General features: G+C 39.5%; 3 protein-coding genes, 1 non-coding gene and 2 pseudogenes across 4 annotated transcripts; 3 read left to right on the plus strand and 3 right to left on the minus strand.

Annotated features, from left to right (window-relative positions):
• Positions 1-206,748: 206,748 nt before the first annotated feature.
• On the plus strand, positions 206,749-207,902 carry LOC127121176 (transcription factor MYB90). The gene is made up of 3 exons (XM_051051756.1): positions 206,749-206,930; positions 207,083-207,212; positions 207,404-207,902. The coding sequence occupies exons 1-3, from the start codon at positions 206,753-206,755 to the stop codon at positions 207,900-207,902; spliced, it is 807 nt and encodes a 268-aa protein (XP_050907713.1). The 5' UTR covers positions 206,749-206,752.
• A 584,902-nt stretch (positions 207,903-792,804) lies between these two features.
• Positions 792,805-792,904, plus strand: LOC127124303 (uncharacterized; annotated as a pseudogene).
• A 9,123-nt stretch (positions 792,905-802,027) lies between these two features.
• LOC127121177 (transcription factor MYB1) lies at positions 802,028-803,250 on the plus strand. The gene is made up of 3 exons (XM_051051757.1): positions 802,028-802,310; positions 802,462-802,591; positions 802,670-803,250. Exons 1-3 carry the CDS (start codon positions 802,187-802,189, stop codon positions 803,115-803,117), a joined length of 702 nt encoding a protein of 233 aa, XP_050907714.1. The 5' UTR covers positions 802,028-802,186; the 3' UTR covers positions 803,118-803,250.
• Positions 803,251-832,225: 28,975 nt separating this feature from the next.
• On the minus strand, positions 832,226-833,757 carry LOC127122096 (protein EMBRYONIC FLOWER 1). The gene has a single exon (XM_051052501.1). It carries the CDS (start codon positions 833,755-833,757, stop codon positions 832,375-832,377), a length of 1,383 nt encoding a protein of 460 aa, XP_050908458.1. The 3' UTR covers positions 832,226-832,374.
• Positions 833,758-851,332: 17,575 nt separating this feature from the next.
• Positions 851,333-852,715, minus strand: LOC127122097 (protein EMBRYONIC FLOWER 1-like; annotated as a pseudogene).
• Positions 852,716-998,018: 145,303 nt separating this feature from the next.
• LOC127124694 (small nucleolar RNA R71) lies at positions 998,019-998,125 on the minus strand. Its single transcript, XR_007804155.1, has one exon. It is a non-coding gene; the product is annotated as a small nucleolar RNA R71 (small nucleolar RNA).
• Positions 998,126-1,153,433: the final 155,308 nt, after the last annotated feature.

Genomic DNA, 1,153,433 nt, shown 5'->3' on the forward strand with positions numbered 1-1,153,433 from the left:
CATCAGCAATTAGGTCAAAGATGGTCAACAGTCAGTCAAAGCAATGGATGGTGGCCATTCTTGCAGAATTTGGGCACCATGATCATTAATCAAAGGTTCATACATCTTATGACATCATTTGAAGTCAAGTTATCAAGGAATTAGGGTTTGGAAATCATCAGAAGAAGTTCAATCAGTCCAAAACCCTAGAAAAGTCAAACTTGGTCAACAGTTGATTTAATCAGAGATTTGATGAATAGAATTGATTTGAAAGAGTTCATTCATTCTTGTATAAGCCTCATATATCATGTTCAACCTCATCATGGAAGAAAATCAAGTCAATCAGAAAATTTTCCAGAAATAGCAAGTGGACCTGTAATTTCAACTGCCAAAAATGGAAACTTCTTGATCTTAAACTTGCATCATGATACAAGCTTCAAATGAATTTTTGCCCAACATGAAAGTTGAAGATCTTGTCTTCCCATTTTCAAAAAGTCCAAGAACTCTCAAATCCCATGTGTGGTTGTCAAGATATGATCAAATCATTTTCACCAATTTTTGAACTTCAACAAGCCATAACTCTCAAACCATAAGGCCAAATTTGGTGGGGTTTTTTCCTACAAACCACATTTTTCATCCTCTTTCCAAAAATATAAATTTCATTCACTAAAACTTTACCATTCAAAATGGCATTTTTTTGACCTTTTTCATTAAAAATCAAAGTTTGACCAAACTTTGACTTTTTGATTTATAGACTTTTTGAACAATTGACCAATTGGGAAATGTTTTGAGTCATATTTGAAACATGTTCCAATTCCAAAACCATCATCATATCACTATTTTACCACATTTTGGACCAAAAGTGCAAAGTTGTTAAAGTGAGCAAAATGACTTCATTTGAACAAACCAAGTGAACAATCCAAGTACAACCACAAGACAGCATTTGGTAAGGTCCTTCTGCAGAATACTCAAGCCCAGCTCGTGTAGAATACACCTCCTTTGTTCACTTATGCCAATTAGCAAAATTTGCAATTTGCTCCATTCAAGCTAAAACAACTTAGCACATGTTTAAGTGAGGATTAACAGGTCATATTTAAGCTTCCTTCTGTCCAAACAAACCCTAGTTTTTACAGCCTACACACAGAAAACACACTCTCACTCTCTTCTTGCAAATTGGCAATTGGAAAAATTCTGAGCAAACCATCACAAACCACAAGAAACCCTTGTTTCCTCCATCAATTGAACAACATTTTGGGCCTATTTGAATCACTACTTCACATCTGGAAAGCTTCATCTCCCTGCTGCTACTTCAAACCCCTTCCAATGGCAAAGTTCGAGTCAGTTGGTTTCCAGCTAATTTGAGCAAAGGACCTTCAAGAATCCATCAGCATTGACCTTAATCTACCTCTGTTTGCATTTGAATCCACCGATACACCACTGCACATCAGTTTTTCTCCAAACAAGTGAGTTTTTTCGATTACCTTATTTTGACAAATAATGATATGCTTTAAGTAGGCTTTGCTTCACTGATTCTAAAGAGCTATAGCTTGCTTGAATTGATGAAATATTGCATGAGATATTTGAAATTTGAGTTTTGTGTATAAGTGAAGTCTTGCTCGATTTGCCATGTTTGATTTGATTCTGGGAAGTTTGATGTTGTATTCTTGTTATTTGATGCTTAATGATGCTGTGACCGTGCTTATTTTGAACTTCTGGGTGACTTGATTTTGTTCACGTTGGAATGATAATGTTGGGTACCCTGTTTGTCCATGCTGCTGTTTAAATTCCTGCCCAGAATTTTCCTGTGGTCGATGCTCGTTTTGTTGTGATTGTTGTTGCATGATGATGATATTTCATGGCCCTGGTTATTGCTAGTTGCTATGCTCGTGTGCTGTTGTTTTAATATTGAGCTGGGATAATGAATGTTGTTGATGCCAAACCCTAGTTCCCTGCACGAGTTTTCCAGAAAATTGGATGGTGATTGGTTGTTTTTGCCTTTGCTACTGTTTCATTAGGGGCGGGCCAATCAGAACATTTCCTGGCCGCCCCTGAAACTGTGTCGTTTTGAGTAAGTGGCTTCAATGTTACATCTTTGCCACGCCATTGACTTATGTTGACCACTTTGCCTTGCCTTTGTTCATGTTTCACCAATTATTTCCTCCAATTTCCACAATTTATTTCTCATTCAATTTTCATCAAAAAATTATGAAATTTTTTACACATGATCACAAATGAGTCTAGAATTTTATTGTGATTTTTAATTAATTTTCCATGGTCTGGATTTTAAATGATAAATATTTTCTTGACATGCATGCAAAATTGGTACATCTTACCATTTCTTTTGTGAAATACTCATGTCATATCCAATGAGCTTGAAATTTTTTGTGGTGAAACTAGACACATTGACCTTCATTTCCATATAAAGTTTGTGCATTTATCATTTGTGGATTGAGAGTTAGGATTTTTTGAAGTTATGTGTTGAATTTGGTGCTATACCATGATCATGCATTTTCTCTAATTTTGTTCACATGCTTCCTCTTACCCAAATCACTTGAAATTTTGCATGATTGACCTATCATATGTCTAGTTCATGTATGAATTTTCTTGGAATTAATCTTGCTGTTTTCCATTTGATTGAGAATTTTCTTCCATACTTGGTCATTTGTTGACTTTTTGTGCTATGCCTTGCCAAATCTTTTGTGAAATTCTCAAATCTTATTGTATGATCATGAAATTTCATATGTGATAACTAGACATCTCAAGCTTTGCATTGGTGTTAATCTCATTCATTTCTCTTCTGTTTTCAAATTGATATGATTTTTTGAAGTTGACCTATGCTTGTTGACTTTCACCTTGCTTACTTGAATTTGGTTTGACTTCATGATTTTACTTGACTGCCTTCCTCTCATCCAAATGCCATGAAATTTGACATGTATACCATGTTAGATGTTAGGATTGAGTGTGATTTATTTCATAATTTTTGAAAATGGTTGAGTTGACTATTGAATGAAGTCTTTGCTGTTGACTTTTGTATGCTTCTCTTGCCATGCTTTGCATCCTTTTGCATATGAAATGACCATGATGCATGATATAATTATGAATCCAGTTGAGAATGCTTCTTGAATGTTTAGACTTGGTTTGGGTTGACTTTTTCTTGCTGCCTTGACCTTTTTCTCTCATCTTTGACCCTAGGCTAGTCCTAGTGGTCTTATAAGCTTATATTGAGTTCATCTGTTTCAGGTTGAGCACCAATGCCCCAAAGGCCTTTCAATTTTGATTGAGTTGGTTTGTTTATCATGTGCTAACATTTGTTTTGTAGGTGACTCATATGCTTGAGTCTTTGTGCCTTGCACAATTGGTCCCTCTGTGGCTGACTATTGGGTTATTTCCTTTTGATTTTGACTGTTGAGCTGTTTACTAACTAGTTTGACTTTTTCAGGTACTTTAGTTGCCTAAGTTCTTTGAACTTGCTTGCTTTGCTTTTTAAGCATTTGCTTTGAGGTATAATTACTTCTTCTTCATGTAGTCTGGAGACCCGGTCTGTTATTTGACCGGGCAAACTGTCTGAAGTCCTCCTTAAGAGGCAATGCCTGTGTTTGTTTATATTTGTCCCAAACAGGAAAAGTCCTTCAAGTAAGGCAATTGGTGGAAGGTAGGGATAAGCAATCTATCCCCCACTATTCAGTGTGTCCTCTCTTTGCTCCCATTACATGGTTGAAGCAATGAGATAAATACCCAAGATCTATAGAGTCAATAATGTGGAGAGAGTTCCTACTTTCTGAACTCCCACACTTTCTGATATGCTCTCTCTTATCTGAGATTGAAGCAATGACGCACACCCCTCATCTCCTTTTCATCTGCTTCACCTGAGCCCCTCAATGGCCAGGTTAAGAGCGACACTTACCTATTACAGTGGACTGTTAAAGTCAAACCCTCTTGTGTGAGCCCCCATTGTTTGGCTATAGAGTGTGTTGTTTGCTATTCATTGATTGATTGATTGCTTCATATGCACTTGTTTGCTTGTATGCTATGCATTTATCATCATCATCAATTGCCATTAATGCATGATCATCTCATTTGCTTTTTGTGATGCTATCATTGTTGTTTGCCCATTGAGGTCAATTGTAAGTCCATTGCTTTGGCATTTGTTCCTATGACATGGAAGGATAGAGTGTAAGACCTCATTGGTCACTCATATCTTCTGTTTTATCTGTTTGTATGTGAGGATACAGTTGTAAGTCCCTGTAAGTTGGCATCTGTTATCCTGTGATCATAATTTGATCTGTTTGATGTTGTATGTGAGGTTGCAGTTATAAGTCCCTGTAAGTTGGCATCTGCTTTCCTGTGATCATAGTTTGTTCATCTGTTTGCGTGAGAGGTTGCAATTATAAGTCCCTGTAAGTTGGCATTTGCATACCTGTGATCATATTGTTGCTTTTGTTCTTGTATGTGAGGATCCATTGTAAGTCCCAGTAATGTGGCATTGGATTTCCTAGGACCATACTGTGGAGTTAACCTAAGTCCAGATAGATTGGCAGCTGACTTCCACATTTCATTCTTGTTTTCTTCTGAGGAGATTAGTGTAAGTCCATTGAGTGGCATCTGATATCCTGTTCTGTTTTAGGAGACTGGTGTAAATCCATCTATTGGTATCCGGTATCCGCTTTTTATTTCTTTGCCTGTGGAGATTAGTGTAAGACCATTGAGTGGCATCTGACATCCCATTTTGTTTTAGGAGATTGGTATAAGACCATTGATTGGCATCCGATATCCGTCTTTCTTGCTTTGTTTATTATTATCCATTGCCATTCCAAAGGACACACTTGAATCATCTGCTATATGATTTCAAGAAGTGAACCTTCTAAGAAGTTTTACTATCCATCTTCATCCATTCATCATTCATTACGTCCTAGACTTTTTCACACTTTATCTTTTAAACTTGACATAAGTGTTGTGCAAACATCTTCATGTTTTTTCAAAACTAAAAACCTGGACTCAAGTCCTTGACTTTTTTCAAAACTCCATTTCATAATACTTCTTCTGAATCAATCTTAATCATACTTTGACTTCATTTTCATAATCACAATCAATTAACTTCACTCATTCACTTGTTTTGGCTTTGTCCATTAATCTTTTCATGCATTAGCCATAGGTTTCAATTATCTTTGTGGTTGATGTAAATCTTGCCTATCCTTAGTGAGTCGACAGTAAGACTTCCGTACTGAAAACAGGGCTAACCCCTCTAGTACGTCGAAGCTATCCTCGCATGGTGGATGTTGTTTTTGGTCGAGTGTTCTCCCATTGATAATGAAAAGCCTCAGTGCTTGTGTTTAAAACTGAATCCACCAACTTTTGGAAATCTTTTAGCCGAACTACGGCGTTCTGATCCTTACCTTTGATGGAAGGTACGTAGGCAACGGGTTCATCCGTTCGAACCCAATAACACAAAAATAAATAAAACCCAATAACCCAATAAAACTTGTATATTCTTTTCTCATCATCCCAATCATGTTTGCGCAATCTTTATGTCATAACAAATAACAATTTAGTACAACAAGTGTGAAAAGGGCTCCCTAGGAGTACCTAGGACGTAGTGGGTGCCTAACACCTTCCCATTGCGTAATTTACCCCTTACCCAGAATCTCTGATCTTTTTATTAGTTTTCTACGTGTAAAACTTCTTAGGCTTTTGTTCGCTTTTTAGCCAATCCTTTGGATAAATAAAAGTGCGGTGGCGACTCGAAATTGAATGTATCTCTTAGCTTATGATTTAACCAATAGATCATATAGCGACGAATACACCGCTACAATGCTTTATATGATGTATAATGAAGTATCCCTTGATATATTTTACCAAAGATTGAAGAAACTTGTTGAGGAAGTCACACAAGATACCCATATGAATTAGGGCTTCCAAGGAAAACAAACTTCAAACTCTTTGTGAATTCTTGATCAAAATGATAAATAAATATCATGGGGATTCATATATGATATTTAGAACCAATGTGAACCATTTCTTGATTGGTATTTTTCATTGAGGGTCTCAAACCCTAGTTGTGAGCTTGATGGGGGACATGTGGATGCACAAAATACCTATAAATGTAACAAAGCTATACATGGACATATTTTTGGTATTTAGGTTAGTAAATAAAGAAAAATAAAGTATGATAAAATAAAATGTGTTTGTTGATCTCTCCCAATGCAAACCCAATGAATGATGGGTAAGGAGGATGCCAAAGTGTGATCCCAAAGCCAATGCAACTGATGAGATAACATGAGGGATCTTAGGGTCAAAATTGGGGTCTTGCATAACTCATCAGTTTGTACATCATTGTTATTGGGACCCCACTTGCATTTAGATAAAGACACTTTGAAAGTAACATAATTAATCTCCAAAATATCCTCAATGAAACCATAGAATACGATGTTTGCCAAAATAAGATTCTTATCTTTCGAGCTAGAGAAATACATGGATTTGGCCTCGACCATAACCCCACTATTTTGAATTGTACGATGATTATATTTTTCTTTTGAGTAAAAAGAATAATTAGAAATGTCGCATCTCGTCTAAGTTATCATAGTAAATTTTGGCATGTAAGATAACCGTATAATTGTCTCGGATGCACAATCATCTTTAGAAATCCTCATATTAAACCAACTTATGAATGCCTTGTTATGTCGTGTCTACAACAAGTTGTCATTCATTCAGGGATATTTTTTCTTTATAACTTCTTTGTGAGCAGCTATGTAAGGTTTAACTATACTAAGATCATTCAATATATAGAAATGTGCTTGAAATACCACATCCCGATCCATTGACTTAACATTTAAACCTTCAGCACCTCTACCTTCAAATCTGTCAGGATCACGAGACTTTGGAATTCCAATAGAGTCTGCTTCTGTCAAATTGTTTGAACAAAACTCAAGAGCTTCTTCTATGATGTACCTTTCCGCGATCGAAGCATCCGACCGAATATGATTCTTCGTATATCCTTTAAATATATTCATGTATCGCTCTATAGAATATATCCACCTTAAATAAAATGGACCACAATATCTGATTTCTCTGACTAGGGGACCATAATGTCAAAATATGATGGAGAAAAATACATCTCCAATTCACACAATATTATTCCAGCCTTATCTTCTAATTCATATAATTTTCTGAAATCAAGAAAACTATTACATATAGCATTGAAGAATAAACAAAGTCTAGTTATAGTTACTCTTATATTTTTTGGGAGGATACCACAGATAGCCACTGGTAGAAGTTATTGCATCAAGACATGAAAATCATGAGACTTTAAGCCCATTAACTTGAGATCTTTCATTGATACAAGTTTCTTTATGTTTGAAGAGTAACCTTGGGGAACTTTGATATCATGCAAACAATCGCAAAAAAAAATTCTTTCCTTTTTAGATAGAGTGTGACATGCCGAAGGCAAATAAGATCTTTTTCCTCTATCTTATGGACTCAATTGTTGTCGTATACCCATCTCTACCATATTTAAATGTGAATTATTATTATCTTTAGTCTTTCTTGGAATATTTAAAAGTGTTCCTGTCAAACTATCACACACATTTTTCTCCACATGCATCATATCATGGTAATGTCTTACATCAAATTTAGACCAATATGGAAGATCAAAGAACACCAATATCTTTTTCCAGATATTTCTCTCAACGAGACCGGTTTTTTTCTTTCCAAAGACAACATTAAGGTGTTTTTGTCATTGATAAAATTCATGGCCAGTTAAAGGTTAATGAGCGCTTTCAAACTCTTTATCTCCATTAGAAGCCTTCTAAAATCTACGATATGGATGATTGGGTTTTAGAAATTATGATGTACATTTCATCATCACCTCATACACTTGTGTTTATGCAACTGATTGTGAAGTTTATGAAGTCACTCCAGATGCTCATGTTTCAAAAATGATTTGTTTCCTCTTAAGGATATGTCTGATTTATCAAAGATATCTAATCTTTGTTCTCAACAGGAGGTAGTTCGGAATCAACTTCTGATGTCAAACTACTCGGGAATTAGTGTAATTGAAATCTGATGAAATAAATATTCTTCTTCTTCTCAATGCAGATATTGAGTATGTATTCATGTTTTAAACGTGAATGAGACTTCATTCAATGTCTGGAAAAGAAGTCAATAGCTGACATTAGGAAACTACAAATTCTTCTAATGACCAACGTCAAGATATGCATTTTGTTTAACTTTGGAAGGCAACATGTCCTTAAGTTCCTCTTTTTTTTGCTTTGCTTAGGACTTGTATATACAAATTCTTAGGTAAGTTTGATGTATTATTAGCCTCTAATTGTATAACCAAAGCAGTTTTTGTGGTTAAATAGATGTATCAAATGAATCAAATGAAAAACAAATATCAAGTTAAGAGTATTGTATTTTGATTTCTTTTATGAATTATGAACTTTTTAAATCAGTTTGCAATACAGGAATTAACTAATGGTTAAAGATTGGTATGCTAATTAAAAAGGGAAAAGGAATTTATTGAACAAAAGGAAATATTACAAAAAGAAGTTTATAACATTAATCTTAATCATCCATAGGTCTACAATCATAGAAAGTTTCTCCAATCTAAACCCAATTTCTCTTCATCATCTGAATTAAAATGAAACACTTTTTTGGAATCTTCTCTTGGACTTCTTATAATCTTCCTTTGTGCCTCTTGTGTCTAAGGAAGAAAGATTGAAAGAATACCTTCAGAGTGTCTGATGTTCTGATATGAAGTTGCATCAAAGACTAGAAAAGCCTCTGAAACAAATGAAGTTGTGTACATATTAAAGCATATATGTGATTGAGTGAATACGAATTTGTGTTCTGGCATAAACATGGGTGTTCATTACGAAAATTCTAAAGATCAAACACCTTGTTGGTTTAAGTTTTTGATATGTAAAAATCTATAGGTCAAGCACTAATTAAGCATGTCATACCAAATCATAATTACTCTTTGAAAACTGAAACGGTATCATTTAACATAAGAAGTAAAAAATACCTTTCAGACTCTTCAAAAGAAATTTTACCTATTTTTAAAGTGTCCTTTTTGAAAAATGTGTTTATTTTGTTTATGTCTTCTCTTTCAGTTTCTTAAAGTTGTTTTAAATCACCTCATGTCTCTGAAAAGTTTTTAAATCTTTTTCTTTTGGTATCAAATTCACCCTTAATTGTTTTTGGTATCAACTTCTTTTAAAATTATGTGTTTTTTAATCTATTTTATTTTTTTCTCAATTTTATTGTTCTTATCTTTCTTTTGTCAAATCTTTTTGATAATGATAAAAGGCGGAGAAAATAAAGCATCAGAACTTGAACAAAGCAATTTCTATCAAAACAACTTCTTATTTATAAGCTTTATGTCATTTTTATTTTGTTGTAATTTATTCTATTGAGCTTAAAAGACTAATTTTGATTTAACAAAGACAAGGCTTTAAGTAAAAGCTTACAAACCTTTCCTTAATGAACTATCAAGACTAAAGGAAGAGCTTACAAACCTTGACCTAAGGTCTTCCAAACTTAGAGGGACCTTACAAACCTCAGACTATGATGTTATACTTTGTTGTTTAAAATATTCTGATTAAATTAACACAGATAATGAGTTAATAAGAGCTTACAAACCTCATCTTAATGGACTATCAGAATTAGTGGGAGCTTACAAACCTTACCTTAATGGACTGTCTAACTTAGGGGGAGCTTACGAATCTCAACCTCTGATGTTAGAGTGTGTTAATTAAATCATTAACTATTGTTCCATTTATTTGTCATCATAAAAAAGAGGGAGATTGTTAGAATAAGATTTATTCAAGCTGCTAAAAGGTTTTGATAATAATAAAGTATTTAAAAAAATAGTAGGGTTTACTAATGGTCAATCTATTGTGCTGGATCAAAAGACATTAACCTTGATTTAAATCAAGTTAATCACTCAGGAGAACCATTAAAGGAAGAAAACTTGTTCTGAATATGAAGGATCATAATCAAGCTTCCAGACTCTAATGAGTCTACTTAAATATTTTAGATGATGAACCTAAGATTACATTGAATACAAAGATCAACAAAGCTCTGAATATTGGAAGCGTTTGAAGAAACTAGTCGTTGTCACAAGGAATGTCCCTGAAACTTCTGAATGTTCTTAATCAACACTTATAAAGGATCTGCTTCAAGGGAATTTGTCTACATCTAGTCATAAATTCTGCAAGTGTTTATCCAGACTAGTTCTATCAAGACTCTGATGAAGACAAGCTCAGAACCTGTGAACTCTAGACTCTGAATTCTCACTCCAACCAGTTTCTGAAGATATACTTCAACTTTTGATCAAGATTTAACTAATTCTATAAAAAGCCTCTGAATCAAGAAGTTAAGTATAAGGATCGAAACGACTCTTAACAAGCTTCAACAAACGTCTAAAAGAAGATTTCATGTCTGAAGTTATCCAAAGAAGATGACGTGCCAACCGAATAATATTTTAAGTCTAATCAGCATTAAGTTATGTTGTCAGGATCTTATCTCTCCAACGACTCCGAACTCTACTCTTTTCTCCCTACGTCTTTATGCTAGCAGATTTTGGCTCACTCTATTATACAACGACTAAAGACTTTCAACGAATACTTATACCTTTGGTAGTTCCAATCTTCAACAAATATATTCTCAGAATCTATAAATAGATGAAGATTTAAAACATTCAGATTGTTGTTCTCACAAAGATGAATGTGAGTTGAAGAATATGTAACTGTGTTCACAAAGATGTGATATCAGTTTACAGTATTAGTTGAGAGAGCGGTTGTGTTTTATTCATAAAAAATAGATCAAAGAAACACACACTAAATAGGAAATATAACCATAAGGGTTAAGTGTATGAGAGTAGAGCGAAAATGATCAAAGAAGATCATCAGAATAGAATGAAACAAAAATAGAAAGTATGAACAAGGAGAGAATAAGAATGACCACTTCATTCTTCCACACTCATGAGCAAATAACTCACGTTCTGCTCAAGAGTGTAAACCTTTGTGTATCTTCTTATTCAAGAAGCACTCAAATGAACACAAGGTTAATGCCATACTCTTTGGTTAAACTATTCTAAAGACTCTAGCCGTTGTGCTCAAAGTAAATTTGTAATCGGATTAATTAGGAAAATAATTATCTTTCTATGTGATTGAGCAAAACTCCTTAATATGAGCTCAAGGTAGGAAAGTCCTGAATGAATTATTTAGGCATTGAAGTCTCATACTTGCGGGCAGAGCAAGAAGTCTCGAGATGGGTGCTTGAGTAGTGAAGTCTTATGCTTGTGGGAAGAGCAGGAAGTCTCGGTCAAGGTGACTGGGTGAAAAGTCTTAACATGAGCTTAAGGCCCGGAAGTCATGAACATTGTGTTTAGGAAAGGAAGTATCTATCATGAGTGATTGAGCGGGAAGTCTTGAGTTGTTGGCTTAAGAAATTGTAATAATCATAATTATAGTTAAAAGCTCTTGTGCTGCAAGAGGATTGAACTACTCTAGGTTTGAGAGGAACTGTGATATATTATGTGTTTATTTATTTACTTCTGCATTTATATTTTGTTGTGCAAATGATCTATGAAGTCAAACATAATTCTGATCTAGCCTCTTACTTGTATCAGAATCTAAGTGTGGAACCTTAGGTTCTGAAAAAGAGTTGGAGAAAAGGAAGTAAACGTCTCACTAATGATAAGCACTATGGTATCACACTATGAACGTGGTTTAGAATCTGATGATCTAGAATCAAAAGTGAAAAGAGATTTTTTAGTCATGCAAAATTCACCCCTCTTCTTGTGTATTTTTCCCACCTTCAGGTTAAGCCCGGAAACATGCTTATATAAGAAAATGAAGTTTTAGGCTGACTTTTAACCAAACAACAATCATCCTTGAAGAAGTTAGTCATCTCACCAAACAATGAAGATTCTTGAAGTGGTTATTCTACTCACAAACATATATTTTTAATAGGTTGTTCTTGAACCATGATGGAGTTTTGAGCTAGATATCCTCCGAAGCGAACCGACGTTTTACACGGGCTGATCACGAATTGAGTCAAGATTTTTATTAGGTTGATCTCGAACCTAATGGGCTTTTTCACAAGTTGAACTCATAAACAGGGTGAGATTTTACATCGGGATGATCTCAAAATGATAGAGCTTTTAACTAAGTTGAGATCTAAAATCGCTATGAATATTTTTCACTGGTTATTATTCAAGAATCCAAAAGAGAGATTTTATTCAATGGAGAAGCTCACAAACTAAATAGAGACTTATACTAATCCCCAAAAGACTAAAAAAGAGCTTTTTACAATGTTTTAACTCACGACTAAAATAATAACTTCCTAAGGAAGAATAATCTTTTCAAGAGAAACTACTCTTGGTAAATTTGAAATTAAGCCCTCACACAACACAATTTCCTCCCTAAACTCAAGAACGCTCTCAAAGCATTATGACAAAAATGTGCAAGAAAAGAACAAATGATTTAGAGAGATTTTGAGCGAGATAAAAGTTGAGTTTTTTCACGTTTTTTCGATGATTTAAAATGATAGAGAGACTCACCATTCTTAGGCCAAGAAACGGTATAAATTTGAAAACAATCCATAGACCAATTAATTTACCTAATCAATTAACTAATCATATGGAAAAGTAAATAATCAATTATTGTTGCCCAAAATGGAAGGTTTAGATAGAGAGTTGTTACCAATCATTAAGAGACTTCTAAAGTCGATTATTTTCACAACCTAATAGATTAGTTTCATCTAATCAATTTGGCTATAAATATAATCTATTAGAGAGTGTGAACTATTTTCGTAATCAAGTATATAGTCCCCTACTAAACTGGCTAGGGTTAATTTCTTTTTGGTAGTTTTAGTTAAAAAGTTAGTGGCTTATATATGTTTTAAGTGTGTGTGCGTGTGTGCACACACACGCACGTGTGTGTGATATAGCCATGCTACTTCTAGAAACTCCCTTGTGTCTTAACAAAGCACTGATTACTCAAGTAGATACAATCAAGGAAACTTTCACACTTCCCGTGTAACACCTAGATTTTATTAATTGCTTATTTATTTATTTTATTTTATTAATTAAATTATTTAAGTATTTATTTTGTTTGAATTATGACATGTTAGATCAGTGTCAGTGTTTGTGGTAGTTTTTTCTAATTTAATTAGTTTGATGGAAATTAAATTAGTTGAATTATTATAATTTGGGAGAATATGAGGAGTTGGGTAAAAAGTGGGAATAATAAAATAAGGTAGTTAGCAATGAAGATATTTTGGTCATTTGGTTCAAAAGTTAATTAAAAGGTATTATTAGAATATTATATATTCATAAATTAGAGAAATTAGGTTGAGAGAACTTTTTTGTCAGTACGTGAAAAAGAAGGTAATAAAGAAACAAGAGTGGAGAACTAGAGCTTGGAAGGAGAAACCATTGGAACTTATTTTTGCTGATTTTGTTGTAATTATAGGGTAATAGGAGATAGATTAATCAATTAAGGGTGCCTAAATTCTGATTTTGTTGTAATTATTTTTGCTAATTTTGTTGTGATATTGTGTTTGTTGATGCTATGATGTTTTATGTTCTAGAGTAAATTGATTCAATGATGAAATTGATGCGAAATTGGGTGTTTTTGGGTATGAACATGATTAAGTAATTCATGATGAAACTGATAGAGTTGTGTTGATTAGTGATTAATTGACATGTTTGAGAGGTATGTGATGAAGAAGGTGAGCAATACAGAGGAAACTGAGATTTTTGGAAAATTACATGATGTCAATCTATTGACACCATACGCCAATCGATTGCATGCCTTTATTTTTGGAAATTTTGCCTATGTCAATCGATTCACACAAGATGTCAATCGATTGCATGTGTGTATTTTTGGAAAAAATAAATAAATGATAATTGATTGTGATTGTAAATCAGTCGATTGCATCGAGTCTTGAAGCATGTCTTTGAAAAGGAAATGAGATAATAGAGTTGATGTCAATTGATTGACATTATGTGTAAATCGTTTGTGTTGAACAATTTTTGAAATTTTTTCTAAGTTAAACATGTTATATTCCCCTATGATTTTGACCATAACTTTGGTTTCGTAAGTCTAGACGGAGTGTTATTTGAAGTGTTAGAGAGAAAACACGCAGAGCTACCTCATGCTAGTGAATTGTGAGCTAATTGTTGTATAGAGGTATGTTAAATGTGCAAATATATGTTGGGTATCCTATGTATAATCGTGTGATGATTTACATGATTATTGATGATTAATGAAGAGAGTAGTTCGGAGTGAGAATAACTTGTATTGTATTGAATGCATGATGAATTAGAGTGAGAGTAGGGATGTAGTCCTTTCTTTGTTGTTGTGCGATCGTCTACAGTCAGAGTGGGTTGTGTTCATTGTTGTGTTGTTGTCATTGCATTGAGATGTGCCATGCATCATATGTTTTTATTGTTGTGAATGAGGCCTGTTTGTTAGTTCAGAGTAGGGATTAGTGACTTATCCTAATACTATTACAAATAACACGTCTCACATCAGTTACACATGTGAGGTAACGAAGGGCATCATCAAAAGTAACCACTTAACACCCCAGTTATAAAAAAATCGAGGGGCAAAGATATTTGCACATGGGTTCGAAACCTAGCATTTTTAATTTTATTATTTACAAAAACATCGCCTCATACCTCCATGTTTATCCATAAAACCGAGGGGTAACATAGATTGTTTTTTTAAATTAAAACTTGTTACATTATTTATACAGAATATTAATAATATAACTTATTTACAAATTACAATGTTTACCCATAATCTTATATTGTTTACACGGAATATTAAAATAAAAATTAATTAGTCCACGAAGATTATATGTTAGATCTTCGAATCCTTGATATTTTAGAAATATTAAATGATTGGTGTGGCTATATTCTTAATGGGTTTGCCTCGCATGAATTTGTTTCTGATATAAAACAAACAAAGGTTGATAAAAGAAGGGTTAATAAAAAAGATGTTGGATAAATAAATGATTTTTTCTCAAATAAATATTTAAGAACACAAACCTTAAACCCAAATATTATGTTGCTCTTGTAATCCATCCTAGCGATCTTTTCATGGGAAATGATCTTGCAAATCGTAAAGAGGTGGTTGCATATATGCTTTTATAATTGAAGTTTTTTATGTTTCACACGAATCACTAATGATAGTGTATTGAGTATTGATACTCATGAAAGAACGACAAATATTTGATCAACATAATCACTAATGGTGTTTTGTTAGGTAAAGTACTATAACCCTCGTTTTAATAGAAAACTGAGGGAAATAACCTTTATTTTTTTAAAATTTCACTGATTACAAAGAATAATACCAAAAATCTTATTATTTAACAGTAAATTATGATTATTTTATCTCTTGTTTATCATGGCAACCGATGAGATGGATCGTTTATTTCACAAATAAAAAATATAATAAAAAAGAAAGGTTCTTGGATTGTTGGTAATATGTGGTTTTCTCCTCTGTTATATGAAATAAACAAGGCAATATCTGATTTTCATACTTAAAAATAAAATAAAACATCGCGCGTAGGAATCATATCACTAGAATAGTAATGATCATCCCTATTCAAAATGTAACATATCTTTTTGATTTTTAAGGAGGCGTTTGGGCTTCTATGATTGTTTCACTTCCTCCTTTCCAATTTATTTATGCACTTTTCAAGGAGGTCTTATATATATACAACTATAAAACATACATTCCAAAACAAGTACATAGGTCACAAAAATAGAAAACCAATGCATATTATTAGTACAAATAACTTTTAATCCCTCTAGTAATAAGGATACAAAATAGAAAGTCCAACAACAAGGTAATCAAAATATTCACAAATGATTCAAATCAAGCATCACACAAACCTGTCCCAACCCAAAAATATTTGTCAAATGATTATTGCTCTGATACCATATTGTAACTACCCAAAGTTTGATCCAAGACATTACTTCATAATGTATATTTATGGTTAAAAATGTAATACTATTTTTTTTATATTGAATGCTCTAAAAATCATAATATTGATTTCAAATAAAACTTACTAATTTTATTTTCAAACGGAGTAAAAACCCACTCCATATTTCTAATCCGCATGAAACATTAATAAATGTCCAAATTTAAATATTTTGCGTTACTTTAAATAAAATTACAAATCCATTAAGAACTCGATTTTTAATTTCGTGATCATGTATGACATCACATCAAACTCATTTTTTATCTTCAAATATTGGTTTGTAATTGGCCAATCTTCCATCATCCATATCAAATAAAATAAAATAGAGAGAACGATATTATAAAAAAATCATACAAAACATTAAAGTTTAAGAGAAATATAATATGCCACACGAACAACTTCCAAACAAAATACATCCATACCAATGGGGAAAAATACAAGCCACACAGGAAACGAGCCACATAGCAAATCTCCACACGTACAACTTGTCACATAGGCAAAAGACACGTATTCCATGAAATGCACTAATATACCTTCCACAAATTTTTATTAAAGTACGTCATTTTAAAATTTATTTCACAAAATCTTACGTCTCCATAAAATTATCACAAACAAACAATACATTTTTAATACGTATTGAAATTTATCGAATAAGACTATAGTTTTATTCTACTTCTCTATAGAAAAAAATATGCATTATATCTTTTTTTTCTATAACACCTAACAATTAGCCTCGTTAATCAGTATGTGTAAATTCTCTTACCTTCGAAGTTTTTTCTTTCCATTCGCATTTAAAGATCACCCTGAGCAATATCATATTTTTCTCGTGCTTTCACAAATTAACTCGAGTGCACATGCATAATTTTCTCTCTTTTGGCTCCTTATGATTGAGTTGTTTTATTTTAAATAGTTTATGAATAAAGATTAAAAAAATGTGATATTATAAAAAAATCATAAATCTTCCATCTTACGTATCAAATTAAACAAAACACAAAGAACGATATTATAAAAAAATCATACAAAACATTAAAGCTTAAAAGAAATATAATCTGCCACACGAACAACTTCCACACAACATACATCCATACCAATGGAGAAAAATACAAGTCACATAGGAAACAAGCCACATAGGCAAACCTCAACACATACAACCTGTTACATAGGCAAAAGATACGTATGACACGAAATGCACTAATATGCCCTCCATAATTTTTTTTATAAAAGTACATCATTTTAAAATTAATTTCATAAAAGCTTACATCTCCCAATAAATTCGATTTCAATATTTTTCAAAAACTTTTACTAGAAAAATTCCCTTAATTCACATCATGACCACACATAATAATAAAAATATCATAAACAAAACAATACATTTTTAATATGTATTGAAATTTATCGAATAAAACTATAATTTTATTCTCTTTCTCTTTAGAAAAAAATATGCATTATATCTTTTTATTCTATAATACCTAACAATTAGCCTCGTTAATAAGCATGTGTAAGTTCTCCTATCTTTGAAGTTTTTTCTTTTCATTCGCATTTAAAGATCACCCTAAGCAATATCATATTTTTCTCGTGCTTTCACAAATTAATTCGAGTGCACACGCATAATTGTCTCTCCTTTAACTCCTTATGACTGAGTTGTCTTATTTTAAACAGTTTTTGAATAAAGATTCAAAAAATGTAATATTAAAATACACTAAAAATGTAAATTTAAAAATTAGGTAAAATAAAGTTACCTCAAAACATAAACTAAACTTGAAAAAAATATCGTTTATGTTCACTTAGTCGTTTTGGTGGTCGTCTCACGTGAATTAGAGTTACGGTGATAAGATACGAAAAAGATAACGAACGAGAAAAAGATATCTTAAACAATTTAAAATTATGTTTAAATAATAAAATGAATCTAAAAATTTAAATTAATAATTAATAAAAATTACATACTGAAATTTGAGACGAAATAGAGAAACTTTTATACATAATTGATTTGACATCGAGACAAAATTTTCAATACTTCTTGATAGCTACATGGTTTTTCTTCCTGTTTCTCTGTATTCTTTCCCTTAGAACTACATCGAGAACAAATTAATCTAGCATTAAATTTGGTTTTTCTTATATATTTTTTCCTTTTAATAGTTAACTAACAGACGTGATTGGCCCATTTGTTTACGAAGTCACACACCTTTTATTTATAATATAATATATTAAAATACTCATATTTAAATACTATCGTATTTAAAAATAATTTAAATAATGAAATAACAAATATTATAGTGATACTTAATATTTATTATTAAATTTCAACAAATAATTAAAATTAAAATCAATAATTAATATATATATATATATATATATATATATATATATATATATATATATATATATATATATATATATATAAAGATAATACTTTAGATGTAAAAAAACATTCTTGAATAAATAGTAAAACTTACTAAAAATATATATGTATTGTATATAAAAATATAGGAATATGTCACGTGCATTATCTTTGACTTTATCACACAAAAGCCTTGAGTTTGTATACATGAGACTTGAGATATATTTGTATTAGACACCATCATCTCAGATGTTTTAAGTCATTAGTGACAAAAGATTGTTTTGTTTTAATATATACATTTTTACACAAAATAATAAAGTAAATTGTTCAAACAAATCAACCAGACACCTCTCGGTTTCTTTTAAAAATCAAGGAGGAAAAACTTTTTTATTTTATTTTAATATTTACATTATTTACACAAAATAATAAAATAAATTGTTTAAACAAACCATGAGTTTGACAAAGGATTCTTGTAGAACAACATATCTTTCCAAATTTCGGATAAGTTATATGTTTCTAATAAGAGAAATTTATTTTTTATGTACTCGCAATCCATCCCAGAGAGATTTCATTATATCAAGAAAATACTTTTCATGGAAAATGCTTTCACAGAGAACGTTAAAGAGAAATGTTTAATTGTTTTTAGGAATATGTTTTTCAATATTTTCAACCGAGGAAAGCAATAAATTTCTCAATGTTTTCTTTGATTGACAACATAGGAAGTTTATTACAAAAATACAACAACAACATCAATATCATTATGTTGAAAGACAAAGACTTTGATCTAATGAAAACTATTTACAAACAAAAGCTGAAAGGTAACTTTGACATGCTTCATGGACCCATCTACACTAATCTCGTAATAGAGTTCTGGTTAAATGTCTTTGTTAGGCAATCTGGTTAGACAATACAGTCCAATGTACACGGGTTTCTTATCACCATTACGTCATCACTTATTTCTCATACAATAAAGTGTGAAGAGAAAGGTAGTCCAATGTATTCTCAACCAACATTCGCCTAATTTATGTCAACTACAGTAAGTTCACCAATCTTGCTACTCTCATCCCAATTGCCAAAGTTCGACATCAACTTCTAGTGTCAAATCTCCGTTCAAGATAGAAACAACTGGAAACGCTTAATTCAGATGACAAACATATTTTGTACTTCCTTATCCATAACGTCAAAATTAATCTTCCTCTTACTATTTCTACTTAATGGATATTGTTCTGACCTCTCGCGAGGAAATGACTTTCCTCTTACCATATGAAAGAGTTCTTTCTGAATTTTTCTCTCAGTTAGGGATAGTTAAAAGGGTAAAAAGAACATGATTAACTGTAGAACTTGAGTGGAGTCAGAAGTTTGAATATGTGGATTAGTTATTTGTTATCCTATTTTTTTTGTAATATGTAATTGATTATCAATGAAAAGTTTTCTTTCCTTTTCAATCGTATTATCGCCTAACTTTTTGTGATAGCTGTTAGATACCCAAAAGTGCTTATTTGAGCTATCAAATATGGGTATCTTTCACTCCATTTCCTTGCTAAAGTGTTCGAAACCACCTTTGTTTTAGATGAAATGCAATACAATGATAAACGATCTTGGTACCTTTGATTTGTGTGTTATTGTGCAGGAAGTAGGCATGAAACACAAGCTTATGAAGACACAAGAAATTTGGCAAAGGTATCAAATAAAACAAGCATTCATCAGCTTGCTCGCTAGGCGAGGGCTGTGGCGAAGGACTCGCTAAGCGAGCTTCCAGCGAAGTTTGTAGCGAACACGTCCAGACTTGGTGAAGAGCGCGGCCAGCACTCACTCGCTAGGCGAGCCATTAGCAAGCTCCCAACGAGCATTCCAGTAGGAAAACCTCTCAACCTCGCTGGAGAGAAGGTTGAAGCGTGGGCTTCGCTAGGCGAAGGTTCTGTTCGCTAAGCGAACATGACAGTCTGACAATGGTTGTTTCTCTGGGCGCAGGTGCCTCAGGTGCCTCATTTAGGGGCTCGCTAGGCGAGCCATTCTGCTCGCCTAGCAAGCATGACAGCTCAGTAGCAGCTCTATAAGTAGCAGAGGCTACTTTTTGGAACCATACCTTACCTTCCATACTTTTGTACTTTTTGGAGATATTTTACAGCATTGTTCTAAGGATCTTTTGTGACCTAGAAACCATTTTTCTTCATCTCTTAACAATCTTTCACAAAAAGAAGGTGGATTCCCATCCAATCTCGATTATTCGACTCGGATGTTAATCAACCTTCTTCCGAAACTTGTTGAACAAGCTACCATGAAAATGAGTAGCTAAGTCCTTCATTTTGTCAAGGTTAGATGTAGATGATCATTAGCTTTGTGTGTAAATGTAAGGATCTTCATTTGTAAACTCTTTAATGGTGATTATATGGTGAAAACTTTGTTCTCATTAAAAACTCTTTGTGTTGGTTTATGATCGAGAGATGTTTACCAACTCTTAACCTAGGTTTTCATCCAATCTTGTTTGTTAGCTAGAGATAGTAATGAATGATTTTGTTCACCATAAGGTTGAACCAAAAAGTTGTCATTTTGATAGATTGTGTTAGAGATAAACAATGGATCAAAATGGGAAAACTCACAATGTGTGTTAGAGATAAACACATTGGGAGGACTTTGTGAAATAGTTTATCATCTAAAGGAGTTTATAAGTTTTGTTGATCGAACATATACATGCAAAGTGATTGTCGAACCCTAACTTTGGCAATATTTCTCAAATATTCAAACCAAAACTTTTACCGCATTTTATTACACTTTTATGCAAGATACCGTGACAAATACTAAAACCCCATTGTTACCTTAAGCTAAGAATTAATACAACTGTCGAAAGGCGGTGATATCTCACAATCCCTGTGGATACGATAACAAAAACCCGACACTTAAAATTACACTCAACAAAATGGCGCCATTGCCGGGGATTGTGAATTGATATTGCGAGCATCGCAATGGTTGCTTAATTTTTAGCTTTCGAATTTTTGACTTGTGCTTGTAATTTGTTTGGTTTAGTGTGCAGCTTACGTTTTATGCGACGGCAAATCCCTAAGGACGAACTTCTTTTTGATCCTGAGATCGAGAGAACCGCAAGGAGGCTTAATAGCAAAACGAGACGAAGGAGGCAACAGACTAGACAACGTCAAGAACAAGGAGAAAGTTCTTCTACCACAAATCCACCACCATTCATACCTAACATGGAGCCACCACCACCACCGCCTATTTCTACTCCATGCATAAACAGTCCAAGAAACACTGCTCAGTTTGCTAACCACACGGGAAGGCAAGCTGAGATGAAAACGGGAACTCTCAATTTATTATATGGAAGTCCATTCACTGGAATGGACCATGAAGATCCTTTTGCTTTTCTCACAAAATTTTATGAGATAGCATTGGCGGCCGGAGTGGATCAGGCTCAGGAGCAACCGTTGTTCAGAAGATTATTTCCCCACTCTTTGCTCGGCAAAGCAAAAGATTGGTACTTAGATCAAACACCAACCGTCATGACAGACTGGAACGTGTTAGAAGAGAAGTTCATCGAAAGATTCTTCTCCTATAACCGGTTCATGGAATCCAAGACGGCCATCTCAGTGTTTGCACAAGGAATCAATGAATCCTTAAATGAAGCGTGGGAAAGATTCAAATCCATGCTTCGGAAGTGTAAAGGGCATGGATTTGATGAATTGACTCAAATCCATATTTTCAAAAATGGACTTCAACCAAATTGCAAAACATTGTTGGATGCTACCTCGGGTGGCTCTTTATTGTCTAAAAGTGCCGAAGAAGCTACAAATATCATAAATAGAATGGCTCTAAATGATCTTCAGAGTCAAAGTAGAGGAAACTCTTTGAAGAAGCCGGGAGTGCTTGAACTAGGGACGAACGATGCCATCCTTGCCCAAAACAAGCTCATCTCACAACAAGTGGAACTCTTAACGCAGCAAATAAAAGAGTTGAGAGAACCTTCTAAAGTTAAACAAATAGCTTGTTGTGAGCTTTGCAAAGGTGAGCATGACACCGAATTCTATCCACCTCCGGGGTTCGAAGATGTAAACTACATGGCAAACCAACGGGACTACCAACCGAGACAACAACAATAACAACCTTATCAGCCACACCCTCAAAATCAACAACAACATTTCCAAGGGAACCAAGGGTTCCAACCTAGGAGTAACTATTACCATAACCAAGGTTATGGAGGTGGTTCTTCTAGCCGTCAAAATCCTCCCCAAAATCCTTATCAATCTCAACAACCGCCGGTCGTAACTTCTAAGTTGGAAGAGACATTGACGCAATTCATGCAAATGTCAATGGCAAATCAAAAGAGCAACGACGCGGCTATAAAAAATCTCGAGACTCAAGTTGGGCAACTTGCTAAGCAACTCGCGGAACAACAACCTGGTCCTTCCTTTTCGGCAAACACGCAAACAAATCCTAAGGAACATTGTAAACCGATCATGACGAGAAGTGGGAGGGAGTTAATTAGTGAGAATAAAAAAAGAGATGAGAAAGAAAATGAGGAGGAAATATTGGAGGAAAATATTGATGGTAAAGTGGGGGAGTGGAGTGAGGAGGAAGAAGTTGAAAAGAACGAAAAGAATGGTGAAGTTGAAAAGAAAAAAAGTGTGGAGATTGAGAAAAATACGGTTGATGAAGTAAGGGGGGAGGAAGTGAAAAAGCCTAGATGGAGGAGTTCTAGAGTTGCAAAGGGAAAGGAGGTAGTGAGCACTACTCCAATCCAAAACCTTCCTTATCCTCATGCCCCGTCCAAAAGGGAGAATGAACGGCATTACGCCCAGTTCATGGATATTTTTAAACAACTACAAATCAACATTTCGTTTGCCGAAGCCTTGGAGCAAATGCCCAAGTATGCCAAATTCATGAAGGACATACTTACAAAAAAGCGGAGGTATACGGAACCGGAGACCATCGTCCTAGATGTGAGCTGTAGTGCCATTATTCAAAGGACGCATCCAAAAAAAGAGGTTGATCCGGGAAGAGTTACTTTGCCGGTTAAAATTGGTGATATCTATGTCGGGAAAGGACTAATTGACTTGGGGTCAAGCATTAATCTTATACCTTTGTCTATTATAAAGAGGCTTGGCAATATTGAAATTAAGTCCATCCGAATGACGTTGCAATTGGCGGATAAGTCGACTATCCATCCTCATGGCGTAGCCCAAGATGTTTTGGTTAAGGTCGACAAATTCTTTTTCCCGGTCGATTTTATTGTTATTGATATGGAGGAAGATGATGATGCTCCGCTCATCTTGGGCCGGCCATTCATGAAAACCGCGCAAATGATGATAGACGTTGATGACGGTTTAATGAAGGTGAGAGTCCAAAATGAGGAAGTAACATTCGATCTATTCGAAGCAATGAAGCATTCAAAAGATAGAAATTATAGCTTTCGCATCGATGTGATCGAAGAGGCAATTTTGGAGGTTTCGAAGCATATTCATGAGATATCTCCTATGGAGTTAGCTCTTGACGACTCATTGGAAGTTTTCACAGTTGAAGAAGAGCAAGCTCTTGAGGAATGCTTAAAGGAACTCGATAGTTTAGACGAACTACAACCGTGGGAAGTTGAGGAAGAAGACTTGAAGAAGGAGGTTACTGACGAAAAAGCGCCTATTGAATTGAAAATACTACCTTCTACTTTGAAGTATGTATTCCTAGATGAGACCGAAGCAAAGCCGGTCATCATAAGCAACCTTTTGACAAATGAGGAAGAAGCCCGTTTGATCAACGTGCTGAAAAAAAATCAAGAAGCCATGGGTTGGACTCTTTCCGATCTAAAAGGAATTAGTCCTTCCTATTGCATGCACAAGATTTTAATGGAAGAGGATTTTAAGCCTGTAGCTCAACCACAACGCCGCTTAAATCCTAGCATGAAGGAGGTTGTTCGAAAGGAAGTTGTAAAGCTGTTGGATGCGGGAATGATTTACCCGATCTCGGATAGTCCATGGGTTAGTCCGGTGCATGTGGTTCCGAAGAAGGATGGAATTACCGTGATCCGAAATGACAAGGATGAATTGATCCCTACTAAAGTTGCAACGGGGTGGCGAATGTGTATTGATTATCGACGGTTGAATACCGCAACTCGAAAGGATCATTTTCCACTCCCGTTCATGGATCAAATGCTCGAAAGACTCTCGGGGCAACAATACTATTGTTTCTTGGATGGCTATTCCGGGTATAACCAATTTGCGGTTGACCCGGCCGATCATGAAAAGACGGCTTTCACATGTCCGTTTGGAGTTTTCGCATACCGAAAAATGCCCTTTGGGTTGTGCAATGCGCCGGCGACTTTCCAACGATGTGTGCAAGCCATTTTTGCCGACCTTATAGAGAAAACAATGGAAGTCTTCATGGATGACTTCTCGGTATTTGGTGGGTCCTTTAGTCTATGCTTGGCAAACTTGAAAACGGTGCTGGAAAGATGTGTGAAGACCAATCTGGTGCTTAATTGGGAGAAGTGTCACTTCATGGTGACCGAGGGGATCGTGCTTGGCCATAAAGTCTCTTCAAGAGGGCTTGAAGTTGACCGAGCTATGGTTGAAGTGATTGAAAAGTTACCTCCTCCGGTGAATGTGAAGGGAATCTGAAGCTTTTTGGGGCACGCCGGGTTCTATCGGCGCTTTATCAAGGACTTCTCAAAGGTGGCTAAGCCTTTGAGCAATTTGCTAGCTAAGGACCAGGTATTTCTCTTAACCGATGAATGTTTTCAAGTTTTTGAAACATTGAAAGAAAAATTGGTGACCGCTCCAATTATAGTCGCTCCAAATTGGAATTTAAATTTTGAGCTAATGTGTGATGCAAGCGACTATGCAATTGGAGCGGTACTTGGCCAAAGAAAAGATAAAAAATTTCATGCGATACATTATGCAAGTAAAGTTCACAACGAGGCTCAAATAAACTATGCCACCACGGAAAAAGAATTACTTGCGATAGTGTATGCGCTTGAAAAGTTTAGGTCTTATCTTATAGGGTCTAAAGTCGTAGTGTATACCGACCACGCGGCGATTAAATATCTGCTCATCAAACCGGATTCGAAGCAAAGGTTCATCCGTTGGATCCTCTTGTTACAAGAATTTGATGTGGAAATCAAAGACAAGAAAGGATCAGAAAATTTGGTGGCGGATCATTTATCCCGTTTAGTTAATGTGGAGGTTACCACGTCAGAGAAGGAAATCGGGGAAGAATTTCCTGATGAAAAACTGTTTAAAGTTCAAGTTAGGTCGTGGTTTGCAGACTTTGCGAACCACAAGGCTAGTGGTTTTGTGCCTCCCGACCTAACTTCGAACCAAAAAAGGAAGTTTCTTTCGGATGCCAAGTATTATGTATGGGATGACCCGTACTTGTTTAAGTTGGGTAGTGATAACCTTTTAAGGAGATGTGTTACTGGCGATGAAGCGCAGAGCATCCTTTGGCATTGTCACAACTCGCCTTACAGCGGACACTATAATGGGGTGAGAATGGCCACTAAAATCCTTCAGTCGGGATTTTATTGGCCCACTATTTTCAAAAACGCACATACCCATGCGCAAAGTTGTGATAGTTGCCAGAGAAGCGGTGGGATTGGTAAGAGAGACGAGATGCCTCTCCAAAACATCCAAGAGGTCGAAGTATTTGATTGTTGGGGCATCGATTTTGTTGGACCATTCCCACCCTCTTATAGTAACGAGTATATGCTAGTCGCAGTTGATTACGTTTCTAAGTGGGTTGAGGCGATTGCCTCACCTCGGGCGGATGCGAAAACGGTGATAATTTTTTTGAAGAAAAACATATTTTCCCGTTTCGGAACCCCCCGAGTGTTGATAAGTGACGGAGGGTCACACTTTTGTAATGCACCGTTGGAAAGCATTTTAAAACATTACGGTGTATCACACAGAGTGGTAACTCCGTATCACCCACAGGCTAATGGGCAAGTTGAGGTCTCTAATCGTGAGATTAAGAGAATCCTCGAAAAAACTATGTCAAATTCGAAAAAAGAGTGGTCACAAAAATTGGATGAAGCGTTATGGGCATACCGTACCACCTTTAAAGCTCCAATTGGGCTCACTCCTTTTCAATTGGTGTTTGGTAAAACTTGCCATTTACCGGTTGAATTGGAGCACAAAGCCTTGTGGGCTCTGATATTCTTAAATTTTGAAAATGATTTGGCTGGTGAGAAAAGGAAGGTGCAACTGCTTGAGTTGGAAGAGATGCGCAATGCCGCATATCACTCAAGTTGGTTGTACAAAGAGAAGGTAAAAAAATACCATGACAAAAAGCTCCGAAAGAAAGAATTTGTGCCGGGACAGTTGGTCCTCTTGTTTAATTCCAGGTTGAAGTTATTCCCCGGAAAGTTGAAATCAAAATTGTCCGGGCCATTTCGGGTCAAAGAAGTTAAGGAGTACGGAGCTATTGTCATTGAGGACCTGGAAAAGAAGGACAGTTGGACCATTAATGGCCAACGTTTGAAGGTTTATCTTGGCAGTCATGTGGATCGCGAGAGCTATGTTATTCCTTTGGATGCTCCTCTGTGAGCATCGCACCGTCGAGCTTAGCCGACGTTAAACAAGCGCTTGTTGGGAGGCACCCGAACATTGTAAGTATTTACAGTTTTCCTGTTCTGTTGTAGTGGGATTCCAATTGTTAAAACCTTGCTGAATGTACCTGGAATGTTGTCTTTGAAAAGGCAAATGTTGTCATGCTCGCTTGATGCTCGCTAGGCGAAGCAATATCGAGCAGATTCGCTAGCTGCTTGCTAGGCGAAGCAGCAGCGAGCGCTGCGTGACAGCACTAATTTAAGTCTCAGCAGGCCACTCATTTTGGGCCCAAAAACAAATTTCTTTTTTTACAAACTCTGCTGAGGCAATTGAACCGAACACTCACCACACTCTCTCATTTTTCATCTCTCTCACAAACACTCAAACCCTAAACTAAAGGATTGAAAACCTCACTGCACTTCAAATTTAATCAATCCATTTTACTAAGGTTTGCCCTAATTCATTTCTTCATGTTTGAACTTTGTATATTTTTGATTTGCATATCATTTAGGGTGAATTTGAGGGAATGGGAACTTTAGGTTTTGCATGTGGGAATTTTAGGTTTTGCATTTGGGAATTTTAGGTTTTGCATGTGAGTTTGTAATTACATATAGCATAGAACATTTCCTTTCTTGATAGATCATTTTGTTCTTAAATTGGCACCATGAGAACGTGGGTTTTGGGAAAATTTCACTGAAAATACTGCAGAACCCAAAAACCCGTAAGGTTCGCTAGCAACTCGCTAGGAGAACCAGTAGCGAGCATTCGCTGCCACTTCGCTAGGCGAAGCAGCAGCGAGCATGGCAGTAGGTTGAATCATGTGTTGCTTTCTAATATGTTTTGTGTTGTGTTTGTTTCCTCTCTATGTTTTGCAGATGGAATCCAGATCCAGAGCTTCAAAGAAGAGAAAGGGCGGGAGCACTTCCCGTCCTGTACCAATCCAATTCGACACCAACAAGTTTGTCGGGCCGAAGCAAGCCGCAAGATACGTTGCTTTGGAAAAACGGAAAATTCTATCGGAGAAGAGATTCATCATCAACCCTGAAGGCACGAACCGAACATTCGCCGGGTTGATTGACACCAAAAAGTGGGATCGGTTAATTTCCCCCCTGGAGCATTATGATATCGCAACGGTGCGTGAGTTCTATGCAAACGCACTGCCGGATGATGACGAGCCATTTACATGGACGTCTAGAGTGTCCGGTCGTCCTGTTGCGTTTGATCGGGATGCTATTAACCGCGTCCTTGGTGAACCGCTCCAACTGGGAGCCAAGGAGAGAGACACCTACCACACAGAATTAAGGCTTCACCGGGATACGGATGCAAATTTTGCTGCCCTGCTTTTGAGAGGGAAATCGGTTGAGCTGAACCTATCTGGGGTTCCCATGAGATACCATAGGGAGGACATGACTCCCTTGGCTCAACTGATCCTGCTGTTGGTTCTTACAAACATCAAACCTAAGTCCCACACTTCTACCGTGCCGATCCCAGTGGCACACTGGGTACACTGTATCCTCACTAACGTCCAGATCGATGTGGCGAGGATTATTGCTTATAAGCTTAAATCCGTGATTGAAAGCGGGCTGAAAGCGGGGGCACGAGTGAATTGTCCCCTGGCTTTCCCTTGCCTAATCATGAGTTTGTGCCTGCAAGCGAGGGTGAGACTACCCTCTAGGGGTCAAGTAAGGATCCAGCCACCCATTGATGACCGTTACGTGGCCAAGTATTGCAGGGCGAAGAATGTTAGAGGTAGTTCAGCTGTTGAGGGTACCCGGGCTTCTGATGGTCCTGGTACTTCTACTCTCGGATCCGATCCTTACCAGCAAGTTGTCTGCAATTACAACTGGGACTGGATGGCGGCAACTCAGCGTGCCATGCTCGATATGAACGATTCTATGCAGCTGTTGCAGCTGCAGGGACGTGACCCTACCGGTGATCACTCATTGATGATGCGTGAGCAGTTTCTGCTTAACGCTAACTGGCCTGTGGACAGGCCTGTGTTTGGTGAGGGGGCGGGTGCTGGTGCTTCTTCTGGTGCTGCTGATGGAGATGATGATATTGATGATGAGGCTACCGGTTCTGAAGCCGGTAGTGATGAGGGTTCTGAGTCCTTGGAGGGCTAAGTTATTTCATTTTTAATTTTATGTTTTATTTCTATTGTATTTTCAGATTGGTGTATTTTGATTTTGGCTATGTACTTTTGGGGTGTTTTGTCCCCTATGAACAATTTTAAATTTTGAAGTTAATGTTATTATTTATGTTTTAAATTTTGTTTGTTTTAATAAATTTTTGGTTGGTTGAGTGGCAAACCTTCTAGATTGGTTGCTCCTCAAAGAAGTATCCAATGAAGGTGCATCCGAGCTTGGATGGCAATGATAAGAATAAACAAGTGAATAATGCTAATGTACATGGTTACCTCCGGCTAGAATTTTAGAATGCATTAAGAACTTTACTCTTTTTGGTAATTGAATATTGTCTTTTTGCAACATAATTGAATGAATGTTTCATCTCGGACTTAAAACCACAAATTGTGAGGAAACCTCCATTGTACACTTAAATGCTGGATTCTAATAAGTTTTGTTGATTCATTTGATTCATGCTTTGTCTTTTATTATTGTGAATATGTGGAAGCAATTAGAAATGATCAAGGCACTTGTTTTCTATCGAGCACAACTACATCCAAAAACAACTTACCTGTGAGCAGAGAGAGTATTCGTTAACCCCTTTGAGCTCAAACAGTTGAATCTCAGCTTGAAATAAAGCGAGATTTCAAAAAAAAAAATCTTGAAACCCGGAAACTTTTGATAATTGTTCTTTTATCGTAAAAAGTCATAGAGCATTCACTTAGGGTGAGTAAGAAATAAGTTGGGGAGAACGAAAATGAGAATCGGTAAGTGCCACAACTCTTGAAAAACCGAGCAAGCATATACAAATATATATATATATATATATATATATATATATATATATATATATATATATATATATATATATATATATATATATATATATATAACATAGAAAAGAGAAACATTTGTTTTGTAAATATGATGTGAAAGAAAAGAAAAAAAAAATATAGAGAAAATAAAAATGAATGCTTGCTTGGAAGGAAAATAGTGAAAAACAAAAATTGAGTTGGGAAATAAGAGTTGTGAAGGTTTCAAATGAGAAACAAATGGAACGAAGTTGAGATGTGTGAATAATGTACAGTGAATGTCTCTTTTGCATCGGCAATTTCGTTTTCAATGGCCTTAGAAATGACCCTTGTTTGTTAACCTAACCAAGCTTCAACCGAAAAGTCCTTAGTGATCTTCGTGCTTCCACATTACCATTTATAATTGTTAGACATTATATGAATCGAATTGATTTCTTCATTATTTGTTAGAGAGTGAGATTATTCCCGCGGTTGCAAACGCGTAAATTCTTCAATCCTTATTCGAAGAGGAGAGATAGGGTGATTCATTCAAAATAATATTGTTGTAGATAGATACATATTTCGCATTGCTGCTAAGTCTTAGTTCTTGTGTATTATTTTATTCGAACCGTTGGAAATTTGTATCTGCTGATTCGCTTGTGTTTGAGCCGTTTTATCCAACTTCGGAGAAACCTTTTTCTTAAAGCAAATCCTCTTGTCCTTCAAGAGGCATACTTTGCTTGAGGACAAGCAAGAATCTAGTTGGGGAGAGTTGTTAGATACCCAAAAGTGCTTATTTGAGCTATCAAATATGGGTATCTTTCACTCCATTTCCTTGCTAAAGTGTTCGAAACCACCTTTATTTTAGATGAAATGCAATACAATGATAAACGATCTTGGTACGTTTGATTTGTGTGTTATTGTGCAGGAAGTAGGCATGAAACACAAGCTTATGAAGACACAAGAAATTTGGCAAAGGGATCAAATAAAACAAGCATTCATCAGCTTGCTCGCTAGGCGAGGGCTGTGGCGAAGGACTCGCTAGGCGAGCTTCCAGCGAAGTTTGTAGCGAACACGTCGAGACTTGGTGAAAAGCGCAGCCAGCACTCACTCTCTAGGCGAGCCATTAGCGAGCTCCCAGAGAGCATTCCAGTAGCAAAACCTCTCAACCTCGCTGGAGCGAAGGTTGAAGCGTGGGCTTCGCTAGACGAAGGTTCTGTTCGCTCAGCGAACATGACAGTCTGGCAATGGTTGTTTCTCTGGGCGCAGGTGCCTCAGGTGCCTCATTTAGGGGCTCGCTAGGCGAGCCATTCTGCTCGCCTAGCGAGCATGACAGCTCAGTAGCAGCTCTATAAGTAGCAGAGGCTACTTTTTGGAACCATACCTTACTGTAGCGGTGTATTCGTTACTATATGATCTATTGATTAAATCATAAGCAAAGCATACAAAGATAGAGTCGCCACCGCACTTTTATTTATCCTAAGGACTGGCTAAAAAGCGAACAAAAGCCTAAGAAGTTTTACACATAGAAAACTAATGAAAAGATCAGAGATCGGGGTAAGGGGTAAATTACGCAATGGGAAGGTGTTAGGCACCCAAAACGTCCTAGGTACTCCTAGGGAGCCCTTTTCACACTTGTTGAATGAAAATTGTTATTTGTTTTGAAATATTTATTGTGCAAACATGAATGGGATGATGGGAAAAGAATGTACAAGTTAATTATTTTGGTGTTTGAACGGATGAACCCGTTGCCTACGTACCTTTCCATAAAAGGTAAAGGATCAAAACGCCGTAGTTCGGCTAAAAGATTTCTAAAAAATTAGTGAATTCAATTTTAAACACAAGCCCTAAGGTCTTACGTTACCCACGGGAGAAAACTCAACCTTATGAAACAACAAGTCCACCATGTGAGAAAAGCTTCAACTTGCTAGTGAGGGGTTAACCCTATAATAAGCAAGGAAGACTTACAATTCAATCAACTAAGGACAAATAGGTGAGGTTAACATCAACCAACTAGGATAAATCAATCCTATGGCTAATGTATGAAAACTTAACAAACATGGACAAAGCCACAAAATCATTGAATGGGTGAAGTTAATTGATTCACAAAAGGATGGTCAAAGTATGATTAAGATTCAATTCAAAAAGAAGTATTAACAAAAGTGGAGTTTGAAAATCAAGGACTTAAGGTCCAGGTTTCTAATTTGAAAAAGGCATGAAGATGTTTGCACAACATTTATTTCAAGTTTTTAAAAGCATGTGTGAAAAGATTTAGGACACAAAGGGATGAATGGATAATGGAGTGTAAAACTTCTTAGAAGGGTTCACCTCTTGAGATCATATAGAAGATGATTCAAGTGTGTCCTTAGGAATAAACAATGAGCAATAACAAATAAGCAAACAAAGTGATACCGGATGCCACTCAATGGTCTTACACCAATCTCACAAACAAAAGTGGATACCGGATACCAATAAATGGATTTACACCAATCTCCTAAAACAAACAGGGATATCAGATGCCACTCAATGGACTTACACTAATCTCCTAAAGCAAAACAAACAAAAGAGTGGATACCGGATGCCAATCAATGGGCTTATACCAATCTCCTAAGAAACAAACAAACAAGGATACCAGATGCCAATAAATGGTCTTACTCCAATCTCCTAAAGATGATCATAGGAATACAAATGCCAACAACATGGACTTACAATTGAATCCTCACATACAAAAAAACAAAAGCAAAACATGGATATCAGATGCCAATCTATCTGGACTTATTCTAATCTCCAGAGTATGGTCATAGGAATACAAATGCCAACATCATAGGGACTTACAATTGCATCCTCACATACAACAAACAAGATGCATCAAGAAAAGAGCAAAGAGGATATGAGTGACCAGTGAAATGGTCTTACACTCTATCCCTTCCATATCATGGGAACAAAAGCCAATCTACATGGACTTACAATTGCATCCTCCATGGGCAAACAAACATGGATCACAAAGATATGCAATAATGATCATGCAAGAATGAACAATCAATGATAATAAATGCACAATAGCAATCAAGCCAACATGTATAAATGGATCAAACAATCAATCAAACAAATTCAAGTAGCACACACTATAACCAAGCAATTAGGCTCAAGCAAAGGGTTAGACTTAAAAGTCAACTGGAATAGGGTGAATGGTGCTCTTAACCTTGACATTGAAGAGTCAAGGTGAAGCAGATGAAAGGATATGAGGGGTGTGCCTCATCACTCTTATCTCTGGTCAGAGAGAGTATTGAATATCAGAAGGTGTGGGAGTTCAGAAAGATGGAACTCTCTCCACAAGTTATTGACTCTATAGATCTTGGGTTAGGATCCACAATGCTACAAACATGTAATGTGAGCAAAGGGAAGACACACAGAATAGTAGGAGATAGGCTACATATCTCTTTTATCTACCAATTGCCTTATTCAAAGGACTTTTCCTGCTTGGGGACAAAAATAAACAAGCACAAACATTGCCTCTTAAGGAGGACTTCAGACAGGTGCCTGGCTAAATGACAAGCCAGGTCTTCCAGACTACATGGAGACAAGAGATTCTACCTCAATGCAAATGCTATCAAGCAAAGCAATGCAAGTTCTCAAAGAACTATTAGCAACTATGGTACCTGAAATCAATCAAATATAATGAGTAAACCAATCACTAAGTCAAAACAAACAGCATAAGAGCCAACAGACAACATAATCAATCACATGTGCAAAGCACAAAGCTCAAAGCAAGTGAGCTAAGCATCCTACAAAATAAAACAAGTTAGTTCATAACAAGCAAATAATCCAAACTCAATCAACTTGCATTAATCTCCTTAAAGCATTTGCTTCTTAACCTGAAAAGCAAACTCAAACATGAGAAACAAGACCACTAGGACAAGCCTAGGGTCAAAAGTAGGTGAAAAATTCAAAACAGCAAGTGAAAATTGATCAAAACCAAGATTAATCAAACAAGAATAGAATCCAATTGGTCTCACATCAAAACTATGCACCAAATCCATTTCATATACCAAACATGTCAAACTATGCACTTTGGAAACATATTGGAGCAAACAGAATGATCACAATCAAACCAATACCAAAACATTTCAATAAATTCCACAAAAATTCAAGTCTAAACAAAACACATTCAATGAGTAACATGTCAAATTTCATGCTATTTGGACAAGAGGAAATATGGAAATTAAAATCAGGAAGTCATGGTATGCAAGTACAACTTCAAACAAGGCCACAAATCATGTATCAACTTCAAATGAATGCCAAACAGAATTGGTACAAGATAAATGGACCACTCCAAAGCCAAAATGAAATTAAACATGTTAAGAATCAATCCACAAAATTTCAGCTTCATATGATAAGGCGTGAGAATTTCACAAGCCATGTAAGTTGATCACTCAAGAAAAGTCCAAAAATGACTAAACAGCAAATAAAATCCCAATCAAATAGGAAATTCATCTAACAAATCCACAAAAAATCATGCTCAAACTAGACATACAGAAGTAATGACATGCAAAAATCCTGAGCAATTGGCATAGCATAAGCATGGAAAATAAAATCAAGAACATGAACAACAATTAGTGAGCCACACTTGTAGCACTCATAAAGATCACATCATATCTCCTAATCCAAAAATGCAAATTTAGCAAACCATATACCAAAATGACCAGGAATGAGTCTAAATCATGCATATAAAATTTCAAGCATTTTGGAGCAAGCATCAAGATTTCATGAATGAAATGGCAAAACATAGGCACAAAGCATACATGATCAAAACCATTAGACCAAAATAAAAACCATCCGTGCACAACTTGTGTTATCATTCCTATAAAAACCTAGATGAAAAATGGAGATGAATGCAAAAATTCCCAGCCAATTTGGATCATCCATGAATTATTTATGATTTTTTGAAGATTGATGATAAAATGAAATAAACATTTAAGAATTAAAATGAAATAAAATGAGCGAATGGCATTTTTGTAATTCAGACGCTCACTAAATGAAACGCTGCGTTTCATTTAGTGAGGTGGCAGCGCACGAATGGCTCTAAGGCGCGGGAAACAACATTCAAATGCAAGGCAAAGCAAACACGGATCAAATCATGTTCTGGAGCGAAAATCATACAGCATTCATCATGTTCTTCATGTTCATCCATGGTCAAGAACAATTAGTCACAGAAATTGGCAAATCGCACATGGATCGAACCAGCGTTCAACAAGGATCAACAATATAATCATGATTTGTTCTAATTCTAAGCATGGCAAGAGATTCGATCAAAAGAAGTTTTGACAAGCAAACTTAAAATCCAGATTTCTCAATCAATACTCAACGAAAACGTACGATTCAAGTTGCAGTCTATTCTATGTTGCAAGATCTATCTAAACCACATGCCAATTTCAAGAATCGAAGGATTTGAAATCTCACCTATTGAAGATGCAGTTCGTGTTCTTGTGCTTTTCAAGACTCCAATTGTCAAAACAGATTGCCTATGATGCTTAGGAAGGCGAGTGGAAGTGGTAATTCAGCTCAGAAATGCTTGATGATGAAGAACTTTCAAAATGCCATGGATGCTCAAGATGCTAACAGTCACGATTCTTCAATGATCTTCCAATCTTTTCCTTCAACAGTTCCTCAATTTCACCTGCCAATGATGAACAACACAAGAACATGCACGAAGCACAGTGAAATTTGATGAATCAAAGTGAAAAAGTGTGAGAGAAAATTGAGAGAATTTGGAAATTTTTGCTTTTGGATCTGAGAAAATGATTGTTGATCCTGAGTTTCTGTTATGATTAAGCTCTTATACCCTCTGTTAATCCAACTACTAAACATGATTAGGCAAAATGGAAATGGATTAGCAAATGCACATGTTATGCAATTTGGCAAAATTGCCCTTTCTCACGTTGAACCAATGGAACAGTAAATTTTTGCTTGCAGCAAGTCACAAATCATGTTTAGAAGCAATTCCAATTGGTTTGGCATGAAAATTCCATGTACTTTTGAAAATCACTATTTTTCCCACCAAAATTTAAATGGTTCACTTGAAAAAGGCACTTTTTATGTGATGATTTTTGATGAAATGTAATGATGCATTGTGATAGTTCATGTCAAATATGGTTTGCTCAAAAAAGAATCCCCCAAATTGGCCAAATGGTTTGAAAGATATGCCTCCTTGAAGTTCCAAAATTCTTGAAAATGATTTGATCATAACTTGCCAACCACACATGGGAAATGAGTGTTCTTGGACTTTTTGGAAAGGTGAGAGCAAGATCTTCAACTTTCATGTTGGACAAAATTTCATTTGAAGCATTCTTGGACATGTAATTTTGAGGAGAATAACTTTCCATTTTGGGCAGGTTGAAATTACAGGTCATTTCTATTTTGGGAAACTTTTTGTCTGACTTCAAATTCTTCAATGATGATCTTTGAAATGTCAAATTAGACTTGTATGGACATGAATGAGGTCTTTCTAACCATCTCACACCTTCAAATCCCTGATTAAATGCACAGTTGACCACAATTGACTTTGCTAGAGTTTTGGTTGACTGAGCCATGTTCTGATGAATTCCAAGCCTCTACCACATGAGATCTTGATCCAAAATGATATCACAACTTATATGAATCTCTTATGAATGATCATGGTGCCCAAATTCTTCAAGAATGGCCACTATCTATTACTCCATGGCTGATTTTGACTGTCTTAACCTAGTTTGCTTCATCTGCAAGTAACATGGTTAGATGACAATATTTTTGTACTTTTGGTTAGTAAACATATGAAAAGCAATGATATACAAATGCAAGGCATGCTTGGTGATCAAGAACCCCACTCACAAAATAGCCCACCCACTAGGAGGGAAGCAAAGGTGCACCATGATCCTTGAGGCAATGATATGATATGGTATGATGCCATGAGGGATCTTAGGGACAAAATTGGGGTCTTACAGATGCCCCTATTTAAGGTCATTCTAGCCGGAGAAGTGAAGTTTAGAAATCTTCATCTCGACGCGGTAGAATGGGCTTAAATAACATTAATGAGACAAATTTTGGTCCCTAAGAGACCTCATGATGCAGATGTATGCATGCAAAAGACACAGACTCTGTGGAGAATATGGTTCACACAGAAGAAAAGATGATCCGTCGGAGTAACACACTCACCAGGAACAGAGACTCTAACAGGACTCTTATGGGGATAATAAAAGAAAAATGCGTGAGCAGGACACGACTTTGAGTTAGGGAAAACAAAACTGACACAGCGTGAACAAGACACGACTCTGATTAGGGAATAGCAACAATCAGACTGGAGACCTCACTGGGGAGGTGAAAGGACTCACACTGGGAAACAAAAGATTCCAAAGGACAAACCTCCATTGGAAAGACAACAAGCTGACTAAAACTATCCGCAAAGGATACTTCGGATAAAAATCCGGACTCGGACCAGGAAAAGATTCACGAAGAATTTCCCTGCCGGGAAAATGCATATACTAGGGAAAATGCCAATATAGCAACGGGTAAAATCACAACAATAAATCCACCAGGAAATGTCTAACAAAGAGACTATCCTGGGGAAAAGCAACAAGAATGAGGTGTTACCGGTATAAGGGTAACAAGCTCAGGAAGAATGGATATCTAAGACCGGTATAAGGGTGAGAGATATCAATCAACCAACATCTGAGAAGACCTGAAAAAGGTACATAAACTCAGGCAAATCTAACTCCACAGGGGACCAAGGTCATAATAGGGAGTAGAAAGGAAGGAACACCAGGGATACCGAGGTATATAATAGGTGACCGACCGAAATGTGAATTGGTATATATGCCAAAACACTCATCATCCGAAAGGAGGGCTTGAAAAAGCAAATCGACTTACAGGATGAACATTCGAATCCACACAGGGAAGACGAATCTTACTCGACTGGGGACACAAACCCAAAGAGTGCATGAGATATAATATCCATTACCGACAGACCGTGGATAAGAATACTCGCATGAGATATATTATCTATTACCATCAGAACGTAGATAATAAGCTCGCATGGTAAGAAACACCAGAGATACCGAGGTATATAATAGGTGATCTACCGAAAACGTGGATTGGTGTATATGCCAACACACATCATCCATAACACAAATTGGTTAAGGGATGGAATATTCGATTCTACAAAGAATACGAATCTTGCTCAGCTGGGGAAAATCAACAAAGGATTCCAACTAACGAGCGCACGAGATATATTATTCATTACCGGCAGACCGTGAATAATATACTCGAAAGGAAAAGACACCAGAGATACCGAAGTATATAATAGGTGACTAACCAAAAAAGAGACAATCAATACCAAGCATCCGGGTAAACGAAAGACAACTCAAAGGGATAAATTGCAAGCATCCGGCAATTACCCAACAACAAAGAAATATTCGACTCCACAAAGGGTAAAACGAATCTTACTCGACCAGAGAAACACAAAAGGCTTCGACTGAAGAGTGCATGAGATATATTATTCATTACCGGCAGACCGTGAATAATATACTCGCATGGAAGATTATCCACAACCGGTTACTGGGTTAACAAAGGATAAATCGACCGAAAAGAAAGGCATCAGGATACCACCACCGGGTATATAAAGATGACCAATCAAAGGGAGCAACAGACATTACCAAGCAAAAGGGTAAATGAAAGGAGATCCGATGGGGATAAATTGCAAGCATCCGGCAATTATCCACAGGAACTAGCTGGGGATGCATTGATAAACAATCAATGATCCGGGGAACAAATCACTAGCAAACGGTGAAAAGACCCACTGGCGACTTCAAAAGGGATAACATTGCAAGCATACGGCAATGATCCAGAAGATTTACTGGGGATTCAAGTGCTTACTCAAGAGCAACTACCCAGAAGAGAGGAGGAATATCAACATCGAACAACGAACGAAGATAACCACAAAGAGTAACCATCATCGGTTAGGATGAACAACAAGGTTAACTCTGTAAAAGGGAGAAATTAGGGTTTACATCCACTGGATACGGGGTAGAATACCAAAATCTGGCTGAGGAAACAAGAGGTTAACACTACCGACTATCGGGTAGAAACCAAAGACTCAACTTGGATAAAATTGCAAGCAACCGGCAATTATCCACCTGTACCACAAGGCACAAACTCCGATGGGGAGACAAAACCACAACATGGAATTTACAACTACCGAATACGGGATAGAAGACCACAAACTCAACTGGGGATAGAAATCACCACAGGGAGATACGCAAACTCTGTTAGGGATAAAACCACAACAACAGGAAATCCACCAACAACCAGAACGAACCACAAAGGTTACCTCTGCTAGGGGAAAAGAGATAGGACTTACAACTACCGAATACGAGGTAGTAGCCATACTCTGGTGGGGGATAAACACGAATCCACGTGGGGAAGGAAAGAAATCACCACTCCGCACGGGAAACAAAATAGGGTTTATAACAAACCACAAACTCTTGCCGAGGAATAATAGGTATATAACCACCAATTCCACCAAAAGGGCAAGGAACATAGGACTTACAACTACCGGTATAAGGGTGGAGGCCCGAAAACTCCGCTGGGGGACAACCCAATGGGAAGTACAAGACTGTTGACAAAACGCCAATTCGGGATTAATCCGAAAAGACAGACTGAATCAAGACACATCCTAATGAGGGTATAACTCAAATAGGAACATCCATCCCAATATATGTGTTGGGAGGAAACGGAAGAAACCGTCATCCACGAGGATATATCTCAGTGGGAAACTGCAGAAGGAGAGACAGACACTTTCTGCTTATGGGGCCGACTCTATATGGAGAGATTTATCACCCGGCATCTGCTTGGGAAGATCTATAAAGAGATCTATACCACCCATAGCAGGGAACAACAAACAGAAGATATATGGCAAACAATGCAACATGAATATCTGAATGTTTATGAATATGCATGAATATGCATAATTTATGTTTGATGAATGCTGACAAAACAAACATATCTAACACAACAGGCCCGGGAATCAAACGCCCGGTATTATACTTCCAGGGGAAAACCAACTGGAAAGCCAATCCGCTGGAGATCCACATGCTATACAACAAAGATCTGCGGGTACTGCTGGGGAAGCAGAGGCAAAAGAATCAGAGATATCGGGAAACACCAAATCTCTGAGTGATGGATCAGTTAAAGTCCCAACCAAGGCACAGAAAGTCACAACGGGAAAAACCGCCACCAAGACCAATCCGTTGGGGAACAAGAGAAAAACTCGAAAACATCTGCAGGGGATCTTAGTATCAACTGAGAAACAAAAGTCACTGCAACTCCAAACAACTCCGGGGAACAACCCACTGAAGGAGAACAATATCATCCAAGTAGAATTTAACTGCATAAGCAACTCTATCGGGGAAAATTGTCGACTACCCTCTTGGGGAACAACCCACTGAGAAGGAAAGATCTCACAAGTAGGTTCAACAACAAACCACTCTACTCGGGGAGAACACACATCTGACGGATCACATCAGTAAACTCTGCAATAAAAGTCACTCTACTGAGGATCAAAAAAGCAATCAGGAAATCAATCCAATCTCTGGATGAAAGAGCTATCAACCGACCATACTGGGGATTGAAGGAGGTTCAACAGGCAAAATTGCCACAACAACCTCCCTACAGACAATGCTGGGGGAAGTGGATGAAATATTAGGATATCCACCTAAACAATCGCTGAGTAGGAAAATAAATCCCGCTCTGCTGAGGAGAACAAACACTCTGATAGAAAGAAAGCAACGACTCTACTAACAACTGCACTGGGAGAGTGATAACAAATCTGCTCGCGACTGCGATGGGGATGTCAATAACTGCTCTGCTCGCGACTGTGCCAAGGAGACAAATAAAGTCTGGGGATAGCGACCCACTAACTGAGGAAAGTGACGGGGCACCAGGATGACAAATCATCAACCGCCGAATCTTCCACAAGGAAAGCACCCATGCTAGGGGAAGACTGCTGCTGGAGAAAACTGAATCTTCAACAACACTCTGCTTGTGATCATACTGGGGAACAACCCCAACAACAACTCTGCTTGAGGAACAACCCCAACAAAAATTTGGAGAAAGAGGATACAACCAAACCAGGAACATGAACCAGTGTCTTACCTGTTGGAGATCATGCGACCCTCGGGAGAGCACTGAGATATTCTTAAATATCCTTTCGACCTTGTGAATATTCACTTTGTTTAAAACAACAAATTTGAAAATTTTTGATTTGTTTAAAACAATGATATTTTATCAATTAAAACATGCAAAACATTTGTTGAATTGAAACAAATAAGAGTGCAAATAATTGGATAAAAAACACAAATTTATTTGATGGAATGGTAGCCTGCAAATGGCAAGACTCCATAGATTTGTGTACAAACTTGAAATCAGTGATATATATTGGAAGAGGGCTACATTGAACATAATGATCCTTTCTCTACCAGTTTGAATCTCGATGTATTCGAAGCTTCAGTTGACGATGATTCGAGAATCTTCTGACGAACGGACAGCTGGTGACCAGAAAGTCTTGTCAGGATGCAGTTACTTGCCAAATCCCTAATCTTTGCCTAGATTGCCCCAGGGTGAGGTACTCAATCTAGCGGGATGCAAATATACCTTTTTTTTTCAAGTCTCTAACTTTTGCCTGGATTACCCTTGCGGATTCTCCACCGAGACGCTCATTTTTGCCTAAGCCGCCCTTTCGGGTTTTCAACTTAGCGAGCTATTCTGTTTTTCATTTGCATATACTTTTTTTCTTTAGGCAAAGTATTTCTTGACTGCATCTGAATTCACAGGACGAGTGAAATGCTCCCCATCCATTGTTGTAAGCATCAAAGCACCGCCTGAAAAGGCTCTCTTAACAACATATGGACCCTCGTAGTTTGGAGTCCACTTGCCCATGGAATCGGGCGCGAAAGACAAGACTTTCTTGAGCACGAGGTCACCTTCTCGGAACACACGAGGCTTGACCTTCTTATCGAATGCTTTCTTCATTCTCTGCTGATATAACTGACCATGACACATGGCAGTCAATCGCTTCTCTTCAATCAAATTCAACTGGTCATAACGACTCTGAATCCACTCAGCATCAGTCAACTTGGCTTCCATCAAGACTCGCATTGATGGGATCTCCACCTCTACTGGGAGAACAACTTCCATGCCGTAAACAAGAGAAAAAGGGGTTGCCCCTGTTGAAGTGCGTACAGACGTACGATATCCATGCAAAGCAAATGGCAGCATCTCATGCCAATCTTTGTACGTGACAATCATCTTCTGGATAATTCTCTTGATATTCTTATTAGCAGCTTCAACAGCCCCATTCATCTTAGGCCTGTAAGGAGAGGAATTATGGTGTGCAATCTTGAACTCAGCGCACAACTCATACATCATTTTATTATTCAGATTAGATCCATTATCAGTAATGATCCTCTCTGGCACACCATAACGGCAAATCAGCTGGTTCTTGATGAACTTCACAACCACCTGTCTGGTCACATTCGCATACGAAGCGGCTTCAACCCATTTGGTGAAGTAATCGATTGCTACGAGAATAAACCGGTGTCCGTTGGACGCTTTCGGCTCAATCATGCCGATCATGTTAATTCCCCATATAGAGAAAGGCCATGGTGATGAAATCACATTCAGGAGTGTCGGAGGAATATGAATCTTATCCGCATAAATTTGACACTTGTGGCATTTCTTCACATATTTGCAGCAGTCAGACTCCATTGTCAGCCAATAGTAGCCTGCTCTCAACATCTTCTTAGCCATGGCATGTCCGTTGGAATGAGTACCAAATGAACCCTCATGGACCTCAGTCATCAATAGGTTTGCTTCGTGTCTATCCACGCATCTGAGCAAAACCATATCAAAATTTCTCTTATACAGCACTTCACCACTGAGGTAGAAACTGCCTGACAACCTTCTCAAAGTTTTCCTATCTTTCACAGATGCCCCAGGCGGGTAGACCTGGTTCTGGAGGAAATTCTTGATATCAAAATACCAAGGCTTGTCATCTTTCACTTCTTCAACTGCAAATATGTGAGCTGGTCTATCCAAGCGCATCACAACAATGTTGGGGACTTCGTTCCACCGTCTGACTACAATCATGGAAGCAAGCGTAGCCAGAGCATCTGCCATCCGATTATCCTCTCGAGGAATATGATGAAAATCAACTTCTGTAAAGAAAGTAGAAATCCGTCTGGCATAATCTCTGTACGGAATGAGACCTGGCTGATTCGTCTCCCATTCACCCTTAATCTGATTAACAACTAGGGCCGAATCACCATACACATCCAGATGCTTGATTCTCAAATCAATACATTCTTCAAGTCCCATAATACAGGCTTCGTACTCTGCCATATTATCCGTGCATTTGAAAGTTAGCCTGGATGTAAACGGAATATGAGCACCTTGAGGAGTAACAATCACTGCCCCAATTCCATTTCCATACTGATTTACAACGCCATCAAACACCATCGTCCATCTGGAACCAGGTTCCGGACCTTTATCAAGTGTAGGCTCATCACAATCTTTCATTTTCAAATACAGAATTTCCTCATCAGGGAAGACATACTGAACAGACTGTTGATCTTCAATCGGCTGGTGTGCTAAATGGTCAGCCAAGATACTACCTTTGATAGCTTTCTGAGCTCGATACTCAATATCATATTCAGACAACAGCATCTGCCAACGGGCAATCCTCCCAGTTAAAGCAGGCTTCTCGAAGATATACTTGATTGGATCCATTCTGGATATCAACCAAGTTGTATGATTTATCATGTACTGGCGCAAACGCTTAGCAGCCCAAGCCAAAGCACAGCACGTCTTCTCAAGCATAGAGTACCGAGACTCACAAGCAGTAAACTTCTTACTGAGGTAGTATATAGCAGATTCTTTCTTCCCTGATTCATCTTGTTGACCGAGTACACAACCCATTGAGTCTTCAAGAATAGTCAAATACATAATCAGAGGTCTTCCTTCCACAGGCGGAGATAAGATCGGAGGTTCGGACAGATACTCCTTGATACTGTCGAAAGCTTTCTGACAATCCTCGGTCCAATCATGAGACTGATCTTTCCGAAGGAGCTTGAATATCGGCGCACATGTGGCAGTCATGTGGGATATAAATCTGGAAATATAGTTCAAGCGGCCAAGAAAACCTCGGACTTGCTTCTCAGTTTTGGGTGCAGGCATCTCTTGTATTGCTTTGACCTTTGCAGGATCGACTTCAATACCTCTTTCGCTTACCACAAAACCCAACAACTTGCCGGAACGGACTCCAAATGTACATTTGTTCGGATTCAGGCGAAGTCTAAACTTCCTCAAACGCTGAAAAAGTTTCAACAAATGCTCAATATGCTCAACTTCCGTTCGGGACTTAGCAATCATATCATCAACATAGACCTCTATCTCCTTGTGCATCATATCATGAAACAAAGTAGTCATAGCTCGTTGATACGTGGCTCCGGCGTTCTTCTGACCGAAGGGCATCACTCGATAACAGAATGTTCCCCAAGGTGTGATGAATGTTGTCTTCTCCATATCCTCTGGTGCCATCTTGATTTGGTTATAACCGGAAAATCCGTCCATAAACGAAAAGACTTTGAATTTAGCTGTATTGTCTACCAACATATCAATGTGTGGTAGAGGGAAATCATCTTTCGGACTAGCTTTATTCAAATCTCTGTAATCAACGCACATACGGACTTTTCCGTCCTTCTTGGGAACAGGCACAATATTGGCCACCCATTGAGGATAGGTAGAAGTCACCAGAAACCCCGCATCAATTTGCTTCTGAACTTCCTCTTTGATCTTCACTGCCATATCTGGATGAGTTCTTCTGAGCTTCTGCTTCACAGGCACGCACTCAGGCTTCAAAGGTAGGAAATGTTGCACAATATCTGTATCTAAACCAGACATGTCTTCATATGACCAAGCAAAGATATCTGAATATTCTCGTAGCAAACTGATCAAATCTTCCTTGACAGACTCTTCAAGAAGTGCCCCAATCTTCACCATGTGAACACAATCCTCAGACCCCAAGTTGACTGTTTCCAAATCTTCAAGGTGCGGCTGAATGATCTTCTCCTCGTGCTCAAGGAGACGGGTAATCTCATCAGGAATCTCTTCAACATCATCTTCCTCTGCCTCGAATACAGGGAATTCAAAATTGGGAGATGGCGTTGGATCATTATGTTCAATGGGTTTTAAGATCAACCTGCATAATGATTTTGGTTAATGAAAAACTTTAGAAGTTAAGCAAGCAAACCATTATGCAGATGAAAAAGGATTGCTTTTATTCTTGTTTTTATGGGTTTTTTGTGATCACTGATTTCATGCAAAAGCAAAAAGTGAAAACAAATGGAAAAACAAATGTTTAACAATGCAATAGTTGAATGAAAATATCATTGTATATATGCTTTGCCAACAATGTCATCACTTCTCCTTTTGGCATGGGAGAAGGGTTTTAAACAAAGTGAACAATTACTCTGATCTATGGATGACTGTAGGAACATCTACAGCGACCCAATTGTGGCAGACACCACCAGGAATAACGAAGTTGTTCACATCCTCTGCATCCTCTTCCAAGATAGCAGCAGCTTCCTCTTCAGGTTGATCATCATGGATGAAACCTCCACTCGTGAACAAACCTTGCTCATTATATGCCCCAGAACAGTAGCCAATGCCAGCCAGGGATCTATTGTCTTCCAGCTCAATCACCTTCCCTAAACCAGCAACTGCACCACATTCAATGGCCAGTTTTGCATCACGGTAGGAAGCAAATGAAGGAGACTTCTTCTCAATCGGTTCATCAATAGACAACGCTTGGAAAGGAGTTCCAACTTCATCCTCAGCGTCAATATATGAGAAAGAAGATAGGTGGCTAACCAGGAGAGCCTTTTCTCCCCCTACCACAACCAGTTTCTTATTTCTGACAAATTTCAGCTTCTGGTGTAGGGTGGATGTCACGGCGTCAGCCTCGTGAATCCATGGTCTGCCTAAGAGACAGCTGTCGCATCACGCGAAAAACCGGCGGGAAAACAAGAACAACAGAGCCGCCACCGTGCGTTATTTATTCCAAAAGAGGGAAAGGAAACGCTCAGAGTAAACCTGGAAAAAGCATGGTCTCGCGACCAAAGAGAATGGGTTCGGGAGTCGGTTATGCAAAGGGAAGGTATTAGCACCCCTACGCATCCGTAGTACTCTACGGGATCCACGCACAAAAGGAAGGATAAATGGTTGCTAAAACGCTGCTCACACACACACACTGGCTGAAAGAGACACAAGAAACTGACTGAAACTGACTCGGCAGGATATCGCATCCTGGGCCTACTTAGTCTATCAGGCATAGACATCAGAGTCGAAGTAGTTCGGACTGGGGAAACGACACATGCTCGCTAGGATATCGCATCCTATGCATACGTATCTCCTTTGGACGAAGGAGAATCAGAGCATTCGTAGCTCGGCTGACACGCACACAAACAAACACTGGCAAAGGCAAACGTGGAGCCTGAATGCCAATTACTGGACTTACATCAGCATCCGAACCAAAACACACACAAAAGGGCAAACGTGGAGCCTGAATGCCAATCGCTGGGCTTACATCAACATCCGAACCAAACACACGCACACTGGAACCCAAATGCCACTCGATGGACTTACATCAGCTTCCAAGCACACAACAAGACGAAACAAAGACACAGGCGCCCTGAGAGATCTGCTCATCACCTGCCTACGTACCTCATCTGGTATGAGGATCAGGGCGACGTAGTTCCCCTACAGAGGGATAAAGGACTAGCCTAACCAGATAACAGAGGGAGACACAACTAGGGAGACTACGACTCGAGCCTAGATGTCATCATGCAAAATCAACCCTAAGTTAAGGTTTCTAGCTAACTGGCACAGGGAGCCAGCCTATCCTAATCATGACTTGCACAGGAAGCAAGCCACACACACACTTAACTTGCACAGGAAGCAAGCCAAGCAAAACCTAACTTGCACAAGAAGCAAGTCTAAACTAACCCTAACTTGCACAGGAAGCAAGTCAAACAAACATACAAGCACAAGTAGCACACACTATACACAAGCAAGGGGCTCAAACAAGGCTAGGTTTTAGTCGAGGGGTCATGTCAACCTCAACAAACAAACCTCTGGAACTGGGTGAATGTGCTCTTAACCTTGCCATTGAGGGGCTAAGGTGAAGCAGATGAAAGGAGATGAGGGGTGTGCCTCATTGCTCTTATCCCTGGCCAGGGAGAGCATTTGAATATCAGAAAGTGTGGGAGTTCAGAATGGGGAAACTCTATCCACAAGTGACTCTATGGATCTTGGGCTTTTACCCACTATGCATCAACACAGGTAGTGTGAGCAATGTGAGTGACACACAGACTAGCAGGGGATAGGTTGCTTATCCCTTGGTTCTACCAATTGCCTCTTCACTTAGAAGGACTTTTCATATGTACAGGGACAAAATTAAACATCCACAAACATTGCCTCTTAAGGAGGACTTCAGACAGTTGCCTGACCAAGTAACAGGCCAGGTCTTCCAGACTACATGAAGATTAGAAATATACCTCAATGCAAATTGCTTATACAAGCAAAGCAAAGCAAAAGTTCACAAGGAACTGAGCAACTAAAAGCACCTGAAATAGTCAAGCAGACATTAGTATACAACTTCAAACAAAGCAAAGAGAAACAGACATCATCAGTTAATCAGAAGCAAATGGATGTGCAAGACATAAGGCTTAAGGCATGTGAGCCAAGCCACCTACAAAACAAACAAGTTAGACAATGATATTTCAGCAAGCTCAATCAAAAAGAAATGGTCTCATTGGTCATTTGTTGGTCAACCTGAAAACATGAGCTCAAAGGTGAGTAACAGGACCACTAGGACAAGCCTAGGGTCAAAAATGAATGAAAAAGTCAAAACAGCAAGCAATGCCCAATCAAAATCAAGTTCAAACATTTAAGAAAACAAACCCAATTGGTTTCATGTTCATATCAATCACTATCATCATTTCATGAACAATTTAGGTCAAAACATGGCATTTAGAAGCTCATAGAAGTCAACAGCAAGACTTAACTCAAAAGCAATCTTAAACATTTCCAAAAATCACCAAATAAATCATGATCAATCACAACCCACAGCAAGGTAAGCATGTCAAATTTCATCTCATTTGGACAAGTGAAAGGCAGTCAATGAAAATCAGAAAGTCAAAGCAATTTTGAACATGCTCAAAGAAGTCAACCAAACATGCATCAACTTAGAAAAATCATAAATCAGAGATGGTGTATGATAAAAGAATGGGACTAAAACCATGGCAAAGATGAGGATGTCTAGTTATCTCATGTAAAATTTCATGTCCATCTAATAAAGTATGAGGATTTCACAAATGAAATGGGAACATGTGTCACAAAAAGTCAACATATGACTAAACAGGGGAGAAAATCTCAAACAATTAGGAAATGCCAAAAATAAATCCAAGAAAATTCACATGTAAACTAGACATCCAAGAGTACATTCATGCAAAAATTCAAACCAATTTGAGTTAAAGAAGCATGGTAATGAAAGTCATGAAGTTGGACATCAATGGTGTGACACAAATTGTCACACCCTAATTCAAAAAATCATATCTCACAAACCAGCAATGATAAATTCACAAACTGTACACCAAAATCACCATGAATGTGTCTAGTTTAAGCACAAAAAATTTGGGAGCCATTGGATAAAGTATCACCATTTCACAAATGTTTTGGCAAAGTGTACAAAATATGCATACATGTCACAAACCCTAATACCAATTAAAATCCATTGATCACAAAATTCTGGAAAAATTATGATAAAATACTAGAGGTCATGATGAAGACAATGCAAAAAATCCCATTCAAATTGGATCAAGCATGGTGGAGTTATGAATTTTGTAAGTTGGATGGATCAAAGTGAAATAATTGTGAAAAAACAACATTATTCAATGAGACATGGGGTCCGGGAGTGGCAAACTTGTAATTATTTGTGCCACTTACTGAAACACGGTCGTTTAAGCAAGGCAAACGAAATATTCTCATTGGTCCGTGCCCATGCAACAGTAGCGCCTTCATGCAAAAAACCCTAACCCAGAATCCGCAGGAAAAGTTGTAGCTAGCCTTATGAAGGCTGCAAGAAAATCCGCAGGAAAAGCTGTAGCTTCATGAACAGCATGAAGATCCTCATGATCTTCATGCGTGAAATTCCCAGAAAAAAACCAAACAGCCCAGAAGCATCATTCAAGCACATATTTATGAAGATCTAACAAAACTTAACACGAATCCACAAGCAATTCATCTCAAAACAACAATAAAATAAAGAATCGATTGAATCTTGCCAAGCACATGAAATTTCAAAACCCTCGTTCTCTCTCATTTTGGCACGGTTTCACTTGACTCAAAGCTCACGACACTCACAAGGAAAAGATCTACAAGATGCATCATGTAATTTCATCAAAGATTGAGTTCGAATCCTTACCAAATCTTGAAGGGCAGTGTGGAATGGTGGTTATTTAGCTGTTGTGAGTTGAAACAGATGCTTTAAAACCCTCCTAATGATGAATGGTGAAGATGATTTGGCTTGCAACAGCTTGAAAAGACTTCAACTACACTTTGCCATTGATGACACCTTGGAAAAACAGTCGGGCAAGAGGCTTCTACAGGTGGAGAAACAATGTTGGAATGAGCTCAAGATGTTGTTTGGATGATGAATCAACAAAGGCAAGGTCGGGTTATTTGGAGTTTTTTGGCAGATTTTGAAAAGTGATGAAAATGAGTTTTTTGAGAGCAAGTGTTTTTTCTGTGATATCTTGTGGCTGCTGCTAGGGTTTCCTCAGCAGAAAAAGAGATGAATATATATGTTGTTTACTGGTGCTAATGATGGTTAATGAAAAAGTGAAATTGTAGTTGGTAAAAAAAAAGTGTCCTTTTTTCCAATTTTCAAGCAAGTTGGTAATGTGTGTATGTACTGCACAAGAATGGGCCTCCAACAAGTTTTAAACAACATTTCAGAACACATTTGAATGGTAGAAATGGTTGGGAATGATTAATTTAAAACTTCACTTTTTCACCTCACTTAAAATTAATTCAAGTAGGTTCAAAAATGCCATTTTGATCCATGAGGTTTTGGTACATGAAAGTTACATTTTTGGAAAGAGGAGGTCAAATGTGACTTGTTGGAAAAAACCCCACCAAATTTGGCCAAATGGTTTGAGAGATATGGCCTTTTGAAGTTCAAAATTTCTGAAAATGATTTGATCATAACTTGCCAACCATACATGGGAATTGAGTGTTCTTGGACTTTTTGGAAATGGGAGAACAAGATCTTCAACTTTCATGTTGGGCAAAAATTCATTTGAAGCTTGTATCATGATGTAAGTTTGAGGATCAAGACTTTCCATTTTTGGCAGGTTTCAATTACAGGTCCAGTTTCCCTTTTTGGAAATTTCTGATCTGGCTTCAAATTCTTCCATGATGGTGTTTGACATGATATATGAGGCCTATTTGGACATGAATAAGCTCTCTCAAACCAAATCCAATCATCAAAACCATAAAATCAATCACAGTTGACCAAGTTTGACTTTTTAGGGTTTCTGACTGACTGTGCATTGAATGATGACTTCTGAACATCCAATCCTTGACCAAAACACTCCAAATGGATTCCCAAGTCATGTGAACATGTTGGACCAACCCTAGGGCCTTGTCTCAATGAAAAACACACTTGCTTGCTTGACTGACTGATCTCCTGATCAGTTTGACCTAATTTCTTGATGACTTGCACTTGGGGCAAAGGGGACAATGCAATGTTATGCAGTGGACCATGTTATGTCATGACCTAATAATGTGAATGTATGTGCAATGATAGGTGCAAATTTGAGGTGCTACAGCTGCCCCTATTCAATCAGCTGGGAACCCGAACGGATGAGAGCAACGGCTGTTAGACTTTCAGGGTAAACAGGGATTGAATACCAAGAACCGTAGAAATTTGCACTCTGCCGGATATGATACAAGAAGAACCACGTCATTTACCGATGACGCCTGCAATTGACAACTTCAGAAAGGCGAAACCATTTACCGATGGTTAAAAGCTGGTAACTTGATATTTACCGATATCAACTTCAGCAAGACCATTTACCGATGGTTGCTGGGAAACAACTCTGATGTAAAAGGAAGCAAGACCATTTACCAATGGTGGCTTCAGAGAAACTTGACATTTACCGATATCAACTTCAACTCGACCATTTACCGATGGCTACTGCAACTGGGGATCCGATATTTACCGATATCGAAGAAAACGGGGCCATTTACCGATGGCGGATAAAACTGGGCATTCAATATTTACCGATATCGAAGCATACGGGGCCATTTACCGATGGCGTCTCCACTTGGGGAGGAACAAAATCTTTGTGGTGTAATCAGACAAGACGTTTACCGACGACTTCTGGGGATCTTGATTTTATCAACAAGGAAACAAAGCATGACCAGACATTTACCGGTGACTGGGATGAGACTCGATGTTTACCGACATCGAAAGATGATGTTTACCGACATCCAAAAACGACCAGACATTTACCAATGACCGGGGGGAAATTTCACTGGGGAAAAAACAAGTATTTGCAACTGGAAACCAGATAGGACATTTACCGATGACACTACTAGGGATCTCTAGCTGGGGATTATCAGACATTTACCGATGACTGCAGAAAAGACTCGATGTTTACCGACATCGAAAGATGATGTTTATCGACATCAAAAAATGACCAGACATTTACCGATGACTGGGGAGAAAACCCGATGTTTACAGACACCGAAACAATGGTGTTTACCGACACCAAACAAAGAAACACACGCGGGTGCTAGTGTGACACTTACTGGTATCACAAGAACAACTTTTTAGATATGTCAAGGCAAGGTTGACCACTTGCTGGGGGTCTCACTGGGGAGAAACAAACTTTCTGTCACCAACGGGTGAGGTAATAAACCTTTGTGGGGATATCAAACCTGAATGCTGTCAAGAGCAACTGTAGCAGACTTGCTGTGCTGATGTTGAAGGAAATGATCCGCCTCTGCCGGGGATACGGTCTGGTGAGGTTAACACATGAATGCGTATGTTTGAATTTTTCTATGGCGTAATGTTCCATATTGAATGGGAATGCTACGCAGTTTGATGATGCAATGATCACTAAAAATGCAAAAATGCAAAAATGATGAAAAACTCCGGCTGGGGAGCCAAAACTGATCGGGTACTCCAACTCTGCGGGGAGACTCTGCAGGGAGAGCAACGACTTCTCACTCATGTTGGAGAATAGCACTGTTGCTGGGGAAAGGTAAACTCCGCTGGGGATATCCTTCAGTCCACAGATAGGATAAATGTTGGAGATAAATTTCAATGAACCTGCCTCACTCGGGGAGGAAATCGGCAAATACAGGCCTGTTGGGGATAGGCAATCCTTAGATCTGTTGGGGAATGGAAGGCATTATCCACAGACGTCTTTGCAGGGGAACATAGCTCTGATAGCTTCCAAACTTGCTTGGGGAAAATATCTGCTGAGGAAACATCCTCACAGACGCCAACCTGAAAAACAGCACAACAAAGTGCCCCCAGGGGATACATGGACAAGATACGCTCAAGTGTCCTCAACATTCAAAATGATTTTCAAATGTTTTGTCATCCTGCAAGCCATTGTTTAGCCTTCATGTTTTTATATGCAATGCTTATCAAAAATTCGGACATTTTTGCAAACAAAACAGTAAAAATAAAAACAAAAGAGCCATTTATCTGAATGACGATTTTTATTGATTGAAAATGTGCCTGAAGAGGCAAATACATAGGAAAGCAATTCCTAGAAAGAGGTAATTGCGCACAAAAGGAAAAAATCTATCCTAATGGCAATGTGAACACGGCATCCACTATTTCCCAATTCTGTTATAACTCACAGATCATCAGTTTTCCTCCCAACTCCTTGCTTTCTGAGAAGAATGACTGGACGGATCACATCTCTCGAGATGGCAGACGACAAAGCTCGATGAAGTACAGACAACTCAGACTGTAGTCTTCGCTTTAATCCCTCTTTTGGCTGGATCGCCCTTTCGGGTTTTCAATCCACCGGGATACCCATTTTTGCCTAAGCCGCCCTTGCGGGTTTTCGACTTACCGGGTGTACAAATTCTTTTCATTTTATCCCTAATTTTTGCCCGAACCTTTTCTTTCTGTTTTTTTTTTTTTTTTTTTTTGGTTCGCCGGGATGCCCTTTTTTGCCTGGACTCTTTTTTTTTCTTTTTGTCCAGCGGGTCAATTTATGCGAAGTATTTTTTGACTACATCTGAGTTAACAGGAGACGGAAAATCTTCACCATCCATAGTTGTAAGCATCAAGGCTCCACCGGAGAATACCTTTTTCACAACATATGGACCTTCATAATTAGGAGTCCACTTGCCCCTGTTATCTGCACCGGGAGGGAGGATCCTCTTCAAAACTAGATCACCGATCTGATAGCTTCGAGGACGCACTTTCTGATCAAAGGCTCGCTTCATCCTTCTCTGATACAACTGTCCATGACATACAGCTGCTAGCCGTCTCTCCTCGATAAGGCTCAACTCGTTAAACCTTGTTCGAATCCACTCGGCTTCGTCCAGCTTGACATCCAATAAAACTCTCAGAGAAGGAATCTCCACTTCAACAGGTAGGACAGCTTCCATACCATACACAAGGGAGTAAGGGGTTGCCCCGGTCGACGTACGTACTGAGGTACGGTACCCATGCAAAGCGAAAGGCAGCATCTCATGCCAATCCTTGTACGTAACGACCATCTTCTGCACAATCTTCTTGATATTCTTGTTTGCCGCTTCTACAGCACCATTCATCTTCGGTCTGTAAGGAGAAGAATTGTGATGTTCAATCTTGAAATCTTTACAAAGCTCTTTCATCATCTTGTTATTGAGATTCGAACCATTGTCAGTGATGATTCTCTCAGGAACTCCATAACGACATATGATTTCTTTCTTGATGAACCGGGTAACCACTTGTTTGGTAACGTTAGCATAGGAAGCTGCTTCCACCCATTTGGTGAAATAGTCAATCGCTACCAAATGAAGCGATGTCCATTCGAAGCAGTAGGCTCAATCTTCCCAATCATATCAATGCCCCACATGGCAAACGGCCAAGGCGAATTCATGACATTCAGAGGGCTTGGTGGTACATGCACCTTATCAGCATAGATTTGACACTTATGGCACTTCCGAGCATACTTGAAACAATCGGATTCCATAGTCATCCAGTAATAACCCGCTCTCAACAATTTCTTAGCCATTGCATGTCCGCCGGCATGAGTACCGAAGGAACCTTCATGAACTTCCTGCATTAACATGTCCGCCTCGGGTCTGTCCACGCATCTGAGCAAGACCATGTCAAAGTTTCTCTTATACAACACATCATCCTGATTCAAATAGAAGCTTCCAGCTAGCCTTCTCAGGGTTTTCTTGTCATTCTTCGACGCACCTTCAGGATACTCCTGAGTCTTGAGGAAGTTCTTGATGTCATAATACCACGGCTTCTCATCAATCACAACAGACTCGGCTGCAAACACATACGCAGGCCTCTCGAGTCGATTCACCGCAACATGTGGCACATGATTCCACCAATGAACTTTGATCATAGACGACAAAGTAGCCAAAGCATCAGCCATCTGATTCTCATCCCGGGGGACATGATACAACTTCACCTTCTTGAAGAACGTCAGTATTCTTCTGGTGTAATCTCTATACGGAATCAAATGCGGCTGATTCGTATTCCAATCTCCATTGACTTGATTGACCACTAGAGCGGAATCTCCATAAATGTCAAGCGTTTTGATCCTCAGATCAATGGCTTCTTCTATCCCCATGATACAAGCCTCATACTCAGCTTCGTTGTTGGTGACGTCAAACGTCAATCTGGCAGAAAAAGGTATATGAGCACCTTTAGGATTGATCAATACTGCCCCAACACCGTTACCGTTCATATTCACAGCCCCATCAAACATCAGTGTCCATTTGTCATCCGGATCCGGTCCTTCCTCGACAAGAGGCTCTTCGCAATCTTTCATCTTAAGATACATGATGTCTTCATCAGGGAATTCAAACATCATAGGCTGATAATCTTCAATCGGTTGCTCGGCGAGGTAGTCTGACAGAATACTACCTTTGATGGCCTTTTGTGACGTGTACTGAATATCATATTCTGTTAGAATCATCTGCCAACGAGCAACACGTCCGGTGAGAGCCGGTTTCTCAAAGATGTACTTCACTGGATCCATCTTAGAAATCAATAAGGTAGTATGGTTCAACATATACTGCCTCAGTCGGCGAGCAGCCCAGGCCAAAGCACAGCAAGTTTTCTCGAGCAGTGAATATCTTGTTTCACAGTCGGTAAACTTTTTGCTAAGGTAGTATATGGCATGCTCTTTTCGACCAGACTCGTCATGCTGTCCCAATACACACCCCATCGAGTTCTCAGTCACTGACAGGTACATTATCAGAGGTCTCCCTGGAACTGGAGGTATAAGGATTGGAGGTTCCTGTAAATACTCTTTAATCTTGTCAAAAGCTTTCTGACAATCATCATTCCACTTGATCGCTTGATTCTTTCTTAGCAATTTGAAAATTGGTTCGCACGTGGCTGTTAGATGAGATATGAACCTTGCAATGTAGTTCAACCTCCCTAAAAACCCACGAACCTGCTTTTCCGTTTTTGGTTCAGGCATCTCTTGAATAGCTTTGACTTTCGCTGGATCAACCTCAATCCCTTTTTCACTGACATTGAAGCCTAACAGCTTCCCTGATCTCACCCCAAACGTACACTTGTTCGGATTCAACCTCAGCTTGAACTTTCTCAACCGGTCAAACAGCTTCTGCAAATTAACCAGGTGCTCCTCTTCTGTCTGCGACTTCGCAATCATATCATCTACGTACACTTCAATTTCTTTGTGCATCATGTCATGAAAGAGAGTCGTCATTGCCCTCTGATAGGTAGCACCAGCATTTTTTAGCCCAAATGGCATCACCTTATAGCAGAACGTGCCCCAAGGTGTAATGAATGTCGTCTTTTCCATGTCCTCTGGCGCCATCTTGATCTGATTATATCCAGAGAAACCATCCATGAAAGAGAATACCGAGGATTGAGCCGTATTATCAACCAATACATCAATGTGAGGTAATGGGAAATCATCTTTCGGACTCGCTCTATTCAAATCCCGGTAATCGACACACATTCTGACTTTGCCATCCTTCTTCGGCACAGGAACGATGTTGGCCACCCATGGGGGATAACTTGTAACAGCCAAAAAACCCGCATCCCACTGCTTCTGAACCTCTTCCTTGATCTTAGTTGCCATATCAGGACTCGTTCTACGAAGCTTCTGCTTGACCGAAGGACATCCTTCTCTAAGAGGTAATCGATGCACCACAATGTCTGTATCTAAACCAGGCATATCTTGATATGACCAGGCGAATATCTCCACATATTCTCTCAGCATCTCAATCAGCCTCCTCTTGACAGAGTCCTCTAAAGCAGCCCCAATCTTGATTTCTCTTTTGGCGTCCTCAGTACCCAAATTAACAACCTCCAACTCCTCCTGATGAGGTTGGATGACCCTTTCCTCCTGCTTCAGCAATCTGACCAATTCTGCAGGGAGTTCACAGTCTTCCTCACTCTCCTCTTCAGCTTGGTAGATGGGATTGTCGAAATCATACTGAGCCATAACAGAACTGTTCATAGTGAATGCCATAAGATCGCTTCTGCATGTTTAATGCTTTGTTTTAGAAAAAGAGTTCAATAAAGTCACAAAAAACAAAAACATTGCCATTTTTATTGTTTTGAAAAAAAAGATGAAAACAAAAAATAGAAAGACAGGGATCACAAAGTTTGATTGCAAAAAATGTCCTTCATTAATGATAATCATTAAAACATGATGAGGCCCTACAATGAATCACTACGCCTTGGGCAGAACGTAGGATTTTCATGCAAAATGACAAAACAACAGAAAATTACTCTGTCAGAAGAGTAACTTGAACCACTTCTTCAGCCGTCCAGTTGTTGATAGACCCCCCTGGTGCACACGGGCGAACCCAGTTGTCCAAATCACAATCACTGTCACAGTCTTCACTACCGGTTGCAGAGACGTCGCCATGATTCATCAGCCCAGCGCTGGTAAAGGTACTCGGACCCGCTTGACCATTCTGCTCTGCTCGGAGAGGCTCGTAACCAACGCCAAATTTGTCTTCTTTAACAGGCAAGTCCACCATCTTGCCCCAGCCTTCAGCTTTGCCAGAATCAACAACCTCCTTAGCCTGCTTGTAAGAAGTAATTGAAGCACCTGGCTTCCTCTGCTCAGCGTACGCCACTTTCTCAAGAGCCACAGTCTCAAACGCCTGGCATAAGGTTTCGTGGATCTCGCCATCCACCTCAACATATTTGAACGAGGATAGATGACTCACCAGAATCTCTTCTTCACCGCACACGGTCACAATCTGACCGTTCCAGACATACTTGAGCTTTTGATGGAGAGTCGACGAGACTGCCCCTGCTGCATGAATCCATGGACGCCCCAATAAACAACTATAGGCGGGCTGGATGTCCATAACATAGAAGATGATATCGAATACCTCAGGACCTATCTTCACAGGCAAGGTAACTTCCCCACACACAGAACGTTTGGACCCGTCGAAAGCACGAACGATCAGGTCACTGGGAGTAAGCACAAACCCTTCCACGTCAATCTTCTTCAGAATCTGCTTAGGCAGCACATTCAGCGACGACCCGGTGTCTACCAATACGTGAGACAACACTGCCCCCTTGCACTCCATGGTGATGTGCAAGGCTTTGTTATGGTTTCGCCCTTCAGGCGTTAAGTCCAGGTTGGTGAATCCTACACCATGCCTGGTGCTCACATTGGCCATCACACCCTCCAGTTGATTGACAGAAATCTCCTGAGGCACGTAAGCCAGATTCAACATCTTCAGCAAGGCATTACGGTGTGCCTCAGAGCACAACAACAGTGAAAGTATAGAAATCTTGGACGGAGTTTGATTCAACTGATCTACAATCTTGTAGTCACTCTTCTTGATTATTTTCATAAACTCCTCCACGTCCTTCTCAAATGACCCCTCGGGCGCTTCCTTCTGGACAGGCTCTTCCTCAACCACAGCTTGCTTACCCTTTGCTTTGGCGAGAGCCTCAGCATTATTGTCCCTCAAAGGCTGCGGTGCGAACAGACGACCGCTTCTGGTAAAACCTCCTGGACCCCCTACATTATCCACAGCCGGACCAACAGTTGCAGGAACTCTATTCGGTAAACCAATTGTCACTGGAGTTTGATTCACTGGTCTCATCTGACTTTCAGCCCTTCTGTTACTGCGGTAAGCATTATCATACTTCCACGGCACGGCTCTACTATTCTCAACAGCCCTTCTTCCAGACGCGACGATAGTAGTTGGAGCACTGATGGTTACAGGCACGGAAATGGTAACTGGGGTACCATTTGCTGCAGGTGCACTAACGACCCTTTGTCCACGTTCTTCAGACGGTTTAAAGTAAATGGTGATAGTTGACACTGTTCCACGATCTTATACAACCCTACTGAATTGCAAACAACCCTCATCCATCATACCCTGGATATCGGCCCTTAACTGGTCGCAACCATTCTCAGATTTTGCACAGCCCAAACAATCCTCATCACAACCCGAGTAGACACCCCCATTCAGCAGACGGCCCTTCACAACTAGCAGAGAAGTCTGAACATCATCAACATTAACAACCAGATCTTCAGCTTCCTTCCCCTCAATATTGTTCACTCTATGCCCACCATGCTGAGGCATAGGGTTGTTTACGACGTTAGGCACTGGAGCGAAGTTGATCGCCTTGGCATCGATCAAATCTTGGACCTTGTGCTGGAGAGCCCGACACTTCTCAGTATGATGCCCTGGTGCCCCAGAGTGAAAGTCACAACGGACGTTGGCGTCGTACCCAGGAGGCAATACTGTAGGCGGAGCCATTGTAAGCAACTCAACCAACCCCAACCTGAGTAGTTCGGGCAACAGTTCGGCGTACGACATGGGTAGCGAATCAAAACGTCGATCAGGCATCCTTTGTCTGGGCTGATACGGACGTTGCTGTTGTTGTTGTTGCGGTTGTTGAACTCTTTGTTGTTGTTGTTGACGAGGTTGAGGTGCCGGAATGGTCACTGCAGTAACTTGACGGTATTCACCTCTGTTCTGATCTCTGCGGTGTTGAACAGCATTAGTTTCACCCTCTCTTCGACGAGGTGCCCCAGCAAATGGCTTCTTAGAAGAAGAGGAACCAGCATCTTGGATCTTCCCAGTTTTAATCAAGCTCTCAGTCCTCTCTCCACAAATGACAACATCAGAAAAACTACCGAATGGGCAGCTCCCCATCCGGTCCATAAACACACCTTGAAGAGTACCGATAAACATATCTGTCAACTCCCTCTCCAGCATAGGGGGTTGAACTCTAGCAGCCAGTTCACGCCACCTCTGGGCGTACTCCTTGAAGCTCTCTCCGGATTTCTGACATAGACTCTGCAGCTGAGTCCGGCTAGGCGCCATGTCCATGTTATGTTTATATTGCCTCAAGAAGGCCTCACCCAGATCCCTCCAGCATCGGATCGAATCTCTCTTTAATTCCATGTACCAGTCCAAAGAAGCCCCAGATAGACTATCTTGGAAAAAATACATCCACATCTTTTCATCATCGGTATACGCAGAGATTTTTCGATAATAAGCCTGCACATGGGTGCGAGGGCAAGAAGTACCGTTGTATTTATCGAAGGACGGTGCTTTGAACTTGTAAGGGATTCTCAAACCTTCCATCAACCCCATATTGGTAACATCAAAACCGAGAGAATTCTGACATTCCATAGCTCTAATTTTCTCAGCAAGGGCATCAACTTTACGATCCCTCTCATCAACCCTTCCCAGAACGTCTTCGTCTTCACTGAGCAGAGTGAACATATCCTCTTGTCTGTCAACAATCGGAACAGGATTACGGGCCGGGGCACGGACTGCTCTGGCATTAGCGGCATCTGGAGCAATAGGTTGACCGTTGATTCGAATACCCCCCAACTCATCACCTACAGCATAGTTGTTGATGGGTACAGCAGCAGCAACATTATTATCATTGACCGGGCCTCCCTCTGGCGGAGCATGGTTGACCGGTGGAATTGCAGCCTCTTGTCTCTGAACCATGGCTCGAAGCTCTTCCTGACCTTGTGCAACCCCTTGCATCATATTAATAAACTGGGCCATGTTAGCCTTCATCTCAGCCAACTCAGCTTGAACTTGATCCATACCTCTCTGTTGATTCAGTCTTGTTGAGTAGCGGTGCGGACGTTGATCAGCTATCCTGCCTAAAACAGGAACCAGAGTGAGAAGTCACGACCAAGAACACCTGTTATGCAAAATGATATGAGTATGGTGCTAATGATGCGTATGATGCACATGATATGTTCATTCCTCAGGCATTCAAAGAGCCTGAGTCATCCTCAAAAGATGGCAACCTGCAGCAAGAACAACACAGAAGCACAGAAACAACATACACAAGGGTGATGAGTACAAGATGAAACCAACAACCTCATCTATATGAGTAACATGATCATACAACAAAATCGACAAAGAAAATCCAAACAATCGGAGTACAACAATGAATCCCATCCAACAAGCCTGGAGGTGATTCTCAACATACATATCAAAGATACAAGCTAAGACAAACGGCCTCCCGGAATGAGAGTCTTCAAGTACTAACACTGGTCTATCAACAGGTCACATTCTGAACATTCTGGCAAAAGAGTGATCTTCTCCTTCAGTTGTCGTCTAAGCTCTACCACTTCTCCTTCAAGGTGGTTCTCTGATGCCTGTCTCAAGTCTACTTCCTTCTTCAACTGGATGTCTTTATCTCTGAGTTGCTTCTCCAAGTCTCTGATCTTCTTCTGATAGCTGGCCTCAACTCTCTGCAGCCTCAAGCACTCCCGGTGTTCTGCATCTAACATGCTCTCCATCTCCTCGTAGGATCTCTTCTTGCTTCTCAGTCTGCTAGCATCTTCTTCTCGCACTCCTCTGAGTTGATGAGCCAAGTTCAAACTATCAGCTTTGGCTTTGTACAGCTCCAATTGGGTATCTTGCTCCTTCTCTCTCAAACGGCGATTCTCCATCAGGGCTTGCTTGTAGTGCTCCGCAGGCACACTTTCAGCAAGGATCAAAGGTGGTTGCTCCTGCAACGGCTCCATCCTATCGTAGGGTAACAACAAAGTTTCTACTCTCTCCTTGACCCAATCAGTGTAATCAGGCATAGCAACAGCAAACTTCTTCCCTAAGACAGATCCATCCTTCACACCAATAGACTTCCAAGCTCTTCCTATCTGCTCCAATCTAGCCGGGTCACTCTGCTTCTCAAAATACACACTTTCAGCTACCTCAGCCTCTAGTGGTCTTCCCTTCATCACAAACCCCAACTGGCGAAGAGAAAGAACCGGGTTGTAATTGATGCAACCCCTAGTCCCTACGAGTGGCACATTACGGAATCCTCCACGGCTCATAATGACGTTACGCACATCCATCCGGTAAGATTGCCATCTGATATCATAGGAGGTAAGAGACATAACCCTCTGAGTCCACTTATGCGTGCTCTGAGCATCCACAAAAGGTCCGCTGACTGGCAGGAGAGACAAGAACCATCTGAGCAAAAGCGGGAGACAACACCTGATAGCCCCACCCTTACCATGCCTACTGTGAATAGCATAGTAAGTGTCAGCTAACAGAGTAGGAACTGGATTTCCTCCAATGAAAATACTGACTGCAGCATAGTCAACAAAATTGGGCATACTCGGAAACAGGACGATCCCATAGATCATGACGGCCAACTGAGCATGAAAGGCTTCCCAACTTCCCTTCTCCGCTTCTTCTCTAGCTACCCTCAATAAAAACTTCAAAGGCAATCCTACAACATCCCCACTGGACTTCCAACTATCACTGACTTCCTTGATACCCAAATGGAGAGCTCTGGCAACAACTCTGAAATCAACCTCCTTGGGCACATCCAAGAAAGGAACCTGATACCGGACCGGGACACTCAGCAGAATGGAGTACTCCTCAAGAGTAGGCGCCAACTGATAATCTTGAAAGGTGAAACAATGAAGCTCTGGGTCGTAGAACTGTAGAAGAGTCTGCAACGGTACCGGATCGACTACCATCTTCAACAGTGTCAGGATATCTCCATACTGGTCAACAAACCCCTTCTGGTTACCACTGGTCATAAGGTTGCTCAACTCAATCAGAGACGTCAAAGGTTCACGGTGAAAGCTGTAGGAACAAGTCTTCCGCTTCAACTCTGGGACTGTTGCCATCTCTATCAGTGAACAAGCTCTGGAATGTACCTGAGAAATGATATGCATGCAGGGATTAGTTTTTTTTTTTCCTTTTCTTTTTTTTCTTTTTTTTTTATTGCGTATTTTTTTTGAAAATAAACATGCTATGATGCAAATGATGCAGACACGACTGGTTGGTTGGGTCTCTCAGAACACAGGATCAAAACTTCGGCTTGAACTCGGAACCACAAATTCATCTGAAACCCAAAGTCATCTGAGACCCCAAAATTCTGAACCAATAGTCACCAACAGGATCACAAGTCACCAACAAGTCACCAACAAGTACCTGTACCTGTGATCATTCCCTCCCCACTCACGGGTGTCATCTAGGCCAGGGTAAGGTCGAGAGAAACGCAGCATAAATAACCTTTCGCAGAACATCATCATATACACACCCGAAGTATGTAACGATAATGTCCCACCAGGGTCTGAACTGCTCGTGATATCAATGTTCCGCTAAGTGGCGCAATACCACCCGCTTCCCATGAATCACTCTATTCCTAAGTATCCTAGATTTCACTCATGGCCTGGGTATTGGGCCTTTTACCTCATGTAACTCCCACCCCAACAGAGAGAGACAGACAACCAGCCAGCCAGGTGAACAGATGAATATGAATGCAAACATTAATGCAAACATAAATGCAAACAATAAATAAATGAATGCAATAAATAACAGCACAAAGCAACCAAAACCCTAACCTAGAGAGCGCTAGGAGAGACTCGCTCAGGGAAGATGGACCAGCACAGGTCAACTTCTAGAAATTTTCCCCAGCAGAGTCGCCAGCTGTCGCATCACGCGAAAAACCGGCGGGAAAACAAGAACAACAGAGCCGCCACCGTGCGTTATTTATTCCAAAAGAGGGAAAGGAAACGCTCAGAGTAAACCTGGAAAAAGCATGGTCTCGCGACCAAAGAGAATGGGTTCGGGAGTCGGTTATGCAAAGGGAAGGTATTAGCACCCCTACGCATCCGTAGTACTCTACGGGATCCACGCACAAAAGGAAGGATAAATGGTTGCTAAAACGCTGCTCACACACACACACTGGCTGAAAGAGACACAAGAAACTGACTGAAACTGACTCGGCAGGATATCGCATCCTGGGCCTACTTAGTCTATCAGGCATAGACATCAGAGTCGAAGTAGTTCGGACTGGGGAAACGACACATGCTCGCTAGGATATCGCTTCCTATGCATACGTATCTCCTTTGGACGAAGGAGAATCAGAGCATTCGTAGCTCGGCTGACACGCACACAAACAAACACTGGCAAAGGCAAACGTGGAGCCTGAATGCCAATTACTGGACTTACATCAGCATCCGAACCAAAACACACACAAAAGGGCAAACGTGGAGCCTGAATGCCAATCGCTGGGCTTACATCAGCATCCGAACCAAAACACACACAAAAGGGCAAACGTGGAGCCTGAATGCCAATCGCTGGGCTTACATCAGCATCCGAACCAAACACACGCACACTGGAACCCAAATGCCACTCGATGGACTTACATCAGCTTCCAAGCACACAACAAGACGAAACAAAGACACAGGCGCCCGGAGAGATCTGCTCATCTCCTGCCTACGTACCTCAGCTGGTATGAGGATCAGGGCGACGTAGTTCCCCTACAGAGGGATAAAGGACTAGCCTAACCAGATAACAGAGGGAGACACAACTAGGGAGACTACGACTCGAGCCTAGATGTCATCATGCAAAATCAACCCTAAGTTAAGGTTTCTAGCTAACTGGCACAGGGAGCCAGCCTATCCTAATCATGACTTGCACAGGAAGCAAGCCACACACACACTTAACTTGCACAGGAAGCAAGCCAAGCAAAACCTAACTTGCACAAGAAGCAAGTCTAAACTAACCCTAACTTGCACAGGAAGCAAGTCAAACAAACATACAAGCACAAGTAGCACACACTATACACAAGCAAGGGGCTCAAACAAGGCTAGGTTTTAGTCGAGGGGTCATGTCAACCTCAACAAACAAACCTCTGGAACTGGGTGAATGTGCTCTTAACCTTGCCATTGAGGGGCTAAGGTGAAGCAGATGAAAGGAGATGAGGGGTGTGCCTCATTACTCTTATCCCTGGCCAGGGAGAGCATTTGAATATCAGAAAGTGTGGGAGTTCAGAATGGGGGAACTCTATCCACAAGTGACTCTATGGATCTTGGGCTTTTACCCACTATGCATCAACACAGGTAGTGTGAGCAATGTGAGTGACACACAGACTAGCAGGGGATAGGTTGCTTATCCCTTGGTTCTGCCAATTGCCTCTTCACTTAGGAGGACTTTTCATATGTACAGGGACAAAATTAAACATCCACAAACATTGCCTCTTAAGGAGGACTTCAGACAGTTGCCTGACCAAGTAACAGGCCAGGTCTTCCAGACTACATGAAGATTAGAAATATACCTCAATGCAAATTGCTTATACAAGCAAAGCAAAGCAAAAGTTCACAAGGAACTGAGCAACTAAAAGCACCTGAAATAGTCAAGCAGACATTAGTATACAACTTCAAACAAAGCAAAGAGAAACAGACATCATCAGTTAATCAGAAGCAAATGGATGTGCAAGGCATAAGGCTTAAGGCATGTGAGCCAAGCCACCTACAAAACAAACAAGTTAGACAATGATATTTAAGCAAGCTCAATCAAAAAGAAATGGTCTCATTGGTCATTTGTTGGTCAACCTGAAAACATGAGCTCAAAGGTGAGTAACAGGACCACTAGGACAAGCCTAGGGTCAAAAATGAATGAAAAAGTCAAAACAGCAAGCAATGCCCAATCAAAATCAAGTTCAAACATTTAAGAAAACAAACCCAATTGGTTTCATGTTCATATCAATCACTATCATCATTTCATGAACAATTTAGGTCAAAACATGGCATTTAGAAGCTCATAGAAGTCAACAGCAAGACTTAACTCAAAAGCAATCTTAAACATTTCCAAAAACCACCAAATAAATCATGATCAATCACAACCCACAGCAAGGTAAGCATGTCAAATTTCATCTCATTTGGACAAGTGAAAGGCAGTCAACGAAAATCAGAAAGTCAAAGCAATTTTGAACATGCTCAAAGAAGTCAACCAAACATGCATCAACTTAGAAAAATCATAAATCAGAGATGGTGTATGATAAAAGAATGGGACTAAAACCATGGCAAAGATGAGGATGTCTAGTTATCTCATGTAAAATTTCATGTCCATCTAATAAAGTATGAGGATTTCACAAATGAAATGGGAACATGTGTCACAAAAAGTCAACATATGACTAAACAGGGGAGAAAATCTCAAACAATTAGGAAATGCCACAAATAAATCCAAGAAAATTCACATGTAAACTAGACATCCAAGAGTACATTCATGCAAAAATTCAAACCAATTTGAGTTAAAGAAGCATGGTAATGAAAGTCATGAAGTTGGACATCAATGGTGTGACACAAATTGTCACACCCTAATTCAAAAAATCATATCTCACAAACCAGCAATGATAAATTCACAAACTGTACACCAAAATCACCATGAATGTGTCTAGTTTAAGCACAAAAAATTTGGGAGCCATTGGATAAAGTATCACCATTTCACAAATGTTTTGGCAAAGTGTACAAAATATGCATACATGTCACAAACCCTAATACCAATTAAAATCCATTGATCACAAAATTCTGGAAAAATTATGATAAAATACTAGAGGTCATGATGAAGACAATGCAAAAAATTCCATTCAAATTGGATCAAGCATGGTGGAGTTATGAATTTTGTAAGTTGGATGGATCAAAGTGAAATAATTGTGAAAAAACAACATTATTCAATGAGACATGGGGTCCGGGAGTGGCAAACTTGTAATTATTTGTGCCACTTACTAAAACACGATCGTTTAAGCAAGGCAAACGAAATATTCTCATTGGTCCGTGCCCATGCAACAGTAGCGCCTTCATGCAAAAAACCCTAACCCAGAATCCGCAGGAAAAGTTGTAGCTAGCCTTATGAAGGCTGCAAGAAAATCCGCAGGAAAAGCTGTAGCTTCATGAACAGCATGAAGATCCTCATGATCTTCATGCGTGAAATTCCCAGAAAAAAACCAAACAGCCCAGAAGCATCATTCAAGCACATATTTATGAAGATCTAACAAAACTTAACACGAATCCACAAGCAATTCATCTCAAAACAACAATAAAATAAAGAATCGATTGAATCTTGCCAAGCACATGAAATTTCAAAACCCTCGTTCTCTCTCATTTTGGCACGGTTTCACTTGACTCAAAGCTCACGACACTCACAAGGAAAAGATCTACAAGATGCATCATGTAATTTCATCAAAGATTGAGTTCGAATCCTTACCAAATCTTGAAGGGCAGTGTGGAATGGTGGTTATTTAGCTGTTGTGAGTTGAAACAGATGCTTTAAAACCCTCCTAATGATGAATGGTGAAGATGATTTGGCTTGCAACAGCTTGAAAAGACTTCAACTACACTTTGCCATTGATGACACCTTGGAAAAACAGTCGGGCAAGAGGCTTCTACAGGTGGAGAAACAATGTTGGAATGAGCACAAGATGTTGTTTGGATGATGAATCAACAAAGGCAAGGTCGGGTTATTTGGAGTTTTTTGGCAGATTTTGAAAAGTGATGAAAATGAGTTTTTTGAGAGCAAGTGTTTTTCTGTGATATCTTGTGGCTGCTGCTAGGGTTTCCTCAGCAGAAAAAGAGATGAATATATATGTTGTTTACTGGTGCTAATGATGGTTAATGAAAAAGTGAAATTGTAGTTGGTAAAAAAAAAAGTGTCCTTTTTTCCAATTTTCAAGCAAGTTGGTAATGTGTGTATGTACTGCACAAGAATGGGCCTCCAACAAGTTTTAAACAACATTTCAGAACACATTTGAATGGTAGAAATGGTTGGGAATGATTAATTTAAAACTTCACTTTTTCACCTCACTTAAAATTAATTCAAGTAGGTTCAAAAATGCCATTTTGATCCATGAGGTTTTGGTACATGAAAGTTACATTTTTGGAAAGAGGAGGTCAAATGTGACTTGTTGGAAAAAACCCCACCAAATTTGGCCAAATGGTTTGAGAGATATGGCCTTTTGAAGTTCAAAAATTTCTGAAAATGATTTGATCATAACTTGCCAACCATACATGGGAATTGAGTGTTCTTGGACTTTTTGGAAATGGGAGAACAAGATCTTCAACTTTCATGTTGGGCAAAAATTCATTTGAAGCTTGTATCATGATGTAAGTTTGAGGATCAAGACTTTCCATTTTTGGCAGGTTTCAATTACAGGTCCAGTTTCCCTTTTTGGAAATTTCTGATCTGGCTTCAAATTCTTCCATGATGGTGTTTGACATGATATATGAGGCCTATTTGGACATGAATAAGCTCTCTCAAACCAAATCCAATCATCAAAACCATAAAATCAATCACAGTTGACCAAGTTTGACTTTTTAGGGTTTCTGACTGACTGTGCATTGAATGATGACTTCTGAACATCCAATCCTTGACCAAAACACTCCAAATGGATCCCCAAGTCATGTGAACATGTTGGACCAACCCTAGGGCCTTGTCTCAATGAAAAACACACTTGCTTGCTTGACTGACTGATCTCCTGATCAGTTTGACCTAATTTCTTGATGACTTGCACTTGGGGCAAAGGGGACAATGCAATGTTATGCAGTGGACCATGTTATGTCATGACCTAATAATGTGAATGTATGTGCAATGATAGGTGCAAATTTGAGGTGCTACAACAGCTATATGATGGGTGGATATCCATTACCTGGAAGGTAACCTGGAAATCACTTGGTCCTATCTTGATAGGGAGATCAACTTCCCCAATCACGGTCTTGCGCGACCCATCAAAAGCTTTCACAACGACCCCACTCTGTCTCATAGGAGGACCTTGATATGACGATCGAGAGAGTGTGGATTTTGGCAATACATTTAATGATGATCCAGTGTCCACCAGCACGTTGGACATGGCATCAGATTTGCAATTCATAGAGATATGTAGAGCCATGTTGTGGTCTCTTCCCTCCTCAGGGAGATCAGCGTCACTAAAACTCAAAGTGTTGCAAGCAGTGATATTTGCAACTATACTGTCGAACTGTTCAATGGTGACGTCATGATCAACATACGCCAGATCCAGGACTTTTTGCAGAGCCTCCCTATGGGGTTCTGAATGCAACAGCAGAGAAAGAACGGAAATCTTGGAGGGCGTTTGTAGAAGCTGGTCTACAACGTTGTACTCACTCTTTTTGATGAGCCTCAGCATCTCATCAGATTCTTCATTCATCATGCCACTCGGGCCAACTGAAGAAGCAGGAGTCTTTTGTACAGAGGAGGAGGGTTTGGCAACATCAAGTGCCAGATTCTGAATATTAACAGCGGTCCCAACCGGACGCTCAGCAGATTCAAAAGCAACAGGAGCCTTCGCAGGTGCAGAAAATACACGACCACTCCGGGTCAACCCGCTCACATCAGCGATGTTGGTTACAGCAGTTGAAGGCAAAGGCACTTCTACCCCATCTTGCACAGCAACAGGGTTATATCTGAATGGCACAGCTCGGTCAGAAGAGTAAGGCACAGGGCCTGCAGGCTTAATCACAAGGGAAGGAGAAACCTTCGGCTTGCTGCTATCATAGCGAATAACAACAGGCTCAGGTAACTTGAACACGGGGGATATAACATTCACTTCCGGTTCGTCTTCATCGACATTGCGATTCTGCAAAATCTCAATGGTACCCTCATCCAATAACTCTTGCAATTCGCGGCGGACCTGATTACAACCCAAACGATTCACAGAACAGATGCGGCACCTGTCGTGGTCATGCTCCATGTAGCTGTACTGACACAACAACCGATGTAATTCAACCAACGACCGTCGAATATGGCTTACATATTTGACCTTATACTTCCCAGGGCATCCCTGAACCATATTCACAAATTTCCCATGCGCAGGCAATGGGTTCTTGGTGACATTTGGGCCTGAATCTTCAAATCTCAAAATTCCACATCTCATGAGGTCCTGAACCTTAGTCTTGAGTGGATAACAGTTTTCAATATTATGGCCCGGAGCTCCGGAATGATAAACGCAGTGCTGGTCCGGTTTATACCACCATTGTGGATTTGCAGGAATAGCAGGAGGATCCCTGGGAGAAACCAATTTCCTTTCCAATAAGGAAGGATAAAGCTCTGCATATGACATCGGAATCGGATCGAAGCTGATCTTCTTCCTATCATAACCCAAGTTGGCTTGATTGGTTGTGCTTCCACGAGGCTGGTAGGCCTGTTGCTGTGGACGTTGTTGTTGATACTGAGGCTGTTGATATTGCTGTTGCTGAGCCTGCTGATTATCTCTGAATACAGGTGCTATATGAGCCACCTGGTGCTGATGACCGGCACGACGTGCGGGTTTCCTCTGAACAGGAGGTTTCCTTGGTTTGCCATCGGACTGCACAGCATGTGCTTCCCCATCTTTCTTCTTAGCAAATGCTCCATACCGCTTGCTAGAAGAGCCTTCATCTTTTGCCAAACGTCCTTCACAGACACCTTCTTCTAACCGCATCCCCATGTTCACCATCTCGATGAAATCAGAGGGAGCACTAGCGACCATCCGCTCATAATAAAAAGAACTAAGAGTCTTCAAGAAGATCTTAGTCATTTCTTTCTCCTCCAGCGGTGGAGTAATCTGAGCAGCCAGCTCTCGCCACCTCTGGGCGTACTCCTTGAAAGTCTCTTTGTCCTTCTGCGACATGGACCTGAGTTGATCTCATTCAGGCGCCATATCGACGTTATATTTGTATTGCTTGACGAAGGCTTCGCCAAGGTCGTTGAAGGATCGGATATTATCACTATCCAAGCTCATATACCATCTGAGTGCAGCACCGGACAAACTGTCTTGAAAATAATGAATCAGGAGTTGATCATTATCAGTTTGGGTAGACATCTTCCTGGCGTACATGACCAAGTGAGCAAGAGGACAGGTGTTCCCTTTGTATTTCTCAAAGTCAGGAACTTTGAATTTAATCGGTATCTTCACACCGGGAACAAGGCACAACTCGGAAGCAGACTTACCGAACAAATCTTTACCTCGAAGAGTTTTCAATTCCTTCCTCAGCTCAAGGAATTGGTCGTTCATGGCGTCCATCTTTTCATTGACATCCGGGCCCTCAGACGGCTCGGAATGATAGATGGTGTCGTCTACCCTTGGCATGGTATGCACGACAGGAGGAGCAGCAACAGGGACCGGGCTAGATGCCGGCATGTGAGCAAAAGTTGGAGCAGGCAGATCAGGCATGAAACCTGGAGGCATACCCCAAGGGAACCCGGCTGGCATAGCATTGGGCACATAATGAGCACTGACAGCAGGCACAGTCGAAGCGGCAACCTCTGAGATCACAGTCCTCTGGACAGGAGTTGCAGGCGGTTGAGCAGGTTGATTCTGAGCAGCAAGGAGTTGCTCCATCAAAGCGCCAAGTCTGGCGACCTCTTCTTTCAATTCACGGTTCTCTTGTTCTAGTTGATCCATTACTCTTGCAGAATTGGCTCGAGTATAATACCGGTGAGTCAGCTTGTCTTCAAAATAAATGAAGAACACAGAGTTAGGACAAGAAGACCAGAAACAAGGGTACCTGCTTATGCAAAATGATGCATGAAATGCTTGTGCAGATGCTTTGTTTTATTTTCAAGGAACCCCTTTAGGGTTTTATTTGCAATATTTTGATCATTTAAAGCATTTTTAAATTCATATGGAAAATATCTCATTCAATATATTTTGAACAAAGAAGTACAACATTTTTGATCAATACAAAGAGAAAAGGGAAACAACATCCTATGGATCCCTAGAAGCTCGGGATGATGGAAGACGAGAAGTACACAGCTTCTTGATCTCTCTCTCATAGGCTGCTTCCATGTTCGCTTTCTCTTTTGCAAGCCGGTCATACTTCCTCTTCCAGAACTTAGAAGACTGAGGAAGCAGAGAAGTCCAAGTGTCGTTCGGATCATCGATCACCTGATGCTCAAGGAACTCTATCAGAGCGTCTTTCTCCTTAATCTGCTGCAGCAATTCCTCTCTTTCACGGATCCAAGCACGCAAAAGGTCTTCTTCTCTCAGCTCCTTTACACGTTGGATAGGGAGGGTTGAAGGCCCAGCCACATCCAAAGGTGTAGGTCTCGGATGATCGTATGGCATCAAGTAAGTGGCAGCTCTCTGTCTGACCCAAGAGGTGTATGGCTCCAAAGCAATGCAGTTCTTCGGACCCAACTCATTCCTACTCTTCTTGTGAATACTGCGCCAAGCACGGACGAATCTGGCTTTCAGGCCTTGGGGATCTTTACCCTCCTGAAAGAACACACCTTCTAACAGAATGTTATGAGGTTTATCCTTTAGGGGGAACCCAAGCTGACGACGTGCAAGAATAGGGTTGTAGCTGATCCCACCACATGTACCAAGAAGAGGCACATTCGGGAATTCACCACAATAGTCAATGATCTGAACGGTATCATACACGCGATCATACAAAGAGATATCATCATTAGTGAGAGACATAAGCCTCTGGGACCACCGTAGACATCCCTTATTCTCCTTAAAAGCAACTGTCTACGGCAAGTGCGAAATAAACCACTTGTACAGCAGAGGTAGACAGCAGACAATAACTCCACCACCCTTTGCATTCCTTAGGTGCAAAGAGACATAAGCATCACCCAACAAAGTCGGAACAGGATTAAGAATTGAGAAGATCCTAATAGCATTCATGTCCACAAACTTGTCGAAGTTGGGAAACAACACTAAACCATAGATGAGTAATACAAACAGAGCCTCAAAGGCATCCTCACTCCTGGCCTTCCCATAAAAGGTATCTTGAGCGATGAGGAACTCGGAAGGAAAACCCTGAATTCCGCCTTTGGTAGTCAGATTAGCTCTAATCAGATCTTCATCTATGTGCAACAGACTTGCAATCTCTCGAGCAGATGGAATACTCTCTAGGCCACTGAACGGCACCTGATCCAGAATCGGAATCCCAATGAGGTGAGAATACTCCTCCAAGGTAGGCAGCAACTGGAAGTCCGGAAAAGAGAAGCAGTGATACAGAGGATCATAAAACTGAGCTAGAGTACTCATCAGTCCCTCATCAACCTGAGTAGTGAGCAGAGGCAGAAGCTTCCCATACCGAGCTTTGAAACCCAAGGGATCTAGTACATAGGATGTCAGATTCCTTAACTCTTTTACATCAGGTTGTCGGAAACTGTACTTCTTCGTATGTCTTTTTGGTCTTTCCAAGTCTGAAAATTTTGCAAATAAACCCTTTTAAGTTCCTTGAAAATTTTCTTTTTCTCTGATGACATGAAATGCAGATGAATGCATGAATGCATGAATGCAACAATCACACTCAAGGATCAAGCAAGTCACACCAAACAAAGGTCATGGGAAAGCGCATTGTATCCCTAATATCAATCATCCATTTTGGTGGATTTAGGTTTTCACCTTATCGACACCCAAGTTCCATTGATATTAACGATACATGAACCGACTCTGACATCTTTAATATCAACCATCCGTTTTGGTGGATTTAGGTTTTACACCTGATCAACACCCAGGTTCCATTGATATTAACGGTGTCTGAACGACTCAACCATGAATCACGGGTTTGCTGAGAGTCACGAGCATGGAGTCTCGGTTAAGAACCACCCAAAGGGAGTGTACTAGGGTTTAAACCTGCCAGACATGTTCTACCAGAGGTTCCCATAATCATCGTCCCATCTTTCGGATATTATCGGAGGAACGAATACTCGTATTCCAAAAATATTCTCAAGAGAAACTCTTATGAGTGTAGTATCGCGTAACAATCGCATCAGAACTTACATCTGAACGACCTCCGCACTACGTCCTAAAAATAGGCCAAGATGGGTTTGGTAAACTAAGGTCCTTGGCTTCTGCGGCACATGATTGAAAGAATAATGCCTAACCACAAATAACTTGTGTGACATTATTAATCCAACATGACCTCCACCATGTGAATGGACTCGCAAGTCAACTGGCTAAGGAATACTCCACACCAGTCAACAAGACTATGCCATTCTCCTATCCTAGAGTGCACTCGAGTTCGGGTATAGAACTCATCTCACAGAGATCACCAAAGCAAACATCAATTGTATATCAAGCAATTCAAACATTACAATCAATACAGTTATCCCAAATTGTACAAAAATATGTCATATAACAAATAACAATATATCACACAACAAGGGTGAAAAGTAGGCAATACCACCAAGGAAACATATTCCCCAGCAGAGTCGCCACTTTTCTGTAGCGGTGTATTCGTTACTATATGATCTATTTACTAAATCATAAGCAAAGCATACAAAGATAGAGTCGCCACCGCACTTTTATTTATCCTAAGGACTGGCTAAAAAGCGAACAAAAGCCTAAGAACTTTTACACATAGAAAACTAATGAAAAGATCAAAGATCGGGGTAAGGGGTAAATTACGCAATGGGAAGGTGTTAGGCACCCAAAACGTCCTAGGTACTCCTAGGGAGCCCTTTTCACACTTGTTGAATGAAAATTGTTATTTGTTTTGAAATATTTATTGTGCAAACATGAATGGGATGATGGGAAAAGAATGTACAAGTTAATTATTTTGGTGTTTGAACGGATGAACCCGTTGCCTACGTACCTTTCCATAAAAGGTAAAGGATCAAAACACCGTAGTTCGGCTAAAATATTTCCAAAAAATTAGTGAATTCAATTTTAAACACAAGCCCTAAGGTCTTACGTTACCCACGGGAGAAAACTCAACCTTATGAAACAACAAGTCCACCATGTGAGAAAAGCTTCAACTTGCTAGTGAGGGGTTAACCCTATAATAAGCAAGGAAGACTTACAATTCAATCAACTAAGGACAAATAGGTGAGGTTAACATCAACCAACTAGGATAAATCAAACCTATGGCTAATGTATGAAAACTTAAAAAACATGGACAAAGCCACAAAATCATTGAATGGGTGAAGTTAATTGATTCACAAAAGGATGGTCAAAGTATGATTAAGATTCAATTCAAAAAGAAGTATTAACAAAAGTGGAGTTTGAAAATCAAGGACTTAAGGTCCAGGTTTCTAATTTGAAAAAGGCATGAAGATGTTTGCACAACATTTATTTCAAGTTTTTAAAAGCATGTGTGAAAAGATTTAGGACACAAAGGGATGAATGGATAATGGAGTGTAAAACTTCTTAGAAGGGTTTACCTCTTGAGATCATATAGAAGATGATTCAAGTGTGTCCTTAGGAATAAACAATGAGCAATAACAAATAAGCAAACAAAGTGATACCGGATGCCACTCAATGGTCTTACACCAATCTCACAAACAAAAGCGGATACCGGATACCAATAAATGGATTTACACCAATCTCCTAAAACAAACAGGGATATCAGATGCCACTCAATGGACTTACACTAATCTCCTAAAGCAAAACAAACAAAAGAGTGGATACCGGATGCCAATCAATGGGCTTATACCAATCTCCTAAGAAACAAACAAACAAGGATACCAGATGCCAATAAATGGTCTTACTCCAATCTCCTAAAGATGATCATAGGAATACAAATGCCAACAACATGGACTTACAATTGAATCCTCACATACAACAAAACAAAAGCAAAACATGGATATCAGATGCCAATCTATCTGGACTTATTCTAATCTCCACAGTATGGTCATAGGAATACAAATGCCAACATCACAAGGACTTACAATTGCATCCTCACATACAACAAACAAGATGCATCAAGCAAAGAGCAAAGAGGATATGAGTGACCAATGAAATGGTCTTACACTCTATCCCTTCCATATCATGGGAACAAAAGCCAATCTACATGGACTTACAATTGCATCCTCCATGGGCAAACAAACATGGATCACAAAGATATGCAATAATGATCATGCAAGAATGAACAATCAATGATAATAAATGCACAATAGCAATCAAGCAAACATGTATAAATGGATCAAACAATCAATCAAACAAATTCAAGTAGCACACACTATAACCAAGCAATTAGGCTCAAGCAAAGGGTTAGACTTAAAAGTCAACTGGAATAGGGTGAATGGTGCTCTTAACCTTGACATTGAAGAGTCAAGGTGAAGCAGATGAAATGATATGAGGGGTGTGCCTCATCACTCTTATCTCTGGTCAGAGAGAGTATTGAATATCAGAAGGTGTGGGAGTTCAGAAAGATGGAACTCTCTCCACAAGTTATTGACTCTATAGATCTTGGGTTAGGATCCACAATGCTACAAACATGTAATGTGAGCAAAGGGAAGACACACAGAATAGTAGGATTTAGGCTACATATCTCTTTTATCTACCAATTGCCTTATTCAAAGGACTTTTCCTGCTTGGGGACAAAAATAAACAAGCACAAACATTGCCTCTTAAGGAGGACTTCAGACAGGTGCCTGGCTAAATAACAAGCCAGGTCTTCCAGACTACATGGAGACAAGAGATTCTACCTCAATGCAAATACTATCAAGCAAAGCAATGCAAGTTCTCAAAGAACTATTAGCAACTATGGTACCTGAAATCAATCAAATATAATCAGTAAACCAATCACTAAGTCAAAACAAACAGCATAAGAACCAACAGACAACATAATCAATCACATGTGCAAAGCACAAAGCTCAAAGCAAGTGAGCTAAGCATCATACAAAATAAAACAAGGTAGTTCATAACAAGCAAATAAACCAAACTCAATCAACTTGCATTAATCTCCTTAAAGCATTTGCTTCTTAACCTGAAAAACAAACTCAAACATGAGAAACAAGACCACTAGGACAAGCCTAGGGTCAAAAGTAGGTGAAAAATTCAAAACAGCAAGTGAAAATTGATCAAAACCAAGATTAATCAAACAAGAATAGAATCCAATTGGTCTCACATCAAAACTATGCACCAAATCCATTTCATATACCAAACATGTCAAACTATGCACTTTGGAAACATATTGGAGAAAACAGAATGATCACAATCAAACTAATACCAAAACATTTCAATAAATTCCACAAAAATTCAAGTCTAAACATAACACATTCAATGAGCAACATGTCAAATTTCATGCTATTTGGACAAGAGGAAATATGGAAATTAAAATCAGGAAGTCATGGTATGCAAGTACAACTTCAAACAAGGTCACAAATCATGTATCAACTTCAAATGAATGCTAAACAGAATTGGTACAAGATAAATGGACCACTCCAAATCCAAAATGAAATTAAACATGTTAAGAATCAATCCACAAAATTTCAGCTTCATATGATAAGGCATGAGAATTTCACAAGCCATGTAAGTTGATCACTCAAGAAAAGTCCAAAAATGACTAAACAGCAAATAAAATCCCAATCAAATAGGAAATGCATCTCAAAAATCCACAAAAAATCATGCTTAAAATAGACATACAGAAGTAATCACATGCAAAAATCCAGAGCAATTGGCATAGCATAAGCATGGAAAATAAAATCAAGAACATGAACAACAATTAGTGTGCCACACTTGTAACACTCATGAAGATCACATCATATCTCCTAATCCAGAAATGAAAAATTAGCAAACCATATACCAAAATGACCAGGAATGAGTCTAGATCATGCATATAAAATTTCAAGCATTTTGGAGCAAGCATCAAGATTTCATGAATGAAATGGCAAAACATAGGGACAAAGCATACATGATCAAAACCATTAGACCAAAATAAAAACCATCCGTGCACAACTTGTGTTATCATGCCTATAAAAACTAGATGAAAAATGGAGATGAATGCAAAAATTCCCAGCCAATTTGGATCATCCATGAATTATTTATGATTTTTTGAAGATTGATGATAAAATGAAATAAACATTTAAGAATTAAAATGAAATAAAATGAGCGAATCGCATTTTTGTAATTCAGACGCTCACTAAATGAAACGCTGCGTTTCATTTAGTGAGGTGGCAGCGCGCGAATGGCTCTAAGGCGCGGGAAACAACATTCAAACACAAGGCAAAGCAAACACGGATCAAATCATGTTCTGGAGCGAAAATCATACAGCATTCATCATGTTCTTCATGTTCATCCATGGTCAAGAACAATTAGTCACAGAAATTGGCAAATCGCACATGGATCGAACCAGCGTTCAACAAGGATCAACAATATAATCATGATTTGTTCTAATTCTAAGCATGGCAAGAGATTCGATCAAAAGAAGTTTTGACAAGCAAACTTAAAATCCAGATTTCTCAATCAATACTCAACGAAAACGCACGATTCAAGTTGCAGTCTATTCTATGTTGCAAGATCTATCTAAACCACATGCCAATTTCAAGAATCGAAGGATTTGAAATCTCACCTCTTGAAGATGCAGTTCGTGTTCTTGTGCTTTTCAAGACTCCAATTGTCAAAACAGATTGCCTATGATGCTTAGGAAGGCGAGTGGAAGTGGTAATTCAGCTCAGAAATGCTTGATGATGAAGAACTTTCAAAATGCCATGGATGCTCAAGATGCTAACAGTCACGATTCTTCAATGATCTTCCAATCTTTTCCTTCAACAGTTCCTCAATTTCACTTGCCAATGATGAACAACACAAGAACAAGCACGAAGCACAGTGAAATTTGATGAATCAAAGTGAAAAAGTGTGAGAGAAAATTGAGAGAATTTGGAAATTTTTGCTTTTGGATCTGAGAAAATGATTGTTGATCCTGAGTTTCTGTTATGATTAAGCTCTTATACCCTCTGTTAATCCAGCTACTAAACATGATTAGGCAAAATGGAAATGGATTAGCAAATGCACATGTTATGCAATTTGGCAAAATTGCCCTTTCTCACTTTGAACCAATGGAACAGTAAAAATTTTCTTGCAGCAAGTCACAAATCATGTTTAGAAGCAATTCCAATTGGTTTGGCATGAAAATTCCATGTACTTTTGAAAATCACTATTTTTCCCACCAAAATTTAAATGGTTCACTTGAAAAAGGAACTTTTTATGTGATGATTTTTGATGAAATGTAATGATGCATTTTGGTAGTTCATGTCAAATGTGGTTTGCTCAAAAAAGAATCCCCCAAATTGGCCAAATGGTTTGAAAGATATGCCTCCTTGAAGTTCCAAAATTCTTGAAAATGATTTGATCATAACTTGCCAACCACACATGGGAAATGAGTGTTCTTGGACTTTTTGGAAAGGTGAGAGCAAGATCTTCAACTTTCATGTTGGACAAAATTTCATTTGAAGCATTCTTGGACATGTAATTTTGAGGAGAATAACTTTCCATTTTGGGCAGGTTGAAATTACAGGTCATTTCTATTTTGGGAAACTTTTTGTCTGACTTCAAATTCTTCAATGATGATCTTTGAAATGTCAAATGATACTTGTATGGACATGAATGAGGTCTTTCTAACCATCTCACACCTTCAAATCCCTGATTAAATGCACAGTTGACCACAGTTGACTTTGCTAGGGTTTTGGTTGACTGAGTCATGTTCTGATGAATTCCAAGCCTCTACCACATGAGATCTTGATCCAAAATGATATCACAACTTATATGAATCTCTTATGAATGATCATGGTGCCCAAATTCTTCAAGAATGGCCACTATCTATTGCTCCATGGCTGATTTTGACTGTCTTAACCTAGTTTGCTTCATCTGCAAGTAACATGGTTAGATGACAATATTTTTGTACTTTTGGTTAGTAAACATATGAAAAGCAATGATATACAAATGCAAGACATGCTTGGTGATCAAGAACCCCACTCACAAAATAGCCCACCCACTAGGAGAGAAGCAAAGGTGCACCATGATCCTTGAGGCAATGATATGATATGGTATGATGCCATGAGGGATCTTAGGGACAAAATTGGGGTCTTACACTTACCTTCCATACTTTTGTACTTTTTGGAGATATTTTACAGCATTGTTCTAAGGATCTTTTGTGACCTAGAAACCATTTTTCTTCATCTCTTAACAATCTTTCACAAAAAGAAGGTGGATTCCCATCCAATCTCGATTATTCGACTCGGATGTTGATCAACCTTGTTCCGAAACTTGTTGAACAAGCTACCATGAAAATGAGTAGCTAAGTCCTTCATTTTGTCAAGGTTAGATGTAGATGATCATTAGCTTTGTGTGTAAATGTAAGGATCTTCATTTGTAAACTCTTTAATGGTGAATATATGGTGAAAACTTTGTTCTCATTAAAAACTCTTTGTGTTGGTTTATGATCGAGAGATGTTTACCAACTCTTAACCTAGGTTTTCATCCAATCTTGTTTGTTAGCTAGAGATAGTAATGAATGATTTTGTTCACCATAAGGTTGAACCAAAAAGTTGTCATTTTGATAGATTGTGTTAGAGATAAACAATGGATCAAAATGGGAAAACTCACAATGTGTGTTAAAGATAAACACATTGGGAGGACTTTGTGAAATAGTTTATCATCTAAAGGAGTTTATAAGTTTTGTTGATCGAACATATACATGCAAAGTGATCGTCGAACCCTAACTTTGGCAATATTTCTCAAATATTCAAACCAAAACTTTTACCGCATTTTATTACACTTTTATGCAAGATACCGTGACAAATACCAAAACCCCATGGTTACCTTAAGCTAAGAATTAATACAACTGTCGAAAGGCGGTGATATCTCACAATCCCTGTGGATACGATAACAAAAACCCGACACTTAAAATTACACTCAACAATAGCACAGATTTTGAGTTTTACTAATTAAATTAGAAAAAAATGAAGAGTTGAGTTATGAGTCCAGTTCAGAGTGGTGACTGTGACGAGCATGAATTGAGTCGATCGTTGAATTGCATTATATAATGATTATGCATATGAGATGATTGTGTACTGATGAATACTTTTGTATGATTGTGAGAGTTTGATTGTGATGTGGGTTGGATGTGAATACATGAATATGAGGTGCATGTATGATTTGTAGTACATAAATCTATCCTGATTGTTTATGCATCATTTATTATTTGAATATATTCTCACCCTTTTTTGTGTTGTGCGGTTGTGTTCTTCTAGAGTACAGATAATCAGGTACCTGAGTAGGAGCTTAAGGTTAAGGACGGTGTTGTGCCTCTTTAGTTGCTTGTTGATTGAGTCTTATATTGGGGTCTCTCTGATATGTAACACGAGGGGAACATGTTGTTCTTTATTTGTTTATGTTGCATATCTATATTTTCGATTTTATTCTATTAAGAAATAATTTTCAAACTAATATTATTGTTGAGGCTTTTTATGTCGAGTATTTTATAATTTTGTTGCTTAAGAAATGTTTTAAAATATTAAATTATGTGGTTCAAGTATGAGTAATTTGTATATTGAGTAACATTCTACTTCATAGAGTTATGCTTTATTAAATTAACGGTCGAGTCAGGAAGTAGGGTGTTACATCCTCTCTTTCACACACTATGAAACTTCAAGTCTTGGTATTGTAACGTCCTGGATTTTGATCCAGGACATTACTACGTAATGTAGATTTACTTTTAAAAATGTAAGACTATTTTTTAATGTTGAAATCTATAAAAGTTATAACATCAATTTCAAATGAAACTTACAGATATCAATTTCTAGCGGATTAAAAAATCACTCCTTATTTCTAATCCGGATCAAAATTAAATAAATGTTCAAATTTATATATTTAGTGTTATATTAAATTAAATTACAAATATAATAAAAACTTGATTTTTATTCTCGCGACAATATCTTCAATTCTGATTGGACATTGACCTGACACAAATATTTTCTGCAACTTGATGTTCGTTCGATTCATCTTCATCCAACACAGAAGTGTTATATATATATATATATATATATATATATATATATATATATATATATATATATATATATATATATATATATATATATATATATATATATATAAAGTTTATTGTATTTAATTTTATCTTAATAAATAGCCTAATGTTATTTATCCAATACTTCTGATTTTTTCCCCTTTTGGTATTTTCCCATCTAACCATCGAACCAACCCCCTCTTCAGTTGATCTAACGTGGTGATGTTCCAAAACAGCATCAGCAATTGAGGTTTGTCTCTCGCATAAATCACCTTACCGTATCGGCGACGAACACCAAACATGATAGCCAAATGATTATATGAGTTGTGAAACAATAGGTCACACAACGCATCTATTTATAAGACAAAAAAGGCATTTTATGAGGGAGTCGTCAATTGAGTTGGCGCCTCCATTAAAGTTTTAACAACAGTCACCATATGAACAACTTTCATGTTCATCAAAAATCCATTTGAAACTTGGAAGCTCATCATTCATTTCAAAACATTATAGGTCATTTTGACAGAAACCCTAATTTTAGGTCACGTTCGCTGGGACCTAACTCACTCATTTTTAATTATTTTGAGGTAGGATCAAGTGCATTGGAAAATTTGAGATGTCTACTTCAAATGTTATGTTGGACAAAATTTCATAACTCTAAAAGAAACACATGCAATAATGCAAGACATTATAGGTCAGATAACAATTCAAAAACTCAGAAGTCCAACTTCAACTGCCCATAACTTTCTCATAAAAAATCCAAATGATGCAAAATTTATGTCCAAATTCATTGTCTTGAAAAGATATACAACTGTCATGTTGGATGTTTTTTCATTTGAGGCTTTTTTAAGGGAGTCGCCAACTGAATTTGCGCCTCGTCTTAAAAATTACACATAGGCGCCAATTGGATTGGCTAGGGCAGGTGCCTTAGCCAATCTAATTGGCGCCTCCTTGCAATTTTTAAGAGGGGTCGCCAATCCAATTGGCGCCTCCTCCTAAAAATGGGGTATTTTGGGAATTTTGCTGAAAAGTGGGATATTTTGGGATTTTTTTCGAAAAAGTGGGTTATCTCGGTAAAAAAACCGTGAAAACAAGAATAGTCCACAGAGAAAACTAAGGTTTAGCCAAGGTTTAGTTAGGAGAAGGAATGTTAGTTCACTAAAAAAAATGTGCTTTGTTGTGGGGGTTATTAATGAATGCATTTGCATGGGTTTTTGACCCATATATATTTCATTAGGGTAAATACAATAGAGATTATTCAACCCATTTTAACATAAATATATATTTCAATAGGGTAAATACAATAGAGATTATTCAACCCGTTTTAACATAAATACCTCCTTTTTGTACTTATAGTTCTTGACTCACACACTTCTATGTTTGTCAAAGTAAACACATTTGTTGGCAAACACAATTTCGACATGTTAGTATCGCATCTGATGTATGCCTTGGTGCTTCATAAATCCAATGTCAAGCATCTTAACCAAAAATAAGGAGGAAGAAATTAATGTGAAAATGACATACTTGTGTGAAAGACCTGAATCATGGGCAAAAGTTTATTGTTCTCACTTCGGCTTCATCCTTGTTTCATTATGGCTTCCATTCTGAGACAAGGTGAAAAATCACTATAAAAAATTGTCTCTTGTCGCGTGATATTCACGTCACAACGTGAAAAATCATTTCACAATATGTTTTTTGCGACGTGAACTTTCACACGGCATAAGCACGGGTGATAACTCTGTTACCACGTGAAAATCAGATCGTAATTTTGCCATGTGAAAATCACTTCACAACACGTTTTGCAACTCTATTTGCTGGAATTCAGAGTAGCATGTATGACAGATAAGGAGACAGTGACTTGCGACGTGATTATCACGTGGCAAAATTGTGAAGTGAAAATCATTTCACAAAGTTGTGAAGTAATTATCACATGACAAAGTTGTGAAGTGAACATCACTTCACAAAGTTTTGAAGTGAAATATTAAGTTATCTATCAATACCTTTTGAGAAAAATAATATTGGGGGAAGAAATTTGAAGATGAAATATGTTGATGAAATAAATTGAAATGAATGAAGAAGAGGAAGGAATTGAGGGAAGAAGAGATGTACTACTAACTCTTGAATTTAAGCGTGGTTGAGAAAATGCAATTTATATAGTCAATTCAGCAAGTGAATTTCACGTCACAACTTGCGAAGTGAAATTCAGGTCGCAACTCCCCAACAATCAAATAAATATGTTAGTCAAACACTCCCCATCAAGTCAGCGTCCCTCCTATATATATATCATAGTTGGAACATATAACCGTAGTGAAATGTTAATTTTATTCACGCTTTAATTAAATTTTTGCTTATGAGTTTCGAACCCTTAACCTCTATATATCACAACGGTTATTTAATATAATCGTTGTGATAGATAGTGCGATATCTAGTATATATTAACGGTCAGACGCCCAAAATGAAAAAGAACGTACATACCACTCTAAGAAGTTGTTTAAGTGTTATTGACTTCTCATCCATGCTTAAGCAACTTCCACTACTACATAAAATGGCATTTTACATCGAGTGGAATAAACTTTTCATATCAGGTAGCTTTTCAAGATAATGTAAGGTGTTATGGTATGTCGTCACTTTTCATGTTGCCAACGTGAAAACAACTTATCACCTATGTCAACAGATGTAACCTTCACCCCATTTCTTTTCACATCGGTTCTGATGTTTAATAGAGGTTAAATCCCTTGGCCTTGAATCCGTTAATGTAGGTTGTCACATAATCTTATGGCACATATCACAAGTCTTATGTATTTTCTCCGTAATGCCATCAATTCACAAGGTTCAATTGCATCATATCATAATATTTTTAGTGACAAACATCGGATCATAGAATACACATAAAATAACATTTAGTGACAGATATTATATTATAGATTATATAGAAAATAAGACTTAGTGACAAGTAGTAGTAAAATCAATTTCACACCAAAAGACATTTAGTGACCGACAATAACAAAATAAGTTATAATAGTAAAGACAACTAACCTAAATGAAATTATAATGTTAATCCTACAAAAATAGTTTATAGATCATATATCATCATGAAAAAGTATCTTTAATTTAAAATAATGGTTATCACACATTATAAATACTATTTCATAAGTAATTATTTGTTAGATCAAATTACTTTTAATTTTCAATGAAAACACTTTTAGACTTATACGAAATACAAAAAATCACAAATTCATAAAAAAGACATTTATGTGATAAGGTTTAGATGTATGACTCATACCAACATTCACGTTTCTTATATTACAAGTATCAAACATATATTTTTTCCAATATTTATTCATTACATATATTCAACACCAAAATAAAGGACTTTAGAAACACGAATGTCAAGTAACTAATTTCATAACATAATATAATATAAAAATTCTTCTTTTTCTTCTAAAACATAGATACTACATAATATTGTGAAAACTTGAGTTTAAAATTTCAAATTATAGTAGATAGAATTTTTTCTTTTTCCATTTTAACAACAATATAAAAAAAACTACTATCACTCATCAAAATCAATAAACCAAAATTTCAAATTCCATAATTATTAACAACAAATATGCAATGTCAAATTGTTATATATATATATATATATATATATATATATATATATATATATATATATATATATAACATAAACTCCAAAACAAGTACACATCCACAATAAGAGTAGAGAAGATCCTAATAGCGTTCACATCCACAAACTTGTCGATGTTGGGGAATAGTACCAATCCATAGATGAGAATTACAAATATGGCTTCAAAGGCATCCTCACTCATGGCCTTCCCATACACGGTAGCTTGAGCAATGAGGAACTCAGAAGGGAGACCTTGAATTCCACCTTTGGTAGTCATATGAGCACCAACCAGAGATTCATCTATGTGCAACATGTCTGCTATCTCTTGAGAAGTCGGAATATTCTCCAAGCCACTTAACGGCAACTGGTCTAGAATAGGTATACCCACAAGGTAGGCATACTCCTCAAGTGTAGGTAAAAGCTGGAAGTCCGGAAACGTGAAACAGTGCTACAAGGGATCATAAAACTGCACCAATACACTCATCAACCCTTCGTCCACCTGAGTAGTCAGAAGAGGAAGAAGCTTCCCAAAACGAGCCTTGAAACCCAAGGGATATAGTACATAGGATGTTAAATTCCTTAACTCTTTCAAATCTGATTGTCTGAAACTGTACTTCTTTGTATTCCTTCTTTGTCTTTCCATGTCTGAAATTTTTTGCAAATAAACCCCTTAAGTTTCTTGAAAATTTTCTTCATTATTAATGATATGGATGCAGATGGGTGCATGAATGCATGAATGCAACAATCACACTCAAGGATCAAGCAAAGCACACCAAACAAAGGTCATGGGATGGATCATATCATCCTTAATATCAATCATCCATTTTGGCGGATTATGGTTTACACCTTATCAACACCCAAGTTCAATTGATATTAAGGATACATGAACGGATCAACCATGAATCAAGGGTTTGTTGCAAGTCACGGGCATGGAGTTTAGGTTAAGAACCACCCAAAGGGAATGCACTAGGGTTTAAACCTGCCAAACATGTTCTACAAGAGGTTCCCATAGTCATTATCCCATCTTTCGGATATTATCGGAGAAACGACTGCTCGTATTCCAAAAATATTCTCAAGAGAGACTCTTATGAGTGTAGTATCGCGTAACAATCGTATCAAATCTTACATTTGAACGACTTTCACACTACATCCTAGGAATAGGCCAAGATGGGCTTGGTAAACTAAGGTCCTTGGCTTCTAAGGTCTATATTGGAAGGAGTAATGTCTAACCACAATGTGACATTATTGATCCCAACATGACCTCCACCAAGTGAATGGACTTGCAAGTCAACTTGCTAAGGAATAACTCCACACAAGTCAACAAGACTATGCCATTCTCCTATCCTAAGTGCACTCGAGTTAGGGTATAGAACTCATCTCACAAAGATCACCAAGCATAGAAGGAATTAATATTCAAGCAATTCAATCATTACATACAATACAGTAATCCCAAATTGCACAAAAATACGTCACAAGATAATATACCATACAATACAACAAATATGAAATGTAGGCAAAACCCACTAGGCAAATAATGTAGAGTCCCCAGCAGAGTCGCCACTTTTCTGTAGCGGGGTATTCGTTACCGTTAGAGATATTGACTAAATCCAAGGTAAATCATACAAGTCGAGTCGCCACTGCACTTCTATTTATCCAAAGGAATGGTTAGAAAGCGAACAAAAACCTAAAAGTTTTAACAAAAACTAGTAAAAGAAACAGAGATCTGGGTAAGGGGGTTGGTTATGCAATGGGAAGGTGTTAGGCACCCCAAAACATCCTAGGTACTCCTAGGGAGCCCTTTTCACACTTGTTGTAAGGTTGGTATTTTGTGAAAATTTGTTTGTGCAAACATGATTGAAGAGATGAGAAGAGAATATACAAGTTTATTTACATTTTGTGTTTGGATGGATAAATCCATTGCCTACGTACCATCTTAAAAAAAGATTAGGATCAAAACCTCGTAGTTCGGGGTAAAAATCTCAAAACAAGTTGGTGAATTGATTGGTCCAAAAGCCTTAAGGTCTTTTGTTATCAAAGGGAGAAAACTCAACCAAACCACAAATCCACCATGCGAGGATAGCTTCAACATGCTAGTGAGGGGTTAACCCTATAATAAGCATGGAAGACTCATTGTCCATCACTAAGGATATGGGTGAGTATTAAATCTACCACAAGGATAACTCAAACCTAATATCTAAAGGTTATGAAAGATTTTGATTAGGAAAGTGGCCATTGGAACCACAAACGACATTTGAATGGGTTATATTTACCAATTAGAAGTATATACAAAATGGTCAAAGTTGATTTAAATATTCAATTCAAAATAAGTATTATGAAAAGAAAGTTTGAAAAATCAAAAGCATAAAGCTTAGGTTTCTAATGTTTAAAAACAAAGGTTAAATGTTTGCACAAAAAGGTTTTGGCTTGGGTTAGAGTGGAGAGAAGAAGAAGAAGGGCTAAGTCCTAAGTAAAGCAAAAAGGTGAGGGATAAAGAAACAAAACCACAATGGAGTTCCTCTTTTGAGATCATATTGATGATCCAAGTAGCTCCCATCCTTTGGAATAAGCAATCACAAAGCATAAGCAATCAAACAAGTCTCTTAAGAGATCCTCAATGTATCTTGTCTTTCACTTTGGATGAACATGACAATGGTTTCTCCAATTTGAGCTCTCATAGAATTTCCTAGCACAAAAACACACACATCAAACGTTCCATGAAGTAAATCAAGAATGGACAAGAGTGAGTTTAGAGATTTGGTCCTTCTAATCCATCTTCATCATTCGGGTCCATTTACTCCAATTTTTCATATGGAAAGTCCTAGATACTAAGTCCATTTCTCCATTCATTGCATAGGGAAAGTCCTAGAAACTAAGTCCATTTCTTTGCATTTGGTTCACAACAATCAAAACAAAACACAAGCACAATAATATATACACAATTATGTGCTCAAGTGAGCAAAAGGCAAATGGCATTAACATAAACATGTGCTCAAGTGAGCAAAGAGAAAAGCAAATGGATAATATGTGCAAGAATAGTAAATTGCATGAAAGTAAAGAGCAAAAAGTAAATGTTAATTGTCAATAGTTAGTGTTAGTAGTTAGTGTGCCATAAGGCAAATTTAGCTCTATGTTAAGCAATCGTAATTGGACTTATGTAGAAGTCACAACTATCTGAGGCCGGTCAATAATAATGTAGGAAACAACACAAGTTAGAAGTCTTGATTAGTGAACCAAGTTCCAACAACTTGCCATGGCAAAAAGAAAAAGAGAATTGATCTTGTATTGGTTTAAGCCCTTTGCATGATTTAGAAAACAACTTATCCTTAATGCAAAGCCATTCACTTGATCAATTGATCAAGATGAATTAGATTTGAATCAAGGAAGATTAAGTCTCCCTAATCAATGCTAACGTATCAACCTTCAACTCATTGATCAAAAATAAAGAAGAAGATGAAGAAGAAGATGAAGGATGGATAATGAAAATGGAAAGATCAAAATGCATAAAGTGAAATAAGATGTACCAATCCATATGTATTGACCAAATGACATTGAAAGTCAAAGTCAAACAATGAGAAATCAGAAATGAGATGAAGATTGGAGATCAAACAATAAGCAAAATATTTTTTGGCATTTTCAATATTAAAATAAACTTGAATTAAAAATAATGAAAAGGTCAAACTTCAAAATCACTTCAAATCAACCTTGAAAGGTCCAAGTAATTTATCCCAAGTTCAACAAGGTCAAACAAAGTTTGACAAAAAAATTCAGCATTTTTAAAAGTCAGAAACTATTTTTAATCAATTAAAAATGAATAAAAATAACCTAATTGAACTAAAATCTCAAATCAATTAAAAAATTGATGAGAATATTTTTCATAGATCCATCGTCATTCAAATAGGTTAGAAAAATATTTTTGTATTTTTTGAATATCAAAAACTATTTAAAATCAATTAAAAATAACCAGAAAAGAGAAAATTCACAAAAAATATCAAATGACAAAGTAAAAATATTAAAAATCAGAAATAGAAACTAGAAATTATTTGGAGACTAATGCAATTGGTCCCATAATTTTTGGATTAAAAATGAGAGAGATATTGATTTTTTGAAAATAATTAGAATTAAAAGAAATAAAGAAAATAGAAATCAGAAATTAAAAATGGCAAAAAAACGTGAGCCCTTGGATCTGAGCTCATTAATTGAGCTGGCAGATCCAAGCATCCAGAGGAGCGCGTCCAACATGTTCCACGGTCAATGCAACCACATGTGGTATTTAAATAAGTCATAAGTTTGGACAGCCAGGATTAGATCTGGAAATAGAAACGGACGGCCACAATTGGATTTGGAGACCGGACGGTGGCCAGCGCCACCGTCTTCTCTGGCTAGCTCCGGTGAGAGCTCAAATTTGCAGAAGAGCAAATGTGTGCCAAAACACGCGATCCCGGCATCAATCGAAAGAGGAAGTGATGTACATCACTCCTATACCATTCACTTCCATTCTAGATTCCTATAAATGGAGAAATTAGAGATGGAAGTATGATGGTGTTCATCATGAACTTCATGTTTTTGCAAAATTGAAAGCACAAATCAGATGCCTCTATTGAGAGGACTTCAGCCAAACCAAGGAACTCAAGAAATAAGCAAGGATCAAAGAGTTTCAAAGAGAAAAAAGTTCTGATATCCACCTTTGAAATGCAGGTATGGAGAGCACGATCCTTCACAACCAAAGCTTGCAATGAGATCTAGTGATGAAGAGGAAGCAAGGTTGAGGAATTATAGGTCTGAAAATCAACCAAGATAGTTGAAATTCAGATCTGAATTTTTTAGAAGAAAATTGAAACTCCTTTAGTGATGGCTAGGTTTTGATTCGTGCAGCATAACAGGTTGAATCAGGGATCAATTTTGAATGGAATAGGGTCTCTATTTATAGAGGGTGTGGCAAGGAAACGATGATCGAATCCGTGTGCATGAACATGGACAATCCTTGCATGGGCTTGCATGATAATGCACAAGGCCCAAAAACAATGCCAAATGCAAGCTGAGCTCAGTCTGGAATGAAATCGACGTGTAATTTGCTTTGAATTTGCTTGTGCATCAAGATTTCAACATGAATTCCACAATTGAACCTAAACATTCACCTCTTCGAAAATGCCAATTAGAAAATCCAAACATAAGCATGTGGGTAATGGTTGGAAAGGTCTTTGTATAAGTAACAAATGTTATGTTGGACAAAAACTCATTTGAAGTGTGGAAATTAGTGAATTTTGAGTTTAAAGTGTAATGTGTAAAACATGTCAAGGCAAGGTTTCCAAATTTGGCCAATGTTCAAGCCCTTCTGTTTTGATGATGCAAGCCTCAAATGAAACAATCTCCAACATCAATGTTTTAGATCTTTTCAAGACAATCAAAATGGACTTCAATTTTGCATCATTTGGAATTTTGATGAAAGAGTTATGGGCAGTTGAAGTTGGACTTTTTTGCCTTTCAATGCATTTGGTCCAAAAGGACCTATAATGTCTTGCATTCTCACATGTATTTCCTTTGATATTTTGAAAATTTGTTCAACATAACATTTGAAGTAGACATATTAAGCTTTCCAATGCATTTGATCCCACCTCAAAATCATAAACAATGAATGAGTTATGTCCTTGGGAAGTTGACCCAAAATTAGGGTTTCAGTCAAAATGACCTATAATGTCTTGGAATGGGAGATGACCTTCCAAGACATTTTTGTTTTTGGAACCATCTCCATTTGACTAACATATAAAAGGTTAGGTCTCAGTGCATTTCAAAATAGTCAGATGAATTGATTGATCAATTTCCCAAGGCCATGACTCATATATTGATGAATTGATGATTGAGGATACTCAAATAAGTTTAAATATGCATGAAATGATGAATTAAAGAACTTCCCTTAATTGTATTTGATCATGGGTTGAGGTTGCTTCAAGAGCAAGGCATTGTGGTGCACAGATGAACTAGGGTTTCTTTGGGGGACAAACCTCAAACCCTTTGACTTGCTTTGATCAGAATGATGAATTGAGATGCTAGGGAGGCATATTTGATGGATGAGAGCTTTGGGAACCATTACCATGCTTGCTATCATCTTCCCTTGGTCATATCTCTGCACAAATGATCTCCTTGAAGCTCTTGACCTGGTGATTGCTTAAGCTACAAACACAAGATGTTAGTGACATACTTTTGTGCTTTTGGTTAGTAAACAAAAATAAGAAAAGCAATAATATACAATTTAATCATGCTTGGTGATCCCAAACCACTCACAAGAGGTCCTACCCAAAGGCAAAGGGAACCAAGATGTTATGATCCTTGAGGCTATGCAAGTGCAATGTTATGATGCCATGAGGGATCTTAGGGAAAAAATTGGGGTCTTACAAATGGTACCACCACCCTTTGCATTCCTCATATGCAAAGAGAAATAAGTGTCACCCAACAGAGTTGGAACGGGATTAAGAGTAGAGAAAATCGTAATAGCGTTCACATCCACAAATATGTCGATGTTGGGGAATAACACTAGCCCATAGATGAGAAGTACAAATATGGCATCAAAGGCGTCCTTACTCATGGCCTTCTCATACAAAGTAACTTGAGCAATGAGGAACTCAGAAGGGAGACCTTGAATTCCACCTTTGGTAGTCATATGAGCACCAACCAGAGATTCATCTATAAGCAACATATTAGCAATCCCTTGAGAAGTAGGAACCCTCTCTAAGCCACTGAACGGCAACTGATCTAGGATAGGTATACCCACAAGATAGGCATACTCCTCAAGCGTAGGCAAAAGCTGAAAATCCGGAAATGTGAAGCAACGGTACAAGGGATCATAGGATTGCACCAATACACTCATCAGACCTTCGTCCACCTGAGTAGCCAAAATAGATAGAAGCTTCTCATGACGAGCCTTTAAATCCAAATGATCTAATACATAGGATGTCAAATTCCTTAGCTCTTTCAGGTCGGGTTGTCTGAAACTATACTTCTTTGTATTCCTTCTTTGTCTATCCATGTCTGAAAATTTGCAAATAGACCTCTTAAGTTCCTTGAAAATTTTCTCATTGTTGATGATATGGATGCAAATGGGTGCATGAATGCATGGATGCAACAATCACACTCAAGGATCAAGCAAAGCACACCACACAAAGGTCATGGGATGGATCAAGTCATCCTTAATATCAATCATCCATTTTGGTGGATTATGGTTTACACCTTATCAACACCCAAGTTCCATTGATATTAAGGATACACAAGAACGGATCAACCATGAATCAAGGGTTTGTTGCAAGTCACGAGCATGGAGTCTCGGTCAAGAACCACCCAAAGGGAGTGTACTGGGGTTTAAACCTGCCAAACATGCTCTACAAGAGGTTCCCATAGTCATCATCCCATCTTTCAGATATTATCGGATAAACGACTACTCGTATTCCAAAAATATTCTCAAGAAAGACTCTTATGAGTGTAGTATTGTGTAACAATCGTATAAAATCTTACACTTGAACGACCTTCGCACTACGTCCTAAAAATTTGCCAAGATGGGCTTGGTAAACTAAGGTCCTTGGCTTCTAAGGCCTATATTGGAAAGAGTAATGCCTAACCACGACTACTCGTGTGACATTATTGATCCTAACATAACCTCCACCAAGTGAATGGGCTTGCAAGTCAACTTGCTAAGGAATAACTCCACACAAGTCAACAAGACTATGTCATTCTCCTATCCTAAGTGCACTCGAGTTCGGGTATAGAACTCATCTCACAAAGATCACTAAGCATACAACGAATTAATATATCAAGCAATTCATACATTACATATAATACAGTAATCCCAAATTGCACAAAAATATGTCATAAAATAATATACAATACAATACAACAAAAAGTGAAAAGTAGGTAAAACCCACTAGGAAAATCTCCCAAGCAAAGTCGCCACTTTTCTGTAGCGGGGTATTCGTTACCTTTAGATTTATTGATTAAATCAAAAATAAATCATACAATTTGAGTCGCCACCGCACTTCTATTTATCCAAAGGAAAGGTTAGAAAGCGAACAAAAACCGAGAAGTTTTATCGAGTCAAAAACTAATAAAAATGTCAGAGATCGGGGTAAGGGGGTTGGTTATGCAATGGGAAGGTTTTAAGCACCCAAAACATCTTAGGGAGCCCTTTTCACAATTGTTGTAAGGTAGGTTGGTATTTTGTGATAATTATTTGTGCAAACATGATTGGGGAGATGAGAGAAGAATGTACAAATTATTTACAGTTTTATGTTTGAATGGATGAACCCATTGCCTACGAACCATCTTAAAAAATATTAGGATCAAAACCTCGTAGTTCGGGGTAAAAATCTCAAAACAAGTTGGTGAATTGATTGGTCCAAAAGCCTTAAGGTCTTTTGTTATCCAAGGGAGAAAACTCAACCTAAAACCACAAATCCACCATGTGAGGATAGCTTCAACATGATAGTGAGTGGTTAACCCTATAATAAGCATGGAAGACTCATTGTCCATCACTAAGGATATAGGTGAGTATTATATCTACCCAAGAACAACTCAAACCTAATAGTTAAAGGTTATGAAAACTTTTTGATAAGAAGTGGCCATTGAAACCACAAAAACATTTGAATGAGTTATATTTACCAATGAAACGTATTTACAAAATATGGTCAAAGTTGACTTAAGGATTCAATTCAAAATAAGTGTTATGTAAAGAAAGTTTGAAAATCAAAAGCATAATGCTTAGGTTTCGAATGTTTGAAAACAAATGTTAATGTTTGCATAAAAGTTTTGGCTTGGGTTAGAGTGGAGGGAAGAAGAAGAATGACTAAGTCCTAAACATACAAAAGATGAAGGAAAAGAAATAAGACCACAAAGGGAGTTCCCTTCTTGAGATCATATTGATGATCCAAGTAGCTCCCATCCTTTGTAATAAGCAAGCAAATAAGTGTATACTCAAGCAACCAATCAATCAAGCAAGCTCTTAGGAATCTTCCAATGGCTCTTGTATCTGTCACTTTAGATGGACATGACAATGGTTCTTCAATTTGGCTCAAATAGGAATCCCTAGCACAAAAGCACACACATCAAAAAGTTCCATAATGTAAACCAAGAATGGACAAGATGAGTTTAGAGATTTGGTCCTTCTAATCCCTCTTCAACATTAAGGCCTTTTTACTCCATTTTTGCATAGGGAATGTCCTAGAATCTAAGTCCTTTTGTCCATTTGCATTTGGGTCACAACAATCAAAACAAAATACAAGCACAATAGTATATACACAATTATGTGCTCATGTGAGCAAAAGGCGAATTTCATTAACATAAACATGTTCTCAAATGAGCAAAGGGCAAAAGAAAATGAATAATATGTACAAGAATGGTAAATTGCATAAATGTAAAGTGCAAGAATTAAATGTTAATGGTTAATGGTTAGTGTTAGTGTGTCATAAGGCAATTTAGCGCTATGTTAAGCAATCGTAAGTTGACTAATGTAGTAGTCACACCTATCTGAGGTCGGTCAATAAAATGTAGGCAACAACACAAGTTAGAGATCTTGATTAGTGAATCAAGCTCCTACAACTTGCCATGCCAAAAGAAGATGAGAAGTGATCTTGTATTGATTTAGGTTCTTTGCTTGATTAGGAAGCAACCTATGCTTAATCCAAAGCCATTCACTTGATCTATGATCAAGATGAATTAGATTTGAATCAAGGAAGGTTAAACCTCCCATACATCAAGGCTAACCGCCAATCTTTAACTCATTGATCAAAAAAAGAAAAAGAAGAAGAAGAAGAAGATGAATAAGAAAGAACATTAATGGAAATCCAAGTGAAGTAATCAACATACATTGACCAAAGATAGATGGAATAAAGGTCAAACATTAGTAAACAGAAGCAAAATGAAGCTTAGAAGTCAAGAAACATATAAAATATTTTTGGTATTTTTCAAAATTAAAATAATACTTGAATTAAAATAAACAATTAAAGGTCAAACTTCAAATCCATTTCAAATCAACTTTGAAAAGTTCAAATGGATCATCCTAAGTTCAACAAGGTCAAACAAAGTTTGACAAAAAATTTCAGCATTTTTAGAAACCAAAAACTATTTTTAATCAATTAAAAATGCATAAAAATAACCTAATTGAATTAAAATCTCAAATAAATCTCAAATCAATTAATAAATTGATGAGAATATTTTTCATAGATCCATCATCATTCAAAGAGGTTAAGACAATATTTTTGTATTTTTTGAATATCAAAAACTATTTAAAATAAATTAAAAATAACCAGAAAAGAGAAAATTCATAAAAAAAATATCAAATGATAAAATAAAAAATATTAAAAATCATTTTTAGAAACTAGAAATTAAAAGAGAAATAATGTAATTGGACTCACATTTTTTGGACCAATAATGAATGAGATATGATTTTTTGAAATGAAATGGAATAAAAGAAATAAAATAAAAATAAAAAATCAGAAATTAAAAATGGGAAAAAGCGTGAGGCGTTGGATCAAGCTCATTAATTGAGCTGGCGCATCAGACGGATCATGAGCGTGCGTCCATCATACACTCAAGTCAAAACGAAACATAAACATTTAAATAAAGTCATAACAAAGGAAGGTCCAAATTAGATCTGGAAACAAGATCCAACGGCCATGGCTTGATCTGGAGTTGGGACGGTGGTGTACACCACCGTCTTCTCCGGCGAGACCTCCGGTTCCGGTGAGAGTTGCAGACATGGCAACCTCCATCAAATGCCACGATCTATATAGCAATAGAAAGTTGGGGTGATGTACATCACCCCTGTGCCATCTATTTTCGCTCTAGAATTCCATGGTAAAAGAAATCAGAGGTTGAAAATTATGATGTTCAACTGAAACTTAATGGTTTTTTAAAATTCAAAGCACAAATCAAATGCCTCTGATGAGAGGACTTCAGCCAACCCAATAAATGCAAGAAACAAGCTACAAACAAGGTATTTCGAAGAAAATAAGTTTGGATATCCACCTCTGAAATGTGGATCTTGAGAGCACGGTTCTTCAAAGTTATTGCTTGCAGTATGATCTCAGGATGAAGATGAAACAAGGTTAAGGAACTATGAGTCTGAAAATCAATCAATGAAATTGAAATTCAGATCTGAAAATTTGAAGAGAAAGAGAGAGTTCCTTTAAGTGAGGCTATGGAGGGATTCTTGCAGCATAATAGGCGCCTTCAGGTTGTGAAATTATGAAGCCTTGTGCACTTATTTATAGCAAATGGAGAAGGTATGCATGAGCAATGCATGTGCATGAATGGAAAGGGCCTCCATGCATGGGCCTGTACAGGAGCATGGAGGGCCCAATTCCAATTGGAAATGAATGCTTAACATCAGCAAATATGTTTTGGACATGTAGATAAGGTGTATTGAGCTTGTGCAATGTGTTTTCAACTTGTGTCCAAAAATGCACCAAAATGTTCTTCTCTTCGAAAATGATATTTCCAAAAATAAAACATAGCCTTATGGGTAATGGTTGGAAAGCTCTTGACATGAGGATCAATTGTTATGTTTAACAAAACTTCATTTGGAATTGGGAAATTGGTGAAAATTGATCATAAAGTGCAAGGTGCAAAACATGTGATGTGAAAATTTCCAAAATGGGCCAACTTCAAGCCCTTTTGTCTCAATGATACAAGCTCCAAATGACAAAACCTTCAACATAAAAGTTGTATATGTCTTCAAGGCAATCAATTTGGACTCAAATTTTGCATCATTTGGATTTTTGATGAGAAAGTAATGGGCACTTGAAGTTGGACTTTTTCACATTTCAATGCTTATGGTCGAAAGTGACCTATAATGTTTTGCATTATCACATGTATTTATATTAGGATTATAAAAATTTGTTCAACATAACAAATTAAGTAGACACCTTAAAATTTCCAATTCATTTGATCCCACCTAAAAATCATGAAAAATGAATGAGTTATGTTCTTGGAAAGTTAACCCAAAATTAGGGTTACAGTCAAAGTGACCTATAATGTTTTGAAATGGATGATGACCTTAAAAGCTTCAAATCAATTTTTGATGAACATTAAAGTTGTTCATATGGTTCTTAATAACAGTTTTGTTCTTGGGGTCATCTTCATTTGACAAAGAAATCAAAAGTTAGGTCTTAGTGTACTTCAAAATACTCAGATGAATTGACTGATCAACTTCTCAAGTCCATGCCTCAAATCTTGATGAATTGATGATTGAGGACACTCAAATAAGCTCAAATATGCATGAAATGATGAATGGAAGAACTTCCCTTGATTGTATTTGACCATGGGTTGAGGTTGCTTCATGAGCAAGGCACAGTTGATGCACAGATGAATTAGGGTTTCCTTGGGAAACAAGCCTCAAGCCCTTTGGTTTGCTTTGATCAAAATGATGAACTGAGATACTTGGGATGCATATATGATGGATGAGAGCCTTTTGAACCATTGTCATGCTTGCTTTCAACTTCATCTGGCCATATTAATGAGCATAGAGTCTTCTAGGAGCCTTGGATCTTATGATTGCTCAAGCTACAAAACAAGCAAAGTTAGTGACATATTTTTGTGCTTTTGGTTAGTAAACAAAATAAGAAAAGCAATAATATACAATTCAAGCATGCTTGGTGATCACAAACCAACTCACAAAAGATTCCACCCTAGGGTTAGGAGCCAAGATGCTATGATCCTTGAGGCAAGATGCAAATGCAATGTTATAATGCCATGAGGGATCTTAGGGTCAAAATTAGGGTCTTATAATATTCACGCCACAATGTGAAAAATCGATTCTCAACACGTTTTTTGCTACGTGAACTTTCATGCGACAGGAGCATGGGTCGCAACTCTGTTGCCACATGAAAATCAAGTCAAAATTTTGCCACGTAAAAATCATTTCACAATATATTTTGCAGCTTTATCTGCTGTAATTCAGAGTAGCAAGAATGACAAATAAGGGGACAGTGACTTGCGACGTGATTATCACGTGACAGAATTATGAAGTGAAAATGACTTCGCAAAATTGTGAAGTAATTATCACGTGACAACGTTGTGAAGTGAACATCACTTCACAAAGTTGTGAAGTGAAAAATTAAATTATCTATCAATACCTTTTGAGAAAAGTAATATTGGGGGAAGAAATTTGAAGATGAAATGAAGTGAAAAAATAAATTATCTATCAATACCTTTTGAAAAAAGTAATATTGGGGGAAGAAATTTGAAGATGAAATATGTTGATGAAATGAATTGAGATGAATGAAGAAGAGGAAGGAATTGAGGGAAGAAGAGATGTACTGCTGACTCTTGAATCTACGTGTGAGAGAGAAAATGCAATTTATATAGCGAATTCAGCCAAGTGAATTTAATGTCGCAACTTGTGAAGTGAAATTCACGTCGTAACTCCTCAATGGTCAAATAAATATGTCAGTCAAACGTCCCACATCAAGTCAGCGCCCCTCCTTTATTTTTGTTTGTTTTTTAATTTCAAGTTGCGATGTAATTTTCACGTCACAAGTAAAATTTTGAAATTTTCAAATCTCTCCCCACATGCTACCTGTGCAGGTCTGACTTCATTCACTTAATTTATTTTACTTTTAAAGTTGTGACGTGATTACCACGTCGCAATATTTTATTTAAAATTTATTTTTATCTTTCCCATGTGTTAATTTGTACAGGTCTGACTTCTTTTACTTTTTTGTTTTATTTTTAAAGTTGCAACGTGATTAACACGTAATAATATTTTATTTAAAAAAAAATTATGCCTTTCTCATATGCATGCATGAGTCTCAATTTTTTAATATTAAAAACATGTAGCCACGTGATATTCACGTCGTAACTCCATTTTCCTCCACAAGATTTTTACCTCACTATATCACGTGGTTGGAGATAGTTTTTCTTGTAGTGTATAAGATGCATCCAATTCAAAAATCAGTGAAACCTCTAAGTTATTTTTCATAAATAATTCTATTTTTGATATTATTATCTTTTAAATAATTTTGAATGGTTGTATATGTTTATTGATGACTAAGAAAAAACAAGCAATCCATATATTAATTGATGGTAAGGAAAATGACGTAATCCATATATTATATAATAACCATATATATATATATATATATATATATATATATATATATATATATAGAATATATATATAAATATATATATATATATATATATATATAGATATATATATATAATATATATATATATATATATATTATATATATAATATATATTATATTATATATATATATATATATATATATATATAATATATATATATATATATAGATATATATAATATCTATATATTATATATATATATATATATATATATATATATATATTATATAATATATAATATATATATAATATATATTCATACCCTTGACATATTAATTTTATTCACGTTTTAATTAAATTGTTGTTAATGAGAATCAAACCCTCCATATATTTTATAATAACCAAATATAATTATTGTGATAGAGTGTGCTATCTAGGATATCCTAACGGTCATACGCCCAAAATGAAAAAGAACGTGTATACAACTCTAAGAAGTTGTCTAAGGGTTACTAACATCTCATCCATACTTAAGCAATATCCACTACTACATAAATGGTATTTTATTTCGAGTGGAATAAACTTTTCATATCAGGTAGCTTTTCAAGGTAATGTAAGGTGTTATGGTATGTCATCACTTTTTATGTTGCTGAAGTGAAAACAGCTTATCAGCTAGGTCAACAGATGTAACCTTGCACCCATTTCTTTTCACATCGGTTTTGACGTCTAATAGAAGTGAAATCCCTTGGACTTGAATCCATTAATGTAGGTTGCCACGTAGTCTTTTGGACACATAACACGTCCTATGTATTTTCTTAGTAATGCCATCAATCCACAATACTCACTTTTTTCTTTCTTAAACACACTTAATGCCTTCAATTCACAAGGTTCAATTGCATCATATCATAATATTTTTAGTGACAAACAATGGATGATAGAATACTCATAAAATAACATTTAATGACAGATAATATATTATAAATTCTATAGCAAATAAAACTTAGTGACAAATAATAGTAAAACCAATTTCACACAAAAAAAAATTTAGTGACAGACAATAGTAAAACAAATCATAATAGTAAAGACAATCTAAGCTAAATGAAATTATTATGTTAATCATAAAAAAAATAGTTTATAGATGCATATATCATGGTGAAAAAATATCTTTAATTTCAAATAATAGTTACCACACATTATAAATACTATTCCACAATTGTTTGTTTGTTAGATCATATTACTTTTAACTTTCAATGAAAACACTTTTAGACTTATATGAAATACAAAAAATCACAAATTCATAAAAAAAGACATTTATGTAATAAGTTTTAGATGTATGACTCATACTAACATTCACGTTTCTTATATTACAAGTATCAATATATTTTTCACAATATTTATTCATTAAATATATTTAACACCAGAATAAAAGGCTTTTAAAAACACGAATATCGAGTAAATAATTTCATAACATAAAATAATATTAAAAATCTTCTTCTTCTAATAACATAGATACTATAATATTGTGAAAACTTGAGTTTAAAATTACAAATTATAGTAGATAAAAAAGTTTCTTTCTCCATTATAACAACACTATAAAAAAAATACTATCACTCATCAAAACAAATAAACCAAAATTTCAAATTCCATAATTATTAACAACAAATATTAAATTCCAAATTCTTATATATATATATATATATATATATATATATATAATATATATATATATATATATATATATATATATATATATATATATTATATATATATATATATATATTATATATATATATATATATATATATATATATATATAAAACAAGTACATAGGCCACAAAAATAAAAAACGAATGCATATTATTAGTAAAAAACTTTTAATCTCTCTAGAAATAAGGATAAAAAAATAGTAAGTCCAACAACAAGGAAATCAAAATATTCACACATGATTCAAATTAAGTATTACACAAAGATGTCCCAACCCAAAAACACATGTCAGATAATTATTGCTATGATACTATATTGTAACTCCTCATATTTTGATCCAAGACATTACTTCATAATACATATTTATCATTAAAAAGGTAATACTATTTTTTTTATATTGAAGGCTCTAAAAATCATAATTTTGATTTCAAATAAAACTTACTAATTTTATTTTCTAACGGAGTAAAAACCCACTCCATATTTCTAATCCGCATGAAACATAAATAAATGTCCAAATTTAAATATTTTGCGTTACTTTAAATAAAATTGAAAATCCATTATGAACTCGATTTTTATTTTCGCGATCATGTATGACATCACATCAAAGTCACTTTTTATCTTCAAATGTTGGTTTGTAATGGGCCAATTTTCCATCATCCAAATCAAATTAAAAAAAAACACAAAGAACGATATTATAAAAAAATCATACAAAACATAAAAGTTTAAGAGAAATATAACCTGACACACAAACAACTTCTACACAAAATACACTCATACCAATGGAAAAAAATACAAGCCACATAGGCAAGCTTCCACACATACAACCTGCCACATAGGCAAAAGATGTGTATCTCATGAAATGCACTAATATACCTTTAATATTTTTCACAAAATCTTCCATGTCTAAACAAATTCAATTTCAATATATTTCTAAAACTTTTAACTAGAAAAATTCCTTTAATTCACATCATGACCACTTATAATAATAAAATTATCACAAACAAAATAATAGATTTTTAATAAGTATTAAAATTTATCAAATAAAACTATATTTTTATTCTCTTTCTCTTTAAAAAAAATATGTATTATATCTTTTTATTGTATAATACCTAAAAATTAGCTTCGTTAAACAATATGGGTAAGTTCTCTTACCTTTGATGTTTTTTCTCTCCATTCGCATTTAAAGATCACCATGAGCAATATCATATCTTTCTTGTGCTTTCATAAATTAATTCGAGTGCATATGTATAATTTTCTCTCCCTTGACTCCTTATTATTGAGTTGTTTTATTCTAAACAATTTATGAATAAAGTTTAAAAAAATATAATATTAAAATACTCTAAAAATGAAAATTTAAAAATTAGATAAAATAAAGTTACCTCAAAACATAAACTAAACTTCAAGAAAATATCGTTTATGTTCACTTAGTCGTTTTGATGTTCGTCTCACGCGAATTAGAGTTATGGTGATGAAGATACGAATAAAATAACGATGTTAATCTAACGAGAAAAACACCTAGAACGCGTTAAAAATATGTCTAAATAATAAAATTAATCTAAAATTTTAAATTAATAATTAATAAATATTATATAATGAAATTTAAGACGAAATGGAGAAACTTTTATATTTTTTCCTTTTATTAGTTAATTAACAGAGTTGGTTGGCCCATTTGTTTACTAAGTCACACTCCTTTTATATATATATATATTATATATATATATATATATATATATATATATATATATATATATATATATATATTATATTTATATATATATATAATATATATATATATATATATATATATTTATATCTTATATATATTAATATATATATATATATATATATATATATATATATATATTATATATATATATATATATAGATATATATATTACTTTAGATGTAAAAAAAATTGTTAAATAAATAGTAAAACTTACTAAAAAGATATATGTGTTGTATATAAAAATATAGGAATGTCACATGCATTATCTTTGACTTTATCACACAAAAACCTTGGGTTGTATAGATGAGACTTGAGATACATTTGTATTAGACACCATCATCTGAGATGTTTTAAGTCACTAGTGACAAGATTTTCTTTTTTAATATTTACATTTTTATACAAAATAATAAAATAAATTATTCAAATAAATCAACCACACACTTCTCGATTTCTGTTAAAAATCAAGGGAAAAAAACTCTTATTTATTTATTTATTTTAATATTTATATTATTTACATAAAATAATAAAATAAATTGTTCAAACAAATCATGAGTTTAATAGAGGATTCTTGGAGAATAATATATCTTTCCAAATTTCTGATAACGTATATGTTTCAAATAAGATAAATTTATTTTTTATGTACTCGCAATCCATCTGTGAAAGATTTTATTATCTAAAGCAAATGTTTTTAATGGAAAATGCTTTCACATGACAGAGGACGTGAAAGAGAAATGCATAATTGTTTTTAGGAATAAATTTCTCCATATTGTCAATCGAGGAAAGTAATAAATTTCTCAATGTTTTCTTTGATTGACAACATAAGAAATTTATTATAAAAATATAACAAAAACATCAACATTATTATATGAGATAGATTGAAAGGGCAGAAAAATCTTAGACTAAAATCTGTTTATCGAGTGTTTTTATAGTAAAATATGATTATTAAATACCTCGATTAAATAGAAAACCGAAGGGTTAGAACATTTTGTTTACACCTATAAACAAATAAAGTCATAAACGCGTTAGCGGAGAATCGAAATTTGTACTGAGTTGTTTTTTCACCTCAATGTTATGAAAAACCGAGGGAATGCAAGATTTTTTTTTGTTAAATAATAAAAAATAGTGTGCCTTGATATTATACCTCGGTTTTCTATTATTCGAGGTGAAAATTTTGTCCTGAAAAACGTTATTTGTTGTCAAGATCTTTATCATCGAACCTTATATGAATTTATTCTTCGATACTTAAGTTTTCTTTGTTATATTCTCGATGTGTTATATGGTTCATAATATCATAACCTACACACTTTTGTCATATTGGATCAAACTTGTTAAGACATTCCTTAGTATTTAGAATATACCAAATACATACAAATTGATGGAAATATGGAATTTTTTAGTTTTCTTCGTTTCCACTTTTCATAATGAGTCTTGACTTTTAAAAAATTCATTTTTAGTGATTGATATAGTGACTAAAAAAGTTCGGTCAATCTAGCCACCGAATTACACACCAAAATTTTACATCCATGAGTGAAGTTTTATATGTCACTAAATCAATCACACAAAAAAATTAACTACTTATTTAACGAATGTAATTTTGTAATTGTGTATTGAGACTCCAAAAAGTGTTTTTATATAAAATTTAGGGAAATTATACTGACCTCCCCTAAGGTCTGTTAAAATGACATGATAACCCCTAGTTTTAAAATAGATACTAACCTCCCTTAAGTTTAGACATACCAACAAAATATTTCAATGACATAAAAAAAATATAGGTAAATGTCATCTTTACCTATAGGTTATAGCCGTCACTAAAAAGTAAAGGAGGTGTCAATGTTGTTTAAATTAATCTCGTACGAGGTTAATGCATAGTTTAAAGATAGAGGTGGTATGAGTGTAATTTCCCTTAAAATTAATTTATAAAAAAATCAACTATCAAAATTTCTATCATTACTAATTATTAAATTTTCCTCTATATTTTAATCCTCAAGTTACTATTTCCCTATCCATTTTTTTTCTATTTTTAATGATTTTTATTCCCTCATAATCTATAATTTCAGTCAGAATTTTACCTTTTTAAAAATCAACTATGTAATGTTTTTTTTCTTCAATTTTTTACCATTCACAAATTTTTGTGTGTTACAATAATCAAACAAAAGACAATATTTAAATAAAACTTTTAAGATATTGTTTTGTGAAAAACAATATTATAGTACGATTAGGAATAAATTTCTCATTGATGTCAACTAAAGAAAGCAACATATTATAAAATGATTTCTTTGATTGACATTATTGAGAACTTATTCTAAAATATAACAATATTTTCATTTACCATTCAACATTACCGATAGGTGGAAACAACAACAACTACAACAATAACAACAACGACGACGACGACAACAACAACAACAATGATACCAAAAATAACAACGACACCACCACTACCAACAACAACAACAATGACACCAACAACAATAACATTGATAACAAAAACAACGAAAACAACAACAACAACACAATAACAACAACAATAACAAAAATAACAACAACAACAACAACAACAATGACACCTACAAAAGAAAAACAACAACGATACCAATAACAAAAACAACAATAGAACCACCAACAAAAATACCATTACGTAAGACAGTTTGCAAGAACAGAAAAATGATTTGTTAAAAGTTGGTGTTTGAAGAATAACAACACGGAAGAAAATATATTTTCAATCTCGCAATCCATCCAAAAGAATGATGTTTACGAGTATGGAATAGTTGTATATATGAGTTAGGTTTAGCATAAAACTTAGAATAATATGGGAATCATACCCCTCAGTTATTAGGAAAATCGATGGAATAAATTATTTAATAATTTAATAATAAATAAATAAAAAAAGAAGCATGATTATGAAGCATGATTATGAAATATTTTGCCGTTCGATTTTGAAAAAAAACCTTGAATCTTAGATGGTATTTTTTTGAAAAAATAATAACGCAGCGCATCCAAGAATTATGCCTCAATTTTTTGTTGGATAAGGTGAAAGTATTGACATAAAATATATTATTTATAACAATAGTAATTTGTAACAAAAATTTTTAAATTGTGTCACCGTAAAACATGAACCCTTTTTGTGAAGGGCGCAGGTTGGATTCCTCGATCCAATTTTTAATATGGATTTAGAGAAAGAAGAACAGCCATGCTATGTTGACACCATTTTCCTACACCGTATGCCATCTACACCGTATGTATGCACTTGTTTTAGTTTGACACAGATTTCAAAATGAGATAAAAAAATATTAAAAAATGATGAGCATGTATTTATGGTAGAAATTACGGTGTAAGTGGATTTTTTTTTAAAATAACCATGTTTTAAAAAAAAAATACGAAAATAACCAACTTTTCAATTTTTTTTCCAAAATAACCATGTTTGGGGGAGGAGGCGCCAGATGCATTAGCGCACATGCATTGGGTTGGCGCCTGCATGGGCGTGTGTGTTTTGAAAATAAAATTTATTTTTGCAACCAACAAGAATTGAACACACAACCTTTGGATCAATAGTGAAAGACATTAAATTGCACCAAAGACCTTTCATGTTAATTTATTTCATCATATATTTAATGAGCCATTGTTCAGTTGTATTTTTTAAATTGTATTAAAATAAAACACAAAATAATTTTATTAATAAAACACAAAATACATTATATATTAGTAATGTATTTTGAATACATTATAAAATAGGAGTAACATATTTTGGCGCCTGCAGCCAACAATTATTTTGTATTAATATAAAAAATATATTATTCTTTTTTCATTTTATTAAATTTTATCTCTATTATTTAATTTTTAAAAATATTATATATTAATATATTATTTTAAATTTAATGAGCCATTGTTCAATTGTTTATATAATGTATTTTGTGTTTTATTTTAATACAATTTAAAAAATACAATTGAACAATGGCTCATTAAAAATATGATGAAATAAATTAACATGAAGGATCTTTGGTGCAATGGTAATGTCTTTCACTATTGATCCAAAGGTTGTTTGTTCGATTCTTGTTGGTTGCAAAAATAAATTTTATTTTCAAAACACACACGCCATGCAGGTGCCAACTGTTATGGCGCCTCCTCCTCTTGGAGGGCCATGCAGGTGCCACATGTATTGGCGCCTCTTCATGAGGCCCAATGCAAGTGCGCCAATGCACGACATGCCCAAACACAGAAGACCCTCTGTTCAGAGGAATCCTGCACGACATGCCAGTCATCAGCACCAGGTGGCTCACGTAGCACCCGTTTTCAAGGACAATACTCCTCAGCATCAGCAACAATATCAACAACCGCAGTACCAACAACAACAATCTCGTCCACAGCAACAGGCTTACCAGCCTCGTGGGAGTACGAGTAATCAAGCAAACATGGGTTATGAAAGGAAGAAGATCAGTTTTGATCCGATTCCTATGTCGTACTCGTATTTTTTTTTTTAAATATGGTTATTTTAAAAAAAATCGTGTAAGTGTACAATTTGGTGTAATAGTATCATTTCTCAAAGAAGAATTCAAAATACCAATTGAAAACGGTCTCAAATTCATTTATTTATCATCATATTGATGACTTCATCATCATTTTCGATTCCATTACACGACATAATTATGCCGACAACTGCACGAACACATTCTACATAACAGTTAGAATTGACCAAAGTATCATTAGAAAATATTTTGAAATAAAACATACTACTCCGGCCTGATTTATAAGCAAAAAAGACAAGTTTTACGCTTATTAAGAAATATGCTTAAGTGCATTTAAATTTCTTGATTTTATGTGAGAGAGACAACACAATTACGAGTATACCCTCAATTAAATTGTCTTCTAGTAACAATAAAGTAATTAATGCAAGGATACTTTTGGAATAAAGACATTAAATGCACCTAGATTTGTTGACATTTGCTTATATTTAAGGCCAAAAAAATTAGAAGACTTTTGCTTATAAATAAGGCCGGAGGGAGTACATACTAGTATAATAGACTGGTCCATGTGTGCGTGATTGTCAAACATGTAATCAATGATATTTGTTTTTTCACCGTATCCAAAAATGACAAAGCATATATTGTGAAGAAAATGTATCCCCGACACAAACAATCGACTCTCATAAGCCACCATTCACGTTCATCCATGACTATATACTAATTAAGTCCCACATAACATCACATCATATATATACAAACAAACAATCGACTTTATTATTGCCTATTATTGGTCACTTTCAGGGGAGTTTTCATATAATTTATTACTATTATTTTACTACATATAGTAGAAGTCAAAGAAAAGATGCATGCATGTGCATGAACTTCATTATGTGAATAATATACATACTACTCCGGCCTGATTTATAAGCAAAAAAGACAAGTTTTACGCTTATTAAGAAATATGCTTAAGTGCATTTAAATTTCTTGATTTTATGTGAGAGAGACAACACAATTACGAGTATACCCTCAATTAAATTGTCTTCTAGTAACAATAAAGTAATTAATGCAAGGATACTTTTGGAATAAAGACATTAAATGCACCTAGATTTGTTGACATTTGCTTATATTTAAGGCCAAAAAAATTAGAAGACTTTTGCTTATAAATAAGGCCGGAGGGAGTATATGTTAAGAGCTTCCGGTTGCGGAGCAATTTGATACGTGCTACTGATATACTTTCATCTCCTAGTGAAAATAAAAGAGTAAAAACAAACATAGAGTAAATAAAAAAGAGGGAATTGCCCATTTACAAATAAAGGGTGTGTTGTGTGAATACTAAACACACATGCATCCTAACAGATATCGGGTTGATTTGTTTCGTTCCTCAAAACATTTCAACGTGTTTTTATAGATCAGAATTGAATGGAATGTTTTAGCTAAAATTTTAATAACTTAAAATAAAAATAAATGTCCATTTTTCTGTTTTTGAATAAATCTAATTGGATATTTGATCAAAAACCACTACTAAAAAAACATATACCGACAGTATTCCCAAATTTTAAAGCTGAATATTTCTGAATTATATCATACTAGAAACATCAATACAACCATTTTAAAATTTAATTAGACCAAAATTTGTATTACATCAATGACACAATTCCATTAGGAACCAAATTTTTTACATTACATCAAAATCAAAATGACACAAAACAACCTATATTGTACACATCATTACAATAAATAATACTATCTTGTTGTCTTGGTGTCTTGTCTCTTGGTGTCTTGACTTTAAATACCTATATTTTAAATAATAATAGTTGTTAAAAAATAACATCATTAGTAATTATAACATACAACAAATTATGAATGAGGAATATAAAATACTTACTTTTTAAATTTTCCATTTGCCTTCTTGATGATCGTTATGAATAACATGTACATCATCTCTATCAACTTCTTCATTGAAATAGGAACATGTGTTGCATAAGAAGGAGTGAAAGGAACATCAAAACTTTCATCACTACTAGAAGGTGTATGTTTTCCATTGAGAATAATTGATCATCTCCTCAAAAAGTCTGCAGAATTTGTCACATAAATAACTTATTTTGCTTGAGTAGACATGATGAATGATTCAGTGTTATAAGTTATTTTGCCAAGGTCAACCCGTGTGAATCATAACTCATCAGTTTGTACATCATTGTTATTGGGACCCCACTTGCATTTAAATAAAGACACTTTGAAAGTAACATAATCAATATCCAAAATTTCCTCAATGAAACCATAGAATGCAGTGGTCGCCAAAATAAGATTCTTATATTTTGAACTAGAGAAATACATGGATTTAGCCTCGACCATAATCCCACTATTTTGCATTGTACTATAATCATCTTTTACTTCTGATTAAATGGAATAATTAGAAATGTTGTATGCCGTCTAAGTTATCACAATAAATTTTGGCATGTACGATAACTATTTAATTGTCTCGGATGTACAATCATCATTAGAAATTCTCATATTAAACCAACTTATGAATTCTTTGTTATGTCTTGTTAACAACAACTTGTCATTCATTCCGGAATATTTTTTCTTTATAACTTCTTTGTGAGCAGCTATGTAAGGTTCAACCACACTAAGATCATTCAATATATAGAAATGTGCTTGAACTACTACATCCTGATCCATTGACTTAACATTTAAATCTTAAGTACCTCTACCTTCAAATCTGTCAGCATGTCGAGGTTTTAGGATTCCAATAGACTTTGTTTTCGATAAATAGTTTGATTAAAACTCAAGAGCGTCTTGTGTGATGTACCTTTCAACGATCGAAGCTTCCGGTCGGAGATAATTCTTCATATATCCTTTAAATATCTTCATTTATCACTCTATAGGAAACATCCACCTTAAATAAATTGGACCACAATATCTGATTTCTCTGACTTGATGATAAGGTAAGTGAACCATAATGTAAAAAATGATGGAGGAAAATACATCTCCAATCGACACAATATTATTGCAGCCTCATCTTCTAATTCATCTAATTTTTTCAAATCAGGAACTTTATTACATATAGAATTAAAGAATAAGCAAAATCTGGTTATATTTACTCTTACATTTTTTGGAAGGATGCCACGTATAGCCATCGGTAGAAGTTTTTGCATTAAGACATGACAATCATGAGATTTTAAGCCAATTAACTTGATATCTTTCATTGATACAAGTTTCTTGATGTTTGAAATAGTAACCTTGGGAAACTTTGATATCATGCAAATACTCGCAAAAACTTTCCTTTTCCTTTTTAGATAGAGTGTGACATGCCGGAGGAAAATAAGATCTTTTTCGTCTATCTTATAGAGCCAACTATTGTTGTACACCCATCTCCACCATATCGAAATGGATATTCTTATTATCTTTAGTCTTGCTTGAAATTTTTAAAAGTATTCCTATCAAACTATCACACACATTTTTCTCCACATGCATCACATCAAGACAATACCTTACATAAAGTCTAAACCAACATGGAAGATCAAAGAACACCAATATATTTTTCCAAATATTTCTCCCAACGGGATCATTTTTTTCTTTCCAAAGACAACATTAAGTTGTTCTTGTCATTGATAAACTTCATCGTGAGTTAATGGTTTAGGAGCGCTTTCAAACTCTTGCTCTCCATTAAAAGCCTTATGAAATCTACCATAAGGATTATTGGGTTTTAGAAATTTCTGATGCCCAAGGTAAACTGTCTTTTTTTCAAACTCAAGCTGGTGAAAACAGGTATCAATTAAACATATAGGACACACTTTTTTTCTTTTGACACTATATGCAGCCAAATTACCATATGCAGGATAGTCGTTGATTATGTAAAATAATATTGCACACTTCTTAAACTTTTCACCAGAATATGCATCATCAACGTCAACACCTTTATCCCATAAAAGTTTAAAATCCTTAATTAATAAACTTAGATAAACACCTATGTCTTTTCTAGGTTGTCCTTGTCTAGAAATCATCATACTTAACATCATGTACTTGCGCTTCATGCACAACCTAGGAGATAGATTGCAAATCATGAGAAGAACTTGCCACGAAGAATGGTTAGTGCTTGTTAGATGCCCAAAAGTGCTTAATTGAGCTATCATATGTGGGCATCTTTCACTCTTTTTCCTTGCTCTAATTGTCAAAACCACATTTGTTTTACATGGAATGCATTACATTGATAAACAAGCTTGGTGCCTTTGATTTGTGTGTTATTGTGCAGGAAAGACATGAACTAATTGAAAATGAAGACACAAGAAAATTGGCAAAGGAACCAAAGAATACAAGCATTTCATCAGCCTGCTCGCTAGGCGAGGCTGTGGCGAAGCATTGGTTCGCTAGGCGAGTTCCTGGCGAAAAGCTCCAGTAAATTGTCAAATTAATTCGCTAGGCGAGCTGAAGGCGAAGGTGGTAGCGAGTTCATTCTGTTTTGGTGAAAAACGCAGCCAGCACTCACTCGCTAGGCGAAGCTCTAGCGAGTCCCCAGCGAGCATTCCAGTAGCAAAACCTCTCAACCTCGCTGGGGCGAAGGTTGAAGCGTGTCCTTCGCTAGGCGAAGGTATGTTCGCTAGGCGAAGGTATGTTCGCTAGGCGAACATGACAGTTCAGCAGACCCTGTTTCTCTGGGCGCAGGTGCCTTATGTGCCCATATTAGACCCTCGCTAGGCGAGCCATTCTGCTCGCCTAGCGAGCATGACAGCCCAGCAGAGGTCTATAAGTAGCAGGTGCCACTTTTGAGCATCATACCTCATTGTTACCAACTTTTTCCATTTCTGTACTTTTTAGAGATATTTTTACAGCATTGTTTTGGGAGCTTTTATGCCCTAGTTTTTCATTTCTCTTCATCTAGCAACCATCTTCCACAAAAAGAAGGTGGATTCCCATCCAACTTTGATTATCCGACTTGGATGTTGATCAACCTTCTTTCCTTACTTGCCGACCAAGCTACCATGAAAATGAGTAGCTAAGTCATCCATTTGTCAAGGTTAGATGTAGGTGATTACTAGCTTTGTGTGTAAATGTAAGGATCCTCATATGTAAACTCTTTAACGGTAAATATATGATGAAAACTTTGTTTCTATTTAAAACTCTTTGTGTTGGCTTATGATCGAGAGATGTTTACCGACTCTTGACCTAGGTTTTCATCCAAACTTGTTTGTTAGCTAGAGATAGTAACGAATGATTTTGTTCACCATAAGGTTGAACCAAAAAGTTGTCGTTTTGATAGATTGTGTTCGAGAGAAACAATGGATCAAAATGACAAAACTCACAATATGTGTTCGAGAGAAACATATTGAGAGGACTTTGTGAAATGATTTATCATCTAAAGGAGTTTATAAGATTGTTGACCGAGCAAATACATGCAAAGTGATCATTGAAACCTAACTTTGACAATATTTCTCATTTAATCAAACCATAACCTTTACCGCAATTTATTACTTTTTATGCAAGATAACTTGATTAAAACCAAAACCCTATTGTTACATTAAGTTAAGATTAATACAACCATTGAACGGCAGTGATATCTTACAATCTCTGTGGATACGATAACAAAAACCCGACACGAAATATACATTTCAACAAAATGGCGCCGTTGCCGGGGATTGTAAATTGATATTGCGAGCATCGTAATGGTTGTTTAAGTTTTAGCTTGTGAATTTTTGACTTGTGCTTGTAATTTGTTTGGTTTAGTGTGCAGCTTACGTTTTATGCGAGGGCAAATCCCTGTGGACGAACTTCTTTTTGATCCTGAGATCGAGAGAACCGCAAGGAGGCTCAATAGCAAAACGAGACGAAGGAGGCAACAGGCTAGGCAACGCCAAGAGCAAGGAGAAAGTTCTTCAACCCCAAATCCACCACCATTCATACCAAACATGGAGCCACAACCACCACCACCTATTTCTACTCCATGTATCAATAGTCCAAGGAACACCGCTCAGTTTGCCAACCACACAGGAAGGCAAGCTGAGATGAAAACGGGAACTCTGAATTTATTATATGGGAGTCCATTCACCGGAATGGACCATGAAGACCCATTTGCTTTTCTCACAAAATTTTATGAGATAGCATTGGCTGCCGGAGTGGATCAGGCTCAGGAGCTTCCGTTGTTCAGACGATTATTTCCCCACGCTTTGCTCGGTAAAGCAAAGGATTGGTATCTTGATCAAACACCAGCCGTAATGACAGACTAGAACGTGTTAGAAGAGAAATTCATTGAAAGATTTTTCTCCCATAACCGATTCATGGAATCAAAGACGGCCATCTTGGTGTTTTCTCAAGGAACCAGTGAATCTTTAAATGAAGCGTGGGAGAGATTCAAGTCCATGCTTAGGAAATGTAAAGGGCATGGATTTGATGAATTGACTCAAATCCATATTGTCGCATCACGCGAAAAACCGGCGGGAAAAGAAAGAAACAACAGAGCCGCCACCGTGCGTTATTTATCCCAAAAGAGGGAAAGGAAACGCTCGAAGTAAACCTGGGAAAGAACATGGTCTCGCGACCAAAGAGGATGGGTTCGGGAGTCGGTTATGCGAAGGGAAGGTGTTAGGCACCCTACGCATCCGTAGTACTCTACGGGATCCACGCACAAAAGGAAGGAAAATTGGTTGCTAAACACTGCTCAAACACACACACACTGGCTGAAAGAGACAAAAGAAACTGACTGAAACCGACTCGGCAGGATGTCGCATCCTGGGCCTACTTAGTCTATCAGGCATAGACATCAGAGTCGAAGTAGTTCGGACTGGGGAAACGACACATGCTCGCTAGGATATCGCATCCTATGCATACGTATCTTCTCGGACGAGAGAAGAATCAGAGCATTCGTAGCTCGGCTGACGCGCACACAAACAAACAAGGCAAACGTGGAGCCCGACTGCCAATCACTGGACTTACATCAGCATCCGAACCAAACACACGCACACTGGAACCTAACTGCCACTCGATGGACTTACATCAGCTTCCAAGCACACAACAAGACAACAAGTTAATAGGGAGTCGGGGACTCGAGCCTATAACTGTCAGACAACACACACAAGAAAAGAAAAAGGGCGCCCGGAGAGATCAGCTCAATCTCCTGCCTACATACTTCATCTGGTATGAAGATCAGGGCGATGTAGTTCCCCTACGCAGGGACAAAGGACCTAGCCTAACCAGATAACAGAGGGAGACACAACTCTAGGGAGACTACGACTCGAGCCTAGATGTTGTCATGCAAAGTCAACCCTAAGTTAAGGTTTCTAGCTAAATGGCACGAGGGCCAACCTATCCTAGACACGGCTTGCACAGGAAGCAAGGGTCTCGATTGCAACTAGGGCAAGAGAAAGGGGAGGTCTCAATCGCAATGAGGGCGAGAGAAAGGATCGCAACGAGGGCGAAAGCAAGCAAGGGTTAGCTGTTAGTCGTTAGTCAAACTCGGCAAGACATCGCGTCTCGTGCCTACGTATCTCATCTGGACATGAGAATCAGAGTTGCCGTAGTTCGGCAGGAGGGAAAAAGACTCGATCGCAACGAGGGCGAGAGAAAGGGAAAGTCTCGATCGCAACGAGGGCGAGAGAAAGGAAAAGGCTCGATCGCAACGAGGGCGAGAGAAAGGATCGCAACGAGGGCGAGAGAAAGGATCGCAACGAGGGCGAAAGAAAGGATCGCAACGAGGGCGAAAGCAAGCAAGGCAAACAAACAAAAACACAGGTAGCACACACTATATGCATACAAGAGGCTCAAGCAAAAGGTTAGGCACTAGGGCCAACTGGAATAGGGTAAGTGTGCTCTTAACCTTGCCATTGAGAGGCTAAGGTGAAGCAGATGAAAGGATGAAGTGAGGATGAGACCTCACAGCTCTTATCCCTGGCCAGGGAGAGCTAATAGACAAATGAGCATGGGTCCAGAAAGTGGGAACCCTTCTATACTCGAAGACTCTGACACTGTACACTTTGTACAAGATCTTGGGTTTGTATCCCAATGCATCAACACACAGCAGTGTGAGCAGAGGGATGACACAACAAGAGTAGTGGGGGATAGATTGCATATCCCTACCTTCCACCAATTGCCTTACTTGAAGGACTTTTCCTGCTTGGGACAATTTTAAACACACACAAGCATGGCCTCTTAAGGAGGACTTCAGACAGTTTGCCCGGTCAAATAACAGACCGGGTCTCCAGACTACATGAAGTAAAAGAGATTATACCTCAAGCAAGTTGCTAAATAGCAAAGCAAAGCAAGTTCAGAGAACTTAAGCAACTAAAGTACCTGAAAAAGTCAACCCAATCAGTAAACAGTTCAACAGTTCAAACCAAAAGAAATGGATAAACAACAGTCAACCATAAACAGAGGTGCCAAGGCACAAAGCCAAACTCATATGAGTCACACCTACAAAACAAGGGTTAGCACAATATACAATCCAACTCAATCAAATTTGAATGATCTTTGAGGCATTGGTGCTTTAACCTGAAACAGGAACTCAATAGTAAGCACAAAAGACCACTAGGACTAGCCTAGGGTCAAAGATGAAAGAAAAAGTCAAGGCAGCAAGGAAAAAGTCAACCAAAGTCAAATTCAATCATTTAAGAAACATTCTCAATTGGTTCCACAATCATATCATGCATTATTATCATTTCATGAACATTTGAAGTCAAGGTAAGGCAAAGGAAAGCACACAAAAGTCAACAGAATGACTTGCATCAAAAGTCAACCCAAACATTTTCAAAAATCATCAAATAAATCACACTCAATCCTAACATCTAGCATGGTAGACATGTAAATTTCATGGCATTTGGATGAGAGGAAGGCAGTCAATTAAAATCATGAAGTCCACACAATTTCAAACATGCACAATGAAGGTCAACAAGCATGGGTCAACTTCAAAAAATCATATCAAATAGAAAACAGATGAGAAATGAATGAGATTAACACCAATGCAAAGCTTGAGAAGTCTAGTTATCACATATGAAATTTAATGATCATACAATATGGTGTGAGAATTTCCCAAATGATTTGGCAACATATAGCACAAAAAGTCAACCATGGACTAGGCAGGGAAGAAAATTCACAATCAAATGGAAAACAGCAAGATTAAATCCAAGAAAAATCATACACCAACTAGACATATAAAGGATCAATCATGCAAAATTTGGGGTCATTTGGATGTAGGGAAGCATGTGAACAAAATTAGAGAAAATGCATGATCATGGTATGACATCCAATGTGACACATAACTTCAGAAAATCATAACTCTCAATCCACACATGATAAATGCACAAACTTTATATGGAAATGAAGGTGAGCATGTCTAGTTTTACCACAAAAAATTTCAGGGGCAATGGATATGTCATGACAATTTCACAAAAGGAATGGCAAGAGGTATCAATGTTGCATACATGTTGGGAAAACAATTACCATTTAAAATCCAGCCAATGAAAAAATTATTAAAATTCATAATCAAATACTATACTCAATCATGAACATTATGGAAAAAATCTCATGATTTTTGGATGAAAATTTAGAAAGAAATGAATTAATGAAGATGAGTGATTAATTGAGCAAAACAAAGAACAAAAGCATGGCATAATGGTCAACATGGAAGTCAACAGTGGCATTTTTGAAATTCCGCATCTCACTAACTGAAACGGTGTCGTTTCAAGGGCGACCAGGAAATGTCCTGATTGGTCCGCCTCCAATGAAACAGTAACAATAGCAACAAAAGCCAATAGCATTCGAGGGTTCTGGGTTTTCAAAATGGACATTAGGGTTTTACAAAGTTACAGCATGCTTCATCATCTTCATCAATTCGAACCTTAGAAAATTTCCCAGAAATGAAACTCAGATACATGGAAATATTCAGTAAAGCATGGTGAGCAATAACCCATCATCAATTCTCAATAAATCAACACACACACTTGGAAACGAGCAGAAGAACAAACAATGTCAAATTTGGTTCATGAAGGAAAAATCCCAGAAATGGATAAACAACACACCAATAGAAGCATTAGGGCATGATGAAGACAAAACCAAGCATGGTTTTCATGGAGACATATTAATAGAGGAGAATCGAACAAAAAATATAAATGAACATCAAACCTATTTTTCAGATTTCTAACAACCCACTTAACCATTTCATATGAGACAAAGCTCATGGTAATCAGCGTGCTAGGCTCTACACTAATCATGGCATGGTTTTGAGAAATAAAAGATTCGAGCTCTTACTTGTTTTTGAAGATATGGAAGAAACAGCTAGTGTTTTGATGATGTAGCTCAATACAGAAACCCACAATGCTTGATAATGATGGATAGTTGGAGAAGCTCAGCTCAAAACCATCAAATCCAGCTCAGATTGAAATTCACCATGAATATAGCTTCATGTAGCAGTCACAAGAAACAAGGTTACAGCAAGAAAATAGGGCTGCAAACCCGTCCAAAATTGTTAGTAGATGATGAGAACACAAAGCCAACTCGAGGTTTTTTGAAGATTTTCTTGCAGATTGTGGAAAAATGCAGAAAAATCGATTTGAGAGAGTGAGAACTTTTTTGTGTGTTAGAGGCTGCTTCTAGGGTTTGAATCTGGCAGAAAATGAACTTTTATATTGCTGTTTAACATCTACTAACCAAATGGTAAGTTGGTTTAGTGTTAATAAGATGATTTGCAATTTTGCTAATGTTTGGTCAAGTGGAATTTGGAGGTGTAAACTGTACACGAAAATGGGCTTGGCAAGGCTGCAAAAGACCAACAATTTGCTGTTTGTGGTCTGCTTGTGAAATGCTAGCTTGCCTTGCTTGTTTGAAGTCATTTTGCACATTTGGTCAATTTTGCAATTTGGTCCATAATGGTGATGTAATGGTGAAATGAACATGGTTTAAGGCTTGGAACAAGTCACAAATATGATTTAACACATTTCCCAATTGGCCAAGTTAAGAAAAGTCAAAGAAACAAGAAAGTCAACTTTGGGTCAAACCTTGATTTTTAAAGGAATAGGTCCAAAAATGCCATTTTGATTGGCAAGGTTTTAGGACATGAAATTTATATTTTTGGAAAGAGGATGAAAAATGTGGTTTGTAGGAAAAAACCCCACCAAATTTGGCCTTATGGTTTGAGAGATATGCCTCTTTGAAGTTCACAAATTGATGAAAATGAATTGATCATATCTTGACAACCACACATAGGATTTGAGAGTTCTTGGACTTTTTGAAAATGGGAGAACAAGATCTTCAACTTTCATGTTGGGCAAAAATTCATTTGAAGCTTGTATCATGATGCAAGTTGAGGATCAAGAAGTTTCTATTTTTGGCAGTTGAAATTACAGGTCCACTTTCTATTTCTGGAAATTTTCTGATTGACTTGATTTTCTTCCATGATGTTGATTGCCATGACACATGAGGCCTATTAGGACATGAATAAGCTCCTTCAAACCATTTCCATCCATCAGAACCAAAGAATCAACCACAGTTGACCAACTTTGACTTTCTAGGGTTTTTGACTGACTGTGTACTTCTGATGAATTCCAAACCCTAGTTCCTTGAGACTTTGACTTCAAATGATGTCCCAAGATATATGAACTCTTGATTATTGATCATGGTGCCCAAATTCCACAAGAATGGCCACCATCCACTGCTTTGACTGACTGTTGACTTTCTAGGGTTTTTGCCTGGCTATGCATTGGCTGATGACCTCTGAACATCCAAACCTTGGCTTGAACACTTCAAATAGGCCTCCAAGTCATGTGAACTTGTTGGACAAACCCTAGGGCCTTTGCTCCTTGAGAAACACCTTTGCTTGATTGGTTGACTGATCTCCTGATCAGTTTGACCTAATTCTTGCTTGCTCTTGAGGCAACTGGGGACAATGCAATGCTATGCAATGTATCATGATATGCTATGACCTAATATGAGATGGTATGCACAATGATAGGTGCAAATTTGAGGTGCTACAGCTGCCCCTATTCAATCAGCTGGGAACCCGAACGGATGATAGTAGTGGCTGTCAGACTTTCAGGGTAAACAGGGATTGAATACAAAAGAACCGTAGAAATTTGCACCGACTGGATATAATACAAGAATGCCTGTCAGGATCGGCAAAGAAACAGTCTTGAAAGAACAATCCGTCTGGAACGGAAAAGAAATCGGTCTGAATACCGAAACAGAAACGTCGACCTGGATACCAAAATAAATGGCAACACAGGGATAACCAATGCCTGAGCGTCGTAAGTACATCGACCTGATCGTCGGAAACTTCTTCGGTCTGAACACCGGAAAAAACATAAGTACATCGACCTGATCGTCGGAAACTTCTTCGGTCTGAACACCGGAAAAAACATAAGTACATCGACCTGATCGTCGGAAACTTCTTCGGTCTGAACACCGGAAAAAACATAAGTACATCGACCTGATCGTCGGAAACTTCTTCGGTCTGAATACCGGAAAATTGGCCTTGTGCCATGAGTACATCGACCTGATCGTCGGAAACTCCTTCGGTCTGAATACCGGAAAATTGGCCTTGTGCCATGAGTACATCGACCTGATCGTCGGAAACTCCTTCGGTCTGAATACCGGAAAATTGGCCTTGTGCCATGAGTACATCGACCTGATCGTCGGAAACTTCTTCGGTCTGAACACCGGAAAAAACATAAGTACATCGACCTGATCGTCGGAAACTTCTTCGGTCTGAATACCGGAAAATTGGCCTTGTGCCATGAGTACATCGACCTGATCGTCGGAAACTCCTTCGGTCTGAATACCGGAAAATTGGCCTTGTGCCATGAGTACATCGACCTGATCGTCGGAAACTCCTTCGGTCTGAATACCGGAAAATTGGCCTTGTGCCATGAGTACATCGACCTGATCGTCGGAAACTCCTTCGGTCTGAATACCGGAAAATTGGCCTTGTGCCATGAGTACATCGACCTGATCGTCGGAAACTCCTTCGGTCTGAAATACCGGAAAAACAACATAAGACATATTATCTATAGCCTTCAAAACGTAGACAATACACTCGCATGGAAGATTATCCATAACCGGGTTGTAGGTTGGTTAAATGGATAAAAGACCGAACAGAAAGGCATCGGTACCAGGACTAGGTATGCAAAAGATGACCAATCAAAAGAGGACAAAGTTGCTAACTCGGAGCAAGTATCCAAAAAAGAAGGGGAAGACCCAATGGGGACAATACTGCTTGATTAAGGCAAGTATCCAGAGGGGAAAGAATATCAATATCACAAACCGGATACTGATAACTGCAAAGAGGGGATTACATCTACCGGTTTGTAGGCAGAAAACCACGGAAAAGTAACCAGTCATCATCGGGATGAGCACAAATGGTTAATTCCAACAAGGGGATGAAAGTGGGATTTTACAACTACCAGCTAGTGGGTAGAAAACCACAAAGGTAGGACTTACAACTACCGGTTTGTAGGTAGAGGCCAACAAACAATATCCGCCAGGGGATGAAAGTGGGATTTTACAACTACCGGCTAGTGGGTAGAAAACCACAAAGATAGGACTTACAACTACCGGTTTGTAGGTAGAGGCCAACAAACAATATCCGCCAGGGGATGAAAGTGGGATTTTACAACTACCGGCTAGTGGGTAGAAAACCACAAAGATAGGACTTACAACTACCGGTTTGTAGGTAGAGGCCAACAAACAATATCCGCCAGGGGATGAAAGTGGGATTTTACAACTACCGGCTAGTGGGTAGAAAACCACAAAGATAGGACTTACAACTACCGGTTTGTAGGTAGAGGCCAACAAATTCCGCTGAGGATAGAGATGAATGAGTGTCGGTTAGTGAGCAACTATTCATTTATGCCTCAGGGAAGTACAAGAGACAGTAGAAAGCCAATTTAGGATCGATCCAAAAAGGCAGACTGAAACAAGACTCATCCTAATGAGGAAAGAACTCAATAGGGAAAACCCATCCCGTGTAGGGAGGGAACGGAAGCAACCGTCATCCACGAGGATGTATCTCAGTGGGGAGTGCAGAAGGAAATGGTAGACACTTTCTGCTTAAGAGTTGGCTCTACATGGAGAGATCAGACACACCCATATTTGCTTGAGGAAAATCTACTGGAGAGATTTGTAATACCAAATAGCAGGAGACAACCATCAACAGATACACGGCAACAGCTGCATCATGAGTACCTGAATGCTATGATTATGCATGTATGCATTATGCATGATGAATGTATGATGAATGCTGACAAACAGACATGCTCAACACGCAGGTCCGGGAATCAACCGTCCGGAGAGAAAACCAAAGCCACCAGAGAGCAAAGAAAATCCACTGGGGACTGGGATATCAGGGAACACTTATCCTGCAGGGGAGGAAGGCCACCGGAGGCTTCCGGAGGGATCGTCGGTCACAACCGGAGAACAGAGTTCAACATACAGGCGGATGCGCCACAACAACTTGTGCTGGAAATCAGGGATACCAAGAAGCAACCAGATCTCTGATGAGAAATACAAAGGCATTGACAAAGCTCCTTGTGCAAACAACTCCACTGAGGGATCTATCTGAGAGAATGTCGGATTACTGGGATGTCAATCCTCCGGGTACTGAATCTTCAAAGAAAAACACCCGTGCTGGTGGAGAGGAAGACTGGCCTGCTGGAGAGGCGAAAGTTGAAGTCTTCAGTAAACGCTCTGCTTGAGGAGCTGCCCCACAAAAGTATTTCAACAGCAACCTTGCTGGGAATGCCCCACGGTAGGGCTCAAGCAGCACTCTACTGGGGATGCCCCACAATAGAGCTAACAGGGATTTGGAGGAAAAATCTGTACTGTCGGGAACATGAAGATGAACAACTTCAAACAACACTGCATCGGGCAACTTCACTGAGGAGAGACCATACGAGGTTCTGCAGGACAAAGATACAGTCATGCTCGAGATACGAACAATTGTCTTACCTGTTGGTAATCATACCACCCCCGGGAGAGCACTGTGGGTCTCCTAAGTATTCTTCCATCATTGTGAATGTTCACTTTGTTTAAGAACAATTTTGAAAGATTTGTTTATTTTGAAAACAATGATACTTTATCAATTAAACATGCAAAACATTTGTTGAGTTGAAACAAATAAGAGTGCAAATAATTGGATAAAAGCTCAAATTAATGTGATGGGATGGTAGTCTGCAAAGGGCGAGACTCCATAGATCTGTACAAGTTTGAAATCGGTGATGTATATTGGAGAGGGCTACATTGAACATAATGACCTTTCCTCTACCATTCTGAATTTTCGATGTATTCAAAACTTCAGTCGAAGACGAATCGAGAATCCCTGACGGATGACAGATGTAGAGCATAGTCTTGTCAAGATGCAGTTACTTGCCAAATCCCTAATTTTTGCCTAGATTGCCCCAGTGTGAGGTGATCAATCTAGCGGGATGCAAATTCTCTCTTTTTTCAATGTCTCTAACTTTTGCCTGGATCGCCCTTTCGGGTTTTCAATCTACCGAGACGCTCCTTTTTTGCCTAAGTCGCCCTTTGGGGTGTTCGACTTAGCGAGTTGTTTTGCTTTTTTCTTTTTCTTTGTTTTAGGCGAAGTATTTCTTGACTGCATCAGAATTCACGGGACGAGTGAACTTCTCCATCCATTGTCGTAAGTGTTAAAGCACTGCCTGAAGAGGCTTTCTTGAAAACGTATGGACGTTCTTAGCTTGGAGTTCACTTGCCCCTGGAATTGGGCACGAAAGACAAGACTTTCTTGAGCACAAGGTTCCTCGGAACACACGAGGCTTGATCTTCTTGTCGAATGCTTTTTTCACTCTCTGCTGATATGACTGACCATGACACATGGCAGTTGATCTCTTCTTTTCGATCGAATTCAGCATCAGCCAACTTGGGACTTTGAGGGTGCTATTTTTTTTGTTTCTTTCTTTCTTTTTCTTTCTTTTGATTTTGATTTCTTTTGATTTCTTTTGATTTGGTTTTGCACCCTCCTCCTTCTTTTTCTTTTTTACTCTCCTTTTTTTTTTTGATAATGCCCCAGTTGGCTGTTCTGCTGATTCTCGAGATGCAGCTGAGTGATCTTCTTTTCTTGCTCAAGAAGTCGGGAAATCTCGTCGGGAATCCCTTCAACATCATCTTCGTCCGCTTCGAATACAGGGAATTCAAAATTGGGAGATGACGTCCGATCATTATGTTCAATGGGTTTGAGAAACAACCTGCATAATGATTTAGAGATGAAAAGCTTTTTGAAAATCAAACAAGACAATTGTTATGCAGATGAAAAGATTGCTTTTATTCTTGTTTTTTAAGGTTTTTTTGTGATCACCAATTTCATGCAAAAAGCGAAAAGGGAAAACAATTGGAAAAACAAATGTTTAACATGAATTTATTTGAATGAAAATATCATTGCACAAAATGTTGCCAACAATGCCATCACTTCTCCTTTTGGCATGGGAGAAGGGTTTTTAAACAAAGTGATTGTTACTCTGACTTAAAAACAACTGTAGGAAAGCCCACGGTGACCCAATTGTGGCAGACACCACCAGGAATGATGAAATTGTTCACGTCCTCTGCGTCCTCTTCCAAGATAGCAGCATCCTCTTCTTCTTTAGGCTGATCATGATGGATGAATCCTCCACTTGCAAACAAACCTTGCTCCTTGCATGCCCCAGAACTGTAGCCAATGCCAGCCCGGGATCGGTTAACCAAGAATAAATCCATCAACAGTACAAAGTCTGGCAAATATCTCTCTGAGTTCACAATTCTCTTGCTCAGGATGATACATCAATCTGGCAGAGATGGCTCTGGTATAATGCCGGCAAAGTGCGTCTTCAAAATAAATGAAGATCGCAGGGTCAGACCACAGGACGGGAGACCGGAACAGAACCTGCTGATGCAAATGATGCATGAAGTGTTTATGCATATGCTTGTTTTTTATTTCAAAGGAACTCGAGGGTTTTATTTGCAAACTTTGAAATATTTAAACATTTTGATCATATACGAGAATATCTCATCAGATATATCAGGTGAAAATTTTTTCCGGTTTTTTCATGTTTTGAAAATTTTTACAAATAAACTCCTTTGAGTTCCTTGAAAATTTTCTTTTTTTCTGATGATATGGATGCAGATGAATGCATGAATGCACGAATGCAACAAACACACTTAAGGATCAAGCAAAGCATGCCAAACAAAGGTCGTGGGAAAGCTCTATGTATCCCTAATATCAATCATCCATTTTGGTGGATTTAGGTTTTCACCTTATCGACACCCAAGTTCCATTGATATTAACGGTACATGAACCAGCTCAAACATCCTTAATATCAACCAGCCGCTTTGGTGGATTTTAGGTTTTACCCCTGATCCGGGATCCATTGATATTAACAATGTTTGAACGACTCAACCACGAATCATGGGTTTGTTGAGAGTCACGAGCATGGAGTCTCAGTTAAGAACCACCCAAAGGGAGTGTACTAGGGTTTAGACCTGCCAGACATGTTCTATCAGAGGTTCCCATAATCATCGTTCCATCTCTCGAATATTATCGGAGGAACGAATACTCGTATTCCAAGAATATTCTCAAGAGAAACTCTTATGAGTGTAGTATCGCGTAACAGTCGTATCAGAACTGACATCTGAACGACCTCCGCACTACGGTCCTAAAAATAGGCCAAGATGGGTTTGGTAAACTAAGGTCCTTGGCTTCTGCGGCACATGATTGAAAGAATAATGCCTAACCACAAATAACTTGTGTGACATTATTAGTTCAACATGACCTCCACCAAGTGAATGGACTCGCAAGTCAACTGGCTAAGGACTACTCCACACCAGTCAACAAGACTATGCCATTCTCCTATCCTAGAGTGCACTCGAGTTCGGGTATAGAACTCATCTCAACTGACTCCCCCCCACAAAGAAAACCAGACAACCAGCCAGGCAGAATGAATAATGAATACGAATGCAAACATTAATGCACACAATCAATGCAATCAATAAATGAAATGAACAAATAATGAAAGCAATAAAATACACACAGCAATAGCAACCAAAACCCTAATCCTAGAGAGCGCTAGGAGAGACTCGCTCAGGGAAGATGGACCAGCGTAGGTCAACTTCTCTACGTTCCCCAGCAGAGTCGCCAGCTGTCGCATCACACGAAAAACCGGCGGGAAAAGAAAGAAACAACAGAGCCGCCACCGTGCGTTATTTATCCCAAAAGAGGGAAAGGAAACGCTCGAAGTAAACCTGGGAAAGAACATGGTCTCGCGACCAAAGAGGATGGGTTCGGGAGTCGGTTATGCGAAGGGAAGGTGTTAGGCACCCTACGCATCCGTAGTACTCTACGGGATCCACGCACAAAAGGAAGGAAAATTGGTTGCTAAACACTGCTCAAACACACACACACTGGCTGAAAGAGACAAAAGAAACTGACTGAAACCGACTCGGCAGGATGTCGCATCCTGGGCCTACTTAGTCTATCAGGCATAGACATCAGAGTCGAAGTAGTTCGGACTGGGGAAACGACACATGCTCGCTAGGATATCGCATCCTATGCATACGTATCTTCTCGGACGAGAGAAGAATCAGAGCATTCGTAGCTCGGCTGACGCGCACACAAACAAACAAGGCAAACGTGGAGCCCGACTGCCAATCACTGGACTTACATCAGCATCCGAACCAAACACACGCACACTGGAACCTAACTGCCACTCGATGGACTTACATCAGCTTCCAAGCACACAACAAGACAACAAGTTAATAGGGAGTCGGGGACTCGAGCCTATAACTGTCAGACAACACACACAAGAAAAGAAAAAGGGCGCCCGGAGAGATCAGCTCAATCTCCTGCCTACATACTTCATCTGGTATGAAGATCAGGGCGATGTAGTTCCCCTACGCAGGGACAAAGGACCTAGCCTAACCAGATAACAGAGGGAGACACAACTCTAGGGAGACTACGACTCGAGCCTAGATGTTGTCATGCAAAGTCAACCCTAAGTTAAGGTTTCTAGCTAAATGGCACGAGGGCCAACCTATCCTAGACACGGCTTGCACAGGAAGCAAGGGTCTCGATTGCAACTAGGGCAAGAGAAAGGGGAGGTCTCAATCGCAACGAGGGCGAGAGAAAGGATCGCAACGAGGGCGAAAGCAAGCAAGGGTTAGCTGTTAGTCGTTAGTCAAACTCGGCAAGACATCGCGTCTCGTGCCTACGTATCTCATCTGGACATGAGAATCAGAGTTGCCGTAGTTCGGCAGGAGGGAAAAAAGACTCGATCGCAACGAGGGCGAGAGAAAGGGAAAGTCTCGATCGCAACGAGGGCGAGAGAAAGGAAAAGGCTCGATCGCAACGAGGGCGAGAGAAAGGATCGCAACGAGGGCGAGAGAAAGGATCGCAACGAGGGCGAAAGAAAGGATCGCAACGAGGGCGAAAGCAAGCAAGGCAAACAAACAAAAACACAGGTAGCACACACTATATGCATACAAGAGGCTCAAGCAAAAGGTTAGGCACTAGGGCCAACTGGAATAGGGTAAGTGTGCTCTTAACCTTGCCATTGAGAGGCTAAGGTGAAGCAGATGAAAGGATGAAGTGAGGATGAGACCTCACAGCTCTTATCCCTGGCCAGGGAGAGCTAATAGACAAATGAGCATGGGTCCAGAAAGTGGGAACCCTTCTATACTCGAAGACTCTGACACTGTACACTTTGTACAAGATCTTGGGTTTGTATCCCAATGCATCAACACACAGCAGTGTGAGCAGAGGGATGACACAACAAGAGTAGTGGGGGATAGATTGCATATCCCTACCTTCCACCAATTGCCTTACTTGAAGGACTTTTCCTGCTTGGGACAATTTTAAACACACACAAGCATGGCCTCTTAAGGAGGACTTCAGACAGTTTGCCCGGTCAAATAACAGACCGGGTCTCCAGACTACATGAAGTAAAAGAGATTATACCTCAAGCAAGTTGCTAAATAGCAAAGCAAAGCAAGTTCAGAGAACTTAAGCAACTAAAGTACCTGAAAAAGTCAACCCAATCAGTAAACAGTTCAACAGTTCAAACCAAAAGAAATGGATAAACAACAGTCAACCATAAACAGAGGTGCCAAGGCACAAAGCCAAACTCATATGAGTCACACCTACAAAACAAGGGTTAGCACAATATACAATCCAACTCAATCAAATTTGAATGATCTTTGAGGCATTGGTGCTTTAACCTGAAACAGGAACTCAATAGTAAGCACAAAAGACCACTAGGACTAGCCTAGGGTCAAAGATGAAAGAAAAAGTCAAGGCAGCAAGGAAAAAGTCAACCAAAGTCAAATTCAATCATTTAAGAAACATTCTCAATTGGTTCCACAATCATATCATGCATTATTATCATTTCATGAACATTTGAAGTCAAGGTAAGGCAAAGGAAAGCACACAAAAGTCAACAGAATGACTTGCATCAAAAGTCAACTCAAACATTTTCAAAAATCATCAAATAAATCACACTCAATCCTAACATCTAGCATGGTAGACATGTAAAATTTCATGGCATTTGGATGAGAGGAAGGCAGTCAATTAAAATCATGAAGTCCACACAATTTCAAACATGCACAATGAAGGTCAACAAGCATGGGTCAACTTCAAAAAATCATATCAAATAGAAAACAGATGAGAAATGAATGAGATTAACACCAATGCAAAGCTTGAGAAGTCTAGTTATCACATATGAAATTTAATGATCATACAATATGGTGTGAGAATTTCCCAAATGATTTGGCAACATATAGCACAAAAAGTCAACCATGGACTAGGCAGGGAAGAAAATTCACAATCAAATGGAAAACAGCAAGATTAAATCCAAGAAAAATCATACACCAACTAGACATATAAAGGATCAATCATGCAAAATTTGGGGTCATTTGGATGTAGGGAAGCATGTGAACAAAATTAGAGAAAATGCATGATCATGGTATGACATCCAATGTGACACATAACTTCAGAAAATCATAACTCTCAATCCACACATGATAAATGCACAAACTTTATATGGAAATGAAGGTGAGCATGTCTAGTTTTACCACAAAAAATTTCAGGGGCAATGGATATGTCATGACAATTTCACAAAAGGAATGGCAAGAGGTATCAATGTTGCATACATGTTGGGAAAACAATTACCATTTAAAATCCAGCCAATGAAAAAATTATTAAAATTCATAATCAAATACTATACTCAATCATGAACATTATGGAAAAAATCTCATGATTTTTGGATGAAAATTTAGAAAGAAATGAATTAATGAAGATGAGTGATTAATTGAGCAAAACAAAGAACAAAAGCATGGCATAATGGTCAACATGGAAGTCAACAGTGGCATTTTTGAAATTCCGCATCTCACTAACTGAAACGGTGTCGTTTCAAGGGCGACCAGGAAATGTCCTGATTGGTCCGCCTCCAATGAAACAGTAACAATAGCAACAAAAGCCAATAGCATTCGAGGGTTCTGGGTTTTCAAAATGGACATTAGGGTTTTACAAAGTTACAGCATGCTTCATCATCTTCATCAATTCGAACCTTAGAAAATTTCCCAGAAATGAAACTCAGATACATGGAAATATTCAGTAAAGCATGGTGAGCAATAACCCATCATCAATTCTCAATAAATCAACACACACACTTGGAAACGAGCAGAAGAACAAACAATGTCAAATTTGGTTCATGAAGGAAAAATCCCAGAAATGGATAAACAACACACCAATAGAAGCATTAGGGCATGATGAAGACAAAACCAAGCATGGTTTTCATGGAGACATATTAATAGAGGAGAATCGAACAAAAAATATAAATGAACATCAAACCTATTTTTCAGATTTCTAACAACCCACTTAACCATTTCATATGAGACAAAGCTCATGGTAATCAGCGTGCTAGGCTCTACACTAATCATGGCATGGTTTTGAGAAATAAAAGATTCGAGCTCTTACTTGTTTTTGAAGATATGGAAGAAACAGCTAGTGTTTTGATGATGTAGCTCAATACAGAAACCCACAATGCTTGATAATGATGGATAGTTGGAGAAGCTCAGCTCAAAACCATCAAATCCAGCTCAGATTGAAATTCACCATGAATATAGCTTCATGTAGCAGTCACAAGAAACAAGGTTACAGCAAGAAAATAGGGCTGCAAACCCGTCCAAAATTGTTAGTAGATGATGAGAACACAAAGCCAACTCGAGGTTTTTTGAAGATTTTCTTGCAGATTGTGGAAAAATGCAGAAAAATCGATTTGAGAGAGTGAGAACTTTTTTGTGTGTTAGAGGCTGCTTCTAGGGTTTGAATCTGGCAGAAAATGAACTTTTATATTGCTGTTTAACATCTACTAACCAAATGGTAAGTTGGTTTAGTGTTAATAAGATGATTTGCAATTTTGCTAATGTTTGGTCAAGTGGAATTTGGAGGTGTAAACTGTACACGAAAATGGGCTTGGCAAGGCTGCAAAAGACCAACAATTTGCTGTTTGTGGTCTGCTTGTGAAATGCTAGCTTGCCTTGCTTGTTTGAAGTCATTTTGCACATTTGGTCAATTTTGCAATTTGGTCCATAATGGTGATGTAATGGTGAAATGAACATGGTTTAAGGCTTGGAACAAGTCACAAATATGATTTAACACATTTCCCAATTGGCCAAGTTAAGAAAAGTCAAAGAAACAAGAAAGTCAACTTTGGGTCAAACCTTGATTTTTAAAGGAATAGGTCCAAAAATGCCATTTTGATTGGCAAGGTTTTAGGACATGAAATTTATATTTTTGGAAAGAGGATGAAAAATGTGGTTTGTAGGAAAAAACCCCACCAAATTTGGCCTTATGGTTTGAGAGATATGCCTCTTTGAAGTTCACAAATTGATGAAAATGAATTGATCATATCTTGACAACCACACATAGGATTTGAGAGTTCTTGGACTTTTTGAAAATGGGAGAACAAGATCTTCAACTTTCATGTTGGGCAAAAATTCATTTGAAGCTTGTATCATGATGCAAGTTGAGGATCAAGAAGTTTCTATTTTTGGCAGTTGAAATTACAGGTCCACTTTCTATTTCTGGAAATTTTCTGATTGACTTGATTTTCTTCCATGATGTTGATTGCCATGACACATGAGGCCTATTAGGACATGAATAAGCTCCTTCAAACCATTTCCATCGATCAGAACCAAAGAATCAACCACAGTTGACCAACTTTGACTTTCTAGGGTTTTTGACTGACTGTGTACTTCTGATGAATTCCAAACCCTAGTTCCTTGAGACTTTGACTTCAAATGATGTCCCAAGATATATGAACTCTTGATTATTGATCATGGTGCCCAAATTCCACAAGAATGGCCACCATCCACTGCTTTGACTGACTGTTGACTTTCTAGGGTTTTTGCCTGGCTATGCATTGGCTGATGACCTCTGAACATCCAAACCTTGGCTTGAACACTTCAAATAGGCCTCCAAGTCATGTGAACTTGTTGGACAAACCCTAGGGCCTTTGCTCCTTGAGAAACACCTTTGCTTGATTGGTTGACTGATCTCCTGATCAGTTTGACCTAATTCTTGCTTGCTCTTGAGGCAACTGGGGACAATGCAATGCTATGCAATGTATCATGATATGCTATGACCTAATATGAGATGGTATGCACAATGATAGGTGCAAATTTGAGGTGCTACACATATCTTCAGAAATGGACTTCAACCAAACTGCAAGACGTTGTTGGATGCCACCTCGGGTGGCTCGTTGATGTCAAAAAGTGCCGAAGAAGCCACAAACATTATCAATCGAATGGCTTTAAATGATCTGCAAAGTCAAAGTCGTGGAAATTCTTTGAAGAAGGCGGGAGTGCTTGAGTTAGGGACGAATGATGCCATCCTTGCCCAAAACAAGCTCATCTCACAACAAGTGGAACTCTTAACGCAACAAATCAAAGAGTTAAGAGAACCGTCAAAAGCTAAACAAATAGCTTGTTGTGAACTTTGTAAAGGTGAACATGACACCGGATTTTGTCCACCTCCCGGTTTTGACGAAGTAAACTACATGGCCAATCAACGGGACTATCAACCGAGACAACAACAACCTTATCAACCGCACCCTCAACAACAACAACAACAACAACAATTCCAAGGGAACCAAGGGTTCCAACCTAGAAGCAACTATTATCATAACCAAGGTTATGGAGGTGGTTCTTCTAGCCGTCAAAACCCTCCCCAAAATCCGTATCAATCTCAACAACCGCCGGTAGTCAATTCTAAATTGGAAGAGACATTGACGCAATTCATGCAAATGTCAATGGCCAATCAAAAGAGTAATGACGCGGCCATAAAAAATCTTGAAACTCAAGTTGGGCAACTTGCCAAGCAACTCGCTGAACAACAAACCGGTCCTTCTTTTTCGGCTAATACGCAAACAAATCCTAAGGAGCATTGTAAGGCGATTATGACGAGAAGTGGGAGGGAGTTGGGTAGTGAGAATGAAAGAAGAGTTGAGAGTGAAAAAAGAGAGAAAGAGAAAGAAATTGAGGAGGAAATAGTGGAAGAAAATGTTGATGGTGAAGTAGGAGTGTGGAGTGATGAGGAAGTAGTTGAAAAGAACGAAAAGAATGGTGAAGTTGAAAAGAAAAAAAGTGTGGAGATTGAGAAAAATACAAGTGATGAAGTAGTGCTGGAGCCAGTAAAAAAACCTAGATGGAGGAGTTCTAGAGTTGCAAAGGGAAAGGAGGTAGTGAGCGCTACTCCAATCCAAAACCTTCCTTATCCTCATGCCCCGTCCAAAAGGGAGAATGAACGGCATTACGCCCGGTTCATGGATATTTTTAAACAATTGAAAGTGAACATTCCGTTTGCCGAAGCCTTGGAGCAAATGCCAAAGTATGCCAAATTCATGAAGGACATACTTACAAAAAAACGGAGGTACACGGAACCAGAGACAATCTTGCTTGATGCACGATGTAGTGCCATCATTCAGAAAACTCTCCCAAGAAAGGAATCCGATCCGGGACGAGTTGTTTTACCAATAACCATCGGAGACACCTACATGGGTAATGGGTTGATTGACTTGGGATCTAGCATCAATTTAATTCCCCTGTCCATTATCAAAAGATTGGGAAATGTTGATATCAAACCTGCGAAGATGACTTTGCAACTTGCTGATAAATCTACCACTGCACCATATGGAGTGGCTCAAGACATGCTAGTCAAAGTTGATAAATTCTTCTTCCCGGTTGATTTTATTATTATTGATATGGAAGAGGATGATGATGCTCCGCTCATCTTGGGCCGACCATTCATGAAGACCGCGAGAATGATGATAGATGTTGACTACGGTTTGATGAAGGTAAGGGTCCAAAATGAAGAGGTAGCCTTCCATCTTTTTGAAGCCAAAAAGCATCTCAATGATAAACATGATTCTTTCCGACTTGATGCCACAGACGAGAAACTTGTGGAAGTCGCAAACCAGGTTCATGTTTCGAATCCTTCCGAAAGATTTCTTATTGGAGTATACAAAGGTTCAACCAAAAATAAAGGAAAAGACATGGAAGCATTGTTGCATGAATTAGAAGCTTGTGGAGAACTTGTCTATCATAAAGAGAAAAGGGAAGGCGGGGATATGACTAGTATAGTGGAGGAGCCACAACTAGAGCCACATTTGAAATATGTGTACCTTGATGATAACTGTGCTAAACCCGTGATCATTAGCAACAATTTGTCCACAAACGAAGAGAATCAATTGATGCGGGTGCTAAAAAAGAAGGAGGTGGTCAAATTAGTGGAGGCCGGGATGAATTGTTCTATAGCCGACGGTGAATGGGTGAGCGTTGTGCAAATAGTTCCGAAAAAGGGTGGTATTAGATTTTATCAAAGGTTCATCAAGAACCTCTTGAAGACGACAAGGCCCTTGAGGAGGTTGCTCAACAAAAGGGATCCCGGAGGCTCAAACAACAAAGTAGAGCGTGGAAGCTGCACAATTCCGTTTGATGCTCCTCTGTGAGCATCGCACCGTCGAGCTTAGCCGACGTTAAACAAGCGCTAGTTGGGAGGCACCCCAACATTGTAAGTATTTACTGTTTTATGTTTTATGTTGTATTGAGTACACTGTGCTAAACCCATGCTGGATGACTTGCAAGTGCTGCATTTGCCAATGCACTTGCTGTCACGCTCGCTAGCAGCTCGCTAGGCGAAGCAGTAGCGAGCACGCTCGCTAGCTGCTCGCTAGGCGAGGCAGCAGCGAGCGCTGCAGTAATGACCCCTCCGGGAGCAAAGCATTGTTGGCGCGTGAGCAGTTTATGCTTAACGCTAACTGGCCTGTGGACAGGCCTGTCTATGGTGAGGGGGTGGGCGCTGATGCGCTGATGCTGATGATGATGATGTTGATGATGAGGCTACCGGTTCTGAGGCCGGTAGCGAGGAGGAGTCCTGAGCCCTTAGTGGGTTAAGTTTTTGTGTGTTTTCAGTTTTTATGTTATTTCTATTTGTATTTTCGGATTTTGTATCTTGATTTTGGTGTTGTACTATTGGGGTGTTTTGTCCCCCATGAACAAATTTATATTTTCAGTTAATGTTATTTAATTATGTTTTTAATTTTGTGTGTTTAATAAATTTTTGGTTGATTGAGTGGTAAACCCTTCTAGATTGGTTGCTCCTCAAGAAGTACCCAATGAAGGTGCATCCGAGCTTGGATGGCAATGATAAGAATAAACAAGTGAATGAAGCTAAGGTACATGGTTACCTTCGGCTAGAATTTTAGAATGCATTAGGAACTTTACTCTTTTTGGTAAATTGAATATTGTCTTTTTGCAACATAATTGAATGAATGCTTCATCTAGAACTTAAAACCACAAATTGTGAGGAAACCTCCATTGTACACTTAAATGCTGGATTCTAATAAGTTTTGTTGATTCATATGATTCATTCTTTGTCTTTTATTATTGTGAAATTGTGGAAGCAATTAGAAATGATCAAGGCACTTGTTTTCTTTCGAGCACAACTACATCCAAAAACAACTTACCTGTGAGCAGAGAGAGTATTTGTTAACCCCTTTGAGCCTAAACAGTTGAATCTCGGCTTGAAATAAAGCGAGATCTCAAAAATCTTTTTTTTTACAACCCGGAAAATCTTGATTATTGTTCTTTTGCCGTAAAAAGTTAAGAGCATTCACTTAGGGTGTGGAAGAAATAAGTTGGGGAGAACGAAAAAGAATTGGTAAGTACCACAACTCTTGAAAAAGAAAAGAAAAACCAAGCAAGCATAGAAAAATATATGTATAGAAAATATAGAAAAGAAACATCTGTTTTGTATATTTGATGTGAAAGAAAAGAACAAAAATAGAAAGAATGAAAATGAATGCTTGCTTGGAAGAAAAATAGTGAAAAATAAAAATTGAGTTGTGGAATAGGTGTTGTGAAGGTTTCAAATAAGAAACAAATGAAACAAAGTCGAGTAGTGTGAATAATACTGTGAATGTCTCTTTTGCATCGGCACTTTCGTTTCAATGGCCTTAGAAATGACCCTTGTTTGTTAACCTAACCAAGCTTCAACCGAAAAGCCCTTAGTGATCTTTATGCTTCCACAGTACCATTTTTAATTGTTAGACATTGTATGAATCTATTTGATTTCTTCATTATTTGTTAGAGAGTGAGATTAGTCCCGCGGTTGCAAACGCGCAAAATCTTCATTCCTTATTCGAAGAGGAGAGATAGGATGATTCATTCAGAATAGTATTGTTGTAGATAGATAAATATTTTGCATTGCTATTTAAGTTTTAGTTCTTATGTATTATTTTATTCGAACCGTTGGGAACTTGTATCTGCTGATTTCGCTTGTGTTTGAGCCGTTTATCCAACTTCGGAGAAACCATTCTCTTTAAGCAAATCCTCTTGTCCTTCAAGAGGCATACTTTGCTTGAGGACAAGCAAGAATCTAGTTGGGGAGAGTTGTTAGATGCCCAAAAGTGCTTAATTGAGCTATCATATGTGGGCATCTTTCACTCTTTTTCCTTGCTCTAATTGTCAAAACCATATTTGTTTTACATGGAATGCATTACATTGATAAACAAGCTTGGTGCCTTTGATTTGTGTGTTATTGTGCAGGAAAGACATGAACTAATTGAAAATGAAGACACAAGAAAATTGGCAAAGGAACCAAAGAATACAAGCATTTCATCAGCCTGCTCGCTAGGCGAGGCTGTGGCGAAGCATTGGTTCGCTAGGCGAGTTCCTGGCGAAAAGCTCCAGTAAATTGTCAAATTAATTCGCTAGGCGAGCTGAAGGCGAAGGTGGTAGCGAGTTCATTCTGTTTTGGTGAAAAACGCAGCCAGCACTCACTCGCTAGGCGAAGCTCTAGCGAGTCCCCAACGAGCATTCCAGTAGCAAAACCTCTCAACCTCGCTGGGGCGAAGGTTGAAGCGTGTCCTTCGCTAGGCGAAGGTATGTTCGCTAGGCGAACATGACAGTTCAGCAGACCCTGTTTCTCTGGGCGCAGGTGCCTTATGTGCCCATATTAGACCCTCGCTAGGCGAGCCATTCTGCTCGCCTAGCGAGCATGACAGCCCAGCAGAGGTCTATAAGTAGCAGGTGCCACTTTTGAGCACCATACCTCATTTTTACCAACTTTTTCCATTTCTGTACTTTTTAGAGATATTTTTACAGCATTGTTTTGGGAGCTTTTATGCCCTAGTTTTTCATTTCTCTTCATCTAGCAACCATCTTCCACAAAAAGAAGGTGGATTCCCATCCAACTTCGATTATCCGACTTGGATGTTGATCAACCTTCTTTCCTTACTTGCCGACCAAGCTACCATGAAAATGAGTAGCTAAGTCATCCATTTGTCAAGGTTAGATGTAGGTGATTACTAGCTTTGTGTGTAAATGTAAGGATCCTCATATGTAAACTCTTTAACGGTAAATATATGATGAAAACTTTGTTTCTATTTAAAACTCTTTGTGTTGGCTTATGATCGAGAGATGTTTACCGACTCTTGACCTAGGTTTTCATCCAAACTTGTTTGTTAGCTAGAGATAGTAACGAATGATTTTGTTCACCATAAGGTTGAACCAAAAAGTTGTCGTTTTGATAGATTGTGTTCGAGAGAAACAATGGATCAAAATGACAAAACTCACAATATGTGTTCGAGAGAAACATATTGAGAGGACTTTGTGAAATGATTTATCATCTAAAGGAGTTTATAAGATTGTTGACCGAGCAAATACATGCAAAGTGATCATTGAAACCTAACTTTGACAATATTTCTCATTTAATCAAACCATAACCTTTACCGCAATTTATTACTTTTTATGCAAGATAACTTGATTAAAACCAAAACCCTATTGTTACATTAAGTTAAGATTAATACAACCATTGAACGGCAGTGATATCTTACAATCTCTGTGGATACGATAACAAAAACCCGACACGAAATATACATTTCAACAGTGCTCAATTATGAAAGGGCTTCATTCCATCTGTGACAAGCTTAATCCTAAGGTTTCTTGGCTCCAGGACAAAATTCAAAAATATTGAATCAATTTTCTTCCATTGCAAAGAATCAGCTACATGGTGAATGTTTCCATCATATTTTCTTTCATATGCATTAGAAAAAAGTTTCTTTAACCTGGAAATTATGGGCAAGTTCCATAATACTTTTGCAAGAGGACGTTTCTTATTAACACTGTCATCGTCATCACAATTGTTGTTCTTCAACTTGTAGCGCGCCTCACCATATTCTGGACATTGATCAAAGTTTTCATACTGTTACATGTATAATATGCAATCATTAGAGCATGCATATATTTTGACACGCTCCAAACCCATTGGACACAACATCTTCTTGGCCTCATAACATCGATACGACAAATTGTTATCTCCTGGTAGTATTTGTTTCATCAAAATAAGCAAAAATGTGAAACTTTTATCCGACCACCCACCTTTTGCCTTCAGATTAAACAATTTTAACAACGCAGATAATCATGTAAATTTGGTGCATCCCATATATAAAGGCACATATTTTATGATACATAAAGTATCATAAATACGTGCTTTCATATAAGACGATTCTCCAATATCAAAAATGATATCTTCTAGTCGATCATCCATATCATCCTCATCTCCATTTATGACGTCTCATTTTGATTATTATCCATTTCTCCATGCCACGTCCATGTTGTATAATTTTGACATATTCCATCACAACATAGGTGATGTAATATTTCTTTCTTTTACCATTTTCTGATATTCGCACATACAACACAAGTGCAATAAAAGATACCATTACTGTTGAGAACATTTTTTCCGGAAAATTTAAGGAATTCAAGAATTCCTTTCTAATACACCATACCTAACCTACCGACATTCATCCAACAACGATCCATAAAAAATTATAAAATTTATATAAAAAACATAATGTGAATAGTAACCTAATGCTACACACTTAGCATCCTAATATGATTATATGTGTATGACAATGTATGAATAAAACATGAATATGGCAACAACAAAACATAAACATATTCAGAAGCGTCACAATATCTGAATAAAACATAAAAATATCCAACACAAAAAAGCTAAAGCATACTCACAAAATTTAAATAAAACATAAACATCGAAACATGAACAATACATACGACAGTGCCAATACACACAACATCCTAGCAAAAAACATTAACATTCAGAAGCGTAGGAGAGAGATAATGGTAAATAGTTCTTATGAAGAACATACACATTCAAAAACATCAGAGATACAGATTAGTAATGTGCCGTGATTCGAAGAGGATGATGATTTTCTTTACAAAAATGATATTCATTTCCAGAAATGAATGAAGACGATGAAGGTTTTGTTATCGGTGTCGTCTTATTAACCAGGGAACCCTTGTGCGTTATGAACGAAATGAAGTACACATTATGTTTTAATTTTGTGAGAAAACATTTCACAATGGTTTCTAGCTTCAACCGTAGTGAAATATGGAACATATAACCACGGTTGAACTAAACAACCATATTTGTTATACATTCAATTAAATAACAATAAATGTGAAGGGACACACGCTAATTTTTATTGAAAAAAAGGAAAAATGTTTAACCTGTGACTCGAAGCTTGTCATCCAAAATATATGACCACAGTTTTTTTAAGGAACCGTGATAAAACATTTCTTAATAAAACAAAAAAGAAACATGCGCGTACAAAATGTAATATGACAACAGTGGAAAAATGGTCGTTGTAATATCATATCTCCGAAGGTATATTTTCCAGTAGTGGACTATAATCGACGCACTAAATATTTAACTTAAAATAATATTTTAAATAGGTCATTTATCATTTTCTAAAAATCATTATCACTACCAGAAATTCACGATAATGTAACCAATCGACTAAGAAATGCCAAAGGGAGGCAAAATCAGAAGAGTCACCACCAAATTTTATTTGGGTTTCCTCTATTGAAGAGAAGAGGGGAAATAGACGATACAACCCTCGGGGAAAGAACACGGGAAGGATAAAATTATGGATAAAGAATTGGTCTCGCAACCGAGACTTGGGTTCGGAAGTCGGTTATGCAAGGGGAAAATATTAACATCCCTCACTTCCATGGGAACCATTTGGGTTGTTTATGTATGCGGGTATTTATCACGATTTATTGTTTTATTTTTAAAATTATGTAAGAAAAGTGTGTATAGAGAGTGATGGGACTCTGTTTTTTCTTACTTATTGTGCTCGCCAAGGATTATGGCCCTTGAGCCTACGTATCACTCATCGGGGATGAGGAATCAGAGCTCTGTAGTTTGGAGTAGAAAATGTTTGTGTGTTGGTTGATTTTACCTTTGAGAAAAGGGTTTTCGGGATGATGCCCTAAGGACAAAATTAGGTTTGATGGGTTCTGTTGATTTTACCTTGAGTAAGGACTTATGAAAAGAGTTTGTGATTAGATTGCATTAAAGTCTAGGGGTGAAGGTGAATATTCTAGACAATAATCCAAGCGTCTTGCATCAAAAATAATTAGATTGAGGATATAAATGCTCCATTCTCACTCATTGTCCACCACTTAAGGCTCATGACGCATAATACTAATCGTAGTTTAATTTTGTTTTGAATTTGATTATGAAAATTCCACTTGATGTTGGATCAAGGGTTTGTTTATTTGATTAACAAATTGGGTAATGCAACATGCATGCAAAGTAACTAACAAGAAAATAAAGGGTCTCATTGTAAGGTAGCCCAAGAGAATGCCTTGTGTGTACAAAACTGACCTAAGCTAAATAAAGGATAATGGTCTTACAAACATGTCCCCTTATGGTGGCTTCATGATGCCATTCTTACAACAAAAATGTAAGTACAAATGAAATCCAAAGTTCAAAAAGTATCACAAAAATAATGGAAAATGCTTCCTAGCAAAGTACTAGAATGAGATACCCTAAGTCCTAGTGGATTAAGTGAAATGGATTACTTTTTGTCTTATCATTTTATCATGTTTTTGTTGTTTTTAATGTTAGGATAACAATAAAGTAAAATGAAAATAATAAAATATGCATGCTGAGTTTATACAATGATAATGATGAGTACTTGAATGTAAATGACATAAAAGTAAATAACAAAATAAAAATGATAATAACAATAACAAAATATTAATGGTACTCGAAGATAGTAAAGATAGGTTAAGTTGGTATTATGAACAATCGACCTACACTTGAGGATTATCTATGCTTAGGTAAATAGATTCTAAATATGGCACATCGGGGGATAACTTATCACTGATGCAAAGTATGGAAGATGATCAAATGACCAACTTACCATAGATTTGTATCAATGAAAGTTGTACAACCCCAAGTCCATCTATCAATAGATTGACAAAAGGAAGACTGTGCAAAACTCAAAGTTGGAAGCATAATGATTGATTTAGTTATTAAGTTTAGCAAGTTATAAGATCAAGGTGTAATATTAACAAGGTGTGAGGGTTAGTGTATGATGTGAATAAGTAAGTCTAAGAGGTTAATGGATTAGTATAAACCAAAATAAGTGACAATATATCGGATGAAATCACAAGTTAACATATGTACAAGTAAGGCCTCATCTACATGTAAAATGACCTAAGTTGGTTGATGTAGGGGCAACCTATCGATAATTCAAAGTACCATGGACGAACATTTGATCATACATTAGTAGATTTGGAACAAGGAAGGTTCAATCAACCCTAACCAAACCAATATAATGACAAAAGGTAGATTTCATTAGGCTTAATTCAAGACCTCATTAGTCCCTCAAGAAATATCCAAATAACTTTAAACAAGACATAATTAAATTCAAGAGACAAAAATAATAGGGGTCTATATTGAACATTTTTTCAGAATAATGAAATTAACAAGAGTAAAAAATAAATTGAAAATGGGAATAAAAGGTAAAAATCAATAAATAAAACAAGTGAAAAGAGAAAAAAACAAAGGGATGCACACGTTGGGGATTGAAACCCTGACCTTGGGGACATGGGGGGATCAACCCCCTCTCCTACTGGGCCAAGTTCTCGGTGGTGTTTGCAAACATAGCGAAAAAAATAAATAATAAAAACAAAGTGAAAATGGGATGCACGCTCATAACAACCAATCAGAGTGTGACAACCATTATTTTTGAATTCGAATGCGCGCACCAAAGGTCATCTTTTTCCTCGAGACAACTGGAAATCAAACTCCAAAAAAACGTGTTTTGAATCAGATTCAAGCATGGAGATAGCTTGTATGATCAAAAACAAATCATCCTTCACACTCATGATCCATTGATTGGCTCTAAGTCTGGAGTATTTCATTATGACTCAGATGAATATAGTTGACCTAGTTTAAAAATTAAACTCTGAATATTGACTAATAAAAGTTACAAGTTTAGGGTTAATGATCAGAAGGAAGTTTTGAAGTGAATGGAAACTTGTTTGGATGATGGGGGTGAATGGAAATACCTGATCAGAATCGATCTTAGAGAGAAGTTCCGATGGTATAACTCAACTTAAGTGAGGCTTAGAGAGGATGAGTTAGGGCTTTGGAATGTTTGAATGGAGGTTAGTGAAGGTTTCTAAATGGTTGTTTTGGATTGAAGTGGTCTGAAACTCAAAAATGCAAATTCAACTTTTGAAGCTTCAGCTCGAATGTTCAGCAAGGGTTTGGTGGCTTTTCCAGCTTGTAGAATGAAGGGGAAACCTTCCTCTATTTATAGGTAAGGTTTTTGGATGGATTGGAGGGAAGGAAATGAGGTTTTGCTTCAGAATAGGGAGTGGCTCGAAGCATGCTTTGGATGGACTTTGGATGGACTTGATTTTTAACATACTAGGGTCTTGGTTTGGCCTACTATGGATTCCAATTTTTGCCAATTTGGGAACATTTTGATTTTGCACATGTGGTCGAGTTTTTCTTTGTGAGGACTTTTTGCTACCAAGTTGACTTCCTACCATACCACAATACCATATGCAACATGTTCAAGATACATTGGGATATGATTGAATTCGTCTGAAGAATTGGTAAATGGAAACACAAAATCTGCTTTGGCTTGGTCTGGTGTGCCAATCAGGATGATCATCAATGTTTGAACCAAGGCGAAATGAAATTGGCTCGTGCATTTTGTCCAAAACTTGTGCCAAGTGTTCCTTGCCATGTATTTGATAGAATGGAAAAAGAACCAGGTTAAAAAGGATTGCGGTTTCGAAATGGCGATGTACTAAACTAGTGGTCTTAGTCATGTTTTAGGGCATGATAAGCTTGTTTGACCAGCTTGGCCAATGACAAAATTTAGATGCTTCCTCAATGAATTAGTTCTTGGACCTTGAAACAAAGTTAAAGAGGAGCTGATTTAGGACATTTGGATCAAAGTGGAATTCAAAAATATTGAGAAATGAGAAAGTTATGGTCTTTGCAACTTCCCATAGGCCATTCTTGTCAAAATGTGACCAACCAACATGGTCTAAAAATGAGATTTTGTGATTTCTTGATTTCCAAGGAAAAATGGTGAATGTTTTGAGGACATGTGATCATATGATGATGTAAAATGAGGCTTGGGGTATTGTGGAGTGGAGTTAGGAGTACCTAGGACACTTTAGGTGTTGGTGTAAGCCCTAGAGGCCAATACTTTTGGTACTTGTATCGAATTATTTATTAATAATAAAAGGCATTTTCTTTATTAATGGTTGATTAATAAAGTCCCTAGAATAGATAGTCCGTTTAATGTATTAAGTGTGACTTAATCATGAGAACACATTAAACATAAGGACACTATTCTTAAAGTATCCGTAGTTGAGCTTTAATGTGAAGTGGGATAACATTAAAGCATTAAGACTATTATGTTTGTAGACTGATGATCACATCTCATGGATCATGGATAAAGAGTTATCAAGTCTTAAACGTAGGTATGAATATTAGGAGTAATATTTATACCGGATTGACCCGCTATGAGAATACTATATAGAAAGTTATGCAAAGTGTCATAAGTTATTCTCATGGTGATAATAGTGTATACCACTCTTCGACCTGAAACCACTATGGATCCTAGATGTAGAGTTGAGTGCTTTATTACTGATCCAACGTTATCCGCAACTGGATGACCATAAAGACAGTTGATGGGTACTCCACAAAGCATGCTGAGGGACATGAGTGTCCTAGATGGAATTTGCCAATCCTGCGTAACAGGATAAATGTCTATGGGCCCAATATTGAACTGGACAAGGGTGACACGGTCTATACCTTGTGTTCAATATAGACATAAGGGCAAAGGGGTAATTATACACATAATTATTATCACAGGAGGTTTTGTCAGATCACATGACATTTTCGTGACTTGGGTAGCAGTGATGTGTTGCTAGATACCGCTCACTGTTTATTATGTTAAATGCATGATTTAATATAATTGCCAACGCCGCGAAAACCTATAGGGTCACACACAAAGGACGGATTGATGAGAGATAGAATAATTAAGGAACACCGTAAGGTACGGTGCACTTAAGTGGGAGACGAAATATGGTAAGGTACCAAATACTTAAGTGATTTTGGCATATTATGAGATATGGTCCAAAATGCACTTAAGTGGGCTTTTTGGCTTGAAGCCCACACAAGTGGTTCTATAAATAGAACCCCTTGGGTAGAAGCATTGTGACTCCACTCCAGACAACACAACTGAAGAGTTGGAATTTCGTATCTCTCTCTCACTCAAAGCCTTCACTCACAAACAGCTAGCACTGCGATTGAAGGAATCCGTTCGTGTGGACTGAGTAGAGACGTTGTCATCGTTCAACGTTCGTGATCGCCCCGTGGATCTGTATCAAAGGTTGATCATTGTCAGAGATCTGCACCAAAGGTTTGAATCGTCACAAGAGGTAACGATTCTATCACTGATCATGCTCATTCGTAAGGATCATTAAAGGAGAAATTTTTTTATATTCCGCTGCGCCTTGGATGGAAATTCTCCTTCATTAGGTGCTAATACCTCCCCTCTGTGTAACCAACCCCCTTACCTGTGTTCTCTGAAATTTTATTAGTATTGATTTGAAAACTTCTTATCTTTGGATTTCCTTCGTACTTTTTTCCTTTTCCTTTGGAAACAATAAAAGTGCGATGGCGACTTTTGTTTTATTGATGTTGAGTTAACCAATAGCTCAGTGGTCATGAATTTACCGCTACACCATCTCTTTGTGTCTTCAAATCTAGTTTAAAAGTCTTTTCTTGTTGTTCAAAAATGTCTACAAAACCCTTCATAAGAGATGAAAATCTTTTGTTCGTTATCAATGAAAAGTTTGTTGGTTTCGATGAGTTGAAAGACAAAGATTTTGATCTAATGAAAACTATTTTCAAACAAAAGCTGAAAGGTTACTTTGACATGCTCCATTGACCCATTTATACTAATCACGTAACCGAGTTCTGGTTAAATTCCTCCGTTAGGCAACTTGCTTAGACAATAAAGTGTGAGGGGAAAAGTAGTTGTGTTGAACATTATAGATTTAATAATGTCTTCTCAATCCACCTTTACTTAATTTATGTCAACTACAATAAACTTACCAATCCTGCTACTCTCATCCCAATTGTAAAATTTCGGCATTAACTTCAAGTGTCAAATCTTCGTCCAAGAGAGAAACAACTATAAACGTTTATTTCAGATGACAAAATTAATATTCCTCTTACTATTTTTAACTTCTTAATGGAAATGGTTGTAACCTCTGGAGAGGACACAAATTTCCCCATACCATATGGAAGTGTTTTTGCTGGAGTTTCTCTCAGTTAGGTATAGTTAAAAGAGTAAAAAGAGCATGATTAACTGTTGAAGTTGAGTGGAGTCAGAAGTTCGAATATGTGAAATAGTTTTTTGTTGTCCTATTTTTTTTGTAATCTATAATTAATTATCAATTAAAATTTTTCTTTCCTTTTCAATCTTATTATTGCCTAATATTTTTTGTGATAACAAAGATTATGAGTTTTACTAGTTAACTTAGAAAAATGTGAAGAAAAAAATTAAAACAAAGAAAAAATGGAATCTAGAAAGGCGTCATGTGAGAAATACTAATTAAACAATTGAAAAAAACATAAAAATGAAGCAATCGGGATTCAAAGCGACCTCCCTAATATTTATATTCATGAGGTAATAAGTTATATAAAAAATAAAATAATGCCCCCTTATAGATATATTCCCCTGGTTTTATGGAAAACTGAGGTAGCAGGTTGTTAGGTTGACGCTACCAGGAACTATACTCTCGGTGTTTAGCGTGTTCGAGGTGAAAGCTTTGTCATAAAAAGTGTTATTTATAGTAGTGCAAGCTCAGAGTGGGGGCTCGAGATTCATACAAATTAGAACCCGATTCGTACGATGAACATTTTATTGAGTCGGTATCGCATGCATATAGATTTGAGTTGGGAGTCTAATTCAGAGCGGGGACTGAGACTAGGATGAGTTAAGTCGATGGTTGAATTACATTCTATAATGATTATGAAGATTAGATGCTTGTGTACTAATCAGTGCATTTTGATGCACATTCTTATATAATTGTACTTAGCCATTCCTTTAGTTTATTTTGCTTATTTTACAATTTTATTATGTTTTTATATTCAAGTTCATGTTTGCCTTTAATCTATTTTTGTTTGCTATTATTAGTTTTAGCGATTATTTTATATGTGTTCATTGTTCGGATCATAACTTGACCTACGAGATGATGTTTTCCATGTTCTGACATGTGTTAGAAATCTAAGAGAAAGAGCTATAACTTTTGTGTTGAAGCCAAAAGATGATTCAGAGTGAAGAAGTCTCAAATAATTTGTTGAAGCCAAAAGATGACCAGGGAACCCTTGTGCATTATGAACGAAATGGAGTACCTATTATGTTTTAATTTTGTGAGAAAACATTTCACAATGGTTTCTAGCTTCAACCGTAGTGAAATATGGAACATATAACCACGGTTGAACTAAACAACCATAGTTGTTATACATTCAATTAAATAACAATAAATGTGAAGGGACACACACTAATTTTTATTGAAAAAAAGGAAAAATGTTTAACCTGTGACTCGAAGCTTGTCATCCAAAATATATGACGACAATTTTTTTAAGGAACCGTGATAAAACATTTCTTAATAAAATAAAAAAGAAACACGCGCGTACAAAATGTAATATGACAACAGTGGAAAAATGGTCATTGTTATATCATATCTCTGAAGGTATATTTTCCAGTAGTGGACTATAATCGACGCACTAAACATTTAACTTAAAATAATATTTTAAATAGGTCATTTATCATTTTCTATAAATCATTGTCACTACCGGAAATTCACGATAATGTAACCAATCGACTAAAGAAATGCCAAAGGGAGGCAAAATCAGAAGAGTCACCACCAAATTTTATTTGGTTTTCCTCTATTGAAGAAAAGAGGGGAAATAGACGATACAACCCTCGGGGAAAGAACACGGGAAGGATAAAATTATGGATAAAGAATTGGTCTCGCAACCGAGACTTGGGTTCGGAAGTCGGTTATGCAAGGGGAAAATATTAACATCCCTCACTTCCATGGGAACCATTTGGGTTGTTTATGTATGCAGAGTGATGAGACTCTGGTTTTTCTTACTTATTGTGCTCGCCAAGGATTATGGCCCTTGAGCCTACGTATCACTCATCGGGGATGAGGAATCAGAGCTCTGTAGTTTGGAGTAGAAAATGTTTGTGTGTTGGTTGATTTTACCTTTGAGAAAAGGGTTTTCGGGATGATGCCCTAAGGACAAAATTAGGTTTGATGGGTTCTGTTGATTTTACCTTGAGTAAGGACTTATGAAAAGAGTTTGTGATTAGATTGCATTAAAGTCTAGGGGTGAAGGTGAATATTCTAGACAACAATCCAAGCGTCTTGCATCAAAAATAATTAGAGTGAGGATATAAATGCTCCATTCTCACTCATTGTCCACCACTTAAGGCTCATGACGCATAATACTAATCATAGTTTTATTTTGTTTTGAATTTGATTATGAAAATTCCACTTGATGTTGGATCAAGGGTTTGTTTATTTGATTAAGAATTTGGGTAATGCAACATGCATGCAAAGTAACTAACAAGAAAATAAAGGGTCTCATTGTAAGGTAGCCCAAGAGAAAGCCTTGTGTGTACAAAACTGACCTAAGCTAAATAAAGGATAATGGTCTTACAAACATGTCCCCTTATGGTGGCTCCATGATGCCATTCTTACAACAAAAATGTAAGTACAAATGAAATCCAAAGTTGACAAAGTATCACAAAAGTAATGGAAAATGCTTCCAAGCAAAGTACTAGAATGAGATACCCTAAGTCCTAGTGGATTAACTAAATTGGATTACTTTTTGTCTTATCATTTTATCATGTTTTTGTTGTTTTTAATGTTAGGATAACATTAAAGTAAAATGAAAATAATAAAATATGCATGCTGAGTTTATACAATGATAATGATGAGTACTTGAATGTAAATGACATAAAAGTAAATAACAAAATAAAAATGATAATAACAATAACAAAATATTAATGGTACTCGAAGATAGTAAAGTTAGGTTAAGTTGGTATTATGAACAATCGACCTACACTTGAGGATTATCTATGCTTAGGTAAATAGATTCAAAATATGGCACATCGGGGGATAACTTATCACTGACGCAAAGTATGGAAGATGATCAAATGACCAACTTACCATAGATTTGTATCAATGAAAGTTGTACAACCCCAAGTCCATCTATCAATAGATTGACAAAAGGAAGACTATGCAAAACTCAAAGTTGGAAGCATAATGATTGATTTAGTTATTAAGTTTAGCAAGTTATAAGATCAAGGTGTAATATTAACAAGGTGTGAGGGTTAGTGTATGATGTGAACAAGTAAGTCTAAGAGGTTAATGGGTTAGTATAAACTAAAATAAGTGACAATATATCGGATGAAATCACAAGTTAACATATGTACAAGTAAGGCCTCATCTACAAGTAAAATGACCTAAGTTGGTTGATGTAGGGGCAACCTATCCATAATTCAAAGTACCATGGATGAACATTTGATCATACATTATTAGATTTGAAATAAGGAAGGTTCAATCAACCCTAACCAAACCAATATCATGACAAAAGGTAGATTTCATTATGCTTACTTCAAGACCTCATAAGTCCCTCAAGAAATATCCAAATAACTTTAAACAAGACATAATTAAATTCTAGAGACAAAAATAATAGGTGTAGCGGTGTATTCATTACCTTTAGATTTATTGATTAAATCAAAAGCAAAGCATACAAAGATAGAGTCGCCACCGCACTTCTATTTATCCATAGGAATGGCTAGAAAGCGAACAAAAGCCTAAGAAGTTTTACAAAGAAAACTAATAAAAGGGGTACAGAGATCTGGGTAAGGGGGTAATTATGTTGTGGGAAGGTGTTAGGCACCCATAACATCCTAGGTACTCCTAGGGAACCCTTTTCACAGCTTGTTGCAAAAAGTATTGTTTATGAAAATATTTATTGTGCAAACATGAGGGAAGAGGTGAAAAAAGAATGTACAAGTTTATTATTTTTGTGTTTGGATGGATGAATCCATTGCCTACGTACCTTAAAAGGATCAAAACCTCGTAGTTCGGCTAAAAAATTTCCAAAAAGTGAGTGGATTGATTTTAAACAAAATCCTTAAGGTCTTTCATTATCAAAGGGAGAACACTCGACCTGAACCAAAAATCCACCATGTGAGGATGGCTTCAACATACTAGTGAGGGGTTAACCCTATAATAAGTATGGAAGTCTTACAATCAACTCACTAAGGATGCGGTGAGATTTACATCAACCACGAAGATAATTCAGATCTATGGCTAATGCATGAAAATTTGATTAAGAAATGGGCGCAGGGCCACAAAAACAATTGAGTGGGTTGAGTTAACCAATTAGAGTATTCACAAAATATGGTCAAAGTATGAGTTAGAGTTCATTTACAATGAGTATTAATGAAAAGAGTTTGAAAAGTCAAAGGCATATGGCCTAGGTTTCTAATTGGAAAAAGAATAAGAAGTTTGCACAATTTTGGTTTTTTGTTAAAGGATGAAAAAGAGATCAAGGTTAAGCACAAAAGGTAATGGATAAAGGACAAGGCCACAAATAGGAATTCCTTTCTCAAGATCATAGAAATGATCCAAGTAAGTTCCTTTGGAATTAGGCAACACAAAGCAACAAGCAAATAAACAGGGTCTCATAAGAGAACAACAAAAACTGGAAATGGAGGGCCAATCAATGGTCTTACATCCAACTCCAAAAACAAATGGGAAACATATAGCCCATCAATGGTCTTACATCTAACTCCACAAAAGAAACAGGAAACAGATAGCCAATCAATGGTCTTACATCTGACTACTCAAACAAAACAAACAACAAATGCAATAACATATGCAAATGCAAACCCAAGCAATCACATCAATCAATTATCACACTCTATACACAAGCAAGAGGCTCAGACAAAGTTGGGCTTTAGTCAAGGGGTCATATCAACCTCGACAAACAAGCCAAATCTGTAAGGGGTGTTAAGGCTCTTAACCACTGACATTGACCGTCAGGGTGAGTAGATGAAAGGTAATGAGGGTTAGACCTCATAGCTCTTAACCCTGGCCTGGGTGAGCTTGAATCAAAGAAGGTGTGGGGATCCATAATGAGGGACCCTATTCCACATGACTGACTCTATACAAGATCTTGGGTGTTTATTCAAAAGCTTCAGCACGTAGTGCGAGCATAATGAAAGACTCAACTGATTAACAGGGGATTGATTGCAAATCCCTTCTATCTGTCAATTGCCTCTTCACGTAGGAGGACTTAAGTCACATGCCTCGACAAGGAGGTCTTTAGCACGAAAGTAAACAATCACAAACATTGCCTCTTAAGGAGGACTTCAGCCAAATGCCTGCCAAAAGAAACGACAGGGCTTCCAGACTACATGGAGTTAGAGAGGTTACCTAAGTGGTATACCAACCACAAGCAAAGAAAAGCTTAATTAATGAGCTAAAATCGACTAATGTACCTGTATAAAAGCCAAACAATCAGTAGGATATTCAGACAAACAACCAACAGACAACAACAGTGGTTTCCAATATGTACACAAAGCAAGTCCTAAAAGGCAATCACTCAAGTGAGCTCACCACCAAAGGACCTACAACACAATCAAAGTTAGTTAACCAAAGTAACTTGCATCTCAAGTAATGAGATCACATCAACCATTTATAGCTAATTGCTTGAACCTGAAATACAAAGCTCAAAAGGTGAGTACAAACCACTAGTGCAAAGACTAGGGTCAAAGGCAAAGCAAAAAGTCAAAACAGAAGTTGATGTTCAACATGAAGCATATTTAATCAAGTAAGAACATGTCCTAAAAAGGATCAAATCCAAATCAATAAGCAAAGCCATCTAATGAACAAGATAAGGCAAAGGCAATCACAATGCACACAATTGGATATCAAACATAAAAAATCCACATTAAAACAGAAATGAGTCCAATGATCATGAAATTTTTTATGTGCACACAACATGTTAAACACAAGCATCATGCCAAAAATTGGAATCAGAAAAGCTCAATTGACATGTATATGAAAATGAACAAGAGAAACATCAAAATGTGTGACACACATTGTCACACCATACATCCATGTGTCCAAAACAGAGATGGAATATGCTAAAAATGCCAAACAAAAGCTCAAAAATCATGTAACATGTTAGGAATCAGCATATCAAATTTCAAAGCAATTGGACAAACAATAAGCATTTCACAAGTCAATTAGCACAATATGTCACATTTTGCATCATGTTCAAATAAGCCAGCATAATTAAAAATCCAGAAATGATAAATTCAATAAATGAACATCATAAAATAATAGACATCAAGATGAACATGTGAAAAAAAGAATGGATTAAATTGGATTCATATGCTATTTTTAGTAATTTTTTGAAATGCACGAACAAAATGAAATAATATTGAAAGTAATTGGAAATAATATTGAAACATGGAAAATCATCAATGTGCCTTCAACAAGGATCGAACCAAGGTCTGTTCAGTCAAAAAAGCGCTCAAACAAATAATTGGAAATCAGAAAGTATGCAAAGCCAGGTTCGAACCTGCGTTTCAGTGGTTGCAAGCGCATTTTAAATAAAACGCTGCGTTTGGCATGGCAAAGGAAATTCACATGAAATTGGAAAATAACATTCGGAGGGAATCGAACCCTGGAACGTAAGGTCCATGGCGCGCTACAGTCCAAACCCTAGCGAACGAACCAGATGACCGGAACAGTACTTCCGGTCATCTTCTCCGGCGACGCTCACTAAATTTTTTCCAGAATTATGCATATGATACATGGATCGAATCATCTCACTACCAGGAACATGGATCTATGATAAATTCAAGCTAAATCTCCATGAATAAGGCAAATCGAACAGAAACATAATGCACAACAAAATTTCAACTCAACATATCTCATTCAATGCCTAACCATTTCAAGATCTATTCATATCAGAATCATCAATGACAAAAACTCTACACATTCATGGCAATAAAATAGCAAATAGTGAGATTCGATTTCTAACCTTCTTGAAGAACAGTGAATTGATTTCGTGGATTCAAGTGCTCAGCAATGTCCAGATCTTCTCTATCAACCTTGTGGTGAAGCTCTATGCACAAATTGATGCTTGCCACGGCCTGGATCTAGCTCAGATTGAAGCTTCCATGTCCATCTTCATATGCTTGTGTAGCTTGATTCTTGGTCCAAACCTTCAAATCAAACCTTGATTCTTCATCAATCATCCATGCTGAACATGATTATGCAATAATATTGATGACTTATGTGGAGAAAATTCAAGTTTCAATTGAGAGAAAATTTTGGAGGGAAATGAGATTTTAGATCTAGAATGTGATTGTTCTCAAAATTCTGTTACAATTAAGCTTATATACCATGTGCTAATAAACATGCTAATCCCAATTTGCCTTGGCTAATGGAAAATTAAAGAGAAATGAAGTGTAATGCAAAATTGGTAAGTGCACCCTATGCATGGCAAAAATGGACGTGAACAGTGCCATGTGAGAGTTTAATTTCACTTAAAATTAGCTCATGAACATAATTGGATTGGAATTAAGCATGTATGATGCACCAAATTTGAATTAGGCATTTTCCCTCCAAAATACTCATGCATGGTGTCGCATTACGCGAAAAACCGGCGGGAAAAAAAAACAACAGAGCCGCCACCGTGCGTTATTTATCCCAAAGAGGGAAAGGAAACGCTCGAAGTAAACCTGGAAAAGACATGGTCTCGCGACCAAAGAGAATGGGATCGGGAGTCGGTTATGCGAAGGGAAGGTATTAGCACCCCTACGCATCTGTCGTACTCGACGGGATCCACGCACAAAAGGAAAGAATATGGTTGCTAAAACACTGCTCAAATAAACAAACACTGGCTGAATGAGACACAAGAACAAAAGAAACTGACTCGGCAGGATATCGCATCCTGGGCCTACGTAGTCTATCAGGCATAGACATCAGAGTCGACGTAGTTCGGATAGGGGGAACCGTGCTCGCTAGGATGTCGCATCCTATGCATACATATCTTCTCGGACTAGAGAGGAATCAGAGCACTCGTAGCTCGGCTAACGCACGCCAAACAAAACCACACAGGCAAACATGGAAACCGAATGCCAATCGCTGGACTTACATCAGACTCCGAACCAAACGAACACACACTGGAAACCAAATGCCAATCGCTGGACTTACATCGGACTCCAAGCACACAACAAGAGGGTACGGAATGCCAATCGCTGGGCTTACATCCATCTCCTAACGCACACAAAGACAAAACAAAAAGGGCGCCCGGAGAGATCAGGTCATCTCCTGCCTACGTACCTCATCTGGTATGAGGATCAGGGCGACGTAGTTCCCCTACGCAGGGACAAAGGACTAGCCTAACCAGATACAAAGGGACACACAACTAGGGAGACTACGACTCGAGCCTAGATGTTATCATGCATATCATCTCTAAGTTAAGGTTGCTATCTAACTTGCACAGGGAGCAAGCTATCCTAAGCAGCACAAGCACAACAAACAATCACACAAATAGCACACACTATATACACACAAAGTGGGCTCACACAAGGTCTAGGCTGTGAAACACAAGCCAACTGTAATCGGGTGATGTTAGCTCTTAACCCTAACATTGAGAGTTAGGGTGAAGCAGATGAAATGGGAAGTGAGGGGTGTGCCTCACAGCTCTTATCCCTGGTCTGGGAGAGCTTCAAACAGATAAAAGTGTGGGAGTTCAGAAAGTTGGAACTCCTCTCCGCACATGACTGACTCAACATAGATCTTGGGTTAATATCCGCAATGCATCAACCAATTTCATTTCACAAAGCACATAAGGCAAAGCATGCAAGTTCAAAGCTCATTGAAGCAAACAGAATGAACCAATCCACATCAACTCAAACATAATTCAATAAATCCCAAGAAAAATCATGGCTAAACAGAATTCATCACATGATCAACATACCAAAAATCAAGGCATTTGGACAAGTTTAAGCATGGCAAATAAATTCCATAAGGCAAGGCAAGCACAAACAAGCTCAATTAGGGCACAAATAGATGCATCAACTTAGCACAAGCCTAAAACAGAACCCAAACATGATAAATGCATCAAACCAAAGCCACAATAAACTTCAAAGTGTCTAGAATCAATGTGCAAAATTTCAAGTTCATATAATAAACATCAAAAGTCCACAAATGGCAAGCCAGAGAGAAAAAACTCAAACAAATCAGAAACCAATCCAAAAATTCCACAAAAACTCATGATCAATCCTAACATCCAGAAGTAGCATCATGCAAACAATCGCATCAATTGGCATTTAATTGGTATGGCAAAGAAAATCCACAAGTTGAGCAAGCAATGGTGTGACACACATTGTCACACCCACATTAAACAGATCATAACTCCACAACCAGAAATGAGAAAAATGCAAACTCTATACCAAAATGACCAGCAATATGTCTAGTTTAAGCATGCAAAATTTCACATTCATTGGATTAAAGACCAGCATTTCACAACATGATAACCAAGGCAAGGTCAAATAAGCATACATGATCACATAACCTAGCACCAAATAAAATCCAGCCATGCAAAAATTTGGAAATTATGATGATAAAAAACTATATGGAACAAGGAACAAATAGCAAAAAACCAGGTATTTTTTGGATCAATTTTCAATTTAATATGAATTTTTGAAGTTTGGAAAACAACATTAAAATAAAATGGACAACGCATATGGAAATTGGAGGGAAAGATTAAATGGATTTAAGTTTGAAAATATGCTGCAGGTGATACGCGTATGGTGCACAGTGATACGCATATGGCGCACCTGGTGCCCAGTGATACGCGTATGGCGCACAATGATACGCATATGGTGCACAGTGATACGCGTATGGTGCATAGTGATACGCGTATGGCCAGTGGTGGTTTCCACCATCTTCTTCGCGAAGACGGCGGAGCTACAGTGCATGCGTTCAGAAAATTTCCAGAATTTCGCCAAAAAATTATATCAACAGAAAGCTCTTCCAATGGAGATTACAGATCAATTAACATCTAATCCTAATTCATCAAGATCAAAGAGAAACGAGCAAAAACATTTTGACATGTCAAACTTTAATCAAGCATAACTCATTCATTTCTCATCCATTTCGCACGAATTTTATATCAGATTAATCAGCATGAAAAACTCTACCTAAACATGGCAATGGATTGAAGAATTAAGAGACTCGAGTTTTTACCTCTTGAAGAGCAGAACAATAAAACCAGCGATTCAAGCTCCTAAAGTGTCCAGATCCACTCCTATATTGATGACTTGAAGCTTTATGACGAAATTTGAGCTTGTAATGGCTTAGATCTTGATTAATTTTCCACTTCCATCTTCATGAATTTGCTTGGAGTGTGCTTGATTTTTGCTCGAATTCAAGGATCCAATGCTTGATTCTTCATCCACTACACTCAATAAACCAGAATATGGAAGAAAAATGCTATGCTATATGGAGAATTTTCAAGTTTTGATTGAGAGAAAAATTTGGAGGGAAAAAGTTTCAAGATCCAAAAATGGTGAAAAAGTGATTAACCTCCCAAATTCTGTTATGATTAGAGTATATATATGCTCTACTAATCACTCTCTAATCATGTTTAATCAAATGGTAATTGGAATTAGCAATTTGAGGTGCAAATGCAAAATTTGGATTTTCACCCTATGCATGAAAATGCATGGTGAATAGTGCACGAATTTCCACTTAATTTCCCTCAAAAATCTATTTTGGAGCCAATGGAAATGGTGTAATGTTTAAATAATGCACAAATTTTAAATTCCATATTTTCCCTCCAAAAAATCAAGTGAAATGCAAATGATTATGTGAAGACAATTGGCATAATGCAATGTATGTTTTGGAAACTAGAGGTCAAAATCAGAATTTTACAAAAAGAACCACTCAATTTGGAGTCATGGATCAAAAGTTATGCTCATTTGAAATCCCATGCATATTTGGCAATGATTTGATCATATCTCTTCAACCACACGTCATAAATCCAGGATCTTGGACTTTTTGGAAATGGGAGAGAGAGATCTTCAACTTTCATGTGGACAAAAATTCATTTGAAGCTTCTTTTGATGACGTAATATCAAGTTGAGTTTGAACCAAAAACTTTCCATTTTGGGAAACTTTCAATTATAAGTCACTTTCCATTTTGGGAAATTTTTTGACTTGACTTCAAATTCTTCAATGTGAGTGACACATCGCGCGAAAAACCGGCGGGAAAACAAGAACAACAGAGCCGCCACCGTGCGTTATTTATCCCAAAAGAGGGAAAGGAAACGCTCAGAGTAAACCTAGGAAAGAGCATGGTCTCGCGACCAAAGAGTATGGGTTCGGGAGTCGGTTATGCGAAGGGAAGGTATTAGCACCCCTACGCATCCGTAGTACTCTACGGGATCCACGCACAAAAGGAAAGAATATTGGTTGCTAAATACTGCTCAAATACTCACACACACTGACTGAAAGAGACACAAGAAACTGACTGAAACTGACTCGGCAGGATATCGTATCCTGGGCCTACTTAGTCTATCAGGCATAGACATCAGAGTCGAAGTAGTTCGGACTGGGGAAACGACACATGCTCGCTAGGATATCGCATCCTATGCATACGTATCTTCTCGGACGAGAGAAGAATCAGAGCATTCGTAGCTCGGCTGACACGCACACAAACAAACAAAGGCAAAGGCAAACGTGGAGCCTGAATGCCAATCACTGGGCTTACATCAGCATCCGAACCAAAACGCACTCAAGAAGGCAAACATGGAGCCTGAATGCCAATTGCTGGACTTACATCAGCATCCGAACCAAACACACGCACACTGGAACCCAAATGCCACTCGATGGACTTACATCAGCTTCCAAGCACACAACAACACAACAAGTTGATAGGGAGTCAGGGACTCGAGCCTATAACTGTCAAGCACACACTCAAACAGACAGACAACAAATTGCTAAGGAGTTAGGCACTCGAGCCTAGCAACTGTCAAACAACACACACAAAAAGAAAAAAGGGCGCCCGGAGAGATCAGCTCAATCTCCTGCCTACATACTTCATCTGGTGTGAAGATCAGGGCGATGTAGTTCCCCTACGCAGGGACAAGGATCTAGCCTAACCAGATAACAGAGGGAGACACAACTCTAGGGAGACTACGACTCGAGCCTAGATGTTGTCATGCAAAATCAACCCTAAGTTATGGTTTCTAGCTAAATGGCACGAGGGCCAACCTATCCTAAGCATGGCTCACACAGGAAGCAAGCCACACACACTTAACTTGCACAGGAAGCAAGCCAAGCAAAACCCAACTTGCACAGGAAGCAAGTCTAAACTAATCCTAACTTGCACAGGAAGCAAGTCAAACTATCCTAACTTGCACAGGAAGCAAGTCAAACAATCCTATCTTGTACGGGAAGCAAGTCAAACAATCCTACAAGCACAGATAGCACACGCTATACACAAACAAGTGGCTCAAACAAGGGTTAGGTTTTAGTCAAGGGGTCATATCAACCTCAACAAACAAACCTCTGGAATGGGGTGAGTGTTGCTCTTAACCTTGCCATCGAGGGGCTAAGGTGAAGCAGATGAAAGGATGAAGTGAGGATGAGACCTCACAGCTCTTATCCCTGGCCTGGGAGAGCTCAAGACAAGAATGTGTGGGTTCAGAAAGTGGGAACCCTTCTACACATTTAAAACTGACTCAACTGTACAATTGTACAAGATCTTGGGTTTGTATCTGCAATGCATCAACACAGTGGTGTGAGCAAAAGCAGATGACACACTGAATAGTGGGGGATAGATTGCATATCCCTACCTTCCACCAATTGCCTCTTCTCTTAGGAGGTCTTTGACTCTATGCAAGGACAAAATTAAACATCCACAAACATTGCCTCTTAAGGAGGACTTCAGACAGTTGCCTGGCCAAGTAACAGGCCAGGTCTTCCAGACTACATGAAGTAAAAGAGACATACCTCAATGCAAATTGCTTATACAAGCAAAGCAAAGCAAACAGTTCACAAGGAACTAAGCAACTAAAGCACCTGAAACAGTCAAGCAGATGTTAGTATGCAACTTCAAACAAAACAAACAGAAACAGACACCAACAGTCAATTAGAGGCACATGGATGTGCAAGGCACAAGGCTTAAGGCATGCGAGCCAAGCCACCTACAAAACAAACAAGTTAGTTATGATATTTAAGCAAGCTCAATCAAAAGGAGATGGTCTCATTGGTCATTTGATGGTCAACCTGAAAACATGAGCTCAAAGGTGAGTAGCAGGACCACTAGGACAAGCCTAGGGTCAAAAATGAATGGAAAAGTCAAAACAGCAAAGGATGAGTATCCAAACTCATGTTCAAACAATCAAGAAACAAAACCAATTGGGTTCACACTCATATCAATCACTATCATCATTTCATGAACCAATTAGGTCGAAACATGGCATTTAGAAGCTCACAGAAGTCAACAGCAAGACTTAACTCAAAAGCAATCTTAAACATTACCAAAAATCATCAAACAAATCATGATAAACCACAACCCATATCATGGTAAGCATGTCAAATTTCATCTCATTTGGACAAGTGGAAGGCAGTCAATGAAAATCAGAAAGTCAAAGCAATTTTGAACATGCTCAAGGAAGTCAACCAAACATGCATCAACTTAGAAAAATCATAAGTCAGAGATGGTGTATGATAAATGAATGGGATCAAAACCATGGCAAAGGTGAGGATGTCTAGTTATCTCATGTAAAATTTCATGTCCATCTAATAAAGTATGAGAATTTCACAAACGAAATGGGAACATGTGTCACACAAGGTCAACATTTGTCTAGGCAGGGAAGAAAAATCTCAAACAAATGGAAAATAGTTCAAATAAATCCAAGAAAATTCACATGTAAACTATACATACAAGAGTAGGTTCATGCAAAAAATCAAGTCATTTGGGGGTAAGGAAGCATGGCAATGAAAATCATGAAGTTGGACATTAATGGTGTGACACAAATTGTCACACCCTAATTCAAAAAATCATATCTCACAAACCACAAATGATAAATTCACAAACTCTACACCAAAATCACCATGAATGTGTCTAGTTTAAGCACAAAAAGTTTGGGAGCCATTGGATACATTCTCATCATTTCACAAATGTTTTGGCAAAGTGTACAAAAATTGGTCACATGTCACAAACCCTAGCCCCATTTAAAAACCATCCATCAAAAAATTCTGGAAAAATAATGATAAAAAAGTAGAGATCATGATGAACACAACACAAAAAATCCCATTAAATTTGGATTAAAAATGAACAAGTTATGATTTTTGTAAGTTAGGCATGGCAAATGAAACAAACATTACAAAACAAGATGATTAATGGAATAAATAAAGAAACAATGGGGGGGTCAACGCCCCGGTCAACGCGCCAACATGGCCAATAGCAGGACGGCATGGCAGCGTTTTTTTTTTAATATATATTTTAGAAGGCGTTAAATAAATGAATTGGCATTGCGCCCCAGTGGTAAAACACTTGGTATTTGAAGCAAAGGTCTGGGGTTCGAATCCCCCTCGCCCCAGGCCTTTTGGTATTTATTTGAAAACAAGGCAAGGCAATTGCTACAGTAAACACATTACAGTAAACATATTGCCCAGTATCATGTGGCAGAAGAAAAAAAAAAAGACACTTACAGTAACAACTTACAGTAACAATGTATCCATCAAACCCACGTTGAATTTTTTTTTTTTTTTCCAAATTCAAAAACAAAAACACCAAAATGTTCATCTAAATATGCACATTCATAATCCAACATCAATAATCATTAAACCATGCTAAACAAAGAATATTAAGCAAGAACAAGTTTAGACATCAAAGTTCATTTCACCATATCTCTCTAAATATTCAACCAATCATCACGATTCAAAGAGCAGAGTAACCAGCAAGGCACGCTCTACATAAAGCCTATCATTATTTCAAGAAATGAGATGTTCGAATCCTTACTTGTTTTTGAAGCAAGAAGTGAAACAGTTGTTATTTGGTGGTTTAAGCACAAAACAGTTGTGTTAGAACCCTCCCAATGATGAATGATGCAGATGCTTTGGCTCAGGAATGCGGGAAAATGCTTCAATCATGGACTGTCATGGATGATGTCTCTTATAGCAGCAGGCTTTTGCTTGGTTACAGCTTGGGTTTTGTGCTTGGAATGAGCTAAGTATGTTGTTTGGATGATGTTTAGGCAAGGCTTAGTCCCTTTGGAAGCTTTGGAAGATTTTGAGAAAATGGCCAAGAATGAGTTTTTAGCATGAGTGAAGTTCTGTGGTTTTTTTATCCAATATGGCTTGTGTGCCTGCTATTGGAGTTCAAAAATGACAGAAAATCTGCTGCATAAGGCCTGCTGTCATGGTACAAAGCAAGGTGTGGAGGTATGGAGGATATGGTTGTATTTGTCCTTTCATTTTCCAAATTTTAAGCAAGTTAGTATGGCCCTTGTTTTACTGGTTTTTTAAGCTGCAACATGTTCAATTGACAGCAAAATGGCCTTCTAATTTTCTGTTTTGAGAGTACAAGGCAAGGCATGGTGGATGGTATGGACAAGTATGGTGAAATTGTACTTTTCTTACAATTCAAGCAACCAAGCCATGGCCTCATGTACTGCATAATATGAGCTTGCAAACACATTCTAAATGATATTTCTAAGCTGTTCCAATTGGCCAAATGTTAAAAAAATGTTTATATCAAAAGTCAACTCTTGGTCAAACTTGCATTTAAATGAGAAAAGTCAAAATATGCCATTTTGATTGGTGAAGTTTTGGCTCATGAAATTTATATTTTTGGAAAGAGGGGATCAAATGTGACTTGTAGGAAAAAACCCCACCAAAATTGGCCAAACGGTTTGGGAGATATGGCCCTTTGAAGTTCAAGATTTTCTGAAATCGATTCGATCATAACTTGCCAACCACACATGGGAATTGAGAGTTCTAGGACTTTTTGGAAATGGGAGAACAAGATCTTCAACTTTCATGTTGGGCAAAAATTCATTTGAGGATTGTATCATGATGTAAGTTTGAGGATCAAAACTTTCCATTTTTGGTAAGTTTCAGTTACAGGCCCAGTTTCCATTTTGGGAAATTCTTGATCTGGCTTCAAATTCTTCCATGATGGTGTTTGGCATGATGTATGATGACTATTTGGACATGAATGAACTCTCACAAACCAATTCCAATCATCCAATCACTGATTAAATGGACAGTTGACCAACAGTTGACTTTTAGGGTTTCTGACTGATTGTGCATTGACTGATGACTTCCAAACCCTAATTCCTTGAGAACTTGACTTCAAATGATGTCCCAAGTTGTATGAACTCTTGATTATTGATCATGGTGCCCAAATTCCACAAGAATGGTCACCATCCACTGCTTTGACTGACTGTTGACTTTTTAGGGTTTTTGACTGTCTGTGTATGAACTGATGACCTCTGAGCCTTCAACCCTTGACCAAAATACTTCAAATGGACCCCCAAGTCATGTGAACTTGATGGACAAATCCTAGGGCCTTGGCTCCTTGAAAAACACACTTGCTTGCTTGACTGACTGATCTCCTGATCAGTTTGACCTAATTTCTTGCTTGCTTGCTCTTGAGGCAACTGGGGACAATGCAAATGTTATGCAATGGATCGTGATATGCTATGACCTAATATGAAAATGTATGCATAATGATAGGTGCAAATTTGAGGTGCTACAGCTGCCCCTATTCAATCAGCTGGGAACCCGAATGGATGATAGCAGCGACTGTCAGACTTTCAGGGTAAACAGGGATTGAATACCAAGAACCGTAGAATTTGCACCAACTGGATATGATACAAAAAGAACCACGTCATTTACCGATGACAACTGCATAACAGCTTCAGAAAGGCGAAACCATTTACCGATGGTCAGAAAGCTTGGAAACTTGATATTTACCGATATCAACTTCGGCACGACCATTTACCGATGGCGGCTGGGGAAAACAAACTTCTGAAAAGCAAAACCATTTACCGATGGTTAAAACTGGGACCTTGATATTTACCGATATCAACTTTAGCACGACCATTTACCGATGGCTGCTAGGAACAAAATTTGATGTAGAAAGGAAGCAAGACCATTTACCGATGGTGGCTTCAAAGAAACTTGACATTTACCGATGTCAACTTAGCAAGACCATTTACCGATGGCTGCTGTTACTGGGAGCTCGATATTTACCGATATCGAAGAAAACGGGGCCATTTACCGATGGCGTCTCCACTTGGGGAGGGACAAAATCTTTGTGGTAGAACCAGACAAGACGTTTACCGACGACTTCTGGGGGTCTTGATTTTATCAACAAGGAAACAAAGCATGACCAGACATTTATCGATGACTGGGTGAATACTCGATGTTTACTGACATCGAAAGATGATGTTTACCGACATCAAAAGAATGACCAGACATTTACCGATGACTGGGATGAGACTCGATGCTTACCGACATCGAAAGATGATGTTTACCGACATCAAAAGAATGACCAGACATTTACCGATGACTGGGAATGAGAAACTAATTGGGGAGATACAAATAAATATTCGCAACTGGAAACCAGATAGGACATTTACAGATGACTCTACTGGGGATTTCTAGCTGGGGATTTATCAGACATTTACCGATGACTGAAAGAAAGACTCGATGTTTACCGACACCGAAGCAATGGCGTTTACCGACACCAAAAAAATGACCAGACATTTACCGATGACTGGGTGGAGACTCGATGTTTACAGACATCGAAAGATGATGTTTACCGACATCAAAAATGACCAGACATTTACCGATGACTGGAGTGAGACTCGATGTTTACAGACACCGAAACAATGGTGTTTACCGACACCAAACAAAGATGGCCAGACATTTACTGATGACTGGAGAGAATACTCGATGTTTACAGACACCGAAACAATGGTGTTTACCGACACCAAACAAAGATGACCAGACATTTACTGATGACTGGGGTGGGACTCGATGTTTACCGACACCGAAACAATGGTGTTTACTGACACCAAAAATGATGACCAGACATTTACTGATGACTGGAGAATACTCGATGCTTACAGACACCGAAACAATGGTGTTTACCGACACCAAACAAAGATGACACATGTGGGTGCTGTCACGACACTTACTGGTATCACAAGAACGACTTTGGGATATGTCAAGGTAAGATTGGCCACTTACTGGGGGTCTCACTGGGGAGAAACAACTTTCGGTCATCAACGGGTGAGGAAATAAACCTCTGTGGGGATATCAATCCTGAGTGCTGTCAAGAGCAACTGTAGCAGACTTGCTGTGCTGATGTCGAAAGAAATGATCCGCCTCTGCCGGGGACACGGTCTGGTGAAGTTAACATATGAATGCATATGCTTGAATTTTTCTATGGCGTAATGCTCCATATTGAATGGGAATGTTACGTAATTTGAGGATGCAATGATTACCACATGCAAAATGCAAATGAACCCTGGCTAGGGAGCCGAAATGATCAGATACTCTGACTCTGTGGGGAGATTCCTCTTGGGGAAAGGTAAAGCGACTTCACACTCATGTTGGAAAATAGCACTGCTGCTGGGAAGGGTAAACTCCGCTGGGGGTATCCTTCAGTCCACAGATAGGATAAATGTTGGAGATAAATTTCAGTGAGCCTGCCCCACTCGGGGAGGAAATCGACAAATACAGGCCTGCTGGGGATAGGCAGTCCTTAGATCTGTTGGGGAATAGAAAACACTATCCACAGACGTCTTCGCAGGGAAACATAGCTCTGGTAGCTTCCAAACTTGCTTGGGGAAAAAAATCTACTGAGGAAAAGTCCTCACAGATGCCAATCTGAAACAAACGGCACAACAAAATGCCCCCAGGGGGTACATGGACAAGATACGCTCAAGTGTCCTCAACATTTCAAAATGATTTTCAAATGTTTCGTCATCCTGCGAGCTATTGTTTAGCCTTCATGTTTTTTATATGCAATGCTTATCAAAAATTCGGACATTTTGCAAACAAAACAGTAAAAAATAAAAACCAGAGAGCTATTTATCTGAATAACGACTTTTATTGATTGAAAATGGGCCTGAAGAGGCAAATACATTGGGAAGCAATTCCTAGAAAGAGGTAATTGCGCACAAAAGGAAAAATCTATCCTAATGGCAATGTGAACACGACATCCACTATTTCCCAATTCTGTTATAACTCACAGACCATCAGTTTTCCTCCCAACTCCTTGCTTTCTGAGAAGAATGACTGGACGGATCACATCTTTCGAGATGGAAGACGACAAAGCTTGATGAAGTACAGACAACTCAGACTGTAGTCTTCGCTTTAATCCCTAATTTTTGCCTGGATCGCCCTTTCGGGTTTTCAATCCACCGGGATACCCATTTTTGCCTAAGCCGCCCTTGCGGGTTTTCGACTTACCGGGTGTACAAATTTTTTCATTTTTATCCCTAATTTTTGCCCGAACCTTTTCTTTCTGTTTTTGGTTCGCCGGGATGCCCCTTTTTTGCCTGGACTCTTTTTCTTTTTTGTCCAGCGGGTCAATTTATGCGAAGTATTTTTTGACTACATCTGTGTTGACAGGAGACGGAAAATCTTCACCATCCATAGTTGTAAGCATCAAGGCTCCACCGGAGAAGACTTTCTTCACAACATACGGACCTTCGTAATTAGGAGTCCATTTGCCCCTGTTATCTGCACCGGGAGGGAGGATCCTCTTCAAAACTAGATCGCCAGTTTGAAAAGTCCGAGGACGCACTTTCTGATCAAAGGCTCGCTTCATCCTTCTCTGATACAACTGTCCATGACATACAGCTGCTAGCCGTCTTTCCTCGATAAGGTTCAACTCGTTAAACCTTGTTCGAATCCACTCGGCTTCGTCTAACTTGACATCCAATAAAACTCTCAGAGAAGGAATCTCCACTTCAACAGGTAGAACAGCTTCCATACCATACACAAGGGAGTAAGGGGTTGCCCCGGTCGACGTACGTACTGAGGTACGGTACCCATGCAAAGCGAAAGGCAGCATCTCATGCCAATCCTTGTATGTAACGACCATCTTCTGCACAATCTTCTTGATATTCTTGTTTGCCGCTTCTACAGCACCATTCATCTTCGGTCTGTAAGGAGAAGAATTGTGATGTTCAATCTTGAAATCTTTACAGAGCTCTTTCATCATCTTGTTATTGAGATTCGAACCATTGTCAGTGATGATTCTCTCAGGAACTCCATAACAACATATGATCTCTTTCTTGATGAACCGGGTAACCACTTGTTTGGTGACGTTAGCATAGGAAGCTGCTTCCACCCATTTGGTGAAGTAATCAATCGCGACCAAGATGAAGCGATGTCCATTCGAAGCAGTAGGCTCAATCTTCCCAATCATATCAATGCCCCACATGGCGAACGGCCAAGGCGAATTCATGATATTCAGAGGGCTTGGTGGTACGTGCACCTTATCAGCATAAATTTGACACTTATGGCACTTCCGAGCATACTTGAAACAATCGGATTCCATAGTCATCCAGTAATAACCCGCTCTCAACAATTTCTTAGCCATTGCATGTCCGCCGGCATGAGTACCGAAGGAACCTTCATGAACTTCCTGCATTAACATGTCTGCCTCGGGTCTGTCCACGCATCTGAGCAAGACCATGTCAAAGTTTCTCTTATACAACACATCATCCTGATTCAAATAGAAGCTTCCAGCTAGCCTTCTCAGGGTTTTCTTGTCATTCTTCGACGCACCTTCAGGATACTCCTGAGTCTTGAGGAAATTCTTGATGTCATAATACCATGGCTTCTCATCAATCACAACAGACTCGGCTGCAAACACATACGCAGGCCTCTCCAGTCGATTCACCGCAACATGTGGCACATGATTCCACCAATGAACTTTGATCATAGAGGACAAAGTAGCCAAGGCATCAGCCATTTGATTCTCATCCCGGGGGACATGATACAACTTCACCTTCTTGAAGAACGTCAGTATTCTTCTGGTGTAATCTCTATACGGAATCAAATGCGGCTGATTCGTATTCCAATCTCCATTGACTTGATTGACCACTAGAGCTGAATCTCCAAATATGTCAAGTGTTTTGATCCTCAGATCAATGGCTTCTTCTATTCCCATGATACAAGCCTCATACTCAGCTTCGTTGTTGGTGACGTCAAACGTCAGTCTGGCAGAAAAAGGTATATGAGCACCTTTAGGATTGATCAATACTGCCCCAACACCATTACCATTCATATTCACAGCCCCATCAAACATCAGTGTCCATTTGTCATCCGGGTCTGGTCCTTCCTCGACAAGAGGCTCTTCGCAATCTTTCATCTTAAGATACATGATGTCTTCATCAGGGAATTCAAACATCATAGGCTGATAATCTTCAATCGGTTGCTCGGCGAGGTAGTCTGACAGAATACTACCTTTGATGGCCTTCTGTGACGTGTACTGAATGTCATACTCTGTTAAAATCATCTGCCAACGGGCAACACGTCCGGTGAGAGCTGGCTTCTCAAAGATGTACTTCACTGGATCCATCTTAGAAATCAATAAGGTAGTATGGTTCAACATATACTGCCTCAGTCGGCGAGCAGCCCAGGCCAAAGCGCAGCAAGTTTTCTCGAGCAGTGAATATCTTGTTTCACAGTCGGTAAACTTTTTGCTAAGGTAGTATATGGCATGCTCTTTTCGACCAGACTCGTCATGCTGTCCCAGTACACACCCCATCGAGTTCTCAGTCACTGACAGGTACATTATCAGAGGTCTCCCTGGAACTGGAGGTATAAGGATTGGAGGTTTCTGTAAATACTCCTTAATCTTGTCAAAAGCTTTCTGACAATCATCATTCCACTTGATCGCTTGATTCTTTCTAAGCAGTTTGAAAATTGGTTCACATGTAGCAGTTAGATGAGATATGAACCTTGCAATGTAGTTCAATCTCCCTAAAAACCCACGGACTTGCTTCTCCGTTTTCGGTTCAGGCATCTCTTGAATAGCTTTGACTTTTGCTGGATCAACCTCAATCCCTTTTTCACTGACAATGAAGCCTAACAGCTTCCCTGATCTCACCCCAAACGTACACTTGTTCGGATTCAACCTCAGCTTGAACTTTCTCAACCGGTCAAACAACTTCTGCAAATTAACCAAGTGCTCCTCTTCTGTCTGCGACTTCGCAATCATGTCATCCACGTACACTTCAATTTCCTTGTGCATCATGTCGTGAAAGAGAGTCGTCATTGCCCTCTGATAGGTAGCACCAGCATTCTTCAGCCCAAATGGCATCACCTTATAGCAGAACGTGCCCCAAGGTGTAATGAATGTCGTCTTTTCCATGTCCTCAGGCGCCATCTTGATCTGATTATATCCGGAGAAACCATCCATGAAAGAGAATACCGAGGATTGAGCCGTATTATCAACCAATACATCAATGTGAGGTAATGGGAAATCATCTTTCGGACTCGCTCTATTCAAATCCCGGTAATCGACACACATTCTGACTTTACCATCCTTCTTCGGCACAGGAACGATGTTGGCCACCCATGGGGGATAACTTGTAACAGCCAAAAAACCTGCATCCCACTGCTTCTGAACCTCTTCCTTGATCTTAGTTGCCATGTCAGGACTCGTTCTACGAAGCTTCTGCTTGACCGAAGGACATCCTTCCCTAAGAGGTAACCGGTGCACCACAATGTCTGTATCCAAACCAGGCATGTCTTGATATGACCAAGCGAACACTTCCACATATTCTCTCAGCATCTCAATCAGTCTCCTCTTGACAGAGTCCTCTAAAGCAGCTCCAATCTTGACTTCCTTTTTTGCGTCCTCAGTACCCAAATTAATAGTTTCCAACTCCTCCTGATGAGGTTGGATGACCCTTTCCTCCTGCTTCAGTAGTCTGGCCAATTCTGCAGAGAGTTCACAGTCTTCCTCACTCTCCTCTTCAGCTTGGTAAATGGGATTGTCGAAATCATACTGAGCCATAACAGAACTGTTCATAGTGAATGCCATAAGATCGCTTCTGCATGTTTAATGCTTTGTTTTAGAAAAAGAGTTCAAAAAGTCACAAAAAACAAAAAAAACATTGCCATTTTTATTGTTTTTGAAAAAGAAAATGAAAACAAAAAATAGAAAGACAGGGATCACAAAGTTTGATTGCAAAAAATGTCCTTCATTAATGATAATCATTCAAAACATGACGAGGCCCTACAAAATGAATCACTACGCCTTGGGCAGAACGTAGGATTTTCATGCAAAATGACAAAACAACAGAAAATTACTCTGTCAGAAGAGTAACTTGAACCACTTCTTCAGCCGTCCAGTTGTTGATAGACCCCCCTGGTGCACACGGGCGAACCCAGTTGTCCAAGTCACAATCACTGTCACAGTCTTCAATACCGGTTGCGGAGACGTTACCATGATTCATCAGCCCAGCGCTGGTAAAGGTACTCGGACCCGCTTGACCATTCTGCTCTGCTCGGAGAGGCTCATAACCAACACCAAATTTGTCTTCTTTAACCGGCAAATCCACCATCTTGCCCCAGCCTTCAGCTTTGCCAGAATCAACAACCTCCTTAGCCTGCTTGTAAGAAGTGATTGAAGCACCTGGCTTCTGTAGCACCTCAAATTTGCACCTATCATTGTACATACATTTTCATATTAGGTCATAGCATATCATGGTCCATTGCATAGCATTTGCATAATCCTCTTTTGCCTCAAGTGCAAGCCAATCAAGGAATTAGGTCAAACTGATCAGGAGATAAGTCAGCCAAGCAAGCAAGCCCAATTCTCAAGGGAGCCAAGGCCCTAGGGTTTGTCCAACAAGTTCACATGACTTGGAGGTCCATTTGAAGTGTTCAAGTCAAGGGTTGAAGGCTCAGAGGTCATCAGTTCATACACAGACAGTCAATAGTCAGTCAAAGCAGTGGATGGTGGCCATTCTTGTGGGATTTGGGCACCATGATCAATAATCAAGAGTTCATATGTCTTGGGACATCATTTGAAGTCAAGTTCTCAAGGAATTAGGGTTTGGAAGTCATCAGTCAATGCACAATCAGGCAGAAACCCTAAAAGTCAACTGTTGGTCAACTGTTCATTTAATCAGTGATTTGTTGATGGAAAATGGTTTGAGAGAGCTTATTCATGTCCCAATAGGCCTAATATATCATGTCAAACACCATCATGGAAGAATTTGAAGCCAGATCAAAAATTTCCCAAAATGGAAACTGGACCTGTAACTGAAACTTACCAAAAATGGAAAGTCTTGATCCTCAAAATTATATCATGATACAAGCTTCAAATGAATTTTTGCCCAACATGAAAGTTGAAGATCTTGTTCTCCCATTTCCAAAAAGTCCAAGAACTCTCAATTCCCATGTGTGGTTGGCAAGTTATGATCGAATCGATTTCAGAAAATCTTGAACTTCAAAAGGCCATATCTCTCAAACCGTTTGGCCAATTTTGGTGGGGTTTTTTCCTACAAGTCACATTTGATCCCCTCTTTCCAAAAATATAAATTTCATGAGCCAAAACATTGCCAATCAAAATGGCATTTTTGAACCTAGCATATGTGAAATTCAAGTTTGACCAATGGTTGACTTTTTGAATTATGCATTTTTAACACTTGGGGCCAATTGGAACTTGCTTGGAATATTATTTGCAGCATGTACAAAGGCAAATTCATGCAAGTACCTACACCCATCACATAGCCATGCCTAATTGCTTGAAAATGGGAAGAAAAGTACAATTTGCAACCACCATATCCCACATATCCATGAGCCATGCCTTGTACCACAACATAGCAGGTTTTTCATCATTTTTTCTGTGATGTTACACACTACTAGCAGCCACAAGAACAGCAACAAAACCAACAGAACTTCACTCATTCTAAAAAACTGCACTTTTCACATTTTTACAAAATCTGTCCAAAACTTCAAAAGACAAAAGCCTTGCCTTGCTTGATAACAATACTTCCTCACCATTTTTTTCTGTCATAAAAAAACCAGTAGGAGCCACCATCCAACAGCAGAAAACCATTGTTCTCTCATTTCTCAAAAGCTTCATTTTGGCCATTTTTCAAAAGCAGTCCAAAAACTTCCAAAGAACTGAGCTTGGCCTTGCTTGATACAATATCTATTCATCATTTTGAACCTATTTCAATCACCATTTCTGAACTGTAAAGCCTCACAACACCGCTGCTACAAGAGACATCAGCCATGGCAGCATGCGTGTTCTTCCATTTCAAGCATCAGTGAGCAAAGTACTTCAAGCATCTATCATTTCAAAGCTTAAGGTTCATCTGTTCGTGCTTAAACCACCAAATAACAACTGTTTCACTTCTTGCTTCAAAAACAAGTAAGGATTCGAACATCTCATTTCTTGAAATAATGATAGGCTTTGTGTAGAGCTTGCCTTGCTGGTTACTCTGCTCTTTGAATCATGATGATTCAAAGAACTCTCAATTCCCATGTGTGGTTGGCAAGTTATGATCGAATCGATTTCAGAAAATCTTGAACTTCAAAAGGCCATATCTCTCAAACCGTTTGGCCAATTTTGGTGGGGTTTTTTCCTACAAGTCACATTTGATCCCCTCTTTCCAAAAATATAAATTTCATGAGCCAAAACATTGCCAATCAAAATGGCATTTTTGAACCTAGCATATGTGAAATTCAAGTTTGACCAATGGTTGACTTTTTGAATTATGCATTTTTAACACTTGGGGCCAATTGGAACTTGCTTGGAATATTATTTGCAGCATGTACAAAGGCAAATTCATGCAAGTACCTACACCCATCACATAGCCATGCCTAATTGCTTGAAAATGGGAAGAAAAGTACAATTTGCAACCACCATATCCCACATATCCATGAGCCATGCCTTGTACCACAACATAGCAGGTTTTTCATCATTTTTTCTGTGATGTTACACACTACTAGCAGCCACAAGAACAGCAACAAAACCAACAGAACTTCACTCATTCTAAAAAACTGCACTTTTCACATTTTTACAAAATCTGTCCAAAACTTCAAAAGACAAAAGCCTTGCCTTGCTTGATAACAATACTTCCTCACCATTTTTTTCTGTCATAAAAAAACCAGTAGGAGCCACCATCCAACAGCAGAAAACCATTGTTCTCTCATTTCTCAAAAGCTTCATTTTGGCCATTTTTCAAAAGCAGTCCAAAAACTTCCAAAGAACTGAGCTTGGCCTTGCTTGATACAATATCTATTCATCATTTTGAACCTATTTCAATCACCATTTCTGAACTGTAAAGCCTCACAACACCGCTGCTACAAGAGACATCAACCATGGCAGCATGCGTGTTCTTCCATTTCAAGCATCAGTGAGCAAAGTACTTCAAGCATCTATCATTTCAAAGCTTAAGGTTCATCTGTTCGTGCTTAAACCACCAAATAACAACTGTTTCACTTCTTGCTTCAAAAACAAGTAAGGATTCGAACATCTCATTTCTTGAAATAATGATAGGCTTTGTGTAGAGCTTGCCTTGCTGGTTACTCTGCTCTTTGAATCATGATGATTGGTTGAATATTTAGAGAGATATGGTGAAATGAACTTTGATGTCTAAACTTGTTCTTGCTTATTATTTTTTGTTTAGCATGGTTTAATGGTTATTGATGTTGGATTATGGATGTGCATGTTTAGATGAACATTTTGGTGTTTTTGTTTTTGAATTTGGAAAAAAAAAAATTTTACTGTAAGTATTTTTGAACATGTATATACTGGACATATTCTTTTTAAGATGAATACTGTAAGTATTTTTCTGCAACATGGTGCTGAGACTACTTTCATTTGCCACGTACATCCGCCTTGCCTTGTTTACAAATAAATGCCAAAAGGCCTGGGGCGAGGGGGATTCGAACCCCAGACCTTTGCTTCAAATACGAAGTGTTTTACCACTGGGGCGCAATGCCAATTCATTTATTTAACGCCTTCTAAAATATATATTAAAAAAGAGCGCTGCCATGCCGTCCTGCTATTGGCCATGTTGGCGCGTTGACCGGGGCGTTGACCCCCCCATTGTTTCTTTATTTATTCCATTAATCATTTTGTTTTGTAATGTTTGTTTCATTTGCCATGCCTAACTTACAAAAATCATAACTTGTTCATTTTTAATCCAAATTTAATGGGATTTTTTGTGTTGTGTTCATCATGATCTCTACTTTTTTATCATTATTTTTCCAGAATTTTTTGATGGATGGTTTTTAAATGGGGCTAGGGTTTGTGACATGTGACCAATTCTTGTACACTTTGCCAAATCAATTGTGAAATGATGAGAATGTATCCAATGGCTCCCAAATTTTTTGTGCTCAAACTAGACACATTCATGGTGATTTTGGTGTAAAGTTTGTGAATTTATCATTTGTGGTTTGTAAGTTATGATTTTTTGAATTAGGGTGTGACAATTTGTGTCACACCATTGATGTCCAACTTCATGATTTTCATTACCATGCTTCCTTACATCCAAATGACCCCAAATTTTGCATGAACCTACTCTTGTATGTCTAGTTTACATGTGAATTTTCTTGGAATTATTTGTGGCATTTCCTAATTGTTTGAGATTTTCTCCCCTGCCTAGTCAATTGTTGACCTTGTGTGACACTTGTTCCCATTTCATTTGTGAAATTCTCATACTTTATTAGATGGACATGAAATTTGACATGTGATAACTAGACATCCTCATCTTTGCCATGGTTTTAGTCCCATTCATTTATCATACACCATCTTTGACTTATGATTTTTCTAAGTTGATGCATGTTTGGTTGACTTCATTGAGCATGTTCAAAATTGCTTTGACTTTCTGATTTTCATTGACTGCCTTCCACTTGTCCAAATGAGATGAAATTTTACATGCATACCATGCTATGTGTTAGGTTTGATCATGATTTATTTGGTGATTTTTGGAAATGTCTAAGATTGCTTTTGATTCAAGTCTTGCTGTTGACTTCTATGAGCTTCTGTTTGCCATACTTTGACCTAAATGGTTCATGAAATGATGATGATGATTGATATGAATGTGAAACCAATTGGGTTTGTTTCTTAAATGTTTGAACTCGATTTTTATTGGGCATTGCTTGCTGTTTTGACTTTTTCATTCATGTTTGACCCTAGGCTGGCCCTAGTGGTCCTGTTACTCACCTTTGAGCTTGTGTTTTCAGGTTGACCATCAAATGGCCATTGAGACCAATTCTTTTGATTGAGCTTGCTTAAATATCATGACTAACTTGTTTGTTTTGTAGGTGGCTTGGCTCACATGCCTTAAGCCTTGTGCCTTGCACATCCATGTGCCTCTAATTGACTACTGGTGTCTGTTTCTGTTTGTTTTGTTTGAAGTTGCATACTAACATCTGCTTGACTGTTTCAGGTGCTTTTTAGTTGCTTAGTTCCTTGTGAACTTTTTGCTTTGCTTTGCTTGTATAAGCAATTTGCATTGAGGTATGTCTCTTCTTCTTCATGTAGTCTGGAAGACCTGGCCTGTTACTTGGCCAGGCAACTGTCTGAAGTCCTCCTTAAGAGGCAATGTTTGTGACTGTTTAATTTTGTCCTTGCATAGAGTCAAAGACCTCCTAAGTGAAGAGGCAATTGGTGGAAGGTAGGGATATGCAATCTATCCCCCACTATTCAGTGTGTCATCTGCTTTGCTCACACCACTGTGTTGATGCATTGCAGATACAAACCCAAGATCTTGTACGATTGTACAGTTGAGTCAGTTTTAAATGTGTAGAAGGGTTCCCACGTTCTGAACCCACACATTCTTGTCTTGAGCTCTCCCAGGCCAGGGATAAGAGCTGTGAAGTCTTATCTTCACTCACCTTTCATCTGCTTCACCTTAGCCCCTCAATGGCAAGGTTAAGAGCAACATTTACCCAGTTCCAGAGGTTTGTTTGTTGAGGTTGATATGACCCCTCGACTAAAACCTAACCCTTGTTTGAGCCACTTGCTTGTGTATAGTGTGTGCTATCTGTGCTTGTAGGATTGTTTGACTTGCTTCCTGTGCAAGTTAGGATTGTTTGACTTGCTTCCTGTGCAAGTTAGGATTAGTTTAGACTTGCTTCCTGTGCAAGTAGGTTTTGCTTGGCTTGCTTCCTGTGCAAGTTAAGTGTGTGTGTGGCTTGCTTCCTGTGCAAGTCATGTTTAGGATAGGCTGGCTCCCTGTGCCAGTTAGCTAGAAACCTTAACTTAGGGATGAATTTGCATGATAACATCTAGGCTCGAGTCGTAGTCTCCCTAGTGTTGTGTCTCCCTCTGTTATCTGGTTAGGCTAGATCCTTTATCCCTGCGTAGGGGAACTACATCGCCCTGATCTTCACACCAGATGAAGTATGTAGGCAGGAGATTGAGCTGATCTCTCCGGGCGCCCTTTTTCTTTTTGTGTATGTTTGACAGTTATAGGCTCGAGTCCCCGACTCCCTACTAACTTGTTTTGTTGTTGTGTGCTTGGAAGCTGATGTAAGTCCATCGAGTGGCATTTGGGTTCCAGTGTGTGTGTGTTTAGGTTCGGATGTCAATGTAAGTCCAGTGATTGGCATTTGGGCTCCACGTTTGCCTCTTTGCGTGTGTTTTAGGTTCGGATGCTGACATAAGCCCATTGATTGGCATTCGGGCTCCACGTTTGCCTTTGCCTGTGTTTGTTTGTGTGCGTGTCAGCCGAGCTACGAATGCTCTGATTCTTCTCTCGTCCGAGAAGATACGTATGCATAGGATGCGACATCCTAGCGAGCATGTGTCGTTTCCCCAGTCCGAACTACTCCGACTCTGATGTCTATGCCTGATAGACTAAGTAGACCCAGGATGCGACATCCTGCCGAGTCAGTTTCAGTGAGTTTTCTTTTGTCTCTTTTCAGCCAGTGTGTGTGAGTGTGAGCAGTGTTTAGCAACCAATTTTCCTTTCTTTTGTGCGTGGATCCCGTAGAGTACTACGGATGCGTAGGGGTGCTAATACCTTCCCTTCGCATAACCGACTCCCGAACCCATTCTCTTTGGTCGCGAGACCATGTTCTTTCCTAGGTTTACTCTGAGCGTTTCCTTTCCCTCTTTTGGGATAAATAACGCACGGTGGCGGCTCTGTTGTTCTTCTTTTCCCGCCGGTTTTTCGCGCGATGCGACAGCTGGCGACTCTGCTGGGGACTATAAAGAAGTTGACCTATGCTGGTCCATCTTCCCTGAGCGAGTCTCTCCTAGCGCTCTCTAGGTTAGGGCTTTGGTTGCTTTGTGCTGTTATTTATTGCATTCATTGTATATATGTGCATTTATTATTTGCATTTATTGTTTGCATTGATGTTTGCATTCATATTCATCTGTTCATCTGGCTGTGTTTCTCTGTTTGGGGTGGGAGTTACTCGAGGTAAAAGGCCCAATACCCAGGCTATGAGTGAAATCTAGGAAACCTAGGAATAGAGTGATTCATGGGAAGCGGGTGGTATGGCGCCACTTAGCGGAACATTGATATCACGAGCAGTTCAGACCCTGGTGGAATATTATCGGTGCATACATCGGGTGTGCACAGGATGATATTCTGCGAAAGGTTATTTATGCTGCGTTTCTCTCGACCTTACCCTGGCCTAGATGACACCCGTGAGTGGGGAGGGAATGATCATTTTAACAGGTACAGTTGGTGACTCTCGGTACAGATGGTGACTGTGAATTATGGACATCTATTTCTGGGACGCCGGAGTTCTGTCCGTGGTTTATCAGCGGGTTCCGTTTATTTCGGATCCCCGGGTTGAATTTGAGAGTACCTGTTCAGAGGAGCTGGCTGTCATCCGTTCAGTGGATGTTCCTGTGATGATAGTGATGTAATCTCCAGTTTCGTTTATTTCGGAACTCCCCAAGTCGGATTTATGGTGACTCGGTTCTCCAAATTTGGGTTCAGATGCCAGTTGATCAGATTGACTTTGGATTTCAGATGTTTGTGATCATAGTTCAAGCCGAAGCTTTGACCCTGTGCCTTGAGACGCACAGCCTGACCAGTCATGTTGCATCATTTGCATCATAGCATGTTTATTTTCAAAAAAAATAGTAATGCAGGAAAATAAAAAAAAAGTTAACTCGCATACGCATATCCTTTATCAGGATCATTCATATTAAAATAGCATCCGCATCATGCATATCATGCACATATCATCCTTGCATTGCAGACATGTTTGGGAGAGACTTCTCACCCTGGTTCCTGACTGAGACGGGATTGTTGATCATCGTCCGCACCGCAACCAGACTAAATCAATAGAGGAGTATGGACCAGGTTCAAGCTGAGCTAGCTGAGATGAGGGCGAACATGGCCCAGTTCATGACAATGATGCAAGGAGTTGCTCAGGGGCAAGAGGAGCTGCGTGCCTTAGCCCAGAGACTGGAAGCCGTGATTCCACCAGTCCACCGTGCTTCACCAGTGGGTGTACCCGTTCATGAGAATGCTGCTGTCACTATTCTCGTCAATGATTATGCCGTGGGTGATGAATTGAAGGGGATCAGAATTAGTGAACAGCCTCTTGCTGCAGAGACTGTTAATGTCAGAGCAACCCGCGCTCCGGTTCGCCATACTGGCTCTTCAAGTTCTTCCGGTTCTAAGAAGACATACTCTGGGGCACCCAAAGGGGGAGAGATTGAAACAAATGCTGTGCACCGTCGGAGGAGCGCAAACAGAGGACAGTATCGTCAAGTGGCCGCTGTGACTATTCCAGCAACTCAACAACAGCCGAGAAGATCAACTCAGCAATATCAGCGTCAACGACATCGTCCTCAGCAGCAGGCTTCCCAGCCTCACAATGGTAATCAAGCCAATACAAGTAATGAGAGGAAGAAGATCATTTTTGATCCAATCCCCATGTCCTACGCCGAACTGTATCCCTCTCTGTTAGAGCGGAACTTGATTACTCCCAGAGACCCGCCGCCCATACCCGTCAACCCTCGGTGGTGGTATAGGCCTGAACAGCATTGTGTGTATCACTCGGGTGCTCCTGGTCATGACGTGGATAGTCGTTTCCAGCTGAAGATGAAGGTTCAAGACCTTGTGAGATCAGGCATTCTGATCTTGGAGGATTTAGGTCCCCGTGATAATCAAGCTTGAAGATAGCAAGTCCTGGGCTGGCGCCGACTTTTCTTCTAGAGGTTTGTTCAAAAACAGAAGCTGCTGATGCAAAGGATACTGACAGTTGTCATCCTCGGTGGGATCTATCACAATCGGGTCACTGTGGGCTTTCCTACAGTTGTTCATAAGTCAGAGTAATAATCACTTTGTTTAAAAACCCTTCTCCCATGCCAAAAGGAGAAGTGATGACATTGTTGGCAACATTTTGTGCAATGATATTTTCATTCAAATAAATTCATGTTAAACATTTGTTTTCCATTTGTTTTCCCTTTTCGCTTTTTACATGAAATTGGTGATCACAAAAAACCCTAAAAAACAAGAATAAAAGCAATCTTTTCATCTGCATAACGATTGTCTTGTTTGATTTCCAAAAAGCTTTTATACTCAAAATCTTTATGCAGGTTGTTTCTTAGACCCATTGAACATAGTGATCAGACGTCATCTCCCAATTTTGAATTCCCTGTATTCGAAGCGGAAGAAGATGATGTTGAAAGGATTCCTGACGAGATTTCCCGACTTCTTGAGCAAGAAAAGAAGATCACTCAGCTGCATCTCGAGAATCAGCAGAACAGCCAACTGGGGCACGTATCAAAAAAGAGAGAAAAAGAAAAAAGAAAGAGGAGGGTGCAAAATCAAAAAAAAAAAGAAGTCAATCAAAATCAAAAGAAATCAAAAGAAAGAAAAAGAAAGAAAAAGAAAGAAATCAAAAGAAAACAAAAGAGAAATAGCACCCTCAAAGTCCCAAGTTGGCTGATGCTGAATTCGATCGAAAAGAAGAGATCAACTGCCATGTGTCATGGTCAGTTATATCAGCAGAGAGTGATGAAAGCATTCGACAAGAAGATCAAGCCTCGTGTGTTCCGAGGAACCTTGTGCTCAAGAAAGTCTTGTCTTTTGTACCCGATTCCAGGGGCAAGTGAACCCCCAAGCTATGAATGTCCATATGTTGTCAAAAGAGCCTCTTCAGGCAATGTTTTGACACTCACAACAATGGATGGAAAAGTTCACTCGTCCTGTGAATTCCGATGCAGTCAAGAAATACTTCGCCTAAAAAAAAAAAAAAAAGCGAAAGCTCGCTAAGTCGAACACCCCAAAGGGCGACTTAGGCAAAAAAGAGCGTCTCGGTGGATTGAAAACCCGAAAGGGCGATCCAGGCAAAAGTTAGAGACATTGAAAAAATTTTGCATCCCGCTAGATTGAACACCTCACACTGGGGCAATCTGGGCAAAAATTAGGGATTTGGCAAGTAACTGCATCTTGACAAGACTATGCTCTATATCTGTCATCCGTTAGGAATTCTCGATTCGTCGTCGACTGAAGCTCTGAATACATCGAAAATTCAGAATGGTAGAGGAAAGGTCATTATGTTCAATGTAGCCCTCTCCAATATATATCACCGATTTCAAACTTGCACAGATCTATGGAGTCTCGCCCTTTGCAGACTACCATTCCATCACATCAATTTGAGCTTTTCATCCAATTATTTGCACTCTTATTTGTTTCAACTCAACAAGCGTTTTGCATGTTTTAATTGATAAAGTATCATTGTTTTCAAAATACACAAATCTTTCAAAAAAATTGTTCTTAAACAAAGTGAACATTCACGATGATGGAAGGATACTTAGGAGATCCGCAGTGCTCTCCCGGGGGTGGTATGATCACCAACAGGTAAGACAATTGTTCGTATCTCGAGCGTGACTGTATCTTTGTCCTGCAGAACCTCGTATGGTCTCTCCTCAGTGAATTTGCTCAGTGCAGTGTTGGTTGAAGTTGTTTATCTTCATGTTCCCGGCAGTACAACATTCTTCCTCCAGGTCCCTGTTAGCCCTATTGTGGGGCATCTCCAATATAGGTTTGTTTGAGCCCTACCGTGGGGCATTCCCAGCAAGGTTGCTGTTGAAATATTTTTGTGGGGCAGTTCCCCAAGCAGAGTGTTTGCTGAAGACGTTAGCGTTCCTCTCTCCAGCAGAGCAGTCTTCTCCTCTCCCCGGCAGGCCTATGCTTGCAGATTTCCCCCAGTTGAGAATCCCCGCTGAGCGCCTGGCAGTTATTTCCCTCGGGAGCACCCCAGTGGAGTTTTTCTGTAGACCGTTGGTGTGTTCCCCAACAATTGGTTTTGTGATGCTATCATCTCCAGTGGGGCCGTGAGTGCTTATCCCAAGCAGGTTTGTGGGAATTCATCTCCAGTATGATATGACGTGTTATCATCCTCAACAGAGTTGTTACTCTCACCACTATGGTTGATCTCTCCACTAGGATCGTTCTCCTCAGCAGAATGGTGTGTTTTTTCCTCGGCAAGTTCCCCGAGTGGAGCGGGTCTCATGAAATACATCTCCAGCAGTGATTCTCTTACATATGGATTGGTTGGGTCGTCCCTAAGTAGAGTAGCATTTATTTCTCCAGCAGAGTTCATCCTACCAGTGGATTGGACGGGTTTCTGTAGTAGACTGATATCGGCATCCCCAGCGGAGTTGTGACTGTTTTCCAAGTCTGAAGCTGTCTTCCCAGCAGAGGTTGTGTTGATGGTTTTTCCCCAGCAAGGTTTGTCTTTCCCCAGCAGGATGGAAGTTGACCTGGTTATAGGATCCCCAGCACAGTTCCTGGAGTTCCCCGGTGTTGTCTCTAAAAGAGACGTGTGTTTATGCATTCATCATTTAGATAAGCATAGCATATCGCATCATTAGTACATAGCATTTCCATAATCATGGGGCATTGTGTAAAGCAAGAAAAAACTCATGCATCAACATTGCAAGCATATCCATTAGCCCTAGGCCGTGGCGACCAGCCGAGGTTGGGTTGTTGGAAAGAGTTTAGTATCGCGCCATTGGACCGGCTTCAGGATTGGTTTCATCAGCATGGTTGAGAGGTTGGTGTTTCCCCAACAAGCGATTCCTCAGTCGAATGGGTATCCCCAGCAGTGTTACTCCCCAATTGTTGGTAACTTGCCAGCTTGAGTTTTTTTTCCTTAAGCAGATATGGGTGTGTCTGATCTCTCCATGTAGAGTCTACCCCTTAAGCAGAAAGTGTCAATCTTTTCCTGCCATTTCCCCACTGAGATACATCCTCGTGGATGACGGTTGTTTCCGTTCCCTCCCTACACGGGATGGGTTTTCCCTATTGAGTTCTTTCCTCATTAGGACGAGTCCTGTTTCAGTCTGCCTTTTTGGATCGACCCTAAACTGGCCTCCTGTTGGCTATCTCCTGTGTTCCCCTGGGGCATAAATGAATAGTCGCTCACTAACTGGCATTCATTCATCTTATCCTCAGCGAGATTTGTGGGCATCTACCTACAAACCGGTAGTTGTAAGTCCTATCGTCGTGGTTTTCTACCTAGAAGCCGGTAGTTGTAAAATCCCACTTTCACCCCCTAGCAGAGGTAACCTTTGTGGTTCATTCTGTTTGTTGGCCTCTACCTACAACCCAGTAGTTGTAAGTCCAATCTTTGTGGTTTTCTACCTACTAGCTGGTAGTTGTAAAATCCCACGTTCTCCCCTTGATGGAGTTAACCCTTTGTGCTCATCCTATCGATGACTGGTTACTTTTCCGTGGTTTTCTACCTACTAACCGGTAGATGTAATCCCCTCTTTGCAGTTATCAGTATCCGGTTTGTGATATTGATATTCTTTCCCCTCTGGATACTTGCCTTGATCAAGCAGTATTGTCCTCATTGGGTCTCCCCTTTCTTTTTGGATACTTGCTCCGAGTAAGCAGCTTTATCCTCTTTTGATCGGTCATCTTTTGCATACCGAGTCTGGTACCCAGATGCCTTTCTTTTCGGTCGATTATTCATTTAACAACCTACAACCCGGTTATGGATAATCTTCCATGCGAGTGTATTATCTACGTTTTGACGGCTATAGATAATATGTCTTATGTTTTTCCGGTATTCAGACCGAAGGAGTTTCCGACGATCAGGTCGATGTACTCATGGCACAAGGCCAATTTTCCGGTATTCAGACCGAAGGAGTTTCCGACGATCAAGTCGATGTACTCATGGCACAAGGCCAATTTTCCGGTATTCAGACCGAAGGAGTTTCCGACGATCAGGTCGATGTACTCATGGCACAAGGCCAATTTTCCGGTATTCAGACCGAAGGAGTTTCCGACGATCAGGTCGATGTACTCATGGCACAAGGCCAATTTTCCGGTATTCAGACCGAAGGAGTTTCCGACGATCAGGTTGATGTACTCATGGCACAAGGCCAATTTTCCGGTATTCAGACCGAAGGAGTTTCCGACGATCAGGTCGATGTACTCATGGCACAAGGCCAATTTTCCGGTATTCAGACCGAAGAAGTATTCTCCTCTCCGTTGGTGTCGATAAACGTCGAGTTTTTCCCGATCATCCGTTGATGATTTGGTTGTGTCCTCCTTCCCAAGTGAAGTATTCTCCTCTCCGTTGGTGTCGATAAACGTCGAGTTTTTCCCAATCATCCATTGATGATTTGGTTGTGTTCCTTCCCAAGTGAAGTATTCTCCTCTCCGTTGGTGTCGATAAACGTCGAGTTTTTCCCGATCATCCGTTGATGATTTGGTTGTGTCCTCCTTCCCAAGTGAAGTATTCTCCTCTCCGTTGGTGTCGATAAACGTCGAGTTTTTCCCAATCATCCATTGATGATTTGGTTGTGTTCCTTCCCAAGTGAAGTATTCTCCTCTCCGTTGGTGTCGATAAACGTCGAGTTTTTCCCAATCATCCATTGATGATTTGGTTGTGTTCCTTCCCAAGTGAAGTATTCTCCTCTCCGTTGGTGTCGATAAACGTCGAGTTTTTCCCGATCATCTGTTGATGATTTGGTTGTGTTCACTCTCCCCAGTAGAGTTTCCTCCTCTCCGTTGGTGTCGATAAACGTCGAGTTTTTCCCGATCATCCGTTGATGATTTGGTTGTGTTCACTCTCCCCAGTAGAGTTTTCTCCTCTCCGTTGGTGTCGATAAACGTCGAGTTTTTCCTAGTCATCCGATGATGTCTAGTTGTACCCCTCTCCATGCAGAGTTACCTCTCCGTTGGTTTCGATAAACGTCGAGTTTTTCCCGATCATCCGTTGATGATTTGTTTGTGTCCTTCTTCCCTAGTGAAGTATTCCTCCTCTCCGTTGGTGTCGATAAACGTCGAGTTTTTCCTATTCGTCCTATGACGTCTAGTTGTACCTGTCCCCACGTGGATTTACCTCTCCGTTGGTCTTGGTAAACGTTGAGTTTTTCCCATTTCGTCCGTTGACGTATGGTTGTATCCCTGCCATTCATTCATTAATGTCTGGTTACCTCTCTGTTGGTCTTGGTAAACGTCGAGTTTTTCCTAGTTGTCCGTTGGCATCTAGCGGTGATTGTTGTTCCCATTCATCGTCGTTGCGATGTCTGGATGTGGCTGTGCCCTTGAAAAAAAACCAGAAAAATATACCCAGTAATAAATATCAAATCCCAGTGGACGTTTCCATTGGTGGATCCCTGTGTTGTGCAAATTCTACGGTTCTTGGTATTCAATCCCTGTTTACCCTGAAAGTCTGACAGCCGTTGCTCTCATCCATTCGGGTTCCCAGCTGATTGAATAGGGGCAGCTGTAGCACCTCAAATTTGCACCTATCATTGTACATACATTTTCATATTAGGTCATAGCATATCATGGTCCATTGCATAGCATTTGCATAATCCTCTTTTGCCTCAAGTGCAAGCCAATCAAGGAATTAGGTCAAACTGATCAGGAGATAAGTCAGCCAAGCAAGCAAGCCCAATTCTCAAGGGAGCCAAGGCCCTAGGGTTTGTCCAACAAGTTCACATGACTTGGAGGTCCATTTGAAGTGTTCAAGTCAAGGGTTGAAGGCTCAGAGGTCATCAGTTCATACACAGACAGTCAATAGTCAGTCAAAGCAGTGGATGGTGGCCATTCTTGTGGGATTTGGGCACCATGATCAATAATCAAGAGTTCATATGTCTTGGGACATCATTTGAAGTCAAGTTCTCAAGGAATTAGGGTTTGGAAGTCATCAGTCAATGCACAATCAGGCAGAAACCCTAAAAGTCAACTGTTGGTCAACTGTTCATTTAATCAGTGATTTGTTGATGGAAAATGGTTTGAGAGAGCTTATTCATGTCCCAATAGGCCTAATATATCATGTCAAACACCATCATGGAAGAATTTGAAGCCAGATCAAAAATTTCCCAAAATGGAAACTGGACCTGTAACTGAAACTTACCAAAAATGGAAAGTCTTGATCCTCAAAATTACATCATGATACAAGCTTCAAATGAATTTTTGCCCAACATGAAAGTTGAAGATCTTGTTCTCCCATTTCCAAAAAGTCCAAGAACTCTCAATTCCCATGTGTGGTTGGCAAGTTATGATCGAATCGATTTCAGAAAATCTTGAACTTCAAAAGGCCATATCTCTCAAACCGTTTGGCCAATTTTGGTGGGGGTTTTTTCCTACAAGTCACATTTGATCCCCTCTTTCCAAAAATATAAATTTCATGAGCCAAAACATTGCCAATCAAAATGGCATTTTTGAACCTAGCATATGTGAAATTCAAGTTTGACCAATGGTTGACTTTTTGAATTATGCATTTTTAACACTTGGGGCCAATTGGAACTTGCTTGGAATATTATTTGCAGCATGTACAAAGGCAAATTCGTGCAAGTACCTACACCCATCACATAGCCATGCCTAATTGCTTGAAAATGGGAAGAAAAGTACAATTTGCAACCACCATATCCCACATATCCATGAGCCATGCCTTGTACCACAACATAGCAGGTTTTTCATCATTTTTTCTGTGATGTTACACACTACTAGCAGCCACAAGAACAGCAACAAAACCAACAGAACTTCACTCATTCTAAAAAACTGCACTTTTCACATTTTTACAAAATCTGTCCAAAACTTCAAAAGACAAAAGCCTTGCCTTGCTTGATAACAATACTTCCTCACCATTTTTTTCTGTCATAAAAAAACCAGTAGGAGCCACCATCCAACAGCAGAAAACCATTGTTCTCTCATTTCTCAAAAGCTTCATTTTGGCCATTTTTCAAAAGCAGTCCAAAAACTTCCAAAGAACTGAGCTTGGCCTTGCTTGATACAATATCTATTCATCATTTTGAACCTATTTCAATCACCATTTCTGAACTGTAAAGCCTCACAACACCGCTGCTACAAGAGACATCAGCCATGGCAGCATGCGTGTTCTTCCATTTCAAGCATCAGTGAGCAAAGTACTTCAAGCATCTATCATTTCAAAGCTTAAGGTTCATCTGTTCGTGCTTAAACCACCAAATAACAACTGTTTCACTTCTTGCTTCAAAAACAAGTAAGGATTCGAACATCTCATTTCTTGAAATAATGATAGGCTTTGTGTAGAGCTTGCCTTGCTGGTTACTCTGCTCTTTGAATCATGATGATTGGTTGAATATTTAGAGAGATATGGTGAAATGAACTTTGATGTCTAAACTTGTTCTTGCTTATTATTTTTTGTTTAGCATGGTTTAATGGTTATTGATGTTGGATTATGGATGTGCATGTTTAGATGAACATTTTGGTGTTTTTGTTTTTGAATTTGGAAAAAAAAAAAAATTTACTGTAAGTATTTTTGAACATGTATATACTGGACATATTCTTTTTAAGATGAATACTGTAAGTATTTTTCTGCAACATGGTGCTGAGACTGCTTTCATTTGCCACGTACATCCGCCTTGCCTTGTTTACAAATAAATGCCAAAAGGCCTGGGGCGAGGGGGATTCGAACCCCAGACCTTTGCTTCAAATACGAAGTGTTTTACCACTGGGGCGCAATGCCAATTCATTTATTTAACGCCTTCTAAAATATATATTAAAAAAGAGCGCTGCCATGCCGTCCTGCTATTGGCCATGTTGGCGCGTTGACCGGGGCGTTGACCCCCCCATTGTTTCTTTATTTATTCCATTAATCATTTTGTTTTGTAATGTTTGTTTCATTTGCCATGCCTAACTTACAAAAATCATAACTTGTTCATTTTTAATCCAAATTTAATGGGATTTTTTGTGTTGTGTTCATCATGATCTCTACTTTTTTATCATTATTTTTCCAGAATTTTTTGATGGATGGTTTTTAAATGGGGCTAGGGTTTGTGACATGTGACCAATTCTTGTACACTTTGCCAAATCAATTGTGAAATGATGAGAATGTATCCAATGGCTCCCAAATTTTTTGTGCTCAAACTAGACACATTCATGGTGATTTTGGTGTAAAGTTTGTGAATTTATCATTTGTGGTTTGTAAGTTATGATTTTTTGAATTAGGGTGTGACAATTTGTGTCACACCATTGATGTCCAACTTCATGATTTTCATTACCATGCTTCCTTACATCCAAATGACCCCAAATTTTGCATGAACCTACTCTTGTATGTCTAGTTTACATGTGAATTTTCTTGGAATTATTTGTGGCATTTCCTAATTGTTTGAGATTTTCTCCCCTGCCTAGTCAATTGTTGACCTTGTGTGACACTTGTTCCCATTTCATTTGTGAAATTCTCATACTTTATTAGATGGACATGAAATTTGACATGTGATAACTAGACATCCTCATCTTTGCCATGGTTTTAGTCCCATTCATTTATCATACACCATCTTTGACTTATGATTTTTCTAAGTTGATGCATGTTTGGTTGACTTCATTGAGCATGTTCAAAATTGCTTTGACTTTCTGATTTTCATTGACTGCCTTCCACTTGTCCAAATGAGATGAAATTTTACATGCATACCATGCTATGTGTTAGGTTTGATCATGATTTATTTGGTGATTTTTGGAAATGTCTAAGATTGCTTTTGATTCAAGTCTTGCTGTTGACTTCTATGAGCTTCTGTTTGCCATACTTTGACCTAAATGGTTCATGAAATGATGATGATGATTGATATGAATGTGAAACCAATTGGGTTTGTTTCTTAAATGTTTGAACTCGATTTTTATTGGGCATTGCTTGCTGTTTTGACTTTTTCATTCATGTTTGACCCTAGGCTGGCCCTAGTGGTCCTGTTACTCACCTTTGAGCTTGTGTTTTCAGGTTGACCATCAAATGGCCATTGAGACCAATTCTTTTGATTGAGCTTGCTTAAATATCATGACTAACTTGTTTGTTTTGTAGGTGGCTTGGCTCACATGCCTTAAGCCTTGTGCCTTGCACATCCATGTGCCTCTAATTGACTACTGGTGTCTGTTTCTGTTTGTTTTGTTTGAAGTTGCATACTAACATCTGCTTGACTGTTTCAGGTGCTTTTTAGTTGCTTAGTTCCTTGTGAACTTTTTGCTTTGCTTTGCTTGTATAAGCAATTTGCATTGAGGTATGTCTCTTCTTCTTCATGTAGTCTGGAAGACCTGGCCTGTTACTTGGCCAGGCAACTGTCTGAAGTCCTCCTTAAGAGGCAATGTTTGTGACTGTTTAATTTTGTCCTTGCATAGAGTCAAAGACCTCCTAAGTGAAGAGGCAATTGGTGGAAGGTAGGGATATGCAATCTATCCCCCACTATTCAGTGTGTCATCTGCTTTGCTCACACCACTGTGTTGATGCATTGCAGATACAAACCCAAGATCTTGTACGATTGTACAGTTGAGTCAGTTTTAAATGTGTAGAAGGGTTCCCACGTTCTGAACCCACACATTCTTGTCTTGAGCTCTCCCAGGCCAGGGATAAGAGCTGTGAAGTCTTATCTTCACTCACCTTTCATCTGCTTCACCTTAGCCCCTCAATGGCAAGGTTAAGAGCAACATTTACCCAGTTCCAGAGGTTTGTTTGTTGAGGTTGATATGACCCCTCGACTAAAACCTAACCCTTGTTTGAGCCACTTGCTTGTGTATAGTGTGTGCTATCTGTGCTTGTAGGATTGTTTGACTTGCTTCCTGTGCAAGTTAGGATTGTTTGACTTGCTTCCTGTGCAAGTTAGGATTAGTTTAGACTTGCTTCCTGTGCAAGTAGGTTTTGCTTGGCTTGCTTCCTGTGCAAGTTAAGTGTGTGTGTGGCTTGCTTCCTGTGCAAGTCATGTTTAGGATAGGCTGGCTCCCTGTGCCAGTTAGCTAGAAACCTTAACTTAGGGATGAATTTGCATGATAACATCTAGGCTCGAGTCGTAGTCTCCCTAGTGTTGTGTCTCCCTCTGTTATCTGGTTAGGCTAGATCCTTTATCCCTGCGTAGGGGAACTACATCGCCCTGATCTTCACACCAGATGAAGTATGTAGGCAGGAGATTGAGCTGATCTCTCCGGGCGCCCTTTTTCTTTTTGTGTATGTTTGACAGTTATAGGCTCGAGTCCCCGACTCCCTACTAACTTGTTTTGTTGTTGTGTGCTTGGAAGCTGATGTAAGTCCATCGAGTGGCATTTGGGTTCCAGTGTGTGTGTGTTTAGGTTCGGATGTCAATGTAAGTCCAGTGATTGGCATTTGGGCTCCACGTTTGCCTCTTTGCGTGTGTTTTAGGTTCGGATGCTGACATAAGCCCATTGATTGGCATTCGGGCTCCACGTTTGCCTTTGCCTGTGTTTGTTTGTGTGCGTGTCAGCCGAGCTACGAATGCTCTGATTCTTCTCTCGTCCGAGAAGATACGTATGCATAGGATGCGACATCCTAGCGAGCATGTGTCGTTTCCCCAGTCCGAACTACTCCGACTCTGATGTCTATGCCTGATAGACTAAGTAGACCCAGGATGCGACATCCTGCCGAGTCAGTTTCAGTCAGTTTTCTTTTGTCTCTTTTCAGCCAGTGTGTGTGAGTGTGAGCAGTGTTTAGCAACCAATTTTCCTTTCTTTTGTGCGTGGATCCCGTAGAGTACTACGGATGCGTAGGGGTGCTAATACCTTCCCTTCGCATAACCGACTCCCGAACCCATTCTCTTTGGTCGCGAGACCATGTTCTTTCCTAGGTTTACTCTGAGCGTTTCCTTTCCCTCTTTTGGGATAAATAACGCACTGTGGCGGCTCTGTTGTTCTTCTTTTCCCGCCGGTTTTTCGCGCGATGCGACAGCTTCCTCTGCTCAGCGTACGCCACTTTCTCAAGAGCCACAGTTTCAAATGCCTGGCATAAGGTTTCGTGGATCTCGCCATCCACCTCAACATATTTGAACGAGGATAGATGACTCACCAGAATCTCTTCTTCACCGCATACAGTCACAATCTGACCGTTCCAGACATACTTGAGCTTTTGATGGAGAGTCGACGAGACTGCCCCTGCTGCATGAATCCAAGGACGCCCCAACAAACAACTATAGGCGGGCTGGATGTCCATAACATAGAAGATGATATCGAATACCTCAGGACCTATCTTCACAGGCAAGGTAACTTCCCCACACACAGAACGTTTGGAGCCGTCGAAAGCACGAACGATCAGGTCACTGGGAGTAAGCACAAACCCTTCCACATCAATCTTCTTCAGAATCTGCCTAGGCAACACATTCAGCGACGACCCGGTGTCTACCAATACGTGAGACAACACTGCCCCCTTGCACTCCATGGTGATGTGCAAGGCTTTGTTATGGTTTCGCCCTTCAGGTGGTAAGTCCAGGTTGGTGAAACCTACACCATGTCTGGTGCTCACATTGGCCATCACACCCTCTAGTTGATTGACAGAAATCTCCTGAGGCACGTAAGCCAGATTCAACATCTTCAGCAAGGCATTACGGTGTGCCTCAGAGCACATCAACAGTGAAAGTATAGAAATCTTGGACGGAGTCTGATTCAACTGGTCTACAATCTTGTAGTCACTCTTCTTGATTATTTTCATAAACTCCTCCACGTCTTTCTCAAATGATCCCTCAGGCGTTTCTTTCTGGACAGGTTCTTCCTCAACCACAGCTTGCTTACCCTTTGCTTTGGCGAGAGCTTCAGCATTATTGTCCCTCAAAGGCTGCGGTGCGAACAGACGACCGCTTCTGGTAAAACCTCCTGGACCCCCTACATTATCCACAGCCGGACCAACAGTTGCAGGAATTCTATTCGGTAAACCAATTGTTACTGGAGTTTGATTCACTGGTCTTGTCTGACTTTCAGTCCTTCTGTAATTGCGGTGAGCATTATCATACTTCCACGGCACGGCTTTACTATTCTCAACAGCCCTTCTTCCAGACGCAACGATAGTAGTTGGAACACTGATGGTTACAGGCACGGGAATGGTAACTGGGGTACCATTTGCTGCAGGTGCACTGACGACCCTTTGTCCACGTTCTTCAGACGGTTTAAAGTAAATGGTGATAGTTGACGCTGTTCCACGATCTTTTACAGCCCTACTGAATTGCAAACAACCCTCATCCATCATACTCTGGATACCGGCCCTTAACTGGTCGCAACCATTCTCAGATTCTGCACAGCCCAAACAATTCTCATCACAGCCCGGGTAGACACCCCCCTTCAGCAAACGGCCCTTCACAACTAGCAGAGAAGTTTGAATATCATCAATATTAACAACCAGATCTTCAGCTTCTTTCCCTTCAATATTGTTCACTCTGTGCCCACCGTGCTGAGGCATAGGGTTGTTTACGACATTAGGCACTGGAGCGAAGTTGATCGCCTTGGCATCGATCAAATCTTGAACCTTGTGCTGGAGAGCTCGACATTTCTCAGTATGATGTCCTGGTGCCCCAGAGTGAAAGTCACATCTAACATTAGCATCATAGCCAGGAGGCAGCACTGTTGGAGTGGCCATCGTACGCAACTCTACAAACCCTAACCGGAGTAGTTCGGGTAGTAGCTCTGCGTAAGACATGGGCAGAGGATCAAATCTTCTATCAGCCTGCAATTTCTGCCTAGGCTGGAAAGGACGTTGCTGTTGTTGTTGTTGTTGCGGTTGTTGAACTCTTTGTTGTTGTTGACGAGGTTGAGGTGTCGGAATGGTTACTGCAGCAGCTTGACGGTATTCACTTCTGTTCTGATCTCTGCGGTATTGAACAGCATTAGTTTCACCCTCTCTTCGACGAGGTGCCCCAACAAACGGCTTCCTAGAAGAAGAGGAACCAGCATCTTGGATCTTCCCAGTTTTAATCAAACTCTCAGTCCTCTCTCCACAAATGACAACATCAGAAAAACTACCGAATGGGCAGCTCCCCATCCGGTCCATAAATACACCTTGAAGAGTACCGATAAACATATCTGTCAACTCCCTCTCCAGCATAGGGGGTTGAACTCTAGCAGCCAGTTCACGCCACCTCTGAGCATACTCCTTGAAGCTCTCTCCAGATTTCTGACATAGACTCTGCAGCTGAGTCCGGCTAGGCGCCATGTCCATGTTATGTTTGTACTGCCTCAAGAAGGCTTCACCCAGATCTCTCCAGCATCGGATCGAATCTCTCTTCAATTCCATGTACCAGTCCAAAGAAGCCCCAGATAGACTATCTTGGAAAAAATACATCCACATCTTTTCATCATCGGTATACGCAGAGATTTTTCGATAATAAGCCTGCACATGGGTGCGAGGGCAAGAAGCACCGTTGTATTTGTCGAAGGACGGTGCTTTGAACTTGTGAGGGATTCTCAAACCTTCCACCAACCCCATATTGGTAACATCAAAACCGAGAGAATTCTGACATTCCATAGCACGGATCTTCTCAGCAAGAGCCTCAACTTTGCGGTCTCTCTCATTAACCCTTCCCAGAACGTCTTCGTCTTCACTGAGCAGAGAGAACATATCCTCTTGTCTGTCAACAATCGGAACAGGATTACGGGCCGGAGCGCAGACTACTCTGGCATTAGCGGCATCCGGAACAATAAGTTGACCGTTGATCCGAATTCCCCCCAACTCATCACCTACAGCATAGTTGTTGATGGGTACAGCAGCAGCAGCATTGTTATCATTGACCAGGCCTCCCTCTGGCGGAGCAGGGTTGACTGGTGGATTTGCAGCCTCTTGTCTCTGAACCATAGCTCGAAGTTCTTCTTGACCTTGTGCAACCCCTTGCATCATATTCATAAACTGAGCCATGCTAGCCTTCATCTCAGCCAACTCTGCTTGAAATTGATCCATACTTCTCTGTTGATTCAGTCTTGTTGAGTAGCGGTGCGGACGTTGATCAGCTATCCTGCCTAAAACAGGAACCAGAGTGAGAAGTCACGATCAAGAACACCTGTTATGCAAAATGATATGAGTATGATGCTAATGATGCGTATGATGCACATGATATGCTCATTTCTCATGCATTCAAAGAGCCTGACCCATCCTGAAAAGATGGCAACCTGCAGCAACAAGAGAACAAACAGATACAAGGAAATGCTGACATCCTTATATATACATAAGGATAAAAGGCATACAACCAATGTCAACAGAAAATCTGAATAAACAACGTACAAAGAAAAAGAATCCCATCCAACAAGCCTGGAGGTGATTCTCAACAAAAAGATCCAAGAGATGGCTTACACGCAAATGAATCCCATCCAACAAGCCTGGAGGTGATTCTCAACAAAATACAATCAGAGATACAAACTAAGACAGACGGTCTTCCGGAATGAGGGTCTTCAGGTAATGGCACTGGTCGATCAACAGTGAGCATTCTGAACAATCTGGTAAAGGAGTGATCTTCTCTTTCAACTGTCTTCTCAGCTCCAAGACTTCTCCTCCAAGGTGGTCCTCTGATGCCTGTCTCAAGTCTACTTCCTTCTTCAACTGGATGTCTTTATCTCTGAGTTGCTTCTCCAAGTCTCTGATCTTCTTCTGATAACTGGCCTCAGCCCTCTGCAGCCTCAAGCACTCCCGATGTTCTGCAGCTAACATGCTCTCCATCTCCTCGTAGGATCTCTTCTTGCTCCTTGCTCTGCTAGCATCTTCTCCTTGCACTTCCCTGAGTTGATGGGCCATGTGCAACCTATCAGCTTTGGCTTTGTACAACTCCATATGGGTGTCTTGCTCCTTCTCCCTCAACCGACGACTCTCCATCAGAGCTTGCTTATAGTGCTCAGTAGGCACACTATCAGCAAGAACCAAAGGTGGTTGCTCCTGCAACGGCTCCATCCTATCGTAGGGTAACAACAAAATTTCTACTCTCTTCTTGACCCAATCAGTGTAATCGGGCATAGCAATGACAAACTTCTTCCCCAAGACGGATCCATCTCTGACACCAATGGACTTCCAAGCTCTCCCAATCTGCTCCAACCTAACAGGGTCATCCTTCTTCTCAAAGTACACACTCTCAGCTATCTCAGCTTCACGTGGTCTTCTACTCATAACAAAACCTAACTGGCGAAGAGAAAGAACTGGATTATAATTTATACAACCCTTGGTCCCCACGAGTGGCACATTCCGGAATTCTCCACAACTCATAATAACATTCTTCACATTCATCCGGTAAGATTGCCATCTGATGTCATAAGAGGTGAGCGACATGACCCTCTGAGTCCACTTGAGAGTGCTCTGAGTATCCACAAAGGGTCCACTACCAGGCAGGAGTGACATGAACCATCTAAACAGGAGAGGTAGACAGCACCTGATGGCTCCACCCTTACCATGCCTACTGTGGATGGCATAGTAAGTATCAGCTAACAAGGTGGGGACTGGATTTCCTCTGATGAAAATGCTGATGGCAGCATGGTCAACAAAATTTGGCATACTGGGAAATAGGATGATTCCATATATCAAGGCGGCAAGCTGCGCGTGAAAAGCTTCCCAATTTCCCTTCTCTGCTTCATCTCTGGCTATTCTCAGAAGAAACTTCAACGGCAGACCCACAACTCCCCCACTGGGCTTCCAATTATCACAAACTTCCTTAACACTCAACCGGAGAGCTCTGGCAACAACCTTAAAGTCAACCTCCTTTGGTACGTCCAAGAAAGGAACCTGATGCTGAATCGGGATGCTCAACAATATAGAATACTCCTCGAGAGTAGGTGCTAACTGGTAATCTTGGAACGTGAAACATCTAAGCTCCGGGTCATAGAACTGAAGAAGTGTCTGCAACGGCACCGGGTCAACTACTGTCTTCAACACTGTCAGGATATCCCCATACTGATTCATGAAACCCCCCAGACGATCACTGGTCACAAGACTGCCCAACTCAATCAGAGGCGTCAAAGGCTCCTGGTGAAAAACGTAGATACAAGTCTTCCGCTTCAACTCTGGGACTGTTGCCATCTCTATCAGTGAACAAGCTCTGGAATGTACCTGAGAAATGATATGCATGCAGGGATTAGTTTTTTCTTTTTTTTCTTTTTTTTTTCATTTTTTTTTTTGCGTTTCTTTTTGAAAATAAATATGCTATGATGCACATGATGCAGACACAACTGGCTGGCGGTGCATCTCTGATCACAAAGTCGAAGCTTCGGTCTAAACTCAGAACCCAAATCCAACTTGAAAACCCAAGGTCAACTGAATATACTGTTGTCTGAACCCAAAGTCACCAACAGAACCATAAGTCACCGACAGTACCTGTAATGATGAACCCTTCCCCACTCACGGGTGTAGTCTAGGCCAGGGTAAGGTCAAGAGAAACGCAGGATAAACAACCCTTTCAAGAATATCATCCTGTGCACACCCGATGTATGCACCGATAATACCCCATCAGAGTCTGAACTGCTCGTGATATCAATGTTCCGCTAAGTGGCGTACACCACCCGCTTCCCATGAATCACTTTATTCCTAGGTTTCCTAGATTTCACTCATAGCCTGGGTATTGGGCCTTTTACCTCATAGAACTCCCACCCCAACAGAGAGAAACAGACAACCAGCCAGGTGAACAGATGAATATGAATGCAAACATAATTACAAACATAAATGCAAACAACAGACAATGAATGCAAACAGTAAATAATGGATGCAATAAATAAACACAGCACAAAGCAACCCAACCCTAACCTAGAGAGCGCTAGGAGAGACTCGCTTAGGGAAGACGGACCAGCACAGGTCAACTTCTCTATGTCCCCAGCAGAGTCGCCAGCTGACGCATCGCGCGAAAAACCGGCGGGAAAACAAGAACAACAGAGCCGCCACCGTGCGTTATTTATCCCAAAAGAGGGAAAGGAAACGCTCAGAGTAAACCTAGGAAAGAGCATGGTCTCGCGACCAAAGAGTATGGGTTCGGGAGTCGGTTATGCGAAGGGAAGGTATTAGCACCCCTACGCATCCGTAGTACTCTACGGGATCCACGCACAAAAGGAAAGAATATTGGTTGCTAAACACTGCTCAAATACTCACACACACTGACTGAAAGAGACACAAGAAACTGACTGAAACTGACTCGGCAGGATATCGTATCCTGGGCCTACTTAGTCTATCAGGCATAGACATCAGAGTCGAAGTAGTTCGGACTGGGGAAACGACACATGCTCGCTAGGATATCGCATCCTATGCATACGTATCTTCTCGGACGAGAGAAGAATCAGAGCATTCGTAGCTCGGCTGACACGCACACAAACAAACAAAGGCAAAGGCAAACGTGGAGCCTGAATGCCAATCACTGGGCTTACATCAGCATCCGAACCAAAACGCACTCAAGAAGGCAAACATGGAGCCTGAATGCCAATTGCTGGACTTACATCAGCATCCGAACCAAACACACGCACACTGGAACCCAAATGCCACTCGATGGACTTACATCAGCTTCCAAGCACACAACAACACAACAAGTTGATAGGGAGTCGGGGACTCGAGCCTATAACTGTCAAGCACACACTCAAACAGACAGACAACAAATTGCTAAGGAGTCAGGCACTCGAGCCTAGCAACTGTCAAACAACACACACAAAAAGAAAAAAGGGCGCCCGGAGAGATCAGCTCAATCTCCTGCCTACATACTTCATTTGGTGTGAAGATCAGGGCGATGTAGTTCCCCTACGCAGGGACAAGGATCTAGCCTAACCAGATAACAGAGGGAGACACAACTCTAGGGAGACTACGACTCGAGCCTAGATGTTGTCATGCAAAATCAACCCTAAGTTATGGTTTCTAGCTAAATGGCACGAGGGCCAACCTATCCTAAGCATGGCTCACACAGGAAGCAAGCCACACACACTTAACTTGCACAGGAAGCAAGCCAAGCAAAACCCAACTTGCACAGGAAGCAAGTCTAAACTAATCCTAACTTGCACAGGAAGCAAGTCAAACTATCCTAACTTGCACAGGAAGCAAGTCAAACAATCCTATCTTGTACGGGAAGCAAGTCAAACAATCCTACAAGCACAGATAGCACACGCTATACACAAACAAGTGGCTCAAACAAGGGTTAGGTTTTAGTCAAGGGGTCATATCAACCTCAACAAACAAACCTCTGGAATGGGGTGAGTGTTGCTCTTAACCTTGCCATCGAGGGGCTAAGGTGAAGCAGATGAAAGGATGAAGTGAGGATGAGACCTCACAGCTCTTATCCCTGGCCTGGGAGAGCTCAAGACAAGAATGTGTGGGTTCAGAAAGTGGGAACCCTTCTACACATTTAAAACTGACTCAACTGTACAATTGTACAAGATCTTGGGTTTGTATCTGCAATGCATCAACACAGTGGTGTGAGCAAAAGCAGATGACACACTGAATAGTGGGGGATAGATTGCATATCCCTACCTTCCACCAATTGCCTCTTCTCTTAGGAGGTCTTTGACTCTATGCAAGGACAAAATTAAACATCCACAAACATTGCCTCTTAAGGAGGACTTCAGACAGTTGCCTGGCCAAGTAACAGGCCAGGTCTTCCAGACTACATGAAGTAAAAGAGACATACCTCAATGCAAATTGCTTATACAAGCAAAGCAAAGCAAACAGTTCACAAGGAACTAAGCAACTAAAGCACCTGAAACAGTCAAGCAGATGTTAGTATGCAACTTCAAACAAAACAAACAGAAACAGACACCAACAGTCAATTAGAGGCACATGGATGTGCAAGGCACAAGGCTTAAGGCATGCGAGCCAAGCCACCTACAAAACAAACAAGTTAGTTATGATATTTAAGCAAGCTCAATCAAAAGGAGATGGTCTCATTGGTCATTTGATGGTCAACCTGAAAACATGAGCTCAAAGGTGAGTAGCAGGACCACTAGGACAAGCCTAGGGTCAAAAATGAATGGAAAAGTCAAAACAGCAAAGGATGAGTATCCAAACTCATGTTCAAACAATCAAGAAACAAAACCAATTGGGTTCACACTCATATCAATCACTATCATCATTTCATGAACCAATTAGGTCGAAACATGGCATTTAGAAGCTCACAGAAGTCAACAGCAAGACTTAACTCAAGAGCAATCTTAAACATTACCAAAAATCATCAAACAAATCATGATAAACCACAACCCATATCATGGTAAGCATGTCAAATTTCATCTCATTTGGACAAGTGGAAGGCAGTCAATGAAAATCAGAAAGTCAAAGCAATTTTGAACATGCTCAAGGAAGTCAACCAAACATGCATCAACTTAGAAAAATCATAAGTCAGAGATGGTGTATGATAAATGAATGGGATCAAAACCATGGCAAAGGTGAGGATGTCTAGTTATCTCATGTAAAATTTCATGTCCATCTAATAAAGTATGAGAATTTCACAAACGAAATGGGAACATGTGTCACACAAGGTCAACATTTGTCTAGGCAGGGAAGAAAAATCTCAAACAAATGGAAAATAGTTCAAATAAATCCAAGAAAATTCACATGTAAACTAGACATACAAGAGTAGGTTAATGCAAAAAATCAAGTCATTTGGGGGTAAGGAAGCATGGCAATGAAAATCATGAAGTTGGACATTAATGGTGTGACACAAATTGTCACACCCTAATTCAAAAAATCATATCTCACAAACCACAAATGATAAATTCACAAACTCTACACCAAAATCACCATGAATGTGTCTAGTTTAAGAACAAAAAATTTGGGAGCCATTGGATACATTCTCATCATTTCACAAATGTTTTGGCAAAGTGTACAAGAATTGGTCACATGTCACAAACCCTAGCCCCATTTAAAAACCATCCATCAAAAAATTCTGGAAAAATAATGATAAAAAAGTAGAGATCATGATGAACACAACACAAAAAATCCCATTAAATTTGGATTAAAAATGAACAAGTTATGATTTTTGTAAGTTAGGCATGGCAAATGAAACAAACATTACAAAACAAGATGATTAATGGAATAAATAAAGAAACAATGGGGGGGTCAACGCCCCGGTCAACGCGCCAACATGGCCAATAGCAGGACGGCATGGCAGCGTTTTTTTTTTAATATATATTTTAGAAGGCGTTAAATAAATGAATTGGCATTGCGCCCCAGTGGTAAAACACTTGGTATTTGAAGCAAAGGTCTGGGGTTCGAATCCCCCTCGCCCCAGGCCTTTTGGTATTTATTTGAAAACAAGGCAAGGCAATTGCTACAGAAAACACATTACAGTAAACATATTGCCCAGTATCATGTGGCAGAAGAAAAAAAAAAAGACACTTACAGTAACAATGTATCCATCAAACCCACGTTGAATTTTTTTTTTTTTTTCCAAATTCAAAAACAAAAACACCAAAATGTTCATCTAAACATGCACATTCATAATCCAACATCAATAATCATTAAACCATGCTAAACAAAGAATATTAAGCAAGAACAAGTTTAGACATCAAAGTTCATTTCACCATATCTCTCTAAATATTCAACCAATCATCACGATTCAAAGAGCAGAGTAACCAGCAAGGCACGCTCTACACAAAGCCTATCATTATTTCAAGAAATGAGATGTTCGAATCCTTACTTGTTTTTGAAGCAAGAAGTGAAACAGTTGTTATTTGGTGGTTTAAGCACAAAACAGTTGTGTTAGAACCCTCCCAATGATGAATGATGCAGATGCTTTGGCTCAGGAATGCGGGAAAATGCTTCAATCATGGACTGTCATGGATGATGTCTCTTATAGCAGCAGGCTTTTGCTTGGTTACAGCTTGGGTTTTGTGCTTGGAATGAGCTAAGTATGTTGTTTGGATGATGTTTAGGCAAGGCAAGGCTTAGTCCCTTTGGAAGCTTTGGAAGATTTTGAGAAAATGGCCAAGAATGAGTTTTTAGCATGAGTGAAGTTCTGTGGTTTTTTTATCCAATATGGCTTGTGTGCCTGCTATTGGAGTTCAAAAATGACAGAAAATCTGCTGCATAAGGCCTGCTGTCATGGTACAAAGCAAGGTGTGGAGGTATGGAGGATATGGTTGTATTTGTCCTTTCATTTTCCAAATTTTAAGCAAGTTAGTATGGCCCTTGTTTTACTGGTTTTTTAAGCTGCAACATGTTCAATTGACAGCAAAATGGCCTTCTAATTTTCTGTTTTGAGAGTACAAGGCAAGGCATGGTGGATGGTATGGACAAGTATGGTGAAATTGTACTTTTCTTACAATTCAAGCAACCAAGCCATGGCCTCATGTACTGCATAATATGAGCTTGCAAACACATTCTAAATGATATTTCTAAGCTGTTCCAATTGGCCAAATGTTAAAAAAATGTTTATATCAAAAAGTCAACTCTTGGTCAAACTTGCATTTAAATGAGAAAAGTCAAAATATGCCATTTTGATTGGTGAAGTTTTGGCTCATGAAATTTATATTTTTGGAAAGAGGGGATCAAATGTGACTTGTAGGAAAAAACCCCACCAAAATTGGCCAAACGGTTTGGGAGATATGGCCCTTTGAAGTTCAAGATTTTCTGAAATCGATTCGATCATAACTTGCCAACCACACATGGGAATTGAGAGTTCTAGGACTTTTTGGAAATGGGAGAACAATATCTTCAACTTTCATGTTGGGCAAAAATTCATTTGAGGATTGTATCATGATGTAAGTTTGAGGATCAAAACTTTCCATTTTTGGTAAGTTTCAGTTACAGGCCCAGTTTCCATTTTGGGAAATTCTTGATCTGGCTTCAAATTCTTCCATGATGGTGTTTGGCATGATGTATGATGACTATTTGGACATGAATGAACTCTCACAAACCAATTCCAATCATCCAATCACTGATTAAATGGACAGTTGACCAACAGTTGACTTTTAGGGTTTCTGACTGATTGTGCATTGACTGATGACTTCCAAACCCTAATTCCTTGAGAACTTGACTTCAAATGATGTCCCAAGTTGTATGAACTCTTGATTATTGATCATGGTGCCCAAATTCCACAAGAATGGTCACCATCCACTGCTTTGACTGACTGTTGACTTTCTAGGGTTTTTGACTGTCTGTGTATGAACTGATGACCTCTGAGCCTTCAACCCTTGACCAAAATACTTCAAATGGACCCCCAAGTCATGTGAACTTGATGGACAAATCCTAGGGCCTTGGCTCCTTGAAAAACACACTTGCTTGCTTGACTGACTGATCTCCTGATCAGTTTGACCTAATTTCTTGCTTGCTTGCTCTTGAGGCAACTGGGGACAATGCAAATGCTATGCAATGGATCGTGATATGCTATGACCTAATATGAAAATGTATGCATAATGATAGGTGCAAATTTGAGGTGCTACAGTGAGTGTTTGAAACGTCAAATGAGACTCGTTCGAACATGAATGAAGTATCTCTAATCACTTCCCACCTCCAAATCCACAGTTGACTTTGCAGTTGACTTTCTAGGGTTTCAGATGAATTGCATCTTGACTGATGAGCTTTGAGCCTTCAATCTTTGGCCAAACCACTTCAAAATGATCCCTAGGTCACATGAACTCATTGAACCAACCCTAGGGCTTTGCTTCCATGGAGAATGCACTTGCTTGCTTGCACAACTGAACCTCCTGACCAGTCTAGCTGATGACTTGGTGGACTATGCAGATGATAATGCAATGAGCTATGCAATGGACAATGCAATGTTAATGACCTAAAATGAAAATGTATGTACAAAATGGGAGGTGCAAATTTGAGGTGCTACACATGGACAAATGATAATGTGATGTTATTTCATGCAATGCAATGATAGATTTGGAAAATATTGGTCACAAGGAGCAATTTGCAAAAAGAGTGACTCAAATTGGAGTTTTGGATCAAAAGTTATGGCTTGTTGAACTTCCATGTACACATTGCAATCATTTGGCCATATCTTCTCAACCATTCATCAGATGCTCATGATCTTGGACTTTTTGGAAATGGGAGAGAAAGATCTTCAACTTTCATGTTGGGCAAAAATTCATTTGAAGCTTCTTTGATGTTAGAAAGTCAAGTTGAATGTGATCCAAAAACTTGCCATTTTTGGAAACTTGAAATTATAGGTCACTTTCCATTTTGGGAAACTTTTGCACTGGCTTCAAATTCTTCAATATAGATGTTTGACATGATGAATAAGCTTTGTTTGAACATGAATGGGATGAAGAAGCTCAATTCCCCAACTCATAGCCTCCAATTGACTTTCAGTTGACTTGTATTGGTCCTTAGATGACCTGAAAATATTCTGATGAAGTTGGGCCTTTGCCACTTGATGAATTGGCTTCAAAATGGAACCATAGCTCATATAAGCTCAATATAATGATCATGTGGTCTCACCTCAAGGAAAATATCATCAGCTCTTGCACAAGGGAAACTCTTGAATTGCCTTGACCTGTGCTTGTTTGATGCTACAAAATAAAATGTTAGATGACATATTTTTGGTGCTTTTTGGTTAGCAAACAAATGAGAAAAGCAATGATATACAATGCAAACATGCTTGGTGATCAAGAATCACTCTCAAAGAGATCCCACCCACAGGGAAAGGAAGCAAGATGCTCAATGATCCTTGAGGCTTATGCAATGCAATGCTTGATGCCATGAGGGATCTTAGGGTCAAAAATTGGGTCTTACAATAGGGGTCTATATTGAACATTTTTTCAGAATAATGAAATTAACAAGAGTAAAAAATAAATTGAAAATGGGAATAAATGGTAAAAATCAATAAATAAAACAAGTGAAAAGAGAAAAAACAAAGCGATGCACACGTTGGGGGTTGAAACCCTGACCTTGGGGTCATGGGGGGATCAACCCCCTCTCCTATTGGGCCAAGTTCTCGGTGGTGTTAGCAAACATAGCGAAAAAAATAAATAATAAAAACAAAGTGAAAATGGGATGCACGCTCATAACAACCAATCAGAGTGTGACAACCATTATTTTTGAATTCGAATGCGCGCATCAAAGGTCATCTTTTTCCTCGAGACAACTGGAAAAAAAACAAAAAAAAAACATGTTTTGAATCAGATTCAAGCATGGAGATAGCTTGTATGATCAAATACAAATCATCCTTCACACTCATGATCCATTGATTGGCTCTAAGTGTGGAGTATTTCACTATGACTCAGATGAAAATAGTTGACCTAGTTTAAAAATTAAACTCTGAATATTGACAAATAAAAGTTACAAGTTTAGGGTTAATGATCAGAAGGAAGTTTTGAAGTGAATGGAAACTTGTTTGGATGATGGGGGTGAATGGAACTACCTGATCAGAATCGATTTTAGAGAGAAGTTCTGATGGTATAACTCAACTTAAGTGAGGCTTAGAGAGGATGAGTTAGGGCTTTGGAATGTTTGAATGGAGGTTAGTGAAGGTTTCTGAATGGTTGTTTTGGATTGAAGTGGTCTAAAACTCAAAAATGCAAATTCAATTTTTGAAGCTTCAACTCGAATGTTTAGCAAGGGTTTGGTGGTTTTCCAGCTTGTAGAATGAAGGGGAAGCCTTCCTCTATTTATAGGTAAGGTGTCTGGATGGATTGGAGGGAAGGAAATGAGGTTTTGCTTCAGAATAGGGAGTGGCTCGAAGCATGCTTTGGATGGACTTTGGATGGACTTGATTTTTAGCATACTAGGGTCTTGGTTTGGCCTACTATGGATTCCAATTTTTGCCAATTTGGGAACATTTTGATTTTGCACATGTGGTCGAGTTTTTCTTTGTGAGGACTTTTTGCTACCAAGTTGACTTCCTACCATACCACAATACCATATGCAACATGTTCAAGGACCATTGGGATAAGATTGAATTCGTCTGAAGAATTGGTAAATGGAAACACAAAATCTGCTTTGGCTTGGTCTGATGTGCCAATCAGGATGATCATCAATGTTGGAACCAAGGCGAAATGAAATTGGCTCGTGCATTTTGTCCCAAACTTGTGCCAAGTGTTCCTTGCCATGTATTTGAAAAAATGAAAAAAGAACCAGGTTAAAAAGGATTGTGGTTTCGAAATGGCAATGTACTAAACTAGTGGTCTTAGTCATGTTTTAGGGCATGATAAGCTTGTTTGACCAGCTTGGCCAATGACAAAATTTAGATGCTTCCTCAATGAATTAGTTCTTGGACCTTGAAACAAAGTTAAAGAGGAGCTGATTTAGGACATTTGGATCAAAGTGGAATTCAAAAATATTGAGAAATGAGAAAGTTATGGTCTTTGGAACTTCCCATAGGCCATTCTTGTCAAAATGTGACCAACTAACATGGTCTAAAAATGAGATTTTGTGATTTCTTGATTTCCAAGGAAAAATGGTGGATGTTTTGAGGACATGTGATCATATGATGATGTAAAATGAGGCTTGGGGTATTGTGGAGTGGAGTTAGGATTACCTAGGACACTTTGGATGCTAATACCTCCCTTATGTGTAACCAACCCCCTTACCTGTGTTCTCTGACATTTTATTAGTATTGATTTGAAAACTTCTTATCTTTGGATTTTCTTCGTACTTTTTTCCTTTTCCTTTGGAAACAATAAAAGTGTGATGGCGACTTTTGTTTTATTGATGTTGAGTTAACCAATAGCTCAGTGGTCATGAATTTACCGCTACACCATCTCTTTGTGTCTTCAAATCTAGTTTAAAAGTCTTTTCTTGTTGTTCAAAAATGTCTACAAAACCCTTCATAAGAGATGAAAATCTTTTGTTCGTTATCAATGAAAAGTTTGTTGGTTTCGATGAGTTGAAAGACAAAGATTTTGATCTAATGAAAACTATTTTCAAACAAAAGATGAAAGGTTACTTTGACATGCTCCATTGACCCATTTATACTAATCACGTAACCGAGTTCTGGTTAAATTCCTCCATTAGGCAACTTGCTTAGACAATAAAGTGTGAGGGGAAAAGTAGTTGTGTTGAACATTATAGATTTAATAATGTCTTCTCAATCCACCTTCACTTAATTTATGTCAACTACAATAAACTTACCAATCCTGCTACTCTCATCCCAATTGTAAAATTTCAGCATTAACTTCTAGTGTCAAATCTTCGTCCAAGAGAGAAACAACTAGAAACGTTTATTTCAGATGACAAAATTAATATTTCTCTTACTATTTTTAACTTCTTAATGGAAATGGTTGTAACCTCTGGAGAGGACACAAATTTCCCCATACCATATGGAAGTGTTTTTGCTGGAGTTCTCTCTCAGTTAGGTATAGTTAAAAGAGTAAAAAGAGCATGATTAACTGTTGAAGTTGAGCGGAGTCAGAAGTTTGAATATGTGAAATAGTTTTTTGTTGTCCTATTTTTTTTGTAATCTATAATTAATTATCAATTAAATTTTTTCTTTCCTTTTCAATCTTATTATTGCCTAATATTTTTTGTGATAGCAAAGATAATGAGTTTTACTAGTTAACTTAGAAAAATGTGAAGAAAAAAATTAAAACAAAGAAAAAATGGAATCTAGAAAGGCGTCATGTGAGAAATACTAATTAAACAATTGAAAAAAAACATAAAAATGAAGCAATCGGGATTCAAAGCGACCTCCCTAATATTTATATTCATGAGGTAATAAGTTATATAAAAAATAAAATAATGCCCCCTTATAGATATATTCCCCTGGTTTTATGGAAAACTGAGGTAACAGGTTGTTAGGTTGACGCTACCAGGAACTATACTCTCGGTGTTTAGCATGTTCGAGGTGAAAGCTTTGTCATAAAAAGTGTTATTTATAGTAGTGCAAGCTCAGAGTGGGGGCTCGAGATTCATACAAATTAGAACCCAATTCGTACGATGAATCAATTATTGAGTCGGTATCGCATGCATATAGATTTGAGTTGGGAGTCTAATTCAGAGCAGGGACTGTGACTAGGATGAGTTAAGTCGATGGTTGAATTGCATTCTATAATGATTATGAAGATTAGATGCTTGTGTACTTATCAGTGCATTTTGATGCACATTCTTATATAATTGTACTTAGGCATTCCTTTAGTTTATTTTGCTTATTTTACTATTTTATTATGTTTTTATATTCAAGTTCATGTTTGCCTTTAATCTATTTTTGTTTGCTATTTTTAGTTTTAGAGATTATTTGATATATGTTCATTGTTCGGATCATAACTTGACCTACGAGATGATGTTTTGCACGTTCTGACATGCGTTGGAAATCTAAGAGAAAGAGCTATAACTTTTGTGTTGAATCCAAAAGATGATTCAGAGTGAAGAAGTCTCAAATAATTTGTTGAAGTTTCGTACTTTAGGAAATAATTTATTTTGGGCCATTTAATGGGCCAAATTTAGGTTTTTCGGCCCAGTTTGAATTATAAGTGAAACCCTTATTTTGTTTAAAAGGAAGTCGCGGTACTGTAGAAAACACACCTTATTCACGATGACTTTTTGTTTTGTGCGATCATGAAGAGGAACTAATCTTCTAGAGTCAATCTGTTGTAACCGAATTTCCAAGGCTTTGAGGTTTTTATCCTATCAATTTAATCTCGTTTCTCTTTCAATTCTATCCTATGAAAATTCATTTTCTTAATATGTATTTTATGGAATGGTTTTTATTAAATTCGTATGATTGCATTCCTAACTGTTAATCGTTATTTTCGTCGCTTTGTCGTTAAATTGCGTTTGTAAATCGTGTTTGCTTAATTCATGATTGTATTCATCCGTTTGCTTAATTCATAATATAGGAATATAAATATGTCATATATCTATTGTGCTTGTCAATCGAAATTGAATCGAATAAAGATCGAAGCCACTTAGGGAATTGGTAGGTAAAAACCAGTGATTAGCCGAAAACCGAAAACAATAGATTGACTTATTTTATAATCAATTATTTTAATCACTTTTTTTGCTTTGTTTTCTAAATCGATCACTGAAACCTAACCCCCATCCCCCCATTAAATCGATTTCATCAGGTTAACAATATTATAAGAATCCTTGTGATATGATACTCGAGTTATCGCTTCCGCTAAACTATAGTTTTCTAATTACTCGTTTTGACCCGTGCGCGAGACCAGATCATGTACTGATGAATACTTTTGTATGACTGTGAGAGTTTGATTGTGATGTGGGTGAGATGTGAATATATGATGTTTGAGGTGCATGTCTGATACATATATGATTTGTAGCCTGTGAATCTATCATGATTGTTTATGCACTATTTATTATTTGAATGTATTTTCAACTGACTTTTTTTGTGTTGTTGAGTTTGTGCTCCTCTAGAGTATAAATAATCAAGTATCTGAGTAAGAGTTTAAGGTTAAGGACGGTGTTGTGCCACTACAACAAACAAGACCTTAGACAGCGCTTTTTTTAGCCTTAGACAACGCTTTAAAGCGCTGTCTAAACCTCCGCTGCTAAAGGTTTAGACAGCGCTTTTTTTAAATCTTAAAAGCGCTGTCTAAGCCCCCCCCCCCCTTAGACAGCGCTTTGGCCAAAAGCGCTTTATAAGACCCTCTACCACACTACCATAAATATAACTCATCTACCACCTCCTATTACAAACTTGAGGAAAATAAGCCAGCATTCAATATTCATTCACCTCTGCCGACGCAGCAAAGATGAGAAAAGATACACTCTAAACGCCTTAGACCAACCAACAATTTTTCAATGAACCAAGTGCCAAGCCAATAATAAAATGTGCCTCAGAGCTAGACTCAAAAACACGGTCCCAAAACCGGAGCGCCAACATAACAACCCTGCAAACCCTCTACAAGTTGTCAACTCATAAACGGTCGAATATCATGCCTCACTGCACTGACAGGTTAGAGCTACACTAATGACAGCAAAAGCCAACAGGACCCTAATACAAGTCGGTTATACACCTCCAAAACTAAACTTTCTGCAGAACACACAGACCCAGAAATACAAACCAGAATGACATAATCAATCAAAAGACAACAGCCTGACATCATCGTAACAGCTGAAACCATAGGGGAAGCATTTGACTACAACTTAGCAACATTAACTAAAATACAACATTGCAGACTTGAAGAGATTATTATCCAAATCATTAGTTGAGCTTATTGGTTATTCAAAAGCCTAAGTATTGCTCCCCTGTTATCCCAAGTTCACATAACGTAATAGAAAAAATATATTTCCTTCACGATTTACACAAACAATAAAGTAGTTGTGATTCAGATTTCATGCATCTCTATATGTTAAACAATAAACCCTAAAGTTGAGTCAACAAGCCCAACTGTGACTCCCACAACACCAATTACTAGAAATCTTAAACCCTAAAAAATCAAAAATTCAAAGTAACATAGTTTCAATTTATGATGTGATTCCAACAATCATTAGTGAGAAAAATACAATAAAAAATTAAACCCTAGCAAGAAAGCAGTCAAGAGAGATGAGAAAAGGGTACAACAGAGGAGCCAAGAGTAAGTTACCGGTGCGAGCTTCGATAACCCCCGTTCATGAGTGACCGTCATGTTCTTTGTTAACCTTCGTTCTCGAGTGACCAGTGTGAAAAAGCTTACATAGGATATACAATCGGTAAGGACAAAGCTTACATGAGTGACCGTCATGTTCTCGTTCGCTGTTAGGGTTCGCTGGAGGGGTTTAATCGCAGGAGGGAAAACAAAAAGAACTGAGAACGAAAATAGAAGTCTGAAATTTAATTTTAATTAGACCTTAGACAGCGCTTTTGTGGAAAGCGCTTTCTAAGATAAGCCTTAGACAGCGCTTTCCAAAAGCGCTTTCTAAACCCCCACCTTAGACAGCGCTTTTGGTTTTAATTTTTTTTTTAATTGAAAGACTTTAAACAGCGCTTTCTCAAAAGCGCTGACTAAGGTCTATATTTAAAAGCGCTTTCTAAAAGCGCTGTCTAAGGGGGGGTCTTAGACAGCGCTTTCTAAAAGCGCTGTCTAAGACCCCCCCTTAGACAGCGCTTTCATTATTTTTTTAGAACATTTTCCGTGTTTTATTTTTATTTTAACCTTAGACAGCGCTTTCTTTTAAAAGCGCTGTCTAAGATGCGCTGTTAAAAAACCTTTTTGGCGTAGTGTGCCTCTTTAGTTGCTTGTTGATCGAGTCTTAAAGTGGAGTCACTCTGATATGTAACACGAGGGGAACAAGTTATTCTTTATTTGATTATGTTGCAATCTATCTTTTTTTATTTTATTCTATGATGAACCACTTTTCAAATTAATATTATTGCTGAGGTTTTTTATGCTGAGTGTTTTAAAATTTTGTTGCATAATAAATGGTTTAAAATTTTAAATTATGAATTTATTTGTATGTTGGGTAACATTCTACTTGATGGAGTTATGTTTTATTTAATTAATTGTTGAGTAGGAAAGTAAAGTGTTACATCATCTCTCTCACACTCTAAAGTTTTAAGTCTTGGCATTGTAACGTCCTGGATTTTGAATGTACGACTATTTTTAAATGTTGAAATTTATATAAGTTATAATTTCAATTTCAAATGAAACTTACTGATATTATTTTCTAGCAGAGTAAAAAATCACTCCTTATTTCTAATCTGCGTCAAAATTAAATAAATGCTCAATTTTATATATTTAATGTTACATTAAATTAAATTACATATATAATAAAAACTTGATTTTTATTCTTGTGACTATATCTTCAAATTCATTATACCTAAAATTTTCATTTATAATAGAGAAAAATAGAGACAAAATTAGATATCGAATTTAAAAAATTTGTGAGATAGAAATATCTAAGTAATGATGAATTTGAGTATTACGTGTAACAATGATAGTCGCATCTGAAAATGTGAACAGTTTTTGGATGAAAATGGAAGAAAATGATAAGTAGAGTCTCACTCTTTGTTTCTTGTACTCAAAATTTCCTTTAAAGTACATAGATAAGCTAGGGAGAAGCCTAATGCCTTTATTTTTTTGTGGACAACAAAGCAAAGTGTGTAGCTACCAAGTACATATGGAGAAAAGTAAGAGTAGAGGTGTGAGAAAAGGTGCATGGACATATGAAGAAGACAAGTTACTGAAAGCTTGTATTGAAATGTATGGTGTAGGAAAATGGCATTTAATTCCACAAAGAGCAGGTATACAATAATGTTGCTTATTATACTTTTGGGTTATGTGTATTTTTAGTTTAGTACATTTTCCTTTTCAGGAACAAAAACTATATAGTATTACTAAGTATAATCTTTTTATATATTATTATGATAAAATATTTATTACATGCATATGGCAGGATTGAATAGGTGCAGGAAAAGTTGTAGACTGAGATGGTTAAATTATTTAAACCCTGCTATCAATAGAGAGAGTTTTTCTGAGGATGAAGTTGATATGATCTTAAGGTTACACAAACTTCTAGGAAATAGGTATATAGCCATTTTCATGTCATTTAAATTTTTAAATAAGTTAGCAGTTTATGATGATTTATTAACTCATATAAATTTTAAATGTATTTTTTCTTATAAATTTTACTGTCAAAATAAAAATAAAAACAATATTCATAATATAAATACAGAATGCATAGTATTGATGTATTTCTTTATTCTTCTTTTCTTAGATGGTCATTAATTGCAGCAAGACTTCCTGATAGAACAGCTAATGATGTTAAGAATTATTGGCACACCCACCTGCGTAAGAAGATGATTTCAAAAAACTCAGATGAAAAGAAAGAAAAAGAGAATCTTAAGGAAACCATGAAAACTCATCAAGTTATTAAACCTCATCTTCGAACTTTTTCATCTCATTCACTTCGGTTGAATGAGAAACATAGTTTTGTGAAACCAATAGTGACGGTTTCAATTAAAGATGCTAGTGTTGCTAAAGATAGTAACATAGATAGTACCGTGCAACAAATTAATGGTGATGGAGATTGTGCTATGTGGTGGGAAAGTTTGTTGAATTTGAGCAATGACAAAATTGGCTCATGCTCTTTACTACAAGAGGGAAATTCTACTTTAGAGTTACCAAATGTTGACAACATTTTGATTGAAGGCTCCTATTCCAATGTCAATGATTTTCAATGGGATTCCATCCTTTGTAAGTTTGATTCTCTTTGAAATATTTTAAATTAGGATTTGAATCTCATTGTGTGTAGTTTCATAAGCAAGCAACATCTTAAATTTTAATGCAATTTTTGTCTTAGATTTAACGAAAATGTTGCTGCTGCATATGATTAGACATTTAATTTGTTTGAGAGACAAATTAATTGATCAATGATTTCCCTAGCATCCTTATCAGTCTTCATTCGCACCCAACCAAAGATACTGTCAAGTTTCTCAATACTTCTAATTTTTCCCCTTCTGGTATTTTCCCGTCTAACCATCGAACCAGCCCCCCTCTTCAGTTGATCTAACATGGTGATGTTCCAAAACAGCATCAGCAATTGAGGTTTGTCTCTCGCATAAATCACCTTACCGTATCGGCGACGAACACCAAACATGATAGCCAAATGATTATATGATTTGTGAAACAATAGGTCACACAACGCATCTATTTATAAGACAAAAAAGGCATTTTATGAGGGAGTCGCCAATTGAGTTGGCGCCTCCTCTTAAAACCTACACATAGGCGCCAATTGGATTGGCTAGGGCACCTGCCCTAGCCAATCCAATTGGCTCCTCCATTAAAGTTTTAACAACAGTCACCATATGAACAACTTTCATGTTCATCAAAAATCCATTTGAAACTTGGAAGCTCATCATTCATTTCAAAACATTATAGGTCATTTTGACAGAAACCCTAATTTTGGGTCACGTTCGCTGGGACCTAACTCACTCATTTTTAATTATTTTGAGGTGGGATCAAGTGCATTGGAAAATTTAAGATGTCTAATTCAAATGTTATGTTGGACAAAATTTCATAATTCTAAAAGAAACACATGCAATAATGCAAGACATTATAGGTCAGATAACAGTTCAAAAACTCAGAAGTCCAACTTCAACTGCCCATAACTTTCTCATAAAAAATCCAAATGATGAAAAATTTATGTCCAAATTCATTGTCTTGAAAAGATCTACAATTTTCATGTTGGATGTTTTTTCATTTGAGGCTTTTTTAAGGGAGTCGCCAATTGAATTGGCGCCTCCTCTTAAAAATTACACATAGGCGCCAATTGGATTGGCTAGGGCAGGTGCTCTAGCCAATTCAATTGACGCCTCCTTGCAATTTTTAATAGGGGTCGCCAATCCAATTGACGCCTCCTCCTAAAAATGGGGTATTTTGGGAATTTTGATGAAAAGTGGGGTAGTTTGGGAATTTCTTCAAAAAAGTGGGTTATCTCGGTAAAAAAACTGGGAAAACAAGAATAGTCCACAGAGAAAACTAAGGTTTAGCCAAGGTTCAGTTAGGAGAAGGAATGTTAGTTCACTAAAAAAATGTGCTTTGTTGTGGGGGTTATTAATGAATGCATTTGCATGGGTTTTTGACCCATATATATTTCATTAGGGTAAATACAATAGAGATTATTCAACCCATTTTAACATAAATATATATTTCAATAGGGTAAATACAATAGAGATTATTCAACCCATTTTAACATAAATACCTCCTTTTTGTACTTATAGTTCTTGACTCACACACTTCTATGTTTGTCAAAGTAAACACATTTGTTGGCAAACACAATTTCGACATGTTAGTATCGCATCTGATGTATGCCTTGGTGCTTCATAAATCCAATGTCAAGCATCTTAACCAAAAATAAGGAGGAAGAAATTAATGTGAAAACGACATACTTGTGTGAAAGACCTGAATCATGGGCAAAAGTTTATTGTTCTCACTTCGACTTCATCCTTGTTTCATTATGGCTTCCATTCTGAGACAAGGTGAAAAATCACTATAAAAAATTGTCTCTTGTCGCGTGATATTCACGTCACAACGTGAAAAATCATTTCACAATATGTTTTTTGCGACGTGAACTTTCACACGGCATAAGCACGGGTGATAACTCTGTTACCACGTGAAAATCAGATCGTAATTTTGCCATGTGAAAATCACTTCACAACACGTTTTGCAACTCTATCTGCTGGAATTCAGAGTAGCATGTATGACAGATAAGGAGACAGTGACTTGCGACGTGATTATCACGTGGCAAAATTATGAAGTGAAAATCATTTCACAAAGTTGTGAAGTAATTATCACATGACAAAGTTGTGAAGTGAACATCACTTCACAAAGTTTTGAAGTGAAAAATTAAGTTATCTATCAATACCTTTTGAGAAAAATAATATTGGGGGAAGAAATTTGAAGATGAAATATGTAAATGAAATAAATTGAAATGAATGAAGAAGAGGAAGGAATTGAGGGAAGAAGAGATGTACTACTAACTCTTGAATTTAAGCGTGGTTGAGAAAATGCAATTTATATAGTCAATTCAGCAAGTGAATTTCACGTCGCAACTTGCGAAGTGAAATTCAGGTCGCAACTCCCCAACGATCAAATAAATATGTTAGTCAAACACTCCCCATCAAGTCAGCGTCCCTCCTATATATATCATAGTTGGAATATATAACCGTAGTGAAATGTTAATTTTATCCACGCTTTAATTAAATTTTTGCTTATGAGTTTCGAACCCTTAATCTCTATATATCACAACGGTTATTTAATATAATCGTTGTGATAGATAGTGCGATATCTAGTATATATTAACGGTCAGACGCCCAAAATGAAAAAGAACGTACATACCACTCTAAGAAGTTGTTTAAGTGTTATTGACTTCTCATCCATGCTTAAGCAACTTCCACTACTACATAAAATGGTATTTTACATCGAGTGGAATAAACTTTTCATATCAGGTAACTTTTCAAGATAATGTAAGGTGTTATGGTATGTCGTCACTTTTCATGTTGCCAACGTGAAAACAACTTATCACCTATGTCAACAGATGTAACCTTCACCCCATTTCTTTTCACATCGGTTCTGATGTTTAATAGAGGTTAAATCCCTTGGCCTTGAATCCGTTAATGTAGGTTGTCACATAATCTTATGGCACATATCACAAGTCTTATGTATTTTCTCCGTAATGCCATCAATTCACAAGGTTCAATTGCATCATATCATAATATTTTTAGTGACAAACATCGGATCATAGAATACACATAAAATAACATTTAGTGACAGATATTATATTATAGATTATATAGAAAATAAGACTTAGTGACAAGTAGTAGTAAAATCAATTTCACACCAAAAGACATTTAGTGACCGACAATAACAAAATAAGTTATACCGACAATAACAAAATAAGTTATAATAGTAAAGACAACTAACCTAAATGAAATTATAATGTTAATCCTACAAAAATAGTTTATAGATCATATATCATCATGAAAAAGTATCTTTAATTTAAAATAATGGTTATCACACATTATAAATACTATTTCATAAGTAATTATTTGTTAGATCAAATTACTTTTAATTTTCAATGAAAACACTTTTAGACTTATACGAAATACAAAAAATCACAAATTCATAAAAAAGACATTTATGTGATAAGGTTTAGATGTATGACTCATACCAACATTCACGTTTCTTATATTACAAGTATCAAACATATATTTTTCCAATATTTATTCATTACATATATTCAACACCAAAATAAAGGACTTTAGAAACACGAATGTCAAGTAACTAATTTCATAACATAATATAATATAAAAATTCTTCTTTTTCTTCTAAAACATAGATACTACATAATATTGTGAAAACTTGAGTTTAAAATTTCAAATTATAGTAGATAGAATTTTTTCTTTTTCCATTTTAACAACAAATAAAAAAAACTACTATCACTCATCAAAATCAATAAACCAAAATTTCAAATTCCATAATTATTAACAACAAATATGCAATGTCAAATTGTTATATATATATATATATATTATATATATATATAATATATATATATATATATATATATATATATATATATATATATATATATATATATATATATATATATATATATATATATATATATATATATATAACATAAACTCCAAAACAAGTACACATGTCACAAAAATAGAAAACTAATGCATATTATTAGTACAAATAATTTTTAATCCCTCTAAAAATAAGGTTAAAAAACAACAAGTTCAACAACAAGGAAATCAAATATTCACACATGATTCAAATCAAGCATCCCACAAACTTGTCCTAATCCAAAAATATTTGTCAGATGATTATTGCTCTGATACCATATTGTAACTCCCCGAATTTTGATCCAAGACATTATTTCATAATGTATATTTATTGTTAAAAAGGTAATACTATTTTTTTTTATATTTGAGACTCTAAAATTCATAATATTGATATCAAATAAAACTTACTTATTTTATTTTCTAACGGAGTAAAAATCCACTCCATATTTCTAATCTGCCTGAAACATAAATAAATGCCCAAATTTAAATATTTTGTGTTACTTTAAATCCATTAAGAACTCAATTTTTATTCTCGCGATCATGTATGACATCACATCAAACTCACTTTTTATCTTTATATGTTGGTTTGTAATGGGCCAATCTTCCATCATCCAAATCAAATTAAACAAAATACAAAAAACGATATTATAAAAAAATCATACAAAACAAAAAAGTTTAAAAGAAATATAATTTGCCACATATACAACCTGCCACATAGGTAAAAGATGCGTATGCCATGAAATTCACTAATATACCTTTCATAAATTTTTATTAAAGTGCATCATTTTTAAATTTATTTCACAAAATCATCCATCTCCAAACAAATTCGATTTTAATATTTTTCAAAAAGAGTTTAATTGAAATACACCGACAGTGTAAAAGAATTTTACACCGTCAGTTAATCATAGACGTCAGATATTAAAAGAAGTTTGACTTTTGTTTTAAAAATCTATAAAGTAATACAAACGGATGATGGTGATGAATCGACGGTGTAAAACTTTTTACACTGACAGTGTATAGTAATTAATCTCTTTCAAAAACTTTTAACTAGAAAAAATCCTTTAATTCACATCATGACCACACATAATAATAAAAATATCACAAAAAAAATACATTTTTAATAAGTATTGAAATTTATCGAATAAAACTATATTTTCATTCTCTTGCTCTTTATAAAAAATATGTATTATATCTTTTTAGGGTAATGCTAACTGGTGCCCCAAGGGCACATGTTAAGAAATCCACAAATAAAAAATTTGTTTTGGAAAAATAAATAAAATTATTAATAATAAGTTTCTAATAAATTCAATACACATTTTCCAATAATTTATTTCTATATTCATCTCTTAACTTGTGTCATTGGGGCACAAGTTAACATTACCCTATAAATAAAAGGAGTTTGACTTCATAAACAAATGGGCCAACCACTTCTATTAATTAACTAATACAAGGAAAAAATATATAAGAAAAGTCCAATTTAAAGCTAGATTAGTTTAAGTTCTAAGGGAAAGAATATAGGTTTTCCCATTTCGTCACAAATTTCAGTATGTAGTTTTTATTAATTTTTAATTTAAATTTTTGATTCATGTTATTATTTACATATTTTTAACTTGTTTAAGAGATTTTTTTTTGTTCGATTAACATCGTTATTTTGTTCGTATCTTCATCACCGTAACTCTAATTCACGTGAGACGAACACCAAAACGACTAAGTGAACAAAAACGATATTTTTTTCATGTTTAGTTTATGTTTTGAGGAAACTTTATGTTACGTAATTTTTAAATTTACATTTTTAGAGTATTTTATTATTATATTTTTTTAATCTTTATTCATTAACTATTTAAAGTAAAGCAACTCAATGATAAGGAGTCAAAGGAGAGAAAATTATGCATGTGCACTCGAATTAATTTGTGAAAGCACGAGAAAAATATAATATTGCTCAGGGTGATCTTTAAATGCGAATGGAAAAAAAAACATCAAAGGTAAGAGAACTTACCCATACTGATTAACGAGGCGAATTGTTAGGTATGATAGAATAAAAAGATGGGTAATGTTAACTTTTGCCTCAAGGGCACAAGTTAAGAGATGAATATAGAAATAAATTCTTGGAAAATGTGTATTGAATTTATTAGAAACTTATCATTAATAATTTTATTTATTTTTCCAAAATAAATTTTCTATTTGTGGATTTCTTAACATGTGTCCTTGGAGCACAAGTTAACATTACCCTTATTTATAATATAATATTTATTTAAATAAAATACACTTCACATATTTATTTGACTCTTTTATATATATATATATATATATATATATATTATATATATATATATATATATATATATATATATATATATATATATATATATATATATATATATATATATATATATATATATACACACGCGCGATGTAAAAAAAATTCTTGAATAAATGGTACAACATACTAAAAAGATATATGTATTGTATATAAAAATATAGAAATGTCACGTGCATTATCTTTAACTTTATCGCACAAAAGCCTTGAGGTGTATAGAGGAGACTTGAGATATATTTATATTAGACACCATCATCTAAGATGTTTTAAGTCACTAATGACAAATGATTTTCTTTTTATATTTACATTTTTTATACAAAATAATAAAGTAAATAGTTCAAACAAATCAACCACACACCTCTCGATTTCTGTTAAAAATCAAGGGGAAAAAACTCTTTTATTTTATTTTAATATTTATATTATTTACACAGAATAAGAAAATAAATTATTCAAACAAATCATGATTTTGACAAAGGTTTCTTGGAGAATAATATATCTTTCCAAATTCTGATAAGTTATATGTTTCAAATAAGATAAATTTATTTTTGATGTACTTGTAATCCATCCGAGAGAGATTTCATTATCACAAACAAATGTTTTTTATGGAAAATGATTTCACATGACAGAGAACATGAATAAGAAATATATAATTGTTTTTAGGAATAAATTTTTCATTATTGTCAACCGAGGAAAACAATAAATTTCTCAATATTTTCTTTGATTGACAACATAAGAAGTTTATTAAAAAAATACAACAACAACAACATCACCATCATTATGTGAGATAAATTGTTAGGGAAGAAAAATCATAGGGTAAAATTTGTTTATCGAATGTTTTTATAGTAAAATATGATGATTAAATACCTCGATTAAATAGAAAACCGAAGGGTTAGAACATTTTGTTTACACCTATAAACAAATAATAAAAATCGAGTGCTTGTATTGAGTTGTTTTTTTACCTCAGTGCTACGAAAAACCCGGGGAATCCATGATTTTTTTATTTTGTCAAATAATAAAAAATAGTGCGTCTTGACTAGTCATAAAAAAACGTTATTTGTTTTCTTATAGCTTTAATGTGTCATTGTCAAGCTCTTTATCATCGAACATTTTATGAATTTATTCTTCAATAATTAAGTTTTCTTTCTTATATTCTGGATGCGTTATATGGTTCATAATATCCTAACCTACACACTATTGTGATATTGGATCAAACTTGTTAAGACATTCCTTAGTATTTAGAATATACCAAGTACATACAAATTGTTGGAAATATGGAATTTTGAGTTTTCTTCGTTTCCACGATCATAACGAGTCTTTACTATTAAAAAATTCGTTTTTAGTGATTGATATATTGACTAAAATAGTTCGGTCAATCTAACCACCGAAATAGCCACCAATATTTTACATCTATGAGTGAACTTTAATATGTCACTAAATCAATCATACAAAGTGACACAATACCCCCTAGTTTTAAAATAGACAATAACCTCCCTTAAGTTTAGATATACGAAGTGTTGATGTTGTTTAAATAAATCTCGTACGAGGTTAATGCATAATTTACAAATAGAGGTGGTGTGAGGCTTGTTTTAATAAACCTCAGGGAAATGTGAGTGTAATTTTCCATAAAATTAACTTATAAAAAAATCAACAATCGAAATTTCAGTCATTAAAATTATTTTTTTCCCTCTATATTTTAATCCTCAAGTCACTATTTCCGTCCCAATTTTTTTCCTATTTTTAAAGATTTTTATTCCCTAATAATTTATAATTTCAGTCAGGATTTTACCTTTTTATTGTCAATTTTTTTTAGTTTTTAAATAAATACGCTATAGATTTAAATAACAAAATTATGCAATTTTACTTATATATGTGCCTAAAAGTAAAAAAAATTCATTAAGCAATTTTTATGTGTATAATAAAAGTGAAAATTATTTTCATTACATCAATTAAACAACACAATTAGTAATTTTTTAAATATCATTTGAAATTTAAAAAAAAATATTTATATATATATATATATATATATATATATATATATATATATATATATATATATATATATATATATATATATATATATATATATATATATATATATATATATATATATATATGGAATGTTTTTTTTTCAATTTTTACCATTCACCAATTTTTTTGTTACAGTAATCAAATAAAAGATTATATTTTTTGAACAAAATTTTCAAGATATTATTTTATGAAAAACAATATTATAGTATAATTATGAATAAATTTCTCTTTGTTTTGAACGGAAGAAAACAACATATTATAAAATATTTTCTTTAATTGTCAATATTGAGATGTTATTTTAAAATATAACAATATTTTCATTTACCATTCAACTTTGAAAATAGATGGAAACAACAATAACAATAACGATCTCAAATTGATTTATTTATCACAATATTGATAACTTCATCATCATTTTCGATTCCATTACACGGACAGAATTATGCCAACAACGGCACGAACACTTTCTACATAACAGTTAGAAAAACCAAAGTATCATTAGAATATATTTTGAAATAAAACATACATACTAGTATATAATAGACTGGTCCATGTGTTCGTGATTTTCAAACATGTAATAAGTGATATTTGTTTTTTTCACCGTATCCAAAAATGACAAATCATATATTGTGAAGAAAATGTATCCCCGATCCAAACGATCCACTCTCACAAGCCACCATTCATGTTCATCCATGACTATATACTAAGTAAGTCCCACATAACATCACATCATATAGATACAAAGAAACAATCGACTTTATTATTGCCTATTATCAGTCACTTCTTAGGATTTTTCATATAATTTATTACTTATATTACCACTTGTAGTAAAAGTCAAAGAAAATATGCATGCGTCTCTGCATGAACTTCATTATGTGAATAATATACATACACGCTTCTGATTTATTTTCATCTCCTAGTGAAAATAAAAGAGTAAAAAGAAACATGGAAGTGAAAAAAGAGAGGGAATTACCATGTACAAATAAAGGGTGTGTTGTGTGAACTTGCTAACGTGTTTATAGATCAGATTTGAATTGAATGTTTTAGCTAAAATTTTAGTAACTTAAAAGTAATAATAAATGTCCACTTTTCAGTTTTGAAATAACTTTAACTGGATATTCAATCAAAGACCATTAATACGGATAACACATAGAATGACGGCTGCAAACACATAGAATGACGGTTGCACGTCCGTTGTTATTTAACGTGTGATTGTATATATGGTGGATTACACAACGAGCGACAACCTGTGATTAGAGGTTAGGTAACACACTACTTATAATAACAGTTTATTCAGGACGTAGAAGCTGAAGACCGTAGAACATTTAACCCAACTTGGCCTATTTAGGACGTAGTGCGGAGACTGTTCAGGTGTAGACTTGATAACAGTTGTTACGCGATACTACACTCAGACGAGTTTCTCTTGAGAATATTATGGGTTGATGAGTCAGTCATCCTAACCTATAATATCCGATTGATGGAATTAAGACTCTAGAAACTTTTTAGAACATGATCTACATATTTTTATCCTTTATACACTCCTTTGGGATGGTCCTTAATCTGACTCCATGCTCGTGACAATGACTTGATTCATCCCTTGACCTTTGTTTGTTTGCCTTGTGTGTGATATCTTATTTATTATTGTTGCTTTCATGCATTCATGTGCATCATAACATTCATCACACGAACAATAACTTCAAGGAACTGAGGTTTTATTTGCAAATATTTTCAGATCAACGATTATGGACGAAGGAACCCCAAGAAGTACAGTTTTAGATATCCTGATTTGAAAGAGTTAAGGAAGTTGTCATCCTTTGTATTAGATCCCTTGGACTTCAAGCACCGTCATGGGAAACTTTTATCTATGTTATCTGCTGATGTGGTTGTAGGACTCTTGAGTGTGTTTGTTCAGTTTTATGATACTCTCTACCGTTGTTTCACTTTTCCCGATTATCAGCTTATGCCTACGTTAGAGGAGTATGCCCATCTCTTAGGAATACATGTTTCTAACAAGGTTCCTTTTAGTGGATTGGAGGAGATTCCCATCTCTCGTATGATAGCTAAAGCTCTTCATCTGAAGAAGTCTGAGATTGAGGCTCATTGGGTTAAGAAAGGAGGAATGTTTGGGTTGACTTCTGAGTTCCTCATTGAGAAAGCTACTATCTTTGCTCAAGCCAGTAGTGTGGATGCTTTTGAAGCTATCTTTGTGTTGGTCATCTATGGTCTAGTTTTGTTCCCTAACATTGACGGTTTTGTCGATGTTAACACCATTAGAATCTTCTTGATTGGAAATCATGTGCCTACTCTGTTGGGTGATATGTACTTCCGTTTGCATCTAAGGAATTCTAAAGGTGGTGAGACTATTGGCTGTTGTGTTCCTCTTCTGTACAAGTGGTTTATTTCGCACTTGCCTCAAACACATGTTTTTATGGAAAACAAACAATGTCTACAGTGGTCTCAGAGACTTATGTCCCTCATTAATGATGATATTGTTTGGTACGATTCTGCATTGAGTAGCTTTGATATTATTGATAGTTGTGGTGTATTCTCCAATGTGCCTCTCATTGGTACACAAGACGAATCAACTACAACCTTGTTTAGGCTCGTCGTCAACTTAGGTTCCCCTTGAGAGACAAGTCTAATAACACTCAGTTAAAAGGTCTTTTCAATCAAGAGGGTAAAGATCCCCAACATTTGAAGCTTAAGATGGTGCATGCTTGGCATAATATGCATAGGAAAGGAAGATCCGAGCTTGGTCCACGTAATTGTGTAGCTTTGGAAGCTTACACTACTTGGATGAAGAAGAGAGCTTTGGAATTGAAGATGTCGTATGCATGTGAGAGACCTATGTCTATGGTTGTGGCTGAGCCATCAACTCTCCCTAACCAAGATGTAGAAAAGTTGGAAGACACACTCGCCAAGATGAAGCAAGAGAGAGATATGTGGGAAGAGAGGTTCCATGCTTTAAGCCGAAAGCATGAGGAGTTACAACTTGAGTCAAAGGACAAATACATGCTTATTGAACTTCTTGAAGACCGAGCATTGAAGAGACAGAGAGATCCAGAGGGTCCATTTTCCTTTGGTATGCCTCGGCCTTCCGGTGCTTGGAAGAAGATCGTTGATCAGCTTGTCCTTGAGAAAGCTCAGATGAAGACATCTTTCGAGTCCGAGATCCGACGCATCCGAAGGAAGTATGCACCAGCGGCCAGATCATCTGACACATTTGTTAGGGGATCCTTAGGATGATTAGTTTCCTTTTCTCTTTTATTTTGTACTTTGATTTCTGAAATTGGACTCAGTGTAATCCTTCCAAATTATATGAATAAAAGAGATTTTTATGGTCAATCAAATTGTTACTATTGTTATTATGTAAATATTTATAAATAGAACTTTGTATGTTCCTTGAAATAAAATAAACAAAAATATTTAATTTCATGCATCATTTGCATAACAGGTTTTCTTCTGCCAGATGTCTTATCAATTATTCTTCTGTGCTTCAGCCAAGCTGACTCACCGATATTATACTCGTGCCAATCAACCCAGAATTATGGAGCATTTGGAACAAGAGAACATAAAGTTGAAAGATGAGATTTACCGGCTAACTGCCATGATGGAGTCTGTTCTTGCTGCGCAGAATCAGTCTTCACCAACTCCTGCAACTCCTCCCCAGAGGATTGTCATTTCCGAGGTTGCTACCTTAACCATTCATGTCGCTGCTACTCAATCCGTTCCAACTATGCATGTTGGATTCCCATGGGGGATGCCATCAAATTTCACGCCTGAAGGGTTTGCACCAACCTTTGCTTCTATGCTAGCATCTAGCCCGGTCATGTCTGTACCACCTCCAATTGTTCATAACTTGCCTCGTGTTGAGGACACCATCTACCATTCTGAGCCGTCTGAGGACCCAAATGTTTATGAGAAAATGGATGAAATGAAGGATCAGTTCCTTGAGCTGCGAAAGGAATTGAAAACTTTGAGAGGAAAAGACCTGTTTGGTAAAAGTGCTACTGAACTTTGCTTAGTACCGAATGTGAAGATCCCGATAAAGTTCAAAGTCCCCAACTTTGAAAAGTATAAGGGAAATACTTGTCCACTAAGCCACCTTGTTATGTACGCCAGAAAAATGTTAACTCAAACTGATAATGATCAGTTATTGATTCACTACTTTAAAGACAGTTTGACTGGCACTGCTCTAAGATGGTATATGGGGATAGACAGTGTAAGTGTTTGTACGTTCAACGATTTGGGTGAAGCTTTTGTGAGGCCGTATAAGTATAATATGGATATGGCATCTGATAGAGACCAACTGAGGTCTATGTCGTAGAAGGATAAGGAGACGTTTAAAGAATATGCTCAAAGATGGAGAGAACTTGACGCACAAATTAATCCTCCATTGGAAGAAAAGGAGATGACAAATATTTTTTTGAGGACCCTGAGTTCGTTCTATTACGAGCGTATAATTTCCAGTGACCCTAGTGACTTTACCGAGATGGTAAACATGTGGATGAGGTTAGAGGAAGGAGTCTGTTAGGGACGTCTGTCTAAGGAAGAGGTGTCGTCCAGTAAGAAGTATGGAAGTGATTTTGCGAAAACGAAAGAAGGGGCGACCAATTCAGTATCCGTAGGGAGGAAGAGGAGGCCTCATGTCAGAAGAAATCCTCAACCGCGTAAGCATCAATATCAAGTTTCATCAGTAATCCCAGTGCTTTCAAACAATTCCAACAATCAATCAGTTCCAATTTAAACAACAACGTCAACAACAACCACAACAAAGAACCAACTACAACAATAACAACAATAATAATCAACAACAAAACCTTGAAAGGAAGAAGGTCTCTTTTGACCCTATTCCTATGTCATACGTTGAACTCTACCCATCTTTCGTTCTCAAGAATCTACTTCAACTAAGAAATCCACCTCAAATTCCCGAGCTACTTCCATAGTGGTATAAGCCTGAACTCCATCGTTCCTTTCATCAAGGAGCTTCCGGACATGATATTGAGAACTATTACCCGTTGTAGTATGTGGTACAGAAACTTGTGAAGAGTGGGATGATGTCTTTTGAGGACCGCACGTCGAATCTGAAATCCAATCTGTTTCCCGCCCATGGTAACTCTTCTGTCAACATGGTAGATGGTTGTCCTAGAGAATATAAGGTTTATGATGTTTGCCATATCAGACAGTCTTTGGTTGCAATTCATAGAGATATCTGTTTGGTCAGTGATTGTGAGCATGACCATGATGGTTGTGTGATATATGGAGAGAACCCTCGAGGATGTGCCATTGTCAAGAGGGACATTCAGAGATTGATGGTAAGGGGGTAGGTTACACAGAGGGAAGGTGTTAGCACCCAAAGTGTCCTAGGTACTCCTAGGGAACCCTTTTTTGTGTGCATATGTATTCTGTATAAAGTGATGTTTAGAATCAATTAGAATGGGGGGATGAGAAAAGAATTCATTAATTAAATTTTGTGTTTGACAAGACCTTCAGTCTTGTGCCTACGTACCAACATAAAAATGAGGGATCAAAACCTCGTAGTTTGGGGTACAAATTTCAAAATGATTGCATTGATTTTAACAAAATTTAAGTTTGAAAGGAACAAGGCCTAAAATAATTTGAATGGGTTAGTTCTTTTTGGCTTTTTGAAAGTTTAAGTCAAGTATTGTTAATTTCATTTACTAGTTTTATTTAAGAAAATAAGTTTGAAAAAGCAATGGCATAAGGCCAAAGTTTCACTTCAATTACTTGTAGGAAGGGAATGGAAAGGTTTAGAAGCAATGGACTCCTGGAGAATTGAACTCCAAAATAGTGGAGATTCAAGCTCAAATTCAAATGAATTTATCAGGGTTATCCTATGAGAGTGAAGGGTTTTCAGTGGGGATTCAAAGCTGGCGCAATGTGTGTGTTATTTCTGAGCAAATGCAGTTGTATTTATAGCCAAATCCATGTGATATTTGAACACTCTTTCCACTTTCCAAAATTGGCAAAATCATGATGGAATGGTGCATGGGAGCGCATAGGCCCATGGAATGATAGTTGAAAGTCCAAATTTGAAGTTCAGATGCTTTGAAGATTGATTGGATTGCAAGGCACATGTGCATTGTTGCTTGAAGTTGGGTCCATGCCAAATGATATCAGCCTGTTTAAGCCATGCGCAACCTATGCATTTCAAGTCCAAAATGAATCAATTTTAGCTCTTTGGAAAGGTGAGATCAAGAGGAACAAGTTTGATGTTGAACACTTTTTCATTTGGATCTTGGAACTTGGATAAGTTTGGAAAATTTTGGCATATCAAAATTTTTCTAAGGTGTAGATCTCTCAAAGACCTTAAAAATGGTCACAAATTTCATGTCATTTGTATTTGAAATGATAGAGTTATGCAGTTTTGAAGTTTGGAAAAATCACTTGGTCAATGGTATAAGTCAGAAGTGACCTATAATGTAGCCTCATATCACATGCTTAAAAAAGTTGAATTAGCTCCCACTCCAAACATAAAATTTGACGTATACACATTGAATTTGATTGTGAAACTTAGAAATATTTCAAAAAAATTGAGCAAGTTATGGCCTTTGGAAGTTGACTTTCAAATTAGGGTTTAGACAAAATGACCTATAATGTTTCAACATAGAAAATGATTTTCCAAGCAAAACTAGCTCTAGGTCTAAACATGAAAGTTGTTTGGAATGTCATTTAGAGTAAGTTTTCTCTTGGAATCATTTTCATATGATGAAAATTGTAAGAGATAGAGTCTAGGGAGACCCAGTTTTGATCAGATGAATCCATCTGGCCAACCACCATCAACCAACATGCTAACTTTCAATTCTTGTGACTTTATTGGCTCATGGTAGATCATATATGCATAAGATGATGAAATTTGAAGTGTCCCTTGAGAAATTGGACCAGTTAGTAAGATAGCTTGTTGGAGAAGTTACTCAAGATACCCAGTCAAACTAGGGTTTCCAAGGCAAATCACCCTCAAACTCTTGAAGCAAACTTGATAAATATAACATGTGGAGATCATTGGGACTCATATATGATGTTTATAACCATTCTTGCATCAATTCTTGGATGCGCTCTTTATTCATGAGGGTCTCAAACCCTAGATGTGATCAATGAATCAATGAGATCATGCCCTACCTACAAAATAGTTAGATAGATGCAAAGACATATTTTTGGCATTTTGGTTAGTGAAATGATATAATACAAGTATGATATAATCACAAAGTGCTTGGTGATCTCTCCCAAAACAAACCCAATGAAGGAGGGGTAAGGAGGATGCCAAGATATGATCCCAATGCTAATGCTTATGATAGAATGCATGAGGGATCTTAGGGTCAAAATTGGAGTCTTACAGTGATCTCTCCCAAAACAAACCTATTGAATAAAGGGGTAGGAGGATGCCAAGATATGATCCCAATGCTAATGCATATGATGAAATTACATGAGGAATCTTAGGGTCAAAATTGGGGTCTTACAGCTGCCCCTATTTAAGGACGTTCTAACTGAGGAGATGAAGGTTAGAATCTTCATATCGACTCAGTAGATTGGGCTTAAATAAGAACATAAAAACAAATTTTGTAGGAGCAAGTTCTCTGTGGGGAAATGTTTCCACAAAGGAGAAGAAATCAGAGAGACCGAATATCCGCAGGAGCATAATGCATTCAATAAGGAAAACTCGCCGGGGAGACAGAGACTCTGAGGTAGAAAGAGGTTATGCGTAGGCCAGGCTAGGGGACTAGAGGAATTCCATAAAAATGGAAAGACTCAGTCGGGGAAACAAAACGTCTGCAGGGGAAACAAGTAGATCGGGATAAAACTAACATACTTGAATCATGCAGGAAAAATGACTTCACTATGGTAATGCGCACTCAACTCAAGTGGGGGAAGACATAAACTTCAACACAGGAGAAGCATAAATCTATTATCCACTACCTGTTGTAGCGGTAAATTCATGATCATCAAGCTATGGATAAGATAGAGATCATATAACAAGATTCACCACCGCGCTTTTATTGTTTCCAAGGGAAAAGGGAAAAAGTACGAACAAAACCCAAAAAGTAAGAAGTTTTCAAATTTAAACTAATAAAATGTCATAGGTTACAGGTAAGGGGGTGGGTTACATAGAGGGAAGGTGTTAGCATCCAAAGTGTCCTAGGTACTCCTAGGGAGCCCTTTTTGTGTGCATATGTATTTTGTATAAAATGATATTTACAAACAAATAGAATGGGGGGATGAGAAAAGAATTCATTAATTATATTTTTGTGTTTGACAAGCCTTTCGGACTTGCGCCTACGTACGAACATAAAAATGAGGGATCAAAACCTCGTAGTTCGTGATATAAATTTCAAAGTGGATACATTGCTTTTAACAAGAATTAAGTTTGAAAGGCACAAAGGCCTAAAAATGGTTTGAATGAGTTAGTTCTTTTTGGACTTGTGAAAGTTTAAGTCAAGTATAGTTAAGTTTATTTACAAGTTTGATTTAAGAAGGAGAAGTTTGAAAATACAATAGCATAAGACCAAAGTTTCTACCTTTTTGCAAAGTGGTAAAAAATTTAGAACAAAACAAGTTGAATCAAAGAAGATTTTGAAAAAGGAGGGAGAGATTTTGAAATTAAAGAAATGGGGAGAATATGAAGGGACTAATCCTATGCACACAATTAAAAGTTAAGATTTGAAAAGCTCTGACCAAATGGGTAGCAATCCAATAGACAAGAATGTCAATAGAAACCCAAAATTCCCATGGACTTTTAGGGTCAAGCAACACACAAATGCACAATTATATTATCTTGAAGAGCAAAGGCATCAATTAAAGATAGCCACATCCAAGCTTTAGCCACTCCATGATCTTCTTCAAAATGATCCCATGTAACAGATGAATTCCACAAGTCACAGGTTCAAAATAAAAGCTTCACAATGATCATGTTACAGTTGAACTCAGAGGGATCTTGAATGATGTATCAGATGAAAATTCAAATTTCAAGCACTTTGTTTCTCAATAAGTTGGCTATGGCCAAGTCCTTTAGCATAGAAATGTTGCCTAAATTCTAAGTCCATTTGTCCAAGATCAAGCCAACAATCCACACAAAAGTTTTTTAGGGTTTTTTGTTGTTATTATGTACATTAATGGTTAAAGACCACACAAATAAGCAAAGTATATACAAACAAGAAATATCACACAATATGGTCCAAGTGGACAAAGTGAAAGTTGCATTAACATAAACAATTAGAATGATATGAACAATGGCAAATGAATAAAGGCTAGAACTAAATGATATTAAAGATAATGACTTGAAATTAAAAGTGAGTTGTTAATGGGTTAGAAGTTAGTATTATTTTGCTTTTGCTTTTCATTTTTTAGACATTCTTTGGAGAACACTCAACCCACTTATCACAAGCATGTATCCTTGAGCCAAGACATCTTCCAAAGAAAGGAAAAAAGGCCACGTTTCCATACAATACCATGAAAGAGGGGAGACTTACAATCTCACTAACTAGAATGCTATGCCTTTCGTGTCACAAATTTAGCATTATGTTAAGTGTCGCATTACGTGAAAAACCGGCGGGAAAAAGAAACAGAGCCGCCACCGTGCGTTATTTATCCCAAAGGAGGGAAAGGAAATGCTCGAAGTAAACCTAGAAAGGAAGGGTCTCACGACCAGAGATTGCTAGATACGGGAGTCGGTTATGCGAAGGGAAGGTATTAGCACCCCTACGCATCCATCGTACCCGATGGGATCCACGCTTAGAAAGAATAGAAGAAAGGTTGCTAAAGAAACTGCTCAAAACTGCACACGCACTGGAATACAACACAGATGAAAGACGGAAGAAGGGGAATCGGCAGGATGTCGCATCCTGGTCCTACGTAGTTTGTCAGACACAAACATTAGAGTCGACGTAGTTCGGGGAAGAGGGAACGTGCTCGCTAGGATATCACATCCTATGCATACGTATCTTCTCTAACTAGAGTAAGAATCAGAGCACTCGTAGCTCGGCTAACGCACGCCAAAACAAAACGCTAAACGGAGACGCTGACATGTCAAAGCAAACACACAACTGGAAATGGAATGCCAATCGCTGGGCTTACATCCAACTCCACAAAAGAAATAGGAAACAAATAGCCAATCAATGGTCTTACATCTATCTCCTAACACGCACAAACGTCCACAGGAAGCCGACTACCAATCGCTGGACTTACGTCAGAATCCAAACAAACAAACCAAACGGGAAACCGAATGCCAATCGCTGGACTTACATCAGACTCCAAGCACACACACAAGAGGGGTCTCGATTGCAACTTGGGCAAGAGAAAAGGAAGGTCTCAATTGCAACGAGGGCGAGAGAAAAGGATTACAGGTTAGTCGTTAGTCAAACTCGACAAGACATCGCATCTCGTACCTACGTATCTCATCTGAACATGAGAATCAGAGTTGTCGTAGTTCGGCTAAACTATTTATGTTTGTTTTGTGTTTTTTAAATGAACGACGTTACTACGCAATCTACCGGATGCTCGACCTTTGGAGACTTACTCACCTGTAGTAGAAAGAGTTAATGTGTCCTTAAGGGGAGATAATGTTTGTTTGTGTTTTAGGAAAGCTCACGCAAGAAAGGAAGTCCTAGACGAAGGAACCGTGCTACCTTAATTGACATGCAAACGAGAGACTATGCGAAGTCTAGCAATCCTATGGGATACAATCACACCACACACAAACACATAGCATAAAATAAACACACCAACAAGGGGCTCAAACATCTAGGGTAAGGCTTTAGTCAAGGGGTCATATCAACCTCGACAAACAAGCTGGCTGGAAGGGTATCTGAGGGCTCTTAACCACTGATATTGACCGTCAGGGTGAGCAGATGAAAGGTAATGAGGATAAGACCTCATAGCTCCTAACCCGGGCCTGGGTGAGCTTCAAACAATGAAGGTGTGGGAGTCCAGAATGGGGAACTCTACTCCACATGACTGACTCTATATACAAGGATCTTGGGTGTTTATTCAAAATGCATCAGCACGTAGTGCGAGCAAGATGAAAGACTCAACTGAATAGCAGGGGATGGATTGCACATCCCTTCTATCTTCCAATCGCCTCTTCACTTAGGAGGACTTGAAGTACAAGGGACAAAGATAAACAAGCACAAACATTGCCTCTTAAGGAGGGCTTCAGACAGGTGCCTGCCAAAGAAAACAGCAGGTCTTCCAGACTACATGGAGAATAGGATGGTTACCTAGGTGGTATGCCAACCACAAGCAAAGCAAAGCAACTCAAGCAATGAGTTAAAGCGGCTAAAGTATCTGTAATAAAAGCTAAACAATCAGTATAGTGTTCAGACGAACAACCAACAGTCAACAATCAGACAATCACACTAGGCACACAAGTCAAGCTTTATGACTTATGAATTCAAGTGATTCCACCACCCTCCATGAACCTACAACACAAAGGATTAGTGCACAAAATAAATTTCATCTCATGCATTGAGATCAACATCCATCATTGGATCTAATAGCTTGAACCTGAAATGCACAACTCAACAGATAAGTACAAACCACTAGCACTAAGGCTAGGGTCAAAGACAAAGTAAAAAGTCAAAACAGCAACCAATATTCAACATGAAGCATGTTTATTCAATCAATAACATGTCCTAAAAAGGACCAAGTCAAAAGCATTAAGCAAATCCATTTCATAAGCAAGCTATGGCAAAGACAATTTCAAAACACACAATTGGACATTAAGAATCAAAATTCCATATTAAAACAGAAATGAATCAAACAATTCTGGAAATTTTCATGTGCACACAACATGTCACATATAATCATCATGCCAAAAATTAGAATTAGAGGAGGTCATTTGATATGGCAATGAAAATGAACAAGTATGACATCCAATTGTGTGACACACATTGTCACACCATACAATCACATGCATAAAACAGAAATGAAAAATGATAAAAATGCACAATCAAGCCTCAAACATCAAGCAACATGTTGGGAATTATCATACAAAATTTCATGGCAATTGGATCATTATTGAGCATTTCACAATAGAAAGAATGAGGCAATGTTACAAAAGCATACATGTTCAATCAACCAATCACAATTCAAATTCCAGAGATGATAAAATCGTGAAACCACTACTAAAAAATAATAGACAAACACATGATCATGTTGCAAAAAATTTGGAATTAATTGGATATATTTTCAATTTTTAATGATTTTTTGAAGTTGAAAAAAAATGAAAAAAAATGTGACATATGTACATGATATTTGGAGGGAAAGAAGAAATGGAAATTAATTTGAAAACATGGCTTCAACAGGAATCGAAGCAGGTATGTGAAAAAAGAAAAGCGCTGAAGCCAAATGCCAGAGCCGGGGATCGAATGGAGGTAGCATAGTAAAACGTTGTAGTTTCACTAAATGACCTGGCGCTACAGTCACCAGTCAATGCCAAGCAAGCGCGGGTCAAAGAAACGGAAGCCAATGGAATGGACATGTAATGCTTGCGTGGACGTATGTGTGTACAAACCCTAGCCAGCCCACGAAATTGCAGACGGCGGCGCTTATGGAGGAAACCACCGTCTCCTACCTTGAAACGGTGGTGAACAGTAACATCTCATGATTTTTTTTCCAGAATTCACTAAAAATGATATCAATCGAAAGCTCTTGCTATGTAGGTTCCAAATCTAACAACATTTCATCCTAACAACTCATGAATCAGGAGAATCGATGAAAAACATTTTTGTATACAAAACTTTAAATCCATATATCACAGCCAATACTCAACCATTTCACATGAAATTTAGATAAGATTGATCAGCAAGCAAGGATCTACAAGATTATACACACAAAATAGAGAATTATGCTACTCGAAAATCTAACCTCTTGAAAAGCAGTCACTGAATTCTGGTGATTCAAGGCTTAACACGTGTGTAGATCCACTCCTGAGCACTTGTTATGAAGCTTTATGAATGAATTGAGGCTTGGAGAGGCTCAGATCTAGCTCAAACTTGAACTTCCATGTTTGTGTTCTTGAGCTTCATGTAATGGATTCTGGCTCAAATTCTTCAAATGAATGCTTGGATCTTCATCAACAACACTCAACTAACCAGAATATGCAAGAAAATCACTAGGTTGTGTGAAGAAAATTGAAGTTTCAAATTGGAGAAATTTTGGAGGGAAAAAAGTTTGAGATCTAGAAATGGTGAATCCTGAAAATTCTGTTATGATTAGCATTATATACCATGTTGTTAATCCATTTGCTAATCATGCTTAGGCTTGGTTAATGGAATTTTAAGAAGAAAAGAGGTGTGTGACCAAAATTGATTTTTCACCTCATGCATGGCAATCCCACGTGAACAGTAGCAAATGACCATGCAATTTCACTTAAAACCATCTTATGAACATGTTGGAATGATCAAAAGGCTCATGTGATGCACCAATTTTGAATTCATGATTTTCCCTCCAAAAATCACAAATATGCACCAATGATCATATGAACAAATTTCATGCAATGCAATGTTGGTTTTGGAAATTATAGGCCATGAGAAGAAATATGCAAAAAGAGGCACTCAAATTGGAGTTCTAGATCAAAAGTTATGGCTTGTTGAAGTTCCGTGCACACTTGGCAATGATTTGATCATATCTCCTCAACCATTCATCAAATGCTCATGATCTTGGACTTTTTGGAAAGGGGAGAGAAAGATATTCAACTTTCATATTGGACAGAATTTCATTTGAAGCTTCTTTGATGTTGGAAAGTCAAGTTGAATTTGGTCCAAAAACTTGCCATTTTTGGAAACTTGAAATTACAGGTCACTTTCCATTTTGGGCAACTTTTGATCTGGCTTCAAAATCTTCAAGGTATGAGTTTGACATGTTGAGTAAACCTCTTTGGGACATGAATGAAGTGTCTTAAACCATTTCTCCACCTCCTAGCCCTCAATTGACTTGCAGTTGACTTTTATGGGCCCTAGGTGACCTGAAACTGCATTGTTGACTTTGAGCCTCTAACACTTGGTCAAGTTGCTTCCAAATGAACCTTGGCTCATATAATCTCTCTAGAACAACCATGTGGCCTTCATCTCATGGAAATGCTTGGTCTCTTGCACTGATGGATCTCTTGATGCCAGTCTTGATTGATAAGATGCAATGCACTATGCCATGTTAATGTAATGTTAATGACCTAACAATGAAATGAATGTACAAATGGGGGGTGCAAATTTGAGGTGCTACAGCTGCCCCTATTCAGTCAACTAGGAAGCTGAACGGATGAGAGCAATGGCTGTCAGACATTCAAGGTAAACAAGGATTGAATACCAAAGAACCGTAGAAATTTACACTATACGGGGGATGAAGTAAAGAGACAACGACCCGACGTCAGCGGACGAATGGGAAAGATCTGAACAAGATGTCCCTGCCGGGAACATGCATGTATTGGGGAAGACGCCAACACAGCAACAATTGTCTAGAAAAGACTCTCTTGGGGAAGCAAGAAAGGTGTGAGGTGTTACCGGTTAGTAGGTAACAAGCTCGGGGAGAATGAATATCAAAGACCGGTGTACGGGTGAGAGATATCAATCCACCAACAAACATCTGAGGAAAACATGGAAAAGGCATATTTCGACTCAGGAAAATCTGACTCCACAGGGGACCAAGGTCGCAACAGGGAGCAGACAGGAAGGAACACCAAGGATACCGGGTTATAGGCATATAACAGGTGACCGACCAAGGCGTGAATTGGTTTGTGTCCCAAAACACTCATCATCCTGAAGAGAGCGAAAGCAAACTTGTTAAAGGTTGCACATTCGATTCCACAAGGAATACGAATCTTACTCGGTTGGGGAAACAAACAAAGGGTTCAACCAAAGAGTGCATGAGATATATTATCTATAGCCGTCAAAACGTAGATAATATACTCGAATGGAAGATCATCCATAACCGTGTTGTAGGTTGTCAAAGGATAAATCGACCGAAATCGTGAATTGGTATGTGTTCCAAAACACTCATCATCCTGAAGAGAGCGAAAGCAAACTTGTTAAAGGATGGATATTCGATTCCACAAGGAATACAAATCTTACTCAACTGGGAAGGACAAAACCTCGACTGAGGAGCGCATGAGATATATTATCTATAGCCGTCAAAACGTAGATAATATACTCGCATGGAAGATCATCCACAACCGGGTTGTAGGTTGACAAAGGATAAATCGACCGAAATCGTGAATTGGTGTATGTTCCAAAACACTCATCATCCTGAAGAGAGCGAAAGAAAACTTGTTAAAGGATGGATATTCGATTCCACAAGGAATACGAATCTTACTCAATTGGGAAGGACAAAACCTCGACTGAGGAGCGCATGAGATATATTATCTATAGCCGTCAAAACGTAGATAACATACTCGCCTGGAAGATTATCCATAATCGAGTTGTAGGTTGTCAAAGGATAAATCAACCGAAAAGAGAAACAATCGTTACCAACAACAACAAGGTAGACGAGAGATGACTCACTGGGGATAAATTGCGCGAACAAGGCAATTATCCAAACAACTGGGGTAGAATGAATATTCGATTCCGCAAAGGGACAACGAATCTTACTCGACTGGGGAAACACAGAGGGCTTTGACCGAAGAGTGCATGAGATGTATTATCTATAGCCGTCAAAACGTAGATAATACTCTCGCATGGAAGATTATCCATAACCGGGTTGTAGGTTGTCAAAGGATAAATCAACCGAAAAGAAAGGCATCGGGATACCAGACTAAGTATGTAAAGATGACCAATCAAAAGTGGAAACCACAAACATTACCGGCAAACGGTGAATGAAAGAGGACCCACTGAGGATAAAATGGCTTACTCGGAGCAATTATCCAAAAGGAAGGGGAAGACCCGCTGGGGATAATATTGCTTAATCGAAGCAAATATCCAAAAGGGAAAAGGACTATCAATACCGAAAACTGGATAATGATAACCGCAAAGAGGGGATTACATCTACCGGTTCGTAGGTAGAAAACCACGGAAAAGTAACCGTCATCGACTAGGATGAGCACAAGGGTTGACTCCACAAAGGGGAGAAAAGAGGGTTCACATCTACCGGTTAGTAGGTAGAAGCCAACAAATTCCGCTGAGGATAAGATGAATGAGTGTCGGTTAGTGAGAAACTATTCATTTATACCACATGGAAGCACAAGAGACAGCCGATAGGAAGCCAATTTAGGATCGATCCAACAAGGCAAACTGAATCAAGACTCATCCTAATGAGGAAATGAACTCAATAGGGAAAACCCATCCCGTTATGTGTGTAGGGAGGGAACGGAAACAACCGTCATCCACGAGGATATAACTCAGTGGGGAGTGCAGAAGGAAATGGTAGACACTTTCCTGCTTAAGGGGCTGACTCTATATGGAGAGATCAGACACACCAACATCTGCTTGGGGAGATCTACTAGGGAGATCTGTATCACCAATTAGCAGGAGAGAACAATCAACAGATATATGGCAAAAGATGCAACATGAATATCTGAATGTTATGATTATGCGTATATGCATTATGCATGATGAATGCTGACAAACAGACATGTCTAACACACATAGGTCCAGGAATCAACCACCCGTTACTACCCTTCCAGAGGGAAAGCCAAAAGATCACCCGAGAGCAAAAGAGATCTGCCGGAGACTGGGATATCAGGGGACAACACCATCCTGCAGGGGAGGAAGACCACAAGAGGCTTCCTGAGGGATCGTCAGTCATAACCGGAGAAAAGAGTTCATAGCACAGGCAGACACTACCACAACAGCAACTCATGCTGGGGGTCAAAGATACCAAGAAGCAACCAGATCTCTGGTGGGGATAGATAGGCATTGATAAAGTTCATCATGCCAACAACTCCGCTGGGGATCTATCCGAGGAAATGATGGAGTACTGAGATGTCTATCCACCGAATACCGAATCTTCAAAGAAAATCACCTATGCTTGGGAGAGGAGAAGACTACTCTGCTGGAGAGAAGAAAGCTGAAGTCTTCAACAAACACTCTGCTTGGGAACTGGCCCACAAAAGTGTTCAAACAACAACCTACTGGGGATGACCCACCATAGGGCTCAAACAACACTCTACTGGGGATGACCCATAATAGGGCTCAAACAACACTCTATTGGGGATGTACCATAGGGCTTGGAGGAAGAATGCTGCACTGCCGGGGAAATGAAGATGAACAACTTCGAACAACACTGCACTGAGCACCCTCGCTGAGGAGAAACCATGAAAGGTTCCACAGGAAAAAGATACAGTTATGTCAGAGATATGAACAAAAGTCTTACCCTGTTTGGAATCATACCACCCTTGGGAGAACACTGCAGATCTCCTAAGTATCCTTCCATCAACGTGAATGTTCACTTTGTTTAAGAACAATTTTGTGAAAGATGTGTTTATTTTGAAAACAATGATACTTTATCAATTAAGACATGCAAAACATTTGTTGAGTTGAAACAAATAAGAGTGCAAATAATTGGGTAAAAGCTCAAATTGATTTGATGGAATGGTAGTCTGCCAATGGCAAGACTCCATAGATCTGTACAAGTTTGAAATCGGTGATATATATTGGAAAGGGCTACATTGAATATAATGACCAGTTCTCTACCAATTCCGAATTTCGATGTATTCGAAGCTTCAGTCGACGACAAATCAAGAATTTTCTGGCGGATGACGGGTGTAGAACACAGTCTTGTCAGGATGCAGTTACTTGCCAAATCCCTAATTTTTACCTAGATTGCCCCAGTGTGAGGTACTCAATCTAGCGGGATGCAAATTCTTTTTGTCAATGTCTCTAACTTTTGCCTGGATCGCCCTTTCGGGTTTTCAATCCACCGAGACGCTCCTTTTTGCCTAAGTCGCCCTTTCGGGTGTTCAACTTAGCGAGCTATTCTGCTTTTTAGGAGAAGTATTTCTTGACTGCATCTGAATTCACAGGACGAGTTAAATCCTTCATGTCCATTGTTGTAAGTGTCAAAGCACCACCTGAAAAGGCTCTCTTGACAACATATGGACCTTCATAGTTTAGAGTCCACTTGCCCCTGGAATCGGGCGCGAAAGACAAGACTTTCTTAAGCACGAGGTCACCTTCTCGGAACACACGAGGCTTGACCTTCTTATCGAATGCTTTCTTCATTCTCTACTGATATAACTGATATGACATATGGCAGTTAATCTCTTCTTTTCGATCAGATTCACTTGGTCGTAACGACTCTGAATCCATTCAGCATCAGTCAACTAGGGATTTGAGGGTGCTATTTTTCTTTTGTTTCTGTCTTTCTTTTTTATTTCTTTTGATTTTGATTTTGCACCCTCCTCTTTTTTTTTATTACATTTGTAATGCCCCAGTTTGACTGTTTTGCTGATTCTCGAGATGCAGCTGAGTGATCTTCTTTTCTTGCTCAAGAAGTCAGGAAATCTCGTCAGGAATCCTTTCAACATCATCTTCCTCTGCTTCGAATACAGGGAATTCAAAATTGGGAGATGGCGTTGGATCATTGTGTTCAATGGCTTTAAAAATCAACCTGCATAATGATTTTGAATATAAAAGCTTTTTGGAAATCAAACAAGGCAATCATTATGCAGATGAAAAGATTGCTTTTATTCTTGTTTTTAGGATTTTTTGTGATCACCAATTTCATGCAAAAGCGAAAAGGGAAAACAAATGGAAAAACAAATGTTTTAACATGCTTTTATTGAATGAAAATAACATTACACAAATGTTGCCAACAATGTCATCACTTCTCCTTTTGGCATGGGAGAAGGGTTTTTAAACAAAGTGATTATTACGCTGACTTATGAATGACTGTAGGAACATCCACATCGACCCAATTGTTGCAGATCCCACCAGGGATGACAAAATGGTCAGAATCCTCTGTATCTTCTCCCCGAATAGCAGTAGCTTCTTCACTCTGATCGGCATGGACAACGCCTCCATTCTTGAACAACCCTTTTTTTGTTGAAGACCCCAGAAGAGAAGCCAACGCCAACCCGAGATTTGTTGCCTTCAAGCTCGATTACCATTGGGACCGACATCCTCAAAGCTCAGAATACCTGATCTCATAAGGTCTTGAAATTTATTCTTCAGCTGAAAGCAGTTGTCCACATCATGGCCAGGAGCACCCGAATGATACACACAATGCTGATCAGGCTTATACCACCACCGAGGGTTGACGGGTATAGCCGGTGGGTCTCTGGGAGTAATCAAGTTCCGCTCTATCAAAGAGGGATACAGTTCTGCGTATGACATAGGAATCAGATCAAAAGTGATCTTCTTCCTCTCATTAATCGTACTAGCTTGATTACCATTGCGAGGCTGGTCAGCCTGCTATTGAGGACGATGTTGTTGATGTTGATATTGCTGAGTTGGTCTTCTTTGCTGTTGTTGAGGTTGAGTTGCTGGAATAGTCACAACAGCAATTTGACGATATTGTCTTCTGTTCACATTCCTCCGATGGTGCACAGCATTTGTTCCACCCTCTCCCATTCCGAGTGTCCCAGAAAATGGTTTCTTAGAACTGGAAGAGCTTGAAGAGCCAGGATCTCGGATCTTTCCTGCTTTGATAAGACTCTCCATTCTTTCTCCACAGATTACAACATCTGAAAAGCTACCAAACAGGAAACTTCCCATACGGTCCATGAACACACCCTGCAGGGTTCCAATGAACATGTCAGTCAGCTCTCTCTCCAACATAGGAGGTTGCACTCTTGCGTCTAGTTCACGCCACCTCTGGGCGTACTCCTTGAAACTTTCACTAGACTTTTGGAATAGACTCTGCAGTTTGGTTCTGCTCGGAGCCATATCCATATTGTGCTTATACTGCCTCAAGAAGGCTTCACCCAAATCGCTCCAGCTTCTCACAGACTCTCTCTTTAACTCCATGTACCAGTCCAAGGAAGCTCCAGACAAGCTGTCCTGGAAAAAATACATCCACATCTTCTCATCATCTGTATATATGCAGAGATCTTTCTGTAATAAGCCTGCACGTGGGTGCGAGGACAAGAAGTGCCATTATATTTGTCAAAGGATGGCGCCTTGAATTTGTAAGGAATTCTCAGCCCCTCAACCAATCCCATGTTGGTTACATCAAATCCCAAAGAGTTTTGACACTCCATGGCCCGGATCTTCTCAGCTAGGGCATCAACTTTCCTATCCCTCTCTTTAGTTCTTACAACTTCATCATCCTCACTGAGGAGAGTAAACATGTCTTCTTGTCTGTCAACTAACGGAGCAGGATGGCGAACAGGAGCACGGGTTGCTCTAACATTAACAGTCTCTGCAGCAAGAGGTTGTCCATTGATCCTGATACCCCTCAGTTCATCACCCATAGCATAGTTGTTGACGGGAATAGTAGCAACAACAACATTGTCATTAACAGGGACCCCCTCTGGTGAGGCACGGTTGACCGGTGGAATCACAGCTTCCTGTCTCTGGGCTAAGGCACGCAGCTCCTCTTGCCCTTGCACGACCCCTTGCATCATGCTCATAAACTGGGCCATGTTAGCCCTCATTTCTACCAACTCAGCTTGAACTTGATCCATACTTCTTTGTTGATTCAGTCTTGTAGCGTAGCGGTGTGGACGACGATCAACAATCCTGCCTAAAACAGGAACCAGAATGAGAAGTCTTGCTCAAGAACACCTGTAATGCAAGAATGATATGTGTATGATGCGTATGATGCCTATGCTATGTTCATTTCTCAGGCATTCAAGATTCTCGTCCATCTTTTGAAAAATGGCAACCTGCAACATACACAGGACGATGAGCACAAGGTGAAACATCAACAATCTCATATATAAACATGAGCAACAAGGATCATACAAAGATAGTTCAAGCAAAGATCCAAATGATCAGAGTACAACAATGAATCCCATCCAACAATCCTGGAGGTGATCCTTAACATAAACAACAAATACAGTCTAAGAAAGTCCTCCAGGAATGAGAGTCTTCAGGTACTGGCACTGATCAATCAACCGGTCGCACTCTGAACAATCAGGTAAAGGAGTGAGCTTCTCCTTCAGTTGCTCCCTGAGTTCCACCACTTCTCCTCTGAGCTGGCTCTCTGACGCATGCCTTAGGTCCACCTCCTTCTTCAACTGAACATCTTTGTCTCTAAGCTGCTTTTCCAAGTCTCGTATCTTCTTTTGGTAATTAGCTTCCATTTTTTGCAACCTCAAGCACTCATGGTGTTCTTCATTCAACATTGTCTCTATCTCCTCATAGGACCTCTTCTTGCTCTTCAATCTGCTAGCATCTTCGCCTTGCACTCCTTTGAGCTTGTGAGCCAAGTTCAACTTATCAGCTTTAGCTTTGTAAAGCTCCATCTAGATATCTTGTTCCTTCTATTTCAACTGGCGATTCTCCATTAATGCTCGTTTGTAATATTCAGCAGGCACATTCTCAGAATGTATCAAAGGTGGTTGCTCTTGCAATGGTTCCATCCTATCATAGGGTAACAACAAAGTCCCAACTCTTTCCTTGACCCAATCAAGGTAAGCAGGCATATCAACTGCAAACTTCTTCCCCAGAACAGATCCATCTTTGACACCAATGCTCTTCCAAGCTCTTCCCACTTGTTCCAATCTAGCTGGGTCACTCCGCTTCTCAAAGTACACACTCTCAGCTATCTCAGCATCTAGTGGCCTTTCATTAATAACAAACCCCAACTGACGGAGAGAAAGAACTGGGTTGTAATTGATGCAACCCTTAGTCCCTATGAGTGGAACATTACGAAACTCTCCACAACTCATAATGACATTACGCACATTCAACCTATAAGCTTGCCACTTGATATCATAGGATGTGAGAGACAAGATCCTCTGAGTCCATTTATGAGTGCTCTGAGTATCCACAAAAGGTCCACTGGTTGGTAGGAAGGACAAGAACCATTTGAATAACAATGGGAGACAACACCTGATAGCTCCACCCTTAGCATGCCTGCTGTGTATAGCATAATAAGTGTCAGCCAACAAAGTAGGAACTGGGTTTCCTCCAATGAAAATAATGACTGCAGCAAGATCCACTAAATTAGGCATGCTAGGGAACAAGACAAATCCATAGATCATGATAGCCAACTGAGCGTTGAAAGCTTCCCAATTTCCTTTCTTTGCTTCTTCCTTAGCCATTCTCACCAAGAACTTCAAAGGCAAACCCACAACATCACCACTTGATTTCCAATTATCACTCACCTCCTTGATACTCAAATAAAGAGCCTTAGCAACAACCCTGAAATCCCCCTCCTTTGGTACATCCAGGAAGGGTACCTGGTATTTGATCGGGACATTCACCAAGATGGAATACTCTTCAAGAGTGGGTGCTAACTGATAATCCTGAAAAATGAAACAACAGAGCTCTGGATCATAGAACTGTAGGAGAGTCTGCAGAGGTACTGAGTCAACCACCATCTTCAACAGTGCCAGAATATCCCCATACTGAGCATCAAACACCTTCTGATTACCGCCGGTCACAAGATTGCTCAACTCTACCAAAGATGTCAATGGCTCACGGTGAAAACTGTAGGTGCAAGTCTTCCTCTTCAACTCTGGGATGGCTGCCATCTCTCACAGTGAACAGACTCCTGAATGAACCTGAGAAATGATATGCATGAGCAGATTAGCTTTTTTTTTCATTCTCTTTTTTTCATTTTTTTTACATTATTTTTTTGAAAATAAACATGATATGATGCAAATGATGCAACTATGACTGGTTGGCTGTGTATCACAAGGTACAGGTTCAAAACTTCGGCATCGGAACCGGAAACCACATGTCAAGGTCATCTGGAACCCAAGGTCATCTGGAACCCATACTTCAGAACCAAGTCACCAATAGGACCAAACAGAAGTCACCAACAGGATACGGTCACCAACAGATCAAGTCACCAACAGACCAAGTCACCAACAGTACCTGTAAATGATTCATTCCCGCCCCACTCATGGGTGCCATCTAGGCTAGTGTAAGGTTAAGAGAAACGCATGATAAACAACCCTTTCAAGAATATCATCATATATACACCAGATGTATGCAACGATAATACCCCATCAGGATCTGAACTGCTCGTGATACCATGTTCCGCTAAGTGGCGCCACACCACCCGCTTCCCATGAATCACTCTATTCCTAGGTGTCATAAAGTTCACTCATAGACGGGGTATTGGGGCTTTTACCTCTTGTAACTCCCACCCCACAGAGAAACAGATACACAACCAGCATAATGATAATATGATGCACACATAATGCACATATATACAATAACAGCATGATAAACAAAATGCAATAAATAAAGCAGTAGAAGCAACCAACACTATCCTAAAGAGCGCTAGGATTGACTCGCTTAGGGAAGACGGACCAGCAAGAGGTCAACTTCTCTTAAGTCCCCAGCAGAGTCGCCAGCTGTCGCATTACGCGAAAAACCGGTGGGAAAAAGAAACAGAGCCGTCACCGTGCGTTATTTATCCCAAAGGAGGGAAAGGAAACGCTTGAAGTAAACCTGGAAAGGAATGGTCTCACGACCAGAGATTGCTAGATACGGGAGTCGGTTATGCGAAGGGAAGGTATTAGCACCCCTACGCATCCATCGTACTCGATGGAATCCACGCTCAGAAAGAATAGAAGAAAGGTTGCTAAAGAAACTACTCAAAATTGCACACGCACTGGAATACAACACAGATGAAAGACGGAAGAAGGGGACTCGGCAGGATATCGCATCCTGGTCCTACGTAGTTTGTCAGACACAAACATCAGAGTTGACGTAGTTCGGGGAAGGGGGAACGTGCTCTCTAGGATATCGCATCCTATGCATACGTATCTTCTCTAACCAGAGTAAGAATCAGAGCACTCGTAGCTCGGCTAACGCACGCCAAAACAAAATGCTAAACGGAGACGCTGAGACGTCAAAGCAAACACACAACTGGAAATGGAATGCCAATCACTGGGCTTACATCCAACTCTACAAAAGAAATAGGAAACAAATAGCCAATCAATGGTCTTACATCTATCTCCTAACACACACAAACGCCCACAGGAAGCCGACTGCCAATCGCTGGACTTACATCAGACTCCAAACAAACAAACCAAATGGGAAACCGAATACCAATCGCTGGACTTACATCAGACTCCAAGCACACACACAAGAGGGGTCTCGATTGCAACTAGGGCAAGAGAAAAGGAAGGTCTTAATCGCAACGAGGGCGAGAGAAAAGGATTACAAGTTAGTCGTTAGTAAAACTCGACAAGACATCATATCTCGTGCCTACGTATCTCATCTAAACATGAGAATCAGAGTTGCCGTAGTTCGGCTAAACTATTTCTGTTTGTTTTGTGTTTTTTAAATGAACGACGTTACAACGCAATCTACCGGATACTCGACCTTTGGAGACTTACTCACCTGTAGTAGAAGGAGTTAACATGTCCTTAAGGGGAGATAATGTTTGTTTGTGTTTTAGGAAAGCTCACGCAAGAAAGTAAGTCCTAGACGAAGGAACCGTGCTACCTTAATTGACATGCAAACGAGAGACTATGCGAAGTCTAGCAATCCCATGGGATACAATCACACCACACACAAACACATAGCATAAAATAAACACACCAACAAGGGGCTCAAACATCAAGGGTAAGGCTTTAGTCAAGGGGTCATATCAACCTCGACAAACAAGTCGGCTGGAAGGGTATCTGAGGGCTCTTAACCACTGACATTGACCGTCAGGGTGAGCAGATGAAAGGTAATGAGGATAAGACCTCATAGCTCCTAACCCGGGCCTGGGTGAGCTTCAAACAATGAAGGTGTGGGAGTCCAGAATGGGGAACTCTACTCCACATGACTGACTCTATATACAAGGATCTTGGGTGTTTATTCAAAATGCATCAGCACGTAGTGCGAGCAAGATGAAAGACTCAATTGAATAGCAGGGGATGGATTGCACATCCCTTCTATCTGCCAATCGCCTCTTCACTTAGGAGGACTTGAAGTACAAGGAACAAAGATAAATAAGCACAAACATTGCCTCTTAAGGAGGGCTTCAGACAGGTGCCTGCCAAAGAAAATAGCAGGTCTTCCAGACTACATGGAGAATAAGATGGTTACCTAGGAGGTATGTCAACCACAAGCAAATCAAAGCAACTCAAGCAATGAGTTAAAGCGGCTAAAGTACCTGTAATAAAAGCTAAACAATCAGTATAGTGTCCAGACGAACAACCAACAGTCAACAATCAAACAATCACAATAGGCACACAAGTCAAGCTTTATGACTTATGAATTCAAGTGATTCCACCACCCTCCATGAACCTACAACATAAAGGATTAGTGCACAAAATAAATTGCATCTCATGCATTGAGATCAACATCCATCATTGGATCTAATAGCTTGAACCTGAAATGCACAACTCAACAGATAAGTACAAACCACTAGCACCAAGGCTAGGGTCAAAGACAAAGTAAAAAGTCAAAACAACAACCAATATTCAACATGAAGCATGTTTATTCAATCAATAACATGTCCTAAGAAGGACCAAGTCTAAAGAATTAAGCAAATCCATTTCATAAGCAAGTTATGGCAAAGACAATTTCAAAACACACAATTGGACATTAAGAATCAAAATTCCATATTAAAACATAAATGAATCAAACAATTCTAGAAATTTTCATGTGCATACAGCATGTCACATACAATCATCATGCCAAATATTAGAATCAGAGGAGGTCATTTGATATGGAAATGAAAATGAACAAGTATGACATCCAATTGTGTGACACACATTGTCACACCATACAATCACATGCATAAAACAGAAATGAAAAATGATAAAAATGCACAATCAAGCCTCAAACATCAAGCAACATGTTGGGAATTATCATACAAAATTTCATGGCAATTGGATCATGATTGAGCATTTCACAATAGAAAGAATGAGGCAATGTCACAAAAGCATACATGTTCAATCAACCAATCACAATTCAAATTCCAGAGATGATAAAATCATGAAACCACTACTAAAAAATAATAGACAAACACATGATCATGTTGCAAAAAATTTGGAATTAATTGGATATATTTTCAATTTTTAATGATTTTTTGAAGTTGAAAAAAAATGAAATAAAATGTGACATATATACATGATATTTGGAAGAAAAGAAGAAATGGAAATTAATTTGAAAACATGGATTCAGCAGGAATCGAAGCAGGTATGTGAAAAAAAGAAAAGCACTGAAGGCAAATGCCAGAGCCAGGGATCGAATGGAGGTAGCATAGTAAAATGTTGTAGCTTCACTAAATGACCTGGTGCTACAGTCACCAGTCAATGCCAAGCAAGCGCGGGGCAAAGAAACGGAAGCCAATGGAATGGACATGTAATGCTTGCATGGACGTATGTGTGTACAAGCCTTAACCAGCTCACGAAATCGCAGACGGCGGCGCTTATGGAGGAAACCACCGTCTCCTACCTTGAGACCCTGGTGAACAGTAACATCTCATGATTTTTTTTCCAGAATTCACTAAAAATGATATCAATCGAAAGCTCTTGCTATGTAGGTTCCAAATCTAACAACATTTCATCCTAATATCACAGCCAATACTCAACCATTTCACATGAAATTTAGATCAGATTGATCAGCAAGCAAGGATCTACAAGATTATACACACAAAACAGAGAATTATGCTACTCGAAAATCTGACCTCTTGAAGAGCAGTCACTGAATTCTGGTGATTCAAGGCTTGGCACGTGTGTCGATCCACTCCTAAGCACTTGTTATGACGCTTTATGAATGAATTGAGGCTTGGAGAGGCTCAGATCTAGCTCAAACTTGAACTTCCATGTTTGTGTTCTTGAGCTTCATGTAATGGATTATGGCTCGAATTCTTCAAATGAAAGCTTGGATCTTCATCAACAACACTCAACCAACCAGAATATGCAAGAAAATCACTAGCTTGTGTGAAGAAAATTGAAGTTTCAAATTGGAGAAATTTTGGAGGGAAAAAAGTTTGAGATCTAGAAATGGTGAATCCTGAAAATTCTGTTATGATTAGCATTGCATACCATGTTGTTAATCCATTTGCTAATCATGCTTAGGCTTGGTTAATGTAATTTTAAGAAGAAAAGAGGTGTGTGACCAAATTGATTTTTCACCTCATGCATGGCAATCCCACGTGAACAGTAGAAAATGGCCATGCAATTTCACTTAAAACCATCTTATGAACATGTTGGAATGATCAAAAGGCTCATGTGATGCACCAATTTTGAATTCATGATTTTCCCTCCAAAAATCACAAATATGCACCAATGATCATATGAACAAATTTCATGGAATGCAATGTTGGTTTTGGAAATTATAGGTCATGAGAAGAAATATGCAAAAACAGGCGCTCAAATTGGAGTTCTAGATCAAAAGTTATGGCTTGTTGAAGTTCCATGCACACTTGCCAATGATTTGATCATATCTCCTCAACCATTCATCAGATGCTCATGATCTTGGACTTTTTGGAAAGGGTAGAGAAAGATCTTCAACTTTCATGTTGGACAGAATTTCATTTGAATCTTCTTTGATGTTGGAAAGTCAAGTTGAATTTGGTCCAAAAACTTGCCATTTTTGGAAACTTGAAATTACAGGTCACTTCCATTTTGGGCAACTTTTGATCTGGCTTCAAAATCTTCAAGGTATGAGTTTGACATGTTGAATAAACCTCTTTAGGACATGAATGAAGTGTCTCAAACCATTTCTCCGCCTCTTAGCCCTCAGTTGACTTGCAGTTGACTTTTATGTGCCCTAGATGACTTGAAACTGCATTGTTGACTTTGAGCCTCTAACACTTGGTCAAGTTGCTTCAAAATGAACCTTGGCTCAGATAAGCTCTATAGAACAACCATGTGGCCTTCATCTCATGGAAATGCTTGGTCTCTTGCACTGATGGATCTCTTGATGTCAGTCTTGACTGATAAGACGCAATGCCCTATGCCATGTTAATGTAATATTAATGTAATGTTAATGACCTAACAATGAAATGAATGTACAAATGGGGGATGCAAATTTGAGGTGCTACATTAAGCAATCGTAATTGGACTTATGTAGAAGTCATAACTCTTTGAGGCCGGGTAATAGAATTTTGGTGTTAATGCATGTTAGAGACATAATATTATGGACTATGCTCATGAAACATACCACACACAAAAATAATATGCAAAATGTGTGGCCTAATCTCATCCATACTCATGTTAATTTTTCAATCTAGCTAGCTTTAGGACTTTGAGATATCATAGGCCAAATGAGATGAATGCATAAAGAAGGGGAATAAGTCGAAGAGGGAGGGGAATGAATCATAACTCAAATTGATCAAAGGAGGAATTTCACCAAATTAATATCATCCATTCATTTTGGGAGATGGAATGTGTAGAGAGAAATTAATGATCATCAAGCTATCGATAAGCTAGAGATCAAATAACAAGAGTCGCCACCGCACTTTTATTGTTTCCAAGGAAAAAGGGAAAAAGTACGAACAAAACCCAAAAGTAAGAAGTTTTCAAATCAAAACTAATAAAAAGTCAGAGATCACAGGTAAGGCGATTGGTTACACAGAGGGAAGGTGTTAGCACCCAAAGTATCCTAGGTACTCCTAGGGAGCCTTTTTTGTGTGCATATGTATTTTGTACAAAGTGATGTTTACAAAGCAATAGAATGAGGGGATGAGAAAAGAATTCATTAATTATATTTTTGTGTTTCACAAGACCTTCGGACTTTTGCCTACGTACCAACATAATAATGAGGGATCAAAACCTCGTAGTTCGTTATACAAATTTTAAAGTGGATGCACTAATTTTAATAAAAATTAAGTTTGAAAGGCACAAAGGCCTAAAAATGGTTTGAATGAGTTAGTTCTTTTTGGTTTTTTGAAAGTTAAAGTCAAGTATAGTTAAGTTTATTTACAAGTTTGATTTAAGAAGGAGAAGTTTGAAAATACAATGGCATAAGGCCAAAGTTTCTACCTTTTTGCAAAGCGGTAAAAAATTTAGAACAAAACAAGTTCAATCAAAGAAGATTTTGAAAAAGGAGGGAGAGATTTTGAAATTAAAGAAATGGGGAGAAGATGAAGGGACTAATCCTATGCACAAAATTAAAAGTTAAGATTTGAAAAGCTCTGACCAAATGGGTAGCAATCCAATAGACAAGAATGTCAATAGAAACCCAGAATTCCCATGGACTTTTAGGGTTAAGCAACACACAAATGCAAAATTATATTATCTTGAAGAGCAAAGGCATCAATTAAAGATAGCCACATCCAAGCTTTAGCCACTCCATGATCTTCTTCAAAATGATCCCATGTAACAGATGAATTCCACAAGTCACAGGTTCAAAATAATAGCTTCACAATGATCATGTTACAGTTGAACTCAGAGGGATCTTGAATGATGTATCAGATGAAGTTTCAAATTTCAAGCACTTTGTTTCTCAATAAGTTGGCAATGGCCAAGTCCTTTAGCATAGGAATGTTGCCTAAATTCTAAGTCCATTTGTCCAAGATCAAGCCAACAATCCACACAAAAGTTTTTTAGGGTTTTTTGTTGTTATTATGTACATTAATGGTTAATGACCACACAAATAAGCAAAGTATATACAAACAAGAAATATCACACAATATGGTCCAAGTGGACAAAGTGAAAGTTGCATTAACATAAACAATTAGAATGATATGAACAATGGCAAATGAATAAAGGCTAGAACTAAATGAAATTAAAGTAAATGGCTTGAAATTAAAAGTGAGATGTTAATGGGTTAGAAGTTAGTATTGTTTTGCTTTTCCTTTTCATTTTTTAGACATTCTTTGGAGAACAATCAACCCACTTATCACAAGCATGTATCCTTGAGCCAAGACATCTTCCAAAGGAAGGAAAAAAGGCCACGTTTCGATACAATACCATGAAAGAGGGGAGACTTACAATCTCACTAACTAGAAGGCTATGCCTTTCGTGTCACAAATTTAGCACTATGTTAAGCAATCGTAATTGGACTTATGTAGAAGTCATAACTCTTTGAGGACGGGCAATAGAATTTTGGTGTTAATACATGTTAGAGACATAATATTATGGACTATGCTCATGAAACATACCACGCACAAAAATAATATGCAAAATGTGTGGCCTAATCTCATCCATACTCATGTTAATTTTTCAATCTAACTAGCTTTAGGACTTTGAGATATCATAGGCCAATGAGATGAATGCATAAAGAAGGGGAATGAGTCAAAGAGGGAGGGGAATGAATCATAACTCAAATTGATCAAAGGAGGAATTTCACCAATTAATATCATCCATTCATTTTGGGAGATGGAATGTGTAGCGAGAAATTAATGATCATCAAGCTATTGACAAGCTAGAGATCAAATAACAAGAGTCGCCACCGCGCTTTTATTGTTTCCAAGGAAAAAAGGAAAAAGTACGAACAAAACCCAAAAGTAAGAAGTTTTCAAATCAAAACTAATAAAAAGTCAGAGATCACAGGTAAGGTGATTGGTTACACAGAGGGAAGGTGTTAGCATCCAAAGTATCCTAGGTACTCCTAGGGAGCCTTTTTTGTGTGCATATGTATTTTGTACAAAGTGATGTTTACAAAGCAATAGAATGAGGGGATGAGAAAAGAATTCATTAATTATATTTTTGTGTTTCACAAGACCTTCAGACTTGTGCCTACGTACCAACATAATAATGAGGGATCAAAACCTCGTAGTTCGTTATACAAATTTCAAAGTGGATGCATTAATTTTAATAAAAATTAAGTTTGAAAGGAACAAAGGCCTAAAAATGGTTTGAATGAGTTATTTCTTTTAGGTTTTTTGAAAGTTTAAGTCAAGTATAATTAAGTTTATTTACAAGTATAATTTAAGAAAAGAAGTTTTTAAAAATGCAATGGCATAAGGCCAAAGTTTCTATCTTTTTGCAAAAGTGGTCAAAGTTTAGAACAAAGTATAGTTCAGACAAAGAAGATTTTAAAAAGTGGAGGGAGAGATTTTGAAATTAAAGAAATGGGGAGGAGATGAAGAGACTATCCTATGTACAAAATTAAAAGTTTAGATTTGAAAAGATCTGACCAAATGGGTAGCAATCCAATAGACAAGAATGTAAATAGAAACCCAGATTTCCCTTGGACTTTTAGAATCAAGCAACACACAAATGCACAATTATATTATCTTGAAGAGAAAGGCATCAAATAAAGATGGCCACATCCAAGCTTATCCATTCCATGATCTTCTCCAACCAACAATGCTCACTACTGATCTAGTCGTAGCTAATGGGACCTCTTGACCATTCTTTATCATTGTAGCATTATACTGGTACGGTAAAGCCTTATCATATAAATACGGGACTGGGCCCTCTAACCGTATTACCAATGGCGATACTGATCTTTGACTGACATTATTATTGTTGTTGTTATCATATTGAATTACCAACCGCTCTTGTTGCTTGAATACGGGCACTATGACATTGATGTCGTCATCTACATGACGAGATTGGACAATTTGAATCATGCCTTCATCCATCAGATGTTGAATGTCCCTTTTCACTACATCACTCTCTCTTGGGTTCACACAACAAACAACACAACCATCATTATCATGTTCACAGTTACTCACCAAACAAATATCCTTGTGCATTTGCACCAAAGATCTTCTGATAAACCGGACGTCAAAAACCTTGAATTCTCCAGGACAACCGTCCATCATATTCACTGAAGAGTTCTCATGAGCGGGCAAAGGGATTACTTTTACATTTGGCGCGTGGTCCTCAAAGGACACCATACCACTCTTCATAAGCTTTTGAACCTCATATTTCAATGGATATCAGTTTCCAAAATCGTGTCCAGGTGCTCCTTGGTGAAAAGCACAACAAAGTTCAGGATTATACCACCAGGGAAGTGGTTCTGGGATCTGCGGTGGGTTCCTCGGTTGAATTAAGTTTTTTGAGAACTATCAAGGGATACAGCCCTGCATACGACATAGGAATCGGGTCGAAAGAGATCTTCTTCCTCTCAAAATTCTGCTGATGATGATTGTTGTTGGTATTATTGTTATTGTAGGTGTTCGTTCTTTGTTGCGGTTGTTGTTGTTGTTGATGTTGATGTTGTTATTGGTGCTGAATTGGTGTTGCTTGTTGATTAGAAAATACTGGAATTACTGATGACACTTGATGATGATGATGTTGAAGGGTTGGTGGATTTCTTCTGATCTGAGGCCTCCTCTGCCTCCCACTGATTACTGCGTTGGTCTCACTTTCCGTCTTCTTACCTAAGTTGCTACCATATCTCTTGCTTGTTGACGCCTCATCTCTTGACAACCGTCCTTCATAGACTCCTTCCTCAAGTCTCATCCCCATATTTACGATTTCGGTAAAATCACTGGGGGCACTAGCGATCATGCATTCATAATAAAATGAACTCAAGGTTTTCAAGAATATCTTTGGCATTTCTTTCTCCTCCAAAGGAGGAGTGATCTGGGTAGCCAACTCCCTTCATCTTTGCGCGTACTCTTTAAATGTCTCTTTGTCTTTCTGAGACATAAACCTCAACTGGTCTCTATCCGGAACCATGTCCACATTATACTTGTATTGCTTCACAAAAGCGTCTCCTAATTCGTTGAAAGTGCGAATGCTTGCACTATCCAACCCCATGTACCAACAGAGTGCAGCACCAGTCTGGCTATCCTGGAAGTAGTGAATAAGCAATTGATCATTATTTGTCTGAGTAGACATCTTGCGAGCATACATCACAAGATGACTAAGCGGAAAAGAGTTTCCCTTATACTTTTCAAAGTCAGGCACTTTGAACTTTACTGGGATCTTGACATTGGGCACCAAACACAACTCGGCAGCACTCTTCCCAAATAGATCTTTACCTCTCAGCGTCTTTAATTCCTAGCGTAGCTCAAGAAACGGATCTTTCATTTTGTCCATATTCTCATACACATCCAGACCCTCAGACGGCTCAGAATGATAGATGGTATCCTCTACGTGAGGAAAAGTGTGAACAACGGGAGGTGGCACGGACATGACCGGGCTAGATGCCGACATGGAAGCAAATGTAGGCGCAAAGCCTTCGGGCACAAAGTTGGGTGGCATTCCCCATGGGAATCCGGCAGGCAAGTTCGACACGAAGTGGGCAGTAGCAGCAGGCATGGTAGAGGTAGTCACCTCTGAAGTAACAGTCCTCGCGGGAGGAGTTGGAGAAGATTGACTCTGAGCAGCAATAACTGACTCCATCATGGTAGTCCGGCGGGCGATCTCGTCCTTCAGCTCTTTGTTCTCTTGCTCCAAATGTTCCATGACTTTTTGATGATTGGCTCGGGTATTGACCGGTGAGTCAGCTTGGGGGAAGCATAGAAGAAACACCAATAAGACATCTTGCGACAACCTGCTTATGCTAATGATGCATGAAATGCAATGCTTAATTGTTTATTTTTATTTTCAAGGAACTTACTATATCATTTGCAAATATATATATTTAAATAGCAATTGCAACAATTTGATATGACCAAAAATCTCTTTTTATTTATATAAATTAAAAGGATTACACTGAGTACAACTTTAGAAACCAAATAAAAAAGATACAAGAGAAAGAGAGACTAATCATCCTAAGGATCCCTAACAACAATGTCAGAAGATCTGGCTGAAGGCGCCTACTTCCTTCGAATGCGACGGATCGCGGTCTCAAAAGAAGCCTTCATATGAGTCTTCTCGAGGACAAGCTGATCCACAATCTTCTTCCAAGCAACGGAAGGCTGAGGCATGCTAGAAGATGAAACCTCTAGCTCTCTCTGTCGCTTCATCACTCGGTCTTCAAGTAGCTCAATAAGTGCATCTTTGTCCTTAGACTCCAACTGCAACTCTTCATACTTCTTGCTCAAAGCATGAAAACGGTCTTCCCACATATCCTTCTCTTGCTTCATCTTGGCGAGCACATCTTCCAACTCCTCTACATTTGGTTAGGGAGAGTTAATGGCTCAACCACAACCATAGACATAGGTCTTTCACAAGGATAAGGAATCTTCAACTCCATAGCTCTCTTCTTCACCCAAAGAGTGTAAGCTTCCAAAGCTACACAATTGCACGGACCAAGCTCGGATCTTCCTTTCCTATGCACAATCTTCTGCTTCAAATGCTGGGAATCTTTACCCTCTTGATAGAAAAGACCTTCTAACAACATGTTATTAGGTTTGTCTCTCAAGGGGAACCCAAGTTGACGACGAGCCAAAGCAGGGTTGTAGTTAATTCCTCCTTGTGTACCAATGAGAGGCACATTAGAGAATTCACCACAACTATCAATAATCTCCAAACTGCTCAAAGATGGTTCATACCAAACTATATCATCATTAGTGAGAGACATAAGTCTCTGATACCACCTTAGACTTTGTTTTTTCTCCACAAAAGCAGGTGTCAGAGGCAAGTGCGAAATAAACCACTTGTACAGAAGAGGAATGCAACAGATAATCGTTCCACCACCCTTAGAATTCCTTAGATGTAAAGAGAAATACATATCACCCAACAAAGTAGGCATATGATTCCCAATCAAGAAAAGTCTAATGGCGCTAACATCAACAAAACTGTAAATGTTAGGGAACAAAGCTAATCCACAGATGAGCAACACAAATATAACTTCAAAAACATCCATACTACCAGCTTGAGCAAAGGTAGTAGCTTCCTTGATGAGGAAAACAGATGGCAACCCAAAGAATCCTCCTTTATTCACCCAATGAGCCTCTATCTCAGACTTCTTCAAGTGAAGAGCTTCAGCAATAATACTAGATCAGGAATCTCCTCCAATCCATTAAAAAGCACTCTACTAGAAACAGGTATCCCCAAATGATGATAATACTCCTCCAAGGTAGGCACAAGCTGAAAATATGGGAAAGTGAAACAATGGTAGAGAGGATCATAGAACTACACTAGCACACTCAAAAGTCCTTCAACCACATCAGCAGACAAGATGGACAGAAGCTTCCCATGACGTTATTTGAAGTCCAAGGGATCTAATACAAAAAATGCTAGCTTCCTTAACTCTTTCAAATCTGGAAATCTGAAACTATACTTCTTAGTGTTCCTTCGTCCACAATCCATGGTCTGAAAATATTTGTAAATGACACCTTAGTTCCTTGAAATTTTCGTGTGATGAATGCATGAGTGCAACAATCACAAATAAGGGATCACACACAAGGTAAACAAAGGTAAAGGGGTGAATCAAATAATTGTCAAGATTAATCATCCATTTTGGTGGATTATGGTTTACACCTTATCAACACCCAAGTTCCATTGATATTGACAAGACATGATTGGATCAACCAAGAATCAAGGGTTTGTTGTAAGTCACGAGCATGGAGTCTGGGTAAGAACCATCCCGAAGGAGTGAACTAAGGAAAAAACCTGTAGATCATGTTCTAAAAAAAGTTCCCAGAGTCTTAATTCCATCTATCAGATAATATAGGTTAAGATGACTGATTCATCGACCGATAATATTCTCAAGAGAAACTCGTCTGAGTGTAGTATCGCGTAAAAAATGTTATCAAGTCTACACTTGAACAGTTTCCGCACTACGTCCTAAATAGGCCAATAGGGGGTAAATAATCTACGGTCCTCAGCTTCTCGGACCAAAATTAGAGATAGTAATGCCTAACCACAAATACTTGTGTGACATTTCCAAATCTAAAAGAGTCTCCATTGAGGAGATGAATCTCAAGCCAACTTGTTAAGGATTACTCCACACAAGTCGAACATGACTATACCATCCTCCTATCTTAATTGCACTCAAGTTCGGGTTAGAACTTATCTCACCACTCAGAGATCACCAATCACAACAAACAGATTATATCACACATACATATATACAAACATCACATATATACAAATATATACACACAAAAAGTAGGCTAAACCCACTGGAGACTACTCCCCAACAGAGTCGCCACTTAATTTTTGTAGCGGTAAATTCATGATCATCAAGCTATGGATAAGCTAGAGATTAAATAACAAGAGTCGCCACCGCGCTTTTATTGTTTCCAAAGGAAAAGGGAAAAAGTACGAACAAAACCCAAAAAGTAAGATGTTTTCAAATCAAAACTAATAAAATGTCAGATATTACAGGTAAGGGGGTTGGTTATACATAGGGAAGGTGTTAGCACCCAAAGTGTCATAGGTACTCCTAGGGAGTCCTTTTTGTGTGCATATGTATTTTGTACAAAATGATGTTTACAAACAAATAGAATGGGGATGAGAAAAGAATTCATTAATTATATTTTTGTGTTTGACAAGCCTTTCAGACTTGCGCCTACGTACCAACATAAAAATGACGGATCAAAACCTCGTAGTTCGTGATACAAATTTCAAAGTGGATGCATTGCTTTTAACAAGAATTAAGTTTGAAAGGCACAGAGGCCTAAAAATGGTTTGAATTATTTAGTTCTTTTTGGCTTTTTGAAAGTTTAAGTCAAATATAGTTAAGTTTATTTACAAGTTCGATTTAAGAAAAGAAGTTTTTAAAAATGCAATGGCATAAGGCCAAAGTTTCTATCTTTTTACAAAAGTGGTCAAAGTTTAGAACAAAAGATAGTTCACACAAAGAAGATTTTAAAAAATAGAGGGAGAGATTTTAAAATTAAAGAAATGGGGAGGAATCCAATAGACAAGAATGTCAATAGAAACCCAAAATTCCATTGGACTTTTAGAATCAAGCAACACACAAATGCACAATTATATTATCTTGAAGAGCAAGGCTTCAAATAAAGATGGCCACATCCAAGCTTATCCATTCCATGATTTTCTCCAAAATAGCCCATGTAACAGATGAATTCCACAAGTCATAGGTTCAAAATAAAAGCTTCACAATGATCATGTTGCAGATGAACTCAGAGGGATCTTGAATGATGTATTAGATGAAGTTTCAAATTGTAAGTACTTGGTTTCTCAATAAGTTGGCATTGGCCAAGTCTTTTAGCACAGGAAGGTTGCCTAAATTCTAAGTCCATTTGTCCAAGATCAAGCCAACATTCCACTCAAAAGTTTTTGTTAGGGTTTTTTGTTGTTATTATGTACATTAATGGTCAAAGACCACACAAACATGCAAAGTATACACAAACAAAATATATCACACAATATGGTCCAAATGGACAAAGTGAAAATTGAATTAACATAAACAATTAGAATTATATGAACAATGGAAAATGAAATAGAGTGCTAAAAGTAAATTGCATTAAAGTAAATGCTTGTAATTAAAAGTTAGTAGTTAATTGGTTAGAGGTTAATGTTGTTTTGCTTTTGCTTTTCATTTCAAGACATTCTTTGGAGAACACTCAACCCACTTATCACAAGCATGAATCCTTGAGCCAAAACATCTTCCAAAGGAAGGAAAGAAGGTCAAGTTTGCATACAATACCATGAAAGAGGGGAGACTTACAATCTCACTATCTATTATGCTTATGCCTTTTATGTCACAAATTTAGCGCTATGTTAAGCAATCGTAATTGGACTTATGTAGAAGTCACAACTATTTGAGTCCGGGCAATAGAGTTTTGGTGTTAATGCATGTTAGAGACATAGTATAATAAACTATGCTCATGAAACATACCACACATAAAAATAATATATAGAAGGTGTTGCCTAATCTCATCCATACTCAGGTCAATTTTTCAATCGACTAACATTAAGACTTTGAGATGTCATATGCCAAATGGAACGAATGAATGAAGAAGAGGAATGAGATGAAGAGGGAGGGGAATGGATCAAAACACAAATTGGTCAAAGGAAGACTTTTACCAAATTAATATCATCCATTCATTTTGGGAGATGGAATGTACATTCCATCAATCCCCTAAATCCAATGATATTAATTTGACAATGTCAAATCAACCTTGACCAAGGCCCAACAACAAGTGTTAAACATAAACAAGCCATCACAATTGGTCAAAAAAATTATTTGGCATTTTATTCAAAATAAAAATACTAAAACAGTGCATTTAAATTAAATATGGTTTGTCCGATTCCTAAAACCTCATCAAAACACCAAAGAAATGGTCATGAGATTTATCATAGGTCAAACAAGGTCAAAGGACCTTGGAGAAAAAATTTCAAAATTTTTGGACATTTAAAAATATTTTTAAACAATTAAAAACAAATGCAAAATCAATTAATTCATGAAAATTATTAATAATGATCCAAAAAATAATTTTAATTCAAAATATGAAACAGAAAAATATTTGAATTTTTTTGGTGAAAGTCCCATATTTTTTGGATCAATATTGAATTTAATATGAGTTATTGAAAATAATGCAATTAAAATCAAAATTAAAATATCACAAAAAACATGGACCACTTGATCTCCCTCATTAATTGAGGTGGCAAATCAAGTGTCCAGAAACGCGTGCTCCACCGTGCACTCAAGTCAGCGCGCCATAACATTTGTAATTAAAAGGAACGCTCAGGATTAAAACAAATGAGATGGATCCTATGGCTATGAGACATGCTAGCACATGGCCAAAGCTGTAGCTTCGGTCTTCTTCTCGGGTGGACCTCACCGGACTGGTTCACCATCAACCATCACCAAAATTAAAAACAAGGACATGATTTCAAAGTAAAAATGGCACTGAGCTCGAAACTGGCCTCAATCCACTCTAACTCCAAGTATATTGAGAGATACATGGAGTTGAAATTTGAGGTACATGAAATGAGTTGCTTCGATTTGGCCTTAAAGCAACTAAATTTTCTTGCCTACATTGGTAGGACTTCAGACAACCAAAGAATCAATGGAATTGAGCAAGAATTTGGGAGAATCGAAGAGTTCAAAATTTCTAGAAAATACCTTCAATGGAGGTCTGGATTCAACTGATCTTGATCTTACTTGTGCTTGATCTTACTCCACTTGCTTGCAGAAGAAGGCTTGTATGCTTAAAAGGCTGTGGATTCCTAGAGATTTGAATTTCAAAACAGTGGAAATTCAACCTCAAATTCAAATGAATTTCTCCGATTTATCATTTGCAAAGTGAGGGTTTGAGATGGGGGATCAAAGTTGGAGCGAATGCGTGTTTATTGCTGAGCATATGAGGCTCTATTTAAAGCTGAAACCATTGATATTTGCACACTTGAAATCACTTCCCAAATTTGGTCATTGATGATCTATGGGTGCATGGGCGCGCATAGGCCCAAAAAATCATTGCCATAAGTCCAAAAATGAATGTTAGATAGTCTGAATTCAACTTGGATTGCAAGGTAAGTGTGCATTTGGATTTGTAGTTCGATCCTTGCCAAGTGATGTCACCATGTTCATGCCATGCGCAACATATGCATTCCTTGTCCAAAATGAATGAATTTGAGCTCTTTGGAAAGGTGGGATCAAGAGGAACAACTTTCATGTTCAACACTTTTTAATTTGGAGCTTGGAACTTGGAGAAATTTGAGGTGGAATTTTGGAAATCTTTTGATATATCAATATTTTTCTAAGTGTCAAGCCATATGTCTCAATATTCCATCTTGCCTAACTTTTTTTATGAGCTTCAAATGAGAAAAGTGTCTTCATAAATGTTGTAGCTTTCTCAAAGAAATTCAAAATGGTCACTAATTTCATGTCATTTGGAATTGAAATGATAGAGTTATGCATTTTTGAAGTTTGGAAAAATCACTTGGTCAATGGTATAGGTCAAAAGTGACCTATAATGTAACCTCATATCACATGATCAAAAAAGTTGAATTAGATCCCAATCCAAACATAATAGTTGAAATATACACATTGAATTTGATTGTGAAACTTGGAAATCTTTCATCTCATACAAATTGAGCATGTTATGGCTTTGGGAAGTCGACTTCCAAATTAGGGTTAAGACAAAATGACCTATTATGTTTCAACATAGAAAATGATTTTCCAAGAAAAAATAACTCTAGGTCTCAACATGAAAGTTGTTTGGAATGTCATTTAGAATACGTTTTCTCTTGGAATCATTTTCATATGGTGAAAATTGTAGGAGATAGGGTCTAGGGAGACCCAGTTTTGATCAGATGAATTCATCTGGCCAACCACCATCAACCAACTTGCTAACTTCCAATTTTATTGACTTTCTTGGCTCATGGTAGATCATATATGCATAAGATGATGATTTTTGAAGTGTCCCATGAGAAATTTGATCAATTGGTGAGATAGCTTATTGAAGAAGTTACTCAAGATGCCCAGTCAAACTAGGGTTTCGAAGGCAAATCACCCTCAAACTCTCGAAGAAAAATTGATAAATATAACATGTAGAGAACATTGGGACTCATATATGATCTTCATAACCATTCTTGAATCAATTATTGGTTGTGCTCTTTGCTCATAAGGGTCTCAAACCCTATGTGTGAGCTTGATGAAAGAGGGGTAAGGAGGATGCGAAGGTATGATCCCGATGCTAATGCTTATGATGAAATTACATGAGGGATCTTAGGGTCAAAATTGGGGTCTTACAGAATGTACATTCCATCAATCCCCTAAATCCAATGATATTAACTTGACAAAGTCAAATCAACCTTGACCAAGGCCCAACAACTAGAGTCAAACACAAACAAGTCATCACAATTGGTCCACAAAATTATTTGGCATTTATTCAAATTAAAAATACTAAAATAAGGCATTTAAATTAAATATGGTTTGTCAAATTCCTAAAACCTCATCAAAACACCAAATAAATGGGCATGAGATTTATCATAGGTCAAACAACGTCAAAGGACCATGGAGAAAAAATATCAGAATTTTTAAAGACTTAAAAGTATTTTTAAACAATTAAAAACAAATGCAAAATCAATTAAATCATGAAAAATATTAATAATGATCCAAAAAATCATTTTAATTCAGAATATGAAAGAGGAAATTATTTGAATTTTTTTGGTGAAAATCTCATATTTTTTGGATCAATATTAAAACTAATATGAATTAATGAAAATAAAAAGAATAAAAGAAAATCAGAAAATAACAAAAAAACGCAGACAACTTGATCTCCCTCATTAATTGAGGTGGTAGATCAAGTAGTCCTAAACGCGCTTTCCACCGTGGACTTGAGTCAATGCGCCCCAGGAATGGTAATCAGAACCAACGCGTGAGATTAGATCATTTTAAATGGATCCTATGGTTGGAGATGTGCCAACACACGGCAGGAGCTGTAGCTCCGATCTTCTTCTCCGGTGGACCTCACCAGACTGATCCACCTTCAACCATCACCAAAATAAAAAAAGAGGACATGATCTGAAAAAAAAAATAGCGTAGAGCACAAGTCTGACCTTAATTTTAACTAACTCCACATACATAAAAAGATATAAGGAGTTGAATTTTGAGGTGTGGCAACTAAGTTGCTTCGATTTGACCTCTAAGCATCTCAATCTTCTTGCCTACATTGGTAGGACTTCAGACAACCAAATATCCAAGAGAATTGAGTGGAATTGAGAGAGAATCGAAGAGATGAAATTTTCTTGAAAATACCTTCAATGCAAGTCTGGATTCACTTGTTCTTGCTTTCGCTCGAGCTTGATCTTGCTCAGGATACTTGCAAATGTAGATTAGAATGCATAAAAGGTCTTGGATCCCTGGAGTTTTGAATCTCAAAACAATGAGATTCAAACTCATTTTCCAAAGGAAATTCTCAAGATTATCCTCTCAAATGGAAGGTTTTGGTGTTTGGGATCAAAGCTGGCGCGAAGGAGTCCTTAGTTCTGAGCATATGGAGCTTTATTTATAGCTGGATCATGTGATATTTGCACCTTCCAAATGAGTTTCCAAAATTGGCAATGAGTGATGCATGTGTGCATGGGTGTGTACAGGCCCGTGAGATCATTCCATTTAATCCACAATTGAGTGTGAGTAAGTCTGAAATCAACTTGGAATGCAAGGCAAATGTATATGGAAGCTTGAAGTTTGATCTTTTCCAATTGATGATGCAATGTTCCAGCCATGCGCAGCTCTAGCAAATCTTGTCTAAAATGGATGAAGTTGGACTTTTTGGAAAGGTTAGATCAAGAGGAATAACTTTCATGTTCAACACTTTTTAATTTTAAGCTTGAAACATGGAGAATTTTAAGGTGGAAATTTGGAAATTTCAACATGTTGAAAATATTTCTAAGTGTCAAGCCATATATCTCAATATTCCACCTTGCTTATCTCAATGTGAGCTTCAAATGAGAAAAGTGTCTTCATCAAAGTTGTATCTCTTTCCATGACCTTCAAAATGGATACAAATTGCATGTCATTTGGATTTAGAATGATAGAGTTATCCATTTTTGAAGTTTGGAAAAATCACTTGCTCAAAGGTATACGTAAAAAATGACCTATAATGTAACCTCATATCACATGCTCATAAAAGTTGAATTTTCTTTCACTTAAAACATCAAAGTTGAAGTAGATACCTTGAATTTGATTGTGAAACTTTAAAATCTTTCATATCATAAAAAATGAGCAAGTTATGGCCTTGGGAAGTTGACTTTCCAATTAGGGTTTAGACAAAATAACCTAAAATGTTTCAACATAGAAAATGATTTTCCAAGGAAAACTAGCTCTAGGTCACAACATGAAAGTTGTTTGGAATGTCATTTATAATTACTTTTATCTTGGAATGATTTTCATATGGTGATAATTGTAGGAGACAGGGTCTAGGGAGACCCAATTTTGATTAGATGAATTCATCTGGCCAACCACCATCAACCAACTTGCTAACTTTCAATTCTTTGGATCTTCTTGACTCATGGAAGATCATATATGCCTAAGGTGATGAATTTTGAAGTGTCCTTTAAGAAATTTGATCAATTGGTGAGATAGATTATTGGAGAAGTTACTCAAAATACCCAGTCAAACTAGGGTTTCCAAGGCAAATCACCCTCAAACTCTTGAAGAAAACTTGATCAATATGACATGTAGGAATCAATGGAACTCATATATGATGCTCGTAACCATATTTGGATTAATTCATGGTTTTGCTCTATGTCATGAGGGTCTCAAACCCTAGATATGAACTTGATAGATCAATGGAGATCATGCCCTACCTACAAAAGAGTTAGGCAAATACAAAGACATACTTCTGTATTTTGGTTAGTAAAATGTTAACATACAAGTATGTTACAATCACATGGTGCTTGTTGATCTCTCCCAAAATAAACCCAATGAAAGAGGGGTAAGGAGGATACCAAGGTATGATCCCAATTCTAATACTTATGATGAGATTGCATGAGGGATCTTAGGATCAAAATTGGGGTCTTATAGCTGCCCCTATTTAAGGACCTTATAACTGAGGAGGCGAAGGTTAAAATCTTCATGTCGACTTAGTAGAATGGGCTTAAATACCAACATATAGAAACAAATTTTGGTCCCTAAGAGACCTCATGATGCAAATGGTATGAATGCAAAAGTTAATGCTCTATGGATAAATATTGCCCCAAAGGAAGAGAAATCAGAGAGACCGAAAGTCCACCGGAGTATAATATATTCCGTAAGGAAAACTCACTGGGGAGACAAAGACTCTAGGGGATAAAGGAGTTATGCGTAGGCCAGGCTACGACTTAAAACTATTGGGGGACTCGAGGATTTCCATTCAAACATGGAAAGACTCAGTCAGGGAAACAACCAACATCTGCAAGGGATACGAGTAAGTCCGGATAAAATGAAATACTTGAATCATGCAGGAAAAGTGATTTCACCAAGGAAATGCGCACTCAAGTCGTCTGGGGAAGAAATTACTTCAACACAGGAGGAGCAGAAATCTATTATCCACTACATGTTTTTGGGTGAGGAGATAATAAAGATCTGACAGAGAGAATATCCGTCATCGGTTAGAATGAACATATCAAGGATGACTCGTGCAGAACCCACAAGAGGGAGTACTCATTACCGATTACTTGGTAAGAATAGCCTTGCTGGGGAGAACTGCAGAAAAATAGGATTTACAACTACCAGTTACTAGGAAAAAAGACCAAAGGATGAGAGTATCCGTCATTGGTTAGGATGAACATATCAAGGATAAACGCAACAGGGAAGAAAATTCGTCATCGGTTAAGATGAACATATCAAGGATAGACATGCCTGAGAATGTCATGGAGGATACCCGTCATCGGTTAAGATGAACATATCAAGGATAAACCAACTAAACAAAAAGTAGGAATTACATCTATCGAATGCTGGATAGAAGACCATCAATGAGAAAATTCGTCACTGGTTAGGATGAACATATCAAGGATAGACTCTGAGAGGAGAGAAAATAGGAATTACATATATCAGTTACTGGATAGAATACCATCAAAGATAAAATCCGTCACCGGTTAAGATGAACATATTAAGGATTAAATCTGCGAAGGGGACAAAAGAAAGATTTACAACTACCGGTTACTGGGTAGAAGATTGAAAAGAGAAGGAAACCCGTCATTGGTTAGGATGAACATATCAAGGATTAACTCTCTAGGGAACATGAATAAGGATTACAACTACCTTTTTACTGGGTAGAATACCAAAGGTGAGAGTATCCGTCATCGGTTAGGATGAACATATCAAGGATAAACTCAAGCAGGGGAGAGAAAGATATCTGTCACCGGTTAGGATGAACATATCAAGGATATACTTTCTGGTGAATAGATCCACCAGGGACTCTACTGAGGAGAAAAACAGGGGTACTTTTGTCGGGTCTTGGGCAAGAATTAACGAACTGAGAAGAACATTACATGTTACTGGGAAATAAACTCTCAAGAGACTCGAAGCATCAATCTAGGTAAAAGCTAGACAGAAACAATTAATCAAGACTCAACCCAATGAGGATATAATTCAAGGCGAGTGATTCCATCCAGATAAACAACTAGAAAGGAAACTGAAATAATAATCATCAACGAGGAAACAAACTCAGTGGGGAAGAGGAGAAAGGTTAAAGTCTTTCTGCCTAAGGGGCTGACGCTCTACAATTGAGGGAGGACAGACACCGAAATTTGTATGGGGATAAATTACCGCCATAATAGAGAATGAGAATCTCAAATCGACTAATTAAAGAAATATGTTGGTGCCAATATGAAATTATGAAATTATGTGTATATGTATATGTATATATATATATATATATATATATATATATATATATATATATATATATATATATTGATTATGCTGTAAAAACGATCACAAAGGATACAAAGGTGTCGCAAAGAAATTGAATCATCGGTACAATCCTCGGTCAATCCACAAAAAGAGGGAGACAACTACTGGAGAACAAAGAGATCAACAAACCAAAGGCCCAAATCTAGCCGAGGGAGGAGATCTGCTGAGGAGAGGCAAAGTTATCGTGTCTGCAAGGAATGTTAGGTCTACACCATATCAAATGGGAGACAACCATGCAGAAGATAAACACAAAATAGCTGCTCAGAAACCAGGAGGAAACTCTGAATGGGAGCAAGTCGGATGGCTATTGGTAGGGAAACCAATGCGATCTACTAGGGAAAATATCTTACTCTGTTGAATTTCAACCTTGTTAGGGAAATACAAAAACACTATCGGGGAATAACACGCCGCAAGGTACTGAATCAACCAACTCAGCTGGGAAAAAATATCGGAACTCCGCTAGGGAACAAACACTCTGCAGGGGAACCTGATTAACACATACAACTAGGGATACCCGAATGGTCAACTGCTTGGGGAACCTATAATGCTTAGCACTTAAGGACTTGCTGCTTTCTGAAGTGCTTTTGATATTTCCTTTTAATTGTTTGAAAGTTTCTTGTTTTTATATGCTTTAAGAAAAAGATTTTGATTAAAAAATTTTAAATTTTCAAAATGATCATAATAAAATTTAAACTATTGGCTGAAGTAAATAAGAGTAGAAACAATTGGACAAAAGCTCAACTTTATTTAATGGGATGGTAGTCTGTAAATGACAAGACTCCATAGATTTTTACAAAGTTGAAAATGGTAATTTACAGGGAAAAGGGCTACATTGAATACAAATGATCCTTAATCCTTCTACTAATCCTTTGATATCCACTGTGCTCTTGACCGCTGCCGGGATGATGAATCGACATCGACCCTTGTGCTCAAAGTTTTTCAAAATTTGCAGATCATTAGACTGCAGTTACTTGCCATAATCCCTAATTTTTGCATAAGTTGCCCTAAGGTGGGGTACTCAACTTATCGGGAAATTTATTCTATTTTTTTATGTCTCGAACTTTTGCCTGGACCGCCCTTTCGGGTTTTCAATCCACCAAGACGCTTTTTTTTGCTAAATCCGCCCTTTCAGGTTTTCAATTTAGCGAGTTATTCTTTTCTTTTTAGGCAAAGTATTTCTTGACTGCATCTGTGTTCACAGGACGGGTGAACTTTTCACCATCCATAGTTGTAAGAATCAATGCACCGCCTGAAAAGGCTCTTTTAACAACATATGAGCCTTCATAATTAGGAGTCCATTTTCCCCTAGAATCTGGTTTGAACGACAAGATCTTCTTGAGCACAAGGTCACCTTCTCTCAACACACGAGATATGACCTTCTTATCAAAAGCTTTTTTCATCCTCTATTGATATAACTGACCATGACACATGGCAGTCAATCTCTTCTCTTCAATCAAATTCAGCTGATCAAACCTAGTCTGACACCATTCAGCCTTAGTCAACTTGGCCTTCATGAGCACACGAAATGAAGGAATATCAACCTCTATGGGGAGCACTGCTTCCATACCATACACATGTGAGAAAGGGGTTTCCCCATTTAAAGTATGGACGAATGTATGATACCCATGCAAAGCAAATAGGAGCATCTCATGCCAATAATTGTACGTGACAACCATCTTCTGAATAATCATCTTAATGTTCTTATTGGAAGCTTCAACAACCCCATTCATCTTGGGTCTGTAGGGAGAAGAATTATGATGTTCAATCTTGAAGTCTTTGTAAAGAGCTTCCACCATATTGTTATTCAAGTTCAATCCATTATAAATAATGATCTTTCTTGGCAGACCATAACGACATATGATCTGATTCTTGATAAACCTTACAACAACTTGCTTGGTTACATTTACGTATGATGCCGCTTCAACCCATTTTGTGAAGTAGTCAATTGCCACCAAAACGAAATGATGTCCATTCGAAGCTTTGGGCTCAATCATCCCAATCATATCAATTCCCCACATGGAGAAACGTCATGGGGAAGAGATAACATTCAAAAGTGTCAGAGGAACATGAATCTTATCAGCATAAATTTGACACTTGTGACACTTCTTCACAAATTTGCAACAGTCAGATTCCATTGTCAGCCAATAGTAACCTGCTCGCAACATCTTCTTCGCCATTGCATGTCCATTAGAATGAGTACCAAAGGAACCTTCCTGCACCTCAGTCATCAATAAGTGTGCTTCGTGTCTATACACGCATATGAACAAAACCATTTAGAAGTTTCTCTTGTACAGTATATCACCATTCAAGTAGAAATTATCGGCTAATCTTCTCAAAGTCTTCTTATCATTTAAAGATGCCCCAGGCAGGTAAATTTGAATTTAGAGGAAACATTTGATGTCGTAATACCACGACTTCTCGTCTATGATCTCTTCAGCAACAAACACATGAGTTGGCCTATCAAGACGCATAATAGACAAATTGGGAACTTCATTCCAATACTTCACTAATATCATTGATGCTAACGTTGCAAGAGCATCTACCATCCGGTTCTCATCTCGAGGGATATGATGAAACTTAACTTTTGTAAAGAAAGTTGAAATCCTCCTCGCATAATCTCTATATGGTATTAAACCGGGTTGATTCGTCTCCCGTTCACCTTTGATTTGATTCAAAACCAAGGCTGAATCATCGAAGACATCCAAACACTTGATTTTGAGATTCATGGCCTCTTCAAGCCCCATAATGCAAGCTTCATATTCTGCCATGTTATTTGTACACTTGAAACTCAATCTAGATGTAAATGGTAGATGCGTGCCTTGAGGAGTGATGATCACTGCCCCAATGCCATTTCCATATTGATTAACAACTCCATCAAATACCTTGCCCCAACGGGAACCAGGTTCTGGCCCTTCTTCAAGCAATGGTTCATCATAATCTTTCATTTTCAAGTACAAAATCTATTCATCAAGAAAATCATATTGTACTGACTGGTAATCTTCAATTGGTTGGTGAGCCAAATGGTCATCCAAGATACTACCTTTGATCGCCTTCTGAGATCGGTATTCAATATCATACTCTGATAACAACATCTGCCAATGAGCGATTCTCCCAGTTAAAGCAGGCTTCTCAAATATATACTTGATTGGATCCATTTTGGATATCAACCAAGTGGTATGATTTAACCTATATTGGCATAGACTCTTAGCAGCCCAAGCCAATGCACAATAAGTCTTCTCAACCATAGAATACCGAGTCTCACAGTCGGTGAACTTCTTACTGAGGTAGTAGATCGCAAATTCTTTCTTTCTAGTCTCATCTTGTTGACCAAGGACACAAACCATACAATCTTAAAGCACAGTTAAATACATGATCAACTGTCTTCCTTCAACAGGTGGAGACATAATCGGAGGTTCAAGCAAATATTCCTTGATACTATCAAAAGCTTTCTGGCAGTCTTCAGTCCTATCACAGAATTGATCTTTCCGAAGAAGCTTGAATATAGGCGCACATGTGGCCTTCATGCTGGAAATGAATCTTGAAATATAATTCAAGCGACCGAGAAAACATCTGACTTGCTTCTTAGTTTTGGGAACATGCATCTCTTGTATTGCTTTGACCTTGCCAGGATCAACCTCAATAACCTTCTCGCTGACAACAAAGCCCAACAACTTACCAGAACGAACACCAAAAGTACATTTATTAGGATTCAAGCGGAGTTTATATTTCCTCAAACACTAGAATAACTTCAACAAATTCTCAACATGTTCCTCTTCATTAATTGACTTAGCAATCATGTCATCGACATACTTCAATCTCTTTATGCATCATATCATGAAAAAGGGTAGTCATTGCTCTTTGGTAAGTTGCACCAGCATGTTCCCCATGGTGTAATGAATGTGGTCTTCTCCATATCTTCGGGTGCCCTCTTGATCTGGTTATATTTGGAAAATCCATCCATAAACGAAAAGACTTTTAATTTAGCAGTATTGTCTACCAACATATCAATGTGAGGCAGAGGGAAATCATCTTTCGGACTGACTTTATTCAAATCTCTATAATCGACACACATGCGGACTTTGCTATCTTTCTTCGGCACATGCACAATATTGTCCACCCATTATGGATACTCAACAGTTATAAGGGACCATAATCTATCTGCTTTTGCACTCCCTCTTTGATCTTCACAGCCATATCAAGGTGCGTTCTTCTGAACTTCTGCTTGACTGGCAGGCGTTCTAGCTTCAACGGCAATCTATGCTCCACAATCCCAGAATCCAAACCAGGCATGTCTTGATAGGACCAAGCAAACACATATGAATAATCTCGCAGAAGATCAATCAACCCCTTCTTGACATCCGAACACATGCGAGACCCAATCTTGACTTCCTTCACATCATCCTCGAAACCCAAGTTGACAAGCTCAATCTGTTCTTCGAACGGCTCAATGGTTTTTTTCGTCTTGCTCAAGTAGACGATATAATTCATCACTCACTTCTACATCACTTTCCTCCTCGGCCTCAAACACAGGGAATTCAAAATTTGGAGAAGGAGAAGGATCATTGTATTCAATGGGGTTAGGAACCGACCTGCATAATGAATTGATATTTTGATTTTAGAGAGTGAATTTGTGACCAAATATTATGCATATGGACAATTACGTTATTTATTTATGTTTTTTGTGATTACCATTTTCAGAATAAAGCAAAAAATAAAAACAAGCATCATAGATGTGGATGAATATAATTAATTTTATTAATGATCAATTTGAAAATGCCCAAACAATGTTCACTTCTCCCTTAGACATAGGATAAGGATTTTAAAACATATAAAAGAAATTACTTAGATCGATGCAAAATAACAGGAACATCAACAATAGTCCAATTGTTGCAAGCCTTTCTATGCATCACAAAATTGGTACAATCTTCTTCTTCGTCATCCTCTAGCACACCAGCTAAGTGTTGTTCATTGCCATGAATGAACCATTCGCTACGGAAGCTAAGTTGCATATCTTCAGACCTTGCGGTTGATAAACCTTTCTGGAACCCCAAACCGGTTCTGCCTTTGTTGTCGGAGACCTCTACCATGCGCCCCCACTGATCAGCATTGCCTTCTTCCACAATCTTGTTAGCATCTTTCAATAAGGACATAGGTGCCCCAACTCTCTTTTCAGCAGCAATAGATAAGGCCTGGAATGGAGTTACAACCTCATCCTCAGCTTTAACATAAGAGAAAGATGACAAGTGGCTAACCAACAACGCTTTCTCCCCACCAACGAGCACGAGCTTGCCATTCTTCACAAATTTGAGCTTCTGGTGCAATGTGGAGGTAACAACTCCTGCCTTATGGATCCATGGCCTTCCCAACAAGGAACTGTAGGCCGGGTGGATATCCATTACTTGAAAAGTAATTTGGAAATCACTCAGCCCTATCTTAACTAGAAGGTCCACTTCACCAAAAACTGTTTTGCTCGAACCATCAAAGGTCTTGACGATTACACCACTATACCTCATAGGCGCTGTAGAAGATGAAACCTCTAGCTCTCTTTGTCTCTTCGTCACTCGGTCTTCAAGTAGCTCAATAAGTGCATCTTTGTCCTTAGACTCTAACTTCAACTCTTCATTCTTTTTGCTCAAAGCATGGAAACGCTCTTCCCACATATCTTTCTCTTGCTTCATCTTGATGAGCGCATCTTCCAACTCCTCTACATCTTGGTTAGGGAGAGTTAATGGCTCAACCACAACCATAGACATAGGTCTTTCAAAAGGATAAGGCATCTTCAACTCCAAAGCTCTCTTCTTCACCCAAAGAGTGTAAGCCTCCAAAGCTACACAATTGCACGAACCAAGCTCGAATCTTCCTTTCCTATGCACACTATACAAAGCATGCACCATCTTCTACTTCAAATGTTGGGGATCTTTACCCTCTTGATAGAAAAGACCTTCTAAAAAAGTGTTATTAGGTTTGTCTCTCAAGGGGAACCCAAGTTGACGACCAGCCAAAGCAGAGTTGTAGTTAATTCCTCCTTGTGTACCAATGAGAGGCACATTAGAGAATTTACCACAACAATCAATAATCTCCAAGCTTCTTAAAGACGGATCATACCAAACTATATCATCATTAGTGAGAGAAATAAGTCTATGAGACCACCTTAGACATTGTTTGTTGTCCACAAAAGCAGGTGTCTGAGGTAAGTGCAAAATAAACCACTTGTACAAAAGAGGAATGCAACATATGATAGTTTCACCACCCTTAGAATTCCTTAGATGCAAGCTGAAAATTTGGGAAAGTGAAGCAACCATAGAGAGGGTCATAGAACTGCACCAATAAACTCAAGACCCATTCAACCACATCAGCAGACAAGATGGACAAAAGCTTCCCATGACGTTGTTCGAAGTCCAAGGGATCTAATAAAAAATATGCTAGCTTCCTTAACTCTTTCAAATCTGGACATTTGAAACTGTACTTCTTAGTGTTCATTCGTCCATAATCCATGGTCTGAAAATATTTGTAAATGACACCTTAGTTCCTTGAAATTTTCGTGCGATGAATGCATGAATGCAACAATCATAAATAAGGGATCACACACAAGGAAAAAAAAGGTCAAGGGATGAATCAAATCATTGTCAAGATCAATCATCCATATTGGGGGATTATGGTTTACACCTTATCAACACCCAAGTTCCATTGATATTGACAAGACTTGATTGGATCAACCAAGAATAAAGGGTTTGTTGTAAGTCACGAGTATGGAGTTTGGGTAAGAACCATCCCAAAGGAGTGAACTAAGGATAAAACCTGTTGATCATGTTCTAAAAAAAGTTCCCAGAGTCTTAATTCCATCTATCGGATATTATAGGTTAAGATGACTGATTCATCAACCCATAATATTCTCAAGAGAAACTCGTCTGAGTGTAGTATCGTGTAACAACTGTTATCAAGTCTGCACTTGAACAGTTTCTGCACTACGTCCTAAAGAGGCTGAGAAGGGGTGAATGTTCTACGGTCCTTAGCTTCTCGGACCAAAATTAGAGATACTAATGCCTAACCACAAATACTTGTGTGATATTTCCAAATCTAAAAGAGTCTCCACTAAGCAGATGAATCTCAAGCCAACTTGTTAAGGACTACTCCACACAAGTCGAACATGACTATACCATCCTCCTATCTAATTGCACTCAAGTTCGGGTTAGAACTTATCTCACCACTCAGAGATCACAGGGCACAACAAGCAGATTATATCACACATACACATATACAAACATCACATATATACAAATATATACACACAAAAAGTAGGCTAAACCCACTGGAGACTACTCCCCAGAAGAGTCAACACTTAATTTCTGTAGCGGTAAATTATGATCATCAAGTTATGGATAAGCTAGAGATTAAATAACAAGAGTCTCCACCACACTTTTATTGTTTCCAAGGGAAAAGGGAAAAAGTACGAACAAAACCCAAAAAGTAAGAAGTTTTCAAATCAAAACTAATAAAATGTCAGAGATTACAGGTAAGGTAAGGGGGTTGGTTACACAGAGGGAAGGTGTTAGTATCCAAAGTGTTTTAGCTACTCCTAGGGGGCCTTTTTTGTGTTCATATGTATTTTGTACAAAATGATGTTTACAAATAAATAGAATGGGGGATGAGAAAATAATTCATTAATTATATTTTTGTGTTTGACAAGCCTTTCAGACTTGTGCCTACGTACCAACATAAAAATGAGGGATCAAAACCTCATAGTTCGTGATACAAATTTCAAAGTGGATGCATTACTTTTTACAAGAATTAAGTTTGAAAGGCACAAAGCCCTAATAATGATTTGAATGAGTTAGTTCTTTTTGGATTTTTGAAAGTTTAAGTCAAGTATAGTTAAGTTTATTTACAAGTTTGATTTAAGAAGGAGAAGTTTGAAAATAAAATGGCATAAGGCCAATGTTTCTACCTTTTTGCAAAGTGGTCAAAGTTTAGAACAAAAAAAGTTCAATCAAAGTGGTCAAAGTTTGAGAATGGAGGGAGAGATTTTGAAATTAAAGAAATGGGGAGGAGATGAAGAGACTATCCTATGTACAAAATTAAAAGTTTAGAGTTGAAAAGATCTGCCCAAATGGGTAGCAATCCAATAGACAAGAATGTCAATACAAACCTAGAATTCCCTTGGACTTTTAGAGTCAAGCAACACACAAATGCATAGTTATATTATCTTGAAGAGAAAAGGCACCAAATAAAGATAGTCACGTCCAAGCTTTAGCCACTCCATGATCTTTTTCAAAATTATCCCATGTAACAGCTTCACAATGATCATATTGCAGATGAACTCAGAGGGATCTTGAATGATGTATCAGATGAAGTTTCAAATTGCAAGCACTTGGTTTCTCAATAATTTGGCATTGGCCAAGTCCTTTAGCATATGAATGTTGCCTAAATTTTAAGTCCATTTGTCCAAGATCAAGCCAACAGTCCACACAATTTTTTTTTAGGGTTTTTTGTTTTTATTATGTACATTAACGGTCAAATACCACACAAACAAGCAAAGTATATACAAACAAGAAATATCACACAATATGGTCCAAGTGGACAAAGTGAAAATTGCATTAACATAAACAATTAGAATGATATGAACAATGGCAAATGAATAAATGTTAGAATTAAATGACATTAAAGTAAATGGCTTGAAATTAAAAGTGAGTTGTTAATGGGTTAGAAGTTAGTATTGTTTTGCTTTTACTTTTCATTTTTTAGACATTCTTTGACTCGACCCACTTCACAAGCATGGATCCTTAAGCCAAGGCATCTTCCAAAGGAAGGAAAAAGGCTAAGTTTCCACACAATACCAAGAAAGAGGGGAGACTTACAATCTCATTAACTAGAATGCTATGCCTTTTATGTCACAAATTTAGCGCTATGTTAAGCAATCGTAATTGGACTTATGTAGAAGGTGTGGCCTAAATTCAACCATACTCATGTTAATTTTTCAATCAAACTAGATTTAGGACTTTGAGATATCATAGGCCAAATGAGATGAATGCATAAAGAAGGGGATTGAGATGAAGAGGGAGGGGAATGGATCAAAACTCAAATTGATCAAAGGAAGACTTTCACCAAATTAATATCATCCATTCATTTTGGAAGATGGAATGTACATTCCATCAATCCCCTAAATCCAATGATATTAACTTGACAAAGTCAAATCAACCATGACCAAGGCCCAGACACAAACAAGTAATCACAATTGGTCCACAAAACAATTTGGCATTCATTCAAACTGAAAATACCAAAATAAGGCATTTAAATTAAATATGGTTTGTCAAATTCCTAAAACCTCCTCAAAAACTAAATAAATGGCCATGGGATTTATCATAGGTCAAACAATGTCAATGCACCTTGGAGAAAAAATTTCAGAATTTTTAAAGACTTAAAAGTATTTTTAAACAATTAAAAACAAATGCAAAATCAATTAAATCATGAAAAAAATTAATAATGATCCAAAAAATAATTTTAATTCAGAATATGAAAGAGGAAATTATTTGAAAATTTTTGGTGAAACTCTCATATTTTTTGGATAAATATTAAAATTAATATGAATTAATGAAAATAAAAGGAATCAAAGAAAATCAGAAAATAACAAAAAAACGTGGACCACTTGATCTCCCTCATTAATTGAGGTGGCATATCAAGTTGTCCTCAATGCACTTTCCACCGTGAACTTGTGTCAATGCGCCCCAGGAGTGGTAATCAGAACCAACGCGTGAGATTAGATCATTTTAAATGGATCCTATGGTTGGAGACGTGCCAACACACGACCAGAGTTGTAGCTCCGGTCTTCTTCTCCGGTGGACCTCACCGGACTGGTCCACCTTCAACCATCACCAAAATAAAAAAAAAAGGATATGATCTAAAAGAAAAAATGGCGTAGAGCACGAATCTGACCTCAATTTTAACTAACTCCACATACATAGAAAGATATGAGGAGTTGAAATTTGAGGTGTGTCAACTGAGTTGCTTCGATTTGACCTCTATGCACCTCAATCTTCTTGCCTACATTGGTATGACTTCATACAACCAAAGATCCAAGAGAATTGAGTGGAATTGAGAGAGAATCGAAGAGATGAAATTTTCTGGAAAATACCTTCAATGCAGGTCTGGATTCACTTATTCTTGCTTTGGCTCGTGTTTAATCTTCCTCAGGATGCTTGCAGAAGTAGATTACAATGCACAAAAGGTCTTGGATCCATGGAGTTTTGAATCTCAAAACAGTGATATTCAAACTCAATTTCCAAAGGAAATTCTCAGGATTATCCTCTCAAATGGAAGGGTTTGGTGTTTGGGATCAAAGCTAGCGCGAAGGAGTCCTTAATTCTGAGCATATGGAGCTCTATTTCTAGCTGGATCATGTGATATTTGCACATTTGTGGGAAATGTTAGATAAATGGGAACAACTTTCATGTTCAACACTTTTTCATTTGAAGCTTGGAACATGGATAATTTTGAGGTGGAAGTTTGGAAATTTCAACATGTTGAAATTTTTTCTAAGTGTCAAGCCATATATCTCAATATTCCACCTTGCTTAACTTTTTATATGAGCTTCAAATGAGAAACGTGTTTTTATCAAAGTTGTACCTCTTTCAAAGACCTTTAAAATGGTCACCAATTTCAAGTCATTTAGATTTAGAATGATAGAGTTATTCATTTTTGAAGTTTGGAAAAGTCACTTGCTCAAAGGTATAGGTCAAAAATGACCTATTATGTAACCTCATATCACATGCTCATAAAAGTTGAATTTTATTTCACTCCAAACATAAAAGCTGAAGTAGACACCTTGAATTTGATTGTGCAACTTGTAAATATTTCATCTCATAAAAAATGAGGAAGTTATGGCCTTGGGAAGTTGACTTTCCAATTAGGGTTTAGACAAACTGACCTATAATGTTTTAACATAGAAAATGATTTTCCAAGCAAAACTAGCTCTAGGTCTCAACATTAAAGTTGTTTGGAATGTCATTTAGAGTAATGTTTATCTTGGAATAATTTTCATATGGTGAACATTGTAGGAGATACGGTCTAGGGAGACCCAGTTTTGATGAGATGAATTCATCTGGCCAACCACCATCAACCAACTTTCTAACTTTCAATTCTTTGGACCTTATTGGCTTATGGTAGATCATATATGCATAATATAATGAATTTTGAAGTGTCCCTTGAGAAATTTGATCAATAGGTGAGATAGCTTGTTGGAGAAGTTACTCAAAATACCCAGTCAAACTAGGGTTTCCAAGGCAAATCACCCTCAAACTCTTGAAGAAAACTTGATCAATATGACATGTAGGAATCAATGGAACTCATATATGATTCTCATAACCATTCTTGGATAATTTCATGGTTGTTCTCTTTGTCGTGAGGGTCTCAAACCCTAGATATGAACTTGATAGATCAATGGAGATCATGCCCTACCTATAAAAGAGTTAGGCAAATACAAAGTCATATTTTTGTATTTTGGATAGTAAAATGATAACATACATGTATGATACAATCACATGGTGCTTGGTGATCTCTCCCAAAACAAACCTAATGAAAGAGGGGTAAGGAGGATGCCAAGGTATGGTCCCAATGCTAATGCTTATGATGAGATTGCATGAGGGATCTTAGGGGAAAAATTGGGGTCTTACACCTGTCACTAGTGTTAGACCCTAATTTTGACCCTAAGATCCCTCATGGCATCATATCATTGCTCAATGCATTGCCTCTAGGATCATAGCATGTGTGGCTCCTTAACCCTAGGGGTGGGACTCGTGTGAGTTCGTTTGAGACCACCAAGCATGCTTGTTGTAGCGGGGTATTCGTTACCATTAGAGATATTGAATAAATCCAAGGTAGATCATACAAGTCGAGTCTCTACCGCACTTCTATTTATCCAAAGGAATGGTTAGAAAGCGAACAAAAACCTAATAGTTTTAACAAAAACTAATAAAAGAACAGAGATCTAGGTAAGGGGGTTGGTTATGCAATGGGAAGGTGTTAGGCACCCATAACATCCTAGGTACTCCTAGGGAGCCCTTTTCATACTTGTTGTAATGGTTGTTGTCTTTGTGAAAATTTTGTTTGTGCAAACATGATTGAAGAGATGAGAAGAGAATGTACAAGTTATTTACATTTTGTGTTTGGATGGATAAACCCATTGCCTACGTACCATCTTATAAAAAGATTAGGATCAAAACCTCGTAGTTCGGGGTAAAAATCTCAAAATGAGTTGGTGAATTGGTTGGTCCAAAAGCCTTAAGGTCTTTTGTTATCAAAAGGGGAAAACTCAACCAAACCCCAAATCCACCATGTGAGGATAGCTTCAACATGCTAGTGAGGGGTTAACCCTATAATAAGCATGGAAGACTCATTGTCCATCACTAAGGATGAAGGTGAGTATTACATCTACCACAAAGATAACTCAAACCTAATAGCTAAAGGTTATGGAAAATTTGATTAAGAAAGTGGCCATTGGAACCATAAAAAGATATTTGAATGGGTTATATTTACCAATTGGGAGTATATACAAAAATTGTCAAAGTTGACATTAAAGATTCAATTCAAAATTAGTGTTATGAAAAGAAAGTTTGAAAATCAAAAGCATAAGGCTTAGGTTTCTAATGTTTGAAAACAAAGGTTAAATGTTTGCACAAAGAGTTTTGGCTTGGGTTAGAGTGGAGAGAAGAAGAAGAATGGCTAAGTCCTAAGTAAAACAAAAGGTGAAGGATAAAGAAACAAAACCATAGTGGAGTTCCTCTCTTGAGATCATATTGATGATCCAAGTAGCTCCCATCCTTTGGAATAGGCAATCACACAAAACATAAACAATCATCAAACAAGCCTCTTAAGAGATCCTCAATGTATCTGGTATCTTCCACTTCGGATGAACATGGCAATGACTCTTCAAATTTGAATCAAGGTGGAATCCCTAGCAAAAAAGCACGCACATCAAAGAGTTCCATGAAGTAAATCAAGAATGGACAAGAGTGAGTTTAGGGATTTGGTCCTTCTAACCCATCTTCATCATCAAGGTCCTTTTACTCCAATTTTGCACAAGGAAAGTCCTAGAATCTAAGTCCAATTCTCCATTTCTTTGCATAGGGAAAGTCCTAGAAACTAAGTCCATTCTTTGCATTTGGTCCACAACAATCAAAACAAAACACAAGCACAATAATATATACACAATTATGTGCTCAAGTGAGCAAAAGGCAAATGACATTAACATAAACATGTGCTCAAGTGAGCAAAGAGAAAAGTAAATGGATAATATGTGCAAGAATAATAAATTGCATAAAAGTAAATTGCATAAAGTAAATGTTAATTGTCAATAGTTAGTGTTAGTAGTTAGTGTGCCATAAGGAAAATTTAGCGCTATGTTAAGCAATCGTTATTGGACTTATATAGAAGTCACAACTATCTGAGGCCGGTCAATAATAATGTAGGCAACAACACTAGTTAGAAGAAAATGAGAATTAATCTTGTATTGGTTTAAGCCTTTTGTATGATTTAGAAAACAACCTATCCTTAATGCAAAACCATTCACTTGATCAATTGATCAAGATGAATTAGATTTGAATCAAGGAAGATTAAATCTCCCTAACCAATGCTAATTTATCAACCTTCAACTCATTGATCAAGAAGAAAAGAAGTAGAAGAAGAAGAAGGAGAAGATGGATAAGAGAAATGGAAATGGCAAAAATTAAAGTGCATTAAATGAAATACCATGTACCAATCCTCATATGTTGACTAATAACATTGAAAGTCAAGGTCAAACAATCAAAAACAGAAGTGAGATGAAGATTGGAAGTCAAGAACTGAATAAACTATTTTTGGCATTTTTTAATATTTAAAAATAAAGGAAAGGTCAAACTTCAAAATCACTTCAAATCAACCTTGAAAGGTCCAAGTAATTTATCCTAAGCTCAACAAGGTCAAACAAAGTTTGACAAAAAATTTCAGCATTTTTAAAAGTCAGAAACTATTTTTAATCAATTAAAAATGAATAAAAATAACCTAATTGAACTAAAATCTCAAATAAATCTCAAACCAATTTAAAATTTGATGAGAATATTTTTCCTAGATCCATCATCATTCAAATAGGTTAGGAAAATATTTTTGTATTTTTTGAATAACAAAAACTATTTAAAATGAATTAAAAATAACCAGAAAAGAGAAAATTCACAAAAAAATATCAAATGACAAAATAAAAAAAATAAAAAATCAGAAATAGAAACTAGAAATTATTTGGGAAATAATGCAATTGGTCCTATAATTTTTAGATTAAAAATGAAAGAGATATTGATTTTTGAAATAAAATGGTATTTAAGAAAATAAAAACAGAAATTAGAAATTGGAAAAAACGAGAGCCCTTGGATCTGAGCTCATTAATTGAGCTGGGAGATCCAAATATCCAGAGGCGCGCGCTCATGGTAAGCCACGGTCAATGCAATCACATGGAAACCAAAGAAAAGTCATAACAAGCAATGGTCAGGATTCGATCTGGGAAACACATCCAATGGCCAGAAAACAAACTGGCAACAGGCGGCCACCGGAGCCACCTTCTTCTCCGGTGAGCCTCCAGATACCGGTCAATTTTGCAGGTTTTCAAACCTTAATGAAAATGACGATCCTTATACCAAAATGAAGCTGGGGTGATGTACATCACCCGTGTAACCTTGAATCACACTCAAAATTCCTATAAATGGAGAAATCTGAGGTGGAAGATTCAGGTATGCAAAATGCAGATCAAGGAAAAGCAAAATTGAAGCTACCACTAGCTTGCCTCTTAAGTGAGGACTTCAGAAAACATTTTGGCCAAGCAAGTAGATCACAGAAAAGAGAGATTCGAAGAGAATACCAGTTGAAGAGTAAGCTTGATTTCTGGAGAATTGGACTTGATTCTTTGCTCGCTTTACCAAAACAGAAGTTCAATGAGATGAATGATGAAGGTTTAGAAGCATTAGATCTAAGAATTCAACCAGATGAAGTTGAATTTTAGATCTGAAAAAATTGAGAGAAATGAAATTGCTTCTTTAGTGATGGCTATGGAGAGAATTCTGCAGCATTTCAGGTTGAATCAGGTGCGTGAAATGAATGGAATGAGGTCTCTATTTATAGAGGAAGTGGCAAGGAGAATGTGATCAATCCGTCTGCATGGCATGTGGAGCTTCATTGCATGGGCTTGCATGATCATGCACAAGGCCCAAAAACAATGCCAAATGAATTCTGAGCATCAACCAAATGAAATTGGACGTGTGACTTGCAAGGCAATTGCTTATGTACCAAGATTTCAAGTGAATTCCTCATTTGTATCTAAACATTCATCTCTTCGAAAGTCCCAATGAACAAATCCAAACATGATCATGTGAGTAATGGTTGGAAAGGTCTTGATGTAAGGAACAATTGTTATGTTGGGCAAAAATCCATTTGGAGTCTGGAAATTAGTGAATTTTGAGTTTAAAGTGCAAGGTGCATGACATGTCAAGGCAAGGTTTCTAAAATTGGCCAATTTTCAAGCCCCTCTGTTTTGATGATGCAAGCCTCAAATGGAAAAACCTCCAACATAAAGTTGTAGATCTTTTCAAGACAATAAAAATGGACTTAAATTTGGCATCATTTGGATTTTTGATGAAAGAGTTATGGGCACTTGAAGTTGGACTTTTTTGACTTTTAATGCATTTGGTCAAAAAGGACCTATAATGTCTTGCATTATCACATGTATTTCCTTTGAGATTTTGGAATTTTGCTCAACATAACATTTGAAGTAAACATCTTAAGCTTTCCAATTCATTTTATCCCACCTCAAAATCGTAAAAAATGAATGAGTTGTGTCCTTGGGAAGTTGACCCACAATTAGGGTTTCAGTCAAAATGATCTATAATGTATTGGAATGGCAGATGGCTTTCCAAGCTTCAAATTAATTTTTGATGAACATGAAAGTTGTTCATATCGTCCATAAGAACATTTTTCATTTTGGAACCATCTCCATTTGACCAACACATAAAAGTTAGGTGTCAGTGCATTTCAAAATAGTCAGATGAATTAACTAATCAACTTCTCAAGTCCATGTCTCATATCTTGATGAATTGATGATTGAGGACACTCAAATAAGTTCAAATATGCATGAAATGATGAATTAAAGAACTTCCCTTAATTGTATTTGATCATGGGTTGAGGTTGCTTCATGAGTAAGGCATTGTGGTGCACAGATGAATTAGGGTTTCCTTGAAGAACAAGACCTCAAACCCTTTGACTTACTTTGATCAAAAATGATAAATTGAGATACTAGGGAGGCATATTTGATGGATGAGAGCTTTGGAGACCATTACCATGCTTGCTATCATCTCTTCTTGACCATGTCTTTGTACCAATGATCTCTTTGAAGCTTTGAACCTGGTGATTGCTTGAGTTACAAACAAAAGATGTTAGTGACATATTTTTGTGCTTTTGGTTAGTAAACAAAAATAAGAAAAGCAATAATCTACAATTCAAGCATGCTTGGTGATCTCAAACCACTCACAAGAGGTCCCACCCAAAGGCAAGGGGGACCAAGATGCTAATGATCCTTAAGACAATGTAAGTGCAATGTTATGATGCCATGAGGGATCTTAGGGACAAAATTAGCGTCTTACAGATGCCCTTATTTAAGGTCATTCTAGCCGGAGAAGTGAAGGTTAAAATCCTCGTCTCGATTGGGTAGAATGGGCTTAAATAATAACAAAGAGGCGAATTTGGTCCCTAAGAGACCTCATGATGCAGATGTATGCATGCAAGCGGTAATACTTTGTGGGGATATGCGTCCACAAAAGGAAAAAAAAGAAAACCCGGAGAGGCTAAAACTCCAAAGGAGTAATACACTTACTAGGGAGACAGAGACTCTGGGGGAGTAAAGGGTGAAAACGCGTGAGCAGGTCACGACTCAAAACTTGGGGAACAGAATTCCAATGGGATTAAATCCAATGGAAGGACTCGAGTTGACTCGAAGGTGCATGTGTTGGGGAATATGCCAACACAGCAACATTATCCACAATGGATACTTCGGATAAAAATTCGGACTCAGGTGAGGATAATCCACTAAGGGACCTCGCTGGGGATATCCTAAAAGGACTCTCCTGGGGAAACAGCGGGATGAGGTATTAAAGATTACTGGGTAATAAGCTCAAAGAGACGCGTGATCTGAACACCGGTATAAGGGTGAGAGAACAACATGCTCGGGAAGAATGAATATCTAAGACCGGTATAAGGGTCAGAGATATCAATCAACCAAATCATCTGAGGGAGACCTAGAAAGGTATATCTCAACTCAGGAAAATCTGACTCCACAGGGGACAAAAGTCATAATAGGGAGCAGAAGGAAGGAACACCAGGGATACTGGTTACTGGGCATATAATAGGTGACCAACCAAAGCATGAATTGGGGAATATTCCCAAGACACTCATCATCCAAAAAGAGAGCAAAAAGCAAACTCGATTAAGGGATGGATATTCGGTTCCAAAATAGGGATACGAATCTTACTCAACTGGGAAGAACAAAAAGCTTCGACCAAAGAGTGCATGAGATATATTATATATTACCGTCAAAACATAGATAATACACTCGCATGGAAGATTATCCACAACCGGTTACTGGGTTAATAAAGGATAAATCAACCGACAAAGAGAAAGGAATCGGGATACCAAAACCAGGTATATAAGGATGACCGATCAAGGGGAGCAACAAACATTACCGGCAACCGGTAAATGAAAGAGGGTTTGCTGGGGATAAATTGTCTAATCAGAGCAATTATCCAAGAGAAAGGAATATCATCACCGCATATTGGATAATGATAACCATCAAGGAGGGGATTACATCTACCGGATACTGTGTAGAAAACCACGGAAAAGTAACCGTCATCCACTCAGGATGAACAAAAAGGTTAACTCTGCAAAGAGGAGAAAGTAGGGTTTACAACTACCGGTATAAGGGTAGAAAACCACAGACTCCGCCGAGGATAAGATGAATGATTACCGATTACTGAGCAATTATTCATTTATACCACGGGGAAACACAGGAAATAGTCACAAGAGGCCAATTAGGATCAAACCAAAGAGGCAAACTGAATCAAGACTCGTCCTAGTGAGGATATAACTCAATATGGGAAACCATCCTAATATATGTGTTGGGAGGAAACGAAAACAACCGTCATCCACGAGGATATAACTCAGTGGGGAATGCGGAAGGAAAGATAAACACTTCCTGCTTAAGGGGCTGACTCTCTATATTGAGGGATCAGACGCCAACATCTGCTTCGGAAATGTATTACCAACTAGCAGAGGAATAAGAAACAAAGATATATGGCAAGAAATGCAATATGAATATCCAAATGTTCGAAAATATATGCACACATGCGTGGTTAATGTATGATGAATGCTGACAAACAGACATTTCTAACACAAACAGGCTTCACAGGAATACAACCATCCAGTACTACATCTCAAGAGAGAAAGCCAGATCACCAGAGAGTATCCAATCTGTCGAGAATCGAAGATACTAGGAAGCAAAGACCTCCGCAGGGGATGAATCATCAGTCACAGCTGGGGGAAGAGTTTATTGCACAGGTAGAATCTGTCACATAAGAAACTCTATTGGGGAATCTATCCGAGGGATAGAGGGATTCTGGGGATCAACCACCAAGTACCGTACCCACCAAGGAGATCACACCAAGCAGGAAAGGTTGCTACCCCGCTGAAGGGGAGAGTGGTGAACATCTCACCAAGCAGGAAAGCTACAAAAGGCTCCGGAAGAAGAAGATACAATCATGCCAGGAATATGGACAAATGTCCTACCCTGTTGGAGATCATACTATCCTTGGGAGAGCACTGAGGATCTCCTAAGTATCCTTTTTGTCATTGTGAATGTTCACCTTGTTTAAGAAAAAGTTATGAAAAATTCATTTTTTCAAAACAATGATATTTGCTCAATTTAAAACATGCGAAACATTTGTTGAATAGAAACAAATAAGAGTGCAAATAATTGGATAAAAAGCTCAAATTTTATTGATGGAATAGTAGTCTGTAAATGGCAAGACTCCATAGATCTTTACAAGTTTGAAATTGGTGATATATATTGGAAAAGGGCTACATTGAACATAATGACCATTTCTCCACCAATTCTGAATTCGATGTATTTGAAGCTTCGGTTGATGACGAATGAACAAGAAGCTCTGACGGATGATAATTATAGAACAAAGTCTTGTCAGGACGCAGTTACTTGCCAAATCCCTGATTTTTTCCTAGATTGCCCTAGGGTGAGGTACTCAATCTAGCGGGATACATATATTCCTTTTTTCATGTCTCTAACTTTTTCCTGGACCACCCTTTCGGGTTTTCAATCCACCGAGACGCTCATTTTTGCCTAAGCCGCCCTTTCGGGTTTTCAACTTAGCGAGCTATTCTGTTTTTATCTTTAGGCAAAGTATTTCTTGACTGCATCTGAATTCACAGGACGAGTGAAATCCTCCCCATCCATAGTTTTAAGTATCAAAGCACCGCCTGAAAAGGCTCTCTTAACAACATATGGACCTTCATAGTTTGGAGTCCACTTGCCCCTGGAATCGGGCGCGAAAGACAAGACTTTCTTGAGCACAAGGTCACCTTCTTGGAACATACGAGGCTTGACCTTCTTATCAAAGGCTTTCTTCATTCTTTGTTGATATAACTGACCATGGCACATGACAGTCAATCTCTTCTCTTCTATCAAGTTCAGTTGGTCATAACGACTCTGAACCCATTCAGCGTTAGTTAACTTGGCCTCCATCAAGACTCTCATTGATGGGATCTCCACCTCTACTGGGAGTACAACCTCCATGCCATAAACAAGAGAGAAAGGGGTTGCCCCTGTTGAGGTGCGGACAGACGTACGATATCCATGTAAAGCGAATGGCAGCATCTCATGCCAATCTTTATACGTGACAACCATCTTCTGGATAATCTTCTTGATATTCTTATTAGCCGCTTTGACAGCCCCATTTATCTTAGGTCTGTAAGGAGAAGAATTATGATGCGTGATCTTGAACTCAGTACAAAGCTCTTTCATCATTTTGTTGTTCAAGTTAGATCCATTATCAGTAATGATCTTATCTGGCACACCATAACGGCATATGAGTTGATTCTTGATAAACCTCACGACCACCTGTCGCATTACGCGAAAAACCGGCGGGAAAACGAAACAACAGATCCGCCATCGTGCGTTATTTATCCCAAAAGAGGGAAAGGAAACACTCGAAGTAAACCTGGAAAAGACATGGTCTCGCGACCAAAGAGAGATGGGATCGGGAGTCGGTTATGCGAAGGGAAGGTATTAGCACCCCTACGCATCCGTCGTACTCGACGGGATCCACGCACAAAAGAAAGGATAAGGTTGCTAAAAACTGCTCAAACACCATACAAGGCTGGAAGGAAACACGGAAAGACAAAAGAAACAGGACTCGGCAGGATATCACATCCTGGGCCTACGTAGCCTATCAAACACAAACATCAGAGTCGACGTAGTTCGGGACGGGGAAACGTGCTCGCTAGGATGTCGCATCCTATGCATACGTATCTTCTCTGACAGAAGAAGAATCAGAGCACTCGTAGCTCGGCTAAAGCACGCCAAACAAAACCACACAGGAAACCGACTGCCAATCGCTGGACTTACGTCAGACTCCACACAAACAGGCAAACATGGAAACCGAATCCCAATCGCTGGACTTACATCAGACTCCGAACCAATAAACACACACACAGGAAACCAACTGCCAAACGCTGGACTTATGTCAGACTCCAACACAACACAAAGGGGTTGAAAAAGAAAAGGGCGCCCGGAGAGATCTGCTCATCTCCTGCCTACGTACCTCATCTGGTATGAGGATCAGGGCGACGTAGTTCCCCTACACAGGGAAAAAGGACTAGCCTAACCAAATACAAAGGGAGACACCAACTACTAGGGAGACTACGACTCAAGCCTAGAAGTTATCATGCATACGATCCCTATGTTAAGGTTTCTATCTAACTTGCACAGGGAGCAAGCTATCCTAAACAGCACAGACATTCACAAGTACAAAAGAAGCACACACACTATATATAAACAGATGGGCTCATACAAGGCTAGGCTTTAGTCAAGGGGTCATGTCAACCTCGACAAACAAGCCACTGTAACAGGGTGGTGTTAGCTCTTAACCCTAACATTGAGAGTTAGGGTGAAGCAGATGAAATGGGAAGTGAGGATGAGACCTCACAACTCTTATCCCTGGCCTGGGAGAACTTCAGACAAATGAAAGTGTGGGAGTCCAGAATGTGGGACTCTACTCCACATATGACTGACACAACAAAGATCTTGGGCTATTATCCACAATGCATCAACACAAGGTGTGTGAGCAAAGTGAATGACACAACTGAATAGCAGGGGATGGATTGCACATCCTTTTTATCTGCCAATGCCTCTTCACTTAGGAGGTCTTTGATATGTACAGGGCACAAAGATAAACAAACACAAGCATTGCCTCTTAAGGAGGGCTTCAGACAGGTGCCTGCCCACATAACAGGATAGGTCTTCCAGACTACATGAAGTCAGAGAGTTATACCTAGGTTAAGCCACCCACAAGCTAGCAAATTAAGTTCAAAAGAACTCAAAGCAACTTAGGTACCTGAAAAAATCTAAACCAATCAGTTTACAATTCCAACAATCAGACAGACAATAGTCATCACACAATCAGACAGATAGTCAAAGCATCAGGCAACAATGTGCTAGGCACAAGCCATTAGGCAACTCGTTCTCAAAACCTACAAAACAACTCAACATTAGCCAACATCAAGCAACTAATCAATTCAAATGAGTGAACCATTTCCAACCATGGCAATGTGCACCTTAACCTGAAATCCACAATCCAAACAGTGAGTCCAAACCACTAGGTCAAAGCCTAGGGTCAAAAGAGGGTCAAACATTCAAAACAGAACATGAAACTTAACATGAATCAACTTTAATCACGTCTTGACACATTCCAAAAGGTCTCATATCAAATCATTAACCAAAAGCATTTCATGATCAATTGAAGTTCAAGGCAATTTTAAAGCTCAAATGTGACCAACCAGAATGAAAAATCTCAATTAAATCAGAAATGATCCAAATAATTCCAACAAAATTCATGAGCAATCAAAACATCTATAACGTGCATCATACAAAAAATCAGGGAAATTGGAGATCATTTGGCATGGCAAACACATCATATAAGTTGAACATCACAAGGTGTGACACAAATTGTCACACCAACTTAGCACATTCATAAAACAGAATTGACAATTGATAAAAATACCAAATCAACACCAAAATGTCAAGCAATGTGTCTAGTTATAGCATGCAAAATTTCACATTCATTGGATAAGAATCAAGCATTTTATGATCAAATGAACAAGGCAAGGTCAAATATGGACACATGTTCAAACTCCTTAGACAAAATATTTTTCCAGGCCAGGCACAACTTGCATTTTGATAATCATAAAAAACTAGATAGAATGAGGAACAGAATGCAAAAAATTGGGATGAATTTGGATAAGTTTTCAATTTTAAATGATTTTTTGAAGTTCATGGAAGAAATAAAAAATGAAATGGGAGGCATGGCATGAAATATGAAGGAACTAGTGAAAATGCAAGGCAATGTGAGAAATGCCATCAGCCAGGCTCGAATCGGTGCCAAATTCAAATCCAAATGCGCGCCACATGCCAAATGACGTCGTATCATTTTAAACCCTAAAACGCGCGTTGTGCATGGATATGAAATCCGCAGGTAATACGCCTGAACTTGCAACTGAATCCGCAGGAAACCTGGAAAATGCTATGAATCTTCATGAAGAACACAATGAAGATAATGAAGGTCTTCATCCAACTTTTTCCAGATTTTTCCAAAAAGTTCCAGAAATGAAAAATGAGAGCAGCATCGTGTAGGTCTTTCATCATACATCAATAATCCATAAACATTTCATCAAGAAACAAACAAACATGCACGGATCGAAGCAATCAAGAATCAACATCAAAACTTCAAACAAGCAGAACTTCGTGTACAAAGCATCATTTTACTCGATTCAAAGCTCAGATTTCTCAGCATACTTAGATCTATCATAATATGGCAAAGAAAATCAAAAATAAGGGTGTTGATTTGTAACCTCTTGAAGAGAAGATCTATTGAATCGCGTTATCCAGGCTTTGTGATGCTCCAAATCTCTTCTATGATGCTTGTATGGATGATTAATGGAAGGAATGAGCTTCAGTTGCGCATGAATCCAACAGAATTTCAAATCACCATTAATGCCCCAAGCTTTGAGTATGAACAACACAGCCACGAGTTCCTCTGAATTCTTGTCCAATTCTACTCAATTATGCTTCATGATGATGAATTAAGCAAGAGAAAGTGTTCTTGTTTGAAGAATTTTTGGAAAAAAGTGAGAGAAAAATTTGGAGAATTTGGTTGAATCTAGATCTGAAATGTTAATTGTGATCAAAACAGTTATGATTAAGCATATATACTCCATGCTAATCATGTTTAAGAAAGGTTTAGGGCAAATTCAAATGAGGTTAATCACTTTGTGGTGTAAATGCAAAAAATGAGTTTTCTACTTCATGCACCTTCATGCACGTGAACAGTGCATGTGCAAGGTCCAAAATGCCAAAAATAGAGTTCATGCACATATTGAAATTGGTTTGGTATGCATATGTTACACAAAAATGAGTTTATGCAATTTCTTCCCAAAATCTTCATGAATGAACCAATGCCATGCAAATGAGATTTTATGTCAAGTGATGGTATGCTTGGAAAATTCATGTTACAAGGATCAATATGCCAAAAGAACCACTCAAATTGGAGTTTTGGTTTGAAAGTTATGCTCATTTGAAGTTTGAAACACACTTTGCCATGATTGAACCATATCTCTTCAAACACACATGAGAAATTCATGATCTTGGACTTTTTGGAAATGGGAGAGAAAGATCTTCAACTTTCATGTTGGACACATTTTCATTTAAAGCTTTCTTGGTGATGTAATCTTGAGTTGAAGTTGGTCCAAAACCTTTCCATTTTTGGAAAGTTCAAATTATAGGTCACCTACTATTTTGGGAAAGTCTTGATCTGACCTCAAATTCTTTAATGTTGATGTTTGAAATTTCAAATTAGACTTATTCACACATGAATGAGGCATCTCTAACCACTTCCCACCTCCAAATCCACAGTTGAATTGACAATTGACTTTTGTTGACTTTTGAGGGTCTCAGATGATTTGCACATGGACTGATGAGTTTTGAACCTTCAATTCTTGGCCAAATCACTTCAAAATGATCCTTGAACCATATGAACTCATGGGAACCACCCTAGGGCTTTGATCTTATGGAAAAATGCACTTGTTGCGTTGCACAGTTCAATCTCCTGACCATTCTTGACTGATGACATGTAATGGACTATGCAATGACATTGCAATGTTATTGACCTAAAAATGAAATGTATATACAAATGGGAGGTGCAAATTTGAGGTGCTACAGCTGCCCCTATTCAATCAACTGGAACCTGAACGGATGAGAGCAATGGCTGTCAAACCTTCAAGGTACACAGGGATTGAATACCAAATAACCGTAGAAATTTGCACTCTGCGGGATATGAACAGGATGCTTGCAACAGTAACCAGACAAGACGTTTACCGACGACTCTACTGGGGATTTTGATTTTTATCAAAGGAAAAGTACAGCCAGACGTCAACGGGCGAATGGGAAAAACTCAACGTTTATCGACACCAATGGAGAGGTGACCAGACATTATCGAATGAATGGGAAAGACTCGACCAGACGTCAACGGACGAATGGGAGAAGCTCGACGTTTATCGACACCAACGGAGACGTGACCAGACATCAACGGATGACTGAGAAAGACTCTACCAGACGCCAACGGACGAATGGGAGAAGCTCGACGTTTATCGACACCAACGGAGAGGTGAACACTTCACTAGGGAAGGAAAACAAATACTTGCAACTGGAAACCAGATAAGACGTTTACCGACGACTCTACTGGGTATTTCTAGCTGGGGAACTACCAGACATTTACCGATGACTGGGATGAGACTCGATGTTTACCGACATCGAAAGATGATGTTTACCGACATCAAACAAAGACGACCAGACATTTACCGATGACTGGGATAAGACTTGATGTTTACCGACATCGAAAGATGATGTTTACCGACATCAAAGAAAAGTGACCAGGCACTTACTAATGACTGGGAAACAAGATATACAACCAGACGTCAACGGACGAATGGGAAAAACTCAATGTTTATCAACACTAACGGAGAGGTGACTTTACTGGGGAAAAATCTAAGCACAACCAAACGTCAACGGACGATTGGGAAAAACTCAACGTTTATCGACACCAACGGAGAGGTGAACAGACATCAACGGATGACCTGTGGGGGAGATACAACTAGACATCAACGGATGAATAGGAAAAACTCGACGTTTATCGACACCAACGGAGAGGTGACCAGACATCAACGGATGACCCGGGGAAAGAATAAATGTTACGCACATCGGAAGATGATGTTTACCGACATCAATAAAGGGCCGACCAGGCATTTACCGATGACTGGGGTGAGACGCGATGTTTACCGACACCGAAACAATGGTGTTTACCGACACCCAAGGAAGAACACACTCCGGTGTTGACAGGATACTTACCGGTATCACAAGGATGACATCTTCAATACGTCAAGAGAAGGCTAAACTCTTGTTGGGGGTCTCACTAGGGAGAATCAAGATTTCCTTTCACGGACGAGTGAGGAAATAAACCTCTCTGGGGAAATATCAATCCTGAATGCTGTCAGGAACAACTGTAGCAAATGTGCCGTACAGATGTTGAACAACGATCCGCCCCTGTCGGGGATATGGTCTGATTAGGTTTAACACATGAATGCATATGTTTGAATTTTTCTATGGCGTAATGCTCCATATCAAATGGAAATGCTACGCGTTTTGAGGATGCAATGATTACTACATGAAAAAATGCAAAATGATGAACCCCTGCTGGGAAGTAAACTGGTTGATTTTCCAACTCTGTGGGGATACTCTGTCTGAGGAATGCTCTGCGGGGGAGTAGCACCGACTTCTCACTCGTGCTGGAGAATAGCACTACTGCTGAGGAAAGAATTCCACTGGGTACACCCTTCACCGGATCCAATCCACTCGGGGACTCCGCTAGGGAAACAACCAATGGCGATTTACTGGGGACGACCCATCCACAAGTAGAATAAACTCTGCTGGAGATAATTTCCACCGAACCTGATCCACTCGGGGAACTCGCTGGGGAAAACCACAACAAAAACCTCTGCTCGGGAGACCTGCTAGGGGAAAACCTTCACAACCCTGATGGGAAAAAGCGGCATAACTCTGTTGGGGAAATAATGGACCAGACCATGCTGGGGATATACATTCACAACCCTACCGAGGAAAAGCGTTCACGACCACGCTGGGGATAAGCGTTCACGACCACGCTGGGGATAGATGTACTTCAAACCATACTGCTGGGGGGATACGATACTCCAATGACACTGCCGCTGGGGATACCACAACCTTCCAACTCGGTGGGAATTAACAATCTTCAGACTCAGTGGGGACCTGCCAACTTTCAGACTAGCTGGGGATAAACCCACTCTCAGGCCTGCTGGGGAATAAAAACTCCACAGACGTCTCTGCAGGGGAAAACATAGTTCTGATAGCCTTCAAACTTGCTTGGGGAAACAGTCACTTCCAAGCCTGCTGGGGAATCATCCTCAATCCGGCTGAGGAATTCCTGATCTTGAATATATGCTAGGGAAACAAGTCTCGAACTTGCTTCAACTGCTGAGGAAGATCTCCATCCCACACCATTGGACAGTGCTGTCAACATCCTTGCACAAACCGTGGCTTATCTGCTTCAGCCAGGAATCAAAAGGTAACAACCTGCAAAATAGCACGACATACATGCCCCAGGGGTTTGCATGGACAAGATACGCTCAAGTGTCCTCAACATTTAAAATGATTTTCAAACGTTTTATCTTTCTGCACGTTATTGTTTAGCCTTCATGTTTTTATATGCAATGTTTATCAAAAATTCGGACGTTTTTGCAAACAAAACAGTAAAATAAAAACAAGAGAGCAATTTATCTGAATAACGACTTTTTATCGATTGAAAATGGGCCTGAAAAGGCGAATACATCGGGAAGCAATTCCTAGAAAGAGGTAATTGCGCACAAAAGGAAAAATCTGTCCTAATGGCAATGTGAACACGGCATCCACTATTTCCCAATTCTGTTATAACTCACAGATCATCAGTTTTCCTCCCAACTTCCTTGCTTTCTGAGAAGAACGACTGGACCGATCATACCCTTCGAGATGGCAGACGATGAAGCGCGATGTAGTACAGATAACTCAGACTGTAGTCTTCGCTTTAATCCCTCTTTTGCCTGGATCGCCCTTTCGGGTTTTCAATCCACCGGGATACCCATTTTTGCCTAAGCCGCACTTGCGGGTTTTCGACTTACCGGGTGTACAATCTTTTCATTTTTATTCCTAACTTTTTCCCGAACCTTTTCTGTTTTTGTTTTGGTTCGCCGGGATGCCCATTTTTGCCTGGACTCTTTTATTCTTTTTGTCCAGCGGGTCAATTTATGTGAAGTATTTTTTGACTACATCTGAGTTAATAGGGGACGGAAAATCTTCACCATCCATAGTTGTAAGCATCAAGGCTCCACCGGAGAAAACCTTCTTAACAACATATGGACCTTCATAATTAGGAGTCCACTTGCCCCTGTTATCTGTACCAGGAGGAAGGATCCTCTTCAAAACTAAATCACCAGTTTGATAGCTTCAAAGACGAACTTTCTGATCAAAGGCTCTCTTCATCCTTCTCTGATACAACTGCCCATGGCATACAGCTGCTAACCGTCTCTCTTCGATAAGGCTCAACTCATTAAACCTTATTCGAATCCACTCGGCCTCGTCAAGCTTGACATCTAGCAAGACTCTCAGAGAAGGAATCTCCACTTCAACAGGTAGGACTGCTTCCATACCATACACAAGGGAGTAAGGGGTTGCCCCGGTCGACGTACGTACTGAAGTACGGTACCCATGCAAAGCGAAAGGCAACATCTCATGCCAATCCTTGTACGTAGCTGTCGCATTACGCGAAAAACCTGCGGGAAAAGAAAACAACAGAGCCGCCACCGTGCGTTATTTATCCCAAAAGAGGGAAAGGAAACGCTCGAAGTAAACCTGGAAAAGACATGGTCTTGCGACCAAAGAGAATGGGATCGGGAGTCGGTTATGCGAAGGGAAGGTATTAGCACCCCTACGCATCCGTCGTACTCGACGGGATCCACGCACTAAACGAAGGATAAAGGTTGCTAAACACTGCTCACAAACACAAACACTGGCTGAAAGAGACACAAGAAAACAAACGAAACTAACTCGGCAGGATATCGCATCCTGGGCCTACGTAGTCTATCAGGCATAGACATCAGAGTCGACGTAGTTCGGACCGGGGAAAACATGCTCGCTAGGATGTCGCATCATATGCATACGTATCTTCTCGGACTAAGAAGAATCAGAGCATTCGTAGCTCGGCTAACGCACGCAAACAAAACCACACAGGAAAACATGGAAACCGAATGCCAATCGCTGGACTTACATCAGACTCCGAACCAAACACACCCACACTGGAAACCAAATGCCAATCGCTGGACTTACATCGGACTCCAAGCACACAACAAAAGGATACGGAATGCCAATCGCTGGGCTTACATCCATCTCCTGACACACACAAAGGCAAAACAAAAAGGGCGCCCAGAGAGATCAGCTCATCTCCTGCCTACGTACCTCATCTAGTATGAGGATCAGGGCGACGTAGTTCCCCTACGCAGGGACAAAGGACTAGCCTAACCAGAGACAGAGGGAGACACAACTAGGGAGACTACAACTCGAGCCTAGATGTTATCATGCAAATCATCCCTAAGTTAAGGTTGCTATCTAACTTGCACAGGGAGCAAGCTATCCTAAACAGCACAAGCACAACAAACAATCACACAAATAGCACACACTATATACACACAAAGTGGGCTCACACAAGGGTTAGGCTGTGAAACACAAGCCAACTGTAATCGGGTGATGTTAGCTCTTAACCCTAACATTGAGAGTTAGGGTGAAGCAGATGAAATAGGAAGTGAGGGGTGTGCCTCACAGCTCTTATCCCTGGCCTGGGAGAGCTTTAGACAGATGAAAGTGTGGGTTCAGAAAGTGGGAACCCTTCTACACTCATGACTGACTCAACATAGATCTTGGGTTAATATCCACAATGCATCAACACCAGTTGTGTGAGCAAAGGGATGACTCAACTGAATAGCAGGATATGGATTGCACATCTTTTGTGTTCTACCAACTGCCTTATCAAAGGTCTTTTCCTGCTTGGGGACAAAAATAAACAATCACAAGCATTGCCTCTTAAGGAGGACTTCAGACAGGTGCCTGACCAAATAACAGGCCAGGTCTTCCAGGCTACATGAAGTTAGAGACATTATACCTCAATGCTCAAGCTATCAAGCAAAGCAAAAGCAAGTTCACAATGAAGTATAGCAACTAAGGTACCTGAAAACAATCCAACATAATCAGTACACAACTCAAAGAAAAGAAAGTCAACAAACAACAAACAGTCAACTGTACACAAGCAATGCATCAAGCAAAGCACAAGCTCAACTCAAAGGAGCTAATCCACCTACAAGACAAATTAATGTTAATCAACATCAATCAAATATCAATCCACATGAGAAAATGAATCAAACTCCTCAAGGCCATATGCTTCTTGTCCTGAAAACACAACTCAAACATAAGCACTAACCACTAGGACATGGCCTAGGGTCAGAGGGGGAGAAATAATTCAAAACAGAACATGAAAATTGGCATGAATCAAGCTTAATCAAATAAGAACAATGTCCAAGTGGTCTCATATCAATAGCATCAACCAATTTCATTTCACAAAGCAATCATGGCAAGACATGCAAGTTCAAAGCTCATTCAAGCAAACAGAATGAACCAATCCACATCAACTCAAACATGATTCAATAAATCTCAAGAAAAATCATGGCTAAACAGCATACATCACATGATCATCACACCAAAAACCAAGTCATTTGGACAAGTGGAAGCATGGCAAATAAATTCCCTAACGCAAGGCAAGGCAAAACAAGCTCAAAGGAAACACAATTTCATACATCAACTTCACACAAGCATAAAACAGAATCCACACATGATAAATGACTCAAACCAAAGCCATAGCAAACTTCAAAGTGTCTAGAATCAATGTGCAAAATTTCAAGTTCATAGGATAAACATCAAGCATTTCACAAATCATCTAAATTCATGACTATCAAAAAGTCCACAAATGACCAATCAGCAAAGAAAATCCCAAACAAATTGGAAATACATCCAAAAATTCCATAACAATTCACAAGCCATCCTAACATCTAGATGTAGCGTCATGCAATAATTCACATCATTTGGCATTCAATTGACATGGTAAAGAAAATCCACAAGTTGAGCAAGCAATGGTGTGACACACATTGTCACACCTACATTCAAATGATCATATCTCAACAACCAGAAATGCAAAAAACGCAAACTCAAAACCAAAATGACCAATAAGATGTCTATTTTCAGCATACAAAATTTCAAGAGTGTTGGAACAAATCTCATCATTTCATAATCAAAATGGCAAGGCATGTCAAGAAAACACATGTATGAACAATCCCTAAGCATAATTAAAATCCATGCGTGCACAATTTCTGGAAAAATCATCAAAAAACAGTAGACATCTTGAGGAACATCATGCAAAAAACCTCATCTCAATTGGATTAATATTCATGGACTTATGAATTTTGAATGAATGGGAAAAATAAAAAAAACACATGTGAAATGGCATGAACATACATATGGATGAATGAAATAAAATGCCAAGGCCTTATGTGAAAATGCTCCAGCTGAGGATCGAACTACGTTGCAATTTAAATCTGGCACCCTTAAGTGGAACTCTGCGTTTCACTTAAGTCTACGTGGCCATGAGAAGCGCGCTAGACCAATCACAATGCCACGCTGGGGACACGCTGTACCAGTGCATGGGCTTAAACACGAAACAACATGCAATACGCGCTAACACAAATCAAAAGCAAATCTGGAAAAGAAAAACCTAGGTGTTCATCATGTTCATGCGATTTTTCTAGGTCAAGAACAAACATCCACCAAAATTCAAATCCAGCATATCATTACACTCGTCTTTCAACATACAACGTCAATCTAAGCTCAACTTATCCTAACTCTCATTAACATGCACGGATCGAGCAAGAGAAGATTCACATGTCAATCTTAGATTCAACCTAACTCACTCATTTCTTGATGAAATTCAATGCCACAAAGCTCAATGCACTCAGTGTTCCAAGATCTACAACATGCATATCATAATTTCAAGAGTTATGAGGATCGATTCCTGACCTGAATTGAAGTGCAGAAGTGAATTTGCTTGTTTTAAGTCCTTCAACTGCCAGGAATAGAAGCTTGCTTTGACAGGTCCAAAATGTGCACGAAAATGATGAATTCTAGCTTCAATTCAACTCAGTTATCATTGTGGATGATGATTCAATCGAGGAAATAGCAAGGTTTGTGGAGAATTTTGATGAATCTTCAAGAAAAAGTGTGAGAGCACAACGAAGAAAAAGTTCAGATCTGGAAATTATGCCAAGTTAAACCAAATTTCTGTTATGATTATCTTTATATATTGTGTGCTAATGAGGTTTGTTAATTACAATTAACCAAAATGCCAAGGATTAGTGAAAATGATTGTTTATGCCAATTGTCCAATTCACCCTCATGTATGCCAAATTAATGTAACAGTGCACAAATCTGGTTTAATTCACTTTGAAATGTCATTTTTAGCCAAATGCAAGTGATACCATGTGTGGAAAATGCTTAATTTTTGAATTGGACTTTTTCCCTCCAAAATTTAAATCAAATTCAAATGAAAATGCCAAAATTTTGTAATGAAGATGCATGGTTTTTGATGTATGCTTTGGATAGCTCATGTCAAAATAGGAATGTTACAAAAAGAACCACATCAATTGGCCTTTTGGTGTGAAAGTTATCCCCTTTTGAACTTCAAATTTGCTTGGCAAGGATTGATCCATAATTTCTCAGCCACACATGGGAAATTCATGTTCTTGGACTTTTTGGAAAGGTGAGAGCAAGATCTTCAACTTTCATGTTGGATAAAAGTTCATTTGAAGCTTTCTTGAACATGTAATCTTGAGGAGAAAACCTTTCCATTTTTGGCAATTTCCAATTACAGGTCACTTACTATTTTTGGAAACTCTTCATATGACTTCAAATTCTTCAATGTTGATGTTTGCAATGTCAAATGAGACTTGTATGGACATGAATGAGGCCTCTCTAACCATCTCCCTGTAAAGACAAAGTGTCATACAACATACGATATCAAGTTTCGATGATGACAAAAGACCATCATGCACGTCTACGAACAAATGCAACACATTACCCACCATATCCTTTTTCACGTTATCCTAAAGCTACTACAATCATTAAAAACATATAGACAAAGTGTGATCATGACCAAATACATGAAAATCACTAATCACAGCTTTTTTGCAGATTTGAAGGCTTTGAGTCGACCATAGGGGTCAGCTCAAAGCTCACGGGTCGGCGCAAAGGCTCTGCCCAAACTGAAAGGAGTCAGCGCAAAAACCCCTTGCGTCGACGCATAGGGTCGACGCTTAACTCACGGGTCAGCGCAAAAATCCCTGCGTCGACGCATGCAGTCGGCGCGTGCCCCACGGGTCAGCGCACGCCGACCCTATGGTCGACCGTTCGCGCGCAAACTCAGCTTTCTGAGTTATTTCAAAGTTTAAAATTCTGTTATGTTTGTTTGGTTTTGTCTGTTACTATAAATAGAAGTCAAAACACTTCTATTAACCAACATTTGCTATTTTTGAGTACAAGTGTTCAAGGAAACAAGAAAGAGTGAAACAGTTGTCAAAGATTCATCATCTTCATCTTCAACAGTCCACAATACATCAACTGCACTCAATAACCTTTGATGCGATTTGTGATAGTTTGAAGGTGATAAGGTTCGAGGTAGCGATTGAAGAATCGAGTTCGAGTTGAAGTCTTGGCAGGTTCTTTCTTGAATAAAACCATTAGGGTTTTATCCTCCAATACCGGTTTGCGTTTGGGGGTTTTTGGACGGGTTGCTTCATTATCTTTCAGCTGAGCGAAGGTAACTGATAAGAGAAAGTCTTCATCAGTTTAGTAGCGGAGTCGGTGTTTGAGTAGTGAAGAATCCGGGTTTGATTCGTTCGTGTTCGTGATCAGCCGGGCCAAGGGGTTGAAGAACGGAAGGTTCATCAACGAGTGGCAGGAAACGGAGGTCAAGCATCAACAATCAAAGGTCTTGATTCATCTTGAATCAAGGGGCAAGGAGAAGAAGTATCATTCAACATATTGGAAATTCTGTTGTTTACATACTTTGCACTCCTTGTAAAAACGATTAAATCTCACAGGTGATATCTAATTAATCATCTCAATTCTATTTGTAGAATTGAGGGCAGACGTACCCCGAAGCGAGGACGGCGGGGGAACTGCCTCATCAAATCTCTGTCTCCTTTAATTTTCTGCATAATCTGTTTTTCTGCTTAAAATTTAAGTGATTTTAGTTTAAGCAATTTTAGCCAAACATTGATATAAGTTGAGTAAGTGTTTAAAACTGTTGTTGGAATACCAAGTACAATAACATACTGTACTAGGATAAATTGACTCACTTACTCAACTCAAATATCACTTGGAGTGTTTGTGCACACCAAGTGTTTGTAAAATTGCCTAAGCCAAAGTTGCCTTAAATCTGCACTGAGTTTTAATTTGGTATTTTGGTTCATTGGAACTAGGCTTGCTAGTAAGTGAACTCTATCATTGATTGTGCAACTAGTGTAGTGAATTGTATCTCGTTCTCTCTCTTATCCATTAGCTTAACGCATATCCGGTTTTCCAATAACGGTTCGTTTCTAGACTAAATTTTCCTCGGTCGCTTCCGCACCTAAAACATTTTTAAAACCAATTTTTCTTTTAAATTGGTAGCGCCGACTCAAGTTTTTTTTTAACTGGGATCTATTCAACCCCCCCCCCCCCTTCTAGATCCGTGCCATAGTCTAACAAGTGGTATCAGGAGCTCCGGTTCACTCCGTGCTTCAAAATACAACGTTGATAGAAAATGGCTAACGAACCTAAAGGGGCTTACAATAGAGCTCCCGTTTTCAATGGTGAAAATTATAGTTATTGGAAAGACTGTATGCGGGTGCACATAAATTCCATAGATAGAAAAATATGGAATGTTATTCTCAATGGTCCAATTGAAATAACCATGACCAATGAGAATAATGAAATAGTGCCTAAGCCTGAAGCACAATGGACCGATGATGATGAAAAGAAATACAACTATGATTGGAAAGCCAAAAACATCTTAATCTCCTCATTAGGGGTAGACGAATACTATCGTGTATCCCATTGTCCTACTGCTAAGGCCATGTGGGATTCACTTCAAATTGCCCATGAGGGGACAAACGATGTTAAATTGGCTAGAATCAATACACTAACGCAAGAGTTTGATCTCTTTTTCATGGAGCAAGGGGAAACCATTGCCGACATGCAAAAGAGATTCACTCATCTAATCAATCGATTACATTCACTAGGTAAACCTATTTCCAATGATGTTGCTACTAATAAAATCTTAAGATGTCTTAACAGGGATTGGCAGCCGAAAGTGACCGCCATCAAAGAGGCAAACGATCTTACCATATTGGACTTAACAACATTGTTCGGCAAACTACAAGAGCACGAACAAGTTCTATTAAGCTTGGAACAACATGAAAGGAAAGATAAGAAAGACAAAGCCAAGGTGAGCGAAAAGAAATCAATTGCTCTAAAGACTTCCTCCTCAAAGTCTCAAGCAAAAGAGCAAAGTGATTATTCAACGAGTGACGAAGAAGAAGAGGACAAGAGTGAAGATATGGGGCTGTTCGTCAAACGCTACAACCGTTACGTGAGAAAGAACGACATCCAACATTCCGAGAAGAACTTAGTTAACTTCCGGAAGCAATCTAGGTTCTCCAAAAATGATGACTCCAAAGGAAAAACAACTAGAGGGTCGTGCTACAAGTGTGGAAAGCCGGGTCACTACAAACCGGACTGTCCGATGAACAAAAAGACAAAAGAAAAAGATTCATACAAATCACATAAGAAACCATCAAAGCCAAGGAGGGCATACATTGCTTGGGAAAGCGATAGCGACTCCTCCGATGATGAAAGCTCCAGTGATGAAGATGAAAATGCAAATCTATGTCTCTCTGCTCATCAAAAGAATAAGAAGAAACAGGTACGACATGCTAAATATGAAAATTCCTCTAGTATGTCTCATCATGAATTACAAACTGTTTTTGAAACTTTACACTGTGAAGCAAAAGAGGCCTTTAAAAGGCTTGCCTCAAATAAGAATTTTTTTTCTCATTTAGAACAAAAAATTCAAGAATCCGAAAGGAAACTTGAGGCACTTAAAGCTTCTATAGTGGAAAGCACAAAAACTAGTTATGAGGACCTTAAAAGTAGAATGATGAACTTTGGGTGTGATACTTGTTACATTTGGCAAAGTGAAGTAAGGAACCTAAAAGCCAAACTTAACAAGGCTCTTGAGCCCAAGATTACTTTTGCTATTGATAAATCTAATTTTCGAACAAGTATGGTTAATCCATATCAAAAATACAAATATGTTATAAAGGATGAAGATAGCAAAAGTAATCAAAATGAAAAGTTCTCTTGTCTTTATTGTTGCAAGAAAGGTCATTCCATTGCTAAGTGTAGATTTAGGAGATTTTTGGTTCCTAAAGGCATTTATCAATGGGTGCCCAAATGCAACCATCTTGTTCCTCACCACTCAGGACCCAATAAGCCATTGGGTACCTTCTTTTGTTAATTATCTTATCACAGGTACAATGCCTCGAGACTACTGAGAGAAGATGGGTTCTCGATAGTGGATGCTCAAGGCATATGTCAGGACATATCTCTCTTCATTGACTTCGTGGCTAAGAAGAAGGGGTATGTAACTGATGGTGACAACAACCGAGGAGCAATACTTGGTAAAGGTAGTGTAGGTAATCCCTCTTCCACTACTATTTCTGACGTATTGCTTGTCGAAGGTCTTAAACATAACCTACTTAGCATCAGCCAGTTATGTGACAAAGGATTCAATGTATCGTTTTCAAAAGATTGTTGCAAAATTATGCATACTGATGATAAGAAGAGCATGTTTAATGGTCTTCGTGTGAACAATGTCTATATGCTTGACTTAAATGAAGTATCGTTAACAAATGACAAATGTCTTGTAACAATGAATGAAGATTCATGGTTATGGCATAGACGTTTAGCACATGTTAATTTCGATTTACTAAACAAAGTAGTCTCAAAAAATCTAGTCCTAGGTCTCCCCAAAATTAAGTTCACCAAGGATCACCTTTGTGATGCTTGTCAAAAGGGGAAGCAAACGAGGATCTCTTTTAAATCCAAAAATATCGTTTCAACAACGAGACCTCTCGAGCTTCTCCATATGGATTTATTTGGGCCATCTAGGATTAAGAGTCTAGGAGGAAACTATAACGGTTTCGTAATAGTGGACGACTTTTCTCGATTTTGTTGGACTATTTTCTTAGTAAGTAAGAGTGACACATTCGCCGCCTTTGAACGATTTGCTAAGCTTTCTCAAAATAAACTAAATGCAAACATTGTTGCAATTAGAAGCGATCATGGAGGTGAATTTGAAAATCACCTATTTGAAGAATATTGCGGTAACCATGGTATTGATCATAACTTCTCCGCTCCACGTACTCCTCAACAAAACGGGGTTGTGGAGCGTAAAAACCGAATTTTAGAAGAATTGGGAAGAACAATGATCAACGAAAGTGGATTACCGAAATATTTTTGGGCCGACGCCATTAGTACGGCTTGTTATGTTTTGAATAGGGTGCTCATTCGCCCTATTCTAAATAAAACACCGTATGAGCTTTTAAAAGGGCGAAAGCCAAATGTTTCTCACTTACATGTCTTTGGTTGCAAATGTTTTGTGTTGAACAATGGAAAGGAAAACTTAGGAAAATTCGATTCCAAGGCCGACGAAGGTATCTTCCTCGGATACTCTCAATCTAGCAAAGCATATAGAATTTACAACAAGCGATTACTTACAGTAGAAGAGTCTGTGCATGTTACCTTTGATGAATCCAATCCGAGAAACGTCGGAAAGGATAGTGTTTTTCATGGTGCAGGTACATCTACCAAAGACATACTCAATGATGGCGAGCCGGGGATTGATCAACCCGACACAATCAAAATTGAGGAGGACAAAGATGTACTCCATGATGAAACCAAGGTAGATCATCCGCCTTCGAACGATGATCTTCCACAAGCTTGGAAGTCTTCTAAAGACCATCCAATCGACAACATTATCGGAGATATCTCAAAGGGTGTAACAACTCGATCTAAGCTAAGTAATTTCTGTTATCACTTCGCTTTCGTTTCGCAGATGGAACCTAAAAACCCTAAAGAAGCCCTACTCGATGAACACTGGTTTTTATCAATGCAGGAGGAACTTAATCAGTTCACCAGAAATGAGGTTTGGGACCTTGTCCCTCCTCCGCGAGATCATCGAGTAATCGGCACCCGATGGGTGTTTAGGAACAAGCTGGACGAAAACGGGGTAATAACCCGTAATAAGGCGCGTTTAGTCGCGCAAGGGTATAACCAAGAGGAAGGCATCGACTATGAGGAAACTTATGCGCCGGTTGCCCGACTCGAGGCTATACGCCTTCTCCTTGCCTTCGCTTGTGCAAAGGATTTTAAGCTATTCCAAATGGATGTTAAGAGCGCTTTCCTTAACGGTCACATTAATGAAGAAGTTTATGTCGCACAACCTCCGGGTTTCGAATCCCATGAGTATCCTGATCATGTTTATAAACTGAAAAGGGCCTTGTATGGTCTCAAACAAGCTCCTAGAGCTTGGTATGAGAGACTAAGCAAGTTCCTACTAGATCAAGGTTACTCAAGAGGAAAGGTTGACACAACCCTCTTCATTAAACGTCAAGGAAAGCACTTGATACTAGTGCAAATTTATGTAGATGATATCATTTTTGGATCTACTAACATGAATCTTGTGAGAGAGTTTTCTGACCTTATGCAGGGCGAGTTCGAGATGAGTATGATGGGAGAGCTCACATACTTCCTCGGTCTGCAAATCAAACAGCTCAAAGAAGGATCTTTCGTGAGCCAGACAAAGTATTGTTTGGACCTTATCAAGAGATTTGACATGGCAAAAGCTAAGGCCATAGACACCCCCATGCCTACGTGTACCAACTTGAATAAAGATGAAGACGGTAAGGAAGTAGATGTGAAACGGTATAGAGCACATGCCTACTGTTCACTAAGTCACTCCGGCTTTAAGGTGATATTGTTCCTCTTCCTCTCTCTCTGCAAAATCTCATGATTACAATAATTCTATCTCAAAATGATACTGTTTATATATATACGCCTGATATATCTCTTTGGTTGTGTATTGCTGTATGTGGTGTTAATTATGCATCAAACTGGTCATTGCATGTGCTGAGTAGTGAAAATTGAAAATTTTTAACTGTATGAGTCGACCGCACCAGGGTTATGGTCGACGCATGATTAAATAACTTTTGCATTGTTTTAAAATCAAACAGTATGCGTCGACGCATACAGGGGTATGGTCGACGCATCGCTCACAGATTTCGTTTTTCTGCAAAAATTTTAAATCATCTCTCATGCATTCACATCATTAAATGTGCAATTACATTCCATTACCTTTCAAACTACCCACTACTTTGTAACTTGCATCTACCTAGTGGCTATTGCTCTTTGATCTTCCATCTTCCCAAAACCCTAACCTTTCCACTATAAATTGGGAAAAACCCTCTCTTGAAGAATCACTCTCAAAACCCTCATTAAACCTTCTCTATACATCCAAACACTCAGTCTCAAACCCACTCAAATGGCTTCCTCATCACGCAGACCCTCCGGCAAAAGACCCCGAGAATCATCCAGTGCATCTCTTCCCGTATCTGCTGTATCACTCGTTCCACCTGCTCGTGTCGAAATGTTCAACAAAGACATCAGTAAACGAGGAGTTGTGCAACAACATGCGTTCTACAGACTTGAAGCTGAACGCATGCACTTACCGAAAGTCCTGTCTCTGCTGCAGCATCAAGGTCTCATCAACTTCTTGGAGTGCAACTCTCAATACAGTGAAGACCTTGTCCGAGTATTCTACTCCGGTCTTCATGAGAACTTTCGCGGACACAAGCTCTCCTCCAAAGTTGGTTCTACAAAGGTATCAGTTAAATCAAATTTCTGGAACAAATATTTTGATTTGTCTGTGGATGATGCTGGAAATCCCCTGCCTGAGGTGATTGATTCTCATCACATAGATGGCTATGAGTTTAAGAGTGCATTAAATGACATGTTGGAACGGCCATATTCTGATGATTTTGTGCAGAGTGACTTGTTCCCACGAACCGTCACTGCCGGCAAACTGAATGCCGGGGAAAGGATTCTTCAGTGGGTTGTCTCACGCATCCTGCGGCCCAAGAAGGGCGGTCTCTCCAGAGTCGAACAGCCCGAAGTTCATTTGATTTACATTCTGAAAAATAAGATAAAGATCAACTGGCCATACTACATTGCTAGTAGAATGTATAATCTTCGGGATTCCGGACGAGGAACTGCTCTCGCCTACGGATCCTTCATCCAAGAAGTCCTTACAACAGCAAATGTTAGTCATCCGTCCTTCCCGTTAACATCAATCTCACCTGACAAAGAGTTTAGCACAAAAACCATGTCTATGATGGGATATATATGGTGCAAGGAGCGGAAGAAATATAAGTTTGTTAGAAGAGGATACGTTCCTCCAAGGGCTGACAGTGATGAAAGCGATGAACAGGACGATGAAGAAGAAGATGAAGAAGAAGAAGCAAGGCACGACAATGCTCACAATGGTGGAGACGACAGTCCTCCACCCGTTGGCACATACGACTACTCCGGCTCTGCTTGGGTACAGCAGCCGGATACATATGAAGAAGATGTTCCACGATGGGGTGGCTGGGGTGAATGGCAACATACGGGTTGGACAACTCAACGTGAATCTTACCAACCGTATCACCATGCTGAGGAAGAATTTCTTCCATCCCCTCCACATCAAGCTGATTCTTCAGAGCTGTTGGAGATGATGCAAAGCATGCAACTTGCCCAACAAACCTTCATGCAATCCCAAGATGACCGACTTGCTCAAATTAACAGTCAACTTCAAACCCAAAATGAGCGGCTCGACAATCTCTCCACAAGCCTAAATGATTGGTATGCAGATTTGGATCGGCAAGTCACCGGGAGTCTTAGGCATTTGGAAGGTGTTACTGATTACCTAGAAACTCTGGCTGACCCCAGCAGAAACCCAGGCGTATGCTACCATCCTGGACACCGTCACTTAAGACAATAGCCATTCATATGCACATTACATGTTGCCTGTTATTTCTGCATGTATTTTGTTGTTGCTTTGCCTGTTTATGCACCACAACTTCATTATGTATTTTCTCCTTCTTAATTAATGACTATTGTTAAGAAATGATATTTGTGTGATATTATTTCGTTGGTATCTATATTTCTACTACTGCCTGTGAATTTGTCGTTGCAATCTTGAATAATTACTCTGTCTCTCTTTTTGATGTTGTCAAAGGGGGAGAAAAATGCTGACATGCTGACAAACTAACAGTCTGACAAACTGCAAATGGCCTTATCTGACAAACTGCAAATGGCCTTAGATTACAAAAGAAAGGGGGAGTGTGCAAAATGTGTCAATACTGCATGATGTTCGTCACGCTGAGTTATACGGGTTGTCATCATCAAAAAGGGGGAGTATGTAAAGACAAAGTGTCATACAACATACGATATCAAGTTTCGATGATGACAAAAGACCATCATGCACGTCTACGAACAAATGCAACACATTACCCACCATATCCTTTTTCACGTTATCCTAAAGCTACTACAATCATTAAAAACATATAGACAAAGTGTGATCATGACCAAATACATGAAAATCACTAATCACAGCTTTTTTGCAGATTTGAAGGCTTTGAGTCGACCATAGGGGTCAGCTCAAAGCTCACGGGTCGGCACAAAGGCTCTGCCCAAACTGGAAGGAGTCAGCGCAAAAACCCCTTGCGTCGACGCATAGGGTCGACGCTTAACTCACGGGTCAGCGCAAAAATCCCTGCGTCGACGCATGCAGTCGGCGCGTGCCCCACGGGTCAGCGCACGCCGACCCTATGGTCGACCGTTCGCGCGCAAACTCAGCTTTCTGAGTTATTTCAAAGTTTAAAATTCTGTTATGTTTGTTTGGTTTTGTCTGTTACTATAAATAGAAGTCAAAACACTTCTATTAACCAACATTTGCTATTTTTGAGTACAAGTGTTCAAGGAAACAAGAAAGAGTGAAACAGTTGTCAAAGATTCATCATCTTCATCTTCAACAGTCCACAATACATCAACTGCACTCAATAACCTTTGATGCGATTTGTGATAGTTTAAAGGTGATAAGGTTCGAGGTAGCGATTGAAGAATCGAGTTCGAGTTGAAGTCTTGGCAGGTTCTTTCTTGAATAAAACCATTAGGGTTTTATCCTCCAATACCGGTTTGCGTTTGGGGGTTTTTGGACGGGTTGCTTCATTATCTTTCAGCTGAGCGAAGGTAACTGATAAGAGAAAGTCTTCATCAGTTTAGTAGCGGAGTCGGTGTTTGAGTAGTGAAGAATCCGGGTTTGATTCGTTCGTGTTCGTGATCAGCCGGGCCAAGGGGTTGAAGAACGGAAGGTTCATCAACGAGTGGCAGGAAACGGAGGTCAAGCATCAACAATCAAAGGTCTTGATTCATCTTGAATCAAGGGGCAAGGAGAAGAAGTATCATTCAACATATTGGAAATTCTGTTGTTTACATACTTTGCACTCCTTGTAAAAACGATTAAATCTCACAGGTGATATCTAATTAATCATCTCAATTCTATTTGTAGAATTGAGGGCAGACGTACCCCGAAGCGAGGACGGCGGGGGAACTGCCTCATCAAATCTCTGTCTCCTTTAATTTTCTGCATAATCTGTTTTTCTGCTTAAAATTTAAGTGATTTTAGTTTAAGCAATTTTAGCCAAACATTGATATAAGTTGAGTAAGTGTTTAAAACTGCTGTTGGAATACCAAGTACAATAACATACTGTACTAGGATAAATTGACTCACTTACTCAACTCAAATATCACTTGGAGTGTTTGTGCACACCAAGTGTTTGTAAAATTGCCTAAGCCAAAGTTGCCTTAAATCTGCACTGAGTTTTAATTTGGTATTTTGGTTCATTGGAACTAGGCTTGCTAGTAAGTGAACTCTATCATTGATTGTGCAACTAGTGTAGTGAATTGTATCTCGTTCTATCTCTTATCCATTAGCTTAACGCATATCCGGTTTTCCAATAACGGTTCGTTTCTAGACTAAATTTTCCTCGGTCGCTTCCGCACCTAAAACATTTTTAAAACCAATTTTTCTTTTAAATTGGTAGCGCCGACTCAAGTTTTTTTTTAACTGGGATCTATTCAACCCCCCCCCCCTTCTAGATCCGTGCCATAGTCTAACACTCCCACCTTCAAATCCATGATGTCATGCACAGTTGACTTTGGTTGACTTTCTAGGGTTTCAGATGCATTGTGCAATGACTGATGAGCTTTGAACATCCAACCTTTGGCCAAACCATTTCAAAATGATCCCTAGGTCATATGAACTTGTTGAACCAACCCTAGGGCTTGGCTTCCATAGGAAATGCACTTGCTTGCTTGCACAACTGGATCTCCTGACCAGTTGACTGATGACTTGCACTTGGGCAATGGACAATGCAATGCTATGCTGTGGACAATGTAATGTTAATGACCTAAGCATGAAAATGTATCTACAAAATGGGAGGTGCAAATTTGAGGTGCTACAGCTGCCCCTATTCAATCAACTGGGAACCCGAACGGATGAGAGCAACGGCTGTCAGACTTTTAGGGTAAATAGGGATTGAATACCAAGAACCGTAGAAATTTGGACTCTGCGGGGATCCACCAACGGAAACGTCCACTGGGATCTGATGCTTATTACTGGGATTTTTATTTTTTTCTTTTTCAGAGGTACAGCCATATCCAGACATCGGAAGACGATGAATGGGAATAGAAATCACAACTAGACGTCAACGGACGACTAGGAAAAACTCAACGTTTATCGAAACCAACGGAGAGGTAACCAGACATTAATGAATGATTGGGAAAGATACAACCATACGTCAACGGACGAATGGGACAAACTCATCGTTTACCAAAACCAACGGAGAGGTAACTCTACTGGGGACGACCAGGAAAAATTCGACGTTTACCAAGACCAACGGAGAGGTGACCAGACATCAATGGATGAATGGGAATACTCAACCAGACGTCAACGGACGAACGGGAGAAGCTCGACGTTTATCGACACCAACGGAGAAGGAGAAGCTCGACGTTTATCAACACCAACGGAGAAGGAGAAGCTCGACGTTTATCGACACCAACAGAGAAGGAGAATACTTCGCTCAGGAAGGGGTACAACAACCGAAAACCGAATAGGACGTCTACCGACGACTCTACTAGGGATTCTGGCTGGGAATCAACCAGATATTAACGAATGACTGGGGAACAGGATATACAATCAGACTTTAACGGACGACTGAGAAAAACTCAACGTTTATCGAAACCAACGGAGAGGTAAATCCACTAGGGAAGGGTACAACTAGACGTCACCGGACGAATAGGAAAAACTCATCGTTTATCGAAACCAACGGAGAGGTAAATTGGACATCAACAGATGGCCTGTGGGGAAGGATATCAACTAGACGTCAACGGACGAATAGGAAAAACTCGACGTTTATCGAAACCAACGGAGAGGTGACTCTTTGGGGAAAAGTGAACCCAACCAATCATCAACGGACAATTGGGAAAAACTCATCGTTTATCAAAACCAACGGGGAGGTAACTTCTGAGGGGAATCAACAGACATTAACAAATGATCTGTGGGGAATAAGCAACTATACGTCAACGGACGCATAGGAAAAGCTCAACGTTTATCGAAACCAACGGAGAGGTAAATCTTCTGGGGAAGAATAAGGGTATTACAAACATCGAAAGATGATGTTTACCGACATCAAAAGAAGACCAGACATTGACCGATGACTGGGTGAGACTCGATGTTTACCGACACCAAAAGATGGTGTTTACCGACACCAAAGAAAGACGACCAGACATTATCGAATGACTGGAGTGGGACTCGATGCTTACCAACACCGAAAGATGGTGTTTACCGACACCAAACAAATAACACACGCGGGTGCTGACATGACACTGACCAGTATCACAAGATGACATCTACATATGTCAGGGTAAGGCTAAACACTTGCTGGGGATCTCACTGGGAAGAATCAATCTTTCCTTTCACCAACGGATGAGGAAATAAACCTCTCTGGGGGGTATCAATCCTGAATGCAGTCAGGAGCAACTGTAGCAAACGTGTTGTACAGATGTTGAACAAAAATCCGCCTCTGCCGGGGATATGGTCTAATGATTAACACATGAATGCATATGTTTGAATTTTTCTATGGCATAATGCTCCATTTATGAATGGAAATGCTACTCCGCCGGGGACCACCCATCCAATCCACAGATAGGATAACTGCTGGAGATAAATTTCTTTGAACCCGCTCCACTCGGGGACTTGCTGAGGAAAATTATCAACACCCATCTCTGCTCGGGAGATCTGCTAGGGAAAGAAACTCTGTTGGGGATTAAACACCCCTCTGCTGAGGAAATGCAACTCTGGTGGGGAAAGCACATACCAGACCACATGCTGGGGAGAGACATCCACAACCCTGCAGGGGACAGGCGCTCACAACCATGCTGGGGATGGTGATACTTCAAACCAGACTGCTGGGGAATCAACTGCTGATACCTCCGCTGGGGATACAACATCCTTCCGACTCAGTGGGGATAACCAATCTTCAAACTCAGTTGGGAACTCAACAACTGGGGAAAACGGCAACTACAGGCCTGCTGGGGAAAGGAAATCCTTAGATCTGCTAGGGAAAAGAAGGCCCTATCCACAGACACCTCTGCAGGGGAACATAGCTCTGATAGCTTCCATACTTGCTCGGGGGAATATCTGCTGGGGAAACATCCTCACAGATAACGACCTGCAAAACAGCACAACAAATGCCCCAGGGGATACATGGACAAGATACGCTCAAGTGTCCTCAACATTCAAAATGATTTTCAAATGTTTTATCTTTCTGCAAGTTATTGTTTAGCCTTCATGTTTTTATATGCAATGTTTATCAAAAAACTCGGACGTTTTTTGCAAACAAAACAGTAAAATAAAAACAAGAGAGCTATTTATCTGAATAACGACTTTTATTGATTGAAAATGTGCCTGAAAAGGCGAATACATTGGGAAGCAATTCTTAGAAAGAGGTAATTGCGCATAAAAGGAAAAAATCTATCCTAATGGCAATGTGAACACGACATCCACTATTTCCCAATTCTATTATAACTCATAGATCATCAGTTTTCCTCGCAACTTCCTTGCTTTCTGAGAAGAATGACTGGACCGATCACATATTTCGAGATGGCAGACGACGAAGCGCGATAAAGTACAGATAACTCAGACTGTAGTCTTCGCTTTAATCCCTCTTTTGGCTGGATCGCCCTTTTAGGTTTTCAATCCATCGGGATACCCATTTTTGCCTAAGCCGCCCTTGCGGGTTTTCGACTTACCGGGTGTACAAATTCTTTTCATTTTATCCCTAATTTTTGCCCGAACCTTTTCTTTCTGTTTTTTGGTTCGCCGGGATGCCCCTTTTTTTCCTGGACTCTTTTATTCTTTTTGTCCAGCGGGTCAATTTACGCGAAGTATTTTTTGACTACATATGAGTTAACAGGGGACGGAAAATCTTCACCATCCATAGTTGTAAGCATCAAGGCTCCACCGGAGAAAACCTTCTTCACAACATATGGACCTTCGTAATTAGGAGTCCACTTGCCCCTGTTATCTGTACCGGGAGGAAGGATCCTCTTCAAAACTAGATCACCGATCTGATAGCTTCGAGGACGCACTTTCTGATCAAAGGCTCTCTTCATCCTTCTCTGATACAACTGCCCATGGCATACAACTGCTAGCCGTCTCTCTTCGATAAGGCTCATCTCGTTAAACCTCGTTCGAATCCACTCGACTTCGTCAAGCTTGACATCTAACAACACTCTCAGAGAAGGAATCTACATTTCAACAGGTAGGACTGCTTCCATACCATACACAAGGGAGTACGGGGTTGCCCCGGTCGACGTACGTACTGAGGTACGGTACCCATGCAAAGCGTAAGGCAGCATCTCATGCCAATCCTTGTACGTCACGACCATCTTCTGCACAATCTTCTTAATATTCTTGTTCGCCGCCTCTACAGCACCATTCATCTTCGGCCTGTAAGGAGAAGAATTGTGATGTTCAATCTTGAAATCTTTACAATGCTCTTTCATCATCTTGTTATTGAGATTCGAACCATTGTCAGTGATGATTCTCTCAGGAACTCCATAACGACAGATGATTTCCTTCTTGATGAACCGGGCAACCACTTGTTTGGTAACATTAGCATAAGAAGTTGCTTCCACCCATTTGGTGAAGTAGTCAATCGCAACCAGGATGAAGCGATATCCATTCGAAGCAGTAGGCTCGATCTTCCCAATCATATCAATGCCCCACATGGCAAATGGCCAAGGCGAGTTCATGACATTCAGAGGGCTTGGTGGTACATGCACCTTGTCAGCATAAATTTGACATTTATGGCACTTCCGAGCGTACTTGAAACAATCGGATTCCATAGTCATCCAGTAATAACCGGCTCTAAACAATTTCTTCGACATTGCATGACCACCAGCATGAGTACCAAACGAACCTTCATGCACTTCCTGCATCAACATGTTTGCTTCGTGTCTATCCACACATCTGAGCAAGACCATGTCAAAGTTTCTCTTATACAACACATCGTCCTGATTCAAGTAAAAGCTTCCAGCTAGCCTTCTCAGGGTTTTCTTGTCATTCTTTGACGCACCTTTAGGATACTCCTGAGTCTTGAGGAAGTTCTATATATCATAGTACCACAGCTTCTCATCAACAACAGACTCGGCTGCAAACACATACGTAGGCCTCTCGAGTCGATTCACTGCAACATGTGGCACATGATTCCACCAGTGAACTTTGATCATAGAAGACAAAGTAGCCAAAGCATCCTCCATTTGATTCTCATCCCGGGGGACATGATACAACTTCACCTTCTTGAAGAACGTCAGTATTCTTCTGGTGTAATCTCTATAAGGAATCAAATGCGGCTGATTTGTATTCCAATCTCCATTGACCTGGTTGATCACTAGAGCGGCTGATCAAATGCGGCTGATCAATGGCTTCTTATATCCCCATGATACAAGCCTCATACTCAACTTCGTTGTTGGTGATGTCAAAAGTCAATCTTGCAGAAAAAGGTATATGAGCCCCTTTTGGATTGATCAACACTGCACCAACACCGTTACCATTTACATTCACAACCCCATCGATCATCAATGTCCACTTGTCATCAGGATCCAGTCGTTCCTCGACAAGAGGTTCTTCACTATCTTTCATCTTTAGATACATGATGTCTTCATCAGGGAATTCAAACATCATCGGCTGATAATCATCAATCGGTTGCTCGGCGAGATAGTCTGACAGAATACTACCTTTGATGGCCTTCTGCGACGTGTACTGGATATCATACTCTGTTAAGATCATCTGCCAACGGGCAACACGTCCGGTGAGAGCCGGCTTCTCAAAGATGTACTTCACTGGATCCGTCTTAGAAATCAACAAGGTAGTATGGTTCAACATATACTGCCTCAGTCGACGAGCAGCCCAGGCCAAAGCACAGGAAGTTTTCTCAAGCTGCGAATATTTGATTTCACAGTCGGTAAACTTTTTGCTAAGGTAGTATATGGCATGCTCTTTTCGACCAGACTCGTCATGCTGTCCCAATACACACCCCATCGAGTTCTCAGTCACTGATAGGTACATTATTAGTGGTCTCCCAGGAACTGGAGGTATAAGGATTGGAGGTTTCTGTAAATACTCTTTTATCTTGTCAAAAGCTTTTTGACAATCATCATTCCACCTGATTGCTTGATTCTTTCTTAGCAATTTGAATATCGGTTCACACGTGGTAGTTAGGTGAGATACAAACCTTGCAATGTAGTTCAATCTCCCTAAAAACCCACGAACCTGCTTTTCTGTTTTCGGTTCAGGCATTTCCTGAATAGCTTTGAATTTCGCTGGATCAACCTCAATCCCTTTCTCACTGACAATGAAGCCTAACAGCTTCCCAGATCTCACACCAAACGTACACTTGTTCGGATTCAGCCTCAGTTTGAACTTTCTCAGCCGGTCAAACAACTTCTGCAAATTAACTAGGTGCTCCTCTTCTGTCTGCGACTTCGCAATCATATCATCCACGTACACTTCAATCTCTTTGTGCATCATGTCATGAAAGAGAGTCGTCATAGCCCTCTGATAGGTAGCACCGGCATTCTTCAGCCCAAATGGCATCACCTTATAGCAAAACGTGCCCCAAGGTGTAATGAATGTCGTCTTTTCCATGTCCTCTGGCGCCATTTTAATCTGATTATAGCCCGAGAAACCATCCATGAAAGAGAATACCGAGGGTTGAGCCGTATTATCAACCAATACATCAATGTGAGGTAATGGAAAATCATCTTTCGGACTCGCCCTGTTCAAATCTCAGTAATCGACACACATTCTGACTTTGCCATCCTTCTTCGGCACGGGAACGATGTTGGCCACCCACGGGGGATAAGTTGTCACTGACAAGAAACCCGCATCGAACTGCTTCTGAACCTCTTCCTTGATCTTTACAACCATATCAGGACTTGTTCTACGAAGCTTTTACTTGACCGAAGGGCAATCTTCTCTGAGAGGTAGTCTATGCACCATAATATCAGTATCCAACCCAGGCATATCTTGATAAGACCAGGCGAATATCTCCACATACTCTCTCAGCATCTCAATCAACTTGCACTTGACCTCTGTCTTCAAAGCAGCCCCGATCTTAATATCCTTTCTGGCGTCCTCACTACCAAGATTAACAATCTCCAACTCTTCCTGATGAGGTTGGATGACCCTTTCCTCTTGCTTCAACAATCTAACCAATTCTTTAGGGAGTTCACTGTCTTCCTCACTCTCCTCTTCAGCTTGGTAGATGGGATTATTGAAATCATACTGAGCCATAACAGAACTATTCATAGTAGATGCCGTGAGATCACTTCTGCATGTTTAATGCTTTGTTTTAGAAAAAAGAGTTCAAGAAAGTCACAAAAACAAAAACATTGCCATTTTATTTGTTTGAAAAATGAAAACAAAAATAGAAAGACAAGGATCACAAAATTGTTTGCAAAACGTCCTTTATTAATGATAATCATTTAAAACATGATGTGGCCCTACAATGAACCACTACGTCTTGGGCAGAACGTAGGGTTTTGTGCAGAATGAAAAAACAAAAGAAAATTACTCTGTTTGAAGAGTAACTTGGACTATATCCTCTGCTGTCCAATTGCTGATAATCTCCCCTGGCGCACGCGGGCGAACCCAGTTGTCGAGATCAACATCACTATCATCCTCTTCACTACTGACCGCAAAGACGTCACCGTGATTCATCAGCCCAGCGCTGGTAAAGGTACTCGGACCTGCTTGTACACCCTGCTCCGCTTGCAAAGGTTGATAGCCAATACCGAATTTATCCTCTTTGACCGGCAAATCCACCATCATGCCCCATCCTTCAGCCTTGCCAGAGTCAACAACCTCCTTGGCCTGCTTGTACGAAGCAATTGAACCACCCGGCTTCCTCTGATCGGCAAACGCCACCCTCTCGAGAGCCACAGTCTCGAATGCCTGGCATAAAGTTTCGTGGATCTCGCCATCCACCTCTACATATTTGAACGAGGATAGGTGGCTCACCAAGATATCTTCTTCGCCGCACACGGTCACAATCTGACCATTCCAGACATACTTGAGCTTTTGGTGGAGAGTTGACGAAATTGTCCCTACTGCATGGATCCACGGCCGTCCCAACAAACAACTGCTAGCGGGCTGAATGTCCATAACATAGAAGATAATGTTAAAGACATCTGGACCTATCTTCACAGGCAAGGTAACTTCCCCAAACACAGAACGTTTGGATCCGTCAAATGCTCGAACAATCTGGTCACTAGGAGTAAGCACAACCCCTTCAACAGCTATCTTCTTCAAAATCTGTTTGGGCAAGACATTCAGCGACGAGCCGGTATCTACCATCACGTGAGACAACACAGCACCCTTGCACTCCATGGTGATGTGCAAGGCCTTGTTATGATTACGACCCTCAGGCGTCAAGTCTAGGTCTGTGAACCCCAAACCATGCCTGGTGCTCACGTTGGCAATCACACCCTCCAGTTGGTTGACGGAAATCTCTTGAGGTACGTAAGGCATGTTCAGCATCTTCAGTAAGGCGTTACAATGTGCCTCAGAGCACAGCAGCAAAGAGAGAATTGAGATCTTAGACGGAGTCTGATTAAGCTGATCTACGATCTTGTAGTCACTTTTCTTTATGATTTTCATGAATTCCTCCACGTCCTTTTCAAATGAACCCTCAGGCACCTTCTTCTGAGCGGGTTCCTCATCAACCACAGCCTGTTTGCCCTTAGCCTTGGCGAGAGCCTCGGCATTGTTGTCTCTTAACGGTTGTGGAGCAAACAGACGTCCACTGCGAGTAAAGCCTCCTGGCCCACCAACATTGTCCACAACTGGACTTGCACTCACCACAGGAGCTCTGCTGGGTACACTGATCATCACCGGCGCTTGATTTGCTGGTCTGGTCTGCCTCTCAGCCCTTCTGTTACTACGGTAGGCGTTATCATATTTCCACGGAACAGCCCGGCTATCAACAACCCTTCTGACCGACGCAACAATAGTTGTTGGATTACTGGCAGTTACTGGCGCAGAGATGGTAACAGGAGTACCACTTGTTGTAGGCGCATTCACAATCCTCTGACCACGTCCTTCATACGGTTTGAAGTAGATAGTGACAGTTGACACTGACCCACGATCTCTAACAGCCCGACTGAAATGCAGACAGCCCTCATCCATCAAACCCTAGATACCGGCCCTTAACTGTTCACAACCATTCTCAGATTCTGCACAAGCGATACAATCCTGATCACAACCCGGGTAGACACCCCCATTCAGCAAACGGCCCTTTACCACTGACAGAGAAGTCTGAACATCATCAACACGAACCACCAGATCTTCAGCTTCTGCCCCTTCAATGCAGTTCACCCGGTGCGCACCATGCGGAGGCATAAGGTTATTTACAACATTCGGTACAGGAGCGAAATTGATAGTTTTGGCATCAATCAGGTCCTGGACTTTATGATGGAAAGCCCTGCAATTCTCTATGTGGTGTCCCGGCGCACCAGAATGAAAGTCACAACGCACATTGGCATCATACCCAGGTGGTATTTTTGTCAACGGCGCCATGGTCCTCAACTCGACAAACCCTAGTCTGAGCAACTCAGGCAGTAACTCAGCATAGGTCATCGGCAACGGGTCGAAACGTCTATCAGGCATCCGCTGCCTTGGTTGATACGGACGTTGCTGTTGTTGTTGTTGTTGCGGCATTTGTTGTTGAACCCTTTGTTGTTGCGGAGGTTGACGTTGTTGAGGTGCAGGAATGGTCACTGCAGCAACCTGACGGTACTGATTTCCGTTCTGATTTCTGCGGTGTTGAACAGCATTAGTCTCACCCTCTCTTCGGCGAAGTGCCCCAGCGAAAGGTTTCTTGGATGACGAGGAACCAGCATCTTGAATCTTACCAGCTTTGATCAAGCTCTCAGTCCTCTCTCCGCAAATGACAACATCAGAAAAACTACCGAATGGGCAGCTTCCCATCCGGTCCATGAATATTCCTTGCAGCGTACCAATAAACATGTCAGTCAACTCCCTCTCCAGCATAGGGGTTGAACTCTTGCAGCCAGTTCACGCCACCTCTGGGCGTACTCCTTGAAGCTTTCTCCTGATTTTTGACATAGACTCTACAGCTGAGTCCGGCTAGGCGCCATGTTCATGTTGTGCTTATATTGCCTCAAGAAGGCCTCTCCCAGATCCCTTCAGCATCGGATAGAATCTCTCTTTAACTCCATGTACCAATCCAAGGAAGCCCCAGATAGACTATCTTGGAAAAAATACATCCACATCTTTTCATCATCGGTATACGCAGAGATTTTCCGATAATAAGCCTGCACATGAGTGCGAGGGCAAGAGGTACCATTATACTTGTCAAAAGACGATGCTTTGAATTTGTATGGGATCCTCAACCCCTCTACCAGCCCCATGTTGGTTACGTCAAAACCCAGGGAATTCTGACATTCCAGGGCTCGGATCTTCTCAGCAAGGGCAACAACTTTCCGATCCCTATCCTCAACTCTTCCAGCAACTTCATCATCTTCACTCAGCAGTGTGAACATGTCCTCTTGTCTGTCAACAATAGGAGCAGGATGACGAACAAGAGCCCGGGTGGCTCTGGCATTGACAGTCTCTGCAGCAAGAGGCTGTCCGTTGATTCTTATCCCCCTCAACTCTTCACCCATAGCATAATCATCGGCGGGAGCAGCAACATTAGCATTATCCTGAACAGGCACACCCACCGGCGACGCGCGGTTGGACTGCGGAATACCGGTCTCTTGTCTCTGAACCAGGGCTCGAAGCTCTTCCTGACCTTGCGCAACCCCTTCCATCATTGTCATAAACTGGGCCATGTTTGCCCTCATCTCAGCCAACTCCGTCTGAACTTGATCCATACTTCTTTGTTAATTGAGTCTGGTTGAATACCGGTGCGGTCTCTGATCAGCTATCCTGCCTGACACAGGAACCAGAGTGAGAAGTCGCGAGCAAGAACACCTATTATGCAAAATGATATGAGTATGATGCTAATGCCTATGATGCACATGAGATTTTCATTTCTCGGGCATTTAAAGAACCTGATTCATCTTCAAAAGATGGCAACCTACAGCAAGAACAACACAGGAAACACAGAAACAACATACAAAAGGAGCAATGAGTACATAGTGAAACAACAATCTCATCTATAAATGAGCAACAGGACCATACAACAAAGATTCAAAGATCCCACAAAGTACAACAATGAATCCCACCCAACAGGCCTAGGGGTGATTCTCAACATAAACATCAGAAATACAAGCTAAGACAAACGACTTCCAGGAATGAGCGTCTTCAAGTAGTGACACTGGTCTATCAACAGGTCACACTCTGAACATTCTGGCAAGGGAGTGGTCTTCTCCTTCAGCTGTCTTCTAAGCTCTACAACTTCTGCTCCAAGTTGGTTTTCTGATGCAAGTCTTAGGTCGACTTCCTTCTTCAACTGGATATCTTTGTCTCTGAGTTGCTTCTCCAGGTCTCTGATCTTCTTGTGATAACTGGCCTCAGCTCTCTGCAGCCTCAAACACTCTCGGTGCTCTACATTCAGCAAGTTCTCCATCTCTTCATAAGATCTCTTCTTGCTCCTTACTCCACCAACATCTACACTCTGGATGTTTTTTAGTTGATGAGTCAGGTTCAACCTTTCTGCTTTGGCTTGATACAAATCCATCTGGGCATCTTGCTCTTTCTCCTTCAATCGGTGATTCTCCATAAAGGCTTGCTTGTACTGCTCAGCAGGTACACTCTCAGCAAGGATCAAAGGCGATTGCACTTGCAACGGATTCCTCCTATCATAGGGCAATATCAAAGTTGCCACTCTCTTCTTAACCCAATCAGTGTAATCAGGCATAGCAATGGCGAACTTCTTCCCTAAGACAGCTCCATCCTTAATGTCGCATTACGCGAAAAACCGGCGGGAAAACAGAATAACAGAGCCGCCACCCTGCGTTATTTATCCCAGAAGAGGGAAAGGAAATGCTCAGAGTAAACCTGGAAAAGACGTGGTCTCGCGACCAAAGAGAATGGGATCGGGAGTCGGTTATGCGAATGGAAGGTATTAGCACCCCTACGCATCCGTCGTACTCGACGGGATCCACGCACAATAAGAAGGAAAATGGTTGCTAAAAACACTTCTCACACACACACACACACTGGCTGAAAGAGACACAAGAAAACAAACAAGACAGACTCGACAGGATATCGCATCCTGGGCCTACTTAGTCTATCAGGCATAGACATCAGAGTCGAAGTAGTTCGGACTGGGGAAACGACACATGCTCGCTAGGATATCGCATCCTATGCATACGTATCTCCTTGGACGAAGGAGAATCAGAGCATTCGTAGCTCGGCTAACACGCACACAAACAAACACAGGCAAAGGCAAACGTGGAACCCGAATGCCAATCACTGGACTTACATCAGCATCCGAACCAAAACACACACGAGAAGGCAAACGTGGAGCCCGAATGCCAATCACTGGGCTTACATCAGCATCCGAACCAAAACACACACCAAGGAGGTTGAAACACAAAGGTTGAAAAAGAAAAAAGGCGCCCGGAGAGATCAGCTCATCTCCTGCCTACGTACCTTATCTGGTATGAGGATCAAGGCGACGTAGTTCCCCTACGAAGGGACACAGGACTAGCCTAACCAGATAACAGAGTGAGACACACCTAGGGAGACTACGACCCGAGCCTAGATGTTATCATGCAAATTCATCCCTAAGTTAAGGTTTCTAGCTAACTTGCACAGGAAGCAAGCCTATCCTAAACATGACTTGCACATGAAGCAAGCCAAACCAAACCTATCTTGCACAGGAAGCAAGCTAAAGCAAACCTATCTTGCACAGGAAGCAAGCTAAAGCAAACACACAAGCACAAATAGCACACACTATATGCAATCAAATGGGCTCAATCAAGGTTAGGTTTTAGTCGAGGGGTCATATCAACCTCAATAAACAAACCACTGTAACAAGGTAATGTTAGCTCTTAACCCTAACATTGAGAGTTAGGGTGAAGCTGATGAAAGGTGAGTGAAGATGAGACTTCACAGCTCTTATCCCTGGCCTGGGAGAGCTTAAGACAAGAATGTGTGGGTTCAGAAAGTGGGAACCCTTCTACACATATGACACTGACTCAATGTACAATGATCTTGGGTTAATATCTGCAATGCATCAACACAGTGGTGTGAGCAAAGCAGATGACACACAGAATAGCAGGGGATGGATTGCACATCCTTTATATCTGCCAATGCCTCTTCACATAGGAGGTCTTTGAGTATGTACAAGGACAAATGTAAACAAACACAAACATTGCCTCTTAAGGAGGACTTCAGACAGGTGCCTGGCCAAGTACAGGCGAGGTCTTCCAGACTACATGGAGTTAGGATATTATACCTCAATGCAAATGCTCTTAAGCAAAGCAAAGCAAGTTCTCAATAGAACTAAAGCAACTAATGTACCTGAAATCAATCAAATACAATCAGTACTCAGACAAACCAACATTAAACAGCATATGGTTAACAGTTAATTATACACAGTCAAACACAAGTCAATGCACAAAGGTGCAAGCTTTAAGGCACAAGACCAAGTTTTAAAACCTACAAAACAAACCAATGATTAGGCATAAACAATCAAGAAAGCAACTCCAAATGAGGCACACTATCAAGCATAAGCATTTGTGCTATTAACCTGAAACACAACTCAAAAGTGAGAGCACAAACCACTAGTCCAAGACTAAGGTCAAAATGAGATCAAATCATCAAAACAGAACATGAAACTTATCCAAAATCAAGATCAAACAATTAAAAATCAAAACCAATTGGTCCCATGTTCATATCATTCATCATTATCATTTCATGATCAAAATAGGTCAAAGCATGTCATATAGGAGCTCATAGAAGTCAACAGAATGATTCAACTCAAATCCAATCACAAACATTTCAAATAATCTTCAAATAATTCATGATCAATCATCATCCATAACATGATAAGCATACCAAATTTCAGCTCATTTGGATCAAGGTAAGTAGGTCAATGAAAATCAGAAAGTCAAAGCAAGCTCAAGCAAACTCATACAAAGCATCAAAACATGCACCAACTTTAATTAATCAAAAAACAGAAACAACATATGATAAATGAATGGTACTAAAACCATGACAAACTTTAAGATGTCTACAATTCACATATCAAATTTCAAGTCCATCCAATTAAGCATTAGAATTTCACAGATCAAATGAATTCATGTGTTACAAGAAGTTCACATTTGGTCAAACAGGGGAGAAATTATCAAACAAATAGGAAATAAATTCAAAAATTCCAGGAAAATTCACAAACACTCTCAACATGCACAAGTATCTTCATGCAAAAATCCAGACCATTTTGAGTTCAATAAGCATGGTAATTAAAATCATGAAGTTGGACATCAATGGTGTGACACAAATTGTCACACCCCTATTCAAAAAATCATATCTCATCAACCAGCAATGATAAAATTACAAACTCTATACCAAAATCACCAAGAACATGTCTAGTTTAAGCACAAAAAATTTGAGAGGCATTGGATTATGTATCATCATTTCACAAGAAAAATGGCAAGGCATACACAAAATGGACACACGTGAACAAACCCTAGCACATTTAAAAAACCACACGTGCAAAAAATCTGGAAAAATCATCATAATAAACTAGAGATCATGAGAAGCAATTCACAAAAAATCCCATGTAATTTGGATTAAAATTGAGTGACTTATGAATTTTCTAAGATTGCCATGCCAAATGAAATAAATATTGAAAAAGGAAATGATTTAATTAAATATTAAAACACGGCAGTGGCAATATGGTAAATACACGGCCACTTAAGTGAAACGCCGCGTTTCACTTAAGGGCGTGTCCTGCAGCGATTGGTCACATGGCCAATGAACGGGAAAATCATGCAAAATGAATTCCAAGCAGATTAAACACGATCCTGGGTTTGAAAAATTAGGGTTTAAGCAACAGTCAACATGTTCATCATCGTGATGAACATTTTTTCCAGATTTTGGAAAGGGATACACTAATCAACTCATCTCACAATGCTCATCACTAATCCAACCCTAGTTAACCCTAAATCGAACTAACATGGAAGAAATGAGCACAACAATATTTGACAACCAAACTTTAAATCAGTGTTTCTCTCTCAAATCTCAATGGTTTTTCACAATTCAAAGTTCATTGTACTCATGGCAAAAGGATCTACAAGAAGCATAGCACGATTTCACCATTGGCTAGGTTCGAAATTTTACCTGATTTGAAGAGCAGTATGGATTTCGTGGTTCTTTGGTCACAACAAGTTGAAACAGATGGAGCTTAATGATGCAGTTGATGGATGAAGGTGAAACTCCAGCTCAGCTGTGCTTGGTGATGCTCCAAATTTGAACTGCCATGGAAGGGATTTGATACAACAGTGCTGACTTTTTGCTCTACAGTGATGAATTAATGCTTGCCAAAGCTCCAAAAATGTTGGTAGATGATGGCACAATGGACAAGAACACGAGTCCTTTGGCAATTTGTTCAGAAAAAATCCAAGTGAAGAATTGAGAGTTTTTGAGAGAAAAGGTTTGAATCTGAGTTTTGTAAATTGTGGCTAGGGTTTTTCAGTCTGAAACAGGTCATATATACTCTGATTAACAATGCCTAAGCTTGGTTAATAAGATGGTAAATGAAATTAGCTTAAATGAAGGTGTTTTGGTCAATTGGTAAAATCACTCATGTTGCATGTGCATGGCATGCTACAGTGCGAAAATTGGGCTCAGCAAACTCCAAATGTGGTTTTTTATCAAGTGTAATTGGTAGAATGTGTGGAAAAGGCTTAAAATAAAAAGTCACTTTTTACCCCTCCCATTTTTAATTCAATGCACTTGAAAAAGGCCATTTTGATTGGATGATTTTTGGTGAAATGTAGTGAAGAATTTGGATAGAGCATATCAAATATGACTTGTAGCAAAAAACCTCACTCAATTTGGCCAAATGGTTTGAAAGTTATAGCCTTTTGAAGTTCAACATTTTCTGAAAATGATTTGATCATAACTTGCCAACCACAAATGAGAAATGAGTGTTCTTTGACTTTTTGGAAAGGTGAGAGAAAGATCTTCAACTTTCATGTTGGACAAAATTTCATTTGAAGCTTGTATGATGATGTATATTTGAGGAGAAAAACTTTCCATTTTTGGCAGTTTCCAATTACAGGTCACCTACTATTTTAGGAAACTTTTTGTCTGACTTTATTTTCTCCAATCTTGATCTTTGAAATGTCAAATGAGACTTGTATGGACATGAATGAACCCTTTCAAACCATCTCCCACCTTCAAATCCTTGAATTCAAGCACAGTTGACCACAGTTGACTATAGTTGACTGTCTAGGGTTTCTGGTGGATTGAACAATGACTGATGACTTCTGAGCACCCAATCCTTGACCAAAACACTTCAAAAGGACCCCTAGGTCATGCGAACATGTTGGACCAACCCTAAGGCCTTGTCTCAATGGAAATTGCACTTGCTTGCTTGACTGACTGATCTCCTGACTAGTTTGACCTAATTTGTCAGTTGAACTTGCACTTGGGCAAATGGACAATGCAATGCTATGCAGTGGACTATGTTATGTTAATGACCTAATATGAAAATGTATGTACAAAAGGTAGGTGCAAATTTGAGGTGCTACACTTAACACCAATGGACTTCCAAGCTCTTCCTATCTGCTCCAATCTAACAGGGTCGCTTCGCTTCTCAAAATACACACTCTCAGCTATCTCAGCTTCAAGTAGTCTTCCATTCATCACGAACCCTAACTGGCGAAGAGAAAGAACTGGGTTATAATTGATGCAACCCCTAGTCCCTACAAGTGGCACATTCCAGAACTCTCCACAACTCATAATAACATCACGCACATCCATCCGGTAAGATTGCCATCTGATGTCATATGAAGTAAGAGACATAACTCTCTGAGTCCACCTATGAGTAGTCTGAGTATCTACAAAAGGTCCACTGACTGGCAGTAGAGACATGAACCATCTGAAAAAAAGTGGGAGACAACACCTGATAGCTCCACCCTTACCATGCCTACTGTGGATAACATAGTAAGTGTCAGCTAACAGAGTAGGAACCGGGTTTCCTCCAAGAAAGATGATGACTGCAGCATAGTCCACAAAGTTGGGCATACTCGGAAACAAAACAATCCCATAGATCATGATGGCTAACTGAGCCTGAAAACCTTCCCAATTCCCCTTCTCTGCTTCTTCTCTAGCAACTCTCAACAGAAACTTCAAAGGCAACCTTACAACGTCCCCACTGGACTTCCAACTATCACTGACTTCCTTGATACCCAAATGGAGAGCCCTGGCAACAACTCTGAAATCAACCTCCTTGGGTACGTCCAAGAAAGGAACCTGATGCAAGATCGGAACATTCAGCAGAAAAGAGTACTCCTCGAGAGTGGGCGCCAACTGATAATCCTGAAAGGTAAAGCAACGAAGCTCCGGGTCGTAAAACTTAAGAAGAGTCTGCAAAGGCACTGGATCAACTACCATCTTCAACAGTGTCAGAATATCCCCATACTGATCAATGAACCCCTTCTGGTTACCACTGGTCACAAAGCTTCTCAACTCTATCAATGATGTCAACGGCTCACGGTGAAAGCTGTAGGAACAAGTCTTCCGCTTCGGCTCTGGGACTGTCGACATCTCTATCAGTGAACAGACTCTGGAATGTACCTGAGAAATGATATGCATGCAGAGATTAGTTTTTTCTTTTTTATTTTTTTCATTTTTTTCTTTTTTATTGCGTATCTTTTGAAAATAAACATGCTATGATGCAAATGATGCAGACAAGACTGGCAGGTTGTGCATCTCGGAACACAGGATCAAAGCTTCGGCTTGAACTCGGAACCACAATTCATCTGAAACCCAAAGTCATCTGATAAACTGTCATCTAAACCCAATATGAGGAACCAAGTCACCAACAGGATCGCAAGTCACCAACAAGTCACCGACAAGTCACCAACTGTACTTGTAATAATGATCATTCCCTCCCCACTCACGGGTGTCATCTAGGCCAGGGTAAGGTCGAGAGAAACGCAACATAAATAATCTTTCACAGAATATCATCATATACACACCCGAAGTATGTAACGATAATATCCCACCAGGGTCTGAACTGCTCGTGATATCAATGTTCCGCTAAGTGGCGCATACCACCCGCTTCCCATGAATCACTCTATTCCTAGGTTTCCTAGATTTCACTCATAGCCTGGGTATTGGGCCTTTTACCTCGAGTAACTCCCACCCCAAACAGAGAAACACAGCACAGCCAACACAGATGAATATGAATGAATGCAAACATTAATACACACATAAATGCAAACAATAAATGAATGAATGCAATAAATAAAGCAGCAAAAAGCAACCAAAACCCCAACCTAGAGAGCGCTAGGAGAGACTCGCTTAGGGAAGATGGACCAGCAAGAGGTCGACTTCTCTTATCCCCAGCAGAGTCGCCAGCTGTCGCATTACGCGAAAAACCGGCGGGAAAACAAAACAACAGAGCCGCCACCGTGCGTTATTTATCCCAAAAGAGGGAAAGGAAACGCTCGAAGTAAACCTTGAAAAGACATGGTCTCGCGACCAAAGAGAATGGGATCGGGAGTCGGTTATGCGAAGGGAAGGTATTAGCACCCCTATGCATCCGTCGTACTCGACAGGATCCACGCACTAAAGGAAGGATAAAGGTTGCTAAACACTGCTCACAAACACAAACACTGGCTGAAAGAGACACAAGAAAACAAACGAAACTAACTCGGCAGGATATCGCATCCTGGGCCTACGTAGTCTATCAGGCATAGACATCAGAGTCGACGTAGTTCGGACCGGGGAAAACATGCTCGCTAGGATGTCGCATCCTATGCATACGTATCTTCTCGGACTAAGAAGAATCAGAGCATTCGTAGCTCGGCTAACGCACGCAAACAAAACCACACAGGCAAACATGGAAACCGAATGCCAATCGCTGGACTTACATCAGACTCCGAACCAAACACACCCACACTGGAAACCAAATGCCAATTGCTGGACTTACATCGGACTCCAAGCACACAACAAAAGGATACGGAATGCCAATCGCTGGGCTTACATCCATCTCCTGACACACACAAAGGCAAAACAAAAAGGGCGCCCGGAGAGATCAGCTCATCTCCTGCCTACGTACCTCATCTGGTATGAGGATCAGGGCGACGTAGTTCCCCTACGCAGGGACAAAGGACTAGCCTAACCAGAGACAGAGGGAGACACGACTAGGGAGACTACGACTTGAGTCTAGATGTTATCATGCAAATCATCCCTAAGTTAAGGTTGCTATCTAACTTGCACAGGGAGCAAGCTATCCTAAACAGCACAGGCACAACAAACAATCACACAAATAGCACACACTATATACACACAAAGTGGGCTCACACAAGGGTTAGGCTGTGAAACACAAGCCAACTATAATCGGGTGATGTTAGCTCTTAACCCTAACATTGAGAGTTAGGGTGAAGCAGATGAAATAGGAAGTGAGGGGTGTGCCTCACAGCTCTTATCCCTGGCCTGGGAGAGCTTTAGACAGATGAAAGTGTGGGTTCAGAAAGTGGGAACCCTTCTACACTCATGACTGACTCAACATAGATCTTGGGTTAATATCCACAATGCATCAACACCAGTTGTGTGAGCAAAGGGATGACTCAACTGAATAGCAGGAGATGGATTGCACATCTCTTGTGTTCTGCCAACTGCCTTATCAAAGGTCTTTTCCTTCTTGGGGACAAAAATAAACAATCACAAGCATTGCCTCTTAAGGAGGACTTCAGACAGGTGCCTGACCAAATAACAGGCCAGGTCTTCCAGGCTACATGAAGTTAGAGACATTATACCTCAATGCTCAAGCTATCAAGCAAAGCAAAAGCAAGTTCACAAGGAACTATAGCAACTAAGGTACCTGAAAACAATCCAACATAATCAGTACATAACTAAAAAAAAAGAAAGTCAACAGACAGTCAACTGTACACAAGCAATGCATTAAGCAAAGCACAAGCTCAACTCAAAGGAGCTAATCCACCTACAAGACAACTTAATGTTAATCAACATCAATCAAATATCAATCCACATGAGCAAATGAATCAAACTCCTCAAGGCCATATGCTTCTTGTCCTGAAAACACAACTCAAACATAAGCACTAACCACTAGGACAAGGCCTATGGTCAAAGGGGGAGAAATAATTCAAAATAAAACATGAAAATTGGCATGAATCAAGCTTAATCAAATAATAACAATGTCCAAGTGGTCTCATATCAATAGCATCAACCAATTTCATTTCACAAAGAAATCATGGCAAGACATGCAAGTTCAAAGCTCATTGAAGCAAACAGAATGAACCAATCAACATCAACTCAAAAATGATTCAATAAATCTCAAGAAAAATCATGGATAAACAGCATACATCACATGGTCATCATACCAAAAACCAAGTCATTTGGACAAGTGGAAGCATGGAAAATAAATTCCCTAAGGCAAGGCAAGGCAAAATAAGCTCAAAGGAAACACAGTTTCATACATCAACTTCACACAAGCATAAAACAGAATCCACACATGATAAATGACTCAAACCAAAGCCATAGCAAACTTCAAAGTGTCTAAAATCAATGTGCAAAAGTTCAAGTTCATAGGGTAAACATCAAGCATTTCACAAATCATCTAAATTCATGACTATCAAAAAGTCCACAAATGACCAATCAGCAAAGAAAATCCCAAACAAATTGGAAATGCTGCCGACAATTCCATAAAGATTCACAAGCCATCCTAACATCCAAAAGTAGCATCATGCAAAAATTCACATCATTTGGCATTCAATTGGCATGGTAAAGAAAATCCACAAGTTGAGCAAGCAATGGTGTGACACACATTGTCACACCTACATTCAAATGATCACATCTCAACAACCAGAAATGCAAAAAACGCAAACTCTATACCAGAATGACCATTAATATGTATATTTTAAGCACACAAAATTTCAAGAGTGTTGGAACAAATCTCATGATTTCAGAATCAAAATGGCAAGGCATGTCAAGAAAACACATGTATGAACAATCCCTAAGCAAAATTAAAATCCATGCGTGCACAATTTATGGAAAAATCAACAAAAAATAGTAGACATCTTGAGGAACATCATGCAAAAAACCTCATCTCTATTGGATTAATATTCATGGACTTATGAATTTTGAATGAATGGGAAAAATTAAAAAAACACATGTGAAATGGCATGAATATACATATGGATGAATGAAATAAAATGCCAATGCCTTATGTGAAAATGCTCCAGCTGAGGATCGAACTACGTTGCAATTTAAATCTGGCTCCCTTAAGTGAAACTCTGCGTTTCACTTAAGTCTACGTGGCCATGAGAAGCGCGCTAGACCAATCACAATGCCACGCTGGGGACACGCTGTACCAGTGCATGGGCTTAAACACAAAACAACATGCAATACGCGCTAACACAAATCAAAAGCAAATCTGGAAAAGAAAAACCTAGGTGTTCATCATGTTCATACGATTTTTCCAGGTCAAGAACAAACATCCACCAAAATTCAAATCCAGCATATCATTACACTCGTCTTTCAACATACAACGTCAATCTAAGCTCAACTTATCCTAACTCTCATTAACATGCACGGATCGAGCAAGAGAAGATTCACATGTCAATCTTAGATTCAACCTAACTCACTCATTTCTTGATGAAATTCAATGCCACAAAGCTCAATGCACTCAGTGTTCCAAGATCTACAACATGCATATCATAATTTCAAGAGTTATGAGGATCGATTCCTGACCTGAATTGAAGTGCAGAAGTGAATTTGCTTGTTTTAAGTCCTTCAACTGCCATGAATAGAAGCTTGCTTTGACAGTTCCAAAATATGCACGAAAATGATGAATTCTAGCTTCAATCCAACTCAGTTATCATTGTGGATGATGATTCAATCGAGGAAATAGCAAGGTTTGTGGAGAATTTTGATGAATCTTCAAGAAAAATTGTGAGAGCACAATGAAGAAAAAGTTCAGATCTGGAAATTATGCCAAGTTAAACCAAATTTCTGTTATGATTATGTTTATATATGGTGTGCTAATGAGGTTTGTTAATCACAATTAACCAAAATGCCAAGGATTAGTGAAAATGATTGTTTATGCCAATTGTCCAATTCACCCTCATGTATGCTAAATCAATGTAACAGTGCACAAATCTGGTTTAATTCACTTTGAAATGTCATTTTTAGCCAAATGCAAGTGATACCATGTGTGGAAAATGCTTAATTTTTGAATTGGACTTTTCCCTCCAAAATTTAAATGAAATTCAAATGAAAATGCCAAAATTTTGTAATGGAGATGCATGGTTTTTGATGTACGCTTTGGATAGCTCATGTCAAAATAGGAATGTTACAAAAAGAACCACATCAATTGGCCTTTTCGTGTGAAAGTTATCCACTTTTGAACTTCAAATTTGCTTGGCAAGGATTGATCCATAATTTCTCAACCACACATGGGAAATTCATGTTCTTGGACTTTTTGGAAAGGTGAGAGCAAGATATTCAACTTTCTTGTTGGACAAAATTTCATTTGAAGCTTTCTTGAACATGTAATCTTGAGGAGAAAACCTTTCCATTTTTGGCAATTTCCAATTACAGGTCACTTACTATTTTTGGAAACTTTTCATCTGACTTCAAATTCTTCAATGTTGATGTTTGCAATGTCAAATGAGACTTGTATGGACATGAATGAGGCCTCTCTAACCATCTCCCACCTTCAAATCCATGATTTCATGCATAGTTGACTTTGGTTGACTTTCTAGGGTTTCAGATGCATTGTGCAATGACTGATGAGCTTTGAACATCCAACCTTTGGCCAAACCATTTCAAAATGATCCCTAGGTCATATGAACTTGTTGAACCAACCCTAGGGCTTGGCTTCCATAGGAAATGCACTTGCTTGCTTGCACAACTGGATCTCCTGACCAGTTGACTGATGACTTGCACTTGGGCAATGGACAATGCAATGCTATGCAGTGGACAATGTAATGTTAATGACCTAAGCATGAAAATGTATGTACAAAATAGGAGGTGCAAATTTGAGGTGCTACAGTAACGACCATCTTCTGCACAATCTTCTTGATATTCTTGTTTGCCGCCTCTACAGCATCATTCATCTTCGGTCTGTAAGGAGAAGAATTGTGATGTTCAATCTTGAAATCTCTGCAAAGCTCTTTCATCATCTTGTTATTGAGATTCGAACCATTATCGGTGATGATTCTCTCAGGAACCCCATAACGACAGATGATTTCCTTCTTAATGAACCGGGCAACCACTTGTTTGGTGACATCAGCATAGGAAGCTCCTTCCACCCACTTAGTGAAGTAGTCAATCGCAACCAAGATGAAGCGATGTCCATTAGAAGCAGTGGGCTCGTCTTCCCAATCATATCAATGCCCCACATCGCGAACGGCCAAGGCGAATTCATGACATTCAGAGGGCTAGGTGGCACATGCATCTTATTAGCATAAATCTGACATTTATGGCACTTCCGACCGTATTTGAAACAATCGGATTCCATAGTCATCCAGTAATAACCGGCTCTCAACAATTTCTTGGACATTGCATGACCACCAGCATGGGTACCAAAAGATCCTTCATGCACTTCCTGCATTAGCATGTCTGCTTCGTGTCTATCCACGCATCTGAGCAGAACCATGTCGAAGTTCCTCTTGTACAACACATCATCCTGATTCAAATAAAAGCTTCCAGCTAGCCTTCTCAGGGTTTTCTTGTCATTCTTTGACGCTCCTTCAGGATATTCCTGGCTCTTGAGGAAGTTCTTGATATCATAATACCACGGCTTCTCATCAGCAACAGACTCGGCTGCAAACACATACGCAGGCCTCTCGAGTCGATTCACCGCAACATGTGGCACATGATTCCACCAATGAACTTTGATCATAGAAGACAAAGTAGCCAAGGCATCATCCATCTGATTCTCATCTCTGGGGACATGATACAACTTCACCTTCTTGAAGAACGTCAGTATCCTTCTGGTGTAATCTCTGTAAGGAATCAAATGCGGTTGATTGGTATTCCAATCTCCATTGACCTGGTTGATCACTAGAGCGGAATCTCCATATATATCCAGAGTTTTGATCCTTAAATCAATGGCTTCTTCTATCCCCATGATACAAGCCTCATACTCAGCTTCATTGTTGGTCACGTCAAAAGTCAGTCTGGCAGAAAAAGGTATATGAGCACCTTTTGGATTGATGAGCACTGCCCCAACACCATTTCCATTCACATTCACAGCCCCATCAAACATCAATGTCCACTTGTCATCAGGATCCGGTCCTTCCTCGACAAGAGGCTCTTCACAATCTTTCATCTTCAGATACATGATGTCTTCATCAGGGAATTCAAACATCATAGGCTGATAATCATCAATCGGTTGCTCGGCCAGGTAGTGTGACAGAATACTACCTTTGATGGCCTTCTATGACGTATACTGGATATCATATTCTGTTAGAATCATCTGCCAACGGGCAACACGTCCGGTGAGAGCCGGCTTCTCAAAGATGTACTTCACTGGATCCATCTTAGAAATCAATAAGGTAGTATGGTTCAACATATACTACCTCAGTCGACGAGCAGCCCATGCCAAAGCATAGCAAGTTTTCTCAAGCTGTGAATATTTGATTTCACAGTCGGTAAACTTTTTGCTAAGGTAGTATATGGCATGCTCTTTTCGACCAGACTCGTCATGCTGTCCCAATACACACACCATCGAGTTCTCAGTCACTGACAGGTACATTATCAGAGGTCTCCCCGGAACTGGAGGTATAAGGATTGGAGGTTTCTGTAAATATTCTTTTATCTTGTCAAAAGCATTCTGACAGTCATCATTCCACCTGATTGCTTGATTCTTTCTTAGCAATTTGAATATCGGTTCACACGTGGCAATTAGGTGAGATACAAACCTTGCAATGTAGTTCAATCTCCCTAAAAACCCACGAACCTGCTTTTCTGTTTTCGGTTCAGGCATTTCTTGTATAGCTTTGACTTTTGCTGTATCAACCTCAATCCCCTTCTCACTGACAATGAAGCCCAACAGCTTCCCGGATCTCACACCAAACGTACACTTGTTCGGGTTCAGCCTCAGTTTGAACTTTCTCACCCGATCAAACAACTTTTGCAAATTAACCAGGTGCTCCTCTTCTATCTGCGACTTCGCAATCATATCATCCACGTACACTTCAATCTCCTTGTGCATCATGTCATGAAAGAGAGTCGTCATAGCCCTCTGATAGGTAGCACCGGCATTCTTCAACCCAAATGGGATCACCTTATAGCAGAACATGCCCCAAGGTGTAATGAATATCGTCTTTTCCATGTCCTCTGGCGCCATCTTGATCTGATTATAGCCTGAGAAACCGTCCATGAAAGAGAAAACCGAGGATTGAGCCGTGTTATCAACCAATACATCAATGTGAGGTAATGGGAAATCATCTTTCGGACTCGCTCTTTTCAAATCCTGGTAATCGACACGCATTCTGACTTTGCCGTCCTTCTTCGGCACGGGAACAATGTTGGCCATCCACGGGGGATAAGTAGTCACTAACAGAAAACCGGCATCCAACTGCTTTTGAACCTCTTCCTTGATCTTAACAGCCATATCAGGACTAGTTCTACGAAGCTTCTGCTTGACTGAAGGACAATATTCTCTGAGAGGCAACCTATGCACCACGATATCCCTATCCAACCCAGGCATATCTTGATACGACCAGGCGAATATCTCCACATACTCTCTCAGCATCTCAAACAACCTTCTCTTGACATCTTCCTTCAGAGCAGCCCCGATCTTGATCTCTCTTCTGGCGTCCTTAGTACCAAGATTAATAATCTCCAACTCCTCCTGATGAGGTTGGATGACCCTCTCCTCCTGCTTCAACAATCTGACCAATTCCTTAGGGAGTTCACAGTCTTCCTCACTCTCCTCTTCGGCTTGGTAGATGGGATTATTGAAATCATACTGAGCCATAACAGAACTGTTCATGGTGGATTTTGTGAGATCACTTCTGCATGTTTAATGCTTTGTTTTAGAAAAAAGAGTTCAAGAAAGTCACAAAAACAAAACATTGCCATTTTTACTTTTTTTTGAAAAATGAAAACAAAAATAGAAAGACAGGGATCACAAAATTGTTTGCAAAACATCCTTTATTAATGATATCATTGAAAAACATGATGAGGCCCTACAATGAACCACTACGCCTTGGGCAGAACGTAGGGTTTTGTGCAAAATGAAAAAAACAAAAGAAAATTACTCTGTTTGAAGAGTAACTTGGACAACATCTTCTGCTGTCCAATTGTTGATTGACTCCCCTGGTGCACACGGGCGAACCCAGTTGTCCAGATCACAATCACTGTCACCGTCTTCACTACCGGCTGCAAAGACATCACCGTGATTCATCAGCCCAGCGCTGGTAAAGGTACTCGGACCTGTTTGCACACCCTGCTCCGCCTGCAGAGGTTGATAACCAATTCCGAACTTATCTTCTTTGACAGGTGTAGCGGTGTATTCGTCGCTATATGATCTATCGATTAAATCATAAGCTAAGAGATACATTGAAATTTCGAGTCGCCACCGCACTTTTATTTATCCAAAGGACTGGCTAAAAAGCGAACAAAAGCCTAAGAAGTTTTACACGTAGAAAACTAATAAAAAGATCAGAGATTCTGGGTAAGGGGTAAATTACGCAATGGGAAGGTGTTAGGCACCCACTACGTCCTAGGTACTCCTAGGGAGCCCTTTTCACACTTGTTGTATTAAATTGTTATTTGTTATGACATAAGGATTGTGCAAACATGATTGGGATGATGAGAAAAGAATATACAAATTAGTTATTTTTGTGTTATTGGGTTTGAACGGATGAACCCGCTGCCTACGTACCTTCCATCAAAGGTAAGGATCAAAACGGCGTAGTTCGGCTAAAAGATTTCCAAAAGTTGGTGGATTCAGTTTTAAACAATAGCACTGAGGCTTTTCATTATCAATGGGAGAACACTCGACCAAAAACAACATCCACCATGCGAGGATAGCTTCGACGTACTATAGGGGTTAGCCCTGTTTTTTAGTACGGAAGTCTTACTGTCGACTCACTAAGGATAGGCAAGATTTACATCAACCACAAAGATAATTGAAGCCTATGGCTAATGCATGAAAAGATTAACAATGGACAAAGCCAAAACAAGTGAATGAGTGAAGTTAATTGATTGTGATTATGAAAATGAGGTCAAAGTATGATTAAGATTGATTCAAAGAAGTATTATGAAATGGAGTTTGAAAAAAGTTAAGGACTTGGGGTCCAGGTTTTTAGTTAGAAAATCATGGAGATGTTTGCACAATATCTATGTCAAGTTTGAAATCAAAGTGTGAAAAGGTTTAGGACATAATGAATGATGAATGGATGAAGATGGATCGTAAAACTTCTTAGAAGGTTCACTTCTTGAAATCATATGGGAGATGATTCAAGTGTGTCCTTTGGAATGGCAATGGATAATAACAAACAAACAAAGAGGAAAGCGGATATCGGATGCCAATCACTGGGCTTATACCAATCTCCTAAAATAAAACTGGATATCAGATGCCACTCAATGGTCTTACACTAATCTCCTAACAAAGAAAATAAAAGGCGGATACCGGATACCAATAGATGGATTTACACCAGTCTCCTAAAACGGAACAGGATATCAGAAGCCACTCAATGGTCTTACACTAATCTCCTAAAACAAAATGAAACTTGGATACCGGATGCCAATCTGTCTGGGCTTACACCAATATCCAACATATGATCATAGGAAAGCAAATGCCAACTTGCAGGGACTTACAGTTGCAACCTCACATAAACAAAGAAAAACAAAACATGGAAGTCAGATGCCAATCTGTCAGGGCTTACTCTAACTTCCACAGATGCTCATAGGAAAAACCAATGCCACATTACAGGGACTTACAATGGATCCTCACATACAAAAAGCAACAATATGATCATAGGAATGCAAATGCCAACTTACAAGGACTTACAGTTGCAACCTCACATACAATCAAATGCATCAAGCAAAGATAAGATGAGTGGCCAAGATGATGGTCTTATACTCACTTCCATATCATAGGAGCAATGGCCAATGAATGGTCTTACAATTGTCCTCAATGGGTAAACAGCAATGATAAGTCATAAAGACAAATGAAATGATTATGCATGATGAGCAATTAATGATGATGAGTGCACAAAGCATGAAAGCAAACATGTGTATATGAAGCAATCAATCAATCAATCAATATCAAACAGCACACTCTATAGTCAAACAAGGAGGCTCACACAAGAGGGTTAGGCACTGAGGCCAACTGGAATAGGGTCAAAGAGTTGCTCTTAACCTTGCCATTGAGAGGCTAAGGTGAAGCAGATGAAAAGGAGAATGAGGGGTGTGCCTCATTGCTTCTATCCCTGATCAGGGAGAGCATTTAAGAAAGTGTGGGAGCTCAGAAAGATGGAGCTCTTTCCACATTATTGACTCGATTGATCTTGGGTTTTTATCTCAATGCTTCAACCATGTAATGGGAGCAAGGAGAGGACACACTGAATAGTAGGGGATAGGCTACTTATCCCTTTGATCTACCAATTGCCTTACTTGAAGGACTTTTCCTGCTTGGGACAATTTTAAACACACACAAGCATTGCCTCTTAAGGAGGACTTCAGACAGTTTGCCCGGTCAAATAACAGACCGGGTCTCCAGACTACATGAAGAAGAAGTAATTATACCTCAAAGCAAATTGCTAAATAGCAAAGCAAAGCAAGTTCAAAGAACTTAAGCAACTAAAAAGGTACCTGAAAAAGTCAAACTAATCAGTAAACAGTTCAGCAGTTTAAATCAAAAGGAATGGATAAACAGTCCACCACAGAGGGACCAATGTGCAAAGCACAAGACTCAACTATATGAGTCACACCTACAAAACAAGGGTTAGCACGTGATATATATAATCCAACTCAATCAAATTTGAATGATCTTTGAGGCATTGGTGTTTAACCTGAAACATTAACTCAATTGTAAGCTCAAAAGACCACTAGGACTAGCCTAGGGTCAAAGATGAAAGAAAAGGTCAAAACAGCAAAGAAAAGTCAACCCAATTCATATTCAAACATTTAAGAAGCTACCTCAATTGGATTCACAATCAAATCATGCATCATTGTCATTTTATAAACCAAAGAAGTCAAACATGGCAAAATGAAGCACATAGAAGGTCAACAGCAAGACCAAGCTCAAAAGCAATCAAAAACAATTCCAAAAATCATGAAATAAATCATACTCAATCACAATCCATAACATAGCATGCATATAAAATTTCAGCTCAATTGGATCATGGGAAGATAGTCAAATAAAATCAGGAAGTCAACACATTTTCAAATGTGCACAAAGAAGTCAACAAAACATGTGTCATCTTCAAAAAATCATAACAAAATGAAAACAGATGAGAAATGGATGGGATTAACACCAGTGCAAAGCTCAAGATGTCTAGTATGCACATATGAAATTTCATGATCATACAATAAGGTATGAGAATTTCACAAAGGATGGCAACATGTATCACACAAAGTCAAAATTTGACTAGGCAGGGAAGAAAATTCACAAACAAATAGGAAATGGCTCAATTAATTCTAGGAAAAAATCACACATCAACTAGACATACAAGAGATGGCTCATGCAAAATTTCACATTAATTGAAGGCCAGGAAGCATGTGAACAAAAATCATGAAGTTGCATAACATTGGTGTGACACAAATTGTCACACCCTAGTTCAAAAATTCATATCTAGCAAACCAAAAATGATAAATGCACAATCTTTACATGGAAACAAAGATAAATGAGTCTAGTTTCACCACAAAAAATTTCAGGGGCAATGGATACATCCTCATCATTTCACAAAAGGAATGGCCAAAGGTATCAATTAGGCATACATGACAAGAAAACTCATACCATTTAAAATCCAGCCAACCAAAAATTAAATAAAAATCAAGATTAAATACTAGACATCTTCATGGACATGATGCAAAAATTGGCATGATTTTTGGAATTAAATTGAAAGAGAAATGAATTTTTGAAGTTGTGTAACAATTTGTAGCAAACATGAATACATCACATGGCATAGTGGTCAAACATGTGGTCAGCGCATGGCATTTCTGTAATTCAGCATGCCACTTATCAAAACGACTGTGTTTAAGCAGGGGAAATGAAATGTTCCCATTGGCTGATGGCCAATGGAACAGTACTCGGACAAATCAGGGCTCAAAACTCTGGGTTTTAAAACCCTTAGGGTTTATGCAGCAACAGCCATGGCATTCATGCGAGTTCATCATCATAAAACAATTCCAAGCAGAAAAACTCAAACATCATGGCATTAACACTTATGCAGCAGCATAACACCAACAAACAGGACAGGATTCATGTGGATTTCTGGGCAGGTTTTAGGGTTCAACACAACAGTGCATATGTTCATCACTTTCATATAATCAAAATTTCGAAATGCCCAGAATCAAAAAATGAGCATAGCAATAGCATCAGCACACATCAAGCATCACAAATATAGCATCCAATCTCACTAACTCATCCTAAGCAAGGCAAATCGAGTGAAAATAGGTTTGAACACACAAAATAAAATCCAGATTTCTCCATCATAACACAACCATTTCAAGCAAGGCATAGTTCATTGGAATCAGCATAATCAGAGCTACCTAAAACATATCATGGCATGGCAAATGATTGAAGTCGAAACCTTACTTGTTTTTGAAGAAGAATGTGAAACAGGGCTGCTTGGATGTTTCCAGTTCGAAACAGATCTTCCTTGTGCTTTATGCTGATGGATGATGAAGTTCTTTAAGCTCAAGAATGCTTGGACATAAGTAAATCACGATCTGCCATGGGAGGTATCTTGGAGAAACGGAACAAGAAGGGGCTGCACAGGTGGAGTTTGATGGTTCAAAGGAGCTCCAAATATTGTCCAGATGAAGGAATGATGAAGAAGGGCTCGGGGTTTTTGAAGTTTTGTGCAGAAATTCACAAAGTGTAAAAATGCAAGATGAGAGAAAATGAAGGTTTTTGGTCGTGTGGCTGCTGTCTCTAGGGTTGTAAATGAGCAGAAAATGGCTCTTATACTTCTGTTTAGCATGGCTTAATCAAATGCTAAGCTTGCTTATGCCAAATGAAACCAATTTACAATTTTGCTAAACTTGCATAAGTGAAAGTGGAGGGTGTATGCTTGCACGGTTTGGGCTTGATACAGGCTGTGAACAGACCTTTCCAATTTGCTGTTTTTGGTCTGCTCAAGGATTGCTAACATTGCCTTGTTTTAATGAAGCCATTTGCAAAATTTCAAGTTATGCACCTTATGCCAAAATGGTGATATGATGGTATCATGAGCATGAATTTGGACTTGGATCATGTTGCAAATACCATATGAAACAAATCCCAATTGGCCAAAGTGAGAAAAAAACAATAAATCAAAAAGTCAACTATTGGTCAAACTTGATTTTTAAATGAAACAAGTCAAAAAATGCCATTTTGATTGGCAAGGTTTTGGGGCATGAAACTTATATTTTTGGAAAGAGGAGGAAAAATGTGGTTTGTAGGAAAAAACCCCCACCAAATTTGGCCTTATGGTTCATGAGATATGGCTTGTTGAAGTTCACAAATTCTTGAAATTGAATTGATCATATCTTGCAAACCACATATGGGATTTGAGAGTTCTTGGACTTTTTGAAAATGGGAGAACAAGATCTTCAACTTTCATGTTGGGCAAAAATTCATTTGAAGCTTGTATCATGATGTAAGTTAAGGATCAAGAAGTTTCCATTTTTGGCAGTTGAAATTACAGGTCCACTTTCTATTTCTGGAAAATTTCTGATTTTACTTCAAATTCTTCCATGATGAGGTTTGGCATGATATATGAGGCTTATACAAGCATGAATGAGCTCCTTCAAATCCATTCCATCCATCAGATCACTGATTAAATGGCTGGTTGACCAAGTTTGACTTTTCTAGGGTTTTGCATGACTGGAGCATTTCTGATGAATTCCAAACCCTAATTCCTTGAGAACTTGATTCCAAATGATGTCATAAGATGTATGAACTCTTGATTATTGATCATGGTGTCCAAATTCTGCAAGAATGGCCACCATCCACTGCTTTGACTGACTGTTGACTGTCTTTGACCTAATTGCTGATGACTGCTTCAACTGCAAGCAACAAGGTTAGACTGACAATATTTTTGTACTTTTTGATTAATAAACATATGAAAAGCAAAGACATACAAATGCAAAGTATGCTTGGTGATCAAGAAACAACCCACAAGGCAACCTACCCACTAGGAGGGAAGCTAGGGCATGCAATGATCCTTGAGGCCATGATATGATATGATATGGGCCATGAGGGATCCTAGGGCCAAAGTTGGGGTCTTACAGATGCCCCTATTTAAGGTCATTCTAGCCGGAGAAGTGAAGTTTAGAAATCTTCATCTCGACGCGGTAGAATGGGCTTAAATAACAGTAATGAGACAAATTTTGGTCCCTAAGAGACCTCATGATGCAAATGTATGCATGCAAAAGACACAAATTCTGTGGGGAATATGATTCACACAGAAGAAAAGACGATCCATCGGAGTAATACACTCACCAGGAACAGAGACTCTAACAAGACTCTAGTTGGGAATAAACAAAACTGACACAACATGAACCAGACACGACTCTGATTAGGAAATAACAGAAAACAGACTGGAGACCTCACTGGGGAGTGAAGGACTCACACTGGGAAAAGAATTCCCAAAGGAAAATAAATCCATTGGAGAGACACAAACTGACTCCTGGGGAGAAGCAAAAGGAAACTTCACTGAGGAAGCACCAAACAAATGAGATGTTACCGGCATAAGGGTAACAAACTCAGGAAGGAACACCAAGGATACCGGGTTGTAGGTATGTAACAGGTGACCGACCAAAGACGTGAATTGGTGTGTGTTCCAAAACACTCATCATCCTGAAGAGAGCGAAAGCAAACTTGTTTATAGGATGGATATTTGATTCTGTAAAGAATGCAAATCTTACTCAGTTGGGGAAACAAACAAAGTGTTCGACAAGAGAGTGCATGAGATATATTATTCATAGCCGTCAAAACGTGAATAACGTACTCGCATGGAAAGTTATCCTGAACCGGGTTGTGGGTTGTTTATAGGATAAGATCCGGAATCGTGAATTGGTTTGTGTTCCAAAACACTCATCACCCTGAAGAAAGCTAGAACAGCAGACTTGTTTATAGGATGGATATTCAATTCCACAAGGAAAATGAATCTTACTCTGAGGGGAAAACAACAAAAGATTGACCCAAGAGTGAACGAGATATAATATCCATTACCGTCAGAACGTGGATAGAATACTCACAAAGGAAGATTATCCTGAACCGGGTTGTAGGTTGTTTATAGGATAAAATCCGAAATCGTGAATTGGTTTTCACTTCCAAAACACTCATCACCCTGAAGAAAGCTAGAACAGCAGACTTATTTATAGGATGGACATTCGATTCCACAAGGAATGCGAATCTTACTCGACTGGGGAAGATCAACAAAGGACTCCAACCAAAGAGCGCATGAGACATATTATTCATAGCCGTCAAAACGTGAATAATATACTCGAAAGGAAAATTATCCTGAACCGGTTACTGGGTTGTTTATAGGATAAGATCCGAAGACGTGAATTGGTTTTCACTTCCAAAACACTCATCATCCAAAACACGAATTGGTTAAAGGATGGATATTCGATTCTCCAAAGAATACGAATCTTGCTCAGTTGGGGAAAATCAACAAAGGATTCCAACTAAAGAGCGCATGAGATATATTATTCATAGCCGTCAAAACGTGAATAATAACCTCGCATGGAAGATTATCCTTAACCGGGTTGTAGGTTGTTTATAGGATAAAATCCGAAAAGAAAGGTATCGGGATACCAAACTAGGTATATAATGATGACCAATCGAAAGGGAGCAACAGACATTACCAACAAAAGGGTAAATGAAAGGCGATCTGCTGAGGATAATTTGCAAGCATCCGGCAATTATCGACAGGGACTAGCTGGGGATGCATTGGTATACAACCAATGATCCGGGGAACAAATCACTAGCATACGGTGAAAGGACCCACTGGGGATAAAATTGCTAGCATACGGCAATTATCCGCAAAAGACTTGCTAGGGATATAAGTGCTGATCTGAGCAACTTATCCAAGCAAAGGAAAATCAACACCAAAGACTAGATGAAGATAACCACAAAATTAGGGTTTACATCTACCGAACACGGGGTAGAAGACCGTAAAGATAGGACTTACGACTGCTGGCTAGTAGGCAGAGGGCCAAAAGGATGGTGGGGATAACCACAAAATTAGGGTTTACATCTACCGAATACGGGGTAGAAGACCAACAACTCCGCGTGGGGATAGAACAAATCACAAATCCGCACGGGAAACCAAAATAGGGTTTATAACAAACCACAAACTGCTGAAGAGCAGGAAAAATAGGATTTACAACTACCGGGTAGTAGGTAGAAAACCAACAACTCTGGCTGGAGAATAAAAGGTGTATAACCACAAATTCTGTTAAGAAAGCCAGGAAAGATAGGGCTTATAACTACCGGTTATGAGGGTAGAGGCCCAAAAACATTCCGCTGGGGAACAACCCACTGGGAAGCACAAGACATTTGACAAATAGCCGATTCGGGAACGATCCGAAAAGACAGACTGAATAAAGACACGTCCTAATGAGGATGTAACTCAAATAGGAAAATCCATCCCAAGAATGTGTTGGGAGGAAACGGAAGAAACCGTCATCCACGAGGATATATCTCAGTGGGGAACTGCAGAAGGAAAGACAACATTTTCTGCTTATGGGCTGACTCTATATGGAGAGATTTAAAACACCCGACATCTGCTTGGGGAGATCTGTAAAGAGATCTATATCACCATAGCAGGAGACACGACGAACAAAAGATATATGGCAAGAAATGCAACATGAATATCTGAATGTTTTATGAATATGCATGAATATGCGCGATTTATGTTTGATGAATGCTGACAAAACAGACAATTCTAACACAAACAGGTTCAGGAACCAAATGTCCGGTATTATACTTCCAGGGGAAAAACCAGCTGGAGAGCCAATCTGCGGAGATCCACATGCTGTAAAGCAAAGATCTGCGGGTACTGCTGAAGAAGCAGAGAATCAGAGATATCAGGAAACAACCCGAACAGGGTACAGAAAGTCACAACGGGCAAACAAGCCACCAAGACGAAACTGTAGGGGAACAAGAGAAATCCCAAAGTATATCTGCAGGGGATCCCAGTGTCAACTGAGAAACAAAAAGGTGCATTGCACAGGCACAAACTGCTGTAGAAGCAAATCCACATAACTCCGCTGGGGAATAACCTGCTGAGGGAGAATGATATCATCCAAATAGAGTCTATCTGCATAAGCAACTCTACTGAGGAAAACTGTCGGCTACTCTCTTGGGAACAAACCACTGAGGGAGGACAAATCAAACAAGTAGATTCTGCAACGAACCACTCCACTTGGGGAGAATACACAGCAAACTGATCACAACAAGTAGATTCTGCAATACAAGCCACTCTACTGAGGATCACCACTAGTCAGGAAATCAATCCGTTCACTGGAGGCTAGAACCATTATCCGACCCTACTGGGATTGAAGGAGTATCAACGGCGAAACTGCCACAACAAACATTCTGCAGACTAAGCTGAGGAAAAGATGGTTGCAATACTGGGATGTCAACCCAATCAACCACTGGATAGGAAGATAAATCCTGCTCTGCTGAAGAGACAAACTCTAATGGAGAGATAGCAACAAATCCACAGACGACTTCGCCGGGGAGAAGGTAAAGTACCGGGTATCAAACCACTGACTTACCGAGTCTTCAAAAGAAAACAAACGTGCTGAGGAAACAGACAAATCCTGCTGGCACACTGCATGGGGAAGAGTGATAACAACTCTGCTTGCGACCCTGGTGGGGATAGTAATGACAGTTCTACTCGCGACTCCGAGGGGAGTATCAATCAATCAGTTATACTCATGACTGCGCTGAGGAGACAAATAAAGTCTGGGGCATACGACCCACTGGAGAAAGTGACGGGGCACCAAGATGACAAACCATCAATCGCCGAAAACTCCACAATAAAACATCCATGCTGGGGGGAAAACTGCTGCTGGAGAACGAAGTCTTCAACAACACTCTGCTTGCGACTGTACTGGGAAACAACCTCAACAACAACTCTGTTTGAGGAACAACTCCAACAAAGATCTGAAGAAAGAAGATACCACCAAACCAGGAATATGAACAAATGTCTTACCTGTTGGGAATCATGCCACCCTCGGGAGAGCACTGAGATATTCTTGAGTATCCTTTCAATCTTGTGGATGTTCACTTTGTTTAAAACAACAATTTTGAAAAATTTGAATTGTTCAAAACAATGATATTTTATCAATTTAAAACATGCAAAACATTTGTTGAATTGAAACAAATAAGAGTGCAAATAAATTGGATAAAAAGCTCAAATTGATTTGATAGAATGGTAGTCTGCAAATGGCAAGACTCCATAGATCTATACAAATTTGAAATCAGCGATATATATTGGAAGAGGGCTACATTGAACATAATGATCTTTTCTCTACCAATTTGAATCTCGATGTATCCGAAGCTTCAGTTGACGACGAATCGAGAATCTTCTGACGAAATGACGACTGATGAACCAGAAAGTCTTGTCAGGATGCAGTTACTTGCCAAATCCCTAATTTTTGCCTAGATTGCCCCAGGGTGAGGTACTCAATCTAGCGGGATGCAAATATTTTCTTTTTTTCAAGTCTCTAATTTTTGCCTGGATTACCCTTGCGGGTTCTCCACCGAGACGCTCATTTTTGCCTAAGCCGCCCTTTCGGGTTTTCAACTTAGCGAGCTATTCTGTTTTTTCATTTGTTTTTTCATTTGCATATACTTTTTTTCTAGGCAAAGTATCTCTTGACTGCATCTGAATTCACAGGACGAGTGAAATCCTCCCCATCCATTGTTGTAAGCATCAAAGCACCGCCTGAAAAGGCTCTCTTAACAACATATGGACCCTCGTAGTTTGGAGTCCACTTGCCCCTGGAATCGGGCGCGAAAGACAAGACTTTCTTGAGCACGAGGTCACCTTCTCGGAACACACGAGGCTTGACCTTCTTATCGAATGCTTTCTTTATTCTTTGCTGATATAACTGACCATGGCACATGGCAGTTAAACGCTTCTCTTCAATTAAATTCAATTGGTCATAACGACTCTGAATCCATTCAGCATCAGTCAACTAGGGACTTGAGGGTTTACTTTTTCTTTTTTTCCCTTCGGAAAATTTTTTTGAAAAAAATTTTCCTGGTTTTTGATTTTTTTTATCTTTTTCACCCTCTTCTCTTTTTCTTTTTTTTTATTTCTTTTTTTTTTTTGTTTCTTTTTTTTTTTAATGCCCCAGTTTGACTGTTTTGCTGATTCTCATGATACAGCTGAATAAGCTTCCTTTGGTGCTCAAGAAGGCGGGTAATCTCGTCAGGAATCCCCTTCAACATCATCTTCCTCTGTCTCAGATACAAGGACTTCAAGATTGGGAGATGGCGTTGGATCATTATGTTCAATGGGTTTTAGGATCAACCTGCATAATGATTTTGGTTAAGAAAAACTTCAGAATTTAAGCAAGCAAATCATTATGCAGATGAAAAATGTTGCTTTTATTGCTTTTTGTTTTTGTTTTTATGGTTTTTTGTGATCACTGATTTCATAAAGAAAAGCAAAAAGTGAAAACAAAGGAAAAACAAATGTTTAACAATGCAAAAATTGAATGAAAACATCATTGTATATATGCTTTGCCAACAATGTCATCACTTCTCCTTTTGGCATGGGAGAAGGGTTTTAAACAAAATGAACAATTACTCTGATCTATGGATAACTGTAGGAATATCTACAGCGACCCAATTGTGGCAGACACCGCCAGGAATAACAAAATTGTTCAAGTCTTTTGCATCTTCTTCTTCAATGATAGCAGCAGCTTCCTCTTCAGGTTGATCAGCATGGATGAATCCTCCACTCATGAACAAACCTTGCTCATTGCATGCCCCAGAACCATAGCCAATGCCAGCCCGGGATCGGTTGTCTTCGAGTTCAAGCACTTTCCCTAATCCAGCAACTGCACCACATTCAATGGCCAGCTTCGCATCACGGTAGGAAGTGAATGAAGGAGACTTCTTCTCGATTGGTTCATCAATAGATAAAGCTTGGAATTGAGTTCCAACTTCATCCTCTGCGTCAATATACGAGAAAGAAGACAGATGGCTAACCAGGAGAGCCTTTTCTCCCCCTACTACAACCAATTTCTTGTTTTTGACGAACTTCAGCTTCTGGTGTAGGGTGGATGTCACGGCGCCAGCCTCGTGAATCCATGGTCTGCCTAAGAGACAGCTATATGACGGGTGGATATCCATTACTTGGAAAGTAACTTGGAAATCACTTGGTCCTATTTTGATTGGGAGATCAACTTCCCCAATCACGGTCTTGCGCGACCCATCAAATGCTTTCACAACAACCCCACTCTGCCTCATAGGAGGACCTTGGTATGACAAACGAGAGAGTGTGGATTTTGGCAATACATTTAAAGATGATCCGGTGTCCACCAACACATTGGACATTGCATCAGATTTGCAATTCATTGAGATGTGTAAAGCCATGTTGTGGTCTCTTCCCTCCTCAGGGAGATCAGCGTCACAAAAGCTCAAAGTGTTGCAAGCGGTAATGTTCGCAACAATGCTATCAAATTGTTCCAGGGTGACGTCGTGATCAACGTACGCCAAGTCCAAGACTTTCTACAGAGACTCCCGATGGGGTTCTGAGTTCAGCAATAGAGAAAGAATAGAAATCTTGGAGGGCGTGTGTAGAAGCTGGTCTACGATATTGTACTCACTCTTTCTGATGAGCCTCAGCATCTCATCAGATTCTTCATCAACAATGCCGCTCGGGCCAACTGAAGAAACAGGAGTCTTTTGTACGGACGAGGAGGGTTTAGCGACATCAAGTGCCGGATTCTGAACATTCACAGCGGTTCCCACAGGGCGCTCAACAGATTCGGAAACAGTAGCCTTAGCAGGCGCAGAAAATACACGACCGCTTCGGGTCAACCCACTAACATCAGCAACAGTGGTCACAGAAGTTGAAGGCAAAGGCACTTCGACTCCATCCTGGACAGCAACAGGATTATACCGGAATGGCACAGCTCGATTAGATGTATAAGGCACGGGGCCAGTAGGTTTAATAATCAAAGAAGGTGAAGTCTTCGACTTGTTACTATTATAACGAATAACAACTGGCTCAGGCAGCTTGAACACTGGAGATATGACATTCACTTCAGGTTCAACTGCATCAACATTGCGATTCTGGAGAATCTCAATGGTACCTTCATCTAACATCTTCCGAAGTTCACGGCGGACCTGGTCGCAACCCAAGCGATTGACCGAACAAACACGGCACTTGTCGTGGTTATGCTCCAAATAGCTGTACTGACACAGCATCTTATGTAAATCAACCAACGACTGCCTGATATGGCTGACGTACTTAACCTTGTACTTCCCAAGGTCTTCCTGAATCATGTTCACAGACTTCCCATGCGAAGGCAATGGGTTCCTGGTGACATTCGGGTTTGAGTCTTCAAAACTCAGAATTCCACTTCTCATAAGGTCTTGAACCTTATTCTTCAGCTGGAAACAATTTTCAATGTCATGGCCCGGAGCGCCAGAGTGATAGACACAGTGTAGGTCTGGCTTATACCACCACTGAGGGTTGACCGGTATAGCCGGAGGATCTCTCGGAGAAACCAACTTCCGCTCTATCAGAGAGGGATATAACTCCGCATACGACATAGGAATCGGATCAAAGTTGATCTTCTTCCTTTCATAACCCATGTTTGCTTGATTACTCGTACTCCCACGAGGCTGGTAAGCCTGTTGCTGCGGACGAGCTTGTTGTTGATACTGCGGTTGTGGATATTGTTGCTGATGCTGATACTGTTGAGGTTGATATTGCTGACGTTGAGGAGTGTTGTCCTTGAAAACAGGTGTTACGTGAGCCACCTGGTGCTGATGACTGGAATGTCGTGCAGGCTTCCTCTGAACAGAGGTTCTTCTATGTTTCGGCTGAGATTGCACAGCATGCGCTTCACCTTCTTTCCTCTTAAACGCTCCATATCGCTTAGAGGAAGAACCATCATCTTTAGCTAACCGTCCTTCGCGGACACCTTCTTCAAGACGCATCCCCATGTTCACCATCTCGGTGAAATCAGAGGGAGCGCTTGCCACCATTCGTTCATAATAAAATGAACCAAGAGTTTTCAGAAAAATCTTGGTCATCTCTTTCTCTTCCAACGGTGGAATGATTTGAGCTGCCAGCTCACGCCATCTCTGGGCGTACTCCTTGAACGACTCTTTGTCTTTCTGTGACATGGACCTGAGTTGATCTCTGTCAGGCGCCATATCAACATTGTACTTATATTGCTTGACGAAAGCTTCGCCAAGATCATTGAAAGACCGGATGTTGACGTTGTCCAGGCTCATGTACCATCTGAGCGCGGCACCAGACAGACTGTCTTGGAAATAATGGATCAAGAGTTGATCATTATCAGTCTGTGTTGACATCTTCCTGGCGTACATGACCAGGTGAGCAAGTGGACAGGTGTTCCCCTTATATTTTTCAAAGTCTGGGACCTTGAACTTGATCGGTATTTTCACACCGGGAACTAAACAAAGTTCGGCTGCTGACTTGCCGAAGAGATCTTTGCCACGAAGAGTCCTCAATTCCTTTCTCAGCTCAAGGAATTGATCGTTCATTGTGTCCATCTTTTCATGAACATCTGAGCCCTCAGAAGCCTCAGAGTGATAGATGGTGTCGTCTACCCTAGGCATGGTATGCACGACAGGAGGAACGGGAACAGGGACCGGGCTAGATGCCGGCATTTGAGCAAATGTAGGAGCTGGCAGATCAGGCATGAAGCCTGGAGGCATCCCCCAAGGAAAACCGGGAGGCATGGCATTAGGCTGATGGGCACTGACTGGCACTGTTGAAGTAGCCACTTCAGAAATAACCGTCCGCTGAACGGGAGTTGCTGGCTGTTGAGCAGGCTGGTTCTGAGCAGCAAGGAGTTGCTCCATCAAAGCGCCAAGTCTGGCGACCTCATCTCTCAGACTTTGGTTCTCTTGCTCCAACTGTTCCATGATTCTGGCAGAGTTGACTCTTGTATAATACCGGTGAGTCAGCTTGTCTTCAAAATAAATGAAGAACAGAGGTTAGAACCAGAAGACCAGAAACAAAGGGTACCTGCTTATGCAAGAATGATGCATGAAATGCTTGTGCAAATGCTTTGTTTTCAAGGAACCCTTAGGGTATTATTTGCAATATTTTGAATATTTAGACATTTTAATTGCTCATGGAAAATATTTCTTTCAAAATATTAAGACAAAGAAATACAGCATTTTTGATTCGTTACAAAGAGAAAAGGTAAATGACATCCTATGGATCCCTATTAGCCCGGGATGCTGGAGTACGAGAAGTGCACAACTTCTTGATCTCTCTCTCATAGGCAGTCTCCATATCAGCTTTCTCCTTTGCAAGTCGATCATACTTCCTCTTCCAGAATTTGGATGACTGAGGAAGCAGAGAAGTCCAAGCGTCGTTCGGGTCGTCGATCACTCGGTGCTCGAGAAATTCAATCATAGCATCCTTCTCCTTGAGTTGTTGCAGCAATTCCTCCCTTTCACGGATCCAGGCACGCGAAAGGTCTTCTTCTCTCAACTCCTCTACACGTTGGGTAGGAAGGGTTGAAGGCCCAGCCACATCCAACGGTGTAGGTCTCGGATGATCATATGGCATCAAGTAGGTGGCAGCTCTCTGTCTGACCCAAGAGGTGTATGGCTCCAAAGCAATGCAGTTCTTCGGACCCAATTCATTCCTACTTTTCTTATGAATACTGCGCCAAGCGCGGACAAATATGGCTTTCAGGCCTTGGGGATCTTTACCCTCCTGAAAGAACACACCTTCTGACAGAATGTTATTAGGTTTATCCTTTAGGGGGAACCCAAGCTGACGACGTGCGAGAATAGGATTGTAGGTAATCCCACCACATGTACCAAGAAGAGGCACATTCGGGAATTCACCACAATAATCAATGATCTGAACGGTATCATACACGCGATCATACCAGGTGATATCATCATTGGTGAGAGACATGAGTCTCTGAGACCACCGTAGACATCCCTTGTTCTCCTTGAAAGCAACTGTCTGCGGCAAGTGCGAAATAAACCACTTGTACAGCAGGGGTAAACAGCAGACAATGACTCCTCCATTCTTCATATTCCTTAGGTGCAAGGAGACATATGCATCGCCCAACAAAGTCGGAACTGGATTAAGAACTGAGAAGATCCTAATGGCGTTCATGTCCACGAACTTGTCGAAGTTGGGAAAAAGCACCAATCCATAGATGAGCAACACAAATAGAGCCTCAAAGGCATCCTCACTCATGGCCTTCCCATAAAAGGTAGCTTGGGCAATGAGGAACTCGGAAGGAAAACCTTGAATTCCGCCTTTGGTAGTCAGATTAGCTCTAATCAGATCTTCATCTATATGCAACAAGCTAGCAATCTCTCGAGCAGATGGAATACTCTCTAGGCCACTGAACGGCACTTGATCCAGAATAGGAATCCCAATGAGGTGAGAGTATTCTTCCAAAGTTGGCAACAACTGGAAGTCCGGAAATAAGAAGCAATGATGCAACGGATCGTAGAACTGAGCTAGAGTACTCATCAATCCTTCGTCAACCTGAGTGGTGAGCAGAGGCAGAAGCTTCCCATAGCGAGCTTTGAAACCCAAAGGATCTAATACATATGATGTCAGATTCCTTAACTCTTTTACATCAGGCTGCTTGAAGCTGTACTTCTTTGTATGCCTTTTTGGTCTTTCCATGTCTGAAAATTTTGCAAATAACCCTTTAAGTTCCTTGAAAATTTTCTTTTTTGATGACATGAATGCGGATGAATGCGTGAATGCATGAATGCAACAAACACACTCAAGGATCAAGCAAAGCACACCAAACAAAGGTCGTGGGAAAGCTCTATGTATCCCTAATATCAATCATCCATTTTGGTGGATTTAGGTTTTCACCTTATCGACACCCAAGTTCCATTGATATTAACGGTACGTGAACCGGTTCAAACATTCTTAATATCAACCAGCCGCTTTGATGGATTTTAGGTTTTACACCTGATCCGGGATCCATTGATATTAACAATGTTTGAACGACTCAACCACGAATCATGGGTTTGTTGAGAGTCACGAGCATGGAGTCTCGGTTAAGGACCACCCAAAGGGAGTGTACTAGGGTTTAAACCTGCCAGACATGTTCTATCAGAGGTTCCCATAATCATCGTTCCATCTTTCGAATATTATCGGAGGAACGAATACTCGTATTCCAAGAATATTCTCAAGAGAAACTCTTATGAGTGTAGTATCGCGTGACAATCGTATGAGAACTGACATCTGAACGACCTCCGCACTACGGTCCTAAAAATAGGCCAAGATGGGTTTGGTAAACTAAGGTCCTTGGCTTCTGCGGAACATGATTGAAAGAATAATGCCTATCCACAAATAACTTGTGTGACATTATTAGTTCAACATGACCTCCACCAAGTGAATGGACTCGCAAGTCAACTGGCTAAGGAATACTCCACACCAATCGACGAGACTATGCCATTCTCCTATCCTAGAGTGCACTCGAGTTCGGGTATAGAACTCATCTCACAGATCACCAAAGCAAACAGCAATTGTATATCAAGCAATTCACACATTACAATCAATACAGTGATCCCCAAATTGTACAAAAATATGTCACATAACAATATAGCACAACAAGGGTGAAAAGTAGGCAATACCACCAAGGATTGATATTCCCCAGCAGAGTCGCCACTTTTCTGTAGCGGTGTATTCGTCGCTATATGATCTATCGATTAAATCATAAGCTAAGAGATACATTGAAATTTCGAGTCGCCACCGCACTTTTATTTATCCAAAGGACTGGCTAAAAAGCGAACAAAAGCCTAAGAAGTTTTACACGTAGAAAACTAATAAAAAGATCAGAGATTCTGGGTAAGGGGTAAATTACGCAATGGGAAGGTGTTAGGCACCCACTACGTCCTAGGTACTCCTAGGGAGCCCTTTTCACACTTGTTGTATTAAATTGTTATTTGTTATGACATAAGGATTGTGCAAACATGATTGGGATGATGAGAAAAGAATATACAAATTAGTTATTTTTGTGTTATTGGGTTTGAACGGATGAACCCGCTGCCTACGTACCTTCCATCAAAGGTAAGGATCAAAACGGCGTAGTTCGGCTAAAAGATTTCCAAAAGTTGGTGGATTCAGTTTTAAACAATAGCACTGAGGCTTTTCATTATCAATGGGAGAACACTCGACCAAAAACAACATCCACCATGCGAGGATAGCTTCGACGTACTAGAGGGGTTAGCCCTGTTTTCAGTACGGAAGTCTTACTGTCGACTCACTAAGGATAGGCAAGATTTACATCAACCACAAAGATAATTGAAGCCTATGGCTAATGCATGAAAAGATTAACAATGGACAAAGCTAAAACAAGTGAATGAGTGAAGTTAATTGATTGTGATTATGAAAATGAGGTCAAAGTATGATTAAGATTGATTCAAAGAAGTATTATGAAATGGAGTTTGAAAAAAGTTAAGGACTTGGGGTCCAGGTTTTTAGTTAGAAAATCATGGAGATGTTTGCACAGTATCTATGTCAAGTTTGAAATCAAAGTGTGAAAAGGTTTAGGACATAATGAATGATGAATGGATGAAGATGGATCGTAAAACTTCTTAGAAGGTTCACTTCTTGAAATCATATGGGAGATGATTCAAGTGTGTCCTTTGGAATGGCAATGGATAATAACAAACAAACAAAGAGGAAAGCGGATATCGGATGCCAATCACTGGGCTTATACCAATCTCCTAAAATAAAACTGGATATCAGATGCCACTCAATGGTCTTACACTAATCTCCTAACAAAGAAAATAAAAGGCGGATACCGGATACCAATAGATGGATTTACACCAGTCTCCTAAAACGGAACAGGATATCAGAAGCCACTCAATGGTCTTACACTAATCTCCTAAAACAAAATGAAACTTGGATACCGGATGCCAATCTGTCTGGGCTTACACCAATATCCAACATATGATCATAGGAAAGCAAATGCCAACTTGCAGGGACTTACAGTTGCAACCTCACATAAACAAAGAAAAACAAAACATGGAAGTCAGATGCCAATCTGTCAGGGCTTACTCTAACTTCCACAGATGCTCATAGGAAAAACCAATGCCACATTACAGGGACTTACAATGGATCCTCACATACAAAAAGCAACAATATGATCATAGGAATGCAAATGCCAACTTACAGGGACTTACAGTTGCAACCTCACATACAATCAAATGCATCAAGCAAAGATAAGATGAGTGGCCAAGATGATGGTCTTATACTCACTTCCATATCATAGGAGCAATGGCCAATGAATGGTCTTACAATTGTCCTCAATGGGTAAACAGCAATGATAAGTCATAAAGACAAATGAAATGATTATGCATGATGAGCAATTAATGATGATGAGTGCACAAAGCATGAAAGCAAACATGTGTATATGAAGCAATCAATCAATCAATCAATATCAAACAGCACACTCTATAGCCAAACAAGGAGGCTCACACAAGAGGGTTAGGCACTGAGGCCAACTGGAATAGGGTCAAAGAGTTGCTCTTAACCTTGCCATTGAGAGGCTAAGGTGAAGCAGATGAAAGGAGAATGAGGGGTGTGCCTCATTGCTTCTATCCCTGATCAGGGAGAGCATTTAAGAAAGTGTGGGAGCTCAGAAAGATGGAGCTCTTTCCACATTATTGACTCGATTGATCTTGGGTTTTTATCTCAATGCTTCAACCATGTAATGGGAGCAAGGAGAGGACACACTGAATAGTAGGGGATAGGCTACTTATCCCTTTGATCTACCAATTGCCTTACTTGAAGGACTTTTCCTGCTTGGGACAATTTTAAACACACACAAGCATTGCCTCTTAAGGAGGACTTCAGACAGTTTGCCCGGTCAAATAACAGACCGGGTCTCCAGACTACATGAAGAAGAAGTAATTATACCTCAAAGCAAATTGCTAAATAGCAAAGCAAAGCAAGTTCAAAGAACTTAAGCAACTAAAAAGGTACCTGAAAAAGTCAAACTAATCAGTAAACAGTTCAGCAGTTTAAATCAAAAGGAATGGATAAACAGTCCACCATAGAGGGACCAATGTGCAAAGCACAAGACTCAACTATATGAGTCACACCTACAAAACAAGGGTTAGCACGTGATATATATAATCCAACTCAATCAAATTTGAATGATCTTTGAGGCATTGGTGTTTAACCTGAAACATTAACTCAATTGTAAGCTCAAAAGACCACTAGGACTAGCCTAGGGTCAAAGATGAAAGAAAAAGTCAAAACAGCAAAGAAAAGTCAACCCAATTCATATTCAAACATTTAAGAAGCTACCTCAATTGGATTCACAATCAAATCATGCATCATTGTCATTTTATAAACCAAAGAAGTCAAACATGGCAAAATGAAGCACATAGAAGGTCAACAGCAAGACCAAGCTCAAAAGCAATCAAAAACAATTCCAAAAATCATGAAATAAATCATACTCAATCACAATCCATAACATAGCATGCATATAAAATTTCAGCTCAATTGGATCATGGGAAGATAGTCAAATAAAATCAGGAAGTCAACATATTTTCAAATGTGCACAAAGAAGTCAACAAAACATGTGTCATCTTCAAAAAATCATAACAAAATGAAAACAGATGAGAAATGGATGGGATTAACACCAGTGCAAAGCTCAAGATGTCTAGTATGCACATATGAAATTTCATGATCATACAATAAGGTATGAGAATTTCACAAAGGATGGCAACATGTATCACACAAAGTCAAAATTTGACTAGGCAGGGAAGAAAATTCACAAACAAATAGGAAATGGCTCAATTAATTCTAGGAAAAAATCACACATCAACTAGACATACAAGAGATGGCTCATGCAAAATTTCACATTAATTGAAGGCCAGGAAGCATGTGAACAAAAATCATGAAGTTGCATAACATTGGTGTGACACAAATTGTCACACCCTAGTTCAAAAAATCATATCTAGCAAACCACAAATGATAAATGCACAATCTTTACATGGAAACAAAGATAAATGAGTCTAGTTTCACCACAAAACATTTCAGGGGCAATGGATACATCCTCATCATTTCACAAAAGGAATGGCCAAAGGTATCAATTAGGCATACATGACAAGAAAACTCATACCATTTAAAATCCAGCCAACCAAAAATTAAATAAAAATCAAGATTAAATACTAGACATCTTCATGGACATGATGCAAAAATTGGCATGATTTTTGGAATTAAATTGAAAGAGAAATGAATTTTTGAAGTTGTGTAACAATTTGTAGCAAACATGAATACATCACATGGCATAGTGGTCAAACATGTGGTCAGCGCATGGCATTTCTGTAATTCAGCATGCCACTTATCAAAACGACTGTGTTTAAGCAGGGGAAATGAAATGTTCCCATTGGCTGATGGCCAATGGAACAGTACTCGGACCAATCAGGGCTCAAAACTCTGGGTTTTAAAACCCTTAGGGTTTATGCAGCAACAGCCATGGCATTCATGCGAGTTCATCATCATAAAACAATTCCAAGCAGAAAAACTCAAACATCATGGCATTAACACTTATGCAGCAGCATAACACCAACAAACAGGACAGGATTCATGTGGATTTCTGGGCAGGTTTTAGGGTTCAACACAACAGTGCATATGTTCATCACTTTCATCTAATCAAAATTTCGAAATGCCCAGAATCAAAAAATGAGCATAGCAATAGCATCAGCACACATCAAGCATCACAAATATAGCATCCAATCTCACTAACTCATCCTAAGCAAGGCAAATCGAGTGAAAATAGGTTTGAACACACAAAATAAAATCCAGATTTCTCCATCATAACACAACCATTTCAAGCAAGGCATAGTTCATTGGAATCAGCATAATCAGAGCTACCGAAAACATATCATGGCATGGCAAATGATTGAAGTCGAAACCTTACTTGTTTTTGAAGAAGAATGTGAAACAGGGCTGCTTGGATGTTTCCAGTTCGAAACAGATCTTCCTTGTGCTTTATGCTGATGGATGATGAAGTTCTTTAAGCTCAAGAATGCTTGGACATAAGTAAATCACGATCTGCCATGGGAGGTATCTTGGAGAAACGGAACAAGAAGGGGCTGCACAGGTGGAGTTTGATGGTTCAAAGGAGCTCCAAATATTGTCCAGATGAAGGAATGATGAAGAAGGGCTCGGGGTTTTGAAGTTTTGTGCAGAAATTCACAAAGTGTAAAAATGCAAGATGAGAGAAAATGAAGGTTTTTGGTCGTGTGGCTGCTGTCTCTAGGGTTGTAAATGAGCAGAAAATGGCTCTTATACTTCTGTTTAGCATGGCTTAATCAAATGCTAAGCTTGCTTATGCCAAATGAAACCAATTTGCAATTTTGCTAAACTTGCATAAGTGAAAGTGGAGGGTGTATGCTTGCACGGTTTGGGCTTGATACAGGCTGTGAACAGACCTTTCCAATTTGCTGTTTTTGGTCTGCTCAAGGATTGCTAACATTGCCTTGTTTTAATGAAGCCATTTGCAAAATTTCAAGTTATGCACCTTATGCCAAAATGGTGATATGATGGTATCATGAGCATGAATTTGGACTTGGATCATGTTGCAAATACCATATGAAACAAATCCCAATTGGCCAAAGTGAGAAAAAAACAATAAATCAAAAAGTCAACTATTGGTCAAACTTGATTTTTAAATGAAACAAGTCAAAAAATGCCATTTTTATTGGCAAGGTTTTGGGGCATGAAACTTATATTTTTGGAAAGAGGAGGAAAAATGTGGTTTGTAGGAAAAAACCCCACCAAATTTGGCCTTATGGTTCATGAGATATGGCTTGTTGAAGTTCACAAATTCTTGAAATTGAATTGATCATATCTTGCAAACCACACATGGGATTTGAGAGTTCTTGGACTTTTTGAAAATGGAAGAACAAGATCTTCAACTTTCATGTTGGGCAAAAATTCATTTGAAGCTTGTATCATGATGTAAGTTGAGGATCAAGAAGTTTCCATTTTTGGCAGTTGAAATTACAGGTCCACTTTCTATTTCTGGAAAATTTCTGATTTTACTTCAAATTCTTCCATGATGAGGTTTGGCATGATATATGAGGCTTATACAAGCATGAATGAGCTCCTTCAAATCCATTCCATCCATCAGATCACTGATTAAATGGCTGGTTGACCAAGTTTGACTTTTCTAGGGTTTTGCATGACTGGAGCATTTCTGATGAATTCCAAACCCTAATTCCTTGAGAACTTGATTCCAAATGATGTCATAAGATGTATGAACTCTTGATTATTGATCATGGTGTCCAAATTCTGCAAGAATGGCCACCATCCACTGCTTTGACTGACTGTTGACTGTCTTTGACCTAATTGCTGATGACTGCTTCAACTGCAAGCAACAAGGTTAGACTGACAATATTTTTGTACTTTTTGATTAATAAACATATGAAAAGCAAAGACATACAAATGCAAAGTATGCTTGGTGATCAAGAAACAACCCACAAGGCAACCTACCCACTAGGAGGGAAGCTAGGGCATGCAATGATCCTTGAGGCCATGATATGATATGATATGGGCCATGAGGGATCCTAGGGCCAAAATTGGGGTCTTACAACAGGAAAATCCACCATCTTGCCCCAGCCTTCTGAATTACTAGAGTTGACAACCTTCATCGCTTGCTTGTACGATGCAATTGAGGCACTTGGCTTCTTCTGCTCAACAAAAGCCACCCTCTCAAGAACAACAGTCTCAAATGCCTGGCATAAAGTTTCATGGATCTCGCCATCCACCTCTACGTACTTGAAAGAGGATAGGTGACTCACAAGAATGTCTTCTTCACTACACACAATCACGATCTGACCATTCCAGACATACTTCAACTTCTGATGGAGAGTTGACGAAACTGCCCCAGCTGCGTGAATCCAAGGACGCCCCAATAAACAACTATATGCTGGCTGAATGTCCATCACATAGAAGATAATATCGAACACCTCCGGACCAATCTTCACCGGCAATATGACTTCACCAAAAACAAACCTTTTGGATCCATCAAATGCACGCACAATCAGATCACTCGGAGTGAGGATAACCCCTTCCACGACTATCTTACTCAGAATATTTTTGGGCAACACGTTCAACGAAGAGCCAGTGTCCACTAACACGTGCGACAACACTGCACCCTTACACTCCATAGTGATATGTAGGGCCTTGTTATGATTGCGACCTTCAGGCGTTAGGTCCAAATCTGTAAACCCCAAACCGTGCCTCGTGCTCACATTGGCAATGACACCCTCCAATTGATTGACAGAGATTTCCTGAGGCACGTAAGCCAGATTCAACATCTTCAACAAGGCATTACGGTGTGCCTCAGAGCATAACAACAGTGAGAGTATGGAAATTTTGGACGGAGTTTGGTTCAGCTAATCTACAATCTTGTAGTCACTCTTCTTGATTATCTTCATGAACTCCTCCACGTCTTTCTCAAACGAGCCTTCGGGCGCCTCCTTCTGAGCAGGCTCTTCATCAACCACAGCCTGTTTACCTCTAGCTTTGGCAAGAGCCTCAGCATTGTTATCTCTCAACGGTTGTGGAGCGAACAGACGACCGCTTCTGGTGAAACCTCTGGGTCCCCCAACATTATCCACAATAGGACCAACAGTCACAGGAGTTCTAGCTGGCACACCAATTGTCACAGGAGCATGACTAATTGGCCTGACCTGACCTTCAGCCCTTCGGTTACTACGGTAAGCGTTATCATACTTCCACGGCACGACCCTACTGTTCTCAACCGGCTTTCTTCCCGAAGCAACAATGGTAGTTGGAGCACTAACAGTTACAGGAGCGGAAATGGTAACAGGGGTACCAACAGTTGCAGGTGCACTGACAGTTCCTTGGCCACGTCCCTCAGACGGTTTGAAGTAAATAGTGAAGGTTGACACCACCCCACGATCTTTAACAGCCCGAGCAAATTGTAGACAGCCCTCATTAATCAAATTCTGAATACCAGCCCTCAACTGTATGCAACCATTTTCTGACCCTGCACAGTCTACACAGTCTTGATCACAACCCGGGTATACTCCCCCATTCAACAAACGATCCTTCACAACAACCAACGAAGTCTGAATCTCATCAACAATGACCACCAAGTCTTCAGCCTTACCGTCTTCCAAATTGTTCACTCTATGCGCACCATGCTGAGGCATAGGATTGTTTACAACATTTGGCACAGGAGCGAAATTGATTGTTTTAGCGTCAATTAAGTCCTGGACCTTATGATGAAAAGCCCGACAGTTCTCAATATGGTGCACCAGAGTGGAAATCACAACGCACGTTGGCATCATACCCAGATGGTATTTTTGTCAACGGAGCAATGGTACGCAACTCAACGAACCCCAGTCTGAGCAATTCGGGCAGCAGTTCAGCATATGTCATTGGCAATGGGTTAAAACATCGATCAGGCATCCTCTGTCTGGGCTGATACGGACGTTGTTGTTCTTGTTCTTGTTGTTGTTGTTGTTGTTGTTGTGGTTGTTGTGGTTGTTGTGGTTGTTGAACTCTCTGTTGTTGCTGTTGACGTGGTTGAGGTGCTAGGATGGTCACAGCAACAACCTGACGATATTGCCCTCTGTTTGCACTTCTCCTGTGTTGCACAACATTGGTTTCACCCTCTCTCCTACGAGGTGCCCCAGCAAACGGCTTCTTGGAAGATGAGGAACCAACATCCTGAATCTTCCCAGCTTTAATCAAGCTCTCTGTCCTTTCTCCACAAATCATCACATCTGAAAAACTACCGAATGGGCAGCTCCCCATCCGGTCCATGAATACACCATGTAATGTTTCGATGAATATATCAGTCAGTTCCCTCTCCAGCATAGGGGTTGTACTCTTGCGTCCAATTCACGCCACCTCTGGGCGTACTCTTTGAAACTCTCTCCATATTTTTTGACAAAGACTCTGCAACTGAGTCCGGCTCGACGCCATGTCCATATTATGCTTATACTTCCTCAAGAAGGCCTCACCCAGATCCCTCCAGCTTCGGATAGAATCTCTCTTCAACTCCATGTACCAATCCAAGGAAGCCCCAGACAAGCTATCCTGGAAAAAATACATCCACATTTTCTCGTCATCTGTGTAAGCAGAGATCTTCCTGTAGTACGCCTGCACGTGGGTGCAAGGACAAGAAGTACCGTTATATTTATCAAATGAGGGTGCTTTGAATTTGTAGGGAATCCTCATTCCTTCCACCAAGCCCATGTTTGTCACATCAAAACCTAGAGAGTTCTGACATTCCATAGCTCGGATTTTCTCAGCAAGGGCATCAACCTTCCGATCCCTCTCTTCCACTCTCCTAACATCACCGTCTTCATTGAGGAGTGTAAACATATCCTCCTGCCTGTCAACCAACGGAGCAGGATGGCGAATCGGAGCCCGGGTAGCTCTGGCATTAACAGTCTCTACAGCAAGAGGTTGTCCATTGATTCGAATTCCCCTCAACTTATCACCCACAACGTAGTCATTGGCGGGAGCAGCAGCGACAACATTATCATGAACCGGGACACCCATTGGTGAAGCACGGTTGGATGGCGGAATCACGGCTTCCTGTCTCTGGGCTAAGGCACGCAGCTCCTCTTGCCCTTGAACGACCCCTTGCATCATTGTCATGAATTGCGCCATGTTAGCCCTCATCTCAGCCAACTCTGCTTGAACCTGGTCCATGTTCCTCTGTTGATTTAGTCGGGTTGCGTAACGGTGCGGACGTCGATCAGCAATCCTGCCTGAACACAGGAACCAGAGTGAGAAGTCTCGATCAAGAACACCTGTTATGCAAAATGATATGTGTATGATGCTAATGATGCGTATGATGCACATGATATGTTCATTTCCAGGCATTCAAGAGCCCGATTCATCTTTCAAGAAATGGTAACCTGCGGCAAGAACAACACAGAAACAACATACACAAGATACTGAGCACAAGGTGAAACATCAACAACCTCATCTATAGACATGAGCAACAAGGATCATACAATAAAGATTCAAAGATCCCAATGATCAGAGTACAACAACGAATCCCGTCCAACAGGCCTGGAGGTGATTCTCAACATAAACAACAGAGGTACAAGCTAAGACAAATGTTCTCTCGGGATGAGAGTCTTCAGGCAGTGGCACTGGTCTATCAACAGGTCACACTCTGAACATTCTGGCAAGGGAGTGAGCTTCTCCTTTAATTGTCTTCTGAGCTCTACAACCTCTCCTCCAAGCTGGCTCTCTGATGCATGTCTCAAATCCATCTCCTTCTTCAATTGGATGTCTTTGTCTCTAAGTTGCTTCTCCAAGTCTCTTATCTTCTTCTGATAACTGGCTTCAGCTCTCTACAACATCAAGCATTCCCGGTGTTCTGCATTCAACAAGTTCTCCATCTCCTCATAGGACCTCTTCTTGCTCTTCAATCCAGCAACAACTTCTCCCTGTATGTCTCTGAGTTGATGAGCCAAGTTCAACTTATTAGCTTTGGCTTTGTAAAGCTCCATATGGGTATCTTACTCCTTCTCCTTCAACCGGCGATTCTCCATCAAGGCTTGCTTGTACTGCTCAGCAGGTACACTCTCAGCAAGGATCAAAGATGGTTGCTATTGCAAGGGCTTCATCCTATCGTAGGGCAATAACAACGTTTCCACTCTCTTCTTGACCCACTCAGTGTAGTCAGGCATAGCAATGCCAAACTTCTTCCCTAGAACAGCTCCATCCTTGACACCAATAGTCTTCCAAGCTCTTCCTACTTGTTCCAAACTAACAGGGTCACTTCGCTTCTCAAAATACACACTCTCAGCTATCTCAGCATCAAGTGGTCTTCCATTCATCACAAACCCCAACTGGCGAAGAGAAAGAACTGGATTGTAATTGATGCAACCCATAGTCCCTACAAGTGGCACATTACAGAACTCTCCACAACTCATAATGACATTACGCACATCCATCCGATAAGATTGCCATCTGATATCATAAGATGTAAGATACATAATCCTCTGAGTCCACTTATGAGTGCTCTGAGCATCCACAAAAGGTCCACTGACTGGCAGGAGAGACAAGAACCATCTGAGCAAAAGTGGGAGACAACATCTGATAGCTCCACCCTTACCGTGCCTGCTGTGAATAGCATAGTAAGTGTCAGCTAACAAGGTAGGAACCGGGTTTCCTCCAATGAAGATAGTGACTGCAGCATAGTCCACAAAGTTGGGCATACTCCGGAATAAGACAATCCCATAGATCAAAATAGCCAACTGAGCATGAAAAGCTTCCCAATTTCCCTTCTCTGCTTCTTCTTTAGCCATCCTTAACAGGAACTTCAAAGGCAAACCCACAACATCCCCACTGGATTTCCAATTATCACTGACTTCCTTGATACTCAAATGAAGGGCTCTGGAGACAACACTGAAATCAACCTCCTTAGGAACATCCAAGAAAGGAACCTGATACCGGATCGGGACATTCAGCAGAATAGAGTACTCCTCAAGGGTGGGCGCTAACTGATAGTCCTGAAAGGTGAAGCAATGAAGCTCTGGGTCGTAGAACTGTAGAAGAGTCTGCAACGGCACTGGATCTACCACCATCCTCAATAGTGTCAACAAATCCCCATACTGATCCACAAACACCTTCTGACCACCGCCGGTCACAAGGTTGCTCAACTCTATCAGAGACGTCAAAGGCTCACGGTGAAAACTGTAGGAACAAGTCTTCCGCTTCAACTCTGGAACGGTTGCCATCTCTCATAGTGACTAGACTCCTGAATGAACCTGAGAAAAAATATGCATGCAAAGGTTAGCTTTTTTCTTTTTCTTTTCTTTTCCTTTTTTATTACATATTTTTTGAAAATAAACATGCTATGATGCAAATGATGCAGACAAGACTGGCTGGCTGTGTATCTCGGAGCACAAGATCAAAGCTTTGGCTTGAACTCGGAACCACAAAGTCATCTGAGACCCAAAGTTGCATGAGACCCATATCAGAAGAACCAAGTCACCAACAGGACCACAAGTCACCAACAAGTCACCGACAAGTCACCAACTGTACCTGTAATAATGATCATTCCCTCCCCACTCACGGGTGTCATCTAGGCCAGGGTAAGGTCGAGAGAAACGCAGCATAAATAACCCTTTCATAGAATATCATCATATACACACCCGAAGTATGTAACGATAATACCCCATCAGAGTCTGAACTGCTCGTGATATCAAGTTCCGCTAAGTGGCGCAATACCACCCGCTTCCCAAGAATCACTCTATTCCTAGGTGTCCTAGATTTCACTCATAACCTGGGTATTGGGCCTTTTACCTCATGTAACTCCCACCCCAACAGAGAGACAAACACAGCACAGCCCAGATGAATAGATGACACATGCAAACATAAATGCAAATACAAACAAATAAATGCAATAAATGAAACAGCAAAGCAACCAAACCTTATCCTAGAGAGCGCAAGGAGAGACTCGCTTAGGGAAGATGGACCAGCAAGAGGTCAACTTCTCTAGGTCCCCAGCAGAGTCGCCAGTTGTCGCATTACGCGAAAAACCGGCGGGAAAACGAAACAACAGAGCCGCCACCGTGCGTTATTTATCCCAAAAGAGGGAAAGGAAACGCTCGAAGTAAACCTGGAAAAGACATGGTCTCGCGACCAAAGAGAGATGGGATCGGGAGTCGGTTATGCGAAGGGAAGGTATTAACACCCCTACGCATTCGTCGTACTCGACGGGATCCATGCACAAAAGAAAGGATAAGGTTGCTAAAAACTGCTCAAACACCACACAAGGCTGGAAGGAAACACGGAAAGACAAAAGAAACAGGACTCGGCAGGATATCACATCCTGGGCCTACGTAGCCTGTCAAATACAGACATCAGATTCGACGTAGTTCGGGACGGGGAAACATGCTCGCTAGGATATCGCATCCTATGCATACGTATCTTCTTTGACAGAAGAAGAATCAGAGCACTCGTAGCTCGGCTAACGCACGCCAAACAAAACCACACAGGAAACCGACTGCCAATCACTGGACTTACGTCAGACTCCACACAAATAGGCAAACATGGAAACCGAATGCCAATCGCTGAACTTACATCAGACTCCGAACCAACAAACACACACACAGGAAGCCAACTGCCAATCGCTGGACTTATGTCAGACTCCAACACAACACAAAGGGGTTGAAAAAGAAAAGGGCGCCCAAAGAGATCAGCTCATCTCCTGCCTACGTACCTCATCTGGTATGAGGATCAGGGCGACGTAGTTCCCCTACACAGGGAAAAAGGACTAGCCTAACCAGATACAAAGGGAGACACCAACTACTAGGGAGACTACGACTCGAGCCTAGAAGTTATCATGCATACGATCCCTATGTTAAGGATTCTATCTAAGTCGCACAGGGAGCAACCTATCCTAAACAGCACAGACACTCACAAGTACAAAACAAGCACACACACTATATACAAACAGTTGGGCTCATACAAGGCTAGGCTTTAGTCAAGGGGCCATGTCAACCTCGACAAACAAGCCACTGTAACAGGGTGGTGTTAGCTCTTAACCCTAACATTGAGAGTTAGGGTGAAGCAGATGAAATGGGAAGTGAGGATGAGACCTCACAGCTCTTATCCCTGGCCTGGGAGAGCTTCAGACAAATGAAAGTATGGGAGTCCAGAATGTGGGACTCTACTCCACATATGACTGACACAACAAAGATCTTGGGCTATTATCCACAATGCATCAACACAAGGTGTGTGAGCAAAGTGAATGACACAACTGAATAGCAGGGGATGGATTGCACATCCCTTTTATCTGCCAATGCCTCTTCACTTAGGAGGTCTTTGATATGTACAGGGCATAAAGATAAACAAACACAAGCATTACCTCTTAAGGAGGGCTTCAGACAGGTGCCTGCCTACATAACAGGACAGGTCCTCCAGACTACATGAAGTCAGAGAGTTATACCTAGGTTAAGCCACCCACAAGCTAGCAAATTAAGTTCGAAAGAACTCAAAGCAACTTAGGTACCTGAAAAAATCTAAACCAATCAGTTTACAATTCCAATAATCAGACAGACAACAGTCATCACACAATCAGACAGATAGTCAAAGCATCAGGCAACAATGTGCTAGGCACAAGCCATTAGGCAACTCGTTCTCAAAACCTACAAAACAACTCAACATTAGCCAACATCAAGCAACTAATCAATTCAAATGAGTGAACCATTTCCAACCATGGCAATGTGCACCTTAACCTGGAATCCACAATCCAAATAGTGAGTCCAAACCACTAGGTCAAAGCCTAGGGTCAAAAGAGGGTCAAACATTCAAAACAGAACATGAAACTTAACATGAATCAACTTCAATCACATCTTGACACATTCCAAAAGGTCTCATATCAATATCATTAACCAAAAGCATTTCATGATCAATTGAAGTTCAAGGCAATTTTAAAGCTCAAATGTGGCCAACCAGAATGAAAAATCTCAATTAAATCAGAAATGATCCAAATAATTCCAACAAAATTCATGAGCAATCACAACATCTATAACATGCATCATACAAAAAATCAGGGCAATTGGAGATCATTTGGCATGGCAAACACATCATATAAGTTGAACATCACAAGGTGTGACACAAATTGTCACACCAACTTAGCACATTCATAAAACAGAATTGACAATTGATAAAAATACCAAATCAACACCAAAATGTCAAGCAATGTGTCTAGTTATAGCATGCAAAATTTCATATTCATTGGATAAGAATCAAGCATTTTATGATCAAATGAACAAGGCAAGGTCAAATATGGACACATGTTCAAACTCCTTAGACAAAATATTTTCCAGGCCAGACACAACTTGCATTTTGATAATCATAAAAAACTAAATAGATGCGGAAGATAATGCAAAAAATTGGGATGAATTTGGATAAGTTTTCAATTTTAAATGATTTTTTGAAGTTCATGGAAGAAATAAAAAATGAAATGGGAGGCATGGCATGAAATATGAAGGAACTAGTGAAAATGCAAGGCAATGTGAGAAATGCCATCAGCCAGGCTCGAATCGGTGCCAAATTCAAATCCAAATGCGCGCCACATGCCAAACAACGTCGTATCATTTTAAACCCTAAAACGCGCGCTGTGCATGGATATGAAATTCGCAGGTAATACACATGAACTTGCAACTGAATCCGCAGGAAACCTGGAAAATGCTATGAATCTTCATGAAGAACACGATGAAGATCATGAAGATCTTCATCCAACTTTTTCCAGATTTTTCCAAAAAGTTCCAGAAATGAAAAATGAGAGCAGCATCGTGTAGGTCTTTCATCATACATCAATAATCCATAAACATTTCATCAAGAAACAAACAAACATGCACGGATCGAAGCAATCAAGAATCAACATCAAAACTTCAAACAAGCAGAACTCCATGTACAAAGCATCATTTTACTCGATTCAAAGCTCAGATTGCTCAGCATACTTAGATCTATCATAATATGGTAAAGAAAATCAAAAATAAGGGAGTTGATTTGTAACCTCTTGAAGAGCAGGTCTATTGAATCGTGTTATCCAGGCTTTGTGATGCTCCAAATCTCTTCTATGATGCTTGTATGGATGATTAATGGAAGGAATGAGCTTCAATTGCGCATGAATCCAACAGAATTTCAAATCACCATTAATGCTCCAAGCTTTGAGTATGAACAACACAGCCACGAGTTCCTCTGAATTCTTGTCCAATTCTACTCAATTATGCTTCATGATGATGAATTAAGCAAGAGAAAGTGTTCTTGTTTGAAGAATTTTTGGAAAAAAGTGAGAGAAAAATTTGGAGAATTTGGTTGAATCTAGATCTGAAATGTTAATTGTGATCAAAACAGTTATGATTAAGCATATATACTCCATGCTAATCATGTTTAAGAAAGGTTTAGGGCAAATGCAAATGAGGTTAATCACTTTGTGGTGTAAATGCAAAAAATGAGTTTTCTACTTCATGCACCTTCATGCACGTCAACAGTGCATGTGCAAGGTCCAAAATGCCAAAAATAGAGTTCATGCACATATTGAAATTGGTTTGGTATGCATATGTTACACAAAAATGAGTTTATGCAATTTCTTCCCCAAATCTTCATGAATGAACCTACGTCATGCAAATGATATTTTATGTCAAGTGATGGTATGCTTGGAAAATTCATGTTACAAGGATCAATAAGCCAAAAGAACCACTCAAATTGGAGTTTTGGTTTGAAAGTTATGCTCATTTGAAGTTTGAAACACACTTTGCCATGATTGAACCATATCTCTTCAACCACACATGAGAAATTCATGATCTTTGACTTTTTGGAAATGGGAGAGAAAGATCTTCAACTTTCATGTTGGACACATTTTCATTTAAAGCTTTCTTGGGGATGTAATCTTGAGTTGAAGTTGGTCCAAAACCTTTCCATTTTTGGAAAGTTCAAATTAAAGGTCACCTGCTATTTTGGGAAAGTCTTGATCTGAACTCAAATTCTTCAATGTTGATGTTTGAAATTTCAAATGAGACTTATTCACACATGAATGAGGCATCTCTAACCACTTTCCACCTCCAAATCCACAGTTGAACTGACAGTTGACTTTTGTTGACTTTTGAGGGTCTCAGATGATTTGCACATGGACTGATGAGTTTTGAACCTTCAATTCTTGGCCAAATCACTTCAAAATGATCCTTGAACCATATGAACTCATGGGAACCACCCTAGGGCTTTGATCTTATGGAAAAATGCACTTGTTGCCTTGCACAATTGAATCTCCTGACCAGTCTCGACTGATGACATGTAATGGACTATGCAATGACAATGCAATGTTATTGACCTAAAAATGAAATGTATATACAAATGGGAGGTGCAAATTTGAGGTGCTACACCACCTGCCTGGTCACATTTGCATATGATGCCGCTTCAACCCATTCGGTGAAGTAATCAATTTCTGCGAGAATAAATTTGTGTCCATTGGACGCTTTCGGTTCTATCATGCTGTAGCACCTCAAATTTGCACCTATCATTGTACATACATTCTCATATTAGGTCATAACATAACATGGTCCACTGCATAGCATTGCATTGTCCCTTTGCCTCAAGTGCAAGCCAGTCAGAAGAATTAGGTCAAACTGGTCAGGAGATCAGTCAGTCAATCAAGCAAGTACAATTTTCATTGAGCCAAGGCCCTAGGGTTGGTCCAACATGTTCACATGACTTGGGGATCCATTTGAAGTGTTTTGTTCAAGGATTGGATGTTCAGAAGTCATCAGTCAATGCACAGTCCATCAGAAACCCTAAAAAGTCAACCTTGGTCAACTGTGCCTGATTTTATGGTTTTGATGGTGGGATTTGGTTTGAGAGGGCTCATTCATGTCCATATAGGCCTCATATAACATGTCAAACATCATCATGGAAGAATTTGAAGCCAAACAAGAAATTTCCAAAAATAGAAACTTGACCTGTAATTAAAACTTGCCAAAAATGGAAACTTCTCCATCATTCACCAAAACATCATAGATCAAAATGGCATTTTTGAACTTACATGAATTAATTTCAAGTGAGGGTGAAATTTGACTTTTTGAAATAACCATTTTTAATCATTTTGGCCATTTGGAATAGTTCAGAAATTGCATTTTTGACATGTTACAAGGCCCAATTCGAGCTGCAGCCTCTTGCACCTCACCACTTAAGTAAAAATGCAAATTAGCAAAACTTCTCATTAAACCAAATTGTGATTAGCATTCACTTATGCAACCTTAAACAGAAGTATATAGGTTCATTTTCTGCCAAAAGCAACCCTAGCAGCCACTCTAAACCAACAGAAAACCTCTTGCTCTCAATTTTCATTCTCTTCCATTTTTGAATGTTCTGCTAAAAACTCAAAGGAGCTCGAGCTACACTTGTTTGATTCATCACACACAAACCATTTGGAGTCATTTGCAAGCTCTGAATCTCAACTGCAAAGCCTGTTTCACCACTGCTACATCAAGAATTCATCCATGGCAGTTCAAAGTATGGATCATTTCAAGCCTTGCTGAGCTAGGATCTTCAAGCATTCACCATTTGGAACTCAAAGCTTCACCTGTTTCAAGCCAAAACCACCAAATCATCACTGCTTCATCATTTTCTTCAAAATCAAGTAAGATTTCGAACCTCACCATTTGCTAAATCTTAACATGTTTTGGAAAGGTCTTTGCATGCTGAGTTCATTAGTGGTCATAGTTTTGAAAATGATGGTGTATTTTTGAAGTTATGTGGAAATGAATTTTGTTGTTCATTATGGTTTTTGTTCGATTCATGCTGGATAAGTTGACTTAGTGAAAATGGATGATGTATTCTTGATGTGTGATGTTTGCTGAGTCCAATGATGTGCTCAATTTGATTTTCTGGGCACAATTGTTTTTCACGAATTTGGGAGGATGAAGATGATACACTGTAGCAGTAAACCCTAATCTTCATGGCAATTCCCAGATTTTTTACGTGTGCATGACACTGTTTCATTGCCAGCCAATCACAACATTTTATTTTCGTTACCAATGCGCAGCGTTTTGATAAGTTGGCCAGGTTATTACGAGTTTGCCATTGCCGTGCCACTTGACCCATTAATTCATGTTATTTTTTGCAATTTTAATTTCATTTGATGCTCAAACTTGCAAAAATCATATCACATCCATTTTAAATCCAAAATTCATGGGATTTTTTGCATCATGTTCATCACAATCTCTAGTTTATTATCATATTTTTTCCTGATTTTTTGGATAAGTGGATTTTAATTGGTATTAGGGTTTTGTTCATGTGCTCATATTTTGTACCTTTTGCCAAAACATTTGTGAAATGATGATGCATTATCCATTGGCCTTGAAATATTTTATGCTTAAACTAGACACATTCATGGTGATTTTGGTATAGAGTTTAGGAATTTATCATCTCTGGTCATTGAGTTATGATTTTTTGAAGTAGGGTGTGACAATTTGTGTCACACCATTGATGTGCAATTTGATGATTTTCAATACCATGCCTCTTGACTTCAAATTGGATAGAATTTTTGCATGAATGTACTTGAGTATGTCTAGTTTACATGTGATTTTTCTTGGAATTGTTTGTGGCATTTCCTAATTGTTTGAGATTTTTGTCCCCTGTTTGGTCTTATGTTGACTTTTTGTGATACATGTTACCATTTCATTTGTGAAATTCTCATACTTTATTAGATGGACATGAAATTTGATATGTGATTACTAGACATCTTAAACTTTGCCATGGTTTTGATCCCATTCATTTCCCATATGCTATCACTGATTTATGATTTTTTCAAGTTGATGCATGTTTGGTTGACTGCTTTGAGCATGCTTAAAATTGCCTTGCCTTTCGAATTTTCATTGACCACCTTCTACTTGTCCAAATGAGTTGAAAGTTGACATGCTTACCATGCTGGGGATTATGTTTTACCATGATTTATTTGATGATTTTTGGAATTGTTTATGATTGGTTTTGATTCAAGTCTTGCTGTTGACTTCTATGAGCTCCCATATGCCATGCTTTGACTTCTTTTGCTTATAAAATGATGATGATGATTGATATGAATGTGAACCCAATTGATTTTGTTTCTTGATTGTTTGAATATGATTTTGATTGGATTTCATTTGCTTTTTTGACTTTCTTATCCTCTCTTGACCCTAGGCTTGTCCTAGTGGTCCTGTTGCTCACATTTGAGTTCATGTTTTCAGGTTAACCAACAAATACCCAATGAGATCAATTCAAATTGATTGAGTTTGCTTGTTTATCATGACTAATCCATTTGTTTTGTAGGTTGCTTGGCTCACATGCCTTGAGCCTTGTGCATTGCACACTTAGCCTGTTTGTGTTGACTGGTTGATATTTGTTTCCTTTTGCTTTAACTTTGAAGTTGTGTACTAATGTTGTCTGACTGGTTTCAGGTGCTTTTAGTTGCTCAGTTCCTTGTGAACTTTTTCTTTGCTTTGCTTGATAAGCAATTTGCATTGAGGTATACCTTTCTATCTTCATGTAGTCTGGAAGACCTGGCCTGTTACTTGGCCATGCAACTGTCTGAAGTCCTCCTTAAGAGGCAATGTTTTTGATTGTTTAAAATTGTCCTTGTACATATTCAAAGACCTCCTAAGTGAAGAGGCAATTGGCAGAACCCAAGGGATATGCAATCTATCCCCTGCTAGTTTGTGTGTCACTCACCTTGCTCACACTACCTGTGTTGATGCATAGGGAGTAAAAACCCAAGATCTATAGAGTCTAACTTGTGGAGAGAGTTCCCCCTTTCTGAACTCCCACACCTTCTGATATTCAAATGCTCTCCCTGGCCAGGGATAAGAGCAATGAGGCACACCCCTCATCTCCTTTCATCTGCTTCACCTTAGCCCCTCAATGGCAAGGTTAAGAGCACCATTACCCAGTTCCAGAGGTTTGTTTGTTGAGGTTGATATGACCCCTCGACTAAAACCTAACCTTGTTTGAGCCCATTGCTTGTATATAGTGTGTGCTACTTGTGATTGTGTGTTTGTTTGACTTGCTTCCTGTGCAAGTTAGGTTTAGTTTAGACTTGCTTCCTGTGTAAGTTAGGTGTGGCTTGCTTCCTGTGCAAGTCATGATTAGGATAGGCTGGCTCCCTGTGCCAGTTAGCTAAAAACCTTAACTTAGGGATGATTTTGCATGATAACATCTAGGCTCGAGTCGTAGTCTCCCTAGTTGTGTCTCCCTCTGTTATCTGGTTAGGCTAGTCCTGTATCCCTGCGTAGGGGAACTACGTCTCCCTGATCCTCATACCAGATGAGGTACGTAGGCAGGAGATGAGCTGATCTCTCCGGGCGCCCTTTTTCTTTTTTTGTGTGTGTTGTTTGACAGTTGCTAGGCTCGAGTGCCTGACTCCTTAGCAATTTGTTATCTGTTTGTTTGAGTGTGTGCTTGACAGTTATAGGCTCGAGTCCCCGACTCCCTATTAACTTGTTATGTTGTTGTGTGCTTGGAAGCTGATGTAAGACCATCGAGTGGCATTCGGGTTCCAGTGTGTGTGTGTTTGTTGGTTCGGATGCTGATGTAAGTCCAGTGATTGGCATTCGGGCTCCACGTTTGCCTTTGTCTGTGTTTGTTTGTGTGCGTGTCAGCCGAGCTACGAATGCTCTGATTCTCTTTCGTCCAAAGGAGATACGTATGCATAGGATGCGATATCCTAGCGAGCATGTGTCGTTTCCCCGGTCCGAACTACTTCGACTCTGATGTCTATGCCTGATAGACTAAGTAGGCCCAGGATGCGGTATCCTGCCGAGTCAGTTTCAATCTGTTTTCTTGTGTCTCTTTCAGCCAGTGTGTGTGTGTGTGAGCAGTGTTTTAGCAACCATTTATCCTTCCTTTTGTGCGTGGATCCCGTCGAGTACGACGGATGCGTAGGGGTGCTAATACCTTCCCTTCGCATAACCGACTCCCGAACCCATTCTCTTTGGTTGCGAGACCATGTTCTTTCCTAGGTTTACTTCGAGCGTTTCCTTTCCGTCTTTTGGGATAAATAACGCACGGTGGCGGCTCTGTTGTTTCTTTTTTTTCCCGCCGGTTTTTCGCGTAATGCGACAGCTGGCGACTCTGCTGGGGACATAGAGAAGTTGACCTGTGCTGGTCCATCTTCCCTAAGCGAGTCTCTCCTAGCGCTCTCTAGGTTAGGGTTTTGGTTGCTTTGTGCTGTGTTTATTTTATTGCATTCATTATTTACTGTTTGCATTCATTGTCTATTGTTTGCATTTATGTTTGTAATTATGTTTGCATTCATTCATTATTCATCTGCCTGGCTGGTTGTCTGTTTTTCTTTGTTGGGGTGGGAGTCACTTGAGGTAAAAGGTCCAATACCCAGACCATGAGTGAAATCTAGGATGATTAGGAATAGAGTGATTCATGGGAAGCGGGTGGTATTGCGCCACTTAGCGGAACATTGATATCACGAGCAGTTCAGACCCTGGTGGGGTATTGTCGTTACATACTTCGGGTGTGTATATGATGGTATCCTGCGAAAGGTTATTTATGCTGCGTTTCTCTCGAACTTACCCTGGCCTAGACTACACCCGTGAGTGGGGAAGGGTTGATTATTACAGGTACCGTTGGTGACTCTTGGTTCTGTTGGTGACTTTGGGTTCAGACAACAGTGTATTCAGTTGACTATGGGTTTCAAGTTGGATTTGGGTTCAGAGTTTAGACTGAAGCTTCGACCTTGTGATCAGAGATTGCACAACCAGCCAGTCCAGTCTGCATCATGTGCATCATAGCATATTTATTTTTCAAAAGAAACGCAATAAAAAAATTCTGAAAAAAATTGAAAAAAAAAAAAAAGAAAGAGAAAAGAAAAAAAAAGCTGATCTCTGCATGTATATCATTTCTCAGGTACATTCCAGAGTCTGGTCTACTGATAGAGATGGCAACAGTCCCAGAGCCGAAGCGGAAGACCTGTTCCTACAGCTTTCATCGTGAGCCGTTGACTTCATTGATCGAGTTGGGTAGTCTTGTGACTAGTGATCAGCTGAAGGGCTTTGTTGGACAGTATGGAGATATCCTGACAGTGTTGAAGACAGTAGTTGATCCGGTGCCTCTGCAGACACTTCTTCAGTTCTATGACCCGGATCTGAGAGGTTTCACATTCCAAGACTATCAGTTAGCGCCTACTCTCGAGGAGTATTCTATTCTGATGAACGTCCCGGTTCAGCATCAGATTCCCTTTTTGGACGTCCCAAAAGAGGTTGATTTCAGAGTTGTTGCCAGAGCTCTCCGGTTGAGTGTCAAGGAAGTATGTGATAATTGGAAGCCCAGTGGGGGAGTTGTGGGTCTGCCGTTGAAGTTTCTTTTAAGAGTGGCTAGAGATGAAGCAGAGAAGGGGAATTGGGAAGTTTTTCACGCCCAGCTTGCTGCCATGATCTATGGGGTCGTCTTGTTCCCAAGCATGCCCAATTTCATTGACCATGCTGCTATCAGTATTTTCATTGGAGGGAATTCAGTCCCCACCCTTTTAGTTGACACTTACTATGCCATCCACAGTAGGCATGGTAAGGGCGGAGCCATCAGGTGCTGTCTACCCCTCCTGTTCAGATGGTTTATGTCACTCCTGTCCGTCAGTGGACCCTTTGTGGATACCCAGAGCACTCTTAAGTGGACTCAAAGGGTCATGTCGATCACCTCCTACGACATCAGATGGCAGTCATACCGGATGGACGTACGGAATGTTGTTATGAGTTGTGGTGAATTCCGGAACGTGCCACTTGTGGGGACCAAGGGCTGTATAAACTATAATCCAGTTCTTTCTCTTCGTCAATTAGGGTTTGTTATGAGTAGAAGACCACTTGAAGCTGAGATAGTTGAGAGTGTGTATTTTGAGAAGAAAGATGACCCGGCTAGATTGGAGCAGATAGGAAGAGCTTGGAGATCTGTTGGAGTGAAGGATGGATCCATCTTAGGGAAGAAGTTTGCCATTGCAATGCCCGATTACACTGATTGGGTAAAGAAGAGAGTGGAAACTTTGCTGCTACCCTACGATAGGATGGAGCCGTTGCAGGAGCAACCACCTTTGGTTCTTGCTGATAGTGTGCCTGCTGAGCACTATAAGCAAGCTCTGATGGAAAGTCGCCATTTGAGGGAGAAGGAGCAGGACACCCAGATGGAGTTGTACAAAGCTAAAGCTGATAGGTTGCACTTGGCCCATCAACTCAGGGAAGTGCAAGGAGAGGATGCTAGCAGAGCAAGGAGCAAGAAGAGATCCTATGAGGAGATGGAGTCTATGCTGGATGAAGAACATAGGGAGTGTCTGAGACTGCAGAGAGCAGAAGCCAGCTACCAAAAGAAGATCAGAGACCTAGAGAAGCAACTCAAAGACAAAGACATCCAGTTGAAGAAGGAGATAGAGTTGAGACAGACATCAGAAGATTATCTTGGAGGAGAAGTCTTAGAGCTCAGAAGACAATTGAAAGAGAAGATCACCCCTCTACCCGAATGTTCAGAATGCACACTGTTGATAGACCAGTGCCATTACCTGAAGACCCTCATTCCGGAAGATCGTCTGTCTTAGCTCATATCTTTGTTGTATTTGTTGAGAATCACCTCCAGGCCTGTTGGATGGGATTCATTTGTTTGTACTCCGTCTTTTGGATCTTTGTTGTTGAGAATCACCTCCAGGCTTGTTGGATGGGATTCATTTCTTTGTACTCTGTTTATTCGAATATTCTGTTGACTTGGTTGTATTGATCTTATTTATAGATAAGGTTGTCAGTATTTCCCTGTTGTTCTCATTTTTCCTTGTATCCTGTATTGTTCTCTTGTTGCTGCAGGTTGCCATCTTTTGAGAATGGGTCAGGCTCTTTGAATGCTTGAGAAATGAGCATATCATGTGCATCATACACATCATTAACATCATACTCATCTCATTTGCATAACAGGTGTTCTTGTGCCGTCTTCTCACTTTGGTTCCTGTGTTCAGGCAGGATAGCTGATCAAAGACCGCACCGCTACTCAACGCGACTCAACCATCAACGGAATATGGATCAAGTACAAGCCGAGTTAGCTGAGATGAGGGCTAATATGGCCCAATTCATTCACATGATGCAAGGGGTTGCGCAAGGACAAGAAGAACTCCCTCGGTTTTGATGTTACAAACATGGGATTAGTTGAAGGTTTGAGAATCCCGCACAAATTCAAGGCGCCGTCATTTGATAAATACAACGGTACCTCCTGCCCTCGCACCCATGTGCAGGCGTACTACAGAAAGATATCCGCATACACTGAAGATGAGAAGATGTGGATGTACTTTTTCCAAGACAACCTATCTGGGGCGTCTTTGGATTGGTATATGGAGTTGAAACGGGATTCGATCAGATGTTGGAGGGACCTGGGTGAAGCTTTCCTGAGACAGTACAAGCATAACATGGACATGGCTCCGACCCGGACTCAGCTGCAGAGTCTGTGTCAGAAAAATAACGAGAGCTTTAAAGAGTATGCCCAAAGATGGCGCGAGCTGGCCGCGAGAGTTCAACCCCCTATGCTGGAAAGGGAGTTGACCGACATGTTTATCAGCACTCTTCAAGGTGTGTATATGGACCGGATGGGAAGCTGCCCATTCGGAAGTTTTTCTGATGTCGTCATCTGTGGCGAGAGAACCGAAAGTCTGATCAAGGCCGGTAGGATTCATGATGCGAGTTCTTCTTCGTCATCGAAGAAACCCTTCTCTAGGGCACCTCGCCGTAGAGAAGGAGAGACCAATGCTGTACAACACCGAGGGGGTGTATATAGAGGAAGTGTGAATAGAGAACCATATCGTCCGGTTGCTGCAGTGACCATTCCTGCACCACAACCTCGTCAACAACAACAACAACAAAGGGTTCAACAACAACAACAACAACAACAACAACAACAGCAACGTCCTTATCAGCCCAGACAGAGGTTGCAGCCTGACAGAAGGTTTGACCCGTTGCCAATGTCGTACGCTGAATTATTGCCCGAACTACTCCGGTTAGGGTTTGTCGAATTGCGTACCATGGCTACACCAACAGTATTGCCGCCTGGGTATGATGTGAACGTCCGTTGTGACTTTCATTCTGGGGCACCAGGCCACCACACTGAGAGATGCCGGGCTCTCCAGCACAAGGTACAAGACTTGATCGATGCCAAGGCGATCAACTTTGCTCCGGTACCGAATGTGGTGAACAATCCTATGCCTCAGCATGGTGGGCATAGGGTAAACAATGTTGAAGGGGGAGAAGCTGAAGATTTAGTTGTTGATGTTGAAGATGTTCAGACTTCTTTGCTGGTAGTCAAGAGCCGTCTGTTGAAGGGGGGTGTCTACCCGGGTTGTGATGAGGGTTGTGTGGGTTGTGATGAAGCTGTTAATGGTTGTGACCAGTTGAGGGCTGGTATTCAAAGATTAATTGATGAAGGCTGTCTCCAGTTCAGTCGGGTTGTCAAAGACAATGGGTCGGTATCTACTGTCACCATCTACTTTAAGCCGTCTGAAGGACGAGAACAAAGGGTTGTTGGTACATCAGCAGCAAGCAGTGCTCCAGTTACCATTCCCGCTCCGGTAACCATCAGTGCTCCAACTACTATCAGTGTGTCTGGCAGAAGACCGGTTGAAAATAGTAGGGCTGTTCCTTGGAGGTATGATAATGCCTATCGCAGTAATAGGAGGGCTGATAATCAGATGAGGCCAGCAGTTCAAGCGCCTGTGACGATCAGTGCACCGGTTAGAACTCCTGTGGTTGCAAGTCCTGTGGTGGACAATGTCGGTGGACCAGGAGGTTTTACCCGGAGTGGACGACTGTTTGCTCCTCAGCCATTGAGAGATGCTAATGCTGAGGCATCTGCTAGGGCTAAGGGCAAACAAGTTGTGGTTGACGAGGAACCGGCTCAGAAGGAGGCTGAGGGTTCTTTTGAAAAGGACGTCGAGGAATTCATGAAGATTATCAAGAAGAGTGACTACAAGATAGTAGATCAGCTCAACCAGACTCCGTCCAAGATTTCAATACTCTCTTTGCTGTTGTGCTCAGAAGCACACCGTGATGCCTTGCTGAAGACGTTAAACATGGCATACGTACCGCAAGAGATCTCCGTCAACCAACTGGAGGGTGTGCTAGCCAACGTGAGCACCAGGCATGGTGTAGGTTTCACTGACCTAGACTTGACGCCTGAGGGTCGTAATCATAACAAAGCCTTGCACATCACTATGGAGTGCAAGGGTGCTGTTCTATCTCACGTATTGGTAGACACCGGGTCATCCCTGAATGTCCTGCCTAAACAGATTTTGAAGAAGATTGTTGTTGAGGGAGTTGTGCTCACTCCCAGTGACCTTATTGTGCGTGCATTTGACGGATCCAAACGTTCTGTGTTTGGTGAAGTTACCTTGCCGGTAAAGATAGGTCCGGAGGTTTTTGATATAATCTTCTATGTGATGGACATTCAGCCCGCCTATAGCTGTTTGTTGGGGCGTCCATGGATTCACGCAGCTGGGGCAGTCTCGTCGACTCTCCACCAAAAACTCAAGTATGTCTGGAACGGTCAGATTGTGACCGTATGTGGCAAAGAAGAGATTCTGGTGAGCCACCTGTCCTCGTTCAAGTATGTCGAGGTAGATGGCGAGATCCATGAGACCTCGTGCCAGGCATTTGAGACCGTGGCGCTTGAGAGAGTAGCTTGTGCTGAACAGAGGAAGCCAGGTGCTTCGATTGCATCCTACAAGCAAGCCAAGGAGGTGGTTGACTCCGGCAAAGCTGAGGGCTGGGGCAAGATGGTTGACTTGCCTGTGAAGGAAAAAAAGTTTGGAATCGGTTATGAGCCTCTTCAGGCAGAGCAGAATGTGGGTCCGAGCACCTTTACCTGCGCCGGGATGATGAACCATGGAGATGTCTTTGCTACTGATGGTGAAGATGTTGGCAGTGATTGTGATGTAGACGTCTGGGTCCGCCCTTGTGCACCAGGGGAATCTATCAACAATCGGACAGCTGAAGAAGTGGTCCAAGTTACTCTTCTGACAGAGTAATTTTCCTTTGTTTTTTTTCATTTTGCATGAAAACCCTACGTTCTGCCCAAGGCGTAGTGGTTCATTGTAGGGCCTCATCATGTTTAAATGATTATCATAAATAAAGGACGTTTTGCAATCAAATTTTGAGATCTTTGTCTTTCTATTTTTGGTTTTTCACTTTTTTCAAAAATAATAAAAATGGCAATGTTTTTGTTTTTTGTGACTTTATTGAAATCTTTTTCTAAAATTAAAACATTAAACATGCAGAAGTGATATTTTGGCATCCACTGTGAACGACTCTGTTATGGCTCAGTATGATTTTGACAATCCCATCTACCAAGTTGAAGAGGAGAGTGAGGAAGACTGTGAACTCCCTGCAGAATTGGTCAGACTGCTGAAGCAAGAGGAAAGGGTCATCCAACCTCATCAGGAGGAGTTGGAGATTGTTAATCTGGGTACTGAGGACGCCAGAAGAGAAATCAAGATTGGGGCTGCTTTAGAGGACTCTGTCAAGAGGAGGCTGATTGAGATGCTAAGAGAATATGTGGAAATATTCGCCTGGACATATCAAGACATGCCTGGTTTGGATACAGACATTGTGGTGCATCGATTACCTCTTAGAGAAGAGTGTCCTTCGGTCAAGCAGAAGCTTCGCAGAACTAGTCCTGATATGGCTGTCAAGATCAAGGAAGAGGTTCAGAAGCAGTGGGATGCAGGGTTTCTGGCTGTTACCAGATATCCACCGTGGGTGGCCAACATTGTTCCTGTGCCAAAGAAGGATGGCAAAGTCAGAATGTGTGTCGACTACCGGGATTTGAACAGGGCGAGTCCGAAAGATGATTTCCCATTACCTCACATTGATGTATTGGTGGATAATACGGCTCAATCCTCGGTATTCTCTTTCATGGACGGTTTCTCAGGCTATAATCAGATCAAGATGGCGCCAGAGGACATGGAAAAGACGACATTCATTACACCTTGGGGCACATTCTGCTACAAAGTGATGCCATTCGGGCTGAAGAATGCCGGTGCTACCTATCAGAGGGCAATGACGACTCTCTTTCATGACATGATGCACAAAGAAATTGAAGTGTACGTGGATGACATGATTGCGAAGTCGCAGACAGAAGAGGAGCACCTGGTTAATTTGCAGAAGTTGTTTGACAGATTGGTCAAGTTCAAGCTGAGGTTAAATCCGAACAAGTGTACGTTTGGGGTGAGATCAGGGAAGCTGTTAGGCTTCATTGTCAGTGAGAAAGGGATTGAGGTTGATCCAGCTAAAGTCAAAGCTATTCAAGAGATGCCTGAACCGAAGACGAAAAAGCAAGTCCGTGGGTTTTTAGGGAGGTTGAACTACATTGCAAGGTTCATATCTCATCTAACTGCCACATGTGAACCAATTTTCAAATTGCTCAGAAAGAATCAGGCGATCAAATGGAATGATGATTGTCAGAAAGCTTTTGACAAGATCAAGGAGTATCTACAGAACCCTCCAATCCTGATTCATCCAGTTTCAGGGAGACCACTGATAATGTACCTGTCAGTTACCGAGACTTCAATGGGGTGTGTATTGGGGCAGCATGACGAGTCTGGTCGAAAAGAGCATGCCATATACTACCTAAGCAAAAAGTTTACCGACTGTGAAACAAGATATTCACTGCTCGAGAAAACTTGTTGTGCTTTGGCCTGGGCTGCTCGCCGACTAAGGCAGTATATGTTGAACCATACTACTCTATTGATTTCTAAGATGGATCCAGTGAAGTACATCTTTGAGAAGCCAGCTCTCACCGGACGTGTTGCTCGATGGAAGATGATCTTAACAGAGTATGACATTCAGTACACATCACAGAAGGCCATCAAGGGTAGCATTCTGTCAGACTATCTCGCTGAACAACCAATCGATGATTATCAGCCTATGATGTTTGAATTCCCTGATGAAGACATCATGTATCTAAAGATGAAAGATTGCGAAGAGCCGCTTGTTGAGGAAGGACCGGATCCTGATGACAAGTGGACACTGATGTTTGATGGGGCTGTGAATATGAACGGTAACGGTGTTGGGGCAGTACTGATCAATCCTAAAGGTGCTCATATACCTTTCTCTGCCAGATTGACATTCGACGTCACCAACAATGAAGCTGAGTATGAGGCTTGTATCATGGGGATAGAAGAAGCCATTGATCTGAGGATCAAAACTCTTGACATATTTGGAGATTCAGCTCTAGTGATCAATCAGGTCAATGGAGATTGGAATACGAACCAACCGCATCTGATTCCGTATAGAGATTACACCAGAAGAATATTGACGTTCTTCAAGACGGTGAAGTTGTATCATGTCCCCCGGGACGAGAATCAAATGGTTGATGCTCTGGCTACCTTATCCTCTATGATAAAGGTTCATTGGTGGAATCATGTGCCACATGTTGCGGTAAATCGACTCGAGAGGCCTGCGTATGTGTTTGCAGCCGAGTCTGTTGTTGTGATTGATGAGAAACCGTGGTACTATGACATCAAGAACTTCCTCAAGACTCAAGAGTATCCTGAAGGTGCGTCAAAGAATGACAAGAAGACCCTGAGAAGGCTAGCTGGAAGCTTTTATCTGAATCAGGATGATATGCTGTACAAAAGGAACTTTGACATGGTCTTGCTCAGATGGATGGATAGACACGAAGCAGACATGTTGATGCAAGAAGTGCACGAGGGTTCGTTTGGTACCCATGCTGGTGGTCATGCAATGTCCAAGAAATTGCTGAGAGCCGGATATTACTGGATGACTATGGAATCCGATTGTTTCAAGTACGCTCGGAAGTGCCATAAATGCCAGATCTATGCTGATAAGGTGCATGTACCACCAAGCCCGTTGAATGTCATGAACTCGCCTTGGCCGTTCGCCATGTGGGGCATCGACATGATTGGGAAGATTGAGCCTACTGCTTCTAACGGACATCGATTCATCTTGGTTGCGATCGATTACTTCACCAAGTGGGTGGAAGCAGCTTCTTTTGCCAGTGTTACCAAACAAGTGGTTGCCCGGTTCATCAAGAAAGAAATCATCTGTCGTTATGGAGTCCCTGAGAGAATCATCACTGACAATGGTTCAAATCTTAATAACAAGATGATGAAAGAGCTTTGCAAAGATTTCAAGATTGAACATCACAATTCTTCTCCTTACAGACCAAAGATGAATGGTGCTGTAGAGGCAGCTAACAAGAATATCAAGAAGATTGTGCAGAAGATGGTCGTTACGTACAAAGACTGGCACGAGATGTTGCCTTTCGCTTTGCATGGGTACCGTACCTCAGTACGTACGTCGACCGGGGCAACCCCTTACTCCCTTGTGTATGGTATGGAAGCAGTCCTACCTGTTGAAGTGGAGATCCCTTCTCTGAGGGTATTATTGGATGTTAAGCTGGACGAAGCCGAGTGGGTTCGTACAAGGTTTAATGAGTTGAGCCTTATTGAAGAAAGACGGTTAGCAGCTGTGTGCCATGGGCAGTTATATCAGAGAAGGATGAAGCGAGCCTTTGATCAGAAAGTGCGTCCTCGGACATTTCAAACTGGCGATCTAGTTTTGAAGAGGATCCTTCCTCCCGGTACAGATAACAGGGGCAAATGGACTCCTAATTACGAAGGTCCATATGTTGTGAAGAAGGTCTTCTCCGGTGGAGCCTTAATGCTTACAACAATGGATGGTGAAGATTTTCCTTCCCCTGTTAACTCAGATGTAGTCAAAAAATACTTCGCATAAATTGACCCGCTGGACAAAAAGAATAAAAGAGTCCAGGCAAAAATGGGCATCCCGGCGAACCAAAAAACAGAAAGAAAAGGTTCGGGCAAAAATTAGGGATAAAATAAAAAAAAAAAATGTACACCCGGTAAGTCGAAAACCCGCAAGGGCGGCTTAGGCAAAAATGGGTATCCCGGTGGATTGAAAACCCGAAAGGGCGATCCAGCCAAAAGAGGGATTAAAGCGAAGACTATAGTCTGAGTTATCTGTACTTCATCACACTTTGTCAGCTGCCATCTCGAAAAGTGTGATCGGTCCAGTCAGTCTTCTCAGAAAGCAAGGAATTGGGAGGAAATTGATGATCTATGGGTTATAACAGAGTTGGGAAACAGTGGATGCCGTGTTCACATTGCCATTAGGATAGTTTATTTTCCTTTTGTGCGTAATTACCTCTTCCTAGGAATTGCTTCCCCATGTATTTGCCTTTTCAGGCGCATTTTCAATCAATAAAAGTCGTTATTCAGATAAATTGCTCCCTTGTTTTTACTTTTACTGTTTTGTTTGCAAAAAACGTCCGAATTTTTGATAAAACATTGCATATAAAAACATGAAGGCTAAATAATAACGTGCAAAAGACTAAAGCATTGGAAAATCATTTTGAATGTTGAGGACGCTTGAGCGTATCTTGTCCATGTACCCCCTGGGGCATCTGTTATCCCGTTGTGCAGGTCGTCACCTGTGAGCATTCTCCAGCAGTTATTTCCCAGAACGGGGTTTTTTACCTAGCTATGGATTGGTTAAGTCTTCCCCAGCGAAGCAATCATTTCTCCAGCAGAGTTCATCCTACCAGTGGATTGGGCGAGTTTCCATAGCAGGTCGATACCTGCATCCCCAGCTGAGTTGTTTCTACTTGTGAATTATGTGGGTCGTCCCCGGCGGAGTAACAGTTATTTCCCAAAGCAGAGTTTATCGTATCTGAGGTCTGTATGAGACTTATCCCCAGAGAGTTGCCTGGTTTATCTTCCCCAGCGGAGCAGTTATTTCCACCAAGCGGAGTTTTATCCTACTTGTGGATTGAGTGGGATATCCCCGGCAATTTACTTTTGTCTGTAGCAAGTTGCTTCATTACTCCCCAGCGAGTTGACTTTCCTTCCCCTAGCAGATTTGTATTTTTGGTTCCCCAGCAGTTGTATTGTTTCCCCAGCGGAATTGTATTGAAGGTTTCTCAGCACAGTCGTCCTGTGTATTCCCCGGCGGAATTTTCATCATTTTGCATTTTGCATGTAATAATCATTGCATCCTCAAAACTGCGTAGCATTTCCATTCCATATGGAGCATTACGCCATAGAAAAATTCAAACATATGCATTCATGTGTTCGAAACCCCATCAGACCGTATCCCCTGCAGAGGCGGATCATTTTTGTTCAACATCAGCACAGCCTACTACAGTTGCTCCTGACAGTGCTCAGGATTGATATCCCCATAGAGGTTTATTTCCTCACCCGTTGGTGACAGAAAGTTTGTTTCTCCTCAGTGAGACTCCCCAGCAAGTGATCAGCCTTGCCTTGGCATATATAAGATGTCCTTCTTGTGATACCAGTAAGTGTCATGTCAGCACCCGCGTGTGTTTTCTTTGTTTGGTGTCGGTAAACACCATTGTTTCGGTGTCGGTAAACATCGAGTTTCACCCCAGTCATCTGTAAATGTCTGGTCATTTTTGGTGTCGGTAAACACCATTCTTTCGATGTCGGTAAACATCGAGTCTCACCCCAGTCATCGGTAAATGTCTGGTCATTTTTTGATGTCGGTAAACATCATCTTTCGATGTCGGTAAACATCGAGTCTTTCCCTCAGTCATCGGTAAATGTTTGATAATTCCCCAGCTAGAAATCCCCAGTAGAGTCATCTGTAAATGTCTTGTCTGGTTTCCGGTTGCGAATATTTGTTTTTCTCTCCCCAATAAATTTCTCATCCCCAGTCATCGGTAAATGTCTGGTCATTTCTTTTGATGTCGGTAAACATCATCTTTCGATGTCGGTAAACATCGAGGCTTATCCCAGTCATCGGTAAATGTCTGGTCATGCTTTGTTTCCCTGATTGATAAAATCAAGACCCCCAAAAGTCGTCGGTAAACGTCTTGTCTGGTTCCACCACAAAGATTTTGTTCCTCCCCAAGCAGAGATGCCATCGGTAAATGGCCCAGTTTTCTTCGATATCGGTAAATATCGAATTCCCAGTTGCAGCAGCCATCGGTAAATGGCCTTGTTGAAGTTGATATCGGTAAATATCAAGTTGCTCTGAAGCCACCATCGGTAAATGGTCTTGCTTCCCTCTTACATCAAAGTTGTTTTCCCAGCAGCCATCGGTAAATGGTCTCGCTGAAGTTGATATCGGTAAATATCAAGTTTTAACCATCGGTAAATGGTTTTGCTTTTCAGAAGTTGTCTTTCCCAGCAGCCATCGGTAAATGGTCTCGCTGAAGTTGATATCGGTAAATATCAAGTTTCCAGTTTCTAACCATCGGTAAATGGTTTTTGCTTTTCTGAAGTTGTCGTGCAGTTGTCATCGGTAAATGACGTGGTTCTTCTTGTATTATATCCAGTTGGTGCAAATTTCTACGGTTCTTTGGTATTCAATCCCTGTTTACCCTAAAAGTCTGTCAGCCTTTGCTATCATCCGTTCGGGTTCCCAGCTGATTGAATAGGGGCAGCTGTAGCACCTCAAATTTGCACCTATCATTGTACATATATTCTCATATTAGGTCATAACATAACATGGTCCACTGCATAGCATTGCATTGTCCCTTTGCCTCAAGTGCAAGCCAGTCAGAAGAATTAGGTCAAACTGGTCAGGAGATCAGTCAGTCAATCAAGCAAGTACAATTTTCATTGAGCCAAGGCCCTAGGGTTGGTCCAACATGTTCACATGACTTGGGGATCCATTTGAAGTGTTTTGTTCAAGGATTGGATGTTCAGAAGTCATCAGTCAATGCACAGTCCATCAGAAACCCTAAAAAGTCAACCTTGGTCAACTGTGCCTGATTTTATGGTTTTGATGGTGGGATTTGGTTTGAGAGGGCTCATTCATGTCCATATAGGCCTCATATAACATGTCAAACATCATCATGGAAGAATTTGAAGCCAAACAAGAAATTTCCAAAAATAGAAACTTGACCTGTAATTGAAACTTGCCAAAAATGGAAACTTCTTGATCCAAAACTTACATCATGATACAAGCTTCAAATGAATTTTTGCCCAACATGAAAGTTGAAGATCTCGTTCTCCCATTTCCAAAAAGTCGAAGAACACTCAATTCCCATGTATGGTTGGCAAGTTATGATCAATTCATTCTCAAACATTTTTGAACTTCAAAAGGCCATATCTCTCAAACCATTTGGCCAAATTGGGTGGGGTTTTTTGCAACAAGTCACATTTGATCTCCTCTTTCCAAAAATGTAACCATCATTCACCAAAACATCATACATCAAAATGGCATTTTTGAACTTACATGAATTAATTTCAAGTGAGGGTGAAATTTGACTTTTTGAAATAACCATTTTTAATCATTTTGGCCATTTGGAATAGTTCAGAAATTGAATTTTTGACATGTTACAAGGCCCAATTCGAGCTGCAGCCTCTTGCACCTCACCACTTAAGTAAAAATGCAAATTAGCAAAACTTCTCATTAAACCAAATTGTGATTAGCATTCACTTATGCAACCTTAAACAGAAGTATATAGGTTCATTTTCTGCCAAAAGCAACCCTAGCAGCCACTCTAAACCAACAGAAAACCTCTTGCTCTCAATTTTCATTCTCTTCCATTTTTGAATGTTCTGCTAAAAACTCAAAGGAGCTCGAGCTACACTTGTTTGATTCATCACACACAAACCATTTGAAGTCATTTGCAAGCTCTGAATCTCAACTGCAAAGCCTGTTTCACCACTGCTACATCAAGAATTCATCCATGGCAGTTCAAAGTATGGATCATTTCAAGCCTTGCTGAGCTAGGATCTTCAAGCATTCACCATTTGGAACTCAAAGCTTCACCTGTTTCAAGCCAAAACCACCAAATCATCACTGCTTCATCATTTTCTTCAAAATCAAGTAAGATTTCGAACCTCACCATTTGCTAAATCTTAACATGTTTTGGAAAGGTCTTTGCATGCTGAGTTCATTAGTGGTCATAGTTTTGAAAATGATGGTGTATTTTTGAAGTTATGTGGAAATGAATTTTGTTGTTCATTATCGTTTTTGTTCGATTCATGCTGGATAAGTTGATTTAGTGAAAATGGATTATGTATTCTTGATGTGTGATGTTTGCTGAGTCCAATGATGTGCTCAATTTGATTTTCTGGGCACAATTGTTTTTCACGAATTTGGGAGGATGAAGATGATACACTGTAGCAGTAAACCCTAATCTTCATGGCAATTCCCAGATTTTTTACGTGTGCATGACACTGTTTCATTGCCAGCCAATCACAACATTTTATTTTCGTTACCAATGCGCAACGTTTTGATAAGTTGGCCAGGTTATTACGAGTTTGCCATTGCCGTGCCACTTGACCCATTAATTCATGTTATTTTTTGCAATTTTAATTTCATTTGATGCTCAAACTTGCAAAAATCATATCACATCCATTTTAAATCCAAAATTCATGGGATTTTTTGCATCATGTTCATCACAATCTCTAGTTTATTATCATATTTTTTCCTGATTTTTTGGATAAATGGATTTTAATAGGTATTAGGGTTTTGTTCATGTGCTCATATTTTGTACCTTTTGCCAAAACATTTGTGAAATGATGATGCATTATCCATTGGCCTTGAAATTTTTTGTGCTTAAACTAGACACATTCATGGTGATTTTGGTATAGAGATTAGGAATTTATCATCTTTGGTCATTGAGTTATGATTTTTTGAAGTAGGGTGTGACAATTTGTGTCACACCATTGATGTGCAATTTGATGATTTTCAATACCATGCCTCTTGACCTCAAATTGGATTGAATTTTTGCATGAATGTACTTGAGTATGTCTAGTTTATATGTGATTTTTGTTGGAATTGTTTGTGGCATTTCCTAATTGTTTGAGATTTTTGTCCCCTGTTTGGTCTTATGTTGACTTTTTGTGATACATGTTACCATTTCATTTGTGAAATTCTCATACTTTATTAGATGGACATGAAATTTGATATGTGATTACTAGACATCTTAAAATTTGCCATGGTTTTGATCCCATTAATTTCTCATATGCTATCACTGATTTATGATTTTTTCAAGTTGATGCATGTTTGGTTGACTTCTTTGAGCATGCTTAAAATTGCCTTGCCTTTCTGATTTTCATTGACCACCTTCTACTTGTCCAAATGAGTTGAAACTTGACATGCTTACCATGCTGAGGATTATGTTTTACCATGATTTATTTGATGATTTTTGGAATTGTTTATGATTGGTTTTGATTCAAGTCTTGCTGTTGACCTCTATGAGCTCCCATATGCCATGCTTTGACTTCTTTTGCTTATAAAATGATGATGATGATTGATATGAATGTGAACCCAATTGATTTTGTTTCTTGATTGTTTGAATATGATTTTGATTGGATTTCATTTGCTGTTTTGACTTTCTTATCCTCTCTTGACCCTAGGCTTGTCCTAGTGGTCCTGTTGCTCACATTTGAGTTCATGTTTTCAGGTTAACCAACAAATACCCAATGAGATCAATTCAAATTGATTGAGTTTGCTTGTTTATCATGACTAATCCATTTGTTTTGTAGGTTGCTTGGCTCACATGCCTTAAGCCTTGTGCATTGCACACTTAGCCTGTTTGTGTTGACTGGTTGATATTTGTTTCCTTTTGCTTTAACTTTGAAGTTGTGTACTAATGTTGTCTGACTGGTTTCAGGTGCTTTTAGTTGCTCAGTTCCTTGTGAACTTTTGCTTTGCTTTGCTTGATAAGCAATTTGCATTGAGGTATACCTTTCTATCTTCATGTAGTCTGGAAGACCTGGCCTGTTACTTGGCCAGGCAACTGTCTGAAGTCCTCCTTAAGAGGCAATGTTTTTGATTGTTTAAAATTGTCCTTGTACATATTCAAAGACCTCCTAAGTGAAGAGGCAATTGGCAGAACCCAAGGGATATGCAATCTATCCCCTGCTAGTCTGTGTGTCACTCACCTTGCTCACACTACCTGTGTTGATGCATAGGGAGTAAAAACCCAAGATCTATAGAGTCTAACTTGTGGAGAGAGTTCCCCCTTTCTAAACTCCCACACCTTTTGATATTCAAATGCTATCCCTGGCCAGGGATAAGAGCAATGAGGCACACCCCTCATCTCCTTTCATCTGCTTCACCTTAGCCCCTCAATGGCAAGGTTAAGAGCACCATTACCCAGTTCCAGAGGTTTGTTTGTTGAGGTTGATATGACCCCTCGACTAAAACCTAACCTTGTTTGAGCCCATTGCTTGTATATAGTGTGTGCTACTTGTGATTGTGTGTTTGTTTGACTTGCTTCCTGTGTAAGTTAGGTTTAGTTTAGACTTGCTTCCTGTGTAAGTTAGGTGTGGCTTGCTTCCTGTGCAAGTCATGATTAGGATAGGCTGGCTCCCTGTGCCAGTTAGCTAGAAACCTTAACTTAGGGATGATTTTGCATGATAACATCTAGGCTCGAGTCGTAGTCTCCCTAGTTGTGTCTCCCTCTGTTATCTGGTTAGGCTAGTCCTGTATCCCTGCGTAGGGGAACTACGTCGCCCTGATCCTCATACCAGATGAGGTACGTAGGCAGGAGATGAGCTGATATCTCCGGGCGCCCTTTTTCTTTTTTTGTGTGTGTTGTTTGACAGTTGCTAGGCTCGAGTGCCTGACTCCTTAGCAATTTGTTGTCTGTTTGTTTGAGTGTGTGCTTGACAGTTATAGGCTCGAGTCCCCGGCTCCCTATTAACTTGTTATGTTGTTGTGTGCTTGGAAGCTGATGTAAGACCATCGAGTGGCATTCGGGTTCCAGTGTGTGTGTGTTTGTTGGTTCGGATGCTGATGTAAGTCCAGTGATTGGCATTCAGGCTCCACGTTTGCCTTTGTCTGTATTTGTTTGTGTGCGTGTCAGCCGAGCTACGAATGCTCTGATTCTCTTTCGTCCAAAGGAGATACGTATGCATAGGATGCGATATCCTAGCGAGCATGTGTCGTTTCCCCGGTCCGAACTACTTCGACTCTGATGTCTATGCCTGATAGACTAAGTAGGCCCAGGATGCGGTATCCTGCCGAGTCAGTTTCAATCTGTTTTCTTGTGTCTCTTTCAGCCAGTGTGTGTGTGTGTGAGCAGTGTTTTAGCAACCATTTATCCTTCCTTTTGTGCGTGGATCCCGTCGAGTACGACGGATGCGTAGGGGTGCTAATACCTTCCCTTCGCATAACCAACTCCCGAACCCATTCTCTTTGGTCGCGAGACCATGTTCTTTCCTAGGTTTACTTCGAGCGTTTCCTTTCCCTCTTTTGGGATAAATAACGCACGGTGGCGGCTCTGTTGTTTCTTTTTTTTCCCGCCGGTTTTTCGCGTAATACGACACATGCCAATCATGTCAATTCCCCACATGGAGAAGGGCCATGGTGATGAAATCACGTTCAGAAGTGTCGGAGGAATATGAATTTTATCTGCATAGATTTGACACTTATGGCATTTCTTCACATATTTGCAGCATTTAGACTCCATTGTCATCCAATAGTAGCCTGCTCTCAACATCTTCCTAGCCATGGCATGTCCATTGGAATGAGTACCAAATGAACCCTCATGGACCTCAGTCATTAGCAGGTCTGCTTCGTGTCTATCCATGCATCTGAGCAAAACCATGTCAAAATTTCTCTTATAAAGCACATTGCCATTGAGGTAGAAAGTTCCTGACAATCTCCTCAGAGTCTTCTTATCTTTCACAGATGCCCAAGGTGGGTAAACCTGGTTCTGAAGGAAACATTTGATGTCATAATACCACGGCTTATCATCTTTCACCTCTTCTACTGCAAATGTATGAGTTGGTCTGTCAAAGCGCATCACGGTGATATTGGGGACTTCATTCCAAAGTTTAACCACAATCATCGAAGCTAGCGTAGCAAGAGCATCTGCCATCCGATTCTCATCTCGAGGAATATGATGAAAGTCAACCTCAGTAGAGAACGTTGAAATCATCCTCGCATAATCTCTATATGGAATGAGACCAGGTTGATTCGTCTCCCATTCACCTTTAATCTGATTGACAATGAGGGCCGAATAACCATATACATCAAGATGCTTGATCCTTAGATCAATGCATTCCTCCAATCCCATAATACAGGCCTCATACTCAGCCATATTATTCGTGCATTTGAAAGTTAGCCTTGCTGTAAAAGGAATATGTGTGCCCTGAGGAGTAATAATCACTGCCCCAATACCATTTCCATACTGATTTACAGCGCCATCAAACACCATACTCCATCTGGAACCAGGCTCTGGCCCTTCGTCGAGTGTAGGCTCATCGCAATCTTTCATTTTCAAATACAGAATCTCCTCATCTGGGAAGTCATACTGGACTAACTGATAATCCTCGATCGGCTGGTGTGCCAAGTGGTCAGCCAAGATACTACCTTTAATAGCCTTTTGAGCTCGATAGTCAATATCATACTCAGACAACAACATCTGCAAACGGGCAATCCTCCCTGTTAAAGCAGGCTTCTCGAAGATGTATTTGATTGGATCCATTATGGATATCAACCAAGTTGTATGATTTATCATATACTGGTGTAAGCGCTTAGCAGCCCAAGCCAAAGCACAACATGTTTTCTCAAGCATCGAGTATCGAGACTCACAATCAGTGAACTTCTTGCTTAAGTAGTAAATAACATATTCCTTCTTTCCTGATTCTTCCTGCTGACCAAGGACACAACCCATCGAGTCTTCGAGAACAGTCAGATACATGATCAAAGGTCTTCCTTCCACGGGTGGAGACAGAATCGGAGGTTCACACAGATACTCTTTAATACTGTCGAAAGCTTTCTGGCAATCTTCGGTCCAATCGTGGGACTGATCTTTTCAAAGGAGCTTCAATATCGGTGCACATGTGGCAGTCATGTGGGATATGAATCTGGAAATATAATTCAAGCGGCCAAGAAAACCTCGGACTTGCTTCTCAGTTTTGGGCGCAGGCATCTCTTGTATTGCTTTAACTTTTGCAGAATCAACTTCAATACCTCTTTCATTGACGATAAAGCCCAATAACTTGCTGGAACGGACTCCAAATGTACACTTGTTGGGATTCAGACGAAGCTTGTACTTCCTCAAATGCTGAAAAAGCTTCAACATGTGCTCTACATGTTCAATTTCCGTTCTTGACTTTGCGATCATATCGTTAACATATACCTCGATCTCCTTGTGCATCATATCGTGAAACAAGGTGGTCATAACTCGTTGATATGTGGCTCCGACATTCTTCAAACCGAAGGGCATCACTCGATAACAGAATTTTCCCCTAGGGGTGATGAATGTGTAAGAACAAAAATAGTTCTACAACAGATTCCAGGATTTTGATGATAACAAAGGATGAACCCAAAAATGGCACTCTAACGAAATGTTTCTAAATGTGCAGGACTCTAAACAAGAAGAAAGGAATTTGATCGCTTCATCAGATACAGAATCAAATCAGATACAAATTACAAGAAGATCAGAAGCATCTGAAGTAAAAACGCGCTCTAAGAAGTTCTGACTCTGAGCAAAATAGCATATCAGAATATCAGAAGCATCTGAAGAAGAAGCGCGCTCTAGAAGCTCTGACTCTGAGCAGTAGCATATCAGATACCAGAAGCTCTCAACGTCATCTGAAGACAACACTGAAAATCTAAAGAAACAGGACTATCAAAAGCTCTGAAGTCACATCTCAAGCTCTCAGATTAACAGAGTAACATAGACTCTGATAATGGACTTCCATATCCAGAAAGAGTAACTGCAACTTAAACTTCAAAAAGAAAGAAATAATTTTTGGAAAGAAGTCATTCAGGGAGACAAACCTGTTTGGCAAGAAACAACCGAAGTTATGGCATTAAACTCTCATCAAGACTAATTATCTGCCATCACTACAACGGTCATGTTCACCTCTATATAAAGGACGGCGAACCACATTGAGAGATACATCTAAACGCACAGAAAATATTCTCTCTCTCTCTCAGTCTTTCACGAGCTTTTGCTCAGAACATGAAACTCCTACTTGCTCTTACTGCTGTAATACTTGCTTTATCCTAGAAGCACTCTAGATTACAAATTTTGTTTTTACCTAAATTGCTTTGTATTCCTCAAGTGACTCTGTGCAGTCTGTATACTTGAGAGGACTAAGAGATCTCTCTCTTAGACGTTGGTTGTAACAATCTTTCAAGATTAGTGGATTAAGTCCTTTTTGAAGGCGAAATCACCTTGGGCGGGTGGACTGGAGTAGCTTTGTGTAATAAGCGAACCAGTATAAAATCCTGTGTGTTCTGTTTCTGAAAAAGCGCTTATTTTCCAAAATAATTCAAACCCCCTTTCTTGTTTTTCTCACCTTCAATTGGTATCAGAGCTTCGGCTCTGTTATTGATTTTCTAATCAAACACTTAACAGTGTAGAGAGATCCAGGATGAGAAAAACTATAGCCCACACAAATGAAAGAGACAGTTACAATGCTAAGCCTCATGTCTTTGATGGAGAGAAATTCGATTACTGGAAAGATAGAATTGAAAGTTTCTTTCTAGGCTATGACGCTGATATCTGGGACATTGTCACAAATGGATACAAACCTCCAGTAACAGATGCTGGAGTTGAAGTTCCCAGAAGTAATATGTCATATGATCAGAAGCGAGAATTCAAGAATCATCACAAAGCCAGAACGATACTTCTCAATGCCATATCTTACAACGAGTATAAGAAAATTACCAATAGAGAAACAGCTAAAGACATACTCGATTCTCTGAGGATGACTCATGAAGGAAACTCTCAGGTCAAAGAAACAAAGGCTCTAGGTCTAATCCAGAAATATGAAGCCTTCAAAATGGAGGACGACGAAGCCATAGAGGTAATGTTTTCTAGATTCCAAACTCTTATTGCAGGTCTCAAAGTTCTAGACAAAGGATACACAACTACATACCATGTCAAAAAGATACTCAGAAGCCTGCCAAAGAAGTGGAGACCCATGGTCACTGCCTTAAAGCTTTCAAAGGATCTGAACAACATCAGTTTGGAAGAGCTTGTCAGTTCACTCAGAAGTCATGAGATAGAACTAGAGGAAGATGAGCCTCAGAAGAAGAACAAATCTGTAGCATTAAAGTCCAGATCTGAAAGGCGCAAATCAGACAGGAACAAAGCCTTCCAGGCCGAAACAGAAGATGCAGATGACTCTGAACAGGAGGATTCTGATGATGAAGAAAAATTATCCCTCCTGACCAGAAGAGTTAAACAACTCTGGAAAAAGAGGAACAACAACTTCAGAAGACCAAGACCCAGAGGGGATCGATCAGAATCAACCTCAAAAGGTAAAACTAACAAAGATGTTACTTGTTATGAATGTAAAGAAACAGGTCACTACAGGAATGAATGTCCCAAGCTAAAGAAAGACGGTTCCAGAAAAGAGAGCTTCAAGAAAAATCCCCTCATAACCAAGAAGGGATTAATGGCTACCTGGGATGATAGTGAATCTGACTCATCAGAATCTGACTCTGATGAACAGGCCAATGTGGCGTTCATGGCTACCACATCCATGAACACTTCAGATGAAGAATCTGAATCAGAAGAGGTATTTTCTGAACTCTCTCGATCTGACCTAGAATCATGCTTGTCTGAAACTCTTAGCTCATATCAGAAACTAAAACAAAAATTTAAAGCAATAAAAGGCTGTCTTGAAGAAAAATTTGAAGAATGTGGCAAACTTGAGATGACAATTCTAGCACTAAAAGATGAAAACAAAGTTTTAACATCACAAAAAGATGCAGCGAAGAAAAATTGTTTAAAACTAGAAGAAGCGTTATCTCAAGCTCCACAAACTTCAAACACGATAATTTATAAATACGAAAAAGCCTTTCAAAAGTTTCTGAAAAATGGGATAGGAAGGAGTGTAATGGCATCCATGATTTATGGAGTCAGTCAGAACAATAGAAGAGGAATTGGGTATGATCCTAAAGAAGATAAAACTTCTACTAGTGACCAACCTAAATCTCCATTTTCATATCACTATACACACACACAAGAGCAAAAATTTGACAATGCTAGAAAACCCAAAGTTTTCAGAAACTCTGGGAAAACTAATCATAAAGGACCCAAGAAACTCTGGGCACCAAAAGATAAGATTTTTTATGTTGCAGATATCTTATGCAGCAAAGTTCAAAGCCTGGAACTTAAAGATGCTGGATTCGTTGGTTTCGGAGGAGATCAGAAAGGAAGAATTAGAGGCTCTGGAACGATTGGTAATGGTACTCTTCCCTCTATATCTAATGTTCTTTACGTAGAAGGATTAATGCATAACCTGTTATCCATAAGTCAATTAAGTGATAAAGGTTATGATGTAATCTTTAATCAAAAAACATGTAAAGCCATAAATCAAAACAATGGTTCTGTCCTATTCACAGGCAAGAGGAAAAACAATATTTATAAAATTAATTTGTCTGATTTAAAAGAACAAAATGTGAAGTGTCTGATGTCCGTTCACGAAGAGCAATGGGTATGGCATAGACGCTTGGGCCACATTAGCATGAGGAAATTATCTCAGCTAAATAAACTCGAGTTAGTCAGAGGCCTACCCAAACTGAAGTTCTCTTTAGATGCTCTATGTGAAGCATGTTGGAAAGGAAAATTTTCAAAAACATCTTTCAAAAAGAAAATTATTGTTACTACCTCTAAGCCTCTGGAACTTCTTCACATTGATTTATTTGGTCCTATGAAAACAACATCAGTCAATGGAAAGAAGTATGGACTAGTCATTGTTGATGATTTCATTCGCTGGACATGGGTGAAATTCCTACAGCACAAGAGTGAGTCTCACTCTGTATTCACTAGTTTCTGTTCCAAAGTGCAAAAAGAACTGGACTCTAAAATTGTAAGAGTCAGAAGAGATCATGGTGGGGAATTTGAAAACAAATTCTTTGAGGAATTATTTGACTCTAATGGAATATCCCATGATTTCTCCTGCCTTAGAACTCCATAACAAAATGGAGTTGTAGAGAGGAAGAATACGTCACTCTAAGAGATGGCAAGAACTATGATCAATGAAACAAACGTGGCTAAGCACTTTTGGGCCGAAGCTGTAAATACAGCGTGTTATATTCAGAATAGAATCTCCATAAGACCTATTCTGGAAAAGACTCCCTATGAACTGTGTAAAGGAAGAAAACCAAACATTTCATATTTTCATCCCTTTGGATGCTCCTATTTTATTTTAAACACTAAAGAACATCTGGACAAGTTTGATTCCAAAGCACAAAAAGATATTATGTTAGGATACTCAGAACGCTCTAAAGGCTACAGAGTATACAATACAGAAACCAAAATTATGGAAGAATCAATTCATGTAAGATTTGACTATAAGCTTGACCCTGAAAAGTCAAAGCTAGTTGAGAATTTTGCAGATTTAGAAATCACTCTTGCAGGATCTGACAAAGCTCCAGAAGCAACTGCCATTCAGAATTCTGAGGAAATCAATCTTCCATCAATCCCCAAGAAAGCTAAAAGTCGCCTCAACATATCTGAAGAATTAATTCTGGGTAACAAGGACGAACCGGTCAGAACCAGATCTACCTTCAAGACCTCATAAGAAACTCCTCTGGGATTAGTGTCTCTGATCGAGCCTACTTCCTGTAATGAGGCACTTCAAGATAACGACTGGGTTCTAGCCATGCAAGAAGAGTTAGATCAATTCACAAAGAACGATGTCTGGGATCTTGTTCCCAAGCCCCGAGGCACTCACATTATCGGAACCAGATGGGTATTCAGAAACAAGCTGAATGAGAAAGGAGAAGTCGTCAGAAATAAAGCTCGACTGGTAGCTCAAGGTTACAGTCAACAAGAAGGTATTGACTACAATGAAACCTTTGCTCCAGTCACAAGGTTAGAATCTATACGTCTTCTTGTATCTTTTGCTATAAATCACTCTATCAATTTATATCAAATGGATGTCAAGAGTGCATTCCTTAATGGTTATATATCAGAAGAAGTGTATGTCAACCAACCTCCAGGTTTCGAAAATCCAAACTATCCAGAACATGTCTTTAAACTTAAAAAATCTTTATATGGACTTAAACAAGCTCCCAGAGCTTGGTATGAACGGTTAAGTAACTTTCTTCTGGAACATAATTTTATCAGAGGGAAAGTTGACTCCACACTCTTCTGTAAAAACCTTAACAATGATCTCATGATATGCCAGATATACGTTGATGATATTATTTTTGGTTCAGCTAACGCCTTTGTTTGTCAAGAATTATCTGAGTTAATGCAGGCTGAATTCGAAATGAGCTTAATGCAAGAACTAAAGTTCTTTCTGGGAATTCAAATTAACCAAACTTCAGAAGTCGCGTACGTTCATCAAAGCAAATACATAAAAGATGTTCTGAAGAAATTTGACATGGCTGAATGCAACTCTACAAAGACTCCCATGCATCCAACATGCATTCTTGAAAAGGAAGAAGTTAGTAAAAAGGTTTGTCAAAAGCTCTATCGTGGTATGATAGTCTCTCTACTCTATCTAACTGCTACTAGACCTGATATTCTTTTCAGTGTCTGTCTCTGTGCCAGATTTCAATCAGATCCTAGAGAAACTCACTTAACAGCAGTTAAGAGAATTTTCAAATATCTGAAAGGGACTCCTAACCTGGGCCTGATGTATGAGAAAACATCAGAGTATAGACTTTCTGGTTATTGTGATGCAGATTACGCAGGAGATAGACTGGAACGAAAAAACACATCTGAAAATTGTCAGCTCTTGGGGAACAATCTGATATCCTGGGCAAGCAAAAGACAATCAACTATCGCCTTGTCCATGGCAGAAGCAGAATACATCTCAGCATCACTGTGCACTACTTAGATGCTCTGGATGAAGAATCAACTAGAAGATCTGCAAATCTTCGAGAGTAACATTCCTATCTTTTGTGATAATACTGCTGCCATTTGTTTAAGTAAGAATCCCATTTTACACTCCAGAGCTAAGAACATTGAAAGAAAACATCATTTTATCAGAGACTATGTTCAGAAAGGAATAGTAACATTGAAGTTCATTGATACAGATCATCAATGGCAGATGTCTTTACTAAACCCTTAGCTGAAGATAAATTCCTCTTTATCTTAGAAAATCTGAACATTCAAAACTACCCTGAATAAAAATGTGCCTCTGAAGTTGTTAAAAGAGACTCTGACATAAACAAATGGATTCTGCCTCTGACTCAGATACCTCTACCTAGTTAGAAGTTATCTAAGTTAGAAATCTCCAGGAACCAATCGTTTGGTATTCCTGAAGATCAGATACATCAAAACACATGGAGTGACTTGCGTATAACCTTGGAACTTCTAGACAGCTGTCCAGCAGTAATCAAGGAACAGACTCTTGAGATCTCCTCGAGCAGTGTGCGAACTGTTGGGATTAGACATCATTTATGAGCTATAATCATTTCTCCCTCTAAACGTGCTAACTTGGTTTTTGTGCTGAAACTCTGATTTGTGTGTCATTTTGCATGCGCCCCTTGGGTATTTAAACACTTTCTTCTCACTTTGCACACATTTAACTCTCACTCACTTTCTCAACCCAAGTTCTCTCAGGCATTTCTGCAAACAGTTCATCTTCATCTCTGTTCTTCATCAACACCATGGATTCTCAACAACAATTTGTGTTCAACTACTCTCAGCAAATGGATTCCAGCAACCCAGCTCAAAGCACAAGCAACACTACTCCAACGGTTACAGGCGTAACTACAACACCAGTCTACAAGGAACCTCACATTCTCGACCGTGATCCCCATATTAATCTTGCAACACCTTTTGAAAAACTGGATGTGTTGTGTGAATCCCTCGTGGATTTTGATAACATGAGAAGAAATGGCGTAGACATCACTGAAGAACTTCCCAAACAAGGTTGGGGAAACTACTTTCAACGTCTCTACGGTCCAGTTTACCCAAATCTCATTAAGGAATTCTGGAGGTTTGCTGATGCTGACGATCATTTCATCGTTTCCTACGTTTTGGGCGTAAAAATTGTGATAACTGAAAAGTCAATAGCTGCCTTGCTGAACAGGAGAAATCTGGTGAAAGAAGAATTTACAACATCAATCCCAGGGAGAAATACATAGCTCAAGAAATCAACCCAACAATATTCAAACTAAACACAGAAGGCAACCCCTCAAAGAACTAGGAACTACATCAGAAGCTCCGGGTGTGGCTCAAAATCATTCTGGGTACAATCCATCATCGCCCAGCATCAAATTCATCAGATTACATCAACACAGACCAAAAATGCATTATGTACTGCATTCACAAAGGTTTGATGTTATGCCTCCCTGCACTTCTATTCAAATACCTCAGAGATTCTGTACGAGAAATCATAAATCATATGAAGCCAAGAACTTACATTCCTCTGGGAAGACTTATCTCAGATGTCCTGATAGAAAATGGTCTCGTGGACCATCTGGTAAAACACAGGCTCATGGAAGACATGGCAATAGAAACTGGAAGGCCTCTGAACTCCAGGAATCTAAAGAGCATGGGGATTCTGGAGAAGGTCAATGTTAAACCCACTCTGGACACCTCTTGGGAAGCCTTAAAAGATCAGAGGAAAATTCCCAATGCTCTATGTATGTTCTACAAGGAAGAACCCAAAGAGGCAATTCTCCACTGTCTCCAACGTCTTAAAGATGAAGGAGTGGATATCTAAGAATTCAGGTTGAGTGAACTGCCAGATTCAGCTCCAGACTTCGTGAGGTTTAAAAGAGGTCCATCTGAGAAGTCATCGAAGGCGAAGAAAGCGAAGCTAGGAGAATCCTCTGAATCAAGACCTCCAGCACCTCTGCATGAGTCTTCTAGTAAGTCTGCCTCTCCAGCTCCTTTTGTACAGCAAATTGCTTCTTCTATTCCTCTACCAACACCCCTCTACACCACATCTGAAACCCCTCCTTCAACGACCAGAACATCTCAACCACTACCAAAATTCAACCTTAACTCTAGCCCAAATCCCCAGAATCACCTCCCTACTTTGTCATTTCTTCTGACACAGAACCCTCTGACCCCGCTTCTCCCACTCTAGCCCAACTTCAGACTCTAATCCGTGATTCACAACCACCACAACAACCTCCACCTGAACCTGAAGTAACCTCACCACCCACAGAACAACCAACCTTAACTCAATCTGATATTCAACCCTCTGACCCCAACACCTCTGACATTACCCCTCCAAACACTTCCGTTGAACCTCAAACTCTCAATCTAAGCCCTCCAAACTCTCCACCTCAACCATCTGAACCAGAACATTCCCTGCCAACCCTAGAGAAAGCAATTATGCTGTTTGCAGGAGCATCAGTGGAAAAGGTCAAGTCTCTGACCATAAACTCTGGCATCAATGATGATCCATCCTCTGTGAGGACACACTGGAACAGAGTCATTGGCTGGATGACCTCTGAGGCCTTTAAGCTGAAGAATCTCTCTAAGCAAGTCAAAAATAACTTTATCAGAGACGCTGAGGCAAGACTACAGAAGCGTTTAGCCAGAGAAGCTGAGGAACAGGCCAGAACGGAAGAAGAAGAAAGAGCAAGACAAGAAGAAATCCAAAGGGTAAGGGAAGCTGAAGCCAAAGCTCTAGCTGATGCTGCTGCTACTGCTGCTGCTGCTGAAGCTGAAGCAAAGGCTACTGCTGAAGCTAAAACTAAAGCCACTGAAGAACATAATGCTCTGACTCAGGGGGAGTCCTCTACTTTTGCCCCCCTGGTTCTCAGGACTCTTGAGGAGCTCTAGAAAGAGCAGAAGGAAGTTCGAGCCAGATTGGATCAACAGGACACAGTCAACGCCAACATTCAGAATCTGCTGCACCAACTGCTTCAGAGAATGCCTCCTCCTCCCAACCCTTAGGTACCTAGGATGTTTTTTTCTTGCGTGTTTCTTTAACTGTTTTGTCTCCGACGTTTTGCTCTTATCTGGATATATATATATTTTTTCTTCCTGCTTATTTTTTTTTCGTTAAGTCTTTTTGATTCTGACAAAAAGGCGGAGAAATCAAACAGCTCTGATGAAAAATTGTCTAATTCCTTAAGCACTCTGCAAACATACTATTCTAAAATAAATCCATCTAACACTTGACTTAAGAAATTGCAGAAAAGGTATCTAGAAACTTCATTGCTTGGAAGCTCTGGTAAGAACTTCTGAATTCCCTAGCCTATCTCAGGGGGAGCTCTCTTCTATCTGATATGATAAACTCTTATATCTGATTGTTTCATCTGTCATTTGAGTTTGTTTTGTCATCATCAAAAAGGGGGAGATTGTAAGAACAAAAATAGTTCTACAACAGATTCCAGGATTTTTATGATAACAAAGGATGAACCCAAAAATGGCACTCTAACGAAACGTTTCTAAATGTGCAGGACTCTAAACAAGAAGAAAGCAATCTGATCGCTTCATCAGATACAGAATCAAATAAGATACAAATTACCAGAAGATCAGAAGCATCTGAAGTAGAAATGCGCTCTAAGAAGTTCTGACTATGAGCAAAATAGCATAATAGAATATCAGAAGCATCTGAAGAAGAAGCGCGCTCTAGAAGCTCTTACTCTGAGCTACAACATATCTGATACCAGAAGCTCTCAACGTCATCTGAAGACAACACTGAAAATCTAAAGAAACAGGACTATCAGAAGCTCTGAAGTCACATCTCAAGCTCTCAGATTAACAGAGTAACATAGACTCTGATAATGCACTTCCATATCCAGAAAGAGTAACGGCAACTTAAACTTCAAAGGGAAAGAAAGAATTTTTGGAAAGAAGTTATTCAGGGAGACAAACCTGTTTGGCAAGAAACAACCGAAGTTATGGCATTAAACTCTCATCAAGACTAATTATCTGCCATCACTACAACGGTCATGTTCGCCTCTATATAAAGGACGGCGAACCTCATTGAGAGATACATCTAAACGCACAGAAAATATTCTCTCTCTCTCTCTCAGTCTTTCACGAGCTTTTGCTCAGAACGTGAAACTCCTACTTGCTCTTACTGCTGTAATACTTGCTTTATCCTAGAATCACTCTAGATTACAAATTCTGTTTTTACCTAAATTGCTTTGTATTCCTCAAGTGACTCTGTGCAGTCTGTATACTTGAGAGGACTAAGAGATCTCTCTCTTAGACGTTGGTTGTAACAATCTTTCAAGATTAGTGGATTAAGTCCTTTTTGAAGGAGAAATCACCTTGGCCGGGTGGACTGGAGTAACTTTGTGTTATAAGCAAAACAATATAAAATCATGTGTGTTCTGTTTCTGAAAAAGTGCTTATTTTCCAAAACAATTCAAACCCCCTTTCTTGTTTTTCTCACCTTCAGAATGTTGTCTTCTCCATATCCTCGGGTGCCATCTTGATCTGGTTATATCCGGAAAATCCATCCATAAATGAGAAGACATTGAATTTAGCTGTATTATCTACCAACAAATCAATATGTTGTAGAGGAAAATCATCATTTGGACTGGCTTTATTCAAGTCTCTATAGTCCACACACATCCGGACTTTTCCATATTTCTTAGGAATGGGCACAATATTGGCCACCCATTAAGGATATGTAGAAGTCATCAAAAACCCCGCATCAATTTTCTTCTGAACTTCCTCTTTGATCTTCACTGCCATATTAGGATGAGTTCTTTTGAGCTTCTGGTTCACAGGCACGCACTCAGGCTTGAAAGGTAAGAAATGTTGCATAATATCAGTATCTAGGCCTGGCATGTCTTCATATGACCATGCAAAGATGTCGATATACTCTCGTAGCAATTCAATCAACCCCTTCTTAATAGATTCTTCCAGGAGTGCCCCAATCTTCATTTCTCGCACACAATCCTCAGACCCCAAGTTGACTGTTTCCAGATTCTCAAGATGCGGCTGAATGATCTTCTCTTCATGCTCAAGTAAACGGGTAATCTCGTCAGGAATCCCTTCAACATTATCTTCTTCTGCCTCAAATACAGGGAATTCAAAATTGGGAGATGGTGTTGGATCATTATGTTCAATGGGTTTTATCAACCTCAATAATGATTTTGGATATGAAAAGCTTTAGAATTCAAACATTTTTGGTGTTGAACACCCCAGAAGAAAAGCCTATGCCAGCCCGGGACTTGTTGTCTTCTAGCTCAAACATTTTTCCTAAACCAGCTGTTGCACCACACTCAATGGCCAACTTTGCATCTTTAGAGGAAGCAAATGACGGAGTTCTCTTCTCAATAGGATCAGTAATAGATAAAGCTTGGAAAGGAGTTCCAACTTCATCCTCAGCATCTATGTAGGAGAAGGAAGACAAATGGCTAACCAGGAAAGCTTTTTCTCCCCCTACTACCACAAGTTTCTTATTCTTCACAAATTTCAGTTTCTGGTGTAGGGTGGATGTCACGGTGCCTGCCTCGTGAATCCATGGTCTGCCTAAGAGACAACTATACGATGGGTGAATATCCATAACCTGGAAGGTAATCTAAAATCACTTGGTTCGATCCTGGCTGGGTGATCCATTTCCCCAATCACAATTTTTCGAGACCCATCGAAAGCCTTCACAACTACTCCATTCTACCTCATGGAAGGCCCTTGATATGACAGTTTCGAAAGAGTGGATTTTGGCAATACGTTCAACAATGACCTAGTGTCCACCAGCACATTGGACATGGCGTCGTCTATGCAACCCATAAATATGTGTAAAGCCAAGTTGTGGTCTCTTCCCTCCTCAGGGAGATCTGAGTCACAGAAACTCAAGTTGTTACAAGCAGTAATGTTTGCAACAATGCTATCGAATTGTTCTATCGTGACATCATGATCTACATATGCCACATCCAAAACCTTTTGTAGAGCCTCTCGGTGTGGTTCTGAATTCAAGAGCAAAGATAACACCGATATTTTGGATGGCGTTTGTAGAAGCTGGTCTACAACATTGTACTCGCTTCTCTTGATGAGCCTCAACATCTCATGATAGTCTTCTTTCACATTGCCGCTTGGGCCAACAGAAGTAGGAGTTATCAATGTAGAGGAGGACTTAACAACAAGTGCCGAATTCGGAGTGCTCCCCGCATTCCCAATCGGGCGCTCAACAGAATCAGCAATAGCCTGGGGCTTTGGCGGTGTAGAAATCACACGACCTTTGCGGGTCACACCGCTAACATTTGTAATGTTAACAACAGAGGAAGATGGCAAGGACGCCTCTTTCCCACCTTCTACCGCGACAACATTGTAGCGATAGGGAATTGCTTTTTCGGAAGAATATGGTACTGGTCCGGCTGACTTGATGGTCAAGGCAGGAGAAACCTTCTGCTTGCTACCATCATATTTGATGATAACAGGTTCGGGGATCCGAAACACTGGAGAAATCACATTGACCTCAGGCTCTTCTTCGTCAACATTCCTATTCTGAAGAATCTCAATGACTCCTTCATCCAGCATTTCTTGCACATCTTTGCGCACTTGGCGACAACCTCTCTGGTTGACAGAACAGACTCGGCATCGGTCGTGGTCATGCTCATAGTGACTATAATCACATAGCAAATGATGCATCTCGACCAGCGATTGTCGAATATGATTGATATATTTGACTTTGTACTTGCCAGGGCAACCCTGGACCATGTTGACAGACTTCCCATGCTCGGGCAATGGGTTCTTCTTTACATTAGGACCTACGTCCTCGAAACACAAAATGCCACACCTCACAAAGTCTTGAACCTTGGTCTTCAAAGGGTAACAATTCTCCATGTCGTGGCCGGGAGCACCTGAATGATAGACACAGTGTAACTCGAGCTTATACCACCACTGGGGGTTAGCAGGTATAGCTGGTGGGTCTCTCGAAGTAATCAACTTCGTCTCTATTAAAGAGGTTTATAATTCTGCATACGTCATTGGAATAGGATCGAAGGTGACCCTTTTCCTCTCGTAACTCGTGCTGATTTGATTACTATTTCGAGGCTGGTAGGCCTGCTGCTGCGGTCGGTGCTGCGGATGTTGATATTGCGGATGTGGTTGCTAATTGTTGCTATGTTAATGATACTGCTGATTATCTCTGAAAACAGGTGCTATATGAGCCACCTAGTGCTGGTTACTGGCGGGACGCATAATCTTCCTCCTCACAGAGGGTCTTCTGGGTTTCACATGGGAGGTCACAACATATGCCTCTCCATCTTTCTTCTTCGCAAACGCCCCATAACGTTTGGCAGAAGAGCCTTCTTCTCTGGTCAGACGTCCTTCTCTAACCCCTTCTTCTAAACGCATCCCCATATTCACCATCTCGGTGAAGTCAAAAGGAGCGTTAACGATCATCCGCTCATAATAAAAAGAACTTAAGGTCTTCAAAAAGATCTTTGTCATCTCTTTCTCTTCTAGCGGAGGCACGATCTGTGCTGCTAACTCTCGCCACCTCTGGGCGTACTCTTTAAACGTTTCCTTGTCCTTCTGGGACATGGCCCTCAATTGATCCCTATCGGTAGCCATATCCACATTATACTTGTATTGCTTGACGAAGGCCTCGCCAAGATCATTGAATGATCGGATGTTCGCACTGTCTAAACCCATATACCAACGCAGAGCGGCATCAGACAGACTGTCCTGAAAGTAATGGATGAGTAATTGGTCGGTGTCGGTCTGAGTCGACATCTTCCTGGCATACATGACCAGGTGGCTGAGAGGACAAGTATTTCCTTTGTATTTTTCAAAGTCAGGGACCTTAAATTTTACAGGGATCTTCACATTGGGAACCAAGCAGAGTTCGGCAGCAGACTTGCCGAAAAGATCTTTCCCTCTGAGAGTTTTCAATTCCTTGCGAAGCTCAAGAAATTGATCATTCATAGCGTTCATCTTCTCATAGACATCTGGGCCCTCAGACAGCTTAGAATGACAGATGGTGTCGTCTACTCTGGGCATAGTATGCACGACAGGAGGAGGAACAACAAGGACCGGGCTAGATGCCGACATAGAAGCAAATGTGGGAGCAGGACCCTCAGGCATGAAATTAGGAGGCATCCCCCACGGAAATCCGGTTGGCATGGCCGTTGGAGCAAAGTGCGCACTGGCTGCAGGCACCGTCGAGGAGACAATCTCAGAGATGACTGTCCTCTGGGGAGGAGTTGAAGGTGTTGGAGAAGACTGGCTATGAGCAGCCAAGAATGATTCCATCAAGGCACTTAATCTGGCCACTTCCTCTTTGAGTTCACGGTTCTCTTGTTCCATATGATCCATCAGTCTTGAAATGTTGGCTCTGGTGTAGTACCGGTGAGTCAGCTTGTCTTAAAAATAAATCAAGAACGCAGAGTTAGACCACAGCACAAGAAGCCGAGAACAAAACCTGCTTATGCACATGATGCATGCAATGCTCGTGCATATGATATTTTTTTTTATTTTCAAAGGAACTTTTAGGGTTTTATTTGAACATTTATCACATATGGAAATATCTCATCCAATAGTATCGGGGAAAAGAAGTACAGCATTGTCAATCATATACAAGAGAAAAGGAAAATAATCATCCTATGGATCCCTAAAAACAATCATCTAAGGCTCGGGACACAGGACGATAAGATGCACGAAGCCTCTTCACCTCCCTCTCGTAGGCTGCCTCCATATCTGCCTTCTCCTTGGTGAGTCGATCGTACTTCCTCTTCCAAAACTTGGAAGACTGAGGAAGTAGAGAAGTCCATGCATCATAAGGATCATCGATAACCTGATGTTCGAGGAACTCTATCAATGCATCTGTCTCCTTGATCTGCTGAAGCAACTCTTCTCGTTCACGGATCCAAGCACATGAACGGTCTTCGTCTCTCAACTCCTCTACTCCTTGGTTAGGGAGGGTTGAAGGCCTAGCCATAACCAAAGGTGCAGGTCTCAGATACTCGTATGGCATGAGATACTCAGACGCTCTCTTCCTAACCCAAGCGGTATAAGGCTCCATAGCAACATAATTCTTAGGACCCAACTCCTTTCTTCCTTTCCTATGAATCTTGCACCAAGCGTGGACCATTCTTCCCTTCAAGCCTTGGGGATCTTTACCCTCGAGGAAGAACACACCCTCTAACAGAATGTTATTAGGTTTATCCTTTAGGGGGAACCCAAGCTGACAACGTGCCAAAACAGGGTTGTAGTTAATCCCACCACCTGTACCAAGAAGAGGTACATTGGAGAATTCACCACAAGAGTCAATAACCTGCACACCATCATACACATGGTTGTACCAAGAGATATCATCATTAGTGAGAGACATAAGTCTCGTGGACCACCGTAGACATCCCTTTGAAGGTGAGAAAAACAAGAAAGGGGGGGTTTGAATTGTTTGAAAAATAAGCGCTTTTCAAAATGAAAATCACACAATGATTTTATACTGGTTCGCTTATAACACAAAGCTACTCCAGTCCACCCGGCCAAGGTGATTTCGCCTTCAACAAGGACTTAATCCACTAATCTTGAAAGATTACAAACAACACCTAAGAGAGAAGAAAATCTCTTAGTCTTCTCAAGTCTACAGACTACACAGAGTCACTTGAGGAAATCAAACAAATAAAAGATACAAGATATGTAATCTAAAGTGCTTCTAGGAAAGCAAGTATTACAAACTTAAGAACAGATTTTTCACTTAATAAGCAAAAGCTTAGTGAAATTCTTTGAGAGCAACGATGATTTTCTTGAGCGTGAAATAATTCAGTATAGTTTTGGCTAGTTGATTTCTTGTTTACTGAATGTTGATTGCATCTCTATTTATATATGAGTTGGAGTAGAGTTGAATCTGGTGGATATTAAACTGAGTTTACTCCATCACTTAAATAGCTTCTGCAGTTTAACTTTTCATCTTTGAAGTGACTACTTACCACAAGTAGTATCTTCTCTCTTGGAAGTGGAGATTAACGTCTCTTTCTCAATTAGGAAATCCATTTGAAAATCTTTACTTGTCTTCAACGTTACTCTTTCATGATTAGCAAATCCATAATCAGAGTATTTGTGTAACTGGAGAATCTTGGAATCTTGCTTCTGATGTTGATCCAAATAGATTCTTCAGAGGGCGTTGTTCAGAGTCAGAGCTTCTAGACTTTACTGCATGTTCAGATGCTTCTGATACTTGCAGTTTTGTCCAGAGTCAGAGCTTCTAGACTTTCTTGAACGAGATTCTACTTTAGATGCTTCTGATACTTGATAATTTGTATCTGATCTTGTTGTGCATCTGATGACATCATCAGATTTATTACTTCTTTCTTTAGAACCCTGCACACTTAGAAACTTTTCGTTAGGGTGCCATTTTTGGTTTCATCCTTTGTTATCATCAAAATCAAGGAATCTGTTGTAGAACAATTTTTGTTCTTACAATCTCCCCCTTTTTGATGATGACAAAACAACTTAAAATAGCAGATGAAACATGAAATAAATAAGATCAGATAGACAGAAGCTCCCCCTGAGTTAGTGCTAGGGAGTTCAGAAGTTCTTATCAGAGCTTTCCAAGTAATGAGATTTCTGAAAACTTTCTGCAATTTCTTAAATTTAAGGTTAGAGTTATTTAATCAGAGCTATTTTTATCAGAGCTATTTCTACAAATGTTGCAGAGTGCTTAAGGTTTTAGACAATTTTCATCAGAGCTATTTAATGATTTCTCCCCCTTTTTGTCAGAATCAAAAAGACATAGAAAATAAATGATTGAAGAGAAAAACAAAACATTGTATTAAAATATAACAGAAACGAAAACCAAGAGAACACAAGACATCAGAGTCAGCAAAACAAGAAAGCAAAAACAAGAAGGCAAGCAAAACATAAAATCCTAAGTGCCTAAGGGTTCTGAGGCAATTTCTGCAAGATCGTGGCAAGCATCTTCTGGATATTCTCATTGACCGTATCTTGCTTGTCCATTCTGTCTCGGAGGATATTCTGATCTTCCTTAAGGTCCTTCAGAGTCTGAAGGATCATGGGAACAGCAGTTGAAGACTCCCCCTGAGTCAGAGCCTGCTGAGCTTCAGCTTCTGCAGCAGCTTGAGCTTTTGCATCCGCCAGAGCCTTAGCTTCAGCTTCTTGTTGCCTTAGGATTTCTGCTTCTTTTGCCAGTCTTTCTTCCTCTAGTCTCTTTGCTTCTTCTTCAGCTTCCTTAGCCAACCTCTCTTCCTCAAGCCTTCTGGCTTCAGCCTCTCTAGCTAATCTCTCCTGGAGTCTTTCCTCAGCATCTCTGATGTAGCCATTTCTGACTTGTTCAAAGACACTCTTCAGCCTATAAGACTCAGAGGTCATCCAACCAATGACTCTGTTCTAGTGTGTCCTAACAGATTTAGGATCATCACTGACTTCAGAGTTGTTAGCCAGAGACTTGATCTTCTGGATTGAAGCTTCTGCTACCTGCCTGATGGCTTCCTCAAGGGTAGGTATGGTAAGTTCAGGTTCAGGTTCAGGTGAATGAGGTGGAGAGTTTGGAGGGCTAAGATTTAGAGTTTGAGGTTCAGATTCTGCTTCTGGTTGAAGTTCAGAATCTGCTTCTGGTTGAAGACTGGGGGATGAAGCATAAAGTGGATTTAGGTCTAATGGGTCAGAGTCTGGTCCAGGTACAACGGGAATAATTGGTGGAGTGATATTAGAGGTGAAGGGATCAGATGGTTGAGTTTTAGAGGGGAGAGTTGTTGTTTGTTGTGGTGGAAGTGAAGTTTGGAGTGGTGAGGTTACTTCAGATTGTGTTAGAGTTTGTTGTTGAGAGGCAAGTCTATGAGCATATAGAGTGGCTATTGTTGGGGAGTCAGGATCAAAAGGTTCTTGGTCAGAGGAAACAATAACATAAGGTGGTGATTCTGGTATAGAGGATGATGAAGAAGAAGAAGTGCTTTGGTGAGTTTGTGCAGGTATAGAGGGAGGAATGAAGGTTCTAGCTATGTTTAGAACTGGTGTAGGTTGGGAGGTTCTGGTGATTGAGGGTGGGATTTCAGAGGTAGTATATAAGGGAGGTGTTGTGAGAGGATGAGAAGAAGCCATCATAGGAACAGAAGTAACAAGAGGAGTAGACATACCAGAAGAAGAAGTTTGCAAAGGAGCAGGAGATTTGGTTCCAGAAGATTCTCCAAGTCTGGCTTTCTTTGCTTTCCTTGCCTCAGCAGCTATCTGTTTCTCAGAGACACCTCTCTTGTATCTGACTAGATCTTCTTCTGAGTCCAGACAGTCATCGATGCTGAAATCAGAGACATCAACACCTTCTTCCAGCAGACGATGAAGATAGAGGGCAACAGCGTCTCTGGGCTCATTCTTGAAGAATCTGGCCAGGCCATGAGGCATCTTCCTCTGATCTTTTAGAGATTCCCAGGATACATCCAGAGTGGGCTTGACTCTAATCTCTTTGATGATTCCCATGCTCTTGAGGTTTCTGGCATTCAGAGGCTTCCCTACATCAATTGCCAGATCATCCATACATCTGGTCTTTTCCAGAGCGTCTACCAGTCCATGCTCAATGAAGATGTCAGAGAGCAATCTACCCAGAGGAATGTAGGATCTGGGCTTCATGTTATTCCTGGTTTCTCTGACTGAATCCCTCAGATATCTGAACAGGAGAGTAGGGAGGTTGATCTTGATACCCTTCTGAATGCAGTACAGAATGCATTTCTGGTCTGCATTGATATAATCTGAAGAGTTAGAGGCTGGACGGTGATGGATTGTTCCCAGAATTATCTTCAGCCACACTCGGAGGTTCTGATGTAGCTCCTTGTTCTTAGAGGGGTTTCCTTCAACATTAGGTTTGAAGATAGTTGGGTTGATAACTTCAGTGATGCGCTTAGACCTGGGAGTAATGTTGTAAATCCTTTTTCCTCCACTTTCCTCCATATTCAGCAAGGAGGCTATTGACGCTTCAGTGATGACAATTTTTACCCCTAGAACAAAAGAGACAATGAATTGGTCATCTGCATCAGCATGTCTCCAGAATTCCTTGACCAGAAGAGGGTAGATTGGACCATAAAGCCGGTTGAAGTAGGTTTCCCATCCTTGTTGACGAAGTTCCTTGGTAAGATCAACGCCATTTCTACTTAGGTTGTCAAAATCAACCAAAGATTCACACAAAACATCCAAACCTTCAAAGGGAGTTGAAAGGTTTATGTGGCTTTCTCGGTCAAGAATGTGGGGTTCTTGATAAACAGGGGTTATGGTGACGCCTGTAACAGTTGGTGTTTGAGTGTTTGAGGTTTGGGGATTAGAACTGGATTCCATCTGTTGGGAGAAGTTAAAAACTTCTTGCTGTTGAGCATCCATGAAGAAGATTGATGAAGAAGGTGAAGAACTTGCAGAGAACTTGCAGAGAAGGGTTTAGGGTTTTAGAGTGAGTGAGAGTGATAAGTGTGTGAAATGTGAGAAAAGTGTTTATATACCCTAAGTAAAACACATGCAAAACGACACCTCAGAATGCGTTAAACACAATACTCAAAATAGCACGCTTGGGGGGAAAAATGATTACAGCTAATAAATGAATGTCTAATCCCACAGTTTGCACACTGCTCGAGGAAAACTCAAACGTCTGCCTTTTGAATTTCTTGACAGCTGTCTAGAAGTTCTAAGGTTTGACGCTCAGAGCTCCACGTGTTTAATGTATCTGATCTTCAGGAATACCAAGAGATTGGTTTCTGAAGATTTCTGATTCAGATATCTTCTAAACTTGTAGAAGTATCAGAGTCAGAGGCAGAAGTGTATTTGTTTTTATCAGAGTCTCATTTTACATGTTCAGAGCCAAATTTTACTCAGGACAATTTTTAATGTTCAGATTCTCTAATATAAAAAGAAATCTATCTTCAGCTAGAGGCTTAGTAAAGATATCTGCCCATTGATGTTCTGTATCAATGAACTTCAATGTTACTATCCCTTTCTGAACATAGTCTCTGATAAAATGATGTTTTATTTCTATGTGTTTGGCTCTGGAATGTAGAATAGGATTCTTACTTAAACAAATAGCAGCAGTATTATCACAAAAGATAGGAATGTTACTCTCAAATATCTGAAGATCTTCTAGCTGATGCTTCATCCAGAGCATCTGAGTTGTGCACAGTGATGCTGAGATGTATTCTGCTTCTACAGTTGATAGAGCGATAGTTGACTGTCTTTTGCTAGCCCAGGAGATTAGATTGTTTCCCAGAAGCTGGCAATTTCCAGATGTGCTTTTTCGTTCTATTCTATCTCCTGCATAATCTGCATCACAATAACCAGAAAGCCTATACTCTGATGTTTTCTCATACATCAGGCCCAGGTTAGGAGTTCCTTTCAGATACTTAAGAATTCTCTTAACAGCTGTTAAATGAGATTCTCTAGGATCTGATTGGAATCTGGCACAAAGACAGACGCTAAAGAGAATATCAGGACGAGTAGCAGTCAGATAGAGAAGAGAGCCTATCATACCTCGATAGAGCTTCTGACAAACCTTGTTGCTTACCTCTTCCTTTTCCAGAATGCAAGTTGGGTGCATAGGAGTTTTTGCAGAGTTGCATTCAGTCATGTCAAACTTCTTCAGAACGTCTTTAATGTATTTACTTTGATGGACGTACGTGACTTCTGGAGTTTGATTGATTTGAATTCCCAGAAAGAACTTTAGTTCTTGCATTAAACTCATTTCGAATTCTGCCTGCATTAACTTAGAAAATTCTTGGCAAACAGAGATATTAGCAGAACCAAAAATAATATCATCAACATAAATTTGGCATATCATGAGATCATTATTAAGGTTTTTACAGAAGAGTGTAGAATCAACTTTCCCTCTGATAAAATTTTGTTCCAGAAGAAAATTACTTAAGCGTTCATACCAAGCTCTGGGAGCTTGTTTAAGTCCATATAAGGATTTCTTAAGTTTGAAAACATGTTCTGGAAAGTTTGAATTTTCAAAACCTGGAGGTTGATTGACATACACTTCTTCTGAAATATAACCATTAAGAAATGCACTCTTGATATCCATTTGGTATAATTTGATAGAATGATTAATAGCAAAAGATACAAGAAGACGAATAGATTCTAACCTCGCGACTGGAGCAAAAGTTTCATTATAATCAATACCTTCTTGTTGACTATAACCTTGAGCTACCAGTCGTGCTTTGTTTCTGACAACTTCTCCCTTTTCGTTCAGCTTGTTTCTGAAAACCCATCTGGTTCCAATGACATGAGTGCCTCTGGGTTTAGGAACGAGATCCCAGACATCATTCTTGGAGAATTGATCTAACTCTTCTTGCATAGCTGCCACCCAATCGTTATCTTGAAGAGCTTCATCACAGGACGTAGGCTCAATCAGAGACACTAGTCCCAGAGGAATATCTTCAGAAGTTCTGAAGGTAGATCTGGTTCTAACAGGTTCATCTTTGTTTCCCAAAATCAAATCTTCAGATACGTTAATACGATTTTTAACTTTCCTTGGAATTTCTGGAGATTTAATTTCTTCAGAGTCTGGAGTGACAGTTGCTTCTGGAGTTTTCTCAGATTCTACCAGAGTGATCTCTAAATCTGCAAACTTTTCAACTAGCTTTGACTTTTCAGGGTCAAGCTTATCATCAAATCTAACATGAATTGATTCCTCCACAATTTTGGTTTCTGTGTTGTATACTCTGTAGCCTTTAGAGCGTTCTGAGTATCCTAACATAATACCTTTCTGTGCTTTGGAATCAAACTTGTTCAGATGTTCTTTAGTATTTAATATAAAACAAATGCATCCAAAAGGATGAAAATATGAAATGTTGGGTTTTCTTCCCTTACACAGTTCATAGGGAGTCTTTTCCAGAATAGGTCTAATAGAGATTCTATTCTGAATATAACACGCTGTATTTACAGCTTCTGCCCAAAAGTGCTTTGCTACATTTGTTTCATTGATCATGGTTCTGGCCATTTCTTGGAGTGTCCTATTCTTCCTCTCTACAACTCCATTTTCTTGTGGAGTTCTAGGGCAGGAGAAATCATGGGATATTCCATTAGAATCAAATAATTCTTCAAAATCTTTATTTTCAAATTCTCCACCATGATCACTTCTGACTCTAACAATTTTAGAGTCAAATTCTTTTTGCACTATAGAACAGAAACTGGTGAATACAGAGTGAGACTCACTCTTGTGCTTTAGGAATTTTACCCATGTCCAGCGGCTGTAATCATCAACGATTACTAGTCCATACTTCTTTCCATTGACTGATGTTGTTTTCACAGGACCAAATAAGTCAATGTGAAGAAGCTCCAGAGGCTTAGAGGTAGAAACAACATTTTTCCTTTTAAAAGATGTTTTTGAAAACTTTCCTTTCTGGCAAGCTTCACACAGAGCATCTGAAGAGAACTTCAATTTAGGCAGGCCTCTGACTAACTCAAGTTTAGTTAGCTGAGAAAGTTTTCTCATGCTAATGTGGCCTAAGCGTCTATGCCATACCCATTGCTCTTCGTGAACTGACATTAAACATTTAACATTTTGATCTTTTAAATCAGAAAGATTTATTTTATAAATGTTGTTTTTCCTCTTGCCTGTGAAAAGGACATAGCCATCGTTCTGACTAATGGCTTTACACATTTTTTGATTAAAGATTACATCATAACCGTTATCACTTAATTGACTTATGGATAACAAGTTATGCATTAATCCTTCTACATAAAGAACATCAGATATAGAGGGAAGAGTACCATTACCAATAGTTCCGGAGCCTCTGATCGTTCCTTTCTGATCTCCTCCGAAGCCTACAAATCCAGCGTCTTTAAGTTCCAGGCTTTGGAACATAGACTTTCTTCCCGTCATATGTCGCGAGCATCCAGAGTCCAGGTACCATGACTGGTGTCTGAACTTTGCTGCATAGGATATCTGCAACATAGATAATCTTATCTTTCGGTACCCAGAATCTCTTGGGTCCTTTTAGATTAGTTTTCCCAGAGTTTCTCACAACTTTGGGTCTTCTAGCATTTTTAAATTTGTGTTCTTGTGTGTGTGTGTAGTGGTATGAAAAAGGAGATTTAATTTGGTTACTGGTAGAGGTTTTATTCTCCTCAGAATCATACCCAATTCCCTTTTATTATTCTGACTTACTCCATAAATCATGGATGCCATAATACTCCTATCTATCCCATTCTTCAGAAATTGTTGAAAGGCTTCTTCATATTTATAAATAATTTCATTTGAAGTTTGTGGTGCTTGAGACAACGTTTCTTCTAATTCTAAGCTTTTTGTTTTAGCTCCATCTCTTTCTATCGTTAGAGATCTGATAGTATCATCTCGTGCTAGAATTGTTGTCTCAAGTCTACTACATACTTCAGATTTTGCTTTGAGAAGGCCTTTAATGTCTTTAACTTTTTGTTTTAATTTCTGAAGAGAGGTAAGAGTTTCTGATAAACATGATTCTAAGTCAGATCTAGAAAGTTCAGAAAATACCTCTTCAGATTCTTCATCTGAGCTGCTGGATGTGGTAGCCATAAGAGCTACGTTGGCCTGTTCATCAGAGTCAGATTCTGATGATTCGGATTCACTATCGTCCCAGGTGGCCATTAATCCCTTCTTTGTTCTGAAGGTATTTTTCTTGAAGCTTTCTTTCTTAGAGTTATCTTTCTTCAGCTTGGGGCATTCATTTCTGTAATGACCTGTTTCTTTACATTCAAAACAGGTAATATCTTTGTTAGGTTTACCTTTTGAAGTTGACTCTGATCGATCCCCTCTGGGTCTTGATCTTCTGAAGTTGTTGTTGTTCCTCTTTTTCCAGAGTTGCTTAACTCTTCTGGTTAGTAGGGACAGTTCTTCTTCATCATCAGAGTCTTCAGGTTCAGAGTCATCAGTGTCTGCAGTTTCTGCTTGAAGGGCTTTGGTTCTGTCTGACTTCCGTCTTTCAGGTCTGGACTTCAGCGCCACTGACTTGTTCTTTTTCTGAGGCTCATCCTCTTCTAGTTCTATCTCATGGCTTCTGAGAGAACTAACAAGTTCTTCAAGGCTGATATTGTTCAGATCCTTTGATAACTTCAGAGCAGTAACCATTGGTCTCCATTTCTTTGGCAGACTTCTGACAATCTTCTTAACATGATCTGCAGTCGTGTATCCTTTGTCTAGCACTTTAAGACCTGCAATAAGAGTTTGGAATCTGGAAAACATAGCTTCTATAGCTTCGTCATCTTCCATCTTGAAGGCTTCATATTTCTGGATCAGCGCCAGAGCCTTCGTCTCCTTGACTTGGGAGTTTCCTTCATGGGTCATCTTCAGAGAGTCAAGTATATCTTTAGCCGTCTCTCTGTTGGTGATCTTTTCGTATTCGTTGTATGATATAGCATTTAGAAGTATTGTTCTGGCCTTGTGGTGATTCTTGAAGACACGTTTCTGATCTTCTGACATCTTACTTCTGGGAACTTCAGCTCCATTTAAGATTGGAGGTTTGTATCCATCTGTGACAATGTCCCAGAGATCAGCATCATAACCCAGAAAGAAACTTTCGATTCTATCTTTCCAGTAATCAAATTTTTCTCCATCAAAAACAGGAGGCTTGGCATTGTAAGAATCTTTCTCATTTGAGTGGGCCATTGTTTTTCTCGTACTGGATCTCTCTACACGGTTAAGTGTTTGATTAGAAAATCAATAACAGAGCCGGAGCTCTGATACCAATTGAAGGTGAGAAAAACAAGAAAGGGGGGGTTTGAATTGTTTGAAAAATAAGCGCTTTTCAAAATGAAAATCACACAATGATTTTATACTGGTTCGCTTATAACACAAAGCTACTCCAGTCCACCCGGCCAAGGTGATTTCGCCTTCAACAAGGACTTAATCCACTAATCTTGAAAGATTACAAACAACACCTAAGAGAGAAGAAAATCTCTTAGTCTTCTCAAGTCTACAGACTACACAGAGTCACTTGAGGAAATCAAACAAATAAAAGATACAAGATATGTAATCTAAAGTGCTTCTAGGAAAGCAAGTATTACAAACTTAAGAACAGATTTTTCACTTAATAAGCAAAAGCTTAGTGAAATTCTTTGAGAGCAACGATGATTTTCTTGAGCGTGAAATAATTCAGTATAGTTTTGGCTAGTTGATTTCTTGTTTACTGAATGTTGATTGCATCTCTATTTATATATGAGTTGGAGTAGAGTTGAATCTGGTGGATATTAAACTGAGTTTACTCCATCACTTAAATAGCTTCTGCAGTTTAACTTTTCATCTTTGAAGTGACTACTTACCACAAGTAGTATCTTCTCTCTTGGAAGTGGAGATTAACGTCTCTTTCTCAATTAGGAAATCCATTTGAAAATCTTTACTTGTCTTCAACGTTACTCTTTCATGATTAGCAAATCCATAATCAGAGTATTTGTGTAACTGGAGAATCTTGGAATCTTGCTTCTGATGTTGATCCAAATAGATTCTTCAGAGGGCGTTGTTCAGAGTCAGAGCTTCTAGACTTTACTTCATGTTCAGATGCTTCTGATACTTGCAGTTTTGTCCAGAGTCAGAGCTTCTAGACTTTCTTGAACGAGATTCTACTTTAGATGCTTCTGATACTTGATAATTTGTATCTGATCTTGTTGTGCATCTGATGACATCATCAGATTTATTACTTCTTTCTTTAGAACCCTGCACACTTAGAAACTTTTCGTTAGGGTGCCATTTTTGGTTTCATCCTTTGTTATCATCAAAATCAAGGAATCTGTTGTAGAACAATTTTTGTTCTTACACCCTTGTTCTCCTTAAAGGCAACCGTCTGTGGCAAGTGCGAAATAAACCACTTGTACAACAGAGGCAAACAGCACACAATGGAACCACCACCCTTTGCATTCCTCATATGCAAAGAGAAATAGGTATCAGCCAACAGAGTCGGAACGGGATTAAGAGTAGCAAAAATCCTAATAGCGTTCACATCCACAAACTTGTCGATGTTGGGGAACAATACCAATCCATAAATGAGAAGTACAAATATGGCTTCAAATGCATCCTCACTCATGGCCTTCCCATATACAGTGGCTTGAGCAATGAGGAACTCAGAAGGAAGACCTTGAATTACACCTTTGGTAGTCATATGAGTACCAACCAGAGATTCATCTATGTTCAACATGTCAGCTATTTCTTGAGAAGTAGGAATACTCTCCAAGCCACTGAACGACAACTGGTCTAGAATAGGTATACCCACGAGATAGGCATACTCCTCAAGTGTAGGAAAAAGATGGAAATCCGGAAACGTGAAGCAACGGTACAAAGGATCATAAAACTGCACCAATACACTCATCAATCCTTCATCCACCTGAGTAGTCAGAAGAGGAAGAAGCTTCCCAAAACGAGCCTTGAAACCCAAAGGATCTAATACATAGGATGTCAGATTCCTTAACTCTTTCAAATCTGGTTGTCTGAAACTGTACTTCTTTGTATTCCTTCTTTGTCTTTCCATGTCTAAATTTTTTGCAAATAAACCCCCTTAAGTTCTTTGAAAATTTTCTTTATTATTGATGATATGGATGCAAATGAGTGCATGAATGCATGAATGCATGAATGCAACAATCACACTCAAGGATCAAGCAAAGCACACCAAACAAAGGTCATGGGATGGATCATGTTATCCTTAATATCAATCATCCATTTTGGAGGATTATGGTTTACACCTTATCAACACCCAAGTTCCATTGATATTGAGGATACATGAACGGATCAACCATGAATCAAGGGTTTGTTGCAAGTCACGAGCATGGAGTTTAGGTTAAGAACCACCCAAAGGGAATGTACTAGGGTTTAAACCTGCCAAACATGTTCTACGAGAGGTTCCCATAGTCATTGTCCCATCTTTCGAATATTATCAGAGAAACGACTACTCGTATTCCAAAAATATTCTCAAGAGAGAGTCTTATGAGTGTAGTATCGCGTAACAATCGTATCAAATCTTACATTTGAACGACTTTCGCACTACATCCTAAGAATAGGCCAAGATGGGCTTGGTAAACTAAGATACTTGGCTTCTAAGGTCTATATTGGAAAGAGTAATGTCTAACCACAAGTTACTTGTGTGACATTATTGATCCCAACATGACCTCCACCAAGTGAATGGACTTGCAAGTCAACTTGCTAAGAAATAACTCCACACAAGTCAACAAGACTACGCCATTCTCCTATCCTAAGTGCACTCGAGTCCGGGTATAGAACTCATCTCACAAAGATCACCAAGCATACAAGGAATTAATATCGAGTAAATCAATCATTACACACAATACAGTAATCCCAAATTGCACAAAAATATGTCACAAGACAATACAATACAGCAAGCATGAAAAGATGGCAAAACCCACTAGGCAAATGCTTCCCCAGCAGAGTCGCCACTTTTCTGTAGCGGGGTATTCGTTACCATTAGAGATATTGACTAAATCCAAGGTAAATCATACAAGTCGAGTCGCCACCGCACTTCTATTTATCCAAAGGAATGGTTAGAAAGCGAACAAAAACCTAATAGTTTTAACAAAAACTAATAAAAGAACAGAGATCTGGGTAAGGGGGTTGGTTATGCAATGAGAAGGTGTTAGGCACCCAAAACATCCTAGGTACTCCTAGGGAGCCCTTTTCATACTTATTGTAATGGTTGTTTTCTTTGCGAAAATTTTGTTTGTGCAAACATGATTGAAGAGATGAGAAGAGAATGTACAAATTATTTATATTTTGTGTTTGGATGGATAAACCCATTGCCTACGTACCATCTTATAAAAAGATTAGGATCAAAACCTCGTAGTTTGGGGTAAAAATCTCAAAATGACTTGGTGAATTGGTTGGTCCAAAAGCCTTAAGGTCTTTTGTTATCAAAGGGAGAAAACTCAACCAAACCACAAATCCACCATGTGAGGATAGCTTCAACATGCTAGTGAGGGGTTAACCCTATAATAAGCATGGAAGACTCATTGTCCATCACTAAGGATAAAGGTGAGTATTACATCTACCACAAAGATAACTCAAACCTAATTGCTAAAGGTTATGGAAAATTTGATTAAGAAAGTGGCCATTGGAACCCCAAAAAGATATTTGAATGGGTTATATTTACCAATTGGGAGTATATAAAAAAATGGTCAAAGTTGACATTAAAGATTCAATTCAAAATAAGTGTTATGAAAAGAAAGTTTGAAAATCAAAAGCATAAGGCTTAGGTTTCTAATGTTTGAAAACAAAGGTTAAATATTTGCACAAAGCGTTTTGGCTTGGGTTAGAGTGGAGAGAAGAAGAAGAAGGGCTAAGTCCTAAGCAAAACAAAAGGTGAAGGATAAAGAAACAAAACCACAATGGAGTTCCTCTCTTGAGATCATATTGATGATCCAAGTAGCTCCCATCCTTTGGAATATGCAATCACACAAAGCATAAAGAATCATCAAACAAGCCTCTTAAGAGATCCTCAATGTATCTGGTATCTTCCACTTTGGATGAACATGGCAATGGCTCTTCAAATTTGAATCAAGGTGGAATCCCTAGCACAAAAGCACACACATCAAAGAGTTCCATGAAGTAAATCAAGAATGGACAAGAGTGAGTTTAGGGATTTGGTCCTTCTAACCCATCTTCATCATCAAGGTCTTTTTACTCCAATTTTGCACAAGGAAAGTCCTAGAATCTAAGTCCAATTCTCCATTTCTTTGCATAGGGAAAGTCCTAGAAACTAAGTCCATTCTTTGCATTTGGTCCACAACAATCAAAACAAAACACAAGCATAATAATATATACACAATTATGTGCTCAAGTGAGCAAAAGGCAAGTGACATTAACATAAACATGTGCTCAAGTGAGCAAAGAGAAAAGTAAATGGATAATATGTGCAAGAATAGTAAATTGAATAAAAGTAAATTGCATAAAGTAAATGTTAATTGTCAATAGTTAGTGTTAGTAGTTAGTGTGCCATAAGGCAAATTTAGCGCTATGTTAAGCAATCGTAATTGGACTTATGTAGAAGTCACAATTATCTGAGGCCGGTCAATAATAATGTAGGCAACAACACAAGTTAGAAGTCTTGATTAGTGAACCAAGTTCCAACAACTTTCCATGCCAAAAAGAAAATGAGAATTGATCTTGTATTGGTTTAAGCCTTTTGCATGATTTAGAAAACAACCTATCCTTAATGCAAAACCATTCACTTGATCAATTGATCAAGATGAATTAGATTTGAATCAAGGAAGATTAAATCTCCCTAACCAATGCTAACTTATCAACCATCAACTCATTGATCAAGAAGAAAAGAAGTAGAAGAAGAAGAAGGAGAAGATGGATAAGAGAAATGGAAATGACAAAAATTAAAGTGCATTAAATGAAATACCATGTACCAATCCTCATATGTTGACCAATAACATTGAAAGTCAAGGTCAAACAATCAAAAACAGAAGTGAGATGAAGATTGGAAGTCAAGAACTGAATAAACTATTTTTGGCATTTTTTAATATTTAAAATTAAACTTGAATTAAAAATAAAGGAAAGGTCAAACTTCAAAATCACTTCAAATCAACCTTGAAAGGTCCAAGTAATTTATCCTAAGCTCAACAAGGTCAAACAATGTTTGACAAAAAAATTTAGCATTTTTAAAAGTCAGAAATTATTTTTAATCAATTAAAAATGAATAAAAATAACCTAATTGAACTAAAATCTCAAATAAATTTCAAACCAATTTAAAAATTGATGAGAATATTTTTCATAGATCCATCATCATTCAAATAGGTTAGGAAAATATTTTTGTATTTTTTGAATATCAAAAACTATTTAAAATGAATTAAAAATAACCAGAAAAGAGAAAATTCACAAAAAATATCAAATGACAAAATAAAAAAAAATTAAAAATCAGAAATAGAAATTAGAAATTATTTGGGAAATAATGCAATTGGTCCCATAATTTTTGGATTAAAAATGAAAGAGATATTGATTTTTGAAATAAAATGGAATTTAAGAAAATAAAAGCAGAAATTAGAAATTGGAAAAAACGAGAGCCCTTGAATTTGAGCTCGTTAATTGAGCTTGGAGATCCAAGGATCCAGAGGCGCGCACTCATGGTAAGCCACGGTCAATGCAATCACATGGAAAACAAAGAAAAGTCATAACAAGCAATGGTCTTCAAACCGAAGGGTATCACTCGATAATAGAATGTTCCCCAAGGTGTGATGAATGTTGTCTTCTCCATATCCTCGGGTGCCATTTTGATCTGGTTATAATTGGAAAATCCTTCCATAAATGAGAAGACATGGAATTTAGATGTATTGCCTACCAACATATCAGTCTGTGGTAGAGGAAAATCATCTTTCAGACTAACTTTATTCAAGTCACGGTAATCCACACACATTCGGACTTTTCCATCTTTCTTAGGCACGGGCACAATATTGGCCACCCATTGAGGATATGTAGAAGTCAACAGAAACCCCGCATCAATTTTCTTCTAATCTTCTTCTTTAATCTTCACTGCCATGTAAGGATGAGTTCTTCTCAGCTTCTGCTTCACAAGCACACACTCAGGCTTCAAAGGCAAGAAATGTTGCACAATATCAGTATCTAGACCAGGCATGTCTTCAAATGACCAGGCAAAGACGTCGACATATTCTCGTAGCAACTCAATCAACCCCTTCTTAACGGATTCTTCAAGGAGTGCCCCAATCTTCACCTCACAAACACAGTCTTCATAGCCCAGGTTGACTATTTCCAGATTCTCAAGATGTGGCTGAATGATCTTCTCTTCGTGCTCAAGCAGACGGGTAATCTCGTCAGGAATCTCTTCAACATCATCTTCTTCGGCCTCAAATACACGGAACTCAAAGTTGGGAGATGACGTTGGATCATTATGTTCAATGGGTTTGATCAACCTTCATAATGATTTTGAGTATAAAAGAGATTTTCGAATTCAAGCAAGGCAAATCATTATGCAGATGAAAAGATTGATTTTATTCTCTTTTTTAGGGTTTTATGGTGATCACCAATTTCATGAAAAAAGCAAAAAGGAAAAATAATTTGAAAAAACAAACACTTAACATGTAATTATTGAATGAAGATCATTGTATTAACTCAAATTGCCAACAATGTCATCACTTCTCCTTTTGGCATGGGAGAAGGGTTTTTAAACAAAATGAACACATTACATAGACTTGTGGATAACTGTTGGAACATCAACAACGACCCAATTATTGCAGACTCCACCAGGTATGACGAAGTTGCCCAGATCTTCCTCTTCATCATATTCAACAATGGCAGCAACCTTTTGATCTTCAATGGTGTGGATAAAACTACCACTATGGAACAACCCACTCTTATTGGAAATGCCTGAAGAATACCATATGCCAGCTCGGGATTTATTATCTCCCCGCTTGATCATTTGTCCTAACCCAGTAGTTGCACCATGTTCAATGGCTAACTTAGCATCATTGTAAGAAGCAAATGAAGAAGGTCATTTCCTTGAAGGCTCACTAATAGACAAAGCTTGGAACAGATTCCCAACCTCATCCTCAGCATCTATATACGAAAAGGAAGATAAATGGCTAACCAAGAGAGCCTTCTCTCCCCCTATCACCACCAATTTCTTGTTTTTGACAAACGTCAACTTCTGGTGTAGGTTGGATGTTACGGCGCCTGCCCCGTGAATCCATGGTCTGCCAAGCAAACAACTATATGATGGATGTATATCCATGTCCTGGAAAGTGATCTGGAAATCACTTTGCCTCATGGGAGGCCCCTAGTAAGAAAGTTTGGCCAGAGTGGATTTTGGCAACACATTAAGCGATGATCATGTGTCCACCACCACATTGGACAAGGCATCATCCTTGCAATTCATGGAAATGTGTAGAGCCAAATTGTGGTCTTTTTCCTCCTCGGGAAGATCAGCGTCACAGAAGCTCAAATTGTTACAAGCAGTTATGTTTGCAACAATGCTATCAAATAGTTCAATTGTGACATCGCGATCCACGTATGCCACGTCTAACACCCTCTACAAAGCTTCACGGTGCGACTCCGAATTCATCAACAAAGATAAGACATATATCTTTGATGGAATTTGTAGCAACTGATCAATAACGTTATATTCGATCCTTTTGATGAGCTTGAGCATCTCCTCATAGTCCTCTTTCAAAATGCCATGTTGGCCAACCAGGAAAGAAGTTTTTATGGATTTATTAACAACATGGTCAACAGCCTTCACAACAAGTGCCGACTTAAAAGAAGAAGTCCCCACAGGACCGGTAGGATCAACAACAACAGTTCTTCTCACGTAATCTTCGTGGGGTTTCGGCTGCGCCGAGGAAACACGACCACTACGGGTCAGACCACTAACATCTGAGATACTCATAATAGAGGTGGAGGGCAACGACACGTCCTTTCCATCTTCTAGCATTACTGTGTTGTACCTGTAAGGAACAACTTTATCTGAAGAATACGGGACCGGACCCGCTGGCTTGATTACAAAAGATGGAGAAACCTTCTTCTTGCTGCCATCATATTTGACGACAACAGGCTCTGGTATTCTGAAAACAGGGGATATAACATCCACTTCATCCTCATTTCGATTCTGAAGTATCTCGATCATTCCTTGATCCAGCATCTCTTGGATGTCCTTCTGTACTTCTCGGCATCCTCTCTCATTGATAGTGCACACCTGGCACCTGTCATGGTCATGCTCATAATGACTGTATCCACACAACATTCTATGCATCTCGACCAAAGATTTCCTGATATCATTGACATACATGACTTTATATTTGCCAGGGCAACCCTGGACCATGTTCACAGAAGCTTTCCCATGCTCAGGCAATGGGTTCTTCTTTGCGTTCGGACCTACGTCCTCGAAAAATAAAATCCCACTCCTAACAAGGTCTTGCACCTTGGTCTTCAAGGGATAGAAATTCTCCACATCATGTCCGGGTGCACCTGAATGATATACACAATGTAGTTCAGGCTTGTACCATCACTAAGGGTTGGTCGGCACAGCAGGAGGGTCTCGTGGAGTAATTAACTTTCTATCAATCAAATATGGATAGATTTCAGCATATGACATCGAAATTGGATCAAAAGTGACCCTCTTCCTCTTGTAGTTGGTGCTGGTGTTATTATTGTTTCGAGGCTGGTAGGCATGCTGTTGTGGATGATGGTGTTGTTGATATTGTTGATGTTATTGTTGTTGTTGATGCACTTCTCTAAAGGCATGTGCTATATGATCCACTTGGTGTTGGCTAACGGCAGGACGCACGTTCTTCCTCTTCACAGAGGGCCTTCGTTTAATATGGGAAGACACAACATGTGCCTCTCCCTCCTTCTTCTTTGCAAAGCCCCCATATCCCTTTGCCGAAGAGCCTTCATATCTAGTCAAACGTCCTTCACGGACTCCTTCCTCTAGCCTCATTCCCATATTCACCATTTCGGTGAAGTCCGAGGAAGCACTAGCTATCATTCTCTCATAATAGAAAGAACTCAAAGTCTTCAAAAAGATCTTTTTCATTTCTTTCTCTTCAAGGGGTGGCAGAATCTGAGCGGCCAACTCACGCCATCTCTGGGCGTACTATTTGAAAGTCTCCTTCTCTTTCTGGGACATCGCCCTCAGCTGGTCCCTATCAGGAGCCATATCCATATTATACTTGTATTGCTGGACGAAAGCTTCGCCAAGATCATTAAAGGAGCGGATGTTCGCGCTGTCCAGACCCATGTACCATCTGAATGCAGCACCGGACAAGCTGTCCTGGAATTAGTGGATAAGAAGTTGATCATTCTCGATTTACATTGACATCTTGGGAGCATACATCTGTTTACTGTGGAAATTGGTAAACAACCGATGGTCCTCCCTAGGCCTTAAGACTAAGGGTTACTTGCAGGATCGACCAATTGATCCTAGGACATGTGCTAGTGCAAGTGAGGCTTATCCAATTCGAAGGAATAACTTTGTGAGGAACGGCTCCTGACAAAGTATTGAACAAGCGCAGGTTTTTCCACACGAACGGTTTGAACGAATTAATAGCCTATGGGTGACTCGTGACCGACAGCGCTACAACATTCAAAAGATGTACATGACAAACACGCTTTTGGTGAACTCTATTATCGTAATAGACTCAGTGTCGACAGTGTAAACGACAACGTAAAGTGATAACTCAAAAGTAAACGAAATTAAAATAAAATGTTCAACGGGAACAATTGAAAAGTAAGGAAGTTGCATTAAAATAAATGTGGTGATTCACGTACATAACACTCTCAAAACTCTTGCTTCCTCGCGCTGGGAATGAGAAGTTTCTTAGAAGTGGTTTTTAGTACAAGGTGAACACCTCGAGCCCCTCGTGGGATATTCTATTTATACTAAACTAAAGAAACTGCTCATAGGCTAAAAACTCCTAAAAACTTGCAGATGTCATGCCACACGATTTGCAAACCGTTCTACCCACGTCTTGCAAACTGCTCCAGATTCTGGAGCTTTTATTCTTCTTGTAATTACTGGTCATTTTCCAATTTCAAATTTCTCCTGCCCAAACGTTTAGGGTGAGACTGTCTTTTAACCATTTGGCATGAAAGAAAATTCTTTAAGTCCCAAACATCATTTTAGTCGACAGAATGGCTTGTCGACCAAGCACGCTTCTCCTGTCGCCTTCATCCCTTGACTTATGTTTTTTCCACTCTTTCTCTTCTCAAGCATATCTTCAGCCTTTGATGGGGTATAATCCCCAAATTCACAGGACTCTATCACCAATTATTCTTTCAGCATGCCTTAGAGATTTCTCGTGGTAACAAAATGCCCCCGAGAGATGCCATTTTCGACTGTCGACGTTGGTGAGATGATGGCATCTTAGAGATGTCGACTTACCCCTTACTGCTTCCACTTCTACTTAGCGGGACCTCTGTTTGCCCCATGCTGATGATGTCATATAATCATGACGAATGTTTCCTTTTTCCCTCGAGAAGCACAAAATCACGTCCCCATCACTTCACGTCTTTATGAAGGAAACGTGTTTGCTGTCACGCCTGCCTTTTCTCCTCCACGTGTATGTAAATGTGGGAACGTGGGCATACGTGTCGAAGATGAAAGATCAAACGCTCACTCTTCTCTGCTCAGGGTTTAACCCCTATAAAACCCTCGTTCTTTCTTTTTCTTCCCTTTTTTCTCCCCTTTGCTTTATCATACAATCATCTCCTACACTCTGTGTAAAAACTCTTCTTCTCCAAAAACTTCCATTTTCTCCACGGCCAGCTCCAACAAACCCTCCGCTGCTAAACTCACACATCCTCTCACCATTGATGGTAAGGAATATGTTCCTGAGCCCCCATTTGCAGAAGAGAAGGCAAAAATCTGGCGTTCTCAGGTATTAATCCCTTTCTCTTTAGCTGACGAACCTTTAGCGTTCCTAGGTCCTCTTCCAGAAAATCGACGCCCAGAGATTACCAGAACAAATTCTTCTCTTTTCCCCTCCAGTCATATCTCTGAACCCTTGGTTTCCGCTCAAAAACCCTTTTCACTTCGCTAGGTCAATACGAACTTCAACATTTCTCCTCCCAAAAACTGTCCTAAGTTTTGTGCCTGTATGGATCGGTTAGAATAAGAGAAAATCGACCATTGGAAAAGGAAAGGCATCTACACCCTTCTACAGATTGCCCATTGTGGCCCTCCCCTGTCTTGTGGCATGTTATTAGCTTCCCTCCAATTTTGGGAGAGTTCGACCAACTCTTTCCATACAAAGTGTGGCATGATCACGCCGACACTCCTGGATATCGCTACCCTCACTAGCTTAAAACTGACTGGCGAAGTCTTCGACTGTGAAGCTGTAGCACCAATCTCTTTGTGGTTCGACGTACAAAAATTTCATTGATCACCATGCCACCTCCTTAGGCCCTGTGACCGACGAGGAATATGTGGCTTTCCTGACCCTCTGGCTATCTCGCTTTGTTTTCTGCTCTAGATCTATGCAGATAGCCAAGCACTTTGCTCTCCTGGAAACTCAACTGCACCAAGAGTGTGACATCGCCCTGGTCGTCTGCCAAATTAGACTCTTTGACCCAGAGAATTCAAGAATGAAAAATGTATTGGTCCATGGACCTTTTTGGTTCTTGCAACTGTGGCTCAATGCCACTTTCTCTAAAGATATAGCCCCCTACAGGATGAAGAGGGTTACGTGTCCCCCAGAGGAATGACACCTTATTTGGAAACGATTGAATCCTCTGATGCCCATCAACAAAAATTTCCCTGACCTCCAGGTGTTTCGCCTTTTGTTCAACATCAAGCTGACCTGTGCCAATTTTCAACCTTCTATGGCCCCTTTCAGTCGTCGAACTGAGGGTCCTGCATGGTTCACCAGGCCTTTTCCTCCGACTGAAGATGAGCATAGAGACGAAACCTTCCTCATTTGGAGACGTCTTTTGTTCCCTCGATTCCTGTCGGCTGAAACCTCTAGTAGCAATCCTGGCTTATTGGCTTATCAACCTAACTTGGTGGCCAGGCAATTTGGCCTTTGCCAATTCATTCCCAAGTCTTTGTTCTCTTCTCAAGAATTACTCACCGATATCCTTTGTGGTCAACCCTAGAGTGAGGTCCAGGAGGATCTTGAAACCATCTAGGAAAACCTACCACGACTCCACTCCATTGCCTTTCGACCAACTTTCTTCTACACCAAAGAATTCCATGATTGGTGGCAGTCGTATTTTACTATTTATGTTGGCGCTCCTGAGGCCAAACATTCTGAACTAACTCAAGCTCTTGTTTACTTGTAGGCGAAGTCGACCATCTGGGAGGTCGCGGTCGAACTAAAGGAGAAAGTAACTGACAGGCTCCCAAAACTTAAAATCCCTGGTTACGCAAAAGACAAGTATCTTTACGCCCTTCATTTTGGAAACCTCAAGTTCCCTCCTTTTCCATCTAGTCCATTGGGTTTGGCCTTTGGCCATTTGGTCCCGGAGTGGTTTTATTGTCCCATTTCGCACGTACAAAATGCCTATAAGAAGAAGGCCGACAGAATGGTCCCGACGAAGCATATTCTGCCTGATTACTCAGGGCCACTTCATATTAATCCTCAATATGTTAGCGTGTTCGAATCCACACAACTTGGTAACACTTTTCTGGAAAGTTAAAACTTCCTTTTAGTTGAATTTCGTTGCTCACTTGTGTTTCTTCTATTTATTTGCAGCGATCCCTTTAGACCCTATGGGACCTGCTCCTGCTAAAGAACCTACTCCTTCGACACAAGAGGCTCAGGTACGACTATGGCTGAATTGTCGTTTCTTTTAGCTTTTGTTTTTTATTCTTAGCCGTCATCTCCCTTTTTCCAGGCTACTTCTGAGAAATCCTCTGATGATGATGAGCGCCCTATTGCTCAAGTCTTGAAAAAACCCAGTTCTTCGGTATGCACCTATATGAAACAGTCTCATTTACTCTTGTGATTTTTTAAGGGAAACACCACGTGGTCTCTAATTTCTCACTTATGTGTAGGGTCAACCACGTTCGACAAACCCCACTATCTCCTCTCACTCCAAAAAATCCAAAAAACACAAATGCTCATCCGCCATAGGTGTAGCGATGTATTCGTTACCTTTAGATTTATTGACTAAATCAAAAGCAAAGCATACAAAGTAGAGTCGCCACCGCACTTCTATTTATCCAAAGGAATGTCTAGAAAGCGAACAAAAGCCTAAGAAGTTTTGCAAAGAAAACTAATAAAAGAAACAGAGATCTAGGTAAGGGGGTAATTATGTTGTGGGAAGGTGTTAGGCACCCACAACATCCTAGGTACTCATAGGGAGCCCTTTTCACAACTTGTTGCAAAGGTTATTGTTTATGAAAATATTTATTGTGCAAACGGGATTGAATAGGTGAGAAAAGAATGTACAAGTTAATTATTTTTGTGTTTGGATGGATGAATCTATTGCCTACGTACCTTCTTATAAAAAGAAAAGGATCAAAACCTCGTAGTTCGGCTAAAAGATTTCCAAAAAAGTGAGTGGATTGATTTTAAACAAAAGCCTTAAGGTCTTTCATTATCAAAGGGAGAAACCGCGACCTGAACCAACAATCCACCATGTGAGGATGGCTTCGACATACTAGTTAGGGGCTAACCCTATAATAAGTATGGAAGACTTACGATCGACTCACTAAGGATGCGGTGAGATTTACATGAACCACTAAGATAATTCATATATATGGCTAATGCATGAAAACTTGATTAAGAAATGGGCACAGGGATCATAAAAGACAATTGAGTGGGTTGAATTAACCAATTATGAGTAATCACAAAGTAAGGTCAAAGTATGAATTAGAGTTCATTTACAATGAGTATTAATGAAAAGAGTTTGAAAAATCAAAGGCATATGGCCTAGGTTTCTAATTTGAAAAACAAGTCAGATGTTTGCACAGTTTTTGGTTTGGGTTAAGGATGGAAAATGGATCATGGTTAATCATGCAAAAGGTAATGGATAAGGGACAAAGCCACAAACAGGAATTCCTTTCTCAAGATCATAAAAATGATCCAAGTAAGTTCCTTTGGAATTAGGCAACACAAGGTAGAAACAAATAAGCAAGTCTCAAAAGAGAACAACAAAAACTGGAAACGGAAGGCCAATAGATGGTCTTATATCCAACTCCAAAAATGAAACGGGAAACAGATAGCCAATCAATGGTCTTGCATCTAGCTCCAAAAAACAAAACAGGAAACAGATAGCCAATCAATGATCTTACATCTAACTCCACAAAAGAAAACAGGAAACAGATAGCCAATAAATGGTCTTACATCTGACTCCATAAAAGAAACAGGAAACAGATAGCCAATCAATGGTCTTACATCTGACTCCTCAAAACAAAACAAGTTACAAATGCAAAAACATATGCAAAAGCAAACAAACAAACAATCAATCAATCATCACACTCTATACACAAACAAGAGGCTCAGACAAGAGTTGGGCTTTAGTCAAGGGGTCATATCAACCTCGACAAACAAGCAAAAACTATAAGGGTGTTCTGATGCTCTTAACCACTAACATTGAGTGTTAGGGTGAAGTAGATGAAATGGGGAAATGAGGATTAGACCTCATGCTCTTAACCCTGGCCTGGGTGAGCTTGAATCAAAGAAAATGTGGGGGTCCAGAAAGGGGAACCCTATTCCACTTGACTGACTCTATATACAAAAATCTTGGGTTAGGTTCAAGAGCATCAGCACGTAGTGTGAGCATAATGAACGACTCAAATGATTAACAGGGGATTGATTGCTAATCCCTTCTATCTGTCAATTGCCTCTTCACTTAGGAGGACTTAACAAGTAACATGCCTCGACAAGGAGGTCTTTAGCACAAATATAAACATACACAGTCATTGCCTCTTAGGGAGGACTTCAGCCAAATGCCTTCCAAAAGAAACGACAGGGCTTCCAGACTACATGGAGAAAAGAGTGGTTACCTAGGTGGTAAACCAACCACAAACCAAAGCAAAGTTCAAGCAAGAGCTAAAAGCGACTAATGTACCTCTTTGAAGAGCATTGAGATGAAACAGTGTGTTCAAGGCCTCAAATGATCCAGATCCACTCCTTTCTTTATGTATTGAAGCTTTATGCACGAAATAGCAGCTGAATCCAGTTGAATGAAGCTTAATTTTCAAGATCCATCTTCATGAGTTTGTGCACGATCTGCTTGATTCCTGGCCAAATCCTTCAAACCAAACCTTGATTCTTCATCAATGATCCATGTTGAACATGATTATGAAATAATATTGATGAGTTATGTGAAGAAAATTCCAGTTTCAATTGAGAGAATTTTTGGAGGGAAATGAAATTTCAGATCTAGAATTTGTTCCCCCTTTTGATTGTGATTAGCAAATTGGATTTTATATGGTCCCTTAATCATGTTGTAATTAAGATTAAGCAATGGTTAATTGAAATTAAGAGAAAATGAGGTGCATGGAAAAATTGGTAAATACACCTATGCATGGAAAAAGTGCACATGAACAGTGCCAAGTGAGGGTTTAATTTCACTTAAAATCAGCTCATGAACATGATGAAATTGGAATTTTGCATGTATGATTCACCAATTTCAAATTATACATTTTCCCTCCAAAATGTACTTGAATGGACATTTGATCATGTGATCCTCTTTTATGCAAGGCAATGAATGATTTGGAAAATATTGCTCACAAGGAGCATTTTGCAAAAAGAGTGGTTCATTTTGGAGTTTTGGATCAAAAGTTAGGGCATGTTGAACCTCCATGTACACTTTGCAATCATTTGGCCATAATTTCTCAACCCTTCATCAGATGATCATGATCTTAGAATTTTTGGAAATGGGAGAGGAAGATCTTCAACTTTTATGTTGACCAAAAATTCATTTGAAGCTTCTTTGATGTTGGAAAGTCAAGTTGAATAAGGTCCAAAAACTTGCCATTTTTGGAAACTTGAAATTACAGGTCACTTTCCATTTTTGGAAACTTTTGCACTGGCTTCAAATTATTCAATATAGATGTTTGACATGATGAATAAGCCTTGTTTGAACATGAATGAGGTTGAAGAAATCCATTTCCCCAACTCATAGTCCTTAGTTGACTTTCAGTTGACTTGCATTGGTCCTCAGATGACCTGAAAATGTTCTGATGAACTTGGGCCTTTACCACTTAGTAAATTTGCTTCAAAATGAAACCCTAGCTCATATAAGCTCTTTAGAATGACCACATGATCTTCATCTCAAGGAAATATCCTCAACACTTGCACAAAGGATTCACTTGGTGTGCTTGACCTGTTGATTGCTTGATGCTACAAAACAAGAGGTTAATGACAATATTTTTGTACTTTTTGGTTAGTAAACAAATGAGAAAAGCAATGATATACAATGCAAACATGCTTGGTGATCAAGAATCACTCACAAGAGATCCCACCCACAGGTAAAGGAAGCAAGATTCTCAATGATCCTTGAGGCTTATGCAATGCAATGCTATGATGCCATGAGGGACCTTAGGGTCAAAAATTGGGATCTTACAGATGCCCCTATTTAAGCTCATTCTAGCCGGAGAAATGAAGGTTAAAATCTTCGTCTTGACGAGGTAGAATGGGCTTAAATAATAACAAAGAGACAAATTTTGGTCCCTCAGAGACCTCATGATGCAGATGTATGTATGCAAACAAATAAACTATGTGGGAATACGTCCACAAAGAAGAAAAGGAATCAGGAGAGATGACAATCCATCGGAGTATTTCACTCACTAGGAATAGAGACTCTAACGGGACTCACATGGGGATAAGAAGAAAGACAAAGCGTGAGCAAGTCACGACTCAAAGCTAGAGACTTTATTGGGGGGAATAAAAGAAATATAAGTGAGCAGGTCACGACTTGAAACTGGGAAAAGAATTCCAAAGGGAAGAAATCCAATGGAAAGACTCAAGCTGAGGAAAACTTCGGATAAAAATCCGGACTCGGGCTGGGGAAAAATCTGAACAGAATATCCCTTCCAGGGAAAATGCATGTATTGGGGAAAACGTCAACACAGCAAAACGAAACGCAATTGACCTCACCGGGGATGTCTAGAAAAGACTCTCCTGGGGAAGCAAAGGGGTGAGGTGTTTCTGGTTAGTAGGTAACAAACTCAAAGAGACATGTGATCTGAACACCGGTTAGTGGGTGAGAGAACAACAAGCTCGGGAAGAATGAATATCTAAGACCGGTGTACAGGTGAGAGATATCAATCAACCAAAAACATCTGAGGAAGACCTAAAAAAGGTATATTTCGACTCAGGAAAATCTGACTCCACAGGGGACCAAGGTCATAATAGGGAGCAGAAAGGAAGGAGCACCAGGGATACCGGCTACTGGGTATGTAATAGGTGACCGACCAAGGCGTGAATTGGTGTGTGTTCCAAGACACTCATCATCCTGAAGAGAGCTAGAAAAGCAATCTTGTTTAAAGGATGGACATTTGATTCTACAAGGAATACGAATCTTACTCGACTGGGGAAGGACAAAAGGCTTCAACTGAAGAGTGCATGAGATATATTATCTATTGCCGTCATAACATAGATAATATACTCGCATGGAATATTATCCATAACCGGGTTCTAGGTTGTTAAAGGATAAATCGACCGAAAAAATGAATTGGTGGTGTGTTCCAAAACACTCATCATCCTGGAAGAGAGCGAAAGCAAACTTGTTAAAGGATGGACATTATATTCCACAAGGAATACGAATCTTACTCGACTGAAGAAGGACAAAACTTCGAATGAAGAATGCATGAGATATATTATCTATTATCGTCAAAACATAGATAATATACTCGCTTGGAAGATTATCCATAACCGGGTTGTAGGTTGTTAAAGGATAGATCGACCGAAAAAATGAATTGGTGTGTGTTCCAAAACACTCATCATCCTGAAGAGAGCTGAAAGGAAACTTGTTAAAGGATGGACATTCGATTCCACAAGGAATACGAATCTTACTCGGTTGGGGAAACAACCAAAGGCTTCGACCAAAGAGTGCATGAGACATATTATCTATTGTCGTTAAAACGTAGATAACATACTCGCATGGAAGGTTATCCATAACCGGGTTGTAGGTTGATAATGGATAAATCGACCGAAATGAAAGGACATCGGGATAAGAGACTAGGTATATAATGATGACCAATTAAAAAAAGGGGACAACAAACATTACCGGCAAACGGTGAATGAAAGAGGACCCGCTGGGGATAAAATTGCTTACTCAGAGTAATTATCCGACGAAAGAGGGAATATCAAGACCGAATATTGGATAATGATAACCGTCAAAGAGGGGATTACATCTACCGGATACTGGGTAGAAACCCACAAAAAAGTAACCGTCATCAACTGGGATGAACACCAAGGGTTCACTCTGCAATAGAGGAGCAAATAGGGTTTACAACTACCGGTTAGTGGGTTGAATACCAACAAAACTCTGCTGAGGATAAAGGTGAGAAGATAGGATTTACGACTACCGGTTAGTAGGTAGAAAACCGCAGACTCCGATGGGGAGAAAAAGATGTAGGATTTACAACTACCGGTTAGTGGGTAGAAGACCACAAAATCCCGTCATCAACCAGGATGAACCACAAAGGTTACTTCTGCTTGGGGATGAAAGTAGGATTTATAACTACCGGTTAGTAGGTAGAATACCATAAAAATCCGCTGGAAAACAAAGGGTTTTCAACTACTGGTTAGTGGGTAGAGAACCGCAACAATAGAACTTATAACTACCGGTTAGTGGGTAGAAGGCCACAGTTTCCGCTGAGGATAAGATGAATGAGTGTCGGTTCGTGAGCAACTATTCATTTATACCACAGGGAGGCACAAGAGACAGTCACAAAGAGCCAATTTAGGATAGAACCAAAAAGGCAAAACTGAATCAAGACTCATCCTAATGAGGAAATAACTCAATAGGGAAACCCATCCCAATATATGTGTTATGAGAAAACGGAAATAACCGTCATCCACGAGGATATAACTCAGTGGGGAGTGCAAAGGAAAGGGTAAACACTTTCTGCTTAAGGGGCTGACTCTATATTGAGAGATCAAACACACCAACATCTGCTTGGGGAGATCTACTGGGGAGATCTATATCACCAATTAGCAGGAGACAACAATCAAAAGATATATGGCAAAAAATGCAACATGAAGATCTGAATGTTATAATTATGTGTATATGCATGATTTATGTATGATGAATGCTGACAAAATAGACATGTCTAACACGCATAGGTCCAGGAATCAACCACCCGGTACTACCCCTTAAAAGGGAAAGCCAAAATCACCAGAGAACAAAGAGAATCTGCTGGAGATTGGGGATGACAAAATCTCTACAGGGAGGAAGAACAATCAACCCAGCTGGGGAAACAGCCAAGGAGGACATATCTATCCCGGATCCGAGATATCCGAAAATCACAAAATCTTTGAGAGGATGAATCATAAGTCAATCTGGCTGGGGATAAAAGTCCAATGCATAGGCAGGAACTGCCATAAGAGCAACCTTGCTGAGGAATCAGGGATATCACAACTCCGCGGGGAGAATGAACAACCACTCCAGTTGAGGGAGAAATGCATTACACGGGTAAAAACTGCCACCAAAGCAATTCTACTGACGACTTCACTAAGGAAGAAACGAGAGGAAACTGGTGATCACACCAAGTACCAAGCCTGCTGAGGAAATTAAATCCTGCTGAGGAGGGAAAATTTCTGCTTTGGGGGGAGTGGTGATCATCCCAACGGACATACCACTCAGGGATGAACCAAACATAGATAAAGTTCATCACACAAACCCTGGTGGGGATCAGTGGTACCAGGAAACTACCATATCTCTGATGGGGATAAATCGGCATAGATAAAGCTCATCATGCCAACAACTCCGCTGGGGATCCTTCCGAGGAAACGAAGGAAATCTGGGGATCAACCACCAAACAATGAATCTTCCAGGGAAAATCACACCGATTGAGGAGAAAAGAATTCTGCTATGCTGGAGAAATGAAGGTTAAAAGCTTGAACGAGCGCTCTGTTTGGGAATTGCTCGTAACAGGGATCAGTAAATAGCACTTCATAGGGGATGAACCACAAAGGTGTTCAAACAACATTCTACTTGGGAATAAACCACAATAGGGCTAGGAGGAAGAATGTTGTGCTGTCGGAGAAATGATGATGAACAACTTCAACCAACACTCCACTGGGCGACCTCACTGGGGAATAACCATAGGAGGTTCAAATAGCACTCTACTGGGGATACACCACAATAGGGTTAGGAGGAAGAAGATACAGTAAATGCCAAGGATATGAACAAATGTCTTACCCTGTTGGAAATCATGCTACCCTTGGGAGAACACTGAGGATTTCTTGAGTATCCTTTTGTCATTGTGAATATTCACTTTGTTTAAAAACAAGTTATGAAAAATTCGTTTTTCAAAACAATGTCGTTTTATCAATTAAAACATGCAAAACATTTGTTGAATAGAAACAAATAAGAGTGCGAATAATTGGATAAAAGCTCAAATTTATTTGATGGAATGGTAGCCTGCAAATGGCAAGACTCCATATATTGGAAAAGGGCTACATTGAACATAATGACCATTTCTCCACCAATTTCGAATTCGATGTATTCGAAGCTTCAGTTGACGACGAATCAAGAATCACTGGCGGATGACAGATGTGGAACACAGTCTTGTCAGGATGTAGTTACTTGCCAAATCCCTAATTTTTGCCTAGATTGCCCCAGGGTGAGGTACTTAATCTAGCGGGATGCAAATATTCATTTTTTTCATGTCTCTAACTTTTGCTTGGATCGCCCTTTCGGGTCTTCAATCCACTGAGACGCTCATTTTTGCCTAGGCCGCCCTTTCGGGTTTTCAACTTAGGGAGCAATTCTTCTTTTTTTATTTTAGGCGAAGTATTTCTTGACTGCATCTGAATTCACAGGACGAGTGAAATCCTCCCTATCCATTGTTGTAAGCATCAATGCACCGCCTGAAAAGGCTCTCTTGACAACATATGGACCTTCGTAGTTTGGAGTCTACTTGCCCCTATAATCGGGCGCGAAAGACAAGACTTTCTTGAGCACAAGGTCACCTTCTCGGAATACTCGAGGCTTAACCTTCTTATCAAAGGCTTTCTTCATCCTTTGCTGATATAACTGACCATGACACATGGCAGTCAATCTCTTTTCTTCGATCAAATTCAGCTGGTCGTAACGACTCTGAACCCATTCAGCAATCAATCAACTTGGGGTTTGAGGGTGTCATTTTTCTTTTATTCCTTTTTTTTTTATTTTGATTTTTTTATTTTGATTTTATTTTTCACCCCCTTTTTTTTTATTACATTTGTAATGCCCCAATTTGACTGTTGCAGGATTCTCAAGATGCAGCTGAATGATCTGCTTTTCATTGCCTAAGTAGACGGGAAATCTCGTCAGGAATCCCTTCAACATCATCTTCCTCTGCTTCGAATACAGGGAATTCAAAATTGGGATATGGCGTTGGATCATTATGTTCAATGGGTTTGGAAATCAACCTGCATAATGATTTTGGATATGAAAAGCTTTTTAGAAATCAAACAAGTCAATCATTATGGAGATGAAAAGATTGATTTTATTTGTTTTTCAGGGTTTTTTGTGATCACCATTTTCATGCAAAAAGCGAAAAGGGAAAACAATTGGAAAAACAAATGTTTAACATGCGTTTATTGAATGAAAACATCATTGTGTTTATGATGCCAACAATGTCATCACTTCTCCTTTTGGCATGGGAGAAGGGTTTTTAAACAAAGTGATTATTACTTTGATTTATGGATAACTGTAGGAATATCCACAGCGACCCAATTGTGACAGATCCCTCCAGGGATGACAAAGTGATCAGAGTCCTCTCCATCCTCCTCTAGAATAGCAGCAACATCTTCGTCTTGATCGGTGTGGATGAAACCTCCACTCTTGAACAACCCTTTCTCGTTGAAGATCCCCGAAGAAAATCCAATGCCAGCCCGAGACTTATTGTCTCCAAGCTCAATCTTTTTTCCTAGACCAGCAATTGCACCACATTCGATGGCCAATTTCGCATCTCGATAGGAAGCAAATGAAGGAGTTCTCCTCTCAACAGGCTCAACTATAGATAAAGCTTGGAAAGGAGTTCCAACTTCATCCTCATCATCAATGTATGAGAAGGAGGACAAGTGGCTAACTAGGAGAGCCTCAGATAATCCATCAACCTTGCAGAATTGGCTCTGGTGTAGTACCGATGAGTCAGCGCATCTTCAAAATAAATGAAGAGCACGGGGTTAGACCACAAGACAAGAGACCGGAACAAAACCTGCTTATTCATATGATGCATGTAATTCTTGTGCATATGATTTGTTCTTTATTTCAAAGGAACTCGAGGGTTCTATTTGCAATTTTCTAAATATTTAGCATTTTATCACATATGAAAATATCTCATCAAATTTTGCAAATTTTGTCTTTCCATATATGAATTTTTTTGCAAAGAAACCCCTTAAGTTCCTTGAAAAAAAAATTCTCATTTTTTGATGATATGGATGCAAATGGATGCATGAATGCATGAATACAACAATCACACTCAAGGATCAAGCAAAGCACACCAGACAAAGGTCATGGGATGGTTCATATTATCCCTAATATCAATCGTCCATTTTGGTGGATTATGGTTTACACCTTATCAACACCCAAGTTCCATTGATATTAACGATATATGAACGATTCAACCATCCTTAATATCAATCATCCATTTTGGTGGATTATGGATTTCACCTTATCGACACCCAAGTTCCATTGATATTAACGATATATGAACCGGCTCAACCATCCTTAATATCAATCATCCATTTTGGTGGATTATGGTTTTCACCTTATCGACACCCAAGTTCCATTGATATTAACGGTAGTTGAACGGATCAACCATGAATCACGGGTTTGTTGTGAGTCACGAGCATGGAGTCTCGGTTAAGAACCACCCAAAGGGAGTGTACTATGGTTTAAACCTGCCGAACATGTTATACCAGAGGTTCCCATGGATATCATCCCATCTTTCGAATATTATCGGAGAAACGAATACTCGTATTCCAAAAATATTCTCAAGAGAGACTCTTATGAGTGTAGTATCGCATAACATTCGCATCAAATCTTACATTTGAACGACCTCCTCACTACATCCTAAAATAGGCCAAGATGGGCTTGGTAAACTACGGTCCTTGGCTTCTATGGTCTATATTGAAAGAATAATGTCTAACCACAAATTACTCGTGTGACATTATTGATCCAACATGACCTCCACCAAGTGAATTGACTCGCAAGTCAACTTGCTAAGGAATAACTCCACACAAGTCAACGAGACTACGCCATTCTCCTATCATAAGTGCACTCGAGTTCGGGTATAGAACTCATCTCACAGAGATCACCAAAGCATGCAAGCAATTGATATATCAAGCAAATCAATCATTACAAACAATACAGTAATCCCAAATTGCACAAAAATATGTCATAAACAATATATTACAACAAGTGTGAAAAGTTGGTAAACCCACTAGGATGCATTTTATCCCCAGCAGAGTCGCCACTTTTCTGTAGCGGTGTATTCGTTACCTTTAGATTTATTGACTAAATCAAAAGCAAAGCATACAAAGTAGAGTCGCCACCGCACTTCTATTTATCCAAAAGGAATGGCTAGAAAGCGAACAAAAGCCTAAGAATTTTTGCAAAGAAAACTAATAAAAGAAACAGAGATCTAGGTAAGGGGGTAATTATGTTGTGGGAAGGTGTTAGGCACCCACAACATCCTAGGTACTCCTAGGGAGCCCTTTTCACAACTTGTTGCAAAGGTTATTGTTTATGAAAATATTTATTGTGCAAACGTGATTGAAGAGGTGAGAAACGAATGTACAAGTTAATTATTTTTGTGTTTGGATGGATGAATCCATTGCCTACGTACCTTCTTATAAAAAGAAAAGGATCAAAACCTCGTAGTTCGGCTAAAAGATTTCCAAAAAAGTGAGTGGATTGATTTTAAACAAAACCCTTAAGGTCTTTCATTATCAAAGGGAGAAAACTCGACCTGAACCAACAATCCCCCATGTGAGGATGGCTTCGACATACTAGTGAGGGGTTAACCCTATAATAAGTATGGAAGACTTACGATCGACTCACTAAGGATGCGGTGAGATTTACATCAACCACTAAGATAATTTAGATCTATGGCTAATGCATGAAAACTTGATTAAGAAATGGGCACAGGGACCACAAAAGACAATTGAGTGGGTTGAATTAACCAATTATGAGTATTCACAAAGTAAGGTTAAAGTATTAATTAGAGTTCATTTACAATGAGTATTAATGAAAAGAGTTTGAAAAATCAAAGGCATATGGCCTAGGTTTCTAATTTGAAAAACAAGTCAGATGTTTGCACAATTTTTTGTTTGGGTTAAGGATGGAAAAGGGATCAAGGTTAATCATGCAAAAGGTAATGGATAAGGGATAAAGCCACAAACAGGAATTCCTTTCTCAAGATCATAAAAATGATCCAAGTAAGTTCCTTTGGAATTAGGGAACCCAAGGTAGAAACAAATAAGCAAGTCTCAAAAGAGAACAACAAAAAATGGAAACGGAAGGCCAATAGATGGTCTTATATCCAACTCCAAAAACGAAACGGGAAACAGACAGCCAATCAATGGTCTTACATCTAGCTCCACAAACAAAACAGGAAACAGATAACCAATCAATGGTCTTACATCTAACTCCACAAAAGAAAACAGGAAACAGATAGCCAATCAATGGTCTTACATCTGACTCCATAAAAGAAACAGGAAACAGATAGCCAATCAATGGTCTTACATCTGACTCCTCAAAACAAAACAAGTTACAAATGCAAAAACATATGGAAAAGCAAACAAACAAACAATCAATCAATCATCACACTCTATACACAAACAAGAGGCTCAGACAAGAGTTGGGCTTTAGTCAAGGGGTCATATCAACCTTGACAAACAAGCAAAAACTGTAAGGGTGTTCTGATGCTCTTAACCACTAACATTGAGAGTTAGGGTGAAGTAGATGAAATGGGGAAATGAGGATTAGACCTCATGCTCTTAACCCTGGCCTGGGTGAGCTTGAATTAAAGAAAACGTGGGGGTCCAGAAAGGGGAACCCTATTCCACTTGACTGACTCTATATACAAAGATCTTGGGTTAGGTTCAAGAGCATCAACACGTAGTGCGAGCATAATGAACGACTCAAACGATTGACAGGGGATTGATTTCTAATCCGTTCTATTTGTCAATTGCCTCTTCACTTAGGAGGACTTAACAAGTAACATGTCTCGACAAGGAGGTTTTTAGCACAAATTGTAGATGTTTAAATTTGCTGCATTGTATGGTAAAACACTAGCTGGATTCTAATGTCGTGACTGATGTCATGACATGCTGTGGAGATGTTTGTTTGACTGCATTGTATGTTAGAATATCTAGCTGTACTCTGATGTCTTGGCTGATGTCATGACATACTTGTGTAGTATACTGCAGGATTAGCTAATACAGGATTTATTTAATGTCAAACTGGATGTTTTGACATTCATCCCTGTCAGCAGGTACTAAGGAATAGAGCAGGTTGTGTTCTGTTAGAACTCAGTATTTATTTTCAGTCTGGTTATCAAGGAAATACCAGACCTGGCATAAGGCCTACTGTCTGAATGTCAAACTGGATGTTATGACATTCATCATTGACAACATATACTGAACAATAGGCATGGTGCTTTTCTGCTACACTTCAGTATGTATCTCAGTCTGTTCTTCAGGAGGATAACAAACCTGACATAAGGCTAATTGTGTAAATGTCAAATTGGATGTCTTGACATTTATTAATGTATGCTGATACTGAGGTATGGACAAATTGGTCCTGTACAGTTCAGCAAATTTGTACTGTCTAATTTCAGGAAAAACAGACTTAGCATATGGTCCGTGACTTGGATGCCAAACTGAATGTTGTGACATTCATTCCTGACAGCATATGCTATATTGTAGGTTGTTTAGTTTTTCTGTTTCATCATTTTTCTCAGGCTATTCTTCAGGGATTCAAAAGCTGAGAGAAAATCCAGGAAACCAACAACCAAGCTACAATTAATGAACCTAACAAATAGCCTATTTGTTAGTAACCTAGATGTGGAATTTAGGGGAACTCGCGTGACCTTAATTTCAGGAAAATACAAGTACAAGGCCCAAGTGCTGCAATATAAAAGGATGGCAATCCTTCATTCAGAACTGGGGATTTGAGGCGTGAAGATTTAGTGTGTCCATCATACTTCACTGCTGTATTTTTGTGTGTCTTGTAAAAGACGTATCTTGTAAGCCAAGTTATTATCACGTAGATGATTGCATTGGTATAGGGTGTTCATTGAGTTGTAAGTGTTGTGTCACTCTAAGCTTTTAAGCGTGAGTGCTGTGTATCTTGATTAAAGTTGTTAAGCACAATCAAGAGTTGTTTGAAGTGTGACTTCATAATTGTCTTTAATATTGATTAAAGGTAGTAATCACTGAGGTGATTGAGGGGGAGTGAGTAGGAACTCTGATCTTAGTGTAAGATTGAAATTGCATTGGGTAGGTATTAAGTGATAGGGTTAAACAGTTGGTTTAAGGTCTGAATTAATACTACTAATAGTGGATTTCCTCCCTGGCTTGGTAGCCCCCAGACGTAGGTCATGTTGGACCGAACTGGGTAAACAATTACTTGTGTTATATACTACACTTACATTTTAAGTTCTGCATAATTCTTGTCTGCGCATAATTGGATGTCATAACAACCCTTGTGACATCGGAAGTTTGTTAACTACAATTTCAATTGGCATCACAGCAGGCACCCTGCCTATTAATTTCTGGGTGAGATCTAGGGAAGTTACTTTCTAGTACCATGGACAAGGATATAGGACACTCAAATAGACCACCCATGCCGGATGGTTCTAACTATGATGACTGGAAGCCTCGTATGATAGCCTTCTTAAGGTCTCTAGACAGCAAAGTCTGGAGAGCTGTCAACAAAGGATGGGAACATCCAACGAAGACAGGTGAAGATGGAGTTAGTGTGCAGATTCTTGAAGAAGAGTGGGACAAAGAGCAAGAGGGATTAGCCCTTGGAAATTCTAAGGCCTTGAATGCATTGTTCAATGGAATCAGTAAGAACATCTTCAGACTGGTGCACCACTGTGAGCTGGCTAAGGAAGTTTGGGATACCCTCAAGATAACTCATGAAGGTACCTCCAAAGTGAAGATGTCCAAACTTCAGATGCTGACCACCAAGTTTGAAAATTTGAGGATGAAAGAGGATGAGACTATTCATGACTTTCACATGAATATTCTTGAGATTGCAAACACCTCTGGTGGCTTAGGGGAGAAAATGGCTGAAGAGAAACTTGTAAGAAAGATTCTCATGTCATTACCTAAGATATTTGCCATGAAGGTCACTGCAATAGAAGAGGCTCGAGATATATGCATCATGAAGGTGGATGAGCTCATTGGTTCTCTCCAAACCTTTGAAATGGACATGTGTGAGAATGTTGAAAAGAAGAACAAAAGCGTAGCTTTTGTATCAAATACTGAAGATGAGTCAGAAGCAGGATATACTGGAGGTGATGAAAGCATATCAGAAGCCATAGCCATGCTGGGGAGACAGTTCAACAAGTTCGTGAAGAAGATTGATCAAAGAGGTAGACCAAATGTCAAGAACATCTCGTCTGACATCAGGAAAAGATCAACTTCTGAAGAAAAGTTCAACCAAGGCAAGGGAATCCAATGTAATGGATGTGAAGGCTATGGACACATTAGAGCTGAATGTCCTACCTATCTCAAGATGCAAAAGAAGGGGCTAGCTGTCACATGGTCTGAGGGAGATTCTGAAAGTGAATCTGAAGGAGAATCGGCTAAACATGTCACTGCACTAACGAGTGTTTGTGCCACTGATTATGACTCAAGTGCAGATGAACTGACCTTTGATGAACTTGCTGCAGCTTATAAGAAGCTATATGTCACCAGTGCAGAAGTGCGTGTACAAGGAGAAAAGCAGAAGAAGCTCATCAAGGAGCTGGAAGATGAGAGACAGAAGCATCTGACAGTCATAGAGGGTCTAAATGGTGAGATGACCTTGCTGACCTCCAAGCTGGATCAAATGACTAAATCCATCAGGATGTTGAATAAAGGAACTGACACCTTGCAAGAGATCCTAAAGGTGGGACAGAAGTCTGGAACCATATCTGGTTTAGGATTTGTGAAAAAATCCTCAGCTGAACTCAAACGCCCAAAGGCTAAAGTTCAGAAATTCAAGCGGAGGTCACACCCAATGTCTCAACATCAGGGAACTAGGATGAATAATCATCAGAAGAGGAAATTCCAGAAATGGAGATGTCACTACTGTGGTAGGCTTGGCCATATAAAAGCCTTCTGCTACAGGCTTCATGGTTACCCTAACCAAGCCCCTCATGTCAGACCTAAGCATAAGACATATAGGCACTATGTCCCCATCAATAAGCGACAATGGTATGCTAGGTTAGCTCACACAGCTTTAAGGGCTTCTACTAGAGAAGACTGGTACTTTGATAGTGGAAGCTCAAGACAAATCACTGGTATGGAGAATATACTGGTGGATATACAACCGCACACTACCAGTTATGTGACCTTTGGTGATGGTGCTAAAGGAAAAATAAAAGGTGTGGGTAAGCTGGACTGCTCTAGAGTCCCAGAACTGAATAATGTACTGTTAGTAAAAGGACTGACGGCCAACCTCATCAGCATAAGCCAGCTATGTGATCAAGGATACTATGTTCAGTTCACTAAGGAGCTATGTGTTGTGACAAATGGAGATAATCAAGAAGTTATGAGAGGATCCATATCCAAATATAATTGTTATCCGTGGGAACCTAAGCTCTCAAACTTTTCCACAATGTGCTCCTCAACCAAGGAAGAACAGGAGGTGAAGCTGTGGCATATACGCCTTGGTCGTCTACACTTAAGGGGAATGAAAAAGATCATATCCAAGGAAGAAGTTAGAGGAATCCCAAAGCTGCTTATTGATGAAGGAAGAGTCTGTCGAGAATGCCAGGTGGGCAAGCAAACCAAGATGTCACATCCGAAGCTGGGACATCCTACAACTTCCAGAGTTCTGGGACTGTTGCACATGGACTTAATGGGACCTATGCAGGTTGAAAGTCTGGGTGGAAAGAGATATGCATACGCGGTGGTTGATGACCATTTCAGATACACGTGGATAAGCTTCACCAGAGAGAAGTCAGATACATTTGATGTCTTCAAAGACCTGTGCATCAGACTTCAAAGGGAAAAGGACAGTTGTGTTGTCCGAATTAGGAGTGATCATGGTACGGAGTTCAAAAATTCCTAGTTTGATGAGTTCTACTCGTCTGAAGGAATAAGTCATGAGTTTTCCTCTCCTATAACTCCTCAGCAAAATGGGATAGTTGAAAGGAAAAATAGAACTATTCAAGAATCTTCCAGGCTAATGATTCATGCAAAGAAGATTCCTTTGCACTTTTGGGACGAAGCGACGAATACAGCTTGCTATGTTCACAATAGAGTTACCTTGAGAAAAGGAACCTCCTCCAGTCTGTATGAAATATGGAAAGGAAGAAAGCCCACTGTGAAGTACTTTCATATCTTTGGAAATAAATGTTACATTCTCACAGATCGTGAACAGAGAAGGAAAATGGATCCCAAAAGTGATGAGGGCATATTCTTAGGATACTCAACCAACAGCAGAGCTTACAGAGTGTTCAACCATAGGACCAATGTCCTGATGGAATCCATAAATGTTATTATGGATGATAAAGTGGAAGGAATCGATGTCATAGAGGATGTTGGTACCTTCCTTGATACTTCAACAGACATTCCAGTCAAGTCTGAAGAAGTACAGGAACCTCCTCCTGAATGTGAGGTAGATGCACCCACCAAAATGCCATCTATCAGAATTCAGAAAGACCACCCTAAGGATCTTATCATAGGGGATCCAAATGGTGGTGTGACTACCAGGTCAAGGGGAAATAGCTCAAATTCCTGTTTTGTATCCAAGGTTGAACCAAAGAATGTGAAAGAAGCCCTGACTGACGAATATTGGATCAATGCCATGCAAGATGAATTGGAGCAATTTAAAAGGAATGAAGTATGAGAGCTAGTTCCACGACCTGAAGGGACTAACATCATTGGTACCAAGTGGATATACAAGAACAAGTCTGATGAGAAGGGAGTAATCACTAGGAATAAAGCAAGACTAGTGGCTCAAGGCTATACTGAAGTTGAAGGGGTTGATTTTGATGAGACGTTTGCACCTGTTGCTAGACTTGAGTCAATCAGATTGTTGTTAGGTGTGGCCTGCATTTTGAAGTTCAAATTGTTCCAAATGGATGTGAAGAGTGCATTCCTGAATGGCTACTTAAATGAGGAAGTGTATTTGGAACAACCTAAAGGTTTCTGTAATCCTAACTAACCTAAACATGTGTACAGGTTGAGGAAAGCCTTGTATGGATTAAAACAAGCACCTAGAGCTTGGTATGAAAGGTTGACTGAATTTCTGACCTCTCATGGGTTCAGAAAGGGTGGGATAGATAAGACCTTGTTTGTGAAGGATACAGATGGCAAAATCATGATTGCTCAAATCTATGTGGATGATATAGTTTTTGGTGGAATGTCGGAGCAAATGGTAAAACATTTTGTTCACCAAATGCAATCTGAGTTTGAAATGAGTCTGATTGGGGAACTGACTTATTTTCTTGGAATGCAAGTCAACCAAATGGAGGATTCTATGTTTCTCTCCCAAAGCAAGTATGCCAAAAACATAGTTAAGAAGTTTGGTATGGATAATGCTAGGCACAAGAGAACTCCTGCACCTACTCATCTAAAGTTAACCAAAGATGATGGAGGGTCCAGTGTTGATCAATGTTTGTATAGAAGCATGATAGGTAGTCTTCTATACCTAACTGCAAGTAGGCTTGACATTTCCTATGCAGTTGGAGTGTGTGCTAGATACCAAGCAGAGCCCAAAGTGAGCTACTTGAATCAAGTCAAGAGGATTCTCAAGTACATCAATGGGACTTGTGATTATGGGATGCTGTACTCACATGGTTTTGAGCCTGTCCTATCGGGGTATTGTGATGCTGATTGGGCTGGGAGTGCTGATGACAGAGAAAGCACATTAGGAGGATGTTTCTTCTTGGGAAACAATCTCATATCTTGGTTCAACAAGAAGCAGAACTATGTATCTCTGTCCACTACAGAGGCTGAATACATAGCGGCTGGAAGCAGTTGTTCCCAACTGGTGTGGATGAAACAGATGCTTACTGAGTACAATGTCTCTCAAAATGTCATGACATTGTTCTGTGATAATCTCAGTGCCATCAATATTTCCATGAATCCCATCCAACACAACAGGACCAAACATATTGACATTAGACATCACTTCATCAGAGATCTGGTGGAAGACAAAGTGATTACCTTGGAACATGTAGCCACTGAACTACAATTGGCTGACATATTTACAAAGGCTCTGGATGCTACTCAATTTGAAAACCTAAGAGGCAAACTGGGAATATGCCTCTCTGAGGACTTATAGCAACCAATGATGTTTGGGATGTATTATTTAATATCTCAACCTATTAAACAATTGGAAGTGTGCTCCGATTAGTCAATAGATCATAGCCATGTCACTGGAAACAAGTGTGGCAACAAGCGGGTAAGGAGATATCCTAACTTGAGGCAGCCTATGCACCTGCAGGAGTTCAAGGACAATGTTCATGCAGGAGTGGTTCTGGATGTCAGACACAAAGTCATGGCATCTGATATGGTGGTACCTACTATAAAGCAAGAGTGTGTGACTACTTGATCAAAGCTGTGAAGCAAGATCAAATGGGTGTTGACTTGGTTGAAACTGTGAAGTAAAACCAAGTCTGGAATTCTGTCATGTATGTGTAACTATGTTTATGTGGATCTGTAATTTAAAGTGTTGCTTTGGCAACATTTTTGACAAAAAGGGGGAGTAACAGGTGATACCCCAGGACAACAGATGGTTTTGCTTATTGCTAAACAGATATTTAGGACAGATATTCAAGATCCTCTAATCCAGAGGTTGTGCTGCAGCCGATGTTCCACTTATATGAGTGTGAGTGAGTGTATGTGTGCTGCAATTAGAAGTTTTTATTTAACTTCTGTATGTGTGCTGATATGTGAAGTTTTTATTTAACTTCCATTTGTGTGAGTGTGTTGCTACTCTGAGTGTATTAGCTAGGTTAATTTCCTGCTAGATGTGTGATTTCCGCTGCTATGGACTCTGTTGTGAGACCAAAGTATTTTAGCCAAAAACTTGCCAAAGGGGGAGTTTGTAGATGTTTAAATTGGCTGCATTGTATGGTAAAAGACTAGCTGGATTCTAATGTCATGACTGATGTCATGACATGCTGTGGAGATGTTCGTTTGACTGCATTGTATGTTAGATTATCTAGCTGTACTCTGATGTCTTGGCTGATGTCATGACATACTTGAGTAGTATACTGCAAGATTAGCTAATACAGGATTTATTGAATGTCAAACTGGATGTTATGACATTCATCCCTGTCAGCAGATACTGAGGAATAAAACAGGTTGTGTTCTGTTAGAACTCAGTATTTATTTTCAGTCTGGTTATCAAGGAAATACCAGACTTGGCATAAGGCCTACTATCTGAATGTCAAACTGGATGTTATGACATTCATCATTGATAGCATATACTGAACAATAGGCAGAGTGGTTTTCTGCTACACTTCAGTATGCATCTTAGTCTGTTCTTCAGGAGGATAACAGACCTGACATAAGGCTAATTATGTAAATGTCAAATTGGATGTCTTGACATTTATTAATGTACGCTGATACTGAGGTATGGACAAATTGGTCCTCTACAGTTCAGCAAATTTGTACTGTCTGTTTTCAGGAAAAACAGACTTAGCATATGGTCCGTGACTTGGATGTCAAACTGAATGTTGTGACATTCATTCCTGACAGCATATGTTATATTGTAGGTTGTTTAGTTTTTCTGTTTCATCATTTTTCTCAGGCTATTCTTCAGGGATTCAAAAGCTGAGAGAAAATCCAGGAAAGAAACAACCAAGCTACAATTAATGAACCTAACAAATAGCCTATTTGTTAGTAACCTAGATGTGGAATTTAGGGAACTCACGTTACCTTAATTTCAGGAAAATACAAGTACAAGGCCCAAGTGCTGCAATATAAAAGGATGGCAATCCTTCATTCAGAACTGGGGATTTGAGGCATGAAGATTTAGCGTGTCCATCATACTTCACTGCTGTATTTTTGTGTGTCTTGTATTAGACGTATCTTGTAAGCCAAGCTATTATCACGTAGATGATTGCATTGGTATAGGGTGTTCATTGAGTTGTAAGTGTTGTGTCACTCTAAGCTTTTAAGCGTGAGTGCTGTGTATCTTGATAAAAGTTGTTAAGCACAATCAAGAGTTGTTTGAAGTGTGACTTCATAATTGTCTTTCATATTGATTAAAGGTAGTAATCACTGAGGTGATTGAGGGGGAGTGAGTAGGAACTCTGATCTTAGTGTTAGATTGAAATTGCATTGGGTAGGTATTAAGTGATAGGGTTAAACAGTTGGTTTAAGGTCTGAATTAATACTACTAATAGTGGATTTCCTTCCTGGCTTGGTAGCCCCCAGACGTAGGTCATGTTGGACCGAACTGGGTACACAATTACTTGTGTTATTTACTGCACTTACATTTTAAGTTCTGCATAATTCTTGTCTGTGCAGAATTTGATGTCATAATAACCCTTGTGACATCGAAAGTTTGTTAACTAGAATTTCAATTGGCATCAGAGCAGGCACCCTTCCTATTAATTTCTGGGTGAGATCTAGGGAAGTTACTTTCTAGTACCATGGACAAGGATATAGGACACTCAAATAGACCACCCATACTGGATGGTTCTAACTATGATGATTGGAAGCCTCGTATGATAGCCTTCTTAAGGTCTCTAGACAGCAAAGTCTGGAGAGCTATCAACAAAGGATGGGAACATCCAACGAAGACATGTGAAGATGGAGTCAGTGTGCAGATTCCTGAAGAAGAGTGGGACAAAGAGCAAGAGGCATTAGCCCTTGGAAATTCTAAGGCCTTGAATGCATTGTTCAATGGAATCAGTAAGAACATCTTCAGACTGGTGCAGCACTGTGAGCTAGCTAAGGAAGTTTGGGATACCCTCAAGATAACTCATGAAGGTACCTCCAAAGTGAAGATGTCCAAACTTCAGATGCTGACCAGCAAGTTTGAAAATCTGAGGATGAAAGAGGATGAGACTATTCATGACTTTCACATGAATATTCTTGAGATTGCAAACACCTATGGTGGCTTAGGGGAGAAAATGGCTGAAGAGAAACTTGTAAGAAAGATTCTCAGGTCATTACCTAAGAGATTTGCCATGAAGGTCACTGCAATAGAAGAGGCTCAAGATATCTGCATCATGAAGGTGGATGAGCTCATTGGTTCTCTCCAAACCTTTGAAATGGGCATGTTTGAGAATGTTGAAAAGAAGAACAAAAGCATAGCTTTTGTATCAAATACTGAAGAGGAGTCAGAAGCAGGATATACTGGAGGTGATGAAAGCATATCAGAAGCCATAGCCATGCTGGGGAGATAGTTCAACAAGTTCGTGAAGAAGATTGATCAAAGAGGTAGACCAAATGTCAAGAACATCTCGTCTGACATCAGGAAAAGATCAACATCTGAAGAAAAGTTCAACCAAGGCAAGGGAATCCAATGTAATGGATGTGAAGGCTATGGACACATTAGAGCTGAATGTCCTACCTACCTCAAGATGCAAAAGAAGGGGCTAGCTGTCACATGGTCTGAGGGAGATTCTGAAAGTGAATCTGAAGGAGAATCTGCTAAACATGTCACTGCACTAACGAGTGTTTGTGCCACTGATGATGACTCAAGTGCAGATGAACTGACCTATGATGATTTTGCTGCAGCTTATAAGAAGCTATGTGTCACCAGTGTAGAAGTGCGTGTACAAGGAGAAAAGCAGAAGAAGCTCATCAAGGAGCTGGAAGATGAGAGACAGAAGCATATGACAGTCATAGAGGGTCTAAATGGTGGGATAACCTTGCTGACCTCCAAGCTGGATCAAATGACTAAATTCATCAGAATGTTGAATAAAGGAACTGACACCTTGGAAGAGATCCTAAAGGTGGGACAGAAGTCTGGAACCATATCTGGTTTAGGCTTTGTGAAAAAATCCTGAGCTGAACTCGAACGCCCAAAGGCTAAAGTTCAGAAATTCAAGCGGAGGTCACACCCAATGTCTCAACATCAGGGAACCAGGATGAATAATCATCAGAAGAGGAAATTCCAGAAATGGAGATGTCACCACTGTGGTAGGCTTGGCCATATAAAAGCCTTCTGCTACAGGCTTCATGATTACCCTAACCAAGTCCCTCATGTCAGACCTAAGCATAAGACATATAGGCACTATGTCCCCATCAATAAGCGACCATGGTATGCTAGGTTAGCTCACACAGCTCTAAGGGCATCTACTAGAGAAGACTGGTACTTTGACAGTGGCTGCTCAAGACATATGACTGGTATGGAGAATATATTGGTGGATATACAACCGCACACTACCAGTTATGTGACCTTTGGTGATGGTGCTAAAGGAAAAATAAAAGGTGTGGGTAAGCTTGACTGTTCTGGAGTCCCAGAACTAAATAATGTATTGTTAGTAAAAGGACTAACGGCCAACCTCATCAGCATAAGCCAGTTGTATGATCAAGGATATTGTGCTCAGTTCACTAAGGAGCTATGTGTTGTGACAAATGGAGATAATCAAGAAGTTATGAGAGGATCCAGATCCAAAGATAACTGTTATCCGTGGGAACCTAAGCTCTCAAACTTTTCCACAATGTGCTCCTCAACCAAGGAAGAACAGGAGGTGAAGCTGTGGCATAGACGCCTTGGTCCTCTACACTTAAGGGGAATGAAAAAGATCATATCCAAGGAAGTAGTTAGAGGAATCCCAAAGCTGCTTATTGATGAAGGAAGAGTCTGTAGAGAATGCCCGGTGGACAAGCAAACCAAGATGTCACATCCGAAGCTGGGACATCCTACAACTTCCAGAGTTCTGGAACTGTTGCACATGGACTTAATGGGACCTATGCAGGTTGAATGTCTGGGTGGAAAGAGATATGCATACGTGGAGGTTGATGACCATTCCAGATACACATGGATAAGCTTCATCAGAGAGAAGTCAGATACATTTGATGTCTTCAAAGACCTGTGCATTAGACTTCAAAGGGAAAAGGACAGTTGTGTTGTCCGAATTAGGAGATATCATGGTACGGAGTTCAAAAATTCCAAGTTTGATGAGTTCTGCTCATCTGAAGGAATAAGTCATGAGTTTTCCTCTCCAATAACTCCTCAGCAAAATGGGATAGTTGAAAGGAAAAACAGAACTATTCAAGAATCTGCCAGGCTAATGATTCATGCAAAGAAGATTCCTTTGCACTTTTGGGACGAAGCGATGAATACAGCTTGCTATGTTCACAATATAGTTACCTTGAGAAAAGGAACCTCCTCCACTCTGTATGAAATATGGAAAGGCAGAAAGCCCACTGTGAAGTACTTTCATATCTTTGGAAGTAAATGTTACATTCTCACAGATCGTGAACAGAGAAGGAAAATGGATCCCAAAAGTGATGAGGGCATATTCTTAGGATACTCAACCAACAGCAGAGCTTACAGAGTGTTCAACCATAGGACCAATGTCCTGATGGAATCCATAAATGTTATTATGGATGATAAAGTGGAAGGAATCGATGTCATAGAGGATGTTGGTACCTTCCTTGATACTTCAACAGACATTCCAGTCAAGTCTGAAGAAGTACAGGAACCTCCTCCTGAAGGTGAGGTAGATGCACCCACCAAAATGCCATCTATCAGAATTCTGAAAGACCACCCTAAGGATCTTATCATAGGGGATCCCAATAGTGGTGTGACTACCAGGTCAAGGGGAATTAGCTCAAATTCCTGTTTTGTATCCAAGGTTGAACCAAAGAATGTGAAAGAAGCCCTAACTGACGAATATTGGATCAATGCCATGCAAGATGAACTGGAGCAATTTAGAAGGAATGAAGTATGGGAGCTAGTTCCACGACCTGAAGGGACTAACATCATTGGTACCAAGTGGATATACAAAAACAAGTCTGATGAGAAAGGAGTAATCACTAGGAATAAAGCAAGACTAGTGGCTCAAGGATATACTCAAGTTGAAGGGGTTGATTTTGATGAGACGTTTGCACCTGTTGCTAGACTTGAGTCAATCAGATTGCTGTTAGGTGTGGCCTGCATTATGAAGTTCAAATTGTTCCAAATGGATGTGAAGAGTGCATTCCTGAATGGCTACTTACATGAGGAAGTCTATGTGAAACAACCTAAAGGGTTTTGTGATCCTAACCAACCTAAACATGTGTACAAGTTGAGGAAAGCCTTGTATGGAATAAAGAAAGCACCTAGAGCTTGGTATGAAAGGTTGACTGAATTTATGACCTCTCATGGATACGGAAAGGGTGGGATAGATAAGACCTTGTTTGTGAAGGATACATATGGCAAAATCATGATTGCTCAAATCTATGTGGATGAAATAGTTTTTGGTGGAATGTCAGAGCAAATGGTAAAACATTTTGTTCACCAAATGCAATCTGAGTTTGAAATGAGTCTGGTTGGGGAACTGACTTATTTTCTTGGAATGCAGGTCAACCAAATGGAGGATTCTATGTTTCTCTCCCAAAGCAAGTATGCCAAAAACATAGTTAAGAAGTTTGGTATGGATAATGCTAGGCACAAGAGAACTCCTGCACCTACTCACCTAAAGTTAACCAAAGATGATGGAGGGTCCAGTGTTGATCAATGTTTGTATAGAAGCATGATAGGTAGTCTTCTATACCTAACTGCAAGTAGGCCTGACATTTCCTATGCAGTTGGAGTGTGTGCTAGATACCAAGCAGAGCCCAAAGTGAGCCACTTGAATCAAGTCAAGAGGATTCTCAAGTACATCAATGGGACTTGTGATTATGGGATGTTGTACTCACATGGTTCTGAGCCTGTCCTATCGGGGTATTGTGATGCTGATTGGGTTGGGAGTGCTGATGACAGAAAAAGCACATCAGGAGGATGTTTCTTCTTGGGAAACAATCTCATATCTTGGTTCAGCAAGAAGCAGAAGTGTGTATCTCTGTCCACTGCAGAGGCTGAATACATAGCGGCTGGAAGAAGTTGTTCCCAACTGGTGTGGATGAAACAGATGCTTACTGAGTACAATGTATCTCAAAATGTCATGACATTGTTCTGTGATAATCTCAGTGCCATCAATATTTCCAAGAATCCCATCCAACACAACAGGACCAAACATATTGACATTAGACATCACATCATCAGAGATCTGGTGGAAGACAAAGTGATTACCTTGGAACATGTAGCCACTGAACTACAACTGGCTGACATATTTACAAAGGCTCTGGATGCTACTCAGTTTGAAAACCTAAGAGGCAAACTGGGAATATGCCTCTCTGAGGACTTATAGCAACCAATGATGTTTGGGATGTATTGTTTAATATCTCAACCTATTAAACAATTGGAAGTGTGCTCCGATTGGTCAACAGATCATATCCATGACACTAACAACAAGTGTGGCAACAAGCGGTTAAGGAGATATCCTAACTTGAGGCAGCCTATGCACCTGCAGGAGTTCAAGGACAATGTTCATGCAGGAGTGGTCTGGATGTCAGACACAAAGTCATGGCATCTGATATGGTGGTACCTTATGTAAAGCAAGAGTGTGTGACTACTTGATCAAAGTTGTGAAGAAAGATCAAGTGGGTGTTGACTTGGTTGAAACTGTGAAGTAAAACCAAGTCTGGAATTCTGTCATCTATGTGTAACTCTGTTTATGTGGATCTGTAATTTAAAGTGTTGCTTTGGCAACATTTTTGACAAAAAGGGGGAGTAACAGGTGATACCCCAGGACAACAGATGGTTTTTCTTATTACTAAATAGATATTCAGGACAGATATTCAAGATCCTCTAATCCAGAGGTTGTGCTGCAGCTGATGTTCCACTTATATGAGTGTGAGTGAGTGTATGTTTGCTGCAATTAGAAGTTTTTATTTAACATCTGTATGTGTGCTGATATGTGAAGTTTTTATTTAACTTCCATTTGTGTGACTGTGCTGCTACTCTGAGTGTATTAGCTAGGTTAATTTCCTTCTAGATGTGTGATTTCCGATCATATGGACTCTGTTGTGAGACCAAAGTGTTTTAGCCAAAAATTTGCCAAAGGGGGAGTTTGTAGAGGTTTAAATTGGCTGCATTGTATGGTAAAACACTAGCTGGATTCTAATGTCGTGACTGATGTCATGACATGCTGTGGAGATGTTTGTTTGACTGCATTGTATGTTAGAATATCTAGTTGTACTCTGATGTCTTGGCTGATGTCATGACATACTTGAGTAGTATACTGCAGGATTAGCTAATACAGGATTTATTGAATGTCAAACTGGATGTTATGACATTCATCCCTATCAGCAGATACTGAGGAATAGAACAGGTTGTGTTCTGTTAGAACTCAATATTTATTTTTCAGTCTGGTTATCAAGGAAATACCAGACCTGGCATAAGGCCTACTGTCTGAATGTCAAACTGGATGTTATGACATTCATCATTGACAGCATATACTGAACAATAGACAGATGGTTTTCTGCTACACTTCAGTATGTATCTCAGTCTATTCTTCAGGAGGATAACAGACCTGACATAAGGCTAATTGTGTAAATTTCAAATTGGATGTCTTGACATTTATTAATGTACGATGATACTGAGGTATGGACAAATTGGTCCTGTACAGTTCAGCAAATTTGTACTGTCTGTTTTCAGGAAAAACAGACTTAGCATATGGTCCGTGACTTGGATGTCAAACTGAATGTTCTGACATTCATTCCTGACAGCATATGCTATATTGTAGGTTGTTTAGTTTTTCTGTTTCAGCATTTTTCTTAGGCTATTCTTCAGGGATTCAAAAGCTGAAAGAAAATCCAGGAAACCAACAACCAAGCTACAATTAATGAACCTAACAAATAGCCTATTTGTTAGTAGCCTAGATGTGGAATTTAGGGGAACTCGCGTGACCTTAATTTCAGGAAAATACAAGTACAAGGCCCAAGTGCTGCAATATAAAAGGATGGCAATCCTTCATTCAGAATTGGGGATTTTAGGCGTGAAGATTTAGTGTTTCGATCATACTTCACTGCTGTATTTTTGTGTGTCTTGTATTAGACCTATGTTGTAAGCCAAGCTATTATCACGTAGATGATTGCATTGGTATAGGGTGTTCATTGAGTTGTAAGGGTTGTGTCACTCTAAGCTTTTAAGCGTGAGTGCTAAGTATCTTGATTAAAGCTGATAAGCATAATCAAGAGTTGTTTGAAGTGTGACTTCATAATTGTCTTTAATATTGATTAAAGGTAGTAATCACCGAGGTGATTGAGGGGGAGTGAGTAGGTACTCTGATCTTGGGTAGGTATTAAGTGATAGGGTTAAACAGTTCGTTTAAGGTCTGAATTAATACTACTAATAGTGGATTTCCTCCCTGGCTTGGTAACCCCTAGACGTAGGTCATGTTGGACCGAACTGGGTAAACAATTACTTGTGTTATTTACTGCACTCACATTTTAAGTTCTGCATAATTCTTGTCTGCTCAGAATTGGATGTCATAACAACCCTTGTGACATCGGAAGTCTGTTAACTAGAATTTCACAAATATAAACATACACAGTCATTGCCTCTTAGGGAGGACTTCAGCCAAATGCATGCCAAAAGAAACGACAGGGCTTCCAGACTACATGGAGAAAAGAGTGGTTACCTAGGTGGTAAACCAACGACAAACCAAAGCAAAGCTCAAGCAAGAGCTAAAAGCGACTAATGTACCTCTTTGAAGAGCAGTGAGATGAAACAGTGTGTTCAAGGCCTCAAATGATCCAGATCCACTCCTTTCCTTGTGTATTGAAGCTTTATGCACGAAATAGCAGCTGAATCCACTTGAATGAAGCTTAATTTTTAAGATCCATCTTCATGAGTTTGTGCACGATCTGCTTGATTCCTGGCCAAATCCTTCAAACCAAACCCTAATTCTTCATCTATGATCCATGCTTAACACGATTATGTAATAATATTGATGAGTTATGTGAATAAAATTCAAGTTTCAATTGAGAGAATTTTTGGAGGGAAATGAAATTTCAGATCTAGAATCTGTTCCCCCTTTTGATTGTGATTAGCAAATTGGCTTTTATATGATCCCTTAATCATGTTGTAATCAAGATTAAGCAATGGTTAATTGAAATTAAGAGAAACTGAGGTGCATGGCAAAATTGGTAAATACACCTATGCATGGCAAAAGTGCACGTGAACAGTGTCAGGTGAGGGTTTAATTTCACTTAAAATCAGCTCATGAACATGATGGAATTGGAATTTTGCATGTATGATTCACCAATTTCAAATTAGGCATTTTCCCTCCAAAATGTACTTGAATGGACATTTGATTATGTGATCCTCTTTTATGCAAGGCAATGAATGATTTGGAAAATATTGGTCACAAGGAGCATTTTGCAGAAAGAGTGGTTCATTTTGGAGTTTTGGATCAAAAGTTATGGCATGTTGAACCTCCATGTACACTTTGCAATCATTTGGCCGTAATTTCTCAAACATTTCTCAGATGATCATGATCTTGGACTTTTTCGAAATGGGAGAGGAAGATCTTCAACTTTCATGTTGACCAAAAATTCATTTGAAGCTTCTTTGACGTTGGAAAGTCAAGTTGAATGTGGTCCAAAATCTTGCCATTTTTGGAAACTTGAAATTACAGGTCACTTTCCATTTTTGGAAACTCTTGCACTGGCTTCAAATTCTTCAATATAGATGTTTGACATGATGAATAAGCCTTGTTTGAACATGAATGAGGTTGAAGAAATCCATTTCCCCAACTCATAGTCCTCAGTTGACTTGCATTGGTCCTCAGATCACCTGAAAATGTTCTGATGAACTTGGGCCTTTACCACTTAGTAAATTTGCTTCAAAATGAAACCCTAGCTCACATAAGCTCTTTAGAATGACCACATGATCTTCATCTCAAAGAAATACCCTCAACACTTGCACAAAGGATTCACTTGGTGTGCTTGACCTGTTGACTGCTTGATGCTACAAAACAAGAGGTTAATGACAATATTTTTGTACTTTTTGGTTAGTAAACAAATGAGAAAAGCAATGATATACAATGCAAACATGCTTGGTGATCAAGAATCACTCACAAGAGATCCCATCCACAGGTAAAGGAAGCAAGATGCTCAATGATCCTTGAGGCTTATGCAATGCAATGCTATGATGCCTTGAGGGATCTTAGGGTCAAAAATTTGGGTCTTACAATAGGCTCTGAGGTATTTCTTGTCGGCTTGTTTGATCTTCTGACTAGAATATCTGCTTATAACCTCTCTTAGTATCTTCATCCAACTTCCCAGCCATCTTCTCAGCACAAATCAAAAAGCCACCATGTCCACAAAAGGAAGAAGCATGACTCTCCCTCTAGGAGTGGCGAAGCTAAGAAAAAGAGGCACCATAAAGCGCTCACTCCAAAGGCGCCTGCTGTAGATGCCGACACCATTGTGGTCGACACATCCATTCTCGACAAGGTCCCTGATCCAGCCGTGGGGGTTTCACAGTCGACTAGCACCTCCCATGCTACTACCTTGGGGAAAGAAAATCAGGATGTCGTCTCCCCTGCGTCGACACAAGTAATTACTTGTTTTCCTGTCTACTCCCTTGGATTATTATACTTCTCTTACACACATCTTTTCCTTACAACAAGCTGATGTTTCTGCTGAGCTGTCTCAAACCGTCGTCGAGTACACTCCTTCGTCGTCGGTTTCTTCTCCAACTCACCAACTACAGTATGTCGACACCACTGGTGAGTTCATTGGCTTCCCTATCTAGATTAGTGATAGTGACTCTAACTCAGTCACTAGTCCTACAACGTATACAGATTCTAGTTTGACTAGTTCTAACTCTAGTCTTTCTTCAACTTCTTTGCCTTTGCAGGATCCAAGGGGACTAGTGGGTGTCGACACCAATAAGAAACCACCTTCTCAGACTACTCCTCGGTCAACTGCTTCTCCTTCTTCTCAGATTACTCCTTTGTCGGCCGCTTCTCCTTTGTCTTTCCTAGAGCTGGCGATAAAACCTTCTACTTTAGAAGCAATTTCTAGGCTCCGTAATCTGGTAAGATCGTGTGATGTGTCATCCGACTCTGAGCAGCTTCACTCTGGTAAAATGGGCTCTAAGGCGACGAAGACCAAAGCTTTAATAAATAAAGTCCGCTTTCACGCCTTGAATCCTGACCTCCCTTTTGTGCTCATGCATGAACCCGCTGTCAGTCAAGAGATCTTGCGCGTGCTTGCCCAACTTAATGAACTCAGCTCTCAGAATATGCCAAGCATACAACGGCCGCTTTAGAACAACTTCTAGTTCCCATGCTGCACCATCTCGGCAGCGTCAGGGAAACTGAACGCTAGATTGCTTCTATTGAGGCCTCTGTGAAGGAAAAGTGGGAGTTGGTGATGCACGCCAACGCGGAGGTCACCAAACTGTTGGGGACTAAGGAGGAGAAGAAAGAATTGATCTCCAAACAAACAAGGGCCACCGAGATACGCCAACAAATTGATGACCTTCGGCGTCAAATTGCCACTCTGGACAGTGAGTTGGAGTCAATTACCATGGAGGAGTCGTGCCTTATCGACGAAGTTCTAAAACCTGCCCAAGCCACTGTGGAGCAAACCACCAGTGATGCCTTAGCGGTCGCTGAAGAGCTTTCGATTGTTGAGGGGAAGCTTGAGCAGCTTAAAGCCCATGCCGACACCTTGGATCCTACGTCTTTACATTATAATTTTGAGCTTAAATCTTTTCAATCCAAGTTCGACCAACTTTGACCGTTTTTTGTGTAATATATAAACAATGGCTTCTTCCAGTTTAATGTTATCCTTCTTACTTTTAGCACTGTGTATTTATTTTCTGTGCCTTTTGTAGCTGGTTTCCAACATAGTTTTCTCCAACATAGTTCTTTCGATAGTCATTTGTTCAGCCAAAATCTTGACCTCTTGAAGGAGAGGCCTGTATTTTTTCAAGTACTTTCCATTCACCCTTAGAAAAGGCCTGCAAAACCTTAGAAAAGGCGTGCCATTTTGTTTACTCTGGAAATTGGTAAACAACCGCTGGTCCTCCCTAGGCCTTAAGACTAAGGGTTACTTGCAGGATCGAGCTGTTGATCCTAGGACATGTGCAAGTGCAAGTGAGGCTTATCCAATTCGATGGAATAACTTTGAGAGGAACGACTCCTGACAAAGTATTGAACAAGCATAGGTTGTTCCACACGAACGGTTTGAACGATGTTATAGCCTATGGGTGACTCGTGATCGACAATGCTACAACATTCAAAAGACGTACACGACGAACACGCTTTTGGTGAACTCTATTATTGTAATAGAATCAGTGTCGACAGCGTAAACGACAACATAAAGTGATAACTCAAAAGTAAACGAAATTAAAATAAAATGTTCAACGGGAACAATTGAAAAGTAAGGAAGTTGCATTGAAATAAATGTGGTGATTCTCGTACATAGCACTCTCGAAACTCTTGCTTTCTCGCACTGGGAATGAGAAGTTTCTTACAAGTGGTTTTTAGTACAAGGTGAACACCTCGAGCCCCTCGTGGGATATTCTATTTATACTAAACTAAAGAAACTGCCCATAGGCCAAAAACTCCTAAAAACTAGCAGATGTCATGCCACACGATTTGCAAACCGTTCTACCCACGTCTTGCAAACTGCTCCAGATTCTGGTGCTTTTATTATTCTTGTAACTACTGGTCATTTTCCAATTTCAAATTTCTCCCGCCCATAAGTTTAGGGCGACACTATCTTTTAAGCATTTGGCATGAAAGAAAATTCTTTAAGTCCCAAACTTCATTTTAATCGACGGAATGGCCTGTCGACCTAGCACGCTTCTCCTATCGGCTTCATCCCTTGACTTCTGTTTTTTCCACTCTGCTCGTCTAAAGCACATCTTCATCCTTTGATGGGGTATAATCCCCAAATTCACAGGACTCTATCACCAATTATGCTTTCAGCATGCCTTAGAGATTTCTCGTGGTAACAACATCACAAGATGGCTGAGACGGCATGCGTTTCCCTTATATTTATCAAAGTCAGGTACTTTGAACTTGATAGGGATTTTAACGTTGGGCACAAGGCACAACTCAGCAGCACTCTTACCGAAGAGGTCTTTACCCCTCGGAGTCTTTAGTTCCTTGCGCAACTCAAGGAATTGGTCGTTCATCGCGTCCATCTTCTCATAAACATCTGGGCCCTCAGATGGCTCAGAATGATAGATGGTGTCTTCAACTCTACGTAAAGTGTGCACAACGGGAGGTGGCACAGAAAGGACCGGGCTAGATGCCGGCAGAGAAGCGAGAGTCGACGCAAAACCCTAGGGCACAAAATTGGCGGGCACAAAATTGCAAATAGACCTCTTAAGTTCCTTGAAAATTTTCTCATTGTTGATGATATGGATGCACATGAATGCATGAATGCATGGATGCAACAATCACACTCAAGGATCAAGCAAGTCACACCACACAAAAGGTCACGGGATGGATCAAGTCATCCACAATATCAATCATCCATTTTGGTGGATTATGGTTTACACCTTATCAACACCCAAGTTCCATTGATATTGAGGATATACAAGAACAGATCAACCGCGAATCAAAGGTTTGTTGTGAGTCACGAGCATGGAGTCTCGGTTAAGAACCACCCAATGGGAGTGTACTATGGTTAAACCCGACGATCATGTTTTAAAAAAGGTTCCCATAGTCATCATCTCATATTTCGGATATTATCGGATAAAATGACTACTCGTATTCCAAAAATATTCTCAAGAGAGACTCTTATGAGTGTAGTATCGCGTAACAATCGTATCAAATCTTACACTCGAATGACCTTCGCACTACATCCTAAAATAGGCCAAGATGGGCTAGGTATCTAAGGTCCTTGGCTTCTAAGGTTTATATTGGAAAGAGTAATGCCTAACCCTGACTACTCGTGTGACATTATTGATCCCAACAAGACCTCCACCAAGTGAATGGGCTTGCAAGTAAACTTGCTTAGGAATAACTCCACACAAGTCAACAAGACTATGCCATTCTCCTATCATAAGTGCACTCGAGTTCGGGTAAATAACTCATCTCACAAGAGACCACCAAGCACACAAGCAAGTAGTATATCAAGCAAATCATACATTACAAACAATACAGTCATCCCCAGTTTGCACAAAAATATGTCATAACTAAATATAAACATACAATACAACAAAGACAAAAAGTAGGCTAAACCCACTAGGAATAGTTGGTCTAGTCCCCAGCAGAGTCGCCACTTTTCTGTAGCGGGGTATTCGTTACCTTTAGATTTTTTGACTAAATCAAAAGTAAGCATACAATTCGAGTCGCCACCGCACTTCTATTTATCCAAAGGAAAGGTTAGAAAGCGAACAAAAATCAAGTAAGAAGTTTTATCAAATCCAAAACTAATAAAAATGTCAGAGATCTGGGTAAGGGGGTTGGTTATGAAATGGGAAGGTTTTAAGCACCCAAAACATCCTTAGTACTCTAACGGAACCTCTTTTTGTAAATTGGTGTTGTAGGTTGGTATTTGTGAAAATATTTGTGCAAAAAAGATTGGGGAGATGAGAAAAGAATATACATATTTACAATTTTGTTTATTGAATGGATAAACCCATTGCCTACGTACCATCACAAAGGTAGGATCAAAACCTCATAGTTCGGGGTAGAAATATCAAAAGTTTGGTGAATTGATTTGGTCAAAAGCCTTAAGGTCTTTTGTTATCAAAGGGAGAAAACTCAACCTAAACCAACAATCCACCATGTGAGGAAGGCGTCAACATACTAGTGAGGGGTTATCCCTATAATAAGTATGGAAGACTTATAGTCCAATCACTAAGGATAAGGTGAGGTTTACATCAACCACTATGATAACTCAAACCTATGGCTAATGTTTATGAAAAGGTTTTAACAAGGGTGGCCATCGGAACCACAAAAACAACTTGAAGTGAGTTGTATTTACAAGTTAAGAGTATTTACAAAATGAAGTCAAAGTTGACTTAAGGTTCATTCACAATGAGTATTAATGAAAAGAGTTTGAAAAATCAAAGGCATAAGACCTAGGTTTATAGTTTGAAAAATATGTTGAAGTTTGCACAAAATGAGTTTGGCTTGGGTTAGTGTGGAGAGAAGAAGAGAAGGGAAAGTCCTAAAGCATGCAAAGACGAGAGAAGATATAAAACCCTTCGATTTCCTTTTCTTGAAATCATAGAGATGATTCAAGATGCTCCTTTCCTTTGGAATTAGCAAGCAACAAGCAATCAAAACAAATATACATTCAAGCTCCTAGGATCTCCATTTGGCTTGTCTCTCATAACTTGGATACTCATGAGAATGGTCCTTCTTACTATCTCAAGATGGAATCCCTATCACACAAGAACAAACAATCAAAAAGTCCACAACACAATAAGAGGAATGGGCAAAGAGTGAGTTTAGATTATGGGTCCTTTGAAGTCAACTTCAAGATTTTAGCATTCTAAAGGCATGAGGCCTAGTTGCTCTTCAACAAATTTAGTATTCTAAAGGCATGAGGCCTAGTTGCTCTTGAACTCCTTTAAGCATAGGTAAGGTCCTAATTCTAAGTCCTTTCTCCTTTTTGCATTGGGTTCACACAAACAAAGACAAAGCAATACAAATCAACAATATATTTATACATAATAATGAGCTCAAGTGAGCAAAAGGAAAATGACATAAACATAAAATATGAGCTCAAGTGAGCAAAGGGAAAAGCAATATGAATAAATGAGTAAGAAATAAAGTGCATTAAAGTAAATCGCAAGAAATAAAATGCTTGAATATAAAAGTTAGTAGTTAATGGCTATATTAGTGTGTCATAAGAAAATTTAGCGATATGTTAAGAAGTCGTAAGTGGACTAATGTAGTAGTCAAACCTATCTGAGGTCGGCCAATAAAACTATAGGCAAATAAACACAAGTTATAGATCATGACTAGTGAGCCAAGGTCCTACAACTTGCCCTGCCAAAAGAAAAGAGGAAAGGCCTTGTATGGATTTTAGGTGTTTTGCTTGACCAAGAAGCAACCTATCTTGGACACAAAGCAACTCACTTGATCTTTGATAAAGTTGAGTTTGATTTGGATCAAATAAGGTTAAGCCTCTCACATGTCAAGACTAACCACAAATCATTAACTCATTAGCCAAAATAAAAAGAAAAAGTGAGATGAAGATGAAATGGACAAAAGGAGAATCAAACATCAAATACAATTGATCAAAATAGAATCAAGTCATCATCAACAAATGTAAAATAGAAGAGAAATTTAGTTTAGAAGTCAACAAAGTCAAACATATTTTTTTGGTATTTTTGAAATTAAAATAAATGCAAAATTAAAATGGACAAAATATGGTCAAACCTCAAATTCAATTCAAATCAACTTCAACAAGTACATTTGAATTGTCATTGGTCTAACATGGTCAAACAAGGTTTGACAAATTTTCTCAACAATTTTTTAAAACAGAAACTATTTTAAAACAATTAAAAACAATGAAAAATAAGATAAATGAATTAAAATCTCAAATAAATCTCAAATCAATTAAGAAATTGATGAGACTATTTTTCATTGACTTATCATGATCCATATGTGTTAAGAAAATATTTTTGAAATTCTCAGATATGAAAAAGTATTTAAAATGAATTAAAAACTATTAAAAAGAAAATAATTCACAAAAAATATTAAATGAAGTCAAAAAAATCATTAAAAATCAGATTACGAAACTAGATTTTTCAAGTAAAAGTTGGCCATTGGTCTCATATTTTTGTGACTTCAAATAAAATAGTTATAAATTTTTGAAATAAAAGAAATTAAAAGAAATTAAAACAGAAATAATAAAATGTCAAAAATCCAGGGCGCTTGGATTTGCTTCATTAAATGATGTGGCCTTATCACACGGTTCAGAAGTGATGGTGTACCATGGTCCTTAGTCCAACACGCCACAAATGGAATTAAAAAATGTCAAACAAATAAAAGGCTGTGATTAAAACGTTGGAGCCAAATCTGAGGGACAGGACCCTCCCACGTGGGGTTGGTGGTGGAAACCACCATCTTCTCCGGTGGACCAACCAATCCTGGCCACCAGTTGCAGGTTTTTGAACCTTAACCAAAATACACGAGCCAGGTACCAAAATGAAGCTGGGGTGTTGGACATCACCCCTGTAACCTTGGATTGTCCTTAAGATTTCTATCAAGTGAGAAATTAGAGCTTGAAATTCAAGGTGTGTAAACTGAAATGCTTCAAATCATGAAATCAAGACCACCACTGGCCTGCCTCTTTCCCGAGGACTTCAAAAAATAGTTTAAACACAAGAAATTCACATCATGGAGCAAGCTTTAGATCAAAACAGTTTGGTGTTATACCTTTGAAGAGCATCTTTGATCAGCACGATTCCTTCAAACTTTTGCTTCCAAAATCGATCTCGAGATGTGATATGAATGCAAGGCTAAGGAATAAGAATTGAAGATCAACTGATTGTGTTGAAATTCAAGCTTGAATATGAGAAACCAAAATTGGAATTCCTTTGAGTAAGTTTAGGTTTTGATTTCAGCAGAGCTTCAGAGCACCATAAGGTTGAGAATTGAATGAGGGAGAACATGTATTTATAGCTGAGTTGCAAGCAAAGTGAGGAAATACTCGTGTGCATGATCATTGGGTCCTCCATGCATGGGCCTGTACAGGCGCATGTGAGGCCCAAACTTAGTTGGAAATGAATGCTGATATCATTTAAAGTTGAAATGGAAGTGCAAAAGGCCTGCTGTTAGCTTGTGCATGAAGATTCAATGTGAATTGCATAATTGGTCATAAATGTTCACCTCTTTGAAAGTCCCACATAGAAAATCCAAACATGGTGGTGTAAGTAATGGTTGGAAAGGTCTTGACATGAGGAACAAAAGCTATGTTGGGCAAAAATCCATTTGGAGTTTGGAAATTTGTGAAAACTGGCCTTGAAGCTTGAGGTACAAAACATGTCTAGATATCCTTTGAATTTTTTTCCCAAAAGTGACCAATTTCAAGGCCTTCTGTTTCAATGGTGCAAGGCTCAAATAACATACCTCCAACACCAAAGTTGTATATCTTTTCAATTTAATCAATTTGGACTTAAATTTTTCATCATTTGAATTTTTAATGAGAAAGTTATGGGCACTTGAAGTTGGACATTTTTCAAATTCAATGGTTTTGTTCCAAAGTGACCTATAATATTTTGTATTATCATATGTATTCTTTTTAAGATTATGAAATTTTTCCCGACATAACATTTTAATTATACATCTTAAGCTTTCCAATGCAATTGGTCTCACATCAAAATCATAAAAAATTAGGAAGTTAGGTCCTGGGGAAGTTGACCCAAAATTAGGGTTTCAGTCAAAATGACCTATAATGTTTTGAAATGAATGATGATCTTACAAGTTTCAAATGGATTATTTATGAACATGAAAGATGTTCATATAGTTCTTAATAAGATTATTTCTCTTGGGGTTATCTTCATTTGACAAACACATCAAAAGTTGTGTCTTAGTGGTCCTCAGATTGGTGAGATGACTTGACTGGTCAACTTCTCAAGTCCAAACTTCAAATCTTGATGAATGAATGATTGAGGATACTCACATAAGCTCCTATATGCATAAAATATTTAATGAAAGAACTTCCCTTGATTTAATTTGATCATAGGTTGAGGTTGCTTCATGAGCAAGGCACAGTCAATGTAAAGTTGAATTAGGGTTTCCTTGGGAAACAATCCTCAAACCCTTTGGTTTATCTTGATCAAATTGGCAAATTGAGATGCTCGGGAGACATATATGATGATTGGGAACCTTGTGAACCATTTTCATGCTTGTTCTCATCTTCATCTAGCCATTTCATTGAGCTTAGGAGCCTCCTGGGAGCATTGTGAAACACATGATCACTTGAGCTTCATAACAAAAAGAGTTAGTGAGATATTTTTGTGCTTTTGGTTAGTAATAAAATAAGAAAAGAAATAATATACAATACAAGCATGCTTTGTGGTCTCAAACCAACTCACAGAAGTCCCAACCCTAGGGTTAAGGAGCCACACATGATATGATCCTTGAAGCAATGCAATGAGCAATGATATAATGCCATGAGGGATCTTAGGGTCAAAATTAGGGTCTTACAGGGTAGTCTCTTCATCTTCTCCCCATTTCTTTAATTTCAAAATCTCTTTCTCTATTTTTCAAAATCTTCTTTGCGTGAACTACTTTTGTTCTAAACTTTGACAACTTTGCAAAAAGATAGAAACTTTGGCCTTATGCCATTGCATTTTCAAACTTCTTTTCTTAAATCAAACTTGTAAATAAACTTAACTATACTTGACTTAAACTTTAAAAAAGCCAAAAAGAACTAACTCATTCAAACCATTTTATGCCTTTGTGCCTTTCAAACTTAAATTTTGTTAAAAGTAATGCATCCACTTTGAAATTTGTATTACGAACTACGAGGTTTTGATCCCTCATTTTTGTGTTGGTACGTAGGCATAAGACCGAAGGTCTTGTCAAACACAAAAATATAATCAATGAATTCTTTTCTCATCCCCCCATTCTATTTGTTTGTAAACATCACTTTATACCAAGTACATATGCACACAAAAAGGGCTCCATAGGAGTACCTAGGACACTTTGGGTGCTAACACCTTCCCTCTGTGTAACCAACCCCCTTACCTGTAATCTCTGACATTTTATTAGTTTTTATTTGAAGACTTCTTACTTTTTGGGTTTTTTTCGTACTTTTTGTCTTTTCCTTTGGAAATAATAAAAGCGCGGTGGCGACTCTTGTTATTTGATCTCTAGCTTGTCAGTGCTTTATGATCATGAATTTACCGCTACAGTATGATTTAACATATATTGACGCAGACGCTTAGCAGCCCAAGCCAATGTGCAACAAGTCTTCTTTAGCACAAAATACCGAGTCTCAGAGTCGGTGAACTTCTTACTAAGGTAGTAACTTGCAAATTCTTTATTTCTAGTTTCATCTTGCTGACCAACAATACAACCCATACTATATTCAAGCACAGTCAAATACATGATCAACGATCTACCATCAACACGTGGAGACATGTTCGGAGGTTCAAGCAGATACTCTTTGATACTGTCAAAAGATTTATGGCAATCTCGGTCCAATCACAGGATTGATCTTTCCGAAGAAGCTTGAATATAGGCGCACATGTGGCAGTCATGTGTGAAATGAATCTTGAGATATAATTCAAGCGGCCGAGAAAACCTCTGACTTGCTTCTCAGTTTTGGGTGCAGGCATCTCTTGTATTGCTTTGACCTTGGCAGGATCAACTTCAATATCCTTCTCGCTTACAATAGAGCCCAACAACTTACCAAAACGAACACCAAAAGTACACTTATTGGGATTCAAGTGGAGGTTATAATTCCTCAAACGCTAGAATAACTTCAACAAATGCTCAACATGTTCCTCTTCATCAATAGATTTAGCAATCATATCATCAACATAGACTCAATCTCTTTATGCATCATATCATGAAAAAGAGTAGTCATTGCTCTTTGGTAGGTTGCAGCAGCATTCTTCAAACCGAAAGGCATCACTCTATAACAGAAGGTTCCCTAAGCTGTAATGAATATGGTCTTCTCCATATCTTCAGGTGCCATCTTGATTTGTTTATATCCGGAAAATCCATCCATAAACGAAAAGACTTTGAATTTAGCTGTATAGTCTACTAACATATCAATGTGTGGCAGAGGGAAATCATATTTTGGACTGGCTTTATTCAAATCTCTGTAATCAACGCACATACGGACTTTTCCATCTTTCTTCAAGACGGTCACAATATTGGTCACCCATTACGGATACTCAGCTATAACAAGGAAGCCAACATCAATCTGCTTATGCACTTCTTCCTTAATCTTCAATGCCATATCAGGATGAGTCCTTCTCAACATCTGCTTGATTGGCGAGCATTCTGGCTTCAACGACAATCTATGCTCCACTATCTCATAATCCAACCCAAGCATGTCTTAATAGGACTAAGCAAACACATCGGAATACTCTCGGTATTTTCTTGTGAGTTAGAAACAACTTCAGTAATTAAAAGAGAAAGAAATTGACTACTTTTATTTAAAAAGAATATCAAAGTAAACAAAACAAATAGTTCTAACAAAAAGAATATTATTTATATTTAAGAGCGAATTAAAAATGAATAACAGTCGGGAAAAAATTCGCTCGAAAAATTAAGTTGACGCACTAAAAATGATCAACACGAAATATACTTATTGAAAAAATACAGTGTTTCTTTTAATTTTGAAATAAATTTTGACTGATTAAAAGGCTCAGGCGGGTCAAAAGGTGACCGAAAAATTAGCCAAAAAGTAAATCGAGCATACCAGATTAAACTACGTGAATAATAGATTAATAAAATTGGTGTTTGCAAGTTTGATTTGGAAATTTTTAGTCCAATGATTTGACGGACCCTAGTCAATTTATTCAACTAGTTAGGCTGTAGATTCGAAAAAATTATTTCGGCTGACACTCTAGGCACTATGCGGAATGGTATGCATGGTATGCTATGTAGAGATGCAATAGCTATGATGAATGTATTGAATCAGCGATTCAGGGTCAAAATCGGGGTTTGACAGTTGCCCCTATTTAAGTATCGTCTACCAGAGAAATATGAAGTAGGACACCCTTCATATGATCATAGGAGGAGATACTTAAATACTAAGAATACCCGGTTTTGATCCTGAAATGAAAATGATATGATACGGTACGTTACTCTCTATTTTTATGAATTAATCTGTTAGGGATATGGTGAACCCTTAATAGGAGATGTTATGCCAGACAGACCAATCTATGGGGAAAACTGATGGCCTACAGGGAAACAGACAAATAGGGTAAAACCAACTCACTGGGGATAACAATCCTGCTGGAGAGTCAGACATACACTAGGGAGTAATCAAAGTGAAAGTTGATAAAGGACACCTGGAGTACAAGAGATTTTGACAGTAAGTTCACACATGACTTACTAACAACTCGAATATATTTTTTTTAGAAAATTCCCACAACAGGTTCATACATGACATGTCAACACTAGAATAATCAAAGAAAAGAGTTCTTCCAAAAATAAGTTTACACATCACCCGGTAATACTGGGATAAATGGTTCAGCAACAGGTTCATACATGACCTGACAATGCTGGGGAATATCAAAAATAATTCTGACAGCAAGTTCAAACATGACCTGGCAACATCAGAAAATTCAAAGAGAGTATATCACCAAGTTCCTACATGACCTGATGACAATTTAAACATTCTTGAAAAAATCTGGTGATTTCTCATAAGAAAAACATCCGATCAAAATTTCTGGAAATTACTGTCAAAGAAAGAGTCAAAATGACAACTTTCTAGGAAGTGTTAAGGCCAACAGGATAGAAAACTTCTCTATAGGTGCCAAATACAATTGGATTTAACCATAAACATATATCACAATCAACCTGTAACGGCTTTGTGCCAGTTACAACGGGACTTCAAGGGTACTGGTGAGACCACACTTAAAGATACCATTTACAGATGGATTTGACAAATGCTGGGGACAACCAGACTTTAAAAGGATACCACTTAAAACTGGATTTGATTGATGCTGGTGACAACCAGACTTTAAAAGGATACCAGTTACAACTAGATTTGACAGATGCTGGTAAAAACCAGACTTTAAATTGATACCAGTTACAACTGGATTTGATAGATACTGGTGACAACCAAACTTTAAAATGATACCAGTTACAACTGGATTTGACAGATACTGGTGAAAAACAGACTTTAAAATGAAACCAGTTACAACTGGATTTGACAGATGCTGGTGACAACCAGACTTTAAAGGGATACCACTTATAACTGGATTTGACAGATGCTAATGACAACCAGACTTTAAAAGGATACCAATTACAACTGGATTTGACAGATGCTGGTGACAACCAGACTTTAAAATGATACCAGTTACAACTGGATTTGACAGATGCTGGTGACAACCAGACTTTAAAAGGATACCAGTTACAACTAGATTTGACAGATGCTGGTGACAACCAGACTTTAAAAGGATACCAGTTACAACTGGATTTCACAGATGCTGGTGACAACCAGACTTTAAAAGGATCCTAGTTACAACTGGATTTGACAGATGCTGGTGACAACCAGACTTTAAAATGATACCAGTTACAACTGGATTTGATAGATACTGGTGACAACCAGACTTTAAAATGATACCAGTTACAACTGGATTTCACAGATACTGGTGACAACCAGACTTTAAAATGATACCAGTTACAACTGGATTTGACAGATGCTGGTGACAACCAGACTTTAAAATGACACCAGTTACAACTGGATTTGAAAGGTAATGCCAACAAAAATTGGACTTATAAACAAATTCCGGTTACAACCAGACTTTATAAAGATACCAGTTACAACTGGATTTGATCAAAGACGTTGGTCACAACTAGACTTAACAAACGACGCCAGTAACAACTGGTGTTAGAGGTCAAGGGATAAAAATGAACAATGAGACATGCGATTATGCAAATGAGCACGAAGCATACTTTGGGCTATGCATGATTTTGATTTTTCTTATATGCATGATATATGAATGATCATGATATGCAAACGTTGACAATTATGCGGACTGGAAATTTAGAGACGGCTTTAATGGAGATACTGAATCCTTAATATCAACAACTCAACCAAAGGAGTGACAATAGATGCATCAAAGGAGGATCTATCAAGCTGAACAAATACAACTGACCCAATAACCCTTTCAGAGAATGATAAATTTGTGCTCTATGGAGATATATGTAGATTATTCCAGGAAAGGTCTTGCAACTTGAAACTTGCGGGGAAAGACGAAAGATTTCCTTTTAATATTTTCCCAGGTCAAAATAAAATTGTGCTTCTCAATATGTTGAAATATTATTTTTAAGTTCAAAATTTCATTATTAACAAATAAATGACATTTTGCATAACAAAGAAAATCAGAGAAAAACAACAAATGATAGAATTTGATAGGCAAACTTGTATTTATTCAAGAATGGTAGCACATAAATGGTATAGCTTAATGGAACGTTAAAAATTTAGAAAATGGCAATGAGAAAAGGTTTACATTGAATCAAAATGACTACTACTATCCCTGATAACAATGACTCCATAAAACCTCGTTTCTGAAGGGAGCAGTTGGATCGATCTCCCACCTTTAGCTCTTCTGTGTTAATCAGTGACAACTGATGCAGTATATAGCTTTTGTCCCTAATTTTTTCCTGGATCTCCCTTTCGGGTTTTCAATCCATCGGGAAGCTCTTTTTTGCCTAAGTCTCCCTTTCAGGTTTTCAACTTAGCGAGTTACCATTTTTTTAATTATCCCTAACTTTTGCCTGGACCGCGCTTTCGGGTTTTCAGCCCATCGGGTTTTTGTTAGGCATAATATCTTTTGACTGCATCAAAATTCACAGGGTGAATGAGCTCTTCTACATCCATAGTTGTGAGAAATAGAGCACCTTCAGAAGTATGCTTTTTTTACAATGTACGGGCCTTCATAGTTGGGAGTCCATTTCCCACGCGAATCTTTGTGTACTCGCAGGATCTTCTTGAGCACGAGACCCCGTTCCTTGAACTCTCGGGGACGTACCTTCTTGTCAAAATCTTTCTTGATTCGTTGCTAGTATAATTGTCCATGGCAAAGAGCGGTCATATGCTTCTCATCAATGAGTTGAAGTATATCATAATTGTTATGGATCCATTCAGCTTCATCTAGCTTGGCCTCCATCAATATTCTTATTGAAGGTATCTCTACTTCGATTGGGAGAAATTCTTCCATCCCATAGACCAAGGAGAATAGGGTTTCCCCTGTTGAAGTGCGGATTGAGGTCCGGTATCCATGCAAAGCAAAGGGTAGCATCGCGTGCTAATCCTTATAAGTTTTCACCATCTTTTGTAGGATCTTCTTGATGTTTTTGTTGGCAGCTTCAACATCACCGTTCATATTTGAACGATATGGAGAAGAATTATGGTGGTCAATCTTGAAACTCACACATAGTTCTGTCATTGTATTGTTGTTCAAGTTTGAAAAGATGCACAAATGAAAAGTTTTTTTGTTTTTGAAAAGATTGTCATTTTCTTAAGAGAAAGCAAAATAAATGAATAATAAGAATTTAACAAAATGCCTTTCATTCATAGATAATGATTACTTGAAAATGAAAAGCGACCCTACAACATGATCCATTAGCCTTAGGCAGAGCAAAAGATTTGAAAGGAAAAAAACAACAATTATTTCTTTGACAAAGGAAAAATTTCGGCGATCTCAACCGCCTTCCAGTTGTTCAAAGTTGTCTCACACCGGTAAACCAAACATGGCTCATTTTCGTGTTCGGTGTTATCTCCAATTGCATTGATTTGATCTGCATGGATGAATCCTGTACTTAGGAATACTTCCTGGATGCTTTGGGTGTTGTCCTTTGTAGGGACTCGGGCTCCTTTCACAGCGGAAGGCACATATCCCAGACCAAAGTGATCATGCTTCTCACGAATATCAATAAACTGACCCCAACCTTCAGGGTTTCCTCCTTCAATACTAGACTTGGCGCTTTTCAGAGAAGAGAAAGATGAACAAGCTTTCCCAACAGGGTCCTTCATTTCCCCAAAAGTGGCATGGGCTATTTCAAGAGCTTGGAAAGAAGTTTCCAAAGCGTCCTCATCAGCCTCGATATATCTGAAGGATGAAAGATGACTAAACACAGAGTCCTCTTCCTCAGAAATGATGGTCAGTTGATTGTCCACCACAAACTTCATTTTCTGATGTAAAGTGGAGGTGACTGCCCCCGCATCATGGATCCAAGGACGCCCCAATAAGCAGCTATATGCTGGATTAATATCCATGACTTGGAAATTAATTCGAAATACACGAGGGCCAATCACAATGGCGAGTTCCACCTCTCGAATCACGGTTCTCCTGGAACCGTCAAAAGCTTTCACTACCAAGGCACTAGGTTTCATAGCTGGTCCTTGATAAGATAACTTGGCGAGTGTTCTCTTTGGCATAACATTCAGATAAGATCTGGTATCAACTAAAACTCTTGCCAAAGCTTCATCTTTGCATTTTACCGAGATATGGAGAGCACGATTGTGATTTTGTCCATCCTCAGGTAATTCCTCTCCACTGAAGCTCAAAGTATTGCAAGTTGTGATGTTCGCAACCACCCCTTTAAACTGGTATATTTTTATGCTTTGTGTTACATGAGCTTGGGCAAGCACCTTCAATAAAGCCTCCCTATGGGCTTGGGACTTCAATAGCGGAGACAGAATAGAGATCTTAGATGGTGTCTGATGCAGCTGATCCACCACTTTGTAAACCCTAATTTGGACAAGTATGCCCCTTGTATTTGTCAAAGTCTAGAGTTTTGAATTTGGCCATAATCACCAACCCATATACAAAGATGTGGTCTCCTTCTAAATCTCGGAACTTCATCTCAAGGAGTTGCATGTTCTCATTTACTTCTCTGAAATCTTCAAATCTTACTTCGTCACCAACAACGGTTGAGTCGACAGTCTAAGACATGTGATGTTGATCTTCAAAGTGTGGAATGTGCTTAGCATAGGCAGCTGGTTGAGCAACAGTATGGATAATTGGTCGTGCTTCGGGGTAAACTGGTAATGGTACAACTTGTTGGACATATTTCCCCATGTCGTGCACTACTTCCGGTCGAGGGAAAAAGTCGTAAGGTAGCCCATATGGAGGGAGGGTTGAGGGTAACGTCCTATGAAGTTGGACTTCAACTGCTGGGCCCGTGATCTCCGAAATTATGGTCGCTTGCAGAACATCAAACCTGAAAGTCAAAGCTTGTAGCATTTCTCTCATCTGGGACATACCCTCCTTGATTTCATCTAGCTCGACTCTAACTCGGGCGTTATCTTGCTCTTGTTAATCTATCCTTTGTCTTGCATGGGAGCGAGTATTGTATGGGTGTTGAAGATTCAGCGTGAAACTGATGAAAGAAAGGACGGAGTCAGACTCTATTTTGAAAATGTATGAATGCATGTATGGATGCATCTTGTTTGCAAAATTCTTAGTTAGTTTCAATCATTCATTTCAGAAATGCCACAACATTTGTTCGCAAATATTTAAAGTAATAAAGCAATAGAACATAATAAAATGAATCCCAAAAGCGATTTTTCATTAATTAGAACAAAGTTCAAATACAAACAAAGTGCTTATGGCTTATGAGCTTTCCGAACCGTAGCATGGTTGGTAGTCATCCCTTCCAATATCGCCTTACAAAATTTAATGAAATTAAAGACTTGATGTGGGGTGTTCTCTGGACACATGCACCAATCAGCTTCTTGAAGTTTCTCAGGTAGGTCTTGCATGACGGAATTTGCAAATCTAGACAGCCTCAGAAATTTTCCCTTCCACTCAGTGTAGAGTCCTTGGAGGTCTTGAATGATACGCAAGTCTTCAGCCTTGGTCACCTCTATGTCCCTACAGAGGTTTCTCCAATATCTGCACTCACCCAACAACATCAGATAGGCAACATCCTGATCCACACCTTCAAGTGCCTGGATTCTAGCATTGGCTTGTTCCAACTGATAGTTCAACAGTGTGCAAAATCTTTCCAACTCTTCAGTCCTCAGCTTCTCACGTTCCAAAGCGTCCTTGTATTTCTAAATGGTATTCTCAAGTTCACGAGTACGAATCTCAAAAATCAATCGTGCTTCCTGTAAGACCCTAATTTTGACCCTAAGATCCCTCATGGCATCATAACATTGCATTTGCATTGCCTCAAGGATCATAAGCATCTTGGTTCCCTTTGACTTTGGGTTGGGACCTCTTGTGAGTGGTTTAAGATCACCAAGCATGCTTGAATTGTATATCATTGCTTTTATCATTTTATTCTGAAATTCTGGTATCAGATATAAGATGTCGAAGGTAATGTAACGACACTAATATCTGTTTACACACAATGGATAAATATACATAATGGTAAAGCAAATAACACAAGTAATTGTTAACCCAGTTCGGTGCAACTCACCTACGTCTAGGGGCTACCAAGCCAGGAAGGAAATTCACTAAAATATAATTAGTTCAAAGACTCTCCGTACACTTCAACAAGTTACAGTCTTTCTCACCTAATCTATACCTGTGCAATTTCTACTTAAGCACTCTTAGATATGAGAACCCACTCACTTCCCTACAATCACACACCAGTGATTTTAAACAACAATCCCTTGTGAAAAGAAAATACTTTTCAATTACACACTCTTGATTTTACTTCACAGTTTCAATCAAGAAGACACACTCTTGATCTTGCTTCAAAGCTTTGATCAAGAAGACACACACTCTTGCTTAACAGCTTTAGAGTGACAAATTACAACCACAAATCAGTCCAATTCAATCATCAATAGATGACTTGAATGACCTATAAGTCTTACGACTAAACAGACACAAACCCTAGCTCTCTCTCTATATTTCGCTCAGTCTTGGTTGTGTGTTCAAACAGGTTTTCTAAGTCCCTTTTTATAGAAGCATTCAGCTGGGCTTGGACATCTTGAAAACCCTAAATCTATTTTCCAATCATATCTTTTTATAACAGCTGTATAGATCTCCTTGGAAAATAAGTAAATTTGGTTGTAATCCATGATTGAATGCGCCAGCTAGCCATATCTTCAATCATCCAACGATTGCCATTAATTGTGCAATCACAAAACACCAGACATTCATACTGAATGTTCTGTGTACAGGATGTCATGACATCTGGTCTGACATCCTGGAAAAATCCTGCATAATCCAATAATTCCTTTTATAACTTCCAGCAGGTACAACCATATCAGATGCCATGACATTGTGTATGTCATCTGAAATAATTCTGCATGAACATGTCTTTCATTTAAGATCCAGCAGGTACATCCAATATCAGAAGCCTTGTCATTGTATGTGGCATTCTGAAACAATCCTAGATGCACATGTTCTTGAACTCCAGCTGGTACATAGGATATCTCATGTTAAGACATCACACATGACATCTTGTGAACACTCTTTGTTTTACCAAAATTGCTGCCAACACTTAGAATCAACAAACTCCCCCTTTGGCAAATTTTTGCTAAAATATATATCTGACTTTTTTGTTCACAAGGTAAACTATCAGCAGTTAAACAACACAACAGTAGTTTAATTAGCAGCAGAAGCAAAACAATTACTAGTTATGGCTACTAGTAATACACACATGCATAAGGGTACTTCTCCTCCCCCTCAAACTGTGAAACAAACAGAATTACTAGTTATATATGCAAGTAGTAAGACACACAAATGCATAATGCACAAGGGTACTTCTTTTCCCCCTAAATCTGTGCATGCAACAACCATAACAGCTACTGAACTCCAGTACCTATACCAGCCAGAATGTTATACTGACATCTGCTACAACATCAATACCTGTGCACCATATCAGACATCCTCTTTGACATCTGTAAACAAACAAAATTGTATTCTGTTTTAGCACCTGTGCACTTCTTTCCATAATAGTTGTCCTTCTGTCCAGCCACATACAACTTCCACATCATCACTTCTCCCCCTTTTTAGTCAAAATTAACCAAAGGTGACCAATTAGACAAAATAAATGTCTATTAGCCTAGCAGAGAATGTTAGATCAGATGTTATAATATTAAGCATGTTAAAACAAAATATTCAGGATGTACACACCATCATTAAACACAGCTGTGATAGCTGGAATAATGAACAAATCCAAGGAACTCCTTAAGAGCCCGTCATATTACATAACAGGCATCAATGAGGACTGCCACAAAATACAAACATTTCAACAAAAACAATACATCCAAGTTTCCAAAACAGTCATAACAACATCCAGAACAACACACATGTCATCATAAAAGGGGGACCATCACCACAACTAAGTCTGAGGAGGTAGCATCTTCTTCACTTTCAGATTCAGAGCTGCCACTAGATTGATCTTGAGAATTAGACCTCTCACTTGAGGTATGGGCATCTGACTCCTTGGCTTCACCATCTTCCAAAAGGAAGGAAATGTTGTCCAAATGCACAACTGCAACCTTAGTTGGAGACTTTCTAACAGTTTGCTTTCTAGAAGGTGAGATGTCTGGGACATCGTCTTCGACATCATCTTCAGAATCAGAGCTTTTTCTGATTTTCCTCTTCTGAACCTCTACTTCACTCCATGATTTAGAAGAACCTACAGCAGTATCCTTCCTACTAGTTCTAGTTGTCAACATCTCAGCCACAGTCTTGCCTTTCTTGGTTTTCATTTTCTTTGTAATACTTGTTTTCAAGTGATGAACCGAGGTGTCATCTTCCTCTTCTGAACTCTCTTCCTCCAAATCAATTACTCTCTCAGAAGTGTCATGCTTCTTTCTTTGCCATTCTTTGACTTGACCAACAGTGATTATCCTACAAACTTCATTGTTTGTGGCTTCTAACTCAACAGCTCCTTCTGTTCCTCTCCCTAGGAACTTATTCATTATAGTTGAGGAGAACCTTACACACATTCTTCTTACAAAGACCTTGCAGAATTCTTTGTTATTCTTGTCAAAAATATCCTCTGGGATATTCACCACAATCTCCTCCACTAAACCTTCAAAACATTGGGGTAATGCACTAATTGTTTTCATCAAACCAGCAAACTTGATTAATTCCATAACCTCCTTCACTTCTACAGCAACTCTCCTATGTATAACAAATTTCCACTTTAATTTCTATAAATTCTCATGAATACAAATCCCCAATTTCCCTCTTAAACATTCAAATTGATTAGCATTCAAAGCTTTTCTAAATATGTCAGCTAATTGCATTTCAGTAGTAACATGCTTCAGTGCTATGATTTTCTCTTCCATATGTTCTCTAATAAAGTGATGACAAATATCAATGTGCTTTGTCTTGCTGTGCTGAACAAGATTTTTGGAAATAGTTGTAGCACTTAGGTTGTCACAGTATACTATCCTGACATCTTGTGTGACATTGGGTTCAATCACCGTTAGTTTCAACCAACCCTGTTGAGAACAGCTACTTCCAGCTGCTATGTATTCAACTTGATATATAGCACAAACACCATTTTCATCTTTGAATACTTTCGAATGTGTAGGAGCAGGAGTCCTTGCACTCTTCATGCCAATCTTGTTAGCATTGTTCTTGGCACATTTGCTTAGAGATAGAAAAATAGACTCTTCTATCTGCTTGACTTGTAGCCCAAGTCCAACAAAGCTCTTCCCAACTTCAGGATGCATTTGACGAGCAACATGTTCTACCATCTGATCTGACTTCCTACCAAACCCAATATTATCCATATCTGTTTGAGCCACCATGAGCTTTTCTCCTTGAGGTTTAAGACAACAATCTTTGAAGATTTCAACCACATCAGGTTTGTTTTTGGTCCAGATGTATCTGGAGAAATCATCCACCACTGCAAACTTCTTTCCACCAAGGCTTTCAACTTGCATGGGTTCCATCAACTTCATATGGGGGATTTTCAACCCTTTGGAAGTGATGTTAAGTCTGAGTTTCTGGTGTGACATCCTTGTCTGACATTTCCCACAGACTTTCAATTTCGGAGTTTCTCTAGCAGATATAATCAACTTCATCCCTTTCTCCTTGACTGAGGTACATTTTAAGGAGTAACTAATTTGAGAGTTCCATATGTAACAGTTGTCTTTGGTTCTGATTCCTTTCATGATTACTTCACTTTCTTTGTTGGTAATCAGACATTCAGTTTTAGTGAAGTTAACATTTAGACCTTGGTCACATAGTTGACTGACGCTTATTAGATTTGCAGTCAAGCCCTTAACCAGTAGGACCTTGTCAAGGTTAGGCACTCCAGAACAATCAAGCTTGCCTATCCCCTTGATTTCACCTTTTTCTCCATTACCAAAGGTTACATAGCTTATGGCATGAGAATGAAGTCCAGTTATCAGGTCTTTGTTTCCAGTCATGTGTCTGGAACATCCACTATCAAAATACCACTCTTCTTTGGCTGAGACTCTGAGGGGAATGTGAGTTATTAGACTTGTAACATTAGTCTTAGGAACCCATTGCTTCTTGTTGATAGGCCTGTGCTGTTTGGGTTTGGGTTGATAGTGAGTCTGTTGATGAACAGGGGTAGGGTAACCATACAGCTTATAGCAAAAGGGCCTTGAGTGTCCAAATTTTCCACAGTAATGACATCTCCCTCTTTGGTGTTTTCCTTTCTGCTGTTTTCTCTTCTGATGATGTTGATGAACAGGGGTAGGGTAACCATACAACTTATAGCAAAAGGGCCTTGAGTGTCCAAATTTCCCACAGTAATGACATCTCCATCTTTGGTGTTTGCCTTTCTGTTGTTTTCTCTTCTAGTGTAACTGCTTTCAGCCTTAGATTTATGGTACCCTATTCCATATTTGGCTCATGTGATTTGTCCAGTTTGGAGAATCTTGTCTAAGGAGTCAGATCCATGGTTTAGCATCCTTACATACTTGGTTATCTCTTCTAGTTTTGAGTTTAAGAGCATAGCTTCAGTTTTTAGCTTGGAGATGGTTTCCACATGTTTTGCCTTTTCATTCTCCAGCTGTACTATCTTCTGGATTTCACCTTGTTGACTTTCATCTAGCTTAACCTTCAGAGCCACAACTTCTATTTTCAATTTGGAGATGGTTTCTAATGCTTCAAAAGTCACTTCTTCATCACTTGAGTCCTCATCAGAACCCCATTTTCCTGTTAATGCAGTCACCAGATTTGCAGCCTATTCTGTATCACTCTCATCTGACCAGGTGGCAGCAAGACTCATCTTCTGCTTCTTGAGGTAGGTTCCACATTTAGTTCTAATGTGTCCATACCCATCATATTCATAACACTTTACTTCTTTTCCTTCTTTCGGCTTCTCATCAGACTTTACTCTTCTTCCATTGTTGATGTCAGGTGAGATGTTCTTGACATTTGTCTTGGATCTTACATCCATTTTCTTTAACAATCTGTTGAACTGTCTCCCCAACATTGCAACTTCATTGGCCCACTCTTCCTCCACATCTTGACTGTTTTCCTCTTTTGTGTTTGATATGAAGGCAATGCTTTTGGTTTTCTTTTCAATCCCATCTCATAGGTGTGGAGGGAACCAATTAGCTCATCTACCCTCATGCTGGAAATTTCTTGAGACTCTTCTATGGCAGTCACCTTCATTGCAAATCTCTTAGGGAGTGACCTGACTATTTTCCTTACCAGTTTTTCATCTGTCATCTTCTCTCCTAGGGCTCCTGAAGCATTAGCAATTTCAAGGATACTCATGTGAAATTCATGGATGTTTTCATCTTCTTTCATCCTTAAATTTTCAAACTTGGAGGTGAGCAGCTGAAGTCTTGACATCTTTACCCTAGAGGTGCCTTCATGAGTGGTCTTAAGAATGTCCTAAGCATCTTTGTCCACTTCACAGTTGTTTACCAGCCTGAAAATATTCTTGTCCACCCCATTGAATATTGCATTCAATGCTTTAGAGTTTCTAAGAGCAAGATCATCCTCCTCCTTGGACCATTGTTCTTCAGGCTTCTTCTTAGTGGTGGCTTCTCCTTCTTTAGTAATGACAGGATGCACCCAACCTGTTAACACAGCTTTCCAAGCCTTGTTGTCAAGGGATTTCAGAAACACTACCATTCAAGGTTTCCAATAGTCATAGTTAGAACCATCCAAAATCGGTGGCCTATGAACAGATCCTTCATCTCTACCCATTATACCAGAAAGTATTGTCCCTAGATCTTACCCAGAACCAAAGCAGGATGCCTGCTCTGATACCAATTGAAATTCTGGTATCAGATATAAGATGTCGAAGGTAATGTCATGACACTAATAATCGTTTACACACAATGGATAAATATACAGAATGGTAAAGCAAATAACACAAGTAATTGTTAACCCAGTTCGGTGCAAATCACCTACGTCTGGGGGCTACCAAGCCAGGAAGGAAATTCACTAAAATAGAATTAGTTCAAAGACTCTCTGTACACTTCAACAAGTTACAGTCTTTCTCACCTAATCTCTACCTATGCAATTTCTACCTAAGCACTCTTAGATATGAGAACCCACTCACTTCCCTACAATCACACACCAGTGATTTTAAACAACAATCCCTTGTGAAAAGAAAATACTTTTCAATTATACACTCTTGATTTTACTTCACAGTTTCAATCAAGAAGACACACTCTTGATCTTGCTTCAAAGCTTTGATCAAGAAGACACACACTCTTGCTTAACAGCTTTAAAGTGACAAATTACAACCACAAACCAGTACAACTCAATCATCAATGGATGACTTGAATGACCTACAAGTCTTACGACTAAATAGACACAAAGCCTAGCTCTCTCTCTATATTTCGCTCAGTCTTGGTTGTGTGTTCAAACAGGTTTTCTAAGTCCCTTTTTATAGAAGCATTCAGCTGGGCTTGGACATTTTGAAAACCCTAAATCTATTTTTCAATCATATCTTTTTATAACAGCTATATAGATCTCCTTGGAAAATAAGTAAATCTGGTTGTAATCCATGATTGAATGCGCCTGCTAGCCATATCTTCAATCATCCAAAGATTGCCATTAATTGTGGAATCACAAAACACCAGACATTCTTACTGAATGTTCTGTGTCTAGGATGTCATGACATCGGGTCTGACATCCTGGAAAAATCCTGCATAATCCTATAATTCCTTTTATAACTTCCAGCAGGTACATCCATATCAGATGCCATGACATTGTGTATGTCATCTGAAACAATCCTGCATGAACATGTCTTTCATTTAAGATCGAGCAGGTACATCCAATATCAGAAGCCTTGTCATTTTATGTGGCATTCTGAAACAATCCTGCATGCACATGTTCTTGAAATCCAGCAGGTACATAGGATATCTCATGTTAAGACATCACACATGACATCTTGTGAACACTCTCTGTTTTACCAAAATTTCTGCCAACACTTAGAATCAACATATTCACTAACCAAAAGCACAAAAATATGTCACTAACATCTTTTGTTTGTAGCTTGAGCAGTCACAAGATCCAAAGCTTCTAGGAGATCCTTTGTGGAATGATATGGTCAAGAGAAGATGAAAGCAAGTATGGAAATGGTTCCCAAAGCTCTCATCCATCAAACATGTCTCCCAAGTATCTCAATTCATCATTTTGATCAAAGCAAATCAAAGGGTTTGAGGCTTGTTTCCCAAGGAAACCCTAATTCATTTGTTCATCAACTGTGCCTTGCTCAATAAGCAACCCCAACCCATGGTCAAATACAATCAAGGAAAGTTATTTAATTCATAATTTCATTCATATTTGAACTTATTTGAGTGTCCTCATTCATCAATTCATCAAAATATCAGGTATGGACTTGAGAAGTTGATCAGTCAATTCATCTAACTATTTTGAAATGCACTGAGACCTAACTTTTTATGTGTTGGTCAAATGGAGAGGACCCCAAGAGAAAACATGTTCTTAAGAACCATATGAACAACTTTAGTGTTCATAAAAAATTGATTTCAAGCTTGGAAGGTCATCATCCATTCCTAGACATTATAGGTCATTTTGACTGAAACCCTAATTTTAGGTCAACTTCCCAAGGACATAACTCCTTCATTTTTCAGGATTTTGAGGTGGGATCAAATGCATTTGAAATCTTAGTGTGTCAAATTCAAATGTTATGTTGAACAAAATTGCAAAATCTCAAAAGAAATACACGTGACAATGCAAAACATTATAGGTCACTTTGGACCAAATACATTGAAATGTGGAAAAGTCCAACTTCAAGTGCCCATACCTTCTTCATCAAAAATCCAAATGATGCAAATTTTAAGTCCAAATTGATTTCCATGAAAAGGTCTACAACTTTCATGTTGAAGATTTTGTCATTTCGACCTTGCATCATTGAGACAGAAGGGCTTGAACTTTGGCCAATTTTGAAAATTCCACATATGCATGTTTTGCACCCTACACTTCAAATTCAATTTTCACTAATTTCCAAGGCCCAATTGGAGTTTTGATCAACATGACATTTGTTCCTTATGCAACAAGCTTTCCAACCGTTACTCATGAGGTAGTATTTCAAGTTTGGACATGGTATTTTTGAAGGCTTGAACATTATGGTGCATTTTGTGAAAATCATTTCAATTGCCATGCATGAGCTCATTATATCATTTTTGCACGTCCATTCCATCTAAGTATGATATAAGCATTCATTTCCAATCAGAATTGGGTCCTCCATGTGCCTGTACAAGCCCATGCATGGAGGCCCTCTTCTCCCATGCAGACGATTTTGTTCATGCTTGCAGCTCTCTTCACCTATAAATACAAGTGCTTGGCTTCATAATTTTTCAACCTAAAGGCGCCCCAATTGCTGCTGAACTCAAAACTCAACCCTCACACCAAAGGAACTCTCTCTTTTCTCTCAAATTTTCAGATCTAGAATTCAGTTTCCTCGACTGTTTTCTTAGATCTAAAAGTTGCTAGACCTCTTCACCTTGATCCATAGAGCTTTCTGTTTGCAAAAGAATCCAAGGATCTTGACTCAATTCCTCACAATTCAAAGGTTTTCCTCAACTGAGTTTTGCTTCAAAACAGCTTGTATATAGGGTCCATTTGCCTTGTTTTTGTGTGATATGAAGTCCTCTTCATAGAGGCAACATTATTGTGCTTTCAATTTTTGAAAATCATTGAGTTCACTTGAACACCACAAAACTTCCACCTCTGATTTCTCTCAATCTAGAGATCTAGAGTGGAATTGAGTGGCACAGGAGTGATGTACATCATTCCACCTTTCGTTTGGTACCTGGATCGCGCGTTTTGGTTCACATTTATTTCTATATAATTTTTGGACTTCGCCGGAGCTGGCCGGAGAAGACGGTGGCGCTGACCACCGTCTGGTCTCCAGATCAAATCAGGACCGTTCATTGCCTTGTCAAGATCTAATTTCAGCTTCTCCATTTTTATGACTTTATTTAATTCGTTGTGTTTCTCATTGACTTTGGACTATGGTACGTGTGCAGCTCATTGCCATTAGATCCTCCACGTCAATTAATGAGATCTCATCCAACGCACGTGGTTTTTTCTAATTTTTGATTTAATTCATTTTATTTCTTTTATTTCATTTTATTTCTAAAATTCATATCTCTTTCATTATTGATCCAAAAATTATGGGACTAATTGCATTATTTCTCTTTTAATTTCTAGTTTCTAAAAATGACTTTTAATATTTTTTATTTTATCATTTGCTATTTTTTAGTAATTTTCTCTTTTCTGGTTATTTTTAATTCATTTTAAATAGTTTTTGAGATCCAAAAAATACAAAAATATTTATCCAACCTCTTTGAATGATGATAGATATATGAAAAATATTCTCATCAATTTATTAATTCATTTGAGATTTATTTGAGATTTTAGTTCAGTTAGGTTATTTTTATGCATTTTTAATTGATTTAAAATAGTTTTTGACTTTTAAAAATGCTGAAATTTTTTGTCAAACTTTGTTTGACCTTGTTGAACTTGGGATAATTCACTTGGATTTTTCAAAGTTGATTTGAAGTGAGTTTGAAGTTTGATCTTTCTTTATTATTTTAAATATTAAAAAAATGCCAAAAATATTTTATTTGTTTCTTAACTTCTAATTCTTATTTTGCTTTTGTTTTCTATTGTTTGACCTTGATCTTCTCTATCTTTGGTCAATACTTGTTGATTAATACATTCCATTTTATTTAATGTCCTTTAATTCTTCAACTCCTTCTTCTTTTTCTTTTTTGATCAATGAGTTATAGATTGGTGGTTAACATTGATTATGGAAGTTTAATCTTCCTTGATTCAAATCTAATTCATCTTGATCATAGATCAAGTGAATGGCTTTGCATTAAGGATAAATTGCTTCCTAAATCATGCAAAGGACCTAAATCAATACAAGATCATTTTTCATCTTCTTTTTTGCATGGCAAGTTGTAGGAGCTTGATTCACTATTCAAGATCTCTAACTTGTGTTGTTGCCTACATTATTATTAACCGGCCTCAGATAGTTGTGACTTCTACATATGTCCAATTACGATTGCTTAACATAGCGCTAAATTTGCCTTATGGCACACTAACTACTAACACTAACCATTAACCATTAACATTTAATTCTTGCTCTTTACATTTATACAATTTACTATTCTAGTACATATTATTCATTTGCTTTTCCCCCTTTGCTCATTTGAGCATATGTTTATGTTAGTGCAATTTTCCTTTTGCTCACTTGAGCACATAATTGTGTATATATTATTGTGCTTGTGTCTTGTTTTGATTGTTGTGGACCAAATGCAAAGAAATGGACAAATGGACTTAGTTTCTAGGACATCCCCTATGCAAATTGGAGTAAAAGGATCTTATTGTTGAAGATGGATTAGAAGGACCAAATCTCTAAACTCACTCTTGTCCATTCTTAATTTGCTTCATAAAACTCTTTGATGTGTGTGCTTTTGTGCTAGGGAATCCTATGTGAGCTCAAATTGAAGAACCATTGCCATGTTCATCCAAAGTGAAAGATACAAGATACATTGGGGATCTTCTAAGAAGCTTGTTTGATTTTGTTGATTGCTTGAGCTTACTATTATTTTTCTTGCATATTCCAAAGGTTAAGAGCTACTTGGATCATCAATATGATTTCAAGAGAGGAACTCCGTTTGTGGTCTTGTTTCTTATCCCTCATCTCTTGTATGATTAGGACTCTAGCCATTCTTCTTCTTCCCTCCACTCTAACCTAAGCCAAAACTTTTGTGGAAACATTTAACACTTGTTTTCAGCATTAGAAACCTAAGCCTTATGCTTTTGATTTTCAAACTTCCTTTTCATAATACTAATTTTGAATTGAACTTTTAAATCCACTTTGACCATATTTTATAAATACTTTTCATTGGTAAATACCACTCATTCAAATACTCTTTTGTGGTTTCAATGGCCACTTTCTTAATCAAAACTTTTCATAACCTTTAGTTATTAGGTTTGAGTTATCCTTGAGGTAGATATAATACTCACCTATATCCTTAGTGATGGACAACGAGTCTTCCATGCTTATTATAGGGTTAACCCCTCACTAGCATGTTGAAGCTATCCTCACATGGTGGATTTGTGGTTTTGGGTTGAGTTTTCTCCCTTGGATAACAAAAGTCCTTAAGGCTTTTGGACCAATCAATTAACCAACTTGTTTTGAAATTTTTACCCCGAACTTTGAGGTTTTGATCCTAATTTTCTTTTACGATGGTACGTAGGCAATGGGTTTATCCACCAAAACACAAAATTGTAAATAACTTGTATATTCTCTTCTCATCTTGTCGCATCCTGCGAAAAAAACAACCGGCGGGCTAAACAAAAACAAACACAGAGCCGCCACTGCGCGTTATTTATCCCAAGATAGGGAAAGGAAACGCTCAGAGAAACCTGGGAAAAGCATGGTCTCGCGACCAAAGAGAAAGGGTAAGGGAGTCGGTTACGCAAGGGGAAGGTATTAGCACCCCTCACGTCCGTCGTACTCGACGGGATCCACGTTCTAAAAAAAAGAAAAGGTTGCTAAAACATCACACACACACACAGGGAACGCAGGTGGGGTTAAGAGAAGGGAGCTCGATAGGACATCGCATCCTATGCCTACATATCTCGTCTGGAACGAGAATCAGAGCTACTGTAGTTCGGCTCACGCACGCCAAACAAACAAACAAACAAACAGGCAAACTTGGAACCCGACAACCACTCGATGGCATTACGTCAGCTTCCGAACCAAAACCCAACACTGGAACCCAGATGCCACTTGATGGACTTACACCGGCTTCCAAGCACACAACAAACAAACAAACAAACAACAACTTGCTAAGGAGTCGGGAACTCGAGCCTAGCAATTGTCAAACAAACACACACAAAAGAAAAAAAGTGCCCGGAGAGGTCTCGCACGACCTCCTGCCTACATACCTCGTCTAGAACAAGGATCAGGGCGATGTAGTTCCCCTGAAAGGGAAAGAAAACTAGCCAGAAACAAAGGGGAGACACACTACCAGGGAGCTGTACTCGAGCCTAGTGTTATCATGCATCATTGCCCTATGTTCAGGTTTCTACCTACTTGCACAACCGTAAGCTAATCCTATCCAGGAAAACAAGCATGTAAGCATCAATCAATCCAAACAAACATGTCACACAAATATTCACAAAGCACACACTATAACCAATCAAGTGGGCTCAAACAATAGGTTTGACTGCCGAGGCAAGTCGTCTGTACATGGGTAGTGTTCGCTTTTAACCTTGCCATTGAGGGGCTAAGGTGAAGCAGATGAAAGGTGAGTGAAGATTAGACTTCACAGCTCTTATCCCTGGCCAGGGAGAGCTTCAGACAAAGGAGCGTGGGTTCAGAAAGATGGAACCCTTCTACGCTCAAAGACTCTGACTCAACCGTACCAATGTACAAGATCTTGGGTTTGTGCCCCAATGCATCAACACACAGCCGTGTGAGCAGAGGGACGACTCAACAGAATAGTGGGGGATAGATTGCATATCCCTTGGCTTCCACCAATTGCCTTAATCAAGGACTTCACCTGCTTGGGTACAAAAGTAAACAACCACAAACATTGCCTCTTAAGGAGGACTTCAGACATTTTCCCGGCCAAGTAACAGGCCCGGTATCCCAGACTACATGAAGTCAAGAGATTCTACCTCAATTGGTTTATACAACCAAGCAGCAGCAAGCAAGTTCTTAAAGAACTGTAAGCAACTAAATGTACCTGAAATCAATCAAGTATCATCAGTACTCAGACAGACAAACAATAAACAGCAAATGTTAATCAGTTAATATGTACAAACAACATAGGTTAATGCACACAAGTGCAAGCTATAAGCTCAAGCTCAAGCTTCACAACCTACAAAACAAAGTCAAATTAGTTCTCAACATCAAACAATCTCAATTTAATTAACTTGAAGCAATCTCCTTAAGCATTGTGCATTTCATCCTGAAAAGTCAAACCAAATGTGAGAAACAAGACCACTAGGCCAAGCCTAGGGTCCAAAAGTGATAAAAAAATCTAAACAGCAAGCAAAACCAATCCAAAATCCAATTCAAACAAATATAAAGCAAATGCAATTGGTCCCATGCTCATATCATTCACCATCATCATTTCATGCACAATTTGGTACAAACTAGGTCAAATACAACATCAAAAATTCAAACAGAATGACTTCAATCAAAAGAACACCAAAACAATTCCAAAAATCCTCAAATAATTCACACCTAAACAGGACACAATCAACAAGTAGCATGTCAATTTTCAGCTCAATTGGACAAAAGGAAGTAGGTCAATGAAAATCAAGAAATCCAGACACAATTATTCAAGCCAATTCAAGGCATTCAAACAAGCATTCACTTCAATAATTCATAAAACAGTGACAACATTTAAGAAATAAATGCGACCAAAACCATGATGTCCTACAATGTGTCTACAATGCTCATACCAAATTTCACATCCATCCAATACCATATGAGAATTTCACAAAAGAAATACAAACATGTGTCATACAAGGTTGCAAAATGAGCCAACAGTGAAGAAAATTATCAATCAAATAGAAAACTCCATCAAAAATTCCAGAAAAAATCACATGTTATCTTGACATATCAATGATCAATCATGCAAAAAATTAGCTCAATCAAACAATCCTAGGCCATGCAAATAAAATCAGAAAGTTGACCTAGCTTGGTGTGACACAAATTGTCACACCTCTATTCAAAAAATCATATCTCCATCACCAAGTATCCAAAAATCACAAACTTTACATGGAAATCTCCATCAACATGTCCAGAATAAGCACAAAAATTTTCATTCATTTCTTTACAAGTATTGGCATTTCATGTAAGTTTTGGCAAAGTGTATACAAATGTGAGATATTCCACAAACCCTAGGCATTTTAATTTTCTACACATGCAAAAAATCCACAAAAATAACCATAAAATTCTACACATTCTCATGAGCATGGCACAAAAAATTGCACCAAAATTGGACAAGAAACGAGTGAGATATGATTTTCCTAAGATCATGTAACAAAAATGAAATCAACATGAAAAAAGAAAATGAAATAATACATTAATTAAATAGGCAGTGGCACGCTTGTAATTTTGCTCAGCCTTGCCAAAACGACAGCGTACTCATTAATTCGCTGTCCGCGTGCTATTGGTTGGTATTGGTGGGAAACGCGTTTTTGAAATTGGCTAGACATGAAATGGATTAAACACGGGACTATTTCCAGAATTTCCCAAGAACATCATGAATGTTCTTCATCACGCCCAGAATTCGTCAAGAACACATGGCAACAAAAGTCAACAATCCACATATCACTAGAAAGCTCTTTCCAAGCACATCATGAATATCACATCCATTAATCCTAACTCTTCCTAATTTGACCGGATCGAGCCAAAACATAAACACACATCCAACTTCAAATCGAAATAACTCTCTCTATAGTCAATCAATTCACAAACCAAGCATGGCATAATGATCTATGATGAATGAACTTCAAAAAGCACATCTCAATTCAAAGAATAATGAGGTTCGAATTTTGGTACCTTGAATGGAGCAGTGATGAAATCGTGTATTTCCTCGTGCCAAAGTCCAAAATAGATTGAGATTGAGGTTGAGCAAAGTGAATGCAACTCGTAGCTTGATCCAAAACAGCTCCACGTGTGAGATATTTCAATTTGCCATTGTTGAACCTATGATGAACAGTCACGATTTCGAATCCTTTTTGCACCAAATCACCAAAACAGTTGAAGCTTATGGCTTATAGAAGATGAAGCAAAAGGAATTTTGCACTTTGATCAAGAATTGAAGAAGTTTGGATCAAGAGAAGATTGATGAAGATTGAAGAGTTTTTGCACTTTTGGAGGGAAAGTTAGTTATGGATCTTGAAAATTGCAATTGTGATTTGCATTCTGTTACAATTAGGTTTAAATACTCTTGCTTAATCATCCTCTTAATCACCAATTAGCCAAATGAAATGTAATTAGCATAATGTCCAATTTTAGTGAAAGCTCAAAAATGCCTTTGCCAAATATCACCATATGACAGCTCATGACAGTTGGAATCACTTCTAATTATCATTTGGAATGTGTTGGCTTTGATCCCATGTTGATTGACTTTGTAATTCTCATTTTCAATATGTTATGCCAAAAAATGCATTTTAAGTGAATGTTCAAAAGTAGCCTTGCCAAATATTGAACCTTGAACACTTATGACAGTTGAAATAAGTCACATTTGGCATTTTTGATGTGTTGCAAAAACTCCCATTCCAAAATTCCCGTTATTTCTCAAGTTGGACCATTTTGCCCTTGGATTTGAATTAGTGCACTTGAAAATTGACCTTTTGCATTGACCACTTTTGATGAATTTTGATTATGCACCATGAAAGTACATGTTAAATGGAGTTTGCTCATAAAAAGATCACTCAATTTGGACACTCCGTGTGAAAGTTATGCCACTTTGATTATAGGTCATTTTTGAAATTGAATGGACCATAACTTGTCAACCATACATGGGAATTTCAAGTTCTTGGACTTTTTGGAAAGGTGAGAACAAGATCTACAACTTTCATGTTGAACAAATTTTCATTTGAAGCTTCCTTGGACATGTAATTTTGAGGTCAAAAACTTTCCATTTTTGGAAACTTCCATTACAAGTCACTTTCTATTTTTGGCAATTTTTGTCCTGACTTTATTTTCTTCATTCTTGAGCTTTTACATGTCAAATAACACTTTTTTCAACATAAATGAAGTATATCCAACTCACTTCCCCCCTCCAAATCCATAAAATCAAGCACAGTTGACCACAGTTGACTTTTTCAACTGATAGATGAATTTGGCAATGCACTGATCCAATTGAGCCCCAACCTTCTGATGAAATGGCTCAAGGATGAAACCCTAGCCTCAATATGCTCCATATAATCATAAAATGATCCTCATAGCCATCATAGACCCCATCTCCTAACCATGCCCTGATTGGCCCAATGCAACTGATTAGGGTTGACCAGTGGTCAAAACCCTAATCTCAAGGAATCCTGATCAAACACTTGATGATGACAAACCATGATGATGATGATGAATCATTTTAAACAAGATGAAGACCAATCTCCTTTGAGAATCTCAAAACCCTAATTTGGACCTCCACATCCTCAAATGATCACATGACTTCTTCATCTTCTGATCAAGACTTGTGAGGATGACTTGCACAATGTAACCACATGATATGCAATATGCAATGCCTAATGACCTAAAAATGAAATGTAATATGTTAAGCTAGTCCCAAGAGAGGAGGGCAAATTTTGAGGTGTTACACATCTCTTCAATCATGTTTGCACAAATAAGCTTTCATAAAACACCAACCTTACAACAAATGTGAAAAGGGCTCCCTAGGAGTACCTAAGATGTTTTGGGTGCTTAAAACCTTCCCATTGCATAACCAACCCCCTTACCCCGATCTCTGACATTTTTACTAGTTTTTTATTCGATAAAACTTTTAGGTTTTTGTTCGCTTTCTAACCATTCCTTTGGATAAATAGAAGTGCGGTGGCGACTCTACTTGTATGGTTTACCTTAGATTTAGTCAATATCTCTAATGGTAACGAATACCCCGCTAGAGAAAAGTGGCGACTCTGCTGGGGACATTTGCCTAGTGGGTTTTGCCTACTTTTCATATTTGTTGTATTGTTGTGTATATTATTTTGTGACATATTTTTTGTGCAATTTGGGATTACTGTATTGTATGTAATGATTGAATTACTTGATATATTAATTCCTTGCATGCTTTGTGATCTTGGTGAGATGAGTTCTATACCCGAACTCGAGTGCACTTAGGATAGGAGAATGGCATAGTCTTGTTGACTTGTGTAGAGTTATTCCTTAGCAAGTCGACTTGCAAGTCCATTGACTTGGTAGAGGTCATGTTGGGATTAATAATGTCACACAAGTAGTTGTGGTTAGACATTACTCTTTCCAATATATACCTTAGAAGCCAAGGACCTTAGTTTACCAAACCCATCTTGGCCTATTTTTTAGGACGTAGTGCGAAAGTCGTTCAAGTGTAAGATTTGATACGATTGTTACGCGATACTACACTCATAAGAGTCTCTCTTGAGAATATTTTTGGAATACGAGTAGTCGTTTATCCGATAATATCTGAAAGATGGGATGACGACTATGGGAACCTCTTGTAGAACATATTTGGCAGGTTTAACCCCTAGTACACTCCATTTGGATGGTTCTTAACCGAGACTCCATGCTCGTGACTTGCAACAAACCCTTGATTCATGGTTTATCCGTTCTTGTATCCTTAATATCAATGGAACTTGGGTGTTGATAAGGTGTAAACCATAATCCACCAAAATGGATGATTGATATTAAGGATGACATGATCCATCCCATGACCTTTGTTTGGTGTGCTTTTCTTGATCCTTGAGTGTGATTGTTGCATTCATGCATTCATGCATCCATATCATCAATAATGAGAAAATTTTCAAGGAACTTAAGAGGTCTATTTGCAAATTTTCAGACATGGAAAGACAAAGATGGAATACAAAGAAGTACAGTTTCAGACAACCGGACTTGAAAGAGTTAAGGAATTTGACATCATATGTATTAGATCCCTTGGGTTTCAAGGCTCGTTTTGGGAAGCTTCTATCTGTTCTGACCACTCAAGTGGACGAAGGATTGATGAATGTATTGGTGCAGTTCTATGATCCCTTGTACCGTTGCTTCACATTTCCGAATTTTCAGCTTTTTCCCATGCTCGAGGAGTATGCCTATCTGGTGAGTATACCTATCCTAGACCAGTTTCCGTTCAGTGGCTTAGAGAATATTCCTACTTCTCAAGAGATAGATGATATGTTTCATTTAGATGAATCTCTAGTTTGTGCTTATATGACTACCAAAGGTGGAATTCAAGGTCTCCCTTCTGACTTCCTCATTGATCAAGCTACTATGTATGGGAAGGCCATGAGTGAGGACGCCTTTGAGGCCATATTTGTACTTCTCATCTATGGGCTAGTGTTATTCCCCAACATCGACAAGTTTGTGGATGTGAACGCTATTAGGATTTTGTCTACTCTTAATCCCGTTCCGACTCTGTTGGGTGACACTTACTTTTCTTTTCATATGAGGAATGCAAAGGGTGGTGGTACCGTTGTGTGTTGTTTGCCTCTGTTGTACAAGTGGTTTATTTCGCACTTGCCACAGACGGTCGCCTTTAAGGAGAACAAAGGATGTCTACGATGGTCTACGAGACTTATGTCTCTCACTAATGATGATATCTTTTGGTACAGCCGTGTATATGATGGTGTGCAGATTATCGACTCTTGTGGTGAATTCTCCAATGTACCTCTTCTTGGTACATGTGGTGGGATTAACTACAACCCTATTTTGGCACATCGTCAGTTTGGGTTCCCCCTAAAGGATAAACCCAATAACATTCTGTTAGAGGGAGTGTTCTTTCAGGAGGGTTAAGACCCCCTAGGCTTTAAGGGTAGAATGCTTCGCGCTTGGCGCAAGATCCATAGGAAAGGAAGGAAGGAGCTAGGGCCGAAGAACTGTATCGCTTTGGAGCCTTATACTTCTTGGGTTAGGAGGAGAGCTTCCGAGTACCTTATGCCTTACGAGTATCCAAGACCTACACCTTTGGTTGTGGTTGGGCCTTCAACCCTCCCTGACCAAGGAGTAGAGGAGTCGAGAGTCGAAGACCGTTCGCGTGCCTGGATCCGTGAACGAGAGGAGTTGCTTCAGCAGATAAGGGAGAAGGATGCTTTGATAGAGTTCCTTGAGCACCAGGTTATAGATGATCCTGATAGAGTTCCTCAGTTTTCCAAATTTTGGAAGAGGAAGTATGATCGACTTGCCAAACAGAAGGCAGACCTGGAGGCGGCCTATGAGAGAGAGGTGAAGAGGCTTCGTGTGTCTTATCTTCCAGTATCCAGAGCTTTAGATGATTTCTTCTAGGGTTCCATAGGATGATCATTTTCCTTCTCCCTTGTATTGTATTTGGTTACCAAGACTGTACTTCTTTGGTGTAAAAATATTTCCAACATATGTGATAAATGTTTAATATTTCCAATATTTTGCAAATAGGACTCTAAAGTTCCTCTGATATAAAAATTAAATCATATGCATTGCATGCATCATGTGCATAAGCAGGTTTTGCTCCAAGCTTCTTGTTCTATGGTCTAACTCTGTGTTCTTCATTTATTTTGAAGACAAGCTGACTCACCGGTACTACACCCGAACCAACGCATCAAGACTAATGGATAATTTGGAACAAGAGAACCGTGAGCTTAAGGAGGAAGTAGCCAGATAGACTGCCCTGATGGAGTCATTCATGGCTGCCTAGAGCCAATCGTCTCCAACGCCTTCAACTCCTCCCTAGAGGACAGTCATCTCCGAGGTTGTCTCTTGAACTGTGCCTGCGGCCAGCGCCTATTTTGCACCAACTGCTATGCCAGTCGGGTTTCCGTGGGGGATGCCTCCCAATTTCATGCCTGAGGGTCCTGCACCCACCTTTGCTTCTCTGCCAGCATCATGCCCGGTCCTTGTTGTTCCTCCTCCTGTCGTGCATACTATGCCCAGAGTAGACGACACCATCTATCATTCTGATCCGTCTGAGGGCCCATATGTCTATGAGAAGATGGATGCTATGAATGACCAATTTCTTGAGCTTCGCAAGGAATTGAAGACTCTTCGAGGAAAAGACCTTTTTGGCAAGTCTGCTGTTGAACTCTGCCTGGTTCTGAACGTGAATATCCCTGTAAAGTTCAAGGTCCTTGACTTTGAAAAGTACAAGGGAAATACTTTCCCTCTCACCCCCCTGGTCATGTACGCCAGGAAGATGTCGACTCAGACCGACAACGACCAGCTTCTCATTCACTACTTCAAGGACAGTTTGTCTGGTGCTGCCCTAAGATGGTATATGGGCTTGGACAGTGCGAGCATCCGATCCTTCAACGACCTTGGCGAGGCCTTCGTCAAGCAGTACAAGTACAACTTGGATATGGCTCCTGATAGGGATCAATTGAGAGCTATGTCTAGAAGGACAAGGAAACTTTCAAAGAATACGCCTAGAGGTGGCGAGAGTTAGCAGCACAGATTGTGCCCCCGCTGGAGGAGAAAGAGATGACCAAGATCTTTCTGAAGACGTTGAGTTCCTTTTATTACGAGCGGATGATTTCCAGCGCTCCTTCTGACTTGACCGAGATGGTGAATATGGGGATGCGACTGGAAGAGGGAGTCAGGGAAGGGCGCCTGACCAGAGAAGAAGGCTCTTTTGCCAAACGTTATGGGGCGTTTGCGAAGAAGAAAGATGGCGAGGCACATGTTGTGACCTCCCATATTAAACCAAGAAGACCCTCAGTGAGGAGGAAGACCGCGCGTCCTGCTGGTAACCAGCATCAGGTGGCTCATATAGCACCTATTTTCAGAGATAATCAGCAATATCATCATCACAATAATAATCAGCAACAACAACATCCGCAATATCAACAACAACAACACCGTCCGCAACAGCATGCCTACCAGCCTCAAAATAGTAATCAAGCCAGCACAAGCTACGAGAGGAAGAGGGTCACCTTCGATCCTATTCCTATGACATATGCAGAATTATATCCCTCCTAAATAGAGAGGAAGTTGATTACTCCATGAGACCCACCAGCTATACCTACCAACCCTCAGTGGTAGTATAAGCCCGAATTACACTATGTCTATCATTCCGGTGCTACCGGACATGACGTGGAAAACTTCTACCAACTGAAGACCAAGGTTCAAGACCTGTGAGATGTAGTATTTTGTGTTTCGAGGACGTAGGTCCTAATGTAAAGAAGAACCCACTTCCCGAGCATGGGAATTCTGTCAACATGGTCCAGGGCTGTCCTAGTAAATACAAGGTCAAATATGTAAGCCATATTCGACAATCTCTAGTCGAGATGCATAGACTGCTGTGTGAGTACAGTCATTACGGGCACGACCACGATAGATGTCGAGTTTGCTCAGTCAACCAAAGAGGATGTCGCCAAGTGCGCAAAGATGCTCAAGAAATGCTGGATGAAGGAGTCATTGAGATACTTCAAAACAGAAACATTGACGAAGATGCTAATGAAGTCAATGTAATTTCTCCGGTGTTTCGGAATCCTGAGCCTATTATTATCAAGTATGATGGTAGCAAGCAAAAGGCTTCTCTTCCTTTGACCATTAAACCAGATGGCCCTGTGCCATATTCTTCTAAGAAAGCAGTTCCCTATCGCTACAATGTTGTAGCATTAGAGAATTGGAAAGAGGTGCCCCTGCCCTCTGCATCTGTTATTAATATTGCCGATGTCAGCGGCCTGACCCGTAGCAGTCGTGTCTTCTAGGCTCCGCTGAAACCTCAATCTGATAATCGAAGGACTGATACTACTGATTATGCTGAACACCCGGTTGGGATTGCTGTGAATGTTGTGAATCCGGCACTTGTTGCCAAACCTACCTCTACGTTGAAAACTTCTATCTCTGTTGGTCAGAGTGGCAATACGAAAGAAGACTGTGATGAGATGTTGAGGCTCATCAAAAGAAGTTAGTACAACGTTGTAGATTAGCTTCTACAAACGCCATCCAAAATCTTTGTACTATCCTTGCTGATGAATTCAGAACCGCACCGAGAAGCTCTACAGAAGGTGCTGGATGTGGCGTATGTGGATCACGATGTCACGATTGAACAATTTGACAGCATTGTTGCAAACATCACCGCTTGTAACAATTTAAGTTTTTGTGATGCTGATCTCCCCGAGGAGGGAAGAGACCACAACTTGGCATTACACATATCTATGAGCTGCAAAGATGATGCCATATCCAATGTGCTGGTGGACACTGGGTCATCATTAAATGTGTTGCCAAAATCCACTATAGCTAGATTGTCATACCAGGGGCCTCCCATGAGGCAGAGTGGAGTGGTAGTGAAAGCTTTCGATGGGTCCCGCAAAACTGTGATTGGAGAGGTTGAACTCCTAGTCAAAATTGGACCATGTGATTTTCTGATAACCTTCCAGGTCATGGATATTCACCCGTCGTATAGTTGTCTTCTGGGCAGACCATGGATTCACGAGGTAGGCACCGTGACATCCACCCTCCACCAGAAACTAAAGTTTGTCAAGAATAAGAAGCTGGTGGTGGTAGGGGGAGAAAAGGCTCTCCTGGTTAGCCATTTATCTTCCTTCTCTTATATATACGCTGGGGATGAAGTTGGAACTCCTTTCCAAGCTTTATCTATTGCTGAGCCTTTTAAGAAAGGAACTTCTTCACTTGCTTCCTATAAAGATGCAAAGTTGGCCATCGAGCATGGAGCAACTGCCGGATTGGGGCAAATGATTAAGCTGGAAGACAACAAATCTCGGGCAGGCATATGGTATTCTTCCGGTGTCTTCAATAAGTAAGGGTTGTTCAAGGGTGGTGGATTCATCCACACCGGTCAAGATGAGGAGGCTGCTGCCATTTTGGAAGAGGATGAAGATGATTCTGGCAACTTCATCATCCCTAGAGGGGTCTGCAATAATTGGGTCGTTGTTGATGTTTCAGCAGTTATCCATAAGTCAAAGTAATGTTCATTGTGTTTGAAAACCCTCCTCCCATGCCAAAAGGAGGAGTGATGACATTGGTGGCTCATAAATATAACGATATTGTAATACCCCAATATTTACCCTTCATTTTTCCTGGAAGCATGGGATTATGTTTCACATTTCATTAGCATCATACTAGGTCATGCTCATTGCATACTGCATTAGTGACTTGGAAATCAGGTTTTGATTGATCACTCCTTAACAGAAGGAGCCCACACAAATCAAGATTGAAAATTGGACTTCATTCTCTAAGTATACAAGTCTCAAGGGTCTCAGGGGGCTCCAGGTGTCTTATTATGGTCCTCAATCCATCAGTGAAGGATTCAGAGCTATCATAGTGTTCATTTGGATTTAATCAGGAAATTAGGGTTTCATGGCTACCTGCAATAGCCAATGCTTGGTTGGAAGTATAGGAGCTTATCCATGTCATTATTGGAGAGGCATCTTGGCCTAGGAAGACTCACAACTATCTCAGAAAGATCCATTGGCAAGCAGTGCAATCAGTTCCCGATTAATTTTGCCCTAAAATTAGGGTTTGGTATAAAATCAATTTACTTTTGATTCTTTGGGTGAAAATCTTTTCCATGGCCCTCCAAATGTCCATAAGGGTCTACATACAAAAAATCAGCTTTTTATTTGAGCCAGAGGTGCTTCAATTGATCACTAGAATCGGGAATCAGACAGTTTGGGAAAAGTCAATTATGGGGCCGGAAAGTCAACTCCTGACTTTTTGAGAGTGGAATCTCAAAATCCATGCCTAGGGGAGCCTACATGTGAAATTTTATCAAGGTTGGATCATGGATTCATCATTTAATCAGGAATTGGAAAAGTTACTTAATTTGGAAATGGTTGACTTTCCATTTAGGGCAAGTTTTTATGATTTTTGCACTCACTTTAAGCCCATTTTCCATCAAGATAAGAGTTCCATTTGAATATTTCTCCAACATGAAAGTTGTTCCTCTTAATCCAAGCTTTCTAGAAATATAAATTTTGCTCCATTTGGATTAAAATTGAGAAAGTTATGCTTGATCAATGTAGGGCATGTTTTTAGGACACTTAGAAAAATTTCTATGTCTAGAAATCTTCAAGTTTTGTCAAAACTTCTTGGCCAGTTTTCTTTCACTTCAAGGAACCAATTGAAAATATTTTCTTCAAAACAATTATACCTTGCCATGTCCTCTTTCACCTCCTTTTAGAATCATCTCATTTGGATCCATGGTTTGAGAGATACATTCACTTAAAGTGGGCACCATGACTTGATTTTCTAGGCAGATTTTAGGCCTAACTTGCCCAACCAGTTTTGCAATGGTGTGACATGATCTTGAGGGCCATTTTTCACCTTCTTCCACTCATTATTTCCACTTATGCTCAACATGAAACATGCTATACTCCATGATATCTTGCTATTGTTTGCATTATTTCATCAATTGGTGGTTTGCTCATCAAGTTATATGGCCATAAAGTCACCACCTTGGATTGTTTCCTTGCCTGCCAAACCAGCTAGGCCATGCTGCACAAACCAAGCCAAATTTCTACTTTCCTCATTTGGCCATGCATTGTATTTCCACTCACGTAAGTTTTGCCCAAAATAACAAAAACTCTCACGTGCCCTTTTCCTTTTCTAACACCACCTCACCAAATACACATTTTATTCTCATGGACAGATCATTTGTAAGCCCATTAAGGGGCATTTGACCCACATATTTAAGAGCAAAAAAACCCTAAACCTGAAAGCAAGGCCATTGGAGTTTTCGAGCAAGGAAAAAGTTCATTGAAGTTAGTTGGTATTTCTCATCAAGTTCTTGAAGTGAGGCATCAAGGCAGCACCATTCTCTTCCATCCTCTCCACAACCAAGAAGCAGTGGACTAACTTCCACTAGGTAACCCTCTTATCCCTTCTCCATAGCCATTTTTTTAATGCATCCATGCTCATTCCTATGCTTGCTTCATGCCTGTTTACCATGATCACCATCATGCTCATTACCATGCTAATCATATGTTATGCTTGCTTCTGAAGTCCTCACTACGAGGCATTGTTCATGGTTGAGTGTGTGTTGTTATTTTTTGCTCATACTCGTGTCCATATTGACATCTTGTTGACAACTTTTCTCCATGATTAAGCTACTGTTTCACTTAAACAAAGATACCATGTTAATCCTTGCATTTCATACTTGAGATCTGGGCTTTATTTCGTGTATTTTGATGCACTATGGTGGTCGCATTTTGGTGTTGAAGTTTGAAGAAAACCACTGCATTTTCTGCGTTGTTACATGGCATGGCTAGGGTTTGGTTTAATGAAGAAGACGACCACGTGTCGTCTTGAGAACCATCGGATCCGTCGCGTATGTTTTAATCCTGGCCATCTATTTGTTTTTTGTCTTTTAGTCACTTAAGTAAACTTGACCAATTGATGTTATGTCACATGTTATTTTTAATAAAATGTGATTTAAGTGTCACACATAGTTTAAGTGGTGACTTGGGTCGTGGGCCTTCCACTGTTCGTTTTCCAAACCCACCTTTCCTGGCCCATCAGCACTAATACACTTCCATTTCCATTTTCTTTTTTAATTCACATTTATTTTCTGTTTTGATTTTTATTGATATAAAATATTTTCTTTGTCCATAAAATTATCCAAAAATATTTTCCATTTTTCTTGATGCCTTATTTTATTTTATTTTATTTTTATTTTTGCATTTATTTAATATTGATATTTTATTTTAATTATTCATTCCAAGTGGTCATTTTAGCATACATTTTTTTATTGATTTTATTTTTATAACTTAAAATTATTTTCAGCCTTTGAGTTTTGGGATGAAGGTTGACCACTGTCCCATGGTCAACGTGACCATTTCTTGGATTTTTATTTCACAATTTTCCATTTATTCTTGATTTATTTTTAACCTAGTCTTGTTGGTTGACTTTTGGTTTGACCTTTTTTTTATTTCAATTAATTTATGAACTAATTTTCATTATTTTTAAAATCTTTTTGGGGGATGATGATGCCCTGACCCCACCTTACTTAGTTTAATTTTTTATAATTTTCTTGATTAATTTGCTATTTATTTGTTATTTATTAAGTTGACACGAATTTTCAGTTGACTTCTTTATGATCGATGTTTGACTTAGGGATTGCTTATGGCAATGGAAGATATCTTTTGATCCTCCCTTGTTCATCTCATATTCCATGTATTAGAGGCCTTTTATCTTGATTTTATTTGGTCCTTACCTCATTTCTTGATTAAATTATTTCAGTGAACCCTTTTTGTGCATCTTTTCATCTGTCTGATTCATCTGACATTTGTCACACTTGTTTCTTTCATCCATGCTTACTATTATTTGATTGTTTAACATGTTCATACTTCACATGCCTTGTTTAATGCTCCATTACTTCATTCCTTTATTCTTGGATCTGATTATATACCTGCTTATTTATCTGATATGATTGGTAACTGATGCCTACTTGTATGATGATTGAGGCATATATTCTTCTTGTTTGATTGCCATGAACCATCCCCATTCATAACAAATGTACCCCTATCCCATAAAGTGTATAATATTTATTCTTTCATTCTTTATTCATTTGTTAATACAAGAATTAAAATGAACATCCGATAATTATTTCAAAGCAAGATCAAAAGCTCGATCTAACATCGAGTAATCATTTTCAAAACTTAACAGAACCATCACGTATTCATCCATCCTCCTGTAAGTCGATTGCTTCGTGCATCGCCATCTACCTGTAAGTCGATTGCTTCATGCATCGCCATCTACCCTTATTTGTGGTTCCTCTCCTTGCTCCATCCGTCGACTCTTGTTCCGTTTAGGTAGCACCCATTAGGTAGAACCCTTTGTATGATAACATAGGTAGAATTCCCTTATTATTTGCATGCTAACATTAGTTAGGTGTTCCCCTCTATAAATCCTAACACATAGGTCCACATTGCATGACAACTCTAGGGCAGAGCTTCCCCACTTTTTAGACCTTCCGTGCGTCTCCGATCTTGTGGCATGTGAGTCCGTTCTATTGCAAAGAGGTAACGACCTAAGACTCGATTCAGCGAGCTGCGACACCTATTGCTAGGATGTTGAACACATTGCCCACTTTCCTTTGACACAGCTGGTGTCCTCTTTTATAAGTCCATGTTCAGATGGCAATCCTTAACCCCTAGTTAGCCGAACTATGACAACTCTGATTCTCATGTTCAGATGAGATACGTAGGCACGAGATGCGATGTCTTGCCGAGTTTTGACTGACGACTAAAAACTAAGCCTTGCTTGCTTTTGCCCTTGCTGCGATTCTTTTCTCTCGCCCTCGTTGTGATCGAGACCTTCCCTTTCTCTTGCCCTAGTTGCAATCGAGACCCTTGTTCCCGTAGTTAGTTGAACTATGTTTTTCTCTGATTCTCATTCAAGATGAGATACGTAGGCATAAGACGCGATGTCTTATCGAGCACACTTCTCTTTAACCCATAAGTAGCCAAGCTACGAAGACTCTGATTCTCATACTCAGATGAGATACGTAGGCAGTGGATGCGACATCCTTGCAAGTCATTTTCTTTTGACCCTCTTTTAGTAGATAGTACTTTAGATATACCTACACCCTTTAAACTAGAACAACAAGAGTGGATCCCGTAGAGTACTACGGATGCGTAGGGGTGCTAATACCTTCCCTTCGCATAATCGACTCCCAAACCCTAGATTTGGTTGCGAGACCTTGTCTTTTCCTCTCTTCAGGTTTTCTTCGATCATTTCCTTTCCCTCCTTTGGGATAAATAACGAACGGTGGCTACTCTTCTGTTCTTTTCCTCGCCGGTTGTTTTTTTTCGCATGTTGCGACAGATATTTTCATTCAATAAACTCATGTTAAATGTTTGTTTTTCCAATTATTTTCACTTTTCGCTTTTGCATGAAATTGGTGATCATATAAAACTTTAAAAAATAAGAATAAAATCAATTTTTTCATCTGCATAATGATTTGCCTTGTTTGAATTCTAAAATCTTTTGTATCCAAAATCATTATGCAGGTTGATTAAACCCATTGAACATAATGATCCAACACCATCTCCCAACTTTTAGTTCCCTATATTTGAGGCGGAAGAAGATGATGTTGAAGAGATTCCTGATGAGATTACCCGTCTACTTGAGCATGAAGAGAAGATCATTCAGCCGCATCTTGAGAATCTGGAAACAATCAACTTGGGGTCTGAAGATTGTGTTAGAGAAATAAACATTGGGGCCCTCCTCGAAAAATCTGTTAAGTAGGGGTTGATTGAGTTGCTACAAGAATACGTCGACATCTTTGCCTGGTCGTATGAAGACATGCCTGGTCTGGATACATATATCGCGCAACATTTCCTGCCTTTGAAGCCTTAGTGCGTGCTTGTGAAGCAAAAGCTCAGAAGAACTCACCCTGATATGGCAGTGAAGATTAAAGAGGAAGTTCAGAAGAAAATCGATGCAGGGTTTCTGGTGACTTCTACATATCCTCAATGGGTGGCCAATATTCTGCCTGTGCCTAAGAAAGATGGAAAAGTCAGAATGTGTGTGGACTATAGAGACTTGAATAAAGCTAGTCCAAAAGATGATTTCCCTCTACCACATATTGATATGTTGGTAGATAATACAGCTAAATTAAATGTCTTCTCGTTTATGGACGGATTTTCCGGATATAATCAGATTAAGATGGCACCCGAGGATATGGAGAAGACAACATTCATCACACCTTAGGGAACATTTTGTTATCGAGGGATGCCCTTCGGTTTGAAGAACGCCGGAGCCACATATCAACGAGCTATGACTACCTTGTTTCATGATATGATGCACAAGGAGGTCGAGGTATATGTTGACGATATGATTGCAAAGTCAAGAACGGAAGTTGGCATGTAGAGCACTTGTTAAAGCTTTTTCAGCGTTTGAGGAAGTATAAGCTTCGTCTAAATCCTAACAAGTGTACATTTGGAGTCCGTTCGGGCAAGTTATTGGGCTTTATTGTCAGTGAAAGAGGTATTGAGGTTGATCCTGTAAAGGTCAAAGCAATACAACAGATGCCTGCGCCCAAAACTGAGAAGCACGTCCGAGGTTTTCTTGGCCGCTTGAACTATATCTCCAAATTTATGTCCCACATGATTGCCAATGTGCGCCGATATTCAAGCTCCTCCAAAAAGATCAATCTCATGATTGGACCGAGGATTGCCAAAAGGCCTTTGACAGTATTAAAGAGTATTTGTCTGAGCCTATGATTCTGTCTCCACCTGTGGAAGGGAGACCGTTGATTATGTATCTGACAGTTCTTGAAGATTCAATGGGTTGTGTCCTTGGTCAACAAGACGAGTCAGGGAAGAAAGAATATGATATCTACTACCTGAGTAAGAAGTTCACCGAGTGTGAGTCTCGATACTCGATGCTTGAGAAAACATGATGTGCTTTGGCTTGGGCTACTAAGCGCTTACGCCAGTATATGTTAAATCATACAACTTGGTTGATATCCAAAATGGATCCAATCAAGTATATCTTAGAGAAGCCTGCTTTAACTAGGAGAATTGCCCATTGGCAGATGTTGTTGTCTGAGTATGACATTGTGTATCGAGCTCAGAAGGCTATAAAAGGTAGTATCTTGGATGACCACTTGGCACATCAACCAATTGAAGATTATTAGTCGATTCTGTATAACTTCCCAGATGAGGAGATTCTGTATTTGAAAATGAAAGATTACGATGAGCCCACGCTCGATGAAGGGCGAGAGCCTGGTTCCCGATGGAGCATGGTGTTTGATGGCGCTATAAATCAATATGGAAATGGTATTGGGGCAGTGATTATTACTCCTTAGGGCACACATTTTCCTTTTACAGCAAGGCTAACTTTCAAATACACGAATAATATGGCTGAGTATAAGGCCTGTATTATGGGATTGGAAGAGTGTATTGATCTTAGGATCAAGCATCTTGATGTTTATGGTGATTCGGCCCTTGTTGTTAATCAAATTAAGGGTGAATGGGAGATGAATCGGTCTGGCCTCATCCCATATAGAGATTATGCAAGGAGGATTTCAACGTTCTTTACTGAATTTGACTTCCATCATATTCCTCGAGACGAGAATCTGATGGCAGATGATCTTGCTACACTTGCTTCAATGATCATGGTGAGACTTTGGAATGAAGTTCCCAATATCACTGGGATGCGTTTGGATAGACCAGCTCATGTATTTGTAGTAGATGAGGTGCAAGATGACAAGCCATGGTATTATGATATCAAGTGCTTTCTTTAAAGCCAGATTTACCAGCCTGGGGCATCCGTGAAAGATAGAAAGACTTTGAGGAGATTGTCAGGCAGTTTCTACCTTAATGGTGATGTGCTTTATAAGAGAAACTTTGACATGGTTCTGCTCAGATGCATGGATAGACACAAAGCATACTTGTTACTGACTGAGGTCCATGAGGGTTCATTTGGTACTCATTCCAATGGACATCCCATGGCTAGAAAGATGTTGAGAGAAGGCTACTATTGGCTGACAATGGAGTCTGACTGCTATAGATATGTGAAGAAATGCCATAAGTTCCAGATTTATGCGGATAAGATTCATATTCCTCCGACACTTCTGAATGTGATTTCCTCACCAAGGCCTTTCTCTATGTGGGAAATTGACATGATTGGCATGATAGAGCCAAAAACGTCCAACGGTCACAAATTCATTCTCGTGGTAATTGATTACTTCACCAAGTGGGTTGAAGCAGCGTCATATGCAAATGTGACCAGGCAGGTGGTTGTGAAGTTTATCAAGAATCAACTCATTTGTCGTTATGTTGTGCCGGATAAGATCATTACTGACAATGGATCTAACTGGAACAACAAGATGATGAAACAGTTGTGTAGCGAGTTCAAGATTGCACATCATAATTCTTCTCCTTATAGACCCAAGATGAATGGGGCTAATGAAGCTGCTAATAAGAATATCAAGAAAATATTCTAGAAGATGGTTGTTACATACAAAGATTCGCATGAGATGCTGCCATTTGCTTTGCACGGATATCGTACATCAGTCTGCACTTCAACAGGGGCAACCCCTTTCTCTCTTGTTTACGACATGGAGGTTGTACTCCTAGTAGAGGTGGAGATCCCATCAATGAGAGTCTTGATGGAAGCCAAGTTGACTGACACTGAATGGGTTCAAAGTGGTTATGACCAACTGAATTTGATAGAAGAGAAGAGATTGACTGCCATGTGCCATGGTCAGTTATATCAGCAAAGGATGAAGAAAGCCTTTGATAAGAAGGTCAAGCCTCATGTGTTCCGAGAAGGTGACCTTATGCTCAAGAAAGTCTTGTCTTTCGCGCCCGATTCAAGGGGCAAGTGGACTCCAAACTATGAAGGTCCATATGTTGTTAAGAGAGCCTTTTCAGGCGGTGCTTTAATACTTACAACTATGGATGGGGAGGATTTCACTCGTCCTGTGAATTCAGATGCAGTCAAGAAATACTTCGCCTAAAAATAAAAACAGAATAGCTCGCTAAGTTGAAAACCCGAAAGGGCGGCTTAGGCAAAAATGAGCGTCTCCGTGGATTGAAAACCCGAAAGTGTGATCCAGGCAAAAGTTAGAGACATAAAAATTAATATGTATCCCACTAGATTGAGTACCTCATCCTGGGTAAATCTAGGTAAAAATTAGGGATTTGGAAAGTAACTGCATCGTGACAAGACTTTGTTCTACAAACCATCATCTGTCAGAGAATCTCGTTCAACCATCGTCAACTTAAGCTTCAAATACATCGGATTCAGAGTTGGTAGAGAAATGGTCATTATGTTCAATGTAGCCCTTTTTCATTATATATCACCAATTTCAAATTTGTAAAGATCTATTGAGTCTTGCCATTCGTAGACTACCATCCCATCAAATAAATTTGAGCTTTTATCCAATTATTTGCACTCTTATTTGTTTCTACTCAACAAATGTTTTGCATGTCTTAATTGAGAAATATCGTTGTTTTAAAATAAATAAATTTTGCATAACTTGTTTTTAAACAAAGTGAACATTCACAATGACAAAAGGATGCTTAGGAGGTTTTCAGTGCTCTCCCAAAGATGGTATGATTCCAACTAGGTAAGACATTTGTTCACATTCCCAACATAATTGTATCCTCTTCCTTCAGAGCCCGTGTGTGGTTTCCTCCTGAGCAGAATGGTTGATGAATAGGTTTATCTTTCCTTCAGCGGAGTTGATCCTTCCTCCTCAGCAGATGTGATCTCTTTGGTAGTACAGTAATTGGTGGTGACCTTGGAGGCTTCTGATTGGTGTTTGTTCCCCATAGATATCCATCCTCCCCTTTGATAATTTCCCCAGAAGAGTTGCTTCTACATCGGATTTTTATCTATGCGATGATCCTGTCCCCAGCTAGAATGACTGATGTTCATTCCTCTGCAGAGGTCTTTGTTTCCTGGTATCTCTTGCCCCCATCAGATTGGATGTTCTCCAGTGAGCCTGGCTTTCCCTCTCGAGATGTAGTACCGGATGTTCGTTCATCATCTGGGACCGTGTTTGTGTTAGATATGTCTGTTTTGTCAGCATTCATCATACATAAACCACACATATTGTCGCAATAAATATTGCGAAACAAAACAACCAGCGAGAAAAGAAGACAGAAGAGTCTCCACCGTTCGTTATTTTATCCCAAAGGAGGGAAAGGAAACGATCGAAGAAAACCTGAAGAAAAAGGAAAAGACAAGGTCTCGCAACCAAATCTTGGGTTCGGGAGTCGATTATGCGAAGGGAAGGTATTAGCACCCCTATGCATCCATAGTACACTACGGGATCCACTCTTGTTGTTCTAGTCTAAAGGGTGTGTGTATATCTAAGGTACTATTTACTAAAAGAGAGGGTTAAAAAAATGACTCGCATGGATGTCGCATCCACTTTAAGTTATAGATAAAAGTGGATTCTGCTGAATAAATGATGGACTAGTCACCAGTGAGGGAAAAACGCAACCCCAGATTTTCTCCCGAGGCAACCTGGAAGGTGATATAGCCGAGAAACAAAATGTTGGACACAACTTGGAAACTCTAGACCGAAAGAGGGGAAGGTAAGCCCAAGCTGAAAAAGAAGTTGTCTGTCATAAAGAGTGGTTTGGAGCCTGTAAGCTTATCCAACATGGTGAGATTTCAACATAACCAAACACAAAAGAGCGGAATCAGGTATGACTTTATCTCTGATTTTAGTTGATTGGAAGCTATTTAGTCTGGATTTTGTCATAGAGACAAGAACTTTTTGATCGTAGAAGAAAAGAGATAGAAAGAATAAGCGAGCGTGCAAGGTGTTTAGAGGATAAGAGATCTTAAAGATCGGAAGAGATTGAAGATCAACCATCATCAACAACAAATTGTAATGTCTCTAATTTGTAATTTACTATCTTTGAATATTATGAGAAGCTAAACCCCCCAATGCTAGGGGGTGTCCCTAAATTGTTATTGTACGAATACTTTTTCTATGTTTTTATGATTATTGATGTTGTCTTTATTCAAATTATTACACAACGTTCTTAATGCTTTATTTTATCGGACAAATGCAATTATGATCTCTGGTTAAGGTTTAGGTCGGACAAACCGCCTTATCGCTTTTTATATAATAAAACTTCGGTTTAATCACTTAGGAATAAGGATCAAACCATAGTAGCCGTTAATTCTTGATCAATTACTTATTTCGTAACGTCAATTTAAATAACTAAGGAATTAGGATTGAAATTGACTGTTAATGGTTTTCGGCTAAGGAATTAGAGAAAACAATCCTTGAGAATCGGTTTTGAATAATTACAACGTAGATGTTATATAATATGAAAGAAGTGTATTACAAAGCAATTCACACATCTGGCCCTAGCATGCTTTCTCATATCGGTTAAACAGTTTTTATACGCTTAATATAATTATTTCTCGTTCTTATCATTTTTGAAAACACTCATCAAACCCCCTATGATCTTTTTTCAATAGAATTATTATAAAGATTGGTACTTATTACGCAGTCCTCGAGATCGATACTCGGGATAACTCCCATTTTATTACTACATTGGTGCAAATAGTACACTTGCTATTTTACGGATCACCTACATTGGTAGGACTTCAGATAACCAAGGATCCAAGAAAATTGATGAGAATTGAGAGAGAATCTAAGAGAAGAAAAATCTGGAAAAAATACCTTCAATGTTGTTTAAAACTAGATCTCTCTTGCTTGAATTCATGCTTAATCTTGCTTATGGAGCTTGTAGAAGTAGATTAAGAATGGTGCAAGGCTTGGGATCCTAGAGTTTTTAAATCTCCAAACAGTGAGATTCAAACTCAAATTTCAATTGAAATTTATCAGGTTTTCCTTTGAATGGTGAGGGTTACAATGGTTGGAGGAAATGCTGGAGCGCGAGGTCCTTCAAACTGAAGCATTGGACATGTGCAGGCCCATGAAGCATCTATTTATTGCAAATGGGTAAGTGTATTTGCACACTTCAAATTACTTCCAAATTTAGCAATGTGAGTGGCACACATGCATGGGCTTGTGCAGGCCCATGAAGCATCTCAATTAGATCCAAAATCAAATGAAATGAAGTATGAATGATGATTGCAATGCAAGGCAAAGATGTTTGGATGTTTGAAGGATGATTTTTGCCAACTGATACATCCCTGTTCAAGCTATGTGTAGACCCCTCAAACCTTATCCAAAATGCATGAATTTGGTCTCTTTGTAAAGGTTAGATCAAGAGGAACAACTCTCATGTTGAACACTTTTCCATTTGGAACTTGTATCATGATGAATTTTGAGGTGGCAGTTTGGAAATTTCAAAATGTCAAAATATTTTCTAAGTGTCAAGCCATATGTTCAATTATTCCACCTTGGCTAACTTTCCATGTGAGCTTCAAATGAGAGCAGTGTCTTAACCAAAGTTGTAGCTCTTTCAAACACATTCAAAATGGTCACAAATTTGACATCATTTGGATTTGGGATGAAGAGTTATACATTTTTGAAGTTGAGGAAAATCACTTGTTCAATGGTATTGGTCCAAAATGACCTATAATGTTTTCTCATAACACATGCTCATAATAGTTGAATTAGCTCTCACTCCAAACATCAAAGTTGAAATAGACACCTTGAATTCGATTTTGCAACTTGGAAATCTTTCATCCTATATAAATTGAGCAACTTATGGCCTTGGGAAGTTGACTTTCAAATTAGGGTTTAGACAAAATGACCTATAATGTTTGAACATGAAAAATGAGTTTCCATGAAAAATTAGGTCTATAATTAAACATGAAAGTTGTTTGGAATGTCATTTATAGTAAATTTTCTCTTGGAATCATTTTTATATGTTGAAAATTGTAGGAGATATGGTCTAGTGGAACCCAGTTTTGATCAGATGAATTCCTCTAGTCAACCACCATCAATCACCTTGCTAACTTGCAATTTTATTGACTTTTTAGACTCATGGGAGATCATATATGCATAAGATGATGAAATTTGAAGTGTCCCTTGAGATATTTGATCAATTGGTGAAGAATCTTGTTGAAGAAGTTACTCAAGATACCGAGATGAACTAGGGTTTCCAATGCAAACCAATTCCAAACCCTTGAAGAAATCTTGATCAAAATAATATGTAAAGATCATTTGGACTCATATATGATGCCTAGAACCATTATGGATCATTCCTTGGGTGTGCTTTTAGCTATGAGGGTCTTAAAACCTAGATGTGAACTTGATAGATCAAAGGTGATCATGCATTACCTACAAAAGAGTTAGACAAATGCAAAGATATAATTTTGGTATTTTGGTTAGTAAATGATAAAATACAAAGTATGATACAATCACATAGTGCTTGGTGATCTCTCCCAATACAAACCCAATAAATAAGGGGTAAAGAGGATGTCAAGGTATAATCCAAATGCTCATGGGATCCCCTAGCACAAAAGCACACACATCAAAGAATTCTATGAAGTAAATCAAGAATGGACAACAGTGAGTTTAGAGATTTGGTCCTTCTAATCCATTTTCAACATTAAGGTCCTTTTACTCCAATTTTGCATAGGGAATGTCCTAGAAACTAAGTCCATTTGTCCATTTATTTGCATTTGGTCCACAACAATCAAAACAAAACACAAGCACAATAACATATACACAATTATGTGCTCAAGTGAGCAAAAGGCAAATTGCATTAACATAAACATGTGCTCAAATGAGCAAAGGGGAAAAGCAAATGAATAATATGTACAAGAATAGTAAATTGCATAAATTTAAAGTGCAAGAAGTAAATGTTAATGGTTAATGGTTTGTGTTAATATTACAGTGCCATAAGGAAAATTTAGCGTTATGTTAAGCAATCGTAATTGGACTTATGTAGAAGTCACAACTATCTGAGGCTGGTCAATAATAATGTAGGAAACAACACAAGTTAGACGTCTTGATTAGTTAGTCAAACTCCAACAACTTGCCATGCCAAAAAGAAGATGAGAAATGATCTTCTATTGATTTAGGTTCTTTGCATGATGTAGGAAGCAATCTCTCCTTAATGAAAAGCCATTCACTTGATCCATAATCAAGATGAATTAGATTTGAATCAAGGAATATTAAACCTCCAAGTATCAATGCTAACCACCCATCTTTAACTCATTGATCAAAAAAGAAAAAAGAAGAAGAAGAAGAAGACGAAGAACATGAAGAATTAAAGTGCATTAATAGAAAAGATATGTATTAATCAACAAGCATAGACCAGAGATAGAGAAGATCAAGGTCAATCAATAGAAAACAGAAGCAAAATGAGAATTAGAAGTCAAGAAACAAATAATATATTTTTGGCATTTTTTCATATTAAAATAAAACTTGAATTAAAATAATAAAGAAAGGTCAAACTTCAAACTCACTTCAAATCAACTTTGAAAAGTCCAAGTGAATTATCCAAAGTTCAACAAGGTCAAACAAAGTTTGACAAAAAATTTCAGCATTTTTAGAAATCAGAAACTATTTTAAATCAATTAAAAATGCATAAAAATAACCTAATTGAACTAAAATCTCAAATAAATCTAAAATCAATTAATAAATTTAATGAGAATATTTTTCATAGATCTATCATCATTCAAAGAGGTTAGAAAAATATTTTTGTATTTTTTGAATATCAAAAACTATTTTAAATGAATTAAAAATAACAAGAAAAGAGAAAATTACTAAAAAATATCAAATGATAAAATAAAAAATATTAAAAATCATTTTTAGAAAGTAGAAATTAAAAGGAGAAGAATGAAATTGGTCCCATAATTTTTGGACCAAAAATGAAAGAGATATGGATTTTTGAAATAAAATGGAATTAAAATAATAAAAGGAAAATAAAATCATAAAATAGAAAAAGAGAAAAAGCGTGGAGCGTTGGATGATCCTTCATTAATTGATGTGGATCATCACACGGTCTAGAAGCGCGCGTTCACCATACTCCTTAGTCAAATGAGACACACTCAGCCTTTTATAAAGTCATAACAATGGATGCTCGAGATTCAATCTGGAAATGAAGATGTACGCTCCTGATTGAATTTGGAGACCAGACGGTGGCCAACACCACCGTCTTCTCCGGCCAACTTTCGGCCACATCAAAAATTGCAGAACTTAAAATGGAAACCAAAATGCACGATCTAGGCATCAATCGAAAGTTGGGGTGATGTACATCACCCCTGTACCACTCATTTCCATTCTAGATCTCTATATTGAGAGAAATCAGAAGTGGAAATTTTGTGGTGTTTATGAGAACTTCTTGATTTTCAAAAATTAAAAGCATAGCAATGTTTCCTCTATGCAGAGGACTTTAGATCACAGAATAACAAAGCAAATAGAGCACTATACAAGCTGGTTCGAAGCAAAAAAATAGTTGAAATAAACCTTTGAATTGCAAGGCTTTGAGTCAAGATCTTTGGATTCTTTTCCTTATAGTAGGCACTATGGATCAAGAAGAGAAGGTTTAGGAACTTTGAGATCTGAAGATTGATCAATGAAATCAAAATTCAGATCTAAAAAATTTGAAGAGAAATGAAATAGTTCCTTTAGTGATGGCTAGGATTTCAGTTCAGCAGCAATTGGTGCGCCTTAAGGGTGTGAAAATGAGAGGCCAAGGCATTGTATTTATAGCTGAGCAAGGCTGAGTTGCATGATCAAATCATGTGCATGGATGGAAAGGGCCTCCATGCATGGGCCTGTACAGGCGCATGGAGGGCCCAAATCCACTTAGAATTGCAAGCTTATGCCAAAGGGAATGAGAATGGTTGTGCAGAATGAGTGTGCTGAGCTCATGCAATGCAATTGAAATGATTTTCCAAAAATGCACTATTACATTCATGTCTTCGAAAATGCCATGTCCAAAATTGAAATGCAACCTTATGAGTAATGGATGGAAAGCTTACTGCATAAGGAACAAATGTTATGTTGATCAAAACTCCATTTGTGCCTTGGAAATTAATGAAAATTGAACTTGAAGTGTAGGGTGCAAAACATGCATATGTGAGATTTTCAAAATTGGCCAAAGTTCAAACCCCTATATCATAATGATGCACGCTCCAAATGAAAATATCTTCAACATGAGAGTTGTAGATATTTTCAAGAAAATAAATTTGGACTTACATTTTGCATCATTTGGATTTTTGATGAAGAAGTTATGGACACTTGAAGTTGTACTTTTTCACATTTCAATGCATTTGGTCCAAAGTGACCTATAATGTTTTGCATTATCACATGTATTTATTTTGAGATTTTAGAATTTTGTTCAACATACCATTTGAAGTAGACATATTAAGCTTTCCAATGCATTTGATCTCACTTAAAAATCATAAAAAATGAAGGAGTTATGTCCTTGGGAAGTTGACCCAAAATTAGGGTTTCATTAAGAATGACCTATAATGTCTTGGAATGGATGATGAGCTTACAAGCTTCAAATCAATTTTTTTTTGAACACGAAAGTTATTCATATGGTTCTTAATAACATTTTTTCTCTTGGGGTCATCTCCATTTGATCAACACATAAAATGTTAGGTCTCAGTGTAATTCAAAATAGTCAGATGAATTGACTGATCAACTTCTCAAGTCCAAAACTCATATCTTGATGAATTGACGATTGAGGGCACTCAAATAAGTTCAAATATGCATGAAATGATTAATTAAATAACTACCCTTGATTGCTTCATGAGCAAGGCACAGTTGATGAACAGATGGATTAGGGTTTCCTTGGGAAACAAACCTCAAACCCTTTTATTTGCTTTGATCAAAAATGATGAATTGAGATACTTGGGAGGCATATTTGATGGATGAGAGCTTTGGGAACCATTGCCATGCTTGCTTTCATCTTCTCCTGGCCACATCAATGTACATAAGATCTCCTAGAAGCTTTAGACCTTGTGTTTGCTCAAGCTAGAAACAAGAGATATTAGTGACACATTTTTGTGCTTTTGGGTTAGAAAATAAAAATGAGAAAAACAATAATATACAATTCAAACATGCTTGGTGATCTCAAACCAACTCACAAGAGATCCCACCCTAAAGGTAAGGAGCCAAGATTCTTATGATCTTTGAGGCAATACAAGTGCAATGTTATGATGTCATGAGGGATCTTAGGGTCAAAATTAGGGTCTTACAGGTGCCCCTATTTAAGGTCATTCTAGTCGGAGAAGTGAAGGTTAAAATCTTCATCTCGATGAGGTAGAATGGGCTTAAATAATACCAACGAGACGAATTTTGGTCCGTAAGAGACCTCATGATGCAAATGTATGTATGCAAAAGATAATACTCTATGGAGATATGCGTCCACAAAGAGGAAAGAAAATAGGCGAAACTGACATTCCATATGAGTAATACTCTCAATGGGACAGAGACTCTAGGGACTGTAATGGGGATAAGAAAGAGAATAAATTGCATGAGCAGGTCACGACTTAGAACTTGCTGAGAGACACGAGAGTAATTCCATGAAAATAAATCAATGGAAAGACTCGAGCAGACTCGAAGGTACATGTATTAGGGAAAATGCCAATACAGGAAAACTATCCACAAAGGATACTTCGGATGAAAATTCGGACTCAGATGGGGAAAATCCACTAAGGGACTTCACTGGGAAAGTTCCAAACAGGAATCACCTGAGGAAACAGCAGGATGAGGTATTACCAGTTACTGGGTAATAAGCTCAAGGAGACATGTGATCAAAACACCGGTATAAGGGTGAGAGAACAACACACTCAGGGAGAATGAATATCTAAGACCGCTATGAGGGTGAGAGATATCAAACATCCAAAATCATCTGAGGAAGACCTAAAAGAGGTATATTTCAACTCAGGAAATCTGACTCCTCAGGGGACAAAAGTCATAATAGGGAGTAGAAAGGAAGTAGCACCAGGGAAACCGGTTACTGGATATTAAATAGGTGACCAACCAAGGCGTGAATTGGGGAATATTTCCAAGACATTCATCATCCAAAAGAGGGCTAAAAAGCAAACTCAATTTCAGGATGGGCATTCGACACCGCAAAAAGGGGATACGAATCTTACTCGACTGGGGAAGACCAAAAGACTTCGACTGAAGAGCGCATGAGATATATTATCTATTACCGTCAGAACGTAGATAACATACTCGCATGGAAGATTATCCAGAACCGGTTACTGGGTTAATAAAGGATAAATCGACCGAAAGAAAAGGGCATCGGGATACCAAATACTAGGTATAAAATGATGACCAATCAAAATAGAGAAACAATCATTACCCACCAAAGGTAAATGAAAGATGACCCGCTAGGGATACATTGACAAAGGCAATGATCCGGGAGATATATCACCGGTTACCGGGAGATATACTCAAAGGGTGAAGGAATATAAATACCGAATATTGGATAAAGATAACCGTCATGGAGGGGATTACATATACCGGATACTGGGTAAAAAACCACGGAAGAGTAACCGTCATCGGTTAGGATGAACAAAAATAAGGTTAACTCTACAAGGGGATAAAATAGGGTTTACAACTACCGGTATGAGGGTAGAAAACCACAGACTCCGTCGGGGAAGAGATGAACAATTGCTGGTCACTAAGCAATCATTCATCTAAACTAACGGGGAAGTGCAAGGATAATCTCAAGAAGCCAACTCTAGGAACAAACTAGAGAGACACAATGAAACAATACTCATCCCTATGAGGATATAACTCAGGGGGAATTCCATCCCAATATGTGTGTTGGGAGGAAACAGAAACAACCATCATCCACGAGGACATAACTCAGTGGGGAATATGGAAGGAAGGATAAATAATTTCTGCTTATGGGGCTAACTCTACATGGGGAGATCAAACACAAACATCTGCTTGGTGAAATATGTATCACCGAATGGCAGGGGATAACAAACAAAGGTATTTATGGCAAATAATGCGACATAAATATTTGAATGTTTAAAACAATATGCTGACAAAACAGACATATCTAACACAAACAGGTCCAAGAATCGATGAACAAATATCTGGTTCTACATCTCGAGGGAGAAAGCCTGGCCCACTGGAGAACATCCAATCTGATAGGGGCAAGAGATACCAGGAAACAAAGATTCCCGTTGGGGAATGAGTATCAGCCACTCCAACTAGGGACATGATCAGCACACAGATAAGATCCGCCATAGAAGCAACTTCCTAGGAAAATTATCAGAGTGGAAGGTAGACTCTGTGGGGAACAAACACCAATCAGAAGTTCTAGAGTCACCACCATATATTGCACAACTAACAAAATCATATCTGCTGAGGAGGAACGATCATTACTCCGTTTGAAGGAAAGCATAAACCTTCTCATCGACCATTCTGCACAGGAGGAAAACACAAACGGGCTCTGAAGGAAAGGGATACAATCATGCTGGGAATATGAACAAATGTCTTACCTTATTGAGAATCATGCCATCTTTGGGAGGGCACTGAAGACATCCCAAGTATCCTTTTGTCATCGTGAATGTTCACTTTGTTTAAAAACAAATTATAAAAAATTTATTTATCTGAAACAATGACTTTTCTCCATTAAAATATGCAAAACATTTGTTGAATAGAAACAAATAAGAGTGCAAATAAATAAATAAAGGCTCAAATTTATTTGATGGGATGGTAGTATGCAAATGGCAAGACTCTATAGATCTTTACAAATTTGAAATTGGTGATATATATTGGAAAAAGGGCTACATTGACATTATAACCATTTCTCCACCAACTTTGAATCTGATGTATTTGAAGCTTCAGTTGACGATGACTGAGCGAGAATCTTTGACAGATGACAGTTTGTAGAACAAAGTCTTGTCAGGATGCAGTTACTTGCCAAATCCCTAATTTTTGCCTAGATTGCCCCAGGGTGAGGTACTTAATCTAACGGGATACATATTAATTTTTTATGTCTCTAACTTTTGCCTGGATCGCCCGTTCGGGTTTTCAATCCACCGAGACGCTCATTTTTGCCTAAGCCGCCCTTTCGGGTTTTCAACATAGGGAGCTATTCTGTTTTTATTTTTAGGCGAAGTATTTCTTGACTACATCTGAATCCAGAGGACGAGTGAAATCCTCCCCATCCATAGTTGTAAGTATCAAAGCACCGCCTGAAAAGGCTCTCTTAACAAAATATGGACCTTCATAATTTGGAGTCCACTTACCCCTGGAATCGGGCACGAAAGAAAAGACTTTCTTGAGCATGAGGTCACTTTCTCGGAACACACGAGGCTTGACCTTCTTATCAAAGGCTTTCTTCATCCTTTGCTGATAGAATTGACCATGGCACATGGCATTCAATCTCTTCTCTTCTATTAAATTCAATTGGTCATAACGACTCTAAACCCATTCAGCATCAGTCAACTTGGCTTCCATCAAGACTCTCATTGATGGGATCTCCACCTCTACTGGGAGCACAACCTCCATGCTGTAAACAAGAGAGAAAGGGGTTGCCCCTGTTGAAGTGCGGACAGATGTACGATACCCATGCAAAGCAAATGGTAGCATCTCATGTCAATCTTTGTACGTAATAACCATCTTCTAGATAATCTTCTTGATGTTCTTATTAGCAGCTTCAACAACCCCGTTCATCTTGGGTCTGTAAGGGGAAGAATTATGATGTGCTATCTTGAACTCGCTACACAGCTCTTTCATCATCTTGTTGTTCAAGTTAGATCCATTGTCAGTAATGATCTTACCCGACACACCATATTGACATATGAGTTGATTCTTGATAAACTTCACAACCACCTGCCTGGCTACGTTTGTATATGACTCCGCTTCAACCCACTTGGGGAAGTAATCAATTGCTACGAGAATAAATCTGTGACCGTTGGACGCTTTCGGCTCTATCATGCCAATCATGTCAATTCCCGACATAGAGAAAGGTCATGGTGATGAAATCACATTCAGAAGTGTCGGGGGAATATGAATCTTATTCGCATAAATCCGACACTTATGGCATTTCTTCACATATTTGCAGCAGTCAGACTCCATTGTCAGCCAATAGTCATGGCATGTCCATTGGAATGAGTACCAAATGAACCTTCATGGACCTCAGTCATTAAAAGGTCTGCTTCGTGTCTATCCACGCATCTGAGCAGAACCATGTCAAAGTTTCTCTTGTAAAGCACATCATCATTGATGTAGAAACTGTCTGATAATCTTCTCAAAGTATTTCTATCTTTCACAGATTCCCCAGGCGGGTAAATCTGGATCTGAAGTAAGCACTTGATATCATAATACCATGGCTTGTAATCTTGCACCTCCTCTACTGCAAAAAAATGAGCTGGTCTGTCTAAGCGCATCACAATGATACTGGGAACCTCATTCCAGAGTTTAACCACAATCTTTGAAGCAAGTGTAGCAAGAGCATTTGCCATCCGATTCTCATCTCGAGGAATAAGATGGAAGTCAGCCTCAGTAAAGAATGTTGAAATCCTTCTCGCATAATCTCTATATGGGATGAGGCTAGGATGATTCGTCTCCCATTCACCCCTAATCTGATTAACAACAAGGGCCGAATCACCATAAACATCAAGATGCTTGATCCCAAGATCAATACATTCTTCCAATCCCATAATACATGCTTCATACTCAGCCATATTATTCGTGCATTTGAAAGTTAGCCTTGCTATAAAAGGAAAATGTGTTCCCTGAGGAGTAATAATTACTGCCCCAATACCATTTCCATATTGGTTCACAGCACCATCAAACACCATGCTCCAACGGGAACCAGGCTCTGGCCCTTCATCAAGCGTAGGCTCATCGCAATCTTTCGTTTTCAAATACATAATTTCCTCATCTGGGAAGTCATACCGAACTGACTGATAATCCTCAATTCATTGATGTGCCAAGTGGTCAGCCAAGATACTACCTTTTATAGCCTTCTGAGCTTGATACTCAATATCATACTCAGACAACAACATCTGCCAACGGGCAATCCTCCCAGTTAAAGCAGGCTTCTCAAAGAAGTACATGATTGGATCCATTTTGGATATCAACCAAGTTGTATGATTCAACATATACTAGTGTAAGCATTTAGAAACCCAAGCCAAAGCACATCATGTTTTCTCAAGCATCGAGTATCGAGACTCACACTCAGTAAACTTCTTACTCAGGTACTAGATAGCATACTCTTTTTTTCCTAATTCGTCTTGCTGACCAAGGAAACAACCCATTGAGTCTTCAAGAACTGTCAGATACATGATTAATGGTCTCCCTTCCACAGGTGGAGACAGAATCGGAGGCTCAGACAAATACTCTTTGATATTGTCAAAGGCCTTTTGGCAATCCTCGGTCCAGTCATGAGACTAATCTTTCCGGAGGAGCTTGAATATCGGTGCATATTTGGCGGTCATGTGGGATATAAATCTGGAGATATAATTCAAGCGGCCAAGAAAACCTCGGAATTGCTTCTCAGTTTTGGGCGCAGGCATCTCTTGTATTACTTTGACCTTGGCAGGATCAACTTCAATACGTCTTTCACTGACAATAAAGCCCAATAACTTGCCAGAACGGACTCCAAATGTACACTTGTTAGGATTCAGACGAAGCTTATACTTCCTTAAACGCTGAAAAAGCTTCAACAAGTGCTTAACATGTTCAACCTCCCTTCTTGACTTTGCAATCATATCATCAACATATACCTCGATCTCCTTGTGCATGATATCATGAAACAAGGTAGTCATAACTCGTTGATACGTAGCTCCGACGTTCTTCAGACCGAAGGGCATCACTCGATAACAGAATGTTCCCCAAGGTGTGAGGAATGTTGTCTTCTCCATATCCTCGGGTGCCCTCTTAATTTGATTATATCAGGAAAATCCGTCCATAAACGAGAAGACATTGAATTTAGCTGTATTATCTACCAACATATCAATATGTGGTAAAGGAAAATCATCTTTCGGACTAGCTTTATTCAAGTCTCTATAGTCCAAACACATTCGGACTTTTCCATCTTTCTTAGGCACTGGCACAATATTGGCCACCCACTGAGGATATGTAGAAGTCACCAGAAACCCCGCATCAATTTGCTTCTGAACTTTCTCTTTGATCTTCACTGCCATATCGGGATGAGTTCTTCTAAGCTTCTTCTTCACAGGCACGCACTCAGGCTTTAATGGCAAGAAATGTTGCACAATATCAGTATTCAGACCAGGCATGACTTCATATGACCAGGAAAAGACGTCGACATATTCTCGTAGCAACTCAATCAACCCCTTCTTAACAGATTCTTCCAGGAGTGCTCCAATCTTCACTTCTCGCACACAATCTTCAGACCCCAAGTTGACTATTTCTAGATTCTCAAGATGTAGCTGAATGATCTTCTCTTCATGCTTAAGTAGATGGGTAATCTCGTCAGGAATCTCTTCAACATCATCTTCTTCCGCCTCTAATACAGGAAACTCAAATTTAGGAGATGGTGTTGGATCATTATGTTTAATGGGTTTGATTAACCTGCATAATGATTTTGGATATAAAGAGATTTTAGAATTGAAACAAAGCAAATCATTATGCAGTTGAAAAGATTGATTTTTTTTTAAGGTTTTATGTGATCACCAATTTCATGCAAAAGCGAAAAGGGAAAATAATTGGAAAAAGAAACATTTGACATGAATTTATTGAATGAAAATATCATTGTATTTATGAGACAACAATATCATCACTCCTCCTTTTGGCATGGGAGGAGGGTTTTTAAACACAGTGAACATTACTTTGACTTATGGATAGCTGTTGGACATCAACAGTGACCCAAATATTGCATACCCCTCTAGGGATGACAAAGTTGCCAGAATCTTCCTCTGCATCCTCTTCCACAATAGCAGCAGCTTCCTCATCTTGACCAATGTGGATGAATCCACCACTCTTGAACAACCCATGCTTATTGAAGATGCCAAAAGAATACCCTATGCCAGCCCGGGATTTGTTGTCTTCCAGCTTAATCATTTGCCCCAATCCAGCAGTTGCACCATGCTCAATGACCAACTTAGCATCTTTATAGGACGCAAATGAAGAAGTTCCTTTCTTAATAGGTTCAGCAATAGATAAAGCTTGGAACGGTGTTCCAACTTCATCCCAGAATCTATGTAAGAAAAGGAAGACAAATGGTTAACCAGGAGAGTCTTTCTCTCCCTACCACCACCAGCTTCTTGTTTTTGACAAACTTCAATTTCTGGTGTAGGGTGGATGTCACGGCGCCTGCCTCGTGAATCCATGGTCTTCCCAATAGATAGTTATACGATGGGTGAATGTCCATGACCTGGAAGGTGATCAGGAGATCACTTGGTCCTATCTCGACTGGGAGCTCAACCTCTCCAATCATAGTTTTACGGGATCCATCGAAAGCTTTCACCACCACTCCACTCTGCCCCATGGGAGGCCCCTGATATGACAATTTTGCAAGAGCGGACTTTGGCAACACATTCAATGATGACCCAGTGTCCGCTAGCACATTGGATTTTGAATCATCTTTGCAACTCATAGATATGTGTAGTGCCAAGTTGTGGTCTTTTCCCTCCTCTAGGAGATCAACATCACAAAAACTTAAATTGTTACAAGCGGTGATGTTTGCAACAATACTGTCGAATTGTTCTATTGTGACGTCATGATCCACATACGCCACATCCAACACCTTTTGCAGAGCTTCTCGGTGTTGTTCTGAATTCATCAGTAAAGATAGTACCGAAATCTTTGATGGTGTTTGTAGAAGCTGATCTACAACGTTGTACTCACTCCTTTTGATGAGCCTCAGCATCTCATCACAGTCTTCTTTCGTATTGCCACTCTGGCCAGCAGAGACAGGAGCTCTTACAACGGAGGTAGGTTTGGCAACAAGTTCCAGATTCGTTGCATTAACAGCGTTTCCAACCGGGCGTTCAACATAATCAACAACATCAGTCCTTCGAACATCAGCTTGGGGTTTCGGAGGAGCCGAGAAAACACGACCGCTACGGGTCAGGCCGCTGACGTCGGCAATATTAACAACAGATGTAGAGGGCAGGGGCACCTCCTTCCCATCCTCCAATGCCACAGCATTGTAGCGATAGGGAACCGCCTTCTCAGAAGAGTATGGTACAGAGTCAGCTGGCTTAATGATCAAAGAAGGAGAAGCCTTTTGCTTGCTACCATCGTACTTGATGACAACAGGCTCAGGGATCTGAAATACATGAGATATTACATTGACTTCATCAGTATCTTTGTCAACATTTCTGTTTTGAAGTATCTCAATGACTCCTTCATCCAGCATTTCTTAAACGTGTTTGCGGACTTGGTGACATCCTCTTTGATTGAATGTGCAAACTTGTATCTGTCGTGGTCGTGCTCATAATGACTGTACTCACACAGTAATCTATGCATCTCGACTAGAGATTGTCGAATATGGCTGACATATTTGACTTTGTATTTACCAGGACAACCCTGGACCATGTTGACGGAGGATTTCCCATGCTTGGGCAATGGGTTCTTCTTCACATTAGGACCTACGTCCTCGGAACACAAAATACCACATCTCATAAGGTCTTGGACCTTGGTCTTCAGTGGGTAGTAGTTTTCCACGTCATGTCCGGGAGCACCGGAATGATAAACACAATGTAATTCGGGCTTATACCACCACTGAGGGTTGGTAGGTATAGCCGGTGGGTCTCGTGGAGTAATCAATTTCCTCTCTATTAAAGAGGGATACAATTTAGCATAGGTCATGCGAATAGGATCAAAGGTGACCCTCTTCCTCTCATAGCTTGTACTGGCTTGATCGTTGTTTCGGGGCTGGTAGGCCTGTTGTTGAGGACGGTGATGTTGTTGTTGATATTGTGAATGTTGCTGTTGCTGGTTATTGTTGTGATATTGATACTGCTGATTATCTCTAAAAACAGGTGCTATGTGAGCCACCTGGCGCTGGTTAGCGGCAGGCCGCACGGTCTTCCTCCTTACTGAGGGTCTTCTTGGTTTAACATGGGAGGTCACAGCATGTGCCTCACCATCTTTCTTCTTTCCAAACTTCCCATACCGTTTGGCAGAAGAGCCTTCTTCTCTGGTCAGGCGCCCTTCCCTGACTCCCTCTTCCAGACGCATCCCCATATTCACCATCTCGGTGAAGTCAGACGAAGCGTTGGCAATCATCCGCTCGTAATAGAAAGAACTCAAGGACTTCAGAAAGATCTTGGCCATTTCTTTCTCTTCCAGCGAAGGCACAATCTGTGCTGCTAGCTCTCGCCACCTCTAGGCGTACTCTTTGAAAGTTTCCTTGTCCTTTTGGAACATGGATCTTAATTGATCCCTATCGGGAGCCATTTCCATGTTATACTTGTATTACTTGACGAAGGCCTCGCCAAGGTCGTTGAAGGATCGGATGTTCGCGCTGTCCAAGCCCATATACCATCCCAGGGCAGCACCGGAGAAACTTTCCTGGAAGTAGTGAATGAGGAGTTGATCATTGTCGGTGTCGCATTACGCGAAAAACCGGCGGGAAAAGAAGAACAACAGAGCCGCCACCGTGCGTTATTTATCCCAAAAGAGGGAAAGGAAACGCTCAGAGTAAACCTAGGAAAAGACATGGTCTCGCGACCAAAGAGAATGGGTTCGGGAGTCGGTTATGCGAAGGGAAGGTATTAGCACCCCTACGCATCCGTCGTATTCGACGGGATCCACGCACAGAAGGAAGGAAATTGGTTGCTAAAACACTGCTCACACACACACACACACTGGCTGAAAGAGACACAAGAAACTGACTGAAACCGACTCGGCAAGATGTCGCATCCTGGGCCTACTTAGTCTATCAGGCATAGACATCAGAGTCGAAGTAGTTCGGACCGGGGAAACGACACATGCTCGCTAGGATATCGTATCCTATGCATACGTATCTCCTTTGGACGAAGGAGAATCAGAGCATTCGTAGCTCGGCTGACACGCACACAAACAAACACAGGCAAAGGCAAACGTGGAGCCTGAATGCCAATCACTGGACTTACATCAGCATCCGAACCAGAACACACACACTGGAACCCGAATGCCACTCGATGGACTTACATCAGCTTCCAAGCACACAACGACACAACAAGTTAATAGGGAGTCGGGGACTCGAGCCTATAACTGTCAAGCACACACACTCAAATAAACAGACAACAAATTGCTAAGGAGTCAGGCACTCGAGCCTAGCAAATGTCAAACAACACACAAAAAAGAAAAAGGGCGCCCGGAGAGATCAGCTCATCTCCTGCCTACGTACCTCATCTGGTATGAGGATCAGGGCGACGTAGTTCCCCTACGTAGGGAAAAAGGACTAGTCTAACCAGATAACAGAGGGAGACACAACTCTAGGGAGACTACGACTCGAGCCTAGATGTTGTCATGCAAAATCGTCCCTAAGTTAAGGTTTCTAGCTAACTGGCACAGGGAGCCAGACTATCCTAATCATGACTTGCACAGGAAGCAAGCCACACACACACTTAACTTGCACAGGAAGCAAGTCAAGCACAACCTATCTTGCACAGGAAGCAAGTCTAAACTAACCCTAACTTGCACAAGAAGCAAGTCAAACAAACATACAAGCACAGATAGCACACACTATACACAAGCAAGTGGCTCAAACAAGGGTTAGGTTTTAGTCGAGGGGTCATATCAACCTCAACAAACAAACCTCTGGGACTGGGTTAATGTGCTCTTAACCTTGACATTGAGAGCCAAGGTGAAGCAGATGAAAGGAGATGAGGGGTGTGCCTCATTGCTCTTATCCCTGGCCAGGGAGAGCATTTGAATATCAGAAGGTGTGGGAGTTCAGAATGGGGGAACTCTCTCCACAAATGACTCTATAGATCTTGGGCTTTTACCCACTATGCATCAACACAGGTAGTGTGAGCAATGTGAGTGACACACAGACTAGTAGGGGATAGGTTGCTTATCCCTTGGGTTCTGCCAATTGCCTCTTCACTTAGGAGGACTTTGCATATGTACAGGGACAAGATTTAAACATACACAAACATTGCCTCTTAAGGAGGACTTCAGACAGTTGCCTGGCCAAGTAACAGGCCAGGTCTTCCAGACTACATGAAGATTAGAAATATACCTCAATGCAAATTGCTTATATAAGCAAAGCAAAGCAAAAGTTCACAAGGAACTGAGCAACTAAAAGCACCTGAAATAGTCAAGCAGATGTTAGTATGCAACTTCAAAACAAAGCAAAAGGAAACAGACATTAACAGTTAATCATAGGCAAATGGATGTGCAAGGCACAAGGCTCAAGGCATGTGAGCCAAGCCACCTACAAAACAAAACAGGTTAATCAATGATATTCAAGCAAACTCAATCAAAAGGAATTGGCCTCATTGGTCATTTGTTGGTCAACCTGAAAACATGAGCTCAAAGGTGAGTAACAGGACCACTAGGGCAAGCCTAGGGTCAAAAGGGAATGAAAAAGTTCAAACAGTAAGTGGAAAGCATCCAAAATCATGTTCAAACAATTAAGAAACACAACCAATTGGGTTCACATGCATATCAATTATCATCATCATTTCATGAACAATTTATGTCAAAGCAATGCAAACAGACGCTCATAGGAGTCAACAGCAAGACTTGCATCAAAAGTAAACTCAAACATTTTCAAAAATCACCAAATAAATCATGATCAATTATAACACATAGCATGGTAATCATGTCAAATTTCATCTCATTTGGACAAATGGAAGGCAGTCAATGAAAATCAGAAATCAAAGCAATTTTGAACATGCTCAAAGAAGTCAACCAATCATGCATCAACTTGCAAAAATCATAAATCAGGGATGGCATATGATAAATGAATGGGACTAAAACCATGTCAAGGATTAAGATGTCTAGTAATCACATATAAAATTTCATGTCCATCTAATAAAGTATGAGCATTTCACAAAACAAATGGGCACATGTGTCACAGAAAGTCAACATAAGACCAAGCAGGGGACAAAAATCTCAATCAATTGGAAAATGCCATAAACAAATCCACAAAAAATCAAATGTAAACTAGACATACTCAAGTGAATTCATGCAAAAAATGAAAGCATTTTGAGGTCAAGAAGCATGGTCTAGAAAATCATGAAGTTGTACAACAATGGTGTGACACAAATTGTCACACCCTAATTCAAAAATTCATAACTCACAAACCAGATAAGATAAATTCATGATCTTTATATCAAAATCACCAGGGACGTGTCTAGTTTATGCACAAAAAATTTCAAGTCCATAGGATAAAGCATGACTATTTCACAAATGATTTGGTGGAATGTGCAAAATGTGGATACATGTTACAAACCAATATTCCAAATAAAATCCATTCATCACAAAAATCTGGAAAAAATATGACAATTAGGTAGAGATCGTGATGAAAAGAATTCAAAAAATCCCATGGAAATTGGACTAAAAACAAAGGAGTTATGATTTTTCAAAGTTTGTGATCAAAAGTGAAATTAAAATGAAAAAAACAACATAATTCAATGTGTCCCATGCCACGCCAGTGGCAATTTTGTAATTCCCAGGGTCATTAATCTAAACGCGGCCGTTTTGGACAAGAGGACGAAATAATTTCATTGGCCAGTATGGAGCTACAGGACCATGCACGCACGTGGAGATTCAAAATTCTAGGCAAGGCAACATGAACTAGGGTTTCTGGGAACAGTACACAACCTTCATCTTCCCCAATCGATTCAACAAATTTTTTTTCTAGAATTTGCAATTGGATACACCAAACGACTCAGCAAGCAACAAGCAACATGAATCCATCATTTATTTCAACAAAATCAAACCACACAGCATGAATCGAGCAAGAAATCATTTCAACATCAAACTTAAAAACAGCATATCTTCACAAATAATCAACCATTTTCTTCAACTCAAAGCTTATAATAACCAGGGCAACAAGATCTACACATTGCATATCATGATTTTGAGAAATTAGAGATTCGTGTTCTTACTTGTTTTTTGAAGAAATTTGAGAAGCAGTGGTTGTTTGGTGCTGCAAGCTTGAAACAGGTGCTCTATAACCCTCCAAATGGTGAATGATGCAAAGGGCTTAGCTCAAAGAAGCTTGTAATGGATGCAAACGATTTCTGCCATTAGAGGAGCTTTGAAGAAACAGTCGAGCAACAGCTGCTACAGATGGTGTGTGATGGTTGCAATAGGCTCTAAATGGTGAGTAATGAGGAAGCAAACAAAGCCAGGCTCGAGGGTTTCACAATTTCTCAAGAAAATTTCAAATGTGCAAAAAATGGAGATTTGAGAGAGTGAGAGAATTCTGTTGGCATGGAGGCAGCTAGGGTTTAGAATGACAGAAAAATCAGTTTATATTTGCTGTTTATGGTTTACTTAATGAGTGCTAAACACAAATTGGTTTAATAAGGGTTTTTGCTAATTGGCCATTTTCACTTGAGTGGTGGGGTGTATGGTGCTGCAGCTCGAATTGGGCTTGCAAACATGTCACAAACAACATTTCAGATCAATTTTGAATAGCCAAAATGGTTGGAAGTGCATAAATCAAACGTTCACTTTTTTACCTCACTTAAAAATAATTCAAGTAAGTCAAAAAATGCCATTTTGATCCATGAGGTTTTGGTGCATGAGGGTTACATTTTTGGAAAGAGGAGGTCATATATGACTTGTTGGAAAAAACCCCACCAAATTTGGCCAAATGGTTTGAGAGATATGGCCTTTTGAAGTTCAAGAATTTTTGAAAATGAATTGATCATATCTTGCCAACCATACATGGGAATTGAGAGTTCTTGGACTTTTTGGAAATGGGAGAACAAGATCTTCAACTTTCATGTTGGGAAAAAATTCATTTGAAGCTTGTATCATGATGTAAGTTTAGGCTCAAGAAGTTTCCATTTTTGGCAAGTTTCAATTACAGGTCCAGTTTCTATTTTTGGAAATTTCTGATTTGGCTTCAAATTCTTCAATGATGATGTTTGCCATGATATATGAGGCCTATTTGGACATGAATAAGCTCTCTCAAACCAAATCCATCCATCAAAACCATAAAATCAATCACAGTTGACCAAGTTTGACTTTTCAGGGTTTCTGACTGACTGTGCATTGCCTGATGACTTCTGAGCATCCCATCTTTGACTTAAACACTTCAAATGGATCCCCAAGTCATGTGAACATGTTGGACCAACCCTAGGGCCTTGGCTCCTTGGAAATTATGCTTGCTTGCTTGATTGACTGATCTCCTGACCAGTTTGACCTAATTCTTCTGACTGGCTTGCACTTGAGGCAAAAGGGACAATGCAATGCTATGCAGTGGACCATGTTATGTTATGACCTAATATGAGAATGTATGTACAATGATAGGTGCAAATTTGAGGTGCTACAGCTGCCCCTATTCAATCAACCGGGAACCCGAACGGATGATAGCAACGGCTGTCAGACTTTCAGGGTAAACAGGGATTGAATACTAAGAACCGTAGAATTTGCACAATGCAGGGATCCAATAATGGAAACGTCCACTGGGATCTGATACTTATTACTGGGTTTTTTTTTTTTTTTTTTTTTTTCAAAGGATACGGCCACATCCAGACATCACAACGATGATAAATGGGAATAAAAATCACAACTAGATGCCGACGGACAACTAGGAAAAACTCAACGTTTACCAAGACCAACGGAGAGGTAACCAAACATTAATGAATGACTGGAAGGGATACAACCATACGTCAACGGACGAAATGGGAAAAACTCAACGTTTACCAAGACCAACGGAGAGGTAACCAAACATTAATGAATGAATGGAAGGGATACAACCATACGTCAACGGACGAAATGGGAAAAACTCAACGTTTACCAAGACCAACGGAGAGGTAACCAACTGGGGACGACCAGGAAAAACTCGACGTTTATCGACACCAACGGAGAGGAGAACAACTGGGGACGACCAGGAAAAACTCGACGTTTACCAAGACCAACGGAGAGGTAAGCAACTGGGGACGACCAGGAAAAACTCGACGTTTATCGACACCAACGGAGAGGTAAGCAACTGGGGACGACCAGGAAAAACTCGACGTTTATCGACACCAACGGAGAGGTAAGCCAAGCATCAACGGATGAATGGGAAGACTCAACCAGACGTCAACGGACGAAAGGGAGAAGCTCGACGTTTATCGACACCAACGGAGAAGGAGAATCAACTGGGGACGACCAGGAAAACTCGACCAGACGTCAACGGACGAAAGGGAGACTCGACCAGACATTAATGAATGACTGGGAAGGGGTATACAATCTAACGTCAACGGACGAATGAGAAAAACTCGACGTTTATCGAAACCAACGGAGAGGTAAATCCACTTGGGGAAGGGTACAACTAGACGTCATAGGACGAATAGGAAAAACTCGACGTTTATCGACACCAACGGAGAGGAGGAGACTTTTCTGGGAGAGCGAACACAACCAAATCATCAACAGATGATCGGGAAAAACTCGACGATTATCGACACCAACGGAGAGGAGTAATCTTCACTAGGGAAGGGATAGCGACGTTATGAACATCGAAAGAGGATGTTTACCGACATCAAAAGAAGACCAGACACTTACGCATGACTGGAAATCACCGAAAGATGGTGTTTACCGACACCAAAGAAGACCAGACACTTACGCATGACTGGAAATCACCGACGGATGGTGTTTACCGACACCAAAGAAGACCAGACACTTACGCATGACTGGAAATCACCGAAGGATGGTGTTTACCGACACCAAAGAAACAACACACGCGGGTGCTGACGGGATACTGACATCCACAAGATGACAGGGCAAGGCTGAACACTTGCAGGGGGTCTCACTGGGGAGAAGCAGGCTTTCCTTTCACCAACGGATGAGGAAATAAACCTATGTGGGGATTATCAACACCAAATGTTGACTGGAGCAACTGTAGCAAATGTGTTGTACAAGTTGAACAAAAATCCGTCGCTACAGGGGATACGGTTTGATGGGGTTTCGAACACATGAATGCATATGTTTGAATTTTTCTATGGCGTAATGCTCCATATGGAATGGAAATGCTACGCGATTTGAGGATGCGATGATCACTACATGCAAAATGCAAAATGATGAGAACTCCGCCGGGGAATACACAGGACGACTGTGCTGAGAAACCTTCAATACAACTCCACTGGGGGAAGAACAAGGCAACTGTCGGGGAACCAATCAATACAACTCCGCTAAGGGAGGACAAGGCAACTCGCTGGGGAGTAATAAAGCAGCTTGCTACTGACAAAAGTAAAATTGCTGGGGATATCCCAATCAATCCACAGGTAGGATAAACTCCGCTTGGGGAAATAACTGCTCCGCTGGGGAAGATAAACCAGGCAACTCTCTGGGGATAAGGCTCATACAAACCTCAGGTATGATAAACTCTGCTTCGGGGAATATTTGTTACTCCGCCAGGGACGACCCATGCAATCCACAGGTAGGATAGACTCAAGCTGGGGATGCACACACTGATCTGATACTGAAACCTGTCCAATCCACTGGTAGGATGAACTCTGCTGGAGAAATATTTCGTGAAACCCGCTCCACTCGGGGAAGACTCGACCAATCCATAGCTAGGAGAATAGCTTTGTTCTGGGAAATAACTGCTGGGGAATACTCACAAGTGACGACCTGTAAAACGAAATAACAGATGCCCCAGGGGATACATGGACAAGATACGCTCAAGTGTCCTCAACATTCAAAATGATTTTCCAATGTTTTCATCTTTTGCACGTTATTGTTTAGCCTTCATGTTTTTATATGCAATGTTTATCAAAAATTTGGACGTTTTTGCAAACAAAACAGTAAAAGTAAAAAACAGGAGAGCAATTTATCTGAATAACGACTTTTATTGATTGAAAATGTGCCTGAAAAGGCAAATACATTGGGAAGCAATTCCTAGGAAGAGGTAATTGCGCACAAAAGGAAAATAAACTATCCTAATGGCAATGTGAACACGGCATCCACTGTTTCCCAACTCTGTTATAACTCATAGATCATCAATTTTCCTCCCAACTCCTTGCTTTCTAAGAAGACTGACTCGACTGATCACATCTTTCGAGATGGTAGCTGACGAAGCGCGATGAAGTACAGATAACTCAGACTGTAGTCTTCGCTTTAATCCCTCTTTTGGCTGGATTGCCCTTTCGGGTTTTCAATCCACCGGGATACCCATTTTTGCCTAAGCCGCCCTTGCGGGTTTTCGACTTACCGGGTGTACAATTTTTCATTTTTATCCCTAACTTTTGCCCGAACCTTTTCTTTCTGTTTTTTGGTTCGCCGGGATGCCCATTTTTGCCTGGACTCTTTTATTCTTTTTTGTCCAGCGGGTCAATTTATGCGAAGTATTTTTTGACTACATCTGAGTTAACAGGGGAAGGAAAGTCTTCACCATCCATAGTTGTAAGCATCAAGGCTCCACCGGAGAAGACCTTCTTCACAACATATGGACCTTCGTAATTAGGAGTCCACTTGCCCCTGTTATCTGTACCGGGAGGAAGGATCCTCTTCAAAACTAGATCACCAGTTTGAAATGTCCAAGGACGCACTTTCTGATCAAAGGCTCGCTTCATCCTTCTCTGATATAACTGCCCATGGCACACAGCTGCTAACCGTTTTTCTTCGATGAGGTTTAACTCATTAAACCTTGTACGAATCCACTCGGCTTCGTCCAGCTTGACATCCAATAATACCCTCAGAGAAGGGATCTCCACTTCAACAGGCAGGACTGCTTCCATACCATACACAAGGAATAGGGGGTTGCCCCGGTCGACGTACGTACTGAGGTACGGTACCCATGTAAAGCAAAAGGCAACATCTCGTGCCAATCCTTGTACGTAACGACCATCTTCTGCACAATTTTCTTGATATTTTTGTTAGCTGCCTCTACAGCACCATTCATTTTTGGTCTGTAAGGAGAAGAATTGTGATGTTCGATCTTGAAATCTTTGCAAAGTTCTTTCATCATCTTGTTGTTGAGATTCAAACCATTATCAGTGATGATTCTCTCAGGGACTCCGTATCGACAGATGATTTCTTTCTTGATGAACCGGGCAACCACTTGTTTGGTAACACTGGCGAAAGAAGCTGCTTCTACCCATTTGGTGAAGTAATCAATCGCAACCAAGATGAAGCGATGTCCATTCGAAGCAGTAGGCTCAATCTTCCCAATCATGTCAATGCCCCACATGGCGAACGGCCAAGGCGAGTTCATGACATTCAGCGGGCTTGGTGGTACATGCACCTTATCAGCATAAATTTGACATTTATGGCACTTCCGAGCATATTTGAAACAATTGGATTCCATAGTCATCCAGTAATATCAGGCTCTCAGCAATTTCTTCGACATTGCATGACCACCAGCGTGGGTACCAAACGAACCCTCGTGCACTTCTTGCATTAACATGTTTGCTTCGTGTCTATCCACGCATCTGAGCAAGACCATGTCAAAGTTCCTCTTGTACAACACATCATCCTGATTCAGATAAAAGCTTCCAGCTAGCCTTCTCAGGGTCTTCTTATCATTCTTTGACGCACCCTCAGGATACTCTTGAGTCTTGAGGAAGTTCTTGATGTCATAATACCACGGCTTCTCATCAATCGCAACAACAGACTCGGCTGCAAACACATACGCAGGCCTGTCGAGTCGATTCACCGCAACATGTGGCACATGATTCCACCAATGAACCTTTATCATAGAGGATAAAGTAGCCAATGCATCAGCCATCTGATTCTCATCCCGGGGGACATGATACAACTTCACCGTTTTGAAGAACGTCAGTATTCTTCTGGTGTAATCTCTATACGGAATCAAATGCGGCTGGTTCGTATTCCAATCTCCATTGACCTGATTGATCACTAGAGCTGAATCTCCAAATATGTCAAGTGTTTTGATCCTCAGATCAATGGCTTCTTCTATCCCCATGATACAAGCCTCGTACTCAGCTTCATTGTTGGTGACGTCAAAAGTCAATCTGGCAGAGAAAGGTATATGAGCACCTTTGGGATTGATCAACACTGCCCCAACACCGTTGCCGTTCATATTCACAGCCCCATCAAACATCAATGTCCACTTGTCATCAGGATCCGGTCCTTCCTCGACAAGCGGCTCTTCGCAATCTTTCATCTTCAAATACATGATGTCTTCATCAGGGAATTCAAACATCATAGGCTGATAATCATCAATGGGTTGTTCAGCGAGATAGTCTGACAGAACACTACCTTTGATGGCCTTCTGTGACGTGTACTGAATGTCGTATTCTGTTAAGATCATCTGCCAACGGGCAACACGTCCGGTGAGGGCCGGCTTCTCAAAGATGTACTTTACTGGATCCATCTTAGAAATCAACAGAGTAGTATGGTTCAACATATACTGCCTTAGTCGGCGAGCAGCCCAGGCCAAAGCACAGCAAGTTTTCTCGAGCAGTGAATATCTTGTTTCACAGTCGGTAAACTTTTTGCTAAGGTAGTATATGGCATGCTCTTTTCGACCAGACTCGTCATGCTGCCCCAATACACACCCCATCGAAGTCTCGGTAACTGACAGGTACATTATCAATGGTCTCCCTGGAACTGGAGGAATCAGGATTGGAGGTTTCTGTAAATACTCCTTGATTTTGTCAAAAGCTTTCTGACAATCATCATTCCATTTGATCGCCTGATTCTTTCTGAGCAGTTTGAAAATTGGTTCGCATGTGGCAGTTAGATGAGATATGAACCTTGCAATGTAGTTCAACCTCCCTAAAAACCCACGGACTTGCTTTTCCGTTTTCGGTTCAGGCATCTCTTGAATAGCTTTGACTTTTGCTGGATCAACCTCAATCCCTTTCTCACTGACAATGAAGCCCAACAGCTTCCCTGATCTCACCCCAAACGTACTCTTGTTCGGATTCAGCCTCAGTTTGAACTTGACCAATCTGTCAAACAACTTCTGCAGATTAACCAGGTGCTCCTCTTCTGTCTGCGACTTCGCAATCATATCATCCACGTACACTTCAATTTCTTTGTGCATCATGTCATGAAAGAGAGTCGTCATTGCCCTCTGATAGGTAGCACCGACATTCTTCAACCCAAATGGCATTACTTTGTAGCAGAACGTGCCCTAAGGTGTAATGAATGTCGTCTTTTCCATGTCTTCTGGCGCCATCTTGATCTGGTTATAGCCTGAGAAACCGTCCATGAAAGAGAATACCGAGGATTGAGTCGTATTATCAACCAATACATCAATGTGAGGTAATGGGAAATCATCTTTCGGACTCGCCCTGTTCAAATCCCGGTAATCGACGCACATTCTGACTTTTCCATCCTTCTTCGGCACAGGAACAATGTTGGCCACCCACGGTGGATATCTGGTAACAGCCAGAAAACCTGCATCCCACTGCTTCTGAACCTCTTCCTTGATCTTGACAGCCATATCAGGACTTGTTCTGCGAAGCTTCTGCTTGACCGACGGACACTCTTCTCTAAGAGGTAACCGATGCACCACAATGTCTGTATCCAGCCCAGGCATGTCTTGATATGTCCAGGCGAATATTTCCACATATTCTCTTAGCATCTCAATCAGCCTCCTCTTGACAGAGTCTTCTAAAGCAGCCCCAATCTTGATTTCTCTTCTGGCGTCCTCAGTACCCAAATTAACAATTTCCAACTCCTCCTGATGAGGTTGGATGACCCTTTCCTCTTGCTTCAGCAATCTGACCAATTCTGCAGGGAGTTCACAGTCTTCCTCACTCTCCTCTTCAGCTTGGTAGATGGGATTATCAAAATCATACTGAACCATAACAGAGTCGTTCACAGTGGATGCCAAAATATCACTTCTGCATGTTTAATGTTTTGTTTTTAGAAAAGATTTCAATAAAGTCACAAAAAACAAAAACATTGCCATTTTTATTTTTTTGAAAAAGAGTGAAAACAGAAAATAGAAAGACAAAGATCTCAAAATTTGATTGCAAAACGTCCTTTATTTATGATAATCATTTTAAACATGATGTGGCCCTACAATGAACCACTACGCCTTGGGCAGAACGTAGGGTTTTCATGCAAAATGAAAAAACAAAAGAAAATTACTCTGTCAGAAGAGTAACTTGGACCACTTCTTCAGCCGTCCAATTGTTGATAGACTCCCCTGGTGCACACGGGCGGACCCAGACGTCTACATCACAATCACTGTCAATATCTTCACCATCAGTAGCAAAAACATCCCCATGATTCATCAGCCCAGCGCTGGTAAAGGTGCTCGGACCCGCATTCTGCTCTGTTTGAAGAGGCTCATAACCGATTCCGAACTTGTCTTCTTTAACTGGCAAGTCAACCATCTTGCCCCAGCCCTCAGCCTTGCCGGAGTTAACCACCTCCTTGGCCTGCTTGTAGGATGCAATCGAAGCACCTGGCTTCCTCTGCTCAGCATAGGCTACTTTCTCAAGCGCCACGGTCTCAAATGCCTGGCACAGTGTTTCATGGATCTCACCATCCACCTCGACATACTTGAACGAGGAGAGGTGGCTCACCAGAATCTCTTCTTCGCCACATACGGTCACAATCTGACCGTTCCAGACATACTTGAGCTTTTGGTGGAGAGTCGACGAGACTGCCCCTGCTGCGTGAATCCACGGACGCCCCAACAGACAGCTGTAGGCAGGCTGAATGTCCATAACATAGAATATGATGTCGAAAACCTCGGGACCTATCTTAACCGGCAAGGTAACTTCACCAAACACAGACCGTTTGGATCCGGCAATTGCACGCACAATAAGGTCACTGGGAGTGAGCACAACTCCCTCAACATCAATCTTCTTCAAGATCTGCTTCGGTAGGACATTCAGGGACGACCCGGTGTCTACCAACACGTGAGACAGAACAGCACCCTTGCACTCCATAGTGATGTGCAAGGCTTTGTTATGATTACGACCCTCAGGCGTCAAGTCTAGGTCAGTGAAACCTACACCATGCCTGGTACTCACGTTGGCTAGTACGCCCTCCAGCTGGTTGACAGAGATCTCTTGCGGTACGTATGCCATGTTCAACATCTTCAGCAAGGCATCACGATGTGCTTCCGAGCACAACAGCAGAGAGAGTATTGAAATTTTAGACGGAGTCTGGTTGAGCTGATCTACTATCTTGTAGTCACTCTTCTTTATAATCTTCATAAATTCCTCAACGTCCTTTTCAAAAGAACCCTCAGCCTCCTTCTGAGCCGGTTCCTCGTCAACCACAATTTGTTTACCCTTAGCCCTGGCAGATGCCTCAGCAGTAGCATCTCTCAAAGGCTGAGGAGCAAACAGTCGTCCACTCCTGGTAAAACCTCCTGGTCCACCGACATTGTCCACCACAGGACTTGCAACCACAGGAGTTCTTACTGGAGCACTGATTGTCACAGGCACTTGACTTACTGGCCTCATCTGATGATCAGCCCTCCGATTACTGCGATAGGCATTGTCATACCTCCAAGGCACAGCCCTACTATTCTCAACTTGTCTTCTGCCAGACGCAACGATAGTAGCCGGAGCACTGATGGTTACTGGAGTGCAAATGGTAACTGGAGCATTACTTGTTGCAGGTGCATTAACAACTCCTTGTCCTCGTCTTTCAGACGGCTTGAAGTAGATGGTGACAGTCGACACCGACCCATTGTCTTTGGCAACCCGACTGAACTGGAGACAACCTTCATCAATCAACTTCTGAATACCAGCCCTCAACTGGTCACAACCATTATCAGCTTCAATACAATCCAAACAGCCTTCATCACAGCCCGGGTAGACACCCCCCTTCAACAGACGGCCCTTCACAACTGATAAAGAAGTCTGAACATCATCAACATTATCAACCAAATCTTCAGCTTCTCCCTCTTCAACATTGTTTACCCTATGCCCGCCATGCTGAGGCATAGGATTGTTCACTACATTGGGTACCGGAGCAAAGTTGATCGCCTTAGCATCGATCAAGTCTTGTACCTTGTGCTGGAGAGCCCGGCATCTCTCAGTATGATGGCCTGGTGCCCCGGAATGAAAGTCACAGCGGACGTTCGCATCATACCCAAGCGGCAATACTGTTGGTGGAGCCATGGTACGCAACTCCACGAAACCCAAGCTGAGCAACTCAGGCAGAAGCTCAGCATACGTCATGGGTAACGGGTCAAATCTTCTATTAGGCTGCAAACCCTGTCTCGGCTGATAGGGACGTTGCTGTTGTTGTCGTGGTTGTTGTTGTGGTTGTTGTTGTGGTTGTTGTGGTTGTTGAACCCTTTGTTGTTGTTGACGAGGCTGAGGTGCAGGAATGGTCACTGCAGCAACCGGACGATACTGTTCTCTACCCACACTTCCTCGGTACCCATTCCCTCGGTGGACAACATTGGTCTCTCCTTCTCTACGGCGAGGTGCCCCAGAGAAAGGTTTCTTCGATGACGAAGAAGAACCCACATCTCGAATCCTACCGGCCTTGATCAGACTTTCGGTTCTCTCGCCACAGATGACGACATCAGAGAAACTTCCGGGTCGGAGCCATATCCATATTATGCTTGTACTGTCTGAGGAATGCTTCACCCAAATCCCTCCAGCATCTGATCGATTCTCTTTTCAATTCCATGTACCAGTCCAGAGACGCCCCAGATAGGCTGTCTTGGAAAAAATACATCCACATCTTCTCGTCGTCAGTATACGCCGAGATCTTTCGATAGTATGCCTGCACATGGGTGCGAGGGCAGGAAGTACCGTTGTATTTATCGAATGACGGTGCTTTAAACTTGTGCGGGATTCTCAAGCCTTCCACTAATCCCATATTGGTAACATCAAAACCGAGGGAGTTCTGACATTCCATTGCCCGGATCTTCTCAGCAAGGGCCTCAACTTTACGATCTCTCGCATCATTTCTTCCTAGAATATCTTCATCTTCGCTGAGCAAAGTAAACATATCCTCTTGTCTGTCAACAATCGGAATTCTGTTACGGGCCGGAGCATGGATGACTCTGGCATTAGCAGCATCTGGAGCAATTGGTTGACCGTCAACTCGGATACCCCTCAACTCTTCACCTACAGCATAGTTGTTGACGGGAATAGCAACGGCAGGAGTGTCATTAATCGGGCCTCCCTCTGGCAGAGCCTGGTTGGGCGGTGGAATTACAGCTTCTTGCCTCTGAACTAGAGCTCGGAGTTCTTCTTGTCCTTGCGCAACGCCTTGCATCATGTGAATAAATTGGGCCATGTTAGCTCTCATCTCAGCTAACTCGGCTTGTACTTGATCCATATTCCGTTGATGGTTGAGTCTCGTTGAGTAGCGATGCGGTCTCTGATCAACTATCCTGCCTGGACACAGGAACCAAAGTGAGAAGTCGGCACAAGAACACCTGTTATGCAAATGAGATGAGTATGATGTTTTAATGATGCGTATGATGCACATGATATGTTCATTTCTCAGGCATTCAAAGAGCCTGATCCATCCTCAAAAAATGGCAACCTGCAACAACAAAAGAACAACAGGATACAAGGGAAATGAGAACAACAGGGAAAAACTGATAACCTTATCTACATAAGGGTAAAAAGGTCATACAACCAAGTCAACAGAATATTCCAATAAACAGAGTACAAAGAAATGAATCCCATCCAACAAGCCTGGAGGTGATTCTCAACAACAAAGATCCAAAAGACGGAGTACAAACAAATGAATCCCATCCAACATGCCTGAAGGTGATTCTCAACAAATACATCAAAGATACAATCTAAGACAAACGGTCCTCCGGAATGAGGGTCTTCAGGTACTGGCATTGGTCTATCAACAGTGTGCATTCTGAACATTCTGGTAGAGGGGTGATCTTCTCTTTCAACTGTCTTCTAAGCTCCAAGACTTCTCCTCCAAGATAGTCCTCTGATTTCTGTCTCAAATCTATCTCCTTCTTCAACTGAACGTCTTTGTCTTTGAGTTGCTTCTCCAAGTCTCTGATCTTCTTCTGATAGTTGACTTCTGCTCTCTGTAATCTCAGGCACTCCCTATGCTCTGCATCTAACATGGATTCCATCTCCTCATATGATCTCTTCCTGCTTCTTGCTCTGCCAGCATCCTCCCCTTGCACTTCCCTGAGTTGATGGGCCAAGTGCAACCTATCAGCTTTAGCTTTGTATAACTCCATCTGGGTGTCCTGCTGTTTCTCCCTCAAACGGCGACTCTCCATCAGGGCTTGCTTATAGTGCTCAGCAGGCACACTATCAGCAAGGATCAAGGGTGGTTGCTCCTGCAACGGCTCCATCCTATCATAGGGTAGCAGCAAGGTTTCCACTCTCTTCTTTACCCAATCGGTGTAATCGGGCAATGCAATGGCAAACTTCTTCCCTAAGACGGACCCATCCTTCACTCCAACAGATCTCCAGGCTCTTCCTACTTGCTCCAACTTAACAGGGTCATCCTTCTTCTCAAAATACACACTCTCAGCTATCTCAGCTTCGAGTGGTCTTCTACTCATAACGAACCCTAACTGGCGGAGGGAAAGAACTGGGTTGTAATTGATGCAACCCTTGGTACCCACAAGTGGCACGTTCCGGAATTCACCACAACTCATGATAACATTCTTCACATCCATCCGGTATGACTGCCACCTGATGTCATAAGAAGTGAGTGACATGACCCTCTGAGTCCACTTAACAGTGCTCTGGGTATCCACAAAGGGTCCACTAACTGGCAGGAGCGACATAAACCATCTGAACAGGAGAGGTAGACAGCACCTGATGGCTCCACCCTTACCATGCCTACTGTGGATGGCATAGTAAGTATCAGCTAACAAGGTGGGGACTGGATTCCCTCTGATGAAAATGCTGATGGCAGCATGGTCAACAAAATTTGGCATACTGGGAAATAGGATGATTCCATATATCAAGGCGGCAAGCTGTGCGTGAAAAACTTCCCAATTTCCCTTCTCTGCTTCATCTCTGGCTACTCTCAGAAGAAACTTCAATGGCAGACCCACTACTTCCCCACAGGGCTTCCAATTCTCACCAACCTCCTTGACACTCATCCGGAGAGCTCTGGCAATAACTCTAAAGTCAATCTCTTTTGGGACGTCCAAAAAAGGAACCTGATGCTGAATAGGGACACCCAATAGGATAGAATACTCCTCGAGAGTAGGCGCCAACTGGTAGTCTTGGAAAGTAAAACATCTGAGCTCCGGGTCATAGAACTGAAGAAGTGTCTGCAGCGGCACTGGATCAACTACTGTCTTCAACACTGTCAGGACGTCTCCATACTGCCGAACAAAACCCTTCAGACGATCATCAGTCACAAGGCTACCCAACTCTATCAATGAAGTCAACGGCTCACGATAAAAACTGTAGGAACAGGTCTTCCGCTTCGGCTCGGGGACTGTTGCCATCTCTATCAGTAGACCAAGCTCTGGAATGTACCTGAGAAATGATATGCATGCAGGGATTAGTTTTTTTTTTCTCTTTTTTTTTCAATTTTTTTCAATTTTTTTTTCTTTTGAAAAATAAATATGCTATGATGCACATGATGCAGACTGGACTGGCTGGCGGTGCATCTCTGAACACAAATTCGAAGCTTCGGTCTAAACTCAGAACCCAAATCCAACTTGAAAACCCAAGGTCAACTGAGACACTGTCGTCTGAACCCAAAGTCACCAACAGAACCACAAGTCACCAACGGTACCTGTAATAAAGATCAACCCTTCCCCACTCACGGGTGTCGTCTAGGCCAGGGTAAAGTCGAGAGAAACACAGCATAAATAACCTTTCGCAGAATACCATCATATACACACCTGAAGTATGCAACGACAATATCCCACCAGGGTCTGAACTGTTCGTGATATCAATGTTCCGCTGAGTGGCGCAATACCACCCGCTTCCCATGAATCACTCTATTCCTAAGCATCCTAGATTTCACTCATGGTCTGGGTATTGGACCTTTTACCTCAAGTGACTCCCACCCCAACAAAGGAAAACAGACAACCAGCCAGGCAGATGAATAATGAATGAATGCAAACATAATTACAAACATAAATGCAAACAATAGACAATGAATGCAAACAGTAAATAATGAATGCAATAAATAAACACAGCACAAAGCAACCAAAACCCTAACCTAGAGAGCGCTAGGAGAGACTCGCTTAGGGAAGATGGACCAGCACAGGTCAACTTCTCTTTCGATCCCCAGCAGAGTCGCCAGCTGTCGCATTACGCGAAAAACCGGCGGGAAAAGAAGAACAACAGAGCCGCCACCGTGCGTTATTTATCCCAAAAGAGGGAAAGGAAACGCTCAGAGTAAACCTAGGAAAAGACATGGTCTCGCGACCAAAGAGAATGGGTTCGGGAGTCGGTTATGCGAAGGGAAGGTATTAGCACCCCTACGCATCCGTCGTACTCGACGGGATCCACGCACAGAAGGAAGGAAATTGGTTGCTAAAACACTGCTCACACACACACACACTGGCTGAAAGAGACACAAGAAACTGACTGAAACCGACTCGGCAAGATGTCGCATCCTGGGCCTACTTAGTCTATCAGGCATAGACATCAGAGTCGAAGTAGTTCGGACCGGGGAAACGACACATGCTCGCTAGGATATCGCATCCTATGCATACGTATCTCCTTTGGACGAAGGAGAATCAGAGCATTCGTAGCTCGGCTGACACGCACACAAACAAACACAGGCAAAGGCAAACGTGGAGCCTGAATGCCAATCACTGGACTTACATCAGCATCCGAACCAGAACACACACACTGGAACCCGAATGCCACTCGATGGACTTACATCAGCTTCCAAGCACACAACGACACAACAAGTTAATAGGGAGTCGGGGACTCGAGCCTATAACTGTCAAGCACACACACTCAAACAAACAGACAACAAATTGCTAAGGAGTCAGGCACTCGAGCCTAGCAAATGTCAAACAACACACAAAAAAGAAAAAGGGCGCCCGGAGAGATCAGCTCATCTCCTGCCTACGTACCTCATCTGGTATGAGGATCAGGGCGACGTAGTTCCCCTACGTAGGAAAAAGGACTAGTCTAACCAGATAACAGAGGGAGACACAACTCTAGGGAGACTACGACTCGAGCCTAGATGTTGTCATGCAAAATCGTCCCTAAGTTAAGGTTTCTAGCTAACTGGCACAGGGAGCCAGACTATCCTAATCATGACTTGCACAGGAAGCAAGCCACACACACACTTAACTTGCACAGGAAGCAAGTCAAGCAAAACCTATCTTGCACAGGAAGCAAGTCTAAACTAACCCTAACTTGCACAAGAAGCAAGTCAAACAAACATACAAGCACAGATAGCACACACTATACACAAGCAAGTGGCTCAAACAAGGGTTAGGTTTTAGTCGAGGGGTCATATCAACCTCAACAAACAAACCTCTGGGACTGGGTTAATGTGCTCTTAACCTTGACATTGAGAGCCAAGGTGAAGCAGATGAAAGGAGATGAGGGGTGTGCCTCATTGCTCTTATCCCTGGCCAGGGAGAGCATTTGAATATCAGAAGGTGTGGGAGTTCAGAATGGGGGAACTCTCTCCACAAATGACTCTATAGATCTTGGGCTTTTACCCACTATGCATCAACACAGGTAGTGTGAGCAATGTGAGTGACACACAGACTAGCAGAGGATAGGTTGCTTATCCCTTGGGTTCTGCCAATTGCCTCTTCACTTAGGAGGACTTTGCATATGTACAGGGACAAGATTTAAACATACACAAACATTGCCTCTTAAGGAGGACTTCAGACAGTTGCCTGGCCAAGTAACAGGCCAGGTCTTCCAGACTACATGAAGATTAGAAATATACCTCAATGCAAATTGCTTATATAAGCAAAGCAAAGCAAAAGTTCACAAGGAACTGAGCAACTAAAAGCACCTGAAATAGTCAAGCAGATGTTAGTATGCAACTTCAAAACAAAGCAAAAGGAAACAGACATTAACAGTTAATCATAGGCAAATGGATGTGCAAGGCACAAGGCTCAAGGCATGTGAGCCAAGCCACCTACAAAACAAAACAGGTTAATCAATGATATTCAAGCAAACTCAATCAAAAGGAATTGGCCTCATTGGTCATTTGTTGGTCAACCTGAAAACATGAGCTCAAAGGTGAGTAACAGGACCACAAGGGCAAGCCTAGGGTCAAAAGGGAATGAAAAAGTTCAAACAGCAAGTGGAAAGCATCCAAAATCATGTTCAAACAATTAAGAAACACAACCAATTGGGTTCACATGCATATCAATTATCATCATCATTTCATGAACAATTTATGTCAAAGCAATGCAAACAGAAGCTCATAGGAGTCAACAGCAAGACTTGCATCAAAAGTAAACTCAAACATTTTCAAAAATCACCAAATAAATCATGATCAATTATAACACATAGCATGGTAAGCATGTCAAATTTCATCTCATTTGGACAAATGGAAGGCAGTCAATGAAAATCAGAAAGTCAAAGCAATTTTGAACATGCTCAAAGAAGTCAACCAATCATGCATCAACTTGCAAAAATCATAAATCAGGGATGGCATATGATAAATGAATGGTACTAAAACCATGTCAAAGATTAAGATGTCTAGTAATCACATATAAAATTTCATGTCCATCTAATAAAGTATGAGCATTTCACAAAACAAATGGGCACATGTGTCACAGAAAGTCAACATAAGACCAAGCAGGGGACAAAAATCTCAATCAATTGGAAAATGCCATAAACAAATCCACAAAAAATCACATGTAAACTAGACATTCTCAAGTGAATTCATGCAAAAAATCAAAGCATTTTGAGGTCAATAAGCATGGTATAGAAAATCATGAAGTTGCACATCAATGGTGTGACACAAATTGTCACACCCTAATTCAAAAATTCATAACTCACAAACCAGATAAGATAAATTCATGATCTTTATATCAAAATCACCAGGGACGTGTCTAGTTTGTGCACAAAAAATTTCAAGTCCATAGGATAAAGCATGACTATTTCACAAATGATTTGGTGGAATGTGCAAAATGTGGATACATGTTACAAACCAATATGCCAAATAAAATCCATTCATCACAAAAATCTGGAAAAAATATGACAATTAAGTAGAGATCATGATGAAAAGAATGCAAAATATCCCATGGAAATTGGACTAAAAACAAAGGAGTTATGATTTTTCAAAGTTTGTGATCAAAAGTGAAATTAAAATGAAAAAAACAACATAATTCAATGTGTCCCATGCCACGCCAGTGGCAATTTTGTAATTCCCATGGTCATTAATCTAAACGCGGCCGTTTTGGACAAGAGGACGAAATAATTTCATTGGCCAGTATGGAGCTACAGGACCATGCACGCACGTGGAGATTCAAAATTCTGGGCAAGGCAACATGAACTAGGGTTTCTGGGAACAGTACACAACCTTCATCTTCCCCAATCGATTCAACAAATTTTTTTTCCAGAATTTGCAATTGGATACACCAAACGACTCAGCAAGCAACAAGCAACATGAATCCATCATTTATTTCAACAAAATCAAACCACACAACATGAATCGAGCAAGAAATCATTTCAACATCAAACTTAAAAACAACATATCTTCACAAATAATCAACCATTTTCTTCAACTCAAAGCTTATAATAACCAGGGCAACAAGATCTACACATTGCATATCATGATTTTGAGAAATTAGAGATTCGTGTTCTTACTTGTTTTTTGAAGAAATTTGAGAAGCAGTGGTTGTTTGGTGCTGCAAGCTTGAAACAGGTGCTCTATAACCCTCCAAATGGTGAATGATGCAAAGGGCTTAGCTCAAAGAAGCTTGTAATGGATGCAAACGATTTCTGCCATTAGAGGAGCTTTGAAGAAACAGTCGAGCAACAGCTGCTACAAATGGTGTGTGATGGTTGCAATAGGCTCCAAATGGTGAGTAATGAGGAAGCAAACAAAGCCAGGCTCGAGGGTTTCACAATTTCTCAAGAAAATTTCAAATGTGCAAAAAATGGAGATTTGAGAGAGTGAGAGAATTCTGTTGGCATGGAGGCAGCTAGGGTTTAGAATGACAGAAAAATCAGTTTATATTTGCTGTTTATGGTTTACTTAATGAGTGCTAAACACAAATTGGTTTAATAAGGGTTTTTGCTAATTGGCCATTTTCACTTGAGTGGTGGGGTGTATGGTGCTGCAGCTCGAATTGGGCTTGCAAACATGTCACAAACAACATTTCAGATCAATTTTGAATAGCCAAAATGGTTGGAAGTGCATAAATCAAAAGTTCACTTTTTTACCTCACTTAAAAATAATTCAAGTAAGTCAAAAAATGCCATTTTGATCCATGAGGTTTTGGTGCATGAGGGTTACATTTTTGGAAAGACGAGGTCAAATATGACTTGTTGGAAAAAACCCCACCAAATTTGGCCAAATGGTTTGAGAGATATGGCCTTTTGAAGTTCAAGAATTTTTGAAAATGAATTGATCATATCTTGCCAACCATACATGGGAATTGAGAGTTCTTGGACTTTTTGGAAATGGGAGAACAAGATCTTCAACTTTCATGTTGGGCAAAAATTCATTTGAAGCTTGTATCATGATGTAAGTTTAGGCTCAAGAAGTTTCCATTTTTGGCAAGTTTCAATTACAGGTCCAGTTTCTATTTTTGGAAATTTCTGATTTGGCTTCAAATTCTTCAATGATGATGTTTGCCATGATATATGAGGCCTATTTGGACATGAAAAAGCTCTCTCAAACCAAATCCATCCATCAAAACCATAAAATCAATCACAGTTGACCAAGTTTGACTTTTCAGGGTTTCTGACTGACTGTGCATTGCCTGATGACTTCTGAGCATCCCATCTTTGACTTAAACACTTCAAATGGATCCCCAAGTCATGTGAACATGTTGGACCAACCCTAGGGCCTTGGCTCCTTGGAAATTGTGCTTGCTTGCTTGATTGACTGATCTCCTGACCAGTTTGACCTAATTCTTCTGACTGGCTTGCACTTGAGGCAAAAGGGACAATGCAATGCTATGCAGTGGACCATGTTATGTTATGACCTAATATGAGAATGTATGTACAATGATAGGTGCAAATTTGAGGTGCTACAGTTGGTCTGAGTCGACATCTTCCTGGCATACATGACCAGGTGGCTGAGAGGGCAAGTATTTCCCTTGTACTTTTCAAAGTCGGGTACCTTGAACTTTACATGGATTTTGACATTAGGGACCAAGCAGAGTTCAGCAGCGGACTTGCCGAAAAGGTCTTTTCCTATGAGAGTTTTTAATTCCTTGCGGAGCTCAAGAAATTGATCATTTATAGCATCCATCTTTTCATAGACATCTGGGCCCTCATACGACTTAGAATGATAGATGGTGTCGTCTACTCTGGGAATAGTATGCACGACAGGAGGAGGAACGGCTAGGACCAGGCTAGATGCCGACAGAGAAGCAAAGGTGAGTGCAGGACCCTCAGGCATGAAGGTGGGAGGCATCCCCCACGAAAACCCGGCTGGCATGGTTGTTGGTGCGAAGTGGGCGCTGGGCGCAGGCACGGTTGAAGAGACAATCTCGGAAATGACTGTCCTCTAGGGAGAAGTTAAAGGTGTCGGAGACGACTGGCTCTGGGCAGCCATGAATGACTCCATCAGGGCAGTCAATCTGGCTACTTCCTCCTTAAGTTCACGGTTCTCTTGTTCCAAATGATCCATTAGTCTTGATGCGTTGGCTCGGGTGTAGTACCGGTGAGTCAGCTTGTCTTCAAAATAAATGAAGAACACAGAGTTAGACCATAGAACAAGAAACCTGGAACAAAACCTGCTTATGCACATGATGCATGCAATGCATATGATTTAATTTTTATATCAGAGGAACTTTAGAGTCCTATTTGGAAATATTGGAACTATTAATCATTTATCATATATGGAAATATCATATCAATAATATTCGGAAATTTTTTACACCAAAGAAGTGCAGTTTTGGTAACCAAATACAATACAAGAGAGAAGGAAAATGAACATCCTATGGAACCCTAGAAGCAATCATCTAAAGCTCTAGAGACTGGAAGACAAGATGCATGAAGCCTCTTCACCTCCCTCTCGTAGGCTGCCTCCATGTTTGCCTTCTCTTTGGCAAGTCAATCATACTTCCTCTTCCAAAACATGGAAGACTGAGGAAGTAAAGAAGTCCATGCATCATCAGGATCGTCTATAACCTGGTGTTCAAGGAACTCTATCAAAGCATCCTTCTCCTTGATCTGCTAAAGCAACTCCTCTCATTCACGAATCCAAGCACGTGAACGGTCTTCGTCTCTCAACTCCTCTACTCCTTGGTCAGGGAGGGTTGAAGGCCCAGCCACAACCAAAGGTGTAGGTATTTGATACTCATAAGGCATGAGGTACTCAGAAGCTCTCCTCCTAACCCAAGAAGTATAAGGCTCCAAAGCGATACAGTTCTTCGGACCCAGCTCCTTCCTTCCCTTCCTATGGATCTTGCGCCAAGCGCGGACCATCCTGCCCTTCAAGCCTTGTGGATCTTTACCCTCTTGAAAGAATACACCTTTTAAAAAATGTTATTAGGTTTATCCTATAAGGGGAATTCACCACAAGATTCGATAATCTGCACACCATCATATACACGGTTGTACCAAAAGATATCATCATTAGTGAGAGACATAAGTCTCGTGGACCACCGTAGACATCCTTTGTTCTCCTTGAAGGCGACCGTTAGTGGCAAATGCGAAACAAACCACTTCTACAATAGAGGCAAACAGAACACAATGGTACCACCACCCTTTGCATTCCTCATATGCAAAGAGAAATAAGTGTCACCCAACAGAGTAGGAACGGGATTAAGAATATAGAAAATGCTAACAACGTTCACATCCACAAACTTGTCGATGTTGGGAAATAACACTAGCCCATAGATGAGAAGTACAAATATGGCCTCAAAGGCATCCTCACTCATGGCCTTCCCATACATAGTAGCTTGAGCAATGAGGAAATCAGATGGGAGACCTTGAATTCCACCTTTGGTAGTCAGATGAGCACCAATAATAGATTCATCTATATGCAACAGATCAGCAATCTCTTGAGAAAAAGGAACCCTCTCCAAGCCACTAAACGGCAACTGATCTAGAATAGGTATACCCACAAGATAGGCATACTCCTCAAGCATGGGCAAAAGCTGGAAATCCGGAAATGTGAAGCAACGGTACAAGGGATCATAGAATTGCACCAATACACTCATCAGACCTTCATCCACCTGAGTAGCAAGAATAAACAGAAGCTTCCCATGATGAGCCTTGAACTCCAAGGGATTTAATACATAGGATGTCAAACTCCTTAACTCTTTCAAGTCGGGTTTTCTGAAACTGTACTTCTTTGTATTCCTTCTTTTTCTATCCATGTTTGAAAATTTGCAAATAGACCTCTTAAGTTCCTTGAAAATTTTCTCATTGTTGATGATATGGATGCAAATGGGTGCATGAATGCATGGATGCAACAATGACACTCAAGGATCAAGCAAAGCACACCACACAAAGTTCATGGGATGGATCAAGTCATCCTTAATATCAATCATCCATTTCGGTGGATTATGGTTTACACCTTATCAACACCCAAGGTCCATTGATATTAAGGATATACAAGAATGGATCAACCATGAATCAAGGGTTTGTTGCAAGTCCCGAGCATGGAGTCTCGGTTGAGAACCACCCAAAGGGAGTGTACTAGGGTTAAACCTGCCAATCATGTTCTACAAGAGGTTCCCATAGTCATCATCCCATCTTTCGGATATTATCGGATAAACGACTACTCGTATTCCAAAAATATTCTCAAGAGAGACTCTTATGAGTGTAGTATCGCGTAACAATCATATCAAATCTTACACTTGAACGAGCTTCGCACTACGTCTTAAAAAAAATAGGCCAAGATGGGCTTGGTAAACTAAGGTCCTTGGCTTCTAAGGCATATATTGGAAAGAGTAATGCCTAACCACGACTACTCATGTGACATTATTGATCCCAACATAACCTCGACCAAGTGAATGGGCTTGCAAGTCAACTTGCTAAGGAATAACTCCACACAAGTCAACAAGACTATGCCATTCTCCTATCATAAATGCACTCGAGTTAGGGTATAAAACTCATCTCACAAGAGACCACCAAGCACATAAACAATTAATATATCAAGCAATTCATACATTACAAACAATACAGTAATCCCAAATTTGCACAAAAATATGTCGCAAAAGTAATATAAACAATACAATACAACAAATGTGAAAAGTAGGAAAAACCCACTAGGCAAATACTCCCCAACAGAGTCACCACTTTTCTGTAGTTAGGTATTCGTTACCTTTAGATTTGTTGAATAAATCAAAAGTAAATCATACAAATCGAGTCGTCACCGCACTTCTATTTATCTAAAGGAAAGGTTAGAAAGCGAACAAAAACGAGAAGTTTTATCCAATCAAAAACTAATAAAAATGTCAGAGATCAGAGTAAGGGGGTTGGTTATGTAATGGGAAGGTTTTAAGCACCCAAAACATCCTAGGTACTCCTAGGGAGCCATTTTCACAATTGTTGTAAGGTAGGATGGTATTTGTGAAAGTTATTTGTGCAAACATGATTGGGGATATGAGAGAGGAATGTACAAATTATTTACAATTTTGTGTTTGAATGGATAAACCCATTGCGTAGGTACCATCTTAAAAAAGATTAGGATCAAAACCTCGTAGTTCGGGGTAAAAATATCAAAAGAAATTGGTGAATTAATTGGTCCAAAAGCCTTAAGGTCTTTTGTTATCCAAGGGAGAAAACTCAACCTAAAACCACAAATCCACCATGTGAGGATAACTTCAGCATGCTATTGAGGGGTTAACCCTATAATAAGCATGGAAGACTCATTGTCCATCACTAAGGATATAGGTGAGTATTATATCAACCTCAAGGATAACTCAAACCTAATAGCTAATGTTTATGAAAAGTTTTGGCAAGAAGTGGCCATTGAAACCACAAATGGAGTTCCCTTCTTGAGACCATAGTGATGATCCATGTAGCTCCCATTCTTTGGAATAAGCTAGCAAATAAGCAAATACTCAAGAAATCAATCAATCAAACAAAGCTCTTTGGAATCTTCCAATGGCTCTTGTATCTCTCACCTTGGATGCTCATGACAATGGTTCTTCAATTTGGCTCAAATGGGAATCCCTAGCACAAGAACACACATATCAAAAGGTTCTACAATGCATCCAAAGAATGGACAAGAGTGAGTGTAGAGATTAGGTCCTTTCAATTCATCTTCCCCATTGACTCCATTTTTGCATAGGGAATATCCTAAAGTCTAAGTCCTTTTGTCCATGTGTATTTGGTTCATATCAATCAAAACAAAACACAAGCACAATAGTATATACACAAGTATGTGCTCAAGTGAGCAAAAGGAAAATTGCATTAACATAAACATGAGCTCAAGTGAGCAAAGGGAAAAAGCAAGTGAATAATATGTACAAGAATATTAAATTGCATTAATGTAAACTGCAAGAATTAAAAGTTAATGGTCAATAGTTAGAGTTAGTGTGCCATAAGGCAATTTAGTGCTATGTTAAGCAATCGTAAGTGGACTAATGTAGTAGTCACACCTATCTTAGGCCGGTCAATAAAAATATAGGCAACAAACACAAGTTAGAGACCTTGACTAGTAAGCCAAGCTCCTACAGCTTGCCATGCCAAAAGAAAATGAGAATGATCTTGTATTGATTTAGGTTTTTTGCTTGATTAGGAAGCAACCTATCCTCAATGAAAAGTCATTCACTTGATCTATGATCAAGATGAATTAGATTTGAATCATGGAAGGTTAAACCTCCCATACATCAAGGCTAACCACCAATCTTCAACTCATTGATAAAAAAAAAAAGATGAAGAAGAAGATGAATAAGAATGTACATTAATAGAATTCAAATGAAGTAAGTGAAGCACATTGACCAAAGATAGATGGAATCAAGGTCAAAAAAAAAGTAAACAAAAGCAAAATGAAACTTAGAAGTCAAGAAACAAATAAAATATTATTGGTATTTTTCAAAATTTAAAATAATACTTGAATTAAAATAAACAATTAAAGGTCAAACTTCAAATCCATTTCAAATCAACTTTGAAAAGTCCAAATGGATCATCCTAAGTTCAACAAGGTCAAACAAAGTTTGACAAAAAATTTCAGCATTTTTAGAAACCAGAAATTATTTTTAATCAATTAAAATGCATAAAAAATAACCTAATGGAACTAAAATCTCAAATAAATCTCAAATCAATTAATAAATTGATGAGAATAATTTTCATAGACCCATCATCATTCAAAGAGATTAAGAAAATATTTTGGTATTTTTTGAATATTGAAAACTATTTAAAATGAATTAAAAATGACCAGAAAAGAGAAAATTCATAAAAAATATCCAATGAAAAAATAAAAAATATTAAAAATCGTTTTTAGAAACTAGAATAAAAAAAACAAATAATGCAATTGGTCCCATAATTTTTAGAATTAAAATGAGAGAGATATGATTTTTTAAAATAAAATGAAATAAAAGAAATAAAATGGATTAAATCAGAAAATAGAAAAAACCACACGTGTTGGATTCAATTCATTAAATGATCTGGGAGATCAAATGACTGTGGCATGCGCGCGCATCATGGACCTAAGTCAACTGAACAACACAAACTATTAAATAAAGTCATAAGATCCAAGAGCCCTGATTCAATCTGGGAATCATCATCAACGGTCTGGTTCAAAACTGGCAAACGGACGGCGGTGTACACCACCGTCTTCTCCGGCGAGCAAGGAGATTCCGACCAAAGTTGCAGAGAACAAAATATTAACCAAATGAAGTGATCCTCATATCATTGGAAAGCTAGGGTGATGTACATCACCCATGTACCATTGGTTTCTCCTCTAGATCCTCATAGAGAGAGAAATCAGAGAGATAAAAGCATGGTGTTCAATCTGAACTTCATGGATTTGAAAAATTAAAAGCACATATCAAATGCCTTTGATGAGAGGACTTCATCCAAGCCAAGAAACACAAGAAACAAGCAATAATCAGTGAGTTTCGAAGATGAAAAGATTGAACATCCACCTCTGAGATGTGGATCTATGAAGCACGATTCCTCTCAATTATTGATTGCAGTCTAATCTAGAGGTGAAGTTGAAAATTATATCTGAAATTTTGAAATAAATGAGAGAATTCCTTTAGGTGTGGTTATGGATTCAATTGTGCAGCATATCAGACGCCTTCAGGTTGGAGAATGATGAAGCCAAGCACACTTATTTATAGTGAAAGGCAAAGGCAAGCATGAGAATTATGTGTGCATGAATGATAAAGGCCTCCATGCATGGGCATGTACAGGCGCATGGAGGGCCCAAATATGATTGGTTTGGCAAGCTGAGATCATACGAAGAAGAAATGGTCGTGAAAATGCAATTGATTTGGAATGTGCAATCAGTTTTCAAGTGGTTTCCATAAATGAACCAAAATCTTCTCCTCTTCGAAAATGCCTCTTCCAAAAATAAAACATGGCCTTACGGGTAATGGTTGGAAAGGTCTTGACATGAGGATAAATTGTTATTTCGAGCAAAACTTCATTTGGAATTGGAAATTAGTGAAAATTGGTCATAAAGTTCAAGGTGCAAAATATGTGTATGTGAAAATTTCTAAAATGGGCCAACTTCAATGTTCCGAGCCTCAAATGATAAAACCTTCAACATCAAAGTTGTATATCTTTTCAAGACAATCAATTTGGACTCAAAGTTTGCATCATATGGATTTTTGATGAGAAATATATGGGCCCTTGAAGTTGGACTTTTTCACATTTGAATGCCTTTGGTCTAAACTGACCTATAATGTTTTGCATTATCACATGTATTTATTTTAGGATTATGAACATTCGTTCAACATAACAAATGAAATAGACATCTTAAACTTTCCAATTCATTTTATCCCACATCAAAATCATAAAACATGAGTGATTTATGTCCTTGGGAAGTTGACCTAAAATTAGGGTTTCAGTCAAAATGACCTATAATGTTTTGAAATGGATGATGACCTTCCAAGCTTCAAATCAATTTTTGATGAACATGAAAGTTGTTCATATGGTTCTTAAGAACATATTGTATCTTGAGGTCATCTTCATTTGACAAACACATTAAAAGTAAGGTCTCAGTGGATTTCAGAATAGTCAGATGAATTGACTGATAAACTTCTCATGTCCATACCTCAAATCTTGATGACTTGATGATTGAGGACACTCAAATAAGCTCAAATATGCACAAAATGATGAATGAAATAACTTCCCTTGATTATATTTGATCATGGGTTGTGGTTGCTTCATGAGCAAGGCACAGTTGAAGCACTGATGAATGAGGGTTTCCTTGGGAAACAAGCCTTAAGCCCTTTGGTTTGCTTTGGTCAAATTGACAAATTGAGAACTTTGGGAGGCATATATGATAAATGAGAGCCTTGTGAACCATTTTCATGTTTGCTTTCACCTTCACGTGGCCATATCAATGAGCATAGGGTCTCATAGGAGCCTTGGATCTTATGATTGCTCAAGCTACACAACAAAAGATGTTAGTGACATATTTTTGTGCTTTTGGTTAGTGAAAAAAAAGAAAAGAAATAATATACAATTCAAGCATGCTTGGGGGTCTCAAACCAACTCACACAGGTTCCCACCCAAAGATGAAGGAGCCAAGATGCTATGATCCTTGAGGCAAATGCAAAGTGCAATGATATGATGCCATGAGGGATCTTAGGGTCAAAATTAGGGTCATACAACGAGGAAATAGCTCAGTGGGGAAAAGAGAAAGGTTAATGTCTTTCTGCTTAAATGGATGACACTCTACAATTGAAGGAGGACAGACACCAAACTTGTATGGGGATAAAGTACCACCATAACAGAGACTCAAATTCATAAGTGTGATGATGCAATAATGAAATTATATGACTGTATATGTACATGTATATATGATGATTATGTTGGCAACAATTGCAAAGGATACAAAGATGTCGCAAATTTAAATCATCAATACAATTTCTCGGCCAATCCACAAAAGAGGGAAACAACTGCTGGAGAAAAAAGAGAGATCATCATCCCAAAAGCTCAACCCTTGTTGGGGAAGGAAGAGATATGCTGAGGAAAAGTACTATCAGGTCTGCGGGGAATTTTAGATCAACACTATATCAAATGGGAGACAACCCTATAGGAGAACAAACGCAGATAACTGCTCAGAACCCGTGGGGAAACTCTGACTAGGAGCGGATTTGACAACGACTAGTGAGGAAACCAAGGTTATGCTGGAATCATGCAAACTGCTGCAACGAAATGTCCAAACTCTACTGGAGACCAAATATAAATTTGGCTAGGGAATAATCAACCAACTCAGCTGTAGACAACGGAGAAATAATTATTTGGAGAAATCAACAAACACCGAGTGCTTTACAATGCTTCCAAGGGATGAAAGAGATACCGCGCCCACTGCTTGGGGAGAACCAATAATGTTCCACATTTAGGGCTTACTGCTTTCGAGCCGCTGTTGATATTCCTCTTAAATGAAAATGATTGCTTAAGATTCATGCTTTTATACGTTTAAGAAAATATTATTTTGATTAAAAAAGTTAATTTCAAAAATGATCATAATAAAATTTAAAGTTATTTGGCTGAATCAAATAAGAGTAGAAATAATTGGATAAAGGCTCAACTTTATTAAATAGAATGGTAGTCTGTAAATGACAAGACTCCATATATGTTTACAAAGTTGAAAATGGTAATTTATCTGGAAAAGGGTTACATTGAATACAATGATCACTAATCCTTCTACCAATTCTTGATATCCATTATGCTCTTGACTGCTACTGGGATCAAAATCAAAACCGACCGTTGTGCTGAAGAATGTCTTCAAGACTGAAGATCAGCATGATGCAGTTACTTGCCTATAATCCCTAATTTTTGCATAAATTGCCCCAAGGCGAAGTATTTCTTGACTACATCATCATTCACAGGACGAGTGAACTCTTCACCATCCATAGTTGTAAGTATCAAACCACCGCCTGAAAAGGCTCTCTTAACAACATACGTGCCTTCATAATTGGGAGTCTATTTGCCTCTAGAATCTGGTTTGAAAGATATAGTCTTCTTGAGGATAAGGTCACCTTCTCTGAAAACACGAGGTCTGACCTTCTTATCAAAAGGTTTCTTCATCCTCTGCTGATATAACTGACCATGACACATGGCAACCAACCTCTTCTCTTCAATCAAATTCAACTGATCATACTTGGTCTAACACCATTCATCCTCAATAAACTTGTCTTCCATGAGCACACGCAATGATGGGATCTCAACCTCTACGGGGAACACAACTTCCATACCATAAACAAGAGAGAAAGGGGTTGCCCCTGTTGAAGTGTGGATGGATATACGATACCCGTGCAAAGCAAATGGTAGCATCTCATGCCAATCCTTGTGTGTCACAACCATCTTCTGAATAATCTTCTTGATGTTCTTGTTTGCAGCTTCAACAACCCCATTCATTTTAGGTCTGTAGGGAGAAGAATTATGATGTGCTATCTTGAGTTCTTTGCAAAGAGCTTCCACCATATTATTATTCAAGTTCGATCCATTATTAGTAATGATCTTACTTGGCACACCATAGCGGCATATACTCTGATTCTTGATAAACCTTACAAGAACTTGCTTGGTTACATTTGCATACGATGCCGCTTCAACCCATTTTGTTAAGTAATCAATAGCCACCAAAATGGAACGATGTTTGTTCGAAGCTTTAGGCTCAATCATACCAATCGTATCAATTCCCCACATGGAGAAGGTCCATGGGGAGGAAATCACGTTCAACACTGTCGGAGGAACATGGATTTTATCTGCATATATTTGACACTTGTAGCATTTCTTCACAAACTTGCAACAGTCAGATTCCATTATCAACCAATAGTAACGTGCTCGCAACATCTTCTTTGCCATTGCTTGTCCATTGGAATGAGTACCAAAGGAACCTTCATGGACTTCAGTCATCAATAGGTCTGCTTCGTGTCTATCCACGCATCTGAGAAAAACCATATCGAAGTTTCTCTAATACAAAACATCACCATTTAGGTACAAATTGCCAGCTAATCTTCTCAAAGTCTTCTTATCTTTCAAAGATGCCCCAGACGGGTAAATTTGACTTTTGAGCAAACACTTGATGTCATAATACCATGACTTTTCGTCTTTGATCTCTTCAATAGGAAATAGATGAGCTGGCATATCAAGACGGCTCACAGTAAGTTTGGGAACCTAATTCCAATATTTCACTACGATCATTGAAGCCAAATTTGCAAGAGGATCTGCCATCCGAATTTCATCTCGAGGGATATGATGAAACTCAACCTTTGTAAAGAAAGTTGAAATCCTCTTTGCATAATCTCTATATGGTATTAAATCGGGTTGATTTGTCTCAGATTTACCTTTGATTTGATTCACAACCAAAGTTGAATCTCCATATACGTCCAAATACTTGATTCTGAGATCAATGGCCTCTTCAAGCCCCATAATGAAAGCTTCATATTCTTCCATATTGGTTGTACACTTGAAAGTTAATATAACTGTAAATGGGAAATGCGTGCCTTGAGGAGTAATAATCACTACCCCAATGCCATTTCCATATTGATTAACAGCTCCATCAAATACCATGCTCCAACGGGAACCAGACTTTGGCCCTTCTTCAAGCAATGGTTAATCACAATCTTTCATTTCCAAGTACAAAATCTCTTCATCAGGAAAATCATATTATCCTAACTGATAATCTTAATTGGTTGGTGAGCCAAATGGTCAGCCAAGATACTACCTTTGATTGCTTTTTGAGATTGGTATTTGATATCATACTCTGATAACAACATCTGCCAACGGGCAATCCTCCCAATTAAAGAAGGCTTCTCAAATATATACTTGATTGGATCCATTTTGGATATCAACCAAGTGGTATGATTCAACATCTATTGACGCAGACGCTTAGCAGCCCAAGCCAATGTGCAACATGTTTTCTCAAGCATAGAATACCGAGTCTCACAATCGGTGAACTTCTTACTAAGGTAGTAAATGGCAAACTCTTTCTTTCCAGTTTCATCTTGCTGACCAGGAACACAACCCATACTCTCTTCAAGCATAATCAAATACATGATTAACGGTCTTCCTTCAATAGGTGGAGACAGAATCAGATATTCAAGCAGATACTCTTTGATACTATCAAAAGCTTTCTGGTAATCCTCGATCCAATCCCAAGAATGATCTTTCCGAAGAAGCTTGAATATAGGTGCACATGTGGCAGTCATGTGTGAAATGAATCTTGAGATATAATTCAAGCGGCCGAGAAAACCTCTGACTTGCTTCTCAGTTTTGGGCGCAGACATCTCTTGTATTACTTTGACCTTGGCAGGATCAACTTCAATACCATTCTCGCTAACCATAAAGCCCAATAACTTACCAAAGCGAACACCAAAAGTACACTTATTGGGATTCAAGCGGAGTTTATACTTCCTCAAACGCTGGAATAGCTTCAAAAAATGCTTAACATGCTCTTCTTCGTCAATAGATTTGGCAATCATATCATTAACATACACATCAATATCTTTATGCATCATATCATGAAAAAGAGTAGTCATTGCTCTCTGGTAGGTTGCACCAACATTCTTCAAACCAAAAAACATCACTCTATAACAAAATGTTCCCCAAGGTGTAATGAATGTGGTCTTCTCCTTATCTTCGGGGGCCATCTTAATTTGATTATAACCGAAAAATCCGTCCATAAACGAAAAGACTTTGAATTTAGCTTTATTATCTACCAACATCAGGACACAGTCCAGACCCAACCTTGACTTCCTTCAAATCATCCTCGGAACCCAAGTTGACTAGCTCAATCTGCTCTTTGAACGGTTGAGGGCTTTTCCTTCATGCTCAAGAAGACGAGACAATTCATCACTCACTTCTTCATCACTTTCCTCCTCAGTCTCAAACACAAGGAATTCAAAATTTGGAGAAGGAGAAGGATCGTTGTATTCAATGGGGTTAGAAACCAACCTCCATAATGATTTGATATTTTGATTTTTGAGAAGTGAATTTGTGACCAAATATTATGCAGATGGACAATTATATTATTTATTTATGTTTTTTTGTGATTACCATTTTCAGAAAAAACAAAAAAGGTAAAAAAAAAAACATCATAGATGTGGATGAATAGAATTATGTTTTCTTGATGATAAATCTGAAATGCCCAAACAATGTTCACTTCTCCTTTAGGCATAGGAGAAGGATTTTCAAAAACAAATAAAAGCAATTACTTAGATCAATGCATAATAACAGAAATATCAACAACGGTCCAATTGTTGCAAGCTTTTCCATGCGTCACAAAATTCGTGCAGTCTTCCTCTTCATCATCCTCTAGCACATCAGCTAAGTGTTGTTCATTACCATGAATGAACCCGCCACTATGGAAGTTGAGTTGTACATCTTCAGATCTGACTGCTGATGAACCTTGTTGGAAACCCAAACCAGCTCTACTCTTGTTATCGGATACCTCTACCATCCGGCCCCACTGATCAGACTGACCATCTTCAACAATCTTCCTTGCATCCTTGATGGAGGACATAGGTGCCCCAACTCTCTTTTCAACAGCAATAGATAAGGCTTGGAACGGAGTTCTAACCTCATCCTCAGCTTCAACATCAGAGAAAGATGACAGATGGCTGACTAACAATGCTTTCTCCCCGCCAATGATAACTAGCTTCCCATTCTTGACAATCTTGAGCTTCTGAAGCAACGTGGAGGTAACAGCTCTGGCCTCGTGAATCCATGGACTTCCCAATAAAAAACTATAGGCCGGGTGGATTTCCATTACTTGAAAAGTAATCTGGAAGTCACTCAGACCTATCTTTACTAGAACATCCACTTCTCCAATCACAGTCTTGCGTGAACCGTCAAAAGCTTTGACGATTACGCCGCTATATCTCATAGGCGCTCATTGATATGACAACTTCGACAATGTTGACTTTGGGATTACATTCAAAGAAGATTCAGTGTCTACCAATACATCCGACAGAGCGTCCTCCTTAAAGTTCATTGAGATATGCAAAGCCAAGTTATGATTCCTACCCTTTTCACAGAAACTGAGATTATTGCAGGAAGTGATGTTAGCTACAATATGATCGAATTCGTCCATCGTAACATCATGTTCCCCATAATCTTGCTCAAGGACTCTTTGCAGCTCTTCTCTGTGCGCTTCTGAATTCATTAATAGAGATAGTACTAAGATTTTTGAGGGGGTTTGGAGCAGCTGCTCCACCATATTGAACTCACTTTTCTTAATCAGTCTAAGTACCTCATCATCGTTATTAGGACTCAAGCTGCTGGATTCACCAGAATGACACCTGGATCACTAATTGATTCTACAACAGGCACATCCACCTTCTTACTGACAATCGAATCTTCTACATTGCTTGGGAACACCGGCCCAAACACACGACCACTACGGGTCACCTTGGTAACATCAGCAATGCTTACAATAGAACTGGTCGTAGGTAATGGAACCTTCTTGACCATCCTTCAACATATTTGCATTATACTGATACGGGACAACTTTATCGGATGCATACGGGACGGGACCCGCCAACCGTATAACCAACGACGATACCTATCTTTTGCTGACGATGTTACTGTTGTTGCTATCATACTGAATAACCACTCTCTCAAGATTCTTGAAAACCGGTACTATAACATTGACATCATCGTCTATGTGACGGGATTGAACAATCTGGATCAAGCCTTCATCTATCAACCGTTGGATGTCTCTCTTCACAATCATACAACCTCTAGGGTTGACACTGCAGATAGCACAACCATCATGGTCATGTTCATAATCACTAACCAAGCAAATATCCTTTTGCATCCTCACCAAGGATCTTCTTATGAAGCGTACATTGAATACCTTGAACTCCCCTGGACAACCGTCCACCATATTAATAGATGAATTTCAATGGGCAGGCAGTGGGTTAGCTTTAACATTTGGTGCATGGTCCTCAAAGAACACCATTCCACTCTTTACCAGCTTCTGAACTTCATACTTGAGAGGGTAGCAGTTTTCTATATCGTGGCCAGGGGCTCCTTGATGAAAAGCACAATGTTCTAGTTTGTCCCACCAAGGAAGTGGTTCGGGAATTTGCGGAGGCATTCTTGGTTGTAGTAGGTTCTTAAGAACCAAAGAGGGATATAGCTCTACATACATCATAGGAATTGGGTCGAAAGGGACCTTCTTCCTCTCAAAATTTTGTTGTTGATGATTGTTGGTATTGTTGTTGTTGTAGGTGTTTATTCGTTGCGGTGGTTGTTGTTGTTGACGTTGTTGTTATTGAATTGGTCCTGATTGATTTGCTGAAAATACCAGGATTACTGATGAGACTTCACGATGATGTTGACAGGGTGGTTGATTTCTTCTTACCTAAGGCCTTCTCTGCCTCCCAACTGAAACTGTATTAATCTCGTTCTCTTTCTTCTTGCTAAAACTGTTGCCATATCTCTTGTTGGATGACACCTCCTCTCTAGACAACCGTCCTTCTCGGACACCTTCTTTGAGCCTCATCCCCATGTTTACCATTTCGGTAAAGTTAGGGTCTTAATAAAAATCTTGGTCATCTCCTTTTCCTCTAAAGGAGGACTAATCTGAGTAGCAAGTTCTCTCCATATTTGCGCATACTCCTTGAATGTTTCCTTATCTCTCTGAGACAATAATCTCAACTGGTCTCTATCTAGAGCCATATCAACATTATATTTGTACTGCTTCATAAATGCTTCGCTCAAATCGTTGAATGTGCCGATGCTTGCACTATCCAAGCCCATGTACCACCTCAGAGCGGCACCGGTCAAATTGCCTTGAAAATAATGGATCAACAGCTGATTATTATTTATTTGTGTAGACATCTTTTGGGCGTACATCACCAAATGACTGAGTGGACATGTATTGCGCTTGTATTTTTCAAAGTCAGACACTTCGAATTTCACCAGAATCTTCACATTCGGAATCAAACACAGTTCCGCAACACTCTTTCCAAACAAGTCCTTACCCCTCAAAGTTTTCAACTTCTTTCGCATCTCAAGGAATTGGTCCTTTATCACATCCATCTTCTCACACACATCATGTCCCTCACACGACTCCAAATGATAGATGGTGTGTTCTACACGAGGTAGGGTATGCACAATAGGCGGTGGCACAGACATGACCGACCTAGATGCACTATTTGATATATATATATATATATATATATATATATATATATATATATATATATATATATATTTAACAGTAATTGCAACTATTTGATATGACCATAATTGGAAGGATTACACTGAGTACAATTTGAGAAACCAAATGAAAAATAGAAGAGAAAAGGAGACTAGTCATCCTAAGGATCCCTAACAATGATATTAGAAGATCTAGCTGCAAGCGCGTACTTCCTTCGAATGCGTCGGATCTCGGACTCAAAGGAAGCCTTCATCTGAGTCTTCTCGAGGACAAGTTGATCAACAATCCTCTTCCAAGCAACGAAAGGCTGAGGCATACTAGAGGAAGATGAAACCTCTGGCTCTTTATATCTCTTTGTCACTCGGTTTTCAAGTAGCTTAGTTAGTGCATATTTGTCCTTAGACTCAAGCTGTAACTCCTCATGCTTTCGGCTCAAACCATGGAAATGCTCTTCCCACATATCCTTCTCTCGCTTCATCTTGGTGAGTGTGTGTTCCAACTCCTCTATATCTTGGTTAGGGAGAGTTAATGGCTCAACCACAACCATAGACATAGGACCCTCACAAGGATAAGGCATCTTCAACTCCAAAGCTCTCTTCTTCACCCAAAAAGTATAACCTTCCAAAGCTACACAATTGCACGGACCAAACTCGGATCTTCCTTTCCTATGAACATTATGCTAAGCATGCACAATCTTCTGCTTGAAATGTTGGGGATCTTTACCCTCTTAATAGAAAAGACCTTCTAACAAAGTGTTATTAGGTTTGTCTCTCAAGGGGATCTTTATCCTCCTTGTGCACTAGTGATAGGCATATTAGAGAATTCACCACAATTATCAATAATCTCCAAACTGCTCAAATAAGGATCATACCAAGCTATATCATCATTAGTGAGAGACATGAGTCTTTGAGACCACCGTATACATTGTTTGTTCTCTACAAAAGCAGGCGTCTGAGGCAGGTGCGAAATAAACCACTTCTACAGAAGAGGAACACAATAGACAATTGTTCCACCACCTTTAGAATTCCTTAGATGCAAAAAGAAGTACATATCTCCTAACAGAGTAGGCATAAAACTGAACCAACACACTCGAGAGTCCTTCCACTACATCAGCAGACAAGATAGATAGAAGCTTCCCATGACTTTATTTGAAGTCCAAGGGATCTAATACAAAGGATGATAGGTTCCTTAGTATTCCTTCGTCCATAACCCATGGTCTTCAAATATTTGCAAATAACACCTCAGTTCCTTGAAATTTTCATGTGATGAATGTTATGATGCGCATGAATGATGAATGAAACTATCACAAATAAGGGATCACACACAAGGAAAACAAACAAAGGTAAAGGGATGAATCAAGTCATTGTCAAGATCAATCATACATTTTGGTGGATTCTGGTTTACACCTTATCAACACCCAAGTTCCATTGATATTGACAAGACTTGATTGGATCAACCAAGAATCAAGGGTTTGTTGTGAGTCATGAGCATGGATTCTGGGTAAGAACCATCCCAAAGGAGTGAACCAAGGATAAAACCTATAGATCATGTTCTAAAAAGTTCCCAGAGTCTATCATACCACAATTTTGTCATAGAATTGATTTCATTTTTATTTTTGCATCATCTGCATAGCATGACATACATTCCATCATGAATAATACCTAAAATGTCAGTCAGAATGAATTTATTGAAAAAGCAGACAAATCAGTTAAATCGTTTCTCAAGAATATGCAAAATCAGCGGGTAAAAAGTTTCAGAATTAAGATTGCAAACACCAGTATTATTAATCTACGGTTCACGTAATTTAACCTAGTGTGCTCGTTGTATTTTTCATCGGCTGTTTCGGTTGCATTTTAACCCGTCTGAGCTTTTTAACCGGTGCAAATTTATTTCAGAATTTGGAGAAACGCTGCATTTTTTTAATAAGTACATTTTGTACTGATCATTTTAACGCATCCGATTTAATTTTTTGAGCAAATTTTCGCCCGACCTTTTATTTTATTTTATTTTTTAATCCATCATTGACCCATTTATTTTTATCCTTTATCCAAAATAACCATTCCATTTTAATTTTTCAAAACATCTCATTTTAATTTTAGTAGCATTTTTATTCTTATTTAATTATATCATCTCATGTTTTTTAGTAACTATTTTTCATGCTCATTTAATTTAATTTCATATATAAATACATTGTTGTCATTTAAATAACTCTCTTATATTATATAACTATTAGAGAAACTAAAAAATTGCATTAATAAATGCAAACAAAAAATAAGGTTACACCATTAAAAAATGTTACATTCGGTAGAAATAATATTTGATGGAAATTCTCTTTACAGTTGGCACAACATCTTCGTTCCGTTGAAAATCCCATAAAATCAGGGTAATTCTTTCATAAATCTAACAATTTTTCATCATTCGTATCCTTCACATGATTTCCCCACGCCTCACAGAATCCTCTCTCCACTCACGTCCCTCTCACGCCTACCTTCTCCCTCACTCACAAGATTCTCTCTCACCCCTCATTTATTACCTACAAAAGGAAACGTCTCTCTACCCACTCAAAAAAAGAAATTCTCTCTAGTATCCATCTACCACCAACTACCCCTCATTCCCTCACGGTCATTATTCATCACCTCTCCAACAGAAATAAAATTATAAAAAAAACTTTTCCTCTTCACATCCCTCACTCTCTCACACAAACCCCTTCATCTTCTGTCACACTCACCTACCACCTTCATCCTCACCGTTAAACAACCACCATCATCGTTTTTACCACCACGAATACACCACCAACAACCACAACGACCATACGTCTCCTCACTTCACACCATCACCTTCAATACTCCCTCCGATTTGTCAAAACAACTCGTCGGAGCAAACAACCAAACCCTCCACCGAGCTTTCCCTCGCCGCCTCCGCAAACCACCGTTACTCACCTTCCGAGCTTCAACCGGACACCTACAGCAAAAAAAAAACCTCGCCAAACCCAACCTTCCACAACGCTTAACCCTATCAAAACCCTCATTCGAAACTCTCAAACACCAAACTCCACACTCGACGCCGACAACCCCAACAACCGCCGTCAGTTCCAGCTCGAATCGCCTTTAACAAACAACACATTATCTTCAACTCAAATTTGTTTTGTCGGTTTCGATTTCAAGGAGTTTATTTTCCGTTTTTAGTTGTCTCTGTTGTTGATCTGTGCGTAGGTTGTGAGTATCATTCAAGATTTGGGAACAATCGTCTCGACATGGCCAGATCCCGTTTCAATTGCGCCGACAAAAACGAAATATAACAACAACATCGCCGTAAAGAATCTCAACGGTAACAATCATTTTTAATACAGTTAATAAGGAAGTTTGTCCAAGAATGGGTATCAATTGATTGGTTGTATAATCGCTATAGTGTGAATGTATATTTTGTGTCAATATTACAATGGCCCTATATATAATCACAAGTTGTGGTGGTACACTTTGTTACCATTATGATATCCATGCCGATTTCCATTTTGTTGTACATAGTCAATGTATATCATGATTCTTGATTATAAGATGTTTTGGCTATGTCGCAACTATGTAGGAAGATAATAATAATCAGGATTTGTTTTGTATTGCCGTTGAAATTTGTGGCTACTGTAATATCTCGTTCATTTTTATTTGAATTAAGAATTGGTTATTAATACCAACATGCTTCTACATAACTTCTGCAAGTTTCAGTTTAGATTGTATTTGGGGGATATTTTAAGTGGAACCATATTAAAATTATGCTCCTAAATTCCTAGATTAGTTTATGGTTGGATCACTTTGTTGGTATCAAATGAAAAAGAGAGAGAGGCGGGATTATGTATTATTAGCCTTTGTTTGTACTGATAGTACTGATAAATGATAAAGAGGAAAAGATGTTCATGGTAAAAGTATAGGGTGGGTCTTTGAGAAATCTATCCAGTTTTCTTTTAGTTTTACTGTAAACACTTTGTTTTATCAATTTTCTTCTAAAGAAAACTTTATGATCATCTAGAATTATTATTATTGTTCTGTCCATGTCATGTAGGTGTTAAAAGGTGTGGACTTGGGTCATTTTGAGTGTTAGAGAACACGTCCATTATGTTCTTTACATATTGTGCACACTGTTTTTTTCAATGCGCATTTTTTATTTAAAGAAAAAAAGCAATTGACTTGCATCACTAATAGTTTCAGTAATCATTATTGTAAACCTTTATTGTAAACCTTGTAAACCGTCAATTTCATTTTCTAAGCAAACCCAAATCAAACTTTTTTTATTTAAATTCAAATCATGGAAATTTAAATCATTATTTTCCTAACTAATTAAAATTTCTAAAGACTTTTTATTTCTAAATATTAGAGCTATGAGCGAAAAGGAGCATAATATGTGCACGCTTAACTATCTCTCGAATATTCGAATAATTGGCGTTCGCCATATTGCTCGAATTCTTGTCGTCTAATTAAAACATCAAACCATAATACTTCAAATCATAATATCTGAAATCATTTCTACAAATTCCAAATCCTTTTAATTCCATATTTCAGATGAAAAGAGGATGGGAGGCGCTCACCTCACTATCTTTCGATTATTCGAATAATTGGCGAACGCCACATTGCTCGAATCTTCGTCATCAATTCAAAACCATAATCAAATAAACTCAAATCACATTTTAGATCAAACACAATTTCACAAAAATAAACTATTCAACCTAAACTTCAATAGAGAATGGGAGGCGTACGCCTCACCATTCCTTGATTATTTGAATAATTGGCGTACGCCACATTGCTCAAATCGTCTTTCGATCAAAACCTACCAATTCAAATATAAACTATTTTCGTAAATCAAATGCAACATCCACACATATCTTTTAAAATTTAAACCTCGGATGATAAAAGATGGGAGGCGTTCGCCTCACCATCTCTCGATTATTTGAATAATTGGCGTACGCCATATTGCACAAATTATCGACTTCCGACTAAAACACGCTAAAAAAACTTGGATAAAGAATAAGTGGCGTACGCCTTATTATTCTTTGAATAAGAAAGTAGGGGGCGTACGCCTCACTACCATGCATATTCAACATCCGCAAACAAACTTTCAAAATAATTCGAACGAAAAAGGAATAGAAGGCGGTCGCCTTATTATTCCTCGAAAGAATTGGACGATTGGTGTACACCACATTGCTCAATCTTTCGTCGTTCTTCAAAAAACATCTCCCACATTAAACCTAACTTCTCGCCCCCGAGCGATCGAAACCAAAACACCCAAACACATCAATTCAACTTGTTACCCCTGCGTGACCAAAACCCTTTTAAAAGAACATTGTCAATCCTTTCTAATGCGCACAACAAACCAGTTCTAGAGCCTCCACTGAGAGTAGATAAGCCAGCGTTTAGCCGTTAGAATGCCGACCTACACAGTCGTTCATCAAAACAAAACCCACCAAATATTCGTAGTAGCCCGAACTACAAATGCTCTGATTTCCTTATTGCACCATAAAGATACGTAGGTAGGAGATTGTTGTATCTTCGCGAGCACACTAATAAAAAACCTCTCATTTCCCCTGCCTGAGGTCTTCATCCATATGTATCATCAATTCTAATCACTCGAAGCAAGAAAGTAACAGTCAGTTAACAATCAAATAGCAAAATCAGACTAAGAGGTTCCCGTTGAGTACAACGGATGTAAGGGGTGCTAATACCTTCCCCTTTCGTAATCGACTCCCGAACCCGAATATGGTTGCGACGACCATTATTCTATTTTTTAAAAGGTTTTCTCGATATTTTCCTATTCCTTCATCGAAATGAATAAAGTTCGATGGCGACTCTGTTTCGAACAACATTTTTCCACGTTCCATCGCGAGGGATCGCATTATCATTTTTGAGGTGCGACAGACTGGCGACTCTGCTGGGGAACCTGCTCCAAGCAAGAGAGAGTCTAACCTAACTTAGTCTGATTTTGCTATGACTGTTGGAAGATATTCTTTCTTTCCACGTTTATCTCTCTGTATTTTATATTGATTATGTTGTATGTAATTTGTCTCGATACTTTAATATGGGACTTAATGTTTGCTGTGAGATAAGCTCCATACCGAGCTTCGGGAAGAACTTAGAACCCGGAGTTGTGTAGTATTGAACCGGGGGGTGTACACCTCATTGGGACAATACAAAGACTCCACCTAGAGTAGATCTGTTTGGAGTTTCCATCACAATATGGCTAGCCCATTATTACGGGGAGGTTCTAAAACACGATCCGTGACTCTAGGGACCTCGCCTTAAACCCAAGCTTTGTTTTCATGATCGGTGATTATGTAGTATTGAACCAAAGGGTCTACACCCTGTTCAAACAATACGAGAATCCCACTTAGATTAGATCATTTCAGAACTCCCATCACGATGTGGCTTGCCCACCATTGCGAGGACGTTTTGAACTTGATCCGTGAGTCTAAGTTCCTTCCTTGAAAGCATAACTTTAGAACCTACCTCTAGGGAATTTCTAATCAGAGAAACCCAGGCTTCTTCCTTTTATCCTGATGTACCCGACGTGTGGATGGTCTTGAGTATTTGTATTCCTTTGTGAAAAACATGGCATAATTTCATGCATTTGCATATCATAAACATGCATTGCATATCATTATCCAGAAACAAAAACTTACATCATACTCTAGCCTTTGTCCAATAATGCTGACTACTCGACACTGGTACGAGACATGCCGCAATTACAAGATGACACTTGAACAGCTAGAAGCAAACCAGGTTTCGATGAGAACCGACATTGACTCCATGCAGGAAAAAATGGATCGCTTGCTGGAAACCATGTTACTCTTGGCCCAAAAGGAAAAGGATGTCGAGACTAACGCCGAAGCCAGGAAAGTTGTTGCTCAGTTTGGATCGCCATCACTTAGCATTCCTGGGGTAACTGAACTTAATGGTAATCCTGCCCAGCCTAGAGGAAGACCAATCCCTATTCCGATCCCAATAGTCAATGTAAACCCTCATGAGCATTCTACTACATCTGCTCGCCATGGATCCATGATGGGTGATGAAGATCCATATGACGCCTTCTTCATGCCTTAACCCGCCAAACCTGCTATTGGAGGTCTCCCAGACCCATCTGTTGATAGACTCCATGCTTTGGAGGAAAAGTTTAAGTCCTTTGAGGTTCACACTACTCCCGGTTTGGATACTGATGATATGTGCTTGGTGCCAGGACTCGTGATTCCACAGAAGTTCAAAGTCCCGGACTTTGACAAATACAAGGGAATCAGCTGCCCGAGAACTCACCTCAGAGCCTACTGTCGCAAAATGGCTGCCCACATCAGTAATAATCAACTCCTGATTCATTACTTCCAAGATAGCCTCAGTGGGGCATCCTTGGAGTGGTACATGCAACTAGAGAGAGGTCAGGTCCAATCATGGAGAGATCTGGTTGAAGCCTTCCTAAGGCATTATCAGTACAACACTGATATAGCGCCCAATCGCACCCAGCTGCAAGACATGAATCAACGCAATAATGAGTCATTTAAGGAATACGCACAGCGGTGGAGAGAGCTAGCAGCTCGTGTCCAACCTCCTCTCCTTGACAAAGAACTAATGGACATGTTTATGGGGACTCTGCATACCCAGTACATGGAGAAGATGGTAGGATCCAGCTTACCAACTTTCACTGAGGTAGTCTCTGTAGGAGAACGGGTTGAAAGTCAAATTAAGAAAGGAAAGCTATCTTGTACTGCCAATGCTTCAAGTGGGATGAAAAAACCCTATCCCAACCTCCCAAAAAATCCAGAAGGTCAGACCAACGCCATAATGAGAGGAGGATGATACAGGGCACCTCCGTATGCGCCTTACCCTCAGGCTGCTGCAATCATCCCAACGCCATATTAGCCTCCACATCAGCAACCATATCAACAACAGTATCAACAGCCTTATCAACAGCCGACTTACCAACAACCACAACAAAATCAACAGCAACGTGTTCCACAACGTCAACCTAACCAACAGAGGGCAAGGAGGCCAGAAAGACATTTTGATCCTTTGCCAGTGTCATACAGCAAGATCCTTCCCTACCTGCTAAAGGATGGATCGGTTGTTCTGAAGGAGATGACACCTGCAACTCCACCATATCCTCCAGGCTACGACGCCAATGCTCACTGTGAGTATCACATGGGTGCCCCAGGGCACACAATAGAGAACTGTAAGGCTTTCAAGCACAAGGTCCATGACCTGATTGATAGTAATGCACTTACATTCACGCCAATAAGGCCAAACATTGCAACAAATCCCATGCTAGCGCATGAAGAGTCGAGTGAAGCTCGAAGATAAAGTTCCTCACCAGCCTAAACAAGCAGAACAATTCCGCCGAAGAATCCAAAGATGAAGGCCTGTTCATTTGAATGAAGGCGATCATTATGCCCTTCTTTACCATTTCACATTCTTGTAATTTGATCTTGTTTGTTTAAGTACAGTATGCTTTGAACATTGTTGTTTTTATTTGGTCTTATTAATGGGATGGTTATGCATGCTTTGAATCAATCTTTCATATTCACTCATCTATCACATTTACAAATCACAAACACATACTTTTTCACTTCACCTCCTTTATCCCACTATTGTTAGTAAATGTTGGAAGGAGGATGACGAAAACAAAATACTTATAACTATTGATCGTATGCTTTCGGATAAAACCATGCTGATGATGTACAGGCATTGTTTCAAATCCCCAAACACTAGAGAGATAAGGAGTTAATCCCTAGTCAACCACTTCGAGCCTAGAAGTAGGAGTTTCTTTCATATCTAAAAAACCCTTACGTTTAACCTGGGGCAGGGTAGTGTTAAGTTAATCTGACTACACATTCGAATTACAAAAATGAAAGATCCCATACGAGGATCAACCATATGACACTCTTCACACACATCCTGAAGTGTCGAAGGGACCATACAAATCCAAATTTTATGTCAGTTGTTCTTCAATGACCAATGACTTGGCAGTCGCAATTTCAAAAAAAATGGAGTCAAAGAAAAAGCCCGCTAAGTCCAACACCCTAAAAGGAGACTTAGGCAAGAACAGGGGCAATCCCGATGGATTAAAGCTTCAAACAAAGCGGTCCATGCAAAAATTAGGTATCAAAACAAAAATCGAAAGAGATAATGAAAGTCCTCAACAAAAGCAAAACAAGATTCAGTGACCACCATACCAAAATCAAAGGGTCACCGACATCCAAAAAACGAAATAAGGTGGATGCCATTCCAAGAGACCTTGAATCACCATCTTTATCCTTACACTTACAAAAGACGAATGTGTGTGAGTTAACTGAACGTAGGATTGGAGATCATCATGAAGAAGGGGTGGGTTAAAATAAACTTTGAACCTTATATCCTTTTGTTTCAATAACCATGAACCAAGCCACGTTACAACCTTCAAAAGACCTAATTGAAGTAAGCTTTGTTCTGAAAGCATACTATAGCAAGGTTGAGTAAACTGACTCCTAGAGATTTGCTAATATTCTATTCTCACTACATCATTCACACACTAGCTAAATCAAGCATCGCGTTTGGACTCATGGTCCATTCGCCATACACTACCACGACACTCCCAAGTGAATGATTGTTTTTCAAAACTTACATAACTGTTGCATTAAAATCACCATTTCTTGAATAACAATTCTTAATTGTCAATAAGTACTTGACATCGAGTAAATTCCAACAACGGGCAATTCAAGAGGTACTTGATCGTCGGCGCTGACATGAAGCAAAATCATCTCATAATCCTATGGATCAGGGGAACGACATCTTTTGATCATATTGACCTAAGAAGTAGTCAACATGAGACAAATCTCCAAGCATCAGTTGATCAGGGAGGGAAAAACACTTCAGTACTCAACCCATCTGAGGCAAATCCTTCAAAGGCTAATCAGGGGCAGACCATGGCAAGATTCAGGAGCTAGGAAAAACAGAATTAGACCACGTCATCGGATAGTCACTCCTAAAGTTCCCTTTCAAGGAGAATTCCTTTGAACACCCTACAGTCAGGGGCAAGACAAGTTGCAAGGGGCAAAATTACCTTCATATCTTCAAGTCAGTCAAGCAGATTGCATCAGACATTAGTGACTGCTTGAAGTCACAATCAAAGTGTCGAAAGTTCATACCAGTAAAATATCATGTCTTGACAATAATCCTTAGGGCACGTCAAAGGCATAATCATCATGCGTTGATTACATCTCTATGCTCAGTTACAGGATGGTCGGATGCATTAGAAGAAGAAATCAAGATCTTCTCAAAGACAAATACACAATATATCAGCAAGAGATCAAACTTGGGGCACCAAGAATATCCACACCTATTGCGTGTTCATCACATCATCAACTACCGAGTGTCGGGAAGTTAGATCCTTTCCACCAACCAATGGTCCAATCTACATCGACTACTACAAAGGACCAAAGTCCACCTTGCTGGCACCCACACAAAAACAAATACAACCAACACTGGTTTCCAGAAAACACATTGCCTTTGAAAAGGGGGGCCAAACCCAAGCAAACCAATCATCATTTGCATTCAAACATGCATCACATGCGCCGCCTCATACATAACGCATACATGACATTTATGCATATAGCACGAATCAAACTCCAAGGTTTAGTCGTAGGCGTCCAGACCAACCCTCAGTTGAGTCATTGTTTTTCTCTGAGTAAGTTCTTACCCTACTATCGGGCGTTCCCCATCGAGTTACATCCTTCAACCTTTTGTTGATAAGACGTTATCCTCATCTAAGTCACAACATTGTTTCTTTAAACACCTACCTTGTTTCACATTGAGCGTCCCTCAATGAGTCGTTTCCTGCAACCTTTTGTTGACAGAAACTACATCTACCCAGAGAATATTGTTCTGCAACCTTTTGTTGTCGATATCCTGAGCAAATCTTACCCAGCAATATTCCAATACTACCCAGCAAATCAGGTTTACTGAACTTTGACAGTAGCCTTATTTTTCCAATATTTTTCTCGCTATCATCCTTTTGGTGAATGTCCATTGAGGAATAGTATTGATCATCGTCCTGTTTACGGTAACCGTTATCCTTTTGGTAAATGGTAAATCCTTGACGTTTGTGATCTTACCGTCATCCTTTTGGTGTCGAAGATCCTTGAAGTTTTGGTTCAACCATTATCCTTTTGGTGATGACATCCAGTTCAATCTAAACATCATCCTTTTGGTGATAGAGATTATGGAGTTTGGTTTAAACTATCATCCTTTTGGTGATGGTGACATTTTGAAAGTCCAACCCCACTGTCATCCTTTTGGTGTCAACAATATTTGAAGCCATTATAACTTATTATCATCCTTTTGGTGGTAACAAGTTTCGAAGTTATGATTCCACCTTCATCCTTTTGGTGACGGTGATTGTTGATTCATTATCATCCTTTTGGTGAGAACGAGTTTTGTTGTTTGTAGTACCTTCATCCTTTTGGTGATGGTGACTATTGACTTATTATCATCCTTTTGGTGATAACAAGTTTTGTTGATTGGTCTTACCTTCATCCTTTTGGTGACGGTGACCATTTGAGTTATGGGCTCATTATCATCCTTTTGGTGATAATGAGTTTTGTTTTGATCTTACCCTCATCCTTTTGGTGATGGCGATCATTGAGTCTGTTTCAACTTATTATCATCCTTTTGGTGATAACAAGTTTTAAAGTTCTGTCCTTATTATCATCCTTTTGGTGATAACAAGTTCGGTTTGTTTGATCTTACTGTCATCCTTTTGGTGTCAGTGATATTTAAGGTTGTTGACATATTATCATCCTTTTGGTGATAACAAGTTTGTGTCTTGATCCTACCTTCATCCTTTTGGTGATGGTGATCAATTGCGTGTGTGCTTATTATCATCCTTTTGGTGGTAACAAGTTTTGTCGTTTGACAATACCTTCATCCTTTTCGTGATGGTGATTGTTGACTTATTATCATCCTTTTGGTGATAACAAGTTTTTTGTCTTGATCTTACCTTCATCCTTTTGGTGATGGTGATCAATTGTGTTGTATGCTTATTATCGTCCTTTTGGCGATAACAAGTTTTGTCTTTTAATTATACCTTCATCCTTTTGGTGTGGTGATTGTTGACTTATTATCATCCTTTTGGTGATAACAAGTTTGTGTCTTGATCCTACCTTCATCCTTTTGGTGATGGTGATCAATTGCGTGTGTGCTTATTATCATCCTTTTGGTGGTAACAATTTTTGTCGTTTGACAATACCTTCATCCTTTTGGTGATGGTGATCAATTGCGTTATATGCTTATTTTCATCCTTTCGGTGGTAATAGGTTTTGTCTTTTATTATACCTTCATCCTTTTGGTGTTGGTGATTGTTGACCTATTATCATCCTTTTGGTGATAACAAGGTTTTGTTTTGATCTTACCTTCATCCTTTTGGTGATGGGGATCCTTTGAGTTATGTGACTTATTATCATCCTTTTGGTGGTAATAAGTTTTGTTTTTAATTATTACTTTCATCCTTTTGGTGATGGTGATTGTTTTGACTTATTATCATCCTTTGGTGGTAAAAAGTTTTATCTTGTACTATACCTTCATCCTTTTGGTGATGGTGATCATTGAAGTTATTCGACTTATTATCATCCTTTTGGTGATAACAGGTTTTGTTGTTGTATCTTACTTTCATCCTTTGGTGACGGTGATCTTTGAAGTTGACGAGTTAACTGTCATCCTTTTGGGGATAACCTTGATATTATACTCTCTGTAATGGGAAAATTTATCAGAATAACCATCATCCTTTTGATGACGGACATCATCCTTTTGGTGATGGAAATCTTTGAATTGTGTCTAACTTTCATCCTTTAGGTGATAGCGAGATTTGTTGTTGATCTTACCATCATCCTTTTGGTGATGGTGATCTTTGTTGTGACACAGTAAACCATTATCCTTTTGGTGATGACTACTTTTGAAAGCTCGGTTTATCCATCATCCTTTTGGTGATGACAATCCTGACAATCATGTTGAATTACTATCATCCTTTTGGTGATAGCAGTTAATTCTACGGTCATCCTTTTGGTGCCAGAAAACATGTACAGTTTTGTCTTTACATCAGAAACGACCTTTGCAAGATTGAATGTTGACTCGAGGGCTGGCTTTGATCTGGCATTCTACGCTAACACCTTGGTGTTGTTAGAATCCATTGCATTTTCTTTCTGCATATCTCATTGCATTTCAAAGGACAAAATTTGGGTCTTTTCGTATTTGATTACCTTCCACCACGAATGTATGAAGACTGTCGTCACTCTTACTTTCTAGTTCAAGATAATTAAATAGGGGCAGCTGTCATACCCCAATTTTGTTCGGGCATATTTAAATTTTCATAGAATTGATTTCATTTTTATTTTTGCATCATATGCATAGCATGACATACATTTCGTCATGAATAATACCTAAAATGTCAGTCATAATGAATTTATTGAAAAAGTAGACAAATCAGTTAAATCGTTTCTCAAGAATATGCAAAATCAGCGGGTAAAAAGTTTCAGAATTAAGATTGCAAACACCAGTATTATTAATCTACGGTTCACGTAGTTTAACCTGGTGTGCTCGTTGTATTTTTCAGCGGCTGTTTCGGTTGCATTTTAACCCGTCTGAGCTTTTTAACTGGTGCAAATTTATTTCAGAATTTGGAGAAACGCTGTATTTTTTCAATAAGTACATTTTGTACTGATCATTTTAACGCACCCGATTTAATTTTTTGAGCAAATTTTCGCCCGACCTTTTATTTTATTTTATTTTTTAATCCATCATTGACCCATTTATTTTTATCCTTTATCCAAAATAACCATTCCATTTTAATTTTTCAAAACATCTCATTTTAATTTTAGTAGCATTTTTATTCTTATTTAATTATATCATCTCATGTTTTTTAGTAACTATTTTTCATGCTCATTTAATTTAATTTCATATATAAATTGAAATTCTAGTTATCAGACTTTAGATGTCATAACAACCCGTGTGAGGGCTACAAGTAATTGTTTACCCAGTTCAGTCCAACATGACCTACGTCTGGGGGCTACCAAGCCAGGGAGGAAATCCACTATCAATAGTATCAATTCAAAGCTAAACTCACCCGTTTACAGCTTATCACTTAATCCCTACCCAATGCAATTTCAATCTTACACTAAGATCAGAGTTCCTACTCACTCCCCCTCAATCACCTTAGTGATTACTAAAGACAATTTTGAAGTCACACTTCAAACAACTCTTGATTGTGCTTTACAACTTTAATCAAGATACACAGCACTCACGCTTAAAAGCTTTGAGTGACACAACACTTACAATTCAATGAACACCCTATGCCACAACAATCATCCACTTGATAATGGCTTGGCTTACAAGATACGTCTAATACAAGACTCACAAAAATACAGCAGTGAAGTATGATGGACACACTAAATCTTCACGCCTCAAAATCCCTGAAAGTGAATGAAGGAACGCCTTCCTTTTATATTGCAGTACCTGGGCTTTTGCACTTGTATTCTCCTGAATTTAAGGTCACGCGAGTTCCCATAAATTCAACATCTAGGTTACTAACAAATAGGCTATTTGTTAGGTTCATTAAATGTAGCTTGGTTGTTGATTTCCTGGATTTTCTCTAAGCTGTTGAATCCCTGAAGAATAGCCTGAGAAAAAGCTGAAACAGAAAACTAAACAACCTACAATATAGCATATGCTGTCAGGAATGAATGTCACGACATTCAGCTTGACATCAAGGACCATATGCTGAGTCTGTTTTTCCAGAAAACAGACTGTACAATTTTGCTGACCTGTACATGACCAAAATGACCATACTACAGTAACAACTTACATTAATAAATGACAAAGTGTCCAATTTGACATTTACACATTTGGCCTTAAGTTAGTTCTGTTATTCTCTTGAAGAACAGACTAAGTAACATGCTGAAGTATAGCAGAACACCACTCTGTCTAATGTTCAGTAAATGTTGTCAATGATGAATGTCATAACATCCAGTTTTGACATTCAGTCAGTAGGCCTTATGCCAGGTCTGGTCTTTCCTTGATAACCAGACTGGGAATAAATACTAAGTTCTAACAGAACACCATCTGTTCTATTCCTTAGTATCTGCTGACAGGTATGAATGTCACAGCATCCAGTTTGACATTCAATAAATCCTGTATTAGCTAATCCTGCAGTAACTACTCCAGTGTGTCATGACATCAGTCAAGACATCAGAGCACAGTTAGATATTCTAACCTACAATGTAGTCACTCATACATCCCATGTCATGACATCAGTCAAGACATTAGTACCCAGCTAGTGTTTTATCATATAATGCAGCCAATTAAACACCTACAAACTCCCCCTTTGGCAAATTTTTGGCTAAAACACTTTGATCCCCATAACAGAGTTCTTAGCAGCGGAATCACACACCTAGTAGGAAATAAACCTAGCTAATACACGCAGAGTGGCAGCACACTCACACATATGGAAGTTAAATCCAAACTTCAACACACAACAGCTGCAGGGGAGGGAAGTAAAAAAAACTTCACACACACAACAGCATACAACCAGAAGTTAAATACAAACTTCATCACACATCAGCTGCAGAAGAGGAAAACTTGAATCTGTCACGAACCTGGTTTAACAAAATAACTTTCTGTTGTCCTGGGGTATCACTTGCCACTCCCCCTTTTTGTCAAAAATGTTGCCAAAGCAACACTTTAAATTACATACAAATGACAGAAAACACAAAACAAACAAGTCTTTAATCCTTAGCCTCATCATCAGCCTCCTCTTCAGAGCTGGCCTCCTCCTCATCCTCAGAACTTTGCCTATCCGCTCCATTCGGGTCCTCAGCAGACGTCTCCAATTGCAAGATAAGCTTTTCCAAAGCATGCTTTCTAGCCTTCAGCTCTTTGCAGGTCTCTCTGAGAACTGCAACAACAGCAACTTTGTCTGGTTAGTTGCCAGCTTTGGAGGTTTCTCCCGATGTCAAGACAATGTCAGGGACATGCTTTCCTAGGAACAGTTTGTAACTGAAAGCCAATGGACTCTCTCTTCTTCTCATAAAGTCATTATCTGTCAGGATGTGTGGAAATTGATTCAGCACTATGCCACATATGAGAGACGGAAAGGCAATAGGTCCTTTCACACTAAAACTCCCAGCATGTTTCATGGTCTGATCAAAGATGTAAGTACAATAGTCCACCTTTGCCTTGGTTCCCACTGCATAGATGAACTTTCCTAACATCACAGACACAGTTGACTTGTGATTTGTGGTTACCCAGTTGGCTGCTCCAACTTTGTGTAACATGGCATACTTTACACTTAGTTGGCTGGCCACCAGCTTCCTTTGAGAGGCCATCTCCGAACTTGCATTGCTGTGATGACTTGACAGATTGTATTGTCAGTCACTTCAAGCTCTGGTTGCACTTCATCTGCTCTTCCCAAATACAGATTAATTATTGAGGGGGAAAAGGTCACACACTTGCCACGCACATAGACCTTTCTAAATTCTCTGGATTTTCCATCAGCACACTCCTCAGACAGATTAACAATGAACTCCTTCACTAAGGTCTCATAGCATTTAGGGAGTTGAGTCACAGTTCTCATCAGCCCTGCCTCTTTGATGAGATCCACAATTTCCTTACACTCCAATGCATTCTGAGCCAGTTCTCTTTCCAAGGCCAGCCTTTTGTGGTAGACATACTTCCATCTGTTAACACTGGAGGCAAAGTGGAAGGACACATTGTCAATAGGAACTTCTGGGACACTAGCAGCCAACCTGCTAGAAGAAGGCTTCTTCCTGGACATGGATGGTGTGACATCACATGGGACATCAGATTCAGACTCCACCACCACAGCCTTGGTCTTCAACTTCTTGGGCACCTCTTTGCTCCAAGATTTTGCAGGTACATAACCTTTCCTTTTGTGTGCACTTTTTGTCACTGTTTGCTTGTGAGGAGTTGTCTCATCAACTTCCTTGGATGGAGACCTTTGCATCACTGTCTTTTTCCCTCTCCTAGTCCTGACCCTCTTGGCTATGCTAGGGATAACTGAGGCCAACAGTTCGTTATCAGAGAACTCTTCCAGGTTGACTGTGTCAGCACTAGGGTTGGCCTCAACATCTTGAGGGACACTTACCTTCTCACCTCTCACCTTGCTTACATGTTTATCATTCTTAGGGTTCTCTTCAGGTAATCCAGACACATTTTCCCTTAACACAACTGCAGTTTCACGACATGCACCATCATCGGGTACGATAGTGTTCAAGGGAACAGAAACCCCTGGAACATCCTGATCCTCGAACAGAATCTTAGTGACCATAGAGGCAATGGCATTGTGCACATACCTCGATCCTTCCTTGGAAGGGTTGTCCAGAGCGATAGCTGAGGTGATTCTGGAGACCGCCTCTTTTGGTCTTCTTGCATGGGACGACGTTGCAGCGTTGACACTAACTTCCTCCCGGTTGGGATGGCTGAGCTCCGTGCTGTGAGAATCGGACACGGTAGTATAGGAGGTGGTATCGGATTGATGAGCCATGCTGAATATCTCAGAGGGAAGATGAACCGTTTCTCTGGAAGAGGGTTTGCACGAATGGGGTTTGAAGCGACGGAATGTGAACCGCTTTATGCAAGAGTAAGGTCTATTAGATTTTGACCACTCAGAGCTCACTATTTGTTGTTTAATAATTTGACTTACTAAACAGTAGCTAACTAACTTCATTAGTTGCTATAACTTTTCAGACGCATGCATTCCCTCTTTGCCCTTACTATTGTCACACTTAGTAGCGTACAATGTCATGACATTCCGGGTGACATTGTACTTTGTCTGCATCAGGTTCCTCCATACTAGGTACTGAGTTTCTGCAAACGACACTAATACACATCTCTGTCCATCCCGTTCTATCATATCATTTGTATGATGACCAATAGGTGCCAATGGCTTATTACTTTCAATCAGACATTTTCCACAGTCTGTCCGTTTATCTAAAGACACATATGAGACTCTTCTCATAGCTCCCTTGGAAAATCTCTTCTTCATTCCTTTTCCCTGAAGGAGACCAAGTCTTCCAAGTCCCAGCTTCCCTTCCTGATCTCCCTTGGCTAGAGGACACTTGGGAAAGTTGAGAGAGTCTTTAGATTTCCATCGATAGCAATTATTGTAGGTGTTTGATTGGCTGCATTATATGGTAAAACACCAGCTGGTTACTAATGTCTTGACTGATGTCATGACATGGTGTGTATGTGTGACTGCATTGTAGGTTAGAATAACTAACTGTACTCTGATGTCTTGACTGATGTCATGACACACTTGAGTAGTTACTGCAGGATTAGCTAATACAGGATTTATTGAATGTCAAACTGGATGCTATGACATTCATACCTGTCAGCAGATACTAAGGAATAGAACAGCAGGTGTTCTGTTAGAACTTAGTATTTATTTCCAGTCTGGTTATCTTGGAAAGACCAGACCTGGCATAAGGCCTACTGACTGAATGTCAAACTGGATGTTATGACATTCATCGCTAACAGCAGATACTGAATTACAGACTAATCAGTTTTCTGTTCAGTATTTAGTTCAGGCTGATTTTCTGCTATGTTATGACAGTCATTCAATACAGGATTTACTGAATGTCAAACTGAATGTTATGACATTCATTCCTGACAGCAGATGCTGAACTATAGGCTAGTTGGTTTTTCTGTTATAGTTCAGTATTTATTTCAGGCTGTTTTTCAGGAGAGTAACAGACCTGGCATAAGGCCTACTGTCTGAATGTCAAACTGGATGTTATGACATTCATCATTGACAGCATATACTGAATAATAGGCAGTTTGGTTTTCTGCTGCAGTTCAGTATGTATCTCAGTCTATTTATCAAGGGAATAACAGACCTGGCATAAGGCCATTGTGTAAATGTCAAATTGGATGTTTTGACATTTATTACTGTAAGTTGATACTGAAGTATAGACTGGTTGGTCTTTTACAGTACAACATATTGTACAGTCTGTTTTCTGGAAAAACAGACTCAGCATATGGACCTTGATGTCAAGCTGAATGTCGTGACATTCATTCCTGAAAGCATATGCTATATTGTAGGTTGTTTAGTTTTTCTGTTTCAGCTTTTTTCTCAGGCTAAAATCCAGGAAACCAACAACCAAGCTACAATTAAGGAACCTAACAAATAGCCTATTTGTTAGCACACTAATATGTGGAAATTAGTGAGAATCCTATGTGGCATTATTTGTGGAGGTCTTGAGATATTTTAGGAACTAAATATGGAGATATTTTAGGAACTAAAAGATTGAAGACCTTGTTTGTAGCAGAAATTTTCTGCTGTATTTGTAACAGCAAAGAACAAGTTTGCTGCGATTTCTGAAGGCCCAAATTCAGTTGGGTGATTAGGTTATATATAGCATGTTGTAACCTAGTTTTTGTAAGCCTCCTAGAATGAATGTTTAGGGGTGTGTGTAAGGTAAACCTCCCAATCTGTGGGAAGGTTACCATGTGTTTCTCAGTGGTAAAACCTGAGAGTTTTTGTAACTCAAAGCCTGTAGGCAAGAGTGATTTTGTTCTTGAATGAAGCTGTGAAGCAAGTTCAAGGTGTTTGAACATTACAGTGTAATTGTAGTGAGAGGAATGGAAATTGGAGGTTTCTATCTAGGAGTTCCTAGGTATAGATTGCATTGGGTAGGGATTAAGTGAGAAGTTGTAAACGGGTGAGTTTAGCTTTGAATTGATACTACTAATAGTAAATCTTCTTCCTGGCTTGCTAGCCCCCAGACGTAGGTGATGTTGCACCCAACTGGGTTAACAATTACTTGTGTTTTTACCTTCTGCATGTTATAATTAGGTGTGATATAAAAGAAGGTTAACCTGTAATGCTGTAACAGGTGATGTTCAAATCAATGTTGAGACATCATGCTGATAACTGTGCAGGATCAACAGAAGCAAGTGCTATGTTTGATCTCTGCTGTGTCCTTGTACCAAATGGACAGAACTGGGTGTTCTTCCATTCTATGGTGATACAGTAGCAGATGCCGTGACATCTGTGAATATGTGCATATCAGTACTGAGTTTTAATTTGTATAACTGTCTTGCTGTATTTAGGTACAATGTTAGATCAGATGTCATGACTTCGTGTAGAACATCTGAACTCTGACTACGCCAGAATTTCAATTGGTATCAGAGCAGGCATCCTGTTCTGTCTCTGGATGAGATCCATGGGCGATACTTTCTGGTAGCCGGGAAGGAGTTATGTTAGTACTGATGCTGGAACCTGTGTAAGGTTCTGTAATTCCCTGAATGGTCCCTTGAAGTAGGTGGATGGACTGTTTATGACAGGAATGGTGTGTACCTGTCTCTGGAGGTTGGCAATTGGCCTGTGTGTGGGACAGCTGTGCCAGTACTAAATCACATTCAAACCTGGTATGGTCTTGGAGGCCAATCTGGGGAAGTGTGTGTTCATAGGTTGAGTTGTATTATGATTTCCGCTGCATAATACCTGGCAAAAGTCAAACTCTGATGTAGTTTCCCCTCATGTGGATGAAAGGCTGATGTGTTCAAGATCTCATCATAATCTACTGAAGATGTCAAAGATACTTGAGTCTCCTCAAGTCCACTCATCATGACGTTCTCACTTCAGGATGGTAAGAATCACTTAATCACTGATTCTTTTACTCTCTTGAGTAGTGTATATGAAGACCTTGAAGACCTTCAAGGAAGGTTTGTTCCAAGGAGGTGGAACTAATGTTCTATGTGATGTTAGAACATGTTGTTCAACAAGTATGCAGCTACTGGTTGAAGAGCAGATGTTTTTAGGTATCAAACAAAGGGATAATTCTGTTTGGAACCTACTCCTGACCTGGAAGAGGAGACATCTGTGTGTGCTAAGTTGACAAGAGCAGGGTCAACTGTGTGTGTGCTCAAGAAGGTCATCTTTAGAAGTCTGATCTCTAGAAGTTGAGCTGGTTGAGATGTGACATTGTGCAATCTCCTACTGCTTGGCATATTCCTGCAGATTGATCAGGGTTGGATAGTGGCTCCCTGAAGTACTATGGTGTGTTGGAAGACAAGTCTCCTGGGTGTTAGCAGTCAATAATGGGGTAACCTGATTGTGATATCATTTAAGGGGGTTGGAACCATGAATCTTGTTATTCAAACACCACATTCAGAAGTGGCAGTTCTTACTAGGAGTGAGAATATGAAGATTCAGAGGTTGGTTGAGGTAATATGCTCTGGCAATGCATATCTACTATTGACTGGTGTTGTTTGTCTCACTAGTACTTATGGTCAGCTGAAGTCTGATTGGTGTGATTGGAGGAGTTAGTTGCCACTGGTAAGGGATGGTGGATGTCATGTTGAGACATTTCTGTACAATGCATGGATATTGGTGTGGAGTTTCCATGATTGTTAATTTGAGGGGGAGTTTTGGTTAACCTCCTCACGTTTGGTCAGCCTAGGGTCTGGTTGGCTGTTGACCTGTGTCACAAGGGTTTTGGTTGTTGTGTGACACATTTGCAAGGAAGGATTCATCTCTCTCATTCCTAAGGGTGAATCTAATCTGGAAAGAGTCTCAAGACTATTGAGGTGCTTACAAGCAGAAGATGTTGACACTAGAAGAGTGTTTTCAAAGTATTCTTATGGTGGAAGTATCTGAAAGGATAATTGGGAAAGGATTTAAGATCAATGTCTACTTGTGTCAAGAACAAGTATTTAATTGATTATCCTTGGAGCTCAAGATAACTGATGTTCTTAAAGATGTTGGAACATCTCTTCTTCAAGACCCTGTGCAGAATCATAGGAAGGATAGTGCATTGGGGTATGATCTATCTCTTTGGTGGCAGCAAAAGCATATGATCTATGAAAAGGTTTCCTGGCAAGAAACATGTTCAGCCTTGGTGTGTACAAGAAGAAGAAGGCATCATAGTCTTGATGGTGGTTACTTGGATCAGTTTATTTCTGATCTAGGTGAGGAAGTGCATTGGCTAATGCACACTGTGGAGTTAAGAACAAGTGGCAGCATTCTTAACCTCATGGAAACAGCCTTACTTTAGGAAGTGGATTCCTTGTTATAGCTGAAGGGTCAGTCTCTAACTGGTCCTTCTAAAGGCTCATACATCAGAGTGTTTGATGTCTTTGGAGAAGAAGTAGGGATTCATCAAGGTGTGAGCTTGGATGACTTAACTGTAAACCTGCAGGATGGAGGTTGTTTACTCAAACTTGGTTCCACAATCAAGTCTATGAGAACATTGAACTCTTGTTCTGTGAAGGGAGGAAGTTCTTTCAAGTGGCAGAAGAAGGAGCTGAATTCAACAGCCGGATGTCAAAACACAATGTTGTGACATATGGTTCAGCATCAGATTCTTAGTTGGTGAAGTGGCACATCAACTTGAGATAGAAGGATCTACACGGTTGTAGATTGGACACTTTAAAAGGCTTGAAGTTCAAATCTCACCTGAAAGGTCAAAATATCTTTGGGAGAAGTCTGATAAACGTGGAGAGGTCAAAAAGCAGCATTTGACCTTTTCATAGGAGGATTCATGAAGGAGGTAACCAACCAGTGGCATGTGGTCTATCTCAGAAGTGAGTTCGAAGAATCAAGATAATGGCAGCTGATTATTCTTGAGGAAAGTCTGAGACAAATTACTTTTGAGCAGAAAAGTAGTTAGTTGAAGACAAAAGGAGATGTTTTCTATTCATCCCTTGGAGCTTGTGGTAGGAGTTCTGAGCTATCTATGGAAGACTGTCTCTTGTAATGGGATGATAATGTATATGTCCCAGTGTATGTCTGGGTTCCTCCGGCCAAAGCTGGTGACTCAGTAATATCTGAAGTCTATCAGATAGTGCTCCTTGTTATGCTGTGAAGGATGTCCCAGCTGATGTTAGAACATCTGGTGAAGTGGTCTTCTGTTCTGGTTAGAAGAGAGATTGACACAGAGTGTGGATGTGTTCAGCCAAGAGGGTTGAACAAAGGGTGTGCTCTTGAAGACATGAAGATGCGTCTTATGTTTTCCATTCATCAAGTGGTCTGGAATCTCTTTGAATCAGGAAGTTTGTGAAGGTCCAAGCTTGGGGTGTTGGATATGATCATGTGTGACTTCCAAGAGAGTAGGTTGTCCATGACAGGGGGAGTTTGTCCGTGTGCTGCAAGTAATCATCAAGCTTGTGGTCCATGTGTTCTCAGATAACAAGGTATGACACCTGATACACCTACTGTAAAGCAAAAGTGGGTGATTACTTGATCAAAGCTGTGAAACAAGATCAAGTGAATGCTAACTTGGTTGAAACTGTGAAGTAAAACCAAGTCTGTAACTCTGTCACTGTTCTCTGGTTTTGTTGTTGTCTTTGGCAACATTTTTGACAAAAAGGGGGAGTAATAACCACCACCCCTGACTAACAGAGTGGGTCTCTACAACAGACTCTCGTGACAGATTCCCTCCCCTCCCCTGCAGCTGCTGTGTGTTGAAGTTTAGATTTAACTTCTGTATGTGTGAGCTGCTGTGTGAAGTTTTTACTTAACTTCCATGTGTGTGAGTGTGCTGCCACTCTGAGTGTATTAGCTAGGTTTATTTCCTGCTAGATGTGTGATTCCGCTGCTATGAACTCTGTTATGGGGATCAAAGTGTTTTAGCCAAAAATTTGCCAAAGGGGGAGTTTGTAGGTGTTTAATTGGCTGCATTATATGGTAAAACACTAGCTGGTTACTAATGTCTTGACTGATGTCATGACATGGTGTGTATGTATGACTGCATTGTAGGTTAGAATAACTAACTGTACTCTGATGTCTTGACTGATGTCATGACACACTTGAGTAGTTACTGCAGGATTAGCTAATACAGGATTTATTGAATGTCAAACTGGATGCTATGACATTCATACCTGCCAGCAGATACTAAGGAATAGAACAGCAAGTGTTCTGTTAGAACTTAGTATTTATTTCCAGTCTGGTTATCTAGGAAAGACCAGACCTGGCATAAGGCCTACTGACTGAATGTCAAACTAGATGTTATGACATTCATCGCTGACAGCAGATACTGAATTACAGACTAATCACTTTTTCTGTTCAGTATTTAGTTCAGGCTGATTTTCTGCTATGTTATGACAGTCATTCAATACAGGATTTACTGAATGTCAAACTGAATGTTATGACATTCATTCCTGACAGCAGATGCTGAACTATAGGCTAGTTGGTTTTTCTGTTATAGTTCAGTATTTATTTCAGGCTGTTTTTCAGGAGAGTAACAGACCTGGCATAAGGCCTACTGTCTGAATGTCAAACTGGATGTTATGACATTCATCATTGACAGCATATACTGAACAATAGGCAGGTTGGTTTTCTGCTGCAGTTCAGTATGTATCTCAGTCTGTTTATCAAGGGAATAACAGACCTGGCATAAGGCCATTGTGTAAATGTCAAATTGGATGTTTTGACATTTATTACTGTAAGCTGATACTGAAGTATAGACTGGTTGGTCTTTTACAGTACAACATATTGTACAGTCTGTTTTCTGGAAAAACAGACTCAGCATATGGACCTTGATGTCAAGCTGAATGTCGTGACATTCATTCCTGACAGCATATGCTATATTGTAGGTTGTTTAGTTTTTCTGTTTCAGCTTTTTTCTCAGGCTAAAATCCAGGAAACCAACAACCAAGCTACAATTAAGGAACCTAATAAATAGCCTATTTGTTAGCACACTAATATGTGGAAATTAGTGAGAATCCTATGTGGCATTATTTGTGGAGGTCTTGAGATATTTTAGGAACTAAATATGGAGATATTTTAGGAACTAAAAGATTGAAGACCTTGTTAGTAGCAGAAATTTTCTACTGTATTTGTAACAGCAAAGAACAAGTTTGCTGTGATTTCTGAAGGCCCAAATCCAGTTGGGTGATTAGGTTATAAATAGCATGGTGTAACCTAGTCTTTGTAAGCCTCCTAGAATGAATGTTTAGGGGTGTGTGTAAGGTAAACCTCCCAATCTGTGGGAAGGTTACCATGTGTTTCTCAGTGGTAAAACCTGAGAGTTTTTGTAACTCAAAGCCTGTAGGCAAGAGTGATTTTGTTCTTGAATGAAGCTGTGAAGCAAGTTCAAGGTGTTTGAACATTACAGTGTAATTGTAGTGATAGGAATGGAAATTGGAGGTTTCTATCTAGGAGTTCCTAGGTATAGATTGTATTGGGTAGGGATTAAGTGAGAAGTTGTAAACGGGTGAGTTTAGCTTTGAATTGATAATACTAATAGTGGATCTTCTTCCTGGCTTGGTAGCCCCCAGACGTAGGTGATGTTGCACCGAACTGGGTTAACAATTACTTGTATTTTTACCTTCTGCATGTTATAATTAGGTGTGATATAAAAGAAGGTTAACCTGCAATGCTGTAACAGGTGATGTTCAAATCAATGTTGAGACATCATGCTGATAACTGTGCAGGATCAACAGAAGCAAGTGCTATGTTTGATCTCTGCTGTGTCCTTGTACCAAATGGACAGAACTGGGTGTTCTTCCATTCTATGGTGATACAGTAGCAGATGCCGTGACATCTGTGAATATGTGCATATCAGTACTGAGTTTTAATTTGTATAACTGTCTTGCTGTATTTAGGTACAATGTTAGATCAGATGTCATGACTTCGTGTAGAACATCTGAACTCTGACTACGCCAGAATTTCAATTATCTTTGGATCTGTCTCCTCTCATCACTTCTTGATTGCACCCATTCAACACCACACATCCTCCCTTGGTAAATTCCACCTTGCAGCCTTGATCACCTAGTTGTCTTATGCTTATGAGGTTCACAGTTAGTCCTTTTACTAACAATACACCACTCAATTTTGGAGCTTCAGGACAGTCCAGCTTACCAACCCCCTTGACTTCTCTTTTAGTTCCATCACCAAATGTCACAAACTTGGTGGTAGGAGGATGTAGATTCACCACTAGGTTGCTCATCCCAGTCATATGCCTTGAGCAGCCACTATCAAGGTACCAGTCTTGTCTGATATGTGCCCTTGAAGATGTGTGAGCAAGGTTAGCAACACACTGTTGATTCTCAAGAGAGAAGTGAAGCTTAGATGCCTGCTTCTTAGGATTGACCTGAGGAGTCTGCTTGGCCGCCCATGTTTGTTTCTTAGTGGGGACATTATGCGTAGACACCTTCATTTTAGGCCTACCATGTGAGGTCTGGTTTGGGTAACCATGCAGCCTATAGCAGAAGGGTTTTATGTGACCGAATCTACCACAGTAATGACATCTCCATCTCTTGAATTTCTTCTTCTGATGATTGCTCATTCTGGTTCCTCGATGTTGAGACATTGGATGTGACTTTCCTTTGGATTTCTGAACTTTAGCCTTTGGGCGTTTGTGTTCAGCTGAGGATCTTTTCCCAAAGCCTAAACCAGATGTGGTTCCAGACTTGTGTCCTATCTTCAGGATCTCTTCCAAGGTGTCAGATCCCTTATTCAACATTTTGATGGATTTGGTCATTTGGTCTAGCTTAGAGGTCAGCAGAGAAATCTCACCCTTCAGACCCACTATGACTTTCAGCTGCTCTAGTTTATCAGCTTCTAGCTCTTTGATGAGTTTCTTATGCTTTTCCCCTTGGATACAAATTTCTGCACTTTTGACACATAGTTCTTTATATGAGGCAGCAAGTTCATCCAAGGTGAGCTCATCTCCACTTGAGTTATCCTCTGAGCCACAGACACTGGTCAGAGCAGTGACATGTTTGGCAGATTCTCCTTCAGATTCACTCTCAGTGTATTCTTCTGACCAGGTGATAGATAGCCCTTTCCTTTGCCTCAGGAGAAAGGTAGGGCAGTCAGCCTTAATATGACCATATCCTTCATATCCATGGCACTGGATTCCCTTGCCTTGGTTGAACTTTTCTTCAGAAGTTGATTTTTTCTATATGTCAGACGGGATGTTCTTGACATTAGGTCTACCCAGTTGATCAAATTTCTTTGTGAGCTTGTTGAACTGTCTCCCAAGCATGGCTAAGGCTTCTGATATACTTTCATCACCTTCAGTATATCCTGCTTCTGCCTCTTCTTCGGCATTAGATACAAAAGCTACGCTTTTGTTCTTCTTTTCAGCATTCTCACACAGGCCCATTTCAAGGGTTTGGAGAGAACCAATGAGCTTATCCACCTTCATGTTGCAGATGTCCTGCGCCTCCTCTATGGTTGTGACCTTCATAGCAAATCTCTTAGGCAAGGACCTGAGAATCTTTCTGACAAGTTTCTCTTCAGCCATTTTCTCACCTAGTCCACCAGAGGTGTTTGCAATTTCAGGAATATTCATGTGAAAGTCATGAATAGTCTCATCCTCTTTCATCCTCAGATTTTCAAACTTGGTGGTCAGCATCTGAAGTTTGGACATCTTCACCTTGGAAGTACCTTCATGAGTTACTTGAGGGTATCCCAAACTTCCTTAGCTAGTTCACAATGGTGCACCAGTCTGAAGATGTTCTTACTGATTCCATTGAACAATGCATTCAAGGCCTTGGAATTTCCAAGAGCTAATGCCTCTTGCTCCTTGTCCCACTCTTCTTCAGGAATCTGCACACTGGCTCCATCTTCACCTGTCTTCGTTGGATGTTCCCATCCTTTGTTGACAGCTCTCCAGACTTTGCTATCTAGAGACCTTAAGAATGCTATCATACGAGGCTTCCAGTCATCATAATTAGAGCCATCCAACATGGGTGGTCTATTTGAGTGTCCTATATCCTTGTCCATGGTACTAGAAAGTAACTTCCCTAGATCTCACCCAGAAATTCACAGGCAGGGTGCCTGCTCTGATGCCAATTGAAATTCTAGTTATCAGACTTTAGATGTCACACGGGTTGTTATGACATCCAATTCTGCACAGACAAGAATTATGCAGAACTTAAACGTAAGTGCAGTAAATAACACAAGTAATTGTTTACCCAGTTCAGTCCAACATGACCTACATCTGGGGGCTACCAAGCCAGGGAGGAAATCCACTATCAGTAGTATCAATTCAAAGCTAAACTCACCCGTTTACAACTTATCACTTAATCCCTACCCAATGCAATTTCAATCTTACACTAAGATCAAAGTTCCGACTCACTCCCCCTCAATCACCTTAGTGATTACTAAAGACAATTTTGAAGTCACACTTCAAACAACTCTTGATTGTGCTTTACAGCTTTAATCAAGATACACAGCACTCACGCTTAAAAGCTTTGAGTGACACAACACTTACAATTCAATGAACACCCTATTGTCGCATCTCGAAAAATACGATTCCTCGCGATGGTCGCGGAAAAAATTGCGTTCGAACAGAGTCGCCACCGAACTTTATTTATCCCAATGAAGGAATAGGAAAATATCGATAAAACCTTTAAGAAATAGAATAATGGTCATCGCAACCATATTCGGGTTCGGGAGTGGATTACGTAAGGGGAAGGTATTAGCACCCCTTACGTCCGTTGTACTCAACGGGAACCTTTCAGTTCTAATTTGTGTTTCGAGTGTTAATTTATGTTTGTTTGTTATCTTTGGGTTATAGAAATTAATAAAACAGAAATGGATGAGAACCTCAGAAATGAGAAAGGGGAGGTTTTTATTAGTGTGCTCGCGAAGATACAACAATCTCCTGCCTACGTATCCTTAAATAAGGAAATCAGAGCATTCGTAGTTCGGGAACTACGGTTGGTTGGTGTGTTTTTTATGAACAACTGTTTAGATCGCGTTCTAAAGGCTAAACACTGGCTTGTCTACTCTCGGCGGAGGCTTAAGCATTGGTTTGTTGTGCGCATTAGAAAAGATTAACAGTGTTCCTTTTTGAAAAGAGTTTTGGTCACACGAGGGTGACAAGTTGGATTAATATGTTGGATATTTTGTTTGACCGGTTTCGATCGCACGAGGGCGAGAAAGGATAAACTTGGTAGGTTGAGATATTTTTGGTTGGATGACGATTACTCGGATAGTTGAGTAAGACAACTCGTATCCTAATAGTCGGGAAAGGGAATAGAAGACTCTAGACCACTTTCTTTTTCATCCTTAATTATAGGAAAGATTTGATAATAGTTAAGGTGCTTTGGGAGGATGACAAATACTCGGATAATCGAGTAAGACAACTCGCATCCTAATAATCGGGAAAGAGAATAGAAGACTCTAGACCACTTTCTGTTTCATCTGAATATTTATGAAAATAAGGTTGTATATGGTTGATGTATTTTTAGGATAAACGACAAGTGCTCGAATGACTGAGTAAGACAACTCATATCCAAGCATTTGAGAAGAGGAGTTGAAAGCTCAAAACCATCTCCTTTTTCGTATAGTTTGTTACGAAAATAATTTGATTAAGTTGTACGTTTATGGAAAAATGACAATTGCTCGACTGACCGAGTAAGAGAACTCGTATTCAGACAATTGAGGAGAGAAGTTGAAAACTCAAAGTCATCTCCCTTTTCATTTAGTTCATTATGAAAATAATTTGATTTAATCGGGTTTAGAAGTTTGTAGAGGAACGACAATTATTTGACTGACCAAGTAAGAGAACTTGTATTCAAATAATCGAGGAGAAAAATTGAAGACTCAAAGTTATCTCCCTTTTAGTTTCTTGTTATAAAAGGATTTGATTTATTTCTTCTTAAATGGATTAGAAATGACGACCATTTGACTAACCGAGTAAGAAAACTCGTATTCAAATAATCGAGGAGAGGAGTTGAAAACTCAAAACCATCCCCCTTTTCATTTTCAAAATAGAGTGTCGTTTAGAGGTGATTAAGTATTTTAATTTAACTTTCGATGTCGGATCGAGGTTTTAAAAATTGCATTCTTGTGAATGAATTGAATTTATTTAGTGAATGGTTCATTTAATCGATTAATTAAAACCGAGTAGGTCTCATTGTAAGAAAGCCCAAGAGTAAGCCACGTGAGGTTGATGGCGATGCTTTTACAAGCGATCGACTTACATAGTTGTTTTGAGAAATGGGCTCGACTTTGAATCGAGAGGTTTTATTTGTTTTTTTTAAAATTGGTTTGAATTGATGGCATGAGAATTATAATCTTTTTTGTATTTTTTAAGTCTTTATCATTTTTAGGTTCATTTTAAGATGAGATGAAGGATGTACAATGATATAAAGTAAATATAAAAAATAAATGTTAGAAGCGGAATTTAAAAGAGTTAGATGCTAATTGCGGTAATTAAAAAAAATAGCGTTAATCGTTAAATGTTAGGTGGTAATTGAAATCAACATGGAATAATCGAGAGAATTGCAATAAAAATATTAAATCTAAAACAAATAACTAAAGTTTAGTTAATAAAAATATCATTAAATTAAAACTCAAAACAATATTAAACTATCAAAAATCTCAATTCTAAACTATTATCCAAAATATTAATTTTAAAATATTAATAAAGATTTAAATTCTAAAATCATTCTAAATTAAAGTTCTAAAATAATTCTAAATTAACTTATAATTCTAATTAATCTACAATTATTTTTTTAAAAAAAAGTCTAATTAAATTCTAAAATATTTTCAAAGATTAAAATCTAAAATAATTCTAAATTAAATTAAAAATTCTAAAGTAATTTTAAATCGACTTATAATTCTAATTAATCTACAATAATTTCTAAAAAAGGAAAACTAATTAAATTCTAAAATATTTTCAAAGATTAAAATCTAAAATCATTCTAAATTAAACTAAAATTCTAAAATAAATCTAAATCATAATAGGATTCTAATTAGTCTGCAATTATTTCTAAATAAAAAACTATCTAATTAAATCCTAAAATATTAACAAAGATTTAAATTTTAAAACCATTCTAAATTAAGTTAAAATTCTAAAAAAAATCTAAATCACAAAAGAATTCTAATTAATCTATAATTATTTCTAAATGAAAATTATCTAATTAGATTCTAAGATATTAACAATTAAATTCTAAAGTCATTCTAAATTAAACTAAAATTCTAAAATAAATATAAATCACAAAAGAATTCTAATTAATCTATAATTATTTCTAAATAAAAATTATCTAATTAGATTCTAAGATATTTTCCAATTAACATTAAAAAAATCATTATGGTCTTAACAAAAAAAAAACAGCCAATCGTATGGGGGGTGCTGATAGGGATTAATGGGCCAAATCTGGAAGGCCCGAAACAGACCCATCTAGGTTAAACCTAAAACAGAAAAAGGAAAAGGCATCGTTGCTTTCTCAATAGCCTTTCTCTTTCTGCAGTTTTCAATCGTTCCAAACTTAGCAAACCCTAAAAGTTTCTTCCTCCCGGAGAAGACCGCCGAAGCCGACGACTTACGGTGGAGCCTCCCTTCTTCTCCAGCCACCCTCTACCCAAAAAACCTAACTTCAAACACTAACTCCCTCTCTTTTTGGCCGGAGAATCAAAATCCGGCCTTCCTTTCCCCTAAATCGTCCTCAATCGACCGGATCGAGACGAAAACGAGCCTAAAACTCAACCAACCGAAAACCCAAACAAACGACCAAAACAAAACCTAAAACTCCTTTCAAACAGCCAATAGAAACCACATGGAGACAAAACAGTTTAAACCTAAACCCTAAATTTGAAATTAAACCTTCAGTAGTTGCATTTCAATGAAATCATAAAGGGGTTTTACTCAACTCACAAAGACGAATGCAATAGTATGGAGATTTTTGGAAAAGAAGGGAGAAAAAGACTACTTGATCGGAGTCGGTCCGGCGATGAAGTCTCCTCTGACACGATCCAGATAAGCCTTCTTCTACTCTTTAAACTCTCTTTCCCTTCCTCTGTTCTTCCTTCTTCTTTTTGTTTTTGGACTATGTTGATGTCTTTTTTAATCTTAGGGTTTGGATGTTTTTTGATTTACTGTTGAATCTGGCTTCGTGTTAAGGAAATATTTTTTGAGTTTAACAGAGAAAAACAATTTTAATTGCTTCTCTTAGATTTCCCCAAAACGTATGTTGTGTTGTTTTTGGATTTTATGCTTACAAAGAAGTATCTCCGTCCCCCTGGATTTTTAGACGTGTTCTTATATATCTCCTGATCTCTTCACAGATGAATTTTTTATCCTCAAAAGAAAAACCGTCTGTTATGCCTTTCCATTCCCGGTTATTGTGGATTCCATTTTTGTAAATGTGTTACTGTTTTAAGTTATTTTCGAAGTGCTTTTTTGAGTATTCATGTTAATCTGTTGGGTAAAGCTTTGAGCCAAGTAGTTTATTTTGTTGTTTTTTCAGTTTCTTAAATGCTTCTGAAAAGTGCTTTTTATTTAAGCTATTTTTTTTTCTTTGCAGGTTACAGGAAGTTACAGGAATGAAGTGACTTTGATGGATAGTTTGTGGGCTGTAATACAGCAAGGTTGGAGGGCCCCCCAAGTTCAAAGAGATTTCAATTTGATTACCTGACTTTGGTCTTTAGGATTTATTCCCATTTGTAGCAAATTTCACTGTAATTACATTGGTTTTTTTTAAAGACAAATGTGTGCCTGGATTATGTAACTTATTGAATTAAAAGTCTAATAACCATTAATAATTATGTATTCAACCTTTTAATCTTTCAAAATTTAATTCAATATTTATTTATACTAATCAATTTCAACTTTTAAAAACAACAAATTTCTAACTTAAGTATAATGAATTAATCTAAAAATAAATTTCTAATTTAAGTATAATGACTTAATTTTAAAAACAAATTTCTAATTTAAGTATAATGATTTAATTTAAAAACAAATTTCTAATTTAAGTATAATGATTTAATTTAAAAACAAATTTATAATTTAAGTATAATGACTCAATTTAAAAACAAACTTCTAATTTAAGTATAATGACTCAATTTAAAAACAAATTTCTAATTTAAGTATAATGATTTAATTTAAAAACAAATTTCTAACTTAAGTAAAATGACTTAATTTTAAAAACAATATATTTCTAATTTAAGTATAATAACTTAATTTAAAAAAAAAACAAATTTCTAATTTAAGTATAATGATTTAATTTAAAAAAAAACAAATTTCTATTTTAAATACAAAAATCTAAATATGGGACTTTTAATTTAAAAATAATATTATTTTATTTTAAATACAAAAATCTAAACATGAGATTTTTAATTTTCAAAAAACACAATTCTACTTTAAATACAAAAAATCTAAACATGGGACTTTTAATAAAAAAACACAATTCTATTTTAAATACAAAAATCTAAAAATGGGACTTTTAATTTAAAAAAAACACATACATGTTTCTAAAAAATGCAAATTCTAAATATGGGACTTTTGAAACAAAGAAATCTCATGGGTTAAACCAAAATGGCCGGACAAAATTGGGGTATGACACCTATGCCATAGCAATCATCCACTTGATAATGGCTTGGCTTACAAGATACGTCTAATACAAGACTCACAAAAATACAGCAGTGAAGTATGATGGACACACTAAATCTTCACGCCTCAAAATCCCTGAAACTGAATGAAGGAACGCCTTCCTTTTATATTGCAGTACCTGGGCTTTTGCACTTGTATTCTCCTGAATTAAAGGTCACGCGAGTTCCCATAAATTCAACATCTAGGTTACTAACAAATAGGCTATTTGTTAGGTTCATTAAATGTAGCTTGGTTGTTGATTTCCTGGATTTTCTCTAAGCTGTTGAATCCCTGAAGAATAGCCTGAGAAAAAGCTGAAACAGATAACTGAACAACCTACAATATAGCATATGATGTCAGGAATGAATGTCACGACATTCAGCTTGACATCAAGGACCATATGCTGAGTCTGTTTTTCCAGAAAACAGACTGTACAATTTTGCTGACCTGTACATGACCAAAATGACCATACTACAGTAACAGCTTACATTAATAAATGACAAAGTGTCCAATTTGACATTTACACATTTGGCCTTAAGTTAGTTCTGTTATTCTCTTGAAGAACAGACTAAGTAACATGCTGAAGTATAGCAGAACACCACTCTGTCTAATGTTCAGTAAATGCTGTCAATGATGAATGTCATAACATCCAGTTTTGACATTCAGTCAGTAGGCCTTATGACAGGTCTGGTCTTTCCTTGATAACTAGACTGGGAATAAATACTAAGTTCTAACAGAACACCATCTGTTCTATTCCTTAGTATCTGCTGACAGGTATGAATGTCACACCATCCAGTTTGACATTCAATAAATCCTGTATTAGCTAATCCTGCAGTAACTACTCCAGTGTGTCATGACATCAGTCAAGACATCAGAGTACAGTTAGATATTCTAACCTACAATGTAGTCACTCATACATCCCATGTCATGACATCAGTCAAGACATTAATACACAGCTAGTGTTTTACCATATAATGCAGCCAATTAAACACCTACATAAATACATTGTTCTCATTTAAATAACTCTCTTATATTATATAACTATTAGAGAAACTAAAAAATTGCATTAATAAATGCAAACCAAAAATAAGGTTACACCATTAAAAAACGTTATATTCGGTAGAAATAATATTTGATGGAAATTCCCTTTACAGTTGGCACAACATCTTCATTCCATTGAAAATCCCATAAAATCAGGGTAATTCCTTCACAAATCTAACAATTTTTCATCATTCGTATCCTTCACATGATTTCCCCACGCCTCACAGAATCCTCTCTCCACTCACGTCCCTCTCACGCCTACCTTCTCCCTCACTCACAAGATATTCTCTCACCCCTCATTTATTACCTACAAAAGGAAACGTCTCTCTACCCACTCAGAAAAAGAAATTCTCTCTACTATCCATCTACCACCAACTACCCCTCATTCCCTCACGATCATTATTCATCACCTCTCGAACAGAAAGAAAATTATAAAAAAAACTTTTTCTCTTCACATCCCTCACTCTCTCACACAAACGCCTTCATCTTCCGTCACACTCACCTACCACATTCATCCTCACCGTTAAACAACCACCATCACCGTTTTTACCACCGTGAATACACCACCAACAACCACAACGACCATACGTCTCCTCACTTCACACCATCACCTTCGATACTCCCTCCGATTTTTCAAAACAACTCTTCGGAGCAAACAACCAAACCCTCCACCAAGCTTTCCCTCGCCGCCTTCGCGAACCACCGTTACTCACCTTCCGAGCTTCAACCGGACACCTAAAGCAAAAAAAAACCTCGCCAAACCCAACCTCCCACAACGCTTAACCCTATCAAAACCCTCCTTCGAAACTCTCAAACACCAAACTCCACACTCGACGCTGACAACCTCAACAACCGCCGTCAGTTCCAGCTCGAATCACCTACAACATATAACGCACTATCTTCAACTCAAATCTATTTTGTCAGTTTCGATTTCAAGGAGTTTATTTTCCATTTTTAGTTGTCTCTGTTGTTGATCTGTGCACAGGTTGTGAGTATCATTCAAGATTTGGGAACAATCGTCTCGACATGGCCGGATCCCATTTCAATTGCGCCGACAAAAACGAAATATAACAACAACATCGCCGCAAAGAATCTCAACGGTAACAATCATTTTTAATACAGTTAATAAGCAAGTTTGTCCAAGAATGGGTATCAATTGATTGGTTGTATAATTGCTATAGTGTGAATAAATTGACGTCTGTTGCATATACTTTTAGGCCGGGATGTGTTTTAGGGTAAAAGTTTGGATCTATTGTCATTAGAATAACATTGTAAATGATCATAATTCGTTCTGTTTTTGCATTTGATTTAATATTGTTATATCCATTTATGTTTTGATAGAATTCTATTGTCATGTTGGCTATGTGGTGTATAAATCTGTTTCAATTCCGTATACTTTTATGTCGAAGTACATTTCGGGATGAATGTATATTTTGTGTCAATATTACAATGGCCCTGTATATAATCACAAGTTGTGCTGGTACACTTGTCGCATACGCGAAAAACAACCGGCGGGAAAAGACAAAGAGCCGCCACCGTGCGTTATTTATCCCAAAGGAGGGAAAGGAAACGCTCGAAGTAAAACTGAGAAAGGGAAAGGAATGGTCTTACGACTAGAGATTGCAAGGTACGGGAGTCGGTTACGTAAGGGGAAGGTACTAGCACCCCCTCACGTGTGTCGTACTCGACGGGATCCACGCTCAAAAGAATATAATAAGGTTGCTAAGGAAACTGCTCAAAATTGCACAAACTTGAATGAAACATGTGAAGGAAAACGGAGAAAGCGGACTCGGCAGGATGTCGCATCCTGGGCCTACGTAGTTTGTCAGAAACAAACATCAGAGTCGACGTAGTTCGGGGAAATGGGAAACGTGCTCGCTAGGACATCGCATCCTATGCATACGTATCTTCTCTAACCAGAGAAAGAATCAGAGCACTCGTAGCTCGGCTAACGCACGCCGAAACAAAACACTGAAAGGAGACGCTGAGACGTCAAAGCAAACTCACAACAGGAAACGGAATGCCAATCAATGGTCTTACATCAACTCCACACGAACAAACACAAGCAGGAAACCGAATGCCAACAGCTGGACTTACATCAGACTCTGAACAAACAGACAAACGAACAGGAAATAGAATGCCAATCGCTGGGCTTACATCCAACTCCTAACATACAAAACAAATAGGAAACGGAATGCCAATCGCTGGGCTTACATCCAACTCCAAACACACAACAAACAAACAGGAAATGGAATGCCAATCGCCGGGCTTACATCCAACTCCAGACACACACAAAAGGGTTAAACAGAAAAAGGGTGCCCGGAGAGATCAGCTCAATCTCCTACCTACGTACCTCATCTGGTATGAGGATCAGGGTGACGTAGTTCCCCTTAACATGGGAAAACTGTCCTAACCAGAGACTAGGGAGATAACAACTAAAAGGGAGACTACGACTCGAGCCTAGAAGTTGTCATGCAAACGATCCCTAAGTTGAGGTCTCTAATCAGAACCTAACTCGCACAGGAAGCAAGCTAGCCTAAACAGCAAGTAAACAAGCACAAGCACGGGTGAACAGGTATCACACACTATATGCAAGCAAACGGCTCATAAAAGGTCGGGCTTTAGTCGAGGGGTCATGTCAACCTCGACAAACAAGCCAATAATGGAAGGGTGTGATGAAGCTCTTAACCACTGACATTGACCGTCAGGGTGAGCAGATGAAAGGTAATGAGGGTTGGACCTGATAGCTCTTCACCCGGGCCTGGGTGAGCTTAAATCATGAAGGTGTGGGGATCCAGAATGAGGGACCCTACTCCACTTGACTGACTCTATATACAATGATCTTGGGTTAGGTTCAAGAGCCTCAGCACGTAGTGCGAGCATAATGAACGACTCAAACGATTAGCAGGGGATTAATTGCTAATCCCTTCTATCTGCCAATTGCCTCTTCACTTAGGAGGACTTGAAGTACATGGCACAAATATAAACAAGCACAGTCATTGCCTCTTAAGGAGGACTTCAGCCAAATGCCTGCCAAAAGAAACGACAGGGCTTCCAGACTACATGGAGTTAGTGGATGATTACCTAGGTGGTATGCCAACCACAAGCAAAGAAAAGCTCAAGCAATGAGCTAAAAGCGACTAAAGTACCTGTAAGAAGGTCAAACAAGTCAATATTCATATTCAGACCAACCAAATAGACAGTCAACAGTGTTACAACCAATAGGTTCACAATGCAAATCCTAAGTGTGAACAACTCAAGTGAGTTCAACACCAATGAACCTACAACACAACAAGGATTAGTGTACAATGTAATTGGCATCTCAAGTCATGAGATCAACATCAACCATTAGGACTAGAAGCTAGAACCTGAAATACAAAGCTCAAAAGGTCAGTACAAACCACTAGTATCAAGACTAGGGTCAAAGGCTAAGCAAAAAGTCAAAACAGAAGTTGATTTTCAACATGAAGCACATTTAATCAAGCAAGAACATGTCCTAAAAAGGACCAAATCTAAATCATAAGGCAAATCCATCTAATGATCATGTTAAGGCAAAGGCATACAAGGTGACCAACAATTGGACATACAAATGAGAAAATGCACATTAAATCAGAAATGAATCTAATGATCATGAAAATTTATATACAAGCTGAACATGTTAAACACAAGCATCATGCAAAAAATTGGAATCATAAGAGATCAATTGACATGTATATGAAAATGAACAAGATCAACATCAAAATGTGTGACACACATTGTCACACCATGCATTCATGTGCCCAAAACAGAAATGAAAAATGCTAAATATTCCAATCCAATTCTCAAAAATCAGGCAACATGTTAGGATCAAGCATGTTAAATTTTAAGGCATTTGGAGAAAGTGTGAGCATTTCACAAGACAAATGGCACAACATATCACATTTTGCATCATGTTCAAACATCACCTAACAATTGAAAATCCAGCAATGATAAAATCAGGAAATGAACATCATAAAATACTAGACATCAAGATGAACATGTAGGAAAAAATTTGAATTAAATTGGACTTGTTTTCAATTTGTTATGCATTTTTGAATTTGATGAAAATAAATGAAATAACATGAAAATTGTATGGAAATGATATTGTGAAAATGAATTGGAACATGTCCTGGCTGAGTATTGAACCCAGGTTCAAGAGGTTCAGGGCGCGCTTCAGAAAAATGAATGAAAAATAAAAAAATCCATTGTCCAGGATCGAACCAGGGATGCCATGGTCAAAGAGGCGCGTTTCAGCAGTGAAACGCTGCGTTTGGACCTAGGTGAAAAATAGAATTGAATTTTCCAAAACGTCCTGGCGAGGAATCGAACTCACAACGCGAAGGTCACGGGTGCTTACACAGCAAACCCTAGCGCGCCGAACCAGGAGCGCTTTGCAGTGTTCATGGACGGTGGAACACGGTGGTTTCCACCGTCTTCTTCCTTGAGTCCGGCGAAGCTACAGTAGCGTCATGCATTTTTTTTTGCAGAATTAAGCGAAATTGGTATGGATCAAACCGTCTCATCGAGTAGAACATGAATCCACAAATAACTAAGCCTAACAGTCCATAGATAATGCAAATTGATTGAAAACATAATGCATAACAAAATTTCATCTCAACATATCTCACTCATTATTCCACCATTTTCAATGAAATTTGCATCAGAATTCTCAGCACGGAAAGATCTATAATACTATGGCAATAAAATCAAGAATCATGAGGTTCGATTTCAAACCTCTTGAAGAACAGAATGTTGATTTGGTGGATTCAAGGCTTCAAAAGTCTCTAAATCTTATCCTCTACTCTTTCTATGAAGCTTTGTGCATGATTTGATTCTTGAATTGTCCTGGATCTGGCTCAAATTGCAACCTCCATGTTCATCTTCATGAGTGCAACTTGCTTGATTCTTGATGGAATTCATCAAATCAAAGCTTGATCCCTACTAAATGATGATCAATGAACACAAATATGCAATAAAATTCAGGTGTTATGTGGAGAAAATTCAAATTTGGATTGAGAGAAAAATTGGAGGGAAAAGAGATTCTAGATCTAGAACTTGCAAGAATGAATAACTCTTTTACAATTAGGCTTTTATATGACAGGTTAATTATGTTGTAATCATGATTAGGCATTGGCTAATGAAAAATTAAGAAGATATGAGGTGTATGACCAAATTGCAAAATTCCTTATGCATGGAAAAATGGACGTGAACAGTACACATGCATGATTCAAATACACTGAAAATTAGCTCATGAGCATAATTGGCTTGGAATTTATCATGTATGATTCACCAAATTTAAATTCTTCATTTTCCCTCCAAAACACTCATGTATGCACCAATGGTCATGTGATGTGATTTCATGCAATGCAATCATAGATTTGGAAAATATTGGTCATGACAAGCAATATGCAAAAAGAGTGGTTCAAATTGGAGTTTTGAATCAAAAGTTATGGCACTTTGACGTTTCATGCACACTTGGTGATCATTTGCTCATAACTTCTCAACCCTTAATCAGATGCTCATGATCTTGGACTTTTTGGAAATGGGAGACAAAGATCTTCAACTTTCATGTTGACCAAAATTTCATTTGAAGCTTCTTTGATGTTGGAAAGTCAAGTTGAATGTGGTCCAAAAACTTGCCATTTTTGGAAACTTGAAATTACATCCCCCTTTTCATTTTCAAAATAGAGTGTCGTTTAGAGGTGATTAAGTATTTTAATTTAACTTTCGATGTCGGATCGAGGTTTTAAAAATTGCATTCTTGTGAATGAATTGAATTTATTTAGTGAATGGTTCATTTAATCGATTAATTAAAACCGAGTAGGTCTCATTGTAAGAAAGCCCAAGAGTAAGCCACGTGAGGTTGATGGCGATGCTTTTACAAGCGATCGACTTACATAGGTGTTTTGAGAAATGGGCTCGACTTTGAATCGAGAGGTTTTATTTGTTTTTTTTAAAATTGGTTTGAATTGATGGCATGAGAATTATAATCTTTTTTGTATTTTTTAAGTCTTTATCATTTTTAGGTTCATTTTAAGATGAGATGAAGGATGTACAATGATATAAAGTAAATATAAAAAATAAATGTTAGAAGCGGAATTTAAAAGAGTTAGATGCTAATTGCGGTAATTAAAAAAAATAGCGTTAATCGTTAAATGTTAGGTGGTAATTGAAATCAACATGGAATAATCGAGAGAATTGCAATAAAAATATTAAATCTAAAACAAATAACTAAAGTTTAGTTAATAAAAATATCATTAAATTAAAACTCAAAACAATATTAAACTATCAAAAATCTCAATTCTAAACTATTATCCAAATATTAATTTTAAAATATTAATAAAGATTTAAATTCTAAAATCATTCTAAATTAAAGTTCTAAAATAATTCTAAATTAACTTATAATTCTAATTAATCTACAATTATTTTTTAAAAAAAAAGTCTAATTAAATTCTAAAATATTTTCAAAGATTAAAATCTAAAATAATTCTAAATTAAATTAAAAATTCTAAAGTAATTTTAAATCGACTTATAATTCTAATTAATCTACAATAATTTCTAAAAAAAGGAAAACTAATTAAATTCTAAAATATTTTCAAAGATTAAAATCTAAAATCATTCTAAATTAAACTAAAATTCTAAAATAAATCTAAATCATAATAGGATTCTAATTAGTCTGCAATTATTTCTAAATAAAAAACTATCTAATTAAATCCTAAAATATTAACAAAGATTTAAATTTTAAAACCATTCTAAATTAAGTTAAAATTCTAAAAAAAATCTAAATCACAAAAGAATTCTAATTAATCTATAATTATTTCTAAATGAAAATTATCTAATTAGATTCTAAGATATTAACAATTAAATTCTAAAGTCATTCTAAATTAAACTAAAATTCTAAATAAATATAAATCACAAAAGAATTCTAATTAATCTATAATTATTTCTAAATAAAAATTATCTAATTAGATTCTAAGATATTTTCCAATTAACATTAAAAAATCATTATGGTCTTAACAAAAAAAAAACAGCCAATCGTATGGGGGGTGCTGATAGGGATTAATGGGCCAAATCTGGAAGGCCCGAAACAGACCCATCTAGGTTAAACCTAAAACAGAAAAAGGAAAAGGCATCGTTGCTTTCTCAATAGCCTTTCTCTTTCTGCAGTTTTCAATCGTTCCAAACTTAGCAAACCCTAAAAGTTTCTTCCTCCCGGAGAAGACCGCCGAAGCCGACGACTTACGGTGGAGCCTCCCTTCTTCTCCAGCCACCCTCTACCCAAAAAACCTAACTTCAAACACTAACTCCCTCTCTTTTTGGCCGGAGAATCAAAATTCGGCCTTCCTTTCCCCTAAATCGTCCTCAATCGACCGGATCGAGACGAAAACGAGCCTAAAACTCGACCAACCGAAAACCCAAACAAACGACCAAAACAAAACCTAAAACTCCTTTCAAACAGCCAATAGAAACCACATGGAGACAAAACAGTTTAAACCTAAACCCTAAATTTGAAATTAAACCTTCAGTAGTTGCATTTCAATGAAATCATAAAGGGGGTTTTACTCAACTCACAAAGACGAATGCAATAGTATGGAGATTTTTGGAAAAGAAGGGAGAAAAAGACTACTTGATCGGAGCCGGTCCGACGATGAAGTCTCCTCTGACACGATCCAGATAAGCCTTCTTCTACTCTTTAAACTCTCTTTCCCTTCCTCTGTTCTTCCTTCTTCTTTTTGTTTTTGGACTATGTTGATGTCTTTTTTAATCTTAGGGTTTGGATGTTTCTTGATTTACTGTTGAATCTGGCTTCGTGTTAAGGAAATATTTTTTGAGTTTAACAGAGAAAAACAATTTTAATTGCTTCTCTTAGATTTCCCCAAAACGTATGTTGTGTTGTTTTTGGATTTTATGCTTACAAAGAAGTATCTCCGTCCCCCTGGATTTTTAGACGTGTTCTTATATATCTCCTGATCTCTTCACAGATGAATTTTTTATCCTCAAAAGAAAAACCGTTTGTTATGCCTTTCCATTCCCGGTTATTGTGGATTCCATTTTTGTAAATGTGTTACTGTTTTAAGTTATTTTCGAAGTGCTTTTTTGAGTACTCATGTTAATCTGTTGGGTAAAGCTTTGAGCCAAGTAGTTTATTTTGTTGTTATTTCAGTTTCTTAAACGCTTCTGAAAAGTGCTTTTTATTTAAGCTATTTTTTTTTCTTTGCAGGTTACAGGAAGTTACAGGAATGAAGTGACTTTGATGGATAGTTTGTGGGCTGTAATACAGCAAGGTTGGAGGGCCCCCCAAGTTCAAAGAGATTTCAATTTGATTACCTGACTTTGGTCTTTAGGATTTATTCCCATTTGTAGCAAATTTCACTGTAATTACATTGGTTTTTTTTAAAGACAAATGTGTGCCTGGATTATGTAACTTATTGAATTAAAAGTCTAATAACCATTAATAATTATGTATTCAACCTTTTAATCTTTCAAAATTTAATTCAATATTTATTTATACTAATCAATTTCAACTTTTAAAAACAACAAATTTCTAACTTAAGTATAATGAATTAATCTAAAAATAAATTTCTAATTTAAGTATAATGACTTAATTTTAAAAACAAATTTCTAATTTAAGTATAATGATTTAATTTAAAAACAAATTTCTAATTTAAGTATAATGATTTAATTTAAAAACAAATTTATAATTTAAGTATAATGACTCAATTTAAAAACAAACTTCTAATTTAAGTATAATGACTCAATTTAAAAACAAATTTCTAATTTAAGTATAATGATTTAATTTAAAAACAGATTTCTAACTTAAGTAAAATGACTTAATTTTAAAAACAATATATTTCTAATTTAAGTATAATAACTTAATTTAAAAAAAAAAAACAAATTTCTAATTTAAGTATAATGATTTAATTTTAAAAAAAACAAATTTCTATTTTAAATACAAAAATCTAAATATGGGACTTTTAATTTAAAAATAATATTATTTTATTTTAAATACAAAAATCTAAACATGAGATTTTTAATTTTAAAAAAACACAATTCTACTTTAAATACAAAAAATCTAAACATGGGACTTTTAATAAAAAAACACAATTCTATTTTAAATACAAAAATCTAAAAATGGGACTTTTAATTTAAAAAAAACACATACATGTTTCTAAAAAATGCAAATTCTAAATATGGGACTTTTGAAACAAAGAAATCTCATGGATTAAACCAAAATGGCCGGACAAAATTGGGGTATGACAGTTGCCCCTATTTAATTACCTCAAACCGGTAAGTGATAATGACAGTAGTCTTTACGCATTCATGGTGGGAGATAATTAAATACAAGAAGACCCAAATTTTGTCCCAGGTAATGAAAGGAAGAAAATGCGGTGAGAAAGGGCAAAAGACATCATCCCACAGTAAAGTGGAACAGTCAAGACTTTTTAGGAGTCGTTAGAACAATATATTGGACGTCACAGTCGAGATACGGTAGCAATGAAATGACATCCCTAGCTAAATCTCGAGAATTTTCCAGGATGCTAGAGCAGTATAAAGAAAATCTGGCATGAGACTCTTCATATTGATGAAGCAGCCTCTCAACAGTAAAAGTGAGATTCTCCGTATCGAGTCGAAGCAGCATCTTATATGATAGAATTAAGATGTTCCAGCAAGGGAAAGATACCTTAATTGAATCTAAGACTCTCCGAGGATATTAGAGCAGTATCTCTAAAAAAATCTGAAATGAGACTCTTCATATTGATGAAGCAGTATCTCAAACAGTAAAAGTGAGATTCTCTGTATCGGGTCAAAGCAGCATCTTATATGATAGAATTAAGATGTTCCAGCAAAGGAAAAATACCTTAATTGAATCTAAGACTCTCCGAGGATATTAGAGCAGTATCTCTAAACAAATCTGAAATGAGACTCTTCATATTGATGAAGCAGTATCTCAAACAGTAAAAGTGAGATTCTCTGTATCGGGTCGAAGCAGCATCTTATATGATAGAATTAAGATGTTCCAGCAAAGGAAAAATACCTTAATTGAATCTAAGACTCTCCGAGGATACTAGAGCAGTATCTCTAGAAAACAAATGAGATTCCTCAAATTGATGAAGCAGTATCTCAAACAGAGAGATGAGATTCTTCAGATAAATCAAGCAGTATCTCGAATATTCGTCTGTTGGGGGAATTTTTTGAAAAGACTCCTTTTGAGGGAGATTCACTAGAAATGCTTTGCATGGGAAAAATCTCATAAGAGACTTTTTAGGGTAACCTCTGCTTGGGGAGCAATGATTGTAAAGAAAAATGCTGGAAGTATCATTTTTAATCATAAAGTTGAACAATGATTTGCTGAGAAATAATTCTACGAGCATATGCAGGGAAATAACTTCATTTGGAAATGAGGAATATCCAAGATATACACGAATGACCTTGGATCTTGTTATTTTATATTTGATTTTTGTATAATGTCCCACTTTAGGTGGGAATTCCATGCATGGGATGTATGCAAGTATGCAATTTTGTTGGGGATATTTGGCTGTAGGAATGCGAATGATATTTTTTTTTTGCTGAAATTCCCATTTTGTGGGAGTGTTATGCATGAGCATGTTGACGATTGATATGACTGTTTTTTTTAATTTCCTTGTTTGGCAAGAAATTATGCATGAAATGATGCTTGTGATGCATGAATGCAACTGGGTAATTAGATATGCCCTGGTTAGGATATTTCGCTTTGAGGTATGATGCCAGCGGTATGGATTTTTTATCATTGGGGCGATCAATGGAGATCAAGTTTTAATGCCCCTGCTTGATGGTTTTGGGAATATATTTGGGTTATTCCGAGTCATTGAAAGGTTCAGACTTTTCAACACGCGATACTCCGTCCATGATTTATCAATTTTCTGTTGGAGATGTGATGGAGCCTTGCCCCGGTCTGGCTATACCGTGAGTACATTTATGAGAGGTATGAATCAGTAGTTGAAAGGAACATAATTGTCTGTAATCAGTCTTGCACCTTTATGAAAGACAAGAGTGAGTCTTGAGGACTAAAGGATTCGTCCACTTACTGTTTCAAAAGTAATTTTACCACGTTATTCAAACATGCATTTTTTCTCCAATAGTTTTTAAAAGCGATGTTTATCAAAAATAAAAGGTTCTTTGCAAACAAACAGGTAAAAAAAATAAATTTTAAAAAAAATAAATAAATAAATAAAAAAAATGATTTGGGCACACTTTGTTGAGAAAAATTCTCTTTTATTCTTTTGACCCTTAAATGGGTGATTGTACATAAAGACGCAATCCCTTAATGAGGTAATTGCTGTGCATAGAAAACAAAATGGCAATGAGAATTGAGTTCTTATTGAGTTTCCACACTGCTATGATCCTTATGTCTCCGATAGCCCGAGCACTTTGCTTTTGAAAAGTGAAGTAGATCGATTCTTTGTCTTCGAGGGTATGTCAGATGTCTGTAAGTACAACTTTTTGCCTTGGAATTAATCCCTAACTTTTGCCTGGACCGCCCTTTCGTGTTTTCGATCCACCGGGATACCCATTTTTGCCTGAGTCGCCCTTTCGGGTTTTCAACTCAGCGGGTCAAATTCTTTTATTTTTATCCCTAATTTTGCCTGGATCGCCCTTTCGGGTTTTTGATCCACCGGGATAGCCATTTTTTGCCTAAATCGCCTTTTCAGGTTTTCGATTTAGCGGCTTTTATTGTTCCACTTTTTTAGGCGAAGTACTTTTTAACAGCATCAGCGTTGGTGGGAAGCGGCAACTCATCACCGTCCATAGTTGCTAAAATTAGAGCGCCTCCGGAAAAGGCTCTAACCACCACAAATGGGCCTTCATAATTTGGTGTCCATTTCCCTCTAGAGTCTTTGTGAATGGGCAAGATTTTCTTCAGTACTAAATCTCCTTCTTGAAACACCCTGGGACGAACTTTTTTGTCGAATGCCTTTTTAAGACGCCTCTGATAGAGTTGACCGTGACCTAACGCTTTCAAGCGTTTCTCCTCAATAAGGTTAAGCTCGTCATACCTTGATTGAACCCATTCCACCTCGTCTAGCTTAGCCTCCATCAGGACTCTCATCGAGGGGATCTCTACTTCTATAGGGAGAACTGCTTCCATACCGTATACCAAGGAATAAGGAGTTGCCCCTGTTGAAGTTCGCACCGACGTGCGATAACTATGTAATGCGAAAGGTAACATCTCGTGCCAATCCTTGTACGTAATAACCATCTTTTGGATGATTTTCTTGATATTTTTATTTGCAGCCTCAACAGCCCCATTCATCTTAGGTCGATAGGGTGATGAGTTGTGGTGCTCGATCTTGAATGTTGCACATAATTCATCCATGGTCTTGTTGTTGAGATTGGACCCATTATCAGTGATGATCTTGTTGGGAATACCATATCGGCATATGATGTTATTTTTCAAGAAACGGGCGACCACATGCTTTGTGACATTTGCATAAGACGCGGCTTCCACCCATTTGGTAAAGTAATCTATGGCCACCAAGATAAATCTGTGTCCATTTGACGCTTTGGGTTCTATCATTCCAATCATGTCGATCCCCCACATAGAGAAAGGCCAAGGTGATGCTATGACATTCAGCGGGGTAGGCGACACGTGTATTTTGTCAGCATAAATTTGGCACTTGTGGCATGTTCTGGTGTAATGATAACAGTCAGTTTCCATTGTCAACCAGTAGTAACCTGCCCTTAGAATTTTCTTGGCCATGGCATGCCCATTGGCGTGCGTACCGAAAGAACCTTCGTGTATGTCCCTCATAAGTTGATATGCTTCATGTTTGTCCACACACCTTAACAAAACCATGTCGTAGTTTTGCTTGTACAATACCTCTCCATTCAAGAGGAATTTTGATGCCAATCTCCGGAGGGTCCTTTTTTCAAGACTGGAAGCCTCTGCCGGATATTCCTGCTTCTCTAGATACTGTTTGATATCAAAGAACCAAGGTTTACCATCTGGCTCTTTTGCTGTCGTCAGGCAATGAGCAGGTTCATCGAAACGCCTAATTTCAATATGAGGCTAATGGTTGGGCCATATCAATTTGTACATGGAGGCCAGAGTTGCTAAGGCATCTGCCATCTGATTCTCTTCTCGAGGAATATGAGAGAAAGTGATTTCGTCAAACTTGGGGAGTAGCTTCAGCACATAATCCCGGTATGGAATTAGGTTAGCATGTCTTGTTTCCCAATCGCCTCTGATCTGATGTATGACTAGAGCGGAGTCCCCGAATACTTCTAGCATCTTGATCTTCAACTCAATAGCTTCTTCCAACCCTAGTATGCAAGCTTCATACTCGGCCATGTTATTTGTGCAGGTAAAACAGAGCTTTGCGGTGAATGGTAGATGGAAATTCTTGGGAGACATCAACACTGCCCCAATTCCATGGCCTATTGCATTTGAGGCACCCTCAAACATGAGCGTCCAGCCTACTCTTGGCTCGAGGCTTTCCTCTAGTTCGGAGTCTTCAACATCCTTAACAGCCATGATGTCCTCGTCTGGAAAGTCAAATTTCAACGATTGGTAATCCTCCAGTGGTTGGTGAGCAAGATGGTCTGCTAGTATGCTTCCCTTGATCGCTTTTTGTGCAACATATTGGATATCATATTCTGACAACAACATCTGCCATCGAGCAATCCTACCAGTGAGAGCTGGTTTCTCGAATATGTACTTGATGGGATCCATTTTAGATACCATCCAAGTTGTGTGAGTTAGCATGTACTGCCTGAGACGCTTAGCAGCCCATGCGAGTGCGCAACAAGTCTTCTCGAGTAATGAATATCTGGTCTCACAATCATTAAATTTCTTGCTCAAATAGTAGATGGCATGCTCTTTTCTACCAGTCTCATCTTGTTTCCCCAATACACAACCCATGGATTCATCGAGCACAGTTAGATACATGATGAGAGGTCTTCCTTCAACAGGGGGTATTAGAATCGGTGGCTCTTGCAAGTATTCCTTGATTTTATCAAAGGCTATCTGACAATCCTCATTCCACTCCACGTCTTGATTCTTCCTCAGAAGCTTGAATATTGGTTTGCATGTTGCAGTGAGGTGAGAAATAAACCTGGCGATGTAATTTAGTCTCCCTAAGAAACCACAAACCTCCTTCTCAGTCTTTGGTGCAGGCATGTTCTGAATGGCTCGAACCTTGTCAGGATCTACTTCAATTCCCTTTTGGCTCACAATAAAGCCTAAAAGCTTTCCAGATCGAACCCCAAATGTGCATTTATTAGGATTAAGTCTTAACCTAAACTTCCTCAAACGTGTGAATAGTTTCTCCAGGTTGGTGATGTGCTCTTCTTCTGTCTGGGATTTGGCAATCATGTCATCGACATACACCTCGATCTCTTCATGAATCATGTCATGAAAGAGAGTCACCATGGCACGTTGGTATGTTGCCCCAGCGTTTTTTAAACCAAACGGCATTACTTTTTAACAAAAGGTGCCCCAAGGAGTAATGAATGTGGTCTTCTCCATGTCTTTGGGATCCATCTTAATTTGGTTGTATCCTGAGAAATCGTCCATGAAAGAAAACACGGAGAACTGAGCTGTGTTATCCACTAATACATCAATATGAGGTAATGGGAAATCGTCTTTGGGACTAGCTCGGTTTAAGTCTCGGTAGTCTACGCACATGCGGACTTTTCCATCTTTCTTCGGCACCGGTACAATGTTGGCAACCCATTGCGGGTATTTAGCGACTTCCAGGAAACCAGCGTCAAACTGCTTTCTCACCTCTTCTCTGATCTTGAGAGCCATATCAGGTCATGTCCTTCTTAGCTTTTGTTTGACAGCAGGGCATTCTTCTTTAAGGGGAAGCTTGTGGGTCACAATGTCAGTGTCTAATCCGGGCATGTCTTGGTATGACCAAGCAAACACGTCGTCATATTCGTGCAGGAGCTCTATCAGTCTTGTCTTTACTGTATCTTGAAGCGTTGCGCCTACCCTTACTTCTCTCTTATCTTCTTCTGTCCCTAGATTGATAACTTCAACGTCTTCCTGGTGTGGTTGAATAACCTTTTCTTCTTGTCTGAGTAATTTGGCCAACTCTTCAGGGAGTTTGCAATCTTCCCCCACTTCGTCTTCAGCTTGGTAGATTGGACAATCAAAGTCATATTGGACCATAGCAGTGTCGTTATCAATAGTCTCGGTGGTGTTTCTGCATGTTATGATTTATGCAGTTTATTTAGAAAGTGCGTGCATAAAAAAAATTGATTGCCATTTTCGTAAATAGATCAAAACGAAAGAAAAGGAACAAAAATTTGAATGCAAAACGTCATTTCATTAATGATAAAAACTCTTGAAAAAGATAAAGGAGGCCCTACAACATGCCACTGTGCCTTGGGCAGAGCACAGGGTTTTGTCTAAAAATGATAAAATTACTTTTGAAATATTTGGGGAACTTCCACAGCCTTCCAGTTTGTTAGTTCTTCATTAGGTGCGGCTTGACGCATCCAGCTGGACTCCCCCTCCTTGCGGTCTTCTTCACTGATCATTGCCACCTGCTTGCCAAAGATGTGGCCAGCGCTGGTGAATGTTTTCTCCACAGAAGGAATCTTCTCTTTGTGAGATTGGTTACCAACTTTGTATGATGATGGGTCATACCCTAAGCCGAACTTGTCTCGTTTCTCTTTCAATTCCACCACTTTTCCCTAGTCTTGTGCATCTTCACTTTCCATAACGACTTTAGCTCCTTGCCATGAGGCCATGGAAGGTCCGGATTTTGGGACTTCCAAGGTCTGTTGAACGGCCATCATGTTTACCACTTCCAGGGATTGGAATGGTGTCTCAGTGATTTCGCCATCCACCTCGATATACCGAAAAGATGTTAAGTGACTGACCAAGATATCTTCTTCTCCTCCAACCACAATCATTTTGTCATTTGTGATGAATTTTAGTTTTTGATGCAGAGTGGAGGTGACAGCACCTGCAGAGTGAATCCAGGGTCTCCCGAGTAAGCAACTGTAGCCAGGATGTATATCCATGACCTGGAATGTAATATTAAAAATTGTTGGACCGATCTTGGTTGGTAAGTCAACCTCTCCTATCACTGCTCGCCTTGAGCCATCAAATGCTTTTACGATTAGGGTGTTGGGCTTCATACTTATTCCTTCCACTGGCAGTTTTATCAAAGTTGTCTTTGGCATGACGTTCAATGAGGAACCTGTGTCTACCAACACCCTTGACAGTATAGTATCCATGCATTTCAAAGAGATGTGGAGAGCCTTGTTATGGTTCTTTCCTTCAATCGGTAGTTCATCATCATTAAAACCCAAGAAATTTCCAGTAGTCACACAAGCTATTACGTCATCAAACTGTTCTACTGTTATGTCCTTGGTGATATGAGCGGCGCTCAATACCTTCAACAGTGAATTCCTGTGTGCTTCTGAGTTGAGGAGGAGAGATAACATGGAAATTTTGGAGGGTGTTTGGTTTAGCTGGTCCACCACCTTGTAATCGCTTTTCTTGATTATTTTCAAAAACTCCTCAGCCTCCTCATGAGTGACACCAGCTTTAGGAGATAGGTGCATGTCTTGCATCCCCTGATTAGGAATGGGGATAACAGCCTCCTTCCCTTTAGCTCTCTCAGAAGTATCAACAGTTCTTGGTGCGAACACTCGGCCGCTGCGCGTCATTCCTGCTGGGCCCACAATTGAAGTGACATTTGGTTCATTAATCATTAAAGGTTTATCTTCCTGCCCCTGCTTAAAAGCTCTGGGCTGATATATCCATGGGACTGCCTTCTCATCTTTATATTCGAAAGGTGCTGGGAACTCTATCACCAACGTATTTATAGGTATTTCTACTCTGACCTCATCATAGGGGATATCTACCACGGCTATCTCTTCCTGGCGCTTGCTCTTGACATGGTAAGTTATCTGTAACTCGCCTCGATCCAGCATTCGTTGTATAAAACTCCTCAACTCTTCATTATTCTCTTCCTCAACCATTTCTTCCAGGATCAAACCACTTTTCAGCAATTGTGCTCCTATCATGGTGATAGGGGTTTGAATCTCTTCAACCTTACGGATCAGTTTGCCTCCATCACTCTCCTCAATGGCACTGACGGAAGCATCCTTATGCGTTGGCATAGGGTTGGTATTCACGTTCGGGCGTCTTGGAGTGAAAGAAACGACCTTGGCTTCGATCAAGTCTTGTACTCGATTTTGAAATGCGAAACAGTTTTCCAAGGTATGACCAGGCGCTCCCATGTGAAATTCACAATGGGCATTAGCGTCGTATCCAGGTGGATATGGAAAAACAGCTGGTTTTAACTCCCTCAATGTTAGAAGTCCCTCCTTCTGCAGATATGGGAATATCTGACTATAAGGTACTGGTAGAGGATCAAGTTGTCTTCTTGGAGGTCTTGGCTTGAACTATCTTGGTGGTGCGGTATTTTGTTGATGATGATGTTGTTGATGTTGTGGTTGATACATTTGTTGTTGCTGCGTCGGCTGTTGATAGGGTATAGGTACCACGGCGGTGACTTGACCATATGAAGCTTGTTGTTTCCCTTTGTAGTTCCTGGATATGGCGTTTGTTTCACCTTCTCTTTTCTTTGGGAATCCTCCAGAATATTTCTTTGGTGCGCTAGATGTTGTCACTGCTCCAGGAATTTTTCCATCTCTCAACCCCTTCTCTATGCGGTCTCCAATCGTGACGAGATGTGCAAAGTCAGATGCGGCACTGCTCACTAATCGATCAAAGAAAGGGTCCTTCAAGGTGTCCACAAATATACCGGTCATTTCCTTCTCAGACAATGGTGGCTCTACCTGAGCAGCCAACTCTCTCCACCGCTGGGCATATTCTTTGAATGACTCACTCTCCTTCATAGCCATCCCCTGCAACTGCATTCGGTCGGGTGCCATATCTAAGTTGTATTTGTACTGACGGAGAAATGCGTCAGCCAAATCCTCCCAACTTTGAATTCGGCCCTGTTCTAAACTCATATACCATCTCAGAGATGCTCCACTCAAACTGTCTTGGAAACAGTGTACGAGTAGTTTGTCATTTTCGGTATGAGCAGCCATTTTCCTGAAATACATCACCAAGTGACTTCTTGGACAAGTTTGTCCTTTGTATTTCTCGAAATCAGGGGTTTTAAATTTAGCTGGGATGACTAAATTCGATACCAAACGCATGTTCATGGCAGAAGCACCGAAGATGTTGTTTCCTTCTATGGCTTTGATTTTCTTTTCCAGGGCACGAAGCCTATCTGCAGCAGGATCTGAAAGTATCTTGGGCTTTGGTTGATCGGGCATGTAGAATGCATCATACTGGTCATCTCCAATTTCTGATCCATGATGAGTAGACGTATCAGAAGGTTCTGCACGGTCTCCATCTCCTTTGACTCCTACTGGTATCTGAACCAATCTCTTCTTGGTGGGGATGTAGCCTTCGTCTTGGGGATTCGGACCTGGCGTGCCATCATTCCTTTTTTCCCTGGCTTCTTCCTCTTCGCTCCTCTCTCTCTCTGAGCGAATGCAAGCATCGTCTCCAACAGCTGATCCATCTTCTCCTGGATCGTATTGATGTCTGTCCTCATGGTAACCTGGTTAGCCTCAACTTGTTCTAATGTCATCTTGTATTGGCTTCGCGTCTCGTACCGGTGTTGATTAGTCAGTGTGGCTGGATAAGGGGTAAAAAGGTTGGGTAAGTTTTGATTTTCATGAAGTGTGATGCGTAATGAAGATGCGAATGTTATGCATATTTTATTTCCAGGGATTCATTCGAGTTTCATTAGTCGTTAGTAATTCGAAGAAACAAAGAAAATATTTATAATAGCAGTAATGGAGTAAATTTTTTTTTTTTACGTCATTCATTCCAATACATAACATAGAGGTCAAAAAGGTCATAATTCAAAAGTACATTTGTTAAAGAAACAAAATACAAGACATAAGCAAATTAAACAGCTGGCTTTCTGGCCTGAAGCTCTTTTAGTTCCTCATTGAATCTCTTCAACAACCCTTTGCAGAGCATAACGAAATTGATTATGGCTGGAGGAGTGCTATCTTCTTTCAACTCTTCGACTGCGTCTCTCAACCTCCATGGCAACTCTTCAGCTGCCCAATTACAGAATCCTACTAGCCCATCGAGTTTTGCACGAAACTTATCCCTGTCCCCTTGTAAGAAGTCTATGGTCTTCTTAAAGGATTCATAATCTTCAATCACATAGTCTCGCTCTTTTAACCATATGGAGCTGTCCTGGCGTAATGACTCTAGCTGGTTCTTCCAATAGCTTACAGACTCCCTGGCATCTCTTACTTCTCGACACTTTTCCTCCCATACCATGGGTGACACCCTAGAAGCTTCAGTGGCTATTTTCTTGAGTCGGCGCTCCTGATCTACTTCTGCTTTTGCCTGACGAACAGAATTGGTTAGTTCTTTTATCTGAGCCCCAAGTGTATCCCTTATCGTCTTGTTCTCCTTTGTGGCTAGATGCCACCAATGCTCATTGTCTTGACATTCTTTCTGAGTTTGTCGTAGTTGACCCTTAAAAGTATCCAAACAATGATCAGCCTGTTCTAATCCCATTTTGATCTTCTTTCTCTTATGCTCCTCCTTGTTGAACTTTTCCACGTGGGCTTGAAGTTGCGCTTCTTTTCTCTCAAGCTCCCACTTCATATTATTTTTCTCATTGATGGTTTGTTGGAGTTTTGTCTGAAGCTCTTCATTCTCTTTTTCTAGCTTTGCCATGGTGGCCTTGAGTTCCTCCATTTCTTCAATAGGGACATGGGTGAGCTTAGGTTCAGGAAGAGGTATAGGCATCCGAATGACGAATGACATTTTAATTATCTGCACCCTTTCCTTTACCCACTGAAAATTTGGTTCTTTTGTAATCCCATTTGCTCTCCCTAACTCAGCTTTTCCTTTTCGATTGACATTTTTCCAAGCTTCTTTGATTCGCTGGAATAAGCTAGGATTCTCAGCCCCAAAGTCAAGTAACAAGAAAGCTTCCAAAGAATCTTCCTCTGGAGGGCCTTCCATTGGGTAACCGAGTTGTCTGAGTGATAGAACTGGATTAGCATTCACACATCCTTGAGTTCCAATGAGCGGTAGATTTGGGAAATCTCCACAACTGAATATGAAGTCTGCGTTGATATATTATTTGGAGTACCAAGAGAGATCTTCAGATTGGAGTGATCCCAATCTCTGAGGCCAACTAATATCTGTCTGTTCATCCCATGCACCTATCTTCGGAAGATGTTCTAGAAACCACTGATACAATAAAGGAGCACAACAAGCAATCAACCCCTTCTTCTTAGTATACCTATGACTTATGTGATAATAGACATCGGCTAACAAAGTGGGTACTGGGTTCCTAGTAAGGAAGACACAAATGGCAGTCATGTCTATAAAACCATCCATATTAGGGAACAGGACGATGCCATAGATAGCTAATGCAATAGCAGAGTAACAAGCATCCCAACTTTCTGCCTTCAACAGGGCATGAGCTCTTTCCAAAAGAAAACTTAGTGAAAACCCTTTGGTATTTCCTTTGGTCTCTAAATTATCTTTTGCTTCTTTTTCATCCATGTGTAGCGCACTAGCAATGTCCTCGAGGGGCAAAGATTCATCTGTCCCTTCAAATAGTGACTTGTCCTTCATAGGGATCCTAACAAGACGCTCGAATTCTTCTAACGTTAGTGCTAGCTGGAAGTCTTGGAATGTGAAGCATCTTAAAGGTAAGTCATAAAATTGGGCTAAAGTGATCAAGGCTGTATGGTCCACTTGTTGATTGAGGATACTGAGCAAATTGCCATAGTTCTTTCCAAAGTTGATTCTGTATACAGGGTGCATCTGAGAGATCAGGCTACGTAAGCTCCTTAGATCTGAAGTTTGGACATCTTCACCTTGGAAGTACCTTCATGAGTTACTTGAGGGTATCCCAAACTTCCTTAGCTAGTTCACAATGGTGCACCAGTCTGAAGATGTTCTTACTGATTCCATTGAACAATGCATTCAAGGCCTTGGAATTTCCAAGAGCTAATGCCTCTTGCTCCTTGTCCCACTCTTCTTCAGGAATCTGCACACTGGCTCCATCTTCACCTGTCTTCGTTGGATGTTCCCATCCTTTGTTGACAGCTCTCCAGACTTTGCTATCTAGAGACCTTAAGAATGCTATCATACGAGGCTTCCAGTCATCATAATTAGAGCCATCCAACATGGGTGGTCTATTTGAGTGTCCTATATCCTTGTCCATGGTACTAGAAAGTAACTTCCCTAGATCTCACCCAGAAATTCACAGGCAGGGTGCCTGCTCTGATGCCAATTGAAATTCTAGTTATCAGACTTTAGATGTCACACGGGTTGTTATGACATCCAATTCTGCACAGACAAGAATTATGCAGAACTTAAACGTAAGTGCAGTAAATAACACAAGTAATTGTTTACCCAGTTCAGTCCAACATGACCTACATCTGGGGGCTACCAAGCCAGGGAGGAAATCCACTATCAGTAGTATCAATTCAAAGCTAAACTCACCCGTTTACAACTTATCACTTAATCCCTACCCAATGCAATTTCAATCTTACACTAAGATCAAAGTTCCGACTCACTCCCCCTCAATCACCTTAGTGATTACTAAAGACAATTTTGAAGTCACACTTCAAACAACTCTTGATTGTGCTTTACAGCTTTAATCAAGATACACAGCACTCACGCTTAAAAGCTTTGAGTGACACAACACTTACAATTCAATGAACACCCTATTGTCGCATCTCGAAAAATACGATTCCTCGCGATGGTCGCGGAAAAAATTGCGTTCGAACAGAGTCGCCACCGAACTTTATTTATCCCAATGAAGGAATAGGAAAATATCGATAAAACCTTTAAGAAATAGAATAATGGTCATCGCAACCATATTCGGGTTCGGGAGTGGATTACGTAAGGGGAAGGTATTAGCACCCCTTACGTCCGTTGTACTCAACGGGAACCTTTCAGTTCTAATTTGTGTTTCGAGTGTTAATTTATGTTTGTTTGTTATCTTTGGGTTATAGAAATTAATAAAACAGAAATGGATGAGAACCTCAGAAATGAGAAAGGGGAGGTTTTTATTAGTGTGCTCGCGAAGATACAACAATCTCCTGCCTACGTATCCTTAAATAAGGAAATCAGAGCATTCGTAGTTCGGGAACTACGGTTGGTTGGTGTGTTTTTTATGAACAACTGTTTAGATCGCGTTCTAAAGGCTAAACACTGGCTTGTCTACTCTCGGCGGAGGCTTAAGCATTGGTTTGTTGTGCGCATTAGAAAAGATTAACAGTGTTCCTTTTTGAAAAGAGTTTTGGTCACACGAGGGTGACAAGTTGGATTAATATGTTGGATATTTTGTTTGACCGGTTTCGATCGCACGAGGGCGAGAAAGGATAAACTTGGTAGGTTGAGATATTTTTGGTTGGATGACGATTACTCGGATAGTTGAGTAAGACAACTCGTATCCTAATAGTCGGGAAAGGGAATAGAAGACTCTAGACCACTTTCTTTTTCATCCTTAATTATAGGAAAGATTTGATAATAGTTAAGGTGCTTTGGGAGGATGACAAATACTCGGATAATCGAGTAAGACAACTCGCATCCTAATAATCGGGAAAGAGAATAGAAGACTCTAGACCACTTTCTGTTTCATCTGAATATTTATGAAAATAAGGTTGTATATGGTTGATGTATTTTTAGGATAAACGACAAGTGCTCGAATGACTGAGTAAGACAACTCATATCCAAGCATTTGAGAAGAGGAGTTGAAAGCTCAAAACCATCTCCTTTTTCGTATAGTTTGTTACGAAAATAATTTGATTAAGTTGTACGTTTATGGAAAAATGACAATTGCTCGACTGACCGAGTAAGAGAACTCGTATTCAGACAATTGAGGAGAGAAGTTGAAAACTCAAAGTCATCTCCCTTTTCATTTAGTTCATTATGAAAATAATTTGATTTAATCGGGTTTAGAAGTTTGTAGAGGAACGACAATTATTTGACTGACCAAGTAAGAGAACTTGTATTCAAATAATCGAGGAGAAAAATTGAAGACTCAAAGTTATCTCCCTTTTAGTTTCTTGTTATAAAAGGATTTGATTTATTTCTTCTTAAATGGATTAGAAATGACGACCATTTGACTAACCGAGTAAGAAAACTCGTATTCAAATAATCGAGGAGAGGAGTTGAAAACTCAAAACCATCCCCCTTTTCATTTTCAAAATAGAGTGTCGTTTAGAGGTGATTAAGTATTTTAATTTAACTTTCGATGTCGGATCGAGGTTTTAAAAATTGCATTCTTGTGAATGAATTGAATTTATTTAGTGAATGGTTCATTTAATCGATTAATTAAAACCGAGTAGGTCTCATTGTAAGAAAGCCCAAGAGTAAGCCACGTGAGGTTGATGGCGATGCTTTTACAAGCGATCGACTTACATAGTTGTTTTGAGAAATGGGCTCGACTTTGAATCGAGAGGTTTTATTTGTTTTTTTTAAAATTGGTTTGAATTGATGGCATGAGAATTATAATCTTTTTTGTATTTTTTAAGTCTTTATCATTTTTAGGTTCATTTTAAGATGAGATGAAGGATGTACAATGATATAAAGTAAATATAAAAAATAAATGTTAGAAGCGGAATTTAAAAGAGTTAGATGCTAATTGCGGTAATTAAAAAAAATAGCGTTAATCGTTAAATGTTAGGTGGTAATTGAAATCAACATGGAATAATCGAGAGAATTGCAATAAAAATATTAAATCTAAAACAAATAACTAAAGTTTAGTTAATAAAAATATCATTAAATTAAAACTCAAAACAATATTAAACTATCAAAAATCTCAATTCTAAACTATTATCCAAAATATTAATTTTAAAATATTAATAAAGATTTAAATTCTAAAATCATTCTAAATTAAAGTTCTAAAATAATTCTAAATTAACTTATAATTCTAATTAATCTACAATTATTTTTTAAAAAAAAAGTCTAATTAAATTCTAAAATATTTTCAAAGATTAAAATCTAAAATAATTCTAAATTAAATTAAAAATTCTAAAGTAATTTTAAATCGACTTATAATTCTAATTAATCTACAATAATTTCTAAAAAAAGGAAAACTAATTAAATTCTAAAATATTTTCAAAGATTAAAATCTAAAATCATTCTAAATTAAACTAAAATTCTAAAATAAATCTAAATCATAATAGGATTCTAATTAGTCTGCAATTATTTCTAAATAAAAAACTATCTAATTAAATCCTAAAATATTAACAAAGATTTAAATTTTAAAACCATTCTAAATTAAGTTAAAATTCTAAAAAAAATCTAAATCACAAAAGAATTCTAATTAATCTATAATTATTTCTAAATGAAAATTATCTAATTAGATTCTAAGATATTAACAATTAAATTCTAAAGTCATTCTAAATTAAACTAAAATTCTAAAATAAATATAAATCACAAAAGAATTCTAATTAATCTATAATTATTTCTAAATAAAAATTATCTAATTAGATTCTAAGATATTTTCCAATTAACATTAAAAAAATCATTATGGTCTTAACAAAAAAAAAACAGCCAATCGTATGGGGGGTGCTGATAGGGATTAATGGGCCAAATCTGGAAGGCCCGAAACAGACCCATCTAGGTTAAACCTAAAACAGAAAAAGGAAAAGGCATCGTTGCTTTCTCAATAGCCTTTCTCTTTCTGCAGTTTTCAATCGTTCCAAACTTAGCAAACCCTAAAAGTTTCTTCCTCCCGGAGAAGACCGCCGAAGCCGACGACTTACGGTGGAGCCTCCCTTCTTCTCCAGCCACCCTCTACCCAAAAAACCTAACTTCAAACACTAACTCCCTCTCTTTTTGGCCGGAGAATCAAAATCCGGCCTTCCTTTCCCCTAAATCGTCCTCAATCGACCGGATCGAGACGAAAACGAGCCTAAAACTCAACCAACCGAAAACCCAAACAAACGACCAAAACAAAACCTAAAACTCCTTTCAAACAGCCAATAGAAACCACATGGAGACAAAACAGTTTAAACCTAAACCCTAAATTTGAAATTAAACCTTCAGTAGTTGCATTTCAATGAAATCATAAAGGGGGTTTTACTCAACTCACAAAGACGAATGCAATAGTATGGAGATTTTTGGAAAAGAAGGGAGAAAAAGACTACTTGATCGGAGTCGGTCCGGCGATGAAGTCTCCTCTGACACGATCCAGATAAGCCTTCTTCTACTCTTTAAACTCTCTTTCCCTTCCTCTGTTCTTCCTTCTTCTTTTTGTTTTTGGACTATGTTGATGTCTTTTTTAATCTTAGGGTTTGGATGTTTTTTGATTTACTGTTGAATCTGGCTTCGTGTTAAGGAAATATTTTTTGAGTTTAACAGAGAAAAACAATTTTAATTGCTTCTCTTAGATTTCCCCAAAACGTATGTTGTGTTGTTTTTGGATTTTATGCTTACAAAGAAGTATCTCCGTCCCCCTGGATTTTTAGACGTGTTCTTATATATCTCCTGATCTCTTCACAGATGAATTTTTTATCCTCAAAAGAAAAACCGTCTGTTATGCCTTTCCATTCCCGGTTATTGTGGATTCCATTTTTGTAAATGTGTTACTGTTTTAAGTTATTTTCGAAGTGCTTTTTTGAGTATTCATGTTAATCTGTTGGGTAAAGCTTTGAGCCAAGTAGTTTATTTTGTTGTTTTTTCAGTTTCTTAAATGCTTCTGAAAAGTGCTTTTTATTTAAGCTATTTTTTTTTCTTTGCAGGTTACAGGAAGTTACAGGAATGAAGTGACTTTGATGGATAGTTTGTGGGCTGTAATACAGCAAGGTTGGAGGGCCCCCCAAGTTCAAAGAGATTTCAATTTGATTACCTGACTTTGGTCTTTAGGATTTATTCCCATTTGTAGCAAATTTCACTGTAATTACATTGGTTTTTTTTAAAGACAAATGTGTGCCTGGATTATGTAACTTATTGAATTAAAAGTCTAATAACCATTAATAATTATGTATTCAACCTTTTAATCTTTCAAAATTTAATTCAATATTTATTTATACTAATCAATTTCAACTTTTAAAAACAACAAATTTCTAACTTAAGTATAATGAATTAATCTAAAAATAAATTTCTAATTTAAGTATAATGACTTAATTTTAAAAACAAATTTCTAATTTAAGTATAATGATTTAATTTAAAAACAAATTTCTAATTTAAGTATAATGATTTAATTTAAAAACAAATTTATAATTTAAGTATAATGACTCAATTTAAAAACAAACTTCTAATTTAAGTATAATGACTCAATTTAAAAACAAATTTCTAATTTAAGTATAATGATTTAATTTAAAAACAAATTTCTAACTTAAGTAAAATGACTTAATTTTAAAAACAATATATTTCTAATTTAAGTATAATAACTTAATTTAAAAAAAAAACAAATTTCTAATTTAAGTATAATGATTTAATTTAAAAAAAAACAAATTTCTATTTTAAATACAAAAATCTAAATATGGGACTTTTAATTTAAAAATAATATTATTTTATTTTAAATACAAAAATCTAAACATGAGATTTTTAATTTTCAAAAAACACAATTCTACTTTAAATACAAAAAATCTAAACATGGGACTTTTAATAAAAAAACACAATTCTATTTTAAATACAAAAATCTAAAAATGGGACTTTTAATTTAAAAAAAACACATACATGTTTCTAAAAAATGCAAATTCTAAATATGGGACTTTTGAAACAAAGAAATCTCATGGGTTAAACCAAAATGGCCGGACAAAATTGGGGTATGACACCTATGCCATAGCAATCATCCACTTGATAATGGCTTGGCTTACAAGATACGTCTAATACAAGACTCACAAAAATACAGCAGTGAAGTATGATGGACACACTAAATCTTCACGCCTCAAAATCCCTGAAACTGAATGAAGGAACGCCTTCCTTTTATATTGCAGTACCTGGGCTTTTGCACTTGTATTCTCCTGAATTAAAGGTCACGCGAGTTCCCATAAATTCAACATCTAGGTTACTAACAAATAGGCTATTTGTTAGGTTCATTAAATGTAGCTTGGTTGTTGATTTCCTGGATTTTCTCTAAGCTGTTGAATCCCTGAAGAATAGCCTGAGAAAAAGCTGAAACAGATAACTGAACAACCTACAATATAGCATATGATGTCAGGAATGAATGTCACGACATTCAGCTTGACATCAAGGACCATATGCTGAGTCTGTTTTTCCAGAAAACAGACTGTACAATTTTGCTGACCTGTACATGACCAAAATGACCATACTACAGTAACAGCTTACATTAATAAATGACAAAGTGTCCAATTTGACATTTACACATTTGGCCTTAAGTTAGTTCTGTTATTCTCTTGAAGAACAGACTAAGTAACATGCTGAAGTATAGCAGAACACCACTCTGTCTAATGTTCAGTAAATGCTGTCAATGATGAATGTCATAACATCCAGTTTTGACATTCAGTCAGTAGGCCTTATGACAGGTCTGGTCTTTCCTTGATAACTAGACTGGGAATAAATACTAAGTTCTAACAGAACACCATCTGTTCTATTCCTTAGTATCTGCTGACAGGTATGAATGTCACACCATCCAGTTTGACATTCAATAAATCCTGTATTAGCTAATCCTGCAGTAACTACTCCAGTGTGTCATGACATCAGTCAAGACATCAGAGTACAGTTAGATATTCTAACCTACAATGTAGTCACTCATACATCCCATGTCATGACATCAGTCAAGACATTAATACACAGCTAGTGTTTTACCATATAATGCAGCCAATTAAACACCTACATAAATACATTGTTCTCATTTAAATAACTCTCTTATATTATATAACTATTAGAGAAACTAAAAAATTGCATTAATAAATGCAAACCAAAAATAAGGTTACACCATTAAAAAACGTTATATTCGGTAGAAATAATATTTGATGGAAATTCCCTTTACAGTTGGCACAACATCTTCATTCCATTGAAAATCCCATAAAATCAGGGTAATTCCTTCACAAATCTAACAATTTTTCATCATTCGTATCCTTCACATGATTTCCCCACGCCTCACAGAATCCTCTCTCCACTCACGTCCCTCTCACGCCTACCTTCTCCCTCACTCACAAGATATTCTCTCACCCCTCATTTATTACCTACAAAAGGAAACGTCTCTCTACCCACTCAGAAAAAGAAATTCTCTCTACTATCCATCTACCACCAACTACCCCTCATTCCCTCACGATCATTATTCATCACCTCTCGAACAGAAAGAAAATTATAAAAAAAACTTTTTCTCTTCACATCCCTCACTCTCTCACACAAACGCCTTCATCTTCCGTCACACTCACCTACCACATTCATCCTCACCGTTAAACAACCACCATCACCGTTTTTACCACCGTGAATACACCACCAACAACCACAACGACCATACGTCTCCTCACTTCACACCATCACCTTCGATACTCCCTCCGATTTTTCAAAACAACTCTTCGGAGCAAACAACCAAACCCTCCACCAAGCTTTCCCTCGCCGCCTTCGCGAACCACCGTTACTCACCTTCCGAGCTTCAACCGGACACCTAAAGCAAAAAAAAACCTCGCCAAACCCAACCTCCCACAACGCTTAACCCTATCAAAACCCTCCTTCGAAACTCTCAAACACCAAACTCCACACTCGACGCTGACAACCTCAACAACCGCCGTCAGTTCCAGCTCGAATCACCTACAACATATAACGCACTATCTTCAACTCAAATCTATTTTGTCAGTTTCGATTTCAAGGAGTTTATTTTCCATTTTTAGTTGTCTCTGTTGTTGATCTGTGCACAGGTTGTGAGTATCATTCAAGATTTGGGAACAATCGTCTCGACATGGCCGGATCCCATTTCAATTGCGCCGACAAAAACGAAATATAACAACAACATCGCCGCAAAGAATCTCAACGGTAACAATCATTTTTAATACAGTTAATAAGCAAGTTTGTCCAAGAATGGGTATCAATTGATTGGTTGTATAATTGCTATAGTGTGAATAAATTGACGTCTGTTGCATATACTTTTAGGCCGGGATGTGTTTTAGGGTAAAAGTTTGGATCTATTGTCATTAGAATAACATTGTAAATGATCATAATTCGTTCTGTTTTTGCATTTGATTTAATATTGTTATATCCATTTATGTTTTGATAGAATTCTATTGTCATGTTGGCTATGTGGTGTATAAATCTGTTTCAATTCCGTATACTTTTATGTCGAAGTACATTTCGGGATGAATGTATATTTTGTGTCAATATTACAATGGCCCTGTATATAATCACAAGTTGTGCTGGTACACTTGTCGCATACGCGAAAAACAACCGGCGGGAAAAGACAAAGAGCCGCCACCGTGCGTTATTTATCCCAAAGGAGGGAAAGGAAACGCTCGAAGTAAAACTGAGAAAGGGAAAGGAATGGTCTTACGACTAGAGATTGCAAGGTACGGGAGTCGGTTACGTAAGGGGAAGGTACTAGCACCCCCTCACGTGTGTCGTACTCGACGGGATCCACGCTCAAAAGAATATAATAAGGTTGCTAAGGAAACTGCTCAAAAATTGCACAAACTTGAATGAAACATGTGAAGGAAAACGGAGAAAGCGGACTCGGCAGGATGTCGCATCCTGGGCCTACGTAGTTTGTCAGAAACAAACATCAGAGTCGACGTAGTTCGGGGAAATGGGAAACGTGCTCGCTAGGACATCGCATCCTATGCATACGTATCTTCTCTAACCAGAGAAAGAATCAGAGCACTCGTAGCTCGGCTAACGCACGCCGAAACAAAACACTGAAAGGAGACGCTGAGACGTCAAAGCAAACTCACAACAGGAAACGGAATGCCAATCAATGGTCTTACATCAACTCCACACGAACAAACACAAGCAGGAAACCGAATGCCAACAGCTGGACTTACATCAGACTCTGAACAAACAGACAAACGAACAGGAAATAGAATGCCAATCGCTGGGCTTACATCCAACTCCTAACATACAAAACAAATAGGAAACGGAATGCCAATCGCTGGGCTTACATCCAACTCCAAACACACAACAAACAAACAGGAAATGGAATGCCAATCGCCGGGCTTACATCCAACTCCAGACACACACAAAAGGGTTAAACAGAAAAAGGGTGCCCGGAGAGATCAGCTCAATCTCCTACCTACGTACCTCATCTGGTATGAGGATCAGGGTGACGTAGTTCCCCTTAACATGGGAAAACTGTCCTAACCAGAGACTAGGGAGATAACAACTAAAAGGGAGACTACGACTCGAGCCTAGAAGTTGTCATGCAAACGATCCCTAAGTTGAGGTCTCTAATCAGAACCTAACTCGCACAGGAAGCAAGCTAGCCTAAACAGCAAGTAAACAAGCACAAGCACGGGTGAACAGGTATCACACACTATATGCAAGCAAACGGCTCATAAAAGGTCGGGCTTTAGTCGAGGGGTCATGTCAACCTCGACAAACAAGCCAATAATGGAAGGGTGTGATGAAGCTCTTAACCACTGACATTGACCGTCAGGGTGAGCAGATGAAAGGTAATGAGGGTTGGACCTGATAGCTCTTCACCCGGGCCTGGGTGAGCTTAAATCATGAAGGTGTGGGGATCCAGAATGAGGGACCCTACTCCACTTGACTGACTCTATATACAATGATCTTGGGTTAGGTTCAAGAGCCTCAGCACGTAGTGCGAGCATAATGAACGACTCAAACGATTAGCAGGGGATTAATTGCTAATCCCTTCTATCTGCCAATTGCCTCTTCACTTAGGAGGACTTGAAGTACATGGCACAAATATAAACAAGCACAGTCATTGCCTCTTAAGGAGGACTTCAGCCAAATGCCTGCCAAAAGAAACGACAGGGCTTCCAGACTACATGGAGTTAGTGGATGATTACCTAGGTGGTATGCCAACCACAAGCAAAGAAAAGCTCAAGCAATGAGCTAAAAGCGACTAAAGTACCTGTAAGAAGGTCAAACAAGTCAATATTCATATTCAGACCAACCAAATAGACAGTCAACAGTGTTACAACCAATAGGTTCACAATGCAAATCCTAAGTGTGAACAACTCAAGTGAGTTCAACACCAATGAACCTACAACACAACAAGGATTAGTGTACAATGTAATTGGCATCTCAAGTCATGAGATCAACATCAACCATTAGGACTAGAAGCTAGAACCTGAAATACAAAGCTCAAAAGGTCAGTACAAACCACTAGTATCAAGACTAGGGTCAAAGGCTAAGCAAAAAGTCAAAACAGAAGTTGATTTTCAACATGAAGCACATTTAATCAAGCAAGAACATGTCCTAAAAAGGACCAAATCTAAATCATAAGGCAAATCCATCTAATGATCATGTTAAGGCAAAGGCATACAAGGTGACCAACAATTGGACATACAAATGAGAAAATGCACATTAAATCAGAAATGAATCTAATGATCATGAAAATTTATATACAAGCTGAACATGTTAAACACAAGCATCATGCAAAAAATTGGAATCATAAGAGATCAATTGACATGTATATGAAAATGAACAAGATCAACATCAAAATGTGTGACACACATTGTCACACCATGCATTCATGTGCCCAAAACAGAAATGAAAAATGCTAAATATTCCAATCCAATTCTCAAAAATCAGGCAACATGTTAGGATCAAGCATGTTAAATTTTAAGGCATTTGGAGAAAGTGTGAGCATTTCACAAGACAAATGGCACAACATATCACATTTTGCATCATGTTCAAACATCACCTAACAATTGAAAATCCAGCAATGATAAAATCAGGAAATGAACATCATAAAATACTAGACATCAAGATGAACATGTAGGAAAAAATTTGAATTAAATTGGACTTGTTTTCAATTTGTTATGCATTTTTGAATTTGATGAAAATAAATGAAATAACATGAAAATTGTATGGAAATGATATTGTGAAAATGAATTGGAACATGTCCTGGCTGAGTATTGAACCCAGGTTCAAGAGGTTCAGGGCGCGCTTCAGAAAAATGAATGAAAAATAAAAAAATCCATTGTCCAGGATCGAACCAGGGATGCCATGGTCAAAGAGGCGCGTTTCAGCAGTGAAACGCTGCGTTTGGACCTAGGTGAAAAATAGAATTGAATTTTCCAAAACGTCCTGGCGAGGAATCGAACTCACAACGCGAAGGTCACGGGTGCTTACACAGCAAACCCTAGCGCGCCGAACCAGGAGCGCTTTGCAGTGTTCATGGACGGTGGAACACGGTGGTTTCCACCGTCTTCTTCCTTGAGTCCGGCGAAGCTACAGTAGCGTCATGCATTTTTTTTTGCAGAATTAAGCGAAATTGGTATGGATCAAACCGTCTCATCGAGTAGAACATGAATCCACAAATAACTAAGCCTAACAGTCCATAGATAATGCAAATTGATTGAAAACATAATGCATAACAAAATTTCATCTCAACATATCTCACTCATTATTCCACCATTTTCAATGAAATTTGCATCAGAATTCTCAGCACGGAAAGATCTATAATACTATGGCAATAAAATCAAGAATCATGAGGTTCGATTTCAAACCTCTTGAAGAACAGAATGTTGATTTGGTGGATTCAAGGCTTCAAAAGTCTCTAAATCTTATCCTCTACTCTTTCTATGAAGCTTTGTGCATGATTTGATTCTTGAATTGTCCTGGATCTGGCTCAAATTGCAACCTCCATGTTCATCTTCATGAGTGCAACTTGCTTGATTCTTGATGGAATTCATCAAATCAAAGCTTGATCCCTACTAAATGATGATCAATGAACACAAATATGCAATAAAATTCAGGTGTTATGTGGAGAAAATTCAAATTTGGATTGAGAGAAAAATTGGAGGGAAAAGAGATTCTAGATCTAGAACTTGCAAGAATGAATAACTCTTTTACAATTAGGCTTTTATATGACAGGTTAATTATGTTGTAATCATGATTAGGCATTGGCTAATGAAAAATTAAGAAGATATGAGGTGTATGACCAAATTGCAAAATTCCTTATGCATGGAAAAATGGACGTGAACAGTACACATGCATGATTCAAATACACTGAAAATTAGCTCATGAGCATAATTGGCTTGGAATTTATCATGTATGATTCACCAAATTTAAATTCTTCATTTTCCCTCCAAAACACTCATGTATGCACCAATGGTCATGTGATGTGATTTCATGCAATGCAATCATAGATTTGGAAAATATTGGTCATGACAAGCAATATGCAAAAAGAGTGGTTCAAATTGGAGTTTTGAATCAAAAGTTATGGCACTTTGACGTTTCATGCACACTTGGTGATCATTTGCTCATAACTTCTCAACCCTTAATCAGATGCTCATGATCTTGGACTTTTTGGAAATGGGAGACAAAGATCTTCAACTTTCATGTTGACCAAAATTTCATTTGAAGCTTCTTTGATGTTGGAAAGTCAAGTTGAATGTGGTCCAAAAACTTGCCATTTTTGGAAACTTGAAATTACAGGCCACTTTCCATTTTGGGAAACTTTTGATTTGACTTCAAATTCTTCAAGGTACGTGTTTGACATGATGAACAAGTCTCTTTTGGACATGAATGAAGTGTCTCAAACCATTTCTCCACCTCCTAGCCCTCAATTGATTTTTAGTTGACTTTTATGGGCCTCAGATGACCTGGCAATGTACTGATGACTGCTGAGCCTCTAAAAATTGGTTAAGTTGCTTCAAAATGAACCTTGATTCATATAAGCTCTTCAAAATAATCATTTGGCCTTCATCTCAAGGAAAAACTTGCCCTTTTGCACTGATGAATTCTCTTGATGCCAATGCTGAATGCAATGATGCAATGCAATATGTAATGTTAATGACCTAAAAAATGAAATGAATGCATTAATGGGGGGTGCAAATTTGAGGTGCTACAGCTGCCCCTATTCAATCAGCTGAGAACCTGAACGGATGAGAGCAACGGCTATCAGACTTTCAAGGTACACAAGGATTGAATACCAAAAGAACCATAGAATTTGCACTCTGCAGGGGATAACCAAAGAAACCACGACATGATATACATTGATATCAAGGAAAGCTGGGCTCATTTACCAGATGGAGGCTTTCACTGGGGAGACTTGATATTTGTTTGTCAAAGAAAGGGACCACGACCAGACATCCAACGGATGAATGGGAAGAAAGAAAAATCACGACCAAACATCAACGGATGAATGGGAAGAAAGAAACCACGACCAAACATCAACAGATGAATGCGAACGAGAAACCACGAACAATCATCAATGGATGAATGGGAAAGAGAAACCACGACCAGACGTCTACCGACGAATGGGAATAAAGAAGCCACGACCAGACATCAACGGATGAATGGGAAGAGAAACCACGACCAGACATCAACGGACCAATGGGAAAGAGAAACCACGACCAGACGTCACCGAACGAATGGGAATAAGGAAGCCACGACCAAAAATATATCGATGAAGGGGAAGAAAGAAACCACGACCAAACGTCTACCGACGAATGGGAAAAGAGAAGCCACGACCAGACGTCAACCGACAAATGGGAAGAGAAACCACGACCAAATGTCAACGGACAAATGGGAAGAGAAACCACGACCATACGTCAACGGAAGAATGGGAAGAGAAACCACGATCAGACATCAACGGACGAATGGGAAGAGAAACCACGACCAGACGTCAACGGACGAATGGGAAGAGAAACCACAACCAGACGTCAACGGACGAATGAGAAGAGAAACCATGACCAGACGTCAACGGACGAATGGGAAGAGAAACCACGAACAGAGGTCAACGGACAAATGGGAAGAGAAACCACGACCAGACGTCAACAGACGAATGGGAAGAGAAACCACGACCAGACGTCAACTGACGAATGGGAAGAGAAACCACGACTAGACGTCAACGGACGAATGGGAAGAGAAACCACGACAAGACGTCAACGGATGAATGGGAAAGAGAAACCACGACCAGACGTCAACGGAAAAATGGGAAGAGAGAAACCATGACCAGACGTCAAAGGACAAATGGGAAGAGAAACCACGACCAGACGTCAACGGACGAATGGGAAGAGAAACCATGACCAGACGTCAACGGACGAATGGGAAGAGAAACCACGACCTGACGTCAACGGACGAATGGGAAAGAGAAAGCACGACCAGACGTCAACGGACGAATGGGAAGAGAAACCACGACCAGACGTCAACGGACGAATGAAAAGAGAAACCACGACCAGACGTCAACGGACGAATGGGAAAGAGAAACCACGACCAGACGTCAACGGACGAATGGGAAAGAAAAACCACGGCCAGACATCAACGGACGAATGGGAAAGAGAAACCACGACCAGACATCAATGGATGAATGGGAAGAGAGAAACCACGACCAGACATCAACAAATGAATGGGAAGAGAGAAACCACGACCAGACATCAACAGATGAATGGGAAGAGAAACCACGACCAGACGTCAACGGACGAATGGGAAAAGAGAAACCACGACCAGACATCAACGGATGAATGGGAAGAGAAACCACAACCAGACATCAACCGACGAATAGGAGGAGGGAAACCACGACCAGACGTCAACTGATGAATGGGAAGAGAAACCACGACCAGAGGTCAACGGACGAATGGGAAGAGAAACCACGACCAGACGTCAACGGACGAATGGGAAGACAAACCACGACCAGACGTCAATGGACGAATGGGAAGAGAGAAACCATGACCAGAAGTCAACGGACGAATGGGAAGAGAAACCACGACCAGACGTCAACGGACGAATAGGAATAAAGACTCGATGTTACGGACATCGAAAGATGATGTCTACCGAAACCAAAAAAGGGACCCACACGGGGATTAACACGACACCAACTGGTATCGCAAGGATGACATCTACATATGTCAAAACTGGGCAGACGCTTGCCGGGGACTAAACTGGGGAGTCACGCTTTCCTTTCACGGACGGGTGAGGAAATAAACCTCTCTGGGGATTGTCGATTCTGAATGCTGCCAGGAGCAACCGCTGCAATGTGCGATACGGATGTTGAAAACATGATCCACCTCCGATGGGGATATGATCCAATCCTGCAAGATGCAATGGGAGAAAACTCCTGCTGGGAAAGCACATGCTGAGCACGCAATTCCTGATTCGATCTTCCAACTCTGTGGGGACTAGCACTGCTGGGGATACTTGCTGATCTGTCATTCTCGGGACGGCAGAGAAACTAACTCAACTAGGGAGTCACTTGTTGGGAAAACACCAACCTCCCAACCATGCTGGGGAAACCAATTCTGAAATCGACCCAAATGACCCAACGTCGCGATGCTGAACTTCTCAGAGTATCATCTTTACCAACCAGCTAAACCAATTCTTGAACAGTAACCACGGCTTTTGCAATGCTGATGCATGAGTTTTTTTTTTAGCGTAATGCTCCATGACCATGGAAATGCTACGCGATTAATGATGCAATATGTTATGCTTTTCTAAATGATGAATGCATAAAAATATCCCCCTCCAGGGACTCTACTAGGGAGCTCGAGGAACTCTGCTGAGGAACTCAATATCACTCCAATTTCCACCCTGCTGGGGAATAACACAGCTGCTGGGGAAAGGAATAATCCTTACTGAGGGACGACCTCCACTGAACCCGATCCACTTGGGGACTTCGCTGGGGAAAACAACCAACTCCAACCTCCGCTGGGGAAACAACAACTTTCATACTTGTTGGGGAAATAACACTCTCACCCTGTTGGGGAGGAAAGCAACCTTCAGACTCGGCTGGGGAAAAGACAAACTTCAGACTTGGCTGGGGATTACAGCAAACTTCAGACTCGGCTGAGGAACAAACTACCCACAGACACCTCTGCTGGGGAAATAGCAACCTTCAGGCTCGCTGGGGAACCAACAGTCCTCAGACTCGTTGGGGATTACATTCTCAATCCGCTGGGGAGGTACCAAACTCCACCCTGCTGGGGGATATAACCAATCTCAGGCTTGGCCACCGAGGAAACACCGCTCTCGAATCTGCTGGGGAGATAACGACCTCGAACCCGCTGGGGAAACAACCAACGCCTACCTCCGCTGGGGAAACATCAACCTTCAGACCTGCTGGGGAAGTAACACTCTCAACCCTGCTCGGGGAAACAACAAACTTCAGACATGCTAGGGAAATAACACTCTCAACCCGCTAGGGAGATATGGCCTATTTGACACGGCACGCCCGTCGACTCGTCGAACACTGATGTTCACCCTCCAACCACAGTGTCGGCTTTCCGCTTTTGAGAGCTCCCAGACTCATCCGGTCTCTTATGATTCATCACCTTGTATTCTCGGCTTTTCTCTAGGCTTCGAGACAATCGATCTCCTCAGATTCGGGCCAACTCTCTAGTCCTCAGACATTGAAGAGTCTTCTTGATTACCCTCTAGGATCGTCGCCCTTCTTTTGCTGTCTATTCAACGTTCTTCTATCCCTCATCCCTGATTGGACTCCACTGGGGATCTCTTGTCAAAAGACTTCACATCACAACCTGCAAGTGAGTGAAAATATCTAACAGCACCTGCAAAAGAGATTGTTAGATAAAAACGTGCCCCAGGCGTGCCAAAATTTCGACACCTAGGTCACTCAGACTTCCGAATAAGATTTCACGTTTTCAATCTTATAAGCATGCATCGGAAGGGACGCCTATGTCTCAAACGCAAAGATTCTTTATCAAAATAAACGAATGTTTTTTCAATCAAAGCGGTAATGAAAACAAGAACAAAATTATTTGACTGAATATGCATTTTATTGATTGAAAAAAAGATGGCTCATAACCGAGCAATACACAGGAAGCAATCCCTGAAAAGAGGTAATTGCACACAAAAGGAAAATCTATCCTAATGGCAATGTGAAACCGTGATCTCATCCAGTTCCAACTCGGTTACACCCCATATGTCCTCAAGACTCTCCGCACTTTCTGCCTTCTGAACAAGACTCTGTCGACCGATCACTGCCGGGGATTATCCAGGTGTTTTAACCAAAGTACAAACGATCATGCTGGACGCAGTTATTCATTTCATTCCCTCTTTTGCCTGGACCGCCCTTTCGGGTTTTTAGTCCACCGGGATACCCTTTTTTGCCCAAGCCGCCCTTGTGGGGTTTTCGACTTGCCAGGTGTACAGTTTTTTCCTTTTTATCCCTAATTTTTGCCCGAACCTTTTTTCTTTTTTTTTCTTGGTTCGCCGGGATGCCCTTTTTTTCCAGGACTATTTTATTCTTTTCGTCCAGCGGGTCTCTTTTATACGAAGTATTTTCTAATTGCGTCCGCATTCACAGGGGATGGAAAATCCTCGCCATCCATGGTCGTCAACAACAAGGCTCCATCAGAGAAAACCTTCTTGACCACGAATGGACATTCATAATCATGTGTGCACTTGCCCCCACGATCGTTCTGAGGAGGAAAGATCCTTTTGAACACCACATCTCTCATGATGCACACGAGGTCGCATTTTTCGGTCCAAAGCACTCGCTGCTGGTACAACTGCCCATGACAAATAACTGCTAACCTCTTTTCCTCAATCAGGCTCAACTCTTCGTATCGAGTCCTCATCCGCTCAGCCTTTTCCAATTTCACATCCATCAGGACTCTCACTAAAGGAATCTGGACTTCGACCGGTAGCATGGTTTCCATCCCATACGAGTGAGAAAGGCGTTGCCCCAGTAGATGCACGCACCGAGGTTCAATACCCGGGATACCAGCTTCGTACTTAGCCACTGGTGCATTCAAATGTTAGCCTGGCAACAAAAGGACCGTGGGATCCCTTTGGCGTAACCAAAGCAACACCAACTCCGCTTCCGTTCACGTTAACGACCCCATCAAACATCAGAATCCGTTCGGATTCAGGGTCAGGCCCCTCCTCCGGGATCAGTTCCTCATAATCTTTTGATTTGAGAACCATGATGTCCTCGTCAAGGAACTCAAACTTCATCGGTTGATAATCCTCAAGGGGTTGCTGAGCGAGGTAATCAGACAATACACTCCCCTTTATTTCTTTTTGAGAGGTATACTGTATATGAAGATCAGTCAAAATCATTTACCATTTCGCAACCCGTCCGGTCAATGCTGGCTTCTCAAAGATATACTTGATCGGATCCATCTTGGAAATCCACAACGTGGTATGAACCAGCATATACTGTCTTAGTCGGCGAGCAGCCTATGCCAAAGTACAGCAAGTTTTCTTGAGCAGTGAATATATTGTTTCACAGTCGGTAAACTTTTTGCTAAGGTAAATTGCATGCTCTTTTCGACCAGACTCGTCATACTGCCCCAGTACACACCCCATAGACCCCTCGAGGACCGTCAAGTACAGGATTAACGGCCGCCCCTCCACAGGAGGTATCAGAATCGGAGGCTCCTGCAACTTATTCTTTTATTTTTCAAATGCCGCTTGGCAATCATTATTCCACCTGACCGTTTGATTTTTCTTTTTTCAACAGCTTGAATATGGACTCACACATGGCTATTAGATGAGATGTGAACCGTGAAATACAGTTCAATCTACCTACGAAACCACAAACCTCTTTTTCTGTTCTCGATTCAGGTATTTCTTGTATTGCTTTTTCTTTAGCAGGATCGACCTCGATTCCTCTTTTCTTTCACAATAAGCCTCAACAACTTATCGGACTGTACTCCGAAAGTGCACTAATTCGGATTCAACCTCAGTCTGAATTGTCTCCGGTCAACCAACTTGGCCAAGTCTACCAGATGCCCCTCTTCTGTTTGGGACTTTGCTATCATGTCCTCAACATAGCATTCGATTTCTTGGTGAATCATATCATGAAACAAAGTCACCATGGCCTTATGATACATGGCACCGGTGTTCTTGAGACCGAATGGCATCACCTTATAGCAGAAAGTGCCCCCTGGTGTGATGGACATTGTTTTCATATCATCTGGCGACATTTTAATCTGATTATAGCCCGAAAAGCCATCCATGAAGGAAAACACGAGAATTGAGTTGTATTATCTACCAACACATCGATGTGAGGTAATGGGAAATCATCCTTCAGGCTAGCTCTTGTTCGAATCCCGGTAGTCCATACACATTCTCACCTTCTCATCCTTTTTCAGCACCGATTTCCGCTTCGCTGGAGGACAGTTCTACCATTCTGCTCTCGACACTTACCTCCAAAGCGGCCCCCAACCTTCACTTCCTTCCTGACCTCCTCTGTACCCATATTCACAATCTCAACTCGCTCCTCGTGCGGTTGAATCACCGTCTCCTCTTGTTTCAACAACCTGGCTAATTCCAGCGGCAGTTCACAATCTTCTTCGCCTTCTTCTTCGGCATGATAGATCGGATTGTCGAAGTCATATAGGGTGTAACAGGATTGTTATCAATGAGATCCAGATAATCCAAAAGTCGGAACGAAGCCAATCAAAAGGAAGGAAAATGCAAACAAACATTTCCATTTTTATTATTATTTTTTTTAACTGCAAAAATAAATGAGAAACAGGGAACACCGCTTTTAACATGAAAACATCCATTTATTAATGATGCAAAATGTTGCAAAATGAAACACATGAGGTGGCCTTTACAATGGACCATTACGTTTCGGGCAAAACGTATGGCTTTCATGCAAACAGAATTGAAAAAACAGAAATATTACTCTTCATGCAGAGTGACAGTGATGATCTTTTAGGCCTTCCAGTTCTGGACCTCCATCCCTGGTACGCACGATTTTATCCACGATTCGAGCTCGCAGTCACTGTCAATCTCTTCACCCACTGCACAGACGCGATTTGGATCTAGCATTCCAGCATTGGTGAACGTGAACGATTGACGACGTCCTCTGTTTTTCCCAGACGAGTCTTGGCCTGACTGATAGCCAACCCCAAATTTATCCTCCTTCACCGCCTATTTTCCTTTTTCCCTGGCTAAAGCCTCGGCCTTATCCACCTTTTCAGCGATCGCTTGCTGCCCCAAGGCGAACTCTTGCATGGCACTGATCAACCCACTCATCTTCTCTTTCAGCTCGAGAATGTCAGCGTTGGATGGATCCATCAGCTTGGATTTGTTGCGTCTAGTAGGGTATCGGTGCGGACAAGCTATGTGCAAGAGAAATGACTAGGCGTGCGCGAGCAATGATTCCTGAGTCAACCCAACAGGTTAGATACTGACACCTACAAAACAGAAAAAAGGTTAATATGACTCACACATGAATGCAATGTCTATCTGTATGAGGAACATTCTGCCTTTCGATCCTGGCTTCATCGAAACGGATAATAATTTGACAATAACATTTTGACATCAGGATGTCTCTCAACCAGAATCTCAATCGAGAATGTACACTGAATATGGATAGACATGAGTTAGATGCGGATGTATGCGAGATGGGAATGATGCATATGCATGAATGCAAGTCACTGTGCCATCTTCCAAGTCATCTGAACACACACTGTACTGGATTCCTGTCTCTGAACTGATTACACCCATCTGAGGGCCCGAGTAACCACAAATCCAACTTGGGGAGTTCCGAAATAAACGGAACGGAGGATATACCACCATCATCATAGGAAATCCACTGAACGGATGACAACAAGATCCTCTGAACAAGTGACCTCAAATTCAACCCGGGGATCCGAAATAAACGGAACCCGCTGATAAATACCACGGACAGAACTCCGGCGTCCCAGAAATAAATGTCCATAAGTCCGACTGAACCAGAGTCACCATCACAAAATCACTGGCAGAAACCGTATCTGTAAGGATCAAACCCTCCCCTCACAGGTGAATTCTAGCAAGGTCATCCTAAGGCGGATAATGGTCTCGACAATCTGGCAAGATACTCAACGGGTTTGCCCTTTCGGGTGTGCCGTTGCAGCTCTCATAAGATCGTCTAAACCAAAGATCCGGGAAAGAACGGTCATCGAAGTCAACAGCTCAATAGAGATAATCCATCCTGAGTGGAATACTCCGAACGGAAGGACTCTCTCAAATGAACCTCGTCCGGCTGTGGTATCACGTCTCCCCATCATGTCATGACAACATGTGAAGAAACATGAGACCATGCTAATCCTAGGTGTATACTCGGGCCTGGGTTTTAGCCCCACTCAGAACACCCACCCCAAATCAGAGGAACCAACCTGTACAGAATCCAACACAATGACAGTATGATGCATGCAAACATATATGCAAATATATACAAGCATAGGTAAACAGGTATCACACAATATATGCAAGCAAACGGCTCATACAAGGCCGGGCTTTAGTCGAGGGTTCATGTCAACCTCGACAAACAAGCCAATAATGGAAGGGTGTGATGAAGCTCTTAACTACTGACATTGACCGTTAGGATGAGCAGATGAAAGGTAATGAGGGTTGGACCTCATAGCTCTTAACCCGGGCCTGGGTGAGCTTAAATCATGAAGTTGTGGGGATCCAGAATGAGGGACCCTACTCCACTTGACTGACTCTATATACAATGATCTTGGGTTAGGTTCAAGAGACTCAGCACGTAGTGCAAGCATAATGAACGACTCAAACGATTAGCAGGGGATTGATTGCTAATCCCTTCTATCTTCCAATTGCCTCTTCATTTAGGAGTACTTGAAGTACATGGCACAAATATAAACAAGCACAGTCATTGCCTCTTAAGGAGGACTTCAGCCAAATGCCTGCCAAAAGAAACGACAGGGCTTCCAGACTACATGGAGTTAGAGGATGATTACCTAGGTGGTATGCCAACCACAAGCAAAGCAAAGCTCAAGCAATAAGTTAAAAGCGACTAAAGTACCTGTAAGAAAGTCAAACAAGTCAATATTCCCATTCAGACCAACCAAACAGACAGTCAACAGTGTTACAACCAATAGGTTCACAATCCAAATCCTAAGTGTGAACAACTCAAGTGAGTTCAACACCAATGAACCTACAACACAACAAGGATTAGTGTACAATGTAATTGGCATCTCAAGTCATGAGATCAACATCAACCATTAGGACTAGAAGCTAGAACCTGAAATACAAAGCTCAAAAGGTGAGTACAAACCACTAGTACCAAGACTAGGGTCAAAGGCTAAGCAAAAAGTCAAAACAGAAGTTGATTTTCAACATGAAGCACATTTAATCAAGAAAGAACATGTCCTAAAAAGGACCAAATCTAAATCATAAGGCAAATCCATCTAATGATCATGTTAAGGCAAAGGCATACAAGGTGACCAACAATTGGACATACAAATGAGAAAATGCACATTAAATCAGAAATGAATCTAATGATCATGAAAATTTATATACAAGATCAACATGTTAAACACAAGCATCATGCAAAAAATTGGAATCAGAAGAGATCAATTGACATGTATATGAAAATGAACAAGATCAACATCAAAATGTGTGACACACATTGTCACACCATGCATTCATTAGCCCAAAACAGAAATGAAAAATGCTAAAAATGCCAAACCAATTCTCAAAAATCAGGCAACATGTTAGGATCAAGCATGTTAAATTTCAAGGCATTTGGAGAAAGTGTGAGCATTTCACAAGACAAATGGCACAACATATCACATTTTGCATCATGTTCAAACATCAGCTCACAATTGAAAATCCAGCAATGATAAAATCAAGAAATGAACATCATAAAATACTAGACATCAAGATGAACATGTAGGAAAAAATTTGAATTAAATTGGACTTGTTTTCAATTTGTTATGCATTTTTTAATTTGATTAAAATAAATGAAAAAACATGAAAATTGTATGGAAATGATATTGTGAAAATGAATTGGAACATGTCCTGGCTGAGTATTGAACCCAGGTTCAACAGGTTCAGGGCACGCTTCAGAAAAATGAATGAAAAATCAAAAAATCCATTGTCCAGGATCGAACCAGGGATGCCATGGTCAAAGAGGCGCGTTTCAGCAGTGAAACGCTGCGTTTGGACCTAGGTGAAAAATAGAATGGAATTTTCCAAAACGTCCTGGCGAGGAATCGAACTCACAACACGAAGGTCACGGGCGCTTACACAGCAAACCCTAGCACGCTGAACCATGAGCGCTTTGCACTATTCATGGACGGTGGAACACGGTGGTTTCCACCGTCTTCTTCCTTGAGTCCGGCGAAGCTACAGTAGCGTCATGCATTTTTTTTGCAAAATTAAGCGAAATTAGTTTGGATCGAACCGTCTCATCGAGTAGAACATGAATCCACAAATAACTAAGCCTAACAGTCCATAGATCATGCAAATCGATTGAAAACATAATGCATAACAAAATTTCATCTCAACATATCTCACTCATTATTCCACCATTTTCAATGAAATTTGCATCAGAATTCTCAGCATGGAAAGATCTACAATACTATGGAAATAAAATCAAGAATCATGAGGTTTGATGTCTAACCTCTTGAAGAACAGAATGTTGATTTGGTGGATTCAAGGTTTCAAAAGTGTCCAAATCTTCTCCTCTACTCTTGTTATGAAGCTTTGTGCACGATTTGATGTTTGAATTGTCCTGGATCTGGCTCAAATTGCAACCTCCATGTTCATCTTCATGAGTGCAACTTGCTTGATTCTTGATGGAATTCTTCAAATCAAAGCTTGATCCCTACTAAATGATGATCAATGAACACAAATATGCAATAAAATTCAGGTGTTATGTGGAGAAAATTCAAATTTGGATTGAGAGAAAAATTGGAGGGAAAAGAGATTCTAGATCTAGAACTTGCAAGAATGAATAATTCTGTTATAATTAGGCTTTTATATGACAAGTTAATTATGTTGTAATCATGATTAGGCATTGGCTAATGAAAAATTAAGAAGATATGAGGTGTATGACCAAATTGCAAAATTCCTTATGCATGGCAAAATGGACGTGAACAGTACACATGCATGATTCAAATACACTTAAAATCAGCTCATGAGCATAATTGGCATGGAATTTATCATGTATGATGCACCAAATTTAAATTCTTCATTTTCCCTCCAAAACACTCATGTATGCACCAATGGTCATGTGATGTGATTTCATGCAATGCAATGATAGATTTGGAAAATATTGGTCATGACAAGCAATATGCAAAAAGAGTGGTTCAAATTGGAGTTTTGAATCAAAAGTTATGGCACTTTGAAGTTTCATGCACACTTGGTGATCATTTGCTCATAACTTCTCAACCCTTCATCAGATGCTCATGATCTTGGACTTTTTGGAAATGGGAGAGAAAGATCTTCAAGTTTCTTGTTGAGCAAAATTTCATTTGAAGCTTCTTTGTTGTTGGAATGTCAAGTTGAATATGGTCCAAAAACTTGCCATTTTTGGAAACTTGAAATTATAGGTCACTTTCCATTTTGGGAAACTTTTGATTTGACTTCAAATTCTTCAAGGTATGTGTTTAACATGATGAACAAGCCTCTTTTGGACATGAATGAAGTGTCTCAAACCATTTCTCCACCTCCTAGCCCTCAGTTGACTTTTAGTTGACTTTTATGGGCCTCAGATGACCTGGCAATGTACTGATGACTGTTGAGCCTCTAACAATTGGTCAAGTTGCTTCAAAATGAACCTTGATTCATATAAGCTCTTCAAAATAATCATATGGCCTTCACCTCAAGGAAAACTTGCCCTTTTACACTGATGAATTCTCTTGATGCCAATGCTGAATGCAATGATGCAATGCAATATGTAATGTTAATGACCTAAAAAATGAAATGAATGCATGAATGGGGGGTGCAAATTTGAGGTGCTACAACACTTTGTTTCCATTATGATATCCATGCTGATTTCCATTTTGTTGTACATAGTCAATGTATATCATGATTCTTGATTATAAGCTGTTTTGGCTATGTCACAACTATGTAGGAAGATAATAATAATCAGTATTTGTTTTGTATTGCCGTTGAAATTTGTGGCTACTGTAATATCTCGTTCATTTGTATTTGAATTAAGAATTTGTTATGAATACCAACATGCTTCTACATAACTTCTGCAAGTTTCAATTTAGATTGTATTTGGGGGGTATTTTAAGTGGAACCATATTAAAATTCTGCTCCTAAATTCCTAGATTAGTTTATGGTTGGATCACTTTGTTGGTATCAAATGAAAAAGAGAGAGAGGGAGGATTATGTATTATTAGCCTTTGCTTTTACTAATAGTACTGATAAATGATAAAGAGGAAAAGATGTTCATGGTAAAAGTATATGGTGGGTCTTTGAGAAATCTATCCAGTTTTCTTTTAGTTTTACTGTAAATACTTGTTTTATCAATTTTCTTCTTAAGAAAACTTTATGATCATCTAGAATTATTATTATTGTTCTGTCCATGTCATGTAGGTGTTAAAAGGTGTGGACTTGGGTCATTTTGAGTGTTAGAGAACACGTCCATTATGTTCTTTACATATTGTGCACACTATTTTTTTCATTGCGCATTTTTTATTTAAAGAAAAAAAGCAATTGACTTGCATCACTAATAGTTTCAGTAATCATTATTGTAAACCTTTATTGTAAACCTTGTAAACCGTCAATTTCATTTTCTAAGCAAACCCAAATCAAAGTTTTTTTATTTAAATTCAAATCATGGAAATTTAAATCATTATTTTCCGAACTAATTAAAATTTCTAAAGACTTTTTATTTCTAAATATTAGAGCTATGAGCGAAAAGGAGCATAGTAAGCGCAGGCTTAACTATCTCTCGAATATTCGAATAATTGGCGTTCGCCATATTGCTCGAATTTTCGTCGTCTAATTAAAATATCAAACCATAATCCTTCAAATCATAAAATCTCAAATCATTTCTACAAATTCCAAATCCTTTTAATTCCATATTTCAGATGAAAAGAGGATGGGAGGCGTTCGCCTCACTATCTTTCGATTATTCGAATAATTGGCGTACGCCACATTGCTCGAATCTTCGTCATCAATTCAAAACCACAATCAAATAAACTCAAATCACATTTTAGATCAAACACAATTTCACAAAAATAAACTATTCAACTTAAACTTCAATAGAGAATGGAAGGCGTACGTCTCACCATTCCTTGATTATTTAAATAATTGGTGTACGCCACATTGCTCAAATCGTCTTTCAATCAAAACCTACCAATTCAAATACAAACTATTTTCGTAAATCAAATGCAACATCCACACATATCTTTTACAATTTAAACCTCGGATGATAAAAGATGGGAGGCGTTCGCCTCGCCATCTCTCGATTATTTGAATAATTGGCGTATGCCATATTGCACAAATTATCTACTTCCGACTAAAACACGCAAAATAAACTTGGATAAAGAATAAGTGGTGTATGCCTTATTATTCTTTGAATAAGCAAGTAGGGGGCGTACGCCTCACTATCATGCATATTCAACATCCGCAAACAAACTTTCAAAATAATTCGAACGAAAAAGGAATAGAAGGCGGTCGCCTTATTATTCCTCGAAAGAATTTGACGATTGGTGTACACCATATTGCTCAATCTTTCGTCGCTCTTCAAAAAACATCTCCAACATTAAACCTAACTTCTCGCCCCCGAGCGGTCGAAACCAAAACACCCAAACACATCAATTCAACTTGTCACCCCCGCGTGACCAAAACCTTTTTAAAAGAACACTGTCAATCCTTTCTAATGCGCACAACAAACTAGTGTTAGAGCCTCCACCGAGAGTAGACAAGCCAGCGTTTAGCCGTTAGAACGCCGACCTACACAGTCGTTCATCAAAACAAAACCCACCAAATATTTGTAGTAGCCCAAACTACGAATGCTCTGATGTCCTTATTGCACCATAAGGATACATAGGCAGGAGATTGTTGTATCTTCGCGAGCACACTAATAAAAAACCTCTCATTTCCCCTTCCTGAGGTCTTCATCCATATCTATCATCAATTCTAATCACTCGAAGCAAGCAAGTAACAGTTAGTTAACAGTCAAATAGCAAAATCAGACTAAGAGGTTCCCGTTGAGTACAACGGACGTAAGGGGTGCTAATACCTTCCCCTTTCGTAATCGACTCCCAAACCCGAATATGGTTGCGACATCCATTATTCTATTTTTTAAAAGGTTTTCTCGATATTTTCCTATTCCTTCATCAGAATGAATAAAGTTCGGTGGCGACTCTGTTTCGAACAACATTTTTCCGCGTTCCATCGAGAGGGATCGCATTATCATTTTTGAGGTGCGACAGAGTCCTAATTCCATCTATCGTATATTACAGGTTAGGATGACTGACTTATCAACCCATAATTTTCTCTAGAGAAATTCGTCTGAGTGAAGTATCGCGTAACAATTGTTATCAAGTCTACACTTGAATAGTCTCTGCACTACATCCTAAATAGGCCATGAGGGATGAAAGGTTCTACGGTCCTCAGCTTCTCGGACCCCAAATCAGGGATAATAATGCCTAACCACAAATAACATGTTCGACATTCCTAACTCAAAAAGGGTCTCCACTGAGTAGATGGATCTCAAGCCAACTTGTTAAGGACTACTCTACACAAGTTGAACATGACTATACCATCCTCCTATCTTAATTGCACTCAAGTTTGGGTTAGAACTTATCTCACCACTCAAAGATCACCAAGCACAATAAGAAGATTATATCATGCAAAGAAATATACAAACATCAAATATACAGTTATATACACACAAAAAAGTAGGCTAAATGCACTTGAGACTACTCCCCTGCAGAGTCGCCACTTAATTTCTGTAGCGATAAATTCATGATCATCAAGTTATGGATAAGCTAGACGTCAATAAAATAAGAGTTGCCACCGTGCTTTTATTATTTCCTAGGGAAAAGGGAAAAGTACAAACAAACCCAAAGATAAGAAGTTTTCAAATCAAAATTAATAAAATGCCAGAGATTACAGATAAGGGAGTTGGTTACACAAAGGGAAGGTGTTAGCACCCAAAGTGTCCTAGGTACTCCTAGGGAGCCCTTTTTTGCGTGCATATGTGTTTTTGTACAAAATGATGTTTGCAATAAAATAGAATGGGGGGATGAGAAAAGAATTTGTTAATTATATTTTTGTGTTTGACAAGACCTTCGAACTTGTGCCTACATACCAACATAAAAATGAGGGATCAAAACCTCGTAGTTCATGGTAACAATTTCAAAGTGGATGCATTGCTTTTAACAAAATTTAAGTTTGAAAAGCACAAGGGTCTAAAAATGGTTTGAATGAGTGTTAGTTCTTTTTGGCTTTTGAAGTTTTAAGTCAAGTATGGTTAAGTTCACTTACAAAGTTTGATTTACAAAAAACAAGTTTAAAAATGCAATGGCATAAGGCCAAAGTATCTAATTTGCAAAAAAATGGTCAAACTTTAGAAATAAAAAAACACAAGCAAAGAAGATTTTTAAAAGGAGGAAGCAATTTTGAAATTAAAGAAGTGGGGAGGAGATGAAAAGACTAATCCTAAGCATAAAATTTAAAAGTTGAGAGTTGAAAAGATCTGAGCAATGGGCTGCAATCAAATAGACAAGAATGTCATATAGAAACCCAAATTTCCCTTGGACTTTAGAATCACACAACAATCAATATACAAACCGCAAGTTGAAGAGCAAGGCATCAAATAAAGATAGCCGCATCCTAGCTTGACAACTCTATGATCTTCTTCAAGTTTTGCCCATGTAGCAGATGACTTCAAAAGATGACATAAGTCACAGGTTCAAATTAACAGCTTCATAAAGATCATGTTGCAGGTGGACTCAAGTGGATCTTCAATATTGTATCAACTGAAGTTTCAATTCACAAGCATTTGGTTTCATGAAAGTTGGCATTGGCCAAGTCCTTTGCATAGGGAATGTTGCCTAAATTCTAAGTCCAACTGTCTCAGATCAAACCAAAAGTCCACACAAGATGTTTTTTAGGGTTTGTGTTCTTATTATGTACATTAATGGTGAAAGACCACACAAAAAATCACAATATACACAATCAGAATATGTCACAAAATATGGTCCAAATGGACAAAGTCAAAATGACATTAACATAAACAACTTGAATTGTATGAATAATGGCAAATGAATAACGCTTTAAAAATTCGTAAAATATAGATGGCATAAAATACAGATGGCCTCATCCAAGCTTATCCACTTCATGATCTTCTTCAAAATAGACCATGTAGCAGATGAATTCTAGAAGTCACAGGTTCAACATAACAGCTTAACAATGATCAATGTTAGAGATGAACTGGAGAGATCTTGAATGATGTATCAGATGAATTTCAAATTGAAAGCATTTGGTTCTTCAACAAATTGCCATTGGCCAAGTTCATTAGCAAAGGAATGTTGCCTAAGTTCTAAGTCAATTACTCAAGATCAAACCAACAGTCCACACACAAGTTTTTTAGGGTTCTTGTTTTCATTATGTACATTAAATGGTCAAAGACCACACAAACAAACAAAGTATACACAAACAAAATATATCACACAATATGGTCCAAGTGAACAAAGTGAAAATTACATTAACATAAACAATTAGAATGATATGTATAATGGCAAATGATATAAAGTGCTAAAAGTAAATTGCCTTAAAGTAAAAGCTGGAAATTAAAAGTCAATAGTTAGTAAGTTAGAAGTTAGTTTTGTTTTGCTTTTGATTTCAAGACATTCTTTGGAGAACACTCAACCCATTTTCCACAAGCATGGATCCATGAACCAAAACATCTTCCAAAGGAAGGAAAGAAGGCCAAGTTTCCATACAATACCATGGAAGAGGGGAGACTTAAAATATCACTAACTAGAATGCTTATGTCTTTTATATCACAAATTTAACGCTATGTTAAGCAATCGTAATTGGACTTATGTAGAAGTCACAATTATTTGAGGCCGGGCAATAGACTCTTGGTGTTAATGCATGTTGGACACATAGTATTATGAACTATGCTCATTAAACATACCACACTGAAAAAAATATGCAAAAAGGTGTGGCCTAATCTCATCCATACTCATGTTAATATTTCAATCAACTAGCATTAGGACTTTGAGATGTCATTGGCCAAATGGAAATGAATGAATGAAGAAAGAGAATTAGATAAAGGGGAAATGGAGGAATGAGATCACAAATTTGTCAAAGGAGGACTTTTACCAAATTAATATCATTCATTCATTCTTGGGAGATGGAATGTACATTCCATCAATCCCCTAAATCCAATGATATTAACTTGACAAAGTCAAATCAACCTTGACCAAGGCCCAACAACAAACAATCAAACTCAATTAAGTCAATACAAATGGTCAACACAATTTTAATGGCATTTATTCAATTATAAAATAATAAAATAATGCATTAATTTCAAATATGTTTTGTCCAATTCCTAAAATCTCATCAAAACACCAAAGAAATGGCCATGAGACTTATCATAGGTCAAACAAGGTCAAAGGACCTTGGACAAAAAATTTAATAATTTTTGGACATTTAAAAATATTTTTAAACAATTAAAAACAAATGCAAAATCAATAATTCATGAAAAATATTAATAATGATCCAAAATATAATTTTAATTCGGAATATGAAAGAGAAAAATATTTGAAAATTTTTGGTGAAAGTCCCATATTTTTTGGATCAATATTGAATTTAATATGAATTATTGAAGAAAATGAAATTAAAACAACATATCAGAAATTCAAAAATACGTGGACCATCAGATCTCCCTCATTAATTGAGGTGGCAGATCTGATGATCCAAAACGCGCGTTCCACAAGTTCCCTAGTCAAGCGCGTGGCAAATGAGGTAATCAGAACAAACGCTCAAGATTAAAACGTAAGAGGAAGATCCTACGGTTCAGAAGTGAGACACCTCATCGTCGAAGCCAGAGCTCCGGTCATCTTCCCCGGTGAGCTTCACCGGACTGGTCAAGATGAACCATCACCAAAATAAAAAACAGGGACACGATGTTGAAGAAAAAATGGCACTGAGCTCGAATCTGGCCTCCAATCATTCCAATTCCAAATATATTGAGAGATATGTTGAATTGAAAATTGAGGTACATGATCTGAGTTGCTTCGATTTGACCTCAAAGCAACTCAATCTTCTTGCCTACATTGGTAGGACTTCAGACAACCAAAGAATCAATGGAATTGAGCAACAATTTAAGAGAATCGAAGAGTTTAAAATTTCTGCAAATTACCTTCAATGGAGGTCTGAACACGACGGATCTTGATCTTAATTGTGCTTGGACTCACTTCAATTACTTGCAGGAGGAGAATGGAAAGGTTTAGAGGCTATGGATTCCTGGAGAATTAAATTCTAAAACAGTGGAGATTCAAGCTCAAATTCAAATGAATTTATCAGGTTTAACCTATGAGAGTGAAGGGTTTTAAGAGGGGGATCAAACCTGGCGCAATGGTGTTGTGATTTCTGAGCATAAGGGTCTCAATTTATAGCCAAATCCATGTAATATTTGCACACTCTCTCCATTTTCCAAAATTGGCAAATGATGATACCAAGCTGCATGGGCGTGCATAGGCCCATGAAATGATAGCTGAAGGTCCAAAGTTAATGGTCAGATGTGGTGGAGTTAGCTTAGATTGCAAGGCCCATGTGCATTGTTGCTTGAAGTTGGATCCATGCCAAATCATATCAGTCTGTTTAAGCCATGTGCAGCCTATGCATTTCTCATCCAAAATGAATGACCTTAAGCTCTTTGGAAAGGTGAGATAAAAAGGAACAAGTTTAATTTTGAACACTTTTTCATTTGGAGCTTGGAACTTGGAGAAATTTTAGGTGGAAGTTTTGGAAAAACTTGACATATAAAAAAAATTATAAGTGTCAAGCCATATGTCTCAGTATTCTACCCTGCTTAACTCTTTATGGGAACTTCAAATGAGAAACGTGTTTTCATCAAAATTGTATCTCTCTAAAATACATCAAAATGGTCACCTATTTCATGTCATTTGGATTTGAAACGATAGAGTTATGTATTTTTGAAGTTTGGAGAAATCACTTGATCAATGGTATAGGTCAAAAGTGACCTATAATGTAGCCTCATATCACATGCTCAAAAAAGTTGAATTAGCTCCCACTCCAAACATCAAAGTTGAATGAGACACATTGAATTTGATTTTGTAACTGGGAAATCTTTCATATCATAATAATTGAGCAAGTTCTGGCCTCTGGAAGTTGACTTTCAAATTAGTGTTTAGACAAAATGACCTATAATGTTTCAACATAGAAAATGATTTTCCAAGAAAAACTAGCTCTAGGTCTAAACATGAAAGTTGTTTGGAATGTAATTTAGAGTAAGTTTTATCTTGGAATAATTTTCATATGGTGAAAATTGTAGGATATAAGGTCTAGGGAGACCCAATTTTAAATAGATGAATTCATTTGGCCAACCATCATCAACCAACTTGCTAATCTCCAGTTATATTGACTTTCTTGGCTTATGGTAGATCATATATGCATAAGATGATGAATTTTGGAGTGTCCCTTGAGAAGTTTGATCAATTGGTGAGATAGCTTGTTGGAGAAGTTACTCTAGATACCCAGTCAAACTAGGGTTTCCAAGGCAAATCACCCTCAAACTTTTGAAGAAAACTTGATTAATATGACATGTATAGATCATTGGGACTCATATATTATGTTCATAACCATTCTTGGTAGTACTCTTTGTTCATCAGGGTCTCAAACCCTAGATGTGATCTTGATGAATCAATGAGATCATGCCCTACCTACAAAAGAGTTAGACAAGTATGATATAATCACAAAGTACTTGGTGATCTCTCCCAAAACAAACCCAATGAAAAGGTGTAAGGAGGATGCCAAGGTATGATACCAATGCTAATGTTATTGATGGAATTGCATGAGGGATCTTAGGGTCAAAATTGGGGTCTTATAATTAGTCTCTTCATCTCCTCCCCATCTCTTTAACTTCAAAATCTCTCCCTCCTTTTAAACAAAACTTCTTTGTTTGAACTTGTTATTTATCTAAATTTTGACCACTTTGCAAACTAGAAACTTTGGCCTTATACCATTGAATTTTCAAACTCCTTTTCTTCATCAAAATTGTAAATGAACTAAATTATACTTGACCTAAACTTTCGAAATCCAAAAAGAACTAACTCATTCAAACCATTTATAGGACTTTGTGCTTTTCAAACTTAATTTTGATAAAAGCAATGCATCCACTTTGAAATTTGTATCACGACCTATGAGGTTTTGATCCCTCATTTTTATGTTGGTACGTAGGCACAAGTTTGAAGGTCTTGTCAAATACAAAAATATAATTAATGAATTCGTTTCTCATCCCCTCACTCTATTTGTTTGTAAACATCATTTTGTTCAAAACACATATGCACACAAAAAAGGGCTCCCTAGGAGTACCTAGGACTCTTTGGGTGTTAACACCTTCCCTTTGTGTAACCAACCCCCTTACCTATAATCTCTGACATTTTATTAGTTTTGATTTGAAAACTTCTTACTTTTGTGTTTTGTTTGTACTTTTCCCCTTTTCCCTTGGCAAACAATAAAAGCGCGGTGGCGACTCTTGTTTTATTGATCTCTTGCTTATCCATATCTTGATGATCATGAGTTTACCGCTATAATGCCTTTTGGTTTAAAGAATGTTGGTGCAACCTACCATAGATCTATGACCACTCTTTTTCAGGATATGATGCATAAAGAGATTGAAGTTTATGTCGATGACATGATTGCTAAATCCAGTCAAAAAGAAGAGAATGTTAAGCATTTGTTGAAGTTATTCCAGCGTTTGAGGAAGTATAAACTCCGCTTGAATCCCAATAAGTGTACATTTGGTGTTCGTTCTGGTAAGTAGTTGGCCTTTATTATCAGTGAGAAGGGCATTGAAGTTGATCCTGTCAAGGTCAAAGCAATACAAGAGATGCATGCGCCCAAAACTGAGAAGCAAGTTAGAGGTTTTCCCGGCCGCTTGAAATATATCTCAAGATTCATTTCGCACATGACTGTCACATGTGCGCCTATATTCAAGATTCTTTGGAAAGATCAGTCTTATGATTGGACCGAATATTGCCAGAAATCTTTTGACAGTATCAAAAAGTAACTACTTATGCCTTCAATTCTGTCTCCGCCTGTTGAAGGAATACCATTGATCATGTATTTGACTGTGCTTGAAGAGAGTATGGGGTATGTTCTTGGTCAGAAAGATGAAATGGGAAAAAAAGAATATGTTATTTACTACCCCAGTAAGAAATTCACTGACTGTGAGACTCAGTATTCTATGCTTGAGAAGACTTATTGCGCATTGGCTTGGGCTGCTAAGCGTCTGCGTCAGTATATGTTGAATCATACCACTTGGTTGATATCCAAAATGGATCCAATCAAGTATATTTTTGAGAAGCCTGCTTTAACTGGGATGATTTCCCATTGAAAGATGTTGTTATCAGAGTATGATATTGAATACTGATCTCAAAAAGCTATCAAAGGTAGTGTCTTGGCTGACCATTTGACTCACCAACTGAATGAAGATTATCAGTCAGTGAAATATGATTTACCTGAATATGAAAGATTGTGATGAACCATTGCTTGAAGAAGGGCCAGAACCTAGTTCCCGTTGGGCATGGTATTTGATGGAGTTATTAAACAATATGGTAATGGCATTGGGGAAATGAGTATTACTCCTCAAGGCCTGGATTTTCCATTTACAGCTAGATTGACTTTTAAATGTACAAATAATATGGCTGAATATGAAGCTTGCATTATGGGGCTTGAAGAGGCCATTAATCTCAGAATCACATATTTAGACGTCTATGGAGATTCAGATTTGGTTGTGAATCAGATCAAAGATGAACGGGAGAGGAATCAACCCGGTTTGATACCATATAGAGATTATGTGAGGAGGATTTCAACTTTCTTTACAAAGGTTGAGTTTCATCATATCCCTCGAGATGAAAACCGGATGGTCGATGCTCTTGCAACGTTGGCTTCAATGATTATGGTGAAGTATTGAAATAAAGTTCCCAATTTGATTTTGATGCGGCTTGATAGGCCAACTCACGTGTTTTATATTGAAGAGATCAAAGATTAAAAGTCGTGGTATTTTGATATGAAATGTTTCCTCCAAAGTCAGATTTACCCGCCTGGGGCGTCTTTGAAAGATAAGAAGACTTTGAGAAGATTAGCCGACAAATTCTACCTGAATGGTGATGTGTTGTACAAGACAAACTTCGATATGGTTCTACTCAGATGCGTGGATAGACACGAAGCAAATTTATTGATGACTGAAGTCCATGAAGGTTCCTTTGGTACTCATTCCAATGGACATGTTATGGCTAAGAAGATGTTGAAAGCATATTACTATTGGCTGACAATGGAATTTGACTGTTGCAAGTTTGTGAAGAAATGCCACAAGTGTCAAACCTATGCAGATAAGATTCATGTTCCCCTTACACTATTGAACATCATTTCCTCGCCGTGGCCCTTCTCCATCTGGGTAATTGACATGATTGGCATGATTGAGCCCAAAGCTTCGAACGAACATCGTTTCATTTTGGTGGCTATTGATTACTTCACAAAGTGGGTTGAAGCGGCATCGTATGCAAATGTAACCAAGCAAGTTGTTGTAAGGTTTATGAATAATCAGATTATATGTCGGTATGGTGTGCCAAGTAAGATCATTATTGATAATGGATCTAACTTGAACAATAATATGGTTGAAGCTCTTTGCAAAGACTTCAAGATTGCACATCATAATTCTTCTCCCTACAGACCCAAGATGAATTGGGCTATTGAAGCTGCAAACAAGAACATTAAGAAGATCGTTCAGAAGGTGGTTCTAACCTACAAGGATTGGCATGAGATGCTCCCATTTTCTTTGCACGGGTATCGTACATCCATCCGCACTTCAAAATAGGGCAACCCCTTTCTCACTTGTTTATGGAATGGAAGTTGTGCTCCTAGTTGAGGTTGAGATCCCATCATTGTGTGTCTTGATGGAAGCCAAGTTGATTGAGGCTGAATGGTGTCAGACAAGGTATGATCAGCTGAATTTGATTAAAGAGAAGAGATTAATTGCCACGTGTCATGGTCGGTTACATCAGTAGAGAATGAAGAAATCATTTTATAAGAAGGTCAGACCTCGTGTGTTCAGAGAAGGTGATCTTGTGCTCAAGAAGATTCTATCCTTCAAACCATATTTTAGGGGAAAATGGACTCCTAATTATGAAGTCCCATATGTTGTTAAGAGAGCCTTTTTAGGCGGTGCTTTGATTCTTACAATTCTGGATGGTGAGGAGTTCACACGTCCTGTGAAGGCCGATGTAGTCAAGAACTACTTCGCATAAAAAGAAAAGAACAACTCGCTAAGTTGAATACCTGAAAGGGTGACTTCAGCAAAAATGAGCGTCTCGGTGGATTGAAACCCCAAAAGGGCGATTCAGGAAAAAGATAGAGACATAAAACATAAATTTTGTCCCGATAAATTGAGTACGCCACCTTGGGTAAATTTATGCAAAAATTAGGGATTATGGAAAGTAACTGCATCCTGTTGATCTTCAGTCTCGAAGACATTCTTGAGCACAACCTTTGTTTCTGATTCGTCTTCAAACGAAGCAAAGAGCTCAGTGGATATTGAAGGCGGTAGAAGAATTAGTGATCATTGTATTCAATGTATCCCTTTTCCATGTAAATTCATATTTTTCAAACTTTTGTAAACATCTATGGAGTCTTGTCATTTACAAACTACCACTCTATTAAATAAAGTTGAGCTTTTATCTAATTGTTTATACTCTTACTTATTTCAGCCAAATAGATTTAAGTTTTATGATGATCATTTTGAAATTATATCTTAAAGGAAAATCATGTTTTCTTAAAATAATAAAAGTAGTTACTTTTTAAATCGAGTTCATTTAAGGAAAATCAACAACAGTCTGAAAATTAGTAAGCCCTAAATGCGAAGAACTGTTGGTTCTCCCCAAGCAATTGGTATGAGTCTTGTATCCCCTCCAGCAGCATTTCAGCATCACCAACCGAGTTTTGTTGGTTTTCCCAACTGAGTTTGTGAATGCCTCCCTTGAGTTTTAGGCGCGTTGTCTCGGTAGATTCTTGATTCCTCTCAAGTCTCCAACAAATTTCATTCAACACTGATTCCAGAGCAGTTGTTTGGTCCTCTGTAAGCGTGTTGACCTAAAATTCCCCGCAGAGTTGACAATTCAGATTCCCAGTAGATCCGACATCTTTCCTATGTCAGGGTTGAACCTTTGAGATAGGTAGTTTGCATTCATCCTTCTTATCTATTTCTCCAGTTGATTCCCTCATGTTGAGATTGGCTGAGTGTTATATTGATGATTCAGATCGGTGACGTTTGTATCCTTCGTGATCGTTTTGTCCGCATAATCATTCATAGATTTCATTTTTGCATTATTTCACTTTGTGATTCATTATTTCTATGATCCTCTGCTATGGTGATATCCTTTCCCCCCATGAAGATTTGGTATGTCTGTCCTCTTTCATTTATAGAATTGAATCCCCCTTGAGCATAAAGAATTTAGCCTTTCTCATTCCCCACTGAGTTATTTCCTCGTGGATGATTATCATTTCAGTTCCCTCCCCAGTTGATTGTCTGGATGGAACCACTCCCCCTGAGCTATATCCTCAATGGGTTGAGTCTTTGATTGACCGTTTCTTTCTATATCTTACTTAGATATATGCTTTTGGTCCCTTGGGAGTCTATTACCCAATAATTGGTAATATTCTTCTCAATTTGCGAGTATTTCACTTTTGCCCAATACCCGGCAAGAGTAACCTATTTTCCCCAGTGGATTCATTTTCACGTTTCCCCAGGAATTCTATCATTGATATGTTCATCCTAACCAACGACTGATATTTTCTTCCCCTGTTGTGAGTCTATCCTTGATATGTTCATCTTAATCGGTGAAGGATATTCCCTTTTTGGTATTCTACCCAGTAAAAAGGTAGTTGTAATCCTTATTTCCTGCCCTTGAGGGTTAATCCTTGATATGTTCATCCTAACCGATGACGGGTTTCCTTCTCTTTGCGATCTTCTGCCCAATAACAGGTAGTTGTAAATCCTGTTTCCCCTCTGAGTCTATCCTTGATATGTTCATCTTAACCAATGACGGATATTCTCTTTTCGATATTCTATCCAGTAACTGATAGATGTAATCCCTATTTTTTCCGGCAGTCTATCCTTGATATGTTCATCTTAACCGATGACATATATTCTTACCTTTGAGTCTATTCGTGATATGTTCACTTTAACCAGTGACAGATATTCTCTTTCTTTGATCTTCTTCCCAGTAACCGGTAGTTGTAAATCCTATTTTGGCTTTTCCCCGGCAGGTAATTCCTACCCAGTAACTGGTAATGAATGCACCTCTCGTTTCCCTCAGCGAGCCATCCTTGATATGTTTACCCTAACCGGTAACAGATGTCCTCCCTGTCATATTTGTTATCCCCTTACCCAGTTTCCGGTAAAGGATAATAATTTTTTGTTACTCTTAGGAAGAAGCTTATCTCTTCCCCATTTGATTTTGAGTGTGTATTTCCTCAATAATATCGCTTTTTCTTACTTGGTTCGAATATTTCATCTTTGTTATGATCTACCTGGCCTACGCACAACCCTTTATCCCCCCAGAGTCTTTGTCTCCCCAATGTGTTTTCCTTGTGGAATGCATTTTTCTCCTGCGGACTTTCAGTCTCTCCGGATTCTTTTCTCTTGTGGCAAAATTTTCCCCACAAAGATTATTTTAGAATTCGTATCATATGCATCATGAGGTCTCTTAAGGACAAAATTTGTTTCTATGTTGTTATTTAAGTCCATTCTACTGAGTCGATGCAAAGATTTTAACCTTCATCTCTTCAGTTAGAACGTCCTTGAATAGGGGCAGCTGTAACACCCCAATTTTGACCCTAAGATCCCTCATGTTATCTCATCATATGCATTAGCATTGGGATCACAACATGGCATTCTCCTTACCCTTCATTCATTGGGTTTGCATTGGGAGAGATCACCAAACACTTTTGATTGTATCATACTTCATTTTTCTTTATTTACTAACCAAAATACCAAAAATATGTCATTGTATAGTTTAACTCTTTTGTAGGTAGTCTGTATGCTCACCTATGATCTATCAAGCTCATATCTAGGGTTTAGGACCCTCATTGCAAGGAGCTCAATCAAGAAGTGGTCCACATTGACTCTAAGTATCATATATGAACAACTATGATCTTCACATGTTATTTTGATCAAGAAATCATCAAGAGTTTGGAGTTGGTTTGCCTTGGAAACCCTAATTCATCTGGGTATCTTATGTGACTTCTTCAACAAGTTTCCTTAGGAATTGATCAAATATTTCAAGAGACATTTCAAATTTCATCATATTATGCATATATGATCCTCCATTAGTCCCAAAAGTCAAGAGAATGTCAAGATAGCAAAACGGTTCATGGTGGTTGATGAGAGGAAATCAACTGGTCAAAACTAGGGTTCCCTAGACCCTATCTCCTACAATATTTATCATATACAAATGCTTCCAAGAGAAAAGTTACTCTAAATGACATTCCAAACAACATTCATGTTGAGTTCTAGAGATAGTTTGGCTTAGAAAGTCATTTTTTATGGTGAAAGATTATAGGTCATTTTGTCTAAACCCTAATTCGGAGTTCAACTTCCCAAGGCCATAACTTGCTCAATTTTTATGATATGAAAGCCATTAAAATTGAATGATCAATTTCAAGATGTCTACTTCAACTTGCAAATGCATATGCCAAGAGGAAACATTATAGGTCATTTTGGTCCAATACTATTGAACAAGTGATTTTCCTTAACTTCTAAAATGCGTAACGCCTTCATGCCAAATTCAAATAAGGTCAAGCTTATGACCAAATTGAAGAGGTTTGAAAGAGATACAACTTTAATGAAGTAACTTTTCTCATTTGAAGTCCATTGAAAAAGTTATTCCAGGTGGAAGAAGTGAACATTTGACTTGGGACTTAGAAATTTTTCAAATATGTTTGATTTCCCAAACTTCCACCTCAAAATTCTTCATGATCCAAGCTTCAAATGAAAAAGTGTCCAACAAGAAAGTTGTTCCCCTTGATCTCACCTTTCCAAAACATCCACAATCATCTCATTTTGACCAAAATTGAAGGACTTGCGCATGGTTTGATTATGGGAAGTGTTTTGGCAAGATTGAACTTCACATGATCAAATCCATTTACATGCTTGCACATGATGATTTAAATAGACCTTGTACACGATTTAGAGTTGGATTGCATCACTCTTGAGGCCCAAATGATTGCCCATGCACCCATGCAAGTGAATTACTATTTTTGTCCAATTTTCAAGTGGTGCTAATATCAAACTCATTGCCCATTTAAACAAGCTCAAGGCTTCAGATCCATCATCAACACCTTGCCCAAGCCTTGCTAGACCTCTGCAAACCCTCACTACCATAGAATTTTTTGAGATTTCTCTTGAAATCGAGCTTGAACTTCACCTTCTATTTGGAAGTTCAAACTCTAGAAGTTCACTTCCATTTTCAGTTTATTTCGTTTCTGCAAGCAAAAGGAGTAAAAACCAATCAAATCCAGATCAAGATCAAGTCAAATTGGATCAACTCAAAGGTGAATTTTCAGAAACATCCACTCTTCGATTCTCTCTCATTTCTCCATTATTCTTGTTGATTTTTTATTGTCTTAAGTCCTACCAATGTAGGCAATAAGATGGAGTTGTTTTGAGGTCAAATCGAAGAAACTCAGTTCATGATCCTCAAAATTCAACTCCCTGTATCTTCTCATATACTTGGAGTTAGACAAAATTGAGGCCAGATTCGAGCTCCTGGGCATTTTTTCTTTAAATCCATGTCTTGCTTTTTTCATGTTGGTGATGGTTGAAGGTGGACCAGTCCGGCGAGGTCCACCAGAGAAGAAGACCGGAGCTCTGGCTCCGGCAATGTGTTGGCAAGCTTCTCAACCACATGATCCATTCAAAATGTGTTAATCTTGGGCGTTGGTTGTGATTACCACATGTATTTCTCCTTTGACTTAAGACCACGTGGAACGCGCGCTTTGGGTCATCTAATTTGCCACCTCAATAAATGAGGGAGATCAAATGGTCCACGTATTTTTGAATTTTTGAATTGTTATTTTAATTGCTTTATTTTCATTAATTTATATTAATTTCATTATTGATCCAAAAAATATGGGACTTTCACCAAAGAAATTCAAAAATTTCTCTTTCATTTTCTGAATTAAAATTATTTTTTGGATCAATATTGATATTTTTCATGATTTAATTGTTTTTGTTCATATTTTTAATTATATAAAAATACTTATTACTTTTCAAAAATAATGAAATTTTTTCTCCAAGGTCCTTTGACCTTCTTTGACCTATGATAAATCTCTTGGCCATTTATTTGGTGTTTTGAAGAGGTTTTAGATTTTTGATAAAATATAATTTAATTTAATGCATTTTTAATTGATTTTTAATTTGTTTAATTGAAAGTAAATTGTGTTGAGCCATTTTCATTGACTTGTGAAGCTTGACTATTGCGTTTGGGCCTTGGTCAAGGTTGATTTGACTTTTGTTGGATTAAAATCATTGGATTTTGGGGATTGATGAAATGTATATTTCATCTCCCAAAATGAATGAATGATTTTAATTTGATAAAATTTCTCCCAAGACCAATTTGTGTTTGTCTCATTTCCCCTCCCTCTTCATCTTCAATCCCTTTCTATCCCACTCCTCTCATTAGCCAATGACATCTCAATATCCTAAGGCTAGTTGGTTCATAAACCAATACAAGTATGGATGAGATTAGGTCCCCCCTTTTGATCATTTTCTTTTAGTGTGTGGTATGTTTTAGGAGTATGGTTCATTATACCATATCTCTAACATGCATTAACACCAAAAAATTTATTTCCCGACCTCAGATAGTTGTGACTTCTACATAAGTCCAATTACGATTGCTTAACATAACACTAATTTTTAACCCAAAAGCATAGCATTGTAATAAGTGAGATTGTAATTCTCCCCCCTTTCATGGTATTGTGTGGAAACTTGGCCGTTTTTCTTTCCTTTGGAAGATGTCTTGGTTCAAGAATCCATGCTTGTGAATAGAGGGTTGAGTGTTATCCAAAGAATGACTTAAACAACAAAAAAAGCAAAACTCCACGAACTTCTAATAAACTAACATTTGACTATCTTTTAATTTCAAGCCATTTACTTTATGCAATTTAAATTCAAAACCTCGTAGTTCGTGATACAAATTTCAATGTGGATGCATTGTTTTTAATCAAAAATTAAGTTTGAATGGCACAAGGGCCTAGAAAATGGTTTGAATGAGTTAGTTCTCTTTGGCTTTTTGAAAATTTTAAGTCAAGTATAGTTAAGTTTATTTAAAAGTTTGATTTAAGAAAAGAAGTTTGAAAATGCAATGGCATAAGGCCAAAGTTTCTAATTTGCAAAGGGTCTAAGTTTAAAAAAAATAAGTACAAGCAAAGAAGTTTTTAAAAGGAGGGAGAGATTTTGAAATTAAAGAAATGGGGAGAAGATGAAGAGACTAATCCTATGTATAAAATTAAGAGTTTAGAGTTGAAAAGATCCGACCAAATGGATAGCAATCCAATAGACAAGAATGTCAAAAGAAACCCAGAATTCCCTTGGACTTTTAGAATCAAGCAACACACAAATGCACAATTATATTATCTTGAAGATCAAAGCATCAAATAAAGATGGCCACATCCATGCTTATCCATTCCATGATCTTCTTTATGGTAGCCCATGTAACAGATGAATTTCACAAGTCACAGGTTCAAAATAACAGCTTCACAATGATCATGTTGCAGATGAACTTAGAGTGATCTTGAATGATGTATCAGATGAAGTTTCAAATGGCAAGCACTTGATTTCTCAATAAGTTGGGATTGGCCAAGTCCTTTAGCATATGAATGTTAGCACCCGAAGTGTCCTAGGTACTCCTAGGGAGCCCTTTTTGTGTGCATATGTACTTGGTATAAAGTGATGTTTACAAACAAATAGAATGGGGGGACGAGAAAAGAATTCATTAATTATTTTTTATGTTTGACAAGACCTTTGATCTTGTGCCTACGTATCAACATAGAAATGAGGAATAAAAACCTCGAAGTTTGTGATACAAATTTTAAAATGGATGCATTATTTTTAACAAAAATTAAGTTTGAAAGGCACAAAGGCCTAAAAATGGTTTGAATGAGTTAGTTCTTTTTAGATTTTTGAAAGTTTAAGTCAAGTATAGTTAAGTCTATTTACAAGTTTGATTTAAGGAAAGAAGTTTGAAAATGAAATGGCATAAGGCCAAAGTTTCTGTCTTTTGGCAAAAGTAGTCTAAGTTTAGAAGAAAAGGAGTTCACACAAATAAGATTTTGAAAAAATGGAGGGAGATATTTTGAAATTAAAGAAATGGGGAGAAGATGAAGAGGCTATCCTATGTACAAAATTAAAAGTTTAGAGTTGAAAAGATCTGACCAAATAGGGAACAATCCAATAGACAAGAATGTCAATAGAAACCCAAAATTCCCTTGGACTTTTAGAATCAAGCAACACAAAAATGCACAATTATTTTATCTTGAAGAGCAAGGCATCAAATTAAAATGGCCACATCCAAGCTTACCCATTCCATGATCTTCTCCAAAATAGCCCATGTAACAGATGAATTCCACAAGTCACAGGTTCAAAATAGCAGCTTCACAATGATCATGTTGCAGATGAACTTAGAGAGATCTTGAATGATGTATCAAATGAAGTTCAAATTGCAAACACATGGTTCTTCAACAAGTTGGCATTGGCCAAGTCCTTTAGCATAGGAAGGTTGCCTAGATTCTATTCCATTTGTCCAAGATCAAGCCAACAGTCCACTCAAAAGTTTTTTATGGTTTTTTGTTATTATTATGTACATTAATGGTCAAAGACCACATAAACAAACAAAGTATACACAAGCAAAATATATCACACAATATGGTCCAAATGGACAAAGTGAAAATTGCATTAACATAAACAATTAGAATGATGTGAACAATGGCAAATGAATAGGGGCAAAAATTAAATGGCATTAAAGTAAAGGACTTGAAATTAAAAGTTAGTAGTTAATTGGTTAGAATTTAGTATTATTTTGCTTTTGCTTTTCATTTTCAAGACATTCTTTCGAGAACACTCAATCCACTTATCACAAGCATGAATCCTTGAGCCAAAATATCTTCCAAAGGAAGGAAACAAGGCCAAGTTTCCATACAATACCATGAAAGAGGGGAGACTTACAATCTCACTAACTAGAATGCTTATGCCTTTTATGTCACAAATTTAGCGTTATATTAAGCAATCGTAATTGGACTTATATAGAAGTCACAACTATTTGAGGTCGGGCATAAAAAATTTGGTGTTAATCCATGTTAGAGACATATTATAATGGACTATGTGAAGGAGAATGGCGATCCAAAACGCAGCGGAATTTAGAATTTCTCCTTTAGTGATCCTTACGAATGGGCATGATCAGTGATAGAATCATTACCTCTTGTGGCGGTTATAACCTTTGATGCAGATCTACGGAGCGATCACGAACGTTGAACAATGACAACGCCTCTACGCAGTACATACAAACGGATTCCTTCAATCTCAGTGCTAGCTGCTACAAATGAAGGCTTTGAGTGAGAGAGAGAGAGAGAGAGAGAGAGAGAGAAACGAAATTGCAACTGCAACAATGCTTCTACACAAGGGTTCTATTTGTAGAACCACTTGTGTGGGCTGCAAGCTAAAAAGCCCACTCAAGTGTATATGGCCCATATCTTATAATATGCCAAAATCACTTAAGCGCGTGGTACCTTACCATATTTCGTATTCTACTTAAGTACACCGTACCTTACGATGTTCTATAATTCACTTAAGGGCGCCGTACATTACGGTATTCCTTAATTACTCTATCTCTCATCAATCCGTCCTTTGTGTGTGACTCTATAGGTTTTCACGGCATTGGCAATTATATTAAATCACGTATTTAACATAATAAACAGTGAGCGGTATCTAGCAACACATCACTGCCACCTAAGACACGAAAATGTCATGTGATCTGACAAATCCTTCTGTGATAATAGTTATGTGTATAATTACCCTTTTTCCCTTTTGTCTATATTGAACACAAGGCATAGACTGTGTCATCCTTGTCCAATTCAATATTGGGCCCATAGACATTTATCCTGTTACACAGGATGTGTAAATTCCATCTAGGTCACTCATGTCCCTCAGCATGCTTCGTGGAGTACCCATCAACTGTCTTTATGGTTATCCAGTTATGGACAACGTTTGATCAGCAATAAAACACTCGACTCTACATCTAGGGTCCATAGTGGTTTCAGGTCGAAGAGTGGTATACACCATTATCACCATGAGAATAACTTATGACACTTTTCATAACTTTCTATATAGTATTCTCATAGCGGGTCAATCCGGTATAAATATTCCTCTTAATATTCATACCTATGTTTAAGACTTGATAACTCCTTATCCATGATCCATGAGATGTGATCATCAGTCTATATACATAATAGTTTTAATGCTTTAATGTTATCCCACTTCACAATAAAGCTCGACTACGGATACTTTAAGAATAGTGTCCTTATGTTTTATGTGATATCATGATTAAGTCATACTTGATACATTAAACGGATTAGCTATTCTAGGGATTTTATTAAACAAACATAATAAAGAAAAAGCCTTTTATTATTAATAAATAATTCGATACAAGTACAAAAAGTATTTTCCTCTAGGTCTTACACCAACAATCTCCCACTAGCACTAGAGCCAATCAGGCATACCCCTAATGCCCATAGATCTTGTATGCCCATCATGCTTCTACTGCGCGAGAGGCTTTGTAAGTGGGTCAACAATATTGTCAAGTGTAGGTACTCTACATATTTTCACATCTCCTCTATCTATTATCTCTCGAATGAGGTGATAACGCCTAAGTATGTGTTTGGCTCCTTAGCTTGTGCGATAGCACCATTGTTATCACAGTAGAGACCAATGGGATCCACAGTGCTAGGAACTATGTCAAGTTCACTAATGATCTTTTTGATCCAAACAGCTTCCTTTGCTGCACTTGAGGCAGCAATATACTCGGCCTAGGTTGTAGAATCAGCAATTGTATCTTGCTTTGACCTTTTCCAGCTCACATCGCCACCGTTTAAGAAAAACACATAACCAGATTGCGATCTAAAGTCATCCTTATCTGTATGGAAGCTAGCACCGGTGTATCCAATTACAACCAACTCTTCCTGACCTCCATATATCAAGAATGAGTCCTTAGTCCTTCTCAAATACTTAAGGATATTCTTGACAGCTACCCAATGGGCATCACTAGGATCAGATTGGTACCTACTCATTGCACTTAAAGCATACGAGACATCTGGTCGAGTACATAACATGGCATACATGATAGATCCTATTGCAGATGTATATGTGTAACACCCCAAAATTTGCCCTCCTTATTCACGCATTCATTTTTAGGGCATTTAACATTAGATACATTGCATTTCATCATGTCAATCGGGATTAGCTCCAAGAAGCTTGAACATCATCCAGGACACCTTTTTTTTAATTTATTAAAACAAAAACTAAAAAACTAAAAAAAAAAACGAAAAAAAAACGAAAAAAAAACGAAAAAAAATAAATAATAATAAACAAAAATTAATTAATTAAATAAATAAATAAATAAAATAATAAATAAATAAATAAAAGAAAAATCTAGGACTTGGACCTCTTTCATTTGAGCCCACAAAACCATGAAAATCAGGTTATAAAAGAGGGAGAACAGACAGAAAAAGGGAGAGAAGCAAAAACGCTCTGAGGTTTCCTTGGAACAAAACCCTGGACAAAACCTGGAGAGAAACCTAGACAGAGAGAGTGAGAATTAAGCTGCAACAACCTCCAGGCAACTCTGAAAGGTTCATTCTGACTCACACACTTTCAGCTCAAGCAAACCCTAACATTGGTTTGCAAATCCAGCCGTGCCATTTGATTTCAACCGATCTCTCCAATCAGGTTTTCCCTTATTCCCATTACCTTTGTGCTTTGAATTTGAATACTCTGAATGTTTGAGGTATTATGGGTGAATTTGATACCCTTTTCATGCATGTCTTATTTGTGAATTTTAATGGCATGATTCATGTGGTTACATTTTGATTTGGGGGCAACCCTTGATTACCCTATTTTTTTGTCTCTAACCTGTTTGTTGAGTTTTTGTGAGGGCTCACATGACTTTTGCAGGGATAACTTGCGTGGTTTTCCACTTTATTTGTGGGATACCCCCTGGAGGTTTTATTCCGATTACCTGTAGTGACTCGCTTTCTTTGATGGTGTTAGCTTGGAAGGATCTCTGGGTTTCTCGTTCCTTTAATTGCAGTTACCTCGGATCTTCATCCGTGTGGTACATTTACATTTTTTCCGCATTTTAATCGCTTTCTTAGCTGGAAGACCTCGATAGGAGGCAATGTTTTGTGTGTTTACTTTATGCAGGTTCCTACGTCAAGGACTGCCTTTTTGCATGAGCATCCCAAATTCTAACCCTTCATTGATTTTTCTTCTCCTAAGAACACGTTAACCCCTTCTACTACAAGCGAGTAAGTCTCCAAAGGTCGAGCATCCGGTAAATTGCGTAGTAACGTCGTTTGTCCAAAACCCAACCCATAACCTCGTAGTTAGCCGAACTACGGCTTGCTCTGATTCTCATTCCATATGAGATACGTAGGCATAAGACGCGATGTCTTACCGAGCACAATTACCCTTAACCCCTAGGTAGCCGAGCTACGAAGACTCTGATTCTCATATTCATATGAGATACGTATGCAGTGGATGCGACATCCGTGCGAGTCATTTTCTTTTGACCCTTTTTTTTAGTAAATAACACATTAGATAAACCCACACCCTTTAGACAAGAATTACAAAAGTGGATCCCGTAGGGTACTACGGATGCGTAGGGGTGCTAATACCTTCCCTTCGCATAATCGACTCCCGAACCCAAGATTTGGTTGCGAGACCCTGTCTTGTCCTTTCCTTTTTCCAGGTTTACTTCGAGCATTTCCTTTCCCTCCTTTGGGATAAATAACGCACGGTGGCGACTCTCCTGTCTTTCTTCGCCGATTGTTTTTTTTCGCATTCTATTTTTCAGGTTGCGACAACTGGCGACTCTGCTGGGGACCCGGTTTCCCTAAGCGAGTCCCTCCTAGCGTTTGTAGGTTGTTTGTTTATTGGGTGTTTATTCTTTTGTACATTTATTTATCTTTAAGCATTTACCTGCTTTATTGCATTGTGTACATATGACTGCCGTATCTGCTGGTTCTGTTTGTGAGATGAGTTCTATACCCGAACTCGAGTGCACTTAGGATAGGAGAATGGTATAGTCTTGTTGACTTGTGTGGAGTTATTCCTTAGCAAGTTGACTTGCAAGCCCATTCACTTGGTGGAGGTCATGTTGAAATAAATAATGTCACACAAGTAAGTTGTGGTTAGACATTACTTTTTCCAATATTGACCTTAGAAGCCAAGGACCTTAGTTTACCAAACCCATCTTGGCCTATTCGTAGGACGTAGTGCGAAAGTCGTTCAAGTGTAAGATTTGATACGATTGTTACGCGATACTACACTCATAAGAGTCTCTCTTGAGAATATTTTTGGAATACGAGTAGTCGTTCTTCCGATAATATCCGAAAGATGGGATTATGACTATGGGAACCTTTTGTAGAACATGTTTGGCAGGTTTAAACCTTAGTACACTCCCTTTGGGTGGTTCTTAACCTAAACTCCATGCTCGTGACTTGCAACAAACCCTTGATTCATGGTTGATCCGTTCAGGTATCCTTAATATCAATGAAACTTGGGTGCTGATAAGGTGTAAACCATAATCCACCAATTTGGATGGTTGATATTAAGGATAACATGATCCATCCCATGACCTTTGTTGGGTGTGCTTTGCTTGATCCTCTTAATTTCTCTCCAGGCAGTGCAACCCGACAGATGTTCAAGCGGATCCAGCAATTCTGATTGACATGCCATTGTATTGCATAACATCATCTGCATATTTGCATCCAACATCTCATGCTTATTCATTTGTAGGGTATTCCCTTTCAAAGGGGGGCGCCTTAAAATTGAATAAGCAGCGCATCGCATACCATGCATACTAACACTTGTTTGTTTTGCAGGTGTCACCGTAGTGTCTAATGTTTGTTCCCTGTTTCAGGCAGTTATTGGTCCCAAGCGAGTTCATAGGTACCCGACAAAGGAAAACCTTCCACCACTAGTAATGGACCAGATACAGAAAGAACTGGCTGATATGCGTGAAAGGATGGATCAGTTCATGATATTGATGACTGGTATGGCAAAAGGCCAGGCGAAGCTGGAGGAATTGGTTGAGCAACCGAGGCCCGATCCAGAGGTGGAAATACCAAGTGCTGAGGGGAACCCTGGTAACCCTGGGAACGCTGATAACCCTATGAACACTGGAAACGCGGGTAACGCAAATGTTAATGGAAACCCGGGTAATATTGGCAACACGGGAAATGTTGGGAATGGTATTGGCGGAAGGTACAATGTGAATCAAGGGATTCGGATTAACGGACGCCCCGTTACTGAAGATTGTCAGTATGATCAATTTTCTTTGCACGACGAGGCCCTCGAGACCACTCGCTGTATGGATAGGCTTGCTGAGAAGCTCAAATCTTTGGAGTCTCAAAATTCCTTAGGTTTTGATGTCACCAATCTTGGTCTGGTTCAGGGAGTAAGGATCCCTCACAAGTTCAAACCCCCTACTTTTGAGAAATACAATGTGTCGCATCCTGCGAAAAAAAAACCGGCAGGCTAAAACAAAAACAACACAGAGCCGCCACTGCGCGTTATTTATCCCAAGATAGGGAAAGGAAACGCTCAGAGAAACCTGGAAAAAGCATGGTCTCGCGACCAAAGAGAAAGGGTAAGGGAGTCGGTTACGCAAGGGGAAGGTATTAGCACCCCTCACGTCCGTCGTACTCGACGGGATCCACGTTCTAAAATAAAGAAAAGGTTGCTAAAACATCACACACACACATGGGGAACGCAGGTGGGGTTAAGAGAAGGGAGCTCGATAGGACATCGCATCCTATGCCTACATATCTCGTCTGGAACGAGAATCAGAGCTACTGTAGTTCGGCTTACGCACACCAAACAACACAAAACAGATAAACACACCAGGGTGGCAAACATGGAGCCCGACAACCACTTGATGGAATTACGTCAGCATCCGAACCAAAACACAACACTGGAACCCAGATGCCACTTGATGGACTTACACCAGCTTCCAAGCACACAACAATCAAACAAACAAACAACAACTTGCTAAGGAGTCGGGGACTCGAGCCTAGCAATTGTCAAACAAACACACACAAAAGGAAAAAAGGTGCCCGGAGAGGTCTCGCACGTCCTCCTGCCTACATACCTCGTCCGGAACAAGGATCAGGGCGATGTAGTTCCCCTGAAAGGGAAAGAAACTCTAGCCAGAGACAAAGGGAAGACACACTACCAGGGAGCTGTACTCGAGCCTAGTGTTATCATGCATCATTGCCCTATGTTCAGGTTTCTACCTACTTGCACAACTGCAAGCTAATCCTATCCAGGAAAGAAACAAGCATACAAGCATCAAACAATTCAAGCATTTCAAGCAAACATGTCACACAAATATTCACAAAGCACACACTATAACCAATCAAGTGGGCTCAAACAATGGGTTTGACTGCCAAAGCAATTCATCTGTACAAGGGTTAATTCGCTCTTAACCTTGCCATTGAGAGGCTAAGGTGAAGCAGATGAAAGGTGAGTGAAGATTAGACTTCACAGCTCTTATCCCTGGCCAGGGAGAGCTTTAGACAAAGGAGCGTGGGTTCAGAAAGATGGAACCCTTCTATGCTCAAAGACTCTGACTCAACTATACAAAGTACAAGATCTTGGGTTTGTGCCCCAATGCATCAACACACAGCCGTGTGAGCAGAGGGACGACTCAACAGAATAGTGGGGGATAGATTGCATATCCCTTGGCTTCCACCAATTGCCTTAATCAAGGACTTCACCTGCTTGGGCACAAAAAGTAAACAACCACAAACATTGCCTCTTAAGGAGGACTTCAGACATTTGCCCGGCCAAGTAACAGGCCCGGTCTCCCAGACTACATGAAGTCAAGAGATCCTACCTCAATTGGTTTACACAACCAAGCAGCAGCAAGCAAGTTCTTAAAGAACTGTAAGCAACTAAATGTACCTGAAATCAATCAAGTATCATCAGTACTCAGACAGACAAACAATAAACAGCAAATGTTAATCAGTCAGACTATACAGATAACACAAGCTAGTGCACATAAGTGCAAGCTATAAGCTCAAGCTCAAGCTTCACCACCTACAAAACAAAGCCAAATTGATTCACAAGCATCAAACAATCTCAATTTAATTGACTTGAATCATTCTCCTTAAGCCTTTTGCATTTCATCCTGAAAAGTCAAACCAAATGTGAGAAACAAGACCACTAGGCCAAGCCTAGGGTCCAAAAGGGAGAAAAAATTCTAAACAGCAAGCAATTCTCAACCAAAATCAAATTAACACAAATAAAAAGCAAATACAATTGGTCCCATGCTCATATCATTCATCAATATCATTTCATGCACAATTTGGTACAAACTAGGTCAAATGGAACCTCAAATGTCCAAACAGAATGACTTCAATCAAAAGCATACCAAAACAATTCCAAAAATCCTCAAATAATTCACACCTAAACAGGACATATTCAAGGTATAGCATGTCAATTTTCAGCTCAATTGGACAAAAGGAACTAGGTCAATGAAAATCAAGAAATCCAGACACAATTATTCAAACCAATTCAAGGCATCAACACATGCATTCACTTCAAAAATTCATAAAACAGTGAAATCAACTAAGAAATGAATGGGACCAGAACCATGATGTCCTACAATGTGTCTATAATCAGCATACCAAATTTCACATCCATCCAAAACCATATGAGAATTTCACAAAGGATATACATACATGTGTCACACAAGGTTGCACAATGAACCAACAGAGAAGAAAAATATCAATAAAATGGAAAATGCCATAGAAAAATCCAGAAAATTTCACATGACATCTCAACATATCAATAATCATCCATGCAAAATTTCAATCCAATCCAATAATCATAGGCCAGGCAAATAAATTCATGAAGTTGACCTAGCTAGGTGTGACACAAATTGTCACACCTAGATTCAAAAAATCATATCTCAATCACCAGGCATCCAAAAATCACAAACTTTATATGTAAATCACCATCAACATGTCCGGAATGAGCACAAAAAATTTCAAACATTTCTTTAATAGTATGAGCATTTCATGTTAAAAATGGCAAAACATGCAAAAAATGTACACAAGTCAAAGATCAATAGGCCAAGTCAACATTTCTCCATGCACAACTTATGTTACCATGCCTATAAAAACCTAGAGAGAATTTGGGATCTATCAAAAAAAGTCTCACTATTTTTGGATTAATAATTAATTTTTTATGAATTTTATAAGTTAAATGAATTATTGAAATAATTATTGAATGCAATATATGAATTAATTTGTCTCAATGGCATTGTCGTAATACTCCCAGGCCAGGCCAAAACGGTGCGCAGCACATTAATGCGCTGGCATCATGCTACTGGAGAGAACAAGCGGGAAACAACCAGTTTAAACAAAAGCGCATGGAAATGGATCAAGGAGCGAATTTTTCCAGAATTGAGATGTTCATCATCGTGTTCATCTTCATCCAACTCCAGCAACGACCAAGAACTTTTCTCAACCAAATCGCCTAAACCTTATATCATTCTCTTCCTCTTGCAACGTACATCAAGGATATGCTAATGATTTTCTCTAACACTCACTATATCTCACGGATCGAGCGATTAAAGGTTTGACAACAAAACTTCAAATCGAAATATCTTCTTCAATACTTAATCAAAATCAAAAACACGAGTATCACAATGATCTACACTGAACACACTACAAAACACATATCTCAATTTAAGCAATAGCGAAATTCGAATTGGCACCTTAAATTGAAGACAGTGTGGAATTTTGATGTTTCAAGGCGTGGCAAGCAAAAACAGATGAAGCATGAAGCTCAGGAAGATGATTGGAATGCTTAGCTTGATCCAATGTTAATCCCAGTGTGAGAAATTTCAGTTCACCATTGATGCACACACTTTGAACAGTCACGAACCTTGATCTTTTTGGCCATGGATTGATGCAACAGTTGGAGTTCTTGATCCAAGGAAGATGAAGCAACAAGAATTTCGTGAATTGGTGAAGAAATGAGGAAGTTCCAATGAATTTGGTTCTTGAATGTTCTTGATGAATTTGGAAAATTGGAGGGAAAAGTTGTTAGAGTTTCTTGTGATTTGTGATTCTGATCAAATCCAGTTATGATTAAGTGTTTATACTCTCCCTTAATCCACTCTCTAATCATCAAATTAACCAAAATGACTTGATTAGCAAAAATGCAATTTTACAAAGCAAGGGCAAAAATGTCATTTCACTCTGGGGCCCATGACAGCTGTATGACAGCTCACACATCCTCAAAATGCCATTTGTGATGAGTTGGCATTGGTCCCACATCCATTGGCATTGTAATTTCCATTTTCAACATGCTATGCCAAAATGTGTATTTTCAAGTGAAGTTCAACAATTCCTTTGCCAAATATTGCACCTTGAAATGTTATGACAGTTGAGACAATCTCTAATTGGCAAATGTGAGGTGTTGCAAAAATCCCCATGCCAAAATTCCCATTATTTCTCAACTTGGACCATTTTGCCCTTGGATTTTTAACTGTGCACTTGAAAATTGACTTTTTGCATTGACCATTTTTGATGAATTCCAATTATGCACCATGAAAGTACATATCAAATGGAGTTTGCACATAAAAAGATCACTCAATTTGGACACTCCATGTGGAAGTTATGCCACTTTGATTATGGGTCATTTTTGAAATTTAATGGACCATAACTTGCCAACCATACATGGGAATTTCATGTTCTTGGACTTTTTGGAAAGGTGAGACCAAGATCTACAACTTTCATGTTGAACAAATTTTCATTTTAAGCTTCCTTGGACATGTAATTTTGAGGTCAAAAACTTTCCATTTTTGGAAACTTCCATTACAAGTCACTTTCTATTTTTGGCAATTTTTGTCCTGACTTGATTTTCTCCATTCTTGAGCTTTGAAATGTCAAATAACACTTGTTTCAACATGAATGAAGTGTCTCCAACTCATTTCCACCTCCAAATCCATTAATTCATGCACAGTTGACCACAATTGACTTTTTCAACAGATAGATGAATTTGGCCATGCACTGATCAATCTGAGCCCCAATTCTCTGATGAAATGGCCCAAGGGCGAAACCCTAGTCTCAATATGCACAATGAAACCATATTATGATCCCCATAGCCACTATAGACCCCATCTCCTAGCCATGCCATGATTGGCCCAATGCAACTGATTAGGGTTGACCAGTGGTCAAAACCCTAATCTCAAAGAATATGCTCCCCCACTTGATGATATCAAACCATGATGATGATGATGTATCACTTCAAACAAGATGAAGACCAATCTCCTTTGAGAATCACAAAACCCTAATTTGGACCTCCACATCCTCAGATGATTGATGACTTCCTCATCTTCTGATCAATATGCACAATGTAACCTCATGGAAACCCCAGCTTGCACTTTGACTTCCTCATCTTCTGATCAAGACTTGTGAGGATGACTTGCACAATGTAACCACATGATATGCAATATGCAATGCCTAATGACCTAAAAATGATATGTAATATGCTATGCTAGTCCCAAGAGAGGAGGGCAAATTTTGAGGTGTTACAGCTGCCCCTATTCAATCCACTTTGAACCTGTCGATATGAATAGCCTCGGCTTTCAGATGATCAGGATGAAGAGTGATTGAATACCAAGAACAGACGAACAATTTGCACTCTGATTGGGAAAATAATCAACAACGCCTGTCAGAATCGGCGAAGAAACAAACTTGAAAGAAAATCCGTCTGGTATGGAGAAAGTCGGCCTGATCACCAAAATAGAAACGTCGACCTGGATACCAAAATAAATGGTAACACAGGGATAACCATGGTCTGAATACCACATCCGCTGGGGATTATTATTCTCTCCTTTTTTCATCATCATTTTTTTTTGAACCCCGGGACTTTCCTTTTCTTGGTCTGAAAACCACTTTGGTCTGGATACCGCCTCGGTCTGAACACCGGCAAACTGGCCTGAACGCCATTTCGGTCTGAATACCGCAAAATTGGCCTGAATGCCACTTCGGTCTGAACACCGGAAAAATTGGTCTGGATACCATAAGCGCATCGACCTGATCGTCGGAAACTTCTTCGATCTGAAAATCGGAAACTTGGCCTGAACGCCACATCGGTCTGCTTACCGCCTCGGTCTGAATACCGGAAAAATTGGTCTGGATACCATAAGCGCATCGACCTGATCGTCGGAAACTTCTTCGATCTGAAAATCGGAAACTTGGCCTGAACGCCACATCGGTCTGCTAACCGCCTCGGTCTGAATACCGGAAAAATTGGTTATCGTTCCCGTCTCCGCTCGACAGAAACTTCGATGCAACTGATTACAACGCCAAACTCGTCAGAATAACACCTTTATCTTCTGGCAAAACCGCCTCTCAAACAGTAACCACGGTCTGAGACTAGCTGATGCTTGCAATGATGCATGATTGATTTTTCTGCGTAATGCTCCATAGTTACGGGAATGCTACGTGACTTACTATTTTTTCTATGCAACATGCTATGCTATTTCTACATGATGAATGCATAAAAAGTATCCCCCTCAAGGGACTCTTCTGGGGAATACGAGACACTCTGCTGAGGAACTCGTCACTGCTCCGATTCCACCCTGCTGGGGAATAGCACCGCTGCTGGGAACATGCAACCCTTGCTGGAAAAAAAACTCCTTGGCACCCAATCTACTCGAGAAACTGCTGGGGATAAACACCACCAACGCTCTGTGGGGATACAATAGCCTTTGACCTGCCGGGGATATCAATCCTGACTCTGCTTCGGGAAACCCTCACAGGTACCTGACGACCTCATTGGGGAAATGCTCACAGATACTCCGCTGGGGAAATTGCAACCTTCAGGCCCATTGACTGGGGAAGCATCAATCTATCACCTGCTGGGGATAACCATCCTGACCCTGCTAGGGAAAGAATGCTACTCCGCTGGGGACAACCCATGCAATCCATAAGTAGAATCAACTCAGCTGGGGATGCAAAAATCCGTCCGCTACGGGAACTTGTCCAATCCACTGGTAGGATGAACACTGCTGGAGATATATTTCATTGAAACCCGCTCCACTCGGGGAATAGCAACCTTCTGGCCTGGCTGCTGAGGAAACACCATTTACCTGCCGGGGATAACCATCTCGACTCGGCTGAGGAAGTCACAGACCTTGGATCTGCAAGGGAACTAATCCTCTGAACTCTGCTCGGGGACCTAGCTGGGAAATGAGAAAAGTTGGTACAGAACACCCGTCGACTCGTCGAACCATAGTATCCACCTCTCAATCTCGTATCAGCTTTCCACTTTTGAGAATTCCCAGACTCGTCTGGACCTTTTCTGCTCCATCATCTTGTACTCCCAAACGCTCCGCGCTCGACGAGAAACGTACTCCTGGGATCTATACAGAAATTTCAATTTTCCGACTTTGAAGAGTCTTCTTGATTAATTTCAAGGGTCGTCGGACGTCTCTCGTCGTCTCTTCCTACCGTCCTTTCTTCATGCACTCGTCCCTGGTCGGACTCTGCGGGGAATTTCTTCAAACTTTCAAGTCTTCCGACTTTGAAGAGTCTTCTTGATTATCATCAAGGATCGCCGTACGTCTCAACTTCTTCGTCATTTCTTCATACATTCGTTCCTGAGCGAACTCTCTAGGGATCTGTTACAAAGCTTCCACATCACAACCTGCAAGTGAGAGAAAATATCTAACAGTACCTGCAAAACAGATCGTCAGATAAAACCGTGCCCCAGGCGTGTCAAGATTTCAACGCTTGGGTCACTCAACCTTCCAAATAAGATTTCAAGTTTTCAATCTTATAAACATGCATTGGAAGGAACCTGTATGTCTTAAAAATGCAAAATTCTTTATCAAAAATAATCGGATGTTTCGCAATCAAAGCGGTAATGAAAGACAAAAACAAAATTATTTGACTAAATATGCATTCTATTGATTGCAAAGTGTGGCTCAAATTGAGCAATACAAAAGGAAGCAATTCCTGAAAAGAGGTAATTGCGCAAAAGGAAAAATCTATCCTAATGGCAATGTGAAATCCACGATCTCATCGAGTTCCAACTCGGTTACACCCCATATGTCCTCAGATTCTCCGTGTTTTCTGCCTTCTGAACAAGACGATTCGAACTGATCCCTACCGGGTATTCTCCATGATGCTTTAACCAAAGCGCAAACGATCATGCCAGACGCAGTTGTTCGTTTCAATCCCTCTTTTGCCTGGACCGCCCTCTCGGGTTTTCAGTCCACCGGGATACCCTTTTTTGCCCAAGTCGCCTTTTCAGGTTTTCGACTTGCCGGGTGTACATTTTTTCATTTTTATCCCTAATTTTTGCCCGAACCTTTCTTTCTGTTTTTGGTTCGCCGGGATGCCCATTTTTGCCTGGACTACTTTATTCTTTTTGTCCAGCGGGTCTCTTTACACGAAGTATTTTTTAACTGCGTCCGCATTCACAGGGGATGGAAAATCCTCGCCATCCATGGTCGTCAGCAACAAGGCTCCGCCAGAGAAAACCTTCTTGACCACGAACGGACCTTCATAATTTGGTGTCCATTTGCCCCTTCGATCGTTTTGAGGAGGAAGGATCCTTTTCAGCACCATATCACCTACGTGATACACCCGAGGTCGCACCTTTTTGTCAAAAGCACGCTTCATCCGTTGCTGATATAACTGCCCATGACAGATGGCTGCTAGCCTCTTTTCCTCTATCAGGCTTAATTCTTCGTACCGGGTCCTTACCCATTCGGCCTCTTGCAACTTTACATCCATCAGGACTCTCAAAGAGGGAATCTGAACTTCAACAGGTAATACAGCCTCCATTCCATATACCAATGAGAAAGGAGTTGCCCCAGTAGATGTGCGTACCGACGTGCGATACCCATGCAATGCAAACGGCAACATCTCATGCCAGTCTTTGTAGGTTACCACCATTTTCTGCACAATCTTCTTTATGTTCTTGTTGGCTGCCTCAACCGCCCCATTCATCTTCGGACGATAAGGAGAAGAATTGTGATGCTCGATCTTGAATTCCCGGCACAGTTCTGCCATCATCTTATTATTCAAATTAGAACCATTATCAGTAATGATTCTCTCGGGAACCCCGTATCTGCAAATAATGTCTCTCTTGAGAAATCGGGCAACGACCTGCTTCGTCACGTTCGTATAAGAGGCTGCTTCTACCCACTTGGTGAAGTAATCAATAGCCACCAATATGAACCGATGCCCATTCGAAGCTGTAGGCTCAATCTTTCCGATCATATCAATGCCCCACATGGCGAACGGCCATGGAGACGACATTAAGCTCAAAGGATTTAGAAGCACGTGCACCTTATCAGCATAAATCTGGCATTTATGACACTTCCGCACGAAATTGAAACATTGGGCCTCCATTGTCATCCAGTAATAACCTGCTCTCAGCAGCTTCTTCACCATTGCATTCCCACTAGCATGGGTACCAAACGATCCCTCGTGAACCTCTTTCATCAATTGGCTTGCTTCTCTATCATCAACACATCTGAGCAAGACCCAATCAAAATTTCTCTTATACAAAACCCCATCCTTATTCAAATAAAACACCATGGCTAACCTCCGCAGAGTCTTTCGGTCCTTTTTCGATGCTCCCTCAGGATACTCTTGCGTCTCAAGATAGCGCTTGATATCATAATACCACGGCTTCTCATCATCAGACGTTGTATCAACAGCAAACACATAAGCCGGTCTATCCAGACGACCTACTTCCACACTGGGGAACTGATTCCACCACTGCACCTTAATCAAGGCGGCCAGAGTAGCCAAAGCATCTGCCAAAGGATTCTCCTCTCTGGGCACATGATGCATCTTCACCTTGGTGAAAAACGTCAACAATCTCCTCGTATAATCTCGATACGGAACTAAATGAGATTGATGCGTATACCATTTCCCGTTAACCTGATTTATCACCAAAGCTGAATCTCCATATATGACAAGGTTCTTGATTCTCAAATCAATCGCCTCCTCAATCCCCAATATGCAAGCTTCGTATTCAGCTACGTTGTTGGTACACTCAAATGTTAGCCGAGCAGCAAAAGGAATGTGGGATCCTTTCGGCGTAACCAAAACAGCACCAACACCGCTACCATTCACGTTAACGGCCCCATCAAACATCAGAATCCATTCGGATTCAGGGTCAGGCCCCTCCTCCGGGATTGGTTCCTCGCAATCTTTCGATTTGAGAAACATGATGTCCTCATCAGGGAATTCAAACTTCATCGGTTGATAATCATCAATAGGTTGCTGAGCGAGGTAATCAGACAATACACTCCCCTTAATCGCCTTCTGAGAGGTATACTGAATATCATATTCAGTCAAAATCATTTGCCACCTCGCAACCCGTCCGGTCAATGCTGGCTTCTCGAAAATGTACTTGATTGGATCCATCTTGGAAATCAATAAAGTGGTATGAACCAGCATGTACTGCCTTAGTCGGCGAGCAGCCCAGACCAAAGCACAACAAGTTTTCTCGAGCAGTGAATATCTGGTTTCACAGTCGGTAAACTTTTTGCTAAGGTAGTATATGGCATGCTCTTTTCGACCAGACTCGTCATGCTGCCCCAATACACACCCCATAGACCCCTCGAGGACTGTCAGGTACAAAATTAATGGTCTTCCCTCCACAGGAGGCATCAGAATCGGAGGCTCCTGCAAATACTCTTTTATTTTTTCAAACGCCGCTTGGCAATCATCATTCCACCTGACCGCTTGATCTTTTCTTAACAATTTGAAAATTGGTTCACACGTGGCTGTTAGATGAGATATGAACCGTGAAATGCAGTTCAATCTACCTAAGAAACCACGAACCTCCTTCTCTGTTCTTGGTTCAGGCATTTCTTTTATCGCTTTTACTTTTGCAGGATCAACCTCGATTCCTTTCTCACTTACAATGAACCCCAGCAATTTACCGGACCGTACTCCGAACGTGCACTTGTTCGGATTCAACCTCAGTCTGAATTGTCTCAGCCGGTCGAACAACTTGGCCAGATCTACCAAATGCCCCTCTTCTGTCTGGGACTTTGCTATCATGTCATCAACATACCATTCAATCTCATGATGAATCATATCATGAAACAAAGTCACCATGGCTCTCTGATAAGTAGCACCGGCATTCTTGAGACCAAACGGCATCACCTTATAACAAAAAGTGCCCCACGGTGTGATGAACGTTGTTTTCTCCATATCCTCTGGCGACATTTTGATTTGATTATAGCCAGAAAAACCATCCATGAAGGAAAACACCGAGAATTGAGTTGTATTATCTACCAACACGTCAATGTGAGGCAATGGAAAATCATCTTTCGGACTAGCTCTATTCAGATCTCGGTAGTCCACACACATTCTCACCTTCCCATCTTTCTTCGGGACTGGCACGATATTCTCAACCCATGGCGGATAATTAGTGACAGCAAGGAAACCAGCATCCCACTGCTTCTGCACTTCTTCTTTAATCCTCATTGCCATATCAGGTCGAGTTCTGCGCAACTTCTGCTTCACTGGAGGACAATCTGCTCTCAACGGTAGCTTGTGCACAACAATATCGGTATCCAACCCTGGCATATCTTGATAAGACCAGGCAAAGATGTCGACATACTCTTTCAACAATACTACCAATCTGCTCTTGACACTTTCCTCCAAAGCAGCCCCGATTTTCACCTCTTTCTTGACCTCGTCGGTACCCAAATTCACGACCTCAATCTGCTCTTCATGCGGCTGAATCACCTTCTCCTCTTGTTTTAACAACCTGGCTAATTCCCCTGGCAGTTCACAATCTTCTTCGTCTTCTTCTTCAGCAAGATAGATCGGATTGTCGATGTCATACAAGGGTGTAACAGGATTGTTATCAATGAGATCCGGAGAGGAATCGCATCTGCATGAATGTTGATTCATGCATTGCTTTAGAACCGGTGTGAGAAATTGAAAAGAAAAATGAAAACATTGCAATTTTTATTTGTTTTTATTTTTAAACTGCAAAAATAAATGAAAAACAGGGAACACCACTTTTAACTGAAAAACATCCTTTATTAATGACGCAAATTTGCAAATTTATGAACATGAGGTGGCCCTTACAATGAACCATTACGTGTCGGGCAACACATAAGGCTTTCATGCATATAAAATGAAAACAAGAAAAATATTACTCTTCAAGCAGAGTGACCCGGATGATCTCTTCGGCCTTCCAGTTCTGGATTCCCATCCCTGGTGTGCACGGCTTTATCCATTGGTCAATGTCGCAGTCACTATCAGCATCTTCACCCATCATGCAGATGTGATCCGGATCCAGCATCCCGACGCTTGTGAAAGTTACCGATGTACGACGTCCTCTGCCTTGCCCGGAGCCTCGGCCCGGTTGATACCCAACTCCAAACCGATCTTTCTTTGCAGGGACCTCCATCATTCTGCCCCAACCAGGAGCCTCTCCATTCTTAACCACCTCGGCGGCCTGCTTGTATGAAGCAATGGACGGTTTCTCCTCTTCTTTAGCAAACAGAGCATTCTCCACCTTAATGGTCTCGAAAGCTTGACTTGGCGTCTCCTAGATCTCACCATCCATCTCCACATATTTAAACGAGGACAGATGACTGACAAATATGTCCTCCTCTCCACAAACAGTGGCAACTTGACCTTCCCAGATGTACTTTAGTTTCTGGAGCAAAGTCGAGGTAACTGCTCCCGCAACATGGATCCATGGCCTACCCAACAAGCAACTGTATGCCGGCTGAATATCCATGACATAGAATGTCGACTTGAACACCTCAGGTCCAATCTTCACTGGCAACTCTACCTCTCCAAATACAGCCCGCTTTGATCCGTCGAAAGCCCGCACAATCAAATCCGTCGGGGTCAGAATCAGCCCATCACAGTTCAGCTTTGCCAGAGCCTTCTTTGGCAACACATTTAATGAGGAACCGGTATCAACCAGCACATGCGAAAGCACGGCTCCTTTGCATTCCATTTCTATGTGTAGCGCCCGATTGTGATTCCTCCCATCCACAGTCAAATCGATATCAGTGAAACCCAACCCATGACTGGCATGCACATTGGACACCACAGTTTCCAATTGGTTGATAGTGATCTCTTGAGGAACATAGGCCTTCTTCAATATTTTCAACAAAGCCTCTCTATGCCCCTCAGAGCTTAACAGCAATGATAAAATCGAGATTTTGGAAGGAGTCTGCTGCAGATGATCCACCAATTTGTACTCTGACTTCTTGATGATTCTCAGAAATTCTTCAGCATCATCATCAAGTTTATTTTCCGACCCCGCAGGCGCCGGTGTCACCACAGGAGTATTTCCATCCACCACAGCCTTTCCTTTCGCCCTGGCTAAAGCCTCGGCCTTTTCTTTTTTCTCTTTTTCTTCTTCTCCTCTCCGCAGCGCATCAGGAGCAAACAATCTCCCACTGCGAGTGAAACCGCTGGGACCGGCGTTATCCACCTTTAGCACGGTGGTTTCACTTGCAGATTGCTCTTCTACTTTCTCCCCGTTGCAATATACTTCCCCACCATAATGCCACGGCACGGCATCATCTTTGTCGTAGGGAATTGGTCCAGGTACCGTGATGGTAACTGGAGCCGCTTCAACAAGGTTTGACAAATCCACCGGGTCGAAGTAGATAGTTATGGTGGAGACTTCCTCTTTTTCCGAACCAGCCTTCTCAATCACAACACCGCCATCGTCCATCAGACCCTGGACATTCTTCCTCAGAAGCTCACACCCATTGACGGAGACAGTGCACTCAGCACACTCATGGCCACAGCCCGGATAGACCCCATTCTTTACCAACAACCCCTTGACCTCAGCGAGAGGCGTCTTCAACTGATCCACAGTAGACAGCCCAAACCTACTCTCTGCAGAAATGGCATTCACTCCCCCTTGACCATGCGCGGGCATGGGATTGGCATTAATGTTGGGAGATGATGCAAAGTTAATCGCTTTCGAATCCACCAGGTCTTGGACTACGTGCTTAAAAGCTTTGCAGTCCTCTACGTTGTGCCCGGGAGCACCCGAATGGAATTCGCATTTCGCGTTCTCATTATAACTAGCTGGCCTTTGATCAGGTCTCAAAGGTGCCAGCGTCCTCAACTGTACCAGCCCAAGGTCTTGCAATTTCTTCAGCAAAAAGGAATAAGTCACCGGAGGCCTGTCAAACTGCCTATCATTCATCCGGCCCCTGACCTGGTGTCGCATCACGCGAAAAACCGGCGGGAAAAGAAAGAAACAACAGAGCCGCCACCGTGCGTTATTTATCCCAAAAGAGGGAAAGGAAACGCTCGAAGTAAACCTAGGAAAGAACATGGTCTCGCGACCAAAGAGAATGGGTTCGGGAGTCGGTTATGCGAAGGGAAGGTGTTAGGCACCCTACGCATCCGTAGTACTCTACGGGATCCACGCACACAAGGAAGGAAAATGGTTGCTAAACACTGCTCAAACACACACACACTGGCTGAAGGAGACAAAAGAGACTGACTGAAACTGACTCGGCAGGATATCGTATCCTAGGCCTACTTAGTCTATCAGGCATAGACATCAGAGTCGAAGTAGTTCGGACTGGAAAGACGACACATGCTCGCTAAGGTATCGCACCTTATGCATACGTATCTTCTCGGACGAGAGAAGAATCAGAGCATTCGTAGCTCGGCTGACACGCACAAACAAAACAGACAAACAAAGGCAAACGTGGAGCCCGACTGCCAATCACTGGACTTAAGTCAGCATCCGAACCTAAACGCACACGAAGAGGCAAACGTGGAGCATGAATGCCAATCACTGGACTTACATCAGCATCCGAACCAACAAACACGCACAGGAAACCAACTGCCAATCGCTGGACTTACGTCGGACTCCAACCAGAACACACACAAGGGTGGTTAAGACACAAAGGGTTGAGAAAGAAAAAGGGCGACAAATTGCTAAGGAGTCAAGCACTCGAGCCTAGCAACTGTCAAACAACACACACAACAGAAAAGAAAAGGCGCCCGGAGAGATCAGCTCAATCTCCTGCCTACATACTTCATCTGGTGTGAAGATCAGGGCGATGTAGTTCCCCTAAGCAGGGACAAGGATCTAGCCTAACCAGATAACAGAGGGAGACACAACTCTAGGGAGACTACGACTCGAGCCTAGATGTTGTCATGCAAAAGTCAACCCTAAGTTAAGGTTTCTAGCTAGATGGCACAAGGGCCAACCTATCCTAGACAAGGCTTGCACAGGAAGCAAGGGTCTCGATTGCAACTAGGGCAAGAGAAAGGGGAGGTCTCAATCACAGCAAGGGTGAGAGAAAAGAATTAGTGTTAGTGGTTAGTCAAACTCGGCAAGACATCGCGTCTCGTGCCTACGTATCTCATCTGGACATGAGAATCAGAGTTACCGTAGTTCGGCCAAACAACTCTAAGTATGGCTCACACAAGGGTTAAGCCACACAACCTACCTTGCACACGGGCAAACCTAAACTAAACCTAGAGAGGCAAAGCAAACAGGCAAACACAAACACATATAGCATGAAATAAACACACCAACAAGGGGGCTCAAACATCAAAGGTTAGGCACTAGGGCCAACTGGAATAGGGTAAGTGTTGCTCTTAACCTTGCCATTGAGGGGCTAAGGTGAAGCAGATGAAAGGATGAAGTGAGGATGAGACCTCACAGCTCTTATCCCTGGCCAGGGAGAGCTAATAGACAAATGAGCATGGGTCCAGAAAGTGGGAACCCTTCTATACTCGAAGACTCTGACACTGTACACTTTGTACAAGATCTTGGGTTTGTATCCCAATGCATCAACACACAGCAGTGTGAGCAGAGGGATGACACAACAAGAGTAGTGGGGGATAGATTGCATATCCCTACCTTCCACCAATTGCCTTTCTTGAAGGACTTTTCCTGCTTGGGACAATTTTAAACACACACAGGCATTGCCTCTTAAGGAGGACTTCAGACAGTTTGCCTGGTCAAATAACAGACCGGGTCTCCAGACTACATGAAGAGAGAATAATTATACCTCAAAAGCAATTGCTAAATAGCAAAGCAAGCAAAAAGCAACTAAAGGGTACCTGAGAAAAACCAAACAGATCAGTATGCAATTAAACAGTTAAAAGCAAAGGAATGGGATTTTCAAACAAAAACAAATGATCAACTGTGCAAAGCAAGACTCAAACACATGAGTCAAACCTACAAAACAAAGGTTAGCATACGGTAAACAATCAAGTTCAAACAAGTTGGGATGATCTTTGAGGCAATGGTGCTTAACCTGAAACAAGAACTCAATTGTAAGCTCAAAAGACCACTAGGACTAGCCTAGGGTCAAGGATAAAAGAAAAAGTCAAAACAGCAGAGAAAAGTCAACCAAAGTCAAAGTCAAACATTTAAGAAGCTATCACAATTGGGCCCACATTCAAATCATGCATTATTATCATTTCATGAACATTTGAAGTCAAAGTAAGGCAAATGAAAGCTCAAAGAAGTCAACAGAATGACTTGCATCAAAAGTCAACCCAAACATTTTCAAAAATCATCAAATAAATCACACTCAATCCTAACATCTAACATGGTATACATGTAAAATTTCATGGCATTTGGATGAGAGGAAGGCAGTCAACTAAAATCAAGAAGTCAACATAATTTCAAGTAAGCACAATGAAAGTCAACAAACATGGGTCAACTTCAAAAAATCATATCAAATTGAAAACAGATGAGAAATGAATGAGATTAACACCAATGCAAAGCTCAAGATGTCTAGTTATCACATATGAAATTTCATGATCATACAATAAGATATGAGAATTTCCCAAATGATATGGCAATGTATAGCACAAAAAGTCAACCATGGACTAGGCAGGGAAGAAAATTCACAATCAAATGGAAAACAGCACAATTGATTCCAAGAAAATTCATACACCAACTAGACATGTGATAGATGATTCATGCAAAATTTGGGGTCATTTGGATGCAAGGAAGCATGTCAACAAAATTAGGGAAAATGCATGATCATGGTATGACACCAAATGTAACCTCCAACTTCAAAAAATCATATCCAGCAAACCACAAATGATAAATGCACAAACTTTATATGGAAATGAAGGTGAGCATGTCTAGTTTTACCACAAAAAATTTCAGGGGCAATGGATATGTCATGACAATTTCACAAAAGAAATGGCACAATGTATCATTTGAGCATGCATGTTAGAAAACCAATTATCAATAAAAATCCAACCAATGAAAAATTTATTAAAATTCATAATCAAATACTAGACTCAATCATGAACATGATGGAAAAATTTTCAGGACTTTTGGATGAAAATTGAGAAAGAAATGAATTTATGAACTTGAGTGAATATTTGAAGCAACATGAGCAAACAACATGGTGAACAAGTCAACTAATGGTCAACGCAGTGGCATATTGGTAATTAGGCGCTTCACTAACTGAAGCTGTGCGTTTTGGGCAGGGAAAAGGAAATGTTCTCATTGGCTCTCAGCCAATGGAACAGTACACGCACCAATGAACTCCAAAGTTCTGGGTTTATGAAACCCTAGGGTTTTAACAGCAAGGCAATGGCCTCTTCATGCAAGCATCATCATAAAACGAATTCCCAGCATAAACACAAAATATCATGGCATCAAAATTCATGTAGTATCATAACAAAAACAAGCAGAACATGATCCATGGATTTCTGGGCAGGTTTAGAGTTCATCACAAACAACAAGCAATGTTCAACATCATCAAACAATCATCATCAATTGAAACTCGAATAGCATGGCAAGTAAACATGGCATTGGTACAAGTATATCCATGCAATCACAAGTAACAATAGCAGACACGATTCTGGAACAAAAACTGGAAACCAGCTAGGGTTTGTACATAACAGGGCATGCCACTTCATCACCTTCATACAATCAAAATTTCGAAATGCTCAGAATCAAGAAATGAGCATAGCAATAGCATCATCAAACAACCCTCAACACAAATATGACTCCCATTTTCATTAACTCAACCTGAACTGACCAAATCGATGGAAAATATATTTGTTCATGAAAATGAAGGTTCAGATTCTTGCAATATGGTTAACCAAATCAAATGATGTAAAGCTCACAACATTCAGCAGGGCAAGAACTATCAAAACATATCATAGCATAGCAAATAATGAAGGTCGAAACCTTACTTGGTTTTGAAGAAAAATGAGCTACAGTGGTTCTTTTGAGGTTGCAGGCAAAAACAGATGAAGAGAGTGCTTTAGAATGATGAATCCTTGAGGCCCTTTAGCTCAGCAAAGCTTGCAAGTACTCAAATCACCAAATGCCATTGCTGGAGCTTGATGAAAACAGAGTGAGAAAGGGGCTTTACAGGTGATGAATGGTGGTTGAATAAGCTTCCAAATGTTGCTCAAATGAGGGAAGAAGCAAGAACAGCTCGGGCTCTTTGAAGATTTGCTCAGAATTTTTACAAACGCAAATATGCAAGAAGGAAGAAAATGAGGAATTTCTGTGTGGCTGCTGTGTTCTCCTAGGGTTCAGAATGCAGAAAATGAGTTTATATGCCAATGCTTAAGGTTGCTAATCCATGTGGTAATCCGGTTTGGTTTAAAATGAACAATTGCATTATTTTGCTAATTTGCACAAGTGAAATGGAGGGTGTATGTTTGCCACGAGCTGGGCCTTAAACAGGCTGCAAATGACTATTGCTAATGCTGTTTTGGGTTTGTACACAAAATGCTGTCCTTGTTTTACTTATGTGAAGCCAATTGCACATTTTGCCAATTTTGCATCTTGGTCCATAATTGTGGTATAATGGTGGTATGTGCATGAGTTTGGAATTGGAACAAGTTTCAAATATGATTCTAAACATTTCCCAATTGGCCAAAGTGAGAAAAAGTCAATGAATCAAAAAGTCAAAGTTTGGTCAAACTTGGTTTTTTAATGAAATAGGTCAAAAATGCCATTTTGATTGGCAAAGTTTTGGGTCATGAAACTTATATTTTTGGAAAGAGGATGAAAAATGTGGTTTGTAGGAAAAAACCCCACCAAATTTGGCCTTATGGTTTGGGAGATATGCCCATTTGAAGTTCAAAAATTGGTGAAAATGAATTGATCATATCTTGACAACCACACATGGGATTTGAGAATTCTTGGACTTTTTGAAAATGGGAGAACAAGATCTTCAACTTTCATGTTGGGCAAAAATTCATTTGAAGCTTTTATCATGATGCAAGTTGAGGATCAAGAAGTTTCCATTTTTGGCAGTTGAAATTACAGGTCCACTTTCTATTTTTGGAAATTTTCTGATTGGCTTCAAAATCTTCCATGATGTGGATTGCCATGACATATGAGGCCTAATAGGACATGACCAAGCTCTCTCAAACCATTTCCATCCATCAAATCCAAAGAATCAAACACAGTTGACCAACTTTGACTTTCTAGGGTTTTGGACTGTCTATGCACTGACTGATGAATTCCAAACCCTAATTCCTTGAGACCTTGACTTCAAATGATGTCCCAAGACAAATGAACTCTTGATTATTGACCATGGTGCCCAAATTCTACAAGAATGGCCACCATCCACTGCTTTGACTGATTGTTGACTGTCTAGGGTTTTCTAGCATGAACTGATGACCTCTGAGCCTTCAACCCTTGAATTAAACACTTCAAATGAACCTTCAAGTCATGTGAACTTGTTGAACAAACCCTAAGGTCTTTGCTTCCTTGAAAAACACCTTGCTTGATTGGTTGACTGATCTTCTGATCAGTTTGACCTAATTCTTGACTTGCTTGCTCTTGAGGCAACTGGGGACAATGCAATGCTATGCAATGGACCATGATATGCTATGACCTACTATGAAAAGGTATGTACAATGATAGGTGCAAATTTGAGGTGCTACAGCTGCCCCTATTCAATCAGCTGGGAACCCGAACGGATGATAGCAACGGCTGTCAGACTTTCAGGGTAAACAGGGATTGAATACAAAAGAACCGTAGAATTTGCACAACAGGGATCCACCAATGGAAACGTCCACTGGGATTTGATTTTTATTACTGGGTATATATTTTTTGTTTTTGTTTTCAACGGGTATAACCACATCCAGACACCGCAACGACGATGAATGGGAAAAGAAATCACAACTAGATGCCAACGGACAACTAGGAGAGGTAAATCCACAAGGGGACAGGTACAACTAGACGTCATAGGACGAATAGGAAGACTCACGTTTATCGACACCAACGGAGAGGAGGAAAACATCAACCAGACGTCATAGGACGAAAGGTAGACTCACGTTTATCGACACCAACGGAGAGGAGGAAAACTTCAACCAGACGTCATAGGACGAAAGGTAGACTCACGTTTATCGACACCAACGGAGAGGAGGAAAACTTCAACCAGACGTCATAGGACGAAAGGTAGACTCACGTCTATCGACACCAACGGAGAGGAGGAAAACTCAGCCAGACGTCATAGGACGAAAGGGAGACTCACGTTTATCGACACCAACGGAGAGGAGGAAAACTTCAACCAGACGTCATAGGACGAAAGGGAGACTCACGTTTATCGACACCAACGGAGAGGAGGAAAACTCAGCCAGACGTCATAGGACGAAAGGGAGACTCACGTTTATCGACACCAACGGAGAGGAGGAAAACTTCAACCAGACGTCATAGGACGAAAGGTAGACTCACGTTTATCGACACCAACGGAGAGGAGGAAAACTTCAACCAGACGTCATAGGACGAAAGGTAGACTCACGTTTATCGACACCAACGGAGAGGAGGAAAACTTCAACCAGACGCCATAGGAAGAAAGGTAGACTCACGTTTATCGACACCAACGGAGAGGAGGAAAACTTCAACCAGACGTCATAGGACGAAAGGTAGACTCACGTTTATCGACACCAACGGAGAGGAGAAAAACTCAGCCAGACGTCATAGGACGAAAGGGAGACTCACGTTTATCGACACCAACGGAGAGGAGAAAAACTTCAACCAGACGTCATAGGACAAAAGGTAGACTCACGTTTATCGACACCAACGGAGAGGAGAAAAACTCAGCCAGACGTCATAGGACGAAAGGGAGACTCACGTTTATCGACACCAACGGAGAGGAGAATACTTCACTAGGGAAGGGAGGGGACGTTATGAACATCGAAAGAGGATGTTTACCGACATCAAAAGAAGACCAGACACTTACGCATGACTGGAAATCACCGAAGGATGGTGTTTACCGACACCAAAGAAGACCAGACACTTACGCATGACTGGAAATCACCGAAAGATGGTGTTTACCGACACCAAAGAAGACCAGACACTTACGCATGACTGGAAATCACCGAAAGATGGTGTTTACCGACACCAAAGAAGACCAGACACTTACGCATGACTGGAAATCACCGACGGATGGTGTTTACCGACACCAAAGAAGACTAGACACTTACGCATGACTGGAAATCACCGAAGGATGGTGTTTACCGACACCAAAGAAGACCAGACACTTACGCATGACTGGAAATCACCGACGGATGGTGTTTACCGACACCAAAGAAGACCAGACACTTACGCATGACTGGAAATCACCGAAGGATGGTGTTTACCGACACCAAAGAAGACCAGACACTTACGCATGACTGGAAATCACCGAAGGATGGTGTTTACCGACACCAAAGAAGACCAGACACTTACGCATGACTGGAAATCACCGAAGGATGGTGTTTACCGACACCAAAGAAGACCAGACACTTACGCATGACTGGAAATCACCGAAGGATGGTGTTTACCGACACCAAAGAAGACCAGACACTTACGCATGACTGGAAATCACCGAAAGATGGTGTTTACCGACACCAAAGAAGACCAGACACTTACGCATGACTGGAAATCACCGAAAGATGGTGTTTACCGACACCAAAGAAGACCAGACACTTACGCATGACTGGAAATCACCGACGGATGGTGTTTACCGACACCAAAGAAGACCAGACACTTACGCATGACTGGAAATCACCGAAGGATGGTGTTTACCGACACCAAAGAAGACGAGATACTTACGCATGACTGGAAATCACCGACGGATGGTGTTTACCGACACCAAAGAAGACCAGACACTTACGCATGACTGGAAATCACCGAAGGATGGTGTTTACCGACACCAAAGAAGACCAGACACTTACGCATGACTGGAAATCACCGAAGGATGGTGTTTACCGACACCCAAGAAGACCAGACACTTACGCATGACTGGAAATCACCGAAGGATGGTGTTTACCGACACCAAAGAAGACCAGACACTTACGCATGACTGGAAATCACCGAAAGATGGTGTTTACCGACACCAAAGAAGACCAGACACTTACGCATGACTGGATACTGACATCCACAAGATGACAGGGCAAGGCTGAACACTTGCAGGGGGTCTCACTGGGGAACAAGGTCACGACAGCGAGCAAACAGGAAGGAACACCAAGGATACCGGGTTGTAGGTATGAAACGGGTGACCGACCAAACGTGAATTGGTTTGCGTTCCAAAACACTCAACATCCTGAAGAGGGCTAGAAAAGCAGTCTTATTAAAGGATGGACATTCGATTCCACAAGGAATACGAATCTTACTCTGCTGGAGAAATAATCGAAGGATTGACCAAAGAGTGCATGAGATATATTATCTATAGCCGTCAGAACGTAGATGATACACTCGCACGGAAGATTATCCGTAACCGGGTTGTAGGTTGTTAGATGGATAAACGACCGAAAAGAAAGGCATCTGGGTACCAGACTAGGTATGCAAAAGACGACCAATCAAAAGAGGATAAAGTTGCTAACTCGGAGCAAGTATCCAAAAAGAAGGGGAAGACCCACTGGGGACAATACTGCTTGATCAAGGCAAGTATCCAGAGGGGAAAAGAATATCAATACCGCAAACTGGATACTGATAACTGCAAAGAGGGGATTACATCTACCGGTTTGTAGGCAGAAAACCACGGAAAAGTAACCAGTCATCATCGGGATGAGCACAAATGGTTAACTCCACCAAGGGGATGAATGTGGGATTTTACAACTACCAGCTAGGGGGTAGAAAACCACAAAGATAGGACTTACAACTACCGGTTTATAGGTAGAAGCCAACAAACAATATCCGCCAGGGGATGAAAGTGGGATTTTACAACTACCGGCTAGTGGGTAGAAAACCACAAAGATAGGACTTACAACTACCGGTTTGTAGGTAGAGGCCAACAAACAAACTCCGCCATGGGATGAAAGTGGGATTTTACAACTACCAGCTTGTGGGTAGAAAACCACAAAGATAGGACTTACAACTACCGGTTTGTAGGTAGAGGCCAACAAACGGTTTGCTGAGAGACAGAGTGAGAGAAAGGATTTACAACTACCGGGTAGCGGGTAGAAGACCGTAAAGAAAGGACTTACAGCTACCGGTTTGTAGGTAGAGGCCAACAAATTCTGCTGAGGATAAGATGAATGAGTGCCGGTTAGTGAGCGACTATTCATTTATGCCCCAGGGAAGAACAGGAGACAACAGAAAGCCAATTTAGGATTGATCCAAAAAGGCAGACTGAATAAGACTCATCCTAATGAGGAAAGAACTCAATAGGGACAACCCATCCCGTGTAGGGAGGGAACGGAAGCAACCGTCATCCACGAGGATGTATCTCAGTGGGGAAATGGCAGGAAAGGATAGACACTTTCTGCTTAAGGGGTTGGCTCTACATGGAGAGATCAGACACACTCATATCTGCTTAAGGAAAATCTACTGGAGTGATCTGTATTAACAAATAGCAGGAGGTAACAATCAACAGATACCCGGCAACAGCTGCAACATGAGTATCCAAATGCTATGATTATGCATGTATGCATTCTATCTAAAATGTATGATGAATGCTGACAAACAGGCATGCTCAACACGCAGGTCCGGGAATCACTCGTCCGGAGAGAAAACCAAAGCCACCAGAGAGCAAAGAAAATCCACTGGGGGCTGGGATATCAGGGAACACTTATCCTGTAGGGGAGGAAGAGCCATAATAGGCTTCCGGAGGGATCGTCGGTCACAACCGGAGAACAGAGTTCAACATACAGGCGTATGAGCCACAACAACTTGTGCTGGAAATCAGGGATACCAAGAAGCAACCAGATCTCTGATGAGAAATACAAAAGCATTGATAAAGCTCCTTACGCGAACAACTCCACTGAGGGATCCATCTGAGGGCATGACATAGTACTGGGATGTCAATCCACCGAATACTGAATCTTCAAAGAAAAACACCCACGTTGGGGGGAGAGAGGAAGACTACTCTGTTGGAGAGAGGAAAGTTGAAGTCTTCAGTAAACACTCTGCTTGGGGAACTGCCCCACAAAAGTATTTCAAAAGCAACCTTGGTGTGAATGCCCCACGGTAGGGCTCAACCAAACCTATACTGGAAATGCCCCACGATAATGTCCGAAACAGCAAACTTGCTGGGGATGCCCCACGATAGGGCTCAAACAGCACTCTACTGGGGATGCCCCATAATAGAGCTAACAGGGATTTGGAGGAAGAATCTGTACTGCCTGAACATGAAGATAAACAACTTCAAACAACACTGCATCGGGCAACTTCACTGAGGAGAGACCATACGAGGTTCTGCAGGACAAAGATACAGTCATGCTCGAGATACGAACAATTGTCTTACCTATCGGTAATCATACCACCCTCGGGAGAGCACTGCGGATCTCCTAAGTATCCTTCCATCATCGTGAATGTTCACTTTGTTTAAGAACAATTTTTTTTGAAAAATTTGTTTATTTTGAAAACAATGATACTTTATCAGTTAAAACGTGCAAAACATTTGTTGAGTTGAAAACAAATAAGAGTGCAAATAATGGGATAAAAGCTCAAATAGATGTAATGGAATGGTAGTCTGCAAAGGGCGAGACTCCATAGATCTGTACAAGTTTGAAATCGGTGATATATATTGGAGAGGGCTACATTGAACATAATGACCTTTCCTCTACCATTCTGAATTTTCGATGTATTCAGAGCTTCAGTCGATGACGAATCGAGAATCCCTGACGGATGACAGATATACAGCACAGTCTTGTCAAGATGCAGTTACTTGCCAAATCCCTAATTTTTGCCTAGATTGCCCCAGTGCGAGGTGCTCAATCTAGCGGGATGCGAATTCTCTTTTTTTTTCAGTGTCTCTAACTTTTGCCTGGATCGCCCTTTCGGGTTTTCAATCCACCGAGACGCTCCTTTTTGCCTAAGTCGCCCTTTGGGGTGTTCGACTTAGCGAGCTTTTGCTTTTTTTTTTTGTTTAGGCGAAGTATTTCTTGACTGCATCTGGAATTTACAGGACGAGTGAACTTCTTCATCCATTGTTGTAAGTGTCTGAAAATCGCCTGAAAAGGCTCTCTTGACAACGTACTGACGTTCATAGCTTGTAGAGTTCACTTGCCCCTGGAATCGGGTACGAAAGGCAAGACTTTCTTGAGCATAAGGTTCCTCGGAACACACGAGGCTTGACCTTCTTGTTGAATGCTTTTTCACTCTCTGCTGATATGACTGACCATAAAACATGGCAGTTGATCTTTTGTTTTTGCTTGAATTCAGCATCAGTCAACTTGGGACTTTGAGGGTGCTATTTCGCTTTTGTTTTTTTCTTTTGATTTTGCTTTTGATTTTGCTTTTGATTTCTTTTGGTTTTGCACCCTCCTCTTTCTTTTTTCTTTTTTCTTCTTTTTTTTTTTTTGATAATGCCCCAGTTGGCTGTTCTGCTGATTCTCGAGATGCAGCTGAGTGATCTTCTCTTCTTGCTCAAGAAGTCGGGAAATCTCGTCAGGAATTCCTTCAACATCATCTTCGTCCGCTTCGAATACAGGGAATTCAAAATTGGGAGATGACGTCCGATCATTATGTTCAATGGGTTTAAGAAACAACCTGCATAATGACTTTGATATGAAAAGATCTTTGAAAAACAAACAAGGCAATCGTTATGCAGATGAAAAGATTGCTTTTATTCTTGTTTTTTAAGGTTTTTTGTGATCACCAATTTCATGCAAAAAGCGAAAAGGGAAAACAATTGGAAAAACAAATGTTTTAACATGAATTTATTTGAATGAAAATATCATTGCACAAAATGTTGCCAACAATGTCATCACTTCTCCTTTTGGCATGGGAGAAGGGTTTTTAAACAAAGTGATTATTACAAAGACTTATGAACAACCGTAGGAACGCCCACAGTGACCCAATTGTGATAGATCCCATCGGGGACGACAACTGTCAGTATTTCTTGCATCAGCAGCTTCTGCTTTCTGAACAACCCTTCTGAAGAAAAAGTCGGCGCCAGCCCAGGACTTGTTATCTTCAAGCTCGATTAGCATTGGGACCTAAGTCCTCCAAGATCAGAATGCCTGACCTCACAAGGTCTTGAACCTTCATTTTTAGCTGGAAACAACTATCCACGTCATGACCAGGAGCACCCGAGTGATACACACAGTGCTGTTCAGGCCGATACCACCACCGAGGGTTGACGGGTATGGGCGGCGGGTCTCTGGGAGTAATCAAGTTCCGCTCTAACAGAGAGGGATACAGTTCGGCGTAGGACGTGGGGATTGGATCAAAAATGATCTTCTTCCTCTCATTACTCGTACCAGCTTGATTGTCAATGGGAGGCTGATAAGCCGGCTGCTGAGGATGACGTTGTGGAGTCTGATATTGCTGAGTTGATCTTCTCTGTTGCTGTTGAGTTTGAGTTGCTGGGATAGTCACAGCAGCTGCCTGACGATACTGTCCTCTGTTCACACTCCTCCAACGGTGCACAGCATTTGTTTCATCCTCTCCCCTTTTGGGTGCCCCAGAGGATGTCTTCTTAGAACCGGAAGGACTTGAAGAGCCAGGATGGCGAACCGGAGCGCGGGTTGCTCTGACATTAACAGTCTCTGCAGCAAGAGGCTGTTCACTGATTCTGATCCCCTTCAATTCATCACCCACGGCATAATCATCGACGAGAATAGCGACAGCAACATTCTCATGAACGGGTACATCCACTGGTGGAGTGCGACGGACTGGTGGAATCACGGCTTCCAGTCTCTGGGCTAAGGCACGCAGCTCCTCTTGCCCCTGAACAACTCCTTGCATCATTGTCATGAACTGGGCCATGTTTGCCCTCATCTCAGCCAACTCAGTCTGAACCTGATCCATAATCCTCTGATGATTGAGTCTGGTTGAGTACCGATGCAGACGACGATCAGCAATCCTGTCTCAGTCAGGAACCAAGGTGAGAAGTCCCGTCCCCCAAACATGTCTGCAATGCAAGGATGATATGTGCATGATATGCATGATGCGGATGCTATTTTATCATGAATGATCCTGGAAAGGATATGCATATGCGAGTTAACTTTTTTTCTTTTTTTTTTCATGCATTATTATTTTTTTGAAAATAAACATGCTATGATGCAAATGATGCAACATGACTGGTCAAGCTGTGCGTCTCGAGGCACAGGGTCGAAGCTTCGGCTTGAACTCTGATCACAATCATCTGAAACCCAAAGTCAATCTGATCAACTGGCATCTGAACCCATGTCTGGAGAACTGAGTCACCATCTGAGCGAGTACCCTCAAATTCAGCCCAGGGATCCAAAATAAACGGAACCCTCTGATCAATACCAGGGCCAAACCTCCGGCGTCCAGAAATAACGATCCATAGATCCGACTCAAGATCATCAACACGGCATTACTGGCAGAAACTGCATCTGTAGAGATCAAACCCTCCCCTCACTGGTAGGTTCTAAGAACAGAAGTTTGTCAGTTTCAGCCCTTCAGTCGAGAATAATACGTTTACCACTGAAGGTTTAGCATTATTACGGGATAAAAGACCTCTGCTGACTCCCCTCAACAGGAAATCCTAAAGCAAGTTCCCAGTCTCGGGGTCCTCGGATTGAGCAGCGAGAATGCGCCCACCAGAGCTAACATAAACGCGTCTCGGATGAGAGGCCTCGACTGAGTTCTCGGGAAATGGTCACCAGAGTCGACGATTTCTAAAGGAATATCTGTCGTTATGGAACACCCATAGGACAAAATATATCCAACAGAAACCTCGTCTGGAATGTGGGTCTCATGAACGACTTATCATAGCAACATGCCATGCAAGCCTCATGACTATCCACTCTAACACCTATGTGTATACTCAAGCCTGGGTAGTGGGCTTATTTCTCACAAAATATCCCATCCCAACAAACAGACAACCAGCAGATGAATATGAATGAATGCAAACATTAAAGCAAACAATAAATGCAACCAGTAAATACAAATATATACAAATGAATGCAATAAATAAAGCAGCACAAAGCAACCAAAGCCCTAACCTAGAGAGCGCTAGGAGAGACTCGCTCAGGGAAGATGGACCAGCAGAGGTCAACTTCTCTATGATCCCCAGCAGAGTCGCCAGCTGTCGCATCACGCGAAAAACCGGCGGGAAAAGAAAGAAACAACAGAGCCGCCACCGTGCGTTATTTATCCCAAAAGAGGGAAAGGAAACGCTCGAAGTAAACCTAGGAAAGAACATGGTCTCGCGACCAAAGAGAATGGGTTCGGGAGTCGGTTATGCGAAGGGAAGGTGTTAGGCACCCTACGCATCCGTAGTACTCTACGGGATCCACGCACACAAGGAAGGAAAATGGTTGCTAAACACTGCTCAAACACACACACACTGGCTGAAGGAGACAAAAGAGACTGACTGAAACTGACTCGGCAGGATATCGTATCCTGGGCCTACTTAGTCTATCAGGCATAGACATCAGAGTCGAAGTAGTTCGGACTGGAAAGACGACACATGCTCGCTAAGGTATCGCACCTTATGCATACGTATCTTCTCGGACGAGAGAAGAATCAGAGCATTCGTAGCTCGGCTGACACGCACAAACAAAACAGACAAACAAAGGCAAACGTGGAGCCCGACTGCCAATCACTGGACTTAAGTCAGCATCCGAACCTAAACGCACACGAAGAGGCAAACGTGGAGCCTGAATGCCAATCACTGGACTTACATCAGCATCCGAACCAACAAACACGCACAGGAAACCAACTGCCAATCGCTGGACTTACGTCGGACTCCAACCAGAACACACACAAGGGTGGTTAAGACACAAAGGGTTGAGAAAGAAAAAGGGCGACAAATTGCTAAGGAGTCAAGCACTCGAGCCTAGCAACTGTCAAACAACACACACAACAGAAAAGAAAAGGCGCCCGGAGAGATCAGCTCAATCTCCTGCCTACATACTTCATCTGGTGTGAAGATCAGGGCGATGTAGTTCCCCTACGCAGGGACAAGGATCTAGCCTGACCAGATAACAGAGGGAGACACAACTCTAGGGAGACTACGACTCGAGCCTAGATGTTGTCATGCAAAAGTCAACCCTAAGTTAAGGTTTCTAGCTAGATGGCACAAGGGCCAACCTATCCTAGACAAGGCTTGCACAGGAAGCAAGGGTCTCGATTGCAACTAGGGCAAGAGAAAGGGGAGGTCTCAATCACAGCAAGGGTGAGAGAAAAGAATTAGTGTTAGTGGTTAGTCAAACTCGGCAAGACATCGCGTCTCGTGCCTACGTATCTCATCTGGACATGAGAATCAGAGTTGCCGTAGTTCGGCCAAACAACTCTAAGTATGGCTCACACAAGGGTTAAGCCACACAACCTACCTTACACACGGGCAAACCTAAACTAAACCTAGAGAGGCAAAGCAAACAGGCAAACACAAACACATATAGCATGAAATAAACACACCAACAAGGGGGCTCAAACATCAAAGGTTAGGCACTAGGGCCAACTGGAATAGGGTAAGTGTTGCTCTTAACCTTGCCATTGAGGGGCTAAGGTGAAGCAGATGAAAGGATGAAGTGAGGATGAGACCTCACAGCTCTTATCCCTGGCCAGGGAGAGCTAATAGACAAATGAGCATGGGTCCAGAAAGTGGGAACCCTTCTATACTCGAAGACTCTGACACTGTACACTTTGTACAAGATCTTGGGTTTGTATCCCAATGCATCAACACACAGCAGTGTGAGCAGAGGGATGACACAACAAGAGTAGTGGGGGATAGATTGCATATCCCTACCTTCCACCAATTGCCTTTCTTGAAGGACTTTTCCTGCTTGGGACAATTTTAAACACACACAGGCATTGCCTCTTAAGGAGGACTTCAGACAGTTTGCCCGGTCAAATAACAGACCGGGTCTCCAGACTACATGAAGAGAGAATAATTATACCTCAAAAGCAATTGCTAAATAGCAAAGCAAGCAAAAAGCAACTAAAGGGTACCTGAGAAAAACCAAACAGATCAGTATGCAATTAAACAGTTAAAAGCAAAGGAATGGGATTTTCAAACAAAAACAAATGATCAACTGTGCAAAGCAAGACTCAAACACATGAGTCAAACCTACAAAACAAAGGTTAGCATACGGTAAACAATCAAGTTCAAACAAGTTGGGATGATCTTTGAGGCAATGGTGCTTAACCTGAAACAAGAACTCAATTGTAAGCTCAAAAGACCACTAGGACTAGCCTAGGGTCAAGGATAAAAGAAAAAGTCAAAACAGCAGAGAAAAGTCAACCAAAGTCAAAGTCAAACATTTAAGAAGCTATCACAATTGGGCCCACATTCAAATCATGCATTATTATCATTTCATGAACATTTGAAGTCAAAGTAAGGCAAATGAAAGCTCAAAGAAGTCAACAGAATGACTTGCATCAAAAGTCAACCCAAACATTTTCAAAAATCATCAAATAAATCACACTCAATCCTAACATCTAACATGGTATACATGTAAAATTTCATGGCATTTGGATGAGAGGAAGGCAGTCAATTAAAATCAAGAAGTCAACATAATTTCAAGTAAGCACAATGAAAGTCAACAAACATGGGTCAACTTCAAAAAATCATATCAAATTGAAAACAGATGAGAAATGAATGAGATTAACACCAATGCAAAGCTCAAGATGTCTAGTTATCACATATGAAATTTCATGATCATACAATAAGATATGAGAATTTCCCAAATGATATGGCAATGTATAGCACAAAAAGTCAACCATGGACTAGGCAGGGAAGAAAATTCACAATCAAATGGAAAACAGCACAATTGATTCCAAGAAAATTCATACACCAACTAGACATGTGATAGATGATTCATGCAAAATTTGGGGTCATTTGGATTCAAGGAAGCATGTCAACAAAATTAGGGAAAATGCATGATCATGGTATGACACCAAATGTAACCTCCAACTTCAAAAAATCATATCCAGCAAACCACAAATGATAAATGCACAAACTTTATATGGAAATGAAGGTGAGCATGTCTAGTTTTACCACAAAAAATTTCAGGGGCAATGGATATGTCATGACAATTTCACAAAAGAAATGGCACAATGTATCATTTGAGCATGCATGTTAGAAAACCAATTATCAATAAAAATCCAACCAATGAAAAATTTATTAAAATTCATAATCAAATACTAGACTCAATCATGAACATGATGGAAAAATTTTCAGGACTTTTGGATGAAAATTGAGAAAGAAATGAATTTATGAACTTGAGTGAATATTTGAAGCAACATGAGCAAACAACATGGTGAACAAGTCAACTAATGGTCAACGCAGTGGCATATTGGTAATTAGGCGCTTCACTAACTGAAGCTGTGCGTTTTGGGCAGGGAAAAGGAAATGTTCTCATTGGCTCTCAGCCAATGGAACAGTACACGCACCAATGAACTCCAAAGTTCTGGGTTTATGAAACCCTAGGGTTTTAACAGCAAGGCAATGGCCTCTTCATGCAAGCATCATCATAAAACGAATTCCCAGCATAAACACAAAATATCATGGCATCAAAATTCATGTAGTATCATAACAAAAACAAGCAGAACATGATCCATGGATTTCTGGGCAGGTTTAGAGTTCATCACAAACAGCAAGCAATGTTCAACATCATCAAACAATCATCATCAATTGAAACTCGAATAGCATGGCAAGTAAACATGGCATTGGTACAAGTATATCCATGCAATCACAAGTAACAATAGCAGACACGATTCTGGAACAAAAACTGGAAACCAGCTAGGGTTTGTACATAACAGGGCATGCCACTTCATCACCTTCATACAATCAAAATTTCGAAATGCTCAGAATCAAGAAATGAGCATAGCAATAGCATCATCAAACAACCCTCAACACAAATATGACTCCCATTTTCATTAACTCAACCTGAACTGACCAAATCGATGGAAAATATATTTGTTCATGAAAATGAAGGTTCAGATTCTTGCAATATGGTTAACCAAATCAAATGATGTAAAGCTCACAACATTCAGCAGGGCAAGAACTATCAAAACATATCATAGCATAGCAAATAATGAAGGTCGAAACCTTACTTGGTTTTGAAGAAAAATGAGCTACAGTGGTTCTTTTGAGGTTGCAGGCAAAAACAGATGAAGAGAGTGCTTTAGAATGATGAATCCTTGAGGCCCTTTAGCTCAGCAAAGCTTGCAAGTACTCAAATCACCAAATGCCATTGCTGGAGCTTGATGAAAACAGAGTGAGAAAGGGGCTTTACAGGTGATGAATGGTGGTTGAATAAGCTTCCAAATGTTGCTCAAATGAGGGAAGAAGCAAGAACAGCTCGGGCTCTTTGAAGATTTGCTCAGAATTTTTACAAACGCAAATATGCAAGAAGGAAGAAAATGAGGAATTTCTGTGTGGCTGTTGTGTTCTCCTAGGGTTCAGAATGCAGAAAATGAGTTTATATGCCAATGCTTAAGGTTGCTAATCCATGTGGTAATCCGGTTTGGTTTAAAATGAACAATTGCATTATTTTGCTAATTTGCACAAGTGAAATGGAGGGTGTATGTTTGCCACGAGCTGGGCCTTAAACAGGCTGCAAATGACTATTGCTAATGCTGTTTTGGGTTTGTACACAAAATGCTGTCCTTGTTTTACTTATGTGAAGCCAATTGCACATTTTGCCAATTTTGCATCTTGGTCCATAATTGTGGTATAATGGTGGTATGTGCATGAGTTTGGAATTGGAACAAGTTTCAAATATGATTCTAAACATTTCCCAATTGGCCAAAGTGAGAAAAAGTCAATGAATCAAAAAGTCAAAGTTTGGTCAAACTTGGTTTTTTAATGAAATAGGTCAAAAATGCCATTTTGATTGGCAAAGTTTTGGGTCATGAAACTTATATTTTTGGAAAGAGGATGAAAAATGTGGTTTGTAGGAAAAAACCCCACCAAATTTGGCCTTATGGTTTGGGAGATATGCCCATTTGAAGTTCAAAAATTGGTGAAAATGAATTGATCATATCTTGACAACCACACATGGGATTTGAGAATTCTTGGACTTTTTGAAAATGGGAGAACAAGATCTTCAACTTTCATGTTGGGCAAAAATTCATTTGAAGCTTGTATCATGATGCAAGTTGAGGATCAAGAAGTTTCCATTTTTGGCAGTTGAAATTACAGGTCCACTTTCTATTTTTGGAAATTTTCTGATTGGCATCAAAATCTTCCATGATGTGGATTGCCATGACATATGAGGCCTAATAGGACATGACCAAGCTCTCTCAAACCATTTCCATCCATCAAATCCAAAGAATCAAACACAGTTGACCAACTTTGACTTTCTAGGGTTTTGGACTGTCTATGCACTGACTGATGAATTCCAAACCCTAATTCCTTGAGACCTTGACTTCAAATGATGTCCCAAGACAAATGAACTCTTGATTATTGACCATGGTGCCCAAATTCTACAAGAATGGCCACCATCCACTGCTTTGACTGATTGTTGACTGTCTAGGGTTTTCTAGCATGAACTGATGACCTCTGAGCCTTCAACCCTTGAATTAAACACTTCAAATGAACCTTCAAGTCATGTGAACTTGTTGAACAAACCCTAAGGTCTTTGCTTCCTTGAAAAACACCTTGCTTGATTGGTTGACTGATCTTCTGATCAGTTTGACCTAATTCTTGACTTGCTTGCTCTTGAGGCAACTGGGGACAATGCAATGCTATGCAATGGACCATGATATGCTATGACCTACTATGAAAAGGTATGTACAATGATAGGTGCAAATTTGAGGTGCTACACCTGGTACCCGGCCCTCTGTGGCCTCTGTTGAAAAGGTTGTCTTTGTTGTTGTTGTTGCTGCTGTTGCGATTGTGCAGGCTGAGACTCAGCAGGAATGGTTACCGCAGCATTATGCTGGAAGTAACGGTCCCTACTGGGTCCTCGTTGTGAGTACACAGCACTGGTGTCACCCTCTTTCTTCCTCTGACCCCCATTACTACCGAATGGCTTCTTCGAACCAGAAGAAGAAGCAGAAGCAGTACCCTGAATTTTCCCCAATTTCAGCCAACTTTCTATCCGTTCCCCAGCCACCACAATATCTGAGAAGTTGGTGACAGGACAACCAACCATTCTTTCAGCAAACGCCCCCTGCAGGGTTCCCATGAACAAATCTGACATTTCCCTATCAACAAGAGGAGGTTGCACTCTGGCCGCCAACTCTCTCCACCGCTGAGCATACTCCTTAAATCCTTCGCTATTCTTCTGAGACATTCCCTGCAGTTGGGCACGACTCGGAGCCATGTCAGCGTTGAACTGATATTGCTTGAAGAACGCATCCCCAAGATCCTGCCAGGTCTTAATGTCCGAGGATTTCAACTTGGTATACCATTCCAGGGAACCTCCGGACAGGCTGTCCTGGAAAAAGTACATCCACAGTTTCTGATCCATTGTATACGCAGAAATTTTGCGGACAAAGGCCTGAAGATGCGTCTCCGGGCAAGAACTCCCATTATATCTGTCGAATGTGGGCGCCTTAAACTTCTGTGGGATCACAATCCCCTCCACAAGCCCCATACTAGACATATTCACTACCCCGGGAGTGGCATAAGTTTCAAGCACTTTAATCTTTTCAGCCAGCAGCTGAATCTCCTTGTTCTGAGGCGGAGCACTGTAGGGAACGAACGGTTCATTCTGCATTGAAAACTGGTCAGCCTCCCTGTCTTCCTCCCTATCTTCATCAAACCCATAGAACGGAGGCAACATATTGTCCTTCAAATTCTGCCCCGGTTGGCCACCAGCACCAGTATTATTCACCACACCAATGGTTGTCCTCTTTCCGCCGTCACGAGACCCCAGCCCCTGGTTGGAGACTCCATCCAGGTTAACCCCGCTGTTTGCTGCAGAAGCCCGCTCGAGCTTTTCAACTTTGTCTGCCAACGCCTTCTGACCAACTGCAAAGCCTTGCATGATGTTGATCAGCTCGTTCATTTTATCCTTCAGCTCGAGAATATCTGTGTTGGGAAGATCCATGAGTCTGGGAGTATTGCGTCTGGTGTAATATCTGTGAGGGCGTGTTGAGTGCAAAGGTACAGTTCTACGAGCACGAGCAATGATTCCTGAAACAACCAAGCACGTTAGCAACAGATACCTGCAAAATAAAACATAGGTTATTATGATTAATGCATGAATGCAGTGTCTATCCATATGAAGGACATTTTGTCTCTCGATCCTGGCATCATAGAGACAAATAATAATCCGGCATCAATATTCAGTCATTCGGCATTTGATTTCATCGTTCAGATCGGAGATATGTGATTCAGCATGATACCCCCAACCATGTGTGTGCTTGTGTGAGTGCATACGGTAAAGCAAATAAAGCTTGAAGATCAATCATCGACTGAAAATAACCATCACATAGCAAAAAGTGCACCAACAGTGACATAGTCATACATCAAACCAGATAAAATTCAAATACAATCCTCCAGAATCAGGAAAGAAATACAAGCAAGTGAAATCCGTCAACAGGCCTGACGGTAATCCACAACAAATGAAAGATCTAGCTGGATGAGGGTCCCACAGATGGCCCTATCTCATCTTCCATCTTCGCGAACTCTACGGCGAACCTGAGCTCGGTGTTCTCCTGTTGTAGTCTCCCCACCTCTTTCTGATGAATCTTCATCTGCCTGAAGTAGTGATCTCTCTCAACCATGTAGTGATCTCTCTCGGCGATGATCTTCAGATTCTCTGCTTCCTTGACTTTCAGCTTGGTCTCCCACTCAGCCATGAGGACTCGGACTCTGTCGTCCCTCTGATCTCTCACCAAGATTTGCCTTCTCTTCTCATCTTCAATGACCTTTGAAGATCTAGCCAATCTTTCTTTGGTGATGTCATGCTCCCTGTAAGACCCCAATTTTGGCCCTAAGATCCCTCATGGCCCACATCATATCATATCATGGCCTCAAGGATCATTGCATGCCCTAGCTTCCCTCCTAGTGGGTAGGTTGCCTTGTGAGTGTGGTTCTTGATCACCAAGCATGCCTGGCATTTGTATATTACTGCTTTTCATATGTTTACTAACCAAAAAGTACAAAAATATTGTCAGTCTAACCTTGTTGCTTGCAGTTGAAGCAATCATCAGCAATTAGGTCAAAGACAGTCAACAGTCAGTCAAAGCAATGGATGGTGGCCATTCTTGCAGAATTTGGGCACCATGATCAATAATCAAGAGTTCATATAACTTGGGACATCATTTGGAATCAAGTTCTCAAGGAATTAGGGTTTGGAATTCATCAGAAGTGGTTCAATCATGCAAAACCCTAGAAAAGTCAAACTTGGTCAACTGTGGATTTAATCAGTGATTTGATGGATGGAATTGATTTGAAGGAGTTCATTCATGCTTATACAAGCCTCATATATCATGTCAAACCTCATCATGGAAGAATTTGAAGCCAATCAGAAAATTTCCCAAAATAGAAAGTGGACCTGTAATTTCAACTGCCAAAAATGGAAACTTCTTGATCTTAAACTTACATCATGATACAAGCTTCAAATGAATTTTTGCCCAACATGAAAGTTGAAGATCTTGTTCTCCCATTTCCAAAAAGTCCAAGAACTCTCAAATCCCATGGATGGTTTGCAAGATATGATCAATTCAATTTCAAAAATTTGTGAACTTCAAAGAGCCATATCTCATGAACCACAAGGCCAAATTTAGTGGGGTTTTTTCCTAAAAGCTCCATTTAATCCCCTCTTTCCAAAAATTCATTCATCATTTACCAAAACCTCACCATGCAAAATGGCATTTTTAAGCTTGACTGTATTCATTTCAAGTGTGAAAAAAAGTTGACTTTGTGAATTAAAGGTTTCTACTCATTTTTGCCATTTGGGACTTGGTTGGTATGATATTTGAGACATGTTTTAAGGCCCAAATCGTGCAGACCACACCTCCATGTGTAACTTGTGTCAAACTTAGCAATTTTGGCATTTGGCTTCATTTGTGTTAATCAAGCTTAACACTTCCATTAACAAAGTTAAACAGCAAATATAAATGAATTTTTCTGTCATTTCTCAACCCTAGCTGCAGCCTCCCAAGACAGAAACTCTCTCATTTTCTCTCAATTCCACTTTTCACATTTGAGAATTTTCTGACCAAAGCTTCAAAGACCACGAGTTCTCTTCTTTGTTTCATGCTCTAGCCATCATTTGGAGCCTTTTTCAAGCAGCATTCATCACCTGTACTGCAGCATCAAGCTCTGTTTTCTCCATGGACCAACAATGGCAACTTGAGATTTGAAGGATACCAAGCCTTGCTGAGTCAAATAGCTTCAAGCATCCATCATTATAAGGCATAAGGAAGATCTGTTTCGAGGCAAAACCTTCAAAAAACCACTGCTCCACACTTTTCTTCAAAATCAAGTAAGTGCTCGACCTTCTCCATTTGCCAAATTATGAGATGCTTTAGATAGGTCTTTAAATGCTGAATCCACTGCAACTTGTTTCATTCGAAATGGTTATGTCATTCATGAGAAATCTGGATTTCATTTTTTATGCTCAAACTTGTTCTAAGTCGATTTGCTTTGATGTTGTTGATTCAATGAAATCTATGTTTGGAATATGCATGCCTGATGTTTACTGATGCCATTGATGTGCTTGCTATTGATTTTTGGGCGTTTTGGAAAATTTCGATTTGATGAAGTTGATGAACACACTGTTACTGCAGTAAAACCCTAAGAAACATTTCCCAGATTTTCCTTTTTTCAATGTGTTTGGTTCGTTACTATTGATGTTGCATGATGATAATGTTTAGTTGCCATGCTGATTGGGCATTCTGGTTGGAATTCGTTTTCTCATGATGTTGGTCATATGAATATGAGCTGCTGTTGCAAACCCTATTTTTCCAGAAACATGAAACGCGATTGGCTGCTGATTTGAATTTTCTGCCTCTGTACTGTTCCATTGAGGAACTGACCAATGAGAATATTTGGTTTGTTGAGCTTATACGCAGCGTTTGGTTAAATGAGATGCATAATTACCACCGTGCCACTCGGTCAACTTAGTTTGACCTATCATTCATGTCCTTTGTTCATGTTTGTTCCAATTGTTACTCAAACTTCTAAAATTCATTTCTCACTCATTTCAACTCCAAAATTCCTGAAATTTTTTCCATCATGATCACATGAATGTCTACTATTTTATCATGATTTTTTCTGAATTTTTGGTTGGCTGGATTTTAAATGGCACTAGGTTTCTTGTCATGTATGCTTATTTGATACCTTTTGCCAATCCTTTTGTGAAATAATCATGTTGCATCCATTTGATCTGAAAATTTTTGTGGTTATTCTACACTCATCCATGCTTATTTTGGTGTAAATATCATGATTTTATCATATGTGGTTTGTGTGATATGAATTTTTGAAGTAGGGTGTGACAATTTGTGTCACACCAATGTTATGCAAGTTCATGATTTTTGTTGACATGCTTCCTGGCCTTCAATTAATGTGAAATTTTGCATGAGCCATATCTTATATGTCTAGTTGATGTGTGAATTTTCCTGGAATTAATTGAGCCATTTCCTATTTGTTTGAGAATTTTCTTCCCTGCCTAGTCAAATGTTGACTTTGTGTGATACCTCTTGCCATTTCCTTTGTGAAATTCTCATACTTTATTGGATGATCATGAAATTTTACATGTGCATACTAGACATCTTGAGCTTTGCCATGGTGTTGATCCCATCCATTTCTCATCTGTTTTCATTTAGTTATGATTTTTTGAAGTTGACCCATGTATGTTTGACTTCTTTGTGCATGCTTGAAATTGTTTTGACTTCCTGATTTTAATTGACCATCTTCCCATGATCCAATTGAGCTAAAATTTTATATGCATGTCATTATGTGGATTGTGATTGAGCATGAATTATTTCATGATTTTTTGGAATTGATTATGTTTGGGTTTGAGCCAAGTCTTTCTGTTGACTTTTATGTGCTCTCTTTTGCCATGCTTTGCCTTCTTTTGCTTATGAAATCATGATGATGAATGATAAGAACATGAAACCAATTGTGCTTGCTTCTTAAATGTTTGAACTTGATTTTGGTTGACCATCCCTTGCTGTTTTGACTTTCTCATTTTATTTTGACCCTAGGCTTGTCCTAGTGGTCTTGTTGCTTATGTTTGAACTCATTGTTTCAGGTTAAGCACAAATGCTTCAAAGAGAACAATCAAATTTGATTGAGCTTGATTATATATATCATGTGCTAACCTTTGTTTTGTAGGTGGTATGACTCATATAGTTTGAGTCTTGTGCTTTGCACATTGTCCCTCTGTGTTGACTATTGGATCCTTTCCTTTTGTTTTAACTGTTGAACTGTGTACTGATTGGTTTGACTATTTCAGGTACCCTTAGTTGCTTAAGTTCTTTGAATTTGCTTGCTTTGCTATTTAGCAATTTGCTTTTGAGGTATAATTACTTCTTCTTCATGTAGTCTGGAGACCCGACTTGTTATTTGGCCGGGCAAACTGTCTGAAGTCCTCCTTAAGAGGCAATGCTTGTGTGTGTTTAATTTTGTCCCAAGCAGGAAAAGTCCTTCAAGTAAGGCAATTGGTAGATCAAAGGGATAAGTAGCATATCCCCTACTATTCAGTGAGTCTTCTCCTTGCTCCCATTACATGGTTGTAGCATTGAGATCAAAACCCAAGATCTATCGAGTCAATAATGTGGAAAGAGCTCCATCTTTCTGAGCTCCCACACTTTCTATTATTTGATGCTCTCCCTGATCAGGGATAAGAGCAATGAGGCACACCCCTCATCTACTTTCATCTGCTTCACCTTAGCCCCTCAATGGCAAGGTTAAGAGCAAATCTTTTGACCCTATTCCAGTTGGCCTTAGTGCCTAACCCTCTTGTATGAGCCTCCTTGTTTGGATATAGAGTGTGCTGTTTGATATTCATTGATTGATTGATTACTTCATATGCACATGTTTGCTTGTATGCTGTATGCATTTATCATCATTAATTGCTCATTAATGCATAATCATCTCATTTGTCTTTGTGATCTTGTCTTTGTTGTTTACCCATTGAGGACAATTGTAAGACCATCCATTGGCCATTGCTCCTATGACATGGAAGTGAGTATAAGACCATCACCTTGGCCACTCATCTTATCTTTGCTTGTTGCTTTGTTTGTTTGTATGTGAGGATACAACTGTAAGTCCCTGCAAGTTGGCATTTGTATTCCTAGGATCATACTGTGGAGGTTAGAGTAAGCCCAGACAGATTGGCATCTAACATCCATGTTTTGCTTTCTTTGTTTATGTGAGGTTGCAATTATAAGCCCCTGTAAGTTGGCATTTGCTTTCCTATGATCATATTGTTGCTTTTGTTCTTGTATGTGAGGATCCATTGTAAGTCCCTGTAATGTGGCATTGGTTTTCCTATGAACATCTGTTGAGTTAACCTAAGTCCAGATAGATTGGCAGTTGACTTCCATATTTCATCTTTGTTTTTTGTTTTGGGGAGATTAGTATAAGTCCGTTGAGTGGCCTCTGATATCCCGTTCTGTTTTAGGAGATTGGTATAAGCCCAGTGATTGGCATCCGATATCCGCTTTTCTTTTCTTTCTTGTTTGTTTGTTATTATCCATTGCCATTCCAAAGGACACACTTGAATCATCTCCTATATGATTTCAAGAAGTGAACCTTCTAAGAAGTTTTACAATCCATCTTCATCCATTCATCCCCATTATGTCCTGAACCTTTTCACACATTGATTTCAAATTTGACATAGATATTGTGCAAACATCTCCATGTTTTCAAACTAAAAACCTGGACCCAAGTCCTTGACCTTTTTCAAACTCCATTTCATAATACTTCTCTGAATTAATCTTAATCATACTTTGACTCCATTTTCATAATCACAATCAATTAACTTCACTCACTCACTTGTTTTGGCTTTGTCCATCATTAATCTTTTCACGCATTAGCCATAGGTTTCAATTATCATTGTGGTTAATGTAAATCTTGCCTATCCTTAGTGAGTCGACAGTAAGACTTCCGTACTGAAAACAGGGTTAACCCCTCTAGTACGTCGAAGCTATCCTCGCATGGTGGATGTTGTTCTTGGTCGAGTTTTCTCCCATTGATAATGAAAAGCCTCAGTGCTCTTGTTTAAAACTGAATCCACCAGCTTTTGGAAATCTTTTAGCCGAACTACGGCGTTTTGATCCTTACCTTTGATGGAAGGTACGTAGGCAGCGGGTTCATCCGTTCAAACCCAATAAAAATTGTATATTCTTTTCTCATCATCCCAATCATATTTGCACAATATTTATGTCATAACAAATAACAATTTTCTACAACAAGTGTGAAAAGGGCTCCCTAGGAGTACCTAGGACGTAGTGGGTGCCTAACACCTTCCCATTGCGTAATTTACCCCTTACCCAGACTCTCTGATCTTTTTATTAGTTTTCTACGTGTAAAACTTCTTAGGCTTTTGTTCGCTTTTTAGCCAGTCCTTTGGATAAATAAAAGTGCGGTGGCGACTCGAAATTTCATTGTATGCTTTGCTTATGGTTTAATCGATAAATCATATAGCGACGAATACACCGCTACACTCCCTGTTGGACGATGCTAAAGCTTGGCTGATCTTCCCATAGTAGGCAGTATCCATCTCAAAGCGCTTTGCTTCCAGGGCATATCGTTTGTCTTGATCTTCCATCTTCACTTTGATCTCCTGATTAGCTGTCTGAAACCGAGCAACACACCTCTCCAATTCAGCTTTCTCTGCAAGTAACTGATCTCTGGCTTTCTTCAACTCGAGGAATTCTTCCATACTGACAGAAGAACTGGGACCCTCAATCATAGGACACACAGGATCACCTCCAGGAAATGGTAGAAATGTAACCTCAATTCTCTTCCGCAACCAATCATCGAACAAAGGAAAATACCGACTGTTGACCTTACCATAAGGAACCTTACCCTTCCTCTGGATATCACGCCACTCATCCAATACCTTCCTCAACTTGGTCTGATTGCCATCAATCGGGAAGTAAAAGGACTCCTGAATCTCTCGCCCGAGAGGAGGACCCTCCACAGCAAACCCCATCTGTCTCCTGAGAAGCACCGGGTTGTAATTAATGCAACCCTGAACTCCCACCACAGGCACATTAGGTAAACTCCCGCAACTGCATATAAAATCCCGTCCAGCCAAACCATTATGAGTCCAAGCAATGTCATCAGCCCGCAAACCCATCAACCTGAACGACCACTTGACAGTGGGATCGATATGAGCAAAGGCACCTCGGGAAGGCAAGTATCCCATAAACCACCTGAACAGCAACTGAGCACAGCACCTGACTAAACCCCCACGCCGCTTCTCATTCCTATTATGAACCGAGTAGTAGACATCTCCGATCAGAGTAGGGATAGGGTTTCTCTGCATGAACAATCTGATGGCATTATGGTCCACAAAATTCTTCTGATTAGGAAACAGAACAATCCCATAAATGCTTACAGCAATCAGAGCACAAACCGCCTTCCAGTTACCCATAGCGGCATGTTCCTTGGCATTAGCCTCCAAGAAACTCAAATGAAAACCGGGTAATTTTCCCTTCTCCTTCAAACCTTCCTTGACCATTTCCGGACTCAAATAAAGAGCACGTGAAATCCCAAGGACATCTGGCTCCGCCCTAGTGACATGGAAAGGAATCTGATCTCGGATCTGCATGCCCAGGATGCTAGCATAGTCCTCCATCAGAGGTCCCAACAAATAATCCAGAAACACAAAGCATCTCAGCCCCGGGTCATAGAACTGAAGAAGAGTATGAATGGCACTTCTGTCACTGTCAGCGAGTCTGAAAACCATCTTCAGGATACTACCGTATGACTCTCTGAACATCCCCACATGGTCGGGTGTAATCAATGTTATCATCTCTTTCAGCGCACCAATCTCTGGGTCGAAGAAACTATAGGCCACATCATGCTTCAAACCGGTCCTCATATATGAGAAGAAAGTCTCTCAACCAGGATCTCGATCAAAAATATCCCTGCATATGGATAAACATGTGTTAGATGCAATTACTGCAAGATGTAATGATGCTGATGAATGAATGCAATGCGTTGCCATCCTCCAAGCCATCTGATCCTCTGCACTGAAACCTGGTTTCTGAACTGATCATAACCATCTGAGGGAAAATGTAACCATAAATTTGGCCCACGGGTTCCGAAATAAACGGAAGAAAGATACATCATCATCATCATCAGCACCAAACCATCTCTGAGCAGATACCCATAATCCTCTGGATCGGCCCGAGGAATCCTGAAATAAACGGATCCCCACTGATAAAAATCTCGGCCCGGGGAATCCTGAAATAAACGGATCCCCACTGATAAATACCTCGGACAGCACTCCGGCGTCTCGGCAATAAATGACCATAAATCCGACTTACAAATAGAACTCTGATCCACAGAACAAAAGTCACCATCTGAGTCACCATCTGAACGTGCATCTGAATGAATCACCCTCCCCTCACAGGTAAATTCTAAACAGGTCATCCTAAGGTGGATAATAGTCTCGACAATCGGGCAGAGATACTCAATGGGTTTGCCCTTTCGGGTGTGCCATTGTAGCTCTCCTGAGATCATCTAAACCAAAGATCCGGGAAATGATCGGTCACCAGAGTCAACAGCTCAAATGAAGTAACTAAGCCAAAGTGGAATACCCCACAGAGGAAAGCACTATCAAATGAACCTCGTCCGGCTTGTGGCACATCACGCCGCCAGGCACATGTTGACCTAACATGAAAGAGGCGACATGAGACAACACTAATCCTAGGTGTATACTCGGGCCTGGGTTTTAGCCCCACTCAGAACACCCAACCCAACACAGAGGAACCACCTGCACAGAGGACGGCAACATGATAGTATGATGCATGCAAATATTTATGCAAATATATACACTGGTTAGAATAATAAGTGCAATAAATAAAGCAAAACAAGCAACCTAAACTATCCTAAAACGCTAGGAAGGACTCGCTTAGGGACAATGGACCAGCTCAGGTCGACATCATCGAAGTCCCCAGCAGAGTCGCCAGCTGTCGCATCCTGCAAAAAAACAACCGGCGGGCTAAAACAAAAACAACACAGAGCCGCCACTGCGCGTTATTTATCCCAAGATAGGGAAAGGAAACGCTCAGAGAAACCTGGAAAAAGCATGGTCTCGCGACCAAAGAGAAAGGGTAAGGGAGTCGGTTACGCAAGGGGAAGGTATTAGCACCCCTCACGTCCGTCGTACTCGACGGGATCCACGTTCTAAAATAAAGAAAAGGTTGCTAAAACATCACACACACACATGGGGAACGCAGGTGGGGTTAAGAGAAGGGAGCTCGATAGGACATCGCATCCTATGCCTACATATCTCGTCTGGAACGAGAATCAGAGCTACTGTAGTTCGGCTTACGCACACCAAACAACACAAAACAGATAAACACACCAGGGTGGCAAACATGGATCCCGACAACCACTTGATGGAATTACGTCAGCATCCGAACCAAAACACAACACTGGAACCCAGATGCCACTTGATGGACTTACACCAGCTTCCAAGCACACAACAATCAAACAAACAAACAACAACTTGCTAAGGAGTCGGGGACTCGAGCCTAGCAATTGTCAAACAAACACACACAAAAGGAAAAAAGGTGCCCGGAGAGGTCTCGCACGACCTCCTGCCTACATACCTCGTCCGGAACAAGGATCAGGGCGATGTAGTTCCCCTGAAAGGGAAAGAAACTCTAGCCAGAGACAAAGGGAAGACACACTACCAGGGAGCTGTACTCGAGCCTAGTGTTATCATGCATCATTGCCCTATGTTCAGGTTTCTACCTACTTGCACAACTGCAAGCTAATCCTATCCAAGAAAGAAACAAGCATACAAGCATCAAACAATTCAAGCATTTCAAGCAAACATGTCACACAAATATTCACAAAGCACACACTATAACCAATCAAGTGGGCTCAAACAATGGGTTTGACTGCCGAAGCAATTCATCTGTACAAGGGTTAATTCGCTCTTAACCTTGCCATTGAGAGGCTAAGGTGAAGCAGATGAAAGGTGAGTGAAGATTAGACTTCACAGCTCTTATCCCTGGCCAGGGAGAGCTTCAGACAAAGGAGCGTGGGTTCAGAAAGATGGAACCCTTCTATGCTCAAAGACTCTGACTCAACTGTACAAAGTACAAGATCTTGGGTTTGTGCCCCAATGCATCAACACACAGCCGTGTGAGCAGAGGGATGACTCAACAGAATAGTGGGGGATAGATTGCATATCCCTTGGCTTCCACCAATTGCCTTAATCAAGGACTTCACCTGCTTGGGCACAAAAAGTAAACAACCACAAACATTGCCTCTTAAGGAGGACTTCAGACATTTGCCCGACCAAGTAACAGGCCCGGTCTCCCAGACTACATGAAGTCAAGAGATCCTACCTCAATTGGTTTACACAACCAAGCAGCAGCAAGCAAGTTCTTAAAGAACTGTAAGCAACTAAATGTACCTGAAATCAATCAAGTATCATCAGTACTCAGACAGACAAACAATAAACAGCAAATGTTAATCAGTCAGACTATATAGATAACACAAGCTAGTGCACATAAGTGCAAGCTATAAGCTCAAGCTCAAGCTTCACCACCTACAAAACAAAGCCAAATTGATTCACAAGCATCAAACAATCTCAATTTAATTGACTTGAATCATTCTCCTTAAGCCTTTTGCATTTCATCCTGAAAAGTCAAACCAAATGTGAGAAACAAGACCACTAGGCCAAGCCTAGGGTCCAAAAGGGAGAAAAAATTCTAAACAGCAAGAAATTCTCAACCAAAATCAAATTAACACAAATCAAAAGCAAATACAATTGGTCCCATGCTCATATCATTCATCAATATCATTTCATGCACAATTTGGTACAAACTAGGTCAAATGGAACCTCAAATGTCCAAACAGAATGACTTTAATCAAAAGCATACCAAAACAATTCCAAAAATCCTCAAATAATTCACACCTAAACAGGACATATTCAAGGTATAGCATGTCAATTTTCAGATCAATTGCACAAAAGGAACTAGGTCAATGAAAATCAAGAAATCCAGACACAATTATTCAAACCAATTCAAGGCATCAACACATGCATTCACTTCAAAAATTCATAAAACAGTGAAATCAACTAAGAAATGAATGGGACCAAAACCATGATGTCCTACAATGTGTCTATAATCAGCATACCAAATTTCACATCCATCCAAAACCATATGAGAATTTCACAAAGGATATACATACATGTGTCACACAAGGTTGCACAATGAACCAACAGAGAAGAAAAATATCAATCAAATGGAAAATGACATAGAAAAATCCAGAAAAATTCACATGACATCTCAACATATCAATAATCATCCATGCAAAATTTCAATCCAATCCAACAATCATAGGCCAGGCAAATAAATTGATGAAGTTGACCTAGCTAGGTGTGACACAAATTGTCACACCTAGATTCACAAAATCATATTTTAATCACCAGGCATCCAAAAATCATAAACTTTATATGTAAATCACCATCAACATGTCCAGAATGAGCACAAAAAATTTCAAACATTTCTTTAAGACTATGAGCATTTCATGTTAAAAATGGCAAAACATGCAAAAAATGTACACAAGTCAAAGATCAATAGGCCAGGTCAACATTTCTCCATGCACAACTTATGTTACCATGCCTATAAAAACCTAGAGAGAATTTGGGATCTATCAAAAAAAGTCTCACTATTTTTGGATTAATAATTAATTTTTTATGAATTTTATAAGTTAAATGAATTATTGAAATAATTATTGAATGGAATATATGAATTAATTTGTCTCAATGGCATTGTCGTAATACTCCCAGGCCAGGCCAAAACGGTGCGCAGCACATTAATGCGCTGGCATCATGCTACTGGAGAGAACAAGCGGGAAACAACCAGTTTAAACAAAAGCGCATGGAAATGGATCAAGGAGCGAATTTTTCCAGAATTGAGATGTTCATCATCGTGTTCATCTTCATCCAACTCCAGCAACGACCAAGAACTTTTCTCAACCAAATCGCCTAAACCTTATATCATTCTCTTCCTCTTGCAACGTACATCAAGGATATGATAATGATTTTCTCTAACACTCACTATATCTCACGGATCGAGCGATTAAAGGTTTGACAACAAAACTTCAAATCGAAATATCTTCTTCAATACTTAATCAAAATCAAAAACACGAGTATCACAATGATCTACACTGAACACACTACAAAACACATATCTCAATTTAAGCAATAGCGAAATTCGAATTGGCACCTTAAATTGAAGACAGTGTGGAATTTTGATGTTTCAAGGCGTGGCAAGCAAAAACAGATGAAGCATGAAGCTCAGGAAGATGATTGGAATGCTTAGCTTGATCCAATGTTAATCCCAGTGTGAGAAATTTCAGTTCACCATTGATGCACACACTTTGAACAGTCACGAACCTTGATCTTTTTGGCCATGGATTGATGCAACAGTTGGAGTTCTTGATCCAAGGAAGATGAAGCAACAAGAATTTCGTGAATTGGTGAAGAAATGAGGAAGTTCCAATGAATTTGGTTCTTGAATGTTCTTGATGAATTTGGAAAATTGGAGGGAAAAGTTGTTAGAGTTTCTTGTGATTTGTGATTCTGATCAAATCCAGTTATGATTAAGTGTTTATACTCTCCCTTAATCCACTCTCTAATCATCAAATTAACCAAAATGACTTGATTAGCAAAAATGCAATTTTACAAAGCAAGGGCAAAAATGTCATTTCACCCTGGGGCCCATGACAGCTGTATGACAGCTCACACATCCTCAAAATGCCATTTGTGATGAGTTGGCATTGGTCCCACATCCATTGGCATTGTAATTTCCATTTTCAACATGCTATGCCAAAATGTGTATTTTCAAGTGAAGTTCAACAATTCCTTTGCCAAATATTGCACCTTGAAATGTTATGACAGTTGAGACAATCTCTAATTGGCAAATGTGAGGTGTTGCAAAAATCCCCATGCCAAAATTCCCATTATTTCTCAACTTGGACCATTTTGCCCTTGGATTTTTAACTGTGCACTTGAAAATTGACTTTTTGCATTGACCATTTTTGATGAATTCCAATTATGCACCATGAAAGTACATATCAAATGGAGTTTGCACATAAAAAGATCACTCAATTTGGACACTCCATGTGGAAGTTATGCCACTTTGATTATGGGTCATTTTTGAAATTGAATGGACCATAACTTGCCAACCATATATGGAAATTTCATGTTCTTGGACTTTTTGGAAAGGTGAGACCAAGATCCACAACTTTCATGTTGAACAAAATTTCATTTGAAGCTTCCTTGGACATGTAATTTTGAGGTCAAAAACTTTCCATTTTTGGAAACTTCCATTACAAGTCACTTTCTATTTTTGGCAATTTTTGTCCTTACTTGATTTTCTCCATTCTTGAGCTTTGAAATGTCAAATAACACTTGTTTCAACATGAATGAAGTGTCTCCAACTCATTTCCACCTCCAAATCCATTAAATCATGCACGGTTGACCACAGTTGACTTTTTCAACTGATAGATGAATTTGGCCATGCACTGATCAATCTGAGCCCCAATTCTCTGATGAAATGGCCCAAGGGAGAAACCCTAGCCTCAATATGCACAATGAAACCACATTATGATCCCCATAGCCACTATAGACCCCATCTCCTAGCCATGCCATGATTGGCCCAATGCAACTGATTAGGGTTGACCAGTGGTCAAAACCCTAATCTCAAAGAATATGCTCCCCCACTTGATGATATCAAACCATGATGATGATGATGTATCACTTCAAACAAGATGAAGACCAATCTCCTTTGAGAATCACAAAACCCTAATTTGGACCTCCACATCCTCAGATGATTGATGACCAGTCCAATGAAACCCCAGCTTGCACTTTGACTTCCTCATATTCTGATCAAGACTTGTGAGGATGAATTGCACAATGTAACCACATGATATGCAATATGCAATGCCTAGTGACCTAAAAATGATATGTAATATGCTATGCTAGTCCCAAGAGAGGAGGGCAAATTTTGAGGTGTTACAGAATGGTACTTCTTGCCCACACACTCATCTCCAATCTTATCTAGGAAGGTTAGGAGCTCACACTAAAGATGAAAAGTTGTGGATGTACTATTTTGAAGACAGTTTAACTGGAGCTTCTCGTGAATGGTATTCTCATTTGTCTCGTACTACCTTCAAGAGTTGGAAAGACTTGGCAGAGGCTTTTGTCAAGCAATATCAATACAACTTGGACATGGCTCCAAATCGGACCTTGTTGCAAGGAATGTCTCAGACTGCCAAGGAGACCTTTAGAGAATATGCTCAGCGTTGGAGACAGATTGCTGCATCCGTCCAACCCCATATGTCTGAAAGGGAGATGGCGAACATGTTCATGAACACTCTTCAAGGCAAATATATCGAGAGATTGGCTGCTTGCCCATCAATCAGCTTTGCAGAGATAGTAATTGCTGGAGAAAGAATCCAGAGTCTGTTGAAGATGGGCCGAATTCAAGACAACAGTGCTTCCAACTCATCAGTTCCCAAGAAACCGTTTGCTGGTAACGGTCAGCGAAGAAGAGAAGGTGAGACAAGCGCTGTGTACGCCGGAAGAGGCAAGGGAAGAGGACGCCCTAATTATTATCAAGATCAAGTGGCCGCAGTCACTATTCCAACACCTGTTCCTCAACCGCAGTATCATCCGCAACAGCAACCCAGGTACAACAATCAACAACAAGGAGGTAATCCAGGTCAGCAGAGACACTATCAATAACGTCCAAGGCAGGCGGATCGGGTCATTGAGCCAATCCCAATGCCTTATTTTGTACTACTTCCCAAGCTGATTGACATGAATCTGGTTACGTTGAGAACTCTGGCCCCACCAGTCGATCCCAATAATTTGCCTAGAGGTTATGATGTCAACGCCAGATGTGCTTATCACTCCAACGCACCTGGCCATACTACAGATAATTGCAAGGCCCTCCAGCTAAAGGTACACTATTTGAGAGATGCCCAGGCTATCAATTTTTCTCCGGTGCCTAATGTTATCCAAAACCCGATGCCAGCTCACGGTGGGCAGAGGATTAATGCTGTTGATAGTGGGGAAACTTTGAATTTGGTTTCTGATGTGGCTAAAGTAAAGACTTCGCTATCGGTAGTTAAAGACCAACTTTTGAAAGGATAGATTTTCCCGGGCTGTGGGGAAGAGTGCAAAAATTGTCAAGACGCCGAGAACGAATGTGATAGTTTGAGAAGGGGTATTCAGCAACTGATAGATGAAGGTTGTCTTCAATTCGTTCAGACTCGTCCAGTGAAGAATGATGTGTCGACAGTAACATTTTATTTCACTCCTGAAGAAATATATGTTCCCGAGAGACCCGCTCCAATGACAATATATTTCCCAGAAAGTCCAGCACGAATTTACTCTGACAACCCTCAACCGACTTTGATTAGTCTGGTCACCATCACGGTACCAGGACATGTTCCGTATGAGAAAGACAGTGCTATCCCGTGGCACTATGGGGCTGATATCTACTGTTAGGGGCAGAAAGTTAACGAAGAAGGCATTAACATTGGTAGCTCCGCTGTAGAAAATGTTGGAGGAATTGGTGGCTTCACTCGCAGTGGACGCCTATTTGCACCATCAACATTGCGTACGAATGCTGAAGTTGAGGCAGCTACCAATGCTAAAGGAAAACAGGTATCCACCGAAGAGGTTACTACCAAGGAAGCTCCTCCTAAGACCGCGTTCGAGAAGGAAGTGGATGAGTTTATGAGGATTATCAAGAAAAGTGACTACAAGGTAGTCGACCAGCTAAATCAGACACCCTCAAAGATCTCCATTCTCTCACTATTGATGTGCTCTGAGGCACACAAAGCAGCCTTGTTGAAAGTACTGAATATGGCCTATGTCCCACCAGAGATAACTGTTAACCAACTGGAGTCGGTAGTTTCAAACGTAAACGCTAGCCATGGGCTGGGTTTCACTGATTTTGACCTGACATCTAAGGGCAGGAATCACAACAAAGCCTTGCATATCACAATGTAATGCAAAGAGATTGTGCTTTCCCATGTTTTGGTTGATACAGGCTCTTCTCTGAATGTTCTTCCAAAGAAAGCCTTGATGAAGTTGGATTGCGATGACGCCACCCTGAGGCCGAGTAATTTGGTTGTGAGGGCTTTTGACAGCTCTAAGCGAGCTGTTTGTGGCGAAGTTGAGTTGCCAGTTAAGATTGGACCACAGGTATTCAAGAGTACCTTTTATGTGATGGATATCCAGCCTTCCTATAGCTGTTTGTTAGGTCGGCCCTGGATTCATGCTACCGGTGCTGTTACTTCTACTCTCCACCAGAAGCTCAAATATGGACTAGAAGGTCAGATCGTCACTGTCTGTGGTGAAGAGGATATTTTTGTTAGCCACCTGTCTACGTTTAAGTATGTGGAGATGGATGGCGAGATGCATGAGATGCTGTGTCAGAGCTTCGAGGCCATAAACATTAGTGAGGTCGCGCCCGAAACTGTCTTTTCACCTGAGTCTGAGAAGGTCGGGACTTCTATCTCTTAATACAAGCAAGTTGTTGAAGTGGTTAAGGCTGGTAATGCCCAAGGGTGGGGCAAATTTGTGGAGCCAATCATAAAAGAAGACAAGTTTGGATTGGGGTATACTCCGGGGTCTCAGAAGAATGAAGTCGGTACTTTCTCCAGCGGGGGTTTGGTTTCTCCCCACACCGTCAATGCTGCAGATGAAGACAAGGCTGACAGCGACTGTGACTTAGATAGATGGATTCGCCCGTGTGTCCCAGGAGAAAAGCTCGACAATTGGTCGTCTGAAAAAGTCGTCCGGTTTACTCTACTGAAGGAGTAATTTTTATTATTTTCCTTTTATCACATGCATAATAAAGTCTTACACTTTGACCAAGGTGTAATGACTCATCTGTAGGGCCATCCAGTTAGTTACATTTCGCAATTATTTTCATCATCACTAAAGGACAGCTTTTGCAAACAATTTTGTGTTCTCTTTCTTTCAATTATTTTTACTTTTACAAAAACGGCAATGTTTCTTTTTCATGTTTCTTTTTCATTTTTCTTTCCAAAAAACACCTCGTAAAACTGATCACCCGGATCTCACTACTAACGACACTGCTATGGCCAAGTATGACTTCGACAATCCTATCTATCAAGCCGAAGAAGGGGCTGAGGAAGATTGTGAATTGCCTGAGGAGTTAGCCAGGTTGTTGAAACAGGAAGACTGAGCTATTACACCTTATCAGGAAGTGATTGAGACCGTCAACATTGGTACCGAGGACGACAAGAAAGAGATCAAGATCGGGGCCAGTCTACAGGCCGAGAGGAAAAGACCGTTGATCATGTACTTGACTGTGTTAGAAAGGTCAATGGGCTGTGTGCTCGGTCAGCATGACGAGTCAGGTCGAAAAGAGCATGCAATATACTACCTTAGCAAAAAGTTTACCGACTATGAACAAAGATACTCACTACTCGAGAAAACTTGCCGCGCTTTGGCATGGGCTGCTCGCCGACTAAGACAGTATATGTTAACTCACACGACTCTATTGATATCAAAGATGGATCAAGTCAGGTATATTTTTGAAAAGCCAACGTTTACCGGAAGGGTTGCTAGGTGGCAAATGATGCTGACAGAGTATGACATCCAATACACTTCACAAAAATCCATCAAAGGAAGTGTCTTGTCAGACGATCTTGCCGAGCAACATATTGATGATTACCGACCTATGAGGTTCGACTTTCCTGATAAGGACATCATGTTTCTCAAATCGAAAGATTGCGAGGAACCACTCCCGGAGGAGGGGCCTGACCCTGAATCCAAATGGATTATAATGTTTGATGGGGCGATCAACGTCAATGGTCGCGGAGTTGGTGCAGTGTTGATCACACCGGAGGGGGTTCATATGCCATTTTGTGCCAGAATAACTTTTCCCCGAACCAACAATGAAGTCGGACGAAGCAGAATGGGTCTGTTCTCGATACAATCAGTTGAGCCTAGTTGAGGAAAAGAGACTAGTAGCTATAAGCCATAGCCAACTATATCGGAGACGGATAAAGAGAGCATTTGATCAGAAAGTGCGCCCTCGGGAGTATCAAGTTGGTGAATTGGTACTCAAAAGAATTCTTCCTCCCAACACAGATCACAGGGGCAAATGGACACCGAACTATGAGGGTCCATACGTGGTTAAAAGAGTTTTTCTCTGACGGAGCTTTGATGCTAACAACCATGGATGGCGAAGACTTCCCATCCCCTGTCAACTCAGACGCAGTTAAAAAAAAATACTTCGCATAAAATAGACCCGCTGGACATTAAAAAGAAGAGTCCAGGCAAAAAAGGGCATCCCGACGAACCAAAAAAAAAAGAACAAAGAGGTTCGGGCAAAAATTAGGGATATAAAAAAAATAAAAATATATACACCCGGTGAGTCGAAAACCCGAAAGGGCGGCTCAGGAAAAAAAGGGTATCCTGGTGGATTGAAAACCCAAAAGGGTGGTCCACGCAAAAGAAGGAATAAGCGAATGACTGCAACCTGAGTTCATCCGTGTTCTATCACCGTTTCACTCAATCCGGCAATCTCCGAAGGTTAAAGATCGACTAATCATCCACTTCAGAAAGCAAGATGAGCAGAGCGTCTTGAGGACATACGAGCCATAGCATAGTCGAAACTCAGTGGGACCCCGTTTCCACATTGCCATTAGGATAGTTTCTCTTGTTCAATTTATAGCGATCGCCTCTTTCCAGGGATCAGCTTCCTGATGTACTCGCCTATTCCTGGCACAAATTTTTCAACCAACAAAAGTCGAATAAGTCAGTTAAAAAGCCTCTTTACTTTTCATTTATCGAATAAGTCAACAAAAGTCAAAAGTCGATTGCATCTGAATATAATGGTGGCTTTTGTGGATGACTTGCGCAGGAAAACAGTCAAAATTGCTTTGAATGTGCTTAATCCTGGAAGGTGAATTCAAACCGAGTAATTCCCCGGGGCATACATGTATTTTTGGGTTACAGGTCACAAGAAGCGGATGCCAAGTCATGAATCCTCACCCCTAAGCGGTTGACAAAGTCTATCCTCAGCAGAGCCTATCCCCAGTAGAGTTGACAGTATCCAGACTGTATATCCCCAACGGAGTCGACAGTGCCAGACTATATCTCCCCAGCAACAGCGGAGTAGTTGCATACCCAACAGACAAGAGTGTGGTGTTCCCAATGTTCATCTCATTCCCCAGCAGATTATTTCTAACAGATTTGTTCTAATCCCTAGCTTGAGGACGATTAGCAAGTTCATATCCCCAGCAAAGGTCGATTCCTACGACATTTCCTCAGGAAGTGCTTTCCTCACAGACTCTCCTCACAGAGCCTCGCCAAACAAGGTTCCCATAGTTGATACTCCCCTAGCAAGGTCAACTTTTCAAAAGGCCGATTTATTTTTTGTGGCTCCCCGGTCCCGGCAGACGGATCGTTCCCCACAGAGCATTCAAGGATTGATACATCGATCCGCTCCCTACCAGAGTTGCTTCCCCAAGAAAATTTCTTTTTTTCTTTTGCACCATGTATAACATTTGCATTTGCATTTGCATGCATATCAAACATACACATAAGCTGATAAACAGGTTCTTCAAAGAAGACTGAAGAATTTCCTTACAACCAAAGTCACGAGATCCAGCCAGAGGATCAAGTGTGAGAGGATCCAGCCTGAGGGTCATTTTTGAAGATTCAGCCTGAGAATCATTTTTCCAGCGATCCAGCCTGAGGGTCATTTTTGAAGATTCAGCCAGAGAATCGACTACGAGCGTTATTTCCCCAGCAAGCCGGCTGGAGGAATAAATTAACAGCTCAACAGAAAATCAGCTTACAAGAGGATCCAGCCCGCGGATCGCATTTAAAAAACAAAGTCTAATCGAAGAGTCGTTATAACATGTTCTTGCCTGAAGAATATGTACGAAGCCCAAGAGTGGGATATTCTCGAAGCTGCATATCTAACATGAAGATTGGGCGCAGATTTCGAAGGAGAGTCAACCAGCGCATGCCTCAGATGCGAGATCCTGATGATGGGAATTTATCATCAAATCAATCTAGATCTAGCCAGAAGATCGAGGTCAGGTCTAGCCCGAAGACCGGAAATAGATTCAGCCAGAGAATCAAAACAATTCAGATCTAGCCAGAAGATCGAAGTAGATTCAGCCAGAGAATCAAAGAAAATAGATTCAGCCAGAGAATCAAAGAAAATAGATTCAGCCAGAGAATCAAAGAAAATAGATTCAGCCAGAGAATCGAAACAAAGGAGATCTAGCCAGAATATCTAGCCAGAAGATCGAAGTCAGGTCTAGCCCGAAGACCGGAAATAGATTCAGCCAGAGAATCGAAACAATTCAGATCTAGCCAGAAGATCGAAGTAGATTCAGCCAGAGAATCAAAGAAAATAGATTCAGCCAGAGAATCGAAACAAAGAAGATCTAGCCAGAAGATCGAAGGAGATCTAGCCAGAAGATCGAAGAAGATCTAGCCAGAAGATCGAAGTCAGGTCTAGCCCGAAGACCGGAAATAGATTCAGCCAGAGAATCGAAACAATTCAGATCTAGCCAGAAGATCGAAGTAGATTCAGCCAGAGAATCAAAGAAAATAGATTCAGCCAGAGAATCGAAACAAAGGAGATCTAGCCAGAAGATCGAAGAAGATCTAGCCAGAAGATCGAAGAAGATCTAGCCAGAAGATTGAAACCGTATCCAGCCCGAGGATCAAAATTAACATCCAACCAGAGGACTAAATTGAGTATAGATTCAGTCAGAGGATCGAAACTCCAAATTAAGTCAGAAGACCGATTCAGATTCAGCCAGAGGATCGGAAGAGAAATAAACAACGCGGTGTATTTCAGCATTTTTGTGGTGTTCTCGGAGCGCAAATTTTCGGTCTGTCTTTGGTATTCAATCACAGCTCACCATGTTTGTCTGATAAGCTATTCGCTTTCATCCTGCTCGGGTTAGCTGATGACTGAATAGGGGCAGCTGTAACACCCCAAAATTTGCCCTCCTTATTCACGCATTCATTTTTAGGGCACTTAACATTAGATACATTGCATTTCATCATGTCAATCGGGATTAGCTCCAAGAAGCTTGAATATCATCCAGGACACCTTTTTTTTAATTTATTAAAAAATAAAAAAAAATAACGAAAAAATAACGAAAAAAAAGAAAAATAATGAAAAAAAAGAAAAATAACGAAAAAAAAATAATAATAAACAAAAATTAATTAATTAAATAAATAAATAAATAATAAATAAATAAATAAAAGAAAAATCTAGGACTTGGACCTCTTTCATTTGAGCCCACAAAACCATAAAAATCAGGTTATAAAAACAGACAGAAAAAGGGAGAGAAGCAAAAACACTCTGAGGTTTCCTTGGAACAAAAACCCTGGAGAAAACCTGGAGAGAAACCTACACAGAGAGAGTGAGAATTAAGTTGCAGCAACCTCCAGGCAACTCTGAAAGGTTCATTCTGACTCACACACTTTCAGCTCAAGCAAACCCTAACATTGGTTTGCAAATCCAACCGTTCCATTTGATTTCAATCGATCTCTCCAATCAGGTTTGCCCTTATTCCCATTACCTTTGTGCTTTGAATTTGAATACTCTGAATGTTTGAGGTATTATGGGTGAATTTGATACCCTTTTGATGCATGTCTTTTTTGTGAATTTTAATGGCATGATTCATGTGGTTACATTTTGATTTGGGGGCAACCCTTGATTACCCTATTTTTTGTCTCTAACCTGTTTGTTGAGTTTTTGTGAGGGCTCACATGACTTTTGCAGGGATAACTTGCGTGGTTTTCCACTTTATTTGTTGAGTCTTTGATGGTGTTAGCTTGGAAGGATCTCTGGGTTTCTCGTTCCTTTAATTGCAATTACCTCGGATCTTCATCCGTGTGGTACTTTTACATTTTTTCCGCATTTTTATCGCTTTCTTAGCTGGAAGACCTCGATATGAGGCAATGTTTTGTGTGTTTACTTTATGCAGGTTCCTACGTCAAGGACTGCCTTTTTGCATGAGCATCCCAAACCCTAACCCTTCATTGATTTTTCTTCTCCTAAGAACATGTTAACTCCTTCTACTACAAAAGAGTAAGTCTCCAAAGTTCGAGCATCCGGTAGATTGCGTAGTAACGTCGTTCGTCCAAAACCCAATCCATAACCCCGTAGTTAGCCGAACTATGGCTTGCTCTGATTCTCATTCCAGATGAGATACGTAGGCATAGGACGCGATGTCTTACCGAGCACAATTACCCTTAACCCCTAGGTAGCCGAGCTACGAAGACTCTGATTCTCATATTCATATGAGATACGTATGTAGTGGATGCGACATCCGTGCGAGTCATTTTCTTTTGACCCCTTTTTTTTAGTAAATAACACATTAGATAAACCCACACCCTTTAGACAAGAGTTACAAAAGTGGATCCCGTAGGGTACTACGGATGCGTAGGGGTGCTCATACCTTCCCTTCGCATAATCGACTCCCGAACCCAAGATTTGGTTGCGAGACCCTGTCTTGTCCTTTCCTTTTTCCAGGTTTACTTCGAGCGTTTCCTTTCCTTCCTTTGGGATAAATAACGCACGGTGGCGACTCTCCTGTCTTTCTTAGCCGGTTGTTTTTTTTCGCATTCTATTTTTCAGGTTGCGACAATATGGAATCTTATTCATGCGATCCCTTTCTTCCTTAGTTGAAGGGGATTGTGTTTTTGATAGACACAGGCCATATTGCATAGGTATAAATCCTTTCTTGGAATCATGCATATTAAAGCGTCTAAGCAATTTGTCTATGTACGTACTCTGACTTAGGCCAAGTAGTTTTTGTGATCTATCTCTATATATTCTGATTCCTAATATATAGGCTGATTCACCTAGGTCCTTCATAGAAAATCATTTCCCCAACCAAGACTTTACTTGTTGCAGGGTAGGGACTTCGTTTCCAATGAGTAATATGTCATCTACATATAATACCAGGAAAACGATCATGCTCCCACTAACCTTCGTGTAGACACAAGGCTCATCTTCGTTCTTGATGAATCCATATTGTTTTACCGTTTCATCAAAATGAAGATTACAGCTTCTGGAAGCTTGCTTCAATCCATAGATTGATCTTTGTAACTTACATATTATTTGGGCTTCTTCTGGTATGTTAAATCCTTCAGGATGTGTCATGTACACATCCTCAAGAAGATTCCCAGTAAGGAAAGCAGTTTTGACATCCATCTTCCATATTTCTTAATCATGATATGCAGCGATAGCAAGTAAAATCCGAACAGATTTAAGCATTGCAACTGGTGAAAAGGTTTCATCATAGTCAACCCCATGAATTTTTTTATATCCTTTTACAACAAGTCTTGCCTTATAGGTATGTACCTTACCATCCATGTTAGACTTCTTTTTGAAGACCCACTTGCATCCTATAGGGTTAACTCCTACAGGAGGCTCTACCAAGGTCCAAACTTGGTTTGTGTACATGGAATCCATTTCAGATTTCATGGCTTCTAGCCACTTCTTAGACTCTGGACCAGTTATGGCCTCTTGGTAGGTCACAGGCTCATCTTGATCCATGAGTAATACATCACCTTGATCAGTTATGAGATATCCATATCTCTCAGGTTGGTGACGTATCCTGCTTGACCTACGCTGGTCTTGTTCTACTTGAGCAGGTTGCTCTTCCACAACTACTTGTGTTTCCTGCTCTAATTCCTCCATAGTGGAATCGATGCTTTGTGATTCTTGAATTTCTTCAAGCTCTACTTTCCTCCCACTTATTCCTTTGGAAATAAAATCCTTTTCTAGGAAAACTCCAGTTCGAGCGACAAACACTTTGCCCTTAGAAGGATTGTAGAAGTAATACCCTCTTGTTTCATTAGGATACCCCACAAATAAGCATTTGTCAGATTTGGTCTCAAGTTTAGTTAAAATTTGTCGTTTCACATAAACTTCGCAACCCCAAATATTCATGTAAGACATATGTGGTTTCTTACCACTCCATATCTCATATGTTGTCTTCTCAACCGTTTTCGATGGAACACGGTTAAGTGTGTAAGCTGTTGTCAATAGTGCATGTCCCTAAAAGAAGTTTGGAAGATCGGCGTGAATCATCATGGATCGGACCATGTCTAACAAGGTTCAATTTCTTCTCTCAGATACACCATTCCATTGGGGTGTTCGAGGAGGAGTAAGTTGGGATAGGATCCCACACTCTTTCAGATGGTCATCAAACTCTAGGCTTAAATACTCACCACCTCGATCTGATCGAAGAGTTTTAATATTCTTACTTAGTTGGTTTTGTACTTCATTCTTGAAATCCTTGAACTTTTCAAAGGAATCTGATTTGTATTTATTTAAATACACATAACCATATCTACTGAAATAATCAGTAAATGTGATGAAGTACTGAAAACCTCCTCTGGCTGGTATGTTCAGTGGTCCACATACATCAGTATGTATGAGGGCCAAAAGATCATTAGCTCTTTCACCTTTTCCTGTGAATGGAGACTTTGTCATCTTTCCAATTAAACAGGATCTGCATGTCTCATATGATTCATAATCAAAAGAGTCCAACAGTCCATCTTTATGGAATTTGGAAATGCGTTTCTCATTTATGTGGCCTAATCGACAATGCCAAAGGTAAGTTGAATTTAACTCATTAAGTTTCATCCTTTTAGTATTAAAGTTATAAATAGGCATTTCAAGATCAAGGACATATAGTCCATTGTTCATTTGTGCAGTAGCATAGAATATATCATTCAAATAAATTGAGCAACAATTATTCTTTATTATAAATGAAAAACCAAACTTGTACAAACAAGAAACGGAAATAATATTCCTGCTAATTGCAGGTACATAATAACAGTTCTCTAACTGAATTATTAAACCACTAGGTAAATTCAATACATAAGTTCCTACGGCTAAAGCAGCAACCTTTGCTCCATTGCCAACTCGTAGGTCAACTTCACCTTTTGCCAAATCTCTACTCCATTTTAGTCCCTGCACATTGGTACAAATGTTGAACCGCATCCAGTATCTAATACCCATGATGCATAAGTAGATAAATTAATTTCAATAACAAAAATACCTGAAGTTGAAGTCTCTACTCCATTCTTCTTATCTTCCAAGTACTTTGGGCAGTTTCTCTTCCAGTGTCCGGTCTTACCGCAATTGAAGCATGTGCCTTCTTTTCCTATGCCTCCACTAGGCTTCAAAGCAGCAACAGTGGGTTTGGGTTTGGCAACTTCCTTGCCTTTCCCTTTATCACCCTGCTTGGTGGGAATTTTGTTTTGTCTCTTTCCATTTCTGATCAACAGAATGGACTTTCCTTTTGACTTCAGATTCTGCTCAGCAATTCTTAACATGGCTAGCAGTTCAGGAAGAGATTTGTCCATATCATTCATATTAAAATTTAGGACAAATTGACTGAATCTATCTGGCAACGATTGCAAGATCAAATCAGTCGCAAGTTCCTTTCCGAGGGGAAAACCCAACCTCTCAAGGTTTTCCACATACCCAATCATCTTGAGCACATGGGGACCTACAGGGGCTCCCTCATCTAACTTTACTTAAAAAATGGCTTTTGAAATTTCAAACCTTTCATGCCTTGGTTACTCTTGATAGAGCATCTTCAGGTGTTCGATCATATCAAACGCTGCCACGTTCTCATGTTGCTTTTGCAACTCTGCGTTCATGGTAGCTAGCATGAGACAAGCAGTTTCGTTGGCATCATCGACATACTTCTTATAAGCATCTCTTTCTGCCTTAGGTGCAGAACTAGGAGGTTCCTCTTCAAGAACAGGTTTCTCCAAGAAGTACAGCTTTCTATCATGTTTGAGGACAATCCTCAGATTTCGGTCCCAATCCAGAAAATTTGTCCCAGACAAATTTTCCTTGTCAAGGATTGATCGCAAAATGTTGTTAGAGGTGTTTGTTGTCATGGTAATCTACATGAAAATAATGAAAATATAAGTATCAATAACATATTTAATTAGGCCTTTAATTAAATATGCTCCCACTATTTTACTCAAAACAAATGACCCTCACCATTTGATTCGGAAATCCCGTTGGAAGATTTTCTAGTGGGTCGAGATCCATATTTCACTTTGTTTTAAGTCCGTGTAGGCGGATTACACAAAACTAGGTTATTTAGGTAGGAACTCCTTCCAATTGTATCTAATACAACTCTCGAATATTTTAGTTGGGTGAATAACTCCTTATTCCAATCCATCACATGGATCATTTCCAACTCTTGCTTCTAAACATATATAATCTTATTATAATTTGTTTAGTTAAGTTTGACCAATTATTTTAACAATTGGATATTACAATTATCCCATCGCACCTTACTAATATAGAACATGCACCTCGCGTAGGCGAAACCTACATTATCCGATACTAGTCTTGATGATTGCTAAAACTTGGAAAGCATAAACTTAATATTTAATTTGAGGGAATTTGCAATTATTTTGATCTCACCGGCTTATTTATCATATAAATCGTCTCTCACATGCATCAACATACATTCACATGCATCAACATACATACATAATGAAACAGTTATGGCCCCTAGCGTAATTGTTCTCCCAAGCCAATGAGAGAACCTAAGTTAACCTAATAACGATCTAAGCTTCTCCAAGCAAGATCTTCAAGGTTGTCCTCCTTTGATATTTAATTCTTCTCTTTCTTCACAAGATTTCATTACATAAAAGAAACTCGTTTTACATACGAGGGAGTGAGATGAGAAAAGAAGTTACATTAAGAGATTAAAAGAGAGGCACGACACGCAGGTCATATTTTAAAACCCAAAACAAAATAAAGGAAAACTAAGGCCATAACTGATCACCACAAGACAATAATAATAAACACATTATTATTATTAATTTTAATTCTTTTAATTAATTAAAACCAAATTAAATTTCGGCGTCCGATCACACTACGCAGAGTTAGTCGGGGGTCCGCTGCCCGGTCAGCGGGAACGGGTGTTTCGCTACCCGGTCAGCGCCCCTTGCAGGGTTGAAGGGGCAGCGCCCCTGGCTGAAAATTTTAATGAACAATTCATTTGAAATCGACGTCGTTTTTCGCATCAACACTTGATACTTTAAAGCATAACTCTTGCGCAGTCACAACCCTAATCGCATAACTCTTTGACAATACAACCCTTGTGCTGTCATTAACCCTAATGAATAACTCTTTGAGAACACAACCCTTCTGCCATCATTAACCCTAATGCATAACTCTTTGACAACACAACCCTTGTGCCGTCATTAACCCTAATGCACCAATTTCATATTGTCAAACACATCTCGATTGTTGATTCAGTATGATTGATCAACACGTCATTGCTTCACCATACTAATGTCGGATCAAGAAGCAAACGACCATTGATCGCTCAAAAGAAAACAACCATTAAGTGTTTGAATGAATGAAACAGAAACAGTATATCATATATACCGTATTTTGCATCAGGATTACTTATATCATATATATAACTTGAGCGATCTCAATTTAACTACTCGTTTATTCTTAGATTCATTTTGTCTTTTAATCATATTAATATAGAAAATACAGAAAATAAACAGCTATCAGATGCATGGTTTCGTAAGTGGCTCTGATACCATTGAAGGAGAATGGCGATCCAAAACACACCGGAATTTAAAATTTCTCCTTTAATGATCCTTACGAATGGGCATGATCAGTGGTAGAATCGTTACCTCTTGAGGCGATTATAACCTTTGATGCAGATCTACGGAGCGATCACGAACGTTGAACAATGACAACGCCTCTACTCAGTCCGCACGAACGGATTCCTTCAATCTCAGTGCTAGCTGCTATGAATGAAGGCTTTGAGTGAGAGAGAAAGAGAGAGAAACGAAATTGCAACTGTAACAATGCTTCTACACAAGGGTTCTATTTATAGAACCACTTGCGTGGGCTGCATGCTAAAAATCCCACTCAAGTGTATATGGCCCATATCTTATAATATGCCAAAATCACTTAAGCGCGTGGTACCTTACCATATTTCGTATTCTACTTAAGTACACCATACCTTACGATGTTCTATAATTCACTTAAGGGCACCGTACAGTAAGGTATTCCTTAATTACTCTATCTCTCATCAATCCATCCTTTGTGTGTGACCCTGTAGGTTTTCGCGGCATTGGCAATCATATTAAATCACGTATTTAACATAATAAACATTGAGCGGTATCTAGCAACACATCACTGCTACCCAAGACACGAAAATGTCATGTGATCTGACAAATCCTTCTGTGATAATAATTATGTGTATAATTACCCTTTTGCCCTTATGTCTATATTGAACACAAGCCATAGACCGTGTCATCCTTGTCCAGTTCAATATTGGGCCCATAGACATTTATCCTGTTACGCAGGATGGGCAAATTCCATCTAGGTCACTCATGTCCCTCAGCATGCTTCGTGGAGTACCCATCAACTGTCTTTATGGTTATCTAGTTACGGACAACGTTTGATCAACAATAAAGCACTCGACTCTACATCTAGGGTCCATAGTGGTTTCAGGTCGAAGAGTGGTATACACCATTATCACCATGAGAATAACTTATGACACTTTGCATAACTTTCTATATAGTATTCTCATAGCGGGTCAATCCGGTATAAATATTACTCTTAATATTCATACCTATGTTTAAGACTTGATAACTCCTTATCCATGATGCATGAGATGTGATCATCAGTATATATACATAATAGTCTTAATGCTTTAATGTTGTCCCACTTCATAATAAAGCTCGACTACGGATACTTTAAGAATAGTGTCCTTATGTTTAATGTGATCTCATTCTTGATTCTGAGAGTTAGTGTCGCATTACGCGAAAAAACCGGTGGGAAAAAAGAAACAACAGAGCCGCCACCGTGCGTTATTTATCCCAAAAGAGGGAAAGGAAACGCTCGAAGTAAACCTAGGAAAGAACATGGTCTCGCGACCAAAGAGAATGGGTTCGGGAGTCGGTTATGCGAAGGGAAGGTATTAGCACCCCTACGCATCCGTCGTACTCGACGGGATCCACACACAATAGAAAGGAAAATGGTTGCTAAAAACACTGCTCACACTCACACACACTGGCTGAAAGAGACACAAGAAACTGACTGAAGCTGACTCGGCAGGATGTCGCATCCTGGGCCTACTTAGTCTATCAGGCATAGACATCAGAGTCAAAGTAGTTCGGACCGGGGAAACAACACATGCTCGCTAGGATATCGCATCCTATGCATACGTATCTCCTTTGGACGAAGGAGAATCAGAGCATTCGTAGCTCGGCTGACACGCACACAAACAAACACAGGCAAAGGCAAACGTGGAGCCCGAATGCCAATCACTGGACTTACATCAGCATCCGAACCAAAACACACACACACTGGAACCCAAATGCCACTCGATGGACTTACATCAGCTTCCAAGCACACAACAACACAACAAGTTAATAGGGAGTCGGGGACTCGAGCCTATAACTGTCAAGCACACACTCAAACAAACAGACAACAAATTGCTAAGGAGTCAGGCACTCGAGCCTAGCAACTGTCAAACAAACACACATAAAAAGAAAAAGGGCGAAAAACAAAGAAAGGCGCCCGGAGAGATCAGCTCAATCTCCTGTCTACGTACCTCATCTGGTATGAGGATCAGGGCGACGTAGTTCCCCTACGCAGGGAAAAAGGACTAGCCTAACCAGATAACAGAGGGAGACACAACTAGGGAGACTATGACTCGAGCCTAGATGTTATCATGCAAATCATCCCTAAGTTAAGGTTTCTAGCTAACTGGCACAGGGAGCCAGCCTATCCTAAACATGACTTGCACAGGAAGCAAGCCACACCTACACTTAACTTGCACAGGAAGCAAGCCAAGCAAAACCTAACTTGCACAGGAAGCAAGTCTAAACTAAACCTAACTTGCACAGGAAGCAAGTCTAAACTAACCCTAACTTGCACAGGAAGCAAGTCAAACAAACATACAAGCACAAGTAGCACACACTATACACAAGCAAGGGGCTCACACAAAGGTTAGGCATTGAAGCCAACTGGAATAGGGTTAATGGTGCTCTTAACCTTGACATTGAGAGCCAAGGTGAAGCAGATGAAAGGAGATGAGGGGTGTGCCTCATTGCTCTTATCCCTGGTCAGGGAGAGCATTTGAATATCAGAAGGTGTGGGAGTTCAGAAAGGGGGAACTCTCTCCACAAGTTAGACTCTATAGATCTTGGGCTTTTACTCACTATGCATCAACACAGGTAGTGTGAGCAATGTGAGTGACACACAGACTAGCAGGGGATTGATTGCATATCCCTTGGGTTCTGCCAATTGCCTCTTCACTTAGGAGGTCTTTGAATATGTACAAGGACAAATTGTAAACATACACAAACATTGCCTCTTAAGGAGGACTTCAGACAGTTGCCTGGCCAAGTAACAGGCCAGGTCTTCCAGACTACATGAAGATAGAAAGGTATACCTCAATGCAAATTGCTTATCAAGAAAAGCAAAGCAAAAGTTCACAAGGAACTAAGCAACTAAAAGTACCTGAAACCAGTCAGACAACATTAGTACACAACTTCAAAGTTAAAGCAAAAGGAAACAGATATCAACCAGTCAACACAAACAAGCTAAGTGTGCAATGCATAAAGCTCAAGGCATGTGAGCCAAGCAACCTACAAAACAAATGGATTAGTCATGATAAACAAACACACACAACCAATTTGTATTGGTCTCATTGGTTAATTGTTGGTCAACCTGAAAACAATGAGCTCAAATGTGAGTAACAGGACCACTAGGACAAGCCTAGGGTCAAAAGAGAATGAGAAAGGCAAAACAGCAAGTGGCAAGTGTCCAAGATCATGTTAAAACAATCAAGAAACAAACCCAATTGGTTTCACATTCATATCAATCATCATCATCATTTCATGGACAGATTAGGTCAAGACATGGCATTTAGAAGCTCATGGAAGTCAACAGCAAGACTTGAATCAAAAGCAATCTCAAACATTTCCAAAAATCATCAAATTAATCATGATCAAACACAACCCATAGCATGGTAAGCATGTCAAATTTCATCTCATTTGGACAAGTAGAAAGTGGTCAATGAAAATCAGAAAGGCAATGCAATTCCAAACATGCTCAAAGAAGTCAACCAAACATGCATCAACTTGAAAAAATCATAAATCAGTGATGGCATATGAGAAATGAATGGGATAAAAACCATGGCAAAGCTTAAGATGTCTAGTAATGACATATCAGATTTCATGTCCATCTAATAAAGTATGAGGATTTCACAAATGAAATGGGAACAAGTGTCACAAAAAGTCAACATAAGACCAAAAAGGGGACAAAAATCTCAATTAATTAGGAAATGCCACAAATAATTCCAAGAAAACTCACATGTAAACTAGACATACTCAAGTACATTCATGCAAAAAATCAAAGCATTTTGAGGTCAAGAGACATGGTATTGAAAATCATCAAGTTGCACATCAATGGTGTGACACAAATTGTCACACCCTAGTTCAAAAAATCATAACTCAAAGACCAGAGATGATAAATTCATAAACTCTATACCAAAATCACCATGGATGTGTCTAGTTTATGCACAAAAAATTTCAAGGGCAAAGGATAAAGCATCATCATTTCACAAATGTTTTGGTAAAAGGTACAAAATATTGTCACATGTCACAAACCCTAATACCAATTAAAATCCACTTATCCAAAAAATCAGGAAAAAATATGATAATAAACTAGAGATTGTGATGAATCAAATGCAAAAAATCCCATGAAAATTGGATTTAAAATGAAGGACTTATGAATTTTGTAAGATAGTAATCAAAAATGGAATAAAAAAATAAAACAACATGAAATCAATGGGACCAATGGCACGGGCGATGGCAAATTTGTAAAATACCGGACCAACTAATCAAAACGCAGCACTTTGGTACATGAGAATGAAATAACGTGATTGGCCAGTATGAAGGCACAGTGTCATGCAACGTGAAAGAGGATTTTCTGGGCAGCACATGAACTTAGGGTTTACATGAACAGTATCATCATCTTCAACAATCAACTCACGAAAATAATTTTCCAGAAATTCAAATTGAATGCATCATTGGACTCAGCAAACATCACACAACACGAATCCATCATTCATTTTCTATAAATCGAGCCAAATATCATGAATCGAGCAAAAACAAAAGTGAACAACAATCTTTAAATCAGCATAACTCAATCATCATTCAACCATTTTCAAAACTATGACTACCAATGAAATCAGCATGCAAAGACCTTTCTAAAACATGTTAAGATTTAGCAAATGGTGAGGTTCGAAATCTTACTTGTTCTTGAAGAAAATAGTGAAACAGTTGGGATTTGGATGTTTTAGCTCGAAACAGTTGCTCCAATAGCTTCCAAAAGATGACTGGTGATGGATGTTTGGCTCAAGAATGCTTGGTTTTACTCCAATCCAGATCTGCCATTAGTGAAGCTTGATGGAACAGTATGCTTTTCTTTGATTACAGCTGGGAAAAGATGCTTGAAATGTGCTCAAAATGGATGTTGAATGATGAAGCAACCAAACAAGAACCTTGCTCCTTTGAGTTTTTTGGTCGAAAATTGAAAAATGAAGGAAATGGAGATTTTGAGAGAAATGTATTTCTGTTGGAATCAGAGGCTGCTTGGGCTTCAATCAGAAAGAAAAAGGAGTATTTGTATGCTGTTTAAGGTTTTCTAAGTGAATGCTAATCACAATTTGGTTTAATGAGAAGTTTTGCTAATTTGCATTTTTACTCAAGTGGTGAGGTGCAAGAGGCTGCAGCTCGAATTGGGCCTTGTAACATGACTCAAATGTCATTTCAGAGCATTCCCAATTGGCCAAAATGATTAAAAATGATTATTTCCAAAAGTCAAATTTCACCCTCACTTGAAATGAATTCATGTAAGTTCAAAAATGCCATTTTGATCTATGATGTTTTGGTGAATGATGGTTACATATTTGGAAAGAGGGGATCAAATGTGACTTGTTGCAAAAAACCCCACCCAATTTGGCCAAATGGTTTGAGAGATATGGCCTTTTGAAGTTCAAAACTTTCTGAAAATGATTTGATCATAACTTGCCAACCATACATGGGAATTGAGTGTTCTTGGACTTTTTGGAAATGGGAGAACAATATCTTCAACTTTCATGTTGGGCAAAAATTCATTTGAAGCTTGTATCATGATGTAAGTTTGGGATCAAGAAGTTTCCATTTTTGGCAAGTTTCAATTACAGGTCAAGTTTCTATTTTTGGAAATTTCTTGTCCGGCTTCAAATTCTTCCATGATGGTGTTTGACATGTTATATGAGGCCTATTTGGACATGAATGAGCCCTCTCAAACCAAATCCAACCATCAAAACCATAAAATCAGGCCCAGTTGACCAAGGTTGACTTTTTAGGGTTTCTGGTAAACTGTGCATTGACTGATGACTTCTGAACATCCAATCCTTGACCAAAACACTTCAAATGGATCCCCAAGTCATGTGAACATGTTGGACCAACCCTAGGGCCTTGGCTCAATGAAAATTGTACTTGCTTGATTGATTGACTGATCTCTTGATCAGTTTGACCTAATTCTTCTGACTGGCTTGCACTTGAGGCAAAGGGACAATGCAATGCTATGCAGTGGACCATGCTATGTTATGACCTAATATGATAATGTATGTACAATGATAGGTGCAAATTTGAGGTGCTACAGCTGCCCCTATTCAATCAGCTGGGAACCCGAACGGATGATAGCAATGGCTGTCAGACTTTCAGGGTAAACAGGGATTGAATACTAAAGAACCGTAGAAATTTGCACCAACAGGATATAATACAAGAAGAACCATGTCATTTACCGATGACAACTGCATGACAACTTCAGAAAAGCAAAAACCAGTTACCGATGGTTAAAACTTGAAACTTGATATTTACCGATATCAACTTCAGCAAGACCATTTACCGATGGCTGCTGGGAAAACAACTTGTGAAAAGCAAAACCATTTACCGATGGTTAAAAACTTTAAACTTGATATTTACCGATATCAACTTCAGCGAGACCATTTACCGATGGCTGCTGGGAGACAAATTTGATGTAGAAAGGAAGCAAGACCATTTACCGATGGTGGCTTCAAGGCAACTTGATATTTACCGATATCAACTTCAGCGAAACCATTTACCGATGGCTGCTGTAACTGGGAATTCGATATTTACCGATATTGAAGAAAACTGGGCCATTTACCGATGGCATCTCTGCTTGGGGAGGAACAAAATCTTTGTGGTGGAACCAGACAAGACGTTTACCGACGACTTTTGGGGATCTTGATTTTATTAACAAGGCAACAAAGCATGACCAGACATTTACCGATGACTGGGATGAGACTCGATGTTTACCGACATCGAAAGATGATGTTTACCGACATCCAAAAAAATGACCAGACATTTACCGATGACTGGGATGAGACTCGATGTTTACCGACATCGAAAGATGATGTTTACCGACATCCAAAAAATGACCAGACATTTACCGATGACTGGGAGAAATTTATTGGGGAGAGACAAACAAATATTCGCAACCGGAAACCAGACAGGACATTTACAGATGACTCTATTGGGGATTTCTAGCTGGGGATTATCATACATTTACCGATGACTGAGGGAAAGACTCGATGTTTACCGACATCGAAAGATGATGTTTACCGACATCAAAAAATGACCAGACATTTACCGATGACTGGAATGAGACTCGATGTTTACCGACACCGAAAGAATGGTGTTTACCGACACCAAAAATGACCAGACATTTACCGATGACTGGGGTGAGACTCGATGTTTACCGACACCGAAACAATGGTGTTTACCGACACCAAAAATGACCAGACATTTACCGATGACTGGGGTGAGACTCGATGTTTACCGACACCTAAACAATGGTGTTTACCGACACCAAACAAAGAAACACACGCGGGTGTTGACATGACACTTATTGGTATCACAAGGGCAATATCTTAGGATATATCAAGGCAAGACTGATCACTTGTTGGGGATCTCACTGAGGAGAAACAAACTTTCTGTCACCATTGGGTGAGGAAATAAACCTCTGTGGGGATATCAATTCTGAATGCTGTCAGGAGCAACTGTAATAGACATGCTGTGCTGATGTTGAACAAAAATGATCCGCCTCTGCCGGGGATACAGTCTGATGGGGTTTCGAACACATGAATGCATATGTTTGAATTTTTCTATGGCGTAATGCTCCATATGGAATGGAAATGCTACGCAGTTTTGAGGATGCAATGATTACTACATGCAAAATGATGGGAACTCCGCTGGGGAATGCCCAGGGCGACTGCGCTGAGGAACCTTCAATAAAATTCCGCTGGGGGAAAACAAAGCAACTGCCGGGGAACCATCCATACAACCCCGCTAGGGAAAGACAAGGCAACTCGCTGGGGAGTAATGAAGCAACTTGTTACTGACAAAAGTAAATTGCCGGGGATATCCCAATCAATTCACAAGTAGGATAAACTCCGCTTGGGGAAATAACTGTTCCGCTGGGGAAGACAAACCAGGCAACTCTCTGGGGATAAGTCTCATACAAACCTCAGATACGATAAACTCTGCTTTGGGGAATAATTGTTACTCCGCCGGGGACGACCCACATAATTCACAAGTAGAATCAACTCAGCTGGGGATGCAGGTATCAACCTGCTATGGAAACTCGCCCAATCCACTGGTAGGATGAACTCTGCTGGAGAAATGATTGCTTCGCTGGGGAAGACTTAACCAGTCCATAGCTAGGAGGATATCTTTGTTCTGGGAAATAACTGCTGGAGAATGTTCACAGGTGACGACCTGCAAAATAACAGATGCCCCAGGGGGTACGTGGACAAGATACGCTCAAGTGTCCTCAACATTCAAAATGATTTTCAAATGTTTTAATCTTTTGCACGTTATTGTTTAGCCTTCATGTTTTTAGATGCAATGTTTATCAAAAATTTGGACGTTTTTGCAAACAAAACAGAAAAAGTAAAAACAGGAGAGTAATTTATCTGAATAACGACTTTTATTGATTGAAAATGTGCCTGAAAAGGCAAATACATTGGGAAGCAATTCCTAGAAAGAGGTAATTGCGCACAAAAGGAAAATAAACTATCCTAATGGCAATGTGAACACGGCACCCACTGTTTCCCAACTTTATTATAACTTATAGACCATCAGTGTTTCTCCCAACTCCTTGCTTTCTGAGACGACTGACTGGACCGATCACATCTTTCGAGGTGGCAGCTGACGAAGCGCGATGAAGTACAGATAACTCAGACTGTAGTCTTCGCTCTAATCCCTCTTTTGGCTGGATCTCCCTTTCGGGTTTTCAATCCACCGGGATACCCATTTTTGCCTAAGCCGCCCTTGCGGGTTTTCGACTTACCGGGTGTACAATTTTTCATTTTTATCCCTAATTTTTGCCCGAACCTTTTCTTTCTGTTTTTTGGTTCGCCGGGATGCCCATTTTTGCCTGGACTCTTTTATTCTTTTTGTCCAGCGGGTCAATTTATGCGAAGTATTTTTTGACTACGTCTGAGTTAACAGGGGACGGGAAATCTTCACCATCCATTGTTGTAAGCATCAAGGCTCCACCGGAGAAAACCTTCTTCACAACATATGGACCTTCATAATTAGGAGTCCACTTGCCCCTGTTATCTGTACCGGGAGGAAGGATCCTCTTCAAAACTAGATCTACAGTTTGAAATGTCCGAGGACGCACTTTCTGATCAAAGGCTCGCTTCATCCTTCTCTGATATAACTGCCCATGGCAAATAGCTGCTAGCCGTCTCTCTTAGATAAGGCTTAACTCATTAAACCTTGTACGAATCCACTCGGCTTCGTCCATCTTGACATCCAATAATACCCTCAGAGAAGGGATCTCCACTTCAACTGGTAGGACTGCTTCCATACCATACACAAGGGAGTACGGGGTTGCCCCGATCGACGTACGCACTGAGGTACGGTATCCATGCAAAGCGAAAGGCAGCATCTCATGCCAATCCTTGTACGTAACGACCATCTTTTGCACAATCTTCTTGATATTCTTATTCGCCGCCTCTACAGCACCATTCATCTTTGGTCTATAAGGAGAAGAATTGTGATGTTCGATCTTGAAATCTCTGCAAAGTTCTTTCATCATCTTGTTGTTGAGATTCGAACCATTGTCAGTGATGACTCTCTCAGGAACTCCATAACGACAGATGATTTCTTTCTTGATGAACCGGGCAACCACTTGTTTGGTAACACTAGCAAAAGAAGCTGCTTCCACCCACTTGGTGAAGTAATCTATCGCAACCAAGATGAAGCGATGTCCATTAGAAGTAGTAGGCTCGATCTTCCCAATCATGTCAATGCCCCACATGGCAAACGGCCAAGGCGAGTTCATGACATTCAACGGGCTTGGTGGTACATGCACCTTATCAGCATAGATTTGACACTTACGGCACTTCCGAGCGTATTTGAAACAATCGGATTCCATAGTCATCCAGTAATATCCGGCTCTCAGCAATTTCTTCGACATTGCATGACCACCAGCATGGGTACCAAATGAACCCTCGTGCACTTCTTGCATCAACATGTCTGCTTCGTGTCTATCCACGCATCTGAGCAAGACCATGTCGAAATTCCTCTTGTACAGCACATCATCCTGATTCAAGTAACAGCTTCCAGCTAGCCTTCTCAGGGTCTTCTTATCATTCTTCGACGCACCCTCAGGATATTCTTGAGTCTTGAGGAAGTTCTTGATATCATAGTACCACGGTTTTTCATCAATCGCAACAACAGACTCGGCCGCAAACACATACGCAGGCCTCTCGAGTCGATTCACCGCAACATGTGGCACATGATTCCACCAATGAACCTTTATCATGGACGATAAAGTAGCTAAGGCATCAGCCATTTGATTCTCATCCCGGGGGACATGATACAACTTCACCTTCTTGAAGAACGTCAGTATTCTTCTGGTGTAATCTCTATACGGAATCAAATGCGGCTGGTTTGTATTCCAATCTCCATTGACCTGATTGATCACTAGAGCTGAATCTCCAAATATGTCAAGTGTTTTGATCCTTAGATCAATGGCTTCTTCTATCCCCATGATACAAGCCTCATACTCAGCTTCATTGTTGGTGACGTCGAATGTCAATCTGGCAGAAAAAGGTATATGAGCACCTTTGGGATTGATCAATACTGCCCCAACACCATTACCGTTCATATTCACAGCCCCATCAAACATCAGTGTCCACTTGTCATCAAGATCCGGTCCTTCCTCGACAAGCGGCTCTTCACAATCTTTCATCTTAAGATACATGATGTCTTCATCAGGGAATTCAAACATCATAGGCTGATAGTCATCAATTGGTTGCTCAGCAAGGTAATCTGACAGAATGCTACCCTTGATGGCCTTCTGTGATGTGTACTGAATGTCATATTCTGTTAAAATCATCTGCCAACGGGCAACACGTCCGGTGAGAGCCGGCTTCTCAAAGATGTACTTGACTGGATCCATCTTAGAAATCAACAGAGTAGTATGGTTCAACATATACTGCCTTAGTCGGCGAGCAGCCCAGGCCAAAGCACAGCAAGTTTTCTCGAGCAGTGAATATCTTGTTTCACAGTCGGTAAACTTTTTGCTAAGGTAGTATATGGCATGCTCTTTTCGACCAGACTCGTCATGCTGCCCCAATACACACCCCATTGAAGTCTCGGTAACTGACAGGTACATTATCAATGGTCTCCCAGGAACTGGAGGAATCAGGATTGGAGGTTTCTGTAAATACTCTTTTATCTTGTCAAAAGCTTTCTGACAATCATCGTTCCACTTGATCGCCTGATTCTTTCTGAGTAGTTTGAAAATTGGTTCACATGTAGCAGTTAGATGAGATATGAACCTTGCAATGTAGTTCAATCTCCCTAAAAACCCACGGACTTGCTTTTCCGTTTTCGGTTCAGGCATCTCTTGAATAGCTTTGACTTTTGCTGGATCAACCTCAATCCCTTTCTCACTGACAATGAAGCCTAACAGCTTCCCTGATCTCACCCCAAACGTACACTTGTTCGGATTCAGCCTCAGTTTGAACTTGACCAATCTGTCAAACAACTTCTGCAAATTAACCAAGTGCTCCTCTTCTGTCTGCGACTTCGCAATCATATCATCCACGTACACTTCAATTTCTTTGTGCATCATGTCATGAAAGAGAGTCGTCATTGCCCTCTGATAGGTAGCACCGGCGTTCTTCAGCCCGAATGGCATCACTTTGTAGCAGAACGTGCCCCAAGGTGTAATGAATGTCGTCTTTTCCATGTCCTCTGGCGCCATCTTGATCTGATTATAGCCTGAGAAACCGTCCATGAAAGAGAATACCGAGGATTGAGCCGTATTATCCACCAATACATCGATATGAGGTAATGGGAAATCATCTTTCGGACTTGCCCTGTTCAAATCCCGGTAATCAACACACATCCTGACTTTGCCATCCTTCTTCGGCACGGGAACAATGTTGGCAACCCACGGTGGATATCTAGTAACAGCCAGGAAACCTGCATCCCACTGCTTCTGAACCTCTTCCTTGATTTTGACAGCCATATCAGGACTTGTTCTGCGAAGCCTCTGCTTGACCGAAGGACACTCTTCTCTAAGAGGCAATCGATGCACCACAATGTCTGTATCCAACCCAGGCATGTCTTGATATGTCCAGGCGAATATTTCCACATATTCTCTTAGCATCTCAATCAGCCTCCTCTTGACAGAGTCTTCTAAAGCAGCCCCAATCTTAATCTCTCTTCTGGCGTCCTCAGTACCCAGGTTAACAATCTCCAACTCCTCCTGATGAGGTTGGATAACCCTTTCCTCTTGCTTCAGCAGTCTGACCAATTCTGCAGGGAGTTCACAGTCTTCCTCACTCTCCTCTTCAGCTTGGTAGATGGGATTATCAAAATCATACTGAGCCATAACAGATTCGTTCACAGTGGATGCCAAAATATCACTTCTGCATGTTTAATGTTTTGTTTTTAGGAAAAGATTTCAATAAAGTCACAAAAAACAAAAACATTGCCATTTTTATTATTTTTGAAAAAAGTGAAAAACCGAAAATAGAAAGACAAAGATCTCAAAATTTGATTGCAAAACGTCCTTTATTTATGATAATCATTTAAACATGATGAGGCCCTACAATGAACCACTACGCCTTGGGCAGGACGTAGGGTTTTCATGCAAAATGAAAAAACAAAGGAAAATTACTCTGTCAGAAGAGTAACTTGGACCACTTCTTCAACTGTCCAATTGTTGATAGATTCCCCTGGTGCACAAGGGCGGACCCAGACGTCTACATCACAATCACTACCACAGTCCTCACCAGTTGCAAAAACGTCTCCATGATTCATCAGCCCGGCGCTGGTAAAGGTACTCGGACCCACACTCTGTTCTGTCTGAAGAGGCTCATAACCGATTCCAAACTTGTCTTCCTTGATAGGCAAATCAACCATCTTGCCCCAGCCCTCAGCTTTGCCAGAATCCACAACCTCCTTGGCTTGCTTGTATGAAGCAATCGAAGCACCCGGCTTCCTCTGATCAGCATAAGCTACCTTCTCAAGCGCCACGGTCTCAAATGCCTGGCATAACGTTTCGTGGATCTCGCCATCTACCTCGACATATTTGAACGAGGATAGGTGGCTCACCAGAATCTCTTCTTCGCCACACACGGTCACAATCTGACCATTCCAGACATATTTGAGCTTTTGGTGGAGAGTCGACGAGACTGCCACAGCTGCGTGTATCCATGGACGTCCCAACAAACAGCTATAGGCGGGCTGAATGTCCATCACATAGAAGATTATATCAAATACCTCCGGACCTATCTTCACCGGCAAGGTAACTTCACCAAACACAGAACGTTTGGATCCGTCAAATGCACGCACAATAAGGTCACTGGGAGTGAGCATAACTCCCTCAACAGCAATCTTCTTCAAAATCTGCTTAGGCAGGACATTCAAGGACGACCCGGTGTCCACCAGCACGTGAGACAGAACAACACCCTTGCACTCCATAGTGATGTGCAAGGCTTTGTTATGATTACGACCCTCAGGCGTTAAGTCTAGGTCAGTGAAACCTACACCATGCCTGGTACTCACGTTGGCTAGCACACCCTCCAGTTGGTTGACGGAGATCTCTTGCGGTACGTATGCCATGTTTAACATCTTCAGCAAGGCATCACGGTGTGCCTCTGAGCACAACAGCAAAGAGAGTATTGAAATCTTGGACGGAGTCTGGTTGAGCTGATCTACTATCTTGTAGTCACTCTTCTTGATTATCTTCATAAATTCCTCGACGTCCTTTTCAAAAGAACCCTGAGCCTCCTTCTGAGTCGGTTCCTCGTCAACCACAACTTGTTTGCCCTTAGCCCTAGCAGATGCCTCAGCATTAGCATCTCTCAATGGCTGAGGAGCAAACAGTCGTCCACTCCGGGTAAAACCTCCTGGTCCTCCAACGTTGTCCACCACAGGACTTGCAACCACAGGAGTTCTAACCGGTGCACTGATAGTTACAGGCGCTTGAACTGCTGGCCTCATCTGATTATCAGCCCTCCTATTACTGCGATAGGCATTATCATACCTCCAAGGAACAGCCCTACTATTCTCAACTGGTCTTTTGCCAGACGCAACTATAGTAGTCGGAGCACTGATGGTTACCGGAGCAGGAATGGTAACTGGAGCACTGCTTGCTGCTGATGTACATACAACCCTTTGTTCTCGTCCTTCAGATGGCTTGAAATAAATGGTGACAGTAGATACCGACCCATTGTCTTTGACAGCCCGACTGAACTGGAGACAACCTTCATCAATTAATCTCTGAATGCCGGTCTTCAACTGGTCACACCCATTAACGGCTTCAACACAACTCAAACAAACTTCCTCACAGCCCGGGTAGACACCCCCCTTCAACAGACGGCCCTTTACAACCAGCAAAGAAGTCTGAACATCCTCAACATTATCAACTAGATCTTCAGCTTCACCCCCTTCAATATTGTTTACCCTATGCCCACCATGCTGAGGCATAGGATTGTTCACTACATTGGGTACCGGAGCAAAGTTGATTGCTTTTGCATCAATCAAATCTTGAACTTTGTGCTGGAGAGCACGACATCTCTCAGTATGGTGGCCTGGTGCCCCAGAATGAAAGTCACAGCGGACGTTCGCATCATACCCAGGCGGCAATACTGTTGGTGTAGCCATGGTACGCAACTCAACAAACCCTAACCGGAGTAGTTCGGGCAATAATTCAGCGTACGACATTGGCAACGGGTCAAATCTTCTATCAGGCTGCAACCTCTGCCTTGGCTGAAAAGGACGTTGCTGTTGTTGTTGTTGTTGCTGTGGTTGTTGAACCCTTGGTTGTTGTTGTTGACGAGGTTGAGGTGCAGGAATAGTCACTGCAGCAACCAGACGATATTGCTCTCTGTTTACATTCCCTCTGTACACATTCCCTCTGTGTTGTACAGCATTGGTCTCTCCTTCTCTACGGCGAGGTGCCCCAGAGAAGGGTTTCTTCAATGACGAAGAAGAACCCACATCTTGAATCCTACCGGCCTTGATCAGACTTTCGGTTCTCTCGCCACAGATGACGACATCAGAAAAACTTCCGAATGGGCAGCTTCCCATCCGGTCCATATACACGCCTTGAAGAGTGCTGATAAACATGTCTGTCAACTCCCTTTCCAGCATAGGGGGTTGAACTCTCGCAGCTAGCTCGCGCCACCTCTGGGCGTACTCTTTAAAGCTTTCATTGTTTTTCTGACACAGACTCTGCAGCTGAGTCCTGTTAGACTATGGCACGGATCTAGAAGGGGGGGTTGAATAGATCCCAGTTAAAAACTTGAGTCGGCGCTACCAATTTAAAAGAAAAATTGGTTTTAAAATTGTTTTAGGTGCGGAAGCGACCGAGGAAAATTTAGTCTAAAAACGAACCGTTATTGGAAAACCGGATATGCGTTAAGCTAATGGATAAGAGATAAAACGAGATACAATTCAATACACTAGTTGCACAATCAATGATAGAGTTCACTTACTAGCAAGCCTAGTTCCAATGAACCAAAATACCAAATTAAAACTCAATGCAAACTTAAGGCAACTTTGGCTTAGGCAATTTTACAAACACTTGGTGTGCATAAACACTCCAAGTGATATTTGAGTTGAGTAAGTAAGTCAATTTATCCTAGTACAATATGTTATTGTACTTAGTATTCCAACAGCAGTTTTAATCACTTACTCAACTTATATCAAAGTTTGGTGAAAAATTGCTTAAACTAAAATCACTTAAATTTTAAGCTGAAAAACAGATTATGCAGAAAATTAAAGAAGACGCAGATTTGATGAGGCAGTTCCCCCACCGTCCTCGCTTCGGGGTACGTCTGCCCTCAATTCTAAAAATAGAATTGAGATGATTTAATTAAATATCACCTGTGAACTTTAACCGTTTATACAAGGATTGCAAAGCAAGTAAACACAGAATTTCCAATGTGTTGAATGATGCTTCCTATCCTTGCTCCTTGATTCAAGATGAATCAAGACCTTCGATCGTTGTTGCTAGACCTCCGATTCCAGCCCCTTTGTTGAAGAATCTTCCGTTCTTCAAACCCTCGGCCCGGCTGATCTCAAACACAACGAGTCGAACCCGAATCCTTCACTTCAATGCCACCGAATCCGCTACTAGACTGACGAAGACTTCCTCTTCTCAATCACCTTCGCTCGGCTGAATATTGATGAAGCGATTCGTCCAAAAACCCCCAAACGCAAACCGGTATTGGAGGATAAAACCCTAATGGTTTTATTCAAGAAAGAACCTGCCAAGACTTCAACTCGAACCCGATTCTTCAATCGCAACTTCGAACCTTATCACCTTCAATCTATCACGAATCACATCAAAAGTTATTGTGTGCAGTTGATGTATTGTGGACTGTTGAAGATGAAGATGATGAATCTTTGACACCTTTTTCACTCTTTCTTGTTTCCTTGAACACTTGAACTCAAAATAGCAAATGTTGGTTAATAGAAGTGTTTTGACTTCTATATATAGTAACAGACAAAATCAAACAAACATAACAGTATTTCAAAAATTTGAAATAACTCAGAAAACTGAGATTGCGCGTGAGCGGTCGACCATAGGTCGGCGTGCGCTGACCCGTGGGGCATGCGCCGGCCCTATGCGTCGACACAAGGGATTTTTGCGCCGACCCGTGAGCTAAGCGCCGACCCTATGCGTCGACGCAAGCGATTTTGCGCTGACCCCCTCCAGTTTGCGCAGAGCCTTTGCGCCGACCCGTGAGCTTTGAGCTGACCCCTATGGTCGACTCAAAGCCTTCAAATCTGCAAGGAAACTGTGATTAGTGATTCTTTATGTATTTAGTCATGATCACACTTTGTCTACATGTTTTTAATGATTATAGTAGATTTAGAATAACGTGGAAAAGGATATGGTGGGTAATGTGTTGCATTTGTTCGTAGATGTGCATGATGGTCTTTTGTCATCATCGAAACTTGATATCGTATGTTGTATGACACTTTGTCTTTACATACTCCCCCTTTTTGATGATGACAACCTGTATAAATCAATGTGACGAACATCATGCAGTATTGACACATTTTGCACACTCCCCCTTTCTTTTGTAATCTAAGGCCATTTGCAGAAAGCGAAAGCGACTGTTAGTTGTGGGCATTTTGTCAGCATGTCAGCATTTTTCTCCCCCTTTGACAACATCAAAAAGAGAGACAGAGTGATTATTCAAGATTGCAACGAAAAGTTCACAGGCAGTAGTAGAGATATAGATACCAACGAAATAATATCACACTTATATCATTTCTTAACAATAGTCATTAATTAAGAAGGAGAAAATACATAAGGAAGTTGTGGTGCATAAACAGGCAAAGCAAAACAAAATACATGCAAAAACAACAAGCAACATGTAATGTGCATATGAATGGCTATTGTCTTAAGTGACGGTGGTCGGGATGGTAGCATACGCCTGGGTTTCTGCTAGGGTCAGCCAGAGTTTCTAGGTAATCACAAACACCTTCCAGATGCCTAAGACTCCCTGTGACCTGCCTATCCAAATCTGCATATCGTTCAGTTAGGCTTGTGGAGAGGTTGTCGATCCGCTCATTTTGGGTTTGAAGTTGACTGTTAATTTGAGCAAGTCGGTCATCCTGGGATTGCATGAAGGTTTGTTGGGCAAGTTGCATGCTTTGCATCATCTCCAACAGCTCTGAAGAATCAGCTGGATGTGGAGGGGATGGAGGAAATTCTTCCTCAGCTTGGTGATACGGTTGGTAAGATTCACGTTGAGTTGTCCAACCCGTATGTTGCCATTCACCCCAGCCACCCCATCGTGGAACATCTTCTTCACATGTATCCGGCTGCTGTACCCAAGCAGAGCCGGAGTAGTCGTATGTGCCAACGGGTGAAGGACTGTCGTCTCCACCATTGTGAGCATTATCGTGCCTTGCTTCTTCTTCTTCATCTTCTTCTTCTTCTTCATTTTCCACTTCATCGTCCTGTTCTTCGCTTTCATCACTGTCAGCCCTTGGAGGAACGTATCCTCTTCTAAAAAACTTATATTTCTTCCGCTCCTTGCACCATATATATCCCATCATAGACATGGTTTTTGTGCTAAACTCTTTGTCAGGTGAGATTGATGTTAACGGGAAAGACGGATGACTAACATTGGCTGTTGTAAGGACTTCTTGGATGAAGGATCCGTAGGCGAGAGCAGTTCCTCGTCCGGAATCCCGAAGATTATACATTCTACTAGCAATGTAGTATGGCCAGTTGATTTTTATCTTATTTTTCAGAATGTAAATCAAATGAACCTCGGGCTGTTCGACTCTGGAGAGACCGCCCTTCTTGGGCCGCAGGATGCGTGAGACAATCCATTGGAGAATCCTTTCCCCGGCGCTCAGTTTGCCGGCAGTGACGGTTCGTGGGAACAAGTCACTCTGCACAAAATCATCAGAATATGGCCGTTCCAACATGTCATTTAATGCACTCTTAAACTCATAGCCATCTATGTGGTGAGAATCAGTCACCTCAGGCAGGGGATTTCCAGCATCATCCACAGACAAATCAAAATATTTGTTCCAGAAATTTGATTTAACTGATACCTTTGTAGAGCCAACTTTGGAGGAAAGCTTGTGTCCGCGAAAGTTCTCATGAAGACCGGAGTAGAAGACTCGGACAAGGTCTTCACTATATTGAGTGTTGCACTCCAAGAAGTTGATGAGACCTTGATGCTGCAGTAGAGACAGGACTTCCGGTAAGTGCATGCGTTCAGCTTCAAGTTTGTAGAACGCATGTTGTTGCACAACTCCTCGTTTACCGATGTCTTTGTTGAAAATTTCGACACGAGCAGGTGGAACGAGTGATACAGCAGATACGGGAAGAGATGCACCGGATGATTCTCGGGGTCTTTTGCCGGAGGGTCTGCGTGATGAGGAAGCCATTTGAGTGGGTTTGAGACTGAGTGTTTGGATATAGAGAGAAGGTTTAATGAGGGTTTTGAGAGTGATTCTTCTAGAGAGGGGTTTTTCCCAATTTATAGTGGAAAGGTTAGGGTTTTGGGAAGATGGAAGATCAAAGACCAATAGCCACTAGGTATATGCAAGTTACAAAGTAGTGGGTAGTTTGAAAGGTGGTGGAATGTAATTGCACATTTAATGATGTGAATGCCTGAGAGATGATTTAAAATTTTTCTGCAGAAAAACGAAATCTTTGAGCGATGCGTCGACCATACCCCTGTATGCGTCGACGCTTACTGTTTGATTTTTGAGAAAATGCAAAAGTTATTTAATCATGCGTCGACCATAACCCTGCTGCGGTCGACTCATACAGTTTAAAATTTTCATTTTTCACTACTCAGCACATGCAATGACCAGTTTGATGCATAATTAACACCACATACAGCAATACACAACCAAAGAGATATATCAAGTGAATATATATATAAACAACATCATTTTGAGATAGAATCATTGTAATCATGGGATTTTGCAGAGAGAGAGAAAGAGGAACAATATCACCTTAATGCCGGAGTGACTTAGTGAACAGTAGACATGTGCTTACAACAACATAGATTTGTTAGAAGTACAGTATTAAGTTTTTAAATGGAATAATGTAAACAGCAGATTAGAGTGCCCGTTCCGAAATATCGAGAATGCCAAGTTCTCGGCGAATATGAAAGAAAGGTTCAGTGGCTAGCGGCTTTGTGAAAATGTCCGCTAGTTGATTTTCAGTATTTACGTGTTCAAACACGATATCACCTTTCTCTACATGATCCCGAAGAAAGTGGTGTCGAATTTCGATATGTTTGGTGCGGGAATGTAGCACAGGATTCTTGGTCAGGTTAATAGCACTCGTGTTGTCACAAAAGATGGGAATACGTTCAAGTTTGAGGTTAAAATCCAATAGTTGTTGCTTAATCCATAGGATTTGGGCACAACAACTACCGGCGGCAACGTATTCCGCTTCGGCGGTTGACAAAGCAACAGAAACTTGTTTCTTGCTATGCCAACTAACCAAAGAGTTTGAAAATAGGTGACAAGTGCCACTTGTGCTTTTCCTATCCGATTTGCAACCGACAAAGTCGGAATCGGAAAAACCTACCAAGGAACAATCATTACCTTTGGAATACCATAGTCCATACTTCGGAGTACCGGATAAATATCGAAGTATCCGTTTAACGGCTTTTAAATGGGATTCCTTGGGACATGATTGATATCTTGCACACATGCATACGCTAAACATAATATCGGGACGGGAAGCAGTAAGATAAAGGAGTGAGCCAATCATACCTCTATACCGTTTTACATCTACTTCCTTACCGTCTTCATCTTTGTTCAAGTTGGTACACGTAGGCATGGGGGTGTCTATGGCCTTAGCTTTTGCCATGTCAAATCTCTTGATAAGGTCCAAACAATACTTTGTCTGGCTCACGAAAGTTCCTTCTTTGAGCTGTTTGATTTGCAGACCGAGGAAGTATGTGAGCTCCCCCATCATACTCATCTCGAACTCGCCCTGCATAAGGTCAGAAAATTCTCTCACAAGATTCATGTTAGTAGATCCAAAAATGATATCATCTACATAAATTTGCACTAATATCAAGTGCTTTCCTTGACGTTTAATGAAGAGGGTTGTGTCAACCTTTCCTCTTGAGTAACCTTGATCTAGTAGGAACTTGCTTAGTCTCTCATACCAAGCTCTAGGAGCTTGTTTGAGACCATACAAAGCCCTTTTCAGTTTATAAACATGATCATGATACTCATGGGATTCGAAACCCGGAGGTTGTGCGACATAAACTTCTTCATTTATGTGACCGTTAAGGAAAGCGCTCTTAACATCCATTTGGAATAGCTTAAAATCCTTTACACAAGCAAAGGCAAGGAGAAGGCGTATAGCCTCGAGTCGGGCAACCGGCGCATAAGTTTCCTCATAGTCGATGCCTTCCTCTTGGTTATACCCTTGCGCGACTAAACGCGCCTTATTACGGGTTATTACCCCGTTTTCGTCCAGCTTGTTCCTAAACACCCATCGGGTGCCGATTACTCGATGATCTCGCGGAGGAGGGACAAGGTCCCAAACCTCATTTCTGGTGAACTGATTAAGTTCCTCCTGCATCGATAAAAACCAGTGTTCATCAAGTAGGGCTTCTTTAGGGTTTTTAGGTTCCATCTGCGAAACGAAAGCGAAGTGATAACAGAAATTACTTAGCTTAGACCGAGTTGTTAAACCCTTTGAGATATCTCCGATAATGTTGTCGATTGGATGGTCTTTAGAGGACTTCCAAGCTTGTGGAAGATCATCGTTTGAAGGCGGATGATCTACCACGGTTTCATCATGGAGTACATCTTTGTCCTCCTCAATTTTGACTGTGTCGGGTTAATCAATCCCCGGCTCGCCACCATTGAGTATGTCTTTGGTAGATGTACCTGCACCATGAAAAACACTACCCTTTCCGACGTTTCTCGGATTGGATTCATCAAAGGTAACATGTACAAACTCTTCTACTGTAAGTAATCGCTTGTTGTATATTCTATATGCTTTGCTAGATTGAGAGTATCCGAGGAAGATACCTTCGTCGGCCTTGGAATCGAATTTCCCTAAGTTTTCCTTTCCATTGTTTAACACAAAACATTTGCAACCAAAGACATGCAGGTGAGAAACATTTGGCTTTCGCCCTTTTAAAAGTTCATACGGTGTTTTGTTTAGAATGGGGCGAATGAGCACCCTATTCAAAACGTAACAAGCCGTACTAATGGCGTCAGCCCAAAAATATTTTGGTAAGCCACTTTCATTGATCATTGTTCTTCCCAATTCTTCCAAAATTCGATTTTTGCGCTCCACAACCCCATTTTGTTGAGGAGTACGTGGAGCGGAGAAGTTATGATCAATACCATGGTTACCGCAATATTCTTCAAATAAGTGATTTTCAAATTCACCTCCATGATCGCTTCTAATTGCAACAATGTTTGTATTTAGTTTATTTTGGGAAAGCTTAGCAAATCGTTCAAAGGCGGCGAATGTGTCACTTTTACTTACTAAGAAAATAGTCCAACAAAATCGAGAAAAGTCGTCCACTATTACGAAACCGTAATAGTTTCCTCCTAGACTTTTAATCCTAGATGGCCCAAATAAATCCATATGGAGAAGCTCGAGAGGTCTCGTTGTTGAAACGATATTTTTGGATTTAAAAGAGATCCTTGTTTGCTTCCCCTTTTGACAAGCATCACAAAGGTGATCCTTGGTGAACTTAATTTTGGGGAGACCTAGGACTAGATCTTTTGAGACTATTTTGTTAAGTAAGTCAAAGTTAACATGTGCTAAACGCCTATGCCATAACCATGAGTCTTCACTCATTGTTACAAGGCATTTGTCACTTGTTAACGATACTTCATTTAAGTCAAGCATATAGACATTGTTAACACGAAGACCATTAAACATGCTCTTCTTATCATCAGTATGCACAATTTTGCAACAATCTTTTGAAAACGATACATTGTATCCTTTGTCACATAACTGACTGATGCTAAGTAGGTTATGTTTAAGACCTTCGACAAGCAAAACGTCAGAAATAGTAGTGGAAGAGGGGTTACCTACACTACCTTTACCAAGAATTGCTCCTCGGTTGTTGTCACCATAAGTTACATATCCCTTCTTCTTAGCCACGAAGTCAATGAAGAGAGATATGTCTCCTGACATATGCCTTGAGCATCCACTGTCGAGAACCCATCTTTTCTCGGTAGTCTCGAGGCATTGTACCTGTGATAAGATAATTAACAAAAGAAGGTACCCAATGGCTTATTGGGTCCTGAGTGGTGAGGAACAAGATGGTTGCATTTGGGCACCCATTGATAAATGCCTTTAGGAACCAAAAATCTCCTAAATCTACACTTAGCAATGGAATGACCTTTCTTGCAACAATAAAGACAAGAGAACTTTTCATTTTGATTACTTTTGCTATCTTCATCCTTTACAACATATTTGTATTTTTGATATGGATTAACCATACTTTTTCGAAAATTAGATTTATCAATAGCAAATGTAATCTTGGGCTCAAGAGCCTTGTCAAGTTTGGCTTTTAGGTTCCTTACTTCACCTTGCCAAATGTAACAAGTATCACACCCAAAGTTCATCATTCTACTTTTAAGATCCTCATAACTTGTTTTTGTGCTTTCCACTATAGAAGCCTTAAGTGCCTCAAGTTTCCTTTCGGATTCTTGATTTTTTGTTCTAAATGAGAAAAAAATTCTTATTTGAGGCAAGCCTTTTAAAGGCCTCTTTTGCTTCACAGTGTAAAGTTTCAAAAACAGTTTGCAATTCATGATGAGACATACTAGAGGAATTTTCATATTTAGCATGTCGTACCTGTTTCTTCTTATTCTTTTGATGAGCAGAGAGACATAGATTTGCATTTTCATCTTCATCACTAGAGCTTTCATCATCGGAGGAGTCGCTATCGCTTTCCCAAGCAATGTATGCCCTCCTTGGCTTTGATGGTTTCTTATGTGATTTGTATGAATCTTTTTCTTTTGTCTTTTTGTTCATCGGACAGTCCGGTTTGTAGTGACCCGGCTTTCCACACTTGTAGCACGACCCTCTAGTTGTTTTTCCTTTGGAGTCATCATTTTTGGAGAACCTAGATTGCTTCCGGAAGTTTACTAAGTTCTTCTCGGAATGTTGGATGTCGTTCTTTCTCACGTAACGGTTGTAGCGTTTGACGAACAGCCCCATATCTTCACTCTTGTCCTCTTCTTCTTCGTCACTCGATGAATAATCACTTTGCTCTTTTGCTTGAGACTTTGAGCAGGAAGTCTTTAGAGCTATTGATTTCTTTTCGCTCACCTTGGCTTTGTCTTTCTTATCTTTCTTTTCATGTTGTTCCAAGCTTAAGAGAACTTGTTCGTGCTCTTGTAGTTTGCCGAACAACGTTGTCAAGTCCAATATGGTAAGATCGTTTGCCTCTTTAATGGCGGTCACTTTCGGCTGCCATTCCCTGTTAAGACATCTTAAGATTTTATTAGTAGCAACATCATTGGAAATAGGTTTACCTAGTGAATGTAATCGATTGATTAGATGAGTGAATCTCTTTTGCATGTCGGCAATGGTTTCCCCTTGCTCCATGAAAAAGAGATCAAACTCTTGCGTTAGTGTATTGATTCTAGCCAATTTAACATCGTTCGTCCCCTCATGGGCAATTTGAAGTGAATCTCACATGGCCTTAGCAGTAGGACAATGGGATACACGATAGTATTCGTCTACCCCTAATGAGGAGATTAGGATATTTTTGGCTTTCCAATCATAGTTGTATTTCTTTTCATCATCATCGGTCCATTGTGCTTTAGGCTTAGGCACTATTTCATTATTCTCATTGGTCATGGTTATTTCAATTGGACCATTGAGAATAACATTCCATATTTTTCTATCTATGGAATTTATGTGCACCCGCATACAGTCTTTCCAATAACTATAATTTTCACCATTGAAAACGGGAGCTCTATTGTAAGCCCCTTTAGGTTCGTTAGCCATTTTCTATCAACGTTGTATTTTGAAGCACGGAGTGAACCGGAGCTCCTGATACCACTTGTTAGACTATGGCACGGATCTAGAAGGGGGGGTTGAATAGATCCCAGTTAAAAACTTGAGTCGGCGCTACCAATTTAAAAGAAAAATTGGTTTTAAAATTGTTTTAGGTGCGGAAGCGACCGAGGAAAATTTAGTCTAAAAACGAACCGTTATTGGAAAACCGGATATGCGTTAAGCTAATGGATAAGAGATAAAACGAGATACAATTCAATACACTAGTTGCACAATCAATGATAGAGTTCACTTACTAGCAAGCCTAGTTCCAATGAACCAAAATACCAAATTAAAACTCAGTGCAAACTTAAGGCAACTTTGGCTTAGGCAATTTTACAAACACTTGGTGTGCATAAACACTCCAAGTGATATTTGAGTTGAGTAAGTAAGTCAATTTATCCTAGTACAATATGTTATTGTACTTAGTATTCCAACAACAGTTTTAATCACTTACTCAACTTATATCAAAGTTTGGTGAAAAATTGCTTAAACTAAAATCACTTAAATTTTAAGCTGAAAAACAGATTATGCAGAAAATTAAAGAAGACGCAGATTTGATGAGGCAGTTCCCCCGCCGTCCTCGCTTCGGGGTACGTCTGCCCTCAATTCTAAAAATAGAATTGAGATGATTTAATTAAATATCACCTGTGAACTTTAACCGTTTATACAAGGATTGCAAAGCAAGTAAACACAGAATTTCCAATGTGTTGAATGATGCTTCCTATCCTTGCTCCTTGATTCAAGATGAATCAAGACCTTCGATCGTTGTTGCTAGACCTCCGATTCCAGCCCCTTTGTTGAAGAATCTTCCGTTCTTCAAACCCTCGGCCCGGCTGATCTCAAACACAACGAGTCGAACCCGAATCCTTCACTTCAATGCCACCGAATCCGCTACTAGACTGACGAAGACTTCCTCTTCTCAATCACCTTCGCTCGGCTGAATATTGATGAAGCGATTCGTCCAAAAACCCCCAAACGCAAACCGGTATTGGAGGATAAAACCCTAATGGTTTTATTCAAGAAAGAACCTGCCAAGACTTCAACTCGAACCCGATTCTTCAATCGCAACTTCGAACCTTATCACCTTCAATCTATCACGAATCACATCAAAAGTTATTGTGTGCAGTTGATGTATTGTGGACTGTTGAAGATGAAGATGATGAATCTTTGACACCTTTTTCACTCTTTCTTGTTTCCTTGAACACTTGAACTCAAAATAGCAAATGTTGGTTAATAGAAGTGTTTTGACTTCTATATATAGTAACAGACAAAATCAAACAAACATAACAGTATTTCAAAAATTTGAAATAACTCAGAAAACTGAGATTGCGCGTGAGCGGTCGACCATAGGTCGGCGTGCGCTGACCCGTGGGGCATGCGCCGGCCCTATGCGTCGACACAAGGGATTTTTGCGCCGACCCGTGAGCTAAGCGCCGACCCTATGCGTCGACGCAAGCGATTTTGCGCTGACCCCCTCCAGTTTGCGCAGAGCCTTTGCGCCGACCCGTGAGCTTTGAGCTGACCCCTATGGTCGACTCAAAGCCTTCAAATCTGCAAGGAAACTGTGATTAGTGATTCTTTATGTATTTAGTCATGATCACACTTTGTCTACATGTTTTTAATGATTATAGTAGATTTAGAATAACGTGGAAAAGGATATGGTGGGTAATGTGTTGCATTTGTTCGTAGATGTGCATGATGGTCTTTTGTCATCATCGAAACTTGATATCGTATGTTGTATGACACTTTGTCTTTACATACTCCCCCTTTTTGATGATGACAACCTGTATAAATCAATGTGACGAACATCATGCAGTATTGACACATTTTGCACACTCCCCCTTTCTTTTGTAATCTAAGGCCATTTGCAGAAAGCGAAAGCGACTGTTAGTTGTGGGCATTTTGTCAGCATGTCAGCATTTTTCTCCCCCTTTGACAACATCAAAAAGAGAGACAGAGTGATTATTCAAGATTGCAACGAAAAGTTCACAGGCAGTAGTAGAGATATAGATACCAACGAAATAATATCACACTTATATCATTTCTTAACAATAGTCATTAATTAAGAAGGAGAAAATACATAAGGAAGTTGTGGTGCATAAACAGGCAAAGCAAAACAAAATACATGCAAAAACAACAAGCAACATGTAATGTGCATATGAATGGCTATTGTCTTAAGTGACGGTGGTCGGGATGGTAGCATACGCCTGGGTTTCTGCTAGGGTCAGCCAGAGTTTCTAGGTAATCACAAACACCTTCCAGATGCCTAAGACTCCCTGTGACCTGCCTATCCAAATCTGCATATCGTTCAGTTAGGCTTGTGGAGAGGTTGTCGATCCGCTCATTTTGGGTTTGAAGTTGACTGTTAATTTGAGCAAGTCGGTCATCCTGGGATTGCATGAAGGTTTGTTGGGCAAGTTGCATGCTTTGCATCATCTCCAACAGCTCTGAAGAATCAGCTGGATGTGGAGGGGATGGAGGAAATTCTTCCTCAGCTTGGTTATACGGTTGGTAAGATTCACGTTGAGTTGTCCAACCCGTATGTTGCCATTCACCCCAGCCACCCCATCGTGGAACATCTTCTTCACATGTATCCGGCTGCTGTACCCAAGCAGAGCCGGAGTAGTCGTATGTGCCAACGGGTGAAGGACTGTCGTCTCCACCATTGTGAGCATTATCGTGCCTTGCTTCTTCTTCTTCATCTTCTTCTTCTTCTTCATTTTCCACTTCATCGTCCTGTTCTTCGCTTTCATCACTGTCAGCCCTTGGAGGAACGTATCCTCTTCTAAAAAACTTATATTTCTTCCGCTCCTTGCACCATATATATCCCATCATAGACATGGTTTTTGTGCTAAACTCTTTGTCAGGTGAGATTGATGTTAACGGGAAAGACGGATGACTAACATTGGCTGTTGTAAGGACTTCTTGGATGAAGGATCCGTAGGCGAGAGCAGTTCCTCGTCCGGAATCCCGAAGATTATACATTCTACTAGCAATGTAGTATGGCCAGTTGATTTTTATCTTATTTTTCAGAATGTAAATCAAATGAACCTCGGGCTGTTCGACTCTGGAGAGACCGCCCTTCTTGGGCCGCAGGATGCGTGAGACAATCCATTGGAGAATCCTTTCCCCGGCGCTCAGTTTGCCGGCAGTGACGGTTCGTGGGAACAAGTCACTCTGCACAAAATCATCAGAATATGGCCGTTCCAACATGTCATTTAATGCACTCTTAAACTCATAGCCATCTATGTGGTGAGAATCAGTCACCTCAGGCAGGGGATTTCCAGCATCATCCACAGACAAATCAAAATATTTGTTCCAGAAATTTGATTTAACTGATACCTTTGTAGAGCCAACTTTGGAGGAAAGCTTGTGTCCGCGAAAGTTCTCATGAAGACCGGAGTAGAAGACTCGGACAAGGTCTTCACTATATTGAGTGTTGCACTCCAAGAAGTTGATGAGACCTTGATGCTGCAGTAGAGACAGGACTTCCGGTAAGTGCATGCGTTCAGCTTCAAGTTTGTAGAACGCATGTTGTTGCACAACTCCTCGTTTACCGATGTCTTTGTTGAAAATTTCGACACGAGCAGGTGGAACGAGTGATACAGCAGATACGGGAAGAGATGCACCGGATGATTCTCGGGGTCTTTTGCCGGAGGGTCTGCGTGATGAGGAAGCCATTTGAGTGGGTTTGAGACTGAGTGTTTGGATATAGAGAGAAGGTTTAATGAGGGTTTTGAGAGTGATTCTTCTAGAGAGGGGTTTTTCCCAATTTATAGTGGAAAGGTTAGGGTTTTGGGAAGATGGAAGATCAAAGACCAATAGCCACTAGGTATATGCAAGTTACAAAGTAGTGGGTAGTTTGAAAGGTGGTGGAATGTAATTGCACATTTAATGATGTGAATGTCTGAGAGATGATTTAAAATTTTTCTGCAGAAAAACGAAATCTTTGAGCGATGCGTCGACCATACCCCTGTATGCGTCGACGCATACTGTTTGATTTTTGAGAAAATGCAAAAGTTATTTAATCATGCGTCGACCATAACCCTGCTGCGGTCGACTCATACAGTTTAAAATTTTCATTTTTCACTACTCAGCACATGCAATGACCAGTTTGATGCATAATTAACACCACATACAGCAATACACAACCAAAGAGATATATCAAGTGAATATATATATAAACAACATCATTTTGAGATAGAATCATTGTAATCATGGGATTTTGCAGAGAGAGAGAAAGAGGAACAATATCACCTTAATGCCGGAGTGACTTAGTGAACAGTAGACATGTGCTTACAACAACATAGATTTGTTAGAAGTACAGTATTAAGTTTTTAAATGGAATAATGTAAACAGCAGATTAGAGTGCCCGTTCCGAAATATCGAGAATGCCAAGTTCTCGGCGAATATGAAAGAAAGGTTCAGTGGCTAGCGGCTTTGTGAAAATGTCCGCTAGTTGATTTTCAGTATTTACGTGTTCAAACACGATATCACCTTTCTCTACATGATCCCGAAGAAAGTGGTGTCGAATTTCGATATGTTTGGTGCGGGAATGTAGCACAGGATTCTTGGTCAGGTTAATAGCACTCGTGTTGTCACAAAAGATGGGAATACGTTCAAGTTTGAGGTTAAAATCCAATAGTTGTTGCTTAATCCATAGGATTTGGGCACAACAACTACCGGCGGCAACGTATTCCGCTTCGGCGGTTGACAAAGCAACAGAAACTTGTTTCTTGCTATGCCAACTAACCAAAGAGTTTGAAAATAGGTGACAAGTGCCACTTGTGCTTTTCCTATCCGATTTGCAACCGACAAAGTCGGAATCGGAAAAACCTACCAAGGAACAATCATTACCTTTGGAATACCATAGTCCATACTTCGGAGTACCGGATAAATATCGAAGTATCCGTTTAACGGCTTTTAAATGGGATTCCTTGGGACATGATTGATATCTTGCACACATGCATACGCTAAACATAATATCGGGACGGGAAGCAGTAAGATAAAGGAGTGAGCCAATCATACCTCTATACCGTTTTACATCTACTTCCTTACCGTCTTCATCTTTGTTCAAGTTGGTACACGTAGGCATGGGGGTGTCTATGGCCTTAGCTTTTGCCATGTCAAATCTCTTGATAAGGTCCAAACAATACTTTGTCTGGCTCACGAAAGTTCCTTCTTTGAGCTGTTTGATTTGCAGACCGAGGAAGTATGTGAGCTCCCCCATCATACTCATCTCGAACTCGCCCTGCATAAGGTCAGAAAATTCTCTCACAAGATTCATGTTAGTAGATCCAAAAATGATATCATCTACATAAATTTGCACTAATATCAAGTGCTTTCCTTGACGTTTAATGAAGAGGGTTGTGTCAACCTTTCCTCTTGAGTAACCTTGATCTAGTAGGAACTTGCTTAGTCTCTCATACCAAGCTCTAGGAGCTTGTTTGAGACCATACAAAGCCCTTTTCAGTTTATAAACATGATCATGATACTCATGGGATTCGAAACCCGGAGGTTGTGCGACATAAACTTCTTCATTTATGTGACCGTTAAGGAAAGCGCTCTTAACATCCATTTGGAATAGCTTAAAATCCTTTACACAAGCAAAGGCAAGGAGAAGGCGTATAGCCTCGAGTCGGGCAACCGGCGCATAAGTTTCCTCATAGTCGATGCCTTCCTCTTGGTTATACCCTTGCGCGACTAAACGCGCCTTATTACGGGTTATTACCCCGTTTTCGTCCAGCTTGTTCCTAAACACCCATCGGGTGCCGATTACTCGATGATCTCGCGGAGGAGGGACAAGGTCCCAAACCTCATTTCTGGTGAACTGATTAAGTTCCTCCTGCATCGATAAAAACCAGTGTTCATCGAGTAGGGCTTCTTTAGGGTTTTTAGGTTCCATCTGCGAAACGAAAGAGAAGTGATAACAGAAATTACTTAGCTTAGACCGAGTTGTTAAACCCTTTGAGATATCTCCGATAATGTTGTCGATTGGATGGTCTTTAGAGGACTTCCAAGCTTGTGGAAGATCATCGTTTGAAGGCGGATGATCTACCACGGTTTCATCATGGAGTACATCTTTGTCCTCCTCAATTTTGACTGTGTCGGGTTAATCAATCCCCGGCTCGCCACCATTGAGTATGTCTTTGGTAGATGTACCTGCACCATGAAAAACACTACCCTTTCCGACGTTTCTCGGATTGGATTCATCAAAGGTAACATGTACAGACTCTTCTACTGTAAGTAATCGCTTGTTGTATATTCTATATGCTTTGCTAGATTGAGAGTATCCGAGGAAGATACCTTCGTCGGCCTTGGAATCGAATTTCCCTAAGTTTTCCTTTCCATTGTTTAACACAAAACATTTGCAACCAAAGACATGCAGGTGAGAAACATTTGGCTTTCGCCCTTTTAAAAGTTCATACGGTGTTTTGTTTAGAATGGGGCGAATGAGCACCCTATTCTCAAGCCTTCCACTAATCCCATGTTTGTAACATCAAAACCGAGGGAGTTTTGACATTCCATAGCCCGGATCTTCTCAGCAAGGGCCTCAACTTTATGATCTCTCGCATCATTTCTGCCTAAAATGTCTTCGTCTTCGCTGAGTAGAGTAAACATATCTTCTTGTCTGTCAACAATCGGAATTCTGTTACGGGCCGGAGCATGGATGACTCTGGCATTAGCGGCATCTGGAGCAATAGGTTGACCGTCAACTCGGATACCCCTCAACTCTTCACCCACAGCATAGTTGTTGACGGGAATAGCAGCAGCAGGAGTGTCAGGAACTGGATTTCCTTCTTGCAGAGGTGGATTGACTGGTGGCAGTGCAGCTTCTTGCCTCTGAACCAGAGCTCGGAGTTCTTCTTGCCCTTGCGCAACCCCTTGCATCATGTGAATAAATTGGGCCATGTTAGCCCTCATCTCAGCTAACTCAGCTTGTACTTGATCCATATTCCGTTGATGGTTGAGTCGCGTTGAGTAGCGGTGCGGTCTCTGATCAGCTATCCTGCCTGAACACAGGAACCAAAGTGAGAAGACGGCACAAGAACACCTGTTATGCAAATGAGATGAGTATGATGTTAATGATGTGTATGATGCACATGATATGCTCATTTCTCAGGCATTCAAAGAGCCTGATCCATCTTTAAAAGATGGCAACCTGCAGCAACAAAAGAACAACAGGATACAAGGAAAAATGAGAACAACAAGGAAATAGCAACATCCTTATCTATACATAAGGGTAAAAAGGTCATACAACCAAGTCAACGGAATATTCGAATAAACAGAGTACAAAGAAATGAATCCCATCCAACAAGCCTGGAGGTGATTCTCAACAAAAAAGATCCAAAAGACGGAGTACAAACAAATGAATCCCATCCAACAGGCCTGGAGGTGATTCTCAACAAATACATCAAAGATACAAACTAAGACAGACGGTCTTCCGGAATAAGGGTCTTCAGGTAATGGCACTGGTCTATCAACAGTGTACATTCTGAACATTCTGGTAAAGGGGTGATCTTCTCCTTCAACTGTCTTCTAAGCTCCAAAACCTCTCCTCCAAGATAGTCCTCTGATTTCTGTCTCAAGTCTACCTCCTTCTTCAACTGGACGTCTTTGTCTTTGAGTTGCTTCTCCAGGTCTCTGATCTTCTTCTGATAACCAGCTTCAGCTCTCTATAGCCTCAAACACTCCCTATGCTCTGCATCCAACATGGATTCCATCTCCTCATATGATCTCTTCTTGCTCCTTGCTCTGCTAGCATCCTCTCCTTGCACTTCCCTGAGTTGATGGGCCAAGTGCAACCTATCAGCTTTAGCTTTGTACAACTCCATCTGGGTGTCCTGCTCCTTCTCCCTCAAACGGCGACTTTCCATCAGAGCTTGCTTATAGTGCTCAGCAGGCACACTATCAGCAAGAACCAAAGGTGGTTGCTCCTGCAACGGCTCCATCCTATCGTAGGGTAGCAATAAGGTTTCCACTCTCTTCTTTACCCAATCGGTGTAATCGGGCATTGCAATGGCAAACTTCTTCCCTAAGACGGATCCATCCTTCACTCCAACAGATCTCCAAGCTCTTCCTATCTGCTCCACTCTAGCCGGGTCATCTTTCTTCTCAAAACATACACTCTCAGCTATCTCAGCTTCAAGCGGTCTTCTACTCATAACAAACCCTAATTGGCGAAGAGAAAGAACTGGATTATAATTTATGCAACCCTTGGTCCCTACGAGTGGTACGTTCCGGAATTCACCACAACTCATAACAACATTCCGTACGTCCATCCGGTATGATTGCCATCTGATGTCGTAGGAGGTGAGCGACATGACCCTTTGAGTCCACTTAAGAGTGCTCTGGGTATCCACAAAGGGTCCACTGACGGGCAGGAGTGACATAAACCATCTGAACAGGAGAGGTAGACAGCACTTGATGGCTCCACCCTTACCATGCCTACTGTGAATGACATAATAAGTGTCAGCTAAAAGGGTGGGGACTGGATTCCCTCGAATGAAGATAGTGATAGCAGCATGGTCAATGAAATTAGGCATACTTGGGAATAAGATGATCCCATAGATCATGGCAGCTAGCTGTGCGTGAAAAACTTCCCAATTCCCCTTCTCTGCTTCATCTCTAGCCACTCTCAAAAGAAACTTCAATGGCAGACCCACAACTTCCCCACAGGGCTTCCAATTATCACAAACCTCTTTGACACTCAATCGGAGAGCTCTAGCAACAACTCTGAAGTCAACCTCTTTTGGGACGTCCAAAAAGGGAACCTGATGCTGAATCGGGACGCTCATCAGAATAGAATACTCCTCGAGAGTAGGCGCCAACTGGTAGTCTTGAAAAGTGAAGCATCTGAGCTCCGGGTCATAGAACTGAAGAAGTGTCTGCAGAGGCACCGGATCAACTACTGTCTTCAACACTGTCAGAATATCCCCAAACTGCCCCACAAAACTCTTCAGACGATCATCAGTCACAAGACTACCCAACTCGATTAATGAAGTCAACGGCTCACGATGAAAGCTGTAGGAACAGGTCTTCCGCTTCGGCTCCGGGACTGTTGCCATCTCTATCAGTAGACCAGGCTCTGGAATGTACCTGAGAAATGACATGCATGCAGTGATTAGTTTTTTTTCTTTTTTCTTTTTTTTTTCTCTTTTTTTGCATTTCTTTTGAAAAATAAATATGCTATGATGCACGTGATGCAGACTGGACTGGTTGGTTGTGCAATTCTGATCACTAGGTCGATGCTTCAGTCTAAACTCAGAACCCAAATCCAACTTGAAAACCCAAGGTTAACTGAATACACTGTTGTCTGAACCCAAAGTCACCAACAGAACCAAGAGTCACCAACGGTACCTGTAATAATGAACCCTTCCCCACTCACGGGTGTAGTCTAGGCCAGGGTAAGGTCGAGAGAAACACAGCATAAATAACCTTTCGCAGAATACCATCATATACACACCCGAAGCATGTAACGACGATACCCCACCAGGGTCTGAACTGCTCGTGATATCAATGTTCCGCTAAGTGGCGCAATACCACCCGCTTCCCATGAATCACTCTATTCCTAATCATCCTAGATTTCACTCATGGTCTGGGTATTGGACCTTTTACCTCAAGTGACTCCCACCCCAACAAAGGAAAACAGACAACCAGCCAGGCAGATGAATAATGAATGAATGCGAACATAATTACAAACATAAATGCCAACAATAGACAATGAATGCAAACAGTAAATAATGAATGCAATAAATAAACACAGCACAAAGCAACCAGAATCCTAACCTAGAGAGCGCTAGGAGAGACTCGCTTAGGGAAGATGGACCAGCATAGGTCAACTTCTCTATGTCCCCAGCAGAGTCGCCAGCTGTCGCATTACGCGAAAAAACCGGCGGGAAAAAAGAAACAACAGAGCCGCCACCGTGCGTTATTTATCCCAAAAGAGGGAAAGGAAACGCTCGAAGTAAACCTAGGAAAGAACATGGTCTCGCGACCAAAGAGAATGGGTTCGGGAGTCGGTTATGCGAAGGGAAGGTATTAGCACCCCTACGCATCCGTCGTACTCGACGGGATCCACGCACAATAGAAAGGAAAATGGTTGCTAAAAACACTGCTCACACTCACACACACTGGCTGAAAGAGACACAAGAAACTGACTGAAGCTGACTCGGCAGGATGTCGCATCCTGGGCCTACTTAGTCTATCAGGCATAGACATCAGAGTCAAAGTAGTTCGGACCGAGGAAACAACACATGCTCGCTAGGATATCGCATCCTATGCATACGTATCTCCTTTGGACGAAGGAGAATCAGAGCATTCGTAGCTTGGCTGACACGCACACAAACAAACACAGGCAAAGGCAAACGTGGAGCCCGAATGCCAATCACTGGACTTACATCAGCATCCGAACCAAAACACACACACACTGGAACCCAAATGCCACTCGATGGACTTACATCAGCTTCCAAGCACACAAAAACACAACAAGTTAATAGGGAGTCGGGGACTCGAGCCTATAACTGTCAAGCACACACTCAAACAAACAGACAACAAATTGCTAAGGAGTCAGGCACTCGAGCCTAGCAACTGTCAAACAAACACACACAAAAAGAAAAAGGGCGAAAAACAAAGAAAGGCGCCCGGAGAGATCAACTCAATCTCCTGCCTACGTACCTCATCTGGTATGAGGATCAGGGCGACGTAGTTCCCCTACGCAGGGAAAAAGGACTAGCCTAACCAGATAACAGAGGGAGACACAACTAGGGAGCCTACGACTCGAGCCTAGATGTTATGCAAATCATCCCTAAGTTAAGGTTTCTAGCTAACTGGCACAGGGAGCCAGCCTATCCTAAACATGACTTGCATAGGAAGCAAGCCACACCTACACTTAACTTGCACAGGAAGCAAGCCAAGCAAAACCTAACTTGCACAGGAAGCAAGTCTAAACTAAACCTAACTTGCACAGGAAGCAAGTCTAAACTAACCCTAACTTGCACAGGAAGCAAGTCAAACAAACATACAAGCACAAGTAGCACACACTATACACAAGCAAGGGGCTCACACAAAGGTTAGGCATTGAAGCCAACTGGAATAGGGTTAATGGTGCTCTTAACCTTGACATTGAGAGCCAAGGTGAAGCAGATGAAAGGAGATGAGGGGTGTGCCTCATTGCTCTTATCCCTGGTCAGGGAGAGCATTTGAATATCAGAAAGTGTGGGAGTTCAGAAAGGGGGAACTCTCTCCACAAGTTAGACTCTATAGATCTTGGGCTTTTACTCACTATGCATCAACACAGGTAGTGTGAGCAATGTGAGTGACACACAGACTAGCAGGGGATAGATTGCATATCCCTTGGGTTCTGCCAATTGCCTCTTCACTTAGGAGGTCTTTGAATATGTACAAGGACAAATTGTAAACATACACAAACATTGCCTCTTAAGGAGGACTTCAGACAGTTGCCTGGCCAAGTAACAGGCCAGGTCTTCCAGACTACATGAAGATAGAAAGGTATACCTCAATGCAAATTGCTTATCAAGCAAAGCAAAGCAAAAGTTCACAAGGAACTGAGCAACTAAAAGTACCTGAAACCAGTCAGACAACATTAGTACACAACTTCAAAGTTAAAGCAAAAGGAAACAGATATCAACCAGTCAACACAAACAAGCTAAGTGTGCAATGCATAAAGCTCAAGGCATGTGAGCCAAGCAACCTACAAAACAAATGGATTAGTCATGATAAACAAACACACACAACCAATTTGTATTGGTCTCATTGGTTAATTGTTGGTCAACCTGAAAACAATGAGCTCAAATGTGAGTAACAGGACCACTAGGACAAGCCTAGGGTCAAAAGAGAATGAGAAAGGCAAAACAGCAAGTGGCAAGTGTCCAAAATCATGTTAAAACAATCAAGAAACAAACCCAATTGGTTTCACATTCATATCAATCATCATCATCATTTCATGGACAGATTAGGTCAAGACATGGCATTTAGAAGCTCATGGAAGTCAACAGCAAGACTTGAATCAAAAGCAATCTCAAACATTTCCAAAAATCATCAAATTAATCATGATCAAACACAACCCATAGCATGGTAAGCATGTCAAATTTCATCTCATTTGGACAAGTAGAAACTGGTCAATGAAAATCAGAAAGGCAATGCAATTCCAAACATGCTCAAAGAAGTCAACCAAACATGCATCAATTGAAAAAATCATAAACCAGTGATGGCATATGAGAAATGAATGGGATCAAAACCATGGCAAAGCTTAAGATGTCTAGTAATCACATATCAAATTTCATGTCCATCTAATAAAGTATGAGGATTTCACAAATGAAATGGGAGCAAGTGTCACAAAAAGTCAACATAAGACCAAACAGGGGACAAAAATCTCAATTAATTAGGAAATGCCACAAATAATTCCAAGAAAACTCACATGTAAACTAGACATACTCAAGTACATTGATGCAAAAAATCAAAGCATTTTGAGGTCAAGAGGCATGGTATTGAAAATCATCAAGTTGCACATCAATGGTGTGACACAAATTGTCACACCCTACTTCAAAAAATCATAACTCAAAGACCAGAGATGATAAATTCATAAACTCTATACCAAAATCACCATGGATGTGTCTAGTTTATGCACAAAAAATTTCAAGGGCAAAGGATAAAGCATCATCATTTCACAAATGTTTTGGTAAAAGGTACAAAATATTGTCACATGTCACAAACCCTAATACCAATTAAAATCCACTTATCCAAAAAATCAGGAAAAAATATGATAATAAACTAGAGATTGTGATGAATCAAATGCAAATAATCCCATGAAAATTGGATTTAAAATGAAGGACTTATGAATTTTGTAAGATAGTGATCAAAAATGGAATAAAAAAATAAAACAACATGAAATCAATGGGACCAATGGCACTGGCGATGGCAAATTTGTAAATACCGGACCAACTAATCAAAACGCAGCACTTTGGTACATGAGAATGAAATAACGTGATTGGCCAGTATGAATGCACAGTGTCATGCAACGTGAAAGAGGATTTTCTGGGCAGCACATGAACTTAGGGTTTACATGAACAGTATCATCATCTTCAACAATCAACTCACGAAAATAATTTTCCAGAAATTCAAATTGAATGCATCATTGGACTCAGCAAACATCACACAACACGAATCCATCATTCATTTTCTATAAATCGAGCCAAATATCATGAATCGAGCAAAAATAAAAGTGAACAACAATCTTTAAATCAGCATAACTCAATCATCATTCAACCATTTTCAAAACTATGACTACCAATGAAATCAGCATGCAAAGACCTTCCTAAAACATGTTAAGATTTAGCAAATGGTGAGGTTCGAAATCTTACTTGTTCTTGAAGAAAATAGTGAAACAGTTGGGATTTGGATGTTTTAGCTCGAAACAGTTGCTCCAATAGCTTCCAAAAGATGACTGGTGATGGATGTTTGGCTCAAGAATGCTTGGTTTTACTCCAATCCAGATCTTCCATTAGTGAAGCTTGATGGAACAGTATGCTTTTCTTTGATTACAGCTGGGAAAAGATGCTTGAAATGTGCTCAAAATGGATGTTGAATGATGAAGCAACCAAACAAGAACCTTGCTCCTTTGAGTTTTTTGGTCGAAAATTGAAAAATGAAGGAAATGGAGATTTTGAGAGAAATGTATTTCTGTTGGAATCAGAGGCTGCTCGGGCTTCAATCAGAAAGAAAAAGGAGTATTTGTATGCTATTTAAGGTTTTCTAAGTGAATGCTAATCACAATTTGGTTTAATGAGAAGTTTTGCTAATTTGCATTTTTACTCAAGTGGTGAGGTGCAAGAGGCTGCAGCTCGAATTGGGCCTTGTAACATGACTCAAATGTCATTTCAGAACATTCCCAATTGGCCAAAATGATTAAAAATGATTATTTCCAAAAGTCAAATTTCACCCTCACTTGAAATGAATTCATGTAAGTTCAAAAATGCCATTTTGATCTATGATGTTTTGGTGAATGATGGTTACATATTTGGAAAGAGGGGATCAAATGTGACTTGTTGCAAAAAACCCTTCCCAATTTGGCCAAATGGTTTGAGAGATATGGTCTTTTGAAGTTCAAAAATTTCTGAAAATGATTTGATCATAACTTGCCAACCATACATGGGAATTGAGTGTTCTTGGACTTTTTGGAAATGGGAGAACAAGATCTTCAACTTTCATGTATGGCAAAAATTCATTTGAAGCTTGTATCATGATGTAAGTTTGGGATCAAGAAGTTTCCATTTTTGGCAAGTTTCAATTACAGGTCAAGTTTCTATTTTTGGAAATTTCTTGTCTGGCTTCAAATTCTTCCATGATGGTGTTTGACATGTTATATGAGGCCTATTTGGACATGAATGAGCCCTATCAAACCAAATCCAACCATCAAAACCATAAAATCAGGCCCAGTTGACCAAGGTTGACTTTTTAGGGTTTCTGGTAAACTGTGCATTGACTGATGACTTCTGAACATCCAATCCTTGACCAAAACACTTCAAATGGATCCCCAAGTCATGTGAACATGTTGGACCAACCCTAGGGCCTTGGCTCAATGAAAATTGTACTTGCTTGATTGATTGACTGATCTCTTGATCAGTTTGACCTAGTTCTTCTGACTGGCTTACACTTGAGGCAAAGGGACAATGCAATGCTATGCAGTGGACCATGCTATGTTATGACCTAATATGATAATGTATGTACAATGATAGGTGCAAATTTGAGGTGCTACAGTTGGCAGCAATTTTGGTAAAACAAAGAGTGTTCACAAGATGTCATGTGTGATGTCTTAACATGAGATATCCTATGTACATTCTGGAGTTGAAGAACATATGCAAGCAGGATTGTTTCAGAATGCCACATACATTGACAAGGCTTCTGATATTGGTTGTACCTGCTGGAGCTTTTATGGAAGACATATGCTGCAGGAGTGTTTCAGTTGACATACTCATTATCATGGTAACTGATATGGTTGTACCTGCTATAAAAGGAAACTGGATTATGCAGGATTTTTCCAAATGTCAGACCCGATGTCATGACATCTTGTACACAAAACATTCAGTATGAAAGTCTGGTGTTTTGTGATTGCACAATTGGTGGCAATCATTGGTTGATTGAAGATATGGCTAGCTGGTGCATTCTGTCAGGGATATCAACCAGATTTGTTTATTTTCCAAGGAAATCTTTACAGCTAATATGAAAAGATTTGATTGGAAAATATATCTAGGGTTTTCAAGTGTCCAATACTTCTATAAAAAGGGACTTAGAAAACCTGATTGAACACACAACCAAGACTGAGCGAAATTTAGAGAGAGAGCTAGGGTTTGTGTCTGTAGGTCATTCAAGACATCTATTGATGATTGAATTGGATTGATTTGTCTTCTTGATCAAAGCTTTGAAGCAAGATCAAGAGTGTGTCTTCTTGATTGAAACTGTGAAGTAAAATCAAGAATATTGTAATTGAAAAGTATTTTCTTTTCACTAGGGATTGTTGTTTAAAATCATGGGTGTGTGATTGTAAGGGAAGTGAGTGGGTTCTCATATCTAAAAGTGCTTAGGTAGAAATTGCACAGGTAGAGATTAGGTGAGAAAGACTGTAACTTGGTGAAGTTTACGGATAGTCTTTGAACTAATTCTATTTTAGTGGATTTCCTTCCTGGCTTGGTAGCCCCCAGACGTAGGTGAGTTGCACCGAACTGGGTTAACAATTCTTGTGTGTTTTGCTTTACCATTCTGTTTATCCATTGTTTATATCCAGATATCAGTGTCGTGACATTACCTTTGACATCTTATATCTGATACCAGAATTTCAATTGGTATCAGAGCAGGCATCCTGCTCTGGTTCTGTGTGAGATCTAGGGGCAATACTTTCTGGTACAATGGAAAGAGATGGAGGATATGTTCATAGACCACCAATCCTGGATGGTTCTAACTATGACTATTGGAAACCTAGAATGGTAGCCTTTTTAAAATCCCTTGATAACAAGGCTTGGAAAGCTGTGCTAATAGGTTGGGTGCATCCTATCATTACTAAAGAAGGAGTACCGACCACTGAGGAGAAGCCTGAAGAACAATGGTCCAAGGAGGAGGATGATCTCGCTCTTGGAAATTCTAAAGCTTTGAATGCCATCTTCAATGGAGTGGACAAGAATATTTTCAGGCTGATAAATAACTGTGAAATAGCCAAAGAGGCTTGGGGCATTCTCAAGACCACTCATGAAGGCACATCTAGGGTAAAGATGTCTAGACTTCAGCTGCTCACCTCCAAGTTTGAAAACTTAAGAATGAAAGAAGATGAAAATATTCACGAATTTTACATGAGCATTCTCGAAATTGCCAATGCCTTTGGAGCTTTGGGCGAGAAGATGTCAGATGAAAAGCTTGTAAGAAAAATATTAAGATCACTTCCCAAGAGATTTGCTATGAAAGTCATAACCATAGAAGAATCTCAAGACATCTCAAATATGAGAGTGGATGAGCTAATTGGGTCCCTCCAAACATTTGAGATGGGAATATGTGATGGAACGGAAAAGAAGGTCAAGAGCATAGCATTTATGTCAAACACCGAAGAGGAAGATGAGGTAGATGGTCACGACATTGATGGAGACCTGGCAAATGAGATAGCAATGTTGGGGAGACAGTTCAACAGACTAATGAAAAAGGTAGACGTTAGAGCTAAGGGCAATGTCAAAAACATCGCATCTGACATCAATAAATCCAACAGCTTTAGTAAGACCACAAAGTCTGAAGAGAAACCCAAAGAAGATCAGTGCTATGAGTGTAATGGATATGGTCATATTAAAACTGAATGTGGGACCTACCTCAGGAAACAAAAAAGGAGCCTTGTAGCCTCTTGGTCTGATGGATGTGATCTTGAAGAAGCCACAAATCATGTGAATGCTTTGACTGGAAGATGGGGTCTGAGGAAGAGTCAATGGCTGATGAAAGATCCGTTATAGAGCTGGACACTACCTACAAAGAGTTGTGCCTCAGAAGGGCAGGAGTGTGCAGACAAGTTGAAAGACAGAAGCAAGTAATAGCTCAGCTGAAAAATGAGAAGAAAGAGTACAGGGAAACAATCTCAAAATTGGAAACTGAGGTTGTATTCTTGAATTCCAAACTAGATGAGATGACTAAGTATGTAAAAATTCTTAATAATGGATCTGCCACCCTAGACAAGATTCTCCAGACTCGGCAAATAACTGGAAACAAATCTGGCATTGGATTCAAGGCTGAGTGCAGTTGCAAATCAAAATCCAAACCTAAGAGCAGCCATGGCAAAAGCAAACCTGAGATGTCACATCAGATGTCACAACAGCACAAAGGGAACCATCAAAGATGGAAATGCCAATACTGTGGAAAATTTGGCCACCTAAAGCCCTTCTGTTATAAACTATATGGCTATCCTGGGCCTCTTCAGTCTCAACACCAATCTAGGACCAAACATCACAAGACTGTCAGCAGAAAGCAATGGGCTCTTAAGACAAAGGTCACAAGTCTAATAGCCCACACTTCCCTCAGAGTCTCTGCCAAAGAAGATTGGTATTTTGACAGTGGGTGCTCCAGACATATGACTGGGAACAAAAACCTGTTGACTGAACTTCATCCTCATGCCATGAGTTATGTTACATTTGGTGATGGTGCAAAAGGTGAAATCAAAGGAATGGGTAGGCTGGATTGCCCTGGAGTCCCTGACATTGATGATGTTCTACTTGTTAAGGGATTAACTGCTAATCTTATAAGCATCAGTCAACTATGTGATCAAGGTCTTAATGTAAACTTCACAAAAACTGAATGACTCATTACTAACAAAGAAAATAAAGTAATCATGAAGGGAGTTTGGTCCAAAGACAACTGCTACATGTGGAGCTCTCAAGAAACTGGATACTCTTCAATGTGTACCTTAGCCAAAGAAGAAGAAGTGAAGATATGGCATCAAAGGTTGGGCCATCTCCACCTGAAAGGTATGAAGAGAATCATATCAGTAGAAGCAGTTAGAGGGATTCCCAACTTAAAAATTGATGAGGGTAAAATCTGTGGAGAATGTCAGATTGGAAAAGAAACAAGGATGTCACAACAGAAGCTCAGACATGAGACAACTACCAAAGTCCTAGAACTTCTTCATATGGACTTAATGGGACCCATGCAGGTAGAAAGCCTTGGTGGTAAGAAATATGCATATGTGGTGGTGGATGATTTCTCCAGATACACCTGGATCAATTTTATAAGAGAAAAATCTGATGTGTTTGAAGTCTTTAAGGAGCTGTGTCTGAAACTCCAAAGGGAAAAAGAAAGCCCTGTTATCAAAATTAGAAGTGATCATGGAAAGGAGTTTGAAAACAGCAAATTTGCTGAATTTTGCTCTTCAGAAGGAATTCATCATGAGTTCTCATCTCCCATCACTCCCAGGCAAAATGGTGTGGTGGAAAGAAAAAATAGGACTCTGCAAGAATCAGCCAGAGCTATGATTCATGCTAAGAAGCTACCCTATCATTTTTGGGCTGAAGCCATGAACACAGCCTGTTATGTCCACAACAGAGTGACATTAAAGAAAGGGACTCCCACAACTCTCTATGAAGTCTGGAAAGGAAGAAAACCTATAGTAAAATACTTCCATGTTTTTGGTAGCAAATGCTATATCTTAGCTGGCCGTGAGCAAAGAAGGAAGATGGATCCCAAAAGTGATGAAGGAATATTTTTGGGATATTCAAAAAACAGCAGAGCCTACAGGGTCTTCAATTCCAGAACTAATGTGTTGATGGAATCCATTAATGTAGTGGTTGATGATCAACAGACTGATGTCAAAGACGATGTCGAGACATCTCTGAATGACTCTCCAGCTGACTCCTCAGATAAGAATAAGGAAGAAGAACCACCACAAGCTGAACCTGAAGATGACAAAATCAACAAGGGACCCTCTATCAGAATTCAGAAGGATCATCCCAAAGACCTTATCATAGGAGACCCAGATAAAGGAGTCACCACTATATCAAGAGAAGTTATCTCACATGGTTGTTTTGTGTCAAAGATTGAACCCAGAAATATCAAGGAAGCCTTGACTGATGAGTTCTGGATCAATGCCATGCAAGAAGAACTAGGTCAATTCAAAAGGAATGAAGTATGGGAATTGGTTCCTAGACCTGAAGGAGTAAATGTCATAGGTACAAAGTAGGTATACAAGAATAAATCTGATGAACAAGGGGTTGTTACTAAAAACAAAGCTAGATTGGTAGCCCAAGGATATACTCAAGTTGAAGGAGTTGACTTTGATGAAACTTTTTCTCTTGTAGCTCGCCTTGAGTCCATTAGATTACTGCTTAGAGTGGCATGTATTCGGAAATTTAAATTGTTTCAGATGGATGTGAAAAGTGCCTTTCTAAATGGCTACCTAAATGAAGAAGTTTATGTTGAACAGCCTAAAGGCTTTACATATCCAAACCTTCATAAACATGTGTACAGATTGAAGAAAGCCCCCTATAGGTTAAAGCAAGCTCCTAGGGCTTGGTATGAGAGGCTCACAGTGTTCCTCACTGACAATGGATACAGGAAAGGAGGTATTGACAAAACTCTGTTTGTGAAGAATGAAGGAGGGAAGCTCATGGTGGCACAAATATATGTAGATGACATAGTATTTGGTGGAATGTTAGAACAGATGGTTGAACACTTTGTTAGACAAATGCAATCTGAGTTTGAAATGAGCCTTGTTGGACAACTAACTTACTTTCTTGGACTACAAGTCAAACAGATGGAAGACTCTATCTTTTTATCTCAAAGCAAGTATGCCAAGAACATTGTGAAGAAGTTTGGCATGGAGAATGCAAGCCATAAAAGAACTCTTGCTCCTACACATGTAAAAATCTACAAAGATGAGAATGGTGTCAGTGTAGATCAAAGTCTATATAGAAGCATGATAGGAAGTCTGCTATACCTCACAGCAAGCAGACCTGACATTGCATTTGCTATTGGTGTGTGTGCTAGATATCAAGCTGAACCAAAAGTCAGTCACATAAACCAAGTGAAGAGAATACTGAAATATGTAAATGGCACCAGTGACTATGGGATGTTATATACTCATGGATCTGGATCTATGTTGACTGGATACTGTGATGCAGACTGGGCTGGAAGTGTTGATGATAGGAAGAGCACATCAGGAGGATGCTTCTTCTTAGGGAACAATCTGATTTCATGGTTCAGTAAGAAACAGAAATGTGTATCTCTATCCACTGCTGAAGCTGAGTACATAGCAGCGGGAAGTAGTTGTTCTCAACTGGTCTGGATGAAACAAATACTGTCTAAATACAATGTCACACAAGAAGTCATGACATTATAATGTGATAACCTGAGTGCTATAAATATTTCCAAGAATCCTATTCAGCACAGCAGGACAAAGCATATTGACATCAGGCATCACTTCATCAGAGAACTTGTGGAAGAGAAGATCATAGCACTGGAGCATGTTCCTACAGAAGGGCAATTAGCTGACATATTCACAAAAGCTTTGGATGCCAACCAATTTGAATTTTTAAGAGGAAAATTGGGGATTTGTGTGTATGAGAATTTATAGCAATCAAAGGGGTGTGTGGTTAGTTCTCATAAAAAGAGTTTGAAGATTTGTGAGGAATGGTATGGTGAAAGAGGTAAGGAGTGTGAAGATGCTATGAAATTTGCTCACCTTTGGTCAATTTTGACTAAAAAGGGGGAGAAGAGCTTGATATGGAAGTTGTATGTGGCTGAACTGGAGGACAACTATTATTGGAAGAAGTGCACAGGTGCTACAACAGTATGGTTGTCTGTTTACAGATGTCAAACAGGATGTCTAATATGGTGCACAGGTGTTGATGTTAAAGCAGATGTCAGTATGACATTCTGGCTGGTACAGGTACTGGAGATCAGTAGCTGTTTTGAATGCACAGATTGAGGGGGGAAGAAGTACCCTTGTGCATTGAACTTTGTGTGTCTTACTATTTGCATCCATAACTAGTAATTCTGTTGATTGTTGCACAGATTGAGGGGGAGGATAAGTACCCTTGTGCATGTGTGTATTACTAGTAGCCATAGCTAGTAATTGTTTTGCTTCTGCTGCTGATTAAACTGCTGTTATGTGGTTTAACTGCTGATAGTTTACCTTGTGAACAAAAAGGACAAATATATGTTTTAGCCAAAATTTGCCAAAGGGGGAGTTTGTTGATTCTGAGAGTTGGCAGCAATTTTGGTAAAACAAAGAGTGTTCACAAGATGTCATGTGTGATGTCTTAACATGAGATATCCTATGTACCTGCTGGAGTTGAAGAACATATGCAAGCAGGATTGTTTCAGAATGCCACATACATTGACAAGGCTTCTGATATTGGTTGTACCTGCTGGAGCTTTTATGGAAGACATATGCTGTAGGATTGTTTCAGTTGACATACTCATTGTCATGGTAACTGATATGGTTGTACCTACTATAAAAGGAAACTGGATTATGCAGGATTTTTCTAGATGTCAGACCCGATGTCATGACATCTTGTACACAGAACATTCAGTATGAATGTCTGGTGTTTTGTGATTGCACAATTGGTGGCAATCATTGGTTGATTGAAGATATGGCTAGCTGGCGCATTCTATCAGGGATATCAACCAGATTTGTTTATTTTCCAAGGAAATCTTTAGAGCTGATATGAAAAGATTTGATTGGAAAATATATCTAGGGTTTTCAAGTGTCCAATACTTCTATAAAAAGGGACTTAGAAAACCTGATTGAACACACAACCAAGACTGAGCGAAATTTAGAGAGAGAGCTAGGGTTTGTGTCTGTAGGTCATTCAAGTCATCCATTGATGATTGAATTGGACTGATTTATCTTCTTGATCAAAGCTTTGAAGCAAGATCAAGAGTGTGTCTTCTTGATTGAAACTGTGAAGTAAAATCAAGAATATTGTAATTGAAAAGTATTTTCTTTTCACTAGGGATTGTTGTTTAAAATCGCGGGTGTGTGATTGTAAGGGAAGTGAGTGGGTTCTCATATCTAAGAGTGCTTAGGTAGAAATTGCACGGGTAGAGATTAGGTGAGAAAGACTGTAACTTAGTGAAGTGTACGGATAGTCTTTGAACTAATTCTATTTTAGTGGATTTCCTTCCTGGCTTGGTAGCCCCCAGACGTAGGTGAGTTGCACCGAACTGGGTTAACAATTCTTGTGTGTTTTGCTTTACCATTCTGTTTATCCATTGTTTATATCCAGATATCAGTGTCGTGACATTAACTTCGACATCTTATATCTGATACCAGAATTTCACTCATGATTAAGTCATACTTGATACATTAAACGGACTAGATATTCTAGGGACTTTATTAAACAAACATAATAAAGAAAAAGCCTTTTATTATTAATAAATAATTCGATACAAGTACCAAAAGTATTTGCCTCTAGGGCTTACACCAACAATCTCCCACTAGCACTAGAGCCAATCAGGCATACCCCTATTGCCCATAGATCTAGTTTGGCCATCATGCTTCTGCTGCGCAAGAGGCTTTGTCAGTGGGTCAGCAATATTGTCAAGTGTAGGTACTCTGCATATTTTCACATCTCCTCTATCTATTATCTCTCGAATGAGGTGATAACGCCTAAGTATGTGTTTAGATCGTTGGTGAAATCTAGGCTCCTTAGCTTGTGCGATAGCACCATTGTTATCACAGTAGAGACCAATGGGATCCACAATGGTAGGAACTTTGCCAAGTTCACTAATGATCTTTTTGATCTAAACAACTTCCTTTGCTGCACTTGAGGCAGCAATATACTCGGCCTTGGTTGTAGAATCAACAACTATATCTTGCTTTAAACTTTTCCAGCTCACAGCGCCACCGTTTAAGCAAAACACATAACCAGATTGGGATCTAAAGTCATCCTTATCTGTCTGGAAGCTAGCATCGGTGTATCCAATTACAGCCAACTCTTCCTGACCTCTATATATCAAGAATGAGTCCTTAGTCTTTCTCAAATACTTAAGGATATTCTTGACAGCTACCCAATGGACATCACCAGGATCAGATTGGTACCTACTCGTTGCACTTAAAGCATACGAGACATCTGGTCGAGTACATAACATGGCATACATAATAGATCCTATTTCAGATGCATATGGAATCTTATTCATGTGATCCCTTTCTTTCTTAGTTGAAGGGGGTTGTGTTTTTGATAGACACAGGCCATGTTGCATAGGTATGAATTCTTTCTTAGAATCATGCATATTAAAGCGTCTCAGCACTTTGTCTATGTACGTACTCTGACTTAGGCCAAGTAGTTTTTGTGATCTATCTCTATAGATTCGGATTCCTAATATATAGGTTGCTTCACCTAGGTCCTTCATAGAAAAGCATTTCCCCAACCAAGACTTTACTTGTTGTAGGGTAGGGACATCGTTTCCAATGAGTAATATGTCATCTACATATAATACCAGGAAAACGATCATGCTCCCACTACCCTTCTTGTAGACACAAGGCTCATCTTCGTTCTTGATGAATCCATATTGTTTTACCGTTTCATCAAAACGAAGATTCCAGCTTCTGGAAGCTTGCTTCAATCCATAGATTGATCTTTGTAACTTACATATTATTTGTGCTTCTTCTGGCAAGTAACTGCATTCTGTTGATCTCCAGTCATAGGAGCAGTTTTGAGCAAGTCACTCGGTTTTGATTCATCATTTTCAACCAAAGGCAAGAGCACAACGAATATTGAAGATGGTAGAAAGATTATTGAAGTTGGTAGAAAGATTAGTGATCATTGTGTCAAAACATCAAGTGCATCTAAAATCGAAAAAAAAATGCAATTTAAAAATGATTAAAAAAGGAAATTAAAGAAAAAATCCCAAACTAAAATCAAAATGATTAAAAAATGGTTAAAAATTACAAAAAGTCTCAATTATTACATATGAATAAACCTCAAAGGTTGGATGTAAAAAGGTTTTCAAATGCTTTAAAAATAGATTGGAAAAGGAAATAAAAATAAAAATAACAATATATCCAAAAGTGTTTTAAAAAATTAAGAGAAAAATGTATGTGATGAAAAAAAAATTATAGACTTTGTGTAAATTATTTGGATCATATTGAGTTAAAAAATGGGGAGAAATTAAATGGGAAAGAAATGAAATAAAATAAAATGAATTAAGGCGCCAACGGTCCAGAGATTCAAAAAAATGCATTGGCGTAGTGTGATTTGACATAATTTGTATTTGGAACCAACACGCAAGCAGAAACAACTTCATCTTAAACCTTAGATTCGGTTTCTGCTACTCATGAACTCGTGTTTTTAGCAACACCCAAGCATGACATTAGCTTCACAACACTTCATCGTTCATGTCTCCCTGCATCAGAGCCATTTATTTGCTCTGAGAAGGGAGAATTTGCTTAAGAACACGAAGAACCCTGTAGCGGTAAATTCATGATCATCATGCTATGGATAAGCAAGACATCAAATAAAAAGAGTCGCCACCGCACTTTTATGGTTTCCAAGGGAAAAGGGAAAAGTACGAACAAAACCCAAAAATAAGAAGTTTTCAAATCAAAACTAATAAAATGCCAGAGATTAAAGGTTAGGGGGTTGGTTACACAGAGGGAAGGTGTTAGCATCCAAAGTGTCCTAGGTACTCCTAGGGGAGCTCTTTCTTGTGTGCATATCTATTTTGTATAAAGTGATGTTTACAAACAAATATAATGGGGAGATGAGAAAAGAATTCATTAATTATATTTTTGTGTTTTACAAGACCTTTGGACTTGTGCCTATGTACCAACATAAAAATGAGGGATCAAAACCTCGTAGTTTGTGATACAAATTTCAAAGTGGATGCATTGCTTTTAATCAAAAATTAAGTTTGAAAGGCACAAGGGCCTAGAAAATGGTTTGAATGAGTTAGTTCTTTTTGGCTTTTGAAAATTTTAAGTCAAGTATAGTTAAGTTTATTTACAAGTTTGACTTAAGAAAAGAAGTTTGAAAATGCAATGGCATAAGGCCAAAGTTTCTAATTTGCAAAGGGTCTATGTTTTAAAAAAAAGGACAAGTACAAGCAAAGAAGTTTTTTAAAATAGGGAGAGATTTTGAAATTTAAGAGATGGGGAAGATATGAAGAGACTAATCCTAAACATAAATTTAAAAGTTAAGAGTTGAAAAGATCTGACGAATGGGCTATAATCCAATAGACAAGAATGTCATATAGAAACCCCAAATTCCCTTGGATATTTGAATCAAGCAACAAATAATGCATAATATTAACTTGAAGAGCAAGGCATCAAATAAAGATAGCCACATCCAAGCTTTAGCCACTCCATAATTTTCTTCAAATTGGCCTATGTAGCAGATGAATTCCACAAGTCACAGGTTCAAAATAACAGCTTCACAATGATCATGTTGCAAATGAACTCAAAGGGATCTTCAATGATGTATCAGATGATGTTTCAAATTTCAAGCACTTGGCTACATGAAAGTTGGCATTGGCCAAGTTCTTTGTATAGAGAGTGTTGGCTAAATTATAAGTCCAATTGTCTCAGAACAAACCAACAGTCCCCACAAGAAGTTTTTTAGGGTTTTTGTTCTTATTATGTACATTAATGGTCAAAGACCACACAAGCAAACAAAATATACACAAACAAGATATATCACACAATATGGTCCAAGTGGACAAAATGAAAAGGCATTCATATAAACAATTAGAATGGTATGAATAATGGAAAATGAATAGAGCTTAAAAATTAAAGTGCATTAAAAGTAAATGGCTTGAAATAAAATGTTAGTTGTTAATGAATTAGAAGTTAGTATTGTTTTTTATTTTGCTTTTCATTTTCAGTCATTCTTTGGAGAACACTCAACCCACTTATCACAAGCATGGATCCTTAAACCAAGATATCTTCCAAAGGAAGGAAAAATGGCCAATTTTCCACATAATACCATCAAAGAGGGGAGACTCACAATCTCACTAACTAGAATGCTATGTCTTTTTTGTGTCAAAAATTTAGCGCTATGTTAAGCAATCGTAATTGGACTTATGTAGAAGTCACAACTATTTGAGACTGGACAATAGAATTTGGGTGTTAATGCATGTTAGATACATAGTATAATGGACTATGCTCATGAAACATACCACACACAAAAAGAATATGCAAAAGAGGTGGCCTAATCTCATCCATACTTATGTTGATTTTTCAATAAACTAGCCTTAGGACCTTGAGATATCATAGGCCAAATGGAATGGATGCATAAAAAAGAGGAATTAGATGAAGAGGGAGGGGAATAGATCCAAACTCAAATTGGTCAAAGGAGGACTTTAACCAAATTAAGATCATTCATTCATTTTCGGAGATGGAATGTACATACCATCAATCCCCTAAATTCAATGATCTTTACCTAGCAAAGTCAAATCAACTTTGACCAAGGCCCAACAACACAAGTCAAACATATACAAATCATCAAGATACCTCAATATAATTATTTGGCATTTATTCAATTTAAAAATACTAAAAATAACGCATTAAATTAAATATGATTTGTCCAATTCCTAAAATCTCATCAAAACACCAAAAAGTGGCCATGAGATTTATCATAGGTCAAACAAGGTCAAAGGACCTTGGAGAAAAATTTTAAGAATTTTTGGAAACTTAAAAGTATTTTTAAACAATTAAAAATATTCACGAAATCAATTAAATCATGAAAAATATTAATAATGATCCAAAAAATAATTTTAATTCAAAATATGAAAGAAGAATTTATTTAAATATTTTTGGTGAAACTCTCATATTTTTTGGATCAATATTAAAATTAATATGAATTAATGAGAATCAAATGAAATAAAATGAAAATCAAAAAGTCAAGAAAAAGTGGACCACTTGATCTCCCTCATTAATTGAGGTGGCAGATCAAGTGGACATGAGCATGCGTTCCCCCATACATCTGGTCAACTGTTCCACACACGTGGTAATTACTTTGGGTGCTCAGGATTAAAACATTTCAAATGAGATCAACGGCTCAGAACCTATCCAACAAACCGCCGGCGCTGGACCTCCGGTCACCTTCTCATGTGAGGTCCACCGGACTGGTCCACTCATCACCAACGCTAAAATGAAAAAAGAGGACATGATCTAAAAGAAAAAATGGCGCATAGCACGAATTCGACCTCAATTTCAACTAACTCCGAATATATAGGAAGATATGAGGAGTTGAATTTTGAGGTGTGTCAACTGAGTTGCTTCGATTTGACCGCAAAACAACTCAATCTTCTTGCCTACATTAGTAGTACCTCAGACAACCAAAGATCCAAGAGAATTGATGAGAATTGAGTGAGAATCGAAGAGAAGAAGATTTCTGAAAATTACCTTCAATGCTGGGCAGAAATAGATCTTGCTTGCTTCAAACTTGACTTGATCACACTCAAGGAGCTTGCAGAAGTGGTTTGGCAATGGTACAAAGCTTTGGATCCTGGAGTTTTTTAATCTCCAAACAGTGAGATTCAAACTCAATTTTCAAGTTGAAAATTCTCAGGTTTTCCTTTGAATTGTGAGGGTTTCAATTGGGGGACAAAGCTGGCGCGCCAGGTGTGTTTGAAATGAGATCAGAGGCCATGTATTTATAGCATTTGGGATTGATAATTGCACACTTGAAAACTGCTAAAAATGGCAAGGGTGATGCACAAGCTTGTATGGGCGTGTACATGCCCATAAAGCAATCCATTATGATCCAATTGCAACTGTAATGAAGTTCAAATCATGATTGAATGGCATGGCAAAGTGAAATGGAGTTTTGGACATTTGATTTTCTCCAATGATGCACACCTATTAAGACCATGCGCAACCCTAGCAAACCTCATCCGAAATGTATGAAATAGGGTGATTTGGAAAGCTTAGGTCAAGGGGAACAACTTTGGTGTTGGACACTCTTCCAATTGGAACTTGGATCATGTTTAATTTTTAGGTGGAAGTTTGGAAATTTCAACATGTTGAAATTTTTTCCAAGTGTTAAGTCATATATCTCAATATTCCACCTTACTTAACTTTTTATGTAAGCTCTAAATGAGGATAGTGAATTCATCAAAGTTGTAGCTCATTCAAAGACCTTCCAAATGGTCACCAATTTCATGTTATTTGGATTTAGAATGATAGAGTTATGCATTTTTGAAGTTGAGGAAAATCACTTGTTCAATGGTATAGGTCAAAAATGACCTATAATGTATCCTCATGTCACATGCTCATAAAAGTTGATTTAGCTCTCACTCCAAACATCAAATTTGAAGTAAACATCTTCAATTTAATTTTGCAAGTTGGAAATCTCCCATCTCATAAAAATTGAGCAAGTTATGGTATTAGGAAGTTGACTTTCAAATTAGGGTTTAGACAAAATGACCTATAATGTTTCAACATAGAAAATGATTTTCCAAGAAAAACTAGATCTAGGTATCAACATTAAAGTTGTTTTTAATGTCATTTAGAGTATCTTTTCTCTTGGAATAATTTTCATATGGTAAAAATTATAGGAGATAGGGTCTATGGAGACCTAGTTTTGATAGATGAATTCATCTGGTCAACCACTATCAACCAACTTGCTAACTTACAATTCTATTGACTTTCTAGGCTCATGGTAGATCATATATGCATAATATGATGAAATTATAAGTGTCCCTTGAGAATTTTGATCAATTGGTGAGATAGCTTGTTGGAGAAGTTACTCAAGATACCTAGACAAACTAGGGTTTCCAAGGAAAACCACCTCAAACTCTTGAAGAATGATTGATCAATATAACATGTAGAGATCATTGGGACTCATACATGATGCTTTGAGACATTTTGAATAAATCCTTGATTGTACTTTTAGTCATTAGGGTCTTAAACCCTAGATGTGAACTTGATAAATCAATGGGGATCATGCCCTACCTACAAAGGGGTTAGACAAATACAAATACATATTTTTGGTATTTTGATTAGTAAAAATGATAATATACAAGTATGATACAATCATATAGTGCTTGGTGATCTCTCCCACAATAAACCCAATGAAAGAGGGGTAAGGAGAATTCCAAGGTGTGATCCCAATGCTAGTGCATATGATGAAATTGCATGAGGGATCTTAGGCTCAAAATTGGGGTCTTACAGCTTCCCCTATTTAAGGACATTCTAACCGAGGAGGTGAAGGTTAAAATCTTCGTATTGACTTAGTAGAATGGGCTTAAATAACAACATAGAAACAAATTTTGGTCCCTAAGGGACCTCATGATGCATATGATATGAATGTAAAAGCGAATTCTCTATGGGGGAAATGTTGCCACAAAGGAAAAGAAGTCAGAGAGACCGAATGTCCACATAAGCATAATGCATTCCATAAAGAAAAACTCACTAGGGAGACAAATACTCTGAGGGGGGAAAAGGATTATGCGTAGGCCAAGCTACAACTTAAAATTGCTAGGGGACCAAAGAGATTCCATAAAAAATGGAAAGACTCAGTTAGGGAAACAAAGCATCTGCAAGGGATTCGAGTAACTCAGGGTAAGGATGAAATACTTGAATCATTGCAGGAAAAACAATTTCACTAAGGAAATACGCACTCAAATCGACTGGGGAAGAAATAAACTTCACCACAGGAGGAGCAGAAATCTATTATCCACTACCTGTTACTGGGCAAGGAGATAATAGAGATCTGACAGAGAGGATATCCGTCATCGGTTAGGATGAACATATCAAGGATGACTCGCTGAGAAGCACCAGGAGGGAGTATTCCTTACCGGTTACTAGGTAAGAATAGCCTTGCCATTGAAAACTGCAGAAAATAAGATTTAAAACTTCCAGTTACTGGGCAGAAGACCAAAGATGAGAATACCCGTCACCGATTAGGGTGAACATATCAAGGATAAACTCATAAGGGAAAAAAATCCGTCATCGGTTATGATGAACATATCAAAGATAAACTTGCCTGGGATGTGAAGGAGGATATCTGTCATCGATTAAGATGAACATATCAAGGATAAACCAACTGAGAAAAAAAGTAGTAATTACATTTATCGAATGCTGGATAGAAGACCATCAAAGAGAAAATCCGTCATCGGTTAGGATGAACATATCAAGGATAGACTCTGTTGAGGAGAAAAATAGGAATTACATCTATCAGTTACTGGATAGAATACCACAAAGAGAAAATCTGTCACCGGTTAGGATGAACATATCAAGGATAAACTCTACAAAGGGGAAAGAAAAGCAGGATTTATAACTACCGGTTACTGGGTAGAAGACCGCAAAGAGAAGGAAACCTGTCATTGGTTATAATGAACATATCAAGGATTAGCTCTCTAGGGAACAAAATTGGGATTACAACTACCTTTTTACTGGGTAGAATACCAAGGAGGAGAGTATCCGTCATCGGTTAGGATGAACATATCAAGGATAAACTCAGATAGGGGAAGAAAATATCTGTCATCGGTTAGGATGAACATATCAAGGATATTCTTCTGGGAAAAGAATGAATCCACTGGGGACTCTACTGATGGGGAAAACAGGAATACCTTTGCCAGGTATTGGGCAAGAAGTAACAAACTGCAAACTAAGAAGAATATTACCACTTACTAGGTAATAAACTCTTAGTGGACCCAAAGTATTGATCGCTCGACTGTGCGAGTCGAGAATGGGATACAAACTGCAAGTGCACAGTTCTATCGCGTAGTTTTAAAAGATATCGATCCCACAGGGACTTATGAATCGATGTACCGTTATCTAAGGTTACTACGTAAATCTAAGGTGAAAATGTTTGATTGTTTGGGGAAAAGGGAGCTAAGAGCTAAACTAATATCTAGATTAAATATTAATAAAACGGATATCGGTATGTGGTTCGTCAAAACTAGGGAATCAATTCCTTGTCGGTCTCTCGGTTTTAAAATAAATCGTTTCGACTAACTTTATTGGTTAAAGGTTTTATCTCAAACTCTCGCTCTGTTGAAGAAACCATGATCTTATGTTAATGTTGCTGTCACTTATAATTAAGTCAAAAATCATATTTTGAAAACAATAAAGTTGCAGAAACTCTTTTTAAGAAAATACTGACCGTTTTAAACACCCTTATCTCAAACTTTCGCTCTGTTGACTTAGGTTATACAATTAAATCTAAATGCTTAACTCTCGTCCTCACATTCAACCTTTAAAAATACTTTTTGGAAAAAGGTCAGAATTTAATTAATTCTAAAACTTGCTCTCGCCCTGAGATAGATTTAATGACTAACTTACACTGTCCAGTTAAAACCTCAAACTCTCGCTCTGTTGGTTTCAACTTCTTTATGTCTTTTACCTTTGTAAAAAATCTTGTTATTAAACCTGTAAGTTAAGACCGTAAAAAGATTGATTCTAATTTTAAGTTTGAATAGACCGACTTAGTTTTGATCCCTCTTTCTGCTTACTTTACATACCGATACCTAGGCAAATTAGCCAGACATGCTTACTAAATAATAATTAATATCATGCATACACAGACTCATTTCAGGCAGGCAATGCAAATAAACAATAGAATAAAGCATAAAAATTAAATAACAATTAAAGAACCTGAATGCGTAATACAATGGTCTTGAACACTCCACCACAAGCCGGTAGGATTTGTTCTTCGATTCTTCAATTAAACAGTAAATTAAATCAAGGAAATAAAAAAACTCGAATATAACGTAAGGTTAAATCCGGTATAAAGTTGCCCAGTAGTTTCCGGTGTAGAAACTACTACGCGAAAAATATCTAAAAGCTAAGAACGGGGGAAAATAAATTGCAAGGGAAAAAGAAAACAAAGCTTGCAAAATAAAATAAATAAAATGGACGATGCTGGAAAGGAAGAAAAATAAGCAAAGGCGTGAAAAAAATAAATTTGGCAGAGCTTCCGCAAAACTGAGCGTGCAAAAACTGTGTAACTTTTGGTTTGTGAGACGGCTATTTATAATGGCCTTGGTAGCAGCATTCCGTTTCTCTCCTTCTTCAGCGTGGCTATATCCACGGCGTGCATATAGGAGACCAATTCCTTAACGTTATTCTTCAAGTCCTTCTGAGGGCGATACTTGCGCCACAAAGGTAGTGGGGTTGCGTGACGCTCGTCACGCTATGTGTGACGTCCGTCACAAGGCTCCTTCGCGTGACGCTCGTCACGCGTCCTGTGACGTCCGTCACAGGCACAGCATTGGTGACTTGTGCGCTTTGGGCTGGGCTTTGGCCTTTGGTTCCTTTTCTCTCCTTTTTGTTGCTTTTTACACCTCCTTTTCTTCCCTTTTTCACTTTTGCTTCAAAATGGGTACCTGATATAAATAGAAGAGAAATACTGCATAATATCTGATAAAATGGGATAAATTAGTGTAAATGATAAAATAATTTAATTGAATTAAGTCTTAAAAAGCGATATAATTTCGTGTTATCAAACTCCCCCATACTTAAATCTTTGCTTGTCCTCAAGCAAAATTCAGTATAGAACTTGTTAAAAGTTTTAGCCGGATGAAATTTTAAAGCACACATCAATTCGTACTAGGTTGCCAATGGGTTTTTGTTTAGGAGGATTTGAGTTAAATCTTGACATCAACAACTACCGTTACAACTTAGATAACCCTACCTTATGCCAATCAGTTCAAGTACCCTATGATAGCTATCCTGGTTCCTTTAGTCTTATTTTGCCCGTTTTCATTCTAGCGAAATCACATTAAGCCCTTTATCCTTTCGCGCACATAGTGGAGTAACCGGTTAGTGTCTATGATCCGCTTTTAGCTAGAAGTTCTGGTACATAAGTCGGATAACTTCATTATTCAGTCCATTGCAAATTGCGGGGGATCGAACCGTAGTCCGCCCTACCAAGTTCAGTACCAGATTCCTACTGAACCAATTCATAATGGATCTTTCGTATTGTGCTTTTGCATGATTTGCAACCTTTAGATTAAATGATCCGGTAAGGGTCACCTAATTTAATTATCTTAGGTTACTTTGGGGATCATTCACTTATATTCATCGGCTCTCCACGTAGTTTGCTATTAAGATGGTGCTGACTTCTGTATAAACTACTTGGGGTTGCCATAGAACTAAAAGTTCGAGGAATCGGTATGATAGGTACTTATCCTGATCTAACATATTGAGGTTCTCAGAGCGTTGTTATGGTAATGATTTTGTTTTGATTTCACTCAAATTTTATAAAGTAGGCGACCTTTATACTTATTGGGTTGTGTTAAAATTTTTGTTATGGCTCAAGAAAGTTGAGGGAAATAGATAATAGAAACTTTTTCACATTCAGGACTTAACTTAAAAAAATTTTTGTTTTTATAAGGAAATAACAATGAAAAGGGAGAGTACAAACTTGAAACAAAGATGGGAATGGAAAGAATAATTTCCCCCCCATACTTGAACTAAACATAGTCCTCGATGTTTGAAGGGAAAGAAATACAAAATGGAAAGGAAAAAGAAAAAAATACAACTAAGGCTGCCTTCCACCTCTGGTTCTTGGTCCTGGTGATCTTTGACGTATGTCTAAGCTGTCGAATCTGCTAAACAACTCAGTAAACCGCTGGTCGGTTATGGCATTCCGAGCATCCTGTTGCTGTTGCATTTGACGCATCATCTGCATCATCTCTGTATTCTGTGCCTGTATTCCATCGATAGCATCCATAATGTCATCGTTGGTCGCAGGCCTTCGTCGTCGACGACGTTGGGAGGATGGGCCGGCTGCATTACTGGAAGGGTTGAGCGGGACTGACGGTTGTTCTGGCGGATGATCGCCTTGTTCCATTTCTTCAAACTCATCTGTTTGTTGGTTTGTTTGTGAAGGCTCGGTGGTTTCAGGAGCGCTAAGATCGTAGAGGTGGCGGTTCGGGTTTGTGACATCGGTTAGGGTGGTATTGGGTAGCACAACACTTGGGACTGCTTGGTTGTTCACCATCAGATAATAGCCTCCGCCTACTCTGTTTTTAATCAGGCGGCTGGAGCGACAATAGCCGATATCCATAGACAGGGGTGGAAGGGATTCTAAAGTTTGGAGTTTATCCCCTAGGTTCAGGCCAAGTGCTATGGAGGTTATTAATCCGCCAATTATGAATGGTTGCCGGCCTCTAGCACATAAGGTGCGGATATGATGAAGGAGAAAAGAGGCGGCGTTTACCGTAGTATCCGATTCGAAAACGCACTGGAGGAAAAAGAGTTCTTTTGAGTTGACCTTACTGTTGTTTGGTCTTCCAAAGAGTGTGTTTTGCAGGATACGGAGAAAATAACGGATGGTGGGGTTATGGATGTGGGAGAGAAGGAGTTCTTCCCAGTTGTTGGTATTTATACCGGAAATTTTCTTAAAAAGGTCGAAAACTAGAACTGTGTTCCAGTTTGAGGTTGGGGGAATTCTGGCATGGAGCAGACCTTCTGTGGGAAATTGTAGCATGGCACTCAATTGGCGTTGGGTTAGAGAGTACTCGGTGTTAAACATACGGAAGGTTGCTGTACCGGTTAGGAATTCACCTTCACCGGCGGGAGTGGTGTAGTCGTAAGAGCTTAGGAATTCTAAGGTTAGGGAAGGATAGGTGGGTTGGTTATGGGTGCAAAGGAAGGTTAAATCGGCTCTACGGAGCATCCACTCGATACCGTGGAGTAAGCCCAATTGTTGTAAACAAGTTAAATCGGGGTACCTGGTGGGAGCGACGCCTCGCTGTTGGAAGCGCTCGAATTGCTCTTGCTGATAGTTGTCATCTCCGGATCGGAAGATGATATTTCCGAAGTTTTGACTTCCCGCCATTGTGATGGATTTTTGAATGAGTGATTTGGAAAGGAAAAGAAGTGTATATTTGATATGAGAGAGTTGTTTGTGGTGAAAGAAGGAAGTTTGGAGGGTATTTATAGGTAAAATGTGGGAGGTGAAAAGAAAGAGTGGTTGAAAAGTAATTAATTGTGGTAAATGAAAAATGAATGGGGAATGTAAAAAGGTGGGGGGTGTAACGTTCGTCTCCAACGGCTCCCTAACGTTCACATATCTGAGAGGCGTTACGCTCGTCACAAGGCTGTGACGCTCGTAACAGGCACTAAGTGTGCCGCCCGTCACGGGTGGTGTGACGCTCGTCACACTTCCTTTTGGAAAGGCTTAGTAGCGCTTCACAGAATCACTTGGTAGCGTAATTAAATATTTTATTCTGCTTATGAACGTTTTAGTCTGTAGCTTAATTTAGTATGCATGCTTACTTGCTTTGTATAATAATAATAATAAGTAATAACCGTAGAGCATAATAGGCATTGCAAAATAAATTAACTAAACAGCTTCAATAAAAAGGATCATAATGTATTACAGGAAGGGAAAATAATAAAATGAAATAGAAATAAACATGAATTCAAATAACATTAATGAAAAAATCTAGCCTAAAACTAAATAACTTAGAATGAAGAAATAACTAAATTCCATCTATCTTCGGATCTCTGGCCGGAGGAGTAAAAGAGTTAACATGATGCCGTAACATACGTAACTGACTTGCCGTGCTGCTCATGTGTTCTAGGACTGCAAGTCTCAAGCTGTGGAAATCTTCCCTGAGGGCGTTTTGTTCTGACATCAAGGCTTCAATGACGGTTTTAATATCTGTTCCTGGCATATGATGTCGGAGATCAGGCATGGCTGATTCTTCGGTCAGGACAGGCTGAGGAGGAGGATCAATATCATGGTAGCCGGATGGAGTCTGAGGGTCAGATTCAGCAAGAGAGGTATGGTCAATATAGTGCTCATAGTCATCACAAATCTCATAATCCTGGATGGATTCAGTGGATCCAGCAGGAGTTGGGGTTTCATTCAGGTTATAGAGCCAGTTCCTTTGGTTATGAACACTAGTCCTAGGATCGGGCAGGGTGAATAGGCAGAGAACCTGGTTATCAATAACAAGCTCAAACTCATCAGACCCTATGTTTGCTATAAACATAGTGTTGAAGAGGAAAGGTATACTCATAGTGGTAATGCCACAAAAAGGGTTCAGGTCAAGCATAGGCTGACGTAGTCCAATAGCATTACCTATCATAGTTATCAGGCCGCCTATTCTAATGGGTGCTCTCTCATCCTGGATAAGGTGGTCCAAATTAGCTAACATAAAAGTAGCACCGTTTACTGGACGGTTCTGGGAAGCACAAAATATGATGAAGAGTTCATCACGTGAAACTGAAGTACTATTTGGCTTCTTCCCAAATAAAGTGTGGGTCAGGATCTTATGGAAATAGCGAAAAGCCGGGTTATGTATGTTTCCAGAGAGAAACTCATGTTCTTCGGGCTCATCATTTCCAGTCAGCTTACCCCAAAAGTGTTCAAGCTCTCTATATTCAAGAAGTTCTTCCTGGCTTATAGTGAATGTATCAAAGGAGGTAGGAAAACCCAAAAGGTTGGTGAAGTCTCTAGTATTAAATTGGTACTCCATATTGAACATTCTGAACTGGATAAAACCTCTGGTAATTCCTTTTCCATGGCTAGGTAGATAGATTAATGAACTAAGGAATTCTAGTGTGAGCCTCCGGTAGGTGGTGAAAGGTCTCAGGATAGGGGAGGTCTCCCATCCTATCTGATTCAGCAAAAACAGGACACTCTGTCTCAGTCCAAGGGCAGTCATAGCCCAATCATCAGCATATAAACTAGGTAGCATCTCCCTAGTGGCTAGTTCTTCAAACCTTCGTTTCTGAGCCATTCCTCTGAACTTGATACCCATACGGTCAGAATGTCCCATCTGGTTAGTGTTAACTAGAGAAAAGAAAACATGAGTTTAAGTCAGGATTTGGCCAAATGCCGAAAGAAGAATAGAATTATTATTATAATATATAGATATATTTTTTTTCTTTTTGAATAAATCAATAATGAATACTAAATAGAAATTAAAAGAATAATTAAGAGAAAAATAGAGGAATGATAATAATAATAAAATAATAAAATAACAGATTAATTTGTGGGTTGTCTCCCACTAAGCGCTTTGTTTAAATGTCGCAAGCTCGACAAAGAAACTGTTAAATATAGTCTATGAGTCCTGGGGGCGTTTCGTCTAAGTGTAGAATTTGCGAATCCTCGTTGGTTTCCGCATAGTGATAATGTTTCAGACGTTGCCCGTTTACGGTGAACGGTTCTGTAGATTGTCCTTTAATTTCTACCGCTCCACTGGGAAAGATTTTAGTGATATGGAAAGGTCCTGACCATCTGGATCGTAGTTTTCCCGGGAATAATTTTAGTCTGGAGTTAAATAAGAGTACTGCGTCGCCTTGCTTGAAGATTTTCCTTGATATACGCTTATCATGCCATTGTTTTGTTCTTTCTTTATAGATTTTGGCATTTTCATAGGCGTCTCTTCTGAGTTCCTCTAGTTCGTTTATGTCAAGGATTCTCTTTTCACCGGCGGTTTTATAATTCAAATTTAAATTTCTAATAGCCCAATAGGCTTTGTGTTCTAATTCTACCGGGAGGTGACAGGATTTTCCATAAATGAGCTTAAATGGGGTCGTCCCTATGGGAGTTTTATAAGCAGTTCGGTATGCCCATAAAGCTTCTGGTAATTTCAATGACCAATCTTTCCTTGAAGTGGCGACCGTTTTTTCTAATATTTGCTTGATTTCTCTGTTAGATACTTCCACTTGTCCACTGGTTTGAGGGTGGTAAGGTGTTGCTATCCTATGTCTCACTCCATATTTAAGTAGTAGTTTTTCGAGTATCTTGGATATAAAGTGCGATCCACCATCACTGACTACTATCCTTGGGATGCCAAATCTCGGAAATATTATATTTTTAAAGAGTCTAGTTACTACTCGGGTGTCATTAGTTGGAGAAGCTATAGCTTCGATCCACTTTGATACGTAGTCAACCGCCACGAGTATGTACTTGTTACCGAAGGAGGATGGAAACGGTCCCATGAAGTCTATTCCCCACACGTCAAAAATCTCTACTTCCAAAATACCTTTTTGTGGCATCTCGTCACGTCTAGATATGTTTCCCGTGCGTTGACATCTGTCACACTCCTTAATAGCCGCATGTACGTCCTTCCATATAGTTGGCCAATAAAAGCCAGCTTGTAGGATTTTAGAACAGGTCTTGGATGTACTTGTGTGTCCACCATAAGGCGCGGAGTGACAGTGTTGGATTATATTTTCTACCTCTTCTTCGGGTACACATCGACGGAAAATACCATCGGGACCTCTTTTGAAAAGTAAGGGATCATCCCAGTAATAGTGTTTTATGTCATGGAAGAATCTTTTCTTCTGCTGGTAAGATAAAGTAGGTGGAACTATTCCGGCAGCTAAATAATTGACTAGATCAGCGTACCATGGTATGGCAGATATAGCTAAGGTGGTTTCTACTTGCATGTCGGAGTTGTTCTCTTCCAAAGTAGCTATGAGTTTGTCATACGAGAAATCATCATTAATGGATGTTCTTTCTGGTTCAAGGTTCTCAAGTCTAGAGAGGTGGTCTGCTACTACGTTCTCAGTTCCTTTCTTGTCCTTGATTTCTAAGTCGAATTCTTGTAGTAACAAGATCCATCTTAGGAGTCTAGGTTTAGCATCCTTTTTTGTTAGAAGGTACCTGATAGCAGCGTGATCAGTGTAAACTATTATTTTGGCTCCTACCAAGTAAGAACGAAATTTATCTAGCGCAAATACTACTGCTAGGAGTTCTTTCTCGGTTGTGGCATAATTCATCTGTGCTTCATCCAGGGTTCTGCTAGCGTAATATATAACATGAAGCTTTTTATCCTTTCTTTGTCCTAAAACAGCACCTACAGCATAATCACTGGCATCGCACATTATTTCGAATGGTTCATTCCAGTCCGGTGTCTGCATAATGGGTGCGGAGATCAATGCTTGTTTAAGAGTTTGAAATGCTTTTAAACAGTTATCGTCGAATATGAATTCAGCATCTTTCATTAATAGTCCGGTTAAAGGTTTAGTTATCTTAGAGAAGTCTTTGATGAATCGTCGGTAGAAACCGGCGTGTCCTAAAAAGCTTCGTACTTCTCTCACGGTTCTTGGGGGTTGAAGATTTTCGATTACCTCTATTTTGGCTTTGTCTACTTCAATTCCTCTGTTCGAGATGATGTGTCCTAAAACAATTCCTTCTTGTACCATAAAGTGGCACTTTTCCCAATTAAGTACTAAGTTTACTTTTACACATCGTTCAAGAACTCTTTCCAGGTTTTCAAGGCATTCTTCGAAACTTTGTCCGTATACAGAAAAGTCATCCATGAATACTTCCATGATGTTTTCGAGAAAGTCGGCGAAAATTGCCATCATGCATCTTTGAAAAGTTGCAGGGGCATTACACAGACCAAACGGCATTCGTCTATACGCGAAGGTACCAAAAGGGCATGTGAATGTTGTCTTTTCTTGGTCATCAGGGTGAATTGGTATTTGAAAGAAGCCTGAATAACCGTCCAAATAACAGAAATGTGAATGTTTAGCTAGTCGTTCTAACATTTGGTCAATGAATGGTAAAGGGAAATGATCTTTTCGGGTTGCTTTGTTTAGTTTCCTATAATCAATGCACATTCTCCATCCCGATTCGATTCGTTTAGTTATAGTTTCTCCTTTTTCGTTTTCAATAACGGTTATGCCTCCTTTCTTTGGTACAACGTGTACGGGACTGACCCATTTGCTATCAGATATAGGATATATAATACCTGCTTCTAATAACTTGGTTATTTCTTTCTTTACTACCTCACTTAGGATCGGATTTAGTCTTCTCTGGTGTTCCCTAGAGGTTTTACCGTCTTCTTCTAACATGATGCGATGCATACAAATAGAAGGGCTTATTCCTTTAAGATCGGTTATGTGGTATCCTAGTGCGGTTGGATATTTTCTTAAGATATGTAGGAGTTTTTCTGTTTCGAGTCTTCCTAGATCTGCATTGACTATCACAGGTCGTTCAAGTTCTAAGTCTAGGAATTCATATCTCAGATTTTTGGGAAGTGTTTTCAAATCAGGGTTGGTTTGTTAAGACACTGCGTAGGATCTGGTGTTATTGCTAAGCATTGTTTAGATTTGTCTTCTAAAAGATAGTCTGATGATTTGTCTTCTCCTGACTCTGCTTCTTTTATGCATTCATCGATGATATCCATGAAGTAACATGTATCTTCTATTGCAGGTGCTTTCAAGAATTTGGAAAGAATGAATTCAATTTTCTCTTCACCTACTTCGAAGGTGAGTCTTCCTCGTTTTACGTCTATGATTGCACCGGCAGTTGCTAAGAATGGTCTTCCTAGTATAATAGGTGTAGTATCATCTTCTCTAATATCCATAATTGTGAAGTCAGTGGGATGTAAAACTGACCTATGCGTACGGGAACGTTCTCAAGGATTCCTACAGGATATTTGATGGAACGATCTGCTAGTTGTACAGACATCTTGGTCGGTCTTAATTCTCCCATTTCCAGTCTCTTACATATGGATAAAGGCATAACGCTAATTCCGGCTCCTAAATCGCATAAGGCTTTGTCGATGACAAATTTTCCTATGTGACAGGGTATAGAGAAGCTACCTGGATCCTTGAGTTTAGGGGGCATGTTTTGGATTATAGCGCTACATTCGGCAGGGAGTGTAACGGTTTCACTATCCTCAAGTTTCCTTTTATTAGAAAGAATTTCTTTTAAGAATTTAGCATATGAGGGCATCTGCGTAATAGCTTCGGTAAATGGAATTGTAACGTTTAATTGCTTAAGGAGATCAACAAATTTTCTAAATTGACCTACATCTTTGGTTTTAACAAGCCTTTGAGGGTAAGGTATAGGTGGTTTGTAAGGTGGTGGAGGTACATAAGGTTCCTTCTTTTCTAGGGTATCCTTATTACTCTCTTCCTTTTCCTTAGGTTCACTTTCCTCAGTAGATTTCTTAGGGCTTTGGTTTTCTATCCTTGGATCAGACGGTCCTTCCACTTCCGTTCCACTTCTTAATATAATTGCATGAGCTTGGCTTCTCGGATTAGGTTGGGGCTGTCCAGGGAATGTACCAGTTGGTGCAGCAGTAGGTGCTTGTTGTTGAGCTACTTGAGATATTTGGGTTTCTAACATTTTGTTATGGGTAGCCAAGGCATCTACTTTGCTTGCTAGTTGTTTAAGTTGTTCGCCAGTGTGTATGTTCTGGTTTAAGAAATCTTTATTGGTTTGTTGTTGGGAAGCTATAAAGTTTTCCATCATGATTTCCAAGTTGGATTTTCTAGGGGTATTATTGTTAGGATTTGGTTTCTGGTACCCCGGAGGTATAGATGGGGTTTGATTCGGAGACTGTCCAGGTGCGTATAAAGCATTATTACTCTTATATGAAAAGTTTGGATGATTCTTCCAATTTGGGTTATAGGTATTCGAATAGGGGCTTCCTTGAGCATAGTTTACTTGCTCTGTTTGGATTCCAGTCAAGAGTTGACATTCCGCAGGAGTGTGGCCTTGGATTCCACAGACCTCGCAATTCTGAGCTATAGCAACCACGGCGGTTGGTGGTGATACATTTAAACTTTCAATCTTCTGGACCAAAGCATCCACTTTTGCATTGACGTGATCAAGGTTACTTATCTCGTACATGCCAGTTTTCGGTTGAGGTTTTTCCACTGTTGTTCGTTCGGTTCCCCACTGATAGTGGTTTTGGGCCATGCTCTCGATAAGCTGGTAAGCATCAGCATAAGGTTTGTTCATTAATGCACCACCTGCAGCGGCGTCTATTGTTAACCTTGTATTGTATAAGAGACCATTATAAAATGTGTGAATTACTAACCAGTCTTCCAAACCATGGTGTGGGCAAAGTCTCATCATGTCTTTGTATCTTTCCCATGCTTCGAAAAGAGACTCGTTGTCTTTCTGTTTAAATCCGTTTATCTGGGCTCTTAACATAGCTGTTTTGCTTGGCGGAAAATATCGGGCAAGGAAAACTTTCTTCAACTCGTTCCATGTGGTGACTGAGTTGGAAGGTAGAGATTGAAGCCATCTTCTAGCGCTATCTCTTAATGAGAAAGGAAAAAGACGAAGTCGAATTGCCTCTGAAGTGACACCATTAGCTTTAACAGTATCAGCATATTGAACAAATACGGATAAATGAAGGTTTGGATCTTCGGTAAGATTTCCAGAGAATTGGTTCTGTTGCACAGCCTGCAGCAGTGAAGGTTTAAGTTCAAAGTTGTTTGCTTCGATTGCGGGCGGAGCAATACTTGAATGCGGTTCATCTTGCGATGGAGCGGCGTAATCTCTAAGAGCACGAGCTGGTTCTGCCATCTCGGTTAAAGAAGGAAAAATGTTTTTGATATCAGGAAGGTTTATAGGAGGGAGATTGTTTTCAGCACGATATTCCCGAATTCGTCGTAAGACTCGGAGATATAGTTCGATATCGTTGATTCGTAAATAGAGCGGTTCGCCTTGAGAGCGAGTGCGTGGCATACAAATCAACGAAAGAAAGAATAGAAGGAAAAAGAAACCTTAGTCTCTACAGCGTAACGGAAGAGTTACGATATCGATTGAATAAAAGTCCCCGGCAACGGCGCCAAAAACTTGATCGCTCGACTGTGCGAGTCGAGAATGGGATACAAACTGCAAGTGCACAGTTCTATCGCGTAGTTTTAAAAGATATCGATCCCACAGGGACTTATGAATCGATGTACCGTTATCTAAGGTTACTACGTAAATCTAAGGTGAAAATGTTTGATTGTTTGGGGAAAAGGGAGCTAAGAGCTAAACTAATATCTAGATTAAATATTAATAAAACGGATATCGGTATGTGGTTCGTCAAAACTAGGGAATCAATTCCTTGTCGGTCTCTCGGTTTTAAAATAAATCGTTTCGACTAACTTTATTGGTTAAAGGTTTTATCTCAAACTCTCGCTCTGTTGAAGAAACCATGATCTTATGTTAATGTTGCTGTCACTTATAATTAAGTCAAAAATCATATTTTGAAAACAATAAAGTTGCAGAAACTCTTTTTAAGAAAATACTGACCGTTTTAAACACCCTTATCTCAAACTTTCGCTCTGTTGACTTAGGTTATACAATTAAATCTAAATGCTTAACTCTCGTCCTCACATTCAACCTTTAAAAATACTTTTTGGAAAAAGGTCAGAATTTAATTAATTCTAAAACTTGCTCTCGCCCTGAGATAGATTTAATGACTAACTTACACTGTCCAGTTAAAACCTCAAACTCTCGCTCTGTTGGTTTCAACTTCTTTATGTCTTTTACCTTTGTAAAAAATCTTGTTATTAAACCTGTAAGTTAAGACCGTAAAAAGATTGATTCTAATTTTAAGTTTGAATAGACCGACTTAGTTTTGATCCCTCTTTCTGCTTACTTTACATACCGATACCTAGGCAAATTAGCCAGACATGCTTACTAAATAATAATTAATATCATGCATACACAGACTCATTTCAGGCAGGCAATGCAAATAAACAATAGAATAAAGCATAAAAATTAAATAACAATTAAAGAACCTGAATGCGTAATACAATGGTCTTGAACACTCCACCACAAGCCGGTAGGATTTGTTCTTCGATTCTTCAATTAAACAGTAAATTAAATCAAGGAAATAAAAAAACTCGAATATAACGTAAGGTTAAATCCGGTATAAAGTTGCCCAGTAGTTTCCGGTGTAGAAACTACTACGCGAAAAATATCTAAAAGCTAAGAACGGGGGAAAATAAATTGCAAGGGAAAAAGAAAACAAAGCTTGCAAAATAAAATAAATAAAATGGACGATGCTGGAAAGGAAGAAAAATAAGCAAAGGCGTGAAAAAAATAAATTTGGCAGAGCTTCCGCAAAACTGAGCGTGCAAAAACTGTGTAACTTTTGGTTTGTGAGACGGCTATTTATAATGGCCTTGGTAGCAGCATTCCGTTTCTCTCCTTCTTCAGCGTGGCTATATCCACGGCGTGCATATAGGAGACCAATTCCTTAACGTTATTCTTCAAGTCCTTCTGAGGGCGATACTTGCGCCACAAAGGTAGTGGGGTTGCGTGACGCTCGTCACGCTATGTGTGACGTCCGTCACAAGGCTCCTTCGCGTGACGCTCGTCACGCGTCCTGTGACGTCCGTCACAGGCACAGCATTGGTGACTTGTGCGCTTTGGGCTGGGCTTTGGCCTTTGGTTCCTTTTCTCTCCTTTTTGTTGCTTTTTACACCTCCTTTTCTTCCCTTTTTCACTTTTGCTTCAAAATGGGTACCTGATATAAATAGAAGAGAAATACTGCATAATATCTGATAAAATGGGATAAATTAGTGTAAATGATAAAATAATTTAATTGAATTAAGTCTTAAAAAGCGATATAATTTCGTGTTATCAAGTATCTATCTAGGTAAGAACTAGAAAGAAACGGTCAATCAAGACTTAACCCAATGAGGATATAACTCAAGGGGAATGATTCCATCCAGATAACTCATTGGGGAGGAAACTAAAACAAAATCTTCCACGAGGAAATAACTCAGTGGGGAAAGGAGAAAGGTTAAAGTCTTTCTACTTAAGGGGCCTACACTCTACAATTGAAGGAGGACATACACCAAACTTGTTTGGGGATAAAGTACCGCCATAATAGAGAATAAGAATCTCAACCAATGAATCAACCAATATGATGATATAATTATGCAATTTTAAAATTATACGTATATATGATGATTATGCTAACGCAAACGACCGTAAACTATAGTCATGGATCTTCTTACTAGGAACAAAAGCAGCATGGATGCTATGAATAATGGAGCCAATGACTCTGCCAAGCCTTTTAGACATGATTCTGGAAATTATCTTGTATATGACAGTGCAGCAAGATATTGGTCTGAAATCTTTAAGCATGCCTTTTTTAAATCCTTATACAACTTCTCATTCTCAAAGAAATATTTAACAACCTTTATGAGGCCCGATTTGATAATATCCTAAGTACTTTTGAAGAATTTAGCACTAGACCCATCTATGCCATGAGAAGATATGTCTTTTATCACCTTTAAACTAGAAAAGATTTCACTCTCTATTATAGGAGAAATCAGAGCTTCCATTTAATCAACCTTAAGATGATGGCCCTTTCTCAAAGCTACAATGTCTATACCAGTAAGGTTACTTTGGGCAGTTCCAATGAGATTTTTGTAGTACCTGGTTATCTTCTGCTCAAACTTCACTTAATGGTACATAGTATCTCCCTCTTCATCCTTCAAGCTGATAAATTGAGTTTGACTCCTCTTAGTCTTAAGGGAAGTAGAGAAGTAGGCATTATTTCCATCCCCTAATCTAAGCCAGTCCACCTTGGAATTTTGCTTCAAAACCTTCTCCTCAATGTTACTCAGTCTAAAGACCTATTTTGTACACTCTTTCACCTTGTCAATCAACTGGACATTCATTTTATCCATCGGTAAATTAGATTGAGCTAAAGCTAAGTCAACTCTAGCTACCCCTAAGTACTGATTTATGCCATTAAAAGTTTTACACATACCCTTTATGACAGGTTGCAATCTTTGAAGCTTCTTCCATATGACATACATAGGCTTTCCAACAAGAGATTCATTCCAGCTCTGCAACACGTAATCATTGTAGTACATCTTAGTTACCATTATATTTTGGAATTTGAAGGGAGTTCTATTGATTCTTCTAGGGAGTTCTATTGATTCTTCTAGGTTGGTGACGAGTAGGTTCAGGCTGCCACTGCTTTTTAGCCTTGGTTTGCATTGATGCCCAACCTTTTGACAGTTTTCACAAAAAGTTTATTTTCACTCATACTCAACTAGTTGATTCCTTTTATTTCCAGAACTATCCATGATAGTAATGTAATCTTGTTGTTTATGTGTAACATCAATTTTCACTAGTTTTCTAGCATACGACACCCTTAACTTGTTTGTAGTTTATTCATCTCTGAATAGAAGATTCCCTAGAGCACTGCCAATCTTTCCTAGACTTCTAGCCCCCAAAAGATGTAAAAGGAGATTAGGTAACTTGACCCAAACTAGTAGGGTACGCAACATATCCCGTTTGAAGTCAAAATATGGTTTCCAATCTCTTCAACATCATTTGCATATTTTGTATGGTGTAAGGACCTCTCATAAATATTAGATCTTTATCTTTGTGGGATCGAAATTTAAATAGAAAGTATCCCTCATCATGGTAGTAAAGATCAGGGAGTTGTCTAAAATTCCAAAACTTAACCATATATTTCTTAACATCATTCATACTAAGTTCCTTATCAATAACATACATGATTAAAGCTGAATCGCATGATTTTACCTCAGATTCGATGTCTTCTTCTTCAATGGCTAATTCGATTTCTTCTTCCATTAGGGTTGGCGCAACAAATTCGATTGGGGCTCCATTCGCCGGCATCCTGTTGCCACTGATGATATCTACCCATAATTTGGGAGACATCTCATATTATTTCCCCTTTGTGTTTGCCTTGTTGTTCACCGGAGTGGCAATATCCGATTTGTCTTTTAGGGTTTATTTCTTTTCCTCACAACTCTTCCCTGAGTTTGATTCAGTACCCACCATTGACCCCCTCTCAAAATCACCTCTTCAGAAACTTTGTTGCAAGAGTCTGGCTAAGTTCGAATAGAGCTTTGTTCTTCTTTGGTCTCCCTTTCCCTCGATCCATAGTACTTTCGATTATACAACTCAACTTTTTCCAGTTGGTCCCTAGTCCATGGACTAGGAGTTTAAACAATCCTGAATCAAGCCTTCGTCGTTAACCACAAACAAGGACGTTAGGTCTACAGATGCCGAAAATCGCTAGAGGAAATCACTAGACAAATTTATAATCTTTATCATTTTAAATTTTAATAAAATAAAATAAAAATATATTCAATTAATTAAATAAATGAAATATATGATTTAACTGATATAGTTAAAATTAAATAACATAAATAGTAAAAGATTTATTTATTTTATCAAATGTCTAAGCATTTATTATTTATTTTAAATACACGTATAAATTTTTACTATTAATTTTTACAAATTTGAAGTGAACTAAATTTTATAATTTAAATATTTGTTTCATGTGTTATTTTATGTTTATCAAATACAAACCATCAAATTACTTTTAATATTTAAATATAACAAAATTATTTCATGTTTCTTTTTATATCAATAATAAATATTTATTCTTCGTTTTTTATAATAGTTGATTATAAATATCCAATAAGTATTTTTTTATAATGATCTATTAGCATACTTATCCTGTAATTTCTAATATTAATTAATGAAAAATATTTTTATGCATTTTATTTTAATTAACCTAACACAACTGAGTGATTTTTATTTGTGCAAACGGACGTTGTTGAATTCTCTATTTTTTAAAACTCATTGATAATTAAATATATAAAATGAAGTTTAAAATTTTTAGAAAAATAAATTAGACATCACAATTTAATAAGTAAATTAAACATTTCGGACAGATAATAATATGGTGATCTAATTTTTATTAGAACTTTTATTTGGCAATCTTGATTTTTTTTAATTTAAGTAATTTTTTAATCATAAATATTTGTATTTATTAAGCTCAACATATTATTATTAGGGTAATTTTATATATATATATATAATATATATATATATATATATATATATATATATATATATATATATATATATATATATATATATATATATATATATATATATATATATATATATATATATATATATATATATATATATATATATATAAGGGTACTGTAGTATATATATAAGTAATAATAATAATAAATTTTAATTAATTAATTAAAATTAATAACAATTAAATATTTGTGTCGTTTGTATGTATTAACAACTTTTTTAATGACTTGTTTCTTAAAAATAATGCAAAATCGATGAAATAATATAAAAAAATAGAAAGACTAAGTTTAAAAATGATAATTTAGTACTTTTTAAAATGAATAAAAATAAAAAATAATTTTATTAAAAAAATATGTGATAGAAATTAAATAATATTGTATGATTAATTTAAACATTATTAAAATGTATAGCATGTAGTCAATATTTTAATATATACCTATTTATTTTCTTAAGCAAGTATAAATATACCTTTAAAAAATGACAGATGTTTCAAAATTAAAAGATGTATATTAGGTCAGTATATATTTTTGTAAGAATATGGTGATTTATTTTATTTTTATAATTTTTATGTCGGCGATGTTGGTATTTTTAATTTTAAGCAATTTTTTAGTCTCAAATATTTGTCTTTATTATGCTCAATATATTCTAATTATTACTGTAATTTGAAATATATAAAATAAAAGTAAATTTTAAATAATAAATTAATAAAAATTAAATATTTGTTCTGTTTTTATATTTTAAAAATATTTTAATGACTTATTTTTTAAAATTAATATAAAAATGATAAAATGAATTATTAAATAGAAGACTTAGTTAAAAAAACGACAATTTTATTTCTTTATAAAATGAATCAAAACAGAAAATATGTTTAAAAAAAAGGATACATGACATAAAATTAAATAATGTTGTATAAATAATTTAAATATTATAAAAATATATAACTATGTGTATTTATGTTTTATAAACAAATACAAATATAACCTTGAAAATGGACACACATCATTAAATTAAAGGATAATTACAAGGGTAATGTAGTACTTTTGGAGGTAGTTGGTTATCCTAAGTTTATATAGAGATAAGTAGAGATGAATTTTAGTATTACGTGTAACAATGATAGTCACGTGAAAATGGTACCACTTTTTTGGATGAAAAAGAAAGAAAATGATATGTGTATTATCTGCCTTTGTCTCTTCCATGCAACCTTTCCTTTAAAGCAAAGATAGCTATATATAGAGAACTCTCATGCCTCTATATTGCCGTGGACAATAAAGGAAATCGTATGGCTACCAAGTACATATGGAGTAAAGTAAGAGCAGAGGTGTGAGAAAAGGTGCATGGACATATGAAGAAGACAAGTTACTGAAAGCTTGTATTGAAATGATTGTTGAAGGAAAATGGCATTTAATTCCTCAAAGTATACAATAATGTTGCAAGAGTCAGGCTATGTTCCAAAGTGATGGAGTCTTGTTCTTCTTTGGTCTCCCTCGATCCGTAGTACTTCCAATTATATAATTCAACTTTTTTCAGATGGTCCCTAATCCATGGACTAGGAGTTTAAACCAACTTGCGTTAGGTCTAGAGATGTCGAAAATCGTCCGGTGACCGGAAATCGCTAGACAAATTTATAATCTTTATAATTTTAAATTTTAATAAATATAAAAAAAATATATATTCAATTAATTAAATAAATAAAATATATAATTTAACTGATATTGTTAAAATTAAATAACACAAATAATAAAAGATTTAGTTATTTTATCAAATGTCTAAGCCTTTATTTATTTATTTTTAATACATGTATAAATTTTTACTATTAATTTTTACAAATTTGTAGTGAATTAAATTTTATAATTTAAATATTTGTTTCATGTGTTATTTTATGTTTATCAAATACAAACCATCAAATTACTTTTAATATTTAAGTATAACAATATTATTTTGTGTTTCTTTTTATATCAATAATAAATATTTATTCTTCGTTTTTTATAATAGTTGATTATAAATATCAATTATGTATTTTTTTAAAATGATCTATTAGCATAATTATCCCCTATTTTTTAATATTAATTAATAAAAAAATATTCATTTGATTTTAATTAAGCTAACACAACTTAGTGATGTTTATATCTGCAAATGGATGTTTTTAAATTGTCTATTTTTTAAAACTCAGAGTAGAAAAATAACTTCGACATCACAATTTAATAAGTAAATTTAACATTTTGGGCAGGTAATAATATGGTGATCTAATTTTACTTATAATTTTTTATTTTGGCAATCTTGATTTTTTTTTAATTTTAAGAAACTTTTTAATAAAAAATATTTGTATTTATTAAACTCAACATATTATTATTATTGTAATTATATATATATATATATATATATATATATATATATATATATATATATATAGATATATATATATATAAATATATATAATACAACTTTTTTTAATTTAATTAATTAAAATTAATAAGAATTAAATATTTGTCTCGTTTGTATGCATTAACAACATTTTTAATGACTTATTTTTACGAACAATGCAAAAATCAATGAAATAAGATACGAAATAGAAAGACTTAGTTTAAAAATGTTAATTTATTACTTTTTAGAAAGAATAAAAATAAAAAATAATTTTATAAAAAAAAGATATGTGATAGAAATTAAATTATATTGAATGATTAATTTAAATATAATTAATATAAATAGCGTATAGTGAATATTTTAATATATACCAATTTATATTCTTAAGCAAGTATAAATATACCTTTGAAAAAGGATACATGTCATAAAATTAAATAATGTAAATTAGGGTAGTGTATATTTTTTTAAGAATATGGTGATTTATTTTATTTTTATAATTTTTATTTTGGTGATGTCAATATTTTTAGTCTCAAATATTTGTCTTTATTAAGCACAATATATTTTAATTATTATTGTAATTTTAAATATATAAAATAAAATTCTTATTTAACTAACAAATTAATAACAATTAAATATTTGTCCCATTTTTATGTATTATAAATATTTTTAATGACATATTTTCTAAAATTAATATAAAAATGACAAAATGAATTACTAAATAGAAAACATAGTTGGAAAAATAATAATTCATTATTTTCTAAAAGAAATTAAATTATAAAATACTTTTATAAAAAAATACATGACATAAACTTAAATAATATTATATGAATAATTTAAATATTTAAAAAATATATAGCATATAGTATATGTGTATCTATTTTTTATAAACATATACAAATATAACCTTGAAAAAGGACACATCATATTAAATTAAAGTATATATATATATATATATATATATATATATATATATATATATATATATATATATATATATATATATATATATATATATATATATATATATATATATATATATATATATATATTAATTACGTGTAACAATCACAGTCACGTAAAATTGGTAACACTTTTTGGATGAAAAACAGAGAAAGTGATATGGGTATTATCTCTCTTTGTCTCTTCCATGCAACCTTTCCTCTAAAGCGAAGATAGCTATATATAGAGAACTCTCATGCCAATAAAGGAAATTGTATAGCTACCAAGTCTATATGGAGAAAAGTAAAAGCAGAGCTGTAAGAAAAGGTGCATGGACATATGAAGAAGACAAGTTACTCAAAGCTTGTATTGAAAAGTTTGGTGAAGGAAAATGGCATTTAATTCCACAAAGAGCAGGTATACAATAATGTTGATTATTATACTTTTGGGTTATGTTTATTATTTATTTAAAGTATTTTCCTTTTCGGAACAAAAACTATATACTATTATCAAGCATAATCTTTCTATATATTATTATGATAAATTATTTATTACATGCATTTGGCAGGATTGAATAGGTGCAGGAAAAGTTGTAGATTTAGATGGTTAAACTATGTAAAGCCTACTATCAATAGAGAAAGTTTTTCTGAGGATGAAGTCGATATGATCTTAAGGTTACACAAACTTCTAGGAAATAGGTATATAGCCATTTTCATGTCATTTAAATTTTAAAAATGTTAGCAGTTTATGATGATTTACTAACTCATATAATATAGATGGTCATTAATTGCTGCAAGGCTTTTTGGAAGAACAGCTAATGATGTGAAAAATTATTGGCACACACATTTACGCAAGAAGATGGTTTCAAAAAACATAGAAGAAAAGAAAGAAAAAGAAAAACTTAACGAAACCATGAATGCTCATGAAGTTATTAAACCTCAACCTCGAACTGTCTCATCTCATTCACCATGGCTGAATGGAAAACAAATTGTGAAACCAACAGTGGCGGTTTCCACAAAAGATGCTAGTGTTGCGAGAAATAGTGACATAGATGCTAAGTGGTGGGAAAGTTTGTTGAACTTGAGCAATGACAAAATTGGCTCATGCTCTTTATTACAAGAGGATAAAAACTTTTTAATTGAAGGTCCCAGTACTGTTGGTGATTGCCATTGGGATTCTAATCTTTGCGAATTTGACTCTCTTTTAGAAATTTTAAATATTTGAATCTCATTGTATGCAGTAAGATCTTTAAATCTAAGTTCAAAATGTTGTGTTCTAAATTTAGTGAAGTTGTTGTTGCTGCATGTAATCAGACATCTTATTAGAGTTTGTGAAAGGTAACAAATTATTATAAAAAAAAAATCTCAGCTTTATTTAATTAAGTGGATTAATTTTAAAACATTTTTTGTACTTTTATTCATTTAATAAGTTAAAATAAATAATATGAAAGATAACCCTACATATTAACACTTACAAATAATTTAACTTGTGGGTTCTGCAACTGACTTATTTAATAATGGGTGACCTGAATAAATGTTTTTTTAGTCGAATACTATATAAGTGTTTATTAAATTTAAATAGTCTCACAAAAAATATGATGAGAGGTTTTATTAAAAAAATGCAAGTTAATAAAGGAAATTTGTGAGGGAATTAGATCGCGCACTAATAGTGATAAATTTCGTGAGGAAAAACTATATACAAGGTAAAAATTAAATAATAAATTTGGTGAGGAAAAACTATATAGAAAGTAGAAATTAAATAAGTTAATATTAGCAAAAAAAAATTGTGTCATATTTCAATTTTTTCCCTTATAAAATAAATCAATGCATTCATCATAATATTTGAATCATCTATATAGTATAGTATGCATTTTATCTTACATAGTGCATAAAATGTTAGCTAGAATTTTTTTTTGAATTTAGAGACGAATCGGTCAAATTGATTTTCAAACGCACCTAAAATAACTGGGCAACAAATTTTAAAATCGAGTTTACAGATGTCAACTTTATTAATGTATGAATCGCGTAGTTTAACCTAACGTGCTCGTTTTATTTTTCGACTATTTTTGTAGTCACATTTTGATCCGCATGAACATTTCAACCAATCAATTTTCATTTCAAATTTTGATCAAAAAATATATATTTTCAAGAAATTTACTTCGCGTTGATCATTTTAGTGCATTTAATTTAATTGTTTGAGAATTTTCACGCTCGATTTTTATTCATTTTGAACCATTTTATTTTTGTTGTTTTTAATCAAAATATTTAGAAAAAATAAATAGGTTTATTTTTGGTTTCATTCTAATTTTATGTTGATTATTTAAGTTAGTTTCATTTTTAGTTAATTAATTTTTTTCACTCATTTTGCACTAAACAAAACACTAATTGTCATTGTATAAGGATCATAAGTCAATGTAATAAAGGACACAAAAACTCTAAGCAATAAACATGTAGAGCGACACATGCATTTGAGAGTTTCATTGGATAACTAAAAAAGAAAAAGAGATGTTTGTCTTTTCTTGTATCTCAAAACGCAACCTCGGGTGCTATTCTTCTATTCATTTTTTCTCGATCCATTTTCTTCATGCATAAATAAAACTAAACCCTCACCTTAATCCTGCAACTGTCATGACCAAACACTATTCCATCTTTTCCCAACACCTCACTCTCATATTCTTCGCATCATAACATCACACACTACATCCCTCACAAACTCCTCAACAAAACTCCATGCAACACTCTTCATCATCTCACCAACACAAACATCCATTGTTTCAACTTCTTCTTCAACATTCTCATCCATATCTCCATATTCTTTTATCTGAAACACACCATGATTCACTAATAAATAACCACATAAACCACTATTTCATTCATTAAAAAACAAACATCTCTCACACATATGAACTTTCCATAGCTACACGGTCCATGGTCTTGTTCTCACATCTTCAAATTGAAGTAAAAGGAAATAGGAAAGGTTGAAAAAAGAAAACACCTGCTCTCACTCAGTGGACTCCATTCTTCTTGCCAGAATATTCACACGTGTGATTCTTCTTCCATTAACATCACCATCCATATTCACATGGGGTTGTTAGTTATTTTTGTCTTTTTAAATTTAAGTCAATATGGTTAAGTTTATTTACAAATTTGATTTAAGAAAAGAAGTTTTAAAAAATCAATGGCGTAAGACCAAAGTTTGTAATCATTAAAACATGTCTAAGTTTGAAATTTACAAGCAAAGAATGTTTTTGAAAAGAGGAAGAGGTTTTGAAATTAAATAAGTGGGGGGATGAAGGGACTGAAATTTAAATTGCATAAAATAAATGACTTGAAAGTAAAAGCATAATGAATAAGAGTTAGTCAAATGTTATGGTGAATTTTAATTGATTAAGTCATTCTTTGGAGAACACTCAACCATTCATTCACAAGTATGAACCCTTAAACCAAGACATCTCCCATGAGAAGGGCTCTAACTTGGATAATTCAACAAGTATGCCACTAGCTCTCGTGAAAGGAAAAAAGGTCAAGTTTCCACACAATTCCATGAAGAATGGGAGACTTACAATCTCACTTACTAGAATGCTATGCTTTGAGGGTCAAATTTAGCTCTATGTTAAGCAATCGTAATTGGACTTATGTAGAAGTCACAACTATCTGAGGCCGGACAATATAAGTGTGAATGCATGTTAGAGATTTGGTACAAAGAACCAAACTCCTAAAACATACCACACACTAAAAAAATGGGAGAGACTTATCTCAATCAGACTTGTATTGATTCATCTGACACAAGGTCATTATTGAATAGGGAATGGAGAAGAATGTGGATGAAGATGAAGAGGGAAGGGGAAATAAAAACACAAATTGATCATGAGAGGGATTTCATCTAATTAATATCATCCATTTATTTTGGGAGATGAAATGTACATTTCATCAATACCCTAAATCCAATGGTTTTAATAAAGTAAAAGTTAAATCAACCATAACCAAGGCCCAACAGAAAGTCAAACATCACAAGACCATAAAAATGGCTCAACATAATTTTTAAATATTTAATCAATTAAAAATCACATTAAAAATGAATTAAAATATATTTTAATTTGGTCAAAACCTCAAATCCCTTCAAAACATCAAATAAATGGTCAAGGGATTTATCTTAGGTCAAACAAGGTCAAAGAACCTTAGACAAAAAATTTCACAATTTTTAGAAGGTCAGAAGTATTTTAAAATAATTAAAAATAAGCATAAAAACATTTAATTCATGAAAAATACTAAAATTAATCCAAAAATAGATTTTAAATCAGAATGTGGAAGAGAAAAATATTTAAAGATCTTTCGTGAAAGTCCCATATTTTTTGGATTAAAAATGAAGTTTCTATGAATAAAATAAAATAAGTGGATTAAATGGAAATTCAGAAAATACAAAAAAGAACAAGGGTCATCAGATCTCCCACATTAATTGAGGTGGCATATCTGATAGTTAAGCGTGCGTATTCCACCAAATACCTGAGTCAGTACGCCACACCAATCGTAATCAGAACCAAGGGCAAAAATTAAAATATTTTAAAAGGATCAGATGGTTTTTAAGGTGCCAACGCGCAACCGAAGCTAGGGCTCCGGTCATCTTCTCCGGTGGACCTCACAGGACTGGTGTAGCGGGGTATTCGTTACCATTAGAGATATTGACTAAATCCAAGGTAAATCATACAAGTCGAGTCGCCACCGCACTTCTATTTATCCAAAGGAATGGTTAGAAAGAGAACAAAAACCTAATAGTTTTATCGAATAAAAAACTAGTAAAAGAGAGTCAGAGATCTGGGTAAGGGGGTTGGTTATACAATGGGAAGGTGTTAGGCACCCAAAACATCCTAGGTACTCCTAGGGAGCCCTTTTCATACTTGTTGTAAAGGTTGTTGTTTTGTGAAAATTTTGTTTGTGCAAACATGATTGAAGAGATGAGAAGAGAATATACAAGTTTATTTACATTTTTTGTGTTTGGATGGATAAACCCATTGCCTACGTACCATCTTAAAAAAAGATTAGGATCAAAACCTCGTACTTCGGGGTAAAAATCTCAAAATGGGTTGGTGAATTGATTGATCCAAAAGCCTTAAGGTCTTTTGTTATCCAAGGGAGAAAACTCAACCTAAAACCACAAATCCACCATGCGAGGATAACTTCAACATGCTAGAGAGGGGTTAACCCTATAATAAGCATGGAAGACTCATTGTCCATCACTAAGGATATAGGTGAGTATTACATCTACCTCAAGGATAACTCAAACCTAATAGCTAAAGGTTATGAAAAGTTTTTGATTAAGGAAGTGGCCATTGAAACCACAAAAAGCATTTGAATGGGTTATATTTACCAATGAAAAGTATTTACAAAATATGGTCAAAGTTGACTTAAAAGTTCAATTCAAAATAAGTGTTATGAAAAGAAAGTTTGAAAATCAAAAGCATAAGGCTTAGGTTTCTAATGTTTGAACACAATTGTTAAATGTTTGCACAAAAAGTTTTGGCTTGGGTTAGAGTGGAGGGAAGAAGAAGAATGGCTAAGATCCTAAGCAATGCAAAAAGGTGAGGGATAAGAACAAAACCACAAAAGGAGTTCCTCTCTTGAGATCATATGGATGATCCAAGTAGCTCCCATCCTTTGGAATAAGCAATCACATAAACATGAACTCAAGCAATCAACAATCAAATGAACTCTTGGAAGGCTCTTCAAGGCATCTTGTAACTCTTTCTCTTAGAAGCTCATGGCAATGGTTCCTCAAATTTGAATCAAGGTGGAATCCCTATCACAAAAGCACACACATCAAAGAGTTTTATGAAGCAAATCAAGAATGGACAAGAGTGAGTTTAGAGGTTTGGTCCTTCATGTTCATCTTCAACATTAAGGTCTTTTTACTCCAAATTTGCATAGGGAATGTCCTAGAAACTAAGTCCATTTGTCCATTTCTTTGCATTTGGTTCACAACAATCAAAACAAAACACAAGCACAATAGTATATACACAATTATATGCTCAAGTGAGCAAAAGGCAAATGGCATTAACATAAACATGTGCTTAAGTGAGCAAAGGAAAAAAGCAAATGAATAATATGTGCAAGAATAGTAAATTGCATAAAAGTAAAGAGCAAAAAGTAAATGTTAATGGTTTATGATTAGTGTTAGTAGTTAGTGTGCCATAGGGCAAATTTAGCGCTATGTTAAGCAATCGTAATTGGACTTATGTAGAAGTCACAACTATCTGAGGCCGGTCAATAATAATGTAGGCAACAACACAAGTTAGAAGTGTTGATTAGTGAACCAAGTTCCAACAACTTGCCATGCCAAAAAGAAGAAGATAATTGATCTTGTATTGGTTTAAGTCTTTTGCATAATTTAGGAAACAACCTATCCTTAATGCAAAGCCATTCACTTGATCAATTGATCAAGATGAATTAGATTTGAATCAAGGAAGGTTAAGTCTCCCTAATCAATGCTAACTTATCAACCTTCAACTCATTGATCAAAAAAGAAAAAAACAGAAGAAGAAGAAAGAGATGAATAATGGAAAAGGAAAATGGAAAGAATAAAGTGCATAAGGTGAAATAAAATGTACCAATCCATGTGTGTTGACAAAATGACATTTAAAGTCAAAGTCAAACAATGAGAAATCAGAAATGGGATGAAGATTTGAGGTCAAACAAATAAGCAATTTTTTTTGGTATTTTTAATATTAAAATAACCTTGAATTAAAAATAAAAGAAAGGTCAAACTTCAAAATCACTTCAAATCAACCTTGAAAGGTCCAAGTGATTTATATCAAGTTCAACAAGGTCAAGCAAATGTTGACAAAAAATTTCAGCATTTTCAAAAGTCAGAAACTATTTTTAATCAATTAAAAATGAATAAAAATAACCTAATTGAACTAAAATCTCAAATAAATCTCAAATCAATAAAAAAATTGATGAGAATATTTTTCATAGATCCATCATCATTCAAATAGGTTAGGAACATATTTTTGTATTTTTTGGATATAAAAAACTATTTAAAATGAATTAAAAATAACCAGAAAAGAGAAAATTCATAAAAAATATCGGCAAATTTACCGAGATAACCCACTTTTTCGAAGAAATTCCCAAAATAACCCAGTTTTCAAAAAAATTCCCAATCTACCCCACTTTTAGGAGGAGGCGCCAATTGGATTGGCGACCCCTCTTAAAAATTGCAAGGAGGCGCCAATTGGATTGGCTAGGGCACCTGCCCTAGCCAATCCAATTGGCGCCTATGTGTAATTTTTAAGAGGGGGCGCCAATCCAATTGGCGTCTCCCTTAAAAAAGCCTCAAATGAAAAAACTTCCAACATGAAAGTTGTAGATCTTTTCAAGACAATGAATTTGGATATAAATTTTGCATCATTTGGATTTTTTATGAGAAAGTTATGGGTAGTTGAAGTTGGACTTCTGAGTTTTTGAACTGTTATCTGACCGATAATGTTTTGTATTACTGCATGTGTTTCTTTTAGGAATATGAATTTTTGTCCAACATAACATTTGAAGTATACATCTTAAATGAGGTGGAGACAAATGGCGCCCCCTCTTTAATATTGTACATGGTCGCCAAATGAGGTGGAGACACCATGCAAACACAATTTTTCATGCACTCCTCCATTTGCCTATAAATTCATCCACTCCTTCAACAATTCTTCCACACCAACATTCTCACTACTTCATCTACATTTCTCACTACTTCATCTACATTACTTCTTTTACAATTTCATCTTTAACAAAATCTTCCATTTTCATCTACACCAACTCCCCAACAATATGTCTTTACTCACAATGGGCGAAGCACACAGAGGAACAGTTGCAAACATCGCGACATACGTAAGTTTTTTCTTATACTTATTTTTTATGTTTCATCTCCACCAACCCCAATTTATTTTGAAATACCGACTTAGTCAAGTGTTACATTATTTCTATTATAGGATATCTCAAGGTTTCGAACTCGAGTCCACGAATTTGTCCCAATGGACCCGATTATTCAACCTTATGTTGAACTCGCCGGTTTTGGTCACATTAGCAAAATTATGTCTTGGTCTATAGATAACAAGTTCATTCTAGCCTTATGCGAAAGATGGAGGCCAGAGACACACACATTTTGGTTTCCAACCGGTGAGTGTACCGTGACGTTAGAAGACGTCTACATGCTTTTAGGACTACGAATTAAAGGCAAAGCTGTTAATGGTAAGACCAACTATGCAAATTCAATTTGCATGGAGCTTTTAAACACTGATTTGTTAGATGATAATGCTAGGGGACAAGGTATACTACTTTCACGCCTAAAGTCATATTATAATAGTTTTTATTTAGATGAGCATTCTACCGAAGATGCTCGAGTCATCAAAACTAGGTGTTACATTATGTTGTTACTAGGATCCTTTTTATTTCCCGAAGGTAGTGGTTCTAGCATGCATATTATGTACTTACCTTTACTTAGACATATAGATAGAATAGGTAGTTATAGTTGGGGATCCGCATGTCTAGCCTATCTCTATAGTTCGTTGTGCAAAAACTCCCACAAAGATACTTCTACATTTTCTGGATGTGCTGTTTTGCTACAAGCATCGGGATGGTCAAGACTACCGTCTCTAGCACCGGTCAATAACAACCCCTTCACTTTTCCATATGCAAAAAAGTAAGTTGTTTAAATTGCTATATCTTTACTTCCTTCCTTACAGTTTATTACCCATAACTAATTTATTTTAACTTTTTGGTGTAGATGGTCGGCACGCGGTATGAATTACAGCAGATGTCCGAGACACTGTATTACTCAATATCGCAACCTGTTGGATCACCTTCGACCGGCAGACGTAAGCAAAATAATTTCATTATTTCTTCATATTATGTTGACTTTTTCTACATTCATTTAAATCCTATCGTCTTTAACATTTCAGTTCATTTGGCGTCCATACCTTAATATGGATCATGAGCATCAGATCAACCCTGAAGACGCAGCCGTATGGACAACATGCACACCGATAATACGGTTCACAACAGTGGAGCTGCACAACACCGATCGTGTGAAGCTGCAGTTTGGTATGGTCCAGAATATCCCAGATCCCCCAGCTAGCCTAGGAGAATGGCATATGCGTAAAGTGAACGACCAATGGAACTACAACCCTTGGCAAACCTTCGCAAGATCAGAGTGTCGCAAGTGGAAGCACCATCATGACCATGTCTTAACTGACGCAGTCATGCCAAATGAGGTAAAACCAAGTCGTACTTATATGTCTTGGTATAGATCAGTTGGATTTCAATTCATCGCCGATGATATGTACCTCTACGACCCACGCCAGACAAGTTACACACAAGAAGGATCAACATCTAACCCCCAACAACATTCTCAGCCCGGTTACTCACAACCACCTATCCGACAAACTTTCCGTTCCACAAACACACAAACATACAACCAAAACATGCCATTCACCCAACCCCAAAACCAAGAACATCCCCCATACCACCACCAACAAATGGACCATCAACCTTCGACCGAACATCACTTCGCACCCACACCATCACCCTACCAAAGTCGCCTTAGCCAAAACACTAACCGCCCCATCACCTACCGTAGCCAAGAACCCCAAACATCACAATACCAAAACATCCCACAACCATATCTCTTCCAAACACCCCAACAACCTTTCCAACCTTTCCTAGACCCATCATTGTCACCCATGTCTCCCTTCAACCGTCCCGGTCGCCCATCCATGAGTCAACCACACCCCAACTTCTCTGGCATGGGTCATGAGCTCAGCTACGCCGGTACACCATCATTGAATACTGAAGACTATGCTGAGTTGGCTGAATACCTCAACGGATCTTCTCCTGTAGGAGGTAATGACGCTCCTGGACCATCAGATGAACAAACACCGGTGCAGAATCGTCAACGTGGGTTAGGGCCAAGGGTTAGGGTAGCTAGGGGATGTAGGACCGGAGGTCGGTTAGGTGATCCCGGTCATCACCATTAGGATTCTTTGTGTAAAATCCAAATTTTATTAATATCAATTCGTATTATGTCAAATTTATCTTTGTGTAAACTCCAAACATTAGGTTTCTTTCATAATTCTAAAATAAACACATATCATAATACAAAAATTTATAGGTCAGAAACCCTAATTCAAAGACTTGTTATTGTTATGTTGAAGGGCTTGAATTTGGTCCCTTTTGGCAAAATTCACATACACATGTTTTGACAGAAACCCTAATTTTGGGTCAAGTTCGCAAGGACCTACCTCACTCATTTTTAATTATTTTGAGGTGGGACCAAGTGCATTGGAAAATTTAAGATGTCTACTTCACTTGTTATGTTGGACAAAAATTCATAACTCTAACACAAACACATGCAATAATACAAAACATTATAGGTCAGATAACAGATAAAATGTCAAAGAGTCCAAGTTCAGGTGACCATACCTTTCTCATAAAAATTGCAAATGATGCAAAACTTTAGTCCAAATTCATTATCTTGAAAAGATCTACAACTTTTATGTTGAAGTTTTTGTCATTTGAGGCTTTTATCATTCAAACTAAAGGGCTTGAAGTTGGTCCCTTTTGGCAAAATTCACATACACTTGTTTTGACATAAACCCTAATTTTGGGTCAAGTTCGCAAAGACCTAACTCACTCATTTTTAATTGATTTGAGGTGGGACCAAGTGCATTGGAAAATTTAAGATGTCTACTTCAAATGTTATGTTGGACAAAAATTCATATTCCTAAAAGAAACACATGCAGTAATACAAAACATTATCGGTCAGATAACAGTTCAAAAACTCAGAAGTCCAACTTCAACTACCCATAACTTTCTCATAAAAAATCCAAATGATGCAAAATTTATTTCCAAATTCATTGTCTTGAAAATATCTACAACTTTCATGTTGGAAGTATTTTCATTTGAGGCTTTTTTAAGGGAGGCGCCAATTGGATTGGCGCCCCCTCTTAAAAATTACACATAGGCGCCAATTGGATTGGCTAGGGCAGGTGCCCTAGCCAATCCAATTGGCGCCTCCTTGCAATTTTTAAGAGCGGTCGCCAATCCAATTGGCGCCTCCTCCTAAAAGTGGGGTAGATTGGGAAATTTTTTGAAAACTGGGTTATTTTGGGAATTTCTTCGAAAAAGTGGGTTATCTCGGTAAATTTGCCAAAAATATCAAATGACAAAATAAAAAATATTAAAAATTAAAATTAGAAACTAGAAATTATTTGGAGAAGAATGCAATTGGTCCCATATTTTTTGGAATTAAAATGAAGGAGATATGAATTTTTGAAAATAATGGAAATAAAAGAAATTAAATGGAAATTACAAAAATAAAAAAAAACCACAAGCGTCTGATCAAGTCTCATTAATTGACGTGGCTGATCAGACGGATCTGAGATGCGCGCGCATGGAAGGCATGAGTCAACTGAGAAACATCCAGCATTATTGAAAGTCATAAGATCCAAAGGACACGATTCAATCTGGAAACATGATCAAACGGTTTGGATTTAAACTGGTGAACGGACGGAGGTGTACACCACCGTCTTCTCCGGCGAGTACATGAACTCTGGCCAGAGCTGCAGGTTCACAAACCTCAACCAAAATTCACGATCCATACATCAAAATGAAGCTGGGGTGATGTACATCACCCCTGTAACCTTGAATCACACTCAAAACTCCTATAGAGTAAGAAATCTGAGCTGGAATATTCAGGTATAACAAATGCAGTTCAATAAAACACGAAATTGAAGCTACCACTAGCTTGCCTCTCAAGTGAGGACTTCAGAAAACACATTGGCCAGACAAATAGATCAAAGAGTAATGAGTTTCGAAGAGAAAACCAGTTGATGATCACCTTTGAATTCTAGAGATTTGAGCTTGCTTCCTTGCTTCCTTTGGCCAAACAGAAGATCAATGGAGTATGAGAGAGAGGTCTAGAAACTTTAGATCTAGAAATTCAACCTGATTTTAGTTGAATTTCAGATCTGAGAAATTGAAGAAAATTGAAATAGTTCCTTTAGGTGTTGCTCGGTTTCGATTTCTGCAGCACTTCAGGTTGATTCATGGATCCAATTTGAATGGAGTGAGGCTCTTATTTATAGATGGAGAGGCAAGGCAAGTGTGATCAAAGCCGTGTGCATGGAATTGGATATTCATTGCATGGGCTTGCATGATCATTCAAAAGGCCCAAATTCAATGCCAAATGCACTCTGAAGCATAATTGAGCTGAAATGGTCGTGGATTTGGCAATGCACAAGCTTGTATAATGAGTTTCAACATGTTATGCATAATTATGCCTAAAACTTCTCCTCTTCGAAAATGCCATTTGCCAAATCCAAACATGAGCATGTGAGTAATGGTTGGAAAGGTTTTGATGTAAGGAACAATTGTTATGTTGGGAAAAAATCCATTTGAAGTGTGGAAATTAGTGAAATTTGAGTTTAAAGTTTAAGGTGCAAAACATGCAAAGGCAAAGTTTCCAAATTTGGCCAATGTTCAAGCCCTTCTGTTTCAATGAGGCAAGCCTCAAATGAAAAAACCTCCAACATAATAGTTGTATATCATTTCAAGACAATCAAAATAGACTTAAAGTTTATATCATTTGGATTTTTGATGAAAGAGTTATGAGCACTTGAAATTGGACTTTTTTGCCTTTCAATGCATTTGGTCCAAAGTGACCTATAATGTTTTGCATTATCACATGTATTTCCTTTGAGATTTTGAACTTTTGTTCAACATAACATTTGAAGTAGACATCTTAAGCTTTCCAATGAATTTGATCCCACCTCAAAATCATAAAAGATGAATGTGTTATGTTCTTGGGAAGTTGACCCAAAATTAGGGTTTTAGTCAAGATAAACTATAATGTCTTGGAGTGGGAGATGATCTTCCAAGCTTCAAATAAATTTTTGATGAACATGAAAGTTGTTCATATCGTCCTTAAGAACATATTTGCTTTTGGGATCATCTCCATTTGACTAACACATAAAACGTTAGGTCTCAGTGTTTTTCAGAATAGTCAGATGAATTGACTGATCAACTTCTCAAGTCCATGACTCATATCTTGATGAATTGATGATTGATGACACTCAAATAAATTCAAGTATGCATGAAATGGTGAATTAAAGAACTTCCCTTGATTGTATTTGATCATCGGCTGAGGTTGCTTCAAGAGTAAGGCATTATGGTACACAGATGAATTAGGGTTTCCTTGGGGAACCAACCTCAAACCCTTTGACTTGCTTTGATCAAAATGATGAATTTAGATGCTAGGGAGGCATATTTGATGGATGAGAGCTTTGGGAACCATTACCATGCTTGCTATCATCTTCACTTGGCCATATCTCTGCACAAAGGATCTCCTTGAAGCTCTTGACCTTATGATTGCTCATGCTTCAAACAAGAAATGTTAGTGACATATTTTTGTGCTTTTGGTTAGTAAACAAAATAAGAAAAGCAATAATATACAATTCAAGCATGCTTGGTGATCTCAAACCACACACAAGAAGAGATCCCACCCAAAGGTAAGGAGCCAAGATGCTTATAATCCTTGAGGCAATGCAAAATGCAATGTTATGATGCCATGAGGGATCTTAGGGTCAAAAGTTGGGGTCTTACAGATGCCCATATTTAAGGTCATTCTAGCCGGAGAAGTGAAGGTTAAAATCTTCGCCTCGACGCGGTATAATGGGCTTAAATAATAACAAAGAGACGAATTTTGGTCCCTAAGAGACCTCATGATGCGAATGTATGTATGCAAACGGTAACACTCTGTGGGGATATGTGTCCACAAAGGAAAAGATCAGGAGGAAACTGACAATCCCTATGAATAATTCACTCCATGGGGCAAAGACTCTACCGGGGAGTAAAGGGATGAGAACACGTGAGCAGGTCACGACTTGAAACTTGCTGAGAGGCACGAAGGAAATCCAGTGAAATGAATCAATGGAAAGACTCGAGCTGACTCAAAGATGCACGTATTGGGGAATATGCCAATACAACAAACAATATCAATAATGGATACTTCGGATAAAAATCCGGGCTCAGGTGGGGAAATAAAAAATGAGGTATTACCGGTTACTGGGTAATAAGCTCAAAAAGAGATATGCGATCTGAACACCGGTATAAAGGTGAGAGAACAGCAAGCTCCGGGAGAATGAATATCTAAGACCGGTATAAGGGTGAGAGATATCAAATGCCCGAAATCATCTGAGGTATACCAAAAAAGGTAAACTTTAGCTCAGGAAAAACTGACTCTGCAGGGGGACAAAAGGCCATAATAGGGAGCAGAAGGAAGGAACACCAAGGATACCGGTTACTGGGCATATAATAGGTGACCAAACAAAGCGTGAGTTGGGGAATATTCCCAAGCCACTCATCATCCGAAAGAGGGCTAAAAGCAAACTCGATTATAGGATGGACATTCGATTCTAAAAAGGGATACAAATCCTACTCAACTGGGGAAGGACAAAAGGCTTCGACCAAAGAGTGCATGAGATATATTATCTATTACCGTCTGAACGCAGATAATATACTCGCATGGAAGATTATCCACAACCAGTTACTGGGTTAATAAAGGATAGATCAACCGACAAAGAAGGGCATCGGGATACCGAGACTAGGTATATAATGATGACCATTCAAGGGGAGCAACAACCATTACCGGCAATCGGTACATGAAAGATGACTTGCTGGGGATAAACTGCCTGATAAGAGCAATCATCCAAGAGATGAGGGAATATCAACACCGAATATTGGATAATGATAACCGTCAAGGAGGGGATTACATCTATCGGATACTAGGTAGAAAACCACGGAAAGGTAACCGTCATCGATTAGGATGAACAAGAGGTTAACCCCGCAAGGGGATGAAATAGGGTTTACAACTACCGGTATAAGGGTAGAAAACCACAGACTCCACCGGGGATAAGATGAACGATTACTGATTACTGAGAAATTATTCATTTATACCACAGGGAAGCGCAAGAAACAGTCACAAGAGGCCAATCTAGGATCAAACTAAAGAGGCAAGCTGAATCAAGACTCGTCCCAGTGAGGATATAACTCAATGGGGACTCTCCTCCCAATATATGTGTTGGGAGGAAACAGAAATAATCATCATCCACGAGGATATAACTCGGTGGGGAATATGGGAGGAAAGATAAATACTTTCTGCTTAAGAGGCTGATTCTAAACGGGGAGTTCAGACACCGACATCTGCGTGGGGAAATGTATTACCAACTAGCAGGGGATCGCAAACAAAGATATATGGCAAAGAATGCAATATGAATATCTGAATGTTTGAAAATTATATGCACACATGCGTAGTTTATGTATGATGAATGCTGACAAATAGACGTTTCTAACACCAACAAATCCAGCGGATAAGTACACGAACATCTGGTACTACACCTCAAGAGAGGAAGCCAGGCCCACTTGGGAGTATCCCATCTGATGAGGGCAAGAAATACCAGGAATCAAAAATCTCTGCAGGGGAATGAACATGAGTCATTCCAGCTGGGGACAGGAGTTTGCACACATAAAATCCGCCGCATAAGCAACTCTACTGGGGAACCAATCAGGGGAGGAAAGGGAGCTTCTGTGGGGAACAAACACCCAATAGGAAGCTTCCAAGGTCACCACTAAGTGCTGTACTACCAAAGATCACATCTGCTGAGGAGGAAATAGGGATGAATATCTTATCACACATTCTGCTTGGCGGAAAAACCACAAAAGGCTCCGGTAGGAAGAGGATACAAACATGCCAGGAATATGAACAAATGTCTTACCCTGTTTGGGGTCATACCATCCTTGGGAGAGCACTGAAGATCTCCTAAGTATCCTTATGTCCTTGTGAATGTTCACTTTGTTTAAAAACAAATTATGAAAAATTTGATTATTTAAAACAATGATATATTTTTTCAATTAAAACATGCAAAACATTTGTTGAATAGAAACAAATAAGAGTGCAAATAAGTGGATAAAAGGCTCAAATATATTTGATGGAATGGTAGTCTGCAAATGGCAAGACCCCATAGATCTTTACAAATTTGAAATTGGTGATATATATTGGAAAAGGGCTACATTGAACATAATGACCATTTCTCCACCAATTCTGAATCCGATGTATTTGAAGCATTGGTTGATGATGAATAAGCGAGAATCTCTGACGGTTGTAGAACAAAATCTTGTCAGGATGCAGTTACTTGCCAAATCCCTAATTTTTGCCTAGATTGCCCCAGGGTGAGGTATTCAATCTAGCGGGATACATATATTCATTTTTTCATGTCTCTAACTTTTGCCTGGACCGCCCTTTCGGGTTTTCAATCCACCGAGACGCTCATTTTTGCCTAAGCCGCCCTTTTGGGTTTTCAACTTAGTGAGCTATTTTGTTTTTATTTAGGCGAAGTACTTCATGACTGCATATGAATTCACAGGACGAGTGAAATCCTCCCCATCCATAGTTGTAAGTATCAAAGCACCGCCTGAAAAGGCTCTCTTAACGACATATGGACCTTCATAGTTAGGAGTCCACTTGCCCCTGGAATCGGGCGCGAAAGATAAGACTTTCTTGAGCACAAGGTTACCTTCTCAGAACACACGAGGCTTGACCTTCTTATCAAAGGCTTTCTTCATCCTTTGCTGATATAACTGACCATGGCACATTCAACATCAGTCAACTTGGCTTCCATCAAGGCTCTCATTGATGGGATCTCCACCTCTACTGGGAGTACAACCTTCATGCCATAAACGAGAGAGAAAGGGGTTGCCCCTGTTGAAGTGCGGACAGATATACGATATCCATGTAAAGCAAACGGCAGCATCTCATGCTAATCTTTATACATGACAACCATCTTCTGGATAATCTTCTTGATATTCTTATTAGAAGCTTCAACAGCCACATTCATCTTGGGTCTATAAGAGGAAGAATTATGATGCGCAATCTTGAACTCACTACACAACTCTTTCATCATCTTGTTGTTCAAGTTAGATCCATTATCAGTAATGATCTTATCTGGCACACCATATCGGCATATGAGTTGATTCTTGATAAACTTCACGACTACCTGCCTGGTCACATTAGCATATGATGTTGCTTCAACCCACTTGGTGAAGTAATCAATTGCCACGAGAATAAATCTGTGTCCATTGGACGCTTTTGGCTCTATCATGCCAATCATGTCAATTCCCCACATGGAGAAAGGCCATGGCGATGAAATCACATTTAGAAGTGTCGGGGGAATATGAATCTTATCCGCATAAATATGACACTTATGGCATTTCTTCACGTACTTGCAGCAGTCAGACTCCATTGTCATCCAATAGTAGCCTGCTCTCAACATATTTCTGGCCATGACATGTCCATTGGAATGAGTACCAAATGAACCCTCATGGACCTCAGTCATTAATAGGTCTGCTTTGTGTCTATCCACGCATCTGAGCAACACCATGTCAAAATTTCTCTTATAAAGTACATCACCATTGAGGTAGAAACTGCCCGCCAATCTCCTCAGAGTCTTCCTATCTTTCACAGATGCCCCAGGTGGGTAAATCTATCTCTGAAGGAAACACTTGATGTCATAATACCATGGTTTATCATCTTTCACTTCTTCAACTGTAAACACATGAGCTGGTCTATCCAAGTGCATCATAGTGATATTGGGAACTTCATTCCAAAGTTTAACCACAATCATTGAAGCAAGTGTAGCGAGAGCGTCTGCCATCCGATTCTCGTCTCGAGGAATATGATGGATGTCAACCTCAGTAAAGAACGTTGAAATCCTCCTCGCGTAATCCCTATACGGAATGAGGCCAGGCTAATTCGTTTCCTATTCACCCTTAATCTGATTAACAACGAGGGCCGAATCACCATAAACATCAAGATGCTTGATCCTTAGATCAATGCACTCCTCCAATCCCATAATACAGGCCTCATACTCAGCCATATTATTTGTGCATTTGAAAGTTAGCCTTGCTGTGAAAGGGAAATGTGTGCCCTGAGGAGTAATAATCACTGCCCCAATACCATTTCCATATTGATTTACAACGCCGTCAAATACCATGCTCCAACGAGAACCAGGCTCTGGCCCTTCATCTAGTGTAGGCTCATCACAATCTTTCATTTTCAAATATAGAATCTCCTCATCCGGGAAGTCATACTGAACTGACTGATAATCCTCAATCGGCTGATGTGCCAAGTGGTCAGCCAAAATACTACCTTTAATAGCGTTTTGAGCTCGATACTTAATATCATACTCAGACAACAACATCTGCCAACGGGCAATCCTCCCCGTTAAAGCAGGCTTCTCGAAGATGTACTTGATTGGATCCATTCTGGATATCAACCAAGTCGTATGATTTAACATATACTGGCGTAGGCGCTTAGCAGCCCAAGCCAAAGCACAACATGTTTTCTCAAGCATTGAATATCGAGACTCGCAATTAGTGAACTTCTTGCTCAAGTAGTAAATAGCATACTTGTATAATGAGTTTCAACATGTTATGCATAATTATGCCTAAAACTTCTCCTCTTCGAAAATGCCATTTCCCAAATCCAAACATGAGCATGTGAGTAATGGTTGGAAAGGTTTTGATGTAAGGAACAATTGTTATGTTGGGAAAAAATCCATTTGAAGTGTGGAAATTAGTGAAATTTGAGTTTAAAGTGTAAGGTGCAAAACATGCAAAGGCAAAGTTTCCAAATTTGGCCAATGTTCAAGCCCTTCTGTTTCAATGATGCAAGCCTCAAATGAAAAAACCTCCATCTTAAAAGTTGTAGATCATTTCAAGAAAATCAAAATATACTTAAAGTTTTCATCATTTGGATTTTTGATGAAAGAGTTATGGGCACTTGAAATTGGACTTTTTTGCCTTTCAATGCATTTGGTCCAAAGTGACCTATAATGTTTTGCATTATCACATGTATTTCCTTTGAGATTTTGAACTTTTGTTAAACATAACATTTGAAGTAGACATCTTAATATTTCCAATGAATTTGATCCCACATCAAAATCATAAAAAATGAATGTGTTATGTTCTTGGGAAGTTGACCCAAAATTAGGGTTTTAGTCAAGATAAACTATAATGTCTTGGAGTGGGAGATGATCTTCCAAGCTTCAAATAAATTTTTGATGAACATGAAAGTTGTTCATATTATCCTTAATAACATATTTTCTTTTGGGATCATCTCCGTTTGACCAACACATAAAACGTTAGGTCTCAGTGTTTTTCAGAATAGTCAGATGAATTAACTGATCAACTTCTCAAGTCCATGACTCATATCTTGATGAATTGATGATTGAGGACACTCAAATAAATTCAAATATGCATGAAATGATGAATTAAAGAACTTCCCTTGATTGTATTTGATCATGGGCTGAGGTTGCTTCAAGAGCAAGGCATTGTGGTACACAGATGAATTAGGGTTTCCTTGGGGAACCAACCTCAAACCCTTTGACTTGCTTTGATCAAAATGATGAATTTAGATGCTAGGGAGGCATATTTGATGGATGAGAGCTTTGGGAACCATTACCATGCTTGCTATCATCTTCACTTGGCCATATCTCTACACAAAGGATCTCCTTGAAGCTCTTGACCTTGTGATTGCTCAAGCTTCAAACAAGAAATGTTAGTGACATATTTTTGTGCTTTTGGTTAGTAAACAAAATAAGAAAAGCAATAATATACAATTCAAGCATGCTTGGTGATCTCAAACCACTCACAAGAAGAGATCCCACCCAAAGGTAAGGAGCCAAGATGCTTATGATCCTTGAGGCAATGCAAAATGCAATGTTATGATGCCATGAGGGATCTTAGGGTCAAAATTGGGGTCTTACAACTGGTCCACCATAAACCAGCACAAAAATAATCCTATGAAAGGAACCATGCCATTTAAGCATGCAAAAGGAAATGGTCAATTGAATTCAAGTCTTTCCAAAATAATCCTATGAAAGGAACCATGCGCAAGTCCCTCAATCTTGGCCCAAATGAGGTGATCTTGGACTTTTTTTAAAGGTGACATCAAGGGGAATAACTTTGATGTTGAACAATTTTCCATTTGGAGCTTGGGTCATGATTAACTTTGAGGTGGAAGTTTGAGAAATCAAACATATTTAAATTTTTTTGAAGTACCAAGTCAAATGACCACTTCTTCCACCTTGAATAACTTTTGCTATGAGCTTTAATGGAAAACGTTCCTTCATAAAAGTTGTATCTCCTTCATCCTTATTCAATTTGGTAAAAAATTTGACCTCATTTGGATTTGGCATGAGGGCTTTATGCATTTTAGAAGTTGAGGAAAATTGCTTGTTCAATGGTAATGGCCAAAAATGACCCATAATGTTTCCTCTTGGCATATGCCCTTGCAAGTTGAATTTCACATTTTTCAAAGAATAAAAGTTGGAGAGGACACCTTGAAGTTGATCATGAAACTTATATGGCCTTCATCTCATAATAATTGAGTACGTTATGGTCCTTTGAAGTTGACCTCTTAACTAGGGCACAAAAAAATGACCTGTAATATTTCACCATAAAAAAATGACTTTCCATGAAAAACTAGCTCTTGATGTCAACATGAAAGTTGTTTGTAATGTCATAAGGAGTAATGTTTCTCTTGGAATTATTTTTATATGACATATATTATAGGAGATATGGTCTAGGGAACCCCAGATTTGATTAGTTGACTTTCTCTAGTCAACCTCCTTGAACTAACTTGCAAACTTGAAGTTCTCTTGATCATTAGGACTCGCGGATGATCATATATGCATAAGATGATGTAAAATGAAGTATACCTTGATATATTTGACCAATTGTTGAAGAAACATGCTAAGGAAGACACACAGGATACCTAGACGAATTAGGGTTTCCAAGGAAAACAAGCTTCAAACTCTTGATGAATTCTTCATCAAAATGATAAATGAAGATCATGGGGATCTATATATGATGTTTAGAATCATTGTGAGCCTTTAATTTATGGATCTCTTGCACTAAGGATCTCAAACCCTAGTTGTAAGCTTGATGAGGCATTGGTGGATGCATACACTACCTACAAAAGAAACAAAGCTATACATAGACATGTTTTTGTATTTTTGGTTAGTAAACAAAGAAAAATAAAGTATGATACAATCAAATGTGCTTGGTGATCTCTCCCAATGTAAACCCAATGAATCAGGGGTAAGGAGGATACCAATGTGTGATCCCAAAGCTAATTATAATGATGAGATAGCATGAGGGATCTTAGGGTTAAAATTGGGGTCTTACAGCTGCCCCTATTGAAGGAAATTATATTTGAGGATGTGAAGGTTAAAATCTTCATATCAACTCAGAAGAATGCACTTAAATAACAACATCAAGAAACAAATTTTGGTACCTAAGAGACCTCATGATGCTTACGATATGAATGTTAAAACAATCTTTGTGGGGGATATATTGCCACAAAGGAAAAGCATTCGGAGAGACTGAAAGTCCAAAGGAGCATAATGCATTCCGTAAGGAAAACTCACTGAGGAGACAAAGACTCTAGGGGATAAAATGTTATGCGTAGGCCAGGCTTAGACTTGAAAACTGCTGGAGATACATGGGATTTTCCATGAAAACAAATCAATGGAAAGACTCAGTTTGGGGATAAGGTTATCTTCAAGGGATGGAGACTTCACTGAGGAAATACGCGCTCAAACTCAACTTGTTAATAACGAACATCAACAAAGGAGTAAAAGAGATATATTATCTACTATCGGTTATTAGGTAAGAAGATATTACACTCTGACAGAGGGACATCTGTTACCGATTAGGGTAAACATATCGACAATGACTCGCTGAGAAAAAAAAGAGGCGTATTCATTACCGGTTACTGGGTAAGAATAACCTATTGGGTAGAAAATTTTAGAACAAGATTTTGGATCAACAATTCATCTCTAAGTTTTGATGCTAACAAAGGATGAAACAAATTGGTACCCTAACAAATTTATCTAAGTATGAAGGACTCTAACAGAAAATGGATCTGATAGACAACATCTTACATCACACAACTCTAGAACAAATGACTTAGAATCAAATAAAGCAGTCGCTCTGACTCTGAAGACAACAACGCTCACAACATCTGATGTTTGAAGACTCAGATACTTTGAAAGTGAAGGATTCCACAATTAGTTAGTTTTCTGATCCGAACATCTGAAGAAGATCCAACCAAAGACATATCAAGAACTTCTGAAGATAAAGCACTTCTAAACATCTATTTGAAGAATACATGCTGAACAAGAAGATCTGGATTCCGCGCACTCTGATTCACGCCAACAAATAAACGTTAAAGACTTAACAACGAAGTTTCCATATATGGTACCAATCTTTATTTGGAGAAAAATAAATACTCTCCAAAAATTGCTATGGAGAGGACAACAAACTTAATGTCAATTAAGTCCCATCATTATCAAGATATCAACATAAATGCTTCAGCCAACGACATCACATCCAAAGCACTATATAAAGGCCATATCATCTTCATACAAGATACGAAACAATCATACAAGAATACTGAAAACTCATTCTATATTTTTAATTCTTATTCCAATCTGTTCACACCAGTTGTTGCTCTTAGTGTGAATTTTTATTGTTCTTATTATGTTAAAATTGCTTACCTAGAAGCACTAAACATCTCCTTGTAATTCTCAAATAGTTGCGGAATATTTCCTCAAGTGACTTGTGAAGTCTATAGACTTGAGATGGCTAAGAGATCTTTGTTATGTTAGATACTTTTGTTGTAATCTTTCTAGATTGTTGGATTAAGCCTTTGTTGAAGATGAAATCACCTTTGCCGGGTGGACTGGAGTAACTTTGAATTTCAAGCGAACCAGGATAAACTTTTATGTTGATTACTTTATCTTTCGTGTGTGTTTTGTTTGAAAAAGTTTTTATTATCTGTGAAAATAATTCAAACCCCCTTTCTTGTTTTTCTCTACCTTCAATTGGTATCAGAGCTTCGGCTCTATTATTGATTTTGAAATCAAAAACGTAACAGTGTAGAGAAGACCTAGCGTGAGAAAAACAACATGACCAACACTAATGAAAGCGACATCTACAACACTAAACCTCCAGTGTTTGATGGAGAAAAAATTGATTATTGGAAAGACAGAATCGAAAGTTTTTTCCTGGGTTATGACGCTGACTTATGGGACATAGTTACAATTGGCTATGAACCACATGTATCTGATGTTGGTATTGCTATTACCAGAAATAAAATGACTAATGATCAGAAGCGTGATATCAAAAATCACCACAAAGCAAGAACTATACTGCTGAATTCCATATCCTACAATGAATATGCAAAGATCACCAACAGGGAAACCACTAAAGAAATACTTGACTCCTTAAAGATGACCCATGAAGTAAACACTTAAGTCAAAGAAACAAAGGCCCTAGATCTAATTCAAAAATATGAAGCATTCAAAATGGAGGATGATGAAGCTGTAGAGCTAATGTTTTCTAGATTTCAAACTTTAATTGCAGGACTCAAGGTTCTAGACAAGGGCTACAAAACTGCAGATCATGTCAAAAAGATTGTCAGAAGCTTTCCAAAGAAGTGGAGACCTATGGTCACTATATTGAAGCTATCAAAAGATATGAACAACATAAGCCTGAAAGAACTCATTAGCTCCCTCAGGAGTCATGAGATAGAACTAGAGGAAGAGAAGCCCCAAAATAAAAGCAAATCCGTGGCTCTGAAGTCTAGGTCTGAAAGACACAAGCCAGAAAGGAACAAAGCTTTTCAAGGTGAAGAAGAAGACAATGATGACTCTGAAAAGGATGATTTTGATGATGAAGAAGAGTTATCTCTTCTAACCAGAAGAGTGAAACAACTTTGGATAAAAAAGAATAATAACTTCAGAAGACCAAGCCAGAAGGGAGATCTCTCAAAATCAACTTCCATAAGCAAACCAAACAAAGAGGTAACATGATATGAATGTAAAGAACTCAGACACTATTGAAACGAATGTCCAAATCTCAAGAAAGACAGTTCCATAAAAGAAGGATTCAAGAAAAACTCCTTCGAAACTAAGAAGGGACTCATGGATACGTGGGATGACTCTAAATCTGATGCCTCAAAATCAGACTCTCAAGAGGAACAGGCAAATGTCGCATTCATGGCTACCATATTTGGAAGTACATTCGAAAGAGAATCTGATCCTGAAGAGGTATTTTCTGATCTCTCTCGCTTTGACCTTGAATCCTGCTTATCTGAATCTCTATGCTCCTATTATAAGCTTCGATAGAAATTTAAGGCTCTAAAGAAAGTCCTTGAAGAAACTGTTGAAGAATGTGATAAGCTTGAGATAGAAGTTTCTGAATTAAAAAGAAACATTTTTTTTTGGAAAAAGAAAAAGAATTTTCAACTAAAAAGTGTTTAAAACTTGAAGAAGCTCCATCTTAAGCTCCACAAACTTCTAACACAATCATATACAAATATGAAAAAGCGTTTCAAATATTTTTGAAAAATGGGCTAGGAAGAAGCAAAATGATTTCTATGATTTATGGAGTTAGTCAGAACAAGAAAAGAGGAATAGGATATGACTCTATTGAAGATGAGCACATACCTTCTATAGATGATAAACCTAAATCTCATTTTTCTTATTACTACACACATGCACAAACACAAAATTTTATTAATGCCAGAAAACCCAAAGTTTCCAGAAACTCTGGGGGAGATAATCATAAAGGACCCAAATGATTATGGGTACAAAAAGATAAAATAGTCTATGTTGCTGATATTCTATGTAGCAGAGTTAAGATACCAATAATAGTACCTAGACTCTGGATGCTCGTAACCTAGACTATGATATCCTATGGCAAGAGGAAGAACAACATTTACAAAATTATCTAAAAGATCAAAATGTAAAATGCTTAATGTCTGTAAATGAAGAGCAATGGGTATGGCATAGACGCTTGGGTCATATTAGAATTAGGAGGATTTCTTAACTAAATAAACTCGAGTTACTCAGAGGTCTACCTAAACTGAAGTTTTATTCAGATGCTCTTTGTGAGGCATGCTAGATAAGAAAATTTTCTAAAAGATCCTTCAAAAATAAAAGTGTTGTTTCTACCTCTAAGCCTCTGGAACTTCTTCATATTGACTTGTTTGGACCTGTTAAGACAACTTCAGTCAATGGTAAGAAGTATGGACTAGTCATAGTTAATGATTATAGTCGTTGGACATGGGTAAAATTTCTAAGACAGAAGAATGAGTCACACTATGTATTTACTAGTTTCTGCTCAAAAGTGCAAAACAAATTTGACTCTAAGATTATCAATTCAGAAGTGATCATGGTGGCGAATTTGAAAACAAACTTTTTGAAGAACTTTTTTATTCTAATGGAATATCCCATGATATCTCATGTTCTAGAACTCCACAACAAAATGGAGTTGTAGAAAGGAAGAATAAGACTCTCCAACAAATGGCCAGAACCAGGATTAATGAAACGAATATGGCTAATGTAATACCCAAAAATTTACCCTTCATTTTTCCTGGAAACATGGGATTATGTTTTACACTTCATTAGCATCATATTAGGTCATACTCATTGCATACTGCATTAGTGACATGGAGATCAGGTTTTGATCGATCACTCCTTAATAAAAGGAGCCCACACAAAGCAAGATTGAGAATTGGACTTCATTTTCTAAGTATACAAGTCTCAAGGGTCTCAGGGGGGTCCAAGTATCTTATTATGGTCCTCAGTTCATCAGTGAAGGATTCAAAGCTATCAGAGTGTTCATCTGGATTTAATCAGAAATTAGGGTTTCATGGCTACCTGCAACAGGCAATGTTTGGTTGGAAGTAGAGGAGCTCATCCATGTCATGATTAGAGAGGCATCTTGGCCTAGGAAGATTCACAATTATCTCAGAAAAGATCCATTGGCAATCAGTGCAATCAGTTCCTGATCATTTTGCCCTAAAAGTAGGGTTTGGTATAAAATCAGTTTATTTCCGATTATTTGGGTGAAAGTCTTTTCCATGGCCCTCCATATGCTCACAAGGGTCTACATATAAAAAATTATCTCTTTATTTGAGCTAGAAGTGCTTCAATTGATCAATGGAATCGGAAATCACACAGTTTGGGAAAAGTCAACTGTGGGGCCAGAAAAGTCAAATCCTGATATTTTGAGAATAGAATCTCAAAATCCATGCCTAGGGGATCCTACATGTGAAATGTGATCAAGGTTGGATCATGGATTCATCATTTAATCAGGAATTGGAAAAGTTACTTAATTTGGAAATGGTTGACTTTCCATTTAGGGCAAGTTTTCATGATCGTTGCACTCACTTTAAGCCCATTTTGCATCAAGATAAAAGCTCCATTTGAAAATTTCTCCAACATGAAAGTTGTTCCTCTTGTTCCAAGACTTCTAGAGATATCAAGTTTGCTCCATTTGGAGTAGAATTGAGAAAGTTATGCTTAGTCAAAGTGAGACGTTTTTTTAGGACACTTAGAAAAATTTCTAAGTCGAAAATCTTCAAAATTTTTCAATACTTCTTGGCCAGTTTTCTTGCACTTAAAGGCATTATTTGAAAATACTTTCTTCACAACAATTTTACCTTTCCATTTCCTCTTTTACATCCTTTTGGAATCATCTCATTTGGATCCTGTCGCAACCTGAAAAATACCGTATGCGAAAAAACAACCGGCGAGAAAGAAATGACAGAAGAGTCGCCACCGTGCGTTATTTATCCCAAAGGAGGGAAAGGAAACGCTCGAAGTAAACCTGGAGAAAGGAAAGGAAAAGACAAGGTCTCGCAACCAAATCTTGGGTTCGGGAGTCGATTATGCGAAGGGAAGGTATTAGCACCCCTACGCATCCGTAGTACTCTACGGGATCCACTCTTGTTGTTCTTGTCTAAAGGGTGTGTGTTTATCTAATGTACTATTTACTAAAAGAAAGGGGTCAAAGAAAATGACTCGCACGGATGTCGCATCCACTACATACGTATCTCATCTGAATATGAGAATCAGAGTCTTCGTAGCTCGGTTACCTATGGGTTAAGGATAAGTGTGCTCGCTAAGACATCGCGTCTTATGCCTACGTATCTCATCTGGAATGAGAATCAGAGCAAAACGTAGTTCAACTAACTACGGGAATAAGGGTCTCGATTGCAACTAGGGCAAGAGAAAAGGAAAGTCTCGATCGCAACGAGGGCGAGAGAAAGGATCGCAACGAGGGCGAAAGAAAACAAGGATTAGTTGTTAGTTGTTAGTCAAACTCGGCAAGACATCGCATCTTGTGCCTACGTATCTCATCTGAACATGAGAATCAGAGTTGCCGTAGTTCGGCTACATAGGGATTGCCATCTGAACATGGACTTACAAAGGAGGACACTAGTTGTGTCAAAGGAGAGTGGGCAATGTGTTCACGTCCTAGCAGCAGGTGTCGCAGCTCGCTGAATCGAGTCTTAGGCGGTTACCTCTTTGCAATAGAATGGACTACATGCCACAAGATCGGAGACGCTCGGAAAGGTCTAGAAGTGGGGGAAGCTCTGCCCTAGAGTTTTCATGCAATATGTACTTAGGTGTTAGGATTTACAAATGGGAATATCTACCTAATGTTAGCATGCAAAAGAATAAGGGAATCCTACCTATGTTATCATACAAAAGGATATGGGAATCCTACCTATGTTATCATACAAAAGGATATGGGAATCCTACCTATGTTATCATACAAAGGGTTCTATCTAGTGGGTGCTACCTAATCGGAACAAGAATTGACGAGTGGAGCAAGGAGAAGTGTTAGGGATAAGGGTAGATGGCGATGCATGAAGCAATCGACTCACAAGGTTGATGGCGATGCATAAAGCAATCGACTTACAAAAGGGTGGATGAATACGTGCTGGTTCTGTTAGGTTTTAAAAAATGATTACTCGACGTTGGATCGAGGTTTTGGTCTTGCTTTGAAATGGTTATCGAATGTTCATTTTAATCCTTGTATTAACAGATGAATAAAGAATGAAAGAATAAATATTATACATTTCATGGGAGAGGGATACATTTGTTATGAATGGGGGTTTACATGGCAATCAAGCAATATAAGTATATGCCTCATACACCATACAAGTAGGCCACAGTTAATCAAACAAGTAAGATATAAACAAGTATATAATCAAATCAAATAATCAAAGAATGAAATGAATTAGCATTAAATAATGTATGAGAAGTATAAATATGTTAATCAATCAAACAAATAGAAACATGGATGAAAGAAACAAGTATAAAAAATATCAAATTAAACAGACAAGTGAAACTATGCACACAAAGAATCAATGAATAATTTAATCGGGAAACGATGCAAGGATCAAACAAAATTGAGGTGAAAGGCCTCTAATACATGGCATATGAGATGGACAAGGGAGGATCAAAAGATCTCTTCAATTGCCTTAAGCAATCCCTAAATCAAACATCAATCATACAAAAGTCACCCGAAAAGTCAAGTCAACTTAAAAAATGTCAAATAAATAGTAAATAAATCACAAAAATTATGAAAAATTAAATTAAGTTAGGTGGGGTCAGGACATCATCATCCCCCAAAAAGGTTTTTAAAAATAAGGTGAATTAGTGTATAAGTTAATTGAAATAAAACAGAAGTCAAATGAAAAGTCAAACAACAATACTAGGTTAGAAACAAATCAAAAATAAATTAAAAATGGAAAATAAAAATTCAATAAAAGGTCAAGTTGACCATGAGACATTGGTCAACCATCATCCCAAAAATCAGAATCTAGAAATAATTTTAAGTTATGGAAATAAAATAAATAAGAAAAAGTGTGTTAAAGTGTCCTATTTGACACAAATAATTAAAACGAAATACTTGCATTAAATAAAAACAAAAATAAAAATTAAAATAAATTAAATGAAACAATTAAGTATGTGAAAAAATATTTTTGGTTTTTTTTATGAATGAAATAAATAATGTATTAATTTAGAACGAAAACAATAAAGATTGAATTAATTAAAAAAATAAGACAAATGAAATGGGCTTGGCTAATAGGGGTGTGGATAGCCAAAGGGGCGCTAAAGCCCAGTCCATGATGAGGACTCCAGCGTGACAGCCAACATGAATGGAATGCTGTATATTTATTTTTTGAAGAAAGTCACATGTGATATCAACCGGTCCACTTTACTTAAATGCACAAAAGGACAAAAGCCAACGGATGGATGTGATGGAATCTGGACACGCGATCTAGCGGTCCAGATCGCGCCACCAAGGCGTTCTCATGCAATGCCAAAAGAAAACTCATAATCCATGCACAACCAGCATACAACCCGTGAAAATGCAGGCAAACAATTCCAACTTCCAAACAAAGTTTCTCATTCCATAGTACACCAAATGCCATGCCATAAAAAGCAAAGTTCGAGTTTGAAGCAAGGTGAACATCATGGTATTTTACTTTATTAAAAATAGTGATCTAAACATGGTAAAAAGTGGGCAGCAAGGTGTACTCATGAGTATGGATACCAACAGAAATTTAATGACATAAACTTAAACTCAACAACAATGCTTCATGAGGATGTTTTCATGGACAAATATGGTACAACAACAACATGATTGTGAACATGGTATAATAGCAAATAAACAATAGCAATGGCATGATGATAGCTATGAAATGGCATGAACACATGAAGAATAACCATGGCAGGCACAGCAAAGCAGTAGTGAACGAGTCAAAGAATATTTACCTAATGGATATCAGTCCCTTACTCCTTGCTAGTGGAGGAAAAATGGAAGAAAGTGTGTTGCTCCTAGTGCTGCAATCTTGGAAAAAAGAGGCTGACTTGTGTTGCTCTCACTTGCTTGCTCACTCTTGCTTTGCTTCAGAAATGCAGCCACCCTTTTCAGATTAGGGTTTCAAGGTTTATATATGTTGGTCCCAAGTGTTCTTAATGGGCTTAGGTCCAATTGGATTTGATTGTGTGCACTTGAAACAAGGTTGGCAATGTGAGGTGGTATTAGGAAATGACTTATTTGGCATGGTTTAAGTGAGCTGCACCAGAAGTACATGAACAAATGAGGAAAGAAAGTGGGCTGGTAGTTTGTGCAGCATATTGGTCTGGTTTAAAAATATTAAAATGTTTCTGAAATGTTTCTCTGCAGACACCACGGCCCACAGCTGAACTGAGAGTCTCGGAGCTTTGCATAATCTCCTGATACGCAAGCTTTGGTATCCGAAATGTTATGGGGTTGAGACGTCCAGCATAGTATACATCCTCTAACTCACCAAATGGAGGAGGTGGAAGGGAATATGGAATCTCACCAAAGTAAAAGTATGTGCTTCCCTTTGCCGTAAACAGCAGTACCAGATGTCATCTGTGCATTCCTACTGTTAGAGGATTTTTCAAATATTGAGCATCTATTTTCTACGTCAGGAAGACACCTCTCATACTGATTCTTTGCCATGAGTTCCACAATTTCCATGGGTATATCATCTAGTGTTCCCTGCTCAGACACCTCAGCTGCTTGTGTCCACATGGAATAGGGAAAAAATGTTTGTTTTGGGGAATACTATTAAAAAATTTGAGATCCTCTCCTCTGATCATATAGACATTCCCTGTTTCCGGAATGGTGAACTCAGCTGGATTTCTGTTCACTGTACATGAGACACCGGGTGTGATCTTTAATTGCACAGAGGTATGAGTACCGTGAGCTTCCAATCTGTGTTGCTGGGAAGTTTTTGTTTCGTTATAAGACAAGCTACACTGCTTAAGAAATCTACTCTGCAGGGGTGCGTTGGAACTCCTCATCTTTTCTTTCTTTCCAAACTTTGTTGAGTTTTGATCATTGGATCCCGCATCTTTTGTAAACTTCTTTCCATGCTGAGCTGATGAAGACCCGCCAAAGGTTTGAGAGCCAATTAAACAGCCATGGGATTTATCCGATAAGTAGCTCCTGTTGTAATAATCAGATGACTGCCTTTTCAGGGTACCATTGGCTTTAGAACTTATCTCCATCTTGGTATTGCAATCACCAGGATAAGAGGGTCTATTGAGCATTTGGGCATTAACACCAACATTGAAGGGTGTACGCGACTGCATTCCGGCATCCATAAGGCTAAGTAAATGCATGGCAGGTATTGTCTCATTAGAATACAAATCCAAAGATCCCCTCAAATTTTGATGAGGCTCTATTCCATTATGCTTGCAAGGAAATGAGTATTCTCCATTCATCCTGCTGAAGACTCCAGCACCTGTATTCCTACTACCTTGCTTGTCTTGGCATGTAGCATTGATATTTGTGTAGTTAAGATCAATATCCCTCCCCGAGTTCTGCATATGTACTGCACCAGATCGGAGTGAAGTTATGTCCATGTTGCTATTACTACTAGGTTGAGAAGCAACCTTTTGTGATACATCATACCCTAAGGAAGTGCGATTCGAGGCCAAGGATGCCCAAATGCGAGAAGCTACATTATCCTGCTGTAATATATTCTTGTGTAAGCTACATCCTCCCAGGGCTTGCAAAGTAGCACTAGAGGGTGCACGCTCTTCAAGATTCCCATTAAACTTGATATTTCGTGCACTACCAAGCTGGTTAGAAATCATAGGCGAAAACTGGAATTCATTCGATAGCTTCTTTTGGGACTGCGGAACTTCGAATCCAAAGGATGGTTGCGGTGGATACGGATTATTCACTCCCAAATTACTTCCATTGAATGGAGAAAAGTAATGATTTGGCTTTCTTTTGCAAGGTTTCACATTCTCTCCTCTTATGACCATGTTATTTTTCTTAGGTCTTCCCTTTGATTTCTCCTTCTGCCCTTCTTTTAACAAGTTCATCTTCCCTTTGAAATTGATGGACCTTTGAAAATACATCTCCAAATCTCATGTAATAAAGCCCAAGCAGTGCTCTTTCTATGCAATTCCTTAAAGCCTGAGAGAGAGCAGCTGCAACCTCTTCTGAATCCCCAGGAGCAAACCAGAGCCCAGAAGCAACAACTCTTAATCCGAATAATGCTGGTTGAGCAGTTTCAGAAACTGATGAATGACGCCCTGGAAGAAAAAGCCACAACTTAATCTTTTCATCAGGGTTATGCAAACCCTGAGATGGATCCCAGGGTCCAACAAAGGAATTGGTCCATGAGTCTTGACAAATTTTACAATTTTTGGACTTGGAAAATTTTCTAAGTGTCTTAAAATAAAGTCCTACTTTGACTAAGCATAAGTTTCTCAATTTTAATCCAAATGAAACAAACCATATACCTCTAGAAAGCTTGGAACAAGAGGAACAACTTTCATGTTGGAGAAATTTTCAAATGGAGATTGCATCTTGGTGGAAAATTGGCTTAAAGTGGATACAAAAACCATGAAAACTTTCCTTAAATGGAAAGTCAAACATTTCCATATTTAGTAACTTTTCCAACTCTTGATTAAATGGTGAATCCATGATCCAATCTTGGTCAAATTTCACATATAGGCTCCCTTAGGCATGAATTTTGATATTCCGCTTTCAAAATGTCGGGAGTTGACTTTTCTGGCCCCACAGCTGACTTTCCCAAACTGTCTAGTTCCCGATTCCATTGATCAATTGAGGCACCTCTGGCTCAAATAAAAAGCTGATTTTTTGCATGTAGACCCTTGTGGACATGTGGAGGGCCATGGAAATAAGTTTCATTCAAGGAATCAGAAATAAACCGATTTTATGCCAAACCCTAATTTTAGGGCAAAAGTGACTAGGATCTGACTGCACAAATTGCCAAAGGATATTTCTGTGATAATGGTGGATCTTCTTGGGCCAAGATGCCTCTATAATCATGACATGAATGAACCCCTTCACTTCCAACCAAACCTTGCCTGTTGCAGATGGCCTTGAAACCCTGATTTTTTTGATTAAATCCATATGCATATTCTGAGAGCTCTGAATCTTCCACTGATGAACTGAGGACCATAATAAGACATATGAAAACCCCTTGAGACCCTTGAGACTTGTATATTTGGAGAATGAAATTCAATTCTCAGTCTTTCTCTCTGTAGGCTCCTTCTGTTAAGGAGTGATCAATAAAACCCTGATTTCCCAAGTCACTGATGCAATATGCAATGAGTATGACCTAGTATGATGCTAATGCAATGTGAAACACAATCTCATGCTTCCAAGAAAAATGAAGGGTAAATTTTGGGGGATTACAGCTGCCCATATTCAATCAACTGGAGACCCGAAAGGAAGATAGCAGCGGCTTTCGCACTTTCGAGGTATCAAGGGATTGAATACAATAAAAACCTGTAAATTTACACTGAAGTGAAGTGAAGTGAAGTAACAATGCCTGTCAGAATCGGCAAAGAGGTAGTCTTGATCTGAATATCAACAAAGAATCCGTCTGGTACGGTGAGAGTCGGTTCAAACCTTGAAAAAGAATGTTAGTCTGAATACCAAAATAAATGGTAACAAAGGAATAACCCATGGCCTGAATGTCGCTCATCAGTCTGAATACTGGAAATGACTTCGTTCTGAGCATCGGAAGATATGAGATTACTAATATCGGTCTGAACACCGAGAGGCTGGCCTGAATGCCACAAGTTGCATCGACCTGAACGTCGGAAACTTCTTCGATCTGAATATCGGAAAATTGGCCTGAATGCCACTTCGGTCTGGATACCGGAAACTGGCCTGAATGCCATAAGTTGCATCGACCTGAATGTCGAAAACTTCTTCGATCTGAATATCGGAAAATTGGCCTGAATGCCACTTCGGTCTGGATACTGGAAACTGGCCTGAATGCCACAAGTTGCATCGACCTGAATGTCGGAAACTTCTTCGATCTGAATATCGGAAAATTGGCCTGAATGCCACTTCGGTCTGGATACCGGAAACTGGCCTGAATGCCACAAGTTGCATCGACCTGAATGTCGGAAACTTCTTCGATCTGAATAGCGGAAAGCTGGCCTGAATGCCACTTCGGTCTGGATACCGGGAAATTGTCATGCCTGTCAGCATCGGCAGAAATAGGGAAAATGATAATTGAGGCGGCACGTGGGCCAACGATCCCTGTTGGGGATAAGTCATGAACAACCTTCAGTCTGAGCACTGGAAACAATCTTCTGGCTTGTCACTTGGGATACCGAGAACGTTTTATGCTTACATGCGTATGTTTGAATTTTTCAATGGCGTAATGCTCCATGAAAATGGAAATGCTACGCGATTTGGGAGGATGCAATGCGATATGATTCTATATGCTGGGATGCGAAATGCTGGGGAGAATGCCAAGCCGAAGCAAGGAATCCTGTTGGGGAAATGATCACAGTCTTCTGGACCCTGGCAAGGCGCACGGGACTATGTGGGGAAGTGACCCGCCACGCGGTGTTCTGGCAATGACGAGATACCGAGACTCTGAATTGGGAGAGAACGGCGCTGCAAAACTGTTGTTGGGGAAGCGATAGTGGTTCTGGCAACCATAATCCACGAGAGATGACTCAGCAGGGGGGAGCAAACACCGATACGGTACCGAGGTTATGCTTCCAGGAAAGAGATCATCGATCTGGGATTGAAATCCTCGATCTGGCATCGAACTCTGAGGAGTAGCTGCTTCTGCTGGGAAGATACAGTCTGGTACTGTCAACTCCGCTGGGGAGTGTATAGTCTGACACACATGCTTAGGAAATGCCCCGAGGGTATCTGTTCTGAATAGATGATCCAAAGCACTTAAAATTCACATCAACTTTAAATGTTTATTAAGCATATACCTGTAAAGCCCTTATGTGTCATGATGCAATGTTTATCAAAAATTCGGACGTCATTTTTGCAAACAAAACAGTAAAATGAAAATGAAAACAGAGATATACTGAGTAACATGATTTTATTGATTGAATGGCCTCTGAATAGGCATTTACATCAGGAAGCAATCCCTAGGAAGAGGTAATCGCAAAACAGAAATTAATCTAATGGCAATGTGAAATGGATTTCTATTGGGTTCCAGTTCTGCTATGACTTGCCCGTCTTCAAGATCTTCCAGATGATCAGCCTTCTAAAAAGGTGATTAGATTGTTTCCCACCTTTTGAAAGTTTCCAGTCATCGACATGAGATGAGATTCAGAACTAACTCAGAACGCAGTCATTCGCTTAATCCCTAACTTTTGCCTGGATTGCCCTTTTCGGGTTTTCAATCCACCGGGATACCCATTTTTGCCTAAGTTGCCTTTTCAGGTTTTCAACTTATCGGGTGTACGATCTTTTCATTTTTAATCCCTAATTTTTGCCTGAACCTTTTCATTTTCTTGGTTCGTCGGGATGCCCATTTTTGCCTGGACTATTCTTTTTACTGTCCAGCGGGTCTATCTTATGCGAAGTATTTTTTAACTGCGTCTGAGTTCACAGGGGAAGTGAAGTCTTCGCCATCCATCGTTGCGAGCATTAAGGCCCCTCCATCAAAAACCTTGGTGACAATATAAGGTCCCTCATAGTTAGGAGTCCACTTGCCCCTGTGATCCGTCTGAGGAGGAAGGATTCTTTTCAACACCAAATCTCCGACTTGGAAACATCGAGGGCGCACTTTCTGGTCAAAGGCTCTCTTCATCCGACTCTGATACAACTGCCCATGACAAATGGCTGCCATTCGCTTCTCTTCGATAAGACTCAACTCATTGAACCTTGTCCGAATCCATTCAGCTTCATCTAGCTTGACATCCAACAGGACTCTTAGAGAAGGAATCTCCACTTCAACAGGTAGGACTGCTTCCATACCATACACTAGGGAGTAAGGGGTCGCCCCGGTCGACGTACGTACTGAAGTGCGGTACCCATGCAAGGCGAAGGGTAGCATCTCGTGCCAATCTCTGTACGTAACGACCATCTTCTGCACAATCTTCTTTATGTTCTTATTTGCTGCCTCAACAGCACCGTTCATCTTAGGACGATAGGGGGAAGAATTGTGATGCTGAATGTTGAAGTTCTGACACAACTCCCTCATCATTTTGTTATTGAGATTGGAACCATTATCAGTAATGATTCTTTCGGGAATCCCATAGCGACAAATGATTTCTTTCTTGATGAAACGGGCAACCACATGTCTGGTGACATTCGCGAACGACGTTGCTTCGGCCCACTTGGTGAAATAGTCGATGGCAACAAGGATGAAGCGATGCCCATTGGAAGCAATCAGCTCAATCTTTCCAATCATGTCAATGCCCCACATAGCAAACGGCCACGGCGAAGACATCACATTCAGAGGATTCGGCGGTACATGCACCTTATCAGCATAAATCTGGCATTTATGACACTTCCGAGCATACTTGAAACAATCTGATTCCATGGTCATCCAGTAATAACCCGCCCTTAACAATTTCTTAGCCATTGCATGTCCGCCTGCATGAGTACCGAAGGAACCTTCATGAACTTCCTGCATTAACATGTCCGCCTCGTGTTTGTCCACGCATCTGAGCAAAACCATGTCGAAGTTCCTCTTATACATCACATCGTCTTTGTTCAAGAAGAAACTGCCTGCCAATCTTCTCAAAGTTTTTCTGTCATTGTTGGATGCCCCTGCAGGGTACTCTTGATTCTTCAGAAAGCACTTGATATCGTGATACCAGGGCTTGTCATCGACTATTATTTCAGCGGCAAACACATACGCGGCCCTATCAAGGCGCATAACATCGATCCTAGAAAAATGATTCCACCGAACCACCTTGATCATGGAGGATAGAGTAACAAGAGCATCTGCCATCTGGTTCTCATCACGAGGTATATGATACAGCTTTACTATTGTGAAGAAAGTCAACAGTCTTCTCGTGTAATCTCTGTAGGGGACCAGAGTAGGCTGGAGAGTGTTCCAATCACCATTTACTTGATTGATCACTAGAGCTGAATCTCCGAAGATGTCCAGAGTCTTGATTCTCAAATCAATGGCTTGCTCAATACCCAAGATACATGCCTCGTACTCAGCTTCATTATTGGTGCACTCGAAAGTCAGACGAGCGGTGAAAGGCATGTGGGCACCTTTCGGAGTAGTAATGACAGCGCCAATTCCACTTCCTTTGGCGTTGACGGCCCCATCAAACGTTAAAATCCACTTTTCAACTGGATCAGGTCCCTCCCCAACAACTGGCTCTTCACAGTCTTTCATCTTGAGGAACATGATATCTTCATCTGGTAAATCAAACTTCATTGGCTCATAGTCTTCAATCGGTTGTTGAGCAAGATAGTCTGACAGAATACTCCCCTTGATGGCTTTCTGGGATGTATACTGGATATCATACTCTGTCAGTACCATTTGCCAACGAGCAACCCTTCCGGTGAGAGCTGGCTTCTCGAATATATACTTGACTGGATCCATCTTGGAGATCAGTAAGGTTGTGTGAGTCAGCATGTATTGTCTCAATCGCTTAGCAGCCCATGCAAGTGCACAACATGTCTTTTCAAGCATTGAGTATCTCGACTCGCAGTCTGTGAACTTCTTACTCAAGTAGTAGATGGCATGTTCTTTCCTACCTGCCTCGTCGTGTTGACCGAGAACACAACCCATAGAATTGTCAAGTACTGTCAAGTACATAATCAGCGGTCTCCCTGAGACTGGAGGCATAAGGATAGGAGGATTCTGCAAATACTCTTTTATCTTTTCAAAAGCCCTTTGACAATCGTCGTTCCACCTGATAGCCTGATCTTTCCTCAACAATTTGAAAATTGGCTCACACGTGGCTGTTAGGTGAGAGATGAACCTTGCAATGTAGTTCAACCTTCCTAAGAAACCACGGACTTGCTTCTCTGTTCTTGGCTCAAGCATTTCTTGTATCGCTTTTACCTTGTCAGGATCCACCTCAATCCCTTTTCCGCTAACAATAAAACCTAGCAATTTTCCAGACCTCACCCCGAAAATGCACTTGTTCGGATTAAGCCTCAGCTTGAATTTCCTTAAACGCTCAAACAGCTTCTGCAGATTCACCAGATGTTCCTCTTCTGTCTGAGATTTGGCAATCATATCGTCCACATAAACCTCGATTTCATGATGAATCATATCATGGAACAGAGTCACCATAGCTCGTTGATATGTTGCCCCAGCGTTTTTTAGACCAAACGGCATCACCTTATAGCAGAAGGTGCCCTATGGGGTTATGAAAGTTGTCTTCTCCATGTCTTCTGGTGCCATCTTGATTTGGTTATAGCCAGAAAAGCCATCCATGAAGGAGAATACCGAGAACTGAGCTGTGTTATCCACCAAAACGTCGATGTGAGGTAATGGGAAATCATCTTTAGGGCTAGCTCTGTTCAGATCCCGGTAGTCGACACACATCCGTACTTTTCCATCCTTCTTAGGTACTGGAACGATGTTTGCGACCCATGGCGGATAATTGGTAACCGCTAGAAACCCTGCATCCAACTGTTTTTGCACTTCTTCTTTTATCTTGACAGCCATCTCTGGTCTTGTTCTTCTGAGCTTCTGCTTGACTGGAGGACAACCCTCTTTGAGAGGTAAACGGTGTACCACAATGTCTGTGTCAAGCCCTGGCATATCCTGATAAGACCAAGAGAAGACGTCAACATACTCTTGCAACAGTTCAATCAACCCCTTCTTTACATCGTCTTCCAAAGCAACCCCTATCTTGATTTCTCTCTTGGCGTCCTCGGTGCCGAGATTAATCACTTCAGTAGCCTCTTGATGTGGTTGAATGACCCTTTCCTCTTGCTTTAACAGCCTGGCGAGTTCTTCAGGGAGTTCACAGTCTTCATCACCCTCTTCTTCAGCTTGGAAGATTGGGTTTTCGAAGTCGAAGCGAGCCATAGCAGAATCGTTATCAATAGGATCCGGTGATGTGCATCTGCATGAGTGATGGTATGTGCTTATGAGTGTGAACAGTGAGTGAAAACTAAACAAAACATTGCCAAATACTTTTATTCTTTTGAAATTTTGAAAACTGCAAAAAATAGAAAGACAGTGAACAAAATATTTGAATGGAAAAGACGTCCTTCATTTATGATAAACAATGCAGGTATTCACATAGATGAGCCCTACAATGAGTCATTACGCCCTGGGCGGAACGTAAGACTTGGACATGCATGAATAAACAAAGAAAAAATTACTCCTCTAGAAGAGTGACTTGGACAATTTCCTCGGAAGACCAATTGTTGATGAATTCACCAGGGATCCTCGGACGCACCCAGTTGTCGATGTCGCAATCACTATCTCCATTTTCATCGTTGATCGCAGAGATCTGGCCATATTGGATGACGCCAGCACTAGAGAAGGTAATCGGCCCCTGACGAGTCTGAGGTGCTGAAGTTGTAGATGTCAAAGCTGGATGGTACCCAATCCCGAACTTGTCGTCTTTCATTGGTAACTCCAACAGACGTCCCCAACCGGGAGCAATACCTGAATCCACCAAGGCTTGCGCCTGCTTGAAAGATGAGATAGGGGCTCCTGCTTTAACCCCTTCCACCGGAGCTGCATCCTTGATCTGAACTGATTCAAAGGCCTGACAGAGAGTCTCATGAATTTCACCTTCTACTTCTACATACTTGAAGGTAGACAGGTTACTTACTAGGATGTCCTCCTCACCACAGACGGTGACAATTCTTTCATTGACTGGGAACTTGATCTTCTGATGCAGTGTTGATGAGACTGCCCCAGCATTGTGGATCCAAGGACGACCCAGAAGGCAACTGTACGAGGGACTGATATCCATCACATAGAATACGGTGTTGAAGGTTTGTGATCCAATCTGAATTGGCAATTCTACCTCTCCAAACACCGACCTCTTAGAACCATCGAAGGCTCTCACCATGAGATCGGAAGGTTTCAAGATCAAACCTTCTACTTCTAACCTTGACAGGGCTCTCTTGGGTAGCACATTGAGAGAGGAACCTGTATCCACCAGAACATGAGATAACACGGTGTCTTTGCATTCCATTGAGATATGCAAAGCTTTGTATGGTTGCGTCCAGCTGGTGTTAAGTCAGAATCAGTAAAACCCAACCCGTTGCTTGCATGAACATTTGCAATGATCCCTTCTAGTTGGTTTACTGAGATCTCCTGAGGCACATATGCAGCATTAAGGACCTTCAGAAGTGCCTCCCTGTGTGCCTCGGAACACAACAGGAGTGAGAGAATGGATATCTTAGACGGCGTCTAAACCAGCTGATCAACTACTTTGTAGTCGCTTTTCTTTATGATTCTTAAGAGCTCGTCCACATCATTCGAGAAAGTAGGCTCTGAGCCAGCCTGGGGTGCAGAGGTACCCTCATTCACAACTTGTTTGCCTTTGGCCTTAGCCGCGGCATCAGCACTATTATTTTGGGTAACGGGTGGCGAGAATAGCCTGCCACTCCTGGTGAATCGCCCGATTCCACCAACATTGTCCACTGCGGGACCTTCAACTTCGAGTTCAGACTTCTGACCCTCTTCTACCTTCAATGGTTGTTCCACCCCATGATCGTGTGTGTATACACTCCCCCCATAATGCCACGGAATGGCCCTTTCACTGGTGAAAGGTAAAGGACCAGGGGTTGTGATGGTCATAGCAGACGGTCGCACTGGCGGCACTGGTCGTGCTTCCGGCACACTGATCTGATTAGTCGAGTAAAAGATGGTGATAGTAGCGACATCATAGTCATACTCAGGAACCTCATTCATTTAAACAAAAACATCCGGAACATCGGAATCAAGTTCAGTTACATCAAAATCAGACACATTGTTTGGTATATCAGCAACAACATTTGAAAAATTAAATACATCAATGGGAAATACACAGTCAACAGGAACAACATCTGTGAATTCTTCAACAGCATCTTCAAACACCTCTTCAACTACCCCTTCAGCAAACTCTTTGACAGACAAGTCTTCAACTTGGAGGATACCATTGTCAAGCAAGACCTGGATACCCTGCTGCAGCTTCAAGCAATCCTTACCCTGTGTAGCGCAATCCAAACAACCTTTTCCACAACCGGGGAAAACATCGGCCTTCAGCAAGCATTCCTTAATTTCCAACAACGGAGTCTTCAACTTCAACACATCCTTAACGGACTTGGCTTCTTCTTCCAGCATATTCACGTTTGCACCACCATGCTGTGGCATGGGATTGTTGACGACATTAGGAGCCGGTGCAAGGTTGATAGCCTTTGAATCTATGAGGTCCTGAACTACGTGCTTAAAAGCTTTGCAGTTCTCAATATTGTGGCCAGGTGCCCCAGAGTGGAAACTACACCTAGCATTGGCATCGTAACCCACCGGAAGTCTACCAACCGGAGGAGCCAGAGTGCGTAACTGCACAAGTTGTAGTTGTTGAAGACTTGTAAGCAGCTGAGTGTACGACATTGGAAGAGTGTCGAAACGCCGGTCCATCATCCTCTGCCTCTATTGATAGGCGGGTCTGTTACCTGGCTGTTGTTGTTGTTGATACTGAGTTTGCTGACGTTGTGGTCGTTGTTGTTGTAGTGGTGCTGCGGCCGGAATAGTCACAGCTGCAACATATGGTCGCTGATGATAGTTTTGAAAATTATTCCTCCTGTTTTGATATGAAGACACAGAATTCACACCCCCTTCCCTCTGCTTCTGTCCTCCCATAAATGGCTTCTTTACTCCTGATGAAGATCCACCTCCATTGTGGCTCTTGTAGGTCTTCAGGTAATTCTCTACCCTCTCTCTAGTAGAGACCACATCAGCAAAGTTGGAGGCATTGCACCCCACCAGACGCTCCAGGTAAGGTCCAGGCAACGTATTCATGAACATGTTGGCCATTTCCTTTTCCAACATGGGAGGTTGAACACGGGAAGCTGTCTCCCTCCAGCGTTGAGCGTATTCCCTGAAGCACTCATTGCTTTTAAGAGACAGGTTCTGGAGTTGAGTTCTGTCTGGGGCCAGGTCTGCATTATACTGGTATTGCTTCACAAAAGCTTCCGCCAAATCCCTCCAGCAACGGATGGGGGCTCTATCCAACCTCATGTACCATTCCAGGGATGCCCCAGCTAGGCTGTCCTGGAAGAAGTACATAAGTAGCTTCTCGTCATCAGAGTATGCAACCATCTTTCGAAAGTAGGCTTGCACATGGGTCTTCGGGCAAGAGCTACCATTGTACTTGTCAAAGATTGGGACTTTGAACTTCGGTGGGACCCTCACGCCTGGGACCAATCCCAAGTCAGAAACATCTACCCCAAGGGTTTTGTCCTTCTATCGCCTTCAGCCTCTCCTCTAATCTCCTGAACATGGGATCCATGCCGTGGCCCAAACCAAAGTCTTCTGGCAGCAAGAACTGATCATCTTGATCATCGTGAATGGGTTGTTGATCGTGGTTGTTATGTGGGATCAGGACAGGCCCCGGTCCATTAACCTCTGCAATTGGAGGATCAGTCACGACCTCTGGTTGAGTAGTTGCGGGATTCCTTTGTATCATTTGTCTAATCTCTTGCTGTCCTTGCGCTACTCCCTGAACCACATCCATGAATTGGTTCATGCGGACCCTCATCTCAGCAAGTTCTGCTTGTAGACTTTCCATTGCTTTCTGCTGGTTTCTACGGGTTCCGTACCGGTGAATTCCTGAATCAGCTATCCTGCTAATGGAACACCAAATAATATGAGAACACCGCAGCGGTACCTGTTATGCAAGATATGAAAATGAATATGTAAATGCAATGACATGTTTATCAAATCCAAAAGGTATTCTACCCCCTTGATTCCAGTCTCACATCAGGTGAATAGTGCAAGAAGACCGAGTCATGGATAAACTTCTGAGATCAATATGCAATAAAGGGAAACCATCATACAAACAAGTTCAAGGAAAGGGGCCTTAGCCGAAAGTACATCAAAAGAGGATCTCCACAACAAGCCTGTGGATCATCACCACACAACAACAAAGCAATAAGTAAAAGGAGGAGCAATAATCAGGACTCAGCCTCCTGTGTACAAACCACGAGGACTGCTCCTCACTTCAGCCAGCAATGCTATCGTGTCAGGATGATCTGGGAATTCTATCAAACTCCGGATAAGCAGATTCCTTTGGTGAATAACTCCATCCAACTCGTTGATGTGCTCTCTGTAGTAATTCCCATCATCTTCTCCGAATACCTCTTCAAGTCTGGATTTCTTCAAACCTGCCAACACCTTAAGTTCTTCAATCTGTCCTCGAGCCTCATTGAGTTGATCGGTGATGTAACCATTGGTAGAACGGGCGCACAGAAGCTCATTGTTCTTCTCCTTCAGCAAAGTCTTCAATTTCTCCATCTGACCAGTCAGTTCGGTCACCATCTCCTCCTCCTTTTCCTTCCGAGAAGTTGAAAATGCATCCCATCGCTCTTGCCACCCTGCCAATTTACCATGAGCATCCATTAATTGTTGCTTGACTCGCTTCAACTCAGAACTGGATGATCCCAAGGCCTTGTCTGTCTTCCTGAAGAAGTCCACCTCCACAGCTAATTTCCTTTTTGCTTCCTCTTGTAATCTGACGGCTTCCCCCTTCTGATATTCTGCCTCATGGAATTGATGCATATAGTCTTGCAACTTCACACTTAACTCCGAGTTTTCAGTTTGAAGCTCCTCCATGGCTTTCCTCAATTTGTCATACTCCTCTCGGCTCACCATTGTTGACTGCTCAGGAATAGGTGGATACAAAGGTTCTTCAATAGGAAACGGCAGACCAAACTCTTCGACTCTTCCTTGAAGCCACTCTCCATACTGAGGGTAAGTTCTACAATCTCCTTTTCCAAGAACAGTTCTTCCTCTCTTGATCACCTTGAGCCAGGCCTCAGTTGCCTTACGGGATACAGTCAAATCAAGCGAAGAATGGAAAAACAGAGATTCTTCCACATCCTTTTCCAAAGGCGGAGTCCTTAAAGCATATCCAAACTGTCTGACTGCTAGAGAAGGATTATAGTTGATTCCTCCTCTTCTTCCTACCAACGGTACATTTGGGAAGTTCCCACAACTGTGAATAATATCCGCCCGAAGCAAGCTCCGGTCAGACCACCAAGAAATATCTTCAGCTCTCAACCCCATCAATCTCTTCGACCAACTCAACGAGTCCTCGACATCAACGAACGCTCCTGATTTGGGTAGGTGAGAACTGAACCACATATAAAACAAAGGCGCACAACAATTCAACAATCCTCCTTTTCTATTCTCATTCCTGTGGTGCACTGAATGAAAGAAATCTCCTAGCAAGGTCGGCACTGGATTTCCCAACACGAAGAGGCGTATTGCGTCCATGTCCACAATTTGGCAACATTAGGGAACAGGACAATCCCATACACACAAAGAGCCAACACAGCATTGAAATCCCTCTGGTCACCATCTTCAAGTTTCTTCTTTGCTTCTCCCAGCAAGAAACTCAAATGAAAACCACTGACTCCTCCCTTCTGACACATATTAGCCTTCAAGACTGATTTCCCCAAATATGTGGCCGAAGCAACCATGCTGAGATCGGGCAGAAACTCAGAACTGTAGAACAACAACTGTGACTTGATAGGAACTCTGAGAAAACTGGCAATCTCCTCCAAAGTAGGGACCAAAATATAATTCGGGAATGTGAAACACCTCAATGGAGGGTCATAGAATTGCAGCAGTGTGAAGAGAGCATCATGTTGATCCCTGGAAAGAACCGTGATGAAACTTAGAACCAAACCGTACTCCTTCTGGAATCCTTCTAGAGAATCGTGATTCATTAACTTCGTCATTTGTTGAATAGGCTCCAAACAAACCACAGGAAACTTGTAGGCAACATGTCTCTTTCTGCCAATGTCCATCGTAGAAAAACCAGAGAACCCCGACCGGAATCAAGAAGAAGATGTAAACCCCTGGGAATAGATGAACATGTATTAAGTGATATGAATGCAAAATGATGTGATGCAATGCAGTGACATGGAAATCAGGACTGCTGTATCTGCTTGAGCAACTGTCGGGTTGCACTGCCTGAAGAGAAACCCACTGAGGAATATAATACAAGATCAAAACTCCTCTCCAGAAAACCGGGTTGGTTGGAGGTTAAGGTTCCCTGAATTTAGCCCGCCCCTTACTGGTAGGTTCTAAGAACAGAAGTTTGTCAGCTTTAGCCCTTCAGTCGAGAATAATACGTTTACCACTGAAGGTTTGGCATTATTACGGGATAAAAGACCTCTGCTGACTCCCCTCAACAGGATATCCTAAAGCAAGTTCCCAGTCTCGGGGTCCTCGGATTGAGCAGCGAGAATGCGCCCACCAGAGCTAACATAAACGCGTCTCGGAGGAGAGGCCTCGACTGAGTTCTCGGGAAATGGTCACCAGAGTCGTAGATTTCTAAAGGAACGTTTGTCGTTATGGAACACCCATAGGACAAAACATATCCAAAGAAATCTCGTCTGGATATGGGTCTTCATGAACGACTTAACGCAGCAACATGCCACACAAGCCTCATGACTATCCACTCTAAAACCTATATGTACGCTCAAGCCTGGGTAGTGGGCTTATCTCTCATAAAACATCCCACCCCAACAAACAAACAACCCATGGAACCCACAGATACAACAAACATATGTACATGAATGCAATAAGATAAAGCAGGTAAATGCGGAAAGTAAACGACTGTACAAAAGCATAAACACCCAACAAACAAGAAATCTACAAAAGCTAGGAGGGACTCGCTTAGGGAAACCGGGTCCCCAACAGAGTCGCCAGCTGTCGCAACCTGAAAAATACCGTATGCGAAAAAACAACCGGCGAGAAAGAAATGACAGAAGAGTCGCCACCGTGTGTTATTTATCCCAAAGGAGGGAAAGGAAACGCTCGAAGTAAACCTGGAGAAAGGAAAGGAAAAGACAAGGTCTCGCAACCAAATCTTGGGTTCGGGAGTCGATTATGCGAAGGGAAGGTATTAGCACCCCTACGCATCCGTAGTACTCTATGGGATCCACTCTTGTTGTTCTTGTCTAAAGGGTGTGTGTTTATCTAATGTACTATTTACTAAAAGAAAGGGGTCAAAGAAAATGACTCGCACGGATGTCGCATCCACTGCATACGTATCTCATCTGAATATGAGAATCAGAGTCTTCGTAGCTCGGTTACCTATGGGTTAAGGATAAGTGTGCTCGCTAAGACATCGCGTCTTATGCCTACGTATCTCATCTGGAATGAGAATCAGAGCAAAACGTAGTTCAACTAACTACGGGAATAAGGGTCTCGATTGCAACTAGGGCAAGAGAAAAGGAAAGTCTCGATCGCAACGAGGGCGAGAGAAAGGATCGCAACGAGGGCGAAAGAAAACAAGGATTAGTTGTTAGTTGTTAGTCAAACTCGGCAAGACATCGCATCTTGTGCCTACGTATCTCATCTGAACATGAGAATCAGAGTTGCCGTAGTTCGGCTAGATAGGGATTGCCATCTGAACATGGACTTACAAAGGAGGACACTAGTTGTGTCAAAGGAGAGTGGGCAATGTGTTCACGTCCTAGCAGCAGGTGTCGCAGCTCGCTGAATCGAGTCTTAGGCGGTTACCTCTTTGCAATAGAACGGACTACATGCCACAAGATCGGAGACGCTCGGAAAGGTCTAGAAGTGGGGGAAGCTCTGCCCTAGAGTTGTCATGCAATATGTACTTAGGTGTTAGGATTTACAAATGGGAATATCTACCTAATGTTAGCATGCAAAAGAATAAGGGAATCCTACCTATGTTATCATACAAAAGGATATGGGAATCCTACCTATGTTATCATACAAAAGGATATGGGAATCCTACCTATGTTATCATACAAAGGGTTCTATCTAGTGGGTGCTACCTAATCGGAACAAGAATTGACGAGTGGAGCAAGGAGAAGTGTTAGGGATAAGGGTAGATGGTGATGCATGAAGCAATCGACTCACAAGGTTGATGGCGATGCATAAAGCAATCGACTTACAAAAGGGTGGATGAATACGGGCTGGTTCTGTTAGGTTTTAAAAAATGATTACTCGACGTTGGATCGAGGTTTTGGTCTTGCTTTGAAATGGTTATCGAATGTTCATTTTAATCCTTGTATTAACAGATGAATAAAGAATGAAAGAATAAATATTATACATTTCATGGGAGAGGGATACATTTGTTATGAATGGGGGTTGACATGGCAATCAAGCAATATAAGTATATGCCTCATACACCATACAAGTAGGCCACAGTTAATCAAACAAGTAAGATATAAACAAGTATATAATCAAATCAAATAATCAAAGAATGAAATGAATTAGCATTAAATAATGTATGAGAAGTATAAATATGTTAATCAATCAAACAAATAGAAACATGGATGAAAGAAACATGTATAAAAAATATCAAATTAAACAGACAAGTGAAACTATGCACACAAAGAATCAATGAATAATTTAATCGGGAAACGATGCAAGGATCAAACAAAATTGAGGTGAAAGGCCTCTAATACATGGCATATGAGATGGACAAGGGAGGATCAAAAGATCTCTTCAATTGCCTTAAGCAATCCCTAAATCAAACATCAATCATACAAAAGTCACCCGAAAAGTCAAGTCAACTTAAAAAATGTCAAATAAATAGTAAATAAATCACAAAAATTATGAAAAATTAAATTAAGTTAGGTGGGGTCAGGACATCATCATCCCCCAAAAAGGTTTTTAAAAATAATATGAATTAGTGTATAAGTTAATTGAAATAAAACAGAAGTCAAATGAAAAGTCAAACAACAATACTAGGTTAGAAACAAATCAAAAATAAATTAAAAATGGAAAATAAAAATTCAATAAAAGGTCAAGTTGACCATGAGACATTGGTCAACCATCATCCCAAAAATCAGAATCTAGAAATAATTTTAAGTTATGGAAATAAAATAAATAAGAAAAAGTGTGTTAAAGTGTCCTATTTGACACAAATAATTAAAACGAAATACTTGCATTAAATAAAAACAAAAATAAAAATAAAATAAATTAAATGAAACAATTAAGTATGTGAAAAATATTTTTGGTATTTTTTATGAATGAAATAAATAATGTATTAATTTAGAACGAAAACAATAAAGATTGAATTAATTAAAAAAATAAGACAAATGAAATGGGCTTGGCTAATAGGGGTGTGGATAGCCAAAGGGGCGCTAAAGCCCAGTCCATGATGAGGACTCCAGCGTGACAGCTAACATGAATGGAATGCTGTATATTTATTTTTTGAAGAAAGTCACATGTGATATCAACCGGTCCACTTTACTTAAATGCACAAAAGGACAAAAGCCAACGGATGGATGTGATGGAATCTGGACACGCGATCTAGCGGTCCAGATCGCGCCACCAAGGCGTTCTCATGCAATGCCAAAAGAAAACTCATAATCCATGCACAGCCAGCATACAACCCGTGAAAACGCAGGCAAACAATTCCAACTTCCAAACAAAGTTTCTCATTCCATAGTACACCAAATGCCATGCCATAAAAAGCAAAGTTCGAGTTTGAAGCAAGGTGAACATCATGGTATTTTACTTTATTAAAAATAGTGATCTAAACATGGTAAAAAGTGGGCAGCAAGGTGTACTCATGAGTATGGATACCAATAGAAATTTAATGACATAAACTTAAACTCAACAACAATGCTTCATGAGGATGTTTTCATGGACAAATATGGTACAACAACAACATGATTGTGAACATGGTATAATAGCAAATAAACAATAGCAATGGCATGATGATAGTTATGAAATGGCATGAACACATGAAGAATAACCATGGCAGGCACAGCAAAGCAGTAGTGAACGAGTCAAAGAATATTTACCTAATGGAAATCAGTCCCTTACTCCTTGCTAGTGGAGGAAAAATGGAAGAAAGTGTGTTGCTCCTAGTGCTGCAATCTTGGAAAAAAGAGGCTGACTTGTGTTGCTCTCACTTGCTTGCTCACTCTTGCTTTGCTTCAGAAATGCAGCCACCCTTTTCAGATTAGGGTTTCAAGGTTTATATATGTTGGTCCCAAGTGTTCTTAATGGGCTTAGGTCCAATTGGATTTGATTGTGTGCACTTGAAACAAGGTTGGCAATGTGAGGTGGTATTAGGAAATGACTTATTTGGCATGGTTTAAGTGAGCTGCACCAGAAGTACATGAACAAATGAGGAAAGAAAGTGGGCTGGTAGTTTGTGCAGCATATTGGTCTGGTTTAAAAATATTAAAATGTTTCTGAAATGTTTCTCTGCAGACACCACGGCCAACAGCTGAACTGAGAGTCTCGGAGCTTTGCATAATCTCCTGATACGCAAGCTTTGGTATCCGAAATGTTATGGGGTTGAGACGTCCAGCATAGTATACATCCTCTAACTCACCAAATGGAGGAGGTGGAAGGGAATATGGAATCTCACCAAAGTAAAAGTATGTGCTTCCCTTTGCCGTAAACAGCAGTACCAGATGTCATCTGTGCATTCCTACTGTTAGAGGATTTTTCAAATATTGAGCATCTATTTTCTACGTCGGGAAGACACCTCTCATACTGATTCTTTGCCATGAGTTCCACAATTTCCATGGGTATATCATCTAGTGTTCCCTGCTCAGACACCTCAGCTGCTTGTGTCCACATGGAATAGGGAAAAAATGTTTGTTTTGGGGAATACTATTAAAAAATTTGAGATCCTCTCCTCTGATCATATAGACATTCCCTGTTTCCGGAATGGTGAACTCAGCTGGATTTCTTTTCACTGTACATGAGACACCGGGTGTGATCTTTAATTGCACAGAGGTATGAGTACCGTGAGCTTCCAATCTGTGTTGCTGGGAAGTTTTTGTTTCGTTATAAGACAAGCTACACTGCTTAAGAAATCTACTCTGCAGGGGTGCGTTGGAACTCCTCATCTTTTCTTTCTTTCCAAACTTTGTTGAGTTTTGATCATTGGAACCCGCATCTTTTGTAAACTTCTTTCCATGCTGAGATGATGAAGACCCGCCAAAGGTTTGAGAGCCAATTAAACAGCCATGGGATTTATCCGATAAGTAGCTTCTGTTGTAATAATCAGATGACTGCCTTTTCAGGGTACCATTGGCCTTAGAACTTATCTCCATCTTGGTATTGCAATCACCAGGATAAGAGGGTCTATTGAGCATTTGGGCATTAACACCAACATTGAAGGGTGTACGCGACTGCATTCCGGCATCCATAAGGCTAAGTAAATGCATGGCAGGTATTGTCTCATTAGAATACAAATCCAAAGATCCCCTCAAATTTTGATGAGGCTCTATTCCATTATGCTTGCAAGGAAATGAGTATTCTCCATTCATCCTGCTGAAGACTGCAGCACCTGTATTCCTACTACCTTGCTTGTCTTGGCATGTAGCATTGATATTTGTGTAGTTAAGATCAATATCCCTCCCCGAGTTCTGCATATGTACTGCACCAGATCAGAGTGAAGTTATGTCCATGTTGCTATTACTACTAGGTTGAGAAGCAACCTTTTGTGATACATCATACCCTAAGGAAGTGCGATTCGAGGCCAAGGATGCCCAAATGCGAGAAGCTTCATTATCCTGCTGTAATATATTCTTGTGTAAGCTACATCCTCCCAGGGCTTGCAAAGTAGCACTAGAGGGTGCACGCTCTTCAAGATTCCCATTAAACTTGATATTTCGTGCACTACCAAGCTGGTTAGAAATCATAGGCGAAAACTGGAATTCATTCGATAGCTTCTTTTGGGATTGCGGAACTTCGAATCCAAAGGATGGTTGCGGTGGATACGGATTATTCACTCCCAAATTACTTCCATTGAATGGAGAAAAGTAATGATTTGGCTTTCTTTTGCAAGGTTTCACATTCTCTCCTCTTATGACCATGTTATTTTTCTTAGGTCTTCCCTTTGATTTCTCCTTCTGCCCTTCTTTTAACAAGTTCATCTTCCCTTTGAAATTGATGGACCTTTGAAAATACATCTCCAAATCTCATGTAATAAAGCCCAAGCAGTGCTCTTTCTATGCAATTCCTTAAAGCCTGAGAGAGAGCAGCTGCAACCTCTTCTGAATCCCCAGGAGCAAACCAGAGCCCAGAAGTAACAACTCTTAATCCGAATAATGCTGGTTGAGCAGTTTCAGAAACTGATGAATGACGCCCTGGAAGAAAAAGCCACAGCTTAATCTTTTCATCAGGGTTATGCAAACCCTGAGATGGATCCCAGGGTCCAACAAAGGAATTGGTCCATGAGTCTTGACAAATTTTACAATTTTTGGACTTGGAAAATTTTCTAAGTGTCTTAAAATAAAGTCCTACTTTGACCAAGCATAACTTTCTCAATTTTAATCCAAATGAAACAAACCATATACCTCTAGAAAGCTTGGAACAAGAGGAACAACTTTCATGTTGGAGAAATTTTCAAATGGAGATTGCATCTTGGTGGAAAATTGGCTTAAAGTGGATACAAAAACCATGAAAACTTTCCTTAAATGGAAAGTCAAACATTTCCATATTTAGTAACTTTTCCAACTCTTGATTAAATGGTGAATCCATGATCCAATCTTGGTCAAATTTCACATATAGGCTCCCTTAGGCATGAATTTTGATATTCCGCTTTCAAAATGTCGGGAGTTGACTTTTCTGGCCCACAACTGACTTTCCCAAACTGTCTAGTTCCCGATTCCATTGATCAATTGAGGCACCTCTGACTCAAATAAAGAGCTGATTTTTTGCATGTAAACCCTTGTGGACATGTGGAGGGCCATGGAAATAAGTTTCATTCAAGGAATCAGAAATAAACCGATTTCATGCCAAACCCTAATTTTAGGGCAAAAGTGACTAGGATCTGACTGCACAAATTGCCAAAGGATATTTCTGTGATAATGGTGGATCTTCTTGGGCCAAGATGCCTCTATAATCATGACATGAATGAACCCCTTCACTTCCAACCAAACCTTGCATGTTGCAGATGGCCTTGAAACCCTGATTTTTTTGATTAAATCCATATGCATATTCTGAGAGCTCTGAATCTTCCACTGATGAACTGAGGACCATAATAAGACATATGGAAACCCCTTGAGACCCTTGAGACTTGTATATTTGGAGAATGAAATTCAATTCTCAGTCTTTCTCTCTATAGGCTCCTTCTGTTAAGGAGTGATCAATAAAACCCTGATTTCCCAAGTCACTGATGCAATATGCAATGAGTATGACCTAGTATGATGCTAATGCAATGTGAAACACAATCTCATGCTTCCAAGAAAAATGAAGGGTAAATTTTAGGGGATTACAAATCCATGGTTTGAGAGATACATTCATTTAAAGTGGGCACCATGACTTGATTTTCTAGGCAGATTTTGGGCCTGGCTGGCCCAATTAGATTTTCTAAGCATGCAGCACAAACCAGTCACGTTTTTTACCTCTTTTGGCCATGCATTGGACATCCATTCACTTAAGTTTGGCCCAAAATAACCACATTTTACACCTCACTTGACACTTTTATTCTTATGGATAAATCACTTATTAAAAAGCCCATGAGAACACCTAATCCACCCTATTTAAGAAGTCGAAACCCTAACCCTAAAGGAGCATTGGAATTTCGTGGAAAGGAGGCAAAGCTTCATCACATATCAGATTCCATTCCACTTCTATTTTCTATTAGGTAATCATCTCTTCCATGGCCATGTTTTGTTATATATACGCTTGCTTACCATGTTCATCACCACTAATCCTTCCATTTTCATATTTCTTTTTCTTATTTAAAATATTTTCCTCGTCCATAAAATTAACCAAAAATATTTTTCCCTTTTCTTAACGTTTTATTTAATTTTATATAATGTTTATTTTCTAATTTTTTTAATATTAATATTATATTTTAATTATTTATTCTAAATGGTCCATTTTAACACACTTTCTTTTTTATTGATTTTATTTTTATGACTTAAAATTATTGTTAGCATTTGATTTTTGGGATGAAGGTTGACCAGTGTCTCATGGTCAATCTGACCTTTTCTTGGAATTCTATTTCACATTTTCAATTTATTTTGGATTTATTTTTGACCTAGTTTGGTTGGTTGACTTTTAATTTGACTTCTGTTTTATTTTAATTAATTCCCCTACCAATTTTCATTATTTTTAAAATATTTTTGAGGGATGATGATGTCCTGACCCCACCTTATTTAGTTTAGTTTTTCATAATATTCTTGATTAATTTACTGTTTATTCTTGATTTATTTCTAAACTAGTCTTATTAATTGACTTTTGGTTTGACCTATGTTTTATTTTTATTAATTCACATGCCAATTTTCATTATTTTTAAAATTTTTTTGGGGGATGATGACATCCTGACCCCACCTTATTTAGTTTAATTTTTCATAATTTCCTTGATTAATTTGCTATTTATTTGTTATTTTTTATGTTGACTTGAATTTTCAGTTGACTTCTTTATGATCGATGTTTGACTTAGGGATTGCTTATGGCAATTGAAGAGGTCTTTTGATCCTCCCTTGTCTATCTCATATGCCATGTATTAGAGGCCTTTTACCTTGATTTTATTTGGTCCTTACCTCATTTACTGATTAAATTATTCAGTGGACTCTTCGTGTGTATATTTTCATCTGTTTGATTCATCTGTTATCTTTTATACTGGTTTCTCTCTTTCATGCTTTCTATTGCTTGATTATTTAACAAGTTCATACTCCCATGCATTGTTTAAATGCTCCATTATTTGATTCCTTGGTTTGATTATATACTGTTTATTTATCCGATCTGATTGATAATTGTTGCCTACTTGTATGATGTATGAGGCATATATTCTTATTGTTTGTTTGCCATGAACAATCCCCATTCAAAACAAATGTACCCCTCTCCCATAATGTGTACAACATTTATTTATTTATTTCTTTAGTCACCTGTTAATACAAGAATTAAAACGAACATCTGATAACCATTTCAAAGTAAGATCAAAAGCTCGATCCAACGTCGAGTAATCATTTTCAAAACTTAACAGAACCAACACACATTCATCCATCCTCTTCGAAGTCGATTGCCTCCGGCATCGCCATCTACCCTTATCCGTAACTCCTCTCCGCACTCCATCCGTCGACTCTTGTTCCGTTTAGGTAGCACCCATTAGGTAGAACCCTTTCTATGATAACATAAGTAGAATTCCCCAATTCTTTGCATGCTAACATTAGGTAGATGTTCCCCTTTGTAAATCCTAACACATAGGTCCATATTGCATGACAACTCTAGAGCAGAGCCTCCCCACTTTTAGACCTTTCGTGCATCTCCGATCTTGTGGCATGTCAGTCCGTTCTATTGCAAAAAGGTAACTGCCTAAGACTCGATTCAGCGAGCTGCGACACCTACTGCTAGGACATTGAACATATTGCCCACCCTCCTTTGACACATCTGGTGTCCTCTTTTGTAAGTCCATGTTCAGATGGCAATCCTTAACCCCTAGTTAACCGAACTACATTTTTCTCAGATTCTCATTCCAGATGAGATACGTAGGCATAAGACGCGACGTCTTACCGAGCACACTTCTCTTTAACCCATAGGTAGCCGAGCTACGAAGACTCTGATTCTCATACTCAAATGAGATACGTAGGCAGTGGATGCGACATCCTTGCGAGTCATTTTCTTTTAACCTTCCTTTTAGTAAATAGTACTTTAGATATACCTACATCCTTTAGACTAGAACAACACTTATGAAAAGGGCTCCCTAGAAGTACCTAGGATGTTTTGGGTGCTTAAAACCTTCCCATTGCATAACCAACCCCCTTACCCAGATCTCTGACATTTTTACTAGTTTTTGATTCGATAAAACTTTTATGTTTTTGTTCGCTTTTTAACCATTCCTTTGGATAAATAGAAGTGCAGTGGCGACTCGACTTGTATGGTTTACCTTGGATTTAGTCAATATCTCTAATGGTAACGAATACCCCGCTACAGAAAAGTGGTTACTCTGCTGGGGAGTGTCATTTGCCTAGTCAATATCTCTAATGATTGAATTGTTTGAATATTAATTCCTTGTATGCTTGGTGATCTTTGTGAGATGAGTTCTATACCCGAACTCGAGTGCACTTAGGATAGGAGAATGGCATAGTCTTCTTGACTTGTGTGGAATTATTCCTTAGGAAGTTGACTTGCAAGCCCATTCACTTGGTGGAGGTTATGTTGGGATCAATAATGTCACACGAGTAGTCGTGGTTAGGCATTACTCTTTCCAATATATGCCTTAGAAGTCAAGGACCTTAGTTTACCACGCCCTTTTGGCCTATTTTTAGGACGTAGTGCGAAGATCGTTCAAGTGTAAGATTTGATACGATTGTTACGCGATACTACACTCATAAGAGTCTCTCTTGAGAATATTTTTGGAATACGAGTAGTCGTTTATCCGATAATATCCGAAAGATGGGATGATGACTATGGGAACCTCTTGTAGAACATGATTGTCAGGTTTAACCATAGTACACTCCCTTTGGGTGGTTCTTAACCAAGACTCCATGCTCGCGACTCGCAACAAACCCTTGATTCGTGGTTGATCCGTTCTTGTGTATCCTTAATATCAATGGAACTTGGATGTTGATAAGGTGTAAACCATAATCCACCAAAATGTATGATTGATATTAAGGATGACTGGATCCATCCCATGACCTTTGTGTGGTGTGATTTGCTTGATCCTTGAGTGTGATTGTTGCATCCATGCATTCATGCCTTCATACACATCCATATCATCAACAATGAGAAAACTTTCAAGGAACTTAAGAGGTCTATTTGAAAATTTTCAGACATGGATAAGCAAAGAAGGAATACGAAGAAGTACAGTTTCAGACAACCCGACTTGAAAGATTTAAGGAGTTTGACATCCTATGTATTAGATCCCTTGGAATTCAAGGCTCGTCATGGGAAGCTTCTGTCTATTCTGGCTACTCAAGTGGATGAAGGTCTAATGAGTGTGTTGGTGCATTTCTATGATCCCTTGTACCGTTGCTTCACTTTTTCGGATTTCCAGCTTTTGCCCACGCTTGAGAAGTATGCCTATTTTGTGGGCATACCTATCCTAGATCAGTTGTCGTTCAGTGGCTTGGAGAGAGTTCCTTCTTCTCAAGAGATTGCTGATCTGTTGCGTATAGATGAATCTATTATTGGTTCTCATATTACTACCAAAGGTGGAATTCAAGGTCTCCCATCTGATTTCCTCATTGATCAAGCTACTATGTTTGGGAAGGCCATGAGTGAGGACGCCTTTGAGGCCATATTTGTACTTCTCATCTATGGGCTAGTGTTATTCCCCAACATCGACAAGTTTGTGGATGTGAACGCCATTAGGATTTTCTCTACTCTTAATCCCATTCCTACTCTGTTGGGTGACACTTATTTCTCTTTGCATATGAGGAATGCAAAGGGCGGTGGTACCATTTTGTGCTGTTTGCCTCTATTGTACAAGTGGTTTATTTCACACTTGCCTCAGACGCTCGCCTTCAAGGAGAACAAAGGATGACGACGGTGGTCCACGAGACTTATGTCTCTCACTAATGATGATATCTTTTGGTACGACCTTGTATATGATGGTGTGCAGATTATCGACTCTTGTGGTGAATTCTCCAATGTACCTCTTCTTGGTACATGCGGTGGAATTAACTACAACCCTATTTTGGCACATCGTCAACTTGGGTTCCCCCTAAAGGACAAACCCAATAACATTCTGTTAGAAGGTGTGTTCTTTCAGGAAGGTAAAGATCCCCAAGGCTTGAAGGGCAGGATGGTCCTCCCTTGGCGCAAGATCCATAAGAAAGGAAGGAAGGAGCTAGGTCCGAAGAATTGTATCGCTTTGGAACCCTATACCTCTTGGGTTAGGAGGAGAGCTCCCGAGTACCTCATGCCTTATGAGTATCCAAGACCCACACCTTTGGTTGTGACTGGGCCTTCAACCCTCCCTAGCCAAGGAGTAGAGGAGTTGGGAGACGAAGACCGTTCGTGTGCTTGGATCCGTGAACGAGAGGATTTGCTTCAGCAGATCAGAGAGAAGGATGCTTTGATAGAGTTCCTTGAGCACCAGGATATTGATGATCCTGATGACACATTGACTTCTATACTTCCTCAGTCTTCCAAGTTTTGGAAGAGGAAGTATGATCGACTCGCCAAACAGAAGGTAGACATGGAGGCAGCCTATGAGAGGGAGGTGAAGAGGCTTCGTGCAGCTTATCTTCCGGTCTCGAGGGCTTTGGACGATTGCTTCTAGGGATCCATAGGATGTTCATTTTCCTTCTCTCTTGTATTGTATTTGGTTACCAAGACTGTACTTCTTTGGCGTAAAAACATTTCCAAATATTAATTGACGTGATATTTCTGTATGTGATAAACGTTTAATATTTCCAAAATTTGCAAATAAGACTCTAAAGTTCCTCTGATATAAAAATTAAATCATAAGCATTGCATGCATCATGTTTATCTATTCCTAGGGGTTTATATCTTCTTCTTGATTCTAGTCGGGGTTTTCTTACCATGTTTATCTAATGTGAGACTGGAATCAAGGGGTAGAATACCCTTTGAAATTGATAAACATGTCATTGCATTTGCATATTCATTAGCATGTCTTGCATAACAGGTACTGCCGCAGTGTTCTCAGTGTTGTTTGGTGTTCCACTATTAGGATAGCTGACTCAGGCATTCACCGATATGGTACCCGAAGCAATCAACGAAGAAGATGGGGATAGTGATTGCGACATTGACAACTGGGTGCGTCCAAGGGGCCAGGGTGAAGTTCTCCGCAACTGGTCTTCTGAAGAGATTATCCAAGTCACTCTTCTTGAAGAGTAATTTTCTTTGTTCATTCATGCATATCCAAGTCTTACGTTCCGCCCAGGGCGTAATGACTCATTGTAGGGCTCATCTATGTGGATACCTGCATTTTTTATCATAAATAAAGGACGTCTTTTTGCATTCAAATATTTTGTTCACTGTCTTTCTATTTTTGCAGTTTCCAAAAATCAAAAATAAAATAAATAAAAATATACATTTGGCAATGTTTAGTTTAGTTTCCACTTCTTGTTCACACTCATAAGCACATACCATCACTCATGCAGATGCACGTCACCGGATCCTATTGATAACAGTTCTGCTATGGCTCGCTTCGACTTTGAAAATCCAATCTTTCAAGCTGAAGAAGAGGGTGATGAAGACTGTGAACTCCCTGAAGAACTTGCCAGGTTATTAAAACAGGAGGAAAGGGTCATTCAACCGCATCAAGAGTTTGTTGAAGTGATTAATCTCGGCACCGAGGACGCCAAGAGAGAAATCAAGATAGGGGCTGCTTTGGAAGATAATGTGAAGAAGGGGCTGATTGAATTGCTGCAAGAGTATGTTGACATCTTCGCTTGGTCTTATCAGGACATGCCAGGGCTTGACACAAACAGTGTGGTACACCGTTTTCCTCTCAAAGAGGATTGTCCTCCAGTCAAGCAGAAGCTCAGAAGAACAAGACCAGAGATGGCTGTGAAGATAAAGGAAGAAGTGCAAAAACAGTTGGATGCCGGGTTTCTAGCGGTTACAAATTATCCGCCATGTGTTGCAAATATCGTTCCAGTACCTAAAAAGGATGGAAAGGTACGGATGTGTGTTGACTAACGGGATCTGAACAGAGCTAGTCCTAAAGATGATTTCCCATTACCTCACATCGACGTTTTGGTGGATAACACGGCTCAGTTCTCGGTATTCTCCTTCATGGATGGCTTTTCTGGCTATAATCAAATTAAGATGGCACCAGAAGACATGGAGAAGACAACTTTCATAACCCCATGGGGCACCTTCTGCTACAAGGAGATGCCGTTTGGTCTGAAAAATGCTGGGGCAACATATCAATGAGCTATGGTAACTCTTTTCCATGATATGTTTCATCATGAAATCGAGGTTTATGTTGATGATATGATTGCCAAATCTCAGATGGAAGAAGAACATTTGGTGAATTTGCAGAAACTGTTTGAGCGTTTGAGGAAATTCAAGCTGAGGCTTAATCCGAACAAGTGTACTTTCGGGGTGAGATCTGGAAAACTGCTGGGTTTTATTGTTAGGGAAAAAAGGATTGAGGTGGATCCGGCCAAAGTGAAAGCGATACAAGAAATGCCTGAGCCAAGAACAGAAAAACAAGTCCGTGGTTTCTTAGGAAGGTTGAACTACATTGCAAGGTTCATCTCTCACCTAACAGCCACGTGTGAGCCAATATTCAAATTGTTGAGAAAAGATCAGGCCATCAGGTGGAATGATGATTGCCAAAGGGCTTTCGAGAAGATAAAAGAGTATTTGCAGAATCCTCCAATCCTTATGCCTCCAGTCCCAGGGAGGCCGCTGATTATGTATTTGACAGTACTTGATAATTCCATGGGTTGTGTTCTCGGTCAACACGACGAGACAGGTAGGAAAGAGCATGCCATCTACTACCTGAGTAAAAAATTCACAGATTGCGAGTCGAGATACTCAATGCTTGAAAAGACATGTTGTGCACTTGCATGGGCTGCTAAGCGATTGAGACAATACATGCTGACTCACACGACCTTACTGATCTCCAAAATGGATCCAGTCAAGTATATATTTGAGAAGCCAGCTCTCACCGGAAGGGTTGCTCGTTGGCAAATGGTACTGACAGAGTACGACATCCAGTATACATCCCAGAAAGCCATCAAAGGGAGTATTCTGTCAGACTATCTTGCTCAGCAGCCGATTGATGATTATGAGCCGATGAAGTTTGATTTTCCGGATGAAGACATCATGTTCCTCAAGATGAAAGACTGTGAAGAGCCAGTTGTTAAGGAGGGACCTGATCCAGATGAAAAGTAGACTTTAATGTTTGATGGGGCCGTCAATGCCAAAAGGAAGTGGAATTGGTGCTGTCGTTACCACTCCGAAAGGTGCCCATATGCCTTTCACCGCTCGTCTGAATTTTGAGTGCACCAATAATGAAGTTGAGTATGAAGCCTGTATCTTGGGTATTGAGCAAGCTATTGATTTGAGAATCAAGACTCTGGACATCTTCGGAGATTCAGATCTAGTGATCAATTAAGTGAATGGTGATTGGAATACTCTCCAGCCTAATCTGGTCCTCTACAGAGATTACACGAGAAGACTGTTGACTTTCTTCACAACAGTAAAGCTGTATCATATACCTCGTGATGAGAACAAGATGGCGGATGCTCTTGCTACTCTATCCTTCATGATCAAGGTGATTCGGTGGAACTATGTTCCCAAGATCGATGTCATGCGCCTTGATAGGGCCGCATATGTGTTTGCTGCTGAACTGGTAGTTGATGACAAGCCCTGGTACCACGACATCAAGTGCTTTCTGAAGAATCAAGAGTACCCTATAGGGGCATCCAACAATGATAGAAAGACTTTGAGAAGATTGGCAGGCAGTTTCTTCTTGAACAAAGATGATGTGCTGTATAAGAGGAACTTCGACATGGTTTTGCTCAGATGCGGGGATAGACACGAAGCGGACATGTTATTGCAGGAAGTTCATGAAGGCTCGTTCGGTACTCATGCAGGCGGACATGCAATGGCTAAGAAATTGTTGAGAGCGGGTTATTACTGGATGACCATGGAATCTGATTGTTTCAAATATGCTCGGAAGTGTCATAAATGCCAGACTTAGGCTGATAAGGTGCATGTGCCGCCAAATCCTTTGAATGTGATGTCTTCGTCGTGGCCATTTGCTATGTGGGGCATTGATATGATTGGAAAGATTGAGCCGACTGTTTCCAATGGGCATCGCTTCATCCTTGTTTCCACCGACTATTTCACCAAGTGGGTCAAAGCAGCGTCATTTGCGAAGGTCACCAGACATGTGGTTACCTGATTCATTAAGAAAGAAATCATTTGTCGTTATGGGATTCCCGAAAGAATCATTACTGATAATGGTTCTAACCTCATTAACACAATGATTAAGGAATTGTGCAAGAACTTCAACATTCAACATCATAACTCTTCCCCTTATCGTCCTAAGATGAACGGTGTTGTTGAGGCAGCAAATAAGAACATAAAGAAGATTGTGCAGAAGATGGTCGTTACGTACAGAGATTGGCATGAGACGCTACCATTCGCCTTGCATGGGTACCGTACTTCAGTATGTACATCGACCGGGGAAACCCCTTATTCCCTTGTGTATGGTATGGAAGCATTCCTACCTATTGAAGTGGAGATTCCTTCTCTAAGAGTCATGTTGGATGTCAAGTTAGACGAAACTGAATGGATTCAGACAAGGTTCAATAAGTTGAGTCTTATCGAAGAGAAGCGAATGGCAGCCATTTGTCATGGGCAATTGTATCAGAGTCGGATGAAGAGAACCTTTGATCAGAAAGTGCGTCCTCGATGCTTCCAAGTCGGAGATTTGGTGTTGAAAAGGATCCTTCCTCCTCAGACAGATCACAAGGCAAGCGGACTCCTAACTATGATGGACCATATATTGTCACCAAGATTTTTGATGGTGGAGCCTTAATGCTTGCAACTATGGATGGTGAAAACTTCACTTCCCCTATGAACTCAGACGCAGTTAAAAAATACTTCGCATAAAATAGACCCGTTCTACAATTAAAAAGAATAGTCCATGCAAAAAATGGGCATCCCGGCGAACCAAGAAAATGAAAAAAGGTTCGGGCAAAAGTTAGGGATTAAAAATGAAAAGATTGTACACCCGGTAAGTTGAAAACCTGAAAAGGCAACTTAGGCAAAAATGGGTATCCCGACGGATTGAAAACCCGAAAGGGCGATCCAGGAAAAAGTTAGGGATTAAGCGAATGGCTGCGTTCTGTATATCCCCAACGGAGTTGACAATGTCTGACTGTATATCCCCAGTGGAGTTGACAATGCCAGACTGTATCATCACAGCAAAAGTGGCTGCTCCTCAGAGTTTGATGCCAGATCGATGATCTCGACGCTAGACCCATGGTCTCTTTCCTTGAAGCAGAATCTCGGTACTGTATCGGTGTTTGCTTCCCCTGTTGGGTCGTATCTCTTGCAGATTATGGTTGCTAGAACCACGACCGCTTTCCTCAGCAGCAAGTTTTCAGTGCCATTCTCTCCCCAGTCAGAGCCTCGGTATTTTGTTATTTGCCAGAACACCGTGTGGCGGGTCATTTCCCCATAGAGTTCTTTGAGTTGTGCATCTCCAACAGCCTTGCCAGGGTCCAGAAGATGGTGATCATTTCCCCAGCAGATTTCCTTGCCTCAGCTTGGCGTTCTCTCTAATCAAGCATTTTGCTTCCCTGCATGTAGAATCATTTTGCATTGCATCCTCCCAAATTGCGTAGCATTCCCATTTTCATGGAGCATTACGCCATTGAAAAATTCAAACATACGCATGTAAAGCATAAGGCATTCTCGGTATCCGAAGTGATAAGCCAGAAGTTGTTTCCAGTACTCAGACTGAAGATTGTTCATGACTTATCTTTATTATTCCCAACAGGGGTCGTTGGCCCACGCGCCACCTCGATTATCATTTTCCCTATTTCTGCCGATGTTGACAGGCATGAAAGTTTCCGGTATTCAGACCGAAGTGGCATTCAGGCCAGTTTTCCGATGTTCAGATCAAAGAATTTTCCGACGTTCAGGTCAACGCAACATGTGGCATTCAGGCCAAGTTTCTGGTATTCAGACCGAAGTGGCATTCAGGCCAGTGTTCCGATGTTCAGATCGAAGAAGTTTCCGACATTCAGGTCGACGCAACTTGTGGCATTCAGGCCAAGTTTCCGGTATTCAGACCGAAGTGGCATTCAGACCAGTTTTCCGTGTTCAGATCGAAGAAGTTTTCGACATTCAGGTCGATGCAACTTGTGGCATTCAGGCCAGTTTTCCGGTATTCAGACCGAAGTTGCACTCAGGCCAGTTTCCCGGTGTTCAGACCGATGTTTGATAATCAAGTATCTTCCGATGCTCAGATCGAAGTCATTTCCAGTATTCAGATTGATGAGCGGCATTCAGGCCATGGTTATTTTTGTGTTACCATTTATTTTGGTATTCAGGCTAACATTCCTTGTTTCGGTGTTCAGACCGACTCTCACCGTACCGGACGGATTCTTTTTCAAGACCACCTCTTGGCCGATTCTGACAGGCATTGTTACTTCATTTTTTCACTTCAGTGTAAATTTTCGTGCTTTTATCGTATTCAATCACTTGATACCTAGAAAGTGCGAAAGTCATTGCTATCTTCCTTTCGGGTTTCCAGTTGATTGAATAGGGGCAGCTGTAATACCCTAAAATTTACCCTTCATTTTTCCTGGAAACATGGGATTATGTTTTACACTTCATTAGCATCATATTAGGTCATACTCATTGCATACTGCATTAGTGACATGGAGATCAGGTTTTGATCGATCACTCCTTAACAGAAGGAGCCCACACAAAGAAAGATTGAGAATTGGACTTCATTTTTTAAGTATACAAGTCTCAAGGGTCTCAGGGGGGTCTAAGTATCTTATTATGGTCCTCAGTTCATCAGTGAAGGATTCTAAGGTATCAGAGTGTTCATCTAGATTTAATCAAAAATTAGGGTTTCATGGCTACCTGCAACAGGAAATGTTTGGTTGGAAGTAGAGGAGCTCATCCATGTCATTATTAGAGAGGCATCTTGACCTAGGAAGATTCACAATTATCTCAGAAAGATCCATTGACCATCAGTGCAATCAGTTCTTGATCATTTTGCCCTAAAACTAGGGTTTGGTATAAAATCAGTTTATTTTTGATTCTTTGGGTGAAACTCTTTTCCATGGCTATCCATATGTCCACAAGGGTCTACATACAAAAAATCAACTCTTTATTTGAGCTAGAAGTGCTTCAATTGATCAATGGAATCGGAAATCAGACAGTTTGGGAAAAGTCAACTGTGGGGCCAGAAAAGTCAAATCCTGACATTTTGAGAGTGGAATCTCAAAATCCATGACTAGGGGATCCTACATGTGAAATTTGATCAAGGTTGGATCATGGATTCATCATTTAATCAGGAATTGGAAAAGTTACTTAATTTGGAAATGGTTGACTTTCCATTTAAGGCAAGTTTTCATGATCGTTGCACTCACTTTAAGCCCATTTTTCATCAAGATAAAAGCTCCAATTGAAAATATCTCCAACTTGAAAGTTGTTCCTCTTGTTCCAAGCTTTCTAGAGATATAAAGTTTGCTCCATTTGGATTAGAATTGAGAAAGTTATGCTTAGTCAAAGTGAGACATTTTTTAGGACACTTAGAAAAATTTCTAAGTCCAAAATCTTCAAAATTTGTCAAGACTTCTTGGCCAGTTTTCTTGCACTTCAAGGAATTATTTGAAAATACTTTCTTCATAACAATTGTACCTTACCATGTCCTCTTTCACATCCTCTTGGAATCATCTCATTTGGATCCATGGTTTGAGAGATACATTCATTTAAAGTGGGCACCATGACTTGATTTTCTAGGTAGATTTTGGCCTGGCTGGCCCAATCAGATTTTCTAAGCATGCTGCACAAACCAGTTACATTTTTTTACCTTTTTTGGCCATGCATTGGACATCCATTCACTTAAGTTTGGCCCAAAATAACAACATTTTACACCTCACTTCACACTTTTATTCTTATGGATAAATCACTTATTAAAAAGCCCATGAGAACACATAATCCACCCTATTTAAGAAGCTGAAATCCTAACCCTAAAGGAGCATTGGAATTTCATGGCAAGGAGGAAAACCTTCATCACATATCAGATTCCATTTCACTTCTATTTTCCATTAGGTAATCATCTCTTCCATGGCCATGTTTTGATATATCGACGCTTGCTTACCATGTTCATCACCATTAATCCTTCCACTTTTATATTTCTTTTTCTTATTTAAAATATTTTCCTCGTCCATAAAATTATCCAAAAATATTTTTCACTTTTATTAACGTTTTATTTAATTTTATTTAATTTTTATTTTAGTATTCTTTTTAATATTAATATTTTATTTTAATTATTTATTCTAAATGGTCCATTTTAACACACTTTTATTTATTGATTTTATTTTTATGATAAAAATTATTGTTAGCATTTGATTTTTGGGATGAAGGTTGACCGCTGCCTCATGGTCAACCTGACCTTTTTTTGGAATTTTATTTCACATTTTCAATTTATTTTGGATTTATTTTTGACCTAGTTTGGTTGGTTGACTTTTAATTTGACATCTGTTTTATTTTAATTAATTCATGTACCAATTTTCATTAGTTTTAAAATATTTTTGGCGGATGATGATGTCCTGACCCCACCTTATTTAGTTTAATTTTTCATAATTTTCTTGATTAATTTACTATTTATTCTTGATTTATTTCTAACCTAGTCTTATTAATTGACTTTTGGTTTGACCTATGTTTTGTTTTAATTAATTCACATGCCAATTTTCATTATTTTTAAAATCTTTTTGGGGGATGATGATGTCCTGACCCCAACTTATTTAGTTTAATTTTTCATAATTTTCTTGATTAATTTGCTATTTATTTGTTATTTTTTAAGTTGACTTGAATTTTCAGTTGACTTCTTTATAATCGATGTTTGACTTAGGGATTGCTTATCGCAATTGAAGAGATCTTTTGAGCCTCCCTTGTCCATCTCATATGCCATGTATTAGAGGCCTTTTACCTTGAATTTATTTGGTCCATACCTCACTTCCTGATTGATTATATACTGTTTATTTATCCGATCTGATTGATTATATACTGTTTATACTGTTTATTTATCCGATCATATGCCATGTATTAGAGGCCTGTTTTTTTTTTGACTTCCATGCATTGTTTAAATGCTCCATTATTTGATTCTTTGGTTTGATTATATATTGTTTATTTATCCGATCTGATTGATAATTGTTGCCTACTTGTATGATGTATGAGACATATATTCTTATTGTTTGTTTGCCATGAACAATCCCCATTCATAACAAATGTACCCCTCTCCCATAAAGTGTATAATATTTATTTCTTTATTTCTTTAGTCACCTATTAATACAAGAATTAAAACGAACATTCGATAACCATTTCAAAATAAGATCAAAAGCTCGATCCAACGTCGAGTAATCATTTTCAAAACTTAACATAACCAGCACGCATTCATCCATCCTCTTGTAACTCGATTGCCTTCGGCATCGCCATCTACCCTTATCCGTAACTCCTCTCCGCGCTCCATCCGTCGACTCTTGTTTCGTTTAGGTAGCACCCATTAGGTAGAACCCTTTGTATGACAACATAGGTAGAATTCCCTTATTCTTTGCATCCTAACATTAAGTAGATGTTCCCCTTTGTAAATCCTAACACATAGGTCCATATTGCATGACAACTCTAGAGCAGAGCCTCCCCACTTTTAGACCTTCCGTGCGTCTCCAATCTTGTGGCATGTCAGTCAGTTCTATTGCAAAGAGGTAACTACCTAAGACTCGATTCAGCGAGCTGCGACACCTACTGCTAGGACGTTGAACACACTTCCCACCCTCCTTTGACACAACTGGTGTCCTCTTTTGTAAGTCCATGTTCAGATGGCAATCCTTAACCCCTAGTTAGCCGAACTACATTTTGCTCTGATTCTCATTCCAGATGAGATACGTAGGCATAAGACGCGACGTCTTATCGAGCACACTTCTCTTTAACCCATAGGTAGCCGAGCTACGAAGACTCTGATTCTCATACTCAGATGAGATACGTAGGTAGTGGATGCAACATCCTTGCGAGTCATTTTCTTTTAACCTTCCTTTTAGTAAATAGTACTTTAGATATACCTACACCCTTTAGACTAGAATAAGACTTATGAAAAGGGTTCCCTAGGGGTACCTAGGATGTTTTGGATGCTTAAAACCTTCCCATTGCATAACCAACCCCCTTACCCAGACCTCTGACATTTTTACTAGTTTTTGATTCAATAAAACGTTTAGGTTTTTGTTCGCTTTCTAACCATTCCTTTGGATAAATAGAAGTGCGGTGGCGACTCGACTTATATGGTTTACCTTGGACTTAGTCAATATCTCTAATGGTAACGAATACTCCGCTACAGCTAAGCACGTATGGGCTGAAGTAGTAAATACAACCTGCTATATTCAAAATAGAATCTCTATAAGACCTATTCTGGAGAAGACTCCTTATGAACTGTGTAACGGAAGAAAACCCAACATTTCTTATTTTCATCCTTTTGGATGCTCCTGTTTTATCCTAAACACTAAAGATAATCTGAACAAGTTTGATATAAAAGCTTAAAAAGGTATTATGTTGGGATACTCAGAACTCTCTAAGGGCTACAAAGTAGATAATACAGAAACTAAAGTTGTGGAAGAATCAATACATGTCAGATTTGATGATAAGCTTGACTTTAAAAGGTCAAAGCTAGTTGAAAAACTTGCAGATCTGGAGATAACCCTTGCAGTTTTGACGAAAAGACTAAAGAATTTGAGAAAGCTGAAAGGGAAACACCAGATGCAACTGAAACCTCAACTGCACAGAAAAAATCAAGAATCTATTCCAAGTTAGAATCTATTCGTTTACTTGTATCATTCATTGTAAATCATTCCATCAAATTATAACAGATGGATGTCAAGAGTGCATTTCTGAATGGATATATTTCTGAAGAAGTGTATGTTCATAAACCTCCGGGTTTTGAAAACTCAAAATGTCCAAAACATGTTTTTAAACTGAAGAAATCTTTGTATGGTCTAAAACAACCTTCTAGAGCTTGGTATGAAAGACTAAGCACTTTTCTTCTGAAACATGATTTTATTAGAGGCAAAGTTGACTCTACACTCTTTTGTAAAAACATCAAAAATGACCTCATGATCTGTCAGATATATGTTGATGATATAATCTTTAGTTATGCTAATCCTTCTGTTTGTCAAAAATTCTCTGAGTTAATGCAGGAAGAATTTCAAATGAGTTTGATGCATGAACTAAAATTCTTTAAGGGAATTCAAATCAACTAAGCTTCAAACGCTACATATGTATGTCAAAGCAAAAACAAAAAAGCCATTTTGAAGAAATTTGAAATTTCAGAAAGCAAAGACTCCCATGCATCCTACCTGTATTCTGGAGAAAGAAGAGGTAAGTCAAAAGGTTTGTCAGAAGCTCTAGCATGGTATGATAGGCTCTCTTCTCTATCTGATTGCTACACGGCCAAATATTCTCTTCAGCGTTTGTCTCTGTGCCAGATTTCAATGATCCAAGGGAATCTCATCTAACAGTTGTTAAGAGAATCCTAAGGTATTTGAAAGGAACACCTAACCTTAGCCTGATGTATGAGAAAACATCAGATTATGGGCTTTCTGGATACTGTGATGCAGATTACGTTGGAGACAGATTGGAACAAAAAAGTACATCTGGAAACTTTCAATTTTAAGGAGGAAACCTTATCTCGTGGGCTAGCAAAAGATAGTCAATCATAACACTCTCTACTGCAGAAGCAAAATATATTTCAGCTTCATTATGCACTACTCAGATGCTCTAGATGAAGAATTAACTAGAAGACATTCAGATATATGAGAGTAACGTTCCTATCTTTTGTGACAATACTACTGCCATATGTTCAAGTAAGAACCCCATTTTGCACTACATAGCAAAGCACATAGAAATTAAACGTCATTTTATCAAAGACTATGTTTAGAAAGGGGTAATAACATTAAAATTCATAGATACAAATCACCAATGGGATGATATCTTCACAAAACCCCTAGCTGAAGATAGATTCTCATTCATTCTAAAACAATTAAACATGGCAAATTACCCAGAATGATTCAAAAATATGTGCTCCTTCTCTAAAATGTCAAAATAGGCTCTCACTTAAATCTTCTGGCATCTGGATCTGACTCTGATATTTCTACCAATTAGAAGTAATTTGAATCAAGAATCCTCATGACCCAATCTCTTGGTATTTCTGAAGTCAAATATATTAACACGTGGCCTCTCTTGCATCTGACCTTGGATCTTCTAGACAACTGTATAGCAGAGAACTCAAGAGCCAGACTATTGACATCTCCTCGAGCAGTGTGTAGATTTTTGGGATTAGACATACATCATAAGCTATAATTAATTTCCCCTCGCGTGTCAACTCAATTTATGTGCTATTAAATGTGTGTTGTTTTCTATTCCCATTAAATGATGTCGTTCTGCATGCTAACGTTGTGTATATATACTTGTCACAACTCCCACTATTACAATTTTCACTCACAATCCAACAAAAACCCTTGCTACTAACCCTTTCTCAAAGTTCTTCAGTGTTCTTCACTTGTTCTTCATCTTCTTCATGGATTCGCAACAACAACAAGTGTACAACTTTTCTCAACTAATGGAATCAACTGAACAAAATACAAATGATTCCTAACAAACCCCCACTATAACTACTACAATATCAATTCCAGTCTACAAGGAACCACACATTTTGGATCATCCAGCCCACATTCATCTTGCAACTCTTTTTGACAAACTAGAAGTTTTGTGTGAATCTCTGGTAGAATTTGAAAACATGAAGCAGAATGGTATTGATCTCATGGAGGAATTGAGAAACCAAGGTTGGGAAAACTACTTTCAGAGACTCTATGGTCCAATCTACATATTTCTGGTCAAGGAGTTCCGGAGATTTGCAGATAGCGATGACCATTGCACCGTCTCACACGTTCTGGGGGTGAATATTGTTATTACTGAGAAATATATAGCAAAACATATGAATAAGGATAAGACTGGGGGAAGAAGAATCTACAACATCAACCCTAGGGAAAAATATATGTCCCAGGATATTATTCCCACCATCTTAAAGCAGAGCGCAAAAGGAAAATCCTCCAAGAATAAGGAAGTTCACTAGAATCTGAGAGTCTGGCTGAAGATTATTCAAGGTACTATTCATCATCACCCAGTATCAAATTCGTCAGATTACATCAACATTGACCAGAAATGCATCCTTTACTGCCTCTACAAAGGACTCAAGCTGAATCTGCCAACCATATTGTTCAAGTATCTGAGGGACTCCGTTAGGGACACCAGAAACCACATGAATCCCAAAAACTAGATTCCTCTAGGAAGGCTAATCTCCAACGTTCTAATAGAAAGCGGATTGGTGGATCATTTGATATCCCATAATCTGATGGAAGATGTGACGATAGACACTGACAAGCCTCTAAACTCAAGGAACTCGAGGAGCATGGGCATCATTGAGATCGTTTTGGCCAAGCCATCTTTGGACACCTCCTGGGAAGCTCTGAAGGATCAGAGGAAGATACCCAATGGTCTCTATCTGTTTTCTAAGATAGATCTCCCAAAGGTTATCGCCCATTATCTGTAGAACCTGGAAAATCAAAGGGTAGACATCTATGACTTCTCGGTGGATTGGCTACCTGAACATCCATCCAATTTTATTAAGAGGATGCGAGAGCCATCTAAAAGAAAGTCAAAGAAGAAATCTCATAAGCTGGGGGAACCTTTTGCATCCAGACTACCTGTGCCTCTGGTCTCCTTCTCCCCACCAAGTAAGTCTCAACCCTCTGACTCTCCTACTTTACATTTAAGGCAATTGTCTTCTTCCTTACCTTAACCATCCCCAATCTACACACACTCTGAACCCACAACCTCCACCACAAATCCTTTTGAAACTCATACCTCTAACCCACCCTCGCCCCCCCTTCAGAAATTCAATCTAACCACCACAACACTACCAATATATGAGGCCATACTATTCAATGAACCCATATCACCACCCTCATCCACCCCTCATCCTCATCTTACTATAACATCTCATTTGGCTCTAACCAACCTGAACCTGATGACCCTTAATCCCATACTCTTGCACAACTCCAAGCTCACGCCCTATACACTCAAAACCCATCTGAGCTAGAAACCTTCATTTCTTCCCCATAAAAACACCCAACAACTCCACCCTCTGAACATCACACCGAAACCCCTCTGAAAATCTTGTCACCCAAACATCTGACCCTCCGACTGAAACCATTCCCCACACCATCACATCTTATCCCTCCCACCTGTGAACCAGAACCTATCCTTCCCACTTCTGAACCTGAACCCACCTTTCCCACTCTAGAAGAAGCAGTCACCTTATTTGCTGAGTCTTCAGTGGAAAAGCTCAGACCACTGTCTGAAAACTCTAAAATCAGTGATGATCCTTCTGCAGTGAGGATTCACTAGAATAGAGTAATCAGATGGATGACATCTGAGGCTTTCAATCTGAAAGGCCTCTTTGAACAAGTTAGAAATGAGTTTACCAGAGAAGCTCGAGAGAGGTTACATGCCCGTCTAGCCATAGAGGTAGAAGACAGAGTTCGCAGAGAAGCTGAGGAAAAGGCTCGATTAGAAGAAGAAGAGAAAGTAAGAGAAGCTGCAGAAAAGGCCTCTGCTGAGGCTGCTGCTGCTGCTGAAGCTGAAGCCAAAGCCAAAGATGACGCTGAAGACGTTACCAAGGCTAAGGAAACTACTCTGACTCAAAGGGAGACCTATGGTCACTACATTGAAGCTATCAAAAGATATGCACAACATAAGCCTGGAAGAACTCATTAGCTCCCTCAGGAGTCATGAGATAGAACTAGAGGAAGAGAAGCCCCAAAATAAAAGCAAATCCGTGGCTCTGAAGTCTAGGTCTGAAAGACGCAAGCCAGAAAGGAACAAAGCTTTTCAAGGTGAAGAAAAAGACAATGATGACTCTGAAAAGGATGATTCTGATGACGAAGAAGAGTTATCTCTTCTAACCAAAAGAGTCAAACAACTTTGGATAGAAAGGAACAATAACTTCTGAAGACCAAGCCAGAAGGGAGATCTCTCAGAATCAACTTCCATAAGCAGACCAAACAAAGAGGTAACATGATATGAATGTAAAGAACTCAAACACTATAGAAACGAATGTCCAAATATCAAGAAAGACAATTCCATAAAAGAAGGATTCAAGAAAAACTCCTTCGAAACTAAGAAGGGACTCATGGATACGTGGGATGACTCTAAATCTGATGCCTCAGAATCAGACTCTGAAGACGAACAGGCAAATGTCGCATTCATGGCTACCACATTTGGAAGTACATCTGAAAGAGAATCTGATCCTGAAGAGGTATTTTCTGATCTCTCTCGCTTTGACCTTGAATCTTGCTTGTCCGAATCTCTAAGCTCCTATTAGAAGCTTCGATAGAAATTTAAGGCTCTAAAGAAAGTCCTTGAAGAAGCTGTTGAAGAATGTGATAAGCTTGAGATAGAAGTTTCTGAATTAAAAAGCAACATTTTTTTTTGGAAAAAGAAAAATAATTTTCAACTAAAAAGTGTTTAAAACTTGAAGAAGCTCCATCTTAAGCTCCACAAACTTCTAACACAATCATATACAAATATGAAAAAGCGTTTCAAATATTTCTGAAAAATGGGCTAGGAAGAAGCAAAATGATTTCTATGATTTATGGAGTTAGTCAGAACAAGAAAAGAGGAATAGGATATGACTCTATTTAAGATGAGCACATACCTTCTGTAGATGATAAACCTAAATCTCATTTTTCTTATTACTACACACATGCACAAACACAAAATTTTATTAATGCCAGAAAACCCAAAGTTTCCAGAAACTCTGGGGGAGCTAATCATAAAGGACCCAAATGATTATGGGTACAAAAATATAAAATAGTCTATGTTGTTGATATCCTATGCAGCAGAGTTAAGATACCAATAATGGTACCTAGACTTTGGATGCTCGTAACATATGACAGGAAGAAAGCATATGTTCCAAAGCCTGGAACTTAAAGATGTTGGCTTCGTAGGCTATAAAGGAAATCAGAAAGGAAGAATTAGAGGTTCTAGAACAATCGGTAATAGATCTCTTCCCTCTATTTCTGATGTTCTTTACGTAGAAGGATTAATGCCTAACCTGTTATCCATAAGTCAATTAAGTGATAACGGTTATGATATAATTTTCAATCAAAAAACATGCAAAGCAATTAATCAGAACAATGGGACATTTATTTTCACTGGCAAGAGGAAGAACAACATTTACAAAATTATCTAAAAGATCAAAATGTAAAATGATTAATGTTTGTAAATGAAGAGCAATGGGTATGGCATAGACGCTTGGGTCATATTAGAATTAGGGGGATTTCTTAACTAAATAAACTCGAGTTACTCAAAGGTCTACCTAAGCTGGAGTTTTCTTCAGATGCTCTTTGTGAGGCATGCCAGATAAGAAAATTTTCTAAAAGATCCTTCAAAAATAAAAGTGTTGTTTCTACCTCTAAGCCTCTGGAACTTCTTCATTTTGACTTCTTTGGACCTGTTAAGACAACTTCAGTCAAATATAAGAAGTATGGACTAGTCATAGTTGATGATTATAGTCGCTGGACATGGGTAAAATTTCTAAGACACAAGAATGAGTCACACTATGTATTTACTAGTTTCTGCTCAAAAGTGCAAAACAAATTTGACTCTAAGATTATCAATTTAGAAGTGATCATGGTGGCGAATTTGAAAACAAACTTTTTGAAGAACTTTTTTATTCCAATGGAATATCCCATGATTTCTTCTGTCCTAGAAGTCCACAACAAAATGGAGTTATAGAAAGGAAGAATAGGACTCTCCAACAAATGGCCAGAACCAGGATCAATGAAACAAATATGGCTAAGCACTTATGGGCTGAAGTAGTAAATACAGCCTGCTATATTCAAAATAGAATCTCTATAAGACCTATTCTGGAGAAGACTCCTCATGAACTGTGTAACGTAAGAAAACCCAACATTTCTTATTTTTATCCTTTTGGATGCACCTGTTTTATCCTAAACACTAAATATAATATGAACAACTTTTATTCAAAAGCTTAAAAAGGTATTATGTTGGGATACTCAGAACTCTCTAAGGGCTACAAAGTATATATTACAGAAACTAAAGTTGTGGAAGAATCAATACATGTAAGATTTGATGATAAGCTTGACTCTAAAAGGTCAAAGCTAGTTGAAAAACTAGCAGATCTGGAGATAACACTTGCAGTTTTGACGAAAAGACTAAAGAATCTGTGAAAGCTGAAAGGGAAACACCAGATGCAACCGAAACCTCAACTGCACAGAAAAGATCAAGAATCTATTCCAGGTTAGAATATATTCATTTACTTGTATCATTCATTGTAAATCATTCCATCAAATTATAACAGATGGATGTCAAGAGTGCATTTCTGAATGGATATATTTCGGAAGAAGTGTCTGTTCATAAACCTCCGGGTTTTGAAAACTCAAAATGTCCAAAACATGTTTTTAAACTGACAAAATCTTTGTATGGTCTAAAGCAACCTTCTAGATCTTGGTATGAAAGACTAAGCACTTTTCTTCTGAAACATGATTTTATTAGAGACAAAGTTGACTCTACACTCTTTTGTAAAAACATAAAAAATGACCTCATGATCTGTCAGATATATGTTGATGATATAATCTTTAGTTCTTCTAAGCCTTCTGTTTGTCAAAAATTCTCTGAGTTAATGCAGGAAGAATTTTAAATGAGTTTGATGCATGAACTAAAATTCTTTAAGGGAATTCAAATCAACTAAGCTTAAGACGCTACATATGCATGTCAAAGCAAATACAAAAAAGCCATTTAGAAGAAATTTGAAATTTCAGAAAGTAAACCAGCAAAGACTCCCATGCATCCTACCTGCATGGTATGATAGGTTCTCTTCTCTATCTGATTGCTACACGACCAAATATTCTCTTCAGCGTTTGTCTCTGTGCCAGATTTCAATGATCCAAGGGAATCTCATCTAACAGTTGTTAAGAGAATCCTAAGGTATTTGAAAGGAACACCTAACCTTAGCCTGATGTATGAGAAAACATCAGATTATGGGCTTTCTGGATACTGTGATGCAGATTACGTTGGAGACAAATTGGAACAAAAAAGTACATCTTGAAACTTTCAATTTTAAGGAGGAAACCTTATCTCGTGGGCTAGCAAAAGAAAGTCAACCATAACACTCTCTACTGCAGAAGCAAAATATATTTCAGCTTCATTATGCACTACTCAGATGCTTTGGATGATGAATCAACTAGAAGACATTCAGATATATGAGAGTAACGTTCCTATCTTTTGTGACAATACTACTGTCATATGCTTAAGTAAGAACCCCATTTTGCAATACATAGCAAAGCACATAGAAATTAAACATCATTTTATCAGAGACTATGTTCAGAAAGGGGTAATAACATTAAAATTCATAAATACAGACCACCAATGGGATGATATCTTCACAAAACCCCTAGCTGAAGATAGATTCTCATTCATTCTAAAACAATTGAACATGGAAAATTACCCAGAATGAGTCAAAAATATGTGCTCCTTCTCTGAAATGTCAAAATAGGCTCTCACTTAAATCTTATGGCATCCGGATCTGACTCGGATATTTCTACCAATTAGAAGTAATCTGAATCAAGAATCCTCAGGACCCAATCTCTTGTGTCGCATCACGCGAAAAACCGGCGGGAAAAGAAAGAACAGAGCTGCCACCGTGCGTTATTTATCCCAAAAGAGGGAAAGGAAACGCTCAGAGTAAACCTGGGAAAGAACATGGTCTCGCGACCAAAGAGGATGGGTTCGGGAGTCGGTTATGCGAAGGGAAGGTATTAGCACCCCTACGCATCCGTAGTACTCTACGGGATCCACGCACAAAAGGAAGGATAAATTGGTTGCTAAACACTGCTCAAACTCACACACACTGGCTGAAAGAAACGAAGGAGACTGACTGAAACTGAACTCGGCAGGATGTCGCATCCTGGGCCTACTTAGTCTATCAGGCATAGACATCAGAGTCGAAGTAGTTCGGACTGGGGAAACGACACATGCTCGCTAGGATGTCGCATCCTATGCATACGTATCTTCTCGGACGAGAGAAGAATCAGAGCATTCGTAGCTCGGCTGACACGCACACAAACAAACAAGACACAGGCAAACGTGGAGCCCGACTGCCAATCACTGGACTTATGTCAGCATCCGAACCAGAACACACGCAAAGAGGCAAACGTGGAGCCCAAATGCCAATCATTGGACTTACATTGACATCCGAACCAGAACACACGCAAAGAGGCAAACGTGGAGCCCAAATGCCAATCATTGGACTTACATTGACATCCGAACCTAAACAAACACAACAGATAGATAGGGAGTCGGGGACTCAGCCTATAACTGTCAAACAAAACACAAACAAGACAGACAGCAAATGCTAAGGAGTCAGGGACTCGAGCCTAGCGAAGGTCAAACAACACACTCAAAAAAGAAAAAGGGCGCCCGGAGAGATCAGCTCAATCTCCTGCCTACATACTTCATCTGGTATGAAGATCAGGGCGATGTAGTTCCCCTACGCAGGGACAAGGATCTAGCCTAACCAAATAACAGAGGGAGACACAACTCTAGGGAGACTACGACTCGAGCCTAGATGTTGTCATGCAAAATCAACCCTAAGTTATGGTTTCTAGCTAAACGGCACGCGGGCCAACCTATCCTAAGCATGGCTCACACAGGAAGCAAGCCACACACACACTTAACTTGCACAGGGAGCAAGCCAAGTAAAACCTACTTGCACAGGAAGCAAGTCTAAACTAATCCTAACTTGCACAGGAAGCAAGTCAAACAATCCTATCTTGCACAGGAAGCAAGTCAAACTATCCTACAAGCACAGATAGCACACGCTATACACAAACAAGTGGCTCAAACAAGGGTTGGGTTTTAGTCAAGGGGTCATATCAACCTTGACAAACAAACCTCTGGAATGGGGTGAATGTTGCTCTTAACCTTGCCATTGAGAGACTAAGGTGAAGCAGATGAAAGGATGAAGTGAGGATGAGACCTCACAGCTCTTATCCCTGGCCTGGGAGAGCTCAAGACAAGAATGTGTGGGTTCAGAAAGTGGGAACCCTTCTACACATTAAAACTGACTCAACTGTACAGTTGTACAAGATCTTGGGTTTGTATCTGCAATGCATCAACACGATGGTGTGAGCAAAGCAGATGACACACTGAATAGTGGGGGATAGATTGCATATCCCTACCTTCCACCAATTGCCTCTTCACTTAGGAGGTCTTTGACTCTATGCAAGGACAAAATTAAACAGTCACAAACATTGCCTCTTAAGGAGGACTTCAGACAGTTGCCTGGCCAAGTAACAGGCCAGGTCTTCCAGACTACATGAAGTAAAAGAGACATACCTCAATGCAAATTGCTTATACAAGCAAAGCAAAGCAAAAAGTTCACAAAGGAACTAAGCAACTAAAGCACCTGAAACAGTCAAGCAGATGTTAGTATACAACTTCAAACAAAACAAACAGAAACAGAAACCAACAGTCCATTAGAGGCACATGGATGTGCAAGGCACAAGGCTTAAGGCATGTGAGCCAAGCCACCTACAAAACAAACAAGTTAGACAATGATATTTAAGCAAGCTCAATCAAAAGAATTGGTCTCAATGGCCCTTTGATGGTCAACCTGAAATCACAGACTCAAAGGTGAGTAACAGGACCACTAGGGCAAGCCTAGGGTCAAGGATGGAAAAAAGTCAAGGCAGCAAGGATAAATCAACTCAAAGTCAAAGTCAAACAATTAGAAAGCAATCACAATTGGGCCCACAATCATATCATGCATCATTATCATTTCATGAACATTTGAAATCAAAGTAAGGCAAAGGAAAGCATACAAAAGTCAACAGAATGACTTGCATCAAAAGTCAACCTAAACAATCCCAAAAATCATCAAATAAATCACACTCAATCCTAACATCTAACATGGTAGACATGTAAAATTTCATGGCATTTGGATGAGAGGAAGGCAGTCAATGAAAATCAGAAAGTCAAAGCAATTTTGAACATGCTTAAGGAAGTCAACCAAACATGCATCAACTTAGAAAAATCATAAGTCAAGAATGGTGTATGATAAATGAATGGGACTAAAGCCATGGCAAAGATGAGAATGTCTAGTTATCTCATGCCAAATTTCGTGTCCACCCAATAAAGTATGAGAATTTCACAAATGAAATGGGAACATGTGTCACACAAAGTCAACATTTGACTAGGCAGAGAAAGAAAATCTCAAACAAATGGAAAATAGTTCAATTAAATCCCATAAAAATCACAAGTAAACTAGACATACAAGAGTAGGCTCATGCAAAATTTGGGGTCATTTGGATGTAAGGAAGTATGTGAACAAAAATTGTGAAAGTGTATGTTATCCATGTAGCAACAAATGTAACACATGACTTCAAAAAATCATAACTCTCAATCCACAAATGATAAATGCACAAACTTTATATGGAAATGAAGGTCAATGTGTCTAGTTTCACCACAAAAAATTTCAAGCTCATTGGATACAACATGACAATTTCACAAAAGGAATGGCTCCATGTATCATTTTAGCATACATGTTGGGAAATCATTTATCATTTAAAATCCAGGCCATGGAAAATTAATTAAAAATCATGATTAAATAAAAGACACATTCATGAACATGTGAAAAAAAAATTCATAATTTTTGGAATAAAAATGAATGAGAAATTAAATGTGGAAGATGGATGAAATTATGGGTGAAGTATGAACAAACTACAAGGCAAAGGTGGTCAACGCAAGTCAACGGATGGCAATAGTATAAATATGCGCTTCATTTAGCAAAGCGCTGCGTTTCAAGGCCAAGTGATGAAATGTTCTGATTGGCTCCTAGCCAATAGAACAGTGGATATGCAGGAAATTCAATCAAAAACAAACATCAACCAAGTTCAACATTCTGGGCAATGGCTAAGGTTCATGACTCGACAGCATGCATTCAACATCATCAAACAATCATCATCAATCATCCAAACAATCATCAAGCAAGCAGCATGGTTTTAGCAGCCACATTGTGTGTTCATCATCTGTAAAACAAACTTCCAGCAAAAACATAACAACATGGCATTGATAAAGCAGTTCATGCATCAACATCATGCAGCATTAGGGTTTGGCTTCATGCAGCAACACGATTCAGCATCCAACATCATAAACATGGAATCCAATCAACATGAGATAAAAGGCATGGCACACAGTAAGTTCATGCAACACAATGCATCAATCAAGAGACCACAAACAAACATGACAAACACAAATCAATGTAGATTTTCTTGGATACTCAAAACAGCAGCAGGGCACTAAAACTTCATTGAGACTCATCACCAGTCTGCAGCATGGCTGACAGCATAGCAACAACAGTAGCATTCACCATCCACATGTTATCATCATGAACAAAAGCAAGCAAACAGTATGGTATTCAACATGGTATCACCAACACCACCCTCAATTGAAATTCAAATAAACAACTAACATGGCAGCATTTAAACATGTTTTACATGGATTTCTAGGCATGGTCATGAGGTTTCAATGTAACAGCATGGCAGCACATGTTATCACCAGCATCAAAACAGAATGACTAGCACACAAACAAACACATTATTCAGCAATACACAAACACAAGCATGAAAAATTCTGGACAATTTATGGTTTAACAGCAGCAAGGTTATGCATCAAGTTCATGGTATCAACAACATCAAACATCATTAGAACAAACATGCTCATGGGAAATCCTGTACAGCTTAAGGTTTCAAAATAGCAGCCTATGTTCATCATACATGTAATCATCATCAATTGAAATTCCATCATGGCAATCCTCATGGTAGCTAAACAACATCATTATGCACCATTAACAACAAACCAACAAAATCTTGAGAAAATTCTGGGCAGGACAAAGCTTAACATGAGCAGCATTCACTATCATTATCCATGCTCATCATTTAAATCACCAACACATAAACAACAGTGTCAAACAAAAATCCTGGCCATGAAATATCATCATGAAGCATCATTAATCAATAGCAACACACAGTATGGTGTCCAACATGGTATCACCAACATCAACACAAAACCACTTGGCATGGTAAACAAGGTTCTTCACGCAAAATTATAAACAAACAAAACAACAGCAATCAAGAAGAATTCTGGGCAGAGTGTTTGGTTTCAAACAGCAAGGCAACATACATTCATCATCATGTATCTCAAAATTTAATGTGTCCAGAAATTGCAATCCAAGGCACCAACAGCATCATTAAACATCAGGTAACACAAAATATGGCAATGGTTTTCACTGAAGCAACAACAAACGAGCAAATCGAAGGAAACTAGGTTTGAGCATGCAAAGTGAAATCCAAATTTTTCATGATATGTGTAACCAATCAGCATGACTCAAGTTGCACAAGAACAAGCATGGAAAGACCTTTTAACAAACATAACATAGCAAGGCAAAAGAAAGGATTCAAAAGCTTACTTGGTTGTGAAGAAAAATGGATGCAGGGCTTTTTCATTTCTTTTGTCAATTTTCAACAAAGTTGGGATCTGCAGGATGCTGTCTTTTTGATGCTGTAGGATGTTGGTTGATGTTGGTGAGGTTTTTGATCATCCAAGGCCAAAAGGCTAAGTCCAATTTTTAGAGAGTGTATTGGTTTGCTAGGTTTTGTTATGACAGTAAATTGCAAATGGCAAGGTTTGGTTTTGGTTGGAATAACATGGTTGGTCCTGCTATGTGGCTGCTAGCAAGCTTTTGAAACATGGCTAAAATGCAGTTAGGTGGTTTTAGAAATTACAAGGTTTTGTTGGTTAGCAAGGCAAAATAGGGTTGGCCATGCTACTGGTTTGTTTTGACAGGGAAATTTGATGGAAGTGTGCTGTTGTGGTTTCCTTCTTAACAGAAAAATCTCCTTTCAAAACCTGCTATTAGCTGTTGTTTTTTTGGTGGCAAGGCAGGTTTTTTGGATGCTGCAGGCAGTTGATTATTATGGCTAGCTGGGATTAATCTTGTTATGTTTTTTTTGTTTCGACAGAAAGATCAAAATGCAAATCATCAAGGGTTTTGGTTGGTCATGATTCTTTGAGAGAAATGCAAAGCAAGATGGCAATACTCATGACAGAAAGAAAATGAAGGGTCTGCTGTCATGATCGCCTTTTGAAATTGGACAGCAAGTTATGCTGTCTTGTATTGTGCCAAAATCCTCTCCTCTTTGGAGTTTGACAGCTTGCTTGATAAAATGCCCAAGCCAAGTCAATCCAATCCTCTTCTGCTGTCCTGCTGCTATAGGTTTTCTAAATGGCAGAAAAATGGTGGAATGGATGCAGGTTAGGTTACTAGGGGCTTGGACAGAAAAAAATGCAAGGTGGTGTGGTTGGAAAATGAATGAGATTGGTTTTTGTTTTGTTTTTGGTTTGGTTGTTGCTCATGACAGCAAGAGGGCAAGGTGTGTGCAGTTTTTTTTATCCAAGTCAAAAAATGAAAATGCTGTTGTTTTTGGTGTCCTCCTTATGCTGCTACCAGCCACAGCACATTACAGCCTTGGTCTGCTGTGAGCAGTACCAGACATGGCAAGGCCCATGCCTTGGGTGCTTTTGACAGCTCCTTTGGAAAAGAAAAGCCAAAGTGTTTTTAGCTTCCCTCCATTTCTGTTGGTCTTGCTGCTAGTAATGTATCCAAACAATGACAGAAAGAATGTTGCTCCATTGCCACTAGATCTGCTGTTGCAAGTACAAGGTATGGTTCAACAATTGGATGTTTGAAACAATGTCCTTTTTGCCAAAATTCAAGTGAGCAAGCATGGCTATATGTACCATTGGAGTATGGCTGCACAATGAGGCTCATCATGACAGAAAAAATGATCAAGAATGCTGCATAATGGTGCTGGTACAAAGCATGGTTGTGGCAAGCAAGGACAAGCATGGTGCAATGGTACTTTTCTTGTAATTCAAGCCACCAAGCAAGATTCACATGTTCTGCATAATTTGGCTTTGCAAACACACTTAAAATGACATTTATGAGCTTTCCCAATTGGCCAAATGCTGAAAAAATGTTTGAGTCAAAAAGTCAACTCTTGGTCAAACTTTGAATTTAAATGAAAAAGGTCCAAAAATGCCATTTTGATTGGTAAGGTTTTAGGTCATGAAATTTATATTTTTGGAAAGAGGATGAAAAATGTGGTTTGTAGGAAAAAACCCCACCAAATTTGGCCAAACGGTTTGGGAGATATGGCCCTTTGAAGTTCAAGATTTTTGAAATCGATTCGATCATAACTTGCCAACCACACATGGGAATTGAGAGTTCTAGGACTTTTTGGAAATGGGAGAACAAGATCTTCAACTTTCATGTTGGGCAAAAATTCATTTGAGGCTTGTATCATGATGTAAGTTTGAGGATCAAAACTTTCCATTTATGGCAGGTTTCAGTTACAGGCCCAGTTTCCGTTTTGGGAAATTCATGATCTGGCTTCAAATTCTTCCATGATGGTGTTTGGCATGATGTATGATGACTATTTGGACATGAATGAACTCCCACAAACCAATTCCAATCATCCAATCACTGATTAAATGGACAGTTGACCAACAGTTGACTTTTAGGGTTTCTGACTGATTGTGCATTGACTGATGAATTCCAAACCCTGATTCCTTGAGAACTTGACTTCAAATGATGTCCCAAGTGGCATGAACTCTTGATTATTGACCATGGTGCCCAAATTCCACAAGAATGACCACCATCCACTGCTTTGACTGACAGTTGACTTTTCTAGGGTTTTTGACTGTCTGGGCACGAACTGCTGACCTCTGAGCCCTTAACCCTTGACATGAACACTTCAAATAGACCTCCAAACCATGTGCACTTGTTGGACAAACCCCAAGGCCTTGATTCAATGAGAAATTCCTTTGCTTGCTTGGTTGACTGATCAGGAGATTAGTTTGACCTAATTCTTGACTGCTTGCACTTGAGGCAACTGAGGAACAATGCAAATGCTATGCAATGGATCATGACATGCTATGACCTAATATGAAAATGTATGTATAATGATAGGTGCGAATTTGAGGTGCTACAGCTGCCCCTATTCAATCAGCTGGGAACCCGAATGGATGATAGCGATGGCTGTCAGACTTTCAGGGTAAACAGGGATTGAATACCAAAGAACCGTAGAATTTGCACAGACTGGATATAATACAAAAGAACCATGTCATTTACCGATGACAAACTGCATGACAGCTTTAGAAAAGCAAAACCATTTACCGATGGTTGGAGAACTGGAAACTTGATATTTACCGATATCAACTTCAGTACGACCATTTACCGATGGCGGCTGGGGAAAAACAAACTTCTGAAAGTCAAAACCATTTACCGATGGTTAGAACTTGATATTTACCGATATCAACTTCAGCCAGACCATTTACCGATGGCTGCTGGGAAAACAGATTCGATGTTGAAAGGAAGCAAGACCATTTACCGATGGTGGCTTCAAAGAAACTTGACATTTACCGATGTCAACTTCAAACTGGCCATTTACCGATGGCTACTGTAACTGGGAATTCGACATTTACCGATATCGAAGAAATACGGGGCCATTTACCGATGGCATCTCCACTTGGGGAGGAACAAAATCTTTGTGGTGATACCAGACAAGACGTTTACCGACGACTTCTAGGGATTTTGATTTTATTGACCAGACATTTACCGATGACTGGGATGAGACTCGATGTTTACCGACATCGAAAGATGATGTTTACCGACATCAAAAGAAATGACCAGACATTTACTGATGACTGGGGAGTAAATATTCGCAACTGGAAACCAAATAGGACATTTACAGATGACTCTATTGGGGATTTCTAGCTGGGGATTATCAGACGTTTATCGATGACTGCAGAAAGAGACTCGATGTTTACCGACATCGAAAGATGATGTTTACCGACATCAAAAAACGACCAGACATTTACTGATGACTGGAGAGAATACCGATGTTTACAGACACCGAAATAATGGTGTTTACCGACACCAAAAATGATGACCAGACATTTACTGATGACTGGAGAAAGAGACTCGATGTTTACCGACATCGAAAGATGATGTTTACCGACATCAAAAAATGACCAGACATTTACTGATGACTGGAGAGAATACCGATGTTTACAGACACCGAAATAATGGTGTTTACCGACACCAAACAAAGAAACACACGCGGTTGCTAGCATGACACTTACTGGTATCACAAGAATGACATCTGAGATATGTCAAGGCAAGGTTGACCACTTACTGGGGGTCCCACTGAGGAGAAACAAACTTTCTGTCACCATCGGGTGAGGAAATAAACCTCTGTCACCATCGGGTGAGGAAATAAACCTCTGTCACCATCGGGTGAGGAAATAAACCTCTGTCACCATCGGGTGAGGAAATAAACCTCTGTGGGGAATAAACAATTCTGAATGCTGTCAAGAGCAACTGTAGCAGTCTTGCTGTGCTGATGTCGAATGAAATGATCCGCCTCTGCCGGGGATACGGTCTGGTGAAGTTAACACATGAATGCATATGTTTGAATTTTTCTATGGCGTAATGCTCCACATGGAATGGAAATGCTACGCGGTTTTTGAGGATGCAATGATTACTACATGAAAAATGCAAGATGATGAAAGACTCTGGCTGGGGAGCCAAAATGATCAGATACTCTGACTCTGCGGGGAGACTCCTCTTGGGGAAATACTCTGCGGGGAACTCTGCTTGAGGAATGGTAAAGCGATTTCTCACTTTTGTTGAAGAACAGCACTGCTGCTGGGGAAATATAAACTCCGCTGGGGATATCCTTCAGTCCACAGGTAGAATAAATGCTGGAGATAAACTTCGATGAACCTGCCTCACTCGGGGAGGAAATTGGCAAATACCGGCCTGCTGGGGATAGGCAATCCTTAGATCTGCTGGGGAATAAAAGGCACTATCCACAGACGTCTTTGCGGGGGAACACAACTCTGATAGCTTCCAAACTTGCTCGGGGCAAATATCTGTTGAGGAAACGTCCTCACAGACGCCGATCTGAAAAACAGCACAACAAAAAAATGCCTCCAAGGGATACATGGACAAGATACGCTCAAGTGTCCTCAACATTCAAAATGATTTTCAAATGTTTCACATTTCTGCATGTTATTGTATAACCTCCATGTTTTTATATGCAATGCTTATCAAAAATTCGGACATTTCGCAAACAAAACAGTAAAAATAAAAACAAGAGAGCTATTTATCTGAATAACGACTTTTATTGATTGAAAATGTGCCTGAAGAGGCAAAATACATTTGGGAAGCAATTCCTAGAAAGAGGTAATTGCGCACAAAAGGAAAAATCTATCCTAATGGCAATGTGAACGCGGCATCCACTATTTCCCAATTCTGTTATAACTCATAGATCATCAGTTTTCCTCCCAACTCCTTTGCTTTCTGAGAAGAATGACTGGACCGATCACATCTTTCGAGATGGCAGACGACGAAGCGCGATGAAGTATAGATAACTCAGACTGTAGTCTTCGCTCTAATCCCTCTTTTGCCTGGATCGCCCTTTCGGGTTTTCAATCCACCGGGATACCCATTTTTGCCTAAGCCGCCCTTGCGGGTTTTCGACTTACCAGGTGTACAAATTCTTTTCAATTTTTATCCCTAATTTTTGCCCGAACCTTTTCTTTCTGTTTTTTTCGGTTCGCCGGGATGCCCTTTTTTGCCTGGACTCTTTTATTCTTTTTTGTCCAGAGGGTCAATTTATGCGAAGTATTTTTTGACTACATCTGAGTTAACAGGGGACAGAAAATCTTCACCATCCATAGTTGTAAGCATCAAGGCTCCACCGGAGAAAACCTTCTTCACAACATATGGACCTTCGTAATTAGGAGTCCACTTGCCCCTGTTATCTGTACCGGGAGGGAGGATCCTCTTCAAAACTAGATCACCGATCTGATAGCTTCGAGGACGCACTTTCTGATCAAAGGCTCTCTTCATCCTTCGCTGATACAACTGTCCATGACATACAGCTGCTAGCCGTCTCTCCTCGATAAGGCTCAACTCGTTAAACCTTGTTCGAATCCACTCGGCTTCGTCCAGCTTGACATCCAATAAAACTCTCAGAGAAGGAATCTCCACTTCAACAGGTAGGACAGCTTCCATGCCATACACAAGGGAGTAAGGGGTTGCCCCGGTCGACGTACGTACTGAGGTACGGTACCCATGCAAAGCGAAAGGCAGCATCTCATGCCAATCCTTGTACGTAACGACCATCTTCTGCACAATCTTCTTGATATTCTTGTTTGCTGCTTCCACAGCACCATTCATCTTCGGTCTGTAGGGAGAAGAATTGTGATGTTCAATCTTGAAATCTTTACACAGCTCCTTCATCATCTTGTTATTGAGATTCGAACCATTGTCAGTGATGATTCTCTCAGGGACTCCATAACGACATATGATTTCTTTCTTGATGAACCGGGTAACCACTTGTTTGGTAACGTTAGCATAAGAAGCTGCTTCTACCCATTTGGTGAAATAGTCAATCGCAACCAGGATGAAGCGATGTCCATTCGAAGCAGTAGGCTCAATCTTCCCAATCATATCAATGCCCCACATGGCAAACGGCCAAGGCGAATTCATGATATTCAGAGGGCTTGGTGGTACGTGCACCTTATCAGCATAGATTTGACACTTATGGCATTTCCGAGCATACTTGAAACAATCGGATTCCATAGTCATCCAGTAATAACCCGCTCTCAACAATTTCTTAGCCATTGCATGTCCGCCGGCATGAGTACCGAAGGAACCTTCATGAACTTCTTGCATTAGCATGTCCGCTTCGTGTCTATCCACGCATCTGAGCAAGACCATGTCAAAGTTCCTTTTGTATAGCACCTCATCCTGATTCAAATAGAAGCTTCCAGCTAGCCTCCTCAGGGTTTTCTTGTCGTTCTTTGACGCACCTTCAGGATACTCCTGAGTCTTGAGGAAGTTCTTGATGTCATAATACCACGGCTTCTCATCACCCACAACAGACTCGGCTGCAAACACATACGCAGGCCTCTCCAGTCGATTCACCGCAACATGTGGCACATGATTCCACCAATGAACTTTGATCATAGACGACAAAGTAGCCAAGGCATCAGCCATTTGATTCTCATCCCGGGGGACATGATACAACTTCACTTTCTTGAAGAACGTTAATATTCTTCTGGTGTAATCTCTATACGGAATCAAATGCGGCTGATTCGTATTCCAATCTCCGTTGACTTGATTGACCACTAGAGCTGAATCTCCATAAATGTCAAGTGTTTTGATCCTCAGATCAATGGCTTCTTCTATCCCCATGATACAAGCCTCATACTCAGCTTCGTTGTTGGTGACGTCAAACGTCAGTCTGGCAGAAAAGGTATATGAGCACCTTTAGGATTGATCAATACTGCCCCAACGCCGTTACCATTCATATTCACAGCCCCATCAAACATCAGTGTCCACTTGTCATCTGGATCCGGTCCTTCCTCGACAAGAGGCTCTTCGCAATCCTTCATCTTCAGATACATGATGTCTTCATCAGGGAATTCAAACATCATAGGCTGATAATCTTCAATCGGTTGTTCGGCGAGATAGTCTGACAGAATACTACCTTTGATGGCCTTCTGAGACGTGTACTGAATGTCATACTCTGTTAAGATCATCTGCCAACGGGCAACACGTCCGGTGAGAGCTGGCTTCTCAAAGATGTATTTGACTGGATCCATCTTAGAAATCAATAAGGTAGTGTGGTTCAACATATACTGTCTTAGTCGGCGAGCAGCCCAGGCCAAAGCACAGCAAGTTTTCTCGAGCAGTGAATATCTTGTTTCACAGTCGGTAAACTTTTTGCTAAGATAGTATATGGCATGCTCTTTTCGACCAGACTCGTCATGCTGTCCCAATACACACCCCATTGAGTTCTCAGTCACTGACAGGTACATTATCAGAGGTCTCCCTGGAACTGGAGGTATAAGGATTGGAGGTTTCTGTAAATACTCCTTGATTTTGTCAAAAGCTTTCTGACAATCATCATTCCACTTGATCGCTTGATTCTTTCTGAGCAGTTTGAAAATTGGTTCACATGTAGCAGTTAGATGAGATATGAACCTTGCAATGTAGTTCAATCTCCCTAAAAACCCACGGACTTGCTTCTCCGTTTTTGGTTCAGGCATCTCTTGAATAGCTTTGACTTTTGCTGGATCAACCTCAATCCCTTTCTCGCTGACAATGAAGCCTAGAAGCTTCCCTGATCTCACTCCAAACGTACACTTGTTCGGATTCAACCTCAGCTTGAACTTTCTCAACCGGTCAAACAGCTTCTGCAAATTAACCAGGTGCTCTTCTTCTGTCTGCGACTTTGCAATCATATCATCCACGTACACTTCGATTTCTTTGTGCATCATGTCATGGAAGAGAGTCGTCATTGCCCTCTGATAGGTAGCACCGGCATTCTTCAGCCCAAATGGCATCACCTTATAGCAGAACGTGCCCCAAGGTGTAATGAATGTCGTCTTTTCCATGTCCTCCGGCGCCATCTTGATCTGATTATATCCGGAGAAACCATCCATGAAAGAGAATACCGAGGATTGAGCCGTATTATCAACCAATACATCAATGTGAGGTAATGGGAAATCATCTTTCGGACTCGCTCTGTTCAAATCCCGGTAATCGACACACATTCTGACTTTACCATCCTTCTTCGGCACGGGAACAATGTTGGCAACCCACGGGGGATAACTGGTGACAGCCAGAAAACCTGCATCCCACTGCTTCTGAACCTCTTCCTTGATCTTAGTTGCCATGTCAGGACTCGTTCTACGAAGCTTCTGCTTGACCGAAGGACATCCTTCTCTAAGAGGTAATCGGTGCATCACAATATCTGTATCTAACCCAGGCATATCTTGATACGACCAGGCGAACACTTCCACATATTCTTTCAGCATCTCAACCAGCCTCCTCTTGACAGAGTCCTCTAAAGTAGCCCCAATCTGGATTTCCTTTTTGTCGTCCTCAGTACCCAAATTAATGGTTTCCAACTCCTCCTGATGAGGTTGGATGACCCTTTCCTCCTGCTTCAGCAATCTGGCTAATTCTGCAGGGAGCTCACAGTCTTCCTCACTCTCCTCTTCAGCTTGGTAAATGGGATTATCGAAATCATACTGAGCCATAACAGAACTGTTCATAGTGAATGCCACAAGATCGCTTCTGCATGTTTAATGCTTTGCTTTAGAAAAAGAGTTCAAAAAAGTCACAAAAACAAAAACATTGCCATTTTTATTGTTTTGAAAAAAGTGAAAACAGAAAAAACAGAAAGACAGGGATCACAGAATTTGTTCAAAAAATGTCCTTCATTAATGATAATCATTCAAAACATGATGAGGCCCTACAAAAATGAATCACTACGCCTTGGGCAGAACGTAGGATTTTCATGCAAAATGACAAAACAACAGAAAATTACTCTGTCAGAAGAGTAACTTGAACCACTTCTTCAGCCGTCCAGTTGTTGATAGACCCCCCTGGTGCACACGGGCGAACCCAGTTGTCCAAATCACAATCATTGTCACAGTCTTCACTACCGGTTGCAGAGACGTCGCCATGATTCATCAGCCCAGCGCTGGTAAAGGTACTCGGACCCGCTTGACCATTCTGCTCTGCTTGGAGAGGCTCATAACCAACACCAAATTTGTCTTCTTTAACCGGCAAATCCACCATCTTGCCCCAGCCTTCAGCTTTTCCAGAATCAACAACCTCCTTAGCCTGCTTGTAAGAAGTAATTGAAGCACCTGGCCTCCTCTGCTCAGCGTACGCCACTTTCTCAAGAGCCACAGTCTCAAATGCCTGGCATAATGTTTCGTGGATCTCGCCGTCCACCTCAACATATTTGAACGAGGATAGATGACTCACCAGAATCTCTTCTTCACCGCACACAGTCACAATCTGACCATTCCAGACATACTTGAGCTTTTGATGGAGAGTCGACGAGACTGCCCCTGCTGCATGAATCCACGGACGCCCCAACAAACAACTGTAGGCAGGCTGGATGTCCATAACATAGAAGATGATATCGAATACCTCAGGACCTATCTTCACAGGCAAGGTAACTTCTCCACACACAGAACGTTTGGATCCGTCGAAAGCACGAACGATCAGGTCACTGGGAGTAAGCACGGACCCTTCCGCCTCAACCTTCTTCAAAATCTGCTTAGGCAACACATTCAGCGACGACCCGGTGTCTACCAATACATGAGACAATACTGCCCCCTTGCACTCCATGGTGATGTGCAAGGCTTTGTTATGGTTCCGCCCTTCAGGCGGTAAGTCCAAGTTGGTGAAACCCACACCATGCCTGGTGCTCACATTGGCCATCACACCCTCCAGTTGATTGACAGAAATCTCTTGAGGCACGTAAGCCAGATTCAACATCTTCAGCAAGGCATTACGGTGTGCCTCAGAGCACATCAACAGTGAAAGTATAGAAATCTTGGACGGAGTCTGATTCAACTGATCCACAATCTTGTAGTCACTCTTCTTGATTATCTTCATAAACTCCTCTACGTCCTTCTCAAATGACCCCTCGGGCGCTTCCTTCTGGACAGGCTCTTCCTCTACCACAGCTTGCTTACCCTTTGCTCTGGCGAGAGCTTCAGCGTTATTGTCCCTCAAAGGCTGCGGTGCGAACAGACGACCGCTTCTGGTAAAACCTCCTGGACCTCCTACATTATCCACAGCCGGACCAACAGTTGCAGGAACTCTATTCGGTAAACCAATTGTCACTGGAGTTTGATTCACTGGTCTTGTTTGACTTTCAGCCCTTCTGTAACTGCGGTGAGCATTATCATACTTCCACGGCACAGCTCTACTATTCTCAACAGCCCTTCTTTCAGACGCAACGATAGTAGTTGGAACACTAATGGTTACAGGCACGGGAATGGTAACTGGGGTACCATTTGCTGCAGGTGCACTGACAACCCTTTGTCCACGTTCTTCAGACGGTTTAAAGTAAATGGTGATAGTTGACGCTGTTCCACGATCTTTTACAGTCCTACTGAATTGCAAACAACCCTCATCCATCATACCCTGGATACCGGTCCTCAACTGGTCACAACCATTCTCAGATTCTGCACAGCCCAAACAATTCTCATCACAGCCCGGGTAGACACCCCCTTTTAGCAGACGGCCTTTCACAACTAGCAGAGAAGTCTGAACATCATCAACATTAACAACCAGATCTTCAGCTTCTTTCCCTTCAATATTGTTCACTCTATGCCCACCATGCTGAGGCATAGGGTTGTTCACGACGTTAGGCACTGGAGCGAAGTTGATTGCCTTGGCATCGATCAAATCTTGGACCTTGTGCTGGAGAGCTCGACACTTCTCAGTATGGTGGCCTGATGCCCCAGAATGAAAGTCACATCTAACATTAGCATCATAACCGGAGGCAGCACTGTAGGCGGAGCCATTGTACGCAGCTCAATCATCCCCAACTTGAGTAGTTCGGGTAATAATTCTGTGTAAGACATGGGCAGAGGATCAAATCTTCTATCAGCCTGCAATTTCTGTCTGGGCTGATAAGGACGTTGCTGTTGTTGTTGTTGCGGTTGTTGAACTCTTTGTTGTTGTTGTGGACGAGGTTGAGGTGCAGGAATAGTCACTGCAGCTACTGGACGATATTGATCTCTGTTAGCATTTGTTCTGTACACACCCCCTCTGTGCTGTACAGCATTGGTCTCTCCTTCTCTACGGCGAGGTGCCCCAGAGAAGGGTTTCTTTAATGAAGACGAGGAACCAGCATCATGGATCCTACCAGCTTTGATTAGACTCTCAGTCCTCTCTCCACAAATGACAACATCAGAAAAGCTACCGAATGGGCAGCTCCCCATCCGGTCCATAAACACACCTTGAAGGGTACCAATAAACATGTCTGTCAACTCCCTCTCCAGCATAGGGGGTTGAACTCTAGCAGCCAGTTCACGCCACCTCTGGGCATACTCCTTGAAGCTTTCATTGGATTTCTGACAAAGATTCTGCAGCTGAGTCCGGCTCGGTGCCATGTCCATGTTGTGCTTGTACTGTCTGAGGAACGCTTCACCCAGATCTCTCCAGCATCGGATCGAATCTCTCTTCAATTCCATGTACCAGTCCAAAGAAGCCCCAGATAGACTATCTTGGAAAAAATACATCCACATCTTTTCATCATCGGTATATGCAGAGATCTTTCGATAATAAGCCTGCACATGGGTGCGAGGGCAAGAAGTACCGTTGTATTTGTCGAAGGACGGTGCTTTGAACTTGTGAGGGATTCTCAAACCTTCAACCAACCCCATATTGGTAACATCAAAACCGAGAGAATTCTGACTTTCCATAGCACGGATCTTCTCAGCAAGAGCTTCAACCTTGCGGTCTCTCGCATTGTTTCTTCCCGGAACATCTCCGTCTTCGCTGAGCATAGAGAACAAATCTTCTTGTCTATCAACGATCGGAACTCTATCACGGGCCGGAGCATGAATGACTCTGGCATTAGCAGCATCTGGAGCAATTGGTTGACCGTTGATTCGAATACCCCCCAACTCATCACCTACAGCATAGTTGTTGATGGCAGCAGCAGGAGTATCAGGGACTGGGTTCCCCTCTGGTGGAGCATGGTTGGGCGGTGGAGTTGCAGCCTCTTGTCTCTGAACCATAGCTCGAAGCTCTTCTTGACCTTGCGCAACCCCTTGCATCATGTTCATAAATTGGGCCATGCTTGCCCTCATCTCAGCTAACTCGGTTTGAAACTGGTCCATATTCCTCTGATGGTTGAGTCTCGTTGAGTAGCGGTGCGGACGTTGATCAGCTATCCTGCCTGAACAGGAACCAAGAGTGAGAAGTCACGATCAAGAACACCTGTTATGCAAAATGATATGAGTATGATGCTAATGATGCGTATGATGCACATGATATGCTCATTTCTCAGGCATTCAAAGAGCCTGACCCATCCTGAAAAGATGACAACCTGCAGCAACAAGAGGACAAACAGATACAGGGAAATGCTGACATCCTTATACATACATAAGGGTAAAAAGGCATACAACCAATGTCAACAGAATATCTGAATAAACGACGTACAAAGAAAAAGAATCCCATCCAACAAGCCTGGAGGTGATTCTCAACAAAAGGATCCAAGGGATGGCTTACACGCAAATGAATCCCATCCAACAAACCTGGAGGTGATTCTCAACAAAATACAATCAGAGATACAAACTAAGACAGACGGTCTTCCGGAATGAGGGTCTTCAGGTAATGGCACTGGTCGATCAACAGTGAGCATTCTGAACAGTCTGGTAAAGGAGTGATCTTCTCTTTCAACTGTCTTCTCAGCTCCAAGACTTCTCCTCCAAGGTGGTCCTCTGATTTCTGTCTCAACTCTACTTCCTTCTTCAACTGAGCGTCTCTGTCTCTGAGTTGCTTCTCCAAGTCTCTGATCTTCTTCTGATAACTGGCTTCTGCCCTCTGCAGCCTCAAGCGCTCCCGGTGTTCTGCATCTAACATACTCTCCATCTCCTCGTAGGATCTCTTCTTACCTCTTGCTCTGCTAGCATCCTCTCCTTGCACCTCCCTGAGTTGATGGGCCAAGTGCAGCTTATCAGCTTTGGCTTTGTACAGCTCCATCTGAGTGTCTTGCTCTTTCTCTCTCAACCGACGATTCTCCATCAGGGCTTGCTTATAGTGCTCAGCAGGCACACTATCAGCAAGAACCAAAGGTGGTTGCTCCTGCAACGGCTCCATCCTATCGTAGGGTAACAACAAAGTTTCTACTCTCTTCTTGACCCAATCAGTGTAATCGGGCATAGCAACGGCAAACTTCTTCCCTAAGACAGATCCATCCTTCACACCAATAGACTTCCAAGCTCTCCCTACCTGCTCCAATCTAGCTGGGTCACTCTTCTTCTCAAAATACACACTCTCAGCTACTTCAGCCTCAAGTGGTCTTCCTTTCATCACAAACCCCAACTGGCGAAGAGAAAGAACCGGGTTGTAATTGATGCAACCCCTAGTCCCTATGAGTGGCACATTACGGAATCCTCCACAGCTCATAATGACGTTACGCACATCCATCCGGTAAGATTGCCACCTGATATCATAGGAGGTAAGAGACATAACCCTCTGAGTCCATTTATGCGTGCTCTGAGCATCCACAAAAGGTCCACTGACTGGCAGAAGAGACAAGAACCATCTGAGCAAAAGTGGGAGACAACACCTGATAGCCCCACCCTTACCATGCCTACTGTGAATAGCATAGTAAGTGTCAGCCAATAGAGTAGGAACTGGATTTCCTCCAATGAAAATACTGACTGCAGCATAGTCAACAAAATTCGGCATACTCGGAAACAAGACGATCCCATAGATCATGACGGCCAACTGAGCATGAAAGGCTTCCCAACTTCCCTTCTCTGCTTCTTCTCTAGCTACCCTCAACAGAAATTTCAAAGGCAATCCTACAACATCCCCACTGGACTTCCAACTATCACTGACTTCCTTGATACCCAAGTGGAGAGCTCTGGCAATCAATCTAAAGTCAACCTCCTTTGGGACGTCTAAGAAGGGAGTCTGGTGCTGAACTGGGATACTCAACATGATAGAATACTCCTCGAGAGTCGGTGCTAACTGGTAATCTTGGAAAGTGAAGCATCTGAGCTCTGGGTCATAAAACTGAAGTAGTGTCTGCAGAGGCACTGGATCCACTACTGTCTTCAATACTGTCAAGATATCTCCGTACCGCCCAACAAAACTCTTCAGTCGATCGTCTGTCACGAGGCTACCCAACTCAAATAGCGGAGTCAACGGCTCACGGTGGAAACTGTAGGAACAGGTCTTTCGCTTTGGCTCTGGGACTGTTGCCATCTCTATCAGTGAACAAGCTCTGGAATGTACCTGAGAAATGATATGCATGCAGGGATTAGTTTTTTTTCTTTTTTTTTTCTTTTGATTTTTTTTTTTTTTTTTTTTTTTATATATATTTTTTTTCAATGCGTTTCTTTTGAAAAATAAATATGCTATGATGCAAATGATGCAGACTGGACTGGCTGGTCGTGCAATCTCTGATCACTAGGTCGAAGCTTCAGTCAAAATCAGAACATAAATCCAACTTAAGGTCAACTGAACAATGTCTGAACACAAAGTCACCATCAGAACCAAGTCACCAACAGAACCGAGTCACCAACGGTACCTGTAATAAATGATCATTCCCTCCCCACTCACGGGTGTAGTCTAGGCCAGGGTAAAGCTTGAGAGAAACGCAGCATAAATAACCTTTCGCAGAATACTGTCATATACACACCCGAAGTATGTAACGACAGCATCCCACCAGGGTCTGAACTGCTCGTGATATCAATGTTCCGCTAAGTGGCGCCATACCACCCGCTTCCCATGAATCACTCTATTCCTAGGTATCCTAGATTGCACTCATGGTCTGGGTATTGGACCTTTTACCTCAACTGACTCTTCCCCCCCACACAGAGAGAAACAGACAACCAGCCAGGTGAACAGATGAATAAATGCAAACATTAATGCAAACATAAATGCAAACAATAAACGATGAATGCAAACAGTAAATAATGAATGCAATAAATAAACACAGCACAAAGCAACCAAAACCCTAACCTAGAGAGCGCTAGGAGAGACTCGCTCAGGGAAGATGGACCAGCATAGGTCAACTTCTCTATAGTCCCCAGCAGAGTCGCCAGCTGTCGCATCACGCGAAAAACCGGCGGGAAAAGAAAGAACAGAGCCGCCACCGTGCGTTATTTATCCCAAAAGAGGGAAAGGAAACGCTCAGAGTAAACCTGGGAAAGAACATGGTCTCGCGACCAAAGAGGATGGGTTCGGGAGTCGGTTATGCGAAGGGAAGGTATTAGCACCCCTACGCATCCGTAGTACTCTACGGGATCCACGCACAAAAGGAAGGATAAATTGGTTGCTAAACACTGCTCAAACTCACACACACTGGCTGAAAGAAACGAAGGAGACTGACTGAAACTGAACTCGGCAGGATGTCGCATCCTGGGCCTACTTAGTCTATCAGGCATAGACATCAGAGTCGAAGTAGTTCGGACTGGGGAAACGACACATGCTCGCTAGGATGTCGCATCCTATGCATACGTATCTTCTCGGACGAGAGAAGAATCAGAGCATTCGTAGCTCGGCTGACACGCACACAAACAAACAAGACACAGGCAAACGTGGAGCCCGACTGCCAATCACTGGACTTATGTCAGCATCCGAACCAGAACACACGCAAAGAGGCAAACGTGGAGCCCAAATGCCAATCATTGGACTTACATTGACATCCGAACCAGAACACACGCAAAGAGGCAAACGTGGAGCCCAAATGCCAATCATTGGACTTACATTGACATCCGAACCTAAACAAACACAACAGATAGATAGGGAGTCGGGGACTCAGCCTATAACTGTCAAACAAAACACAAACAAGACAGACAGCAAATGCTAAGGAGTCAGGGACTCGAGCCTAGCGAAGGTCAAACAACACACTCAAAAAAGAAAAAGGGCGCCCGGAGAGATCAGCTCAATCTCCTGCCTACATACTTCATCTGGTATGAAGATCAGGGCGATGTAGTTCCCCTACGCAGGGACAAGGATCTAGCCTAACCAAATAACAGAGGGAGACACAACTCTAGGGAGACTACGACTCGAGCCTAGATGTTGTCATGCAAAATCAACCCTAAGTTATGGTTTCTAGCTAAACGGCACGCGGGCCAACCTATCCTAAGCATGGCTCACACAGGAAGCAAGCCACACACACACTTAACTTGCACAGGGAGCAAGCCAAGTAAAACCTACTTGCACAGGAAGCAAGTCTAAACTAATCCTAACTTGCACAGGAAGCAAGTCAAACAATCCTATCTTGCACAGGAAGCAAGTCAAACTATCCTACAAGCACAGATAGCACACGCTATACACAAACAAATGGCTCAAACAAGGGTTGGGTTTTAGTCAAGGGGTCATATCAACCTTGACAAACAAACCTCTGGAATGGGGTGAATGTTGCTCTTAACCTTGCCATTGAGAGACTAAGGTGAAGCAGATGAAAGGATGAAGTGAGGATGAGACCTCACAGCTCTTATCCCTGGCCTGGGAGAGCTCAAGACAAGAATGTGTGGGTTCAGAAAGTGGGAACCCTTCTACACATTAAAACTGACTCAACTGTACAGTTGTACAAGATCTTGGGTTTGTATCTGCAATGCATCAACACGATGGTGTGAGCAAAGCAGATGACACACTGAATAGTGGGGGATAGATTGCATATCCCTACCTTCCACCAATTGCCTCTTCACTTAGGAGGTCTTTGACTCTATGCAAGGACAAAATTAAACAGTCACAAACATTGCCTCTTAAGGAGGACTTCAGACAGTTGCCTGGCCAAGTAACAGGCCAGGTCTTCCAGACTACATGAAGTAAAAGAGACATACCTCAATGCAAATTGCTTATACAAGCAAAGCAAAGCAAAAAGTTCACAAAGGAACTAAGCAACTAAAGCACCTGAAACAGTCAAGCAGATGTTAGTATACAACTTCAAACAAAACAAACAGAAACAGAAACCAACAGTCCATTAGAGGCACATGGATGTGCAAGGCACAAGGCTTAAGGCATGTGAGCCAAGCCACCTACAAAACAAACAAGTTAGACAATGATATTTAAGCAAGCTCAATCAAAAGAATTGGTCTCAATGGCCCTTTGATGGTCAACCTGAAATCACAGACTCAAAGGTGAGTAACAGGACCACTAGGGCAAGCCTAGGGTCAAGGATGGAAAAAAGTCAAGGCAGCAAGGATAAATCAACTCAAAGTCAAAGTCAAACAATTAGAAAGCAATCACAATTGGGCCCACAATCATATCATGCATCATTATCATTTCATGAACATTTGAAATCAAAGTAAGGCAAAGGAAAGCATACAAAAGTCAACAGAATGACTTGCATCAAAAGTCAACCTAAACAATCCCAAAAATCATCAAATAAATCACACTCAATCCTAACATCTAACATGGTAGACATGTAAAATTTCATGGCATTTGGATGAGAGGAAGGCAGTCAATGAAAATCAGAAAGTCAAAGCAATTTTGAACATGCTTAAGGAAGTCAACCAAACATGCATCAACTTAGAAAAATCATAAGTCAAGAATGGTGTATGATAAATGAATGGGACTAAAGCCATGGCAAAGATGAGAATGTCTAGTTATCTCATGCCAAATTTCGTGTCCACCCAATAAAGTATGAGAATTTCACAAATGAAATGGGAACATGTGTCACACAAAGTCAACATTTGACTAGGCAGAGAAAGAAAATCTCAAACAAATGGAAAATAGTTCAATTAAATCCCATAAAAATCACAAGTAAACTAGACATACAAGAGTAGGCTCATGCAAAATTTGGGGTCATTTGGATGTAAGGAAGTATGTGAACAAAAATTGTGAAAGTGTATGTTATCCATGTAGCAACAAATGTAACACATGACTTCAAAAAATCATAACTCTCAATCCACAAATGATAAATGCACAAACTTTATATGGAAATGAAGGTCAATGTGTCTAGTTTCACCACAAAAAATTTCAAGCTCATTGGATACAACATGACAATTTCACAAAAGGAATGGCTCCATGTATCATTTTAGCATACATGTTGGGAAATCATTTATCATTTAAAATCCAGGCCATGGAAAATTAATTAAAAATCATGATTAAATAAAAGACACATTCATGAACATGTGAAAAAAAAATTCATAATTTTTGGAATAAAAATGAATGAGAAATTAAATGTGGAAGATGGATGAAATTATGGGTGAAGTATGAACAAACTACAAGGCAAAGGTGGTCAACGCAAGTCAACGGATGGCAATAGTATAAATATGCGCTTCATTTAGCAAAGCGCTGCGTTTCAAGGCCAAGTGATGAAATGTTCTGATTGGCTCCTAGCCAATAGAACAGTGGATATGCAGGAAATTCAATCAAAAACAAACATCAACCAAGTTCAACATTCTGGGCAATGGCTAAGGTTCATGACTCGACAGCATGCATTCAACATCATCAAACAATCATCATCAATCATCCAAACAATCATCAAGCAAGCAGCATGGTTTTAGCAGCCACATTGTGTGTTCATCATCTGTAAAACAAACTTCCAGCAAAAACATAACAACATGGCATTGATAAAGCAGTTCATGCATCAACATCATGCAGCATTAGGGTTTGGCTTCATGCAGCAACACGATTCAGCATCCAACATCATAAACATGGAATCCAATCAACATGAGATAAAAGGCATGGCACACAGTAAGTTCATGCAACACAATGCATCAATCAAGAGACCACAAACAAACATGACAAACACAAATCAATGTAGATTTTCTTGGATACTCAAAACAGCAGCAGGGCACTAAAACTTCATTGAGACTCATCACCAGTCTGCAGCATGGCTGACAGCATAGCAACAACAGTAGCATTCACCATCCACATGTTATCATCATGAACAAAAGCAAGCAAACAGTATGGTATTCAACATGGTATCACCAACACCACCCTCAATTGAAATTCAAATAAACAACTAACATGGCAGCATTTAAACATGTTTTACATGGATTTCTAGGCATGGTCATGAGGTTTCAATGTAACAGCATGGCAGCACATGTTATCACCAGCATCAAAACAGAATGACTAGCACACAAACAAACACATTATTCAGCAATACACAAACACAAGCATGAAAAATTCTGGACAATTTATGGTTTAACAGCAGCAAGGTTATGCATCAAGTTCATGGTATCAACAACATCAAACATCATTAGAACAAACATGCTCATGGGAAATCCTGTACAGCTTAAGGTTTCAAAATAGCAGCCTATGTTCATCATACATGTAATCATCATCAATTGAAATTCCATCATGGCAATCCTCATGGTAGCTAAACAACATCATTATGCACCATTAACAACAAACCAACAAAATCTTGAGAAAATTCTGGGCAGGACAAAGCTTAACATGAGCAGCATTCACTATCATTATCCATGCTCATCATTTAAATCACCAACACATAAACAACAGTGTCAAACAAAAATCCTGGCCATGAAATATCATCATGAAGCATCATTAATCAATAGCAACACACAGTATGGTGTCCAACATGGTATCACCAACATCAACACAAAACCACTTGGCATGGTAAACAAGGTTCTTCACGCAAAATTATAAACAAACAAAACAACAGCAATCAAGAAGAATTCTGGGCAGAGTGTTTGGTTTCAAACAGCAAGGCAACATACATTCATCATCATGTATCTCAAAATTTAATGTGTCCAGAAATTGCAATCCAAGGCACCAACAGCATCATTAAACATCAGGTAACACAAAATATGGCAATGGTTTTCACTGAAGCAACAACAAACGAGCAAATCGAAGGAAACTAGGTTTGAGCATGCAAAGTGAAATCCAAATTTTTCATGATATGTGTAACCAATCAGCATGACTCAAGTTGCACAAGAACAAGCATGGAAAGACCTTTTAACAAACATAACATAGCAAGGCAAAAGAAAGGATTCAAAAGCTTACTTGGTTGTGAAGAAAAATGGATGCAGGGCTTTTTCATTTCTTTTGTCAATTTTCAACAAAGTTGGGATCTGCAGGATGCTGTCTTTTTGATGCTGTAGGATGTTGGTTGATGTTGGTGAGGTTTTTGATCATCCAAGGCCAAAAGGCTAAGTCCAATTTTTAGAGAGTGTATTGGTTTGCTAGGTTTTGTTATGACAGTAAATTGCAAATGGCAAGGTTTGGTTTTGGTTGGAATAACATGGTTGGTCCTGCTATGTGGCTGCTAGCAAGCTTTTGAAACATGGCTAAAATGCAGTTAGGTGGTTTTAGAAATTACAAGGTTTTGTTGGTTAGCAAGGCAAAATAGGGTTGGCCATGCTACTGGTTTGTTTTGACAGGGAAATTTGATGGAAGTGTGCTGTTGTGGTTTCCTTCTTAACAGAAAAATCTCCTTTCAAAACCTGCTATTAGCTGTTGTTTTTTTGGTGGCAAGGCAGGTTTTTTGGATGCTGCAGGCAGTTGATTATTATGGCTAGCTGGGATTAATCTTGTTATGTTTTTTTTGTTTCGACAGAAAGATCAAAATGCAAATCATCAAGGGTTTTGGTTGGTCATGATTCTTTGAGAGAAATGCAAAGCAAGATGGCAATACTCATGACAGAAAGAAAATGAAGGGTCTGCTGTCATGATCGCCTTTTGAAATTGGACAGCAAGTTATGCTGTCTTGTATTGTGCCAAAATCCTCTCCTCTTTGGAGTTTGACAGCTTGCTTGATAAAATGCCCAAGCCAAGTCAATCCAATCCTCTTCTGCTGTCCTGCTGCTATAGGTTTTCTAAATGGCAGAAAAATGGTGGAATGGATGCAGGTTAGGTTACTAGGGGCTTGGACAGAAAAAAATGCAAGGTGGTGTGGTTGGAAAATGAATGAGATTGGTTTTTGTTTTGTTTTTGGTTTGGTTGTTGCTCATGACAGCAAGAGGGCAAGGTGTGTGCAGTTTTTTTTTATCCAAGTCAAAAAATGAAAATGCTGTTGTTTTTGGTGTCCTCCTTATGCTGCTACCAGCCACAGCACATTACAGCCTTGGTCTGCTGTGAGCAGTACCAGACATGGCAAGGCCCATGCCTTGGGTGCTTTTGACAGCTCCTTTGGAAAAAGAAAAGCCAAAGTGTTTTTTAGCTTCCCTCCATTTCTGTTGGTCTTGCTGCTAGTAATGTATCCAAACAATGACAGAAAGAATGCTGCTCCATTGCCACTAGATCTGCTGTTGCAAGTACAAGGTATGGTTCAACAATTGGATGTTTGAAACAATGTCCTTTTTGCCAAAATTCAAGTGAGCAAGCATGGCTATATGTACCATTGGAGTATGGCTGCACAATGAGGCTCATCATGACAGAAAAAATGATCAAGAATGCTGCATAATGGTGCTGGTACAAAGCATGGTTGTGGCAAGCAAGGACAAGCATGGTGCAATGGTACTTTTCTTGTAATTCAAGCCACCAAGCAAGATTCACATGTTCTGCATAATTTGGCTTTGCAAACACACTTAAAATGACATTTATGAGCTTTCCCAATTGGCCAAATGCTGAAAAAATGTTTGAGTCAAAAAGTCAACTCTTGGTCAAACTTTGAATTTAAATGAAAAAGGTCCAAAAATGCCATTTTGATTGGTAAGGTTTTAGGTCATGAAATTTATATTTTTGGAAAGAGGATGAAAAATGTGGTTTGTAGGAAAAAACCCCACCAAATTTGGCCAAACGGTTTGGGAGATATGGCCCTTTGAAGTTCAAGATTTTTGAAATCGATTCGATCATAACTTGCCAACCACACATGGGAATTGAGAGTTCTAGGACTTTTTGGAAATGGGAGAACAAGATCTTCAACTTTCATGTTGGGCAAAAATTCATTTGAGGCTTGTATCATGATGTAAGTTTGAGGATCAAAACTTTCCATTTATGGCAGGTTTCAGTTACAGGCCCAGTTTCCGTTTTGGGAAATTCATGATCTGGCTTCAAATTCTTCCATGATGGTGTTTGGCATGATGTATGATGACTATTTGGACATGAATGAACTCCCACAAACCAATTCCAATCATCCAATCACTGATTAAATGGACAGTTGACCAACAGTTGACTTTTAGGGTTTCTGACTGATTGTGCATTGACTGATGAATTCCAAACCCTGATTCCTTGAGAACTTGACTTCAAATGATGTCCCAAGTGGCATGAACTCTTGATTATTGACCATGGTGCCCAAATTCCACAAGAATGACCACCATCCACTGCTTTGACTGACAGTTGACTTTTCTAGGGTTTTTGACTGTCTGGGCACGAACTGCTGACCTCTGAGCCCTTAACCCTTGACATGAACACTTCAAATAGACCTCCAAACCATGTGCACTTGTTGGACAAACCCCAAGGCCTTGATTCAATGAGAAATTCCTTTGCTTGCTTGGTTGACTGATCAGGAGATTAGTTTGACCTAATTCTTGACTGCTTGCACTTGAGGCAACTGAGGAACAATGCAAATGCTATGCAATGGATCATGACATGCTATGACCTAATATGAAAATGTATGTATAATGATAGGTGCGAATTTGAGGTGCTACATCTTGGTATTCTTGAAGTCAGATATATCAACACGTGGCCTCTCTTGCATCTGACCTTGGATCTTCTAGGCAACTGTCTAGCACAGAACTCAAGAGTCAGACTATTGAGATCTCCTCGAGCAGTGTGTAGATTTTTGGGATTAGACATACATCATAAGCTATAATTAATTTCCCCTCGCGTGTCAACTCAATTTATGTGCTATTCAATGTGTGTTGTTTTCTATTCCCATTAAATGATGTCGTTCTGCATGCTAACATTGTGTATATATACTTGTCACAACTCCCACTATCATACTTTTCACTCACAATCCAACAGAAACCCTTGCTACTAACCCTTTCTCAAAGTTCTTCAGTGTTCTTCACTTGTTCTTCATCTTCTTCATGGATTCACAACAATAACAAATGTACAACTTCTCTCAAGAAATGGAATCAACTAAACATAATACAAATGATTCCTAACAAAACTCCACTGTAACTACGACAATATCAATTCCAGTCTACAAGGAACCACACATTTTGGACATCCAGCCCACATTCATCTTGCAACTCCTTTTGACAAACTAGAAGTTTTGTGTGAATCTCTGGTAGAATTTGAAAACATGAAGCAGAATGGTATTGATCTCATGGAGGAATTGAGAAATCAAGGTTGGGAAAACTACTTTTAGAGACTCTATGGTCCAATCTACACATTTCTGGTCAAGGAGTTCCAGAGATTTGCAGATAGCAATGACCATTTCACCTTCTCACACGTTCTGGGGGTGAAGATGGTTATTACTGAGAAATATACAGCAAAACATATAAATATGGATAAGACTGGGGGAAGAAGAATCTACAACATCAACCATAGGGAAAAATATATGTCCCAGGATATTATTCCCACCATCTTAAAGCAGAGCGCAAAAGGAAAATCCTCAAAGAATAAGGAACTTCACTAGAATCTGAGAGTCTGGCTGAAGATTATTCAGGGTACTATTCATCATCACCCAGTATCAAATTCGTCAGATTACATCAACATTGACCAGAAATGCATCCTTTACTGCCTCCACAAAGGACTCAAGCTGAATCTGCCAACCCTATTGTTCAAGTATCTGAGGGACTCCGTTAGGGACACCAGAAACCACATGAATCCCAAAAACTAGATTCCTCTAGGAAGGCTAATCTCCAACGTTCCAATAGAAAGCGGATTGGTGGATCATTTGATATCCCAAAATCTGATGGAAGATGTGACGGTAGACACCGACAAGCCTCTAAACTCAAGGAACTCGAAGAGCATGGGCATCATTGAGATCGTTCTGGCCAAGCCATCTCTAGAAACCTCCTGGGGAGCTCTGAAGGATCAGAGAAAGATACCCAATGGTCTCTATTTGTTCTCTAAGATGGATCTCCCAAAGGTTATCGCCCACTATCTGTAGAACCTGGAAAATCAAAGGGTACACATCTATGACTTCTCGGTGGATTGGCTACCTGAACATCCATCCAATTTTATTAAGAGGATGCGAGAGCCATCTAAGAGAAAGTCAAAGAAGAAATCTCATAAGCTGGGGGAACCTTTTGCATCCAGACTACCTGTGCCTCTGGTCTCCTTCTCCCCACCAAGTAAGTCTCAACCCTCTGATTCTCCTACTTTACATTTAAGGCAATTGTCTTCTTCCTTACCTTAACCATCCCTAATCTACACACACTCTGAACCTACAACCTCCTCCCCAAATCCTTCTAAAACTCATACCTCTAACCCACCCTCGCCTCCCCTTCAGAAATTCAATCTTACCACTACAACACTACCAATATCTGAGGCCATACTATTCAATGAACCCATATCACCACCCTCATCCACCCCCTCATCTCCATCTTACTATAACATCTCATTTGACTCTAACCAACCTGAACCTTATGAACCTTAATCCCATACTCTTGCACAACTCCAAGCTCACGCCCTCTACACTCAAAACCCATCTGAGCCAGAAACCTCCATTTCTTCCCCATATAAACACCCAACAACTCCACCCTCTGAACATCACACCGAAACCCCTCTGAAAACCCTGTCACCCAAACATATGACCCTCCCACTGAAACCATCCCCACACCATCAGAACTTATCCCTCCCACCTCTGAACCAGAACATATCCTTCCCACTTCTGAACCTGAACCTACCTTTCCCACTCTAGAAGAAGCAGTCACCTTATTTGCTGAGTCTTCAGTGGAAAAGCTCATATCACTGTCTGAAATTTCTAATATCAGTGATGATCCCGCTGCAGTGAGGATTCACTAGAATAGAGTAATCAGATGGATGAAATATGAGGCTTTCAATTTGAAAGGCCTCTCTGAACAAGTCAGAAATGAGTTTACCAGAGAAGCTCGAGAGAGGTTACATGCCCGTCTAGCCATAGAGGTAGAAGACAGAGTTCGGAGAGAAGCTGAGGAAAAGGCTTGATTAAAAGAAGAAGGGAAAGAAAGAGAAGCTGCAGAAAAGGCCTCCGCTGAGGCTGCTGCTGCTGTTGAAGCTGAAGCCAAAGCGAAAGCTGACGCTGAAGAAGTAGCATGCATTGTTGCCGAAGACATTACCAAGGCTAAGGAAACTACTCTGACTCAAAGGGAGTTATCTCACTCTGATTTTGCTCCACTTGTGTTGAAGACTCTGGAGGAACTACAGAAAGAGTAATAGATTGTGAGAGCCAGACTGGATCAATAGGACTTTGTCAACTCCAACATTCAGAATTTGCTGACTCAGCTACTGCAGAGGACGCCGCCTCCTCTTAACCCTTAGGCACACTTAGGATTGTTATGATATATTTCTCTAAGTGTTTACCTTCTATGTTTTTGCTTATTTCTTTTATATGTACTTTCCTTTTATCAATGAAATTTGTTTTGCATTGTCTTGCCTTGCTATATTTCTCTAAGTCTTTTTGAGTCTGACAAAAAAGGAGGAGAATAAACTAAACAAACTCTGATGAAATAATATCTAATCCTTATAATGCACTGCGCACATTAAAAAACTATTATTATGAAGTCTTAAGCTCTGTAGGAAGTATCTGAGTTATAACATCAGAGAAACAAGCTATACAACTTAAGGAGATATGGTAAGAACATCTAAACCTTCTTAAGCATCTAATTTAGGGGGAGATTTTTATCTCAAGGGGAGTCATCATACATCTGAATCTATGATAACTCCTTAAAATTTTGAAGTATCACCATTTCATCATCAATCTGAAGTTTCTGTCACCATCAAAAAGGGGGAGATTATTAGAACAAGATTTTGGATCTACAATTCCTCTATATGTTTTGATGATAACAAAGGATGAAACAAATTGGTACCGTAACGAATTTATATAAGTATACAGCACTCTAATAGAAAATGAATCTGATAGACAACATATGACATCACATAAGTCTTGAACATATGACTTAGAATCAAATAAAACAATCGTTCTGACTCTGAAGACAACGACGCTCACAACATCAAACGTAAGGATTCCACAACTAGTTACTCTGCTTATTCGTACATCTGAAGAAGGTCCGACCAAAGAAATATCAAGAAATTTTGAAGGTAAATCACTTCTAAACAACTATTTGAAAAATACATACTGAACAAGAAGATATGGCTTCCGCGCACTCTTATTCACGCCAACAAATAAACGTTAAATACTTAACAATGAAGTTTCCATATAATGTATCAATCATTATTTGGAGAAAAAAAAATACTCTCCAAAAATTGCAATGGAAAGGACAAAAAACTAAATGTCAATTAAATACCATCATTATCAAGATATCAACGTAAATGCTTCAGCCAACAACATCACATCCAAAGAACTATATAAAGGCCATATCATCTTCATACAAGATACGAAGCAATCATACAAGAATACTGAAAACTCATTCTATATTTTTAATTCTTGTTCCAATCTGTTCACATGAGTTGTTACTCTTAGTTTGAATTTTTATTTTTCTTATTATGTTAAAATTGCTTACATAGAAGCACTAAACACTTCCTTGTAATTCTCAAATAGTTGCTGAATATTTCCTCAAGTGACATGTGAAGTCTGTAGACTTGAGAGGGCTAAAACATCTTTGTTCTCTTAGACGATTTTGTTGTAATATTTCTATATTATTGGATTAATTCCTTGTTGAAGGTGAAATCACCTTGGCCTGGTGGACTGGAGTAGCTTTGAATTTCAAGCAAAGCAGGATAAACTTCTGTGTTGATTGCTTTATCTTTCGTGTGTGGTTTGTTTGCAAAAGTTTTTATTATCTGTGGAAACAATTAAAATCCCCCTTTCTTTTTTTTCTCTACCTTCAGAAAAGATCAAATAGGATTTATAACTACCTGTTACTGGGCAGAAGACCAAATAGAGAGTATCCGTCACTAGTTAATGTCAACATATCAAGGATAAACTCAAAGGAAGAATATCGATTATCGGTTAGGATGAACATATCAAGGATATACCACCTGGGGAAAGAGGAAGAATATCCGTTACCTGTTAGGGTAATCATATCGAGGATAAACTGTTAGGGAGAAATAGGAATTACAACTACCAGTTACTGGGTAGAAGACCAAAGATAGAGAATATTTATCATCGGTTAGGATGAACATATCAAGTATAGACTCAACAGAGGAAATAGGATTTACAACTATCAATTATTGGGCAGAAGACCATAAAAAATAGAGAGAATCCGTCACTGGTTAGAGTGAACATAGCAAGGACTAACTCTTAGGGGAAAAGTAGGATTTATATCTACCATTTACTAGGCAGAAGACCGCAAAGAGGAGAAAATCCATCAGCGATTAAAGTGAACATATCAAGGATAGACTATTTGGGGAATAAAATTAGGGATTACAACTACCTTTTTACTGGATAGAAAACCAAAAAGGGAAGAATATCCGTTACTGGTTAGGGTAAACATATCAAGGATAGACATGTCGGGGAAACGTGGAAACGAATCCGCTGGGGAAATAAAGGAAGTCGATTACTTTTTACCGAGTATTGGGTAAAGGTGATAAGAAGAAACATTATAGGTTATTTTGGGCATATACCATTTAACAAGTGATTTTCCTCAACTTCTAAAATGCATAACTCCTTCATGCTAAATTCAAATGAGGTCAAATTTGTGACCAAATTGAAGGGATTTGAAAGATCTACAACTTTAATTAAGGAATGCTTCTCATTTGAAGTCCATAGAAAAAGTTACTCAAGGTGGAAGTGCATCACTTGATGGGCCTATGACACGCCCATACAAGCATGCAAGTGAGATTTCCAACTTTGGCCAAAAATGGAAGTGTGCATTTATCAATCACTTGGCCTATAAATAGAAGCTCCATTGCTCATAATTGAGGACCCTGGCGTGCAAGCTTTGAATCTGCAACCCTAAACCCTCACATTCAAAGGATAAGCTTGAAGATTTTCTTTGAAAATCGAGTTTGAATGTACCACTATTTATGAGATTGAAACTCCAAGAGTCCTTACCTTTCCTTGATCCATTCCTACTCCATTAAGCATCTGAAGCAAGGACGAGCATAATTGAGAGCAAGATCGTCCCAATCTGAAGCTACATTGAAGGTGATTTTCAGAATTTTTCATCTCTTCGATTATGACTCCATTCTCCACTATTCTTGTTGATTTTTGGTTTTCTGAAGTCCTACCAATGTAGGAAACAAGATTGAGTTGCTTAGAGGTCAAATTGAAGCAACTCAGATCATGATCCACAAATTTCAACTCCCTGTATCTATCTATATACTTGGAGTTAGACAAAGTTCAGGCCAGATTCGAGCTCCTAAACATTTTTTCTTTAAATTCATGTCCTCCTTTTTCATTTTGGTGATGGTTGAAGGTGGACAAGTCCGGTGAGGTCCACCGGAGCTCTGGCTCCGGCGGTGTGTTGGCACGCTTCTGAACCACATGATCCTTTCTAATTGTTTTAATCTCACGCGTTGGCTGTGATTACCATCCCTACTGCGCTGTTGACTAATGACCTTGTGGAATGCGCACTTGGAGCCACTTGATCTACCACTTCCATTAATGAGAGAGATCAAGTGGTCCACATTTTTTTTGATTTTTTTTATTTTTTCCTTTTAATTATTTAATTTTCATTAATTTATATTAATTTTAATATTGATCCAAAAAATATGGGACTTTCACCAAAAAATTTCAAATATTTTTCACTTTCAATTTCTGAATTAAAATCATTTTTTGGATCAATATTAATATTTTTCATGATTTAATTGTTTTTGTGCATATTTTTAATTATTTAAAAATACTTTTAAGTTTCCAAAAATTATGAAATATTTTCTCCAAGGTCCTTTGGCCTTGTTTGACCTATGATAAATCTTCTGGCCATTTATTTAGTGTTTTGAAGAGGTTTTAGGTTTTTGATAAAACATAATTTAATTTAATGCATTTTTAATTGTTTAATTGTGAAAAAATTGTGTTGAGCTATTTTTATTGACTTGTGAAGTTTGACTATTGTGTTTGGGCCTTGGTCAAGGTTGATTTGAATTTGTTGGATTAAAATCATTGGATTTAGGGGATTGATGGAATGTACATTCCATCTCCCAAAATGAATGAATGATTTTAATTTGATAAAATCCTCCCAAAATGATGGAATGTTCATTATACCATATCTCTAACATGCATTAACACTAAAATTTCTATTTTCTGACCTCAGATAGTTGTGACTTCTATATAAGTCCGATTATGATTGCTTAACATAGCGCTAAATTTTGACCCAAAAGCATATCATTCTAGTAAGTGAGATTGTAAGTCTCCCCCCTTTCATGGTATTGTGTGGAAACTTGACATTTTTTCCTTCCTTTGGAAGATGTCTTAGTTCAAGGATCGATGCTTGTAAATAGAGGGTTGAGTGTTCTTCAAAGAATGACTTAAAACAATAAAAAAGCAAAATTCCACTAACTTCAAATCAACTAACATTTGACTAACTTTTAATTTCAAGCCATTTAACTTTATGCACTTTAAATTTAAGCCATTTATCATTTGTCATTATCATACCATTTAACTTGTTTATTTTAATACCATTTTCACTTTGCTCACTTGAGCCATATATTGTGATTATATACTTGTTTGTGTATTTTGTTTGTGTTTGTGGTCTTTTGACCTTAATGTACATAATAACAACAAAAACTCTTAAAAAATGTTTGTGTGGACTGTTGGATTTTGTCTGAGCTTTGGACTTAGAATTAGGCAACATTTCCTATGCAAAAGGACTTGGTCAATGCCAACTTTTCTGAAACCAAGTGCTTGTGAACTGAAATTTTATCTGATGCAAGTATTGGGATTCACTTGAGTTCATCTACTACATGGTCTTGATGCAAATGTTACTTTGAACCTGTGTCTAATGCCTTATTCTGAGCTATTCAAGGAGTATGTCATCTGATACATGGGGAAGATTATGAAGAAGACTATGAAGTTGCTAGCTTGGATGTGGCTATCTTTATTTGATGCCTTGCTCTTCATCTTGCTACTTGTGTATTGATATTGCTTGATTCTGAAGTCCAAAGGGAAAGTGGGTTTCTATATGACACTCTTGTCTATTGGATTGCATCCCACTGGTCAAAAATTTTCAACTCTTAACTTTTAATTTTTGCTTAGGATTAGTCTCTTCATCTCCTCCCATTTCTTAAATTTCAAATCTCTCCCCTCTTTTAAAACCTTTTTTTCTTGTGATTTCTAAACTTAGACTTTTTTGCAAATTAGAAACTTTGGCCTCATGCCATTGCATTTTGAAACTCCCTTTCTTGAATAAAACTTGTAAATGAATATAACCATACCTGACTTAAAATTTCAAAAGACAAAAAGAACTAACACTCATGCAAACTATTTTAGGCCCTTTGTGCCTCTTCTAAAATTAAACTGTTGTTAAAAGAAACTCACTCACTTTGAATTTGATACCACAAACTACGAGGTTTTGATCCCTCATTTTTATGTTGGTACGTAGGCATAAGTCCGAAGGACTTGTCAAACACAAAAATATAATTAATGAATTCTTTTCTCATCCCCACACTGTATTTATTGCAAACATCATTTTATACCAAAACACATGTACACACAAAAAGGGCTCACTAGGAGTACCTAGGACACTTTGGATGCTAACAACTTCCCTCTGTGTAACCAACCCCCTTACCTGTAATCTCTGGCATTTTATTAGTTTTGATTTGAAAACTTCTTATCTTTGGGTTTTGTTCGTACTTTTCCCTTTTCCTTTGGAAACAATAAAAGCGCGGTGGTGACTATGGTTTTATTGACGTTAAGTTTATCCATAGTTTAATGGTCATGAATTTACAGCTACAAAAATTAAGTGGTGACTTTGCTGGGGAGTAGTGTCCAGTGGGTTTAGCCTACTTTTTTATGTGTATATAACTGTATATTTGATGTTTGTATATTTGTGTGTATGATATAATCTGCTTGTTGTGCATGGTGATCTCTGAGTGGTGAGATATGTTCTAACCTGAACTTGAGTGCAATTAAGATAGGAGGATAGCATAGTCATGTTCGACTTGTATGGAGTAGTCCTTAACAAGCTGGCTTGAGACCCATCTATTCAATGGAGACCCTTTTGGAGCTATTGATGTCACACAAGTTATTTGTGGTTAGGCATTACTTTCTCTGATTTAGGGTCCAAGAAGCTGAGGACCGTAAAACATTTAACCCAACTTGGCCTATTTAGGACGTAGTGCGGAGACTGTTCAAGTGTAGACTTGATAATAGTTGTTACGCTATACTACACTCAGACGAGTTTCTCTTGAGAATATTATGGGTTGATGAGTCAATCATCCTAAACTGTAATATCCGATAGATGGAATTAAGACTCTGGGAACTTTCTAGAACATGATCTACATGTTTTATCCTTAGTACACTCCTTTAGGATGGTTCTTAACCTGACTCCACGCTCGTGACTCACAACAAACCCTTGATTCTTGGTTGATCCAATTAAGTCTTGTCAAAACCATAATCCACCAAATTGGATGATTGATCTTGATAATTACTTGATTCATCCCTTGACCTTTGTTTGTTTGCCTTGTGTGTGATCCCTTATTTGTGATTGTTGCATTCATGCATTCATGCGCATCATAACATTCATCACACGAAAAATAGCTTCAAGGAACTGAGGTTTTATTTGCAAATACTTTCAGACCATGGATTGTGGATGAAGGAACACTAAGAAGTACAGTTTAGGATGTCAAAATTTGAAAGAGTTAAGGAAGCTATCATCTTTTGTATTAGATCCCTTGGACTTCAAGCAACGTCATGGGAAGCTTCTATCTGTGTTATCTGCTGATGTAGTTGAAGGACTCTTGAGTGTGTTGGTTCAGTTTTATGATCCTCTTTATTGTTGCTTCACTTTTCCCTATTATCAGCTTATGCCTACATTGGAGGAGTATGCCCATCTCTTGGGAATACTATTTCTGACAAGGTGCCTTTTAGTGGATTGAAGGAGATTCCCAGATCTCATCTTATAGCTGAAGCTCTTCATATGGAGAAGTCGGAGATTAAGGCTCATTAGGTGAAGAAAGGAGGAATGTTTGGCTTAACATCTGAGTTCCTTATTGGGAAAGCTAATTCCTTTTCTCAAACCGGTAGTGTGGATGCTTTTGAAGCTATCTTTGTGTTGCTAATCTATGGTTTAGCTTTGTTCCCTAACATTGACGGTTTTGTTGATGTTAACTCCATCAGAATCTTATTGATTGGGAATCCTGTGCCTACTATGTTGGGTGATGTGTACTTCTCTTTGCATCTAAGAAATTCTAAAGGTGGTGGGACTATTGTGTGATGTGTTCCTCTTCTGTACAAGTGGTTTCTTTCGCACTTGCCTCAGACACCTGCTTTTGTGGAGAACAAACTATGTCTACGATGGTCTCAGAGACTTATGTCCCTCACTATTGATGATATTGAGAGTTGTGGTGAATTCTCTAATGTAAGCCTTATTGGTAAACAAGGAGGAATCAATTACAACCCTGCCTTGGCTCGTCGTCAACTTGGGTTCCCCTTGAAAGACAAACCTAATAACACTCAGTTAGAAGGTTATTTCTATCAAGAGGGTAAATATCCCTAATATTTGAAGCAAAATATGATACATGCTTGGCATAATGTGCATAGGAAAGAAAGATCCGAGCTTGGTCCATGCAACTATGTAGCTCTGGAGGCTTACACTCTTTGGGTGAAGAAGAGAGCTTTGGAGTTGAAGATGCCCTATGCTTGTGAGAGATATATGTCTATGGTTGTGGTTTAGCCATTAAATCTCCCTAACCAGGATGTAAAGGAGTTGGAAGACGGACTCGCCAAGATGAAGCAAGAGAAGGATATGTGGGAAGAGCAGTTCCATGCTTTGAGCAGAAAGCATGAGGAGTTGCAGCTTGAGTCTAAAGACAAAGATGCGCTTATTGAACTTCTTGAAGACCGAGCAGTGAAGAGACAAAGAGAGTCAGAGGGTCTATCTTCCTCTAGTATGCCTCAGCCTTCTTGTGCTTGGAAGAAGATACTTAATCAGCTTATCCTCGAGAAGGCTCAAATGAAGACTTCTTTTGAGTTCGAGATTCAACACACCCGAAGGTAGTACGCGCCTGCAGCCAGATCATCTGATACAGTTGTTATGGGAGAATTAGGATGATTAGTTTCCTTTCCTCTTGTATTTGTATTTTGGTTTCTGGAAATGTATTCAGTGTAATCCTTCCAAATCATATGAATAAAAGATAATTTTTATGGTCAATCAAATTGTTACAATTGTTATTATTATATATTTGCAAAAAAAATAATATGTTCCTTGAAAATAAAAATCAAAGCATTGCATTTCATGAATCAATTGCATAGCAGGTTTTTCTTTCGCCAGATGTTTTATTGGTTATTCTTCTATGCTTCAGCCAAGCTGACTCATCGATACAATACACATGTGAATCATCTGAGAATCATGGAACATTTGGAACAAGAGAACCGAGAGTTGAAGGACGAGATTTCCCGCTTGACTGCCATGATGGAGTCTGTTCTAGCTGCTCAGAGCCAATCTTCTCCAACGCCCGCAACTCCTCCTCCTTAGAGGGCTGTCAGCTCAGAAGTTGTTACTTCAACTGTGCCTGCCTGTAAGACCCTAATTTTGACCCTAAGATCCCTCATGGCATCATGATATTGCACAAGTGCATTTGCCTCAAGGATCAAAGTATGTTTGCCTCCTTAACCCTAGGGGTGGGACTTGTGTGAGTGGTTGAGACCACCAAGCATGCTTGCATTGTATATTATTGCCTTTCTTACTTTTTTACTAACCAAAAGCACAAAAATATGTCACTAACTTTTTTTGTTTTGAATCTCAAGAGATCATGTGCTCCAATGCTCCTAGGAGGCTCCTAAGCTCAATGAAATGGTTAGATGAAGATGAGAAAAAGCATGACAATGGTCCACAAAGCTCCTAATCATCATATATGCCTCCCAACTATATCAATTTTCCAATTTGATCAAGATAACCCAAAGGGCTTGAGGATTGTTTACCAAGGAAACCCTAATTCAACTGTGCCTTGACTATGCCTTGCTCATGAAGCAACCTCAACCTATGGTCAAGTTTAATCAAGGGAATTTCTTTAATTCATTATTTTATGCAAAGATGAGCCTATTTGAGTATCCTCAATCATTTATTCATCAAGATTGGAAGTTTGGCCTTGAAAAGTTGACCAGTCAAGTCATCTGACTAAACTGAGTATCACTGAGACATAACTTATGATGTGTTTGTCAAATGAAGATGACCCCATAAGAAAAAATGTTCTTAGGAACCATATTAACAACGTTAATGTTCATCAAAAATCTATTGGAAACTTTGAAGGTCATCATGCATTTCAAAACATTATAGGTCATTTTGACTGAAAGCATAATTTTGGGTCAACTTCCCGAGGACCTAACTTCCTTAATTTTTACGATTTTGAGGCGAGGACAAATGCATTGTAAATATTAAGATGTCTGCTTAAAATGTTATGTTGGACAAAAGTTCATAATACTAAAAGAAATACATGTGATAATACAAAACATTATAGGTCACCTTGGACCTAAGTCATTGAATTTGAAAAAGTGCCCAATTTCAAATGCCCATAACTTTTTCCTGAAAATCCCAAATGATGCAAAATATAAGTTTGAATTGGTCATCTTGAAAATATCTACAACTTTGATGTTGGAGGTTTTTCGATAGGAAGCTTGCATCATGGAAACAGAGGAGCTTGAAGAGGCTTTCTTTTGGTGAAAATTTTCCAAGGGGAACTTAGACATGTTTTGTGCCCAAACTTTCACAGCCAGTTTTCACTAATTTCCAAATGCCAAATGAATTTTTTCCAAACATGAATTTTGTTCCTTATTTCAAGGGCTTTCCAACCATTACTCGCATTACTTTTTTGGACTTTCCATGTGTGAGTTTCGAAGAGCTTTCTATTTATATTCATTTTTGCATTTCACATTAAAACTTGATGTGCAAGCTTGTGCAATCCATTGTGCCTGTCTAATTCAATTCCAGTTGATCTCAACATGGTGTATCACCCATCATTGGGCCTTACATGCGCCTGTACAGGCCCATCCAAGGAGAATTCAAATCCCATGCACACGAGGGAACCATGCTCCTCATCCCTTTTCAGCTATAAATAAGCATCCAATCTCATTCATTGAAGAACCAAGTGGAGACCTGAAGTGTTGCAGAATTGAAATCCCAACCCTCACTAAAGGAATTTTCAAATTTCTCTTTCTCTTTCAAGCTTGAAATTCAACATCATTAGTTGATTTTCAAAGCTCAATTCCTTAACATATCATCTCCATCACACTTCCAGAGCAAAAGCAGATCAAGATCTTGAAGAATTCGTGGCATTTGAAGCTTCATTTCAGAGGTAGAACCTCAAACATTTTTGATCTAGATCTTGCAATTCAATGTGATTTTCTTTGGTTTATGTGGTTTTTTGAAGTCCTCTCACTTGAGGCAGGCCAGTGGTGGTCTTAATTGTTCCAATCGTGCCATTCCAGTTGACATACCATGATCTTCCATCTCACATTTCTCTCTAAATAGGAAGAGTGAGGATGATCCATGGTTACAGTGGTGATGTACATCACCTGAGCTTCATTTTGATGTCCTTACATTTCATTTTCATTACAAACGTTTTCCCTGCGCGTGGTGGCCGGAATCTGGTACTTCACCGGAGAAGATGGTGGTTTCCACCACCATCACCACGTGGTAGCCTTCCCAGCCCTTGGATTGTGCTTTCACGTTCTAATCTGGACCAGTCTTTATGTTTACATGATTTAGTTCATCATGTCAAGCGTTTGACTCCAGCGTACCATGCATCCGCGCCTTTGAGCCATTTGATCCATGCCACGTCAATTAATGAATTGATCCTTTGGCGCTGGATTTTTCTATTATTCCTATTTTCTTTTAATTTCAGTTAATTCCTTTTATTTTCAAAAATTCATAAAAATTTTATTTGAGGTCAAAAAAATATGAGACCAATGCCAAAAATTTTCTTGAAAAATCTAGTTTCATATTTTGATTTTCAATTATTTTTGTGACTTCATTTAATATTTTTTGTGAATTATTTGATATTTATTTGTTTTAATTCATTTTAAAACACTTTCTGATATTTGAAAAATCCAAAAATATTTTCCTAACACATATGGATCATGATAAGTCAATGAAAAATAGTCTCATCAATTTCTTATTTGATTTGAGATTTTAATTCATATTGTGTTATTTTTCATTGTTTTTAATTGTTTTTAAATAGTTTCTGATTTCAAAAATTGTTGAGAAAATTTGTCAAAGTTTGTTTGATCATATTAGACCTATGAGAATTTAATTGGACTTGTTGAAGTTGATTTGAATTAAATTTGAGGGTTGACCATATTTTGTTTATTTTATTTTGCATTTATTTTTAATTCAAAAAAATCCAAAAAATTATGGTTGACTTGTTGACTTGTAATCTTCATTTCTTTTCTGTTTGGCATTGATTGATAATGACTTGGTTCACATTTGATCAATTGAGTTTGATACTTGATTTCTCTTTCCCTCCATTTCATCTTCATCCCATTCTTTTCATCTTTTGGCCAATGAGTTAATGTCTTATGGTTGGTCTTGACAAATGAGAGGTTTAACCTTCTTTGATCCAAACCAAGCTCAACTTGATCCAAGATCAAGTGAGTTGTTTTGTGTCCAAGATAGGTTGCTTCGTGGTCAAGCAAGAAACCTAAAGTCTATACAAGGCCCTTCCCCTTTTGTTTTGGCATGGAAAGTTTGTGGAGCTTGGCTTACTAGTCATGATCTCTAACTTGTGTTTATTTGCCTCTAGTTTTATTGACTACTACATTAGTCCACTTACGATTGCTTAACATAGCGCTAAATTGTCTTATGACAAGCTAACATAACTATACTAATTACTAACTTTAATTTGAGCATTTAATTTCTTGCCCTTTACTTTTAATGCCATTTATTTCTTGCTCATTATTCATATTGCTTTCCCCTTTGCTCATTTGACCCCATATTTTATGTTTATGTCATTTTTCTTTTGCTCATTTAAGCCCATTATTGTATATGAATATATTGTTGTCTTGTGTTTGCTTTGTCTTTGTTTTGTGTGAACCTAATGCAAAAAGGAGAAAGGACATCGAATTAGGAAATACCTATGCTTAAAGGAGTTGAAGAGCAACTAGGCCTCATGCCTTTAGAATGCTAAACTTATTGAAGAGAAACTAGGCCTCATGCCTTTAGAATGCTAAATTCCAAAGTTGACTCTAAAGGACTTCTCATCTTGACTTATTCTTTGTCCATTCCCCTTATTGTGTTGTAAACATTTTGATGTTTGCTCTTGTGTGATAGGGATTCCATCTTGAGATAGTAAAGAGGACCATTGTCATGAATAGCCAAGTTAAGGGAGAAAAGCCAAATGGAGATCCTAGGAGCTTGAATCCAAATTTTGATTGATTGCTTGATTGTTTGCTAATTCCAAAGGAAAGGAGCATCTTGAATCATCTCTATGATTCTAAGAAAAGGAACTCCAAGGGTTTTATCTTCTCCCTCTTATTATTTGTATGCTTTATGACTAGCCCTTCTCTTTTTCTCCTCACTCCAACCAAGCCAAAATCTTTTCTTGCAAACTTTGACTTTGTTTTAAACTAGAAACCTAGGCCTTATGCCTTTGACTTTTTAAACTCTTTTTATTAATAATCATTGTGAATAAATCTTAATCCTACTTTGACTTCATTTTGTAAATAAATCTAATTTGTAAATATAACTCATTTCAAGTTGATTTTGTGGTTCCAATGGCCACCTTTGTTAAAACTTTTTGAAAAACACTAGTCATAGGTTTGAGTTATCATGGTGGTTGATGTAAATCTCACCTCATCGTTAATGATTGGATTATAAGTCTTCCATACTTATTATAGGGTTAACCCCTCACTAGTATGTTGAAGCCTTCCTCACATGGTGGATTGTTGGTTTAGGTTGAGCCTTCTCCCTTTGATAAAAAAAGACCTCAAGGCTTTTGATCAAATCAATTCACCAATCATTGTGATTTTTACCCTGAACTACGAGGTTTTGATCCTCCTTTGTGATGGTACGTAGGCAATGGGTTCATCCATTCAAACAACAAACTTGTAAATATAATCTATTCTCTTCTCATCCCTCCAATCTTTTGCACATATTTCACAAATACCAACCTACAACACATATTTGCAAAAAAGGTTCCCTTAGAGTACTAAGGATGTTTTGGGTGCATAAAACCTTCCCATTTCATAACCAACCCCCTTACCTAGATCTCTGACATTTTTATTAGTTTTTTATTTGATAAAACTTCTTACTTGGTTTTTGTTCGCTTTTTAGCCTTTCCTTTGGAAAAATAAAAGTGTGGTGGCGACTCGAATTATATGTTTACTTTTGGTTTAGTCAATAAACCTAAAGGTAACGAAAACCTCGCTACAAAAAAGTGGCGACTCTGCTGGGGACGAAAAAGGGAAACAAATCTCTCTAGTGGGTTTAGCCTACTTTTTGGTTATGTGTGTTGTATGTTTATATTTATTGGTGACATATTTTTTGTTCAAATTTGGGATGACTGTATTTTTTGTAATGTATGAATTGCTTGATATATTAACTGTTTCTATGCTTGGTGGTTTCTTGTGAGATGAGTTATATACCCGAACTCGAGTGCACCTATGATATGAGAATAACATAGTCTTGTTCACTTGTGTGGAGTTATTCCGTAGCAAGTTGACTTGCAAGCCCATTGACTTGGTGGAGATCTTGTTGGGATCAATAATGTCACACGAGTAGTCGTGGTTAGGCATTACTCTTTCCAATATAAACCTTAGAAGCCAAGGACCTTAGATACCTAGCCCATCTTGGCCTATTTTAGGACGTAGTTCGAAGGTCGTTCAAGTGTAAGACTTGAGGCGATTGTTACGCGATACTACACTCATAAGAGTCCCTCTTGAGAATATTTTTGGAGAACGAGTAGTCATTTTATCCGATAATATCCGAAATATGAGATGATGACTATGCGACCCATTTTTAGAACATGATCGTCAAGTTTAACCATAGTACACTCCCTTTGGGTGGTTCTTAACCGAGACTCCATGCTCGTGACTTACAACAAACCCTTGATTCGCGGTTGATTTGTTCTCGTATATCCTTAATATCAATGGAACTTGAGTGTTGATAAGGTGTAAGCCATAATCCACCAAAATGGATGATTGATATTGGTGATGACTTGAGCCATCCCATGACCTTTGTGTTGTATGACTTGCTTGATACTTGAGTGTGATTGTTGCATCCATGCATTCATGCATTCATTCGCATCCATATCATCAACAATAAAAAATTTCAAGGAACTTAAGAGGTCTATTTGCAAATTTTCAGACATGGATAAGCAAAGAAGGAATACGAAGAAATACAGTTTCAGACAACCTGACTTGAAAGAGTTAAGGAGTTTGACATCTTATGTATTAGAGCCCTTGGAGTTCAAAGCTCGCCATGGGATGCTCCTGTCAATTCTTTCTACTAAGGTGGATGAGGGTCTGATGAGTGTGTTGGTGCAGTTCTACGATCCTTTGTATCGGTGTTTCACTTTTCCGGATTTCCAGCTTTTGCCTACACTTGAGGAGTATGCCTATCATGTGGGTATACCAATTCTTAAACAATTTCCATTCAGTAGTTTAGAGAAGATTCCGTCTTCTCAAGAGATTGTTGATATGCTTCATGTGGATGTATCTGACATTGTTGCTAATATGACTACCAAAGGTGGAATTCAAGGTCTCCCATATGATTTTCTCATTGCCAAAGCTACCTTGTTTGGGAAGGCCATGAGTAAGGAAGCTTTTGAAGCCATGTTTGTACTCCTCATCTATGAGCTAGTGTTATTTCCCAACATCGACAACTTCGTGGATATGAACGCTATTAGGTTTTTTCTTCTCTTAATCCCGTTCTGAATCTGTTGGGTGACACTTATTTCTCTTTGCATATGAGGAATGCAAAGGGTGGTGGTTCCATTGTATGTTGTTTGCCTCTGTTGTACAAGTGGTTTATTTCGCACTTGCCACAAACGATTGCCTTCAAGGAGAACAAGGGATGTCTACGGTGGTCCACGAGACTTATGTCTCTCACTAATGATGATATCTCTTGATATAAGCGTGTCTATGATGGCGTTCAGATTATTGATTCTTGTGGTGAGTTCTCCAATGTACCTCTTCTTGGTACGTGTGGTGGAATTAACTACAACACAGCTTTGGCTCGCCTTCAGCTTGGGTTCCTCTTAAAGGATAAACCTAACAACATTTTGTTGGAAGGCTTGTTCTTTCAAGAGGGTAAAGATCCCCAAAACTTGAAGGATAGGATGGTCCGTGCCTCGCGCAAAGTTCATAGGAAAGGGAGGAATGAGCTTGGTCCGAAGAGTTGCATTGCTTTAGAACCCTACACCTCTTGGGTAAGGAAGAGAGCTCTTGAGTACCGCATGTCGTACGAGTATCCGAGACCTACCCCTATGGTTATGGTTGGGCCTTCAACCCTCCCTAATCAAGGAGTAGAGGAGTTGAGAGATGAAGATCGATCGCGTGCATGGGTTCGTGTGCGTGAGGAACTTCTTCAGCAACTACAGGATAAGGATGCAGTGATAGAGTTTCTAGAGCATCAGGTTATTGATGAGGCTGATGATGTGGTTACTTCTCTCCTTCCTCACTCATCTAGGTTTTGGAAGAGGAAGTATGATCAGCTCGCCAAGGAGAAGACCGAAATGGAAGCAGCTTATGAGAGAGAGGTGAGAAGGCTTCGTGCAACTTATCTTCCGTTCTCGAAGGCTTTGGATGATTGTTTCTAGGGCTCCATAGGATGTTCATTCTACTTTTCTCTTGTATTGTACTTGGTTACCAAAACTGTATTACTTCTATGGTGTAAAAAGTTTCCAAATATTATTGCTATGAGTATTCCAAAAAAGTTCAATATTTTCGAATATTCGCAAATAGATCTCTATAAAGTTCCTCTGATTAAAAACAAATCATGTGCACAAGCATTGCATGCATCATATGCATAAGCAGGTTTTGTTCCAAGCTCTTGATCAGTGCTCTAACTCTTTGATATTCATTTATTTTGAAGACAAGCTGACGCACAAGTATAATACCAGAGCCAATCATCCAAAGATAATGGAAAATCTAGAGCAAGAGAAGAGGGACTTGAAGGAAGAGAACGCTAGGCTGACTGCGATGATGGAGTCGGTTCTGGCCGCACAAAGCCAAGCTTCGCCAACTCCTGCAATTCCTCCCGCGAGGACGGTCATATCCGAGAAAGCTACTTCGACGGTGCCTGCTGCAATGGCCCACTTTGCTCTGACACTGCCAGCTAGGTTCCCTTGGGGAATGCCTTATAATTTAATTCCAGAGGGTTTCACTCCTACTCTCGCTTCCATGCCGGCATCTAGCCCGGTCGTGTCTGTGCCACCTCCTGTTGTGCACACCCTTCCCCGTTTTGAAGACACCACTTATCATCTGAGCCATCTGAGGGCCCGGATGTATATGAGAAAATGGATGAAATGAAAGATCAATTCCTTGAGTTGCGCAAGGAACTGAAGACTTTGAGGGGTAGGGACCTCTTTGGGAAAAGTGCTGCTGAGTTGTGCTTAGTGCCCAACGTGAAAATCCCTGTTAAATTCAAAGTGCCTGACTTTGAGAAGTATAAGAGAAATACATGCCCGCTCAGCCATATTGTGATGTATGCTCGCAAGATGTCAACACAGACTGACAACGACCAGCTGCTGATTCACTACTTTCAGGATAGCCTGACAGGTGCTGCGCTCCGGTGGTATATGGGGCTGGAGAGTGCAAGCATCCGCTCTTTCAACGATCTAGGCGAAGCCTTTGTGAAGCAGTACAAATATAATGTGGATATGGCTCCAGACAGGGATAAGTTGAGGGCGATGTCGCAGAAGGATAAGGAGACCTTCAAGGAGTACGCCCAAAGATGGTGAGAATTGGCAGCTCAGATAGTGCCACCCCTGGAAGAGAAGGAGATGACAAAGATCTTCCTGAAGACTTTGAGCTCTTTCTATTATGAAAGAATGATTGCCAGTGCTCCCTCAGACTTCACCGAAATGGTGAATATGGGGATGAGGTTAGAAGAGGGGGTCCGTGAAGGACGTTTATCTCGAGATTGCGGCTCCTGAGCAAAGAAGTATGGAGGTTTTGCTAGGAAGAATGAGGGAGAAACTCATGTTGTGTCCTCTCATGCTAAAATAAGACCCTCCTGGGCATGATGTGGAGAACTTTTATCCATTGAAGACCAAGGTGCAAGACCTTGTAGGAAGTGGGATATTGTTTTTTGAGGACGTAGGTCCAAATGTAAAGAAAAACTCATTGCCTGAGCATGGGAAAGCAGCTGTTAACATGGTCCAGGGTTGCCCTAGCAAATACAAAGTCCTTTATGTGAATGACATACGGCAGTCCTTGGTTGAGATGCATAAGCTGTTGTGTGAACACAACCATTATGAGCATGATAGTGATAGGTGCCAGGTGTGCACTATCAATAAGAGAGGATGCCGTCAGGTAAGAAGGGACATCCAGGAGATGATAGATCAAGCGATGATTGAGATACTTCAGAATCATAATGAGGACAAAGTCGATGTTATCACCCCCATATTTAAAATTCCCAAGCCGGTCGTCATCAAGTATGATGGCAGCAAGAAGAAAGTATCGCCAGCTCTTGTGATCAAGCCAGTGGGTCCTGTCCCGTATGTATCAGACAAAGTTGATCGCTATCGATATAACGCAGTCATGCTGGAGGATGGAAAGGAGGTGTCGTTGCCCTCAACTTCTGTCGTGAGCATTTCAGACGTCAGTGGTGTGACCCGTAGTGGTCGTGTTTTCTCGGCTCAGCCGAAATCCCATGAAGATGTCATGAAGAGAACTGCTGTTAATCCTGACGGTACCGTGGGGGTTTCTTCTTCATATAATTCTATTCCTGTTGTGAAGGGTGTTGACCCTGTTGCTGTTAAAAATGATAATACTCCTATCCTGGATGATGAGTGTCTTAGATATGTTCCCGATCCACGCCTGATTGGTCACCTATTATATGCCCAGTAACCAGTATCCCTGGTGTTCCTTCCTTCTGCTCCCTATTATGACTTTTTTGTCCCCTGTGGAGTCAGATTTTCCTGAGTTGAGATGTGCCTCTTGGGTCCTCCTCATATGTTTTGGATGATTAATATCTCTCACCCTTATACCGGTCTTAGATATTCTTTCTCCCTGAGCGTGTTGTTCTCTCACCCAGTAACCAGTGTTTTGATAACATGTCTCTCTTTGAGTTTATTACCTGGTAGCCGGTAATATCTCGTTGTTTCTTCCTTAGCTGAGTCCTTTATGGACATCCCTCTCTGAGTCTGGATTTTTATCCGATGTGTCCTTTGCGGATAGTCTTGCTGTATTGGCATATTCCCCAATACATGCATCTTTGTGTCAGCTCGAGTCTTTCCATTGATTTATTTTCGTGGAATCTCTTCGTGTCTTCCAGCAAGTTTTCAACTCGTGACCTGCTCATGCATTTTACCTTATTCCCCCAGAGTCTCTGTCTCCCTAGTGGGTGTGTTACTCCTGTGGATTTTTTCAGTTTCTTCTGATTCCTTTTCCTTCGTGGCAATCACTCACCATGAATATTTTATTTCGCATGCATACATTTACATCAAGAGGTCTCTTAGGGACCAAAATTCGTCTCTCTGTTATTATTTAAGCTCATTCTACCTCGTCGAGACAAAGATTTTAACCTTCATATCGCTGGCTAGAATGACCTTAAATAGGGGCATCTGTAAGAGCCAAATTTTAACCCTAAGATCCCTCATGGCATCATGATATTGCACAAGTGCATTTTCCTCAAGGATCATAGTATGTTTGGCTCCTTAACCCTAGGGGTGGGACTTGTGTGAGTGTTTTGAGACCACCAAGCATGCTTGCATTGTATATTATTGCCTTTCTTACTTGTTTACTAACCAAAAGCACAAAAATATGTCACTAACTCTTTTGGTTTTGAAGCTCAAGAGATCATGTGCTCCAATGCTCCTAGTAGGCTCCTAAGCTCAATGAAATGGCTAGATGAATATGAGAAAAATCATGACAATGGTCCACAAAGCTCCTAATCATCATATATTCCTCCCAAGTATCTCAATTTGCCAATTTGATCAAGATAACCCAACGGGCTTGAGGATTGTTTCCCAAGGAAACCCTAATTCATCTATGCCTTGACTATGCCTTGATCAAATTTTGCATCATTTGGATTTTTCATGAAGAGGCTTGATTTTGGAGAAACTTTTCAAAGGGGGACTTAGACATGTTTTGTGCCCAAACTTTCACATCCAGTTTTCACTAATTTCCAAATGCCAAATGAATTTTTGCCCAACATGACTTTTGTTCCTTATTTCAAGGGCTTTCCAACCATTACTCACATTACTTTTTTGGACTTTCCATGTGTGAGTTTCGAAGAGCTTTCTATTTATGTTCATTTTTTCATTTCACATTAAAACTTGATGTGCAAGCTTGTAGAATCCATTATGCACGTCCAATTCAATTCCAGTTGATCTCAGCATGGTGTATCACCCATCATTGGGCCTTACATGCGCCTGTACAGGCCCATGCAAGGAGAATTCAAATCCCATGCACACGAGGGAACCATGCTCTTCATCCCTTTTCAGCTATAAATAAGCATCCAATCTCATTCATCGAAGAACCAAGTGGAGACCTGAAGTGCTGCAGAATTGAAATCCCAACCCTCACTAATGCAATTGGCTAACCATTTGGCTCACCAACCGATTGAAGATTACCAGTCAGTGCATTATGATTTTCCTGATGAAGAGATTTTGTACTTGAAAATGAAAGATTGTGATGAACCATTGCTTGAAGAAGGGCCGGAACTTGGTTCTCGTTGGGGCAGGTATTTGATAGAGATGTTCATCAGTATGGTAATGGAATTGGGGCAGTAATCATTACACCTCAAGGCACACATTTTCCATTTACAACTAGATTAACTTTCAAGTGTACAAACGATATGGATGAATATGAAGCTTGCATTATAGGGCTTCAAGAAGCCATTGATCTCAGAATCAAGTATTTAGACGTCTATGGATATTCAGCTTTGGTTGTGAATCAGATCAAAGGTGAATGGGAGACGAATCAGCCTAGTTTGATACCATATATAGATTATGTGAGAAGGATTTCAACTTTATTTATAAAGGTTGAGTTTCATCATATCCCTCGAGATGAAAACCAGATGGAAGATGCTCTTGCAACATTGGCTTCAATGATCGTAGTAAAATATTGGAATGAGGTTCCCAATTTGACCGTGATGCGTCTTGATATGCCAACTCATGTGTTTGTTGTTAAATAAGTAAAAGATGAAAGGTCGTGGTATTACGACATCAAGTGTTTCCTCCAAAGTCAAATTTACCCGTCTGGGCATCTTTGAAAAATAAGAAGACTTTGAGAAGATTAGCTGGCAATTTCTACCTGAACAGTGATGTGTTGTACAAGAGAAACTTCGATATGGTTTTGCTCAGATGCATGGATAGACACGAAGCAAACCTATTGATGACTAAAGTCCACGAAGGTTCCTTTGGTACTTACTCCAATGGACATGTAATGGCGAAGAAGATGTTGCGAGCAGGTTACTATTGGCTGACAATGGAATCTGACTGTTGCAAGTTTGTGAAGAAATGCCACAAGTGTCAAATTTAGGCAGATAAGATTCATGTTCCTCCGACAGTGTTGAATGTCATGTCCTCCGCATGGCCCTTCTCCATGTGGGGAATTGACATGATTGACATGATTGAGCCCAAAGTATCAAACAAACATCGTTTTATTTTGGTGGTATTGACTACTTCACAAAATGGGTTGAAGCGGTATCATATGCGAATGTAACCAAGCAAGTTGTTGTGAGGTTTATCAAGAATCAGATTATATACCGTTATGGTGTACCAAGTAAGATCATTACTGATAATGGATCGAACTTGAATAATAATATGGTGGAAGCTCTTTGCGAACACTCAGGATTGCACCCCATAATTCTTCTCCCTACAGACCTAAGATGAATGAAGCTGTTGAAGCTGCAAACAAAAACATCAAGACGATAATCCAGAAGATGGTTGTGACATATAAGGATTGGAATGAGATGCTCCCTTTTTTTTGTACGGGTATCGTACATCCACCCATACTTCAATAGGGGCAACCCCTTTCTCACTTGTTTATGGCATGGAGTTTGTGCTCCTTATAGAGGTTGAGATCCCATCATTGCGTGTTTTGATAGAACCCAAGTTGACTGAAGGTGAATGGTATCAGACTAGATAAGATCAAGTGGATTTGATTAAAGAGAAGAGATTGACTGCCATGTGTCAAGGTCAGTTATATCAGCAAAGGATGAAGAAAGCTTTTGACAAGAAGGTCAAACCTCGTGTGTTTAGAGTAGGTGACCTTGTGCTCAAGAAGATCTTATCTTTCAAACCAGATTCTAGGGGAAAATGGACTCCTAATTATGAAGGCCCATATTTTGTTAAGACAGCCTTTTCAGGCAGTGCTTTGATTCTTATAACTATGGATGGAGAAGAGTTCACTCGTCCTATGAATGCAAATATAGTCAATAAATACTTTGCCTAAAAAGGAAAGAACACAGCTCGCTAAGTTGAAAACCTGAAAGGGAAGCTTAGGAAAAAATGAGCGTCACAGTGGATTGAAAACCTGAAAGGGCGATCCAGGCAAAAATTAGAGACATAAAACAAAAGGAATTATCCCGATAAATTGAGTAACCCACCTTGGGGAAATTTATACAAAAAATAGGGATTATGGCAAGTAACTGCATCCTGCTGATCTTCAGTTTTGAAGACTTTCTTGAGCCCATCGTTGAATTCTGATCCCCAATGGCAGCCAAGAGCACAGTGGATATCAAGAGATGGTGGAAGGATTAGTGATCATTGTATTCAATGTATCCCTTTTCCATATAAATTACCATTTTCAATTTTTGTAAAGATCTATGGAGTCTTGTCATTTACAGACTACCATTCTATTTAAATAAAGTTGAGCTTTTATCCAATTATTTCTACTCTTATTTAATTCAGCCAAATGGTTCTAAATTTTATTAAGATCATTTTTTGAAAATTAAAAAATTATTAAAAAACATATTTTCTTAAACATTATTGTTAAGCAATCGATTTCATTTATAAGGAATATCAACAGTAGTTTGAAAGCAGTAAGCCCTAAGTGCAGAGCATTAGTGGTTCTCCCCAAGCAATAGGTGTGATTCCTCTCTCATCCCCAGTAGCATATTCAACACCCGGTGTTTGTTGATTTTGCCAACTATTAATTCGACGTTGTCTCCAGCTGATTTGTGGTTGTTCCCCAACTGAGCGCGAGCATTTCTTTGCAGCAATTTGCATTAGTGTAGGTAGAATTTTGGTTTCCCCGCAAGTCTCCATCAGATTCTCTCCCAGTCAGAGTTCTCTCCTGGTTTCTGAGCAGCTATTTGTGTTTGTTCCCTATAGGATTGTGTCCCATTTGATATGGTGTTGACCTAAAATTCCCTGACAAATTAGTAGCAGTTTCCTCAATAAATCTCCTCTTTTCTTCCCCAACTAGAGTCAAGCATTTGGGATGATGATCTTTTTTTTTCTCCAGCAGTTGTTTCCCTCTTTTGTGGATGGGCCGAGAATTGTATCGATGATTCAAATTTTTGACATTTTCGTATCCTTTGAGATTGTTTTGTCAGCATAATCATATATATATATATATATATATATATATATATATATATATATATATATATACACTCATATAACTTCATTATTGCATCATTACACCCTGAGATTCATTCTTGTAATTCTTACCCCCTGCTATGGTGGTACTTTATCCCCACACATGGTCGACGTGTCTGTCCTCCTTCAATTATAGAGTGTCATCCCCTTAAGCAGAAATACTTTAACCTTTCTCCTTTCCTCACCGAGTTATTTCCTCGTGGATGATTATTACTTCCGCTTCCTCCCCAGTTGATTATCTGGATGGAACCACTCCCTTTGAGTTATATCCTCATTGGGTTGAGTCTGGATTGACAGTTTGTTTCTAGATCTTACCTAGATAGATATTTTTGGTCCCCTAAGAGTCTATTACCTAGTAAATGGTAATATTCTTCTTAGTTTGTGATTTGTTAGTTCTCGCCCAATACCCGGCAAAAGTAACCTCTTTTCTCCCCAGCGGATTCGTTTTCACGTCTCCCTAAGAAGTATATCCTTGATATGTTCATCCTAACCGATGACGGATATTTTCTTCCCCTGCTTTGAGTTTATCCTTGATATGTTCATCCTAACCGATGAAGGATATCCTCTTTTTGGTATTCTACCTAGTAAAAAGGTAGTTGTAATCCCTATTTGTTTCCTAGAGAGTTAATCCTTGATATGTTCATCCTAACCGATGACGGGTTTCCTTCTCTTTGCGGTCTTCTGCCCAGTAACCGGTAGTTGTAAATCCTGCTTTTTCTCCCCTTGCGGAGTTTATCCTTGATATGTTCATCCTAACCGATGAAGGATATTCTCTCTGTTGGTATTCTATCCAGTAATTGATAAATGTAATCCCTATTTTTCCCTTCGGAGTCTATCCTTGATATGTTCATCCAAACCGATGACGAATATTCTCTTTGATGGTATTCTATCTGACATTCAATAGATGTAATTCCTACTTGTTGTTCAAGTGGTTTATCCTTGATATGTTCATCCTAAGAGATGACAGGTATCCTCCTTAACATCCCCATGCAAGTTAATCCTTGATATGTTCATCTTAACCGATGACATATTTTTCTTTCCTTTCAGTCTATCCCTAATATGTTCACTCTAACCAGTAACGGATATTCTCTCCGTTTTGGTCTTTTGCCCAGTAACCAGTAGTTGTAAATCATATTTTTTCAGCTTTTTCCCAGCAAGTCTATTCTTACCCGGTAACCGATAATGAATACACCTTCTGGTGGCCCTCAGTGGGTCATCCTTGATATGTTTACTCTAACCGATAACGGATGTCCTCCCCATCAGATTTTTATTATCTCCTTACCCATTAATAGGTAATGGATAATACATCTTCTTCTCCTCCTGTGATTGAAGATCTTTTCTTCCCCAGTTGAGTTTAGTGCGCATTTCCTTAGTGGATTTGCTTTTCCTGCATGGTTCGAGTATTTCAGCTTTGTTTTGTCCTATCCGTTTCCCTTGCAGATGTTCTTTCCCCCCGACTAAGTCTTTCCATTTTCATGGAATCCCTCGTGTCCGCCCAGTATTTTTTAAGTTGTAGCCTGGCCTATGCATAACCTATTATTTCCCCCCAGAGTCTCTATCCCCGAGTGAGTTTTCCTTACGGAATGCATTACGCTCCTGCGGACTTTCAATCTCTCTGAATTCTTTTCCTTTGTGGCAATATATCCCCATAGAGAGTTTTTTTAACATTCATACCATATGTATCATGAGGTCTATTAGGGACCAAATTTTGTTTCTATATGTTGTTATTTAAGCCCATTCTACTGAGTCGATAAAAAGATTTCAACCTTCTCCTCCTCAATTAGAATGTCCTTAAATAGGGCCAACTGTAAGACCCCAAATTTTGACCCTAAGATCTCTCATGTTATCTCATCATATGCATTGGCATTATGATTATACCTTGGCATTCTTCCTACTCCTCATTCATTGGGTTTGTATTGGGAGAGATCACCAAGCACCATCTTTTGCAGGCAGGGCACTTGATCGCCTTCGATCTATCAAGGTCACATCTAGGGTTTAAGACCCTCATTGCCAAGAGCTCAACCAAGAGATGATACACAGTGTCTCTATGAATCATATATGAGTCCCCATGATCTTTACATGTTATTTTGATCAATATTTCTTCAAGAGATTGGAATTGGTTTGCCTCGGATACCCTAGTTCATCTAGGTATCTTGTGTAACTTCTTCACCAAGATTTTTCACCAATTGATCAGATATTTCAAGGGACACTTAAAATTTCATCATCTTATGCATATATGATATCCCATGATTCCCAATAGTCAAGAGAATTGCAAGCCATCAAGTTGATTGATGGTGGTTGACTAGAGGTATTCACTTAATCAAAACTGGGGTTCCCTAGACCCTATCTCCTACAATTTTCATCATATTAAAACGATTCCAAGGTAAACGTTACTCTAAATGACATTCCAAACAACTTTCAGGTTGAGTTCTAGAGCTAATTTTGCATGGAAAGTCATTTTTTATGGTGAGAGATTATAATGCATTTATTCTTAACCCTAATTTGGAAGTCAACTTCCCAAGGCCATAACTTGCTCAATGTTTATGACAATAAATATTTCCAAGTTGAAAAATCAAATTCAAGGTGTCTGCTTCAACTTTTATGTTTGGAGGAAGAGCTAATTCAACTTTTATGAGCATGTGATATAAGGATACATTATAGGTCATTTTGGACCAATACCATTGAACAAGTGATTTTCCTCAACTTTAAATATGCATAACTCACTCATCCTAAATCAAATGAGGTCAAATTTTTGACCATTTTGAAGGAGTTTAAAACATCTACAACTTTGATGAATACACTTTTCTCATTTGAATCTGACATAAAAAGTTTTCCAAGGTGGAATAAGTGAACATCTTGGCTTGACAAGTAGAATTTTTTTTATATGTTTAAATGTACAAAATTCCACCTCAAAATTCATCACAATACAAGCTTCAAATGGAAAAGTTTTCAACATAAGAGTTGTTCCTCTTGATGTAACCTTTCCAAAGACTCCAATTTAATCCATTTTGGACAAGGTTTGAGTGGTCAGCGCATGGCTTGAACATGGCATCATCATTTGGCAAGAATCAAACTTCAAACAGTTGTACACTTTTTCCTTGCATTCCAATTCACTTTCAGACTCAATTACATGTAACTATGGACTTAAGTGAGTGGCTTCATGGGTATGTACACGGCCATGCAAGCATGCATCACTGAATTGCCAAATTTGGAAACAACTTTGAAGGTGCAAATATCACTTGCTACAACTATAAATAAGAGTCCCTTGCAACAGAATTAGGGACCCCTTGCGCGCCAGCTTTGATCCAAGACCTCTAACCCTCACATTTGAAAGGAAAACCTGAGAATTTTCTTTTGAAAATTGAGTTTGAATCTCACTGTTTGGAGATTCAAAACTCTAGGGATCCAAAGCTTTGTTTCAATCTTAAGCCAATTCTGCAAGCTTCCTGAGTAAGATTGAACAAGAAGCAAAACAAGAGAGATCGAGTTTTGCATAGCATTGAAGGTATTTTCCAGATTTTTTCTTCTCTTTGATTCTCTCTCAATTCTCATCAATTCTCTTGGATCCTATGTTGTCTGAAGTCCTACCAATATAGGCAAGAAGATTGAGTTGCTTTGAGGTCAAATCGAAGCAACTCAGTTCATGTACCTCAAATTTCAACTCCATGAATCTCTCAATATACTTGGAGTTAGATTGAATTGACGTCAGATTCGTGATTAGTTCCAGTTTTACTTTAAAATCATGTCCTTCTTTTTCATTTTTGTGATGGTGATGAGTGAACCAGTCCGACCAGGGTCGCCGAGAAGGTGATCGGCGCTTTGCTCCGGTGATGAGATGGATAGGTTCTGAGCCATAGGATCAAGTCATTTTGTTTTAATCATGAGCGTTCCTTTTGAATACTAGTTGTGTGGCGCGCTGACTCAAGTGTATGATGGAACGCGTGTTTTGGTCCACTTGGTCTGCCACCTCAATTAATGAGGGAGATCAAGTGGTCCACGTCTCTTATGATTATTTGAATTTCATTTTATTTGCTTTATTTTCATTAATTCATATTAAATTTAATACTGATCCAAAAAATATGAGAGTTTCACCAATTTTTTTTGAATAAAATCCTCTTTCATTTTCTGAATTAAAATATTTTTTTGGATCATTATTAATATTTTTCAGGATTTAATTGATTTGGTGAATATTTTTAATTGATTTAAAATACTTTTAAGTTTCCAAAAATGATGAAATTTTTTCTCCAAGGTCCTTTGACCTTGTTTGACCCATGATAAATCTCATGACCATTTCTTTGGTGTTTTGATGAGGTTTTAGGAAATTGACCAACCATTATTTAATTTAATGCATATCTTTATTATTTTTAATTGTTTAAATGCCAAATTAATTGTGTAGAGCCATTTTATTTGACATCGTGAGTTTGACTTGTGTTGTTGGGCATTGGTCAAGGTTGATTTGACTTTGCTAGGTTAAGATTATTGGATTTAGGGGATTGATGGGATGTACATTCCATCTCCCAAAATGAATGAATGATCTTAATTTGGTAAAAGTCCTCCTTTGATCGATTTGTTGTGAATCCATTCTCCCTCCATTGACTGATAACTCAAACGTAAATGAAATTAAAATAAAATATTCAACGGGAACAATTGAAAATCCAGGAAACCAACAGCTGAGCTAAAATCCAGGAAACTAACAACTGAGTTACAATTAATGAACCTAACAAGTAGCTTATTTGTTAGCACCCTAATATGTGGAAATTAGGTTAACTTGCTTAACCTTATTTTTAGGAAATACAAGTACAAGGCCCAAGTGCTGCAATATAAAAGGATGGCAATCCTTCTTTCAGAACTCAGGGGTTTTTAGCGTGAAGCATTCATTGTTCCAGTACCCTTCACTGCTGTATTTTATGTGTGTCTTATATTAGGTGTATCTTGTGAGCCAAGAAATTATCACCTGGATGATTGCATTGGACTATGGTGTTCATTGAGTTGTAAATGTTGTGTCACTCTAAGCTTTTAAGCATGAGTGTTGTGTATCTTGATTAAAGTTGTTAAGCACAATCAAGAGTTGTTTGAAGTGTAACTTCACAATTGACTTTAAACTTATTTAAAGGTTGTAATCACTGTGGTGATTGAGGGGGAGTGAGTAGGAACTCTGGTCTTAGTTTAGATTGAAATTGCATTGGGTAGGTATTAAGTAATAGGATTAAACAGGTGGTTTAAGGCCTGAATTAATACTGCTAATAGTGGATTTTTTCCCTGGCTTTATAGCCCCCATACGTAGGTGTGTGTGACATCGAACTGGGTAAACAATTCCTTGTGTTATTTACTGCACTTTAAATTTAAGTTCTGCATCATTCTTGTCTGCGTAGAATTGGATGTCATAACATCCAATGTTGATCTCTGCTGTGTCTTTGTACCAGATGGACATAACTGGGTGTTCTTCCATTCTATGGTGATATAGTAGCAGATGTCATGACATCTGTGAATGTGTGCATATCAGTACTAGGTTTTAATTTGTATAACTGTCTTGCTATTTTAGTAACAATGTTGGATCAGATGTCATTACTTGGAGTAGAACATCTGAACTCTGACTACACCAGAATTTCAATAAGGAAGTTGCATTGAAATAAATGTGGTGATTCACGTACATAGCACTCTTAAAAACTCTTGCTTCCTCACGCTGGGAATGAGAAGTTTTTTACAAGTGATTTTGGTACAAAGTGAACACCCCAAGCCCCTCGTGGGATATCCTATTTATAATAAACTAAAGAAACTACCTACAGGACAAAAAACTTCTAAAAAATAACATACGTCATGCCACACGATCTACAACTGCTCTATACACGTTCTACAAACTGCTCCATATTCTGGCGCTTATTGTTCTTGTAACTGCTAGTCATTTTCAATTTCAAACTTCTCCCGCCCAAGTATTTAGGTCGACCCTGTCTTCTATGTGTTGACACAACCAAAAATTCCTTGAGTCCCAATCTTCATTTCAATCGATAGATCGGGTTTCGACCAAACATGATTCTTCTGTCGGTTTCATCTCCTGTTGACTTATGTTTTTCTTAACTCTTTCTTATCTTAGGCCCGTCTTTCTTTCAGATCGGGTTTCGCCTTCAACTTGCCTTATAGATTTCTTATGGTAACAAAATGCCCCCTAGAGATGCCATTTTCGAATGTCGACTTTTTGTGAGATAATGGAATATTTGAGAATGTCTACTTGTTCCTCACCACTTCCACTTCTACTTAGTGGTACACCTGTTTGCCCCACGCTGCTGACGTCATCTAATCATGACAAACGTCTCCTTTTTTCCTCGAGACACACTAAATCGCATCTCCATCACTTCACGTTTTTATGACTGAAACGTGCTTACCGTCATAACTGCTTTTTCGCCTCCATGTGTTTGCAGGCGTGGGAACATGAGTACAAGTGTCATAGAGAGAAATCAAATGATTACTCTTCCTTTGCCTAGGGTTTAACTCTTATAAAACCCTTGTTCCTTCTTCTTCTTTTCTTTTTTTCCCCTTTTCCTCAGAAAACGAAAATCACTTGCACTCTGTGTTAGTGAAAAGAACAACCTTTCTTCTCCAAACCTTCAACTTCCTCCATGGCTAGCTGAAGCAAAAGTAAAACCCTTCCCTCCACTACGAAGCTCGCACAACCACTCACCATTGATGGCAAGGAGTACGTTCCCAGGTATTAATCCCTTTCTCCTTGGCTGACGAACCTTTAGCATTTTTAGGTCCACTTCCAGAAAATCGTCGTCCTGACATAACCAAGACAGATTCCTTTTTCCCCACCAGTCATGTCTCTGAACCTTTGGTTTCTTCCCAAAAACCTTTCTCCCTCCGTTATGTCGACAAGAATTTTAGGATTGCTCCCCCCAAGAACTGTCCTACGTTTTGCGCCTGGATGGATCGCTTAGAAACCGAGAAAATCGACCATTGGAAACGAACAAGTATCTATACCCTTCTACAAATTGCCCATTGTGGCCCCCCTCAATCTTGTGGCATGTTACTGGCTGCCCTCCAATTTTGGGATAGTTCGACCAATTCTTTTCATACCAAGTATGGCATGATGACGTCGACACTCTTGGATATTGCTTCCATTACAGGCTTGAAACCGACTGGCGAAGTCTTCGACTGTGAAGCCGTGGCACCAATCTCTCTAAGGTTTGACGTTGGTGACTCTCGCAAGTTGACATACAACAATTTTATTGATCACCATGCCACATCTTCAGGCCCTGTGTCCACTGAAGAACATGTGGCCTTTCTAACTTTGTGGTTATCTCGCTTTGTGTTTTGCTCTAGGTCAATGCAGATGGCCAAACATTTTGCTCTTCTGGCAACCCAACTTCACCAAGAGCGTGACGTCGCTCTGGGCCAATTAATATTGGCTTCTCTTTATGAATCCCTATCAGAAGTTGTCTGCCAAATCAAGCTCTTTGACCCTGCGAACTCAAAGAAGAAAAATGTTTTGGTCCACGGCCCTTTTTGGTTCTTAAAACTGTGGCTCAACGCCACTTTTTCCAAAGACATAGCACCATATGGGATGAGAAGGGTTGCGTGTCCCCCAGAAGAACGACACCTTTTTTGGAAGCGACTATTCCCTTTAACGCCCATTGACAAAACTTTTCTTGACGTCAAGGTGTTTCGCCTCTTGTTTACCATCATGCTGACCCGCCCAGACTTTCACCCTTCTATGGATCCTTTCAGCCGTCGAACTGAAGGTCCTGAATGGCTCACTAGGGTTTTTCCTCCGACCGAAAATGAGCATAAAAATGAAACCTTCGTTATCTGGAGACGTCTTCTGGTCCCCCGATTTCTGTCGGCTATAACCTCCGGCACCAACACTGGCCTAGTTGCTTACCAACCCAACCTGGTAGCCAGACAATTTGGCCTTTGTTAGTTTATTCCCAAGTCCCTGTACTTTTCTCCTGACCTACTCATAGACATCCTTTGTGATCAACCCTGGAGTATGATCCAAGGAGATATTGAGACCCTTTGGGAAAACTGACTAAAGCTCCATTCCATTCCCTTTCAACCAGCCTTCTTCTGCACCAAAGATTTTGATGATTGGTGGCAGTCGCATCTTGCTGTTTACATTGGCGCTCCTGAGGCCAAATTATCTGAACTAACTCAGGGTCTTATTTATTTGCAAGCGAAAACGACTAAATGTAAGCCTCTCCATGCCAAACCAATTCGAGCTTTTCAGAACTATTTCCATGTTGTGTATCGACCTAATAATCTTCGTCAGACCATCTCTGAGGTCGCGTCTGAATTAAAGGAGAAGGTAACCGACAAGCTCCCAAAACTTAAAATCCCAGGTTACGCGAAAGACAAGTATCTTTACGCCCTTCATTTTAGAAACATAAAATTTCCTCCTTTGCCATCTAGCCCGTTGGCTTTGGCCTTTGGAAATTCAATTCCAAATTGGTATTATTTTCCTTTTTCAGGCGTGCAAATGCTTATAAGAAAAAGGCCGACAAAGTGGTACCGACGAAGCATTATCTGCCCTACTACTCAGGGCCATTTCATATTGATCCTCAATATGTTAGAGTGTTTGAATCCACACAAATTGGTAACACTTTTCTAGAAAGATAACACCTCCTTTTAGTTGGATTTCGTTGCTTACTTGCTTTTTATGTTTCTTTGCAGCGATCCCCTTAGACCATGTGGATCACGTTCCTGCCAATGAATCTATCCTTTCGACACAAAAGACTCAGGTTCGACCCTGGATGATTTGTTGTTTTCTTTTACCTTGGTTTTTATTCTTAACTGTCATTTCCCCTCTTGCAGGCTGCTCTTGAGAAGTCCTCTAATGATGATGAGCGACCTGTTGCCCAAGTTTTGAAAGAACCCAATTCTTCAGTATGCACCTATATGAAGCAATCTCACTCAATCTTGTGATTTCTATAAGGAAAACAATACGTGGTCTCTAACTTCTTACTTATGTGCAAGGTCAACCACGTTCGACAGACCCCACTGTCTCTTCTCACTCCAAGAAATCCAAAAAACAGAAACGCTCTGCTACCACAGGATCTGAGGTATTTCTTGTCGGCTTGTCTGATCTTCTAACTAGAATATTTTCTTATAACCTCTCTTCATGTCTTCAGCCGACTCCCTAGTCGACTCAGCCATCTTAGCACTCCCACAAATCCAAAGGCCACCAGGGCTATAAAAGGAAGAAGCATGATTCTCCCTCTATGAGTGGTGAGGCTAAGAAAAAAAAACACCACAAAGTGCTCACTCCAGAGGATCCTTCTCTAGACGCCGACACTATTGTGGTCGACACGTCTATCCTTAATAACGTCCCTGGTCCAGCTGTGGGGGCTTCGCAGTCGACCAGCACCCCCGCTGCTGCTGTCTTGGGGGAAGAAAATCCAGATGTCGTTCCCCCTACACCGACGCAGGTAATCACTTGTTTTACTATCTTTTCCCTTGAATTACTGGACTTTTCTTACAAACATCTTTTTCTCTTACAACAGGCTGATGCTTCTGGTGAGCCATCTCACCCTGTCGCCGACTATACTCCCTCGTCGCCGACTTCTTCTCCATTTCACCAGGCACCCTCTGTCGACACTACTGGTGAGTTCATTAGCCAAAATACTTAAGTAGAATACGAAATATGGTATGGTACCAAATACTTAAGTGATTTTGGCATATTATGAGATATGGGCCAAAATACACTTAAGTGGGCTTTTTAGCTTGAAGCCCACACAAGTGGTTATATAAATAGAACCCTTGGGTAGAAGCATTATCACTCAGACTAAAACTCAAGTGAAGACTTAGAATTTCGTTTCCCTCTCTCTCTCACTCAAAGCCTTCATTCGTACCAGCTAGCACTGAGATTGAAGGAACCCGTTCGTGTGGACTGGGTAGAGACGTTGTCATCGTTCAACGTTCGTGATCGCTCAGTGGATTTGTATCCAAGGTTTTGATCGTTACAAGAGATCTGCACCAAAGGTTTGAATCCCCACAAGAGGTAACAATTCTATCATTGATCATGCCCATTCGTAAGGATCACTAAATGGAGAAATTTTTAAATTCCGCTGTGCCTTGGATGGTAATTCTCCTTCAGTGGTATCAGAGCCACTTAGGAAACCATGAATCCGATAACTGTTTTTGTTTTGTATTAATATGATTAAAGACATAATGAATCAAATATTAAATTAAGATCAATCAAGTTATATATATATGATATATGTAATCCTGATGCAAAATACATTATATATGATATAGTGTTCTCGTTTCGTTCATTCAAACACTCAATGGTTGTTTTCCTTTGAGCGATCAATGGTCGTTTGCTTCTTGATCCGACATTAGTATGGTGAAGCAATGACGTGTTGATCAATCATACTGAATCAACAATCCAGATGTGTTTGACGGTCTGAAATTGGTGCATCAGGGTTAGTGACGGCACAAGGGTTGTGTTGTCAGAAAGTTATGCGATTGGGGTTATGACTGCACAAGAGTTGTGCTTTCTAAACACTTTTTGGAACAGTGTTAACCGGTTAACGCGTATGGTTAACCGGTTAACGTAATACGAAAGAAAACAATTTTTGAACAGATTTCAAACAGTGTTAACCGGTTAACGCATTTGGTTAACTAGTTAACGCAAGGCAGAAAACAATTTTTTGAACAGATTTCAAACAGTGTTAACCGGTTAACGCATTTGGTTAACCAGTTAACGCAAGGCAAAATTCACCCGTTCGGCTAACTCAGTACTTTAAAGTATCAAGTGTTGATGCGAACACCCGTTCCCGCTAACCGGGCAGCGGACCCCCGGCTAACTCTGCGTAGTGTGATCGGTCGTCGAAATTTTATTTTGGTTTTAATTAATTAAAAGAATTAAAATTGATAATAATAAAAATGTGTTTATTATTGTCTTGTGGTGATCGGTTATGGCCTTAGTTTTCCTTTATTTTGTTTTGGGTTTTAAAATATGACCTGCATGTCGTGCCTCTCTCTTAATCTCCAAAATGTAACTTCTTTTCTCATCTCACTCCCTCGTATGCAAAACGAGTTTCTTTATGTAATGTAATATTATGAAGAAAGCAAAGAAGTCAGTGACAAAGGAGGACAACCTTGAAGATCTTGCTTGGAGAAGCTTAGATCGTTAATAGGTTAGCTTAGGTTCTCTCATTGGCTTGGGAGAACAATTGCGCTAGGGGCCATAACTGTTTCATTATGTATGTATGTATGTTGATGCATGTGAATGTATGTTGATGCATGTGAGAGACGATTTATATGATAAATAAGCCGGTGAGATCAGAAAAATTGCAATTCCCTCAAATTAAATATTAAGTTTATGCTTTCCAAGTTTTAGCACTCATCAAGACTAGTATCGGATAATGTAGGTTTCGCATACGCGAGGTGCATGTTCTATATTAGTAAGGTGCGATGGGATAATTGTAATATCCAACTGTTAAAACAATGGGTCAAACTTAACTACACAAATTATAATAATATTATATGTGTTTGCTTTCCAAGTTTTAGCACTCATCAAGACTAGTATCGGATAATGTAGGTTTCGCCTACGCGAGGTGCATTTTCTATATTGCTAAGGTGCGATGGGATAATTGTAATATCCAACTGCTAAAACGATGGGTCAAACTTAATTATAATAATATTATATATGTTTAGAAGCAAGAGTTGGGAATGATCCATATGATGGATTGGAATAAGGAGTTATTCACCCAACTGAAATTTTCGAGAGTTGTATGAGATACAACTGGAAGGAGTTCCTACCTAAATAACCTAGTTTTGTGTAATCTGCCTATGCGGACTTAGAACGAAGTGAAATATGGATCTCGACCCACTAGAAAATCTTCCAACGGGATTTTCCGAATCAAATGATGAGGGTCATTTGTTTTGAGTAAAATAGTGGGAGCATATTTAATTAAAGGCCTAATTAAATATGTCAATGATACTTATATTTTCACTAATCCTTATGTAGATTACCATGACAACAAACACATCTAACGACATCTTGCGATCAATCCTTGAGAAGGAAAAATTGTCTGGGACAAATTTTCTGGATTAGTACCGAAACATGAGGATTTTCCTCAAATATAAAGGGAAAGGCAAAGAAGTTGTCAAACCCAAACCCACTATTGCTGCTTTGAAGCCTAGTTGAGGCATAACAAAAGAAGGCACCTGCTTCCATTGCGGTAAGACCGAACACTGGAAGAGGAACTGCCCAAAGTACCTGGAAGATAGGAAGAATGGAGTGGAGACTTCAACTTCAGCTATTTTTGTTATTGAAATTAATTTATCTACTTCTGCATCATGGGTATTAGATACTGGATGCGGTCTCACATTTGTACAAATGTGCATGGACTAAAAAGGAGTAGAGATTTGGCAAAGGGAGAAGTCGACCTACAAGTTGGCAATGGAGCAAAGGTTGTTGCTTTAGCCGTAGGAACTTATGTATTGACTTTACCTAGTGGTTTAATAATTCAGTTAGAGAATTGTTATGATGTACCTGCAATTAGTAGGAATATTATTTCCGTTTCTTATTTGGACAAGTTTGGTTTTTCATTCATAATAAAGAACAATTGTTGTTCAATTTATTTGAATGATATATTCTATGCTACTGCACAAATGAACAATGGGTTATATGTCCTTGATCTTGAAATGCCTATTTATAACATTAATACTAAAAGGATGAAACCTAATGAGTTAAATCCAACTTACCTTTGGCATTGTCGATTAGGCCACATAAATGAGAAGCGCATTTCCAAACTCCATAAAGATGGACTCTTGGACTCTTTTGATTATGAATCATATGAGACATGCAGATCTTGTTTAATTGGAAAGATGACAAAGTCTCCATTCACAGGAAAAGGTGAAAGAGCTAATGATCTTTTGGCCCTCATACATACTGATGTATGTGGACCACTGAACATACCAGCCAAAGGAGGTTTTCAGTACTTCAACACATTCACTGATGATTTCAGTAGATATGGTTATGTGTATTTAATGAAACACAAATCAGAGTCCTTTGAAAAGTTCAAGGAATTCAAGAATGAAGTACAAAACCAACTAGGTAAGAATATTAAAACTCTTCGATCAGATCGAGGTGGTGAGTATTTAAGCCTAGAGTTTGATGACCATCTGAAAGTGTGTGGGATCCTATCCCAACTTACTCCTCCTGGAACACTCCAATGGAATGGTGTATCTGAGAGAAGAAATCGAACCCTGTTGGACATGGTCCGATCCATGATGAGTCACGTCGATCTTCCAAACTCCTTTTGGGGACATGCACTATTGACAGCAGCTTACACACTTAACCGTGTTCCATCCAAAAGGGTTGAGAAGACACCATATGAGATATGGAGTGGTAAGAAACCACATATGTCCTACATGAAGATTTGGGTTTGTGAAGTTTATGTGAAACGACAAATTTCAAATAAGCTTGAGCCCAAATCTAACAAATGCTTATTTGTGGGGTATCCTAAAGAAACAAAAGGGTATCACTTCTACAATACTTCTGAGGGCAAAGTGTTTGTCGCTCGAACTAGAGTTTTCCTAGAAAAGGATTTTATTTCCAAAGGAATCAGTGGGAGGAAAGTAGAGCTTGAAGAAATTCAAGAATCACAAAGCATCGATACACCTATGGAGGAATTAGAGCAGGAAACACAAGGAGTTGTGTAAGAGCAACCTGCTCAAGTAGAACAAGACCAGTGTAGGTCAGGCAGAATACGTCACCTACATGAGAGATATGGATATCTCATAACTGATAAAGGTGATGTATTACTCATGGATCAAGTACGAACATTAGCCCTGTGTCTACAAGAAGGTTAGTGGGAGCATGATCGTTTTCCTGGTATTATATGTAGATGACATATTACTCATTAGAAACGATATCCTTACCCTGCAACAAGTAAAGTCTTGGTAGGGGAAATGCTTTTCTATGAAGGACCTAGGTGAAGCAGCCTATATATTAGGAATCAGAATCTATAGAGATAGATCACAAAAACTGCTTGGCCTAAGTCAAAGTACATACATAGACAAAGTGCTAAGACGCTTTAATATGTATGATTCCAAGAAAGGATTCATACCTATGCAACATGGCCTGTGTCTATCAAAAACACAATCCCCTTCAACTAAGGAAGAAAGGGATCGCATGAATAAGATTCCATATGCATTTGCAATAGGATCTATCATGTATGCCATGTTATGTACTCGACTAGATGTCTCGTATGCTTTAAGTGTAACGAGTAGGTACCAATCTGACCCTGGTGATGCCCATTGGGTAGCTGTCAAGAATATCCTTAAGTACTTGAGAAGGACTAAGGACTCATTCTTGATATATGGAGGTCAGGAAGAGTTGGCTGTAATTGGATACACCGACGCTAGCTTCCAGACAGATAAGGATGACTTTAGATCGCAATCTGGTTATGTGTTTTACTTAAACGGTGGCACTGTGAGCTGGAAAAGTTCAAAGCAAGATACAATTGTTGATTCTACAACCGAGGCCGAGTATATTGCTGCCTCAAGTGCAGCAAAGGAAGCTGTTTGGATCAAAAAGTTCATTAGTGAACTTGGCATAGTCCCTAGCATTGTGGATCCCATTGGTCTTTATTGTGATAACAATGGTGCTATCGCACAAGCTAAGGAGCCTAGATCTCACCAACGATCCAAACACATACTCAGGCGCTATCACCTCATTCGAGAGATAATAGATAGAAGAGATGTGAAAATATGTAGAGTACCAACACTTGACAAATTGTTGACCCACTAACAAAGCCTCTTGCACAGCAGAAGCATGATGGCCATACTAGATCAATGGGCATTAGGGGTATGCCTTATTGGCTCTAGTGCTAGTGGGAGATTGTTGGTGTAAGCCCTAGAGGCCAATACTTTCGATACTTGTATCGAATTATTTATTAATAATAAAAGGCTTTTTCTTTATTATGTTTGTTTAATAAAGTCCCTAGGATAGATAGTCTGTTTAATATATCAAGTATGACTTAATCATGAGATCACATTAAACATAAGGACACTATTCTTAAAGTATTCGTAGTCGAGATTTATTGTGAAGTGGGATAACATTAAAGCATGGAGACTATTATGTTTGTAGACTGATGATCACATCTGATGGATCATGGATAAAGAGTTATCAAGTCTTAAACATATAGATATTCAAAATTAAATCACAAAATTCTTCCTTTCTTCACCAAATGAGATATTCAGAAGTCAACCCCAAAATTATTCCTTTCTTCACCAAATGAGCATCAATCTCATATTTCTTCAGATGAAGAGCTTCAGCTATGAAGTGAGATATGGGAATCTCCTTTAATCAATTGAAAGGTACTTTGTTAGATACGGGTATACCCAAGAGATGGGCATACTCCTCCAACATGAGCTCAAGTTGATAGTCGGGAAAAGTGAAGCACCAGTAGAGATGGTCATAAAACTGAACAAAAACACTCTGAAGTCCTTCAAACACATCAATAGATAATACACACAAGACCTTTCCATGACGGTTCTTGAAGTCCAAGGGATATAGTACAAAGGATGACAAATTCCTTAGCTCTTTCAAGTCAGGACATCTGAAAATGTACTTCTTAGTGTTCCTTCGTTCATAATCCATGATCTAAAAGTATTTGCAAATAAGACCTCAGTTTCCTTGAAATTTGTTTTTCTGAGATGAATGTTATGATGCACATGTATTCATGGATGCAAAAATCACACACAAGGGATCACACACAAGGCAAACACAAATAAAGGTCAAAGGATGGATCAAGTCATCATCAAGATCAATAATCCATTTTGGTGGATTATGGTTTTCACCTTATCAACACCCAAGTTCCATTGATATTGATGAGACTTGATCGAATCAACCGAGAACCAAAGGGTTTGTTGTGAGTCACGAGCATGGAGTCAGGATAAGGACTATCCCAAAGGAGTGTACTAAGAGTAAAACTCGTAGATCATGTTCTAAAAAGTTCCCAGAGGCTTAATCCCATATGTAGCGGTGTATTCGTCACTTTATGATTTATTAATTAAACCAAAAGCAAAGCATACAAGGAATCGAGTCGCCACCGCACTTTTATTTATCCAAAGGATTGGCTAAAAAGCGAACAAAAGCCTAAGAAGTTTTACACACAGAAAACTAATGAAAAGATCAGAGAGTTTGGGTAAGGGGTAAATTACGCAATGGGAAGGTGTTAGGCACCTAAAACGTCCTAGGTACTCCTAGGGAGCCCTTTTCACAATTGTTGAATGAAAATGTTATTTGTTATGAAATATTTATTGTGCAAACATGAATGGGATGATGAGAAAAGAATATACAATTTTTATTGTTTTTGTGTTTGAACGGATGAACCCGTTGCCTACGTACCTTCCATCAAAGGTAAGGATCAAAACGCCGTAGTTCGGCTAAAAGATTTCCAAAAATTAGTGAATTCATTTTAAAACACAAGCCCTAAGGTTTTTCATTACCAATGGGAGAAAACTCAACCTGAACCAACAATCCACCATGCGAGGATGGCTTCAACATACTAGTGAGGGGTTAACCCTATAATAAGTATGGAAGACTTACAATCAACTCACTAAGGATAAGGTAAGATTTACATCAACCACTATGGTAATTGAAACCTATGGCTAATGTATGAAAAAACTTAAAAAGAATGGACAAAGCCATCAAAACAATTGAATGGGTGAAGTTAATTGATTACGAATATTCACAAAATATGGTCAAAGTATGATTAAGATTCAATTCAAAAAGAAGTTTTATCAAAAGTGAAGTTTGAAAAATCAAGGACTTAAGGTCCAGGTTTCTAATTTGAAAAAGACATGAAGATGTTTGCACAATATTTATTTCAAGTTTTGAAAGCAACATGTGAAAAGGGGTTTTGGATCAAAGAGTGTAAAACTTCTCAGAAAGGTTCACCTCTTGAAATCATATAGAAGATGATTCAAGTGTGTCCTTTGGAATAAGCAATGAATGAGCAATAACAAACAAGCAAAGCAAATGGATACCAAATGCCAATAACTGGGCTTACACCAATCTCCTAAAACAAACAAAGATACCAGATGCCAATAACTGGGCTTACACCAATCTCCTAAAACAAACAAAGATACCAGATGCCAATAAATGGTCTCATACTAGTCTCACGAAAGCAAAACAAAACCTGGATACCGGTTGCCAATCTATCTGGACTTATACCAATCTCCAAAGATCAAAACAAAACATGGATGTCAGATGCCAATCTAACTGGACTTATACTAACCTCCAACAGATGATCATGGGAAACAAATGCCAACAACATGGACTTACAATTGAATCCTCACATACAACCAACAAACACAAGCAATAAGCAAAGAGGACCTAGGTGGCCAATGAAATGGTCTTACACTCAATCCCTTCCAAATCATAGGAACAATGGCCAACTAATGGACTTACAGTTGCTTCCTCAATGGGCAAACCAGAAATGTGTCACAAAGATATGAAATGATGATCATGCAATAATGAGAAATTAATGATGATAAATGCACAAGGGCACACAAACAGATATGTACAGCTGAACCAATCAATCAATCAAGCAAGTCAAATAGCACACACTATACACAAGCAATTGGGCTCAAGCAAGGGTTAGACTTTAAAGTCGACTGGAATGGGGTAAATGGTGCTCTTAACCTTAACATTGAGGGTTAAGGTGAAGCAGATGAAAAGGATATGAGGGGTGTGCCTCATGGCTTCTATCCCTGGTCAGGGAGAGCTTCAAATATCAGAAGGTGTGGGAGTTCAGAAAGTTGGAACTCTTTCCACAAGTTATTGACTCTATAGATCTTGAGTTAAGATCCACAATGCATCAACATGTAATGTGAGCAAAGGGATGACACACTGAATAGTAGGAGATGGACTACGCATCTCTTTTATCTACCAATTGCCTCAAATGAGGACTTTTCCTGCTTAGCACAAACATAAACACACAAGAACATGGCCTCTTAAGGAGGACTTCAGACAGGTGCCTGGCCAAGTAACAGGCCAGGTCTTCCAGACTACATGAAGAATAGAAATTCTACCTCAATACTTAAGCTATCAAGCAAAGCAAAATCAAGTTCACCATGAACTATAGCAACTAAGGTACCTGAAAACAATCCAACTCAATCAGTATACAAGTCAAAAAGTTAAACAGACAGTTAAGAAACAACAGCCAACAGACATAGTCAACAATCAAGCAACAATGTGCAAAGCACAAGCTCAACTCAAATGAGCTACAAGCCACCTACAAAACACATCATATTAGTCAAGATCAACCAAGTAAAACAATCAATCAAGTGGATCAATCCAATTATGGGCATGTGCTTCCTTAACCTGAAAGTCAAACTCAAACATGAGAAGCAAACCTCTAGGACAAGGCCTAGGGTCAAAGAGGGAGAAATAATTCAAAACAGAACATGAAAATTGACAAGAATCAAGATTAATCAATTAAGAATAATATCCAAGTGGTCTCACATCAATAGCATTCACCAATATCATTTCATAAAGCAATCATGTCCAAGTATGTAAGTTGAAAGCTCAATGAGGCAAACAGAATGAACCAATTCAAATCAAATCAAAAATGGCTCAATAAATTCCAAGAAAAAATCATGCCTAAACAGAGCACATCAAATGAGCAACACACCAAAAATCATGGCATTTGGATGAGTATAAGCATGTCAATTAAAATCATCAAGTCAAGGTAAGCATAAACAAGCTCAAAGGAGGCCACAAATGATACATCAACTTAAGGCAATCCTAAAACAGAGATGACATAAGATAAATGACTCAAACCAAAGCCACAATGAACTTCAACATGTTAAAATCAATGTACAAAATTTCAAGCTCATATGATAAGGCATAAGAATTTCACAAATCATCTAAGTTCAACTCTCAACAAGAGTCCAATTATGACCAACCAGCAAAGAAAATCTCAAACGAATTGGAAATCAATCCAAAAATTCTACAAAAAAAAAATGATCAATCCTAACATCCAGAAGTAGCATCATGCAAAAATTCAGATCATTTGGCATTTATTTGGCAAGGTAAATAAAATCAGCAAGTTGGACAAGAAATGGTGTGACACACATTGTCACACCTCCATTAATCACATCATATCTCAACATCCAGAAATGCTAAAAATACAAACTCAAAGCCAAAAGATCAATCAAAGTGTCTAGATTAAGCATGTAAATTTTCATGTTCATTGGATCAACCATCATTATTTCACAACCAAAATGGCAAGCAAGGTGCAAGGTATGACATGCAAACATAAACCCTAGGCCAAAAGCAATTTCAACCGTGCACAAATTCTGGAAAAATATCCATAAAATAGAAGACATCATAAGGAACATTGTGCAAAAAATTTCATGTGATTTGGATAAGTATTTTTGGATTTATGAATTTTTTATGAAAAGAAAAAATTTAAAATGCATGAAACAAGTAACATGAACATGGAAGGCATACAAGAGAAAATGCAAAAGCCAAATATGTGAAATGTCTTTGGTCCGGATTCGAACCGTGCGGAGATTTAAAATTGGCGCTCAACTTAATGAAACGCGCCGTTTCATTAAGTGATGTGGCACGGCGCTTCAATTTGAGCCAATCATGAGGCCATGTGTATGCTGATGTGGACCAACGCATGGCAATTAACATAGAAACACATGCAAACTCACGCCAAGAAGATCAAAACAGTTCTGGGAATCAAAACCCTAACAAACTCATGCGCATTCATCATGTTCATCATCATCAAGAACAAATCATTCCAGAAATTCATGAAACGCATACCAATCGACTCATCATTCAACACACATCACATATCCAACATTAATTCTATCTAATTCTAACCATATCAAAAGAATCAAGCAGAGAAAGTTTCATCAACCAAACTTCAATTCAACATAACTACTTCAATATTGCATGAAATCAATAGATCTAAAGTTCATCATACTCTATGTTCCAAGATCTACAAGATGCACATGTTGGACAAAATTTTATTTGAAGCTTTCTTGGACATGTAATCTTGAGGAGAAGACCTTTCCATTTTTGGCAGTTTGAAATTATAGGTCACTTACTATTTTTGGAAACTTTTCATCTGACCTCAAATCCTTCAATGTTGATGTTTGAAATGTCAAATGAGACTTGTATGGACATGAATGAGGCCTCTCAAACCATTTCCCACCTTCAAATCCGTGATTGAATGCACAATTGACTGATGTTGACTTTTCTAGGGTTTTAGTTGACCTAGCTATGCTCTGATGAAATCCAAGCCTCTACCACTTGAGATCTTGATTCCAAATGATGTCATAACTCATATGAACCTTTTGTGAATGATCAATGGTGCCCAAATTCTCAAGAATGGCCACCATCCATTGCTCAATGAATGCCTTTGACTGTCTTGACCTAGTGTTGCTTCAGCTGCAAGTAACAAGGTTAGATGACATATTTTTGTACTTTTGGTTAGTAATCAAATGAAAAGCCATGACATACAAATGCAAAACATGCTTGGTGATCAAGAACCACTCTCAAAAGATGACCCACCCACAGGGGAAAGCCAACAAAGTGCACAATGATCCTTGAGGTCATGAATGATATGATATGATGCCATGAGGGATCTTAGGGACAAAATTGGGGTCTTACAGATGCCCCTATTTAAGGTCATTCTAGCCGGAGAAGTGAAGTTTAGAAATCTTCATCTCGACGCGGTAGAATGGGCTTAAATAACAGTAATGAGACAAATTTTGGTCCCTAAGAGACCTCATGATGCAGATGTATGCATGCAAAAGACACAAACTCTGTGGGGAATAGGGTTCACACAGAAGAAAAGACGGTCCATCGGAGTAATACACTCACCAGGAACAGAGATTCTAACAAGACTCTCACGGGGACTCTTATTGGGGATAAAAGAAAAAGAATGTGTGAGCAGGACACGACTTTGATTCGGGGATAACAGAAATCAGACTGGAGACCTTACTGGGGACGCAAAGGACTCAAACTGGGGAAAGAAGAAAATTTCCAAAGGACAACACATCCATTGGAAAGACACAAGCTGACTAAAGCTATCCACAAAGGATACTTCGGATAAAAATCCGGACTCGGACCAGGAAAGATTCACACAGAACCTCCCTGCCGGGGAAAAGTTGCAAGTATTGGGGAAAACGCCAATACAGCAACAGGGTAAAAAACACCACAAGAAATTTCACCGGATAGAGACTCTCTTGGGGAAGCAACAAAGGATGAGGTGTTACCGATCTAAGGGTAACAAACTCAGGAATATCTGACTCCACAGGGGACCAAAGTCATAATAGGGAGCAGAAAGGAAGGAGCACCAGGGATACCGGGGTATATAACAGGTGACCGACCAAAGCGTGAATTGGTTTTTACTGCCAAAACACTCATCATCCGAAAGGAGGGCTTGAAAAAGCAAATCGACTTACAGGATGGACATTCGAATCCATAACGGGAAAACGAATCTTACTCAAATGGGGACACAAACCCAAAGAGTGCATGAGATATAATATCCATTACCGTCAGAACGTGGATAAGATACTCGCATGAGATATATCATCTATTACCGTCAGAACGTAGATAATAAACTCGCATGGAAGGAAACACCAAGGATACTGGTTATTGGGTATATAATAGGTGACCTACCGAAGACGTGAATTGGTTTTTACTGCCAAAGCACTCTTCATCCAAAACACAAACTGGTTAAAGGATGGATATTCGATTCTACAAGGAATACAAATCTTACTCTACTGGGGAAAATCAACAAAGGATTCTAACCAAAGAGTGCATGAGACATATTATTCATTACCGTCAGAACGTGAATAATATACTCGAAAAAGGAAGAGACACCAGAGATACCGGTTAGGGCATATAATAGGTGACTAACCAAAAAGAGAGACAATCGATACCAAGCATCTGGGTAAACGAAAGACAACTCAAAGGGATAAATTGCAAGCATCCGACAATTATCCAACAAAGAAAGGATATTCGATTCCGCAAAGGAAAAACGAATCTTACTCGACTAGGGAAACACAAAAGGCTTCGACTGAAGAGTGCATGAGATGTATTATCCATTACCGTCAGAACGTGAATAATACACTCGCATGGAAGATTATCCATAACCGGCTACTGGGTTAATAAAGGATAAATCAACCGAAAAGAAAGGCATAGAGATACCAAAACTAGGTATATAAGGATGACCAATCAAAGGAAACAACAATCATTACCAAGCAAACGGGTAAATGAAAGGTGATCTGTGTAACACCCTTCTAAAATACCCCAAATATTTAATTAAAACAGTAAAATATAGTCAGAGTAGATATGCAATTAAGGGTGTCACACTTGACACTTCACACCATTCACCAAAATATCTGGTCATGCTCATTTATTTAATCAAAATAAAACATTGCATAATTCGCAGCGGATAAAATCTGACAACATGCAAAACATGTAACACATTACATGTAAAGTTGTTCAACAACCAAAATGAGAACATAGTAAAACATCCCGTCCCGATGTTACATCTACCAGAGCATGACCCACTAAGGAACTATACTAGACTCCAAGCACTAGCTTCTACTCAATCACTGCTCGTTACCTGAAACATAGTTGTAAGGGTGAGTTCCTCAATCGATATAATAAGCATTATAAAATATCATGTAATGCTAAGTAATTTAACACATTCATCACCCTAATCAGATCATACATACAGCAATGGCAACATCAACTCAAATCATATTCAACACAAACACAAAACACACGTATAATATTGGAATACATCCATTCATATTATACGCCATACATACATTATGCAATGAGACTCCATGCATGCGGTACCGACTATTCGTGAACATAGAGTTCAACCTCACCGATCAAATCCAGATACGGCTACCAAGCTCACTAGTCCCACTCATTTGAGACCTAGTGACTCACTCACTAATTCCTCACCATGGGAATTAGCTACCACCCCAAGGGCTATGATATGCACGCTAATCACCTAGCATGCAAACATCATCAACAATCCACAATGGACATATGCTCACACTCTAAGCCATAAACAGTCCATTCACAATTGCATACATAATAGATACATTCACAGCATTATGCATACCCTCATACATCATCAACATATTTATCACATAATCATATCATGTCATGCCACATAATCAATCACAGTATTAGCACACTCTACTAATACCTATACTGCTCAAAACAACGGGAAATGATCCCTAGTCTATCATACATCAGCTAATTTACATTACTCAGCTTGAACAACCAAAAACTGCACAACAACAGCTCAGAAAAATCACAATTCTGTCCATACGCGTATGCCCCATGCCCATACGCGTATGGCCCATTTCTCAGCCAAACCCATACGCGTATCACCTATCTTATACGCGTATGCTACGCGTACCACTTCCCCATACGCGTACCAACAGAGACAAAACCACGTTCAAAACATCATCTTCCTCATCCATACGCGTATGGCCTCAACCCATACGCGTACCACTCACAGTTATGCGTAATTACACGCGTATGGCGCGTATCAGCGCCAATCCTCTCCCTTCCAAGCCATCTCATACGCGTATTGCCTAGTACCATACGCGTATGACCAGAACCAAAATTTCCAGATCTGCTATGGGTTTTCTCTGCTACGGGATTTCTCAATTCCAACCTCCCACAGTCCAATTCTTACACAGTTATCGTTTACCTCATCTAACACAGATCATACCCATTCATTCTCACAAATTCTAACATTATTCCATCTAATTCTTACGAATTTTCTTCAATTATAACTCAAATCACATTCATCCATAAGTTCATAAATTTCAACATTCATCATTCTAATCAGGGTCAAATCAATGGTTTATCACTACCCATTACATGTTAACCCATAATACCCATCAAACGACGATAAACCCCCCTTACCTGAGTTAATCCAGCAAATCCTTCAGCTTCAAGCTTTTCCTCTCTTCAACCCTTGTTCTCTGGCTCTTTCTCCACTTTTCTGTCTTTTTTTTTTCCTTTTCACGTGAAATAACCCTTTTTACCAATTGGAACTCTTTTACTGATTTCAACTTATATTCCAATAATAATAATAATAATCCAATAATATTCCAATTATTTAATTAAATTAATAAATATTCTATTAATTTAAATTAAATAATTATCCTTATTTCATCGGGGTGTTACAACTCTCCCCCACTAAAAGAGTTTTCGTCCTCGAAAACATACCTCAAGCGAATAACTCCGGATAAGACTCCTTCATCTGACTCTCAAGTTCCCAAGTCACATTGCCACCTGCTGGTCCTCCCCAAGCTACCTTTACCAAAGTAATCTCTTTACCCCGCAACTGCTTCAACTCTCGATCCTCGATCCTCATAGGTGATGTTTCAACAGTCAGGTTATCTCTCACCTGTACATCATCTACTTGGACCACATGCGACGGATCAGGAATGTACCTCCTCAACTGAGACACATGAAAAACCTCATGCAAGTTCGCAAGTGACGGCGGTAAAGCGATGCGATAGGCTACCTCCCCTATCCTCTCCAAAATCTGATAAGGACCAATAAATCGAGGTGTCAACTTCTTCGACTTCAAAGCTCGACCAACCCCAGTTATCGGAGTAACACGAAGAAACACATGATCTCCCTCTTGAAACTCAAGTGACTTCCTCCTCTTGTCGTGATAACTCTTCTGACGACTCTGAGCAATCCTCATCTTCTCCTGAATCATCTTAATCTTTTCCGTAGTTTGTTGAACAATCTCCGGTCCAACCACAGCACTCTCACCGGACTCATACCAACATAAAGGTGTCCGACATCTCCTACCATACAAAGCTTCAAACGGTGCCATGCCAATGCTCGAATGAAAACTATTGTTGTAGGTAAACTCAATCAAAGGTAAATAACAATCCCAAGCACCTCCCTTTTCTAAAACACAAGCCCTCAAAAGATCCTCTAGTGACTGAATTGTCCTCTCAGTCAGACCATCAGTCTGCGGATGATATGCAGAACCCAATCTCAGCTTAGTTCCCAAAGCCCTCTGCAAACCTTCCCAGAACTTCGATGTAAATCTAGGATCTCTGTCCGAAACAATACTCGACGGAATACCATGCAAACTTACAATTTTCTCAATATACAACTCAGCTAATCTCTCTAACGGATAATCCATTCTGATCGGAATGAAATGAGCCGATTTTGTTAATCTGTCAACAATCACCCAAATAGCTTCAAAATTCTTAATTGTCCTCGGGAAACCAGAAACAAAGTCCATACTGATACTATCCCACTTCCACTCTGGAATAGCCAACGGTTGCATTAGCCCAGACGGCTTCTGATGCTCAATCTTTGACTTCTGACAAGTCAAACAAGAATAAACAAAACTCGCAATTTCTCTTTTCATTCCCGGCCACCAAAATAACTTTTTCAAATCATGATACATCTTAGTAGCCCCAGGATGAATACTCAAGCCACTACGATGTCCTTCCTCAAGAATACTCTTCTTAAGTTCGGTAACATCCGGAATACACACCCGACTACCAAATTTCAAAACACCATTCTCATCAACTCTGAATTCACCACCTTGACCTTGATTCACTAGAGTCAACTTATCAACCAAAAGCACATCGGATTTCTGACCCTCTCTAATCTCATCCAGAATACTACTCGTTAACTTCAACATTCCCAATTTAACACTATCGTGAGTACTCTCACACACCAAACTCAAGTCTCTAAACTACTCAATTAAATCCAATTCCTTAACCATTAACATAGACATATGCAATGATTTCCGACTCAATGCATCAGCCACTACGTTTGCTTTACCCGGATGGTAATTCAAACCAAAGTCATAATCCTTCAGAAACTCTAACCACCTCCTCTGTCTCATATTCTGCTCTTTCTGATCAAACAAATACTTTAAACTTTTATGGTCACTGAAAACCTCAAATCTTGACCCGTACAAGTAATGCCTCCATAATTTCAGAACAAATACCACAGCTGCCAACTCTAAATCGTGTGTCGGATAATTCCTCTCATGAACCTTCAGTTGCCTCGAAGCATAAGCTACAACCTGCTTATTCTGCATCAAAACACCACCCAAACCCAACAATGAAGCATCACAGTAAACCTCAAATGGTTCCGACGGACTTGGTAATATCAGAATAGGAGCAGTAGTTAACCTTCTCTTTAACTCTTGGAAACCTTCCCCACATTTTGAGTCCCAAACAAACGCTTGCCCCTTTCTAGTCAACATCGTCAACGGTAACGCCAACTTAGAAAATCCCTCAATGAATTTCCTATAATAACCTGCAAGTCCAAGAAAACTCCTTATCTCAGAAATTGACTTCGGAGCTTCCCACTTAGATACCACTTCTATCTTAGAAGGATCAACAGCAACACCACCTCTTGAAACCACATGACCAAGAAAACTAACCTCTTCTAACCAAAATTCACACTTGGACAGTTTAGCAAATAACTTCTTTTCTCGTAGAACTCCTAAAACCACTCTCAAATGCTCAGCATGCTCTTCTTCAGATTTCGAATACACCAAAATATCGTCAATAAACACCACAACAAACTTGTCTAGGTACGGATGGAAAATCCTGTCCATATACTCCATAAATACCCCAGGCGCATTAGTCACACCAAAAGGCATTACAGAATACTCATAATGTCCATACCTTGTTCTGAAAGCAGTCTTCTGAATATCCTCAGTTTTCACACGTATCTGATGATACCCCGATCTCAAATCTATCTTGCTGAACACACTCGCACCAACCAACTGATCCATCAAATCATCAATCCTCGACAAAGGATACCGATTCTTGATCGTCACTTTATTCAGTTGCCTGTAGTCCACACACAACCTCATAGTACCTTCTTTCTTCTTAACCAATAACACTGGTGCACCCCACGGTGACACACTCAGATGAATAAATTTCTTATCCAACAAATCTTCCAGCTGACTCTTCAATTCAGTTAACTCAACAGCAGACATACGGTACGGAGCCATCGATATCGGCCTAGTACCAGGTACCAAATCAATCGAGAACTCAACTTCACGCTCTGGCGGTAATTCATTCACTTCTTCAGGAAACACATCAGGAAAATCACACACTACAGCTAGATCGCAAATCACCAGTTTATCTTTAGCCTCCAAAGTCGCTAACAGCATAAACAACTCTGCCCCATCTGCTACTGCCTCATTCACCTGCCTTGCTGATAGAAACAAACTCCTTCCTTCCTCAATCTCAGGAAAGATCACAGTCTTATCAAAACAGTTGATATAAACTCGGTTAAACACCAACCAGTTCATACCCAGGATAACATCAATCTGCACTAGTGGAAGACACACAAGGTCCATCCCAAAGTCTCTACCAAAAATACTCAAAGAACAATTTAAACAAACTGAAGTAGTGATCACTGAACCCTTCGCAGGAGTATCAATCACCATACTTCCATGCATCTCAGATATCTCTAATTTAAGTTTCACAACATAATCCAAAGATATAAAGGAATGAGTCGCACCTGTGTCAATAATAGCTACAAGAGGAAAGCCATTAATATAACACGTACCTCGGATCAAACGATCATCTGCAGAAGTCTCAGAACCCGATAAAGCAAAGACCTTGCCTCCCGACTGGTTCTCTTTCTTCGGCTTAGGACACTGTGGACTGATATGACCCACCTCTCCACAGTTGAAACAAGTCATAGTCTTCAACCGGCACTCTGCAGCCAAGTGACCACCTTTGCCACACTTGAAACACTTCCTCTCAGTACTGGTACACTCATGGATACGATGTCCAGCCTGACCACATCTGTAACACTTAGCAGGGGCATGGAGTCTCCCCCACTAGGTCTCTTCATCCCACTCTGCCTCTGGAAACCTTTGCCAGCTGCATACGGTTTCCCACGATCATTCTGATTCTTGCCTTTCCTATCAACCCTCTGCTGATAGCTTTCCGCTCTGGCCTTGGTATCCTGTTCAAAAATTCTGCAACAGTCAACCAAGTCAGAAAACACTCTAATCCGCTGATACCCAATAGCCTGCTTGATCTCGGGACGTAACCCGTTCTCAAACTTGACACATTTTGAAAATTCCCCAGTAGCCTCATTATAGGGAGTGTAATACTTCGACAGCTCTGTGAACTTAGCAGCATACTCAGTAACAGACCGGTTGCCCTGCTTCAATTCTAAGAACTCTATCTCTTTCTTTCCTCTGACATCCTCTTGAAAGTACTTCCTCAGAAATCTCTCTCTGAACACCGCCCAAGTGATCTCAGCACTCCTAGCAGCTTCCAACTCAGTGCGGGCAGCAACCCACCAATCATCTGCTTCCTCTGACAGCATATGCGTACCGAACCTGACCTTCTGGTTATCGGCACACTCAGTCACTCGGAAGATCCTCTCGATCTCCTTCAACCACTTCTGAGCACCATCTGGATCGTATGCTCCCTTGAACATTGGAGGATTGTTCTTCTGGAACTCACTCAGTTGACGAGCAGCTCCCATTCCCACAACATTCGGATTCCCTCCAAGTACTCCAGCTAGCATACCCAGAGCCTCAGCAATCGCAGCATCGTCTCTACCTCTTCCAGCCATCTCTATTCTGAGAGCCCAACAAGCTAAAACAATAAGTACTAATAGGGTTACACAACACCTATCCCGTACAGGGAAACAGAATAATTACGACTCGACTCGACCGACTATGCTCTGATACCACTAATGTAACACCCTTCTAAAATACCCCAAATATTTAATTAAAACAGTAAAATATAGTCAGAGTAGATATGCAATTAAGGGTGTCACACTTGACACTTCACACCATTCACCAAAATATCTGGTCATGCTCATTTATTTAATCAAAATAAAACATTGCATAATTCGCAGCGGATAAAATCTGAGAACATGCAAAACATGTAACACATTACATGTAAAGTTGTTCAACAACCAAAATGAGAACATAGTAAAACATCCCGTCCCGATGTTACATCTACCAGAGCATGACCCACTAAGGAACTATACTAGACTCCAAGCACTAGCTTCTACTCAATCACTGCTCGTTACCTGAAACATAGTTGTAAGGGTGAGTTCCTCAATCGATATAATAAGCATTATAAAATATCATGTAATGCTAAGTAATTTAACACATTCTTCACCCTAATCAGATCATACATACAACAATGGCAACATCAACTCAAATCATATTCAACACAAACACAAAACACACGTATAATATTGGAATACATCCATTCATATTATACGCCATACATACATTATGCAATGAGACTCCATGCATGCGGTACCGACTATTCGTGAACATAGAGTTCAACCTCACCGATCAAATCCAGATACGGCTACCAAGCTCACTAGTCCCACTCATTTGAGACCTAGTGACTCACTCACTAATTCCTCACCATGGGAATTAGCTACCACCCCAAGGGCTATGATATGCACGCTAATCACCTAGCATGCAAACATCATCAACAATCCACAATGGACATATGCTCACACTCTAAGCCATAAACAGTCCATTCACAATTGCATACATAATAGATACATTCACAGCATTATGCATACCCTCATACATCATCAACATATTTATCACATAATCATATCATGTCATGCCACATAATCAATCACAGTATTAACACACTCTACTAATACCTATACTGCTCAAAACAACGGGAAATGATCCCTACTCTATCATACATCAGCTAATTTACATTACTCAGCTTGAACAACCAAAAACTGCACAACAACAGCTCAGAAAAATCACAATTCTGTCCATACGCGTATGCCCCATGCCCATACGCGTATGGCCCATTTCTCAGCCAAACCCATACGCGTATCACCTGTCTCATACGCGTATGCTACACGTACCACTTCCCCATACGCGTACCAACAGAGACAAAACCACGTTCAAAACATCATCTTCCTCATCCATACGCGTATGGCCTCAACCCATACGCGTACCACTCACAGCTACGCGTAATTACACGCGTATGGCGCGTATCAGCGCCAATCCTCTCCCTTCCAAGCCATCTCATACGCGTATTGCCTAGTACCATACGCGTATGACCAAAACCAAAATTTCCAGATCTGCTATGGGTTTTCTCTGCTACGGGATTTCTCAATTCCAACCTCCCACAGTCCAATTCTTACACAGTTATCGTTTACCTCATCTAACACAGATCATACCCATTCACTCTCACAAATTCTAACATTATTCCATCTAATTCTTACGAATTTTCTTCAATTATAACTCAAATCACATTCATCCATAAGTTCATAAATTTCAACATTCATCATTCTAATCAGGGTCAAATCAATGGTTTATCACTACCCATTACATGTTAACCCATAATACCCATCAAACGACGATAAACCCCCCTTACCTGAGTTAATCCGGCAAATCCTTCGGCTTCAAGCTTTTCCTCTCTTCAACCCTTGTTCTCTGGCTCTTTCTCCACTTTTCTGTCTCTTTTTTTTTTCCTTTTCACGTGAAATAACCCTTTTTACCAATTGGAACTCTTTTACTGATTTCAACTTATATTCCAATAATAATAATAATAATCCAATAATATTCCAATTATTTAATTAAATTAATAAATATTCTATTAATTTAAATTAAATAATTATCCTTATTTCATCGGGGTGTTACAATCTGCTGAGAATGAATTGCAAGCATCCGGCAATTACCCTCAAGGACTAAAAGGGGACATATTGATAAACAATCAATAATCCGGGGAACAAATCACTAGCAAACGGTGAAAGGACCCACGGGCGACTTCAAAAGGGGATAAAATTGCAAGCATACGGCAATTATCCAGAAGACTTGCTGGGGATACAACTGCGAGCATACGGCAATTGACCAAAAGCAAAGGGGGAAATATCAACATCGAACAACGAATGAAGATAACCACAAAGAGTAACCATCATCGACTAGGATGAACAACAAGGTTAACTCTGCAAAAGGGGAGAAATTAGGGTTTACATCTACCGAATACGGGGTAGAATACCAAAATTCTGGCTGAGGAAACAAGAGGTTTAACACTACCGATCACCGGGTAGAAAACTAAAAACTCAGCTGGGAGATAGACTTGCTAGCATACGACAATTATCCACCCGTACCACGAGGCACAAACTCCGCTGGGGATAAAACCACAACAACACAAAATCCACCAATAACCAGAACAAACCAACAAAAGTTACCTCTGCTAGGGGAAAGAGATAGGACTTATGACTACCGAATACTGGGTAGTAGCCAACAACTTCGCGTGGGGAATGAAAGAATCATAAATCCGCACAGGAAACCAAAATGGGGTTTGTAACAAACCACAAACTCTGCTGGAGAGCAGGATTTACGACTACCGACCACTGGGTAGAAAACCAAAGACTCTTGCCGAGGAATAAAAGGTATATAACCACACATTCCGCCAAGAAGGCAAGAAATATAGGACTTACAACTACCGGTTACTGGGTAGAGGCCCAAAACTCCGTTGGGGATGATATGAACTATTGCCGGTTACTGGGCAATTTATTCATTTATTCCACAGGGAAGCACAAAAAACAGTTGACAAATGGCCAATTCGGGATCAATCCGAAAAGACAGACTGGATCAAGACACGTCCTATGAGGATATAACTCAATAGGAAAATCCATCCCAATACATATGCTGGGAGGAAACGGAAGAAACCGTCATCCACGAGGGTATATCTCAGTGGGGAGCTGCAGAAGGAAAGACAGACACTTTCTGCTTATGGGGCTGACTCTATATGGAGAGATTTAAACACCCAACATCTACTTGGAGAGATCTATAAAGGAGATCTAAATCACCAATAGCAGGGAATAACAAACAAAAGATATATGGCAAACAATGCAACATGAATATCTGAATGTTTATGAATATGCATGAATATGCGTGATTGATGTTTGATGAATGCTGACAAAACAAACAATTCTAACACAAACAGGGCCAGGAATCAAACGCTCGGTACTATACTTCCAGGGGAAAACCAACTGGAAAGCCAATCTGCTGGAGATCTGCATGCTAACAAGCAAAGATCTGCGGGGAGGAAAAAGTTCGGAGATATCACAAAATCTCTGAGTGATGGATCAACAAACATCCCAACTGGGTAACAGTACGTCACAACAGGCGCAAACAGCCACAAAGACTAATCTGTTGGGGAAAAGGAGAAGTCCCAAAGTCTCTGCAGGGGAATCTCCAGTATCAACTGAGAAACAAGAGCTCACTGCACAAGCGAGAACTGCTATGAAGAGCAACTCCGAAACATCTTCGCTGGGGAGCAACCCACAAAGGAGAACAACATCGTCCAAGTAGGATCTGCCACAAGCAACTCTACTGAGGATCAACTGTCAACCACCCTCTTGGGGAACAACCCACTGAGGAGAAAAGATCACACAAGTAGATTCTGCAACAAGCCGCTCTACTGAGGATCAAAAGCAATCAGGAAATCAACCAAATCTGTGGATGATAGATCATCAACCGACCCTACTGGGGAAACAGAGGTTTCAATAGGCATAAACCGCCACAACAACCACTTTGCAGACTAAGCTGGGGAAGAATGGATGAAATACTGGGATATCAACCCAATCAATCGCTGAATCTTCCAAAGAAATCCAACGACCGCCGAGTAGGAAAATGGACACTACTCTGCTGAAGGGAATAAGCACTCTGATGGAGAGAAAACATAACTCTGGCTGCGACTGTACTGAGGAAAGTGGTAAGGCAACAGGATATCAATCCACCAACCACTGAATCTTCGGAAAGAGATCAAACTGCTGAGAAGAGAAGCAACAACTCTGCTGGCAACTGCACTGGGAAGACTGACGGGGTACCGGGATGTCAGCCCACCAACCGCCGAATCTTCCAAAAAGGAAAGCATCCAGGCTGGGGAGAATGCTGCTGGAGAGAAACGAAGTCTTCAACAAACACTCTGCTTGGGGAACAACCCCACCAACAACTCTGCTTGAGGAACAACCCCAACAGCAAAACTGGAGGAAAAGGATACAACCAAGCCAGGAATATGAACAAATGTCTTACCTGTTGGAAATCATGCCACCCTCGGGAGAGCACTGAGAAATTCTCAAGTATCCTTTCATCATTGTGAATGTTCACTTTGTTTAAAACAACAATTTGAAAAATTTATTTGTTTAAAACAATGATATTTTATCGATTAAAACATGCAAAACATTTGTTGAATTGAAACAAATAAGACTGCAAATAATTGGATAAAAGTTCAAATTTATTTGATGGAATGGTAGCCTGCCAATGGCAAGACTCCATAGATTTGTACAAATTTGAAATCAGTGATATATATTGGAAGAGGGCTACATTGGACATAATGATCCTTTCTCTACCAATTTGAATCTCGATGTATTCGAAGCTTCGGTTGACGACTAATCGAGAATCTTTGACGAAAAGACGGCTGTGAAACAGAAAGTCTTGTCAGGATGCAGTTACTTGCCAAATCCCTAATTTTTGCCTAGATTGCCCCAGAGTGAGGTACTCAATCTAGCGGGATACAAATATAATTTTTTCATGTCTCTAACTTTTGCCTGGATCACCCTTTCGGGTTCTCCACCGAGACGTTCATTTTTGCCTAAGCCGCCCTTTCGGGTTTTCAACTTAGCGAGCTATTCTGTTTTTTCTTTTGCATATACTCTTTTTATTTTTTTTTTTTTTTATTTTTTAGGCAAAGTATTTCTTGACTGCATCTGAATTCACAGGATGAGTGAAATCCTCCCCATCCATAGTTGTAAGCATCAAAGCTCCGCCTGAAAAGGCTCTCTTAACAACATATGGACCCTCATAGTTTGGAGTCCACTTCCCCCTGGAATCGGGTGCGAAAGACCAGACTTTCTTGAGCACGAGGTCACCTTCTCGGAACACACGAGGCTTGACCTTCTTATCGAATGCTTTCTTCATTCTCTGCTGATATAACTGACCATGGCACATGGCAGTCAATCGCTTCTCTTCAATCAAATTCAGTTGGTCATATCGACTCTGAATCCATTCAGCATTAGTCAACTTGGCTTCCATCAAGACTCTCATTGATGAGATCTCCACCTCTACTGGGAGAATAGCCTCCATGCCGTAAACAAGAGAGAAAGGGGTTGCCCCTGTTGAAGTGCGGACAGATGTACGATATCCATGCAAAGCAAATGGCAGCATCTCATGCCAATCTTTGTACATCACTGTCATCTTCTGGATAATCTTCTTGATATTCTTGTTAGCAGCTTCAACAGCCTCATTCATCTTAGGTCTGTAGGGAGAGGAATTATGGTGTGCAATCTTGAATTCAGCGCACAACTCATCCATCATCTTATTATTCAGATTAGATCCATTATCGGTAATGATCTTATCTGGCACACCATAACGGCAAATTAGTTGGTTCTTGATAAACTTCACAACCACCTGCCTGGTCACATTCGCATACGAAGCGGCTTCAACCCATTTGGTGAAGTAATCAATTGCTACGAGAATAAACCTGTGTCCATTGGACGCTTTCGGCTCAATCATGCCAATCATGTCAATTCCCCACATAGAGAAAGGCCATGGTGATGAAATCACATTCAGAAGTGTCGGAGGAATATGAATCTTATCCGCGTAAATCTGACACTTGTGGCATTTCTTCACATATTTGCAGTAGTCAGACTCCATTGTCAGCCAATAGTAGCCTGCTCTCAACATCTTTCTAGCCATGGCATGTCCATTGGAATGAGTACCAAATGAACCCTCGTGGACCTCAATCATCAACAGGTTTGCTTTGTGTCTATCTACGCATCTGAGCAAAATCATGTCAAAATTTCTCTTATACAGCACTTCACCACTGAGGTAGAAACTACCTGACAACCTTCTCAAAGTTTTCCTATCTTTCACAGATGCCCCAGGAGGGTAGACCTGCTTCTGGAGGAAATTCTTAATATCAAAATACCAAGGCTTGTCATCATTCACTTCTTCTACTGCAAACACGTGAGCTGGACTATCCAAGCGCATCACGACAATGTTGGGAACTTCATTCCAATACTTCACAACAATCATGGAAGCGAGCGTAGCAAGAGCATCTGCCATTCGATTATCCTCTCGAGGAATATGATGAAAATCAACTTCTGTAAAGAACGTTGAAATCCTTCTAGCATAATCTCTGTACGGAATGAGACCAGGCTGATTCGTCTCCCATTCACCCTTGATCTGATTGACAACCAGGGCCGAATGACCGTACACATCAAGATGCTTGATTCTCAAATCAATGCATTCTTCAAGTCCCATAATACAGGCCTCATACTCAGCCATATTATTCGTGCATTTGAAAGTTAGCCTTGCTGTAAGTGGAATATGCGTACCATGAGGAGTAATGATTACTGCCCCAATTCCATTTCCATACTGATTTACAGCGCCATCAAACACCATCGTCCATCTGGAACCAGGTTCCGGACCTTCATCAAGTGTAGGCTCATCACGATCTTTCATTTTCAAATACAGAATCTCTTCATCAGGGAAGTCGTACTGAACAGACTGGTGATCTTCAATCGGCTGGTGCGCTAAATGGTCCGCCAAGATACTACCTTTGATAGCTTTCTGAGCTCGATACTCGATATCATACTCAGACAACAACATCTGCCAACGGGAAATCCTTCCAGTTAAAGCAGGCTTCTCGAAGATATACTTGATTGGATCCATTCTGGATATCAACCAAGTTGTATGATTTATCATGTACTGGCGCAAACGCTTAGCAGCCCAAGCCAAAGCACAGCACGTCTTCTCAAGCATAGAGTACCGAGACTCACAATCAGTAAACTTCTTACTGAGATAGTATATAGCAGATTCTTTCTTCCCTGATTCATCTTGCTGACCGAGTACACAACCCATCGAGTCTTCAAGAACAGTCAAATACATAATCAGAGGTCTTCCTTCCACAGGCGGAGACAAAATCGGAGGTTCAGACAGATACACTTTAATACTGTCAAAAGCTTTCTGGCAATCCTCGGTCCAATCATGAGACTGATCTTTCCGGAGGAGCTTGAATATCGGCGCACATGTGGCAGTCATGTGGGATATAAATCTGGAAATGTAATTCAAGCGACCAAGAAAACCTCGGACTTGCTTCTCAGTTTTGGGTGCAGGCATCTCTTGTATTGCTTTGACCTTTGTAGGATCAACTTCAATACCTCTCTCGCTGACAACAAAACCCAACAACTTGCCGGAACGGACTCTAAATGTACATTTGTTCGGATTCAGACGAAGTCTAAACTTCCTCAAACGCTGAAAAAGCTTCAACAAATGCTCAATATGCTCAACTTCCGTTCGGGACTTAGAAATCATATCATCAACATAGACCTCTATCTCCTTGTGCATCATATCATGAAACAAGGTTGTCATAGCTCGTTGATACGTGGCTCCGGCGTTCTTCAAACCAAAGGGCATCACTCGATAACAGAATGTTCCCCAAGGTGTAATGAATGTTGTCTTCTCCATATCTTCGGGTGCCATCTTGATTTGATTATATCCGGAAAATCCGTCCATAAACGAAAAGACTTTGAATTTAGCTGTATTGTCTACCAACATATCAATGTGTGGTAGAGGAAAATCACCTTTAGGACTAGCTTTATTCAAATCTCTGTAATCAACACACATGCGGACTTTTCCGTCCTTCTTAGGAACAGGCACAATATTGGCCACCCATTGAGGATATGTAGAAGTCACCAGAAACCCTGCATCAATTTGCTTCTGAACTTCCTCTTTGATCTTCACTGCCATATCTGGATGAGTTCTTCTGAGCTTCTGCTTCACAGGCACGCACTCAGGCTTCAAAGGCAGGAAATGTTGCACAATATCTGTATCTAAACCCGGCATGTCTTCATACGACCAAGCAAAGATATCGGAATATTCTCGTAGCAAGCTGATCAACTCCTTCTTGACAAACTCTTCAAGAAGCGCCCCAATCTTCACCATACGAACACAATCCTCAGACCCAAAGTTGACTGTTTCCAGATCTTCAAGATGCGGCTGAATGATCTTCTCTTCGTGCTCAAGGAGACGGGTAATCTCATCAGGAATCTCTTCAACATCATCTTCCTCTGCCTCAAATATAGGGAATTCAAGATTGGGAGATGGTGTTGGATCATTATGTTCAATGGGTTTTAGGATCAACCTGCATAATGATTTTGGTTAATGAAAAACTTTAGAATTTAAACAAGCAAACCATTATGCAGATGAAAAGGGTTGCTTTTATTTTGAGGGTTTTTTGTGATCACTGATTTCATGCAAAAGGCAAAAAGTGAAAACCAATGGAAAAACAAATGTTTAACAATGCATTAATTGAATGAAAATATCATTGTATAAATGCTGCCCACAATGTCATCACTTCTCCTTTTGGCATGGGAGAAGGGTTTTAAACAAAGTGAACAATTACTCTGATCTATGGATGACTGTAGGAACATCTACAGTGACCCAATTGTGGTAGACACCACCAGGTATGATGAAATTGTTCAGATCCTCTGTATCCTCTTCCAAGATAGCAGCAGCTTCTTCAGGTTGATCAGCATGGATGAAACCTCCGATCTTGAACAAACCTTGCTCGTTGAATGCCCCAGAGGAATAGCCAATGCCAGCCCGGGATTTGTTGTCTTCAAGCTCAATCATCTTCCCCAAACCAGCAACTGCACCACACTCAATGGCCAGTTTTGCATCGCGATAGGAAGCAAATGAAGGAGACTTCTTCTCAATCGGCTCAGCAATAGATAAAGCTTGGAAAGGAGTTCCAACTTCATCCTCAGCATCAATATATGAGAAAGAAGACAAGTGGCTAACCAGGAGAGCCTTTTCTCCCCCTACCACAACCAGTTTCTTGTTCTTCACGAATTTCAGCTTCTGGTGTAGGGTGGATGTCACGGCGCCAGCCTCGTGAATCCATGGTCTACCAAGGAGACAGCTATAAGATCGGTGGATATCCATAACCTGAAAGGTAACCTGGAAATCGCTTGGTCCAATCTTGATTGGGAGATCAACTTCCCCAATCACAGTCTTACGCGACCCATCGAACGCTTTCACAACAACACCACTCTGCCTCATGGGAGGCCCTTGATATGACAATCGAGATAGTTTGGTCTTTGGCAATACATTCAGAGATGATCCAGTATCCACCAGCACGTTGGACATGGCATCAGTCTTGCAGTTCATAGAGATATGTAAAGCCATGTTGTGGTCTCTTCCCTCCTCTGGGAGATCAGCGTCACAGAAACTCAAAGTGTTGCAAGCGGTAATGTTTGCAACAATACTATCAAACTGTTCAATTGTGACGTCGTGATCAACATACGACAGATCCAAAACTTTCTACAGAGCCTCCCTATGGGGTTCTGAGTTCAGCAGCAGAGATAATACGGAGATCTTGGATGGCGTTTGTAGATGCTGGTCTACAACATTGTACTCACTCTTTTTGATGAGCCTCAGCATCTCATCACATTCTTCATTCACAACGCCACTCGGGCCAACTGAAGAATCAGGAGTCTTTTGTACAGAGGAGGGTTTGGCAACAACAAGTGCCGGGTTCTGAACATTAACAGCCGTCCCAACCGGATGCTCAGCAGTATCAGAAACAACAACCCTAGCCTGAGGCTTAGGCGCAGAGAACACACGACCACTCCGGGTCAATCCGCTCACATCGACAATATTAGTCACAGAAGTTGAAGGCAACGACACTTCTTTCCCATCTTGCACAGCAACGGTATTGTATCTGAACAGAACAACTTTGTCTTATGAATAGGGCACCGGGCCTGCAGGTTTGATTACTAATGAAGGAGAGACCTTCGGCTTGCTGCCATCATAACGAATGACAACAGGCTCGGGCAGCTTGAACACAGGAGAGATCACATTGACCTCTGGTTCATCCTCATCAACATTTCGATTCTGAAGAATCTCAATGGTACCTTCATCTAGCAACTCTTGAAGCTCTCTTCGCACTTGGCGACAACCCAGGCGATTAACTGAACAGATGCGGCATTTGTCATGGTCATGCTCCATATAGCTGTACTGACACAGCAAACGATGTAATTCGACCAATGACTGTCTAATATGACTGACATATTTGACTTTGTATTTCCCAGGACACCCCTGGACCATATTCACTGATTTCCCATGCTCGGGCAATGGGTTCTTTGTAACATTCAGGCCTGAGTCCTCGAAGCTCAGAATGCCCCATCGCATCAGGTCTTGCACCTTGGTCTTCAACGGAAAGCAGTTCTCTATGTTATGACTTGGAGCACCGGAGTGATACACACAGTGCTGATCTGGCTTGTACCACCACTGAGGATTAACGGGCACAGCAGGAGGATCCCTTGGAGTAACTAGCTTTCTCTCCAACAAGGAGGGATACAATTCAGCGTATGACATGGGAATCGGATCGAAGCTGATCTTCTTCCTATCATAACTCAAATTAGCCTGATTGGTAGTGTTGCCACGAGGCTGGTAAGCCTGTTGCTGTGGACGGTGTTGCTGCTGATATTGAGGTTGCTGTTGATGATGATGCTGCTGAGGCTGCTGATATTGAGCACCATCTCTGAAGACAGGTGCTATATGAGCCACCTGATGCTGATTGCTGTTACGGTGCACTGGCTTCCTCTGAACAGAGGGTCTTCTAGGCTTAACATGGGACTGCACAGCATGTGCCTCCCCATCCTTCTTCTTAAACGCCCCATACCGTTTAGAAGAGCTCTCATCTTTAGACAACCGTCCTTCACGGACTCCTTCCTCCAAACGCATCCCCATGTTCACCATCTCGATGAAATCAGAGGGAGCACTCGCTACCATCCGCTCATAATAAAAAGAACTAAGAGTCTTCAAAAAGATCTTAGTCATCTCCTTCTCTTCTAGCGGAGGAGTGATCTGAGCAGCTAACACTCACCACCTCTGGGCGTACTCTTTGAATGTCTCATTATCCTTCTGGGACATGGCCCTGAGTTGATCACGGTCAGGCGCCATATCAACGTTGTACTTGTATTGCTTGACGAAGGCTTCGCCAAGATCGTTGAAGGATCGGATGTTTGCGCTATCCAGGCTCATATACCAACGAAGAGCCGCACCGGACAAACTATCTTGGAAATAATGAATCAGAAGCTGATCATTATCTGTTTGAGTAGACATCTTTCTGGCGTACATGACCAGATGAGTAAGAGGGCAGGTGTTTCCTTTATATTTTTCAAAGTCAGGCACTTTGAATTTGATTGGAATTTTAACACCGGGAACCAGGCAAAGCTCAGCAGCAGATTTGCCAAAAAGATCTTTCCCTCTGAGGGTCTTCAATTCCTTTCTCAGCTCAAGGAATTGATCATTCATAGCCTCCATCTTTTCATTAACATCTAGGCCCTCAGACGGCTCAGAATGATAAATGGTGTCGTCTACCCTCGGCATGGTATGCACGACAGGAGCAGCAGCAACAGGGACCGGGCTAGATGTCGGCATATGAGCAAAAGTTGGAGCAGGAAGATCAGGCATGAAACCTGGTGGCATTCCCCAAGGAAACCCGGCTGGCATTGCATGCGGCATAAAGTGAGCGCTGGCAGCTGGCACAGTCGAAGCGACGACCTCTGAAATAACTGTCCTCTGGGGAGGAGTTGCAGGAGGTGGAGAAGGTTGATTCTGGGCAGACAGAAACTGCTCCATCAGAGCACTCAGACGAGCGACCTCTTCCTTCAACTCTCGGTTCTCTTGCTCTAGTTGATCCATCACTCTGGCAGAGTTGGCTCTTGTATAATACCGGTGAGTCAGCTTGTCTTCAAAATAAATGAAGAGCACAGAGTTAGGCCACAGACAAGAATACCAAGAACGACACCTGCTTATGCAAAATGATGCATGCGATGCTTGTGCAAATGCCTTGCTTTTATTTTCAAGGAACCCTTAGGGTATTATTTGCAATTTTGAGTATTTAAAGCATTTTAATAGCATATGGAAAATATCTCATCAAATATATTTGGAGCAAAGAAGTACGGCATTTTTGATCATTACAAAGAGAAAAGGAAAATAAACATCCTATGGATCCCTAGAAGCTCGGGATGCTGGAAGACGAGATGCACAAAGCTTCTTGATCTCTCTCTCATAAGCCGCTTCCATTTCCGCTTTCTCCTTTGCGAGTCGATCATACTTCCTCTTCCAGAACTTGGAAGACTGTGGAAGCAGAGAAGTCCAAGTATCATTCGGATCGTCGATCACTCGATGCTCGAGAAATTCAATCAAAGCGTCCTTCTCCTTGAGCTGCTGCAACAATTCTTCTCTTTCACGGATCCAAGCACGTGAAAGGTCTTCTTCTCTCAACTCCTCTACACGTTGGTTAGGGAGGGTTGAAGGCCCGGCCACATCCAAAGGTGTAGGTCTCGGATGATCATACGGCATAAGGTACTCGGCAGCTCTCTGTCTGACCCAAGAGGTATATGGCTCCAAAGCAATGCAATTCTTCGGACCCAACTCATTCCTACCCTTCTTGTGAATATTCCTCCAAGCACGGACAAATCTGGCTTTCAGGCCTTGGAAATCTTTACCCTCCTGAAAGAATACACCTTCTAACAGAATGTTATGGGGTTTATCCTTTAGGGGGAACCCAAGCTGACGACGTGCTAGAATAGGATTGTAGTTGATCCCACCACATGTACCAAGAAGAGGCACATTAGGGAATTCACCACAATAATCAATGATCTGAACAGTACCATACACGCGATCATACCAAGAGATATCATCATTGGTGAGAGACATGAGCCTCTGAGACCACCGTAGACAACTCTTGTTCTCCTTGAAAGCAAGCGTCTGCGGCAAGTGCGAAATAAACCACTTGTACAGTAGAGGCAAACAACACACAATAACTCCTCCACCCTTTGCATTCCTCAGATGCAAAGAGACATAGGCATCACCCAACAGAGTCGGAACGGGATTAAGAACTGAGAAGATCCTAATGGCGTTCACATCCACAAATTTGTCGATGTTGGGGAATAATACCAAACCATAGATGAGCAGCACAAATAAAGCCTCAAAGGCATCCTCACTCATGGCCTTCCCATAAACAGTAGCTTGAGCGATGAGGAAATCGGAAGGAAGACCTTGAATTCCACCTTTGGTCGTCATATTAGCTTTAATCAAAGCTTCATCAATGTGTAATAAGTTTGCAATCTCTCGAGCGGTCGGAATACTCTCTAAGCCACTGAACGACACCTGATCCAGAATCGGGATCCCAATAAGATGAGAATACTCCTCCAAAGTAGGCAGCAACTGGAAATCCGGGAAGGAAAAGCAATGATACAGAGGATCATAAAACTGAGCCAGAGTACTCATCAAACCCTCATCCACCTGAGTAGTCAACAGAGGCAGAAGCTTCCCATACCGAGCTTTGAAACCCAAGGGATCTAATACATACGATGTCAGATTCCTTAACTCTTTCACATCGGGCTGTCTAAAGCTGTACTTCTTTGTATGCCTTTTTGGTCTTTCCATGTCTGAAAATTTTGCAAATAAACCCTTTAAGTTCCTTGAAATTTTTTCTGATTTTTCTGATGACATGAATGCGGATGAATGCATGAATGCATGAATGCAACAATCACACTCAAGGATCAAGCAAATCACACCAGACAAAGGTCATGGGAAGGCTCGTTGTATCCCTAATATCAATCATCTATTTTGGTGGATTTAGGTTTTACACCTTATCAACACCCAAGTTCCATTGATATTAACGATACATGAACCGGCTCGAACATCCTTAATATCAATCATCCGTTTTGGTGGATTTAGGTTTACACCTTATCGACACCCAGGTTCCATTGATATTAAGGTTGTTTGAGCGACTCAACCATGAATCACGGGTTTGCTGAGAGTCACGAGCATGGAGTCTCGGTTAAGAACCACCCAAAGGGAGTGTACTAGGGTTTAAACCTGCCGAACATGTTCTACCAGAGGTTCCCATAATCATCGTCCCGTCTTTCGAATATTATCGGAGGAACGAATACTCGTATTCCAAAAATATTCTCAAGAGAAACTCTTATGAGTGTAGTATCGCGTAACAATCGCATCAGATCTGACATTTGAACGACCTCCGCACTACGTCCTAAAACAGGCCAAGATGGGCTTGGTAAACTAAGGTCATTGGCTTCTAAGGCACATGATTGAAAGAATAATGCCTAACCACAAATAACTTGTGTGACATTATTAATCCAACATGACCTCCACCAAGTGAATGGACTCGCAAGTCAACTGGCTAAGGAATACTCCACACCAGTCAACAAGACTATGCCATTCTCCTATCCTAAAGTGCACTCGAGTTCGGGTATAGAACTCATCTCACAGAGATCACCAAAGCAAACAGCAATTGTATATCAAGCAATTCAAACATTACAATCAATACAGTTATCCCAAATTGTACAAAAATATGTCAAATAACAAATAAACAATATCACACAACAAGGGTGAAAAGTAGGCAATACCGCCAAGGATATTTCTCCCCAGCAGAGTCGCCACTTTTCTATAGCGGTGTATTTGTCACTTTATGATTTATTGATTAAACCAAAAGCAAAGCATACAAGGAATCGAGTCGCCACCGCACTTTTATTTATCCAAAGGATTGGCTAAAAAGCGAACAAAAGCCTAAGAAGTTTTACACACAGAAAACTAATGAAAAGAACAGAGAGTCTGGGTAAGGGGTAAATTACACAATGGGAAGGTGTTAGGCACCCAAAACGTCCTAGGTACTCCTAGGGAGCCCTTTTCACAATTGTTGAATGAAAATGTTATTTGTTATGAAATATTTATTGTGCAAACATGAATGGGATGATGAGAAAAGAATATACAATTTTTATTGTTTTTGTGTTTGAACGGATGAACCCGTTGCCTACGTACCTTCCATCAAAGGTAAGGATCAAAACGCCGTAGTTCGGCTAAAAGATTTCCAAAAATCAGTGAATTCATTTTAAAACACAAGCCCTAAGGTTTTTCATTACCAATGGGAGAAAACTCAACCTGAATCAACAATCCACCATGCGAGGATGGCTTCAACATACTAGTGGTTAACCCTATAATAAGTATGGAAGACTTACAATCAACTCACTAAGGATAAGGTAAGATTTACATCAACCACTATGGTAATTGAAACCTATGGCTAATGTATGAAAAAACTTAAAAAGAATGGACAAAGCCATCAAAACAATTGAATGGGTGAAGTTAATTGATTACGAATATTCACAAAATATGGTCAAAGTATGATTAAGATTCAATTCAGAAAGAAGTGTTATCAAAAGTGAAGTTTGAAAAATCAAGGACTTAAGGTCCGGGTTTCTAATTTGAAAAAGACATGAAGATGTTTGCACAATATTTATTTCAAGTTTTGAAAGCAACATGTGAAAAGGGGTTTTGGATCAAAGAGGGTGAATGGATAATGGAGTGTAAAACTTCTCAGAAAGGTTCACCTCTTGAAATCATATAGAAGATGATTCAAGTGTGTCCTTTGGAATAAGCAATGAATGAGCAATAACAAACAAGCAAAGCAAATGGATACCGGATGCCAATAACTGGGCTTACACCAATCTCCTAAAACAAACAAAGATACCAGATGCCAATAAATGGTCTCATACTAGTCTCACAAAAGCAAAACAAAACCTGGATACCAGTTGCCAATCTATCTGGACTTATACCAATCTCCAAAGATCAAAACAAAACATGGATGTCAGATGCCAATCTAACTGGACTTATACTAACCTCCAACAGATGATCATGGGAAACAAATGCCAACAACATGGACTTACAATTAAATCCTCACATACAACCAACAAACACAAGCAATAATCAAAGAGGACATAGGTGGCCAATGAAATGGTGTTACACTCAATCCCTTCCAAATCATAGGAACAATGGCCAACTAATGGACTTACAGTTGCTTCCTCAATGGGCAAACCAGAAATGTGTCACAAAGATATGAAATGATGATCATGTAATAATGAGAAATTAATGATGATAAATGCACAAGGGCACACAAACAGATATGTACAGCTGAACCAATCAATCAATCAAGCAAGTCAAATAGCACACACTATACACAAGCAATTGGGCTCAAGCAAGGGTTAGACTTTAAAGTCAACTGGAATGGGATAAATGGTGCTCTTAACCTTAACATTGAGGGTTAAGGTGAAGCAGATGAAAAGGATATGAGGGGTGTGCCTCATGGCTTCTATCCCTGGTCAGGGAGAGCTTCAAATATCAGAAGGTGTGGGAGTTCAGAAAGTTGGAACTCTTTCCACAAGTTATTGACTCTAAAGATCTTGGGTTAAGATCCACAATGCATCAACATGTAATGTGAGCAAAGGGATGACACACTGAATAGTAGGAGATGGACTACACATCTCTTTTATCTACCAATTGCCTCAAATGAGGACTTTTCCTGCTTAGCACAAACATAAACACACAAGAACATGGCCTCTTAAGGAGGACTTCAGACAGGTGCCTGGCCAAGTAACAGGCCAGGTCTTCCAGACTACATGAAGAATAGAAACTCTACCTCAATGCTTAAGCTATCAAGCAAAGCAAAAGCAAGTTCACCATGAACTATAGCAACTAAGGTACCTAAAAACAATCCAACTCAATCAGTATACAAGTCAAAAAGTTAAACAGACAGTTAAGAAACAACAGCCAACAGACATAGTCAACAATCAAGCAACAATGTGCAAAGCACAAGCTCAACTCAAATGAGCTACAACCACCTACAAAACAAATCATATTAGTCAAGATCAACCAAGTAAAACAATCAATCAAGTGGATCAATCCAATTATGGCCATGTGCTTCCTTAACCTGAAAGTCAAACTCAAACATGAGAAGCAAACCTCTAGGACAAGGCCTAGGGTCAAAGAGGGAGAAATAATTCAAAACAGAATATGAAAATTGACAAGAATCAAGATTAATAAATTAAGAATAATATCCAAGTGGTCTCACATCAATAGCATTCACCAATATCATTTCATAAAGCAATCATGTCCAAGTATGTAAGTTGAAAGCTCAATGAGGCAAACAGAATGAACCAATTCAAATCAAATCAAAAATGGCTCAATAAATTCCAAGAAAAAATCATGCCTAAACATAGCACATCAAATGAGCAACACACCAAAAATCATGGCATTTGGATGAGTATAAGCATGTCAATTAAAATCATCAAGTCAAGGTAAGCATAAACAAGCTCAAAGGAGGCCACAAATGATACATCAACTTAAGGCAATCCTAAAACAGAGATGACATAAGATAAATGACTCAAACCAAAGCCACAATGAACTTCAACATGTTAAGAATCAATGTACAAAATTTCAAGCTCATATGATAAGGCATAAGAATTTCACAAATCATCTAAGTTCAACTCTCAACAAGAGTCCAATTATGACCAACCAGCAAAGAAAATCTCAAACGAATTGGAAATCAATCCAAAAATTCTACAAAAAAAACATGATCAATCCTAACATCCAGAAGTAGCATCATGCAAAAATTCAGATTATTTGGCATTTATTTGGCAAGGTAAATAAAATCAGCAAGTTGGACAAGAAATGGTGTGACACACATTGTCACACCTCCATTAATCACATCATATCTCAACATCCAGAAATGCTAAAAATACAAACTCAAAGCCAAAAGATCAATCAAAGTGTCTAAATTAAGCATGGAAATTTTCATGTTCATTGGATCAACCATCATTATTTCAAAACCAAAATGGCAAGCAAGGTGCAAGGTATGACATGCAAACATAAACCCTAGGCCAAAAGCAATTTCAACCGTGCACAAATTCTGGAAAAATATCCATAAAATAGAAGACATCATAAGGAACATTGTGCAAAAAATTTCATGTGATTTGGATAAGTATTTTTGGATTTATGAATTTATTATGAAAAGAAAAAATTTAAAATGCATGAAACAAGTAACATGAACATGGAAGGCATACAAGAGAAAATGCAAAAGCCAAATATGTGAAATGTCTTTGGTCCGGATTCGAACCGTGCGGAGATTTAAAATTGGCGCTCAACTTAATGAAACGCGCCGTTTCATTAAGTGATGTGGCACGGCGCTTCAATTTGAGCCAATCATGAGGCCATGTGTATGCTGATGTGGACCAACACATGGCAATTAACATAGAAACACATGCAAACTCACGCCAAGAAGATCAAAACAGTTATGGGAATCAAAACCCTAACAAACTCATGCGCATTCATCATGTTCATCACCATCAAGAACAAATCATTCCAGAAATTCATGAAACGCATACCAATCGACTCATCATTCAACACACATCACATATCCAACATTAATTCTATCTAATTCTAACCATATCAAAAGAATCAAGCAGAGAAAGTTTCATCAACCAAACATCAATTCAACATAACTACTTCAATATTGCATGAAATCAATAGATCTAAAGTTCATCATACTCTATGTTCCAAGATCTACAAGATGCACATCCTAATTTCATGAATTAGAGCAATCGAAAACTGACCTCTATGAAGATGCAGAGTTGGATTTGCTTGATTCAAGTCCTGGAAACGCGAAACAGATGCTCTACCAAGCTTGAATGAATGAATGGATGCAAGATCTCAGCTCAATAATGCTTGATTCCTCTTGAAATCTCAACTGCCATGGGAGGATGCAAGTTCAACAGTCCATGATTTGGCTTGAATTCTGCAGGATCTGGCTTCAATAATTCTCAATGATGCTTGCAGATGATGAACAGCACCAGAAATAGGCAAGGCTATGAAGAAACTCGATGAAAAAAGTTGAGAGAGTTTTGAGAGCAAAAGTTTAGATCTGAAATTCTGAAGTTGTTGTTGATGAATTCTGTTAGGATTATCATTATATACCCTCAGCTAATGATACTCTTAATCAAGATTAGGCTAATGCAAAAGGATTAGTGAAATGGAATGGTTTATGCAAATTGCCAAAATCACCCTTATGCTCACATGGCCAATGGAACAGTGCTCGAGCTAGCTTGGAAATGCATTTCAAAATCTGTTTTGAAGCAAATGTGATTGGTTGGAAGTGAAAATAATGCACAATTTTCTAATTCACATTTTCCCTCCAAAATCCAAATTAAATTCAAGTGAAAAATGCAATATTTTTGTGATGAGATTTGATGAAATGTGATGCATGATTATGATAGAGCATATCAAGAGTGAAATGTTGCAAAAAGAGCCACATGATTTGGCCATTTGGTGCAAAAGTTATGCAAGCTTGAAGTTCAAAATTCCTTGACAATGATTTGAACATAATTTCTCAACCACACATGAGAATTTCAGGTTCTTGGACTTTTTGGAAAGGTGAGAGCAAGATCTTCAACTTTCATGTTGGACAAAATTTGATTTGAAGCTTTCTTGGACATGTAATCTTGAGGAGAAGACCTTTCCATTTTTGGCAGTTTGAAATTATAGGTCACTTACTATTTTTGGAAAATTTTCATCTGACCTCAAATCCTTCAATGTTGATGTTTGAAATGTCAAATGAGACTTGTATGGACATGAATGAGGCCTCTCAAACCATTTCCCACCTTCAAATCCATGATTGAATGCACAATTGACTGATGTTGACTTTTCTAGGGTTTCAGTTGACCTAGCTATGCTCTGATGAAATCCAAGCCTCTACCACTTGAGATCTTGATTCCAAATGATGTCATAACTCATATGAACCTTTTGTGAATGATCAATGGTGCCCAAATTCTCAAGAATGGCCACCATCCATTGCTCAATGAATGCCTTTGACTGTCTTGACCTAGTGTTGCTTCAGCTGCAAGTAACAAGGTTAGATGACATATTTTTGTACTTTTGGTTAGTAATCAAATGAAAAGCCATGACATACAAATGCAAAACATGCTTGGTGATCAAGAACCACTCTCAAAAGATGACCCACCCACAGGGGAAAGCCAGCAAAGTGCACAATGATCCTTGAGGTCATGAATGATATGATATGATGCCATGAGGGATCTTAGGGACAAAATTGGGGTCTTACACCATCTATCAGATATTATAGGTTAGGATAACTTACTCATCAACCCATAATATTTTCAAGAGAAACTCGTCTGAGTGTAATATCGTGTAACAACTGTCATCAAGTTTACACTTGAACAGTCTCCTTACTACCTCCTAAATAGTCCAAGTTGGGTTAAATGTTTTACTGTCATCAGCGTCTTGACCCCAAATCAGAGAAAGTAATGCCTATCCACAAATAACTTGTGTGACATTAGTAACTCTAAATAGGTCTCCACTAAGTAGATGGGTCTCAAGCCAACTTGTTAAGGACTACTCGACACAAGTTAAATACGACTATACCATCCTCCTATCTTAATTGCACTCAAGTTCGGGTTAGAACTTATCTCACCACTCAGAGATCACCAAGCACAATAGACAAGTTATATCATACCAACAATATATACAAACATCAAATATATAATATACACATAAAAAGTAGGCTAAACTGTAGCGGTGTATTCGTCACTTCATGATTTATTGATTAAACCAAAATCAAAGCATACAATGAATCGAGTCGCCACCGCACTTTTATTTATCCAAAGCATTGGCTAAAAAGCGAACAAAAGCCTAAGAAGTTTTACACATAGAAAACTAATGAAAAGATCAGAGAGTCCGGGTAAGGGGTAAATTACGCAATGGGAAGGTGTTAGGCACCCAAAGCGTCCTAGGTACTCCTAGGGAGCCCTTTTCACAATTGTTGTATGAAATGTTATTTGTTATGAAATATTTATTGTGCAAACATGGATTGAAGGGATGAGAAAAGAATATACAATTTTTATTGTTTTTGTGTTTGAACGGATGAACCCGTTGCCTACGTACCTTTCCATGTAAGGTAAAGGATCAAAACGCCGTAGTTCGGCTAAAAGGTTTCCAAAAGTGTGTGAATTGATTTTAAAACAAAAGCCCTAAGATCCTTCTTTATCCACGGGAAAAAACTCAACCTTATACAAATAAACAAATCCACCATGTGAGAAAAGCTTCGATGTACTAGAGGGGTTAACCTTGTTTTCAGTACGGAAGTCTTACAGTTCGATCACTAAGGATAAAAGGTGAGATTAACATCAACCAACCAGGATAAATCAAACCTATGGCTAATGTATGAAAACATATCAATAATGGACAAAGCCACAAAACAATTGAATGAGTTGGATTAACCAATTAGAATTTATTCACAAAAAGTGGTCAAAGTATGATTAGAATTTGATTCAAAGGAGTATTAAGAAAATGAAGTTTGAAAAGTCAAAGGCATAGTGCCTAGGTTTCTAATTTGAAAAGACATGAAAATGTTTGCACAATATTTATTTCAAGTTTTTGAAGTCAACATGTGAAAAGGGAGTTTTAGAACAAAAAAAAAAGGGTGAGATGGTGAAAGAGTGTAAAACTTCTTAGATGTTCACCTCTTGAAATCATATGGAAGATGATTCAAGTGTGTCCTCTGGAATAGGCAATGAGCAATAACAAATAAGCAAAACAAATGGATACCGGATGCCAATTACTGGACTTACACCAATCTCACTGAAGCACAAAAGAAGAATGGATACCGGATGCCAATTTTTGGACTTATACTAGTCTCACAAAGGAAAGAAAGAAAACAGGATACCGGATGCCAATCAACTGGACTTATACCAATCTCCTACCATATCACAGGAAACAAATGCCAATAACTGGACTTACAATTGACTCCTCAATGGTCATAAGAAACAACTGCCACTAAATGGACTTACAGTTGACTCCTCAAAATAGGATGATCACACAGATATGAACAATGATTATGCAATTATGTACAATTAATGATGATAAATGCACAAAGGCACACATAAGCAAACTATGCACAGATGAATCAAGCAATCAGACAAACAAGTCAAATAGCACACACTATACACAAGCAATTAGGCTCAAGCAAGGTTAGGCATTAAAGCCAACTGGAATGGGGTAATATGAGCTCTTAACCCTAACATTGAAAGTTAGGGTGAAGCCAGATGAAATGGAGATGAGGGGTGTGCCTCATAGCTTCTATCCCTGGTCAGGGAGAGCTTCAAATGATAGAAGGTGTGGGAGTTCAGAAAGTTGGAACTCTCTCCACAAGTGAATGACTCTATAGGATCTTGGGTTAATATCCACAATGCATCAACATGTAATGTGAGCAAAGGGATGACACACTGACTAGCAGGAGATGGATTACACATCTCTTTTATCTGCCAATTGCCTTATCAAAGGACTTTTCCTGCTTAGCACAAAAAATAAACACACAAGAACATGGCCTCTTAAGGAGGACTTCAGACAGGTGCCTGACCAAGTAACAGGCCAGGTCTTCCAGACTACATGAAGAAGAGAGGTTATACCTAAGTGGTTAAGCAACCAAGCAAAAACAAGTTCAAATTGAACTTAAGCAACTAATGTACCTATTGAAACATCAAACAAATCAGTATGCAACTCAGACAATCAAACAACATTAATATCAACAGTCAAACCCAATAAGCAAAGGCATAGGCCACAAGCACAACTCAAGTGAGTTAACAACCCTACAAAACACACATTAGTGATCAAAAGCAAGTATCAAATGCTCTCAAGATGAGGCATCATCAATTGTGTAACTTGGATGTGTAACCTAAAACAAAGCTTCAAACATGAGAGGCAAACCACTAGGTCAAAGCCTAGGGTCAAAGATGGAGAAAAAAATTTAAAACAGAAGCTGAAAATTGACATGAATCAAACTCAACCAATTAAGAACATAATCCAGAAGGTCTTATGTCAATAGCATCAACCAAAAGTATTTCTCAAATCAAATAAGGCAAAGCATGCAAGTTGGAAGCACATTGAAGCAACAGAATGAACAAATGCACATTAATTCCAAAATGGTTCAATTAATCTCAAGAAAAATCATGGCTAAACAGAACACACCAAAAATCAAGGCATTTGGACAAGTTTAAGCATAGTAAAGAAAATGCATAAGGCAAGGTAACCAAAACAAGCTCAAATGGGGCACAACTTGGCACACCAACTTAGCACAAGCCTAAAACAGATTTGGTACAAGGTAAAGACCTCAAACCAAAGCCAAAACAATCTTTAACATGTCTAGAAACAATGTGCAAAATTTCACATTCATATGATAAACCATAAGCATTTCACAAATCATGGAAGTTCAAGACTATTCAAAAGTTCACAAATGGCACTCCAGAAAGAAAAATCTAAATCAAATCAGAAATCAATCTAAAAATTTCCTAAAAAATCAGGAGCATTCACAATATCCATAAGAAGCATCATACAAAAAATCACATCATTTGGAATTTATTTGGCATGGCAAAGAGATCAATCAAGTTGAGCAAGCAAAGGTGTGACACACATTGTCACACCTACATTCAAATGATCATAAAACAGAAACCACAAATGATAAAAATGCAAACTCAACACCAAAATGTCAAGCCAAGAGTCTAGTTTAAGCATGTCAATTTTCAGATTCATTGGATAAACAACCATCATTTCACAAATGCAAAAGCAAGGCAATGTCCAAAATGCACACATATACAAGAACCTTAGGGCAAAAATTAAATCAGCCAGGCACAACTTGAATTATCATGTTGATAAAAAACTAGAGAGAAAAAGAAAACCATAGCAAAAATCCCCATATTTTTTGGATCCATATTGAATTTATTATGATTTTTCAAAGATTGCAAAAAAATGAAATGAAAATTGAATGGAAAATGAAATAATAGAATTAATTGGATTAATATTTGAAATGGTGATTTGGCGCCTCATGCTGAAACGCAGCGTTTCAATTAGTTTGAAACCTGGCCAATCAGCGAGCACGCATGGCGTCAGCATGCATCCAATGGCAATAAACCCTAAGATCAAAGGCAACGGTTTTCAGAAACTTTAGGAAACAGAAAAGCGTGGCAAAACAAAAGTCCAAAACCGTGGCCAAAACACCTGGTTCATCTTCTTCGCGTTTCCAGAAAAAACAGCAAGCAATCATGAACATGTGATGAACATATTTTCCAGAATTTGAAAATGAACACATAATCGTGAAGCACACACATCAAGGAGCATGAATCAATCAATAATCAAGCCTCTAACATCCTAAATTGCATGGATCGAGCAAAGTAAATTTTCACAACAAAACTTCAAATCTTCGAAACTCAATGGATATGGCATGGAATCAAGTGAAACAAAGCTCAGAATGCTCACACAAACACGATCTACAAGTTTATCATAATGAAATTAAGAATAGAGAGAATCGATTTAACACCTCTTGGAGAGCAGCTTTCGAATTCAAGTGTTTCAGGTCCTTGTAATGCTCCAATCGTGTCCTAGCAAGCTTGTATGAGTGAAAGGAGGAGGTCTTGATGTTCAATTGGCTTTGAATCCACAGATTTGAGATTTCACCATTGATGTTCTTCAAGCTTGAGCTGCTTCAGATGGCATGGATTCATGTGATTCTTGCTTGCATCTTGCTCTATGATGATGCTAGATGATGAATTAAGCAAGGAAATGCAACTTGATTTGAAGAAATTGAGAGAAAAAATGAGAGAAAAATTTGAGCAAAAATTCTTGATCTGAGATTTGTGAATTGTGGTTAGCAGAATTCTGTTAGGTTTTAGCTTATATACTCCCTACTAAACATGCTTAATTAAACTCTAATCAAATGCTAATGGAAATTAGGGAAAATGGAGGTGTTTTGCAAATTTGGTCATTTCACCCTTGCATGGCAATTAGGCATGAACAGTGCACGAAATGCAATGGTTTTTCACTTAAAAGGATATTTTGAAAACATTGGCAAAGGCAAAATACTCAAATTATGCACCAAATTCAAATGTTGAATTTTCCCTTCAAAAATCCCAAAATTGGCAAGTGATTATGAAATGACAAATTATGCAATGTTATGCAAGATTTGGAAATTATAGGTCATGACAAGAATTTAGCAAAAAGAGCCATGCAATTTGGAGCTTTGGTTTGAAAGTTATGCACTTTTGAATCTCCATGTACACCTTGCCATGTTTTGATCATATCTCCCTAACCACACATGAGAAATTGATGATCTTGGACTTTTTGGAAATGGGAGAGAAAGATCTACAACTTTCTTGATGCTTTCTTGATGATGAAATCTTGAGGAGAAACCCTTTCTATTTTTGGCAATTTTGAATTATAGGTCACTTTCTATTTTTGAAAAGTTTTGACCTGACTTTATTTTCTTCAATGTTGATGTTTGAAATGTCAAATGGGACTTGTTTGAACATGAATGAAGTATTTCTAGGCTCTTCCCACCTCCAAAATCCACAGTTGACCTGGCAGTTGACTTTTCTAGGCCTTAGTTGACTTGGCTATGCTCAGATGAATTTCAAGCCTCTACCACTTGGGATTTTGCTTCAAAATGATGTCATAGCTCATATGAACTCTTGTGAATGAATGTGGTGTCCAAATTCTCAAGAATGGCCACCACTTATGGCTCAATGGCTGCCTTTGACTGCTTTGACTATTGATTGCTTCATCTGCAAGACAAAGGTTAGATGACATATTTTTGTACTTTTGGTTAGTGAACAAATGAAAAGCAATGATATACAATTGCAAAACATGCTTGGTGATCAAGAATCACTCTCAAAAGATAACCCACCCTCAGGGGAGTAGCAAGGTGCACAATGATCCTTGAGGCAATGAAATGACATGATATGATGCCATGAGGGATCTTAGGGACAAAATTGAGGTCTTACAGATGCCCCTATTTAAGGTCATTCTAGCCGGAGAAGTGAAGTTTAGAAATCTTCATCTCGACGCGGTAGAATGGGCTTAAATAACAGTAATGAGACAAATTTTTGGTCCCTAAGAGTCCTCATGATGCAAATGTATGCATGCAAAAGAAACAAAATTTGTGGGGAATAATGATCCACAAAGAAGAAAAGACGATCCGTCGGAGTAATATGCTCACCAGGAACAGAGACTATAACAAGACTCTCACGGGGATAATAAAAAGAAAAAGCAATGTGTGAGCAGGACACGACTCTGAATTAGGGGACGAAACTGACACTGCGCGAACACGACGCGACTGGACTGGAGACCTCACAGGGGAATGAAGGACTCACACTGGGGAAAGAAAAATTTCCATAGGAAGGTACAATCCATTGGAAAGACACAAGCTGACTCACGAAATGCGTGTACTGGGGAGAACGCCAATACAACAACACGAATAGAAACACAACTCCGCTGGAGAAATCTAGAAAAGACTTTCCAGGGGAAGCCAAATGATGAGATGTTACCGGTTAGAGAGTAACATGCTCGGGAAGAAAGAATATCGAAGACCTGTGTACGGGTGAGAGATATCAATCAACCAACATCTGAGGGAAAACCTGAAAAAGGTATACTTCAACTCAGGGAAATCTGACTCCACAGGGGACCAAGGTCATAATAGGGAGCAGACAGGAAGGAACACCAAGGATACCGGGTTGTAGGTATGTAACAGGTGACCGACCGAGGCGTGAATTAGTTTGTATTCCAAAACACTCATCATCCTGAAGAAAGCTAGAGAAGCAGACTTGTTTATAGGATGGATAATTGATTCTGTAAAGAATGCAAATCTTACTCAGTTGGGGAAACAAACAAAGGATTCGACCAAAGAGTGCATGAGACATATTATCTATAGCCGTCAAAACGTAGATAATATACTCGCATGGAAGATTATCCTTAACCGGGTTGTAGGTTGTTTATAGGATAAAAATCCGAAATCGTGAATTGGTTTGTGTTCCAAAACACTCATCATCCTGAAGAGAGCGAAAGCAAACTTGTTTATAGGATGGACATTCGATTCCACAAGGAATACGAATCTTACTCTGCGGAGAAAACAATCAAAAGATTGACCTAATAGTGTACGAGATATAATATCCATTATCGTCAGAACGTGGATAGTATACTCACATGGAATATTATCCTGAACCGGGTTGTAGGTTGTTTATAGGATAAAATCCAAAATCGTGAATTGGTTTGTGTTCCAAAACACTAATCACCCTGAAGAAAGCTAGAAAAGCAGTCTTGTTTATAGGATGGGTATTTGATTCTGTAAAGAATGCAAATCTTACTCAGTTGGGGAAACAAACAAAGGATTCAACCAAAGAGTGCATGAGACATATTATCTATAGCCGTCAAAACGTGAATAATAACCTCGAGAGGAAGATTATCCTTAACCGGGTTGTAGGTTGTTTATAGGATAAAATCCGAAAAGAAGGGCATCGGGATACCAAACTAGGTATATAAAGATGACCGATCAAAGGGAGCAACAGACATTACCAACAAGAGGGTAAATGAAAGAAGACTCGCTGGGAATACATTGATGAAAATCAATGATCCGGGGAACACAATCACCGACGAAAGGTGCAAGGGCCCGCTGGGGATAAAATTGCTAGCATATGGCAATTATCCACAAAAGATTTGCTGGGGATATAAGTGCTTATTCAAGCAACTTATCCAAACGAAGGAAAATCAACATCGAATACTAGATGAAGATAACCATAAAGAGGGGATTACATCTACCAAAAACTGGGTAGAAAACCACAGAAGAGTAACTGTCATCGGTTGGGATGAACAACAAAGTTAACTCTGCTAGGGGAGAAAACAGGGTTTATAACTACCGGTTAGTAGGTAGAAAACCGTAAAGATAGGACTTACGACTGCTGGTTTGTAGGCAGAAAGCCAAAAGTTCCACTGAGGATAAGATGAATGAGCGCCGGTTTGTGAGCAACTATTCATTTATACCACAGGGAAACACGAGATACAGTTGAAAAAAGGCCAATTTAGGATCAAACCAAAAAGGCGGACTGGATCAAGACTCGTCCTAATGAGGATATAACTCAAAAGGGAAAACCCGTCCCAATGTGTGTTGGGAGGGAACGGAAACAACCGTCATCCACGAGGATGTATCTTAGTGGGGAAATGGCAGGAAGGGATAGACACTTTCTGCTTAAGGGCTGACTCTATATGGAGAGATTAAACACCCGACCTCTGCTTGGAGAGATCTACTGGGGAGATCTGTATCACCATTAGCAGGAAACAACAAACAAAAGATATATGGCAAAATGCAACATGAATATCTGTATGTTTATGATTATGCATGAATATGCGTGATTTATGTTTGATGAATGCTGACAAAACAGACATTTCTAACACAAACAGGCCCAGGAATCAAACGCCCGGTACCACACTTCCAGAGGAAAAACCAACTGGAAAGCCAATCTGCTGGAGATCTTTGATGCTAAAAAGCAAAGATCTGCGGAGAGGCAAAAGATCAGAGATGTCACAAAATCACAAAAATCTCTGAGTGATGGATCAACAATCAACCCAACTGGGGGTACAGAAAGTCACAACAGGCAACAACGGCCACAGAGACAAATCTGTTGGGGAAAAGGAGAAATCCCAAAATATCTGCAGGGGAACAAGAGCTCACTGCACAGGCGAGAACTGCCACGAAAGCAACTCCAAAATAACTCCGCTGGGAAACAACCCACTAAGGGAGAACAAATCATCCAGGTAGAATCTAACTGCATAAGCAACTCTACTGAGGATCAAAAACAATCAGGAAATCAACTAAATCTCTGGATGATAAATCACCAACCAACCCTACTGGGGAAACGGCTCTGGGGGATTATCACAGATGCAATCCTGACTCTGTCGGGGATACCAACTCTTTTGGGGATTTTGCATAGACAATCCACCAAACCACAAATCTACTGGCGGATCCACTGGGGAATCTACGGGCGACTCCATATGGGAAGGAGAAGGAAAATTGGGGATCAACCACCAAATCTGAACCTTTCAACAACCGCTGAGGAGGAAATAACATCACCGCTCTGCTGAAGGAAAAGCACTCCGATGGAGAGATAGCAACAACTCCGCTAGCGACTTTGCCGGGGAAGAGGGTAAAGTACCGGGTGTCACCCACCGACTTACTGAGTCTTCCAAAAAGAAAGCGACCGTGCTGAGGAAACAGATGAAGTATCGGGATATCAACCCACCAACCACTGAATCTTCCAAAAGGAAAGTAACCATGCTGGGGAGAGAAACACTCCGCTGGCGACTACACTAGGGAGAGTGACGGGGTACTGGGGTATCAAACCACCAACTACCGAATCTTCCAAAAGGAACACCCCCATGCTGTGGAGATAACTACTGCTGGAGAAGAAAACGAAGTCTTCAACAACATCTGCTTAGGGAATAACCCCAACAACAGCTCTGCTTGGGGAACAACCCCAACAACAAATCAGGAGAAAGAGGATACAACCGAGCCAGGAATATGAACAAATGGCTTACCTGTTGGAAATCATGCCACCCTTGGGAGAGCACTGAGAAATTCTTAAGTATCCCTTCATCATTGTGAATGTTCACTTTGTTTAAAACAACAATTTCGAAAAAAATTTATTTGTTTAAAACAATGACATTTTATCAATTAAAACATGCAAAACATTTGTTGAATTGAAACAAGTAAGAGTGCAAATAATTGGATAAAAAGGCTCAAATTGATTTGATGGAATGGTAGCCTGCAAATGGCAAGACTCCATAGATCTGTACAAATTTGAAATCAGTGATATATATTGGAAGAGGGCTACATTGAACATAATGATCCTTTCTCTACCAATTTGAATCTCGATGTATTCGAAGCTTCAATTGACGACGAATCGAGAATCTCCGATGAAAAGACGACTGCGGAACAGAAAGTCTTATCAGGATGCAGCTACTTGCCAGACCCCTAATTTTTGCCTAGATTGCCCCAGGGTGAGGTACTCAATCCAGCAGGATGCAAATATACTTTTTTTTTAGTCTCTAATTTTTTCCTGGATCACCCTTGCGGGTTCTCCACCGAGACGCTAATTTTTTGCCTAAGCCGCCCTTTCGGGTTTTCAACTTAGCGAGCTATTCTGTTTTTCTTTTGCATATACTTTTTTTTTTTTTAGGAAAAGTATTTCTTGACTGCATCTGAATTCACAGGACGAGTGAAATCCTCCCCATCCATAGTTGTAAGCATCAAAGCACCGCCTGAAAAGGCTCTCTTGACAACATATGGACCTTCATAGTTTGGAGTCCACTTGCCCATGGAATCGGGCGCGAAAGACAAGATTTTCTTGAGCACGAGGTCTCCTTCTCGGGACACACGAGGCTTGACCTTCTTATCGAATGCTTTCTTCATTCTCTGCTGATATAACTGACCATGGCACATGGCAGTTAATCGCTTCTCTTCAATCAAATTCAGTTGGTCATAACGACTCTGAATCCATTCAGCATCAGTCAACTTGGCTTCCATCAAGACTCTCATTGATGGGATCTCCACCTCTACTGGGAGAACAGCCTCCATGCCATAAACAAGAGAGAAAGGGGTTGCCCCTGTTGAAGTGCGGACAGATGTACGATATCCATGCAAAGCAAATGGCAACATCTCATGCCAATCTTTGTACGTAACAACCATCTTCTGGATAATCTTCTTGATATTCTTGTTAGCAGCTTCAACAACCCCATTCATCTTAGGTCTGTAGGGAGAGGAATTATGGTGTGCAATCTTGAATTCAGCGCACAACTCATCCATCATTTATTGTTCAGATTAGATCCATTATCAGTAATGATCTTATCTGGCACACCATAACGGCAAATCAGCTGATTCTTGATAAACTTCACGACCACCTGCCTGGTCAAATTCGCATATGATGCGGCTTCAACCCATTTGGTGAAGTAATCAATTGCTACGAGAATAAACATGTGTCCGTTGGACGCTTTTGTTTCAATCATGCCGATCATGTCGATTCCCCACATAGAGAAAGGCCATGGTGATGAAATCACATTCAGAAGTGTCGGAGGAATATGAATTTATCCGCGTAAATCTGACACTTGTGGCATTTCTTCACATATTTGCAGCAGTCAGACTCCATTGTCAGCCAATAGTAGCCTGCTCTCAACATCTTTCTAGCCATGGCATGTCCATTGGAATGAGTAACAAATGAACCCTCATGGACCTCAGTCATCAACAGTTTTGCTTCGTGTCTATCCACGCATCTGAGCAAAACCATGTCAAAATTTCTCTTGTACAACACTTCACCACTGAGGTAGAAACTGCCTGACAACCTTCTCAAAGTTTTCCTATCTTTCACCGATGCCCCAGGCGGGTAGACCTGGTTCTGGAGGAAATTCTTGATATCAAAATACCAAGGCTTGTCATCATGTACTTCTTCTACTGCAAACACGTGAGCTGGTCTATCCAAGCGCATCACGGCAATATTGGGGACTCCGTTCCAATACTTGACCACAATCATTGAAGCAAGCGTGGCAAGAGCATCTGCCATCGGATTATCCTCTCGAGGAATATGATGAAAGTCAACTTCTGTAAAGAACGTTGAAATCCTCCTCGCATAATCTCTGTACGGAATGAGACTTGGCTGAGTCGTCTCCCATTCTCCCTTGATCTGATTGACAACCAGGGCCGAATCACCATACACATCAAGATGCTTGATCCTTAAATCAATACATTCTTCCAGTCCCATGATACAGGCTTCATACTCAGCCATATTATTCGTGCATTTGAAAGTTAGCCTTGCTGTAAACGGAATATGTGTGCCATGAGGAGTAATGATTACTGCCCCAATTCCATTTCCATACTGATTCACAGCGCCATCAAACACCATCGTCCATCTGGAACCAGGTTCCGGACCTTCATCAAGTGTAGGCTCATCAAAATCTTTCATTTTCAAATACAGAATCTCCTCGTCTGGGAAGTCGTACTGAACAGACTAATGATCTTCAATCAGCTGGTGTGCTAAATGGTCAGCCAAGATACTACCTTTGATAGCTTTCTGAGCTCGATACTCGATATCATACTCAGACAACAACATCTGCCAACGGGCAATCCTCCCGGTTAAAGCAGGCTTCTCGAAAATATACTTGATTGGATCCATTCTGGATATCAACCAAGTTGTATGATTTATCATGTACTGGCGTAAACGCTTAGCTGCCCAAGCCAAAGAACAACACGTCTTCTCAAGCATAGAGTACCGAGACTCACAATCAGTAAACTTCTTACTGAGGTAGTACATAACAGATTCTTTCTTCCCTGATTCATCTTGCTGACCGAGTACACAACCCATCGAGTCTTCAAGCACGGTCAAATACATGATCAGAGGTCTTCCTTCCACAAGCGGAGACAAGATCGGAGGTTCAGACAGATACTCTTTGATACTGTCGAAAGCTTTCTGGCAATCCTCGGTCCAATCATGAGACTGATCTTTCCGGAGGAGCTTGAATATCAGCGCACATGTGGCAGTCATGTGGGATATAAATCTGGAAATATAGTTCAAGCGGCCAAGAAAACCTCGGACTTGCTTCTCGGTTTTGGGTGCAGGCATCTCTTGTATTGCTTTGACCTTTGCAGGATCAACCTCAATACCTCTCTCGTTGACAACAAAACCCAACAACTTGCCGGAACGGACTCCAAATGTACATTTGTTCGGATTCAGGCGAAGTCTGAACTTCCTCAGACGCTGAAAAAGCTTCAACAAATGCTCAACATGCTCAACTTCCGTTCGGGACTTAGCAATTATATCATCAACATAGACCTCTATCTCCTTGTGCATCATATCATGAAACAAAGTAGTCATGGCTCGTTGATACGTGGCTCCGGCGTTCTTCAAACCGAAGGGCATCACTCGATAACAAAATGTTCCCCAAGGTGTGATGAATGTTGTCTTCTCCATATCTTCGGGTGCCATTTTGATTTGATTATAACCGGAAAATCCGTCCATAAAGGAAAAAACTTTGAATTTAGTTGTATTGTCTACCAAGATATCAATGTGTGGTAGAGGAAAATCATCTTTTGGACTAGCTTTATTCAAATCTCTGTAATCAACACACATACGGACTTTTCCGTCCTTCTTAGGAACAGGCACAATATTGGCCACCCATTGAGGATATGTAGAAGTCACCAGAAACCCCGCATCAATTTGCTTCTGAACTTCCTCTTTGATCTTCACTGCCATATCTGGATGAGTTCTTCTGAGCTTCTGCTTCACTAGCACGCACTCAGGCTTCAAAGGCAGGAAATGTTGCACAATATCTGTATCTAGACCCGGCATGTCTTCATATGACCAAGCAAAGATATCGGAATATTCTCGTAGCAAACTGATCAACTCATTCTTGACAGACTCTTCAAGAAGTGCCCTAATCTTCACCATACGAACACAATCTTCATACCCCAAGTTGACTGTTTCCAGATCTTCAAGGTGCGGCTGAATGATCTTCTTCTCGTGCTCAAGGAGACGGGTAATCTCATCAGGAATCCCTTCAACATCATCTTCCTCTGCCTCGAATACAGGGAATTCAAAATTGGGAGATGGCGTTGGATCATTATGTTCAATGGGTTTTAGAATTAACCTGCATAATGACTTTGGTTAATGAAAAACTTCAGAATTTAAACAAGCAAATCATTATGCAGATGAAAAAGATTGCTTTTATTCTTGTTTTTATGGGTTTTTTGTGATCACTGATTTCATGCAAAAGCAAAAAGTGAAAACAAAGGGAAAAACAAATTTTTAACAATGCATTAATTGAATGAAATATCATTGTATAAATGCTGCCAACAATGTCATCACTTCTCCTTTTGGCATGGGAGAAGGGTTTTGAACAAAGTGAACCATTACTCTGATCTATGAATGACTGTAGGAACATCTACAGCGACCCAATTATGGCAGACGCCACCAGGTATGACAAAGTTGCTCAAATCCTCTGCATCCTCTTCCAAGATAGCAGCAGCTTCTTCAGCTCGATCAACATGGATGAAACCTCCACTCTTGAACAAACCTTGTTCGTTGAATTCCCCAGAAGAATAGCCAATGTCAGCCCGGGATTTATTGTCTTCAAGCTCAATCATCTTCCCTAAACCAGCAACTGCACCACATTCAATGGCCAGTTTCGCATCTTTGTAGGAAGCAAATAAAGGAGACTTCTTCTCAATTGGCTCAGCAATAGACAAAGCTTGGAACAGCGTTCCAACTTCATCCTCAGCATCAATATATGAGAAGGAAGACAGGTGGCTAACCAGGAGAGCCTTTTCTCCACCTACCACAACCAGTTTCTTGTTCTTGACAAATTTCAGCTTCTGGTGTAGGGTGGATGTCACGGCGCCAGCCTCGTGAATCCATGGTCTACCAAGGAGACAACTATAAGATGGGTGGATATCCATAACCTGGAAGGTAACTTGGAAATCACTTGGTCCAATCTTGATTGGGAGATCAACTTCCCCAATCACGGTCTTGCGCGACCCATCAAAAGCCTTCACAACAACACCGCTCTGCCTCATGGGAGGCCCCTGATATGCCAGTCTCGAAAGAGTGGTCTTTGGCAATACATTCAAAGATGACCCAGTGTCCACCAGCACGTTGGACATGGCATCAGTCTTGCAGTTCATGGAGATATGTAAAGCCATGTTGTGGTCTCTTCCCTCCTCAGGGAGATCAGCGTCACAGAAACTCAAGGTGTTGCAAGCAGTGATGTTTGCAACAATACTGTCAAACTGTTCTATTGTGACATCGTGATCAACATAAGTCAAATCCAAAACTTTCTGCAGAGCCTCCCTATGGGGTTCTGAATTCAGCAGCAAAGATAGAACGGATTTTTTGGACGGCGTTTGTAGAAGCTGATCTACAACGTTGTACTCACTCTTCTTGATGAGCCTTAGCATCTCATCACATTCTTCATTCACAGTGCCACTAGGGCCAACAGAAGAAGTAGGAGTCTTTTGTATAGAGGAGGGTTTGGCAACAGGTGCCGGGTTCTGAACATTCACAGCAGTCCCAACCGGACGCTCAGCAGAATCAGAAGCAACATGAGGCTTCGGGGGTGCAGAAAACACACGACCACTACGGGTCAACCCGCTCACATCAGTAATACTAGTAACAGAAGTCGAAGGCAACGGCACTTCCTTCCCATCTTCAACAGCAACGGGATTATATCTGAAGGGAACAGCTTTATCCGAAGAATAAGGCACAGGGCCTGCGGGCTTGATTATCAGAGAAGGAGAGACCTTCGGCTTGCTACCATCATAGCGGATGACAACAGGCTCGGGCAATTTGAACACAGGAGAGATAACATTCACCTCTGGTTCATCTTCATCAACATTACGGTTCTGAAAAATCTCTATAGTTCCTTCATCTAACAGCTCTTGAAGCTCTCTTTGCACTTGGCGACAACCCAGTCTATTGACGGAGCAAATGCGGCATTTGTCATGGTCATGCTCCATATAGCTATACTCACAAAGGAGACGATGCAACTCGACCAATGACTGTCGAATATGACTCACATATTTGACTTTATATTTCCCAGGACACCCCTGGACCATGTTCACTGATTTCCCATGCTCGGGCAATGGGTTCTTTGTAACATTGGGGCCTGAGTCCTCGAAGCTCAGTATGCCGCATCACATAAGGTCCTGAACCTTAGTCTTCAGCTGAAAACAATTTTCCACATCATGGCCCGGAGAGCCAGAATGATAGACACAGGGCAGATCAGGCTTATACCACCACTGAGGGTTGACCGGTATAGCCGGAGGATCTCTTGGAGTAATCAGCTTCCGCTCTATTAAAGAGGGATACAACTCTGCATAAGACACAGGAATCGGATCGAAACTGATCATCTTCCTATCATAGTTCATATTAGCTTGATTACTGGTGCTGCCACGAGGCTGGTAAGCCTGTTGTTGTGGACGAGACTGCTGTTGAGAAGATTGTTGTTGATTGTGTTGCTGATGATGATATTGCTGATGTTGCTGATGCTGATAATTATCCCAGAAAATAGGTGCTACACTAGCCACCTAGTGCTGATGACGCACTGGCTACCTCTTATCAGAGGGTCTTCTTGATTTGGCATGAGACTGCACAGCATGTGCCTCCCCATCTTTCTTCTTAAACGCCCCATATCGTTTAGAAGAGCCTTCATCTTTAGACAACCGTCCTTCCCGGACACCTTCCTCCAGTCGCATCCCCATGTTCACCATCTCGGTGAAATCAGAGGGAGCACTTGCGACCATCCGCTCGTAATAAAATGACGTAAGAGTCTTCAAGAAGATCTTAGTCATCTCCTTCTCTTCCAGCGGAGGAGTAATCTGAGCTGCCAGCTCTCGCCACCTCTGGGCGTACTCCTTAAATGTCTCTTTATCCTTCTGGGACATGGCCCTGAGTTGATCACGGTCAGGCGCCATATCAACATTATATTTGTACTGCTTGACGAAGGCTTCGCCAAGATCGTTGAAGGATCGGATGTTTGCACTATCAAGGCTCATATACCACCGAAGAGCCGCACCGGACAAACTATCCTGAAAATAATGGATCAGAAGCTGATCATTATCTGTTTGCGTAGACATTTTCCTGGCGTACATGACCAGGTGAGCAAGAGGGCAGGTGTTCCCTTTATACTTTTCAAAGTCAGGGACTTTGAACTTGACCGGAATCTTAACACCGGGAACAAGGCATAACTCGGCAGCAGATTTGCCGAACAGATCCTTCCCTCTGAGGGTCTTCAATTCCTTTCGCAGCTCAAGGAACTGATCATTCATTGTATCCATCTTCTCATTAACATCTGGGCCCTCAGACGGCTCAGAATGATAGATGGTGTCGTCTACCCTGGGAATGGTATGCACGACAGGAGGAGGAGCAGCAAGGACCGGGCTAGATGCCGGCATAGAAGCAAAAGTCGGTGCTGGAATATTTGGCATGAAACCCGGAGGCATACCCCACGGAAACCCGGCTGGCATGGCATTCGGCATGAAATGAGCACTAGCAGCTGGCACAGTCGGAGCAACGACTTCAGATATAACCGTCTGATCACACTAAAATTCACCGTATTTCTGACTCCGATTTCGCATGCATTCTTAGCTTTTATTGTTGTTTTGCTTTGTTATTTCTTTGTTTTCTTATGTTTTCAGGTTTTTATAATAATCGGAGCTTGAATCGGGAAAAGGAGCGAAAAAGGAGTGAAAACGGGCGAAAACCTAGAAATTCAGCGTTTTGCACTTACGGCACCCACCGTGGCGGGCGCCATGGGGTTAGCCATGACGTGGCCACGTCTCAAGACCACTCCTCAACCGCCAAGACCCACGATCCCCACTCCATCATCCCCTGTAGGGACCATGGCGGGCGCCATAGGCCTGTGGCGGGCGCCACAAGGCCAAAATCAGTAACCTCCACTTTTTAGTGGAGGGGCGTCCCTGTCATTTCATGCTTTCAGTTTTTACTATAAATAGGACCTTAGATTTTCGTTTTTCTTCACCCAGAATTAGAATTCTCTAGGCATATATCAGTTATAAAGCAGTTGCCATTCCACATCGGGGTGCCTCTGCAATCGAGTGATCGAGTCTGTAATCTGTCTGTGGTTCGAGTTTTGGAGCACTCTGGAGGAAGTTAATCCTGCCGCCATTTTAATTCAAGTTCGTATTTTACTTTTATTTATTTCCTGCACTCGCACATTTACGTTGTTTATTTCCTGCACTCGCACTTTACTTTGTTTATTTCCTGCACTCGCACATTTACGTTGTTTATTTCCTGCACTCGCACATTTACGTTGTTTATTTCCTGCACTCGCACTTTACTTTGTTTATTATCCGCACTCGCTTTAAATTACTTTTATGAAAAACTATAAAAAGAATATTTACTTTATCATGTCTAACTAATTCTATAAAGGTTAGAATGTAAGGATCGTAATTAAACCAGTAATCAGTATAATTGTTCGTGGAAACACCTAAGGGCTATTTTATCTTTCAATTCAAGTAATTGTTTTTAACTATTTCAAAAACAGCCAAAAGCGCTTTGTCTAGTTTATTAGGAGATTTTAGATTAAAAAGAAAAGAGATTTTAAAACGATTTTCGGACGCGTTAGGAAGTTTAAACTCTGGTTCGTAAGAACCTCTTTTTGCTAAGAAGTCCAGGTTAAAATACTTTTCAACTTAGTTAAGATACTATATTTCTTAAAAATAGGTTTACTACTCTAACGCAGTACGCACCTTTTTATCCGTGACAATAGGAGGGGTTGATTAGAGAGTACAACTCGGTTCTGAATACGCGAAAGCGACAGTTCCTGTTAAATTAGTTCTTTTCAAAGGAGAAAACATTGCCCATAAGTAGTTCCACTAACAAGTACTGGATTATCATTGATTGCGTGAATTACATTCGAGCCTGTCTTTATTTATTATTTAAAATTATAATTTTATTTACCATTGCACCCTTATTAAAACCCTTAAAAATAGTTGCCTTAGATACACACCATAACAACAGGTTTGATAGATTGACACTTGGTCTCTGTGGATTCGATAATCTTTTATATTACTTTGACGTGATTCGTACACTTGCGAAAAACACGCATCAAGTTTTTGGCGCCGTTGCCGGGGACCAATTTCGTCAAATTTCATTACCCTGTAGTTATACCGTTTAGACTAAGGTTGTTACCCACCGGTCAATGCGAAAGACTCGCAGTGCCGGAAGTTTAGTAGACCCTCTAGCTGAACCTGAACGTTACGCTCGCGCACGTTTATTTTTCCATAGGAATAGGATAGCTATGGCCGAAGAACAAAACCGAAGACCTCTTAAGGACTTCGCCCAACCATCAAACGAGGAACCTAGTTCCAGTATAGTAAACCCCGTTATCCCAGCCAATAATTTTGAACTTAAACCATCCCTGCTGCAATTAGTGCAACAGAGACAATTCTCAGGTCTCGCTACTGATAACCCAAACCAACATTTAAAAAACTTTCTTCAGTTAGCAGACACCTTTAAAACCAATGGAGCTTCTCCTGAGGCGATACGCTGAAGATTATTTCCCTTTTCCCTCAGAGATAAAGCTCTATCATGGTTAGATTCCCTTCCACCCAATTCAATAACAACTTGGGATGACCTTAGGAAAGTTTTTCTTGCTAGATATTTTCCCCCAAGTAAGACCGCTCTTCTTCGAAACCTTATAACTAGATTTACCCAACTCCAAGGAGAGTCGTTGTTCGAAGCCTGGGAGAGATATAAAGAACTATTAAGAGCATGCCCACACCATGGCTTAGAGAATTGGCTAATCATCCAAACCTTCTATAATGGACTTCATTATAACACTAAGATGACCATCGACGCTGCCGCTGGTGGCGCACTGATGAATAAACCTTACCCTGAAGCTAGTGCCCTTATCGAGGATATGGCCCAAAACCATCAATCATGGGGAGTAGAACGAGCGACAGTGGAAAAGAAGGAAGCCCAAGGAGGAATACATGAGCTAAGCTCTATAGACATGATGCAGGCTAAAATGGACGCGTTGGCCCTTAGAGTCGAACATATGTGTACAACTCCGAATACTGTAGCCGCAGTTTCGCCGAATTGTGAGATATGTGGACGCAAGGACACCAATCCGCCGAATGCAATCTGTTAAATGAAACCAACACTGAGCAAGTGAACTATACCCAAGGGAACCCATTTTCTAACACATATAACCCTGGATGGAGGAATCACCCAAACTTCTCCTACAAAAATAATAACCCTATTCAAAATACCGCACCTCCGAGACAACAAGGTTACCAAGCCCCTAGAACAAATCAACCTATGCAACCTGTACCGCCAAACCCGAGCTTTGAAGAAATTGTAAAAGATTTCATCGTTGCTCAAAAACAGAAAAACAAAGAGTTCATGAACCAAAGCGTCCATGTTAACGAACTAATTACCCAGTTAGGAACCAAGGTTGATCAAATCATTACTCATAATAAGATGCTTGAAACCCAAATCTCTCAGGTAGCGTTAAACCAAGCCCCACAGACTACCCCTGGAGGACAGTTCCCTGGACAACCTCAACAAAACCCGAAAGGGCAAGCTAATGCCATTACTCTACGAAGTGGAACCGCTTATAAGGAGCCTTTAAACCCTAGATTAAGTGAGCCTGAAACTTCTGAGAGGAGTGAGGAAAAGGAACCAGAGAAGCCTGAAACCCCGGAAAGTCAAGAAAAAGGAGAAGAACCTAAAAATAAAACCTATGTACCACCACCGCCATACAAACCACCAATACCATACCCTCAAAGATTAAAGAAAACCCAAATCGATAATCAATATCAAAAATTCGTTAAGGTTATAGAAAAACTTCACGTAGAAATCCCCTTTACAGAAGCCATCACCCAAATACCTTCTTATGCTAAGTTTCTCAAAGACATACTTACGAATAAACGTAGACTTGAAGATCCGAAACCCGTGGAATGTAATTCTATTTCCGAAGATAGGTTAGCAAAGAAAGATAAAGATCCCGGAAATTTTTCCATTCCTTGTATTTTAGGGAATCATGTCATCGAAAAAGCTTTTCTAGACTTAGGAGCTAGTGTGAGCTTAATGCCTTTAGCAGTTTGTGAGAGATTAAACTTAGGAGAATTACAACCTACTAAGATGTCGCTTCAATTAGCCGATAGATCCGTTAAATACCCTATAGGCATACTTGAAGACGTCCCTGTTAGGGTGGGTCAGTTGTTTATACCTACTGATTTTGTTGTCATGGACATTAAAGAAGATGACGACATACCAATCCTCCTAGGTAGACCGTTCTTATCGACTGCTGGAGCCGTAATAGATGTTAAAAAAGGAAAACTAACTTTTGAGGTAGGTGAAGAGAAGATAGAATTTATATTGTCAAAATTTCTTATGGCACCTGTGATAGGAGATTCTTGTTATGCCTTAGATATCATCGAAGAATGCATTAGGGAATTAGAACAAGAAGAAGAAAATAAATCTATAAAATTGCCATCAACCCTTATTTTGGAAGATGACAATTATAAAACACCCTACATTGATGATAACCTTCACGAATGTTTATCTCTTACCCCAGATCCTATGCCTTGCCCTATGAAACCGACCGTAAAACTTAAGGAACTGCCTAAAAACCTGAGATATGAATTTCTGGATGAAGATATGAATCGTCCAGTTATAGTCAGTGCTACCTTAAACCAAAAAGAAACCGATCAATTATTAGAAGTTTTACGTAGGTACCCCTCAGCCTTAGGATATAAGATCTCTGATCTAAAAGGAATAAGCCCATCCGTATGCATGCATCGGATTTTGCTTGAAGAAGATTCAAAACCTTCCAGAGAACACCAACGTAGAATAAATCCTATAATGAGTGCGGTAGTTAAGACTGAAGTTCTTAAGTTACTAGAGGAAGGTATAATATATCAGATCTCGGACAGTAAATGGGTAAGTCCTGTGCATGTAGTACCCAAAAAGGGAGGCATCACAGTCGTGCAAAACGAGAAGGGCGAACCTGTAGCAAAAAGAACCGATGGAGGTTGGCGTATGTGCATAGATTATAGAAAATTAAATAAAGCAACTAGGAAGGACCATTTCCCATTACCATTCATAGATCAAATGTTGGAGCGCCTAGCCAGACACTCTTACTTTTGTTATTTAGATGGATATTCAGGATTCTTCCAAATACCTATTCACCCCGAAGATCAAGAAAAAACTACCTTTACATGCCCAGTTGGAACTTTTGCCTATAGAAGAATGCCTTTTGGACTTTGTAATGCTCCTGCAACTTTCCAACGCTGCATGATGTCTATCTTTGCTGATTATTTAGATGGAATTATGGAAGTATTTATGGACGATTTCTCAGTTTGTGGATCAGATTTCAAAAATTGTCTTGTCAACCTTGAGAAAATCCTGGAGAGATGTGTGGAGGTAAACCTTGTGCTAAATTGGGAAAAATGTCATTTCATGGTCACCGAAGGGATTGTTTTAGGACATATAGTTTCCGAAAAAGGTATAGAGGTAGATAAAGCAAAAATAGAAGTCATAGAGAATCTAAAACCGCCAAAGACTATCAGGGAGATAAGAAGTTTTCTTGGACATGCCGGATTTTACCGACGTTTCATCAAAGATTTCTCCAAAATAACAAAGCCCTTAACTGGTCTTTTAATGAAAGATGCTGAATTTATCTTCGATGAAAAATGTACTGAAGCATTTAATCTTCTGAAGGAAGCTCTGACTTCAGCACCTATAATGAAACCCCTGATTGGTCAGAACCGTTTGAGATAATGTGTGACGCCAGTGATTACGCTGTTGGAGCCGTTCTAGGTCAGAGAAAAGATAAGAAGATACATGTGATTTATTATGCCAGTAGAACCCTAGACGCTGCACAGCTCAATTACGCAACAACCGAAAAAGAGCTCCTAGCTGTAGTTTTTGCAATAGACAAATTTAGATCTTATCTAGTAGGAGCCAAGATTATAGTTTATACCGACCATGCTGCCATTCGTTACTTACTAAGCAAAAAGGATGCCAAGCCTAGGTTACTTCGATGGATTCTATTACTGCAAGAGTTTGATTTGGATATCCGTGATAAGAAAGGCACTGATAATGTGGTAGCTGATCACCTATCTAGGCTAGAATACCTGAAACCTGATCCAGTTCCCATAAATGACGATTTTGCCTATGATAGACTGATAGCCCAACTAGAAACCATTGAAGAAGATAACCCAGACCCTCATGAGCATTTTCAAAAATCCTTAGCCATAAGTGATGTACCTTGGTATGCAGACTTTGTTAATTATCTAGCCGCTGACATCATACCCCCTGATCTAAACTACCACCGGAAGAAGAAGTTCTATAGTAATGTGAGAAACTTCTATTGGGACGAACCATTTCTTTTCAAGAGAGGTAAAGATGGCATTTTCCGCCGTTGTGTTCCAGAAGAAGAGGTAAATAATATAATTGAGCATTGTCACTCTGCACCCTATGGTGGACATGCAAGCACATCTAAGACCTACGCCAAGATTCTTCAAGCTGGCCTATTCTGGCCTACTATGTGGCGTGATGTCCATGCTTTCATTGTCAAGTGTGATAGATGCCAACGCACAGGAAATATTTCGAGACGTAATGAAATGCCGTTAAGAAATATCCAAGAAGTAGAACTCTTCGACGTATGGGGTATAGACTTTATGGGACCGTTCCCACCATCTTTTGGAAATCAGTACATCTTAGTAGCTGTTGACTACGTGTCTAAATGGATTGAAGCTATCGCCGCACCCACAAACGACACCAGAGTAGTCATCAAATTATTCAAAAATTATATATTTCCCAGGTTTGGAACACCCCGTTTAGTCATAAGCGATGGAGGATCGCACTTCATATCGAGAATATTTGATAAACTTTTAAGCAAGTATGGAGTTAAGCATAGAGTAGCAACACCATACCACCCACAGACCAATGGACAAGTGGAAGTATCTAATAGGGAGATAAAACAAATCCTCGAGAAGACTGTCTCTATATCTAGAAAGGATTGGTCACAGAAACTTCAAGAAGCATTATGGGCCTATAGAACCGCTTTCAAAACTCCTATAGGAACAACCCCTTATCAACTGGTCTATGGAAAATCATGTCACTTACCTTTTGAATTGGAACATAAGGCCTATTGGGCCATCAAAACTTTGAATTTGGATTACTTGACAGCTGGTGAGAAACGTATCCTTGACATCCACAAATTAGAAGAGCTCAGACAATCTGCCTACGAAAATGCCATCATATACAAAGAAAGAACAAAAGCTTGGCATGACAAAAGAATCATAAGAAGAGACTTCAAAATAGGCGATCCTGTTCTCCTGTTCGATTCTAGGTTACGACTTTTTCCAGGTAAACTCCGTTCGAGATGGACTGGCCCTTTCGAAGTATCTAAGATCCTGAGATCCGGTGCTATTGAAATCAAGAACCAGACATGTAAACCGTTCATCGTCAATGGACAGAGGTTGAAGCCCTACGAAGGAGGTGACATCCCGACAACATACACCTGCCATACTCTGAGTGATCCACCATATCCTTCCAATGATGTTTAAATATCGGTCGTCGAGCTAATGACGTTAAACAAGCGCTGCATGGGAGGCAACCCATGGTTTTTCTTATTTTTTGTACTTTTTATTTTTTACTTTTACTTTATTTTGTTTATATTATTATTATTATGTCAGGACTAACGATTGAATGTTTTATGTGCTTTCAGGACTTGTTTGCTAACCTTGTACAGAATGCAGAACCCTGATGACATGCACGTGGCCTTTAGAGATGATGCACAAAGAGAGCGTTACTATGTTCACATGAGACGCCCTATGGCTCCTACCAGGTACCCTGACCATGACTGCATGGATGCCTTGGGGATAGAGCCAAGCGTCAGATTTTTATGCCATCAACTCCAGTGGGAACAGTTTGACTACAGGAACAACACTTATAGGAACTTGACTCTTGAGTTCCTCAGCTCGTTTCATTATGACCCCTGGGCTGGACCCGATGGACTCGCTGTTTTCAGGTTGTTCGGGATTGACTACTCATTCTCTCACAAGGAGTTTGGTGATTTGCTAGGTTTCCAGACTACTCCTGATGCTATTCCAGATACACCGATGGGGTATTTTATGAGCAGAGAAGTGGAAAAGTTTTGGACTAAAATATCCGGCGGAGGGAGCCAAGATCCTTCTACCCAGTTTTCTCAGGTAATCCACAACCCTGCATTGAGGTACTTCCAGATGATTCTAGCACATTCTTTCCTAGGTTTTCCAGATACAGAGACACTGCTAAGTGAAGAGGAGATTTTCCTACTGTTTTGTGCGACTCAGTCTCGCCCTGTTGCTTGTGGCAACTTTCTGTTAAAGGGCTTGGCTAGTGTTGCCAGATCATCCGTAGGCATCATCCATGTCGGTGGGATTGTTACACAGATTGCTACTGCATTGGGTCTGTCTCGCAAGTTATTGCACCTCAGGACCTTCTGCTTCTACACCACCCTGGATATTGATTTTTGTCTTGATAGAGGACTGATGAGGAGGGTTTTTTTTGAGCCCAACATGTTTAGACTGCTGATCGACGGCGAAGCGATACACTATTTCACATTACCAGATCAGCTGATGACCAGTGTCCATGATCCTGAAAATTGGAGTTATGCTCTAGAGGGTTATGGAGAGACTGTCGAAGAGCCGAAATCGCCTCCCGCCGCTGAGTACACTCCTACACCTCTTACTCCCCAGATCACTGTTATGTCTAACAATTTGTCTCTGCAGCCACCTGACCTACAAACACAGATTTATGAGCTCCGTAAGGAGACTGCCCTGCTCAAGCAGGAAGTGGCAGACTTAGAGTTGCAGATGCAGGTTTCTGATCTCACTCATGCCTCAGAGACCGATGCTCTACATCAGGCGATTGAAGAGCTTCGGAGGGAGATAGCTGAGTTTCGTGGATCAAGCCAGGAAAAGACGCCTACCACATGACTCATTCTACCCTGACAGCATTACCCCTACCCTGACAGCATTACCCTAGTATTTTATTTATCGCATTTCCAGACATATTTTACTTTACTGCAGCTTTTATATTTTCATGCACTCTGAATTTCTTATATATATACATATTATGCACTAATGTTAACTTTTTCTTTTTCTTTTGTTTCTTTAATTATTTTATTTTTTTGTCGTGCAAAGAAAAAAATATAAGACAAAAATATTTTCATTTTTGTCTTTACAAAAAAATATGCAAGCCTCAAGCCTTGAAAAGAAGAAGAAAAACGCTATTCAGACCCCCCGGAAGACAAAGGTGCAAGAAGGCCCAAAAGGAGGATCCAAAACCACAAGGCCCAGGAATTGGCCTTGTGGCGGGCGCCATAGGCCCTGTGGCGGACGCCACACCGTACCAACAACAAGTACGGGGCTGAATCCCCATTTCCACCATTTTCATCCCTTTCTTCACCAAAAACCCATTTTTCCAACCTTCCAAATCCTCCTTGAACCCCATTAAAGCTCCCTCATTTCCAAAATACCCACCATCCATAAAACATATCCAACATCCATTTCCATTTTCATCCATCAAAAAACCAAAAAAATCAAAACTTTATCATTCCCTCATAAACCACTTTTTCTACCATTTTCACTACCTAAGGAGCATTCAACAATGGAGTTCAACGGATTTCTTCTTCGTGATGGAAGACCGGGCGAAAGGCAACGGAAAATTATTCAGAGGCTTCAAAGTCGAGAAATTCTCTCGACTAGGTACGTCGACGATAACTGTCTGTATGCTTTGGGTATTTATCATAGTGTTTTTAATTTATTAGAATTTCTAGGCTTGCATAATATTTTCATTAATCAGGAACCTACCTATGAGCGACTGACAACCGAGTTTTTGAGTTCTTTAATATACACTGTCAGTCCTAACACTGCTAGCACTGTTGGTACTGTTATTTTTAGACTGTTCGGAATTGAGTATGAATTCAGTACCGACAATCTAGCAGGTTTGTTAGGAATCCCTCATAGGGAAGGTGCAATTTGTGAGGCACCTTTGGATGCGGAGTGGTCGGCCGAGGTATTTACCTTCTGGCAAAGGCTTTCAAGTTCTTCAATTATTTCTTTCGAAGGGATACTTGCGTCGACCATTCACAACCCGGCCATAAGAGTTTTTAGACTTCTTTTGGCATGTACTATTTTTGGCCGGGAAAGTCCAAACAAGGTAAATGCTCGTGAACTCCTATTTTTGCAAGGATGCCTCACTAGAACCCACATCAATCCGGTCCCGTTTATGCTTGCTCATATGACTTTATTTACTAACAAAACAGGACCGATTGTTTTTGGAGGGCTTGTTACGTATATTGCTCGGGCTCTTGGCCTGAACGATGAGATAGCTACACTTGAACCACTACCTCCTCGCACAATTAATTTAAAATTTCTGAAAGACATGAAATTGTGCCGAGCAAGGAGAGAAGGTGGTTATGAGTTGATGGTTCATGGGGTAGCTATCCCATCTGTTGCTTTACCATGCAGTAGACGTACTGATGTACGTGATGAAAGGAACTGGACCTATGATCTTAATGCTCCACGTGTTTTGGGTCCACTTCCTCCTAATATTCCCGATGGGGAGGCACATGACACTGATGATGAGTATGATCGGAGAGAGCAGTCTCCCATCCCTCACATGTCCCCCCATCGTCCTTCACAGTCACACACCGCACCATCTTCCTCTAACCCTGTTGCAGGTACTGCTCCTGGATTCCATGTCACCGAGGAGATGTGGCGTGATATGACAGCTAGAGAAGAAAGGCGTGATGGCCTTCTCTCTACTATTTCACAGCAGCTGACGGACAATATGAGCTTCATGCAACAATCGCGATTGGTTTCGGATCGTGCCTATAGCAACGTTTGCCGTACCTTGAACGATATCTCATTAGAGCAGAACCGTCAGAGAGAGTTCAACAGCCAACACTACCAGCTTGTCGAGGCCACTCAGGGTTCCATCTTAGGTAACCTTCGAGAGGTTCGGAGTGCTCAGGCTGCTTTATCAGCACGACTCGACCGGAGGGACCAGCATCGTAGTAGATCCCGTCGTTCCAGACCATCACATCAGGACGGCGAAGGCACCAGTGCCCCTCCTCAGTAGTCTTTTTCAGGTTACCCCCCTTATCTTATTTCGAAACATTGGGGACAATGTTCGATCTAATTGTGGGAGGGGATTTTATTGCTTTCTGTCATTTCCCTTTTTAGTTAATTATTTCCTTTCAGTTATTTCCTTTCAGTAATTTAATTTTCTTAGATAATGCATGAGTCTGACGAGTCACCAGTATAGTGTCTTTTTAGTTCATCTTCATTTTTTCCCATTTCCTTAGCCTTACCAGAAAATTTTTAAAAGAAAATGATGTTGTTTCACATGTTTTTTGGGCTTTGGGACAGGTTTAGATTAGGATGTAGTGACCTAGGTCAACTTTTTGAAACATCAGAACCATTTTAGCACCATAGACCTCTTGAATATAGGAATCACTCCTAAACCCCACCACCTTGGCCTTTACTATCATTTTAAAAATTGTCCTAAGTAGTTTATCTTAGCAGTCAGCTCCGGCTTAAGCATGCTCTACGTAGGGGGCCGATGAACATAAGTGAATGATCCAGTACTTTTAAAAAAAAAAAAAAAAAAAAAAAAAAAAAAAAAAAAAAGGGCAAACTCTGGTATAGGTGACCCTCACAAAGTCATTTAAACCGAAAAAAAAGAGAAAAAAAAAAAAAATTTTGCAAGTCACCTATTGTTAGTTGGTTCAGAGGTATCTGGCACTGAACTTGGTAGGGCGGATTACGATCCGATCCCCCGCAGCTACATTTAGGCGAAATAAAACAGGTTTACACATGCTTATGTGCCAGAAACCTTATGTTATGGATCAGAATCACTAACCGGTCACTCTACTATGAAGCATGTACAGATAACGGGCTTAATGTGATTGCGCCTGAATGAAAAGGACACAAAAAGATGAGAAGATAGGCCTAGGTATTGTGGGATGATATGGAGTGGTTAATATAGGATTGAAGTTTGTGTTTGTGTTACTATGGTACCCTTGGTTCACTTAGTTAGTATCTGTCACTGCATCCTGACTTGAACTTAGAATCCCTTTAGCCCAAAGACAAGTGTTGACACCATATTTTCTTAAGCTTTAATGTTTGCTTGAGGACAAGCAAAGGTTTAAGTGTGGGAGAATTTGATCACACTAAAATTCACCGTATTTCTGACTCCGATTTCGCATGCATTCTTAGCTTTTATTGTTGTTTTGCTTTGTTATTTCTTTGTTTTCTTATGTTTTCAGGTTTTTATAATAATCGGAGCTTGAATCGGGAAAAGGAGCGAAAAAGGAGTGAAAACGGGCGAAAACCTAGAAATTCAGCGTTTTGCACTTACGACACCCACCGTGGCGGGCGCCATGGGGTTAGCCATGACGTGGCCACGTCTCAAGACCACTCCTCAACCACCAAGACCCACGATCCCCACTCCATCATCCCCTGTAGGGACCATGGCGGGCGCCATAGGCCTGTGGCGGGCGCTACAAGGCCAAAATCAGTAACCTCCACTTTTTAGTGGAGGGGCGTCCCTGTCATTTCATGCTTTCAGTTTTTACTATAAATAGGACCTTAGATTTTCGTTTTTCTTCACCCAGAATTAGAATTCTCTAGGCATATATCAGTTATAAAGCAGTTGCCATTCCACATCGGGGTGCCTCTGCAATCGAGTGATCGAGTCTGTAATCTGTCTGTGGTTCGAGTTTTGGAGCACTCTGGAGGAAGTTAATCCTGCCGCCATTTTAATTCAAGTTCGTATTTTACTTTTATTTATTTCCTGCACTCGCACATTTACGTTGTTTATTTCCTGCACTCGCACTTTACTTTGTTTATTTCCTGCACTCGCACATTTACGTTGTTTATTTCCTGCACTCGCACATTTACGTTGTTTATTTCCTGCACTCGCACTTTACTTTGTTTATTATCCGCACTCGCTTTAAATTACTTTTATGAAAAACTATAAAAAGAATATTTACTTTATCATGTCTAACTAATTCTATAAAGGTTAGAATGTAAGGATCGTAATTAAACCAGTAATCAGTATAATTGTTCGTGGAAACACCTAAGGGCTATTTTATCTTTCAATTCAAGTAATTGTTTTTAACTATTTCAAAAACAGCCAAAAGCGCTTTGTCTAGTTTATTAGGAGATTTTAGATTAAAAAGAAAAGAGATTTTAAAACGATTTTCGGACGCGTTAGGAAGTTTAAACTCTGGTTCGTAAGAACCTCTTTTTGCTAAGAAGTCCAGGTTAAAATACTTTTCAACTTAGTTAAGATACTATATTTCTTAAAAATAGGTTTACTACTCTAACGCAGTACGCACCTTTTTATCCGTGACAATAGGAGGGGTTGATTAGAGAGTACAACTCGGTTCTGAATACGCGAAAGCGACAGTTCCTGTTAAATTAGTTCTTTTCAAAGGAGAAAACATTGCCCATAAGTAGTTCCACTAACAAGTACTGGATTATCATTGATTGCGTGAATTACATTCGAGCCTGTCTTTATTTATTATTTAAAATTATAATTTTATTTACCATTGCACCCTTATTAAAACCCTTAAAAATAGTTGCCTTAGATACACACCATAACAACAGGTTTGATAGATTGACACTTGGTCTCTGTGGATTCGATAATCTTTTATATTACTTTGACGTGATTCGTACACTTGCGAAAAACACGCATCACCGTCCTCTGGGGAGGAGTTGCAGGAGGCGGAGAAGGTTGATTTTGAGCAGCCAGAAACTGCTCCATCAGAGCACTCAAACGGGCAACTTCTTCCTTCAGCTCTCTGTTCTCTTGTTCCAATTGATCCATCACTCTAGCAGAATTGGCTCTGGTATAGTACCGGTGAGTCAGCTTGTCTTCAAAATAAATGAAGAACACAGAGTTAGGCCACAGATAAGAAGACCAGGAACAACCTGCTTATGCAAAATGATGCATGTGATGCTCGTGCATATGCTTTGTTTTTATTTTCAAGGAACCCTTAGGGTATTGTTTGCAATTTTGAATATTTAAGCATTTAATAGCATATGGAAAATATCTCATCAAATATATTTGAAACAAAGAAATACATCATTTTTGATTATTACAAGGGAAAAGGAAAATGAACATCCTATGGATCCCTAAAAGCTCGGGATGCTGGAAGACGAGATACACGAAGCTTCTTGATCTCTCTCTCATAAGCTGCTTCCATGTCTGCTTTCTCCTTAGCGAGTCGATCGTACTTCCTCTTCCAGAATTTGGAAGACTGAGGAAGTAGAGAAGTCCAAGTATCATTCGGATCATCGATCACCTGATGCTCAAGAAACTCGATCAACGCGTCCTTCTCCTTGATTTGCTGAAGCAATTCTTCTCTTTCACGGATCCAGGCACGTGAAAGGTCTTCTTCTCTCAACTCCTCTACAGCTTGGGTAGGGAGGGTTGAAGGCCCAGCCACATCTAACGGTGTAGGTCTCGGATGATCGTATGGCATAAGGTACTCAGAAGCTCTCTGTCTGACCCAAGAAGTATATGGCTCCAAAGCGATGCAGTTCTTCGGATCCAATTCGTTTCTACCCTTCTTATGAATATTGCGCCAAGCGCGGACCATCCTGGCTTTCAGGCCTTGGGGATCTTTACCCTCCTGAAAGAACACACCTTCTAACAGAATGTTATGAGGTTTATCCTTTAGGGGGAACCCAAGCTAACGACGTGCTAAGATAGGATTGTAGCTGATCCCACCACATGTACCAAGAAGAGGCACATTAGGGAATTCACCGCAATAATCAATGATCTGAACTGTATCATACACGCGATCAGACCAAGAGATATCATCATTAGTGAGAGACATGAGTCTCTAAGACCACCGTAGACATCCCTTGTTCTCCTTGAAAGCGAGCGTCTGCGGCAAGTGCGAAATAAACCACTTGTACAGCAGAGGCAGACAGCACACAATAACTCCTCCACCCTTTGCATTCCTCAGGTGCAAAGAGACATAGGCATCACCCAACAGAGTCGGAACGGGATTAAGAACTGAGAAGATCCTAATGGCGTTCACATCCACAAATTTGTCGATGTTGGGGAACAATACCAACCCATAGATGAGCAGCACAAATAAAGCCTCAAAGGCATCCTCACTCGTGGCCTTCCCATAAACGGTAGCTTGAGCGAAGAGGAAATCTGAAGGAAGACCCTGAATTCCACCTTTGGTCGTCATATGAGCTTTAATCAGGGATTCATCTATGTGCAACAAGTTCGCAATCTCTCGAGCAGTCGGTACATGAACCGGCTCAATCATCCTTAATATCAACCATCCATTTTGGTGGATTATGGTTTTCACCTTATCAACACCCAAGTTCCATTGATATTAAGGATGTCTGAACGACTCAACCATTAATCACGGGTTTGCTGAGAGTCACGAGCATGGAGTCTCGGTTAAGAACCACCCCAAAGGGAGTGTACTAGGGTTTAAACCTGCCGAACATGTTCTACCAAAGGTTCCCATAATCATCGTCCCATCTTTCGGATATTATCGGAGGAACGAATACTCGTATTCCAAAAATATTCTCGAGAGAGACTCTTATGAGCGTAGTATCGCGTAACAATCGCATCAGATCTGACATCTGAACGACCTCCGCACTACATCCTAATAATAGGCCAAGATGGGCTTGGTAAACTAAGGTCCTTGGCTTCGACGGCACATGATTGAAAGAATAATGCCTAACCACAAATAACTTGTGTGGCATTATTAATCCAACATGACCTCCACCAAGTGAATGGACTCGCAAGTCAACTGGCTAAGGAATACTCCACACCAGTCGACAAGACTATGCCATTCTCCTATCCTAACGTGCAGTCGAGTTCGGGTATAGAACTCATCTCACAGAGACCACCAAAGCAAACATCAATTGTATATCAAGCAATTCAAACATTACAATCAAATACAGTTATCCCAAATTGTACAAAAATATGTCATATAACAAATAAACAAATATCATACAACAAGGGTGAAAAGTAGGCAAAACCACCAGGGATGATGTTATCCCCAGCAGAGTCGCCACTTTTCTGTAGCGGTGTATTCATAACTTCATGATTTATTGATTAAACCAAAAGCAAAGCATACAATGAATCGAGTCGCCACCGCACTTTTATTTATCCAAAGGATTGGCTAAAAAGCGAACAAAAGTCTAAGAAGTTTTACACATAGAAAACTAATGAAAAGATCAGAGAGTCCGGGTAAGGGGTAAATTACGCAATGGGAAGGTGTTAGGCACCCAAAGCGTCCTAGGTACTCCTAGGGAGCCCTTTTCACAATTGTTGTATGAAATGTTATTTGTTATGAAATATTTATTGTGCAAACATGGATTGAAGGGATGAGAAAAGAATATACAATTTTTATTGTTTTTGTGTTTGAACGGATGAACCCGTTGCCTACGTACCTTTCCATGTAAGGTAAAGGATCAAAATACCGTAGTTCGGCTAAAAGGTTTCCAAAAGTGTGTGAATTGATTTTAAAACAAAAGCCCTAAGATCCTTCTTTATCCACGGGAGAAAACTCAACCTTATACAAATAAACAAATCCACCATGTGAGAAAAGCTTCGACGTACTAGAGGGGTTAACCCTGTTTTCAGTACGGAAGTCTTACAGTTCGATCACTAAGGACAAAAGGTGAGATTAACATCAACCAACCAGGATAAATCAAACATATGGCTAATGTATGAAAACATATCAATAATGGACAAAGCCACAAAACAATTGAATGAGTTGGATTAACCAATTAGAATTTATTCACAAAAAGTGGTCAAAGTATGATTAGAATTTGATTCAAAGGAGTATTAAGAAAATGAAGTTTGAAAAGTCAAAGGCATAGTGCCTAGGTTTCTAATTTGAAAAGACATGAAAATGTTTGCACAATATTTATTTCAAGTTTTTGAAGTCAACATGTGAAAAGGGAGTTTTAGAACAAAAAAAAAAGGGTGAGATGGTGAAAGAGTGTAAAACTTCTTAGATGTTCACCTCTTGAAATCATATGGAAGATGATTCAAGTGTGTCCTCTGGAATAGGCAATGAGCAATAACAAATAAGCAAAACAAATGGATACCGGATGCCAATTACTGGACTTACACCAATCTCACTGAAGCACAAAAGAAGAATGGATACCGGATGCCAATTACTGGACTTATACTAGTCTCACAAAGGAAAGAAAGAAAACAGGATACCGGATGCCAATCAACTGGACTTATACCAATCTCCTACCATATCACAGGAAACAAATGCCAATAACTGGACTTACAATTGACTCCTCAATGATCATAGGAAACAACTGCCACTAAATGGACTTACAGTTGACTCCTCAAAATAGGATGATCACACAGATATGAACAATGATTATGCAATTATGTACAATTAATGATGATAAATGCACAAAGGCACACATAAGCAAACTATGCACAAATGAATCAAGCAATCAGACAAACAAGTCAAATAGCACACACTATACACAAGCAATTGGGCTTAAGCAAGGTTAGGCATTAAAGCCAACTAGAATGGGGTAATATGAGCTCTTAACCCTAACATTGAGAGTTAGGGTGAAGCCAGCTGAAATGGAGATGAGGGGTGTGCCTCATAGCTTCTATCCCTGGTTAGGGAGAGCTTCAAATGATAGAAGGTGTGGGAGTTCAGAAAGTTGGAACTCTCTCCACAAGCGAATGACTCTATAGGATCTTGGGTTAATATCCACAATGCATCAACATGTAATGTGAGCAAAGGGATGACACACTGACTAGCAGGAGATGGATTACACATCTCTTTTATCTGCCAATTGCCTTATCAAAGGACTTTTCCTGCTTAGCACAAAGAATAAACACACAAGAACATGGCCTCTTAAGGAGGACTTCAGACAGGTGCCTGACCAAGTAACAGGCCAGGTCTTCCAGACTACATGAAGAAGAGAGGTTATACCTAAGTGGTTAAGCAACCAAGCAAAAGCAAGTTCAAATTGAACTTAAGCAACTAATGTACCTGTTGAAACATCAAACAAATCAGTATGCAACTCAGACAATCAAACAACATTAATATCAACAGTCAAACCCAATAAGCAAAGGCATAGGCCACAAGCACAACTCAAGTGAGTTAACAAACCTACAAAACACACATTAGTGATCAAAAGCAAGTATCAAATGCTCTCAAGATGAGGCATCATCAATTGTGTAACTTGGATGTGTAACCTGAAACAAAGCTTCAAACATGAGAGGCAAACCACTAGGTCAAAGCCTAGGGTCAAAGATGGAGAAAAAAATTTAAAACAGAAGCTGAAAATTGACATGAATCAAACTCAACCAATTAAGAACATAATCCAGAAGGTCTTATGTCAATAGCATCAACCAAAAGTATTTCTCAAATCAAATAAGGCAAAGCATGCAAGTTGGAAGCACATTGAAGCAACAGAATGAAAAAATGCATATTAATTCCAAAATGGTTCAATTAATCTCAAGAAAAATCATGGCTAAATAGAACACACCAAAAATCAAGGCATTTGGACAAGTTTAAGCATAGTAAAGAAAATGCATAAGGCAAGGTAACCAAAACAAGCTCAAATGGGGCACAACTTGGCACACCAACTTAGCACAAGCCTAAAACAGATTTGGTACAAGGTAAAGACCTCAAACCAAAGCCAAAACAATCTTCAACATGTCTAGAAACAATGTGCAAAATTTCACATTCATATGATAAACCATAAGCATTTCACAAATCATGGAAGTTCAAGACTATTCAAAAGTTCACAAATGGCACTCCAAAAAGAAAAATCTAAATCAAATCAGAAATCAATCCAAAAATTTCCTAAAAAATCAGGAGCATTCACAATATCCATAAGAAGCATCATACAAAAAATCACATCATTTGGAATTTATTTGGCATGGCAAAGAGATCAATCAAGTTGAGCAAGCAAAGGTGTGACACACATTGTCACACCTACATTCAAATGATCATAAAACAGAAACCACAAATGATAAAAATGCAAACTCAACACCAAAATGTCAAGCCAAGAGTCTAGTTTAAGCATGTCAATTTTCAGATTCATTGGATAAACAACCATCATTTCACAAATGCAAAAGCAAGGCAATGTCCAAAATGCACACATATACAAGAACCTTAGGGAAAAAATTAAATCAGCCAGGCACAACTTGAATTATCATGTTGATAAAAAACTAGAGAGAAAAAGAAAACCATTGCAAAAATCCCCATATTTTTTGGATCCATATTGAATTTATTATGATTTTTCAAAGATTGCAAAAAAATGAAATGAGAATTGAATGGAAAATGAAATAATAGAATTAATTGGATTATTATTTGAAATGGTGATTTGGCGCCTCATGCTGAAACGCAACGTTTCAATTCGTTTGAAACCTGGCCAATCAGCGAGCACGCATGGCGTCAGCATGCATCCAATGGCAATAAACCCTAAGATCAAAGGCAACGGTTTTCAGAAACTTTAGGAAACAGAAAAGCGTGGCAAAACAAAAGTCCAAAACCGTGGCCAAAACACCTGGTTCATCTTCTTCGCGTTTCCAGAAAAAACAGCAAGCAATCATGAACATGTGATGAACATATTTTCCAGAATTTGAAAATGAACACATAATCGTGAAGCACACACATCAAGGAGCATGAATCAATCAATAATCAAGCCTCTAACATCCTAAATTGCATGGATCGAGCAAAGTAAATTTTCACAACAAAACTTCAAATCTTCGAAACTCATTGGATATGGCATGGAATCAAGTGAAACAAAGCTCAGAATGCTCACACAAACACGATCTACAAGTTTATCATAATGAAATTAAGAATAGAGAGAATCGATTTAACACCTCTTGGAGAGCAGCTTTCGAATTCAAGCGTTTCAGGTCCTTGCAATGCTCCAATCGTGTCCTAGCAAGCTTGTATGAGTGAAAGGAGGAGGTCTTGATGTTCAATTGGCTTTGAATCCACATATTTGAGATTTCACCATTGATGTTCTTCAAGCTTGAGCTGCTTCAAATGGCACGGATTCATGTGATTCTTGCTTGCATCTTGCTCTATGATGATGCTAGATGATGAATTAAGCAAGGAAATGCAACTTGATTTGAAGAAATTGAGAGAAAGAATGAGAGAAAAATTTGAGCAAAAATTCTAGATCTGAGATTTGTGAATTGTGGTTAGCAGAATTCTGTTAGGTTTTAGCTTATATACTCCCTACTAAACATGCTTAATTAAACTCTAATCAAATGCTAATGGAAATTAGGGAAAATGGAGGTGTTTTGCAAATTTGGTCATTTCACCCTTGCATGGCAATTAGGCGTGAACAGTGCACGAAATGCAATGGTTTTTCACTTAAAAGGATATTTTGAAAACATTGGCAAAGGCAAAATACTCAAATTATGCACCAAATTCAAATGTTGAATTTTCCCTCCAAAAATCCCAAAATTGGCAAGTGATTATGAAATGACAAATTATGCAATTTTATGCAAGATTTGGAAATTATAGGTCATGACAAGAATTTAGCAAAAAGAGCCATGCAATTTGGAGCTTTGGTTTGAAAGTTATGCACTTTTGAATCTCCATGTACACCTTGCCATGTTTTGATCATATCTCCCTAACCACACCTGAGAAATTGATGATCTTGGACTTTTTGGAAATGGGAGAGAAAGATCTACAGCTTTCATGTTCAACAAAATTTCATTTGAAGCTTTCTTGATGATGTAATCTTGAGGAGAAAACCTTTCTATTTTTGGCAACTTCGAATTATATGTCACTTTCTATTTTTGGAAAGTTTTGACCTGACTTTATTTTCTTCAATGTTGATGTTTGAAATGTCAAATGGGACTTGTTTGAACATGAATGAAGTATTTCTAGGCTCTTCCCACCTCCAAAATCCACAGTTGACCTGGCAGTTGACTTTTCTAGGCCTCAGTTGACTTGACTATGCTCAGATGAATTTCAAGCCTCTACCACTTGGGATTTTGCTTCAAAATGATGTCATAGCTCATATGAACTCTTGTGAATGAATGTGGTGTCCAAATTCTCAAGAATGGCCACCACTTATGGCTCAATGGCTGCCTTTGACTGCTTTGACTGTTGATTGCTTCATCTGCAAGACAAAGGTTAGATGACATATTTTTGTACTTTTGGTTAGTGAACAAATGAAAAGCAATGATATACAAATGCAAAACATGCTTGGTGATCAAGAATCACTCTCAAAAGATAACCTACCCTCAGGGGAGTAGCAAGGTGCACAATGATCCTTGAGGCAATGAAATGACATGATATGATGCCATGAGGGATCTTAGGGACAAAATTGGGGTCTTACATAAACCCACTGAGGACTACTCCCCAGCAGAGTCGCCACTTAATTTCTAGAGCGGTAAATTCATCACCATCAAGCTATGGATAAGATTAACGTCAATAAAACCAGAGTCACCACCGCGCTTTTATTTTTTCCAAAGGAAAAGGGAAAAGTACGAACGAAACCCAAAGATAAGAAGTTTTCAAACCAAAACTAATAAAATGCCAGAGATTATAGGTAAGGGGGTTGGTTACACAGAGGGAAGGTGTTAGCACCCAAAGTATCATAGGTACTCCTAGGGAGCCCTTTTTTGTATGGATATTATTTTGGGTATAAATGATGTTTGATAAAATATAGAGTGTGGGGATGAGAAAAGAATTTATTGATTATATTTTTGTGGTAAGTCCCTCAATTCTTGTCTAAATGAAGTGATCTTGAACTTTTTGGAAATCTAACATCAAGGGGAACAACTTTGATATTGAACACTTTTTCATTTGGAGCTTGGATCATGATGAATTTTGAGGTGGAAGTTGGAGAAATCGAACATAGTTGAAAATTTTCTAAGTATAAAGTCAAATGAGAACTTTTTTCTATGTTGAATAACTTTTGCTATGAGCTCCATATGGAAATGGTTTCTTCATCAAAGTTGTATCTATTTCATTCCTCTTCAATTTGGTCACATATTTGACATCATTTGGATTTGGCATGAGGGAGTTATGTATTTTAGAAGTTGAGGAAAATTGCTTGTTTAGTGGTGATGGCCCAAAATGACCTATAATGTTTCCTCTTGGCACATGCCATTGCAAGTTCAATTTTTCATTTATAATAGAATCAAAGTTGGATAATACATATTGAAATGTATCATAAAACTTGGATGTTATTCATATCATAAAAATTGAGCGAGTTATGGTCCTTGGAAGTTGACCTCCTAACTAGGGCAAAGACAAAATGACCTATAATGTTTCACCATAAAAAAATGACTTTCCAAGCTAAACTAGATCTTGATGCAAACATGAAAGTTGTTTAGAATGTCATAAAGAGTGACATTGCTCTTCTACTAATTTTCATATGAAAACAGTTGTAGGAGATAGGGTATAGGGAAACCCAATTTTGACCAGTTGACTTTCTCTAGTCAACCTCTTTAAACCAACTTGCAAACTTGAAGTTCTCTTGATCTTTAGAGATCACGGAGGATCACATATGCATAAGATGATTTATAATTAAGTATACTTTGATATATTTGACCAATTGTTGAAGAAACTTGTTGAGGAAGTCACACAAGATACTCAAATGATTTAGGGCTTCCAAGGCAAACAAGCTTCAAACTCTTGATGAATTCTTGATCAAAATGATAAATTAAGAACATGGGGATCCGTATATGATGTTTAGAACCAATGGTGAACCATTAAATGACTTATCTCTTGCTATGAGGGTCTCAAACCCTAGTTGTGAGCTAGATAGGGCATATGTTGATGCACACACTACTTACGAAGCTATACATAGACATATTTTTGGTGTTTTGGTTAATAAACAAAAGAAAATAAAGTATGATACAATCAAATGTGTCTGGTGGTCTCTCCCAATGCGAACCCAATTAATGAAGGGTAAGGAGGATGCCAAGGTGTGATCCCAAATCCAATGCAAATGATGAGATATCATGAGGGATCTTAGGGTCAGAATTGGGTCTTACAATTGCCCTTATTTAAGGACATTTTGGATGAGGATGTGAAGGTTAAAATCTTCATATCAACTTAGTAGAATTGAACTAAATAACAACATCAAGAAACAAGTTTTGGTTCCTAAGAGACCTCAGGATGCACATGATATGAATGTTGATATAATATTTATGAGGAATATATTTCCACAAAGGAAAAGAATCCGAAGAGACTAAAAGTCCACAGGAGTATAATGTATTCCGTAAGGAAAAAACTCTTTGGGCAGATAGAGACTCTAGGAGGTAAAAGTTATGCCTAGGCCAGGCTATGACATGAAAAACTGCAGGGAGACATGAGGTGATTTCCATGAAAATAAATCAACAGAAAAATATAGACTTAGGATAAAGAAATCTGCAGGGGAGAATAGTGGATCAGAACAAAACTGAAATAGTCAAGCCAAAAGGGAATTTGATTTCACAAAGAAATATGATCTCAAACTCAACTAGGGAATAAGAACTTCACCACATGAGTAAAAAAGACATATTATCTTCCACTGGTTACTGGGTAAGAATATAATAGACTCTGACAGAGGGACATTCGTTACCGGTTAGATTAATCATATAATGAATGACTCGTTGACGGAAATAAGGCGCATTCATTACCGGTTACTGGGTATGAACGACCTAATGGGGAAAGGAAATCAAATAGGATTTATAACTACCTGCTACTGGGCAAAAGACCAAAGAGAGAGTATCCGTCACTAATTAAAGTGAACATATCCAGGATAAACTCAAATGATGAATATTCATCATCGGTTAGGACAAATATTTGTTATTGGTTAGGGTAAACATATCAAGGATAGACTCATAGGGGAAAATAGGATTTTATATCTAGCTGTTACTAGGTCGAAGGCCGCAAAGAAGAAAAAATATGTCACCGGTAAAAGTGAATATATCAAGGATAAACTCTCTGTGGAATAAAATAGGGATTACGACTACCTTTTTACTGGGTATAATACCAAATAGGAAGAGTATTCGTCATTGTTTAGGATGAACTTATCAAGGATAGACTTGTCGGGGTAACATCAAAACGAATCCTCTAGGGAAAACAAAGGGGTAAATTACCTTTTACCGGGTATTGGGTGAAGGTAAAGTACTCAATCATCAACAAGTATATTACTAGTTACTGGGTAATAAACTCTCGTGGACCAAAATATCTATCTAGGTAAGAGCTAGAAAGAGACGCTCAAACAAGACTCAACCCAATAAGGATGTAACTTAATGGGAGTGGTTCCATCTAGATGATACTCTAGGAAGGAAACTGAAATAATGATCATCCACAAGGAAATAACTCAGTGGGGAATGAGAAAGAATAAATTCTTTCTTCTTAAGGGGCTGACACTCTCCAATTGAAAGAGGACAGACACACCAAAGCTGTATGGGGAAATAATATCACCAAAGCAGGGGATCCGGAAAAAAATCAATCCCATAAAATGCACAATGAAATATTTGATGTTGTGATTTATGCATGAGTATGCATGCGTGATTATGATTATACTGACAAAACAGCACAACGGAGACGATTAATGAAGATCTGAATCATTACTACAAAACAACCGGCTAATCTCAACAAAATGGAAACAACCACTGGAGATTCTGCTAGGGATGAACATAAATTGTCTAGCTTAGAATATATCAACTCTTGTTGTGGAAGACACGGAGAACATGTTTCCAACCAACTCACTGTAAACTTCACGGGTAAGAGAGCACTGCTGAAGTGTAAACATGGATCTGCTGAGGATCCTAAAACGAGTCAACATTGCAGGGAATTTTAAGTCAACACCATATCAAATGGGAGACAACCTTGCAGAGGACTTAATTAATACTGCTCAGAAAGAAACACTTCCAGGAATTAGGGAACTTTTATTAGACGACGAAACTCCTCTTATGGATTCAAGAGGTAAAACTCTGAATGGGGAGTCGTGCAAATTGTTGGGGATACCATGACCTACCGAAAAAAATTAAAGACCATCAGACTCTTAATAATCATCACATTCTTCTTAAAGATTGCGAAATAAACCAATTCGAAGGCAAAGATAACCGGATCTGACTCACACAGGGGAGAAACGACCTCGGTTATGCAACACAAACAAATGGAATTGGGGATCTGGAGACCAAATAAAGGTTTCAATATATCCATGGTTTAATCATTAAGTCACAAACTTGGGAATGCAATACATGGATACCTCAGTCGAGGAAGAGGAATTGTAAAGGGGACTAATCATCAACTCAACCGGGGATAATAGGTTACTTGGGGAGCAACTTGTTAACCATGCTGGGAACGAACGCCGAACTGTTGGGGAGGAAAAAGTCATCAAACCAACTTTTTGGGGAAGACAAAAGTGATTCACACTTCAAGACTTACTTGTTCTTAGATAGTCGTTGACATTTGTAACGGTAAATTCATGACCATCAAGCTATGGATAAACTTGACGTCAATAAAACCAGAGTCGCCAGCACACTTTTATTATTTCCAAAGCAAAAGGGAAAAGTACGAACAAAACCCAAATATAAGAAGTTTTCAAATAAAAAATAATAAAATGGCATAGATTATAGGTAAGGGGGTTGGTTACACAAAGGAAAGGTGTTAGCACCCAAAGTGTTCTAGGTAGTCCTAGGGAGCTCTTTTTTGTGTGCAAGTGATTTGGTCTAAATGATGTTTGATAAAAAATAATGAGGGGATGATAAAAGAATTCATTGATTATATTTTTGTGTTTGACAAGACCTTCGGTTTTGTGCCTACGTACCATAATAAAAATGAGGGATCAAAACCTCGTAGTTCATCGTAAAATTTTTAAAGAGGTTGGTAGGTTGATTTTAACAAAAAATTAAATGAAAAGGCACAACGAGGCCAAAGATTTGAATGGGGTGTTAATTATTTTGGTATTTTGAAATTTAAGTCAATATGGTTATGTTTATTTACAAATTTGATTAAGAAAAAGTTGAAACTTCATTTGCATAAGGCCAAAGTTTCTAATCATTAAAATATGTCTATGTTTGAAATCACAAGCAAAGAAGGTTTTTGAAAAGAGTGAGAGATTTTGAAATTAAAGAAATGGTAGGAGATGAAGAGACTACCCTAAGCAAAAATTTAAAATTTAAGAGTTGAAAAGATTTGACCACTAGGATGCAATCCAACGGACAAGAATGTCATACATAAACCCATTTTGCTTTGGACTTTGATCAAGCTATAAGAAAAAAGGAATGATAAATATCTAGACATCTTAGAGATTAAGTCATCAAATAAATATAGCCATATCCAAGCAATCATTCCAATAGCTAGCAATCTTCAGTGTCTTCCAATGTAGCAGATAAAATATTCCTTAATCAACTCATAACAAAACATCAAACATAGACCACAACAAAACAAAAATTAAGCACATAGACAAAGTAGCGTATGAATCAAAAAGATCCAAGGTCTTGCATTAGACAAAAATCACTGTCAAAGATTGCTCAGTCTCAGATGTTGGCATTAGCCAAGTCCTTTAGCATATGGAATGTTGCCTAATTCGAAGTCCAAAAAGCTCAGATTAAGTCCCAACAGTCCACCAAATGTTTTTAAGGGTTTTTATTGTTATTAGGTATTTTATGGTCCTAAGACCTTAAACAAAAACAAAACACACAAACAAATATATACAATCACAAGATATGACTCAAATGAGCAAAGTGAAAATGACTTGAAACATAAACAAGTTGCATGAAATGTAAATGGCAATGAATGATAAATGACTGAAATTTAAATTTGCAAAAAGTAAATGACTTGAAAGTGAAGTAATATGAATAAGATTTAGTCAATGGTTAGTCAAATGTTAGTGTTGCATTTTAGTTTTGTTAAGTCATTCTTTGGAGAACACTCAACCATTCATTCATAAGTATGAATCCTTAAACCAAGATATCTTCCATGAGAAGGGCTCCAACTTGGAGAATTCAATAAGTATGCCACTAACACTCTTGAAAGGAAATAATGTCAAGTTTCCACACAATCCCATAAAGAATGGAAGACTTACAATATCACATACTAGAATGTTATGCCTTAAGGGTCAAGTTTAGCTATATGGTAAGCAATCATAATTGGACTTATGTAGAAGTCACAACTATCTGAGGTCGGTTAATAAAAATATAGGTGTTAATGCATGTTAGAGAATTGGTACAAAGAACTAAACTCCTAAAACATACCATACACTAAAATAAAATGGGAAGGACCTATCTCAGTCAGACTTGTATTGATTCATCTGACACAAGGTCACTGATGAATCAATTTTCATTTAGACATTAGATATTTCATTGGTCAAATGAGGGAATGGGTAAGAATAGGGATGAAGATGAAGAGGGAGGGGGAAATAGAATCACAAATTGATCATGAGAGGAATTTCATCTGATCAATACCATCAATTCATTTTGGGAGATGAAATGTACATTTCATCAATCCCCTAAATCCAATGGTTTTGATCAAACAAAAGTCAAATCAACCATGACCAAGGCCCAAACAGAAAGTCAAACATCACAAGACCATAAAAATGGCTTAACATAATTTTTAAACATTTAATCAATTAAAAATAACATTTAAAATGAATTAAAATGCATTTTAATTTGGTCAAAACCTCAAATCCCTTCAAAACACCAAATAAATGGCCAAGAGATTTATCCTAGGTCAAACAAGGTCAAAGGACCTTACACAAAATATTTCACAATTTTTAGAAAGTCAGAAGTAGTTTAAAACAATTAAAAATATGCACTAAAACATTTAGTTCATGAAAAATACCAAAATTAATTTTAATTTAAAATATCAAAGAGAAAAATATTTAAAGATTTTTGGTGAAAGTCCCTTATTTTTTGGATTAAAAATGAAATTTCTATGAATAATACAAAAAACAAGGGACATCAAATCTCCCTCATTAATTGAGGTGACAGACCTGATGGCCAAGCGCGCGCATTCCACCAAAGACCTGAGTCAATGCACCACACCAATGCTAATCAGAACCAAGGGCCAATAATAAAATAATTTAAAAGGATCAGATGGTTTGGAAGGTGCCAACACACTATCGAAGCTAGGGCTCCGGTCATCTTTTCCGGTGGACCTCACCGGACTGGTCCACCATAAACCATCACAAGAATGATAACTAAGGATTTGATTTTAAAGGAAAAATGCTCAGGAGCTCGAATATGACCTCCATTTCATCCAATTCCAAGTATATTTAAAGATACATGGATTTGAAATTTGAGGTTCATGATCTGACTTACTTCGATTTGACCTCAAAGAAACTCAATCTTGTTGCCTACATTGGTAGGACTTCGGCCAACAAAAAATCAAAGAGAATGGTGGAGAATTAAGAGAGATTCGAAGGCTCAAAGTTTCTGAAAAATCATCTTCGGGTTGCTTGAATCTGACTTCATCTTGCTTCCAATTTGCCTTGGCTTGACTCTAGAAGCTTGCAAGATGTCAAATTGATCAAAGAGAGGCTTGGATTCTTGGAGTTTCAATCTCAAAACATAAGGAGAATTTTAAACTCGATTTCAAGTGAAATCTTCAAGTTTATCCTTTAATGGAGGCTAGGGAGGCAATGGTTCAAAGCTAGGGCAAGAAGGGATCCTCTTTCTGATCACAATGGGCATGTATTTATAGGGTACCAATTTTATTTTCACACACTTTTAAATTTTTCCAATTTTATCAAATTTGGTGCATGGATACTATAAGACCCAATTTTGACCCTAAGATCCCTCATGCTATCTCATCATATGCATCAACGTTAGGATCACACCTTGGAATCCTCCTTACCCCTCATTCATTGGGTTTGCATTGGGAGAGATCACCAAGCACATTTTTGATTGTATCATACTTTGTTTTTCATTATTTAATAACCAAAATACAAAAAATATGTCAATGTATAGTTTGTTACTTTTATAGGTAGTGTGTATACTCACTTATGCTTTATCAAGCTTATATCTAGGTTTTGAGACCCTCAGTGCAAGGAGTTCAATCATGAAATGGTTCACATTGGCTCTAAGTATCACATATGGATCCCCATGATCTTCAGATGTTATTTTGATCAAGAAATCATCAAGAGTTGGGATTTTGTTTTCCTTGGAAACCCTAATTCATCTAGGTATCTTGTGTGACTTCTTCAACAAGTTTCTTCAACAATTGATCAAATATTTCAAGGGATATTTCACTATATATAATCTAATGCATATATGATCCTCCATGATTCCCAAAAGTCAAGAGAATGTCATGTTAGCAACTTGGTTCATGGTGGTTGACCAAAGAAAGTAAACTTGTCAAGCTGCCGAGAACGGATGTGATAGTTTGAGAAAGGGTATTCAGCAACTGATAGATGAAGGTTGTCTTCAGTTCGACCAGACTCGTCCAGTGAAGAATGATGTGTCAACAGTAACGTTTTATTTCACTCCTGAAGAAATATATGTTCCCGAGAGACCCGCTCCGACAACAATATATTTCCCAGAATGTCCAGCAGCAATTTACTCTGACAACCCTCAACCGACTTTGATTGGTCCGATCACCATTACGGTACCAGGACCTGTTCCGTATGAGAAAGACAATGCTATCCCGTGGCACTATGGGGCTGATATCTACTGCCAGGGGCAGAAAGTTAACAAAGAAGACATTGACATTGGTAGCTCAGCTGTAGACAATGTTGGAGGGATTGGTGGCTTCACTCGCAGTGGACGCCTATTTGCACCATCAACATTACGCACGAATATTGAAGCTGAGGCAGCTGCCGAGGCTAAAGGAAAACAGGTAACCACCGAAGAGGTTACTACTGAGGAAGCTCTTCCTAAGACCGCATTCGAGAAGGAAGTGGATGAGTTTATGAGGATTATCAAGAAAAGTGACTCAAGGTAGTCGACCAGCTAAATCAGACACCCTCAAAGATCTCCATTCTCTCATTATTGATGTGCTCTGAGGCTCACAGAGAAGCCTTGTTGAAAGTACTGAATATGGCCTATGTTCCACCAGAGATAACTGTTAACCAGCTGGAGTCGGTAGTTTCGAATGTACACACTAGCCATGCGCTAGGTTTCACCGATTATGACCTAACATCTGAGGGCAGGAATCACAACAAAGCCTTGCATATCACAATGGAATGCAAAGTGATGGTGCTTTCCCATGTCTTGGTTGATACAAGCTCTTCTCTGAATGTTCTTCCAAAGAAAGCCTTGATGAAGTTGGATTGCGATGACGCCACCCTGACGCCGAGTAATTTGGTTGTGAGGGCTTTTGATGGCTCTAAGTGAGCTGTCTATGGCGAAGTTGAGTTGCCAGTTAAGATTGGACCGCAGGTGTTCAAGAGCACCTTCTATGTGATGGATATCCAGCCTGCCTACAGTTGTCTGCTAGGTCGGCCTTGGATTCATGCTGTCGGTGTTGTTACTTCTACTCTCCACCAGAAGCTCAAATATGGACTAAAAGATCAGATCGTCACCGTCTGTGGTGAAGAGGATATTTTTGTTAGCCACCTGTCTACGTTTAAGTATGTGGAGATGGATGGCGAGATGCATGAGATGCTGTGTCAGGGCTTCGAAGCCATAAACATCAGTGAGGTCGCGCCCGAAACTGTCTTTTCACCTGAGTTTGAGAAGGTCGTGACTTCTATCTCTTCATACAAGCAAGCTGTCGAAGTGGTTAAGGCTGGTAATGCCTAAGGCTGGGGCAAATTTGTGGAGCCAATCATAAAAGAAGACAAGTTTGGATTGGGGTATACTCCGGGGTCTCAGAAGAATGAAGCTGGTACTTTCTCCAGCAGGGGTTTGGTTTCTCCCCACACCCTCAATGCTGCAGATGAAGACAAGGCTGACAGCGACTGTGACTTAGATAGCTGGATTCGCCCGTGTGTCCCAGGAGAAAAGTTCGACAATTGGTCGTCTGAAAAAGTCGTCCGGTTTACTCTACTGAAGGAGTAATTTTTATTGTTATCCTTTTATCACATGCATAACAAAGTCTTACACTTTGACCAAGGTGTAATGACTCATTTGTAGGGCCATCCATTTAGTTACATTTCGCAATTATTTTCATCATCAATAAAGGACAGCTTTTGCAAACAATTTTGGTTTCTCTTTCTTTCAATTATTTTTACTTTTACAAAAACGGCAATGTTTCTTTTTCATGTTTCTTTTTCGTTTTTCTTTCCAAAAAACACCTCGTAAAACTGATCACCCGGATCTCACTGCTAACTGTAAGACCCCAATTTTGTCCCTAAGATCCCTCATGGCATCATATCATAACATTGCATAAGTCTCAAGGATCATTGGACACCTTGCTTCCTTCCCTGATGGTGGGATCTTCTTGAGAGTGGTTCTTGATCACCCAGCATTTCTTGCATTTGTATGTCATTGCTTTTCTTTTAATCACTAACCAAAAATGTACAAAAATATGTCACCTAACATTTGTTTTGTAGCTTACACAGTCAACAGGTCAAGGCATCAGGTGAATTCATGGTACAAAGAGCAGATGGTTTTTTCTTGAGATATGGATCATGTGATCATCTTATTGAGCTTATATGAGCTAGAGGTTCATTTTGGAGCAAATTCCCAAGTGGCAAAGGCCCCAAATTCATCAGAACATTTTCAGGTCATCTAAGGGCTAACACATTCAACTGAAAAGTCAACTGTGGACTTTGAGTGTGGGAATTGAGTTTCTTCATCCCATTCATGTTCAAACGATGCTTATTCATCATGTCAAATGCTTACATTGAAGAATTTGAAGTCAAGTCAAAAGTTTCCAAAAATGGAAAGTGACCTATAATTTCAACTTTCCAAAAATGGAAGGTTTTAGGTCCAACTTCAACTCAACTTTCCAACATCAAATAATCTTCAAATGAAATTTTGCCCAACATGAAAGTTGAAGATCTCTCTCTCCCATTTCCAAAAAGTCCAAGATCATGAGCATCTGATGAATGGTTGAGGAGATATGGTCCAATCATTGCCAAGTGTACATGGAACTTCAAATGATCACTTTGCATGAATTGTTATCACATGATCACTTGCTATTCCATGCCTTTTTTGGAGGGAAATTCAAAAATTCAAAAATAGTGCATTGAGTGGACTTTCTACCATTGCCATTGGGTTTAAAAAATGATTTTAAGTGAAAATGATCAAGGAAGTGGTACTGTTCACGTGGGATTGGTCCATGCACCATGCATTTTTGAAATTTTGCAAAACACCTCATTTCCATTAACCAAGTTAATTATGGATTAGCAAAGTTGATTAGGACTTCATATAAATACTCTAATCATAACAAAATTGAGGGAGGTTAATAATTTTTTCACATTTCAAGATCCAAATTCTCTCTCCCTCCAAAATTTTCTTCCATTCATAATTCAAATTTTCTCTTCCTAACTTTGCAATTTCTCTCCATATTCTTGTTCCTTGGCTTTGATTTTGTGCAGATCAAGCTTTGAACTGGTGGATTCGTGCAAGAATTGTGCATAGCAAGCTCATGAAGATGAAGATGGAAATTCTGTTTTGAGCTAGATCCAGCACCTTTCAAGCTCCAATTTCTTCCTCAAACATCATCACAAGCATTATAGAGTGGATTTGGATCACTACAAGCTGTGGATCATGCATTTCCAAGATACTGCTCTTCAAGAGGTCAAGTTTCGAACCTCTTAATTCTCAAATTCATTGCCATATTCTTATAGATCTAGGTTTGCTTATGATTCTGGTGGAAAAATCGTGTGAAATGATGCACTATAGCATGAGATATGTGTGAATAAAGTTTTGCATCCAAAAATGTTCTTGCTCGATTCTCTCTATTCTTGATGAATTAGGATTAGATATTTGTTGATCTATGATCTCCATTGAATATGCTTCATGATGATGTGCTTCTTTTGGATTTCTGGAAAATTCTGGAATTTAGCTTGAAGTTCATGCTACTGTTCATCTTCTTCTTCATGAAGAAGATGAAGATTTTCATATGTAGCGTCCGTGCTTCCATGTTAGCGACGGACCTGGTTATTTCCGCGCTGGCTTAGGGTTTTGTTTCTATTGGTCCACGTCATTGCCTTGTTAGCTGATCCATTGGTTCACATTAGTCTGACCGAGTCCACATAAGCATTGACCAACCAACGCATTAATGAAACGACCGTGTTTCATGTGTTGGCGCGCACTTCTTTTGAATACGTACATACTTCGATTCCTGGCGCATGCAATATTCAAATGTTCATCATATTTTTTTGCTTTTCCCTCCATTTGCCATGCTACATGCTTTATTTGATCTTTATTTTTTTCATCAACTTAGAAAATGCATAACAAATTGAAAAATGATCCAAAAAATACCTTGTTTTTTGCTACTTGTTCCTTAGAATGTCTAGAATTTAATGATGATAATTTCAGAAGTTGTGCATGGCTGGATTTTTGTTTGTGCTATAATCTTTGATCATGTGTACATTTGTGACCTTGCCTTATTCATCTTATTGTGAAATGCTTGATTTTAATCCAAATGGCTTGAAATTTTACATGATGATTCTAGACATGTTAATGGATGTTTTAGGCTTGGTTTGGTATTTTTCTCATTTACCATTTCAGTTTTATGCACATGTTTGCATGGTGTGACAATGTGTGTCACACAATTTGATGTTCAACTTGTGCAATTTAATTTCCATATCAAATGATCTTTGATGCTTCTGATTTTTTGTATGATGTTTGGTTTGGATGTGTTGAATGCTCAAGAATGTTCCCAGAATTGTTTGAATCATTTCTGTTTTGATTTGGAATTTTCATTCATGATGTCCACATGTGAGCTTTGAATTTGTCTTTGACTTCTATTGCACATGAAATGCCTTTGCTTAATGATTTTGTTTTGGTCCTTTTTAGGACATGTTAATATGTGGTTGAAGTTGCATTGTGTTGAATTTCAGCTCCTGTTTTGGATTTTTTCTTCACCTTTGACCCTAGGCTTTGACCTAGTGGTTTGTACTTACATGTGAGCTTTGAATTTTAGGACCAAGCACTTAATCTCCATGGTTGATGTTGCTTTATCATTTGAATGTTGATATTTGCTATTGATTGCTAACGTTTGGTTGTTTTGTAGGTTGATGATAATTCACTTGAGTTTGCCTTATGGCTTATATGTTATACATTGGGATTGTCTGTTTGTTATTGACTGTTGTCTGTTTGTCTGAGTATTGTACTTATTGGTTTAGTTGTTTCCACAGGTACCTAAGTTGCTTTAAGTTCATTTGAACTTTGCTTGTCGTTGGCATACCACTTAGGTATAATCCCTATTCTTCATGTAGTCTGGAAGACCTGTCATGTTATTTTGGCAGGCACCTGTCTGAAGCCCTCCTTAAGAGGCCATGTTTTTGTTTGTTTAATTTTGTGCCAAGCAGGTTAAGTCCTCTTATGAGGAAATTGGCAGATAAAAGGGATGTGCAATCCACCCCCTGCTATTCAGTTGTGTCATTCACTTTGCTCACACCATGGGTTGATGCATTTTGAATAAAAACCAAAGATCTTGTAGTGTCAGTCATGTGGAGAAGAGTTCCTTCATTCTGAACTCCCACACCTTCTATTTGATTAAAGCTCTCCCAGACCAGGGATAAGAGCTATGAGGTACACCCCTCATTCCCATCTCATCTGCTTCACCCTAACTCTCAATGTTAGGGTTAAGAGCTCAAAATACCCATGACAGTAATGGTTTGTTTGTCAAGGTTGATATGACCCCTTGACTAAAACCTAACCTTGATTGAGCCTCTTGGTTGAGTATAGTGTGTGATAATTGACTTGTTTGTTTGCTTGTTTGCCCATCTGTGCATAATTGTTTGTGTGTGCCTCTGTGCATTGTTATCATCTTTAAACATTAATTGTATATCGTTTCATGATCATTGTTCATACTTTGTGACATTTTGTTTTGTCCATTGAGGAGTCAATTGTAAGTCCATTTATTGGCATTTGTTTCCTGTGATCTGGTTGGAGTTTGGACTAAGATCATTGATTGGCATCCCATTTCCATGGAGTCGAGTGTAAGACCATTTATTGGCAACTTGTTTCCTTTTGCTTATTGCATTTTGTTTGTTTATGTGAGGAGTCAGACATAAGACCATTGATTGACCGTCTGTTTCCTGTGATCATTTTGTTGTGAGGAGTCAATTGTAAGTCCAGCTATTGGCAGTTGTTTCCTATGATCATTCCTTGGAGTTGAGTGTAAGTCCATTTATTGGCAACTTGTTTCCATGTTATCTTTGCTTTGTGAGACTAGTATAAGTCCATAGATTGGCATCTGGTATCCATGCTGCATTTGTTTTCTTTGTTTTGTGAGACTAGTATAAGTCCATAGATTGGCATCTGGTGTCCATGTTTTCTTTGTTTTGTGAGACTAGTATAAGTCCATTGATTGGCATATGGTATCCATCTTGGTTTTGTGAGGCTAGTATAAGTCCATTGATTGACATCTGGTTTCCATTTATGTTGGCTTTTTCTGATTCATTGTTTATATGTTATCTGCTTGTTGCCTTTTCCAAAGGAATCACTTGGATCATCTACATATGATCTCGAGGTGAACACCTAAGAAGTTTTACTTCCTCACCCTCCCATCCTTTTGTTTCTTTAAACCTCCATTTGCATGTTAACCCAAACCTGAAAATTATTGTGCAAACATTTTCATTGTTTTTCAAACTAGAAACTTAGGCTTTAGGCCTCTGATTTTCAAACTCCATTTTCACTATACTTCTTTTGATTGAATTCTAATCATTCATTGACTTCATTTTGTGAATAAATACTCATAATTGGTTAATTTCACTCATTCAATTGTTTTGTGGCTTTGTCCATTCTTGATAAGTTTTCATACACTAGCCATAGATCTCAATTATCTTAGTGGTTGATGTGAATCTCACCTTTTGTCCTTAGTGATTGAATTGTAAGACTTCCTTGCTTATTATAGGGCATGGTCCCTCAATAACAAGTTGAAGCCTTTCTCACATGGTGGATGTGTGTTTGTATAAGGTTGAGTTTTCTCCCGTGGATAATGAAAGACCTTAGGGCTTTTGTTTAAAATCAATCCACTTATTTTTGGAAATCTTTTAGCCGAACTACGGCGTTTTGATCCTTACCTTCCATGGGGAGGTACGTAGGCAACGGGTTCATCCGTTCAAACACAAAAATAATAAAAATTGTATATTCTTTTCTCACCTCTTCCCTCATGTTTGCACAATAAATATTTTCATAAACAATATCTTTTAACAACAAGTTGTGAAAAGGGTTCCCTAGGAGTACCTAGGATGCTTTGGGTGCCTAACACCTTCCCTTTGCATAATGACCCCCTTACCCAGATCTCTGACCTTTTCATTAGTTTTCTATGTGTAAAACTTCTTAGGCTTTTGTTCGCTTTTTAGCCATTCCTTTGGATAAATAAAAGTGCGATGGCGACTCTATATCTTTGTATGCTTTGCTTTTGATTTAGTCAATAAATCATAAAGTGATGAATACACTGCTACACTAACGACACTGCTATGGCCAGGTATGACTTCGACAATCCAATCTATCAAGCCGAAGAAGGGGCTGAGGAAGATTGTGAATTGCCTGAGGAGTTAGCCAGGTTGTTGAAACAGGAGAACCGAGCTATTACACCTTATCAGGAGGTGATTGAGACCATCAACATTGGTACCAAAGACGACAAGAAAGAGATCAAGATCTGGGCCAGTCTACAGGCCGAGAGGAAAAGACCGTTGATCATGTACTTGACTGTGTTAGAAGGGGCAATGGGTTGTGTGCTCGGTCAGCATGACGAGTCCGGTAGAAAAGAGCATGCAATATACTACCTTAGCAAAAAGTTTACCGACTGTGAACAAAGATACTCACTGCTCGAGAAAACTTGTTGCACTTTGGCATGGTCTGCTCGCCGACTAAGACAGTATATGTTGACTCACACAACTCTATTGATATCAAAGATGGATCAAGTCAAGTACATTTTTGAAAAGCCAGCGTTTACCGGAAGGGTTGCTAGGTGGCAAATGATGCTGACAGAGTATGACCTCTAATACACTTCACAAAAAGCCATCAAAGGAAGTGTCTTGTCGGACTATCTTGCCGAGCAACCGATTGATGATTACCAACCTATGAGGTTCGACTTTCCTGATGAGGACATCATGTTTCTCAAATCGAAAGATTGGGAGGAACCACTCCCGAAGGAGGGGCCTGACCCTGAATCCAAATGGATTATGATGTTTGATGGGGCGGTTAACGTCAATGGTCGCGGAGTTGGTGCAGTGTTGATCACGCCGGAGGGGGTTCATATGCCATTTTGTGCCAGAATAACTTTTCCCTGCACCAACAATGAAGCCAGACGAAGCAGAATGGGTCCGTTCTCGATACAATCAGCTGAGCCTAGTTGAGGAAAAGAGACTAGCAGCTATATGCCATGGCCAACTATATCAGAGACGGATGAAGAGAGCATTTGATCAAAAAGTGCGCCCTCGGGAGTATCAAGTCGGTGAATTGGTACTCAAAAGAATTCTTCCTCCCAACACAGATCACAGGGGCAAATGGACACCGAACTATGAGGGTCCATACGTAGTTAAAAGAGTTTTTCTCTGACGGAGCTTTGATGCTAACAACCATGGATGGCGAAGACTTCCCATCCCCTGTCAACTCAGACGTAGTTAAAAAATACTTCGCATAAAATAGACCCGCTGGACATTAAAAAGAAGAGTTCAGGCAAAAAAGGGCATCCCGACGAACCAAAAAAAAGAGAACAAAGAGGTTCGGGCAAAAATTAGGGATATAAAAAAAAATGTACACCCGGTGAGTCGAAAACCCGAAAGGGCGACTCAGGCAAAAAAGGGTATCCCGGTGGATTGAAAACCCAAAAGGGCGGTCCACGCAAAAGTTAGGGAATAAGCGAATGACTGCAATCTGAGTTCATCCGTGTTATATCACCGTTTCATTCAATCCGGCAATCTTCGAAGGTTAAAGATCGACTAATCATCCACTTCAGAAAGAAAGATGAGCATAGCGTCTTGAGGTCATACAAACCATAGCAGAGTCGAAACTCAGTGGGACCCCGTATCCACATTGCCATTAGGATAGTTTCTTTTGTTCAATTTATAGCGATCACCTCTTTTCAGGGATCAGCTTCCTGATGTGCTCGCCTATTCCTAGCACAAATTTTTTCAACCAACAAAAGTCGAATATTCAGTTAAAAAAGCCTCTTTATTTTTCATTTATCAGTTTGGTTGCAAAAGATGTTTGAATTCTTGATGAAACATATTGCATCTGAATATAATGGTGGCTTTTGCAGATGATTTGCATAGGAAAACATTTAAAATTGCTTTGAATGTGCTTAATCCCGAACGGTGAATTCAAACCGAGTAATTCCCCCGGAACATACGTGTGTGATTGCAGGTCACAGGAACCGGATGCCAAGTCGTGAATCCTCATCCCCAAGCGGTTGACAAAGTCTCTCCTTAGCAGAGCAGGTTCCCCAGTAGAGTTGACAGTATCCAGACTGTATATCCCCAGTAGAGTTAATAGTGCCAGACTGTATCTTCCCAGCAACAGCAGAGTAGTTGCATACCCAACAGACAAGAGGGTGGTGTTCCCAGTGTTCATCTCGTCCCCAGCAAATTATCTTTTTTAACAGATTTGTTTTAATCCCCAGCCTGAGGACAATTAGCAAGTTCATATCCCCAACAAAGGTCGATTCCTACGACATTTCCCCAGGAATTGCTTTCCTCACAGACTCTCCTCGCAGAGCCTCGCCAAGCAAAGTTTCCATAGTTGATACTTCCCCAGCAAGGTCAACTTTTCAAAAAAGGCCGATTTATTTTCGGTGGCTCCCCGGTCCCGACAGACAGATCGTTCCCCACAGAGCATTCAAGGATTGATACAGCGATCTGCTCCCTGCCAGAGTTGCTTCCCCAAGCAGATTTCTTTCTTCTCTTGCACCATGCATAACATTTGCATTTGCATTTGCATGCATATCAAACATACACATAAGCTGATAAAGAGGTTCTTCAAAGCAGACTAAAAAATTACTTTACAACCAAAGTCATGAGATTCGGCCAGAGGATCAAGTGTGTGTGTGACCCAGCATGAGGGTCATTTCGAAGATTCAGCCTGAGAATCATTTTCCAGAGATCCAGCCTGAGGGTCATTTCGAAGATTCATCTAGAGAGTCGACTACGAGCGTTATTTCCCTAGCAAGCCAGCTGGAGGAATAGATTGACAGCTCAACAGAAAATCAACCTACAAAAGGATCCAACCCGCGGATCGCATTAAAAAAACAAAGTCTAATCGAAGAGTCGTTATAACATGTTCTAGCCTGAAGAATATGTACGAAGCCTAAAAGTGGGATATTCTCGAAGCTGCATATCTAACATGAAGATTGTAGATTTCGAAAGAGGGTCAACCAGCGCATGCCCCAGATGCGATATCCTGATGATGGGAATTTATCATCAAAACAATCCAGATCTAGAAGAGGAAGTATGATCAACTCGCCAAAGAGAAGGTCGATATGGAGGCAGCCTACGAGAGGGAGGTGAAGAGGCTTCGCGCATCTTATCTTCCTGTGTCCCGAGCTTTAGATGATTGTTTCTAGGGATCCATAGGATGATTTTCCTTTTCTCTTGTATATGATTGACGATGCTTCACTTCTTTTCCCTGATATTATTTGATGAGATATTTCCACATGTGATAAAATGCTTAATATTTCCAAAATTTGCAAATAAAACTCTACAGTTCCTTTGAAATAAAAAACAAATCATATGCACAAGCATTGCATGCATCATATGCATAAGCAGGTTTTGTTTCCGGTCCCTTGCCCTGTGGTCTAACTCTGTGTCCTTCATTTATTTTGAAGACAAGCTGACTCACCGGTACTACATCAGAAGCTGAAATTTGAGAAGAATAAGAAACTAGTAGTGGTAGGGGGAGAAAGGGCTCTCCTGGTTAGCCGTTTGTCTTCCTTCTCTTATATAGATGCTGAGGTTGAAGTTGGAACTCCTTTCCAAGCTTTATCTATTGCTGAGCCTATTGAGAAAAGAGCCCCTTCATTTGCTTCCTACAAAGATGCAAAGTTGGCCATTGAGCGTGGTGCAACTGTTGGTTTAGGAAAGGTTTTTCTTCTGGTACTTTCAACAAGCAAGGGTTATTCAAAAGTGGAGGTTCCATCCACACTGGTCTAGATGAGGAGGCTGCTGCCGTTTTAGAAGAAGATACAAAGCATTCTGGCAACTTCATTATCCCTGGTGGGGTCTGCAACAATTGGGTCGCTGTGGATGTTCCAACAGTTGTCCATAAGTCAACGTAATAATCACTTTGTTTAAAAACCCATCTCCCATGCCAAAAGGAGGAGTGATGACATTGTTGGCGCATAAATACAATGATATTTTCATTCAATAAATTCATGTTAAATGTTTGTTTTTCCATTTATTTTCTCTTTTTGCTTTTTGCATGAAATTGGTGATCACATAAAACCCTAAAAAAATAGAATAAAATCGATCTTTTCATATGCATAATGATTTGCCTTGTTTGAATCCTGAAGCTTTTCATATCCAAAATCATTATGCAGGTTGATTTCTAAACCCATTGAACATAATGACCTAACACCATCTCCCAGTTTTGAATTCCCTGTATTTAAGGCAGAGGAAGATGATGTTGAAGAGATTCCTGATGAGATCACCCGGCTACTTGAGCATGGAGAGAAGATCATTCAGCCGCATCTTGAGAATTTGGAAACAGTCAACTTGGGGTCTGAAGATTGTGTGCGAGAGGTAAAGATTGGGGCATTTCTGGAAGAATCTGTTAAGAAGGGGATGATTAAGTTGCTACGAGAATATGTTGACGTCTTTGCATGGTCATATGAAGACATGCCTGGTCTAGATACTGATATTGTGCAACATTTCCTACCTTTAAAGCCTGAGTGCGTGCCCGTGAAGCAGAAACTCAGAAGGACTCATCCCGATATGGCAGTAAAGATCAAAGAGGAAGTTCAGAAGCAAATTGATCCGGGGTTTCTTGTGACTTCTACATATCCTCAATGGGTGGCCAATATTGTGCCTGTGCCTAAGAAAGATGGAAAAGTCCGGATGTGTGTGGACTATAGAGACTGGAATAAATCTTGTCCGAAAGATGATTTCCCTCTACCACATATTGATATGTTTGTAGATAATACAGCTAAATTCAAAGTCTTCTCGTTTATGGATGGATTTTCTGGATATAATCAGATTAAAATGGCACCCGAGAATATGGAGAAGACAACATTCATCACACCTTGGGGAACATTCTGTTATCGAGTGATGCCCTTCGGTTTGAAGAACGCCGGAGCCACGTATCAACGAGCTATGACTACCTTGTTCCATGACATGATGCATAAGGAGATCGAGGTGTACGTTGACGATATGATTACTAAGTCAAGATCGGAGGCTGTACTCCCTGTAGAGGTGGAGATCCCATCAATGAGAGTCTTGATGGAAGCCAAGTTGACCGATGCTGAATGGGTTCAGAGTCGTTATGACCAGCTGAATTTGATTGAAGAGAAGAGATTGACTGCCATGTGCCACGGTCAGTTATATCAGCAAAGGATGAAGAAAGCTTTTGATAAGAAGGTCAAGTCTCGTGTGTTCCGAGAAGGCGACCTTGTGCTCAAGAAAGTCTTGTCTTTCGCGCCCGATTCCAGGGGCAAGTGGACTCCAAACTATGAGGGTCCGTATGTTGTTAAGAGAGCCTTTTCAGGCGGTCCTTTGATACTTACAACTATGGATGGGGAGGATTTCACTCGTCCTGTGAATTCAGATGCAGTCAAGAAATACTTCGCCTAAAAAAAATTTAAAAAAAAACTGAATAGCTTGCTAAGTCGAAAACCCGAAAGGGAGGCTTAGGCAAAAATGAGCGTCTCGGTGGATTGAAAACCCGAAAGGGCGATCCAGGCAAAAGTTAGAGACACACAAAAAAAATTATGATATATGTATCCCGCTGGATTGAGTACCTCATCCTGGGGCAATCTAGGCAAAAATTAGGGATTTGGCAAGTAACTGCATCCTAACAAGACTTTGTTCTACAACTGTCGTCCGTCAGAGATTCTTGCTCATTATCAACCAAAGCTTCAAATACATCGGATTCAGAATTTGTGGAGAAATGGTCATTATGTTCAACGTAGCCCCTTTTCCAATATATATCACCAATTTCAAATTTGTAAAGATCTATGGAGTCTTGCCATTCGCAGACTACCATTCTATCAAATAAATTTGAGCCTTTTATCCAATTATTGGCACTCTTATCTGTTTCTATTCAACAAATGTTTTGCATGTTTTGATTAAGAAAATATCATTGTTTTAAACAATCAAATTTTTCATAATTTGTTTTTAAACAAAGTGAACATTCACAATGACGAAAGGATACTAAGGAGATCCTCAGTGCTCTCCCAAGGGTGGTACGATCCCCAACAGAGTAAGATTTTTGTCCATATTCCTGGCATGACTGTATCTCCCCCCTCCGGAACCTTTTGTGGTTTATCCTACCAAGTGGATTGCTTGTTGAGAGTCACCTCTCTTCCCTTCAGCAGAGTATCAATCTTTCTTCCTCAGCAGCTCGAATCTCTTTGAGCAAGAGCGGTATTTGGTGGTGGATCCCGATAAGTCCTTTATCTCCTCGGATAAATTCCCTAGTAGAGTTGTTGGTGTGGTGGACCTTGTCTATGATAACTCCCGTCCCCAGCTAGAACGACTGAGGTTCATCCCCTGCAGAGTTCTTTGCTTCCTGGTATCTCTGATCCCCAGCTGATTGGATACTCTCCGGTGAACTTGGCTTTCTCTCTTGAGATGCAGTACCGGGTGGTTGATTCCTGGACCTGGTTGTGTTAGATATGTCTGTTTGTCAGCATACATCATACATAAACCACGCATATACATGCATAACTATAACATTTAGATATTCATGTTGCATTCTTTGCCATATATCGTTGTTTGTTGTCTCCTGCTAGTTGGTGATAAAATTTTTCCCTAGGCAGATGTGTGTGTCTGATCTCTCCATATAGAGTCAGCTCCATAGGTAGAAAGCGTCTATCCTTTCTTCCATATTCCCCATCGGGTTATATCCTCGTGGATGTTGAGTGTTTTTGTTCCTTCCCAACACATATATTTGGATGGTTTTCCCCATTGAGTTATATCCTCACCGGGACAAGTCTTGATTTGGTGTGCCTATCTAGTTTGTTCCTAGATCGGTCTCTTGAGACTCTTTTCCTGTTTCCCCGTGGTAAATGAATAATTGCTCAATAATTAGTAATTATTATCCCCGGTGGAATTTGTGGTTTTCTGCCCTTATACTGGTAGTCATAAACCTGTTCTCTTTCCCCTGTAGAGTTAACCTTTTATTATCATAATCAAAGACGGTTACTTTTCTGTGGTTTCCTACCCATTATCCGGTAGGTGTAATCCCCTCCTTAACGGTTATCTTCATCCAATATTCGGTGTTGATATTCCCTCTTCTGCTCGGATAATTACCCTGATTGTGCAATTTATCCCCAGTGGGTCATCTCTCGTCTACCCTGTTGTTGTTGGGGACGATTGTTTCTCTCCTGAATTGGGCATCATTATATACCTAGTTTCGGTGTCCCGATGCCTTTTCTTTTCGGTCGATTTATGCTTTATTAACCCAGTAACCGGTTGTGGATAATCGCCCATGCGAGTATATTATCTACGTTCTGACTTTTATAGATGATGTATCTCGTGCACTCTCGGGTCTGAAGCCTTTTGTTCTTCCCCAGTTGAGTAAGATTTGTATCCCCTTTGTGGAGTCGAATATCCATCATGTAATCGAATTTGCTTTTAGCCCTCTTGCGGATGATGAGTGTCTTGGGAATATTCCACAATTCACCCCTTGGTTGGTCACCTATTATATGCCCAGTAACCGGCATCACTGGTGTTCCTTACCCTCTGCTCCCTATTATGACTTTTAGTCCCCTGTGGAGTCAGAATCCCTGAGTTGAAATATACCTTGTAGGTCTTCCTCAGACGTTTTGAAGTTTCGATATCTCTCACCCTTATTCCGGTCTTAGATATTCATTTCTTCCTGATCTTGTTGTATCTCTCACCCTTATACCAGTGTTCGGATCACATGTCTCTTTGAGCTTATTACCCAGTAACCGGTAATACCTCATCTCGCTGCTTCCCCAGGAGAGTCTTTTTAGACATCCCCAGCAAGGTCCCTTAGTGGATTGTTTTTGTCTGGATTTTTTATCCGAAGTACCCGTTGTGGATAATTTCGCTGTATTGGCATATTCCCCAATACCCGCGCTTTTGAGTCAATTCAAGCCTTTCCATTGGTTTATTCCCTTCGGAATCCCGCTCCCCAAGCTTTGAGTCGTGCCCTGCTCACGCATTTCTTTCTTATCCACATAAGAGTCCCCATGATTTTGTCCCATAGAATGTATGGCTCATATGGATTATCAGTGGCTTCTGATTTCTTTACTCCTTTGTGGACACATATCCCCACAGATTTTTTACCATTTGCATGCACACATCTGCATCATGACGTCTCTTAGGGACCAAAATTCGTCTCTTTGTTATTATTTAAGCCCATTCTACCCCGTCGAGACGAAGACTTTAACCTTCACTTCTTCGGCTAGAATGACCTTAAATAGGGGCATCTGTAAGACCCCAATTTTGACCCTAAGATCCCTCATGGCATCATAACATTGCATTTGCATAGCCTCAAGGATCATAAGCATCTTGGTTTCCTTGCCTTTGGGTGGGACTCCTTGTGATTGGTTTGAGATCACCAAGCATACTCGAATTATATATCATTGTTTCTCTTATTTTTATTTACTAACCAAAAGTACAAAAATATGTCACTAATATCTTTTGTAGCTTGAGCAATCACAAGGTCTGAGTTGTCATGCTCGCTAGGCGAGCAAATCATTCGCTAGGCGAAGCGCGCGCATCTTGGAAAATAACAGAAAATTTTGGGCTTGACTCTGAGCCCACCAAGCCACCAATATCAGGTTATGAATACCAGAGCTTCATTTGAGAAAAACAGACTGGAGACTATTACAAACCCTGGATTATGAGAGAGAGATTACCTGACAGAGAACTCAGAGCAACCTCCAGACCCTAAAGAGAACTCATCGGCACAGAATCAGCTCTATCTCATACAAACCCTGAAATCACCCTGCAAACCGAGCCATGCCATTCGATTTTAATCGGTCTCTCCCATCAAGTTTGCCATTATTCCCATTACTCTATGCTTTGAATTTGAATACTCTGAATGCATGAGGTAACATTAGGTTTTGCCCACGGGTTTATAATTGTGCATGAATATGTAAACAATGCCTTGAATGTTTAATAGTTTCGTCTCTGAGATGGATGGCATAGGGTTTGGAGTCCCTAAAATCGTACTGTTATCAATGGGAAATCCAGAACCCGCAGGCGCTCGCTAGCACCTTCGCTAGGCGAGCAGGCAGTGAAGCTTCGCTAAGCTTTCGCTAGGCGATGCAGTAGCGATCGCGACAACATTTGTTTTTTCTGTTTGCTCTAATCTGTTTTGTGTTTGTCATGGCATTGCTTTATCCTAATCCCGTCATATTACTCTAACCTGTTTGTTGAGTGTTTGTGAGGGCTCACATACTCTTGCAGGGATAGCTTGCTTAGTGTTCCACTTTATTTGTGGGAGACCCCCTGGAGGTTCATTCCGATTACCTGTACTGACTCACTTTCTTTGATGGTGTTAGCTTGGAAGGATCTGTGGATTTCTTGTTTCTTGAGTTGCTGTTACTCCGGATCTTTATCCGTGTGGTAGACCTTAATCCCTTTTACATCTTTTAGCATTTTACTGCTTTCTTAGCTGGAAGACCTCGATATGAGGCAATGTTCTTGTGTGTTACTTCTGTTCGGTCGGTCAGTGGAGAGGGTTCCCCCTTTCTGAACCCCCACGCCTTGTCATGAGCTCACCCTGTCCAGGGTTAAGAGCTATGAGGTTTCATCCTCATTACCCTTTTTGCATAAGCATCCCTGAACACCAACAACTCATTGATTTTTCTTTTCCTAAGAACATGTTTACTCCTTCTACTATAGGCGAGTAAGTCTCCAAAGGTGGAGCATCCGGTAGATTGCGTAGTAACGTCGTTCAACCCTTACCCCGTAGTTGGTTGAACTATGTTTTGCTCTGATTTTCATCCCATATGAGATACGTAGGAATAAGACGCGATGTCTTAGAGAGCACATTTCCCCTTAACCCATAGGTAACCGAGCTACGAAGACTCTGATTCTCAGATTCAGATGAGATACGTATGCAGTGGATGCGACATCCGTGCGAGTCTTTTTCTTTTGACCCTTCTTTTAGTAAGTAGTACATTAGATAAACATACACGCTTTTCTCATCCCTTCAATCATGTTTGCACAAATAAAATTTTCAAAAAAATACCTACTTTACAACAAATGTGAAAAGGGTTCCCTAGGAGTACCTAGGATGCTTTGGGTGCCTAACACCTTCCCATTGCATAACCAACCCCCTTACCCAGATCTCTGACATTTTTACTAGTTTTTGATTCGATAAAACTTTTAGGTTTTTGTTCGCTTTCTAACCATTCCTTTGGATAAATTGAAGTGCGGTGGCGACTCGACTTATATGATTTACCTTGGATTTAGTCAATATCTCTAATGGTGACGAATACCCCGCTACAGCCTCCTATCGAGGCCTTCCAGCTAAGAAAGCGGTAAAATGCGAGAAAAATAAAGGGATCAAGAGATCTACCACACGGATAAAGATCCGAAGTAACAACAACTAAAGAAATAAGAAACCCAGAGATCTCCCAAGCTAGCACCATCAAAGAAAGCAAGTCAGCACAGGTAATCGGAATAAACCTCCAGGTGGTATCCCATAAATAAAATGGAATACCAAGCAAGTCATCTTTCTAAAGTCATGTGAGCCCTCACAAAAACTCAACAAACAGGTTAGACTAACAGGATGGAATCAGGAGAAAACATGACGAACAGAAAACAGATTACTGAAAACAGAAAAAAAAATTATTGTCAGGCTCGCCTAGCGAAGGTGCTAGCGAATGCCTGTGGGTTTTGGGTTCTTCATGGATAACAGTACGATCTCAGAAACCCCAAACCCTGTGGCATCCATCTCAGAAATTAAGTGATTAAAACATTCAAGGTATTGTTCTACGCATTCATGCACATCTAAATCCGTGGGCAAAACCTAACGATACCTCATACATTCAGAGAATTCAAATTGAAAGCATAGAGTAATGGGAATAAGGGCAAACCTGATTAAAATCGAATGGCACGGCTGGGTTTGCAAAGCAAGGTTAGGGTTTGCGTGAGACGGAGGTGAAAAAGTGTGTGAGTCGGGGTGAACTTTTCAGAGCTTCCTGGAGGTTGTTGCAGATTAGTTCGTCTCTCTCCTTCTCTCCCTCTTTTTTTCTCTAGCCTTTTTCTCCAGCATTTTGTTTCACTGAAACTCTAGTATTTATAACTTGATTTTCGTGGCTTGGTGGGCTCAAATGAAGGCAACTCAAGCCCATGACTTTCTGTTATTTTTTCTCAAAACGCGTGGGCTTCGCCTAGCGAAGGATCTGCTCGCTTAGCGAGTATGACAGCTCAGGTTCGCTAGGCGAACCATTCTGCTCCCCTAGCGAGCATGACAGCTCAGGGACAGATTCTCTCTCCTTCAAGACTAGCGTTCTGAGTGATGAATAAACCCCATTTGAACCTATTGGAAGTAACTCAAGTCTTTCCCTTGCGTTGATTGATCACCCGGATAGAACCCACAAAGTGTCTTGGATGATGCTCAAGCTTCTTGGATCTGATTCTGATTGATATGATGAAATGCAATATGAAAATGTTAAATGACCTAAAAATGAATGCATGAATGAGGAGGGCAAATTTTGGGGTGTTACAGCTGCCCCTATTCAATCATCAGCTAACCCGAGCAGGATGAAAGGGAACAGCTTATCAGACAAACAGGGTGAGCTGTGATTGAATACCAAAGACAGACCGAAAATTTGCGCTCTGAGAACACCACAAATCTGATCCTCTGGGTGAATCTGAATCAGTCTTCTAACTTAATCTGGAGTTTCGATCCTCTGGCTGAATCTATACTCAATTTAGTCCTCTGGTTGGATATTAATCTTGATCCTCGGGCTGGATACGTTTTTGATCCTTGGGCTGGATACGATTTTGATCCTCGGGCTGGATACGATTTTGATCCTCGGGCTGGATACGATTTTGATCTTCTGGCTAGACCTGACTTCGATCTTCTGGCTAGATCTACTTCGTTTCGATTCTCTGGCTGAATCTATTCTCTTTTGATTCTCTGGCTGAATCTATTTTCGGTCTTTGGGCTAGACATGACTTCGATCTTCTGGCTAGATCTACTTCGATCTTCTGGCTAGATCTAACTTCGATCTTCTGGCTAGATCTTCTTTGTTTTGATTCTCTGGCTGAATCTATTTTCGGTCTTCGGGCTAGACATGACTTCGATCTTCTGGCTAGATCTACTTCGATCTTCTGGCTAGATCTACTTCGTTCGATTCTCTGGCTGAATCTATTCCGATCTTCTGGCTAGATCTACCTCGTTTCGATTCTCTGGCTGAATCTATTTTCGGTCTTCAGGCTAGACCTGACTTCGATCTTCTGGTCAGATCTTCTTTCTTTGATTCTCTGGCTGAATCTATTTTGGGTCTTCGGGCTAGACCTGACTTCGATCTTCTGGCTAGATCTGGATTGATTTGATGATAAATTCCCATCATCAGGATCTCGCATCAGAGGCATGCGCTGGTTGACCCTCTTTCGAAATCTACACCCAACCTTCATGTTAGATATGCAGCTTCGAGAATATTCCACTTTTTGGGCTTCGTACATATTCTTCAGGCTAGAAGATGTCGTAACGACTCTTCAATTAGATTTTGTTTTTTTAAATTGTGATCCGCGGGCTGGATCCTCTTGTAGGTTGATTTTCTGTTGAGCTGTCAATCTACTCCTCTAGCTGGCTTGCTGGGGAGATAACGCTTGTAGGCGACTCTCTGGCTGAATCTTGAAAATGACCCTCATGCTGGATCACACACTTGATCCTCTGGCTGAATCTCATGACTTTGGTTGTAAAGTAACTCTTCAATCTGCTTTGAAGAACATGTTTATCGGCTTATGTGTATGCTTGATATGCATGCGAATGCAAATGTTATGCATGGTACAAAAAGAAATCTGCTTGGGGAAGCAAACTCTGGTAGGGAACGGATCGTTGTATCAATCCTTGAATGCTTTGTGGGGAATGATCTGTCTGCTGGGACCGGGGAGCCACCGAAAATAAATCGGCTCTTTTTGGCCTTGCTGGGGGAGCATCAACTATGGGAACTTTGTTTGGCGAGGCTCTGTGAGGAGAGTCTGCGGGGAAAGCACTTCCTGGGGAAATGTCGTAGGAATCGACCTTTGCTGGGGATATGAACTTGCTAATCGTCCTCAGGCTGAGGATCAAAACAAATCCATTAAAAATACTCTACTAGGGAGTGAGATGAACACTGGGGACACCAATCTCCTGTCTGTTGGGCATGCAACTACTCCGCTGTTGCTGGGGATACAAGGTGCAACTCTACTAGGGGACATGCTGTGCTGAGGAGAGACTCTGTCAACCGCTTGGGGATGAGGATTCATGACTTGGCATCCGGTTCCTGTGACCTGCAATCACACACGTATGTCCCGGGGGAATTACTCGGTTTGAATTCACCGTCCGGGGTTAAGCACATTCAAAGCAAATTTAAATGTTTTCCTGTGCAAATCATCTGTAAAAGCCACCATTATGTTTAGATGCAATATGTTTTATCAAAAATTTGGACATTTTTGTTTGCAAACAAACTGATAAATGAAAAATAACGAGGCTTTTTAACTGAATTATTCGACTTTTATTGGTTGAAAAACTTGTGCCAGGAATAGGCGAGTACATCAGGAAGCTGATCCCTGAAAAGAGGCGATTGCTATAAATTGAACAAAAGAAAACTATCCTAATGGCAATGTGGATAATGGGTCCCACTGAGTTTCGACTCTGCTATGGCTCGTATGACCTCAAGACGCTCTGCTCATCTTGCTTTCTGAAGTGGATGACTAGTCGATCTTTAACCTTCGAAGATTGCCGGATTGAACGAAACGGTGATATAACACGGATGAACTCAGATTGCAGTCATTGGCTTATTCCCTCTTTTGCGTGGACCGCCCTTTTGGGTTTTCAATCCACCGAGATACCCTTTTTTGCCTGAGCCGCCCTTTCGGGTTTTCGACTCACTGGGTGTACATTTATTTATTATTTTTTATATCCCTAATTTTTGCCCGAACCCCTTATTTATTTTTTTTGGTTCGCCGGGATGCCCTTTTTTGCCTGGACTCTCTTTTTTTGTCCAGCGGGTCAATTATGCGAAGTATTTTTTGACTGCATCTAAGTTGACAAGGGATGGGAAGTCTTCGCCATCCATGGTTGTTAGCATCAAAGCTCCGCCCGAGAAAACTCTTTTAACCATGTATGGACCCTCATAGTTCGGTGTCCATTTTCCCCTGTGATCTGTGTTGGGAGGAAGAATTCTTTTGAGTACCAATTCACCGACTTGATACTCCTGAGGACGCACTTTCTGATCAAATGCTCTCTTCATTCGTCTCTGACATAGTTGGCCATGGCATATAGCTGCTAGTCTCTTTTCCTCAACTAGGCTCAGCTGATTGTATCGAGAACGAACCCATTCTGCTTCGTCCAGCTTAACATCCATCAGGACCCGCAAAGAAGGAATTTCGACTTCAACAGGAAGAACTGCTTCCATGACATATACAAGCTGATAAGGTGTTGCCACGGTGGATGTTCTAATTGAAGTTCGATACCCATGTAATGCAAACGGTAACATCTCATGCCAGTCCTTGTATGTTACCACCATCTTTTGCATGATCTTCTTAATATTCTTGTTAGCTGCCTCAACAACGCCATTCATCTTTGGCCTGTAAGGAGAAGAATTGTGATGCTCGATTTTGAAGTCCCGGCAAAGCTCTGCCTTCATTTTGTTATTGAGATTCAAACCATTATCAGTAATGATCCGCTCGGGAACTCCGTATCTGCAGATGATATCTCTTTTCAGAAATCTGGCTACCACCTGCCTCGTAAAATTCCTATAGGATGCTGCTTCCACCCACTTAGTGAAGTAATCAATAGCGACCAAAATGAATTTATGGCCGTTGGAAGCAGTCGGTTCGATCTTGCCAATCATATTAATGCCCCACATTGCAAAAGGCCAAGGTGACGACATGACATTCAATGGGCTTGGAGGCATATGCACTTTATCTGCGTAAATCTGGCACTTGTGACACTTTCGGGCGTATGCGCAACTGTCTGCCTCCATTGCTAACCAATAATACCCCGATCTTAACAACTTTTTAGCCATTGCATGTCCTCCGGCATGGGTACCGAAAGATCCCTCATGTACTTCTTGCATTAACATGTCCGCTTCCTGCTTGTCCACACATCTGAGCAAGACCATGTCGAAATTTCGCTTGTACAGAGTATCATTTGAGTTCAGAAAGAAGCTTCCGGCTAACCTCCTCAACGTCTTCTTATCGTTCGACGACGCCCCAGCTGGGTACTCTTGACTCTTCAGGAAACGCTTGATGTCATGATACCACGGCTTATCATCAGATACTTCATTGGCAGCAAACACATAGGCGGGTATATCAAGCCGAGATACATCAATTCTGGGTACGTAGTTCCAACATAGAACCTTAATCATCAAAGACAAGGTAGCCAAAGCATCAGCAAATTGGTTTTCTTCACGAGGAACGTAATGCAGCTTCACCGTCGTAAAGAAAGTCAACAATCTTCTCGTGTAGTCTCTGTAAGGAACCAAATGAGATTGATGTGTATACCATTTCCCGTTGGTTTGATTGATGACCAAAGCTGAATCCCCATATACATCCAGGGTTTTAATCTGTAGATTGATGGCTTCCTCAAGTCCTAGGATACAAGCTTCGTATTCGGCTTCATTGTTGGTGCAGGGAAAAGTTATTCTGGTACAAAATGGCATATGAACCCCCTCCAGCGTGATCAACACTGCACCAACTCCGCGACCATTGACGTTGACCGCCCCATCAAACATCATAATCCATTTGGATTCAGGGTCAGGCCCCTCCTCCGGGAGTGGTTCCTTGCAATCTTTCGATTTGAGAAACATGATGTACTCATCAGGAAAGTCGAACCTCATAGGTTGGTAATCATCAATCGGTTGCTCTGCAAGATAGTCTGACAAGACACTTCCTTTGATGGCTTTTTGTGAAGTGTATTGGATGTCATACTATGTCAGTATCATTTGCCACCTAGCAACCCTTCCGGTAAGCGCTGGCTTTTCAAAAATATACTTGACTGGATCCATCTTTGATATCAATAGAGTCGTGTGAGTCAACATATACTGTCTTAGTCAGCGAGCAGCCCATGCCAAAGCGCAGCAAGTTTTCTCGAGCAGTGAGTATCTTTGTTCACAGTCGGTAAACTTTTTGCTAAGGTAGTATATTGCATGCTCTTTTCGACCTGACTCGTCATGCTGACCGAGCACACAACCCATTGACCTTTCTAACACAGTCAAGTACATGATTAACGGTCTTCCCTCTACTGGAGGCATTAGAATTGGGGCTCCTGCAAATACTCTTTTATTCTTTCAAAGGCTTTCTGACAATCATCATTCCACCTGACCTCTTGCTCTTTCCTCAGCATTTTGAACAATGGCTCACATGTGGCCGTAAGATTAGATATGAACCTTGAAATGTAGTTCAATCTGCCCAGGAAGCCACGAACCTCTCTTTCTGTTTTAGGTGCAGGCATTTCTTGAATAGCTTTTACTTTCGCAGGATCCACCTCTATCCCTCTTTCACTTACAATGAAACCTAACAGCTTACCAGTTCGCACTCCAAAAGTGCACTTGTTCGGATTCAGCCTTAACTTGAACCTCTTTAGACGTTCAAACAACTTCTGCAGATTGTCCAGGTGTTCTTCTTCTGTTTGGGACTTGGTAATCATATCATCCACATAGCATTCGATCTCTTTGTGAATCATATCATGAAAAAGTGTTACCATAGCCCGTTGGTACGTTGCCCCTGCGTTCTTCAACCCAAAAGGCATGACCTTGTAACAGAAGGTACCCCATGGTGTGATGAATGTCGTTTTCTCCATGTCTTCCGGTGCCATCCTGATTTGATTATAACCGGAGAAACCATCCATGAAAGAATATACGGAGAACTGAGCTGTGTTATCAACCAAAACATCGATGTGAGGTAATGGGAAGTCATCTTCGGACTGGCTCTATTCAGATCTCTGTAATCGACGCACATCCGTACTTTGCCATCCTTCTTGGGTACTGGTACGATATTGGCAACCCATGGTGGGTAACTGGCCACAGCGAGAAACCCTGCGTCCCATTGTTTCTGAACTTCTTCTTTGATTTTCATTGCCATGTCAGGATGAGTTCGGCGTAACTTCTGCTTCACTGGCGGCCTATCTTCATTCAACGGTAACCTGTGCACAACGATGTCCGTATCCAAACCTGGCATATCTTGATAGGACCAAGCAAAGATGTCGACGTACTCACGAAGCAAACTGATCAACTATTCTTTCACCTCGGCCTGTAGATTGGCCCCGATCTTGATCACTTTCTTGTCATCTTCGGTACCAATGTTGACGGTCTCAATCACCTCCTGATAAGGTGCAATAGCTCGGTCCTCCTGTTTCAACAACCCGGCTAACTCTTCAGGCAATTCACAATCTTCCTCAACCCCCTCCTCCGACTTGATAGATAGGATTGTCGAAGTCATACTTGGCCATAACAGTGTCGTTAGCAGTGAGATCCGGATGATCATCTCTGCATATTGGAGGATCATGCTTTACCTTAGAACGAGATCTTTTTTTTTGGAAAGAAAAAATGAAAAAAAGAAACATTGCCATTTTTTGGTAAAAGTAAAATAATTGAAAGAAAGGGAATACAAAATTGTTTGCAAAAGTTGTCCTTTATTGATGATGAAAATAATTGCGAAATGTAACTAAACGGATGACCCTACAGATGAGTCATTACACCCTGGGCAACGTGTAACACTTTATTATACATGTAATAAAAGGAAAACAATAAAAATTACTCTTTCAGTAGAGTAACCCGGACGGCTTTTTCAGACGACCAATTGTTGAGCTTTTCTCCCGGGACACACGGGCGAATCCAGCTATCTAAGTCACTGTCGCTATCAGCCTTGTCTTCATCTGTATCATTGATGATGTGGGGAGAAACCAAACCCCCGCTGGAGAAAGTACCGACTTCATTCTTCTGAGACCCCGGAGTAAACCCCAATCCAAACTTGTCTTCTTTGATGATCGGCTCCACAAATTTGCCCCAGCCTTGGTCATTACCAGCTTTAACCACCTCGACAACCTGCTTATATGAAGAGATAGAAGTCCCGACCTTCTCGGACTTAGGTGAAAAGACAGCTTCGGGCGTGACCTCACTGAATTTTATGGCTTCGAAGCCCTGACACAGCATCTCATGCATCTCGCCATCCATCTCCACGTACTTAAATGTAGACAGGTGGCTAACAAAAATATCCTCTTCACCACAGACAATGACGACTTGACCTTCTAGTTCATACTTGAGCTTCTGGTGGAGAGTAGAAGTAACAGCGCCGGCAGCATGAATCCATGGCCGACCTAGCAGACAGCTATAGGCAGGCTGGATATCCATCACATAAAAGGTGCTCTTGAACACCTACGGTCCAATCTTAACTGGCAACTCAATTTCGGAAAAGACGGATCTCTTAGAGCCATCAAAAGCCCTCACAACTAAATTACTTGGCCTCAGGATGATGCCATCACAATCCAACTTCATTAAGGCTTTCCTTGGAAGAACATTCAGAGAAGAGCCTGTATCATTCAAAACATGGGAAAGAACCACCCCTTTGCATTCCATTGTGATATGCAAGGCTTTGTTGTGATTCCTGCCCTCAGATGTCATGTCATAGTCGGTGAAATCTAGCCCATGGCTAGCATTTACATTCGAAACTACCGACTCCAGCTGGGTAACGGTTATCTCTGGTGGAACATAGGCCATATTCAGTACTTTCAACAAGGCTGCTCTGTGCGCCTCAGAGCACATCAATAATGAGAGAATGGAGATCTTTGAGGGTGTCTGATTTAGCTGGTCGACTACCTTGTAGTCACTTTTCTTGATGATCCTCATAAACTAATCCACCTCCTTCTCGAATGCGGTCTTAGGAGGAGCTTCCTCAGTAGTAACCACTTCGGTGGCTACCTGTTTTCCTTTAGCCTTGGCAGCTGCCTCAGCTTCAGTATTCGTGCACAATATTGATGGTGCAAATAGGCGTCCACTGCGAGTGAAGCCACCAACCCCTCCAACATTGTCTACAGCGGAGCTACCAGTGTCAGTGTCTTCTTTGTTAACTTTCCGCCCCTGGAAGTAGATATCAGCCCCATATTGCCACGGGATAACATTGTCTTTCTCATACGGAACAGGTCCTGGTACCGTGATGGTGACCGGATTAACCAAAGCCGGTTGAGGGTTGTCAGAGCAAATTGTAACTGGTGCGGGACTTTCGATGTTCACCGTTGCTGGTTTTGTACTTTCTGGGAAATATATTGTTGTTGGAGCGGGTCTCTCGGGAACATATATTTCTTCAGGAGTGAAATAAATCGTCATTGTCGACACATCATTCTTCACTGGACGGGTCTGATCGAACTGAAGACAACCTTCATCTATCAGTTGCTGAATACCCCTTCTCAAACTGTCACATCCATTCTCGGCAGCTTGACAATTTCTGCACTCTTTCCCACAGCCCGGGAAAATCTGTCCTTTCAAAAGTCGGTCTTTAACCACCGATAGCGACGTCTTCACATCAGAAATCAAATTCAATGTTTCCCCACTATCAACAACATTAATCCTCTGCCCGTCGGGGGCTGGCATCGGGTTTTGGATAACATTAGGCACCAGAGAAAAATTGATAGCCTTGGCGTCTCTCAAATCTTGTACCTTTAGCTGGAGAGCCTTGCAGTTATCTGTAGTATGGCCAGGTGCGTTGGAGTGAAAAGCACATCTGGCGTTGACATCAAAACCCCTAATCAAATATGATAATGCAAATTCTGAAATTATATGAATGTGTATGTATGTGTATGTATGATGATTATGCTGACAACACGATCACAAAGGATACAAAGGCGTCGCAAAGAATTTGAATCATCGGTACAATCCTCGGTCATTCCACAAAATACGGAGACAACTGCTGGAGAACAGAGAGATCAACATCCCAAAGGCTCAACTCTAGCTGGGGAAGGAGGAGATCTGCTGAGGAAAGAACATCAAATCTGTGGGGAATTTTAGGTCAACACCATAAAAATGGAAGATAACCCTATAGAGAATAATCAAAAGCTGCTCAAAAAGTAGGAGAAAACTATGACTAGGAGCAAGTTCAATGGCGATTGGCGAGGAAACCAATGCGATCTACTGGGGAAGATCAACCATCTCTACTGAAGATCCGCCTTGCTGAGGAAATACGAACTCCGTTGTGGAAGGCCGAAAATCCGTCGGGGATAACAACACAGTGAGGACAAGGAACAAAGCTCCATTGGAGATCAAACACTCCGCCGTGGAACTGAATCAACACAAACGTCTAGGGATACCCGAAGGGTTAACTGCTTGGGGAACCTTCGATGTTTCGTACTTAAGGACTTTCTATCCATCAAAATGCTGTTGATATTTGTTTTTAATTGCCTTGAAAAAATCTTGCTTTTATATATTTAAAAAAAACTGATTTTGATTACAAATTTAATTCCAAAATGATCATAATAAAATTTTAAAACTATTGGCTGAAGTAAATAAGAGTAGAAACAATTGGATAAAAGCTCAAATTTATTTAATGGAATAGTAGTCTACAAATGACAAGACTCCATAGATTTTTACAAAGTTGAAAATGGTAATTTACATGGAAAAGGGTTACATTGAATACAAATGATCCTTAATCCTTCTACCAACTCTTGATATCCAATGTGCTCTTGACCGCTGCTAGGATGAGCTGGTGACGACCCTTGTGCTCAAACAAGTCTTTGAAACCTTGAAGATCTACAGAGTGCAGTTACTTTCCATAATCCCTAATTTTTGCATATGTTTCCCCAAAGTGGGGTACTCAACTTATCGGGAAATTCGTTCTGTTTTATGTCTCTAATTTTTGCCTGGATCGCGCTTTCAGGTTTTCAATCCACCGAGACGCTCATTTTTGCCTAAGCCGCCCTTTCGAGTTTTCAACTTAGCGAGCTGTTCTTTTCTTTTTAGGCGATGTATTTCTTGACTGCATCTGCATTCACAAGACGAGTGAACTCTTCACCATCCATAGTTGTAAGAATCAAAGCACCGCCTAAAAAGGCTCTCTTAACAACACATGGGCCTTCATATTTAGGAGTTCATTTTCCCCTAGAATCTGGTTTGAAAGATAGAATCTTATTGAGCAAAAGGTCACCTTCTCTGAAAACATGAGGTCTAACCTTCTTATTAAAAGCTTTCTTCATTCTCTGCTGGTATAACTGACCATGACACATGGCAGTTAACCTTTTCTCTTCAATTAAATTCAACTAGTCAAACCTGGTCTGACACGATTCAACCTCAGTCAACTTGGCTTCCATAAGCACATGCAATAAAGGAATCTTAACCTCTACGAGGAGCACTGCTTCCATACCATACATAAGAGAGAAAGGGGTTGCCCCTGGGAGCATCTCATGCCAATCCTTGTACGTGACAACCATCTTCTGAATAATCTTCTTGATGTTCTTGTTCGCAGCTTCAACAGCCCCATTCATCTTAGGTCTGTAGTGAGAAGAGTTATTGTAAGACCCCTATTTTGTCCCTAAGATCCCTCATGGCATCATAACATTTCATTTGCATAGCCTCAAGGATCATTGAGCATCTTGGTTCCCTTTATCTTTGGGTGGGACTCCTTGTGAGTGATTTGAGATCACCAAGCATGTTTGAATTGTATATCATTGCTTTTCTCATTTTATTTACTAACCAAAAGCACAAAAATATGTCACTAACATCTTTTGTTTGTAGCTTGAGCAATCACAAGGTCAAGAGCTTCTAGGAGGTCATTGGTGCAAAGATATGGCCAAGAGAAGATGAAAGCAAGCATGGTAATGGTTCCCAAAGCTCTCATCCATCAAATATGCCTCCCTAGCATCTTAATTCATCATTTTGATCAAAGCAGGTCAAAGGGTTGGAGGTTTGTTTCTCAAGGAAACCCTAATTCATTTGTGCACCCACAATGCCTTGCTCATGAAGCAACCTCTACACATGGTCAAATACAATCAAGGGAAGTTCTTTAACTCTTCATTTCATGCATATTTTATCAAGATATGACTCATGGACTTGAGAAGTTGATCAGTCAATTCATCTAACTATTTTGAAATGCACTGATACCTAACTTTTTATGTGTTGGCCAAATTGAGATGATTCAAAAATAAACAATGTTCTTAAGGACAATATTAACAATTTTCATGTTCATCAAAATTTTATTTGAAGCTTGTAAAACCATCTGACAATCCAATACATTATAGGTCATTTTGACTGAAACCCTAATTTTGGGTCAACTTACCAAGGACATAACTCATTCATTTTGTATGATTTTGAGATGGGGTCAAATGCATTGGAAAGCCTAAGAGGTCTACTTCAAATTTTATGTTTAACACAATTTCAAAATATCAAAGTAAATACATGTGATAATGCAAGACATTATAGGTCCTTTTGGGTCAAAGGCATTAAAAGTCAAAAAAGTCCAACTTCAAGTGCCCATAACTTCTTCATCAAAAATCCAAATGATGCAAAATATAAGTCCATTTTGATTGTCTTGAAACGATATACAACTCTAATGTTGGAGGTTTTTCCATTTGAAGCTTGAATCATCAAAATAGAAGGGCTTGAAAGTTGGCCAATTTTAGAAACCTTGCCTTGACATGTTTTGCACATCACACTTTAAACTCAAATTTTATAAATTTCCACACTCCAAATGAGTTTTTGTCCAACATAACATTTGTTACTCATACAAAGACCTTTCTAACCATTATCCATATGCCTATGCTTGGATTTTCTAAATGGTACTTTCGAAGAGATGATTGTTTAGGTACAAATGGAGAATTCAGTTGAAATCTTGTTACATGAGCAATTGCCTTTGCATTTCACACGTCCAATTCCTTTTGGCTGATGCTCAGAGTTCATTTGGCATTGTTTTTGGGCCTTGTGCATGATCATGCAAGCCCATGCAATGAAGCTTCACATGCCATGCACACGGATCATTGCACACTTTCCTTGCCTCTTCCTCTATAAATAGAGACTCCATTCCCTCCATTTCACACGCCTAATTCAACCTGAAATGCTGCAAAATTCTCTCCCTAACCATCACTAAAGAAGCAATTGCATTTTTCTCAAAAATTTTCAGATCTAGAATTCAGCTTCATCTGGTTGTATTCTTAGATCTAATGCTTCTAGACCTTCACCATACATCTCATTGAACTTCTGTTTTGGTAAAGCAAGCAAGGCAACAAGCTCAGGCTACCAGAATTCAAGCACACACTCCAATTGGTATTTTCTTCGATTCTCCTAATCCTTTGACCTATTGGCTTAGATTTTGTGTTGGCTGAAGTCCTCTCAATGGAGGCATCATGTTTATGCTTTTAATTTTTGAAATTCATTGAGTTCATGATGAACACCAGATTTTTCCATCTCTGATTTCTCACACTATAGAGATCTAGAAGGAAAATGGATGGTACAGGGATGATGTACATCATCCCAGCTTTCTAATGATGTATAGATCGCCCGTTTTGATGGAGGTTTGAGTTTCTGCAATTTGGCCGGAATCCTGAAGCTCACCGGAGAAAACGGTTGCTCCGGTGGCTTCATCATCTCCAGTTTGAATCCTGGCCATTGGATCTATTTCCCAGATTGAATCTTAGCCATTGGTTGTTATGACTTTCTATTGTTTCACATGTGCACGCATTGACCGTGGTTCACCATAGGCGCGCGCCTTAGGAGCGTGTGATCTGCCAGCTCAATTAATGAGCTCAGATCCAACGTTCCTCCTTTTTTTGCATTTTATAATTTCTGTTTTTATTTTCTTAAATTCCTTTTATTTCAAAAAATCATATCTCTCTCATTTTTTATCCAAATATTATGGGACCAATTGCATTATTTCCCAAATAAATTCTAGTTTCTATTTCTGATTTTTAATATTTTTTATTTCATCATTTGGTATTTTTTGTGAATTTTCTCTTTTCTGGTTATTTTTAATTCATTTTAAATAGTTTTTGATATTCAAAAAATATAAAAATATTTTCCTAACCTATTTGAATGATGATGGATCTATGAAAAATATTCTCATCAATTTTTGAATTGATTTGAGATTTATTTGAGATTTTAGTTCAATTAGGTTATTTTCATTCATTTTTAATTGATTAAAAATAGTTTCTGACTTTTAAAAATGCTGAATTTTTTTGTCAAACTTTGTTTGACCTTGTTTAACTTAGGATAAATCACTTGGACCTTTCAAGGTTGATTTGAAGTGATTTTGAAGTTTGACCTTTCCATTTATTTTAATTCAAGTTTATCTTTAAGTATTAAAAAAATTCCAAAAATATTATATTCTTTTCTTGACTTCCAATCTTCATCTCACTTATATTTTTGATTGTTTGACCTTGACTTTCAATGTTATTGGTCAACATATGAGGATTGGTACATGATGTTTCATTTAATGCACTTTACTTTTGTCATTTCCATTTCTCTTATTCATCTCCTTCTTCTTCTTCTTCTTTTCTTTTTGATCAATGAGTTGAAGGTTGATAAGTTAGCATTGATTAGGGAGATTTAACCTTCCTTGATTCAAATCTAATTCATCTTGATCAATTGATCAAGTGAATGGCTTTGCATTAAGGATAGGTTGTTTCCTAAATCATGAAAAGGACTTAAACCAATACAAGATCAATTCTCTTCTCCTTGTTGGCATGGCAAGTTGTTGGGACTTGGTTTACTAATCAAGACTCCTAACTTGTGTTTGTTGCCTACATTATTATTGACCGGCCTCAGATAGTTGTGACTTCTACATAAGTCCAATTACGATTGCTTAACATAGCGCTAAATTTGCCTTATGGCACACTAACTACTAACACTAACTATTGACAATTAACATTTACTTTATGCAATTTACTATTCTTGCACATATTATTCATTTGCTTTTCTCTTTGCTCACTTGAGCACATGTTTATGTTAATTCCATTTGCCTTTTGCTCACTTGAGCACATAATTGTGTATATATTATTTTGCTTGTGTTTTGTTTTGATTGTGGTGAACCAAATGCAAGGAAATGGACTTAGTTTCTAGGACTTTCCCTATGCAAAGAAATGGAGAATTGGACTTAGTTTCTAGGACCTTCCTTATGCAAAATTGGAGTAAAAGGATCTTAATGGTGAAGATGGATTAGAAGAACCAAATCTCTAAACTCACTCTTGTCCATTCTTGTTTTACTTCATGGAACTTTTGATGTGTGTGCTTTTGTGCCAGGAGTTTCCATTTTGAGCTTAATTGGAGGACTATTGCCATGTTCATCTAAGTGGAAGATACAAGACACATTGAGGATCTTCTATGAGACTTGTTTGATTGCTTATACTTTGTGGTTTCTTATTCCAAAGGATGGGAGCTACTTGGATCATCAATATGATCTCAAGAGAGGAACTCCTTGTGTGGTTCATTTCTTTCCCTTTACCTTTTTGCTTTTGCTTAGGACTTAGCCCTTCTTATTCTTCTCTCCACTCTAACCCAAGCCAAAACCTTTTGTGCAAACATTTAACATTTGTTTTCAACATTAGAAACCTAAGCCTTATGCTTTGATTTTTAAACTTTCTTTTCCTAATACTTATTTTGAATTGAACCTTTTAAGTCAACTTTGACCATTTTTTATATACTTCTAATTGGTAAATATAACCCATTCAAATGTGCTTTTGTGGTTCCAATGGCCACTTTCTTAAATCAATTTTCCATAACCTTTAGCTATTATGTTTGAGTTATCCTTGAGGTAGATGTAATACTCACCTATATCCTTAGTGATGGACAATGAGTCTTCCATGCTTATTATAGGGTTAACCCCTCACTAGCATGTTGAAGCTATCCTCACATGGTGGATTTGTGGTTTGGTTGAGTTTTCTCCCCTTGATAACAAAAGACCTTAAGGCTTTTGGACCAATCAATTCAACAACTCATTTTGAGATTTTTACCCCGAACTACGAGGTTTTGATCCTAATCTTTTTATAAGATGGTACGTAGGCAATGGGTTTATCCATTCAAACACAAAAATATAAATAACTTGTACATTCTCTCCTCATCTCTTCAATCATGTTTGCACGAACATATTTTCACAAAATACCAACCTTACAACAAGTATGAAAAGGGCTCCTTAGGAGTACCTAGGATGTTTTGGGTGCCTAACACCTTCCCATTGCATAACCAACCCCCTTACCCAGATCTCTGTTCCTTTTACTAGTTTTTGTTAAAACTATTAGGTTTTTGTTCGCTTTCTAACCATTCCTTTGGATAAATAGAAGTGCGGTGGCGACTCGACTTGTATGATTTACCTTGGATTTAGTCAATATCTCTAATGGTAACGAATACCCCGCTACAGAAAAGTGGCGACTATGCTGGGGAGGTTTGCCTAGTGGGTTTTCCCTACTTTTCATATTTGTTGTATTATATTGTGTATTTGCTTTGTGACATATTTTTGTGCAATATGGGATTACTGTATTGTGTGTAATGATTTGAATTGCTTGATATTAATTCCTTGTATGCTGGTGATCTTTGTGAGATGAGTTTGTAAGACCCCAATTTTGGCCCTAAGATCCCTCATGGCCCATATCATATCATATCATGGCCTCAAGGATCACTGCATGCCCTGGTTTCCCTCCTAGTGGGTAGGTTGCCTTGTGAGTGTGGTTCTTGATCACCAAGCATGCCTTGCATTTGTATATCTTTGCTTTTCATATGTTTACTAACCAAAAAGTACAAAAATATTGTCATCTAACCTTGTTGCTTGCAGCTGAAGCAGTCATCAGCCAATTAGGTCAAAATCAGTCAAAGTCAGGCATTGCAGTGCCTGGTGGCCATTTTTGCAGAATTTGGGCACCATGATCAATAATCAAGAGTTCATATGACTTGGGACATCATTTGGAACCAAGATATCAAGGGATTAGGGTTTGGAATTCATCAGAATATGCTTCAGTCATGCAAAACCCTAGAAAGTCAAACTTGGTCAACTGTCCATTTAATCAGGGATTTGATGATGGGATTTGGTCTGAGAGGTCTCATTCATGTCTATATAAGCTTCATATATCATGTCAAGCATCCACAGTGAAGAAAATGAAGTCAGACAAGAAATTTCCAGAAATGGAAAGTTGACCTGTAATTGGAATTTACCAAAAATGGAAACTTCTTGATCCTCAACTTACATCATGATACAAGCTTCAAATGAATTTTTGCCCAACATGAAAGTTGAAGATCTTGTTCTCCCATTTTCAAAAAGTCCAAGAACACTCAAATCCCATGGATGGTTTGCAAGATATGATCAATTCAATTTCAAAAATTTGTGAACTTCAAAGAGCCATATCTCATGAACCATAAGGCCAAATTTGATGGGGTTTTTTCCTACAAACCACATTTCATCTCCTCTTTCCAAAAATATAAATTTCATCCATCAAAACCTCACCATGCAAAATGGCAATTTTGGACTTGTTTCATTTAAATTCAAGTTTGACCAAAAGTTGACTTTTCAAATTAAAGGTTTTCAGCACATTTGGCCAATTGGGAATTGTTTGGAAGGCTATTTGCAACATGTTCCAAGCCCAAATTCGTGCTCATGCTACTATCATACCACCATTTTGGCCAAAGGTGCAAAATTAGCAATATGGCTTCATTAAAGTAAAACAAGCTTAGCACTTCATGAGCAGACATAAAACAGCAAATATATTGGTCATGTACAGCCTGTTTTGAAGCCCAATTCGTGTACAACCCACACCCTCCACTTCCATATTTTCAAAACTTAGCAAAATGCAAATCATTTCATTAAAACTAAACCAACTTAGCACATGGATTAACAATGCTAAACAGTCACATATAAGCAACTTTTCTGCTCATTCCAACCCTAGAGACTAGAGAAACAGCCACACATAACCAGAAAACACACACTCTCTCATTTCCCATTCTGGCTCGATTTACTTTTTTTGCCAAAAAAACTCCAAAATACTCGAGCAGCTTTTGATTGTTCCATGACCTAGACAATATTTGGAGGCTTTTCCAAGCACAGTTCATCACCTGCAGCCATCTTCTTGCTCTGTTTTCTTCATGGACATGAAATGGTGGATCTAGATTTGCAAGGTTCTAAGCATCACTGAGCTGGTTTTCTTCAAGCATTCAACATTGCCAAGCATTATCTTCTTCTGTTTCAGCTTATATCACTCCAAACAACACTGTTTTCATTTTTCTTCAAAACAAGTACTTTAGTTGCTTAAGTTCTTTGAACTTGCTTGCTTTGCTATTTAGCAATTGCTTTTGAGGTATAATTACTTTCTTCTTCATGTAGTCTGGAGACCCGGTCTGTTATTTGACCGGGCAAACTGTCTGAAGTCCTCCTTAAGAGGCAATGCATGTGTGTGTTTAAAATTGTCCCAAGCAGGAAAAGTCCTCCAAGTAAGGCAATTGGTGGAAGGTAGGGATAAGCAATCTATCCCCCACTATTCAGTGAGTCCTCTCTTTGCTCCCATTACATGGTTGAAGCATTGAGATAAAAACCCAAGATCAATCGAGTCAATAATGTGGAAAGAGCTCCATCTTTCTGAGCTCCCACACTTTCTGATATGCTCTCCCTGATTAGGGATAAAAGCAATGAGGCACACCCCTCATCTCCTATTCATCTGCTTCACCTTAGCCTCTCAATGGCAAGGTTAAGAGCGACCTTTACCTATTACAGTGGACTTTCATAGTCAAACCCTCTTGTGTGAGCCCCCTTGTTTGGCTATAGAGTGTGTTGTTTGATATTCATTGTTTGATTGATTGCTTCATATGCACCTGTTTGCTTATATGTTGTGCATTTATCATCATCAATTGCCATTAATGCATGATCATCTCATTTGTCTTTGTGATGCTATCATTGTTGCTTACCCATTGAGGACAATTGTAAGTCCATTGCTTTGGCATTTGCTCCTATGATATGGAGGGATAGAGTGTAAGACCTCATTGGTCACTCATATCTTCTGTTTTATCTATTTGTATGTGAGGATACAGTTATAAGTCCCTGTAAGTTGGCATCTGTTGTCCTGTGATCATAATTTGATCTGTTTGATTTGTATGTGAGGATACAACTGTAAGTCCCTGCAAGTTGGCATTTGTTTTCCTAGGATCATACTGTGTATGTTAGAGTAAGCCCAGACAGATTGGCATCTGACATCCATGCTTTACTTTCTCTGTTTATGAGAGGTTGCAATTATAAGTCCCTGTAAGTTGGCATTTGCTTTCCTGTGATCATAAATTGATCTGTTTGATTTGTATGTGAGGATACAGTTATAAGTCCCTGTAAGTTGGCATCTGTTGTCCTGTGATCATAAATTGATCTGTTTGAGTTGTATGTGAGGTTGCAATTATAAGTCCCTGTAAGTTGGCATTTGCTTTCCTGTGATCATGTGTTGCTTTTGTTCTTGTATGTGAGGATCCATTGTAAGTCCCAGTAATGTGGCATTGGTATTCCTATGATCATATGTGTGGAGTTAACCTAAGTCCAGATAGATTGGCAGTTGACTTCCATATTTCTCTCTTGTTTTCTTCTGTGGAGACTAGTGTAAGACCATTGAGTGGCCTCTGATATCCTGTTCTGTTTTAGGAGACTGGTGTAAATCCATTTATTGGTATCCGGCATCCGCCTTTATTTCTTTGTTAGGAGATTAGTGTAAGACCATTGAGTGGCCTCTGATATCCATTTTTGTTTTAGGAGATTGGTATAAGACCAGTGATTGGCATCCGGTATCCGCTTTTCTTTTGCTTTCTTGTTTGTTTGTTGTTATCCCTTGCTATTCCAAAGGACACACTTGAATCATCTTCTATATGATTTCAAGAAGTGAACCTTCTAAGAAGTTTTACAATCCATCTTCATCCATTCATCCTCATTATGTCCTAAACCTTTTCACACTTTATTTTCAAATTTGACATAAGTGTTGTGCAAACATCTTCATGCTTTTTAACTAAAAACCTGGACTCAAGTCCTTGACTTTTTTCAAACTTCATTTCATAATACTTCTCTTGAATTAATCTTAATCATACTTTGACTCTACTTTCATAATCACAATCAATTAACTTCACTCATTCACTTGTTTTGGCTTTGTCCATTGTTAATCTTTTCATGCATTAGCTATAGGTTTGATTTATCTTAGTGGTTGATGTTAATCTCACCTTCTGTCTTTAGTGATTGAATTGTAAGCCTTCCTTGCCTATTATAGGGTTAACCCCTCCCTGGCAAGTTGAAGCTGTTCTCACATGGTGGACGTTGTTGTTTGTATAAGGTCGAGTTTTCTCCCATTGATAATGAAAAGCCTCAGTGCTTGTGTTTAAAATTGAATCCACCAACTTTGGAAATCTTTTAGCCGAACTACGGCGTTTTGATCCTTACCTTTGATGGAAGGTACGTAGGCAGCGGGTTCATCCGTTCAAACCCAATAAAAGTTGTATATTCTTTTCTCATCATCCCAATCATGTTTGCACAATGTTTATGACATAACAAATAACAATTTTTACAACAAGTGTGAAAAGGGCTCCCTAGGAGTACCTAGGACGTGATGGGTGCCTAACACCTTCCCATTGCGTAATTTACCCCTTACCCAGACTCTCTGATCTTTTTATTAGTTTTCTACGTGTAAAACTTCTTAGGCTTTTGTTCGCTTTTTAGCCAGTCCTTTGGATAAATAAAAGTGCGGTGGCGACTCGAAATTTCAATGTATCTCTTGCTTATGATTTAATCGATAGATCATATAGCGACGAATACACCGTCACAGAAAAAGTGGCGACTCTGCTGGGGATAAGAATCTATCCTTGGTGGTATTGCCTACTTTTTCACCCTTGTTGTGATATATTATTATTTGTTATCTGACATATTTTTGTACAATTTGGGATAACTGTATTGATTGTAATGTGTGAATTGCTTGATATACATTGTTGTTTGCTTTGGTGATCTGTGAGATGAGTTCTATACCCGAACTCGAGTGCACTCTAAGATAGGAGAATGGCATAGTCTTGTTGACTGGTGTGGAGTATTCCTTAGCCAGTTGACTTGCGAGTCCATTCACTTGGTGGAGGTCATGTTGAATTAATAATGTCACACAAGTTATTTGTGGTTAGGCATTATTCTTTCAATCATGTGCCGCAGAAGCCAAGGACCTTAGCTTACCAAACCCATCTTGGCCTATATTTTTAGGACCGTAGTGCGGAGGTCGTTCAGATGTCAGTTCTGATACGATTGTCACGCGATACTACACTCATAAGAGTTTCTCTTGAGAATATTCTTGGAATACGAGTATTCGTTCCTCCGATAATATTCGAAAGATGGAACGATGATTATGGGAACCTCTGATAGAACATGTCTGGCAGGCTTAAACCCTAGTACATTCCCTTTGGGTGGTTCTTAACCGAGACTCCATGCTCGTGACTCTCAACAAACCCGTGATTCGTGGTTGAGTCGTTCAGGCACCGTTAATATCAATGGAACCCGGATCAGGTGTAAAACCTAAAATCCACCAAAGCGGCTGGTTGATATTAAGGATGTTCGAGCCGGTTCATGTACCGTTAATATCAATGGAACTTGGGTGTCGATAAGGTGAAAACCTAAATCCACCAAAATGGATGATTGATATTAGGGATGCATAGAGCTTTCCCACGACCTTTGTTTGGTGTGACTTGCTTGATCCTTGAGTGTGATTGTTGCATTCATACATTCATGCATTCATCTGCATCCATGTCATCAGAAAAAAGAAAATTTTCAAGGAACTCAAAGGAGTTTATTTGCAAAAAATTTCAAACATGAAAAAACCGGGAAAATTTTTTTACCTGATATATCTTATGAGATATTCTCATATATGATCAAATTCTTAGCATTTCAAAGTTTGCAAATAAAACCCTCGAGTTTCTTTGAAATAAAAAACAAGCATATGCATAAACACTTCATGCATCATTTGCATAAGCGGGTGTTTGATTCCGGTCTCCCGTCCTGTGGTCTGACCCTGCGATCTTCATTTATTTTGAAGACGCACTTCGCCGGTACTATACCAGAGCCAACTCTGCCAGATTGATGGATCATCCTGAGCAAGAGAATTGTGAACTCCGAGGAGGATTTTGCCAGACTTAGTACTGTTGATGGATTTATTCCTGGTTAACCAATCCCGGGTTGGCATTGGCTACTGTTCTGGGGCATTCAATGAGCAAGGTTTGTTCACCAGTGGAGGATTCATTCACGCCGATCAACCTGAAGAAGAGGCTGCTGCTATCATTGAAGAAGAAGATGCAGAAGATCTGAACAATTTCATCATTCCTGGTGGTGTCTGCCACAATTGGGTCGCTGTGGATGTTCCTACGGTCATTCATAAGTCAGCGTGATTTGTTCATTTTGCTTAAAACCCTTCTCCCATGCCAAAAGGAGAAGTGATGTCATTGTTGGCAGCATTTAATACAATGATGTTTTCATTCAATTAATGCATTGCTTAAACATTTGTTTTTCCTTTGTTTTCACTTTTTGCTTTTGCATGAAATCAGTGATCACAAAAAGCCATGAAAAACAAAAACAACATTTTTCATCTGCATAAATGATTTGCTTGTTTAAAATTCAAAAGCTTTTCATTATCCAAAATCATTATGCAGGGATTTCTAAACCCATTGAACATAATGATCCAACGCCATCTCCCAATCTTGAAGTCCTTGTATCTAAGGCAGAGGAAGATGATGTTGAAGGGGATTCCTGATGAGATTACCCGCCTTCTTGAGCACAAAAAAGCTCATTCAGCTGTATCATGAGAATCAGCAAAACAGTTAAACTGGGGCATTGCAAATGCAATCGAAAAAAAAAAAAAAAAAAAAAAAAAAGAGAGAGAAAGAGGGTAAAATAAGAAAAAAATAAAAAAAAACAGGAAAAAATTTTCAAAATTTTTCCAAGGGAAAAAAAAAAGTAAATTATACCCTCAAGTCCCTAGTTGACTAATGCTGAATGGATTCAGAGTCGTTATGACCAGCTGAATTTGATTGAAGAGAAGCGATTAACTGCCATGTGTCATGGTCAGTTATATCAGCAGAGAATGAAGAAAGCATTCGATAAGAAGGTCAAGCCTCGTGTGTTCCGAGAAGGTGACCTCGTGCTCAAGAAAGTTTTGTCTTTCGCGCCCGATTCCAGGGGCAAGTGGACTCCAAACTACGAGGGTCCATATGTTGTTAAGAGAGCCTTTTCAGGCGGTGCTTTGATGCTTACAACAATGGATGGGGAGGATTTCACTCGTCCTGTGAATTCAGATGCAGTTAAGAAATACTTTGCCTAAAAAAAAAGTATATGCAAATGAAAAAAAACAGAATAGCTCGCTAAGTTGAAAACCCGAAAAGGGCGGCTTAGGCAAAAATGAGCGTCTCGGTGGAGAACCCGCAAGGGTAATCCAGGCAAAAATTAGAGACTTGAAAAAAGATATATTTGCATCCCGCTAGATTGAGTACCTCACTCTGGGGCAATCTGGGCAAAAATTAGGGATTTTGGCAAGTAACTGCATCCTGACAAGACTTTCTGTTCACAGTCGTCATTTCGTCAGAAGATTCTCGATTCGTCGTCAACTGAAGCTTCGAATACATCGAGATTCAAATTGGTAGAGAAAAGATCATTATGTTCAATGTAGCCCTCTTCCAATATATATCACTGATTTCAAATTTGTACAGATCTATGGAGTCTTGCCATTTGCAGGCTACCATTCTATCAAATCAATTTGAGCTTTTTATCCAATTATTTGCACTCTTATTTGTTTCAATTCAACAAATGTTTTGCATGTTTTAAATTGATAAAATGTCATTGTTTTAAACAAATCAAATTTTTCAAAAACATTGTTTCAAACAAAGTGAACATTCACAAGATTGAAAGGATACTCAAGAATATCTCAGTGCTCTCCCGAGGGTGGCATGATTCCCAACAGGTAAGACATTTGTTCATATTCCTGGTTTGGTGGTATCTTCTTTCTTCAAATTTTTTGTTGGGGTTGTTCCTCAAACAGAGTTGTTGTTGGGGTTGTTCCCCAGTATAGCCGCAAGCAGAGTGTTGTTGAAGACTTCGTTTTCTCCAGCAGCAGTTTTTCCCAGCATGGGTATTTTCTTGTGAAGTTTCGGCGGTTGATGGTTTGTCATCTCGGTGCCCCGTCACTTTCTCTAGTGGGTCGTATACCCCAGACTTTATTTGTCTCCTCAGCACAGTCATGAGTAGAGCTGTTATTGATATCCCCTTCGGAGTCGCGAGTAGAGTTGTTATCACTCTTCCCAATGCAGTTGCCAGCGGGATTGTCTGTTTCCTCAGCATGATCGCCTTCTTTTTGAAGACTCGGTAAGTCAGCGGTTGGATACCCGGTACTTTACCTCTTCCCCGGCGAAGTCGTCTGTGGAATTGTTGCTATCTCTCCGTCAGAGTTTCTCTCTTCAACAGAGCAGGATTTATTTTCCTATTTCAGTGGTTGATTGGTTTGATATCCCAGTGTATTACAACCATCTTTTCCTCAGCTTAGTCTGCAGAGTGTTTGTTGTGGCAGTTTCGCCTGTTGAATACTCCTTCAATCCCCGGTATGGTCGGATGATGGCTTTGGCATCCCGAGAATGGATTGATTTCCTGACTGTTTGTGATCCCCAGTAGAGTGGTTTATATTGCAGAATCTACTTGTTGTGATCAGTTTGCTGTGTACTCTCCCCAAGTGGAGTGGTTTGTTGCAGAATCTACTTGTTTTATTTGTCCTCCCTCAGTGGTTTGTTCCCCAAGGGAGTAGCCGACAGTTTCTCCCCAATAGAGTTGCTTATGCAGTTAGATTCTATTTGGATGATATCATTCTCCCTCAGTGGGTTGTTCCCCAGCGGAGTTGTGTGGGTTTGCTTCTACAGCAGTTCGTGCTTGTGCAGTGCACTTGTTTGTTTCTCAGTTGACACTGGGATGTCCTGCAGATGCTTTGGGACTTCTCTTGTTCCCCTACAGATTTGTCTTAGTGGCTGTTTTGCCCGTTGTGACTTTCTGTACCCTGATTGGGTTGTTTCCTGATATCTCTGATCCTCTGCTTCTCCAGCAGTACCCGCAGATCTTTGCTTTACAGCACATAGATCTCCGCAGATTGGCTCTCCAGCTGGTTTTTTCCCCTGGAAGTATAATACCGGACGTTTGGTTCCTGAACCTGTTTGTGTTAGAATTGTCTGTTTTGTCAGCATTCATCAAACATAAATTACGCATATTCATGCATATTCATAAACATTCAGATATTCATGTTGCATTTCTTGCCATATATCTTTGTTTGTCGTGTCTCCTGCTATGGTGATATAGATCTCTTTACAGATCTCCCCAAGCAGATGTCGGGTGTTTAAAATCTCTCCATATAGAGTCAGCCCCATAAGCAGAAAATGTTTGTCTTTCCTTCTGCAGTTCCCCACTGAGATATATCCTCGTGGATGACGGTTTCTTCCGTTTCCTCCCAACACATATATTGGGATGGATTTTCCTATTTGAGTTATATCCTCATTAGGACGTGTCTTGATTCAGTCTGTCTTTTCGGATCATTCCCGAATTGGCTATTCGTCGAATGTCTTGTGCTTCCCAGTGGGTTGTTCCCCAGCGGAGTAGTTTTGGGCCTCTACCCTCATACCGGTAGTTATAAGTCCTATTGTTCCTGGCTTTCTTGACAGAATTTGTGGTTATACGCCTTTTATTCTTCAGCCAGAGTTTTTGGTTTTCTACCCTCATACCGGTAGTCGTAAATCCTATTTCCCTGCTCTTCAGCAGTTTGTGGTTTGTTATAAACCCTATTTTGGTTTCCCGTGCGGATTTGTGATTTGTTCTATCCCCACGCGGAGTTGTTGGTCTTCTACCCCGTATTCGGTAGATGTAAACCCTAATTTTCGTGGTTATCTTCATTCAATATTTGATGTTGATTTTCCTTTTGCCTGGATAAGTTGTTCAGATCAGCACTTATATCCCCCAGCAAGTTTTTGTGGATAATTGCCGTATGCTAGCAATTTTATCCCCAGTGGGTCCTTTCACCGTTTGCTAGTGATTTGTTCCCCGGATCATTGGTTGTATACCAATGCACCCCCAGCTAGTCCCTGTGGATAATTGCCGGATGCTTGCAATTTATCCTCAGCAGATCGCCTTTCATTTACCCTGTTATCGGTAATGTCTGTTGCTCCTTTTGATTGGTCATCATTATATACCTAGTTTGGTATCCCGATGCCTTTCTTTTCGGTTGATTTATCCTTTATTGACCCAGTAACCGGTTGTGGATAATCTTCCATGCGAGTATATTATTCACGGTCTGCCGGTAATGAATAATATATCTCATGCGCTCTTTAGTTGGAATCCTTTGTTGATTTTCCCCAACTGAGCAAGATTCGTATTCTTTGTAGAATCGAATATCCATCCTTTAACCAATTTGTGTTTTGGATGATGAGTGTTTTGGAAGTGAAAACCAACTCACGTTTTCGGTAGATCACCTATTATATACCCAGTAACCGGTATCCCTGGTGTTTCTTACCATGCGAGTATATTATTCACGGTCTGCCGGTAATGAATAATATGTCTCATGCGCTCTTTAGTTGAAATCCTTTGTTGATTTTCCCCAACTGAGCAAGATTCGTATTCTTTGTAGAATCGAATATCCATCCTTTAACCAATTTATGTTTTGGATGATGAGTGTTTTGGAAGTGAAAACCAACTCACGTTTTCGGTAGATCACCTATTATATACCCAGTAACCGGTATCCCTGGTGTTTCTTACCATGCGAGTATATTATTCACGGTCTGCCGGTAATGAATAATATGTCTCATGCGCTCTTTAGTTGGAATCCTTTGTTGATTTTCCCCAACTGAGCAAGATTCGTATTCTTTGTAGAATCGAACATCCATCCTTTAACCAGTTTGTGTTTTGGATGATGAGTGTTTTGGAAGTGAAAACCAATTCACGTTTTCGGTAGATCACCTATTATATACCCAGTAACCGGTATCCCTGGTGTTTCTTACCATGCGAGTGTATTATTCACGGTCTGCCGGTAATGAATAATATGTCTCATGCACTCTTTGGGTTTGTGTCCCCAGTCGAGTAAGATTCGTTTTCCCGTTGTGGATTCGAATGGCCATCCTATAAACAAGTCTGCTGTTCTAGCTTTCTTCAGGGTGATGAGTGTTTTGGAAGTGAAAACCAATTCACGTCTTCGGATCTTATCCTATAAACAACCCAGTAACCGGTTCAGGATAATTTTTCTTTTCGAGTATATTATTCACGGTCTGCCGGTAATGAATAATATATCTCGTTCACTCTTGGGTCAATCCTTTGTTGCTTTCCCCTCAGAGTAAGATTCGTATTCTTTGTAGAATCGAATATCCATCCTATAAACAAGTTTGCTTTTCTAGCTCTTTTCAGGATGATGAGTGTATTGGAAGTGAAATCCAATTCACGCTTTGGTCGGTCACCTATTATATACCCAGTAACCGGTATCCTTGGTGTTCCCTCCTTTATGCTCCCTATTATGACCTCGGTCCCCCTGTGGAGTCAGATTTTCCTGATTTTTGTTACCCTTATACCGGTAACATCTCATTTCTTTGTTGCTTCCTCAGTGAAGTCTTCTGTTGCTTCTCCCCCAGGAGTCAGCTTGTGTCTCTCCAATGGATTTATTTTCCTTTGGAATTCTTTTCCCCAGTATGAGTCCTTCACTCCCCAGTGAGATCTCCAGTCTGTTTTCTTTTCCCTAATCAGAGTCGTGTCTTGATCACGTATTGTCAGTTTTGTTTATCCCCAACTAGAGTCTTGTTAGAGTCTCTGTTCCTGGTGAGTGTACTACTCCGATGGATCGTCTTTTCTTCTGTGTGAATCATATTCCCCACAGAACTTGTGTCTTTTGCATGCATACATTTGCATCATGAGGTCTCTTAGGGACCAAAATTTGTCTCATTATGGTTATTTAAGCCCATTCTACCGCGTCGAGATGAAGATTTCTAAACTTCACTTCTCCGGCTAGAATGACCTTAAATAGGGGCATCTGTAAGACCCCAATTTTGGCCCTAAGATCCCTCATGGCCCATATCATATCATATCATGGCCTCAAGGATCACTGCATGCCCTGGTTTCCCTCCTAGTGGGTAGGTTGCCTTGTGAGTGTGGTTCTTGATCACCAAGCATGCCTTGCATTTGTATATCTTTGCTTTTCATATGTTTACTAACCAAAAAGTACAAAAATATTGTCATCTAACCTTGTTGCTTGCAGCTGAAGCAGTCATCAGCCAATTAGGTCAAAATCAGTCAAAGTCAGGCATTGCAGTGCCTGGTGGCCATTTTTGCAGAATTTGGGCACCATGATCAATAATCAAGAGTTCATATGACTTGGGACATCATTTGGAACCAAGATATCAAGGGATTAGGGTTTGGAATTCATCAGAATATGCTTCAGTCATGCAAAACCCTAGAAAGTCAAACTTGGTCAACTGTCCATTTAATCAGGGATTTGATGATGGGATTTGGTCTGAGAGGTCTCATTCATGTCTATATAAGCTTCATATATCATGTCAAGCATCCACAGTGAAGAAAATGAAGTCAGACAAGAAATTTCCAGAAATGGAAAGTTGACCTGTAATTGGAATTTACCAAAAATGGAAACTTCTTGATCCTCAACTTACATCATGATACAAGCTTCAAATGAATTTTTGCCCAACATGAAAGTTGAAGATCTTGTTCTCCCATTTTCAAAAAGTCCAAGAACACTCAAATCCCATGGATGGTTTGCAAGATATGATCAATTCAATTTCAAAAATTTGTGAACTTCAAAGAGCCATATCTCATGAACCATAAGGCCAAATTTGATGGGGTTTTTTCCTACAAACCACATTTCATCTCCTCTTTCCAAAAATATAAATTTCATCCATCAAAACCTCACCATGCAAAATGGCAATTTTGGACTTGTTTCATTTAAATTCAAGTTTGACCAAAAGTTGACTTTTCAAATTAAAGGTTTTCAGCACATTTGGCCAATTGGGAATTGTTTGGAAGGCTATTTGCAACATGTTCCAAGCCCAAATTCGTGCTCATGCTACTATCATACCACCATTTTGGCCAAAGGTGCAAAATTAGCAATATGGCTTCATTAAAGTAAAACAAGCTTAGCACTTCATGAGCAGACATAAAACAGCAAATATATTGGTCATGTACAGCCTGTTTTGAAGCCCAATTCGTGTACAACCCACACCCTCCACTTCCATATTTTCAAAACTTAGCAAAATGCAAATCATTTCATTAAAACTAAACCAACTTAGCACATGGATTAACAATGCTAAACAGTCACATATAAGCAACTTTTCTGCTCATTCCAACCCTAGAGACTAGAGAAACAGCCACACATAACCAGAAAACACACACTCTCTCATTTCCCATTCTGGCTCGATTTACTTTTTTTGCCAAAAAAACTCCAAAATACTCGAGCAGCTTTTGATTGTTCCATGACCTAGACAATATTTGGAGGCTTTTCCAAGCACAGTTCATCACCTGCAGCCATCTTCTTGCTCTGTTTTCTTCATGGACATGAAATGGTGGATCTAGATTTGCAAGGTTCTAAGCATCACTGAGCTGGTTTTCTTCAAGCATTCAACATTGCCAAGCATTATCTTCTTCTGTTTCAGCTTATATCACTCCAAACAACACTGTTTTCATTTTTCTTCAAAACAAGTACTTTAGTTGCTTAAGTTCTTTGAACTTGCTTGCTTTGCTATTTAGCAATTGCTTTTGAGGTATAATTACTTTCTTCTTCATGTAGTCTGGAGACCCGGTCTGTTATTTGACCGGGAAAACTGTCTGAAGTCCTCCTTAAGAGGCAATGCATGTGTGTGTTTAAAATTGTCCCAAGCAGGAAAAGTCCTCCAAGTAAGGCAATTGGTGGAAGGTAGGGATAAGCAATCTATCCCCCACTATTCAGTGAGTCCTCTCTTTGCTCCCATTACATGGTTGAAGCATTGAGATAAAAACCCAAGATCAATCGAGTCAATAATGTGGAAAGAGCTCCATCTTTCTGAGCTCCCACACTTTCTGATATGCTCTCCCTGATTAGGGATAGAAGCAATGAGGCACACCCCTCATCTCCTATTCATCTGCTTCACCTTAGCCTCTCAATGGCAAGGTTAAGAGCGACCTTTACCTATTACAGTGGACTTTCATAGTCAAACCCTCTTGTGTGAGCCCCCTTGTTTGGCTATAGAGTGTGTTGTTTGATATTCATTGTTTGATTGATTGCTTCATATGCACCTGTTTGCTTATATGTTGTGCATTTATCATCATCAATTGCCATTAATGCATGATCATCTCATTTGTCTTTGTGATGCTATCATTGTTGCTTACCCATTGAGGACAATTGTAAGTCCATTGCTTTGGCATTTGCTCCTATGATATGGAGGGATAGAGTGTAAGACCTCATTGGTCACTCATATCTTCTGTTTTATCTATTTGTATGTGAGGATACAGTTATAAGTCCCTGTAAGTTGGCATCTGTTGTCCTGTGATCATAATTTGATCTGTTTGATTTGTATGTGAGGATACAACTGTAAGTCCCTGCAAGTTGGCATTTGTTTTCCTAGGATCATACTGTGTATGTTAGAGTAAGCCCAGACAGATTGGCATCTGACATCCATGCTTTACTTTCTCTGTTTATGAGAGGTTGCAATTATAAGTCCCTGTAAGTTGGCATTTGCTTTCCTGTGATCATAAATTGATCTGTTTGATTTGTATGTGAGGATACAGTTATAAGTCCCTGCAAGTTGGCATCTGTTGTCCTGTGATCATAAATTGATCTGTTTGAGTTGTATGTGAGGTTGCAATTATAAGTCCCTGTAAGTTGGCATTTGCTTTCCTGTGATCATGTGTTGCTTTTGTTCTTGTATGTGAGGATCCATTGTAAGTCCCAGTAATGTGGCATTGGTATTCCTATGATCATATGTGTGGAGTTAACCTAAGTCCAGATAGATTGGCAGTTGACTTCCATATTTCTCTCTTGTTTTCTTCTGTGGAGACTAGTGTAAGACCATTGAGTGGCCTCTGATATCCTGTTCTGTTTTAGGAGACTGGTGTAAATCCATTTATTGGTATCCGGCATCCGCCTTTATTTCTTTGTTAGGAGATTAGTGTAAGACCATTGAGTGGCCTCTGATATCCATTTTTGTTTTAGGAGATTGGTATAAGACCAGTGATTGGCATCCGGTATCCGCTTTTCTTTTGCTTTCTTGTTTGTTTGTTGTTATCCCTTGCTATTCCAAAGGACACACTTGAATCATCTTTTATATGATTTCAAGAAGTGAACCTTCTAAGAAGTTTTACAATCCATCTTCATCCATTCATCCTCATTATGTCCTAAACCTTTTCACACTTTATTTTCAAATTTGACATAAGTGTTGTGCAAACATCTTCATGCTTTTTAACTAAAAACCTGGACTCAAGTCCTTGACTTTTTTCAAACTTCATTTCATAATACTTCTTTTGAATTAATCTTAATCATACTTTGACTCTACTTTCATAATCACAATCAATTAACTTCACTCATTCACTTGTTTTGGCTTTGTCCATTGTTAATCTTTTCATGCATTAGCTATAGGTTTGATTTATCTTAGTGGTTGATGTTAATCTCACCTTCTGTCTTTAGTGATTGAATTGTAAGCCTTCCTTGCCTATTATAGGGTTAACCCCTCCCTGGCAAGTTGAAGCTGTTCTCACATGGTGGACGTTGTTGTTTGTATAAGGTCGAGTTTTCTCCCATTGATAATGAAAAGCCTCAGTGCTTGTGTTTAAAATTGAATCCACCAACTTTTGGAAATCTTTTAGCCGAACTACGGCGTTTTGATCCTTACCTTTGATGGAAGGTACGTAGGCAGCGGGTTCATCCGTTCAAACCCAATAAAAGTTGTATATTCTTTTCTCATCATCCCAATCATGTTTGCACAATGTTTATGACATAACAAATAACAATTTTTACAACAAGTGTGAAAAGGGCTCCCTAGGAGTACCTAGGACGTGATGGGTGCCTAACACCTTCCCATTGCGTAATTTACCCCTTACCCAGACTCTCTGATCTTTTTATTAGTTTTCTACGTGTAAAACTTCTTAGGCTTTTGTTCGCTTTTTAGCCAGTCCTTTGGATAAATAAAAGTGCGGTGGCGACTCGAAATTTCAATGTATCTCTTGCTTATGATTTAATCGATAGATCATATAGCGACGAATACACCGTCACAGAGTTCTATACCCGGACTCGAGTGCACTTAGGATAGGAGAATGACATAGTCTTGTTGACTTGTGTGGAGTTATTCCTTAGCAAGTTGACTTGCAAGTCCATTCACTTGGTGGAGGTCATGTTGGGATCAATAATGTCACACAAGTAAGTTGTGGTTAGACATTACTCTTTCCAATATAGACATTTGAAGCCAAGGACCTTAGTTTACCAAGCCCATCTTGGCCTATTTTTTAGGATGTAGTGCGAAAGTCATTCAAGTGTAAGATTTGATACGATTGTTACGCGATACTACACTCATAAGAGTCTCTCTTGAGAATATTTTTGGAATACGAGTAGTCGTTTCTCCGATAATATCCAAAAGATGGGATGATGACTATGGGAACCTCTTGTAGAACATGTTTGGCAGGTTTAAACCCTAGTACATTCCCTTTGGGTGGTTCTTAACCTAAACTCCGTGCTCGTGACTTGCAACAAACCCTTGATTCATGGTTGATCCGTTCATATATCCTTAATATCAACGGAACTTGGGTGTTGATAGGGTGTAAACCTTAATCCACCAAAATGGATGATTGATATTAAGGATGATATGATCCATCCCATGACCTTTGTTTGGTGTGCCTTGCTTGATCCTTGAGTGTGATTGTTGCATCCATGCAATAATGCGCTCATTTGCATCCATATCATCAAAATAATAAGAAAAATTCTCAAGGAACTTAAGGGGTTTATTTGCAAAATTTTCAGACATGGAAAGACAAAGAAGGAATACCAAGAAGTATAGTTTCAGACAACCAGATCTGAAAGAGTTAAGGAATCTGACATCCTATGTACTAGATCCCTTGGGTTTCAAGGCTCGTTTTGGGAAGCTTCTCCCTCTTCTGACTACTCAGGTGGATGAAGGACTGATGAGTGTATTGGTGCAGTTTTATGATCCCTTGTACCGTTGCTTCACATTTCCGGACTTTCAGCTCTTGCCTACCCTTGAGGAGTATGCTTGTCTTGTGGGTATACCTATCCTGGATCAGTTGCCGTTCAGTGGCTTAGAGAGTATTCCTACTTCTCAAGAGATAGCTGACATGTTGCACATAGATGAATCTCTGGTGGGTGCTCATATGACTACCAAAGGTGGAATTCAAGGTCTCCCTTCTGAGTTCCTCATTGCTAAAGCTACTGTTTATGGGAAGACCATGAGTGAGGACGCCTTTGAGGCCATATTTGTACTTCTCATCTATGGGTTGGTATTGTTCCCCAACATCGACAAGTTTGTGGATGTGAACGCTATTAGGATCTTTTCTACTCTCAATCCCGTTCCGACTCTATTGGGTGACACTTATTTCTCTTTGCATATGAGGAATGCAAAGGGTGGTGGCGCCATTGTGTACTGTTTGCCTCTATTGTATAAGTGGTTTATTTCTCACTTACCATAGACGGTCGCTTTCAAGGAGAACAAGGGATGTCTACGGTGGTCCACGAGACTCATGTCTCTCACTAATGATGATATCTCTTGGTACAACCGTGTGTATGATGGTGAATTCTCCAATGTACCTCTTCTTGGTACATGTGGTGGGATTAACTACAACCCTGTTTTGGCACGTCGTCAGCTTGGGTTCCCCCTAAAGGATAAACCTAATAATATTTTGTTAGAGGGTGTGTTCTTTCAGGAGGCTAAAGATCCCCAAGGCTTGAAAGCTAGGATAGTCCGCGCTTGGCGCATGATTCATAAGAAAGGTAGGAAGGAGTTGGTTCCTAAGAATTGCATTGCTTTGGAGCCTTACACTGCTTGGGTAAGGAAGAGAGCGTCTGAGTATCTCATGCCTTACGAGTATCCGAGACCTACACCTATGATTTTGGCTGGGCCTTCAACCCTCCCTAATCAAGGAGTTGAGGAGTTGAGAGACGAAGACCTGTCACGTGCCTGGATTCGTGAACGTGAAGAGTTGCTTCAGCAAATTAAGGAGAAGGACGCTTTGATAGAGTTCCTTGAGCATCAGGTTATTGATGATCCTAATGATGCATGGACTTCTCTACTTCCTCAGTCTTCCCGATTTTGGAAGAGGAAGTACGATCTACTCGCCAAAAAGAGAAGGCGGATATGGAGGCAGCTTATGAGGAGGAAGTAAAGAGGCTTCGTGCATCTTATCTTCCTGTGTCCCGAGCTTTAGATGATTGTTTCTAGGGATCCATAGGATGATTATTTTCCTTTCCTATTGTACATGATTGACAATGTTGTACTTCTTTTCCCCAATATTATTTTATGAGATATTTCTATATGCGATAAATGTTAAATGATTCCAAAATTTGCAAATAAAACCCTAGAGTTCCTTTGAAATATAAAAACAAATCATATGCACAAGCATTGCATGCATCATGTGCATAAGCAGGTTTTGTTTCCGGTCTCTTGTCTTGTGGTCTAATTCTCTGCTCTTCATTTATTTTGAAGACAAGCTGACTCACCGATACTACACTAGAGCCAACTCTGCAAGACTGATGGATCATCTAGAGCAAGAGAACCGAGAACTCAAGGAGGAAGTAGCCAGATTGACTGCCATGATGGAGTCATTCATGGCTGCCCAGAGCCAGTCTTCTCCAACGCCTTCAACTCCTCCCCAGAGGACGGTTATCTCTGAGATCGTCTCTTCAACTGTGCCTGCTGCCAGTGCACACTTTATTCCGACAGCCATGCCAACCGGGTTTTCATGGGGGATGCCTCCTAATTTCATGCCTGAGGGTCTCGCTCCCACTTTTGCGTCTCTGCCGGCATCTAGCCCGGTCCTTGCTGTTCCTCCTCCTGTCGTGCATACTCTTCCCAGGGTAGACGACACCATCTATCATTTTGAGCCGTTTGAGGGCCCATTGTCGCATCCGCGAAAAACAACCGGCGGGAAAAACAAAACAAACAGAGCCGCCACCTGTCGCATTACGCGAAAAACCGGCGGGAAAACAAAACAACAGAGCCGCCACCGTGCGTTATTTATCCCAAAAGAGGGAAAGGAAACGCTCGAAGTAAACCTGGAAAAGACACGGTGTCGCGACCAAAGAGAGATGGGATCGGGAGTCGGTTATGCGAAGGGAAGGTATTAGCACCCCTATGCATCCGTCGTACTCGACGGGATCCACGCACAAAAGGAAGGATAAAGGTTGCTAAACGCTGCTCAAACATCAAACACTGGCTGAAAGAGACACAGAAAACAAGAGAAACTAACTCGGCAGGATATCATGTCCTGGGCCTACGTAGTTTGCCAGGCACAGACATCAGAGTCGACGTAGTTCGGGACAGGGGAAACGTGCTCGCTAGGATGTCGCATCCTATGCATACGTATCTTCTCGGACTAAAGAAGAATCAGAGCACTCGTAGCTCGGCTAACGCACGCCAAACAAAACCACACAGGAAATCGACTGCCAATCGCTGGACTTACGACAAACTCCACACAAACAGGCAAACATGGAAACCGAATGCCAATCGCTGGACTTACATCAGACTCCAAACCAAACACACGCACACTGGAAACCAAATGCCAATCGCTGGGCTTACATTGGACTCCAACACACACAAAGGGACAAAACAAAAAAGGCGCCCGGAGAGATCAGCTCATCTCCTGCCTACGTACCTCATCTGGTATGAGGACCAGGGCGACGTAGTTCCCCTACACAGGGACAAAGGACTAGCCTAACCAGATACAAAGAGAAAACACAAACTACTAGGGAGACTACGACTCGAGCCTAGAAGTTGTCATGCATACGATCCCTAAGTTAAGGTTGCTATCTAACTTGCACAGGGAGCAAGCTATCCTAAACAACACAAACAGTCATACAGAAGCACAAAACAAGCACACACACTATATACAAACAGAGGGGCTCAAACAAGGCTAGGCATTAAAGCCAACTAGAATGGGGTAATATGAGCTCTTAACCCTAACATTGAGAGTTAGGGTGAAGCCAGATGAAATGGAGATGAGGGGTGTTCCTCATAACTCTTATCCCTGGTCAGGGAAAGCTTCAAACAATAGAAGGTGTGGGAGTTCAGAAAGTTGGAACTCTCTCCACAAGTGAATGACTCTATAGGATCTTGGGTTAATATCCACAATGCATCAACATGTAATGTGAGCAAAGGGATGACACACTGACTAGCAGGAGATGGATTACACATCTCTTTTATCTGCCAATTGCCTTATCAAAGGACTTTTCCTGCTTAGCACAAAAATAAACACACAAGAACATGGCCTCTTAAGGAGGACTTCAGACAGGTGCCTGACCCCATAACAGGCCAGGTCTTCCAGACTACATGAAGAAGAGAAATTATACCTCAATGCTCAAGCAACCAAGCAAAGCAAAAGCAAGTTCACAATGAACTTAAGCAACTAATGTACCTGAAAAAAAATCTAACTCAATCAGTATACAACTCAAAAAGTCAAACAGACAACCAATAGTCAACAGTCAATAGTACACAGTCAAACAAGCAATGCAACAATGTGCAAGGCACAAGCTCAAATACAAATGTCTTGGCATCAACCTACAAAACAACTCAAGATTAGTCAACATTAACCAATTAGTCAACTCAAGCAAATGAATCAATCCAATCATGGCCATGTGCTTCTTAACCTGAAAACAAAGCTCAAACATGAGAGGCAAACCACTAGGACAAAGCCTAGGGTCAAAGATGGAGAAAAAATTTAAAACAGAAGCTGAAAATTGACATGAATCAACCTCAATCAATTAAGAACATCATCCAAAAGGTCTCACATCAATATCATATATCAAAAGTATTTCATAAACCAATCATGGCAAGGCATGCAAGTTGAAAGCACATTGTGACAACAGAATGAACAAATGCACATTAATTCAAAAAAAATCATGGCTAAGCAGAACACTCAACATGATCACCACACCAAAAATTAGGGCAATTGAGCAACATTAGGCATGGTAAAGAAATTGCATAAGGCAAGGTAACCAAAACAAGCTCAAATGGGGCACAACTTGGCACATCAACTTAGCACAAGCCTAAAACAGAATTGGAACATGGTAAAGACCTCCAATCAAATCCAAAACAAACTTAAACGTGTTTAGAAAGAGTATGCAAAGTTTCACATTCATATGATAAAGCATAAGCATTTCACAAATCATTGAAGTTCAAGACTATTCAAAAGCTCACAAATGATCATCCAGAAAGAAAAATCTCAAACAAATAAGAAATCAATTCAAAAATTCCACAAAAAATCATGAACGTTCACAACATATACAAGGAACATCATACAAAAATTCACATCATTTGGAATTTATTGGGCATGGCAAAGAAATTAATCAAATTGAGAAAGCAAAGGTGTGACACACATTGTCACACCTACATTCACAAGATCATAACTCAGCAACCACAAATGATAAAAATGCAAACTCAACACCAAAATGTCCAGCGTGAAGTCTAGTTTAAGCATGTCAAATTTCAAAAGCATTGGATTAAAACTCATCATTTCACAAGAGATATAGCAAGCAAGGTACAAAATATGATACATGCACACAAACCCTAGGCCAAATTAATTTTCATCTGAGCACAATTTCTGGAAAAATCATCAAAAAATATTAGACACAATAAGGAGAACAATGCAAAAATCCACACATTTTTTGGATCAATATTCATTTATTTATGAATTTATGAAGTGGAAGGAAAAAATAAAAAACATGAATGAGCATGGCACATGAATACATGAAGAATAAGAAATAATGCATGTCATATTTGAGTTTGTGTCAAAGGCTGGAATCGAACTGAGTAGGATTTTGAATTGGAGCGTGCTTCATAGTGAAACGCAGCGCTTCACTTAATGCGCTGGCATGGTCAAAGGTGACATGGCTCGGGTCAAACATACAGGAGCCAATCAAAAGGCCACGCAATTGCTAAGCTGGACCAATACATGTCCATAAACACATAAACACATGCAGAAACGCGCTAGGCAAGATCAAACAGAGTTCTAGAAGCGAAACCCTAGCAACTTCATCATGTTCATCATACCTCAAGAACATAGTTCTCAGAAACGCAAAATAAGCACATCATTATGTTCATCTCTCATCATACATCAACAATCCATGCCTAATTTGTTCTAATTCAACATATATTCAAAGATTGAAGCCATGAAGTTTCACATGTCAAACTTAAATCTAGCATAACTAACTCAATTCTTCATGAAAATTAATGATCTAAAGCTCAGTTTTCTCAGTGTTCCAAGATCTATCATAATCACATAACAATTTCATGAATTAAGAGATGCGATTTCTGACCTTGATGAAGATGCAGAAGTGGAACAGCTGGATTCAGGCCTTGAACAGCTCAAACAGATGATCCTTAGCTCTTGTATGATTGAATGGAGGAAGGTTCGAAGGTTAATTGTGCTTGATCTTTCCAAAATTTCCAACTGCCATGGATGAGTGTAAGCTTCGAGCTGCTTCAAATCTGCATGAATTGTGATGGTTCTTGCTTCAAACATGCGCCATAATCCTTCCAGATGAGGATTTGATCAATGGATGATGAATTGGTTTGAAGAAAATTGAAAAAGTTTGAGAGAGAAAATTTTAGATCTGAAAATGTGATGTTGCCAATGCAGAATTCTGTTAGGATTAGGTTTATATATGCTCTGTTAAACAAGTTCTTAATCACAATTAAGCCAATGCAAGTGTTATTAGTGAAAACAAGGTGTGGATGCAAATTGGACAATGCACCTTATGCATGAGATTACCAATGGAACAATGCACGTTTTTTGCTTTGGACTCACTTGAAATTCTGTTTGGAGCCAAATGCAAGTGATGGAATGTATGGACAATGCATTATTTTCAAATTTGAATTTTCCCTCCAAAATTCAAATGAAAAACCAAAAAATTATATGATGAGAATGCATGGCATATGATGCATGATTTGGATAGTACATGTCAAGACATGAATGTACAAAAAAGAAACACTTCATTTGGCCTTATGGTTTGAAAGTTATGCATGTTTGAAGTTCAAATTCACTTGGCCATGATTGATCCATATCTTTTCAACAACACATGAGAAATTCATGATCTTTGACTTTTTAGAAAGGGGAGGGAAAGATCTTCAACTTTCATGTTGGACAAAATTTCATATGAAGCTTTCTTGATGATGTAATCTTGAGGAGAAAACCTTTCCATTTTTGGCAACTTCAAATTACAGGTCACTTACTATTTTTGGCAAGTTTTGATCTGACCTCAAATTCTTCATTGTTGATGTTTGAAATGTCAAATGAGACTTGTATGGACATGAATGAGGCCTCTCTAACCATCTCCCACCTTCAAATCCATGATTGAATGGACAGTTGACTTCTGTTGACTTTTTAGGGTTTCAGATGACTTGCACATTGACTGATGAGCTTTGAGCCTCCAATTCTTGACCAAACCACTTCAAAATGATCCCTAGGTCACATGAACTTTTTGAACCAACCCTAGGGCTTTGCTTCCATAGGAAATACACTTGCTTGCTTGCACAACTGGATCTCCTGACCAATCTTGACTGATGAACTGATGAACTATGCAATGGACAATGCAATGTTATGCAGTGGACAATGCAATGCTAATGACCTAAAATGAGAATGCATATACAAAATGGGAGGTGCAAATTTGAGGTGCTACAGCTGCCCCTATTCAATCAACTGGGAACCCGAACGGATGAGAGCAACGGCTATCAGACCTTCAGGGTAAACAGGGATTGAATACCAAGAACCATAGAAATTTGCACACTGCGGGGGATGACTTATGATATTTGCACTCCACAGGGGGTAATACAAAGAAAAGCCAAGTAACCAGACAAGACGTTTACCGACGACTCTTGGGGATTTGATTTTTATCAAAAGAAAAGGATACAACCAAACGTCAACGGACGAGAGGGAAAAACTCAACGTTTATCGACACCAACAGAAAGGTGACCAGACATTAACGAATGACTGGAAAGGACTCGACCAAACGTCAACGGACGAACGGGAGAAGCTCGACGTTTATCGACACCAACGGAGAGGTGAATCCCTTCACTGGGGAGGGAAATCCAATACTTGCAACCGGAAACCAAATAGGATGTTTACCGACGACTCTACTGGGAATCTCTGGCTGGGAAATTACCAGACATTGACCGATGACTGGGATAAGACTCGATGTTTACCGACATCGAAAGATGATGTTTACCGACACCAAGCAAAGATGACCAGACATTAACGAATGACTGGGAAATAGGATGTACAACTAGACGTCAGCGGACGACTAGGCAAAAAACTCAACGTTTATCGACACCAACGGAGAGGTGAATCTGGGGAAAAAGTTAACACAAACAACCGTCAACGGACGATCGGGAAAAACTCATCGTTTATCGACACCAACGGAGAAGTGATTCTGAGGGGAAAGATATCACTATACGTCAACGGACGAATAGGAAAAACTCAACGTTTACCGACACCAACGGAGAGGTGATTCTTCTGGGGAGAGAAAATATAACTCAACCAAACGTCAACGGACGATTGGGAAAAACTCAACGTTTATCGACACCAACGGAGAGGTGAATACTTCACTAGGGGAGGAATAAGGGTATTACGAACATCGAAAGATGATGTTTACCGACATCAAAAGAAGACCAGACATTCACCGATGACTGGGGTAGGACTCGATGTTTACCGACACCGAAAGAATGGTGTTTACCGACACCAAAGAAGACCAGACATTAACGAATGACTGGGGCACAACTCGATGTTTACCGACACCGAAAGAATGGTGTTTACCGACACCAAAGAAAGAACACACACGGGTGCTGACATGATACTTACCAGTATCACACGATGACATCTGCATATGCCAGGGCAAGGCTAAACACTTGCTGGGAATCTCACTGGGGAGAATCAGGCTTTCCTTTCACTGCGGGTGAGGAAATAAGCCTCTCTGGGGAAATATCAATCCTGAATGCTGTCAAGAGCAACTGTAGCAAATGTGCTGTATAGATGTTGAACAATGATCCGCCTCTGCCGGGGATACGGTCTGATTAGGTCTAACACATGAATGCATATGTTTGAATTTTTCTATGGCGTAATGCTCCCTATCGAATGGAAATGCTACGCAATTTTGAGGATGCAATGATTACTACATGCAAAATGCAAAATGATGAACTCCTGCTGGGGAGCCAAAACTGATCAGATACTCCAACTTTGTGGGGAGACTCTGCCTGAGGCATATTCTGCGGGGGGGAAAAGGATCCCAATCGACTCGGGGGACTCCGCTTGGGAAACAATCAATGCTACTTTGCTGGGGAAAGCTACCCACAGGTAGGATAAACTTTGCTGGAGATAATTTTCCGACCCTGATCCACTCGGGGAACCTGCTGGGGAAAACCAATAACACCAATCTCTGCTCGGGAGATCTACTAGGGGAAACCCACACGACCCTGATGGGAACAGGCACACGCGACCCTACTGGGGACAGGCCTACACCATTCTGCTGAGGAGAGCAAAACTCTGTTGGGGATATAAATATATCAGACCACGCTGGAGATAGACATCCACGACCCTGCTGGGGACGAGCATTCACGATCACGCTGGGGATACAACATCCTTCCCACTCAGTGGGGATTAACGATCTTCAGACTCAGCTGGGAATTCGATAACCTTCAGACTAGCTGGGGAGTAAACCCACTTCCCGGCCTGCTGGGGACAGGCAATCCTTAGATCTGCTGGGGATATAAGGCACTCTCCACAGGCGTCTCTGCAGGGGAACACAACTCTGATAGCTCTCATACTTGCTTGGAAAAATATCTGCTAGGGAAACGTCCTCACAGATGACAACCTGCAAAACGACACAACATACATGCCCCATGGGATTGCATGGACAAGATACGCTCAAGGGTTCTCAACATTCAAAATGATTTTCAAATGTTTTATCTTTCTGCACGTTATTGTTTAGCCTTCATGTTTTTATATGCAATGTTTATCAAAAATTCGGACGTTTTTGCAAACAAAACAATAAAATACAAACAAGAGAGCAATTTATCTGAATAACGACTTTTATTGATTGAAAACGGGCCTGAAAAGGCGAATACATCGGGAAGCAATTCCTAGAAAGAGGTAATTGCGCACAAAAGGAAAAAAAATCTATCCTAATGGCAATGTGAACACGGCATCCACTATTTCCCAATTCTGTTATAACTCACAGATCATCAGTTTTCCGCCCAACTTCCTTGCTTTCTGAGAAGAATGACTGGACCGATCACATCTTTCGAGACGGCAGACGATGAAGCGCGATGAAGTACAGACAACTCAGACTGTAGTCTTCGCTTTAATCCCTCTTTTGCCTGGATCGCCCTTTCGGGTTTTCAATCCACCGGGATACCCATTTTTGCCTAAGCCGCCCTTGCGGGTTTTCGACTTACCGGGTGTACAAATTCTTTTCATTTTATCCCTAATTTTTGCCCGAACCTTTTCTTTCTGTTTTTTGGTTCGCCGGGATGCCCTTTTTAGCCTGGACTCTTTTATTCTTTTTGTCCAGCGGGTCAATTTATGCGAAGTATTTTTTGACTACATCTGAGTTAACAGGGGACGGGAAATCTTCACCATCCATAGTTGTAAGCATCAAGGCTCCACCGGAGAAAACCTTCTTCACAACATATGGACCTTCATAATTAGGAGTCCACTTGCCCCTGTTATCTGTACCGGGAGGAAGGATCCTCTTCAAAACTAAATCACCAGTCTGATAGCTCCGAGGACGCACTTTCTGATCAAAGGCTCTCTTCATCCTTCTCTGATACAACTGCCCATGGCACACCGCTGCTAGCCGTCTTTCTTCGATAAGGCTCAACTCATTAAACCTTGTTCGAATCCACTCAGCTTCGTCAAGCTTGACATCTAACAAAACTCTCAGAGAAGGGATCTCCACTTCAACAGGTAGGACTGCTTCCATACCATACATAAGGGAGTACGGGGTTGCCCCGGTCGACGTACGTACTGATGTACGGTACCCATGCAAAGCGAAAGGTAGCATCTCATGCCAATCCTTGTACGTCACGACCATCTTCTGCACAATCTTCTTAATATTCTTGTTATTGAGATTCGAACCATTATCAATAATGATTCTCTCAGGAACCCCATAATGACAGATGATTTCCTTCTTGATGAACCGGGCAACCACTTGTTTGGTAACATTAGCATAGGAAGCTGCTTCCACCCATTTGGTGAAGTAATCAATCGCAACCAGGATGAAGCGATGTCCATTAGAAGTAGTAGGCTCAATCTTCCCAATCATATCAATGCCCCACATGGCAAACGGCCAAGGCGAATTCATGACATTCAGAGGGCTTGGTGGTACATGCACCTTATCAGCATAGATTTGACACTTATGGCACTTCCGAACGTACTTGAAACAATCGGATTCCATAGTCATCCAGTAATAACCGGCTCTCAACAATTTCTTAGACATTGCATGACCACCGGCATGGGTACCAAAAGAACCCTCATGGACTTCCTGCATCAACAGGTCTGCTTCGTGTCTATCCACGCATCTGAGCAAGACCATGTCAAAATTCCTCTTATACAGCACATCATCCTGATTCAAATAAAAGCTTCCAGCTAGCCTTCTCAGGGTTTTCTTGCCATTCTTTGATGCACCTTCAGGATAATCCTGGCTCTTGAGGAAGTTCTTGATATCATAGTACCACGGTTTCTCATCAACAACAGACTCGGCTGCAAACACATACGCAGGCCTCTCGAGTCGATTCACCGCAACATGTGGCACATGATTCCACCAATGAACCTTGATCATAGAAGACAAAGTAGCCAAGGCATCAGCCATCTGATTCTCATCCCGGGGGACGTGATACAACTTCACCTTCTTGAAGAACGTCAGTATTCTTCTGGTGTAATCTCTATAAGGAATCAAATGCGGCTGGTTGGTATTCCAATCTCCATTGACCTGGTTGACCACTAGAGCGGAATCTCCAAATATGTCAAGCGTTTTGATCCTCAGATCAATGGCTTCTTCTATCCCCATGATACAAGCCTCATACTCAGCCTCATTGTTGGTGACGTCGAAAGTCAATCTGGCAGAAAAAGGTATATGAGCCCCTTTTGGATTGATAAGCACTGCACCAACACCATTTCCATTCACATTCACAGCCCCATCAAACATCAATGTCCACTTGTCATCAGGATCCGGTCCTTCCTCGACAAGAGGTTCTTCACATTCTTTCATCTTAAGATACATGATGTCTTCATCAGGGAATTCAAACATCATCGGCTGATAATCATCTATCGGTTGCTCGGCGAGGTATTCTGACAGAATACTACCTTTGATGGCCTTCTGCGACGTGTACTGGATATCATACTCTGTTAAAATCATCTGCCAACGGGCAACACGTCCGGTGAGAGCCGGCTTCTAAAAGATGTACTTCACTGGATCCATCTTAGAAATCAACAAGGTAGTATGGTTCAGCATATACTGCCTTAGTCGGCGAGCAGCCCAGGCCAAAGCACAGCAAGTTTTCTCAAGCTGCGAATATTTAATTTCACAGTCGGTAAACTTTTTGCTAAGGTAGTATATGGCATGCTCTTTTCGACCAGACTCGTCATGCTGTCCCAATACACACCCCATTGAGTTCTCGGTCACTGACAGGTACATTATCAGCGGTCTCCCTGGAACTGGAGGTATCAGGATTGGAGGTTTCTTCAAATATTCTTTTATCTTGTCAAAAGCTTTCTGACAATCATCATTCCACCTGATTGCTTGATTCTTTCTCAGCAATTTGAATATCGGTTCACACGTGGCAGTTAGGTGAGATACAAACCTTGCAATGTAGTTCAATCTCCCTAAAAACCCACGAACCTGCTTCTCAGTTTTCGGTTCAGGCATTTCTTGAATAGCTTTGACTTTTGCTAGATCAACCTCAATCCCTTTCTCACTGACAATGAAGCCCAACAGCTTACCTGATCTCGCCCCAAACGTACACTTGTTCGGATTCAACCTCAGTTTGAATTTTCTCAATCTGTCAAACAACTTCTGCAAATTAACCAGGTGCTCCTCTTCTGTCTGCGACTTCGCAATCATATCATCCACGTACACTTCGATCTCTTTGTGCATCATGTCATGAAAGAGAGTCGTCATAGCTCTCTGATAGGTAGCACCGACATTCTTCAGCCCAAATGGCATCACCTTATAGCAGAACGTGCCCCAAGGTGTAATGAATGTCGTCTTTTCCATGTCTTCTGGCGCCATCTTGATCTGATTATAACCAGAAAAACCATCCATGAAAGAGAAAATCGAGGATTGAGTCGTATTATCAACCAATACATCAATGTGAGGTAATGGGAAATCATCTTTCGGACTCGCTCTATTCAAATCCCGGTAATCGACACACATTCTGACTTTGCCATCCTTCTTCGGCACTAGAACGATGTTGGCCACCCATGGGGGATAAGTGGTTACTGACAAGAAACCAGCGTCGAACTGCTTCTGAACCTCTTCCTTGATCTTAACAGCCATATCAGGACTAGTTCTGCGAAGCTTCTGCTTGACTGAAGGACAATCTTCTCTGAGAGGTAGTCTATGCACCACAATATCGGTATCCAACCCAGGCATATCTTGATACGACGAGGCGAATATCTCCACATGCTCTCTCAGCATCTCAATCAACCTGCTCTTGACATCTTCTTTCAAAGCAGCCCCGATCTTGATATCTCTTCTGGCGTCCTCAGTACCAAGATTAACAATCTCCAACTCCTCCTGATGAGGTTGGATGACCCTTTCCTCTTGCTTCAACAATCTGACCAATTCTTTAGGGAGCTTACAGTCTTCCTCACTCTCCTCTTCAGCTTGGTAGATGGGATTATTGAAATCATACTGAGCCATAAAAGAACTGTTCATAGTGGATTCCGTGAGATCACTCCTGCATGTTTAATGCTTTATTTTAGAAAAAAGAGTCCAAGAAAGTCACAGAAAAACAAAAACATTGCCATTTTTATATTTTTTTGAAAAATGAAAACAAAAATAGAAAGACAGGGTTCACCAAATTGTTTGCAAAACGTCCTTTATTAATGATAATCATTGAAAACATGATGAGGCCCTACAATGAACCATTACGCCTTGGGCAGAACGTAGGGTTTTGTGCAGAATGAAAAAACAAAAGAAAATTACTCTGTTTGAAGAGTAAGTTGGACCACACCTTCTGCTGTCCAGTTGTCGATCAATTCCCCTGGTGCACACGGGCAAACCCAGTTGTCGAGATCACAATCACTGTCACCGTCTTCCCTACTGGCCGCAAAGACGTCACCGTGATTCATCAGCCCAGCGCTGGTAAAGGTACTCGGACCTGTCTGCACATTCTGCTCCGCTTGCAAGGGTTGATAGCCAATTCCGAACTTATCTTCCTTGATAGGCAAATCCACCATCTTGCCCCAGCCTTCTGCCTTACTAGAGTTGACAACTTCTACCGCCTGCTTATAAGACGCAATTGAGGCACCTGGCTTCTTCTGATCAGCGAAAGCCACCCTCTCAAGAGCAACAGTCTCGAACGCCTGGCATAAGGTTTCATGGATCTCGCCATCCACCTCTACATATTTGAAAGAGGATAGGTGACTCACCAGAATATCTTCTTCACCGCACACGGTCACAATCTGACCGTTCTAGACATACTTCAACTTTTGGTGGAGAGTCGACGAGACTGCCCCAGCTGCGTGAATCCACGAACGCCCCAACAAGCAACTATAAGCGGGATGGATGTCCATCACATAGAAGATAATATCGAATACCTCCGGACCGATTTTCACTGGCAAGGTGACTTCACCAAAAGCAGAACGTTTGGATCCGTCAAATGCATGTACAATCAAGTCACTCGGAGTGAGCACAACCCCTTCAACAGCTATCTTCTTCAAAATCAGCTTGGGCAACACGTTCAGCGACGAGCCAGTGTCTACCAACACGTGAGACAAAACAGCACCCTTGCACTCCATGGTGATATGCAAGGCCTTGTTATGGTTACGCCCCTCAGGCGCTAAGTCTAAATCAGTGAACCCCAAACCATTCCTGGTGCTCACATTGGCAATAACCCCTTCCAGCTGGTTGACGGAAATCTCTTGAGGCACGTAAGCCATATTCAACATCTTCAGCAAGGCATTACGATGTGCCTCAGAGCACAAAAGCAATGAGAGTATTGAAATTTTGGACGGAGTCTGATTCAGTTGATCTACAATCTTGTAGTCACTCTTCTTGATTATCTTCATGAACTCCTCCACGTCTTTCTCGAATGAACCCTCAGGTACCTCCTTCTGAGTTGGTTCTTCGTCAACCACAGCCTGTTTACCTTTAGCCTTGGCAAGAGCCTCGACATTATTGTCTCTTAAAGGTTATGGAGCAAACAGACGTCCACTTCTGGTAAAACCTCCTGGTCCACCGACATTGTCCACAACTGGACTCACAACCGCAGGAGTTCTACTCGGCACACCAATAGTCCCAGGCGACTGATTTGCTGGCCTAACTTGATTCTCAGCCCTTCGATTGCTGCGATACGCGTTGTCATACCTCCACGGCACAGCCCTACTATCAACAACCCTTCTACCCGAAGTACTGACAGTTACAGGAGCAGAAATGGTAACAGGGGTACCACATGTTGCAGACGCACTACCAACCCTCTGGCCACGTCCTTCAGACGGTTTGAAGTAAATGGTGACGGTTGACACTACCCCACGATCTATGACAGCCCGACTGGATTGCAAACAGCCCTCATCCATCAAACCCTGGATACCAACCCTCAACCGATCACAACCATTCTCAGATTCTGAGCAGTCTACACAGCCCTCACAACATCCCGGATAAACACCTCCATTCAACAAACGGCCCTTTACAACCAACAAAGAAGTCTGAACATCTTCAACACTGACCACCAAGTCTTCAGCTTCTGCCCCTTCGACATTGTTTACTCGGTGTGCACCATGCGGAGGCATAGGGTTATTTACAACATTCGGCACAGGAGCAAAATTGATAGTTTTAGCGTCAATTAGGTCCTGGACTTTATGATGAAAAGCCCTGCAGTTCTCAATGTGATGCCCCGGTGCAGCAGAATGAAAGTCACAACGCTCGTTGGCATCATATACAGGTGGTATTTTTGTCAACGGTGCCATGGTCCTCAATTCAACAAACCCTAGTCTGAGCAACTCAGGTAGCAACTCAGCGTAGGTCATCAGTAAAGGGTCAAAACGCCGATCAGGCATCCTCTGCCTTGGCTGATACGGACGCTGCTGTTGTTGTTGTTGTTGCAGTGGTTGTTGTTGAACTCTCTGTTGTTGCGGTGGTTGACGAGGTTGAGGTGCTGGAATGGTCACAGCAGCAACCTGACGATATTGATTTCTGTGTACATTCCTTCTACCATGTTGTACCGCATTGGTTTCACCCTCTCTCCTGCGAGGTGCCCCAGCAAACGGTTTCTTTGAAGACGAGGAACCCACATCCTGAATCTTACCAGCTTTGATAAGGCTTTCTGTCCTCTCTCCACAAATAACGACATCTGAGAAACTACCGAATGGGCAACTTCCCATCCGGTCCATGAAAACACCTTGAAGAGTACCAATAAACATATCAGTTAACTCCCTCTCCAGCATATGGGGTTGTACTCTAGCAGCCAATTCACGCCACCTCTGGGCGTACTCCTTGAAGCTCTCTACGGATTTTTGACAAAGACTCTACAACTGAGTCCGGCTCGGCGCCATGTCCATGTTATGTTTGTATTGCCTCAAGAAGGCCTCACCCAGATCCCTCTAGCATCGGATAGAATCTCTCTTCAGTTCCATGTACCAATCCAAAGATGCCCCAGACAAGCTATCCTGGAAGAAATACATCCACATTTTCTCGTCGTCAGTATAAGCAGAGATTTTCCGATAATATGCCTGCACATGGGTGCGAGGGCAAGAAGTACCGTTGTATTTATCGAAAGACGGCGCCTTGAATTTATAAGGGATTCTCAAACCTTCCACTAACCCCATGTTGGTCACATCAAAACCCAGGGAATTCTGACATTCCATAGCTCTGATTTTCTCAGCGAGGGCATCAACTTTACGATCCCTATCCTCGACTCTTCCAACCACTTCATCATCTTCACTAAGCAAAGTGAACATGTCCTCTTGTCTATCAACAATCGGAGCAGGATGACGAACAGGAGCCCGGGTAGCTCTGGCATTGACAGTCTCTGCAGCAAGAGGTTGTCCGTTGATTCTGATCCCCCTTAACTCGTCACCCACAGCATAGTCATTGGCGGGAGCAGCAGCAACATTATCATGAACGGGTACACCCACTGGTGAAGCACGGTTAGACGGCGGAATCACGGCTTCCTGTCTCTGAACCAGGGCTCGAAGTTCTTCTTGACCTTGCGCAACCCCTTGCATCATCGTCATAAACTGGGCCATGTTTGCCCTCATCTAAGCCAACTCCGTCTGAACTTGGTCCATATTCCTTTGATGATTCAGTCTGGTTGAATAACGATGCGGTCGCTGATCAGCTATCCTGCCTGACACAGGAACCAGAGTGAGAAGTCACGAACAAGAATACCTGTTATGCAAAATGATATGTGTATGATGCTAATGCATATGATGCACATGATATGTTCATTTCTCAGGCATTCAAAGAGCCTGATTCATCTTCAAAAGATGGCAACCTGCATCAAGAACGCACAGAAGCACGGGAACAACATACATAAGAGCAATGAGTACAAGGCGAAACCAACATCCTCATCTATAGATAAGAGCAACAGGATCATACAACAAAGTCAACAAAGATCCAAATGATTCAAAATACAACAAATGAATCCCATCCAACAAGCCTGGAGGTGATTCTTAACATAAACATCAGAAATACAAGCTAAGACAAACGACTTCCAGGAATGAGAGTCTTTAAGTAATGACACTGGTCTATCAACAGGTCACACTCTGAACATTCTGGCAAGGGAGTGAGCTTCTCCTTCAACTGTCTTCTGAGCTCTACAACTTCTGCTCCAAGTTGGTCCTCTGATGCACGTCTCAAGTCCGCCTCCTTCTTCAACTGGATGTCTTTGTCTCTGAGTTGCTTCTTCAAGTCTTTGATCTTCTTCTGGTAACTGGCTTCAACTCTCTGCAACCTCAAGCATTCCCGGTGCTCTGCATTCAACAAGTTCTCCATCTCTTCATAAGATCTCCTCTTGCTCCTTACTCCACCAATATCCACACTCTAGATGTCTCTGAGTTGATGAGTCAAGTTCAACCTATCAGCTTTGGCTTTGTACAACTCCATCTGGGCATCTTGCTCTTTCTCTTACAACCTACGGTTCTCCATCAAGGCTTGCTTGTACTGCTCAGCAGGTACACTCTCAGCAAGGATCAAAGGTGGTTGTACTTGCAAAGACTCCAACCTATCACAGGGCAACAACAAAGTCTCCACTCTCTTCTTGACCCACTCAGTGTAATCAGGCATAGCAATGGCAAACTTCTTCCCTAGAACAGCTCCATCCTTGACACCAATGGTCTTCCAAGCCCTTCCTATCTGCTCCACTCTAGCAGGGTCATCTCGCTTCTCAAAATACACACTCTCAACTATCTCAGCTTCAAGTGGTCTTCCATTCATCACAAACCCCAACTGGCGAAGAGAAAGAACTGGATTGTAATTGATGCACCCCTTAATCCCTACAAGTGGAACATTACAAAACTCTCCACAACTCATAATGACGTTACACACATCCATCCGGTAAGATTTCCACCTGATATCATATGAGGTAAGAGACATAACCCTCTGAGTCCACTTATGAGTGCTCTGAGCATCCACAAAAGGTCCACTGACTGGCAGAAGAGACAAGAACCATCTGAGCAAAAGTGGGAGACAGCATCTAATGGCTCCACCCTTACCATGCCTACTGTGAATAGCATAGTAGGTGTCAGCTAACAAAGTAGGAACCGGGTTTCCTCCAAGAAAGATAGTGACTGCAGCATAATCCACAAAGTTGGGCATACTCGGGAATAACACAATCCCATAAATCATAATGGCCAACTGAGCCTGAAAAGCTTCCCAATTTCCCTTCTCTGCTTCTTCTCTAGCAATCCTCAACAGAAACTTCAAAGGCAAACCCACAACATCCCCACTGGACCTCCAATTATCACTAACTTCCTTGATACCCAAATGGAAAGCTCTGGCAACAACCCTAAAATCAACCTCCTTAGGCACGTCCAAGAAAGGAACCTGATACCGGATAGGAACATTCAACAGAATGGAGTACTCCTCAAGAGTAGGCGCCAACTGATAATCCTGAAAGGTGAAGCAACCGAGCTCTGGGTCGTAGAACTGTAGAAGAGTCTGCAAAGGCACTGGATCAACTACCATCTTCAACAGTGTCAGAATATCCCCATACTGATCAACAAACCCCTTCTAATTACCACTGGTCACAACGTTGCTCAACTCTATCAGCGATGTCAAAGGCTCACGGTGAAAGCTGTAGGAACAAGTCTTCCGCTTCATCTCTGGGACTGTTGCCATCTCTATCAGTGAACCGAACTCCTGAATGAACCTGAGAAATGATATGCATGCAGAGATTAGTTTTTCTCTTTTCTTTTTCTTTTTCTTTTTTTTTGATTGCATATCTTTTTGAAAATAAACATGCTATGATGCAAATGATGCAGACAAGACTGGCAGGTTGTGCATCTCAGAACACAGGATCAAAGCTTCGGTTTGAACTCGGAACCACAATTCATCTGAAACCCAAAGTCATTTGATACAACCCAAAATGAAGAACCAGTCACCAACAGGACCACAAGTCACCAACAAGTCACCGACAAGTCACCAACTGCACCTGTAATAATGATCATTCCCTCCCCACTCACGGGTGTATTCTAGGCCAGGGTAAGGTCGAGAGGAACGCAACATAAATAACCCTTTCATAGAATATTATCATATACACACCCGAAGTATGTAACGATAATACCCCATCAGAGTCTGAACTGCTCGTGATATCAAGTTCCGCTAAGTGGCGCAATACCACCCGCTTTCACTCATAGTCTGGGTATTGGGCCTTTTACCTCAAGTAACTCCCACCCCAACAGAGAAACAACACAGCACAGCCAGATGAACAGATGAATATGAATGAATGCAAACATAAATGCAAACATAAATGCAAACATAAATGCAAACAATAAATAAATGAATGCAACAAATAAAACAGCAAAAGCAACCAAACCCTATCCTAGAGAGCGCTAGGAGAGACTCACTTAGGGAAGATGGACCAGCAAGAGGTCAACTTCTCTTGTCCCCAGCAGAGTCGCCAGCTGTCGCATTACGTGAAAAACCGGCGGGAAAACAAAACAACAGAGCCGCCACCGTGCGTTATTTATCCCAAAAGAGGGAAAGGAAACGCTCGAAGTAAACCTGGAAAAGACACAGTCTCGCGACCAAAGAGAGATGGGATCGGGAGTCGGTTATGCGAAGGGAAGGTATTAGCACCCGTACGCATCCGTCGTACTCAACGGGATCCACGCACAAAAGGAAGGATAAAGGTTGCTAAACGCTGCTCAAACATCAAACACTGGCTGAAAGAGACACAGAAAACAAGAGAAACTAACTCGGCAGGATATCGCGTCCTGGGCCTACGTAGTCTGTCAGGCACAGACATCAGAGTCGACGTAGTTCGGGACAGGGGAAACGTGCTCGCTAGGATGTCGCATCCTATGCATACGTATTTTCTCGGACTAAAGAAGAATCAGAGCACTCGTAGCTCGGCTAACGCACGCCAAATAAAACCACATAGGAAATCGACTGCCAATTGCTGGACTTACGTCAAACTCCACACAAACAGGCAAACATGGAAACCGAATGCCAATCGCTGGACTTACATCAGACTCCAAACCAAACACACGCACACTGGAAACCAAATGCCAATCGCTGGGCTTACATTGGACTCCAACACACACAAAGGGACAAAACAAAAAAGGCGCCCGGAGAGATCAGCTCATCTCCTGCCTACGTACCTCATCTGGTATGAGGATCAGGGTGACGTAGTTCCCCTACACAGGGACAAAGGACTAGCCTAACCAGATACAAAGGGAGACACAAACTACTAGAGAGACTACGACTCGAGCCTAGATGTTGTCATGCATACGATCCCTAAGTTAAGGTTGCTATCTAACTTGCACAGGGAGTAAGCTATCCTAAACAACACAAACAATCATACAAAAGCACAAAAGAAGCACACACACTATATACAAACAGAGGGGCTCAAACAAGGCTAGGCATTAAAGCCAACTGGAATGGGGTAATATGAGCTCTTAACCCTAACATTGAGAGTTAGGGTGAAGCCAGATGAAATGGAGATGAGGGGTGTGCCTCATAACTCTTATCCCTGGTCAGGGAGAGCTTCAAACAATAGAAGGTGTGGGAGTTCAGAAAGTTGGAACTCTCTCCACAAGTGAATGACTCTATAGGATCTTGGGTTAATATCCACAATGCATCAACATGTAATGTGAACAAAGGGATGACACACTGACTAGCAGGAGATGGATTACACATCTCTTTTATCTGCCAATTTCCATATCAAAGGACTTTTCCTGCTTAGCACAAAAATAAACACACAAGAACATGGCCTCTTAAGGAGGACTTCAGATAGGTGCCTGACCCCATAATAGGCCAGGTCTTCCAAACTACATGAAGAAGAGAAATTATACCTCAATGCTCAAGCAACCAAGCAAAGCAAAAGCAAGTTCACAATGAACTTAAGCAACTAATGTACCTGAAAAAAAATCTAACTCAATCAGTATACAACAACAAAAATTCAAACAGACAACCAATAGTCAACAGTCAATAGTACACAGTCAAACAAGCAATGCAACAATGTGCAAGGCACAAGCTCAAATACAAATGTCTTGGCATCAACCTACAAAACAACTCAAGATTAGTCAACATTAACCAATTAGTCAACTCAAGCAAATGAATCAATCCAATCATGGCCATGTGCTTCTTAACCTGAAAACAAAGCTCAAACATGAGAGGCAAACCACTAGGACAAAGCCTAGGGTCAAAGATGGAGAAAAAATTTAAAACAGAAGCTCAAAATTGACATGAATCAACCTCAATCAATTAAGAACATCATCCAAAAGGTCTCACATCAATATCATATACCAAAAGTATTTCATAAACCAATCATGGCAAGGCATGCAAGTTGAAAGCACATTGTGACAACAGAATGAACAAATGCACATTAATTCAAAAAAAATCATGGCTAAACAGAACACTCAACATGATCACCACACCAAAAATTAGGGCAATTGAGCAACATTAGGCATGGTAAAGAAATTGCATAAGGCAAGGTAACCAAAACAAGCTCAAATGGGGCACAACTTGGCACATCAACTTAGCAAAAGCCTAAAATAGAATTGGAACATGGTAAAGACCTCCAATCAAAGCCAAAACAAACTTAAACATGTTTAGAAAGAGTATTAAAAGTTTCACATTCATATGATAAAGCATAAGCATTTCACAAATCATTGAAGTTCAAGACTATTCAAAAGCTCACAAATGATCATCCAGAAAGAAAAATCTCAAACAAATCAGAAATCAATCCAAAAGTTCCACAAAATATCATGATCATTCACAACATCCACAAGGAACATCATACCAAAATTCACATCATTTGGAATTAATTGGGCATGGCAAAGAAATTAATCAAATTGAGCAAGCAAAGGTGTGACACACGTTGTCACACCTACATTCACAAGATCATAACTCAGCAACCACAAATGATAAAAATACAAACTCAACACCAAAATGTCCAGCATGAAGTCTAGTTTAAGCATGTCAAATTTCAAAAGCATTGGATTAAAACTCATCATTTCACAAGAGATATAGCAAGCAAGGTACAAAATATGATACATGCACACAAACCCTAGGCCAAATTAATTTTCATCTGAGCACAATTTCTGGAAAAATCATCAAAAAATATTAGACACAATAAGGAGAACAATGCAAAAATCCACACATTTTTTGGATGAATATTCATTTAGTTATGAATTTATGAAGTGGAAGGAAAAACTAAAAAACATGAATGAGCATGGCACATGAATACATGAAGAATAAGAAATAATGCATGTCATATTTGAGTTTGTGTCAAAGGCTGGAATCGAACTGAGTAGGATTTTGAATTGGAGCGTGCTTCATAGTGAAACGCAGCGCTTCACTTAATGCGCTGGCATGGTCAAAGGTGACATGGCTCGGGTCAAACATACAGGAGCCAATCAAAAGGCCACGCAATTGCTAAGCTGGACCAATACATGTCCATAAACACATAAACACATGCAGAAACGCGCTAGGCAAGATCAAACAGAGTTCTGGAAGCGAAACCCTAGCAACTTCATCATGTTCATCATACCTCAAGAACATAGTACTCAGAAACGCAAAATAAGCACATCATTGGGTTCATCTCTCATCATACATCAACAATCCATGCCTAATTTGTTCTAATTCAACATATATTCAAAGATTCGAAGCCATGAAGTTTCACATGTCAAACTTAAATCTAGCATAACTAACTCAATTCTTCATGAAAATTAATGATCTAAAGCTCAGTTTGCTCAGTGTTCGAAGATCTATCATAATCACATAACAATTTCATGAATTAAGAGATGCGATTTCTGACCTTGATGAAGATGCAGAAGTGGAACAGCTGGATTCAGGCCTTGAACAACTCAAACAGATGATCCTTAGCTCTTGTATGATTGAATGGAGGAAGGTTCGAAGGTTAATTGTGCTTGATCTTTCCAAAATTTCCAACTGCCATGGATGAGTGTAAGCTTCGAGCTGCTTCAAATCTGCATGAATTGTGATGGTTCTTGCTTCAAACATGCGCCATAATCCTTCCAGATGAGGATTTGATCAATGGATGATGAATTGGTTTGAAGAAAATTGAAAAAGTTTGAGAGAGAAAATTTGAAGAAAATTTTAGATCTGAAAATGTGATGTTGCCAATGCAGAATTCTGTTAGGATTAGGTTTATATATGCTCTGTTAATCAAGTTCTTAATCACAATTAAGCCAATGCAAGTGTTATTAGTGAAAACAAGGTGTGGATGCAAATTGGACAATGCACCTTATGCATGAGATTACCAATGGAACAGTGCATGTTTTTTGCTTTGGACTCACTTGAAATTCTGTTTGGAGCCAAATGCAAGTGATGGAATGTATGGACAATGTATTATTTTCAAATTTGAATTTTCCCTCCAAAATTCAAATGAAAAACCAAAAAATTATATGATGAGAATGCATGGCATATGATGCATGATTTGGATAGTACATGTCAAGACATGAATGTACAAAAAAGAACCACTTCATTTGGCCTTATGGTTTGAAAGTTATGCATGTTTGAAGTTCAAATTCACTTGGCCATGATTGATCCATATCTTTTCAACCACACATGAGAAATTCATGATCTTGGACCTTTTGGAAAGGGGAGAGAAAGATATTCAACTTTCATGTTGGACAAAATTTCATTTGAAGCTTTCTTGATGATGTAATCTTGAGGAGAAAACCTTTCCATTTTTGGCAACTTCAAGTTACAGGTCACTTACTATTTTTGGCAAGTTTTGATCTGACCTCAAATTCTTCATTGTTGATGTTTGAAATGTCAAATGAGACTTGTATGGACATGAATGAGGCCTCTCTAACCATCTCCCACCTTCAAATCCATGATTGAATGGACAGTTGACTTCTGTTGACTTTTTAGGGTTTCAAATGACTTGCACATTGACTGATGAGCCTTGAGCCTCCAATTCTTGACCAAACCATTTCAAAATGATCCCTAGGTCACATGAACTTATTGAACCAACCCTAGGGCTTTGCTTCCATAGGAAATACACTTGCTTGCTTGCAACACTGGATCTCCTGACCAATCTTGACTGATGAATTGATGAACTATGCAATGGACAATGCAATGCTATGCAGTGGACAATGCAATGCTAATGACCTAAAATGAGAATGCATATACAAAATGGGTGGTGCAAATTTGAGGTGCTACAGCTGCCCCTATTCAATCAACTGGGAACCCGAACGGATGAGAGCAACGGCTATCAGACCTTCAGGGTAAACAGGGATTGAATACCAAGAACCATAGAAATTTGCACACTGTGGGGGATGACTTATAATATTTGCACTCCACAGGGGGTAATACTAAGAAAAGCCAAGTAACCAGACAAGACGTTTACCGACGACTCCTGGGGATTTGATTTTTATCAAAAGAAAAGGATACAACCAAACGTCAACGGACGAGAGGGAAAAACTCAACGTTTATCGACACCAACGGAAAGGTGACAAGACATTAACGAATGACTGGAAAGGACTCGACCAGACGTCAATGGACGAACGGGAGAAGCTCGACGTTTATCGACACCAACGGAGAGGTGAATCCCTTCACTGGGGAGGGAAATCCAATACTTGCAACCGGAAACCAAATAGGACGTTTACCGACGACTCTACTGGGAATCTCTGGCTGGGAAATTACCAGACATTGACCGATGACTGGGATAAGACTCGATGTTTACCGACATCGAAAGATGATGTTTACCGACACCAAGCAAAGATGACCAGACATTAACGAATGACTGGGAAATAGGATGTACAACTAGACGTCAGCGGACGACTAGGCAAAAAAATCAACGTTTATCGACACCAACGGAGAGGTGAATCTGGGGAAAAAGTTAACACAAACAACCGTCAACGGACGATCGGGAAAAACTCATCGTTTATCGACACCAACGGAGAAGTGATTCTGAGGGGAAAGATATCACTATACGTCAACGGACGAATAGGAAAAACTCAACGTTTACCGACACCAACGGAGAGGTGATTCTTCTGGGGAGAGAAAATATAACTCAACTAAACATCAACGGACGATTGGGAAAAACTCAACGTTTATCGACACCAACGGAGAGGTGAATACTTCACTAGGGGAGGAATAAGGGTATTATGAACATCGAAAGATGATGTTTACCGACATCAAAAGAAGACCAGACATTCACCGATGACTGGGGTAGGACTCGATGTTAGCTCTTAACCCTAACATTGAGAGTTAGGGTGAAGCGGATGAAATAGGAAGTGAGGGTAAGACCTCACAGCTCTTATCCCTGGTCTGGGAGAGCTTCAGACAAATGAAAGTGTGGGAGTCCAGAATGCGGGACTCTACTCCACATGACTGACACAACAAAGATCTTGGGTTAATATCCACAATGCATCAACACAAGGTGTGAGCAAAGTGGATGACACACTGAATAGCAGGAGATGGATTACACATCTCTTGTATCTGCTAATGCCTCTTCACTTAGGAGGTCTTTGTATGTACAAGGCACAAAGATAAACAAACACAAGCATTGCCTCTTAAGGAGGGCTTCAGACAGGTGCCTGCCCTCATAACGGGACAGGTCTTCCAGACTATATGAAGAAGAGATATTATACCTAAGTGGTTAAGCAACCAAGCAAAAGCAAGTTCAAATTGAACTTAAGCAACTAATGTACCTGTTGAAACATCAAACAAGTCAGTACACAATTCAAGTAATCAAACAGACAGCAATCATCAGACAATAGTACACAGTCAGACAGACAAGCAATGCAACAATGTGCAAGCCACAAGCCAATGGGCACAACACAAATAACTTGGCATCAACCTACAAAACAACACAAGGTTAGCCAATCATCAACCAATTAATCAATCCAAATGAGTGAACCACTTTAGTCATGGCAATGTGCTTCTTAACCTGAAATCCACAATCCAAACACTGAGACCAAACCACTAGGCCAAAGCCTAGGGTCAAAAGAGGGTCAAACATTCAAAACAGAACATGAAATTTAACATAAATCAATTACCAAATCCATTTCATGAATCAAACATGGCAAGGTATGAAAGTTGTGACCACATTGTGATATCAAAAGAAACAAATGCAGATTAAATCAAAAATGATTCAAATAATCTTGGCAAAATTCATGAGTAAACAGAACATACAACATGATCATCACACAAAAAATTAGAGGCATTGGACATCATTAGGCATGGCAATCATATTGCATAATTCAAGACAAACATAACAAGCACATGTGTGACACCAATTGTCACACCAACTTAGCATAGGCCTAAAATAGAAATGAATCATGGTAAAAACCTCAAACCAAAGCCAAAACACCATTCAACATGTCTAGAAATAGTGTGCAAAATTTCACAAGCATTGGATAATCCACAAGCATTTAATGATCAAATGAAATTCAAGGCACGTCAAAAGCTCAAATGTGACCATCCAGCATGAAAAATCTCAATTAAATCAGAAATGATCTCAAAAATTCCAACAAATATCATGAGCAATCACAACATTCATATCAAGCATCATACAAAAAATCAGGACAATAGGAATTCATTTGGTAAGGCAAATACATCAATCAGTTTGAACCTCATAAGGTGTGACACACATTGTCACACCTAACTTAACATGATCATAAAACAGAAATGACACATGATAAAAATACCACATCAACACCATAATTTCCAGCAATGAGTCTAGTTTCAACATGTAAAATTTCATGAGCATTGGATTAAATATGAGCATTTCACAAATGATAAAGCAAGGCAATGTCAAGAATGCATACATGTACACAAACCCTAGCACAAAATAATTTCCAGCCATGCACAATTTATGGAAAAATGTTCATAAAATACTAGACAAAAAATGTGACATAATGCAAAAAACCACATATTTTTTGGAGCAATTTTCTATTTGTTGTGAATTTTTAAAGTTGAAGAAATAATGAAAAATGCTGAAGAGCAAGCATGGAACAAATGGAGGAAAGTTGGAAAATATGGCAAGTCATTTGAATAAACCACGCTGGCCAGGGATCGAACCCGGCCACAATTCAAAATAATTTGCGCCAGGCTGCTGCATGAAACGCAGCGTTTCATTAAACGCTGGTTCAGCCAATCAGAGCGCTGCATGAGCGAGCGCATGAGACAATCAGATTTAACCCTAGCAAACACCTAAGGCAACGGTATAGCATGGCCAAAACAGATCAAAACCGTTCTCTAATCCCTGCACTTCATCTTCTTCAATCAGCACGCGCATGAACAGTGTCACTCAAGAACAATTTTTCCAGTTTTCAAAATTAAGCATATCAATGTGAAGATCCTTCAATGTACATCATGAATCCATGCCTAGTTTATCCTAATTCCATCTATCATGAGAGAATCGAATACATCAAGTTTCATGCATGAATCTTTAAATCAACATAACTCAATGAATATGGCATGAAAAATCACGATTCAAAGCTCAGTTTAATCAGCTCACTAAGATCTACAATAATAGCATAAGCATTTTAAGAATTAGAGAGATCGAAATTGTGACCTCTTGATGAGCAGCTTTGGAATTCAATGGATTCAAGCCTTGCAATGCTCCAATGCTTCTCTATGATGCTTGTACAGTGGATTGGAAGAGAAATTGAGGATTAATTGTGCACGATTTCAACAAATTTTGGATTCACCATTAATGCTTCATGCTTTGAATGTGCTTCAATTCAGCTCTGTTTCAACCAGTTCCACATGCAAATCTCCTTGATAATACTCCAGGATGATGAATCAAGCAAGAGAAATGCAAGTTGTTTGAAGAAAATTGAAGAAATGGTGAGAGAAAATTTTGATGAATTTTGGTGATTCTAGATCTAAAATTGGGTTTTGTGAAAAACAGTTAGAGATTAGGCTTATATATGCAATGCTAATCATGTTTAATTAATCTTAAGCCAAATGCAAATGGAATTACTGAATTATGGAGTGTAAGTGCAAAAATGAGTTTTCACCCTATGCATGAAAATGCATGGTGAATAGTGCACGAATTTCCCTTCAAATTCACTTCAAATGATGTTTTGGAGCCAATGGTGATGGTCACATGTGCAAATGATATACAAAATTTAAACTTTGAAATTTCCCTCCAAAAATCAAGTGAAATTCCAAATATTCATGTGAGTGTAATGCATGTCATGTAATGCAAAATTTGGAAACTAGAGATCATAAGGAGAAGAATGCAAAAAGAGCCACTTGAATTGGAGTTTTGGTTGAGAAATTATGCCCATTTGAAGTTCAATGTTCACTTGGCCAAGTTTTGATAATATCTCCTTAACCACACATGAGAAATTGATGATCTTGGACTTTTTGGAAATGGGAGAGAAAGATCTACAACTTTCATGTTCAACAAAATTTCATTTGAAGCTTTCTTGATGATGTAATTCTGAGTTGAAAACCTTTCCATTTTTGGCAATTCAAATTACAGGTCACTTTCTATTTTTGGAAAGTTTTGTCCTGACTTTATTTTCTTCAATGTTGATGTTTGAAATGTCAAATGAGACTTGTTTGAACATGAATGAAGTATTTCTAATCACTTCCCACCTCCAAATCCAACAGTTGACTTTGCAGTTGACTTTTGCAGTTGATAGATGACTTAGCCATGCACAGATGATTTTGAGCCTCAACCACTGGATGAAATGGTTCCAAAATGAAACCCTAGCTTATACAAGCTCAATAAAATCACATGATGATCTCCACCTCAATAAAGACCTCACCTCCTTGAGAAACCCTGATTGGCATAATGCAACTAATTAGGGTTGACCAGAGGTCAAAACCCTAATCCCAAGGAACCTGATCAGCAATAATGAAATCTTTGCCAAGGACATAACCATGATGATGATGATGTACCCTTTCAACCAAGATAATACCCAATCTCCTTGAGAAACCAAGAAACCCTAATTGAAGCACAAACCCTCAGATGGCTAGTGATCAATTCATGAGACCCTCAAGCTTGCATCTCTTAACCTCTCCATCTTCTGATAAAGACCTAGGAGGATGACTTGCTTATTGTTTCCACATGATATGCAAAGATGTAATGCCTAATGTCCTACAAAATGAAAAGCAATATGCAAAGCTAGTCCCAAGAGAGGAGGGCAAATTTTGAGGTGTTACACCCATATGTCTATGAGAAGATGGACGCCATGAATGATCAATTTCTTGAGCTTCGCAAGGAATTGAAGACTCTTAGAGGAAAGGATCTTTTTGGCAAGTCTGCTGCCGATCTTTGTTTAGTTCCCAACGTGAAGATCCCTGTGAAGTTCAAGGTCCCTAACTTTGAAAAGTACAAAGGAAATACTTGTCCTCTCAGCCACCTGGTCATGTATGCTAGAAAGATGTCAACACACACTGATAACGACCAGTTTCAAATGATGTTTTGGAGCCAATGGTGATGGTCACATGTGCAAATGATATACAAAATTTAAACTTTGAAATTTCCCTCCAAAAATCAAGTGAAATTCCAAATATTCATGTGAATGTAATGCATGTCATGTAATGCAAAATTTGGAAACTAGAGATCATAAGGAGAAGAATGCAAAAAGAGCCACTTGAATTGGAGTTTTGGTTGAGAAATTATGCCCATTTGAAGTTCAATGTTCACTTGGCCAAGTTTTGATAATATCTCCTTAACCACACATGAGAAATTGATGATCTTGGACTTTTTGGAAATGGGAGAGAAAGATCTACAACTTTCATGTTCAACAAAATTTCATTTGAAGCTTTCTTGATGATGTAATTCTGAGTTGAAAACCTTTCCATTTTTGGCAATTCAAATTACAGGTCACTTTCTATTTTTGGAAAGTTTTGTCCTGACTTTATTTTCTTCAATGTTGATGTTTGAAATGTCAAATGAGACTTGTTTGAACATGAATGAAGTATTTCTAATCACTTCCCACCTCCAAATCCAACAGTTGACTTTGCAGTTGACTTTTGCAGTTGATAGATGACTTAGCCATGCACAGATGATTTTGAGCCTCAACCACTGGATGAAATGGTTCCAAAATGAAACCCTAGCTTATACAAGCTCAATAAAATCACATGATGATCTCCACCTCAATAAAGACCTCACCTCCTTGAGAAACCCTGATTGGCATAATGCAACTAATTAGGGTTGACCAGAGGTCAAAACCCTAATCCCAAGGAACCTGATCAGCAATAATGAAATCTTTGCCAAGGACATAACCATGATGATGATGATGTACCCTTTCAACCAAGATAATACCCAATCTCCTTGAGAAACCAAGAAACCCTAATTGAAGCACAAACCCTCAGATGGCTAGTGATCAATTCATGAGACCCTCAAGCTTGCATCTCTTAACCTCTCCATCTTCTGATAAAGACCTAGGAGGATGACTTGCTTATTGTTTCCACATGATATGCAAAGATGTAATGCCTAATGTCCTACAAAATGAAAAGTAATATGCAAAGCTAGTCCCAAGAGAGGAGGGCAAATTTTGAGGTGTTACACCCATATGTCTATGAGAAGATGGACGCCATGAATGATCAATTTCTTGAGCTTCGCAAGGAATTGAAGACTCTTAGAGGAAAGGATCTTTTTGGCAAGTCTGCTGCCGATCTTTGTTTAGTTCCCAACGTGAAGATCCCTGTGAAGTTCAAGGTCCCTAACTTTGAAAAGTACAAAGGAAATACTTGTCCTCTCAGCCACCTGGTCATGTATGCTAGAAAGATGTCAACACACACTGATAACGACCAGTTTCAAATGATGTTTTGGAGCCAATGGTGATGGTCACATGTGCAAATGATATACAAAATTTAAACTTTGAAATTTCCCTCCAAAAATCAAGTGAAATTCCAAATATTCCTGTGAATGTAATGCATGTCATGTAATGCAAAATTTGGAAACTAGAGATCATAAGGAGAAGAATGCAAAAAGAGCCACTTGAATTGGAGTTTTGGTTGAGAAATTATGCCCATTTGAAGTTCAATGTTCACTTGGCCAAGTTTTGATAATATCTCCTTAACCACACATGAGAAATTGATGATCTTGGACTTTTTGGAAATGGGAGAGAAAGATCTACAACTTTCATGTTCAACAAAATTTCATTTGAAGCTTTCTTGATGATGTAATTCTGAGTTGAAAACCTTTCCATTTTTGGCAATTCAAATTACAGGTCACTTTCTATTTTTGGAAAGTTTTGTCCTGACTTTATTTTCTTCAATGTTGATGTTTGAAATGTCAAATGAGACTTGTTTGAACATGAATGAAGTATTTCTAATCACTTCCCACCTCCAAATCCAACAGTTGACTTTGCAGTTGACTTTTGCAGTTGATAGATGACTTAGCCATGCACAGATGATTTTGAGCCTCAACCACTGGATGAAATGGTTCCAAAATGAAACCCTAGCTTATACAAGCTCAATAAAATCACATGATGATCTCCACCTCAATAAAGACCTCACCTCCTTGAGAAACCCTGATTGGCATAATGCAACTAATTAGGGTTGACCAGAGGTCAAAACCCTAATCCCAAGGAACCTGATCAGCAATAATGAAATCTTTGCCAAGGACATAACCATGATGATGATGATGTACCCTTTCAACCAAGATAATACCCAATCTCCTTGAGAAACCAAGAAACCCTAATTGAAGCACAAACCCTCAGATGGCTAGTGATCAATTCATGAGACCCTCAAGCTTGCATCTCTTAACCTCTCCATCTTCTGATAAAGACCTAGGAGGATGACTTGCTTATTGTTTCCACATGATATGCAAAGATGTAATGCCTAATGTCCTACAAAATGAAAAGTAATATGCAAAGCTAGTCCCAAGAGAGGAGGGCAAATTTTGAGGTGTTACACCCATATGTCTATGAGAAGATGGACGCCATGAATGATCAATTTCTTGAGCTTCGCAAGGAATTGAAGACTCTTAGAGGAAAGGATCTTTTTGGCAAGTCTGCTGCCGATCTTTGTTTAGTTCCCAACGTGAAGATCCCTGTGAAGTTCAAGGTCCCTAACTTTGAAAAGTACAAAGGAAATACTTGTCCTCTCAGCCACCTGGTCATGTATGCTAGAAAGATGTCAACACACACTGATAACGATCAGTTTCAAATGATGTTTTGGAGCCAATGGTGATGGTCACATGTGCAAATGATATACAAAATTTAAACTTTGAAATTTCCCTCCAAAAATCAAGTGAAATTCCAAATATTCATGTGAATGTAATGCATGTCATGTAATGCAAAATTTGGAAACTAGAGATCATAAGGAGAAGAATGCAAAAAGAGCCACTTGAATTGGAGTTTTGGTTGAGAAATTATGCCCATTTGAAGTTCAATGTTCACTTGGCCAAGTTTTGATAATATCTCCTTAACCACACATGAGAAATTGATGATCTTGGACTTTTTGGAAATGGGAGAGAAAGATCTACAACTTTCATGTTCAACAAAATTTCATTTGAAGCTTTCTTGATGATGTAATTCTGAGTTGAAAACCTTTCCATTTTTGGCAATTCAAATTACAGGTCACTTTCTATTTTTGGAAAGTTTTGTCCTGACTTTATTTTCTTCAATGTTGATGTTTGAAATGTCAAATGAGACTTGTTTGAACATGAATGAAGTATTTCTAATCACTTCCCACCTCCAAATCCAACAGTTGACTTTGCAGTTGACTTTTGCAGTTGATAGATGACTTAGCCATGCACAGATGATTTTGAGCCTCAACCACTGGATGAAATGGTTCCAAAATGAAACCCTAGCTTATACAAGCTCAATAAAATCACATGATGATCTCCACCTCAATAAAGACCTCACCTCCTTGAGAAACCCTGATTGGCATAATGCAACTAATTAGGGTTGACCAGAGGTCAAAACCCTAATCCCAAGGAACCTGATCAGCAATAATGAAATCTTTGCCAAGGACATAACCATGATGATGATGATGTACCCTTTCAACCAAGATAATACCCAATCTCCTTGAGAAACCAAGAAACCCTAATTGAAGCACAAACCCTCAGATGGCTAGTGATCAATTCATGAGACCCTCAAGCTTGCATCTCTTAACCTCTCCATCTTCTGATAAAGACCTAGGAGGATGACTTGCTTATTGTTTCCACATGATATGCAAAGATGTAATGCCTAATGTCCTACAAAATGAAAAGTAATATGCAAAGCTAGTCCCAAGAGAGGAGGGCAAATTTTGAGGTGTTACACCCATATGTCTATGAGAAGATGGACGCCATGAATGATCAATTTCTTGAGCTTCGCAAGGAATTGAAGACTCTTAGAGGAAAGGATCTTTTTGGCAAGTCTGCTGCCGATCTTTGTTTAGTTCCCAACGTGAAGATCCCTGTGAAGTTCAAGGTCCCTAACTTTGAAAAGTACAAAGGAAATACTTGTCCTCTCAGCCACCTGGTCATGTATGCTAGAAAGATGTCAACACACACTGATAACGACCAGTTTCAAATGATGTTTTGGAGCCAATGGTGATGGTCACATGTGCAAATGATATACAAAATTTAAACTTTGAAATTTCCCTCCAAAAATCAAGTGAAATTCCAAATATTCCTGTGAATGTAATGCATGTCATGTAATGCAAAATTTGGAAACTAGAGATCATAAGGAGAAGAATGCAAAAAGAGCCACTTGAATTGGAGTTTTGGTTGAGAAATTATGCCCATTTGAAGTTCAATGTTCACTTGGCCAAGTTTTGATAATATCTCCTTAACCACACATGAGAAATTGATGATCTTGGACTTTTTGGAAATGGGAGAGAAAGATCTACAACTTTCATGTTCAACAAAATTTCATTTGAAGCTTTCTTGATGATGTAATTCTGAGTTGAAAACCTTTCCATTTTTGGCAATTCAAATTACAGGTCACTTTCTATTTTTGGAAAGTTTTGTCCTGACTTTATTTTCTTCAATGTTGATGTTTGAAATGTCAAATGAGACTTGTTTGAACATGAATGAAGTATTTCTAATCACTTCCCACCTCCAAATCCAACAGTTGACTTTGCAGTTGACTTTTGCAGTTGATAGATGACTTAGCCATGCACAGATGATTTTGAGCCTCAACCACTGGATGAAATGGTTCCAAAATGAAACCCTAGCTTATACAAGCTCAATAAAATCACATGATGATCTCCACCTCAATAAAGACCTCACCTCCTTGAGAAACCCTGATTGGCATAATGCAACTAATTAGGGTTGACCAGAGGTCAAAACCCTAATCCCAAGGAACCTGATCAGCAATAATGAAATCTTTGCCAAGGACATAACCATGATGATGATGATGTACCCTTTCAACCAAGATAATACCCAATCTCCTTGAGAAACCAAGAAACCCTAATTGAAGCACAAACCCTCAGATGGCTAGTGATCAATTCATGAGACCCTCAAGCTTGCATCTCTTAACCTCTCCATCTTCTGATAAAGACCTAGGAGGATGACTTGCTTATTGTTTCCACATGATATGCAAAGATGTAATGCCTAATGTCCTACAAAATGAAAAGTAATATGCAAAGCTAGTCCCAAGAGAGGAGGGCAAATTTTGAGGTGTTACACCCATATGTCTATGAGAAGATGGACGCCATGAATGATCAATTTCTTGAGCTTCGCAAGGAATTGAAGACTCTTAGAGGAAAGGATCTTTTTGGCAAGTCTGCTGCCGATCTTTGTTTAGTTCCCAACGTGAAGATCCCTGTGAAGTTCAAGGTCCCTAACTTTGAAAAGTACAAAGGAAATACTTGTCCTCTCAGCCACCTGGTCATGTATGCTAGAAAGATGTCAACACACACTGATAACGACCAGTTACTCATCCACTACTTTCAGGACAGTTTGTCCGGTGCAACCCTGAGATGGTATATGGGGTTAGACAGTGCGAACATCCGATCCTTCAACGACCTTGGCGAGGCCTTCGTCAAGCAATACAAATACAATGTGGATATGTCTCCCGATCGGGATCAATTAAGGGCCATGTCTCAGAAGGACAAAGAAACATTTAAAGAATACGCCCAGAGGTGGCAGCACAGATCGTACCTCCGCTAGAAGAGAAGGAAATGACCAAGATCTTTCTGAAGACCTTGAGTTTATTCTATTATGAGGGGATGATTGCTAGCGCTCCTTCTGACTTTTCCGAGATGGTGAATATGGGGATGCGTCTAGAAGAAGGGGTTAGAGAAGGGCGTCTGACTAGAGAAGAAGGCTCTTCTGCCAAACGGTATGGGGCGTTTGCAAAGAAGAAAGATGGAGAGGCACATGCCGTAACCTCCCATGTGAAACCAAGAAGACCCTTTGTGAGGAGGAAGACTGTGCATCTCGCCAGTAACCAGCACCAGGTGGCTCATATAGCACATGTTTTCAGAGACAATCAACAATATCAGCATCATAGCAACCATCAGCAACCACCTCAGCAATATCAACAACAACAACACTGTCCGCAACAGCAGGCCTACCAGCCTCGAAACAGTAATCAAACCAGCACGAGTTATGAGAGGAAAAGGGTCACCTTTGATCCTATTCCAATGACGTACGTAGAGTTATATCCCTCTTTGATAGAGAGGAAGTTAATTACTCCGAGAGACCCACCGGCTATACCTGCTAACCCTCAGTGGTGGTATAAGCCCGAATTGCATTGTGTCTACCATTCTGGTGCTCCCGGCCACGACGTAGAGAATTGATAACCTTTGAAGACCAAGGTTCAAGACCTTGTGAAGTGTGGCATTCTGTGTTTCGAGGACGTAGGTCCTAACGTGAAGAAGAACCCATTGCCCGAGCATGGGTGTCATACCCCAAAATTTGCCCGTTAATATTACAAGGCATTTTTCAAGGCACTCCAACGTATTTTCAAGACACTGATCTTAAAGGAACGAAGACCCAGCACACAAGTGGCCAAATTCAGAAAATGGCCTAAACTGGCTTGCTCGCTAGGCGAGCAAAATCCTTCGCCTAGCGAACCCCTCGCTACACCACTCGCCTAGAGAAGCTTGCGAATACCAGAATTTTTGGGCTTCATTCTGAGCCCAATAGGTCACAAATAGCATTATAAATACCAGCACTTCAGTCAGGAAAAAAAAGAAAAAACGAAAACGGAGGAGAAAGGCAAACACCCACAGACAGCAAACCCTGGAGGCTAACCCAGAGAATTCAGAGCAACCCTAAAGGAAACCCTGAAGGAAACTCATCTGCACAAAGGTTACCTCCGCCCAATTCAATCCGGCGCCAACCCCAAGAGTGACTTGCCAATTCAAGGTTGCAATTCAATTGCAAACAGGTTTGCATTACTATTACCGCTTTATGTTCTTAATTTACATGTGATATCATAATTGAATTCATAAATATATTTGAGGTTTTGCCTATGAATTTAAATATATCTGAATATCTTGAATGTTTAACCATATAATTTCTGTAATGGAAGCCATAGGGTGTGAAGCCTGCTGAGATCGTACTGTTTTAACATTCAAAACCCGCAGCTGTTCGCTAGCATATCGCTAAGCGAACATGTAGCGAGTGTTCGCCAGGCCCTCGCTAGGCGAGGCAGCAGCGAACATGACAGTCGCTGTTTTTTTTCGTTCTGTTTTAATCTTTGCTCATCTGACCTGTTTTATTATAACCATGCATTGTTTATCTGATACTATTACTGCTTTGTTTGGTGCAATTCTCGATTGCACCCTGATTTGGTATTCTGACCTGTTTGCTGAATTTTGTAAGGGTTCACATATCCCCGGAAAAGGTAGCTTGCTAGGTATTCCACTTTATTTGTGGGATACCCTTGTGAAGATTCATCCTAATTACTTAATTGATTTTTATGTGGAGATTCATCCTAATTACCTAATTGAGTGTAAAATATGGCCTTTGAATATGTGATCTTGGACCTCTCTTTGTTGCCTTACGGTATTACGGTATTACGGTATTACGGTCATGTCCCGCGAATGTGGGGATACACTTAGCAAAGACCCTTCGATTAAATCATCATGTCCCTATAAGATAAATCATAGTCCCTCGGATGTTGCCTGCGAATATATGATTTTGTCCCTCGATGACCCTTCGTTGTAGCCTACGGTTAAATGATGATCGTCCCTTCGAATGCTAAGGTATCCTTACAAATGTTGCCTTCAATGATCAATCGATGACCCTACGATGTCCCTTAAATCCAAAAGGACAAGACTACTTACTTCTCAATAGTAAGGACAGTTTTACCTTCATAAGGATAGGAAATGCCCATAAAGACCTTAGGTAGGTATAACTCTTAAATGCTGAATCACAACTTAAAATACTTTTCCTACATCACACTTTGCAAAACATTTACTAGAAAATCACCACTTGGTATACATTCATACTAGAATCATTGCCAAGTTATATTTTTCTAAACAGCTTTCAAAGTTAAACGAGATAAATACTTTGTATACATTCGTACAAGAATCATTACAAAGTTAAACTCTCTTTTCAAAACATTTTCTAAGCAATTCACGAACACTTTTTCAGACAAGAAAAAGATAAGTGATCAAGCATTTAAGAGCCCATGGATAACCATGGATACAAAGGGTGCTAACACCTTCCCTTTGTATAATGTACCTCCCGAACCCAAAATCTAATTAAGGTCTTTCCTGTTCTTTTCCACCTGTCCTTATTGGATAAAAGAAAAGTCGGTGGCGACTCTTGCTATCCGCGACATTTGCTTTCCGAAGCAAAAACACACAAAAGTCAGTTCACCGTATGACAGAACTGGCGACTCTGCTGGGGATGAACAAAGAGAGGTTACCTTAAAAAAAAAAAAAAAAAAAAAAACAAAAAAACAAGATCACTTATTTGAATTGTCTGATTTATTTTTAAGGGATTGCTTGGGTATATTGTGCTTGAGTGAAAGATCCTACACCCGGACCTAGAGTACCTTAGGTAAGTAGCAAGAGATCATCACGACTATCCGGCGTATACTGGAATGGTTAAAATGATGGCTACGGTTAATGTGACACTTTGGATGTCCTGATGTTCCTCATGTTTACTTGAGGAAAAATTTGGCATCCGCGTGGTGTCATCAAAGCATTAACCAGACCTTTAGAACCCTAATTGACTCATCCTAGCCATTAGAAAGTAGTGAGATAACTGACTTCGGTTCCGACTGGGGTTGGTTGAGACTCGATACTACACTCCTCGAGATTGGACTTTAGGGAAGCTTCGCTCAACCACTTGGTGTTGCACTGAAGTGGACTTAAAGGAAGGTCAATGATTGGAGATCCTTTTAGAACCCGGTTACTATTCTAGGACAGGTTGAACCAACCAAACTTCAGTGGGAAGGGTACTTACCTATGGGACTCATGCAAGCCTTAAAACTTAGGAATGATGGTTGTGTGACTTGCTTGTGCTTGTTATTTACTTAACATCATAACATCATAACATCATAACATCATAACATCATAACATCATGACATCGTGGCATTGTACTAACCATTTCAAGGACTTAGGGATTTGACTTTGCTCTGTTTAACAGGGTTATGGCTTCCAGGAAGACTATACGGATTAATTTCGTAGTGATCTCTCCTCAACTAAAGAATTTAGTGTCAGAACTTCCTGATCAGGCTCAGTTCATCAAGAAACATGGTTATCTCCTCAATTTGGTTACCATTGGTTTCAAAGAAGATATGATGAGAGTTCTATTCCAGTTCTTCGATCCCAAACATCATTGCTTCACCTTCCCAGATTATCAGTTGGTACCCACATTAGAAGAGTTCTCTAGGTTGCTTGGGATACCTATCCTTGATCAAACACCTTTCAGTGGTTTAGAAAAGATTCCGAAGTCTGAAGAAGTTGCCACAGCTTTTCACATGACAAAGTCCGACATTGAAACCAATTGGGTAACAAGAAGTGGAATTAAGGGTTTACTTGCCAAATTCCTGATAAATAAGGCCCGAGAATTCTTAAAAGTTATGGATGTTCATGCTTTCGAAGATGTCCTAGCATTACTAATCTATGGTTTGGTGTTATTCCCTAATCCAGACCAATTCATAGACATGAATGCTATTAAGATATTTCTCACTCATAACCCTGTGCCTACCTTGCTTGGAGACATTTTGCATTCCCTCCACACCCGTACTATGAAGAGGCAAGGGACTCTCATGTGCTGTGTACCTTTATTGTCTAGGTGGTTTATTTCGCACCTTCCTCAATCAGTCTTGAAGAACGAACAGAATTTGAAATGGTCTCAAAGGATAATGTCGCTCTCCCATTCAGACATCCGTTGGTGTCCGCATCTCAAGGAAAATGTTATCATTATTGACCGTTGTGGAGAATTCTCTAACGTACCACTCTTGGGGATAAGAGGAGGTATTACTTATAACCCAGCTTTAGCCCTACGTCAATTTGGTTGTGCTCGAAGAGATGGTCCACATGAAATAATTATCCAAGGCACTGTGTTTGACTATGACAACGATTCTCAAGGTCTCCGTCAAAAGTTTGTACGAGCTTGGGGCATGGTGAAAAGAAGTACTTTAGGACAGAAAAACTCTATTCCTATGGAACCTTATCTCAGATGGGTACGCGCCAGAGCTCGTGAACTTGTCATGCCATATCTTGCAGTCGGACCACTGATTGTTGAACCAGGAGTTGAAGGAGGTACTCCTCAGATCATTCCTTATCCAGATATGCCTACCGATGTTGAAGAATTGAAGAGATCCTGGATCCAGTTGAGAGAGGAAAGGGATACTTTTGAAGCCCAGTTCGGTGCAGAAAGGAAGAAAGTGTTAGAACTTGCCAGCCAGCTTAATGAGGAACGAAGACTCAATGCATATCTTCGCCCGAAAAGAAGCCGTCCCTGGGAGACTTGAGCTTTCATTGTTTTTTTTATTTTGTTGTAATAAACGTTGATTAAAGAAATTATTAATAAAAGTTCCTCTCTTTTTGGTGGTTTACGCAAAGTTAAATTCCAAAAATCCTTGAAAACATTTCATACATTGCATAGCATAACATAACATTGCATAACAGGTATCCTAAAAGATCAATATTCTCACGGTCTTCCTTCTAAACAGAAAAATGGCCCTCGAACAAACTGTCAAGGATCTCCAGGCTCAGAATGCTCAATTCCAGGAGATGATCTTGAGCTTATCCAAAGGGCATGAGGAACTGAAGGCTCTCTTGCTCGAGAAGAAGAAAGACAAGAAAGCTGTGAGTTACATTAACCCGGGAAGAAGGCTTAAAGGACAAGCCGCAGGAGTCAAGATTAGAATTCCGAAGGATCAAGAAGATGAGACAGAAAATGATTCGGAACATGAGAATGCTGATCCTTTCAGCCAGGAGGACGACGATGAAGATTATGAGAATGAACAATACTCTCCAAAAGATGATAAGTACAAGCTGCTGGAAGAACGTATGCTAGCTATGGAAGGTCAGAAGGCGCCCGGTCTGGATTTCGAAAGCTTGGGTCTAGTCTCTGATGTGGTCATTCCTCGCAAATTCAAGATCCCCACGTTCACTAAATATGATGGGGCATCTTGTCCTCAGATGCATCTGAGAGCTTACGTGAGAAAGATTCAGCCGTATACATCTGATAGGAAGCTATGGATCCATTTCTTCCAAGAGAGTCTGTCTGGCACACAGTTGGAGTGGTATTATCAGCTCGAGAGCTCTAACATCCACACCTGGACTGATTTAGCGACAACTTTCTACAAGCACTACAAGTTTAATTCTGAATTGGCACCTACTCGGCTACAGTTGCAGAATATGACTATGGGATCTAAAGAAAGCTTCAAAGAATATGCTCAAAAATGGAGAGATTTGGCTGGCAGAGTCAAACCCCCTATGACTGATCGAGAATTAGTGGACATGTTCATGGGCACATTGACGGGCCCGTTCTACAGCCATTTACTGGGAAGTTCTTCATCGGGTTTCACTGAACTCATATTGACAGGTGAACGTGTTGAAAGCGGCATTCGAAGTGGAAAGATACAGGCGGCCACCTCTGCAAGCACCAAAAAGTCCTATCAGGGAAAGAATGAATCAAGTGCTGTGTACAGTGAAAGGGGTCGTAACAAGAAAAACCGTGACCATACCATTGGAGCAGTTACAATTGCAGCACCGCCAGCTCAAAACTTCCAGCACAGGCAAGACAGGCCAAGAAGGCAGTTTACCAAGATCAATATGACTTTAGCACAGGCACTGCAGGGTATGCTAAAAGCAAATTTGATTACCCTCAGAGGTCCTCCTACGAATCCCAATACTACTTCCCCTCGCTATAATCCCAATGCCAGGTGTGCGTATCACTCCGATAGCCCCGGGCATGATACAAACGATTGCTGGTTGTTGAAGAATAAGATTCAGGATATGATTGACGCTGGAGAAATTGAATTTGATCCTCTAGAGACTCCTAATGTCATCACTGCTCCTATGCCTAACCATGACAAGACTGTTAATGCTGTGGATAACAATTCTCACATTTCTAATGTAGCTGACTTAGCATCTCCTCTCCTGATCATCAAGAGGAATTTGTTACAAGTTGGTTTATTTCCAGGTTGTGCTGAAAGTTGCGATCTCTGTATACTCCAACCCAATGATTGCTTGAAGTTGAGAAGTGGTATTCAACGGCTGATGGATGATCGTACAATTCTCTTCGAAAAGATTCCTAAGGTGGAAAACCCTATTGAAGAAATAGCTATGATTGCTAGGTCCAAAGTTCCCGTGAAGATTACCGCTACTAGGGCACCTGTGAAGATTACTGCTGAGCCCAAGGTGGCTCCCCTAATCATTACTGCACCTGGCCCAGTACCGTATTCCTCAAATAAAGCTATTCCGTGGAATTATGGAGGTGATGTTTACATCCATGGCGTAAAGCAAGTTGATAATTCTGCTAATCCTAATGGCATTGTTGGGACTAGTAAAATTACTCGAAGTGGAAGGATCTTCTCTCCAGAAATCTTACCTCCCGCCCCTGAAACTCGAGGAAAGGAACCAGTCAACCCTTCTCAGTCAGAGACACCGGTCGAAGTTACTACCGAAGATGTTGCCAAACAAGAAATGGAAGAAGTGCTGAAAATCATCCGCAAGAGTGATTTTGATGTGGTAGAACAGTTGGGGAATACTCCGTCTAAGATCTCGATGTTATCCTTGTTGTTATCTTCTGAATCTCATGCCAATGCATTGATTAAATTCTTGAAGACTGCTCATGTACCTCAGGAGACATCTGTCGACCAGTTCGAAAATTATGTTGCTCACTTGGCTGTTGACAATGGCCTAGGCTTTTCCGATGCTGACCTGACACCAGCAGGAAAGAATCATAATAAAGCTCTGCATATCTCCATTGAGTGTAAGGGGATCACCTTGTCTCATGTGTTGATCGACAATGGCTCTTCTTTGAACGTGCTACCGAAAGCTGTGCTCGATAAACTTGATTGTAAAGGCATTGAACTGAAACCTAGTGACGCTGTGGTGCGTGCTTACGATGGTGCGAAGAGCGTTGTCCACGGTGAAGTGGTTCTCCCTATCAAGATAGGACCTCAAGTCTTCAACACTATCTTTCACGTAATGAACATTCGTCCTGCCTATTCCTGCTTGCTGGGACGCCCTTGGATTCATGGGGCAAGTGTTGTAGCTTCGTCTCTCCATCAAAAGCTGGGGTATCCAATAGAGGGTAAGATCGTCACTGTGTGTGGGGAAGAAGAGTATATTGTCAGTAGTGTGCATACCTTCAGATATGTCGAGATGGATGGTGAATTCTTTGAGACTCCTTCTTAGTCATTTGAAGTAGTTCCTCCGACTAGTCCTGTCCTTAAGCCAACTTCCTGTGTGCCCAAGGTTATTCGTGCTCCTCCTGCTATGATTTCTCTGAAGGACGCTCAAGCCGTGGTTGAAAATGGTGGTCTTACTGGTTGGGGTCAACTGATCGATGTCCCGTACAAGTCTGATAGATTCGGCCTGGGGTTTAACTCTGAAAAGATGGTCAAAGATCAAATTAATGCTGTAGAAGATGCTGATAGCGATTGCGACCTGGATAGCTGGATTTTCCCAACAATTGGTGACGGACTCAATAATTGGAAGGCTGAAGACACTATCCCGATTTCCTTTAGTCAGGAGTAATTGTTATTGTCTATTTTAGTGTTGCAAATTTTATATTTTTACAATTGAACTTCTTAAAGCATTGTGTCTATGCCCGGGGCACAATAGCTAAGTTGTTAAGGGTTTTGTCATTTTCATAAGCATATTCACATTCAATAAATCAATGGACTTTTTGCATTCAAATATTGTGCTCTTTATCTTTCCTGTCATCTTCCAAACAAGCTATGTTTTCTTACACACACTCACGTAACAAATTGCAGATCCATACCCACTCTGGATCCTGTTGATAATAGTTCTACTATTGTTCATTATGACTTTGAAAATCCGATCTACCAAGCTGAGGATGGAAGTGAGGAAGATTGTGAAGTACCTGGAGAACTTGCCAGACTGTTACTGCAAGAAGAAAGGACTATACAGCCGCACGAGGAGTCAATTGAAACTGTAAATCTGGGTACCGAAGTAGACAAGAAAGAAGTCAAAATAGGAGCAGGCTTGGAAAATAGCGTCAAAGAAAGATTGATTCAGATGTTACATGACTATATAGAGATTTTTGCTTGGTCTTACGAAGACATGCCAGGACTGGATACTGATATAGTAGTGCATCGTTTGCCGATGAAGGAAGATTGTCATCCTATTGGCCAAAAGGTTCGTCGCATGCGTCCTGAAATGTTTGAGAAAATCAAAGCCGAGGTTATGAAACAATTTGATGCAGGTTTTCTGGCTGTTACTTCTTATCCTCAATGGGTTGCTAATGTGGTACCAGTGCCAAAGAAGGATGGTAAGGTGCGAATGTGTGTAGATTACAAAGATTTGAATAAAGCAAGTCCCAAGGATGACTTTCCACTTCCGCACATTGATGTTCTGGTAGATAACACCGCTCAACACAAGGTATTCTCATTCATGGATGGATTCTCAGGTTATAACCAGATTAAGATGGCGCCTGAGGACATGGAGAAAACTACGTTTGTGACGTAATGGGGCACTTTCTGTTATAAAGTAATGCCATTCGGTTTAAAGAATGCAGGGGCAACGTACCAGAGTGCTATGGTGGTTTTGTTCCATGATATGATCCATCATGAAATAGAAGTATATGTGGATGACATGATAGCGAGATCTCATACTGAAGAAGAACATCTCGATCATTTATACAAACTGTTTGAGAGGTTGAAGAAGTACAAGTTGAGATTGAACCCGAACAAATGCACCTTTGGAGTAAGATCCGGTAAGCTCTTGGGCTTTATTGTCAGTGGTAGAGGAATTGAGGTTGACCCGGCTAAGGTGAGAGCTATTCAAGAGATGCCAATTCCCCGTACAGATAAAGAAGTCAGAGGTTTCATGGGACGTTTGAATTACATTGCCCGATTTATCTCCGCTTTGACTGCTACCTGCAAACCCATCTTCAAATTGCTGAGGAAAAATCAAGAGATGATATGGAATGATGAATGTCAAGAAGCTTTTGACAAAATCAAGAAATATCTCCAGGAACCTCCAATTCTGATACCACCAGTTGAAGGAAGACCTCTAATCATGTATTTGACCGTGTTAGAAAGTTCAATAGGGTGCGTGTTGGGGCAACATGACGAGTCTGGTCGAAAAGAGCATGCCATATACTACCTTAGCAAAAAGTTTATCGACTGTGAAACAAGATACTCACTGCTTGAGAAAACTTGCTGTGCTTTGGCCTGGGCTGCTCGCCGACTAAGATAATATATGTTGAATCATACCACTTTATTGATTTCTAAGATGGATCCTATCAAATATATATTCGAGAAACCTGCCCTCTCCGGAAGAATAGCAAGATGGCAGATGATTTTAACAGAGTATGATATCCAGTATACTACCCAGAAAGCAATCAAAGGAAGCGTGCTAGCGGATCATTTGGCTCATCAAGCAGTTGATGATTACCAATCTATGAATTTTGAATTCCCAGATGAGGATGTCATGCTTGTTACTGATTACGAAGAACCTGGACCGGATGAAGGACTCGAACTGGGATCCCGATGGACTATGGTTTTTGATGGGTCTTCTAACGCATTGGGCAATAGTGTTGGTGTTGTAATCATTTCCCCCAAGGGTTGCCATACGCCTTTCACTGCTAGACTATGTTTTGATTGTACCAATAATATGGCTGAGTATGAAGCATGTATTTTGGGACTCAGAGCTGCTATAGACCTGAGAATCAAGTTTTTGAGTGTGTACGGAGACTCAACATTAGTAATCAGTCAGATCAAAGGAGAATGGGACACTAAACATCTGAATCTCATCCCTTATCGAGAGCAGGTGTTGACATTAATCCCATACTTTGAAGAGATTACATTCGAACATATTCCACGAGAGGAGAATCAGTTGGCAGACGCATTGGCTACCATGTCATCTATGTTCAGAGTCAGATGGGACAGTGAAGCTCCCAGGATCACCATTGAACGATTAGATGAACCAGCATATTGTTATGAACTTAATACTGAGGGAGTAGAGGAGAAACCTTGGTTCCACGAAGTAAAAAGATATTTAGAAGCTCAGGAGTACCCTAAAGGGGCATCCATCAATGACAGGAAATTTCTGAGGAAGTTCTCCGCTAAATTCTTTTTGAGTAATGGGGTATTATACAAACGTAATCATGATTCGACTTTGCTTCGCTGTATGGATAAAAAGGAAGCAGAAAGGATTATGGAAGACATGCATGACGGTATTTTTGGGACTCATTCTAGTGGACATACGATGGCCAAGAAGATTCTGAGATCAGGGTATTATTGGTCTACCATGGAAGCTGATTGCCACCATCACTCCAGGACTTGTCACAAGTGCTAGGTCTATGCAGACAAAGTACATGTACCTCCTGCTCCATTGAACGTGTTGACAGCCCCTTGGCCCTTTGCAATGTGGGGCATTGATATGATTGGAGAGATTAAACCTACTGCTTCTAACGGACATCGTTTCATTCTTGTTGCTATTGATTACTTTACAAAGTGGGTAGAGGCAGCCTCATTTGCTTCTGTTACCAAGAATGTGGTGGCACGGTTCATCAAGAATAGTCTTATTTGTCGATATGGCATCCCTGAAAGAGTTATCACTAATAATGGTACCAATTTGAACAACAAGATGATTACTGAACTCTGTACGCAGTTCAAAATAAAACACCATAACTCTTCTCCGTACCGGCCAAAGATGAACGGCGCCGTGGAGGCTGCTAATAAGAATATCAAGAAGATCATACAAAAGATGACAGTAACATATAAAGACTGGCATGAGATGTTACCGTTTGCTCTCCATGGTTATCGCACTTCAGTGCGCACTTCGACAGGGGCAACTCCGTTCTCTTTAGTCTACGGAATGGAAGTCGTTTTACCAGTGGAAGTTCAGATTCCCTCTCTAAGAATCATGAAAGAGGTGGGCTTAGATGAAGATGAATAGATTCAGACTCGACTCGATCAGATAAATTTGATTGATGAGAGGAGACTTGCGGCTGTTTGTCATGGGCAGATATATCAGAAGCGCATGACCCAGGCATTTAACAAAAAGGTCAAGAGACAGGTGTATCAAATTGGCGACTTGGTGATCAAGCGTATCATTCTACCACAAGGTGATCCCAGAGGCAAATGGACTCCCACATACGGAGGGCCATTTGTAGTTAAGAAGGTATTCTCTGGTGGAGCCATGATACTTGCTACAATGGATGGCGAAGATTTCCCGCATCCTGTGAATGCGGACATAGTTAAAAAATACTACGCATAAAAGAGACCCGCTAGGTCGACGTACCTAGGCAAAAGTAAGGGCATCCCGGCGAACCAAAAGGGTTCGGGCAAAAATTAGGGATAAAAATATAAAAGTGTACACCCGGCAAGTCGAAAACCTGAAGAGGCGGCTTGGGCAAAAAAGGGTATCCTGGTGGACTGAAAATCTGAAAAGGCGGTCCAGGCAAAAATTAGGGATCAAAGCGTATGACTATGTCCCGTTCTCAGTCAGCTCCACCCAAGGTCAGAAGGACTGAACAAGCCAATCACTTTTATTCGACAGCATGGAGATGAGAGGCTTGAAGACATGATGACAGTAGTGGAATTAAAATCAATAGGACTTTTTCTGCATAGCTTTCTCTTTTTTTTTCTTGACGATTTCCTCTTACTAGGATTTCTGTCTCCTTGTACACAAATTGCCTATTTATAGGCCCTCTTTCAAAAAATATCAATACAATTTTATTTCGAAAAAATGCTTTTGTTTTACTTTCTCTGTTTTGTTTGCGTAAACGTCCATTGATTTAGTTTGAATTGATATATGCATTTGAATATGATTGATGTTTATCAAATATACATGCACAAAATAGCAACAGCAATTACTAAAAGACTTCAGGTTCGAGGAGAAGGTCCAACCATGCGTTCCAATGAATCCGGTTGCTAATTCTATTCCCCAACAAAAAACCAGCTATTCCCCAAAAGAGGTTGGCATCACCAGACAGACTGGTCATCTCTCCCATCCCCAGCCGGGCTCTGTTGAGTGTTTTCACCATCAGACAGAAATCAAGTATCCCCAGCTAAGAAAGGGTCATCAATACAAATATCTCCAACCAGAAGACTGAGATTTATTTCCCCAGTAGAGTTCCCTGGAAGAACTTGTCAGACGCATAATTCATTCATTACATCATTTCACAGCATACACATGCATACAATGTTTGCATTTATTTTCGAAAGCATAAAACATCTTATGCATCATGACATGGCACGAAGCTAACTTTATTTTTCAGGTTAATTATCCTCCAGATACGGTCAAAATAAAGATCTATTCAGACAAACAGCTTTATCGGTTACATTCAAGATTCATTTACATCTCTCAGATACGATCCACATGAACATCCATTCCGACAAGCGCTCTGATATCCTCCTAATGGTGGCATCTTTAAGCCCATCCCAGACATTTATTGCGAATACAACGTATACAAATATTGTCAGATATAACCTAACGTACGGTTCATTCTGATTCAGCCTAACGTATGGTTCCTCCAACTGTTCCAATACGGTCTAGCGTACGACCCACTTGGATGTTCATCCCCTCAGATACGATCTAGCGTACGATCCATTCTGATCTTTATTCCTCAGATACTACCTAGCGTACGGTACATTCCGAAATGTAGTCTAGCATATGACTATCCCTTATCATCAGATACAGCCTAATGGACGGCTCATTCTGCCACTCAGATGCGATCTAGCGTACGATCCATTCTGATCTTTATTCCTCAGATACTACCTGGCGTACGGTACATTCTGAAACATGGTCTAGCGTACGACTACCCTTTCATCCTCAGATACAGCCTAATGGATGGCTCATTCTGCAACTCAGATACGATCTAGCGTACGATCCATTCTGATCTTTCATCCTCAGTGAAGTCACCCGCCTAAGGGACAACTCACTCTGCTATTCAGATACGATCTAGCGTATGATCCATTCTGATCCTTTATCCCCAGCAGCGTATGACACACTCTGACTCCCCGGCGAAGTCGACAACCTAATGGATGACTCATTATACGGTCTAGCGTACGACCCGATGTGGCACCCATGTCTCCAGATATCGTCTAATGTACGACGCACTTTGAAGCTCTCATCATCAAACCTTCTGGATGGCATCTCTAAGCCCATCTCCATCAAGACTAATTGACAAGTGCAAATTTTTGGGGCATTCTAGGTGTTCAATAATCTTCCACCTCCAGACCACGAATGGTGTACATACCATTCTAATTCTCTCGGTTCAAGAATATTGAACAGGGGCAGCTGTCATACCCCAAAATTTGCCCGTTAATATTACAAGGCATTTTTCAAGGCACTCCAACGTATTTTCAAGACACTGATCTTAAAGGAACGAAGACCCAGCACACAAGTGGCCAAATTCAGAAAATGGCCTAAACTGGCTTGCTCGCTAGGCGAGCAAAATCCTTCGCCTAGCGAACCCCTCGCTACACCACTCGCCTAGCGAAGCTTGCGAATACCAGAATTTTTGGGCTTCATTCTGAGCCCAATAGGTCACAAAAAGCATTATAAATACCAGCACTTCAGTCAGAAAAAAAAGAAAAAACGAAAACGGAGGAGAAAGGCAAACACCCACAGACAGCAAACCCTGGAGGCTAACCCAGAGAATTCAGAGCAACCCTAAAGGAAACCCTGAAGGAAACTCATCTGCACAAAGGTTACCTCCGCCCAATTCAATCCGGACCCAACCCCAAGAGTGACTTGCCAATTCAAGGTTGCAATTCAATTGCAAACAGGTTTGCATTACTATTACCGCTTTATGTTCTTAATTTACATGTGATATCATAATTGAATTCATAAATATATTTGAGGTTTTTCCTGTGAATTTAAATATATCTGAATATCTTAAATGTTTAACCATATAATTTCTGTAATGGAAGCCATAGGGTGTGAAGCCTGCTGAGATCGTACTGTTTTAACATTCAAAACCCGCAGCTGTTCGCTAGCATATCGCTAAGCGAACATGTAGCGAGTGTTCGCCAGGCCCTCGCTAGGCGAGGCAGCAGCGAACATGACAGTCGCTGTTTTTTTTCGTTCTGTTTTGATCTTTGCTCATCTGACCTATTTTATTATAACCATGCATTGTTTATCTGATACTATTACTGCTTTGTTTGGTGCAATTCTCGATTGCACCCTGATTTGGTATTCTGACCTGTTTGCTGAATTTTGTAAGGGTTCACATATCCCCGGAAAAGGTAGCTTGCTAGGTATTCCACTTTATTTGTGGGATACCCTTGTGAAGATTCATCCTAATTACTTAATTGATTTTTATGTGGAGATTCATCCTAATTACCTAATTGATTGTAAAATATGGCCTTTGAATATGTGATCTTGGACCTCTCTTTGTTGCCTTACGGTATTACGGTATTACGGTATTACGGTCATGTCCCGCGAATGTGGGGATACACTTAGCAAAGACCCTTCGATTAAATCATCATGTCCCTATAAGATAAATCATAGTCCCTCGGATGTTGCCTGCGAATATATGATTTTGTCCCTCGATGACCCTTCGTTGTAGCCTACGGTTAAATGATGATCGTCCCTTCGAATGCTAAGGTATCCTTACAAATGTTGCCTTCAATGACCAATCGATGACCCTACGATGTCCCTTAAATCCAAAAGGACACGACTACTTACTTCTCAATAGTAAGGACAGTTTTACCTTCATAAGGATAGGAAATACCCATAAAGACCTTAGGTAGGTATAATTCTTAAATGCTGAATCACAACTTAAAATACTTTTCCTACATCACACTTTGCAAAACATTTACTAGAAAATCACCACTTGGTATACATTCATACTAGAATCATTGCGAAGTTATATTTTTCTAAACAGCTTTCAAAGTTAAACGAGATAAATACTTTGTATACATTCGTACAAGAATCATTACAAAGTTAAACTCTCTTTTCAAAACATTTTCTATGCAATTCACGAACACTTTTTCAGACAATAAAAATATAAGTGATCAAGCATTTAAGAGCCCATGGATAACCATGGATACAAAGGGTGCTAACACCTTCCCTTTGTATAATGTACCTCCTGTTGAAAGGTATATCTTCGGCAAATATTTTTATATCGTATCCACAGAGATTGGTTGATATTACCGCCGTTCTATAATCCGAATGTTATAAGTTTAGAAAGTAACAGGGTTGTTTTGTTTGGAAAAATATCTTGTGAGTAAATGTTAACAAAAACTATGAAATGGTTTTAGTCAAATATAAAAGCTTGGAAAGATTGGAGTTCATTATTTCAAATGCTTATGATTCCTTATGATAAATAAATAGATTCAAGATTATTGATGATGTTCAAGTATCCTCTCAAAGTCATTTATGTCTAAATGATATTGTGATAATCACTATATTGATCCTTAGACGATCTCTCCACCTAACTATCAATATAGCAATCTTTAATGCTTAATACCAAAGAAGAGTAATGAATAAATCTATCTCTACAACTTATTCACTACTTGAAAATCTGTTTTATGTCAAGACTCAAATAATCTCTCTCGACAACTACTCAAATCTGGTTTTCAACTTAGGGAAAAAACAGTATTCAATACATCAACAATCTTTATCATAAATATAAATCAAATGGAATACATAAACATATGAGAATAGCTACTACCTCCAATCTTGACAAAAGGGAGTTTAGCTCCTCATCACCATTGTTACAAAGCAGAATGTTAAAGAAGAGAAAACTCTGTTTTCTCTCTTACAAAAGTCTCTCAATGTCAATATGTGAATGATAATGAATGAATCCCTAGAATAATGTATTTTCTCTCCTAAAAGAGTTGACATTTCCTTAATTGGTCATTCTCATCCAATGCAGAAAAGCAATTCCAAAGCAGACCCAAAATGGCAAAAACAGCTGGCCTTCAAAACAACACTTTTGACCCAAAAATCAGTTTCCTGGATTCGCAGGGTTCGCGGGGCGAACTTTGTTCGCGGGGCGAACTGGTCCTATCATGCAGTTCGCGGGGCGAACTTTGTTCGCGGGGCGAACTGAAGCTGCCTCAGTTTCCTTGTTTTGCAAGCTTCATCCAAAATCTTCCATATTATGATGCTGCAATCCAAAGCTTTCTCATCTAAAAATTCTACAAAACTAACAAATATGTGAAATAACTATTCAAAACAAAATAAATTAAACCTAATTGCATTTATACAAAATAGTGAGAATAAAAGTGTGTAATTACATCAAAACTTGGTAAAAGGGACCAATAAATTGATATAACAAGTAGTAATAATTGGTCCCTAACAACTCTCCCCAACTTAGCATTTTGTTTGTCCCTAAACAAAAGTTTCCACCCTTACAACCAAAGCAATGACACAAAAGATTTAAGCAACATTTTATCAGGGACATTCAAATGGTTCAAAAGTGTTTGGCACTTTCTCGATCCACCTATCTCAATTCTCGACAAAACATGACTAAGAGAAATGGTTGAGTGCAAAAATCATTCCAAGGAATTCAAAGCCAAATATGTCAAAATTGAATCAAACTTACACACACATCATAATAATGATGAATAACATGAAGGGTTACTTTCACTCATCCAAGCAATTAAATCAACAACAACTCAAATCATGCGGTTATCACAACAAGTACCAAATCATGTGAAAAATAAGAATCAAGAGGTCTTTCAAAAGTTGTAATGTGGCTTAGGTTACAAGAAAGGATATGATTAAGAGAATTTACAAAGTTGCCTATCCTAAGGGAGCATTCCCAAACATTCAACTCTACACAATTTCCTTTTCCTTGGTCCCTATCTTTTTCTTTTTCTTTTCAACTCCACACAACCATGAGCATTTTCTTTGCTTGTCTTTTTCTAATATATTTTTTTTTTATGCTCTATGGTTTCAAGGGTATTTTCTTTTCTTTGTTTCTTTTCAAATTTTCACCCTTTCATAACAATTCACTTTTCCAAGTTTCTAATCAACTTTTCACTTTACTCTCCCCAACTTAGATTCCAAAACCAAATTTATTCAATAATGCTCCCTACTTAGACATAAGCAAAAGGCAAAATTTTCAACAACTCGATTTAAGGTTTCAATTGACACGAAAGAAATTAGGATTCATTTATTCCACAATTTTCAATTGATTTTTCAATGATCAATAAAATGAATCCTAAATTAAGCTCAAAGGGGTTTAACTAAGGATTATTCCTCACAAGGTTAGTTGATTCAAACTTTTTGGTCAAGTGGTTTTTCTCACAAACAATGCCTCTATCATTTTCAAAAAATTTACACACAAATAGCTTGATGCATGATTTAGCATGATAAGAATGAGTTAAAATAATGCTCGGTTTCCCGCTTTTTAGTGTACAATGGAAAGTCTCCTCACAACTGGCTAAGTCCTATTTTGATTCAAAAATGACATATACTTCAATGAATTTATGACATGGAATTTGCACACACCATCAAACTACTCATGTTAAGTCTAGAAAGCGATAAAGTGTACCTTGAAATGCCGACACTAATTCTTATCATCACCACTCGAAGTGTCCTATGCTTCTTTCTTTGCGATCATTTCTCGGTTGCTTAAAGCTTGACTTATGAGTAAGAACAATTAAACAAAAATGTTGTCAAACCAATATTTGATTAAAACACACTTAAATTTCAAAAAGTATTCATGCAATTATCAAGACAAACTCTAAAATTCAACAAACTCCTCAATCTTCCTTCAACTCATCGCCATGGTTTACACCACCTCCTGCACCCCCCCAAAAAATTCGGCCTGCCCTCAGGCCACTTAGCATAATCAACAAAATCCTCTTAGGAAGGGAATGGAGAGGGGAAGTTTTGAAATTTGGAGGTTTGGATGTGGAGTAGCGAGGTTGTTGAAAGAATCTCCTAAGTTCGTCAAAATAGGAATGAAACGAAAATGACATAAAACAAAAGTTTTTTTTTTATTTTTTTTTTTATTTTATTTTTTTTATTTTTTTTTATTTTTATTTTTTATTTTTATTTGTTTTTTTTATTTTTTTTTTTCAGTTCGCGTGGCGAACTTTGTTCGCGGGGCGAACTGAAGGAAATTTCAAAAAAAATTAGTTCTGTTATTTACTGTTCGCTGGGCGAATTTGTTCGCGGCGCGAACTGAAGCTGTGAATTCAGTTCGCGGGGCGAACTGTAAAAACCAGAACCCAATTTTTTCAAAATTTAACACAGCAAAAACTCACACAGCAGAAAAAAATTAAAATACAGACTTACAACGTTGGGTTGCCTCCCAACAAGCGATTTGTTTAACGTCGTTTGAGCTCGACGGTCCACTGATTAGCCCGCTTTAAATAGAGACACGACATCCACATCACGATTTATGTCGCCACCATGGTAAACTTTGAGTCTTTGACCATTTACGGTCCAACTCTCTTGTGACTTTGGATCCTCGATTACAATGGCTCCATAATTCCGCACTTCCTTGACAACGAACGGTCCTGACCCTTTTGGCTTCAGCTTACCCGGGAATAACTTGAACCTTGATTTGAAAAGCAGTACCATTTGTCCGACATGAAACTCCTTGCGACGGGCCTTTCCATCATGGTATCTTTCTTCAATTGCATCATTTCGGAATGAATCATGTTTGTCATGTGGATGCTTCATAGCTTTAAAAAGATTGAAGGTCACCTCTTCGTGTTGCACTCTCACCTTCATTAGTCCATCATCTACGTCAATCATCATCCGAGCTGTTTTCATAAAAGGTCTTCCAAGAATTAGGGGCACATCACGGTCCTCATCCATCTCCACTATTACGAAATCTACCGGAAACAAGAATTTGTCCACCTTCACTAACATGTCTTTAGCAATTCCGTATGGTAAAGTGGTAGACTTGTCGGCTAGTTGTAAAGTCATTCTCGTCGATTTAATCTCAACATTCCCTAATCTTTTAACAATGGAGAGAGGGATTAAATTTATACTAGAGCCCAAGTCAATCAAACCATTTCCAGTGTATGTGCTTCCAATGGTCACCGGTAGAACAACCCGGCCCGGATCGGACTCCTTCCTTGGGAGAGTCTTTTGGATGATAGCACTACACCGTGCATCAAGCAGTATGGTCTCATCTTCCACGTGCCTCCTTTTCTTTGTAAGAATGTCCTTCATGAACTTGGCATACCGTGGCATTTGTTCTAATGCATCAGCAAATGGAATGTTGATTTGAAGCTGCTTGAAGATGTCCATAAACCGTGCATAATGTCTAGCGTTATCCTTCTTTGATGGTGCGTGCGGATATGGTAGATGTTGAACTGGAATGACATTCACTCCTTTGTCTCCTTTTTTCTTATTTCTTGGTTCGATTTCCTTATGCATTTCCGCTTCACACCGCTGCTCTTCCATCAGTTGTTGGTTCTGCTGTTTTCGCGGCGCGAAGGGAGATCGCGACGCGAACTGAGCAGTTTCTACCACTTTCTTCTTCCCACAAGCCACATCCTCATTTTCCAGCACAGCATCCATATCATTCTCAACTGTAATTTCCTCACCTTTTTTACTTGTCAACTCTCTACCGCTTCTAGTAAAAATTGCTTTGCAATGCTCCTTTGGATTAGTTTGAGTATTAGCGGAGAAAGAAGATCCTGCAGTTTGTTCCGACAGCTGTTTCGCAAGTTGACCTATTTGATTTTCCAAATTCTTGATTGCTGCTTCATTACTCTTCTGATTTGCCATGGAAGCTTGCATGAATTGTTGAAGAGTGTCCTCTAGCTTGGAACTTCCTCCTTGCGATTGTTGGCCTTGAGAATTGGGGTGTTGATAAGGACTTTGCTGCTGAAAATTTTGATTGTTGAACCTTGTTGGTTGGTAACCTTGATTGTTCCTTTGATAGCCTTGATTTTGATTGTTCACATAACTCACTTCTTCTAGCGGAGGGCAAAAACCAGTAGGATGATCTCCTTGGCATAACTCGCAACATGCTACTTGATGTCGAACTTGAGAACTTTGAATCTCCTTCATTTGCTGTGGAAGCTTGGCCATTTGTTGAGTGAGAAGCTCCACTTGTTGAGAGAGTAGCTTGTTTTGAGCAAGGATGGCATCATTGGTATTTAATTCAAGAACTCCCGGTTTACGTTGTGAAGGACTACGGTCATGTTGACTTTGACGATCATTGAGTGCCATCCGGTCAATAATAACGTTAGCTTCTTCCGCAGTTTTTGACATAAGAGAGCCACCCGCGGTAGCATCCAAAAGTGTTCTGTGAGTTGATTGGAGCCCATTTAGAAAAATATGGATTTGAGTGAGCTCATCAAAACCATGACCCTTGCATTTTCTCAACATTGACTTGAATCTTTCCCAAGCCTCATTTAAAGACTCGTTGCTTCCTTGAGTGAATACCGCAATAGCCGTTTTGGCTTCCATGAATCGGGATTGAGGGAAATATCTTTCTAAGAACTTTTCTTCTAACAAATTCCAATCCGTCATAACTCTTGCTGCTTGATCAAGGTACCACTCTTTTGCCTTTCCCACTAAGGAGTGTGGGAACATCCTCTTGAATAATGCTTCTTCACCCGCTTCATCAATTCCCGTCGAACCCGCAATCTCATAGAATTTGATGAGATGGGAGTACGGATCTTCATGATCCATTCCGGTGAATGGATTTGCATAGAGAAGTTGGAGGATTCCGGTCTTCATCTCCGTATTTCTTCCTCCACGGGCAAATTGAGCATTCCTTCTTGGACTATTAGCGGACATTTCGGTACGATTGTCATCCGCCATGTTTCCTTCACAAGCCTCTACAACCACTTCTTCGATTTGAACAAGTGCGGAAGTAGATGCTTCTTCTCTCCGGTTCCTCTCTTCGGCTAGTTTCCTTCTTCTTCGTGTTTTGCTATTGAGCTTCCGAAGTGTTCTTTCAATTTCAGGATCGAATTGAAGTTGCTCCTCAGTTGCTTTTCCTCGCATGCACTAGAATCTTCAAAACTAACAAACCAAGTGAAACAAAAGAGGGATAACAATAAAAGTAACAAAACTTAAAACAATGAATTATTGCAATGCTTGTAATATCGACACCAATCCCCGGCAACGACGCCAATTTGTTGAAAGGTATATCTTCGGCAAATATTTTTATATCGTATCCACAGAGATTGGTTGATATTACCGCCGTTCTATAATCCGAATGTTATAAGTTTAGAAAGTAACAGGGTTGTTTTGTTTGGAAAAATATCTTGTGAGTAAATGTTAACAAAAACTATGAAATGGTTTTAGTCAAATATAAAAGCTTGGCAAGATTGGAGTTCACTATTTCAAATGCTTATGATTCCTTATGATAAATAAATAGATTCAAGATTATTGATGATGTTCAAGTATCCTCTCAAAGTCATTTATGTCTAAATGATATTGTGATAATCACTATATTGATCCTTAGACGATCTCTCCACCTAACTATCAATATAGCAATCTTTAATGCTTAATACCAAAGAAGAGTAATGAATAAATCTATCTCTACAACTTATTCACTACTTGAAAATCTGTTTTATGTCAAGACTCAAATAATCTCTCTCGACAACTACTCAAATTTGGTTTTCAACTTAGGGCAAAAACAGTATTCAATACATCAACAATCTTTATCATAAATATAAATCAAATGGAATACATAAACATATGAGAATAGCTACTACCTCCAATCTTGACAAAAGGGAGTTTAGCTCCTCATCACCATTGTTACAAAGCAGAATGTTAAAGAAGAGAAAACTTTGTTTTCTCTCTTACAAAAGTCTCTCAATGTCAATATGTGAATGATAATGAATGAATCCCTAGAATAATGTATTTTCTCTCCTAAAAGAGTTGACATTTCCTTGATTGGTCATTCTCATCCAATGCAGAAAAGCAATTCCAAAGCAGACCCAAAATGGCAAAAACAACTGCCCTTCAAAACAGCACTTTTGACCCAAAAATCAGTTTGCTGGATTCGCAGGGTTCGCGGGGCGAACTGGTCCTGTCATGCAGTTCGCGGGGCGAACTTTGTTCGCGGGGCGAACTGAAGCTGCCTCAGTTTCCTTGTTTTGCAAGCTTCATCCAAAATCTTCCATATTATGATGCTGCAATCCAAAGCTTTCTCATCCAAAAATTCTACAAAACTAACAAATATGTGAAATAACTATTCAAAACAAAATAAATTAAACCTAATTGCATTTATACAAAATAGTGAGAATAAAAGTGTGTAATTACATCAAAACTTGGTAAAAGGGACCAATAAATTGATATAACAAGTAGTAATAATTGGTCCCTAACACCTCCCGAACCCAAAATCTAATTAAGGTGTTTCCTGTTCTTTTCCACCTGTCCTTATTGGATAAAAGCAAACTCGGTGGCAACTCTTGCTATCCGCGACATTTGCTTTCCGAAGCAAAAACACACAAAAGTCAGTTCACCGTATGACAATGGGAAATCTCTTAACATGGTCCAGGGCTGCCCTGGCAAATACAAGGTCAAATATGTCAGTCATATCCGACAGTCTCTGGTCGAGATGCACCGTTTGCTGTGTGATTATAGTCACTATGAGCACGAGCATGATAGATGTTGAGTCTGCTCTGTTAGCCGATTGGGTTGTCGCCAGGTGCGTAAAGATCTTCAGGAAATGCTGGATGAAGGAGTCATTGAGATTCTTCAGAATAGGAATGTTGACGAAGATATGCCTGAGATCAATGTAATCTCCCCAGTATTCCGGATACCCGAGCCTGTTATCATCAAGTATGATGGTAGCAAGCAGAAGGTTTCTCCTTCTCTGATTATTAAACTTGCTGGTCCAGTGCCATACTCATCTGAAAAAGCAATTCCCTTTCGTTACAACGTTGTTGCTGTAGAAGATGGGAAAGCGGTGACTTTTCCATCCTCCTCTATTGTGAATATTGCTGACGTAAGTGGTTTGACCCGTAGCGGAAGTGTATTTTCAGCAACACCGAAGCCTCAAGCTAATGCTGATTTTGCTGAACGCCCGATTGGGAATGCTGTGAGACCTTCGAATCCGACACTTGCTGTTAAACCCTCCTCTGTACTAAAAGCTCCTACTTCTGTTGGCCCTAGTGGCAATGAGAAAGAAGATTGTGATGAGATGTTGAGGCTCATCAAAAAGAGTGAGTACAATGTTGTAGACCAGCTTCTACAAACGCCATCCAAAATATCTGTGTTATCATTGCTTCTGAATTCAGAACCACATAGAGAGGCTCTGCAGAATGTTTTGGATGTGGCATATGTAGATCATGATGTCACAATAGAGCAATTCGATAGCATTGTGGCAAACATTACCGCTTGTAACAATTTGAGTTTCTGTGACTCTGATCTCCCTGAGGAGGGAAGAGACCACAACCTGGCATTACACATCTCCATGAATTGCAAAGACGACGCCATGTCCAATGTGCTGGTGGACACTGGGTCATCCTTGAACGTATTGCCAAAAACCACTCTTTTGAAATTGTCATATCAAGTGCCTCCCATGAGGCAGAGTGGAGTAGTTGTGAAAGCTTTCGATGGGTCTCGAAAGACTGTGATTGGGGAAGTTGATCTCCCAATCAAGATTGAACCAAGTGATTTCCAGATTACCTTCCAGGTTATGGACATTCACCCATCGTACAGCTGTCCCTTAGGCAGACCATGGATTCACGAGGCTGGCGCCGTAACATCCACCCTACACCAGAAGCTGAAATTCGTGAAGAATAAGAAACTGGTAGTGGTAGGGGGAGAAAAGGCTCTCCTGGTGAGCCACTTGTCTTCCTTCTCGTACATAGATGCTAAGGATGAAGTTGGAACTCCTTTCCAAGCTTTATCTATAGCTTTGCCTATTGAGAAGAGAACTCATTCATTTGCTTCCTACAAAGATGCAAAGTTGGCCATCGAGTGTGGTGCAACTGCTGGTTTAGGAAAAATTATTGAGTTGGAAGACAATAAGTCCTGGGCTGGCATTGGCTTTTCTTCTGGGATCTTCAATGAGAAAGGGCTATTCAAGAGTGGAGGTTTTATCCACACCAATCAGGATGAAGAAGATGTTGCTGTCTTGGAAGAGGATGTAGAGGATTCTGACAATTTCATTATCCCTGGAGGGATCTGCAACAATTGGGTCGATGTGGATATTCCTACAGTTATCCACAAGTCAACGTAATGATCACTTTGTTTAGAACCCTTCTCCCATGCCAAAAGGAGGAGTGATGACATTGTTGGCAACATAAATACAATGATATTTTCATTCAATAAATTCATGTTAGATGTTTGTTTTTCCAAATTATATTCCCTTTTTGCTTCTTGCATGAAATTGGTGATCACATAAAACCCCAAAAAATAGAATAAAATCAATCTTTTCATCTGCATAATGATTTGCCTTGTTTGAATTCTAAAAGCTTTTCATATCCAAAATCATTATGCAGGTTGATTTCTAGACCCATTGAACATAATGACCCAACGCCATCTCCCAATTTTGAATTCCCTGTATTTGAGGCAGAGGAAGATGATGTTGAAAAGATTCCTGATGAGATCACCCGGCTACTTGAGCATGAAGAGAAGATCATTCAGCCACATCTTGAGAATCTGGAAACAGTCAACTTGGGTCTGAGGATTGTGTGCGAGAGGTGAAGATTGGGGCACTCCTGGAAGAATATGTTAAGAAAGGGTTGATTGAATTGCTACGAGAATATGTTGATGTCTTCGCCTGGTCATATGAAGACATGCTTGGTCTAGATACTGATATTGTGCAACATTTCCTACCTTTAAAGCCTGAGTGCATGCCTGTGAAGCAGTAGCTCAGAATAACTCATCTTGATATGGCAGTGAAGATCAAAGAGGAAGTTCAGAAGCAAATTGATGCGGGGTTTCGGGTGACTTCTAGGTATTCTCAATGGGTGGCCAATATTGTGCCCGTACCTAAGAAAGATGGAAAAGTCCGGATGTGTATGGACTATAGAGACTTGAATAAAGCTAGTCCGAAAGATGATTTCCCTCTACCACATATTGATATGTTGGTAGACAATACATTTAAATTCAAAGTCTTCTCATTTATGGATGGATTTTCCTGATATAATCAGATTAAGATGGCACCCAAGGATATAGAGAAGACAACATTCATCACACCTTAGGGAACATTCTGTTATCGAGTGATGCCCTTCGGTTTGAAGAACGCCGAAGTCACGTATCAACGAGCTATGACTACCTTGTTTCATGATATGATACACAAGGAGATTGAAGTATATGTTGATGATATGATTGCTAAGTCGAGAACGGAGGTTGAACATGTAGAGCACCTGTTGAAGCTTTTTCAGCGCTTGAGGAAGTATAAGCTTCGTCTGAATCCCAACAAGTGTACATTTGGAGTATGTTCTGGCAAGTTATTGGGCTTCATTGTCAGTGAAAGAGGTATTGAGGTTGATCCTGCAAAGGACAAAGCAATACAAGAGATGCCTGCGCCCAAAACTGAGAAGCAAGTCCGAGGTTTTCTTGGCCGCTTGAATTACATTTCCAGATTCATATCCCACATGACTGCCACATGTGCGCCTATATTCAAGATCCTTCGGAAAGATCAGTCTCATGATTGGACCAAGGATTGCCAGAAAGCCTTTGACAGTATTAAAGAGTATCTGTCTGAGCCTCCGATCCTGTCTCCGCCTGTGGAAGGAAGACCATTGATTATGTACCTGACTGTTCTTGAAGATTCAATGGGTTGTGTCCTTGTTCAGCAAGATAAATCAGGGAAGAAAGAGTATGTTATATACTACTTAAGTAAGAAGTTCACTGATTGTGAGTCTCGATACTCAATGCTTGAGAAGACATGCTGTACTTTGGCTTGGGCTGCTAAGCGTTTACGCCAGTATATGATAAATCATACGACTTGGTTGATATCCAGAATGGACCCAATCAAGTACATCTTCGAGAAGCCTGCTTTAACTGGGAGGATTTCCCGTTGGCAGATGTTGTTGTTTGAGTATGATATCGAGTATCGAGCTCAGAAGGCTATCAAAGGTAGTATCTTGGCTGACCACTTGGCACACCAGCCGATTGAGGATTATCAGTCAATTCAGCATGACTTCCCGGATGAGGAAATTTTGTATTTGAAAATGAAAGAATGTGATGAACCTACACTCGATGAAGGGCCAGAGCCTGGTTCCAGATGGAGTATGGTATTTGATGGCGCTGTAAATCAGTATGGAAATGGTATTGGGGCAGTAATCATTACTCCTCAGTGCACACATATTCCTTTTACAGCAAGGCTAACTTTCAAATGCACGAATAATATGGCTGAGTATGAGGCCTGTATTATGGGATTGGAGGAATGCATCGATCTAAGGATCAAGCATCTTGATGTTTATGGTGATTCAGCCCTTGTTGTTAATCAGATTAAGGGTGAGTGGGAAACGAATAAGCCTGGCCTCATTCCATACAAAGATTATGCGAGGAGGATTTCAACGTTCTTTACTGAGGTTGACTTCCACCATATTCCTTGAGATGAAAATCGGATGGCAGATGCTCTTGCTACGCTGGCCTCAATGATTATGGTTAAATTATGGAATGAAGTTCCCAATATCACTGTGATGCGCTTGGATAGATCAGCTCATGTATTTGCGGTTGAGGAAGTAAAAGATGATAAGCCATGGTATTATGATATCAAGTGTTTCCTTCAGAGCCAAACTTACCCACCTGGGGCATCTGTGAAAGATAGGAAGACTTTGAGGAGATTATCAAGCAGTTTCTACCTCAATGGCGAAGTGCTTTACAAGAGAAAGTTTGACATGGTTCTGCTCAGATGCGTGGATAGACACGAAGAAAACTTGTTGATGACTGAAGTTCGTGAAGGTTCATTTGGTACTCATTCCAATGGACATGCCATGGCTAGAAAAATGTTGAGAGCAGGCTACTATTGGCTGACAATGGAGTCTGACTGCTGCAAGTACGTGAAGAAATGCCATAAGTGTCAGATTTATGCGGACAAGATCCATATTCCTCCGACACTTCTGAATATGATTTCATCACCATGGCCTTTCTCCATGTGGGGAATTGACATGATTGGCATGATAGAGCCGAAAGCATCCAATGGACACAGACTTATTCTCGTAGCAATTGATTACTTCACCAAGTGGGTTGAAGCGACATCATACGCAAATGTGACCAGGCAGGTGGTCATAAAGTTTATCAAGAATCAACTCATATGCCGGTATGGTGTGCCAGATAAGATCATTACTGATAATGGATCTAACTTGAACAACAAGATGATGAAAGAGCTGTTTAGTGAGTTCAAGATAGCACATCATAATTCTTCTCCTTATAGACCTAAGATGAATGAGGCTGTTGAAGCTGCTAACAAGAATATCAAGAAGATTATCCAGAAGATGGTTGTTATGTACAAAGATTGGAATGAAATGATGCCATTTGCTTTGCATGGATATCGTACATCTGTCTGTACTTCAACAGGGGCAACCCCTTCCTCTCTTGTTTATGGCATGGAAGCTATACTCCCAGTAGAGGTGGAGATCCCATCAATGAGAGTCTTGATGGAAGCCAAGTTGACTGATGCTGAATGGGTTCAGAGTCGTTTTGACCAGTTGAATCTGATTGAAGAGAAGAGATTGACTGTCATGTGCCATGGTCAGTTATATCAGCAAAGGATGAAGAAAGCTTTTGATAAGAAGGTCAAGCCTCGTGTGTTCCGAGAAGGTGACCTTGTACTCAAGAAAGTCTTGTCTTTCGCGCCCGATTCTAGGAGCAAGTGGACTCCAAACTATGAAGGTCCATATGTTGTTAAGAGAGCCTTTTCAGGCGGTGCTTTGATACTTACAACTATGGATGGAGAGGATTTCACTCGTCCTGTGAATTCAGATGTAGTCAAGAAATACTTTGCCTAAAGATAAAAACAGATAGCTCGCTAAGTTGAAAACCCGAAAGGGGGGCTTAGGCAAAAAATGAGCATCTCGGTGGATTGAAAACCCAAAAGGGCGGTCCAGGCAAAAGTTAGAGACACAAAAAATATATACGTATCCTGCTAGGTTGAGTACCTCATCCTGGGGCAATCTAGGCAAAAATTAGGGATTTGGCAAGTAACTGCATCTTGACAAGACTTTTGTTTTATGACTGTCATCCATCAGAGATGCTTGTTCATTCGTCATCAACCGAAGCTTCGAATACATCAAATTCAGAATTGGTGGAGAAATGGTCATTATGTTCAATGTAGCCCTTTTCCAATATATATCACCAATTTCAAATTTGTAAAGATCTATGGAGTCTTGCCATTTGCAGACTACCATTCCATCAAATAAATTTAAGCCTTTATCCAATTATTTGCACTCTTATTTGTTTCTATTCAACAACTGTTTTGCATGCTTTAATTGAGAAAATATCATTGTTTTACACAATCAAATTTTTTATAAACTGCTTTTAAACAAAGTGAACATTCACAATGACGAAAGGATACTTAAGAGATCCTCAGTGCTCTCCCAAGGGTAGTATGATCTCCAATAGGGAAAGACATTCGTTCATATTCCTGGCATAACTGTATCCTCTTCCTCCAGAACATTGTTGTGGTTTATCCCACCGAGTGGAGTGCTGGTTGAGGTTATTTACCTCTCTTCCCTTCAGCAGAGCAGTTGATTCTTTCCTCCTCAGCAGAGATGTTCTCCTGGAAGATTCGATTTTTGGTGGTTGGTCCCCAGAATCCCTTTATCCCTCGGATAGACTCCCCAGTAGAGTGGCTTACGTGGCAGATTCTACTTGTGCATTAAACTCTTTTCCCTCAGCTGTGACTGATAATTCATCCCCTGCGGAGATATTGTTGTTTCCTGGTATCTCTGACCCCCGGCAGATTGGATACTCTCCGGTGATTCTAGCTTTCTCCCTTGAGATGTAGTACCGGGTGGTTGATTCCTGGACCTTTGTGTGTTAAATATGTCTGTTTGTCAGCATTCATCAAACATAAACCATGCATATGCATGCATAATTATAACATTCAGATATTCATGTCGCATTCTTTGCCATATATCGTTGTTTATTGTCTCCTGCTATTTGGTGATATAGATCTCCCCAAGCAGATGTGTGTGCCTGATCTCTCCATATAGAGTCAGCTCTATAGGCAGAAAGCGTCTATCCTTTCCTCCATATTCCCCACCGAGCTATGTCCTCGTGGATAATGGTTGTTTCTGTTTCCTCCCAACACATATATTGGGATGGGCTTCCCTATTGAGTTATATCCTCATTAGGACGAGTCTTGATTCAGTTTGCCTCTTTGGTTTGTTCCTAAATTGGCTCTTGTGACTGTTTCCTTTTGCTTCCCTGTGGTATAAATGAATAATTGCTCAGTAATTAGTAATCATTCATATTATCCCCGGTGGAGTCTGTGGTTTTCTACCCTTATACTGGTAGTTGTAAACCCTATTCTCTTTCCCTTGCAGAGTTAACCTTTGGTTTATCATAATCGATGACGGTTAGTTTTCCGTGGTTTCCTACCCAGTATCCGGTAGGTGTAATCCCCTCCTTGGTGGTTATCTTCATCCAATATTCGGTGTTGATATTCTCTCTTTTACCTAGATAGTTATCCTGTTTACGCAATTTATCCCCTGCGGGTCATCTTTCGTCTACCCTGTTGATGTTGGTAACGATTATTTCTCTCCTGAATTGGTCATTATTATATACCTAGTTTTGGTATCCCGATGCCTTTTCTTTTCGGTTGATTTATCCTTTATTAACCCAGTAACCGGTTGTGGATAATCTTCCATGCGAGTGTATTATCTATGTTCTGACGGTAATAGATAATATATCTCATGCACTCTTCGGTCGAAGCCTTTTGTTCTTCCCTAGTTGAGTAAGATTCGTTTCTCCTTTGTTGAGTCGAATGTCCATCCTATAATCGAGTTTGCTTTTAGCCCTCTTTCGGATGATGAGTGTCTTGGGAATATTCCCCAATTCATACCTTTTAAGGTCCTCCTCAAATGATTTTGGAGTTTTGATATCTCTCACCCTTATACCGGTCATAGATATTCATTTCTTCCCGAGCATGTTGTATCTCTGACCCTTATGTCGGTGTTCAGACTACATGTCTCATTGAGCTTGTTACCTAGTAACCGGTAACACCTCATCTCGCTGCTTCCCCAGGATAGTCTTTCCAGACATCCCCAGCGAAGTCCATTAGTGGATCGTCCTCGTCCGGATTTTTATCCGAAGTATCCGTTGTGGATAATTTTTGTTGTATTGGCATATTCCCTAATACGGGCGTCTTCGAGTCAGCTCGAGTCTTTCCATTGGTTTATTCCCTTTGGAATTATGCTCCCCAAACTTTGAGTCATGCCCTGCTCACGCATTTCTTTCTTATCCTCATAAGAGTCCCCAGGATTTTTGTCCCGTGGAATGTATCACTCGTATGGATTGTCAATGTCTCCGGATTTTCTTTACTCCTTTGTGGACACATATCCCCACAAAGTATTATCCCTTTGCATACATACATTTGCATCATGAGGTCTCTTAGGGACCAAAATTCGTCTCTTTGTTATTTTTTAAGCCCATTCCACCTCGTCGAGACGAATATTTTAACCTTCACTTCTCCGGCTAGAATGACCTTAAATAGGGGCATCTGTAATACCCCAATTTTGTCCCTAAGATCCCTCATGGCATCATAACATTTCATTTGCATAGCCTCAAGGATCATTGAGCATATTGGTTCCCTTTACCTTTGGGTGGGACTCCTTGTGAGTGATTTGAGATCACCAAGCATGTTTGAATTGTATATCATTGCTTTTCTCATTTTATTTACTAACCAAAAGCATAAAAATATGTCACTAACATCTTTTGTTTGTAGCTTGAGCAATCACAAGGTCAAGAGCTTCTAGGAGGTCATTGGTGCAAAGATATGGCCAAGAGAAGATGAAAGCAAGCATGGTAATGGTTCCCAAAGCTCTCATCCATCAAATATGCCTCCCTAGCATCTTAGTTCATCATTTTGATCAAAGCAAGTCAAAGTGTTGGAGGTTTGTTTCTCAAGGAAACCCTAATTCATCTGTGCACCCACAATGCCTTGCTCATGAAGCAACCTCTACCCATGGTCAAATACAATCAAGGGAAGTTCTTTAACTCTTCATTTCATGTATATTTGAACTTATTTGAGTGTCCTCAATCATCAATTCATCAAGATATGATTCATGGACTTGAGAAGTTGATCAGTCAATTCATCTGACTATTTTGAAATGCACTGAGACCTAACTTTTTATGTGTTGGCCAAATAGAGATGATTCCAAAATAAAAAATGTTTGTAAGGACAATATGAACAACTTTCATGTTCATCAAAATTTTATTTGAAGCTTGGAAGACCATCTTCTGTTCCAATACATTATAGGTCATTTTGACTGAAACCCTAATTTTGGGTCAACTTCCCAAGGACATAACTCATTCATTTTTTATGATTTTGATATGGGGTCAAATGAATTGGAAAGCTTAAGATGTCTACTTAAAATGTTATGTTGAACAAAATTTCAAAATCTCAAAGGAAATACATGTGATAATGCAAGACATTATAGGTCGTTTTGGGTCAAAGGCATTAAAAGTAAAAAAAGTCCAACTTCAAGTGCCCATAACTTCTTCATCAAAAATCCAAATGATGCAAAATAAAGTCCATGTTGATTGTCTTGAAAAGATCTACAACTTTGATGTTGGAGGTTTTTCTATTTGAAGCTTGCATCATCAAAACAGAAGGGCTTGAAAGTTGGCCAATTTTAGAAACCTTGCCTTGACATGTTTTGCACATCACACTTTAAACTCAAATTTCATAAATTTACACACTCCAAATGAGTTTTTGTCAACCATAACATTTGTTCCTCATACAAAGACCTTTCCAACCGTTACCCATATGCCTATGCTTGGATTTTCTAAATGGTACTTTCGAAGAGATGATTGTTTAGGTACAAATGGAGAATTCACTTGAAATCTTGTTACATGAGCAATTGCCTTTGCATTTCACACGTCCAATTCCTTTTGGCTGATGCTCAGAGTTCATTTGGCATTGTTTTTGGGCCTTGTGCATGATCATGCAAGCCCATGCAGTGAAGCTTCACATGCCATGCACACGAATCATTGCACACTTTCCTTGCCTCTTTTTCACACGCCTAATTCAACCTGAAATGCTGCAGAATTCTCTCCCTAACCATCACTAAAGAAGCAATTGCATTTTTCTCAAAAAATTTCAGATCTAGAATTCAGCTTCATCTGGTTGTATTCTTAGATCTAATGCTTCTAGACCTTCACCATACATCTCATTGAACTTCTGTTTTGGTAAAGCAAGCAAGGCAACAAGCTCAAGCTACCAAAATTCAAGCACACACTCCAACTGGTATTTTCTTCGATTCTCCTAATCCTTTGACCTAATGGCTTAGATTTTGTGTTGCCTGAAGTCCTCTCAATGGAGGCATCATGTTTATGCTTTTAATTTTTGAAATTCATTGAGTTCATCATGAACACCAGATTTTTCCATCTCGGATTTCTCACACTATAGAGATCTAGAAGGAAAATGGATGGTACAGGGATGATGTACATCATCCCAGCTTTCTAATGATGTATAGATCGCACGTTTTGATGGAGGTTTGAGTTTCTGCAATTTGGTCGGAATCCTGAAGCTCACCGGAGAAAACGGTTGCTCCGGTGGCTTCATCATCTCCAGTTTAAATCCTGGCCATTGGATTTATTTCCCAAATTGAATCTTAGCCATTGCTTGTTATGACTTTCTATTGTTTCACATGTGCACGCATTGGCCGTGGATCACCATAGGCGCGCGCCTTAGGAGCGTGTGATCTGCCAGCTCAATTAATGAGCTCAGATCCAACGCTCCTCCTTTTTTTGCATTTTATAATTTCTGTTTTTATTTTCTTAAATTCCTTTTATTTCAAAAAATCATATCTTTCTCATTTTTTATCCAAAAATTATGGGACCAATTGAATTATTTCCCAAATAAATTCTAGTTTCTATTTCTGATTTTTAATATTTTTTATTTCATCATTTGGTATTTTTTGTGAATTTTCTCTTTTCTGGTTATTTTTAATTCATTTTAAATAGTTTTTGATATTCAAAAAATATAAAAATATTTTCCTAACCTATTTGAAGGATGATGCATCTATGAAAAATATACTCATCAATTTTTGAATTGATTTGAGATTTATTTGAGATTTTAGTTCAATTAGGTTATTTTCATTCATTTTTAATTGATTAAAAATAGTTTCTGACTTTTAAAAATGCTGAAATTTTTTGTCAAACTTTGTTTGACCTTGTTGAACTTAGGATAAATCACTTGGACCTTTCAAGGTTGATTTGAAGTGATTTTGAGGTTTGACCTTTCTATTTATTTTAATTCAAGTTTATTTTTAAGTATTAAAAAATGCCAAAAATATTCTATTCTTTTCTTGACTTCCAATCTTCATCTCACTTCTATTTTTGATTGTTTGACCTTGACTTTCAATGTTATTGGTCAACATATGAGGATTGGTACATGATGTTTCATTTAATGCACTTTACTTTTGTCATTTCCATTTCTCTTATTCATCTCCTTCTTCTTCTTCTTCTTTTCTTTTTCATCAATGAGTTGAAGGTTGATAAGTTAGCATTGATTAGGGAGATTTAACCTTCCTGGATTCAAATCTAATTCATCTTGATCAATTGATCAAGTGAATGGATTTGCATTAAGGATAGGTTGTTTCCTAAATCATGCAAAGGACTTAAACCAATACAAGATCAATTCTCTTCTCCTTTTTGGCATGGCAAGTTGTTGGGACTTGGTTCACTAATCAAGACTCCTAACTTGTGTTTGTTGTCTACATTATTATTGACCGGCCTCAGATAGCTGTGACTTCTACATAAGTCCAATTACGATTGCTTAACATAGTGCTAAATTTGCCTTATGGCACACTAACTACTAACACTAACTATTGACAATTAACATTTACTTTATGCAATTTACTTTAATGCAATTTAATATTCTTGCACATATTATTCATTTGCTTTTCTCTTTGCTCACTTGAGCACATGTTTATGTTAATGCGATTTGCCTTTTGCTCACTTGAGCACATAATTGTGTATATATTATTTTGCTTGTGTTTTGTTTTGATTGTGGGGAACCAAATGCAAAGAAATGGACTTAGTTTCTAGGACTTTCCTTATGCAAAGAAATGGAGAATTGGACTTAGTTTCTAGGACCTTCCTTATGCAAAATTGGAGTAAAAGGATCTTAATGGTGAAGATGGATTAGAAGAACCAAATCTCTAAACTCACTCTTGTCTATTCTTGTTTTACTTCATGGAACTTTTGATGTGTGTGCTTTTGTGCCAGGAGTTTCCATTTTGAGCTTAATTGGAGGACTATTGCCATGTTCATCTAAGTGGAAGATACAAGACACATTGAGGATCTTCTATGAGACTTGTTTGATTGCTTATACTTTGTGGTTGCTTATTCCAAAGTATGGGAGCTACTTGGATCATCAATATGATCTCAAGAGAGGAACTCCTTGTGTGGTTCATTTCTTTCCGTTTACCTTTTTGCTTTTGCTTAGGACTTAGCCCTTCTTCTTCTTCTCTCCACTCTAACCCAAGCCAAAACCTTTTGTGCAAACATTTAACATTTGTTTTCAACATTAGAAACCTAAGCCTTATGCTTTGATTTTCAAACTTTCTTTTCCTAATACTTATTTTGAATTGAACCTTTTAAGTCAACTTTGACCATTTTGTATATACTTCTAATTGGTAAATATAACCCATTCAAATGTGCTTTTGTGGTTCCAATGGCCACTTTCTTAAATCAATTTTCCATAACCTTTAGCTATTAGGTTTGAGTTATCCTTGGGGTAGATGTAATACTCACCTATATCCTTAGAGATGGACAATGAGTCTTCCATGCTTATTATAGGGTTAACCCCTCACTAGCATGTTGAAGCTATCCTCACATGGTGGATTTATGGTTTGGTTGAGTTTTCTCCCCTTGATAACAAAAGACCTTAAGGCTTTTGGACCAATCAATTCACCAACTCATTTTGAGATTTTTACCCCGAACTACGAGGTTTTGATTCTTATCTTTTTATAAGATGGTACGTAGGCAATGGGTTTATCCATTCAAACACAAAAATGTAAATAACTTGTACATTCTCTCCTCATCTCTTCAATCATGTTTGCACGAACATATTTTCACAAAATACCAACCTTACAACAAGTGTGAAAAGGGCTCCCTAGGAGTACCTAGGATGTTTTAGGTGCCTAACACCTTCCCATTGCATAACCAACCCCCTTACCCAGATCTCTGTTACATTTACTAGTTTTTGTTAAAACTATTAGGTTTTTGTTCGCTTTCTAACCATTCCTTTGGATAAATAGAAGTGCGGTGGCGACTCGACTTGTATGATTTACCTTGGATTTAGTCAATATGTCTAATGGTAAAGAATACCCCGCTACAGTTATGATGTGCAATCTTGAAGTCTTTACAAAGAACTTCCACCATATTGTTATTCAAGTTCGATCCATTATCAGTAATGATCTTGCTTGGCACACCATAACGACATATAATCTAATTCTTGATAAACCTTACAACAACTTGCTTGGTTACATTTACATACGATGCCGCTTCAAACCATTTTGTGAAGTAGTCAAATGCCACCAAAATGTAACGATGTCCATTCGAAGCTTTGGGCTATATCATCCGAATCATATCAATTCCCCACATGGAGAAGGGCCATGGGGAAGAGATAACATTAAATAGTGTCGGAGGAACATGAATTTTATCAGCATATATTTGACACTTGTGGAATTTCTTCACAAACATGCAACAGTCAGATTCCATTGTCACCCAATAGTAACCTGCTCGCAACATCTTTTTCGCCAATGCATGTCCATTGGAGTGAGTACCAAAGGAACCTTCATGCACTTCGGTCATCAATAAGTCTTCTTCGTGTCTATCCACACATTTGAGAAAAACCATGTCGAAGTTTCTCTTGTACAGTACATCACCATTCAAGTAGAAATTGTCGGCTAATCTTCTCAAAGTCTTCTTATCTTCCAAAGATGCCCCAGGCGGGTAAATCTGACTTTGGAGGAAACATTTGATATCATAATACCACGGCTTCTCGTCTTTGATTTCTTCACCAGCAAACACGTGAGCTGGCCTATCAAGACGCATTACAGATAAATTGGGAACTTCATTCCAATACTTCACTACAATCATTGATGCCAATGTTGAAAGAGCATCTGCCATTCGGTTTTCATCTCGAGGGATATGATGAAACTCAACCTTTGTAAAGAAAGTTGAAATCCTCCTCGCATAATCTCTAGACGGTATCAAGCCAGGTTGATTCGTCTCCCATTCACCTTTGATTTTATTCACAACAAAAGCCGAATCACCGAAGACATCCAAATACTTGATTCTAAGAATCATGGCTTCTTCAAGCCCCATAATGCAAGCTTGATTTTCTGCCATGTTGTTTGTACACTTGAAAGTTAATCTAGCTGTAAATGGTAAATGCGTGCCTTGAGGAGTAATAATCACTTCCCCTATGTCATTTTCATATTGATTAACAACTTCATCAAATACGATGCCCCAACGGGAACCAGGTTTTGGCCCTTCTTGAAGCAATGGTTCATCACAATCCTTCATTTTTAAGTATAAAATCTCTTCATCAGGAAAATCATACTGCACTGACTGATAATCTTTAATTGGTCGGTGAGCTAAATGGTCAGCCAAGATACTACCTTTGATCGCTTTCTGAGATCGGTATTCGATATCATACTCTAATAACAACATCTGCCAACGGGAAGTCCTTCTAGTTAAAGCAGGTTTCTCAAATATATACTTGATTGGACCCATTTTGGATATCAACCAAATGGTATGATTCAACATATATTGGCGCAGACGCTTAGCAGCCCAAGCCAATGCACAATAAGTCTTCTCAAGCATCAAATACTGAGTCTCACAGTCGATGAATTTCTTACTGAGGTAGTAAATTGCAAATTCTTTCTTTCCAGTCTCATCTTACTGACCTAGAACACAACCCATACTATCTTTTAGCATAGTCAAATACATGATCACGGTCTTCCTTCAACAGGTGGAGACAAAATCGGAGGTTCAAGCAAATATTCCTTGATACTGTCAAAAGCTTTCTGGAAGTCTTCGGTCCAATCACAAGACTGATCTTTCTTAAGAAGCTTGAATATAGGCGCGCACATGGCAGTCATGTGGGAAATAAATCTGGAAATATAATTCAAGCGGCCGAGAAAACCTCTGACTTGCTTCTCAGTTTTGTGCGCATGCATCTCTTGTACTACTTTGACCTTGGCAGGATCAACCTCAATACCCTTCTCGCTGACAATAAAGCCCAACAACTTACTAGAACAAACACCAAAAGTACACTTATTGGGATTCAAGCAGAGTTTATACTTACTCAAATGCTGGAATAGCTTCGACAAATGCTCAACATGTTCCTCTTCATCAATCGATTTAGCAATCATGTCATTGACATCAACTTCTATCTCTTTATGCATCATATCATGAAAAAGAGTAGTCATTGCTCTTTAGTAAGTTGCACCATCATTGTTTAAACCGAAAGGCATCACTCTATAACATAATGTTCCCCAAGGTGTAATGAATGTGGTCTTCCCCATATCTTCGGGTGCCATCTTGATCTGATTATATCTGGAAAATGCATCCATAAATGAAAAGACTTTGAATTCAGCAGTATTGTCTACCAACATATCAATGTGTGGCAGAGGTAAATCATCTTTCGGATTGGCGTTATTGAAATCTCTTTGTCAACGCACATGCGGACTTTTCCATCTTTCTTAGGCACTGGAACATTATTGGCCACCCATTACGGATACTCAGCTGTCACAAGGAAACCGACATCAATCTTCTTCTGCACTTCTTCTTTGATCTTCACAGCCATATCAGGATGGGTTCTTCTCAACTTCTGCTTTACTGGCGGGCATTCTGGTTTCAACGGCAATCTATGCTCCACAATCTCAGAATCTAACCCAGGCATGTCTTGATAGGACCAAGAAAACACATATGAATATTCTCGAAGAAGATCAATCAACCCCTTCTTAACATCTGGACACATGAGAGACCCAATCTTGACTTCCTTCACATCATCCTCGGAACCCAAGTTGACTAGATCAATTTGCTTGGTCTTTTCACCTTGCTCAAGAAGACGAGATAATTCATCACTCACTTCTACATCACTTTCCTCCTCGGGTTCAAACACAGGGAATTCAAAATTATGAGAAGGAGAAGGATTATTGTATTCAATGGGGTTAGGAACCAACCTGCATAATTATTTGATATTTTGATTTTAGAGAATTGAATTTGTGACCAAGTATTATGCAGATGGACAATTATATTGTTTATTTATGTTTTTTTGTGATTAACATTTTTCAGAATAAAGCAAAAAGTAAAAACAAACATCATAGGAGAAGGATTTTTTTTTAAAAACAATAGAATTAATTTCATTAATGATCAAATTGAAATGCCCAAACAATGTTCACTTCTCCCTTAGGCATAGGAGAAGGATTTTTTTTAAAAAACATAAAACCAATTACTTAGATCGATGCAAAATAACAGGAATATCAACAACAATCCAATTGTTGCACGTCTTTCCATGCGTTACAAAGTTGTTGCAGTCTTCCTCTTCATCCTCCTCTAGCACAACAGCTAAGTGTTGTTCATTGCCATGAATGAACCCTCCGCTACGGAAGCTAAGTTGCATATCTTCAGATCTAACACTTGATAATCCTTTATGGAACCCCAAACCAGTTCTGCCCTTGTTGTCGGAGACCTCTACCATGTGCCCCCACTGAATAACAGTTCCTTCCTCAACAATCTTCTAGGCATCTTTTAATAAGGACATAGGTTCCCCAAATCTATTTTCAGAAGCAATAGATAAGGCTTGGAACAGGGTTGCAATCTCATCATTAGCCTCAACATACGAGAAAGATGACAAATGGCTAAACAATAGTGCCTTCTCTCCACCAACAATCACCAGCATGCCATTCTTGACAAATTTCAATTTCTGGTGCAACGTGGAAGTAACAACTCATGCCTCATGGATCCATGGCCTTCCCAATAAGCCACTGTAGGTCGGGTGGATGTCGATTACTTGAAAAGTCATCTGAAAATCACTCGACAATTACCGTTTTGCGTGAACCATCAAAGGCTTTGACAATTACACCGCTATACCTCATGGGTGCTCCTTGATAAGATAGCTTCGACAAAGTTGAATTTGGAAGCACATTCAGTGATGACCCGGGGTCAACAAGCACGTTTGACAAAGCATCTTCCTTGCAATTCATGGAAATATGCAAAGCCAGATTATGGTTTCTTCCCTCCTTAGGGAGTTCTTCGTTGCAAAAGCTCAGATTATTGCAAGAGGTGATGTTAGCCACAATGTGATCAAACTGTTCAACAGTAACATCATGCTCTACGAACACTTATTTTAGAACTCAAAACAGTGCTTCTCTGTGAGCTTCAGAATTCATCAACAGAGACAACACTAGGATTTTTGAGGGGGTTTGGAGCAGCTCCTCCACCATATTGAACTCGCTTCTTTTGATTAGCCGGAGTACCTCATCATCATCATTGGTTTTCAAATTGCTGTACTCACCAAACTTATCTTTTGAACAACCAACTAGATCTACAACAGGAACTTCCACTTTCTTACCAACAATTGATTCTTCTTTATCCTTTGGGAACACCGACCCAAACACTCGACCACTACGGGTCAGCTTTATAAGAACAGGAATGCTCACTACTGAACTGGTCGTAGGCAACGGGACCTCTTGACCATACTTCATCATTGTAGCATTATACTGATATGGCACAACTTTATCAGATAAATACGAGACTGGGCCCGCTAACCGTATTACCAACGGCGATACTGATCTTTGATCGTTGTTGTTACTGGCGTCATACTGGATTACCAACCGCTCTTGTTGCTTAAAAACGGGCACTATGACATTAACATCGTCATCTACATTACGGGATTGAATAATTTGGATCATGCCTTCATCCATCAGTCGTTGGATGTCCCTTTTCACAACTTCGCACCCCTCGGGATAACATTACAAACAACACAACCATCATGGTCATGCTCACATTTACTTACCAAACAAACATCCTTAGGCATCTTCACTAAGGACCTCCTGATAAAACGTACATCAAAAACTTTGAATTCTCCAAGACAACCGTCTACCATATTCACAGAAGAGTTTCCATGGGCGGGCAAAGGGTTTGCTTTCACATTTGGCGCACGGTCCTCGAAGGACACCATGCCACTATTCGTTAATTTCTGAACCTCATACTTCAATGGATAGCAGTTTTCAATACCATATCCGTTTGCTCCTTGATGAAAAGCACAACGGAGTTCAGGTTTATACCACCAAGGAAGTGGTTATGGAATCTATGGTGGGTTCCTCGGTTGAATTAAGTTCTTGAGAACTAACGAGAGATACAACTATGCATATGACATAGGAATCGGGTCGAAAGAGACCTTCTTCCTCTCAAAGTTCTTTTGATGATGATTGTTGTTGGTATTGTTGTGGTTGTAGGTGTTTGTTCGTTTTTGTGGTTGTTGTTGTTGATGTTGTTGTTGCTAAACTGGTGTTGCTTGTTGATTAGGAAATATCAGAATTATCGAGGATACTTGACGATGATGATATTGACGGGATGTTGGGTTCCTTCTGATCTGAGGCCTCCTCTACCTCCCACTACTTATTGCGTTCGTCTCACTATCTTTCTTCTTACTAAAATTACTGCCATACCTCTTGCTTGTTGATGCCTCATCTCTTGACAAACGCCCCTCTCAGACTCCTTCCTCAAGCCTCATCCCCATGTTTACCATTTCTGTAAAGTCACTGGGGGCACTATCAATCATTCGTTCATAGTAAAATGAACTCAGAGTTTTCAAGAAGATCTTTGTCATCTCTTTTTCCTCTAAAGGACGAGTGATCTGGGCAGCCAATTCCCTCCATCTTTGCGCGTACTCTTTAAATGTCTCTTTGTCCTTCTGAGACATAGACCTCAACTGGTCTCTATCAGGCGCCATGTCCACATGATACTTATACTGCTTAACAAAAGCCTCCCCAAGTCGTCAAGGTGCGAATGCTGGCACTGTCCAATCCCATGTACCAACGGAGCGCAGCGCCGGTCAGACTATCTTGGAAGTAGTGAATCAATAGTTGATCATTATCAGTCAGAGTAGACATATTGCGGGCGTACATCAGAAGATGACTGAGTGGACAAGAGTTCCCCTTATACTTTTCAAAGTCAGGCACTTTGAACTTCACCGGGATCTTGAGGTTGGGCACTAAGCACAACTCAGCATCACTCTTCCCAAACAGGTCTTTACCTCTCAGCGTCTTCATTTCCTTGCGCAGCTCAAGAAATTGATCTTTCATTTCATCCATCTTCTCATAAACATCCGGACCCTCAGACGACTCAGAATGATAAATGGTATCCTCTACGTGAGGCAAGGTGTGCACAACGGGAGGTGGCACGGACATGACCGGGCTAGATGCTGGCATGGAAGCAAAAGTAGGCGCAAAGCCTTCGGGAACAAAGTTGGGCGCCATTCCCCACGGGAATCTGGAAGGCATATTTGGCGCGAAGTGTGCGGTAGTAGTAAGCATGGTAGAGGTAGTCACCTCTGGAGTAACAATCCTCACGGGAGGAGTTGCAGGTGTTGGAGAAGATTGACTCTGAGCAGCAACAACTGACTCCATCATGGCAGTCAGGCGGGCGATCTCGTCCTTCGGCTCTCTGTTCTCTTGCTCCAAATTCTCCATATTTCTCAAATGATTGGCTCGGGTATTTTACCGGTGAGTCAGCTTGGCTAAAGCACAAAAGAAACACCAATTAGACATATGGCGAAAACCTGCTTATGCAAATGATGCATGAAATGCAATGCTTGATTATTTATTTTTGTTTTCAAGGAACTTACTATATTATTTGCAAATATATATATATATTCAAATGGAAATTGCAACAATTTGATATGACCAAAAATCTCTTTTTATTTATATAAATTGGAAGGATTACACTGAGTACAATTTCAGAAACCAAATGAAAAATACAAGAGAAAAAGATACTTGTCATCCTAAGGATCCCTAACAACAATGTCAGAAGATCTGGCTGTAGGCGCGTACTTCCTTCGAATGCGACGGATCTCGGTCTCAAAATAAGCCTTCATCTGAGTCTTCTCGAGGACAAGCTGATCAACAATCTTCTTCCAAGCAATGGAAGGCTGAGGCATGCTAGAAGATGAAACCTCGGGCTCTCTCTATCTCTTCGTCACTCGGTCTACAAGTAACTGAATAAGTGCATCTTTGTCCTTAGACTCCAATTGCAACTCTTCATGCTTCTTGCTCAAAGCATGGAAACGCTTTTCCCACATATCCTTCTCTTGCTTCATCTTAGCTAGTGCGTCTTCTTATCCTCTACATCTTGGTTAGGGAAAGTTAATGGCTCAACCACAACCATAGACATAGGTCTCTCACAATGATAAGGCATTTTCAACTCCAAATCTCTCTTCTTCACCCAAAGAGTGTAAGCTTCCAAAGCTACACAATTGCACGGACCAAGCTCGGATCTTCCTTTCCTATGCACATTATGCCAAGCATGCACAATCTTCTGCTTCAAATGTTGGGGATCTTTACCCTCTTGATAGAAAATACCTTCTAACAAAGTATTATTAGGTTTGTCTCTCAAGGGGAACCTAAGTTGACGACGAGCCAAAGCAGGGTTGTAGATAATTCCTCCTTGTGTACCAATGAGAGGCACATTAGAGAATTCACCACAACTATAAATAATATCCAAACTGCTCAATGACGGATCATACCAAACTATATCATCATTAGTGAGAGACATAAGTCTCCGAGACCACCGTAGACATTGTTTGTTCTCCACAAAAGAAGGCATCTGAGGCAAGTGCGAAATAAACCACTTGTACAAAAGAGGGATACAACAGACAATTGTTCCACCACCATTAGAATTCCTTATATGCAAAGAGATATACATATCACTGAACAAGGTAGGCACAGGATTCCCGATCAAGAAAAGTCTAATGGCGTTAACATCAACAAAAACGTCAATTTTAGGAAACAAATCTAATCCATAAATGAGGAACACAAAGATAGCTTCAAAAGC

This window comes from Lathyrus oleraceus, chromosome 2 (genome assembly GCF_024323335.1).
Source record: "Lathyrus oleraceus cultivar Zhongwan6 chromosome 2, CAAS_Psat_ZW6_1.0, whole genome shotgun sequence".
In the NCBI taxonomy this organism is placed as follows: domain Eukaryota; kingdom Viridiplantae; phylum Streptophyta; class Magnoliopsida; order Fabales; family Fabaceae; genus Lathyrus; species Lathyrus oleraceus.

What these genes read in the sequence shown, in the direction of transcription:
- LOC127121176 (XM_051051756.1), top strand. Translation starts at nt 206,753, where the DNA reads ATGCCTTTATTTTTTTGTGGACAACAAAGCAAAGTGTGTAGCTACCAA. An exon ending in TTTAATTCCACAAAGAGCAG is followed by an intron (nt 206,931 to 207,082) that starts GTATACAATAAT and finishes TGCATATGGCAG; the next exon opens with GATTGAATAGGTGCAGGAAA. An exon ending in CACAAACTTCTAGGAAATAG is followed by an intron (nt 207,213 to 207,403) that starts GTATATAGCCAT and finishes TTCTTTTCTTAG; the next exon opens with ATGGTCATTAATTGCAGCAA.
- LOC127121177 (XM_051051757.1), top strand. Translation starts at nt 802,187, where the DNA reads ATGGAGAAAAGTAAAAGCAGAGCTGTAAGAAAAGGTGCATGGACATAT. An exon ending in TTTAATTCCACAAAGAGCAG is followed by an intron (nt 802,311 to 802,461) that starts GTATACAATAAT and finishes TGCATTTGGCAG; the next exon opens with GATTGAATAGGTGCAGGAAA. An exon ending in CACAAACTTCTAGGAAATAG is followed by an intron (nt 802,592 to 802,669) that starts GTATATAGCCAT and finishes CATATAATATAG; the next exon opens with ATGGTCATTAATTGCTGCAA.
- LOC127122096 (XM_051052501.1), bottom strand. Translation starts at nt 833,757, where the DNA reads ATGTATTTTCAAAGGTCCATCAATTTCAAAGGGAAGATGAACTTGTTA.